This window comes from Siniperca chuatsi, linkage group LG9 (genome assembly GCF_020085105.1).
Source record: "Siniperca chuatsi isolate FFG_IHB_CAS linkage group LG9, ASM2008510v1, whole genome shotgun sequence".
NCBI classification, from domain to species: domain Eukaryota; kingdom Metazoa; phylum Chordata; class Actinopteri; order Centrarchiformes; family Sinipercidae; genus Siniperca; species Siniperca chuatsi.
The window spans coordinates 11,229,890-12,186,990 of NC_058050.1; the positions used below are offsets into that span (position 1 = coordinate 11,229,890).

General features: G+C 40.3%; 88 protein-coding genes, 4 long non-coding RNA genes, 4 other non-coding genes and 1 pseudogene across 243 annotated transcripts; 41 read left to right on the forward strand and 56 right to left on the reverse strand.

Moving 5' to 3' along the window:
• Window positions 1–429: 429 nt before the first annotated feature.
• ino80e (INO80 complex subunit E) lies at window positions 430–4,283 on the reverse strand. 3 transcript variants are annotated; one of them, XM_044209130.1, is made up of 8 exons: window positions 4,136–4,279; window positions 3,740–3,822; window positions 3,552–3,622; window positions 3,404–3,456; window positions 3,179–3,260; window positions 2,327–2,444; window positions 1,898–1,996; window positions 430–1,346 (listed from the first exon to the last, which is right to left on the reverse strand). In XM_044209130.1, exons 1-8 carry the CDS (start codon window positions 4,161–4,163, stop codon window positions 1,140–1,142), a joined length of 741 nt encoding a protein of 246 aa, XP_044065065.1. In that variant the 5' UTR covers window positions 4,164–4,279; the 3' UTR covers window positions 430–1,139. The 3 variants fall into 3 exon arrangements, with proteins under 3 accessions (XP_044065065.1, XP_044065066.1, XP_044065067.1); XM_044209131.1 differs by lacking the exon at window positions 4,136–4,279 and adding an exon at window positions 3,930–3,990; XM_044209132.1 differs by lacking the exon at window positions 1,898–1,996 and having other exon boundaries at window positions 4,136–4,283.
• Window positions 4,284–6,588: 2,305 nt separating this feature from the next.
• Window positions 6,589–10,083, forward strand: si:ch73-54f23.4 (zinc-binding protein A33). Its single transcript, XM_044209056.1, has 7 exons — window positions 6,589–6,727; window positions 6,923–6,995; window positions 7,213–7,308; window positions 7,518–7,751; window positions 8,505–8,527; window positions 8,733–8,848; window positions 8,946–10,083. Exons 2-7 carry the CDS (start codon window positions 6,930–6,932, stop codon window positions 9,497–9,499), a joined length of 1,089 nt encoding a protein of 362 aa, XP_044064991.1. The 5' UTR covers window positions 6,589–6,727; window positions 6,923–6,929; the 3' UTR covers window positions 9,500–10,083.
• Window positions 10,084–10,453: 370 nt separating this feature from the next.
• Window positions 10,454–26,078, reverse strand: si:dkeyp-77h1.4. The gene is made up of 11 exons (XM_044208944.1): window positions 25,788–26,078; window positions 20,849–20,914; window positions 20,139–20,159; window positions 19,751–20,020; window positions 17,697–17,817; window positions 17,383–17,558; window positions 16,992–17,134; window positions 16,444–16,591; window positions 16,013–16,194; window positions 15,807–15,899; window positions 10,454–15,212 (listed from the first exon to the last, which is right to left on the reverse strand). Exons 2-11 carry the CDS (start codon window positions 20,892–20,894, stop codon window positions 14,517–14,519), a joined length of 1,896 nt encoding a protein of 631 aa, XP_044064879.1. The 5' UTR covers window positions 20,895–20,914; window positions 25,788–26,078; the 3' UTR covers window positions 10,454–14,516.
• Window positions 26,079–26,901: 823 nt separating this feature from the next.
• On the reverse strand, window positions 26,902–38,943 carry mdc1 (mediator of DNA damage checkpoint 1). 2 transcript variants are annotated; one of them, XM_044208842.1, is made up of 12 exons: window positions 38,837–38,943; window positions 37,973–38,137; window positions 37,314–37,856; window positions 37,147–37,225; window positions 35,730–37,003; window positions 34,698–34,754; window positions 31,322–34,605; window positions 30,660–30,797; window positions 29,991–30,173; window positions 29,715–29,840; window positions 28,480–28,590; window positions 26,902–28,358 (listed from the first exon to the last, which is right to left on the reverse strand). In XM_044208842.1, exons 1-12 carry the CDS (start codon window positions 38,895–38,897, stop codon window positions 28,155–28,157), a joined length of 6,225 nt encoding a protein of 2,074 aa, XP_044064777.1. In that variant the 5' UTR covers window positions 38,898–38,943; the 3' UTR covers window positions 26,902–28,154. The 2 variants fall into 2 exon arrangements, with proteins under 2 accessions (XP_044064777.1, XP_044064778.1); XM_044208843.1 differs by lacking the exon at window positions 38,837–38,943 and having other exon boundaries at window positions 37,973–38,437.
• A 1,629-nt stretch (window positions 38,944–40,572) lies between these two features.
• Window positions 40,573–45,321, reverse strand: tubb5 (tubulin, beta 5). 2 transcript variants are annotated; one of them, XM_044209030.1, is made up of 5 exons: window positions 45,163–45,321; window positions 42,386–42,494; window positions 42,032–42,139; window positions 41,685–41,929; window positions 40,573–41,554 (listed from the first exon to the last, which is right to left on the reverse strand). In XM_044209030.1, the coding sequence occupies exons 1-5, from the start codon at window positions 45,217–45,219 to the stop codon at window positions 40,742–40,744; spliced, it is 1,332 nt and encodes a 443-aa protein (XP_044064965.1). In that variant the 5' UTR covers window positions 45,220–45,321; the 3' UTR covers window positions 40,573–40,741. The 2 variants fall into 2 exon arrangements, with proteins under 2 accessions (XP_044064965.1, XP_044064964.1); XM_044209029.1 differs by having other exon boundaries at window positions 42,032–42,142.
• Window positions 45,322–47,801: 2,480 nt separating this feature from the next.
• Window positions 47,802–49,917, reverse strand: LOC122882114. The gene is made up of 2 exons (XR_006379283.1): window positions 49,779–49,917; window positions 47,802–48,230 (listed from the first exon to the last, which is right to left on the reverse strand). It is a non-coding gene; the product is annotated as an uncharacterized LOC122882114 (long non-coding RNA).
• Window positions 49,882–56,953, forward strand: flot1b (flotillin 1b). Of its 3 annotated transcripts, none has more exons than XM_044209022.1 (13): window positions 49,882–50,013; window positions 50,853–50,933; window positions 51,400–51,475; window positions 51,789–51,879; window positions 52,620–52,763; window positions 52,907–53,026; window positions 53,330–53,425; window positions 53,571–53,723; window positions 53,976–54,157; window positions 54,263–54,308; window positions 54,474–54,611; window positions 55,135–55,299; window positions 55,401–56,953. In XM_044209022.1, the coding sequence occupies exons 2-13, from the start codon at window positions 50,891–50,893 to the stop codon at window positions 55,428–55,430; spliced, it is 1,284 nt and encodes a 427-aa protein (XP_044064957.1). In that variant the 5' UTR covers window positions 49,882–50,013; window positions 50,853–50,890; the 3' UTR covers window positions 55,431–56,953. The 3 variants fall into 3 exon arrangements, with proteins under 3 accessions (XP_044064957.1, XP_044064958.1, XP_044064956.1); XM_044209023.1 differs by having other exon boundaries at window positions 49,893–50,013; window positions 50,883–50,933; XM_044209021.1 differs by lacking the exon at window positions 49,882–50,013 and adding an exon at window positions 50,155–50,210.
• A 323-nt stretch (window positions 56,954–57,276) lies between these two features.
• On the reverse strand, window positions 57,277–96,016 carry ddr1 (discoidin domain receptor tyrosine kinase 1). Of its 6 annotated transcripts, none has more exons than XM_044208874.1 (20): window positions 95,609–96,016; window positions 82,818–82,941; window positions 80,176–80,278; window positions 77,165–77,240; window positions 76,200–76,352; window positions 75,285–75,432; window positions 74,051–74,153; window positions 73,319–73,505; window positions 70,204–70,453; window positions 68,157–68,309; window positions 67,471–67,527; window positions 66,257–66,423; window positions 65,177–65,384; window positions 64,041–64,160; window positions 62,289–62,590; window positions 62,085–62,212; window positions 60,937–61,134; window positions 60,557–60,824; window positions 60,095–60,244; window positions 57,277–59,427 (listed from the first exon to the last, which is right to left on the reverse strand). In XM_044208874.1, the coding sequence occupies exons 2-20, from the start codon at window positions 82,915–82,917 to the stop codon at window positions 59,287–59,289; spliced, it is 3,012 nt and encodes a 1,003-aa protein (XP_044064809.1). In that variant the 5' UTR covers window positions 82,918–82,941; window positions 95,609–96,016; the 3' UTR covers window positions 57,277–59,286. The 6 variants fall into 6 exon arrangements, with proteins under 6 accessions (XP_044064809.1, XP_044064808.1, XP_044064806.1 ...); XM_044208873.1 differs by having other exon boundaries at window positions 82,818–82,975; window positions 95,609–96,015; XM_044208871.1 differs by lacking the exon at window positions 95,609–96,016 and adding an exon at window positions 93,815–93,831 and having other exon boundaries at window positions 64,041–64,118; window positions 82,818–82,975.
• A 9,235-nt stretch (window positions 96,017–105,251) lies between these two features.
• gnl1 (guanine nucleotide binding protein-like 1) lies at window positions 105,252–115,414 on the reverse strand. Its single transcript, XM_044208951.1, has 12 exons — window positions 115,187–115,414; window positions 113,856–114,003; window positions 113,324–113,460; window positions 113,051–113,202; window positions 111,842–111,913; window positions 110,748–110,940; window positions 110,433–110,531; window positions 110,111–110,293; window positions 109,280–109,458; window positions 108,771–108,957; window positions 107,965–108,105; window positions 105,252–107,868 (listed from the first exon to the last, which is right to left on the reverse strand). Exons 1-12 carry the CDS (start codon window positions 115,257–115,259, stop codon window positions 107,603–107,605), a joined length of 1,830 nt encoding a protein of 609 aa, XP_044064886.1. The 5' UTR covers window positions 115,260–115,414; the 3' UTR covers window positions 105,252–107,602.
• Window positions 115,415–116,184: 770 nt separating this feature from the next.
• Window positions 116,185–126,651, reverse strand: znf384b (zinc finger protein 384 b). 7 transcript variants are annotated; one of them, XM_044208956.1, is made up of 11 exons: window positions 125,258–125,740; window positions 123,434–123,501; window positions 123,060–123,282; window positions 122,102–122,215; window positions 120,677–120,831; window positions 120,492–120,568; window positions 119,507–119,731; window positions 118,140–118,307; window positions 117,953–118,031; window positions 117,643–117,801; window positions 116,185–117,498 (listed from the first exon to the last, which is right to left on the reverse strand). In XM_044208956.1, the coding sequence occupies exons 2-11, from the start codon at window positions 123,497–123,499 to the stop codon at window positions 117,115–117,117; spliced, it is 1,650 nt and encodes a 549-aa protein (XP_044064891.1). In that variant the 5' UTR covers window positions 123,500–123,501; window positions 125,258–125,740; the 3' UTR covers window positions 116,185–117,114. The 7 variants fall into 7 exon arrangements, with proteins under 7 accessions (XP_044064891.1, XP_044064890.1, XP_044064888.1 ...); XM_044208955.1 differs by having other exon boundaries at window positions 120,492–120,583; window positions 125,258–125,731; XM_044208953.1 differs by having other exon boundaries at window positions 116,185–117,801; window positions 120,492–120,583; window positions 125,230–126,651.
• A 575-nt stretch (window positions 126,652–127,226) lies between these two features.
• si:ch211-154o6.3 (uncharacterized protein LOC563854 homolog) lies at window positions 127,227–136,155 on the forward strand. Of its 3 annotated transcripts, none has more exons than XR_006379275.1 (16): window positions 127,227–127,516; window positions 129,400–129,518; window positions 129,985–130,226; window positions 130,564–130,687; window positions 130,963–131,084; window positions 131,635–131,721; window positions 131,882–131,971; window positions 132,365–132,453; window positions 133,157–133,379; window positions 133,511–133,633; window positions 133,774–133,939; window positions 134,163–134,251; window positions 134,407–134,503; window positions 134,793–134,862; window positions 135,829–135,885; window positions 136,086–136,102. XR_006379275.1 is itself a non-coding variant. In XM_044208967.1 (16 exons), the coding sequence occupies exons 1-15, from the start codon at window positions 127,427–127,429 to the stop codon at window positions 135,836–135,838; spliced, it is 1,731 nt and encodes a 576-aa protein (XP_044064902.1). In that variant the 5' UTR covers window positions 127,227–127,426; the 3' UTR covers window positions 135,839–135,885; window positions 136,086–136,155. The 3 variants fall into 3 exon arrangements, 2 of the variants coding, with proteins under 2 accessions (XP_044064902.1, XP_044064903.1); XM_044208967.1 differs by having other exon boundaries at window positions 134,793–134,852; window positions 136,086–136,155; XM_044208968.1 differs by lacking the exons at window positions 134,793–134,862; window positions 135,829–135,885; window positions 136,086–136,102 and adding an exon at window positions 134,978–135,313.
• Window positions 136,156–136,511: 356 nt separating this feature from the next.
• LOC122882109 (PILR alpha associated neural protein) lies at window positions 136,512–142,511 on the forward strand. Its single transcript, XM_044209161.1, has 4 exons — window positions 136,512–136,799; window positions 136,899–136,977; window positions 140,169–140,315; window positions 140,983–142,511. Coding segments are annotated over exons 1-4 (249 nt in total). The 5' UTR covers window positions 136,512–136,798; the 3' UTR covers window positions 141,005–142,511.
• A 1,355-nt stretch (window positions 142,512–143,866) lies between these two features.
• Window positions 143,867–155,584, reverse strand: cops7a (COP9 constitutive photomorphogenic homolog subunit 7A). The gene is made up of 8 exons (XM_044209117.1): window positions 155,130–155,584; window positions 150,809–150,931; window positions 148,885–148,960; window positions 148,042–148,130; window positions 147,053–147,255; window positions 146,831–146,936; window positions 145,852–146,021; window positions 143,867–144,471 (listed from the first exon to the last, which is right to left on the reverse strand). The coding sequence occupies exons 2-8, from the start codon at window positions 150,929–150,931 to the stop codon at window positions 144,432–144,434; spliced, it is 807 nt and encodes a 268-aa protein (XP_044065052.1). The 5' UTR covers window positions 155,130–155,584; the 3' UTR covers window positions 143,867–144,431.
• Window positions 155,585–155,716: 132 nt separating this feature from the next.
• On the reverse strand, window positions 155,717–161,393 carry si:ch73-86n18.1 (uncharacterized protein LOC564061 homolog). Of its 8 annotated transcripts, XM_044209082.1 has the most exons (8): window positions 160,989–161,391; window positions 160,155–160,265; window positions 158,209–158,220; window positions 157,979–158,110; window positions 157,725–157,876; window positions 156,569–156,690; window positions 156,289–156,329; window positions 155,717–156,206 (listed from the first exon to the last, which is right to left on the reverse strand). In XM_044209082.1, exons 1-8 carry the CDS (start codon window positions 161,077–161,079, stop codon window positions 156,130–156,132), a joined length of 738 nt encoding a protein of 245 aa, XP_044065017.1. In that variant the 5' UTR covers window positions 161,080–161,391; the 3' UTR covers window positions 155,717–156,129. The 8 variants fall into 8 exon arrangements, with proteins under 8 accessions (XP_044065017.1, XP_044065018.1, XP_044065013.1 ...); XM_044209083.1 differs by lacking the exon at window positions 158,209–158,220; XM_044209078.1 differs by lacking the exon at window positions 156,289–156,329.
• Window positions 161,394–162,356: 963 nt separating this feature from the next.
• On the forward strand, window positions 162,357–164,135 carry LOC122882082 (C-type lectin domain family 4 member D-like). 2 transcript variants are annotated; one of them, XM_044209119.1, is made up of 5 exons: window positions 162,357–162,472; window positions 162,568–162,762; window positions 162,884–163,035; window positions 163,131–163,256; window positions 163,468–164,135. In XM_044209119.1, exons 1-5 carry the CDS (start codon window positions 162,457–162,459, stop codon window positions 163,774–163,776), a joined length of 798 nt encoding a protein of 265 aa, XP_044065054.1. In that variant the 5' UTR covers window positions 162,357–162,456; the 3' UTR covers window positions 163,777–164,135. The 2 variants fall into 2 exon arrangements, with proteins under 2 accessions (XP_044065054.1, XP_044065055.1); XM_044209120.1 differs by having other exon boundaries at window positions 163,131–163,252; window positions 163,468–163,757.
• cd4-1 (CD4-1 molecule) lies at window positions 163,605–181,202 on the reverse strand. The gene is made up of 10 exons (XM_044209018.1): window positions 181,081–181,202; window positions 172,100–172,214; window positions 168,246–168,316; window positions 167,849–168,151; window positions 167,162–167,404; window positions 166,690–167,067; window positions 164,921–165,172; window positions 164,672–164,772; window positions 164,512–164,555; window positions 163,605–164,305 (listed from the first exon to the last, which is right to left on the reverse strand). The coding sequence occupies exons 3-10, from the start codon at window positions 168,301–168,303 to the stop codon at window positions 164,275–164,277; spliced, it is 1,410 nt and encodes a 469-aa protein (XP_044064953.1). The 5' UTR covers window positions 168,304–168,316; window positions 172,100–172,214; window positions 181,081–181,202; the 3' UTR covers window positions 163,605–164,274.
• Window positions 181,203–181,939: 737 nt separating this feature from the next.
• Window positions 181,940–186,779, reverse strand: cd4-2.2 (CD4-2 molecule, tandem duplicate 2). Its single transcript, XM_044209084.1, has 9 exons — window positions 186,511–186,779; window positions 185,417–185,458; window positions 184,900–185,058; window positions 184,666–184,806; window positions 183,424–183,672; window positions 183,245–183,319; window positions 182,989–183,113; window positions 182,790–182,857; window positions 181,940–182,576 (listed from the first exon to the last, which is right to left on the reverse strand). The coding sequence occupies exons 2-9, from the start codon at window positions 185,451–185,453 to the stop codon at window positions 182,504–182,506; spliced, it is 927 nt and encodes a 308-aa protein (XP_044065019.1). The 5' UTR covers window positions 185,454–185,458; window positions 186,511–186,779; the 3' UTR covers window positions 181,940–182,503.
• A 208-nt stretch (window positions 186,780–186,987) lies between these two features.
• usp5 (ubiquitin specific peptidase 5 (isopeptidase T)) lies at window positions 186,988–200,184 on the reverse strand. 2 transcript variants are annotated; one of them, XM_044208892.1, is made up of 20 exons: window positions 199,870–200,184; window positions 199,129–199,257; window positions 198,912–198,978; window positions 198,683–198,810; window positions 198,198–198,343; window positions 196,990–197,174; window positions 196,226–196,320; window positions 195,277–195,470; window positions 194,941–195,012; window positions 193,971–194,058; window positions 193,686–193,811; window positions 193,448–193,601; window positions 192,712–192,874; window positions 192,528–192,616; window positions 190,939–191,124; window positions 190,377–190,520; window positions 190,137–190,279; window positions 188,744–188,894; window positions 188,449–188,533; window positions 186,988–187,811 (listed from the first exon to the last, which is right to left on the reverse strand). In XM_044208892.1, exons 1-20 carry the CDS (start codon window positions 199,975–199,977, stop codon window positions 187,718–187,720), a joined length of 2,547 nt encoding a protein of 848 aa, XP_044064827.1. In that variant the 5' UTR covers window positions 199,978–200,184; the 3' UTR covers window positions 186,988–187,717. The 2 variants fall into 2 exon arrangements, with proteins under 2 accessions (XP_044064827.1, XP_044064828.1); XM_044208893.1 differs by having other exon boundaries at window positions 190,996–191,124; window positions 199,870–200,183.
• A 109-nt stretch (window positions 200,185–200,293) lies between these two features.
• On the forward strand, window positions 200,294–207,847 carry p3h3 (prolyl 3-hydroxylase 3). The gene is made up of 16 exons (XM_044208919.1): window positions 200,294–201,030; window positions 202,143–202,327; window positions 202,563–202,721; window positions 203,474–203,666; window positions 203,762–203,893; window positions 204,057–204,199; window positions 204,410–204,499; window positions 204,577–204,629; window positions 204,723–204,802; window positions 204,897–205,024; window positions 205,109–205,204; window positions 205,365–205,515; window positions 205,688–205,805; window positions 206,044–206,119; window positions 206,245–206,385; window positions 207,318–207,847. The coding sequence occupies exons 1-16, from the start codon at window positions 200,736–200,738 to the stop codon at window positions 207,480–207,482; spliced, it is 2,205 nt and encodes a 734-aa protein (XP_044064854.1). The 5' UTR covers window positions 200,294–200,735; the 3' UTR covers window positions 207,483–207,847.
• Window positions 207,848–211,181: 3,334 nt separating this feature from the next.
• On the forward strand, window positions 211,182–218,170 carry gnb3a (guanine nucleotide binding protein (G protein), beta polypeptide 3a). 3 transcript variants are annotated; one of them, XM_044209068.1, is made up of 10 exons: window positions 211,182–211,385; window positions 213,274–213,372; window positions 214,253–214,371; window positions 214,602–214,747; window positions 215,053–215,116; window positions 215,794–215,956; window positions 216,101–216,167; window positions 216,270–216,471; window positions 216,570–216,786; window positions 216,960–218,170. In XM_044209068.1, the coding sequence occupies exons 3-10, from the start codon at window positions 214,315–214,317 to the stop codon at window positions 217,064–217,066; spliced, it is 1,023 nt and encodes a 340-aa protein (XP_044065003.1). In that variant the 5' UTR covers window positions 211,182–211,385; window positions 213,274–213,372; window positions 214,253–214,314; the 3' UTR covers window positions 217,067–218,170. The 3 variants fall into 3 exon arrangements, with proteins under 3 accessions (XP_044065003.1, XP_044065002.1, XP_044065004.1); XM_044209067.1 differs by lacking the exon at window positions 213,274–213,372 and having other exon boundaries at window positions 211,183–211,385; XM_044209069.1 differs by lacking the exons at window positions 211,182–211,385; window positions 213,274–213,372 and adding an exon at window positions 213,962–214,105.
• Window positions 218,171–218,584: 414 nt separating this feature from the next.
• On the reverse strand, window positions 218,585–221,644 carry cdca3 (cell division cycle associated 3). 2 transcript variants are annotated; one of them, XM_044209026.1, is made up of 6 exons: window positions 221,502–221,644; window positions 220,571–220,721; window positions 220,347–220,467; window positions 219,321–220,256; window positions 219,181–219,248; window positions 218,585–219,037 (listed from the first exon to the last, which is right to left on the reverse strand). In XM_044209026.1, the coding sequence occupies exons 2-6, from the start codon at window positions 220,700–220,702 to the stop codon at window positions 218,945–218,947; spliced, it is 1,350 nt and encodes a 449-aa protein (XP_044064961.1). In that variant the 5' UTR covers window positions 220,703–220,721; window positions 221,502–221,644; the 3' UTR covers window positions 218,585–218,944. The 2 variants fall into 2 exon arrangements, with proteins under 2 accessions (XP_044064961.1, XP_044064962.1); XM_044209027.1 differs by having other exon boundaries at window positions 220,571–220,725; window positions 221,502–221,623.
• A 1,148-nt stretch (window positions 221,645–222,792) lies between these two features.
• On the reverse strand, window positions 222,793–234,695 carry pex5 (peroxisomal biogenesis factor 5). 3 transcript variants are annotated; one of them, XM_044208929.1, is made up of 17 exons: window positions 234,365–234,679; window positions 231,870–232,026; window positions 231,664–231,702; window positions 230,838–230,955; window positions 230,549–230,695; window positions 230,228–230,312; window positions 229,597–229,687; window positions 229,164–229,286; window positions 228,068–228,181; window positions 226,986–227,069; window positions 226,563–226,682; window positions 226,200–226,343; window positions 225,967–226,037; window positions 225,099–225,320; window positions 224,808–224,973; window positions 224,551–224,708; window positions 222,793–224,048 (listed from the first exon to the last, which is right to left on the reverse strand). In XM_044208929.1, exons 2-17 carry the CDS (start codon window positions 231,981–231,983, stop codon window positions 223,802–223,804), a joined length of 2,043 nt encoding a protein of 680 aa, XP_044064864.1. In that variant the 5' UTR covers window positions 231,984–232,026; window positions 234,365–234,679; the 3' UTR covers window positions 222,793–223,801. The 3 variants fall into 3 exon arrangements, with proteins under 3 accessions (XP_044064864.1, XP_044064865.1, XP_044064867.1); XM_044208930.1 differs by lacking the exon at window positions 228,068–228,181 and having other exon boundaries at window positions 234,365–234,678; XM_044208932.1 differs by lacking the exons at window positions 228,068–228,181; window positions 229,164–229,286 and having other exon boundaries at window positions 234,365–234,695.
• Window positions 234,696–237,043: 2,348 nt separating this feature from the next.
• Window positions 237,044–258,784, reverse strand: clstn3 (calsyntenin 3). 2 transcript variants are annotated; one of them, XM_044208891.1, is made up of 19 exons: window positions 258,464–258,784; window positions 257,492–257,558; window positions 254,704–254,826; window positions 252,855–253,065; window positions 252,448–252,656; window positions 251,199–251,348; window positions 250,266–250,451; window positions 249,888–250,175; window positions 249,203–249,315; window positions 247,295–247,454; window positions 246,493–246,540; window positions 246,194–246,342; window positions 244,925–245,073; window positions 242,467–242,693; window positions 242,102–242,263; window positions 241,389–241,534; window positions 241,126–241,261; window positions 239,115–239,299; window positions 237,044–239,009 (listed from the first exon to the last, which is right to left on the reverse strand). In XM_044208891.1, exons 2-19 carry the CDS (start codon window positions 257,556–257,558, stop codon window positions 238,860–238,862), a joined length of 2,859 nt encoding a protein of 952 aa, XP_044064826.1. In that variant the 5' UTR covers window positions 258,464–258,784; the 3' UTR covers window positions 237,044–238,859. The 2 variants fall into 2 exon arrangements, with proteins under 2 accessions (XP_044064826.1, XP_044064825.1); XM_044208890.1 differs by having other exon boundaries at window positions 246,481–246,540.
• Window positions 258,785–260,677: 1,893 nt separating this feature from the next.
• Window positions 260,678–274,552, reverse strand: lpcat3 (lysophosphatidylcholine acyltransferase 3). The gene is made up of 13 exons (XM_044209020.1): window positions 274,360–274,552; window positions 271,928–272,035; window positions 268,274–268,380; window positions 267,720–267,813; window positions 267,429–267,466; window positions 265,464–265,642; window positions 265,192–265,300; window positions 265,013–265,099; window positions 264,542–264,705; window positions 262,705–262,852; window positions 262,170–262,325; window positions 260,857–261,000; window positions 260,678–260,757 (listed from the first exon to the last, which is right to left on the reverse strand). The coding sequence occupies exons 1-12, from the start codon at window positions 274,442–274,444 to the stop codon at window positions 260,881–260,883; spliced, it is 1,395 nt and encodes a 464-aa protein (XP_044064955.1). The 5' UTR covers window positions 274,445–274,552; the 3' UTR covers window positions 260,678–260,757; window positions 260,857–260,880.
• Window positions 274,553–275,554: 1,002 nt separating this feature from the next.
• On the reverse strand, window positions 275,555–275,609 carry LOC122882330. Its single transcript, XR_006379343.1, has one exon. It is a non-coding gene; the product is annotated as a U7 small nuclear RNA (small nuclear RNA).
• Window positions 275,610–278,564: 2,955 nt separating this feature from the next.
• On the forward strand, window positions 278,565–283,155 carry tpi1b (triosephosphate isomerase 1b). The gene is made up of 7 exons (XM_044209129.1): window positions 278,565–278,802; window positions 281,303–281,426; window positions 281,533–281,617; window positions 281,777–281,909; window positions 282,076–282,161; window positions 282,242–282,329; window positions 282,429–283,155. Exons 1-7 carry the CDS (start codon window positions 278,694–278,696, stop codon window positions 282,545–282,547), a joined length of 744 nt encoding a protein of 247 aa, XP_044065064.1. The 5' UTR covers window positions 278,565–278,693; the 3' UTR covers window positions 282,548–283,155.
• A 1,830-nt stretch (window positions 283,156–284,985) lies between these two features.
• Window positions 284,986–286,333, forward strand: LOC122882080 (zinc finger protein 12-like). 2 transcript variants are annotated; one of them, XM_044209115.1, is made up of 2 exons: window positions 284,986–285,297; window positions 285,375–286,333. In XM_044209115.1, exons 1-2 carry the CDS (start codon window positions 285,135–285,137, stop codon window positions 286,037–286,039), a joined length of 828 nt encoding a protein of 275 aa, XP_044065050.1. In that variant the 5' UTR covers window positions 284,986–285,134; the 3' UTR covers window positions 286,040–286,333. The 2 variants fall into 2 exon arrangements, with proteins under 2 accessions (XP_044065050.1, XP_044065051.1); XM_044209116.1 differs by having other exon boundaries at window positions 285,006–285,297; window positions 285,393–286,333.
• Window positions 286,334–292,821: 6,488 nt separating this feature from the next.
• Window positions 292,822–304,425, reverse strand: atn1 (atrophin 1). Its single transcript, XM_044208855.1, is given in 11 exon segments — window positions 292,822–293,582; window positions 294,113–294,293; window positions 294,484–294,627; window positions 296,002–297,378; window positions 297,381–297,510; window positions 297,653–297,869; window positions 298,044–300,886; window positions 301,056–301,175; window positions 301,543–301,644; window positions 302,131–302,267; window positions 304,145–304,425. Coding segments are annotated over 10 exon segments (5,175 nt in total). The 5' UTR covers window positions 302,158–302,267; window positions 304,145–304,425; the 3' UTR covers window positions 292,822–293,548.
• Window positions 304,426–306,668: 2,243 nt separating this feature from the next.
• LOC122882070 lies at window positions 306,669–312,014 on the reverse strand (annotated as a pseudogene).
• A 1,118-nt stretch (window positions 312,015–313,132) lies between these two features.
• On the reverse strand, window positions 313,133–319,238 carry mlf2 (myeloid leukemia factor 2). The gene is made up of 8 exons (XM_044209126.1): window positions 318,923–319,238; window positions 317,192–317,303; window positions 317,031–317,066; window positions 316,347–316,400; window positions 316,100–316,228; window positions 315,622–315,781; window positions 315,150–315,370; window positions 313,133–313,612 (listed from the first exon to the last, which is right to left on the reverse strand). The coding sequence occupies exons 1-7, from the start codon at window positions 318,964–318,966 to the stop codon at window positions 315,153–315,155; spliced, it is 753 nt and encodes a 250-aa protein (XP_044065061.1). The 5' UTR covers window positions 318,967–319,238; the 3' UTR covers window positions 313,133–313,612; window positions 315,150–315,152.
• Window positions 319,239–323,178: 3,940 nt separating this feature from the next.
• Window positions 323,179–328,010, forward strand: cdc42l (cell division cycle 42, like). Its single transcript, XM_044209144.1, has 6 exons — window positions 323,179–323,327; window positions 325,266–325,370; window positions 325,529–325,601; window positions 325,706–325,815; window positions 326,434–326,631; window positions 326,743–328,010. Exons 2-6 carry the CDS (start codon window positions 325,266–325,268, stop codon window positions 326,830–326,832), a joined length of 576 nt encoding a protein of 191 aa, XP_044065079.1. The 5' UTR covers window positions 323,179–323,327; the 3' UTR covers window positions 326,833–328,010.
• Window positions 327,025–332,425, reverse strand: wnt4b (wingless-type MMTV integration site family, member 4b). Of its 2 annotated transcripts, none has more exons than XM_044209057.1 (9): window positions 332,008–332,425; window positions 331,522–331,775; window positions 330,985–331,138; window positions 330,732–330,816; window positions 330,478–330,609; window positions 329,979–330,121; window positions 329,733–329,873; window positions 329,431–329,593; window positions 327,025–329,337 (listed from the first exon to the last, which is right to left on the reverse strand). In XM_044209057.1, exons 2-9 carry the CDS (start codon window positions 331,608–331,610, stop codon window positions 329,168–329,170), a joined length of 1,077 nt encoding a protein of 358 aa, XP_044064992.1. In that variant the 5' UTR covers window positions 331,611–331,775; window positions 332,008–332,425; the 3' UTR covers window positions 327,025–329,167. The 2 variants fall into 2 exon arrangements, with proteins under 2 accessions (XP_044064992.1, XP_044064993.1); XM_044209058.1 differs by having other exon boundaries at window positions 330,985–331,190; window positions 332,008–332,424.
• A 6,754-nt stretch (window positions 332,426–339,179) lies between these two features.
• Window positions 339,180–363,812, forward strand: chd4b (chromodomain helicase DNA binding protein 4b). 5 transcript variants are annotated; one of them, XM_044208844.1, is made up of 40 exons: window positions 339,180–339,443; window positions 339,754–339,963; window positions 340,371–340,495; window positions 341,662–341,916; window positions 342,030–342,145; window positions 342,270–342,369; window positions 342,495–342,705; window positions 342,870–342,991; window positions 343,147–343,270; window positions 343,414–343,586; window positions 344,082–344,327; window positions 344,604–344,807; window positions 344,952–345,163; window positions 345,620–345,751; window positions 345,843–345,942; window positions 346,167–346,358; window positions 348,984–349,184; window positions 349,522–349,659; window positions 349,773–349,894; window positions 349,992–350,165; window positions 350,383–350,524; window positions 350,670–350,919; window positions 351,208–351,332; window positions 351,432–351,524; window positions 351,632–351,773; window positions 351,979–352,148; window positions 352,438–352,627; window positions 354,579–354,665; window positions 355,699–355,790; window positions 355,930–356,063; window positions 356,667–356,811; window positions 356,923–357,079; window positions 357,685–357,770; window positions 357,899–358,154; window positions 358,235–358,291; window positions 358,535–358,705; window positions 358,791–358,899; window positions 360,233–360,365; window positions 360,576–360,771; window positions 362,517–363,812. In XM_044208844.1, the coding sequence occupies exons 2-40, from the start codon at window positions 339,900–339,902 to the stop codon at window positions 362,717–362,719; spliced, it is 5,949 nt and encodes a 1,982-aa protein (XP_044064779.1). In that variant the 5' UTR covers window positions 339,180–339,443; window positions 339,754–339,899; the 3' UTR covers window positions 362,720–363,812. The 5 variants fall into 5 exon arrangements, with proteins under 5 accessions (XP_044064779.1, XP_044064781.1, XP_044064782.1 ...); XM_044208846.1 differs by having other exon boundaries at window positions 357,688–357,770; XM_044208847.1 differs by having other exon boundaries at window positions 352,438–352,615.
• A 1,287-nt stretch (window positions 363,813–365,099) lies between these two features.
• On the forward strand, window positions 365,100–385,874 carry ptpn6 (protein tyrosine phosphatase non-receptor type 6). 6 transcript variants are annotated; one of them, XM_044208965.1, is made up of 16 exons: window positions 367,038–367,783; window positions 367,999–368,024; window positions 370,096–370,218; window positions 371,978–372,172; window positions 376,356–376,539; window positions 377,678–377,794; window positions 378,104–378,232; window positions 379,059–379,155; window positions 379,306–379,385; window positions 379,541–379,687; window positions 380,805–380,936; window positions 381,073–381,227; window positions 383,350–383,417; window positions 383,538–383,689; window positions 384,055–384,119; window positions 385,575–385,874. In XM_044208965.1, exons 2-16 carry the CDS (start codon window positions 368,017–368,019, stop codon window positions 385,669–385,671), a joined length of 1,749 nt encoding a protein of 582 aa, XP_044064900.1. In that variant the 5' UTR covers window positions 367,038–367,783; window positions 367,999–368,016; the 3' UTR covers window positions 385,672–385,874. The 6 variants fall into 6 exon arrangements, with proteins under 6 accessions (XP_044064896.1, XP_044064901.1, XP_044064900.1 ...); XM_044208964.1 differs by having other exon boundaries at window positions 367,038–367,597; window positions 367,954–368,024; XM_044208962.1 differs by having other exon boundaries at window positions 367,038–367,597.
• A 2,430-nt stretch (window positions 385,875–388,304) lies between these two features.
• On the forward strand, window positions 388,305–391,090 carry rbp5 (retinol binding protein 1a, cellular). Its single transcript, XM_044209146.1, has 4 exons — window positions 388,305–388,735; window positions 389,134–389,318; window positions 389,774–389,875; window positions 390,737–391,090. The coding sequence occupies exons 1-4, from the start codon at window positions 388,660–388,662 to the stop codon at window positions 390,788–390,790; spliced, it is 417 nt and encodes a 138-aa protein (XP_044065081.1). The 5' UTR covers window positions 388,305–388,659; the 3' UTR covers window positions 390,791–391,090.
• A 1-nt stretch (window position 391,091) lies between these two features.
• On the reverse strand, window positions 391,092–400,032 carry LOC122882071 (tumor necrosis factor receptor superfamily member 5). Of its 3 annotated transcripts, none has more exons than XM_044209072.1 (8): window positions 399,384–400,032; window positions 399,097–399,222; window positions 398,242–398,388; window positions 398,027–398,120; window positions 397,584–397,660; window positions 395,628–395,735; window positions 393,002–393,151; window positions 391,092–392,435 (listed from the first exon to the last, which is right to left on the reverse strand). In XM_044209072.1, the coding sequence occupies exons 1-8, from the start codon at window positions 399,451–399,453 to the stop codon at window positions 392,257–392,259; spliced, it is 951 nt and encodes a 316-aa protein (XP_044065007.1). In that variant the 5' UTR covers window positions 399,454–400,032; the 3' UTR covers window positions 391,092–392,256. The 3 variants fall into 3 exon arrangements, with proteins under 3 accessions (XP_044065007.1, XP_044065009.1, XP_044065010.1); XM_044209074.1 differs by having other exon boundaries at window positions 393,002–393,067; window positions 399,384–399,870; XM_044209075.1 differs by lacking the exon at window positions 393,002–393,151 and having other exon boundaries at window positions 399,384–399,870.
• Window positions 400,033–400,188: 156 nt separating this feature from the next.
• Window positions 400,189–415,520, forward strand: LOC122881292. Its single transcript, XM_044207307.1, has 24 exons — window positions 400,189–400,324; window positions 400,620–400,818; window positions 400,922–401,102; window positions 402,715–402,840; window positions 403,112–403,305; window positions 404,503–404,653; window positions 404,767–404,882; window positions 404,976–405,057; window positions 405,142–405,270; window positions 405,389–405,463; window positions 405,557–406,341; window positions 408,329–408,369; window positions 408,738–408,951; window positions 410,073–410,256; window positions 410,349–410,489; window positions 411,940–412,145; window positions 412,265–412,412; window positions 412,569–412,687; window positions 412,772–412,850; window positions 412,988–413,122; window positions 413,841–413,915; window positions 414,063–414,268; window positions 414,371–414,585; window positions 414,812–415,520. Exons 1-24 carry the CDS (start codon window positions 400,311–400,313, stop codon window positions 415,179–415,181), a joined length of 4,185 nt encoding a protein of 1,394 aa, XP_044063242.1. The 5' UTR covers window positions 400,189–400,310; the 3' UTR covers window positions 415,182–415,520.
• Window positions 415,521–417,727: 2,207 nt separating this feature from the next.
• c1s.2 (complement component 1, s subcomponent .2) lies at window positions 417,728–419,066 on the forward strand. The gene is given in 4 exon segments (XM_044209085.1): window positions 417,728–417,845; window positions 417,939–418,144; window positions 418,247–418,461; window positions 418,688–419,066. Coding segments are annotated over 4 exon segments (888 nt in total). The 5' UTR covers window positions 417,728–417,742; the 3' UTR covers window positions 419,052–419,066.
• Window positions 419,067–420,752: 1,686 nt separating this feature from the next.
• Window positions 420,753–427,827, forward strand: tapbpl (TAP binding protein like). 2 transcript variants are annotated; one of them, XM_044209033.1, is made up of 9 exons: window positions 420,757–420,797; window positions 421,023–421,110; window positions 421,944–422,156; window positions 422,243–422,512; window positions 422,644–422,844; window positions 423,449–423,616; window positions 423,698–423,801; window positions 424,926–425,151; window positions 426,109–427,827. In XM_044209033.1, the coding sequence occupies exons 2-9, from the start codon at window positions 421,059–421,061 to the stop codon at window positions 426,174–426,176; spliced, it is 1,302 nt and encodes a 433-aa protein (XP_044064968.1). In that variant the 5' UTR covers window positions 420,757–420,797; window positions 421,023–421,058; the 3' UTR covers window positions 426,177–427,827. The 2 variants fall into 2 exon arrangements, with proteins under 2 accessions (XP_044064967.1, XP_044064968.1); XM_044209032.1 differs by having other exon boundaries at window positions 420,753–421,110.
• Window position 427,828: 1 nt separating this feature from the next.
• Window positions 427,829–434,067, reverse strand: vamp1b (vesicle associated membrane protein 1b). The gene is made up of 5 exons (XM_044209152.1): window positions 432,708–434,067; window positions 431,526–431,661; window positions 430,973–431,131; window positions 430,394–430,445; window positions 427,829–429,808 (listed from the first exon to the last, which is right to left on the reverse strand). Coding segments are annotated over exons 1-5 (366 nt in total). The 5' UTR covers window positions 432,710–434,067; the 3' UTR covers window positions 427,829–429,791.
• A 117-nt stretch (window positions 434,068–434,184) lies between these two features.
• On the reverse strand, window positions 434,185–436,255 carry mrpl51 (mitochondrial ribosomal protein L51). Of its 2 annotated transcripts, XM_044209148.1 has the most exons (4): window positions 436,073–436,254; window positions 435,754–435,856; window positions 435,214–435,321; window positions 434,185–434,659 (listed from the first exon to the last, which is right to left on the reverse strand). In XM_044209148.1, exons 2-4 carry the CDS (start codon window positions 435,842–435,844, stop codon window positions 434,463–434,465), a joined length of 396 nt encoding a protein of 131 aa, XP_044065083.1. In that variant the 5' UTR covers window positions 435,845–435,856; window positions 436,073–436,254; the 3' UTR covers window positions 434,185–434,462. The 2 variants fall into 2 exon arrangements, with proteins under 2 accessions (XP_044065083.1, XP_044065084.1); XM_044209149.1 differs by having other exon boundaries at window positions 435,754–436,255.
• Window positions 436,256–442,098: 5,843 nt separating this feature from the next.
• Window positions 442,099–445,485, forward strand: LOC122882043 (lymphocyte activation gene 3 protein-like). Its single transcript, XM_044209013.1, has 8 exons — window positions 442,099–442,295; window positions 442,401–442,521; window positions 442,701–442,921; window positions 443,125–443,385; window positions 443,502–443,819; window positions 443,926–444,183; window positions 444,334–444,455; window positions 444,886–445,485. The coding sequence occupies exons 1-8, from the start codon at window positions 442,247–442,249 to the stop codon at window positions 444,979–444,981; spliced, it is 1,446 nt and encodes a 481-aa protein (XP_044064948.1). The 5' UTR covers window positions 442,099–442,246; the 3' UTR covers window positions 444,982–445,485.
• Window positions 445,238–460,467, reverse strand: plekhg6 (pleckstrin homology domain containing, family G (with RhoGef domain) member 6). 2 transcript variants are annotated; one of them, XM_044208862.1, is made up of 15 exons: window positions 460,244–460,467; window positions 457,780–457,999; window positions 456,641–456,775; window positions 456,184–456,321; window positions 455,412–455,507; window positions 455,247–455,297; window positions 454,821–454,970; window positions 454,414–454,524; window positions 452,686–452,835; window positions 451,776–451,910; window positions 450,601–450,720; window positions 450,355–450,487; window positions 450,146–450,261; window positions 447,876–449,425; window positions 445,238–445,908 (listed from the first exon to the last, which is right to left on the reverse strand). In XM_044208862.1, the coding sequence occupies exons 1-15, from the start codon at window positions 460,261–460,263 to the stop codon at window positions 445,728–445,730; spliced, it is 3,306 nt and encodes a 1,101-aa protein (XP_044064797.1). In that variant the 5' UTR covers window positions 460,264–460,467; the 3' UTR covers window positions 445,238–445,727. The 2 variants fall into 2 exon arrangements, with proteins under 2 accessions (XP_044064797.1, XP_044064799.1); XM_044208864.1 differs by lacking the exon at window positions 454,414–454,524 and having other exon boundaries at window positions 460,244–460,462.
• A 562-nt stretch (window positions 460,468–461,029) lies between these two features.
• Window positions 461,030–470,880, reverse strand: tnfrsf1a (tumor necrosis factor receptor superfamily, member 1a). 7 transcript variants are annotated; one of them, XM_044209045.1, is made up of 11 exons: window positions 470,692–470,868; window positions 469,471–469,505; window positions 467,720–467,824; window positions 467,506–467,599; window positions 467,237–467,362; window positions 466,976–467,128; window positions 466,763–466,841; window positions 465,988–466,040; window positions 463,417–463,589; window positions 463,206–463,326; window positions 461,030–463,070 (listed from the first exon to the last, which is right to left on the reverse strand). In XM_044209045.1, exons 3-11 carry the CDS (start codon window positions 467,786–467,788, stop codon window positions 462,772–462,774), a joined length of 1,167 nt encoding a protein of 388 aa, XP_044064980.1. In that variant the 5' UTR covers window positions 467,789–467,824; window positions 469,471–469,505; window positions 470,692–470,868; the 3' UTR covers window positions 461,030–462,771. The 7 variants fall into 7 exon arrangements, with proteins under 7 accessions (XP_044064980.1, XP_044064979.1, XP_044064975.1 ...); XM_044209044.1 differs by having other exon boundaries at window positions 469,471–469,508; XM_044209040.1 differs by having other exon boundaries at window positions 466,976–467,131; window positions 470,692–470,852.
• Window positions 469,931–479,769, forward strand: cd27 (CD27 molecule). Of its 18 annotated transcripts, none has more exons than XM_044209088.1 (9): window positions 469,931–470,066; window positions 470,629–470,734; window positions 470,827–470,980; window positions 473,523–473,664; window positions 473,747–473,872; window positions 476,713–476,838; window positions 478,688–478,741; window positions 478,832–478,948; window positions 479,145–479,769. In XM_044209088.1, exons 2-9 carry the CDS (start codon window positions 470,703–470,705, stop codon window positions 479,255–479,257), a joined length of 864 nt encoding a protein of 287 aa, XP_044065023.1. In that variant the 5' UTR covers window positions 469,931–470,066; window positions 470,629–470,702; the 3' UTR covers window positions 479,258–479,769. The 18 variants fall into 18 exon arrangements, with proteins under 18 accessions (XP_044065023.1, XP_044065026.1, XP_044065032.1 ...); XM_044209091.1 differs by having other exon boundaries at window positions 470,629–470,672; window positions 470,824–470,980; XM_044209097.1 differs by having other exon boundaries at window positions 470,629–470,672; window positions 470,824–470,926.
• si:dkey-260g12.1 (tumor necrosis factor receptor superfamily member 5) lies at window positions 476,653–484,881 on the reverse strand. 4 transcript variants are annotated; one of them, XM_044209064.1, is made up of 11 exons: window positions 484,759–484,881; window positions 484,510–484,579; window positions 484,249–484,306; window positions 483,820–483,930; window positions 483,482–483,625; window positions 482,373–482,463; window positions 482,107–482,153; window positions 481,077–481,193; window positions 480,810–480,832; window positions 480,608–480,713; window positions 476,653–480,391 (listed from the first exon to the last, which is right to left on the reverse strand). In XM_044209064.1, the coding sequence occupies exons 2-11, from the start codon at window positions 484,576–484,578 to the stop codon at window positions 480,114–480,116; spliced, it is 1,044 nt and encodes a 347-aa protein (XP_044064999.1). In that variant the 5' UTR covers window position 484,579; window positions 484,759–484,881; the 3' UTR covers window positions 476,653–480,113. The 4 variants fall into 4 exon arrangements, with proteins under 4 accessions (XP_044064999.1, XP_044064997.1, XP_044064998.1 ...); XM_044209062.1 differs by having other exon boundaries at window positions 484,510–484,856; XM_044209063.1 differs by having other exon boundaries at window positions 482,373–482,460; window positions 484,510–484,855.
• Window positions 484,882–486,938: 2,057 nt separating this feature from the next.
• Window positions 486,939–503,427, reverse strand: iffo1b (intermediate filament family orphan 1b). 2 transcript variants are annotated; one of them, XM_044208943.1, is made up of 10 exons: window positions 502,667–503,423; window positions 501,589–502,493; window positions 495,815–495,875; window positions 494,843–494,938; window positions 493,969–494,109; window positions 493,617–493,801; window positions 493,369–493,495; window positions 492,324–492,413; window positions 491,573–491,703; window positions 486,939–490,609 (listed from the first exon to the last, which is right to left on the reverse strand). In XM_044208943.1, exons 2-10 carry the CDS (start codon window positions 502,257–502,259, stop codon window positions 490,510–490,512), a joined length of 1,602 nt encoding a protein of 533 aa, XP_044064878.1. In that variant the 5' UTR covers window positions 502,260–502,493; window positions 502,667–503,423; the 3' UTR covers window positions 486,939–490,509. The 2 variants fall into 2 exon arrangements, with proteins under 2 accessions (XP_044064878.1, XP_044064877.1); XM_044208942.1 differs by having other exon boundaries at window positions 501,589–503,427.
• A 69-nt stretch (window positions 503,428–503,496) lies between these two features.
• On the reverse strand, window positions 503,497–509,603 carry opn9 (opsin 9). Its single transcript, XM_044207308.1, has 7 exons — window positions 509,581–509,603; window positions 507,148–507,243; window positions 506,843–506,982; window positions 506,318–506,456; window positions 506,039–506,153; window positions 504,437–504,959; window positions 503,497–504,301 (listed from the first exon to the last, which is right to left on the reverse strand). The coding sequence occupies exons 1-7, from the start codon at window positions 509,601–509,603 to the stop codon at window positions 504,240–504,242; spliced, it is 1,098 nt and encodes a 365-aa protein (XP_044063243.1). The 3' UTR covers window positions 503,497–504,239.
• Window positions 509,604–517,938: 8,335 nt separating this feature from the next.
• Window positions 517,939–523,224, reverse strand: gapdh (glyceraldehyde-3-phosphate dehydrogenase). Its single transcript, XM_044209071.1, has 12 exons — window positions 523,114–523,224; window positions 522,566–522,611; window positions 520,775–520,874; window positions 520,369–520,475; window positions 520,153–520,243; window positions 519,946–520,061; window positions 519,648–519,729; window positions 519,329–519,480; window positions 519,138–519,216; window positions 518,596–518,679; window positions 518,409–518,506; window positions 517,939–518,324 (listed from the first exon to the last, which is right to left on the reverse strand). The coding sequence occupies exons 2-12, from the start codon at window positions 522,586–522,588 to the stop codon at window positions 518,255–518,257; spliced, it is 1,002 nt and encodes a 333-aa protein (XP_044065006.1). The 5' UTR covers window positions 522,589–522,611; window positions 523,114–523,224; the 3' UTR covers window positions 517,939–518,254.
• A 3,039-nt stretch (window positions 523,225–526,263) lies between these two features.
• Window positions 526,264–528,380, reverse strand: wu:fj39g12 (C-type natriuretic peptide-like). Its single transcript, XM_044209150.1, has 3 exons — window positions 528,159–528,380; window positions 527,252–527,406; window positions 526,264–527,076 (listed from the first exon to the last, which is right to left on the reverse strand). Exons 2-3 carry the CDS (start codon window positions 527,348–527,350, stop codon window positions 526,780–526,782), a joined length of 396 nt encoding a protein of 131 aa, XP_044065085.1. The 5' UTR covers window positions 527,351–527,406; window positions 528,159–528,380; the 3' UTR covers window positions 526,264–526,779.
• A 1,500-nt stretch (window positions 528,381–529,880) lies between these two features.
• Window positions 529,881–549,583, reverse strand: ncapd2 (non-SMC condensin I complex, subunit D2). Its single transcript, XM_044208860.1, has 32 exons — window positions 549,427–549,583; window positions 548,790–548,909; window positions 548,613–548,688; window positions 548,471–548,529; window positions 548,197–548,372; window positions 547,538–547,683; window positions 546,805–546,932; window positions 546,518–546,641; window positions 546,226–546,373; window positions 544,967–545,164; window positions 544,747–544,881; window positions 544,570–544,657; window positions 543,499–543,682; window positions 543,250–543,368; window positions 542,082–542,282; window positions 541,798–541,972; window positions 541,329–541,413; window positions 540,952–541,088; window positions 538,025–538,157; window positions 537,562–537,637; window positions 537,235–537,450; window positions 536,961–537,121; window positions 535,522–535,633; window positions 535,230–535,353; window positions 534,726–534,881; window positions 532,471–532,648; window positions 532,288–532,382; window positions 531,998–532,078; window positions 531,247–531,430; window positions 530,990–531,158; window positions 530,762–530,881; window positions 529,881–530,165 (listed from the first exon to the last, which is right to left on the reverse strand). The coding sequence occupies exons 2-32, from the start codon at window positions 548,905–548,907 to the stop codon at window positions 530,083–530,085; spliced, it is 4,185 nt and encodes a 1,394-aa protein (XP_044064795.1). The 5' UTR covers window positions 548,908–548,909; window positions 549,427–549,583; the 3' UTR covers window positions 529,881–530,082.
• LOC122882328 lies at window positions 544,201–544,502 on the reverse strand. Its single transcript, XR_006379341.1, has one exon. It is a non-coding gene; the product is annotated as a small nucleolar RNA U85 (small nucleolar RNA).
• On the reverse strand, window positions 545,407–545,703 carry LOC122882327. The gene has a single exon (XR_006379340.1). It is a non-coding gene; the product is annotated as a small nucleolar RNA U85 (small nucleolar RNA).
• LOC122882329 lies at window positions 547,787–548,124 on the reverse strand. The gene has a single exon (XR_006379342.1). It is a non-coding gene; the product is annotated as a small nucleolar RNA U85 (small nucleolar RNA).
• A 533-nt stretch (window positions 549,584–550,116) lies between the features above and the next one.
• On the reverse strand, window positions 550,117–554,197 carry ing4 (inhibitor of growth family, member 4). The gene is made up of 8 exons (XM_044209128.1): window positions 554,072–554,197; window positions 553,529–553,600; window positions 552,625–552,791; window positions 552,373–552,487; window positions 552,154–552,265; window positions 551,887–552,031; window positions 550,613–550,674; window positions 550,117–550,481 (listed from the first exon to the last, which is right to left on the reverse strand). The coding sequence occupies exons 1-8, from the start codon at window positions 554,106–554,108 to the stop codon at window positions 550,442–550,444; spliced, it is 750 nt and encodes a 249-aa protein (XP_044065063.1). The 5' UTR covers window positions 554,109–554,197; the 3' UTR covers window positions 550,117–550,441.
• A 650-nt stretch (window positions 554,198–554,847) lies between these two features.
• nop2 (NOP2 nucleolar protein homolog (yeast)) lies at window positions 554,848–561,548 on the reverse strand. Its single transcript, XM_044208898.1, has 16 exons — window positions 561,398–561,548; window positions 560,076–560,202; window positions 559,886–559,928; window positions 559,742–559,806; window positions 559,025–559,356; window positions 558,517–558,727; window positions 558,214–558,413; window positions 557,980–558,069; window positions 557,437–557,524; window positions 557,171–557,311; window positions 556,578–556,717; window positions 556,390–556,479; window positions 556,161–556,283; window positions 555,946–556,043; window positions 555,729–555,865; window positions 554,848–555,635 (listed from the first exon to the last, which is right to left on the reverse strand). Exons 2-16 carry the CDS (start codon window positions 560,179–560,181, stop codon window positions 555,199–555,201), a joined length of 2,301 nt encoding a protein of 766 aa, XP_044064833.1. The 5' UTR covers window positions 560,182–560,202; window positions 561,398–561,548; the 3' UTR covers window positions 554,848–555,198.
• Window positions 561,549–561,756: 208 nt separating this feature from the next.
• On the forward strand, window positions 561,757–564,354 carry emg1 (EMG1 N1-specific pseudouridine methyltransferase). Its single transcript, XM_044209133.1, has 5 exons — window positions 561,757–561,945; window positions 562,099–562,200; window positions 563,361–563,502; window positions 563,623–563,828; window positions 563,911–564,354. Exons 1-5 carry the CDS (start codon window positions 561,796–561,798, stop codon window positions 564,022–564,024), a joined length of 714 nt encoding a protein of 237 aa, XP_044065068.1. The 5' UTR covers window positions 561,757–561,795; the 3' UTR covers window positions 564,025–564,354.
• Window positions 564,355–566,665: 2,311 nt separating this feature from the next.
• Window positions 566,666–575,189, reverse strand: kel (Kell metallo-endopeptidase (Kell blood group)). Of its 2 annotated transcripts, none has more exons than XM_044208895.1 (18): window positions 574,986–575,189; window positions 571,827–572,127; window positions 571,432–571,731; window positions 571,178–571,299; window positions 570,080–570,238; window positions 569,904–569,975; window positions 569,599–569,787; window positions 569,347–569,507; window positions 569,145–569,262; window positions 568,951–569,046; window positions 568,764–568,823; window positions 568,592–568,669; window positions 568,071–568,177; window positions 567,902–567,991; window positions 567,736–567,803; window positions 567,396–567,556; window positions 567,220–567,309; window positions 566,666–567,132 (listed from the first exon to the last, which is right to left on the reverse strand). In XM_044208895.1, exons 1-18 carry the CDS (start codon window positions 575,010–575,012, stop codon window positions 566,986–566,988), a joined length of 2,346 nt encoding a protein of 781 aa, XP_044064830.1. In that variant the 5' UTR covers window positions 575,013–575,189; the 3' UTR covers window positions 566,666–566,985. The 2 variants fall into 2 exon arrangements, with proteins under 2 accessions (XP_044064830.1, XP_044064829.1); XM_044208894.1 differs by having other exon boundaries at window positions 568,764–568,862.
• On the forward strand, window positions 567,368–622,259 carry fam131bb (family with sequence similarity 131 member Bb). Of its 13 annotated transcripts, none has more exons than XM_044208988.1 (9): window positions 594,273–594,347; window positions 608,656–608,693; window positions 611,220–611,255; window positions 611,639–611,741; window positions 613,416–613,640; window positions 613,832–613,972; window positions 615,680–615,993; window positions 617,079–617,348; window positions 618,569–622,259. In XM_044208988.1, the coding sequence occupies exons 4-9, from the start codon at window positions 611,645–611,647 to the stop codon at window positions 618,776–618,778; spliced, it is 1,257 nt and encodes a 418-aa protein (XP_044064923.1). In that variant the 5' UTR covers window positions 594,273–594,347; window positions 608,656–608,693; window positions 611,220–611,255; window positions 611,639–611,644; the 3' UTR covers window positions 618,779–622,259. The 13 variants fall into 13 exon arrangements, with proteins under 13 accessions (XP_044064920.1, XP_044064921.1, XP_044064911.1 ...); XM_044208981.1 differs by lacking the exon at window positions 594,273–594,347 and adding an exon at window positions 599,587–599,792; XM_044208985.1 differs by lacking the exons at window positions 611,220–611,255; window positions 611,639–611,741 and adding an exon at window positions 567,368–567,500 and having other exon boundaries at window positions 594,256–594,347.
• On the reverse strand, window positions 575,771–592,260 carry zyx (zyxin). Of its 5 annotated transcripts, none has more exons than XM_044208946.1 (10): window positions 592,028–592,260; window positions 584,753–584,985; window positions 583,433–583,692; window positions 582,442–582,537; window positions 580,160–580,720; window positions 579,789–579,933; window positions 579,277–579,446; window positions 578,746–578,924; window positions 578,108–578,228; window positions 575,771–578,017 (listed from the first exon to the last, which is right to left on the reverse strand). In XM_044208946.1, exons 2-10 carry the CDS (start codon window positions 584,970–584,972, stop codon window positions 577,904–577,906), a joined length of 1,866 nt encoding a protein of 621 aa, XP_044064881.1. In that variant the 5' UTR covers window positions 584,973–584,985; window positions 592,028–592,260; the 3' UTR covers window positions 575,771–577,903. The 5 variants fall into 5 exon arrangements, with proteins under 5 accessions (XP_044064881.1, XP_044064884.1, XP_044064882.1 ...); XM_044208949.1 differs by having other exon boundaries at window positions 579,789–579,930; window positions 592,028–592,258; XM_044208947.1 differs by lacking the exon at window positions 592,028–592,260 and adding an exon at window positions 591,312–591,510.
• A 1,353-nt stretch (window positions 622,260–623,612) lies between the features above and the next one.
• On the reverse strand, window positions 623,613–647,747 carry clcn1b (chloride channel, voltage-sensitive 1b). 2 transcript variants are annotated; one of them, XM_044208887.1, is made up of 23 exons: window positions 647,679–647,747; window positions 641,879–642,110; window positions 639,880–640,011; window positions 639,598–639,726; window positions 639,278–639,411; window positions 638,801–638,878; window positions 635,620–635,698; window positions 633,298–633,423; window positions 632,111–632,195; window positions 631,821–631,922; window positions 630,488–630,572; window positions 629,200–629,355; window positions 629,022–629,091; window positions 628,821–628,931; window positions 628,084–628,297; window positions 627,843–627,976; window positions 627,505–627,686; window positions 627,327–627,408; window positions 627,149–627,231; window positions 626,800–626,844; window positions 626,584–626,688; window positions 624,985–625,071; window positions 623,613–624,699 (listed from the first exon to the last, which is right to left on the reverse strand). In XM_044208887.1, the coding sequence occupies exons 1-23, from the start codon at window positions 647,730–647,732 to the stop codon at window positions 624,220–624,222; spliced, it is 2,985 nt and encodes a 994-aa protein (XP_044064822.1). In that variant the 5' UTR covers window positions 647,733–647,747; the 3' UTR covers window positions 623,613–624,219. The 2 variants fall into 2 exon arrangements, with proteins under 2 accessions (XP_044064822.1, XP_044064824.1); XM_044208889.1 differs by lacking the exon at window positions 635,620–635,698 and adding an exon at window positions 637,494–637,572.
• A 6,688-nt stretch (window positions 647,748–654,435) lies between these two features.
• On the reverse strand, window positions 654,436–663,868 carry casp2 (caspase 2, apoptosis-related cysteine peptidase). 9 transcript variants are annotated; one of them, XM_044208997.1, is made up of 13 exons: window positions 663,678–663,868; window positions 662,935–663,098; window positions 662,248–662,418; window positions 662,061–662,135; window positions 661,674–661,856; window positions 661,367–661,436; window positions 660,804–660,898; window positions 660,334–660,516; window positions 659,107–659,235; window positions 658,905–658,944; window positions 657,479–657,679; window positions 656,440–656,549; window positions 654,436–656,327 (listed from the first exon to the last, which is right to left on the reverse strand). In XM_044208997.1, the coding sequence occupies exons 2-13, from the start codon at window positions 663,082–663,084 to the stop codon at window positions 656,193–656,195; spliced, it is 1,542 nt and encodes a 513-aa protein (XP_044064932.1). In that variant the 5' UTR covers window positions 663,085–663,098; window positions 663,678–663,868; the 3' UTR covers window positions 654,436–656,192. The 9 variants fall into 9 exon arrangements, with proteins under 9 accessions (XP_044064932.1, XP_044064933.1, XP_044064930.1 ...); XM_044208998.1 differs by having other exon boundaries at window positions 657,491–657,679; window positions 663,678–663,866; XM_044208995.1 differs by having other exon boundaries at window positions 658,905–658,995; window positions 663,667–663,866.
• Window positions 663,869–665,137: 1,269 nt separating this feature from the next.
• On the forward strand, window positions 665,138–671,895 carry rap1gapl (RAP1 GTPase activating protein-like). Of its 3 annotated transcripts, XM_044208969.1 has the most exons (19): window positions 665,138–666,072; window positions 666,241–666,273; window positions 666,396–666,486; window positions 666,696–666,731; window positions 666,829–666,876; window positions 667,026–667,223; window positions 667,311–667,408; window positions 667,733–667,811; window positions 668,262–668,315; window positions 668,404–668,487; window positions 668,581–668,681; window positions 668,778–668,907; window positions 669,046–669,201; window positions 669,695–669,766; window positions 670,815–670,901; window positions 670,991–671,146; window positions 671,235–671,318; window positions 671,400–671,419; window positions 671,503–671,895. In XM_044208969.1, exons 1-19 carry the CDS (start codon window positions 666,002–666,004, stop codon window positions 671,591–671,593), a joined length of 1,689 nt encoding a protein of 562 aa, XP_044064904.1. In that variant the 5' UTR covers window positions 665,138–666,001; the 3' UTR covers window positions 671,594–671,895. The 3 variants fall into 3 exon arrangements, with proteins under 3 accessions (XP_044064904.1, XP_044064906.1, XP_044064907.1); XM_044208971.1 differs by having other exon boundaries at window positions 666,049–666,072; window positions 666,396–666,731; window positions 666,834–666,876; XM_044208972.1 differs by lacking the exon at window positions 665,138–666,072 and having other exon boundaries at window positions 666,834–666,876.
• A 1,828-nt stretch (window positions 671,896–673,723) lies between these two features.
• On the forward strand, window positions 673,724–674,696 carry LOC122882110. Its single transcript, XR_006379279.1, has 3 exons — window positions 673,724–673,850; window positions 674,352–674,497; window positions 674,626–674,696. It is a non-coding gene; the product is annotated as an uncharacterized LOC122882110 (long non-coding RNA).
• A 2,122-nt stretch (window positions 674,697–676,818) lies between these two features.
• gstk1 (glutathione S-transferase kappa 1) lies at window positions 676,819–679,845 on the forward strand. Of its 2 annotated transcripts, XM_044209134.1 has the most exons (7): window positions 676,820–677,227; window positions 677,315–677,396; window positions 678,038–678,166; window positions 678,668–678,813; window positions 678,927–679,043; window positions 679,140–679,233; window positions 679,564–679,845. In XM_044209134.1, the coding sequence occupies exons 1-7, from the start codon at window positions 677,159–677,161 to the stop codon at window positions 679,611–679,613; spliced, it is 687 nt and encodes a 228-aa protein (XP_044065069.1). In that variant the 5' UTR covers window positions 676,820–677,158; the 3' UTR covers window positions 679,614–679,845. The 2 variants fall into 2 exon arrangements, with proteins under 2 accessions (XP_044065071.1, XP_044065069.1); XM_044209136.1 differs by lacking the exon at window positions 678,038–678,166 and having other exon boundaries at window positions 676,819–677,227.
• A 1,061-nt stretch (window positions 679,846–680,906) lies between these two features.
• On the forward strand, window positions 680,907–689,564 carry styk1b (serine/threonine/tyrosine kinase 1b). Of its 2 annotated transcripts, XM_044209024.1 has the most exons (10): window positions 680,907–683,092; window positions 684,249–684,304; window positions 684,467–684,637; window positions 685,653–685,988; window positions 686,130–686,311; window positions 687,022–687,096; window positions 687,744–687,952; window positions 688,161–688,201; window positions 688,546–688,642; window positions 688,756–689,564. In XM_044209024.1, exons 2-10 carry the CDS (start codon window positions 684,250–684,252, stop codon window positions 688,946–688,948), a joined length of 1,359 nt encoding a protein of 452 aa, XP_044064959.1. In that variant the 5' UTR covers window positions 680,907–683,092; window position 684,249; the 3' UTR covers window positions 688,949–689,564. The 2 variants fall into 2 exon arrangements, with proteins under 2 accessions (XP_044064959.1, XP_044064960.1); XM_044209025.1 differs by lacking the exon at window positions 680,907–683,092 and having other exon boundaries at window positions 684,164–684,304.
• Window positions 683,094–686,537, reverse strand: LOC122882111. Its single transcript, XR_006379280.1, has 4 exons — window positions 686,429–686,537; window positions 686,104–686,293; window positions 685,745–685,981; window positions 683,094–684,645 (listed from the first exon to the last, which is right to left on the reverse strand). It is a non-coding gene; the product is annotated as an uncharacterized LOC122882111 (long non-coding RNA).
• A 52-nt stretch (window positions 689,565–689,616) lies between the features above and the next one.
• On the reverse strand, window positions 689,617–696,182 carry phc1 (polyhomeotic homolog 1). The gene is made up of 14 exons (XM_044208896.1): window positions 696,031–696,182; window positions 694,984–695,105; window positions 694,705–694,815; window positions 694,549–694,614; window positions 694,303–694,446; window positions 693,915–694,094; window positions 692,990–693,733; window positions 692,748–692,883; window positions 692,439–692,617; window positions 692,255–692,318; window positions 692,052–692,139; window positions 691,606–691,771; window positions 690,704–690,941; window positions 689,617–690,616 (listed from the first exon to the last, which is right to left on the reverse strand). Exons 2-14 carry the CDS (start codon window positions 695,098–695,100, stop codon window positions 690,465–690,467), a joined length of 2,385 nt encoding a protein of 794 aa, XP_044064831.1. The 5' UTR covers window positions 695,101–695,105; window positions 696,031–696,182; the 3' UTR covers window positions 689,617–690,464.
• Window positions 696,183–698,943: 2,761 nt separating this feature from the next.
• m6pr (mannose-6-phosphate receptor (cation dependent)) lies at window positions 698,944–703,770 on the reverse strand. 2 transcript variants are annotated; one of them, XR_006379278.1, is made up of 8 exons: window positions 703,636–703,770; window positions 702,682–702,848; window positions 702,283–702,452; window positions 701,880–701,989; window positions 701,181–701,311; window positions 700,974–701,100; window positions 700,680–700,864; window positions 698,944–700,346 (listed from the first exon to the last, which is right to left on the reverse strand). XR_006379278.1 is itself a non-coding variant. In XM_044209114.1 (7 exons), the coding sequence occupies exons 1-7, from the start codon at window positions 703,639–703,641 to the stop codon at window positions 700,742–700,744; spliced, it is 834 nt and encodes a 277-aa protein (XP_044065049.1). In that variant the 5' UTR covers window positions 703,642–703,770; the 3' UTR covers window positions 698,944–700,741. The 2 variants fall into 2 exon arrangements, 1 of the variants encoding a protein (XP_044065049.1); XM_044209114.1 differs by having other exon boundaries at window positions 698,944–700,864.
• Window positions 703,771–703,902: 132 nt separating this feature from the next.
• arhgef5 (Rho guanine nucleotide exchange factor (GEF) 5) lies at window positions 703,903–719,881 on the forward strand. Of its 3 annotated transcripts, none has more exons than XM_044208853.1 (15): window positions 703,903–704,036; window positions 708,934–712,752; window positions 713,480–713,525; window positions 713,816–713,865; window positions 714,662–715,032; window positions 716,083–716,243; window positions 716,445–716,597; window positions 716,695–716,824; window positions 716,943–717,017; window positions 717,139–717,228; window positions 717,893–718,035; window positions 718,219–718,359; window positions 718,455–718,525; window positions 718,878–718,982; window positions 719,131–719,881. In XM_044208853.1, the coding sequence occupies exons 2-15, from the start codon at window positions 708,954–708,956 to the stop codon at window positions 719,271–719,273; spliced, it is 5,478 nt and encodes a 1,825-aa protein (XP_044064788.1). In that variant the 5' UTR covers window positions 703,903–704,036; window positions 708,934–708,953; the 3' UTR covers window positions 719,274–719,881. The 3 variants fall into 3 exon arrangements, with proteins under 3 accessions (XP_044064788.1, XP_044064787.1, XP_044064789.1); XM_044208852.1 differs by lacking the exon at window positions 703,903–704,036 and adding an exon at window positions 707,835–708,372; XM_044208854.1 differs by lacking the exon at window positions 703,903–704,036 and adding an exon at window positions 707,836–708,372 and having other exon boundaries at window positions 708,934–712,062.
• A 473-nt stretch (window positions 719,882–720,354) lies between these two features.
• Window positions 720,355–724,801, forward strand: zgc:92606 (uncharacterized protein LOC100000242 homolog). The gene is made up of 5 exons (XM_044209153.1): window positions 720,355–720,545; window positions 722,013–722,102; window positions 722,370–722,448; window positions 723,474–723,592; window positions 724,262–724,801. Exons 2-5 carry the CDS (start codon window positions 722,013–722,015, stop codon window positions 724,325–724,327), a joined length of 354 nt encoding a protein of 117 aa, XP_044065088.1. The 5' UTR covers window positions 720,355–720,545; the 3' UTR covers window positions 724,328–724,801.
• Window positions 724,802–725,058: 257 nt separating this feature from the next.
• On the forward strand, window positions 725,059–732,839 carry si:dkey-26c10.5 (uncharacterized protein LOC563797 homolog). Of its 3 annotated transcripts, none has more exons than XM_044209107.1 (7): window positions 725,059–725,387; window positions 725,687–725,791; window positions 729,449–729,553; window positions 729,848–729,976; window positions 730,530–730,681; window positions 730,786–730,883; window positions 731,925–732,839. In XM_044209107.1, exons 1-7 carry the CDS (start codon window positions 725,276–725,278, stop codon window positions 732,064–732,066), a joined length of 843 nt encoding a protein of 280 aa, XP_044065042.1. In that variant the 5' UTR covers window positions 725,059–725,275; the 3' UTR covers window positions 732,067–732,839. The 3 variants fall into 3 exon arrangements, with proteins under 3 accessions (XP_044065042.1, XP_044065043.1, XP_044065045.1); XM_044209108.1 differs by having other exon boundaries at window positions 725,061–725,387; window positions 725,690–725,791; XM_044209110.1 differs by lacking the exons at window positions 725,059–725,387; window positions 725,687–725,791 and adding an exon at window positions 727,552–729,353.
• Window positions 732,567–740,317, reverse strand: trpv6 (transient receptor potential cation channel, subfamily V, member 6). The gene is made up of 17 exons (XM_044208922.1): window positions 740,046–740,317; window positions 739,680–739,827; window positions 739,443–739,540; window positions 739,224–739,346; window positions 737,915–738,055; window positions 737,617–737,715; window positions 737,268–737,443; window positions 737,010–737,156; window positions 736,816–736,895; window positions 736,591–736,726; window positions 735,991–736,077; window positions 735,825–735,901; window positions 735,576–735,741; window positions 735,308–735,374; window positions 734,905–735,173; window positions 734,673–734,779; window positions 732,567–733,407 (listed from the first exon to the last, which is right to left on the reverse strand). The coding sequence occupies exons 2-17, from the start codon at window positions 739,808–739,810 to the stop codon at window positions 733,149–733,151; spliced, it is 2,163 nt and encodes a 720-aa protein (XP_044064857.1). The 5' UTR covers window positions 739,811–739,827; window positions 740,046–740,317; the 3' UTR covers window positions 732,567–733,148.
• Window positions 740,318–744,586: 4,269 nt separating this feature from the next.
• On the reverse strand, window positions 744,587–780,304 carry ephb6 (eph receptor B6). Its single transcript, XM_044208884.1, has 19 exons — window positions 780,198–780,304; window positions 771,968–772,032; window positions 767,504–767,776; window positions 765,125–765,294; window positions 764,727–765,022; window positions 754,408–754,563; window positions 753,740–754,011; window positions 753,181–753,262; window positions 750,553–750,677; window positions 750,290–750,452; window positions 749,555–749,669; window positions 749,405–749,460; window positions 748,821–748,937; window positions 748,477–748,724; window positions 748,135–748,353; window positions 747,883–748,032; window positions 747,089–747,273; window positions 746,811–746,969; window positions 744,587–746,069 (listed from the first exon to the last, which is right to left on the reverse strand). The coding sequence occupies exons 1-19, from the start codon at window positions 780,301–780,303 to the stop codon at window positions 745,964–745,966; spliced, it is 3,063 nt and encodes a 1,020-aa protein (XP_044064819.1). The 5' UTR covers window position 780,304; the 3' UTR covers window positions 744,587–745,963.
• Window positions 780,305–782,069: 1,765 nt separating this feature from the next.
• Window positions 782,070–793,073, reverse strand: slc2a3b (solute carrier family 2 member 3b). 3 transcript variants are annotated; one of them, XM_044209010.1, is made up of 11 exons: window positions 792,765–793,073; window positions 791,943–792,099; window positions 788,735–788,839; window positions 788,013–788,173; window positions 787,183–787,423; window positions 786,302–786,464; window positions 785,859–786,046; window positions 784,759–784,863; window positions 784,564–784,665; window positions 784,244–784,447; window positions 782,070–784,151 (listed from the first exon to the last, which is right to left on the reverse strand). In XM_044209010.1, the coding sequence occupies exons 2-11, from the start codon at window positions 791,964–791,966 to the stop codon at window positions 783,891–783,893; spliced, it is 1,554 nt and encodes a 517-aa protein (XP_044064945.1). In that variant the 5' UTR covers window positions 791,967–792,099; window positions 792,765–793,073; the 3' UTR covers window positions 782,070–783,890. The 3 variants fall into 3 exon arrangements, with proteins under 3 accessions (XP_044064945.1, XP_044064946.1, XP_044064947.1); XM_044209011.1 differs by lacking the exon at window positions 792,765–793,073 and adding an exon at window positions 792,247–792,396; XM_044209012.1 differs by lacking the exon at window positions 792,765–793,073 and adding an exon at window positions 792,271–792,352.
• A 5,767-nt stretch (window positions 793,074–798,840) lies between these two features.
• LOC122882108 (cytochrome c oxidase subunit 6B1) lies at window positions 798,841–801,389 on the reverse strand. Of its 3 annotated transcripts, none has more exons than XM_044209157.1 (4): window positions 801,240–801,389; window positions 800,608–800,746; window positions 799,659–799,759; window positions 798,841–799,159 (listed from the first exon to the last, which is right to left on the reverse strand). In XM_044209157.1, exons 2-4 carry the CDS (start codon window positions 800,711–800,713, stop codon window positions 799,106–799,108), a joined length of 261 nt encoding a protein of 86 aa, XP_044065092.1. In that variant the 5' UTR covers window positions 800,714–800,746; window positions 801,240–801,389; the 3' UTR covers window positions 798,841–799,105. The 3 variants fall into 3 exon arrangements, with proteins under 3 accessions (XP_044065092.1, XP_044065093.1, XP_044065095.1); XM_044209158.1 differs by having other exon boundaries at window positions 801,217–801,336; XM_044209160.1 differs by having other exon boundaries at window positions 801,233–801,308.
• A 531-nt stretch (window positions 801,390–801,920) lies between these two features.
• Window positions 801,921–811,690, forward strand: rasip1 (Ras interacting protein 1). 3 transcript variants are annotated; one of them, XM_044208877.1, is made up of 16 exons: window positions 801,921–803,024; window positions 803,703–803,824; window positions 804,154–804,605; window positions 804,782–805,042; window positions 805,152–805,393; window positions 805,478–805,642; window positions 806,168–806,372; window positions 806,466–806,764; window positions 806,879–807,040; window positions 808,209–808,249; window positions 808,550–808,704; window positions 808,891–809,003; window positions 809,927–810,221; window positions 810,646–810,809; window positions 810,904–811,045; window positions 811,159–811,690. In XM_044208877.1, exons 2-16 carry the CDS (start codon window positions 803,703–803,705, stop codon window positions 811,335–811,337), a joined length of 2,997 nt encoding a protein of 998 aa, XP_044064812.1. In that variant the 5' UTR covers window positions 801,921–803,024; the 3' UTR covers window positions 811,338–811,690. The 3 variants fall into 3 exon arrangements, with proteins under 3 accessions (XP_044064812.1, XP_044064813.1, XP_044064811.1); XM_044208876.1 differs by lacking the exon at window positions 801,921–803,024 and adding an exon at window positions 803,416–803,581; XM_044208878.1 differs by lacking the exons at window positions 801,921–803,024; window positions 810,646–810,809; window positions 810,904–811,045; window positions 811,159–811,690 and adding an exon at window positions 803,281–803,581 and having other exon boundaries at window positions 809,949–810,116.
• Window positions 810,073–847,144, reverse strand: LOC122882112. Its single transcript, XR_006379281.1, has 5 exons — window positions 847,006–847,144; window positions 845,544–845,722; window positions 845,314–845,445; window positions 823,612–823,706; window positions 810,073–810,211 (listed from the first exon to the last, which is right to left on the reverse strand). It is a non-coding gene; the product is annotated as an uncharacterized LOC122882112 (long non-coding RNA).
• On the forward strand, window positions 824,441–830,866 carry il11a (interleukin 11a). Its single transcript, XM_044209139.1, has 5 exons — window positions 824,441–824,860; window positions 825,653–825,810; window positions 828,717–828,812; window positions 828,958–829,119; window positions 829,283–830,866. The coding sequence occupies exons 1-5, from the start codon at window positions 824,854–824,856 to the stop codon at window positions 829,460–829,462; spliced, it is 603 nt and encodes a 200-aa protein (XP_044065074.1). The 5' UTR covers window positions 824,441–824,853; the 3' UTR covers window positions 829,463–830,866.
• On the forward strand, window positions 831,182–838,932 carry znf628 (zinc finger protein 628). 3 transcript variants are annotated; one of them, XM_044208856.1, is made up of 9 exons: window positions 831,182–831,339; window positions 831,768–832,335; window positions 832,633–832,705; window positions 832,814–833,752; window positions 834,565–834,747; window positions 834,866–835,199; window positions 835,594–835,748; window positions 836,156–836,398; window positions 836,535–838,932. In XM_044208856.1, exons 2-9 carry the CDS (start codon window positions 831,950–831,952, stop codon window positions 838,566–838,568), a joined length of 4,347 nt encoding a protein of 1,448 aa, XP_044064791.1. In that variant the 5' UTR covers window positions 831,182–831,339; window positions 831,768–831,949; the 3' UTR covers window positions 838,569–838,932. The 3 variants fall into 3 exon arrangements, with proteins under 3 accessions (XP_044064791.1, XP_044064793.1, XP_044064792.1); XM_044208858.1 differs by having other exon boundaries at window positions 834,577–834,747; XM_044208857.1 differs by having other exon boundaries at window positions 831,201–831,339; window positions 831,772–832,335.
• nat14 (N-acetyltransferase 14 (GCN5-related, putative)) lies at window positions 839,071–841,339 on the forward strand. Of its 3 annotated transcripts, none has more exons than XM_044209111.1 (4): window positions 839,071–839,217; window positions 839,789–839,966; window positions 840,087–840,392; window positions 840,497–841,339. In XM_044209111.1, the coding sequence occupies exons 2-4, from the start codon at window positions 839,886–839,888 to the stop codon at window positions 840,944–840,946; spliced, it is 837 nt and encodes a 278-aa protein (XP_044065046.1). In that variant the 5' UTR covers window positions 839,071–839,217; window positions 839,789–839,885; the 3' UTR covers window positions 840,947–841,339. The 3 variants fall into 3 exon arrangements, with proteins under 3 accessions (XP_044065046.1, XP_044065047.1, XP_044065048.1); XM_044209113.1 differs by having other exon boundaries at window positions 839,100–839,274; XM_044209112.1 differs by having other exon boundaries at window positions 839,085–839,966.
• aicda (activation-induced cytidine deaminase) lies at window positions 843,851–846,389 on the forward strand. Its single transcript, XM_044209137.1, has 5 exons — window positions 843,851–844,492; window positions 845,238–845,403; window positions 845,526–845,808; window positions 845,933–846,048; window positions 846,143–846,389. Exons 1-5 carry the CDS (start codon window positions 844,473–844,475, stop codon window positions 846,191–846,193), a joined length of 636 nt encoding a protein of 211 aa, XP_044065072.1. The 5' UTR covers window positions 843,851–844,472; the 3' UTR covers window positions 846,194–846,389.
• On the forward strand, window positions 846,962–853,470 carry LOC122882084 (adaptin ear-binding coat-associated protein 1-like). 3 transcript variants are annotated; one of them, XM_044209124.1, is made up of 7 exons: window positions 846,962–847,150; window positions 848,155–848,255; window positions 848,699–848,803; window positions 849,040–849,121; window positions 849,236–849,344; window positions 851,127–851,274; window positions 851,778–853,470. In XM_044209124.1, exons 1-7 carry the CDS (start codon window positions 847,050–847,052, stop codon window positions 851,876–851,878), a joined length of 747 nt encoding a protein of 248 aa, XP_044065059.1. In that variant the 5' UTR covers window positions 846,962–847,049; the 3' UTR covers window positions 851,879–853,470. The 3 variants fall into 3 exon arrangements, with proteins under 3 accessions (XP_044065059.1, XP_044065058.1, XP_044065060.1); XM_044209123.1 differs by having other exon boundaries at window positions 846,964–847,150; window positions 851,766–853,470; XM_044209125.1 differs by having other exon boundaries at window positions 847,149–847,272; window positions 851,766–853,470.
• A 76-nt stretch (window positions 853,471–853,546) lies between these two features.
• mfap5 (microfibril associated protein 5) lies at window positions 853,547–857,200 on the reverse strand. Its single transcript, XM_044209151.1, has 7 exons — window positions 857,095–857,200; window positions 855,997–856,071; window positions 855,853–855,885; window positions 855,676–855,711; window positions 855,447–855,534; window positions 854,166–854,239; window positions 853,547–854,077 (listed from the first exon to the last, which is right to left on the reverse strand). Exons 2-7 carry the CDS (start codon window positions 856,037–856,039, stop codon window positions 853,965–853,967), a joined length of 387 nt encoding a protein of 128 aa, XP_044065086.1. The 5' UTR covers window positions 856,040–856,071; window positions 857,095–857,200; the 3' UTR covers window positions 853,547–853,964.
• A 5,588-nt stretch (window positions 857,201–862,788) lies between these two features.
• On the reverse strand, window positions 862,789–868,186 carry sbk3 (SH3 domain binding kinase family, member 3). Its single transcript, XM_044209055.1, has 4 exons — window positions 867,775–868,186; window positions 865,553–865,700; window positions 864,796–864,998; window positions 862,789–863,740 (listed from the first exon to the last, which is right to left on the reverse strand). Exons 1-4 carry the CDS (start codon window positions 867,778–867,780, stop codon window positions 862,955–862,957), a joined length of 1,143 nt encoding a protein of 380 aa, XP_044064990.1. The 5' UTR covers window positions 867,781–868,186; the 3' UTR covers window positions 862,789–862,954.
• A 3,357-nt stretch (window positions 868,187–871,543) lies between these two features.
• epn1a (epsin 1a) lies at window positions 871,544–885,489 on the forward strand. Of its 5 annotated transcripts, XM_044208927.1 has the most exons (13): window positions 871,602–871,755; window positions 875,244–875,404; window positions 875,675–875,776; window positions 876,079–876,237; window positions 876,925–877,053; window positions 877,782–877,911; window positions 878,075–878,232; window positions 878,429–878,500; window positions 879,734–879,817; window positions 880,866–881,151; window positions 881,782–881,946; window positions 882,199–882,441; window positions 883,557–885,489. In XM_044208927.1, the coding sequence occupies exons 3-13, from the start codon at window positions 875,708–875,710 to the stop codon at window positions 884,021–884,023; spliced, it is 1,962 nt and encodes a 653-aa protein (XP_044064862.1). In that variant the 5' UTR covers window positions 871,602–871,755; window positions 875,244–875,404; window positions 875,675–875,707; the 3' UTR covers window positions 884,024–885,489. The 5 variants fall into 5 exon arrangements, with proteins under 5 accessions (XP_044064858.1, XP_044064859.1, XP_044064860.1 ...); XM_044208923.1 differs by lacking the exon at window positions 875,244–875,404 and having other exon boundaries at window positions 871,544–871,755; XM_044208924.1 differs by lacking the exon at window positions 875,244–875,404 and having other exon boundaries at window positions 871,544–871,755; window positions 877,782–877,902.
• Window positions 885,490–885,600: 111 nt separating this feature from the next.
• foxj2 (forkhead box J2) lies at window positions 885,601–890,799 on the reverse strand. 9 transcript variants are annotated; one of them, XM_044208936.1, is made up of 11 exons: window positions 890,637–890,799; window positions 889,683–890,047; window positions 889,444–889,518; window positions 889,220–889,312; window positions 888,327–888,485; window positions 888,053–888,236; window positions 887,753–887,914; window positions 887,503–887,646; window positions 887,286–887,387; window positions 886,676–887,038; window positions 885,601–886,024 (listed from the first exon to the last, which is right to left on the reverse strand). In XM_044208936.1, the coding sequence occupies exons 1-11, from the start codon at window positions 890,653–890,655 to the stop codon at window positions 885,912–885,914; spliced, it is 1,779 nt and encodes a 592-aa protein (XP_044064871.1). In that variant the 5' UTR covers window positions 890,656–890,799; the 3' UTR covers window positions 885,601–885,911. The 9 variants fall into 9 exon arrangements, with proteins under 9 accessions (XP_044064871.1, XP_044064873.1, XP_044064872.1 ...); XM_044208938.1 differs by having other exon boundaries at window positions 886,676–886,774; window positions 886,913–887,017; window positions 887,753–888,236; XM_044208937.1 differs by having other exon boundaries at window positions 886,676–886,774; window positions 886,913–887,038; window positions 887,753–888,236.
• A 29-nt stretch (window positions 890,800–890,828) lies between these two features.
• On the reverse strand, window positions 890,829–894,378 carry isoc2 (isochorismatase domain containing 2). Of its 2 annotated transcripts, none has more exons than XM_044209141.1 (7): window positions 893,660–894,378; window positions 893,135–893,243; window positions 892,666–892,790; window positions 892,326–892,538; window positions 891,661–891,731; window positions 891,413–891,530; window positions 890,829–890,997 (listed from the first exon to the last, which is right to left on the reverse strand). In XM_044209141.1, coding segments are annotated over exons 2-7 (594 nt in total). In that variant the 5' UTR covers window positions 893,136–893,243; window positions 893,660–894,378; the 3' UTR covers window positions 890,829–890,931. The 2 variants fall into 2 exon arrangements, with proteins under 2 accessions (XP_044065076.1, XP_044065075.1); XM_044209140.1 differs by lacking the exon at window positions 893,660–894,378 and adding an exon at window positions 893,412–893,548.
• Window positions 893,534–897,762, forward strand: atg12 (ATG12 autophagy related 12 homolog (S. cerevisiae)). 2 transcript variants are annotated; one of them, XM_044209155.1, is made up of 4 exons: window positions 893,534–893,708; window positions 895,482–895,618; window positions 895,764–895,826; window positions 897,551–897,762. In XM_044209155.1, the coding sequence occupies exons 1-4, from the start codon at window positions 893,615–893,617 to the stop codon at window positions 897,608–897,610; spliced, it is 354 nt and encodes a 117-aa protein (XP_044065090.1). In that variant the 5' UTR covers window positions 893,534–893,614; the 3' UTR covers window positions 897,611–897,762. The 2 variants fall into 2 exon arrangements, with proteins under 2 accessions (XP_044065090.1, XP_044065089.1); XM_044209154.1 differs by having other exon boundaries at window positions 893,542–893,698.
• Window positions 897,763–898,064: 302 nt separating this feature from the next.
• si:ch211-149k23.9 (germ cell-specific gene 1-like protein) lies at window positions 898,065–906,099 on the forward strand. Of its 3 annotated transcripts, none has more exons than XM_044209060.1 (8): window positions 898,065–898,511; window positions 899,628–899,686; window positions 899,845–900,933; window positions 903,615–903,797; window positions 903,985–904,032; window positions 904,156–904,308; window positions 904,455–904,566; window positions 904,702–906,099. In XM_044209060.1, the coding sequence occupies exons 3-8, from the start codon at window positions 900,738–900,740 to the stop codon at window positions 905,072–905,074; spliced, it is 1,065 nt and encodes a 354-aa protein (XP_044064995.1). In that variant the 5' UTR covers window positions 898,065–898,511; window positions 899,628–899,686; window positions 899,845–900,737; the 3' UTR covers window positions 905,075–906,099. The 3 variants fall into 3 exon arrangements, with proteins under 3 accessions (XP_044064995.1, XP_044064994.1, XP_044064996.1); XM_044209059.1 differs by having other exon boundaries at window positions 898,065–898,507; XM_044209061.1 differs by having other exon boundaries at window positions 898,065–898,246; window positions 899,628–900,933.
• Window positions 906,100–906,212: 113 nt separating this feature from the next.
• On the reverse strand, window positions 906,213–910,496 carry rcvrn2 (recoverin 2). 2 transcript variants are annotated; one of them, XM_044209142.1, is made up of 4 exons: window positions 910,388–910,496; window positions 909,702–910,221; window positions 907,326–907,437; window positions 906,213–906,878 (listed from the first exon to the last, which is right to left on the reverse strand). In XM_044209142.1, exons 2-4 carry the CDS (start codon window positions 910,080–910,082, stop codon window positions 906,790–906,792), a joined length of 582 nt encoding a protein of 193 aa, XP_044065077.1. In that variant the 5' UTR covers window positions 910,083–910,221; window positions 910,388–910,496; the 3' UTR covers window positions 906,213–906,789. The 2 variants fall into 2 exon arrangements, with proteins under 2 accessions (XP_044065077.1, XP_044065078.1); XM_044209143.1 differs by lacking the exon at window positions 910,388–910,496 and having other exon boundaries at window positions 909,702–910,362.
• A 135-nt stretch (window positions 910,497–910,631) lies between these two features.
• On the forward strand, window positions 910,632–916,168 carry LOC122882098 (transmembrane protein 100-like). The gene is made up of 2 exons (XM_044209145.1): window positions 910,632–912,902; window positions 914,438–916,168. The coding sequence occupies exon 2, from the start codon at window positions 914,508–914,510 to the stop codon at window positions 914,940–914,942; it is 435 nt and encodes a 144-aa protein (XP_044065080.1). The 5' UTR covers window positions 910,632–912,902; window positions 914,438–914,507; the 3' UTR covers window positions 914,943–916,168.
• Window positions 916,169–916,529: 361 nt separating this feature from the next.
• si:dkey-17m8.1 (C-Jun-amino-terminal kinase-interacting protein 4) lies at window positions 916,530–927,809 on the forward strand. 2 transcript variants are annotated; one of them, XM_044208885.1, is made up of 28 exons: window positions 916,530–916,686; window positions 918,366–918,779; window positions 918,929–919,123; window positions 919,207–919,327; window positions 919,478–919,548; window positions 919,685–919,749; window positions 920,182–920,254; window positions 920,374–920,543; window positions 920,709–920,983; window positions 921,417–921,474; window positions 921,683–921,835; window positions 921,985–922,027; window positions 922,201–922,328; window positions 922,496–922,549; window positions 923,260–923,400; window positions 923,528–923,660; window positions 923,940–924,026; window positions 924,124–924,171; window positions 924,322–924,463; window positions 924,643–924,685; window positions 924,803–924,883; window positions 925,016–925,083; window positions 925,209–925,357; window positions 925,446–925,617; window positions 925,972–926,085; window positions 926,179–926,277; window positions 926,375–926,464; window positions 926,594–927,809. In XM_044208885.1, exons 2-28 carry the CDS (start codon window positions 918,681–918,683, stop codon window positions 926,710–926,712), a joined length of 2,991 nt encoding a protein of 996 aa, XP_044064820.1. In that variant the 5' UTR covers window positions 916,530–916,686; window positions 918,366–918,680; the 3' UTR covers window positions 926,713–927,809. The 2 variants fall into 2 exon arrangements, with proteins under 2 accessions (XP_044064820.1, XP_044064821.1); XM_044208886.1 differs by having other exon boundaries at window positions 923,564–923,660.
• Window positions 927,810–927,894: 85 nt separating this feature from the next.
• Window positions 927,895–929,089, reverse strand: LOC122882107 (transmembrane protein 238-like). Its single transcript, XM_044209156.1, has 2 exons — window positions 928,916–929,089; window positions 927,895–928,572 (listed from the first exon to the last, which is right to left on the reverse strand). The coding sequence occupies exon 2, from the start codon at window positions 928,563–928,565 to the stop codon at window positions 928,236–928,238; it is 330 nt and encodes a 109-aa protein (XP_044065091.1). The 5' UTR covers window positions 928,566–928,572; window positions 928,916–929,089; the 3' UTR covers window positions 927,895–928,235.
• A 255-nt stretch (window positions 929,090–929,344) lies between these two features.
• Window positions 929,345–933,211, forward strand: ccdc106a (coiled-coil domain containing 106a). Of its 2 annotated transcripts, none has more exons than XM_044209038.1 (8): window positions 929,345–929,494; window positions 930,011–930,080; window positions 930,170–930,268; window positions 930,367–930,588; window positions 930,706–930,762; window positions 930,868–931,149; window positions 931,270–931,447; window positions 931,565–933,211. In XM_044209038.1, the coding sequence occupies exons 2-8, from the start codon at window positions 930,011–930,013 to the stop codon at window positions 931,698–931,700; spliced, it is 1,044 nt and encodes a 347-aa protein (XP_044064973.1). In that variant the 5' UTR covers window positions 929,345–929,494; the 3' UTR covers window positions 931,701–933,211. The 2 variants fall into 2 exon arrangements, with proteins under 2 accessions (XP_044064973.1, XP_044064972.1); XM_044209037.1 differs by having other exon boundaries at window positions 931,270–931,437.
• A 1,029-nt stretch (window positions 933,212–934,240) lies between these two features.
• u2af2a (U2 small nuclear RNA auxiliary factor 2a) lies at window positions 934,241–943,224 on the forward strand. Of its 4 annotated transcripts, none has more exons than XM_044209014.1 (12): window positions 934,242–934,830; window positions 935,806–935,947; window positions 937,765–937,800; window positions 938,130–938,233; window positions 938,459–938,610; window positions 938,741–938,857; window positions 938,967–939,123; window positions 939,244–939,323; window positions 939,619–939,741; window positions 939,923–940,009; window positions 940,705–940,953; window positions 941,082–943,224. In XM_044209014.1, exons 1-12 carry the CDS (start codon window positions 934,782–934,784, stop codon window positions 941,214–941,216), a joined length of 1,431 nt encoding a protein of 476 aa, XP_044064949.1. In that variant the 5' UTR covers window positions 934,242–934,781; the 3' UTR covers window positions 941,217–943,224. The 4 variants fall into 4 exon arrangements, with proteins under 4 accessions (XP_044064951.1, XP_044064949.1, XP_044064952.1 ...); XM_044209015.1 differs by having other exon boundaries at window positions 934,243–934,830; window positions 938,967–939,105; XM_044209016.1 differs by lacking the exon at window positions 937,765–937,800 and having other exon boundaries at window positions 934,241–934,830.
• Window positions 943,225–944,885: 1,661 nt separating this feature from the next.
• cacng6b (calcium channel, voltage-dependent, gamma subunit 6b) lies at window positions 944,886–956,636 on the forward strand. Of its 2 annotated transcripts, none has more exons than XM_044209122.1 (5): window positions 944,886–944,997; window positions 949,034–949,791; window positions 952,397–952,471; window positions 954,310–954,447; window positions 954,609–956,636. In XM_044209122.1, the coding sequence occupies exons 2-5, from the start codon at window positions 949,428–949,430 to the stop codon at window positions 954,827–954,829; spliced, it is 798 nt and encodes a 265-aa protein (XP_044065057.1). In that variant the 5' UTR covers window positions 944,886–944,997; window positions 949,034–949,427; the 3' UTR covers window positions 954,830–956,636. The 2 variants fall into 2 exon arrangements, with proteins under 2 accessions (XP_044065057.1, XP_044065056.1); XM_044209121.1 differs by lacking the exon at window positions 944,886–944,997 and adding an exon at window positions 946,657–946,760.
• The last annotated feature ends 465 nt before the right edge of the window (window positions 956,637–957,101 follow it).

Genomic DNA, 957,101 nt, shown 5'->3' on the forward strand with positions numbered 1-957,101 from the left:
GTTTTGGCCAACATGAGCAAAATGTATCCCTGGGCTTCTGTCAAGAGTGGTATCAGGATTCCTTTGCAGTGAGGTCAACCAAGCAAAGAAAAAAAATGTCCAATAACCAACATGAATTAAGTTTACATGAGCATAGCTTTAGTGTACTGAATGTTGTCAGTACACATCCTGCATACAATAAGCATTCACAAAGATAGCATACCTCAGTGACTGTCTGTTGCTCTGGAATGATGTTTTAGGGTGTGATGTTTTGGGTGGGACATCAAGTCATACTATAAGGTGTGTTTAACACTTTCACTGCTTTTTAAACATCTAAAATGGTGCAATGAGAACTAGACAAACACACAACAGCCCTAACCAATCGTTTTAGATAAAATGGCACCTGGAGCATGTTGTCAGCAGAATCTGTGAATGAAGCCTAACACACAATTTAACTTTACACAAAAACCTTTAGTCATCTGAAATTACAACATTTTACATTTTATATTCTGACCCACAATTTGACAGGTGCAAAAATAATATATCTCCATTAACATAAAGTAGCATTGATTTTTGACAGTTTGTTTAAAAAAACATTAACAGTACAAATGACAGGTGTAAAAAAAAAAACTGCCTGTAACAAGCAAATAAGACTTAACATTGAAACATCTATATCATACTAAAACAGCTTTAACTACAGTATTTACAATACCAAGTCTGAGATTGTAGTTAAGACAATGCAAAACAAATAACAAAAACACTCTGTGCAGGACACACTAGTTGTAGTCACAGTTTGTAGATTGTTTGTCTGTTTAGACAAAAAATAATCAGCAGGCAGCTTGAAACTATAGAAAGTAAAGTATACAAACATCCCAGTTGCTGTGGATTTTTCTTAAAAACATACAAACTGTAGTTTTCTCACAGATATAATTCTTAACATAATATTGGAAAACCACATTTATCTGGGAGATATTATTGACAGTGATACTGCAATTAAGCAAAAGTCCACAGAGGGGAGCTTGGCTCCCTTTTGAAAATGTGGAATGGGCAACTGAATACACAAAATACATTCAGTCACATTCTGTTGTTTGCTCTTGAACACAAAGGTGTACTACCCCTCCATCCCTTGTTTATGAATACATCTAAACACACACTCAGGCTCACTCATTAGGGATGTCAATGACTAGTTCAGCCTCGTCTCCCTCCCCTCTGTCTTCATCTCCTCTGTCGCTGTCTCCATCGCTCTCTCCCTCCTCCTCAGCTGCATCTCCACTAAGCATCTGTCTGGGAACCCAGCTGAAGGGGCCGCTGGCTGCCGGAGGGGCTGTGGGGGCTGATGGGTAATTAGCTGCCATTGGGGCAACAACCTGAGAGAAATTCGGAATAAAGCAAAAAAATGTTAGGAATGACAGAGGGATGGAGATATGATGGAGGCATGAGGGGTATGGATGGATGGCTGCATCACAGATGTACAGAGTAAATCAGGACAAAGCATGCAGCATGTATATGAACTTACAGACATACTGACCAGAAGGTCATTTCAGCATAATGCCAAACTTAAAAGGCCTTAGGGGACTGAATTTTCTACAACATTGGTGTCCTGAAATGTCATTATTGCAGGTTATATTGAGTAAAGGACGGAAAACGAAATTGTTCATATATCAGAATCTGTCAACAAATTACCCAATACAGTTTTTGGACCCTCTAAGGGGGAAATACAAGTAGACACATATTAATTCCTTGTAGTTATGCATATATACTTTGACCAAAATATAACCTACTGAAAAAATGGCCTGTGCCATTTAATATAAATGGCACATTCATATACAGAATCTGAGAAGTTAGCAGTATATCTGCATTATTATTATTAATATTATTATTATCTCTGAGCATCTTATTTTCCTTTTTCCTCTCTCACCTTCCCCGTAGTCTCTTTCTTGTTTTTAGGCGTCTTTGTTTTTCTCTCTTTCTTCATTCGTTCAGCTGGGGGAGCCAAATACTCTGGTGGGAAGGGCATCTGCCCAACACGCACGAAGGCCCCAAATTGCCAAATGACCACACAAACACACATGCACACAGGCATAGGCAATTTACAAGACAGACATACACAACAACACAAAAACCATACACAGATGAATGAACAATGCAAGGACATTATAAGCATCAAACAAAAAACAAAGGAAGAGATAAAACAGACTTATGAATAAAGTGACAAAGAATGAAATTATATAATAATGCCAAATAAAAACAGGGATGTTTTTATGTTTGCTGATGAGGAGATGACAGTGGCAGCAATGTTACTGTTGCTGGCCGCACTAAGATATAAGAAAGGGAAATGGAAACTCACAGTGTTGAGGTAGGGTCCAGAGCCTGATGACTGTAGGGGATTTACACCAGGACGGGACAGCAGGGAGAGATGAGGAGAGGATGGTGAAGGAATACAAGCCCCAGGACTACTTCTTCGCCTGAAATGAGTACATGAGAAATTAAGAGAAACTCAGTATGTAATTTGTAACAGCAAGAGCATTCAGAGCGCTAAATGTTTAGTCCACATTGGTCCATTTTGTTCAATAGGCCACACCAAGCCAGCTTAAACATTTTAATTAAAAATGCAGAATTTTCTCTCTGTTTTGGCCTTCCGTAGACATTAATCCAGCATTTTTCTAAAACCAAAAACAAAAATGTTTTCCAGAGTGGATACATTTGAAAACACCAGCCTCACGTTAAAGTGTGGTCAAGGAAAACAGAGCTTTTGGAAAACGATGATGCCTAGACAGTCCTGGTCAGCAAAAAAGAAGAAAAGAGACCCTAGGAGAATTCAACGGGCATCAAACAGGGAGAATAATTGGTTTAGAATTTTTTGTAAGTGACTTGCATTGATTTAAGTCAGTGGAGTAAGTCCAGCACAGATAACTCATTATGCGTTGGGTGATAATACCAGACTATTGTACACCAATTCAAGACTTCAATACAAATAATGGCTTACTGTTAGAGGACTTATGACCATTTACACCCAGACGCCTGTAATAGGATTATGTTTACTACAGGCTGTTTTTTTTTTTACCACAATGACCAAAAAGATGAGAGTCTAATTTATCAATACATATATAAAGTGCTGACCTACTCAAGGTATTGACTCATATAATTACTCAAGAGTTACCCTGAGCCAGTGGATCTAATGTTAAAATGCCCAGCTTACTTCTTTGCTCCATCTCTTTCTCTTTCCCTCTCTCTGGGGCCTTCTCCTTCACTATTTTCAGAAGAAACGGTTGCATCTGAATCTGGAACATTAGACAAGAAAACCTGAACCAACAGTATAGTATATATTGATTGGTTACACCTCTGATGATACAAATGAAAGTACAGCATGGTAATAAGCACTTTATTCTTCAGGAGAGCCTTTAGGATGAGGTGTAATAACTACCTGAGGAGTCTTCATCTACCCTCTCATACTGTAGCAGTCTGTCCAGAAGGAAGCTAGAAAACAAGTGAATTACATTGTTATTTACTGGACACACACATAATATTGTTTAACATCCACACATTTTTATGTACACACAATGTAATGTCACCTTTTATCCCTGGAAACTTTGAGAAGTTTTCTCTGTGCTCTCCTCAGCTCCTCCTGAAAGCATTCCTGTTCCTGGAAAAGGGAAACCAAACACGAAATCAGTGCAGATAAGGAGACATATATATTTGTAAAATACCCCAACAGGACTGCTCAAGACTGACCGTTCACAGTCAAAATTAATGTACTCACGTAAACAAGAAATTTTAATTTTCGTTTGAGATTTTTGTATTTCCGCTTGTAGTCAACTTCGACGTCCGCTTGACCGTTCATTTCTGAAACACAGCATGCAAATGAAATCTACCGTCTGGTAACAGCTGTAGTTAACGTATATAGATATATATATATATAGAGAGAGAGAAGTAATTTTCGTAACACGCACTGCCTGTTAAGATCACGTTACTACGGTATGATGAACTGGATAAGGTACTGTATGCTAAGCTAGTTGGAAACGTTAGCTTACATGACTAGCTCGCTAAAGATACAGAGCTGCTGGTCTCACAGGCCTCTGAAAATATACACCAAGATGTGAAAGCATGATTTTGATTAATTGCAAGGCTATTTTTATACTTGAAAAACCATTGATACCTCTTGTTTGAGTCTGTCTGTGCGACATGCTCTTGTTTACTTTCGTGACGTCGTTTTCATGCGTCGCGATGGGCGGGAACTTCTTCTTCTTCTCTCTCTCTTTTTTTTTCTTCTTCTTCTTGGATTTTAACAGCAGTTAGCAAACAGCATATTAGGTGCATTAACGCCACCTTCTGCTTCTGACTGTGGAGCAGAGATTACATCCCACCCATTAATCCTGCTTGATCCACTTGACATGTTCATTAATGTTGAATTCCAGCCTTCCTGAGATCTTCTTGCATATGTTGCCTTTTCTTGTTCATACTTATTACAATCCAAGATTACATGCACAACAGACTCCTCAACCTGACAATGCTCACATAAACCAGTTGGATGCTTTCCGATTATTAAGTGTGCCATTTAAATTGGAATAAAAAGTCTTGTTCTATTAAAAGTGGTCTTTTCTATTCTTGACCTTCCTATGTTTCTAAATGTTGAATGCCTTTATTATTTAAATTGTAGGCTACTCCCCCTTCTTTCAGCGTTCCACTGCTCTTCCTACTCGTCTACTGCTTTATACACCATTCTTTTTATACACCGGGTCTGAAGTTCAGACCTACATGTGCAGGAGGAACCCACATGAACAGAATTGACGTACCTTGTTGAATAAGTCTGGAATTAATAGAATATGTTGATGCCTGAAATTGAAGGACTTCCGGCTTTTGAGAACTGAAACAGAATCACAGCAGATTCAAGTGTTTACTCTACCCAATGCAGAGCCAAGAGTACTGCCAGCATCTCCACTGAGCAGTTGCCCAGATACTTTAGTGTAGGCTTTATTCCAACAACTTTTCTTTCTGGTGAAAAAGCAGCTCCAGTTGTCTGATGTTCTGGATCTTTTGAAGCACCAGTACATACAGGGAGTAGTGCTCTCTTACATGAATTGAAAAAGCTGTTAACAGATAGATTTTCCCTCTTTATGACTTGTTGTGCTCCAGCAAGAACATGTCTGTCAGTGTTGTTGAGTGTGTCCATGACTCAGCCTCTGGAATAACTAGCCTACTGTTGGGCTCAGCTTGATATTAATAACCCCCAAGTCCTCTGCATATCGTTTGCCATCCAAAGCTTGTTCTTTGTCCTCTGCCTTGTTCCCAGCACTCCTGCAATACCACTTTAGCAGGGTGTTCTTCATGTCCTTTGAGGTTAGCCCAGTAGCTGGTTATTAACTTCTTCTTTATAATATCTAGTGGCATCTCTCCCACAAGGGCTTGCAGGGCTGGGATGGGGGTTGACTATACTGCTCCAGAACACCGCCTTAGAGCTTGTGCTTGTATCTTATTGAGCTTTTGAGGCTGAACCATAGACTACACTATCAAGCGGGGCCTTTTTAAAAATAAATATATGAATACAGATGGAGGAATTTAATTAAAACAAAAGCAAAACATTTCAACGCCTTTTCATGATCTAGTGTTTTTTTCTTCTTGGTATAATTTAATACTAACATAGAGTCTTTATGACTGATCATCATATTTGGGGGTTTTTTCTATATATTTTCCATATATTTTGTTATGTGTTTGTGTCTATATCTAGCAGTAATACACAGTTATATTTCTATATGTAAATATAAAAAGTTGAATTCACATGCTGTGTACATGGGATTATTAGATGTTGATATAATAGGATTGTAAAAAAAAAAAGGCTTTTGAATCCTATAATTTGAATTAAAGACATCAAAATTAAACAACAACTAAAAGACAATTCATTAAGTTAAAATTCAATAGCCAACATGGATTTAGAGCTGCTTTGATTTTCAGTCAGGAATTGCTGTGCATGCTTCTATGACTTCATGCCGCAGGCCTTTGTATCTTAATGAATCATCCTGTCAGTGTCCCCTCTACCTGCAGCATACTGTAGTGCACTGAGTTTGCAGCTCAGCACAGTCACTTGCCAGGACCCAGCACCATGAATTATAGATGAGTAATGCTGCTTCAGTGCACCCATACCCATAGCCATACCCCCCTGTGTGTGGGGGTGATGGGGGAAGACAGGGAGACAGGCAGAGACAAAGAAAGAGGTAGATATATAAAAAATGTAGATAAGAGGACAGACCCAAGGCAGATTATTTTACATAAAAGAGAAGAGGTTTTTGGCTGGGCAGAGAGATGCAGATTTGTACTCCAAGAAGGAAAGAGAGCAGAAATGCTGACAGAGAAACAGTGACACCCCCACACACACAGACAATATGAAACCCAGCAGGGTACAGATAGCTGAACAGCATCCTTTAATGCAACTACCAAAGCAAACACTGGATCCTCTCACACCCCCAGATGTTAGAGAGCCACCTAGCAAAAATAAACACGCATCATCTCCCTTCCAGGCAAAACAACTGTCGATATGAAACACAATATCTGACTGACTGGCTGCCTCTCTCCAACTCTAGATTCTGCTTTGTTTCCAAAGACAGTGGCAGACAGAAATAGACTCTTATGTGTTTGCTGCCATAAATCGCTGCTGCCAGCCAACCAGCCAGCCAGCCAGCCCTCCTGGCAGCCACAGTCATCTGCCTCCCTTCCACTCCACTTCTTTCTCAAGTCCGGCTGTGGATTCTGATCTGTGCTTGTCAATACGTTTTCTCTTGTTTATTTTCTGCTTGGATGTATGTCGTGGTTGTTTTCATTGTGCTGGCATGTGTGTTTTTCCCTTTCTCCCTCTCTGTATGGTTGTGTTTTCATGTCCTCCAATTTGTCCCTCCCTCTTACTCCCTCCATCACTTTTATTGCATTTTATTCTGTTTTGTCCAATTTGCAGAACTGGAATGTACCAAAACCACACCAAAGACACCAACAACAACTGCAATAAAAGCCTTCTCTGTGATCACAAGGTAAGCTTCATGTTGGTTTTCACCTGCTGCTATATTTAGAACAGCTGACATGAGATGACATTTTCTCTCGTAATGTGACTGTATTTATTTGACAGTTCATATTTCATAGGCAAAGAAATTCAGTTTGTAGGATATTAAATCAGTAACATTTCTGTTCCGTGTTTTTTCTCCGATGTTCTGTCTCCTGTGTGTGTGTGCGTGTGTGTGTGTGTTACAGGAAAAGCTTGTCCAGGCTATTAAAAGAATCAAGCACGAGGTAGATGAGTGCAGAGAAGCAGAGAGAGAGACGTACATAGAGTCACTGAAAGTAGAGGTATTGTTGTTGCATTATTAATCCTTGTCTTTTTCAAAAATACACTCTTTTCATACACAGTAATTCCAGTTTAACACAAACTAAAATACATTCTACTGAAGCCACTTTTTAAAATGATTATCCATATTGTCATAGCCACACACTGATTTTTTTTTTTGTCACACTTAGGCCGAATTGATGAGTCCATCTTTTCCTGTCCCGTCTTGCAGAACAGTTTTGATGCCCTGGAACGAGAAATCAGAGCTGAATTTCAGAACCTCCATCGTTTCCTGGATGAAGAGGAGTGGAAGGACCTGGAGCGACTGAGGAGGGAGAGACAGAAGCAACTGAAGCAGCTGAAGGAAAGAGAGAAGAAAATAGCAGAGCAAGGGAAAGACCTCGAGAGAGCAATCACAGTGCTCAACAGTAAACTGGCTGAGGAGGACAGTCACAAACTGCTCAAAGTGAGGAAGCGTTTTCACTAAAAAAGAAGAAATGAACAGAGTCATTACATCTGACTATCACTGAAGTTTGGCTTATTATTGGCTTGAATATACTGTAGCTATACAAAGGTGGGGTGTGGTGATGGGGATGATGTAAATTTGGAGGGTGAGCTAATGTGTGAGTGGGGACAGAGGAGGAGCTGGAGAATAGCTTGGACTCCGTCCAGAAAACATTCTGGAAACGTCTTTGCACAACCGCAGAGCCACACGTGGGCTTTTCCAGGGTTATTGAGAGCATTCCCCTTGGCCCGGGACAAAACGTTACTTACCTTACTCGTGACTTGTCAAAATAACTGTCTATAATTGTTCCTCCTGTTTGGACTCCTTTGAGCTTAAAGCTGCTGGTAAACAATGTGACTCTAAGTTTACATCAAAGGGACCCAATCCCCGAGCTGCAGTGCAACCCTGTTAGCTGTCCTGCACCTCTTCATTGGCACTTATGTGATCAATTATAGACAATGAGTGGCTTAAACTGTTGACTTGCCTGGTTTTGCAGGTCAAAATCTATTTCTCATTTAAAAGTGAAAGGACAAAAGGCAGTGAATGCATTAGTGAGCAAACAGGAATGGGCAGCATAAGGCAGTCTGTGTGATGTGGCTTGAATTTGGAGTCCAAACAAAGACAACTGTTTGTGGTAATGAAATGTTTCTGTCATTTTAATGTGCTGTATTATTATTTTAACCAATTACAACCAAACTGTTTCTCTCATTGCAGGAAATTCAAGATCTCATAAAAAGGCAGGTTTTCTAATTTCAGTTTATTTTTTGACTGTCTCCATTGTTTCCCCCACATCTAATTAATCTTGTGTGCATGCAAGCTTGGCATTTCCTCTCAATTCTGCACATCCATCCATTTCCATAATCCTCACTGTGGTGTGTCTACCAGGTTGACACTCAATCATTCATCATTCAGTCCTCCCCTCTTCCCATTTTGTCCAAGCAGGTCTCAGGTCAGCTTTGTTCTTCCAGCGGAGGTGGACACTGAGGTGCGCTCTGGCCAGTTTGTGGGGCCCATACAGTACAGGATATGGAAGCACATGAAAAGCTGCCTTTACCCAAGTATGTTCATATATGTCATTTGATACACACACATGCAAAACAACAACAAAACTCACCTTACTCAAACTTACCTTACTTAATCTCTATTTGCCTACAGACATTACATCAATGACCTTTGACCCTGAAACAGCCCACCCCAATCTGTCCATGTCCCAGTCTTGCACCTCAGTATGGTTTGAGGAGGATAAGGACACGGCGGATTGCCAGGCCAACCCACGACGGTTCCACTATTATTACTGTGTGTTGGGCCATCAGGGCTTCACCACAGGCCGACACTACTGGGAGGTGGAGGTGGGACGTAAGACAGCATGGAGGTTGGGCGTGGCACGAGAAGATGTCCCAAGAGGGGAGATGGCTGCTACTGGTACCTTCAGTGGCCTCTGGACCCTGGCCCTGAAGGGCGGATCTGTCCTAGCCTGCACCGACCCAAAGCCCACCAAGGTCAACGTATCTGTCTGTCTTGTCCGCATCGGTGTGTTCTTAGACTGTGAAAAGGAGGAGGTGTCTTTCTATAATGCTGTTACCATGGCGCCAATCTACACCTTCACTATGGGAACGGTCGTGGGTCCCCTGTTCCCCTTCTATAATCCATGTGACTTGGATGATGGGAAGAACACGGCTGCAATTAAGATCTTTAACCCTTCACTGTAATAAGGGACTGTTCTCACCAGCTTGAACACTGATGGTCAATAGACCAGAGATTTACAACACAAATTGTTAATTTTAGTAGAATTGTTATTACACTTAGAGTCAGTTAATCAGCTAGCCAATTGAAAGAAATTAATTGCCAACTATTATAATTATTAGAAAAAATGCCAACCACTGGCTGATTACAGCTTCTCCAATTTGAGGATTTGCTGCTTTCCTTTTGTCTTGAAAATAAACGGAATATTTTTAGAACTGTTATGTTGCACAAAACAAGCCATTTGAAGACCTCACCTTGGATTTTGGAAAATTCTGATGGACATTTCTCACTATTTTCTGACATTTAATAGACAAAACAATTAATTGAAAAATAATTGACAGATTTATCAATAATGAAAATAATTGTTAGTTGCAGCCTTAATTATATAAAATACTTGCAACTTGCAGAAGTTGTAAATAGAGAAACTCCACATTAAATATGGCTGCTACTGTAACCACAAATAATTTTTCTGTTAATGTACATGTTCTTCTTTTACTGTGATTACTTGTAGGCTTTAGAGTTTGAGGAAAATAAATGTGGTGAAAAATGATTTCTGATGCAGTTGTATCTGTAAGAGAGTTTAGGGGAAAAAGCATGTGGAAGATTGTAATTTGCAGCCAGCCTGAAGCTTCAGGGTCCATAGCAGGTGTTAACAGCATTATGATGTTACCTTTGGCCTGTTTAAAAATATCTCTCTTGTGCCTGCTCTGCTATGATGTGTCCTGGCGAGGTTATGGAAGCTCAAAACGAGGCAGTGGGCCTCAGGGGTAAGAAAGTGGCGCGTGACACTCAGAACAAATGATGGCTTACACTGGGTGAGATGACTCACTGAGATGGAATGGACAGCTCTGAGACAGACCTGTCCATCTGCAAGTCTTTTTGCTCAGAAAATAGGAAAACAAACACAACAGGACAGCAAATGTCATAATCGTTTGTTTATTCTTATTATTCCTTTAGACATGAAATAAAGAAAATTCTATTTTCTCTACAAAACATTTGTGCGAAGTGTTGTGCAAAAACGGAGTATGGAGAGAACATGTGGGACGTCACACCACACCCAGGCCAGAACAGCAGAAGTAAACAGAGAGGATCAGGGCAGAGACAACTCACATAGTGCAAGAAGTGCCAGTGGTATTAAAAGTAGTGGTTTCCATTAGTGGGTTATCAGAGGTGGGTATGAAACCAGTTAGATGTAATAATTCCAATCCCACTAGGCTGAGCCTTCTTCAAGATGCTGGTAATGTGTAAACCAAAGGCTTGACCTGCCCATCACACACTATCTGCCTCTCTCACATCCCTACTCACTCTGAGTGGCTTGGTATTACAATCACTGACAATATACAGTAGTGGTGGTGCACAAAAATGCTGTTTTAGCAGTCTCTCATCAATTGCTTGCTGAAACATGACCCCCGAGTGTTACCCACAAAAAGCTTTGTCATTCGTATGCTGCCATCATGAATTCACTCACATGCTCCAAACTGTGCCACAGACTTGATTAATGCAATGGAAAACATCTTCACTTACAAACAGAGCATGCTCAGCATTCTTTATGCCACGGAGAAGTCAAACTTCCATAATCACTTTCATCATTTTTATACAATATGTCACATATCTTCTACACATTAGGGTCATAAGCCAGTCAGTGGTATCACTTTGTTCAGTCAGGTGTGCAAACAGCTTTCGATGTGTGAATACCATACCTATTAAGAAAAAGGTGCCATTAGGAGTGTCGGCTAATGACAGAATACAAGCCAACTATCCAATGTATGTTTTAGGCACTAAACAAAGACAAGAGTCACTCAAATATCTCAAAGTTACAATATATTTTACAATAGTTTGTGGCTTTAAACACATTCACACTCATGACTTCAACACAGCAATGGTTTTCTTCACATTGCAAGATGATTTAAGCAGGCACATGAATACTTACTCACAACAGATGGAGAAGCACACATAAAGTACAGTTGTTTCAATCTGTACAAACTGCTTATGCAGAGACTCAGCACACACAAACACTCATAAAACATTCACTCAAATTGAAAAAAAAGAAGGGTAACAATAATTTTAGTTTGGGAAAAAAAAAATCATTCACACTCACACATATGTGCATCATAGACATACACACTTAAACACAGAAATCCAAAACACACAATGATGGCAACATTAAAACATCGCTCCTCTGGTCACGCACACAGACACAACTACAGGACAATAAAAGCCTGTTTTTTTTCAGGACATGTCGTGGGCATGCTGCAGTCAATGCTTTAAGTGACACAGGTTAAACATTTTAATACAACATGTAAATACTGTGAGAGAGGCTGTTTGCTGTGAGTATAATCAGATTGGAATGGCAATGACAGCAGATAATTGATCTAAAAAGATCTAATATAGTCATGATGGATTTTTACAATATTTGGCTTAAATTAGTTCAAGAGGTTAGTGAATATTAGTGTTTATAGTATATAGTACTGTATGTGTATATATTTTATATTCTGGATTTAAGGTTGGTGAGAATTTAAATTAGTTTTCTTTTATTATTAAGTATAATACAACAACCATTCTATACACTAAGAACATTCAGGCTTAAGAGGGTTAAAGTGGCGTACACATGCAATATTTACAGGGCTGGAATGTGCGTGTCTGGTTTGTGTGTCTGTGTGTATATGTATATGTGTATAAAGAACATTTTCAGTGTTAACAAAATGGGTTTGTGGTTCCTTCACATATCCAGGCTAGAAGGATGACGCATATCCAGTTTTTCATCGAGGCCCCCTTGATTTTAACATTTTTTGTTTGTTTGTTTTAGTTAACATATTATATTTATTGATCTTAGTATCAAATCTGACATCTAAACCTATCTTGTCATATGGCTTTTTAAAAGGCAAGACATATCGCCTGATATTAATTTACTTTAAAAATCTTTAAGTCAGGTAAGCTACCAAGAAAGGCCAGTTGGTTGGCTGATATTTTGTGCTTCTCTCAAAAATCCAAAATGCTTTTTGTTGATTTCAGTGCACCACACCAGGAGTGTCGTTGTTCTGTGGTGAATTAAAACATGAGGTAGAGACATGCATTTTGTAACATTAAAATGTATCTGCACACCTCCTCTGTACCATATTAGGAATTTTTTTCATTAAATAAAATTCATTGATTTAACCATGCAATAGCCTCAGTAAGCCTAAATAACAACAACATAAGGCTACTGTTTCAAAATCAAAGAATACATTTATTAATCACTACTTAGCACTAGCAGAGTGCTAAGTAGTTTTTTGAATTTATGAATGATTCAATGTCAAAATCAGCAGGGGGAGGTGCGCAGAAATAGCTGTTTATTACAATTGGGGGAAAATGGAATTAGGGCCTAAAGTTGTATTTACAACCACGAAAAGCAAGCTAAGTGACGTGTTCTGTCTGTTTGTCTATCAATCTCCTCCACTCTGTTTCAGTAACATGGACAGTGCGGCCCTAGCATACACCTAAAGCTTAAACAGATGGGGCAAAAAATACAACTGAGGGGGCTAAGCAGACGATGTCGTGGCATTGATAAAGCCCTCATAGGAGAATTTTGGAGACATTAAACATACAAGGAATAAATGATTAAGCTTTTGCCAGATTTTAGAGGGCCAAAGACACAGGAACTACTCTCTGTCAATGTAAACACAACCAAATACTTTAGAGAAAATATCAAAAAATTAAATAATTAGTCAAGATTCTCATTTCAAAAGTCATGTTTTTAGGTAGTTAAAAATGATGTCCAGCAAAGGAAAGCAGAGAAAGGAGGAAAGAAAGAAGGGGGAGGGATCAAGGAAGGAATGACAGACAAAAGGAAAGCCTGAAATTAGACAAGGAAGGAGGATAATGAAAGAAAAAAAACAAAGAAACAAGCAAGCATGTTCTAACTATTTGAACTTACCAGATACTTTCATTCAGTATTTCACCTTTGGAAAACCCAACCTACAGCGGGCACATGGTGGTCCCATTAAGCGCCTGGAGTTGCTGCTGGCATGAGCTTCATATTAAACTGTAGCAATAATGGGCTTTTTATAGAGCCATCGGGAAATCCAGATCAAATACTGTAAAGTGGTTGATCCAGACTTGAGGTGATCAGTCTGCGAAACACATTTTAATTATCTGAGATATTCACTGGGAGTCTGAATCTCAATCTCAGAGACTATAAATAGTGGGGTTAGTATTATTAGTATGTTTTCTTGTGTGGTTAAAGTTGTGCAAAACTTTTTTTCTATATGTGAAAATGTATAGTAGATGTTTCTGAAGGCAGAGGACTGTCACAAGCCTTTAACATCCACATTTCAGCTATGTACAAAATGCCAACAACAGAGTATTGTTTGTGTGATCAAAGGGCTTTCATTTCCGTTTCGATGATGTCCAATCAGAAGAACGTCATCACACATTTTAATTTAGGTTTGAGATGACATTGGCTGAAAATTTCATGCAGTTTGTCTGTTTTATCCACATGCTGATAGAGGAACAAGCATCTAAATGGGAAACAATAGTTAGTTAAGGTCAAATAAGGAATTCTAGTACGTTCTTGTTTTAATGAAATGTTGTAAACCTTTCTGGCTACCTCATTATGTTATAAAAGACCTCATATGGAGTTAACATTTTAATTGTAAACTCTGCAAAGGATTCTGTTTGCAGTCTGACAGTTTTACTGTGAAGTTACCAAAAAATTAGGTTGCAAGGTATATACAACTAAAATGTTCAAAAAATAAAATCAACAAGCCGCATTAGTTGTGTAAAGTTTTTCTGAATCAGAAAGTCTCAAAGGTTATGTGTTAGTTATACAAGTGAGATACCGTTATCAAGATAATACTGTGTTCAGGCATTAAACATGTTAAACCGATGTCCTCGCCCCAGTTTCAGTGGTTTTTCATTATTTGGTAGGGGGTGTTCGATTGTCTACAGTGGTGGTAGATGGAGAAAATCTGTGGGGCTTCCCTTGGATTTTTGCAGGGGCAGTTCTCAGGTGGTGGTGGTTGTATCCTCAGCCACAGTGCCATCTTTGCTGGCTTCCAGTGTGGCACTACTGGATTTCAGCTCCACTTCAGGGGTTTTAGGGGGAGCTGCTTTTGGAGCTGAGCCTCCGATAATATCAGCGTGATCTGGGCTTGATTTGGAATCCGGGCCTGGCTCAGGTGTACCGTTGGTAATAGGTTCTGGTGTGGTTGGTTTTTGGGGCTCAGGTGTAGAAGTCAGGGCACTCTTACTTTCAGGTGTTGGAGTGGTGGCTTTAGGAGCAGCTGGTTTAGGCTCCGGGCTTGGGCTAGGTGCAGGCCTTGGATCAGCTGGACTCCTGGCCTTGGGCTCAGGGCTTGGGGCTGGGCTAAGCTTAACATCTGCTGGTTTGGGCACGTCCAACTTTGCTTCCACTGGCAGATCAGGGGTTTTCTTGGTCTCAGGTGCTGGGCACGCTTTAGTTTCAGCTACTGGACTGGGCTTAATGTCCATAGCTGGTGGAGCGCTTGGCTTGGACTCGGCAGCAGATGGTGGACTTGGTTTGATTTCAGGGGCAACAGAGATGGATACAGCCACAGAGTCGGAGATTTGATCAGGGGCATCGGTGTCAGTATCCAGGGGGAGGGCGGTGTTAAAGCCGACGCCAGAGTCACTGGTCTCTAGGTTATCAACGCCAACCTCTTTAGAGGAAACCTCCAGACCCTAAATTCAAACAAGGTAAGGCAAGTTTATCTGTATAGCGCCTTTAAACAAGACAATTTAAAGTGCTTTACAGAAGACATAAAAAAGGTTAAGACAAGATATAACAGACACACAAAAGGCAATATAAAAGGAACATATAAATAGGATTTAAAGAGCGTAAAATAAAATAGAATATATAATAAGCTAAAATTTAATAAAACAGGGGAATAAAAGTCACAGCTTAGCTACAGTGCAGTGCAAAATACGAATTAATAGTCCCAAATTTAATTTAATAAAAGGCAGTGGCAAACGGAAAAGTTTTAAGCTCTGATTTAAAAGAACTGAGAGATCAGAGATGTATTTTGACCCTAAACCATTCAGTGCTTTATAAACCAATAGTAAAAAATAAATAAATATAAAATCGATTCTTTGTGACAGAAGAAGCCACTGCAAAGATCTGAGACCTGGACTGATGTGATCCACTTTCTTGAGGACTCTAGCAGCAGCGTTCTGAATAAGCTGCAGCTGTCTGAACGCAGAAAACAGCATAAAAATGGAGACATTATTAAAACTACTCAGACTCAGTTTTAAGAGTGAAATATCACATATCCTTACTTTAATATCCACCTCAGTGCTCTGAGATTTCTCTGTATTGTCTGCCTGGGAATGCTTAGATTCCTCACTGAGTTTGGTGATGTTCTTGACCACCTGTGAAGATGCACACGAAACAATAGTCATTCATTATATCAGGATATACATCATTATCATCATCATCATCATCATCATCACCACATTGTCAGTTGTATATTTGTCCCTCCAACCTCTCTGAAGGCCTCTCCCTCATCCTCCTTGCCAGCTTTCTGGGCAATCTTCTCCAGGGCAGCCGCCCTCTTGGCCCTCTTCTTCACTTTGATCAGACAGGACAGCAGACAAACCAGCAGCAGGAAAACCAGCAGGCCCAACAGGGCAATGATGGCCACATACAGTGACTCCAGCTTGTAGGCTGCATGGAGGCATGGTGGGAAAGGGGAGAGAAAGACAGGAGTGGGAGAGTAAATAATTCAACTGACCTTTCATTGACGTGTTGAAATTCCAGTGCATGAATACAGTAGAGAAAAGAAAGGGATTATTCATTCTTTTTTAGCCACAAAACAATAATTTTGGCCCTACTATGTTTTGATCCTTTAGCAGCTATCACAGTCATTTAACCCATTTTTCACCCATTCCTTCTCAGCCCCATCGCCATCCTTACGTTGTACTTGCAGGTGGATGCTGGACACAGTGAACCCCAGTATGTCAGTAATTTTGAATTGGCCTGCATCTGCAACCTTAACCTGATCCAGAAACACCAAAGAACCCTCCATAGAGAGACGGTCCTCGAGACCCAGCTCAGTTCGGGCCTAGAATAAAAAGAAATATGATGATTGTGCAGCGTAAAATAATGCCTCTGATGTATTCCAAAATGGTTAATGTCTTTTCATAAAAGTGTATTAATTTTTTATGTCAGTCTAGATGGTCCTTGTTTCAGACAAGGTGGCCCACCGCTACAATATGATTATGAAACCTATTATTAACTGGCCATATTATATGTTCATATACAAAATCATATAATTGTACATTTTATTATATATACAGTACATAATTCTTATATATATATTTTTTGGAATCATAAGTTGTAACTAAGCAGCAACAGAAATGACAAGCATACAGTGTAAAGAGGACGTCTGTTATAAATGACATGCAACCTACAATAATACACAACAGTAGTGGGATTAAAAAGAAATAAGAGGCTCTGGTTACACTTGTAAATTCTCCCTTGTCCAGCAGCAGATGGGGTGTGGGGTCAGAGTCAGGGGTGTAGTAGAGGTGGACCAAGGAGCTGTTGAGTATCAGGTTGATCTTCAGTCTTTTACCGTATGGCAGGGTCTCAAAGTTTTGGTGCTCTGAGACACAGACAGGCAGAGGAGAAGGAAGGAAGTACAATAAATTCATCACAGCTCTGTTTACAGGCCCATGGATCATCTAAAATGCATTAGCCTCCTAGAGCCCATTAACGTTTGGGTCTTTAAAAAGCCATTATGGCAGACAAGAGGAGCGTTATAACTAGAAAGGAAACAACAACAACATCCTGATGGAAGGTCAAGTATGGGAGAGGAAAAAATATATGATCTGTCTTCGTTTGTACTCTCACCTCTGACGTTGAGACATACTTTCCTTTGGATATCACCTTTGGCATCCCTGACAGTGTAGCTGCCTTCGTCTGCCCCCATGACAGCACTGAGGGTGACGTAGCGGTTGTTGACGCTGATTCGACCCTGGTAGCCCTCCCTGGACATCCCTGTGCTGGTCAGCAGCACCAGAGCAGGCCTGCAGGAGGCAAAGTCAAAGAGGATGAACTTTCCTCAACCTTTTCCTGGTAAGTTTGAGACACGTTGTCGCAGTGCATGTACATCATGTTAGGAAAATGTCATTACAGATGATAAAATGTAATTTTGCTGACTCTACCTAGATGTCTGGTTGGCCTCCACAGCAATGGGCCTGTACTCCAGGGTGATTGGAGGAGTTACCCCTAACAGCGAAATATGGTAGTTGTCTCCATATTTAATAATCTGCTCGTTGGAGCAATCTAGAAGGTAAAAGCAGGGTGATAAACTGTTTGTTCTTGAGTAAAAGGAAGCAACAAGGTTAATTACAGGAAGAGAGAGAGAGTTAATTGCTTCGGGTAAAGGAAAAAATTATAGGAACAGAGTTTAAGTAAGAGAAAGGACAGATGGGGTGAAGGAGTGAGGGAGAGAGAGGACGAGGGAATGGCTTGACAGATGTGGCAAAAAGGGGGACAGATTGCAGAGAAAGGAACACTGATCCAAAAATATCAGGGTAGCTGATGAAAGGGTAGAGATACAAACCAAATAGAGGGAAAGACAGTAAAGACAAGATAAAGACAGGAAAACAGCAGGAAGGGAAGGAGAGAAGGAGTGGGTTGGTGGTTAAAGAGCTGCATAATTACTGCCTGGCAGCTCCGGCATGCTCTCACACTCTGAGAACACACACACAAACACACACATCACTCCCTCCATATGGCACATATTCCACATATTGCTACACTACAGTCGCCTTTATCCATGCTGGGTTTGAGCCCGCTGTTTTAATCACTCCCTCCTTCTCTCACAGTTGTGTGTGTGTGTGTGTGTGTGTGTGTGTGTGTGTGTGTGTGTTTGTGTGTCTAATCTCATCACAAGAGTCCAGGGTCAACACTGCTGAAACTTGTAACGCTCCTAGGACAAACAGTATGTGTAACTGAGAGGTTTATTCAGTTGCTGACTGCATGATTAAAGCCGGAGAAATGATAGCTCCTACACTACCCCGACTCTGACTCCAGATCAGATATAAGAGGCTTATTCTTCATCCTGGAGTTGTGGCTCTGACGTCATTCAGTGTTGGAGGAAGTATTCAAATCCTTTACGTGAGTAAAAGTAACAATACCACAATGTAAAAAAACTCCATTAGAGGTAAAAGTCCAGTATTTAAAGTATTATTAGTGAAAGTACAGAAGTATTATCAGCAAAATGTACTTTAAATATCAAAAATAAAAGTATTTAATGCGGGAAACTGGCCCGTCTGAGTGTTATACTATTAAAAGGAAACTTTTCAACCTGGACCCTATTTTCCCATGTTTTTGTATACTGGACCAATTAAAAAAAAAAAACTGTTGTCCACAGTAGTCACTTCGACAACTATGGGAAAATAGGGTCTAAGTTGAAAAGCACAGATGTTTCCCTTTAAATATCATATTAATGGATTAATAAACGTATGCATTAATATATAGCCTAAGTAGCATTTTACTTTTATAGGGGGGGCTAGTTTTAACTATTTTATATACTAGATAGTTCAATCCATAACAAAGTATCATATCTTATAAGATAGCAATATGTTTTCTAAGTAAAATCTGCAAAATAACAAGTAACTTAAGCTGTCAAATAAATGCACTGGAGTCAAAAGTACAATATTTTCCTCTAAATGTAGTGGAGTAGAAGTATAAATTGCCATAAAATGGAGTAAAGTAAACTAAAGTACAAGTATCTCAAATTTGGGTAAGTACAGTACTTGAGTTAATGTACTTTGAGTAATTGTACTTAGTTACATTCCACCATGTCACCCATTTATTAGACATGTTGCCTTTTGAAACTAGAGCTCAAACGACAGACGATCAATCTATTAGTCCATTGATAGAAAATTAATTGGCAATTATTTTGGTTATTGAATAGTCTTTCAAAAAAAATTTCAAGCAAAAATGCCCAAAATTCAGAGGTTCCATAAAACACTATTAAATTTATAGTTTATAATGTGGACTTGTCCATTTAATATCACATATGAGCCAAATAACCCAAAAGGAACTGGTTCTTATATGAATTAGAATTTTATGACTGTGAGTCTTCTAGCAGATTTAAATTAAACTTTTGAAGTGAAATCCCAATTCTAGCTGTAAGAGTGTAACATGTCAGTTGAGGCTGTGCTTCATTACCATTCCTAATGTATCATACACTCATGTCATCCAGTACCTCGGACTACAAGCGTAATGCGCCTGACGTCCTCTGGCTTGTCTGGATTCTTCACGGTGTACACTCCCTCATCTCCCTCACCCACAGCATCTATAATGAGGTGGCTGAGTTGGTGTTTGGCCCGATTGTTGACCACGTTGCGGCCCCTCATCAGGACCACATCGGCCGACCGCGGAGAAGACCTATTCCGAAATGTGACCTCTGATGCGCCTGCAGGCAGCATGATGTGGAAATCCTCCCCGTGGAACAAGGTCATGGAGTCCTCATTGACTGGATTATACAATGGACAAAGGAAGGAAGCATTGACAAACACATACGAGGGCAAGAAAAGTTCACAATTTATAATTGATGATAATTATATATGATGCACTGGTACACAAAGTATTACCTTTCACAGGAGCAGAAAGAGCTGTAAACAAAGAAGAAACTACAAATTAAAAGTGATACCAGTTATATTATGACTCTTTGCATCAGTTAAACTGCAATGCAGTGTCTGAGTCCCCTTTTCGGTAACACTATATTTGGATAGTCCGCCTACAGATAGTTTAAAGAGTATTTGTAACATTTCAGCAGTTAATAGTTGAGATTCAACAATTCAACTGTTTCACAATTAAAAACGATTTTCTGATATTACACCACTGCAGTTTAGGTTTGGTTAGGGTATGTTCATGAATTGTCACATATACTCTATTAATAATCTGTTAAACATCTGCAGACAAAGCGAAACAGTTAAATTGTAACAAATACTCTATATAAACTACTGTACTATAAACTATCTGTAGGCGGACTATCCAAATAAAGTGTTACCTTCTTTTCTTCTCTATTAAAACAAATCAGTGTTTTTGTTTCTTTAAGTCTTTTTCTCACATATTCTTCGGGATTGCTTAACATATTGTCTATTAGACAAACTGAGTGTTCCAGCACCATCAAAATTACCTTAGACTATTAAATAAAACAGTATTTCCTGAGTAAATAATACAGAGTAGCATGATTAGCTGATTGCCAAAAGACTGCACACTGACATTGGTGGAAAAAGACACAATTTCCATATTTCCATATCACTACTAGAAGGAACAGCATCACAATTTCTTAACATACCTGTGGTGAGCAGAAAGCTGAATGCAATCACACTGACTGTCACCATCTTGGCTGATTCTTTTGTGCCTAGAAAGAAGAAAGGAAGTTGTATGTGTTCATAGAAAGTAAACATAATAGGCAACATTATGTTATTGCCTTCATATTTGTACATATATATCTCTCTTTTTTACTTTATCCTGTTTCCCTCTTATATTTCTGTATGTTCTGAAACAGTAGAGAGGGGTTATCAGTCAGCCCTGTTGCTTATTCACAGTGAAACTGGTAAATGACATCGACCCTGGCTGATATCACGATGTGATGACTGAAGCATCCACTGAAGCACACACAGTGAACTTCACACTCTTTCAGAAACTGAAAGTGTGGTTTAGTGTTTCTCAGCTTGATTATGTCACTTTTAACTTGAAGAGACAGTTTGTCTTTATATTAGAAATGAGAAGATTTGGAGCACTGTAGCTATTGTAATTAGTTTCAGTATTGCCTGAAAATCCAATAACAACCTTCTGGCTCAAATCCTAGATTCAGATCACCCCCAAAATGTAATCAGTTGTTCCTTGGATCAAGGTTGATATGTGCACCAAATATAAAGGGAATCTATTCATCGGTTATGGAGATTTCCTGCTGACATATACGTACAAACACTTACACCTTCCCAACAAAGGTCAAATTAAGTTTACTTTCAAGAATCTCTGAGAAAATGTAAAATTACCAATGGAAAACTGCTCCTTAAAAAAGTCTTTGCTTAGGTGGGTTTCAAACAGGAAACATCCAGAACAGGAAGGGGAACGGGGCAAAACATATTTTCCACAAGAATCCTGATTAATTGCTGTTCTGAGAGGAAATATTGATGAATGGCTTTCGTCTGTGCTGAGACATCAGAGGCAACACATCAAGGGGTTGAGGCAAAAGAAACTTTCCTGTGGTTTTCATTTTAAAAGCCCAGGAGGGGACCAGGAGGAAACACCTGCAGTGCTCACAGTCAGACAGTGCAGCAGTTAAGTAGCATGCAGTCAAGGTTATCTATATGCCACAAAAGTGTCCTTATAAAGTGAAAGTGTGTACAACCTCATAATAATTGTATGAATATGTTTCATTTTCATACAAGACACTGTCTTTTAAACTTGGATACATTTGATGCCAGCAATGTTTTTCTTTCTTTCTGTTGTCTTATCCTCTATATGTTCTTTAAGGTGCATTAAGAATTCAATTTGGCTATTTAATCACACTAAAAATCTAAAAACAAAAAAAAAACCTCCCTGAGAAGACTATCTGCAGAGAGTCTTGCAGTCCCTGTAAATTCAATTTATCTGCCATTGCCTGGAGGTTTTTATTGGACTTCAGACATTAAAAAACAGCCTGTGGTGCAGCTTCTCTTGAGAAAGCCAATGAGTGTCATTATAACTTAATAGCATACCTGAGCTCAATTTAAAATCAGGGTCATGCGCAGATTTATGAGTTAAAGTTTGTGTTGTTTAAAGGCCATACCAACAGGCATTTATGTCTCAAAGAGGCCCTTCCCTTTTAAGTGTATGTGCATGTTTACCAGGGCCACCTGGCTTTGGATCACTGTCAAGGATTGTCTATTGATTATGTGCCTGAACTTAAACACAGACTAATTCATGAATCTTAAGATAATTCAAATCGTGGGGATCTTAATGATGACCTGGCTGAGTTTCCAAAATAAAATGTCCAGAACGAGAAAAGCTGCATGGCAATCTTATTTTCCCACAAGACCCTATGATGGTTTCTGAGAAGAATCGTGATTAATTGCAACACTGACGGGATTATGATGATGTGATATGCATTCTTCTACACTGAGGCAACACATCAAGAGGGTTTGTGCAAAAGAGATTTTGCTGCAGTTTTCATTTACAAAGCCCAGGAGGGGACTGGGAGGAAACACCTGCAGTGTTCACAGTCACACTTTGCAGCAGCTAATAAACATGCCATAAAGATTAAAGTGTCTCATTGTAACATAGAAGACATCATCAGACATCCCATTCCTGCTGGAAATGATGAAGCACTAAGCTATCTTCACACTGTGTATAAGCCTATGTGTTCACTTTCTGTATGTCTGCCACCTGTCTGTCTTTGTATGAACATATCTTTAAAGAGCAACAGCAGAGAGGCCATTTTCTCTCATTGTTTAATGGAAATAATAAACATTTCACAGTGTCATAATCTGACCATCAAAGTTGCTGTTTCACAGAGGGCCTCATACAACCCTCTGCACTGTGTCTGCCACATCTGCGCACCACACTCCGGGCAGAAAGCCTAAAAGCCCACTTATTTTATTGTATCTGAAACAAAATATGGAACAAATCTGCGTCACACAGAACAGTGTCTCTTGGCAAACAAACCTTTAGTGTCCTTTGCTACAGTCATCTATATAACTCAAATTACACTGTAATTTTATTACTGCAGTCCCCGTCCTTGTTTCGGGAATTTTTGCCTTCTTCTCAGGCTTTGAACCCTCATTTGAGGCCACTGCATTGTACACTGATCGTAACGTCCAACAAAAAAACTGACTGCTGACCCATGTAGCCGTCAGCATTTAATTAATACAGCAATCTGAGATGTGGGCTTGGTTGGCTCTGAAGAAAGAGAAAAGTGAACCGTGTCCATCTGTTTGTCACAGCAGTAGGCCTCAAGGAGTCACCACAGCCAATCTGGTGTTTCTACGCAGGATCTGTGAAGCAAGAAATCTCAAATCTTCTGCTTCATTTCTGTGGAATTTTGAGCATTTGAGGCCACTTCAAGGGCCGCCTCACTGAGCACAAACATGCAAGCAGATGAAAACACACGCAAGCTACATTATAAGCTTATTCACACACTGTCCTTTGGGCTGTAAACCATGGACACAGACAGATATGCCATCTGCTATCCTTCCCTGACTCTCTCTCCCTTCACTTAGCTTCACTTTATTTTACCCCGTTGGATTCTCCACTCTTTTTTTCCCTCTTTTCTTCCATATTCTCACTTCTGTCACCATTCTCACATCTTCAAGTGTTACTTTCTACCACCATCATGACCCTGCACAAGTCTGCCTGTCCTCTTCTGCTGCCTTCCTTAACTTTCTATGCGTCTGTTTGACAGCTCCGTATCATCTCTTACTTTCTTTCCACCACATTTTGTCTTCTCAGTATGACTCCTCTCAACCCGAATCCTCCGCTCCCTATCTCGGGGCATCTATCTCATTTCTTTGCATTTTTCCCTGGATCTCTTTCTCTTTTTATTATGTCTCTTTCATCCTCTCCTCCTCCTTATCTTATATAATCCAAGCCAGTGCATCCCACTCTGAAATCAAAGCCTGTGCCTGTGTTCCTTCTAACTCCAAACTCCCTACTTACTAGAAGGACAGACAGGTCTTTGTCCACAGGCTTTAAAGAGGCGGAAATGCCTTCAATGACTGCAGATGTGGGGACCCTACAAAGCAAACTCTGTGTCTTTACCCATCATCATTTCTCTTTTATTTTAACTTTACTCTTTCCCTTTGCACAAGTGATGAGAAGAAATGGCTCTACGTGGGGGAAGGTTCCTCTGACGATGAGGAGGCATGCTGGAAGTGAGCTCAAACGCACATTTACAGGCACACACACACAGATGGACATGCTGTACCCTCTTCCCACAGCACTAGACATTTATAAATCATGAGGCTTCAAAAAGAAGGGGAAAAAAGGATTACTGCACTAAGAGACACACATGTGAAAAGGGTTGAATTTTTACTTTATGTGCACCACTGCCACAACAAATATTGGGTTCCCCTTTGCTCAAAATTGCATTAAAATTTTTAAAACTTCAAATGTCCCACTCTAATGTCCAAACTGGTAACCTCTGCATCACTACCGCCTATATCATGTTTTATATCAGCACAGCAGAAAGACATGATGCAGGGAAAACCAGAAAATCGTGTCTAGACAAAATATATAATTTCTAAAGTTTATCTGGAAGCCTGTAGTTGACCTATTTTCCTGGCCGCAGTGAACTAAAGGATAAGACAGGTTTCCACCATATTGCTTGCACCTGTCAGATTCATTAAAATCAGTGGACATGAAGGAGAAGCAGGGAGATGGATGGTGGAGCTATGTGCAGTATTGACAAACACAGTAAGATAAGAGCACAGAAGATGTGGAATTTGCTCATGCTAAAGATGAGTTTATAATATAGTCATTTCTCTCATGTGCTTAGGCCTTCATGCAGCTCTGGCCACACTCTGTGAGCAGCACACTGCAGGCAGAGGCAACACAGCCAGAGAGCCTTCAGGCTAGAGCCTCCTCTCAGATAATGGATGCTATTAAGCTTTTTAAGTGTTACCTGTACAGAACATGTAGCCTACTGGTCAATATAACTTCCTTATATGAAGAGAAGGTAGGCTTCGGAGAATTAGATACCTGTAAAATATATTATTTTCCTATGATGATTATAACAATGGTAGTAGTGATAATAATAGTTACATTTTTCCATGTTTTCAATTAAGGTGGGCTAATGGCCAGCTTAGACTGAACATAACTGCTTTAATTCAAACTGCTGACATACATATAAGGCAATAAGAAACATCTGACATCATCTTGCAACCTACAAAATACATCTGCATTATATTTTTGACCTCTGAATCCCACCAGGAGGCTGAGGAATTAATGAAATGAACCTAAAATATCCAATGAGGGCAAAGAAGGCTGCATCTCGGGACCGTTCAGTCAGTATGACGACTAGTGATGAAACATATTTTCACACCTTTCCTCTTGGACAGTATAATGTGTAGTTGGTGATAAACCTCACAGCTCAAAGTCTAATCAGTCACCTCCGGGCCGGGATAGCCGATAAACGCATCAAGCAAAAAAACTGCAGAATTTAACCCGTCACGCACCAGTCAAATGTAGGACAACACATCCAGCACATGCATGTTAGGAAAGGAAAATCACCGCTCAGAAAGCTCACCTACCTTCAATTGGCCGGTTGGAGCTGCGTTGCAGTCAGAAGAGACGTCGGAATGCTTTCAGAGGTCAAAATCTGTGTGGATGTTGCCTGTTTTCTCCCTCGTCGTCTCCCTCCCTCTCAACCTCGCCCCCCCTCAAGAGCAGCACTTCACGACTCGGGCTCAACATTTGGAAGATGTTCAGACTATGCCGTTCTCTGCTCACTCTCGGAACCACTCGACTCGTGTCGGGAAACACCGGTCACCCTTCGCCCCCAAAACGACATCGAGGATATGGGCATCTGACAGTGAGGAGGTTTATTTAATGAGATATTAGGCAATCCGCAGAGGATGCTGATTCAGCACAAAGCCGTGCGTAGGCTACATAAACAAATTAAGCCCAGACATTATGTGCAAAGTGGATGATAATGTGATCAGAATAGGTGTGTGTTTAGACTATATGCATTGCTTCCCATCACATCATTTTCACCTAATTATCCACAAAACAAAAGCATTTTATTGGTCGATTGACTTGAAAGAAAATCTGCCAATGTCATGGTATTCAGCCAATAAGATACCAGAAATAAACGAATAATCAAATCTGCACAACTTCCATCACCGAGGAAACAAACCCAAAATCTAACTTTTCACACCGTTCAATCTTAAAATACAAACAGTCCACATGTGTTGAAAGATGCTCATCTGTTCAGTACTACCTAAAAGACCTCTTGAAAAAAAAAAAGGTTTCAAGAAACAAACCTGAGCCTCGCTGATCCTCAAGCTAAAGGACTTCAGAAGAGTCAACTGTCTTATTTTACAAGTTAAAGAGATAGGCTAAGGAGAGATCAGGTAAGGGTCTTCATTGATGAGTCACAGGTCTGAAGTCTTGTACTTCTTTTCCGTTTTAAGCCTTAAGGTTCATTATTGACTTTGATAATGGCAGTTTGGCAAAAAAAATAAATAAATAAAATACATGGTCCACTTAATGTTTCCGATGCCTTCCACCACATCTTGTGTTTTTCCTCAACCGAGCAACACATCAAAGCCTAAACAATACAGACACTAGCAGTATATAATTAAAAAAAACAAAATATGCAGATTAAATATACTGTTGGAAAAGTAAATAGGCCTACGCATATTGTTAAACATAATAGAAAATATTTAATGTTTTCATTGGTAATACAGACAGACTTCATGATGTGACAGTGCCAAACTGAGATATAAGCTATTTAACAGTTCTAAAATCAAACTTTGTTACAAGTGAAAGAGTCCATCCTAAATACATCAACACTGCAGCAAGTTGAAAGATTTACAGTGGGTCAGGAAAGAAAGCAAATGTGAGTTCTGTATACTGGTCTTTTTGCATACAAAAAATTAACACACTGTAGGTAAATGTATGGTAAGGACAAACACTATAAGATATTGATGAAGAAGCAGCATCAGCATTCAGGTGCGTATATCTGTGTCTCATCCCTGGAGGTAATAGGAATGGATGAAGCCTTAATGGAGTAGATGGTGATGGTTAATGGACAAAGGAACAACAGACACACTGGTGGGTTCATGATTACCTTGGTATAAAAAGGCACTACGCACTTCTTATCTGGACAGGAAACAAGCTTTTTTCATCCACTGATCACCATAGCTGACAGATTTCAAAACAGACCCCATCGGTTCCACTATTTCACCACCCAAACATGATTATACAACTCCCACTTCATGGCTGGTTACCTGGCAAACTGGCTGAGTGAGTTGAAGCACTTAGCACACATAGAGAGTAGCAGCAATTTAGCAGTGTTAATTCCTGCTCTGCTTGTTATCGTTGTACAAGGAGAGGGGTGGAGCACAGGGGAGGATGAGAGGGGGAACGTGACAAGGACGGTTAATGGGTAATTATTTCCCACCCTGTGTAGCAGCAACATCGCTTTTAGCTTTTGCAACTTTAAAAACTACGTTTTCTTCACATGTACAAGGCAAAAGGTAAGATTGTAAGAAAAGACTGTTCTGAAAGTAGATTTCTGAAATATAAAAATTGGAGACACTTTATCCCTTTGGTACGTTTCCTAAATTTTGCTTCTTCCATCGCTTTTCCAATGTGATGCTATACGTGTAAAATTAGTTTTTAACATTTGACAGCTAACAGTAAAATTACACACATGCACACTGTGGATGTATACAGTGTGTTTACAACCATGCAAGTGAACAACAAGTGATCAACTTTTGCTGCATATGTCAAATACATTCTTCTAGTCTTTCATACAGCAAACAGCTGACTCACTAGTGTTTCTACTGGTCTCTGATTTGAAAGGGAATCTATGAGCGATGGAAAAACCACACTGTGGCAGATTTCTTACACGCAGACGGTGCCACATTCTTTTACAATATACCCTGGTGGTACTAAGTCTTCTTCCTGCCCCTCCCTCTGCCTCCTGCAGTTGGCAGATTGCTTGTAGGAGCAGAGAGCGAGTGGGTCTGAAAGTTAAGTTTCTGCTGAAGGGTCCCTGTGAGAATGAACTCAGCAGTGACAACTGGGATAGATGCAGAGAGAGCCGGGCCACATAGCGGCCAGTCCTCCTCACAAGAAATCACTACAGTCTGAGGCTGAGAAGGAGGAAGGGAGGAGAGACAGAAAATAAATAAGGAAATAATTGCAGATATATTGAATGATAAGATGTGAAGACACACCTCCACAAAATAATGTTAATTTAAGTTTGACTGGTACCTTGTGAGAAGTGGGCATCTTAGGAAGAAAGGTAGCTCCACTGCAGGTGATTATGTCTTTCATTTGAACTGGCTCCGGCTTCACTGACTTTGTAACATGGATCTCATATCCCTAAAAGAAAAAGAAGATGATAAGAGATGCAGTACAGAACATGTAAAGAAATATGATTTCTCTCTATTTTTATTTAATCTCTGCAACAACACCACAAGAAATCAATACAACGCCCTTATGAATGGAATTTGGTATTATACATGTATACCGGTCTCTTTTTTAGTATCAGCATAATATGTGGTATCAAACTATCCCATAGCAGCTTTGATGAGACAGCGTAGGGTAGAAAGAGTATGTAACAGAAATGGAAACATTACTGCCTGCTTCCCTATGTGAAGTGACAATAAAACATAACCAGTATATTAACAATAAATGTCAAATTACTTCAATCAAGCCACAGTCTAATGGTAAACAATCAATACTGTGCTCTTGTAAAGATGTGAGTACATTGTAGGTTAACAGTCAAGGGTTTCAGATCCCTTACAGGCTCAGGATGATTCTAACACAAACATTTATGGATTCCCACCCTGACTCACTATTCATGACTATCAATATTATCCACCACCCCTGTGCCATATAACTTCCTTATATGAAGAGAAGGTAGCCTTCGGAGAATTAGATACCTGTAAAATATATTATTTTCCTATGATGATTATAACAATGGTAGTAGTGATAATAATAGTTACATTTTTCCATGTTTTCAATTAAGGTGGGCTAATGGCCAGCTTAGACTGAACATAACTGCTTTAATTCAAACTGCTGACATACATATAAGGCAATAAGAAACATCTGACATCATCTTGCAACCTACAAAATACATCTGCATTATATTTTTGACTTCTGAATCCCACCAGGAGGCTGAGGAATTAATGAAATTAACCTAAAATATCCAATGAGGGCAAAGAAGGCTGCATCTCGGGACCGTTCAGTCAGTATGACGACTAATGATGAAACATATTTTCACACCTTTCCTCTTGGACAGTATAATGTGTAGTTGGTGATAAACCTCACAGCTCAAAGTCTAATCAGTCACCTCCGGGCCGGGATAGCCGATAAACGCATCAAGCAAAAAAACTGCAGAATTTAACCCGCCATCTGCCAAGGGAAATACCACAATGACACTGTCAACCTCTCACTCAAAAATATGAGCACAGAAATAAATGCTATGACTAAGTTAAGAGTACCTGTAAGAGAGGTTGACTGCCGGCAATCCTCAGAGACTCCTGCAGGCAGAAAATGAACTTCTTCTCCTGCTCCGGATCCTTCACAATGAAATCATTAGGAGACAGGAAGCTCCCAGCCTTACCACTCTGAAACCCAGAGAAACACAACAAGAGCAGTGAGTGTATATTTGAGTATGTTTGTATGTGAGTGTCGTATTAGTGTATATACTTCCATTCATTTTTCAGAGAGGGAAAACTGGTCTGGGGGCAGTTTAAATTACTATTATGGAAAATAACCTTTTCCAGCCAGTGCGTGGTGACAATAGGGACTCCTTTAGCCACTGCACACAGGAACTTGACAGTCCTGCGCACCTTATCAGTGACCAGACAGTTCATGTCAGCCATGCCTTTAGCTATGCAGCCTCCTAAACGAGCCAACACTCTCTCCCCTGTTTCATCCACCATGCCTGTGAACAGCACCTGAGACAATGACACAGAGATTATTCAGAAATCTCAAACTTCAGTTTTTGTTTGGTCTAAAGCCGTGTTAACTCAAGAAAAGGTTTCTGGTAATCTGGCAATCTGTCATCGTATGAGGTTAAAATTTAGGAAATGGGGGCATTGATAAAAATCTGATTCTGGTTTCTGTAAGTTTGGCAAAGCATAGCCTTGTCATGCATTTCATCATACATTTTTGTTGGTTCAAATTAAATTCTCACTCCTAGTGGATAACAGAGCAGTCTGCTTAGAGGAGAACCAAGCGGAAATTTGATGCAACTTAAGCTCAAAAGTAACCTGCACAAACAAACCAAAATAACTTAAATTCTCTATAATTTGACTGAATCACTCTGATCATCATCGGTGTGAATGCACCCTTAGAATGTGTTTATCATTACGAGGAAATTACCCTCTTGTGCATAGTTTTCCAGACAAATTTGACCACATGTTTACAAAGACATATAAAACCTTGTAGGTCTGGCTGGCAACTCGTAATCGACCACTAGCTGCCGTGGCAGCGAAGGAGGAGCGAGGGGTCTTTGCCACAGGCGAGGAGTCCACAAGAGCCTGTCGCTTCCTGGATACACTGCTGGTTGGAGTCTGGGGCTGTTAAATGGGAGAGAAAGGGAAGTGGGGAGGGTGGGGAATGAAGAGAGAAGAACCAAAACAGTGCAAGAATTACATAAGACAAGGACAAAGCATGAAACACACAAAGAGAATGGTGAGGATCGAAGGAGCAAAGAAAGCAAAGGTCATAAAACGGAAGTGTAGGAAGTGACTGTGTGGCCACTAAACTACTTAATGCATTAGTATATTAATGGTAATGCAGAGCAGTTTACACTACTCTTGTTGATGAGAGAGTGGGAGACCGAGACAGTCCCTGATGTTGGTTGCAGTCCATTACGATGGTTGGAAAGGCTGACTCATAGACAGAAATGCACAGTCCTTTGGCCAAGATAAAAGCCTTCCTTTTCAAGAACATAAGTTCCTGGACTAATTATATACTACTCAGCTTTCCGTTTGGTCTGATTTATGTTTCAGGCCTAACATATTTTTGTCTCAATCAAAATAACAACTTGTGAGACCTCAAAATTCCTAATGCATGTTTAAAAGTTGAGTAATTAAGTCACCTCTGATGCTTCCATGTGTGCATCCTGATCAACACATGTTCCACTTTCTTCCGGCTCCTCTTTCTTCTTTTTCTTGACCGCTGATGGCCGACCTCTGCCTCTTCTCTCAACAGCCTCCTCCTCCATTTTCTCACTCTCTTCTTCCACCTCCACTTCAGTGGGGTAATCTTTTGCATTCTTCTTTGCTTGAGTGCTGGACACTCTACCTCTCTTAGCTTGGAGAGGAATCTCATCTTTCGTTTCACCTTTTGCTCCTTCGTCTGCTGGCTCTGTTGTTTGGACTTTCTCCTTCCCTTTGGAAATTTTGGAGCTACTGCTGGAATCATCTTCTGTATTTGCCTCCAACTCTCTTTTTCTTCCTTTTCTTTTCTCTTTAGCCTCATCTCCATCACTGACTGCAGGAGCTACTGGTGCTTCCACAGTCTCGCTCTTTACTGCTTTCTGGCCTCTGCCCCTGACATTCCTTTTAGGCAGAAATGATTCTTCACTGGCACATCCTTCCTCCTGATTTGAAGGGTCTTCTGCAGGTTCAGAGCCATTTGCGTTGGCTCTCCGCCGCCCCCTTGTGGTACTAGCCTGCTGAGAGTCTGTCTTCTCTTTATCATCTTCATGGGTAACCTCATTAGAGGATTCCTCTGCTTTCCTGCACTTCCTGCCTCTGGTTGAAGGTTTGGGAGCTGAATTCTGATCACTCTGACTATTGATAGGAAGGATGGTGGCTGCCTCTGTTTTCCTCCCTCGTCCTCGCTGCCTGCCTCCTCTTCCTCTGCTCTGAGAGCTTAGGCTGTAGCTGGAAATCTCAGAGTTGAGGGACTTGGTTGAGTTAGACCTTGAAAGGACTCCCTGAGGAGAAATATCATTACTGTCCTGTTCTGTTGGCTCTGCAGCCACCATCCTCCTTCTATTACTGCTTCTGGCGATGGCTGCCTGGGGTGGCTCACTGGTCCTCCTTGCTCCTCTGCCTCGGCCTCTCTGGCTCTGCTGGGTGTTAACACTTGAAGCAGACCTCTCTGAGCTGACAGAGTTGGAAGAGTTGGAGCGAGATCTGGTTCTCCTTGCTGGGACATCATCATTGGTTGATATGGTTGAGTCTTGTTCTGGCTCTGTTGCACATGGGGTATCAATTGTTCTTCTGGCTGATCTTCGACTTCTTGCGGGTGCTTTGGGCTTGTTTTCTTCTTCTTTGTTTTCTTGTTGCTCTTTTATTTGTTTTTCTTTGGCCAGTCTTTCCCTCTCATGTTTCTCTTCTAGTTCCCTCTTTTCTGTCTCCAATCTTTCTTTTTCTTCCTGTTCCTTTCTTTCCTTTTCTATTCTCTCTTTCTCTTCTCTCTCCAATATCTCCCTCTCTTCTCTTTCAGCCTTTTCACGCTCTAATGTCTCTTTTTCTTCCTTCTCTTTTCTTTCCCTCTCCAGTAGTTCTTTTTCCTTTTGTGTCCTATCAGCTCTTTCCTTTTCTTCTTCTTCCTTTCTTTCCCTCTCTATTCTCTCTTGTTCTGCTCTCTCCTGCTCAAGTCTTAACCTTTCGGCATTTTCAGCCTGCGATCTTTCTTGTTCTTCCTTCTCTTTTCTTTCTAATTTTTCTTGTTCTTCCCTCCTATGCTGCCTTTCCTCCTGTTTCCTTTCTCTTTCATTGATCTCTGCCCTTTCCTTCTCCATTCTTTCTCTCTCTTGTTGTCTGAGCTCTGTAACATCTTTCTCCTCTCCCAATCTCCCTTCTACTTGTTCCTTTATTAGGCTGTTATTTTCATCATACTTGTTTCTTTCTGTTTCAAGCCTTTCTCCCTCTTCCTTATCATCTTTCCATTGCCTCATGGATTTTTTCCCTCTAGCTTGCTTAGCCTGCTCTACCTCCTCCTCTTCCTCACTCTCATCAGGCCTTGATTTTCCTCTCCTTCCTCTGGTAGTTGGCAATGCTTTATTCTTCCCTCTTGTCTGTCTCTTGGGAGGTTCAGAACACTCTGCCTGCTCCTCCTCTTCTCTTAATTTTGCCCGGGTCCCTCTTTTATCTCTAACAATGATGCCACTGGTTGCAGCTTCAAATTGTCTCCCCTTTCCCCTCTGAGGCCACAGGGTAGCTTTTGTTTCCAATGGCTGTGTTTCAACAGTGGAGGCCTCAGAATTTGTGAGCGGTTGTGTCTCCTGTTCTTGAATTTGCAGTGGCTTTGCTCTTCTTTTTCGTGGACCGGGAATCGAGTCCTCATCATCACTTTCCTCATTTCCACTTGTAGCCATGGGCTGAGTTTCAGAACTAATGAGGGGCTGTGTCTGCTCCTCTTCAAGTTGCAGTAGCTTTGCTTTTCTTTTTCGTGGACCGAGAATCGAATCCTCATCACTTTCCTCATTTCCACTTGTAGCCATGGGCTGAGTTTCAGAACTAATGAGGGGCTGTGTCTGCTCCTCTTCAAGCTGGAGTGGCTTTGCTTTTCTTTTTCGTGGGCCGAGAATCAAATCCTCATCATCACTTTCCTCATTTCCACTTGTAGCCATGGGCTGAGTTTCAGCTACAGACAGAGCTTCAGTGAGGTGCCTCTCCTGAGGTTGAGCTGCCTCCCCATGTTCTTCCCTCTCTTCTGTTTCATTCTGTGGTTTGGGCTTAACTTGAAATACAGAGGAAAGAGGATTTTCTTTATCCAAACTCTCCTCTTCCTCAAAGGCAGACATTGGTTGGGTTTCAGCCATGGCAAGAGTAGATGATGTGGGAAAGTCTAATGGCTGAGTCTCAGCAGTAGCAGTGTTTTTTCTCTCATCTTCATCTGTTTCATCCTCTGAATCACTGTAGGGCTCTGAAATATATGCCTGTGTTGCTTCTAGGGCCAAATCTACCTGACCTTCTTTTTCAGACATTACTGAACATCTGGCAGGTTCATCATCCTCTCCATATGCCTTAGCCTCCAGATTTGAATCATTCTCTAAGGAGGTTCTGTTTGCATTCGAGATAGCTGCATATGTTTGGGTGTCTTCCAGATTCACACCCCCTTCCACAGAGAGAAAAGCTTGGGTGCTTTCCATGGCTAGAGCTTGGGCCTGACCCTGCAGGCGGCTGCTATCAGACAATCCCAGCTGGAAAGACCCTCCTCTGCTGGACTGTTCAACTTTTTCATCACCAGAAGACTCAAGGCCAAAAGCTTTGGTGGGATCCATGGTGTGATCCCCCGGAGGGTTTCGCTGCCCATCTCTGGTCTGAAGAACGAAGGACTGCGTCTCAGCCACGACAAAGTCCTCATCCTCCTGGCTGTCTGAGCAGGAAGACAATGCTTTAGGTCTTACAGCAGGGGCTACTGTACCTGGGAGACCAAAACAAAGAAGTTTGTACAAGGTTAAAATGAATATTTTCTCTATGATACACCCACTGTCAGACACAAAGTAATTTACTCACGTCTAAAGGGACCTGAAGAGGGACTCAGGAAAGCCTGAGTCTCCATATCTTCCACTTCTGGAAACATACCAAAGTAAAAATAACAAAATTAAAAAACAATTTAAACATGCTTATATTTCATGTTAAAACATGTGAAACAATTTATACAGTAGATCAAGCAGGTCATGGTGTGTCTTCCATCTGGTTTCCCTTCATTGATTATTTGGAAAATCTATCCATTCCAGCATCTCTTGATTGCTAAATTCATTCATAGGCAGACCTCACGCCTACAAAATATTGTCGTTATTGCTTTATTTTTCCTCTTTGATACAGTTTTAAGTTATATTTATTTTTGCCTTGATCCTTGAATCTGTGCAGTACTCTCCCACACCTGAGAAGTTGTTACATAAAGAGCCCACTGCAATATGGCAGGATTGTTCTGTCATTAAAATGTATGAATAGGCTTTATGTCACACCTATACTCATGGGGAGGCTGTAATTAATGTAATATTGTATTTTTCTTTTCTTTGTCATTGTTGTTTGTACTGTTGATACTGTTTTGTTGAATTGGGGTGAATTAGTAAATAAAGTGGGGGTGTTTTAATAAGCTAAACAAATGCTAAAAGTGTTGTCTAAATAACTCCATTTTAAAAACAGCAAGAACCTGAAATAATAATACAATTAAATGAAAATGTGTTTTATTCTAGAGCTGCAACGATTGGTCAATTAATCAATCAACTGAACGTAAATTGCCAACAATTTTTATAATTGATTAATTGTTCCATTCATTTTTCAAGTAAAAGTGGCAAACATTCTCTGGTTCCAGTTTCTTCATTGTGAGGACTGTTGGTCGAACAAAACAAGCATTCAGAATACATCACCTTGGGCTGTGGGAAATCATAAGGGCGATTTTTCACTATTTTCTAACATTTTATAAACAAAACAATGAATTGAGAAAATGATCAGCAGATTAATCAATAATGAAAATAATCTTTAGTTGCATCCTACATTCTTTCCATTAAGTTCTTATTGGAAGATTAATTGACTGATTACCTGTCAATTGTACAGGAGTAGAGCAGTTCTGCAGAAGGGGAGCCAGCAACCCAGGTGTATTTTCTCCGCGCAGGCTAGGAATCTGGCCCTCACCTGCCTCTCCAAAATCCACCTCCTTATCTTCCACATCTGTGTCACTGTCCACTTTAGGGTCGGCTGGATTAACCCCATCCCCGGAAGGGGGCACGCTGGAATCATCCACATCTGTGTCTGCATCAGAATCTGACTGAAAAGCTTCTGACGTGGTACCAGGAGCAACTGACAAGGTTGTGACAACAACAGGTACAACCAGAGGAGAATTGTCTTCCATATCTGTGTCACTGTCAGACAGAATATCCAAATCAGCTCCTGTGTCTGCAGTAGTGCATGATTCTGTGACACCAGACACCACCAAGGGTTCACCGATGGCAGGGGCAGGAATAGCTTCATCATCTGTGTCAGTGTCTAGATGCAGGCTGTGAGGAGTGGCAGGGGCAGATTCAGGCCCAATTGGCTTGATATCTAATCTAGTGGGGGTTTCATCTATTTTAGGGCACGTCTTATTTGTTCCAGATTCCTTTTCTTCTTCCTCATCAACATCTGTGTCACTGTCTAGGTGGAAATCTTTCAGCTGCATTGAGGGAGCAGCTGTGTGTGTGCTCTGAAATGACATGGGTTTTGCTTTTGTAGCAGCGTCTGACACAACAGCGTCATCATCCACATCAGTGTCACTGTCCATAGTGATGGCCTCTGGCTGAATAACTGAAATAACATGAGGAGGTCTGGTGTTGTCAGCAGAAAAAGGCATTGATTTGGGAACTTTGTCTAAGGCATCATCATCATCATCGACATCTGTATCACTGTCAATTAGAAACTGAGCTGTGTTTGGTGGTTGATCAGCTTGTTGGTTTGTATTCAAGGTCACAGGACCCACAGATACCACCTCTTCCTCCTCTCCCTCCACATCAGTGTCACTGTCCACGTTAAATGCAGGGATCGCATCTGTGAAGACTGCCGGTGTAGATACAGGCAATTCATCTACTCCTGTAAGACTGACATTGCTTTCCTGTTTTACTGGCACATGTTGTCCACTTTCCTCAGACTTTCTCCCTCCTAGGGCTGCTCTTTCTTCCTCCCTTCCTTCCTCCTCTTCACTGTCGTCCACAATTGCAAGTGCTTTTTTTTCCTTCAGCTCCTGTCGCCCCACATCTACGTCTGTCCCCTCCTTGCTGAAGCTGACATGTCTGAAAGGCCTATTTTTAGTGGAGTACGGTGTGATGGGACTTTCGTCCTCACTGTAAAACAGCGGAAAACAACATGTCAAGCATTATAATTCAGAAGTGAAAGAAGAATTAAACTATATAGAAGCACATACTTACAGGGATGGTTATGAATTTACATGTTTAAAAAATCCTAAAATAAGATGTTGCTAATATACCTTTCAGGGACTATTTTGTTTGTGGGACTCAAGAATGTTGAACAAGTGGGACTGGATTTATGGGAGTCAGAATCGGACACTGTAAAAGATAATAAAGATGTAAAACATCAAAAAACAGGGCTTCATTTCTATACGTGTACATATATATATACACATAATATATATACCTAGAGCCTTGCGCCTTCTATCGCCTTCTCCCCCTCTTTCCCCGTCTGAGTCCGTGTCAGATTCTGGGACCAGGGTCCCCTGCGGCTGGGTTGGAGTTTGCTCAAAGGACAGGCAACCACCATTGACATGTTTTTTGCTGCCTGTGCTTGTGTCAACTCTCTTTTCTTCTGAGGTATCTGGCAGCCTCGTCTTTAGCCCTGAATTTCTGCTCACAGGAGTCCTCATGTCTCCTTCAGAAGAGACTCCATCTACAGCACAGCTGACATACTGACATGGGATGTCCGCCACCACCAAACTGTCACTTTCACTGAGGGCATAGCGTACATTAGGAGTCAGCTTTAAGCGACCCTTGCGGGTCCCATTCATGCTCCCTAGGTCCCAAACCAAAGCCTCTATGTCCACTTCACTATGACAACCTCTTCTACGGTAGACAGAGAGGCAGATGGTAGCGTGCTGCTTGGATATTGAGGGTGCTGGCAAAGGTAGGGTGCAGGTGTTGGGGTCACGGCCCAGCACATTATCTCCCAAAAAGAGGGGCAACTCTGTGTGACAGAGGACATCCATTATAAGAAATACATACATAAGACCTATTCAAACAAGTTAGGCAACATAAAATATCAAACTATTGGTGCAATAACAGCAGCAGTATACCACCCACCTGTCTCAGGGATGTATTCATTTTTTAAGATGCACAGTTTAGCCAATGGTCGTCCCCTCTTATTTCCATTTTCCTCTTCGTTTTCTTCCTCATCTGACTCCAAGATTGAGTCACTGATCATCTGAGTTGCATCCATTCCGCACACAGGGTAAAGCAGGACGACTGCTATACTTAAACGCAGATAAATGGCTGTTTAGGCTGTGTTGTTAACGTCTAACGTTAATTCCACCAACGTTAGCTTTAACTAGCCTTGAGAACAGAATATACGTTAACTAGCGTTAGTAGATATTACTAGGCAACTCCATGCGGCTAAGGTTAGCCTAAAAGGCTAATTGATGATCTCTTTAGCTATACTTTACTGCTGTATTCTTGCTAACATCCCATTTGTACCAATGATCTGGCTAAATAGCGTTAAGCAACGCTAATACAACTTTTATTGAACGTGCATGAACAGTTACACAAACACATCACTTCCGGTCAAAACAAAACAAAACGGAAAAGACGTTAACCGACGTTAATTCAGGTAATATAATTCAAACGGCAACATCACAATTTCATGTTATAACAAACCTAACCACTCATTGTGTAATTTCATCTTCATTGTCAATGACTACCAAATAATGTACTCAATTTTAAAAGTAATTTGCTACTACTTTCCAAAAAAATGACAATACCAATTAACTATCGGGACAATTACCATGAAAACTATGAAGGAAGTTTACGTGGTTTTACGAGTGGCTTGACCGTAATTCACCCAAATGCGTGAGCTCATAGGTAAATTTGCAATGTGGTTGCATTACGATTGTGTCTACACATATGTTTCTTTCTACTACGGAAAAGGAAAGTTCGTACTTTGATACCCACCTTCACACGCTTTGCCTTGCTCAGTGAAAATAAAAAAATAAATAAAAAAGTAAATACACATCCTGGAAAATATTTGACCACACCCACAATAGGCGTGTTAACTACAGGCTATTGGCCAATATACCTGTCACTCACGCTGAAATCTGTTACCATTGGACATTTAAACTTCAGTCTCAGAGCCAGTCGTACTTAAAAAGTCTCTGATTTGACCCGAAGCGTCATTAAGCATACATTTATTTTCGCGCTGTACACCTTTCTTAAAGGGACCATACACAGACATAGCGGATTGAGTGATATTAATACCGTTGTCTAAACCGGTCCAACTGTCTTCGTAATTTACAGAACTTTGTATATCCTATGGGAATGCAGTAATAGATAGTTAAATAAATAAAAGAGTAACAATAAAGGCATTATAAACAATGTCACATAAGTAGCTTACTAGTAAGTAGTTTTTGTAACCAAGGCCCTTTTAGTTTGCTGTCAGGTAGGCTTACATTTCATGAAGTGGTCCAGAGAAATTATTCATTCTTCAATACTGTTCAGATACTGCTTCATTTTCTATTTTCTGTTTTCATAAGCTTGGCGCAAAGCAGCTAGGACAACTGCCCTGGCTCTCCAGAACCCCAGGGGCCCAAACAAATGTTTTTTTCTAATTTATGTGAAAATTTGTATGTGAATATATGCAGCGCTAAACCACAACATAACCTGACATGAGGGCCTTGAGGTGGATGCTGCTCTAAGCCTTGAGGGGCTGTCTTGAAGAGGGTCCCTGTGTCAAAAGGTAGTTCAAGACCATAATTATTTCAGTTTTTATATTTTGCATACATTACCACACAGCAAACAGGGCCTGTGTGGGAGGTATGGGCCCTCATTTTTGCCCTGGGGCCTAGTTCCAGGTTAAGCCAGCCATGTCTTGGGCACCAGCAATAGTTTGAAGTCTTATGTTTTTATGGCCTTATAATAAAGTTACACAACTACTTGCTATATTGTTTGGTGCACCTGCATCTCCACCTCCTAAATTTCTTTGTGAGCTAGCGCTCTCCACAAAAATTTTAATGCAAAAACTTACAAGCTACCTTAATCTCATACAATTGTTTTTACTTGTTGAGTCCCAAAAATATTTAAGCATTCCAAATAAAGTAGATGCAATATTGTTGGTTGGTCTAAATATGTGGAATTGTATTTTACTCAATCAACACTTACCTTCTTTCTTGAGTTGTATTTAAGATCATCTAAACACTACCAGGGTGCAATGAACATAGTTGTGGGAATGTGGCTTGGCGCAAAAAACACTTGGTCTGACTCTATCATGTTGCAAATTGGTTGTGCGCCCTTAACCATCATATTGCTTGCGGAACACACACGCCTCTAGATATTACACCTCATTCAATACTCCAATAATATCTGGTAAACATATCTGACCTACTGCATGTCTGCACTGAGAGACCTGCAGTTTACTTAACTGTTTTATAGCTTAATGCTCATGGAACTTACATTAAACCCACTTACCCATGCAGAACAAAATTGAATGACACATTTTTGACACATATGAATGCATCAGTAGCCCCTTCTACAGAAACTGCTGACCTCAACAGAGTTAACATTCATCCATCTCTGGAAATCCCCCTTGATATCCAGTCCTTTACATTTACATTTTCAAAATGTGATTGAAATTGAATGGCTGAGTTGTAGTTTTATCAGACAAATAGAGGAAGCATTAATGAAAGGCAAACACATTTTCATTTGACAACTTTATTTGCAGAATCACAAGAGATATCTAATGTACTGTATGCTAAAGTTTGATTCTAGCAATAACACTATGTTTGTTCCTTGGTTACTTTTGTGGTTGTTCCTTTTAGTAGTTTTCATTTTGGCATTGATGTCTTGACCTTCACATCTTTATCTTCAAGCGTCATCTTCAGCCTCCTCCTCAAATTCACCCTCTTCTTCAGCAGTGGCATCCTGGTACTGCTGGTACTCAGACACCAGATCATTCATGTTGCTCTCTGCTTCGGTGAACTCCATCTCATCCATACCTTCACCTGTGTACCAATGCAAGAAGGCCTTACGACGGAACATGGCTGTGAACTGCTCAGAGATGCGCTTGAACAGCTCCTGGATGGCTGTGCTGTTGCCGATGAAAGTGACAGCCATCTTGAGGCCACGGGGTGGAATGTCACAGACAGCGGTCTTCACATTGTTGGGGATCCATTCTACAAAGTAACTGCTATTTTTGTTCTGGACGTTGAGCATCTGCTCGTCAACTTCCTTCATGGACATGCGCCCACGGAACACGGCGGCGACGGTCAGATAGCGGCCGTGACGTGGGTCACATGCAGCCATCATATTCTTGGCATCGAACACCTGCTGGGTGAGCTCGGGAACTGTGAGGGCTCGGTACTGCTGGCTGCCTCTGCTGGTCAGGGGAGCGAAGCCAGGCATGAAGAAGTGCAAACGGGGGAAAGGCACCATGTTGACAGCCAGTTTGCGGAGATCAGCATTGAGCTGACCAGGGAAGCGCAGGCAGGTGGTGACCCCACTCATGGTGGCAGACACAAGGTGGTTAAGGTCTCCGTAGGTGGGTGTGGTCAGTTTCAGAGTACGGAAGCAGATGTCGTACAGGGCTTCGTTGTCAATGCAGTAGGTTTCATCTGTGTTCTCTACAAGCTGGTGGACTGACAAGGTGGCATTGTAAGGCTCAACCACTGTGTCTGACACCTGAGGACAGAAAACACATAAAATCTTTCTTCAGTCTCATGATCTTAGGGGAGAAAACCTAAGGCAAGAGCAACTAAAATTAAAACTCTTGAAATTAAAATTCTCATGCTCTATCACAAGGGTATGTTACCTTGGGGGAGGGCACCACACTGAAGGTGTTCATGATACGGTCGGGGTACTCCTCGCGGATCTTGCTGATGAGAAGGGTTCCCATACCGGATCCAGTTCCACCACCAAGAGAGTGGGTGAGCTGGAAGCCCTGCAGGCAGTCACAGCTCTCTGACTCTTTGCGGACCACATCCAGGACTGAGTCCACCAACTCAGCTCCCTCTGTGTAGTGACCCTTGGCCCAGTTGTTTCCAGCACCACTCTGACCTGGAGGGAAAGAAATGACATACAGGTAAACCTCTCTTTCCCCCTGTTCATAAAATGCTTCAGTCATTCAGTAACATGAGAATATGGCTTTATTCCACCCACCAAACACAAAATTGTCAGGTCTGAAGATCTGCCCAAAGGGTCCAGACCTCACAGAGTCCATGGTGCCAGGCTCCAAGTCCACCAGAATGGCTCGAGGAACATATTTACCTCCTCCACGAGAAAGAGAAGGAGAGAAGGCAGAGAGAGAAGAGGAGAGAAAACATACCAACTCAATAATGCAGGAAACCTTGGATGTTGGATGTTACACAGGATATATAATGTGAGAAAATCCATGCATGACGGGTGACATGACAAAGTAATAACATGTCTTAAGTTATACTTCAGAATGAAATATATGTTCACATAATATTCCCTTTATTTATGTAAAAATCAGTTGGCAGGAAGACAGCTAACCTGTGGCCTCATTATAGTAGACACTGATCCTGTCCAGCTGCAGGTCACTGTCTCCGTGGTAAGTCCCTGTGGGATCGATGCCGTGCTCATCGCTGATCACTTCCCAGAACTGCAGACACAAAATGGAAGGTATCACATGACAGTTACTTGCAAAGAAAGCACACATCTGTCCATCAGCAATGCGGTTTATGGGACTGGGGACTTTAAACGAGGAAAACAGCAGTGGGTTTGAATTTTTGTATTCTGATGAAAATGACATGATTTTTCCCCTTTCTCCAAGCCATATCTTAATCCATTTAATACAATGCAGCTGTTAATATTTCCATAGTCATCGACTGATGCAGATTTAGCAGAATGCAGTTGTTTTAGATGTATAATGCAAAGGAGGGAGCACAAAGGGGCTACAGATCACCCCACGGGCAAAACTGAGAATAAACTCCATTTGCAGGCTGTCACACTACACTGAAGACGCTGATTGTCTTCAGATCTGTATTCATGTCTTGTTCACTCTTTAAAGACCACACTCAAAAGCGTGTAAGCATTAAATCTCAAGCGGGCATGACTGTTGCATACGCAGGCAGTCATTTGCAGGCACACATTTTTGTGATATCTTCCAACTCAGGCTTGTTTTTTGTCATACAGCCTGTGATTTTCTGCTAACAGTAGCAATAGGAGGAATTAGAGTAATCTGGATAAGCAGGCTGTATTGCAGCTCAGTACTTAAAGGATTGGGAGTTAGCTGTAGTCTAAGTATCATGACATGTAAAGACCATGTAAAACAAAAATGACCAAGTGACCTTAATATGAGATCACAGTAGCATAAAGAGAAGAACAAAGTGTCAAAAAACAACGATCGAAAGACTTAGAAATTCACAGATATTTGATGGTGACACGATAGATGGCTATCAGTAAAGACTGAAAATAATCATAGTGAAAGAATGAGGACAATAAGTAGGAAGGCAATGCCACACCCTGACCCCAATTCACCACAATGTAGCCCTTCAGCATATCTGTCAATCATATCCACTGGACATCTGAGTCAATGAGTCCTGGGGGAATGGAAACAAATGGAGATCCTCACTGCCAGGCCACCAGTCGTTATTTTAACACCATATTGGGCAACACAAGGACACAAATGAAACTCCATGCTTTAAAAAGGGAGATGGATATAAATTTACTGCATCAACTCCAATTGCACAAGCCTATACGTATACATGATTTATAGCAGTTGGCATTCTGTGGTGCAACTGCTGTAAAAATTGAATATAAAATTGAATATTCTTATATAGATCAGTGTCTACTATAATGAGGCCACATATATATATATATTATATATATATATATAACCAGTATATATACTATATACTGGTTATATGTTGTGTATATTTCCTATAGCTATTTTTCCAGGCCATTAGCAGCAATTGCATATGAAGTCAATTGAGAGCCCAGTGACTTCACCCACTGTGCATCAGCTGTTTCCTCCATTCCTCCCCCACCCTACCCCTAATTTGGTTAGGAGAGGAAAGACATTGATTACAAAGACAGGCCCTGCTTCACTGGACATTAAAACCTGTGTCTGCAGAGCATCACTACGATAATGATGTCTCCTATAATATATGGGCCATTGTTAATGTGGTCTCCAAACTGTATTCGAATACCAGGGCAAGATTCCTGTGTGTGTGTTTGAGAGGTTCCACTTAAACATTATGCTGGCTGTAGCTAATGATCAGTTGTAAAAGGAGGTAATAAGACAGGGGTAATAAAGGACCAAGAAGACTGTAGCAGACTGCAATTATTACTGTAAGACTGGGTGGGTGTATTGATGCATGGGAGGCAGACTGCAGGGCCCCATTAAGTAGACTATAGTGCCAAATGTATTAAAGTTCTATATAAATTGACAAAAGCAAATATATGAGTGTATTTCATTGTTAAAAGCACTGATGATGTCTCTCAGAAAAATGCACATGCTCTTTTTAAAAGGAACACCAGTTATCCATGCCACACCCTTTCCACAGCTCCTCTGCTCTCTCAACAGCTGAAACAGCAGTCTGCATCTACAGGCAGAAATAAAATCTAATCAATATGGGCTATTGATACATCTGTCATTTGGGAGTGGGGGGGGATGACTAGGCCTCCCATCCCCAGCTCCCACTCATTGTCTGAAATGCCAGCCATTTCTGCCTGTGCAAGACAAAGAAACCAGAGGAGTGCGGAATACATTGACTGAAGGGCTCTGACAAGTGAAGAATAGACTGATTTTTTTCCCCCATTCTTTCTTTTCCCCAGACAATATCTTGAGGTCCGCTGAATCCTCACTGTTGAGACGCAGACACGCCCGGTCTTGTGTGAAGAAAAAAAAAACCCGTCGAGACACAAGAACCCCGTTATACCGTTATTTCAATGAGAGCAAGCACGGTCCGCTGCTCCACACCCACCAGTTACCGCAGTGCACAAGATTCAGACAGAAAAGCACCAAAATAAACGTCAACAGTTGGCTTTTACTATTTATGAGTGATATTTTCTGATTTATTATGTGTTTAAATACACAAAGGTATGATATGTATGAAAGGAATATTTTTTTCTTTATGCACAATGAGACAAAAGGAGTCCTTTGTCTTCATAGGCTACATAATCAAACAATCAGCTAAATAAAGAGTTAAGAAATGAAGCCTAAGAGTATGTCATGCATAATGAGCCTGAGTTTTTTCAACAGGAAAACGTATATTTAAACGTAATTTTGTAAAGGATTCAATTTCTCAATAATTGTATTTTCTTACCTTAGCGCCGATCTGGTTACCGCACTGGCCGGCTTGGATGTGCACGATTTCCCTCATTGTGGATGCTAAAGTTTTAAAACGACGAGAAGAAGCGTTACTCTACAGGACCGACGAGCCGACCGCAGACTTGTGTGAGAGAGTCGGACAATGCATTTATAACGTTGGAGGGTTTCCAGAACGAGGCTGGGGCCGAGGAGCGGGCGTGGCTAGACCCCGACACAGCTGCTGCGCACGGGGATTGGCTGAAAAGACCGACCCAGAGCCGGGATGAGGAGGGGCGCTGCTGCAGATCAGGGAGTGGAAACTAGATAAAAGAGATTGACCAGAATTCTACCAGCTGGTGTCCAGTACCAACACCCAGTAAGATGTATTACGGGATTTTTTTTTGGTTTCAGATATCAGAAGCGAAGAACCAATCAGCAGTTTTTAAATCACTCTCCTTACTGTGACACTCCCTGCAGAGTAGACAGATGGCAGAAATTTCAGTTTCAAGCCTGGAACAAGATGGGGTCAGTCAGCTCAAGCCCCTCTCCTCAGGGTCCTTTGGCAATATTTGGAAACATTTGGGATTATATATGTTTAAAAACTTTTAGTAGCTGTTCTGGAGCTTTTTTGTAATCATATTACATGATCTTGTCGATTACTTAAAAAACTATTTTGTTCTTCAGTCTGTCTCAGTAGGCCAGGAGTCATGTTACAATGGGCTCTGGTGCATTGCATCCAACTGATGTCCTTTTGTTTCTTTTAAGACCTGTGTAGGCTAAGCACTGAAAGTGAAAGAAGGTGATTAAACAGTTTGCACTGCAGCTTAATCATAACGTCTGATGTGATCGGTGGCAGACTCAGGCAGTCTGAGGGGCAGGGGTGAAAAAAATAAAAAGGGCACCAGCACCACCGACCAATGTCGAGATGTATTTATGGTTTATTGTGTTTTGTTATGTGAAACTGTGTACGCCTTGTGATGCAATACACATTTCAGAGAAATCGTAGAAAAGGTTTCCGTCGTAGTCATCTGGACACTGTTTTCAGAATCAAGACGTTTCGGTTCCCATCCGAAGTGATTCTCAATTGTGGAAATGGTCTGAGAACTCAGAAATTTAAGCTAATCTGTGTTGCTTAAGCCCTGCCCTCAGGGAAGAGTCTTCCTGAGTGTCTGCTGTTTACCCTGCCTAGTTTCACCTGAAACTGACCTTCTTTTGTTTCCACGATGGCCCAGTAATCAGTAATTAGGCCTATTGTTTTCTGGCTGCACCTCCCTCATCACTGTTCACCTGATTAGCATATGATTGGCTTGACCATGGTGATAATACACTGTGGTAGATCGTTGGCAAGTTGAATCTCAGACCACCATTTCTGTTTAACGAGGGGTTTTCTTTTTTCACAAAAATGGCTTCTTTGACTCCTCTTTCAAACCAACTCTTCTCTCTACTTAGAATCTCTACCTCACTGTCTTCAAATGTGTGGTTTGTAGCTTTTAGATGCAAATGCACGGCGCTCTGCAATCCCGAGTTAGCGTGTCGTCTGTGCTGATAAAGTCTTTTGTGAAGTCGCTGTTTAGTCTCACCTATGTACCGTTCTTTGCAGTTTTCCTCACTGCTTTGAACTGAATAAACGACATTGCTCTGTTTTTGTGTGGGCATCTTGTCCTTAGGATGAACGAGTTTCTGTCTTAAAGTGTTGCCTGGTTTAAAGAATAAGGAACATCGTGCTGTCTAAAGATCCTTTGTAGTTTTTCAGAAAGTCCAGATACATAAGGAATGGAGATACCGTTCCTTCTTGGTTCTGTTTCCCTTTTGTCCTGTTTTTTGGCTCTTTTAACTTTGTTGAGAGCCCAAGTAGGATAACCACAGGCTGAGAGTGCATTCTGGACATGCCTTTCCTCTTTCTTCTTACCCTCTGAGCCGGTGGGCACTTCTTGGGCTCTATGTTGTAATGTCTGGATTACACCCAGTTTGTGCTTTAGAAGATGGTGTGAGTCAAAGAGCAAGTATTGATCCGTTTGTGTTGGTTTCCTGTACACTTCTATCTGGAGCTTTCCGTCCTTTCCTCTGAGTGTAGAACAATCAAGAAAGGCCAGGCGGTTCTCTTTGGCATCCTCTCGTGTGAACTTGATGTTGGAGTCCACAGTATTGATATGCTCTGAGAACGCTTCCAAGTCTTGTTTCTTGATCTTTACAAAGGTGTCAGAGTTCTCAGACTATTTTCACAGTTGAGAATGACTTCCGGATGGGAGCCGAAACGTCTTGATTCTGAAAACAGTGTCCAGATGACTACGACGGAAACCTTTTCTACGATGGAACACTCCTGGACGAATGAGGGACTACACCGTCTTATTTCAGAGAAATCTGACAATAAAGTGAAATCAAATCAGATCTTCATCTGCAGATGGAGTTTGACCAGTTGTCATGGAAATATAGATGTTCATATTTCATTTTATTTTGTTCTGAGCGCTTCAAGGACTTCCCGTTCATGTTGGTTTAAAAGCTGAAGTAAATTTTTAGCCTTGGTAACAGCAATTGAGACCACAAGGTCCATTTAGTAGCTGTTCTGTAGCTTTCCATTTTGGGGTTTTGTGATTTGCCTGTTTTTGTGTGAAATCCCAGAAAAAGTTAGCTGACACAGCCTTATAATAAAGTTTGTTGCATATATGTATTTATTAAGATGCATACAAGTTAGCCTTTATTGCTCCATGCCTTCCAGAAACAATGCCACACTGTAAGATTTGGATTATTACTGATACCAATTAGCTACATCTCTCTGATCAGCAAACTTAAGCTCACTGTGTGTTGAAAGTAAACCAAAGATGTAACAAAATGATACCAGTCAGATAACTGCTAACAAGGCCTCCTACAGTGATGGAAAAGGCCTTGGGAAATAATTTCACTCATCCTTGACCTGGACAAAAAGGAGTAGGAAAAGTCTTTGCTCCAGGAACCCCCACACCTGTGGCAAAGAGTCTGGGCTTGATGGCTGACATCTGGTCAGAGTGGATGGGTGAGCCAGGCCCCTGTTCCCAGCTTCCATCAGACAGTGAGGAAAAACAGGAGCAAATCCAAAGCCATCCATGTCTATAAAATAATCAGATTAGAGTTTTAACAGTGGATTACAGAGTATGAACTAAACTCTGCTGCTGCATTTTCATTTATATGAAATAGTCTAGTCATGTTTAAAAAAAATCCTGATATTTTGTTCAAATTACTTCAACTAAATATATTTACTCAACTGAATTTATTTTACTAGTGGATTAGGAAAAGCCCGACATGAAAATAAAGCACGTTTAAATCTTTGTTGCTTTTTACTACCTTTGCATTTTTCACAGTGAGGACATTTTTAAATGACGTAGTGCACCTCTATCAGTATGGTCGTACCACTGAGTCTGATTGTAATGCAAGACTCCATCACAATTGTGCACATTATTATTGTAAAAACATAACACACATTGGTGTGCACCTACTTTAGACATTATTCTCGTACAGTCATCAATTGTGTAGAGGAGTATTGTTGAGATACATTAGTGATTAGTTGACTATTAAAATGTTATATGCTATCATGTTTGTGCATCAGTCACATACAACAGAGGCTATATGTACAAAATGTTTATATTTTTTCTAGTTTACCATTGATGGTGAAGGTCTCAGACAGATAATGTAATGTATGAGCAACTACTTTCAAAACCATAACATAAACCTAATAATCAATATTCCTGACCTGCAATCATGTGTTTTTTGTGGTGTGTTGTTCTCTGTCTGCTGTATCCTCAGTTTAAATCATACATTCAATGCTCAAATAAGTAGTAGAAATTATTATGTAAGACTGTAGATTCAGGCAGGGCTGCAGACTTTTCTGAGATAGATAGCAACTGATACCTTTGGCAATGCAAAGAGACCAAGGGCAATGGAAATGAATATTTTCAAACTATCTCAATCATGCCTGTTTGCATAATCACCTATTAAATTAACTAGTCTATCTATCTATCTATCTATCTATCTATCTATCTATCTATCTATCTATCTATCTATCTATCTATCTATCTATCTATCTATCTGTGTTGGTATTAATTTAAACAATAAATACACTTAGATGCAACTTTATTATGTACATCTGTACAATCTAATGCAATCCAATACAACAACACTGTCATAAATTCTACCTTTGCGAAGTTTATAATGTTCTGTTTTTGTTGATATTGTTGGAAATGTGAAAATTCAATGATATGGTTATTACTGAGGTCATAGTTAAAGGTGGTGTTTTACAGGACTACATGAGAGGTGTTTTTTGTCCTTCCATACATGGGGGGACAGAATATTAGCAAAACTTCTGGATATAATGCAGTTTAGTACAACACCATCACTAACTATAACCTCAATGCTGAAACATATAATTGAATTAACACCCTCTAAAAAACAGAACATAAAAGTAGACTTTATGGCAGAACAGTTTTGGATTGCATTAGACTGTACAGGTGTACCTAATAAAAGGCAGATAGATAGATAGATAGATAGATAGATAGATAGATAGATAGATAGATAGATAGATAGATAGATAGATAGATAGATAGATAGATAGATGGATAGATAGATAATACCATAAGTGATAATGTAAACAGACGTGATTACATTGCGCAAACAGCGGCGATGCAGGCGTCACTATCGACCACTAGATGGCGACAGGCAGACGTCATTGTTGTAGTGATGATGGGCGTGGTCAGTGCACACTTCCCTGTCCAAACAGACGTTTTTTCTTATTCCAGTTGACGGGAAAAAACGCGTTACTGTCTAACTGTGGCAGCAGAAAACTAACATCGGTTTATTCTAAAAAAAAAAGATCGCTTTTTGTATTGACCGGATATCGGTAAGTTAAACGGAACGACCAGTTCGATGTGTTACATCGTGTAGTTGTAGTTAATAGCTGTAGTATAAACACTGGACTGTTTTCCACAGACGTAGTGACGTTGTCCACACAGTCCCGATTCAGCTGCTTTCATTAGCTAGCTAACGTTAGCATGCGAGCTAGCTTTCTTTGCAGACCGTTTTTACATTTAATATACTGTAAGTCTGACGTTATTCTTGGAGGGCTGGGATGTTTTTGCTGCTCTAACTAATATTTGAAAACACATTGCTCGTTAGGTTTTTTTGTGCAAGGGGAGCAAGTTGTAGTTGTACCGACCGGACTGCCCTGTATTGGGGGTTGTTAGGAAGGGGTGGAGCGTCCAGGTTCACTGAAAATATGGAAGCTTAATTAAAGGTTTGGCTTGAATGATTGACATAGACATGTGTCAGTTGTAGTCTGTGAGTTACTATCATACTCTTGACTGTTTTTACACCCAAACAATCCATCGATCCAGTAAACAAGTCTTGAGATCATGATGCTTAAATATGAACAAATGTATGAATGTTGTGTCTTTTTTATGGTTTACCGAACCACAGAAAATAGTGTTTGATAGTGTCATAAAATATATATTATTTGGTTGATGTTGTACGGGGTTAAACAATGGGCAGACAATGTGTATTGGTCTCTTTGATAATGTTTATGGATACATTGGACAGTGGTGCATGTTCACTACAAAACAGAAATAAACATATTTCACATATATCCAATATATTTGTATTCCAATTTTACCAATTTCTTTACAATTTTTTAAAACAAATATTTTTCTTAGCTAACTGTAGTAATGTTCATACTTTGACAAGGTCCTGGATTCATTGTTTGCCTCAAATCAGGAAACAAGATGTTTTACACATGTGGACCCAATGAAGCCATGGTGGTGTCTGGTAAGATATTTTCTTGATTTCTCTTGCCCTACATCTCATGAATGCAAGATTACTTCTCACAAAAACACAGGATGTGTAGAAAACCAGAATATTTCCTGTTGGGTAATGAAACACTCCAGCCTCCATGATGCTGTAATATTGTTACAAACTTTCAAGATGTCACTAATAAAAGGAGGCAAGTCTTGTGTACAGCGGACCAGTAAACTAGTGATTTCATCATCACGTGTCTTGTGATAAGATGGTATTGAACAACACTTATTGACAGTTTGGAGTAAACTAGGAATTTTCCAGCTTGCTGTAGTATGTAGGCTCAAGCTGCATGAATAAATTACATTACACTCATATTGTTGTAATACGGGGTTGCAATTTGAACTATGTCCTTGAGCCAGTTACTCTATGAGTAACTAGCTGTATGTTACTGAGTGTAATGGTTATGTTATGTGTTCTCCCCTCTCTTTCCTTCCAGGCTTTGGGCGTTCTCCTCCTCTAATGATTGCTGGAGGAAGAGTGTTTGTCCTCCCATGTATTCAGCAGATCCAGAGGTGATCCCTTTTTCAGTCTCTATTTCTTTTTTCTATTATAAGTACAACATAGCTGCCTGATTGTATATATTGGTCAACAAACAAGGGGAATAAATGTTGATAGAAGAGACATGTTACATTACTGATACCTTTTCTGAATGCTGTATCCATTACCAGGCTGCTTGTCATTAGCAGCATGGATGGGTGGTGTTTGTGGCTAATAATTGATTTCATTTCCTCTGTCTCTCTTTTGCTATGCCTTTTCATTCTTGCTCTTTGTTATTATATCTCATCCATTCCACTCTTCCTTTTATTGTATGCCCTTTCTTCTCAGAATCACACTCAACACCCTGACTCTAAATGTGAAGAGTGACAAAGTCTACACCCGCCATGGTGTCCCTATCTCTGTCACTGGCATTGCACAGGTTTGCTTAGAGAATTGAAATTAAATACCATAAGGTTTTTATTAAATGGAGTCAAAAAGCTGTTTTCATGTTTCCACAAAAAATGAAGTTATTATAATAGATTGAAAATATTTTGCATAGACACCAAAAGGCACAGAAGGGGTCAGCTGCTATTTAAAAGCAACACCTGCCTGCAGAACTATATCCAGGTTGCACATACAGGCCTCTCTCTATGACGGACTTATTAATGAAGGATTTACAGTATGAGGGGATGGGAACAAGTAAATAGTGTGTGATTATTTTAAAAATACAAAACACAGAACACAAGAAAATTAAACTAGCGCAAATGCTTGTGCCAGAGCAAAAGTCTCATCAATACTATATACAAACCTACAGCATTCATATTCAGTTCAGTTTGAAGGTCATTTACTGTAAGCAAATAAGGGAAATGAAGATGACACTTGAAAAAGGTCCCAGGCTGGATGGAGAGGGTCAATGGGACGCCCCCATAAGGGAAAGAATTTATCGAGTTATTTGTTAAGGAAGTTGTATGTTTTAGACAAATGCAAAATAGAAAAGAAAAAAACAACATCTGACTGTGGCATCTTTTATTTTTGTGATCCTGTCTTAGCTTATTAAATTGTAAACTTAAAGTCAGATAATGGCAGATTTGTTTAATGGCAGAACTGTTTATTTTATGTTCTACCAGAGTCCAACCTGCTACTTGCTTTTTCACACTTTCTTTTTCTGTCTTTTTCCAGGTGAAGATCCAGGGCCAGAACAAGGAGATGTTGGCTACCGCCTGCCAAATGTTTATGGGCAAGTCTGAGGCTGAGATTTCCAATATTGCACTAGAAACACTGGAAGGACACCAGAGAGCCATCATTGCCCATTTGACTGTGGAGGTTGGTGTACTGACATTGTCAAATGTATTTGCTTGGCAATTTCTGCCCATAAAAAGATTGTTCAGAGGCTTCATGTTTATGACTCATCACTATCACATATACAGTATGTAATAACTATGATGAATATATCTGTTTGCTTACAGGAGATCTACCAGGACCGTAAGAAGTTCTCCGAGCAGGTTTTTAAGGTGGCCTCCTCTGACCTGGTCAACATGGGGATTGGCGTCGTCAGCTACACGCTCAAAGATGTTCATGATGATCAGGTACTTCATTTTCTGCCAGTACTAGTGACACAAATATGATGATCTAAACACCACACCAAACATTAATTACTGGAGCAGCAGGAATCTGCAGTGTCACTGTGAGCCTGTATCTTTTTCATATGAAAGCTTTTAGTCTCATTCGATTTCCTCTGTTACAGCAATGCACTTAGGTGATTGATATTGACTCACCGTCTCTGACTCAACAGACCCCCAACTGCTCTGTACATTAGTGATGAATTAGGTCTAAGTGCTTCAGTGGTAACCATAGCATATCTTGTTTTTGTCCCTCCCTCTCTCTCGCAGGACTACCTTCACTCCCTGGGTAAAGCCAGAACAGCCCAGGTGCAGAAGGATGCCAGGATCGGAGAGGCTCAGTACAAACGAGATGCTGTCATGAGGGTAAAATAAGCTCTTTTGGGTTTTTTACATCCCTGTCATTCTGCCTATTTGCTCATATGGAAAATCTGAAAACGAGAATAATCAATTATTTGAAAAGAAATACCAAAATGTCTCGTTTTTCTGTCCTGCTACATTCTACATACAGGAGGCCAACGCAATGCAGGAGAAGGTTTCAGCTCAGTACAAGAATGAAATTGAGATGGCAAAATCACAGAGAGACTATGAGCTGAAAAAGGCAGCCTATGATGTTGAGGTCAACACCAAGAAGGCTGAGTCAGAAATGGCCTATCAGCTTCAGGTACAGTAAAGTGCTTTTAGGGCTTTAAGTTTGCTGTGTTTTTGTTACATGAAATTTATGTTTGTTGAAATTTTTTCTGACCTGGTTAGTCTGCTCAGCTTGTACACACCTTGCCTACAGATTTTGTTAGGCTGGCTGGTCGAGTTTGTACCAACAGGACCAATCCAGATTGTAGATAATATCTGATATCTTTTCAGTGATTGAAGGCTGAGTAGTGTTGGAATTTCCTTTTTCCTCTGTTTCCCTCGTCAGGTGGCCAAGACCAAGCAGCGCATTGAGGAGGAGAAGATGCAGGTTCAGGTGGTGGAGCGGACACAGCAGATCCTGCTGCAGGAGCAGGAGATTACCCGCAAGGAGAATGAGCTGGAGGCCAAAGTTAAGAAGCCTGCAGAGGCAGAGAAATACAGACTGGAGAGGCTGGCTGAGGCACAGCGGTGAGCAATACATCTGAATACTGAACAGCATTAAGAAGGACAACATTAAATATAAAATCACTTGAGACAGTTAAACAATTTGCAATCTCTCTTCACTCCTGGCAGCCTGCAGCTTATCATGGAGGCTGAGGCTGAGGCCCAGTCCATCAGAGTGAGTGGTTTCCTTTTTTTCTGAGATACTACCGCCAGATTTCCACTTTTCCCTCCCTGCCTGTTAACCATATTACATTTACCAAACAATATTTCTGTCAGGATGTGGAATCCTATACACTTCTATAGTAATCTTATCTTAATTCATGTATCTGTGTCCATCTAGATGAAGGGCGAGGCGGAGGCTTTTGCCCTGGAGGCTAAGGGTCGTGCCGAGGCAGAGCAGATGGCTAAGAAAGCAGAGGCCTTCAAGCAGTACAAAGAGGGAGCCATGGTGGACATGCTGCTGGAGAAACTGCCACTGGTCAGTCTGCCTCTAATGGATGAATAAATAGATGAAGATAAATGTTAGAGTTGTGTGATGAAATACTATGTGATTACTGAACCTTGCAAACCATGGCTGACCATTTAGCTTTGTACTGCTTTGCTTTAACAAACATTTGCTGCCTCTGGTTTTTCTTTACTCAGTAGGCTTGCTGATGGCATCACAGCGAGGCCTCATGATAGAGGACCCTTGGTATTAGTTTTATCTTATTCTAAATTAGTTTTAGATGATTAATCCACGTTAAGATCAGTCAAAGTCATTTTATGAATGTTAGCCTTTCCACTGTTGTCATCAGCATGGCCGCATGATGGTCATGGAGGATCCTTAATACTCATTTTATTTTGCTGTAACAAAAAGTAAAAATGATAATAAGTTTGCTTTCTTTTACCCTGCTAAATCCAATCACATCCCTTGCTTTGAGTTGATTCCAATTTCCTTAAATGTTGTTTTGCTAAATTTCCCCTTCACTGTATTAATTCCTCTGTTCTTTCTTGTCCTGCAGATGGCAGAGGAGATCAGCAAGCCACTGTCGGCAGTCCAGAAGGTCACTATGGTGTCTAGTGGTGGTTCAGAGGTGGGAGCAGCCAAACTTGCTGGAGAGGTGCTCGATATCATGACCAGGCTGCCTATGGCTGTGGAGAAACTCACTGGAATCGACATCTCCCAGGTACACTGGAGTATGTGTGTGAAAGACAGATAGATGATGTATGAGACTGAATGACTGGTGCAGGTGATAATTATCTTATGTTTCTCTCATTGACTTCGTAGGCTACAGGAAAGACCACCCGTGTGCATTAAGAGAAGGAGAGTAGAAGTAATCAGGAGAGGTGTCACCAATATTCAGACGAGGAGCTCCACATCTTCTTGTGCCTATAACCACTGTAATGACTGCCATACCGTAGTCGTGTCTGATTGTGTGCATGCTTGTGTGTCTCTTTTGTTGGTTCCTCCTCCATCCAAACAGGATTTTTCATCTCCTTTTATGTGGTTTCTTTTCATGACCCTGATCTGAGCTGTTGTACCTTCTGTGGTAGGTGACAGCAAAAGCAGCTGCGAGGGATACAATTATTGATGAAGTTACTTTTTTGCCAGGAGACAAAACGCTTTAGCCTACTTTAGCCAGTGATAGTGAAAGGAATTCCTGTCTTTTTGTTATTTTTTTTATCTCACTGCAATCTGCCTCATTTCCCTGTATAAAAACTGGGTCAATAAACTGTCATTCAATTTTTAACTTTTTAATGTAGAAAATGTTTGTGGCTGTAGTTCATCTGAAAGCGTTTTTGTTCCTTTCAATTTATTAAATGGTGCTGCGCTCTTTTTTACAGCATCACTGCATAGCTGCATAGCTTTCTGTGTGGGCGTATCATTGCTATCATTGTAGTTCTATAGTACTGACTTAACACAACCTAGCTTCATGTTTATTTGCTCTTTGTGCACTCGTCCTTTATAAAGAGACAAAGTTGGGGCAATTTTACGCCGCATCTCTTTGTAGTAAGTGACTATGTTACTGGGCCCAAAATCATGTCAGTTGTACTGAAAGTAGGAGTTTTATGTCTCAAAATGAGGGGGAAGGAAGTGGTTTATGGGAAGAAGCTGAAGGGGTTTCCCGTTAAAAGCAATGAAAGTATTGTGGTGGAAAAAACAATGCTGACTTTTTGCTGCAGTGTGTTCTCGAGTCTTGGCCTTCATATGGCAAGAGTCAAGAAGGGCCCTCACTAACTAACTGACCTGCTGCTTCGATGTGCTTGCTCCCTGAAGTTTAAACTGACATACGGGACATGATTTTTGTTGTCTTTTTGTTTAGTTTACTGATTTTCCATGATAATGTGATACTGAGTATTATAGATTTTGGCAGATTTTTAGCTCTCGCAGTTATGGGAGGTTTTGAATGACAGTTCAGTACCTCTCATTGGGAGCTGATATCTTTTTTCAGACTCTTCACTAACAGTCAAAAGTTTTCCAACTGACAAGCTTTATGTATCTTGTTACCGCCAAGTGCCTGGTCAAAACTCCTCAACAGTCAAGTAAAGTTGACTTCTTTAATTAAGCCTATTACACTTCTCTGTCAGGTAATATTTCCTCATATGCAACTGATCATAAGCCATTGGCTGTCACTATCGAAGGCTGTAGATGAAAGCCAAATCAATCTGCTTCTTTTGCATGTTTTTCGGACTAATATTTTATTTTCCTTAAAATGTGTGCTGTTGCATGTGACATAAGTAATTATTACTTAGTGTAGAAGTTGTATACTAGTGTCAGATATAAGATTTATCTGTAGTGAAATGTTCTATAGACAATAAAATATGGTTTAATCACTGAAACCTGTTGCTGTTTGTTTTTTGCCATCAAATTAGTTAATTGAAATGGCTGACATTTCATTTAAGACCACATGGAACAGAACAGAGATTAATCGACTGACAGAAAATTAATCAGCAACTAACTTTTAATAACCTATTAATCATGAAAGACAATTTTCAAGAAAAAATACTAAACATTTGCTGCGTTTTTTTTTAATATCATTGTAAATTGAGTATCTTTGGGTATTGGACTGTTGGTCTGAAAAGAAGTCACCTTGGGCTCTGGGATGGGGAATTTTTTACTGCTAAAAAACAAGTGGTAGATTAATCGATAATGGAAATAATCGTTATTTGAAAAGGTTAACTTTATTAAAACATCTACAAAAATAGACAACAATGAATTACAATGGCATCAAGGTAGCAAGCATTCTACAGAGATATAGAAGACCCCGAATGTAACAAAGAGCTTTCCATATATTAGTAAAGAAAATTACAATTCTGTCCTTAAAATATGTACATACCATTATGCGCAACTTCAAAGAAACAAAAGGACGAAATCAGACAGTACATACAGTATATATAAAAATATGGGTTTAGTTGAACTACAGTGTATCAAAAATGACTCAAATGGCACAACCATTCACAATCGGTAATCATGTATTACTTGATAATCTTGATAATCTCAGGACTGATTTACAGTGCTATACAATCAGTAAGGTAGATGCATTGATTCTACCATGGTCAGCTTAATGTACTAACATTGGATAATGCAGAGGTTGATGTTGACATTCACGCTAAAATCAGAACTCCTCGCATTCTCACTTACCATACCAAACTCTGTGTTTTGAAAATACAGTAATGCATTTGGATGAGCGAAGACTGATGGTTCGATGAGTAAACACGTCTCAACACATTGATAGTTTCAGGACAAAAAAATCGTCATACATTTAAAATGAGATGAATTGATGGTGCCATTCCATTTTTTTAATAATATTTTACATCTTTAATGGTTTGGCAATGCCTTGTAGGAGAGGATCTGACAAAGGCAGAAAGACTGTCCCCAATTTTGATCTCCCTTGGCAAATATCTGAAATCACTGCAAGTAAAATGCAATTAGAATCCACAAAGACAGGAATCATATCAGGCCCTTCACAGAGAAGAGTTTCATCATGGCCAGGGATATGCATGTAGGATTTAAAGTGCAGCTGGTTGTGGAATTTTACATCTATCCTTTGTATCTGGGTCACCACCAGATACAAAAAATTGCCAAAACACCTGAGCACCTCTGCAGATGTCCCATCGATTGCCCCAGTTTGTTCCAGTTTGTGGGTCACATCTCATCATCAGCAGCAGAGTCTCCTCTTCTGTGCCTGTTTCCTCAGGTTTGAGAAGTCCATGGGTACAGTTCTCTTTGTGGCTGAGAGATGGGGTTCAAAAACAGCTTGGACTTTTTCACGGGGGGGGGAGTTGTCTGTGGTTGAGAGCAAACTTGACGTTTTCGCACTGCAAAAACGGGGCTGATGTTTATCTGGTCCTCATGATTTCACAATAGTCCATAATTTCAGGTCACTATGTAAGGTTTTGGGCTTGAGATAGAGGATTGATGAAGGGTAAACAAACATAGTGAGTTCTCCTTATCACCAAGTTTGCCATCAGCCATGTCTGAAAGTTAAAATCTTTTCATAGACCTTTTGTGGATTATCATTTTTTGTGTCTCAGATGGGCAAATGGGGCTGAAGCTTGGAGCAATCTTCCTGAATTAGACTGATTAAAATGTGTCCAGTAGGCTATACATAATATAAATACTAAGACAATCCCTGTGTGTGCATTTTCATATCTGAACGATAGGTGTTCTGTCGAGAGAAGTTTATGTAGCGCATGTGCACCTTTAACTGTTACCCTGTATGTAGCATTAGCTTGCTATGGTCCTAGTTTGGAGTATTTTCTGTTAATTAGCCTTTGCAGCTTCTTGTGTCATGAACTATACAGCACTTCATCACCAGTCACACAAACCTTTATGTTGAGTATCTGAGAAGAGAGAAAGTTCCTTTGCAGACTGCACCCACCACCAACCCACTGTGAAATGTAGCTCAGACTGTTACCTATCTAAAGCTGGGGTTAGTTTTGCCTTGGGGGTTGGGCATTGATGTGGAAATAAACCGAACCAGCGGTGTCTCAGCCCCATCCACCCAAAAAGTAAAAATATAAAAGCAGCATCCCACTCTCCCTCCTCATCAGTCTCCGCTGTGCAGCACCTCCACCACACCTTCCTGTTGTAGCACAGATGCATAAACGTACGAGACATTTCCCTTCTTTAGCGTTGCCATTCTCCTTGTTGTGTTTCTCTGATTCTCTCTCTACACCATGTTCATGGCGTCCTCAGTAAGAAAGGAGTGGATGTAGGCGAAGGATGGGCGGAGCTTGCAGTCTCTGTTCCAGCAACTCAACATAAGCTCGTAGAGACCCTGAGGACACACAGCCGGTTTGCTCAAATACACCTGCAAGAGACAGAGTGAGAAAGGTGCATGGAGGTGGCACCATTTGATTAGTGAGACCTTTTTCACACGTGATAAAATCCAACATGTTTAAACTCTGACATGTAAACATGCGAAAAACCTAAATGAATCATTATTTTATCATATTTATTATCACTAATTTCACTTCTTGTTGGTCTAACGCAGTTTGTCTCAATATGAGTAAAAGCTATACTTAAGGTTGCTGGATTACTGATTATCGAGTTTGGTGATTTGCAGATTATCATGTCTCTTTAATTGGTTTTAAGAATTGTGATTTCAGCAATGTGTTAGTCTACTAAATGCTCAGATGAATTTGAGATGTGACCCAAAGACCAGCCACTAGAGGGCCTCTCATATCATGAGCACAGTCAATGATTAGTTTGTGCTCTGGTTGCTGTTTTGCTTTCAGTAGCATATACGTTCCAACAAAAGTATGGGTTATTATCTGAATGAGCAACTGAGAACTGATACTGAAAGACTCATTGTGAACAAGACCAGTTCAGATATTCAACAGATGCAGAACATTTACTTCAAGTGAGTGTTTGCTGTCTAAATTTTGACATACACAGATTACTTTAGAGCTTACAAAGTACATAAACCGTTCAAATGATACACTTTGTACCCCTACAACAGTGTGTGTGTGTTCTACCTGTCTGCCCTGGTCTCTGAAGAACTCCCCAGCGTTGTCGATGACTTGTTCATCTGTGAGGTTGGAGTACGGCTGCTCCTGACAAACGCTCAGCATCTCCCACAGAGTGACCCCGAATGCCCACACATCGCTGGCCGTGGTGAACTTACCCTGGGAACACACAACCACACATATAAACACTGTCATCTTCAATGTCGTAATCTCCATCAGTATCAAATTTATTATCAGCATCAATATATCGTTATATATCTTATTAACTTGTCAGCTTCCTATGGAAGGGGTTAAACACATTTCCCCACTGGATTTCCTGTCTCTGTGAACCCAAAAGTTGTATTTCCTGCCACATGAATACACCGATTACCTTTTACAGTGAACAAGTTATATAGAGTTGATTCTGATCAACATACAGTATTGCAACCATCACACACCATCAGATGCACACATACATTCCTATCTTCTCACCATGAGTATACACTCCCAGGCCATCCAGCGTATTGGCAGCACAGCTCTGCCCTGGATCCTGTAGTAGTCCCCAGCATACAAGTTCCTGCTCATGCCAAAGTCAGCTATCTTGATGTGACGCTCGCCACCCCGATCCTCTCCGCTCTCACCCTTCTCACCCCCGACCAGACAGTTACGTGTTGCCAGATCCCGGTGCACGAAGTTGAGGGAGGAGAGGAACTTCATTCCTGACGCAATCTGACTGGCCATGGAGATGAGGGCCGGGTAACTGGGGAGAAATGGTGACAGATAGAGGGAATAATTAATAAATCAAAACTACGACTGTGTGTGCATTTATATCTGTGTAAATGTGCGAGTGGGTATGCACGTTTCTGGTTTACCTGATGGTGGGGGTATTGTGTGAAGGCCCTGTCTTGTCCAGAAGCACTCGGTGGGACAGATACTGGTTCAAGTCTCCACATTCCATGTACTCAGTGACCATACAGAGGGGATCACTGCTCACACACACTCCCAGCAGACGGATGATGTTCGGGTCCTTCAGGCGAGACAGGATCTTCACCTCTTTCAGGAAGTCATTCCTACAAGGGCGAGAAGGAAGAATGCATTAGAGCAAAGAAGAGAAAACTGGTAGATTCAGAAGAGATGAAGCAAAGGATGGGTAAAGAGTGAAAGATTTTGATTTGAAGTTCTTTCTTCTGCCAAATGTAAAAATAAATATTAAAGCTTCATCAAACAACATTTTTGATGTTACCACTGAGTCAAGTGAGAATCAACACCCCAGTCTACAGCTCTATGTGGCTTTCCATCTCATTGATTTGTTTTGCTGGTCAATATGTTTGTGTTGCTCCGTCTCTCACTAACCTCCCATATAAACCTGTGGACAGCCACTCCCAGTACATGCGTTCACACGAGCTGATTTCACCTGCCCAGTGCAAAAAGGGCAGCGAGCCAAAGTAAACAAGCAGCTGGTGAAAAGACTCAAACATCTAGAAAACCAGAGGCCCAAATATGTTTTCTTAGGAACTGGGGGACCGAATCACACCTCAAATGTGAGAAAATACTGCACTTTTTGTCCTGCTTCTGCTGAACATGTATGTAATGCCAGGTAGTTGATTACTAACACCTTAGCTATAAGGAATTGATAAATTGATATAGTATGTGAAGGCTGGGTGCCCTGAATTAGTTTTGAAGTCCACATTCACACAGCCCTTTAGGGGTCAAATATCAAAGTAACATTTCAGCAGGAAGATTTTAAAGGCCAATCGAAAACAAAAATGTGTTGAATGGCTAAAAAAAATAATCAATGTTCAAGAATTCTCTGATACTACCAGACTTCTCAAGTAAGTCTACCAAATTTCCTGACTCCTCTGTCTGACATGCGCCTCTAAATATATCCTGATATTCCAGAAATTCATTTACCAGTAGGAACACATTTGAAAGGGGAGAAAAGGAGATAAACCTGTAAAAGCAGAAAGAAAAACTGTGAACCACACAGAAGTCAGGCTCAGCTGTGTATGATGTTACAGACCTGGCATTTTTGGAGGCGTCTGGGCGCAGTATCTTCACTGCTACCAGGAGAGGGCGACCTTTTCTCACATTGAAGGGGAACTCCAAGTTGGGAAGGTCCTGAGGGCTCTCGATTTCACACAGGTGCACCTTTCAAGAAATGCAGACATTGTTAAAGCACAATCACCCTTCCACCCACAAACAATTTTTTCAGGTCATTCCTCACCTCTCCAAACTGTCCCTCTCCCAGTTTCTCCTTGAAGATGAGACACTGGCGAGGTAGCTCCGGTAGCGGGGCGGCGTCGGCCCCGGGGCTCGAGGAGGCCAAGGCGGGCACAGCGTAGGTGTTGTTACCGCTGACACCCTGCAGGCTCACGATGTCTGCCTCAGCGTAATGAGGAACACTGGGAGGCAGTGGGGGAGACACAGGGGGAGACAGGGAAGGGTAAGGAGGGGAGCCAGGGTAGGGAGGAGGCTCTTCGTGAGTTGGGGGGAAACCCTTCTCCATGTCCATATCCAAACCACAGGCTGAAGGAGGAGGAGGAGGAAGAGACAGACAGGGTGGATGAAATGGAGAGATTACTTTGAGAGAAGAAGTGTGTGTGATTAAAAACAGCTTTGTTTTGCTTTAAGACGGTCTGTGAGTGAAAGGATCAGATGATATCACAAATTCAGACAAATATTCAGACAACTTGTTATAAAGGGATCGTTTGGATTTGGGGGAATTTCATTTGACAACAACAACAAAAAACACTTGGTTGTGTACAACACTTTTCAAATACAACTTCATAAGGTTTTGTACAGAAAACAGACATTATATTGGTCTACCGCTGTACTTGCTGATACAATTTAAGCACTGCTTAAAGTTTTAATTCAACGATAACAACTTAACAGTCACACGATCAGCTTCCATGAGACAGCGCACACAAGTCAAAAACTTGTGGGGAGTGTGGCTTTTGAATACTTTGTTAAAATTGTAATGCAGATGATAGGAAACTTTCCATTCCACTTCAATGCGCACACTGCCACAGCCCATGAATAGGATTACTGCATTTTAATGTAACTGTATGTATGCTGTATTTTTAAAAAGATTGAACAAAAATGTCTGACACCAGGCCTATAAGTATCCTATAAAGTACTGAACCCTTAACATTTGCCTATTGTTGAAAGTGGCTTTGTGATTCCACAGATATTAGCATGTTAACATTTGCTAATTAGCACTAAACACAAAGTACATCTGAGGCTGATGGGAATGTTAATTTTACAGGTATTTGGTCATAAACCAAAGTATTTGACAAATTAAAGTCAGGAGATCAAAGTGATTACAATTCATCCTGAGGGGGATGTGAATGTATATATTAAATTTCATGGCAATCCATCCAACAGTTGTAAAGACATTTCACTCAAAGGTCAACCTCATGGTGGCACTAGAGGGTAAGTCAGGGGATTGCTAAAGTTAGGATACATCCTCTGGAAACCATGAATGTCTGTATAAAATTTTGAGCGAGTAATTTTTGATACATCTCACTGCCTAAGTGAAAACTTTGACCTGATGGTGGCGCTAGATGAGGTCGGGGGATCACCAAAGTCAGTAGGATTCATCCGAGATATTTCAGTCTAGACCAAAGTGATGGACCAACAGATAGACATTGCCATCAACAGAGCCACGCCTCGAGCAAGGCTAAACAAAAGGTGTTTATGAGTTTGTCAGTCTCTGGATAAGTTTGAAAATGTGTACAATTCCCCAAAGACCAAACTATCCCTTCAAACAAAGCACGAGTTATTTCGAGTGGTGAGTGAATGAGAGTGACTAATTATGTGAGTAACAGGAGGGATGATGGTCAGACACATGCAAAATAGACTAATCATATCTCTGCTGTGAGAGCACTTGTAACGCCCCAACCCTGGATAGACAGGTAGGTAAGTAGTGAGGTAGGGGCCCTTCCTGCCTGTGTTGGCCCAGTCTGAGGTCTCTTACCCTGGGGCACATTGAGGCTCTTTTCCTGAGCCTGAGTGGTGCTGGGGACGACTAGGGGTCTCGAGCCTTTTCTGTGATCTGACAGGAGCAGGTGATAGGCTGGGTTGTTTAACAGCAAGGCTGGGAGGGCACACACAAACATACACACACACACACACACAAACACACACAGGACGAGGCGTGGTACACGCAGGAACCATGATACGGATCATACAGATTGTACAAAGTGGCACGTGACACAAAATACACACACACACACAGACACACACAATGAACACAATAACCAATTAGCATGACACGGTTAGCATTTTCATTATAATATAAGGGAAGGAGGAGGGGTTGCACTGACACATGGAGCACAGAACAGAAGAGCATAGCAAGAACAGGCAAAGTTAACAACTTACAACTCAACCAAACATTACAAAAACCAATGGATGAAATAATGTTTCTGTTACTCATGTTATTTCAAACTCACACAGGCACATAGTTAAAACGGCATGCAAATCTCCTGTGGAGCAATGCAAGTGAAGGAATGCTTTTTCTCTCTTTACTCCTCTCTCTCTCCTCTCTTTTCTTTTTCTTCTCTATTCTCAGAACAATAGCTCTTTTGTGCCCCCTCTGCGTGTGCATCTTTTTGGAGGCACTCTTCCTCGCAGGGTGTTTAGTTTGATTTACTTTTGTTTGGTGTGGTGAAATACATTGTAATAGCAGTGTTTTCTTGATATGCATGCCACATTTTTTTCTCCTGCTGTTTCCCCTTTGCAAATGAGTTTGCTTATTGATCAACAAACAGAGGTTGCAAAAGCATGAACAAAGGCACGCAACAGGAGCAATGTGTACAAACCACATACATGTTTATAGAAATCTAAATTCTGTACATACGTAAAGTTGTATTGTTTCACATGATTCCATGCCACTTGTGTGTGGCTGACTATAGATCAATCTCTGGCATGTGGTATGTTTTACTGCATGTCAGCATGTTGCATGTCACACTACTCATGTTCTATGTCATGCTAATAAGCTAAATGTGATATTTTTGGACTGAATCACTAAGCTACAACAGAAACAACAAACCCTATCATATCTATAAATCCATTCCATCACCGTGTGCTCATATGTGTGTGTTTATAAATTACCTGTACTGTCTCTGTGATCCCTTGGCCGTAGCAGAGCACTGGGCTCTTGGTACTCTCCTTCTCCCTCTCTGTCATGGTCACGGTCGTCGGGGAAAGTGTGGATGCGCTGGTAGCGGCTCGAGTAGCTGTGTGTGTTGTTGATGACCACGTTGTCCGAGGGGACTGACAGGTGAACCCGCAGCTCATCACTGGACAGACTACCCTGGGCCTGGGAGGGCAGAGGATTCACATGAATGCAGGTAATGGGGGCTGTGGTAGAGCGGGTTGTCTAGTAATCGGAGGGTCGCTGGTTCAATTCCTGGCTCCCCCAGTTAAGTTGAAGTGTCCTTGGGTAAAATTTTGAACCCCAAATTCACCAAATCGGTGTTTGTGTATGGGTGAGCTTAGTATCATCGTGAGCATATCAATGGACCTAATTATTACGACCTACACCTCTCAGTACAACACAAAACAATTCAACAGCACCACAAACTACCTCTCAACACTTCACTAAATCTGTTTCGTTTGAATCCCTAAAGCAGATGGTGATCAAACTTTTGAAACAGCCTCTAATCTTTGAACAATTAGAAGTAAATGTACACGGATTCCCACAACACATCCAGATGGAGATACAGTGGTACTCTGCCAAAAGACTGGCAGTTGTTATCTCAGCCTGCTATCAATCATTTAAACTTGGTTAAAGGGACAGTTCTGCCAAATCACACACAATCAAGACCACATTTTCTCACTTAGGCTTATTTATTCTATAGAAAGTAGTTTTAATGAAAACTGCTAACAGCAACATCTATGGATTATCTGTAACTGGGGCATTGTTTCTGGAAAAGCAAGTTGATGTAGAGTTTTTTTTAAAGCTTTCAGCAACACAAACAAAATTTAATTTACCTCCATTGTAGGAGGATGGTAACAGATATCTCAGAGATAGATGTTCCAAAAATTTGGCTAATAAAACCAAGACTGCATGGTTAGATCCCACTAGGGGTGAATTAGAAAATATGTGGATGAACTGACCCTTTAAGGCTGCTAAACAAAGTCCAGTTACAGCCAAATTACCAACTGCATGTGACCTCAATCTTGACTCACCTTGCCCAGTATCTTTTTCCAGTACTGCCTCCACAGAATGACGGCTATTACAGCCAGCAGCAGAAGGATGATGCCCACCAGGCAGCCAATCAGAATAGCTGTATTACTGCTGTCATCCTTGGCTACAGGAAGCCCCGCCCTTGGAGTGTTTGCACTAGATTCTGGATCTAGAGGAGGAAAACACAGGAGGAAATGTTAGGTGTTTGTATGCGTATATGCTTGATTGTCTGAAACCTTGCTGTTATTTGTGGGTCTGATGTGATGTGTACAGATTACTATGCAGCACTGTCTACTTGTCTGTGTATTTGTGTGTGTATGACTGCACGCTGGCTTGAGTTAATGCACTGTTCAGTCAGAGAGCATTAGCTTTTTCAGCACAGTCACGCACTCACACACACCAACATAGTTTCATCAGGGTTACTAAATATCTGATGGGGATTGTCTGTGTGAGTATGCATCCAGTGTGCCGACTCATACCACAGAGCTTCTCAGAGCACGCTGCTTTGAGAACAGAATGTGAACACTGTTTTGCTTTTCAACAGCTTTGTAGTCAACTATTAATTTGAATCACCCAGTTATTTTTTCCTCCCTTGAAGGTCAGATGTGGCATGTTATTTGAATTAGGGATGAAACTACTAAAAATAGATAAACTTGAGTATAGTTTAGTGTACATTTTGCTCATAAACATTCTTTTAAAGTGGTTTTAAGAGTCAGTTTGGTTAAAAAGTTAAAAATACCAAAAACAGTCTCTCTCTCTCTCTCTCTCTCTCTCTCTCTCTCTCTCTCTCTCTCTCTCTCTCAAATAAACCCAAACAAAACCGTTCAACCACAGCCAGTAACAAGGACAAAGCAGCATACATGCCACAGAAAACCATTTCCAGCTTTTTAAAAGGCCTGGTATTGTTTAACTGTGTAGAACAGAGCCAGTTGCTCGAAAAAAAACATGCAGCTTGTGAGACCGCAGGAAGCCAAGTTGTTATTGTACATAAATATAATGTACTACAGCTCTGTTAGTGTTTTTCCTACAGCTGTATATCTTCAAACCCAGGGGACAGAGCCCAGTGCCAAAGCCTGTCCCTGTAATCCCTCATCCATTATACTTCATACCCTCTACTGAGCAGTGGGACAGTTTTAAGATGCCAGAGTGGATGGAGCTAGCTCCCGTGCCTTGGTTCATCCTCTCTGTCTATTTTTTTTTTTTTTGGCTCTCTCACCTGTCAGCGTCCAGTTACCAGTGGTGTCCATCATGAAGGAGGTGGTGGTGGGGGGTTCTATAGGAGCGAGGGATGGACAAAGGAGGAATGTGTGAGAAGAGATGTGGAAGAGGGTGATGAGGAGGAGGAAATAATGTGTAATAATGTGAGTTCTGGCTCATTTGGCTTTTAATCCATCAAAATAAAAATCCCTAAAAGTTCACACCAACTTTTTAAAAGCCAGACGCCAGACTGAGATGATAAAAAAAAGTTAAGAATTATAAGTTAAAACATTTGACCTTTAATTTTAAGCCAGATTTCTCCTGCCCTTTAAGTACAATGAAATCTGTAAGATAAGCATCTGGTGTAGGTTTAGCAAATGTTGGCTCAAGGCCAAAGGATTTCAGCGCTCGTGATAACGAGGGAGACTAGTCAGACATGGGCCTCCTTTGGCACTGCCTGCCTTTGGCTCTGCTTTAGACACACTGCCGACATGCTCACACTCATCACAACTGGAGAGAACGAGACGGGTGCAGAGACAAGAGGTGATGAGGGAGAGATCAGGGAGAATTAGAGAGGCAGAAGAGAGCAGTAAGGAGGGGTAGATGAAGCAGCATGGTGGGTGGAAAGAAAGATAGTAAATACTAAAAGATGTGGGGGGTGAAGAGCAGGTAGATAAAGACGAAAAGGGCAACAACAGGACTCACCAGATGGGCCAGCAGTGGTATTGGAGGAGCTGTGGCTCGATGTGGGAGAGGAGGAGGTGTGGTTAACGGGAGGAGGAGAGGAACTGGTGGTAGGAATCTTGGGATGATTAGGAGGAAATGAATCAGTCTCTGTAACATCCTCCTCAAATGGCTCTGGATAAGGAGGAAAAGAGAAAGAGAAACAATTTAATGAAAATGAATCATGTTTTATATGTTTAGGGGGTTTTCATATGGCACAACACACTGTCTGGTTGTCCTCTGCTGTTGGGAAACAGTGGTTGTGGTCACAGCTGGTTGTGTTTCCAGACAAACAGTATTCATCTCAGGATATTATGTTAATTATGATGTTTTTGACAGGGAATTGATCCATTCCTTATTGACTAATCTGAATGATTGTGTATTGACAAATTGTTACCATGGCAACCCTAGTTAACTGGCCAGCTAACCATCACTGTTTTGTTTTAAACTCGCACACTAGCCAACATCCGTGTGTTTTAGTATGTATAATAGTAACAGTGGTTTTATAAAATTAGCCTGCTAGTTCACTAACTAACAGTTGAGTTGTAGCAATTGTTGCCACATTATGGTACCAGAGGACCAAATGTAAGTCGGTCTGTCCCATATAAGGCCATTAGGCTGCAAGATTTGGCAGTTTTGGTGTTGCAGTCCTAATGCTATATTTCTGCCAGTGTCAGGAAGCAGACCAGTGTACTGGTGCGACAGTCTGGCACGAGTCCGGCAACCAGACATACCCAAACCGCTGCTGGGCCAAGTCATTTTAGCTACCTGAGTACGGAGTGATTACAGAGAACTTTGCTGATTCTTATCACGCTGTAACTGACAGGGTTTTTTAGTAGAGAGGACAGTTTAATTAGTCACAGGAATCTCAGTTGGAGAGCAGCAGAGGAGTCCTCTATCAGACTTCCAATCAGATAGGCACGAATCCTATCTTCACAGAAGATCGAAACCCCCTTTTTTATTGCTGCATGGGTCTGTTTCAGCCCGTAAATAGGAAGATAGTGAAGACAAGACACCTGATGGAGAGAGAACAGGCATTTTTCCAGTAAACATTTTCTGATTCTGATGAATTTTAAAATTAATTAGGAAGGTATAAAAAATAACTGATACAACATCTGTGTTCATGGTAGGTCTATTTATTTCTAAATTGCCATGTTTAACCGTTCGACTGATTTGCGTAAAATTACTTCTTCTAATGTTTTCTCCACAAACTGTGTTTTGTAGAGCACAACAACATTATTTTTCTGTCGAATCCCTGCCAGAGACTGGACATGGCCGTTGACTGTACAAAATGCTGATGCCTTAAATCAATTCAAAGCACACAGCAAAGACAAAAACTTAATTCTGAATTCTGTCACAGAAACAAATCTAGCTAATCAGATTTCTGACTTTTACTTTGAGCATTTAAAGTTATAATCTCAAAGATTTTCATTTAAAAAATGTATTTTATGTCACTATCTATCACCGAATGAGGTAACACAATGGTGATTGAGCCTATGGCCCTGTGATGAAAGAACTGCAATATTTATATATTTGCAGAATTACGAACTGGGTGTCTGTGGCGACATTCCCGGAAAAAATGCTGTACTAAGTTACTGCTGATGCAAACCGAACATATTATTGCCTGACTTCTTTATTACACCAACAATAGTTTGTTGTGCTGCCCCCAGAATTCTGTGACCTGTAGTATTAAACCACATTTGTTGCTACCACCAGTAACTAGGTGTTGCCAAAGGACCAGGAATGAAATCTTAAGGATTACCACTTTAAAGAATGCTCATTGGACTACCACTTGCAGTACAATAACCTTTTTCAGGTATCTCTTTTCCTGCTGCTGCTGTCTATATTTAGCTATTGTTTGGGCAAAGCCAAATCCTTAGTAGACCTCCAGGACAGTGCCAGACATAGTTGCTAGGATATGTGTGACGCAAGTGCAAAGCCTCTATAGAAGAAAAGCTGCCTGTCAGAGCCACAGAAACACATATCTCACGTATGAAAAAAAACTAATCACTTCAATTCTGTTTCCTACCAGAGAGGAAAGATATCTCGCTGATGAGCAGCCAGCGGTCAGCGAAGTAGAATGTGCAGCGGAGGATCTGAGCCAGCCGGGCGCCGAGTGGGAGGGAGATGGGTCTTGAGGAGGGGTCCTTTAAATCCTCAAGGGGCACAGGCAGAGTGAGGGCAGGAGAGGACCAGGGCTGGAGGATGCCAGGCTTAAAAAGACACTCTACCTTGTTGAAGACTCGGACACCCTGGGTGTGGCGGTTGTTACTGTGCACCTAGAGGAAGGAGATAAGTGTGTGAGTGCAGAGAAGCAAAAAGAACGAGAGCAGGTGAAAAGATGCAAGATGTTAGACAATCCTTTAACGATGCACACATCTGAATTAGCTCAACCCTTGTGCAAAACTCGGAAAATCGGAGCCTTAAATCATCCATTATTCGTGGAGAGGCGGGAAGAGATTCAATTAACACAAAAAATTAATGACACATTCTTATCCTGTTCAACCGTAATTGCTTTTTTGACTACAAATGAACAAAATTAGAACACAGGAAGGAAAAGAAAGGATGGAAGAAAAGAACGTGTATGACAGAAGACCGATGGAGGAGAGTAGAGGATATATCGTTCCTGTTTTTACATGCATGGAAAGGCCAAAGAGAGAAGAATCCATAAAAGTTGATCTAATATATGAGGCGTCGTTGTGGCTGGAAGGAAGAAGAGGAGCTTGAGGAGAAGACCGAGGGATGTGGAAGAAGATGGAGGGTGTTTAAATGAGAGAGGTCAAAACTATCTGAGAGAGAGAAAATTTTAGGAGGAGATGGTGAGATATTGTTTTCCTCCAAGAGAGATGGAGTGGTTCAAAGGCTGATCGGACAGGTTAGCTATTAACCTCACACCTACTGCAAGGCCAGCCATTCTAACCTAATCCACATGTTAATGCTTGCACACTAACACGAGACGCAGGAAGAACAGCTGCACCAGATGCTGAGTTGACGTGTAACTGATTCTATCTGGGACAAAATGGGGGGGGGGTGTATGTACTGTATGTTGGTGGTAGAGGTGGGGGTCTAATAAGTCAACAGAACCAAGGTAATTCACTACTCCTTTAGGGAATACAGCTCCAATGACCTGCACAAAGCTTAATTTGAGAGCATAACACTGCATTCATTATGTTTTGCTTGTTTCATCATAAATCTAACCTACATTATGAATTCCCTCTGATCTTTTTGTTTGTGAGCTCACGTGGAAGACGGGCAACTAAAGAAAAGTTTTGCATAAACTCCCAAAGGACAGAACTCGATCTTTACAAAGGCAAATCAGAGGGTGTCCCCAGGTCCTGAAGGAAGTGCAGGTTATGACTGACAAAAGGTGAAAGAGCAGATTTCCCTTTGGGAGAGTGATTAGGTGCAGGTTAAGGAACTACAGGGACAAGTCAAGCCAGCATTAGGTTCAGGTTCCCACTCTTTATTTATTTGACCTGTGCGTCTAACAGGTCCGCTCTGCCAGGCTAGCGTAACAGTGTATGTCAGCTGAGGTTAGTGAGGGAAAAATCACTGGGGAAAAGGCAGGAAATACAGGGTAAGCCTTGGAAAACACTAGGAATAGCGCAGGGAAAGATTAAAAAAAAAAAAAGGTTACTGAGAAACACTAGAATAATGATGAATATGTGAAAAAAAAAGCTGAGGGGGAACATCCAGAAATTTTGGATCTCAGTCAAAACCAGACCTCTAAAAGATTACTTGTCACTTTATAACACTGACTGGGGATTCATGCTGTTCAATATGCACATATATAGGGTGAATCCCACCCAAACCAACATTCCAACCCGCGTCCAATGAGACAACACAGTTATAACTCAAACTGGGTTGCTTCATATTATCATCCCCCCGTTGCTCCACAAACCCCAAAAGCCACACAGACGCACAAACAGACTGTGATGCAACTCGGTGGCACCCAGAGAGCCAAGCACAGACGCACTGTCCCATGATAAACAATGGCACATTAAAACTAATTAAATGGCTGCAGAGCTATTCCAGTCCAAATGTTGCTTCCTGGTAAGATGGCAGATTAACAGTTATTGCTGTTTAAAAAAATAAATAAATAAAAAAGAGGAATACAAACATAACTCTGCTGTTGGAGTTCCTTTCAGAGGTCGCGCTGGTTCAAGCTACAGGAATTTCTAAATTTCATCAGATGTAAAAAGAAACAGAATCAGCCTAATGTCCTGCCCTAATCACAATGCCATGCTTGTCTTGAGCTAATGGGATAATTAATTAACCAATCAATGAATTAATTAATAAATTGTTCTTTGTCTGCATACTTGTCTTCACATAACACACAGGAATAATTTACAGGATCTCCTCATTTAAACATTAAGGGGTTACATAAGTTAAATAAAATCAGTTTTACTTCTTTAATATGCAGATTTATGCATCAAGGTGCTCCAAAATCTAATCAGATCATCTCCTCTAAAAGGCGGAACAAGTGGTGTATCAAGAAAGTTTGCATTGTGTGCAGTTCTTCTTTCTTTTTTTTAAGATTATTTTTTGGCACTGTTGCCTTTACTGGATAGTTTACTTTTTAGATACAGACAGGAAAAATGGGGAGAAAGGGGTATGACATGCAACTAAGGTCCTCGGCCAGAATCAAATCAGGGACGTTGCACTTATAAGTACAGTATGTATCTTAACCACTCGGCCATAAAAATGCCTTGTGTACTGATCTTGAGTCATTGTACTCAAAAAAACAAGATTCCAAAGGGTTAACAATGTCCTGCCTAACACTCATTCGTTTACACACAACAATACAAGATAGACACCGTACTGCCATCAGATCTGATACGGGATGAGATAAGAGACTGACTTTGTGTAAAACTTGACATTCTGTAGATTCTGTATAATCTCTTGTGGGCGAACTGAGCTGCAGTGTCTCATAATCCACATCAGAGCATATTTTAGAAAGATGGCCTCCCTGAATACACAGACTGGGAACTGGAGCTTTTAGCCTCGATGACATCTCTTATTTACAGGCAGCTCCATGCTATCTGGGATTCCAGTGGGATAACAATGTCCTGCATAACCCTCTCACATTCATCTACATACAACAACACATGCACCATGACACAAACACAACTTTCACTGTCTACCTGCATGTTGTGGAAGACACGTGGTTTCTCAAAGTGGAACTCAATATCCACGTTGCCTTGCCCAAGGGCTTCCCGGCTCCAGCCCAGGTAGTCATACCCAGGCCACACCCTCAGCTCTTTAGTTTGTATGAAGTCGTCTCCTCCGAGGACGCCATCACAAAGCTGACCCAGGCCTCCAAACTGCATCCTGCACACACACACAGCATGGGTTAACACGTGCAGAAATAATGCTGGATGCTGTGGACAGCCTGTCATTTTCTATATGTATATCTAGATCGATAGATAGATAGATACACATACACACACACACACACACAGCCCCCTCACTCCCAGCCCTCTGAGTCTCTCCCTCAAAACACACACACATCTGCTACAAATATATCTAAAAGTAATTCCCTATTGATTAGGCGGACACCAGAATAAACGTTCAAGAAAGGATTTGGCTGAGACCCCACTTCAGTGCTAACAGATGTGATGAGTGCTGCAGAGAAGCTTTTGGTATTCCATTGATGGAGCCACATTTCGCTCAACATTGTCGACCGTTTAAAACTTGTGAATCTTTATTGTGAATCAGCCATTACAACCAAGGCCATGTCTGTACATTTCCATGCAAACGAAATCCAAGCGAGCAGTTTATGGGAATGTATGGAGATGAGATGCTTACTCATACATAAAAATGAAAATGTTAAAAAAAAAAAGAAAAAAAAAGCCTAGAGCAGCTGAATATCTTACCCTTGCTCAGTGCTCCCATCGTAGGTGGAGTCGTTTAGATAGACAGGCATGCCAGACAGGTGCATGACGTGACCCACTGGAGCTGTGTAAGCTTTCAACCCATCTGAGTGACACAAGTAAGAAAAAATATTCAGTATTAGTCACATGATTGTAGACACAAAACAAGCTTTTTTTTAAAGTTTTCTATTTAAGACAGACATGCACAAGCTGCACGTGAAACTTTTTTTAATTTGTAAAACTTTTTCATTTTCATCATGAGCAGCTAGACGTTTACTGAGCCAACATTCAACAGTAATCATTGCCGCGGGGAAACGGCTACAGATGGTTTTTAAGTAGTAAAACAAACGAAGAGGTCCGCTGCTCAGGCCCAGCCACCATTAACTGGTGAAACTCAAACCTCTCCGCTCCAACACACAGCTAATCAGCAACATGGACTACAGCCCGCCGCTCTGCTACCCATAATAAACAATGCTTCACATAGGATTTACAGTATGTCTGCAGTATGCTCAGTCTGTGGATGTGATTATGCACTTAGATGTGAGTTTCATGTACCTGTGTGAGAGTGCATGAGGGTCAAGCGGGTCCAAACTGAATGTAAAACAATAAACACAGGAAAGACACTTTGCTGCCCTAATATCTGATATGGGATGAGATGAGAGGCCGAATGTGCGTAAAACTTGAAGTTCTGAGGATTCTGTACAATCTCTGGCTTGAGGACAAACTGCGCCTCAGAATCCACATTAGAGCATATTTTAGAAAGATAGTCTCCCTGAAGACCGGGAACTGGGGCTTTTAGCCTCGGTGACAGCTCTGATTTATAGGCAGCCTGATGCTGTCTAAGGGAGGTGCATGAGGCAGGGGAGGAGGTGAGCCAGTCATAAATACATAGTTAGTGTTGTGCTTTGGGAAACGTGGAGATCAACACCATTTATCACTGTGTGGCTTCTTTTATCTGGGAAAACCCCACTGAGGCTGTAAATTTGATGTAATGCCTTGAATCAATGCAGGGGATGTATGGCGAAAACGCACTCATAATCATTACTATCGGACAAATCCCCCCTTTCCCATCTGATACAGGAGTTAATCTAGGATGATAGTTAAGTCAGTCACCTTCACCATATGAAATGTGATCTGATTTATCAAAGTTTGGAATGTATGCCTGATCAAATAAATATCTAAGTAAATGGACATTTTGTTTCTCTTCAGTCTCTCTCACCTCCACACAAACACCTACCGTTCCATACACAGCCATAGAGCTCCACCCGAAGGCAAACACTCATAACCCGGTCAGCCAGGGGGTAGAAGCGCACCATGCGAGCCACAATGGGAGGACCCAGGTCTTTCAGCACAACATCATAGGTGTTCTCATTCCCTGACACCACCTAGGGGAGAGAAGTACAAATATTCAAATCAAACAGTACATCGCTCATCTCCCCTGTTATCTGTAGGGTTGAATGAATCTCGCCTGAAGGCTCTGACTTATTATTCAGTCTTCTATTAATCTAACAAGAGCTGAAATTAACTGACTGAACTTTTTCTTTAAAAACAAAAAGGTGTAAAGAAGGACTGATTTTAAAGTGTGAGCCTCAGGCAGTTTTTGTAGGGGAAGCCTTCACCCAAAGATTTACATTGGCTTGCAATTTCTGATTATTTGTTGCGTGGTGATTTTCTAAAATAATAACTGAAGGGGAAAAGAAACAGTATGATTCCCTAAAACATTGGCTGTTGCAGGTCTAAATTCCCATGCTATCATGTAGTAGGGATACAAAACACAGTGCAGAACTTCTCACCAAAGAAAATATTGGACATTTACCAAACATACAAGGTGCCTTTATCTGCACAAGGTAAGCCATTCATTGCATAGTGTTGAAAACTCAGGCAAAGTCTAGCTGGCGCAATGCGAAACAGCTCCACTTCCCAAAAAATAATAAATAAATCAGATGCAGATCAATAATGCAGCCCTCTGTGTTTAACATGGTATTCATATTACACAGCCACAGGAATTAGAGCTGTTTCCTATCAATAATGGAGCGTCAACCTCAACTGTATGCTCCTTCTGTCGATTCCCCCAAGCTCATTTGTGTACACATGAAGGAGACAGTGGGCTCCAGCTCTGTTGTAATTAACAAAACGAAAAGACCCTGCTTACTTCCTGGCTCCAGCGGTCCTTCCAGGTGATCCATTTCACTCCATCTCGGGAATAGCGGAGCCGATAACTGCGGGCAAACTCCTGGCCATGCCCATCGGCATGACGACCCTGGGTACCAACCAGAGCCAGGAAGTGGAGTTTGTGCAGGTCTACCTGCAGGAGAGAAGAAATGCATTATTAAAACACACGTCACTCACTAAAATATAGGCAAATAGATATACAGATAAAGTAAAGTAAGACTGGGAAAATATATAAAGAGCTGAATGTGTTACATTTCTAAATGTAGATTTATACGTGTAGGTTGACATCTTTTACTGTCTTTCCGTGAGTTGGATGAGAAGATCCATACCACTCTCATACCCCTTCTCAGAATCAGAAATACTTTATTTATCCAACTATTTGTCTCATACCCTAAAACCACAAAATGTCTTTTTTATACTTTTTGTACGACGTAAAACAAACAAGAGATAATAATTAGTGAGCATTAGAGGTGCTGGTAGGCAGATTTTGTTACCTTTGGACAGAGCCAGGCTAGCTGTTTCCCCTTGTTTCAAGTCTTTATGCTAAGCTAAGCTAAATGCCTTTTGGCTCTAGCTTCATATATAGTGAATATATCGGACAGTGGTATCAATCTTCTCATTCAATTCTCAGCAAGAAAGCAAATAAGTGTATTTCCCAAAATACACTAGTGCCCAACAGTACATCATCGTGTTCTAAAATCACTCTAAAACAATGCCTTGAGTAGATTAAAGCTGTTATTAAAGCCTCAATGAATAAATGTATTACTAGTATAACAGTCTTAACATTTTATATCAGCTTCATAATAATTAAATAACAATTGTCAACAATTAAATGTTGACAATTGTATTCTTTCAAAAAAAAACAAAAAAAACAACACGATTGTACTGAGCACTAATTCCCAATGTAAGTGTGCAAATCAGAGTGGAGTAAACTGAGTATCTGACCTGAAGGTATTCTGATCCACTGGGGAAAACGGCTCCTGCAGGACACCATGCTCCATCCCCCTCTCCAGTACTCAACCTGAGAGAAACAGAGACTTATTAATGTTAGATAACAAAATAATGAAAAAAAACTACCTAAAAATGTTTGTTTGTTTGTTTTTTTTACTGAAAAGTTCACTAAATCCCAGTACCACACCCAAACATTCCCAAGCAGAGATACAAACACACCCACAACAAGACTGACTACATCAAAACCCACAGTGCCGGCAGTATGCAGAGGTACAACTGAGAATTCAATACAAACAGTCCGGCCCTCCTCTACCACCATACATATTGGATTCCACAGCAGCCAAACATTCACATATAAATAGAGCAATGTTGTCTGAAAGAGAAAAATCAGAGACAGCAATTTGGCTATGGCCAAAGGCACACCGAAGGCAACAGAGAGAGAGACTGCAGACAGATGGAAAATACAGAGAACACACAAAGAGAGGAAAAGTGATGAAAGGAGCAGAGTGAAAATTACTAGCTGTTCTACATTCTTCAAACCTCACAACAAGATCTGGTATAGAACGTCAGGACCAATCTTTAATCACAGCTCCTTAGGCCTGCCATGACCACACACATGCACCACTGAAAGATTTTCACTCAGTGTGACCTTCCTTAATCCAGCCTGAGAAAAAAAGTCCATCCTACCACCACATATTGGCCAAATAAAGACCACAAACTTGGCTGTTTGTCTTGTGTTGTTGGATCAACTCGTAAGAGGAGCTTTGGAACAAACGCCAGGCCACAACTGCACTCTGACCACTGTAGGGCTTCTCTCAAAATGAAAGCTGCTGCTCAGACCACCAAAACAAATCACTATATCAACTCGGTCACACTGACAGTGGCGCTAGTATTTTAATCAATCCCGCTCTCCCCTCTGTGGGTGAGATCATGCAGTCGGAAACTGCGAAATGATATCAACACATTAGTGCTCCACAAAGTGTCCTGTGACGGAAGGAGAAGAGGATGAGGAGGGAGAAAAGAGGAATGTGGCTAAGCATAGTTCAGTCCACCATGCACGAGCCAGCAGGATTAACATTACAGCACACTGTTCTGCCAAGTACCTCATTTTTCTCCTGTTTCTCTCTTTTGCTTCCTAACTAAATGCCAACAATTCATTCCTCTTCCCTTGTTCTCAATTACTTTCTTCCCTCCATCTTTTCCCCATTCACTCAGGCCAATAAGCTGATATTTCACTGTCCCTGAGTAATAATAGCCATGAAAAAAAAAACCCTACCAACTCTGCATCCCTCAGTCCCTCCCTTCCTCCAACACCTTCCCTCAAACCCTGTTTTCAAATTAATTTCTCTCCAGCTTTCAGCACACCATCGCACTTGTTTTCTTTTATGTCGCTGTACTCTGTTTTCTCTCTTTCTCTCTCAGTGTCTCCCCGATGTCTCTTAAAAAGAACTAGGGGGCTAATAATCATTTCCACATGGTTAGACACTCAGCCAAGAGACCCAGCCCAACAGAAACGAATGAATGCACATACACACACGCAATCCTGCGAATGCTCTTACACATGGCTGTAGCATGTTACAGGCCTAGCTTGGCTCTCATAAATCTGACCTCGCTGCCAGACAGACAAGGTGGTAATATAATTACCAAGTGGGTTTTACAAAGACACACACTATCTTCTATCATAATCTAATAGACCACCGACAAATTACTTTAGTCCACAGTGACATGTGTATTCCTGTACTAGAAGTACTGTTACTTGACTTAAATTTTACAGAAGTAGATCACTTGCAATGAAGTACAGTAAGTTAAAGTACAATACTGGATCTGTTGAAGGCAACTCTGACTAAAAGTTACTCAGTTATTACTAGTCACGTGAAATGGCCAATGTGACACCCTGACCCTTACTGTTTTAATGTCAACACTGATAATGTAGCCTGATAATCAGAGCAAATTATCATTTCATTACACTTAATATATTCTACTGTATATGAATCGCTGAACAAATCAGATTGTTGTGGGCGGCTTTTCAGAGGTCTGGGACAAGGCTATTAAATATGCCCCATCAAGTAGCAACCAACTCCTGTCTAATTCAGTGCAGCTATTCAAAGTAGCAATTATGTTTTCTCTATAAGAAGCTTTCACAAAAATTGACTCAAAAAGAAAAAGAAGTTCAAGCCAAATTTAAAGGGCTATATCTGCTAGCCTTGTGTGTTTTAGTCCACTTACTACCAATAATATACACTTTACATCACAGCTAATCATTTTGCAAAACATGTAAGTTTTAGATATTTTAATGTACTTTTACTGCCAGCTTCCACTGGTTTCCTTTCATTCTTTATGGTATGAACACCAATTAGCAATTAGCGCTTACTTCAGATGTGTAATCCATCACAGTGAACAGAATTAGTTTACATCAATGTTACATTGTCATTGCATGGTAATGCGGTTTAATTGCAAACTGATTGGAAACATCTCCACTGCATTATCTCACAACAAATGACTGACAGGAATGGTAGGAAAAAAAATTCTGGAATCTATAACTATACGGCACACATACAAAAATGGTCAGCAAAAATATAAACCACGCTGCTATCGTCCTTTAAATTAAATATCATCTTAATTATAACAAAACAATACAAAAAATGTAGCAAGTTGTCACCAGCTGAAAAGTTTTTGCTAACCTTCAGTGGCTGACCTTTTCTCTTTGCTGCAGTGATGTAGACGTGTACTCCAGGATTTGTCAGTGCACCATGACATCACTGTTGGGTGTGGTTACAGGTGCAACAGAGCAGACTTCTGACCATCCCCATCAGTGATGCTGGGTGCGATCAGAGGCAGTGAAAACTGCTTTTCAGCCTGGTGTTAAGTTCCTCTTTAAGCAGAATTACAGTTTTTAGACTGTAACCATACAAAGTACGAGTACAGGAAAAGCCATTTGATTACTGTGGTGGAAGTAATGTAATTAGTAACTTTATACCCTGCACACACACTCACACATTTCCTACCTTCCATGTTTGGCCTCAGTGGAGTCTGACCAGGCGCTGGAGGCAGTAATGTCAGAGTCTGGGATGGTGCCATCCTCCATACCCAAGGCGTAACGACACTGAGCTGTAGGGGAAAGATTGAGGGAAAGAGAGGGGAGAAAAAGAGAGACATGAGCAATATTCTCATCCGCATTGAGCACATGTCCACGGGAAACTTAATATTTCCATTAGAGTGTCAGCAGCCATCATTGGTCAGGGAGCATAAGGTTGTTATGTCATCTCTGGGAAGACTTCTGGACTTTATGCTTCATAACCCCCACAGACACTGAGGGGAGGGAGAAAAAATACTTATTTGTTACAAAATCTCTCTGGGTGGCGTCTGTACTAATGGGTTCATGTAAAATGTAATGGAAGTGTTTTGCATCACTTAGTCCCTTTTGTTCTGTCAAATGTGACTACATCAAAGACAGTCATTAAAATTCATGTGCATCTCTAAATGGAGACATAGTGTAACCAGCGGCCCCCTGTGAGACGCTGTGACCTGCCTTCTCTGAGACTACACCTTTCCTATGCCCCCCCCCCTTTGGTCTTTCTGGGTAGCTCTCCATCCCACACAAAGCCACCTCCTCAGGGCTCCAGCGATCCAGCACAGCCCCTGTTCCGGTTACCACTGTTCGGGGATTTGCAGGAAGAGAACAAAAGAGAGACAGAGACAAAGGGCGAATGAAAGAACACAGACAGGTCTCACTCTGCTTCAGTGGCAGCATTATCAAATGATCCAGATAGCGTAGTCCCAGGCAGGGATTACCCAACGACCTAGCTATTCACTCTGAAGTCAGTCATGAGGAGGAGATGGGGGGGGGGGTGAGAGGCTGAGGGAGGGTTTGAGTAGTGATAAAGTGGAAAGGGGTACTGACAGTGATATGGAGGGGGGGCTGAGGGTGACAAAAAGAGGAGGGGGCAGGGTAGGCATCTAACTCAGTTTCTGTCATTGAATCAGCGGACAGGAATGTTGGGCTGGATGACAAACCCAAAAAACCCCAGCGGGTGCAGCAGACACACAGACACACAGACGCACACACAGTTCATCCACGCCCTGCAGACAGGTGCCCATTTCATTACATCACCATCATCACACATCGCCAGTCAACAACCCGCCATCTGAAATCTTTGCACCTCTCTCTGTCTCAGTCCCTCTCTCTGTGTCCTCTGACTCTACTACCTCTACTTTCTGATTTCTCTTTTTGTCATTTTTCATATAACTTTAGCCCACGCACTAAACCTTTCTGCTCACACTGTCAAGCTTGATTCAGTTCTTTCAACAAGACAAACTATATGGGTGTGTGTGTGTGTGTGTGTATGTGTATGTGTGTGTGTGTGTTGTGCTGCAGTCTGTTCATCTATCTCCAAATGCCCCCCCCCATCAATCTAGATAAAAATCCTAGATTAATTTAATGCAGACACGATTAGTGGATAAATCAATTAGTCATTCAACAGATAATCAACAACAATTTGAATTAGGGATACCACAAATTATGTCCATTATCAATTAAGCTGACAAATATTTTCTCCATTAATCACATAATCATTGTCTATATAATGTCAACTTTTTATTTATTTATTTTTTTTAAATCACAATTTCTCACAATCACAGTTTCCTTAAGAAGAGAGATGACATCCTCAAATATCTTGTTTTGTCTGACAAAAAAGTCCAAACCCAAAGATATTCAGTTTAATATCACACAAGATAAATGAAAGCGCCAAATACTTCAAAGTGAGAAGCTGGAACCAGGAAAATTTTAGGCACAGCAGTGATTTGAGCTAAATGCTAACATCAGTATGCTAACATGCTCTCAATGACACAGCTATCATGCAGATGTTCAGCAGGTAAAATGTTTACCATGTTCACTACCCCACTGTGTTGGCATGCTAACATTTAGTAATTAGCACTAAATAGAAAGTACAGCTGAGGATGGGGATATCATTAGTTTTGTTTGAATTGTTGATCTGATGATGGCGAAGTTAAGAGGTCAATAAAGTTGTTCCAATTCATCCTGAAGGGGACATGAATGTCAGTACAAAATTTCAATACAATCCATACCATAGTTATCATATAATTAAAATAATAATCAATACTTGCAGCCTTAGTCTCATTCACAGTCTAGCTGCTGCAGTCAGATGGTCGATCCTGCTGCAAACAGTCTCCTCTGGTTACACCTGATTGGTTCTTATTGACTAACCCCTCATGTGCTCCCTTCCCCGACATTTTGACTGACACTTTCATGAGCTGCCTGTGCATTAGCGGTCTTGACGAGCGGGGGGGGGGGGGCTCCGGGCACCCAGCTAACTCATTCTCCCATTACACACGACTGGCTGGCAGACAAGGAGAGGACACAGGATAGCCTGTTGATAGCGGACGGAGAATGAGCCTTACTGATCTGAGAATGTGAGGAGAATGTCAGAGCAGCAGGACGGACGATTGCTGTGCCCGTAGAGGAGAGGACGAGAGGCTAGGAAGAGGGCAAGAGGCTTGAAAATGCAATCATGTCTGAGTTTGTGGAAAAAACAAGTTAAGGAAAGAAAAAAAAAACAATTGGGGGAACAATTTATCTATCACCAATTTAGATGTTCTCTTTGTTGCATGTGTGTATATGACATCCTACCTGGGTTAAAGTGCCACTCATGGTCCTCTGAAGACGACACCAGTGCCACCAAGACTGTGAGCACAGTGACAGGAAACAGCCGCAGGGTTGACAAGGCCATGACAGCAGCAACACACCTGGTTACCTGTCCGGAGACACACTGATGACCACAGGCATACCTGTAGCAGAAAAAGATATATTTATATCTAGGTCCACTTTAGGATTCTTGTCTGTGCTTGTTGAAATTGCACCAACCAACATCAAACAGCAAATTATTTTATTTTCACGCCCACATATACATTACAAATGCACACATACAGCTCTAGCCCGAGGCTGCTGAGCTCACAGGCTAACCATCTCCATCGATAACTCAACTCTCTAAATCAAGTCCTCTTAGTCCAAAGCACGTAGCATGTCTCAGTCATTTGTTTCTCAGCGTTTTGCATGCCGAGCTCAGCAATGGGCCAAACCCCAGAGGAGCAAGCACAAAGCCATACAACAAAGGCCACTTTCACACGCTAATTTGTTTTTCCTCTCTGGCAGCAGAATGTCATGATACAATAATACTTTGCTGCCTTTAGAAAGGGTACAAACAGCTTGGTAATTGAGAATGGTATAATTAGCCGGCACCATTTACGCCCAGAGAATTTTATTCCTTCTGTATTTGAAATGCAAATATGCTAATTACTGATTTTAACCCTACCTTCCCTTAATGGAACAGAGCATATTTGGAGCACCCGGTTGGAGATGCTTGTTTGGAATAAATAACAAACAGATGAACCTGGAAGATTGAAAAATTGAAAGCCAATGAGTGAGAGAGAACAGAAGGACAGACGTCAATGTACTTCGAGTTAATGGGGACACAGACATGATCTGTCCTAGGTTAGTACAAAGTAAATGACTTGCTCATAACACTGCATCACAGACATTTTGTATGTGTTGTTGAGTGACTTTAAAGATCCTTGAAAGCTTAAAACTTAACAAAACACCTACACTCAGCTGCCAGTTTATTGGGTACACCTAGCTAAAACTAATGCAGTCTAATACAGCAGCCTTGCAGTAAATCCAACCTATAATGTTCAGTTGATTCAACTAAATGAGGATGGAGGACATAGTCTGTGGTGCTGTTGAATTGTGTTGTGATATACAGAGAGGTGTTTAATATTTAGTTTACCCTCATTAATATGACAAATGGACAAAATATTAGGAACACCTCTCAGTATAAAGCAATACATTTCAAGGAAACGATAAACTGCAGCCTACAAAATGACCATAAAGTTGAATCAACACCTCTCTAAAATAGGTTCAACAAAGCTGAACATTATAACTTTCATGGAAGTAGGATTTACTGCAAGGCTGCTGTATGTAGATCTACAATATTTCCAAAATGACTCAATGCTTTCTGCCTAAAAAAAAAAAAAAACTTTTGTGATTTTGTCTGACAACACCAACATAATTTTTTCCGAACGAATAAGTGAATCATACAGAAAAAATAAGCACATTTCATTGCTCTATCCCTTGTGCATATTTTACTTTTGAACGTGTCCGAGGAAGACTTCCAGTGGTGAAGCAAGAGGGAGGAAAGAAACCTCATGATAAGTGGAAGTCTGAAGTAGAAGTGACAGCTGGGAGAAACAGAGAGGCCAGGCTGTCTTCCCTGTAGATCTCTGACTAGACTGGGACAGGCCGACAGCTGACACACAGCTGTAGTGACAGAATATTGGGGGGGGGTTGTTGTCGAGGGAGTCAAGGATGGGGAATGTATGGAAACGGAGTGAATCGTAGAGTAGCGTTAGTTCAGGCACAACAGGGTGGAGACGATGGAACAAGAGCAGCGATGACATGGGTACGTGTGTGTATTTGGGAGGGGGGAGGTGGTGTAGAGAGGGTGACTTATGGCCTTCCAATGTGTGTATGCATGGGTGCATGGGGCGCGTATGTGGGCATAGAGGAGATCTCAGGGATAGCCAGCCAGTGCAGCTGTTCTGAATGAGAGATATAAGGCAACCGATACATGGTGCATGTGTTCCAAGTGGGGGGAAAACGGAGAGAGAAAGAGAGGCTGACATCTTTTTTTTTGTCTGCAGAAAAAAACCCAAGTTGTCCAAATGAGTAAGTATGTGTGCGAGTATGCCAGATGACAAAACGCTGAGATATGGGGCTTACTGGACTAAGCTGCGTGTGCAAAATCAGAGCTGAGAATCTGATGACTGGGGCCACAAATCCGAGGCAATCACCATAACAACCAATGTCAACAAACATTATCCTCGACGGCGTCTCATCACTGTTTTGTCAATGAGGGGGAAACAGGGGAACAGACTTTTATTCAACACAGCACAGAGAGACAAAGACATTATAAACACGAGAAGAAAACCAGACGGACAAATGTTTTGGCGAACAGGAACAAAAGTGGCCACAGCCATCCGAGAACATTGTTGTTGGAAAAGTCAAGTGGTGTTGAACAGCTGTGGTTAGTGCTCAGAGAGAGGGAGAAGGGCCCGCTGTGTTCTGGAGGAAGCAGCTCAGTGTGGAGCCCAATCTACACTCACATTTTGTCTCGGCTAATCCATAAGCAGGACTAATGAATACTTATGAACAGCTGCTGTTGCTGTTCAGCACAACAAAAACACAACTCACAAGAGAGAGAGAGAGAGAGAGAGAGAGAGAGAGAGAGAGAGAGAGAGAGAGAGAGAGAGAGAGAGAGAGAGAGAGAGAGAGAGAGAGAGAGAGAGAGAGAGAGAGAGAGAGAGACAAGACCAGAGAGCCCCGCAGAACTTTTTTAGTTAGCAGCCATTGCATCATTAAAGATAGTTTGCCAGAGTCTCTATAATTAGATTGCTTCAGTGAAAAACTGGCAGGACTGCCTTGGCACGGGTTGGCGTCTTTTCTAGAGAGTCCCTCATGTTGGAACCAAATGTTTGCATTCGTTATTCTTTCCAGTTGTATAATAAGGCCAGTCCAAACGTCAGTGGTGACCTAGCGGATTATTCAGGTGGTTTCGCATGTTTTAGCCCATTAACTGCAAATTGTGTATGCTTTACATCACTGCTGAGGATTTTCCAAAGTATATCATAACTTACTGGCTTTTTTGTGATTTCATACACCCCAGACAGCCATTAGTTTTAGTCTGTCAGTACAGTATAAAACTCAACTTCCAGAAACTCGAAACCTAACAGAGGTAATCAATCAGTCAATATTTTGTCCACATTTTTTTTGTTAGTTACATAATCAACTTCCGAGACTCAGAGCTGCTGAACAGCAATATTTCAAAAGCAAGAAACTAGCAAATTTACAATATGCTTTTCACAATGATTGGTTATTATTCCATTTTGATTTTGGAACAAATAATTTGAATGCCATCATTCTTAGCAGCCAAACTTACTAATGTTGGAGATGGCAGTGGGATGGCAGCGTCGATCTGTCAGTCCACCCTGACCAGATTACAAAATATCTTGGCAATCTAATAGTAGTTCAGATATTTTACAGACATTCATTGTCCTCAGAGGATGAAATATACTAACTTTGGTGATTGCCTGACTAAGGTAAGGTACAGGTTTTCACTTATCTAGTGAAATATCTCAACATCTACTAGGATTGGCACAAATTTTTGTACAAACATTCATGTTTCCCAGACAATATATTCTAATGATTTTGGTGATCCCCTGACCTTTCCTCTAGCGCCATAATCGGGTCCATTTTTTTATTTGCCCAATACTTTGGGTTATGACCAAATACCTATAAAACTAATAACATTGCCATCAGCCTCAGCTGTACATTGCTTGCATGCTAATGATAGCATTGACCTCTAAGCAAAGCTGTGTCTAAGTACTGTACAGCCTGACAGAGCCTCTAGTATGGCTGTAGACTCTTAGTCTTGTCAAAACATACCTTGCTCTCATCTACAATATTGGTACCCCATGTTTACTATTACCTGTTATAAGCAAGCTCTACAGTAAATATCCACAAGTTGAAATCAACTGTTGCATAAAAGGTAGTAAATATATCTAAAATGTATTGTATCATTTGGAAAATGGTCAGCCGTGATATATATCATGTGTAGTTAATATGCTAAAACTTTTAAGCCTTGCTTCTTTCCTGTAATGTCTTATTTGTCCATACCCAGACCTCAACGTGTGAAGTCTCCAATCACAGCCAGATAGAGTAACACACTGCCTCAGTTAGACATGACTAATGGCCACTGGGAGACAGAAAGTAGTGAGCTCTTTGTTTTGGATTTCCGTCAGTGTGTGAGGAAGCTGGTGAGGTCATAGATGCACCACTACCCTCCAGAAGAGAAGGAAGCACAAATTAATCTTCAATCTTCACAACACTTTGAAAGGTGAGACTGTGTCTGCCACAGAAACAAGGTCATTTGATGCTTTCCTGAAAACAGGCTTGTTTCTGTGAGACTCTGGGATGGTGTAAGTGAAGTGCTGTTCCCTACGGGGCCACTGTTTCCTTGTTTTTACTGAAGACCCACTCCAAGGGCAGGCAGAAGTTGTTGCACAAATCTGTCCATAGGGTTCCTTTTTGATCATGAAAGAATTTCCTTCAGCTTACTTTGGTTAAATATTTAAATATCCCTGAGTGTTATATTCCTTCACTCTGTGTGAGGAAACAACACAAATACTAACCCCCAGGTAAGTGAGGATAGAAACGAACTACTTCCTCTTCAAACTGATTATACAGTCAGTACACACTAATTACCTACACTAACATCTACAGATATTCCATGATGTGTCAGGAAGCTATGGGTAAGGTCTGGTGTTATGCCCTACTATTGGTCATACTTGGTCATCAAATTGTACAGCTGTGTGTCACAATATTCATCTATACAAGGAAGTGCCAGTCATGACTGTGGAATCAGATTTTACCAGAGGTTGAGGAAGCAGGAGGGAAGAATGGATGAGTCACTTAAACAGGGTAATGAGAGTTGAAGGAGAAGACAGCGCCAGTGGCCGAGTCAGAAAAACAAATTAAACAGCAGCAACAAGGCAAGGAGAAAGTGTAGCATGTGACTGAAGGAGGTGGTGAATCATGATGAAACACTGAAGAAAACATGGTAAGGGGATTGTAAAAGACAAAACTGTTTCCAGGAATAGTTTAGTTGTGCTGAACATCGCATGACTCATTAAGACAGCTCAGCTTTCACCCAAAAAATACCCAATTCAAAACACACCTTCCGGGCGGCACAGACACAGCAGGGCAGTATCATAAGGCAGCGCTGTCCAACAACACAACTCATGACAAATCTAATTCACAAGCTAACGCTGGCATCAGTTTAGCACAGAGAGCCACGTGCCATGGTTCGAGGGTAGGACAAAAACGGATAAAAAAAAATGTATGTAATAAAGCTGGGTTCATTAGCATGCGGCTATACAAAGCTGAAATCAGTCATAACTGAAGAGTGAAACTTCCATCTTTTCCCTTTTAGCTGTCTACTTTATACTTGGAAGCAGGTCCACTTGGCTCCTCAGCCCATACCAGTTGCAGCATTGCTTAGCATATCTGCATGGTGGACAGAGACAAATGGTGACTGATTACCACAGATTGGTCTGGCAAATGAAGAATGCCCTCAACAGCAGCCACCTATTTGTAAGCATAGGGACAAAGCACTACACCAAGGTGGTAGCCAGAAACACATTTTCTGTTCATTTAGGTGGTCAAGAAACATTATGGTAGGATTTTGATTTGTAGAGGTGGCACACATTACAGCCAAAATACACACATCCAGACAAATTTAAAAAACAAAAGCAGAGGGTAGCACCACACCAAAAACAATTAAAAAAGCTAGTTATTTAAGAGTCTGATGGTTGGTGGGCAGTCATCTGTGCCTACGGCCAGAGGGGATGAGGGTGTATTGGTCATATTGTTTGTTGCAGATACTGTTCAGTGGTTCCTGAAAGAGCTAGACTGATAAATGAGCCTGCACAATATATCAGCCGATATTACCTTATTGCAGACATATAAGTAATAATAAGGAACAGGAATTTGCAGTGCAGATATGCCATAGATATGTTTCTGGTAGCTTCTGGAAACAGTCTTGCCATTATGTAGTAGCACTGACAAAGTTCATCTTTCAACTGTAAAATGTTTTGGTCAAATCGTGGTCACAAATCTTTAATAAGCATATTTAAGGGATCCTTATCAAAAATGTTTGTTTATGTGATGTAAAAATGAATATCAGTCAATATATCTTCATCAAAATTTTCAAATATGGATATTGGCCTCAAAAGTATAGTTTCCGTCAGGCTAGTTCCTGGTCTTTCCTGATTATTAGCTTTCAATAGGCTTAATTTTGTTGCAAATGATACAAAATAAAACAAAATAATAAATGAATAATGCATCTGGGTCTTGCCTTTACAAACTAAGTCTATGTGTCTAATTGGTTTTCTGCAGTTTATCCAGAACCTCTTCTTCAGTTTGCACCACAATGTCTCAGTGCTGTGAAGAGTAATGCTGCTGTTATGTTGCTTGTATTTTGTCTGGCAATGCGGATGCTGATTTGTCCAAACTTTGTGCCAATTAAAAGCTTGTGAGATGTTTGGAAAAAAGGTTAAGTTTGCAAGTTTGTCTTCTGTCAATAATTACAGAAATGAGTGAGCTACAAATCAAATAGCAACAACCAGGTTGATCCAGAATTTGTCTATGTAGCTACAGGCCTCGAGTACAAACACAATATTTAGTCTGGACCATTTTTTAATTATAGCTGTATCACTGTGCTCCAATGTTATGGCATCTGCAGAGGCAATCAAAAGGAAATAAGCCTGATCAGATACATAAACAGTAACAACACACAGCACAGAAGGAGGTGGATTGCCTGTACCATATGCACAACAACTAAGAATGAACTAAAATAAAACAAAAGAAGTTGTTCTGTGAGAGCTGAAATATAACAAAGAACAGTGAGCACAACACCAAAAAGATCCCACCAAGCGAAGGCACCTCTGGCAATCAACGGGATCTACACTGAGTCGGCTGTTAGCTGCATCGTGTGAATCAAAGAGTGAAGTCCTCTCTCTGCATGCAAAGGAAAAAAACTAGAAGAGAGTGTATTATAAGTTCTTCTGGGAAACTGGTTTTGACTGACAGCACCTGGAACACTGTTTTGGTTCTTAGGGCTTAAAGCTCCACACATGTCAGTGCATGTAGTTAGACTGTTCTCAGCTCGTTTTTCTCTGTATAATGCATCTGGAATGAAAGGAGTGCCATTTCACTTTCTAGTGAAAGTAAGTTAATGAGAGACCTTCTCTTGTCTACTAAAAGTGAACCGGAGTTATCTGGTGGCATGAAAACAAACCTTCACTGCAACAGTGAGGGAGGATTAGTTCTGAGTTTGACCTTAGTTGAAGCGTGGGTGTAAAACTCATAATGAGAATCTTGCAGATATGTGGTACCATTAGCATGTTAATATGACAGTGTGGCAGCAGAGTGTATGTGGATCTCTGGCTCTAGTGTGACACAGAGGCTGTTGATGGCAAGCCGCAGCCCAATTCCCTGAATTCAATTTGCACAGTCTCACTGCCACCTGTCAGAGAACAAGTGAGAAGCAGAGGGGAGGATGGGGTGAAAGGAGAAAGGAGAGGCATGTGACAGCACAGTGCTACTCTCACAATCGGCAGAGAGAAAACGGCCGGAGACAGAGATACAGAAAGACAGGCAGAAGAATACTGTAGTGGAGGAAGATTCCCTCCAGTAATCAAACGACTCAGAATGACAGAGCGAGCGTGGGACAAAGGCAACTCTTTGACCGCAGGAGGGTGACAATTATTCATCCGGTGAGCAGCTACTGAAACAGAGAGTGGAAACGGGAGAAGGGAGAAAGGGATGGAAGGAGGGAGGGAAAGAAGGACGGATGGCCTGGAGAGAAACTGAACAGAGCAGAAAGAAAAACCAGAGAGATCAGGTCAAACAGGAATGAGTTCAGCGAGACTCAGCATTTTGTGTCAAAGTGAGAAAAACAGTCAGGCCCAACACAGCCCTCTAACAGATGTCTTCTTCTCATTTCTAATGAACGACAGCTGAGCAGAAGATTTTCTGACATCTTTGAGCTGTTTAATGTTTAGCTACTGCTGTGGGCAAACAAAAAAATACACTCGCACAAAAGCAAATTAAGATCCAAAAATTGGTTCTGGGCTTTGCTGAAACTTTAGCCACATACACACACACACAAACACACAAACAATTCATCTCTGTTAAAAGCCTCAGGTGCAGGCTGAAACCTCTATCACGCTGGCAGTCATCCTCCTCCTCCTCCTCCTCCTTCTCCTACTCCTCCTCCCTCTCTGCAAAAAAAAAAAAGCCTCTTAAAAAGAGCTAAATTACATATCACACAACAGTTCCCTGATGCTAATGCCCCCCTCCAAACCCCTTTGAGGGAAAGACAGACAGGTCCGCCCCACTCAATGTGGATGTCGTTAAAGCTCAAATTCATCATACAAAAGAGAAAACATATTAAAAAAGAAAGTCCCCTTAGATGTTGAGCACAATTTTCTTCCATGTTCCAACAAGGTTTCAAAAGCACCTACTTTGCCAGAAGCCATTAGTAATTATTAGTGATATACTGAGCCACGGTGTGTGCTAGGAACTCAGGCGAAAAATACCACCACAGTGTGAGGATTTGAACAGAGATGAGAAAAAAATGAAAAGAAAGAAAGAGTGAGAGGGAGAGAACAGAGCGCACACTGGCTTTTAAGTTTGGAAAATGAGAGTTTCCATCTTTCATAAGGTTCATCTACTTTTGCCAGAAGCGATAACTTCAACTGCCAGTTGTTGGCGAGACGCGTGAAGAAGCTTGACGTGATTCACAGTTAGTTGCAGCTCACTGGATTCAGTATGAGCAACCTTTGCTAATTAGATCATTAACTTAACTCAACATCATATGATTTAAGGGGGAACTCCACCAAATTTACACATCAAAGTGTGTTTACAGGTGTTGGGGAGGACCACTGCACATTTGAAAAAAGTTGTATAAAGCCTTTTGCGGCTCCAGAGGGAGCTAAACGAAGTCTGATAAACTGCCTCAAGTGAAGTTGCTTGAGGCGATGTTGGTTGAAGACAAATTTGAAAATGAAAAAACTTTGGGGGTGTGGAGTTAGAAAGAAGTGAGGTTACCAGACCTCTGCAGCCTGCTCCTCATCGTTGCTTGAGGCTAACGGCTTGAGGTTGCATTAGCAGCTACTAGCATAACACACCCAAATCTCCAAACTGTCCAACAAAGTCTGACAATGTTACAGGAGTGCAATGCTGAATCAGTGGAGTACTCTTTTAGTGAGAGTGTTTTATTATTTCTGAGTCATAAAACATGTATTACAGTTGAGAAATTATACATTAGGGTGGTATTACTTGCCAACTTCTACATTTTTGTACTTTCGTCTTATAAAAACCTACTTTGCCACACACTGAAAGTCAATTAATTATATCATATAAGTACAGTAGCATCTCCACAATAGGCCACCTTTAATTTTGGGATGTATGCAGAGACATTTCTGCAGGTTACTGAGCTAAAGTGAGACTTCAAGCCAAGGCCTGAGATACCTTTATAAGATACTGTGACAAATTCTTTGAAGAAACCTCAGTAACCAAAATATGACCCCAGTTTGGTTACATCCAAGCAGCAACATTGTTATCTAACCAGGGCACCCTCGATGGGAAGAGCAAACAAATAAATGTGGAGACTCTCAGGAACGATAGCAGAAGGGAGGCTGAGGATGAGATGGATGAGCAGAGGAAGGAGGGGAGAGGAGGATAAATGAAACATCTAGTGCTGCTTCAAAGGGAATGGAGTGATAGAAGATGAAGAAGGAGAGTGTGTGTTCCATGTTAGATGTAGAAAGAGAGACAGATTGCCAGAATGATCAATTAGGGGATCAAAGGTATGCTGGATGTCAGGGTGGGATGAAGGGACAGGGGGATGAAGGCGTGCTGGAGGGATGGGGAGGGCTAATCTGAGAGAAGGTAGGACTTTGGAGATGGAGATTCACAGAGAGGAAATCAAATTGAGATTTGAGAACTCACTGACAACTAAAGCCCAAGCACACCCGGGATCGCGCTTTGAAGTGTCACCACCCATTCCTCAATGAATTTGTTTCTCTGACAGTGTCGTCGAGCTCGCTCTGCATGTGACCACACATAGGGCAAATGCAATTGAAAAGCCCAGCTGTCTAGACTTGAGGGGAAATTGATTTAGGAAAACAGGGTGGACAGTGGAGTCCTGCCTTCAATTGGTTTCATTTCCCATTAGAGGGTGACTGTAGAAAGAGGAAGCAAGTAACCGTGTCGTGTCTTTGGACTTAAATGAATTCTTCCACTGGCCCCGAGGTTCCCACTCAGTCTGTTGGGAGCCAATTACGAGCAAACAGTGTTGCTGCCTAACACATGATCGCTGTGAAAGAAGTTCAGTTCTTAAGGACAGAAGACACCATTATCATCATTGTGCTCTCTCATGTGGTTAACTAGCCACATTAGCCACATCACAATAAAGATCAGGCAACTGTGCAAAACATGCAATTTAGTTATTATGGGTTTTGAATGCGTATCCACCTGCTAAAAGTCTTTTCAGAATGGTCAACAACCAGAAAGACAAAGTTAGAAAGCCTGGCTGCCACCAAAACAATGACTCAGATAGAGGACAAAAGACTGAGGGCAATGATCAACTAGACAAGAGAAAGCAGACAAGACAAACCATCTGTGTGTGAGCTTGCATGTGTGTGCACATCTGCGTATTTTCAATCGCAAAAACAACAGCAATAAAGTAAAACTCCAAACACTCAGTTCATAAAAAATGGCTTTTCAAGACTTTTGTTGCTGAGTCTTAAAATCTCTAAAGACCGAAACAAAACAAATAAACAGCCATTCCAGTCAGACAAATTGCTTTGCTCTGTGCATACTTCTCCACAAATCATATTATGTAATTAATGTCATTTTCTCCTTAGTCTGCCAAGACAAAGACTAATCAATAAAAGAAAAATGGTTCCCCAAGTTTGTGCATGCACAATTATACTCACAATTATACTCACATAACTGGTCTATCCAACTATTTAATATATTCTGCTTCTCCTTTGTTGGAATGCACTGCTGATAAAAAAAAGCAGCTATGCAGGGCCAATGGCTCTCGTGGGATGCTGTGGGAGAATAAGCAGCCAGATGCCCATTAGACAGGGATCCAGCAGACCTATGCTTGCCGTGAGGGACTGTGTACCCACACTCAGGGCTCCTCCTCATATTATGTCCCTGCCTTTGCTACAGAGGCAGAGAGGGAGGGATGGGGAGAGAGAAAATTGCCTTTTATTGCCTCTCTATCTATTGGCAAATAGCATAGCACCCCACCCACCCCCACCCCCCACCCCCCCACCCTCCTCCTCCTCCTCCTCCCAGCAGGCTAACAATGCTACACCTCCACTGGACTGCCTGCTCAGTCCCCTGGCCAACAAACTACCCACATGTACCGTGTGGTGGGAAAGGTGACTGCCCACTGCACTGGACACCGACTGAAGCCCATTGTTAACTCATCCATCAGGCCACCTCCGCCTCGCTGCCAGCTCAGAGGCATGCACAAACGCACGGGAACAAGCTGGCAACTGAAACAGATGCAATCACACCCACATTTTCACCTCTCTCCTTCTGCCTCATTCTGCCATACACAAATAAACAAAAGGCAGAAAGCTGAAATATGCAGTTTCTGAGCATAACTTGCATCATCCTGTTCGCAGAGAAGATGAGAATCATTTATAAGGCCACATGATTGATTCACCCTCACCATCCCCTTTCATCTGGCTCATGAAAACACAAGATGTATATTCAGTTCAAAGTCCAAACCTTCTGGCAGAGTCTGGAAATGTTTTCTGTATCAACACAGCTTCTCATCTCCAGCGCCAGGCCGCCCTGTGATGATCTCAGGTTTTGGACTGATTAGCTCTCAAAGGAGAACCACTTCATTCAAGGCCAGAGGTGAATGAAACCAGAGCTGATGGTCTTATTGGAGGTCACCTGTGGTGCTGCGGGTCCAGTGTGATGACCACCACCTGGATGTGTGGAGGTCATCCTAAACATTAGACATTTTAGTGACTCATTCATCAGAGCTGCTGCAGTTTTAAAGCTTGACATGCCAAGAAGAATTACTTTTGTTGAACTTGTGACGTTTGTGTGTGTTTTTGTGAATGAGGTGCGATGTAAAAAGACTGAGTTTAACAGACTGTGAAGAAACGAATGACTGGTGACAACTTAACCAACCCCATATTACAGTTTGGGAGTTAGTGGCCATCAGACTGGTTAAATAGTTAAAAATGGTTAAAGATTGGAAAAAGATGACGGGCAAGATGGAAGAAATAAAAGCCAATTATGAAGATTTATTAAGTGAACATAAACGTGCGAAAGCAATATTCTTGGCACAAATCCGGAGTCTGAATAATGTTTTCTCTGCTTCCAAGGACCCACATTTAGCAAGATGTTGAACAGCACAGTTTGCGCTGAGTCTAGACCATGATGCAGGCTACACTGTCAGGATATTTCAGCTACGCAGTCGCTAAATGCCACAATGTATCTGCCACACAAACGTGCAGAGACCCGGAGCGCAACGTTACACCTCAAATGCGCTTCCCAGCAGTCCGTGGCCAGAGTCCAGAGCTGCCGTGCCCGCCTCACACCGAGACTTACAGACGCCAAGCCACAGAATGAGAGACAGACACACAGACATACACACAGACAGACAGCTGGAAATGTCCGCTGCAATATTATTATAGCCGCTTATTCTAGAGTAAAGTGCGCGGAGGGGAAACGCGCGAAGGATTTAAAAGGAGTTTGTCAGTACTTACCTAAAAAGACACGAAGAAGTGTGCTTGACAGCCGTCCAAACTTTTAGACGAAGTCTGTATTAGACGAAGTAAAGCTGTGTTTTTGCCCTGAATAACAAACGTCCACTGACTGGTCCAAACGACGCTTTGCAGCAGTTGTTGCGCTCAGTGGACGACCTCTGTCAAAACTCAGAAAACAACAAATTATCCGAAACTGCTGAGCGCACCGGCTGATTTTAGACCCGCAGCCTGACTTTCACTTGACACTCTTGGGATGAACAGTTTTAAAACTTGTCGACAATGATGAAATATATGTTTTAAAAAGTGCGAGAGACCGTCCAGGGTGCCTGCGCTTCGCCTCCTACGCTGCTCCAACCTCAGTCCGGGCTCCGCAGCCGGGCCAGCAGGCGCCACCAGGTGCTCATTTACATAACTGCACCGGCTGTGTCCAATCACAGCTCCGAGCAAGGTGTCTGATTGAATATTCCAGCAGGCACGCCATCCAATCAGAGCTCCCCGTCGGCGGGCGCTATGACCTTAACAACACTGTGGAAAGAAATTCAATGTGAAGCCTTTCGGGGCAATTTGAGTTTCTTTGTTACAGCAACGCTGAGATTTGGGGAATATGACATATGATACAGCAGCACTTAGAGTGCCGTCACCTTGTTAACCCTTTGCATGTAAGAAAATGTTGCTCTGCTGTTTTTAAACGGATTCTTTGATAATATAAACTTTTAAACTCCTTGAATCATCTGTTCTGCCTCAGCATTTTGCCTAGGCCATTTAATGTAGACCCACGACACTCTGCCTTGGTATTTACCTCTAAAGGAAACTTTATTACAGAGTATTGGTGGTGTAACTGTATACCATTACTGCCCCGGGGCTATAATGACTCAGATTGAAGGGTTTGCAGTAAAACACAGCAATGGAGCTGGAACCAGGAGAGCTGTTGATATGGGGCCCTGAGGCAGGTCAGGAGTGAGAGGGGAATTCATGTTTTAAAAGAGCCACATGTGTGTATGTTTATGCTGAATTACATCAAAAGTTGTCAGACAAAGACAGACTTAAAAAAGGTTACAGTATGTGTTGGTACTTGCCTGTCTGACTGAGAGGACGGAAACTTTAGCTGGCGCTCAATCAGCAGTGAGGGACAATAAAGGTCATTTAACATACTGAGCTCCACCTTGGATAAACAGGGAAGAGGAACACTTGCACTCTCTGCCTCCAAATGTTCACTTTTGTGTGTGTATGAATATGTGTGTGTGCATGTGTTTCAACTTGCATATGCACATATTATCTCATGAATGTTTTGGAATTAGGCAGTTTTGTCAGTAAGTCAAATGTGTTTGACTAAAATAAAGTCAGCAAAGTGATAGATTCATGCTACGCAGTGGTGGAAAGTAACTAAGTACATTAACTCAAGTACTGCACATGTATTACAAGTCTGTCTTTTCTCCAGAACTAACAGATGTACAACACAAGTGTGTAAGTTGGTGTAGTCCCTCATTCGTCCAGGAGTGTTCTATCGTAGAAAAGGTTTCAGTCATAGTCATCTGGACACTGTTTTCAGAATCAAGACGTTTCGGCTCCCATCCGGAAGTCATTCTCAATTGTGAAAAAACGGAACGGGAACTCAGAAAATTTAAGCTACTCTGTGTTACTTAAGCCCTGCCCTCAGGAAGGAATCTACCTGAGTATCTGTTAATAGCTAGTTTCACCTGAAACTGACCTAATTGTTTCCATGATGGCCCAGTAATCAGTAATCAGGCCTATTGTTTTCTGGCTGCACCTCCCTCATCACTGTTAAGTACCTGATTAGCATATGATTGGCGTGACCACGGTGCTAATACACTGTGGTAAACTGTATGTAACACAGAGTAGCTTAAATTTCTGAGTTCCCGTTCCATTTTTTCACAGAAACGTCTTGATTCTGAAAACAGTGTCCAGATGACTACGACTGAAACCTTTTCTACGATAGAACACGAGTGTATGTTAATGCTTGTTTCTAATGTGTGTGTGTGTTTTATTTAACCATATATTCATTATTATGATCAAAAATGGCAAAAGAAATCTAATAAAACATCATCAGAAATATAAATATATAATACAAAAGCTACATGAGCTGCATGTGTATGCCCACAAATACAAAATATTTTCTATTTGTCAATCAATTCTCAATAGATTTTATGAATTTCTACTCTTAATCTTGAGTTTTTCCTGTTTCTGCTCCATTCAGGCCACCTGTACCTCAACCCGCCCCTCCACTCCCCCATCCTCACCCCTTCACCCTCCCTCCCTCTCTCTCTCCAAGTTTCTTTGTGTTTATAAAGACTAGCTGGACTTTCATCTGGCCTGGCCTCGTTCTCGCTGCATGTCATTAACATTCTCTCACCACTTTTCAATTCAGAGCCAAGACAAACCAAAACACTCCTCTCTCTCTCTCTTTGCGTTTAATGGTTAAGCTTCCCTCCTTCAATGCTGTGTATAAAAAATGATCTTGTGAACATACTTTTTTCTCTGTTTAGCCGCAATGTGATCATGATTTATTCATGTTTTCTGGTTCTCTTGAGTTTGTCTCATACAGGCGTTGGATTTCTCCCTAAACTTTGTTTTCCTATCATGCTTAACAAATACAAAAGGGTGATGAAGTTAAGCTGAAATTAAAGGGATGATGAAGAAATCATTGTTAGTTATTATCCACGACATTCACCAACTGATTCCCAGAAATGATCCTGCTGACGAGCACAGTAATTCTCAGCTCTTGTTCTCTCACTCCCCAGAGCTTTTCCCTTCTCTTTTCAGCCTTTTCTGTTGTGCACATCGTCCAACTGGCTCTGCTTTGTTCGTTGTCCAGGCAACTGCAAATCCTCTGGCAGAAATAATGACCTTTTTCAGTATTATTTCCTTTCTATCCCGTGCCTCCTCTCTCCCATTTTTGTGTCTCACTTTTGCTCTCAGTTCCTTTTTCATATTTCTTTCATTTTTCCTTTTTTGACAAAATAGGCTATGCTCAGTTCCTCTGTAGAGTTGTGGTTTGTTGTCACTAAAACCCCTTTTCTCCCTCCGCCCTCTCTACTCAATCTTGCTTTGAGTGAAAACCAGTGGAGCATAAAAAGCAGGTCTGATCCTGTGAGGAATTCACTTGGAGAGAGGGACAAACAGAGATAGAGAGAGGGAGAAAGAGAGAAGTTCAAGTTGTGTTACATTTTTGAGTCAGACAAGAAAGCACTTGGTGCGATAGCTAAGGAAAGATAAAGAGAGGGGAAAAGAACGAGTTGCATGAAACATCAATGGTCTGTCAAGAAGAAAAAAGGGGGTTTTCAGCAGAGAGAAAAAGTGTGTTAAAAGTTAAAAGAAAGTCTTTTTGAAACTACTTTTAAAAAAAAAAGGTTATTGCATTCAGCAGAAAATTACCATTTTCATCCAAAATTTCTATTCAGGAGGGGTGACAGATGATCTATTGCCTTGTCATTTTGAATACGCAGCTTGAATTTATCACCTCTCTGACATCACTTTAGTCAAAAAACACAAACATCTGAATTAGAAATGGAAGTGTTCAACTCAAAGGCATGGGACAACACACACACACACACACACACACACAGGCAGCCTGTCCACCCCCTGCCATGATCTGACAGCTGTGCAGGGCTGCAGGATTCAGACAACACAGATCAGTTGCAGAATGCGAAGCTTGCAGTATGTTGGGAACCAGCGTAAAACCACATACCAAGCATACTACCCTCTGAAATATCTCCGCCAGGGTCTTTTTCACTGGGAATATCCAAAACCAATAAATATCTTAGGTTTGCAATGGTCAAGGAAACCCACAGAGAGCCCCATCACTCCTTTTATTACAAAATATTTTCTTTTTTATCATGTGTGTGTGACTTCAGGTCCAGGTTTGGTTTAAACACACATTTATGCATGTGTGAGAGTGTGTCTGTGTAAATGTACAACTCTACATGCGCCCTTGTGTTCCCCCCTAATGTCGGTTTACTATGACTTGTCTGTGCGCTGTCAGTATCAGTCTCACAGGCCCAGGGCAGGTTGTCTTTGATTGGCCACTGGAGAGGATCTGGGAGCGGTGGAGGTGTCAGGGGTCACGGAATCAGCATCTTCCCCAGGGGGGACGTTCCTGGTTGGGGGGTCAGGGTGTGCATCATAGCTCTTTTTCAGGTGTCCGGTGAGGAAAACGGTTGTGTCAGCTCCTCTCACTATCCACAGAGCTCTCTGACTTTTCTGTTTATTCTATGTTTGGATTCAAAATTGTTGATATATTTTCTTAATAAGAATAAGAGTCTTCAACCATGCTAGCAGCTCTGTGAGGCACAGCGTTGCTTTGAGCTAAATGTTAACACAGCTTGGTTGCAAATTACCACTAAACACGATCACCAAATTATTATAATTCATCCTGAGGGGAACCTGAATGTGTGTAACAAATTTCATGGTAATCCATCCAACAGTTGTTGAGAGATTTCACTCAAAACCACAAATGTTTGTACAAAATTTTGTGGCAATCTGTCCAATAATTATATGAGATATTTCAGACTGGACCAAAGTAGTGGGCCGACCAACATTTCCATCCTAGTACGTCAAGGTCTTCATTTAAAGTAATTCAGACTTTGTGTGACAGTGTTTTCACTCTTAAAAAAGGACTCATTGCCTATAAAACTTCCTCTTCTTCTTTTGTGTTTTATATTATATTGTAAGAGGAAATTACACTTTTCACTTATATCTTGTTTTTTGAAACCAAACATCGCTTATGAAAACTGGAACGTGCTTTTACGTTAAACAGATTCATTTTGCTTTCTGACACCATGCAGACGCTCTCAAAGATATCAAAGCATCTGCTGGACAAATTCTGTCCTACCTGGAGTGTCTTTGTGATCATGCAGCTTGATGTGTGTAAAGTGTGATGAGCTCAGTGTTGTCAGGGGAATGTGGAGAGAGAGAGAGGGTGAGGTAGGAGGGAGGCTGAGGGGAGTTGGGATTGTCCGGTGTTCCAGATGACCCCTCACACAGTCAGGACTCTCTGGAGACCCTCTCTCAGCTGTAGCAGCACAGTTGTGCCTCCTCTTCCTCGTAGCTAGAGGTGTGTGTGTGTGTGTGTGGGGGGGGGGGGGGGTTGCAGACTCTTTTTGGGTGTCAGGTTGCCCCCTCAGAAATCCCCTGCTATTCATTTGTACACACACACACACACACACAAACACACACATCTGACAGTGTGGAGGACTACAGCCTCTGCTATGACATTTGGGAGGCTCCTCTACAACTGTTGCCTTCTGTTCAAACTGTCACTCCAGCCCCTCTAGGATTTTACTTCCCTTTTCCTCACCCCTTCCCTCCCTCCTCTCCTCACCTGTCTGAGCCAGCCGTTGAATGAATGGCCTCCCTTTCTTCTCCAATCTCTCTGCACTGCTAACAATAGAGCTTTGGGAATTGTTCACTATAACCTTCCGGCGGATGTGCTCTGATCTTCTTTGTCTGGCCCTCCAGCCTACTGTCTTTACCAATTACATGTTTAGCCTTTCCACACCCCTGCTCTTTAGCACAAACAGTAGTTTAACTTGGCTGATCGCTGCCTCAAACAGCCATGTCATGTTCCCAGGGTCTGTGGTGTGTGTGTGTGCAAAGACATAATTATAGCTATCCTTTAATTATTTTAATTAATATTCAAATTGGCCAAAGCTCAAGGGAGAAACAAAACTCAGCTAATATACTAGAGTAATTTTGAACGCCTTGCCTGAGGACTTTATCTCCATGGTAACCCAAGTCTGATGTGCTTCCCGTCTCCACACAATCTCAAACTCCCTCCCTTTTTTTTTTAACTTTCAGGCAGACTGTTGCTGGCTCCTTCCAGTGAGAGTGAATGTTGTGGCATATTGAAAGGCGCTTAGGACGGGGTGGATGGGTGAGGAGGATGGTGGGTGAGGGAGGGGGGGCTCAAGGGAGTGCGAATGAATGCCATTGCAATGCACTGAGAGGTGGTGCTAAAAATACCTATTGACACATGGGCTCCAACTCACAAACAGGGTCACAGACAAACACACAAGCCAGTGACCAAAGAGGTCTCATTCATGCACCAGCAGGCAGAGAGAAACACACACAAGAGCACAGAAACATACGCATACATATAAAAACACGCACACACATACAACACATCATTGTCACAATTAAAACACATAAAGCCACCATTATTTACAGTATAGCTGAACTATGGAATACTGAGTCCCTCTGAGTTTGCATTGGCAGTGCTTTGTGTTTCGGAGAGCTCCATGTCAAACAGAGACCAGGCCCTTTCCACACTCAAGTCCTCTGAACAAACAAACCCAGCTGCCATATTGTGACCCTCTGCAGGAGGAATATGGGAAACCTGCTCTGTACACATTGTGTTGAATGCTTGCTGTGGCAAAAATTGTTTCTGAGTTTACCTTACGACATACTGCTGGAACAGTTTGCCAAGCGTTGATCACCTGAAGAAAAGAGATGCTAACAGTCTGGGTTTTTTAAAATTGTGCTCAGTTTTTGGAGCCATTATTACAAAATATGAGTGTGGTGTTCACCTGGGTGAGTTCTTCTGTGACAATGTTGTGTTTATACCACCCAGTATAGACAAATCTATTTCTACTGTCTACACATTTGGCCGGACAAAGAGATATCTGACCTGAAGGGTTTGTGCCTAGATGTCTCCAGCACTCTGCCACTTTAAACTTTATTCAATGACAGATTATCAGTGGTGGAAGAAGTACTCAGATCTTGTTTACTTAAGTAAAAGTACCAATAAAACAATCTGAAAATACTCCATTACAAGTGAAAACACTTAAGTATAAATACAGAAGTATTATCAGCAAAATGTACTTAAAGTATCTATGTAAAAGTACAGATTCGGCAGAAAAATGTCCCCTGTGAGTAATATATCATTATATGACATTATTAAATTATTACTGATGCATCACTGTGTAAAGGGCATTTTACAGCTGGTCGCGGTGGAGCTAGCAACTACTTTATATAATGTTTAGTAGTTTAATTCAGTGGTCGGGCCCCTCCAAAGGATCACAAGATAAATGTGGGGGGTCACCCACTTCCAAGGTGCACGGATTAGACAAAATACAAAAAAATGAATACAGATTTAAGTAGCAGAACTTTTTTCTTCTTTCCTCTTCCATTAATTATCTCACATCCACTGGACCAGTGGACTAAACTGCTTAACTGCAAATAAAGAAGTGAAAAGTACCTCGACCAGCTGCAACAGTAAAATTCTGCTTATCCATTGTTACATTAACATTAACAATCTTAATGTCATATATAATAATATATCAGTCACAGGGGACATTCTGCTGCCAAACGAGTGCTTTCATTTTTGATACTTAAAGCAGATTTAGCTGATAACACTTCTGTACTTACTACCTAAGTAGAAGGATTTACAATGCAGACTTTTGCTTGTAGTGATGTATTTTTTTAGATTGTTGTATTAATACAATTGCCTACATTTACTTGAGTAGATCTGAATCTGAAGATCTGAATACTTCTTCCACCACTGACCCTTGTAATAGTTTGTGACCCACCTTGGTGATAAAACTGAACATGGTTGTAATATCATGTAACACATACTGCACAAACACACTATTAACACCCCAAATGAGAATGCCTGTGCACAATCAGCTCGGTGCACCTGACTATTAGCCTAACTGCAGCACAGACTCATACTAATGCTGGCTTTGATAGCCCTCTAGTGACCACAGAGGTGTTCCTGTCAGCTGAGATATAGAAGTATAATTTACTATAATGAGACTTACTGCAGTTTGGTTGTTTCTATAAAGCCAACTGGCTCATTTGATTTTTTTTTTTGTCTTTAAATGAAACACTAACACACTCGTGGCTGTTGTTGTTCTCCCTCATCCTGAAAGCCTTTTACAACGTCCCACTCGCTCTCTATCTCACCTGTATGTGTGTGCGTGCACGTGTGTGTGTGTGTGCAGCGCCCAGGGGGAGCGTATAAAACTAGACTAATGATTTTTTCTGCTCTGTTTGTGCTCCGGTTCTCATGTGAAACCAATTCATTACTCCCTGGTCTCACCCACATGTTAGAATTAGGGTCACATAGGGAGCAAGAATGGGGCAAACATAAGAGAGAGGAGGGGAGAAGAGGGCAAGACTCCCCACAACAACCTGATTACGTCATGAGAAAGCTTTCCAAGAAGCAAAAAAAAAGAAAAGATCTAATTCAAACCACATGGGCATCATAGGCGTGACCAATGCTGTCAGAAAAGACATTTAACACAGCAGAATTTAATTAACAGTTTTGAAATTTATGGTGTCATGCTCCAGTAAATCTGGGGTCTTTGTCTGGCTATAATTACTGGCATATAGGTTTGAGGGCCACAACATAGTTAGAGCTCCAGCTGGGGAAATTAACCAGCTCATCGCTCCGGCTTCAAATCGGAAACAATTCCAGATGATTCCTTTCTTCCCACCTCTGAGTTTATCTAGTCAGCAAATAGCATCCCGGAGTACAATACAAGTTGGCACTGAATCTAAATTATGCATGATGAGGGGATTTCCACCCACTTCCATCCTGTAAATAATGATTATGGCAGTCCTCAGTGGTGATTATCATCATACCATCATGGATAGGTGTCAAGAGTGTGAATAGTTTGACAAACACTGTCAATATAGTCATCCCATAATGACGGTGACATAGGGTACTCAAATGAGACACAAATCTCAAGGATATGTTTCAAATTTTTAACACATCACTATGGAAATAATTTTATTAGAAGCTGTGAGAGGTGATAATTTATTCCATATGCTTCACAGTTAATAAAAGCAGTGGTACAGCGGACAATGCTTAGGGTTATGTTTTATTGTTTAAGCCACTCTCTTCCTCCCTTTGCATATCCTGTTTTAATAAATGTTGCCATGTAAGACACACAGTGGAATTAAACTGAAAATTGGAAGTGCTCTGAAAAACAAACACTGTTATAATAAAAGCAGTCCCCATTGATAAATAATTGTACCATGAGAGCTCAAGCTTGCTAATAACTAATTCTTCCTTAATGATTTTGTGGTTGGGTACATTTTACTTAATTTTATGCTATCTACTTCAAATATCGCCCATCTGGAAATTTACCAATTAAGTAGTTTGAGAGGACTTTAATTAGATCTGAGTACGGAGCAGCTGATCAAAATCTTATCGCAGTAATTATCTGTCTGTGGTACTGACAAAAGGAAGTCCTCTGTCTAATACAAACTTTAACCATAAAACACTAACATCTCCATGAGATTAAACTGTTTGGCATTCAGACAGCACACAAAGTGTAATTAGTCTGACAAAGCTCATCCAAACATGTCCAAGCTGTCCACTTTGATCACAAATCTCCTATAAAATTTTGTCAAAACATTTAAAGGAAAAGTTCACACATCATCTGTTCTGTTTAATTGTGTGCATTTGAAATGAACGGCCGTTGGCATGGTGTGTGTGTGTGTGCATTTCTTAATAAAACAACAACTCATAGAGGGTTTGTCGCTGAAAGATCTTTCCCTGACAATATATTATTATTAATAATAATAATAATAACCTACATGCATTATCTCACACAGGTTACAAGCGAATTTCTTAAACACATCTTTACATAAAATACAAAAACAGTCCCAGACAACAATATGGTTTAGAGGATTATTTTCTTTTATTGCAGAAAGCAGTCCAGTCATCATTAGACATACTAGGAATGAGATGAAGAATGCAGCCAATAGCTTGAACACACCTCAAGCCTTCACACTACACTCTCCAGCCGCTGTCAGTTTTAATATTTTGAAAAAAAGAAAAACCCACATCAACACAACTAATACTCTGTTGTGTTTCTAACAGCATGGTAGTGTTGAGTAACTGCTTTACATTGTACCAATGGTAGAAATGACTGCATGTGGCTGCAGTGTGATGTATTACACAGTAACACAGCACTGTGCTGTAGAGTTCCCTCAGTGAACACATGAATGAGGTACGACAACAGCACGCAATAATACAGCACTCAGGATTGTAGCAGGGCCATCACACATCACAGAGAAAGAGACTGGTCAAACAGCAAAAAGGTCAGTTTTTCTCATTTCAACAGAAAATTTGATGAAAACATGACAATGACGAACACTGAGAATTGTCTGCAGTGGGTGTCTTAACAGAATTACAAGATCTGACCTTGTAATTGAGTACTATGTTGAAGTTATAATTCAAACAGCAAAGATGGAGTGTGTAATGTTATTTTAATGATGGACAGATGGAAGCTAAGATGGCCAGTCTCTCTGTGTGGTTAAAAGAGTAGTTTGACATTTTGGTTAATACGCTTATTCACTTTCATGCAGACTTAGGTAATAAGATCACTACCACTCTCATGTTTGTACAGTAAATATGAAGCTATAGCCAGCAGCCAGTTAGCTTAGCTTAGCACAAAGACTGAAAACAGGGGGGAAAACAGCTAGCCTGGCTCTGTTCAAATGTAACAGTAAAATCAGCCTATCAGCACCTTTAAAGCTCACTAATTAAACACATTATATCTCGTTTGTTTAATTCATACAAAAAACAAAGTGTAAAATTACATATTTTGGTGATGCGCGGGACTATTTCTTGGCAGGGTGCAGTAATGTCCTGGAGTTTTGACTTCACTATGAAATTGCCAGGCAACCAGCAGAGTCTAGGAAGTTACTGCACCCGGCAAAGAAATATGAAAATAGAAAACATAGATAGGTAGAAAATATATAAAATATTTCATTTACACATTTTTACACTTTGGTTTTTGTACAGCTTAAACAAACAAGATACAACGTGGTAATTAGTGATCTTTAGAGGCCCTGGTAGGCGGTTTTTGTTGCCTTTGGATAGAGATAGGGTAGCTGTTTCCAGTCTTTGTGCTAAGCTAAGCTAACATTCTCCTGGTCTCAAACTTCATATTTACCAGACAGGTATACGAGTGGCATCAATCTTCTCATCTAACTCTCTGGAAGAAAACAAATTTGTGTATTTCCCAAAATAGTGAACTGTAACTGATTTTTAAGTAGTCTCTGTTGGATCAAACCCACTGTACTGCCATTAGCAATATAAACTTGCTGAATGAGTGTAGCCAAAATCCTGCACTAATCTCCATTAGCATCTAAGGATCATTTTTCTAGTAGTTAAAACACTACAGGTTAAATTCCTGAATCAGCCTCATCCAGCAATACAGGATTCAACTACCCATCCCTCCCCCATCCCAATTTTTTTGTGTGACTGTGTATAACCACACCAAATAAAATATAACTCTCAGATACAGTATAATCTAAATCAAAACCAAGTTCAGATAAATGAACCTCTAACTGAGTCGTAATACTGGTAACTGCAAAACTGTGTCTAAAACATTGGTTTTATCCATTCCACATTTTTGGCAATATCTCCAATATCCCATCCCACACCCTTTAACCAAAGCTGTGACAAACTACGGTTTCTAAAGAAGATTAAGAGTCATATTCTTAAATCTCCAGCTGTTCTGAGAGCCAGATGTATGCTCCAATGAATGACATATTGTCAGTGCACCTGATTTGTTTCATCATCCTTTCCTGAACTTTGGCATCTCAGCTGTGAGGTCACATATCAATAAAGAGATTGAAAACCAATTGGTTGATTATTCCAGGCTGTGGAAGTTACTTTGTTAATTTGTTTCTGAGATCTATATGCAAAAATCAAACCAAACCAAACCCATTCCTAGAAGCGACACTAAAGAATAAGCTGCATGGATGAACAAGCAGAGCAGAGGCACAGCATGGAATACATGAATATGCTCTGTATATTATAGGGAGAAGGAAACAGGGTGAATGGATTAGAATAGATCATGTCAATGTACAGAGAAGGTAATGACATGAGGAGTGGAAATGCAAGAAAAAATTAGAAGGAATGCAGGAAAAAAGGAATGAAAAGTGCACTGGGGTAAACAGGGAAAAGTCGGGGAAGAGGAACAACTCATGTCTTCATGCTCGTCTTTCTCTCTGTTATCACTCGCACTCGTTCTCCCGAAGAACATTGTACATGTTGACATTGAAGCCAGATGGCTTATCCTCCTTCCGTCTTGGCTGTCCAAACCCCTCATCTTCATCATCTCCATCCTCATCATCGTCTGCGTCCCAGTCTCTCTCTTCCTCTGGCTCGGTGCTGGACTCTCCTTCCTCGTCATCGTCCCTCTCTCCTGTCCCTTTCTCATCTGTCGCCCTTCCTTGAAGAGCCATAATCTCTGGCAAGTCTGGGTGATTTTCCCAATGCTCTGTAGACCATAAATAAATTAATTCTACCCATCTGCCATTTTAACTTTTTAAATACACTTGAAGCTGAAATGGAGTCATGGAAGAGCCTATTTTACCTCTCATGCAGCTGTAGCCAGGTGGTCTTAGGCAGAGGCACAATCTGCCATCAATTGCCAACCGCAGGAGACTGTTAGCTGCACGGTAAACATCGTTGCGAGCTGCCTTTGCTGTCTTATAGCCTCTCCTCTCTGCCCATGCTAAAGAACACAAAAAGAAATGAAAAGAGAGGGAGAATTTTAATGATAGGTGTTAGTGACAGTATAACACATCATGGTATTGGCTGTAATTAAAGCAAAAATCTAGTATCTAGTATATATATATTTTTCTGACAGCCAACAAATCACATGAAAAGACCAAACCCAAAAACAAACTGATTCTACCAACAAGTACTGTCTATATAGCTAAAGCCTAATATAGCTTCCTCTGTGCCATGGGCCAAAAACACATCAATATATGTTCTTCATTGAGCATGGGTACATGGGCTTGAGTCCTGAGTGCCACAGACAAGGCAAGGAAGATGGAAAGTACTGAGGGAAGTATTAACGTATTGTTGGTTTTGGTTTTTCAATGGGATTTTTTGACAGTAAGAAAAAAAGATAAAATAACGACAGCCTTACACATGACTGCCTCAAAGTGGGAATTGGCTTTTTACTGGTAAAGATGTTGATATTTTACAATCGATAATGGGTCATGACTTAGATGCTTATTCAGGGAAGTTGGCCATTTGCCTCTCAATATTTTGGTGTACTGAGGTAATGGTGAAGTAGGTGAACATATGATTCTGTAACTGTGCACATATGATTCCCAAACTCTTAAATGCTACAACAAATTAGATGGTCAGTGCCACTGACAATCAGCTTACCCTCACACACATCCCAAGCAGTCCAGCTGAACTCTTCAGACCTCTGGTTTCTTAGGTGGGGTTTGTTCTCCAGCAAAGTGGGATGGTTGAGCTTCAGCACAGAGAGGAAAGGGGTCCTTTCGCACAGATAACCAACTGAGCTGTAGGGCTCCTGCAGCTGAGACACTGGGTAAATGGCTGCTAGAATCTAGAGAAAATAAAACAAAGGCAAAAATAAAAGACAAGAGGAAGACAGAAAAAGATCAATAAGAAATCAAGGAATCAAGGAGATCAAAATAATGTTTGAAAATGGCAAGATAGTATCCAAAAAACAGCCATCACAGAAAACAACCCTGGAATTCATCAAGAGCCTTTGAAACATAAGAAGTGGGAAAGTATAAAATCAATAATCCATTTCTGCAGAGATGTGTGTGTGTGTGCTTCAACACAAATAAGTTTCTATTGAGCCTAAACAGGCAAGTAAACTCAAAGTCACATCTGCTCTCAAGTACACAAAAGTGAGCATGTACCTGTAACTGTTTATTCACACGGGAGGGGAAAACCAGTCCAGGGCAGTCACAGAGTTTGACCGTCGGGGTGAGGTAGTAGGTCTGGAAGTATTTGGTGTGGCCTGGGGTTCGAGACACACTCACCACCTTCCTCCCCACCAGGCTGTTTATAACAGATGACTTACCAACATTCGGAAAGCCTGGGGGGAAAAAAATAGGATGGTTTAAAAATCAGTCTTCAATATCTACAAATTATGTTCCTAATTCGGTTGGCTGATGCTAGGCTTAAGTTATACAGTGGTCAGGTTCAGCAGTATTCTTTATGTATTGTGATAGTGAAGCCTTTAACTACAGAGTATTTTTTATTTATCCCGAGGGAAATTGTTGTGCAGCAGTTGCAGTACAAAGTAGGAAAGAGTGCAAATATAGAGACTACAAATAAAAACAAAACTTAAACAATAAAAGACTATCAATAAGGTGCAAAAACCAAATGTACACAATGCCAGAAATGTAAACAGGTTAACAGAAAGTGCCATAAATATAAACAGAGAAGGACATTCAACCAGATAAAGTAGACCTTGTTTTCACATTAAAGTAAAATAATATTGAGTGCCCAGATAAGCTTTGACTTATAACTCTTGGTAAATCTTTTGTCCAGTGGATTGGAGAGAAAAGTGCTTATTGTTTTGATGCAATTATATTCGATCTTATAATATTGAGAAATCCCAGGTGATACGTTTCTTTGAAACTTCCTGCTTTTCTTTCCAAGATTTTGTTTTGGAATAATTTTAAGAAACTTTCACTGAAACTGGCTACAGGGTTCAATTTCACAGTGAAATCTCAGATGTATACCTATGCAGCCTAGTGTGAGAATCCCATCTTTGTAGAGCTCCTTGGATAAGCTACTCATCTCCATAGCGCTGTCACTTTGATGCTCCATCAGCACTGACTCTGCTCCTTCATCTGGCCACTCCCCATCCAGTCGCTCAGCAACAGCATCTCTCTGAATCTTCTGCTCCCAACTGGATAGGTCAACTTCGAAAATAAGATGTAAGACTTAGAAGATCAACACAAATGTGCAAGATTCAAGTTCACAGAGTAGACTGCTGACAGATGCCCGAGTGATTATGGTTTCATTAAGAGTATGCAAGATTAAGAGCGGCCAGACGCCCACCTCTCCCTGCTGTGATCTCCTGACAGGCCTTCAGGATATCTAAAGGACCTCCAGCGTGATTCCAGTCAGCCTTCCTCGTCATCCTCTTCTTCTGGAGCACTACAAGCCAGCAGACAGACAGACAGATGGTTATTCTTATCACAGTGAGAGCCAGTCAGGTTATTCTGGTGATACTGCACTCAAATAAATTCACTGAGTGGCAGGTTTATTTCAATTTCTGTCTGATGTCATCTTTCATGTGTGTCACTCAGTTCTCTTCCTATCCCACCAGTTTCTCCCTACCTCCTACCCTGCCCCTATTCTCCCTCTTCTCACCTGTGCTGTAGGGCTGTCCAGGGTGGGAGGTGAAGCAGACTATTTGCAGGTGGGGGAATTGGGAGGTCATGTAGTGTTTCCAGGAGATCACCAGTGGGGGAGGACACAGGTCAGCTTTGTTCAACACCAGGACCACCTGCTTCTGGAGATCTCCTGTGATGAAGTGGTACAGGGCTGGAGGGAACTGCAGCACCTGGGTGGTTTACATGAGGATACCCCTTGTTAAAATAGTAATTATAGCCTATTCAAGAAATAAACAGGAGGAAGGAACAAGACAAGTTATACTTAACATTAATACTGGAAACTCTAAATAGAGGAAGTTAATTCACTTCACATAAAGTATATCTGGCTTGTTAGAAGTTAGAATAAGTATGTCAGGAGCTGATGTCTTAAAATTAAACCCAGTTCTTTGATTCTAATTATAACTTGGAATCAAATCATGAGTAGCAAATCACACTGACACATCTTGAACACAGTAGCAAGTTAAATGCAACTATTTCCCCTGAGTTTAACAACAAAACTACAAGAATATATGTAAGATTTAATGGGACACTTGTGAAGGAAAACAAATGGTCAATGTGAGATACTGAAAGACACTACTAAACTGAACTGCTGATCTGAGGTCAAATCTATCCAAATACAAAATATGACCATTTAATTAGTTGTCAAACTATAAGAGCCAGATTTTCCTGTAATTAAAGCAAACTGCTCATAAAACTCAGTTCCACTTCTAAAAGCGTCGACTTAGTAAAATTTCAGTATGTGTTTGAAGTAGAAGTATCAGGTGGAATACTTTTCTCCTTGTCTTTATTTTCTTTGCCTCCAAATCTTTTTTATGTTCAGTAACAGCTTTCCAAGATACAGCATTGTACATGTGTCCTATCAGTATAATAATATGTTCCCTCATAATGTGGACAATTAATTTCAGTGACCAAACTGACAAACAAAAACATGACAAATTTGAAAATGTGTCATGTAAATAATCTGATAAATAATTAACACCATGTCAGATGTTCAGATGGATGTTGACTATGTCTCCATCTAGTGGTCTGATCCATCCTGCAGATAGACCTTTTGCTTACAAAATCACCTACCGGGTGCCTGATGTCCACGATGAGTAGGATGACATCTGACATCTCCAACACTCTCCATAGCTGCCTCCATGTCTAATAGAAAGAAAAAAGGAGTGGGAAGTAAGGTGAGGTTTAATATTGTAAACAATACAAAATAATGTCTATGAATTCAGAATTTCTGTTCTTATTCAGCATGACAGCTTATTTGGAAACAATGGTAAAAGGGATTTTTTAAAACTACTTTAAGCTAATATTTATTATTCTGTTTAAAGTAATGCTCCATTTTAATACTATAAAAATAACATCCAGTCCAACAAGCAAAACAACAAGCAGCTTATTCATATATGTGTTATCATTTTGATCCTCAGCTCAACTTAAAAAGCCATCATCTCTAGATTAGTGAGAGTCACTTAGCACACCACCAGCTGCTCAAGCCCTGCTTCTGCTGTGATGTGCCTCCTGAGATAAACCCACGCTTTGAAATTAAATGATCTGCAGGGTTTTTGATTTTGAAAAATAGTGTTGCAAAAGTGAGCAATATCACAGCATGAAAGATATGGTACTTTGTCCCCAGTGGAAAATACCAGACAATACACAGGTATGTCATAAAATTCTTACTTCCCTAAATGATCCAACTTTACCACAATTAAATATTCAGTTCATGGTACATCCTGGAGTTATATACTGGATAACAGCCCTAACAGTTATATCTTTAAGATGAAAGTGGCAAAGCACGTCTGTTGGGTAATCATCAGTTAACAGGCAAGTAATTAACAAGCAGGATTACATCATGCTGTTATCTGTTGTCAAAGGGTTCAACAGGATTCATAAATACTCATTTTGCACAGAAAATGTGCTGGTAGTCTGAACTTTTAAATCCTGGTTCTTAGAAAACAAAAATTATTCAATGGCTGCATGCTAAACCTACTGCTCTCAGCTGAAAAAAACAATTATTACTGAGGGGAGAGAGGGTCAAAAGCAAGTGTGTACACCAGAGAAGGTTAATAAATGGACTAATCCTGGTCCACAGGAAATTGGTGAGGTCTGACCTATATTGCATCACTTGCTGTGTGATTTAATACAAAGAATGGAGGGAATCTTTGCCTTGCTGGATTTATTGCTAGGACAAAGACTTGCAAATTATATAAAATAAATATAAAAAGAGTTTGTGGTCCAGCACTGGTAATTCAGTCAAAAAGCCCTTAAGAGTGCACCAGTTAAGTAACTTACCTCCAGATTGTGCTCAAAGTGGCTAAGAGAGCCAGGTGGGTTTTTGGAGTGCAGGTCATCCAGGTAGTCTCTGTACGCCTTCTCCTCTTTCCTCAGCAGGTTTTCTCGTGTCATCTCATAATTCCAGGACGGCCGTCGAGGGAGACCAAGACCTGGCAGTGAATAATCAAGTTTCAGAGTGTCAAGCAGTGACCCACTCCATTAACCTACTCTGCTCATCTGTTTGGCATATTTTGAGACTGTCATGTGGAAAGCATTAAAACACAGCCAGACCTTTATCTGAGGGGTAGATGTCATTGATGTCGATCTCAAGTTCTTTGTCTGAGACTGGCTGCAGCACCTTCTCCCTGGCCAACTTCTTCCTCTTTTCAACGTCCTCTTTACTCTCTTTCTCAAAGTGTTGTCGGAACCTGAAGAGAGAAGTGCGAGGGGGACATCAATGAGACTACTAAAAGTATTTGCCTAGCATAGGGTAGCTATCTCTAAAAATTGATGATTTAAATAATTTTTAGAACATGCGAATTTCAAACATGATCTACCTTTTCTAGATTTAACTTTATATCACACACTAAAGAAACAGATGCTCTGACATATTGATCCAATTAATTATCATTGAGTAGCACCTTTTTTGCCAATTCAAGCAACCTGCTGCTATTTCAGGCAATGCATTTTAGGTAACCCTGAATGTCAAATAACACACCAAGTGCACAATGTGTATTTATCTCACCAGAATCTTCTATATTTCACAATACCATTCTTTTAAAGAAAGTGAATCAACGTATGAGTAATGATCCTGGGAACTCACCTGTTGGGGTCATATCTACCATCTTTGCTGAAGGGCTGCTCATTTATTCTCCTAACATCAGTGGTCTCACTGTCTGAGGTATCTGACTGTCGCTCTCCTCCTCGCTCTACACTGGCATTGCGAATGCTCGGCCCAGAGCCTGTGTCACCTGGAAGTCACGAATCACAGTCGAGCACAGGCATACATCATGCACCAATCAGCTTTCTTGAATCCAATACCAAGATCTACCTTTTCCACTTATATTGTCTGTTACATATATGGATATGCTTCTAATCAGGTGTCCTCTGGCAAGTCCCAATCCAAGAGGAAGTGTGGCATTGTAAATGCTGACTTCCATTGAAACAACAAATTGTTTTCAACGCAGAAAATAACAACAAAAAAATGACAAGCTTGTTTCAAATTGTTCTGACATTTCACTAACTTGATAACAAGTCTACTCTGACTACAATGCCCTCCTCCAATGATGAAACTATTAACCACCATATGATTTGACCTTGGTTAAAAACAGGTTGTTTATACTTACATAAATGAAATTCCAAAAGTCCAAACTGACTTAAATGTACCTCTAACGACGTTTGTGTTGAGAAATGCGTGAGAAGACATTGCTTGATTGAGTGTTAACACGGAACAGACGATGGGGCCTGGCCTTGATTTGAAAATGAATTAATCATTTTCTTACAAATCAGGGTATAATTAAACTCAGAAAGACCTAAATAAGTTCTTAAAGTGCGTTAGTGAGTCCTAAGTGAGGTGTGAAGTCTACATTTTTGAATTATGAAGGGATATTAAAGAATATTTCAATAACTTGATGGCAATTAAACAACTTTAACAGTCGCACAAACTCATATTATGTCTGATGGCAGTGTCCTGTGCTCTTACCTAATGTGTAATATATATCAAGCACATGGAAATATTTGAGCCAACATGTCATCACTGTTAAATGCTGCTTTGAAATGGATCTGTAGGTGACAGTACACAATCCCACGGCCTCTGCTAATTTGGCACTCTTGTATTATTAAGGGCTAAAAATCTAATGGCTATGCAATTTTTAACGCTTCTTTAACAAATGCGCACACCTGTGCTATTCTGTTGTACTATTTATACTCGTCAAGTTCGAAGGCAAAGTTATATCACACTGCTTGTTATTACAGATAGCTAACAGAAAACATTGAGGTATATTTTACAGGCTAAATAAATGGTCTGGTCTCCACTTGAAAATTTTAACGTAACAGACACACAACTGTTCGTGCTCCTCACATTTAGCTGTGAAGCACGAACCGTTAGCTAACTGCTAATACTAGCATGGTAACGCTAACGGCGAATGTAGTTACCTCTCTTTCTCTCCCGTTTGACTTGTAGCTGTTTTTTCTTCTGTTTGTTGCTAAATGGCTTTTTCCGATGCATACTTAAAAATAAGCTGGTAAATAAATAAAGCTATGTACTATGTATTGCTATCTACAGCCTGTCACACAGCTTTCTTATTGACGTTATTTACACGGGTGAAGTTTCTCGACTCCTACACTTTTCAGTGACGCCATATCCACTGCAGAGAATGGTGGACGAGACCACATTTCAGTGTTCGCACACTGCCCGAATTTAAATATTTTTTTCTTTATTGAGATGATCTTATTTGGAATGAGCTTTACGTCGAGTAAACGACCTTACTCTGAGTATCATTATATACATGTACCAAGAAAATGTTGGCTAAACTGACAGTAAACCCCCTCCTCTTTAATGGTACAGTCCATTTTTGTAAACACCTCACAAATTTGCACGTTCCAGCATACAGTCTATGGTTCCAGCAGAGCAGACATGCTTAAAACAATAAATATACCTGGATGCACAGTAGCATTATTAAGTATCATTAAGACCATTATGGATAACACCAGCAGCATAGTGTTTGCTTCTCTTTTTCATGTATTATACATCTCAAATATCCTGGTAATAGTTTTTCTTGACCAAAATAAAAGGTATTTACATGTAATGAATGTAGAGCTGAAACAATTAGTCTATTAATCAATTACTCAATCGACAGAAAATTATTCAACAACTATTTAGAAAATGTATAAATTTTTTTCAGTAATTCATCGAAGCCAAAATGGCTAAATGCAATCTAAAAGGTCAACTTAAGCTTTGGGGCATTTTCACTATTTTCTGACATTTTATAGATCAAATGATTAATTAATTAATCGAGAAAATTATCAGCAATTAAGTTTTTTTTAGTAACAGCCCTAAATGAATGTCCCTTCATAAAGCCACTATGGTACATGAGAAAATAATTAATTTGGCATTAGACTGAAACAGGAAAAAAAAATAAACAGCAATGAGAAACATTTCAGAGGGTTTATTGTATTATGAGCCGAAAAAAAAAAAAATCAGATGTGTCGGTATGTTTGTAAAGAAGTATTATAAACATTGTTATTGTGGAAGTATAATAGCAAGAACATTTTTGGATAGCATTACTTTTAGGACATACACACAAAGCAGTACAATAGGATTACATGAAACGTGAACCGGCTCATCACTTCCCAGAAGGTCATGTGAAGTAGGTTATATGGATTACCACATCCTTTAAACACACAATCATATCTTATAAATTGGTAGTATATATCTATATATACTTAACTGATATTTTTTCTTTCCTGAAAAGGAAATAACCTCTATGCCCCTTTTATGGTTAAAATAATTCATTGCGGGCATGTATTTTACAACATAGTAGAGGTATTAACACTGATGTAAAAACTGAAAGTCTCTGTACGAAAGTATAAAAATTTACCTTCACAGTCAACTACCAATTTCATCAACAGAGAGGCCATAAATTGCAATGGCCAAAGCTGTATTTGTGGGGAACGGCAGGAGGTGATAAAACAATAATAAAAGAGAAGCACTGTCTCTTTGACTCTCTCCCTATAATAAAACCATCACTGTGATGGACTGAAACATACTTTATTGCAGCCTTTACATGCACTTTCTACTCAGACAGGACAGCTAAGCAACAAGAAACAGATCAAACAAGGCAGAAAGAAAAAAAAAGAGACAATCTAAAAAAATAAAAACAAAATTATAGTCTTCAGTATACTGTGTGACCATATAATTTGTCCTGTCTGCCTCAAACCATCGTTCAGGCACAGTCATGTGTTCCGAAGTTCTTGTATCATCTTAGTATTGCTTTAATCCTTCGACTCTCCATCCTCCATTTATTGTTTTCTTGAATTAATTTTATCTTCCCTACCCCCCAAACTCCCTCCTTTAATCACCTCTAAGAGTTTAGGTGCTCCACTTGAATGGTGGAGGCTGACACAGTGAGACAGAGGTCCTTGTGGGAAGTAATGTCAGCTACACTGACTGGTTTGTACTGGATGTCACTGGCAGAAACTGTCTTATACTGGTGTAGGTCAAATGGACAGGAGATGGTTTCTGTCTGGGGGTAGTTGCTCTGGCTCTGTCCCTGCTGGCTGCCGCCGCCCGCTCCTCCGCTCCCAGCTCGGCTCGATCCTCCATCTGTGCTCTCTACCTGGCTCTGAGCTCCAGCTTGGCCCTGGCTTTGGTTCTGGTGCTGTTGTGCTGCTTGTGCTCCCACGACTGCTGGTGCAGTCAACTGGTCTGGGTTGTGTTTCTCCATGTGTTTCACCAGATACGTCTCCTGAGATGAGGGGAGGATAGGCAGAGGGGAAACAGTGGACACATGACTACAAGGTGTAAAGTAGCTGCCACTTGTCTGATGCCAGAGAGGCGATTCACAGTGTTTCATGTAGAAATGCTCTTCAGAAATGGACATTTGTCTTACTGAGGTATAAGTGCGGTTGCAGAGACCACACGAGTAGATCCTCGCGTGTTTGACAGTGTGTGTGGACATGTGCACCTCCAGGCTCGCTGCATCTATGTATCCTTTATTGCAGTTGGTGCACTTGTAGGGCTTGTCCTTGTTGTGTTGACGCCGGTGGGACTGGGAAAAATGGTTATATAAAAAAAAGTTTTAAAATATAGCAAAGTGTTCTGTGAGACAGGTAATATTATATAGTAAATAATATATATATTATATATATAGTGCATTCATTGCACTTACTGAATGAGAAGACAACAAAATTCTTTCACACCTGTAAATTTGAGAGTTGCGTGAAGGATTTCTCACAGCCTGGATGGGTACACTTATATGGCCGATCTCCGGTGTGAATCCTGAATAAAAAACACAAACATGGACTCCTGTCACTTTCATGGTAATCTAACCTGACCGCAGAAAGACACTGAGGCAGATGAGAAACCCAAGACCAGTGATTCACTTACCTGTTGTGCTGCTGAAGGTGACTGAGCTGTCTGAAGCTCTTTTGGCAGAAGGAGCAGGAGTAGGGTTTCACTCCGGTGTGGATGCGGACATGTTGGGCCAGGTAGCTAGAGTTGGCAAATGACTTGGTACAATGGGGACACTTGTGAGGCTTTGACTCTGTGTGGTTCCTGATGAGGGCAGACAGGAGGGTAAAAGAGAAAGGGAAACAGGAATGTAAAGGTAGACTGAGAAAAAACACGATACTGTGCTTGACACATACTTCAAAGTGATTGCCTCACTTTATCAAAACCTGTCAAGAAAGCCATTCCAGACAAGTAAAGAGAAGATTGGAGCACTAAAATATTTGGAAACCGTTAGCAAGAGCCAACAAAAATTCTGTATTATTTTACACTTTTACTGCTCTATGCAGTGTCAGTTTTAATTTATGTTCTTTTAAATTTCATGTGTTTCTATAAATGCCCAAAAGTGACATGCAATCACAGTAAAACAAAGCTAAAGAGTAAATTATTTTGACACTCTATCCTTTTGCCCTATATGATTTGGGTGTATAAACAGAAGAACAAAATATTAAATGTAATAATTGCAATTTAAAGGTTTTATAAATTCATCCATTTAGATTAACATGCCTCCAGAAATGAGTGTAAATTGATCTGATGACAGCCAAAAAGAACAGCAACAGGATGACTACAAAATGAGTGCAGAGAGCAGGAAAGCAGAGCATGGCAGCAAAGGATTTCTATTGCACATCACCATTCAATAGAGAAAGTAAGAAAAAGCATTGATAAGGAATTATACCAAGCAATAACACAATGGGTTACATGGGGAAGCACAATGGAACTAAATCAGCCTTCATTTCAACATGTATTTCTAAATGTGTATGTGTGCATTTCTGTTGAAGAAGCACGGGCAGAAGAAATGACAGAACATAAAGAAATAAACAAAGTGGGAAAACGCGATGAAAATATGATACAAACTGTACGGAGACAAGCAAGTATTGTGCACAAACACAAATGAAAAAAGAAAGAAAGGGTACAATATTCTCATGTATCATTTAATATAACAGAGCTCCATGCATTTCAAATGGCCATTCTGATTATTATATAAATTATGGAACATCTTCTTATGGACAAAGCCCAACTTAAAAATGCGTAATTTTCTGAAAAGGTCACTTCTGGGTGGAAGTGGTAGCATGCGAGCCAACATCTACATGGCAGTGAAATATGCATCTGCACAACCCCCCAATGTCTTCCCCAGGAGAAAGAAGAAGACAGGAGTCTGGGCTTCTAAAAAGGCACTTGGCAGGCAAGGACAGGGGAATATGGTACAAGGTTGGTAACCGGGGGTGGGGTGGGGGGGTCTGCAGTACCGTGTGTGCTGCTGTAAATGACTGAGTTGCCTGAAAGATTTCTGGCAGTAGGAGCAGGTGTAAGGCTTGGCCCCGCTGTGGATGCGGATGTGCTGGGCCAGGTAGCTGGAGTTGGCGAATGACTTGGCGCAGTGAGGACACTTGTGAGGTTTGGCCTCTGTGTGCGACTTGGAGTGGATCTGCATGTCAGACTTACTGAGGAAGGTCGCCGCACACATCCGGCACCTACAGGCGGAGAAACACAGAAATGGGAGGGCGGGATGGAAGAAGGAAGAAGAGGGACACATATACAGAAAAGGGGACACAAGAGAAGACGACGGAAAAAGAAATAAAAAAAAAAGGAGATGAAGGTTGTTGGAAGGAGACGGAGGAATGAAGCATTGATCCACAGAAAGAAATAAGATATGAAAGAAAATGATACTTGCAATAAAAAGGAAAATGAATAATATAAGATACATCAATGAAGATGAGGGAAGGAGGGAGAGAGGGGATAAAATCAAATGTTGACACATAAACACAGGGAAAGATGTCAAGGGAGAAATCAGTGAAAACTGACAGGGAAAGGTACGTAGATACTATAAAAAGTAAAAGAGCAGGACACAGGAGTGCTTGAGAGTTTAAAACTCAAAGAACATGCTATATAAAACACAAAGAGGACAGTAGAGGCCAGGTAGCATTCATGTTCAGTGTGTGCAGAGGCGGGGGGAGCGTCTATGAAGCACTGATGTATTTGTATCTCAAATACATTAAGAGAAAGAATCAACCGTCCACTACAAAGCAGGCATGTTCTGCCACAACATGCAGTGAAGTGTGTTTAGAAGAGGTGTCTGCGTGTGTCAAATGCTCATATCCAGCAGCACCTAGTTCATATCTAAACATCTCTACGCTGATTTCGACAGGACACGGAGGAACAGGTGTGCTTGCATTCCACAGCTAGAGCGAGGAGAATTGGGGATGAACAGCAGGTGCTGTTTTGACACTGTACCTGTATGTTTTTGTGCTATCTTTTGGGCCATGGTCTTCCTCTTCATTTGACAAGTCATATGGGTCTCCAGTATGATGCTGCAGAGATGCCAGCTGTCAAAAACATTATTCAACAAATATTCAAAGTTATCTGATCTTTATTTTTAATCATCTCAGATTTCCCTTTCTACGTCTGTATTTTCTTACCTGGCCGCCGGCCGTCAGATGAGCCAGTATTAGTGTTTCATTTCCTGGTCCACCCACAGGACTGACCCTGGACAGTGTCGTCTTCTTCTTTCTGCCTCGTTTGGAGGGCGCTGGCATCACGACCAAATGCGACGTCCCATCCCCTTCTTTTTTGTCTACAACAAGATCAACAGTAGCAGGTTAAGAGGAGAGAATACTCTTGAACCGAGCAGCAGCAGGGGTTTGCAAGCTCTCTGTGGAACAGTTTCTAATGAGCCCTTCTGCAGATTAACTGCCCTCTAGTTGGTCTGTAGGTATACTGACATCAAACTGAAAATCAAAGTATGCTGCAGGAAGTCTCATGATTTTAACTGTTCTTATTCTTTCAGCTGTAATTGACATTTGAATGAGACAGGACATATAATCTCTGTGAATAACTTGGCTATTTCTTACTCAAAATCTGTTTAAAAAACAATCAAATGTTGCTTCCTTCAAAATGTTTTAAATAAATAAAAAAATCACAAACCAATATTGTAAAAGCAAGCTGTGACAGCATCTTTTGCATGTGGAAGATACTTTTTAGAAAAACTGATTAACTTAAAGGCATAGAACCATAAGTTACTGGTACAGCCTGGATAAGCAATTAAATCATTAATTAGCTTCTCATTTATTGTTTTCTTGTTCTTGTTGCTGCTTAACTCCTGAGAACAATTTGTGCTTTGAAGAGAGGTGCTAAATTGGGTTCATAACTCAGAAATATCATTACAAGCAAAATGAACCAAATCTAATTTTATTTTCTCTCTCATAGCCTGGGCACAGTGAAAAGTCTGATCATGTTCCAAATCACTAAAACAACATTAAATGTTGCATAATTGGATTTTGTTTGGTCTCCTGAGTCTTGTTTCTGCTGATTTGCGTAGCCTCAATAGGTTAGCACTGACATTTGTGAAAACGCTGGTTTCAATCAGGATACGGTCATTAATGTTGCATTAATACAGCGCTGTCACTGATTTCTCAGGGGGGAGTTGCTCTGTCATTATATTCCATTATCTACACTTATGTTTAGTAGTTATTTATATAATAATAATAATAATAATAATAATAATAATAATAATAATCATCATCATCATCATCATCATCATTAGTACATTTAAGAGACAAAAGACTATTTTCACTCACTCCCTTTTCTTTGACTGTTATTTGATTTATCTTGCTCAATAATACAGTAGCAGTGGCGGCAGATGCACCCATTAAACGTTTGATGAAGTTTAAATGTATATACTTCATATTGAAATTATAAATTGTAATGTTGTGCTTGAATGAGATTTTATTAAATAAAGGCCAGTCTTAGTGAAAGACAATTTCTATTAAGGCATTAAATTTTAGAACCATATATGAGATATATCGGTATACAGTATGGTATGTGTGTCATTATGTGTGCTTTACCTGGAGAATGGAGTGCTGAAACAATCATGGTCGTTGCTGGATGACCAGAGACAAATGATTGAGAGGAGGTGGGAGAGACTAGTGTTCCCTGAGGAGTTGTGATGACCAGACCCGCTTCACCGAAAGTGACGGACAGAAAACAAGAGAGACGACAAAAAGGAAATAATCACAGATTACAAAGGCAAAGAAGAAATCAAAGTTGATAACTGCGTGTTTTTACCATGATTACAGTTTGAGATGAACAGTGTCCTTGTAGTTTTCCTCCAGAATTCAGTTTCAAAAATGTATTACCAACACATATTTGTATATAAAATGCTAAACCTGGAAGTGTTAAGTGCTATAAAAGCACAGCACTGCTGTTCCATTATTTGAAGAAAACCCTAAGGTTGTAGCATAAATTGAGAAAGGCATGTGTTCATTTTACTGGCACTGTGTGCTCTTATCCCATAGTGCAGCCTAGAGGTCCCATGTAACTGAAATTTGTTCTCATCAACTAACTTATTTAATCGATTGCTGTTATTTTATAGTTCAAAACTAAACTCATGGGATCTTAATCCAGCCTCAACCTTTGCTGTTCTTTTGATTTAAAATTGTACTTTGATCATTAGATATTAGGGCTGTCCCTAATGCTGCCCTCCGTTTCCATTACCCTTCTCTGTATCCATCACAGTTGGTTTCGGGGTGAGGTCATTTTGAGACACGACTTGGTTTGTAAAGTTTACAGCTTGCCGTGCTGTTGCTTCTTCGTTGCTCTGGGTACAATGACGCAGCCAAAAAAGTGCAGTGATTCAAATGATAAAATGCAAGTCGACTCGGGGTCTTCTCAACTGATGACTCGAATCATCGACTTTTAGGGGGCAGGCCTATTAGATATTATGTCACATGTATCGTGGAATAAACAAGTACAGTCTCAAACTGAGTAAGACCCAGAGGCTTCTCCATGCAGAAACAGACTCACCTGCTGTCATGATGCCTGTGGAGGGGACAGGCAGCATGTTCTGGGTGCTGTGAGGAGGGTGGAGGTGTGCCACGCTACCAGCCTGCCCTCCTCCATCTGTCTTTGTCCCAGAAGTGGGGATGGTGAGAAGAGCTGTTTGGTAGTGGGATGCAGAGGAAGGAGAGAAGGAAGCACTCTTTTCCTGTTGCTCTTTCACCTTGTTCAGGAACATGGCATTCTCAATCTGTCAGCAAAGAGGAGATTTTTAATTTGATTAACCAGACTGGACTCCCTCAATCCTCTTCTTGCAGTCACAAAACACTCCTCAAAAGGAGCCTCTTCTTCACATCAATACTGAAGAAGCTGCATATTCTTGATTTCTCGTCCAGACTTACCTGTCCTGGTACAGTGGGGATGGGAGACCAGAAATACGATGAATTAAAATGAGAATCTTCCATCATTTCTGCAATGACACAAAAGCAGCATCAGTCAATTGCTGTAATGACCCAGTCAGTACTACCACTTGGTTACTTTGCAGTAATAAATATAACATACAAATACTACAAAGACATAACCAACAGTGCACAGACCATAGCAGTTAGCACTTCTATGACATTATCAGACTCACAACGGACAGTTTCAAATGCAGCAGAACCTTAAATACCATCTTTTTTATTCCACGCATTCTTCTTCCCTTTCAAAACATGGTGCCTACATTAACCACAATGCAACTCTTCCTCCGACAGTTCAATCTGAGATTTGGATTTGCTATGCTAGTAGTGGCTGATGTAGCCCATGGGATGTAGCCTCGAGCAGCTAGCCTCAAACAGAGATGAGGAGCGGACTACAGACGTCTCACTTCTTTTTAACTCCACAACCCCAAATTTTTTTCATTTTCAAAACAAGTGACATCACTTGAGGCAGATTTCACGCAGCTCCCTCTTGAGCCACAAAAGGCTTTATACAACTTCTTCACATATGCAGTAGTAGGCTACCAAAGACCTGTAAACAAACTTTGATGTGTAAAATCAGTGGAGTTCCCCTTTAAAACCCAATTTTTACACAGGGCCCCACTTTAAAAAAAAAAAAAAAACTGTCTCTAGATCAGGTAATAAACCTGAACCCACCTTAAGGCCCATGGCATGTCAACTGATCCTGCACTTTAGTGGCGCATATTCCCAGACAAAACTACAATAAAATGAATGATGGCTGAATTCTATTTAGCTGCTTCAGTTTCAGGGTCCTGGTATTGTGCATGTGGCTCACTGTCACGCTTGTCATGGCTTACTGGGGAACAGAACAGAGCCATCTTTCACACTATTAGTCACACCTGTGCTTTTCCTATTATGACAAGTCAACATATCTGCTGTGAGAAAGTCCTATTAATCAGATTACCACAAACTAATTGCCACACATGGGGGTTTTTGAGGGGGCCTGGAGGTGTAAAGCAGACTTGGGGCCAGTAGGCTCCTACTGGCAAAGGTCCAATTAAAAAAAAAAGAACAGAGGTAGACTGACTGATAAGATGATTATAAAGGTTTAATAACTAACTGAGTAGAAGAGCCAAAGACCATGAATATGGTTTGAAAAACAAAAATAACATGTTGTCTTTGGCTCAATACAGTGAAAATTGTACATTAGAGATTATGCTCCTGCAATGTTGATGACATCGATTATGTAATATGATGTTCAACTTTCTTAACTGGACTTCAACTGTAAGGTTTAATGGTTTCGAGCACCAACACACAGTAACTGACCTCAATTTTGTGGTATTCACAGCAGATTCAGTTTCTTAGCTAGAAGTTGGCTCAACAGACCCACATCGCGCCTGATGAACTACAGAACACCAAATATCGCTAACTTTTATGAAATGCCACACCATTACAGATATATGCAATGTTTACAATAAACCGTAGCTTAACAGAAGGACTCCATGTCGGCTGCTTGCATCTTGTAGTTAATCAGGCCCGACGTGCTGATTAACATACAGTTAGCTCGCGGACAGCACAGTGTGTCTGTGGAGCCCTCCTGCTTGGGAAAAAAAATAACAAGCAAAGCAAAAAAAAACCTAAGGATAAAAAAACTGAAGCGAAGAGAAAAAAACCAATAGACCATCCTCACAGACTTCCGGCTGTGGAGACGGGTGGAGAGAGGCGGCGCAGAGTCATGCAAATCTACCAACAAATACTACCGATTGCATGGAGAATAGTGGCGTTTACCGGTAACGACGACTCCGTCTCCCTCCCCGGAACTCCCGTGTGTCGGGACAATTTAGACACAGTTTCCAAATCTGTCCAAATTCCTGCAAACCAGTGAAGTTTTTTTTTTCCTCTTGGCCTTTTTTTTTTTTTCCAAGATTTTTTTTTCTCTCCGGTGAAGCGGCTGCCTTGTCTAAAGCTTCACTTCCTCCGGATAAGGTCGTCAGACAAAAGAAGTGTGTGTGTGGTGATGTCACTTCCTGTAACTGAGGGACAGTTAATTTAAAAATGTCAAAAATGTAACGTGTTCCTCGGTCAGCTGGTTGGTATCCTTACATCAACAGTTAAAGGGTGAATGTACACGGATTTGAACCACTTCCGTACATGATTGTTTGCGTTTACTTTGTTAGATTTCAGCTTCAAGTTGTGAGGGGAGGCAACCAGTATGCTGTGTTCACGTGCTGTCGGAAGTAACAGAGTCCGGTAGTTGTCAGGGTTGTCAGGGTCATGAGAAACTTTTGATAAATCGTTCTCTAAAGTGACAAATTATTCCTTCATATTACTAAATTGTGTGCTTAATACACTTTCCCCTTAGTTAAGTAATTTATACCCTCAAATTACTTATTTAATTCCTTGGAGTTAATGATGAATGCCCTGAAATTGTGCCTTAAAACTACTTAATTCATTCACTCAAATTAATAATTATCAACCTTAATTCTATAAGTCCTTGTCCTCCTCACACCATGGACGGAGCCAACACAGGCCCAGGGGTCCGAGTAGGGCTGAATTTACCTGCTAGGGGACCCCAGCTCTCCCAGACCATTTTGGGGTCTTGGGTCCCTGGGGGTCTGGAGCTCCGGGGCAGTTGTCCCATTGGTAATCCAGCCTTGGATCTGAGGGATTAGGGGGGCCCTAGACAGAGCCAGTAAGACTATAGTTTCCAACCTTTCTGGCTTGCGATACTTTATAGCCAAGCAATGCATACTTGTGACTAGAGCTGCAATGATTAGTCGATTAATTGTTTAGTTGCTTGACAGAAAATTAATTGACAACTATGTTGATAATCGATTATTTGTTTAAGCCATTTTTTTCAAGCAAAAATGCAAAAACATTTAATGGTTCCAGCTTCTCAAAAGTGATAATTTAATCATTTCCTTGTCCTTCATTGGAGTTAATTGAATATGTTGGGGGTTTGGACAATAAAAAAGACTTTGAGGTTGCAACACATTTAGTTCAGTTTTGGTTTAGTGCAGACACCATGCAATATGGTCCCTCCAAATCTGCACAGTAAAGTAGTACCATAGTGTAATACGGTCCACTACAATATAATACACAAAAAAATATCACTGGTGTGTGATTAAGAAAATCCAAAACTTTCGACTGCACTATTTATTGACATTTTCATGTTTAGAGGTTGCCTTCTCGACAGTTGATTGTAAAAGTATGCAATTTATTATATATACTATATGTCCTTTTGCCTTGTCAGTAAAACTAATTAGAATTGTATGTGTATGCCTACTAACACTTTAGTTGTCATGCATATGTACATCAGTTTTTATCTAATAAAATATTCAAGTATGAATGGATTTCCTATGAAACTTTTTTTTCCTATTCACCTTGCTGCTGAGGTTCAAATGGACGTTGTAGCACTTAATTTCCAAAATAAAACAGCCATTATTGTTTTTTGTTTGCTTTTTTAAATTTGTAATCGTATTTACGATTTTGAGGCTCGAAAATACGAGCTGATGGAAAAGCAGTTGAAGGCAGCGCCGTGTGACTGTCCTCCAGGTGTCAGAGTGACTTTCAGTTAGTTAGACTTTTGTTATGTGAATTAACTGCATGTAACATGTAAAGTCGTACACAATCACGTCTGCTTAAATGAATACCCGCGGAAACGGTAAATGTATTGTACAATTATATTTATTGTTAACCGTTTTTCAAATCAATGCTTTAATGGTCCACGTGATGTCGCTGTAAGGAAGGTTATACACGTCTATTGTAACGTCAACATCCGGCGACACGTCTCCCCAACACACCGCCGAGCCGTTTGATACATCGTTATTTATTTAAACCTCTCCAGACTTTTCATTAAAAGGCAATGTTGTGTCTTTGACACTTTCTGACAACCTGAGAGTCAGTCAGGCAGTTTAAAGTGTAGTTAACTCGCGGCGCTTTAGACGAGAGCTTCAAATGGGGGAGGTGAGGAAGCTGCAGAAGAAGTTAAGACAGATAGAAAATCTGGAAATAAAAATCAGTCTTACCCCAGAAGAGAGATTCAAGGTACAGAAACACTTAATCTGCCTTTTTTCCCCAAAGTGATCTGTGTGTAATCTGTTTGATTTCGGCAAATCCTGAATCGATTTCCCTCTGGTGTAACAACATGTTATGACTGCAACTCAGATTTTACTACAGCACAGACACAAATTTAGTCAAAATTAAAAACATCAGAACAAATATCCAAGCTTCAGCAGAGAAGTGTTGCACGTTCATGCACTAAACAGTCCATTACAGTATATCAGATTTGGCACATAGCACGCCAAGCTCACGTGGTTAAATAAAGATGATGTTTTAATGGTGTTGGTGTGACTATGAAGTAAGGCTTCTTAAACTAGGAATTGCAGTGGTGGTTTCATAAAGAAGAAAAATATGTGATTAACATGAATTAATAATAATAGTGGAATGAATAATTTGACAGCTTTTGCCCTAGGAATTTGGTAGATCAGAAGCTTACACTTTGAGCAGAGCTCATCAGAAAAAATAATGATCAGGAACTTCAGGAGCACCTCACTGTGTTAAAGGGCAGAATCTGAATTCTGTAAGGTATGGCCATGCTCTACAACAGTGTCGTTTTCTTACCTGAGCTGCCCTTAAATCCCCTAATTGGAAACAGGAAAACAGACACATACATACAATGAGATCCCACACATCTACAGCTGAAGATCATGAATAAGTTACATTTCCTTTGTCTGAACATAAAGTGTATTATGAAATAGCCTACAACTAACCAGAAAATGATTGTAAAACAAGAATAACACAAAAATAAATGAGTAATATTACACTTTATTTACAATGGATTATCTCCTTATTAAAGTATCTGGGTAGTTTGGGGACTCAAAATCAGTGGTGGAATGTAACTAAGTACATTATTGACAAGTACTGTCCTTAAGTACAGTTTTGCCGTATCTTGGGTATTTCCATTTTATGCTACTTTATACCACAACATTTTAGAGGGACATGTTTTTCTTTTTACTTCACTACATTTATCTGACAGATATGGTTTTACATAGAAAAGACAACTTTATAAAATATGACGCATTGTTACAGATTAAACTACCCAACAGTGCAGAATATAGTTACTATAATTAGCTCAAACCAGACCACTTACAAAATTAAAATGCTGCTTACACAGTTATGTGTCAATAATGTTAATTCAATAATACATGAACAGGGGTTATTCTGCTTCCCAAAGAGATACTTTTACTTCTATACAATACTTCTGTACTTTTAACTTCAGTAGTTTTTTTTTTATTATCAAAGGAGTATTTTTACATTGAGGTATTGCTACTTTTACTTAAGTAAAATATCTAAATACTTCTGTTAGGGTTATTTGGAATGAGCTTTACGTCGAGTAAACGGCCTTACTCTGAGTATCATTATATACATGTACCAAGAAAATGTTGGCTAAACTGACAGTAAACCCCCCCCTCTTTAATGGTACTGTCCATTTTTGTAAACACCTCACACATTTGCACGTTCCAGCATACAGTCTGTGGTTCCAGCAGAGCAGACATGCAATAAACCCTGATGAGATCACTATTACATCAGCAGGGTTTATTTTCTCAGACTTAACAAAGCTCCACCAGAGCCACAAAATACATCATAGTACATCAAGTGTTTTCTCAATTAAAGTAGTAGACCTTTATGTGTAAAACTGGGTGGAGCACTCCTTTAACACAGGAAACAGCCACTTAATATCAAGTAGACAAGTCGAATTCACTAATTTATGCATGTTTCATAACTCACAATCCGACAGGAGTACGGCATATGTTGTCAATTGCAGTCTAATAAATCAAGACAGGTTGAATATGTTGGTTGTGCATATAAACAACTTGTGGATTTAGTAGCTTGGTTTACAACCAATCTCGTGCCTTCTTCCCTCTCAGATCTCCAGGAAGGCGGAGCTGCGTTCCAGATTGGCTGAGCTTCAGCTGCAGCTTTCTGGCCCGCAGCAAACTCTGGGGATTGTGGGAGACGGAAAAAAGGAGAAGATGAAAAGACAAGTGTAAGGAAGTGAGGGAGAGGTACCAGCAGGTGGGGGTGGGGGGCACAGATGGAGAGAAGCATAATTCTTCAAAAGCAACAACATTCACTTTGAAGCCTTTGATCTTTTTTATATGTCTATCCAAACACACTGGAGGTCAAATACTGTCACGCTTTAAGAAAATGGGAACTTTCTGCTGTTCATAATGTGTCATGTAAACATCATTCAGGGATGTCATCCTCCCTATTAAAGCTCAGGGCTTTGTGCAGATCACTGAAATCACCATGTGTGGATATTAACATCAAACTGAATGAAACACACGTATTCTTTCTAATAAACAGACTAGGAGCTCATTAGGAAGGAAGTGCTGTTTTTGTTTGTGTGGGACTTGGAGATCCTCTACAGGTATGATCCCTGTCACAAAGGATGCTGTGGGCAGTTTGCATCTTGATTATTCATTCAGCTATTGCTTTCTGCACTGGCACAGGGAGGATGCCCCTGAGGCCCTTCCATCACAAACGCCTCCAGCCTCCAAGATCCTTAAGGGAGAAGAGGAGTCCAAAACTCAAGCAACGCCAGCGCCAGCTGCCAGGAGGAGGGAGACAGGAGGGGGAGCAGAGATAGGCAGACACCAGGAAAGGACGGAGCCGGCCAAGGTGTCAGATCACTGCCGAGACGTGTCAGCAGGCTCTGCTGACTTTGACAACAAGCAGCGACTGCGACAGGAAGGTGGGATAATTAAGAAAAGTGGCTGACGAGATTATTATTAGTTTATCGCAGGCAGAGAAAAGTACAATGCAGTGCCCTAATTTGCGATAAACATCTAAAATCAGATTATACATGTATGCCCCGAGGAGTCCTAACAAGCTCATGTGGCTGCCAGTATTAAAACCAACAGGCTGCATTTGCTTCCCTGAAGACAGGACCCACGTTTTGCGTCCTTGGAGCTAAATAAGCCCCGCTCTTCGCATTGGCAGACTACTCCATATTGAATAACTGTGTATATTAGCAAGCTGGGGTGCTGATGAGGCAACATTGCTAATTGCACAAATCATTTCCTTTACAGAAGCTGAATTTACATCCCTCAAATCGTCGTGGGAGAAGGCAAAGTTTCGCTTGAGGCTGTTGGAGGGTCACAATGACATAGTCACCTGTGTGGTTGCCGTTGACAACCTGGTGGTTTCTGGAAGGTAAAGCAGGAAGGAAGCCCTGATTTGCATAATGGATGTGCAGAGTGAACATTTCACCTAGTTTATCACTTAATATGCTCCCGCTCTCTCCCTCGCTGTCTGACATGTATTTGTTTTTCTTCGCCCGCCCTGATCGCTCGGCGTGAATCTCTTGCGATTTATGTCAAACGCCTTTTAACTTTGCTTGTTTTCGCCGCCTTCTCTCACTCACTGTAACTCCCCTTTTATCTTCCTGTATCCTCTCTTTCGCACTCTGTCCATCCTCCTCCTCTAAGCCGAGATACGACAGTGAAGGTGTGGCACGTTCCCACGGCAACAGAGCACAAGAACCTGGGGGGTCACACTAGTGGGGTCACCTGTCTGTCTGCACCTCCCCCTGAGTACTGCAAGAGGCTGGGTGAGGATACACACAAACATACACATTTATACACACACGCGCCGACTACAGCTGAGTAATGCCTGTGTCCTGCGGTCTGGTAATTATAGGAGCAGTTCATCAGATCAACCCCAGCGAGAGATAACCTCAGTAGACACTTTAGAGAGTTCACTGTCTGTCTGAAGTAGGCAGCCTTCCATCACTTGAACTCCAACGCCCTCTCCGGCTCTCCTCCTACACTCCCTCCCCACCTGCTTACCCAACTTAAAATATCAAGTCGAGAAGTGCAGCGCTTAAATGATGCAGCTCAGTCGAACTAAAGTCACACTGTGTTCATCAACTAATTATTTGTTTCTTTTTTTTTAAATCTATTCTCTCTTTGCCTCCTTTTTACAGTCTGTCTCTTTTTTATTTTGCACATTATCACTTATTTACAGCTTCCTCTCAGCTTAATCTTTTTGTCCTCTTCTCTCTCTCTTTTTCTGATCTCTGTTCCTTCCTCCTCCTCCTCCCCCTCCTCCTCCTCCTCTGTCCCCTCCCGCTCTTTTGTCTGTGTTTGCCCTCTCGCCAGCCTGGTCCCTGTCTTTGTCCGACAAGGAGAGGTTTATTTTGAGTGGCTCGGCAGACTGCTATGTGAAGATCTGGGCCCTGAGCATTGGTACGCTTAACCACACAAACATACACACACATATATATTAAGGTAGACGGAGCCTCGGGGCTTTTTCTGGGAAATGTTTGTGCATCATAATCAATGTATGCCTGTGTGACTGGTGGTCTGTGTCCTGTCAATTAAATTAGTATTTTCCTGTTACCTCCAGGGCAGTGTGTTAAGTCTATCTACACGTTCAACGCTGTGACTGCGCTCTGCTTTGTGCCAGAGGAAGACGGCTACATCATCACTGGGTCAGGTGTGTTTATGTGTGGAGAGCAGGTGCATGTGGAAAAACTAAGAGCTAGTGACACAGTGAATGGAATAATTGGAGTTAGATGTTGTCATATCACATTGGATTTGTATCTTATTTACATCTGTACATGTATGTGTTTTGGAGCAGACATGTACGTGCATACTTGTATGAACGCCGGTGTGTGTGTATGTCTTTACTAATATGTAGTCAGATTCTCACACAGTGGCATCATCTGCCAGTGAGTTAGTGTGTGTATCGCTGGGCTATCGGGCTAAATCAGAGAGATGGAGGCACACGGTTTAGGCAGTCAGGCTCAGGTGGGTCGACCGTGACCAACAATAATGACTGCCAGCCGCCTGTCAGCACATGTTAACCTCACACTCTGTCACCTCTCAGATGCGGGGAAAGTTCAAGCCTGGAGCTGGCACACTTTCGAAAACTGCCAGTCAATCAACGCTCACCAGGAAGCAGTCACCTCCATCCAGGTGGGTGGGTCACTCACCTACTGACCATGATATGCTCTCCACGCTGAGGATGCTCAAACTGTTTTTTCATGTTCAGCCTATTTTTAAGAATGCAATGGCTGACACAAAAACTTGCCAATGTTTCTCACTCTGTAGAAGCTGTCTAGAGTAGTTAGAGAACTCTTAATTATTAATTTGTGAAAAAGCCTGTCCTCAGGAAATCAAACAGCTATATTTCTACACTCTTATCCTCACACAAGCTTTCCTTGTTTATTGCTTTCAAATGGAAATCAAAGATATTTGTTGAGATGTAAGCTGTGGAGCTTGGACAATTTTAGAGAGCATACTCTACATATTTTGAGCAAAAAGGCTTTTTATGGATATTGAAATCCAAAGCTGCATATGCACATTTTTTCAATTTGCAATCATCAAAATATGCCTAAAGCATTAAAGCGTAGCGCATCATTGTCATCCTCTTTGTTGTTTATCATGCAAAGCGCACAATCCATTTATAACCAACAGCGGCACAGAAACGTACATTTTCAAACTGTTCACACACTTCTTTTACATTTACACAAATACATACACTCTCTCTCCCTTTTTCTGTGTATCTATTTATCTCTCTCTCTCTCACACACACACACACACACACACACACACACACACACACACTGGGTAAAGACTCAGATCACCATGACAACCGTGTCTCTTGTGCCCTCCACAGTCTCAGGGTCCGCTGGTGTTTAGTGGCTCGGCTGAGGGAGGGGTCTCTGTGTGGGAGAACCAGTGTTCGGATCGAGACCCCCTCAGGCTGCTGCACCACTGGAGCGGCCAGGTGACGGGGTGTGGAGGGGGGCCGGGCGGGCGTCTCACCCTCAGCCCGCGGGGAGACCGAGTGTTCCTGGCTTACGGTCGAGCCTGGCTCAAGATCCTGTACTGGAGGACTGGTGAGCTCTGGAATGGGATGGGCAGAGTAGAGTGTGTGTGGCAGATAGAGAGAGTGAGAGATTGAAAAAGGAAGGTGGATATAGGAACATTTGCATAATCCGTCCACCTAACATCTGTCCAATTATCACAGGAACGATGTCCAGGCTGACCAATCACAGCAGCATCACCGGGGTAACAGATTGTGTTCACCAGACAGGAGGCCTCCTAATTGGTTCCTGCTATGATCTAGCAAATGGAGAGAGCTCTCTAAATTGTGAGTCGCAGAGTAAACCATGTGCAACCAGAAGTTACTCGCTCTACTCTGAGAGGGTGAAAACACTTTAAGGACTTAAGACAAAATTGAAACCACTTTGTTTTCCTCAGTTGACTCCCATTCCCTTCATCTCCCTCTAGTATTCTCTCTGCCTCAGTGTCGGTACCTGGCCTCTCTGAACTGGCCTGATGCTCCAAGAATCCTCTGCTTTGCGGCGTGGACCACAGGGAGCGGAGACCACCGGTGGGTCACTGGAGGTCGTGACCTCCTCGTATGGGAGCAGCTCCCCAGTTCTGGGAAGCAAAGGTGGGCGCAATACATGTCACACTACACAACACTACTCAGTTAAAAAGATTTTAGTCTAAACTGCTAAATTATATTTCTTATTTGCATATTCATTATTCTTTCCAAGGTCAACTGCATTGCTAATTCTAAAGCTATACTGGGATTTTAACAGATTTAACTGATTTTGAGACACACTTCTATTGATATTAGGTGTTTTAATTAATTGTGGGTATAAATGTTACAGGGGTGACATCACAGCGAAGAGAGACACTCGATTGGAGTCCTGCTTCTTGGAGTCAGAGGGGGACACCGAAGATGACGAGGACACTGATGGTACAGACACACACACTGCAATTTCATACCTTTTCATGTCTTCATTTACTGACGTACACGCTTGATGAGTAACCATGGAATTGGATTTCACTACCATTTTAATTTTAGATGATGCATGTCGTGACGAATCCTTGTGACCTCCTTGTCAAATTTAGATTACGAGGACAATGATGACAACGATGAAGGAAAAGACAGCCGTTCTGACGGTGTGGAGGACGGAGGGTCTGGCTCGTGGTTCCGCTGTGTTCTCCAGTGAGTGCCGGTTTCTCACGCTGAGGACACCACGGCCTGCAGCCATGATGAGGAAATGAGAGGGAGGGAGCATAGTGACAGCAAAGTAGGGTGCAGGGGAGTGAAGTGTGACAGACTGAGTGTCAATGTCGGGGGTGGAGCATATGGATGGAGATAGTGAGTGTGTGTGTATGTGTTAGTGGTAGGCAGATTGTTTTCTATGTAAATATTATTTCCACATACAATAAAGCTGTCACACTGTGACTCTCACCTCCAAATTTGCATCTCTTGTTGTCTTTTTTTATTTCAGTCTGACCCTGCATCATCTTCAAACACCAGTTCATCGCCCCGCTCTGCCGGTGCAGCCTATGTAAATGAATGTAAATGTAATATTATTCTTTATTCCCTTTGTTCCCTCCTCCTCCTCTTTGCTGTCTGTATTTCTGTCTCTTTCTCTCTGGGGTGTCCTTGCTGTTTTTGTAATCATAATTGAAGTGTGGTTTTTTTTGTTTTTTTTTTAAACCTCCCGCCTCTTAAATGAGCTTATTAATGTCGTCCTCAGTATCATTTCTGTTTGCCTCGTCAAATTCAATTCTTTTGCTCCACGTCCATTTAATTGAACCCGTTTAAAAAAAACACATAATTAGCATTTAAATCTCTTTCCTACAGTCTCTTTCCCTCCCTACATCGCTCTCTCTCCCCTCTCTTACACTAGCACACTCTACATGTCTCAGTCGCTACGGCAACCGATGCTTTTTTTTCTCACTTGCTCTCTGTATCTCCCCCTTTCTCTCCGTCTCCCTCTCTCATTCCCTCTCTCCACTGCCAGAGGTAGGCATGATAACTGATATGTGTCGGAGTGCGTGTGTGTCTGTGTCCGTCTCCCAGTGTGTGTGTGTGTCTCTAAGTGACATTTTTGTGGTATTTAGGCAGCAGTTTTTGGATAGGAAGTTACCTCTCTCCACTCAAAGTGCCATATAGAGTATTGGCTTCATGCATGACGCCTCTAATGATGATTAATGTGCTGTGCTCAGGTGTGTGCACTGTAGATGTGTGAGAGAGCAGTACAGACAATGAGTGTGTACTTCTGGGTGTTTTTGAATGCAGATGTGGATTCTGTATAAACATGTGGTGCATAATTGAGCGTTAAATCTAAAAGCCTGGGGGAGACTGTGTATGTTTTCCATGAAAAAAAGTGACAGAGTTGGCTTCCTGCCAATACTCTTGCTGGTTTCTATGTTAACATGTTTTTTATCTGGCAACATAAAAGAAGAAGAAAAAGCTGGACCCTCCCCCTTTCTCTCCCTCTCTCTGTCCCTCTCTTGCCCCTCTGTCCTATCTTACAGAGAGAGATGAGCGGAGGAGCGGAGTCTCAGTGAACAGAACGAAGCGATGGAGAGATGGTAAGATGGATAGTATCTGAGGTGAAGGAGGGATACATTGGGTGCAGATGCATAAAATGTCATTCTGAGTGATGGCTGGCGTGGGAATCAATGTCTGAGCTGATGAGGTCGTGCAGGGTGCCGGTAGACAGTACATTTTCTCAGATAACTTCTCTGTCACTCCACCACCTCTCATTCTTTCTCCTCCACTTCTCTTCCAGCTCCATCTCTCCTGTCGCACGACTGACTGCCCTTCGCTGCCTCATTTCCCTCCTCCTGGTTGCTCTGGTGACACAGCCCTCCACCTGTAACCGTGACGACAGTGAGGGCGAAGAGCAGGTGGACGCTCTGTCGGTCCAGCTGTCCGTCACCGCCCAGGTCACACCCACCCCTCTGTGGGCGGTGGTCTGGGGTCCCACGCAGCCTCTGGAGGATGAGACCTACCATTTCCTCTCCACCCAGGAAACTGACCCCCTGCACCAGCATGGGAACCAGCAGGAGACCAACACCGCCACGTCCAAAGACTGGCCTTATCCTGATGCAAGCATGCAGCCCCGAGAAGAGGCACCGCTGGGTTCTAAGGACCAGGAGGGAGTGGAGGACGGAGGGACAGAGGCGGAGGAGACGGAGCCTGAGGAAGGTGGGCATCAGAAGATGCACATGAAGGATTTCTAAATAAAGGTGGCCTCGAGCCGCAGTCTATGTGTACACACACACATGCCACAAGTCCTCCAGGGAATTAGCTGTCACCAGGGTGAAGGCTGACACCGGGCTGTGTGCATTCGGCTGTGTCTGTGGCGGGGAATGCCTAATAGAGTTCTCATCACTCACAGGGAGGAATTGGCCGCTGTCAAACTGCAAGATACAGAGAAGACGTCATCGGATTAGTGTTGTAGTTGGAGGCCAGCGTCTTGCACATCCAATTTCATGTTTAAGTTGGCTTCATCGATTTCTTCTTTTGTTCTGGATACAATTATACTTGGTCATGGTCTGAGATTAGTAACTGCATGAGTATTTGTATGTGTGTGTTACAGTGGACCCTCAGTTCTACGTCACCGTGACCATCTCCTCACTCCTCATCCTGACGGCAGTCGTCATTACAGCCAAACTCTGGTAGGAACCTAAACTGTCCTCCAAAATCTTGTTTGTGTCTGTGTGTTGGGCATTGCTGAATAAGAGTTAATGATCAGCAAACTTTCTTACAACCTGTATGAGCTGGACACCTGTCCCACAGCAGGAGGGCAATACTGGTTCTCCTGATTAAAAGACCTCAGGGTTTTTTATGGTAAAAGTTGTGGATTAGACAATTGCTCATTTTAAGGACACACAGCGATGTGCAGACCAGTTTGAGCTTCAATATATGGTGTCATTTTGGATTTCTAAATTGGGTACTTTAAGACTTAATCTTGATCTGAAACCATTTTGTAGACCTCCTTGATTACATTTGTTCTGAAAAAATAGATTTTTTTGAGAATAACATGTACCTCAGTTAAAGCAGGGATGTGATGAGGTCAATGGTAGATTTATTTAGAATGGAGGTTCCCAACCTGGGGGTCAGGACCCCTAAGGGATCACAAGATAAATCTGAGGGGTCACGAGATGATTAACAAGATAGGAAATTACTGGATAATTGTACTTCTTTAGTATTAAAACAATCTTAGAGGGACTAATCATCTTTCTGTTGACCTGCTTCTAATATGTAGACATAACCAAACAGTGAAGAGGAGTCGCAGGAAGATATAGCTTTCGTTTTAAGTGGTAAAATATGTTGGGAACCACTGACGTAGAAATTAGTTAGGGCTGTTATGAGATTGGAGTATACTGTGTTTTGAAAAATGGGGCTGAAAGCGTCTAGAATTAGCTATTTTGTACTTAAAATTTGAGACTTGCCTGTTTACCCTCTGATGGGTCAAGATGAAAATGTATGGATTGGGTCAGATGTGTCGGGATTAGTGAAGAGGCCAGATGTGTGGGTTTCAGTGAAGATGGGACCTTGATAGTTGCAAATGTGTGCATGTTGTCTTGTCTGTTTGCCCATTGTTCATCATTACGTAATGTGACTACGTATTCCCTCCCTAAAGTGAGAGCTGACTAATTGCTAACTAATGACTTTATTAACAACACTTGTGTTCCTGAAAGTCACAGTTGGCACAGATGTGTCATTTAGTGCCATTAGAGTTGCAATGATTAAACATTCGCTATAACAATTAGGATCAGATGGGAAGCAAAAACAGATCTGTTGCCTTACCGGCTTGAGCAATGTCATGGCTTCGCTGGTGTCAATGTGCTTTAACAGCCCACCAGCCATTAAACCTCTCAGAGCATGTAAACACAGGGTGGGGGTTCTGTATATGTTACGTTTTTAGGCCTTGTAGCAAGTGCTCGCTGCACACATGGCCATTAGCTGGAAATGGGGAGTCATCTATGTGATGTAGTGGAGCACTTCCACGCTTTGCTGATCAAACCAATAACACCTAGTTTATTTGACCGCTGGGACTCCTCTCTTCCCTGCATCTTGCACTCTGCTTTTTCTTCTCTTTTTTTGTCAATCTCCACTTTTTTATACTTTTACTCTCCTCCTCCTTACTGTAATTCTCTTATCTACTCATCTTACCCACATTTCTATTGTATCCTAATTTTTCATTTCATTGCCTGAACCTGTATAATTTGTTCTACTTCATATCCCTTTTTCATACTCTCTCTTAATCTCAGTTTTGCTCCCACACTCCTACATTATCTTGCTTCCCTCGCTCTCTCTCTAAGCCACCCTACCTCCTCCCACTTGGGCCTCCTTCCCCTTCGCCTCCCAGGGATTTTTTTTCATTCCCTTAATACTTGTTCCCCATATTCCTTAAGGTTCTTTCACTTACTTCCAGTTATCGTCATTGCCTTGCTCTAACGCTGCCTGTCTTTGCACAGCTGGTACTCCTCTTATCTCCCTCACCAGTCTCCTATCTCTCCCAGCGCCACCAGTCTGGCTGCAGATCCACAGATAATCCTCCAGCTTGCTGTGAGCTGATACATGATAAACCCTCTTTTCTCTCTGTTCCTGAGACTGGCCTTTGCTGTTATTTCGATAACTTACTACACTGGCCCCTGTCGCGAAGGAAAACCTACGCTGCTGGTGGATCCAAAGTGGCCTCACAAAAGTGAGAATTGCAGGGATTCAGACTGGAGACATGGCACCTGCCCCTCTCTATAGACTGGCTTGTGCTTCAGTGTCATAAATGTGTAAATAACGCCATGTGTTAGATGGAGAAAGTGCCGCAGAATGAATGGGAGGGGGGTACAGATGGACTGAAATGATAGCCTATAGTGGAAATTGGCCACTGTCCAGTTCATTATGATTATAGAAGAGCGGCATATGTGCTCAGTGATTTTCCCAGCCCTAAAATCGTCAGTGTAGCTAATGTTCAAGCGTGACAGTGTTTGTGTGTAAGTGTGTGTGTGTGTGTGCGTACAGAGAGAGGGGAGTCAGCCAGAAGAGGACAGGTGTTACTGAGGGAAGATGAGGGTGCAGGATGGCTTTTATGGTTGCGAGAACAGCTTTGTTGTGCGTCTAAATATTCTTAAGAGCCTGAACCTGTGACTCGCAACTGTGCCTTCACCCTAACTCACTCTCCTTACAGAAGTAATGGCACGCCACCTCAGTGATGTGTCACCCCTATGTCCATTTCTTCGCCTTGTTGCATCCTTCTCACCTCACCCCTTCTGACTCCCACAGTGCCTGTCTCCTTCCCTATTTCTCGCTCTGGCTCCCTTTCCCCTCTGACACTGTTTTAATGAGTTCGATGAGTGCACTAATTCTCTCTCACAGTGGCAGTGTAATGTGTTTGCTGATGCTAAATGGCTCGGCTTTTCTCGATGCTCTCTGACTTTGTTTCTCTGTCTCTCCCCCCTCTGTCTTTTCTCTTTATTCTGCTCTTTTTCCATATCTGTTTCTCTGTCTATCTCCCTTAATTTCAACCTCACCCTCTATCACTTCCTGCTCTCTGTCTTTCCCTTCTTTTACTGTTATCTGTCTCTCTCAAACTCCAACTTTCTTTGTGTCCTTTGATCTCTGTTTCTATTCCCGTCCCTCTTCTTTTTTCTTTAATTCCCATCTTTTTCTTTCTCTGTCTGCATCTTTCTTTGTCCTCTTGTCTGTCTCACCAACCCCCATTTTCCCCTCTTCTTTACTCTCTAACCCTTTCCATATCTTCTTCATCTTTATCTTTTCTTTCTTCCTCTCTTTCCTAATTTCTTACCTCCTTCCACCCCTCTCTCTCTTTCCATCTATCTGTGCCACTATCCCTTTCTCTCAGTTACGATCGCAGCTGTTCCCAGCATCCGCCCCCGCTTTCCCGTGGCGTGGCTCCCCCCCTCTCCCTTGCGCTCCCTCGTTCCCTTGCTTCGGAGGACAGCCGGCAGACGTTGCACAGCACCTCCTCCTCCTTCACCGACAGGGAGAGGTAATGAGTCGCCTCACCAGCTTTGCACAGTCTGAGTGTGTCTTAAGTCTGATGTGCATGTGTGAGTCTCGTGCACCTCTGGATTCAAGTTTGCGTGTGTGTGTGTGTTTGTGTGTGTGTGTGTGAGAAGCAGCCTTATTACCTCTTTTGCGTGCATTGTAAGGATGTACATGGAGTATATAATTGGACAGTAGTGCTATTCTCTGTGGAGTATTCAGGGCTGGAGTGTTGGTGTTGCTGTAAGATGTATCAGTGTTTTAAACTCGCTCTCCAGATGAGTCATCGTGGGCCTGTGAAAAGGCGCCCAGCCGCCGTCCATGATGCTTTTATTTGAGGGTATTTAAAGTTAATCTCAATCATGATAATTATAGTGCTGTACTCCAGTGTTCCCTCTCACTTCCTCCCATCAGCTTTTCCTCCACCTTCCTCCTCTTCCTCCTTCTCTTCCGTCTCTTCCCCCCGCCGCCCTCTCAATCCCCTGTGATGCAGCTTTCCGTTTGCGTGTACACCTCTTTTCCAGCTTCAGGCCCCTCTGCTCCCCTTCTCCTCTCTTCTTCTGTCTTTCCTCCCATCATCAGGGCTCCCAAGCTTCCCACAACCCTCCCCTCCTCCCTTTTTCTCTTTCTTTCTCTCTCACTCTTCTTCTCTGTGTCTCTTGCTGTGTCAGGATACCAGTTGTGAACCTCTGAAGTGACTGTTTTTCCATATGGTAAACATTTCTACGGGACCTGAGGAGGAACATCAACATGACCAGAGGGTGTGCCTGCAGCGCCATTTTATTTTCTTTGAAACTGTGAAACGAATTCAGGGATCCCAGGTATCCAGCCATCACAAAACTCCTCGGCTCCCCTGAGGTCTAAAAAACCAAAACTCATCTCCCCACTGCTCTCCCCTTTCCTTCCGTCCTTCCTCTGTGCAAATTTATTTTATGTGGCTCCACGTCACTGTAACCTGCTCCCTGTTTTTCATCCCCTGTATGGCCCCGAGCTCTGCCAAAATACCCAACCACTCTACGCTTCGACCTGCCATGACTAATTCACAAACAAGCAGTTTAACTGCCATGCAACATCCCATTACCCCTGAAATGCCCTACCTGTGCTTCCACAACTGTTTCCAATGATCCAGCTGCACATGAGAAGATGTTCAGTATTAATTCTAATCCAGCAGACTGTTCTTTTATGACATGACACTCAAATTCAGTTCAGTCTAACAGGCTTGTATCTGGTTTGTAAATGGTTAAAAAGCCATTCTCAGCATCTCCAAACACTGAACGGGGTATTTCACAAAGCTGTTTGGCATGGCTGTAGCCAACAGGCAATGTGTTTAACATGTCACGCTCCAAAAACTGCTGTTTATCCCCCGCTTTGGGTGCCTGAAATGCAAATAGTGTGGTTTTTTTCCTCTGCAGTGTGTAGTCTGTTTTGTTTCAGTTTTTCCTTATGATTTGTTCTCTTAATTATCTGGCTGACGTTCACCTCTGTCAAGCCTTTGTAGGCACCCTTTGTTCCTGCTGGACTGTGTAGAGGTGTGTTAAGCATAGAGTTGTGGAGATAAAATATTCAGAATGGGGATGGATAGAAGAGGCATTCCTGTTGAAAATCAATGATTCCCAAAGGTTTTGGATGGTGCACAACAAAGACAGATTTATGTCATCATGGAAATGAGCATCTGTGAACAGTACGTGTGATCAAAGGACTGATGTTACCAGAACAAGGAATTTTTTCCACCTGACAGCCAAGTATCTCATTTTGGAAAACAAAACCACCATCATTTCCCTTCATATCATTATCAAGTCACTGTATATTAGCTATCTTGGGTGCACCAAAGGAAAGTAGTACATCAAGGAACATCATTTCTCTCTCCAATGAATCTGCATGTATACAGTAAGAAAACCTATGAGAGTTGCTTCAAATCTATTATTTATAAATGTATATTTTATCTATCAGTCAGTGATATCTTACAGAACCTTTTAAAGCCAAATGTCAGTTTGTGTTTGGCAACTTTTCTAAGCAGCTTTGAGACATGATCCCCCCACTTACACACATTTCCACTACAGACATAATGCTGGTGGTATCATGCGTGGCTCGTGCAATCCTCCAGATATCCAGTCTTGTGATTTTTAGTAGCATTCCTGTAGAAATGTGGTCTTTCTGTACCATGGAAGTTAAATAATAAAGACTCAACACTGGCGTTTTAGCTTTGTGTCTATCTGTTTATTTCTGGGCATGCTGAATGAATTCCCCTGGGAACTGTGCGATCTGCAATGCTTTATGGGAAGGACAAAGCTTACACTGTGCATTTTAATAGCTACCCCTGTATCCTAATCTTTTTCTCCCTGAAGTGAACATTTAGTCCACTGCCTTGCATTGATTTTGAACCATAGGCTTGGCATTAAAAAGTCCTGCATGTGCCAATCATGTTTTTACCAGAGAGGAGCAGCTGAAAAGGAAGAATAAGGCGGCTGCTTGTGTCTGAAGCTTTTCCTTATCTCCTCACCTCATATGGATTCCTCTTGCTTCAGAAAGATTAACAGGATGCTAAGCAACAATTTCCTCTTTGTACAGTTTTTCAAACAAATGTCAATAAAATCAAGGCGGACACGAGGAGAAATGCCACCCAACTGTATTGAGATTCTCCACCAGCCTGCTGTACAGCTAGTGTTTCCATCTCCTCTGGGCATTTTACTGATCTATCAAAGTAATTGATTGGCTTTGTTCCATTTGGAAGTTTTAATGACCGTCTAGTTATAAGATATACCAGCATACGCTGCAGCAATTTGTTACCACGGTGGCCAAACAACAAACACTAATGCAGAAGTTAGGTGTGAACTTGCGTATGCAGAGTCGTTGCTCACACCTATAATAAAACACATGCGACTCACCTGCCACCAAATTACCCATACACCAGCTAACCCTCTTTCACTGAGAAACACTTTGAGAGGTGTACAGCTGTTAGAATTCACAGCTCCAATCTAGTAAAAAATTTTAACCAATTAAGCTCAATCACACTGACTGAAATTAACACCACTATTTATAGAGGTGGGAGGGATGTTGGGGGGGTGGGATGCAGGGTTGTGTCTACTTCCCTCTCACTATTGCTGCTGGTCAGCTAATTGCCACCATTAATGTCAGGCAGGATGAAGAGCAGAAAATTTAGAGAGAAAACAGAATCAAAAGAGTGAGAGATGGACAGGGCGGGCATCACAAAGGCAATTTTGAATGCGTGATGGAGGTACAAGAGAGGGTGGCAGGCAATTTAAACAGGCAATTTTGACATTGAAATAGAAGCTCTGGGCAAAACATATGCATATAAAATATGAATGCACTTGGCGTGTGTGCGTGAATGTGTGTGTAGCCATGCTGGTTGTGCACAGGGGAAGCCTCAGCTCTATAATACATTAGTCTCTTTGGGGACATGCCCTAATTAATGGCTTGACCTCCTAACGGGTAGCCCCCTTCTGTGAGTTAACATTTAGCTGTGCACCCTCCAGAGATGCACTTGGAAGTGCATTTAATAAAAGAAGTGACAGTGACATTAATGAGACAGTCAGGGTAAGTACAGGGCTTCATTTTATTTCCCGACAATTTATATTCTGATTTTATACGTCCCAACTCAGCAGAGAGAAAAAATACAAAGCAACATAGACTTAATCTAAACCAAAAGAACATTTTTAAACCAATAGAGATACACACATACGCGTCAAATACACTGATCATGTTTCTGGTCAAAGGCAACTCTCCTGCTGCTGACTGTTCTGTCTTGAAGTGCTCTATTTGTGTGTGTGTGTGTGTGTGTGTGTGTGTGTGTGTGTGTGTGTGTGTGCGCGTGTATACACGGACAGTCCGCCTGCTATTAACAACTGCAAGAGTGGATGTTACACCTGTCATTTCCATCTGCCAGTGTGTGTTTCTGAATCCGTTGAGGTGAGATTTTGTGACAAGAAAAGTTCCCATTGAGCTTCCTGGTTTTACTGTGGCAAGCGTATGTGACAAGGGTGTCCGTGAACATTGGTCACATTGTTTAATGTATCCGCTTGTCCGTCAACATGTCCATGTGTACATTAATCTGTGAGAGTGTCCATCAGTGCCGCTGTCTCCACATCTCAGTCTCTTGTCTTCAGTTGGACTTGGACCAGATCTTCCCACTGCCACGCAGCCTGAGCGGGAAACAACCAGTAAGAAACACTGCATTGGTACTTTGTTTGGGATTTATCAAAATAATGTTATGATTTACATGTTTACTTTCCACTTGTACTACTAAACCAGCATATTACTGATGCAACCTGGGTGCAAAAGCATCTTTGTGTTAAATATCTAATATCTGTATTTAGTATTTTTGCATTGAAATTGATCTCAGTGGATTTTCTATTTCTGCAAATTAAAAAGAATTATTGCAAAGAACCTATTTCTAATAATAACTGCTGCACAATCAGTCCCATCCTTTAAATAGCTTTATAAAGAAATGGTGTCAAAACTCATTTTAATTTGAGGATTGAGGTTAAGCTATCATTAATTTGGATTTCAAAACATTAAATGGATCTTCACTTGAATGAAGTGCAGTGCTGAGTGATGAAAATTATAGAGCTTTATGCTTCATCAAAATGTGACAGGCAGCCAGAAAATAATCACTGCTTTCTGTGCAGCAGCAACAACATAAACAGCAGACGAGCAAAGCATCTCGTCTGATCACTGGAGGGGGAAACGGTTCTTTCAGGAGGAGAACACGTGGGGCATTTGTATATCCAGTGACATTTTACAATCCAGGACAGATGTGAAATTAGCCATCGGTAATTGGGCCGGATGGAAGCAGAACAGGAAAAAAAAGTCCCCGATAGCAGGGTTAGAACACCAATGTGCATCTGATAATAAAGCTACTTCATGCAGACACATGCACACACTCACACACAGGCAAACCACTTACACCGGCAGCTGGCTTTTTAATGTTTATTGAAAAAATGGAAACACTGCGGTTTTCTGTTGAAATAACTTTGCTCTCTACAAGAACATTGTACTAATGGCTTTAATTTAGTGTTTGAAGTAGTCTTTTATAGTGCTGTGGTTATAACTAAGGTAAATTTGTATTTATAAAGCACCTTTCAAAAACCACAGTTACAAAGTGCTTTACAGAACAAAAGGAGAAGCAGCAATAAAAGAAACTTAATGGAAAAAACTCCATATGCAGCTTTTTATTTCAATTTTGTGACTTGTAGGAATAAGTAGCTCTTCCTGCTTGAAAAAACCTTAACACAAACTTGATTTAAAAGCGCACCAACAATTCTGAATAAAAACATAATTTCAGTAAATTATTCTACATGGCCAAACATATTTTATGTATTTAATTTCTGAAATGTTTGCCATTGCTTTTGAAAAATGAATGCAATTTTTATGCAAACTCTTGGTGGTTAGTTTGTATAAAAATCTGTAACATCCAAGACGCTAACATAATTTATGCGGACAATATTTGGCTGCTTCCGTGTGTGTAGCCACATACCACTGCATAATCACAATAAATACAAAGGTGATGTCACAGTACTCACCCTTTCACCTTTGAACTTTTTTTGCCTGGTTGTCGTGGTTCCTGAGAGGAGGCGGGGTCTCGTGGCTCCGCAGGCTGGTCTGCGTCCTGATTGGAGGCGGCTCCAGCAGGGGCGGGGCCTGACGACGGAGAGGCAGCGCTGGCCTTTAACGTTTTCTGCAGGTTTGAGACCTGAGGGAAAAGTGGAGAAAGATTAAAATTAAAGATTAAAGAGGAGGGATGAGTTAAATGATAGGTTAATAATTTTTCAAGTCAGTCTCAATACAATAATCAGGTCCCCATATGAACATGTAATTGTTCCTACTGTTCATACTATCATCATCCCTTTGTAATGCGATTTCAATGTAAGTGATGGGGGACAAAATCCAGTCCCTGTTCTGTGTAAAAATGTATTGAAAAGTTTATATGAAGCTAATAGGAGGCTTTAGCAGTTAATCAAAGATTAAAGAGTTAATCAAAGAAAGTGGATATCTCCTAAGGTTACAGTCCATTTAGTACAAAATTCCCTCTTTGTGGTTCCACAGACAGTGTTTCCTTGCTGAGCTGCTGTTGAGGGACAGTAACACAAAGACTGAATTTCTTACTAAGAAGACTGTAACCTTGGATGTATTTTGCACAGAACAAGGACTGTGAATTTTGTTTTACATTAGAAGCACATTAGGAAGGAATGTCTTCACAGCCAGTATGAACAGGAGGACTGGTTGCAGCAAGCAAAGCCTGTTTCAAATGTTCTTATGGGCACCTGACTATTGTTTAAAGACACATGAAGAACTGTGAACCTATCCTTTAAAGTTAGAGGTATGAACACGCTGCTGTATTGGTTTACCCCCAAACAAGACGCAAAAACAGGGGGAAACTAAAATACCACAAGTAGCTGGAAGCATAAAAACACAGATGCAGAAGAAGGAAGAGTCACATTTATTGGATTTTCTGGGGGGAAACAGTGAGAGAACTGTAGGCTGAACAGATGAGGGACTGACCTCTGTTTCCACTTGGACTTTGACCTTTAACTGGCTCTCTCTGTACTGGTTCGCCCTCGAGACCTGCTCCTCAATACCACACAGCACTGCCTCACACCCTGTACACCTGAGAGAGAAAAGACCAACATGGAGGGAGGGAGAAAGCTGATTGTGAGTTAGGAAAGCAGATAATTGAGACATAAATCTAAAGTGTGTGCACAGACACACAGAGGTGATACTGACCACTCCTGCAGTGTGTTGATTATGTTTGGGAGCTCGTTGGGGCCGAGGTCACGACCCACGCTGCAGTCCACCTCCACCTGCTGGTTCCTCTGGTCCAGTTTGCCCTGGATGATGTCACAGTAAACGGCATCGATCAGCAGGTCCTCTAGCTCCCGCACATTCTTCAGCTCGAGCTGCTGCAGGAGCAGCGAGTATGGCAGGCACTGAGGGGGAAAAAAGACACAACAAGACTTCATATCCTCTTCTTTTTTAACCAAGGTATACAGGCAGATAATTTGATTGAAAAAAAATGTTACAGTGAAATTGCCCATTTGTCTAAATGTCACTGCCAGAGGAAGATGAAAGGAAAGTTTGGACAATTTAACAATCCTCCACTGGGCAATTAAAGAGTTCAAGCCTACATGCGCAGTGAAAGCAGTGACATATTGAGGAGACAAACGGGCAGGAGTGAAAGGAGCAATGGTAGTGGAAAGTGAGATTAAGTTAAAAAGGACAGAGCTGGTGAGAATAATGAATTAATTATTTTTCAGGAGCAGATAAAGAAAAGGGTATAAGGAAAGGTGCAGTATGGTTGAAATGAGAGATGCTGTAAAAAAAAAAACTTAATACTTTATCATGCACATGGAAAGAGGGGTAAAAAGTCTAAAATGACATGAGCAGTAGTAGTTTTGCTGGTAACTTTTTCGTGAGAAACTTGAGACTGAAATGCTTGTCTGTTGCTGTAATTCTAATTTAGATGATATAAAAAACGGCCACAAGCTTAAAGTCACAGCCAACCTCACATGAACTTGGATGCTAAAAATTGGATAATGTGTCTGAACAAAATAGCAAAGCCATATTTAAAAGCAGAATTGTTAATACATCATTAATATCTTGTTTTATGAAGCCTACAGCAATATGATGGCAGCAGAAGTTACATTTATTTTCTATTTTTGAGACAAATACAACATTACAGTTCAGCTGCATAAGAGAAACTAATGAACCAGTACCTTGAGGTTGGATGCCAGGCTGATGATGGACAGATGGCGGAGTTTGTTTCTCTGTGCGGGGGTCAACTCTGGAAGAGAGGCTGCTCTCTCTATAGCAGCAGACAAGAACATCAAATAAAAAGTCACAATGGGAAAAATATACCAGAGCAGTGTGTAAGTGTCACTTTGCTGAGGGTCAAACAGTTGCACATAATCGAGGCACTACTTATTACTTTGAAGTGTAATGCTACACAGAGACTCGTAGGTGAGTGTGGAGCTGTTTAAGCAGTCAGAGAACAGAGTCGGGAGGAAGTCGGTCTACAGCGACTGTCTCCTGCTGCCATGCTCCCCTGGTGACGGGACTCACACCCTCTGAGACGGCAGCTCTGACAGCTCCTCTAAGGGCTCCACTACACAGCTCTATGAAAGTAAATGTGCTCCCTGTTGGCGTGACTCGAAAGGGAAGGGAAAAATAAAGTAGGCTACATTCTTTTTCCAGGCTATTGGTTGATATTCAGCATAAAATTAGACATAATTAACATTCCACTTCTTGTTGAAGCTAGCCACTGCATTACACAGACAGCAAATTTAGTCACAAAAGATTTAGTTTATTATCCATTTGTGCCAGCACTGCTGCGACACAGACAATCAGCAGCCAATCAGAACGCTTGATGAAAAGTTGCCCAAACACATAAAAGCACTCCAGTAATTTTATCTGTGAATAACCTGCCTGCAGTGTCTCAGGTGAGGGTGGTTAAGCCTCTGTGTCAAGGTGTCTGCCTTACAGCAAAGAAATACGGCTCATAATAAAAGGGTTGCAGGGCTGCCCTATTACTTATTTACACTGTGCTGCCACTGCAATACCTTTGTAGTCACAGTAGGTTCCATAGGCAAAGAGGTTCAGGAGCTGGTACACTGGTGCATGAGGGCCGTTCTCCAGCTGTGGTTTAGAGGCAAGATGAGGGGAAAGAGAAAATTATGTGACAGAACATAGGAGTAATGAGACTCTCTACATAAACTGCAACTGCATTTTATCTATGCACATTGAGCAACACTGAGGAGAGGTCTTGTTGAGACTCAGTGAGAGTAAGAGAGAGAGAAAGATAGAGTGACCACATGAAGACCTGACTGCTTATATTCACACCTGGCATCAAAATCTGTCTCCAGTGATCCTTCCTGATCAGACTTCAGATTCCTGTTCAATATTCAAATAACAGAGTGAATTCCTTCCACAGTGTTTCCTTATGGCTGACCCAAAGCTATCAACTGATGTCTGTCTTTTATATTTTATATTTTAATGTGACTGTTTTACCATATGGATTCTTCTTCTGTTTCAAACTGCTTCACCTGTTACAATAAACACCTGGGGGGATACATACTATGTTTAGCAAAATTACCAGCAGGCACGCAAAACTTTGCGTCACCACAATCTTTCCATTTAGATGTAAATGAGCCCAACAGATTATTGACTAGATTATTGCTGTTCATCTGATTTTTATAAATGCCGCGCTGATTTGATGAGTGTTGTGCATGTCTGGAAAGCAGTGAAGAGCAAAAGAAAATGTTCTCTGCTGTTGAACCACAAATATTGTTTGAAAAGAAGACACTTGGAAATGCAAGCGTTTATTTATCACTAAGAAGGTTGTATGTGAGGGAATATTATAAATAGCCCAATGTTGTGGGAGATTTTTGATAAACCTTTAAAACTCTTCTGACAAGATCATTGCTGTAAACAGATACAAATAATATAACATGCCAACTTAGTTAAGTATTACTGGCTGGACCTGCTACAAGCCATTTAAAGTCAAGAAAAACATATTAAAGCAGAAAACCACTGAGGGAAACAGAGAGGTAAAGCTTTGAGTTATAATAACATGCTGTTGCATTGTCTCTCTTTTGTCTAAAAGATTATAATGCATCTTTATAATTTGCTGTAATATTCTTCATTGCAGTCAAGGTATTTTCATTGTCAGAACCATTTCTCTCTCACTCACTATTTCGACCTGGCTAGTCTGTGTGTTTCTCTCCCTCTGTGATAAACACAGAGGGAGAGAAACACACAGTGCTGCTGATTTTTCACCTGCTTTCTCAGACGTAAAATTTCAGACACAAAGTCCCCTCTACGCATTCTTCAGCAGTGCCTCTTCTCTTCCATTTTACCTACGCAAAACCTTTGTGTGGTCTTTTAATAAATTGAAAAAAGTAATGTGCAATCTGAATGTTCAGTGAATAAAAAGGGACAGAAATCCTGATTAAATATCCCCCCCGGTCTGGCTTTTTCCTTCATCGTTTCCAGGGCTTTCCTTAAAGAATGTAACAATGGTGCTGAACAATCCTACTCTACAACAGCAGCATTTCACCTTCAAAATAGGGTGTTAACTACGTATTCTCATGCAAGTTTAACATAAAATATACGTAATATGTCGGTAATGATAGCAGCATCACGCCCAGGAACTCTATATATAGATGTGTTGATTGTGAGTTGTGACTTTGCTTACATCATTGCAGAAATGTACATGCATTTCCACTTGCATAGATGATAAGCGTGGTCCACTGTGTTAGGAAATACACTTGTGTTGATGCTACACTAACAATGTGGTCACATGCATCACTGACCCCTCTGAATGTGGTTTTGGTTGGTCAGACTCTCCATGTGTCGTGGATACATGAACACTTGTGAGATTAACTGTCTAGTTGTGATTAAGATGGATTTTTTTCATGCCAGGTCTGAAAATGTCCGACAGGACACAAAGGTTGAGGAAGATAAAGTGTGAGAGAGAGTGTTTACCTCTCTGACATTAGGCAGCTCCAGGATGTCAGAGAAGACGTAGAGGCCTGGGGTCTCCAGCAGAGAGCTGACAGCCTGGGCCAGTGCTGAGCCTGACAGAGACAGGAGCTGCTCCACCTCCATCTGATGCCAAGGGACACAGGTCACAGAGACACAGTTAGCGGGTTAGACAAAAGTACTACAGAGAGAGACATGAGAGCAGCAGAGTTATGTAGAAAGTACACAAATCAAGGAAATAACATCCATTACCGCCTTGGCTCTGCCACTTTACGATGATGGGAAATGCTGTCTACGGACACGGTGTCACAATCTTTCATACTCTATTAACAATCCCAAAGTTCTATTAATGAACACTAGGGCTCCACAGCATGTAGGTATCTTTGTCATGCCCTTCAAAACATATTCCAGCCACTTGTGCCCTGCTGAAAGGACACAGAATTGAACAAACAATACTCCCTTTTCATTTAACATCTGACCAAAGCACTTAACCCTCAAATTACCTGGAGAGCTCCTCAGATAGTGGAAGAGGAGCAGCACTAGGTAGCACCAATGCGGGCAACAAGTGTAATGAATGCGAAGCAGGGCATGTATATTCATCAAAGTCCATTCCCTGCATAGAGACACGATGCAAATGCACTTTGGGCTGAGGGCAACACCAGAATAATTACTTAAGTAGTGGCAAGAATCTGCTTGTACCTCGAGCAGATATTTAGTCTCCAGAAAGTGAATCCTGAAAATAAAAACAAAATAACAGACCATTCCCTCATGCAAAACCTCATGTCGGTGTTTTCTGTACTTTGGCCTGACTCTGGTTTTGTAATCCACAAGCTTTATAGTAAAAATTACCCACATATAAAAAAATAGCACAGACAGGATGTCAGTCTGATTCTACTTGTGTGTTCCTTCCAGTTCGAAAGTGTCTTAACTGACAAATATCCCAGTATGAGGAGATGTTCTTGTGACTTTGATGGGATATTTTAAGATCTTAATCCCAGAAGACACATCTTGGGACACAGGGAAGTTTAGTCTTAAAGTTACATCAAAAAATGATTGCAGTTGCATCAGACCGGTTTTATTACCAGAGGCCATTTCCTAAAATTAATGCAACAGAGAGTCTGGATACCCACTGCTGAGCTAAGACTAGTCTGACTGGTTCTTATTCATCTCAGTCAGTGCCGATGTATTGTATCATCCTAAATCTGATACATTTATATGCACACATGCACATCTTCCATATGTTGTCCCACTGGACCACCATCAAGGAGGTCTAAAGAGCATATTCTCAGGCAAGCTGAACAGATGAGCAGGCATGTGTTTCAGCCAAACAAATTAACCTACACTGTTTCAGAAACAGTATCTATTTTAATTTCAGGATTTTTTGTCAAATCAAGCTCTGAATGTCAGTGCTGGATTGGATCCATCTCTCTATTTCTATTGAATTTAAAAGAAGGACATAACTGGCTGCATATCAGTGAGTGATGGCTGGAAGAATATGTGGACCTGCTCAATATGCAGGATGCAGCTGTTCAGATTCAGAAAACCTTGGGAACCTTGGAGATATAAAAATAAATGCAAATAAACATATAAACATTACATTACTAAAATAATACTGAAAATAAATAATAATTCTAAGGATCCCAAAGGGACACATAGTTACTCATTGTGATAAATAGTTTTTGTCGTGCAGTAACAACCTTAGATAATCACTACATTGTTGTTGCTCTTCTCAATTAATTTAGTTTATAATTGTCATCTATGTTTAATTGTGTATCATGCAGACATAATGTCAACAAAAATTATTTGTATAAAAAACGCTACTCTCTGTGTACCTTCTGTCCTCTTTTGTATGGCACAACAGGCACCACAAACCCTATCTAAAACATTTTACATTTGTCCAGCTATTATTATTGCTTTATTGTTATTTGTACTGTTACAGTGAGCTTTAGATTCAATTTAGAGTTAGAGAATCAAACAGAATAAAAGATAAATTCATAAAATAATAAAAAGGAACGAGGAAAACAATTTAAAATTGGATTTGGCAGCTGCAAGCTTCTACTGTTGTTTATAATACCCCAAACTCACTGAAGGAGCATTCACTTCAATAGACTCTCAACTCTAATAAGAAGGGGTTCATCTATCTTTCCCATAATCTTCTTTAACCAAAATGGATCACAGATCACTGCAAACCACTTCCAAGACTCGTGATTTTTTTTTTAATGAAGTGCAACTTCAATGCTGAATTTAACAGTGTCCCAGTGTCATATGCAGAAAGATATGTGCTGTTTTGCTGATGAGCAAGTCAACTTCAGATGGTCAGATCCTTAATGGAATTCTAACTCAAATTTTCTCCATATAACAGAGAGAGAAAACCCTGATTTAACCCCTTAACAACCAGCAGTCTGCAGTGGATCAGTCATTACAAACTCATGCTGTACAGCCAAACATTGCTCATACCCAAAAAACAATACTAAAATTCTAGTGAAGACCTCAAACTTGAAAAAAACAACAACAACAAATATGTCAGGCTGAACTTTGGAGAAATGAGTAGAAAATTATGGACAACAGGTCTCCAATATTTCCAGTGGATTGAATGATGCAGCCATAAAAACATCTGATTTTGAATATTTCACCCAGTGTAAACAATATATAGCTTTAATGAAGAGTTTAAACAAGCTGATAAAGAATATATAGTAGATGATATACTGTCAAACAACATCTGGGATAAGAGGACTTTAATCACCGTGAAACTACTTAAGGGAAAACATTGTAAAAAAACACAGTAAAACTTTGTTAAGGGGTTAGATTAAGATTATTGCAATGTCCCAGTCAAGTGAAAGCAGATAGAAAAGCTTAAATGTATGGGAGCAAAGGTAAAGTTCCTGGAAATTGTGCTAAGAGTGTAAGTCACTGTTACTTTTTTTTTCCTAAAAAGGAGAACATGACTGCATGATATACATTGTGTGTGTGTGTGTGTGTGTGTTACAACATAAAAGGATGTGATTTAAAATTATATTATAGTATTAAGAATGGATGGATATCAGGGCTAAATCTTACAATTATATTAATTATTGATTAATCTGTTAATTATTTTCAATTATTTGATTAATCATTAAGTACATAAATAGACAGAGAAATTGTCAGAAAATTGTGAAAAATTCCATCACAATTTCCAACAGGTCAAAAAGACTTCTTCAAATTGCTTGTCTGAGCCAATCAACAGTCTAAACCCAAATAAATTAAATTCAAAATCCTATAAAGCGGAGAAAAGCAGCAATCCCTCAGATAATCAGAAAATGTTTGTCATTTTATCATTATAAATGATTTAAACAATAAATTGATCAACTTGTTGATTAACTTCTCTGTCAATTGACTGTTCAATTAATCATTTCAACACTAAAGTAAACAAAGTAAGGGTATACACTTCTTGCCTTACTGAAAGTTTACTGTTGAAGGTTCTGATATTGTCAGGTTTCTGCTGCACACAGCAGGGAGTAAACAACATTTCTACTTTGTAATGGCTGTGACTGCAAATGTAGTGAAGTACACTACTTCAGACAAATACTGCCTGAGCAAAGTAAACTTGCTGAAAGTGAAAAATACACAAAGGACAAATACACACAGATTTTCAGTAACATACAGTAACAGGTATTCACACGTACTCCACTTCCACCCATGCAGTGATACGACTTTGAAGACTCAAGCAGTAACATTAATACAAATACTTGTGTTAGTAGCGTTAACGTTAAATGCCACTGTCAGATAGACACTCTTTACTGTTTCAAGCGCTGACCTAACTTACATATTGAAATTATCAAATGTCAATAAACCGAAAGTGTCGTTTTAAGATACGTCACTGGTCATGTGAGGTGGTGATCAACGAATAAGGTAGATAAATAGTTAAAAGTCAGGCTTCCTCAGCCAAATTCCCTGTATTAACGTTAGCTGCACCGCTTAATCACCTGGCTAAAATTTAAGCTAATGACCTTATCTGTCAACAGACATTAATGCAAATGACAGATGCAGAGCTTAACGTACAATACATCTATATCGTTTCAGGTCAGAGGTAGTTTTTAGATTAGCAGTTCTCTTTAAAAAGTATGTTAGCTATTATTCAAGCTCAATGTGTCATGCTAGCTCGGTTGCTAACGGCAAACCAACCGCAAGGCTTCGCTTAACCGTTACCGTTAGGCCTCAGTTAATTTTAAGCCTTTCTAGTGATTCAAATCATACCACTGTACTGCGTAAATAACCGGGAGATAAGATATGCACGTAAATGTTTCCATAAAATTGTTAAAATAAGCCTGTGTGTATTCAAATTTACCTTGTTGTGTTGGTTTCTAGCAGACAGCCTCTCTCTCTCGATTGTTCAGTTCCGCTGTCAGAGCACGTACAACAACAGAGCAACGTAATCTTTGATTGGACAGTAAAGTGAAGTGGGCGGGACAAGTGAAGCTGTCGATCAGCATCTGCATCAGGGGGAATCAGAGAGAACAGCGTCATCTAGCGGTAATGTGATTTATACCACCTGGAACAGTCCAGATCAATATGGTCTTCAGAACTAACTGGAGGTCAGGTCCCAAGATAAATCTGAAGCAGTCACTAAACAGTTGAGTGGAGGGTTTTTGTCTTCTGCCTTTTTTTTTTCCTAGTGAAATAGGTCTACTGTTTTTTCGTTAAACTCTCACAACTCATGTCCACACTAAGGCTATAACATCTTGCAAGGGGTCACAAGTAAACCTTTTATTTTAAAATCATCACAAGCAAAAAATGTTGGGAACCACCGATCAGTATATTACTCTTACATTATTACATTACATGACCAGACTTCAACTGGTTAACGTGTCAGTAGGCTGTGTGGAAGTTTGCATGTCGTCGAGTGTAAAAAACAAGAAGGTAGACACAGAAAGGTAGACTATATAAAAGACAATTTTATTGACATACATCGAGTCTGAAGTAGTGTAGGGAAGCAACAAGATTAACATTAAAAAGGGAAAAACAACCCTAAAATAAAATCTACAGTGTAGTTTCTAAAATAAACTGCAGCTCAGTTTTAAATTGTGAATTTGCAGAAAATGATCAACAGAGAGACAATAACTTTTAGGACACAGTGACAGCGTTCATGGTATTCAACATAGTATTTTTCTACATTCAGACCTGGATGATCCAACATTCAACCCAGAAAGTGTGTCGTTTCCAGACTTCCCAGTTCTGCAGTATTTTCAGTTGTATAACGATTCAGTTAGGCTGAATGGCTTCCATCTGGCAGATTCGTTTATAAATGTGATCACAAGGAACATCAAACCATGTCTTTGAGTGGCTGTTTAAGGTGGCACAGTCCTCTCCATGTTCCCCTCCTGACTGGTGGTTATCTGGCTCTGAGCTCCACTGATCCCAATATCTGTGACAGAGAGAGAGAGACGAGGAAAGGGGGTTAGACAGGGTAAGCAATAAATAACTGAACATTTCTGACAAATACTCACCTCGCCCAAGCCCTTGATTCATTGATGAAACTTTCTGAAATCTGAGGTTTTGTTACAAGAATGGACATTGTTGTCTTCTGAAAATCCATTTTACATTTCTTTTGATGTAGCAAATGTTACAAAAATTATAAATAAAAGTATCTATATTTTCGTATTTAACAGGCTGCTTATTTTCCTTTGGACGGTTCAGGACAGTTTATTCAGTATCATCAATATTTAAAATTAATGCAGGATAGCAACTTTAATATAAAGTAATTTAAATATTAAAATTAGATGTTACTTGTGTTGCAGTGTTGTGTTGTCCACCCATCTCCAGTCTCCTTCCTTCTCTATATCAGACAGGCCGATCCAGAAGTGGTAATCAAATCCACCAATTCTCCTGGCTTCTTTTTCCAGAGCGTCCTGAAGTTAAACACACGTTTGTAGATCACTGACATAATGCATTGCCTAGCCCCAAACCCTATATCCTTAACTCAAACCTATTTTTAATCTTAACTTACCAAGTCTCAACCCTTTTACAGTCCTTTACAGAAAGAGCTCAAGGTGTAAAACTCAAACTGAAAACACTCAAAACACACACACTTTCTTCTTCTTATTATTATTATACTGGGAAGGATCTTCAGTTGTTACAGTAAACCAAACCCACAACTTTAACCCAATGTGGTCTGTACACAGCCAGAGACGAGTCAAGTGAAATCACCTGTGTGGGTGGACCATGGGAGTCCTTTAAAATACAGGCCTGTATTACTCTGTTACTGTTTACAGACATAATTGTCCAAAAAAAAAAAAAAATCTCAACAACATCAGATTACAGAGTTCATACAGATTACTGAGACTTTTGTGTTTTTATTATGTACTTGATTGTGTGCTTGGATGCTATTTTTGTTTTGGATCATGGATAGCACTTTTTCACTCTAGACATTTTGATGCTTCACAGCAGAAAAAGCACAGGTGTTAATAATACAATTCATGATGGCTGAATTCCATTTAGCTGCTTCAGCTTCAGGGTCCTGGTATTGTTCATGCTGGCTCACTGTCACTGCTTACTGGGACATTTGAATAGAATTTAGCCATCATTAATGCTATTAGTAATACCTGTGCTTTTCCTACTATGACAAGTCAAAATATCTGCTGTGAAAGAGACCTACTGTGGCCTTAACTTAAATCTAATGTCTAATCTTAAACTCTGCAAAAGTAAAGACTAGGCAAAGTGACCTTGCCTTACAAAGATGGCTTTATGTTTCCCATCTTTACACACACACGCGCGCACGTATTAAATGTTCTTCTCTTGCAGATAGCACACGGTAACCGACCCAATTAAGGGGAATGAGGAACACCTGTGCCGGTCAGCAGGGCTCAGCAGACAAAGTGCTAATTTCTGTCTATGAAGTTTGTTGATAAGACCCACACACACACAGAGACAGAAACACCCTCACATGCTGTTCCATGGTGTGCAGTATGGTAAGATGGCTGCCCATCTCTGCACAGCTGTCTCTGCTCTTCAGCCAGTCCAGCTTGTCACTGCTGAAGTGATAACACTGATCCCCGACATGAAGCCATCCTTCAGGACACTCCTTGCACTGCTTAACTGTTAATGAGAGAGAGGGCGAGATAAAGGGATGAGGGGAACGCTAAATCAAAGAGAGCAGGAAATGAAGATCGTGTATATGTTTGATCTACATCCTGCCACCTGTCTTTGAACAGCTCTGCCCCAGGGCCGTGTAGTCCTCACACAGCTGAATGTAACGTCTCTGCACCGAGGTTAGTTTCAAACCCAGAGATGAAGAGTCCAGGTGTGCACCTGGCACCAGCCTGCCAATCACTGGGAAGAAAGTTAGATAGTTAGCTAAATGCTAACGTCATCATGCTAACAAGCTCATGATGACAATACTATTGATGTTTAGCAAGTATAATGTTTACCTTGTTCACCATCTTGGCTCCGCATGTTAGCATGCAAACATTTAGCACAAAAAAATGCAGAGCAGAGGCTGATGAGTCTTTTTACAGGTATTTGGTCATAAACTAAAGTATTAGACATATAACATTTTTGACCTGATGATGATGATTAAAAAGTTAAGGGATCACCAAAGTTACTCCAGTTCATCCTGTGGGGGACATGAATGTCTGTACCAAATTTCATGGCCATCCATCCAATAACTGACAAGACATTTTACTCAAAGCTACAAATGACAACATCATGGTGGCGCTAGAGAAAAAGTCAGAGGATCACCAAAGTCTGTAGAATTCATCTTCTGGGGACCATGAATATCTGTCGAAACATTCATGGCAATCCATCCAGTAGATGTTGAGATATTTCAGTATGGACCAACATTGCTACCCCCAGAAGCGTAAACGAATGTAATTTTCATACTGTTGTCTTTTCTCACCCAACACTAACTTCTCCCTCTTCAAAATATGATGCTCCTCTGTACAGTCTGTGATTCTCTGTAAGATTTTATTGCTGCTGTTGCTGGAATAATTGAGTTTACATGAGCTCCCTTGGGGCTGTGAAAGAATTATCATTTACAATATGAACTTTCTCTGGTTTCATTGCCAGAAATTTTTCCACATTTGTGTTTCCTCTGTTTATGCTGCCATTTCCCCTTTGCCTATTAAAACATATTTCTAAATGCTTTAAGAAATGATGCTTTTTAAGAAGAGTAATTGATGTAATGTAAGTCATAAATAAAGATAATAGATGTGTATGTATGTGGCTTTCATTACCGTCATAGACACAAACAATATCTCAGGATGAGTTTGAAACTTGATAAAGTATTGTCACTGGTCAGGTTCAGAGGAATTAAAAGTCAAACCACTTACTACCTGTCAGTTCATGCAACATAATATTTACAGTGTATTATCTTGATGAACTGTAAGCTGAATGTTTTGCTGTGGTTAGTGAATCACATCAGAGCATGTATTATAAAAACTAGTTCTTCTTGATAAAACTAATGACATTTTACTATTTCCTGGCAAGCTTACTGATGTAAAAACACAGGTGTGGGTACTGTAGTGAGGGTAAATGGGGCTAACACAGATTTCACAGAAATCAGCGTGATAAACCACTGCTATAGGGGTAGTTTAAAATTGTGGTTATAGATATTTGTGAAGTTTAATGTTAAAATGTGCTACATTTTTCATATGGCAGATGTGGTTTACTGTCTACCATTATAAGAGCAAATAAAGAGCAGTCCACTTAAGTAAAGTGAAAACATTTATATTACCAGCTTACCTAACCCACAATAGCAATACTTAACTGCTAGGAATATTGGCCAATTTATTGTGATACAGTACATAATGTGTGCTTCAATGCCATATTCATAAAGTAGAATTAAATCTATTTTTTCTCTATTGAAAGTCTTACAATATATTACAGATTATTATAGAGACTGTTAGGTGTTTCTCTTTATTTCCTTCTCTTGTTGCAAGACATGGAAGTCATTATTTTCAGATACTAAAATTGTACTCAATAGCTTCTTTCTGTGTGTGTGTGTGTGGTGGTGGCAATAGATCAAGCACGTACAGCCCCAGTGGTGTTTGTTTTAAATGAGAGAGTGTCCTCACAAGCACATTATCAGGCTGAGCTGCCAGAGACTGTTGGCCCTGCAGGAGAAATATTTCACAATTATGGACTTTTCTGCTTTTTCTATCACATGACCCTCACTGGACTGGAGAGAGTGCTTTATCTTTTTTATTGCCAATTATAGGTGTCCAAAAGCACACTGAGCTGAAATAAAGAGAGAGTAATCAGTGAGCGTGAGGAATAGAGTGAGACTCTTACAGGCAGAGAGACAGACAGGCAGATGTACATACTCAGACTGGAGGGCAGGAAACACAGGAGATTGTAAGACAGTGTTTATACTTACAGAGTACAGCCAGGACGATGTTGGCGCAGATGGAGGCCAAAAAGCCAATAACCATCAGGAGAGCAGTCGGACTCCTCAAACACTCAACGCCCCGCTTCAGTACCTGGGAGTCTGATTATACAGAAAACAGTCCACAGCATGGTAGCTGTCAATTCACCATTTTAATCCTCTGGTGGAGCGTGGAGTACAGACTTTAAGTAAAAGGAGATAGTAAAGCAGAATCATTTGACCAGAATTTAGCTTCATAGCATTTACTATTCCCAAAAGTTAATACTGCTCAAAGTTAAGTCAAGTGGATACTGTCTATTTGTGTCTCTTACTGTCACATATTCAAACAAACACAAACATACTTACATATGCATGTAGACAGATGCAGTAGTAGCAAAGTATTTGGATTCTTTGCTTAGGCTAAAGTAGCAATGCCAAACTGTAAAAATACTCCATCACAAGCAAAAGTCCTGCATTCAAACTTAAGTAAAACTACAGAAATATTATCACAAAATGTACTTTAACTATCAAAAGTAAAAGTACACATTAGGCAGCATTATTACCCTTGCCAGGACTTTTGCTTTTAATGTGGTATTTTTACATAGTGAATCTGAATACTTCTTCTACCAACAAGACCATAGGATAGTGTATGTCATCTGTCCAGTAGAGGAATGTATCTGGGTATATTTACTCAAGTACTGTCCTTAAGTGTTTCTTTCATCACTGATATAGTGGAGTACAGTACTCAAGTAATAATAATTATACTTATATGAGAATATGTTCCACCACTGGCTCTTACACACATGAAATCTCTCAATATCTTTGTCACATTTACACACAAAATACCGTTGCTGTGTTCAAGAATGGGCCTGTTCCCTCCAGGTGTCAGCTGCTCTGTGAAGTCCTGCAGGCTGGTGTAGTTTTCTCTCTCCTCCATGGCTGTGATGCCCTTGTTAACACTCTGTCTCACTTTGTCTCTCTTTGCACTGTACCTCCTCTGGTCCCTAAAGGCATTCGTATCTCCTCTCTCAAGCAACAATATTTCTCCTTGAAAATTGAATTTGTCCCTGCTGGTTGATTTATCGCAGCACGTCCCTACTTACAACACTGCTGCAGTGCTATAACAAATGTGCTCAGAGAAGTACTTTGTAGTTAAATTATCCTGTACCTACAATTAAAGAATTTTAGCTTTTTGTTAAGTGTTTTCTGAAAAAGAGGAGACTCTGTTAATCCAAACTGGGAGGAGCCTTCCTCAATTTTTTGGCTCTGCGTGGTGTATTTCTGCTTGTTGCTGTGGTGTTTCACCGTCAGAGTGCCCTGTATTGCACAATTCTGGTATTTCCTTCAATCTCAAGTTCTGTTTGGAGAGAAGCACTGATTCTGGATATAACAGATGTGTGATAGATGACAGCACGTTATGTGGGAGTGAGTCAGAACGGGAGAAAATAGTTTTTAGTAATTTAGGGGAAAAAAACTGAGTACCTTCAACTTAATGACATTAATTAAAAAAATTGAAATTGGAACTGCGACAAGGTTGTGACTGGAAAGCAGCTGGGAGCTCTGTGTGTGTGTTGTTGAGAAAGAAGGGCCAAGCTCTGAATCAAGTACACATGTTCAGATGACAAGAATTTGTGGTGATGTGCAACCACATATTTTAGCTCAGTAGTCACTTAAATGGACACAGAGATAAACACTAAATACTCCTCCTCTGCTTTAATTAGTTGGGTTTGAATAACAAACCCTCGTGAAATAGAAGAGCTGACAATGGCTGTGGGAATAAAGTGCCAAGACAAAAATAATAAATGGGACATTTACCAAAAAAAATGTTGACAGTCTGTTGGAGCAACAGAGTGGGCATCTGGTGTGTGTGTGTGAGAGTAGTGTAGAGGTGATATTGTTGCAGCTGCTCTACTAACGAAGAGAATACAAATAACTCTCAACACACACACACACACACACACACACACACTGTGCTGATCAGTGCTGAGTCATACTTTTTAGGTCTCCATCTTTGCCAATTTAAAAAAAAGGAGGGACCTTTGCTCATGTAACGGTAAATAATGCCAGAGCTCCACCATCAAATGTCTGTTTGTTTAATCCAATATTGCAAGTAATCAATGGTTTGGCTTCAAGATATTACACCATCTGAGTTTACGTGCTTAAATGACCATGAAAACTCCAATTTGTTGTTGACGATTTGTGCAATCTGTACTTTCCATCCCGTACTCTTAGTACACAAACTGCTCTATAAAACACCCCAGAGAGCAGAGAGGGGAAGCCAAAGCTTGTGATATTCTACTAGCTGACAGACACGATGAACCTCATCAAAAGTAAGACCACCCGTGTGCATGAGTCATGTCTGTGTATGTGGGTCTGTTTGCATGTACCCTAATGTTGTATCTGCACATCTAAACTCTGCCATCAGGCACCCTGGGAATTAGAGGCCACACCATCCTCTATGTTCTTATCGGCTTGTTGGTTTCTGAAGCCTCCCCTCAGGCTGCGGACCGTCTAGAGGCAGAGCTGTCCTCTGTCAAGCTGAGACTACACCTTTTGGAGAATCGCTACAGACACCTGTGTAACTTCTACTCCAACCTGGCAACCAACAGCTCACTTCCAGGTACTGTTTACACGTTATTCTGCAATCCCACATGTTCTGCATTTTTCTGTAAACCATCTGTAAACTTTTCCTTAGTTAACCAGGCTTTGTTTTTTTAAGTAATACATGACCTCTCCCGTAGTGATCAACTGCACCGAGTGTCCTGACAAGTGGCTTCAAGTAGGGGACCAATGCTTCTTCCTCATCACTGACAAGCAGGACTGGTCATTCAGTGCACAAAATTGTAGAGAGATGGGCGGCCATCTTGCCATCTTGACCACCAGAGAACAGCATGTAAGTGTTTTTGATTATGATTGAAGTTTTCCATGTATGTGAATATATTAGTTAATTAACAAAGGGCAATACATTTGGATGCAATACATTTTTAGGAAGCCGTGGAAAAAGAAGGCAGAAGGATCGCAGGATTTTACACAAACTACTGGATTGGACTGACTGACATTGAGAATGAAGGAGACTGGAAATGGGTGGACAACTCAACACTTACAAACCCGTATGTATGAAATGACTAAAAAACACTCTTCTCATAATAAGACAATATACTGTAAGTAGCCAATTATAAATACTGTCCATACATGAACACAAAAAAAGCACACATAAGCGAGTACATGCATGTCCATGAGTTAAAATTCAAGCACCCTAATAAACTAGGATATTAACACTCACACACACACAAGCACACACTGATTTGTTCTGCCCACTGTGTAGATTTTGGAACGTGGCGAAATCAGAGCCAGACAACAACCAGTCCAATGGGTTGGATGGAGAGGACTGTGCGGTGGTGGACAGCTACACTCAGACCTGGTACGATGTTCCCTGTTCCTTCTTGTATCCCCGAATCTGTCAGATGGACGCCATCCCGCTCCAGTGAGCCCCACCACACCACTGCAGGACCACCACTCAATTATGAAAGATATTGATACTTTATTCAAAAACTTCACTGGCAACTGTTTTTACAGTTTGTTTGTTTCAACAAATAAACAATTTTCTGACAAAAATTTGATCTATTTGGTTTAAGTATCCTAATTTGTATATTTAGTATCAACATTTGCTCACTTTCTAAATTATATATTGGTAAATATTTATAAAAGTAACAAGCAGTATCATAGAGCGTCGTAAAAATTACATAACATGACAAAAAGACAAATCTGAAAACAATGTGAATGAAAGAGTATAACATAAACAATTATTAACAGTAATAATCACAAACAATAATGTTAAAATGATAATTAGGTGGAACATAGCATAGTTTCAATGAGAAATTCTGTGAAATATAAAAGTCCCGAAGAAATCAATTACATGTTACATTACAAATATAAAAACTATCCAAACTGGCTGATATGTACAACTGTAAAATACATTTTCTGACATTTCAACAATGACTGAACTTTCAGGCCCGCATCACACACCTAACAGAGGTTCACAGTTTAGTAAATATGACAGAAAAATCCATCTTATCTGGACAGAAATTCAATTGGTTGCGATGTCCTCTTGAAAATGTCTTTGTGGGAGATATTATGTTCTGTAGAATCCTTTGGGCTTTGGGCTGAAACAGAAAGTCACAGGTTTCCATTCGAGTTATGGAAGGAGACACAGAGCTACAAAAAGCAAAATTCAGATTTATCTTATTTTAAGTTTTTGTATCTTCATAAAACACCTTATGGCTAAAAGTATTGTTCAGATTTCAGTGCTGATGACTGTGAATGTGTGTTTGGAGCCATTTCATCAGTCCAGGAAATGGTCGTTACCTACTTTTTGCATTGGCAGAGTCGATGCCTGAGGTGTCTCATCTTCCGCTAATGTCAACCAGAGAGAGAGAGAGAGAGAGAGAGAGAGAGAGAGATAACTCTTAATGCCATACCAATAATCCAGTGTGATCTAACACAGTGGAATAGGAATGATTTAACTGTACTTGTTTGCGTCGGTAGAGGGTGAAAATGAGTACGAGGAGGAGGATTGCGATGACTATGACACTACATATGATCACCAGCATCCACACACTCAGCTTGGATTCTGTATACAACAGAAACAGACAGTCTTTAAACAGTATACAGTACAGAGAACACATCATGTAAAACTAAGTTTCTGTCGTAAAAAAGATTGTGGCCACAAGGTCTGCCCATGTCATATTTCCTGCTCCTCTCTCACTTCCTGCACTCACCAATCTTCAGCACTATCGTAGCTGACGTCAGCAGTGTGCTGTTCTGCCACAGCTCACACCTCCATGTTCCGCTATCTCCTGTCCCCACTTCCGGGATGGTGAGATGGTGATGGTCAGGTCTCAGAGACGGAAGGGACAATGCTTTAGGTGGGATCCATTTCACTTGCAGGTCAGAGGGCAGCGGATGGCCAATGCTGCAAGTCAGGTTGACCTGCTGGCCAGAAATGAAGTCTGTTCCTGGGGAGGAGATGACTGGAGAGAGAATGGAAGAAGAGCACAAAGAAAGAACTAAGACATAAAGAAATAAACTATATTTGTCACGATGAATATGAAATGCATGAGAAAATGCTGCCATTTTTGACAGGCTGGGAAAATCTTGCGCTGTAAACTAAGAAAAGCTCTCCTTTCCTCTACATTTATTATCTGAATCTGACTGAGCCTTTGGCTTCTGTTGCTGCAGTGTGCCAGCAAAAGTTGCCAAATCAAAAAAACAAACAAACAAAAATTTCAAACAAAAATGGAAATAAAGCAATACATGACAGCATCAGTATCAAACCCGAACTGCACATAGCATTGACAACAAAATAAGATTTTAAAAAACCCCAGCATTAGTCAGATATACCGTGCATCACTGTGAAGAAAATTAGAGCTGAAACAATAAGTCAACCATTCGGCCAGTCGACCAAACTATTTTGATAGTTGATTAATTGCCCGAGTCATTTTAAAGAACAAAATTGCCAAACTTTCTCTGGCTTCAACCCTTCAAATGTGAATACTTGCTAGTCTCCTTGGACTTCTATTATAATAAATTGAATATCTTTAGACTGCTGGTCGGGTCTCCGGGAAACTACAATACAACGGGCATTCCTCACTATCTTCCAATATCTTATGGGCAAAACGATGTATCGATCAATCGAGAAAATTACTGGCAGATTAATCGATAATGAAAACAATCGAAAAATGCAGTCCTAAAGAAAGTTATATGGACACAATCCAGATAAATACATTTCATTTGATTTAGTTTTGTGACGTGTGATCCGACTGGATGATCGGTTAACGCCTTAGTATTATGTACAACATTTTGTTCGATAGATGAACGAGGACTGGTTGTCAGGTATCATAAAATAGAGTAAATAAATAACATTTTAATAACCAAACATTTTGTACAACCTCAATCCCTGACACACAGGAGTCAAAGTTGGAGAGAACCACAAAAATTGCAGCAGGACTCCAGCAGGATTTAGTAAAACTAGGGGGTTAAAAAGCAAATCAGGGGACTCAGATTTGAATTAATCCATCAGATCAGTGGACTTGTTTTTTTTGCAGTGTTCCTGGTTAAATAATAGCTCATATAAAAATGAGAAATCTTAGTTTTACACCATAAATCCTCAGAACACAGAGTCCAATTAAAATTCATTGTGTTATCACACTCTTCTGACAGAGGGAAAGCTCGTTATACTCTATTAAAACAAGTGGAGCTAGAAAAGTGTATTAGCCACTGAATTAGACACGTCACACCAGGGACACTTCCAAATAAACTCTGCAGCAGAGAGATGAAAACACTTGCACGGTACAACAGAACAGAAGCAGAGAGGTGACAAAGAAACGGCTGTCTCCAACTTGTTATGAATGACAAATGGGACGGAGCAAAGAAACTGGACATCTAAAAGATAAATGAGGACACTCAGAACAAGCAAACTAAATTTCATATGACAGATGTGAGTGCAACACAGAGCCGGGCCTGTACAAAGCAATTTGTTTTTACTTACTTTGCAGCACATTTACATGTACAGTCCTCTTCAGAATTACACCATTTGTGAAATTCAGGGCGCACACATAGTCCCCTGCGTCTTCTTCACTCCGTAGTTTTCCGATCAAAGTCAAATTTCCTTTTTTAAGGTCTTTCACGGGTTTCAGTCCTGTGTTTTTTTCTGTCTTCCAGGTCAGTTCATCCCCCAGACACAGGGAGAAGAGCTTCTGTGGAACAGCAGAACTGAGACCTGATATAGGGAAGAAGTCCCAGTGAACTCCCTGGATGCCCTTGGCTATGATTTTGTCCCAGGAGATGTGAGGGGCAATGGAACAGGGGACAGTGAGAGGCGAGGATTTAGACGTATACTGAGGACGTAAAGGAGCTGGGGAGAGGTCTAAACAAGGAGGAAAAGAGAAATAATGGTATCTTCAGGATGAGGGTACTCCGCTGTAAAACAAATGCATACATGCATGTACACAGTAACTCACCCACAACTATAACAGATTTTGTGGCCTTGTATTCTTTTTCACCATTTGTCACAACACAGGTCCACTCGCCACTGTGTTGGCTTGTGGCTCTCATGGTGAGTCTTCCTTCGTTAATTTTTATTTTCTCTCCCTGGGGAGTCAGCCAGTATATCTCTGGCTTCATGAGACTCTGAGGAGACTCTGCGTTGCAGACCAGAGACAGAGATTCCAAAGGCAGCAGAGGAAATGGTGGGTTCATAATCACTAAAACAGAGATTGAGCAGGGTAAAGGAAACAGAATGGAAATGATGAAAATTATTAAAGGTTGGATTTTTTTTCTTCATGTTGTAGATAATTCAGTATTTTGACTTCTATTTGGCTGTGCATTTAGTAAGTGAGAAAACAGCCTACTGTTTTAGCTTGACTACTATGTTTTAGTTTGTCTATTGGGTTTTGAAAAGCCAAAAGGTTGTAGAACTCGACAAGTTAAACCCACATCCCTTAGGTCAAAAAACATTAAAATTACACTTACTTTGAACAACACATTGCATAAAAGCATTCACTAGATTTTACCAAAATATATCTGCCCATAGATTATGTTGACAACTACATAAAGTACTCTTGTAAAAAGTATAATAGAAATATTAAATAAAAATGTATCAGGATGACATGGCTGAACTGATCAGGTCACCTTATTTTTACTCTTACCGTTGAGTTTGAGTAGTTTATATGTGATTACGAATGAATTACGATTCATAGTCAGTTTACAGATAAAAGTCCCAAAGTGTTCTTGTTTGATGTGGTGGATGACCAGTGAGTCGTCAGACATGGACAAAGAATGGTTCCATGGGCTTTTGTCGAACCCCTGTCCGCCATGGGGATTCCGCCAGGCAAGTTGAAGGTCCTCATGACCAAATGACCAGTACAAATAATGGTCCTTTAAATTATCCCTCCTTGGAGGCTTTAGCGTAACCGTATCTCCCACCTGAGCATATACCACCTCTTCTGTCCCTAAGAGAGTGAGAAGTATATTATGTGTTTGTGCACAAAACCAAACTGTCCTAAAGTCAAAATAATTTTATCATCTGCAATCAGTGCATCTTACCTGTTGTTGACATGAGCACAGGGATGAGAATGAGGATGGATTTAATTAAGTTCTTCATCTCAGTCACACGTCTGAAAAACAGTTATTTTAGAAAAATACAGGTAACATATTTATGTAAATTCTGTATGATAATAATAATAAACTTAATTTGTATAGCAACATGCATACATATAATGCAGCTCAAAGTGCTTTACATAAAAATTACATTACAAAAATGTAATAAAATTAGTGCTAAAATGTTCAAATTGATACTAAAAAACAGGGAGCTAGTGTAAAGATGCTAAAATGGGTGTGATCTGCTTTCTTTTACTTTTTTAAATTTAGACTCTAAATCGGTTACACAGTCAGATAACTTTCTAAAGTTTAAGTTATGACACCCAAGTGAATTTTAAGGCCACTTAAAATTCTGTCTTTTTTGACTCAGGACAATAACTCTAATTTCTTTTGTCTCATTTAATATCAAATAACTGTTAGTCATTCAAGATGTAATACTCTTTAAGCAGTCCGGTGTTCAATAATTTAGACTGCTGGGGTCATCTGGCACTGGAGATAAATACAATTGTGTGTCTTCTGCATAGCTATGAACACCACGTTGTTGTATAATTTGGCCAAATCGGAGCATGTAGGTGGGAAAAGGAGTGGACCAAGTATGGGGCCCTGTGGAACACCATCAGCACGTTTTCTGATGTATTTAAAGCCTTTGAATAAGGCATTTTCTGTGCTGTGATCACTCTGGAAGTCCGATTAATATTTGTCATGGATGTTATTATCTCTAAGGAACCTATTTAACTGTATATACTGTATACTGCCTTCTCTATTTTGCTGATGAAGGATAGAAAGACTAAGCCTAAAATTATTCATAGTATATGAATCAATATTGTTATTTTTAGGTGAGGAACCTCACTAACGTGGTCCTAAATGTATGTACTACATCATACAAATAGTATTTTAACGAATTAATGTTGTAGAGATGTCTTCACTTCATATAATTTTGTATGTATATCAAATTTTGCTGCAAAGAGAAGTCATTCAGCAGGAAGCAAAGGGGGGTTTGTGGTGGTCTCAGATTTGGAGAGATTTGAGAAGATAAAAGACAAAGAGTTGAGAGTTGAGAGTAGGCGGCCTGTGGTGGGTTTTGGATGAGAAGAAACAGACAAATGTCAGAGGGAAGAGACACAGGGCGTACACTGCATTGTGGTGGGCCTTGATTTAGTTAAGGTGCAGATTCTTATCCCAATCCTCCCCCTCTGCCTTTCACACCCCCTCTCTTCCTCCCCTGTTCCACGAAAGACGGATCTCTCCACGCTTAAAAAGAGAAAAAAAAAGAGACCACAGCACCAACAGCACACCTAGACTGTGGTATAAGCTAGATGTTTCTCTCTTCTCTCTCCCTGTCTCACTCCATTATCTCTCTCTCTTTCTCCCCCTCCACTTTTTTTCTCTATAGTATATACAGTATGTCATGATTGTGCACAAAAAATCTTTTCAAAGACTTTTGTTGTTGTTTTTATGTTGATTTGGCCCTTTACAAGAAAAGATATAGATTGAAAAGATAATTTTTGAATTACACCACAAAGATCAAAATCAATCCAAAAAATAAATACAATTTGGAATTTGATTGAAGGATTGTGAATGTAGCCACACAGACCAGACAATTTCCCATGATAAAGATAAAGCTTTTGGGTCTTCTATCTTTGAGTCGTGTTTAAGGCTAAAAGCGAGCGTAAGAGACTAAGATCGGATAATTATTTGGCAAGATTTTATTTGACAAAGAGATCAAAATAAAATGTAGAACACTGCTTATTAATGCTTATTAGGTGTTTTGCCTCAAGATTAAATCCATTATACTGTATAAATAGGTGAGTAGACACGATAAGCGTTGGCTTCTGGTTCTTTTGGAGTATTTGTATTTGCCTTAACTAAAATTACAAGAACTAAAACAATATATAAGCTAATAGAAATAGGAAAGTAATAGTTTTGAGTCCAACATGAGTCACATTTGCAAGATATTTAGATAATTTGTTGTACTAATTAACTTTTCATTTAATTTCATTTCACTTAACCTATTACAGCAACACTTTGCAACAATGCATATCCGTAAAGGCTTGTACTAGGTTTTGACAAATATTTTTGTAGTATAAAAAAATCTAAGTTTAAGCACCCTGGTGATCTAGAGGTTAAGGCGCCAGCCATGAATGCAATGTCCCCGGTTTGCGTCTGGCCAGGGACCTTTGTTGATGCATAAAAAGTCTCTCTAAAAATGTCTTTGTCTCACCATTAGAGGCTAAATCTGTTCACAAACAATAAACAATGTCCTATGAAAATAAGTTATAGTCCTCGACGTAAAAGTATCAGGATAAATATTTAAAATGTATTAAGGTCACAAAGTCCTTTTTATTGTACTTATACCAACACTAATCCCAACACATTGATACAATTCTTCTTATGGCTTTAATGTTAGAAACCATCAAAAGACAAAACGTTTTTGGTTTGCTACATAACTGACAGACCAGACAGTTACCTCAAGATAAGCAATATTAAACATTCTGAGGTGATGTGTCTCAAGGAGAAATGTCTCAAAGCAAATGGTTTATATATGTTTCCAATGTATCTGTAAACTTGTGAATATGAAACCTGTCAGTTGAGATTTGATAGAAAATAAATAATTTTGCATTATTTATTAAAACTGAGATCAAAGTTTGTAAGACAGTGAGTATAAGGGGAGACCGGAGACAGAGTGAAATTGATGATAAACAGACGTTCAAAGCCATCGCACCTGTGGAGCTATAACCCAGAAACCAAGATGATTGTATCTGTAGTCAGGATGCTGCTTCAACAACAAGCAGAGATGGAGGGTGGAGGGGAGGGGAGGGTGAGGGTCAAACACAGTGAAGAGGTGAAAGAGGGGAGGAGAGCATGCAGAAAAAGGAAAACACAGCACAGGCAGGATTACAGTATAATTTATTGACTGAAGTGTGTCTGGTTTTCACTATTTAAATTCTTGTTTTGGGCTGCACCTGGAGTGAATTTAACATCTTCTTACTTTTTAAATTTTACTCCTTGATGAAGTACACACAGATATAGTTTGCACAGTTTATGCAGGAAACAAAGTTGCTGGACCGGTTTTACTCTTCACAGAAAATCAGAATTAGAGTTATTATTAGTTATTACTATTAGAGTTATTTTTGCAACATGTTGATTGTTCCTGATATATCTACCACTGAACAATCAGCGGTACACAAATTGATGTTAATGATATCTCAACAATTTTTGCTCAGATTCTCACATTGTATTTAAAGGTCCACATAAAATAAATGCACTAATATAAGCACTTTTAAAATGTCAGTATAAATTAATTTTACCTTTAGAATTTGTAAATTGTGTGTATAGCGGTAGTCCATTTTGTACTTGTCACCTGCCCAGTGCTTAACTACTTATGAATTTCAACAAAGCATGAAGCAAGAAAGAGGAAATACAACAAATACAACCAAAACCTTCTAAATGATTTAAGGTATACTGACAATTTATAAAATTTTTATGATGTTTGTTGTTGATGATTTTCATGTGTAATATTTTAGTTTTATTTCTTTCAGTTTTATTTAAATGATCAGTACATGCTTTTGATTAATACATATTTTCTTGTAGTTGTAATTAGATGAATATATAAAACTCACTTTGACATTTCGGCCCCACCGGGCCCGCTGAGGTCTTACAGGTTTATGATTCAAAATTAGTATCAGGTATGAGAAAACATTTGACACTGATATTTAGCGTATACAGCAGTAAATGTTTTTATATCTTGAAGTATATGTTTATTTGGCTAAAATTTAAAAAAGAAATTACAGTATACTTACAACTGTTGTTGAGTCCCTCTGTGTTCAGTGATCTGGAGTCGGTGGAAATGTTGAATATTTGTCGGACAAACCCTCTTTTTACAATGCCGTTGCACCTCCCTCGCCAATGATTGGTCTGGAAACAAAGCACATAGTCGTTCATAAAACCCAAAATCAGAATAATGACCTTTGATTGGTTGTTACAGAGGAAGAGGGCAAAATCTCATCCCTATGTTTTTTTTTTACTATCTTAATAACTAATCGCTTAATGTATTGTTTAGGACAAAAATGGAAGCGCAAAATAACATTAGATAAAAACCAAACCTGTCATTTGGGCTGTGTAATGGTGCTATATTTTAATCAGCAAATTATTATGTACTCATTATTTTCTTTGTTCCTTTTTACTTTTGAATCTGTCCAATAGATAAACAAATAAACAACTAATCGTAATTGGCTAAAATTGTTATATGAGTTTCTGCCTGATAACAGAAGTCCCAAAATTTATGAAGGGCCTCACTGGGCTTATTATCTATCTTCGGCACGTTCCAAATAGCACACGGGCAGCTTACCGCCTAATTTATTATAACTGCTCAGTTGATTTTCCCCTGGTCATTTAATAGTACTGATTTAGATACATAAGTAGTGTATCAGAATTCAAGCCTTGAATTGCTGGACCAATCTTTACAATAGCAGCTGATAAATGGAAATTAAAAATGTAACGTTTCCTAAAAAGAAACGCTCAGATAAAGTATGTAAGGGAAAAATAAATTGTTTTGGGGAAATTGTCTCGCTGGGACGGCTGTACAGAGAGATGTGATCATGCGAGTTTAATATACATATGGTGATATGAATATAACAGTAGACTTCAAATCTTAAAAACACAACAATCAATGCATTTAATTTTCTCCTCTATAAGATCACCTTGTTACAACACCAAGACCAGTCCCTGTGTTCATTTTTACACACTGAGCTACCATCACTCTAGACTTTCTTTTTCATGACGATAAAGTGTTTAGAGATCTTCTAGGAAGCAGACAAATGCTGTTGTGTGGACACTGGGAGTGACGCATGTGTATAAAGTCTGTAGGGCAATTTGTCTCTTGTCAGACAAACAAAGAGACTTGGTTGGCCAAGAAACATGATCTTAAAATAGTTAAAATAGTTGAGTCTAACTGTTGTCTAAATGTAAAGATACTGAATATCAACCTAAGAAACACGCATACCAACAAAAATGTCCACAGTATTTTTCTTCTGTATAATCCATATCTGCTCATATCAGCGGCCCATTGATGATATGTCACACTGCTATTCAGTCGAACATTAAAATCCAAGACACTGTTTTTTGGCCGCACCAAACTTCATGAGCATCATTTTAGACACATTTCCTTGTAATTCAGCATGCCATGTTTGAATCTTTGGTTGTAAAAATAATTTGACTGGAATTTAAATAAAGGCTCTTGGAGGGGGGAGGTTTGAACAAATTCTCATCCGCATGAGTTTGTGAACCCGCCAAACGGTCTGTGCATGTGGAAGAGATGTTTTTATTGAAAGTTTTGATCTAATCTAATTCTTGTTTTCTGATTAATTAGTGTTCGATGATAATATACAAGCTTATCGGAATTAACCAAGCAAATGAGAGCAGCGTGGACGTTTAACAAACCCATTAATGGAAAGTGCAGGTTTCATCTCTGTGAACATTGGTCTCTAAATAAATACAAACTAAATTTCTTTGTATATGTTTTTGTAACAAAGACTAGCTTTTTGTAGTGCTAAACAGTTAATTTTACGTTAAGTATACAGGCCTATAGTCTTGTTCGATGTAAAATCATTGACTGTTTTGTTGATATGAAGAAAATCAATTGTCAGTCATCCAGTGTAAAATTCAGATCACACTCTGCATGACATAGTAATTCTTGTAATACTTATTGGGTAAATGTACACCTGTGCGGGAGCCAAACACCTGCTTATGCTTATCTCCACTCCTAACCTGCTGTAGAGTCTCGTCTGCACTCAATACAACAGTAATATAACATCTGTGGTGCTCAAATCCTTACTGAAGTAATACACACAACTGCAAAGATTGTTACTGTTACAATATTGCTTTACAACTGATGTGGTATTATTACGGGAGTTAAATACTGAGAAGAAAAATCCTCTAATAAACATTTACATATTTCAAACCAATCGCAAGGTTTGACAGTTTCTGAAAAGTTGAAGGAATGTAAATGAAACTGGAATGGCAGCCGCAGTCGGCATGAGTTTATTTTTCAGCGAAACTTGATAACCACTTAAAATCTGTTCATTAATACTCAAAAATACAACAGAAAGTTTGCAAAATAAGGCACTTTTGTCGAATTGCAGGCTTCAGTGGGTCAAGAGTAGAGAGAACAAAGTATTTAAAATACAGATATCTTGAAGGTTATTTGAGTATAATCTTTTCTTGTACCACACTGAAACATTAGCTGTAAGGCATCACAACAAAATAGAAATTCTTCTTCATACAATAATGAGGTGATGTGTCTAAAGCCAGCTCGTCCCAAACTAACTAATGACAGCTACAGGGATCAGTTAAGGGACTAGAACTGCAGAAACACACTGCCGAGGTGGTTTAGAGACATGAACCACAACAAGGACAAAACAAACATATCGCACACGTCTCATGTGTCTCTCTGAGGTTTTTCTGCCTGCCTCTGTACTGCCTTCATGAAGGGTTCACACCTGCTTCTGTTCCCTCTGAGCTTGAAATGAAACAAACCTTTTGTTTGCTCCTTAGAACAAACCCTTTAAGTTATGGCTACCACACAGACGCATTTACTTCTAGGCCTAGTGTAAATGAATATTCTCTTAAAGAACATCTGGAGATGAATCTGTCCCAAAAGAATAGGTCCAAATTTGGCTTTCTCAGTGGACGCATATCTGTTTTGGAGCTGTAAATTTGATGGAAAACACCTGAAAGTGAGGAGTCCCTCATTAGTCACACACCTAACGAGGGCGTGTGTACCACATTGTGTCATTACTGAAAGAGAAAAAGACATAAAGTGTGGGCCACAAGCAAGAATGAAGAGTGATTCACTTTTTTCACATATGTCTCTTGTTTCCTCATCCTCCATTCTCTCCTCCAGAGGGTTTCCCTCACCCTGCGACCTCTATTTTCTGTCTCTGATTTGGGGTTTTTTGTGTGTTTTATACCATCTCGAGTTAGACAAATGGTGAGTGATTTAACCGAGGCAGGTAGCCAAAACACTGGAGGATGTCTGAAGCCCTGCGAAGATGGGAAGGTACCGAGTTTATACTGTATGTGTTAGTGTCTGTGACTGTTCTGATGTTTCAGAAATAAACAAAATGTCAGTGGAAAAGAGGTTGAGAATCAGAAACAAGTGACATTCTGCTCAACGAATGAAAACAGTTGTTTGAACAGTTGTTGACTGAAACAGTCTGTAATGAGGGGAACTTCATTCAAGCTTCTTTTGAAACCTCAAGAGTGTGAAACAGTAGATGAAGAAAAGTTCTTTTCTGTTTCTCCCACTCACCACTTCACCTCCATCATTTGTACACATCAATGATTAAGTTATTTGTGTGTGTTACTGTATTGGTTGTAGGCTGCTGCATAATCACTTCATCAGAATGGAAAAATTGATTCTTTGTATTTTTTTCCGGTTAGCTTAGATTTACACGAGCAGGACTGTCACGTCGGAATAGGTTGTAAATGTCAAGTCATGTTTGTGTAATATTCCTAAGAAATGCTAACAAAGCAAAAGTATTATTTTTATCGTAGGAAAACTGCATCATGGTTCAGCAAGAGACAGGGCACAATTCATGTTAAAGCATACTGTTATTGTAGAGTTGTCATTAACATAAAGCTGATATGCAGAGTTTAATGATGACGTTGGTTATACAATGGAAACACTGCTGCACAGGCTCACAGCGCCTACATACATACATTATTGTCGTTGACGTGACCACATTCCTGTAAATAATCAATTTGACGATATCATTAATCCTAATTACTGTCACAACCTCTCTACTAAGGAGTGAACTGCCCGTAGAAGGTGGGGGTTGTTGAATGGGATCATAGATACAAAATACTGATTAAAAAGCAACCCCAGCTATACACTATATCTCAATAAAATAGCTTCTCTGCAAACTCCCTCCAGTAAAAATCCATTTTCAATGTTGTCGCATCTATAAAAGTTTTCTTACTGGTGCACAACAGTATATTCAGGTTTAGTATATGTACATTTAGTAATACATTATGCTGTATGACCAGTGTAATGTTAAAGAACTCTAAAATGAACCTAAATGCACAAGTTTTGACATTATAATGCATTTGCTCGGTAGGTTGATGGTTAAGGCGGATCACATAAACGCAACGTCCTCGGTTTAGTTCAAGATGGGGACCTTTGTTGCATGTCATACCACTTTTTCTTTATCTCGACACTGTCAACTATCAAATAAAGGCAAAAACGCCCTCAAAAATGATTTTGCTCTGAGTAATATTTACGTTACTCCTTCACAAAAGTAGAACATTTACATTACAGTGGTTGTCAAAACTTATTTGTTTGAAATAGATTTTCCACAATTGTACATAATCAATCCAGTAGCTTCAACATTCATAGATTAGGAACTAGGTTAGATTTCCCTGACATGTGTCTGACATTACAAGCATACTCCGTGGCTTATAAATGGGAAAAGCATGCATTATTATTTACATATATACAGCAACAATGTTACAAACACAGACAGCTGCAGTGTATTTCATTCAGTTGCTTAACGTTCAGTGTCCAACATACACTGGTGCACACATCCACCTGTCACCTAATTGTGACAGCTTTAAAACAGTTTTAACCATTATGTTTCATTTCCTGGTTCAGTGCACGTTGCCCTTGGCCTACTGGGAACTATCTTGTTTAGCAATTTAACATTAAAGTGGCATACACATACTATACACATTGGCAACACTGGCGGAGCATCGCTCAATTGTCATCTTGTTACAAATGAAACGACAAACTAGAAAATGCATAATTTCAATCTGAGGCTGGTCAGTGATCCATCACAATGTACCAGTTGTTTAAACACTGACTTCACTCATCAGAATCTGTACTGACAACTGAAAACTGCGTGGAACTGAAACTATGCATGAGGGGAGTTCACAGAATGGGAAATCACCCATCAGATGATAATTTTAAATAGAAGGATTTGTGGATTGTTAAAAATCATGCAGCTTACACCTGCACTTGGAGCACAGATGACTGTTTGGAGATCTGTTAGCTGTCTCCTGTTACTCTGAAAACTCACATATCAACATGCTGATCGCCGCACCTCTTTTGCAACCAACAAGCAGCAAATGATTGGCATTCAACGTAATATGACACAAAGTTGTACCAGTGTTTGCTACATTACAAATTTGTCCCAGGTGTTTACATGGCTTTGTTTAACTACTGGTAAGTGTTCACAGTAAGTATACTGTATAAATTAATTTTCTCAGGTACTGAAAATGACACTCTCTGACCTGACTTTGGCTCCTGATGTTTTGCACTGATGGAATGATAACCCAAATGGAAATACAAGGAGAAGGGACACGCACTGGTTAAGAAATTTCAGTTTCACTTTGAATGATTGTGTGTGTGTATGTTCATTTGTGTAAGAGAGACAATGAAAAAGAGAACTGAGTAATAGCCATGAAAAGGGAATCCTATTGTCTCATATGAAAACACCCCCAGTGCAACACAGACATTATATTTTCATATCAGAGTAAGGGAAACACAGCTTGGTAATCGCCTACAGAAAAGACTCATTGAGCATCTAAATATAAATGTTGACATGCTCCTCACCACTCTGAGAGGGAGAAAGGAATACATGATGTTTTTGCTTTTACTATATATGATGTAGTCCATAAGTAACACTTTTTACATAATTTTAGCTCTGTACTCTAGCACACTGGATTTGAAATAAAACAGTGACTGAGATTAAAGTGCTGACTTCCAGCTTCATCAGTGTTTGAAGATGTTATTGGGGCGAACTGTATAGAACTCATAGCCCTTTGTTTTACATAGTCCCCTGAATTTCCCCTGAAAATGCAGCAGAACGGTGGTCTTAAAACAAGTAGTTTTCTGTGGCCAAACATGGTCATTTCTGTTGGTCACAGACTTCAATCACGAATTACAAACCTGCAACCAAATATTTAACATATGAAAACTCTGTTTATGTTGTTTTTAAAATGTTATTTGACAAATACATTTTGGGTACACTAAAAATGTGGGGCCACGTGTTAGACATATTTCTTTTCGACATACAGTTGATGTGAACACTCCCGAATTAGAGCAGAGCGTCAACGTTTGAAACTCATTGTTAATTTTCAATCAAATGTGCTGGAACAACGAGCCAACACAACAAAAATGCATCCTTGTCCCTGTCCTTGGACAGTAATGGACAGTAATGGACTGTAATGTCGGTTCAGAAGGTTCTTTAAAACAAACTGGCACAAATTTAAATGTGCAAATTTAAATGTGCAAACAAAACAAAATAGTCACAAACAAGATGTCTTCGGTATTGACAGCACAATATTACATAATGTAGGCCTTCTTCGGTGACTTCTTCTAAACTGAGCATGCCATCATGGACTAACACGGATGAGGTTAGCTGATCTCTCTTGTGGCCCTTAATGCTGTAAAACAATTAGCATTAATGCACCTGCGTAAGTAAAGTGTATTTGCTTTAACTATACTCAGTTCATTTCAATTCAAAATACTTTATACATCCCTCAGTGGGCAATTCCAGGCAAGCGGGTTTACAAACACAAATACACACAAACAGTTCACCGACACACATAAAAAAATCAAAAAATGCAAAATATGTTAATGTAAAGAAAAAGGCTTAAATACACAGGGTTATTGGCAGTGGCCAATCCGTACCTGTCCAACACTGCAAAGGAACATTATGGCAAAATGAGCAAAATGTGCAAGTGCATTTATCAATCTATACTCAAGGTAAACTGACCATCTCTTGTACCGCGCCTGTTCACAAGTCTTATGGCTTCTGGCTATATTACACAGGCAGGGGTATCCATGTGTCAGCAACTTATACAGTAGAAGTATAATATGCACTTCCACAACCATGTTAGATAAGCCATTTTGTTATGACCTGAATAATGTTGACGATGATATTATTTTTAACATTTCCTGTGTTTATGGTCCTGAAGTAATTAAACAAATCATGTGAATCATATGTTGATAATATACAGACTGATTTGTTCAGGGACACTTTTTAGGCTTTTCAGGCTCCAAAATACTATAGGGACTGAATTACAGTATCAGTCAGGAGTGTGTAAAGTTAAAAAAAATAAAAGAATAAAAAATTCTTAATGTCAAATCATTCATTTTTAAAATTTCAGATTACTTGACAAACCAGACATGAAAGTAAATTTGTTTTAAAGTTTTTCTTCCCATTTCTGTAGTGTTACTTTGGATAAAAGCAGAACTATGTTTTATGTTACTATTAATGAAAACACCTGCATTAAGCTCCCACTGTTTACAATTTGGTGCTTGTGCGTTCTGTTGAATGTTTGAGTTATGTTACATTTGAGTTATGTTACGTTTATATAAGCCGTATGCCACATAAAGCATGTGGACTGCAATGAGCACATATGCGTATACGTTATGGTACAGTATGTAACACATTTCTTAAGGCATTATTGAAAGCACATTGAAAGCTAATGGTCTACTGCTGATATACTCAACAGATAATGAGCAACACCATGAACCTGTAAGGGGTCAGGTCTGGCACAGTGTAGATCTCATTTGACACACAAAACACTTAGCGCCCCAATCTACATAAACAAAACAAGTGTCATAATTGTTTCTCTTTAAGGCTGTTTCAAGTTGGAAACAAACTTGAAAATGTTTAAAATGTCAATGATTACTGTGCTCTTCAGAATAATACATTTGCAACAAATAACTTAATAAAAATAACGTAAATACAGTGTAATTCTTCCAAATAGAAAGACTTAGTATGTCAGTAACAGCTATTATCAAGTGTTTCTGAACAATAGTGAATTATTGTAAACATATTTAAATCACTGGTGTTTAAAAGCTGCAACAACAATTTTTTCATGTTTGCAGGCCACAAAGTGTCCTTTAGCAACAGCTGACACCAACAGTTAACAGGAACAAGATATAGATTAAACATTCACAATCTCCTGGGTTTCATACTTTTTATAATTTGAGATTTGTTCCATAAGAACACAATTAGTTTGTATGCTGCTTGTGCATAGCACCCCATCAATGCTAACGATTGCAAAATCAACTAAAAGTTGCCGCCGTTATTGCATAAGTTTTGTCTTTACACTTCAAGAAAATGTGCAACAGAGGATTCTATTTTAGGTATTTCTGATGAGAGATTTTGAAATCCTTCTCAGGAACAGCAAAACACAAAGACTAGTAAAATCTGAAACAAGCACCATAGAGCGTCAAATCCATAGTTCGAGACTAATACAGTATTATTATTATTATTTAAGGCTAGTGATAAAACAAAGAGGAAGTCATTCAGCATTGTTTTACTTCTTGTTTTTATTTAGCCAAATGTCACAAGGCATTTAACCAGAACATTGGAGATCTTCTGGATCATCATTTTCTTGTAATTATTTGAGATCATTTGTGTCTGTTTTTGAGACAAAATATGAACAAGACAGACAAAACCAGAACATGGCCAAGACAACTCAATAAGTATGTGGAACAAGGCAAAGAGTTTAAAATTGTGGCCTCGAACGAGACCAGATTTCAGTAGTACAGGCTTGCCCTTTGGTGCCCCTTTGCTTCTGTCTACGAGAGCGGATCTCAGGTAGTGTCTGGGAGATTTGTCAGTATTTGTAGAAACAATTTGTGACCTCATAGAAAGACATATTGCTACCCTGACTTATGTATCTTCCCTCTGTAAGAATATCCCTTAAATCAACTATTAACAAGTAGAATACTGAGTATATATACAGTTTATTTAGAAGTACTTACATGTGATGTTCTCAGTGCAGCGATGAGTTCAGCTCTGACATTTGGTAGGCTACACTGTAGGTGTCTCTTTCATACTCACACACACACACACACACACACACACACACACACACACGCCACACACACCCAGGAAGTGAGACACCACTATGATCCCATGCTTTCTATTATGTACTAAATGGATTACATATATTAGGGTTACATAGTCTCACACACACACTCACACACACACAAGAAGTTTTGTAGGTAGTAAGTAGGTTCATGTTACAAAATATAAGAATTTCTTAACTCATATGAGAAAAAACAAAAAAATGTAACTCTTAAATACAAATGAATATGTATGTACAGTATGTATGTATGTATGTATGCCGTTGGTGGTCTTGTGTTACTGTGTGAAACAGGTGTTTACTGTGTGTTTCATTACATGTATTGTTGCACTCGTGTCAACACCTGTGTTGTACTGCACCAATTGTGGGGAATACAGAGCTTCTGAACCATGCAGGCATGGTTTAAAGCATATTATGGCATAAAAGAGTAAAGATAATGTTCGATATTATGTTGAACAAGGTAAAATTTATAATTCTTAACATTTTTATTGTTTCTAACCTGTCTTTTGATAATACTTTTGGTTGGCATTTTTTCTTGAAATAGCCATTTAATGTATATCCTGTCAGTAATTACCTCTCTATGAAGTAGTTTTTATTGTTATTGACGGAGTCCACCTTTCCTGCAGTTTTAAAATTACCTAAACTCACAGGGGATTCACAGGAAACGATGCACATTCAGCTTTACTGTTTGTGATTTTATCTCACTGATAGAAGCCCCCCATTCTGTCATATGAGGATAGAAAGAATTTAGCAAATTTTGCAGCTGGATATCCTAATAGTTTATTGAGGAAAGAAAGACATCAAATTTCAATATAGTATTCTAATCTTTTCATTTACAACCTACAGAAAGAAAGTATACAAAAACATCAAATCAAATACACAGAAACACAAGAAAGAAAATACATCTAAATCAGCAGAATTACATTTAAGATGGAAGGCAGTGCATTAGAAGTTTACAATGTTGTATGTAAGTATAGGTTTAACATGTTAATATGCTGCATAAATGTAAAACATAAGTACAGACTGTTGCTGTTCTCTCTTACAGTGGGAGAGCCTATTCGCATTCAGTTCACTGGTTATATTTGGTGAAAAAGCTCGAAGTGCTCACATCATTACATTTTATTTTTATTTTCATCAGGAGCATTCAAAAGCGCATTTACATTCATGCCATATTCACACTGGGGTTCTCTTTCACTTGCTCTCTCTTTTCTCTTTATCTCTATCTATTCCTCTCTTTCCCCTCCTCTTACTCTCTCCCTTTCGCTTTCTTTCTGTCTATCTCTCCTTTCTTGGATCTGTCTTTCATGTCACTCCATTAGCTAGGGTTGCAGAGGGAGGGCTGATGGCTTCTCTCTCCGGCGTCCTTGCTGCGGTTTTGCTGCAGCTGTTCGGCTGTGATAAAGAGAGGAAAGAGGAGAAGTTTTCACACTAATTACAACACAATAATGAAGTACTTGGTAAAAGGCACAGTGAAAATGAAGGTCAAACAGTCATTAATATGAAGTGAATAGAGTCTATAAGAAAGCATCTGTAAAGTGAACAGAGATTACTGGAGAGGGGATAAAGTCATTTTTTACTAGATAGAAGCAAGTTAAGAACATTTACCAGTTACACTGGCAGAACTGCTTGGACATCAGTAGCTGGCGGTCATACTTCATCTTCTGCAATTTTCTCTATAGCAGAAAAAAATGTCACATTATATTTTTTTCCTTTGCTTCAGTAATCCATCCTCCTTCATTCCACCTACCAATTTAAATTTACAAAGCAGCATATAAAGATTGTCTGGATGATTTTCTTTACTTACCTTCCTTCTTCTGATCCTCTTGCATAAGACAAGGACAAAGACCATCAGGAGAACCACAACCAGGCAGCAAACTCCAATGGCAACCCACACCCACCAGCTGAACCCCAGCAGCACAGCACTACCACCTGGTTGAGCCATGAAAACAGATCCCAGCAGAAAGCGAAGATAATGAATCAATGACACATCCAGTGAAGAATCACTTCCGGCAATATGTGCTCATATAAGGTTTACACAAACAAACACAAGCAGTACGCACAGTTGGGGCAGGTTTCCTCATTGACGTTCTTTGAGACTTGCAAAGTGACTGGTGCAGGTGTTGTAGGAGCAGGCACTGAAAGCAAAAACATACATCTTGCTTAAATCAGTGGCCACATAGGGAACTTTTGTTGTGGTAAAAACCATATGCAAAGACTTTGGTAGAGGCCAGTGTCCTACCTTTAACTTTGATTTCTAAGCTCTCACTATACACCTCCGTGCCATGGGAGAATGTACACTTCCAGATCCCTGCATCTGAGAGGGCCACAGATTTGAGTTTAACTGTGTGTGACTCTGTGTGTGACTTTGCTGGTGGAAGTTCATCTGGCCTCTTCCACGACGCTGTGGAGCCTTGGTCCAGACCTTTCACCTGACACTGGAGCGTAAGCTTACTGCCCAGCTGGAGATCACTAGAGGGACTGGCTGAGACTGACAGAGAGAGGGACAACAGACAGGGGCGAGGACACAGAGTGAATCACAAAGAGAAAGGGGAGGCCATGCTGAACAAAGGACTTCATCCAAACCATTAGGAACATGACACATCCTTATGACATGATAGGAAGAGCAAAATGAAAATATATCATGATACTTATTGATGGACAAATGGAGACACATGGAGGTCAGTTTAATCATCATGAGAAGTACTGCGCAGCTTGTGAAAATAGTTGTATAACAGGGAGGTTTCTGAAGTTTGAAGAAATAACCCTGATTATGTCATTAGAGTTATTTCAGTCTGGGCTATGAAAATATGATCAGGAGGCCTCTATTTTACACTCTGGGGGAGGGGAGTTTTGAAGATGTGGAAGTCGAAGAGGAAGGGAGGGTCTAGCGAAAGACATTATCGAGTTGTATTGTGGGAATTGTAGGACCCTGTGTTTTTGGAGCTTTAGCCATTTTAGGGACAAGAAGCAGGATATTTTGACCATTCTTTTTTACATGTCTCTTGTGAATCCCTTAAGTTTATAAAGATGCAATAGTAAAAAAAAAAAACATTGTGTGTGTGTGTAACAGTAGATTTATGTTTAATGTATATCAATCTTTTGCATTAAAGGCATAACATTTATATTATTTAATTAAATAAATTCTTCAAAAGTTACTTTAATCGTTTAGTAAATCTGACGAAATTATTCTTATCAGTAAAACTGACCTGTGATAGTAAACAGTTTAAATGAAATTCACTTCAATAGACTATTTTCAAATACTGGTGTATTTTAAAATCTTTTATTAATCGAAGTGCTGTAGATGTAAATGGAGAGGATTTTCATTTAACACAATACAATGAGTATCGCCAGAAAGACAAGTATTTAATATGCACTTCCTTTTTCTTTGATTCAAAATCCTAATTGTAATAATGAGATAAACCCCACTCACTCTGTGTTCCATGCAATTTGCAAATACATTTTTATTAGGTCTTCTGCTTACCTGAGACAACAAGAAGTATATGTTCTTGAGACTGCCTATCTGCCTTGCAAGTGAACTTTCCAGCATCTTCTTCCTTCACTCCCATGATCTCCAGATCCATATCTTGCTTCAACCTTAACCTTGACACAATGTCAAATTTGCCTAATGGAGAAAATGCATGTAGTGTAATTAGCAACAGTGAAAATTAAAAAACAATATATTGTGCTCTAGGTAATGTCTAAAGTCTGTTTATACCTTTGCGAGGGATGCTGTCCCTTTTATTAATGTTAATAATCTGGTTACTTCCATGATACCACTCCAGGTTAGTGAAGCTGCTGACCCCACACTCGATTGGGACATTCTGCCCTGGTTTTGTGAGGATCACTTTGCCTGCAGCAGATAGTGCACTCAGCACTGAAGAGAGGATCACATTCATGAAGCTCATTTAATATGATATATTATTCACAGGAGAATACCACAAACTATGTGTATTAAGACAAGGACAAACGATGTTATTGCAATATATTCGCATTACTTTGAATTGGAGACTCATATATTGAGTTTGAAGTTAAAGGGCAATTTATCAGGTTGAATTTAAGGAGTTGGCAGGCATCTGAGATGAGTAAAACACAACTGCAGCTATTTTCCAAGGTAGAGTAAAAAAAGTCTTGTAAATATAAAGGGGCATATTTGGATCTAGGTTACTGGCAACTCATTAACCTTTCTTTTAAAGGATTATTTACAATTATTTTTCAGAAGTAAATTCACTCACCAAACCCAAACCACATGATGGTATTCATTTTGATCATTGGATCTAAGGGGGGAAAATAACAGACACAAATGTACATTTCTGTCAAGACAAAATGATTAAAGAAAAAAATTGAATGCCGTAGTTCACGGTGTGAAAGCGAGCCGTACAGAGCTTCTGTTTGAGACGATACAAAGTTCACCAAGAAACATGTGATCCCTAACCACTAAGATAGCTCTCTACTTCCTTTCTCTATCTCTCGTATCAAAAAATGTTTAAACTTGCTTCATAAAAAACTGAAACAAATGTCACTAGGAAAAATCCAGCATATGTTTTGGCTCTTTTGTATTTAATTAATGTGCTCAGTAATGAGCAGCATGTTAAGATGCCTTGCTGTAGACCTGTTCCAAATTTTTATTGTACATCAGAAACAAGTGCTGTTTAAAGAAAGCAATACTTTTGTTGTGCACTTTTGTTACTAATAAGGCAACTGAATCAAAGAAAGTCTGACAAGCTATTTCAGTGTTCTTTGAAACATTTCATGATTTTGAAAGGTTTAATAATTAACTTCAGTAAGCTAAAATACTCAAATTTAGTTGAACAATTTCAAATTTTAAAGCCGCAAATGAGATCTTCATATTTTAGTTATTTTGGATAGCCAGAATAATTAATTAATAAATACTTAGATAACTGTATCAAAATTGATATAAAAAGTCTCATTTGACATTTCAATATATTTCACCTCTGTGACTGAACAATACTTATAAATTGAGATCATAAAGGAATCTTCAACCTTTAAAAATCAAATTGACCTTGATATACACACTGAAGGCTTGGAGACATGGTTAAGCACACTTTTCTTCTTCAGATTTGTTTAAGAGCATTTACTATAGGCTCCTACACTTTTGATTATGATTACAGAGATTAGAGGACAGACAATAGCAACCTACAAAAATGTTTAATATCTATTTGTTATTAAATTGGTTCATCCGTCATTTTGTTACGTTTGAACCACATTACGGAGCAAAAGAAAAATGGCTTCAGAATGGTCACATTAAATGCAATAATTTCATTTTACAATATAAAACCCGATTTCATAATCTAGTTTGAGATCTTACCTTAATTTTGAGCCAGTGCTGTCTTTTCGTGCTGTTACTGAAGGCCAAAATCTTAACTAATCCTCTGTGCTTCACTTCATCGAACACAAGAGCGCAAGGATGCAAAAACTGTAGAAGGCGGAAGACATCTAAAAAGAAACCTGCACTTTGGAAAGTTGTAGGCCAATGCAAACCCCAGCTCTTTGTGGTTTTGCTCTTCATGCCTGCGCTTTCTTGCAAACCAAGCCTGGGATTTTGTACACAGTTTTGACATGAAGCTGAGCAAAGTTCTGTACAGTGGCTTAAAAACACTTATTTAAAAGGACACAAGCATTAACCATGATATGTTAAACCGACAATTTGTAGGATTGTGTCAACTCATCACTAATTTTGAGTCATGATGTCAAAATCATAAGAGAAAAACGTAGAATAGTGAAGTGATACTAAGCTAAAAAACCAACTCCATGATTAATCATTCAAAAAAGAAAAAAGGCAGAATGACAGAAAGACAATTCTTTATTTGTCACAGCAGAAGTAACAAAGGATGTTTGCAAAATAAAAACAAAATAAACCAAAAATCACCCAGATATCACCCTCACCAAACTGTTGACTTTTTTTTTTATTTGCTTTTTGTAACACACATTTGAGCTGTTTGATTTCCTGACATTTTCTTCTCATCGCGGACGTTGAACTGTTTTTACTTCCTCATTGAATTGGGTAGAGGAGGAGTTGGTGCCGGGCCAATGACTACTGACGGCAGTGGAAATCAATAGTCAGGACACAGATTAACGGTGATAGTTAAGCATACTTATTAATGAGGGGTGAATGGACTTAGCAAACAAAGTCCCTCTAATGTCTGGGGCCTGTTACATGAAGCAGGTTTTCTGAATTATCTGGATATATTTGCTGAGTAAAACCTGGAACAGTTATTATAGCAGATTTAATATGGTTCTCAGTTTCACTCAGCATTATTGTCCAGGTAACTAACTGAATCTGCCTCTCTGAACAGGCCCATGGTTTGCAATCAGTGGATCAAACGAAAAATCTCCTCCCAACACCTTATCTGTACATCTGCACCAATTTATTTAACTGTGTATATATGCAATCTGAGAGATTTATTTACACTTTTGTCAGTTGTGAAGCGTGCCAGGGCATTTGTAAGAGCTTGGTGGGGTGCGACTATGTATGTTGTCTTGTGTGTTCTCCCCACGTGTAATGCTCCTTTGTCTCATTCAGCCACTCTCCGGTAAAAGTAGAGGTATCCCAGGTCTTTGGGAGGTTTCTCTGAAGCACACACCTTCTGATCGTTGAAGATGACCCACCTGTGAAACAGAAAGAGATCACTCAGTGCACAAGAAGTGACTTGATAACATACAAGTTATGGATTTGACTATGTATAACTAATAGAGTGGCTTTTTAAATTACCAGGTCTTATTTGAAAATAAAATATCCACCACTTGGGTAAAGTTACACCTGCTTTTCCCAGATGCCCAATAACATAATATTAGTACACATAATGGTTCAAGTCCTGTGTTCAAAGAAGCATCCACTTGTACAGATGGGATACTTTCTATACATCTAAAATACAAAATAAATCTAGCATTTTCTTCCTAAGTGGATATAAACCATTTAATCCTCAGTTCTGTGACAGGTTAATACTTTGCACTGTGTTCACATCAGCAGCTGTTATTGTTCAGACCAGACCTGGAGTATGGTGCCCCCTGCTGAGGCACCGTAAAACCAGCTACTTCAGTACATGAACTACTGATTAGAGAACAGAAAGCATACAAGTTACAAGACTGGAATGTGTTTCTGTTTTTTTTTTTCCTTTCAAAACATGGGATCTGCATGAAAAAAAATTCTTTCAGGATCTTAGACTTGCAATGATATTTTTGAACAGCAATCAAAGCTAGAAACACAAGTAGTAAAGTGGTAAAGTACAAGCAAATAAACACTTACTGCTGATCCTTCTTGATGTGACAGACGTAGTGGCCGCACATTGTGCTCGTCCCCATGTGACTGATGAACGCAAACAGCTCATACTCTGGATAAAGGAGAGAAACCATGAGTTCAATTGTAATTAGAAAATATATATGATATATATTAGAAAATATGAAATTATATTATGGGGGTTGAAAGAACATTAGACATTAAATAGAAGATGGTAATGTTGCTGCCATCTATATTTCATGTTTCTGAATAAGGTACAGTAATGATCATTCTGAATGCCTCCTCTCTCATCCTTCTCACTCACTGCCTGGTCCGTCTCTGACACGAGGCCCAGGCGGAGGATCCCTGCCACCCTCACTCTCTGCGGCCGAGCGACCGCCTTCAGACACATCCATGGACTCCAGGTCATCCAGGTGGGAGAAGATCCAGTCCACTGCCCGGTCCAGGACATTACTCTGTGAAACAAACACCAGTTAAGAGATACATTATTAGAGAATATTAACAAATGGAGCTTTAAGTAAAATATGAGCTTTTCAAGGAGTCTGTTTTGATTTTACAGTACAAGTACAATATTATTTTAAGTTAGACGGCCAAAGACAGCCGATGTCATTTCTTCTGAGGTTGGCCATCAGATTACAGAAACATTGCAAAATACATGAGACGGATGGTACTAATTTTTGACATAGCATTATGTGGTAGCTGCGTTTATTTTTAAGTAGTTGGGTTGTGATATTTTGATAAAAGTATTTAAAATACTATGAAAGTTAGACGGTGTAGTCGCTCATCCGTCCAGGAATGTTCCATTGTAGAAAAGGTTTCAATCGTAGTCACTATGAAAGTTCCCTTCTATAAAAAGGAGCCAACATTTATACATACATACATACATACATACATACAACATTAATAATATAACTGTCAACAGCAGTAGTCAACAGGGTAGCCTCTGCTCTTCTGCCACGCTGCAAAAGTGTTTTCTATGGCTCAACATGAGACTGGTACTATTGCTAATGACGGGACAACAGCACAGAAAGAATGCTTTGCTTACCTTGATCATGTGGCCTGGAGGATTGAGCGTCACTCAAACTGGTACCTGCAGCTCTTTGCCTAACTAGTTCACTTGTGTAAAAGTGACCCGCCGACAAATAAGAGGCAAGACATTGTCTAAATGTAGATCGTGACCTGCGCATACTCTGGAAAAACGCTTCCACATATTACTGCACCTAAAATTTTTCTGTAGCTGCCTCAGTAAAAGCCAAAAGCCATCCAGAAATGTTACGTTAGTTAGCAGATGTTTTCTGTCTATCTACTCTCATTAATCAGCGGGGCTTGGTCCTGTGACCCATTGCACTCAGTTCTTTTTTTAAACTAACTTCTGGCTGTTTCATTTGGACACGTAGGCAAAACCTTACATGGTAGCTGATATAAATTATTTTGTCACAACCAACACAAAAATTCTGGAGATACAGTAACTAAAATCTAAGACATATCTCTTACCAGTGCTTCTGAGACAGCTTAGTTTAATGCAACTTTAAGTAAAATCCTGATGCTCATTTTTGTTGAGGTATTAAGGCCAACAACTGGTTAGTCTCCAAGAATGACGAAAACTTGGCTACACTAAAAAGGGAGCAGTACTTTTAGACAAGTGATGTGAAATTAGTCAAATCCCCATCTCTAACTGGACGGAGTTTGATTCTAACCGTGGCTCGAAGTGCTTTGGTTGCCTGGTCTCGGCTGAAGCCCATGGAAACAATGGTTGCCAGGTGCTCCTCAGAGAGGCTCTCTGTGGGTGTGGTCCCAGGGCCGGAGCTGCAGCCTGGCAACACCAGGGGGGCTCCGAAGTCTGCAGCCAATCAGAAAGAGGAGAAAATGAAGAATTAGGGGAGCAGTCAGACTGATTGATGATTTGCTTTCTTGTAAATTCCCACTGCTCTGCACACCTGGGTCATCCATATGGCTCATGATCCAATTCATGGCAGCATCGATTCCAGTGTTCCCAGTGTAGTACACCGCTTTCCTGCAGGCCTCCAGTGGGAATCCCATCTCACATAACTGGGACACAGTGGAGTCATCAAGGACTGGAGCTGAGTGTGTGATGAGAGGAAAAAGTCGAATTACTTGGATGTACATTGTTTGTTTGCTTGTTTTTATTTTTTGTGGAAACACTGATTATTTACAAAAGGAAAAACATTGTTGTTCTGTTTTTGTGCCCTGAGCACTTCCTTAATATTAACAAAAGCTTTTAAAAAAAAAATGACAAAAGGCAAAATAATGAAAATACTATATAGAAATGTGAACTGATATACTCCAAAAACAGAACCATTAAGATATTGCTTCTTTAATTTGAAATGTAACTCAAATCACTTCACATTATGAAAAAGTAAACAAATAATAAGGCAACGGAAGGTCACAAGAAAACAGAAAAGGCAGAAAAGAAGAAAAGAAGAAAAGGAGGAAACAAGGGTGCACAAGGAAAAGAGCAGAAATGACAGACAGACTAACACAGCAGTGGGGAGTAGAGTGAGTCGTCCTCCTCGTTGCCATGGGAACCCAGGATACCTTTAACCTCCACGTCTGGGGTCATGAGTGGGGGCGGGGCCACCTCTGGCAGAAGCTCCTCCCCTGGCTGCTGGCCGGTTGCACGCAGCGCGCTCAGATCCAGAGTATCAGGAACATCAATGCTCACGTCTGCACAGAAGAAAATCATACAGCGCTCAAAACTACTTTTCATTTCAAATTACCCATCATCCATTGTAGTCCAAATGTTTGTTTTAAATAATAATAATAATAAAAATACATTTTATTTGTGGGCGCCTTTCAAGACAAGCTGAGGATGAGCGCACGGAGAGGGAGGGGTTGTACACCTGAAGGAGGTCAGAAAGATAAGTGGGGACTAGGTTGTGGAGGTCTTTGAAGGTGAGCAGAAGGTTTTAATAGTCAATCCGGTATTGGGCAGGGAGCCAGTGTAGTTGGATGAGAGTGGGGGTGATGCACTCGAATGATTTGGTGCGGTTGATGTTCCGGGCATGTTGCTGTCAGGTTAATGTAATGTAAGGTAGTGATACTACTATCAAACTTCAGTTATACAGTGAATTATCCTTATTGTTATTTTGTATTTTAACTACTACCTTTAAATTTATTTTAACTTTTCTTTTTGGGTAGTTTATTTAGTACTGTGGTTTTATTTCAACGGGGCTAGTTGGTTTGTTATTTTGGCCAGGACCAGTTAAAGTAAAGCTTCCCTATCTGTCAATAAAAGATTGAAAAAACGGAACAAATTGACTCTTCATAGTCTTCATCTAGTCTTACGATACTCCCTTCTCCTCAAGACCAACTTGGGAGTCGTAACACATGCAGAAGCAACAACCTGGAGACAATCGCATTCGTTTTGATTCACCCATGAAACAGAAACACAGAGTTGTTCTCTACTCCACCAAATGACAAAAGAACTTTAAACAAAACGGTAAAAAGCTGATCGTTGCCATCAATGGCTTCCCAAATCTCTGTAATTTAACTTTAACGAGCTCCTGGGACTTGAATAAGAAAAACTGTGTGTTAACACCTTACGTAGGAAATTAACTTATTCGTCGTCCGCCAGTGTAGTGACAATAGGAGGAAATCGGAGCAGAGTATGTAAATTACCGTCTAAACACTAAACACACCCACAAGCTTTAGGTTTATAAGAGGCAAGAGAGAGCCTGCCACTTTGAATCTGTATGTGTTAACTGGGGGTAATACCATTCCCACTTACCAAACTTAAATTTCTTTTGGCTAATTTTGCTCATTTTAGTTTGATCATTACAAGTTTAACAGTAGCTTTAAGCATCAGTACTGTTGCTATGATTACTTGCAGCAAAAGACACTGACCAGTCAATCAGGAACAAGTTTTTTGCCTGTGGCCACAGTATAAAAGATGACTGTATGAATGACAGTGAGCCACTACAACATGAATTGTTGTATTTATATCAGGAGTTTTAATACAAAATCCTTTAGACTATACTATGGCATAGTGTGTTCCAATGAGCAGATTTCCAACTGCAAGAAACATATCCAACTTTTCAAGACAAACATTTAATAATATCTTTGCTCACCCAGTTTCTTGGGAACCCAGTCAAGGCCAAAGGTGAACTTCTTAATCTGGATGACCAGGTGGTCAGGGAAAGAGGCAAAGCGGGTCGTTCTGATAAATGAGACAAAAGCTGATATTAATAAAATACATCTTAAGTTTCAATTCAATTACTAATTTTCAGTATGTGTGGCTGTCTCTCTTCATACTTTGTAGCAGTAGTCTTGGTCTGCACAGCTGAGCTCCAGAAGTCTGTAAGGATCTCTGGTTCGCTGAGGGCTGCCATGCAAGCTGTGAAGGGGATTTGTGCACGCACTGTGGGGGCTGATGAGTCCCCCTCCTCACGCCGGCGTTCTGCCTCCTGAAGCTCTTCTGTTAGAGAAATATGTACATGGTTGTGAAACAACAACTTGTACACCACTATATGACAAGAAAGTATTAATACAACTCAGGATATAAACCATATGCATATACTGTATTTCTATAGGTGTGGGGAAACATCTTTTTATGATTTAAAAAAAAATTAATAAGGATCTCATCTGACACATACAGAGCCCTCATCTAACCACCTTAACTCCACCAATTTTACACATGAAGATTAGTTAGATTAGTTTTTTTAACTTGTCATGAGGAGTACTATACAGCAAAAAAGACAAAGTATCATGCACCCAAACCTGACTGTTGGTTTCTTACCCATCTTCTCCTCAAATAGATAACTGTCAGTGCCTTTTTTTTATATTAAACTGGAATATGTAATTCCCAAAATGTCTTTTCTGGGCTCACTGTTTTTGTTTTTAAAATTTCGCAGCACTTCCTTGCTACCTGCCGCACGTTGGTTGGATGCTACACTATGGCCTCTGCACTCCACGTTGAGCAAAGCTCATACCACTGACCATGTGTAGAGTTGCAGATTGAAATGGACATTGTATCCCGTCAGCCCTTCACCTGTGTTGGTAGCCTGGTCCATCGGCACAGGTAGCTGGACGATGTAATCCACCCGCTGGGTGTACTTGGCTTTCTGTGATTGCTGACACACAATCCTCTCCTCCACCAGGAACCTGAAGGCTTCAGATGGGTTGGACCCAGAGCGACAGTTCCTCTGTGGGGGAAAAGAAATAATAATATAAGAGGGGGACCAAAGCTGGGGACCAAATAGAGAAGCAGAATGAGAGAGTTACTTTACCTCCACCATGTTTATGAAGTGCAATAAAAACTCCTGAGCATCCTGTTGTCGATTGGTGGAGAACTCTGGGTGGCCCCGCCCAACAAGTGCTTTGAACATTCGTGGTGCTATGCCAATTTGGTCTCCCTGCAAACAAAGCATGAACAGTCTGATTTGTCAACAGTGAGGGCTAATATTAGGTAGACCACATTCGCACTTATTTCTGAGAGAAAATCCCACATGTGCCACAGATATCTGCTAAACCTAAGACTTGTAAATCCACTGTGACTGATTGTTTCTTCTTACCCTGGGTTCAGATGCACCATTTTCATCTCCAGGGTCTGGTGCTGGTTTGGAATACTCTCCCGACAACAGACCGTAGCCGAGCTTGGCTCTGTGATAAACAAACAAAGCTGACATCACTGCACATCCAACAATATACCAGAGTCTCACACAAGAGGAGGATTTGAATAGGCCTAGTTGTATTTTTGGCATTCAAATAACATGATAGAATGTCTAATCAGGGAGAAGACTTTCTCATCTCTGGTGGGAATAAAAAAGTTTTTGTACAGCAACAAAAGTAGAGATTGTTTAGAATTAGACCAGATACACATCAGATCTGGCAGATTTCAATTTTAAGTGGAAACATAAGATAATAGTGTAAAATAAGTTACTGCACTGAAAGAGTGTCAAGTTACTGTATAGGACATACACATGAGCAATGTTGATCATACCAGACTAAGGTTTCACTTTTGTTTTCACAATGAGACACTCTGTCAGTTTAGATGAGACACAGTAGAAGCAAAGCTCTTTTTTCCTGCAATGGCATAGAGCTAAAATGACACAAGGCCAAGAGTCATTACAGGTATGTCTAAACCCTGCTGATATCAATAGAGCATTTCAATTCAGGAGGATAACCCACATAAAAAACAAAAATCACATTTAAACACGGAGCTGCCTGAAAAGGAGTCAGTAATCCGCTTTGTGACTGACAGCTGGCACACGATGAGTGTGCTTGTGCATATTTATGAGGATGGTTTATTTCCATCTACTGTGCGTGATGGCAACGTTTTCAAGACAAATAGGGAAATAGGGCAGGATGTGTGTTTGAACTGAATTGAACTGTGCTATAGGAGAAGAGGTAGGCAAAATAAAGCACTTTGGAATTTGTAATATTTTATTTGTCCTTCAATTCTAAGGGGTGATTTTCAGGTATCTAATGGTAATACAAGAGCTTGTCATAGAAAATAATCACACATTAGGACAGGACACTCACACTTGGGTTTTGAAGTCCTGGGTGGGGTCGCTTGGGGCTTCATCAATGATCTTGTCGATGTTAGACACGTACCTGGAAGGCATGAAGAAAAGGATATGAAACAAATTCTTTACATTTAGTATCTTACTGTTAATGCTGTACAGTGTGAAAGTGTGACTTTTTAGAGGAAGATTTAAGAAATCAGAAATTTCTACTGCTATAATAATTGATTACAATATTTTCATTGCAGTCTGCCATAAGAATTAATATTGTCTTTTATCACAAGAAGCGACATGGTCAACATAACAACTGGGAGGAACAGGAGTATGGGGGCTGTGAGTAAATGAGGGTACTAACTTGCTCTGGAAGTCTGGAACGGTGAAGAGCACTTGCATGACAGAGTTGAGGTAGCAGCTGTTGCCCAGGTTCTTCATGCCAGTCAAGCCGGGGCCAAACAGGGGCCGTAGGGTGGTCCCAGATTCCTGGATTACCTCCCACTCCCCCACACGCTGGTTCACAGCAATCTCCAGCTCTGTCATCGTCCGCTCAGTCTGAGAGCAAAAAAGTCAAAGGGATAAGAGAATGAAGGACGCAGGGTACAAGCAAATTAAATTCTATGCAGCAACCTCCTTGCGTAAAGGCAAGTTTTGAGAATTATGAGCAAATTTCACCAATACAAAGTGGTAATGACAGGAGACAGACAAGGGATAAACTACAAAACACATTATCACAGGACTAAGTGCTGCACTTTGTCTTCTGCTCCATTGTAGCCCAATTCCTCCACCCCCTGTCTGTGCAACATCATTATGTGTGTGCAGCAATACATTAGCAAGACAAGGAACAACATTAGAGTACACAGTGAGAGGTACAGAGATGTTAGACTTTGATAACTGTATAGTCTGCACTCTGCATGAGAGGAGAGCAGGTGGCAAAGAAATTAATGGCAGCAGGGAATCAGAAAAAACAGGTGTTTAGGAAAATATCTGAAACTGGGGAAAGCTGATATGATAATGGGTATGCCGTGAAAGTAAGAGCACATCGGTAATAATACTATAATAATCCTTTAATAATATGTTACAGACTAGAAACAAGAAAAAAATCCAATATCTCTGACTAAATTTGTAACACTTTAATCGTAAAGCAGAGGGTTGAGCAATACTTCTGTGTACAAAAATTTGATCTGATGTTGAACATAGTAAACCAGTGGGAAAATGGGCAGATCTGATATTCGCAATTATCAATGACAGAAAAAAAAAACATAAACAAAGTTTGCTTCCACTAAAAACAGCAGAAACACAGAACTTGCCTTCTCCATGGTCATCATGTCAATGCCAAAGTGAGCTAGGTGCTCTGGTAATTTGGAATCCAGCACCATGTCATCCTCATCATAGGAATACACATCTGGACATACAAAACAGTAGAGGCAATTAAGGGCAATGAAGCACTAAGCTTCAGACAAATGTACATACTGTATATAGTCCAACTATTTTTAATAACAGATCAACCATAGCCCACATATTATTCCCTCGATATTTAAAGTCCAATCCAAATCACATTTAGTTGTCTATTTTAGCAGACAAAAATAATGTCAACAAGTTTTTGTTTTTATTATAAAAAAAATGGACCAAAATGTTATTTGCATGTACGCTTACATGCTGTTTAGTGTGCTGCAGCTGAACAGCTAATTAGATATTTAGCCTGCAAATTGATGTTAGCAGTGCATTTTTCATCGGTGAATGTTTTATTGGTGACTCGTTCAACAAGCTAAGGTGTAGAACAACACGTGTGTTCAGGTTTGTAAGTTAGATGAGAAGGAGACTTTAGCATGAAAGCTAGTGTGGGTTCTTGTTCAAAGTCTGTTGCTCTCGTGTTGTGTAGCAGGCTGTTGTCTGGCTTTTAGTCAGTGTTACCGTCTACCCATGATAGAACGAGTGACAATACTGTTTTATCCAAACATGGTTTGAAATTACACAATTTGATTGGCTGTATGGAAACAAGTTCTCCAGCTACATAGTAAAAAAAATAGACTAACATTTTTACCACAGAAAAATCATCGTGACATCTGCTTACCTGCTCCATCGGGAGTGATGGTACCGAGTTTGACAGCAAGTGGGTATCCTGTCTCCTGGAAGTGGAGAAGGGCATGGTTGTTGCCCCCGGAGCCATCAAAATACCTGCGACCACACAGCACTTTGCCGTCCGTCAGGTTCATCCAAATATTCTCCTGGAGGTCACACACATCACACCGCCAGCCGCTAGGATGTAGAAAAGACAAATAACACAAACTCCCCAATACACGTGTTGTGAAATAAATGTTTGACTCGTGTACTGCCCTTGAAGATCTTGTAGGCTTTGACTAATAAAATTCAGCAGCTATCTCTATTTGCATAATTATTAGAATCATTTCCATTCTCCTGGATGAAACTAACAGAAATGTCACATTTCCTTCACTATTTCCTTGTCATTTTCCACTGTTTGAGATTTGACTGGCGCTCTTTTGATGACATCATCTCATTACACCCCCTTCTTCTGCTATGGCATGTACTATATTTTAATGGCACCTGAATGGAGAATTAGTGCCACTAACTGTTTATCTCAAGATGCTTAACTTCTAATATTCATTTAATGGTAGTGGATGGAAACGCATATTACTTTGCATTTTCTTTTGGTGCCAATAACTGGTCTCTTTCATCATCGATCATTTACAGACTGTCCTTTGCTGCTTAATTTCAGTGTGTCTAAACCCAGTTTAGAATTGTTGTGCAATGTTATCGGACCAAACAGCTGATCTGTCATGTACTCGCTACATCATTATTTATTCACAAACGCATTTGTCAGATAAAATCTTTATGGACAAAAATGAAAAAAACACAAACATGTAAAACCTTTTTAGCTATATATTGTGGTTGTTTTGACTCATTTTGTAGCTTCCATCCAACTTTTCTAATTAAATAATTTGCATTAAAATGCTTGGATGCTTGCATATTAACCTTTAAAAAGAAAATCAAGAGTCCTAGATTAATTAACTGTCTCGAACCAGTTCTTCTTCTTCATGAGGTGTATGTATATTATTAAACAATTATTAGGCTTATACTATAATAGTGGCATAAAAACAGAAAAATTAAATCATTAATCGCAGTTTGTATGACAGTCGTTGCAGTTTTGTACATTCTTTCATTTTAGAGCAGAAGAAGAAGCTTTGTTTATTAAGTCACTCATTTTTCAGGAATTGCATGGTAGGTTTATTTAAAAGGGACAGCTGTGACCTAATGTCTCACCGGGGAGGGATCTTGACTCCGTTGTCAAGCTGCTTAAGGTCAGCGGCATGCCTTGACTCCTGTCTCACCTCTCCATCCCACTGTTGAACTTGTAAGGTATGAGACACTGAGTCGGCTGCCATGATACCCGCCATCGATAGGGACACCTTCAGGGATGGCAAATTAATCAACAAGAACAAATTAGACCTGACTAACAGCTCATGCTGAAACTTCTCAACTATGCCCGAATGTTCTATTAGTATTAAGGACTATATCTACATGTATTTATTATTATATGAAGAATAACTTGTCAAAGATCTGTAAAGACTGCCTATATTTGCAGCAAGCATCTGTGCTATGTCACTCACTACATTATTTATATTATGACAATGTGATTTTTGGTATTGTGAAACTGTACCTGTGTACATTGCCATTGTGACAACCCTGAAAGAACCGTAACAGAATGATAACATTTCTCTTGCCAGAAAACACACAAGGTATCTCACCCGCTCTCTCACAACGTCAGGCATGGTAGCAAGGTCCTCTGATGTCACTTCTTGTCTGTCAGGTAAAATTACTACCTTTACATCCTCCTCATACTGCTCCTGCTCCACATCAAAACCACCTTCAATCCCTGGATAGACCAAAAACAAGAAGAAATGAAGACACAGGTCAGTCTCAAAAGAGGATACCTGTATAATCTGTGTTTGTGTAAACACTCTTTTATACACTCACCTATAGCCAATCTGGTGGGCTTTTTCTTAGGCGGGTGTCCAGATCCAGAGTTATTGTCATCTTCTTTCTGTGAGAAGGACACAGGATATCAGTGGGTGTTGAGATTAGTTAAGACATGTTAGGATATGGTGCTGATCGTGTCAAACATAATTTAGATATGTGTCCATGTGGAATTGACCAGTGTCTTAAGGAAAATAAATCATAATTAAGTGTCCACCTTAGCCTTGCGAGTCCGGGTGATGTGGAAGTAAGCCCTCTGGCCAGTCCGAGCATGGTGCCTGTCCACATACTGACTCCCAAAACCCAAGAAACTGTTCATGCACACATACAGGCCTCCTTCACTCTCCTGTAAAAAAAGACAATTAAATTAATATTAATTCATTTATTAAATGAATTAATATTAAATGTTACAACCTGTCCTTATCTCTCTCCACCGTGACACAACACTGGAAAGTTAAAGTTGAATGCAATGTGGGTGTCTTAACCATGTCACATCATCAGTTACTATATTTTAGCCAACTAACGTTAGCTCTACAGTCACATCACTTGCTAACGCTTGTAAATCTGCTCAACACTGGTTCAATGTTATCTAAGTCCACGAAAAACGTCAACGTCAAAATTGAGATATTATAGGCTAAGTTACGTTAAATAGCATGAACAGTCCTGCCACAGCTGTAACCAGAAAACGACCAAGTTAGCTTGCTAGCTAGTTTGACAGCATACCCAAATACACTAACATAGCTAGCTAACAAGCTACAGCAGCTAAGTTTCCATTACAGTGCATTATTAGCTTAGCTTGACGCTAGCTTGCTAGTTATTTGAAACAGAATAATCTACGAAGCCAGTACGTCAAAGTATGACAGCAATGACAAAATGTTGCATTAAACAAAAACAAGAGAGTGGAAGGGGGTAAGAAATTAACCAACACTGTTTGATTTGTAATGGGAAGATGGCTCACCGGCGAGGAAAATGACAAGGCGCATTCGTCTTTGTGGACACGGTCCCCGGGCTTCGGAACCCGAATTGTGGACAAAACCGACATCAAAACCTCACCAACATCCGCCATGACAAGCTAGCTAGTTCCGCCTTTCAGTGGGACACTTGCTCCTCTGAGTTTGGACCCCCAGCCTCTTGATTACCCGGCTTGGAAGAGTGTCCGTTGTCTAGCCCGTCTTCTGCTGTCTGTGTTCGGCTGAATGAATCATGAGATGCTGCCTGGTGTTGAGGGAAGGCCGAACGAACTCAGTTGCCCGCACGCCGACGGACTGCAGCTCGTTACCGTAATCTTAAGAATATCGGCACCCATCGTGATTTTGTAATGCAGTAAATTTACATTCGCATCGCATTTGCCTAAGGTAAGTCACTGCTTAAAATTATACCTGCATGCGGGCAAACGATTAATTGATAGATTAGTGATTTACGTGTTAACCTGCCAATGGATAATGGTTAATTTCAGCTGAACCTGTTTTATTTGTATATTTACGGTAACGTCCGTTGAACTCAACCAACTGCTTCCTCTCGCGGCTACATGAATGTATTGCAACTTGACTTGCTGGATAATAATCCGTTAAACACTCAAGTCTAGCATTAATTAGCTCAAACCAAGTCAATAAGTTACATTTAGCTTGATTAAAACAAACGAAATTACCAGTCGGAGTCTTTAACGAGGAGCAGTAGTGAATACATCACATGAAATGATAGCCTCTACTTTCCTTAAACGGGAGGAAAGTTTCTGGATTCGACTCTCCTTCGTTGCCTAAATATTTCCATAGTCCCTCCTCTTCTCCCAACTCCGTCTCCTCCACAGGGTTTGTTTCTCGGACCATGGCGCTGCAGTCTTTTCATTTCACTGTATACGTGGCGTTTCATTTTGTAACTATAGCATTACTTAATTTTACCTTAGCTACCCCGGTTAGCGGCAGCACCAATGTTTTGTCACTTCTGCAGCCGTATGATTTTTTGTATTACAGCGGAGTACGTGCCTATTTTGGTGAGGAGTGGGGGAAGGCTGCGGAGCTGCTGGAGAAATCCATCCTGACCAAAGAATCACTGTTCAGAGTCCGCAGGCAATGTCATGATGACTGTGTGGCAGCAGGGAGAGAGGCATTCAATAAACTGGGTAAGTTATAATTTATCAAATAGTGCGTGTGTGTGTGTGTGTGTATGTGTGTGTATAGAGAGAGACAGAGTGTAGTGATTGGGTGTTCTTCCATGGAGTCAGTGGTGTGCCAGATTTATTGTTATGATCTTGTACAATAGTTATTTATTAGTAATTCCTTAATCTGTATGAACAACAAATGATTAAAATTCACATTTGAATGATACAACAGCTCACACACAGTCAGTAACATGTTAATTTAATGTAATCCTTTAATACTTTCATTACCCTGCTATATGGCTATGCCTGCGGTTCCCAGCCTTTTTGCTTACCCCCTGTAAATTAAGTCATGTTTACTTGTGACTCCTTATTTTATGGCCTTAGTGTGTACATCAGTTGTCAGCACAACAGTTTTGAGTGATTTTCACATTTTCTTAGATGGTTTCCTTTGAAGAATTTTTAGAGGCCTAAAAACAGAGATGAAATTAATCAGTGTTTCCCAAGAAAAGGGCAAAAATTAAAGAAAAGTCAATACATTTTGTGCAACAGAATCATCTTGTGACCCATCAGATTTATCTTGGGACCTCTTGGACCACTGACATATGCAATGGATACATTTATTAAAGTATTCACGGATTCATAAAAAAAAAATTACAACATTTTTGCTTTAAATGATCTCATTTAGCTGTTTCCCTTCACTTTTTTCTATAATTAGACCTATGAGTTAGTCAAACTAACTGCATTTGATTCAAGATAATTACTGATGGGAAACTAAATTGCTATGAAGTCACTGGCAGCTTCCCTGATTCTCAGTCTCTGAGTGTGTGGCTCAAATATGAGTATGACCTCAAGAGCAGAAGACACTTACGTTGCAAAATCAAAAAGGAGTAGAAAAAGATAAATATGAATTAGGTTGATTCCTTTAGAAATCATAATTTTATGCATGAATTAAACTCTTATTATCAATGTATAGTATGTAGATTTTAAACACAAGATGCTCCATATATTCTCCAAATGGTGACAATGCATAAACAATGTTTATTATTTATAATAAAATCTTGTGTATAAATAATGGAAAATGTTTAATGGTATATTTCACTCCCAAAAATGATTCATGTTTTCTGTATTGTTAGACTCTGAAGAGGGGAGTCTGTGGGACCTCTGGGTCTTGGACTGGGTGCAGCAGAGGGCTGAGTGTTTGAGGTTCTGTATTGGACGCTCTGTCACACCTGCAGGACAGCTCCCTGTTTCTACAGACATAGAGTATGAATTCGGCAGTCGCAACCCTTACAACTTTCTGCAGGTCACATACTACAAGGTAAGCTATTCTTCAGGCAGCCATAACGTGACATACTAATAATTGTTAACTTCTCATTACTGATACTTACATATTATCTTATATCAAAGTGGTATTTAGAGACAAACAGCTGTGTGTGTGCTATGCTGTGATTCTCTAACCCTAATTATGATTCAGTTCACAACTGTATTTTATAGCAACACTCCTGTCTGTCTGTGACAAACTTCATTCACACTCTCCTCTTCCTGCACATCAGTTGGAAAAGTTGCAGAAGGCGGCATCAGCAGCTCATACCTACTTTGTTGCCAACCCCAGTCACCTGGAGATGAGGAACAACATTGAGAAGTACAGACGGATGGAAGGAGTGACTGAGGAGGCCTTCCAGGACAGAGAGATTGAGAATGAGAAACACTGGGTGAGGAGAGAGGGGTGATGTCTTTGTAAAGGAGAGAGGAATAGAGTTTGAGTAGGTATTTTGTACATTGACTGTTGCAAGAGGTAACTGCAACGCTTACATTTCAATACCCAGAAATCGTGTAGTGTAATGTCCATAAACCGCACTGGTACGCCTGTTCATATACCAAATAATGCTAAAGGGAAGGCAGAGTATATAATGGTAGAGAGTCCAGCTTTCTATAGACATACTATTTTTTCTTTTAGGAAAAAGTTTAATATTTAAATTTTACATTTCAATTAATCACTTTCTATGGGCTCAGAATTTTAGCCATTTATTTGGGTAAACAGGACTGATCTATCAGGTCAAGATCTATAGGAGAGATGGGACAGTCTTCTCAGTTGCTGGCCCAATATATAATACAGTTTTATGTAAGCTCAGAATATTTTGGAGATGTGAGTGTGGAAAGCCAAAGGCCTGTGGGCCTCTCTCTCACCTTCACTTTCTCTTATCCAACCATTTAATCTAATCCTGGCTGTACTCTTGGAAGACCTCTGCCTGACCAACTTGCTTTGTCTATTCAGACACACGTGTTTAGGCTTGTTTGAAATAGGCTTAGGCATGCACTCATGTCTCAGAATTTGTCCACCCCTTTTTTTTAAATGAACAGAACATGTGTGTACTTTTATTATCTTATAAGAAGATCCAGTCTAGCAGCATCTTCTTCTTTAATCTAACTATATTATTCTCTCTCTACGTGTCATCAAACCCAGGTCCTGTATGATTCTGCAGTTCAGTACGAGGCCTCCTCTGACTGGTTGCCAGCAGCAGAGAAGTGGAAAGCGTGCGTGAATGAAACACTGCGGCAGACAGAAGAGTGCAGGGTGCAGTGTGAGGTGGCCTCCCAGCGGCTGCCCGAGGACAGGGGAGTGGACAGTGTTGATGGTGCGTTTGAGAAGGCTGCAGGTAAGAAAAAAACAAAGGCCCTGAAGCTGAAGCTTGACTTTTCTGCAGAAGAGAAAAGAAAGTACCAGTTGTCACTGTTTTTCTTTCCCGTCTAGCTCTTTCCCTCTCCCTGCTCTCATGCCGCCAGTCCTGTGTGACTCAGATAGCCACAAGACCGGGAAGGATTTCTGCTCAGGAGGACTTCCTGCCCTCACAGCTGGAGCATCTGCATATTGCACAGTTTAAAGGTCAGGGTTCAGAGGTCAAACTGAAGATTATTCAAGATCAGTCAATGTTATGATACAGTGAATGTGTATCTTCTACTGAATTTACTTTACTTCAGTATCACCACATTCATTTTGAACCTTAAAGTGCCACTTCTTCCTTTTTTGCATCCCTGCTTCCCCACAGCCGGTGATATTAGTGGAGCAGTTCAGACACTTCGCTCCCTTCTCCTGTTTTACCCCTCTGACAAGGACTCCTTAGACAACCTGCAGCTCTACTATGAGACACTAGGAGGAGACACAGAGTCACAGGGCACACAGCCTGCTCAGGTACCACTTAATGGCTGTTACATTAAAATCACCACTATGGTGATAATAATCTAAGTTCCTTTTATCCTTTTACTTAATCCATAAATAAGAGGTGAGGAATCACTGTCTAGTCATTTCAGACATTTCAGATTTTTGTCTCAGACAAATTTCTTTTTCATTTTCTTACTTTTGTTCATGCTGTCTACATGTTTGTGTGTATCTGTCATACAGGAGATTGTCAGATACATTAGTCGCTCTTTGCAGGAGAAGAAGCTACTGTATTTTGGTATGGGGAACCTTGACTTCAGTTTCACTGACCCAGTAAGTACTGAGGAAAATATACACTGTTTTGATCCACAAAACTACATCCACAAATGTAATGATTGCTTTCCATTTAGGATCTTTGGACTCCAGAAGATGTTGTACCTGAATCACTGAGGGATACCTGGAGGTGAGAAAGACAGAAGGAAATCCATTCGGTGCCAAGAGCTTTAGTAAAAGTTAATGTGAAGTCAAGTCAGTATTGTTTGTGTTTCATTTTAAGAGCTGAAAAAGAGAAAATGAATGAGAAAATGAAAGAGGGAGAGCAGCAGGAGGAAGTGGATGACAGTGGATTCTTTGCAGGTAAGACAGTCAGTTCACCCTCTTGTTTCAGTTTGTAGCAGTTAAGAATTTACCATTTTCCTCTTTCATCCTTTCTTATTTGTCCTCTTTCCAGGTGGTTCAGTCCCACAGGTGGGTGTGACCATCACCATGGACGACGAGTTTCTGAACGGGACCAATCGTGTAGTACTCGACGGAGTCATGACTGAGAAGGAGTGTGACAGAGTACTGCAGTTAGCAACAGTAAGTTCAGACTGTCAAAGAGTCAGGCCTTCTCAGACAGAAACAGCAACACCCTCACCTACCATTTCATCTCGTCTCTGATAGGCTGCAGCATCTACTGGAGACGGTTACCGGGGACGACGGTCTCCTCACACGCCTCATGAGACATTTGAGGGCCTAACTGTCCTCAGGGCTGTAAAGGTGGGGAACAGGAGATAATGGAAGCACAAATATGACGTGTTTCTGAGTGAACCTGAATAACCTATACTCAATATGTATTAACTAAATGTGAATTAATTAAAAAACCATCATATTACCTTGGTGATCTTGTGCTTGAACATCATTTTAACTTCTTTCGCAGTTGGCTCAGGATGGCCTGGTGAACCAGTCAGATGCCAGGCTGTTACATGAGCTGGGCGAGAGAGTGAGACTCCTGCTGCACTCCTACTTCCGGAGCCCCTCAGGACTGTTCGTCTCTTTCACACACCTGGTCTGCCGCAGTGCTATCGCAGGTAATACCAACATTATCCATATCTCGCTTGAGGGAGATGATTATTACTTGCTGTAAGAAATGGAAAAGGACTGGCCATGTGGAACTACAACTACAGGGTTTTATACTTTTATACTGTGAACTTAAATGTGTTCTTTTGTTAAGTAAAATTGTTTGATTTTCTATGCCCTTAGGTGACCAGGAGGGCAGGCTGGACCTATCTCACCCTGTCCATGTTGACAACTGTCTCCTTGAGCCAGAGACCAAGCAGTGCTGGAGGGAACCGCCAGCATTCATACACAGAGACCTCAGGTACACAAAAATAATCTTAATCTGTAAGGGAAAGAGCAGGGAAAACACAGCAGCCAAAAAGAGTAGTTGTATTAGTAATGCACTATATCAACAAAACGGAAATTAAATATTTTAAGATCAAGTCTGCTTTTTGTTTGTTTCAGCAGAAGAAGTATTGAGAATTTAATTTAATTCACATCTTAACTGGCATAGACCATAATGGTCGTTTTTATGGCTGAATTACCTATTTCTCTCACAGTGCCATTCTCTACCTGAATGACAACTTTGATGGTGGAGAGTTGTTCTTCACTAAAAGGGATGCCAAGACAGTAACAGTAAGACACTTTTCAACCGTAGTCCCAGGTTCAATCTGAGGTTACTTCATTTAGTTTATTTTTAAACATGCTCAAGAATATTTGTTGGACCTGGTGACCTTTTCTGTCCTTCTCCATGTCTCTAGGCTCGAGTAAAACCCAGCTGCGGTCGACTGGTGGGTTTCTCCTCGGGTCCAGTAAATCCACATGGTGTTACTGCAGTGACCAGTGGCCGGCGGTGCGCACTGGCCCTCTGGTTCACAAAGGAGAAGCTCTACAGGGACATGGTGAGCATTATGACGATACACAGCGCTGACTTCCTCCTCAGGTCAGACCTGCCTCCTGCAGTCATGTGGTTGTTGATGTCATGACACCAACGTTAGATAACAAGACCAGCTGGAGTACAATGCAAATCTGGTGGTTGCTTTCATGTTTTGACATTCACAATGACCTGTGATAATACCATGTCAGCTTCCTTTAGGTTTACATCTGCTTGGAAAAAGATGAATCATGCAGTAGCCATATCAATTTGTCAACCAAGAATTACAATTTGGTATATTTCAATCAGTTCAATCATTTTGTAGGCATCATAATTTGGAGCAAAACTGGTGTGTCCCCATTTGTAAAAATAACAGAAATTCCAGGAGCTCCATTAAAGAGTGACAAAATGATTCTTGAAATAGTTACAGTAGATTACCCAGTTCAATGCTGGCTAATGTTTAGCATCATGCAGACTGTATAACTTATCTTCGCAGTGAGACTGTGTAACTGTGAAGAAAGAACACATTCTTCTTAAAAATGAAAAGTTGAATTCACAAGCTATAAAACCCACCCTTGCAGTAGAGGTTTTGCTGCTACAGCCTTATGTGGTCTGGTATGATCAGTAGCTTATGGTGGCTAATGTGGGTAATGTTACCTAAGTTTAGGTAAATATTGCTGTGTAACTGACATTACTGAGTCAGTTTGTCTTCTCTACTTGTGCTACCACCTTGTGCTGGCAGAGCCTCCTCGCTAATATCACATACCACAGAAGGAAAAAGAAAAATAAAAAAAACTGGTTTCAGAATATTCGTCCAGAAAGTACAAGGATATAAATTAACGTTACTCTTAACAGGAATAAATGTAATCAGCCATTTTCAAACTAGCTTTTCATGTCATAGTGGCCTCTGGAAATCAATATTTTATTTGTCATCTCTATACTTTTGTTTCTCTCCCTCAGGAGCGAGAGCAGGCAGAGGTCATGTGCGCTGAAGATGGACAGAGTGTGGTGAAAAAGGACAAGGAGGAGATGGAGGGCAGCGCTACCCGCAACGCTCGGAGCCAAGCACCGAAGGAGAGGAGCAAAGGGAGAGGCAGGGTGACGGGGGGCAGAGATGAGCTGTGAGAGCCAGAACAAACCTGACAGACTGAACCACCCAAACTGGAATACATTTTCATCTGTGTCCACTCTAGTGGACCAGTCCACCATCCCGTAACAGGACCATTACACCAACCATGAACACTTGTCTGTTTTTACAACATGATTTTTCAGTTTTTACCCACACTTTCACTCTCTGCATCTAGCTGCCTTTTTATGTAAATCTGCTTGCATGTTTGTATATACTGTAATTATACTGTATATGATGAAGGTAAGTGAGGGAAACACTGTCATTTCCTCTCTATAATTTCAAACTGTACTTTTAGCAGTTTTAATGACCAATATCACTTTATAAAAATAAAGAGATTAAAATAAAGAAATAAATGACTTTACCAATGTCGCATGAGTACTATATACCATATCCACACAAGTGAAGGACTATAAGAGCATTAGAGACAAAGAGGACAAAAGGGGGCAGAAAAGTTAAAGCAAGGCTGTGTAATCTATTAAGTGATTATCTCACACTCTCTGTGGCTGCATGTTGATTAAAAATAAAATCTAGAGAGTTAATACTTTTCTCAGTCTGTTCCTGTCTGTTAAGAGTAGAAGCATGTGATTAGACAGCAGCACAGCAGTAGGAAACTGTGAAAGTAGTTACATTAGCGCAGTACATCAGAAACTACAGTTCAAGGCGTTAAGAGGGAGAAGAGGGAACAGAGAGAGAGGTGCACAGGGGGAAAAAAGGATAGAAATAGAGAGATTACTGTTAATCCCTCATAAATGAGTGCATTTGTTTATGAAGCTTTAAAAAATCTCCCATTTAGAATATGGAATTGTAATCCAGCGAGAGATCATTTAATCATTCACGGCCAGCAGAGTGACACTCGACCACCCACTTCCATCTTATCCTTCCCATTACAACCAGTGTCTCCACTCAGCCCGCTCCTCCGCTTTCGTCTAGTGCATTAGGTACTGAGTCAAGTAGTTTATGGCCCATATTAACACTCTCACTCCCCCCTGTGTTATAATCCCCCCGCCGCTGAAGAATTGGGTCGGCAGGCCTGTTTAATGGAGCCTTGGTTTTAACCTTTTCCCTCCCTCATGCGCTGAAACCATTCAGTTCCCTAAAAGTCTGCATTAATCTTCTTTTAAGTAGGTGTTATGTCTATATAATGCATCTTAGATATCCTCACACTAAGCACCCTTGCTGTCTACTGTTCTAACTACACACTTGGCAGAAAAGCATGAAATTTACAGCTGTGTGATGTCATCTTTCCATATTTTATATGATTAGCAGAAATTATGTAAGGCCTAACAGCGTAGTTATAAAACTGAAATCACAGCATCCTGTTGTCATTATAACTGAGTGCTGTGTGTAGTGAGTAGTTGACATGATCGCTCACCCCTTATGTTGCACTTCCACGCATTAACAATCCTACTATTTGTGGCCCAAACAACTCATTGGGTGTCTGCTGATGATTTCTGGCCTTCCTGTATGATGCTTTACATCACTTTTAGGTGTAAACACAACATGACATTCTGTGAGAGGGTCAAAATTCATGAATTTATCCTACATTCATGTCAATAGTTGTTTGTGACAGACTAATGTGTCATTTAATCCAGTCACCCCTCCCCACTCCACCCACTTACCCCATTTATTCAAAACAAGGATAAAGGTTCAGTGACCCTTGCTGGGCTTTATAGACAAACCAAATCTACTCTCCTAACATTGAATTAATGTTGGTACAAACTTCATATGACTTTAAAAATGCCAGAACTAAAGCAATGCTAGTTATAATCTAAGCTACAAATAGTAAAATAAAAGCTGCTATAGTAGGGATAATGCAAGATCAAGACATCATTGGTCTTTAAATAGTAACCCCAAATAGCACTTTCTCTCTCTCTGTCTGCGTGTGTGTGTGTGTTTTTATCCTGGCCTGTGTCTGTGCGGCTGCAAACAAATCCTTTTTTTCCTCGTTTTGGTTTTACGCTCCATCTCACAGCCTGCAGTGCCCCAACTCCATTTTTACCAAATCCAGGGTCATATCAGCCAGCTCAGTCAGTCTGCTTCTGTCATCGCCGTGCTTGAGTGAGCAAAGGTCAGCACTTTTAAACTACAGAACTGAAACATAGAATAAACCCAGGTGGGCAATACACACACAACACAAGCCTTTTGTAGTGTGTGTATGCAAGCGTGCAAAAACACAAACAGAAGTCCACTCTGTGTAAGAGTCACAACGATGCTGTTTAATGATCTGAATCTTATTCCTTAAGGGTTTGCTCAAAAGGTAATAATGTGATACTTGATCCTTGTAGGAAACTTTCCCCTACTTTTGCCCCCCTTCTACAGGGAGGTCAAAGGTTATGATCAGCTACAGCAGCATCTGGGCACAAGTGAGAATTCAGACCCTGTATCATCTCATTTAAATGTTTCACACGGTTTTCAACAATGCATTTAGCATCTGTGTCACATGCGTCCACTTGAAAAGCAGAATTAACTCCAGCATACCAAAGAACTACAGATATCAACAGTATGCAAAATAATGCATGTGTTACTTATATTTTGTAAATTGTATACTTTTACGTACCACTAGTAAATTTATGAACATTATTAATTCATAGCTTGTTTCACCATGTTTGTTCACAGCAAACTTCACAGCAAACTACTACTATGTATTCTAGACACAATGCACATTATACAATAAGTAATAGTTGCTGACTCACTCTCCAGACTGTCAAAGGACCAATATGAAAACGTTAGGGAGAAGCAGATGGGCACATCTTTTATTAAAGCAGCCAGGATTCCATGAAAGGCAAGTCCAACTTACCAATCAAAAAGGGTTTTCAGTATCTTACTTGGGGCCACTGCAGCAGCTGATTCAAGGAGTTTTATCCCAGGCCTTTTGGGTGAAATGTGGTCACTGTACTCAGAGAGCCACCCTTTGGCCTGGAAGTGCTATCTCATGATAGGGAGTGCAAGCTGTGCTGTTTCATAACTAATACAGGTGATTTACTGTTAGATAATATGCAACAGCAGTGAGGTGCACACTCTAACGGGCAAGGGGGAAAATTAAAAGAGGAACCTCTAAGTTTAGGGGTTTGTTTTGTATTAAGGTCCTCTACTATGGGTATTTAGGCCAAGCAGGGAGACACTTAGGTGTGACATCAGGTCAAAAATGACAAAGAAAAAGAGAAAATGGTAGGACAGAGACTGTAGTGCATTAGACAGTTATAGTAGCACATATCCTGTACACTTTAAGTATATGTCCGAGGACTGTTTGCATAGTAAGAATGAACCAGAAAGACCTCTCTCCTGGATCTGGCAGTTAGTATCTATATCACCACTGTACCCGGTCTGATCTCTGCTCAACTCTCTGCCCATAAACTGTCTAATATTAGCTTCACCTTGGGTTTACAAAACACAAACCCCCCTGCCAGTCATAGATCTTTTAAAGACTACCTCAGCACCATAAAAAGCCATGTTCCCAGGTCCTCTATTTATCTTTTTTCCCCTCCCCTCCATGATTTCCATGTCTTGTTTTTGATTCGGATTCACCCCAGCTCATGTCTTGTGACCCCATAACCACGCTCTGCACCTTGTTTGGTTTCCCCCACTGTCTCCTCTCCCTTTCTGTCTCTTTTACCCCCGCCACACACCACTCCCCCCCTCCACCCCTCTTTCTGTCCATCCCAGGGTTTATCCCCTCATCACTGATCTCCCTTCATCCCTCCAATCCTCATCTGTTCCTCAGAGCAGTGGAGAGAGTGAGTGACGGAGGAATATCCCACTGTGTGTGATACCAAAAGTGAATGAGCGGGAGAAAGTGTGGTAATAGGCGGGCTGAACTTATGACAAGGACCAGAGGGGGACCGCTGGAGGAAGACTGATTCAGGATCTACCAAAACACCTTAAGAGGAGTCTTCTGATTGGTGAGTGGATGGTCATATGTTGCTTTTTACATATTTTGTTCTTGATTTGTTCAGATGATGGATCAGATTTACAGGGTCAGATAAAAAAAAAGACATTTATCACCAACATCTTTAATAATTTGGCAAAATCCTGAAGCTTGAAGGAATTTTTTGAGTGTCATGATGATGATCATGATGATCGTTAAATACCAAAAAATGTTAATTCCTGAGTTAAAAAGTTGCAAATTTTTTGTAAGTGCATTTAATGCATGTGTTTTATCTTGTGTTTATGGCACACACAACAGAGGGATTTACATGGGATCAACATACAATGCTGGTTTTGTCACACTGATTGATAATATGATAAAAACAAAACTAATTCCTTTTGTTGTCTGATTCTTAATGCTGTCAGATATAATCTGCATGATAGAAGTTATGTTAAGTTGTTTATGTGAATGTATCATGTGTGGTGTCAAATTTAGATTCAAAGACATTTTATTTTGACACTTTTAAGAAGAGAGAAAAGGGCTTGTTTAGTTTAGACTATGCTTGGGCCATATGGACAAAATCCTCTATTACGGTATTTGTAATTTTATATTGATATTTGATTTATGCGATAATAAAGGAATCTCTATTGAGAAACAGATGATGGGTAAAATAACAAGACAGGTATGTCTATTTTTGGCTAATCTAGTGACTTAAATACCTGACAAAAAAGGAACATTATCACACTGAATGCAAAAATCACATAAAAATCCAAAATTACACACATTGCCCACAACCGCCTTACACACCCAGAGATACTAAACGGTTAGCTATCGCAGTATAAACAGGGTGGCAAAATCTCTGTTGGTAGACAAATTTATTTCGTCTCACGATATGTTGCCAAACTCTAGTACAGACGCAGTACGGTAGTTTAGTGTTATCTGGCTATGAAGAATACAGGAAACAGAAGAAGCTACAGCACAAAAGGCATTACTCTACATTCATTTTAATCAAAAAACATATTCTAAGATCACGTTTTGCAAGTTGGAACACAAATGCAAGACTGTCAGTTGTAACTGGTCAGGAGCTCTCAGCTGAGGTAAAGATGTAAACTGCAGAGCACCACAGTAGTTGGTCAGACTCAAGTTCATAGGCCCAGTCCCACCAAAAAAACTCCACCTTTCACAGGCTCCCATTCTCACAACTCTCTCTGTGTCCCGTTCCACTTCCTCCATGTGCCCCCTCCCTCATTCTCATCCCACTATCTGCCCCCCCATCCCTTTCTCCATCTCTTATCCAGATGCAAAGAGCAGTCAGTAATCGGATGAGAGCAGATTTGATTCAAAAGGCTTCCCTTAAAATCTCAGCCAGTAGGATTTAAAACTCACTCTCCTGCCTCGCCTCTTACCCCCCGCCCCCTCTGACTGTGTTAATGCACTTCACCACCCAGAAACCCCTAGCAGTCATTTAATCACATGGAACAATGGCAGGGTCCCAAGAACAGAATGGCAAAAGGGTAATAGCGGGACTAAAACATTCAAGCATTCATTACAACACTCATTATCAAAGCAATTTCCCATCTGGAACAAAGGCCTAAAATCCCCTGTTACCAACTTCAGGAACAATGTAGCCATCAGCAGTTTAAGGCAAGACACCCAGGACACCCATACTGTAGCTGCTGAGGTGTTTGGAGCACTGCACTGCTATGAAGGCCATAAATCAGCACTCTAATTTCATTTTAACACGTTTCAGGCCATCTTCCATTCACTTTAAGCATTACAGATGGATAAAGGATAGAGCCCAGTGGCAAACAATTAAAGCAAATCTCTTTCTTTTACAGTCATCCCCTCCTTCACTCCCTTCCTCTTCTTTTCACTTCAAACAAATTAGAAGCAAATCCACAGTTGGTCATGTGTTTTGACAGGGACACTCATTCAAATAGCGAAAGAGAGAGGGAGAGAGATTGCTGCAGGGACGCATACGATAAGATCAACAAGAGTATTCCCTCCTATCAGTTTTCAAGGTAAGATAAAGGAAATAGTATCATGACAATTGGTTCTTCGCAGGAAAGAAAAGTTACTTGTAATATCTGTAATATATGTACAGTAGAAGGAGGATGGTGTTGTTGTTGAGGTTGGTTATATTGTGCTGCTTTACTATGAAGTTATGGTCATGTGGTGTGTCTCTTTGAACTACTCTGTTTCTGTGAAATCAGCTCGAGATCGTGACTCTGCCTTTTCAATTGTGCCTTGATTACATTTGTCACACTGTATGAGTTTGTCCATTAGATGATTGGTTTACTGCTAAACATTGCTCATTTAATCACGACATTACCAAATTCAATAGCCATCAACATTAGGTGAGAGCTCACTGGAGTGTTAAATGGCACAAGACTGTTGTGAATTTGTTGAGGAGTGAGAGGTGACTGGCTGCGAGCTGATACACTGATGACATTATTACAGGACATACTGGTTTGTGTGTACATTCAGGGTGAGGATGTGTGCTCTCAACAAGTGTCACATCTTTTGAAGAACAAATACTTTTGCTGTTAATGTCAGGTTTGAATATTCATACAGTCTGTGTGTGTTTGTGTGTGTGTGCACACGTGTACATGAATGCATGCGTAGGTGTGTTCTATGGGTTTCTATGTGTGTGCTCCTGTGAGTTTATGAAAGTTTGCAAAGTAGATGAGGGCCAGTTTGAATTGCAAAATAGCATTTACTTGGAGACTGGAGCTGGGGAGGATTATCGCTGAGGTAGGTGCAGGTAAAATTCCAGGATGAAGTTTTTGTACAGGGAATGCTGCTACTGGAAAATAAACATACGAATCACAGCTATTTTCTTGAATTATTTCTTGGTAACTAAATTCTGTTTTTGTTGTCTCCCCTCCTCCCTTCTTTCAGGATTATCAGCTTTCCTGCCATCTCTCCATCTCCATTGGTGACAGTGCCTGACAACCATCGCCATGGGTGAAATGGAGCAATTGCGAAAGGAGGCGGACAGTCTCAAAGATCAGATCACTGTCAGTAAGCCCATCCATATCATCTTTAATAAACTAAGAAAACAATTTGGCTGTCCACAATATTTATCACTGACATTATGTGGCTTTACTATTCACTATGACCTGAAGACATATCTTAAATGTTTTCCCCCTTTCCAAATATCTATTTCTATTCAAAAAGAAAATTCCACATCTTAAGAACATCAACATTGGCAGTAACCTGTCTACCTGTGTTTGTGTCTGTTCCCCAGGCAGCTCGTAAAGCGGTGCAGGACACCACACTGCAAGAAGCAGCAGCAGGGATCACTGTGGTGGGTCGTGTCCAGTTGAAGACCAGGAAAACACTAAGGGGTCACCTTGCCAAGATCTACGCTATGCACTGGGGCGCTGACTCCACGTAAATACACAGCATATTATACACAAATTGAAGGAACACCTGCTGTTTTATTTCACAGCCAAGATCTGATAGATTTCTATTAAATTTAGCACAAAATTAGAGTGAGGAGAGCCAATAAATGCAAGAGGGAATTCTGATTGGTAAATTGGATTTGTGAAGTACACTTTACTTTTAACTGGATGAATTAATAGGAACATGGCTTGCGCCTCATGTTCATTTTTCAGCTGACCCTTGCAGTTTGCATGTCTCCTTCTTTCTCTGTCTTATTCTTTGTTTTTTAATCACTATCATTGTTACAACACCAGGCTGTGTGTCAGTGCCTCACAAGATGGAAAACTCATAGTGTGGGACAGCATTACAACCAACAAGGTAGGAAAGAGCAAAGGAGAGGTGTATCATAATTACAGCAATGGTAGATAAGGGCAAATGTACACCGTGTGAAGCCATGAATTTGCTTTCACATGCTGAAACTGAAAAATACACACAAATACACATGTACACAAGTCACCTCACTTTTTAAAGCCCCTGAAAACCTGGCTTCAAATCTTAAGAATTTCTCTAAAACATTAAATATTAATCACTAAATAAGCAACAATCAAAGTTTGAAACAACATCTTTAAGTAGTATTTTTATTAAGAGTTAACACTCATAAACCATGTTAATCTGCTTCTTCAGGACTGTGTGGGTGTGGTTTGATCAGATTTGATTGACAGTTACCAAACAACTTTCATCACATTCTGATTCAAATGTTGCTGAATCCGTATTGGTGCACGGAAGTACGTGACATCACCTTTTTCTGTCCCGTCCACACAGAGAAAAACAGAAATCTCTAGTGTTATCTATGTCATAACCTAAATTTTTCTAACTTTGGCAGAAAATACTGTGTTCATGTAGGACCCCATCGCTTATACTACGACTACTTTTAATCATTAAGAAAATACGTTTTCAGGGCCTTTAAGTGTTTGTGGCTTCAGATTCAGTGATTTAGGTCCATTTGGTTCCAGTGGTGAAGACGAGAGTTTCACCTGTCTTCTGTGTGTCCCCAGGTGAATGCCATCCCTCTCAAGTCATCGTGGGTGATGACTTGTGCCTATGCACCTTCGGGGAACCTAGTGGCTTGTGGCGGTCTGGACAACATGTGCTCCATCTACAACCTCAAGGGCAAGGACGGAAATGTCAAGGTCATGCGGGAGCTGGCAGCACACACAGGTAGGACGACAGAGCTTGGAAATTAAATCTCTTGAAGCCACTGATGTTCTTACGTTAGACTTGACTGAGTCCTCCTTGAATTTCCTTTTTTTCACTTACACTGTGTCTTGAGGTTCCTCATATGGTATTTCTTGGGTTGCCCAGGTTACCTGTCCTGCTGCCGTTTCCTCAGTGACACTGAGATCATCACCAGCTCTGGAGACTGCACTTGGTAAGAATATCATATGATACACTGAACCAAAAAATATGTTTTTACTTCCCTCTCTGTAGTTAAAATGGAAATAAATATTGTCTTTGGTCCGTCTCCTTCTAGCGTACTATGGGACATTGAGACAGGGACCCAAAAGACCGTATTTGCTGGACACCAGGGAGACTGCATGTCCCTGGCTGTGTCCCCAGACTTCAAGTTTTTCATCTCAGGAGCGTGTGACTTCACAGCCAAGCTGTGGGACATCAGGGAGGCCACCTGCAGACAGACCTTTGGAGGCCATGAGAGTGACATCAACGCAATTGGGGTGAGAATGAGGAGGATTTCCACTTCACTTCTGTATCAGAGCTCTAACTTCTTTTGCTCAAAGGAGGCCTTGTTTCTAATCACTTCTCTTTCTCCCAGTTCTTCCCCAATGGTAACGCAGTGATAACAGGGTCGGATGATGCCACCTGTAAGCTGTACGACCTGCGAGCCGACCAGGAGCTCATCACCTACCAGGACTCCAGCATCATGTGTGGAGTGACCTCCCTGGCCCCGTCCCTGTCTGGACGCCTGTTATTGGCTGGCTACGACGACTTCAACGTCAACATCTGGGACGCACTTAAATCTGAGAGAGTGGGTGAGTACAGGTGGAAAATAGAGTTGATAAAGTGAATTTAGTAATTGATTTTAAAGCCTCTGTAACCTCCAGTGTTTAACTCCTGATGTGGGATGGAGTATTCTGCATCTGAGAAATTTCAGTGGTACTTTGCTCAGCTTACATCATGTTTTTTCTTCTGTGCCATGGTCCAGGAGTGCTGGCTGGTCACGACAACAGAGTGAGCTGTATCGGAGTGTCCTCAGATGGGATGGCGTGTTGCACAGGATCCTGGGACAGCTTCCTCAAGATATGGAACTGAGGTTGTTCCTCACCAGCGAGCAGAAAGAGAGCAGTTAACATCTGCCTGGGAGAAAGTGAAGAAGATAAAAAAAGGAAATTGGAGTTTGAGGGAGGGATGAGGGACGAGGAGCCGCATAGGGTGAGATGAGGGTATTTTAATTGTGCCAAGTCCTATCTAATGTCAGAGAGGGGTTCCAATGTGAAGATTTTCTCCTCTCTCTGTCACTTCGCGCTCTCACTTTTCTTCTCACGTTATGGGGGAATTTGGGGTGGGACAAAGGGTGGGGGTCTCAGAAAAGATCATTCCTCTTATAATAGTTTATTATATTGCGGTTTAAATCGATAACATATGCACATTTATCGCAGCAATTCAGATCACCCAATGAGAACAGTTGCCAAATGGAAACAGTAGCACACTGGATGGGATAGAATTTAAAGTGTCAAGTTAAAGCCTGTGTAGGTTCACACTAGCTATACTAATATGCTGTGTTTTATATTGAAGCATAACTTATGTCATATGAATAATATGAGCATTTGCGTTTTTTGTTTCAGACTGTCATTTGTTCTTAGTTTTGGTAGATTCCCTAGATGCTTACTTTTACTTTATTTTTATTTTCTAATTTTAATTAAAACTGAGTTATAGTTTGCAAATATCTACATTAGTGTTTGAGTTGTTTTGTATGTGATTGGTGGACAATATTTACCAGGATTTGGGGTCTCATCCTTTGCACCCACCCCCACCTCCCCAGTAGCTAGACCTGAAAAGTGCTTTGGGTAAACTGTTTAACTGACAGATGGGATGATAAAATGTTTTTTATGGTTCACTTAGCACTTACAAAAAAAGATGACCCATTTGTCTCAGGACAGGAGGACCTTTTGTATGTTATATGGATGATAATGTCTATTGTGTGCATATGAGCAATACATCTGAATATGACTGCTTACTTTTTCCTCAGCATGGTACAAGATAAACTTAAAGGACAGTTTATGTACATAGAGAAAAAAAATCTCTAAGTTCTGACTAGAATTTGGACTGCCTCTGTTCCAACACTGGATACACACTGTGCAAAGTAAAGCAATATTACCTTTCTTAAAGATTGTCTAATAAATGTGGAATTCTGCATTTACAAGTCTTTAGTGCTCATTTCTGACATGCTGACTTCAATTATAATTTTGTCCATATTTAAATCCCACTGGATATGGAGTGAGGCAAAAAAATATGGCATTAACATTGCTGAAGAACTACTTTTATTTTAAAGATGTGAATATGAATTAAATTTTTTTATTAGGTACTTTCAGTCCATGAATGAATTTTTGTTTGGATAAAAGCATACAAACATGTGGCATCTTTTTATGGATAAACTTTGCTCATTTGCAGGCTCCCTCTAGTGTTTTTTACTGGAACTTAATTATAAACTGAACTGCCACCTAAAAATGAGGGAGACAAACAATAGTGTCAAAACTGCCATTTGAGTGGTGTGATTCAAATGGCAGTTGCAGCAGAATTATTTTTTTTTTTTAACAAAATGAACAAATATTTCATGTTGAGTTTATTCATTTTTGTGCAGATATAAAGACCAGAAATTTTACAATTTAGGTGTTGGAGAAAATTATGTAATAAAAAAAATAAAAAAATCTCAGAAAACAAAATCACACAAGGAAAGCACAAGAGAAACAAAAGCAAAAACTAGTTTACAGCCAATATAAAGATTTAAATCTGAAGCATGAATGCAAATAATTTTATTTATATTTACAAGAGGGCAAAACAGTATGGAAAACTGCATGAAGTGGCAGTTATAGTAATATACACAGGACATAATCAGTTAAGAAAGCTGTACACATAAAAGCTTGTTTTAAGAGATAAGTGGAAGGATTCTGTACACATTGCTGCAGTGAATTATCTATTCTCCTTATCCAAAGACACTGCCAGCACTCTGCGGTCTATCTGTCCAAGCCTCTGCTTATCTGGGGTGGACACCTTCAGCTTCATCTGGAAAGCAGGGAGAACACATTAGTTCAGCAATTGATTTACTTTGTGTTGGAATTCACAACATCACCTTTAAAAAGATTTAAAAAATTAAAAATAAATAAAACTGGTATCACTAGCAGTGAGTGCATGCTTGTATAAAGTACCTGAGGACGCTGGTCCCTGGGCGAGTTGGTCACCTTAAGGATCTGAAGCGGGGAGCGGCCTTCGGTACCTTGAAAAGAAAGGAAACGTCAAGCAACATCTTGTTATCATAGATAACTTAAAGCCACACATTTCTACACACCTTTCTGCTTCAGTTTTCCAGACTTTCCTTTGTTTTCATTGGTTACGTTCTTCACAGCCACATGGACAGCAAGAGGAGAGGAGCCTCCTTTTCCACCGTGCCCCTGCACTCCTCTAGCTCTTAACCCAGTGGCACCAAAACCTTTTCCCAACCACTGCGGCTTGAACACCACCTGACTGGGGCTCTTTGAGTCAAAGGTGGGGCAGCGGATGCCGGCGCAGAGCTGTGGCTGCTCTGGGCTGGGGACCAGTGGTGACTCTGATGGAGCAGATGCAGAAGGCAAAGAAGATTCTTTAACAAGATCCTTTGTTTCCTCAGAAGATGGCATTTGCTCTGCTTCCTCTGACTGTGCAGGGGACACCTGAGCTGGGGAATCATCTGAAACAGTGGGTAGGGAGGGCTCAACAGGGGACTCTGGTTCAACAGTGACAGAAGGAAAGGCGTAAGAGTGATCCACACCATCCCTGAGATCCACTTCCACATTAGGCACTGAGGATGAAGTACTGTCACAGTGCACCTCAGCAAAGATCTGGGACGAGGTTGCTCCCTCGTGGCAAGTTATCAGGCTCATGCTCAGTCTCTTGTGAAGAGGAGACTCTCTTGCTTCTTCAGCCTCCTCCACACTAACATCTGCCTCAATTTCTATCTCCACCTCCACTTGGGGAGTCTCAAGAAGCACAAAGGGGCTAGAGTCACCCACACTTTGGAGATGGGGCAGCACAGGGGTGTCCAAGAGGTTAGCATGCTCAGCCAGGGAGCCGAAGGTGTGGGAGGTCCGAGTGCTCAGGAGGGGCTCAGTGGAAGCCAGCTCTTCACTGTTAAAGGCCTCCTCCTCCACGGCATCATTGAAGAGTTTCTGAGGGGCTTCAGGGACTTTGCCTTCAGTCTCATTGAGGAAAAGCATACCCAGGCGGCGAGCAAAGGACCCAACTGTCACTGTAGGAGTAAATGGAAGAACATCATGTTACAGGGCATTTTGCAGGTGAGAAAAGCCAAGCTGAAAGTTATTCTTTACCAATTAATTACCTCTCATGACTTCTCTGGCAGGGGTGCGGGTAATGCCGACAGTAGGTGAGCGGGGATCAGGGAATGCCAGAGGGCACTCACTTTTCACCTCAGCAACAGCTTTAGAAACAAGCCCCCCGACCTAGAATATAAGTAAATACCTGGTACGATTAACCTGTTATGTTGTCCCCCCACCCACCCACAACTTACAGTATGTCTGGTAATAAGTCAGCCAAGTAACCTACCTGAATGGGTGTACGATCGATTCCTGTTGAAGGAGAGCGTGGATCTATCACATGACTGACTCGACTGTTTTTGATGGCTGCTTCTGGTTTTATTGGTGCGGACACACCCATCTTGCTCTCACTGGCTCCCATGATGCTTATTTAAGGTTAACTGGCTCACAGGTAAATAGCACAGAATAGAATACAGTTTTCTACCAGAGCAAAACGTAAAATATGGCAACAAAACACCATCTAAGTATAAAACCCAGTACACTACTGAAAAATGCAGATAAGATAGAGATAGAGATATATATATATATATATATATATATATATATATATATATATATATATATATATATATATATATATAAAAAATAAAAATATATAAAATAAAATGTCACCAGCGCATTTGCATACAATAAAACTCGCTAACCTGGCTGCTCTCCAGTTAACGTGTAGCGTTACTATCACAGTGTGACATACAGTAAAGTACAAACAAGTTCAAACAAAACATAAAATATTAAAAACAAAACACTGTGGAGAAAGATTTGTTGCTTGTTTTTTTAATTATCTAGTTAAATGAGTGCCTATATATTATGATACAGAACTAGCTTTAAAATTAATTTAACCTCGTACAACATTGATGCGTAACATGATTTCAAGTGAAAGTAGCTTGTTTATATACACTTGCATTACTACGTCTATGTAAAGATTAAAAAGCAAATTTTATATTAACCCACAGTTAGCTGAAAATGAAAGAACTAGTTAACAAGTTAACAACAAGCTAGCTTAACTCAAGTAAAGCCAGTTAGCGTGAGGTTTCCCCATTTCATTCTTAAAATCAGGTGAAGTTGTAACGTGGTGACAGTAAATGAGCTTGACAAGAGTGCAGACTACTTCAACTAACATCCACCGAGGTGTACAGTTTCAAATATATTCTCTGTCTTACCTTGTACGAGACGAAGACTCAAGCGTGCGGCTAAACCTCTTTTCACTTAACCTAGCTGTTTTTCCACACTTGAGATAAACGGGAAACACACGACTTTTAAAACATTTAAATGGCGGGGTTGCGTGCTTGTTATTTTTAAATGAACCAATCAGCGTGCGCGTTCTCTCCGTCTCTTCGGCGCTGATTGGCTTAGAGCACGGCGTTCTAGAACTGGGCGTGGTGTCCTGCTGAACAGATTTGAAAGTTGAAATAAATGCATGCTTTGTTTTTCACAACTGTGGAGAAAAATTAACTGTTATGTTTGAGCAATCCTCCTGAAACACGCCTCTTCCTAATCAAACTGCCTAAAGGACATATCAGATTTAAAAAAAAGAAAAGTGATACTTTTTAGGGATATCACAAACAAGAATATATCGTGAATTTCTGCATTATCTGTGGAAATGCACCTCGAAAAAGATGCAGTTTTACTTTTTAACAGACTTAAATATGGAGGCCGGAGTGTGCCACCTGAATAATTATAGACTTTTACTGCAGTGTTTAGTTATAACCATAATACATTTTCAAAAGCTAATATAAATTTATTAACTGCATAAAACCAATGCATTAATGAAGTAAAAAAATAAATAATCAAAAGCTCTTTAATATGGCCAATTTATAATTCTGTTTTAAAGGATAAAATAATTAATTCATTTTAAAATGGAATCACAAAATAATTTTTAAAAATGCATTTAATTTTTACTTTTTGTAATTCTATTTACTTATCTATATTTCATCTCATAATGAATTTGTTTCCAATTTCCTGGATTTACAGTTAACTTTTTTTTGATCACTTATATTTAAAGATGGCTCTCTGGTGAGCAGTGTGCCAACACACCCAGCAGCAAAAGGAGCCAGAATAATAGATAAAATGTAAAAGCCTTTTAAAAATGTATTTATTGTGATTAAACTCTACAAATAAAGTATGCTCCATATATAAATTGCCATACTAACTAAAAATAATGAATTTAAACAGGTTTATTCTCCTTATTTTTAAATAAAAATGTAACAGCTGTAATTAAAACTTCAATATGAATAGTTAAACAGGTCTATTTTCTTATATTATTGTCATTATTCATAGCACAAAATAACTCAAATTTACATTCTTAGTGCAAGCGTTTCCAACTTTGAAATTCATTCTGCCATCTGTTATTTGTTATCAGATTTGTTAAATAAGTCTCTTTTCAGCTCTCCATATTCATACCGGCGCCACGCCATTTTGTTCATTGATTCAGAACAAAAAATTACCAACAGATGTTTGGAATCAAAGCTTTATTGCTGAATATTATATTAAACATTGCAGTCAGGATTTAATTAGCCTGAAAACAATTATAGTGCAACAATTATGTAACAATACACAATATGGCATATAGCATTATTTTACAACAAAGCAAATAGTTTACAAAAGCGATATGAAAAAGAGCAAGAGAGGGAGGAGCCCAGAGAAATCATTCTCAATGATATTACAATTATCTGATGCACGATTAATGTCCCCCACCCAACCCAAAACACACACACACACACACACACACACACACACACACCTTATCGTAACAGTAACAGTCCTGCTGGTTGTCAGTTCATTATCCTGGCTGATAATTTATTTTTTTAGTAATCAATTAGTAAAAAAAAAAAAAAAAGAAAAACAAGCCACTGTAGCTCTTCTGATTAGTGTTTGTACTCTGGACCGGCCTAATCCTTCTCTTTTTGATAAAAAAGCAGTACTCTTTTCAATGTCACAGCAATACTGTACCTTTAATCAACATAACCATAGTGAGTATACAGTTCAATCTACAACCTGCTGTTAAGAAAGACTGCGTGAGCATTGAGTGTCATGATAAATACAACCGTCCACATTGCTGCTTACTGAATACAGAATGGATTCACTCATTCTTCATCATTTACTTTCCTCGTTGAGAACAAATTTAAAATAAACAAAAGTGACATTTAATTAAACCCAGTTATCCAGATCAACAGAGTAGGAGGAAATGTGAGAACTGTCAAGCATGTAAAATAAAGCGATGTGACTGTATTACTTCTGGATGCATCTCTCAAGTGGAGACTAATACTGTAACATTTGATAGAAGTCATTTAAGCGCACATGACCACAAGATGATGTCTCTAGGATGATGGATAATTCACAGTGTCTTCCTCCTCCATTTCTCTGAAACCGTTCTGATTCTTCTCCGCTTCATTCAGTCACCCAAACATTTACCTCCCAGCAAAACACACTCACACTCAATAAGCCCCCCCCTGGCTGGTCTTCATTCAGTCCCACCGTCCACCTCTCTCTGGCAGAAATGAGTCAGCAACGTGTCCAAGTCCCGACGGTCAGCAGCAGCATACAGAGAGCTCTCTCCCATCATGCTGAGAGCCATGCGCAGGGTGGACCAGATGTTGTCAGACATCATGGTGGCTGCGGCACCTCCAGGCCCCCTCGCAGCTCTCGCTCCGTCCCCGGCGGCCTGGCGCTGTAGAGATAGAGCTTCGAGGAAGTGCTCCACTGCCTCTCTGAGGATAAAGGAGAAAGAAAGCAAGACAACAACTAATTTTAGCTAAATTAACCAGGACAATATTTATATGAGTTTCTGATATTAATCAAAATAAATTAATAAAGCTTTTCCCAATAAGATAATAGTTGCAGTAATATAATATATAATTATCAAATTAAGATATTTTTCTGATAGTAAGGAGGTAACTGAGTGTATTTTACAAATCTGCTGTTGTCATCTAGTGGAAAAGCTATTGCATTGCATCAGGGGTTGTTAGGTTCTAATATTACATCTGATACAACAAGAAAGCACACTCAAGTCAAATGCTTTTGTTTTTTCTGTTTGAAAGGGGTGTAAATCATTCATGTAATCAGTCTAATGTGACAGTAAGCAGTTCACGTAAATGTGGTAACTGCAACCAAAAAACATAATTTTAAAGCTAAAAACGAGCATATTTTTGGTTAAAATGACTCCTTTTCAAACAAAATACACATCTACAAACCAAAGAATTCCTCCCTCACCTGTGTGCTCCTAGGTTGACACAGCTGATTCCCAAGTTGTAGCGACTGCGGACAAACCCGGGCTGCAGTTCCAGAGCTCTCCTGTAGGCGGCCACTGCCTCCTCTGAGCGGCTTCCATTGGCGAGTGTGGCACCCAACTTATTCCACAACAGGTAGTCCTGATGGAGACAAAAGAAAAAAAGTGAGAGCTCAGAAACAGACAGAGCATGCAGTGTGAAGATAGATGTTAGGATCTCGGCACTGGCTTCTACACTAACCTGTGGTGTGACAGAGAGAGCAGCGCTGAAACAGTCCACCGCCTTGTCGTACTCCCCGCTAAGGTTGAAGAGAACTCCCAGACCACATTGCAGCTGGGGGTCCACCTGGGCGGGGTCAGAGTTAGCTGCATGCAGGAACAGGGACTGGACATCAGTAAACAGGGATCTGTGCCGGAAAAACCAAAAGAAAGGGTCAAAGACTCAGAAGAAGAAGAATTTTAGAATTACTGGATGCTGGATCTGTATGATCTGTTTTAAACCTGAAATCATCATCAAGTGTGTGATACTCACTCTGGCAGCAGTGACCCAAACCTCTCCCTCTCCTTCTCCCTTTCTCTGGCACCATCCTTTTGCCGTTCACGCTCATTCTGCTCCCACACAGAACGGTATTTTGGATTGTGCTTTAGCCAATCACGAAGAGTCTCACAGGCCTGCCTGTGCAGCGATTCATTAGTGAAACTGACAGCCAACGCCATCAGAGCAGTCAGGTTGTCATTCTTCAGCTCTATACATCTAATGCAAGAAGAGAGGCAATGGGAAGGGGAAAAGGTTAGAGGGAATAACATTATCTTGTTGTTAAACAATGACATGGATTTAGTTGAGATAGCAAATGTTAGAAATTGTCAAATACTTGATTACCAAATTTAACATTAAAATTTTGGTATAAGATCTTTAGCTGAACCCATGGAAAGAGGAGAAACTGGAAAAAGTGGTGACTATAGACACAAATACCTGAGCTGGAAGATCGCTATACACTCATATTAATAAGGTAACAGGACAGAATCCATTTCCATAATTGACTAATTTTTTATGCTATTTTATGCCCAGTTCTGCTATTTTTACTATTTGAACTTTGTCATGGACATTTACTCAAAAGGCAGTAGAAAAGCAGCTTGAGCATACAGCCATTGAGCTCACTATTAAGCTACAAACAAGTGAATCAGGACTAATTCCAATATAGAAAAGTACAAGTACCATAACATTTACAATTTCCAAACAACATCTACAAAGAAAACAGGTGACTATATAAAAAAATGCTCCAGAGGAACTGTAATTGCCCAGCAAACAGATGCACTATTTATATGTTGTCTCCAATTGTTACTAAATACAGTGCATCTGTTTTGGTTTATGCTAGCATTTTGCAATTCTGATTTCCAACCTGTGGAGGGCGCTGATGGCAGCAAATTCTTGCTCATTCTCTGCCTGACAGGTTCCCAGATATTGCCAAGCCTGCAATTTAATGAAAAGAAATGTACACGCAGCACAACATGAGTAAAATTACAAGTAAGGAGACTTTTTGGACTGTTTTAAAATGTATTAATAAGAGGGTGATCAAAGAATTGGAGACTAAAAAAAAATATTAAATGAAACCACATGCTGGAGGAGTCTCACCAGCTGGTTGTCTGGTTCTCTCTGTACAGCACTTTCAAAGAACCGTACGGCACCCGGGATGTCCCCTGCCTCCATCCTCTTCACTCCCTCAGACAAAGGGTCTGGGTGCGATAAGTAGGGGTTGTCCTCTTCAAACTGATACCCCTGGGACAAACACAGGGAGAACATGGAGGCTGCTGAGAGTACTTTCTATGTGTAACAGAGACCGTGCAGAATCAGTTACATGAAAAGCAGTAACATACTGTATGTCATGTACTTTTTGACATCAAGTAGAGCAGTATGTGCAAAAATGCTGAAATCCTCAAGCATGTAAACAGATGGTAATTCTCAGCAGATGCCTGTTCTGAGCAGGTTGACAGCTACCTTGTCATAAGAACTGCTGAGTAGCTGATCGAAGTCAGACAGCCAGGGATGGCTCTCTGCATCCCTCTTAGCCATCTCCTCCCACTCCTGCTGCAGCTTCTCCCAGAAATCCACATCACTCTGACAAAATGACAGATACACATCATTACTTCACAGTCTCCTCACATCATGTATCATCCTGTGTTATAGACATATCTGACCTTTACTTTTTTTATGGACAGATGAGTGTATTGATGGTGTTTTGTATACAGTGGTTTGTTTTTTTTCTTCAAACAGAATTACTTTATCAAGGGAAAGTTGATGCTGCCTATTCAATTTCCATTTTCAAACCTCAATCTTCCAGGACACAGTGTGCTTTCACTTCTATGTTACAACTGCTCCCAATTAATATACAGTTCTTCAGCTCATTGATTCTCGTCCCACCTCCACGGCAGCTTTAGCTTCTTGGAAATCTGGTCCTGATGCGGTGAACTGATCTACCCAGGCTTCAGCCGACTCCTCTGACACCTGAAGAGCAATGACAGTGGTTGACTTGAGTCAGCACGTGCTGGCTATGAAAATAGTTATTAAAGCTGAGGATGGGCACATTAAAACAGGAAAAATATATAGGGGAGTGAATGGAAAGGAGGAAAAGAAGAATGGCAAGGAGGAAAGAAAAAAACAACACAGAAAAAGCAAATTTTCTCCTCCTCCTTTCTTACATTTCTTCCCAATGAACCCCTGATCCCCTGAACAGCAGAAAAATAATTCAATGCTGAGTGTATCTTACTGTTTATGTGAAGGACAAAACTCTAAGCATAACACTAGTAGCAAAACGTAAATACAGCAATAACTGCAGCTAAAAATAACAGTAATGTTGCTAGGTATGCGTATCTCTGACACGTTCAAATCCGAAAGGACGCAGTAAACTCACTGTTTACCACCATATTTTTTCCCTGATAATGCTACATTGTGAACAACAAATTTGCGTTTAAATCATAGAAATAAACAAAAGAAACCTCGCTGTCAAAGCTCGCTGTAGTTATTGGTTCGATTAATGGTTTACAGCCTAATAATGTGTGCTTGTATTGATTACTGACGGTGGCTGACCAGGCTAATTATCAGCTAATTGTACTCAGTTTCTAACTGCAGTCAATAGTTGCCCTTTGTGTGCATGTTTTTAAACTACTTCAGTAATTAAACATAATGTGCTTGATGGTGTTATGACTCCTGATGAAACTTGAAAGGTAATATTTCTCTGTATAATATGACCTCCTCTTTCTGTCAGCTGCTGTGTGTCTGCAGTGTATGTTTAATTTTCAGATACATTTTCATTATACATGAATAACCATAAAATATCAAACACTACAATTTGTCAAAAAACACACATTTTACTGGGGACCCACTCCATTTCCCTGGGACCCACTCAAATGACCACCTCTGGGTCCCGGGGACTCCTACATTGAAAATCTATCAACATCAATGAAATAAAATACCTATCGCTGCCAAGACCACAGAGGTCCTACCTGCCTGATGACCTTGGCCCACTGCTCTGCTTGTTTAGCTTTAACTTTCTGAATCTTCTCATTCCTCTCTGGGGGTTCCAAGGGAAGACTCCCTCCCCGCGTCTCTGTCAGGAACTACGGTGGGAGGCGAGGAGGGGTGGCGGTGGGGAATGGGGCAATGTTTTGAGGAGGGAGCGGTTGGTGAGGAGGATTTTTTTGCAGAGTAGGAATAATTTTAAGTGGTAGGAGGAGTAGATGAATGGTGGTTATTAATTGAGGGAATGGCAAGCCAAGAGTTCAAAGGCAGGTCAAAAAATGGGAACAGTACAAATCAAAGTTAGAGGGCAATTAAGTACAATGGAGCCATGGTGAACAGATATCCATCAAAAACAGGCCTCAAAGCTACACATGCACAGTATAATATGGAAACCCATTTCCAACAGGATAATAAAAAGAAAATAGATGGAAAGTTAGGCATGAAAATAAAAGTACTTGTAAGTCAAAATTATGAGATAATAAGTAAAATTTTGACTTACTAAGTCAAAATTATGAAATAAAATTATGAAATAAGTCAAAATTTTGAGTTTTGATGTTATCTCTCATAATGTTGACTTAGTGAGTTAAAATTGATTTATCTCATAATTTAGATTTTGAAATGGGCTTCCATAGTATCATGATTTCAGGGGAAAATCCAAAATCTGCTATCAGCCTTTTTCTGCCAGAAATGAATAAGCAAAGTAATCACTTACAACTCCAGTAAAAATCAAGAACTGAAGGAAAACTGATTCAAGATGGGAATAACCAGAGCTTGATGGTACACATACATATAACTACATGAGAATAATGTATGACTAAATGCATAAGAAGAGAAGCAGATAATAATAGCCCTCTCTTTGCTGAACAAATTCCATCTGCGATGCTTTGCAGCCTTGAGCTTCATATTACAGGGAGTGTAGTGGCTGCTTCTGGTTACATTTGTGGAAAATGTTACTCTGCATCAGATACTGGGGTGATGAGTCACAAGGCATAGCCTATACTGTGCAAATGTGAACCAATGTGCTTCACCAATGTATTACCAGTTGCAACCATCCCCTCCTCAGTGGGCAGTGACTCGTACCTGGTTGAGGTTGGAGGCCCAGTTCTGAGCCTCCTCGGCCTGAGCTTTATCTGTGAGCTGTTTGTCTGTTCTGCTCTCCACTGTCACACTGCCCTCGCCAATCTGCCTAATGAATTGCAGGAACTACACAACAACGGGGAAAAAAATGAAAACAAAAAGCATTTACCAATACCTTTACTAATTGGTCAGGTTTATACTAATGTACTGCTAGTTTCTTTCTAAACCAACAACTTTCTTTCTAAACTAAGACAATAACCTTGAAAAACCACAATAAAACGTAAGTAAGTCAACATCACCAATGCTCCCAAGGAACTACTTTACAAAAATGTTAAAGAAAAAGCGAAAGAATATGGTGATAGGTATGTAAAAAGGAATGACACATGGTATAAAAAGGATCCAACTGCTGTCAGGTACAGATTCAGTCGTTGCTCACCTCTGTGTTTTGTAACTTGGGGTCATCAACCTTTGAGACGAGCTCAATGGCTGTCTGCCTCAGCTCCTCTCCTGGTTGATACTCCTTTGTCCTGTCAGATTAACAACAAAAACTGTTACTATTATACTGTAAGGACATTTTCTTTTATTCCGCATATCTAGGCTTGAACAAATCTATTCAGGCTAAAGGCTGTACTTTGCATTGTTGTACAAGTGAGTTATTTTGAGGTCAGTGCACTATGTTGATGATTAGACATCTGTAAGGCTATAGGTATATTCTATACATCAGCTTCACATCCTGCTCAGATGCTTCATTGCCGTTTGACAGGCCTTTACTTTGGATGAGCTCTACATCATCAGAAAAGGCTAGACAAGGATAAATGTTTGAAAAATTTAAATTGAACAGACATCGATTTAACAAGAAGACAAGAACATTATCGAGGTTCAGACATGCATTCAAATCTACTATCCTTTGTCTACCTGTGCTCCTATTCTCTTTTACTCCCCCCACAATTGTCTTGCCTATGCTCCACATTTAATGCAATGTGACTGAAGTAACCATTTATATAAGCCATTTTGCATCTGCATACTTTCAACACTCTCTATCCATGTCCCCCATCCCTTATTCTAACCATTCGTTCTCCTTGTCTCCCAGGTCTCCCAGCCACAACTTCTCCTCCGACTGCTCCAGATACTCCTCTGCCCAGCGTCCAGGATCTTGAGCAGAGAAAAAAAAAAAAAAAGGAAAAACACAGGGGGTAGGCACATTGTAAAAATGACATACAATGCAAAAATAAAAGGATTTATTCAAGGCAAGTTTGCTCTGATGTCAGTAAAAATTGATGACATGTCACTGATGATGGCTCCAGAAAGATGAAGTGCACATTAAGCAAAGCGCATGTTTCGAGACACACACTTTGCAAGAAAGAGCAACTATAACAAACTCAAGCTACCTGCAGCCTCAGCAATAAATTCTCTCGTCCAATCAGCATCTGCAGCATCACCAAGAGCAGTGAGTCCCGGTGCAGAGGCAGAGTCGGGACCTGAGAGGAACTCGGCCGCCCAGTCACCAGAGAGAGCCAATGCTGCCACATCTGGAGCTGGGACATGGAAATATGTGGTGCTTAAAATGCTGAAAACAGTTTGTGCGCAGACTTAAGCCAAAAAGAAAATACCTGAAGAAAATACTTGAAACCGGTATGTAAAATACATGACAAAAGATTATCAAATAATCAAGTGTACCTCTTTGTGGAGCTTGTCTGTAGCTCTGCTGGTCAATCTGCTGCATTTCCTCCAACAGCTGACCCATGTCAAATGTGTGTGGGGGTCGTGGGGGTGCCTGAAGAAACTCATTCACCAGCTGAAGCAAAAATAAAAACATGTTACTACAGCTAATAAAGATTATCCTACTATATTAAGAAATGTCACCCAGTATGGTAGAAAAGGTTTCAGTCGTAGTCATCTGGACACTGTTTTCAGAATTAAGACGTTTCGGCTCCCATCCGGAAATCATTCTCAATTGTGAAAAATGGACTGGGAACTCAGAAATTTAAGCTACTCTGTGTTACTTAAGCCCTGCCCTCAGGAAGGAGTCTACCTGAGTGTCTGTTGATTAGCTAGTTTCACCTGGAACTGACCTAATTGTTTCCATGATGGCCAAGTAATAAGTAATCAGGCCTATTGTTTTCTGGCTGCAGCTCCCTCATCACTGTTAAACAGCACAACAGGAGATCAGGGACTGAACAAAGGGAGACGTGCGTTAACAGAAACAATTGGATCAAAAACTTATCAGACCGCATCCTGACACAGGCAGAAAAAGATGTGCTCTCCAAAGGGCTCAACTTTTCAGTTATGTCCAGCCACATCCCTACAGTGGACTACATCACAGCCACAGAAACAGCCATTAGGACTGAAACCTTTTCTACGATAGTTCACTCCTGGACGAATGAGGGTCTACACCGTGTCACCCAGTATGCACAGAGCTACACACCCGGAGCTATTATTTAACATTTTACAGTATCATAGTCGACACAATATGCTGAATATGTAAAGGCACATAAGCACTGACCTCTTCTTCAGTTGCAATTTCAATGGCAGTGGGGGGAATCTGAGAAAAAAAAGAAGGAAAAAATAAGGTAACAGAATAACTGGTGCCATGTCTGTTGTCAAGCAGCAATTTCATAGTAAGACTGAAAGACGCACACTCTGTAGGAAATTATTTAGCAAATAAATTCACCTATTTGAACTACTAATGGATATCTACAAATTACTCACAGTAGGTGTTGAGCGGTGCCGCCATGCCCCCCCTTCCTTGGTCATGTGACTGGTCAACTTCATGAGGGGATTGGCTCCCCCACATTCTGTCTCTACCAACTCCCGCATCGCCATGGCAACACAAGAACGAGGCAAACCCAATCAGACCACCTGAGAACTGAGAAGAGAATGAACAGATGCATTACTCGTTTTTTTTTTTTGGACAGTTGCACAAAATTCAGTCTGTACTCAAGAAAGTTAATGGCATCATATTTTTTAGGCATCAGACTATTCACAGTCACACTGAAGCACAGCACTGGATCACTCAATAGTGTAATAAATTCACAAAAACCCTAAAAAGGTAAACTGCACAGTATTAGATTTAATTCCCAAATGAAGATGACAGCAGTTCAGACACCCAACTACAAATTATACACTAACTAAAACTTCTGCACAGATAACGTCACCTCTGTAGAATTGCCATGTCAACGTGAAAAGTTGTTTATCTTCAGAAAAAGTCAAAAACAAAATTCAAGATACAAAAAAAAAACAGCCTGTGACATTTGCCTACTTATAGGCAACATGTTTTCAACCTTGAAAGCATGTTTAAATTCAGCAGGCAATCCTTAATATTGTTGTATACTATCTCAAACACCCCTAAAAACATTTCTTAGTGTTTCTGACCCCATTAAGGACTGACAGGCCAAGCAAGGTGAAATCTTGAGGGTATCCACAATGCACAGATAGTCTCATGTCACATAACCAAATTCAAGCTCCATCTGCTGTTTTCCGTGTCATTTCCCAGCTTAGAGTGAACCATTAATAATGTGGATATGATGGCCCGGTAGGCACAGGCAATCACTGCGTATTTCACTCAGCTAGTCTGGTAAGTTCAGAGGATTTTAGCTTTCAACTGCCTTGCAGTCTTTACAACGAGAAAACTACAACATTTAAAGCTATACCACCATATTGTTATAACCAAAATCACAGACTAGAATTAGTATCATACAGGGCTGGGTACTGAACTTAAATACTTCTTTGGTATGACACACAAAATATGTCCATAGCATCAAATATCAAAAAGCTGCTATCGAAAGTCTGGTCATCTTGTTAAATTTGATGAGATATTTCCTAATTTAAATAAAAATGTTGCCAATTTCAGACTATTTTATTTAGGCAAGATTCTTGTACACTTTTGTTGAGACAACATTTACCATTAGAGAAATGTGGCTTATTTTGTTAAATTAAATGAAGGGTTTTGTAGAAAAACCTGTTTATATTTCCAAGTAAAGTACTGAACAAATGACTTGACATTTTGGTAGCAGTACAAAACTGTGGGTATCGTATCAGGACTAGTATAAGAATAATTTGAAAGTATACCCAGACCTGGTATCATGTCACAGCATCAATACTATATTGATATTAGGTCCTTTTTGGTCCTCATTTATCTGATGATCACTCACCTGATCCACCAAAAGCAAAACAATAACAAAAGAAAAATCCTCACGACAATGATTTAGTCCCTAAATGCAAATACTGAAAATAATTTGATGTGGTCCATGAGGAAGCTCTGCTGCTCAACTCACTGACCTATATCCAGGCCCAGGGATGAACAGCTGACAAACTGTTGTACATGCTGGCCTACTCAACTTCTCTAACCCCCCTGGAGGGATACATAATGGTTACAATTTCCATAATGAACTGTCAGGAATAGAAATTTAATTCCCTGTCTACTCCACTCGACTCTACTATAGCAGCGTTCACCTAAAAACACTTCAGAAAATATTACACCAGAAAGCCCATTCTACAGGTGGACTGCCCATCACTCTCATGGTCTAGACAATAGATTTAAGGATATTTTATTCAACTCATTCAAACAGCTGCTGTATGATGATTAGAGTCAAAGTAAGAGGATTAGACAAAGATATTAATACACACACTATCACAGATAGGCCACCGTGACACCTGTTTACTTGCTCACTTAACTGTTACACAACACAAATCTAATGGGTACATTAACTGTGGAAGAAGGTTGTGTTTTTGTCCTGCACATTCACACATATTCCACTTTTACTGTGACAATTATTTCAGTCATAGAAAAATATTCAACTGTGCACACCTGAAAGCAACCCATTGCCAGCTCACCCACAGGTTTTTAAACTGTCAAACCGCTGTCATGTGTCAAATTAGTTAACTAACTGGGAGCAGTGAGTGTACACTGATAGCACTGTTATGCCCGAAGCTAACTGTGGGTTCAGTCAGAAACAGCAACATTAGCTTAGTAAACGTTACTCAACGTATCTCTTCTTATGTAGCCAACATGCTGCTCATTAAATAGCAAGTCAAACGAAGAAGATTTCAAGAGTTAACGACCCGTTTGGCTTTCAACAACAGCGAGTGTAGCTAGCGTTAGCTAATGGTACTAGCTAGCTAATGTAGGGCCACTGCAGAGATCATTCCTGTTGTATGTAACCAGAGAGGCATCAATAGACGGGTAGCATGATTGTTCATCTCACCGCCGAGAGCTGCTGCTGAAGCCGAAGCGACAGTCCCTCCTCTCCGCTCTGTCCTCTCCGTATCAGAACAAACGCTGCCGCAGTGTCAAACCTCCCGGTAACCGTCTGAAACCAGCCGCTGTGTGTTATTAGCGCTCCTCTTCTATTTACCTTCCTCCTCCATGACCCACAAAACCCTTCACCGATCGCTTGGAGTGTCTCCTAACGTCACGGTGATTTCGTATTCTCAAACGGTCTTACGTAAAAAGACGTCAGGTCTTGAAAAAGAATAGAACGTAAGTTAGTGAAACGGACGGAGACTGAATTCACCTACAGTTACCTTTTTAAACCGTCTCTGGTTTTACGCCCAGCCAATCAGGAGCGTAGTTGCCAGGTGCAAAAACACCATTATCGAAGAAAAACACTTAATAAATAAATACATTTCGCAGTAAAATGTTGAATTTCTATACTTTCCGTGTACACTTACAATGCGTGTGTATCTTTGTCTTACATGAGCATGGTCACCATGCCACCATGATGAAGTGGTGGAGTATTCAGATTCTTTTAGTAAAAAAGGGCCATTCATTTCTGTAAAAAAAAAAATCAATTACAAGTAAAGGTCCTGCTTGCAAATCTTTTCCTAATTAAAAGTAACGTCAGCAAAATGTACTTATCAAGCGCAGGAAATACTCATGCAAAATGTCATCTTTCAGAGTGCCTATTTATTATTTGTGGTGGAAAATAACTAAGTACTCAAGTACTGTACCTAAGTACAATTTTGAGGGATTTGTTCTTTACTTGAGTATTTTCATTTTATTCTATAAGGCTAATCCCGCTACATTTATTTACAGATGTGTGTAGTAATGAGTTACATTTATTCCGTTACATCTACAAGTAACCTTTTTTTTTTTAATAAATTGCACTTGTCAGAGTAGTTTTAATGCAGCATATTTTTTTACTCTTACTTGAGTAGAGTTTTAGAGAAAAATCATTAGTTTTACTTCGTTACATTCTGGATACATTAATCGCGCTACTTTATATATATATTTTATGCTTTCATAATCAGTTAAGCTGGTCCCAGGTCTGCTCGCGCTCTGTTATCCTACTGCAGCCACGTGACTGTTCAGAGCAGCATAATGGCTCAAACTACAGCAGTATGGCAGCTAATATTTATACAGAGAGCAGTAAGTGTCTGTGGTGTTAATGCTAATAAGTTTAATAATATTTACACACAGTATGTCATGCTTCATGGTAATGACTGGTATAACCACATTTGGTCGTCCTCAGGTAAAATTATGAATGGAAAAGGCAATTAATGATGAAACGTTTTCATCCTAATTTTCAGCCTAAATGATTCATCTGATATGGGACATTTTCAGACAGATTTGGCCACTTCTTTAATCTTATTGTCTTCATGTGACTGGAGAGACCTGGGTGTCACAAATATATACAGGTGTATGTTCACTTCTTTACCTTTACCTGAGGAAGAGCATCTGTGGTTGAAATAGTAATAATAATGTCCACATCCAATAAAAGACTTTGGGAAAAGACAGTGCTGGTGTGTTTGTTTTTATTTCTTAAGTAATATAATAGTAATACTCAAGTATTTTTGTCAGTAAATACTTTTGTACTCAAACCCAAGTAGTTATTTATTAGTAGTTATTTTACTTATTTTTGCAAAGTAACTGTACTTTTACATGAGAACAGTTTTTGGCTACTCTACCCATTTGAGAGCTATAACAAGTTACTTTACAGATTAGACATCTTACGTAAAAACACATCATCATCATCATCATCATGATGCAATGTTATAAATGAAAATGCCCAAAAGAATAAAAAGTTGCTAAAATCAGCTTCAGCTCAACCAGCAGCAACACTATAATGCTACTTACAGGTATATGCATCAATAATCAAATGTAGTAATATAAATCTCCTATAGACTGATCTGTATAATGAGTGCTTTTAGTTTTGATACTTTCAGTATATACTGCTGCTAATACTGTACTTTTCATTAAGTACATTTTCTGAATGCAGTATTTTTACTAGTACAGTAGTATCTTTTATAATGTAGCAGCTACTGTTACCTCTACTTAAGGATCTGAATACTATTCCACCACTGATTATATGTTGTAATATTGGATTATTATCAAGGGTGCATTGTGTGGTGTGTATGCAGCATTTTATTGTTGAAGCTGGTGGTGGTGGAGTTTGTTTGAACTACTTTATACACTGTGGGTTAGTTTAATCTAAAACAGGCTTTTATATGTTATAAGAATGTTATGTTTATTTCCTTAAACTGAAAAGTAACTAGTGACTCCAGCTGTCAGATAAATGCAGTGGAGTAAAAAGTACAATATTTCCTAGTGAAATATAAGTAGATGTATAAAGTAACATAAAAACGAAATACTCAAGTTTTACTTAGGTGCAGAAATTGAGTAAATGTAATTACTTGCGTTCCACCACTATGCATATGGTAGTTTGGTACTCCATATACTGTAGAAGTACTGTATTTTGTAATGGACTAGCATAGACAGTATGGTTGAAATGTTGTAATCATTAGAAAATATCAGCATATTGTACATTTAAAAAAATATGTGATTCTTCTAGGTAACATTTCATATATGACCTCACTTTTAAAATACTGTTTTACAGATTAATTTCAGTGAGAACCCCACTTTAACAAGAAAGCTCTCTCGTGGAGACGTCATATAGTGTTTTTATTATGAATTTTGCAATGTTTTCTGACAGTTCTCAATAACAATTAGTCAGCATAATCCATGTCATCATTGTATCAATAATTACAGGTAATGTTCCAATAGTAACATAGTAATAATATAAGTTATTAATCAATGCAATGTTTATTCCTTCTTAACATCACACTCAGAAACGACAGGCTTTATTTACTGACAGGTTTAGCACTGCACATTGATAGGCTACACAGACAGACAGCAAGAGACACAGAGGGAGAGGTGAAGGAAAAAGGCAGGGGAGTGGGGGAGGTGAGAGAGAAGCACACGGTTGTACATTCATTGAACCAAAGATATTGCATGGAGTGAAAAAAAAAAGAAAAAAAGGGTTTTGAAATGTGAAAAAAAATTACCTGGAAGCGTGAAAGATGAAATGAGTGAGACGTATCTAAGTATAACAACAATGTGCCCTCCTTTTTCCGTGATTCAGATATTGACAAGTTCTTAAATTACAACAATATTACACACAAATTAAGAGACACTCATCAAGCCAGAGATTATCATCCTTATCACTACTACTATTATTATTATTATTATTATTATTATACTGTTTTCTGATGCTGTAATGGTGATTACTCAAATGGAAGAAGAAAAAAAGTAATTTAATAACTGCTCCCTCTCAAAGTGTGCAGAAAAAGAGTGGCTGCAATAATAATAGTAATAACAATAATATCATAATATTCATCATTGTATGTACAGAAAATTCATTACAATCAATACAATCAAAACTGCCCAAGCTGAGCGGACATTCTGGAAACAGCAGGGGTAGCACTATGAGTGTGTATGTGTGTTTTTGTGTGTGATTGCATGTGACGTCTTGCAGTTATTGTAAGAGCAGTGTGCAGTGAGTGAGTGAGTTAGAGACATTCCAGCGGTCACTGTGGGGGGTCAGAGGTCAGGTTGCACCAGGTTTATTGTAGATGGTGACGTTTTGTCATTTAGTGACACAAGCTGATACTATCAACTTGTGTAAAGGATGAGGTTTATGGTTGATAGTCCTCAAATCTTCTCATCTTATCATCAGCACCACATAAAATAAAGTCAGGAGCTGTAGCACTAAAGTAGTCACAATACCAAAAGAGAAATACCTGCAAGCGTAATGTTTTTTTGTTTTTTTTATGAATAAGTTGGAGAGTGACCGTAATGTCTGACCTCACTGTCTTCACTGTGCTGTTAACGGTGGTTGAGGAATGTGTCAAGAGAGGATGCAAAGAGGGAGAAAAGAGCTTGTGCACAGACTTCTTGAGTCAGTCTAATAAGGGAGTGCAGACATGTCAGGATCAAGGCTTTGTGTCTTTGCCTAGAGATCTATTCAAGGCCGGCATGTTGCGGATTGTTATAGTTTTCATTTTGTAAAGATTTCATTCTGTGTTCAATAACAAAAGATAAAATACAATCTGTTTTTTTTAAAAACAAAAGCAGTCTCATTCAACCAGTATTACACGATACAGACACATTACCATCTTGTGATATAGAACTGGTGCACCACATACAATTTTGGTGGGGTTTGCTCAGGCGGTTAAATTACATTAACTGTATACATTGTGCCATTGAACATTTAAGTGGAGAACAACTGCCCGTTGTTGGTTATAGGTCACATATGGCGTTGAGTGTCAAGAGTATTACAGTGACTGTGTTGTGCGTAGTGTTTGTAAGCATACATTCCTTATACTAGTGGTGTCAGCAGTCGTTGATAGTAAAAGTGTTGGAGTGTGTGACTGGTGAGCCGGTTTGTGGTTTCCATGAGAACTGGTGCAGAGACACGTGGCTCAGTAGCGACGGGCGTTGCCGTCCCTCCCCTCCTTCTTGATGATGATTCGCTGGTCGTCACTGGCTTCGTCGGGTGACTCTGCTACCTCCTCATCCTCCTCCCCCTCCCCCTCCGTGTCAGCAGAGATGCCCATACGAGATTCATAGGACTGAGGGAAAGAGCCATGTGTGGATGAAAATAGGAGCTTAACAGGTGTGATCATTTATTACGATCGCATTGTTCAACATTCATCAGTAACTTGTGTGGTTTTTACCTCCATAGGGTTGACGATGATGGTGAGGGCAGAGTCGTCCCATTGGCTGCTACCCTCCTTAGCCCCGCCTCTGGCACCTTCACCACGGCGATGGATGGAGCGAATTCGGAACACACCGAGGATCACCATGACAACCAGGAAACCCACACACACCATTATGATGACGGTGGCTGCTCCTGGCACCACTGTAAAAGAAAACAACAACAACAACAGTAATGATTTTGTGTAATAAAATAAAACAGATTCAAAGGATAAGTCTAGTGATGGTGGTGAAGCATTGTCTGTGTAGCCAAAGCCTGATGTAGCTTATTCCTCTGTGCCATAGAGCTCCATTGTTGTCCAACAACTATCAAAAACACATGAGTGAGCCACACTGTTGCAGTGGGTGATACATTCTTTCATTACAATGAACACAGGCACTGTAGTTTATTTCAGCCAATCCTAATATACACCATCAAATTGTCATAATCCTCACTAGAGGACCAAATGTGTACCACGGCTGAAAAATAGTTCCCAAAAAATACATTATTTAGTCCTGTTGGAGTAATCACGCAGCCTTTTTAATTTTAATTAATAATAATAATGTTTGTGAAGAGTTTTTAAGGATTTTACATCTTCAGCATGAACAAATGGGCTTTGGGCTGAGTGCCATAGAGAGGGTAGGGAAGTCCTTTAAACAAAATTTTAGTTTTTGTGAAATTCTCTCTAATTTTTCCAGAGTGTACAAACCCTTTTTCTTCTCTACGTAAAGTTTAAACGTATGTTGACCCAATTTCTGAATGCATACGAGTTAATTAGAGGCTCTGCTCAAAAATTTGCCCGACTGTGGGTATGAAAGTATGAAAAATCGCACAATTAAAACTAACTATCTCTTTCACGGCAGATTTAAAATATAACATTTGCTGGAGTGTTGGGGCAACATGATTCAACCTGATAATCCAATCTGATGTGTATGCACAAATGAAACAGCAGCAGGTATTGGTTACACTGCCCCACTGTTCATTACACTGCCTCCATATCAACTTCAGAATTAAATTTAAGAGTCTTGGCATGGTCAGTCACATGCCTGCATTAGAGTTCTGCTGCAGCCCTTTATCACCAGAAGGTCGCTGGGTCTTTTGATTAGGGTTTATTGGATGTTCCTGTTCGCAAAGGCAGAAACAACTTTGAAATTCTCTCCTTTTGGACTTAAAGGGGCCCCGTGGAGTTTTCTTGTAAACAAACAAAATTTATGCTTACATTCAGTGTTACTTAGCAAAACTCATTGTGTGTATCCTCGAGGTCTAACAAACGTGTCGAGTGCGTTTCCTTGCTCATAAAACATTTAAGATAAGATAGTACTTTATTTATCCCAAGGGTAATTGTTGTGCAGCAGTTGCAGTACAAAGTAGGGAAAGAGTGCAAATATATAGAGTGCAAATATAAACAAATAATAAAAAAAGAATAAAGATTATCAGAAGGTGCAAAAATCAAAAGTACACAATGCCAGAAATGTAATAGGTTAAGCCGATTTTTTAAGTATTTTAAATCCAGCATTATTTACATCCATATTTATCAATATTAGCTTACTTCCCTGCCTTTGCTGGCACATTGCTGCGTATCTTGACATATTACCACCACCTGTTGATCGGTGAAATAGTGTGACACTATTGGAAGGACTGTGTGTGCGCGCACCCGTTCATCCTCATGCACGCGCACGAGATAAACAAAATGGGGACACACTCATGGTCTAAAACTCCACAGGGAACCTTCAAGATCTGTGGACACTATAAACACCTTTAAAAAGCAGCTCAAGACATAGGACTTGCCTTTGTTTAGTCTTATTTATTTTTATTTCTATTTTATTTATTACTTTTATTCATCACTATTTTTTAAGATGATTTTTTGGTCTTTTTTGCCTTTATGTCATAGTCACAGTGTAGAGAGAGACACTTTGTGCCATCTGTTCTAGAAAGGTGCTCTAATAATAAATGTTACAGGACAGGAAAAGCTGATGAGAGGGAAATGTCACCTGAGTTGCGGTGTGGATTGGGGAGGGTGTGTCCACTCAGCTCTCCAGCATGGTGGGATGGATGGAGAAACTGCTGCTGGGAAGCCAGCAGGTGGGATGGGTGGTACAGACTGTCCAGAGAGTGGAGGAAGTTCACCTGAAGGAAGGAGAGAAACAGAGAAGAAGAAACAACAACTACTTAGAAATATGTAACTAAATAATCTAAGGTTGTTATATGTTTATGTCAGTACCAGAGGTGTTTTGTGAATGATGTTTCTTCTCACCTCCAGAGTCAACTCATTGCTGGTGTATCTGCCATTCATCTCAGAGCAGGACAAGCGGAACCGCCTCTCAAAGCGGGCTGAGCCTTTGGCCAGTCGGTAGCGGACTGAGCGAAGGACGTCCTCGTACACAGAGATGGATTCGGCACCTGGAAGGAGCGCAGAAATAAAAGACGAGTGAAAAAAAAGAAGACAGGTAGTCAATACTGAGACGATAACTCAGAGAGAGAGGAGAGATAAGTAGTCTGCAGCTACCTATTGACAGCTGGGGGCGGCTGTATGGGATGGATGACTTTTAATTTTTAGGTCATTGGGAATCTATTATATTGAATGTCAAAGAACTGAGCGTAGAAGTTTTAAAGGCCCTGAAAACCTATTTTCTGAATCAGCGTCTTACTCTGAGATATGGAGTCTTATATGAACATAACATTTTCTTCCACAGTTCATATAACCTAGGATAGCATCATTGACATTAAAAATATCTTGTCCTGGCCGAGATAGGCAGCAACATGAAATAGGTACCACAAAATATGTCAGAAAATCTGAATTAAATAGTCTCTTTGTGTCTCTCTTTTTTAAAGCCCCTGAAGTATTTCTCTCTCTCTCTCTCTCTATATATATATATATATATATATATATATATAAACAGACAGAAAAGAAAAAAATGGTTTTATATGACAAGTTTCAAATGTGTAGAATGTGTTTATGCACAGTACCTGTGATGGCAATATAAGCAGTAGTATTGATGATTTCCAGTCCCCTCTCTCGCACAACATCCATGTCCACCAGAAGCTCCTCCCTCTCTGGGTTTAGCTCCTCCCCCAGTGGTTGGACCTCACAGCCGTCTAAAGTGTGAGCTACGGCGTCAGACATCAGAGCTAAGAGGCGGTGGAAAGGGGTCAAATGATAACATCATTACCCCAAATTTAAGAAACAAAGACCACAGATAGTCTCATCAATTCATTTCCATATACAGATAGATAGACAACTCGTAAGCAGGGACTATGTGCTAAACAAACAAGAGACATCTTTAAAAACTCCTCCTTTAAATCGCATTTGTGTTATTTAATGTATGATTCACCTCCACCCTCCATCCCCTGTGCAGCCGTGTTGACAGCATGAGACAAGGAACAGACAATCCGGAGCTCAGGGAAAAGGGGGACACCACGGGGACCTTCAAACTCAGGGGCAGGACGAGCCAGATGAGGGCCGACACCAGACAGAGAGATCTGAGGGGCGTCGGGCTGGAGAACCACCAGGTATCCTTCCAGCTGCTTGAGGGACAGGCAGCTCTCCTCGTTGAAACATCTGGGAGGGAGGAAGGAAGTGTGTGTTATCAGAGAGAGAGAGAGTCTGAGATTCAGCATGTTATGTATCAGCTAATGTAGCCTCAAGCCGAGATGGGGAGCGGGCTACAGAGGTCTGGTGAGCTCACTTCTTTCTAACTTCACACCCCCAGATTCATTCTCATATTTGTAGTCTTCGGCCCCAACTGACACTGACTCAAGTTCACTTGAGGCAATTTATCAGACTTAACACAGCTCCCTCTGGAGCAACAACAACAAAACAATCTTTATACAACTTTTTTCACTTATGCAGTGGTAATCCCCAAGACCTGTAAACAGACTTTGATGTGTAAAATCGCCGCAGTTCCTCTAACTTTTCATTTAGCACCATCATCAGGTCAAAATTTTAATTTGTCCAATTCTTTGGTTTATGACCAAATAGTTTTGACCAAACCTGCAAATCTAATGACATTCTCATCAGCCTCAGCTGTACTTTGGGTTTAGTGCTAATTAGCAAATGTTAGCATGCTCACATGTTGAACCAAGATGGTTAACAAGGTAAACATTATACCTGCTAAACATCACCATTGTTGTCACTGTGAGCATGTTAGCATGCTGATGTTAGCCTTTAACTCAAAGCACCACTAGCATGGCTGTAGACTTTTAGCCTTGCTCTCAAATTAGCGACATTGTGACTGAGTTATGTTAAGAAAGTTGGCAAGATGATCATGGACAAAAAGGTCTAAATCCAGTGCAATGTTTTTTCAATCTAGTTCCCTAATTTCACCATGACTGTGGTTAACATGGGCCCGTTATGACACTGAAAATAGCAAATGTCAAACCACAGTAGCTCTGCTGTTACAAATTTAATTTTCCTGCCAGACAGGGAGAACAAATCAGATTGATGACAGGCTGCTTACATATATTTATTCATCTGCACTATAATTCAGCATTTGAAAGGGGATTAAGCAGTGTGTGTGTGTGTGTGTTACATTTTCACTATCAGAGTGAGCAGCTGCTTCTATCGGCCTCTCCAGAAGGGCCTGCTGTTCAGCCATCTGGGTAACTCCTGGCCTCAAATCAGTCTAATCTTCACACACGCAATAAAACACGCTGGAGAAAAGAAACCTCTGGTACACTTGAGCAGAAACCAAGGAGGAAAAAAATCTGTCCATGACCTTGAATCAGGATCTTAAAAACACCCTCCAGCACCAACATGTGGCCTGGTAATCATTTTAATCTTATAAGCATGTGACAAAAACAACAGTCCCAAAACAAAGTTATAATAAGTATATCTGCACAGCCTGAGAGTTTGATGAGAAATTATTTGTCGGCAGGCAGCTAGTTTCAGTATAAATACACACTATATAGAACATTGTATATGCGCTTGACTGTACTTCCCAAGGTGAATTAATATTTCATCAGCTAAAAGTGACTGCTAAAGCCAGAGAGCCAGTTCGCAGTTGTTAAGCATGGTTGAGGCACTGACCCGGAAACGAGTTTGTGTGCTTTTCATTTTCACAGCCAGCTGATTCAGTGTGATGCACACTGAAGCAGGGATTCAGTCTTGTGCTGTCAGTCTGTCTGGCAACATTAACAATACAGAAAAACATCCTGGCAGTATGAATAGTTCTTCTCAGGTGAAAATAAGTGAGTAATATGACAGATAGGAATGGCTCTTTATTTTTAATTGGTCGACAGAAAAAAGGGAACAACCAGCGAAAAAGTGAATCCTTCAACAACCTCAGTTACTATAAAAACAGGCAGAAAGAATTTGCTCCTGCAGTTTACTGTCAAAACAAACGTTACTTGGTGGCTGAGTGAACAAAGAGATAAGATATTCCTTGTTATCTCTTGCTTTGACATATTTTCTGTATAATCATCTCTTTCATGCCACACAAAGTCCTTATCACATCTGAGGCAAGGTCCATGTTTGATGAGTTAATGTCAAAGGAGTAAGCAGCAGCGGCAGACTCCAGACAGTGACACTGTTACAGACAGACTCTCCGATACTCACTAAACTGTTAGCAAGAGTCTGATCTATCATTTTTGTGATAGTCAGAGATTTCCAGTGTGATAATTTACATTTGTGGTGTCACTTTCCTTCATCCTGCCTCGTCTTCTACTGCTTCAGTTAGTTTCTTGTGTGACTCAGGATTTCCCCCTTTTCTATGACTGATTTTTGACATCCATCCACAATTGTGAAAACGCCTTTATCCATTTGTGTATGTGTGTGTGTGTGTGTTTTTGTACCTGAGTGAGGTGGTTAGTTTGAGGGGTCGGACACCAGGGGTGGCGAAGCGTAGAGAGTTTCTGTAGGTGACCTGCTGCACTGCACGGTTAAAGCTCTCAATGTCGTCTCCCTCCAGCACTAACACTGACTGGCTGGGGTTCACATGAACCTGCAAGGTCAAAAGAGACGCTTGAAAATCTAAGTTCCCATTAATTTACGTAATAAAAGATCATGTTATCAAGGCTGAAAACAAAATCGGACACTTTACAGTTTTTGCAAATGTACAAATAAAAAAGAAAAGGTAAACTTAGGAAAGGGTTAATCTTCTTGAATCTAATTCAATAGCAAAGAAATAATAGCATCAGCAGACATATTACTTTTTGACCCCTGTTACACACAGCATTAATATACATCCTGAGTAATTCAACAAAAATGTATACAAAAGTGTAAATGCCTCAAACACACCAAACTACCACTAGAGGAGGGTAGAAACACATTTGGCAACATAACAAGTTGTGCAATTAAAGGATAGGTTCATGATTTTTCAAGTCTGTCTTAAAACAATAGTCAGGTGCCCATATGAAGACTGAAACAGGTTTTGCTTGCTGCAACAAACTCCACCTGATGTGACAAATTGTGAAAAAACTTAACACCTCATATGCATAACATAATGCAATGGGTAGGCAGTATGAACTCACAATTTATGTGACTACTACTTCCAGATATGGAACAATGACTTTGAAATTGGTTAGGGTCTGTAAGTATTATGAAATGAGAGTGATTTGAATACACAGTGATGAGCTTGAAAAATGACATTAAAAGAGTACAGAGTTTGCTTTGGATTCAAAAATGGATATTCAACTTATTTATCCATTACTTCCAGGTTAATGAATTATTCTATTTTGTAGCATTTTTGAAAAGTTGGTTATAACTTTGTATGTTTTGTCTTTACGGTTATTTATATTCATAATATCTTATGTCAATTTATTTATCCCCTAAGAGCAAACACTATATCTTGTAAATTTTATTCCAGAAAGATGATGGTAATGTTGCTATCAAGATGGCTGAAAACATTTGGTGAGTAGAGCATGGTGCACTGGAGAAGAGTAGTGTAACATGTTTAATTTTGAATGTTAAAAGAAAGACTTTAAATTTTACAAATGGTGGATTTAATTATTAAACGTGTGTTTCTGAGACACACGTTCACTCCAGATCTAAAAGGGACTCTCTGAGCATCCTCTCTCCCTATTATATGGCAGTCTACAGTTCTCTGAGGCACCTGGCATTACCTTCATGCCAGAGCCCAGAGTCTCCAGGTCTCCGAAGTCCAGGCCCTCCCTGCAGGCGTACAGACACTCCACCACACTGTGAGGCTCCACGCTGCCGGGACGCACCGTCACCCCCGACAACAGGCCGTGGTAACCGCCCACATACTTCACTAAAGACCAGAGACAGTCCAGTATGAACACCACATTTATATTCTAATATGCACATATATAATACACCAACAATGACCCAGCATAATAACAGCCTGCACACCCTCATGCTGACAACAGTGTGAAAACAGCGAGGTCACCTGAGTCTTTACCCTCTGGGATGGTGTTGTTTAGTATCTCCTTCTGCTTCTCTTCGGGCTCTGCAGGGAAAACCAGGGAGGGGCAAAGGGGAATAGAAAAAGGGGAGACAATAAGGCACACTGAGAAAAATGCTTGAATGTAGTAAGGTATGACAAGAAAGTGAGAGGAAGGTGCCAGAGACTGACAGGAAAAAAAAACAAAGAACACAAGCAGGCACGAGTGAGAAAATGCAAGCAAGAAAACTGTAGATGATATTCAAAAATGCACCATCTCCTCATTATCTAGCAGCAGCTGTTGCCAAGCAGGCAGCAGGGAAGCTTCCACTGTGGATGAGAGTGTAAGACTATGAATGTGTGTGTGTGTATTTCACTGCTAATTGGCAGCCAGAGTTTCCCAGTTTAACCAGCGGTTCAAGTGTAAGTGGCTGATAGCTGTCTGGCCCTCGTGTTGTTCTGCTGCCCTGAATAATTAGTCAGTTATATTATTAGCCCTTGAAGACAAAATGCATCAAACAAATTATAATGGCATGAGGCAAAATGTCTCACCAGATTGTCTTAAGATGCCTTGCAACGGTTTGTGAGTAGCTGGTGCTTATTCCAGAAATGGCAGCCTGTTATCTTTGGTGATGTGTGATTTAAATGACATTTCAGTAATGGAGGAAGCAAACTGAACAATTGCTGCACATAGCACAAAAAAAACAAAACAGGATTCATTGCACTCTGCTTGCATTCATTTCTGTCAAAATCCATCATTAAGCTGGAATGAAATAGATGTCAGTTGTGGATTCACTGAGCACAAATTTCAGTGTCTTACCCCAGCAGGCGCCAATAAACATCCTCTGGCGGGGGGCAGGGTTGGGGATGGCTCCGTTGTCATGGATGAGGGCGGGGTCGAAGGTCACACCATCGACATACAGGGTCACTGAGGGGAACTGGACGCTGAGTGAAAGATGATGCCACTCGCTGTCACACACCTGTTGGACAGAGATAAGATGGCAAGCACCTGAAATATCTTACGGGGGGTCTATTTGTGTAAAAGTACCAATTCAACAATGTAAAAATACTCATTCATATGCATTCCTAATCCTACTTAAGTAAAAGTACAGAGGTATTAACAGTAAAAATGGACTTAAAGTATCAAAAGTAAAAGTACTTGTTGTGCAGAATGGCTCCTGGGACTGATGTATTATTATATATTGCATTATTATTAATGTTGTTATTGTTGTAGCTAGTCGAGGAGCTAGTTTTAACTACTTGTGTACAGTCAGGTAGTTTAGTCCAGTGGTTCCCAACTAAATCTGAGAGGTTGTGAGATAATTAATGGGGCAGAAATTAAGAAAAACAAAACTCTGTTACACAAATTTGCTTTTCTTTTTTGGACGTTTCTTAGTCTTTGCTTTCGTTGTGAATTATTGAATAATTTTATCTCTTTTGGCCCTGAACAGGGAAATGTCTCTTTGGTGGAAACTGCAACAACTCATAGACATCTAAAATGCAACTAGGGTCAAGACACTGCTTTTTTGTAAGAGGTCCCATCCAAAAAGGTTCAGAGCCACTGGTTTAATCTTATACAATGTATTGTATTTTATAAACTGATCTTGTTTCTTATGTAAAATCTTAATCTGAAAAGCAACTATAGCTGTCAGTTAAATGTAATGGAGTAAAAAGTAGAATATTTTCCTCAGAAATGTAGTGGAATGGAAGTATAAAGTATCATAAAATGTTAATACTCAAGTAAAATACAAGTACCTCAAAATTATACTTAGTAAATGTACTTAGTTACATTCCACCACTGGTGGATACTTCATCTAAAGTCCTGTACACATTTGTTTTAGCTTTCTCTATAGATATTGTAACATCAGAAGGAATACAAAGAAGAAAGACGAGGGAATTATACAGACAGAGGGTCAGAAAAGAAAGACCGGGGTAATAAGATATTGTGGTTCAGACAGAGGGATTTGACAAATCTTTTCTGTATCAGCTCAGCATCCTTTAATCCATGCTGCTTCAATCTGTCTGGGACCAGTGGCTTCAGTCAAAACAAACCCCCCTTACCCCCCAGCCCCCACACCAAACCACACAAACTCACAAGCATGCAGGTATGTACCTTTGCCACATGATCAATATTCAGAAGACCTCACATGGAATCATTTTACACACACATTTCTCTTTTTCATGTATTCTGATGCATGCACCACTGTTAACCTTACATGAACGTTTCGGATGATAAAATATGAATATGATACTGAGAATTGTGTTGTATATAATTCTTCTAAGAAGCGAAGATCTTTCAGTGCCCAGCTGAGATCTGATATTTTACCACTTTATGTCAAAACAGGAAGAAGAAATGCTCAGTGTGCTTTCTGAATGATAAAGAAAATTAGTTCCATTTTGTTTTCTATTGTGCTTCTTACTGGGAACTGCACAATACTTAAGTTAGCAAGACAAAAACAGAAATTGATTTTGTGAGTATGGATGATGCACAAAGACTGAGTTGGCTGTTCACACTGATACATTTAAAGTAGCTCTTGTGCAGCTCTTGTGTACAGCTCATGCTTTTTTTTTGTTCTTTTGTTTTTGTGTGTGCATTACCGGAAGATTGATGTTTTTTTGTGAAATAGCTATTGCATTTCCTCCATTTCAGTTTAATTCCAAGGTACAAATACAGAAGAAACAGTACAAACGAGAACATCAAAGCTACGAGTCGTAGTTCCCCCAGTACCTGCTCCAGTTTCCACAAGAACTTGACGGGCCGTGCAGCTGATACGTCGGGCCAGTAGAAGAGAGAGAGGCGGCAGCCATGGACGGAGAGGGAATAGTGGGAGAAGGAGTCATCTGTAGAGCAGACAGAGCAGAGGAATAGAAAATAATTGGTGGGTCAGTGTAATAATTAATGTTGCCAGGCATTTTTTCAGAGAATAAAAAATGAAAATGTGCAATGAGTTTATTATAGATTTTAATCTGTTTTATCTTTCTCACTTGTGAATTCTATTGCTGTTTTTACAGAAGGAAAGTTTGCTGAACATGCTGCTTTTTAGCACTGCAACCTACAAAGTCATTCAATTGAAAATATTCACATGATACACACAATATTCTGCCTGGCACAATTACAGTGTTTTACTGTTCCTCTGCTGTCCACTTGGCTGCTCAAGTGGAGCAGCTGGGTTTAAGTGTCTCTCTCAAGAGCACCTTGATAGTAGTTGTTGCAGCTATAAACAGCTTTACTTTTTTTCCTACAGTCCTGGGGATTTGAGTGGGTAACCTTTTGGAGATTTGATGTGTGAATGAAAAAGTAAAGGCGTTTTTTTAGCTTTCCTTACCGAAATTGCCCGCTGTATTCTTCACACATCTGAAAACACTCTTAAAATTCCTTCAAATGCTGTTAAAACCACGACAATATAACACACCGTTCTTGACGGTGCTGCACACAATAGTCTCCTCCTCCTTGCGATTTCCTCTGGTCTGTGTGGTCGTAGCCTGGATGTTGGCGCCACCCCTTCGCATCCACAGCTGCAGGGTGAAGTGGTCACCTGATAATGCAGAGACAACTGAATCCGGCACCACGGCGACGTGGTTGGATCCGTTGAATGAGAAGACCAGAGATGAATCAGAAGAGGGGAGAGTGGGCAGAGCTGATGTCCAATTGGCAGCAGGAGATGGAGGTGGGAGGAGGTCTACTTCACCCCTGACAGCACCTGATGAAGCAAAGAGAGAGAGGATATGAATAAAAAAGGATCCTGCCCTCCTGAATATTCACGTGTTTTGAGGTGTAAACCGGAACTCACCACACAGTCGTCGCACAGATCTGTCAGAGTAGCTGTCTCTGTCGCAGCCCTTCCCGATGTGGCCGGTCTGGAGCTCTACGGTGGCCTGGATGTTCCACACAGTCTCTTCGCAGGTCTCCAGATGCAAGCTAGGGAACAGGGGGATGCTACCTGACCCAGGTGTGTACTCTACACGCTTGGTCCATCCTGAAAAAAAGGAAATATGACATCCTAATTACAACCTGACCCTCTGTCATACAACATCTGGATTCAAAAAGTATGGGAACGTTTAGAGATGGAGCAAATAACGTGCACTAAGGCTGCAAAAGCCTAAATTTATAAAGAGGCGGAGTCCTGTAACTGTTAATGAAATAAGGTTATTCAATCAATTCATACTAACTGATACCCCCTCAACATGCATACAATTCTCAATTGAGGTCTCTGTGTTAGTCAGTGTATCTGGTTACTTTAAAAAAAAATTAGCTGAATAAATGTCAAGGCAGCTGGAAACCGACATGTTAAAATGTGAATTGTATTGGAATTGTACTGCAAGGTATAGATAGATAAGATATAGGTAAATAAAAATGAAACACGCCAGATCCACAAACCAGAGAGGCTGTCAATAAACTGTGCCTGCTCATCCTGTAGAGGATGTTTAATGTCAGGGAAAGTGTAGTAGTGTGTATGATTCTATAAATATATTGCCACATTTTAGTTAATTGCCTTCCCTTGATATTACTTATCTTCAGCACTACTTCTTTAAAACCCAGCTCTTGATATAAACATGCAAAGGTGATTCATCCAAGCAGCAGCCCACACACATTCCAGCTAAAAGTGATAGTTTCAACTAAAAAGCAACAGATTGAAGGACTAAAACACATCTCTGAAGCCTCGCGAGAGATATCCACGGATGATATCCAGGACAGAAAGAGAGCGATCTGTGACATTGATTACCGATCCAGCCGGGTTTGCAGGACGGCTTGACCGTGACAACAACCTGGGCGTCAGCCTGAGCGCGGTTCTTTCCACAGTCGAAGGCGGTCACCCAGAAGGTGTGAACGCGCTGACGCTTCGAATCCAATGGCTCTGTGTTCTTAATGTTACCTAGGAGATGGAGAGAGAGAGAGAGACAAAGAAAGAAAGGACAAAATAATGAAACAGAATAAAAGGGAAACAGAAATAGAAGTGTTAGCCATCAAAAAGATTGCATAATTGAAAGCCCAGCACGAATGAACACTCATTGATAAAGCTTCTATCACTCCACGTACACATTAAGAGTGCACTATAATCAGGAATAGAAAGAGAAAAAGCAAAAAACAGAGGAAGATAAATTGCACAGAACAGAAGGAAAAGTGAAGGGTTTTTCCTGTTTTAAGAGATAAAGGCAACAGCGAGTAACTGTGATAGGCTGACAGCGCTCAGCATGCCAGCTGTCAAACAATAGGTAAGACAGAAGATGCTGTGACATGGCGAGAGGGATGAAAGAGATAGTGGAAGCAGCAGAAAAGACAAAGCAAGGAAAAAAGAAAATAGACAATGACAAGCCTACACCATCGGAACAAGGTTGGAACAAAAGGTCTCTGTGCTGCTGTACCAGTCTGACCCAAAAAAGAAAGGAGCTGCTCATCTGCAAAACCCTCCAAGTCCAGGACAATTCTGCAGAGTCATACTGAAACAGGGTCCTCCTCAGTTGCTGTGTCACATTACAATTGATCTCCCACCCAAGCAGTCAATGGATACAATAATGACAAAGGAGAATTTAGGGACTCTACGAGCAGCCGGGAACAAAAGGATGCTATATTAAACCGAACAGCTGCTGCAATGTTTATGCAGAGACAGAACAATAGTCCGCCCACACAAAGTCTATTTTAGCATCTTTTTACCTGTGAGAGGAATTAAGTACCTGCGATTCTTTTCACTCTGTCGCTATGCAGACATAAAAATCTCAGCAGTGTCTGGTGTGTGTTTTTCATGTATTGAGGACATCCAGAGTTTAGGAGTTGAATACTGAACTGAATATTGAATTTAGCGATTCTACTCACAACAAAGGCCACACAGAGCAGATAGCGCAGACAGCATAAAAGGAAAATAATAGGGTGACTGGTGGGGATAATGTATTTCTGTAGCAGAGAAAGACAAATATTAATAGGTCTGTGAGTCCAACACGCGTTGATTTAGTGCTACAAGATAAAACATATCTCACCATCGTTGTCAATAGCGAAGGGCACATTGGGAGTGATGATGTCATAGAAGCAAATCTGGCTGTACTGCGGGGAGCAGTCGGCATCCAGAGCCTCCACACGCACGATTCGGTCAAACAGACGCCCTTCTGGGACTGAAGCCTCGTAGCGACGCTCAACGAACACGGGGGAGAACTCATTGACGTCGTTTACACGAACATGCACGGTGGCCCTGAGGGAAGGAGTGGGAAGCAAAACACAAGCAGAGAGAGATGGATTATTGTAACAACAGGAAGCAGAAAGATGGCTGGATGGTGTTTACAGTGCACAGCCAGAGGAACCTCAGACAGTGACTGTAATTATTGTTAAAAACTTTAAACATCTATTGAAATTGAGAGGAGGAGGAGGAGGAGGAGGAGAGCGGACTAACTTGTGGGATTTCTTGCTGTTGACTCCGTCAGGTCCCTCTCCGCAGTCGTAGGCCTGGATGGTGAAGCTGTGCTCCCGCTGGCTCTCACAGTCCAGCGGCTCCTTGGACCGGACCAGACCCTCGCCAGTGGAGCGGTCCAGAACCACCGCTTCGAACTGGACCGAACCTGAACCCGAGGGGCCATTATGAACCCGGAAGCCACAGATTTCACCTGGGAGAAGGGAGGGAGGAAATTAACTCAAACGTATCAAATTATAGGCACTATGACTCCAAGTTTACTTATATTGTAATGTTCGGTATAATAATATAACTTTTTATTGACTTCCTGTTGTTTAAAAAAAATGTATTTTTTTATAATTCTCTAAAGTTATTGCTGCTTTTATTTTCCTTTGAAATAATTATTGTAACTTTTACCTGCCTGTGTGGCAAAGCCTGCTGCCAGCTTATCCAGAATCCCGCAGCCTTAACTCTTAACAAGAACAAATAAGATATATTATATTACCCCAAATTTATCCTCTTTGCACTGGCTTCCAGTTGATTTTAGAATTGATTTTTTTAGGTTTTACTCATTACTTTTAAAGGTCTGGCTCCAGCATACATTTGTGCACTCAACCCTAGATCCTGCTACAAAACTCTGCAGTCCAAACTCAAAAATAAAGATTTAGTATTCCCTGTCAGCGCCCCCAAACTTTGGAACAGCCTTCCTCTTAAAATTAGTCTTGCTACCTCAGCGATTCATTAAAATCTCAACTAAAAACTCTTGTTTCTGTGTTAAGTAGTGTTTCTGTGCCCTGTCACTTCTTTTTATTGTCCCAATCATTTGTGTTATTATAATTCTTTCTGTGAAATGTTATACAAATAAATGTTATCATTATTATTATAACAGCTACATCAACCAGTAACATATAACCAGAAATTCAATCAATCAATCAGCCCACAGACCAGTCCAAATGTCCACAATCTAAGTGGTCATATTGTATCAATAAGAACAAACAAATCAGAAGTGAGGAGAAGGTATATATCAGGCACTGATGTATTACAAAAAATACTCATTGCATCTGTCATTACTGAAGTAATTGTGACAATTTATTCTAATATTCAGTATATTTTAAGTCATGTCATCCTTTTCAGGATATCAGAGTGCAGACAGTTATCTGGAGGATTCCTTTAAGTGGCACTTTATCTTTATCTTATATATGCAATCATAATAAGGAGAGAATAAAATAGATTGCAGCTGAGACTCAAAATAAAACCCTTCTTATAGCAGGTGATCTTCCCTGGCAGACATAAGTTGAAGGAAGAGAAGGTTCTTGATCAAACAGCTAATTTTCTCTTCCTTCTTGATATGAGTCCAATAAATTTCAGGGAGCGCTCGAGTAACTCTAGTTGATCTATTATAATTTGACTGAACACGGTTATTTCCAGGACTCCGAGTGCAAACATGATAACCTTATTTCATCAGGCTGCAGAGGCAGAGCGCTGCCGACAGCTCCTGAGATGAAGGGTTGAATTACACTATGATGGTCTAAAAATAGTGGACTCTGACTGAATACATTGCCTTTAATATTTAGACCGTCTATTGGGAAATATAGCTGGAAATGGCAGAAGTCTGATAGCTCCAAACTTCTCTCTGTAAAATGTTTACTATTAAAGCTCAAGCAAGGCCTGGTGGGATAATTTTCAATTTGGCTGGGCGAACGCTTGATTTGACCTATTTTTCACAGTTGCCAGTTCTGTGGATGTTCGAGCAAATTCGTGGAATAGTTCAAATATTTTTGAGCTTTTTTTTTTTTTTGCCAGCTCTCTCATCCTATATTCTTCCATGCTGTTTGTTGCTTGTTGGTGTTACCGGCGTAGTGTAGTGGAGCATCTTTGTCCAGGGCAAAGAGAGGGGGATTGAGCAGCACGGTGTTGTCGTTCTCCATGACAATCCCCTGGTACTCTGTCTCGATCCATGGCTTGTGCTTATTGGCTAAACGGCACAGAGAAGAGACCAAAGAGGCTTGGGGTTAAATGGAGCAATTAGAAGGAACCAAGTGTCTATTTTTAACACTCCATTATGGGCAAGGACATGGCGAGAGTGTGCATGTGTGGAAAAATACACAATGTATGCGTGTGTGTGACCACAAAGACACAGTTTAATCACTTTCGCACCCTCACAGATTTCCCCCCTTTTCTTCTTTTCTCCATATAGACCTCCTCCTGTTGTTCACGTCAAGCGCCACTGTGCACACCTCCCTGGTTGTCAGTATAATTAAAGCTAGTCAGATTTCACCTTATCACACACAGGGAGGTATATTGCTCATATCAATCAGCCAAACTGGCCTGCCACAGGCGCTGCAAAATAATGCACTAAAAAATAGCAGTCAAAATCAAATGCCTGAGGTTTACTGTGAATTTAACCTTAAATTGCAAATTAATTATTCAACCCTGTGCTGAATGTTGTGTGCTGAATGATCAAAGGCCAAGTTAATGAGCTAGAAGGATGACGATTTTACACTCCAGCAAAGAGCAAAAACAAAAGCCGGAGTGCCTCCCCTCTGTTGTCCTCAATCTCTGAACGCTGAAGCTACAGAGTTTGAAATCAGACAGAGGCACAAGACTTGTGTTTAGCAGTTGCTTTGTTGTCTACATAGTGAATTTTCCAGAAAATCTGACTGGAACTAATTTTGCCATCTCGTCTGTGAGAGGAGAGTCAACAGAAAAATGCTGCCGGTTCTGAATCTGACCGAACGTCTCTCTCTTCAAAGACTGAAGAGGGCTGAGTATCTTTTGAAATGTTTTAGATTATAGAGCCAATACGATACAATACTTTTTTTTTGATACCTTACTGGAGAATGTAAATACGTTTTTCTTAATGGTGGAAAGTATTAAGTAGAATTTGAAGGGACTTTAACTGGGATTCCAATTTATGCGCTTTATACTTCTACTCCACTACATTTCAGAGGGAAATATTGTACTTTTACTCCACAACATTTATTTGACAGATATAGCTACTAGTTACTATTAAAATTAGCTGAACCTCAACCAGCTACAACATTAAAATGCTACCACTCTGAAAGAGGCCATTCTGCTGCCTAATGAGAACTAGTTCAAGCTAAAACAGGGTGTTAAGCTGCTCTTTAAGCATTGTGATGATAATGCTTCTAAGTAAAATTTTGAATTTTGAATGCAGGACTATTACTTGTAATGGGCGTATTTTTACATTGAGGTATTGCTACTTTTAAAGTTGAAACGATAAGACACTTAATCGAGTCGAAAAAATAATTTGTGACTTTTTTATACACCAAATGATTAATAAAGAAAGTAATTGGCAGATTAATCAATAATGACAATTATTGTTAGTTGCAGCCCTAGCTACTTTTACTCTTCCACTGCAGTTTTTTTTTATACAAAACACATTTTTAAATCAACAAAATAAGGGAAATTTCTGAAATGCCCATACACAAGCAGCTGTACAAGAACTCAGCCTGAATAAAATAGTCTGAAATCATTTAAATAAGGAAATATCTGATCACAGAATAAGTAAAGAGCACAAATCTGACCAAGCTTTCCACGCCAGATGGTTTTTGATGCTCTGTGTTTCAGACATATGTTGGTCGGTGTCAAAAAAAAGTTCAATGCCCTAATTAAAGGTATTCATCCTCTCCTCTCAAGGTCCAGCAGGACACCGTCTCTCCTTCGTCCTCCTCTGTTTCCACAGTTCCCTGCCATGTCTCTTTTTTGGTCATTTATCTCCCACCCCTCAGCTGATCTCCTCCCTCCCTCCCTCCTCTGCTCTGCTATATAGCATTAATCTGAGCATCAGGCCTGTGGATTACATCAAGGATTACAGATTGAGAGGCATCCCATTCCAGCTCTGCCTGTCTCTCCTGGCACTCTTCCTCTCTCTGTCACTCTATCGCCCCACAACACTCACCCACCCCTTCTCGTCTGTCACACACACACACATATACACACAAACGCTCCGGTATCTCGCGCTTTTCCTTTTCCCTCGTGTTACCTGATCTCACGTACCACCTCCTCCTCCACCACCACCACCACCTCCTCCCCCTCCCTTCTTATCGGCCTGCGTCTTTTCAGCCACGTCCTCTCCTGTCACAGCTCCTTCTCCTCTGTCTCTCCTAACATCTCCCCCGTCTCGCTCTCTCTCCCCTCTCTCTGTGTTTCTCTGACACTCCATCTCTCCTTCAATCTCCTTGTCTTCCCTGCATCACTCTCCTCTACCTCCTTCTCTGACATTCTCCCTCCACGCTGTCTGTTTCATTTGCCTTTTTCCCTCAGCATGGTAATCATTAGAACAATGATGTTGAATCAGAGTCATGGTTATCCAGGATGATAAATCTGCTACAGAGGAGGAAACAGATTTATCATCTTCTCAGAGGCACGGCACATGCACACTGGGTCACGAACACGAAACACAAAATGTATAAACATATATATGTAGTCTCAAATGCTGAAGCTATATATCTAATAATTAAATGTATGAGGGATAGTCATAAAGTCATCAGGATCAATTCAGGGCAAAACAGCCATGGCCTTGCCCGAGCACCTTGACAGGTCTGCGTGCTCCCATGGCAATCATAACCATTGTCTCAACACTTCACAATTAACAGTCAAAAGGATGAGGAACTGACCTTTGTTGCCACTGGCAACCGAAGTCAAGCAAAGGAGGAAGAAGGAGAGAAAATTCATTCTGTCCATCTGAGGGAGGAAAGGAAAGGAGAGGTAGAGGGGGCAACAGGGTGGGGTGGGGGTGGGGGGGTACAGTACATGCATCAACAACTGATCAGCACTGGCAGAGACAGGTACAGTGTCAAGACAGAGAGAGAGAGAGAGAGAGAGAGAGAGAGAGAGAGAGAGAGAGAGAGAGATGAGGCCTATCAGATGGTGCACAGAGGTTTTTATCTTTAACATGCTGCACTCATGTGTCATGTATGTAACCTTTGGAGGCCTACATAGGCGAGAGACCCTACATAATGAAGTCAATTTGGTGCTGCAGATTGAATCAGTGTGAATAAACCAATAATCCATAATTGTTTCACCATAATGCTGCTTTCTGGCTTTCCTCAAAATCAGACTTGCAGTTGTAGAGCCTTGAATAGCCTATAGAGCAGCACATACCTGGTCGTGAGTGTGTGTATGGTGTGTCACTAGAATAGGTTTTGCATGTGTGGGTGTTTTTCCATGTTTTAATTGTGGTTTGTTAGGTAAAAAAGAAAATGCAGCTGCTGTCTTGTGGCAGTGGACACAACTGAAAAATTAGTCCTTGGGGTTTTTTTTTCAGCTCTCATTGACATAACAAGCCTCTACGTGTTTCCATTACTGCAGTCCTAGATAGGCTACAGGACAAATACTGTAGATTACATCAAAAAGAGGAAAGATAACAGGAGACTCTATATGTGCACAGGTTGTTCAGACACATACATCCAAGAGCAGAGAAACATGCTATGCGACAGTAATCAGCCGTTTTACATTACATGCTGGTATTGACACACATTACCAGCTTGGGCTCCATGACTGCCTGTAGCCATGTTGAGAGCTTATACTTGAGAAATGTCGCAGAAATGAAGGTTAGCTGAAGCAGAAACCTGCCGATTTGACATTACCGTGGCGAGTGCGGTGATGCTCCTGGTTGGTACCCAGCCTCTACGCTCGCAGCATCCGCCTCTCACGCCCCTGCCGCTCGGCTCGGCAATCCCCCGCAGGCTGGAAACAAACCACCAGGTAGAGAGGACACACTAGATACTCTTAACACAGCAGCGCGAGAGATGATATATTTCAGCCAGACGTTAAGACTCGGTGATGAGATGTGAGGAAGATTAAGAGACTGATGGATGCCCTTGTTTTTTCGGCTCTACGGAGGGAGAAAAAACGGTGGGAATATTACGCTGGCGTCCCCTCCCTCTCGGCGTTTCTTAACCCGCCCACACTGCGTCCTTCTCCCTCTCCCTCTCGCTCTCTCCGGCCCCCACCAGCTCTGAGCCAGACTGCTGCTCTGGCTGTTTTTTGCTGTTGAACGCACATTGAGAGTGACTCAGACCACAACACAGCAATTCATCTCATCACGTTACTTTTCAGCTCTGGTCCTGCTGGAATTTCCCCACTGTCTCCCACTGCTCAAGCTTTCCCATAACCAGACTGCAAAATGACGTCATATCACCCCTTTTTTGCCCTGTGCTCCTGACACACAGAAGAAGGCAGTGGGACATCCACACACACACACACACACACACACACACACACAAATATAACTAGAGTCCGTGATTGAAATGCAGCATTTTAATGAACATTATAAAATTGTATTTGAAAATCACCCCCCCCCCGCCCCCTCCACCCCAAGTTTTATTTTCCTTTGTACATTTGGTAGGAATAAGGCAAAAAAGTAGTCTCTTGAAATAGCATTTCACATCAATTAATAATCAGCATGTCATGTATAAATATTACTAAAATCTGGGCTGTTGCTACAGTGAGGTTTGCCCTCTCCGTGTGTGTTAGCGTCAGGAGAGGACGACAGCAGCAGTGCTGGGCCTTCCTCCAGCATGCCATGGATAAGACAAACCAGCCCCCCCCCCCAAAAAAACTTTTTTTATTAAAACAAAACAGAGGCATCCCCCACAGTAGGATGGGATGCTTCTACTTCACACTCTTTTTAATCACCACCTGAAGAACAAGCCACAAAAGTGGATTTCCCCATTTTTTTGTTTTGCCTCCAGTTCAAAATAAGACACTTCCTCAGTTCCTCAGTTCATAAAGACAGCCTATGCCCCCTATTTATGGAGATCGGAGTGGATATAGGATGAACCAAAAATGATTAGTGAGTGTATAGTTGGGCAGTGTGCAAGTCTCCTTCTGAAATTATTCACTTTCACATCTGTGTATTTCAGAGCTGAGGGCCGGGCTTGAATCAAGGCAGACAGAGGAGTGGCGTAGACTGAAGAGAGGGAGACGAGGATACACAAAAAACAAACATCCAACGAGAGGCAGGAGTACAATGCAAATTATTTTCATGAAATCTTATCCAAAGCTACAAAATGTTTTTTCATAAAAGCTGTCAAAATTATATAAAATCAAGTCTTTTTTTTTTCTCATCACAGATCAAATTTAAACCAAAACAAATGTACTGTAAAAAACATTCATTGATACAAGGCCATTTTGAGTTGGGGGTTAGTGTTCAGTGTGTGATTTACAGTGCTTGTATAACCACTGGCAGCCATTTTCAAGAAACAACCCCCTGGTTATTATTATTATTATTATTATTATTATTATTATTATTATTATCATCATCATCATCATCACGTCTTTTGCAGAAAGCTGTATGCTTTTTGTATTATTACATTAGAAAGTGCCATGTACGCTGGCGCTGTGCTTAAACCTCCTGTGAAGACTTGCTGCTGCTGCTAAATGTGGGTGCTATACGTGACATAGAGAAATGAAACACAAAAAAACTAAAACACATTTGAGCCAATGGCAGACTCTGAACCTGTGACTGGTGAGTGCAATTCTGTGTCGACAGCATGTAAAATCTCTCAAGTCCCACATTTCTTTAAAAAACAAAAACAAACAAACAGGAAATCGCCCATGATTGGCTCACAATTACCCCATGTGGCACTATGGTCATTTCCTGTAAACATTTCTCCAAATGTTTATAAAAACACCCTCCCATTTAAAACACAAAAATATATAGAAATTTATTTTTACATGGACATTATATATATATATATATATATATATATATATATATATATATATATATATATATATATATATATATATATATATATATATATATATATATATATATATATATATATATATATATATATAAAGGCCTTAAAATATTTTCCATTCTGCTCCTTGAAAGTCACAATTCCCTTCAGTGGATATTAAGCCTTAGATGGACCTGGAAGGAAACAGAAATATTTTAACACAAAAATATTTATTGAAAGCAACATTACTGACTGAAACAAAATGGCAAAAAATAAGGCCTGCACTTGCTTACCATCCCAAGTCTTAGTACCAAGTTTTAATCCTGCTTTATCTGACTCCGTTCTTTCTTAGGCACCAGTGCCTTACGGAGGTATGGCATGATTAAAAAGGCTACGAGGAAGAATATGTGACCGCAGAAATAGACGGACGAATACACCTGAAAAACAAAAGGTGACAGAACAGTCAAATTAAAATCCTCATTTACACATCCCAATGTTATGATGACACCTGCTCTGTCTCCACCCCACCTGTCCACCAGCTGCCATCAGAGAGTTTCCCGCCGTTGTCAATCACCTGAACCTGCTACTCCCTGCATACCTGTTCCTTCGATCCCTTGTCAGGTCACACATGTTCCTCACCAAGCCCCAGTGTATAAATACCAGCCACTTTCCCCACTCCCAGTGTCCAGGTCATCTAAGCACCTGACATATCGTTCCACCCATTCCTCTTCCAGTTCCTGAAAACCTGCTCGTTATCTTTTCCCCATGTTTAAGACTCCCTTCTTGTTGCTGACCATTTCCAGTAAACTGCCTTTAAGGCCGTGTTCACAGCTTTGCATGGAAAAAAAACACAGTCCCCCTCATTCTTTTCACTGACACAACAAAGCCAACTTCTTTGCCTAGCAATGTGACATCATCTACCAAAGCACTGTGTTGTCCAATCAAATGCTTGCAAGTGCAAATTCTTGCTAGATTACTTTGTAACATGAACCTGTACCTGGAAAAATACGGTGTATTAATTTAGGAGTTATAGTAGTAACTTTACTGTTGCTATTTGTTTTGTACAAACGAGGGTGTCGTATGTCGTATGCTGTACAGACTGTAAAGCCCTGAGGCAAATTTGTGATTTTGGATAAATAAAATATACTCTTTTATATTATTATAAACAGCTGTGTGTGTATTCTGGTATCTGATTAGCCTTCAAACTCATGGATCTATTACTCAAACCGGCCTTCCTGGGGCCTGTTTCACTGACATGACTGCGAGCACTACTTACACGCAGGGGTGTAAAGGGTCACAAATGGTGGCAACACCCTTTTTCACAAATGATTGTCACTTACAAACTGCAGATACATTTGTGATTCCTAAAGGGCTCTTGCATGCTCTTGCGTGGGTAACAAGTATGTTTGTTTGGATTAGTTAAACTTTTCAAAATGAGAGAGAAGATAATGATCTCATGTTGCAAATCTAAGCCCCCTGGATTGTATTTCAACACGCCCCCACCCCTTGGTATTACTTTAACTATGATACCCAAAACTTAACTTTACAAGTGAGAGCAAACATATTCATCCTATGACCGGGGTGGTCTCTGAAAGTTGCGCGTTACCTTGAGCCATTTGTCATAGGTGAAGAGGCAGAATGGCACTAGGGGGTAGCCCATGAAGAGCCAGTGGATAAACTGCTGGACTACATAGATGAGAGGGTAGAGTGCGCTGTTGGCCAGCTTCGTCAGCAAGGGACTGTCCCTCACTAGTGCCAGGGCCTGTCTCACACACACACACACACACACACACACACACACAAAATAATGGTTTTAGTAATACAATAAAAGAATGGCTATATAATAAACGGATGCCTTATTGTGATTGTTGTCAATATTTAATTACAATTACATTCAACAGCATTTGACCAATAGTGCTATTTAATAACAAGAGACTGTCTCTTGTTAAAAAGTAAACAGTGGGTTTATATGATGCAGACAAAGCCCAAAGATAGCTTTTATTGAGAAAATAAGCATAATACAAGAGGTAAACAACAAATTTACCACCTACTGAAATAATTACCCAGATGGTTTGAGCTTACTGCAGTTTATTATCTTTAGGTTACCCATCTCCACATTCTGCCCTGTATCTGTAGTATACCTGTCTCTCTACAGTGATGATGAAGAACTCCATGGAGAAGCACAGGATGTATCCAGAGTGAAGACCATGCCAAATTGTCAGAAAGATGAGTGTCGTCACATGAGAGAGGGACTTATTGCCCAGGAACTTCAACCGCTTGAAGACATGTCTTAAAAAAAATAAAATAAAAAGAGAAAATAAAACAAGAGTTATGGACCATCTCCTTTTGACAACCAATCTGGATAAGGGCAGTCAGGAATGCTTTATGCACCAGCTATTACTGCCTACATGGCAAGCACTGCCTTACCTGGAAGTTGTTGTTGCATAGCAACTGAGGTTATATTAAAACATTTCAACAACTTTCCATCCTCTACAAGGGTACTCGTCAATTCAAGGCTGGCGCGGACTCCGTGTTATAATATCTTAGACAAGTGCGCACACATTATGTTTTCAATCTCCAAACCAGTGTTTTTGTTTTTCTTACAGCATACTGGTGACAAGCTGCAGTATTAGCTGTAGAGAGCAGGGTCAGACAAATAAGCACATGATGTACTACTGTTTAAAAGCCTTGTTCATGGTCTTTAAGGCATCAGTATGCTTCAAACAAAGTGCTTGTCAGATCATTAATAGTGTCTACCCCTCCACACACCTTTCTGATGTCAGAATTGGGGGGATAATTTTGGTAACTTTCTGAGACCGAAAATCTGACAAGCACGCTCTCTTAACGATGCGACTGGCGAGGTGCAGAGGTGAGAAAGCAGGATTTGAACTTATCTCTCAAGCTCCCTTTTTTCATGCTTCACACAACTACTTCTGCCAGTTTTGGTGTGTAAAACTGAGTGCAACACTATGAATGTCTTTGATTAGCGATTTGCGTCTCGCCCCTCTCTATGACGGCTGACTTTTCTCCCCGCATTTGAATGTGGTCATTTGGAACAGCTATAAACGGCATTTCAGACAGCATTTAATACAAAGTAGTTTGTTTGAAGCACACTGACCCCTTAAGGAGCTTCTCCATATACCAAACATTGTCCTCCTCATATTAATTAGTCAAGCCTCTCTGATTCACACTGGTACTGTATGTCATATGAATTTAAATGCCTCTCAAAAAGCTTGCATGTTTATAATTCTATCCAGCCAGTCTTCCAATGGAAGAAAAAAATATTAAACTTAAGCTGTTTAGTATTAAATGGGTTAAGTGTGTGCTGAGAGTATCATAACTCAGAAGTGGCGCGTATGTGACTATAAATAGACTTTTCTTTGTAGGTCAAACGAGAGCATTTTGTGTCAATTGTGTATTTTATCTCGCAAGGGCATGAAAGCTCTCCATCGACCAGCTATAAACTCAGTGAAGTGAAGTTCTAATAGCCTATTAGTTACTTGAGAGAATTTGTATTTCCATTTTGGAAAGGTGTCACTCCCCCTCCTCCACTCTCTGTCTCATGCAGTTTTGGATAATAGAAAGTAAAAGCAAGCTTAGGTAGCTAATGCATTCCGCTGAAATGGACCATGTAATAAACTGTATGTTCAATAAATTGCTTTGCTCACTGTGGTCTACATCAAATGATGCTACATGCTCCTGCTGGAAAACTGCTTTTAATTGTCTGAAAACTGCAAACTTTTAAACCCCTCCCAGGGTGTCCGCTCCCTCCCTCCCTGTGATGATTCTTCTTCTGTGAAGAGAGGCCTTGTCATGTGATACTAGGCTGATCCTTTTTTGCAAAGCATTGCCACATCTGCATACTGGATTGAACTGTTATCTCACTTCGCTGTTATCATCTTAGTAAATATTTAACTTTTACATCACCACTTTGATGACAAGCTAGAGAACGTCACAGATTGCAGGCTTGACACTGACCTGGCAGCCCAGGCGTTTGTGTTGATGTTAAAGGAAGAAATGGTTCCTCCAAAAAGCGGCGTAGTTTCAAAGAGCCACACCTTCATATTGGCACAGGCATCCCACTGGTGCTTACCATCCACTACACCATTGTAGCCTAGTCCAGATAATATACATACACCCTCCTGTAACACACAAAATACATCATTTTTATCATTTGCACATGTAAAATCACACCATGAAGCACAAGAACCTGATAAACTGGGACTGTACCTATTACTCTGGGCTGATCAGGGTGTGCCATTAGTGTATGCAAAGGTATGTAAAGGGTTGTGTTTTACTGTTAATGCTCTCGCAGCAGGTACTGTATGTAAATACAGCATCATTTAAATTAGGTTTATTTTGGGAACCAAATCAGTAGGCTGATAGCTGTTTGCCATCAAGGCACAAATACATTTCATGCACATATTTGCAGATCAAGAAGCTACTTACCGCTATAACCCAACAGCTGACATATTTATACAAAATAACTTTAGCCCAAAGCAGTATAAACACACAGCGATACCAGAAGGGCTGAGCCTGTGGAAAGGACATAGTTTTACATTTTAGACAATGGACATTGAAAAATGTTAAGAATACACTGTGATTTTTGAACATATTGTCATTCTCACCTCATACTCATCTGTTAAGTAGTAGCTGTCTGGGTAATAAGGACTAAATATTGCATATATCACCAGGCAGAGAAAACCCAAAGCAAACCTCTTCAGAGCCGGTATAACACTGGAAAAGAAAGAAAGAAGATGAGGATGGGGAAAAAGGAAAGTACTAATGTTAACTGCAGAGCTGTGAAACTGCACAGTTGGTTTATTTTACAGAGATATAATAAAGATAGTCTGTCAACTAATTGTTCTTTTCATCACTCATCATTTTCTCACTCTTTTACCTGTTCGGAGGCTTTCCGGGGCAGTCGGTAAGCTCCCCTGCCACCAGCCTCTGGTAGCTGCGCAGTGTAAATTGGGGACCCACCAGGAAGCCTCCATAGAAGTAGGAAAAGCCGCACACCTCAAGCAGAGAGGGCACAGACGGCAGGGCTGCATTCCTCTGTTCTGAACTCAGCTGGGACTGGAGTTTAAGGAAGAAAAAGATGATGAAAAATAAGAGAAGAAGAGCGATATGAAAGAGGGATGAAGGGAGTGGAGGAAGAGAACAGAAAAGGGCAGAGAAGTTATTTTAAAAGCATGTTGATGAGCACAGGATGTATCTAGTTACAAAGGATTCGTTTAGAATTTGACCACAATCTAGACTGACCACAAACTCAATATGACTGCACTAAATACTGGCATTTAACTGCAGGCTGTAAACTGTGTACTGAAGAGTGACCCTTGGCATTCATTTGAAACACTGATGGAGACAGTGATAATATTAACCGGATGAGAGCCGATTCATACATTTTTAAACAGATAAAAAGATAAAACAGAATGAAAAGCTCATTAAAATAAAAATGAAATAAAGCAGCAGAAGGGAATGTCATAGATACAGATATACTAGCTGTACTAGAAAGGAACCAAGCATACTGTAGATGAGCTGAGTGAAAGAACGGGAAACGGAAATGCTGCTCAACAGACAGAGTTATTGTAACAACATGAGCTTTAAACTGGTAAAGGGAAGCCGGGGACAACAATGATTGACATACACCTTAATGGGGCTGGGGCATATTTGTTAATATATTTGACAGCACATTTGTCTGATCATATATGCTGCACATCAATGAGTCAGACTGCTTTATCGAAATGTTGGATTTCTAAGATTTTTGCATTAAAGCTAGGGTAGGTAAAGTTGGATTAAACCAGCAAGAGACAGCTAGATTTTGAATGTTTGCAACCGTAAAAAATCCCTCCAACCACACATTTTCATGTGTAATGGGTGCACGGGCACAGTGCGCACAAGTAGAAAGGCAGGTAGGCTTATTACAGGCCTGCAACAGCCACAGATACCGGATTATTTGATTTATTGATTGCTGTCGGGATGTAAAGAGAATTTCAACAAATATAACAAAATTGCTTATGAAATACATTACCTACCCTAGCTTTAATGTGATAAAGTAACATAATTTTTTAGGAATCCAGTATTGGATTAGCCAAAAATAAGTCAAAGTAACAAAAATCTGCTTCCACACACTGTCCATTTATGGTAATAGCTATGTTTCCACGCCAACATAGCTATTCACTTATTCTCCTACACATCTGTTTGAATATATGTGTGTTGAGCTAAAATTAGTAGTCGATTAGTTAATGGACAGAAAATGAATCGCCAACAATTTTGATAGTCTTTTTTTAAAAGCAAAAACGCCAAAATTCTCTGGTTCCAGCTTCTCAAATGTGAAGACTTGTGCCCTGCATTTTTCACTATTTTCTTATATTTTATAGACCAAACACTTAATTGATTAATTAAGAAAATAAATGGCTGATTAAATCGATAATGAAAATAATCTGCAGGTGTGCAAAGATCACTTGTCTCGAATGGTCTTTGTTTGAGCCAATGTTGTGTTGAGGACCCAACATTACCCTACAACTTTACTACTTTAAATAACTTGTTTACTCAGGTGACTTTACTCTTTACTTAGCTAACTTGTTTGTATTTAGTATCTGACTGTTCCAGCTTCTTGCTGCACATTTGTTGACAGTGATATACTTGTTGGTGGTAAAACTACCGAATATCCTTTCTAATATCGAAATCATCTACCTTTCTTTCACACATGACAGAATGAAAAACAAAAGAAGCCAGAAATGACAACTACAGGAACTAACAGAGATAAACAATGAGCAAAACTCAAACAAAGAACATTTCAGACGACATCGACATATTGACCAATGATCAAGCTGGCAAAAGCAAGAGAGATCCAACTCACTGGTTCCTTCCCGCCGTCATAGTAATCAAATGTCAAACCTGTAATCAGAAAATGCAACTAGTGTCAGAAACTATGTTAGAGTGAGAAATGCTGTCATGATCATTTGAATGAAAAGTATGTAAAGGTCATGTCAGCAGTTTATCGTGTGTGTTAATCGTTTACTAGAGTGCAGAGGGAGACTGCAACAACAGGACAGATATCAAATCAAACACAATGAATAAACATCTTCTTTTATGAAACAATTGAGTTTGTCAAGCAGAGGAGTGCAATGAGAGCCTGTAGTCAACTCACCAACAAGTTTGAGTGTGAGGACACAATGAGGCATAGTCCACTTGATGTCATACTCGTCTGTCGCTGTGTAGTAATACCCTGCCAGCAGGTAAACCTACAGGAAGACAGAATGAGAGGATTGAAAGACAAAGTCATTCAGTAAGCAAACCTCTGCCTTATCAAATATCTCTGAAGTGGGCATGTTTCTGTTGAACAACTTGGTTTCATTACTGTATTTCTTAAAGTGTGAGCAATAAATGAAAGAGTATACAAAAATAAAGGCTCACATTCCCACAGGAAGCATGAGACTACATCATAAGATTATTGGCTTATTGGTTAGAGGTGGCCCTTTTAATACATGGGACAAAAAGTTTGTATGCTTTAACGAGGCAATTAATAGGGAATCGCAGAATGCAGATGCAGAAATCAGATATCAGACTGTGCAGACAAACTGAGGGCAGTACCTCAGCCACTGCAGTACACTGCAGTCTGACAGTGGACAAAATGGAGCTATAATGCTATAAAGTAAGCCTAGACGCATAGAAAAGGGGAGAGGAAACACCGGGACACCTCACCATTTGAAAGGTAAAGCTGCTCAGGACAGCTGTTACCGTCCTTCCCATAAGCCTCAGCATCAGGAATTGGACAAGGATGCATACTGCGGAGTGATAGATCTGAGAGCCTGGGAAAGAGATGGACAGAGGGGGGATGGGGATGATGATGAGTGCAGTCAAGCGTGACCTGTAGGACTGGACATGACAACAGCATTTTTCCTCCACAGTTCAGTATTGGCAGAGATGGAGAAAGGACAACAAGGCAAACCCATGATACACAGCCGACTTGAAATGAGCTGTCAAAGACGGTTGGAAGAAAAACTATTCCACAAGGAGAAAGATAAAGCAACAGACCTGCTGTAAAATCCAAGTGCAGCCACAACAGAATAAAGGAAAGAGAAAGAGATCAATGTTAGCAGTTTGTGTTTACTCCAGCATGCCACTCTCATCCATGACCAAGCTTCACCCATTCATCATATCTAGAGGAGCACTTCTTACCGTTGTTGTCACGTTGGCAATTTAGAAATATAGGTTTACTGTACAGCTGAAACTATTAGTCATTTAATTGATTGACAGGAAATTAATCCAGCAATCAATGAATGTAATTTTTAAGCAAAACCATCAAATATTTTTTGGTTCCGGCTTTTCAAATGTGAATTTTGCTTTCTTTTCTTTGTCTTCTAAGATAGTAAACTGAATCAGGGCTGCAACTAATGATTATTTTCTTTATCGATTAAGCAAGACAACAATTGACAGATTACTCGGTTTTTGTCTATGAAATATAAGAAAAAGGTGAAATATGCTTGTTATAATTATACCACAGCCCAAGGAAATCTATTCAGATGACTTGTTTTATTCAGCCAACAGCCCATAACTCAAATATTCACCTTTGAGAAGCTCGACCGAGCAAATGTTTGGCATTTTTGCTTGGGAAGTGATTGATTAATCTTTGCAGCTCTACATTTAATATCTTTAATGAAGTTGTGGGAAAGAGTAGTGGAAGCTAGGCTAAGGGCAGAGGTGAGCATTTGTGAGCAGCAATATGGTTTCATGCTTAGAAAGAGTACAACAGATGCAGTATTTGCTCTGAGGATGCTGATGGAGAAGTACAGAGAAGATCACAGGGAGTTGCATTGTGTCTTCGTAGATTTAGAGATAGCGTATGACAGGGTGCCGAGAGAGGAGCTGTGGTATGTATGAGGAAGTCTGGAGTGGCAGAGAAGTATGTTAGAGTGGTGCAGGACATGTATGAGAGCTTAAGACCGTGGTGAGGTGTGCTGTAGGTGTGACAGAGGAGTTCAAGGTGGAGGTGGGTCTGCATCAAGGATCGGCTCTGAGCCCCTTCTTGTTTGCTCTGGTGATGGACAGGCTGACAGATGAGGTTAGACAGGAATCTCCATGGATTATGATGTTTGTGGATGACATTGTGATTTGTAGTGAGAGCAGAGAGCAGGTGGAGGAAAATCTAGAGAGATGGAGGTCTGCTCTGGAAAACAGAGGAATGAAGCTTAGCCGCAGTAAGACAGAATACATGTGTGTCAATGAGAGGGACCCAGGTGGAACGGTGAGGTTACAGGGAGCAGAGGTGAAGAAGGTGCAGGACTTTAAGTACTTAGGGTCAACGGTTCAGAGCAATGGAGACTGTGGAAAAGAGGTGAAGAGGCGAGTGCAAGCAGGTTGGAACGGGTGGAGAAAAGTGTAAGGTGTGTTGTGTGATAAAAGAGTATCAGCAAGAATGAAAGGAAAGGTGTTCAAGACGGTGGTGAGACCAGCGATGTTGTACAGCTTAGAGACAGTGGCACTGAAGAAAAGACAAGAGGCAGAGCTGGAGGTAGCAGAGCTTAAGATGTTGAGGTTCTCTTTGGGAGTGATGAGGATGGACAGGATCAGGAATGAGTACATCAGAGGGACAGCTCATGTTAGATGTTTCGGAGATAAAGTCAGAGAGGCCAGATTGAGGTGGTTTGGACATGTTCAGAGGAGAGACTGTGAATATATCGGTAAAAGGATGCTGAGGTTGGAGCTGCCAGGCAGGAGGTCTAGAGGAAGACCAAAGAGGAGATTTATGGATGTAGTGAGAGAGGACATGAAGTTAATTGGTGTGAGTGAAGAGGATGCAGAGGACAGGGTTAGATGGAGGCACATGATTCGCTGTGGCGACCCCTGAAAGGGAACAGCCGAAAGGAAAAGAAGAAGAAGAGGTTGGACAAAACAATCTGAAAATGTCACCTCGGGAACTTGAAGACTATTTTTCATTCTTTCATTCTTCTAACATTTTATGGATCAAACAACTAATTGATTAAGCGAGAAAAGAATCAGCAAATTAATCCATGATGAAAAGAATCATAAGTTGCAGCCCTCAATGTACTGTATATTAAGCCCTGCAGGGAAAGAGTCTGAGCTACATGGATAAAAACAGCATTTAAAAGTAAATCTCCAGTTGTCAAACCTGCTGGCTTAGTCTGTTAAATGGGACCACATTTACTTCCTCATCAACCCAGAAATGACTCAACAATAGATGAACACAGGAAAAAGGTTTCAACTAGACATCCCTCACCCATTATGTTCCAAATTAAATGGGTCAAAAGTGCTTTTTGTTTAAGTCCATTGTTTCTTCTAGATGTTAGTTGTTCATTAAATATGTATTGTATATGTTCAAAGATTAATTATATTCCGCTGCTTCTGGGATCCATTTAGTTTGCAAATGTACCACATATCCTTCACTTCTCAATCCACAGCAATCCATGAACAATCAATTCAAAACAAAAATGTATTTGTAGAAATAAGTTTGGAGAACTGATGGTGGTTTAAGTAGCATTTAGACTTTAGACTTGACTTTGAATGACTTGATATCCTCCCAAAGCCCAAAGACTGAAATGTTATTCCAAAAGTGTGCAGAGAATTGTTCATTTTCCTGAACACAGATATACTTTGAGTCAATTTGACAGCAGCCAATCGTGCTTTGCGAGCAGCAAGGAAAGGTGTATTTGGCGGTGCAGACCAGCAGACAAAAAGATGATACCCCAGACAGCATCATACAAAACATTCAGCTCAGAAATGACAAAGCTTATTTGAAAGTAATAAATATATTTTTTTAAGTATTCAGTATTTCTTTAAATGCATGCATAATGACTTGTTTAAGACTCAAAACACAAAGTTTAGGACTTGGACTTGACTCTGAACTTCATAGCCCAGATTTGAGACTTTATCCCACCTCTGGCAGGTAAAAGCTTGACTTCAAGCGATTCAGATTTTTTAAGCTGGTGCTAACACACAATGTAAACAGTGTAAATTAAGGTGACCCTGTGGAGTTTTTGACAACTACTAGTGCTACAGAGCAGTTTTTTTTTTTTTTTAAATGAACGGGTCCCTGTTTTGTTTGTCTCATGCACACACACGAGAAACACAGCAATGCACCACAACGCAGAATTCAAAATGTTCAAAAAACTCAGCTTTACAAATGCTTTGTGAGGAAGAAAATGCATGCAACATGTTTGATAGACCTCAAGGATACACACAATGCATTCTGGTAAGTAACAGCGAATTTACAACTAACTTTTGTGTGTTCAACAGGGCAGCTCTAAAGAAGGCCTGGCACATATCTTAACAAACTCAAAGAATAATAATTTACATCTGAATAATAACAAAGGCCCTTAATCTCCCTCTTCATCTCACCAAAGTTGAATGCTGCTAGAGCCAGTCCAGAGAACATGTGGAACAAGTGTATAACTGTGGCAGGCTGGTAGAACAAGAACCGCCGGTACACCAGAGCACAGGGATAACCTGCAGGAGAGATGGAGAAAGAAATACAGAGAAAACAAAACCTGTTAATGGAGCTACAGCATGTGACTTCATATCAGCCAAGTGAGCCATTGCTGACACCACCTGATATGAAAAAAAACATATTGGCACACACACACACACAGTAGCACATTAGTACCATTGGTATGTATGTGTTGCTACTAATCTGGCATCTCAAGGAGAAAGATAACTGCCCTAAGTAGGACTACAGAAAGGACAAACACTCACCAGAGATCATGGTAAAAGTTCTTTTCACATAGGGGCAACCAGGTCAGTTTGACTTGTTCTTGTTCAAATTCTGACTCATCATAAAGTAATTATTGACTGATACTTGTATTACATGTAAATATCTGAAATGTAAACACCTTCTTCAAATTGCTACATTATAAACATATTCTATTTAATTATGATGTGATTCTGGAGTTATGACTAATTTGAAAAAATAGATTAAGAGTGTGAACGTGAATTACAGTATAATATAACTGAGGGGCACCATTTGAATGAACTCTTTTTGATTGGATGAGATGACCAAGTCCCTGCACCTTAGTCCTTCCTGGGACTAGCAAAGATCTACAATTAGTGGATATCAAGGCGGGGATAGCATATTCACATTTGATCTTTACTGTAAAGTAACATTCAAGTTTCCATCTCCTTCTACTGGATTAGTTTAGGATACGGATAACGTTTTGCTATATTTTTTTTATTGTCAACAAATCTCATGAAAAGATCAAAACCAACAATGAACTGATCCAACTAACAAATGCTGTTGGTGTAGCCAAGCCTGATATAGCTTATTCCTCTTTGCCATTGTTGTCCAAACACTAAAAACACACCAATAGGCAACACCGTTGCACTGGGTGACATGTTCCTTCATAACGATGAAAAGGGGCACTGCAGTTTATTTTGAGCCGACCCCACATGGTGGATGCACCATCCTGCAGCCATAAATATACACTAATGCATATTAATACTAGTGTATTATTATCCTTATCCTTCACAAACTTTTGCAATCCAATAAGTCAAGTATAGAGCCGCTGTGGGGTTAATCATACAAGTCACTTGGATGCAGAGTCTTATAAGCTTCTTTTGAAACTGATTTGTAGCTGTAGTGGTGCATTTTCAACAGATTCTAGACATATATTTATATTCAAGTATCAAACAGTTGGCTGACCAAAACCTAAATCACATTAGTATATATATAGCAGAGGAAAAGCTGTCAAAACTTCCTGTTATTTTAGGGTAAGGGCAATTACTATATGGCTACAATATTATGCAAGACATATTAAGCAACACCGGAACAAGAAGTATGTAACAGGCTGACTGAAGGGTATTAGCCAACCAAAGTCTGGTCTGAATGGCCACGTTTAGTCTATTGTATTGTTCATGTGAGGCGACATAGAGAGAAAAACAGACGTGTCTATGTGTCAGAACAAAGTTCAGAGAGGACAGCATGGAGGACAGTATGGAGGAAGCCCTCCCCCATCCCATTCACACACACACCTCTAACATTCCCACCCTATAGTCCTAACTAACAATAAAACAGCAGACCCTATGTTAAAACAAACTTGTGCATTTTAATGAAAAGTCACAGTAAATTGCGGCCTTGTTCCAACATTTCAACCCCGTCAGAGTCTGTCTCCCCTCCACTCAACTGAGTGGAAAATGTAGGGTTAGGTGGGGGGGGGGACACATATTTTGGCAGCCTGTGCTCATTCTCCTTGTCAAAGCACATCTCTCCCCCAACTACACTGAGGCTGTTATTTTCACCAACCTCAACACCAGTCTCATACAATTATGCTAATGCTACAGCCCAAACTGCCCAGTTTACTTGACCTAATTGTCTAGTTTGTCATATAGTCCAACAATTAGGAAAGGAGGGGAGATTCCGACAGTTGACAATACTAGCCACGATACCAAGCTAGCCGCATCCCTTCACCATGCAAGACCACCTTCATGTCAGTTAACAGCCACAAGTTAGCCGTTGGTGATGTTTTGCAGGAAGGGTGTGTGCCATTTATTCACAAGCTTTCTGGAAACCTGTCAGTTGGTTCGGGGAAGCCCGTGATTGATTCATCAGGATAATTATTTAGCTAGTTACACAGTGGTAACGTTATACCAAAAGAACTGGTTTGTAGCCTGTACCTATGTGTCACAGATAGTACCTGACTGAGCGTTATGTTAGCAGTGAGTGTAACAGTCACACAGAGCAATGAGAGCAGCTCAGCACTCAAACCTGACACCGGGATGGATGCCATTTCTGCTAGCTACCAGAATAACCCGTAACTGATTCGTGAGGCGAAACTCACCGATTAAAATAGATAAAATGAGTCGAACCGCTGGCTCCGGGGAACCTAAGGACTCCGACAGATTCTCCAGCAAGGGAGCCGCCATCTTTCTTGTGGGCGGAAACGTCTCTTCGCGACGGTTCAGTCAACTCCACCGAGTCACGGCAGACATCCAAACATATACACTCGGATTTTTAAAGGCCCTTCGCGGTTCAACCTCCTTCAAAGTTAAATTGTGTGATTCTCCTCCCACTTCCCCGCCCCTCCTGCCGAGCTCGTCCCTCTTTACCGCACTTTGATTGGGGTTGTTTTCACAGTATGTCTCTAAAAGACTGCACAGGTGTGTACCTGTCAGCCCACACCTATATGATAGGTAGCAGCACACCCAGAAAGTGTTGCAAACCATTTAACTAGTGCATCGTAGGGTGTGAAGATAAACCCTCTGTTTGAAAGAAAAGTGATATTGTGGTGTCAGTGTGCCTCCACGTGGCGACACGCAGGAACAACATTAATTAAAGATCCACTCCAGACTAAGATTAAAATACTCTGCTTTCAGTAGACTAATAATTCATGTGTGATATGGTTCACCACTGAAAAGTTCAGCTACCTAGATAAACATTATTAAAATCACAACTCTCTCATTGAAAAATCCTGAATATGCAAATATCTTTCAGGTTCAGTTTCAATTAAACTTGCATTCTGTTATCTCAACTTTATTATGTGTTACATAAACATGTGTATCTTAACTTTAAAAAAAAAAAATATATATATATCTTTGTTGATGTCAAACACAGGTGTACACAGACATATAAATAATAGTATGTAAACTTAATAAATAAAAGTTAAATAAGTTTTTGATTATGGCATTTATCAGCACTGAAATATATATATTTTCAATAATTCTCGAAAAAAAAAGATTTGCTTGCTGATGCCATTTTATTTCTACTCCACTGCATTTATATACTTTAGATTTATATAGATAGTTGTTATGCAGATAAAGATTTTACATACGAAGAATCCTGTTAGTTCATAAAACATGACACATTGCTATAAACTAGAGTATTAGGTAGTTGAAACGAGACTCCCAGTAGCAGGCTGCAACAGTGAAATGTTATTGAGTCCAAACTAGATTAACATCCATGTACCACAGAGTGGACCTGTTGTGCCCAATATTGAATTAAACAAGTAGTTCAGATTTTTATATTCAACATCGTGAGTGGGCTTCTCTTTAAGAGAAACCTGCTGGAGAAATATCTAAAGAGCAAATAATTCCTAACATGCTTACGGCAACCTTGCAGCACTAGTACGCTAAATACATACCTTATTGCTATGGTGTCACGTTGTATTTTCTCAGCAAAACGAACAAAATATCAACAATAACACCAAAGAGCAAGTGTTTGTTTATGATAAACATTACCTCAAACTCCTCAAAATCCAACTTTATCTGTGTCCAAAAAAACAAACAAAACAAACGACATTTTTAGTTCAGTTTCAGTTTTGCATACCCGCAGTGCATGTTGGGTATGCAAAACTGGGCGGAATATCCTCCAATCAAAAAGCTCCATACGAATCCAGGAAGCACAAAGGGGGTGGTTGTTGTCATTATAGCCAATCAAACGGTTGCTCGTCATGGCTTCTGCCTCTCAGCCACAAATCACAGTCGTACTGCATATCTAATCGATTTTAGTGATTTTCTGACAAACGTGTTAATATTGCATTTTTTTGTAATCGGCATGAAAGTGAGTTGACACACCAAAAGACTGCAGCTATTACAGCTGAAATTATTCTTGTGTATTTTAAAAGATTACTGTGGCTGTAACAACAGTTGTAATAGTACAATAATGCAGTAATAAACAGTCTTGTATTAATCAATTCCTTTCGAGATTAATTGAAAATAAATGATTTCTTATTGCAAATTAATTAAACAATAGACATTGCTCATATCTGTATATTTGATAAACAACTCGTTGTTATGGTGTTGTAATTTTCTTTTGTACCAAATGATGACAAAAGAGGAGTAAAAGACAGCAGGAATGTTAATTTAATATGAGTGTTGTTTATGCCATTTTGATGAAAAGACCAAAGCGTGCTGACTTGTCATTTCAGCCAATCAGTGACAGCGGACCCAGTTGGCAAGAGGCCTCTTCAGGTGTCACGTCATGTACTTACATCACACACCCTGAACCATTTGTTGGCTGTTCCTGTTGAAAATAATGTAAAATTGAGATTCCAGTCATAGTATTTATCAGAATATAAAATGAAGGCACTCTCAGTGTAAATACTATGGATCTTTTTTAACTGTTAAGAAACCACTGATTACTAATTATTGTAATGTAACTGGGAAAAACTCAAAGCAAGTTGAACTGGACTGGTTGACAGATCGTTTGTCCTTTTGTCCTTTCACTACACACACTGTAGATTCCCTCACTTCACCAACATGCACAAACACACTGCTATAAATATATTTTGAATGTTTGAAAGCATACAAATATACTTGCTATGCTGCTGCCTTCCCTGCTGTTAAAAATAAATTATGCAAAATCTACATATAGGCACAAGACAGTGGTACATAAAATGAAGTATTTTGACTGGAGAAGAGGGACTTCAGGCTGTTAGCAAGACGTTGCCATGATGTGACCTTTAATAGGCAGCAGGCGGATGTCAACAACTGAACAGAAAATCAAAACATTTCAACATGTGTCATAATGTTGTCCGGTGTTTTTATTAACATGTATTTATAAAAACTTTATTTACATTAGATTAAATATCAATTAGTTCATCCTCATTCACATTTTCTCTATGATATTTTGATGCCAGCTTTGTGCCTTTTCGCTATTAGATGTTTCAATGTTTTTTAATCCCTCCTGTGACACATTCATAAAAATTCATTTGCATGTTTTCCATGATTAATAATATTAACAATAAACTTTTGCACTTGGGATGTGGACAGTCGCTTTCTTTGTCTGATCTTTCTACTGATTTAAGATGTCTATGATGTAACCTGTAAAACACCACCCACCTTCACTGTGGGTAAAAAAATGGAGGCGGAGAACAGAATTTGTTGTGATTCCTATGCTGGTGCTGCAATTTGTTTTGAATAATGAAAAGGAAATTAATGTGCCATTTGACTTATAGCAGCAAGTAACACTCAGCCTTATTATTCTTTATTCTTTCCAACTTAAAGCAACTGAATGTACAACATATTAGTGTATGAGTTAGAACTTTTTTCATTTTTTTTAAATTAACATTTATTAATATTTCATCCTTCCATCCTACACACAGTAACTATTAGTGGGGCAGGGGCCCAGAAATCCAGTTTTATGTGTATCTTGCAACATGTTTCTAATTTTGATCAGAATGGGTTTTCATGCAGATAAAACCTGCAGAAAGTGCCTAAAACGTCTTATTGATTTATATTGTTTTATGCGATTTGTGTCATTGTTTACCACACTTAATGGATGCTCAATGCACAATGTACCAGGATGGGATCAGTATTGGAAAGTAACTAGTACATTTACTCAAATACTGTACTTAAGTAGAATTTTTAGGTACTTGTACTTTATACTTCCGCTCCACTACATTTCAGAGGCAAATATTGTACTTTTAACTCCACTACATGTTTTTGATATTTTTAGTTACTGGTTACTTTGCAGATTCAGATTAATGGTACAAAATATATATAAACTAAGAAATTAATGTATTATTACAGGTTAAGATAAGACTTTACTGAAATTCACAAGCTACCCACCAGTATCTAAAGTAATTAAAATTAGTTCCACATTTACCTGCTGCAACATTAACATGATGTGCACGTTAAGGCATCAATAATTATAATCCAATAATATAATGTAAATTATTCTGAAATGGGCCATTCTGCACGATGAGTACTTTCACTTTTAAAGTTTGATACTAATACTTTTGTACTTTCACTTAACATTTTAATTCATCACTTTTACTTGTAACTGAGTATTTCTATTATTTCTGTGATACTGCTACTTTTACTTCTTAAGTAGAATCTGAGTATTTCTGCCACCTCTGACCCATAGTAGTTTTTTTTGCCTCTCTAACAGGTTAATCCATGTGTGGGAAAGTTTTACACACAGCACTTGAACGCAGCATGACATTTTGCTCTTCCCCTTCCTCAAATGGGGAGATGCGTTTAAAGGCGTACCGCCATAAACCAATGGAGCTGAGAGAGAGGAGGGGTTACATTTTCCATGTTCATAAATACTCTGAGCTGCTTTCTCACGTCCGCTCTTTGCCTCAGACGAAGTGTACCTTTGGTGGTCTGTCGGTGCCGGTTTAATTCTTAGCTAACACCCCGCAAAAAAAAAAACAACCAAAAACCCGCAATCATGAGCAGGAAATTCTTCGTTGGTGGAAACTGGAAGATGAACGGCGACAAGAAAAGCCTCGGGGAGCTCATCCAGACCCTGAACGGAGCCAAGGTGGACCCCAATGTCGGTATGTGGATTTTGACAACCTCTACACCAAACCTCCTTTGGAACATTTATAATTTTAGCTACCTGTTTTCTGATTATCTCGGTCACGTTGTTAGTTACTATAGCGACTTGTCCGCGTTTTGTTTCCGCTTTTTTTTTTCACATCACAACCGAATTTCCCATCCCGAGCCAAACGGCTCGGTCATTCAATAAATCAGTGACACCATTAGCAGACAGGCCTACATCTCCTTAATTTTATGCACTAATAAAGTTACATTCAGTGTGATCTCTGTCTTTTTTTCCTGATTCTTTTTTTTTAACCGCGCTAACACCAAGCCCCAGACAGAGAGAAATGAATGAAGGCAGATGACGGGTTTCCAGTAATGTCGGTGCTGGGTGCGCGTTTGCAGCGGCACGTAGTCCAGCAGCCAGCTCTGCCTCTGCTGTGAAAGTGCAGGGTGCATTCAAGTGAGGCTGCTCGTTAATGGCTCCTCTTTCATCCGCAAGCTGATGATACAGTAGCGTATTGTGAGAAGTTATTTTTAGTTTAACTTGTCGGACAGCTAGGCAACGAAACTTCATGGTCACGGAAGTATTAGGCCACAGAAAACATTGATAAATGTGTTTTGACACTTGTTCATTGGCAGTCGTCTCGTTTTCGATTTTTCCATCATGACCCGGACGCAGCAGCAGACATTTGCCCTGTTGCTGTCTGCTTCCTGCAGACTGGAGCCAAACTACACAGCTGCTGTTTCATTAGAGCATTTCTCAGGCTTTTCACTCAGTGCATGATACTCTGCTCAAAATGAGCACAAGCGTTGAAGGGAGACGTTGAATGTGTCTAGGCTGTTTCCGCTGTCATCGGACCAGGTCTGTTCCTCCTGCAAGTTGGTGTTATGCAACTGTAAAGCAATGACTGCTATACACAGTCACAGGCCTCATATGCTCAGCAGCAAACTATCACTCTGTTCAGCCTGTTGGACCTTGCTCCATTAATGAATCCTCCCCCCTTACAGGGACCGAGTGAAACTCAAGCAGACTTTTCCCACTGGCCTTTCTGCAGAGCTTTAAAGTCAAAGTTCAGCCGTTTCAACCCCAGACTGATTTCCTTCACATGTTGGATATTTAAACTCCAATTCTTTTTATTTGACCCTTTGAACTCAGTCTCATGACTTTTCTCTGACCTATGCAGAATGCTGCCATGTAGGCGACCTTTAGGAGGCTGAACTCAGACCTTTTAATGCAGAGGGACTTGACTGTGGCCAGAGACAAATGACCTTTACCAAACCAATAATAACAGGAGGTGTTTTAATATAGACTCTGTAACCCCAAGATATAGTTACATTTTGAATGTCAGTGTCTTGACTGTACTGTACTCTGCTTGACCCATGCAGACTGTACTGCTGTTGAAAATCATGTTTGCAAATGAAGGCAGTTTGTAAACCGTACAATATGTTTCAGTTTCAAAGAATTACACCGTGAATAGCAAGTTTCTTAATACAATTTGTCAGTTGGGAAGTAGTCAAGGAGTATATCGATGTATTTGTTAGGCGGTAGAAATCTGGTGCTTGTGTCTGCTGCTGCTACAATTGTTTGACCTTAACCCTTTAACAGCATCTGAAAATACTAAAAGCTTAGATTTAATTGTTGTCCATTTAAGGCCTGTCTGTCAGTTTAAGGGTGGTGGCAGTTTCTAGTCCTGTGTTTTTTAAGTTTTGGTGCTGGTTGACCCTTTCGTTTATATTTGGTTTATGGATTGAGTCTTTTAAACATCACATTTGAAAAGACTTGACTGAATTTGTCTCTTTAATCCCCATGGTGTTGTAATGCTGTGGGGAAACGTGCATGTGTAGTCTTGTACTTGGCAGCAGTTTAGGGTGGTTGTCCATTGGTTATCCAGGCTGTCCTTTTAACTGACAGGCCGGTGTTCAAGCCCACATTTTGGCACAGTGTTGAAGTGTCTTTCAGCAAGGCCTGGATCCTCCCCTCGGGATATTGATCTGCAGCTGAACATACCCAGGCACATTCATTTAAGGAAATGCATGAAATGTAGAGTATTATTAAGGATATTGTGTCATAGTCTAGATTCTGTTTGTGATTTTTGGTTTGTCTTTTTCTTGTCATAAAGGCTACAATACTGTTAAAGTGGTACAATTATTTTAAATGAAGTTTGAAGTTTAGTGCGCATGCGCCAACGTGCATGCTGCCTGTTGCCGTAGCTCCGTCTCATCATCTTAAAGAGTTTCCCCTCGGGGATCAATAAAGTATTTCTGATTCTGATGAATAACTCTTACTGTTTAGCCAACACACCCACGTTACTAATGACTACTGTTCCTTATTTTTATGTACAGTTAGTATCTTCTAACGTACCAAAAGTAAATCCCAAACTACTGTCACTTCATTGATATCAAGGAAGTTGGTCAAAAATGTCTTTATTTGGTTTTATGAATATCTCTCAGTGCTAATACATGGACTACACAAAAACCTAAGCTATGCATTGTTTTCTTCTTCTATGTTAATAGAGGTGGTGTGCGGTGCTCCATCAATCTACCTGGACTTTGCCAGGTCCAAGTTGGACGCCAAGTTCGGCGTGGCTGCTCAGAACTGCTACAAAGTTGCCAAGGGTGCCTTCACTGGGGAGATCAGGTACGTCATGTGTCCATCAGAGGAAAATAACAAGGGTTTGATAATGAGCAGGTATGAGAAGATTTGATTATTTTCTGTTTATTGTATGAATATTATCTGTCTTCAGCCCTGCGATGATCAAAGACTGTGGTGTGAACTGGGTGATCCTGGGACACTCTGAGAGGCGCCACGTCTTTGGCGAGAGTGATGAGGTAATTCTTGATGATTTTATCATCTTATCATTGTCTGCAATGACGCTGAGTGCTAAATGGTAAGAGTTGCATCCTTTTTACATGAGTAGGTAACAAAAAAAAAAACACATCCTTCCTCCTGTGTACACTTTGTGATTAAATGCTTGTGTGTGTTATTAGCTCATTGGTCAGAAGACAGCCCATGCTCTGGAGAATGGTCTTGGTGTCATCGCCTGCATTGGCGAGAAGCTGGACGAGAGAGAGGGTGGCATCACCGAGAAGGTTGTCTTTGCTCAGACCAAAGTCATCGCAGGTACGCAACTCATGCCAATCCCACCGTAGAGTTTAATATGCACAGGAGAGAGAGTCTAAATGTTGTAACACGCATTTCAGGAAAGCTTGCACAAGCTACAGTGTGGTGGAAATCAGAATACTTTGCGAAATACAAATTCAAGTCTTATCACATGTCTCTTTCACAGACAATGTAAAGGACTGGAGCAAGGTCGTGCTTGCTTATGAGCCTGTGTGGGCCATTGGCACTGGCAAGACTGCTTCCCCACAGCAGGTAAATATAAGTAACCACTGAAAATGATTACTACATCTATTCCCACAACCCATCATAATGTTTCTTGTATGATATCTCAGGCTCAGGAAGTTCATGAGAAACTGAGGGAGTGGCTGAAGACCAACGTGTCTGAAGCTGTAGCCAGCTCTGTGAGGATAATCTATGGAGGTCAGTCAGAGTAAAGTTTGTGTTGGTTGTTGCTAGAAAAATCCTCCATTCTCTTTGATTTCGCACATCAGTCATGCATAAATCTGTTCCTCTTCTCAGGTTCTGTGACCGGTGGTACCTGCAAAGAACTCGGCTCCCAGAAGGACGTTGACGGTTTCCTTGTGGGTGGAGCCTCCCTCAAGCCAGAGTTCGTCGAAATCATCAACGCCAGGGCATAAAAACTGGGGCAGCTGCAGTGAGACCGTGTCCAGATCGGAGGCCGGCTCCATTCAGACGATTCAGTTCCATCATCCCTCACTCTCAGCACTTAGTCCACTTCCCCTTTTTATTCAAAGTATTTGTGTAATGACGTCATTCCCTCCTTTTCCTTTATTCTTTTTTTGGGGGTATATTTTGTCTTGAAGAAAAGGGACAGGTTGACACATGCACTGTACTGCACTGAAAAGAGTTAAGTCCACTGAGAATAGCCTGTGTGCATACTAACTTCCACACCAAGTGCTCAAGCTGTAAAGACTGACAATTACACCTTGAGGTGGACGGCCTGTCCAGGCCTTTTACTTCAAAAGTTTACGAACCTTTTTTTGTAAACAGTGTCACAACTCTTGTCAATCAGATTTATTTGTCTTTCTAATATCGGTGTCTCTTTTGTGAAATTATGATGTTCTGTGGCTTTTACCTCCCCTGTAGATGTGCATGTCGCTCTCTCATTGGCTGTTTTGCCAAGAAGGAAGTGTCCATTACATGTTAATCATATTGTGTCATTGCCGATGGGTATGAGGGGTGGGAAGGCTGTAAGGAAACATTATAATAAACAGTTCAGAGACTGTTTTAGTGTGTAGTGTCTTGTTTTGCGTTTGTCTTGATGAGGTTTCATATTCCTTATATTTTGTGTGTGAAAACTTCAGACTGCTGTGTGTTCATATGCAGATGATGGTGATCCCAGTGGTATTCTCAAGTCTGCAGGGAAAGAGTATCTCATTACAGAAGTGGACTCCTGTTAAGACAATGCCATGCAGAGAAGCATTTGACTGCTATTTTTATCCTGGCAGCTAAACTAAAACAGACACACAGCAGTGAAAGATTCTTGTATCAGGGGAAAACTGTAGCTTTGCCAATTACAAACTTACATACAGAAACTAGTGTTCATGAGACTGTAAAATAATACCCATTTTAGTTAATACATATTGTGTTTTTTGCAAGAAGGCTTTATTCCCACTTCAGGTCTCTTATTAAAAAATATAGCATACTGTATAAATACAGTGGGAAGAAGATTTTAGCCTGGTTGGTTTCCAACTAACCAACTTCCAACACTGTATACTTATCACTCTCTGATGCACACAACACTTTCATCGTACTTTTAACAGGTTAATAAACAGTTTAAATGTAGAAAGTACATAAACAAGTATTTTGAATTGGCTATGAGACAGATAAATTGCAAATGGCTGTGAGGTGTCACTATACTATACTGTGTTTGGATGCTGTAGGTTTGTCTCTGTGGTCTCGAGCTGGATTGTTTAACCTTTAATTATACAAGGTAAGTTGGTTTAGTGCTCTTTTATAGCACTGACAGCTGGGTTCTTGAAGCATCAACCAGTCCCTGGAACAGCTTAGTTCAGCTGAGGTTGAGGTCAAAATTTCATTCGTTGAGATTTCCTTCACAATCGGCATGTCTAACTTCAGCAAACACTTGGTTTTAACCAAATACGTGCCTGTCCCAGTGTCTTTGTCTTTTTTCTATTCTTACTGTGTTGAAACAGCCACAGGACTGAACCACTTCCAGTGACCACAGTGCTGTAGGTATGTGCAGGAGGAGGACAAAAAAACAAGAATGATGCAATTCAATACTCAAAAGCACTTTTTAAAATAGTAATTTCATATTATTTTCCACATATAACGGGAACATAACAAAACATGATAGCATCATTATCAAAACTGCACGGCACATAGCATTAACATAAAAACAACGCACTCAAAATAAACAAGAAAAAAGCCCATATACAGTAGAGCATTAATCAGTAATGATATGGTTCATAGTATACATATACACATACATACATACATAGTCCTACAAAGACTTGTATTTTTGCAGTGTTTGTGATGATTTGATTAAACATGAATCTCATTAAGAATACACACAATGTGAGCACAATTTCAGCTGAAATATTAAAAGTACTAAAACTAGATTTTGACACTGGGTCCCTCTACAGTGTAAGACAAGGCCTCAACATTGGATAGAAATGCAGGAGCCACCCATGGGCCCTTGCCATTTCAGTTTTTAATTGTGCTTTTCATGTGATTAATAAAATTACCACAAAGAAATTACCACCTAGGCAACCTGGGGACTTCAGGGCCCCTGAGAGTCCCCTTTGCCGGGGTGGTAATCCTGCGTGATTTAGTTATGTGAGCCAGGATCTCACTGGGAGATTGTTTTACCCAATTGTATCAGACCCAATATTTCGAAGACTGGTTACCGCGTATCATTAAATAAATTGTAATTTCCCTTTAAGGTAGCAGAAAAAAAGCAACCTAATAATAATGTTATATTTTTTTGCTGAGTCAGCAAATATTGTGTGAATGTATTGCACTGCATTATGCTATAAGGTGTTCCTTTCATTTTGTCCCCTTCCCTCTGCAGCCTGGATACCACCCCCGGTCCGGCAGGGGGCGGTAGTGCCTCACATTGAGCACTCAGCGTGGCTCAGTCTCATGTCCGTGTTTACAAGCGAAGCGTGACGTTCACGGACTCACAAGAATACGTCTCCTAGCGCAACTAAAGGCTACTAATTGCCTTGAGAGACGTCCAACATGCAGTCACTGAAAGCTTTTCTCAGCGAGAGGCTGACTGCGGCGGCGGAGGAGATATTTGGAGCTGTTGAAAAGACAATAGCCGAGTACAAAGAGGAAATTTCTCGTTCAAAAGATTTAGAAATCAGTCGCCTCGGGATGCAGCTGAAGCTTCTCAAGTCAGGTTGGTTTGATTGAAAATGCCTGCAACCAAACCTCATGCAGCTTTGCGTGATTTTTAAAAAAAATTGTGATTGCCAGCCTTTGTCTTTTACCCAGATCCCCGGTTGGATAGATGCCTTGGAGCCCAGCTGCAGCAGTACACCCATCACCACCATCCCCCTACTCCTCCTCTTCCTCAGCAGCAGCACCATCAGTCAGTCCCTGCAGTGGAGGCTCCTGAGTCCCAGCACTGTGAAGAGGATGGGGGCAGCAGCATGGAGCAAGAGCATCCAGAGCCCTCACAGGTCAAGAAGGAGCCGCAGAAGAGCCACAGGGATTTCTGGATTGCTCACGAGGCAGAGCAGCTCGAAAGCCTCGAATCAGACATCAAAGACTTCATCACATCTCCTTCCAGTCTGAGAAGCAGCCTGCAGGACCCCACCTTACCCTTCCACCACAACCATCACCACAACAACGGCGAGGAGAGCAAAGAGAAGCCCTACTGCTGCTCTATTTGTGAAAAGCGTTTCATTAACTGCTCCCACCTCACAGCTCACATCAGGACACACACAGGAGAGAGGCCATACAGATGTGAGATATGCAGAAAGACTTTTATCACAACAAGCGCTCTGAACAGACACCAGACAATCCACACTGAAGGGAAACACTTTGTCTGTAATTGTTGTGGTAAATCCTTCAAGTGGATGGAGTCTCTTGGCAGGCACATGAGAAGTGTGCATAAGAGAGAGAATGTGCCTGTATGACTCTTATTGACATCACTCCAGTAGTCCAGTAGATTAATGTTGTTACTGTACGTTAATCATCTGTCATTTAAGTATAAAACACCAAATAGGTGTGAACAAAGAATGTAATATCTGTTTTCTATGTTTGGTTTTGTGTTGGTAACTGTGCATGGACCTCATTAAGCCTTGTGTACATAAGCAGCAGCTGCAGGAAATGATGTGCAAATGAACTGTTAAAAGACAGCTGGGCGACATTGTTTTATATATAAATTATGGTAAATGTATTCTTACAGAATAAAATGTTAATACTCTAAATACTTAGTTTGGCATTGTTTAGTGAATGTATTCTGCTTTCTGCTGCAGGAGCATAAGAAAAGGGAAGTAGCATAGTACTCCAGTAGGTGGCAGTAACAGCATTTCATTCACACTTTCCCATCAATCTACAGCATTTGGCAACATTCAGACTGTTGTCTAATGTACGGAGTAAGTACTGCTTTTCTGGGAACTGACAGTACTCTTTCAGTCAAAATATGAGGGTGGTAACCCCTTATTCCCAGTGGTAGAAAGTAGTAAGTATATTTACTCAAGCACTGTACTTTACAATTTTGAGGTACTTGTGCTTTACTTGAGTATTTCCATTTTCTGCTACTTTATAGTTCTACTCCACTACATCTCAGAAGGAGATATTGTACTTTTCACTCTGCTACATTTATCTGACAGCACTAGTTACTAGTTACTTTGCAGATTCAGATTATTAATACAAAATATAATCAACAAATAAATGAGCTCCACCTTTACCAGCTGCAAGATTAGAGTGATGCTTACTTATTAATGCATCAATAATTATAATCCAATAATATAATATATATTATTCTGAAATGGGCCGTTCTGTATTATGAGTACTTTTACTTTTGGTACTTTAAGTATATTTTCATGATAATACTTTTGTACTTCAACTTTAGTAAAATTTTGAATGCAGGACTCCTCCTATGTAGTATTTTGTTTGGGAAAATAATCTTATTCCACATTGTCTGACAGTATCATATATAGTATCAGCTTGTTCAAACTCTTCATTGAAGCTATATGATGTCTACACTGAGTGAAATATTCAAACCAAAGAATCCATGATCTTCATCCAGTGTAAATATTCTAGATGACTTGTGCATCATTTTATAGAAATTTTCCCAAAACACATCATGACATAAATGGTATCTTTTGAAACTTTGGGATCTCCACTAGAATTTAAAATGCAGTTCTGTGGCTTTGAATTATATTTAGCAGCACAGCATGAGTTTGTAATGACAGACACTTGCGAGTCAGTTGCATTTAAGAGTTCTTTTTTTTTTAATTATACATTATTTCTATTCAAGTGTCCCAGTAAGCCATGAAAATGTGACAGTGAGCCAGAATGAACAATAGGAGAATAGCTTTTCTGGTTTGTGTAAACCTGTAAAAAGTCATTTGTATTTTGTGTATCATTTTAGCCAGTGGATCTTTAAGCTTACACCTTCCAAATGTCTTGGTGGACAACTTCATGGACTGAAGCAGCAGTGTCCCTTCTGGTGAAAGACTTACATCAGCCACTATTAGCAGTGGGAGTTATGAGCTTATGAGTTCAGGCAGAGAGTGAAACAGGTGGTTGAAGGAGCAAGGGTCCAAAAGCACAGTAGTATTCATTTGTATGAATTAATTTTAACTTGGCATTTAAATGGGAGGTGGGCTGATAGCACACTGTTTGTCCTGGCTGATGGTGCATGTAGTAACGTCCAAACTCACTGGCAGTTTTTGGCAGATGCACTTATGACTGTAAATAGATTTTTTTTCTCTCCTAAAAGTTATGGTTCTTGACTGTAGTTTACAGTACATAGCCAAAAGTATGTGGACACCTCTGTGGCTAAGACTCTTAGTTCTTACAGGCATTTTTAACAGAAGACATTTTGACATGTCACAGTGGGACAAGCATAAATAATAAAAGGAATGATGGCTGAATTCCTTTTAGCTGCTTTGGTTTCAGGGTCCTGGTGTTGTGCATGCTGGCTCACTGTCATGGCCTACTGGAACACTTAAATACAATGTAACACCTGTGATTTTCCTACTTTGACAAGTCAAAATGTCTGCCAGAAAAAATGTTGGCCAGAGTGCAGCACCAACAGTGGTAGAGTTGAATGTTTTGTGTTATAAATAGTAAATACAAGTCTTTCATCTCTGAAATACAGAGTTCATTGTGGATACAGCCAGGTTCAAGGAGCCAATACACACATTTCAATACAGTCTTTTTCAGTTCATCCTTTTTCATGTGTTAGCTAGGTTAATTAAATAAAAATACTTGAGATGCTGATGATTGTGGTGAGTGGCCAGCGCCTACACTTCATTCATGTCTCACAGTGTTGTAGAATATCTTGTTGAACTGGATTATTATTTCAGGGTATACACTATTTTTTTCTGAGAGCTCTCATGTACAAGCAGGTGCTCTGTGCAGTAAACCACTTACGACAAGTGTGCAGAGTACACAATTAAAATGATGACATAATATCTCTTTGAAATTGAAAATCTGGATTAAAATGAAGCGTGCTAGCCAGGGCTCTGCTCCCAATCATGTGGGTAAACACAAGGACTAGAGTGTTGCTCCGAACACAGATTTCACCCCTGCCTATGTGGAGAAGTTATGTAGGGAGAGAGGTTATAGGACAACACTTACAGAGGTGACGCTACAGTGGAGATGACCTTATTGTATTTTACAACCCAGTCTGCACCTTCTCTGCTGTTTGGTCTCATAAAATACCAGAGATAGGTTTTACACTGAATCTCCAAAAAGAGCAATGTGCTTCTCATTAACTCTGTGGCCAAAGGGCTCACTCACTCTTTGTTCCTATTAAATGGATACTCAATGTTTCGTATCTGAGGAAACAAATATATTTGTTGAAAATATCCTACCATCATTTAAAAAAAGCAAAGATGGTTTGAATTGGTTAATTTACCAGTTTATTCTGTTTTTTGTTCGGTAAATCTATTTTTTTCTACATGTAATCATCATTATCTTAACACAGTCATGACTGGTAACAACAAACCAGTGTGACTGATTGATTATACTGTATTTTATATTAAAAATAAAACATACTGTTATGTAATGCAACACTTATTTCAAACCTTGACCTTGAGATCATTTGAATCCTCCAGCTGCTACTGTGCACTTGAAAGTATATGAATGAAACAGAGCTCATTTGGACCCATTACGAAGGAACTTATCAGCATCAAAAGCCTTGATATGTGCTACTGTCATCCTCAGCACAAATCCAGCGGCAAACCATGCTATCAAAATATGTGTTCAATTTCATAAATATTTCATGTCTGACCACGTTCAAACCCAACATTGTGTTTGGTCCAAAAGAAGCTTTACTGCAATTAATGATCCTCTCAGTAATAAGTAAGTTTTTTCATACTTTTCTGTTCCTTTAACTAGCCAACACTCCACTGTTTTCATTTCTACTAGAGTAGGCACTTTACAAACCCAGCTCTCTTGTTTCTCCAGTCAATCTTGTGATTCTTAATTTATCCTCAACCTGGATCAAAAATATCTGTACGGCTTCACAGACACTATAAACCTACTGACCTTAAAAGATTAATGGGAGCAAGATTTAGGTATGGACATAACCAGTGAATAACAGATTCACACCGAAGATTTCCTCCACTCTTTGTGGAAGATGTTGTAGTACAAGAATGTATCCCACTGCACACACCCATTCATCCATTTCTACACCTCCTTACACCTACTCAGTGTCATGGGGGGCTGGAGCCTCTTTTAGCATGTATTGGGCGGTGGCAGGGGCGTAGGACTGGGGTACAAAAGGGAGTATGCAGGGACCCCATGTGAGGAGAGCCCACAAAGATACTACAATGAAAATCAGTGGATGCGGGGAGGAGCGCACAGAGAATGCCTACGTACAGGGTCCAGAATTTTGTACTACGCCCCTGGGCAAGGAAACATCTTGGACAGGTCACAAGTGATAGAAATATGAAGTTTGGGCTCCCAGGGAAGACAAGAAAAACTTGCAAGGGAAAATAATAGAGCAAAGTGAATTCAAAGTGGGATCTTCCACATACGATAGATGAAACAGATGTCATGACTGCTTCTCCAACTGCATCACCTCGTTGTGTCAAACAGCTGTTGTTATAGCTAAACAATGGGATACTCACAGACCTATTCTTTTAAACCCTGTCCCTAGACCCAGTGAACCTCCCTGGTGTGTAGTGGAAAGAGGCAGAGAGCTCTGGCATGTTGTCCACAACCACTTAAAAAGTCTCAGCATCCTGTTGGATCATCTTCTCCAGGATGTGATGGAGTGAGCAAGAGATCAGAAGAGATTGATTGTACAGAGGTGAGGAGGTGAAAAGACTACAGACTCTGTTTTTTGTGCCACAGTTTGTCTGTTGATGCTGCTGGCTGAGATGGCACTCCTGCAGATGAATGAGGAGTTGGAGTTTCCATGGCACGGGAAGAAAACATTCTGTATATCATTCAATGAAACAAACAGAGGAGCGTCAGTGTAAAAATGTAACAGTAAAATTGGAGATGACAGTCTAAAGTCACAGGAGTGTGGTGGCTATTGTGTCAGCAGGGCGAAAATGGACCACAAGAGAAGCAGAGTAGCAGCCACAGTCAGCACTCAGACAGAAGGACAGGTGCAATAAAGGGTTAGTGGTGGTCATAGGGCAAACTTTATGAAATATGACAGCTCCAGCAGGAGGAGAAAGATGGTTGTGGAGCAAATACATTAGCTAGAAGACGCAGAAAAGCGTGTTAAAGCTGTCTCTCTCAGACAAAATAGAGCTTGAATGGAAAGGGAAAGTGTAGAAAGGAAGATATATTTTGCTGGAGGGAACTGTGGGACAGGGACTCAACCAAATTAGTCACTATTTGTGTTAGGTATGGTAACATTTGGAAGTTAGTGTGTCATATTCTTAACCTTTTGCCTGAGTGTCTGTATGAATGCTTTCTTTGGATAATGGCACAGGGGGATAGCCAGATCCCATGGTGTGTAGAGCCAGCTTCATATTTATGTATTTATGCATCTTCCAACAATGTACTACAAATGTAAGGGCATGTTGTGTTTTATTATTATTTTTATTTTACTTTTGATTAATTTGGAACATCTTGTCTTTTCTGAGCTTCATATTCATACAGTTACAATTATTAGTAGCTATGAAGGGCACATGAATGATAACTGGACATACAGTACATAATGCATCAACATGCTACGTATTTGGACATGTTTGTTTGGGTGTTCAAGTGAAAGAGTACATATTATTTGGGGACCATTTTTTGAGTTTTGCACTTTGGCATCACCTAGTAATTGAAATGTTTACAATGTAGATAAAGACTGGCCCTGATTAGATGAGTGTGTGACTTTAATCATCATAAAGAAGGGTGTTGATCTGTGGCCTTGTTTGTTTAATCCACACAAATTGGTTTCACATGTAGGACCAAATGTGTTGGCAAATAGTTTGTAGTATTTTCAGTCTTGCTGCTGCCAGATTGGGGTCTGTCTCCAGTGACAATACAATTAATTACAGATAATTTCATAAACTACAGGGATGTACTTAGAATTCCTGTGATTTAAAATGTACCTGACACCGTGCATTATCCTGATGCACTAAAACATTCATATTTTGTACTAAAAGTAGGTCAGTAAGAATTATTAGTAAATGTTTGTCCTAGATTTGAAAAAAAAAACAGCCGCTAATAATAACCTTTATTTTACATCCAAAACTGCTATAAAAGAGGCTGCAGTAATGATACTAGGCCTATAGGAAATGCAGTGTTCAAACAACGTGTTTCATCTTTCGTCCACACCTTTCACAACATCCTCAGGAAGGACTGATGAAATGCTAAGAATAACCCCCAGATGTGATGTCACCAGAGGGGGAAATCAGATTTGTCCTGTTAGAAGATACTTTACATTATGTTGACACACTTATTCAAGGTGACTTTTAATGACACATAACCTACATACCAACTCACAAGCATGGCCCATACAGTATAAATTTCACATACTGTAGTATGCCTCGCATCTAATATCACTATCCTGACTGAGATGGTTCTTACAGATAAGGCTATCAATCAATGCCACATCAACATGAGGAGTTTTCACTGCATAAAAAAAGAAAAGGGATGCAGACATTAGGAAACTGGAGAACCCTGTAAGACAATCTAAATAGACAGAGTGCATCATTATAACAAAAAATTAAAGCTGCAATATTGTAAAGTTTGTTTGAGGAGATCTACATGTCCTCAAATGTACGAGCCAGCAGTGATTCTGTCTTGCAACGTGAAGGTGGTTTTCACTGATCCGTGTCCGTTTGAAGAAGATTCCTCCAGCCAGACACGGTGAGAACACACACAGCCCTGAGCCTTCAGCAGCGTCCGTAAATCACACTTTCACAGCTCCTCCTTTTCATTTCTTTCTTTATATATTTTTTTTCTTTTCTTTCCATTTTTACAGTGCAGTAAGGAATGCTCACTCTACAGGGTGGCTGGTGTTCACTGGAGCGACTCAACTCCCATGTCTCACACTCATCCCATGTGTCTCCTATTAGCTACACTCACCAAGAGAGGGAGGGAAGGGCTGTCGGAGTGAAAGGGGGGGGAGTCAGAAAGAGAGAGGGGGGAGGGGGAGGCTAGCGAGGAATTTGATATGCTTTGTGCATGAGTGACTTGTATAAAACAAAGACAGGAGCAAATAGTCTGAATGTATGTGAGAGGGGGAAAAAGTAGTGCACACATGAATACGCAAGAAACTAGCAAAAAAAGATTATAATTTATTTCCAGATTTTTTTGCCTTCATTTGCATCTTGTTTCACAAGGTAAATTGAAAATTAAAAATAAAAATAAAAACCGACTGCCATACCATGAAAATGTAAAAAAATAATACAAATAATATGTACTGTATATATAATTATATCATTATCAACAGACGACATTAATCATAATAACAATACTATTGATCATAAACATAACATAACACTAAATTGCTGGTCTCATGCATATAGAACACCCCTCAGATACAAAAGAGGGGGTAATTACTAAAAATAGAACCAAAAGTTCCACCAGTTCAGAATAAGCGCCTAGCTACATGCAATGACATAAAAGAGACTCATGTACACATTCCTTCTGGCATCAAGTATTTTACACATACTGTACTTCACTATTGCCGCCCCCATCTAATATACTGTACAGAGCACGATACAAAACAGGACTGGAGTTTGAGAACATTATGCAGGGAAGCGCTGGAGTCTGGACCTTCAACGTGGTGCAGTTAGCAGGGACTGTGTGCAACATTTTCACGCCCTCCTTCCTCTTTTGTTAATCCTTCAAAATCTTCTTGTTTTCTTCAGTGAATTCCCTGTCCATTAGTCCAGCTTTTGTTTTGAGTCTTTGTTCCTTCATTGTTTTCAGTGCTTTTGTTTTGCATTTAATTTTGCACACATTCTCCCTCAGGTTTTCTCCATGCTGCTCTTCGTCGTGCCCCTCCCTCACAGGGTCTTGTCACTTTCTTTCTTCAGGTGACTGAAAGGTCAAAGGAGAAACCATGTTAGAGTGCAATTTCAAGTTTGGTGTTCAATTTCATCTCAGACAATTACAACAACGGCTGTTTTGGGATACATTTTAAAAGCTTTATTTGAATCCATAGGTTGCATTTTACGGGATTCAAATATGTACAGAGGTTATGTATGTATGTATTTTTCGATAATTTTTACAAGGTTTTAGAGAAAACCCTGTACCACACAGCCAAGCTACCTTTTACAGCTGAGATGCATCAGAATTTTGCTAGCTTTCTAACTACTTTTGTCTTTGGTAGGCCGGCCAATTGTAACCCGCTAATGGACAGTTTGTGAACATGCCCAAGGGTGCCAAATGTCTGTGGTGATGGGCATTTTTCACTATTTTCTAACATTTTATAAACAGACATTATCAATTAATCAGATGAATCGACAATGAAAACAATAATTAGTTACAACCTTACAGAACATATTGAATCTCTGCTGCATTAACAGTGGCAGTTAGACTGGACACACACACACACACAGCCTCTGTACCTGTAATACTCGTCCTGGGTGAGGGAGTGGTGGTGATGGTGATGGATCCACTGTTGTTCCAGGGCCAGTCTCTGGATCTGCAGCTCTGCGCTCTGGGCCTGCTGCATGGCCTGGAGCTGATGGGCTGCTGACATGGGACCTGTGAGGGAGGACGGCTGGGGCAGGTCACGGAAAGGAGCACCTGTAAACAAAACAGAGAGGAAAGAGGAGGAGCAGGTGGGGATACAAATGGAGAAAGAAAAGGAGGGGAAAGGGCACCAAGGTCAATCCTCATCATCATACTCAAAAAGTCTTTTCATAAACTTTCAGCACTGTGGAGTTTTTAGAGAAAAAAACTGAACAAGTACATGGACGAGGAGCCTTCTCCTCACCGAACAGCTGTTGGCGGAGCACCTCGCTGTCAGTGAGGGGGTGAGCCAGGATGGGGGTGCCTAGTGTGGCTCCTGGGTAAGGGAGGCGTGCCAAAGGAGACCCCGACGCCAACGGGTCCATCAGGGGGTGAACCCCGCCCGTCGCTGGATGCCAGTGATGTAATAGGAAATACAGGATATATTCAATAAGAGTCAAATCATTGAATTCAAAACAGAGATGATGCACACAGCATGAAAAGGCATTATTTGTACATTTAATCGATGGTGGATTCTTGGTAACACATAAACAGCCAAGCCAGTTGAATAAAGTCAGAGAAATCTGGATTCTGGATGTAGCTCAAATTCAGTGAGCATAATAGCTTTTGCTAAAGTGTCCAATAAACGCAGTGTGTCAACAACAATACTTTTTTTATTCAATGAAGCAAAAACTAAAACGAACCATATGCAAACATTGGTAAGTGGGAAAAAAGTTTTCTGTGACACACTACTTTGGAAAAATGTTAATATACCATGTGCATAAACACCTCATCATTGTGTCTACTGAAAATGTGAAATGCAGATATTAATATGCACATTTTAACTTTAATTATGTATGAATTCTTTCAAATTCTATATATTCTATTTCTATAACTTTATTTTTAGTATTATCATTCAGTGGGTTTTATTTTCCATCTTTTGTTATGCATTCTATGTATTCTATTTTCATCTTTATTTTTATCTTATATCTATTATTATTATCAAGTGGGTTTTTTTCCATTAATTATGGCATTAACAATCTGAGATCTGAGTAAACAAACATCTCTTTAAGAACAAGTGAATTTGAACAAATGGGTAAGATGTCTCAGAGAAAACAATGACCCAATATCACATGAAACCATAAAAACCTGTATTCAATGCTGAACTACACTAATACAAAAATTATTTATATTGGAGTTAAAGGATAAGGCTGGTGTTGTTCTTTGATTTTCTTACTGTCCACAATTCCCATGAAAAAAACAAAACAATCAGCCCTGTCTGTGGCAAACAACCCCAAACCCAAAAATGGGTCACAAATGATTTTTAAAAAAGACTCAGTAATTTCCTAAAACAGTTGGGCATTGTAGTTTTTAGCAAATGCTAATGTTAATTAACTAGTGTTAAATGGTGCATTTGTTTGGGGAGTATTTTTAGTCCACGGATTAAGACATTAAGACATTTGGTGTGTCAATCCCACATACACTGCAGCACAGTGTATGTGGGATTGACACAAATAAACTAAACTACAGTGCCCATGTTCATTGTAAAGAAGGAACATGTCATCCAATGCAATGGTGTGGCTCTTAGATTTTTAAGACAACAATGGAGGTCTATGGTCTACAGAATATTACAAGCCTTATCCTTTAATTTTTTAATGCATAAGTCTTGCATGCATCAAGCCAGTTATTTTTTTTACCACAAAATGTTTTCAGAGTAACACATCTGTGTAATCTCAAGGCAGTTGATACTGACAATGACAGCATTGTTAGTAGCAGTGGGTACCTGTGTCTTGCTGGTGCAAGTGAAGATGTGAGTGGATGTGTGAATGCTGGTGATGATGAGGTGTCACATTTAACATCTGAAGACGGCCCAGATTCTCTCCTCCACCTCCTCCACCTGTTCCTCCTCCACTTCCCCCTCCTCCTCCGCCTCCACCACTTCCTCCCCTTTCTCTCTCCCTTTCTCTTTCTCGCTCTCTGTCCCCAAAGGCCGGCAAAGTTGCTCTGTCTCTCTCCCTCTCCCGCTCTCTTTCCCCACTCCGGTCTCGTTCATAAGAGGCAGGAGAGCGAGTGGGAGTGGGGTAGGTCTCAGGGGGAGCGGCTGGGGCAGGGGCTGGTGGCAGATGAGAGGACAGGGAGCTGGGAAAAGAAGAATGGGGGACTGGGTGATGAAGTGAAGCTGCGTTGGAGGTCGGCGGAGCAGGTGGAGGAGGAGCTGGCGGAGGAGCAGCAGGGCCTGCTGGGGCTGGGGGGGCAGCCGGTGGTGCAGATGATGGGTGAGAGGGGAGAGAGGGTGGAAGGAGAGATGAAGGGGGTGGATTGGACAGGGACTGAGGGGCAGGAGGGTTGGGAGGTCTAGTTACTGGTGCCAGAGTCGGGTTCTGGAGGTGCGGGGGGCCAGTGGGAGCTGGGGGAGGAGGAGTGCCATAGAGTGACACCTCATTAGCTCCCGCTGCACCTCCTGCAAGGAGCAAGGAGTGTGCATGCGCATGGGCATTGGCATGGGCATGTGCATGATGAGAATGAGAGTGAGCAAGGGCCAGAGCTGCAGGATCAGGTATGGACCCTGGTGGGTAAACCCGCTCATCACTCTTAAATTCAAATCCTGGCTTTATTCGATCTCGATGTGCAGCCACTGCATGAGGAAAGCCGACTCCTCCTAACCCTGTACCCCCAATCCCTCCAGGTATTGGGCCTCCTGCCATCCCAGCGTGGCCTCCAACACCTGGACCCCCTTCAAGGCTGCCACCATACAAAAAGCCCAAGATGGCTGCAGCGGTAGCTGCATCAGTAGGCAGGTGATGTGGGTGGCCTAAAGCATGATTCTGGAACTGAGGAAGGAAGAATGAGGGGTGGACATGGGGGTGGCCATGGTGAACTTGTGGGTGGTGTGCCTGGGCACGACTTACAGCCCCAAGGGGAGACATAGCATGAGGGCGAGCATACTCGCTCAGGGTTCTCAGCGCTGGGGTGTCAGGGCCCAGATATGGACCTCCTAAACTTATTCCCAGGGCTCCCTGAGGGCCAACCACTGCTGATGCCCCACCCATGGATGGCAGGAGGAGGGAGTGGGGGATAGAGTGAGCAAGGGTGGGGTGGAGATGGTGTGATGGAGGAAGGTGAGCATGCGGGTGTGAGGGATGATGCTGGGGGTGAGGGGAGGGTGGGAGACAGAGTTGCACGAGGAAGAGGAGGAAGAAGATGAAGGGTCGAGGATGATAGAAGATGAGGAGGGAAAGAAGAGAGAGGAGCCCTGGCGACCCCCTCCAGCAGCGCTGACATCCTTCTGCTGCTGCAGAGAAAACAGTAAAAGACAGTAAATCTCATCTGCCCTGATATGCTTTACTCCCCTCCCATTAAAGTGATCAATTTAATCTACATCAAATCCATTAAATGTGACATGCTATATAATTATCACGCACAAATGTGCACACCTGTAGATGTCGATCCAGTTCCCTCTCACGCTCACGCTCCCTCTCTCGTTCCCTCTCTTTTTCTCTTAGGTCTCTGGCCCGCTGCTCGACCTCCCTGCGTGCCCTTTCAATCACCTCATTCCTCTTCTTCCACAGTTTGGAGCCATCCAACGGGACAAAGAGGACATCACTGCGGGCACAGGAATTCCCGCTGCCACGATCAAGGACCTTGTGAAACCTAGACACGTGTGACACAGCAGTGTAGTACATCATTACTACAACCATCAGGAGTCAGAAATACCATCATAATAGTTACCATTACTGTTAACTACATCTGATCACATAAAGAGGGACTTAGTAGAATGACACATTGACAATCTCAAATAGGATAATGATGTAATTTTGACTTTACCGTGCTGATTGGCTCGCGTGGATGGGAATGTCTACAGGTTTGGGTTCAGGAGAGGGGCTTCTCAACACTGGTGGTGGGCTTTCACTCTCTTCCCTGTCTTCTATTGGTTCCTCTTTGATAACAGGTGTGGGAGGTGGGCCTGAATCAGAATGTCCGTCTCCACCAGGGAGTGAAGAACTAGAGGCAGGGGTTGAAATGCTGTTGTTGTTGGCTGAGTTACTAAGAGGTGGAGGTCCTTTTGAGACATTTTGAGGCGAGAGTGACTGCGAGTTGGTATTGCTGCTATTGGGTGCGCTACTGTTGCTATTGCTGTTGGCCATGTTACTGCCACTGTTCCCATTAGAGTGGTACGATCCACTGAATGGAGGGTGGCTGTTCAAAGTGCCATGGAAAGGGGAGGGGCGACAGCCAGGTGAACAGCTGGATGACACACCTGGCCCAGGAAGTGGTATGTTGGGCCCAGAGGAGCCTGGGGGAAAAGATGAGAAACCTCCAATCTGATTTGTGGATGGGCTGGGTAATGGAGATAGCGGTGTTGGAGGAGTCTGGGTGGAGGACTGGTAGTGTGGGGGACGCACATTGGGTGCCATACCTGATGGGGGTGGCTGGGTGTGGGATGTCTGAGGTGGGGGTAGAGGAGGCTGAGGTGGTGGAGGTGGATAAGGAGCATTCGGAGGGTGTCCATGATGGCTGGAAGAAGAGGAAGGAGAGAGTGCAGGAGGTTGATTTGGGCCTCCACGGTTTTGGTACAGAGCAGGCTCTCGCAAGTTTGAGTCTCTCTCTCTGTCTCTGGGCCCGGACTGGTAGTGGGGGTGAGGTGGGTGGGGGTGATGGGTTCCTCCAGGACCTGAATACTCTCTTCCCAGGTTTGGAGTCACCCCAGGGGGGCTAAGGTACTCTCGATTTGTTCCAGTCGAAGGAGGCGCTCCAGCAGCAAAGTCTTTTCCTGCAGTGGGAGGATACTCTCTGTGAAAGTGGTCTGCTCCAGAGGAGGGGGTTTGCGCCTGGTCCATGGGAGGAGGGAAGTCCCGGTTGGATGAGTTTGGGGGATGTGGGTGGGAGTGTGGGGGCAAGGAGGAATGGGAAGGGTGACTGGGGTTGTTTTGGGGTGATGCAGGTGGGTCTCGGTTCAGCATGGGGGTGACAGGTAGCCCGCTGGTTGAACTTGGGGGGTTTCCCTGGGGGATGGAGTTGTTATTTGGGTTACTGTTGCTTACAACCTCTCTTGTCTGGCCCCCAAACTCACCCCATCTGCCTCCATCTTTGTCTCTTGGATGCCCCCCTCCAGTTCCATTGGGGCCAAAGTCTCTACTCTGGTTTTGGTTTGGCAGAGGAAACTCCCTCACTACATCCCGTTCCCGTTCCCTTTCCCTTTCTCGCTCTCTGTCTCTGAAAGCTGGACCAAAGTCTCTTCTTTCAGCACCCAAGTTAGGTCCATCTCTCCCAGAACCTTGGAACTCCCGGTTCTGACCCACTGACAGACCCCCAAACTCCCTGCCTTGGATGCTGTTGGACCCACCCATCCCACCACAAGTACTATTACTATTACCCCCACTACTATTGTTGCTGCTGTTGCCAATGGGAGCAGAGAACTCCCTGTTGATCTCCCTCCCCCCACACTCCCCCCTCACACCCCTCTCCCTCTCTCCTGCAGCCCCCCTCTCTCTGTCCCCTCCCCCTCCAGCGTACCTGGGAAGGTACTCCCTGTGGGGGTGGGGGTGAGGATGGGGGAGGTAAGAGAGGTGGGAGGAGGAGTGGCGAGAGGATGGAGGGTTATAAACTGAGGGAAGTTGCTGCTGCTGCACTGGGGGCTGGTGCTGTGTGTGGTGGTTGCCAGGGTAACGGGTGTAGCCCCAGCTCCCCTGGCAACCAGTTGCTGTGCCACCCTGCCAGCTGGTGGAGCTGTAGTGGTGAGGGTGGGTGGAGGGTTGGGTCTGAGGCTGGGACTGGGGCTGTGGCTGGGGGACGGTCTGTGGCAACAGAGAAGGAGGAGTGGACTGAGACTTGTCCAGGAGTTTGTCTGCCTTTTCTATTTTGTCTCGTTCTGTCTTAACCTCAGCAGGCAGGTTTTGTCCCCCAAGCTCCAAGGGCTTCAGGGCAGGTGGAGGCGGAAGAGGAGGGGGCAAAGAGTGGGGAATGTTGGGGCTGTTATGGGAAAAATCTCCTCCCGAGATAGTTGTCTTGGTCACACACTGCGTGCTGGATTTGGAATTCATTCTGTTTGCGCTAAGTGCACCGTCAACGCCTGTCGGTCCACCATACTCAACTTTGCACATCAATTTGGAGTCCAGGGAGAAATAGGACTTCCTCCCACTATTGCTGTCGTTTGATGAATCCCCTGGTCCACGGAGAGAGGGAGGCAGACCAGAGGAAGAGCATGGAGTGGAGGGGGGCTTAAGAGACGGACAGTCTTCAATTCGTGCATCCGCATCCCGCTTTTCTCTATCTCCACAAGACTCCTCCCCTCTCCCCTCTCGTAGCGCTCTCCTGTCCTCTCCTGCCACCTTCCCTACTCCTCCCTCTTTGCCTTTCTCCCGTTCCCTCTCTCCTTGCTTTGGTGAGTCGGGGCCATCGGAATCAGAGTCCAAGCTACCCAAAGGGGAAGCGGAGAGACTTGGGGATGAGGAACGATTGTCCTGGTCTATATCCCGCCCACTGCTTAGACTACTGCTGCTATTGGCCAGGCTCCCTACAACTGAACTCCTACTGCCCTGGGATTGGCCATCTTCGTTGTCACTCTCACGGGATTGACTGGCAACTGAGGTTGGAGGTGGGACAGTGGAAGGAACCGAGCTGTCAGTCGAGTGTGTTGATGTTGGAGGGTTTGGAGTAGAGGCCGAATCCTGACAAGAAAAGATCATTTGTGAATGTGGTAATATTGGCTGTCTATATATTTGTAAAAGCAAAGAATATAACTCTTAATAGCTTAGGCAATGCCTTTTGGATGATTTAGCTGAATCAAAGCTTTATAATTAGTCTTTATATAACAGGTTGATGAAATGTAATACAAACCTGAACTTTCTGCCTCTTTGGAGGAGATACAAGTTCCTCCCCCTCACTCTCTGATGAATCATGGCCTTGTGATCTGCGACTGAAGCGATTTCCAGCCAATTCCTCACCAGCACCTCTTTGCTAAAACAACACAAGACTTTTAATTCTGTAGTGATGCCTTTGAATCCTTAACAGGCCTATGAATGTTTTTAGAACAAAGCCACACTTGCATGCACACACACACACAAAACATCAGTGTCAAACATGAAACATCAAAGATCAAGCAGCACACACTATCGAACAATACTGACACTGCAAGGGTATGTCTGTGGCAATCATACTGATGACTCATACACAGACAGCACACACACACATATACACACACAAAATCCAATACACAGAGACAGTTCTTTATTCCTCATGACTCTTGTACTTGCATGCACACACATAAACTTATGGCTAAAACAATGACAGGAAAGAAAAAGAGACAAAAGAGGTAGGCTCTAACCGTCTGTCTATCGTTGCGTTCAGGGCGAGTGGGGCTGGCGTGCGGGCGTCTACCCCTTCTCTCCTCACTCGCCCCCCGCCGTCGCCCACTGCGCATGGGCATCTGCAAAACAGAAAATCCAGAAAAAGAGCAAAATATGAAAGGGAGGGGACAGCATTAGTTACAGGAATAAGGAGATACACAGAGAGAATTAAGGAGATGTGTTGAAGTGTGGTGAAAATAGAGTTAATACAAGCCAAAAGAAAGTCAAGTTCATTCAGTTCAAGGTGGAATGTAGCAAGGGCAACAACAAGTGGAGAATAAAAAGGGGAGGGAGGTGAAAAGAAGAATAGGGCATAATAGAGAGAAGGCAGAAGGACACAGAAAAGAGGGAGAAATTGTAAGCAGAGGAAAGAATAAAATACAAACATGGAATCTCACAACCAAATAAATAATTTAAATCTTAGTCATCATATTTTGAAATACTATCACATATTGAACTAATTATGATGTGGCCATATTCCCAATGTAGTGCATAGAGTACAAGAATGAGGCAGGTACACAATCCCTAACATCACTGTGAAAAATAGACGTAGGCCTTGTTCATACCGATTCTTTGTGTGTCCGTGTTTTCATTATTTCTTCTTTAAAACATCCATTTTACAACACAAGCCATTGCAGGGACTGAACTGGTTCCTGTTGCTTACTGACTGTGCTGTGTGCTACACCATGAGAGCTACCAAAACCTGTAAGGAAGCATAAACAAAGAAGGCATTATTCAGTCTTTATCTGCATGGAAATCCTACAGATAATTCAATGTTTTGCAAAAGAACATCAGTTCATGTAAGGATGCAGTAATAAGCAACATCGTTTGCTATCTGCACCAAGTGTGGCGTTCGTGACATTATGAAAACATCTGAGTTTCAAACTGCCAAAGCACTGTTACAATATTTAAATTCCCAGCATGCTTCACACTGTATTGGCACAACTGCTTTTCACTGCGCTCAAAACAGTTTCCTCTCTGCCTGTCTTCACCACAGCAGCAAAAACCCACAGTCAGAAAAGGTTAACCCACTCACACTAACAGAATGCATTGGTTTGGGTATAGTATAATTGGGTGATATAACATTGAAACAACAGATAATAGGAGTGAAGCAAAAAAGGTGTTGATTGGTAGACTGCATTTTGGATGGCAGTCTGCAGAAGACTCCAGCAAGCATCTTTGGAATATGGGGCCACACCCCCCTCCTTCCACCACAACATCCCGAACCCACTTGTGGTTAACCCACATGACCTGGTTATGGCCGGCAGAATCACATGCTTATTTATCCAGGCAGACATTAGGGAAATGTACAATGTCAAGGTCCGTTATACATTTGGGTGTGCCTGACAACATAGGTGGACTACTTTGCAAGGCTTGTCTAATCCATTCATTCATGTACCACTATGATGAAAAAATGGCTTATGTATATTGAATGAGGATATAAATAGTGCACACCACTGGATGAAAAAAAAAAGATATATTTGGCTGACGGTTAGCAGAGCTAATGCTAATGTACTCTGCTATGCAGCCAAAAATACAGTAGCTACACACTTGTTTATGTGTGTGTGTGTGTGTGTTTCATTCAAAGCAGACAAGCTCCTGTAAATCCTGTAGCTGCTCCACTACACATGGCTATGCATTAATTATTAGTGCATGCTGCAGTGACTGATTCAATCAGTCTTAAGAGTAAAATGTTAACTGTTACAATCACTGTTCACACTTCATTTGCATAAAAGATGGCACATGTATTCGTAGGCAATGCAGTGTATGTACAGCCAGCCTAATTAACATACACATGACTAAGTTTATCACACAGGAGTAGAAAACATTCAGTGCTCAGTGGGTTACTGTATACATAATGCATCTCAGTTACAGGTGGCAGCTTCTGGCCTGTCTGTGGTCCACTGGCAGGTCCTCGGCCGCGGTCAGTAAACAACTAAGACACAAACACAGCACTAACATACGCCAGCATTAACATAGTACCTTTGCACGCTCACGCACAAACACACACACGCGAGCACACGCACACAGCACATGCATTATCAACAAATTGACCGCTGCATGTGATGCAAAGCAGCAGCATGCAGTTGCTCTGCTTACATCACCAGCGAGCGGGCACTGCAACGACTCTTTCTTCCTTCTTCCTGCGAATGTTATTGATACACATGCAGAGGAGACCGGCCGAAGCTGCTGTACAAGCCTGCCTCAGACTACCGCGGCGGAACACAGTCCACCTACGACGGGGCGAGTCGTGTTCAGCAGCACATACATGTTCACAATCAGAATGGATGCCTGTGCAGCGCTGTTTCTGCACGCTGCACATCTTAAAAGAAAGATGACATGGAATGGCGAATCATGGCATTTCGCACCGGCTCTCCCGTCCCTTCCCTCGCTGGAATGTGGGTGCGCGTCGTGCACTCTATTAGCATTAATTCACCGGGACATAATTTAGCCATAACGCAGGGGTATGATGATAATTAAAGCACAAAGGGAAAAAAATGGGAGGGAGAAGCACAAACGTGGCCAGCAGGAATAGCTCCAAATACAGAGTATAAGCATCCATTTTTTCCTTCTCCTTACCTATAATATCCAGCGATGCGTGCTCTCACTCTCACTCTCCCTTTCCTTTCTCTCCCTCAGTTTTGTCGTTTTATGTTGCACGTTGACACGCACACCTCAGAGCCCAGGCGTCTGTCAACAGAGGCTTGTGCTGGCTCATATTGCAACGGGCTCCGGTAATAATAATGCAGAAGAAATCTCTTTCTATTCGTTGCAGGAAAAAAACAGGGGTGCCAACTGAAGACTAAATTGATGCGTACCCTCGCCTCTTCCCCACCCCCTTTCGCCCCCTTTTTCTTTTTTTGACCCCCCTCTCCCACCCTACCTAGCCTACTCCCCCTTTTCCTCTAAGACGACTTGCACTTTTTTTTATACCCCTCTCCGGTCTTACAGTCACAATTTTAGCGGAGGGGTGAGCCAGAGAGAGGGATGCAGCTCGGGTGAGAGAAAGGGAGAGAGGAGAGGGCGTGATTTGCATGAGGAGAGAGAGGGGGAGGCTAGAGGAGGAGGAGGAGTAGAAGAAGGAGGGAGTAGTGAGGCAGGGAGAAGGAGGAAGAGAGGCGCAGAGAGAGGGCCAAAACTCTGAAGAGGGAGGGGATCAAGAGGGAGGGTCTCTCTCTGTTGCCTAGTCCCTCCAGAGTCACCTTTACTGTATGGAGAGGCACTGCTTCAGACTGAATAACTAGCTGTGGCTTTATCTCGCGATGAACCCTGAAGAGGAAGAAATGTCCAATAGGCCTTTGTTCTTAAAGGCTTACTTAATTCAACGCCAAACAAGCTGGAAGGTGGACAAACGAGGAAATACGTGTACCTAATTGTGTGAGCATTTTAATGACAATGTCAGCGACTTAACAAAGAAAGCTCCAACTCGTTTGGAATAATTAAACAATTAACAAACGGACAATTAAACCGTGCCCTCTGTTGTGGTACGTGTCTGTCCAGCAGCTCCCTGTCTGTCTGTCTGTGAAAAGCTTGCAGCGGTGTGTCCAGTCAAGCGGCTCTGCAGACCTCCTCCTCCCCTCTCCTCCCCTCCGCTGCTGTCGTTCTCTCCCTCTCTCCCCTTCACGCAGCCCCCTGTCCCGTCTCCTATTGTGTGGTAACCATGGAAACCAGGCCGGAGACTGTACCCGGTGCGCCTGCGCGGCTCCAGCCTTCCTTCATCATCATCACTAGCAGCCCGGCACGACAGGAACCGAGATCGTCGTCGCGCTCGCGCTCCCTCTGCTGCTCAGTTTATGCAACGACCAGCGCGTGCAGCTGATAATTGATCTGCAGCCGCGCGACGTTACAATGTAGAGACAAGTGATGTGTTATCGGGGCCAGGTGTGAGCTCGAGACTGCACCATTGTATGAAGTCACAACATTTTAAATATATTCCAACCTAATATAACCGATTAAAAGAAAAATCTATGTATATTTATGTAGGCCTACTGTAGGCTATATACGCCACATAGAAGGCTATAAGGTATTTACATACAAATGTATCACTCTACTACTGTTTTCACTTGTAGAACAATCTATGATTTCACCATTATATCTATATCCTATTTTAATGTATTTAATTAATGATGTATTCTTGTCTTCTTTTGTTTTACACCAGAAATCTTATAAGAATGCCAAAATTGTGCAGTGTGAGCAACTTAAAATTTGACTTGCAGTCTTAGAATAAAGTATTTAAAAATGTAATTTTTCTATTGCTCATGTTTCTCATTTTATGTTTACATTATTTAACGTTATTTTCTGCTGGGGTTTGACTTAGCATTACTGAAGGCTCGGTTTTAGTTTGTTAGTAACCATGCAAGTGAAGCACAATAAAAGGGCCCTGGACTTGGACCACCTAAATGGAATGCAGCCATTGTTAATGTGCTTTTCCTGCTATGACAGGTCAAAATGTCTGCTGTGAAAAAGGTCTATAATTGATTTCACAGCAGGTGTTTTTTCCTTTGACAGGAGATAATATCCTGTATTTTATGTTGTGGCTTTAATGGACAAATGCTGCATGTACAACAGATTGCTCCTGGTACATATTATTACTCTTGTTATCCTACATGTGCAGAAGAGGTGGCAATGAATTATTGCTTTAGTTCCTTTAGGGGGCATCATGCGAACTATGAAAGCAAATTCCTGCAGAAGATTCAGAGGATTCCTCTTGAGTTCCTGCAGGATTTGTGCTGAATTCCTGTTGGATTCCTTCTAAATTCCTAAAGGATTCCTTCATGATCCTTAAAAGATCCTGCTGACAAATCATCACCAAAACCCTGTATACCTGGGATAGTATTCTTGCAGAATTTTACCAGCAGGAATGACCTTTACTTTTTTCTGCAGGATTCCTGTACAACTTTTCTTTAGCTATGTCAAACACCTGCTGTGACATCAATATTTAATGTGTTCAGAAGTGCAACATGCTTGAATGTTTCTACTTTCTAAGGAGCACTGCAGATGTGGTTTTCATATTTGATTCAGTGATTATTTACCTTTTAAACAAGAGAAGAGATAAATGACACAGCAGAGCCACCCCTATAAACAAATACACAGAGCGCTTTGGTACGAGTTAACATGTATCCATTTCTTTATTAAGCTTAACCCCAGACAGACAAAGTAACAGATACAATTGTGTGGCAAGCTGCTGAGCGTTCACATCAAAAACGACATGAGGAACAGGAGGAAGAGGAAACAACAGGGCACAAAAGATCAAAACACTTCTGCAGTGAGTCAAAAGGAGACAGTCAGAGGGATCGGGAAAGAGCAAGAAACTAACAAGTGCATCAGGGGAAGTGCTCGTCTTGCTGAGAGGTGAAACACAGATTTCCCCCCCCCAGGCTTTGTTCAGAATTTGCTGCAACTAGCTGCAGTCAATTAAGTCACTTGTTGAAGTGTCAGGTCAATATACTGTAACTACAGTGCATTATCTGTGCATTTTAATTGTTTGAAAACGAATTAGTCTTAATGTTTTTAAGTGTGTCTTAGTGTGTATAGAGCTTTGCTGAAACAGGTGTCATTATGTCATTACTATGTATCTGTCAGGGAAATATAACATGATTTGAATGTATGCGTGCTTTCTTGTGTGCCACTGCTAATGACACTGGCACTCAAAGGGCACTTGGGTTGCGAAAGTTGTGCCCAGCAAAGCGGGCCTGGTCACCCAACTCTTCCTCAATCCTGAGAGGAAGAGGAGGTGAGGAAGAAAATAGAGAGAAATGTAGAGCGGGCAGATGAATGCAAGCGAGGACAACAGCAGATGAAACAAAGAAGGAAAAAGAAAGAGAAATATAAAAGTGGCGTAAGTGCTATAAGTGATGTTAAAACATTTCTATATGTATATCTATACATACATACATACGCATATACAAATCAACCTATGATCACCCACCTCATGAGCTGATTGTATTTGGCCAGACGTTCTGATCGACAAGGAGCTCCAGTCTTGATCTGAAGGGGGACAAAAATACCAAGGATCACAGAGTTACAGGTACTGCTGCAATGTTACTAACACTTGGTATTTGGACAGCAACTAACAGTTATTTTCACTATCAAGTGATCTTTCGATTGCTTTTTTGATAAATCACTTTCAAAAAAGGCTGTAAAATCACATTTTACAGTCTGTAAAATGTCAGAAATAATGGCAACTACTTCTAAAGTTGTATGTTAAGATTTCTTAGACTGATCGATACTCACCAAACCAAAAGTATTCATATTTCATAGAGAAGAGTGCTTCTGTAATATTAGTATTTTGAAGGTGTAATCAGCAAATATTTGGTTTGTTTTTCTGGATATCTGATTTACTAAATTATAAGTGATTGTTGGTGTTTAATTGACTTATTGTTTCAGAACTTCAATCGTTTCAGAAATACAGTACATAGTTATTTAGTAATAAAGCTTATATTGCTAAAATTGCAACGCTTAGCTTGCACTTCTGTTTATTACATTACCTTATACTTGAGATACAATTGCACACAAGTATTCTTGTCTTATTTCCAAACTGTACTGTTGCGGCAGTGTTTTGTATTGTCTTATTAATGTACTGTGACAAAGGGACAACTTACGTAAGTTGCAATGACACAAGTGCGCGCGTGTGTGTGTGTGTGTTTGTGGGAGCGTGTGTTACCTGTCCAGTGCAGAGACCAACCACCAGATCAGCTATAAAAGTGTCCTCTGTTTCTCCTGAGCGGTGGCTCACCATCACACCCCAGCCGTTCTCCTGGGCCAGCTTACACCTGAGAGGCAAAGTATGAATATGATGCATGCTCTCATATGACAGGCATGTACATGGACATGTGTGCCTATGTCTATGCATCAGATACACTCGAAATCAACTCACGCCTTGATGGCCTCTGTGACAGAACCAATCTGGTTGACTTTAAGCAGCAGGCAGTTGCAGGCCTTTTCCTCCACGGCTCGTTGTATCCTGCGTGGGTTAGTGACTGTCAGATCGTCTCCAACCACCTGCACAATTTATACAACAAAGTTACAGACAGATTGAAGTGCGTTTTCTTACTCACAGTAATAGTAGCAGGTCTACTCAGCCCAGGAAGTATTAACGTGTGTTGCCGCCCTACGTACGTAAATCCATAAACCAATAATATTAAAGGGAAACTCGACTGATTTTACACATGAAGATCAGCCTGCAATATAAACTGAGGGCATGGAGTTTGGTGACGGGGACGTTTACCAGGCGAGGAGAGTCAATGAAATGAAGTTTCATTATGGACATTGCAGAATCCAGCATTTTGCAGCCATAATAGCAACTAATAATATAAGAATATCTCAACCTCTGCAGCATCAATTTTGACCTTTTTCATGGATGGAAGTATAATACTCAGTTGCTGAAGTACCCCTTTAAGGACCAACTGGACTAATTCACTTCCGGATAACAAGGACAAAGTGTGATAACTTACCTGGATGCCCACTGAGGCTGTGAACTGTGACCAAGCAGGCCAGTCGTCCTGGTCAAAAGGATCTTCAATAGACACCACTGAAGGAAAGAGAGCTTGGTAAGATCCTTTTTCTGCATAAGTCTAATATTACGACCTGGTTCTTTTTTTCCATTACTCACCTACAAGAGCACCAGTGAAATTGCCAATAAAGGTTCTAATGAGAGTAATGTCTTAAAACTCACTCACATTACACACAGATGCACACACACACACACGTTGCCCACACAAGCAGGACCCACCATTGACAGGGTAAAGAGCCACATCAGAGTAGGTCCCTGCTTGCCAAATGTGCGCTGTAGCGCATAATTAAAACCTCTTTAACAGGCCCGAGTGTCAGGAGAAGAGACCGGGCTGTGGAGACCTAAAGCTCTCCTGTTCTCTTAGTTTCTCTGTCTAAGAGGTGGTGAAAGAAATATGGCAATTGTAGATATATGAAAAACAGGCTGGTGTGTCCATTTACGGAGAGAAGTTAAATCAGCTATTAACACTGACGCTGTCTCTCAATGAGCCTCTGCCTGGAGGCTCACTGAACTGTGGAAATCAATACATTTCCCTTAATTTAAAGGTCCATGACGAATAGGAGTTGTCCACATTATGTTCTCTCAGTAACTATAACACCTGTAAGAGAAAAACTATTTATATATAAAGTATTTCTAACATGTTTGACCCATTTCAGGGATGAAATCTGACACACAAATACATACTCAGACATCAGAATACACACCTGGGTAGTTGTTAATGAAACCCTGGTAGATGCTGGCCAGCTCCTCGGCACTGATGTTGCGGGCAGCGTTGGGCGGAGACTTAAAGTCCAAGTCGTACTTGCCCTCGATGAAAAACTCTGAAGCAGCAACATCCATCCCGATCACCACTTTGTCTGTGAATCCCGCCTTCTCTATGGCTGTCTTTATCAGTTCCAGGGCTGACAGAGAGAAACAGAAAGATGTAAAGTAACATCACAGGAATTCAAGGGAAGGAGAAGGGAATATTTTACAAGTGGTTGTTCTTACCTTCACTGTTCTCTTGTATATTAGGGGCAAACCCTCCCTCATCTCCCACATTTGTAGCATCCTGACCATATTTCTCCTTGATGACACCTCTCAGCGTCTGGTAGAGCTCTGCCCCCACACGCAGAGCGTCACGGAAAGACTCCGCCCCTACAGGAAGTACCATGAACTCCTGCATAGCCAGCCTGTTACCAGCATGGGAGCCCCCGTTGATCACATTAAAAGCCTGAGTGAGGGACAGATATGGGAGATGAGATTGTATTTGGGCTTTTGTGTTTGTAAGAATTACAGTTTTGCACAATAAAAATATACAGGACTCACAGGAACTGGGAGGACCAACTCTCCGTTTCCTGCCAGATCAGCAATGTGACGATACAGGGGGACACCTTTCTCTGCTGCGCCAGCTTTGCATATGGCCAGTGATACTCCAAGAATAGAATTGGCCCCAAACTTAGCTGGGAGAAACATAGAGGCAGTCACACAAGACATGGATGCAGTCAGTGAGCACTGATGCGGAAACATGTCATTACACATATATGTCATCACCGTACATGAGATGTGAATGAGGCTTACATTTGTTGTCAGTGCCGTCCATTTCAATCATCATGTTGTCCAGTTTCTCCTGCTCCAACACACTGATTCCCTGAAAGAAGAACAAAATGTCACTCACATTCTTCACTATATTGCCATTTCTGCTTAAAAATTATCAAATTCCGCACTGCTACTCACAGATTCGATGAGGGCAGGTCCAAGGGTGTCATTAATGTGACCAACAGCTTTGGTTACACCTTAGATAGGATGACAGAGGAAGATATTTGGATCCATGGAAAACTAATACTGTCAGTCCACAGGTATGTCACAGAACCACATATGAAAAAGCTCAGAGCAAAAGCAGAAACAGGCAAGAAAGAGGACATGAAAGAGACAGAAGCACAGACGATACATCTTGTTAAGTGTTCACCTTTGCCCTTGTAGCGAGTCTTGTCTCCATCTCGGAGCTCCAGAGCCTCGTAGATGCCGGTGGATGCGCCGCTGGGCACAGCAGCCCTGAACAGACCTGGAATGGAGAAAAGGGGATTGGCGGGTGGAGAGAGAGGTACATGCATAGGGGTGAAAGGTTGAGGAGGCAGCGAGAGGGGTGGTCAAAGTGAAGGTAAGCTTGTGTGAATACAACCTTATGATTTAGAGGTTTGGATTAGAAAAGGTACACTGTCAAGTCCATTATCAGACAAAAACACAAATAGAGTATGTGAGTGATGCTTTTTAATGGATTCTTTTTTACCTTTGCCAGTATTCAGATCTACTTCCACAGTGGGGTTTCCCCTGGAGTCCAGGATCTCCCTGGCAACAATATTTACTATGGACATTCTGTAAAAAACATGAAAACATTACCTTTATTAAACCATTTGTACTGCACATTACAACAAAGGATGAGCATGAACAAGGGAATCTGTGTACAGACAGATAGATGCGTATGAAAATATCAAACATCAAAAACACATTTCATTGCGGTGTTGAGGTGCCTCAATTTTAGATTAGTCACAAGGACTTCACACTCTCTTCCTATTGATAGTGACGCAGTCTGAGGGATGGAAAGCTGCGGAAAAGATGCTCCCTAGGAACATTGCTGGCACACACACAATCACATATATACAGAGGAGACATAAATCAAAAGCTAATAATGCATACCTATTTATGAATCTACTGTCAACCTGTTCCTGACCACAAGCCAGTTAAATTTTCTATCCTGTTTCAGTCAGTGATTGAGAATACGGACCAATGGAGAGATGAGATGGTGAGAAAAGACAGGAGGAGAGGAGATGAAGAGAAGGTGGAGGAGGTGGTGGCTTAGAAGGATGAAGTGAATGAAGAAATAGATCAATCTTTTTAAACATTACCTGCAGCGTGTTTGAAGCCTGATGAGAAAGTGAGCATATGTGGGCGAATGAGAGGGAGAGATAGAAGGGACGGGGAGGGGGAGGTGGGAGTCGAAGGGGTGAAAACATATGACACACAGGGGGGAGGGGAAGTGTGTGAGTCATTGGAAGACGCAGAGAGGAGGGGGAGGAAACGAAACTGGGAGAGGAGAAAAAAAAAAGAGGGTGGAAAGAGGCACAGAGTTGAACAGCAGAGGTTGCATGCATTTCTTTTGTTTTAGTGATGATGCAGGAAAATAACGTGAGGAAAAACTGAGCATGATGTGTTGCGATTTGCACTGTAACCTTTCTCAGTGGACTCTATTTTCAACCTTTGCATTTAACATTGTCTTCCTGACTTCCTACAAGTCCTGTCATTTGTTTGGCACTGCTTGCTGAGCGTACATCTGCTCATCTGCTAACTAACTACAGCAGCACTCGTGACGTGTGCAAATATTGTCCCAGCAAACTGCTAACATGATAATTGTTGTCATGGTTGCTGCCAAATCCCGGCAGTGCTGTTATCCTGAACAGAATGTCAGGGTTGGAAAAATGGAAACAATCATCTGTATACTTTAGATGTAGATAACAGGCAGAAAATATCAAAACAAAGAAACGATGAGAAGGACACATCTAAGCAAAGAAAGATGCACAAAACGAGCTGCCTTGGCAGAGAACTTTAGAGATCTAATGACGGGGATTTAAAAAGACATGACGACAGGTAGACAGGTGACAAGAGCAGTGCATGCTGGAGGGAGGATGTGCATTTAAAAATAGTCATGGATGTAATTAAAAGATACAGCAAGCACAGACAGAGGCAGGTAGGGAGAGATTTGTCAAGAGGATGGTTTTCATTGGCTGCTCCACTTGTGCGCTCCACCTGGATGTCACATGACCTGCAGACATCTTGGCACAGGGAAGAGGGAGCCTACAAATACATGCACATGCAATTGGGAAAAAAAATGTATAGCTGATTTGTCCATTTAAAAGTGAACTACAGCAGCAGAATTACAGATTTGCACACTCTACAGCTGCAGAGAACCAATAACTAAATATAATTTAGGAGGAGCAAAAAATAACCCTAGATTGACAGATTTAGTTGCTTTGAAGCTGTAGACATGCAATCTCAAACACAACCACAACAGAGACATATTTTGTAATTATCTAACAATGTTTAATGAACTTTTATTTAGTTAGATTCATTAGTTAACAGTATACAATTCAATTCACTGACACACTAGTGTCTTCACAAACATAAAATGGACTGTACAGCAGATGTACTGTATAATGTAGCACTTAAGTGCAGTGGGCAAAAACACATGTCAAGTTTTGAGAATGAGTATATATAAAGTGAGTGTAGTTATACCCATGTTTGCGCAGGGGTGCTATTGTGTGTGTGTGTGTGTTGAGTGTAACAGTGGAGAAGTATAACTGTAAATGTAACTATCAAGTGTGTGGGGTTTTTGTTGTGTGTGTGTATGTGTGTATGTTGTTCATGTAAAGACAGTCCAGTCATATCAAACATTTACAACGGACAGTTGTGACGTTCAACAACTTCCGTCTTCAGCGTGGTTCACAGCATCGGGGAAGTCTTCCCTCAACTCCTTCCATCTGTTCGCCCAAGTGTGACATCTGCAGGGACAGTCAAACAAGGCCACAGTGTTTATTACGGCCAATTACAGACAGAAAGGCAGATCAATCAACAGAGCTTAACACAACATGAACCATGGATGTCAATCTAAAATGGTGGTCCTAGATCACACTATGAGACACGCCCAACAACAGTCAATTTAGCGGTTTGGTGATCAACGACAGCTTGAAAGTGACATGTATGAAAAATTTAGAAACCAATTCCCGCAATGGGACTGCTGTTACGACCCATAGCAACAAATTTTCAAAAACATTGGTACAGATAGGTGACAAGTTGATGACGTGCATATTTTCTCCTCTTGCATTTACATCGTAGCACTACTATTCAACAGACATTCATCACAAAATCTGACATGCCTCAAAATTAGACCCATCTCATACAGTCTAACATGCAGTGAACCTGCAAGATCACTGTTACTGTACAGTATATAGGAGACTCACCCAAGTGCAAATCTTTACCATAGTGTACCAGTATTGTATCATTTTAAAAGTGTTGGCTACCCTGTCTTGGAGGTTTGAGGATCACTCAACCAGAATAAATACCTGGAGCTATATTTAAGTAGTTCAATTATGTAAAACCAATCCACCAATAAAAAGCAAAAAATGACCAAATGTAAAATAACACCCACCTAACACCTTTTGCTTCAATTAAAACCTAAAAATCGAACATAAGCTAAGTGACACTCAACTCAGCACTTACTGCACCTGCTTCAAAGTAAAAACCATCTCTTCTCTGGAAGGTTTTTATTGCATAGTATCTGGACAAAGCGTTGTCTGCTTCTATCGTCCCTCCGCAGCATTTTGTCCTCATGATGAACTGTGTTCAGGGTTTTTTTTTTCTTGTTTTAGGAAGGCGAAAAAAACACAACTTTATGTTTCAGATGTGCAGAGAAGACCCTGACATTGTTTCATGTACATTCAGGAAAAAAAGCGGAAATTTAAAATTAAGGCCGACCCGTTCAGAACTACAGCCCGACCATTGCTAGATCTTTAAAGCCTATATTGATATTTAAGAGTTTTAAAAATGTGATAATATATTGGCCAAACTACAGTATATATTATCATAAATAAACATTTTTGCTTAGAATCCCTTAAAAAAAAGTTGTGACCAAGATAAGTACTGAGCAGAAGATTTTACATTAAAAAAAGCTGTCAGTGCTCAATATGTAATGCTGATGAAGCTGCAAAAATACCACAAAAATATTTTTGGTCTTTCTGTACTACAATTTTTTGTTATTTATTGGCCGTCATATACACCAAAACAAATATACATGTATATACAGTCTATTTCTATCTTCCTGTAAAATGATCTGTGTTTAACATTGAAAGCAACAAAAAAACTGAGTCAAATTCCTTGTTTGTGTACACATATATACAATAAAGCTGATTCTGATTATTAGTCAAAATTGGCAGATAGTAGCCATGCCAATGTATCGGTATATTTAAAATGAATCCCCCACTACACCCATCAGGTCGGGCTGGACTTCTGTAAATACTCAATGCTCTTGTTCTCTCTTACCTCTCACCAGTCGTAACGTGGACGGGTGTGGGGCTGGCGGTGTCTGGGAGACTCGTGCCGATGGCCTGGTGGGGTCGTTGAGCTGGGAGGGGCAGTAAGGGCCAGCTGCTGGCCTCCTGCCCGTCGATCTGCCCGGGCGCTGTAGTCCAGTGCCCGGGCAGTCGGGGGAACGTATCTTCCTGCCTCCCTCCTCCACTCCTCATCAAACGCTGCAGCGTCAGCTAGCGGTAATGGAGGGCAGTTTGTTCAGTGACACAAATAACATATCTAATGTCAATGTAGCATTGTCAACTTCTAGGTAATTAAATAACATTACTTCTGTTTCTTGTTAAGCCAGACAAATTGTTGTACTTCCTTTGAGTTAGCCTCCAAATATATAAAATTTAATTCTCTTTGATATTCAAAGTTTAGCAGAGAATACTGGTCACCCCCCATCATAAACAATCATTTTCTTTCTGGCCCAATGACTCACTCTCATCAAGGTTAATGAAGTCTTGTCGTTCCTCGCGGTCTCCAGTGCGGCGATTTCGTGAACGCTCCATTATGTGTGCACGATCCCCAATGTGATGGCCGATGGCAAGACGCTCGAGGCCGCTCTCACTGTCTCTCATTGACTGCCGTGTCTCACGGATCTGAGGCGAAAAGTGACTCAGTTTACTAAAACAAGCAGGATGCTCTGCACTCTGAATGAACTCAGACTGAAATGTTTGTATGACAACTGTGATATTTATACTGTACCTGACCTATTTATTGTCACTACAATTACTGGTGATTTCATGTGTTAATGAGGCCAGAAGGCCACAGTCATGCTTGGACTAACAAAGCATGAAGGCCACATGTCCACTCAGGCTTTTGGAGGTGGAGGAAAATAATCAGGTCTACTTATTTGGCACCAACCGGCACTCCCTACATGTGCTGTAATCATTTCAACAACTGTAAGTTACTCTCACCCCTCCAGGGCCTGTTCTCGTTGCACTGGTCTGCTGATAAACTTCAGGAGCCCCTAAATCTGAAGAGGAGTAGGAGATCACTGTTGAAGAGGAAAACGTCTGACAGTTTGGTGAACCAGACATTCTTTCCTATAAAAAATAATAAAAAGTAAATAGAAGTTGAGATGGAGTACTGCGCAGACACAGGTTTCATTCATGAGGATTATTACTTTCTGTATATTTGAAATTAGTTGACAGAACCACTTACCACGTTTCCCATCATTTCTCCCATCATGCCAAACATATCCATGAACCCTCCACCCTGCAGAAATAAATTAAAGGACATATTTTAAATTCTCATTTGATGAAACATCAAGTATAAACAGAGTGATACACCTCTAACGTGTCTACTGTTCATTGTCAGTTTAGTGCCACTAGGGTCATCCTTAATTTCAGAGCAAAAAGATGCATAAAAACACACTTTTTTTGTGGCAAAGAAACAATTCATGTAGTCATATTCTTAAATGACAAAGCAAAAATGGTTGGTCTCTTGTCCAGTGATCACTGGTAATTCTGTTGAATAAGGTGAAAAAAGACAAGCCCAGATTCAAGTACATATTGTGTACTTGTCTTTTCTCACCTCACTGCCCATATACTTTTTGGCCACATTGGTATTTATGTAAACTCTGGTAAACCCAACCTAATTTGAAACCTAATCTAGGCCATACTGGAACCTTTTTTAAATCCTAACCCTGGTTCACTTAATCACAAACCAGAATACCTGTAGACCGCTTTTCACACAATACTGTGCTTTCCACCTGAAGCTCTTTTTGATGACACTGTCAAGTCACTTGATAGTACATGTGTAATCTGTAATATTAAAAGACACTTTTAGACATATAAGTTCTATTTTTAGCAGGTATTGAAGGAGGTCGTAGAAGCAGCTACTCACCATTCCCATCATGCCAAAGGGGGTCAGCTGACCAGCCTAGAAGAAAATGTACACCTTAAACTCAAAAACCAAAAACAAAAAACAATAGATAAACTAATATAGATAGCATATGAAACACACAAAACACATGAATAGAGTCCATCAACATAGCAGACCGTTACCTGTCTGCGTGGTGCACGGTGAGGCTGCATCTGGGGGGCAAGAGCAAAGGGGTCCATGCCAAATGGTCCAAACAGAACCCTCATCTGCTGCCTGTGAGCTGCAAATGGATCCCTAGAAGAAATTACAGATTACACTGAAACTTTTTGACTTCTCATGAGTTTTTGTGAATTAACTGGGTGTAACTGGGTGACTAGACTCATACAGTACAGTAAGCTGAAAATAATATTGGCAGGGAAGCTTGTCAAATTTCAGAACAGGATGTGACAGATTACTAAGGAGTGGTTATCAAAACTCAATACTCAATAGTGTCCATAGTACTACATTTGGAAGAATGCCTATTCAGAATTGTAATGTTGTTTATTTATTCTTTTATCAAATATTTATAGATTTCAATCATAATTTTACCATTTATAGATTGCATTTTATTTTCTAAAGATCTTGTATGGTTGATTTTTTTTTTTTTTAGATTTTTTTGTTAAAGGAAAAATGGGTTTTGTGAAACAAACATGTTTATCTTCCTCAAAGTAAGGTATCGAATCAAGTATCACTTTGGAATCTGTGCCAAATTTGTATCAACACCAGTATCAAACATTTTAAACGATACACTCTACATATCACTTTTTTTGAACAGTTTTTCTGAACCTCTTCTTGCTGAGAACCCAGTTTGAGTTCCCAAAGATCTAATGAGCCCAGCACTTCAATTCTGATTAATCTATATACTGTCTTTTAAATTAAATCATAGTAGTCTATAAATTGTCAGAACATAATCAAAAATGTTTCCACCTTCTCAAAAGTGAGGAATTTATGCTTTTCTTTGTCAAATATGATAGATAATAGTCATATGATAGTAACCTGAATATCTTTGGGTTTTATACTGTTGATAGGACAGGAAAAAAGACACCTTGGCATTTTTCACTATTTTCTGACATTTTACAGACAAATTGGTTAGTTGAGGAAATTAATAGGTAGATTCATCGATAATGAAAATAATCGTTAGTTGCAGCCCTAGACTTTATAATAATGGCAATGTGTTTCTGACCTTAACTGGCTTATTATCTTCTTTTGACATCATAAACAGTGCTAATGGGGTGACAGGTGGTGTATATGCTAGGGGTCCACAGGACCCCAAACGAGAGCCACCAAAGTTTCAATAGTGTTGCATTATTTAAAACCAATAATAAAGCTTGTGTGTGTTGGTGCAGCAAGTCTATAAAAGGGGTCCAGACTTCCAGATTTACTAAGCCCCTTCAAATCAGTTTCTTGTGAATGCCAATTAATGTGTATTTATTTAGTAAAGGGTAGGGTGGTCAGCAATTTTCAGTTTCATGCATTTGTCGTATGTAGGGAATACTATTCAGGTAATGTTATGTAAAGATGTTCCGGTGCCTAGACTAGAAAATCAATTACCACCTGCCATCAATTAGCTAAATCTCAATCGCAAAGTTATTTGGGAAACAAACAACAAGTTATACCAGTAGTGATATTTGGCCAGTTGAGCTACTGGTTGGTTAACCAAGTCCTGCTGAGCTCTGACAGCTTTTTTTGTTATTGTCTATCCAATATGGTGGACCACAGTAGGCCCCCACAGCTGGCTGGAGTAACGTTAGGTATCTGCTTAAGGCACAGTGAAAAAATATGACTTAGCGTGCCAATATGTGCATTTTTCACCTCTTGCAAAACACAGAAAGCTAACACTTTCTGAACAAAATCTAATTAATGTCAATACTTACATCATGTAGGGGTCGTCATCAACGTCATTCAAGAACCGAAACATGCTAGCTAGGTGATTTAACTCAGCTGGCTGATGCTAGCCAGCTAGCTAGGTAAACAGTCGTGTTTTTCAAGGATGAAATAGAATGACGGACTCAAACTCTAATCAGGCTGAAATGGAGGACCTTTTACTAGCTCCGTCACGAAAATACCAAATCACTGCTACTGTTTATCAAAGAGACAGATAGCTCAGTCTCACTAGATAGTAAATTCCAGAAACCTGGACCAAACATGAAAACGGAAGTCGGTCCTCTGACAAAGAGAAGCAACACTACTGTCAAGTTAGCATCACAGCTAATAACCGCTACTTCCGGCTTTTTTATTTTTCAAAATAAAGTATTTCCCTAGAGGCCTTCATAGCAATCTTTTTTACATAATGTCATGATTTAGAATGTGAAATATTGTGAACCAAAATATAAAAAAGGATTACATTTAATTAATAAAGCACACAATAATAAACTTACATTTTGAAATTGAGTTTTTTTTCTCTATAGAAGTTGAGTTTAATACAACAGATGCCAATATAGCAGTATGCTACAATAAGCCTTTGTTCATTGAATACATTTTGACTTGTCATACTAGGAAAAGCACGGGTGTTACTAATAACATTAACAATGGCTCCGTTCCATTCAAGTGTACCAGTAAGTCATGACAGTGTGACAGTGAGCAGGTGTGCACGATACCAGGACCCTGAAACTGAAGCAATTAAATGCAATTATTCCGCCATCATTCATTTTATTATTTGCACCTGTGCTTTTCCTACAAAACTTCTTCTTATTGAAAAAGGCTGGATTACCTACTAGGAAAACAGGCAACTGGCCCGGAGCCCCAGATCCTAAGGGGGTCCAAGGCTCCAGGCTCGCTGTGTGACAATTAGTTTGATTTCAAATGTGTTTGGCAATACTATGCCATTAAAGCACAACATAATTAGAATCAGAATCAACTTCAACGGTCAAGTATGTTGACACATACAATGCATTTTACTCTGGTTCTCAAAGATGCAAAGAATGATAGAATAAATATTGTGTGAATAAAAATTAACTCTATACACAGAAGTGGTTTTGAGTGCATATATCAGAATCAGAATCAGAATCTGAATTACTTGATTGATCCCCGTGGGGAAACTCTTTTGCTACAGCATCTCACTATCACGTCAATGCACACAGGAATAGAAGTACTATGCAAAAAACAAAAAACAAAAAAAAATAAAACTAAAAAAAAAATATATATATATATATATATAATACACTATAATACAGGTCAGAAAATAAATTAAGTGCCAAGTGGGTATAAGTATAAAATAAAATAAGTGTGAAGTACAAAGTGGGTTAACCGGTTGATGATAATAATACGGTATATGGTAATAGTGCATGAACTGCCAAGTTAAGTGTAGATTATTAAGATTATAATGAGACGCAGTATATTGCACAGAGGTATGAATAAATATCAATATCAATAAATAGGGAATTTTAAACTGAAAAGAGTATATTGCACAGGAGTATTACACAGAATATTGCACAATTATGTCAAGTATTGCAGAGATGTAATGATCAATGTCCAGTTTAGTGACTTAAGGTCATACAGACTGACACTTAGAGGGAGGAGTTAAAGAGTTTGATGGCCACAGGCAGGAATGACTTCCTGTGGCGCTCTGTGGTGTGTTTTGGGGGGATGAGTCTTCAGCTGAAGGTGCTTCTTTGCTTGACCAGCACATCATGGAGTGGGTGGGAGACACTGTCCAAGATGGCATGTAGTTTGGCCAGCATCCTCCTCTCTGACACCACCGCCAGAGAGTCCAGCTCCGACACCACAATGTCACTGGCCTTACGGATCAGTTTGTTGAGTCTGTTAGCGTCAGCTACCCTCAGCCTGCTGCCCCAGCATGCAACAGCATACGGGATAGCACTGGCCACCACAGACTCATAAAACATCCTCAGCATTGTCCGGCAGATGTTGAAGGACCTCAGCCTCCTCAGAAAATAGAGGCGGCTCTGGCCCTTCCTGTAGACAGCTTGAGTGTTCTTAGCCCTGTCCAGTTTATTGTCCATGTGTACTCCCAGGTACTTGTACTCCTCTACAATGTCCACACTGACCCCCTGGATGGAAACCAGGGTCACTGGTGCCTTGGCCCTTCGTAGCTCTACAACGAGCTCCTTAGACTTTGTCACATTGAGCTGCAGATGGTTCTGCTCACACCATGAGACAAAGTTCCCCACCACAGCCCTGTACTTAGTCTCATCACCACCGCTGATACATCCCACCACAGCAGAGTCATCAGAAAACTTCTGAAGGTGGCAGTACTCTGTGTGGTAGCTGAAGTCTGTAGTGTAGATGGTGAAGAGGAAGGGAGAGAGGACAGTCCTGAGGGGCCCCAGTGTTGCTGACCACGCTGTCTGACACACGCACATGCTGTATATTGTGAATATGTTTACAGTATATACACTATGAGAATGAAAGGATATTATGTACACGCTATTGCACAATGTTTATTACACTATAACACATATACATGTGTATATACAGTATATGCTTTATTACTGCAGTGTTTTTTCACAGGACTTGTTTTTATACCTCTCATGGCTGATGTTCATGTCATTTAGTATGACATGTCTGGCTGTTTGGGGGGAGAAAGCACAAAACTACGGGAGAGAGAAGATGTCGAGTTAGTAACATGCATTAATAAGATAAAAATGCATGCAGATGGAGAGGGAGAGGAGGAGAGAGGAGCTCAGTGCATCATGGGAAGTCTCCTGGCAGTCTAGGCCTATAGCAGCATTACTAAGGGATGGTTCAGGACTCACCCAAGCCAGCCCTAACTATAAGCTTTATCAAAGAAGAAAGCCTTAAGCCTACTCTTAAATGTGGAGATGGTGTCTGCCTCCTGAACCCAAACTGGGACCTGATTCCACAGGAGAGGAGCTTGATAACTGAAGGCTCTGGCTCCCATTCTACTTTTGGAGACTCTAGAAACCACAAGTAACCCTGCATCCTGGGAGCGCAGTGTTCTAGTTGGGTAATAAGGTATTATGAGCTCTTTAAGATATGATGGTGCCTGAGCATTAAGAGATTTATAGTTGAGTAGAAGGATTTTAAATTCTATTCTGGATTTTACAGGGAGCCAGTGCAGAGAAGCTAATATTGGCTAAATATGATCTCTTTTCCTAGTTCTTGTCAGTACATGTGCAACATTCTGGATCGACTTGAGAGTATTAAGGGACTCATTCAGGCAGCCTGATAATGAGGAATTGCAATAGTCCAACCTAGAAGTAACAAATGCATGGACCAGTTTTTCAGCATCATTTTGAAACAGGATGTGCCAGATTTTTGCAATGTTACGTAGGTGAAAGAAGGCAGTCCTTGAAGTTTGTTTCATGTGGGAGTTAAAGGATAAATCCTGATCAAAGATAACTCTGAGGTTCCTTACGGTGGTGCTGGAGGCCAGGGCAATACCATCTAGAGTAACTATATCTTTAGATAATGTGTCTCGGAGGTGTTTGGGGCCACGTACAATAACTTCAGTTTTGTCAGAGATTAAAATCAGAAAAATGCAGGTCATCCAGGTTTTTAAGTCCTTAAGGTATGCTTGAAGTTTAGCTAACTGATTAGTTTCATTCATTTCAGTTTCATTGAATGCATCTTGTGTAAAAGGAATGAAAAGTGATCCACAGTTTAGTCCATACTGACTTCTGCTGTGGTGACTGTGTGAAGAGTTTTGAAAAAGTGAACTCATATAGAGAAATGTGAAACAAACTGTAATGTGCGTTCTATCTAACAGGTCCTACACTACTGAGGAATGGAAGATAAAAAGCAGAAAAATATAATTAACATTAGCATTAACATACTCAACTAGCCTACTGTTTGCTGATGATAACGTCATAGATGTCATAGATTAGAAATTACCCAACCATACACAAAGTAATTATTATTAAATTAGATCCACCTCAACCAGCTACAACATAGAAATACTACTTAAACATTAATGCATTAGTAACAATAATACAGTAATAGAATGTAAAGGATATATATATATGGAGTATGAAATGGGGAATTTTTACATTGCGGTATTGTCACTTTTACTTACGTAAAGGATGTGAATACTTCTTCCACCACATTAGATAGATAGATAGATAGATAGATAGATAGATAGATAGATAGATAGATAGATAGATAGATAGATAGATAGATAGATAGATAGATAGATAGATAGATAGATAGATAGATAGATAGATAGATAGATGTCCAGCAGTCGGCGGTGTTTCTATTCTAAGTCTGTGACTGTGGCTCGTCTGGTCTGCGGCTGCGCACCAAGTAATTCGACCCTCAAACCCGGATGTAACCAACGCCTAACCTGTCTGAAGAAAAACGGTGAGTAGAGTTAGAAAAACAGTCTGAAATAACTATTTGTGGTTAATTACACTATGGGACACATGTAGGAAAGTCCACTTGACAATATTAAGTTTCTACCGAGAAGAAACGCTTGTTCATTGGTTTTATAAATTAGCGGAGTGTTAAAGTTTCCTAGCCATCAAGCTCAGTTTAGTGTTGGCTAAAATCAATCTGGTTAAAGAAGTTGTCACAATTGTCAGTTATCACCGCTGGCTGTGCGATTATTTCCCCGTGTTTGTCGTTATAGATTGAGCTGTTGCTAGTTTAGTAAGTAAGCTAACTGAGGCAACAATGTTCATTTTCTCACTTTATCAATTTGAGCGAATATAATCACTTAACGTGAATAACTAAGTTACAATCAGGCTCAGGTTTAGCTAACTGCTCGTTTTATGTTGGTTATAGCTTATAAATATCAAGTTTCAGCAGTTTTCAGCCCTCGGTTTATCCGATGAACTGCTTATTTAGCGGAAGTGTTGGGGAGTATCCGCTTCTAAATTACATTGTGCTAATAGGCCGTCGTTTTTTTTCTTTTCTTCCTTTAACATCTCTGGTATGTAACCTATACGCAAGTGATTAACTGTCATCAATAATCTTTAGCACGCACATGTAATGACAAGCATAGTACGACGGACGTGAAGATTTTAATCCTTAATCCTTCCACCGTTGTTATTTCTCAGTCAGTGAGATCTTTACTTACCATCCAAAATACCATAAAATGGAAATACATAAAATCAAGCGAGAGTACCTCAAAACTGTATAAGGCGGCTGACAGGTGTTTCTATTATTTTGTTCACCCCGTTCATATCAATGAGGGTAGGCTTAATAATAGAAACACCTCTCTGTATAATACAGTTCAACAGCACCACAAGCTGCATCCTCAAAAATGATCAGAAAGTTGAATCAACACCTGTCTAAAACAGTTTCAACAAAAACTGAACATTGTAACCTTCATGAAGGTAGCGTTTATTGTAGGACTGTTGTATTAGACTGCATTAGTTTTAGCAAGGTGTACCTAATAAACTGGCAACTGAATGTAAGATCATAATGTGTTATGTATGTAAATTCTTAAACTGAAATACACTTAGTAACTAACTGTCAAACAAATGCAGTGGATTAAAAAATGAGCTAATTTTAAGTACTTCAAATATTATATATATACCACATTGTTAAGGTGTTTCATTAGTGCGCATGCCCCAACGTGCATGCTGCCTGTTGCCTTAGCTCTAAAGAGTTTCCCCTCGGGGATCAATAAAGTATTTCTGATTCTGATTTCTGATCTGATACAAAAATTCTACACTGAGTAAAACAGTACGTAAGTGTTATTAGCAAAAACATGCTTAAAGTGTCAAAAGTAAAAGCACTCAGTGCAAAAAATGGCCCTGGTGAGTGTAATAGTACTATGTATTATATGTTTTGATTATCAATACTGATTTTAACTATTTCAAATTTGTATAAATGCATCATACTTTATAAAGTTATCATGTTTTAAATGTAAAATCTCAGTCTGCTATGTCTTCCGGGATAAATTTAGTGGAGTAAAAGTACTCTTTAGGCAGTAGAACCGGCCCTTTCAGAGTGGTATATTACATGATTGGATTATCATTACTGATGCATCAGGTGTAAGCAGCATTTTAATGTTGTAGCTGGTCAAGTTAGAGCTGATTTTAACTAGTAACCAACTAGTACCTATATCTGTCAAATAAACGTGGAGGAGTAAAAAGTACAATATTTCCCCCCCTGTAAAGCAACAAAACATGAATACTCAACAACAGGACAAGTATGTCAAAACTGTAAAACCTGCTTCTTGATCCTTGTGGAGATAATATTTAGACTTCTTGTATATTACTTCCTCTCTCAGTGTCTGACTAACTGTCTGACACTCTTGTGATGTTTCCTATTTTCTCTTTACCCCTGTAGATGCAGACTATAAAATGTGTAGTGGTAGGGGACGGTGCAGTAGGAAAGACCTGCTTACTGATCTCCTACACAACCAACAAGTTCCCCTCAGAATATGTACCTACGGTAAGAAGATTTAATAAAAGCTGAGTCGTGTTAAAGAGTACTGTATGTCGTAAACACATTGACTTAGAAACACCCTTTTAATACTTCTTCATGGCTGAAATACAATGCAATCAAACATGCTGCCTTTTAATCATTTGTCTTTTTTTGTGTGCTCAAAGGTTTTTGACAATTATGCAGTGACAGTGATGATTGGAGGAGAGCCCTATACACTTGGCCTATTTGACACAGCAGGTAACATAACATGTCTTCCAAAGTCTCCCTTTTTCTCTCTTATTTCTGTCACTCTATAACAAATAGAAAAACTTCCCTGTTTCTCTTGTGATCGTTGTTCTCAGGTCAGGAGGATTATGACAGGCTGCGTCCTCTCAGCTATCCACAGACAGATGTTTTCCTCGTATGTTTCTCTGTCGTCTCCCCCTCATCATTTGAAAATGTCAAAGAGAAGGTCAGTTTTTAAATCGTTTTTTTTTCACTGATTGGGGAAAAACATGACCTTGACTCTTGTTGTTAAATGTATCTCAGGTGCTGGTTTGCAGAATTTGTTTGACAGACATGTAGGATTAAGATTATTGTCATTAATGGTTAATCAGCAGATTATTTTCTCGATTAATCGTTAGGTATATAAAATGTTCAGCTCTACAGACACGACAAGGTCTGCATGACGGAGGATTGTGTACATTTTTTTGATACTATAGCAGAAACGTTATGGTACTGATCCTAAAAAGATCATTTTTATGATTCCTGACATTGAAAAGTATAAATTATTTTCAACAAAAACTTTTTTTCATTTACAGAAGCCAAAGTTCTCAAATATGAACTGTTGTCTAAATAAAATTGTCTGAAATTGGCAAAATGTTGATTTAAATCAGGAATTCTCTGATCAAAGAATAAGTAAACAAGAATGTGAATCTGACCAGACATTCAATGCCAGCTTTCAGACAGTTTTCAATACTCAGAGCAACAAACACATTTTGTTCGGTACCAAAAAAAGTATTGCGGTCTTAGACATGACCGGCAAGGAAGAAAATGTGGATTTAATCTTTACATCTTTTTTTCCCCCCAGTGGGTTCCTGAGATTTCTCACCACTGCCCACGCACACCCTTCCTGTTAGTGGGTACACAGATGGACCTGCGGGAAGACAGCAACACGGTTGAGAAGCTGGCAAAGAACAAACAGCGCCCCCTATATCCTGAGAGCGGAGAGAAGCTGGCTCGTGAGCTCAAGGCTGTCAAATACGTGGAGTGCTCTGCTCTGACACAGGTATGGGGCACCAAAACTGAAAGAAACATGATATTTGTTAAATTAGGCAATAATAGCTGACAGTATTCTAATTTTCGCTCTCTGTCTTTGTTTTCTGTTCTTTTCAACCAGCGAGGGCTTAAGAACGTGTTTGACGAGGCCATCCTTGCAGCCTTGGAGCCTCCTGAGACCAAAACCAAGAGAAAGTGCATTCTGCTATAGATGAACAACAACAGTGAGAGATGTGACGGTGTAAGAAATAGGTGGGGTGAATCAAAACATCAGAAAGATCAATGGCCATTATGAAAAAAAGGACAAAACAAAAGGCGAAGGGAGGTACAGTGCCATTGAGACTTATTCTAATACACGTGTACACTGATTGTGCCTTCAAAATAAACTTTGAAAGAGGCTGAGGGAGCAAACCTTCAGCATGCAGTAAGTGTCACCTATCTCCTTTTCTGAAAGCTTTTAAAATTGCAGTGTTCTCTCTACAAATATTCAGGTGGGGCAGGCCCCCCCTGCCTGTCACTGTTGCTCCATTTAAAAAAACAAAAAAAACAAAAACAAAGATTCTTTTATCTAGTTGCCTTTGGCCTCCTCTGTGTTTTACTTATTGTGACCTCTATGGGCTTTTAAACCCAGTGTAAGGAATATAAATGGGGAAACACTTTTAACATTAAGTTTTTTAGTGAACTTTAATTAGTACATTTAAAGGGGCAACTTAATGTTAAGTGGTACTCTATTTACTTTCTTTTCTGACCCTTTTGGATTGAATAATGAAAGCACAATTCATTCATATTGTCACTCCAAACAAAGGTAAATGTCCGTAATAGTTACTTTCTTCCAATCCATTCCTTCTAGGGAGGCCAAGTGCATTTTCACCAATTTCCCTTCTACAGTTGACTTATGAATTTCTATTTTATTCTTCTTTTGTGTATATTGTATTAATTCTGTGCCTCTGTTTTGGGATTTTGTTTTTAGCAGTTATTCATTTTGAAACTTGAGTTTTTATTTTATCAAGATCTTTTTTTATTGCTAGACTACCAACTTTGATCAATTGATAATATAACAAATTAAGATGTAATATTTTGAATACATCTTAATCTTGATAGAGATTGAGATGTTAAACTTTTGCTAGTCAATTTTTGGGTGTTTGTAATCACAGGATATTTTTAATAAAATGGTTTCATGACATGTAAAGTAGCCATTGTTTTGTATGTTTGAAGGAGAATGTTGCATGCACAAAAATATGAAAAGACATGGTTTTGTGTGGAGTTTTTCTTATGAACAAACAGCTATGTTTACTTTCAGTGTTTCTCACTAAAATATTGTGTGTATCCTTGAGACCTGACATGTGTTACATGCATTTCGTTCTTCATAAAACAAAGCCAATCTTTGAATATTTTGAAACTTTATTTTGCATTATTTACATCAGCTAGCAGTCTTCTTCCCCTCCTTTTGCTGGTGCATGGCAAGGTTTTTGGCATGTCACTGCACCAACAGTCAATCTGTGTTTTACGGCTTGCATGCACAACACACTTGCTTTACCACCCTATACAGTTGGCAGGAATGTGTATCACCCAAGTGGAAAAGAAAAAACACATAAATGTAATCCAAAAACCTGCATAAATGTAAAAGAAACAGCCCATAAATGTCTCCAAACTATGTTTGCTCATGAGCAACCTGGAAAAGCAGCCTTAAAACAGGCACCCGATCATCAAAACATTGCTCCACAGTGCCTCTAGTGGTCAAAAACTCCACAGGGTACCTTTAACTTCGCAGCTAACCTATGTGCCTTAGTCAGGGATTTCAAGTGTGACAATATCTTATACATGTCTGGTCAATAAGAAACTCAAGAAACACATATTTTGGATAAAACTACTGTATTTATTAGATTTCTTTGAACAGACCTAAAAGCACTGCTTGTGCAGAAACATACAGAAGAGTTTCACACGAAGGTGAGGGACAAAACACAAGACAGACACTGAAGTAAGTAAAAGTTATTGCTATTTAAGATGTCACTACTGGAGGCTGAAGTGAAGCCAAGACACAGATATATAAATAAATAAACCAGAATAGAGAAGAAGACATAAATACAGTAAATGTTCAAAGACCTGTTAGTCTATGACACAACACGAATAGTTTGCATAAAATAAAAATAGTGCTGCAATGGTTCCCTGTTAGTTCTGGTTAAGTTCAGCTTTAAAAGCTTTGTCAGTTCAATGTGAGATTAACTGTTGAGTGTGTCCGCCTCGAAGGTGATTTTTGTTTGTACCTTACGTACTGTTGATGCTTTGTCTTTGTTTTTACATGTACTCTAACTTTGCAGCGTTTACAACAGAATCCTCAAACTTAACTCTGGCCTCACCGCTTCAGTCAAGAATTAGTTAAATTAAGACTGCGTTTGGCCTGAATTTAAGATAATTTGGTGCTAAAGGTGTGAATTAAAAACTGTTATTGTCTAAGTAGTCCTTATCCCATCTTGTGTTCACAAGTGTCTGTCTAGTGGTTTGTTCAGGTCTTTCTGCGCAGGGGGTTTGGTCTTGTTTGGCCCCTCTTAGACTCTGCAGGTGTGAATGGTGACTGTGTTCTTGCACTGCTGGCAGCGGACTGAGCAGCACCAGGAAAACTTGCAAGAGCAGCGCTGCACCACCTCAGCCCGGCCTGCTCTGTAGCCCGGCCCGCAGCACACCAGCTCGCAGCCATCTGGTGCCAGCCGAGAGGTTCCTGGGTTTTTTTAGAAGAGAGCAACGTCATTTTTCTGTAATTGTTTTGAATGATAAATTGGATTATCTGGATTGTTATCCTGTGAGATCTTACCGTTACATCTCCTACCAGCAGTCCCAGGGATACCGTTGTCAGGGTCGAGATGGCAGAAATCTGGGGAGGGTGCAAGGTACACAAGGTCTCTGGCAGCAGGGGGTTTGACCTGCAGGTCACGGGGGAGCAGGGCTGTCCTGGATCCTATACGAGTCAGGCGAACCTAAGAGGAGGATGACGTTGAGAGAGCTAGACAGACTGGGAACTCAGATGAGTTTGTGTTAAGTATCTGCTTCAATTTATGTGACTTCTTCACGTGTTCACCAACTGAGCTGAAAGAAGCACAAGGCATATTCCAATACCTCTGTGGCTCCATCAAAGCGTTCCTTAAGCACAACGCCGACGCGCCTGAATGGAGGCATAACCTTCCAGCAGGTCCTCAACTCACAGGAGCCAGAGACGCCATGACACTTGCACTCCACCTGCATGTTGTGAAGGATGGCCTGAGGATGAGAAGGTAGTGAATGTAAGGAGAGCAGATTGTCAGTGAATCTCACAGACAAAGTTAGAAATTATGTGAGATGTTGTTAAAGAGTGCGACCACCAACCTTTCGACCAGCCTCGTTGTTATGGAGGTTCATGAGTGGTCGCCCTGCTGACAGCCCCTTGGCTTTTTCTGGTTCATCCACAAATGTTTGGGAGAAAGCCACACCGTAGGACAGGTTGTCACTGCACCCTGACCACTGGAAACCTGTGGTGTGACAGAGAGACAGTACTGTGGATTATTACACAGTACCCTTGAAACAATTGCACATTTTAATTTAAAGCTGAGAAAGATGGCTGTTAGATGATAAACCCACAAGGGAGAAGCAGCTGCTACACTGCTGTCTGTGGTTTCAGTGCTTCATACATACTGCACTCATGGCCACAATCTAATCAGCAATGTCACATCACAGCTGATGGGAAAATACCTGCTGTGACATCACTGCCTGGGACATTAGTGCTTCATACTTGAATGTTTTAACCCACAGAAAACAGTGCAGCAGCAGTTTTTATGCATGTGTGGATTCACCCGTTCCATTTTCATGCAATGAAATCCAAGCTCACCCTCGGGGCTGACCCCCCTGACCTTCCTGTCACAGCCACACCTCTCCAACTCCCCGCGGGTGCAGGCTCGGGTCACAGCCACTGCCACGGCCGCTGAGGACAAAGCATGCACAAAGGCCGCCTCACGAGTCCCTGAATCCAAAATAGAGCACACGATAGAGGAATTCTGACTTTGAATGGCAAATGCGAGTTGCCCAGTGTATGGATTTATCAGGAGGTAATTCTCCATTACCCCTTTTTTAATATGAGTATACCTTGGTTCATGACTCTGCCAAATACATTGATCCCACGTGGGGTGGTGGAACAGTTCCAGCGACGATTCCTGAACTGGTGCTGGCACTGAGTTAGACAGTGATATGCATAGCAGTTAGAAAGGGGGCTCTTGTTTAAAAAACATAACACACACACACACACACTGATGATGCTGATAACGATAGCATTATGAAATTAGTGGGTGTTCTGAGGCAAATAGTCATTAACCAGGGACTTCATGCCCTCTGACCATACCTCCTCTATGACCATCTCGGCTGCCTTGCGTACGGACTCCATGACCTCCCCTCGCGCCCTGCACACCCCCACCTGCCCTGGGGTCAGCCCCCTCAGCCGCGCACATGGGGCAGCACCGGACACGGGCCTGGAGCGAGGCAGCCTCGCCAGGGAGCTGGGACACAAAAGGTGGGGAGTGGTAGAATGGCTCAGGTTTGGAAAGGGAACTTAATGGGCAAGGGGGCAAAAAGAGAAAAGGAGAGGGAGTGAGAGAGGAAGAGCACATGAAGAAGAGAAAAGAGGGTACAAAAAGGATGAAGATGTAACGACCGGGGAGAATTTTAGAGAGGATGGAAACAAGGGGAAGACCAGGCAAAGAAGACAGAGAAGGCACAGTGAAGGCAGAGAGAAAGAAAAGAGAAAAGGTCACCAGGATTGAGACAAAGAAAGAGAGGGGAGCGACTGAAAGAGATTTAGAGACATGTCACCATCTTTTAAAAGTTATAGCATGACAAACAAACTCCCTCTTTCTCTTCCTCTCTCGCACGCTAGACTTACAGCCAGTTTGTTGCCATGGTGGGGTGGGTTGCCCATAGCAACAGGAGGAGGAGTGGTGCCGTGAGATTGACAGTGGAGACAGTTGGCATCAGACTGTCTGTCTGTCTGTCCGTCTCCGTGTCCGTCCGTCTCTGTCCGTCAGGCTGGGTCTTTGGACAGCACGCTGCCCGTCTCTACGGTCGAAGTGATCTGTCTGTCTGTTGTGGTGTTGGTTTATGTTTCTGGTCCGGAGTCTGGGGATGATCCCCGCATATCTGTTGAAATGTCAACAGGTCAGAGACAAAAACACAGCTGGAGCAGTTAATCATCTTTTTTTTTTTTTTACGGAAACTTCAAATAAACAACAAGTTCATTCACTTATATTTCAGTTTTAACCTTTATGTGATCATGCCGCTGCAGCTTTGGAAGCTGCAAATAATGAGACAACAAAACATTTACTAAGACTGTACACACAATTTGTTTTGCAGAAGTAACCCTGATTCTTACCAGTTCATAGTCCTGTGATATCCAGTTATCCTTCTTTTTGATATTGGGTTGATCAAATTGAAATTGAATCCCAATTTCAATCAATAAAGATGTTCATCAGTTTCTTCACTTGTGCTGTGAGTGACAGCAAAAGCATGCTAACAGGAATGTTTTACAAACTGCAAGCAAAACTCATCCTTTAGACACAAAAATAAGTCCACGTCCCAATTTAAATGAACATTAGTAGAATCTACCCCCCAGAAAACAAAACTTAAAATCCAGAAGTGCTAGTTAAATTCAATTTTTTTTTACGAAAAAGTGGAATAACATTGTGTCAGCAAGTGCGCAGTTTCGTTCCCAAGAAAACAAATGTGTCCATTCCAGGTTGAAACAGCAAGAATGAGTGAGAGCAGTGAGATGGGAGTGATGGGTTATAAAGGAGGTAGAGAATGAGGGTGGGGGAGAGAGGACAGGCGTGATCCAGGGTGTGGAGTGATGCCGAGAGAGGGGAGGAGGAAGCTTTGGGAAGGATGATAGTTGTACCACATAAGTATTAAGAGTGTAAGTATGCTTTCTATTGTGTTTGTTTGGCATGAGACCTAAGATCTGAGCCAGCACTGGAGATAATATCCTTTGAATGATTATCACAAAAAAAGTGTGTGTAAGTGTTTTTTTATCCATGCATGTGTGCTGGGAACACAAACTGAAGCCTTTTGTTTCCTCTATAGAAATACTCAGCAGGAATATTGATCCATCAGATGTCCCACAAAATCCTCCCACAAAAAACTATGACACAGCATTTCTGTTTCCACATATATGTATATGCATGTGAAAAAGTGTCTTACCTAATGTTTAATTTTCCCAAACTTTGTTGCTCATTTTACGAGTCCCTTCCACCCCTTCCTCTATCTCCCCCACATTTGCCCTCTTGTTCTCCCTCTCTCCCACTCCCTATATTGTCTTAGAAGAAGGGGTGACATTTAGACAAGGGGAAGAAAACACACTGCCGACAAATATTGAAACTGAGGCAAATAAATCACGAGGTAGGAGGGAAAGGAGGGCATAAGGAGAGAGCGGATGGGTGTTACAGTGGGGTTAGGAAAAGCAGTATAAAATAACAAAGCGGGTTTGTGACATGAGAAAAAAAGTGAATGACATGTGGATTTGATAGCTGAGAGGGGAACCTAAAATACTCTAAACAATGTTTTATTAATTTATGCTAGCACTGAGGAAAACGCTGCATATCATATATTAAATAAACTATATTGCATACATTTTTATTTACTGCAAGCCATTTTTTAGTTGTTCAAGTGAAGTGCACTTTTTTAGAGTTTATTTTGTAGTTTTCCCTCCTTTTGTCTCTTTCTGTTTAGCCAGTGATGTAACGTTACAGAGAATCTCTCACACGTCTCATAGTATAATAGTACTATAATAGTATATGACAATGCTGGAAGTTCACAATACATTATATAATTTTATCTGTAGATAAAAAAAAAGCGTTGTAGCCCTACTTTCAATTTTTGTAAATTTGTGTGTCTTTTAGCTGTAGGAGCTGTAAAAGAGCATTATGTCTCTTTTATTCCATACAGGATATGACACAACCAGAATTTTGTGAGGACGATGTAAACTCTTTATTTTCATCCTAATTTATGCAACCTAATTTAAGTGGTTCTTCATTGTGGAATATAATACCTTTGAGGGCTACCATGTCAAACTGTGTAACAGTTATATAAATTGTAAAACCTTAATTTCATGCCTTTTTAGGCTGATTATCCCGGCCTCTGCTAAACTAGGCTAGTTAGCTTTTAGCGAGCTAGTTTATCTGGTCTTACTTTTTTCTCCATTATGATATGTATAACAAACTAAGTTACTAAGCTGTTGAAACATCCATCCATCCATTTTCTACCGCTTGGTCCCGTTAGGGGTCGCGGGTGACTGGAGCCTATCCCAGTGACTTTGGGCCTTATGCAGGGTACACCCTGGACAGTGGCCAACTCGTCGCAGGGCTAACACAGACACAGACAAGGACAGACAACCATTCACTCTCACATTCATTCAATACGGGCAATTTAGAGTTATCAATTAACCTACACATGCATGTCTTTGGACGGTGGGAGGAAGCCGGAGAACCACGGTAACACGGGGGAGGACATGCAGACTCCACCCAGAGAGATTGTGTGACGTTGGTCTGGTCCGGGAATCGAACCCACGATCTCCTTATTGGGAGGCAGGAGCTTTAGCCACTCTGCTGTTGAAACATCAAAAATAATTTTTCAATTACATGAGACAGGTAGGACAAAGTGGGTAGCTTTAGCTTTAAGGCTAGCTGTGGCAATGGCCATCTTACCAGCAAGCTTTAACTAGCCAGAGGGCATTCACCGCAGTTTGGTTTTCACCAGACTTTTTTTTTTCTTTCACATTTTACATGTTTTGTTTTGTTTTTTAATTATGCATTTTATGGCATAATACTTTTTGACCTATGTTAGATTCTGGTCCTAACTCAATTTTGACCAAATTGTAGTCACTGCGTTTTGTTTTTTGTAGTTTTATGTTGTTTTATCTCTGGTTTTATTTTGTAGGTATTTATTTTTTATCTTCTGTCATCAGCGTTGGCAGATTAGGATGGGAGCACTGTGATGTCCTTAATTTTATGGATGAATAAATTGAACCTTGAAGACATTTCTTTTTAATCCCAGAGGCAGTAATAAAGGTTGTGCTACAGCCTCGTCACACCTGATGAAACTTATTTACTGCTCTTAAGGGCTCATTTGTTGAATCAGATGAGTCAGTGCAGCACTGGAACCAAACATTTGCAGACTCTGTTGCAGTCCCTGTCCAGGATTTGGTGGGCCATTTACCTGAACCCTCTGACACCCATGTCCTGAGTAAATGGTCACCCCATCCACACACCCTCTCTCTCTTACACACACACACACACACACACACACACTTTCCTCTGTCTATATCTGCAAAGACAGGTTTCTTGTAGGCCCCCTTCCCTCCTTTTTTGTCCTGCTCATGTCGTATTCCTCTTTTGTGTCCCCTGTTTCTCCAAGTGACGTCTTCCGCTGTCTCCCACAGCAACACCATGGTGATGAGCTGGCCACTGTCATGTCCGGCGCCTCTGTTATGCTCATCCCTTCACCCCTCTCTCGTAAATAACTTGCCCTGTTTTTTTTTTATCTTTATCTTTCCCCCATTTTGTGGACATTTTATCATGCTGAAATGGTCCAGTACTGATTGACTGTAGCCAGGTTGCAGAGCCTAAAGAGATGCTTGTTAAAACTTCAGCATGACATATACGTTGAGATGACTTGCATTCCCTTCCGATTATAGTGGGAGGCAGCAGCAGACTTTGAGAGACTCTGCAATGAGATGGAGCAACTCTTAACTGATCTTACTTTGTCCACTGATGCTTACAATGGGATGGATGATGGGCTTCATTCAGAGATGGTCGCCTCAGGGTGACTCTGGACTTCATGAACATGAAGAACATCCGCCCAAGGTCATTATGAGATAGAAATGTGACCCATCACCTTTTGGTCTCTCCTCCATTCGCTTTGTTACTTCTCTGCACTTGAGGGCTACCTGCCTCAGCAGTCTGAGTGCAGATAATCATAGCAGGCAGGAACATGACTGCTGTGCATGAGCACGCTCACATTGCTCAGGCATCTCTGCCAACAAAGAGCTGAATGCACTGCTGTGTATGAATGTGTGTGGAGCGTGTGCATGAATATTATGGGATGGCGGGCGGTGGTGTTGTCAGGCAGGGAAGTGGGGGTGGCAGAGTGGGCGGTGAGCTGTGTGCACATAAGGGGGGAGGGGGCAGAGGGAATGGACGACCCATGAATATTATGGAATGATGGTGGTGTTTGGGGTGGGGGGGTGCAGTGCGTGTGAGGTGGCAAGATAGTTGTGCATATAGGACAGAGGGAGTAGGAGGAGGTGTTGGTGACGGCGTTGCACGTGAGTGCATGTGCACGCGCACACATGCATGTGTAAGGGGCATTCAAGCGATAGTAACAGACAACGGCCAGACATAGGCCTTTGTTGCTATGCGATCTGCATGTACTGTACGGTGGGGAATATTGCAGAGTGGCCATAGTAGTAGAGGAAGCAGTGGAAGACCTCTGGGCTCACATTTTGACTGTTCCTGCCCTATTCTCTCACCATATATACTGAACCCAACGTGCAGAATCAGAATCAGGTTTATTGCCATGTAGGTTTTCACATACAAGGAATTTGCGTTGGTATATTTGTGCATAACAATAAACATAGTAAGTAGAAAATACTTATATATTGTGCAATAATATAATAACATAATATTGACAATACTATCTCTGATAAGACAGAAATCTTTGTTACTATGAACCAGAGAAGACCAGAATTAATGCAGATTATGTAGGAAATATTGTTTTCAGTTTTCACAGTCTATAAATGCATTTCTGGCTTTCAGGGAAGTCAAAAGTTACTGATCACTTCCCTGTTTAATAGTGAATAAATTAATAAGATTGTTGCTACTGTAAACTATTTTATCATCTAAAAATGAAAGCACATCTTTAAAAACTAAGATACCCATTTAAAATGTAGGAAACCTGTTTATAAAATGATGCACAAGACATCTAACTGAAAAAATGGTGCCACCATGAAACACATGGAGTCTTGGGTTTTAATTTTTCACGCAGTGTAAACATCATAAAGCTTCAATAAAGAGCTGGAACAGATGATATGGAATATACTGACAGACAGTGTGGGATGAGATCATTTAACTACCTAAAAAGCTATTCAAGGGAAACCAAATGAAAAAAAAATGTATGTTAAAGGGTTAATTCCTCATAACACTTTTTTTTGGAAAAAGAAAATTCTGATAGCATCCAAAATATGTGTGTGTAGGCAAATTCCTGTGTGTGTGGGTGTGAGAAAAGAATGTGGTGTTCATACTGCCACATTATTGTACATGCCCAAATCAGATTCAGTGTGATTAAGAAGTGCAATTCAAAGAGGTATAAATTACTGAATGCAATATATCAGTAAGTCTGTATGCAGCATGATTAGACTAACGTGTGGCCTTCAAGTGCTCCTTATGGCTCTTATTTGAGTTCAAACCTTTCAAATAAGACTTGTTGAACATTCAAGGGCTTTCACTTTTTTGGCCATTTTTAGTTAAAAAAAAAGGTTTTAGAAATCAAGCAGCATTTAGCTACAATGTGCTGCAGCACCAGAAACAAGTGTAGAAATATATATATAAATAAATAAATAAATAAATATATATATATATATATATATATATATATATATATATATATATATATATATATATATATATAATATATGACACTTTTTTCTTACATTATTTGCCATCTGTTGACATGGCTTCTATGTCACATCTTGGCAATTCGGTACCATAGAAAAACTATTTTATCCCAGTCACGTTTACTGGGCCTCTAATGTGCAGCAGCTCGAGTCTTATTTACGGCACTCCAGAACTTAAAGGCAGCATTTTGTGTGTTTATGAATACATTTTAGCCCTTTAGTTAACTTTAGAAAACTGTCCTCAGAGAGCCAATTTGTGTTACAGCACAAAGTACAGGTAGACGCAGGGACACGTCACAAAAACTACATAGAACAAATATAAAACAACAACAGCAATAACAACAACAACACACTCCATCAGCCATCCCAGCATCCTCGGTCAAGGCAATTCAAATCATGAATAAATAATTATACATGAAGGACCATGGATGCTCAGATCACGGATGTGAGACAGATGTGGTGCAGTCAAGCTGTAATAACAACACTGTGACAGAAGGCCTCAGCCTCCTTCAGGGGTGCTGAGCAGGGTTGTAAGCATCATTGTTATATTTATATCCAAATCTGATTCAGTGTGATAAAGAAGTGCAATTCAGAGAGGGGAAAATAAGTGTGCCTCTCTCACAGTGTATCAATGATTAGACTCATGTGGCCATCAAGTGCTTATTTCGACTTGTTGCACATTAATTTACTTTGAAATGGTGATATGAACGAAACAGACCCTGCTGAGCCAAAATGGCCATTTAGTGGCCACTTTTATTCACTTTTCAAAAGATTTTAGAAATTAAGCAGCACAAAGCTACAATGTGCTTCAGCACCAGGACTAAGCGGAGAAATGTGCAGCTGCAGCAGGCCTGTAATGGATGTTTTAGTTAATGTTTTTGGCACGTTTTCTTTTGTACATTATAATTGCCATCTGTAGTTGATGTGGTGTCTATGTGCTCAGATCCTTGAATGTCACATCTTGATAATTCTAGTATCACCTTTCACTTTTATAGTCATATTTACTGTTTTGACGGGTCTCTGATCTGCTGCTGCACTACAAAAACAGAACTTGAAGGCAAGATGTTGTGTGTTTTATGAATCAATTTACTCACCTTTGACCTGCATTCCACAACATCAGACCAAGACACTGGTATGATGTACACCTGCCGTTACATTTGTGGACTTGAACGCCTGTTGGCCTTTGTTGCACTTGACCATACCTTGATGGTCAGATCAAAATCTTCTTGGCCAATGAGACCGATGTGATGCAGTCTAGCAGTAATAACAATACTGTGACAGGAGGCCTCAGCCTCCTTCAGGGGTGCTGAGCAGGGTTGTGGGCATCATCAAAGTATCTGACACACATCCAGTTCTGTTACACCACCAAGCTCAACAGGACTGTTTGACCTGCACACAGCACGTGTTGGCATATCGTCTACCTGTGTGTGGATCACGCTGGAACAAAAGTGAACGCTCTTTGACTTCTTGACAGTCATGCTCACACCCAGGTGGATGCTCAGTGAGTATTATGGTCTGTCACCAGTGGACTTGAGCTCCCTTGGAGACCATGTGACTGGTATTTTTTTCTTTCTTGTCTTTTTAGGAGTTGTATATTATGGGATGTATGCTGCTACTGCTGGAGTATTATGGTCTGTAGCTGCAGGGAGGGGGTGTCACCATGACAACGTGGTTGCTAAGGGGGCTGGGACTACTAGTGGAAGTGGGAAGGAGGAGTGTGCATGCAATGAGGCTGGTGCATGCATGTCTAGTGGTGGCAGTGTACGTGCGTACGTGCGCGCGCGTGGTGGAGGGGGGTGGCGGCAGGCTGAGTATTATGGTCTGTCCGTTGCGAGGTAACTATGCAGAGTCCTGTGTGAGTGTGGGAGGGGGATTATTATGGGATGTCTGCCCCCTTTGTGTGTTTGTGAGGATGTTAGCTAAGCTCTGCCTGTAAGGTTGGGGGAGAGAGAAGAGGGGGACGGAGCAACGTGTTTTGGGTCATTGACGGCTCATTTTTTTTATTTCGCTGATCAGTGGTTCAGCTGGGCTTAATGAATGAGCACTAAATGACAACAACTGCCGCACAAACAGCCTGACTTGTATTAATTCTTGTACCGAGAGAGAGAGAGCACACCTCGACCCGGGACTACACACACACTACAGTAAGTTTCTAATGCGTGAAGGTAGGGTTTCAATGCTTAAACTTTTCTTTGATGTATTGTTATAACTCGACAGTGCGAATTTGCCGCTCATACTTAATAATCATAATAATGATGGATGTCACACTTAACTTAACCCACTCCTGTGTAGAAAAATACCTGCGGATCAACAACAGAAAACGTGAAAGCGTAGATAATCTAGTTATCCAACTTGTTTGAGTGCGCAGGTGGTCAATAAGATGCGATGCAAATAATAAGAAATGAGCAAGGATTAGCTACCAACCAGTGCCATTTATTATTATTTATTTTTCAGCACCCACCACCCCCTCCCTTCCTGGACACCCCCGGTCCATTCTCAAACAGTCCCACGTCATTTTCCCTCCTCCCTCGCCGACCGAGGAGCAAGGTTTAGGAGGGATTAATTCGACCAGCAAGGAATATAATTAAAACGCTGGGAAAATGTCGGGCAGCGAGGATGAGAGGGAAGACTTTGGAGTCGCGGACGAGCACTCACTTCTTCACGGTAAGCTCGCTTTTTCCCCCTCTGAAGGTCCATCTCTCTCTGTCACTTGAGCTCGCCCTAGCTAACGTTAGCTTAAGCTAGCCAGGAGTAGTCGGCACCGTCACTCGCCATAATAAATTAGTTAGCTAACTTGTCAAGCAAGTGTTTATAGTTTTATTTGTTATTCCTTAGCCCCTCTTATTCCTTAAACCTCACGTGTGTCTTCTTGAGTGCGGGCGTGAAAGTTTCAAAGACAGAGGCAAGTTTCAAATGTGGCATTCACGGTGCGTGCGTGTGTGCGTGCGTGCACGAATATTTGCCAGCTCGTGCCAGTGCGCGGTCTGCTCTGTTCTCCCTCGGGCCTGCAGCAATGCTCCTGTCCGTGTGCACACTGTCTTATCTTACTAATTAACGCGTGTCACCCGCAGGTGAGGACGAGCTGGAGGATGCTGTGTCTGACGTAGACGAGGTACCCAAGTCGAAGAAAAAGAAGAAAGCCAAGAAGAGCAGCCGAGAGAGCAGAAGCAGCAAGAGGCAGAGACCCATCAGAGAGGTTAGTTTACTGTTTTTGCCAAACTTTTCATATTCAGGTCGTAAAATTAAATTAAGGCTGTGACTCAGGGAACTGGGGGAATTTGACTTAGTGTAAGCAATTGTAACTGTAACTGTCAACTCACCACATGGGGTCCCATCTGGGGTAATGACGTGTTGCAGATATGGATTTATTACCTGCCTAATAGTGCACATTAAAACAATCACAAAGGACCCATGTGAGTCTTTGGGCTCCAGTTTAGGATCCACAGATCTACTGGACATCCTCAAAATATCCCAAAGGGATGGAAGTTTTGCAGCCAAATAGTGAGCTAATACACTAGTTCTGTCATGTGCTTCTGAGATTTATTCACAGCAGGACAGTGAAGCAAAACAGCTGTGGAAAAGATGCCTGAGTCATAATTTCTGTGGATATATCTGACGCAATTAATATAAAGGGTTAGCGTTGAAATAAAAGAGATTTCCTGAAATTAGGGCTGCAACTAGCAATTATTTTCGTTATTGATTAATCTGCAGATTTTCTTCTCGATTTATCGATTAATTATTGATTATTAAAAAGTTGTGAGTAATGCCTAGTATAATTTTCCACAGCCAAAGATGATGCATTCAAACTGCATGTTTTTTCTGACAGTCCAACACACCAAAACCCGATGATTAAAATGATATGATATAGAACTGCAACAATTACTCGATTAATTGGTCTACAGAAAATTTATCGTTAACTATTTCGATAATTAAATAATCTAATGAGACATTTTTTAAGACAAAATGCCAAACTTCTCTGGTTCCACCTTCTCAAATGTAAATTGTTCTAGTTTCTTCAATGACGGTAAGTAAATTGTTTGATATTTTTGCTTTAAAAATGATTCAAAAGATTAACTGATTATTAAATAGTTGTCAACAAATTTTCTGTCGACCAATATATTTAGTGAATGATCGTTTCAACTCTACCTGAAATTAGTGATGAATCATGCATTGATCAGTGTAGCTCCATGGATGAGCACCGCTGTGTGACTTTCCATGCAGACTTCCCCATACCAATAGTGCGGTATAATTATCGCTAGAAATCAAATAAAAAGGATGACATTATAGTTTATATGATATATAAAAAGTATATAAAGCACTGGTGTCTTTGTGTAATTAGCAAAGTGGTTCTTTGTCTTGCAGGAGTTGCCAGTCAGCTCCCCAGAGCACCTGATTGGAGTAGAAGCAGCAGAGAGAGATGCAGACGAAGGAGGTGTGCGGTCAGAGAGTGAAGGAAGTGATTATGCCCCTGGGAGGAAAAAGAAGAAACGCTCCAGCTCTGCCAAAGAGAAGAAGAAAGGAGGTGCGGCGGCAGAGAAAGGAGGCTCGTCCAGCTCGAAGAGCAAACGCAAAGATCCAGAACCTGAAGATGATGAAGATGATGATGATGATTGCCAGGTAAAGATTTATTCAGACTAAACTGCAGATTGGATAGTAAATTCCCTCAGGGCTAGCGTGACAAACTGACCTCCCTCTGGTTGTTCTTTTCAACCCCTCTCCTCCCGCCTCAGCCTAAAAGCTCCACCCAGCTGCTGGAGGCCTGGGGCATGAAAGACATTGACCACGTCTTTACTCAGGAAGACTACAGCTCCCTCACCAACTACAAGGCCTTCAGCCAGTTTGTCAGGTGAGGAAACCCCTTTTATATTAACTGTAGATATTAATGTTTGCCTCTACCTTGTTATTAAAGAGGTATGCGTGTATGAAAAAATTAATAATTACTATATTTCTTGTCAATTTTATGTCCTTAGGCCTTTAATTGCAGCTAAAAACCCCAAAATTGCTGTATCCAAGATGATGACTTTAATGATGGCTAAGTGGAGAGAATTCAGCACCAACAACCCTCTGAAGGTATTGCAATTCTGAACAAGGTTGAAAGTCTTACTTTTAATGAGTGAGACTCACATATTTCTGTCCTCTTGTGTGTTTAACAGTAGAGAGCAGAGTTTCTCACTCTGTGCTGTGTCCCCCTGTAGGGTTGTGCCACGGCCAACGCAGCCCTGGCAGCTGCCAATGTGGCTGCAGCGGTGGAGAACATGGTGGTGGCAGGGACTGACGGAGGGGCAGAGACCGCTGCTGCCGCTTCACATGTACCTGCTCCTGCTCCTGCCACTGCTCCGACACCTGCCGCACCCCCGGCAACCCCGGCACCTCCGCTCCGCAAGGCCAAGACCAAAGAAGGCAAAGGTAAAGTAGATTAATGTGGAACATGATTATTAGGCTTTACATGATAATGATGCATGAAGATAAAGGTGGTTTGTTATTTATGAACTCTGTAAAATCGGATATTTCAATATTTATCTAACTTAAATTGTTTTTTTGATTAAACTTTGATCTCTGTGTCCTCTCAGGTCCCAACGCTCGCAAGAAGTCGAAGCCCACGCCGAAGCCTCCGCCGAAGCCCAAACCTAAGAAGGTGGCTCCACTCAAGATCAAACTAGGGGGCCTCAACAGCAAGAGGAAGCGCTCCTCTGTAGGATACTTTTTTTGCCACCCTATTTTTCTAATTTCCAATTTTTGGCTTGTCTTTACGTTTGAAAATTTAACGATCATTAAATTAGAATATTGATATTGGTGATGGTATTTCTCTCATTCTCATCTTCCTCTCTCTCACTGTCTCTCTGTCAGAGTGATGAAGATGAACCTGATGTTGACAGTGACTTTGATGATGGGAGTTTCTCTGTGTCAGATGGCTCCAACCGCAGCAGCCGTCCTAAGAAGAAACCCAAGAGTGCGAAGAAAAAGAAGAAAGGTTGGCATGGAAATATTACTATAATAAAAAGTCTGTTCTTTGTTGAATAAATTCAAACTCAAGGCCAATATGAGCCTTACTCCTTCTGTGTCACAGGCTCTGTTTCTAATTTTCTCTCATTTTCTGTGGACATGTTCTCTCAGTGGAGACAGAGGACGGCGATGGTTATGAGACAGACCACCAGGACTACTGTGAGGTGTGCCAGCAGGGAGGAGAGATAATTTTGTGTGACACCTGTCCCAGAGCTTATCACATGGTCTGTCTGGACCCTGACATGGAGAAAGCACCTGAGGGCAAGTGGAGCTGCCCACACTGTGTGAGTACCGTAAGCTCACCTCTCAGTGCTGTGCAGAGAAGACCATCAGGTCCTAGGTTAGAGAAGATTGGGCCTGATTCCTGGAGTATGAAACAGCGCTGACAGGTTGATTTATGGGAAATGGACTTTGTTAATGGTTATTAAATTTTTTTTGTGTTCTCCATTTCTCTTTGTCCTCTGCTGCCCCCCCCAACCATTTTGCTCATGTGCCTGTATATCCTCTCCTATTCCCCACCACACGTCTCACCGGCCCCCCCATTTCCTCTTCTTGTCCCTCCTCTCCCACTCCCTCCCTCCACTATGGCTCCACACGCAAACATGCACGCACATGTGCATGCAACACGCACACACCCCTTCTTGAAAATCACACACCCCTCCCTTTTTTCCTTTCACTCTGTTCCGCATACCTTCCCTGGCTGTCTGCCCCCCTCTTCCCCCCCTCACACACACACACACACACACCACCTCCCTCTCTGTCTGTAATTCTGCTACCAGGAAAAGGAGGGGATCCAGTGGGAGGCCAGGGATGATCTCTCTGATGCTGAAGCAGAGGATGAGGAAGACAGGAGGGATGAAGGGGTGGAGGAAGAAGACGACCACCACATCGAGTTCTGCCGGGTGTGCAAGGATGGAGGGGAGCTGCTTTGCTGTGACACCTGCCCCTCCTCCTACCACATCCACTGCCTCAACCCTCCTCTCCCCGAAATCCCCAACGGAGAATGGATCTGCCCCCGCTGCAAGGTGAGCGCTGTGCACTGGTACACATGAGTCTGCGCGTCCATGTGCTAATGTGGGCGTGCATGCGGATGCAGATTTCATCTTGTGCATGGCTACAGTATTTTAGATAAAAACCATGGCAGTCTTGCCGTTTTTATTTTTCTGATTTCTCATGTCCTAAAAATTTACCATTCATATAAATAAAAAAAACCCAGAATTTTTTATTAGTGGTAAATGCCTCCATTTATTGACGAGCACCCTATCCAAAATTATTTCCTCTCCTTTCCTACTTCCTATCAGTGTCCACCGATGAAGGGCAAAGTCCAGAAGGTTTTAACATGGCGATGGGGGGAGCCGCCAGCCTCCATGCCTGTCCCTCGGCCTGCTGACCTCCCTGCTGATTCTCCTGATCCCCCGCCGCTGGTGGGCCGCAGGGAGAGGGAGTTCTTTGTCAAATGGTGCAATATGTCCTACTGGCACTGCTCCTGGGTGCTGGAGCTACAGGTACCACACACATACTGAAACTGTATTCACCTGTAGTTGAGAATGTGGATTTTTCTGTGCACTTCCCTCACAACACACACACAAATCCAATGGTCCTGTATATTCAGACCACCCTTTCTCTACCTCCCTGTCGCTCTTCCCCAGTTGGAGCTGAACTGCCAGGTGATGTTCCGTAACTACCAGAGGAAAACTGACATGGACGAACCGCCACCTGTGGATTTTGGAGGTGAGGGTGATGATGACAAAAGCACCAAGAGGAAGAACAAAGATCCTCTTTTTGTCCACATGGAGCAGGAGTTTTACCGCTATGGAGTCAAGATGGAGTGGCTGATGATCCACCGCATCCTCAACCACAGGTAGGACACATATAATCTCATATGAAATACACAGTTCACCTATAAAAAGAAGCATACAGTAAATTTTATTGCTCTGAAGGTGTGAAACCATCAGGCAGACTTAGTATTTTAGTCTTGAAATTGCTGTTAATTGGTGATTATTCTGTGTGGTTTAATGCGCATTGCTGTAGTTACTGGCTTCAAGAATTTATGTCTTATTCCTAATAACTCATAAAAATTAGAAACTAAAATAGTTTAGATGTGTGACACTACAAAAACCATAGGATTGCAATATAATTTAACTCCCTAAGAAAGATCAGGAAGACAAAATTGTATGTATGTATGAAGACAAAAATTTTACGTTAAAAACTTATTCTACTATTATCTATACTACACAGCTGTACACACCTGGAGAGCAAACACAGTAATAGTGCTTTATTATAACTCCATCTTTAATGTATGTTTTTTTCATGTCAGTGTTGATAAAAAGAACAACGTACATTACTTGATCAAATGGAGAGATCTGCCCTATGACCAGTCAACCTGGGAGAGTGAAGAGATGGATGTCCCAGAGTTTGACACCTACAAACAGACATACTGGAATCACAGGTATGCAGAGATTTACAAAATGTCAGATGATTCTTCCCTCATGGTATACAGAAATGCAGTTGAAAGGATGTTTTATCTCATTTTCTTTAAGAGAGTTGATGGTGGGTGAGGAGGGCAGACCTGGTAAGAAGCTGAAGAAGGCAGTCAAAGTCAAGAAGGCAGAGCGACCACCTGCTAATCCAGTTGTAGATGTAAGTATTTAGAAACTTTGAACCAAAAAACAGAAACTTTCATATTTCCAAACACAGCCTTGGTTATGAAACTAATCCTGCCATATATAGTTTTTGCAATGGACTACTGGATTATTAATGATAAAATGAAGCATTGCTGTGAAGCGTATTCCCTTGGCAGAATAAAAGTAGCCTGAATTAGGACAGATGTGGAATTGATATTCTTCTTGGTTTCTTCCTTCCAGCCCACCATCAAGTTTGATCGGCAGCCTGACTACTTGGACAGCACAGGAGGCACTCTGCATCCCTACCAGCTGGAGGGGTTGAACTGGCTGAGGTTTTCTTGGGCTCAGGCCACAGACACGATCCTGGCTGATGAGATGGGTTTAGGCAAGACTGTGCAGACTGCTGTCTTCCTCTATTCACTGTACAAGGAGGTGAGTACAGTGTATATGATTTTCATGCAAGAATTTTATATTTTACATTTTTGTTATTGGATTCTTTTGTTCTGCTAAAATAAGACCTACTTATGCTAAAATATTTTAAATTATAAAACTAAATAAAATCTGTAAGTCCTTTGTCCTGATGCTGTTTTGTCCAGTCTGCCCTCCCCTGTCAATCAATGTTAGTGGGTGGGGTTTCAGACATGTGACACACAGTAACTCTGTCCATTAAAGGGGATGAGTTCTAAGTAAGGAACTCTGTCCTAAAGGCAGGGCAAGACAAATACATTTGTTTACATATCTTGTAGTCTATATGATAATTTTCTTGGCTGTGGTTCAGTAGGTAGAGCAGGTCGTCCACTGATCACAGGGTTGGCGGTTCAATCTCCAGCTTCTCCTGTCTACAGGTCCATGGTCAGGCCAGCACCTTGCGTGGTAGCTCGCTGCCATCGGTGAATGTGAATGAGAGGCAATTGTAAAGTGCTTTGGATAAAAGAACCATGAATGCAATGCATCGTGGTGCCTAGTACCAGCAGTGCTTGGAACCCTATTGAAATTGCTCAGATTTTTTTTTCCTCTGTTGGTAAATGTGGTACTGCAACCTACACTGTAAGAGTAGAGTCAAGTGAAATTCACAGGGGTGGAATAGAATCGCGCACATACCTCAGACACCAAAAATTTCACGTCAACCAGCCAGTGGCACTATAATTAACGTAAACGCGTTTTGGCCAGCAACTCCCACATAGTATGTTGCACAATCGAAAAACCTTACATGCACACGTTCCCTGAGCTGCATCTCGTGATATAGGCCACGCCCATTTCCAACTCTCCTCAGCAACTTCCCATAGGTTGCAGTAAAACGGAAGTGATGTCATAACTCCACATAGTATTGTCCATATAACACGAAACTTGGGCTAGTACTTTCCCATGCCCCACCGAGGCTCAGTGCAAAATTTGGCACCAATTGACCACTAGGTGTTGCTTTTGTTGCGAAAACCTACTTTTTTCCAGTCTGTATAAATAATAGCAAAAATAAAATAAATAGAATAAGCAGTAGGATCAGGTGAATGATGAGATGAATGCAGGGGATTTGGCATGATGGATCTGTGAAGGACACTAGAGCCGGAAATATTTTCTCAAGTGTGTAACTTGTTAAGCCCCCCCTCACCATAGTACAGACTTTCCACCTTCAGTGATGAATGTTGCAGGCCCTAGTTAGCAAGTAAGAAACCCATAGAAATACAATCATGGTAGCTGTAGTATGCGGAAATTATTTGCACATTTACTATTTTAGGGTCAATGTCTTTTATGTAAATGTGATAAATTACTGTCCCATTTTCTGTTGTTGGTGTGGTTACAATTTGACTGTAACTTTGCTGTTGCGTGAGGTATTCTATGGATTTCGAAACAAGTACATTGTCATTAAAATCACCCATTATTATTTTGCCTCCTGAAAGTTGTTTAAAATGGCTAACTACAGTAGTCAGGTTTTTTTTTTTTTAATAGGCTAATTTTGTATGATGGCGGTCTATACAGCACTATGTAATAGTGGTCCAGAGGCTGAACATTAAACATGGCTTCCAAGTCACCACAAGGCACATGTAGAATGTTACAAATGATGTGGTTTTTGTGATAGAAGCCAACACCACCATGTTATTCTATCTATAAACCAGAGAAAATTGCAATGTTGCTGTATAATTGAGACATTACTTTATGGTGAAATGTCCATCCTGGCGTTGCAGTATTATTATGTGGTGGATTGTGTTGCAACCATGTTTCTGTAATACAAAGTTTGTCAGCATCCAATATCCTGTGATCATGTTTTAGGTCTGTTACGTGTACATGTAGAGCTTGAATGTTATGTAAACAGACCTTCAGAGAAAATTCTGTTCTTGTTAATTGTACTTTCTGTAGATACTGTAAACGTCAGTATCATTTTTTGAATATATGGCAGTGGCTTTAAAATCTTGAATGACAAGATTTTCCAAAGATGTCACTCGACTTAAGGCTACATATGCTTGGCCAGCTGAGAATTTTTTTGATGCCACTGCTTTGTTTAAAGTTAAGCCTTGCACTTTATGTATTGTGCAAGCCCAGGCTAAATGTAATTGACTAACTAACTCCACCACTGCTTGTCACTTTGTCCTCGTCAGCACCTATTGGGGTTGTCTTTTTATCATCAAAATTGACATAAATTGTTTTTGGGAATTTATCGTTTCCATCAAATTTCAATTACAAACAGTTATTACAAATTACAAACAGTACCAAACACTCTATTAACAAGACCATCAGTAACATCTATATTTTTGATAAGCATAACACGAGCCTTCTGACCAACAGCTAGCAATCTATCCTAATAGATTTTTTTTTTTCACTAGGTGGCGCTTTTGTTGCAAAATAATTAAATAAGTTAACATTATTTTTCCAAACTACCGTTTCTGAACTGAATATTTTCCAATCTCTGTGTTGATCTCCACCTGCGACTTCCACCGCACACATGGGACTGCAGGTCCGACTTGCATTACCTCCATGGGCCATGTTGCGACTTGCACTGGAGGCTTGGACCCCGTTAACACCTGCTTGCTGGTCTAGTGTTAACTTTGTTTTCCACTATTACAGGGTCACTCCAAAGGTCCCTTCCTGGTTAGCGCGCCCCTGTCCACCATCATTAACTGGGAGAGAGAGTTTGAGATGTGGGCCCCTGACATGTACGTGGTGACCTACGTAGGGGACAAAGACAGCAGGGCTGTCATCAGAGAGAACGAGTTCTCCTTTGAGGGAAATGCCATCCGTGGCGGGAAAAAAGCATCAAAGATGAAGGTAAGGAAAAAGTAGAGAAAAGAGCAAGAGTGAGGATACCAAATGAGAGTATTAAAGATCTTTGATAGGAAATAGTGATGAAGCAGTGTAGTCAGTTTGAATTGGTACACTACGTACTAGCACTTTCTGTCTTATATAGTCTTAATAGCAACACCGGTCAGAATTTACATTACAAAAATATTAAAGCTGCCAAATTATATAAAGGTTCAACTACCACTTTTAGTTTGTGGCACTAATATTACCAGTGGAGGCAATAATTGTGCCCTAATAATTGTGTTTCTACTTCTTTCCCTGTTGGGCAGCTTAACTAATGTCCCTCTCTCTCTGTGCTTTACAGAAAGACTCAACAGTCAAGTTCCACGTCCTGCTAACATCCTATGAGTTGATCACTATTGACCAGGCTGTGCTGGGCTCCATTGAATGGGCCTGTCTAGTTGTGGATGAAGCACACAGACTCAAAAACAACCAGTCCAAGGTAATAACATAGTACTTTAGTAGAAGTGTTTGTTTATTCTATGTTTCAAATTCAATACTGAAAATAATATGTTAAATAGTTAAATATGTTTTTTTCTCTGCCTTTTTTATTAGTTTTTCCGAGTGTTGAACAACTATCCGCTGCAACACAAGCTGCTGCTAACTGGTACTCCTCTTCAGAACAACCTGGAGGAGCTCTTCCACTTGCTCAACTTCCTGACCCCAGAGCGATTCAAGTCAGTAGCCCCATATGTGGCCACAGCATATGTGGCTGTATTGCAGATACAATGAGGACACCCACACTGATCTTATATTTATGTATTTTTTCTTCAGCAACCTGGAAGGGTTTCTGGAGGAGTTTGCAGACATTGCCAAAGAGGACCAGATCAAGAAGCTCCATGACATGCTGGGACCACACATGCTCAGGAGGCTGAAGGCTGATGTTTTCAAACACATGCCGTCAAAGACTGAGCTCATTGTTAGAGTGGAGCTGAGCCCAATGCAGAAGTAAGTTAAGAGAAGATGTGTAGCAGTATATTTAAAGTATACACCCGTGAAATTTAAACCGGTCTACATATTGAAACTATGGGTGGGCATTTTTCTGGATAGTGAAGGATATAAAGTCTGAATTCTGAATACGTGTGTAGAGTATTTTCCTTTGGCTGATCTCTGTAGTCTCTTTTCTCATTATTATTTTTTACATTGTTTCTTTGTTGTAACCCAGGAAATACTACAAGTTCATCCTAACACGTAACTTTGAGGCCCTGAACACTCGAGGAGGAGGAAACCAAGTCTCTCTGCTCAACGTGGTGATGGACCTGAAAAAGTGCTGCAATCACCCCTACCTTTTTCCTGCAGCCGCCACAGTACGACCCACGTCTTTCCACACAGTTATATGGGAACAAACTATTTCTTACGGGGTTGCATGCTGTGTTGTAGCACTGAACTATGGCTATGTATTGGAATATATTTAATGCAGTCAGTTAATTCAGATTTCTTCTCTGGTTGTAGGAGGCGCCAAAACTTCCAAATGGCATGTATGAGGGCAATGCTCTGACCAAGTCTTCAGGAAAACTGATGCTGCTCCAGAAGATGATGAGGAAGCTGAAGGAGGGAGGCCACAGGGTCCTGGTCTTCTCCCAGATGACCAAAATGCTAGACCTGCTGGAGGACTTCCTGGAGAACGAGGGATACAAATATGAGAGAATCGATGGAGGAGTCACTGGCAACTTGAGACAGGAGGCCATTGACCGCTTTAATGGTGAGCCATATAGTACATAAACTGTTTGTCGTAGAAAAGGTTTCAGTCGTAGTCATCTGGACACTGTTTTCAGAATCAAGACGTTTCGGCTCCCATCCGGAAGTCATTCTCAACTGTGAAAAAATTGGACGGGAACTGGAAATTTAAGCTACTCTGAGTTACATAAGCCCTGCCCTCAGGAGGGAATCTGCCTGAGTATAAACTGTTTGTATTACCTAAAAACAGCTGCTTTGGTATGCTATCAATGTTCTGATTTTCTTTCTCTTTTTTTGTTGTTCATCCCAACAGCTCCCGGTGCTCCCCAGTTTGCTTTCCTCCTCTCCACCAGAGCTGGTGGTTTGGGCATTAATCTCGCCTCTGCTGACACTGTCATCATCTACGACTCTGACTGGAACCCCCACAATGACATCCAGGTATGCAAACCCCGGGCTCAACCTCACATCCATGTCAGTATGTTTGTTTATTTGGATGATAGGTGATTATGCTGTTTGTTTCATGTGTGTGTTTTGTAGGCGTTCAGCAGAGCTCACCGTATAGGCCAGAACAGGAAAGTGATGATTTATCGCTTCGTTACCAAAGCCTCTGTGGAGGAGAGGATCACACAGGTCTGTGAAAAGGAGCACTACAAGAAATTACCTCTTAAAATTGTATAAACTATGTCAGGATCACCTGCTCACCGCTTGTTTGTCTTCCACGTACTTCCCTTTACCAGGTGGCAAAGAAAAAGATGATGCTCACCCATCTGGTGGTGCGACCTGGTCTCGGCTCCAAGACAGGCTCCATGTCCAAGCAGGAGCTCGATGACATCCTCAAGTTTGGAACTGAAGAGTTGTTCAAGGATGAAGTCGGAGAGGGTGAGTTGAGTTTAACCCACTGCCAGATGCATCTATTTTTAAGATCCAGTATGAATTCTGTCAATCATTTACTTTTAAGTTTATCTGCATTTTACAATAAACATTTCTCAAGCATTAAAAGGGTAGCTACATAATTTCAGAGTATATTTTTATTGTTGTTTGTTTTTGTTTAGCTTCCTTTTTATTTGACTCATCCTGCTTTCAGGGGACAACAAGGAGGATGACAGCAGTGTGATCCACTACGATGATCACGCAATTGACCGTTTGTTAGACAGGAACCAGGACGCCACAGACGACACTGAGCTCCAGAGCATGAACGAATACCTCAGCTCCTTTAAAGTGGCCCAGTATGTGGTCAAAGATGAAGATGATGAGGTATGAATGTGTCTACAAAATGTGTGTGTATGATTATATAACAAAGTAGGTAGGGGATGTCTATAGTTAGAATTGTCTAAAATGTCCTGAAATTGTTTTTAGTCTTTGATGCAGCTTTAGACATGGATCGACTTTGACCTAGATCTAGCATTATTGTTCAACTCTGTAGAGGCATTTTTATTTTATTTTGAATGGCATAAAAGGTTTTAAATTTTCAAAAAGGTAGATCCACAGGCATTGTGTGCATTCTTAATATATAAAATATTAATTACTCTTCCCTTTGTTTGAGGAGGAGGAGGTGGAAAGGGAGGTGATCAAGCAGGAAGAAAGTGTTGATCCTGACTACTGGGAGAAGCTGCTTCGTCACCACTATGAGCAGCAGCAGGAGGACCTCGCCCGAAATTTGGGCAAAGGCAAAAGAACTCGAAAGCCAGTTAACTATAATGACGGCTCCCAGGAGGACCGAGGTATTAGACAGGGTACAGAACAACATATAATGCAACCTCTTCTTGTGTGTGTGCTGTGCAGTGCTGTTTGGTGGACTTGTGTTTGTGTGGTGTTGGTGTAACATGGTAGGAGATCCAGTGAGTGCATGGCATAAAGTTTTCATTTTGTTTTGTGGAATCTTGTATCTGGAACATTGAGTGATGCATACAGAGCTGTGCTCCTCAGTGCAGTTATCCAGCTAACTTTGTCATCCTGCTTTATGAGATGGATGCACACTAAATAACCAGAATAAGACTGACTGAAACTCTGGGTTGAGGTCCCATTTGAAACCTAATTCAAACCAACTACAGAAATTGACCCCAAAGAGGTATTGATAATATAGTACAGCTTTTGGCTTAGCCTGTTTGATTTTTACCATCAAGAACAACAAGGAGCAGTAGCAGAATTTGCAAGATAGAAAGGAAGACAGCATCAGACTACTAGAAGGATACAGAGTTTTGCTGATGTACTTGTAGTATTTAGCTTAAATGTGTGTTAAGGAGACAGGCTTGAAAACAAAAAACTACATACAACCTGACAGAAAGGGGCACTATAAGTTTCCTTAGCCTAAAACCACCGGCCATTGCATTTGTAACTAGAAGGGCACTCGGAGAGCACAGACCTCCACCAATAGTCCAGATTTGCTATGCAAATCTGCAAGCGCAACCACTAAATAGCTATGTCTGGATATACTTCCGAAACTATTAGAATTAGAGTATGTCAAAATATGGTTGTTCCTAGTTGAAGCGCCATCATGTCATATACCAGCTGCATTTGTTCCTACAGCGATGTTTGAGGTGGCTGTTATATTTTGTTGTATGTTTAGTCACGGGACACCATTCACTTTATTTAAGACGGTTTGCGCGTATGCGACAAGTTCAGTTCATTTTGCTATAGACACCAGTGTTGCAATTGACCTATTGGGACCTATTGGATCTGCTCCAAAATTGAATGGGTTCTTCCTTGGCCCATGCTGCACCCTTCCACCAAGTTTCATGAAAATCGGGTCAATTGTTTTTCCGTAATCTTGCTGACAGACAAACAAACGAACGCCAGGTAATAATGAATGTAGCCTTTGGGCTTTTCACAAGGCATTGTTAAAATCTGTAAGGAGAATAGAACTTCATTTATTTTAAATTTGTAAAGATTCAGTAATATTGCACAAAAGAGGCAATACTACTGCATGTTAATATTTGCACTAAGTCTAGCATTAAAATAAGCCAAAGCATGTTAAATTTTACTGAAATTAAGTAAAACCATATTAAACGTTCTCCACTCTCCTCCTCCCCAGACTTATTTGAGCAAAGTGAATACAGGATTAAAAAGACGGCAGCAGCAGACTTGTGAATGCTTTTGTGATCTACTAAATACAACAAACCTAAATATATATATATAATATAAAAAATATTTATAGAAACTGAAAATAAATTAAAATAGGTCCTTGTTTAAAAGTCAAAAAGATTAAATCATTGACTATTAAAAAACTACTGGTATGTTATGTACATTATGTTGAATGTTGTGACTTGAATTTGTTTTCATGCGCTGGTTTATTTGTAATTGGACAGTGAACCCATACAAGGCAAAAATCACTGTTGCTTAAAGCAAAGGAGACAAACAACAGGTGTACTTGTACTCATACAAGTTGAGAATTAGTTATGCCTTTCTGTAAATTTTGTTGTATAGTCAGCATGTCAGTTATGTTAAAGTTAAATGACAAAACTATTCCTGTTGTTGATTTGGGAATATTTAGTAAAAATGTGGTTCTGAAGCAGTAGCTCCCCCTCCTGGCTAAAAGCCTGGTTGACAGTAACTTAATGGGGCTGGAGCTCCACAAGGAGTTTGGATGTACTTTATCTTGTCTATCAATAAGATTGATGTCCAGGCTGTGAAGAGTTTTTTGTCCGTTCTCCCTCATCAACATTTCTCTGTCTATGCTCCCGTTAGACTGGCAGGAGGATCAGTCCGATAACCAGTCTGATTACTCGGTGGCCTCGGAGGAGGGCGACGAGGACTTTGATGAACGGAGTGAAGGTAATGTATATGTGTGTGTGTGTGTGTGCTTTGGTGGTAAGATGGACTGTGAATGCCACCACTCTTAACTATTTATGTGAAGATATAGAATGTTCCATTTAAGTTGTTAAGTTAGTCATTAAGATGAATTTGAGTTTAAGATTTGGTCCCAGCAATGCTTGAGACATGGAAGTAGACCTTCCTGTTAATCTCTACTGTTTGAGCCCCAGTTCTTTCATCCACTAACAGCCTTCAAACCACCTCTACAGATGTTTATTCAGATTCAGATGACAGCTATGATATCGTCATTGACAACCTCAACAACAACTCAGGAAGCAGCACTTGTCGCTGCATCATCTGCATTGAGCGTAGAGAGGCAAGAAAAGACAGAAAGAAAAAGAAAAAGGAAGAAAAGAGAAGGAAAAAAGCAAAGAAACAGGGAAAGAAAATTAAAATCAGTGGTTTCACTTCCAGCTGAACTGTCTACTTGCACTCTAAAGATAATGTTTGTGTTCATATTAACTGTTAATTAAGTTGTTTTGAAATGCACTTTACACGGTTTGTTTCAAAAAACACTTTCAGTATTGTTTCGGAACAAATTGTTATCTCCTATTTATACAATTTATATAAGTTGATATAAATGTTATTTATTTGGCAATTCATTTATAAGTGCAAAAATATGTACATGCTTTGTATTGATTTTATTATTTTTTTTATTCAATTATGGCTCTGTTACTTATATTTCATTAAATGAAGTATACCACAACACTGATTTTGGTTGTAAACGTTCTGAAAGCTTTATGCTTTAAGAAGAAGCATTTTAATGTAGAAGTGCAGAGAGATTGTGAAGTGGGACAGCTTCAGCAGGATCAGAGTGTGCCGTGATGAGCCGTAAGTGGAACAGCTTCACAGAGCAACTTTAGGACGTTAAGAACACACATGATGATACATCAAGATTCAGTTTCACTTTAAATTTTAATGACTTAAGTGAAACGTTATTGCCTGGAATGTGCACTGAATCTCAGATAGACTAACTATGTTCATTTCGCTTTAGCTAATGCCCGCAGACCAAACCGTAAAGGGCTGAGGAACGATCGGGACAAACCTCTACCTCCGCTGTTGGCCAGAGTGGGCGGGAACATCGAGGTGAGTTCCTACAGATGAAGAATGAGTTAGCACAAAAAGATAAACAATGATAAATGCCTCAAAAATGTCCTTTTTTGTCATGTTACCCTTTTGTTATTTCTATTAAGCATTTTATTTGCAAACATCTTTATCCTGTCAGGTTTTGGGCTTCAATGCACGACAGAGGAAGGCTTTCCTGAATGCAGTGATGCGTTATGGGATGCCTCCCCAGGATGCTTTCACCAACCAGTGGTTGGTCAGGGACCTCCGAGGGAAGTCTGAGAAAGAATTCAAGTAAGTCTCAATGTGACATGTTTCTGTTTGTTCCAATATTGGTAGCGCTAGATATTGAACCTCAATGCTATTATTATTGATAGCATTATTATCCAAAACGTGTCTGTAGCTGTATTGAAAACTGTCAAATACTCACAGTTAGCAGGTCAGATTCATAATCTTTTCTACTTCGATCAGAGAGTTCCTGATTTAAATCAAAAACATTTTTTTATTTAGGCAAAGTTCTTGTATGGCTTCTTATGTTTAGACAACATTTAATATGATAACTGTGGTTTTATATATAGAAAAATGTATATATAGTATAGAAAAAAGGTATGGTTTTGGTATAAAGACCAAAACTCAGGTATTGTATTGGCAATATAATCGAAATATTTTTAAAAATACCCAACCCTAAGCAGTGTTACAGTTTACTTGGCTGGGCTATTTGCTTTAGAAGCCTCTTAACCCTTTATAGCAGTCATGAATCTGGTATATTTATCATTTAGTTTGATTTGCAGTGTATTTTCCTTGTGCATTTCTGTGTCTGGCTCACAGAGATTTTGACATGTTCCAAACGTATTAACGGTGACATCCCTCCTCATTCTTCTTCAAACGTGTTCGCAGGGCCTATGTGTCTCTGTTCATGCGTCACCTTTGTGAGCCAGGGGCTGATGGAGCTGAGACCTTTGCGGATGGTGTTCCACGTGAGGGTCTGTCAAGGCAGCACGTGCTTACCCGTATTGGTGTGATGTCACTTATTAGGAAAAAGGTATGGTTTACCAGTTAGAAAAGAAACGGTACAAAACATGTTTAGGTAATTCAGGTATTTAATCCCTGGTGAGTGATGGGCTGACTGATAGGATGACATGTCGATTAACAGGTGCAGGAGTTTGAGCATGTGAACGGTCAGTGGTCAATGCCCTGGATGGCCGAGCTGGAGGAGAACAAAAGGGCTGCAGCTTTGGCTGCAGGTGAAGACCCAAAGACTCCTTCTACTGGGACCCCTGCAGACACACAGCCCAACACTCCTGTCCCAGGTACACACACACACACTTCATTACTTAGTACTGGATTATTAAAACAACATTTAAAATTCCATATGATTTCTTACAATGTACAAATGATCCCTGCAGTCAGGTAATGTCATTTCAGCTCTTGCAATGAGAACCATCACAGACACATATACTGCATGTTGTAAGACTGTCCTGACTGGGGATCCTTTGACAAATGACATGCATTTCCTTTTCCTCTGAGCCCTAACCTCAGCGCCACATGCTTTACCTGAACTTATACCCTAACCGAAGCTTAATATAAATTCTAACTTAAATTGTTTAAATTGTAATCGTAACCCTGACATAACCCTGGTTGACATGAGAACAATTTTGTCTCTGTGTTGCACTGAAATATATTGTTATCCTTGTCTCTGTTCAGACCCAACTACAAGTATCTCTTGACTATCAGCTTATTCCCTGACCAGAAAAACATGAAATAAGTAATAACTGGCCTCAAGACACACTTTTTTGGCTTATTCAACCATTAAGCTTCAAAGATGTAATTAGTTTTAATGACAAATATAACAGACACAGGATATAAATGCACTCTTTGCATACCTGTCGTTGACACGTGCGTCCTGTTTTGTCAGAAGATTTGTCTAAATCAGACGACAAGGAAGACATGAAGAAGGAGGGCGAGGATGGCAAGGGAGCTAAGAAGGCGGATGATCCAGAGGTAAATTCTGCTTTTACATCCATATCACCCATTTTTGTTTTCAGTCTAATATGTTTTGAGCAGCAACATTATACTTGAATTTGCTGATTTTTCTAATTTGAAACTTGCTACCCCCTCTCTCCCCCTAGATTATTGAAATCCCAGATGAGTCTGAAAAATCCCCCGTCTTTGAAAAGAAAGGAGAGGTAGAATCTGCTGTAGGGAAGGAGGAGAAAGAAAAGGATACAGGAAATGGAGATGAAGGCAAGGAGAAGGAGGCTGAAGACATGAGCACGGACAAAGAAGAGAAGGACAAGATTTTGGAGATGGAGAAGGACACTCCTGCTGATGTCAAGGGTGAAGGTTCGGAGGACAAGACGGATTCAGAGGAGGACAAGTCTAAAGGTGAGGCAGGTGTTTAAACTCTTTTTCAATGTTTCTCATTTCCTTTTTCTGTCATTCTAAAAGTGCTCCTCTTGTTTCAGCTGAGGAGGGAAAAGATGAGAAGATGGACATCAGTTCGCCAACAGAGGAGAAGAAAGGTGCATACGTGTCAACACACACACAAACATACACACACTTTGCATTGAAAGTACTTTGCAAAATGTTTATAAAAACTCAGATGGAGACATCCTCAATACATTTATAAGGTAAAACTAAATGTCTAAATGTAAATATACTCAACAATTTCAACAGTGCCATTGGAATCATAACTGCATTTCCATAAGGAGAGGGTGTCTTGAGTTTTAAACTTTGTTGCTGACATGTTTCTGTTGTTTTCTCAGAGCAAAAAGAAGAGAAGGACGGTGTGAAAACAGACGAGTCTGGCAAACTGCAGAACGGAGAGAATACCAAGGAAGGAGGAACAGCTGTGGCGGTGGTTAACGTCAGTGAAGAGAAGAAAAAAGCCACCAAGCAGAGGTTCATGTTCAACATTGCTGACGGAGGATTCACAGGTGAAAACACACACACTTTTTTCTCCTTTCTCTTCTCTTTTTCTCTTCAGTTTCTGTCTTTTGACCTTTCTGCCCTCCTTTCCAGAGCTTCACTCTCTGTGGCAGAATGAAGAGAGGGCAGCCACCGTCACCAAGAAGACCTTTGAGATTTGGCACCGTCGCCATGACTACTGGCTGCTGGCTGGAATCATACAGTATCCTTTCCTTGTTAAACTCTCGTGTGTTTGCTGTCTCCTATCACCGCAGAGCTGATATGATTCAGTGTTTCTCACAGGATGACAGTGTAACTGTGACGGGTGGTGGTAATATTTGTCTACTGACAATAGGCCTACCGTATTTGAAAGAATACATTACCCTATTTCTAGTAGATTTCATCATTTTAATTCTACTTAATTCTCCACCTTATTTTAGTGTTTATTCACAAGCTACTTTAATCTGCTCACCTTTCTTTTCCCTTTAATTCTCCCCATCGGCACCAAAAGGTGCACTTACAAGCTTTTACAAAACAATGGCATAAGTAGTCCTACATTAAAGAGGAGACTCTCTCTCTCTTTGTGTTTCTCTGCAGGGCATCTGTGATTGTTAGTAGTCCCTTCTCGCTATAGCAGAACGAACAGGTATGGGAGGGGTGGAGTGAGGGGAGATTGTCCACTAGTTAATCGATCGCAGACGGTTTGGCTGATTGACTGGGAGTGAAAGATGCTTTGCTGATGCAACTGCGCAAAACACAATGTTCGTGGCGGGACAAATTAGACTAATAGGTAATTAATGGGAAACACTGAATGATTAGTTGACTAATCGATCGGTCGGTTGTGAGAAATTAATCTGTTTTAAACTGTTTTGAAAATCAAATATGAAGATGTGCTGGTTTTCTTAGTCCACCATAATAGAAAGTTGAATATCTTTGTTGTTGTTGTTGGGTTTTTTTTTTTGTTTTTTTTTTTTACTAGACAAAACAAGCAATTTGAAGTGGTCAGCTAGGGTTTTAGGAAGTTGTGATTTTTCACTTTTTTCTGATATTTTATCGACCAAACAAACTGTTATTTTAGAAAACGATTGGCAGATTAATTGTTAATTAAAATAATCGTAAGCTCCCGCCTCATATCACATTTCTGCATTCTAGATGGTAGAAACTTGAAGCTGCCAGTATGAAGCACACTAAACTGCATTCTCAGCCCTTAGTTTCTTGTTTTACAGTTTTCTGTAATGGGAGTGAGGTGTTTGCGCGGATTAAGAATTATTTAGGAGTCTATTGATCTATTGAAAGGATGATGGACCAAGAATTTAAGACAGGTCATGCAGTCAGGGACCTTCTCAAAAGAAGAGAAGAAAGTTATCTTAAATGTTTAGGTTTAGGAATATCTGTAGTGCACAGCTTTATTTGCCTAAGCCCCTAAGTGTTAAGTTGTCCATGCACGATAATCAGCATTTATTGTCCTTAAAACTTGCTTGAGATAAAATTGGCATATGATAATATGACCCTCATAGGACAATAATGTTGTTACACTTGACCTCAGCATCTCTCAGACACGGCTATGCTCGGTGGCAGGATGTGCAGAACGATGTGAGGTTTGCCATCCTCAATGAGCCCTTCAAAGGGGAGATGAGCAGAGGAAACTTCCTGGAGATAAAGAACAAGTTTCTGGCCCGCAGGTTCAAGGTGAATTGAGTGCACTCACTGTTGTCACAAGTTTCCCCTGTAGGTGTGTGTGTGTTTCTGTCTGTTTGTGTTTCTATCATATCTCACTGGGCATGTTGTCTTTCAAAGAGGGTCTAAGGACAGAGGGTGTTGTATGCCGATTGGCGATTTGTGATATTGGGCTATATAAATAAAATTTACTTGACTTGACTTTCTTTGTTTCCTGTATAGTTATTGGAGCAGGCGCTGGTGATCGAGGAGCAGTTGCGCAGGGCGGCTTACCTGAACATGACAGAGGACCCGGCCCACCCCTCCATGGCCCTCAACACTCGCTTCAGTGAGGTGGAGTGTCTCGCAGAGTCCCACCAGCACCTTAGCAAGGAGTCCATGTCTGGAAACAAGCCTGCCAATGCAGTTCTGCATAAAGGTAAATCGTATGGAAGATTAAAGAGATAGGTATAGTGAAGGTTCTCATTGACCTGGAAAATTAAAAGATTGTAGATTTGAGCAAAATTAAATAAGGCCTTCAAATTGTTTGAAAATTTGAAAGTACTTGGCTTTGAAAATACCTGGGGACAAGTGTACTGCACAGGCTTTTGCTCATGTTTAGCAACTGCAAAGTCAGGTACTATCTGTCACTTTACTAATGACATTACATGTAGCTAAATATTTCAGCTAACTTGAGAGGAATCGACTAACCATACATTTCATTTGTGACACTCATAATCCTCTTAACTGTTTAATGGCTGTCTTGCAACTCGCCAACCAATTCTCAAATTCATAGTCACGTTTAGCAGGCTGCACATTGTCTGCAAGGAGGAGCTGTACATCATTAGCGAGGACATTGTTATGAAAAGATAGCACATTTGCTGTCAATAATTAAGTGTTTTTCAAAAAACACTTTGCTAACGACAGGATCTTCCATTCTCTACTATAGAAATGGATTGGCTAACTGAAACACCAGCCATATCAGTCATAAAGCCAGTCAGTCCTGACTGCTGTGGTATTGTAGTGAGTGAAATTGCAGTGACTGGAAATTGGTCATCCTATGTTCAGATCTTGGCAGGAGAACTGTTTTAAAGATTCTGTACTGTCATCGAATATTCCTTTATCTCGAATCAAAACTATCTATTGTGTCTAAGGCAACAGTTTCCATTCTTGTAAGAGGCTTCTGAATAAGAAGAGCTTGTGTGTGTGAGTGAGAGAGAGAGAGAGAGAGAGAGAGAGAGAGAGAGAGAGAGAGAGAGAGAGAGAGAGAAGCGTTGGCCGTCCTTGTGATGGTATCAGGAGAAGGGAAAAGGGAGCTATTATGTAAACACAAGCATTTAAATTTCTGGGCTCTAATTATAATATAACCAGGAACAACCAGGTGCAATACTGCAGTTAAAAACAGAGCAGCTTCCATGTTTGAACAAGGAAATAAACACTACAACCACCCTTTGAGGTTGTAGAGATTAGTACTGGCTCAATACGAGGGTTTGGTGTCGGGCTGCAACTAAAGATTTTCATTATTGATTAATCTGCTGATTATTTTCTCAATTAATCAATGAATCATTATATATATATATATATATATATATACCTATAAAATGTCAGAAAATAGTGAAAAATGGCCATCATATTATCTCAGTCTAAGGTGACATCTTCATATGTTTAGTTTTGTCCAACCAAAACACAAAAATGGTCAATTTACAATAATATAATACAGAGAAACACATCTGAGAAGCTGGAACCACCAAATATTGTTTGGCATTTTTGCTTGAAAAATGACTTATACGATTAATTGTTTGTCAAAATAGTTGCTGATTAATAACTCCTTGGTGAAATAATACAAGCAGTAGAGAACAGATGCTGCTTGGCTGTAGTGAGTGTAAGGACAATGACAGTAAAATGTCTGATAAAATGCTAGTTGTTAGTAGTAATTGTATTATTAACAACTTTACAGACTGTTTTTGTTAGCCTGCTAGCCAAGCTAGATCCCGCAGTTCATGTTTACAACCCTACCCACGTTACTTCCTGTCCCCTCCTGCTTTTTACCACACCACGTGAGTACATTTCACCAGGAGAAATCTGGTCTGACTGCACCTTAACGCTTGAATATGGTAACTTTGAATCCTCAACTCAAAACTGACAAAAAAAAACTAAAACAGTGTTTATGTGTTGTATTTCCAGTTCTCAAACAGCTCGAGGAACTGCTGAGCGACATGAAGGCTGACGTCACTCGCCTCCCGGCAACCATAGCCAGGATACCCCCTGTCGCCGTGCGCCTGCAAATGTCTGAGAGGAACATCCTCAGCCGATTGGCCAGCCGGGGCCCTGAGGTCACTACTCAGAACCAATCACAGACCTCACAGCAGATGCAGGTGCCGCGCTGACCAGTCATCTCGCACATGTCACTCTCACTGACTGAGGCCAGTCGCCTTCACCTCACCGCCATGTAGCAGACGTCCTCCCCCTCAACCACCACGTACAGCACAGTCAGGTTAGTTCTCGTTCTGCACCAACAACCCATCTCCGGACTCAGAAGAGCATTAGCTGTGCTACTGGACTTTGATTTCAAAAGACTGGAACTGTAGATGTAGGATGGGAGTGAATGGAAGAATCACTTCTTTCTGTGGCAGACTAGAAACAAGTCTTTCTCCTCCACTGGGATCCAGATTTAACTTGTGTAACCTGAGCACTGTTGAACTGTGGGAAGCTCCACTGACCTGTCCTGTTCTGTCTTTACAGCAGGGTCAAATATGTACGTAACTATATGTAACATGAAGCAGAAGAAACTAGACAGGAGAAAAAGCAGCATGTTTGGAGTTTACTGGTGCTTTGTAGTAATTTTTTTGGATTATTAAAGAATTCAAGGGATTTTATTGTGCTCATTTTCACCTTTAGAAAATTGTGAAATTTTCAGCTTTTTTTTTTTTTTTAAAGTCATTCAACTCTAATGTCCTCACTTATATGTGTGTGTGTGTGTGTGTGTACAGAGAGTGTGTGTGTGTGTGTGTGTTTCCTGTATGTATGTATAAAATAGGGCATACTAATGTGCACCTCTACTGCAGAATGCCCCTGACACAGAGAGACTGTTACTGTCACTTTTCTATCAGTCAGATCTGTTACCTCTTACCACGTCCTTACCCTCCATCCCAAACCTCCACCTCTCTTGTCAGGTGACCCGATCCAGGATCAGCTCTCTGTGCTCACACCCCAACTAGCACCCTGACATTCCTAACTGCACCACAAATTTGCTCCTTGGAAACTCTCCCGTGTTTGCCCGAAATACGGACATGCAATAGCTCCACAGCTTTTAGGTACATGGGATGGTTTTGAGAACGATGGCAATCTTAAGTTAATTTAATTTCTTACTGTCTATTGTTATGTTGTTTGACATTATTGAGTATTATTATTACGGTTACCACCTTGTCGTTTTTATCATTGCTGTTTGTTTTTATGGACTACAATAAAAAGTCAACAGTTTTTCAAGGTTTTTGTCAATTTTTTAAAGTACTCCTCAAGTCAAAAATGTGTTTTTCTTATGTTTCTTATGAGATTCAAACCTACTCCGGGCAAGCTAGATTTGGGACGTCACAAATTCGAAAGCCAATCACAATGCCACCGGCAAAGAAACCTGAAACCTCCAGTGCAAAGCGGACTTATCAGTACAGAGCAAGTTTGCACTAAGTTAGCGTAGTGAAAGTTTTGACAGCAAATCTGATAGGGGGTGCTGTTTTTGTATGTAAACCGGCCCTGGAGCTTCCTTCAACTATCCGCTAATGTTACATAATAACAATGTGAACACACTGTAACATCTTAGCTGATATTATTGTATGTTTCACAACTACTAACGCTGTGTCAGCCACTGCCAGCTAACAAACAACATAAACAAATAAAAGATGCTAACTATACTTAACATTCTGATACGTCTGCTAGTCGCCGATTTTGGTGAACAACTGACTCCTCATCTAAGTCTGACAGGCTCACACATGTTGTTTTAGTGATGGTAGTGGAGAACATTGTCTAAGACATTGGTCCTAATCTCTCCCATAGGTGTTTAACTGGATTGAGAGATGGTGGCTGTGAGGGCCATAGCAAATGATTCACATAATTTTTATACTCATCAAACCGTTCAGTGATCCCTGTATTTGTTATATTTCCACTCATTTATTCAGGTTTTTTGTTTAGTTTGTCACCCTTGTTTATGTAAGAAATAATTATGTGGATGCAGATATCAGTTTAGAAAGTATAACTGTTCAAACAAAACAAATGACGAGCGTACAGAGCATGACGAACTTTGCATGTCTCGAAAGACAAGGTGGAATTTACATGGAGGCAAATGTTGATTTGCTGAGGAGATGGAAAACCAGAGAGCCTTTGCACATGGAAGAGGTCATGAGAGAAAGAGCAGGGGAAAAGGGGACAGGAACAGGCACATTTTCTTCCACAGATAGTCGGGTAATTAAGAAACTTAGAGTAAATTACAGGGCGGGGGGGGGGGATTGGCTGGGCTGGTAATTAAGCTTGTTATCTTATCATGAGAGAGAGTTGGAGGCTCAACAGGAGCCAGGGCTGGGGACAAGTAAACACAGAAAGTAAGAAAGAAAGCTGACCTGGACTCAATGTAACCTGACTCTTTCTGTGAGTTTTAATGTGTTTGGAAGGAGAGAAATACTGAACATCATCACAGACAACAACGTAGAGGAGAGACTGGATTGAACCCATCACTTCCTGGTGCAGAAGAGCCCAAACTGCCAGTGAGTCTCTACTGCAAAAGTTCCTACAATGTCTTGTGGGTGAGTGTCTTGTATTTTTTAGTGTATTTGCTAATGTAAAAATAGAAAAAGGTTCCTGTGACATGTAATTAAATCTTGTCTCCAGTCTGTAAATGTTTTTGTCCTTGTTCAACATGTGCTTTGGCGTTACTTACTTTGCAGTAACTTAAGTGAAGAACATTTAGCTCATGTATCCCATGATTGTCTATTGGTATGTGTGTTTTGATGCTGATACCAAGATGTAGATTTAATATTTCCAAACATTAGAATAATACCAAGTCTGGGAGTGGGTGATATGGATAAAATCCTCTATCTCAGTGTATGTAATTTTATATCGCGATATACTCAATTTTCTGTGGGGGGGGCAAACAAATGAATGTTTGTTTTTGTATTATCCAGTGAATTAAATACCTGAAAACCCTTCACTGCAGTGATGCAAAAATAATACTAAAATCTAATAATGTCATAAACAGTCCTCTGCATTGACTTGCAACATTGCCCACAATGGCTTAATACACCTTGACATATTAAAGGGATAGCTACCAGGGTATAAGCAGCGTGGAAAGATTTCTGATGGTAGACATATTCAAATTGTCTCACAGTCATGTTTCAAACCCCTAAACAAGCCAAACAGCATTTGGGAGAAGTGCAACCCAAATGCCAGAAAATAGTGAAAAATGTCTTTTACAATTTCCCAGAACCCAAGGGACATCGCCCATATTGCTGATATTCAATTTCAGATATTCAATTTATTAATAGGAAGCAGTGACTGTGAGGATTAAATGACTAATTGCTTCAGCAATATTAATACAAATTATAATATTTTAGAGGTTTAGACGGGAGGGAAGGAACAGAACAATATGTACAGTAAATTCCTCTGCACAGACACAATTTGATGCATTGCAACAGACTGATGTGTTGCGACACTCAAAAGAATGACTAAATCTAGGAAACATCTTTGCTGTCACTGAGGCTGAGAGAGAGAAAAAACCAAACAGTATGTCTGTATGTGTGTGTGTGTGTGTGTGTGTGTCGTTTGGCACATTGCTGTGTTTCGTCCTGCAGCCTGAGAAGTGAAGCTCTGTCGTGTCAGAAGGGAAGAGAAGCCAAACCAGACTCAACTGTTAAACATGCGAATCTGTGAGGAGAATAAGGCAAACTGCAATAGTTGGCGTTAACCACGATGAGCGACACCTGCAGTGCTGTGTGTGTGTGTGTGTGTGTGCGTGTGTGTGTGTGTGTGTGTTTGTGTAGAGTGTGAGAAGGTACTACAGTATACTATATATATTGTAGGTTCTTCCACTTGTTCTTAGCTTTTTGCCCAAAGTTCAAACACTGTCATTGTCAGCTTTACACATTTTTGCAGAACACTAAAAATAACAGTTTACAGTTCACAGTCTAATGAGGTGTGTTTGGCTTGGGAAAATAATTGACACACTGTAATTTTCATGAATTCAAATATATGACCTCTCAAACCTCTTGTAGGTAAATATGATTTGCAAGTTAATGTAGATTGTCCCTGTTTGTTTCACAGGTTGTAAAATGTTAATTCCTGTGGCTATGTTAAACATGTGCTTGCAGTTTAGCCAAGTCTTGTGTGCAGTGGATTTGTGTTGCATTGTGGAGAAACTAGTGTCTCTTGCAAGCCTCTACATGCTTCTTGTGATATTTGGGGAAAAAATGAAAACACATGGTTTAAGATTAACAGCTTCATGCTAGTCTTCAGTTGTAGTTTTGGAGTTTTCGCCTCAGTAGTCAGAGCAGAGTTGCAAATGGCTTTCCAGCTGAAAGTAGTTCACACACACACACACACACACACACACACACGTATAGAAGGGGGGAGGGGGGCTGAACTTCAAATAAGGAAGTGTTCTGTGACTCTGACCTTTGTGTGTTACATACACACACACATACACACCTGGAAGTAAAGAACAAACAGACAATAGTAGTAGCAGATAGGTGGGCAGGCAGAGGGGAAAAGCATAGCTGACTGAGAGACAGTGTGGGCTTGTTCGTGAAGGCACGAGAGGCTCAAACTTTAAGTTTTGTGTTTTTTTTATTCCTGTAACCAAGGTGGAATTACTGGACAGACACTCTCGTTCATGATTCACAGATGAATGGAAGAGTTTGAACCATCTCTGACGCGCTATTCGTCGAGACCTGCACAGAAAACTAAGCGATAGAGCATCAGAGAGCAAGTTTCCAGAGTTTAAACCTACTCTGATTTTAAATATGATGAGTTTTTGTTTTGGTCGTTTTTAAAAAAAACAAACAAACAAAAAAAAACCTGTCTCTATCTGTTGGAGGAATTCCAGCCTGTCAGCTATTTTGGTTCCTGTCTTGCTTTCACTATTTTGTGAAAGGAGACGTAAAAAGGAAGAGGAGTGCAAGAGAGAGAGGAGGGGAGAGAGACGTGTGTCAGGAGGGGAGAGAGACGTGTGTCAGGAGGGGAGAGAGACGTATGTCAGTTGTTTTCAGAGGCAGCTGAGAAGAGTAAGTGTTTACCTGCTTTCCTATTGGGATGGAGAGGGGTTGGATAGGAAGAGGATTGGGTGGAGGGGAGCGTAGAAGGAGAAGAGAAGGAGAGTGCGGGTAGTTTGAGGGTTGTTTTGTGAATGTGATGCGATACAAAGAGGTGCAGTTGATAGTTTTGATATTAAATGGATATACGTGTCAGAAGTAAGTGTGTGAAAGAGCAAAAGCATGAGAATGAAAGTAATTTATCGTCTATCTTAGCGTGTATGCTGCTGTAAAGTGAGGAAGTAGTGAGGAACTGGCTGTTTCTTTACGAAATCAGAGATATAAAATACAAATACTGTGCTTATGCCTTTGAGTCTGCACATGTGCAGGTAGAAGTGACTCTCACCAATCACTCTCCTTCTCTTTGGTCCCAGAAGAAGTGAAGAGACAACATGGTTCGGTGAGTCAAGCCCCCGCTGGACAATATAATGCTCCGTTAGTCAACTCTTGTTGTGTACTCTGTTTTGTGCAAGCTGTGATGACAACTTCTCTGTTTCCATTCCTCGTTCTCTTTCTTTCCCCAGCTGTCGACTCGTTCCTGCTCTGTTCCTCTATCATGTGATTTTTGATGCGTTGTGTGCTGTTCAGTGTCTGTTTGCGTAAAAAAAATGTGTCATAATGATGAATGTTTTAGTTCAGCGGTTGAGTAAGAAACGCTTTTTTGTATCCTCAATGTTCAATGTTCAAGCTCTGTAAAGGTTCTTTACAAGGTTCCCTTTACCTTGAGTTGATGGGTCTTTCCTTCTGTGACTGTGTGGCAACCCAAAGCTGAAGGAGAAAACACATTTTCAAGCTCAAACACTCAATCTAATTGTCAAAACAAGTGCATATACAGGGCTCCCCAAACTTAAAAGCTGTATTCCATAATATTTCAAGCTTCAAATTGTACATTTTAACCCTATATCTGATTTTTAGATTTTTTTAAATTTGAGAGGAGGAGGCTGGGTTGCTGGAAAGCTATTGTAATGAGAAATAGCTCTAATTGAACATTTGAGCATATTTTTTGTATCGGTGGCTATTTCGAATGGCAGACCAGATGTTAAAAAACAGGTCTTTTAAGGGACAGTTCACCCCAAAATCAAAAATTTTCCTCTTACCTGTAGAGCTATCCTCAGATTTTTTGTGAGCAATTTCATGTAGGGACTATTTTCTTTCTACCAATAGTTCCTACAAATCTGTGGATTATCTTGAGTAACCAGGTCATGATTTCTGGAAAGAGACATTGCTGTTGAGATTTTCAAATGTATTTTTTGGCGCCTTGAGCACAAGTCGAGTGCCATCTAGTTCCATTATATTCAAAAAAGGCAGACATCTCTGTGGCTGATATCTCCAAAACTCTGCAACTCACACCAAAACAATCTAGATGCATAAATGGCACTACAAGTAAGAGGAAAGATTATGAATTTTTGATTTTGGGGTGAACTGTCCCTTTAAGGTTTTTTGGGTGTGAGCCGATCTTGACCACAATACGTCCATCTTCACAGAGCTCCGGGAAATGATAAAATAGTAGATATTCGGTCTGAATTGATGCAATTATGTTACACCGACTAACTGAAGTCCATGGTGTTGCTGAAAGAACTTTCAAGCCAGAGCTTTCCTGTATTTCTTGGGTTATAGTTGTGTAGATGTACAGTATAATGTCTGTTACTGTGGTATTCTATTCTGAAAAGTGGGCCTAAATTTGGCCATTGGAAATGGTGTTGATGGAGATGTTAAGATAGATAGATAGATAGATAGATGGATAGATTAATAATGTGGTTAAAAGTGATTTAAATAGTGTTTCTTCCGGTCTATAGTCAGAGCTAAAGAGCACAATAAAGAACAGTCTTTATAGTTTTTATAATGAATAATAAAGACTGTAAAAAGCGAATTGTGAATGCTAGTGGGAATTAAACCATTTGTTTCAAAATCAATTATGTGATTGACACATGCTCATCACAAGTTACCAGACACCACAGTGATGTGTTAAAATTGGTATTCATAGATTTTCAGTGAAAGAGAAAAATGGAAAAAGGAAAGGAAATCTTAACATTTACAAGCATTTAACCACCAAATAATTGGTAAGATTGTAAGAAATGTAAATTTTCTGTCAGTCGACTAGAAGATTAATTGGTTTATCATTTCAGAATTAGGCAAGACTGTGGTGAGACCAGCCTCTCTTGCAGTGGAGATTTATTCTGCGGTGTGGAAAAACTTAAATAAACAAACTACTGTTAGATTTCTATCAAAAAGATTGAATTTGTTTGTACATTTATTTTGTATTTTGTCTATAAAATAACTTTTATAGACTTTTAAGTGTTCCACACTCAGCTGAATGTTGTGAGGAAATGGGTGTCTTTGTGTGTATAAAGGCGTACATGTTGAGATTTATCTGATGCAAGTGTTATCTATTTGTAAACCGAGTGTGTACTGGGTGCAGTTATATTCATATTGAGTATATTTTTACTTGGTATACTTGTGTGTTGATGCAGGTGGTTCCACAGAGACGTCACAGGCCTGCAGGCCGAAGAAGTGCTGAAGAGTCGAGGCACTCATGGCAGCTTTTTGGCTCGACCCAGCAAGAAAAATGTTGGAGATTTCTCCCTGTCTGTCAGGTAATGTCAGCAAAAACACCCAAAATCTCTCTTCTACTTTTCTGATCCCAAAATTGATAAGAAATCTTACTTTCCATTTCTGTACAACTGTGCTGTAAGCCCACCCACGTGGCTCTTCCACTCACCAAACCTTAAAGCAGAACATAAATGACAAGAAACTGTGTTAATATAGAACCTGATAGATTGTCGCAGCACATGGGTGGTTCAGCTCAGCAAACCCTGATGCAAACACTGGACTCTAACCTTTACTGCTTTTTTATTTACTTCCTAAATTCATCTGCTGCCTTTAAACTTTATTACAAAACTGTTTTACAACTTTGAGACGATGACGTGCTGAACATGTAAATATTCTTACTTTGGACGGAAATCAAACTTTCCACTGCATGGTGTTGGTATGATAACAACACACATTGCATTTATAAATGTGTTTTTACTACATACAATTGTACAGATAAATGTTGATCTGGCTTTAAAATGTGGTTGATTTGGTTGTTATTAACAATATTAAAGACTAAATTGAAATTCAAATACTTTTACAAATGAATAAAATAATTCAGTGGGCATTACTTAAAATTATAAAACTAGAATTCTAACAGAATAAAAATAATTACTAAAAATGAAATAAAATCAATCGAAACAAATACAGGTAAATGTGATAAATGAAATGCCATATTATATTTTTATTAAATAACATGTTTTCATGAGGTTTAATTGATGTAAAGCTTGCGCTCCGCCCCTGAATGTTTAACATCAAGTTCAATACTGATCACAGTGCTGCAGTCTTCAGTTCAAAGGGGTCAAAGTTTAAATTTTACAGAGGGATTTGGGTTGTATTCATGTAGGTGTTCAGTATATTGTGAGAATTGCAGTTCCAGTGTTCATTTTTCTGTTTAGGCCTTTAAGGCAGGCAGAGTGTATGCGATCAGTAAGTTATTGATCACAGTACAGCAGTCCATAGTTGTAAGAGCTAAAAGTTGAAATTAAATTGTAGATTTTCTGAATAATTGACCCCCACAGTGAAAAAATAATTAGCAGCATTTCATACTCGCCCTACCCTTTTACCATTTTTAAAAAATTAAAAAAACTCTTTCTTGGCTTTTCTCTTTTTGAGAAGCTTGTACATATTCTCATGTTCACAATTTTACGTCCCAAAGACAAACAGATCAGGTGGACTGGAGCTTTTAAACTGCATGAATGTGATGTGTTAGCTTTGTGACAGACCTCTAAGTGAGCTGCTGACTTTGGCTCTAAAATGCCCCAAACCTAGAAAAGACTTAAGAATTATGACTCTTTCAGTTTTTCAGATATTTTTCTTAGGATTACCTAACAACGTACAGTAAAACGTCCTGGTCCTAAATTATTAGAGGAAACACCAACATTGAGAAAAGCTCTTTTATTATTCTGGTTAAAACCACTGTATTAACTGCAGTCTTTGCATGATAGAGAACACAGATACTGATGCTGAAAGTTCACATGAATGTGTCATAGACAAATAGCTATTGTATACAGAACATACAGTATATAGTACATATATAGGGTTCAGCTGCAGAATCTGTGAAAATCAAATGAAACTCACCCACAAACTGATTTGTGGCTGAACACATTTCGGCTTTTGAAGCAAATAAAGGTTGAAGAAACATTAATTTGCAGTTTAAACTTTCATACCTAAAAGATCCTGAGATAGAGATGTTTTACTGTTATTTTTTTGTCGAGGAAAAACTTTGACGGTTGGTGTAACCTGACTGTTTCATCTCCTCAGGGTGGGCGATCTGGTGACCCACATCCGAATCCAAAACACAGGAGACTACTATGACCTCTATGGCGGGGAGAAGTTTGCGACCCTGTCAGAACTGGTGGAGTACTACACAGCGGAGAACGGCATCCTGCAGGACAAGGACGGCACAATCATTGAGCTCAAATATCCCCTCAACTGCTCCGACCCCACCACAGAGAGGTCTGTGCACTCTTACTTCAACCTCCATGCTCACTGTTTAACCCTCTGTAGGTTAATGTGGCCCACACTCACTGGTGTCTCTGAGCTGCCTCCCCCTACACTCTCGGGTTAAGTGTAATAGTGTTTGGTTAGGTGGTTAAGCCAACTATAGTCAGCTATGGCGAGCATTATTCCTCTAACAGTTGTTTAGTTACTGGAGATCATAAGTGTCTTGATATTCCATGGGGTTTAAACATTTTCCTCTGGAGGAAAGGCGTTTTATTTGAAGCCACTTTTGAATAACTGTGGTGTAAAAACATCTTTGTCAGAATGTGAGTCAGTGAAAATATACATCCTCACTCCAGACAAAAGGAGCCCACAGCTGTCCAAGCTTCATTCCTATATCTACCTCGCTGCTGCAGCTCATGCATTACATGTGATCAGGGTCATTATCAGAGGTGGGAAGTAGCAAAAGTACTAATGTACAATTGTACTTTTCTTGAAAATTTCCATTTTGTGAGACTTTATACTTTTACTCTGCTGCATTCCAGACAGAAATATTTTTGTAATTCAAATTTCTTTTTAAATCAAAGATCTCCTCCAGAAAGAGAGAAAGTTTAAAGAGAGAAAAAAAAAATACTCTGCTTGGAGTAATAATTAATGTCTGATATGATTTTCCACAAAAAAGTTTATTACCTTATTACCTAAAATAATCTGTGTTCTCCTTCTCCCTCATGGAAAAATCCCAGTTCTAAGAATATGCAAATATTGTTCATTTCAAAGGTTTAAGTACTAAACATAGGATGTCTCCAACTTCACTGGAAAGTTCAATCTTAGGGGCGAATTCACAAAGAATGAATTGCGGCCGCTAATAGCACCATAAATTGTGCATCATTTGGAACAGCTATCTGCGCTGTCTTAAGGTCAGATTCACAAAAGATAACACGCCCATAAAGTTTTGCAGCTGAGTGCAATTCGCCATTGGTTTGCGTCTGTTAAATGTTCATCTGCAATTTTCTGTAGTGGTCCCAGTAATATTTTTTTGTTAAGGTGTACTGAAGTAGCATATCACATGACATGGTTAAACAACCATGCAAAATGTCACAAATGCAGTTGCAAGAACACTTTCCATTCATGTGGAAAGAGATGTTTGATTTGAAAGATAACTTATTCTAATTATAATCATAACCATTCTAATTATCTAAAAACTTCCCCTGCTCGTTCATTCGTTTCTATCTGCGGGATGTCTCTCATTTTTCTATGACTCACTCAGTACAGAGTGATTGTTATTTGGGGTGCTTTAACTGTGCACTCTCCCTCATGCCTCTGGGCGCACAGAGAGCTGTTTTCTCTCCTACTCTGCTCCATGCTGGACTGTGACAGTGGGTAACAATCGTCTCCGTTTCTCACAGCAGCAGGTTTTATATTGTTTTACAGTTTCATTCCCTCATGGTGAACATCAGGTATTGTACTGTCTCTTTGCCACCTGTGCGCATATGATGTACTGTGATGCGCTGTTGCTTCGCCTGGCTACAATCACTGCTGCCATGATCACTGGAAAGTCCAGGTGTGACGCCCCTTTATAAATCCGCTTCACATAGCAGCAATTCTCTGAAGACGCTAATAATTTCACTCTAACTGCGTGTGGCTATTAGCGCTGGTGTTTGTAAATAGTGTCTAGTGTCAAACCGATGCATCATTCTGCAAAGTGAAGGTCAAACATCCAAGTGAAGTAACTATCAGCAAAACACTTTTGAGTGGAGGAAGGGGGCTTTAACGTTTCCAACACATTAAGACTTCTTTATATAAATTGAAAAAGGAGACCAAACTTGATTGAAATTCCCTTAAAAATTATTAGTCCTTGCGATCAGTGATTCAAAAGAGGCAATGTCCGGTATTAATTTGAACCATTCAGCAAAATCACTCCAATAATGACTCTTGTAATGGTGGAGAAATCTTTGAAGTGACAACAAACCTGCCAATGCAGGTCCAGTGGTCCGAGAGACCTGTTTCCTAATAAACACAGATGAGGAGATTCTGGAAATGATTTATGCAACCATTTGCACGTTTGCAAAAACAAAACAAAAGAGAATTTCCACATTAACTTAAGTACCTGCTTCATTTTTACACTTCTCTCAGAGGAAAATATTGTGCTTTTTACTTCAATGCATTTTCAGTATCTATTGGCTGTAGTTACTGGTTGCTTTGCAGATTAAGATTTTACATTCAACATTAGATGAACTAAAAAATGTCATTATGTTGGGAAGAGTCTTGTACCTCTATAATGTAAACTTGACAGGAACAACCTTTCTGTCTTTTGACAGGAGTTTTAGAAACATTGTCAAGTTACTTCAGCTTTTTCAATTCAATTCATTTTACTTGTCAAATATTCTGGAAACAATACAATTCCCCAAACTGAATAAACATGTCTCAACATATTCATAAAATAACTTGAATTTGGGATATTTTAAATGGTGATATCACTCTGACAGAAACTAATATTCTAAATGAGTACTTTTAATTCAGAGTTGTAAAATTTTCTTTTGAATACAGGACTTATAGTTTAAACTATTTTACTGATAGTAGCTGTCAGTATCTTGCAAGCATCTCTGTTTACTAAATATAGTTACTAGATAATTTTACAGATATTTTCCAACATCTGTGTTTGCGCGCATGGCGCTGTTTGTCAAATGCAGGTTAACAAGAAAAAGATGTCACATTAGTGTTTTCATTCTAATTTGCTCACATTGTATATTTTACTTCCATGACACTGAGTTTTCCAGATGGAAACTTTTTGCAACTGTAGGCTGCTTAAAGTAGGTTAATGTCCAATTAGTTGTGCTAAATAAACTAAACAGTTGCACTCCTTTTATGAGTCAGGGAGGACACTACTTTCTATCTCGTGTGTGTGAATGCATACTTCACCCTAGCTGCCACCCCCCCAGAGTTGTCTAACTTCCCTTTTGTTGCTGCGGTTGGAAACTTTAAGTTTTGACACTTTTGAAAGTAATGGCCAGACCCCACTTGTCTTCCTCTATTGCACACTCCATCATGTTCTTGCTCACTCGCTGTCTTCCTCATATCACTCAATCTCTCTCATCTCAAACCATGATTATACACACACACACACCTCAGCAGGTGTAATTGTCTTTATGTTTGTTCTCATGTATCTAGCAGCTTATTTCACCTCAGAAAATAGGATAAAGATAGTCAGTCCATTAACCTGTTGGCATTATCACGTGTGACTAATCATGTTTAACCAGACTAACATGCAATCATGTCAGTCTAGGATGTGCACGGTTAAATTGTTGTCTTAAACTTGTCCACTTACTGTACAGTACTCTATACTCGACTGTTCTTTAGCTTCTGCAAAACTGCACGGATGCTACCATGTTTTTTTTGCTGCAGGTGCTTCATGCAACCTGCTGTAATTAAAAACCATCAGGTGGAGTCTCATTTCAGTTTCTGTAAAAGCATACACCGTGATTTGACAAGTGAGTAAATCAAAGAACTGAATCATTAAAAGCATGTTCAAAAGGCATAAAGAGAGCAGACGCAGTGTGGAGCGGGGGGTGGGGGTGCAGGCTATAAATACTTTGGCCTCTTCAGCCACGAAATGTGTCATCAGAAATTTTCCGACCGCAAAGCAGGAAGTTTAGAAGAAGAAATCGAGAACTGTGCCTAAAATTAAGTCACAATCCAGCCTGCCCGGGTCTGCATTCACTAATTCATACACACTACGCAAACAAACACACACACAAACACACAAACAGAGAGTACAGTGGTGGACAGAAATATGACCTTCTTGTAACAACAACATCTCTACATGCTGTTTTTAACTATTCAGTGTAAAGTGCCTAATTCTGTTGTGGCTTTCTATTTCTACTCACCGTGTAGTTTGCACAACAGTCCACTGTACCACATCAGTGAGTGTCTGACAACCGCTTAGCCTTGAATAGACTGATACATTCACACTGCAGTCACAGCCCTAACAGTGCTCTGCTCACATTAAGTAGGAAGCAGTGAAAAAAGGAGGAGATGGAGAATGTTGTGTTTTGGAAGAGACACTGTCTTTTTTGCAGGTCACAGCAGTGAACCGTTGCCACAAACAAACCCAAATTTAGCTCAGGACATGAGTATCTTTAAAAATGTGTACATGTCAGAGAGGCTTGCATCATGAACCATCAGTGCCTTTGTGTCTCAGGTGGTACCATGGTCACCTGTCTGGACCGAATGCAGAGAAGCTGCTCGTGGCACGAGACGAGCCAGAGACGTTCCTGGTCAGAGAGTCGCTGTCCAAACCTGGAGACTTTGTTCTGTCGGTTCTGACAAACGAGAAGAGCAAAACTGGAGGAAAGAGGGTCTCCCACATCAAGATAATGTGTCAGGTGGGCATTTGTCCTCCTTTGTGTGTTTCGGTGTGTGACTATGTGTGTGTAGGGCGTGCATGCGTACATGAAACTAGAGGTTGTTTTTGGTCAGTCTTGTGCTTTGAATATACAGAATTAGGCCCCCGAAACAGATTCACATCATGTAGAAATACTGAGGGATATTCCCAAAGTTGTGTCGTGCACTTTGTAATAGGTTTTAAGTTGAAGTTCCCCCTGTCTTTTGCAATATAAGAGTGTTGCTCATATTTCAACTCTGCTATGGGTCATAAATGTCAGGGACAGTTTTATTTCAGAAGTTCACCAACAGTTGTTCTTAGGTACCAAAAATTGTTTTATTCATTTAGTAAAACAGATATGTGAAACCAAAAACTGTGTCCTGACATTATTAGGTGTTTATACACTCACTGTGAACAGCTGCTAATGATATTCAACGAATAGCAACAGATCACACCGCTGTCTCTCAAACTTGTTTTCATAGATTGTGTTCCTCCGTCATCAGTCACCATCAGTGCCTTTGCATTTTATTTTTAGCAGTAGTTCACCTCATAGAAAACACCGTTCAGGCCTCATTTAAATGGAAACCATTGTTTTTGTGCACCGCTGGGGTTCAGAAGGTTAATGTGAGATTACTGGAAGGGTTACAAAGGCCTTTTCATGAGCATGTGGCAAAGATCAGGTGAGTTTCCTGACTGTACTCAGCTCTAAACTTCAGAGTCAGTTAACTGCTGTTTGGTACCAGATGAATGTGAACCCATCAGTATACATTCATGGCAAGGAAATTAATTTTATGTCCAGTAAACTGTGTCAGCCACAAAAATTACTTTTTAGCACACTTTGATTATTTGCTGCAAGTCTTTGTCACAGAAACACTACTCTTTGGGAGCAATTTTATTCTTTTCTATTGCAAAATATAAAATAATTTCCATTCTGATTGAAGGATATGTACGTATTATTGTGCTAATACAAATACTTGTTTATCCTCTTTTGTTTTCATTTGGCGCATGATCGCTTCTCAGTTGGTCAGCACTTCTTTTAAAACTTTATTCTTTATTTTCACACCATAGAATTTGGCACAACCTCTCTGTATGTGTGTTTATCCAGAATGATATGTCGTATGTTTGTTGTGTGTGTTCAGAATGACAGGTATACAGTGGGAGGTTCAGAGATGTTTGACACGCTGACAGACTTGGTGGAGTACTACAAACGCAAAGGCATCGAGGAGATCTCTGGGAACTGGGTGTATTTCAAACAGGTGAACTGGCCTTTAAATGCAGATAAAACATGCCAGAATTTTTTAACACATCTGAATGATTCAGCTTTATAGCACAAATTCAACAAAGTGAATGTCAGTGAGTTTTGAATAACAGAAACAGGTCTTTGTGGATTATTTGAAGAGACGAGAAGCACAACCCACAGATCAGAAATATTACTCACATCTTTGAGTTTTTCTTAATGTGGCCTGACTGACGATTTTGTGTATTGTGCTCATTGGCTCGTCTTTTTCTTTAATCTCTATAAGATTTTTCCTTTGTCTCTCTCTTTCTGTCTGTCCTCCTGACAGCCATATTACTCCACCAGAGTGAATGCAGCAGATATCGACAGCAGAGTGAAACAGCTGGACCAGACCACACAGCAGCAGCAGGAGGGCGAGGGAGAGAAGAGCAAGGCGGGCTTCTGGGAGGAGTTTGACGTAAGATTTGACCTGGCATCGGTTATGTTTACTGTGACTGTTTCTTACCATGATGCGTTATCTGTTGTTTACCACAGGGTTGTCCTAAAATGGGAAAAAGTTAATTATACATCAGACATCTTATTACAAATTGACTGTCCATAAGCCTTTAACATCTCAAGACTTACTTCCTTTCTGTGCGCAAAACTAGAGATAGTATACTACCATCTTGTGGTGGTGGAATACACTGACTATGTTTCAATGCCATATTACATAATAACAGTGTTCACACTGGATCAATAAAATGTCAGAAAATTGTGAAAAATGCCCATTTTGGACAATTTCCCAGAGCCCAAGCTGACATCTTTAGATTGCTCATTTTGTCCTACCGTCGTCCAAAACTCAAAGATATTCAATTAATGATATAAAACATAAAAAGAAAAACAACAAATCCTCACAATCAGGAAGGTGGAACTTGGGAATGTTTGGCATTTTTACTTAAAAAAATGACTTAAAATGATTAATCGATTATTGAAGTAGTTGCCGTTTAATTTTCTGTTGATCAACTAATCGATGAATCGACTAATTGTCTCACCTCTAGTGGGATCTTGTAAGTTTCTCTTTGTGAAATTTTATCGGGAGTTGCACTATAAAGTCACAGTTTGATTGACTTATTTTATTATTTCCTGTCTGTGAAATACTGTAAAATATGTTAATTTCTTGTACATTAAGAGTAAAAACAGTACGATGTCACAGTTTATAGTATATAACTCATATTGTATAATATTAGTATGTAGTATGAAATTGACACAGCAACTATCACACAGTTGTCTCTCTCTCCCACCAGGCTCTTCAAAAGTTGGAGGCAAAGGTCAAAAAGAGCAGAGAGGAGGGCCAGAGGCCTGAAAATAAGAGCAAAAACAGATACAAGAATATTCTTCCCTGTGAGTTTTTAATCTTCTCAGTATCATTATTCTCTAAATTAACTAAATCTTATGAATAAATTAACATTTTGATAGTACTGACACTAACCAAATGTTCTTGTTCTCCCTCTCTCCCACCGTCTCTTCACTCTATCCACTTGTTTTCACAAGTCAATGACACCAGGGTCATCCTGCAGGACACTGATCCTAATGTTGTGGGTTCAGATTACATCAACGCCAACTACGTGAAAGTAAGTCTCCAAAGTCACTGGCCTCATAGTAACACAAAATGACAAAAACACAACAGAAAACTGTCAAATATTCTCTTTTTCATCTTTCATGGTGTTGTTAGTCTTTAAGCTTATTGTTGTTTGTTTACTGAAGAGCGTTCACTGTGTGTTTGTAGAACACCCTGTGGGAGTCCGGAGATCAGAAAGTTTACATTGCCACCCAGGGGTGCCTAGCTACAACTGTCAACGATTTCTGGCAGATGGTATGGCAGGAGAACTCGAGGGTGATTGTCATGACAACAAGAGAGGTTGAGAAAGGGCGGGTCAGTATCAAAACAGCAATCATGAATGCAGATGTGGCCTTTAAGAGTGTTTTTTTTTCCCTTTTGAAAATACTGAAACCACAAAACTCTCAAACTGCCAAAACAAAGGTCAAAATATCTGTTATTATTATGCACCTTTAATGGCATTTCAACTGGAGAGCACTTCCTTCTTTCTGTCATTTAAAAACTATTGTTTGCCTTCAAGAACACTGTGATCATCATGATGCTGGTTTATTGGAGGTTCCCAGCAACAGCCGAAAGAAAATCGGGGACGCATCCTTTGTCCAAAACTATGGAACACACTACCTATAGATATCAGGGAAGCCAGCTTGCTAAATATTTTTAAAAGAAAGCTAAAATGTATCTCTTCACTTTAGCCTTTAACTAGCTATCACTTTCCTGATACAGGCTGGAAACTTTTTTTGACTTTGCTTTGTATTTATACACTGCTGCACTTCTTTTAAAATGTTGTATTTTACTTGATTTTATGCATTCTATGTACTTAACTTTTATTGACATTATGAGAAGTACTATAAATATCACACCCTATGTCACTGCACACTGGCTTCCATCAAGCATTAGAGTTGACATTAAGATTCTTCTTCTTCCCTGCAAAGCTCCAAATGGCTCAGACCCACTATACTATATATTATAGATGAGAGTCAATACTTAAATCAGAACCTTTAACACTGGCTTATTACCTCTTTACTGCTCCAAGGATGAAGATGGCAAAAAGTTGGCAAAGTTGCTGTTAGCTTTCATCCTTGTTGGTGTAACCTGGCAAAGGACCTGAGATGCACCCACACTTTTAAAAAGCAGGATTAATCTGGTACTAGGGGTCCCTCATAGAGTAAACCTTTCCTGTGTCCCCTCTGTTTTTTCCATAATTAGTATTTTATCATTTTTCTGTGTACTCAATGAGGGAGCAAGGTCACTGTTCCTTGGGGCTTACTGTGGTTTCTAGTTTTAAGCCCTTTGAGAATGCAACTGTAAATAATAATTATATAAATAAATCAGAGTTGACCTGACTTCTGATTTATATAGTTCACACAGCTTTTGACTTTTGTAAAGATGAGTTAACTTTTCTTCTATTTCTTTTATTTTTATTTTTGTGCAGAATAAATGTGTGCCATACTGGCCAGACCCTCAGAGCTCCAAGGAGGTTGGTCCATACGTGGTGTCCAATAAGTCAGAGCGAGAAGCTGCTGATTACAAAATCCGAGTTTTGGAGATCGCTCCTGTGGACAAGGTAACCTCCGAACACCAACCTCTGACCTCACTGCACTCACTCATCTCTGTGTCGGTGCTGTCCTGATGTAAAGCTTACACCATTTTTCAAACACATTTTATTATTGTATTCCCGTAATTTTTTTTCTCTTTCACAGCCAAAACATTCACGTACCATCTGGCACTACCAGTACATGAGCTGGCCTGATCATGGCGTCCCTCAGGAGCCAGGTGGTGTCCTCAGTTTCCTCACTCAAGTGAACTCTAAACAGGCTGACTATCCTGATGCTGGACCCATGATCATCCACTGCAGGTACTAGACTGCTGAAGCCCAAATGCCTCATGGAACTGAGGGTGGAGACCCAATATAATGATTGTGGTGCCCCAGAGCTGAACACGTCAGGGATTTACATATTTATTGTATCAGAGCTGTTAGTGAGATATTGTTGTGGGGCCCCAAAGTAATAGCGGCAGCCCTGCATGAAATCTGCATAATAGTTAGAAGCAGGCTCAAACTGTGGAGGTGTGTGATTCCTTAGAGCACTGATTGCAACATTAGGGCTGCAACTAATGATTATTTTCATTGATTAATTTGTTAACCTTTTTTCGAAACACTGATTAATCATTTAGTCAATGAAATATCAGAAAAAGTTCCAATTAGAATTTCCGAAAGAGGATATCTTCAAATTGCATGTTTTGACTAACAGCTAAACCCCAACAATATTCAATTTAAAATAATATAATATCAAGAAAATCAGAAAATCATCGCATTTCAGAGGCTGGAAGCAGCAAGTGTTTAGCTTTTTTGCTTGATAAAAGATCTGAACAGTTAATTGATTATCAAAATCGTCGTCATTTAATTTTTCTGTCGAGTAATTGTTTCGGCACTTTGCAATACCACCTAATCCAAACAGTTAAAATTCTCAGTTCCTGAGAAGCTGATAATGCATTTGGAGATACGAGGGTGTTGCAGGACATGACAATATGTTTCCCAGGTGGAGGTTTTGCCAAATGGTGGGTAGCACCACGAGTCAGAGAGATCGTAAACCCTTTAAACGTGTGATGTGCTGGAACTTGTGGAAGACATCTGTACCAGTGTAATGTTGTTTAGCAAGCTCAGAATTCATAATCGTAAATTAGGTGATAAAATTTAGAAGTTTAAGATTAAAATGAACATATTTTCAGGATTAAGATTAGAAGCATCTGAACAAAAGGTTTTGAGTCAACTGACGTTTATCCTTTTGGAATTTTCCCTGTATGATGTGAGGGATACTGAGGCCGCTTGGGCTTTTTAAAAATGTGTTGCTTAAATGATTATATGACGCTTGTGTAAGTATTTTGGTATGTAAGCATGTTCACAAAGCTGCATAGCGGTACTAAGATGTCCCATACTTTCCCTTAACACGACAGTTTGCCTATGTCTGAGTTGCGAGCAGAGTGATGTTCCCTTCTCATATTTTTCTAATTTGGAAAGTGCTGTAACTAGCTAGTATTTTTTACAATAAAAAAAGGAAAGATGGGCGCACCAGTAGCTCACCTGGTAGAGTGAGCGCACCATGTACAAGGTTGAGTCCTTACCGCAGGGGGCATGGGCTCGAATCCAGCCTGTGGCCCTTTGCTGCATGTCATCCCCTCTCTCTCTGTCTCTCTCTCTCTCCCACATTTCCTGTCTCTCTTCAGCTGTTCCTATCAAATAAAGGCAAAAAAAGTCCCCAAAATAATCTTAAATAAAAAAAGCGAGATTAGAGGAATGTCAGAAAAAATAAACAGGAATTGTATTAAAGATATTTTTTTTCTAGTTTCCTACCTTTTAATCATCTCATGATCAAGTTTTTTCCCTAGCGACATGGCTCCAGGGATGTCAGTTTGTCGGTCGGTCCACCAAATATCTCAGCAATATTGGATGGACTGAAATGTTGTACAGACATTCACAGCCCCCAGAGGATGAACCCTAATAACGTTGGTGGTCCTTTGACTTTTACTCTGGCAACACCATGAAATTCACATTTGTGGTTTTGAATGAAATGTGTCAACAACTGCTGGATGAATTGCCATTGTAATAACTTGAACTCCTGACTTTCCCTCTAGCACCATCATCAGGTCAAAATCATAATTTGTCCAATACTTTGGTTTATGACCAAATACCTTCAAAACTAATGACATTCCCATCAGCCTCAGCTATACTTTGTGTTTTGTGCTAATTAGCAAATATTAGCATGTTAAAATCTTAAACTAAGATGGTGAACATGGTGAACATTACAATACACCAGCTAAACATCAGCATATTGTCACTGTGAGCATGTTAGCATGCTAGCGTTAGCATTAGTGGATTTAGTTTTGTTAGTACAGTTAATGATATTCAGGTTTTGTTTAACAAGTCTTGTTTAATTGATGAAAAGCTATATTAAGGTTGTTTCTTCTGTGAATTTGTGCAGTGCTGGAATTGGTCGAACAGGCACAATGGTGGTGATTGACATGATCATCGAGACCATTGACACTATTGGTAATTTTTTTTTAAGAAATCAGTTCTTGAGTAAAAAAACCCATTCAAAATACACAGTTTATTTTCCTTTTTCTCACACTGCCTCCATCCATTGCTTTCCTATCTCACTTCCCTCTGTAGGTCTGGACTGTGATATTGATATCCCGAAATACATCCAGATGGTGCGAGAGCAGCGCTCTGGCATGGTGCAGACAGAGGCCCAGTACAAGTTCATCTACCTGTCTGTGTCTGAGTACATACAGACCACCAAGGCCAAAGACTGCGCCTACATGGTGAGCACCAGGGACAGAAAATCCAGGAAGAAGACAAAGACAGAATATAAAACACACTAGGAATTAGTCTTTTCTTGTGGCTCAAATATAGATTGATACAGGGAAAAAAAGTTTCAAGAAAAGAAAATAGAGATATGTACAGTATGTCAATAGGCCTTTGCACTTTTGACTGCTGATTTGAACACCCAAGCCCCTAGTTAAATGGCAACAAAATATGTTATCAGAGAGTGGCTTGTGAAAGATGAACGTTGACCTAGAGACAGAAAACAATCAACCACATAGGCTAAACTAGGCTCATAACCTCTCTCTGTGGTTCAGTAATCCTCCAGTCATATCTGAAATGTCTCTGTTTCTCTCTTCCTCAGGAAACCGATACAGAGTATGGAAATCTGCAACTCAAACACCAACCAGCGAGCAGGAAGGTCTCAAAGTGAGTAGGCGTGTGTCTCAGTGTATGAAAAAGAGAGACAAAAATAAAAAACAGTGTGTGTGTGAATTGGATGTCCCTAATAAATTCACATCATTTCTCTAAACCTCACACTGCCGCCCTACTTTCTTTTCAAAAACATGACTCAGCATCTTCAGCCTTATGTCAGCAGACAGTCTCATGTTGTAGAGAGAAGGAGTTGTGGGTGGAGGGAGGATGCATTGTACTGTAGTTGCAGCCTGACTCCACCTCAGTTTTATCTTTTTTTTATCCTGGGGGACTACACTGCAAAAAAATAATTCATCTTAACTCATGATTTATTATTCATTTGAGTCTTAAAATATTGTTTTCTTTAAGACAATTAACGTAGGAACTATAAAGCCTTTGCTACAGTGTATGAAAGTACCAATATGTACCAGTAGCATGTTCTTAACAAGGAGTCCAGCATGAGGCCGTCAGCAAATGATTTATATTTTTAGCCACCCAAGGGCACTACGCATGGCAGTGTCGGCTGATAAGTTGGTCCACCACTTTGGTCTAGACTGAAATATTTCAACAACTGGATGGATTGCCACGACCACCTAACTTTTCATCTAGCACCACCAGGAGGTCAAAGTTTTCACTTTCACTTTCACCCAGTAAAATATGTCAACAAATACTAGATTGATAGGCACAAACTTTTGTACAGAGGCAATCTGAGAGTTTGTCTTTCTTTGTTTTATTTGCGATTCTCAGCTCCAGTAAGAGCTAAGGTGACACTTCTATCCTAGAGGAGAAAATGAATATTTCCCAGTGAATTATTATTGCAGTTCCATAAAGATGGGCGACTCACAAGAGACAAGAGACTTTTAGTCTCTAATATGGGTCAAGCTCCAAAAAATACTGGATCCTACAATTCCCAGAATGCAACTCAATAGAGTCTTTCCTTAGACCCCCCCCCCCCGATGACATTGTCAGGGTTATTTTTTTTCAAATTTGAGAAAGTTCCCTCACTTCATGTGTAAAATCGATGCTGTGCCCCTTTAATGGATCACAGAGGTAAACAAGACGATAGATATTTTTGGAGTGTACAAACAAATTCAAGACACCCGGCTTGTCTCTGTTCTGTTGTCTGAATAATGTTTTTGTGACCTCTGAGCCCGGGTGCACTCATGTACCAACTGAGCATGTTCTAATTAACCAGTTGGGAAGATAAAACAGCACACAACACTGAACAGTTCAGCTCCAAACACTGTAAACTTTGTCCCACTTGGAGCGCTGAATAGTTGGCTGCCAGCTTTGAGTGACTGATTCATGGTTGGTTGGTCCGTTTAAATCGTTCTCATGCAGCAGCCATATTCATTAACCTCTCCAGAGTCTATGATTCACTTCTAGCAAAACTGTGTCTAATCAGTGTTGGCTGATGTATAAAATTATATGAAGAAATCACTAATCAGCTTTTTCTTTGTCCATTTCCAGAAACAAGGAGGACGTTTACGAGAATCTGTCAAAAGGAAAGAAAGATGCGAAGAAGCAAAAGTCAGACAAGAAAAGCGGCTCAGTGAGGAAAAGATAGAAGAGAAAGTTTTATCAAAGTACGTCATATTGTTATATTTATGCAGGCACTCTTTTAAAGAATTTGTATTTTAGTGGAGACCGTATATAAAATAAAAATGAAGGTGTAAAATCAGAGACAAGATAACCAGCTGACATCTGATGTGTCACGTGAATGCTTGTTTGATGTGTTTATTGAAAATAAAGCCAGAACATGTGTGAACACTTGTTGTGTAATTGTCTTTTTTTAAATTTCAGTTATTTGAAGAAAGACACCATCATCTTTGTGGGATGCTTCAATATTTAGGATGGAAGCTACTTTTTCATCAGCTACTTTGTTTCATCAGCTCTTTAGTGTTGGGTTTTTAGCAGCAGATGTAAAGATTTCATCATCTTTAGGTTGAGTTACAAAGTACAAGGTAGACTTATTTATAATTTTACAACACAGGGTTGTATAATGAGATTAGAGTTGCTTTTCAGCTCAACTGTACTTTAGGCAACTTGATGATAACAGACAGATGTTAGATTTTATTCACTTTTATGTTCATCTTCTGTTCTTTATGTACTTCTGTTTATGTATGTGCCACTAAACCACCAATAAAAAATAACTTCCATTATTTATTTTAATTTTTAGATTGAATTATACTTTGGGCCACTTTGGAAGTCATTTTCCATTGTTTAAGATGCGTAATAAAAATGTTAACGGTGATGCTTCTCTTTTCTCTCCCTTAACATATAACCCCCTGAGGCAAATGTGTAGATCTGAGATGTGATGGAGCACCAACGTCTTAGAAAAGCACAGTTTCTTATTGGATTCAGTAACAATAAAACATAACACTTTCTCTTTTACGTCCACATGTTTGCTAATTTCCTTTTCCTTTCACCAGTCCCTCTCTTCTCTCATGCCTGAACTACTATGATGCCTTTTCCTATGTAAATTTGTACCTTTCTCAAATGTCAACACCTCCCAAAGACCACGGATAAGACTGTTATCAGCTCTCATTCCCAGTGTGGTGGTTTTATTACACCAATATTTCAGACAGTAATTTAGTCCTATCAGTGTTTTGTCAGCTATTGTTTCCAAGGTCAAGAATTAACTTTGAACCTCAGCTTTAAAGTCTTTAAAGTGCTCAAAAAAACATTTCATTTTAGACATCTATAGTTGCAAACTGTCCATCTCCATATTGTTACTATAACATCAGTAATGTTTGGGGCAATATTTTAAATCATGGACAAACACAAAAATGCTGATAGGTCATCTAGAAATCAAACTCATCCATTAAATGTTTTAATTTTTGTTGTTTATAGAGCCAAAAGATCCAGTTTGGGCCTTTAACCTGTATATGCCGTGCTGGACAATTGAGTGGAACAGTATTTATGCACAATATGAGTTTTGCTGCCCAAGGTTTGAACAGGAGTGTGTCTCCCTAAACCTGAAATACACCCTTGCCTCTTGTCTTGAAATAAGTACAGTTTTAAGTTCCTTGTACTTTACTTGAGTATTTCCATTTTATGCTACTTTATACTTCTACTCAACTACAATTCAGAGGGACATGCAAGTTTTACTACATTTATTTGATAACTTTAGATACTTTGATGTATTATTATAGGTTAAGATGGGACTTTATTGATCTCTTGGTGAAATTTACTACTACTACCCATGATGTACATAATGCATCAATAATTATAATCCAATAATATATATTATTCTGAAATGGGCCATTCTGCATAAGGAGTACTTTTGTACTTTAAGTTTATTTTGATGATAATACTTTTGTACTTTTACTTAAGTAACATTTTGAATGTAGGACTTTTACTTGTAACAAAGTATTTCTACATTGTGTTATTGCTACTTTCACTTAGTAAAACATTTGAGTAGGCTATTTCTTTAACCACTGAGATAACCCACTGGAACTATTAACAAACTGCTCAGCTCCCAGTATGTGAACACACACAAGTATCTAATATGTATGCTCAGTGCATCTTCACCCCACCCACCACATGTTTTAAGTCGTGTCAAGCCTTAGGGATCCGAAGTAGTGATGGGTAAAGCAGTTATTTTCAGTGTACGGACACGTGCAGGCTCGGCCACCAGCTTTTTCATACTGCAGGTTTCACCATGCAAATTCAGGGATTGTCAAACGTAACCTAGCTCAGTTTTTAATATATTTGAAATCTACAGATGCAGCAATTTTGTTTATCTTTGCCTACTATCCCATCTCTCATATCGTGTCACAACTTGGTCTCAGGCAAGCAACACAACAGCCACTCCATAAGCTCTATAAACAAACACAGGTACTGGATAAAAACTAATTCTATAAATTCTTATAGCTGTCCTCTTTTCAAAACAGTAACTTTATGTGTGTGTGTGTGTGTGTGTGTGCAGGCAGTATGTTAGCCTATCAATTTAGATTATGTCCTATATCTGGATTGCAGTCCATGACCAATACAATGTTGTTGAATCACTGCAGCTAAATGTTAGCAACCTGGATCAGCTGTCTTGAACGCACCCCATTCCCCCCTGTGCTCAACTGAATTGACTGAGAGAACGGATCTTTTTCAAGAAGTGATTCAGTTCAGTTCGTTCACCCAGAAATGTCTTATTTTTACAACTCTACTCCGAAGCACCGCCTCTGCCTGCGACGGATCCCTCCAAATGAAGCAGGAATGATGCACGAACCTCCTCCTGCATGTGGTTCTGCACTAAAACTCCGCTCTCAGCATGAGTGAATCACAGCTGACTGGAAACGATTTCACAAATCCAGTGTGAGTCTCCACTAGAGAGGAGTTCACTGTGGAGCAGCCTGCAACAGAGAGGAGCTCCACACACCGTGCAAACACACGGCACTAGTCCCGTCCAATCCAGGCATTGTCCAAAAACGTTGCGTCAGTGAAACTGCTATCCAACCAGGCAGCGGCTCATCTGTGGGATCCAGTCTTGACTCGAGAGGAAAGCAAGAAGGAGGGAAAGTAGAGATTTCAGCTCGTCTGGAGTTTTGGAAAGAACAAAATGTCTAAACCTAATTACTCCGGCACGTTTCATATGGTGGAGCAGCAGAATATGGACGACTACCTCGCAGCTTTAGGTAAGACTCTTAAAGTCTTTGTACCTTTTACAGGGCTGTAACACTTTAAACAAATGAATCGTCTTGCCTAACAGAAGCGCAGTTAAACACCTCTTCCATAGCATGCACATTCAGACTTTTGTTACACTTTATTTTAAACAAGCGTGTATAGCGTGCTTTGTTGCTTTGAGGTCATCAGTCATTGATTTCATTAAGTGGACCATCTTCATTTGCAGCAGCACATATCAGAGTAATGAAATCACCACCTTGTCCTTTACATGACCCCCCCACACACACACACAGTCTCTCTCTCAGAGGGTGTATTCACTCTGTGTGACAGACAAAGCCCCCCTTTAACAAAGTAACAATAAGGTATAGCTCATGTTATAATAATTTCATTATTACTTATCTTCTCTTAGATATTAATTTTGCTCTGAGGAAGATTGTGTGTCTGTTGAAGCCCACCAAAGAGATCACCCATGACCCGGCCACGGGAGACATGAAGATCCGCACTCTCACCACCTTCAAGAACTTCAACATGGATTTCGTCATCGGAAAAGAATTTACTGAAGACCTGGGGCCAGTGGACGGCCGTACCTGTCAGGTGTGTGTTGTTGTTGTTTTTCTGAATATGCACATTGACTTGTTTCGACACGAGTACCGGCTTGCTGATGCAGTGAAGTTTGCTTTGTGTGATTAATTTTGGATGTCTGAGGAGAGGAGAGCCGATCCACCTACTGCTGTGATTTTGTGTTGCAATTACCAGCTGCTGCTGAAATCTGGGTTCCAGTCTGCATTGAGTGATGTGTGTGAAAGAGAAAGCAATGAATGAAAAAAACACTCTAATAGTCTTCAGTTTTGAAAAATTCAGGAAACTGTTGCAAGAATCAGAATTAGCAGCATTATCTTACAGTGTCCAAAACAAAAAAAATGAGCAAAAGAGAAGACTTTTGAACCCTTTTGCAATACACAAAGACTCTTGTCCCTGTGTGATTGGGCGTGTGAGCTACTTTACATACTAATTGCACACAGTAACACAGCATCTCTGTGCTTATGCAGACTACAGTGAACTGGGAAGGAGACAACCTGGTTTGTGTACAGCGGGGTGAGAAAGAAGGACGAGGCTGGACACACTGGCTGGAGGGCGACAAGCTGCATTTGGTAAGGATGTATGGAGAGAGTGAAAAGAAGGGAGGCCAAAGCAGAGGGAGAGAGGGGGATACGGAACAAGGAAAAGGAAAAATTAAAAGGAAAAAGATGCTAAAATTGATATGCTAAATGAGGGAGAACATGCAAATAAGAGAGTTATTCATTGCCTTATTCCGTTGCACTAGGTTGTCTTTGTGGGAAGAAGTTATTTTATTAAAAGCTTTGTGGCTGCCTGAGAGGAAAAAAACAAAGGAAGGCGAACACAAAAGAGGCAGAAGACTCTTGAATGTCCTAATAAAGTGCCACACTAACTCTGGTTAGAGGTAGAGCGTTGGTTCTTCTCAGTTTGGTTGTAAAAGTTTTATGATTATAGATTATCTGTCAGTGCTGATTAAGATTTAAAACAATCAGTGTTGTTCCACAAAAAAGCTCTCACAGGATTTTGTAATACCTCTGTTGCATTCAGGACAAAGCAACGCGTTGTTGATGTTGTGTCCAAATACAGGAGAGAATTGGGAAAGAAATGCCAGCGAGGATTAGGCTCTTTAAAATGGATTTTAAAGCAGGAGGAGAAGGGAGCAGTGAGAGACTAATGAATGGTGAGAGAGGGGGAGGAGGAAGCGGGCTGGGCTTAAAGGAGCAGATAAGTAGATGGTGAAAGCTGGGAGACAGATTACGAGGTCAATGGATGAGGAGGTGGTGAGAGGGGGGAAATTGGGTTATATTTTGGATACAATCCCAAGGTTTGTGTATCACTAATTTAACTCAAACTGTCTTATTGATTCTAACTATTCATTTACACCCCCCAACACCCTTCTTTGCCTCCTTCTTTTTCCTCTCCCCCCTCCTCAATGGTCTTCTTCCTCTCTGCAGGAGATGAGAGTTCAAGGTGTGGTTGCCAAGCAAGTCTTCAAGAAGGCTGATTGAAGTAGCTGAAAATGTGTTTTAGTGAATAGCCTCATTTTATTCTTAAGAGAATATAGTTAAGGACTCGGTACAATATTTCAATAATGTGTGTAGTTTAAATTAGTTATATTAATTATTTTGAAATATCACAATAATACTGAATATCTGTGAAAGTCCTGATATGTACATGTTATTGTTTGTATTTGATGGTACTAACTGGGAAAAGAGCAGTGGAGCAGAATGACTTGTGTAAACATTCCCAACATACTTCCTCATATTGCACTATCTATCTCCACAATGTTATAAACAAATCATACATCTGTTGGGTGTCACAGCTGTCTCTTTAATATATCACATCATTCTCCAAGTTTTAAATGTTAGTAGCCTGTGAGTGCATGTGTGACATTGCTGCTGCGTATCATAGAGCTTATATAGTTGTATAAATACAGAAAACTCTGTGGCCAAAATTGACATTACAATGTATTTTAAAAGAAGATACCAGTTTTTCTTGTACAATTCGCAACCTGGTTGGAACAATATAAGTTACATTTAGCCTTTCAAATATAATTACAAAGACATAGTTTACATAAAAGAAAATTAGATAGAAATTATTTGATATGTTTCTTATTGTCAACAAATCCTATGAAAAGACCAATGGTGAGTTAGTCCTTCTCTCAATTTTCAGACTTCTCTACCCTGTCTGTGGCACTTGACCCCAAGCCCATTTGTTCGTAGGATGATGTACATTTTAAAAAACAGGCCACAAATTTAAAAAAAGGCTCTAATTTTATAAAACTGCTGGGCACTGTAGTTAGCAAATGTTACTCAAACAGGAGTAAATTATTGGGGACAATTTTCTGCTGCGCATTAAAAAACATTTGCATTACAAATTTACAGCAGCAAAACATGGGATTGATTCAAAATAAACTACAGTGCCCATGTTCATGGTAATGAAGGAACATGTTACCCAGTGTAACAGCGTGACTCACTGATGTGTTTTTAATAGTTTCTGGACAATGGAGCTTTATGGCACACAGGAATAAGCTACTTCAGGTTTTGACTACACATACATACTTGTTGGTTTTGGCCTTTTCATGGGATTTGTCTAAAGTAAGAAAACTGAATATCAACAGACTTATTCTTAGAGACACCACTGACAGTGCTGCCTTTACTTGTGAAGCTCCTTTCTAAGACAAATTCACATCTCATGTACTAAGCTGCACCAGTGGTTTTTTAAACATTTTTTAAATATCTGTTAGCTTCATTGTAAATTCAACATAGAAATGTTGCATCACTTGAGCTGAAATTCTCATTAAAGTCCTGCAGGGGGCAACCAACCATCAGCCACCTTCACCTCTCCTGAAAAAGAGAAACCCTACTCCTATAAATAGATCCAGTTTAAAGTTTGAAAAATAGTTGCATCTTCTCCAAGTCGCAGAAGGACTCTGAGTCCTCCGATAAGTATACCATTAACAACATTTGCTTGATTATGTCCCACACCACTCGTCCTCCTGTGGCTCTGAGTAGGTCCTGAGGAAGTTGCCGGTGCAGTATCCAGCACTTCCATTGATGTGGCTGGATTCAGCGAATGAAACTGAAGCCTTCAGTGGAGTTATAGGAAGGCAGCTGTCCATGCTGTCTTGTGTGAAACTGGCCGCATTGTCATCTGAGGAGGATAACAAAATCAATGTTAAGTGTGACCATCCTTCAGAGTAATGTTACATCAAACATGCGTTGCACTTTATGATTTTAGTGATCCTTTCAGTGACCCCCTGTATGGAAGCCACTGCATTCGTTATGTTTCTCTACTCTTATTCTGGTTTTCCTATAATTTGTCACCCATCTGTACATATTCCATCTTCATCCTTAGCAAAAACCCATGCAAAATTGTAATGATGGCAGCAGAAGACTACAAAGACAACTGGGAGAAAAAAAGTAACATCTGTGACTTTCTGAGACCACACATAGCTGATGTGCAGGACATACGTTTTTTCCTCTTAAGTGTACACGCTGTACATCTATTCATGCAACTCAAGAATATTTTGGGGTGCACCCAGGACTTCGGGGTAAAGGCACCAACCATGAACCACAATATCCCTAGTTTGAATCCGGTTGGAGACATTCCTGTCATCTCTCTACTGTCAAAATCTCTAATAAAGGCATACAAATACTTAAAAACAATAACAATAAGAAAAACGTTTTATTGAGTAGTGTAAAGATGAGATTTATCACCTGGTTTAAAAAGGGGTAAATTGCAGCCGTCCACAGTGCAGCTCTCTTGGCAGTAACCGTTTAACTCTGTGGAAGGTAAGGGCATCTTCAGCGGACTGACAGGTGCTGCAGGAACCATTTCAATCAAGGTAACAGGAACACTGGAGGCGGCTATCACACACAGAAGATATCCAAATAGGGTCAAAAACAAGATAATTTAATATTCTTACAAGGATGCCTCTTATGGTCATGATGAATAGTTTGAATTAATGCAAACGCTTCAAGTATACTCCATACTGATAATTATCTCGTTTGGCATGTGGGCTTGTTGACTCATTATCTGCAATGATATTGATTGGCCTATAGGTGGCACTTCAATCTCTCAAAAACTACAGATTCAGCTCCACAGCACCATTATCAGATGTGACGTGATCCTGATAAGTATCTGGACATGCTGAACAACGTACTTAGAAGTACAACATACTTCTTCATTTATACATCTGTAAAATTCAGATGTTCTACAGCTCAGTGTGACTCAATATCAAAGTGATACTTCCTTAAATTTATCTTTTGAGTATCAAATACACACCATAGACTTGAACTCAAAAGTTCATAGTTTCCCTTTTCACAAAGAAAGAGACTGTGGTCAGATTTAACTCACAGAAGTTACAATAAATTCCAATGGTATCAAGTTTTTAGGGTGGAAATGAAAAAATATGAAAACCTTTAATATAAACCTGTCAATCCACGCCTGCAGCATAATTCACTTCTCTGCTGTTCATATGCTCAGTATTTTCCAAACAGTCATAAGTTCACCATTATATGGATAAATACATGGCTTTTTATATACTTTTTGTGTTAATATTGGAATCCATTGAGACCATCATGAATCGTAGCTGGCCACAACCTTTTTCTCTGTGACACTGTAAACGTTTTACAACAACCTTTCTAACCTACAGAGAGTAATGATGGATTACCAACCAGCCGAAGCTGGCAACCGCCCCGCGACCCTCAGGGGCCCCAAATACCCCGTATTCATTGTGTGTCAGTCTGTTTGTGGTAATTTGATTAATTGCAAATTTGTTTGGTAATATGCACCACTAAAGCACAATATCACCTGAAATGATAAAGTGGCTTAAATTGTGCCCTGTATCATTATCTCATTATCTGTCTTGTCTAGCAGCCATGTAGAAACCTTGTTGGGTCTAACCAAATTACAACAAACAGAGACCCACAGCTAATTTTTGCCCTTGTGCCTCCTAATAGGTTAATCCGGCCATCATAACTCACTTAAAGATCCCCTGCATGCATGTTTTAAGACATAAAAATACTGAATAGTATTTCATGTCTGATATGTTTTTCCACAGTAAGGTTCAGTTACCTAGTTAAAATCTCTTGGAATTACATTTGCTGCTCCTGCCTTATTGAAAAAAATCCAGAATCTATGAATATGTAAATTATGTTTAACTACTACTGGACCATGATTTCTCCATGAAGAAAAGCCCATTCTTGGTGCATGTGAACTGGAGGTTTCAAGTTTCCACGTCACAGTGTGCAAGTTAAATATTGGTCTTCCAAACTAGTTGTGATGCCACAAAATCATGCTCGTATATACACGTGCACATCATTCTGTACATTGGCGGTAAAAAGTTTAGAGAATGATATCTCAAAACCTCAGCAGACAAAACCGAAACTATCTTTATGACACGATACTACTATGAGAAGGAAAATATGTCTTATAGTAATTTGGGTGGAATCAACCCTTTGAAGATATCTACATGCTGATATTATCATTAACATACTGTGATAAGAACAAAGACTCTTTACTGGGAATCACTGATCTTAACATATTCTCTGTCATGATGAACATCTGAAGATTATCATTTGCTGCAAACATAACCAAAGTGACTAAAAACAGGCTCGATCACTTATGCAATCTTTTAAAATTGACAACTTGCACTTTTGATTTGAAACACACATCTTACTATCAGAGCAACACACTTGTTCTTGAAGCCCAACCTTCTCTAGTCAGTTGTATTTCATCTGTAAATTCCAGGATTGACACATTGCTTCACTGGAAGCACTATAAATGTCAATGAAATATAGCACGTCAGCCAAAACAGTCAGTTATGGGACTGTGCCATGTACGTAGGACTTGTTTCTCAGTATGAGTTAGCTGCCTGTGAAGTATGCGTCACAATGTACCAAATAACTGTGTCAGGCTGAATATGTACAGGATGTGGTTTCCCTATTCAGTTTGTCATGCTCATCGAGCTCATTTAGCACCATGTTACACAGGTCCTTATTTAATCTGCCTGCGTTATACTAACTCGTAAATATTCTGCTTTTGTGCAAAAAAAAACCCCAAAAGAAATTAGACTTCTTTTTACATAAATGAACTCCAGACCACACTTAACTGTAATTAATATAAGGAAATCAGGTATGTTAAAAAAAAAAAATTAATATAAAATCACTGTAAAGGAAACAGTGGGAGGGTATGTTAGCTGTGGTTAACAACATGTGTAGTAGGCATGCCCTTGTACACGGCTTCGTCACCTCTTCAGAATTTTAAAAAAAAGTATTAGAACAAACGTGTGTGGAAAAGCAATGATATAACACACCTACTCATGTGACACATTGTACACACCTGCTTTGTCTGACTTGCGTTTTGCCCTCCAGCAGATCAGACCAAACAGCACGAGTGCGGTCAACACGAGTCCTGACCACAGGCCTGCGGGTAATATCCAGTGACAATCTGATAAACAAAGAAAGAGGGGTTTTTAAAGGAACCCAAAAGATTATTTTGTTACATACATTGTGTTTATGAATGTATTTGTCAACAATTATAACTCCTCTTATGAAGCATCCATAATGTATAAACAGTTAATAAATGCTTGATAACATTGCTTGAAGCATCCATAATGTATAAACAGTTAATAAATGCTTGATAACACTGTATACTGTAGCTTTATTTTTACACACGAGCAAATCCTTACAGTGTGTTATAAAGCATTTATTAACTATTTATAAACACACAAATCATTCACAGGTGGATTTAAAACTGTATAAATGTGATCAACATATAATTATGTACACATATACATATGATATTACTATGTTATTATGTTTCAAGCATTTTTTATCTGTTTATACACCAGATATAGATGCTTCATAAAAGGACATTAATAAACACTTTAAAATATCTGCTTACAACTACATTATAGTGTGTTGTAAACTATTAATGCATTACATACTACTTAATAATACTAAATAGGTGGATTAAAATAAAGTGTTGTCTTCTCAGCCCCTGTGGTTGGAAAAGCTTTTTCCTTTTGTGTTATGAAAACGTTTTGTTTTCCAGATAAGAATGTGTCACAGGTAAATTTCCCACCTGTTAGATCTGTAGTAGTGGAAATTGGATCTGTATATTATGCGTACTTGATGTGTTTGACTACTTATTTGACTGGATTAAACTGAACTGTTTCAAACACTGATCTCACAAAATGAAAACTCTGATAACTTGAGCGTAGGAGTAGTAGTAGTAGTAGTAGGAAAAGTTACAATGTAGAAAGTAGTTTTTTCGAAATGCATTTTTAAAAAAATAGAAGTTTGAGGATTAACTTCAGTCAACGTGATGTCTAAAATCACACAAGATTTGTTTCTGCAAATTCCCCCTTTCTTCACACCTCAGTGGACACTGGTCAACAACACTCAGCTTCTGTCATCCGATTGGGTACTTTGACCTTTGTGACTTGTACTATCCTGATTTATTGGCTGGGTTTTGTTGGTGCCTGTGTGCAAATCATGAATGCATTTTAAATATGTATGTCTATCTTATAGGACCTGTGTTCTATTTCTGTAGTGTCCTTTCTTAGCTGCCAGGCAAGTAGCTGCCAAGTAGAAATGAGTATATTTGAGCTTCATGCCTCACCAGCACCAGGTTCGGAGTGGTAGACTTGTTTTGAGTGCCATAACAAAGAAATCTCTCTGTAAATTCCATTGAAGAAAGCCTAGGTAAGGCCATGGTGCAGTCCCCTGTTCACCAGCGAGTCGTTAACTGTTGGTGGGTTTTTAGAGCGTTTTTCTGTGACAAAAGCTGCCTGTTGGGACTGAAAACGATGATGTGAGAGTGAACCAAAACAGTCAAGTTGTGGCCGGACAGCTAAACAATGAGCTGAAACTCACTATAAGGCTCCTTAAAGCCGAGGACAGCTGCAGATTTGGGTGAAAATATCAATTATTGCAGCTTTAGTCTATACCTTTATTTTCTAAAGGTGAAATTACCCTTTACAGCCAGTCACAACGACAGAATCACCCCCATCTACTGTCAGAGACATACTAACAGCAACAAGTGCCTTACATTACTCTCTTCCTTTGAAATGATTTTTCATCTGTACTATTTCTACTTCCTCTCTCAATAACTTGGTCATATGACATATAGGAACTGAAGGTCAACAGGAACTCACTGAGTCAGGATAAGAGCATTCGCTACATTGCACAAATGAATTTTTTTTTAAACTAAATTTTTTTAAACTAAATTTTAAAATCTGAAGAGATGATACACATTTGAAACAACAGCCTGAACGTAAAAATGGAGACCTACGAGATTTGAAGTCCCCACAGATGGCATCAGTTGTTTGGGTTCCTGGAGTTTTAAGCACTCTTCCGAAGACCTCACATCTGAAAAAAAACATGATGAACAAAAAAATACCCACAAACTGTATAGTGTATCTTTTTTATTTGGGCATGTTTGTCCCAGTAGAATACGGAAAGGGATGTATAAAAAGTTTCAGACAATCTCAAGAAACAGTTATGACATTCCTACAGTATGGATGAAATATAGTTAAAGTAGGTGTGATGTGGGATGTTTCGGGTTTGTAGACTGAGGATGTCAACCGAAAAAAAAAAGTAATTTCTGCTGTGTGTCAATGGATGACTAATGAAAGATTCCCTCACATCTGATCACGTTACGTATGTCAACATCCTCCTTCAGCTTTAGTGATAATAATAATACTAATAACAGTAATAGTGGAGGTGCAGTCTGACCTGGTATGTGTTTGACATGCTGAGTTGGAATCTGTTACGTTGCTGTAGGTCCCGTTTTCACACGGAGCACACACTGTATTGTTCGTGCGAGTGGCTGCAAGAAAGAATGAGATGCAAGGTCTTTTCAGTTGTCAGTTTGTACTCTATTTTGGCAAGACGTGAATGCTTGCTGGAGTACATGATCATTTATTTTGCATTTTACAATGGAAACCTACCTTTCACCGTGACCCCTTCACCCAGATGGCATTGGGCCACTTGCAGGCAGTGGTCACAGCCATCATTATTACAGTAGAAACCAGTCACACACTCACATACTGTGTCCTCCTGAGTTGTACAGTCCTTTAGTTTCCTCTGCTTGTTACCTGAAAGAGTCAAAGAGAGATATAGTTTGTCTCTGTCATGGAAGAGGGATCCATCTTCTGTTGCTTTGTTTTGCAAAGACAATACATGAGGCTGCACCCAGTAACTTTGTTTAATTAGAAGTGTGTGTGGGTAATTACTTTCAAGGTTGTTAAAATCAACTTATTCCACATCAACAGTACTATATTTTTATGTATAGGCTTTTACCAGCTCTTCATTGAAACTACATGATGTTTACACTGAGTGAAATATTTAAATCAATAATTTATATATAAATATTTTTATGGTTGCACAACATATTCCAGATATATTGTGCATCATTCTCTACACATTTACCCAAAACTCAGCCTGACATACTTGGTACATTTTGAAAATTTTGGGATCTCCACTACAATTTAAAATAAAGTTTGAAAAATTGTGAACAAAGTTTGGCTACATAGCATGATTTATGTAATGACTGACCCCACCGGCAGCTTAGTGAGGTTTAATGGCTTAAAAATGAAAAAGAGGAAGATGTTAAAGATTTGTGATGGTGTTAACATGAAGAAACATTTGCAAAACATATATCTATAGTCTATAAAAGGCAGTTGGGGGGAGAAGAGGAGGAAATTGTGTGTGTGTTTGTAGTATAGATAAAGTATGTGTGTGTGTGTGTGGTTGTATGTGCATGACTGCGTATGCAGTACTGTATGTGCATGTGTGTGACTTACTGGAACTGCAGTCCTTGCAGACACGACAGCGAAGCAAGTTATTTTTTGTGGCTGTGTAGTGCCCACGTTCACATTCAGCACACTTGGTCTTCTTCGTGCCGTCACACTCAGCTTGCATATACGATCCTGATAAGAGTTGAGAAAACAGAGATATACAGAAGAATCGGATGTCAGTCTGTAATGCAAAGACAGTATGTGAGGAATGCTGAAAAGCTAAATATTTCCTATAAAGGAGTTTTTAATCCAAATGGAAAAGAAATGTTAGTAATTCAAACATGTTTACTGACCTGCATGGCAGCGATCACAGCATCTCCCATCTTTACTGTACTCGTCTTTTGTGCAATTCATCTTAACCATTTGTTGCCCATTCGATTACAGTCCTCCCCGTGTGTAAAATATCTAAGTTTAAGACTACAACAACTGTCTTCCTGTACACTCTTCTTCTAAACCTGCTCCTAACCTTTGAAATGCCAGCTGTTTAATTTATCTTAGCCCAAAGAGTATAACGTAAGGTGCAATCTCCTTTTCCTCTCTCTTTTCTGACATTCACTCATTCACTACTCTCCTCTCTCTTTCTGTCACGATCTGTCTGTGACTACAGATATGTTCCCCCTCCTCACTATGCCTTACCTACTTCTCATGTCTTTTCTAATCCTACACAGTGGAAAACCCCATTGACCCTAATTTGCTGTTTTCCCCTTCTCTGTCTCTCTCAGTCTCTTTCTGTCTCTGTCTCTCCTCATTTCCTTCCGGTGCTAGCCCTCTCACTGCGAGGTAAGCTGTGTGTGTGTTTCCGTATAGCTATAGGACCAAAAGCTGATTTTGGCAAACTAACTGTACACAGCAAAGCAGCACAATGAGACATTTCCTCTCTCCTCTACACCCTTTCCTTTCACTCCATTGTTTCCACTGAACTTTTGTCCCAGTGGCGCAGGGAGTTAGAACTGCAAAGATTTTGTAGTAACAGTCGATCTGAAAGGTTTTTAGCTCAGTCTGTCTTCCTGCCACCCCACTTACCCACAGTCACTCCTTTACTTACTGCAAACATGCAAAAAACAATCCACAAATAGATTTATAAAATGCCTACGTTTGCAAAATTTGAGTGTGAGAGAGAGGAAGCAAGGAAGCGCAAGGGTTGGAAAGTAAATTATTAAATAAAGGGGAAGGAGAGATGTTGAGATAGTTTATTTGTGAAGAGATTTGATCGGAACGCGATGTTACGATTAAGGTGGGTTTGAATTTTTTTTAGTACTATAAAACAGATAATTACATTACTGCACCATAATGAATAGACGGATAGAGTGCTTGTAAGATGGAAGGACGTAAATGGATTTCGTCTGTGGCTGACATTGTCTCTTTTTTAGTACAACTGGACTTTCTCTGGATCTAACATTAAATAATACCTTTTCTTTCTTAACTTTGTGGTCCTTGCATTTTCTCCACATCCTCCTCCTTTCCTTTACAATGTATAACTCCCTCCCTTGAATTGAATTTACTTTCTTATCTTCCATACTTTCCCTCAGTCTTCTGCTTCTCCTGCTCTCCCACTCGGCCTACTCGATGCTGCTGGGATGGGTTGAGTCTCCAGGGTATCCCATTGGATACTTGCCCCATGCCAGTCTAAACTGGAGCAGGTGTGCCCCTAAAGGTCACACCCTCTCCATCAGGCTCATCCACCTGGACCTGGAGGATAGCCATGACTGTGAAAACGATGCAGTGAAGGTCAGGGATCAAGATAAACTTTAAAAAGTCATGGTTACTAACTTGTGGCAGTAATGTTACTGTACCCTCTACAACATAATTATCCGATTTTGTCTTTGTCCAGGTCTATTCAAATGGAAAGCTAATTTCCGTTCTGTGTGGCAAAAAGGAATTCGAGGAGCTTCAGTCTACTGTAAATCCCTCCCTTGTCTCCTCCCTGGGCGGCTGCCTCTCTCTTTCATTCCACTCCGACTACTCAAACACCAAGAGGCACACCGGCTTCAGAGGCTTTTATACCAGTCAAGGTGAGACGTAGAGGAGAAAAACAAGTGAAATACTCCCCAAAGTCCATTGTATTTGTGCCCATTTTATTTTTCCACATTTCCCAGGAGAGCTCAGTTTGTACTTTATGTATTTCATCATTGTCTTTATGTATTTCATCATTGTCTCACTTTTGGAATCACATTGTTACGAAGGTGATATTTTAAGACAGGTGACATTTTAAGACAACAATTGACAATATTTGCAGTTTATAGCTGTTAAAGCTGACTTGGAAACAGAGTTTGACATGTTTTTCATGTCATAAATGAAAAAACAAAAAATCAGTGTCCAGGGTTATTTTGTCCATGGTGAGTTGTGTCTTATTTTCAATTTGAGGCACTAAGACAATAAGTAGATCGCTAAAAGCATGACATCATTTTAAAAATAGGCCAAATAAATAACTAAAGTACATGCTTTTAAAGAGTGTTTAGCATGGAGACTGGTTTCAGTTCAAAAGTGCTGACAGGGTTGCAATGACTCTCATCTAAATCCTGTCTAACAGCCTCAGTTAACACAATCTTGGCTGTACGGTGTAAAATTAGTTTCACAAAAATAGTGGGGAAATCCTGTATGGTATGCAATAACTTAGATACAGTATGTGACAGTGGTGTAGATCCATTAATTACGGTCTTGACTTTAACCCTTGTCTCTATACTATAAGCGTGAAAAGATTCAGCTCAAGGTGACTGAACAAACAACAAACCTAAATATGTCACTCCCCACTGAATACCTTCTACATATGTTAGCTAGTGCACAAACGAGGCGAACAGATACCATACTGTGGATAGCTCAGATACATTATTTGAGCAGAAAGCAGCAAAACACAAAGAAAAGGTTCTGCTTTTTAAATTCTGTTAAGATAACCAAGTGACATGTTTAGATCCACTGGTCATTGCTGACCTATAACAAAAGGTCACAATAGGTCACATGATGGCTGAAAGTCAGTTTATTGGCAGTAAGTTTGTAGCACCATTGAAAGATGTAGCTACTAAATGAAATCATTTAAGAAATAGTTAGAAATACAATCTTGCTGGTTAGAAGAGAAGAATGATAATATAAGTTACAACCAGGAGACGGTTAGCTTAGCTTAGCACAAAGACTGGAAACAGGGGTAAACAGCTACCTGGCTCTGTCCAAGGGTAACAAATCAGAGATATAACGTGCTGTAAATTTGTGACCTTTAGAGGTCCTGGTAGGCAGATTTTCTTACCTTTATACAGAGCCAGGCTAGCTGTTTCCCCTCTGTTTCCAGTCTTTATGCTAAGATAAGCTAACTGGCTGCTGGCTCCAGCTATGTGTCTACCGTAAAGACATGAGAGTGGTGTTGATCTTCTCATCTAACTCTGCAAGAAAGCGAATACATGTATTTTTAACTATTCCTTTAAGAGCTTTAAATGAAAACAGTAATAACTTATAGACCTAAGAGTGACACAAAATATCTGATAGCATATCTCCTACTAACCTATCCCATGGCCTGTAAGTATAGTGGTGATCAGGAAACCCAGAACCCACCAATTGAGCGAATAGCATATTTCCCAACGAGTCCTGTGTGCCATGCTTTTCTACATCTGACCTTTAATTAATTTGCTCCCTCAGACTTTGACGAATGTGAGGACGACCCAGATAATGGATGTACCCAGTTCTGTCATAACTTCATCGGAGGGTACCACTGCTCCTGTCGCTATGGTTACCACCTGGGCGTGGACAAACACACTTGCACTGGTACAAATGATCTCATCATTAGGATCACTAAACAGTGTACAGAATGAGGAGTTAACAGTCCAAATTAGACAGAGGGAGACAAATCAAGGAAGAAGGAACAAAACTGAAACATGAAGTGAAAATGGGAAAATAGAGGAAGCAGAAGCAGGCAAACTGGGGGAGGGAGACAGGAGGGGAAATTAGATGACAAGGGGGCTGACTGTGTATTACTTATGATTCTGTTTATTAAAATGATAATGGTGATAACAATGAACTCTTATCTTCAACACAGTGAGTTGTACTGAGGATCTGTCCGGGCTGAACAGAGGTGACATATCCAGTCCCTCCTGGCCTGCTTCATACGCAGAGAATGCCGACTGTAAGTACACCCTGTCCGTGGAGGCCCACCTGCAGCTGGAGCTGCACTTCTCTGAAGATTTTGATGTGGAGCAAAGCCCTGATGGACAATGCATAGACGCACTGAGGGTAGGTGTTGAGTCAGAATGTAAATACCACATGGTGATGCGTCTTTCTAACGTTACAGAGCAGAAAACAAAGAGGAAGTTGAAGACAAAAGTGTTGAAACCATGGATTTGACAGTTATTACACATTCTGTTCTGTGGTACAGATTTTGGATTTTTTTCCCTTTGCATACAGTGCCTATAAAATAACCCCCCCCCCCCCCGAAAAATGTCATGTTTTACTGTCTTATAACATTGAATCAAAGTATATTTAATGTAGTCTTTTTGATGCTGATCTACAGAAAAAGATGCTTTAATGTCTAAAATGAAAACAGATCTTTAGTAATCTAAATTAATTACAAATATAGATTACAAATACTTAAGTAAGTATTCACCTCCTCCAGGTCAGTATTTAGTAGATGCACCTTTGGCAGAAATTACAGCTTTGAGTCTGTATGGCTAAGTCTCTATCAGATTTTTCTTGTGGATCTGGACTCTGACTGATGTTGTAAAGCCAGAAAACAAATCTTCTCCCGAGTTGCAGATGTCTTGAAGACTGCATCAGGTTTTCCTCCAGGATTTCCCTGTATTTTGCTTCATTCATTTTACCCTCTACCCTCACAAGCCTTCCAGAGCCTGCTGCAGAGTCTCCCATGTACTTTCTGGGAAAGTGTAGCCCAGATGTCATGTGAGTTTTTTTCATAATACTGGCTTTCTCTTTGCACCCGGCCAACTGTTGTAGTCTGCACAGTCGCTCCAGTCTCAGCCTCTGAAGCTTGGAACTCCTTCAGAGTTGTGAGAGGTCTCTTGGTGGCCTCCCTCACTCATCTCCATCTTGCAGTCAGTCAGTTTTTGAGGACTTCCTGCCCCAGGGGCAGTTTTACAGCTGTGCCTTCTCCTTTCGTAACAATTGATTTAACTGTACTTCAGTAGACTTGTGAGTTTCCTTGTATCCATCCCCTGACTTGTGCTTTTCAATCACCTTTTGTCCGAGTTGCTTGGAGTGTTCCTTTGTCTTCCTGGTGTAGGTTTTGCCACAGTTCCGACTGATTTAAGTGTGTCCTATTAAAGGGGTGAAAACTTCTGCAAACATCTATTTTGTATTTTAGATTTGAGGTGAATCATGTTTATAGGCAGTGTACATGCTGGAGGACACCACCAGAGGGACCAGAGCAGAGAGGAAGTCAGGAAATGTACATTACCTATGTTGTTTTGTTTGCAGATTGAGACTCCCTCTGGGACTCTGGGGCCGTTCTGTGGCCACACGCCTCCCCAATCTCCCTTCCTCACTCACTCACATCATGTCCAAATCCGCTTCACCTCTGATGGCTTTGGAACTAACAAAGGCTTCACTTTCCACTTCAAAACCAGAGGTACTGCAGCCTCCTCACCTTTAACACAATGGGAAAAGAATATTTGTATGAAGCTGTTTGTTCTGATCTGATCACAATTCATCATAATTGTTCTTTTCACATGTTAATTGCAGACAAAGTCTGTCCAGCAGTGGTAACGCCACACTCCACTGCGACTCCTCAGCAACCAGAATATACTCAGGGTGAAACAGTGACAGTAACTTGTGATTTTGGCTATATTGTGAATACTGTGAGTGTACAGAGAATCAGAACCTTTAATAGCTTTACATTTGATGTATTTAAGCCACTATTAAGCTAATTAAGCTCTCCTTTTGCAAAGTAGCAAGGCACCCAGCCCCTGTCATCAGAGTATGTGGCGACATGCCAGAGCACAGGCATATGGACTCCCAGTTACATCTGTGAACGTGAGTCTGACTGTAACCAATTTCAGTTATTTTCTGAAAATGTCTTGAGTTGTCTTGAATTTGTCTTGAATTTCTCACATGTAGCTGTGGATTGCGGTTTTCCTGGTATCCCAAAAGATGGCATCCTTCAATTGGTGGGCTCAGCAGGCACTCAGTATAAAGACCAGATCCAGTTTAACTGCAGTTCAAAGTACTACACACTGGAAGGAGATGGTGATTATAGGAAGCTTGTACACATCCCTTTTCTGTTTCCTTTCCTAAACTAACTTTTAAGAATGTAGCGTTTTCTGGTATTCATTGTTTCACCACTATGCTTTCTTCAATATTTCAGACACATACACTTGCAATGCCAATGGTGAATGGGAATCAGGTGGTGGCAAGATGGAGATGCCAAAATGCATTGAAGGTACAACTTTAAATTTTTTTAATTAATATTTATTCTCATTTTAGCCATCATTTGAATCATACAAATCTATTGATGACTCTTTGTGTATTTCAGTGTGTGGGAAGCCTGAAAAACACCCTGCAAGTGCAGGCAGAATTTTGGGAGGTAAGAATGCAATCCTGGGAGAGATACCTTGGCATCTCTTGATAAAAGAGCCGAATAGAGGAGGAGCATCACTGATCAATGACCGATGGGCTGTCACAGCAGCTCATGTTGTGGAAGGTATAGATCAAACCTCTTTGCGCATGTATGGTGGACTGGTAGATGGAAGAACAACAGATAGGTCGTCTAATGTAGTTGTCATGGACAGTGAGAGGATCATAATTCATCCCAACTACGTCAAGGACACTGAAGACCGCACCAATTTTGACAATGATATTGCTCTTATCAGATTAGCTTCCAGGGTGAATTTAGGCACAAACCTCCTTCCCATTTGTCTGCCAGAGGTAAACACGGGCTTGGTGGAAAATGAGCAAGGCACTGTGTCAGGCTGGGGGATGACAGAAGGACAGTCGAAGTCTGCCATGTTAAAATATGCTCATATTGGGGTCTACGCCCTTACAGAGTGTGAGAATACACCTTCCACATCAACTAACAAACGTATGCTTTTTACTAACAACATGTTCTGTGCTGGAGCAACAGGAAAGGACAGCTGCCAGAAAGACAGTGGAGGTCCGTTTGTTTTGCCTATGTTGGCTGAAGGCAGAGAGCCTTATTATCTGACCGGCATTGTGTCCTGGGGACCCCCCTGTCGTCAGAAGCAGTACAAGGGTTATTATACCAAGGTGGAGAATTATGTAGACTGGATTAAAGAGACAATAGACAAAATAGAAAGATCTTAGACAGAGGAAAGATGAGGGAAAAACTACTTTGCTACATAATAATGTAATCCATTTCAGGACTGATTCAGATCTCTACAATAAAATAAATTGTCTATGAAAATAAAGACTATTATCTTGTAATCAAATGTACCAACATTATTCATATTAAGCTCTGATCACATTATGACTTCATACTTCACTTTTGTATTAAAGGAATTTGCAAATCAACTGCAGAGAATGTGTGTTTTGACAAACTTAATAATATACTGTATTATTGTCTTTTAATCATTAACAGCCTCAATACACAAAAAACACATTTTCTTTCAGGGCTTCCATACACTGGAATATTGAATTCTTTAATAATTCATACATTTGCCTCTATTATGCTACATTCAAATCTATAATGGTGTGAAACCCACAGCACCTTATATGGAAACAGTTTTGTGAATAGCATGGCCACAGTGAAGGGCCCCTGGAAATAAGAGATTTTAAGTGTTTTGACACATAGTGTGACTATGGAGATATGGTTGAATTTAGTATCACAATATTGCTAAAAAACTTTTTTCCACTATTGATATATATCAAGATATAGCAAATGTATGGAAAACACAAATAAAATAATCAAAATGATTTTCAGTGCAGTGTGTTTCACTGATAATGTATTACATCAGCAAAAGTGTTCTCACATGTAAAACAATAACTTCAATAACTTGTGTTGTTGGTTGCAGTTTTAAATTACAGTCTGCTCATTAATGTTTGAAATAAATTATTCATTTGTCCAAATCAAAACAGCTGGAACAGTTATCTTAATTTATATTTGATATGTGGACTAAAAACATATAGTTTTGTTTACACCAACAGCCCAGAAAAGCTATACATGAGTAATGCACATGTTCATAGACAAACATACATTGCCAATCACTACCACAGTCTTGTAATATTGGTCAGTGAGCAGAGTTTTAGGGGCTTCAGGATTCAGTGTTGATGGTATGGTAGAACATTACACACATTTTCCAAGCCTCTTCAGTGCTTTGTTTCATGCAATCTTTTTAACCACTTCCCACATGCCCAGTAAATAGAATTTTTCATTATTTCCTCATCTACAAACAAATCTTAGTCACTCTCTTAAAATAACATGGCTCTGATGTCACTTCCTCATGTGAGACTGTAGCAGTTGGAGAGCAAGTAATGCTCTACTACCACTTAGTGGTGTCAGTAATGGATTGAAACATTAGGATCAGTTAAAGCTTGTTCTTTGTCCCTTGTACTTCTGTATTTGCCTGCAATTTTCTCTATTTTTGATTTTGGTTATTCTGCACTGTAATTATTTATTTCAGGATTTACTTTTTTGCTTTTTGCATTTCTGTATGTTTTTCTTTGACCATATGATAACGAGAAGGCAGGGCTACAATTTTTAGGCCATAATCAACCACAGTGACATGGTCAGACATGGTCTCAATTTGATGATACTTTATAGGCATAGGGTACAATGTGCTCAAATTACAACAATCAACAGCCTCAATCAGCTGCTTCACTGCTGTTTTGAAATGTTTCACCATGTCTGCCTGATCACAAGTGAAAGGCAATTGCTTCTGTGTTTGAGGATGCTGAAAAAAGTCTATAGCCTCCTCTGGTGGTAGAATGGTGTATGGGTGAATGAGCCAGAGTTTGAAATTTGGGGATAAAGCTTGAGAGCTGTTTAAAAACAAAATCCGGCTAGTTCTTTATATTTTAAGCGATTCTCAATAGGATTTCATTGGAGGTGTCTAGTTCGCAAAATCTTCCTTATTCTCTATTTTAGATGAATTATTTCCAGCATCGACCCTGTTTCTCTACAATTCAAAGTCAAGCGTTCATTTGATTTTGCCAAGACAAACAAGGTATTTTCCTGGCATTAACGCAGTGGGTTGCTAAACACTGAAAACAACAGACTTTGTGACATTAATGTTTCACTTTGTGTGAGACATTTGCTCCTGCAACAGCGGATCAGTGCACTCACGGATAGAATTTCAATGCAGAGATGGGGTGGACTTTCTGCATCATCTGGTAAGTTTATATGGAATTTTAATCCCCTTTTGTATGTTGTACTTAAATAGTTTTTGAAGTTTTGTTTCTGGCTTGGTTCCAAAATTCACTGCGTGTACCTTCTATCATTATGGAGCTGCTTCTTATATCATTGTGTGTTATTTTTTGTACAACCAATATTACAGATGAGGAGTGTTGTATAGGTTGACTGAGTGATCCATCTCTCAGTATGCCATATATAAAGCCTCGACAATGTTATATGGTTGCAACAGTTGTGTTGATTGTGTCACCGTGTTTGTTTTTTCTCTGTTTGCATCAACTTTGGACCTGCAGCTCAGACCACAAACTGATAAACAGATCGAACGCTCTCTGCTCATGCACCTTTCTAGGTTTCTGTATGTGTCAATGAGTGAGTGCTGGCGGCTGCCTGACTCAGAGCCTCCAATGCATGGGGAGGTCCAGTCCCCCCAGTATCCCCAGCCTTACCCTCCCAACCTGCAGGAGCAGTGGGACCTCAGTGTGCCCGAGGGCTACCAGATCCGAATCACCTTCACACACCTGGACATTGAAGCTTCTGCAGGATGCCATTACGACGCCCTTACAGTCAGAGCCACATTTCAACACATATGATATCCCAAATAACAGACCAGTGTTGTAGTGTTTGAGTTCTAAACTTACGTATGATTCGAGTGCCAGTTTTGACAACCTGACTCAGGCTTGAATATCAACGGCTTGAACTTTATCTAGAACACTTCCTTTAGTTACTGAGTACATACGTCTCCATGTTTCTCTGTTATTGTCAAGATGTGCTCCAGTATAACTAACTGCATGGTGGGTATTGCAAAAAAAACCCCAGTTTTTCTCTTTGTAGTGGTCTCTCCTTGGTAATAATCTCACAAAGAGGCAACCCTGTGTTATTTTGGGGGGCTTTTTTGGAGGTTTTGTCTTGCTGGGCCACCAGTGGCTCACATGGGGGTTCCCCTCCAGGTCTTAGCAACACAATCCAGTCTTCTTGGCCAAAATAGCTCATTTCCCATTTACCAGTGTCATATAGTTAATTGAACCTCTTTTTGTTTGGCCCTCAAAGACCTTATCAAGAACTGAAACACATCTCCCAGGGCCCCAAACTAATCCCCCCTTGTCCCAAAAGATTCAGATGTAAATTTGTATGTGTTTTTTGTTGAAATATACTAGAACCAGATTAGTTAAACTCAAATGCCTGATTGGAGGAGGACTTAAACCTCCAATAATTTGGATTTTTATTTGGCCACTTGGAGGCAGTGCAACAAGTTGTAAACACAACATTGACATAATATTGCCTTATACATTTATGCCAAATGTGCTAGCAAACAGTTGCTTATTTACACACCAAACAGGCATGGACCAACATTATCATTTATTTGGAGTTGTGCCTCTGGCCCCCAGAAAAATGTAACGTTTTTGTAATGAGAGGACTTGAGACCCAAACTTGGACTCAAATTTAAACATAGAAGACTTTGGGGATGCGACTTTGGCTCAAGGTTTGGTAACTCAACTGCAACACTGCAATAGATTCTGCTGCTGATAAATGCTGCATAGTGTATTACATCCTTGTCAGCATGTGCATAATAAATAACTTTCTAATTACTGTGTTCTGCATAACTGAACTCAGACACACTTTGGATTTTCACAGAAAAAAAATTCCTCATCATGATTAAGATTTTATCCCTTATATGATCCTTCAGGTTCTCTATGATGGAAAGGTCCTGGGGAAGTTTTGTGGCAATGAGAATTCTGCTGATGGGCATCACCCAGGCAACCACCCCATTTTGTCTCCAGGCAACAGACTTACCCTAATTTTCCAGACAGATGATAACAACCCAGAGCGCCACCAGAACGTGGGCTTCTCTGCTCAGTACCAGGCAATAGGTAGCACTTATCCATCTTCTGTCAGCTTTTCTGTCACTTCACTCTTCCACTACTGAACCACCTTACCAACTTAATGTCGCTCTCATTATCAGACATAGATGAGTGTTCTGCGCCAGAACCTGGAGATGGCTCAGGTCCACTCTGCTCTCAGATCTGCCTCAACACCCTTGGCTCATACCTCTGCTCCTGTCACCACGGCTTCGAGCTTCGCTCAGACCAGCGCACCTGTGTGTGTGAGTATCGTGCAGATACACATATCCCATGTATGTACGCATTAGAGCAGTCAGAATGTGTAGCAGGGGGGAACAACGCTCAGTCAAACTGTTGTGACTCAATTTTCAACCACTTTGACTCACCCCAACATCTATTTCAGTCAGAAACACTTGTGTCAAGGAACTGACCATTTATGACATTTATGACAAATGGTTATACAATAATTAGATTGGGCATAAAAGACTTTGCTCTTTGAAGGAGTGCTCAAAGAATCTGAGCAGCAACAAGGAGTCTGCTAGAACTAATCCCATGAACAACAATACCAAAAGCCTAACATGGCAGCAAACGACATTGACATGATGGTATCACCAGTCACTTAAACGTGTCAGGTTGATAAGGACATCCTGTACACCTGTATGACTATGATTGGATGATACTAGTTAGCTGGTAGCCAAGCAACTGATGAATGAGCCACTGATGGTGAAGCATGAATGAAACACCTGATATCAGTCAGCTTTGCCAGAAATACACTTATTCGCATTGTTTTTTAAGTTAGTAGAGAAGATTGATATACACTGAGTCTCCAGTTTATTAGGTACAATACACCTAGCTAAAATGCAGTCTGATGTTCACAAACTGCAACCTCCAAAATGACTATACAGTTGAATCAACACTTCTCCAAAACAATTTAAACAAAAACTGAACATTTTAACCTTCACGAACGTAGGATTTATTGCAGGACTGTTGTATTAGACTGCATTATTTCTAACTAGGTATAATTAATCTGAGTGTATGTCTGTGCTTACCCACATTAACTGAGCTTTTGGCCAGTGGAGCTGAGGGTCCACTGTTAATATAAAAATATTGAATATAGCAACTTTAAGTATGCAGCTGGAACCAGGACGTGGTTAGGTTATGCTAGCATAAATACTGGAAGCAGAGGCTCGTTCAGAAATATGCCTATCAACAACACTAAAATTAACTGATTAACACTTTATATCTTGTTTATTTAATCTGTACATAAACAGAAATGTAAGAATGTCAATTTGTGGTTTTAGGCCAAAACAATTTCTTGGCGAACAGTCAGGCACAGTGACTGTGTGCATCTTCCCGGATTCATGTCATTAAACTGAGGTTGCCAGGCTGTTTACAACTGCGCTTGTGCAGAGACCTATACTGTATAAAAAATTGTGCTCATGACAGCAACATGTTGCTGGACATGGGCGGATTAATAAACTGTTATAGAACTAGTTATAGAATATAACATGAGATTGATATTGCTCATCTGAAAGAAAGCAAAAAAGCTTATTATTTCTTTAATACTCGACTCGAATAGTATCATGTTGCTAGTCCATGGAACCATTACCAAACATGCAAGCAAAAGTTTGAGCTGATGGAGTTGAGTGGATGAATACTGAATCTTCATTTAGGATTGAACCTGAATGATTTCTTCCTTTTCCGATTGCCCAGTATCCTGCAGTGGTGGTATATTTGATGAGCCAGAGGGACATCTGTTCAGTCCAGGATACCCTAACTCCCCACCTCATGCTGTGTCCTGTCAGTACATTATTTTTGTAGAATCTGGCTTCACTGTCTCTCTTAACTTTTCTGACAACTTCCACATCGAGAGCTTGGACACTCAGCAAGGTCCAGTCTGTCTCCATCACTGGTTGCAGGTAATGACAAGCAGCTTCCAAACACTATATATTTTTATGTGAAAACATGGAAATAAACAGAGCATTAAACAGATATGTTTTGCAATAAATGGGCTGCATACTAATCCTCTCTTAAAAAGGTAACCATTCCAGACAAAGAGCCCATAAAGCTGTGTGGTGGAAAGAGTCCAGGTCTGATAGTAACAAACTCCAACACTGTCACGCTGGACTACCACACTGATGATGACGGCCAGAGCAATGGCTGGAGCCTGGACTACAGCACATACAGTGAGGGAGAGAGGAATGAGAGTAGAAATAAGCCATTGGGCATATAAACTGCAATTGTCATGCCATTTCCATCATATTGTCTGATTGCAATTAACAGTTGGGTAACTATAGATATGCAGTTAATGTTACATGTCTGCTTGTGTATGGTGTTTCCAGGAGTGGAGTGTCCATTTCCCGGCAGTATAGCTAAGGGCAGGGTCACTCCTGTCTTGACTGAATATCTCTACAGAGACTACATCTTTGTGCGCTGTGATCAAGGATACAAGCTGATGATGGTTAGTTGAAACTTGCAATGTCTAATACTAAATCTTGTTTATTTGTCATTGTGTGCGATATAAAACCCCTCTTTTCTCTGTCAGGATGGTCATGAGTTGGAGAGTTTCTCTACCATGTGCCAAAAAAATGGACAGTGGCACCTCCCTATGCCAGAATGCCACAGTATGTTACCTTTAAGCTCAGAAAATTGTAAAATTAATGGAAACTTTGTTGTGATTCAAACATAAATTAAGTTTCTTGATCATTTCCTGAGTCTCACTGGAAAAATATTAATATGTCCTTGTTTTGTTCTTCTGCAGTAATTGATTGTGGAGAACCCAAACCTTTGCTGAATGGAGGGGTGACCTTCCTGTCTGGCTTTCAGAATCAGTACCGTTCTGTTGTTCAGTATCACTGTAACGAACCATTTTACTCTCTCCTTGGGGGTGTAAATGGTAAGATATTTACATGTAAATACAGTTTACAGTGTAATGTACAGTTTAAGATTTTTCCTACCATTCCTACCAGCCATTGGTTTCCATTAGCAGACTCTTGAAACTCTTTTGAGTTGTATAATCCATCAATGTGAACTGCATTCATTTTCATTAGTGTTACTAATGTTCATTATTATTGCATGGTAATGCAGTGTAAGTACAGACTAATTTCTCCACTGCAATGCCTATTATCAATACTGTATATTTTGCAATAAGTCTTGCAGGCTTGGTGTTTAATGAGATGAATACACAACTAAAGCAAGAAGTGTGCTAATTGATTTTCAATAGTACAGAAATGAATGGAAACCCATGGAAGCCTGGAAATACATTTAATGCAAAATATGTTTAAAATGCATTTACATATATACATTTTAAAAGCACAGTATTAGCAAAATTGTTAGCTGTGGTGTAATGTATATTTTATTTGTAGTAAAAAATATATATGCAAAGCTACTGATCCCAAAAGAGTTACTTAACACCGAGCTGAAACACAGTGTTTCACTGCCCTCTAAGAATCATAATGGGTGTGCTCAGAAGTGTGCTCTGTTGTACCTGTAACCACACCCAACAGTGATGTCACGGTGCCCTGACACACCCTGGAGTACACTTCTACATCACTTAAGTTAAAGATTAACACAAAGTATATTTGTTCTTTTGTCTTCTTCTCTCTGCTCTTCAGTTAGCTTCACCTGTGAAGCAGACAGAAAGTGGAGATCCAACAACAATATTGTTGTCAGTCCAACATGTATACCAGGTATTGTTTTTCATTACAAAAATAAAACCCTGCAAAACCTAATCTAGATCTTAGTCTAGAATATTTTCTTTAATTGGAACATGAAGTCTGTACTTGTGTGAAACTTTATTGAATATTTATGAATATTTATGTCTGTATCCCATCCAGTCTGTGGCCAGCCCACAAAACACATCTCTGCCTATCAGAGGATCATTGGAGGCAGTGAAGCTCCAGACAATACCATCCCCTGGCAAGTGTTATTGAGTATAGATGGACAAAGAGCAGGAGGCATGGTGATTGCAGACCGCTGGATTATGACCGCAGCTCATGTCCTAACACATAATGGAAATACAGCATCACACGAGACTGTACGGGTAAGTGTGCCACTTTAGGTGTTATCTGCATGGCCATTGCCTGTTTGCATGTTGCATGTTTTTGAATTGACATTTATTTCCTCCTATGCTGTTGGTTTGCAGGTTTACATGGGACTTACTGATGTTAAAAGCCTGACGGACTCTCCTGCGTTTGCTGCCTCAGTCCACATTCACCCCGAATACAACAACCCCAACGGCTTAGACTACAACAATGACATTGCCTTGATCAAACTGCAAGACCCAATCACATTCAAATCATCCATTATGCCAATATGTTTGCCAGCAGAGGGTGCCACATACGTCACTGGCATGATGGGGTAAAGAAACAACTGCTGGGTTTCATTTCATAATGCAGTATAATCAATTTTATATGATTATTTATTTTCCCTGCTTTAGTTTTGTGAACTCAATGATTTTACCTTGCATTTAAATCTTCTTTTTGCATTTGCTTTTTCTCTTGTTGTGCCAACATGTCAATCTTCCAGATTCCTGATTTGCTTTTTCTCTTGAGTTCACCATTACTCTTCTACATTTTTTTTTCAGACTGGTGTCAGGCTTTGGCATTACAGAAACAGCCGACAGCCGACGGATTTTAACAAATAAGCTGAAGTTTGTGCAGCTCCCTGTGGTGGAGCAGGAGACATGCAGTAATTCAATCACTGAGGCGAAGAGGACAAAGGACAACGTACCAAGCCTGACAAATAACATGTTTTGTGCTGGAGTCCCTGAAGGTGGGAAGGACTCCTGCCAAGGTGACAGTGGAGGCCCCTTCACCCTAAGTGAAGGTGGACGGTTCTGGGCTGCTGGGATTGTCAGCTGGGGGGTTGACTGCGGACAGCAGGGAACATATGGCGTCTATACCAGAGTCACCAACTTCATAGATTGGATCAACAAGACTTTGCAAGAGAACTGAAATATACAATAATTCATTACAATGTGATGTGAAGATGTTGATGAAACTAAAGTAAAAACAAACACATCTACAATTAAATAAAAAAGAGAACTAATTTTGCTCTAAATATACCCTGTCTGCAGTGTTAATGCACATTGTGTCGAAAAAAGTTATGAATTGAGTTAATCTTCCAGTTGACGATAAAAAGATCAAGTGGTAATTTCTACTTTTCATGAGTCATGATCTCAAAACATCATAAAATCATTGAATGAATGTCATACTGATCGTAAAGTCACTGCATTGTATTTAAATCTCCCAAAAGCATTTTTTTTTTGAATAAAGTGACATAATACAGACTTACATGTGCCTTTTTATGCAAGTATCTCAGATTAGTCACAGATCTTCTCTCTGATAATGATAATAACCAGATTATATTTACTTCAACTCCCTCTCACCAACTTGGTGTTTGTCAGTCAATGTAATACCTTGCACTATGGCAGATGCCACTATTGTATATTGTTGTTAATTACTGTGTATGTCTACTATATACTGTGAGTGCTAGTTACTTCATCTCTCTTCATGAACTTACAAACACAGTAGGCTCTCGTTCCATTGACTGTTTTGGGTCTTCACTGCACTGTGCTCACAGTCTGGAACTTTTTACAGAACACAAACTGTTTTACTCCTCATTCTTCTAGTTCAGTTACTCAGCTATTGAGCCATTATTGACCCTGTTCTTCTACAATTAATACCTGCATTTATTTTAGCCAAGACAAACAAACCCTGGCAGTTAAATTCCATTGCAAAATATTATAAACCACAGCCTGTGTGACATCAATGGTCCATTTGTGCATGAGACATTTCGCCTAAAACTGCAGTCACACAGAGATAAACTTATTGCAGACATAGGATGGACCTATTGTGTCATATGGTAAGCTTGGTCAAAAATCTTCAGCTTCACATTTCATATTTTAGTGGATTTCTCTTTTCCATAAATTTCTATCTTGAAAGACAATTGCAGAATATACATACTATTAGTGTGGAACTACATTACAGCACTGTGTATGAGCAGTTTTTTAAGGTTGACTATAAGTAATCCATTGCTCAAAGTACCATATAGAAAAGTAAAGCAATACTATGTGGTTGCAAAAGTTAAAAATTATTGTGTCACTGTGTTCGTTCTTTTTCTGTTTGCATCAACTTTGGACCAGCACCTTAGTTCCAACTTGCTGTTAGTCTGCTACTGAAGAAATGGGACCTCTGGGTTCTGGAGGGCTACCAGATCCAGCTGTCCCTAACACATCTGGATATTAAAGCTTCTTCAGGCAGCTATCAAGACTCTCTGACGGTCAGAGCCGTTTTTAAATCTAATATTATACAACATTCCAAACAATAGATCAGTGTTTTTGTACAGAACCCGAATTTTAGTCTTATATTTGTTACTTAACTTTGACTTAAGTATTGATGACCTGCACAAACTGGGGTCTTAAATTGGAACCAGGGACTCCATCACTTTTTGGTCCATTTTCTGCCTCTTATCCTCAACTGGCTCCTTTTGACGTGAAGTAACAGCGGCTCTCATGGACTATTAATACTTGCTTTGCCCTGTGTCCAGTATCCTGTGGTGGTTGTATATTTGACAAGAATGTGGGACATCTTTCCAGTCCAAGGTACCCTTACCCCTCAACTCCTTTTCTGTCCTGCAAGTACATCATCTCTGTGGAGCCCAGATTCACTATCACTCTCAACTTCACTGACAACTTCCACATAGCATGGACACTCAGCAAGGTCCCAGGTGTCTACATCACTGGCTGCAGGTATTGGCAAAGGGCTTCCTTACAACAAATGACAATAAAAAGAGGGTGACTCTGATATGACTCAATGTATATAAATAAACTTTTTACTCCTCCTCTCATAGGTGACCATTCCAGACAGAGAGCCCATGAAGCTGTGTGGTGGAAAGAGTCCAGGTAGATAGCTACAAATTCCAGTACTGTCAGACTGGACTACCACACTGATAATGAAGGCCTGAGCCACGGCTGGAGCCTGGACTACAGCACAGACGGTGAGGGACAAAGGGAGAGCGACATGGTATTTTGTTTGGTCGACGGTAACAATCGGTAACAATCGCATCTACAGTTGTCGATATGTGATTAATGTTTGGTTATCATGTCCTTTCCAAAAGTCAAATGTCCATTTCCGGGGAACATGGCTAAAGGCAGTGACTCCTGTCTTAACTGAATATTTCTACAGAGACTCCATCTACAGTATGTGACCTGTGACCGAGGATAACAGCTGATGATGGTTTGATATTTTCTTTCTTTCGCTGGCAAAATATTAACATGTCCTTGTTTTTTGTTCTTCTGCAGTAATTGATTGTAGAGAACCCAAACCTTTGCTGAATGGAGAGGTGACCTTCCTGTCTGGATTTCAGAATCAGTATCGTTCTGTTGTTCAGTATCACTGTAATGAACCATTTTACTCTCTCCCTGAGGGCGGAAATGGTGAGATATTTATAGATAGCATTCCAAAAATCCCATTAATAAAAATGTCAAATTTTGATATATCTTAACTAAAAATAAATGCCATTATCTTGTTCCCTCTGGTCTTCAGTTAGTTTCACCTGTGAAGCTGACAGAAAATGGAGATCCAACCACAACGATGTCACTCCAACATGTATACCTGGTATTGAAAACCTGCAATACCTAATCTAGGATGCTTTAATTAAAACATTAAGTCTGTGTCTGTGTGAACCTAATTGTTATCTATCCCATCCAGTCTGTGGCTAGCCCACAAAACACATCTCTGCCTATCAGAGGATCTTTGGAGGCAGTGAAGCTCCAGACAATACCATCCCCTGGCAAGTGTTATTGAGTATAGATGGACAAAGAGCAGGAGGCATGGTGATTGCAGACCGCTGGATTATGACCGCAGCTCATGTCCTAACACATAATGGAAATACAGCATCACACGAGACTGTACGGGTAAGTGTGCCACTTTAGGTGTTATCTGCATGGCCATTGCCTGTTTGCATGTTGCATGTTTTTGAATTGACATTTATTTCCTCCTATGCTGTTGGTTTGCAGGTTTACATGGGACTTACTGATGTTAAAACCCTGACGGACTCTCCTGCGTTTGCTGCCTCAGTCCACATTCACCCCAAATACAACAACCCCAACGGCTTAGACTACAACAATGACATTGCCTTGATCAAACTGCAAGACCCAATCACATTCAAATCATCCATTATGCCAATATGTTTGCCAGCAGAGGGTGCCACATACGTCACTGGCATGATGGGGTAAAGAAACAACTGCTGGGTTTCATTTCATAATGCAGTATAATCAATTTTATATGATTATTTATTTTCCCTGCTTTAGTTTTGTGAACTCAATGATTTTACCTTGCATTTAAATCTTCTTTTTGCATTTGCTTTTTCTCTTGTTGTGCCAACATGTCAATCTTCCAGATTCCTGATTTGCTTTTTCTCTTGAGTTCACCATTACTCTTCTACATTTTTTTTTCAGACTGGTGTCAGGCTTTGGCATTACAGAAACAGCCGACAGCCGACGGATTTTAACAAATAAGCTGAAGTTCGTGCAGCTCCCTGTGGTGGAGCAGGAGACATGCAGTAATTCAATCACTGTGGCGAAGAGGACAAAGGACAACGTACCAACAAATAACATGTTTTGTGCTGGAGTCCCTGAAGGTGGGAAGGACTCCTGCCAAGGTGACAGTGGAGGCCCCTTCACCCTAAGTGAAGACGGATGGTTCTGGGCTGCTGGGATTGTCAGCTGGGGGGTTGACTGCGGACAGCAGGGAAAATATGGCGTCTATACCAGAGTCACTAACTACATGGACTGGATCAACAAGACTATGCAGGAGAACTGAATTTACTATATTTCATCACTAAGTTAATAAAACTTGCTGTGTTGAACACAACCAGAGACAAATATAGCCAAATAAAAAGAAATGAGGAAGAATGACCTTACTCATATAGTCCTTTCTTATTCAACTTACAATAAAATTATGAAGGTGATGTAGTGCTCTTGAGCAGCCAGATGAACAGGTTGATAAAACTAAAAAGTCTGAAGCAAAAAGAATGAAATTATGCTAAAATGTATAGCAGGTACACCATCAAGTAAATTCATCTTTTGAGCACAATAAATTAAAAACACAGTGTGCCTTTCAATAACGCAACAGCCAGCTGTCACAAACAGTTGGCTACCACTTGTATCAGAGGTCACCTAGTCACACAATTCATTCATTGAGCAGAACAAGCTGTAAACACAACATTGACATATTATCACCTCCTAAAATTGTAGCGAACATTAGCAAAAAGTTTATTTACATTTCCAGCAGACATGGAGCAACATTATCATTCGTTTTGAGTCGTATTTGTGTCCACCTGATGAATGTAAATCCAATATTTATTCTCCTTCTAGCTCTGGTTTGATCTGCACCAAATCCTGAGGTAAATATATTGGTCTTTATCTGCTAAATGCTCCATTATGTTCACCAGCTATAGTCTCTAACTTGGTCTGACTTTCGTTTGGTGCTGGGCAGGTAGCATAAAGTGAGTTCAGAAAGATTTCTCACTAAAAACAGCTGCCTGCTGCGGCTGGAAATGAGGTTGATGAGAGCAGTGAGATTGAACCAAACAGTAAAACCAAAAACAATCAGCTGAAAGACAGTGACACGTTCCATAGAACGAATTGGGAACTGCAGTTTGGTGATACTTTGGAGACATCACTACCACCAACCACTCTCACATTACACGCTATCATTTAATCTATTGTTAATATAAAAATATTGATCATTGCAGCTTTATTGTTTCTATTTCCCTAATAGCACCATATGATAGTACAGTGAAGTTTAATCTTCAGCTACGTTTCTCATGATTTTGCACTCTAAAGGAGAAGTTCGACATTTTGGAAAATAAGTTTGCTTTCTCGCTGAGAATTAGATGATGAGAACATCGATACCACTCTCGTGTCTGTACTGTAAATGTGAAGCTACAGCTAGCAGCTGGTTAGTTTAGCTTAGCATAAAAAAGACTGGAGATGGGGGAAACAGGAAGCTTGCTCTGTCCAAAGGTAACAAAATCATCCTACCAGCACCTATGAAGCAAACAAATTAACATCATATTTTGTTTGTTTAATCTGTATAAAAAGATATTTTCTGTACGGAATAAACAAAATAGGGTAGGATGATTTTGTTACCATTGAACAGAGCCTGGCTAGCCGTTTCCCCCAGTTTCCAGAAATTATGCTAAATTAACTAACTGGCTCCTAGCTTCATATTTACCGTAGACATGAGAGTGATATCAACATCAATCTTCAAACTCAAAAAAGCAAATACTTCCCAAAATGATGAACTATTCATTTAGCTAAATATCTCTAAATAGTTACATATAAACTACATTAAAAATAAATACAAATCATCCCCCTTTTTGTAGATGTATTACATTAAAAATTTAAAACAATCTTACCGGGAGATTTCAGCGAAAGACACGTTGTTTCCTTGGTGACCCCTGACCCGTTCCCTGCTGCTCTGTCATTGGACGATCCTGTCTGCTTACTTTTACTTTCACTCCTCCACTGCGGCGTTACGCGCATGCTCCCGACAGCGAGACAGGTCCTGATCAACCTCAAGAGTTTAGGCTACTATTAGATTATATTTACTGCTGTACAGCTATTGTACATTATCGATGGGATGAAGGAAAGGCTGTAAAATATTCAGACTGTAGCGATGTAATGAGCTGTTGTCAGTTGTTGAAATCAAAAGTGAAAGTGTTTTTGTGTTCTCAGAAGTTAGCTATTTCTCTTATCTTGTTTTACTAACGTTAAACTTTGCATGCAGCACTCTTAATTTATAAAAACACCGAAACGAGACTCCATGATGATGATTGAAGTAATTGTTTTTGGATACTTCCTGACGTGCGTTTGTGGTAAGAGCATAAATCTTGGCATATTGATGCAGCACTGAATGGTGGAAATAAACGTAGTGCAAAAAAAAAATATTTGACTTTGAGTAGATTGTCAAGCTCAGTAATAAACTTTTTAAACAAGTATTCATTTCACAGTGTCTAATAGAGCTTATTTTGATTCAACACATTATTATGCTGCTCTGTAAATTCCTAGGAAGCTTCCTGGAAAGAACCATGTAAGTGGCACTAAGTATAGGTAAAATAGAGACAGTGTTTATTTTGTACACTTCCATTTTATTGAATCAAATTAACTGCTGATCTAGTCTATCTTAGAATATTTTAGTCAGTGCTTAGCAGTTCAGCTGAACATGCAAAAATGTAAAAATTTTTCTCCCAAATTTGAAGAAAAAAGGTTTTCAGTAATAAAATGATGAATGGATATTTACTTGGGTTTAAAAGGAGCCGTTTGTCGAAGTAAATTCCTCTGGAAATCAACAATTGCTTTTAAACTCAACTCAAATAAAACTAAAATAAGTCTATAAGCCTATATATATATATATATTTTTTTTTTTACCAAATTACATGGTTTTTCCAGGAAACTTTCAATACATTATTAGGAAATAATGCACCCAAAATAAAATAAAGCCTGACTTTTATTTCAGTTTAATAGTAGTCTTCTGGTATTTGTTTACCTGATTATGTTAAAAATGTCAAATTTTCAGTAGGTTAAAGGTGGTTAACCTCCACTATTTTACTGTGTATAGTCAAAACTTATCATTCATTAATTCCAAATGATACCTTAACATTTTTAAGACTTTTTTTTAATATTTTTGAATCTGCCCCTTGTTTCTCAGCTGATGGGGTTGCAGATGTCGTACTTTCCTGCACCCTGGTGGAGGAGGGCGGAGGACTGGGTGGAATGGGAACTGGCAATCTTTTCACAAGGACTCCAGCCACTCTCGTCTTAAGAAATGTTGCCGTGGCTTCTGATGAATCACTCGAAACACTCACTGCGTTTGTCCCGCCTTCTGTCCCTGATCCAGATGCCATCCTGTTAGAAGCCACAGGTCTCCCCTGCCTTCTCTTCGTATAATGTTTGGTGTCATATAAGCACAGCCTGTGTTGAACTTCTCCTCTCATCCCTTTGTGGCAGTGTCATCACCTGAGATCCCCAATGCAGATGTGTTGCTCCATGCGGACTGCAATGAGCAGGAGGTGATGTGTGAAATAAGCCGTTACTCTCCTCGTGGATCCCAGGAAAGTTCAGATCCAGCTTATTTCATGGTGTCCCTTAATGTGGAGGGAGTTGAGTTCGGCACTGTGTTGATTCTGCAGACTTTGGTGTTGAATAAGGACCAGTCCACCCTCATACAAAACAAACTGGGTCTGCCTCTTAGCCAGTCGGGAACTCTGCTGACTGAGGGTGAGATCCAGAGTTTAATATCCCATTTCATCTTTTCGTTGAATTGTTTCCATTATTGGTTTTGTTAGACAGGCAATAACATTATTCTCACTACTTTTTCTCTGCTGTTGTCTTTGCTTTCTGTCCCTCAGTGATATTCCTGGTGTTTTCCCACATAAAGTCTGTATCTGCACCTCTGAGAGGTGATGTTCTCCTCAACTGTGGCTTCAAGCAGCAGAAGATACCCTTAGCGCAGGAGGTGGGCATTGAATGGCGACTGCAGCACAGGGGGAAAGGGAATAAAGTGCTTGAAATGAAGACGAGGCTGGATGATGCAGAAGGGAGCACAGTAGGTAAGTGCTGTGTGAACAGGTGTGCCTGGCCTCTTCTGGTTTATCCAGGGTCTTTAGGAGGATTTAAACTCTGGCGGCTTCTTGTGGCTCTGAGAGTGCTGATGATGGTACATTAGTGCAAGGTGGCTTCAGTGGTATGGAAGTTCATGAATAAATCAATGCAAATGGACTCTAAATGCTCATTTTTAGTTAGGTTTTGAGGACAATCTTGACAAATTTTGATATTAAACAAAAATAAACTTTAACTCTACATATTTGGGGTATACAAATATGTTAACCATTTGTATAACTAATTAAGTTAGTGCACGTAGTTTTACATGTTTGTCATAAATTAGCACAATATTTTATCATGGAATTAGCTGTCAAACCACAAGATCCACTGCATGGTTGAGGTAACTGAGACAAATAGACTAAAATTAAAATTAGAAATTAATTGTGAAAGTTACAGACATATAACATGAATACTATTGTGATTTTATGATGTTCATGATTATAATTTCTAGTCTCTGACATCTTCAAAACATCAGTTTCTGTGGTCAATTACGTTTAAGAAAGTGAACCTTGAGTTGAGATTGCTAATTTCTGTTTAATTTTCTGTCCTCAGTGCATGCAGAAAGGAGGGGCTCAAGCATGGATGCCGCCCAGCTTGTTGGTGAGGGTAACGCCTCTGTGACTCTGACCAAGTTGAAGGTTTTGGATGAGGGAACCTACATCTGTACTGTCAGTATAGGCCTTTTCCATGCCCAGCAGGTCATTCAACTCCACGTTATTCGTAAGTTTCACCCTAATTTCTCAATTCAGAAAAATCCACTGAATGTCTTTCAGTTTTTCCCTTTGCTGCTCTTTGTTTCAGAACCACCCGATGTTTCACTCTCAGAGGAGAAGTTGGTTTTGGAAACAAAGTCCCCCCAGACACTGAGCTGCCACTGCACTAAATACTATCCGCTGGATGCTCAGGTCTGTAACTAGTATGTCCTTAAATGCAGCTGTTAACTAGTACAATTTTCTATGTTATCCCTTTCCTGCCATTAAACAACTTGGCAAGACATAATTCATTATTCATTTATTAATAACATTGAAATCCAAAGGCCACTGATGCACCATGGGGATGTAATGTACACAGGTAAAAGAAGTCCATTGTCCAAACAAAGTCTTTGTGTTTATTAAGCCATTTCAAGCAAGCAAACAAAAGAACAACGAAATCCTGCTGCCTTTCTTGCTCTGGAAAAAAACTACAGACCCTCCCAGGTCCAGGCATGCTGGTCCTATGCCTGCCTACCTGTATAAAACCTGAGGTGCCTATAGTGCTGCCCAATTTTTACAAAACAAACCAAAAAATAACGAAATAAACTTAACAAACAACTAGCAAAACTAAGTAAACAAATCAAACAACTAACAAATGAAAATACTAAATGAAACAAATATCTATGTTATCAAGCACTCAAAACAAATACCTTAAACCAGTCCTTACGTTGGTTGCCTGTCAGTCTTTGAACTGATTTTAAAATTATTTTGCTTGTTTTTAAAGCACTTCGTGATCTTGCACCAGCCTTGTCTTGTCTGACATGCTTGCAAAGTATGAACCAGGGCGGCCCCTCAGGTCTTTTAGTTGTTCCAAAGGGCAGAACAAAAACTTTTGGTGAGGCAGCTTGTAGTTTTTATGCTTCGAGCCGTTGGAGCAATCTACCCGAAGATCTGTTGATATCTTTAAACTTAAAACCTACCTCTTCAGCCTGGCTTTTGATTAGATTGTTTTATGTAAATTATTTAATATATTCTATCATTTATTTTATTGTATTCACGTTTTTTTATGTTTTACTCCCTCTTATCTATTTTATTTGTTATTGTCTTTTATCTATCTTACTGAATTTAATTTTTTTATTATTACATAATTTTATTTCTTTTATGCATTAATTGTTTTACTGTTTACATTTGTCCTATCTTAATATCAGCTTGTCAGTCAACTCTAAATTTAATTAATTGATTAATTGAATTGAACTAACCTGTATGAAAGGTGTTTTACAAATAAAGTTTGTTTGATTGATTGATTTAATAATTCTCTGCTTTCTTCTGCTTTTCAGATGGAGTGGTTATTCCTCTCTCCTGTAGACACAGAGCCTACAATGTTTCCAGATCAGGGCTCTCTGTCCAGCCATCGACAGCATGGTGATGGGACTTATTCCCTGTCATCTCACCTCACTGTCCCCTCCAGTGTCTCCCCTGGAACTAAAATCACCTGCAAGGTGTCCCACCCGGCCCTGAGTGAACCTCTCTCTCTCAGTCTGATGGTAGAAAGTCCAGAACCAGGTATTAATGCGTTGCTGAAATAGTTTAGCATTTGGGTGGTTTCTTGCCGAGAGTTAGCTCAGAAGATCAATACATGTCTGTACGGTAGATATGAAACTACAGCCGGCAGCCAGATAGCTTAGCTTAGTATAAAGACTGGAAACTGGGAAACAGCCTGGTTCTGTCTAAATGTAACAATATCTGCTTACCAGCACATCTAAAGCTCATGTGTATCGCTTTAATCCTTCCAGTGTCATTGTCATGAACTGAGGTGACAAAGTTTGGATCACCAAAGTTATTAGGAGTCATCCTCTGGGGACCATGAATGGTTGTACCACGTCAATGCATCCTATAGTTATCGAGAAACAGCTCTCCGGACCAAAGTGTTGCATTGACAGATTGAGCAACATACTGAATTACATTGCCATCTCTGGCAAAAAATAGCAGATCAAAATGTTGTTGCCATGGGACTCCAGCTGATTTAGATGACCTTGACTATGTTAACTCTTGTAAGATGGGCTACAGGGCTTCATAGTAAGAGGGGGGAGCTCACTAATTAACATATTAAATCTCGGTTGTGTAATTGGTACAAGCAACGATGTGTAAAAACAACATGTTGTGGTGGTTATGTTTCTGTTTCCTATTAGAGTTGAGTATAATCCATAAATAGTTTGAAAATATAGTTCAGGTCATATCACAACCTCTTTTGATCATGTCACATGAGAGGGGAGTTTAATGGAACATTTTTCACCTCTGGAAAATGCAAAAATGCAGTTTTTATTTTATAACTCAACCACCACAAACTTTTTAGAAACAGATCAATAAAAATCATGTTTATTTTGCACATTAAACAGAAACTTTTTATGTCTTGAGATTATTGATTTGCATTACACACTGTGTACTGTATGTTGTATCTTGTGCTTAATGTCAACCCGGTATAAAGATCCTTAACTGTTCTCTGTGTCTTTCACTCTACAGATTCCTATTGGTGGGTTCTGGGTTTCCTGATCATCACTGTGATTTTCTTCTATCAGGTCATGAGATAGATTAGTAGGAGATCTTTTATCAGATAATCCTGACTTGAAACTGAGCCCATAAGGACTTCCTTTGTGTCATTTGTGTGTCTGTAAGTTATTACTGATTTTATTAGAAGCCATCACTGGTTCTTTTAACTCTTCTAGGCTTCTACTGAACTGAAAAATACTAAATTTACAAAAAAATCCAATTGGACCCAAAAAAAATTTGGGAAAAAACAAGTGTATTTGAATATTTAGCTGTATCATTTATTTGCATTATAAATTTGTTGTTGAGTAGCATTGGTAGTGGTTTACTTATGTAAAGTTCTTGTAAGTTTCGAGGCTGCGTTTCTGTAACCTGCAACATATTAAATCAAATTAAACTATACTTTCCAGCAAAAAACGTTTTGTCACACATAAATTACCCGCTGCAGTTAAATTATTTATCTAACACTGACTGAACTGTGTTTTGCCTCTCTAGTGCTGTGGAAAACATAACTTGCTTTCTTACTCAGAACTAGTTAGTGTGTTTGATGCCACGTCATCAGAGGACCTAAGTTTCTTTTTTTACTCGCTGCAGGTAATAAAGACTAGGCAGTAGGCACTGTCAGCTTCTCCAGACTTTGCATTACTGGCCCACACAAAGTTTATTTCAATACTTTACTAAAAAGAAGCTTAAAGGAAACACAACTGAAGCGAGCAGTTATACAGTAGGCATTAACAGAACATGCAATAAGACACAGGACTATTGGTCTGATTCAAACTGGATTAAGTTATCTAGGCCTTGAATTGTTTGTACATGTACACACTGTAGGATTTTTGGCTTATTTGTTCTAAACTAGAAAATAGGGCCGTGGACTTTTCATTTTCTTTTTATGTGTTTCTGCTGAGAACTTGTAATTGCTGATATACTGTAAATTGGTATCTTTGTTTAAAACCTCTTGACCTGACCTGCCAGTCATTGTGCATCCAAACATTGTTGAAACCGACAGAACTTTGTTTTCAATTCAAGTGGAGATCCCAAAGTCTCCAAAGACACCAAATATGTCAGGTTGAATTTTGGGAAAATGTGTATAAAATGATGCACAAGACATCTAGAATATTTCCATTTGATGGAGTGGTGCAGATGTAAAAAAACAAGAGTCTTGGGTTTGAATATCTGATTCAGTATAAACATCATTGCAACAAACCAATACAGAATATGGAATTAGATGATTTTAGATGAACTTTAAAGCTACTTAAGGGGGAAAGGAGGGAATTATATATTTTTAAAGGTTTTTGTTGTTATACTGTTTTCATATGGTATTATTTTTAAATGTAGACTATGTTTATTATGGCTTTTTCTCACTTGTTTTTGTGTGTGATATTGATTTTGTTACTCTTTCTGTTATTTAATTTTCACAATGACAATTTTGTGACTCAACAACATTGTTTAAGGTATTTGACATTTTCAATATTAGTACACTTCGTCTATTATCTGGAAACCGATTGAAGCTCTGTCATAGACAAATCACAGGGTTTCACTTTCATAAAACGATTTCAGTCAGAATCAGAATCCATATATTGTAATAACAATACAAGCTGGCATTACTTGAAGTGGAGTAGATTGTGGAAAAAGCATTTCCTAACAAGGTCTAAATTGGCTCAATATGTAAAAAAATATAATAAAGATCAGCACTCAGTTCTGTTGATTTCTTTATTGTCATCAGCAAAAGTGGTAAGCATGCATTTGTTTTCGCAAATCCAGTTGCATCTCTCACTGCATTTTCAGGTTGTAAATCGCAAAACATTTCTCGTATCTCATGTGGTAATTACCTAATAAAATTGTTGCACAATATCATCAGATAATTATGGCTAACTGCTACAATTATGCGTAAATGCATTTTGCGCATAAGGTTGTTCATATTTTCTTCATTTTTTTTCAACTCTCAAATCAGTCCGAAGAGAGAGAGAGAGAAAATTTGCTTTTCTTTTATATCCAACACCCCCCCCCCAAAAAACCTGAAAGAATTTATAAACACATTTTCAGGAGCATAATCTGACAGATGTGTACTATTGTTCTATCCATACAATACTATATGTTTTTAACAGTTCACTATAGTAGCAGCTGTTTGCAGTCTCTGAATATTGTTTTTCTCTCAAAAGCAAGTGAAATGGCAAACTCTTGAGCATCATTGCATTGCATAAGCAGTAATTATCAGATCAGAAAGACATTATACACAGGTCGTTTAAACCACTGACAAAAGAAAATATACAATCGGCAGTTAGAGTTAGAAATGGCAGATACACAGGTCACACAAATAGGCAAAACTATGGACACCGTTTGCCATGCAAGTTAGAAACAAACACCTCATTTTGGCCGTTACCATACTGCAGGTGACAGGTGAGTCTGTTTTTATGTGGGAGGGGGGTAGGTGGCTCTGGGTTTCTAAATCATGTTCTTTCTCCCATTTTCCTTGCTTTCTGAAGATCAGGTCATTTAAACAACACTCAAACAAACGATTTGTCTGAACAACTTTCAAAACAAGTTGGCATTTGTACCTGCTTGAAATGTGACGCTACGCATTCATCGGTCTATGACTGTGAGTCTGTCCAAGTCAGAGTTAAGAGACCCTCCTCTGGGTCAAAGCAGTCAGTTCATGTATAAAGTAGACTGTTAGTGTCTGTTTGTCTTGCTGTGCATATTACTATGCCACCACCTGTGGTACAAAAACCAAGATGAAATGAAGCATAGTTATACAACTACTTTATCAAAAATTGCTTATCAGTCCAGAATTGAGTTTGTTTCTTACCACCTTTCCCTGAATCACTTCTTCCTTTCCTTATACTCTCACACAGTCTCCTTCCCTGTTTCAATTTTCTTTCTCCCATTGTTACTACTGAACATTGCAGAAATAGGAGACTAAGTAAGAGAACGTTAGGCAGGAAAGGAAATGAAAAAGTTACTAATAAAAGCCTATCAGCTAAACTTGGAAAAAGCTATTGGCTACAATGCTTTGGATCACAAATACACACACACACACACATACAAACAAAAATGTACACAATCTTAATCTAACGTGACCTTGTGTTAGTAAGTAGCAATGATGGTAGCGGTTGTGATAGAAGGAGTGTGTTAGGAGTGTGTTAGGCATGTCAGTACCAATTTACAAATGGAGGACTCTCAAAAAAGGTAATATGAACAAGCTTTGGGGTAGAAAGGACTGCAAACTCGTGTTCAATCTCCCTGCACACATTCACCATCTGTACATTGTACATTTCCCCCCATAGCTCCGCTCAGAGGGTTTAGCTCACGTGTGTTCCCGTGTCCCAAGAATTTTCTCTCTCCCTCCTTCCCTTTCTTTCTTCCTCTTTCACTCTGCCTGCTGCGTCCTTCAATAATACATGAGGTGCAGAAACAGGAGAGAGTGAGTGAGACTTCATGGTAAAACAGTTTTAGAAAGCAACAAGAAGGGAGGGAGAGGGGGACAAAGAGAGCAGAGACACCTATAAACACTACTGTCATATATAAGTGCAAGATGGTTTGATGGAAGACTGTGAAGAGAGGAAGGAGAGGATGGATAAAAGGGGGCGCTTGGGTTTTTTTCTTCTCTTCCCTCTCATATCATTCTCATGTCCATATCCATCTGTGTTGATGGGCTGAGCTCAGTAGAAGAAGTACACTGCGAATGAAGGAAGAGAGGGAGAGAAAGTCATTAGTCTAATGGACCCGGCAATACATCACTTAAACCAAAACAAGTAGAGAGCAGTCAGGTGAGCTCTGCTTCTTATATAGTGTTTACAGGTTTGTTTTTTAAGAAAGAACTGGTAAAATTGTTATTATGTCAATGATTTATTGTAATAAGAAGTCATGAATAATTGACAATCAAAGCAGGCCAGATATGGGCTTGTTAGGGAAGAAATACAAATGTATATGCTGGTGCTGTCTTATACCTGCCATCCTTTAACAAAGTCAGAAGGACCATCTCTGTATCTTAATTTCCTGTAAAAATTAACAGCACTAACACATCAACACTATTGTATACTGACAGACTAACACCACATGAAAATGTGCCATTTACAGAGGATCCTTCTCTTCATATGTCTGTCCCTCTGCTGCCGAGAGAAAAACCATAGAAAACACATCTGCTCTCTCATCAGATTTTTTAGTAACCCTATCTGTTTATATATATCAACCTATCTGTCTGTCAATCAATAGACTGATCAATCTTTGTATTAGTATCAAGAAGAAACTATCTTCTACTTACAGAATATTATTCCAACCACAATGACTCCAATGATACCCATCATGATCATCATCTGAAGGGAGAAAACAATAACATTTACTATAATGGTACTTACTTTTATAAAGGAATTTAAGACACACTGTAAATATGTGTGGAGTTCAAAAAGAAACACATCTGAACAACAAAGCATTTAAGACACTTGAGATTTTCTGCATTTAGTTATGCAATCTCTTGAGTATTTCTGAGTCTGTAGTGAAATATCTACAATAACAGACTTCTTTTTCCCATTTTTCCCAAAGCGTCTGTTCAGTCTTCCACAGCAGCTCATTAACAGATTAGTGTGTGGAGAGCAGGATGACGGCATTCCCAGAACAGACAATGTGTGTTCGCCTCAGCATGAACAGTTGTTCGATGCTTTAAAATACAAGAGGTTTGGATCTGATTCACACTTTTATTCCTCTACTAGCTCTATATACATACTATATCTCTATGCGCCACACCACACAGTAATAAGCATATTGTTATTTCAGACTCAGATTATATTGTGAGTTTCTTTCTGTAACAACAATCTGTTTAATGGACCCACACTAATGTGCCCACCTTGCAGTTCTTCCACCAATACTTGTTCTTTAGCTTGGCTGCGCAGCTTTCAAACTGGGAGGCTCCGGCTTGGAGAGCGTCCGCTCTGTCATCCAGCTCTGAAAGCTTCTGGTCCCTTTCCAAAACCTTGTCCACATTCACCCGCATGATATCCACCACCTAGCCCACAGTGGCGAGGATGAGAAAGCATTTGGCAGTGATGGGGAGGAGAGACAAAGAGGATGACAAGCATGGTTAAAGGAAAGCAACACAGGGGACAAAGGGGTTTCTGAAGCTATGTATCATAAATGATAGTAAATAAGTTGTTCTACTCCATTTGGAAAATCGCAGCAGAGCCCATTACATATTAAGAAGACCAGGCCTTTCCAGAAAACATAGAGCAACAACAAAACTTTTTTACATGCTTGTTTGTCTCTGGCCCAGTATAAGCACTGTGTATATACAGCAAGTCCAGGTATTTCATGATTAAGCCACTGATGAGGTTCCTCAACTGCTTTAATATTGACGCATTGCATGTAAAATCAAACTCTTAGTCTGGCCTGGTCCGGCTCACCTCCTCCACTTGGGCCTGTGTCTGCTGTAGCCTGCGGTTGCTGGAGGTATTGGGTGGGCCGGCAGGTGGGCCAGCTGGGCCTCCATCTGCACCGGGGGCTCCTGGAGCTCCGGGGGCAGCAGCATCTGGGGCAGACCTGAGAAGAAGCACGAGGAGGAGGAAGAGGAATTGAGATTGGAGTAATGGAGGCAATTTGATATTCTGATGACTTACGCATGTTTATGGCATGTAGAGAGCATTTAACTTTTATCTAATTAATTTGCCAGTTATACAGGAGGGATAACGCCACCACATAGCTAACAAAAGGATAAAAAAAATGCATTGTATGCAGGGGAGAGTGGAGATGTAGGGTGAGAAATGCATAAAATAGGATGTAAAGGGGAAAATAGAGAGGAGAGAATGAGCAGGTGATAGTGAAGGGTAGGATGAGAAAGAAGATGCAATGGGAAGAAAGAAAAAATAGGCCACAGATGGGAAGCAAGAAACCTGTCCAGGAAGAAGCTGGCTGAATAATGGGAGAGGAAATTTTGGTGACAAAAAAGGAGAGTGGAGAAGTTCTCTTGTGATGGATTACAGAGAGTTGGGCGGGACTGAGAAGAAAAGCTGAGGCTGGAAAGTGATGTGCGGAAAAGGGGAAAGGGTTAATCCAGCAGGGGGAAGACTAATGGGTACAGGAGGTTTAAAACTGAGCAAACAAGCTTCTCAGGGGAGCAGCCACTGACTCAGCCTGATGGACAGTTCAGTACAAATCAGTCACTGCAGGAGGACAAAAAATGAATGTCTTAACCTGATGAACCATCAGTCACTTGTCGTTCCTCAACATTAAGCAGCTGATGATGGTGACCTCAAACCCTCTGAACCACAATATGCTGTGTAAAAAATATATATTTAAATATCTGTGGTGTAACATTATATAAAAAACTCAATTTAACTCTGCCTAAGGCTTTAGCGTGGCAGCAGTCAGCCTATGAATACATAATTTAGTGATGCTGTGAAGGAAAATTTTACTTGCGTCAGCAAAATCCATCAAGCTGAAAGAAATCAGTTCAGTTTCACCCCCCATGAAAAAACATACAAGGAATTAAAATGATTTGAATATATGTTTATCCAGAGCAGCTTGAGAGATATTTTAAATGATTTTTTGTGAAAAGAGCGCAGCAGAAAAGCCGCATTAATACTCACATCTTCTATGCAGCAGTTTGAACTGACTCACGGGCAGCGGAGGAGGGGTGACGGGCAGTGAGGCAGGGGAGGGAGGGAGGGTCAGAAGTACAATACGAGAAGAAAAACAGCAAGATCGAAGGAAAAAAAGAGACGAGAATTTCTAGGCACCGGTCCAAACGAAAGTCCTAATTTTCAATTAGCAAAGTGATTAAAGTGCCATGCTAACAGTAAAAAGAGGCGGGGGGCTTGTTGGCGCAGTGGAGCCGATCTTCTAGCGATGCATTTATAACGCAAGTCGTCAGCAAAGTGCCGCAATACAGAGACACGTAAACGGGTCGGGTGAAAATTCCCTGTGTGACTAGACTGGAGAAGCAGGAAGTGAAGCTCAAGAGAAAAGTACTTCTAAATTATAATCCATTGAAGAGGAATCCACGGATGCTTAGATTCCTGCAGGGCTGCGTGCAGCTCCTCCAAGTGATGCTGAGTCCTTATAGAGCTGCTCCTGGATGCGGACACGCAGCACTGATTGGGTGGTTGTTGAGTTGCCTCTTCTGAAAGCTCCTGGCAAATGCGTGCAATTTCAAAAATTAAAGGGGAAAAAAAAAGTCCAGTCATGAGAAATCAGTTGTCTCGCTTTGATTTCTGCCTCCACCTCGTAGCGGATGGATGTGCGTCTTATGGGATGTGCGGTAGTTTCGCCCGTGTAAAGTGCTGTGGCACTGTAGGCTACTGCAATAATGCGTCTCTCCTCCTGCCTTCTCCACTTGGACTCATAACGACAGTGCGGTACCCCCCTCCTCTCTCTCTCTCCCTTCACACTTTGCAGTAGTCTACTGCAGTTCTCTGTGTCGGATAGGGCGGCAGGACGACACTGCGGTACAGTGGATGCCTACAGAGTGTTGACTCGACTGTTTTCCTCCCTAGTCTGGGATTCTCCCATTGCCCTTCTCCTCCTCCAGTATAACATTTCCCTTTGCAATTGCTCTCGTTTAATTCCTAGCATAGTCCTTCCTTTGAGGATACAACCTCTACTCCTTTTTCTATTTTGATTCTCAACTCTCTGTGCATGTTTAAGAGAAGTGAAGTCAGTCATATAAAAAAAGTCTCAATATAAAGGGTCCATAGGAGGAATGAAAACGTGAAACAACTAAATATGATCCTCTTCAGGCAAAGAAAAACATCGGATATACTAGGCCTATATGGCCAAAAGTATATGGACACCCCTGTCTACATGACAATGATATTTGAGACCAGTGCCTACCAACTTTTTTTGACTTTAAATGAAAGCATTTTTCCTCATAAACCCTTGTCACAGGCTGCATATGTCTGAGAGTTGACTAGTTTTTAGAGGCTTTTTTGGGAAGCCCCTTCAACATGATAACGCCCCTGTGCACCAAGCAATGCCCCAAAAGCAACGCAAACGTTTTACATCAAAGACCTTGACGTGCATGTACAGACCTCAACCCTGTGTTGGTTAGAATGAATAAAACAAGGCTTCTTTTCAAGACTGGTTTTTATAATGTATTTTCAGCCTTTTATATAATGTATTTTATGTTTGTCAGGAAAATAGGATGTTAATGGGACCAAAAACAATCAATAAACAGAAGTACAGGAAGTATGCTACTCTGAAACACACACTTCTCTTCATTCAAATATGATAACTTAGAAAAAAATGGCAACATACAGCACTTTGACAGCATGAAATCACACAGCTAGACTCCAACAGTCCTTATTGGCTGGTTAGATATATTTGCCAGAATGGTTAGTTCAATGTTAGCGGTGTTTGCCGGTGCGGTTGAAGCGTCTGTAGAGGAAGCGGAGCCTCTTCTCCAAGTTGTGCCTGTCCAGAGTCATCATTCTGTCTCCCACCATCTTCTTCTTTCTAATTAGACGCTGCAGTTCATTGCCTTTGAAAGCCTTCAGCCAGCAGGGAGCGACAATGAGGTCTTTGGGATGAGCTTTAAAGTCCCCTGCAGACACAAAGTCAGGAAATCACAGTTTCTACACAGTGAATATGTGAGGAAGAGGAGAGAAAGCTAGCAAAAGTGTGGGAAAAGCACAGTTGGTGAAGAGTTGGGAACTAGGATAAAGATCAAAACTCAAACAAGGCACAATCTGAGCTAGGATGTTAAATTGGTCTTGCATTTATTCGCCCATACTCATGTATACACAATTTATCTTCTCAAACTGTCTCATAAGGACTGATTCTGCAGTTGTTGAGAAGATAGAAGACTGTATGAACACTCACTGATTCTCAACTCAGCTTTTTCTGGAAAAATTAAGTCTAGTAACTCAAATCATGACCTAACACAGGGCGTTGGTTATTTGGTTCTCCTACACTAACAAGCAAACTTAATCAGTTAACTAATCATATAAGAAACACATTGAATCCATAGTTGCATTCTACATCCTGACGGTTTTATCACATGCTGTCAACTAAAAACAAAAACAAAACCAACATAATCAAACAGGGGGGGCAAATTCCACAGTCTCAAATACGCTTTAACTGGTTCAGGACATTTACCTAAGATGCCTATGTTATCATAAACTCCATACATGCTCCTCTTCTCAGTCCACCTGTCCACCTTCTTCAGCTGAGGGATGGCATGCATCCGGATGTGGCAGCATGTACCTGAAGAAAGCACATTATTTCATGTCAGCGTTGAGTACCTGAGTATCTTCTGCACATATACTATGTTTAGTGCTGCTACAATTAGTAGATGAAATGATTAGCTGATCAACATAAAAATAATCACAAACAATTTAAAAAAAAATATCAATCGTTTAGGTCATTTAGCTTTCAAATTTTTATTTACTGTACAATTTTACCTTCTTGTTTAATCTCCTCTACTTGTTTATACCTGCAAATAGGTTTCTAATTTTGATTTACAGTGTAGTTGTACTAATTGTGGATCCTTATGGTCTGTTTCTTGTGCTATTGTGAAACCTAACAAAACCTAACCTGACAAGAAGCACGCACTGTAAAAGTAACAGTGTTGCTGCGGTACAGACACAACAAACAGACTGGTTTAGGCTACTCACTGAAATCAGTAACAGTACTCACCAGTAGAAATGGTCCTGGCTGTGTGGAGCAGAGTCCCAGCAGACTGACAGAAGGACGCTCCAGCTTTCAGTAACCCTCCCAGTACAGACATGTCCGAAGTTTTCTACAGCAACACAATGACTATCAACTTCACACGAATTCGGTTTAGTCAGGTAAAAGTGTTTTTTCGACGCTTATTAACTATGTTTTTAACGTGTTGGCTGGTCGGGTATTCTTTCTGTCAAACACGTTAGCTTCGTTCAAATATCTTTTCATTGACCCTTAGCTTTAGCTTTAGCTAGCGCATTAGCTACATCAAATGCAGTATTATGAACATTACCAGTTTCCACGTCCAGCAGCGATCTTGTGCCAATTTAATGTTTTGTTATTATTACAACGAAGCATAAATTATAGGCATATGCAGAGATATGACACCTAGAAACATATGTTATTGAGGATTCAACATGCTCCTGGTGGCCGCTTCCATCTTACTCTGTGTCCCACAATGCATTGCGCCGATACCGTAATGTCGTTAGAGCAGCGCAAAAACAATCGTTTGACGGCCTTTGCACCCTTTCACTACATTTTTCACCCAGTAGAGGGAGGTAGTGGTACCGGAAGACCAAATCCATCAAATAAAAGGAATGTACATGAAAAAGCGCGGTTATTTCTTAAAGTTAAAATAGCAAAAAACATAAATTCAGAAAATGAAGTCTCCCAAAATATGTCTTATTGACTGACACAGGATAGTACTCTATTGCCTGTATTTAGCCTATGTTCTGCAGCTTCAACAGAAATGTAAGTTTAATCAAGGTAAACCACCAGCTAGCTGTGATGGAAGAAGTATTCAGATCCTTTACTAAGTAGCCTACTAATACCACAGTGTCAACATGCTTCACTACAAGTAAAAGTCCTGCATTCAAAACATTACTTAAGTAAAAGTATGTAAGTATTATCAGCAAATTTTTTAAAGTATCAAAAGTAAAAGTAGTCATTATGCAGAAAAATGGTATCTGTCAGTGTTTTACTATTATATTATATTATGTTTTTGGATTTGGATTAAAATGTAGTTGTTTAAGGTTGTGCTAATTTGCAGTACTTTATAACTGGGGTTGTATAGACATTTGGGCCCTAAACATTCATTAATTAGCCAATGGTAGGCCTATCGTGAAGTCACTTGTATAGGTCTAAAAAGTGGAATTTCATAAGAAAGTGATGAATGCAAAAAGCATATACTGGATACAATACTACACATAAATAAACATTTATTTAATTGAAAATCTATGCTGGGTTTGATTTAATTCTGCCTTTTCAGCATGTGTCTAATTTTTGTGTTCTTTAAAAGTAACAGGCAGACCACACAGGAGGAGAAGCCAACTCTTCTCCTCCAAGTTTTAACATGAACTTAATAAGCCCATCATATTAGACCAACCCCGACCTCGCCAAATTGCCAGCAAAATTCAAAGCAAAATTCACCAGAAGTCAGGAAGGGCCACCTTCCTTACTTATCTCCCTACCCTGTTCTCCTCCTGTTGTCTGCCTGTTCTCCTCCTGTGTTGTCTGCCTGTTCTCCTCCTGTTGGCTGCCTGTTCTCCTCCTGTTGGCTGCCTGTTCTCCTCCTGTGTTGTCTGCCTGTTCTCCTCCTGTTGGCTGCCTGTTCTCCTCCTGTGGTGGCTGCCTCCCTGCCTTGCTGTCCTCTCCCATGCTGTTTCTTGCATTATTGAGTAAATGTGAGTTTTTTATAATCAGACTAACCCAATTAAACCCATTAAGTACAACATATTCTAATTATTAATATGGACTTTGAAGGGCCGAGCTCCTGAACTTGATCCAGATTGTCATTCTGTACAAAGGAATGCAGCTCGCCTCTTTGCAGATTGCACCTGGACACAAAATATTCTTTTTAGCTGCGGCTCAGTTAACCAACTTTAACCTTACACAAAAATAACTTTAATGCTAGGCCTTAGACATCAATATGGCATCGATTTTAAACCAAAGTATATTAGTATCAATTTGTTACAGGTTCCGTCATTAATGTCAAACAGCCAACGCACGCAGCTGTTGCTGACCAAACCTCAAACAACAAACATACTGCTGTAGTTGTTTACCGCTGAGCTAATTTGAACTACTTTATATACTGTTGGGTAGTTTAATCTACAGCAATGCATAGTGTCGCTGTCCTGTGGGAACCACATATCTCTAAAAAGTCAACTTTTCATGAGCTCAGAAAAAACAGCTTTTCAGGTTTGTGACGATGCATTTTCCAGCTGATCCAATTTGGAGATACATGGCTTTCACTGGACAGGAAGGGTATGAAAATTTTTAATTGGAAAAGTAACTAAAGCTGTCAGACAAATGTAGTGGAGTAAAAAGTACAGTATTTGCCTCTGAGATGTAGTGGAGTAGAAGTATAAAGTTGCATAGAATGAAAATACTCAAGTAAAGTACCTTGAATTTGTACTTAAGTACTGTACTTGAGTAAATGTGTAGTTACATGCCACCACTGCAAGCTAGTGGAACAAAAAAATGGCAAATTGTGGAATGGAGTTCAGTCATGGCTTTCTTCAAATGATCAAATTTCATATTTTAACTTGTTACATTGTTGTGATTTTTATCTATAAAAGGGAGGAGGGGGAGAAAACAAGGTGAGTGATCCCTTACACAATGTGTACAGTATACATCATGCCTTAAGGACTACTGTGTACTTAAAGGATGATGTTATCCCTGTCTCTTAGATCCAATACCAGCTTGTAAAACATATATTGTTCTGAGAAAGGTGGATACACTATTGTTACATTTATGTGTGATTTGTTCTACATCTAGTCTGGTTATAATGTATTTTAGGGTGGGAGGACTGAAAGCTTGCAGTGTTTCATTCCAACAAACATCTAATTTTACTGATCAGTTTTAATTAGTGAGATCAGCTGTTAAACGTTTAGCTGAAATGAAAACATGCAGACATCTATCTCTCTCTCTCTCTCTCTTCATACACACACACACACACAGACAACCATAGAGACTGATACTTTCAGTTTTACTGTTGTAAAGGGCTGGATGGAATATTTCATCATTTTCAAAGAAACAAGTGCAGCAAAACCAATCTTTGTCTTAATTTCATTATTGCTAATGCGTCAGTGAGAGTGTGGAAATTTAAACCAGACAAAACATTATTAAACATTAGATTCCATTCAGCTTTAACATAACCACACTGCAATAGCTTCTGCAGAGAAGAGTTACTGTCTTACCGTAAGTGTGCTGTGTGTGATACTGCACTTTTAATTTAATCTGAATTAAGATCATGCTGCAAGAAAATGAGGACTTTTGACTTTCTTTTGCAAAAACACTGTGCTAGGATACTTTGAATCCACAGGAGAAAAAAAGACACACAATACAAATGAGAACGTACAAATCAGTTTACATGTGCAGAAGATGAAGGGAGCATCTTTTGAAGAGTTAATAAAATATTAGGATGCAATATTTTTCACCAAATACCATCATTTCCAAAAGAAACGTGGTCATGACGAGTTTTTGCATCACAGATACACAGTCATGTTTCCATGTAGCTCTCAACTTCACAGCGCTGAACAAAATGCTGACTTAACAAAATTTAAACAATTCTTAGCAGCGCAGCATTTTGTTTTTCTGTGCTCTGCTTCCTCTGCCAGTAAAACTGGGTGGAACATTATATTTCATCACCTACACATATAGACAAGAATACCGTGATATAATCATGTCAGTTATTGAAAATAAGCCACAGCTGTGTTTATAGTCAGTCAGAAAGTCTTATCCCTGAATGTTTAGTGTGTTTTATTGCTTATTAAGTGTTAATGTCAAATTAGAAAATAAAAACTGTGTCTGTGACAAGAGCATACATAATGCAGTGAGAGCGTGACACAGGAAGAAACTACTCACTTGCTGAACTTCTACAGAAGCAATCTGATTTGATTATTTTCCAAGCTCATCTTTATTAACATAATCATCTGCATTCAGTTGTTTCCATGTGAGGGGCATTTTCCTTCACGTGTACTTTTACCTCATATTCAGATACAGTGGAGGTGACTAAACATCAGCTCTAGGAAAGACCACCTCACAATGAGTGACACACACATGCCCCTAACACTGAGCTTCACAGATACATTTTGAATTTGTTTTTTGGGGGGTGTGTGAGAAAACACCAAATTGAAGCCACAACCTGAAACAAATATGACAGTGATTTAAATTTGAAGGCAGTATAACTCACCCAGCAGTCACATGGCAGTTACCAGGGAAAATGTCTCCACAAGATGAAGAAAAACAGCTCTGTGGTTTCACCCACACATTCTCAGGTGTGTCTATCCATCTCTGTGAGAGTCTATCCATCTATGTATCTATCTAGCTGTACTTACTGTAGGTTTTCCAAACCTATTTAATTACAGTTTTTCTACAAATGTCTTTGTGTATTGAAAAATGCAAAAACACCTGAAACATGAGCTGCAATATATCAATGTATTTATTCTCTGTAAGGCAATCTTTCATTCGTCACAGTAAGATCAGTTTTTCTTTTCTCTGTCATGAGTGTCTTATGTTGTCCAATCAAATACCCAAATCTTTGTCACATTCTAAGAAAATAAAGCACTAAATAAGGGATTAGTGCTTTATTATTGGAAGATGCCAGCTAGGTAGATGGATGGATGAATAGACAGTCACACATGAATCACAAAAGAGGAACAAAGATAAGAAATTAAAAAATAAAAATATAAATAACTAAAATCTTAACTAGAAACTGAACTAAAACGTAAAACTAGGACTATACTCTGGCTCTAAATATAAACCTGATAATATTCTGGTTAGTGCAAGTCTGTTAGATACTGTATATTGTCTTGTATTGATACAGCAAGATGCTTTAATGGAATTGCATGGATCAGTACTGAGAATAACCAAACAGTAAATTTATATACACACAGGTATGTAAAATTCAGGAATGTATGTACAGATGTGTAATATACAGGTAAGTAAACTACAGAGATAAAAAGAAAAATCTGATAAAAAGGTAACACTTTAACCCCCAGATTTAGCAATTATAAACATTTAATGTGAAATTTTTTTCCTACCATTCCTGTCAGTCATTTGTTGTGAGATAATGCAGTGGAGATGTTTCCAATCAGTTTGCAATTAAATCATTACAACATACTACAATGTAGCTTTACACAGATATAAGGACATTTTAATGTACAGTATTTATCAACAATTATAACTTCTCCTTTGAAGACATATTTTATATTATTACAAATTATTATTATTATTTTTTTACTATATTGTCATTATCTGTTTATAGCATCATTTACTAATGGGTGCCCACAGGAGGAGTTATAGTTGTTGACAAATACATTAATAAACACCTATATCTGCTAACAACTATATTCATGTGTTATAAACCATGTATTAAATGTTTATATACTGCTTAGAAATGCTGGGGGGGGGTTTAAAGTTAAGTGCTACCAATCAGCATAAAGAAACCTATCAATTATGCCAATATAGACACAAACAGAGCACCAGACAAGACATTTCTCTGTTAACTTCAACCTATATTTTCCAATCTTAAAGTATTTACCATTAACTACAAATCCCTTCAGTTGACACTTCATGAAATATGCTAAAATATAGGCTGTTAAACAAACTTTTGCCTGGCAGTGTAGGCCTGTTTCTACTGCAGCTCCAGTGGTATTAGAATTGACGAAAGGAAAAACAAAGAAGTGAGAATGGAGGGGATGATTCACTTTCATGTATATCCATCAGAACAAGATACCATAGCCTTTTACCGAATGGCCTTGTTCTCATGATACTGGTGATGATGATGATGATGTTAACTAGTGGTTGTAAACATAAGTGACTGGCAGTGACGGAAGAGTGACAGGGTTTTGTGGCGTCGCAGTTTTGCTGTCTCGGTTTCAAAGCAACAACTAGACCTTCCATGAAGTGATTTGTAAACAAGTAACATTCACTGCAGTGTGAGAATGATTGTAGCTTACTGAGCTTACTGCTCATATTGCATAGAAGCATTTCTAAAAAGGAACTTTATTTTGAGGTACAAATACAGCATGTCTTACTGTAGATGGTAGTGTGCATGGTACTATACTGTGCTTGTGTATGCTTCGGCTTGCAAATTGAACAATGTTACATATTTTTACATAATGTATTTGATGTGAAGCAAGAAACAGAATTAGAGAGAATCCGTGGGAGGAAGTGGGTCTCCCTATGAATATCTCTGTCTTACAGTTTCCAAGCTGACACAAACAGACCGCATCAAAGCCCAGCTTGTAGCTGAAGTCACATGATCATTAGAGGAACTACCAAGCACTCCACCCCCATGAACACCCACGGGCTCATATATATACCTCATCAACCCAACTCACAAACACACATCAGAGAACACATCAGGCAAACAGAAAGACAGACTTTAGGAAGTGAAAAACAGAGCAGATAGAATTGTGAGCAGGGACATTTTTTTTAAATCAAAAACAAAAGCAACAAAAATATGCTGTTGGAGTGTTTCATCTTTGGGGTTATTACCTTTCTTATGACAGGTAAATTTATGATTTTTTTTACCACAATGTTTTTCATCTTTTGGTGATTAAACATACATCAGATGTATATATTTTTCTTTCACATTCATCATGTTTCTTCCTCAGGGGTTCAATGTGAGGTAACTGAGGTGCTTGCTGAAGCAGGCTCTCAGGCTGTACTACCCTGCAAATGTAGCCCTTCGCCCTCCATGCCCCCCGCCATCATCTGGAGTAAAGCCGACAAAGGGTAAGACAACTTTTTGTTTGATGCCTCTTGTCTATGTCCTTTCCCCTCTTTACTTTATTTGTCCAGCTCCAAACACTTACAAATCCCTCAATTTCCCTCCAATCCCACCCTTCACCAAATTCAAGACTTGTATCTACATGCTGATGACGCTGGATTGTTTGTGACACCTCTTTCCACAGCACTGTTTGGAGAAAGGAAAAGAGCGGTCTGCAGTACCGGGGTTCTAGCTGGTCACAGAAAGGGATCCAACGGGCACAATGCCCCCACTCCCAGTTTGAAACAGGCGATTACAGCCTGCAAATCAACAACGTGAACGAGGAGGATGGAGGAATGTACTCTTGCAGGGTGGAACATGGAGACCAGTTCACTAAAAACGAGGTCATGCTCAGAATCATTAAAGGTAGGAAACTTATACACAGCCTTGAAATCCCTGATGTTTTGATTGTCTATACTTAAATGGCGGTTTCATAAAATACAGACTTTATGCAAACATACCCATGAACTAAGGGGTCTAATTTCGTTAACATCTCTATGTGTACATCTATATCAGAAATTATCTGTAATATATGTCAGTAATCTAATCCTTACCTGTATCCTTTACAGTGTCTGTCTCTCCATCGGGTCACATATGGGGCAACGACGTTTCAATCAGCTGTGACGTGACTCCTTGGCCTTACGGAGCCACTGTGCAGTGGATGTTGAACAACAGTCCATTTGTGCATCAGACTGGAATCACCTCAAACAGAGATACCGCTAAAAGTGTTGTGAGGGGAAAGGCAACTGCGAGACTGACAGGAAACTGGACCTGTGTCGTGGGCTACAAGGGCATAGAGGGGCGAGCTTCAGCAATGCTGACTGTGAAGGGTACGATTCTGAGCAAAAGAGATGTAGAATTATCTTAAGAAATTAAGCTGTTTGGTTCATCTTTTTTAATGGCAGATGCTCTTAAACTCTCCTCTTTCACTCCCTTTTTCTCACAGGAATCATCCAACCATCCGAAGACAACACTAAAGTGTATGCTGCTGTGGGATCTGCAGTCACACTCCCTTGTGTGTTCTCCCCTGGTTTAATCCCCTCTAACCAAGTCTGGGATAAACTGAAACCTGAGTTTCTTTTTGAACCTGCTCCTGGTCAACTTCCCTCCTCTTTCTCTTCATCCCCGCTGTCCTCTCAGCTCCCCTGGGAAAAGTCTGCCAGTTTGAAAGAGGTTGCGTTTGAGGATGATGGCAAGTACAGATGCTCTGGGACCATAGAAGGACAACGGTTGTCTCGAAGTATGCAGCTTGTCGTTGCCAAAAGTAAGCTTACATAGATTTAGTTTAAGCTTGAGTAAAATCCACTTTTTTATTGCCTTTATTTATTGACACTAAATAAAACATTTTTATTGTCTTGTTTTTCTCTCAGTTGACAGCAGCATCCCGTCAAAGAAAACGGGCTCCGTGACGCTGACCTGCCAACTGACGGACCCGAGCGAGGTCATAGACTATGAGTGGGTTCATGTGGTCTATGACCTCAATGGCACCCAGTCAGTTGGGTCCATCCAGAAGGGGAAGACTCTGAGTATAACCAAGGTGTCCGAGGACAACTGGGGCGAATGGGCATGCCGTTTCTACGGGAAAGAGGGCATTTTGGGAAATGTAACATACCACATTCAACTGATGAGTAAGTTCTCTTCTCTTGATTTGTCTCTGTTTGTGCTGTATGATAATATGCTATAAATAAATATACTCAAAATATTCCAACATACTGGATTGATGAAAAATGTCATATTGTGCCTTTACCTGACTGTTTTTATACTGTTTTTCCCCAAAGGTGGTCAGAGTGGACAAAAATCGTCAGGTCTCTCACAAAACACTGCTGCCACAGTTGGTCTCAGCTTTCTCCTCCTTATTCTGCTGCTGATTTTGGCTCAGATGTACAAGAACCACCAAAGGGTAAAGACCTGTACTTCACAGCACTGTGAAAATTACTGTCATTCAAAAACTCATTTAACCCTTTTTTCAATTTTATTGGAAAATCGTGATTTTTTTTGGGGGGGGGGCAGTTCAAAATTTCTTACTAATATATTTTTTTCCATGAAAGATACAAAATCTTGAAATGAGGGATTACTGTCTTTGTTTCGAGATAAGTCACTTGATTCCAAAAAATGCTTAGCATGAGTTTCACTGGAAAGAAATGGCCGTATCTCATTAACTGATTCGTCATGCTATATGCAAAAAAATATGTAATAAAAAGTAAATAGAGAGCATGAATTACTTGTTGAAATTGAGATACATGTATGTGTGCATTCCTACATCAGATCTTGAAGTGAACTCATTGTTGCGCATTTAAACAATTTCATTTTTCCATCTCATTTTTCCACAGAGGAAAAGGCTCTTTCGGTACCCTGCGCTGGAGACGATTGTTCACACCACCTCCAATGAGCGGGAGGAGAGAGAAAGGAACCAAGTGAAAAAGTAAAGACACATTAAAGGCATCGCAGGAAAGTTCTTACATCGCTAAACTGAAGTGAGATCGATCTTCATTCCTGCAATACATTGGGAGACTTTTGTTTGCACAACAAATATAATTATTTTCAGAGCAGACGTTGTAGCAGTACTGTTGCTGAATTTGAAATGTTGTATATTATCTTTGTAACTGTTTTCAATTATTCTTCTGTATGTGAGAATTTGTTTCCATATTTACATGTTGAGAATAAAATGTTTCACAAATAAAGTACATTTAACAGAAATAAATCGGGTTTTATTTAATATGTTATATACAATCTAAAACTCTCAGGTCAATGAGAAGGGAAAATGATTACTGATATAAATAATATATACAGTAATTTATAAAACTAATGTTTCAATATATTTACACAAAACACTGACCACATGTATGTATTATTCTAAAAATAAACTACATTATTTTACATTAATTACAGAATCATTATTAGCCATAAATTCAGATTGAAGACGTTTGTGTCAACAGCAAACTGGAAGTTTAGTGAACTACTAGAAAGACATTTGTTTATTCTGTTCGCAAAGGTCCTTTTCCTCTTTTGTGTGCTTCAGCTTTTCATAAAATAGCTTTCTGTCCTTGTTAATTTGTCCCTCTGTAGTTCACAGTCATGGACTGAATTTTGAGTTTGTATAATAGGTTGTCGATTGGCATTCTAGTTTTGGGTCCACTCAGTGACTACAGGACTCTGTAGTGCCGCTTCACAGCTACACCTGACTACACTCCCCATCTTCTTGCTCTGAAAGTCTGTGGAGATCCAAAAAGGCCAAAGATCGACTGATGCCCTCCAGAAGCCCCTCAACTCCAGGGTGTAAATGATCCATGACTTCATCATCATCAAAGCACCAACCTGACCAGTCCACATTTACACCGTCCGTAAAGACAACACTAAAGAAAGTGAGAGATGGAAACAGATGGTCAAAACTGATTATTTTATAACATTTGCTGTGCAAGTAATTTCCCTACTAGTGAATACTGTATGTATTCAGGTTCACTCTTCCTACAAGAGCTGCCACTCTGCTTCAAGTTGGATAATGCAGTGTAATTTTATTATTATAACTGCATGGACTAAATGCTGTTTAAGAAGCCAAAAAGTATAAAATACATAAAGGAGTACTGGCATGCAGAATAGAGTAATTACTACATTATGCATGGTGTTCAGAAATGTAAAATTATGGTAAATCATGAGATCATTAAAATAGACAAAGAGCTTAAATAATGCTCTCATAAATATATTGTATAGGGAGACTAATTAAATTATTAGAAATTGGCTATTTAATATAGTTTTATCAAATGAGATAGAAAATGCATTCAATTCAATCATGTTAATTAGGACTTACGGTTGCACACAGTGTGTTGTAGTTAGAAACATGAACACATGGTAATTTTAAGTTTCCATTCTCACAGAACAGTCTGTCCATTGCCAGCCTACGCAACACTGAAAAGTCATTTCAATAGTAAAGACTTCACAGTTTAAAAATACATTTTCCAAGTAAGGGGAATACAAATAAATTTAACCTGCATAGAGCAAAGTATTAAGAGGACATTCATACTAACTGTCTATTATTTAAAGCTAGAGAAGCAAAACATCTGTCGTGTGATGCCAATGAAAAGATCTGCACCAAAGGCAGTAAATGGAGACTCTGACAGACAACGTGGACTATCTGCTGTGACACAAACTTTATTTTAATGTTGAAGAACATCCACATTGTGTGATAGTAATAGAGCAGCAGGGTGGAGTTCCTCTTTTAAACAGAGGACGTGGGCTCTTGTCGGAATGAGTCCAACTTGCTGACGTGTCCTTGAGCAAGAAACTGAATCAGCATAAGCTCCAGGGACATTGCTCTGTAGCTGATTATGACCTCTGACTTTCATGTGAAGGGGCAAATAAAAATAGATGTAACAAAGTTCGACATTTTATATTGTGTTTGTTTTCCTCTTGTGGTTTTTGTTGTATTTTGTATTTTTATTTGTATATTGTAAATCACTTTTTAACTTCTCTTTAGAGAAGTACAAAGTAAAAAAGATTATTATTATTATTAGAACTGTAATCAACAAACATACTTTGTCTGTCTTGTTAACACTGTACATTGTACATTCAGAAAGCGCAGCGTGCGCTCTTTAACAGCAGGATCAAAAATATTACAAATTTCCAAGAGCTTTACTCTTGGCAATCCAGTTATGTGCCTGTTCTGAGGCACAAAGACTGAGACTGATAAACTCCTAAATAATAATAATAATACAAATATTTCTGCATGTTTCTAGGGCTGTTAGAAAATTAAATGTTCTACAAAACTGTAGCTTTCAGGGCTCTGCCTGCTCTGAGATGCAAAGATTGAGACTGCTAAAGTCATTCTCTAATTGGGAAGATAAAACAATGTGCCACTCTTGAGTCACATTTCAATTTTATGAATGATGTGTGATATCTGCATGTTTTCTCTGATAATGGATGTATTTTTGACATACTTTTAAAGCTTTAGTTTCATAATTATTGCCTATATCATTGTTCGTACAGTATGTGCATCACTTGTTTGAATTGATCAATTGGATTGATTGGTTCACTCTTTAATTTGTGGCTTGGTGGGCTCCTGAACTACACTAATGCTGTCTTGGAAATGTGTTGGTTTGTTATTCTGTGTTAGTATTGTAGTGGGAGTATGTCGTTCATATGTCATCTGTTGTGACTGGTTGTGGCTCTTCTGTTTTTTACTGTGCATGGGCAACAAAATCCTTTTTCCCTCTGGGGATTAATTAAGTTATCTATCAAAATCAAATCTATGCATTAACTAGACAACATGTTAATTAGTTGAACAATGAATAACATCTGAAAGTAAAGGGCACTTTGTCATACTAACCTGTTCCTCTTCTCATCTTCATCTCCATCCACCAGCTGCTCCTTCCATCCTTTACTCACTGTGAGGGCTCTGTGCCTCATTAGCTCCACCTCCTCCTCCCACTCTGTGTCTCTGTCTCCATCACTGGGGGACGGTGATGGTGTGGTGGAAAATGAGGGGGAAGGAGGGTGATACCTTGACCTCAAATTGGCCATTTTCACATTTCTCTCTCTTTTTACTCCATCTCTGTTCCTCACTCTGTCTTTGGCTCTTTCCAAAAGACCCTCCAGAGGTGAAGGGTATCCGTTTGGATTATGTCCTGAGGGGGGAAATTGTGTATCTTCTGCCTGGGGTAATGTGCACAGACCACTGGAGTGCAGATGAAGTCCATGGCCTCCTTCAATGGTGATGTTAGGAATGGAGGCACTCCTTTGGGTTTTCATTTTGGGCCTTTTGTCATAGAAGTTAAGATCAGGCAGCTCAGGTTCAGACAATGTTTGGGGGTCTGGAGAGACTCTATCATGCATGTTCCAAAACATTCCTTGTTTCTGCTTCAGGGAGCCCAGTTTTAGCACCCGGTGTGAATCTGAGATTTGGTCAGAAGGAACAGAGTTTCTCTTGATATTTAGGGTGTAGTCTGAATTGGAGAAAGCGTAGTTGTTTGAAGACCAATCCTGTCCTGAGCCCTGGAAGAACTGCCTAGATGACTGAGTAGAGGGGCCCTGATGGTTGCTGATTGGCCTCCTCCTCCGTAACACGGGTGACTTCAAATTTTTGGAGAAACCCCAAGCCTCTGGAGATGTCTCTACGTCTCCAGACTGGCTGTAGCTGGAATTTCTCCTAGAGCCCTGGTTCACAGATTGGGAATCTGAGTCTCTCTTTGTTGATATTCCTCCTTCTCCTGGTACTCTTAAAAACTCAGGCCCCTCCCTGGATATTGTTGGTTGGTAAGGAGGTTGTGAAGTACTATCTTCGTTCATTGGGTAGTCAACATCTGGATATCCACCTAGTAAGAGAGCATGTGGTCCAGTTGTGTTGCATCTTAATGGATCAGCTGCAATACTGTGAGTGAAATGATACAGATTAGGGGCAGATTGCACCCTGTGGTTCCAGGTCACCCATCGCTTCTTTGTCATGAGAGATTCAACCATTTTCTCTTCTTCCTCTGTGTGGATCCCAACGTGTTCTCCTCTCACTCCCATTTCTATCCATTCATATCCTTTGACTGCTTGTTGCTTACCAGCAATGCCCTTCCGCACTAATTTACGGTTATTGTTGTTGGGCTGGGAGTGTGAAAAAGATACAAATGTATTGTTTGTGGCCACATCATCTGGAGGTTGATACTGTTCCTCTGCTTCTTTAGACACCAACATCCCATTTATTGACTGGGGGATAATACATTTCTCAGTAAGTTCATCCACAAAAGTCTCTCTTAATTTCGCAAGAGGTTGTTCTTCTGTCTCCATATCGTCCATCTTGGCTTCTGTAACAGGTTTGGCCTCCAGCTGCTGGATTTTCCAGTTTTCTAGTTGTCTGTTGCTCTCTGTCTCTCTCAGGATCCTCAGTGTTTCCTGAAAACGTAACATAGAATAATAAATAAATAAAGCATTAAACAGTGAATTAGTATGTTATTTGTAATTCTGTTTCATATAACAAGATGCTACAGTCTACATGGTATAATGTTTACCATGCTCACCATCTTAGTTTAGCGTGTTAGCATGCTAACATTTGCTAATGCTAATTAGCACTAAACACAAAGTACAGCTGAGGCTGATGGGAATATTATTAGTTTTGCAGGTGAAAAGTATTGGACAAAATGAAATTTTGACCTGATGATGGTGCTAAAGGAGAAGCCAGGGGATCACCAAAGTAAATCCAATCCATCAAGAGGGGGACATGAATGTATGTACCAAATGTCATAGCAATAAATGACCCAAAAATGTCAACCTCATGGTGGCGTTAGAGGAAAAATCTAGGGATCACCAAAGTCTTTAGGAATCATCCTCTAGGAATCATGACTGCACAAATGTTAGGGCCAATTTATGCAGTAGAGGTCAAGATATTTAAATGAATAAGTGAAAACTTTGAACTGCTAGTGGCGCTAGAGGAAAAGTCAGTCTGAGGACCACAAATGTCTGTACAAAATTTCATGGCAATCCATCCAACAGTTATTGACATATTTCAGTTCGGACCAAAGTGTTGGGCAAACAATCGACCGACATTGGCCACCCTGGAGCCACGCTGGTACCATGGCAACAAGTTAAATTTCAAAAGATTTGGTCAGTTTTTACCTTCGCCTGGTAGATGGTGGAGATCCATGTGGAGCAGTTCTCTGAGGTGCTAGCTGCAAATATGTAGACATTCATAGCACTCCGAAGCTCACCTACCTCCACAAGAACAAATGAACCTGAGAGAAGAGGAGAAATGATTATGGTGTCTATAATATACTTACACAGAATCCAACTGTTTTGTATCTTGTCCATGAGAAAGTGTTACTCACAGCCATCTTTCAGTGCTATGCAATACGTTCTGTCGAGAGCCAGAGGAGGTCGAACTACCTTCAGCCGCTCTCCTTTCTTTTGGACTTTGGTCATTAGAAGCACATCTGAGAAAAGTAGAGCCACCACCTCCAGCTGCATCATACCATGTGCAAGGAAACACGAGAAAGTCAAAAAAAGTAATGACAACAATGTTCTAAAGAGATAGATTTAAACATACAGTAACTGAGTGCACTGGCTCTGCTCACCTTGCTGTCTTTTCTCCCCCGAATCTTCAAGTTGTCCTCCAGCAGCAGCTTACGTACGACTTCAGGACCTACTCCTCTGATGGGGCATGTTAGGTCAAACTGGCAGATCACTCGGACATGCTGTCAAGGAAATCCGTCATGAGTAATAATCATTTCCAAAACATATTGAAGTGAATATTGGTTTATTTTGGCCGAAATTTATAATGTTCAGTATTGTAGCCTGACATCTGAACTCTAAATATCTTGAATGAACTCTCACATCCTGTCTCCTTTATAAGATTTCAAGAAAGAAGGAAGAAACAATATTGTATCATATTTGGCTGTAATAAAGGAATTTTTGTAGACTGTATTCCACTGAATTATTACAGCTAAATTAACCAACCAATTAACCTAATTTGTAATTGTTAATTTTGTACATATTAAATACAGTACGATATATAGTACTCCTAGAGCTTGTATTTCTTTTTTTATCTTTTTTGATAAACACTGCCCCTTCTTTTATGCTGTTTATATTGGATATTTTCTTGTGTAGTTTTCTAATAGTTTTTTCTATCAGCAAAAAAACTACAGTATCAATGCAGTATGATAAATGCTATTATCCATCCATCCATTAGATATAACTGCTTATCGTTTAGAGGGTCGCAGGGGACTGGAGCCAATCCCAGCTGATATTGGGCTAGAGGCGGGGCACACCCTGGACAGGTTGCCAGTCAATGCTATCATTGAAATACGTAATTATTTTTATGTGTACCTCTCCACACGGATGGATTACTGAATAGGCCTACCGGGCAAAGGGCCAGAGGCCCAAATGGTCTGGGGGCCCCTCGGCCAGAGCCTCTGAAGTGATAATATTTGTGTATTAGTGTTAATATTTCTTGTCTGAAAATCAATCAAACAACTACAAAGAGACATAAAGCAACTACAAAAAAATGCAAAATGATCACAAAGAGGCACAAAACGACTGCAAAGAGAGTGTCTCTTTTAGTCCGGGTGTCTTGCTCCTAGTGTAGAAGAGGTGGGGGGGCCTTTTACATGTCTGTGCCCAGGGGCCCAAAAGGTTGATTGATGAGTGAATAGGATATTTTTTGGACTCCAGTACATTTGCAAGAAAAATCTCAGCTGAGTTTGTGATAGACAAAATATACAGGCTTTAAAGGAAAACAATCACATTTTACCTTGTCAATTTCTTCATTTATTCCCTCCACCTCGTATCCCTCCACCCTCTGAGCAGAGATCACGAGAGCGAGTTCCTCATCTTTTAACTTCAGGTAGTCATTGATACTCTCCAAAAAACTGTTTATACTGGATAACTGGAGAGGAGCAAGAAGAAGATGGTTAGTGTGAGTTTTGTTGCTCTGCAGAAAACAAATAATTAAACAGCTTTGATGACTTAAAAGTTCTTATTTCACTCCTTAATTTAGACAGGAAAATATTTACAAAACTTTTAGCAAGAAGACTTGAACATTTAACTAAGTTCATTCATAAAGACCAGGCTGGGTTTGTAAAATCTGTGCAGATTTCAGATAAAATGCGGAAATTGTTTCATATTATACACTACGCTAATTTGGCAGACAATCCAGTAATTGCAGTGTGATGAAATACAAAAAGGCATTTGACCCCATTGAATGGTCATCTTTTTGAGATATTGAACAGATTTGGGTTTGGCGTCAATTTTATAAGCTATATTTATCTGTTTTACACAGCACCTAAAATAAAAATAGTGACAAATAGTGTAGCTTCTGAGCCATGTCAGTTACAACGACACCTCAAGGGTGTCCCTCCCTATTGACAAACATTTTTTTCAAGACATCAATAAGATATTTAGTGAATTTATCTGAAAAGACAAGCCGCATAGGGTTAGTAGCAAAAATCTGTATATTGACAGAGAAAGAGGAGGCCTTAATATCTATAATTACTATATTGTTTTTAATTTCAGATATCCCTTAAAATGGGTTTACAGTTATACCTCTAGGGATATGGTATGGGAAAATTTTGAACAAGAAGCAGTTAATATGTTGAAATATAAGATTTCTGCCTGCCTGCAAGGGCTATGGTATTGCCCTTCGCGATTTAAACGTTTCTCACCATGCCTCTGAGTGTGTGCTGTACACGAGGATCCTGGGTGGTTTTCAGCACGGCCTTGAGCAAGAGAGGGTACTTCGTGATCCTCTGATGGGGTTTGGCTTGCATGTCCCCGAGCCGCATCCGCTCACACTGAGGGTGAGTCTCCACCCACTGGACAGGACAAAAATAGTGGCTTGAAACTATGAATGAAATGATTTAAATGGTCTGTTCACCCACATTAGTGCCCAATAGCATCCTACAGTAACCTAAATAGTATCTATTCATACAGATAGTTTTGTTATTATTTTTTGATGTTTTGAAATATATTTTGTTTGTGCTTCTCAAAGCATTGGAATATTACATTTAAAAAACTTACTATCAATTTATCTCTCCATAAACAATATCCCAATTACTCTTGTTAATCCACAATCCTTACTGTGGAGAGTTTTCAGTTTCATTTTTTATATAAAATAGTTCCCAGTAAAAACTGTTTTTACACAGGGAGGTCTATGGATTATGTCATGGTTTTGGGTCTTGGGTTTTGTTGTTTCCTGTTTTATTTTGTAAGTGTGCTGCCTCATGTTGCTTGTGTAGTTTTACTGACTGTCTTTGTTTGCTTTTCCCTCCAGTTTTGATGGTTTGCTCCACCCTAATTTGTGTCACTTGTGTCTAGTTATCCTGCCCTCATAGTCTGTGTGCTTCCCTTGTTCTGTGTCAGTTCGTCCTGGTTTGTGTGCTTTGAGGCCCAGCCCATTTTCCAGTGTTTCTCATGTTTAAACTTCCTACCTCGGTTATTTGGACTTTGGCTTTTTCTGCATGCTCCTCATTGGATTTGTTACTTGTATTTGGACTGCCGTTTCCTGATTTTGATCTGTGCCTGCCTGACCACCCCTGTACTCCTTGTTCACTGACTTTATTAAACCATTGCACTCTACCAGTTCTGCCTCCTGTGTCTGCAATTGGCTCCACTCCCTCGTTTTCTCTGTTGCCCTGTCTCGGCACTGAACTTGATAGATTACCCTGATTAACCAAGACATTATTCTTCCAGTCACCTCCACAGTATTGGAGTGGTGGCTGATCTCAAAGCCTTGACAAATAAATCCATATCTACCAAAACAAAAACTACCACAAGGGTTAAGTGAGTTGTTTTTGTTTTGTTTGATTTGGATGAGCAGACCCTTTTACGCCCACCATGTACCATTTTCCGGTAAAATGTTGTTAAACAAAAAAATATCACCTCCCACTCAGGTTGACAAATGTGATGGTATGACATAAGTGAAAAAGCAAGTGTTGAATAAACACAGTACACCACACAGTAGTGTACTGTACACAACATACTGTAGCATTGTTAATTGTAGGGTGCTTGGTGTAAATGTCTGAGAAGTGCTGCAGGACACATTCGTCTTGCAGTTACTATTCCCATAAATGTGCTGTACTCAGAACAAGAAATCCTTTAAACCGCAGTTAAGTCTGACTTATTTGGAGAAGACGCTGGTGTGTCAATTGGTTGCCCGTCAGGAAGCGGCTATGACAGGTTGTCCACAAGGTTATGAAAACATCACAAACCACAAGGTGCCAACATTAATAACAGAACAGTTGGTCATTATACTGAATTCATTGTAATAATGGGGTTTGTGTGGGTGAGTATTTCAGTATGTGTGTGTGAGCTTTCATCCTCAGATGCCTGAGTGTTTAGGGTTTGGGTTAGGGTCCACAACTGTGCATATGGATTTCTGCTGCTTACTGTACCTGGACATAAGCAAAGAAATATGGGTTGCTCTCCATCTGTCTGCGTGTAAACTCAAGATTGTTTTCTTCCTCCCAACAATAATGCTGATAGGAAGAGAAGCGCTCATGGAACTGGGCACAAAAAGAAGAGGATGTTTAATGGAAATGTGAAAAACCACAATTACGTTTACATCTGAAGAGTTCATTTGCAAATACAGATAAACGCCATTCTTAAAATGAATAAACCAAAACCAGTTTGATTGATATTCTCTAGAGTGCACAAAAAAAATGATTTAGGAAAATAAATAAAAACGGAGATTACTATTTTTGCAAATGAACTCAGTCCTGCATTTCAATTTCCAGTTAAAGGGGAAGTCCACCGAATTCTACTGCATATGTGAAAAAAGTTGCAGACACTGAGTTCATACCTGCAGGCAACCGGCCTCTAACCTCATGGGGTCAAAGGGCTGGCCTGTCCTCCGGACTTCCTGTAACATGGGATAAATCACCTCCTGCCAGAACAGCTGGTGTGCGATGAGGATGGAGGGAAGGTTGGAGAAAAGCAGCTCAGGGGTCACCTGTCAACGGACAAAGTTAAAACAAAATAAAAATCATAGTGTTAAAGTTGAACTCCCCTGCTTTTCTCTCGTCTTCTTCTCAATGGAAACATGTTGCTACATTTTCCACTTGTGTGTTGTATTCTGTAGCAGCCAGAGCGGATGTTGTTGTTGTGTCAGTCAGTGTATGTCAGTGGTATGCAGAACAGTGGAAAATAGGCCTGCAGATTAAGTGTGTTGTGCAGCAGGTTTGTGTGTTTCCAGTGTAGATGAGGCTGCATGTACTACAGAACTGACCTCCAGAAGAAATCCATGCTGGTGCAGGTTGACAAGAGCTGCAATAACCAACTATGAGAAGCAGACACAGCTTTGATAAACATCCTGTGGAAAATCCCTTTTCAGCTCTGACATATATGAAATGAAATACTGTATTTAAATGAGACTACTACAATGACATATTACGTCTTTGACGATAATTAGCTTGTTGATGTAGGTGAGCTCAGTATGGACAAACTCCCACAGCGCCTCCTGTTGGTGTCTCTGCATCTTAGACATCGTCTGACCATTAAAACAAGACAGAAAAAGATAGAGGAAGGGGGAGGGAAAGGAGACTATAATTAGAGATGTTTCAAGAATGTGTAAAATGTATATACAAAGCAGGTATTTTACAGTAAGTGCAGGAGAAGCATTTAACAGATATGGTGAGAGTCTATATTTTTTCAAGTCCATGAAACGAAGAAAGCGCTATAATCTCTCAATTCTCCCACTTCCCCAGCATGTCTGGAGCTCTAAGACACAAGCCCATTCATTCCTATATTAGTCATAAATCTTTAGAAACAGGTCATGAAAAAGTACATTTATGTTTATGAAATGCTAAATAATGTCCCTAAAAAAGCTAGGCACTGAAAGTTTTAACAAACGTTACTCAAACAGGAGTTAATAGTGCATTTGTTGGGCACTATTTTCAGCTGCAGATTTGGTGCTCTAGTGAGTATTTGCAACAGCAGGATGGTGCATGTTGGATTGACTCAAAATAAACTGCAGTGCCCATGTTCATGTAGCATTGGACAACAATGGAGCTCTATGGCACAGAGGAATAAACATCAGGCTTTTGATACACAGACAATACTTGTTAGTCGGATCAATTCATTGTTGGTTTTGGTCTTTTCATAGGATTTGTTGACAGTAAGAAAAACACAGAATATTGCCAGAGTTATCCTGTAAGGGCCCTTACTGAATGAGAGTGCACTATATCTGTCCAGTTCTTCTCCAATGTGGTTCCCTGACTTTCCTCCTTCCAACTCCACTTTAGACTGACTGGCACAGCGTATGCCCTCAGATCCTGCTTCAACACATCCAGCTGACCTCGCTCCTGAGGGGGTTGTTAAAGACAGGGAGGACAAAAATAAGAAGGTAGAAGGATAGGAAGAAAAAACACAGACCATTAGTCGTTACAAAGGTACATGCTTGCAAGATGGAAAGTTTTATGTCATAATGAATCACAGATTCCTTTGAAGTGATCATCTACAGTTGTTGGTCATACATTACATTTAAAAATATGCCAATGGAGAAGAACAAGTAGTGGTGTAGTTTTTTTCCATTGTTTGAGTGCGTGGACACGGTTAAAGCAAGTCTGTATCTGTTTCTAAGCATGTCAGCTGTAATGTGATGAGCAGGAGACAACATAATACCTCAGACGCAGGGTTCTTCTCAGACACTCCCTGGCTGAACAGGACCTGTCTCAGTGCAGCTCTGGGTTTGGCTACTGCAGATGCTCCCTTAGTCACTGTTGCAAAGTCAGTCACGACCTTCTGCTTGGTCCGCCTCTGGAGAGGGAAAATACCGTCAGGCATTATATTTACAGGTTGTGCCTTTCATGTGCAAGTACCAGAGGATCAATGAATCTAGACTATGCTTATGTTCCCATGATTTGTGTTTTACAGGTGTCAAAAGCAGTATTCAGTGCCAGACAGTGTAACACACATCTGGCATTTCCTCTGTATTTCCTACTAGTTTTTAACACTTGGACACTTGATATGCAATGTATAAATTCTACATTACAAGTAAAAGTCTTACTTAGGTAAAATGACAAATGGCCCCTTTCAATGTCATATATTGTAGGATTTTAATCACTGATGCATTCATGTGTAAGTAGCATTTTAGTTGTAGTTGGTCAAGGTGGATCTGATTTTAACAACTCCTGCAAAACCTTAAATCTTATAAAGGCATTAATGTCTGTAATTGAGGTCTAAAACCTTATTTTGCAGTGCAGTGAGAATATTTCGACCTGTTTTTAATTTAAAAACAACTTGTTTAAAATATATTTTATTAATGAGTGTCTGTATCTTGAAACAAGAGAGCTTAAGGGACTGTTGCTGCACTAGAATAATGAAAAAGTTGATTGGTGTTAAACCAAGGTCAAAATATTCCTAAAACATTGGCAGATTTTCTTCTTGAGAAATTTCTTCACTTTTCAAAGGAAAAAATACAATTTTAAGGACTCAGTTCTAGACTGCAATGATGGATATTTTTTTCACTGAACAATGAATCAGTTTTTGAACTTCAGTCATATTTTTAGTATGAAAAATAATCTGCAACATAACTACTAAATACAGATGTCATATAAAAGTGGAGTAAAATATTTCCCTCTCTGAAATGTAGTGGAGTAGAATTATAAAGTAGCATAAAATGGAAATACTCAAGTAAAGTACAAGTAGCTCATAACTGCACTTAAGCAGGTTACAGTACTTGAGTAAATGTACTTCCACCACTGGTAATGTCAACACAGTAGGCTGACACCACCCTCACATTCCTGTCCCATTTCACTTGCCTGATAGCCAAACGTATTGAACTTGTGTTTGTCTGCTGACCCCCTGTGGTGATTGTTTATCTCTGCAGCTGCTGTCGTCTCATCAACAGCTTCTGGCTCTCTGGTTTCCATGTCCCTCTGCCTCTCCCCGTCTACACCGTCTCGCCACGGCACAAATGCTTCTTCCATCAGTGATTCATTTCCCCCACTGTTGTTTACATGTGGTGCTTTTGAGGAAAGGCTGAGGATAAACACAAAGGGTTACTCATTGCCAAAATAAGGTTTGTTTCAAGAAAAAGCTTTACAAGAGAGGCACAGAGATTGGAAGACAGAATGGAGGGACACTGTCTGCTTTGTTATAATTTTAAAGTGTTTACTTAGACTTAAAGCTTTATATGTGCTAGGTAAACAAACAAACACAGATGGCAATAAAAGAGAAAAAAGCTGAGTTATTATAAACAATGGGTTTCGTTAATCGTTTAAGACAGTGGTTCCCAACCTTTTTGGCCTCTGATCCCTCAAAATAAAGCATGTCTGCTTGTCACCAGTTACATGTGGCTACCGGTTGTGAACAGTTCAACCAAAGCTGTTTTATTTATAATTTAATGTTTATTATAGGGACAAGCAATGCATGAACCAGTGCCACATACCACAGCATTTATGGCCTAAGCTAGTTTGCAATGCCACCAGATTGGCTTTAAAATACATAAAACTCAAGAAGAAAATATATACAAAACAGCACAAGACACAAAGAATGATACAATAAAATGACCATGAAACTCAAAAACAAGCACCAGATCCCTCATGATTACATGAGTAGTAGTAGTAGTCTTTAAAAACAGTTTCAACTTGAGTTTAAAATGATCCCAGTTATGGTCCAGTTTGAGCTCTGTGGGTCCAAATGAAGATTTACAAAAGGGCACCTTACAGTTACAGTTACTGCATTGTATTACTGAGCCAGAAACCATGAGAGTTACCATCAGGTCACTGGGCACCTGAGGAGCATGGTTATTTAGGCATTTATGGATGAGTTTAATAACAGCAAATTTAATGAAACGTTCACAACCTAACATATTCAATTTCTTCAGATTGTGGAATTGGTAAGATCATTTGGATGGCTTCATGTCCAGATTTTTAATTGCACAAGTATATTTCATCATAAGAGGCCTGGCCTCCAAATCATCCAGTAACTCACAAGAAAAAACATAAATATGATTTTATATAGCAGAATGTTTTTCTGCTTTCTAATTCTGTTTTGCGGCCCCTCAGATTTATCTTGAAACCTCTTGTGCGTGTCCTGACCCCAAAGCTGGGAATCACTAGATTAAGATATAATTTAATATGTATTTATATAGCACTTTAAAAAAAGTTAGTGCTTCACAACAGAAGCATTAAATATTAAACAAGGTAGTAACAAACAGAAGAACAAAATAGAAAAACTTAAATAACATCAACCAAAAAAGCAAAATATCTGTTAATCAAAGTGAGGGAATATAAGTGAGTCTTCAGATGATAAAAAATCAGTTGAACTGGATGCTTTCATAGTAAAAGGTAAACTACTCCACATACTCATGGTTCTCTCTAAAGACTGTCAGACATACACAGTAAATACCAGGAGTGGGTCAGGTGACTAGGCTGTCAAAGAAGCAGAAATCATTACTGTTGCATCTTACAGACTGTGACGCTGATTTAACTGGACACCAATAGTTTCACATAGCTGCAGCTCTAGTTACACAGCCGAGCGGGTCGTTGTGTAACTCCAGGAATCAATTGACATTAGTTTCCACAAATCCAACATCATCACAACTTGCAGAACGTCCTGCTGCAGATTTAAGTTACAGTGAAGAATGTATCTTCATTCTGTGGAAGCTACTGTATCTCAATTAAATATTTCACCCTTTACTGATATAGCCATTAGAGAAGTGCCAGTTTTTATACACTGCTGGGTCACTGCTGTTAGATAATGCTACATACCGTAAGTGCAGTGTGGGATTACAGCTGTAAGTAGTATTCATAATGATATTTATGCAGTTTTTAGAAGTTATTCCAAAAGCAAACACACTGCAGACAGGTAGACTGCACTAATCAGCTCATGCTATACTGTCAAACATCAACATCAACAAGGACTGACACAAGTGCTTTCATCACGGTGTCATACATGTTTACAATCAGTCTGTATCCCACTGTAACACACTAAAGATGTCTGAAATTAGATTATATTGCAATCTGTACATTTTAACCCATTCAAAGATTGATAATGGGTCAATAAAAACAGTCATTTTGGTAGTTCTGGTAGTTTTCTAATCTTGGTAAATCAACAAAACAAATGCTCCAGGGCAGTGCGTGGATCCACACAGCAGCTCCAACATTAAAGTGATTTACTGTAGCGAAGATATGGAGTAAAATGCTCGTTTTAAGTATTGTACACGCTCACTTTCTCATACTACCAGCTATGCTTTTTAATAGATAAGATTATGGACTTTACCTGGGCTTGGTTGGATCCATTTTGTTTCACCAGTCATTATTGTTGTGTGTTAGCTTTCTCCTCCTCTTTCTCTTTGCTTGGATCAGTCCCTCCCTCTCTTCCTTTCACCTGCACCCCTGCCCTCTTCAACTGGCCCAACGAGAACAACTGGATTCTGCAGCCAACAAATCAGTGCTCAGGGCTGGTGACTGTGTCACAGTTAAGTGTTTAGTGGAGCAGAGGTGCAGAGGTGGTGAATGATTTCTTTGAGGATGAACTATTGTTGTTTCATGTCAGTCAGGGTTATCGATCACCTTGAGCAAACAGGAGGAAATCATTTTAAAAGGGGAAGAGAGGTCTTGTGTGTTTTTATAGCTATAGCAAAAGCAGCAGTTGTTTTTGCACATTACGTAACAAAGAGAGAGGCATTGATGTGAAATCAACAATGAAAATCTGGTGTTTGATAGCACGTAAGGAGAAGTGAGTTATAGGGAAGTGGACAAGCCAAAAGAATGTAGCTACAGGAAAGGAAAACAAAAAGATGAAAAGACAAAAGTCAAAAAAAGACTTGACAGTTAAATATGTAGGAGGAAAGATGCCATTACAAATGTGATTAAATGTTTAAAGCTTCATGCTGGAATGCAGACTGGCAGCATGCCATGCATGTTAAATACACAATTACATTCTCATTAACACTTAAATATTTATTCATATTTACACTTTATCCACCCCCCCGGACTCTCAGCCTGTTAATGACAGCTGCATGGAGCATCCAGACAAATATATGTAACAATTCAGATACACACATTAAGATACGTGACACATTTATTTAAAGTTCAGATATCAACACAAGATCTTTTACATATCGCTCAACATTGTTCAGCATTGATTGTTCACTCAATAAATGGTTCTGTTTAATAAAGTATAATACATTTTCAAACAGGGTAAAAGTGCTTTGGAATGACATGTCCTCAGTCTGTCTGAGTGTGACTGATTCATATCTGAATTTGCAGGCCGAGACTGGTATTATAAAAGTTGCTTGGCTGAAGCATACTGAGACAGGGCGTGTCCTGTTTTCTCTAACAGTCATGAATAATGCTTCTATGATGGGGCTGTAAAAAGCCTATGAAAGTGGCAGGCATCTGGTCTACATTAAGTAGGAACTAGAAACTTCTCCAGCTATCTTATTGTTCCCATAAAATTTTAATAGAGAAGACTAGTACTTTTATAACAGTATAAACAGGAACTACTATAGTATTACAAATTAACTTTCTGGCTGAATAATCCGCATTTGATTTTGCACTTCCCTCTGCTAAAAAAAGAAAAAAAAAAGAAAATGGTTTGCAATAGTTTGGGGAGTTTTTCCTTATCCAAATCGAGGGTCTAAGGACAGAGGGTGTTGTATGCTGTACAGATTGTAAAGCCCCTTGAGGCAAATTGTGATTTGTAATATTAGGCTATATAAATAAAACTGACCTGACTTGATTTGAATAGTGAATATTGACAATACTAGAAATAGAATAGCTTAATTGGCCTAACTACGATTGATAGAGTAGGTATAATGGATAAAACAGATTGCTGTTCAATAAAAAGCAACATGAATACGATACGATACAGTCATCAACACTCAAATCACAAATGTATGCTGTATAAAAAAAAGTGAAGTATGAAATCATAAAGACTATGACTCCCCCATATTTCCAAAGATATAATGTACAGTATAGTGATACCAAAGAAACAGCACATCTTAGAGAAGGCTTCATCACCCTTATACTTATTTGCTTTCTAGTCAAGAGTTAGATGAGAAGATCGGTACCATTCTCAGATTTGTATGGTAAATACCAAGCTGGTGCCTGTTATCTTAGCTTAGCATGAAGACTGGAAACAGGGGGAAACAGCTAGCCTGGATCTGTCCTAGGGTCCACCTACCTGCACCTCTATAGCTCACTGCTCCCAGACAAGAAATAGTTCAAGCACGTAACTCCCCGTAAAACCACAAATTGAGGCTTTTGCACTTTGTTTTTGTTCAGATTAAACAAACAAGATATAACATAATTAAGTCAATTAGTTAGCTTTGAAGGGGGTATTTGTTACATTTGGGCAGAGCCAGGCTAGCTGTTTTTCCCAGTCTTTATGCTAAGCTAAAATAACCGGCTGCTGGTTGTAGCTTCACATTTACTATACAGACATAAGAGTGGTAACAATCTTCTCATCTAACTCTGCAACAAAGCGAATAATCCTAGTCCCAAAATGTGTTATTAATCCTTTAAGATAAAAAAGCAAAACATATACATTGCCAAGCAAAGTCCATTTTTCCTCCCAGAACCATTTGATCCATCACTCTCAGTAGTTTGACCCTGTCATCTCAGCGAGTGATTGGCAAGACGAGAGGTAGAGTGCTCAGTGACGCTGGGTGCTGTGAAATAAAACTGCTTTGGTGATAGCACCGTGTCCATTTGTATGCTTTGACGCTGTCCGTGAGGGCATCTCGAAAGAGAGCAATACTTGGTTTCATAAGCTTTTTGTTCCACTTGGCACACATCGCAGAATTACTGAATGTTGTACTTTGTCTCCAGCTCCTCGGCTGCCCGTCCCAGGTGCATCTTTCTCAGTTTGTCCATCAACTCCTGCAACAAGGGCCAGTGCAGCATTCGACCTCGTCCTTCTCCACCTGTATGTGACCCTCTCTCGGCCCACACCCTCAGCATCTGGTAATGAGCCTCCCGGCAGGATCGGTGATCCAGCTCTGCTTGTTCGATATCTGTATCCTTCACACCAAGAAAACGCACAAGCTGCTTCACCTGCAGCACAGGAACCAGATCCAGCACCGTGTAGATCAGGTCAGGGACTGAGGAGAGGGGAGGTGGGTGTTGAGGGGAAGAGGTAAGAGTTAGTACATTCGTTTTCTGTATGTTTGAGCCGAAACACACTGGTCCATTGCTCAGGAGCAAGCGCTGCTATGCGCAGTATAAAATACACTTACTCTTGATTTCCAAGGGGACACAGTCAGGCAGATTGGACAGCTGGTCCTGTTCACTCACAGGACTTTGGGGAGCAGCCTTGACACTGATGTTGTTTGAAGGTTCTTCACTGTTGATCAGGACCTGCAATGAGACAAAGGCAGATCAAATTTAATTGACTGCAGATGTACATCCAGCAGAAAAAAGTAACCACAGACAGTTAGATCAATGTACCTCACATGTGTCCGGGGAGGAGTCAGATGGTTGGGAGGACGATTTCAGCAACTCCTTCTTGATAGACCGTTTTGTGGCCATGTAGGTGATGACAACCAACAGCACCACCAATACCAGAGCCACGGCTGCAATTCCAGCAATTATGATAATAAGATTTTCCTTTTCACCAGGGTCTTCATAAGGATCCAAAGGGGCACATAGAGAACAAGACATGAAGATGGATACACGTTAAAAAAGCAATAACGTTTTGAGACTGTCTAAACTGCATTCTATTGTTTTAAAAACCTAACAAAGAAGCCACATCTAAACAACATTGCAGTGACTGAATATCTGACCAACTCTTTCTTTCACAGATTGTTCTAATCACCTCTTTGTCATGGTTTTGGGTTTGTGTTTAGTCAATTCCTGTTTTATTTTGAAATAGTCTCCTTCCCTCATGTGTCTTTTAGTTTTGCTTCCTGTCCCGGTTGGGCCGCTGCAGCCAAGTCCTGTCCCACTAGGGCTGCCGCAACACACTCCCACACTCCTGTCCTTGCGGAGATACAGCTCAATCCAGCACCTGAGCGGCTGCAATCTCCTGTTCCTCCTCAGCAGCAGCTACCACCAGTTCCTGAGCTGCAGCACACTCCTGCCCCTGCTGGACGTGGATGGTTGCGGCCCAGCAGGGGCAGGACGTGGCTGCTGCGATCCAACGGGCAGGACATGGATGTTTGCGGCCCTGATCACCCTGAACTCCCCGAGCTGCAGCAGCCACCAGTCCTTGAACTGCAGCACACTCCTGACTCCCCTAAGCAGCAGCAGCTTCCTGGCCCTCCTGTTCCTGAGCTGCAGCAATCTCCTGAACTTTCTGTGCTGCAACAGTCTCTTGAACTTGCTGAGCCGCAGCGGCCTCCTGAACTCCCTGTGGAGCTATTGCAATCACCAGTTCACCCTCAGCTGCAGTCCACTCCTGAACTCACTGTGCTGCAGCACACTCCTGTCCCTGCAGAGATGCAGCTGAATCCAGCCTCTGAGCTGCTGCAATCTCCTGTTCCTATGGAGCTGCAGCAATCACCCCTTCCTGAGCTGCAGCAGTCTCATGAATCTCTGGAGCTGCAGCGCACTCTGACCCTCCTGAACTGCTGCAATCACCTGTTCCCATCAAGTTGCAGCAGTCACCAGATCCTGCTAAGCCTCTGCAGTCTCCTCTTCCTAAACTGCTGCAGTCCCCTACTTCTGAGGAGTTGCAGCTGAACTCTGTTCCTAAGCTGCTGCTATCACCAGTAACTGAGTCGCACTGGCCTCCTGAACCTGTTGAGCTGCACCACTCTCCTGAACGCCCTGTTTCCCTGGATCCTCTCTGCACTCCTGTCGCCGGCTTCATGTCCTGCTGCCCTGTCGCCGGCCCCCTGCTCAGATCTCCAGTCGTTAGACCCTGGTCTTGATCTCCAGCCACACCGCCAGCCTCCAGAGAGTCGCCACTGGCCTTCAGAGGGGTTTCGTCATTGCCGCCGGCCTCCAGATGGCTTCTGTCTTTGCCGCCGGCATCCTGTTCAACCTCCAGAGGGACTTTGCCTTCATTGCCTGCCTCCAGAGAGCTTCTGTACTTGCTGCTGGCCTCCAGTCCGACCTCCAGAGGGGTTTTGCCTTCATTGCCGACCTCCTGAGTTGCTCTGCATGTCCGGTCATCCCCTGGACCTGCTCAGCCCTTCAGCCCTGCCTCCTGAACATTTTTGTCCAGTGGCTAATATGCACAGTTGTGTGTTTTAAACTATCATACACTTCAAACTGCTGTTCATTCATCACCTCTCAGACTCTACTACTGTCAGTGCTGTAGCTAGCAGACAGTGCGTAGTACAGTGGATTGCCAGATCATCAGCTCATGTATCCCCCATATCTTGCCTTTTCACACTTCATTCTAATAGCCCAATCTTGAAAACACACAAACCTGGCTATTCTGCAAAGATCTTACCGGAAACACAGTGTGGAGTTAAAATTAGAAGATCTTTTGAGAATGGTAAAAAATGTTAGTGGGGACAATTTAGCAGTGCCTTGACATTTGCAGGGACATGTCCCAAACCCAAATGTACGCCTATGGCCTATAGCAGGTAAGAGAAAATAAAAAGCAAATTAAATTTAAGACTTTTTTTTAGACCTTCTAAGGCCTTTTTGAGGAAAGTGAATTCATTGATTTTTTAAGACTTTTCAAAACCTGCAGATACCCTGATACATGATTTTAGTTTAAGGCAACTGAAAAGAATATCTGGTGTGTCCATAGGACAGTGAACCTGTGTTTATTTGACTCTTCATGTCAGACAGCTGTTCAATACCTGGTTGCCACTGTCACTACTTATTATTTTGAAACCACAGAATATCAGATGTTGTAAAATTTATAATGCCAGTTAATTCAACACTTGACACACTGACATTATGTTTCAGTGTTTTTGCAGTCAGGAAGAGCAGAATCTATGGTCAAGTAGGCTCGAGTTTATTGTATTCCTATAGCAAACCTATTGTTATTCTGGAAACCAGTGTATTAACTCTTTCATGTGAAAGCTGGCCTGATAATCATACCCTTTTGTAAGTGCTTACCTCTTGTAGTCATAAGAGGTGGTGCACAGTGATGTTTGCACTCTGTGGTACAACTGTGGAGAACAGAGAGGACGTTTCACAACATTGAGGAGGAAGTAGCACATTTTAAGAGGAAGTGATTAACAAAAACTCTGAAGCACTTTTTTAACACCAGCAAATTACTTCAACATGTTCACACTTTACGTTTAAGATGCACCTGGGACGGGCAGCCGAGGAAAAGTGTGTACATTTGTTTATATTTTCACTAATAATTCCCTTTTCAAATGCCTATGTAAGCAGTTTTGTTTTTGTCTAACCAGGAAAACCCTGGCCAAATATAACTCCTTTGCTTTGTATGACACAATGTTGGTTTTTCATTTTGTACATTTCAACCACACCCTGTTTGAAATCCACAACAGTCTGACACAAATGTCTAAAAGTTTTATTAATATATATTGTAGGACCATGAAAGGGATTTTTAAGGTTCCTCCCTCAGTGAACCAGGCATACATTGGCTGAAACATAAACCCATGAAGCAATATATTTAACAAATGAGCACTTCATTAGTAAATGTTAAACTGTCAGTCACCCAGTTTTGTGTCTCGTAACTTCTCTTTTTTGTTGCCAACAAATGGAAAAATTTAACAAAGTCGGACATGTGCTGCAAGTTTCAATTCAACAAACCAACTTCCCCATCAACAACTTTAAATAAAACCATCCCAAACAGCAGGATAGGAACAATATAGAAATATACATTACATATACATGATGTATACATATACATTAGTATACTCACTTCTTGCAGGGTTCACATTTGCTTTTGACTCTGTAGTAGTTCTCCTGACATTCACACACAGTGTTTTTCTCTGGTGTACCTGTGCACAACAAGAATAATTCTATTTAGACTGAACTGAGGAAATACTGGATAAGCCACAAAATTAATAAATAAAAGGCTTTTATATAGACATAACTATTAGTATAATTTATTACATTGACAGATCGTACTTACATGTCTCTTTTTTCTTTTCATCAGGTCTACATTGAGAACATTTGCGACACTCGTATGTTTCTGAGTCGATGTCAAATTTGTAATAACCTTCCACACAGCGACAAATAGTGTTTTGGTTTTTTTCACAATTTGATTTCACTACTTCATGCTTTTCTGCTGAAAAGTTGACAAGAGAGAAAAAAGTGAACAAACCATCACCTGGTAGAACACTTGCATATCAAAGAGGTGAAACTGATTCAGAAAAAGGTAATGTCACTCTACTTCTGCAGCGTCTGCATCTTCTGCAGTTTATTTGGTAGTTCATCTCATCTGTGTATTCGCCATCAGGACAAAGTGTGCAGTTACTTCTCTGTTGCGCAGCATGACACTCTTCTGCAAGCTTAAAACCTGGAAACATGAACATCACATGTAAACACAGTTAAGACTTTGTAGAATGGATTTAATAGAAGAAAAAGTCTGCCTGTGTGATATTTCCAATAATGGGCATGCTACTGTGAATCAAGTGTAGTGTGCAGGAGGCCATACAGTACCTGGAGAGCATTTATTGCAACAAATTCCCTTTTCACTGAGATAGTCCCCATGTGGACAAGATTGTAACAATGCCAAAGTGGGGATGAGCATGCACTGCAACATAGAATATACAATGAATGTATGAAGAAATGCTTTATTGTCCATCACAAGGCAGTTTTTAATGTATTCCTGCAATTTCAAAGTATTTAGTGAAGCATTTTAAGTTTTTCTCACCATAAGGAACAGTGTTGTGCCAACAGGGGCTTTTTTATTCCATCTTCCTCTGTTGACCCCTCCCTCCATTATCTTCCAGGTTTAACTCAATCCATCTGAGGCCACCTGCAAGGAAAATAATCTGTATGTGAGTTATATTAGAGTCCATCTTTTGCTGAACGATGGGCCCACATACTACAAATTAAAACTTTAACTGAATGCCTTAAATGTCCTTAAATTTACAACTAAATCAAGATTAATTCATCATTATTAATGTCATAGGTTAAAAAATCAAAGGGTTAGCATTATGATTTTTTAAAAGCATTTACTCAACACGGCTCTATAGGGATGGCAACGTCAGTCAGTCTGTCATTCAGCCGTTCTGTGAAATAGCTTTACAAATACTGAATCAATTGCCACCAAATTATGTACAAATAATCATGGACCCATGATGCACTTTTCATCTAGCACCACCAACAGGTCACAGTTTACACAAGAGTTTGTGACAGGATACTTAAAAAAAAAAAGGATAACAATAGATAATCCCTATTAGGGGGGACCCGGGGCATAAATGAACAGTTGTCCTCCCATTACTGCCCGACCCCAGGTTTGCGTTTTGTGTGGTATTTTGATTAAACCCAAGGTACTTTGGGAATATGCAACATATACTGTACACACAATGATGAAGGACAAATGGTGCCCATTTTGCCCAGTTAATAATCCAGCCTCGAGTCCACATTAAAGCTTTATATCTGATAAAACTTGAACCAAGTCTGACTATGTAGAGCTGAGTCTGAGATGACCCTTCTGATTTTGGTAACAACATGGCCTTTACTCAGGCACTACCTTCAGGCCATATTATTTTATTTACCCCACTACTGGTAAGGATCCAAGACCAGCAAGTTTTCTCTCTAAGTTTCATCCATCAATAATGTTTTCAGGTCTGTAAATGAGCTTACAGCTTCGCAGATAGGCCTGTCACAATAATTACGTTATCGCTATATATCAACTTATCGTACTATATAGCTATAGGATATGTAATTATCGCCTGTCATGATATCGACTTATCTTATATGGACATGACCTCGATAATTTTTGCTGACCTCGATATTGCCCATTGTGTTTTTATTTTACATAAGAATGTCAACAACATTTTAGCCAACATGATGTCAGAATAAACAGCAGGGTTTTCCCTACCATTACTATATTGCCTGTTAAGGAATGAATGACTCTGTAACCTACCCCCGTGCCAAATGTTTAATATTTTTTCATTTAAGTGCAATTTTTGTTAACAGAGCCCGAGATTCCATCTTATTTATTGTTTTGGTTGTTTGATTTTATTTATGTTTTTATTTCAGATGTTTTAATATTGTTTTTCGCATTCCAATTCTAATGTCTGAATATTCTTAATGTTATATTCTTTTGTTAATTAAAAGGGTATTCTTGCATTATTATCATTATATCAGAGGTTGTAATAGTAGTTAAAGTAGTTACGCTTACTCACAGAGCAACTTGAGTGGCTCTAGATGTTTTAGGAAGGAACTATACTAACGTTTTTTTAAGGGATTTATTCACTGAAACACTAGTATGTAAGGATTTTATAAAAGCCTTTTGAGCATAATTTAAGTGGTTAAAATATTACATTTATCCAAACTCCGTTAAATAACTCCTGACCTTATTACCTTAAAGGGTCAATGCACCCACATTACAAAAGACATAGTTGTCCACATACGCTGCATGGTATCTAACCATGCAGTTACTTTTCAATTTACCTGTTGAGATTTTGAGACATCCATGGCTGAGATTTCTGCTGCCAATCAAATAAAAAGGAGGTCAGGGGAATTTCACTTGAGGTGCTCAAAGCATTGAAAAATTACATTTGGAAAATTCAACAGCCTCCCTGAAACAATGTCCCAGTTATTAATCAAATTAGTAGTATTTAAAGGTGGGGTATGCGATTCTGGAGAAATCTAACCATGACAAATACCAGCAAGTAAAATAACTAATGTTAGCTAGGATGTGAGTTAGCAAACTGTCCCTAGTTGCTGGTGTGAAGCTAACAGCCAGAGAGGACGAGACGGTTTCCCAGAGCCAGCACACCAGCTCCAGACAGCGATACTCACAACTCTCCTGCTACTAAAGCTAACATCACAACTACAGCATATCTTGGAAAACTAGAGAGTAAACTGAATGTCCGTGGGCAAGTCATTTAACGTTACCTGACAAACAAATCATGGCTGGAATGGCTGGACTAGTGTTGTGTGGCTCGATCTGAGCCAGTTTGTTTATTTGGGGGCTGACGTTTCACAGGTGGTTTTTATCAACACCCAAGCAGATAAGACGAAACTATCTGCTAGGTCGGCTACAGGTAAGCAAGAAACTCTTTAAATTAATTTGTTATTTGGATAAAAAATAAAATAAAAAGCCACTGTCTTTTATTTTGTTCTACTGACAAATATCATATCTTAATTTACCCTTAAACTGAGATGTAAGGTTAATGGCAACTTGCTGATGATGTCATTATATTGGGTCAGTGAACTGGTCATTTAAGGTTGTCTCGAAAAATGTCCTCTGCCATAAAAAACCTTTTGTAAGTGATTTAAGGGTTATTTAGTGGAATGTGTAGTTCGTATAGATATAATAAACAAACTGGTCTACTGTCAATTTAAAAAAACGACTTCTACATATTTCTGCGCCACTGGTTTGGCAGCTTCACCCACACTTCCCTGTCGCACTGTAACCCTGAGATTGGACTGAACTTTTGACAACTGGAGTAACTGTATAACCTTCAAAACTCAACCTGACCACTTACGTTTTTACAGATAACGTTAACGTATTTAAGAACTAAATCTATAGTTAAGATTTTACTGTTTTTGTTTCCTATCTCATTGGTTTCGTTTTGACTACACACAACATAACGCCCACTGCAGCCTCAAGCCTGATATGAATCTCCCCTTCCCACAGACATGCAGAGGTATTTTACCCTCACTTACCTGGACAACTAATGTTACAGCGAGGAATATCTCTTTACTTCAGGTCCATACGTCGACATGAATGTCTATTTAATTTAATATATATATATATATATATATATATATATGTTTTTCGGTTTTTTTTCCTGAAAGCAGAGCGCCGCCGCCGTTGCCCCTCTCTGCTGAGCACCACGACCGGAGGCGGACTCTAACTGGAAACGCGTCACGAGCCCAGACCATTTCAAGGAATTGTAAGGTAGAGTTTGGCAAGAAGGCAACTGTGGGCAAAAGAAAAACCTCACGAAACCTAGTTAGTAGTGAGCAACAGTCCACACATCCATTACACTACATATTCCCACTCCATTACATTTACATTAATTTCTCCTTCATGAATGCTAAACAGCCTAAAAATTAGCTAAAAGAATATTAACTGAGAGATACTTTAATTTGACATTATTTTGTATGATAACCTTAAATAATGAATAACGAATTCTTAATCATTATTTAATGAAGAAATTAAACATATTAAGAGGATAGTGGAAGTGTTTTGGGCAAGTAAGTGCAGACAGTGAAGTTAGTAGAACTTAATGCACTGTAACTGGGGGCACCGTAAATTTATTAAAGGGAAAAAAGGAGGCTGGAGTAAGATGATACTTCAGCAGGCCAGCAGAGTGTAGCCTCACGTGACTGTGCTGTACAGTGCATGAAAGAGCTCAGTCAGCAGAGCAAGACAAGTGCTTCCTCAGAAAAACCACATCCTTCCTTTTCAGTGAGCAAACAAAAAAAAATTGGGCCTTCATCTCTCTCTTCCTCCCTTTTCTCTCTCTCTCTCTCTCTCTCTCTCTCTCTCTCTCTGTCTTGTGTCTCACAGCACAGAACTTGTTGCACTGCCACATGAGGCAGACACTTTAGGCAGGTTTTCTCCTACATGAACGTGCAGTCACTCACACTGGTGAGTTTCACACAGCCTGTGAGGCCAGCTGTGAGGACTGCACAGCCCAGCTTTGCATGTAGAGTTTGTGTTTCAAGCCAAGTAAAACATAACTTTTGTTTAGTATCTGTTTACTTTACCAGAACAACATTGACATGTTCCTGGCAAAGATTTGTGTGAAGTTCTAATAAAACATATTAATCCTTACAGTCAAGCACCCTAATACTGAAACCTCAAGATAAGCATGACCAGTCAGTTATCTAAGTCAGTTCAGAGTGATTTCGATGCTCAGTCATCTCTCTTCCAGTCATCTGTACTCTGTTTGAGTGACTCTGCTGAGCCACACAGGGCCTCAGAGGCACCCCCTTTATGATGCTGTTTCGTCAACTTTAGGCCACATTTCACAGTTGACAGGAGGTCACGTGTTGTGGCCTGCTTTGTGTGAAAAAATGACAGGGGTCTTGAGAAGAGCACATGATAGCTGTATGGTGGATGTGCCGCTCAGTGTCTAATTCAGTTTAAGATGAGGGTGTTGCCGAAGAGGAGACTGTCAAAAAATAAAAAGACAAAAAAGACACTGGCAGTCAAGACTGGAAAGATCTTCATACTAATGCAAATTAGCTGGTTATCACTAATAACTAATACTAATAACACAAAAAGGAATTTCCCAGACTCTCATAACTCTGTTTATTGCCAGCAGCATTTTACTCTACACAGATAATCATTTTAGCTACCACACAGATTATGCACAGGTAATGCAGTTTGGAGTAATTAAAATTAAAATTACCCTCAACCGTTTAAAAAAAAAACATAACAAATCCAATCATGCATTGAGTTTGCACCTCCCAATATGTTGCATGTCACTACATCTGACGACAGACATATCAGATCATTCACACAGTACATTTTATCTGTTTTCACATTCATGATAAGATGAGTAATGTCACTTTTTAAATCAGTCTTAACTTTGGATTTGGTGTTGTTTATAGTGTCACGAAGTTGCAGAAAAGCTCATCAGCATGATGTCATTTCTTGGAATAATGTTGATCTCCTCAACAGCTTTCTGTAAAAGCGACAGAATGGCTTGGAGTTAAATGAGTGGTGTATGATATTTTACTGAAATGACCTCGTCATCCAAGTCTAGGAAGGAAAGAAAGAGGCAGAGACAGATGCAAGAAAGAGAGAGAAAGCATGAGATTGTTTGCAGCCAAAGGATTGATTTTGGATGAAACGAGAGAGATGGTGCCTGTGGAAAAAAGTGGAGGCTAGAGGAGGGCATGTTTTTGTGCACAGAGCCAGGGGGTCGCAGCAAAGAGACAGAGACAGGATGACAGAGCAGGGCACAGAGATTTCAAAGGTACCGGTAAAATGCTTTCATTATGAGTCATCACTGACATTTGATGAATATGAATAATCCCCTGACACACTTCTGGTCCCCTGTTCAGTCTCACACTCAGAGGGTCTCTGGTTACATCTTGTCTCACTTTCTCGTCCACAGTAAGTAAAACCTGTAGCAAGACATTTTCAGCCATAGCTGTGGGTCAAACCTTTGATAAAAGTGTCCTGTCGTGTTGTAAGTTAGTAGATTTACATGTTAATGTTCCTGTAATCTCAGGATTTAAACTCTGTAGAGTGTTTGTATTAGTACAAGGCTGATTTTCTCTATAAGGACTATTGTGTTGTGTTATGTATTTCAAATCTGAAATGTGCGTGTACGGTGTTGTGTAGCTCCACTGCCAAATTCTGTGTCTATTACAACTTGTGTGAATACTATACAGCACTATAGACCTTTGTCATTTTTTTCAAAGATGCATGTTGTTTCACTCAGTGTCTGATGGCATTAGTATGTGAATATATCTGACTAAATAAATCTTTGTTTTCTTCTTCTTTTTGCTCATCCTCCTCCTCTTCTTCTTCCCAGATGCAGCCACTCTGTTATTTTGCTTTTACTGCCCTGTGCACTCTCTCTTTCCTCTCTACTGTGCTTTCCATACAGTGCAATAAGACACAATATGCCTGGCCAGTGGAAACATCCCACTTGTGCTGTAACATGTGCCCACCAGGTACAATGGCTTCTTTTCGTCTTGATAGAGTTCATAGTTTTGATGCAAACATGTTATAACTGTAAATTACTGTGTATTCCAGGTGAACGTATGGTTCGGCGTTCACCACACACTTGTGGTATTATGTGTGAAGCTTGCGAGGGTAACCGGTACATTGATACCTACAATGTGGAGATGAGCTGCACTGTTTGTGAAAATTGCAATAAACGTGAGTAATTTTACAGCTTTTGTCTTTGGGTTGGGGTGCAAACAGCCTTGGTAACAGCAATGATATTATTATGGTTTATATGATATATATTATACTACAGCCACTGCTCACAGAGCTTTAAGAATGCTTTAAAGGGGAAAATTCCTGCTCATACAGGAGATTTGAGCCCTCCTTTACTTTGCCAATTTGCTCTCTGAAAATGCATGTATCATAACCCAGAACACAGAAAATAAACATTTAATGTCTTTACATCACTAATATGCAAATATGATTATTAGACTGTATCACTATCAGATATGCAGGTTTGAGAAGAAAGCTAGAAATCTTAAAAAAATAGAGCTGAAACAGAAACAGAGCAGAAGATGTCATGTGGTCATATCTATGATTAAACATTACTCCAAAAATACTATCTGTCATTTCAGTTGCCCCGTGAAACATTGTGGTTCCCTGTTTATTTTTTGTGTGTGTCATGTCATGTGTGTGATGTTTGCGCATCTCTGTCTTTTTGAGCACGATATGTGAGTGATTCATCATTTCTCTGTAGTCCTGACCACCAACTTTGTCCAGTTACGGCACAAAACCTCAGAGAAGACTGAAAAAAAGGCTGTTAGTTGTTACTCAACTCTGTCTATAGATCATGATTTCAAAGAAGTTTGCCTATACAAACTTGCAAGGGGATTTCCCATTCTGTCATGGTGGGATACAGTCAGAGAGAGATTAAAAGGAGGAGGGGTTGGGGGGGTCTGAGAAACCTTCTGTGAACCTGCTGAGGGAGTTATCAGGGTGGGATTCTTTCTGCAGAATGGTAATAACAGCAGCACAGCCCACCAACAGTGGTAAAGACAGGAGTAGGTTCAAAAAGTAGACCATAGTCATGTCAGTGGAAAAAAAAAAGAAAAATACAGAAAAGTGGTAAACATCGGAAAGAGCAGCAGATATAAATGTCATATTCTATGTTATTACTCAGGTCTCTGCACTGCTACAGGTGAGCAAAAACAGCCTGTTATGCTTATTTTTAAATGTCACTGTGGAAAACATAGAAGAGAGAAAGCACAGAAGGGAGAGAAAGTATGTGATTCTCAGTCTGAATTTTAGGTACATGAATATCTTAGCAGAGTTTGACTTTTACATGTGCACCAAGATGCTTTCTTTACATATTGTAACCAAAAGGTTAGCATATTTCAATCCAATGTTACAGTGCACCTGCAAACAAACCTTTTAATCATTTAATCTGACATTACATGCAGAACTCTTTGATGTCTCATTTTATAAAAACCTTGTTAAAGCTCCCATTTGTAGAATTTGGGAGGTGGCGTTCAAAATGTAAAAAAAAAAAAAAAAACTCTAATCCTACACATGCAGGGGCTTTATGCCAATTAACATCTATGGAAACTAATTTAGGTGGAAATGATTCAACCCACACAAAAATTTCACACACTTCTCTTGCAGTACAACAGTATTAATATTTATTTGGTTATGCTTTGGTCTTCATCAGGGTGTTAACTATTTACAAGGATTTGGATGTGCAAACAGAGTTTCAAAGGAGACTTTAATACTAATATTTTCCTAACATTTTCAGTTCTCAAATCCCCTTAAATGACATCAGTTACATCATCAGTTGTATCTACCACTCTGAATCCGCAGACACCCGTAACTTTTACGCTTGTTTCTGTCTTTTACTTTCTTGCCATTTAAGTGCATACCCTATGATAAACCAGTGTAGGAATGTTAGAATAATAGCAATTTGAAGACTTCCAAAGTTCATCTTTTTTTCATTGTAGCCTACTATAAAGGATCGTGGGACAGCAGAGTGAAGTGGTGAGTGGGGTAATAACCACGCAAACCCGCCCTCTCAACCCTGCTAAAGGGCCCTTGAGCAAGAATCCATGCCAGCTTCAAAATCTCCAGATTCACTGCTCTGTGGTGAAAATGTGACCTCCTAGTGAGGAGGACAAGCAAAAAGAATATCACCATATATTGTCAAATGTAAGATTATCAGAATCAGAATCAGAAATACTTTATTGATCCCCGAAGGAAAACTCTTTGTTACAGCAGCTCACCTTTACGTCAGTGCACACAGGAAAGTACTAGTTTATATCACTCACATGCAGAGTTTTTGACAATCTGTTCTAAATATTACATTTAAATGGTGCTTGTGGAGAAATTTTGTTGTCAGCATCGGGAAACAGTGGGGTGTAGCCAAGGCACGAGTGTACAGATGATGATAATGTAGTAATAATGTAATTACACCCAACAAACATATTGAAAATGTGTCTGTGTTTGAGGTTATAATTAAGTTTTAGCTAAAGACACTCTACATGTGCGGTTACATCAGTTCATGCATAAAATGGAACCACTAAGATCTGAAGTTCTCTCTGAACTATAACCTTAAATGACACAAAATGATAACTATTTATGATTGTCATTGTTGTAGTTTTCTAAACAATGTTGGACTGGTTATTAAAACAAATGTTTTGGGATGACTATGGCTCAATGGGGCTCATATAAGTAGTTGCCTTGAAGCATGCCTGTTAAAGCATTCAGTAAGAAAGAAAATGTTTCATCAAAGTGAAACACTGCTTTCACTGAGAAATAACAGCTGTCTGTCTCTAAAGAAGAGGTATCAAAAGTGATAATATAACCATCTTATGACTTAAAACCAGAATCGTTACCTGTCATGCTAAGTTTGTGAGTCATTTCTCATTTTCTGATTTATCTCATGTTTTAAAGACAATCTTTGTGCGTACGTGTGTGTTCATCACAGACTAACATACTCAGAATTATGATTATACTTTATCTTTTAATGACAACTGTTGCTATTTGTTGTTGTTGTTTTACAGCAAACATGGAGTATGAGTCAAAATGTGACACCACTCATCAGGCTGTGTGCAGATGTAAAGCTGGCTTCAAATGCAAAGACCAACCCTGCACACAGTGCGTGCCAATAGTAATCACTACCACCACAGGTAGGATACTCGTACTCCGCACATTCAACCAAATTTGACACATAGCTCTTGAAATAGCAGCAAATATCTGTAACCCCTTGTGCATTACAAATTGAGGTTTTTTGAGTCACCAGAGAGTTAGCTGCAGCATTACATCAATCTGCACATTCACCTCAATGTCCATACAGATGTTTGAAAACACAAACTATAAAAACATGAAAAATTAAATTTTGGTTCTACATATAATATGGAAAACACTGGGAAACAAACTTAACACCAGGATGAAAGGTTACCATAGAAGTAACCATATTACTGTAAATTGTTTCTCTAACCTTTCTGGTTCAGCATCTGTTGCACCACAACCAACATCACTGTTGGGTGTGGTCAGAAGTGCAGTCATAACCCATAACCACATGTTAAAGTGTACAGGTTGAACCAACCACCACTGGAGGGCAGACAAAACAAGATTTTAAGATAAGATACTCATTAAATAACTTGGTTTGTGTAGTTTTTAATGCTGTGCATTAAATGAGAGATAATATACAACCAGCAATTGATCACCAGAACTTTTCATGGGACACAAATCCTGCTTATTTTTGCTGCTATTGCCTGAGGGGTGGTTACAACTGTAGCCGTAGTGGAACAACATAAATTCTAGCTGATTATTTAAATTAAAAAACATAAAGAAGAAGTTCAAAAGACTCGTATGTTAAGTTTTGTGAGAAAAAGATGATGACAGGTTGGAACAAGATATAATGTTGTAGTAACAAGATCCATATATTGTGGAAACAACTTCTTAATGCAGGCCTGGACACAGGATTGCTCTCAGCACTTGATTATCAACAGGATATTTTAAAGCTGCACTAACCAATATTTTTATATTGACAATGGGTCAAATGACTACTTGTATGTGAGTTGCTTGTTGTGACAAACCTACAGATAATTATCACCCCGGTTTAGTGTCTTTCAGTTCATTGTTTTGGTTTGTAACTTTATTGTTTTGGTTCACCCTCTTCATTCAACCTTGTTTCCAGCAAAAGAAAAGCTCTGATAAACCCACTGTACGCTACCTGCAGAAACACCTGCAGACAGTGATTAGTTAGAGACTGGCTTGTGAACATAGTAGAGCATTTAGCAACTAAAGAGCCAGATATGTCCCTCAGGAGTTGGCGGAGAACAAAACAGAGCTAAAAGGAGAGTGAGAAACATGAAACATGACTCCTAATGAATGATAATGCTGGCAGGCAAAATCTATTAAAACTGCTCTAAAGGACAGTAGATTCAGCTGTCAGAGGAACATATTTAGACTGTGGAACTGATTTCTTCCATGATCATTTTTGCTCCATCTGTTTCATCATTTGACACTCGAGCTGCTCCATAAAAAAGGGGGTCGTTGTTCTTTTAAGGGGCTCAGGATTCGTAGCTGCTCCCCTGTTCATCACTGCTTCAAAACTAGAACACTAGAACTGCAACCATGGCAACATGTTGCAGCACTACAGAGAGTACTGTAACCATAGCAACATACTGTACAGCATTCTTGAATGGTTGCCAAGATCAACTGAAACAGTTCTGTGCTAAATAAAACAAATAAATAAGTTGATAATAATGTTGATAAAGTCTTAACATGTTCTGACCTGAGTTAGGGACTGTTAGTTTGCAGTTTTCATGGAGTAAGGTCATGCACACAAGGTGGCAAGTTAATTATAAATCGTGTTATGTGATTATAAATAGACTTCCTGATCAGAGTGTTAAAATAAGGGACATCAGAGTGAGCTCACTGACTAACCTGAACCGTGAACAGTTTCATATTTCCTTTGAACTATTAAATGTGTCTGCACTGAGCTGATTTTTTTAATCTCTTCCCCCCCAGCCCTGAAACCTGTCACCCTCACCACACTCTGGGTACCCCGTAAACCACTCAGAGGTAAAGTAAGCTACTGGATCTGGATTACAACAAGGAAATAACTGAATACTTTCTGCAATGGGTGTTCATCAAAACATTTTTTTTAAAAAGTCTCTCTTACAGATACGGTGTGGTTCCTGGTGATAATTGCCCTCCTGTGTGCAGGATTTGCACTTATTGTTGTAACAAAAATCAAACCCTTTCTGCGCTGGATCAGAGCCAAGCACGGTCAGTAGATTATTACCATGGAGCAGAAAACCCAGCAGCAATATACAACTACAAGAAGTACACTGAGCATAGTACTTTTTATCATTTTATAATGGGCACAAAATGTGTGGTTTTATTATCTAATGTGATTATTACCTTGCATTTTAAATCTAATATATTCCTAAAAAAAACCTTTCCCTATTCTCTTGTTGCTCAGGCTACTTTTTGGCTAAAAAACCTGCACCAGTACCACCATGCTGCCAGGACGATGAAGTATCCACGCCTGTCCAGGAAGTGTGTGGAAAATGTGACCAACCTATTGATGTATGAGTTAAGGACTAGAGCCTGAATTTGGATTAGCAAGAATTTCACAGGCGGACATTTAGTGACACTCCAGATGCAAAACATCTCTTGTTGCTTTGGACATTTATGAGAAATGGAGGAATTGTCACACACTTGGAAATGTCACTTGGTCCATGGTGACGAGTGGAGCCACCGAAAACAGTTCAAGACTGATGCTGTTTCCTGAAAGGAAACATGACTGTTTGACATCTGTGACGTTAAGATGATAAAAGTGTATAAATCACAGAGATTAAGTATCTGAAAGACACTGAAAATACAGAGTGTGACACTGTGATGGTTATGCATGTTGCTAAACCGTGGTATGTACTATGGTACACAAAAGTTAAAGATATTTCACAATCTTTACATTTATATGTGTATATATGAATATAATTTTTGCTGAAGTTTTGCATTCAGATTATACATATCACATGTGAATGTTTTTAAATTACATACATTTCTACGTAGTTTTTTAAATTCAAAATAAAATTTTATTGTAATCGAAATGCCTAATATTTATTCAAAACATTAAACATTCAAGTCTAATACTATAGAAAGAGCTGAGAGAGCTTATTAAAGAGTATTTACATGAAATTATAACTTACAAATGAGATCATCCCCAGCTGTTCTTCCCAGAGTTAATGTTTCTTGTGTGCACTGACCACAAGTTTCTCCAGAACCTGCTGACGAAAACATCTCTGTAGAACACTGTAATTTAGGAAGATACATCTGCTCCACACTCATCTGTGGTTTCAGTTTTACACTTCCTTCCTTTAAAAGAATGTTTTTAGGATCAGTCTGGACAGCAGCGGTCATAACCACCAACACAAATCTCCTGAGATTTTTACGATTTTAGCACCTCCTCTTTGGACACATGGCAGTCCTTCCCCTGCTCCTGGGAGGGGAAAAAAATGCTGTCAATCTCTCCGCTTCTCTCCTCCTCAGAGAGATGAACACTGGGAGAGGATGTGGGATGAAACACAGGACAGTCTCTCTCGTCTTCGTCTTCGCTGCTCTCTCTTTTGGCCGTCTTCCCACCTTCAAGTGTTGGACCAACTTGGCCTGTAAACTGACTGAGCAAGCTGAAGATGACTGTCCCCGGATTGTGAACATGGACTGGACCTACAGAGACAAAAACAAGTAAAGAGTGCACTTAACGGAATGTTTTAATTGACCCGTAGAAGTGCATTAACATACAGTTTACAGAGTAGGACAACTAAGTACAACTCAGACTCATAACAGTAACACAGCTGCATCTTTTACATTATTTATTTTCTTAATGACCCCACAAGTGAGTCAAATATTTCATATGAAAGTCTTCATTTCACTCATCAGTACCCAGATTGGCTGCTGAAAGGGATGATGGCTGCTGCTTTGCACTGAATGAGTCTCTGGGGAACTGATGAGTTGACTCCTTCGGCTTGTGTGAAGCATCTCTACCTCCCTAAAGAAGAGCATGTCCATCAGTGTGGGGCAAACAAAAGAGAAATGATGCCACGTAGGTAAATGATGGAATGAAGCTTTGAAATTAGCTACTTACCTCGTTGCATAGCTTTGCAATAGCTGGAAAACAGAAGATAAATGTATGAGTAATAGAAAGTCAGTTTCTTCACACATGTCCACCAATGATGAATCAACATGTATATGATTTACATAACACACCTGCAAAGCTAATGACACATTTCTAATCACAGTAATTTCCAAAGGCTATCAGTAAACTTTTTGTTTCCCAAAAGTGATACGATCATAAAGTTAAAGGGTTCGACTGATTAAACTCAGACTGTTCTGGATGTAAACACCATCTTACCTTGCTTGAAACATGATTCATCTCCATGGCGACGAACAAAGAACAGGATCACAAGGGCCACGCATCCCATGGCAACCACTGGACACAAGACGGCTGCCAGCTGACTGCTCATCTTGTCTGAGAGAAAGAAACAAGACTAAGAGTCCACAGCCATTCCAGGAGCTCTGTGAGGCTGTACTTAGACATAGTAGTGCTTTTAGCTAAATGCTAACATACACACAATGACAATGCTAACGTGCTGATGTGAAGCAGGTAATATTTACCAGCTTCGCCAACGTAGTTGAGCCTGTTAGCATGTTACATTTGCTAATTATCACTAATCACAAAGTACAGTACAGTCATTCGTTATGCAGGTATTTGGTCAGAAACCAATTGGACAAATTGAAGTTTTGACCGGATGATGGTGCTAAAGGAAAGTCAGGGGATCACCAAAGTTATTACAATTCATCCCGAGTGGAACATTTCTCACAGTAATCCATCCAATAGTTGTGGAGACATTTCACACAAAACCTCAAATGTGAACCTCCTGGTGGTGTCGGAGGAAAAGTCAGTAGGATTCATCATATGGGGACTGTTAATGTTTGTACAAAATATTGTGCCAATCCATCCAATAGATGTTGAGATATTTTACAGTATAAGTAAAAACTTTGAGCTGCTGCTGGCACAACTGAAAAAGTTAGAGAACCACCAATGTCAGTAGGATTTATCCTCTGGGCACCATGAATATCTACCAAATAGTTTCACTAAAAGCCATAAATGTCAACCTGCTGGTGGCAATAGAGGAAAAGTCAGGGGATCACCTAAATCCGTAGAATTCATCCTCTGGGGATCACAAATCTCTGTACAAAATTTCAAGGCAATCCATGTAATACTTCTATACTGAGATATTTCTGTCTGGAATTACCAGCATTGCCATCCCTAGAGCCATGCCACTTGTGGCTAAAAATGTATCTTCTTGTCTCAAATAAAAAAAAAAATCACTTGAAAATATTGTATACTATCCACATACTCTTCTCACATACACACTCACCTGTTTTGTGTGTGCCATTCTCTGCCGGTGGGACTGACTGAGGGCACCTGTGTGAGTAAAGTGTTGAATATCTCAAGTATCTCAAATATGTGACCCCATGAACAAGGACAGTCTTCAATATCTGTAATGTCTGTACCAAACGCTAAAATCTTAATGTAATACACTGTAACTTTGAGAGCATTTTGACTGCCATGTGAATCTAGAGTTTTAAAGCTCCACTCTGTGAGGTATTTATTATGTACTGTCTGGGAAAATCCATGACTCACTTTGGAAATAGGCAGGGTTTGGCAGAAGTGCTGCTCTGTCCCGGGGAAGCTGAGGAAGGCGTGTGTTTATCTTTTCCTGAGATAACAGCTGCTTCCAGGAAACAAAAACATCACAGGTTTGGTTTCAAGCCAAAAGCCAAGACAACATTCAAACAACTAGGAGGGATCTGAGAGTTTAAAGGGAAATGTGCTTCACTAAAATTCATAGCAGAGCAAGTTCAAGCACCATGTACATTATGAGGCAGAAAATTAATTCCTTATCATCAGCAGCAGTACACCGTTTTGAGGCACTGGCACTTGAGGATTTCCATCTTGGGAGACTTTATACTTTGTACTTGTACTTCTACATCACTACATTTCAGAGGGAAGTTTTGTTTTCTCTTTAGCTGAATACGTTTAGCTGACAGTTACTACCATAGTTACTTTGCAGATTAGAATTTTATATTCTTCTTCTTCTTGAAATTAGCATGTCATTCCCATCTCTCTCCCCTCATTTCCTGTCATCTCTCTACTGTCAGCTATCAATAAGGGCATTAAATGTCCCACCAAAATAATACTTTTAAAAGTCTTTTAAGTACCAGCTTTTCTGATACTGTGAAAAACAGTCTTGTTCCAGCCTGACTGCAATGCATTTTTGACATTAGCCGAGACCTTTCTCAACCTGCATGTGACCCTACAATTGATCTGAAAGCATAATATTAATAATATCTATTTGTGCAATGTTTCATTATTTCTTATCACCAATGTTTATTGATGTTGATGTTTGAGTATATTTTCCTGCTAATACTTGCATATCTTTATTTTAGCAGGACTTAATGCAGGACTATTAGTAAAAATGGTGTATTTTCACATTGTAGTGTTACTATTTTAAGTAAAGGATTTGAATATTTCTTACAGTGCTGTTCACCACACTGAGGGGGGAGCCCCCTAACTTTTTATGACTGTCACATGTGTAAATAACTAATGTAATGCCTTTTGTATCGTTTTTGGTCATTCTCTTCACAGTCAGTGAAAACTTCTAAAGTATAATTTGTTTATCATGAGGCCCCCTGCTGGTCAAGGCCTGTCTAATCTGACAGAATTGAACATCTGCACTGCTCAGTATTTACCAGTTGTGGTTGTTTCCTGGGTCTTGGCACAGTATCTGCAGTTTGTTGAGTATGGGACCCAGTCAGTGCATCTGAAACCATCCTTACAGATACACTTCACATCGGACTTGCTGGTGCAGTTCTGAACCACCTTCACGTGAAAATCTGAGACAGTGGAAAATGGAGGTGATTTTAGGGATTTTAATCACAGAAAAATGTCATTTCCAGAAATGCAAAGAGAATGAGATTAATAGATTTTCAGTTTATTATAGAAACCCAAAGGTCACTGGTATCATCACAGTCCTGACAAGGATGGATGAAACCGTCAACTAGGTTGAAATGACTCATAGTTTCTTTACCTGGTCTGCAGTCTCCGTAGCAGCGATGGCAGCTGTCTTCTCGGTTCCACTCAGTTGTGTAGGTTCCAGCAGGACAGGGCTCACACTCTGTACAAGACTTCTGATACTCACCTGACAGAACAGAAAGAAACAACTGAGAACACAACCGGATGACAAGGAGAGCAGAGAGAGACTGCTTGCCCAGAGTGCATATTAATGAAGGATGTGGTCGTACAGCACAAACTGTGTGTGCAGCGTGCGTCATTTTTCATCAAGACAGACGGAGAGACATGCAAAAGAACAGACACAGAGAGAAAGATAGATACTGTATGCCTCAGTGCTTTATAGTAATTTCCAAATATCACTGCTGATTCATTCATTAAAAACAGTGAGTCACAGCTAAATGAGGAACAGACAGAAAAACAGATACAGATATTATGCTTTTCTTACCTGCAGGGCACATTTTACACATTCTGCCATGCATTGTGTAATACTCGGTCCCCACTGTCTGTTAACACATGAATACAATTAAACACAAACCACTATACTCCAGCAAAGTCCTGATTAACTTCTTCATACATATACATACAAAGTTCATACATTTGACCATTTGAGCTATTTCACATACTTGAAAAGCAAACATCACTGGGTTTGTCTGTAAGATTATACAGTTATTTAGGTAGATAAACTGAAGAGGAAGGACATTGTTACCAGTGGAGAGAGAAACACCAACTGTGCAGATAACATCAAGACAATCACAAAACATTGCACAAGTCCCATCCTATGGAGAAACATTTAGAAAATATTCAAATGAGTGGTAAATATCAAGTGGTCAGCTGAAAACACCAAATTGAAAGGCAGGGCACGTTAAAGTTTAGTGTTTCAGCAAAATTTCTCGTATTATAAATAAGGTGTGACATTAAAATATAATGGAAGTTTAACAAAAACAAGCATTTTTACCTTCAATATGATGTGCCGTTTGTTCTCCTTCTATTGTTTTGTTAACTTCCTCAAGGTGTGACTCTCTCTCTTTGTTTCTCTCTGTCCTCTCACTCATTCAGCCCATACCGTGTCACTGTTTCCTTACCTGGTTACATCTTCCTGACTTCCTGTCTCCCCCGCCCACTGATCTCTACCAGTCTGCTGCTGTCCTGTTACACATTCAGCTCTCACACACAGACCCATCCACACTCTGACTAACGTTTCTGAATCAAAGCCTCATCATTTTCCGTGCAAACTGTAAGATGTGATGAAAAATGAATCAAAGAACCATTCTCTGTTGAGTTAACTTGTGTCAACAACACGATGGAGGAGCAGATCGTTTTGATAGTGACAGTTACGATTCCAATTTGAAGTAACGTTATATTTTTAATCATGTTTGAGTGCATTTAATTAGATTTTCTACAGACTGTAAGTTTTCTTTAGCTGAAGAGGAAGGACATTATTATTAGTGTGTAATGGGATCTGATGGTCAATTAAACAGTTAAGTCAGTTCACCCAAAATAAAAAGATATATAAAACACTTACTTATTCCTTATGGTATCTGGCCATGCAGATAGTCAGTGGAAGTATTGAAAAGTCAAAGTACTAATACATTCATGTAAAAAGTTTACATGTCCTGCATTCAAAATCCTACTTGAGTAAAAGTACAGAAATGTTATTATCTAAATATACTTAGTAAAGTTAAAGTAAAGTACCAGTAAGTAAAAATGCTCGTTCTGCAGCAGAATGACCCCTTTGACGAATATATTATTATATTGTAGCTGGCCGAGTGGAGCTAGTTTTCACTACTTTATATACAGTTTGGTAATTTAGTACGGTGATTTCAAACCTAGGGGTCGGCCCCCTAAAATCTGAAGGGTTTTGAGAGTTCAAGGGCCTCGAACAGTTATCTAAATGAAGCATCTGAGAAGACGGGAAATGTCTCTGTGGTGGAAACGACTAACAACTCATAGACATCAGAAACCTGTGACAAAGAGGTCCCCGCACGGGCACACACACTGCTTTTAAAAATGTTGGGAGCTACTGGTTAAATCTTAAACAATGCATGATATTTTATAAACTCATATGATTTGCCATGATGAAAATCTTAATCTGAAAAGTAACTAGTAAGTGATAGATGATGTAGTGTAGAGTAAAAAGTAAAAAGTTCCATATTTTCCTCTGAAAAGTAGTGGAATAGAAGTATAAAGTAGCATAAAATTGAAGTACCTCAAAATTGTTAAGTACAGTATTTGAGTAAATATACTTAGTTACTCTTCACCTCTGCAGATAGTTTTATTTGCCCAAGTTTTGAGATATCCCATTGTGAGATTTCCATCACAAACCCAACACAATAAAGAGTTTTATTTGTGGTGCTCACAAAAAAAAAAAAAAAAATCAATAACGACATCTCTTTCCAAAATCTCTTGTCCTCCACCTCATCCTCCAACCACCGTAAATAAATGACTCTCTCATAAACCTTTTTTCTTTTCATGGAACTTTCTGTTATGCCTGTTTAGCACATTAGCATACCACTACTGTTTGCACTACCCTCATTCCCGCTATAACCAAAGTTTTCTATTTGCACTATAACTTATACTACTCACATTACATTGATATTGCACATACTGTACATATTTTCTTTGTGTATACGTATAGGTATATTTGTATATAGATAACTGTATATCTTCCTTGTAAATATAATTTAGTTTTCCTTTTATTCCTTCCTTTAGTGCTACTTTTATATACTTTGTTCAATTGTATTGCCCTTTTTATTGTTTTATAATTGAAATATTTGAATATTTGTTTATACATTTTCTGTGTGTGTAGCGTGGAGGGGGCTACAACTGCATTTTATTGCGCTATCCTGTGTTGTATAATGATGCTAAAGCTGAACCTTGAACCTTGATACTCTGGACAATCCACAGACCTCACCGTCAACAGTTCTTCATAGGGACTTTCTTCTGTCGAGTGCTGTGTCTTTGGAAACTGTTGATTAATTAAGTATCAGAGTATCTAGGACATTGTTTCTGGAAAGAGCTGCGAAACAATATTCCACTCACCGCCATTTGATTTTTGTAATTTGGGTGAACTGACCCTTTAACAGAAAAGGCTGATTGGAAACACATGCTGTGTTTTACAAATAATCACACATAATCTTGTTGCTCAGTTGCATGTTTTATTCTTTCAGTCTCTCTTGACACATTACATACTGTAGTTCTGCAGTGAAGCTTTTTAGGCTAAATTACTGTCTTGATGTTTAAAGCTGCATAGTCACACATCTGGAGTACTCAATCAGTACTCAGGATTATCATCAAATTGTTATGTGACACAAATTGAATTAAAATATTTTCAGGCTTTCTCCTCTGTAAAGACATTGAAGAAGTGACAAAATAGAATTTCTTGTCATAACAGCCATAATTTCCACTGAAAAGCTAAATAGAGTCCTTTTATCTTGCATCTTCTTTTCAGGTGTGTGACTGGACATTCTTCTTTTGCAGTCTTCGAACACAAATATATATTCAAAGCTATATTTCCTTTACACATATATTATCAAAGCCATCTTACAGTCATTTCACTAAAGCATTAGCATTTCAGTATTTCTCTTTTTTTTTACTTGAGTTATTTTTAAATTGACTTTATTTGGCAACAACATACACTCATAAAGAAAGAGTACCAATGGAAAAAGGAACTCCATTGTCATTTGATTTAAATATTTACAATTTTTGAGGTGATTATTGACAAAAGACAGCTCAGTCTCAAATTTCTCTTGTAAAGTTAAACTGCTAAACATAGAGACAATATCAAATTGGACTCATTATGTTTCCTTCTTCTTCGTGTTGTACATTTGCCCCAGTAAAAGTCTTTTTAAAAACACTCTATACAGACATAATACCCAAAAACATACATACTGGCACATGCATACATAGAGACTCACTCAGTGCGTGAAAGTAAACCTATACAAAGGGAAATGGCGTGTTTTATGTCTCACACAATTTATCTCTGACATCCTCCATTGGTAGTCAAACAGTAGTGAAACACTGCGATTAGCATTCAGCTGATTCCAACAGCCACACATGCATGAGTTTATATAAGCTTCAAATCTGTCCACCTACTGTCTTTATAATTAAAACAAAGTCTTGATGTGTGAGTCGCAGTTGAAGCAGAATACATTTCACCTGGTTCAACCACACAGAAGAAACAACAGCCAGGACTATATTTAGACAACAGTGTCTGATAATACAGCAGTGATGGTAGGGGGCGTTCCCCTGACAGTGACGATTTCCAGTAGTATGCTAATATATGTTTTACTGTAGCTGTGCCTCGGAGTTAAAGTTCATGGTCAAATGTGCCCAGAAAAACTTAAGAGTAAATAAAAATAAAGTAAAAATGAGGTATGTGTGCGTTAATTTATTATTCTAGTACCCCACCTGCAACATGTCAAAGATGAGGAAATATGAATAGCTTTCTATTTCCAGCGTGTCAACATTTTTTGTTACATGTTTTACAAGTAATAGTGCTGATTGTTTCATATACATTTTTCCTTTGCTCTTCATTTCTATGTGCAAATGTTTACAGGCTCAAAAATAGTTTTAGTTATATACATCAAGCACCTTGGTGAAATAGCTTCGGCAGCTACATTTAGTCATTCTTTTTTAAGCCCCAGAAATTTCCTGTTGATTCACAATCTGACCACATTCATTTATTTTGGCACAAACGGCTAACTAACATTATTTCCTGACCATCTTTTTGTTTGTCTAATACAATCCTTAAAGTGATCCTGCTCAACCATGCAGCTCTGCTCGAACAACACAGGACCTGACTCTAATCTGAGCATTACTGCTGAAAATATAACTAATTATTAACAGCTACATGCACTTTATTGTGCAGTACTTTTCTTACTTTTCTTGTCTGAGTGTCAGTGACACAGAGAGCAGAATGAAGAGCCAACACTGACTCCAAAACAAACATGTTTCCCTCTGACACTGCCAAAATCCTTCACTGCTGTCTCCTGGAACAACTTCAGGTTTCTTATGAAGCACCATTCATAGAAATTACACACCTCAAACAGTTGAGGTCTGCGATCTGCAATGTTCAGTCCATTTCAGATGTGTTTTTTGTTATGAAATGTTGTAAATTACCTTGATGGTGTTCTAACTTTCCTTAAAAATGCTTCACCTGCTTCTATTTAGTTATTGTCCGAATTCATTTTCAACCATTCCCACTGAGACAGTGATGTTGGTGCCTATTCTAGGATGGATTTCTCTGTGTATCAGGGTTGCAGTGTTGGTGTGCTTTGCTCTTCCTAAGCCTGACACCAAAATTATGCTGATGCTTGTTGCCAATGTTGTAAGTACTGTTAAAATTGACTGTAACTGCAGTGGAAAAATTGTAACATGATGAGCTATTTTGGCCATTTATTCGTAGATGTAATGCAACATTTAATGAGCCAGGAAATCCAAAGTACATCAACAATGGATAACATGGTTGAACTGTTTGACAGTGGATTTCTCTCATGAAATCCTGTTTGGATCCAGGTAATTCACAGCAGATTAATAATTGAATTAGACGTCAGAATATGATATTCATGACAGACCACAACTTTTCTTTTTTCTTTTTACTGTTTTCGAACCTAATTTATATTGGCAAGAGGGAGGAGACATTCAGAGACGCAACTCTGCTGCACAAATATACACACAGCTAATGTTTAGGTTATCCATCCATCCATCCATTTTCTACCGCTTGGTCCCGTTAGGGGTCGCGGGTGACTGGAGCCTATCCCAGTGACTTTGGGCCTTAGGCAGGGTACACCCTGGACAGTGATGTTTAGGTTATTTTCTTTATAATTTTTCCACTTTATGTTTTGCTAAAGCACAGATGTTATGATTTATTTATGACTTAAGGTTTGCTTTGCCTGTGGTTTAATCTGTTGCTATGCAGATACAAAGCAAGCTCTGAATCTGCAGCTGTAAGGCAGTAAAATGCTGAATCATGACATGTTATTAGACTTTAAAAACTCAAGCTCATCATCAATACCAAGCTTACCAATCAAACTCAGAAATACACTCAGTTAACTCCAGGACAACCTTTGTTACAGTACTTAAACGCTCAAACTATCCTGTTCCCCGATTTTTTGTTTTTTTACTGGTAGAATGTAAATTATAGGCCTGTAAATTTGTGTGGAGGTTCTTGTGACCTTGTGACAGGTATTTGCTTGATTAGCTTCAGATGTGCATGTTATCAAGTGTTTTTTATTGTGTGTGGAGTGAATAAATCATGCTATGCTTTCCTGTATCCTACAGCACTGCACTGCCTCACCACACTACAAGGAGCCTGGTTACTTACAATAAATTCAGGATCTTCAACCTTATGAATCTTCCCAGGACAATCCATTCACATCATCCAAACAATCCAAACACACAATGACATGGTCCAACTACAAGAAGACCTCTTCCCTCTGCAGGGCAGTGACATCTGCACGGAGTAGTAATAACAAAAATCCAGCTCTGCTACTCAGTCACAGTTTCAGTGCTCAGAGTCTCAAAGACCAAAGCTGATTTGCGTGGACAGCAGAAAGAATAAACAATGTGACTCAGTAAATGGAGAGGTTTATATGTAAACAAGGTGTTGCCATAGTTACAGGTGTGTATTGCATTGGTGTGGTACTGTAGCTGGAAGCAGTGGAGGTCACATGACCACAGCCCCATTTACTGTCAGAGTGAGGAAGTGTCAAGATCTCCCAGCGCTCGAGGAAGAAGGTGGAGATGCTGAAGACTTGTCGCTTTCTCTCTGGTCACTGTCCTCGGTGGACGCAGGTGCTGCAGAGTCACTGTGAGAGACAGAGACAGAAACACATCTGGAAGATGAAGAAATACAATAATGTAACAGATTCTTCATGCGTTACTCTCTTTCTTTTTTAATGTGGTACTGGAAAAATAAAAGTACCAGTTTATTTTACGGGTCCCATAATTTCCTATAATTTTCTAGAAGGGAAGTGACATCCAGTATATTGTAAATTCTTAATAAAGTTCCTGGAAAAAATAAATTTAAATTGGTATAAATTACAGGGAAATAGAGACAGTGTTCAGATGGTATATTTTTAATTAATTGCTGACAAACTAGTCTTTTATTCAGTACACAGCAGGTCAGCTGAACATGCAAAAACGAAGAATTTGTTCACATACAAGCATACAATTCAACATATATGAAGAATAAAGTTTTCAATCATAAATTAATACTTTGTTTAGGTTTAAATAGAGCAGTTCTTTCAAGAAAATTCATCTAGAAAATCAACTAGATCAACTGCTAATAAACTCAACACAACTAACCAGTCTGAAATGACGGCTTCAGAACTTGTTTACCTATAAGTACCAAATCACATAGTTCTTTCTAGGAAAGGCAACACTTTACTTTAAGTCCCCCAATTTAGCATTTATATGCAGTATATAAACATTCAATAAATGGTTTATAACACACTATAATGTAGTTGTAAGCAGACTGAAGTGTAAATTGATGTATTTGTCAACACCTATATCTCCATAAGTGGAGGCTGGTGTATAATCAAAATACAGTGAAACACAGTTGTAATAATATAAAATATGTCTTCATAGGAGAAGTTAAAATTATTGACAAATTCTGTACATTAATAAACACTTAACAATGTCCTTATAGCTATGTACAACTACATTACATTGTGTTATAAACCATTTACTAAATGTTTGTATCCTGCTTATAAATGCTATAGGGGGACTTATGTAAGTAAAGTGAAAGCCAGTGTGAGAGTGTGTGTCACCTGTCTCCACTCTGTGTGATGAGTCTTCTGCAGGTCTCCATCTGAACATCTAGGCCTCGCTTCATCGAGCACATCTCCATGTACTCGTGCAAGTGTCGGTTCATGTCACTCTTTGCTGTGGCCAGTTCCAGCTGCAGTCAGAAAACATTCAGTCAGACATATTCCAAATGTTAAATTACAAACGCGGTCTGTGTGTTTACCATAAAAAAGGTTTGTTTAATTCTGCAAAACTGGTGCTGGCTACGTGCAGGGCAAATTACTGTTGCTAGACTTCACACGGCTGTTATGTCATGTCTAAGAAAAGAATCATTTCTAGAGAGGTTTGATTACACATGTGAAAGATTAAAAGAAAATATACAGGACAATGCAATTTAACAAGAAAACAGGAAGGACAAATGGATACAGGGGCTCCTGAGCATTGAGTGAGGAATTAATCAAAGCAATATGATGGACCATTAAAAGATGGACGAATCAAAAACAAAAAACAGAACAACTGTGTGTCACTTACTGCTGAGTCATTATGTAAACCATCTTTTGTGAATTTGCAGGCAACAAAGCGCTGCACAAACCTTAGGTACATGCATAAATGATAAGAAAAGCTGCGGTACTGGGATCTCAGTGTACAATGCAAAGGACATGAGAATAACCAAATAACACAGAGCATAAGAAGTAAGAAAAAACAGGCAACATATAGGAGCAGGGAAATTATCTAACAAATATGAAATTTAAAAATACAGAGCAAGTGTCTGACCTCAATCTGGTCAATTGTCTCTTGGTATTCCTTCTCTCTGGACTTGAAAAGACATTCGGTGTCATTAATCACCTTTTCCAGACAGTCCTCCTGTTAGAGAGAAAGAGATAAGAGAGAGATTTTGAGTATGCTTGTGGTCAGAATGTCTGGATATGGAAATACACTGGTCAGCAAGCAGAACATGTGGGTGTGTGCTAAATGTCACACAATCAGACACTAAGTGAAGTTACACGACTATTAAAGCGCAGCTGGCTTTATGCTCCCATCAGCTCAAATTTCACTGACTAATGCAGCTCCTCCCTTCAAAAGGGACAACAGACTGTTCAAATACCACAGAGCCAGTGAATGAAAATAAACACCTACATGCATTTCTTGGAAACAAACACACTGTACACCAATACAGGCCAGACACTGCATCTCTATGTGTGTGTGTGTGTGTGTGTGTGTGTGTGTGTGTGTGTGTGTGTGTGTGTGTGTAGGGTTTTGTTCTGAAACGGCCCTGCTACAGTAGAGCAGTGAAGGTCAGTGGATTCGGCTGCATATCAATTCCACTCATGACGTCAGAACTTTAAAAGCTTCCTTAAAATCTGAACCAACAATATCAATACACATGCAGCTGTCTGAAGGATGACGAGTGACAAAAAGGTACAAATCCTGAACACACACACAAATTCTACTTTCTCAGTTTTTCCTCACTCAGAGAATTACATTAAAAAACAAACATTGACTGAATGAGACATTCACTGCGTCTGAAGGCAGTACTAGAAGAACAAACACGGCGTGCACGTCTATGGTTGCACTTCTTGTTTTAATGTTTAACGTTTTTAATTAACTTATCATGCCAGAAAGTATAAAAATGGATTTACTTCGGCAAACTTGAGCATTATAAGCTTCACAAAGATAGTATATGTTGTATTGGATTGCATTACGTTGTCCGTGTGTTGCCTTTGTTTTGTCCTTCTTTTGTATTTAGGTCTAGATCCATTCCTTAAAACCAGAGCTCAGAGATCTCTCATTGAAATAAGCAGTGTGACCTTCAGCCTACCTCTCCAGGTGGGTGGGTGGGGTCAGGAGGCAGAGTGCATCCTGGGAAGTCCTCCCAAAGAAGCAGCGTCTCTTCAGTCTCCTCCCAGGCCAGACTGTCGCAATCATCTTCAAACTCACATTCCCGCCTTAAAATGAAAACAGAAATGCACACATATACACACACACACATAAAAAATAATTAGTGGAAGTGCAGGACTGAAGGACACTAACATTATACTCATCATACTTCAAAGTCAGACCACTCACAGTTGGTTCAGCATCCTCTGCATCTCCTCATTGATCTGATTGGCTGATGAGCCGCCGTGCTCTTCGTCTTTGACTGCGCCTCCATCACTTTCAGAGGTGCTGACAGGTTCGTCACACTCACTACTGTTGAAGGACAAAGGAGTTTGTTTCCGGCGACAGTTTAGGGATGATTGGTTGTTAGGAACCTGCAGGGATATAATCAGGATTCAGACCACCACTATCAATAAACACAAACGTTCACAGGAAGTGACTCGTGGATATGATAACACTTGGAAAGATAAGCAAATAAAAGAACATTAAAGAAATAAAAGAAGAGATGAGAACATTAACTGGTCAGTTGTAGCCCTAGTACCTGGTACATCTGGATCACATCTTCACAGTTCCTCTGCTGAGCTACGTCACAGAGACGAGCAGTGATATCGATCCTGCGGCAGATGTCCATGTCCACCTTCATGGCTTTCTCCTGGATCTTACTGTCTAACTCTGACAAGTTCTACAGAGAGGATGGAGGGACCCAGATAAGACAGAGGGAAGGGAAAATGTACTAGAAAAATACTTCTATCTATTGCTTAATAAATCACTGCTGTGAATAAATTAATTACTAATGCTTTATAGATTAGTAATAAGTAATTAATAAGCCCAACTTTTGGGTTGTCAGTGCTTCTATTTGATAATAGTGCCGGTATAAATATTGGTAATCCATGTAAGGTTTTTTTTTTTTTTTTTCTAATACTCAATCAAGTGTGCAGGTGTAAATGTTAATAAGTTGTTAATAAATTGACTACAGCCCTTTTCCAGGCGTTAAGTGGTCTAATGGTCCATTGGCGGGGTCTTCGTCATGAGTTAAAGGGCTAGATGAAGAGACAAGCTGGAGGAGGATTAACCCCTGCCAGAGAACTTTTTCCTCTGACAACATACATGACAACCCAAAGTTGTTCTTATTAATGGCTTATTACTTATGTATAAAGCAAGAGTAAATGGTCCATTGACATTGAAAATGTGACTGATTTTGTTTCAGATGTCAAGCCATTAGTTACAACTTCTGAATCCTTTATAAGGGTTTTCTTATTAAAGTAAATGATAATGTAATTTTACTTAAGTTATTTAAAGCGTTGAATGCCACAGTCTATCCACTGAGAAGCAGAGAAGCATGTGATTACTGCTAGTGTGCATAGCTATGAGTATGTATGACTGGTATGTGAGTGTATAGGTTGTACTGCGCTCACATTACTCATGAGGCCTTTGAAGAGAACCAGCTCTGCCTTCAGCTGCTGAACTCTGAGAGCCAGCTCGTCCTGACAGCCCTCGCTCTCTTGCAGGTCCTGCACACATAAAGGAAGCCACAAAGAACACACATGTACATGTAAGCACCAAGTGCAAACATACCCACACACATCTCTGTCTTTACTGGAAAGCGCACAAAAATGTTGTAAATAGTAAATGCATAATCTCCTCTGGAGAGCTTTAGATTTGTCTGATGATATCGTAATTCTCCAAGTTGACTTATTCATATGTGATACAATATTGGCCAGGCCATTTTCAGTCTCAAGTGGTGTTTCGCTGCTTGTGGTCTCCTGTTAATGTGGTGGCATCTGCTAAATGGGGTCAGGTACAGATTCCTGGCAATGGCATATGGGTGTTCAAACACACAAGTATGTGTTGTTACACACGTGCACACACCTACCCACACACGCAGGAAATCTACAAACCATTGGGTTTATAAAGAAACAGCTGCAGGAAGCACAAATACGAGTGAGATTTAAAAAAAAAAGCTCTATTTTATTCAAAATAGATGATTTCGATAACTTTTAAATGAGAGTGGTCTGTGCACTTTAATTGATGGTCAGTGGTCGCTGCCTGAGCTGCAGTGTACTCTGTATTTAAAAAGTAATTTTTCCTGATGTTATCAGTTTAATGAAAACTTCATCTAAGATAGTTATCTACTAATACTGATTATTGTTGACAAGCCAGGAAACCACACATGGAATGTTCATGGTATTTTTAGGTTAGCTAAGCCATAGCGGAAGTACACCTAACAATTTATTTTGGTTGTTTAATTGACTCAGGCTGATGTCAACACTGTCAAATGTCAAGTAAAGACTCAAAGACGCCTTCAGTCCAGACACACGGCATTGTTGGTCTCCAGCTACACACACACACACACACACACACACACACACAAGCCTACATAGGGTTACCTCTTGTAGGTCCGCAATTTTCTGTTGCAGATCCATCCTCATAGTGTATTCTTCTTCCCATCTAAGAGACAGATATAAGAAGTAAACAATCTTTTAGTCCATGACTTAATGTAAAAAGTAATGTAAAAAGAGAACAAACAGACAGACAAATAACATACAGGCCATGGTTTTCATCCATTATTATGTAGATATAGATATGTGGCTGTGTGTTTTCCATTTATGCATTTCCCGACCCGCTTAGAAAGGCAGGCATAAGTGGACCCATGAATGAATTACTTCAGGGGGTTGAAAAGTCAAAAAGGCTGAAAGGCATTCTAGCCAGATGTTATACAATTTTAACTGCACCTGTCTAGCCAAACCACCATTCTATGACAATCAAATTCCTCCTGACACATCCCATGACATTGCCGTCCAGGATTCACCAAAAAGCAGACACAGACCTTAGAATTACAAGCATGGGGACCATGCATGGTTTAACATTAGCAGTGTTTACAAAAGCAACAACCACTGTACCTGCTGAATCAGTGTACAGTACATACTGGATTTGTGAGGCCGATACTGATCTATATTTGGGACACATCAGCCGATAGTAATTTTCTTAACATAAACGCATAATATAAAAAAAAACTATCTTGATACGGACCCCTTAGATTTGTTTTTACTGTGACCAAGATACATACTGAGTGGGGCTCTCTGGTGGACAAACTATGTAATGGTGACACCTCAAACCTAGTTTGGCCAATATATCTGCAATAAGCTGATATCGGCTCTAATGAAAATGGCATCTTCAATCAAAAATAAACATTTTTCCTCTTACCTGTAGTGCTATTTAAAACAACTAGATTGTTTTGATGTGAGCTGTCGAGTTTTGAAGATATTGGCTGTAGAGATGTCTGCCTTTTTTGAATATAAGGCAGATTTGTTGTGAGCAGTTTCATGTAGTAACTACTTTCTTTCTACTGATAGTTCATACATGAAACTGTTCACAACAAGCTGAGTGCCATCTAGTCCCCTTATTCAAAAAATGCAGACATCTCTACGGCCGATATCTTCAAAACTCGGCAACTCATATCAAAACAATCTAGATGGATAAATAGCACTACATGTAGGAGGGAAAATATGTATTTTTGATTTTGGGGTGAACTGTCCCTTTAACTCACTTAAAAGGTTCCCTGTGGAGTTCCCTCTGGTAGTGCTATGCAGCTGTTTATCTTTGAGTGCGTCCCCATTATGTTTATCTTGTGTGTGCACACGGGTCACAGAATTCAAATTCCTGCCAATGATTTCATACTATTTCACTAAACAGGTGGCGGTAACACGCCAAGATATGCTGCAATACGCCAGCAAACACATGGAAGAAGATCACTAGCAAGTAAATATATGTGTAAACAATTCTGGATTTAAAATATTTTAAATACTGTTTGCAAAAGTTTTTAGTTTGTTAGACCTCAAGGATACACACAATGCGTTTTGGTGAGTAACACTGAATGTAAACATAACTTTTGTTTGTTCACAAAACTCACAAGGCAACCTTTAAAATCACCCAAAAAAACAAATTTCGGGGATCAGTCACCATCGTTTACAAACGGAGGAATGACACAAGCAGTTGGCCATCAATTGCAGGATTTGCATTTAACATGCACAAAAATGCCAACTGGATTGCAATCTGGCTTAGTGTCTGTGGCTCTGACAATAAACTGTAAATTAAGTTTAGTTCAATTACAAACCCGATTCCAAAAAAGTTGGGACACTGTACAAATTGTGAATAAAAAAGGAATGCAATAATTTACAAATCTCATAAACTTATATTTTATTCACAATAGAATATAGATAACATATCAAATGTTGAAAGTGAGACATTTTGAAATGTCATGCCAAATATTGGCTCATTTTGGATTTCATGAGAGCTACACATTCCAAAAAAGTTGGGACAGGTAGCAATAAGAGGCCGGAAAAGTTAAATGTACATATAAGGAACAGCTGGAGGACCAATTTGCAACTTATTAGGTCAATTGGCAACATGATTGGGTATAAAAAGAGCCTCTCAGAGTGGCAGTGTCTCTCAGAAGTCAAGATGGGCAGAGGATCACCAATTCCCCTAATGCTGCGGCGAAACATAGTGGAGCAATATCAGAAAGGAGTTTCTCAGAGAAAAATTGCAGAGTTTGAAGTTATCATCATCTACAGTGCATAATATCATCCAAAGATTCAGAGAATCTGGAACAATCTCTGTGCGTAAGGGTCAAGGCCGGAAAACCATACTGGATGCCCGTGATCTTCGGGTCCTTAGACGGCACTGCATCACATACAGGAATGCTACTGTAATGGAAATCACAACATGGGCTCAGGAATACTTCCAGAAAACATTGTCGGTGAACACAATCCACCGTGCCATTCGGCGTTGACGGCTAAAACTCTATAGGTAAAAAAAGAAGCCATATCTAAACATGTTCCAGAAGCGCAGGCGTTTTCTCTGGGCCAAGGCTCATTTAAAATGAACTGTGGCAAAGTGGAAAACTGTTCTGTGGTCAAACGAATCAAAATTTGAAGTTCTTTTTGGAAAACTGGGACGCCATGTCATCCGGACTAAAGAGGACAAGGACAACCCAAGTTGTTAGCAGCACTCAGTTCAGAAGTCTGCATCTCTGATGGTATGGGGTTGCATGAGTGCGTGTGGCATGGGCAGCTTACACATCTGGAAAGGCACCATCAATGCTGAAAGGTATATCCAAGTTCTAGAACAACATATGCTCCCATCTAGACGTCGTCTCTTTGAGGGAAGACCTTGCATTTTCCAACATGACAATGCCAGGCCACATACTGCATCAATTACAACATCATGGCTGCGTAGAAGAAGGATCCGGGTACTTAAATGGCCAGCCTGCAGTCCAGATCTTTCACCCTTAGAAAACATTTGGCACATCATAAAGAGGAAGATGCGACAAAGAAGACCTAAGACAGTTGAGCAACTAGAAGCCTGTATTAGACAAGAATGGGACAACATTCCTATTCCTAAACTTGAGCAACTTGTCTCCTCAGTCCCCAGACGTTTGCAGACTGTTATAAAAAGAAGAGGGGATGCCACACAGTGGTAAACATGGCCTTGTCCCAACTTTTTTGAGATATGTTGATGCCATGAAATTTAAAATCAACTTATTTTTCCCTTAAAATGATACATTTTCTCAGTTTAAACATTTGATGTGTCATCTATGTTGTATTCTGAATAAAATATTGAAATTTGAAACTTCCACATCATTGCATTCTGTTTTTATTCACAATTTGTACAGTGTCCCAACTTTTTTGGAATCGGGTTTGTATATTGATACAAATCTGGTTACAAGGTGAATGAAACAACCAGGTGTAAATGGGAAAAGTGTGAGTGAGTTAGTGATTTGCTTATTCACTCACTGATGAATCACTTGTTTGTTGAATGAATTGCGTGCTACTATAGTGCAGCTCAGACGATTGGCCCATGAATCTGAGCTTTAATACATTTAAAAGCCTGAGCACAGATCCTGTATGTGATCTCAGATTCTGTGACTTCACACAACACACGTGCCAAGGGGAAATCCACTCACTGCAGAGTCTATAGCCTCTTATATAAACGCTGTTTTAAACTGAAAATGCTGCGGCACATCGAGACCTTTAGGGAATACTAAATCTGAAAGAAACTGAGTCATGAAACAGGAGTTGTTGTTGTCGTAGAGGATGCTTGTTTGATCAGTAAGGTGAGCGCGTGCAGAAAGCAGAGAAGTGCTTCCTTCTGCAAGCCAAGCCCCAATCCAGCAGTTACAGCTTGCAGTGCATGCTGCATTGCAGATACAGTGTGGAGTGTGGAGGGGTATGCGCAGTGGGAGTGAAGAGAGGCAGAGAGCATGAGAGAGGGAGAGGAAGAGTTCAGTTTGTGGGGGTTACATGAGAAAGAGAGCTTGAAAGTGTGATGGGCAGTGTGGGGGGGAATTCATCCTTGAATAAAAGAACAAAAGTGGAATGGATAAAAGCTAGAGGAAGGTAACATTTTTCATTCATCAAAATGCACTAAAAGCTTAAGATAAATGAATTTATAGGTTCTCAAACAGATATGAAAATTACTCACAGGGGCAACAACATTATTAAATTGGGATCCATTATAAATATCTGACTGTACAGGTAATGGCCATGAATCTGAAGTTTCACTTGGAGAAACAGGCTTTATTTGTCCCAAGGTAAACTGATACCTACAGTGAGCTCACCGACGTTGAGAAACAGCCCAGACCCCTGACAGAGGGCTGAACAGAAACTGATTTGATTTGAACATTTGAGTGGGGCACGGTATGTCACACACCTTGATTCACAGACAGTGAAACAAAAACGTCAACTTCCTGGACAAGAGGTCAGTAAATTATCCACTCTCAAGTCTCTACATACAATTAAATCATGCGTCTGATGTCACACACTCTCTCCCTACCCTTCATTCACAAAGAGCCCACTATACTGTGGTCAGGATCTCCTCTGTGAAGAATGCATGGCTGCTCATTTGAACATAATATGAGGGTATTCAACGATGAATGTGCTGGAACATGGGGGCTACTGTAGTTCACTTAGGACAGATAATACGTTATTCACAACTGTCATATATCCTTCAAATTCACAATAGAATTTACAACATGTGGGTTGTTTTCTCAGAGAATTTAAAGGGAAAATCCACCCTAAAAGAGAGCTCACATTGTGCTATTCCAGTGCAAACAGAGACAGCTGTCTCCCGAAAGTGGAAATCATCCAGATTTGAAATGGTGATGTCATCGGGTGACGCATTGTTGTGTGATTGTGGGAAGTTTTGTTTGAGATGTTACATGATCCTAGGGCAGCAAATAACTTCATTATCAATTAATCTGCCAATTATTTTCTTGATAAAATGATTTGTTGTTTTGTCTATGAAATGTCAGAAAATAGTGTAAAATGCGCATCACAATTTCCCAGAGCCCAAGGTGACGTCTTCAAGTCGCTTGTTTTGTTGCAAAACCCAAAAATATTCAATTAATTGTGATATGAAACAGAACAGCAGCAAAAACCTTACTTTTTGAGAAGCTAGAACCAGTGATTGTTTGGCATTTTTGCTTAAAAATAATGATTGGAACAATTAATCGATTACAAAAATAATTGCAATAATCATTTTAAGCTCTAGATCCAATGTAAAATTGGAAGGCTTACAGTTGTCCATATGTCCCAGAAATATCACTGTGGGTGCTGTTAAAGCATCATAGGGTTTGTTCACTATTCACAGTGGCCTATCTGGACCACCTCCAGCATTATCTTTAGATGATCGATCCGTCTTTCATCTTGAGAGACATTTCACAAAATAAAAATCTGCTGTACAATCAACATGAGCATTATTTCACAATGGATTTTCCCTAATATTCCTGTAAACTAAGCCACCCATGGGTGAGTCAATGTCCCGGGAGCTTTGAAGTGAACATTTGTGCCACAGTCTGATCTTCACACGTCTCTATTAAGCTTTGACCTTCATTCTTCTTTATATTTAGCTTGTGATGTGTTAATTTTGTGGGTGTATTTCTAGCAGCAGCACCTGCCTCTGTGGTCAGACATGAAGTGGATGCAGGGTCAGGATGGAGGTGATGGATGGAGAGGCTTTGTGCTGACTCTGCTTGTGTTGGAGACAGCTGGTCTGCAGCTGCTTTACAGCTCTGCTCACTCCTCCAAAGTAAAGCATTACACACACTTAAGAGAACTGTAGGCCTGTTAAAAGTGTAATAAAAGGGTTTCACTCCATTTACCTGCGTTTGTACTCGTCTCTCTCCCGCTTCACTTTGGCCAGGACATTATACAGGGCTCTTATCTCAGGGGTGATGGTGTCAATTTGGACCCCAACTCCGTCAGGGTGCACCCAGGACACTCCTGGGCTGGTCAGACGCTCTGCACCGGGGCCGAACTTGCGGGTGTGGTTGTAGGACCAGATGGTGCCCGGGAGGAACCGTGGAGGTGGGTTGGTGGAGCTGGTGTTGGGGACAGTTTTAGAGCCAGAGCCAGGGGAGTCCACACAGGGAGAGGACTGGCTGATGGTGATGGCTGGGTTACAACTGACATTTGTTTGGGTGGAACAGGAGTGTTCGGCAGCTGCAGGTGGGAGGGCTGTTGTGAGCGGTGGTGTGAATAGTGTTGTAGGCCTCCTGGCTGAGTTGTTGGTGTTGTGGAAGGGGAGGGAGCCGGGCCTGAGCGCTATGGTCCCGACAAATCCGGTCTGCACGCCTGCCTCCTGGGTATGCGCCCTGCTCTCACAGCATCCACCTTGACAGCCCTTGTTGGCATCCAGCGCCTGTTGCAGCTGCTTCTCTAAAATCTTATTTCTGCGCTCTAATTCGTGCACTTTTGCCAAAAAGCATCTGAACCTCAGATTGAGAGTTTTGAGGACGCTGATGTTGGATCCCAAGTCGTTTCTGAGAGCCATGGCTGCGGGAGGATGCGACACAGCGCGGTGCTGGTAGTGGTGGTTGCTGTGATTGTGGTGGAGGTAAGGTGAGGTCTGTGAGGGTGCGGTGAAGTCAGGCCCCGGCTGATCAGGCCCCGGGCCGGGCTGCTCACCCAGTAGAAAAGACGTCGGGTCCGCTCCACTGAAAACGTAGTCGGGCAGGAGGCCTGAGGGAGAGTCTGGATGTCCGGATGCTTGGCTCTGCTGCGGATGCTGTTGGAGATGCGTGTTGGCCCCCAACAAAGGATACATGCTATGATATGGAAAACTAAAGCGCTGCAGATCTGGCATGAACACGGACAGTAATTATCTTGCTACAACAGAATACAATGACTGGATGAATAATAAGTAGCTGTTAAACGTACCCGAAAACCGTCAGTATTTACCTGATTATGTAACCGTTTCTAAATAAGAATCTTATCCTTAAAGCTGAGAGGTCTTAACGGCGGCTGATGGATCAGTGCTCCCTAACCGTCCGCAACGAAACATCCAAAAGCGACTCCAAATGGCCTGCAGCAAGGATACAAAATGCGGCAACACTGGACCTGCGCCTCGGTAAAAATGTTTTTGCAAAATATACGTACTAAAACGAAGAAAAAGGCGCAGAGCGTGAATGAATAAAAAAAGAAATCCAGTGTCACCGCGTCACTGAAGTTCTGGCAATAAGCTGTGCCCGCAGGCAGGAGCAAGTGTTGCGGGATTGGAAGAGCACGGCTACCGTAAATACCCGACTAAAGCAGCGAGGATCCATTAACTCGTTGTTTGTATCCAACACTCAACAAGGCATTGTTACCTTGTTGTTTTTGCACAATGATCAGATTTGGAGAACTTGGGGGCCAAACGTGAATGATAAACACAATCTAAAATAAAATCATCAAATGCTCAACGGAGCTTTTAAAACTGGACTGAAACCGAGGCTTGATCACTAACCGGGCAATTCAGGCACATGCCACAGAGAGCCCCACTCTCACCGTGTGTCAACTGGTGTGTGGTAATTTAATTATTATTTTTAAAAATTGATCGGGAATTTGCACGACTAAAGCACAATATCAAATGACATGATAATGCGTCCTTCTCTATCTTCTAAACTTGAGGCAGGATAGCTAAATGAGAAGATCGCCACCACTATCATAGTTTATACGGTAAACAGCTACCCTGACTCTGTGCTTTGGTAATTAAATCCACCTACCAGCACCTCTAAAGCTCTCTAATTAACATCTCGTTTGTTTAGTCCGTACACAAACCTAAATGTGCAAGTGACAACTTGCTGTTTTATGCTGATGTTATGCTACGTAACACTGGATTATTTCTCCACTGGGAGCAGTGACTCCCTGGAGTCCCCACTGGTTGCCTGGCAACTGCTCATCTAACTCTCCGCCAGAAAGATAAAAAGCTCCCAAAATGTCGAACTATTCCTTTAAGACATCCATCACTGTGCATGTACTGTATGCTGCATATTCTTAAAGTACTTTGTGTTTAGTCAAATTACCACGCAGCTAACTTGGGGCTAGTCCGTATTCAAACATAGTAGGATAGTAATAGGAAGTTCAGAGTGGAGGACTCCGGGGTTAATTGGGCACCATTAACCCCAGCAGGATAACCTGGCAACGACAACCACCAGGCAATTAGCATTTAAACATTTTTATATAAATGACAAGACAACGACTAAAGAAAGCCAGTTGTTTTGTTTGAGTAGAAGTCACAAATAATTAGTTTTATTGCAGTTCAGAATGCTGGACCTGCACTAGAAGTAGCCTACTTAAAGGCCCTGTAGCCTACACCCATTGAAAACCCACACAGGTTGATTTCACTTATTTTGGCTGATTAGACTAAGGATAAAATGTCTTTCACAGCACACATTTTGACTATCTATCTGACAGTGAGAGCGCTGGATCTGGACCCTTTCAGATCTGTGTGTCCAAGGAGGCAAAGTCCAAAGCATCAGCCCCCACTGAGATATTATCTGCCAAGGACAAGGTTGCTCCTTTTCCTCCTCCAGCTCTGGGACAGGCTGGTGCTCCCTTAAAGAGAAGAAAAAGAGACTCAAAACATGGCCCTGTTGTGTTTTCTAAACCTAAACTTGTGCTATTTTTCCTGTTAAAGACAAACCATCTAAGAAACAGTGGAAGTAGGTTAAGTTTACTCATGTTCCGTACTTTCACATAAGCTCTCCTTCCTCCCCTGCACTCGCTTCCTCTCTGCCATCTTTTGGCCAAGCATCATCACGCAAACATCATCCCTGAACTCCCTGTTCAAGATCTGGTAGATTAACGGGTTGATCAAGCAGTGGGACTTGGCAAACATAACAGGGATCAAGGTGACTACAGGTGGAAGAGAGTAGAACGGCTGGGGGCTTCTGGTCATTGGCGCAGCTTCTTTGTCCAGGGCGGACCTGAACACGGCGTCACTCAGGTCGGTGATGCAGGCTGAACTCACGTTGTCACCCCACTCAGGATTGTAGTAGATTTGTCTGTAATATTCTGTAACGGTCCAGTTCAGCAACGAGGGGATGTCCAGGATCTTTGGAGAGCTTGGTGCCATGTCAGTGGACTCCTCCACCATAGTCTGTAAAGGGCCTTCTGCCTCTTGGTCATCTCTGGGAATGAGTACAGAGATCAGAGACACTGTGGCATAGGGCATCCAGGCCAGGAGGAAGGCGGTGCACGTCACAGCAGCCATCTGAAATATTATGTTATGTGTATAAAGGAATCTGAAAATTACCTTCAGTAGGTTTTACCTTTGCAAGTCTCAGGTCTTTTCTAGTGTGACTGACAGAGGAGGACAGTATAGATGCCAGAGTGCGATTAGATCTGTAGACCTAAAAACTGAAGCAACAGTTAATGCTGCTATTTGCAATTATACCACAATTCACAAGCACTTTACTTTATTTCAACAAGGACAACTTATAAAGCTCCCACATATAGTTTTAACTGCAGTTATAGCATCTTTTAAATTATTCTGATGGCATAAGTTTTTGTTGCTTTTGTTAAGTTTGTTTGCTGCCCATCCTTGTCATCTCGACACTGGTGAGTGGAAGAGAGCACCCAGTCCTGGCTCACCAGTCCAGGAATTCCCAGTTCCCCTGCCAGTATGCAACTTAATTTGCCATGTGAGCAGTTATTCTGGGTGGCTGTGATTTGACACGACCAGCTGGCCACTGTGTCTCTAATGTTTGTCTATTGATGGAACAAAAATCTGTGAATCCAAGGCACTCAGACTTGGACTGGGCCAGACTGAGCAGCTTGTGCTTACTTTATATGCAAGCTCTATTGCACTAAACTCATATGTTGACTTGTCTAGTTACACTAGGGAGATGGGGTGTTCCCCAATATTTTTATTATATGTACCCAATTTAAATTTGTCAAACAACTTGCTCCTGAAAAAAATAACTTCATTAACAAACTCCAAGAGGCTTTATGTTGTTTGCTATAGGGTTGCATATTCTTAAAGAAATTTGCAATTCATACAGTTACCACAAACTAACTGACACACAATGAATATAGGGCCTCTGGGGCCCCTGAGCATCTGGGCATTTTCTCACCCATTTGTTAATCGCCTTGGTCCCTGAGGAGGTAGTGGTATGCATTGCTGTCTGCCAGTGACTTTTTCAGTACTATCACTAGGGGGTGCCACAGTTGCAATGTTCATATTCTACACATAGTGGCTTTAAACAAGTGACTAATACATTAAAACAAAATAAGTACAGAATACAGACACAGATCCTCCATTTTGTGTCATGAAGCAGCAGTTGCCCTCACCGTCAGCAGGATGGCCAAATATGAAGTGACGATGGTGAGTGTAGGAAATCCAAAGCATAATATCAGGATGAGGAAAATATAGATTCTGTCATTTAGAGACGACCTCATTCTCCACCTTGAAACAGTGATACAGGCAGACTGGTTATCGCATACATGTTTGTCTGCAAATGTGTGAAGAATACAAATCAGAGAATGCACAGACAAAAAAGATGTCTGCAGATTTTTGTGTATGTAAACAATAGGGCATCAAGCAGAACTGTAAATTAAATCAGAGATTACCAGTTGATGGTGCAGCTGGTCCCATAAGGTTCTGGTCCATAACTTCCAAAGCCAAAAGCAGGCAGTAAGGCCCAGAACAATGTGTAAACCCACATCAGTGCTATGGACAGAGACACATGGCGCCTCTCAATCCATTGGCCTAGAGAGGCAAGAAGCATGCAAACAACTTAATGAACTTAATGTTACCATTCAAGCAGCGTGTTCATGTGTAAGCGTAATGTGCACTCAACCTTGTGGGAAGTCTTGACATTCCACTTTACGATTTTATTGAAACATCAGTTTAATTGGCCTTTAGTGTTACCTAATCAATCACTGAATGGCTTTTAAATCAATAACTCTTTAAGTCAGTACATTTGTACAAGAAAAGGAGGGTCTTGTACTGACTAGAATAAGTATGTTGTGTAAGTAAGGTTTGTGTTTGTGTGAGAAATGCACCAATTTGTACGAGAAGAGTCAGATGGATTTGGAAGTGCCCGTGTGGATTGCACATTTTAGATGTGTGTTAGAAGAAGATGTCAGACTTGCCATATCTTTGGCAGCAGATCTTCAGGCAACAGTCCAGAGAGACGAGAGAGGTGGTAAGCAGAGAGCCGATGCCAAACACAAAGCCCTGAACGCCGTACCAAAGGCACCCTGTCTCTCCAAACACCCAGGCATGAGACAGGCTGACAGAGGGAGAAAGAAGGGCTTTAGTCCCCCTGCTTAATGGATCATCATCTTCTGTCTCTGACAAAGGGCTGCTGGTCTAGATGCTGTTAGTATTATACTTAGTGTCATCACCCTGAATTCACGCCTTGCTTCTTATTGGTTGATAACAAAGTATTCTGTACCTGGAAATGATGAAAAATGGCGCTCCCAAGAGGCTGAAGCCAAAATCACAGACAGCCAGGTTGATGGTAATGAGCTCTGGAGGTCTGAGCTTCTTTCTTACAGCAGGGGTTGAAGAATGTCATTTTCACCACAGTTTAAGATTAAAAGGCCTCCCCGCTGTTCAGCTCAATGGAAATGTTTTGTATTCAGACAGTCTGAACTGCTTTTAATGAGACATCTGATTTAATCTTTTGCGTTGACTGAACAAAAAGAAAAGTTTTCTTATACCTATCATGAGTAGATAATAAGTCAGTCAGACAGCACTCTTGCACTCACACAACTTTGAGTTCTTGGTTTGTTCTCACAACACATTGTTGTATTTTGATACAATTTTGAAATATTTGTCTTTTACAGTATGCAACTTTTAAGATCATAAGTAAATATAAATAATTAATTTTCCACTCTATATGAGGTATACTATTTTATATATTCTGTGTGTGCTTGTTGCACCACTTCATTGGAGCTACAGTATATTACATTTATTGTAATTCAAAGAGACAAATTATTTTATAATAATTAATAATAACAAAAAGACTCACTCACTGTCAAAACTTTGTCTGTCACTTTATCTGGCATGATCTGTGGCATGATATATTTGGAAACTTGGGATCCTGACCAGAATTTAAAATGCATTTCAGTGTGTTTGAATGTCGCTGCCTTCAAAACACGAGTTTGCAACCATGGACTTAAAGGTGTCTCCTGAAAGTGTCTTAAACCGTGCTGTGAAGCTTCAAAGAGCCACACAAAAAGAGAAAAGAATAAAAAATACCAGGACAGTATGTCACTATAAATGGAATTAGCAGCATTTTCTCATGAGGAGGGAAATGTCAGGCAGCACAGGCATTTTACTGTATCTCTGCATGGTTTCAGCTGAAAATTTTGCCCAATTTTAATCTCTTCTCTTCATGTGCAGAAATAACAGTAGAGCAGAAGCTTCTTTTAAACATCCAGCTTAAGAGATGTTCAAGAGACTCTGTGGTGAGAGGGGACTTAATCATGTGATGTGCATCACCGTATCCCGCCCCCTTCATGCGTTCGTACAAGAGCTTTAAGTGTCAAAGCATTCATATCACAAATGATATTTTTCTAACACTGCTCACTGGCCCTGTTGTGCATGTAAACTTTAAAAAAACAAACACGTATCACTCCTTTCTCTCTCCTCTGAGTTCAATATCAATTAGCTTCTTTGAGAAGTGTTTCTTCTGATAAAGCATTATCAATTATAGAAATGATATCAGTAGTTGACAATTACATTGGAGATGAACGTAAATTAATGCAGATCAAACAGATCATGTAACTTCATAGTTCTTCCACTACTGGCTGACAGAACTTCACTGTTGTATAATGTGCAGCTTTATTGGGAAAAGCTGACATGTCTTTGAACATACAGTGTTTCAGGACTATCCCAGGCAAAATGTTGTCACACCAGTATGAATGAGAAGGGTGTCTATATAAAAAGCAAGTTATTTTAAGTATCATGTATCTTAAAATAAATAAATGGTGAGCTGAGTCTCATCAGTGACAAGGGGGTTAACAAGGTACTCAAAGATAAAAAGATGAATGACATCAAGACAACAGGGAAGATAATAGAACAGAACAGAGGTTTCCTGAGAAAATCGAAGTCCCTCGAAACTGGAATGACTTTTCTCCAAAAGCCTTTTTCCTGCAGGAAAACACAACACACTAAAACATGCATCACTACTCACCTTCCTCTTGTCTGTTTGTCAGTCCCTGCCTCTGGTCTCTAGAGCAAAGATCTTCTATTGTATTTTCATATAATCCTAATCTGAACCATCCCTCTGTGAACTAGTGTGTGTGTAATGCTGTGAACTAACTGTTGACAATCTGTTTTAGAAATGATCAGTGAGAGGCATGCAAACCAAGAAACATTGTGTGTGTGGAAGACAGAAACGAAGAGAGTGAAGGGTATTTGAGGGTCTTTAACCTCTGTCCCGCCTTTCTTTTTTATCCACTGAACAAAGAGAAAATCCACACATCTGTTGCTATTATACACCACTTCAATTATGATACTCATTGTTGTCAATGTGCACAAAGGTACAAAGACAGAATAAGTTTGAATACATACATATGAGCCTTCACACATGTAGTACACATTGTCAACTAATAAGGTGTTATGGAACTGTGACTTCTTTTAAAGATTAAAGCAAGGGTAGAGGTGTCAAAAAATACTGAGATTTATAAATAAAGATGCATGCTTCAAAGTGAAAGCTTTTGGAGCAGGAAGTAGTCCTCAATTACCTATGAGGATTTCTATCTGGGCTTCATTAAAAAGGAGGAACAGGTTCATCCTTTCCCCTGTCAGTTTACTACTGTAAACTGACACTATATCAGTTCATATGTCTGTGGCCAGGACTGACTGAAAATGGCTTTACTCTGAAAACTGCATGACCGGCATTCTATCATTTATATCAGGAGCCTCTTGGAGGGGTTTTATTGGAGGTATGGTAAAAGTATAAAATTTTTTGTGTCTTAATCTGACAGAATAAGTATTTGCTTTATATCCATATATTCTAACGTATCAATTCACGAAATTTGCCACAATCATTTAACCAAACACCCCCAATCGCCCGTCCAGCCCTCATCACACTCGAAGCAACAAAGAATTCCGGCCCAGATCAAACTCCGGCACCTCCTTAAAAGTGATTGCACCGATGATGGAGGTGGCAGCAGGAGATGGGACCTCACAACTGATTTTCCGACCATGGACATATGCTGACCTGAAAGAAGCCGCACAATTTCTCCCCTCTGTTCGGGATGGGGGGGAGGCATTCGCCACACAGTTACTGGCCTTCTGCCAACAGTTCAGACCCACCACCATCGAGCTACAGAGACTGTTAGGAACTCAGATGGGCACAACCTGGCCGAGAGTGGCGGGGGGCTTTCCTACAGCGGATATAAGGTTGAAACAGACAGAGTGGGACCATGCTGATAACATACCGTATAAGCAGGCTGTCACTGACCTCTGTGACAAGATAAAGACTCTTTTTCCCCTGAGAATGGATTTGGGAAAAATAACAGCCTGCAAACAAAAGGATGGTGAGACGGTAGTAGAGTATTTGGCCAGGCTCACAGAGATCCATAATACACACAGTGGACTGAAAAAGCCTGACGCTGTGGGGGGTAATAATATAATCACCCCCTGGGAAGTACACCTACGTGACCGTTTCATCAATGGCATCCACCCTGAGATTGCGGCCATGGTGAAACGCGACTGCGTGACCTGGGAGTATGGTAACCTGGAGACCATAGAGAGACACGCTATCCATGCAGAAAAATTCCTCAAAGATGAGCAAAGGAAGAAAAGTACGCAGCTGACGGACAGATTACAGATGGCGCAGCTGAGGGCGTATGAGAATAAGAACAGAGGCCGAGAGCAAGGCCGACGGGGACGTGGAGGAAGAGGAAGAGGACGAGGAAGGAATGACGCTTGTTTCAAATGTGGCAAAATGGGACATTGGGCAAAAGATTGCCCCAAGAATCACGAGCAGGCTGACTGACTAGATGGGGTGTCGACGCCAGGTCGGGAAGGAGCTGGCTTGAACACTGAACTGAAGACGACAGAGCATTCTTCACATCAGTTAAGTAAGAGCACCCACACTGACACGAAAGAGCATGTGAACACACAAGACACAGACAACTTCCTGCATGAGACACCGACACACACACAGACATTGATAAGTGAGGCTATCTCTTACCTTGAGCACACACAAGCCACTGAGGACAAAGCCCCAGCAGAGATATACACTGAATATACACATGATGCATACAAACGCATGCCTGAACACACAATCAATGTTGCTGGAAAAGATATTGTTTTTCTTGTGGATTCTGGTGCGACTGATTCTGTCATCAGGGAGTCAGAATTTGCAGTCCTTCCAAAGATGAGGGGCAGATTTGTGAGGACAGTGGGAGTTTCAGGAACGCCCCTGGTGGAAAGGTATACCACACCATTGCCATGCAGTGAAGAAATTGAGAAACACTTTAAACATTCATTCTTGTTATCTAAACGATGCCCGATCAACATTATCGGAAGAGATATGATGATAAGATTAGGAATTATTCTGATTTCCACTCCCGAAGGCATCATTGTAGCCAGAATTTCTGACACTGCATCGCAATATGTGAAACACAGTAGCAGGGAGCTGATGTACTCTTATCAGTGGAAACTGCCTCACACAGCTGCTGGCTCTGTAAATAACACTCTGATCACTGAGGTCAGAGCTCTCTTTCCAGACAACTACACACGAATAGACATCAAGTCGCCACAAGAGTTACACTGCACATCACATGTACATCTTGGGGTTGATAAACATTTTGAGGACACATGGTTCAGGCAAGACAAAGAGAGAAACACACTAAAGCTGACCTGGTTGTACTGGAATGATAAAATATGCACTGTCTCAGTAGCTTTCAATGATCCAATGTGTGAAGCTTTGTTTCAGGTCCCTAACACATATCCTCATGTCCCCCTGGTCAAAGCAAAGCAGGATACATGGGAATGCTTGGGCCCTTGGACCAGGCGTTGTGAGGAAGCTGCTGGCTGGGTAAAGACATCAGACTCAGGGGTGGATTTTCACAACCAACTTCAGGTATTCCGGAAAAGATTTTCAGCTATAGCAACAGGGGTAAGAAGCATTGAGCTCATTCCAGATTCAGAGTTTTTAATGGCCAGTTTGGTAACATCAGATGATGAAATAAGTCATGACAAAAACATTTTTGTGAAAGACGTCTCAGAAATTCCTGAGTTAAATCAGGTACCATCATGCTTGTGGGCACAACACAAGTATGATGTAGGATTAATCAAAGATGCTGAGCCTGTAGTAATCACACCAAAATCTTCATACAGGCTGTGTCAGAACCAATATCCTTTGAAGAAGGAAGCTGTTGACGGTATTAAACCGGTGTTTGATTCTCTTTTAAAAGCAGGAGTGATTATTCCATGCACAAATTCTCTAGTCCGAACACCTATTTTCCCCGTACGAAAACTCCGGGACGCCGGAGAGCCACAACATTGGAGATTCGTGCAGGACTTGCAGGCGGTAAATGCAGCAGTACATGCAAGAGCACCCAATGTTCCCAACCCATACACAATACTCTCACAGGGGCCATCTGGGAGTAAGTGGTTTTCAGTTGTTGACCTGGCTAATGCTTTTTTTAGCATCCCAGTGGATCCTGACAGCCAGTATTGGTTTGCATTCTCTTTTGAAGGTTAGAGTTTTACATTCACCAGACTCGTCCAAGGGTATTTGGAGAGTCCTGGAATCTTTAACGATGCGTTAAAAAACAATTTGGAAATGTTGAAATTGACAGAAGGAAGTGCGCTGCTACAGTATGTAGATGACCTTATGATCTGCTCAAAAACAAGAGAAGCTTGTGTAAAAGACACACTAGCTTTGCTCAATCACCTCGCAGAAAATGGCCACAAGGCTAGCTTGTCCAAGCTGCAATTTGTGTCTGAAAAGGTTATATTCTTGGGTCATGTGATCTCAGGTGAGGGGAAGTCCCTATCACCCAAAAGAACCCAGGCAATTCAGCTCATCCCAAAGCCAGAAACAAAGAAACAAGTTATGGCCGTCTTAGGGATGATGTCGTACTGTAGACAATGGGTTGCAAATTATGCACAGATTGAAGGCCCCCTTGCAGATATTGTACATGGGAGAGGTCTGACAGCGAAAGACAAAGTCCACTGGACACCAGAAGCGGAGAAGGCTTTTGTGGACTTAAAGCTGGCCCTCCAGACACCTCCAACGCTTGGTCTCCCTGACAGTAACAGACCTTTCACACAGACTGTTGACGAGAGGGGTGGGTTCATGACTTCGGTGCTATTACAAGAACATGGGGGGAGACTAAGACCAGTAGGCTATTTTTCCAGCAAGCTTGACCCGGTAGCAGCTGGGCTGCCAAATTGTCTGAAGGCTGTGGCGGCTGCAGAGAAAGCTGTTATAGCCTCACGTGACATTGTGGGTTACGCTGATCTGACATTGTTGGTTCCACATGCTGTCTCAATGATATTGCTTGAACAGAAAACATCACATCTCTCAACAGCCAGGTGGTTAAGATACAACACAATATTGCTTGAAATGCCTAATATCACTGTTAAGAGATGTACAGTGCTTAACCCAGCAACTCTCCTCCCTACAGCGGCAGACGGCGAACCTCACGATTGTGTGGCAGTGATAACAGAGACTTGCTCCCCCAGACCAGATCTGCAGGAAACACCATTGATCAATCCAGAGCTGGAGCTGTTTGTTGACGGTTCAGCATCACGAGATCCAGCAACTGGTAAAAATCTCGCAGGGTTTGCAGTAACAACATTGCATGAAACAATTCTGGCTAAACCACTCCCATCAAATTACTCAGCACAGGCAGCAGAGTTAGTTGCATTAACGGAAGCATGTAAATGTGCTAATGACCAAACTGTGAATATTTTCACAGATAGCAGATATGCATGGGGAGTGGCGCATGATTTTGGAAAACTCTGGGCAAACAGAAACTTCCTTACATCCACAGGCAAACCCATTGCACATCACACACTGGTTGCTGAACTCTTGGATGCTGTGCTGTTGCCTAAGCAGATTGCCATTTGTAAATGTGAAGCACACACTAACAACCTTGATCCTATCTCACAGGGGAATGCCAGAGCGGATAAGGCAGCAAAAGCTGCTGCCAAACAAACACCGACCACTCGATGTGTTGCATTAACTAATGAACCTCTGACACCTACAGCTGATCTGCAGGGACTGCAGACAAGAGCAACGGCAGAGGAAAAAGCAGTGTGGCAAAAGGCAGGCTGCACTGTCACAGACAAAGTGTGGTATGGACCAAGTGACAGACCATGCTTACCGAAGTATCTGTTCCATTATTTTGTTGTGTTGACCCATGGGTGAGACCATGGTTCAAAGAGGAGCATGGTGCTGGAGCGGAACAGATGCTGGTTCGCAAAGGGATTTAATAACTTCTCTCAAAAATTTTATTTTGCCAAAAATGGAGATGGATTTCATTGAGCTGACACCCAGTGAGGGAAAGAAATATTGTTTGGTCATTGTTGACATGTTCTCTAAATGGGTAGAGGCTAAACAGGATTCAGCAGCAGTAGCAAGGAGTCTTATGCGAGATATCGTCCCATGCTGGGATATTCCAGATAAGATTTCCAGCGATAACGGTACACCTTTCATGAGCGCAGCATTGAAGAGTGTAGGGGAGTATCTTGGTATTGATTTAAAACATCATTGTGCTTATCACCCTGCCAGCGGAGGAGCCATGGAGAGGGAGAACAGTTCTCTGAAAAACAAGCTTGCTAAGTGTTGTGATGAGACAGGGCTGCCCTGGACAAAAGCACTTCCCATTGTTTCGATGTACATGAGGTCCAGGATAAGAAGGGGGGTCTCAGCCCTTTTGAAATCCTATTTGGCAGGCCATTGAACACTGGTATTGGGCCAGTGAAAAGACAACTTCCTGACACCAGCCAATGTGAGGATGAGATGCTACGCTATTGCACAAACTTGATAACTGATATTCACAAACAGGTGAAGGAAGCCATTCAAAAGGCTGCAGAGAGGAAACTGCATGACTTGGAGCCTGGTGATTGGATCGTGGTGAAGGATTTCAGACGGAAGAACTGGCGGGCTCGCAGGTGGAATGGTCCCTACCAGATCTTGCTCACCACTGAAACAGCTGTAAAGGTGGCAGAGAGAGCTACGTGGATCCACGCCACCCACTGCAAACGAGTACCCGAGCCGGGGCCAGCAGCCAAACACCAGACAAGTGAGATCGAGATCAGTGAGTGAACCGAACCCTCCTCCCCTTGTGCATTCAGGGGGTATTGGAGGGGAGTGGCGGTCCCGTGGGGGAGTTTCTCTGAGCACAGAGATTCCACTGGGACCACCTAGAACCACTACCCTCCCGAACCAACATCACGGGCACACTGATTAGGGGGTAGGCAGAGGTGACACAACTGATAAGATGACACTTGAGACCAGAGAAAGATGGCGATGGAGGGGTGACGGACTGAGAGGCCACGGAGACGGGGTGCTGCTCGCTGTCATCATTGTCCTGTCATCAGTCTCACTAATGGAAACATTCAAATCACAACTAACCACAGAAGAAGGAGGGGTCAAAAGGGAGGTGCCACCCATCTTCCCCGACATCCCAGCTCAGCTGGAAGACAACGCATGGTATGCAACTATACTGACTAATGCCAGAAAAGTGACTACCCAGAGTTGCTACGCCTGTGTGCAGCTCCCCCATGGGGTGGGGGACTCCATCCCAGTGAAACCCACGCCATTAAATGTCTCTGAGACCCTGGGAGTCATGGTGGCATTCACCCGGGGGGTTACTCTGCAGAACAGAACAGTGAGAGACATGGGAGCTGCACTCAAGCTATGTAACATCAGCATCACCAACTACGACGGCTCCACAGCCAGGTTTTGGAACATGAGCCAAATAACCCAGCAAGGAATTCATCGGCCCATCATGACTACCAATCCAACGTCCCAGGCCGGTACGGTTGGATTCACCAGACAGTGCTACACGTCTAGAGACCACTTCCTGGGGACTTCAGCATGCAAACAGATGGTCACTACAACATGCGGCACCGGGTGGAACAAGGGAGGTCGAAGCGAATGCAGAGGACCTCAGCCATACATCGCTCAGCTGAATCTGACTGACGCCACCAGCTTACACCGCCCAGGGAGCGACAATCCCATCGTACTGATGCCTACGGAGGATGGATTTGGATCTCTAAGAGAGCACGTGTGGGTATGTGGACAGCATGTTTATCAATCCCTCAGACCGGGGTGGTGTGGCACCTGCTACCTTGCTAAGCTGATAACATCTGTGAACATTCTACCCACCATCACTCATTTTCACACCCACTATGCTCACTATTACCACACAGAGCACGGCGATGCACTACGAGAGTGTCACCAGGGGAGAAAGGAATCAGTGGCATCCTCCCCTGGTGGGAGACTGTGAATAATGCACACAAGATAGATCACCTGCCATAGATCTTGAGAACTTGACGGCACTGGTAGAGGTAGGGTTTTCCACTCTCACTCCTACCATGCAGGGGGTCAAAAATGTGGCCCTGCAGAACAGAATGGCTTTGGACTTGATGCTGGCTAGTCAAGGAGGAGTTTGTCATATTATTGGGACTGATTGCTGCACCTATGTTCCAGACATCACAGACAATATGACTCATGTTGTTTCCCATCTGAACGACCTACTGCATGAGGAGAAAAGCCTAGACTCCCAGAGTGTGGGAGGATGGGATATGTGGTCATAGCTGACTATGGGAGGATGGAAGAATGTGTTGATGAAAATGTTGGCACCCGTGCTCCTAGTTATTGTGCTCTTCCTCCTTTTGACCTGCTGTGTAATTCCCTGCTTCAGATCAATGATTGCTACAGCAATTAAATCATCTATGGGTCAGTATCTGAATATGCCAATAGAAACATCCAGCTCTGTTGAATGGATTCCACCGTTTGACAGTGAGATGATTTGAGGAGAATAAAATTGCATGTAACCACACTGGATTTTGAAGTATGATGTGAGTTTAGAATAAAATGCTCATGTATGCTCATATATTACTGCTAGAGCTATTTACCTAATGGTTAAAGTTATAATATTAATAATAGTTCTGTTGTTTTGCTGATTCACGCATGCTTATTGGATTATAACTTAGTTTTGTGGTCTAGTCCCATTACATTTTTTAGTTCATTCTTATTTGTGTCCAGTTTTAATGATAATGATTGCTAATGACAGGCTATTGAATTGAAGTGTGCTGGATAAGCTAATGATAAGTATATGTGGGGTTTTTCTTCCTCTGACGCTTGAGGTTTTCCCCACTTGTCTGGTTGTTTGATTTTTCCTCTCCTACTTAACGTTTGTTCTTAATTATTTTGATTAGCATTTGTTTTTAAGATGATTTTATGCTAAAAAGGGAGGAATTGCAATGGCAAGAACAAACAGACTCTCTGATATAATAACATACAGATATTATAATTGTTTGGCGTCAATACTTGATTTGTGTATGATTGTTTGGACTACGAGATGAGAACAGTACACTGATAATGATGACATGGAACTACAAATTATCCTATTGACTGTTATGTCCAGACTTCAGGGACACTCTTCTCCCTGGGTTGAGGAGTCTGACCCTGAAGACTGGATAAATAACTGATGCTCTTTTTCCTCTGGACTCATTCAGAGCAGATTATACTGATGTATGTTTTTGCTGTTGTGAGTCCGTCTGCAGACGCTTGAAGTAAACCTACAGAAAGACAAGTGATTGCCTTGAGTGTTTCTTTATTCCGAAGGAATTGCCACTACATAAGTCACCAGTTGGCATGAAAGCCTCATATTGAACCATTATAGTGGGCTTTCATCAAGTTGTTAGCTATGCTACAGTATTCTCCCAGATGATCAGCCTAAAAGGGGCTAAAGAACAGGTCATGTGACTGTTATAAAAGCAATGTGGTGGTGCAAGAATCAATTTGAGCGGCCAAACCCACAGAAATTATTCTCCACAATCCTACCTAATTGAGAATCAAGGCAATTAAGAGCTGTCCATGTAGTCCCTCAGGAGGAAGCCAAATATGGATAGACACCACTTGTGAGGGTTTGCTAGAGTTACTGACACATAAGAATTCATCTGCCAATAAACATTAATCCCACTGGAGAAGTTTTTATATAGGTTTGTTCTGTGCAGTGACAAAAGAGAAAAGAATGAATTAATCTCACAAACAGGACTTTATTCCACCAGTGACGACTGCAGTACTTCAGTACTACAGACTGACTCTCACACCTTCACTCCATCTCACAAGAACAGAACTGGGAATTTAACAAATACAAAAAAGTAATTGGTCACTAATTTAAATTAGTTTGCTCTCTGTGGAACTTTTCCTCAGGCATCTAACAGGGGTCGACTATCTGATGGGACCAGGCAGAGTCAGAGAATACAATGTCTTATTGTTAAATGTATAACTCTGGTATCAGGAGAATGTGGGTGATGTGGCATAGTGCAATGATTATCGGCTGGCTGGTCGTTTACTCCTTGGCAGCCATGTGGGCCATCAGGTCGCAGACACGGTTGCTGTATGCGAACTCGTTGTCGTACCTAGTTAAGAATCAAGAAAACAGAATCAATATGCATCATTAGAAACAGATGAGGAACTGAAAGTGATCCATGCTGAAGGCGTACCATGAGACCAGCTTGACAAAGTGGTCGTTGAGGGCGATGCCAGCACCAGCATCAAAGATGGAGGAGTGACAGTCACCGTTAAAGTCTGTGGAGACGACCTGCAGGAAAGCAAAGAGAAAGGATGTCACATTAACAAGAACACTGATCAACAAAACTGTTAAGATCAGTTAGAAGAGACAACACATACCTGGTGCTCAGTGTATCCCAGAATGCCCTTCATGGGTCCATCAGCTGCGGCCTTCACAACCTTCTTGATGTCGTCGTATTTGGCCTGTCGAGAAGGAGATTGTATTCTAGTTATTTTTCCATTATGTCAAAAATGTTGAGAAAAAAAAAATCTGGTGTTAGTCAAAATGTTTATAGTCCACAAATTTCATGAAAAGACCAAAAGCTACACTCAAATTTGTCAAAACTTACAAAAACTAAAGAATTAAAAAGAAGCAGACAGATGTTATGCAGAGGTGTTTAAATGGGGTTTATCAAATTGTTTTGAAAGCCCTGTTTGAATTTCAAACAAGAGGGCAAAGAAATGCTAAATACTTTAAGGTTTCACATAAGTATATCAATTGTTTTGTTTTAAATATACCATCCTAAAATACTCATTTTGAGTGAGTTGGATGGGACAGGAGTGAAAACCCACTCGCCGGTCACCCTCCAATGGAAACATGCTCGCTTCTCTAACCTTTAGGTCACCACTGTTATGAAAGCCACTGGTTTGATGTTACTCACGGGTTTCTCCAGACGCACTGTCAGGTCAACCACTGACACATTGGGGGTGGGGACACGGAAGGCCATGCCGGTCAGCTTGCTGTAGAATATGGACAGAATAGGTTTTGTCACAAAAACAAAAATTCACCAGATTAAGTGCAAGTCCGGTTCATACTATACTGCAGTACAAGTCATGTGTTTTTGGCACTGACCCGTTGAGCTCAGGGATGACCTTGCCGACAGCTTTGGCAGCACCAGTGGAAGCGGGGATGATGTTCTGGCTGGCACCACGGCCGTCCCTCCACAGCTTGCCTGAGGGACCGTCCACAGTCTTCTGGGTGGCGGTGATGGCATGAACTGTGCTCTGATGGACACGGAGAGAGGAGAAAGGAGGATGATTAAAATATGGCTTAACCCCCCCTAACTTTGTAATGTCATGTTGGCATTTTGAGCTATTTGTAAATCTGGTTTTAGGGGCTGCTTAGCATCTTTTTGCCAGATTGATCCCAGGCGGAGTGTTTTCATCCTCACCATCAGGCCCTCAATGATTCCAAAGTTGTCATGGATGACCTTGGCCAGGGGGGCCAGGCAGTTTGTTGTGCAGGAAGCATTGCTATGGAGAGGCAGTGACAGCATCAGTTAACTGAGGACTGTCAAAATAAATAAATTAAAAAAGGCAAAGTCTGTCTTTATTTAAGGCAAGTTCAACCAAGATGTACAATGAAGCAGATGTACAATGAGTGAAATGTGCAATAATGCAATGGGAACTTCAATTTTAACCCACTTAAAAAAAAAAAAAGACCCAGCAGAGATACTTTCTGATTCTTACCTGACAACTGGGAGGGATTTGTCGTATTTCTCATGGTTGACACCCATGACAAACATGGGGGCGTCAGCGCTGGGTGCAGAGATGATGACTCTCTTGGCACCACCCTTCAAGTGAGCCTGCAACAGGTTTTTAAAATTTTTTGTTTAATTCACGTCCTTTTTTTGGCATAATTTTCTCAACAGCTTAGGTTCAGGACTGAGTACTTACAGAGGCCTTCTCAATGGTGGTGAACACACCAGTGGACTCAACCACATACTGGGCACCAGCCTCACCCCATTTGATGTTGGCAGGGTCCCTCCTGAAAGAAAAGACAAAAGAAAAGTCACAAATGCTTCCTCAGTTCTTCCTTTTTCTAGTGTGCACGTTTGTGAAATTGTAATTCAACTGAATGTTTTCTACATTAAAAGCCTGGTTAGTGCTCACTCGTGGAAAACGGTGATTTTATGTCCATCGATGACCAGCTTGTCACCCTCAACCTTGACCTCACCCTTAAAGCGGCCGTGGGTGGAGTCATACTTGAACATGTAGACCTAGAGAGGTAATGTGAAGTGATGAGAAATTTTAAATTATGACAGCTGACAAAAGCAGAAGAGATTATATGTAAATTAATTTCAAATCTTGAATGAATGTCACATTCATTAGGCCGACATTTAATTTGGAGATAAATTTGCCAAATGAATGCACTCGTGACGTGAATATATTTTACTCATTTTAAATTATATTCTTGAGTGATTCTCATCTTCCACAGACATCAAAATAACTTTCCAAGCATGTGGCTGGTCTTGATTTCAAACCCTATTATATATTTCAAGCAGTCTTCTTGACTTACCATGTACTCCAGGTCGATGAAAGGGTCATTGATGGCCACAATCTCCACCTTCTTGGAGGTGAAAGCAGCGCGGGTCACCAGACGACCGATGCGGCCGAATCTGAAAAGTTTACAGTGTTTCTTAGCCTGGCCTCTAGATGGTGGTATCACACCATACCACAAAGTCACTGGATGACATGATCAGACATTCCTCAGAATCAGTGAAATGAAGCACCAGATGCTTCTGAAGTGGAAATAATCAGCGTGAAAGTCAGTCATGAAAATGTAAAATTGGTTTTTGACATCCACTTCAACCTAAGCGCAACCTGCTTTACATTACTGTTGTGGCTTTTTTCTTTGTGTGGGATACATAACTCTCCAGGAGACCTGAAACCACAGCCAAAGGGCAGGGTTCAGGAGGAGGAGCTGAAGGAGGTGTGTGTTGCACAGCATATGACTACATAGCTCTCACACTCCCCTCTCTGGGGGCTAAAGTCGAAATGAACCTCTAATGTGGTAATCCTGGCAACTGCGGTGCACTGTTTGATCAGCAGGCAGAGTTACTTTTTAACCGTGGGTCCAAAATCCTGGCACAGATACACTCTGTCCTCTGACACTGGGGGAGGAGGAAGAGGGCCGGAGAGATAAAGAATAGATCCATGTAACAGATAGGAGGACTTTAACGTCACATTATGTGTGTTCAATAACATTTAAGTTACGCGGGTCCTCTTCTACTTGCTTCAGAGAGCAGAAAAACAATCCCCTGTTGAATGACCCCTATGTCGAAGCCACTGCCCACATGGGCTAGTTATCTTCTGAGGGGCAAAGTTCACTGAGTGGCCACAGGTTAGTGTATGTGCATGTCCTCCATTACAAAACAGTTTACCTTCCTCAGCTGTTGTATGGTGTTGCTATTAATTAATCACAGACTGCAGTTATAGAGCACAAGGCAGACAGTCAACACTTTGGGCTCATTTAATCATTCGTGATATAGAAGACAACCTGAGTCAGTTTTTATAGAGAGTTTTAAGAGTTATTCCTCCATACTGAGGGCTGTAAGCTGCTTCTTTTTAAGTGTCTCACAGCTTCGAAACACTCAACCTAATGTACTATTAGCTTCTCTTAACTTTAATTTAGTTCACATCAAACTACAAACTTGTTAATTTACAAGATATTATTTCAGCACTCACTGGTACTAAGACTTTTTAGAATTGTTTCCTAAATAATTCAGTCATAGCCTACAAGACATTCTGAACATCTTCGTCTTCCGTTAGGTTCCAGTAATGTGGTTACATTTTCATTGAGGTACAGAGACATATTGGCCATCATTATCTTTGTACTTAAAAAAAAAAAAACAACTTTCCCCCCTTTATTTTCTAGTAGACTTTCTATCCCTTATTTTTATTTAATGTAATGCTTTATCTTGCCTTGATTTTTTAGGAGCAGTCATCGTATAAGCTTTTAGCTTCCTACATCTCCTGAAGAAGCTTTTGTTTACATGTATGTATGTCCAAGTATATGTAGGTAAAAAATGTGCTTGTATATGTCTTTGTGTACATTATTTTTTTAAATGTGCAAACAAACAAATAAACTTTAAGAAGCACAGATGGTGCGTTTGAAAATTGAAAGAAAGCAGCCATTACAGTAAGTCACTGTTAAATGCTCCCTGTATGCGCAGATGAGAGGGGTGTGGAATTAGCGTACACAGACTAGCCAAATGAGTCAGTGTTGAAGTTGAGTGTGTGATGCTTATCTAATTGTGCTAATTAAGGGGATTTGGTTAATTTAAGTGAGTGGATAATTAGCTCTTACCCATTGATACCAACTTTGACCATTTTGCCTGGGATGTTCTAGTCCTCTGGAGGGAGAAATGAGAGCAGAAAGCAGGAAGAAAAGGAATAATGCTTGTTAAATATTGATAAACCAGTATTTATGATGCCATATATTAGCTTCCACTTGACAGACAGTTTCTAAAAATTGTGTGATAAGCAAAGAGTTCAAATGAACATGCAGAAGTATTCCACTGATAAGTTATCTGCGACCACATTCCAAGTAAACTTCAATGTAAATCTGCAGACCAGAACTTCCTCTGCCAGTGTAGAGCCTGCTTATGTGCACTGAAAAACAATTCTACAGCCTCATCAGTAGCAAGAATTACATTTTAACCAGGACTATAAAGTAAAATTAATTTCTTTGAATTTTATAACCACATTTGTGTTAAAATTGGGTTCAACCAAGCCCATGCAGATTGTCCCCCAGGTGATCTAAATTAAGTTATTCAGTCATGCAGCCTGTTGCTGAGGCCCTGCAGGCTCCTGCCCCTCTCTGACTAAAAGCATTCAATTGTTGAAGGTATTTACCGTTTGTGAGACACCTCAGTCTGTCTTGCGACTCCGTGTGTGAGTGGGGAAGAGTAAAGGTTAGCGGTGTTTTTATAGTGTTTAAAGCCACGCCCCCTCATTGGTCACTGCTCCTCGCCCCGCCCCCATCTGAATGTCAAGGTCGTCAGCCTGCAGAGACATGCAAGCTGGCTTCAGCAACTTAACTTCATGTGAGTTAAATAGCCTAGAAGCTTCTCTCTTATCATCCACCTTCTGCTGCTAATTGGATGGAAGCTCTGAAATATTATGTTTAGATTTACATTATTTCAGCAGAAGTTCACAAGTGTCATCAAGCCTTTCTTGTGTTTCTACCTGTTGCCTTTAAGAGGCCTGGATATAGATACTCAGATATTAAAGCCAGGTAGTGCACTGAAAAAAGAGAGGGGTCCCTCACTGACCTTCTCAGTAAACACAGAGACACAGAGGGAGCAAACGAGGGATCAAATCTCTGTCTTCCTGACTGTGACATTTAATGTCCAAAGACCATGACCCTTCACTTTCACACTCTCTGTAGCTATGGAAAGCTACCCTTCTTCCTCTGCCTCTCCATCTACTCCATCTACTTGGCAGGAGTCAAAAGTTAACTCAACATGAACACATGAACATTACGCATGTGCAGAGGATGCATCTTCAGTTGGTGTGAGTCCATTTATTCAATCAAATTGTTGCTTTGTCAGGTTATTTAGAAATGACTAACTCCCAAAACAGAATCTGAATGCAAAAAAAAAAACAACAACCATTTATTTGAAAGACATTTTCCTTTGTCTAAATAAAAGTGCTACACTTGAGGTCTTGGCAATGTGTTATGCTGCTGCAAAATGAACTGTCTTCACTTTTATTCATTGTACACAGAATATGACAAGACCTTTTTCTGAGTTTATTTTGACTCATTTGTCTGGCAACAGTGTTGGCATTTGAAAAGAAAGCACTCCAGAGGATAATATAAATTCTTAAATCAGAATAATGAGAATGTCAGTTTAAACCAGAAGACCATTCAAGTTGAATCCTGTTGGAAATCTCCCCCTTGCTGCATACTCAGCCTCACCAGCGGGCAGCCCTGTGAATTGAAACCTTACCCATGGCATGGCATCTTGTCACCACAGCAGACCATGAACATGCAACACATTACATATCTAACTGGACCAAAAATGACTTTCAGTAGCTTGTATTTTCCACCTCAGCAGATGATGTGGTCAAACACGCTTTGCAGCAGGCTAGCAGACATGTAGCTCTGCACCAAAACTGGACAGTGCCGGTGTGTTTTATGGCTGCAGTCCAACGGTCCAGGCATAGCTGAACTACCACAACCCTGAGTGCATGCCAGTCTTGGCCTCTGCTCTGCAGCTTAAGGTCAAAGAGGGGAAGTAAAGGTCAGGCTAAGATTAGACGCTGGCTGGCTAGTCAACACTTGGTCCATGTTATACTCTCAGTACTGTAAATGCTGCCTCAAAAAGATCACATGTTCTCTCTATATTACAGTGGCCAGACTCTGCTCACTGTAGAGAGAGGAAAGTGAGCGGCCATGAAATATAATATGTAGGGGAATTATTATTTCAGTTCAGTGGAAGTGTCACTGTAAGATTCAAGTAAGAAATCTGTATTTAATGAAAAAATACAAAGCAACCTTTATGTTATTTATCTGTTTTATTCTAGTCACTTTATCAGAAAATATAGTAACAATAAAATGCATGGATTGCTATTTGGTGATCTATGCACAATTATGTCTGCATATAAAAGGGGCCTTCAATTAGTTTTTTACAACTTGTATCCTGTATTAGAACCCAGTACAAAGTCCAGAGGGCAGCTCTGTGTGGTAACAAACAGATAAACAGAAATAGACTCAGACTGCCTTCTAGTGTCATGGTAGAAAACTGCATCCAACTTCTTTTTTTTAATGTCAATCTTCAAAATTCAACCCAAATACCAGAATTAATACAAAATAATACATGGATAATGTATACATTACGAAACATTGATGTTGATGACAGTTATTTTCATTATCGATTAATCAGTTTTTTGCAATTGGTTGATTAATTGTTTACTCAATAAAAATGTCACAAATGTGAAAAATGCCACTGAGAGTCCTCGGTGACCCATAATACAAAACCCAAAGATCAATGAGTTACAATGATATAAAACTCAAGGAAATCAATAAAAGCAGGAAATCTTTAAATTTGAGAGGGTGGAACCGAAGAAAGTCAAAAAAATTTTGCTTGATAAATGACTTGATGTGCTAATCAATGAATCTATTGATTGTTTCAGCACTAGTGGTGCGATTCCAGAAAATTAATGGGTTCTTTGTTTCCTGGTCATATTATTGAGACTATCTTTGTTTTGGCCTTCCTCCCAGTGAATTGTGTCTTGGTTCTGAGCTGATCCTACATTTACCAGTCAGAGGCCCAGTTACAATGTCTCCCATGAATCCAAGACATCAGAGGGAAAACCTCACCACTGTGTCGTTGTTGTCTCACATTCTTCTCAAGCCGAGAATTTTGAAAATGTTTAACAGCAACTAAACTTCCTCCTGAGCTGTTTATAAATTTGTATTTTACAGCTGTTAACAGCTCCACATAAACATACCTGGAATTAAGATTAGATTAAGAATTTGATTTGTTCTTTGTTCCACATGGACCTTTGAGAAAACCGTTCGTGCACACTGCTGGTACTGTCAGAATGACCATTAAATATACAATTGCATCATATTTATGAAAACATATTTTTATAAATATCAGTTGGAATATTATGAGATTATGTGACAAAGATGCCAAAATATTTCTTTCCATTTCCTTGCACAATGCAATATTTTTGCCCTGGGAACTTGGCAGTGATGCCAGAATGAAATCAGTTTTGGATACAGCAGAGGGTTCATGCATACTTTAGAATGATGGGGGAAGAAATGTAACTTCAGCAATTTAGAAGATTTAATAAATCATCAAGAGTTAAAAAAAAAAACATCTGTCAGGAGAAATTGAAGCGCCACTTTGAAGGACAAACTGAGATGACGTGTGTCAACAGAGAGTCAACAAACTGGGATTTACGTGTGGGATAGAAGTGGATGTTGAATCTCACACTTGCACATTTCTGTGAGCAAAAAAACAAACAAAAACAAAACAAAAAACAGAACAGAACAAATGTCAAATCCATTTATTCATGCAAATCATAGGTAAACAAAAACGAAACAGCAGGAATTACAGGTGCCATCATTTTTGGATATCCACGTCCATTACACCTGATTTTACACACGATCCCCTGGCGACAAAATGTCTAAACACTTACATTTACTGTACGCACACAAAGCTAGAAATACGTAAAGTGCCAGTTTACTTAAAAAAACAAGCCCAACATTCAAATACGATAATTTGATGTAAACATAGCTCACATGTTCTAATATTCAGTTTAATACTTACACATGAAATAAACTACAGCTGCTCTGTTAAAACAGCCACAATAGTGTGAAGCGTCTGATCTATGGTACCTATGCTGGATGAAACCACATTAGCAATGCCGCAAGTTTACACCATACTACATGTAGCCTACACACATGTAAACATCCTTCACTGCATGCCAACGCCTTCGCATGAGTGTTTTTTGCTTATTATACTCTAAGAAGGATGTCATCAGTCTTTATTTTCTCTCTTCTCTCCACTAACAGCCCAGTCCGCTCATGGACCCGATCCGATCCAGTTTCAGCCCAAAGCATCCTCGGTTCCAGCCCCTCCTTGACCGGTCCGGTTCTGCACGCTTCTGATTGGCCAGAGCCCCCTTCAGCAGGCGCATCCAGGGGGTCTCAGCCTGCGTTTGCGCGTCAGCCCATTTGGGGTACTCGGCCGCTTTGACCCCCGAGGAGAAGGTGGACTGCTCCTCTGGTTGGCTGTTCAACAGGTTCTCCAGGTCGTCCAGGGTCAAAAGGTCATTGTAGCGTTCCAGAAACTGCTCCATAAACTACAGGAGGGGAAAAAAGATTAAATTTAATTGTCAGGGAGTGTACAAGGGAGAATAATTCAATAAGTGATACATTTCATTACTCTCCTCTTATTCTTTCCTGCGCTCCCTCCCATGCTTCTGGACCCACTCTTTTCTATCCTGCCCCCTCCCCTTCTCTTCCCTCTCTCCCTACCTGCACAGCATCAGGAGAAGGGTGCAGGGCTCGAGCCTCTGTGATCTCCAGGGGCGTCAGGAGGAGCAGAGTGGCACAAAGCAGCACCGGGCACAGCATGGCAGCAGAGATGACAGACAGGAAAAACTGGAGCAGGAGGACTGAAAATACACTGGCTGCAAAAACCCAAATACAGAGAGAATGATGTGGAGAAATTCAAATCACTTTTGCAAAAACACAAAAATATATACAAACTGTGTATATAAAATAATAGTTTAAAAAAAAATCTTAGTTTTATTAGTCAAATATCTTTGCAGACACTCTTTAACCAATCCTCAATTGGTATTATTATCAAATTTATTTCTACATTTAACAGGGATTATTACAGATAAACATTGTTACATAAAAATAAGCAATGCAACAGATGTAATGTATATAGGGCGTGTAGCCGAAGCTAATTTGCAGCCCCCGTAGGCTTTTAAATCTACAGAATCAGGAGACATTTATTATATATTATAATTATTGTATAAGGAGAAAACGCTCTGCTGCATTAAATAGATCTCAATTTAAGAGTCAGTTAGTGTTTCAGAAAAGTACTAATTAGGTGGTATCAATTACATTTAAAAAACATTTTTTTATGGTAACCTGTTGAGAATAATGAAAGAAATAGCTTTTTCAAATCAGACTTCAACAAGAAATTGATTTTCTTACTGTATAATTATACCTAAGGTTGATATAGAGATATATATATATATATATATATATACATACATACATACATACACACAGCAGGTAGCTGTAACCAATCTTTTATTAATTGGGATTCTCTTTGGGAAGTAATTACTGCAATGGATAACTATAAAATAAAGAGTAGAAACCATTTAACACAAATATCTAACCATTTAAAAGAAAATGGAAGCATGCTCACCTGTTTGTTGTCTCTCAGAGCTCTGGGTGTCTTCTGCTCTCACAGACTCTTCTCCATCTCCTTCGTTCTCAGTCTCTACCTCTCACTTGTTGGCACCTGCTGGGAGCATCACTATCTCGCTCAGCTGACTCCTCCTACTCCTCGCTCTGATGGAATTGAAAAGGATGATTTTCTTCCTCTTGCGTCTGTCCTCTTGGCAGAAGCTGAATGTTGGGGCATCAGCTGGGCTGCTGCAGAGGTTTTGTAGAGCCAGAGACGCCCTCCCCCCAGCCCTTGCCAACCCACCTCATCTTCATCTCCTTTTCTTTGGAGTGATGTCATAGCCTTGGAGAGAGTGATTGTCATTGCCAAGGTGACTGTGTCTACAGTGCACTCTGTGAGCCATACTGATGCCACTGTACTGCACAACGCAAGGTCAGAGGGCAACAGTCAGCTAATGCCTTGAAGAAGTGAACTAGCTGGAAAGATTCACGTGTTTTATGTCACGACTTGATCTGAATTATACATTTCCCATGTGGTAACAATGCTCCTCGTGCACATTAGCCTCCCTCTCTCCCCTTTGTCTCCGTGGTCTTTCCCAGCATGCACGGACCTCCTCTCTCTGTTGGGTAAGTTACAGTCTGTCAGTGCCATCTGCTCCCTGTACCCCCTGCCGCCAAATTACAACACTAGCAGGAGCTGCACGATCCAACACACCGACCTCAAAGTTCAGCAGCGTCTGATTATTTCAAGTAAATAAACCCCAGCAATCACAAATGTACGTCAGACACTGGGCATGCAATCAATGAATATTGTCTTAATTAAAAGGAAGCTTCTGTGAGCAAAATGTGTGATGTTTTCATACCTAGCACAGACAAGCAGAATTCATCTTTGCACAGCACTAAATAAAGTTATAAACGGGGCAGATTTACTCATGTTTGCGCACTTAGCACCCACTGAATACATTTAACTCAAATTTGTCCTCAGATAAAACCTAACTGCTGTTGCAATCATAGTTAGCCTGTTGTTGGCAAGTGTCTTTACATAACATATCAATCACATATACAGAAATGCACCCCTCTCATCTTTTCAGAGAGGACAACGTGTGGGAGAGGGAGTAGGCGAAAAAGGAGAGAGATTAGCGAAGAGGGGAGGGAGGGGGGTTAAACTACCGTGCATGAGATGTCAGTTAAAAGAGGAGCACTGCAAGAGGAAAAAGTAGGCAACGGAGAGTAGGAGGATGGGAGGGAGGCAGAGAGCGGAGGGAGACCTACAAAAGAGATTGATTACAGGAGAACAGAGGCAGCCAACTGGGCAACAGTAAATGTGTCAGACAGAACAAGAGGGAGAAAAAAAACAAAACAACAAAAAAAAAACCACGACTGTAAATAAACAACACTCACTGGTGAGGAAGAGAGTGAAAGTGTTTCTTGTCTGATAAAGACTGAAATCTGATATGACAGAACATGCTGAAAAAAAGGAAATGAAAATTGAGGAAAATGAAGTGGATAAGCATGTGGGGTACTAATACTGTCCGGGCAAGCTGTGACAACCCATTAAACACCACTGTCCAAACATATTACAAGCAGACATTCAAAGCTGCTTGTAATGACGGTATAAATTTACTTTACATAACCCAGCGGACACCCAACCCTTCACACATTTGTTAGCGTCAGCCTCTGGAGTTTTCAGTGCACAGAGGCTGGTGAGTGACGCAGCTCAAACAGACAGACAGCCGTAGAGTTCTCATCAAAACCAGAACCAGGTTTATTAAAGACGTCTTGATTCTATGTCATTACATACATTGTCAGACTACTTTAGTTTGGTGCTAAGCACCAATATCTTAAAAAATAAAACATACAAAAAAATATGTAAAATAGCAATGCATCATTTCAGATAAAAGATTAAAAAGGAGACACAGAAACAAGACAAAACAGATGACAGATCAGTTTCTGAGGCGAGCTCGTCGGGATGTGCGGGCAATGGGTGTTGTCACTTTTGGGGTCTCACACTCTGCCATTACAGCATCTGATGAAAAAAATTAAAAAAAAAATAAATAAAAAGAATGAAGATTAGAAGTTGATAAAGCAAGAAAAGTCATGGACACTAAGGCCCGTCAAAAAGGCCACAGAAAAATTGTGCCCAGGAATGGTTTCTAGTGTTCAGTCTGACCATCAACAAAGTATTTTAGCGAATCCTAATAATCCAATTGAGAGAATATTCAAAGAAAATCTATAGAAATAATAATAATAATAATAATAATAATAATAGAAATTAATTTCTATTTAAGTTGTTTTTTATCAAATCCATCCCCAGATCTTGGATTAGTGCTGCTGCAATGCACAGCTCACTTATAAGAGCACAGTCCTAAATCTTCTTAGATGCCTCGTGTGGTTTCAGCCCAGTGCTCTAAACACTGATAGTAAACTGAATATCTGACATTTTAGACTGTAATTTTTATATTACAAAATATGTTGCTTAAGAGAGACTGGAATTTAACAAGATTTTCCTCAAACGAATGAATCAACTTTAAAAACGGGAATGTAATTTGAAAGGCAGAAGAATCCATAAAAGCAATTTTCACTTTAAGTGGAATGTTGAATTAATAAAGTTGCTGCACTCACCCTCTTCATCCTCATCTTCGTCGCTGCTGAAGGTGATCACAGGTTTCTTGGACTTGCGAGATTTCTGAGGCGTCACAAAACTGTCATCGCCGCAGCCAGAAACTGAGGGCTTTGCTTGACCTGCAACAAAAACATTTTTTTGGTTACAAATTAAAAAACAGCAATTTTTGTGCATACACGTTTGCACACAACAGGATCTTTTGAAAGTGAAATCTTACGAGTACTGACCTCTCTTTGCCCTTTGACGGCCTCTGGTGGGCAGAGGGGTACGCGTGACCGTCTTCTCAGAGGATCCTCCTTCTTTCTGGTTCTCCTCATCCATCTCAGGACTTTCTACGTTCTCCAGCCCTCGTGTGTGAACCGCAGTCAACCGCTTTTCAAACTCATCTACCTGGGCCTGGGGAAACAAAAAGTAACCATCAGTAAACACAAAGATTACATAAATAATAAAAATAAAAACTTGGAAATGGAGATGTATGTAGCACCCTGAACTGGGGTTTGGCCCCACGGCGGAGCTTGGCGGTGATGGAGAGCAGAGGCTGGTAGACTCCAGGCTCAGTTAACTTGTCACTGTAACACTCCCAGCATTCCTGCAGCCTCTTAAAACCACGCTCACACATGGACAGCAGAGACAGAGACATGGCCAAGTCACACCACTGACGCTCCGTCCTGAGGAAAGAAGTAGAATGAGAGTCATGGGGATTAGGGACCAAACCTGATTAGAAACTATGTGAAATGCATAGAAATTCTACATCCTCAACAAAAAAGCTCATTACTCATGAATATGGCTTTGCCCTGGCATTTGGACCAAATCTCATTTTCCAGGAACCTCATATCTAAATTCATTTTGCCATTGTGTAATATAAAATGTCCTTCCGTTGAGTATGGATGAAGCATGAGTCAGAGGCACACTGAAGCCTGGCCAGGCCAATTGTTCGGTCTATGTTCCTCAACTATGTGGGAAGACAGTTTCCATGACAAAATGAGTGAATAAGATGTCAGAATAGGTGATAGGTGAACTGAACTGTGAACTCACTTTAATTGTCCATCTCTCTTCAAACACTGAAAACACCCACTAATTACCCATGCATCCACCCCTGCTTCTTGCACAAATAAAATACCGCACGACAGACTCAGAAATGAGCAGGGAAACTAACTGTTTTATTTTTTTCTTAAAGTAAAATGCCGGTCAAAGGTGTGAAGACAAGAAAGAAAAGGAGGCGGCGATTTACTCACTTGGCAGTTCTGAAGCGCTGACACAGTTTCTCTACCAGAGACTCGGTCTGCCTTTCTTTCGTGATGTAGGAGAAGAGCTGTCTGAGAAAACACACACACACACACACACACACAATCCAGCATCTAAACAAAGCTCTCATATAACAAAGCTGTCAAATTCTCCCTCAAATTCTTCTTAACCAAGTCATGATTTGGCCAAGCCTGCTGAGTCCTGCTCAGTATAGACAAATCCTCTGTGGACAAAGGCAGCAAACGGGACTAGACACATACTGAAAAGCCATGCAACTCACTTCATGATGGTATTGAAGTCCTCTGAGGTCATGCCTCTCTCTGGGTCGGACAAGCGACTGATGATGTCTGGGAGCAGGTTGTAGATTGCATTGTCCTGATAGGTAACAAAGTTCAGAGTTAAAAACCTTCCCAATTATTCAGGCTGCATTAAGAGGTTTGTGTCTGTATGTGTGTGTGCGCACCTTGGTGGCCAGCTCATTGAAGAAGTTCAGGGCCAGGCTGGTAATGTGAGGCTCAGGATCAATTAGCAGCACAGCCACCTCACTGACTTGACCTTTGACCTTGAGCACATCCTTAAGCACCAACTGAGTAAGAACTGTCACAGCTGTCTGCCTCACTGATGGAACCTCGTCACTGAGCCTAGAGGAGAAGAGGATGTGAAATTACTGACCCAGTCAACAGCCATGCTAGCGGTTCTGTGAGGCTGTACTTTGGCACAGTGGTGCTTTAGGCTAAATGCTAACATCTTCATGCTAACATACTCAAGATGGCAATGTTAAAATGCAGATGCTAAGCAGGTATAAGCTTTACCATGCTCACCATCTTATTTTAGTTTGTCAGCATACTAATATTTGCTAATTAGCACTAAACACAAAGTACAGCTGAGGCTGATGGGAATGTCATCAGTGACAGGGCTCAGCCAATGTTACAGAGAAAGCAAAGATACAAAGATTTGAAACTAAGGTGTCAGGAGCTTTAAGGGATCAGAGTCATTATATTTCATCCTGAGGGGAACATGGATTTCAGTGTCAAATTTCATGACAATCCATCCAATAGTAACATTTCACTCCAAACCACAAATGTGTGTAACTGGTATGGTTACATGAAAAGTCTGGGGATCAGCAAAATCATTAGGATACATCCTCTGGGAAACATGAATGTCTGTACAAAAGTTTGTGCCAATACATCCAGTAGATGTAAAATTATTTCACTGGTTTAGTAAAAATTTTGACCTGCTGGTGGCGCTACAGAAAAACTCAGGGGATCACCAAATTCATGTTTCAGCCTCTGGGGACCATGAATGGCAATCCATTCAATTGACAGACACATTGCCAGTCCTAGAGCCACACCGATAGCGCAACTAAAAATGTGGGGGGAGGTAAAAAAAATTCTTGCCACCTGTGCATTTGATATTTCCCTATTCGTAGTCAATTAAGCTTTCTGTAAAGACTGGTTTCGGTAACGTTCTGTCTAATAACCCAAACAACTGTCACAGCCTCAGCTGAATACAATGGGATTGGACAGGCTGCGGCAGGGCAATCTGATTGCATTCTGAGACCCATTTAGACTTACCGTCACCCAAAACCACAGAACAAAAGAAACTCATTAACCATTTTTCATTTATGCCAGAGAGCAGGACTTCTGGCAGTGGAACAGACACTTGTACATGGCACTTCCACATGCCAATGCAGGCGCTTACAACCGCAATGAACAGCGTAATTAATTCTTAATGCGCTTATCAGGAGGCTCCAGGGCAGCAGCCTTGAGAACAGTGGAGGTGTTGGTGTGTGGGAGACAATTAGGGAACACTATGAAATCCTTATCAGGTAGAAAACACTAGAAGAGCAATGACGCATGAAAAAAAAGAACAGAATGTTTTACACGTCTGAAACACCTCAATGAGAGCATTATCAACAATTATTAAAACCACACTTTATCAAATGGAGCAACTTCAGCTTCTAAGTTGACTACAGGGAAACGTGTAACTTTGTGCAGGAGAAACAGACAGAAACCATTAAATGTTTTTAAAATGAAAGCGTACCTACAAGCGTAAAACCCTTGTAAAACCTCTGACCACCTGAAATTATTCCATTCTGCTCATCCAACCGCTATATATAATTACAACACACTAGCCATTGGTTCTAATCACTATCTGTAACACACTAGTAATTAAGCTGTTCATTGTCTAAAAGCACCCTTGTCTGAGGCAGTCTAAGCCTCCACCCCAGTTCACCAGTGGGGGTGGGTTTTCTACTTGCCATGAAGCGCTGGCAGGTTCCCATGGCAACAGCGGAGGTCAGAATGCAAGGCAGATATCAGAGTTTGCCAACATAGATGATCTCAAAGTTTGTTCCCCCCCATTAAAAAGTCGTGATGGAAAGAGTAAACTTTTCCCATCATGTGGCTCAGTGGAGCATTGTGACAGCCGCACACTTCAGTGGCTGAGAGGAACAACAACACTGAGACGTGGTGGTGGTGGGATCTGGTTGAAGATGGCTCAAGTGTACAAGCAGAAGGGGAATGTTGGCTGACATAAAACATCATTTACAGTACACCCACTCAGCTGAGCCATCAGGCGTAGGTTGTTCTTTATAATCTGGGGTGGAAAAAACAAATCTACGGATATGATAACGTGCATCTAATTGGAAAAGAGTCAATTAGTGTGGGGGCAGATTGTATTACTGGGCTGATTTAACTGAATATGCTATTACATTACCTAGCATAGAGATTCTGTGTCCATGGCTCCAAAATGTTTGGAAAACGTACTGTGAGGTCTCCCAGGGCTATTATGGCATTTGCCCTGACCACAGGAAAAGAAGAGCGCTCCAGCACCGTAAACATGAGACGGATGTTTTCTTCACACGCTGATGGGCTGACATAAAGGATAAAGAAATCACAGCATTAAACATTATCCCAATAATTCACATCAGTCTGTTTAGAGTTACATTTTCTGGAGAAAAGTCTTATATGTAGGGCTGCAACGAACTAATATTTCCATTAATCTTATTTCCATTAACATCCTCAAAAAAAGGCTATAAAGTTGAATCAGCACCTCTCTAAAACAGTCTCAACAAAAACTGAACATTATAACCTTCATGAAGGTAGGATTTATTGCAGGACTGTTGGATTAGACCGCATTAGTTTTAGCTAGGTGTACCTAAAAAAGTGGTAACTGAGTGTATGTGTGGTGAAAGAACATGGGACTAGGTAATGTGTTTACCTTATCATCATATATTGAGAGAGTGCCAGACAGGCAGCAGTGGTGAGCTGTGGGTGGGAATAGCGTCCTGGGGAGCTGCAGACTCTCACCAGCAGGGGAAGGAATGCACACAGCAGATTCTCCTCTAAACAGATAGAGAGAGGAGAGTGGGGAGAAGATGTTTAACAAGTATATGAACTATTAATTAATACTATTGTATTATCAAAATCTATGTGAAAAACTGAATTTAGTGGATGGTGAAGAGTGGGTTTTAAATGCAGCGTAATGTGGGGAAGACAGAGGTTTTCATTACCAGCCAGTAATTCAGTCTCGCAGATCTTTCTGATGAGTTCAGCCTCCGTATCTTCAGCAGAGGCACCAATCAACCCCAACTCCTCCTCCATAGCACTCTCATTAGCTACTTGCTGTTGGAAAAACACAAAAGCTTTAAAACAGCCAATTCTCTGTCTCCAACATATTCCTAGAAAACATCATGGGAGCTTTCTGACTTGTAGCACACTGCTAATTGCACAGTCAGGATTTTGCTTCCCATTAATTTTGATGTGGAACGGGGCATGACACATTTGCTTCAGTTTGCGAATTGACCCACATCTTTTCCTTCACACAGAGTTCAATCTAATAGAGCTTTAACGCGCAAACTAACAAGGCTCCCCAGTGTCCAGCCAGTTTTATAGAGAGGGGGTGGGCCCAACCACTCATTCTCAATCAATATTGTTCGTTGATCTTATTGTTTTGTAACTGCTGGTGAAATATTACAAGCAGCAGAGAAGAAGGGATGCTGTTTGGCTGCAGGGAGTGCAAGGACAGTCCAATGTTTCATAAAATGCTTTATAATTTACAACTTTGTGGACTGTTATTGTTCACCTGCTAGCTACACTAGCCCCCCAGGTCATGTTTACAACCCTACCCATGCCAATTTCTGTTGTGCTTTTCACTACACTACCAGTAAATTTCACCTGGTAAATTACAGCCCGACTGCAGCTTAAAGAGACACTTAATACTTAAGTGATCTTTTTTCATATGAAACACTGCCAAAAGATGTAAGAGGTGGCTACAATGGATTCCAACAGTTACAAGTTTTCACAGGAGAAAATAAATAAATAAAAATAATCAAAACATCCATGGAAACTTTTCTTTTTAAAAATCACTCCTACAAATGTTGTTCTTGTATGCCACTCTCTGCCTCTCTACATATATATCAGAAAATCTGGTAAAATAAATAACAAAAATGAAACACTTCTAATGCTAATTAAGAAGACATTTATCTTCCTGTTCCCTGATGGGTTGAACAATTATGAGTCATCACTCATCTGACTGTGTCACTAAAATAAATCTCGTCAAGCCATCCCGCTGAGACTCACTCTGATTGTGGCCACACAGGGGGTTGTTTTGACTTTATTGTAACATTAAAGTATATGCAGAAGTACTTTTAAAAAAAAACAGGCAACTGACATTCAGGCCTGACAAGTAGAGACCCCTAATAAGACTCCAGTAACTACAGCATGAACTGAAATTGGGCTGCAACCAATGATTATTTTCATCATTGATTAACTGATTAATTGTTGTAAAATATTGCCTAACAAAATTATCCAGAGCCCAAGGTGACATTCAGATTGGTTATAGACTGTTAGTAGAATAAAAACAAAGATTCAGTTAACAAAAATAGTAAAGCACTTTATTTGTATAGCACCTTTCAAAACAAATTATTATATACTGTACAAGTCTCATTACCTTAGCTTTGCTGGATGGGCCCTTTTCCTTCTCCTCCCTCTCCTCAGTTTCGCCTCTCCTCCGCCGGAGCTCAGCGCTCACACTGCGCTCAAGGTGAGACACCTGCCAGAAAGCCACGCAGCCACACAGAGCCAACAGCTGGGCCAGGCACACACAGTTCACTGCAGGAGAAAAAGACACAATGACACATGTGATTAAGAGTATGTTGAAAAAGCAAGGAGCACAGGGACAGGTTACACTTTGTCAGTAGAGACAGACACACAGCGGGACTCACCATGTTCACCTTGCTCATTGGACTCTTGAGATACATCTTGCATTTGGCCAGCATCCTTGTTGACTTCGCCACCTTCTGCAATCTGATCTAGTAAGAGGCGAGCGCTGCGCTGGAGCAGCCGGGAGCACAGCTGGTCAGGGGATTCAGCCAGGAAGTAGATGAGACGGACAGCCTGTTCCATGAAGCTCTGCCAGTAAGGGTCTTCCATCACCGCACCTGGAGCAAGTACCAACAGACACAGTCAGAGGAAGAAACCAAGCGTGGCGAAGGCCAAGACGAACAAACTGAGAATATTCCTCAACAAAGGACACATTTGTCTACATTTACCTTCAGCGATGGCCTGTGTGAGGCAGGTGAAGAGCTGATGGTCCTGGGGCAGTCTGAATGGAGCACCTTTTGATTGCTGGTGGAAATAATGCAGTGCATGATGTTAACATTGTGTTGAAGCCCTCTACGTGTTTATAGGTTTATATCTACCACAAGACAAGAGGGTTCTTCCTGCCCCAAAGAATATAAATACAAACTTTTCATGCATTTAATCTATACTTAAAATGTGCAATATTAACACTTCATACAGCAGCAAAATGCAAACCTAATGTGAGATAACTAAGTGGAAATGACAAGGGTTTGATAGCCTTCTGTTTTGTATGGGGTAATAGATGTTCAAAATGAAAATTACGCATACATCTCTACTTTTTGACCCACTGATTCAATCAACAGGCTTAACTCAATGTGGCCCTTTCATCATCAAGAAATGCTTAGAAGCAAACTATGGTTTATGTCTTCTTACCCTGACATGATCAGTGATGCTGCAGATGGTGATAACTGAGTCTCTGGCCAGAAGAAAGTCTTCAGTCACTTTTTCTCCCAGAGCCACGGAACAAAGAGTGTCCAGATTACTGAGGACCACCTCCCTCTCTGCCCTGTTAGATTCACATACATACAAAATCGACATTTTTACAATATATATATTTTATATTCCCAAATGATCATGTGATTATGCAAAGTGAACTAATCTCTGCCCTACATCACACCAACCCGTATGCTGGCCTTGCCAGTGGTAGGCTGTGGCCCAGATAATGCGTGTAGGAGGATGGGTTAGGAAAAGCACATAAGATTTAATAGGTTATGAATGCTGCCGGCTGGATGAAGAGAAGCAGCAGTGTGGGTGGACTGCAGATAGTCTCTCTTTACTCTCTCGCTCGATCACTTTTCCTTCTAGCAGTAGCTGTCTTTGAGGTAGATTGAGGGGGAACACTAAAAAAATATACATATTCAGTGAAATGCACTGGCAAGGAGCCTAGTTATATGGTCGTGACTTTGATTACAATGAAGAGGAGCAGAGGCTGAGCTTGTATTCTGACTAATGAAAGGATTTGCTTAATAAGTAGCTGAGGCAGGACCAAAATGTAAAAAAGGAAGTGCCTCGCAGATTTTACATAATGGTTTTGAAAAAACGTTTAGTCAACTCAGCTTTAACACAAAGCTGTAACAATGAAGTTTTCCCCCCCCTGTCAATAGATGAAACAGAGTCCTGTTCATTTTAATATACAACAGGGAATGAAATTTGTTCTGAGTGCAAACAGATTCAACATGATCTTACAATCCAGTTTACACCTGTATTAAAATGGAGTTTGTATCTGGATCTGAAAAAGCTCATGTTTGAGCAAAGGGTGTTAAGTATGGTAGCAAATGCCATTGAAGTTATCGAATCATGTCAGTTGTTACGTCTTTTACTAAGGATCAGTAATGTGCAACCAAAATGATTGCTATGATTCCTATTTCAATTCTCAGCAAAAATAAACCAAAAATATAGCCACAAGCGATGATTCCGCTTTCAATGTGGTCTAGCCGTGAAATGTCCCCTTTTTGCATTCACAAATATAATAAAAAGGTTTAACAAATGTGAAACTGTGTTTTAAAGAATCTTTAGCCTCTCTGGGATAATCTAGTATTATTACTGGAAGTGAAATAGTAATTCATTATACTATTCACTACTGAAAAAAGTAAAATTACCAGTCAACACTGGTCTCCATATTGTTCATTGTGACAAAATTAACCTGTACAACCTGCAATTCATCAGCAATCATAAGTATGAAAGGCAAATGACAAAAACAATTTTCAAAAAGATTAGGTTGTGACACTAACAGCAAATTTTACACTGCAACACAAATTATGACTTATTGTATATTCATTCATGATAATTCAAAGTAATAATTCATGTTACTGACAACTGCACGCAGAGTGACAAAAGATAGATTCCACAAACAAATATATGCTCCTAACTTTGTTTAAGTAAGCAAGGCCACTAGGACAGAGGTTTCCATTCTCAAAAAACAAATCCCAGTTTCAAAATAAAAGCCCCAGAAAAATACTATACTGCAAGCCCATATGGAAAAGATTAGTGGCGTCACCTATTGGCCAATTTTAAGATAATTTTACAAACTTAGTTCAACATAAACATCTATCAAGTTTTGTGATGATTGGACAAGGCTTTTTTGTAGAGCACAATGAGCTGGACTTTTGTGTAAAAGTTCAAGTCACTTTCAAGTCAATCGGAATCACAGCCCAAAATTTCATGTTTGGGCCTTAATTACAGCGCCACCATATGGCCAATTGGGCTCATTTCTGGGGAAGCACGTCATTTCCAGTTACGGTGCCAAGTTTCGTGTTTCTAGCCCATTCCAGCTCGCAGCAATTTAAGCCATTGCAGCAGACAAATAATAAAGAGGCTAAAAAACAATAGGCACATTATTTGGGATTATAGCATCTTCCACCTGACTTAACATATGAACAAGAGCAAACTAGATAAAATTGAGTTTATTCCTACTCAGTTCTGCTGTGTTTCATGAGTTGGACCATGAAATAGATAGATATATGTATAAGTAATACTGCCGCTTTAAGAAGCAATGCATCTTCACACCCGTAGTGTTCAGTACAAATTATATTGAGAATATAAGACTTTCAGCCACATATAAATGCAATTTACCATGTTGAGAATGGACTGCTCAGTGTTGCAGAAACATCATGACTCAGTCTGAAATTTGCCATACACCTCAGCAGAGCTCCAGTTAAATCTGCTCTCACTAGTCAACACACCTCTTCCTCATCCATAGTAAACAAGTCATAAGTATGCACAGCACCTGCAAGCTCTACCGTAACAAAAACAGAGCTGTTTATGTTGCCTTTTACAAAATTGGAAAATAAATAAATACAGGCTGAAGAGCATCATGTCTAATTATCCTACAACTTGCCATATTTTTTTTGGTTGACATCCCCACCTACTCTACTGCGTAGTGTGCAAAATGAGATCAGATCACAACGTGGACAGAATTATAATGTGAATAAACACGAGCTGTGATGGGACTGATCAGTATCTAAATACCCAGTGTAAATCAGGACTTTGTGCTTCAGATGATTTAGGAGTACAGCATGACTGACAGAATTTTACATTTCCCTGGTTTAAACACAAAACAAAAATGCATGCATGCATTGTGACCACTTATCCAAATACTCCTTAAGTTACTTTACATAGTAAGAGTAGGTGGAGCTGAGTCAATTTGGCCCACTCCTTTAGAGCAGAGTAACAAATTTTACAAAAATTACCAGCTAGTCAAAGGCAAGAAAAGTTAAAACCTCTCATTTAGTAAACTTGCATGACCCATGGCATAAGAAGTTTGTTTCTTAGGAGCATACTGAAAGTGGTCTTTGTCTTACCGTGCAGCCATGCCCAGCAATAACACTGCAGCTCGCCTGTGTAAGCCAGAAGTTTCTCGTTTGCCAGTAAACCTCTCCCACAAGACCTGCACTACAGTGGACTGGAGATTGCTGCTACTGCCAAAGAACTCCTGCACCTGATGAAACCACCAGAAACATGTTTGGATGGTTACAACTCCCAATATGCTTTTAACACGGTATTTAAATTCAAAATACAGTAGACAAGTTAAAAAACAAACAAAAAACAAAACAAAAAACAACAAAAACTATACATTTTATGGCTGGTACAAACCTCAATATTCTGCATGGCTGTGTTTCTGTAATTGACCATCATACACAGAAATGATCCATATGAGAGAAATTACAGAGTTACTCACTATTTCCTCAAGACATTGGATTGTTCCCAGAGATGCATCCACCATCAGCTCAGAGAGACTGTCCACAAGAGTCTGGGCTTTCATCCTAATGAAAGACGAGAAAGCTACTTTAAGAACACACAACAACAAACCTTTTCAAGTGTTTTTAGGTTTGCTTGTGTCACAATAAGGCATTTACCTGTAAGTTTGACTTATGTATAAATAATGCAACATACATGATAATCAAGTAGTTTCATGGCATGTTCTGTTTTAGCTATCTTTTAGTTATTAATGTGAACCAGCAAGCCAGGCAGTCTAACATTACTGTAATCATCAAGAGACTTCAGCAACTGACTAAATCAGAATACCAACAGTCAAAATGATATTAAAATATATGTATAACTAGGTGAAATCACATTAAATTGTCAATATACGCAGGGGACTGGACAGGATGTGTTCTTGTTTTATAAGTAGGGGCACTTTTACAGACCTGATGGTGTCTCCCTGAGGGTTCAGATACAGGCGCCTGTAGGCCTGAACGACAGCATCTTTAATTGCAGCGTCAGTTGACCAGACCAGAGGCAACATCTTCCTCACCCCACTGACAGAGTTGGCAACACTGAACTCGCACACTGTCACACAAAACTGTACGGCCTCCTGGACCACTAAAACCAAAGACTTCAGTTGTCAAATGTGAAAATATTTATATTTCTTTACTGAGTAAATTCAGGAATCATATTGAAATGCACACGTTTGAATAGGTTTGCCTTCTACCTGAAGTGGTTTTCCAGTAGAGCATGGAGTTAATGACAGAGATTGCTCTCTCCACTTGTAAGGCAAAGGTTTCCGTGTCTCTCAGGTACTGCACCAACATCTCCTGCTTCTTCAGCTCCCCATCCTCCCCCTCCTTCTCCCCCTCTTTCTGTGGGGTTGCTGGCAAGTTCTGGCTGGGCTCAGAGGCATCCTCGTCAGAGCCTGAGGAAAACATCAGGGACAGTATAATGTAAAGTATGTTGAGATTAACAAGCAATTTAACCAACTATTTTTCCATTACTGCTCGAACACTTCCTGCAGCTGCTGTACAGTAATTAAGGTAAATCTTTTCTCTTCACTGTAAGGCTTTTAGTGTGTGTAAGGCATCAAGTGTTACATTAACAGCATACTAAGGAATAAGCCATCAAAGTCTTTTTTGCTGTCTGCCAGTATTACAGGGCGAGTGTATATACAATTTATAGAAAAGTATACTCGTTAGAAATTTACACTTGTTTGCCACATTAGTGGACACAGCAGCACTTTGTCCCCATAACGCAATTGGCTCAGGGTTATATTTTATATTTATTATATTTTCAACTCCATAACACTTTAGGTAGCCACCTTAGATTTAGACTGTTAGAGAAAACCCTGCAAGTGAATGAAAATGAAGACAGAGACTTATATTAAAGCTAAATTGCTGTTGTAATTGTGATTTACAGTTGTCCCCACCTGAACTGCTGGATGCCAAAACAATCAAAACACAAAGGCTAAAATCTGAAAAAAACAATTCACATGTCCCATTTCATCTTTATAAACTGATGTGAAAAAAAGTGCTAATTTCTTTTATGTAATGATAGTAACTTTTTGTGCATCTGGCGTAAATGTAAAACTGCAGCATAATGATGGTGGAAGTTGAATGAGATGGCTGATTTGAGAAGTGTAGTGTTCTATGCTCGAAAATATATCTTCTACTTACACTCTTGTAAAGGCAAATATTATAGACTAGTCAGTTTTAATGAATTGACACTAGAGGAAATTCATTTCACATTATTTTTCAATCAAGAGGAAATACAAAGAACTGAATCTTAAAAGTGTTTAATCTTGCTTCCATTAAGACTCACATCAGAGAGCACTTTTGATGAGTATGCCTGGACATAAATGCATCATGTGAACTGAGCGCAGGCTTTACCTTTGAAAATCAGAGCCAGTGTGTACATTAAAGTCTCAGTGGTGAGAATGGACAGAGAAGCAAACATCTCAGATTCAGGGAAGCAGCTGTGGGCTCTTATACAAAGACGCACAGCATTCCTGTAGAGAATGACAAAGTAAAGTTTGCATATCAAATTGTTGGCTAATTGACAGTTTGGTACAAAAAAAGCTTCAGGTAGTGACACTTGAGTTAACTTTTACACAGGCCAACACTGGTGATTAGCATCACCTGTATTTGTTGACACGAAGGTACTGAGCAATCTTCACTGCAGTTGCTCTGTCGTCTTCTCCCTCCTTGTCTTCCTCCACATCCCTGTCGTCCTCCTCTGCTTCACTTGTGGGCTCCAGCTCTGTCCTGACAGTGAGAAGCAGCTCAGGCTCCATGGCGGCCCACAGCTCAGATGCTTTAATCACTGCCAGGAGAGATTGTGTGTGTGGGGGGGGGGGGGGAAGAGAGATCCAATCCAATATGGATGACTCAGGTTAGAGCTACATAAGTTTCAGAGGAACAACTGACAGAAAAAGATTTTAAAAAAATAAATCAATCAGCAGTAGTACGGAACAGTAAGACAACTGTTCATGTGGTTAAAAATCTAGATTGTAATGTTATGCTCTAAAGTGCCACCATTTCATATGGTGACATTTTCCCAGTGTGCCAGGAGTCTCTTATGTTAGATAAATGAGGTTGTGTTCTTTCTAAAGCTAATAATAAGAACAAAAATTAATGGATTTCTGACAGTGGATGGAAAGCCAGACTGGTTGAAGCTTCATTAACTAGTTATCACTCTTCCTACCCAACTTAAGCTCTAAAAAAATGAACTTCTGGCACCTAACTGTGTGATATGGCTGAAAGTTACATGTGCGAAATTTGAGACAACTTTTTTTTAGTGGACAGACCTGGTCTGTTGAGTTCAAATGAGTTTCTGAACTTGGCCCTCAGATTACCAAAGAAGTAACTCATGGCTGACTGAACAGCGAGAAGAGAGCTGGGTGAACTCTTTGCCTCTTACACATGTACACAAATACACACACACACTGTCAGCTATATCCCCATGATTACTCCACTGTAACTTTAAAGGAATAATTTGGGGTTGAGCCAAATCACTGTAGGCAGGCCCTTACAGCAGAGCAGGAATCCTCCTCTGCACTGCCAAGATTACCTGCCAGTCAAGGCAAAGAGGAACCCAACTCTCATTCAGTTAGCTCGTATTCGCCTTGGTCTCATCACTGGGCAAAATGTGATTGAGTATGTAGAAAAATAAACCTCATTTTTTGAAAGATGACATGGTTCATCCCTCACCTGGTGCTTTTCCCTCCAGTTTCTCTTTCATCTCTCTGAGTTTAGCGGTCTCTTTCTCCAGTGGTTTCTCCAGATCTGCACTGCTCAGCTGAAAGAAATAAGAACTTCTTCAGTGAGATTGTGAAATCTGAAAAAAGGTCTGCTATTCTGGGTCTAAATGATGTTGCTTTCAGTTACCTTGCAGCTATAGGGGTTGTGTGCGATGAAGGCTGCCAACAGTTGGATGGCACTCTTCACCACATTTATAGATTTGTCCATCAGTCTTCCCACAGCAAGCTCCATCACCTCACTGTACCTACACAGGGGCAGTGCCTAAACACACAGACAGTTTGTATTACCAAGGGAGACTTTAATTACATGCATTTACAGATACATAATAAAATCAATGAAAACATACTTTGCTGTTGACGATGCGTGTGTAGACCTGCAACACACGTGCCCTGACATGGGAATGTGTGTCATGCAGATGTTCCTGCAGTGTGTCAAAGAAGCGGTCACGGTCAGCTTTACCAGATTCATCTAGTCCGTCACCACACAGGACCCGCACGAGAATCTCTCCCAGCACCTCACACACAGCAACACGCATTGCGTGGCTCTGGAAAAAAGAGTGGGAAATAGGGAATAAGTCTGCATCTAATCTTGATCTTGGGTCAGTACATTCATATTTTAGTTTCTACAACAATGATGGGCTATTTAATGAGGATTTATGTATTGTGGCATTTCATGGCAAATCTAGCAAGAATAACAGCAAGTGTGCATTAGAACTACTTAAGCAAATAAAATAGAAAACCTGGAGTATAAACACATTACTTTGTGTCAAGATGAGTTGCTGAACTCTGCCCTCAGATTACCAAAGAAGCAACTCATTGCTAACTGAATAGCAAAGAGCTGGGTGAACTCCTTGCCTCTTACACATGTACACACAGACACACAACACACTGTCAGCTCCATCCCAGCAATTACTCCACTATGATTGTAGAGGAATAATTTGGATCGAGCCAAGTCACTGTAGGCAGGCCCTTACAGCAGAGCAGGAATCCTCCTCTGCACTGCCAAGATTACCTGCCAGTCAAGGCAAGAAGAACCCAACTCTCATTCAGTTAGCTTGTATTCGCCTTGGTCTCATCACTGGGCAAAATGTGAACAGAACAGGAAGGAAAATAAACCGAAACTGTATATGCGGAAGGGACATTTCTCTGAAGAATCAAAAGGTTTGTGCTTTTTCTTCCAGTATCTTGTGTCAGCGCAACAGAGTGTACAATAAAGAAAAGGAACCAGCTTCTTCTGCTTCTCTTTTGTGTTATCTTTTTTAATATGTGTTGACATTACTGCACAAGCCAATCATAACACAAGATAATGACATGGACTCAGTGGCAGTAAATGAAATTTATGAACCCGACAGTTCAGTCCTCCCAAGACTGACAAAACTACATAAACCTCTACACAGAAAGTCTTGAAGGGCACAAAGAGCAGTGATTTGTGGGGAATGGAAATCTTCCAACTCAAACAAGCGGTGTGTGTGTTCTCAGAGGGACTTATTTCTCTGCATGAGCAGCCCTGTTGGTAACACACAAATGCCATCATAGTGACAAATCTCACAAACTGTAAATTAATAATCCCATGTTAGCAGGATGAACATGTTCAAGTGTGCAGTACCTCTCCTTCCAGGTGTGTGATGAGCACACTAATGTTGGGGATCATTAATTCAGGCACCAGGGCGCCAAGTTCCGAAAGGAAGGAAGCAAAAGCTTTGACCCCTGATCCCTCTCTAGCAAGCTCCTCACTTGACTTCTGACCAATCTCCCTGGAGGAATGGAAAAAATAACAAGGCATTAACTTATATCCAAACATGGTAATTTGCAGACAAATAATCAGATTTCCTTAAACAGATTTACAAAGAGGACTGCTTGCTGGAAACCTAATATGCAAACAAATTATGCTTACTGACCTTATTACTTCTCCTATGATAGCCCTGATTCCATATTCTGTGCTCCACACAGACACTGCCTGGGCAAAGACAGATGACAACTGCTCAAAGTGTTGTAGCAACTGGATCACCTTTACACCTGCACCTGTAAGAGTTTAGAGAGTATACACTCAAATCAAAGTGTTATTACAACTCCAAATCAGCTAATTTTGCTCTTTATACATTACGTTCTTAAAACTGACATTATTGATATGCTCCTTCAGTTATAAATCTTGCTCACAGGTTCAGCATGTGACTAAGAGACTAACCCAGGAGGTGATTGTACTTCTTGATTTGCACCCCAAGTAGGTGGATTATACAATCTCTGGTGGGTTTGCTCTTGACATGGCTGATGGTTGGGTTCTCAAGTAGTTTATAGCAGCAGCAGGTCACACAGCTAACAAAAGAAAGGGATCGATCAAAGAATTAAAAGTTTGCTCTTGTTGTGGTGTGGTACAACTTGCATGAAAAGCAACTTGAAGACCAGATCAAATTCTGTCGTCTATACACAAAGTTCTGTAACCATTAAAAAAATTCAGCAGAACTATAGACAGTGTTTGTGATGGTTCTTCAACTACTAAAAAAAACAACAGTTTTATCTGTGATATTTTGCTAAAAGCTTAAGTATTAAGAGCAGGTATTGACATGACAATTAAAAAAAAAACAAAACAAAACAAAAAAAAACTCTTCTGCTGTTCATTCACCGCATATCCTTTCAGCTGAAAATAAAAAGCTAGGACTGTGAGGAAATTTTCACAATGGAAACATTAAATGGAACAATTTAATGCAGTTTCAAGATCACCTAACCTTATTAGGTTTAGTGTGACATTATTAATGGAAAAGCAAAGATCATTTTCATGTAAGCTCCAATTAAGGCTACAATGTTATCAATGCTGGGCAGAGATCCGGAGAAGAAAGTGGGAAATTACACCAACTAACTAAATTAAGACAGCAAAGCCTGATACCGTACTTTTACCCAGAGCTCCCCAGTCAGCAGAGTACCTGATAAACTCTTCCTCCACCAGGGAGAGGCTCCAGAGGGAACGGATATCCAACTGGAGGAGCTGGACAAGGGCCTGCAGCACCTTTTCTCTCTCAGTGTCCCACTGCAGCAGTCCTTCCCCGCCAGCTTTGCCTTTTTTACCACCCTGTGTAAGACAGACAAAAGCTGATAAATTCAATCAGTTAAGCTTCATAGATACTGGGGTCAAAGAACTCAACGTAATTAAAATTTAACAAAAAAACAAAACATGCCCTCAGATTACCAAAGAGTAGTTCATACGTCCCAAACCATCCACATTGAGACTATAGCCTCTTGCCAGCTGATACATATACATTCATACAACAACAACAAACACACACACAAAGACAAACTTCTGCACATTGTCTGACATCTCCTACCCATGCCGCCCCATTGCTCTTGGGGGGCAGAGGTTGTAGAAGGTGACGAGTTAACTGTGGATGGGCCCTTACAGCAGTGCAATAAAACTCCATCACACTACCAAGACTACCCACCTAACAGCAGGCTAGAAACCACAATCGCTTGGTCTGGCTGGATCATAAAACTTGCCATGATCTCATCAGCGGGCTTTTAAAATGGTTAAACATGCCATCATAGCCATTACCAAAGTACTTCTTAGCTATGTCTCTTGTAAACATACCTTCCCAGGTGCCGTGACAATACTCTGTCTATGGGAGTCACTCTCAAGGGTCTCTGTGAGTTTGCAGAGTAGGTAGACACTCATTTTAACTGCGTTAAGTTTCTCTTTGCGTTCTGCAGCTGAGACGGAGGTGGAGATGAGAAGCGCCGGCAGGGAAGCAGCCAGGCCACTAACCACTGAAAGGGAAAAAATCCAGACAATGTGTGATCACCCCAGCATATCAACGAAGTATTTTTGTCGATTTAAACATTAAAAAAAAAAAAAAAGGTCTAACCTTGTACTAGTAATTCCAGAGTATCCTCTTTCACACCTAGCTCCACTGAGTTGCAGTGCCTAAAAAAGAAAACACAGTAGCTTTGTACTCATACAGTTTTAATAGCAATAACTACAGCAAGCTATATATGATCAATACTTACTGCAGCACGCTGTAGCCTGTATCAAAGTGTTCCAATATACACAAAGGCCCCTGGCTTCTCAACGCTGCCTTGAATTCTGTGTGAAGGAGACAAAACCCTTAAGTCACAAACACAAAAGCCCAAACGAAAATGTCTGACAAAGAACAGCTCCACAACTTATATAAGTCCACTACTTACTACTGAGACAGGATGGCAGATGTTTTGGGGGCACCACATCCTGAACGACGTACTGGTTGATCCCCCCAGTCTTCACCAGGTCACCCACGCACACAGGCACAAAAAAGTCCCACGACATCCCTGCGTCAAGAAAAAAAACAATCATTAATTTGTTCACTTGCAACGTTATCAACTAGACTAGCTACAAAATAAACTAGCATTGCAAAGACTGTAGCGCTACAGCTACAATGTATCGTTGAACTGCAAGTTAGCGTTGGCTACATAGCCAAGTAACGTTAGGCTCTTTGATCGTCATATTAACAGGTAAATATTTTAGTCCGTTCTTGACATTAGCGGAGAAGCTAAAGTGCATAAGACTTAACACTAACTTGCTAGCTAACGGTAGTTGGTATGACTGACTGGGGAACATTTAACACACTTCTATTAACCAAACAGTAAAGTAACAGCTTTGTTGTTATGAATTAAGCTAGTCAGACAAACAACAACTAGCTACTGCTGGTAATGTTAGCAGGCTAAATAGCTAGGCTAGCGCAACTGCGTAGCTTAACTTGGTGGCTGTAACGTTATTAATCAGAAACGACAGCTGCTAAACTTAGCCAGCAACTCTGCTTTACTAACTTAGAAACATAATACTCACCTGTGACGCCTGCAGTGCCGCTATCCACAATTTCAACCTCTGAAGACAAAGGTGCAATCTGCTCTATTCACCGTCTTCAAGCGGTTTGGATCCACTCACTTTCAAATTTGTTTGGACATCGCGCCAAATAAGTGAACTCTGACGTCACACGCATGCGCCTTCGTTACCAGTGCGTTTCACACACTACCACCTACTCGAAAACGATGAACACTACAACATGAAGTTACAGCTCCCAAAGCAGACTATCTTATTAAAATTGCACATTATAATGGAAAACACAGAAACAAAAGAGCACAAAGGCAAGTTTTTTTGAGGTAGTAGCTGTATTCAAATGATTGACAACACAAGCACCCTCGCTCCCCTTTACCAGCTACAGAAATGACAATACTTTTCACGAAATGTCTTACTTTCTATACAGCACTCAATCAAATGTTAAAATGAAATGGTTTAACTCACTACCACAGATGACTAATACTGTCAGGATGCAGCATTTGTCTTCATACTCTTTTGCCCTCTTGTTATACTTAAAACATAAAACTAGTGTTCCAAGGCTAAGCACAAGAAACTGGCTATACAACAAAGCAAAAAATGATCCATGGCCAAACTGTTTTCAGAGAAAATACTTAAATTCTGTAATCGTACATGTGAATACGGTATAAAGTATTGCGACAACTTGGAACCGTTAAACCATTAGGGGCAGTTGTAGTGTTTATTATTCACTCATAAAACAAAATGTAAAAAAAGAAGTCACAATAAGAGCACCAAATGTAACTAAAAAAAACAAAACAAAATTATTGTTAACCATTTAAAAAAATCATTATTTAAATACATTTGTAACCACTTGGCTCATTCACACACACTGCATCAGACCCAGGCAAATTACGTAAACCAAAAGAAAAAGCACCAAATGTTAAGGAAGATGAGAAACAAAAATTCTAGTCACTAATGAAGAAATATTCTTCTCATTTTCCATCTGATCAGTGTCCACGTTTTGTTCCAGGAAAACCAGGTGTTTTTATTTTCTCTTTCTGTCTTGAGAGCATCGTGGACAGTACCTGCATGGTATGGATAAAAAAAAACACAGCAAAAACATTTAGTTGACTAACTTAACTGAGTAACAATTCACACTTTTATTGAAAATAGGATAGTACACTACAGCCTCCATTTCAGTTACTGAGCGTCTTACCATTTGCCTCTTGGTTTGGTTGTCAGGCCCACGCATGCAAAATGGAACCACTCAATGGAGCACTGGAGTAAAGACAAAAAATGATAATGTACGGTTAAGTATTCCTGCAAATGGAGCACTTAGTCCAGACAAAACCATTCAAAACATATGATCAAAAACAAAATCAATCTTTTAAAGGAGAGTTATCACAAACAATATGTGTAGTGTGGCATGTAATTAATCACTCGCTCTGTCATCTGTGACCTTATCCACAGAGGAAGAGGCACGAGACTGCAGACTCCTAAACCTCTTAATTTGTGGTTAGCATCTAGGAAATACATGTAAGGGAGATAATGTACATGTACTCTATGTACAATAAATGATTACTGATATATAACATTATTAAAACCTCTATTTTTCATCATTATTCTTATTCAAGCCTCTCAATTTCAGGCCTGTACCATAAAGGTACCTTGTTGTTGACCTTTGTGATACTTGAATGGTATTTAATGTAATTTAAATAAATACACACATTTAAGGTCCCATGAAATTAATAAATACATTTTCTGTGTTCTTTTGTGTTCTTAGATGTATTGTTTTTTTCCATTTCTTTTTATAAGTGAAATGTCGCAGAAGGGCATTTTAGCACATATTGTTGGGAATGAAAAATCCCATCCAATAAAATATGATTATAGGACTTTAAGGCAATGCAACAGAAGGAAAAACAAATACAGAATCCACCAGGTACAAAACTACATATAAAACAATAAACACACTCTAGTGTGCACGAGTACAAATGCCAATGTGTTTTGATAATAACTACAATAATCACAATTGTCTCTAATTATTGTCTTTACTACATAACTGTGATTTGTATTTTATGACACACCTTTGTATGCATTTTTGTCTAGGGGCTTCTGTACTTGTATTTACAATGAGCACTATGCTGTGAGCTCTCGTAACTTTTCTCCTCTTTTATTCCGTTTATCCCTATTTTTTTTTTTTATCCCTATGAGTTCACAACATCAATAACAGCTTTTCCACTTTGTCCTCCTCCACCTCTTCTGTGTCATTATTTAGCCACAAAAATAAAGAGCAATGTCAGTGTCCTTTTTGTATAGTTGATCCCATCTACTTTTAAATTCTCAAATCAAATCCTTCACAATATTAAATCCCACCCCAACATCTTGTTTAATGCAGAAACATGTAAACAGATTTAAGTAAATTACAATCCAAAAAAGCACTTCATGTGACCCCTGACTGAGACTGAAAGGGGGCCACAGAACAAAACTCACATCGGTGTTGTCACAGCCAATCATCTCGCCGTAAGAGACCTGATGGCACAGACAGTAGGTGGGTTCGTTGGGGTCCACTGGCATGTCCAGCACATCAGATGGGTGCACATTCCCAAAGTTGGTGGTAGGGCTGTTGAATTCTCCCCTGATAATGGGGAAAGGTATTGCAAGTGAGAATGGGAGTATGATCATAAAACTAATTAAAAATGATTAACTTTGCTTTAAACACTTGGCCATCAAAAGCTGAAAAGTAGATACACAACATACGGCTGAAGGAGTTTGACTTTCTTCTGTGCACTCTTGGGACTGCCATCTTCATCTGAGCTCTTCACTTTAGACCTTGTTTTAGCCGTCTTCTTTTCCTTCTGCCGGGACTCAGCTGGAATTACACAACCACTTTAATATTCCACTTTAATTTTTGGCTGCCCTGACAGTCCTGGGTGCAAAAAATAAAAAATATACTAAGCAAATATAATGGACACACACCTTTCTTCCCCTTACTGGAGGTGGAATCATAATCCGTGCTCTCGATCTGCTTTTCCTTCAGGTCAGCCTCAAACCGAGCCAGGTCTGTGTCAAGACGTCTGATGTGTTTGTCGACCTGCAGAAAATAGACTGATTGTGGTGCATATTTCATGTACATTAAGCACAGTAGGTCTATCCATTGTCCAACTTTTCCCACTCCTATTACCTACAGATGTATGTAGGTAATGTTATTTTTATTTCTAAGATACGAACCATCTCATAGGTCTGCATGGCCAGTTGCACCTTATCATCTCCAAACTCCTTGCATTTACTGTAAGACTGCTGAATCTGCCTCAGTATGGACAGCTTTTGCTCAGAGGAAAGAGTCCTGGCGTTGGCTGTGTACTCTTTAGCCAGAGAGTCTATCTGTCCTTTTAGATCTAAAAGAGAGACAAGGAGTAAAACTTCTAAAATAACACTGTAAACATTAAGTCAATGATACCTTGTGATAAAACTCCATTGTGTACAATTAATACTTCTCAAATATACAGGAAGTAATTCCAATGACAATATACTACAGGAAATAGCTAGAATATTCTGTGAGTTTAAACATCACTCACAACTTATTCTAAATTGACAATAAAGTCAATAATTACAACAAGACTGTTATTTTGAAATATTTACAAACTGTTAGGGAGTATAATGTACTAGTACTCTACTGTAGATCAGTGGTTCCCAAACTTTTTGGCTTGTGACCCCTTAAAATGAAGTAATGTCTACTTGCGACTCCTCATCATAGGTTACGGCATTACTGTGGACATTATTTGCGAGTAGTTCAATCAAAGAATGACTCTACAGTATTGAATTGTTTCATTTGAAGGATTTTCAGTGGCCTGAAGATGTCAAAGTATCCAGTATTTCACAAGAAAAAGGCAAATAGGGAGACAAATACATATATGATTATGTATAACAATTGTTTTTTTCCTCCCTTTCTTATTCCTTTAATCATCTTGTGACCCCTCAGACTTCCCTTGGGATCCACTGCATAGAGAGAGACATAAAAGTGGCGTAATATGTTTTAACAGGTCTCTTTTACTGAATGGAGTGCAGACGACATGCGTTTTCACATCAATTCAGAGTTAAAATCCACATCAATTACACAGTTCATTGTTCTCACCCTCTGTGCGTTGATCTAGATCCCTCATTAAATTGAAGTTTCTCTGCAACTCGAAGGGCAAGTTTTCTATGCCTGGAGTGGTGGAGGGGGAGACAACAAACAGTTTAATCCCACTTTCAGTGAGATCATCATCAAACACTAACGTAGATGCAAGCAAGATAGCTAGCTTAATCATATGCGCTGGATGATGCTCCGGCTGCCATTAAAGATAGCGCCTGAACTAGCATTCACAAGTATTGCAGTAAACAGCAAGGGGCACAAAGACAATTGACATTGCTTGTTAAATTAATTTAAACTAGGTCAGCGCTGCTAGTACAGCATGTGTGCTGTACAATCTCAAGCAGCATCCTTTCTTCGCTACGATGCGATATCCCAGCAAATAGACTGAGCCTAAATCCGCTGACCGTTAGGAAACGGTTGAAGCAGTTTGTTCCACACGCGGGTTAGCCAGGAGCTATATTACACAACGAAAGAGAAGGTATAAAACCAGCAAAAATGGCTGAAATATTTTCCAACATGTTTAACGCATAATATAGAGCTTACTGTCCAAATAATGCTCCAAATACATCCCCGCCGCCATCTTAGAAAATGTAAACAACACAGCTTCCGGTTCGAAATGGACAAATCTGATTGGTTGTTTCCACACTCTTGACAACACTCCTGGAAGACTTTCCAGCACAAATTCCCTTCCAAACTGTATTTTTCAAGTAAAAACTCATATAATGGCATATGACAAGCCACTTTAACACATTAAAGATTGACAGGATTCAAATTAAAGAAATCTGCAGTGTATTTCTGACCAGTCAAAACATTAATTCAAGATATATCTAATTATATTCTGACTGGTCAAAATTCAAATTTAAGACATTTTTATGGCATTCTGACTGACATTGAATCATTTAATTGTATGGAGAATCGGATTTAAGATGACTACAATTCACATTTGAATATCTGAAATTGTGAATCTTTCCATTTACATTATGACTAGTTGGAACTCAAATTCTATATACTTTCAGCATAGTTGACTATTCATCATTTTTAGCAATTTGGGAGTTTAAAAGTGAGTTACCATTAGTCAAATATCAACTATAGATATCTGAAACTGGAATTATGACTAATCAAAACTAAATTGACAGGTAAAAAAAATATTGACAAGTATAAAATTTCTAGATGTCTAAAATGTGATTAGAGATCGTCAAGTGAAAGCTATTAGATGCTAAAAGTGCATAGCTGGCTTGAACATTTAGCTCTAAGTTACTCATCAAATAATCAGATGATCTAGGTGTACCTAAAAGATGAACGATGAATCAAACAAGTGATGAGAAAAACATCTTAAAAGATTTATTATGTTTCACAGATTTATGAAAGCTGTCCCAACCAGACATTAATCAACAGACAAACATAATGAATATTCTGTAATACAAATAAAAGTCCTGACTTAAGTTGGCGACCCAACTTAAGTCAGAGCATCTTTGACCACTACAGTTCATTTGTACACAGGGAGTACAATAATATCTGACTGACACTTACAGTCTCGCTGCTCTGAAATGAAAAAACATAGAGCATACAATCTGAATAGTCGTTAGATGAAGGGAGGTGATCTGGGTCCATGAGGAAGCTCTACAAAGCACTTACATAATCTAGTACACTTTATCACGCTGTACACACCGTCACTCTCCGTCTTGTTTTTCCAACATGTGCTTCAACTTTCTAAATTTATTCTTTCCAATTCTGTTCTTTGCCGTCTTGGGTGTTTTTCTCTTTTTGCCCTGCTTTTTCTCAAATCTGCTCCCTTCCTTTTTGTCAGCCTTTGATGCTTTAGTTTCATCAGCTGTCTTCACTGCGGGCTTCTTGGCCTTTGCCCCTTTCACAGTCTCTCCATCCATCTTGGCGACCTTTGCCTTTTTTGGTCCAGTGAGTAAGTCCTGTTTGCCTTTTGGCTTGATGTTTGCCGTTTTCTTGGCTGCTGTTCCATTGGCTTGGTTTTTTTTGTTTAAGCTGCCTGCCTTGCTGGGGACAATCTGCTTTGTCTTGTCACTTTTGGATGGTTTCTCTTCAGGAGAGTTTGTAACGGCTGTCGCCTCAGAAGCATCTGCGTTTTCTTCTTCTAAATAAATACCATACACAGAAGATGAGTTCAAGTTAAACAGGGAAACTATCATGATGAAAGTTGGCATGTGCTCATAAGAGAAAGTGTTACCTTTTCCTGCTGGTGCAGTTGGAATTACATTGGAGAATTTCTTCAGCTTGGCCACAAAAAAACCATCCATGTTGTGGGAATGTGGGTAAAATCGCCGAGACAGACGCAGAGAAGGATGGAATCTACGCTCTTTGAACCTAAAAGAATGGAAAAATGATGTTAGAGTTGAAGATCAAAGTACTTGCCTTAGTGAAAACACAATGGTTATCTTATTTACCTGGTGAAGCCTTCCTTGCCAAAGTCATGTCCTGTGGGAACTAATTTGACGTTCCTTTTCTTTAAAGCGTAGTCCACCACCCATTCATTCTCCTCCACCTGGTGGAATATATTTTGATCAATACCAAAGCCTCACTGCTAAATACTTCAGACTCTACTCACAAATCACATGAAACAAAACTCATTTTGAATTAGTTGCATATACAGTACACATACCATTATTGAACATGTGCAGTAGACCAGATATCCTCCCGTAGGGGACTCAGCATTGACAGAGTCGATGGCAGATAGAATCAGTTCTTTCTGCAAGTGAGCAGAGCGATGGATGTCTGCCTCGTCCTATCAGGAAATAGGAGGGTGGGAGGAAAACAAAGTTTAAACACTATTTAAAACCTAAAGTGTGTATCTATATGGGTGTATACGTAAACAGTGAATGGTGTTTTACCTTACTGGTCTTCACAGCTGGATCTTTAGCGATAACTCCTGTGCCTGAGCACGGAGCATCAAGCAGCACTCTATCAAACCCACCCATTACCTGTAGGCAAAATTTTCAGCAGTCAGTACACTATATAAAACTCTAGAGTAAAAGGGAGATAAAGAGATAATGTTTTTCTACAGATGTATGAACTTTACCTTCGGGAACTGCCTTCCATCATAGTTGCAGACAACAGTGTTTGTGACCCCCAGACGGTGGATGTTGCCCACCACACTCTTTAATCTTTCAGCGTTGGCGTCATTAGCCACGATCACCCCTGTGTTTCTCATCAGCTGAGCTAAGGGTGGAAAGTTCACATATATTGTTAATTAGAATTCATTTGCATCTGAGAAAAGTTTGCATTTGGCTTTATTTACATTACAGCTAAAGGATTAATCAATAAATCACACAAAATTAATCTGCAGCTATTTTGTTATTTAGTTAACTGTTATTTTTCAAAAGAAAAAAGCCAAACATTGACTGGTTCCAGCTTCTCAAATGTAATAATTTCATGCTTTTCTTTGTCTAATATGATAGAAAAATTAATCTCTTTGGGGTTTGGATTGTTGGTTGGATAAAACAAGGAATTGGAAAAGGAAAAGTCATGTTGGGCTCTGGTAAATTATAATGGGCATTTTTCACAATTTTCACAAAGTTAGTTGCAGCCCTAGTCTACATTACACAGTTTGAAACACCTCATAAAATTACTGTAATTGTTAATTGCACAAAGTATAACTGCAGCACATCTTACCAATATAGGTGGTCTTGCCTCCTGGAGCTGAGCTCATGTCCAACACCAACTCTCCCTCCTGTGGAGAGAGCGCCATGACTGGCAGAAAACTGGAGGCTCCTTGCAGCATGTACTGACCAGACAGATACTCTGGGGTTGCACCTGTTTTAAAATACGGAAAGAATTACAGTTAAAGCTTGTGTGGCTACAGTCGACCTCAGATATTCTACAATAAAGACCCTCAATAGCTCAAGTCAGATTGTTGACATGAATGTACTGAAACTTACCTACAGGTACTGAGGAGTCATAGATGACCAAACCTACTTTAGACCATTTCCCCAATGGATCAAGGTTCACTCCTCTGTTGATCAAGGCCTAAACAAGGAAAAACACAGACCACTGAGTTCAACATATGAGCACTTGAAGGCATTTGACACTAGACAATACTTGTCAAGTCATTTGATGAGGAGGTTCTCTTTGTGTTCAGTGGTGGTTTCTGGGTTAATGACATAATCAAAACTAAAGCCAAACTATAAATTTGTATCTTTCAATCGGAATAATCTTCGATTGATTCCATTTACTTTCCAAGTTTAAAATCACCCCTCTCATGACATAAATGCTATTCTGAGTGTAGTTTTTGTTCTGCTATTGAACTCATATTTTAATGTTATTTCTTTGACATATAATGTTGTTAAATCCTGTAAACAAACAATTATATTCATTTTCACAATTTTAGAGAGCTGAAATACTATGAAGCATATTATGAATTTTGACATTTGAAAATATTTTAATTGGCCATTTCATCCATCTCTTCCACCTCGAGCAGTTACCTGCGCAAGGTCCCGCCTCCTGGTTTTCAGTGTATTTGTCCGAATAGTGACAGGTCTCTGAATTTCATTGGCCTCAAGGAAATCAACCAGCTATAGGCAAGAAAGAAAAAAACAGATTCATATTTTTTCTCTCAAAACAATTTAACTCTCAATCAGGTTTTGACAACAGCCACATGTTCAAACTATTAGAATTGTGATCAATCAGTACTACAGGTACAAAAACAAATCAACTACCTCTGAAAGAGGGAAGAGGTCCATTAATTTCTCAATGAGGAAGATGTTGTAGCTGTAATAGGTACAGAGATCCTTCTTTAGAAGAGAGATGTACTCTGCTCTCTCTTTCCCCTCCTCTCTTTTTGTTGAGAAATTACAAAGGACATCAATGTTGTCCTTTATTCTTTGATGGATTGTCTTCAGGTCTAGAGGCAGAACACCTAAACATGTAGATAAGAAAAGGATTTAGACTTCTTGCAATACAATATAATTTGCTGCTTTAAAAGAGAGGAATCTTATTGGATAAAACTCTACATCACTCACCTTCCTTCGCACTTTCCTCTGCCCCAGGTAGCCTAAACTGATCCATTTCATCTATGTTGGTTTGTACTGTGTCTTCATCATCCATGTCAGCATCTGATTTCTTTTCCTCTTCATCATCATCGTCGTCTTCCTCATCATCGTCATCACTCCCTAGAGCCATGGTTTCCTTCAGCTTTTTTGCTTTCTTTGCTGCTCGTTCGATGGGAAGAAGCTAAATGTGGAACATAAACCAAGGAAAGTAGTCACTAAATCATACTAATTATATATTTACCACATTAACAACCCTTAAACTTTGAAAGATACACTCCCTGACTTTGTTGCAACCCTCAATAGCACTGTTTTAACACATCAACAGTGACAAGGGAAGGAATTTGGAGTCTCTATAACAAAATCAGGGATTGTATGTGCAAATTTCGACATTTGAATTGCCGTCTTAAATACAGAAAACACAAACGTGATGTGAAATGTGGTGACTTGCAAAAAGTTACAGCAGAACCATTTTACATACTTCCTCTCCATCACTTTCTTCTTCAGCTGCTTCCTCACCACTGCCGTCATCGAGTGTACCATAGTCGTCAACCAATTCTTCATCATCATCGTCATCATCATCGTCGGCCTCCTCCTCGTTGTCATCAGCGGCCTCCTCCTCCACTTCTTTCACTCCTAATTTAGTACTCTTCTTTCCTTGGTCTTTTCCTCCCTTCTTCGGCTGCTGCTCCTGCTGCTCCTCCTCCTCATCTTCCTCCCAGTGCTCATCACTGTCATCCTCACTTTCAGGTTCATCAATTTTACGCTTCCTCTTTGCTGGTGTCAACCATTTACTGTTCTCATCAGTGAATCCTTTTGAGATAAAGAAACAGACAATAAATACAATGTATATTTTCTGCGATTAAAAATAACTACTTTAGCGACAACAGTTCAAAGACATTTCAAGTCACACACGCATTTAACATAATAATGATAATAATAATAATAATATTAATAGTTTCCTTATTTTTTTATTTATTTCTATTATTTGTTGTTCCCTTAAAAAGGCCACAAACCTCACTCTGGAAATGGTTTTACAAACACACAGAACATCACAACCATGTTTTTTCATGCGTTATATCTTTATCATCTGTGACAACAGCATCTGTATGTTCTTTGCAGGTGCTAGGTAGTAATTATCTGCACTTGTGTATACAGAAAACATCACAACTACATTCACCAACACTGATGTGGTTACCTTTCTTGGGCTGTTCTTCAGCAGCATCTTTAGGCTTTTTCAAATTCTGGACTCTTTTTGCAGCTCTGTAAAATGACAATATGAATGAGCAACTTGTAAATGGAGTAATGTTATTACATGTTATGTAATCAGTCAACCTCTTACCTTTTCCTGGATCTACTTGACAGACGTTTTAGTCCTGTTTCCTCTGCAAACAGAAAAGAAACACTTTGACCAACAAGCCATAATGATGCAGTCAGCAAGATAAAGTGGTTGTTGTTAAACTTTATGGTATAGATTTCCAGAGTGAATGTGTGTCTTTATAAATAGCTGATATAAAGGGCACAATAATCACCATCATTTATGAACTTGGCCAACTCGGTCTCTGCTCCTTTCTGCTTCCTGGCTTTTTTCCCTGGCCCTCTCTTCACCTTGTTGGTGGGATCCAACTTCCGACCCATGACTCCGAGCTACACAGACACCTTGAAAAGCAGCAGAAAATAATGTTTCATCTTTTCAAAACCTGTGCGAAATGACAATATCAAGTGTTTATGAATAGAGGTCACTGTTGGTAGACCATGTTGTGTTGTAATCGGACTCATTTGCCTAAAGAAGCAGACAACTGCAGAACTTCATTTTAGGGAGGTTCAGGTGAACCACAAAATGTTACATATACTTACACATACTTGCATACAGTAAGTTACAGCACGTCGTACTGAACACAAGTAAAATCCACAACATCCCTTAAACATTATCATTATTTAACTAAATGTAGGCTTATCTGACCACAAAAATCTGATCAGTTGTTAAGCTATCTAAATACACTGCAGGTTAAAGGTTAAAAAAATACAAGTGAGGTATATGTTTAGATAAACTGAGAAATGTTTGGGACTTTTTACTTTATTGGACATGACTTAGATCTTAATTGCTGTAATTAGACACATGTTGTGTTGTGGTTAACCTTTACTAAACGTGTATTGAGAGTCCCATTAGGATGCAAGAGCTTCCCTATAATAATTCCAAAAACACAAAGATATTGGTCTTTGGTAGAAGACTATAACACTCTCGGCTGTCATTAGGGGAAGCAGAAGTCAGTTTATGAAAATATTTATTTAAAAAAAAGATATTTCTCTGAGTAAGACTGTCAAACGGAGAAACTGACAAAAACTTCAGCATTGTAGCTGACGTCAGTAAAAAGAATCTAAAAACTGATGCTTGAGCTCTGGTGGAAAGAGGCCTGCAGACCAAGTGCATGTCAGAGACAAGTAGTCAGTTGTAATCATTTAAGACATAAACATTTCCATATGCATCTTATTTAAGAGTGATAAAGAGGGAGGCCATATACAATAATAAAAAAAACAGTCTCACACATTACTCAGTTCACCACAGCTACATATTTTTACTTGTACTTTCTACTAGTTTTATGATATTTCATATGGATTCAAAATTACATTGCTTGAGACATAGCTACTATGTTAAATTATCAGGCGTTCAAAGGCTTCTGCACTTACAGATTAATGACAGAACAAGCTGCAATGACCAGTTACACGCAGAACATTAGTTAGTTGAACCAACTCCGCATGTCGTATTTTCAAGGCAAGGCTAGGACCCCGTTTATTAACACTGCCTCATTGAGTCTTTCCTAATTAGCTCAGCAACAATTCTTCACATACTCACCGATTAATCTGTTCCTTTTAACCCAACTTCTGCTTGCACAGTGTAAGATAAAATGTCCACACGTGAATGTTCCTTCAGCACGTTGTAGAAGAACATCCGGCGCACATATGTGACGGAGTGATTGTGGCGACCGCGGCGCGCGCACATGCACGCACGCACACATACACACACACACACACACACACACACACACACACACACAAAGACCGTTGAGAAGACACCCTTTTTAAATCTAAAATAACTAATAGTCAAACGTTAGTACATTATTACAGTGACTAAAATGTAGTTAGCTACATTAAAAGTCACAAAGTAAGCACTTACCAGTTATTGGCACTGACTCGTGAACGCGCATTTTTGCCGTGACGCACACAGTCTGCGACAGTTCATCCGAAGGCATCATGGCGGCTCCTAATGGGAAGAAGCGTGGTCTTGAACATTTGGACGAATATGAACCAAAACCAGCCAAACATCTCCGCAGCCTGCACGACCGTATGGCAGAGAGGAGACTAGTTGTTATTCTGGAGGGGGCATCGTTAGAAACAGTGAAGGTAAAGCGTCAGACTTGTGTTTGTGTGTTGTTGTGATGCAGCGCCTACCTACTACAAGTGGAAGTGACATCAGAAACCATACCTTTAAATTAATACAATAAGTGAATTTATAGCCAATCAGTTTTTGTTGTTTGCATGCTTCGTATTTCCCAGGTCGGAAAAACCTTTGAGCTGTTAAACTGTGACCAACACAAAAATATGATCGTCAAAAGTGGAAGGAATCCGGGACATATAAGACCGGATATCACACATCAGGTAAGGACTCATTTCAGAATAGTGTAACGTTATACAACTGCATACTTCACTTGTGGCTGTCATGATCTATAGTCAGAGTGAAATGCCATTTCGTTTCAATTAATTATTTGAATCCCTTAGATCCTTCTGAATTTGGAGCAGAGATTGGGATTCAGAGGTCTGGAATGAGGCTAGTCAGCGTCCTCCTGTAACCTTAAGAATAAAACCTAAAATGTAGAGCCTCATTGATATATTGGCATCATGGGCGATTTTAGCTTAATACAGATATTTTGGTATTGGTGTATATATCGGACAAAAATGAACAAGACATAGCAGTCGTGCACTTTTGAGGTATTATAGAAACTAACACCATTACATAGTTTGTCCACCAGAGAGCACTGTTTATTTAATTATCCTCACTTAATCCTTGATTAACACCATTTAAGGGGATCCATATTAAAAGAATCAGAAATACTTTATTGATCCCCGAGGGGAAACTCTTTTGTTACAGCAGCTCGCCTTTACGTCAGTGCACACAGGAATAGAAGTACTAGCAAAAAATATAATACACTAAAAATGTTAGTGTATTATTTGTTTATGTTAAAAATACATATTGGCTGATATGTCATCAGCAGTTTTTTTTAAACTCTCAAATATAGATAGCCTCAGAAATCCAGTATTGTTTTGCCTCTACTAAAAATACTGAATTTGAAGTAATTCTTGAGACCTGCAGTGAATTTAAGTTTTCATGGTGCTGGTGGGTTAGCCTGTTAAGAGATGTACCAATGTAGTGTAATGTAAAATTGTCTGTTTTCAGTCGATATCAGCTCTTTTCTTTTAAAATTTTACTGCCAGTATTTATCCAATTGTATAACTTGCATCTTTGGTATTTATTTATTTGTCTTTAGTCTTATTTTTCATAGAATAAAAAGTTAAACTAGCAAAATAATAGCAGTAGCAGTGATATTCTTTTAAAATACTTAACTAATTACATAGGCATGTCTGAAAATTAGCGTCAGAAACCATATAGGTACATTTGCTTATTATACTGTATCTTTTATGTCTGTGTATTGTGTCTACAAGTAAGCAGTTTATTCTTATGTAACGTTCTTCAAGACATGCCTGTGATAAAGGGCTGTATAAATAACTTTTAACTTAAGTATCTTATTTCCTTTTACCAGTGTCTGCTCATGTTGATGGACAGTCCACTGAACAGGGCAGGCCTGTTGCAGGTTTACATCCACACAGAGAAAAACGCCTTAATAGAGATCAACCCACAGACCCGCATCCCAAGAACCTTCACTCGCTTCTGTGGCCTTATGGGTAAAGTACCAATGTTGAATGCTTTTTGTGCATAAAAATATATACTGAGTTGATCTTTGTGTAAGAAAAGTACAAAGCAGTGGTCTCCTAATTGTTCTTTCTTCTCTTGTTCTATCTTAGTTCAGCTGCTGCACAAGCTGAGTGTCAGGGCCGCTGATGGTCCTCAGAGGCTTCTGAAGATGATTAAAAATCCAGTCTCTGACCACCTGCCTCCTGGCTGTCCACGCCTGGCCACTTCCTTCTCTTCTGGAGAGGCTGTCTGCCCCCGGACTTTGGTGCCAGAGGGACCGGCTGCAGTGGTGATTGGAGCATTTGCACATGGAGCGGTGAGAAATGGCTCTACATTGTAGCTCATTCACAGCTTTAAGCATCAAATATCTATGTTATGGATCTCTTTGTCTTTATTAGGTGAATGTGGACTACACAGAGAAGACTGTGTCCATCAGTAACTACCCCCTCTCTGCGGCACTGACCTGTGCCAAGATGTGCTCTGCTTTCGAGGAAGTGTGGGGTGTCCTGTGACAAACAGTCAATGAACTACTGATGTTGACCTGGCAGAGACAGTAGAGTACATGGACATTTTGTAATGGACTAGGAATGGATATGACAAATGTTGGGCCGAATGTCCATTTCACCAGTGATGCCACGTGGACTACAGACATGTATCCTGTTATACACTGCATGTGTATACTTGTATGATGGCGTTTAGCCACCATGTGGAATATACATAGGTTTCTGTACCCAGTGTTCCCTTTTTATGTAGAAGCATTTATACCATTATCAGTTGTACAAATTACAGTTGTATTGGATTATCAATCAATAGTTACATTAAAATATATGACTAAATAATGAGTGATTTTGTTTCATATAGACTGAGAAGAGTTCATGGAAGGAAGTAAGATGGACAGTGGAGACAAAATATTACAAGATGATTAAGTACATGGATTTCCCTGAGAACATGGAACCTAAGTGTAAAAGGAAAATAAGACATTAGAAAATACATTTTCAACACAGCTGATAAACCAAAAGAAAATATAATTTCAGGTTGCTAGAGAGGTTTGAGTTTATTACTGCTCACTATAAATTACTCTAAATGCTAATTCTATCAGTAGTAAGCTCTTCTCCTGGTAACCCGCCGCTGCCGTCTTGTTTTAGGAAGCCTCCGTCTTAGTGGCTGTCTATTCCGGGAAGATTTATACGGATGTCGGTTTTGCTTTGGTTGACGTCTCCGAGCCATTTGAGCCTTCCTTGGTGTCTTTCGAACCCGCACTACTCGGCTCGCTGTAGACCTGCGTTTCTTCCCTGCTGGCTTTCTTCTTGCTTTGGGGGTCTTCCTTCTTGGTTTGTTTGATTTGGCTATTGGTTTTCGAGTCTTGGCTCTTGGTTTGCTTGATTTGGCTGCTGCTCTGCAAGTCTTGCCTTTTGGTTTGTGTGATTTGCCTTTTGTTTTGGGAGTCTTTCTGGCTTGTCTCTGTGACTTTTCTGCTCCTTTGGGGGATTTGCTGGCTGTTTTGCTCTGCTTCAGATCTCTTTTTGCTTTTGGGGATTTCACACTGCTTGTCTTTATTTGCTTTGGGTCTGTCTGTTTATGATTTTTGTAGAAAATAAAGGATTGAAAATTACAGGTAATTTTGGATTATTGTTGACAAGGCAAACCTATTGTCTCTAACTTGTACACTGAAATGTAAAGGACAAGTCAACACTAAAATCACATCAACAGAAAACTGCTGCTGCTCTCAATGGATTTAAACTTTCAAGTATGATCCACGTTTGGCCACATCCAAATAAACTACATGTACAGAGCATCGCAGCAGCAATTTTTTCCCCTGTTGTTTGTCATTCAGTGTTGTACGTTATGAAATTATACAGGCAAAGGTTATTTTACCTTATTGTTGAGTCTGAATGATACATTTCTTGTAGTTCGTACAAGTGTCTCATTGTTAACCAGCCTGTTGGTCACCACGTTCACCCGCCTGCTGTTCTTGGTGACATCGTAGCCTTCAGCAGCCAGCATCTGCTTGAGGTCTGCCATAGAGATGCCACCTCGGTGTTTGCACTGGGAAACGACACTGAGGATGAGCTGGGAGACATGAGGTGAGGCTGGCTTTGCAGTGTTTGTCTTATGTGCATTTGCAGCCTCAGTTTGAATCTGATGCTTGAAAAGGCGAACAGGAGTGTCTGAAAGATCAATAAAGACAAGAGAAGGTAAGAGAATTAAAATCTCACTTAATAAGATAAAATTGATATATACTGTAACAATATTTGATATATTTCAAACGCACTGTATTTTTTCTAAATGTCTATTTTTCTTGAGTAAAAAAAATGTCAGATCAAAATCAGTCTAAAAATCTCCCAACCACACCCCATCTGCCTATGAAGTGATCCTACATGAGGCCCCAACCTTGCTCGAGAAAACCCCGGTTTTGTTTTGTTTTTTTCACCCCTCAAGCAAGGTTAAATGTCGGCTGGGGCAATGTAAAATATTAATAAAAAGACTAGACTTAAAACCACAAAATAAAAGGTGAATTTCTTTTACTCTTAACGCTAACTTGAAATGTCCTTAAATTTAAATATTGCTTTGACTAGCTAGTTAAAGTTAGCTAACTGCTAACGTTAGCTAAAAGTACAGTAGCCGTTACTCACTTGGCAGAGAGACGTTCCCTTTCACGGTGGACTCGTTCTGGTCCTGGTCCTGGTCCTGGATGGCTCGTTTCAGTAGTCGGCCCAAACGTTTGGCTCCTGCTTTTCCAAGACCTTTCCCCGTCGGAGTTTTAGTAGGTCTCCATATTTGTTTTATTACCTTCAAATGTGTATTTTCTCTTGCTTTAATATTGATATTAGCATTTTCCTGTGCGCCCGTGGGTGAGACTCTTTTGGCTCTGGCTTTCCTCCGCATTTTAGCTGTTAGCCTATTTCATATTTCAGAAAGAAATGTGAAAACTACCCAGCTGACTGTTGGAAAGTTTGACAGGCACATATGGCCTGATTTTCAAATGGAAATTTTGTGGTTTTCTAAAAACTTTTTTTCGAAAAATAACAATTCTTTAGTTGTTGTGTAACTGCTGGTCCAGAACATGGAGACAAAACTAAACTGTAGCTTAATTAGGAGCTCATTTAAAACTAATTGGGTTTACCATGGCAGTAAATAAAGTGAAAGTCAAAATTGTTTTTCAAATGTTTATTTTATTTATACTTAATAAATTATAATACTTAACAGCTTGTGCAATCTATGGAAATGCAAACATATCTTAACAATAACTACTAATACAAAACAGATGTCAGCGTTTCCTTGGCTTTTTACATACTGTAGGTACTCTTACCATAAATATGTTATATAAACTATCTTTATTCTAACAAAAGTTTGCCAACATCCACAGCGTGCTTAATGTCTACAGCACGATTCACAAGTCGGTAGTTTGCCAGACAATCCGTAATAATCAGTAACTACAAAAACAAAACCTGCTGGTCTTCACAAGAGTGTGTTCAGCATGTTTGTAATGGATGCGGCTGGGTTTTATTGAGACACTGTAGGCTTGTAGGACACAGGTCAGATTTGGCACAAATGACTGTAATCAGGAAGGAGGGCTCCAAGGGCATGAGCTCACTGTATGGGTCTGAGTCACAGTTAACCTGGAAAAGAATAGATTAAAAGACACAGGATAAGTAGGTGAGAAGAAAGGAGATAAAAATTGAAATCTAATAATAGAAGCACAGTACCTGAGAAAAGGATGTGAGAAACAGACGAGTGTGTGATAGTCCTGAGATGGAAGTGTCACTCGGATGGTTCTTTAGACTCTGATGATAAGCCTGAGGAAAGATGTGGACAAAATGTGGATGTATGAGCTTAATGTTGTTGTACACACAGAGACTGAAGCCTGAAGATGGCTGCTCACCTGCAATGCTATCTGCAGTGCAGAATACTGCACCCACACCTCCTGCTGCTGCGCTGCTGAGAGAGAAAACACTCCACCTCGGCCTGCTTTTTCTGTCACAGTGAGGTAGTGAGCCCACACACATTCCCCCACAGCATGCACCGTCTCACTCTGAGAGTAAACTGTAACACAACAGAGAGATTGATATGATATTGCAGTAAACAATCTGTAAGTGTAGTGTAGAGAAGGCAGTTTTGATGTCTAAAAATTAGTATTATTTAGGTAATTTACTGTGAATGTAACCAAAACATGATGTCAAACACAATTTTTCAAGTGGAGGACAAATGTGAGATTCTCTTACTGTCAGGTAGAATCAGGTGGAGGATATCTTTGGCGATAAGGAAACCCATTGCACCATAATTCATTGCCCTGTTAAAACAAAAATAGTGTGTACTATAATGTTTTAAATTAATAAGTCTAATATGAAAAGCCATTAATAGTGCTTTTAAAATCAGTGTACACTTTACCGAGGATAGGTAGGATGGAAGAGATGAGGGACAAACATTCCCATGGGAACAAGGAGCTCATAACCCAGGAGAAATGGTGTGACAGACAAACTAAAAGAAAAAGAGAAAAGATTAAATACACGCTCAGAACATTCATATTTCTCAACTTTAAGAACATAGGCACACTTACATATCAGCCGCCTCAGTCAGCTCAGTCAAGAGTTGACTGCGTCTCTTTTGCCACAAGGACAGTAGCTGGACGTAGTTGGAGAAGAAGCTATGTGTGCTGACTGTCACCTGGAATCATACAGGTTGTAGAGTCAGCGGTGTTCCTTGTTTTCAGCTGTACTGCCCTTAGCTGTTGCAATTAAAGACCAGATCCATAAAATGGGTGGACTCCTGGGTTTACATTGAGTGCGTCTGAAAGCACATCGACCATTTCCATACTCTCATTAATAATAAATGAAAAAACAAGTCTAAACTTAAGTTGGTGATCAAAAATTCAACAACAGTATTAAACTGATTATTTGAGTTTTTTCCATTTACATTAAATGCATAACAAATATGTACAATACAAATTTATTAGAGTTAAGTTTAAGTGGGTTTAATTACGGTTCAACTCACTGGGAAAAGAGGTTTAACTAGGCAGGCCATCAAATATACATCTTTATACACCTAATCTGTTAGAGCCAATGGAGGTCTGTAATGTACCTTGGAAAAAAGCAGGTCAAGCTCTGCCTCACTAGAGACCTCTTTTGTAGTCCAAAGTCTCGGAATTAATGACTGAACCTGGAGGAAGACAGGCCTTTATTGATATCAAAGTACAAACAAAATGCAGTTTCAAAAAGACAAGTAAAGCAACAATTCTTGCTTCAGTTGTTACCTTTTTCATGACAACCTGGAGAGACTTCTGATCTGTCCACTTGAGTTCACGTAATTTGGACTTGAAAGAGGAAAAGATATTTTGAATAATCTCCTCTGCCTGTTGAACAACAATGAAACATCATTATCAGCCTTATAAATTCAATCGATGCTTAATTATGTCCAAAATCCCTATGATGTCTACTTACCTCTCTGTGTGCTGTCCTTTCACTGAGAAGGTCTCTAAGAACTAAGTCAAATCCTCTCTCAGTCTCTAACACACAGTGTTTCCAGCGAGGGGCTACCTGGTGAAGAGGTCCATAATGAAGATGTGACTCAACAAACCAACTTATAGGTGTCATCTTTTTAAGAAGTACAGAAGGCTACATCTGTGCTCACTCACCCCTTCAGTGTTACCCAGAGCCACAGACAAATTGTTCGCTGTTTCAGAAAATCTGGAGTCTAGAGCAGGCATCATGGTGTGCAGCAGATTGAGGACCATGAAAGTATGAAGGGGGGCGCTGAGTGGAATCAAATGTGGCAGGTCAAAAAATAAAAAGTCTATGCGTATTAGATTGTGAGTTGTTTTGTGTCACTTACAGTACCTGGTGCTCAGCTCATGCTTGTTCAGCCATTTGCCAATAATGCGGGACATTTGCACAATGTAGGGTAAGTTATGCAGAAGGACATGATCATCTTCGATGAGGGGTAGTGGATGGAAAGTGGCCTGCAGACAGCCCAACCAGTCAATTGCAGGGGCCTGGCTCTGTTTGCATATTTACATAAAGAAAATCTATTATTACTGTGGATTCAGACATAGTATGTGTGTATAGCAACACATTGTCCTCCTCCGGTACCTGTAGCTCTTTGATGGTCATGCGCTGATAAAGCTGCCCTTTCGACAGGCGATAGTGCAGAGGTGCAGAAGCCACAGCGAGTTCAGAAGACAGAGAGATGAACGTGCCCACGTGGATCATGCTTCTGCTGGGCGGGGCCCCCAACAGGGCCAGGTACCTCTGACATGATGTCAAGAAGGGACGTAACGTCTGGATAGAAAGAGACAGGAGAATGATAAAGGAATGCATTAGTAGGGTGGATGAATATTGTTGTATTCATTAAAAGCTATTTCTTCAATCAATAGGGGCCTGGCTAAGTCATCAACCTGAGTTTTAGCCTGAGACTTCTGTGTCTTGCTGTTCCATTCAATCGGGATTAACAGATCTGGCTGATCAATCTGTTGACAAAGAGGAGACTTGAGTTAAAGTAATAACATACTTTGCTATGGCAGTGCTCCCACCAGCATGTTAGGACTTACAAATTATCCTAATGGATACTGGCCTGTATGTATCTTTTCGTTGTCCCGCGGGCAATTTCATTTGGGTCTTTGCCCACATAGAGGTTGAAGAATGGAAAGGTGGCGTAGTCTCGCATCAGCAGGCTCAGGGTGGAGTTGAGATCGGTCTGATTCCACTGGCCTGATACTGCCCAGCCTCCCAGCTGCATGCAGAGAGAGATAGAGACAGAGATTAAACATAAAAGGGATAAGCAGAAGTAAGAGAGTAGGCCACAGTTATTAAAATGAACAAAACAACTTGAACATGTCCTTTACAAATAATGCATCTCCGATCTGAGACAATCAGCAACAAATATGTGAAGTTCTGGCAAAGTTCCTTTGTCAAAAAACTCAACTAAGTTGTTATGAAAATTATAACTTGTAATTGTAGCACCTGCTTTGGTGCCAACCAATATAGTTTAAACAAGACTAAGAGTCTACATCCATGCTAGCGGCACTGTGAGGCTGTGCTTTGAGCTAAATGCTAACTTCAGCATGCTAACAAGCTAACTATACCTGCTAAACATCAGCATGTTAGTTTTGCATGTATTCCGAACCCTTTTACATGGTTCTCGTTTTGAAATGAATCAACTGTAACCATTACAAAGTCAGCTGGAGATGGAAATTTCAACTCACTGAGTTTTAGCATTAGCATTAGCTTTCATTAGCTAGCTGCAGCTGATATAATGTGCTAGATGGTCAGCAGGTATAATGTTTATACAATGTACACCATCTTAGTTTAGCATGTTAGCTTGCAAACATTTGCTGATTAGCAATAAAAACAAAGTACAGCTGTGGCTGATGGGAATGTAGTTTTGCAGGTATTTGGTCATAAACCAAATTTTGACCTGATAGTGGCAATAGATGAAAAGTCAGGAGATCAACAACAAGTCATTAGGCTTCATCATCATCAGCTAAAAATTCTGCTATGTTAGCAGTAGGATGCATCATTTTCTTGAGTCTTTCTGATGAGTGTTACCTGAATGCCGTGTATAATGGACAAATTAATTCCCCCTAACCTATAAAGAGAGATGATAAGGGAGCATTGCATTTAACAGTCTTTCTGGTGGGATTTATCAGCCAAAGGCATATAATTATCTCACTTGCTGGATGAGTGTGAGGAAGGGCTCTGCTCCAGCAGTCTCTATGGATTTAGTGTCCAAACAGGAATGGTAGAATCCTTTGGCCTTCTGCACTGCTGTACTACCCGGTCTGTCGTTTGATTCTGACAGACACATCAAGAAAACACAATTCAGACAATACACTGATATACTCTCTTATACAGAAATATGATTGGATAAAGCAGTACAATGCAGAGTGGTAGACATTAGAGAACATTTTGGTTGCAGACTCCTACCCAAAATCTCTCTGAGATACTGCAGCAGCACAGTTTTTCTGTCCAGTATTTTCTCCTTTCTCTGTCCTCTGTCTTGCCTCTCTTTACTTCGTCCTCTCCTCTCTGGCCATACTGCGTTTTCCTTCTGGTTCTGTGGATGTCCAGGGATGCCCTGACCTCTTTGTCTCCCCCCACTGTCTGGTGAAAGTCCGTCAGATCCACATGTGAACAAGAAGTAATCACAGGGCTGCATGAAGGGATCAGCAGACATGAACAGATGGGTGGAGGCCCACTGACAGGCTGGGGAGAGACATGGTGTTTCTACAGGAAAGAGAGAGAGAAGAGTTAGACAAAATGGCACATTCGGAATTTATTGTGTCATGTTGTTGTGCCGTTGTATTTCTCTGGAGTCCTACCAGTGTCTGCCTGGTTATTGCTCCTATTTTGAAGGTTCTGATGCATATAGTAAATTATTCCTAGAATGGCAGCACATAAGGAGAACCCAAAAAGAAAAAAAAGAAGCTGCCTTCGATGGTTTATCCACACTGGCTTTGCTTGGTGCTCAGGGTTAGACTCTGACTGTAGCTCAGGTTGGAGCTGGGTTTGTTGATGGATCTCGGAGGGATCTTGGGTGGGGAGTGGCAGCTGAAACAGAGGTGGAGGCTGAAGCCGCCTCTCAGGTTCTGGCTCTGATGATGGCTGGACTGATAGCTGAGGCTGGAAATGAGCAAGTGAAACAAGAATGTAACTGGGTCAATCAAAATACTATAACATTTTTGGAAATATATTTTTTATGCAGTTGCTCTAATAATGTTTTCTAACAGTAGAAATATAGAAATAGACGTGATTTAATGTTGACAATCCAGGATACAAGCACAGTGCAGATGTTACAGAGAATGACGTAGTTGAGCAATGTCCACCAATGACTCTTCATCACTTCATCAGTTTGCTATGTCTTTGGGCTGTGAGCACTTTAACCACACATGTTCCCTTCTCAGGACGTTTCATTTTAATAAACATTCCCAGTATTCCAAGAAATTAGCAAAGATTTGAGAAAGGCCAGAAGAATTAAGCAAAATTGTATGTGGCTGAGTGTTTTTAATTAATCAACCGGTGATGCCTTGGATTTGTCTTGCTACCCCTAGGGGGGTCCAGATCTCCAGGTTGGGAGCCACTGATATAGCTCATTTACTCACAGTCTATTTACTCAGTATTGACTGCAATATATAGTACTGTGCAAAAGTTTTAGGCAGGTGTGAAAAAATGCTGTAAACTAAGAATGCTTTCAAAAATGGAAGTGTTAATAGTTTATTTTCATCAATTAACAAAATGCAGTGAATGAACAGAAGAGAAATCTGAATCAAATCAATATTTGGTGTGACCACCCTTTGCCTTCAAAACAGCATCAATTCTTCTAGGTACACTTGCACAGAGTTTTTGAAAGAACTCGGCAGGTAGGTTGTTCTAGACATCTTGGAAAAATAACAACAGATCTTCTGTGGATGTAGGCTTCCTCAAATCCTTCTGTCTCTTCATGTGATCCCAGATAGACTGCGATCAGGGCTCTGTGGGAGCCATACCATCACTTCCAGGACTCCTTGTTCTTCTCTAAGCTGAATATATTTCTTAATGACATTGGCTGTATGTTTGGGGTTGTTGTCCTGCTGCAGAATAAATAAATAAATAATTTGGGGCCAATCATACACCTCCCTGATGGTATTGCATGATGGATAAGTATCTGCCTGTATTTCATTTCAGCATTGAGGACACCATTAATCCTGACCACATCTCCAACTCCATTTGCACAAATGCAGCCCCAAACTTGCTAGGAATCTCCACCATGCCTTACTGTTGCCTGCAGACACTCATTATTGTACCGCTCTCCAGCTCTTCGGCAAACAAACTGCCTTCTGCTACAGCCAAATATTTCAAATTTTGACTCATCAGTCCAGAGCACCTGTTGCCATTTTTCTGCATCCCAGTTCCTATGTTTTCATGCATAGTTGAGTCGCTTGGCCTTGTTTCCATGTCGGAGGTATGGCTTTTTGGCTGCAACTCTTCCATGAAGACCACTTCTGGTCAGACTTCTCCGGACAGTAGATGGGTGTAGTTGGGTCCCACTGGTTTCTGCCAGTTCTGAGCTGATGGCACTGCTGGGCATCTTCCGTTTTCGAAGGGAAATATGCTTGATGCGTTTTTCATCTGCTGTACTAAGTTTCCTTGGCCGACCAATGCGTCTATAATCCTCAATGTTGCCCGTTTCTTTGTGCTTCTTTATAAGACCTTGAACAGCACATCTTGACACCCCAGTCTGTTTTGAAATCTTTGTCTGGGAGAGACCTTGCGGATGCAGTATAACTACCTTGCGTCTTGTTGCTGTGCTCAGTCTTGCCATGGTGTATGACCTGTGACATGAAACTTCCACAACCTCACCTTGGTAGCAGAGTTTGGCTGTTCCTCACACAGATTTAAGCCTCCTACACAGCAGTTTCTGTTTCAGTTATTGACTGTGTTTCAACTTACATGTGAAATTGATGATCATTAGCACCTGTTTGGTATAACTGGTTGATCATACACCTGACTTATAATCCTACAAAACCCCTGACTTTGTGCAAGTGTACCGATAAGAATTGATGCTGTGTTGAAGGCAAAGGGTAGTAATACCAAATATTGATTTGATTTAGATTTTCCTTTTGTTCGCTCACTTCACATTTTGTAAATTGCTAAAAAAAAAAAAACTATTATTAGTTATATTTTTGAAAGCATTCTAAGTTTACAGCATTTTTTCACACCTGCCTAAAACTTTTGCACAGTACTGTACATACATATTAAACATCAGGCTATGTCATCATAAATCTAGAGGACCACCATGCAAACATCACGATTGACAAGCCACATAAAAAGTGTTGAGTATATCACTGTGGTCATCAACTGGAAATTTCCCATCACAGATCTTTAGTAGAACTGGGCCCACAACAGAGATTTCTGGTATCCCGGAACCTCGTGATCATCCACCTCTCCCCAAAACACACCTGTTCTTAACATCTGATTGAGTGATTGAGTAATTTCCACTGCTCTGCACAAAGCTTGGAGGCCTCTCAATATTTCCTCAAAGAACCACTGAGGAATTTCTGTTGTCTCTACTTTCAGCAACAAACACTTTTGGCGTGTAAGAGCCCACTCAGTTCAGAAACAAAATTTTACAATGATATGAAACTCATTACTAAGTGGATATTCAAGTATTTCAAGTTTTAATCAGAGAAACCATGACACTACCTTAAACGGCATAACTATATACGTAGATATGTCCACTGATATATAGTTTACTATTCTAATATTACTTAACAGTTCAGTAAAATCATACTGCATGTTAATGTCACACTTTAAAATGTTCTAAAGTTATTAGAAATGTTGATAAAACAATCTTTTTTTCCCAAAGCATTGCAGGAACACACATGGCTCTGCTCCAGTTTTCAGCAACTAAAACACTCACATTAGCCTCATTTCCATGTGAGCATAGTAAACACAGCTTCATAACAACATGGTCAGCTTTTTGTTTTTGGAAAAGATCCTACCTCAAGCTCTATTCGAGTTGCACTCATTCTTAGTATATGGGTGTCTTGCTCTGTGTTTCTCCAGCGTGTTGCGTCCTCTGTCTTTTACATTTGATGTTTCACATGTGCTCCCTCCTCCTGCTGTCCCTCCGTCAAACAGCTGTCATCTCAGCTCTCTATCTCTTTTCATCACTCACTTCTCTCCTCATCTGACACTGATAAAAACGCACTCTGCAGGCTACGTCTTACTCTCCTCTCCAGAACCCAGATAGTCAAGCAAAGACTATGGTCTTACTCTGGGACCTGCATGTGGATGTTTTGTGTTTTGTGAACCCAGGAGAAACTCAACATTAAGACTCTAACTTGTGTTTTCACCAGCCCTCCTGTCTGCAGTGTCAAAGGCCTGAGAACAGAAGGCTGGGACTGGTTAAGGCCAACAAATTGCTTTTGCTTATACATTGTTACATTGCATTGAATGAGGGCAAGCACTTCCTGGAAAGTAAACACTCTTAGATGCACACGCACACATGTCCGCTGTCGTCATTATCGGTGCAACACATGGCTGTTAACAACTGATAGAGCAGTTTGCCGTCCTGGAGGTCTTGTAACAGTGTAGCACATCATTGAAGCTGGGAGGACACGTTTCATGGAAGTCACATGGAGGCCGACCAGAGAGAATATGTTGGCAAAAACAAAAATGACAAACTCTAATTGTGTGCAACTTACTGCATATACTATTTCATGTATTGGAGGTGTTTACAACTATAAAATTATACTCCTGACAGTTGATAAATCAGACAAAAACATTTAGCATTTGATTTATTTATTTGTTTATCTTTTGATACAGCCAAAGGGGGAGGGCTAAATATTTTTTTAAACATACACACATTCACACATATCAAACAGGAATTTATAAAAAAGTTATATGAAAAGACAAGGCATTTGCATGTAATACAACATGACATAACACAACAAAACTCCAGATAAATGCAACTGTGAAGGCATCATCATACGTATAATCACATAGTGATGACAAAGGCAGGGCCACAAAGGTGGAGTAGTTGGTGCAAACAAAAGACATAATACTAGAAGAAATGCCACCACCACAGCTAGCATGCAATGCTGAATAACTATTTCCATGTTAGTTATTCTGGTGTTATACAGCACCAGGCTCAATGGAAGCACAAGTAACAACTGTTTTCTTATTGTGGAATGAATTCCTGTGGCTGCAAACCAGGCTCAATTCAAAAGGAACAATGGAATACAACAGTGGAGAAGACACATCTCCAGGTTAAAAATGAAGCCAAATAATTGTAAGCATTTATCAATGAAATACAGTAAGATAAGAGTAAAATAATATATAGCCCACATGTCTAAAGTACATGAAGACTAAAGATGTACAAAAAGTACAAAAGATGAATATTGGAAAGAATAGTGGTGTTTACTGTAAAAATAGAATTGATCAAGACCAAAAAAAACTGGGCTCAAACTCAAAAAAAGGTGATAAAAAAACATACATGAATGTCAAAACATTGAATCCCATGTAACCATTTCATTAACCTCAATCTTGCCAACAGCATTTGAAATATTTGGTCACTATGTTTTAACATCTGTTACCTAAAGCTCAAAGCTAATGCCTCTACTGATCTATCATCCTGCTGAAAGGACAGGTTATTTTAGTACTGGTACACATATAACCTTAATACTTGATTTAAAAAAAAAAAAGGTCCATACATTATATTATTTAAAGCAAGAGATTCCAAGAAAATGCACATCAAAAACTACTATTATGTCTCCAGATGGTACTTAAACTAAACTGATCATGTGCAGGGGCTTTAGAGTCAAAGTGACACTAAAAATATATTTTACTTCACTATGGAACTGTGCAACGATCACATAATAGGTCCTGTTTTCAGCCATGCAGCTGACATTTAACTACACAGTTTTTTAAATTATGAGATCCCAGGAATGGAATCTGTGCTTGGCAAATCTGTGCTTGTCTGTTTGTTCATAATTTGTGCATCCAAAAAGCATGCATCTAAAAATACACTGTTAAATCAGCTCTAAACTATTTTTGAGAAGAAAATGGCTGATTTCTGTTCTAATCGTGCCCTTATGCAGTATGTGTGATTAAATAAGAGAGAGCAACAAGACATAATTCAACGCATGCCTGTAAATGATCAAATTCACATCACAAAAAAATTGAGTAACATTCACTGTTTTTATCTTTTTTGCAGTCAACGTTTAGCCCTAGATGACTTTAAAATGCTATCAGAGTAGATTGGCTGATATGAAGCACTTTCTAGGCAGGAAAGCATCATTAACCATGCTTGCAGGCACAACAACTGCCGAAGTGTTAAAGATATGCTCTACCAACAGCCAACCAGAGTGGTCAAATGGGAGGTCCCAGATAGTCCTCACCCTATGGTAACAATCTGTCTCAGTATAGTTACAATGCTTATAGGGAAAGAGACCAGTCAGTAAAAGTCTTAAGATGGAAATATCTCAGTACATGGTGCTACTAACAATATTGAGGAGAGAGACAAAGAAAGGCAACTTTATTTTTATCAGACTGCTTTAGACCAAACCTTTGTTGTGCAAGTTATGCTGGAAATTTTAGCGTAAACATAGAATTGGCACAGAAAATACGCTCTAGTACCCAAAGAAGGCTAGATGAGAGTTTGGAGATTTGGAGATTGGGAATAAAAGTTTATTTCAATGCAGTACATTACTTCTGCACTGAAGTGAAGTGAACAAAGATGGGGGAATACTACACTGTATCTGCATGCAAACATACCTTCTCACACAGCACATTCACACTCATACCTGCGTACATATACTGAATAAAGCCCTGTTGCAAAGGCAAAAACGGCAGCTGAATGAATCCTGTGCTTTTGGATTTGGTTCATAGTTAATCTGAGTGATGCTGCTGCAGCCAATCACTGTGCAGCTTGCTTGGCTCGCTGGGTGTGGCATTTCATACACAGGATCCTACCATCCAGTGGATAGCAGCCATTTTCATCTGCTTCTATGGAGAGAGGGCGAGCACAATCCTACAGAACAAATAAATGCATTTATTTACTAGAATTGATACTTTTTAGAAATTAAAATTGTGTTTTTATAGTGTTTTGTGTTTGTCTTACCTCACAACGGTAACACTTAAGGTGGAAGTTCTTGTCGAGAGCCACCACTCTGACTGTCTCCTCGCTGCCTGCGGCTGGAATAATGGGTTCATTACAGCTCACGCACATAGGGGAGAAACGCCTGGAATAAAGAGTTAATTGATGGCAAATTAGTTAAATTCTCACACATTCAACCCAAATCAAATGTTTTGCTTCTGGGCCTGTCTACTAGTGGTAGTGAGGGTCAATCAACTTTGTCAAACCCAATTATTTTGTACACAGTTTAGCATGTTGTGTAAACTTTTTATCAGCAGGAGATGGAGAAACAAATTTCAGTTAGTTTAAATCAAGTGAGTACAAAATGCTGCCTCCCTCCAGCACCACCACTATCAGATAATCCCAATAGGTAGGATGAATGGGGTCATACAAACACTGCTAAAATTTATTTGTCCTCAAAACACATGCATGGGTAGCTAATGCTTCCTAGTGCAGAGAAATTATGTAGATAAAAGTCAGGAGAATTAATGAAGACATTTTGTTTCAGCCCTCTTCCCACATTATATGTTTAGCATCATACACTGCATCGCAAACTAATCACTTCTCATAAGAAATCAACAGAGATGTAATATTTCGTTAATCATTGAGGAATCAACAGCCACCTGTGGTAATCCTGGACACAGTAGGGGTTGTTGTTGTCATCAGTGATGAAAGGTGCCCCCTCAAGTGTACAGGAGCAGGTGCTGCAGCGGAAACACTGGGCATGGAAACATTGGCCCACCGCCTTTAACACACGGTCTGTGATCTTCTCCCCACATCGGGAACACACCGCCAGGGAACTCTGAGGAGGAGCAGAAGGAACATAACATGTAACTGAGATGGAGATATGAAACTCGTTAATAACCTGGAAGCACACTGGGAGATGGTATATTCGCTGCGTCAACACATTGTACACACTGATGCAGTGAATAGTATTGGTGTTTACTCATCAGTATGTAGAATTAAGTGTACACTGTGTATATTACAACATAAGGACTTTCAAATCTAAGTGGAAGTGACTGCTTTTTACTGAAAAACACATGAAATGAAACATAGCTACTGAGTTGATGTTTCGGTGAACAACTTTTTGTGTGATCATACAGTGACCATTAACTCCAAACCATTTCACCGACAATCTATGTGTGACTCCTCACCATATAGCAGTCCTCACACTGAGGTGCGCCGTCCCGGTCATAGAACTGCATGCCCTGCAGGGGGCGATGACAGCTCATGCAACAGAAGCAATTGGAGTGGAAGAGTTTATCCATGGCCCTCACTGCTGGCTGGGTACGGGACAGAGCCTCGCCACACTTTCCACAGACCTCTGAAATGGGGGGGGGCAGAGGTAAAGAAGGCTGAAAAGAGTAAGCTATACAAACATGATTATTCACACATATATCCATCTTCCTACTCAGCGCTGCTTGTGATAATTACAGTGTTTTGTTGAATATGAGAATGGACTGTGAATACATCCATCCATAAATGTTTTACATTTTGCAAGCAGCCAGAAAATCTCTGAACAATTTCTCTCTCTTATTTCCAGTGTGGGGTATTAAAATGTTTCTCACATTACAAATCATTTTAATAAGAAATGACTAGTGTGATAAATTTCAATGTTAATTTCACCATGAATATTATAGCCACCACTGTATGTGTGTGTATGTACCTGTAGGAGGGGAGGTGATGACAGGTGCGTGTGTGTCCATATCTTTAATGAAGTCCTTTGTCATTCTCTCCAGCTCCTCCACTTCCCTCATATTCAGAGGAACACCTCCACCTGGGATAGCAACTGGGCCAGGGGGTGAGGGCTGCTTGTACATGTACACACACACACAAAGCCATTAGTACATACGTATACATTACTTACATGCAACATGCTTTATAGAGCATTTGAAAACACTGTTAGTGCATGTCCAAAAATGCGTAATTCTGATCTGTTAACTATAAACTAAATTATTTGTACTTCCTGTGCCTTTCTACTATATACATACAATGCAAAGAGTGTCTCTAAATAACTAAAATAAAACTGGAACATACTGATGATGCAGGTGGAGTTTTCATCGGTTGGTTAAAAGAAGGGCGGGGAGACGCCATCGTCTTGGGTTGAGGAGGAGGCACAGCAGCAGGAGGGTTTTGGTTTGTATTCACCTGACTGGCAAAGGGAGAACTCTTTATGTGATTAGAGGCCGGGGCAGCCACCATATTGTTTGGTGGAGTAGGAGGTGCAGGGGGAGCTGCTGGAGGTGGAGGGAAAGAGCTGGTGGCAGAGGGTGGGGAAGGTTTTGGAGCTACACTGATTGGGGTTGTGTTCTGGTTCAGTTTTTGTGCCAGAGAGGCTGATGATGTTCCCGTTCTCCCTCCGAAACCAGACTTGGGAGCCACAGCCGGGGCCTTAGCAAACGACTGAGGGGCAGAGTTTGGTGCAGAGTTGTGATTGGCTTGTCGGTTTGTTCTGGCTTTGAGTTCTTCTGCCCAGGGTGCTGGAGGCGGACGGTCTGCCATCTCAGGGGGTGGGAGGAAGGAGAGAGCTGGTTTAGGAGCAGTGGGGGGAGGAGCTGAAGGCTTGGGTGCTGGTGCTGAAGAATACTGGCTTGGTAGCTGTGGTTAAAATGACGACATCAACAATTAGAATTACCGCCATGTCTGTCATAATATATGTAGAATACTGAATTGAATTTAAAAAAAAAAAAAAGTATAAAATGTATTTTTTGGCTAAATGGAAGTTATCACTATATTGATGATACATATATATGATTCCAGTGAACATACATTGTTGAACTGATTAATGAAGGATCATCATAGATTTATTGGCTAAACAGGTACATGTACTTGATTACTATTTGAAGATGGATTCTTATAGAGTATAGCTACTCAAAATGTGTTTTGTTTTCTTCTGGCCTTTTTAGATGCGAAGCCTCTCTATGAGCTGTAGGTGAAACTCACTCACAGGATCACGATTAGCTAGGCACGCTCCAATGTGTTATTTGTAATCATGTGATTTCCGATGACGCTTGAAATTCAGAATGAGGCAGGAAGTGAAAGGCAGAATGGATGAGATGGAGGAAAGCCTGTACTGTGCTAGTTATTGTTTACACATTGTGCCACCCCAGTCAACGTGTGTGAAATCTGGAATCGCCAATTCATTTTTAAATGACCTAAAAACCTATTTTGAGGTCACAGTGACCTTTGACCTTGTCAAAACTGTCACCTATTCAGTGTCCGACCAACTGTGAAATATGGTCACAATCTCCCCTTCTGTTCCTGAGTTATGGGGTTCAATAATAAGCGAAAAAAGTGTTTTCCAGGACGTTGTGATCACAGTGAAGTTGACCTTTGACCTTTTGGGTAAAAAATGTCATCCCTTCATCATTACATCCCATTAAACATCTGTGTGAAATTTTGTCATAATTATCGCATCAATTCTTGAGTTATGGCCAAAACCAAGCGGAAACCTCCGGGGCTGAAAAATGAAGTGAACGCAAAGTGCCAAAAACTGCAGTTCCTTGAATGGCCACTTGAGGCTGGCTCCAAAAGCGGATCAATCCCCATTCATGTTAAAATGCCCAACTTTTCAAAGCACACAGAAACAGGCGAATTCACTGTGAGGCTATTCTATACAAGCATTCAGTTTGTTCAGCAACATAAATCTTCCATTTATCATAAACTATAATTCAGCAGAGGGAAGTTCTCATCATAAATCTCTAGTGTATAACAGCACATGCTAAAATGCTGCAAGCAGAAACTTATATTGAATGAGGTACTTTGATTAAAGTAAACATTGGAAGCGCTCCACAGTTTGAGGTTATCAGAATTTATTTTGCGGTTTTGAGCCAACATTATTCTGCCCTGATCCAGTACCTCCAAGTTGGACAAAAACAGACTCCATTTATGGACCTCTCACTGGGTCTCTGGCAGCACACTTTGGCTTCATCACACTCTCATGCTCTCCACTCAATTATGTGCACATCACTCTCTCTTTCTCTCTGCAAGTGCCTCCTCTCTGTGTGAATCACCAGCTACCTCACCTTTTGTTTTCCCTTTCAGTCTGGTGTTCTGTATTTGCAGTTCACTTATCACTGAGCTTTCAACCTGAACAGATGAAGAGAGAAACCAACCTGGCATCTCTCCAAACTATTTCCACTGACCTACCTACTTTGCCCCCCCCCCTTTTCTTCCCGCTGTGTGACTCATCCTCTTTTTCTACAGTGAGTCAAAGCCTGCTGTCATTTTCACTCATCTGTTCTTTACCTTGTTTTTCTATCCGTATCCTAATGTCTCATGTTTGTTACAGTGTATCCCCATCCCTCCATGCTTTGTACCTTGGGGTTGAAAGGCCCCCTGGTCTCCATCTCAGACAGCAAGTCAGTTAGAGAGTCAAGCTGTTGATCGAAGCTAGTCTGCTTCTCCATCAGTCTCTGGCAGAGGAAGAGGAAATAGTTATAAAAAGTACATTTACACAAATAAAAGTGTTCACAATGAAGCAAAGGAGGAGGAGGGCAGGATGAGCCAAGAATACAAAAGGTGGAAGAGAAATGTTACTATAAATTGTGTCTACATATCTGTTTGATAAAGACTTGAGTCTATCTATTCCAAAATGCAGAATGAAATAGAACCACTTTTGTTTTTTTCCTTTTAAATTTTGGCAGTTACTGGGGTGGAAAACCCAGAATGAAAGAATGAATGAATGATAAACAAACGCAGTCAATGAAGTGATTAATGATGACGATGAATAAATTATATTTGAATTTTATTTCCCTGGTTGGATGAAAGAGAACACTGACTGTTCAATTATTACATTTTCGATTTGTTGGATTGTTTGCTGAGAAGCATTTAGCATAAGCTCTTTGCGCATTAAAAAATGAGGTATACTGCTATTTTCATCATTTCCAAGCCATTTTTTAATTTTGTACTTTTTAACAGTGACTAACAATGTCTAATTCCATACATTGATGTTTTTGTAGCCTGACAAACCAGTCGCAATTAATGCAGTCCTCCAGTAAACATCTCTACAATAAACCTTTCGTTGCATGTCTAGTTTCAGTTACATAAATTGGCAATAATCCTGTTAGAAGCATGAAGCTGGGTGATTTACCCTGGGTTAATGCTAATATAATTTGTGGGAAAATCTCAAAAGACAGTATTTCCTGCCAACACTCCATGGACTCATTATGGTCCCACAACAATGTCCTCCAGTGTCGTAACTGATTATCAAATTATACCAAAATGCAGTTACATGCAGTGAAAGGAAGAAACATGCAGACAGGCAAAGCAACTTTAGCCTAATTTAGTTCAGATACCATCATGACTCACCTGTGGGTTCCCAGCAGCACTGAGAATACTGGTACCAGAGGCAGGGAGAGGTGGAGGGGGTGGAGGAGGAGGGGGAGAGGGGCAGGTGGGCGGACAGGCGCGCTCCTCAGGGGGAGCTGGGAGGGGCAGGTCATCTGCCACTGGAGGTGGGGCGGGGAAGGTGGGAGGGGGGACGTCAGAGGCATTGGGTATGGTTTGGCATTCGGGGGGAGGAGCTGGCAAATCATCATCCAGTGGAGGTGGAGGAGGGGGTGGGAAGTCTGACAGAAATAAGGAAGGGTTGACTGGTTAAAAGCTGTGACAAAATGGTTTGTACTAATAATCCAGTCCAATCTTTACTGTCAAGCATTTATCAGATATACTGAGCGGTTTAACATCATAGGTTTACAGGAAAATAAAAATAAAAACAGAAAAGGTGTGGAGGATTTAGCCTGTTTGAGAGGTATATGATGACCTTTAGCTGTTCCTCTCACAGGCTCTTAACTTTGCATATCTACTGAGAACATGAGTCAAAGAGTACAGCCAAGTCCTGCCTGGTAGATATGAGTATCCCGATCTGTTTTCCTGCATTTAAAAAAAAGGTACCTTGCGGACAAAGAAAATGTTTGTTTAGATTCAGTGTTTACCAAAACACCTTGTGTGTATCCTTGAGGTCTAAAAAACATGTTGAATGCATTTCCTCCCTTATAAAACAAACATTTGAAATTAGATTTTTTAAATATTTAAAATCTTGCTTTGTTTACATCCATGTTTGCTTGCTAGCAGTCTTCTTCACAGTGTTTGCAGGTGCATTGCTAGACCTCTTTGCACATAACCGCTATCAACTGTTGATCCGAATAGTGTGAAACCACAGGCTAATGCGTAATAAAAGCAAAACAGGGACCCGCTCATAAGAAACATTGCTCCATAGTACTTCTAGTGGTCAAAAACTCAACAGGGTACCTTTATTTGGCGAGGCTGTCTGTGTCCACGATTACGATCAGTTCAGACATCTTCAAATTCATACTAGTGGTATAATTATGCACAACTCTAAAAAGTAAAATTCCCCCAAAAGCAAAATGTACGAGACTGTAACTATCTCAACATTTGACTAAAATGTCCAAAAGGCAGGAATTACAGTACAGTAACTTAATGTCCCAGAGACAACTCATTAAAACGACAGTACCACACAACTGATGTGTTCTATTATATACACAACTGTGAAGCTCTGCATGCTGTCGTGTAAAAAGCAGCAGGGGGTGGGATAGGGGAGGGCTGCTGACTGAGTGGATATAACTTAAAGATAAAAAATTGACAAAATAGCATAAATAATGCAAATACCATCACAAAACGAAGGGGGCGCCGGAGGCAGATCTCCCACTCGACCAATCACAGCTGTGCCTAGTGTTGGTGATGGACCTGAGGGAGGTGTCAGACTTTTGGGCCGTGGTGGTGCCACAGAGGCAAACTTCTTCGGCTGGTTGTAGAAGGACGGGGTGGTGACTTTGAAGTTCAGAGAGGATGTCACCATGAATGGCTTGCTGCTGCTGGAGTCCTCCATTTTGTGTATTTATCTAAGGATGACCAAAAGAAACATTATGGACAACAGTTAGACACTGTACAGGACAATATTAATTTTTATAGGTATAAAAACAGGTTGCAGTGAAGTTCAAACAACTCCAGACTCAGGAGTTTCACTCTCACCCCCCCACATAAAGAAACCAACGTTAATCAGCTGACTAAAGTCAAAAGGGCTTGCATATCTTGGTAGCGTAAGCATGCCAGGTCTTTTGCTGGAAAATTAGTGGTGGTGACACATCAACAAAACATTTGGCCTGCCACAGTTCCAAACTACATACTAAATTGTAGCCAGATTTTGAGCATGTAGTGCCTTTACACTGAAGTAGTGACTAAATTAACTCATAGATGTCAGAATGCAGACTGAATTTGATTGATGTTAGTGTTGATGGATAGTTGTCCTTCAATGCACTGCAAAATGGAAACGGAGAAGCTAATTAAAAAATAAAATGGTGAGACAGCTACAGGAACAACAACATTTAATTTTTTTCCGTTTTAGGCTTTTTAAGCTTTAGAATTGGCAGTAGCTTCCAAAAGTTTGGTTGATAGTTGGTCTGTGCATATTGTTTAGCACTTCCTGTTAGTACAAAACACTAACTTATTTTATATCAACTGCCAAAACAGCACACTATGCAGATTGGTACCTATTGTATATTTTATAACTGGGACACAGCTGTCTTAACCCCTAAAGTCTAAGTAAAACTAATTAAAATGGAGGTTTATTGTGGCTTGCAGTGTCTCTTAAAATGTAGTTTAGACTTGGACTATTTCTTGATTTAGTGAAATAGCTGTAAAAAAGAAAATAACCACTAGGCATTCTGCAAATCCAGTGTTACTCTTCAAACACAAAAGCTTTGGCAAATGGTCTATAATGGAATGAGAGAAAAGTGTGTGAAAATTTCCTCAGGCCATGTATACAGAGCAGACATAGTGGCACTCCCAGATGCCAGAGACAATTTGCAATATTTAACACATAGCTGTTTACAGGCACATAAAAACACGATGATAGCAAGTTTTGTAAGAGGGAGACCAGTTTGAAGCAGGGACGATAGCAACAATCATAACATTTTCATGTGAGTTGCGCTCACATATTTACCTCACACATGCTGGTGGTTAAACAAATGTTGATGTTACTTCAGTGTCGAGATTCCTTGCAAAGTCTGAACACATTTCCCTGAAGACCACCGGCCCCTGAACATGACCTTTAGTCAAAAGCACAGTTGTTCTTACAGACCCCCTCCACCAACACACACAAACAAACATATACTCACACACACATCAGCACGGACACTGGATGTCTGAACTCACTGTTGGTGTTTAACAAACTATTCTACCCCAAAGCTCTGAAATAGTGGCATCCTCCTCCTAATAATAATAATAATAACAATAACAATAATAATGATAATAACTACAACTGTTGCAATGATTAACACAACAATGTTTGGACTATGCACCATTAACCTTTAACAGGTTGTAAAAGATAAATGTCATGCAGCCACAACACATAACCTGTTAACAGAATGAGTTGCAGGTGGTAAAAATTAGCCAAACTGGAGAGAACCATTTCCACTGGCCAAACAAAATGTAATTATTATCTCTGTTGTGTGGCATTTATCCTCTACATCCTAATGAAAGTTACCTAGTCTTCATACCTCCTTAAATGTCACAGTTACTATAAAATGGAACGTGGGACTATTTTCTCAGTCATCTATAATTCAAAAGTACTTCAATAAATGTCCATTCATTGTTTGTTTGCTCTACAAAAGTTACACCAATCCTTCCTAAAAGAAATCTGCAACCACTCAGACTGGAAAACAGATTAAACAGCGATTAAGGTTGTACTAATGTCTTGATACAGCTTTGACTTAGCTTTAATATTTCTTTCAGAACATAGGGGTGTGTGAGCATGTGCATGGTTTTTCCTTAAAAATGGAAATTAACGTCCTAGTATGTTAATAATGTTGCTACGGTTTCCTGATAACATAATTAAGAATTAAGTAAAATATCAAATATTGAAATAACTCAGGGGTACCACCTTTTCTTCCTTTTTTCACATTAGAGATTTGACTCATTCTAGTTAAACTTACTGTATCTTTGCCTTTTAAAAGTTGTTATATTCACAAATCCCCTGTGCAGATTACTGTAATGCTGAGTATTTGTCAACTAGACATCTCCAAAAACCACAGAAAACTTGCAGACTATCAGTGGTTTTCACCATTTAGATATAATTGAGTTTGCATTTGAGAAAACGAACCTTCCACGAAAAGATCAAGTCTGACATAGTCTTGAAAATGATTATGCAGACTGGGCCTAGCTGACAGTAAAAGCTAAACTAACCAGGAAAAATTGAAGTATTTAATCCTCATTCCATTTCATTGGGACACACAGGCAACACTTCAAGTTCTGACAAGACAAAAAACCCTTAGAGCTCATGAAAGCATCTCTGGTGCTCATGACAGAACCAGCTTCTCTACTGTGAAAGCAGGGTAACTTTCCTTCTTCAGCTTTTTAGGTAAGCTTCCTTTAAAAATCAAGATTTAATAATGTTGAACCCTTTGAACCATATGTATCCAAGGCTATGATGTCCTTCAAGCATGTGGAGGTGTCAACTGTTTCATTAGATAGTCTAAGACATCTCATTATGAATTACCGATGTATTAAACCTCTTGGCTACAGACCACTTTAAATATACAGGGACATAATTCATCATTTGTTCGAATATACTAATTTGTTGTGTATATGCATTTTTATCATGTGTATGTACAGTATGTGTGTTAGAATGTAATTAGGTTAGTTTTAGACAAATGTCAGTTAAAATTGTTTATGTTGTTACAGCTTTCCAATCTTACTATACAAAAAAGTTTGACTAGAGAAATAATTCCTGATCTAACTATTTTGATGCCATTATTGATTGAATAATCAGTGGAAAAAACAATCTAATGACATGAGATTAATTCTCAAATGTCACTGTGCTTTAAGTAGAGTTACAAAAACATTAACCTACAGAATCTTAGCTCCACTTCCCTATCCCACTTAAATAATTCAGAAAATTGCTGCATGAATTAGTAAAGGGAGATGGTGAGGCTCTAACGAAGATGCAAACTGTTCTGGTTGCCAACTTTCTGCAGGCACACAGGCAAATTCTGCAAAGCAGTTTGCACCACTGGTAAGATAAAATAAACCAAAGGAAAGAGAGAAAGGACAGGTGTTTTATAGCTGGCTACTGATTAACCTAGTATCAAGGCCTACTTCAATTTGAATGAGTGCACACTTAATGCAAAAAGAGATAGACCAGTTATGGTCAAGATAAAGCTCTTGGCTTTTAATAAGGTTTGCAAGTCTGAATATCAACAGAGTACTCTAAACACAACACTTGGATCTATAATGGCTTTCTAAAAAGGAGTGTTTGACAAGGGTGGGTATAGACTGTGATTTAGTCTTTTCATTACAGTACTTAAGCTACCTTGTTTTTAAGAGATAATATGCAATAGTCCTCTCAATTATTCAACAGTGATGAAAACTTGCGGTCAGGTTTCCATCTGTTCCTTGATATGGTCCTGAGGGATTTAATCCGATGAAATCAGCTCCACACTCAGCTTCAGACGTCCTACTGCAAATCTATCTTGAAACCTGATCCTTGAGATGAGAGAGACCCTTGGCTGAGGAACATATTTGGCACTACAACTCAATGACATCACCTTTTTTGTTTCTCTCCATTCAGCCTCTCTTTCTATATATCTTTGCTGCTTTCCTCTTAGTTGCTTTTTACTCCCTAAATGAAATTTGAGTGCTTGTATGAAGTTCTGCTCCATCACACAGTCTGATGTATAGACTTGTGTTCTGTGGCAGGCCATAACCATTTTCATCTCTTTTATTGTGCTTTCCTCAATCCTCATCATTCATCTCTCACCCACCACTTGAACTGAATGACATCACTTAGGGCTGCATTTAATCATTTCTACTTTACAGCTGTGATGGAGGGTGGCATTGTGTAGCCTTTAGGTAGGGCCCCAGCATAATTCACATACTGTACTCTGTAGCTTTTGAACTTTGTATAAACACCACATGGCTGGACAGCTTTTACAGGCTAGAAAATTGGTTCTCAACCCTGTGTTGGTTACCACAGCCCAGTTGGTTTTCATTCCATCTTCAGGGACAGGGATTTACACATGGGACAGAGGGTGAATGTAATCAGCCTAACTACCTTGAAGAATATAAATACCAGCATGGCTGTGGACTTGAGACTCAGCATTTTAAGTCCCAAATGGACTATTAAACTGTGCAAACAAACAAAAGCAAAACTAAGCTCTTGTTTTGCTTTTGTTTGTTTGCACAGTTGTGGCACAGTTTCTATTATCTTTGTGTTTTGTCTCAAGTTTCACATGAACACCCTCTTTCCTCTGAAGGCACAGACTATGTGATGAAGTAGCTGCTGAGGAGGAGTTTACCACACTTCAAGGGAAAATTGTTAAACTCAGCAGTGGTTCATTAGTTTGTGGTTATAGAGGAACTAAATGTGGTTATATGCTGTGCTACTGCTTTTTAAAAGGTCAGATATGGAAGTGTTGTAACATGGTGCCTCGCTGAACTAGTCTTTGTCCTAATCTTCTCAAAATACACCAACATTATGTAGGTACAGTATTTCTTCACATAGTGATATTTTCTTTAAGTACCACTATGCCCACATAAATACAGTAATAAACATGGTTGCAGTTTTTCTACCAAAAGAGATATTTCTTCTTTTTAAAAACAACAGGTAGAGGTAAAGGTCCCAAATCAGTAATAAGCTCATTACTGTTTTGCCTGCTAAATATCCAGATAATAATAAAAACAATACAAAAATAAAATCCAAAAAAAAAAGGCAGGTACCTTAACAGTTAAACTAAACAGATGCTGAATTCCTGACTGTACCTAACTTTTTCTATGTCTGGTCAGCCATTGTATCAGTGACTAGTCTGTCGATGAAACTCTCTATTGTTCTGATGTTAATAGCACACCCAGTTTCTGGGAAAGCGTGTCTAGGCCGGGGGTCACTAATGCGGGGACAAACAACCCTTTTGAGTCCAATCTTACAGGTCACTGGACATGCATTGAGCACCCGTGTTACGCTCTCGCTCAGACTACAGTTAGATGACTGACTGAACAGGCAACATTTCAAAAACTGGTAATAACATCAGCCAATGGGCTCTGTGTCAAGCTCTCATCCAAACAACCTCATCTGCTTGCACTGACATACAGTAGAATGATGTACCAAACAAGAGTCACAAGACAGTGAGAGACAAAATCTAAGAGCTAGACATGCAGTTATTTGGGGCAAATGGATGCCCTAAAATAGCTTGTGTGTCTTGACTCTTGGAGGCTACAATTAAGGAGGATTCCTTGTCACCCCAGTCATAAAGGGTAGCTAGCATACAGCCATTCATAGATCATCTTCATTCACAGATTTTCATTTGCCTCACCAATTTACTGAGGTGTCAGTGACCATAATCCCAGTCTTTTCAAACAGCAGCACCACACTAACCTCAGGCTAACCCAAACCAGAGACTTCTTGCTCTAAGTTATTCTTAAACATGGCCTTGGGTTGAGGCTCCCCTCCTATCTGGCTGATGAAAAGGCAAAACAGAGAGGCAAGGCACACACACTGATAATCACAGGATTTTCACATTCTTGAAGTTGTAACGTTAGAAATTCAATGCTAAAATGGCCATACTTCTCCTGTATTCTCCCAACATCCCTTATTAATGCACAGAGCGGTGCCTCTTCGCATCATCTCATCCATGACATGAGACCCAACTAGGTAACTTAACTAGATATATAGATCATTCAATTGTGAAGACGTTTGAAAGAGCCATACTTGTAGGCCTCCTTAACATGGGCACAACAGAACAATAAAATGTGCTAGTTGATAACAGATTTCTATTTACTTGACACTATCAATAAGTTAAACATACTGTACCTTGGTGCTCCACCCACCTTGGCACCCCATTGATTAGCTAGGGTTAGCCAATGCTTTTAACAGCTGACAGCAATGGGTAAGCGGTCACAAACACAGCAAATGAAGACGAGACAGCTAGGTTAATTAGATATAACCTTTCAACACTAACTAGCAATATACATAATGACAAAAATTAACGTTACTAGCTAAAGCTAGACGTTATAAAGTAGCTAGGTGGCTAAGAGCAAATCACTTTTAACCGTTAGTATTCAAAGTGCATGACGTTACGTTACGACCTTAGCTTGTATTAATCAAATTTCCAAGCTTTCAACACACATTAGCTCAGAAATAAAACCCACTGACGGTTGAACGACAACACCCACTTACCTTTAAGTCTGGCCAGCCACAGTGTGTGATAAACGTTAACGTAACCTCTCTGACTTATCATATATCACACCAACGTTAGCGTCACTCGCACACACCTACCACTCCTAACGTTAACTACAAGCTTTGGTCAAATTGTTTCGGTGGCGAAACGGGCTAACACCGCCCCATTTTTTTCTTACGACATATGGCAAAGAAGAAGGCCTCTCTTAATTATACTGTCTTCAAGTTGAATAATTTTTCTACTCTCTAGTACGTAACGTTAAACGCTTACAGCTGCATCGCTAGCTAACTAGCTAGCTTGGTTAACTTTTAAGCTGGACTTCCTGTTGGAGCTTCCGCATAGCCCGTTCCTTATCGTCGGTATCCATCAGCTGGTGTAGCAACCTACAGTACGTTCAGGGAGATTTGTTCATAGTCACTAAACGGCCACTCAGCTAGAGAGACAACGGAACACCACCTACCGAGAGGTATCTTTCAACTAGAGTCTGCAGTAGTTTTTATATGCCATATGACAGATTGCAGATGCTATTCCCTGAGGCTTTAACAACAGTCCTCATTGAGTAATCAGTACATCCGTGCTATCATGATACTTGCATTGACAAAAGACTTTACCTTATTAGGTAACCTGTATCAGTCTGCCCCCCAAAAAGTGAGGTATGCCCATTATTATTATTACTATTATCCTGATTCCCAACAAATACAGTTAGGCTGCTTACCCTGTTAATACAGCTGCAGTGTGGTTCTCCCTTTTCCTTCCCCCTCTTGCTTTTGTTCTTCTTTTTGTCTTGGTTCAGGCTGAGTAAGAGTTGACTGCAATGGTAACTTCTCTTTCTCTCTTCCCCTCTCCAACTATTAGACCCTCCCCCTGTGCTTTTCAGTCTGGAAAAGGAATGACACCATCCTTCCAAACAAGTTCTTTCTCGTTTGGCTTTGGCTCAGGACTTGTGTATAACTATGTAAACAGCACCTCTCTCTCTCTCTCTCTCTCTCTCTCTCTCTCTCTCTCTCTCTCTTGTGTGTGTGTGTGTGTGTGTGTGTGTGTGTTCATAAACTGTCCAGTCAAACCCCTCCTCCTGCTCTCTTTTCTCTCTGGATTCTTGTAGCATTCTTCAGTCAATGACATCAACCCTGTTGCCTCTCCTTGTAAGGTCAGACTGAGGGAATGAGGGAGCAAGAGGGAGGGAGAGATAATGGGGCTAGAGGCTTGATTAGATACAGACACTAAAAGCAGTCAGGGTTTTAAACACAGGGAGGTATAACGGCTGAAGAAAGTATATTCAAACGGGTCTGGGCTGTGGAAAAGGTTGGCTTTTTTAGCTTTATTTACTGTCAGGAAAAAAACAAGACTGGTTTTATGCCTTTCTTTCACTTGCCTCAACAAGCAAAACTGAGGATCAGATTGTAAAGGCATTATTCTGTCTGTTGCCAAGTGTGCTGCCACATCGTTATTTGCTTTGTACTAAAGCAGTAAACCTGTGAAGGCTTAGACTGCTTCTCTGTACACGATTAGTACGCTTGATTATAGAGAGTAAATACATTTGATGGCTCTTTCTCAAGTCTTATGACACCTCCCATCCTGCACATCAGCCACTTCAATGACTTAATATCCTTTTATGTGTCACCCACAAACACCACACTCACACACACCTTACACCCTTGGCAACTCATGTAGCCAACACTTCCGAGTCTTATCACACTTTCAGATTGACTTTGTTATCAATCCTTGTACAAAGCAAGAATTCTCAATAACATGTCTGTTCTTTTGTTCTCTTTTGATATAAAGTTTAACATTATTCTGACATTTATTTATTTATTTCTCACATTTTTAATTAGAACATTTTGAAAATGTTATCGTAATTTTACATTTTAATAACACAGGTACAGTAAAAATGTCAATAGAGTTTCACCTACTCCTAATGCAAATAAACTCAAGAATTCAAGATTTTACTAGAATTAAGTCTCACTTTTGCATTACTGATACATTATTCTGTGTTTAGAGCTGAAATGATTAGTTGATTAGTCAATTGACAGACTAATATCAACTATTTTAATAACTGATCAATGATTTAAGTCAGTTTTCAAGCAAAAATACCAAAGATTTGATTGTTTCAGCTTCTCAGTTGTGAGAATTTGCTGCTTTTCTTTATCTTATGTGATAGTACATGAATATCTTTAGGTTTTGTAGCGTAGGTTTACTTTTTTATTTATTAATCGAGAAAATAATCAGAAGGTCAGTCGATAATGGAAATATTCAGCCCTATCTGTGTTGGTTTAAAATATTTCTAGATAATCCAGAACAAGGGAAACAGCATTGGAAACGAGTGCAGTTATCTCACCTTACTGGCTAAAGTTTTTCTATGTCTTGTCTTTGCTATGCTGAATTTGACACTAAATAACATAATTCAAAATGGATTTATTTCCAGTGAACATCAAGAGTGACTCATGGCACCGCAGTTAGATTGCCACAACTCACAGATCACTACATGGTCTTCAGGCTGAGACGCAGCGCATTTTCACTGAATTCAGGATGTGAAATCATAGGCAGGGTTCTCCTACATGCAAACCTCTGCAGTAGCTGTTGTGTAACCTGTTTCTGCCTGATTCATGTCTGTGAGCTACAGGGAGTGGTCATTGGGGTCTTTGATAGCCTATTGTCCCAGGAATGTTTCCAGTCTCTCTCCACTTCCACTGGGACAAAAAAATTTGTCAAATTTCCACTCAGAGATTTCCACAGCAACTCTGGTGCTATACTGAGGACAAAAAAGTGCACCCCATCCTGGCTGCCTGCTCTCAGGCAGGTGACATGCGAGAAGAGGTCAACTTTTGTGTGCCGTTCCAAATTCCTGCCATTTCATGAGCTTGCTTTGTGTCTGATCAGTGAGGGGAGTAAGGAAGAGCTGAAATGTGACACATGTGTAATGCTCTTCTGCCCTTTTTCAACCAGCTGCAAACATCGGGTGGTGCCATGGTGACTGAAGTTTGGAAAGTTTGGATCAGGCAGGGAGAAGGCGGCTCTGGGGTCCAGTCAGCCTGGAGGTAAGACAAAAAAAACAAAACAGGAGGCCGTCAGAATCGGAGCCAGACAGCCTGGAATGCAGCCAAACCTTGAAATGAACAGTTCCTCTCCCCCTCCCTTTCTATAGTGCCATATTTCTCTCGCTCTTTTTTCTTTCATGCAGCATTTTTTCACCACTTTTCTCCCTCAATCTCTCCATTTCTCTGTCTGCCCTCCATATGCTGCACTTTTATTTCCCTTCCTATCTTTCTTTCCACTCCTCCCTCTCCACCTCCCACTGCTCATGTGAGTCAGTACCTGCTCATAATACCTCTGAGTTAATATGCTGATCTGGACACACTCATTTTCTCAACAATGGAAAAGTGGGAAGCCATTTTGCAAGGTAAATGTTTTTAATTGCTCACACCCAAGTAATGCATTTTAAAGGCATACTACACGAGCATGTCAGAGTAAACTCTATATACATTAGGAAATTATTTGTGCTCTATCTGAGCAGTTAGAAATTATATCTTTGTATTGCTTTCCACTTTTCCTCTGTTGATATAATATGCTGCACAGAGAAATGTTTTATTGTGGGAATATTGTATTTTCAAGCTTTCACATTTTAACTAAATACACCTTAACAAACAAATAAACACACACTGTTCCAGGTCCTTCTCACCCCAGCCCCCATACACAATGGTAACAAGAAAAGACACTACAAAGAACTACAGAGTTTTTTTTAGTTAAGTTTTTATAACAATTCCACTGCTGATATACAGGAGGTAACATGTCTATGTTATCCAAATAAGGCTGCAAAGAAGGTCTTACATCCCTTTCTAAGACTATATGTGATCTCTTCAATGGGAACACAGCTGTTCCTGTCAGAAAACCATTTAGCTGTAGAGAGAGGGGGACGTCCTTGATATTCTTTTAGAGATAACCAATATTTGCAAAATTCCCTAATAGACAAAGCTCTGTGTTCATTCCTATGAGTTTTGTCAGATATGCCAGAAAGTGTGAACTTGAATACATATCCAGGTACAGTGCAAGAAAGAGCCTTCCACAAGTCCACATCTAAAACATCTCTGTTCATTTAGGTTTGCACAAATATTCTCACATATAGTATAAACATTAAGTGTACCCTGCAATGTAGGTGCCAGGTATATAGTGGTGCCCACAAAGCAAAAAACATTTAGCCATCAAGCAGAGATTCCAGGTGGACTTTAGACAGGATGAGAAGCTGCATACTTGTGACAGAACATGGTCTCCTCACTCAGCACCCACAGGAAAAATCTCTCTGCTGCCAAACTGGTTTCCATTCACAGCCAGTGTTAGACTACAGTACTCCAGTTCCCCCAGCAGGTGTCAGACTGATACACATTACTGTGGCATGCACAGCCAGAATAAAATGCCTTGAGGGAAAAAGATTCACCCAGAATCTCTGACAGCAAGCAAATCCACATCAGCTAGAGACATGATAAAGGATAGGAGGGTGTGTAAAGTGGAAACCAATAGATACTGACATGACTCTAAATGAGACTGATAGGCTTGTTGAGGATAATGGACACACAAGAAGTAAGCTGGACACAGAAGCATCACTGGGGATAAAAAGTGCAGCAGTGGTGGTCTAGACGAGGAGGGCTGGAGTGAGAGAGAATGTGGGGTAATTGCAGGAGAGAAAGGAAAGAGAATTGTAAATAATAGAGGAGAGTTGGGAACTCCTCATACACAAGGTTTTGTGTGAGCACAAACATACAGGCAGACGTCATGAGTGCAGAGACTCCATACCACCCACACACAAATATAAAACACCCGAAAAATGTGTGTGCTTAAGAATTCAAGCTAGAAATGGTGAACTGCCAGCCTAAAGCATCCACTAATAATACACATAAGCTCTATCTCCCACTGGCTAAAACAAGGTGAATCACATAAGCACGGCCTTTAGAGAACACCTTAAGAGAGGCTGCCTTTTTTCATAACAACATTTATATCTCTCCCTCGTCCCCACCAACCTCCTACGCCCCCTTTCCTCCTCTAAAACAAACCACAGAGAATTTCCTCCCTCCCTTCATCTTTTTCTCTCCTTTTCTCCTCCCTATGTGAAACCCAATGCAGGCGGGCTGTCAGATACACACCCTCCCTTCCTCCTCAAGACACACACACACATTCTCTGTCTAACTAACTTAGTGGCTCCTAAGGTGGTTACATGCGTAACATGTGGTTCCAATTAACACATATAGTAACACACACTAGCTGCAGTTAGGCTCAGCAGAGCACGGAATAAAGATATATGGAAAGCAGTGGGCAGTGATGAAGTAATGACAATGGGAAATGGAAAAATGGCATCTTTTAGAGGAGGTTTAACCAGTCTGAGCTTCTTTTTTTTTTACCGTTACTTTTAGAATGACTTTACAAACAGGTTTTTCCATTCATCCTTAGAGTGCCTGAACGAAACATTATTAAAGATGTTATTCATTATTCTTGAGGTGCAACCTACAGCCAGGAGCTGACAGACAGATAGTGACAGATACATGAAAGTCACTGATTACAGGAATGTGGTCTGTGTGGGTCCCCGAAATAATAATAAACAGGGACTGCTGCATTTATATTCAGTGCAGCATCATCACCCCAGATAAGAAAACAAGAGTCGTGCTGACAGGAACATGATGGAAGTCGTCTGTGTCATGTCATGTTGCAAGGCGGTTTCATGCCATTGCACATGCTTTGTTAGCATTGGTGTAGGTGTGTGTGTGTGTAAGACTTAGAAAGGAGCGGACAAAGATGGTGAGAGGCAGTTATCTCTGTAAATGGCCCATGTATCATGAGTGAGATTAGTGTCAAGAATTTCTTCCCTCTGTGGTTGACCTTGTCTCACATTGACAGTCCATACTGTAGATCACCAGGTTGTCACAGGTGTACTGTATATATATGAAGCATGTGCGTGTGATTAATCTTATTAGATTATGTCCTCAATTAATTGGTTAATCACTCTGTCTATAAATCATCAGAAAACAGTGAAAATGACGGTCTAGAGCTCAAGGTCATGTCATAAAATGTCTTGTATTGTTCGACCAACTCTGTCCAAAACCAAATGATATTCAATTTATTGTGATGTAAGAGAAGGAAAAGCAGCAAAATCTCCCATTTCAGAAGCTGGAACCATCAAATGTTTGGCCTTTTTCTTGCATAATAACTTAAAAAGCTAATCGATTATAAAAATAGTTGAAGATTAATTTTCTGTCGATTGGCTAATTGATTAATCGACTAATCATTGCAGCTCTAGTGCGTGAGTATGTTTGCTTCTCAGTAATCAGACCTGAGACGGGGTTAAATACATCCTACCTGAAACAGAAGAATGTGTAAAGAAAACGACAATCAAATATGAATTGTATTGACAAGGATCGACAGGTAGAGCAGAATAGATACATCAAGATTAACCGAGGATTGCAGCAATGACGGGGAGAGACGCGAGAGACTGACTGAAGCATTATGGCGACATCCAGACAGTGACTTACACAGTACGATGGGCAGATGGAGGGGGAATTGAGAGGATACACTCTAATATACTCTGCAATTACACTTATCAGAGAGGGAGTTGTACATTTTCTTTTCCCATCCGGCTTCAGGGTATGCGAACCAACAGCCCAGAGTGAAGCTGACCCCTGCAGCAGCCTATAGCCTCATCTCCTTTGTACCAGTGGGAACCTAACAGAGAGAGCTAACACTCATCTATATATAAACCCACAGTGCAGGGATTGGCTGGATTATGTATGATTTGTTATGTCTGGCAAGTCACACTTTAAACCCTTTATTAGTTATATTACATACATGCCTCTGCATCTAATTTTAGCATATATTTAATTGTTAAACTAAATGATTAGATTGCTGTCTTCTTCCTCCGTTCATTCTGGCGTGCTAATTTTTATTTCACACAGCATCATCTCCACACCTCTCCCGCACATGACTCACTGTTCTTTGCTTTCCCTCCCATCACTCCCCCCATCTGCCCATGTCTTTGTCTCTCTGTCCTTCCATCTGTCATGCTCTCTTCCTGTCTTTCTTCTCCACCCAATGCATGTAAAGTCAACAAAACACGAGTGTCCACACATGCACCTCCACACACATACCCTCTTCACTGTCCAGGCTGCTCCTGCGTCATTTGCTGGGCAAACACTTATAGAAACAGCAAACATACATTTGTTATCAGCAAGGAGATGGGCAGGGGGCTGCCCAGACAGAAGAGGAGTAAGAAAGACAGGCACGCAGGATAAAAAAAGCAAAGAAGAGAGCAAGTGGTGATATTAAACTGAAGTGAGACAGGGGGATTGAGAGGGAAGGTGGAAGGTTGAAGGTGTAGGTGTGGTGGTGTTAGGGACATAGATAGTCAAATGAGAGAGATAGATGTAGATAAAAGAGCCGCTCTCTTTTTTTCTCCAGGGAAGAGGGGATGGCGGGAAGGAAAGGAGGCAAACACAAAAAGAGGGAACAGAGGAAGACCTGGGGATGTGATTCAGAGTGAACAGAAAGCAAGCTATAGGCGCAGAGATGACTGAGGGGCGGATCAATACGGAGAGACGACGGAGAAAGAGGTGGAGACTCAGTAGCGGCTTGACTGTCAAGGAAAACCCTCTGCTGTTTTTTTAAGGATTGTTTTGTATTGGTGTATTTTTTTGAGTGATCAGTGTGAGGTAGGCAGGAGGAGGGTGATTGAGGGGGGAGATGGAGAGGGAAAAGGCACGAGGAAACCGCTGCAGTGCATTGTCAGGCTGAGCGCACACAGGAGAGGTAGACGGAGAGAGAAATCCCCCATTTTAGCTCAACAATATTACAGCAGTGCAAAGATATCTACAACAATGGCAGCCTGGCACTCTCCATACTGTGCTATTGATCTTATAGTGGCAACCCAATACACACACAGTCAATCTAATTGTTGTTAACCTCTCATTAGATTAATGCCTGCGGTTGTTTTGATCTTTCTGGTTTACAAATTATCTAGTCATATTATTGTCAGTCCCAATAACTTCAATTGTTTAGGTAAATGTAATAGTGACTGCAAATTGAATTGGATATTATAAACCTAATGTAAGAGGTAACATATTGGTGACATTGATACCTATTATTTTAAAAAAATAATGCTAATAATGCCTCACATCTTTATTTAGTCCCAATCTATTTCCCTCAGGCATACTGACTTACTAACCGGATCTCTTCTAAGGCACTGCACCGGAGAGAGAGAGCGGGAGGGAGAGAGAGAGAGAGAGAGAGAGAGAGAGGGAGGGAGAGAGAGAGTGAGTGATCGAGCAAGCGCAGGAGGGAGAGAGAAAAAGAGACAGCACAGGAGAGCAAGAAAAAGAAGCTAGAGCAGAGAGAAAGCGAGTCACAGGAGGAAGAGGGAGAATGCACGGTGTCTGGGTAACACTTCCTCGCTTGTATCCAGGGCCTTTGTGAATACACCATGGGATGCATCGGCTCCAGGACACTGAGTAAGCCCTGCTTCTCTTCCCTCTCTCGTTGCGGGCTAGAGGGGGGTTTGGGGGAGGGCGGGGTGAGGAGGAGGATGGGGGTCTTGCAGGAGCAAGGGTTTGTGTGGAGGCTACGGACAGGCTTTGTATATGTGTGGGTGAGCTGTTTGCTTCCCTTTCAGTGCAGTGTATAAGCAAGCTGTGGGTGTATGGTCACAGAGGCTGTATACACAGTATACAGGCAAGATGTCAAAGACAATATGTGTTAAAATGTGCTACTGTGTGTGTGGTTGCATCCCCCACCTCCCTGCTCCCCTCCCTCCTCCCATCCCTTGAGTTATGATGCTGTTTGGCAGTATGTATATGTGTGTGAGTAGGAGGCAGAGAGGGATGGAGAGGAGAGAGAGGTGGGAGAGGGAAACGCTGTGATAGTGCTTATATACAGGGAAAAAGAGACAAGGGATAATGCTGTTGTCAGGGGCGTTTGCACAGTTTATTTTTGCATGAATAATAGGGATAGAGAAGGATAAAGAAACGAGCAGCAGAGGAAGAATTTCAGTGCAGGCAGGCAGGCAGGGAGGAGGGGAGACGGATGGATGGCAATGGAGAGAGGAGGAGAGGGAGGGGCAAATACGTGCAGGCGAGGGTGTGTGGGATTGATGGGAGTTTTCAGGTGAGGACCCTCCCAGATAAACCCATAGATAAGGACCCTCCCAGATAAACCCATAGATGACATGTTAAGTCATGTTACTGCTGCAAAGTGTGAAAAGACTGGGAGGGGTAGTATAAATAATCCTTTTTCGTAAGTCAGTTTGCTTGAATAGAGTTCAGATATGTTGCAGTGCATTTTCAGGTCCTGCACGTTCTGCATGCTCAAAGGTAAAAATAAACGCAGACTTCCTTTGGTGTTAAATATTAATGGACCCCTTAGCACATCAGGCTCTTAAACATATTTATGGAAAAGCATCAGTCTGAACACTTATTTTACATCACACTGAAAAGTGCATAAGCTTTACAGGGGTCATGCATGTGAAAACCAGGTTACAGATAGGCTCTCCAGTGTGCTTGTGCAATTCCCCCCCCCCAATACTAAATGTAAATTCTTGACGAAGAGGATTTTAAAAATATCTAGAATACGCAAGTGCAGAAGAAAGAGTACTACGTGACACAGTTAGGAAGGCAGGTGTGAACTGAATACAGCAGAAACAGTGTTACAGCAGCTTGGGCTGTCGAGATTACAGTATTTGACAGATTACAGAGCAGGAGAGGAGGTTAGGATCCTCTGTCAACACTCAGGTCAAGACAGGAGACCTTACAAGCCCAGCAACTCCAGCTGCTGGAAATAATGTGACTGAAGAAGACAGAAAGCTTTGGAAAGGTGCCACATTAATCTGATTGTGAGTTACCTGAATACTGATGCTCATTTTTATACAAGTGATCACAGAAGCTTAAGAATTCATTAAGGCTGCTCCAGTAATAGCAGTTACGTTTTCTAATCAGGGATAAGTGATGAAGGCTGTGCTAATAGAGAATATGCTTAAGTAAACATTCAAAGTACACTGCAGCCTGTCAGTCACATGTAGTAGAGATTGTACATCTACTTAATGGAATATTTCTCTTCACTTTGCAAATGTTATCCTAAACTGTGCGCATTATAATCGAACATGTATGTGTAAATAAACAGCACTTAGGAGAAGGAAGTTTTCAAGCAGCTTGTGTGCCTGAATCTGTGATTCTCTTTTAAGCAACAGAATCAGCAGCAGTGCTGCTGGTCTAGAGGCGTGGTTGTGTTTATCCTGCGTGAGAACGGCTTTAGTGTGTGCTATTGATCGGCCTTCTCAACTGCAGTCCACGCTGCCAAGCAGAGATCAACAGGAGGAGCAGCAGGACTGGATCTGTGTCTTTACAGGAGTATCCCTGATGTATCTGATCTGATGTAGCTGGTAACACTATCTCTCCCAGCTCCATCATATATGGGAGTGTGCTCCGTGGTCAGGCTGTGATATCGGTTTGTACCCACACACTGCCATATTATGCCGTAGTATAGTTATCTATTCCTGGCAAAAATCATGCCTCTGTGTAATCTGTCTGTGCTCAGCAGGTTGCCAAAGGAAACTGTACATTTTACTATGTTTTGGATGTCATAGGTAATGTGACACCAAAGAAACTATAGTTGCATCTTTTTAGTAATATCAGTATTAATAAAAGCCTTTATTATCGCCTGTAAGGACCATGCTTTGCCCTACATCATTCTTAACATTGATATCACTTGTTATTAGAGGTCTGGAGGTTTAAATTTATTCAAACACAAAGCCCCAGACATAAAAAAAAACTTGAGGCCAAAAAAGCAGCACAATGGCAAATGTATCAGACAGTGATAAATGCAGGCAAAAATAAAATGAAAAACGTCAGTATAGTTGTGAGGATAGTTGTTCATACTGCAGGTGTGAGTTTGTGGCTGTTAATTCAGACCCACTTGAAAAATGAGGGTGAGTTTTGCCAATAAAAGGTTCAGTCTACAAATTCATTATCATTGCAGTAGGTACAGTATACTGTATGTTAATGGTTATTTTGGGTCATGTTTTAAACTGAGTGTCAAGGAAAGGTACTGACCCGAACCCTTTTTACATCTGCTGTAGCCCAGCTGCCCCTCACCATCACTATTACTGGGTCACGTGAAGACAGGCCGTGATGTACAGTAGATGAGATGTCTGCATCCATCACCCCCCAGAGAGCAAAGGCCTTGAGAAGCAGTCAATGGGAGGTGCACATTCTTCTTCGCCTCATCAGTGAGGAAAGGCAGTGAGATCTACTGCAAAAAAACTACCAACTGTATTTTTGTCAGTGACTCAGCTTGTGTGTGCAGTACACAGCTTATGTATGCCTCAATGAGAGCAAATTTCTACAGCTGCCAAACACAGTTAGTAATTCTGTTACAGCACCATGATGTTGATCACATTTCTAGATGTAGTGTTGATAATGCTGTTACTCATAATTGTGCTGAAAGCTACACATCAGAAGACTTTTTCTGTACTCAGTTACCAGGCCACGCTATACCTGTGAATGCTGGAAACATTAATCACTATATAATTTAGGGCACAGTGTGAAGGTAACTGCTGAGGGTCAGGCTGCAGTGGTGAAATTATAGATATGAATGTGGAACATTATGACAACTCTCACCTGTTTGTGCTGCCTTTAAGCAAACGCTCTCTCTCTTCACTTTCTCTAAGTTAGCTTTGGTAAACTGCCACTGCTGACACACAACTGATTCAATAAGCACTAATAGCCGATTGTGTGTGTTTGTGTTTATGTATGTTTATGTGTGTCTGCACACACATTTTTCTGGTACTGACTGAAATGTGTTTGTAGCGCAGAGTATTGCAAGTGCCACGTGCTGAAAGCTGGCCTCAAATATTTGGGCATATTCATATTCTTGTTTGCTTGTTCTTTGATCAGATAGTTCCTGACTTAAATCAAAATGTTGCCAATTTTAGACTGTTAGATATAGGTAAAGTTTTTGTACAGCAGCAGCCAACATTTGAGAATTTTGACTTCTTTTGTTAAATTAAGAAAGATATTGAAAAAATTTATAATTTTGGTATTGATACTTAAACTCAGGTATCATATAGCTAATTTAGAAAAACAGTAGCCAGCTTGAGTGTCTATGTTTCTGTATGTGTCTGCATGTTCACATATGTGTTCATGCATGGACCCGTGAGTAAGTTTACATCCGCCTCTCATATGATCTTTGATCTTTATAGTTAAGTGCACGTAGGCCCATGTATGGGTGTGAATATAATATAGGCGCCACTGTTGCCTCAACACTTTGTCCCATCACTCTCTTTTTGCTCCTGCATTACAGAGAGAGATTCCCTGCCATTAAATTAAAAAAACAAACACCCCTGCTTGCACCATGCCCTTACACACATTCAGCCAACAATTGATACCATATCCTGCATTCGCCAATTCGCAGTCTACCTGTAAACTGACAAATCTGACAGACTGAGGTGGAGGCTGATTGATTAGCTTCTGTCCAGGTTGGAAATGCCTTGTACACATGAACACATTCAAGGTGAATGACTAAGTGATGTAGTACCACAGAGACATGGTGGGGCCTGATGACCCTTACCTGTGTGAGTGTGTGTCAGTGTATGTGTGTGCATGCTTTTACATCCAAGGACTCCAATGTAGCATATATAGCATAAGGTCTTTACCTACAGATTTATGTGAGTGTGAGTGCCTCTGTGTCATATTCTCTACTGTGTGCTATTATGGTTTCCCTTGTCACTGGATGCCAGGTTACAGGCCTTGATCATTGTGGGAGGGTAATTGATTAAAATGTATATGGGTGTGTATGTGTGCCCTTGTACGTATCATTTTCAGCCTGTACGTGTATGTGGCGATCAGAAGTAAGAGGCCTGTGTGTGGGCTCATGATGGCAGTGTGTTATGAAACTGAAACATAATGCTGTGATCTTTGTGTGTCTTGGTATGTGTGAGTGTGAATATGTGTGTGAATTTATGTGCATTCATGGATGTACTCAGCATCAGTGCGCAACCAGCACTGATTGTTATCTGCAGCTACTAACCACTTCAGCGCTGATAAAGAAAAAGGGCATGTTCTTGAAGATAGGAAGTCTCCATTGAATATCAACAGCAAGACATTAAAGATTTCCTGCATACAGTGTCTGTACACTTAGCTGGTTGATTTCCTCCGCCTCTGCAGGTTTTCTTCCCTTCATCTAGAGAATCGAATAACAGCATTTTTTTCAGTTTCAGGTCTAAATATTCATTATAAATTTAGCAGGCCATTAGGATGTTAATGGTAGTAATCAGGTTTATGACGTTGGGCTGCAGCTGCCAGTGCTAAGATACTAAATGCTGTAGATTGTTAGTTACCACAGTCGTTGCACCAATGACTGCTGTAACCTATTTAATCTGCATCAGTGATGGAGACCTGCACAGGATGGCAGCCACATTCATGCCTTAACAGATTAATGAGGCGTGTCAGGCCTGCCGATGATAGGGGCATGTAGATTGGGAATGCCATTTCAAGTTAATGGCAGTAACTCATGCTCTGCTTGAGTGTCTGTATAAGTGTATGTCAGAGCTCCTGCATGTGTGTGGATTATGTCCTGAGACACACTTAGCTGCATATTTCCCTCGACCAAACTCTCCCAGCCATCTGGGCTCTGGTCCTCAGCTGTGGTCTTGCTAAACTCTGGAGCTCAGTAACCCAGCATCTGCAAATATCGCTGCAAGAGGGCTGCTATCCAAGCCGGTATCCCATTGTGGCAACCAGCCTTACTGCTGTCATGGTGAACAAGCACCAAGCCCCCCTGGTTCTTCTGCATTATTGCTGCATGGCACTGGAAGTATAAAAGACAGATGGCGCTCAAATGCTTCCCACTTCAGCGAGGGCCATCAAGCCACTACAGTCAGAGCTGGAGTTGACAGTGCAGCCGCTGCAGATCTTTGGTTGTTCGTTACGCACGGCTGCGCTGCTCCCTCTTTTTTCTCCTCCACCCGCCCTCCCTCCTTCACTCACTCTTCCTCGCTCCTTCTCCTCGGCTGAGCTAAGCCCGGCTCCCCTATGACCGCAGGGGGGGTATCCAGCGCTGCATCACTGTGTGTGCGGGGGAAGAGGGAGAGCGCCAGGGGAAGAAAAGCTGGCTCAGAGCTCTGGTCATGTGCTCTGTTGTTGTTGCTGTTCCTCAAGGAGGGATCCTGCCTTCCTTCTCAGGAGCAGAATTACGCATTCACTCACTGTGCTGCTGAGAGCCCAAGCGCATCACCTACACGAGTGCAGAAATACAGAGTGTGCCATGGCTTAAGAAACCACTGAGATGCTGGGTAATGACTACTGAACCATCATCTATAGAGATATTCTGAGAACAATAAACAACTCTGACTAATCACAGGATGATATAGACATCCAAACCCTTGTGGTTCACTTCACATATAGCACATGCTTTGATGTAATCTCATATGAGGCTGAAGCTTACAGACACTAGATAATATACATACAACTACAAAGGTACACACACTGTACTAGATGTTGTTGGTGCATTGCTGTGTAAAGGCTGGAGGGCTTCCCAGTGGTAGTTTGTACTGCTGCAGTCCAAAGAACTCTTCAGCCATATTGTGATTCATGTGGGGAGAGAGTGACTGCTAATCTACTAATTGGCCAAATGAGGGTGAGGGATGCAGAGGGGAGAGACTGAGAAAACTAAAGAGAGGGAGAGAAACAGAGGAAGAGAGGGAGCAGCGTTGTGTGCGTCCCTGTGCATTATGCTGTATGTTGCTGTAGGCCCAATGTATATGGGTGTGCATATATGTTCATGTACAGTTTGTGTTTGCAGGGCAGATTTCTAACCCAGATGGGGAAGAAATCTGGGACACTCTCTCCCGCACAGGCAGCAAATGAGACATCTCTCTGTCTAACTGATATCAGCCAATAAGTAACCATCTCACACCGCCCTCCTCAGTGCCAAAAATCAAACGCGCCTGACTAATCCTTCTGAGGTCACACAGAGTTAATTTCTAATAGTGAAAGTAGCACTTGAATATAAATGTGTCCACTCTCTCTGAAAATGGAAAGTCCTGATGCAAGGTTCCGGTAATTTCTTTATTTCTGCAGTTTATAGGTGACCATCAGCTGATTCAGAGTACTTTTGCTGCTTTCTTTTTTGGGAATGCCTCATTCACACTCGCACAGTTTCTCACAGTTTAATAGCAAAAAGGTGGATTTGCAGCAGAGCAGGGAGTACTGTCAACAGCTGCTGTTGGTGCCCTTAAACACAGTGAAAACACTTTGACTGCAGAAACAGTAATTGGCAGAGTACCCAACATTTGTTGGGACATTTTTGCCCTTCAATGGTGTATTTAAATTTTTCACAAGTTGCTCAAAGTAAAGTACATTATATTTCCAAAACAGCCTAAATTTGTTTCACAGAAGAAATGTTTCTTCTGCTTCAATCTGAAACAGTGATGTTACAAGACATAAAAAGAAAAGAGAGACATAAAAAAAAAAGATATCCTGACTTTTAGTCCCTACTGTAGGACAAGCTCCAAAAAATCTCTAGCATCTTTTGCCAGACCCTTCCTGACTCTTCCTGTATAAAAGTTTTGTGTTAAAAATGTGTTCTGTAGTCTCCAAGCCCAAGCAGAGATACGCAGGTGATGTCATTTCTCTAGTGTCACAGAAGACATTATACATCTGTTTTTTTCAGGCTGTGTCGTACTCCCTGTGACTAGGAAATTGACTTTGACACATAAAATCAGTGGAGTGTCTCTTTAAGGTAAATTTACCCTGCTAATGTACAACCAAACAGCTATTCATATATACAGTAACTTCATGTAACTTCATGTACCTTCTGTGGTGATGTCCAAAGGTATTTAGGGAAACTATAGAAAAAAATACACAAAGTAGATTGAGGAAAACTGGGTCGAACAAAACGGGGGGAAAAAACACTCCTGGAAGTAACTCCTCAAATGTATTAAAGATCACAGACTGATGATACATGATACTTGTACAGTCTTTACAACAGAAGACCACTGAAATAAAAAGGTTTGAATACTGTATTGACTGCACAAATGAAGCAAGTCGGTCCTGATTTGTAGTTGGCACACCCTTCTCTGTACGAGTAAAGAGGGTCAGTTTCTGGAATGAAGTCTGTCCCTCGTCTCCTGCCCTTGCAGTGATCTGATGCGACTGGCTGGAGTTCAGAGCGAAGGGTAGTATCTAAGAGCCCAACAGAGACAGAGTGGAGCTGATATTTCTGAATCACTGGGTCAGTGGGTCACAGACATCATTGGACATCCAAGGAGCCAGCAACTCTCTCTCTGTTTCTCAGAGCTCCCAAGGAGTCATTCATGATTGCCAAATACAGCTGTAAAAAATGTGAATGGCTCAGCAACACACATGCAAACACACACACACACACACATACACACAGAGTGATGATATAGGAGTGAGCCCCTATGAGAGTTGCACACACAGAGCACAGACCCTCTGATACAGAGAGCAGGCACCTAGAGACTGAAGTTGTGTTTAAAATCCATTACGAGTGCAGTCTCTCTAATTAAACCAATGTTTTAATTAGAATTTGGGCAGCCAGGAAAGAGGAGGGATAACAACGTTCATTTATCCAACAGAGAGTGTATATTTCAAATGACTCCCATCTACAAGTTTGCTGAGTGGATGGCTTTGTGTGTGATCTGTCACTGACTCTTCATAGTGGATAATTAACTGAAATGCAGGTGTCATTTACATGTAGAGGATCATTAAGGAGAGAAAAACTGGAGCGATTAGACTTCATTGCTGGTAGAAAGCATAGGCCCATATACAGGATCCCCCAGAGTCTAGACGCTGCTGGTGGTGGTGGAGTAAAGCATGCAGGTAGCTGATGGAAACTCAGTTGAATCTCCTGGACATCCTGGAGGTCATGGTGATGGCAGAGGTGGTGGGTTGTACAATAGTTTGTCTGAATGACAGAATGACTGAATTTCAATGATATTTTAAGAACGGCATCCACGACCTGATTGGCTCGAGGAATGCAAACAGAAAGATCAGAGGCCAGATGCGGTTATGCCAGAATTGTGAATGTAAATAAATCAGAGTTAAAGGGGCTAAAAGGGGCTGATCTGTCATATTCACACCAATCTGATTAGTCTTATTGGCAGTGAACTCACACAGAAAATGGGAGGAAGATTTTATAAATTGAAAGAATATGTTACCAGTCAAAAGTTGCTGTTCAAGTAACGTTTGAAGCAAGGATCCTTTTATGATTTGATTGAGGACTGAGGTAAATACAAACAATAAAACTGTATTTTCCCTCTCTCGTCTCTCTCCCTGTTTGTCTCCTCCTTTACCCTGTTCTCAGCGGCAGATGGCGTGCCAGTCCAGAAGGATGGGGAGCAGGTAAGTCTTCAGCAATCCCTCTGGCTCAACCCTCTTGTTGACTTCCTCTGATAGTGGACTGTTGCCACTCCACCTGAGGAACCAACATGGCTGCTGATTTAAAACCAGCAGCTACATGATGAGCTACAGCAGCTCACCCCACTAGCTGTCTGTAACTCAAGGTACCAATGCTTATGCTAGTAGATTAGTAAAGTAGCACACATCATGTCAGAGTCAGTTGCTTAACTTCCACTACACTTCCCTGTGCAAGATGGGGTGGTGTAGCTGGAAGACTGAACAATCGTTGGTTTGGTTTGCTCATTGCTGTTGCTATGATGTCTGTTGCTTGATATTCATCTGCCAGAGTCACTGCTCAGTGCTGATTCAAAGCAAAACAGCAGAGGCATCACTCTCTCTTTCTCCAACTTCTTACACACCGTTACTATATCCTCCTCTCCTCACCTCTCCTCTTGTGCCGCTATACTGATCCCATGCTCTAAAACTGATCCCTCTGAGACATGACACAGGAGAGGGAACTATTTTGGACTAAAATGGAGAGAAATTCTACTTTTTCACCAAATGCACTGTGGACTGATTCCATCATTTATTTATGCATCGTCCCAGAATGCCCTTCGATTCTACAGAAAGGAAAAGAAACAAAAACACACACACACATCAGTGTTGTCAGGGCTATTGGAAAGAACATAGGAAAAGCTGCTTCAAGGGGTCCAGCTCTACCACTTAAGTGTGTTAAATCTCTCATCACACCCACTCCTGTGGAGGGAGAGAAGAGCAGAGAGTCAAAGAGTGAGGAAGTGGGAGCAAAGAATAGAATTACAAGAAAAAGAGGGAGTGAAGAAAAGAACGGGAAGAGGCTGATATCGATTAACACGAGCTATCTGGATACATGCTGCATGTATCTGATGGAGATAGCGAACACTACCCTGGTAGTCACTCCCTTGTCATTCAGCATTAAATTACCTTTTGTTTACATTTAACAGTCTGTTGACCAGAAGTGATCAGTAACAAAGTAGATTTATTCAAGTATTGTACTTTATTTAAGTATTTTTATTTTATGCTACTTTATACTTCTACTCCACAACAATTCAGAGGGAAATATTGTGCTTTTTACTATACTACATTCATTTGACAGCTTTAGTTAGCCTACTTGATTATGATTTTACATAAAGAATATATAAGTGTACGATTCATTATAGACAGTATATAAAGTAGTTCAAATTAGCACCACCTCAACCAGCTACAACATTAAGGCTAACGCTATATCGCTATAACGCTATATCTTGTTTGTTTAATCTGTACAAAAACCAAAGGGTAAAAATGTCACGTTGTGGTTTTACAGGGGTTATATGCCAGACTATTTCTTGGCCGGGCGCAGAAACTTCCTGAAATCTCTGCTTGTTTTTTGTACAGATTAAACAAACAAGATACAACGTGTTAATTAATGAGCTTTAGAGGTGCTGGAAGGTGGATTTTGTTAGCTTTGGACAGACTCAGGCTAGCTGACTCCCCCTGTTTGTAGTCTTTATGCTAAGCTAAGCTAACCAGCTGCTGGTTCCAGCTTCATATTTACTGTACAAACATTAGAGTGCTATCAATCTTCTCATCTAACTCTAAGCAAGAAAGTAAATAAGCATCCCAAAATGTCAAACTATTCTTTTAAGTAAAGGAGGAGTATTTCTTCCCCCATTGCTGTTTATATTGCAGGGTTTCAAATATGTAAAATTTGAGACTCAGCTAGGAAAACTAATGAGCTAAATTCTAAGATACAATTGGAGAGGATATATGTGTGATAAATGTTGGGGACTAGTGGGATTTTTCCAGTTTTGTTTATTTATTTTTGCTCAGCCTCGACTGTCTGAGCAGATCGACAGAAAGGTGAAAACATTTCAGCACACCCAGTAAACCACCAGTGTCCCTGGTCTAGTTAGTGTCAGTCCAGCTGATAGAGAGAAATGGTGTGGCAGAGGCTGCGGCTTATCTGCTTTGTCCCCAGCATCTGCCTCTACACACACACACACACACACACACACACACACACACACACACACACTCCCTTCCTCCTGTTAGCCTCAGTCCCCTGTCTTTCTGCAGCATCAGATACCGTTCGACACAGCACTGACATCTCTCTCAATCTCCGCTGGCTTTCAGTGTTTTTGGCAGCACATGTAACCAGAGACGAGACTCATTCATCCGTAGCATATTCACTCTGCTATACATAACTAAGCAAATATACTGAACCTTATTTAATCCCCTCCCTTCTGCCTGTCATTCTGGCCCTTCACTCTTGCCTTCCTTGTTTCCTGGAAAATCCTGTGTATCTGTCTCTCTTTTTTTCCTCTTCCTTCTCTTAATTTCATTCTCGTCCTCTGCATGTCCAATGTGCAATCCCCCCTCTGTCCCTCCTCTTTTTGTCTTCTCCCATTTCCCCCTCCCATGCATGTCAATGTTCTCTTCGTCCTGTCACTCTCTTACTCTTTCCCGCTCCTTCTTTCCCCATCCCTCTCTCCTCCTATTTCTCTTCCTCAGCATGGACGTTCAGAATTTTCATGGGAAGGAATCAATGTAAGTGTTGTGACACCATTCTTTTATGTTGTTTGTTTCTTTCACCTATTTTGATTTAACTCACCCTTTAGCGATCAGCTCTTTTCCCCCTCACGACCCCCCTCCACCTCGGCTTTAAAGTTGATCTCTTTCAGTTTATCGTAGTGGTACACAGTAGTTAGCACTGTCAGAATCACTTATTGATACACAGTAACTTGGAATCAGGATTTGGGTAATGCAAATGTTATCTATTGTATTAACCCAACATTTCCATCACTTCTCCTCTCACCCCTCTCTAACATACACTGTCTCGATGTCTTCATGTGCGCTGTCACACTTCCCATGCTATCCCTTTCTCCACGCTTGTTTCCCCTCCTCCATTCCTCTCTTTTCTCTCCCTCTAGCTGTCTATGGAAGACACCACGTCAATCCTGCCTCGGCTCAAGAGGAACTCAAACGCCTACGGCATTGGGGCTCTGGCTAAGTCTTCTCTGTCAGGTGTGTCAGGTGTGTGTCTGTGCTGTAACTGGTAAACCGACCCCATGTTGGCTCTGCCCTCAGCAGGCGCTGGAGTCAGCATGGTACCCGAAACGGGTTCCCCTGTATCACTTCCTCTCCACACTGTGATAACACTCGTCAATGGCTCCTCGTGAGTCATTGACGGAATTAATTCAGCCTGAAAAACACCATACACACACACACACATAGTGCATCGTCATACAGCTTGTTCCTCTAAGAAAAGGTGAGTGGTGAGTGGGAAGTGTAGTTTTTTTTATGTTAAGTGGTTGTGAAATTGTGGTGTCCTGAACATGTATTAGTATGGATGTTTTGAACCGTGTGAAGTGCTGTGTTAAACAGAGTTAGGTGCAGTGTAGTGAAGTGCTTTCTTTTAGTGCAGTGGTTTTGGTTTAATCAAGCTGTTTTGTGCAGTGGAGTTTATTTGAGTGCAGTGAAATGTATTACAGTACAGTGAAGTGTAGTGCAGCTGCTGCACTGTGTGGTGTGGTACTGATTTTTCCTATAATTTATTCTCATAATTTATTCATCTCCATGCACCACCATCAGAGAGAATCAAACAACCAGGGATTTATAGTATGTGTCATCATGTGCTGGTCACATGAAATATGGAGCACAGCCATTATGCAGACATCAGCTGGTGTTAGCTTGGCAGCAGGAAATGAATTTCTTCTTTAAAAAATGTATGTTTGCATGAGTCAAGTTTTCAGACAGACAGCGAGGAGAAAGAGAGCAGTTTTCTGATTACCCAGCACAGCTTAGCAGAGGTGTGAAAGCTTTCATGCCAACAAGCCAACCTCTCATTACTCATGCCACACAGCCACCTCACCCCAATTAACCTATTCAATCCCATAATGCACCTTTGTCAGACAAGACACATCCATTCCCTCTTCTCCTCCCTGTAGCTTGAACAGGCGATGGCATAGTCTCATTAAACACATTAACGTCACCTCCACAACACTTGTTATTTAGCTATTCTCCTAATCCATGTTCATGAATACCATCATTAAACTACAGGCTTTTGAATAGTATGATTCAACTGTCAATGTTTTTCTATACTGGTTTATTTCTGTTGAAGCTGCCAATAGATGATATTTTAAGCTAATTTTTTATTTTTTTTTTTAAATTGACTCAAATGTGCCTCAAACGTTATCATCAAACTAAATGTATAAAATGTGATGAGGTGTTATTATTAATAACACTTCACACATAATTGCACACATTTATATATACTTGAACCACTACAGGTCAGCCTCAGTGGTAATTATTAATCATACAGTAAAGATGTAATTAAATACTGCATCGTATCCATCATATTTTAAGGAGAACAACACTCACTGGCCAATTATATCGTCCCAATTGCTAAACCAGTTTATCAGTCTGTCCATAGTTTCATAAGCCATCACAGCATCCATGACCAAACACCAATACACACTTGATGATAACATGTCTATCTGTCTGTCTCTCCCCTTTCTTTCTGTTTGTTCATCCTCTGTTCCCACCACTTTATCTCCAAACAACAAACCTGCTGCTTCACTTCCTCTCCTTTCCTCAAATGCTGTATCCCTTAACCCCTCTGATCACAACTGTATCAACCTCTCATCCATACATTCCTCCCATCCTTTCACTTCACCTTCCTCTGTCCCATGTCTTTTCCACCACCAGGAGTGAGCCGCACTATGAAAGAGAGAGTGACCAAGCCCACGGCCATGGCCCAGGGTCGCGTCGCTCACATGATTGAATGGCAAAACTGGGGCATGCAGACGGTGGGCGCAGGGGGCATCCCCCAGGCCCGCGTCACTACTCAGGAGCGGGAAAAGGAGCGGCGGCTGGAGAACGACGCCTACAGTGACCTCAGTGATGGAGAGAAGGAAGCCCGTTTCGCTGCAGGTTCGGAAACACACACACACACACACACACACACACACAGACGAGGGCAGGCACTCCACAGAGTGTTAACTGTCATCAGCAGAATTATGTGCTCATCACCTCACTTTCTGGGATTTATACCAGTTATTCAGCCAGTTAAGTATAATGCAGGCCCCTCACAATGATCCTTGTCCTCTGAATTCTGACCTCAGGTATCCTGCAGCAGTTCGCGATCTCGGAGGCAACACTCCTGGCCTGGTCATCGATGGATGGAGAGAGCCCGCGGTCTGGCTCAAACCAGGGCAGCGTGGCTCATCTGAGTGAGGTCAACCAGGAGAGTATCACCAGTCGAGGTAAAGGACTACAAAAGACTACAGATATGACTGCAGTTGAAACTCAAAGGAGCTTGTGTTGCAGAATCTAACAATCTTTACATGAAGGCAAAGATTATGTAGCCCTAAACCACAAAGGTATAAGCTAAATGGTATTGTAAAATAAATTAACAATGCAGGATTTTATGTTGCAGCTGGTCGAAGTAACAATAATGTTTTCTACTTTATGTACTGTTGGGTAGTTTAATATAGAACAGTGCATCATATTTTATAACCTGATCATATGTTTTGTACCTTGATCTTCAAAGTTAATAGTAACTATAACTGTCAAACAAATGTAGTGGAGGAAACATTACAATATTTCCCTCTGAAATGTAGTATGTAGAAGTATAAAGTAGCATAAAATGGAAATACTCAAGTAAAGTACAAGTACCTCAAAACTGTACTTAAGCATAGTGCTTGAGTAAATGTACTAAGTTACTTTCCATCACTGGCATACAGTATAATTTGTCGATATTTAATGAAATAATGTGTAATAGTAGATATTTAATATGCGTTGTAAGGAGTAATAATGATAGAATATATGGCCAGCATTAATACAGTTGTGTCAAATGTTAGTGTTTGTGTAGGTGCAGACAAGCAGCTTGCAGTTAGCATGTGTCATGCTGCTTAGTAATGAGAACATACTGTTCCATCTCCTCTCTACCAGGCTGGAGGGTTAGCTCATTAATAATTTCACATTTTTTCAACATGGACTGTTAGAAGGTAAACCCATTGCAGTGCATCTGTACATATAGCGATTTTGGACATATTTATTCCACAGCACTGTTTTCTCCATACAAACGTTTTCTGCTCATGAAGTTAGAGATGCAGACAATTATAATGCTTTGTTGTTGTAAGATAAACCTCCTTAAGGATGTGATGTTTCATTAATGCATTTGCATCAAATGATCTTATAATTTTTTTGTCAAATTAACTTTTAGCACAGGGAGAAAATGTGTGGCTGTGTTTACTCTCGGGCCCAATTTATACCCATCCTCTTGAGAGAAATATGAACTGCACAAATTCAAGCCTGTGTCTGCATTATACAGTTTGACACAAGTGATGAATCAACAGTGAAAGGTGTGTTCAAACTGTACTCAGCACATCTAGGAGAGTTTCTGTCATAACACTTATTCAGCCAATGTGGAGAGTTTTTTTTATTTAGCTCCCAGTCAAAGGGACCTATTCTGTTACGCAGGCCAAATCAAAGCTAAAATTAAAACTGATTTAGTTTGCTGTGCTTCGAACTCTTCTTAATTAATCTAATCTAATCTAATTTTAAAACCAGGTTACCCAAACACAATTAAACCTTAAAATTGTATCAGCATTGTCACAGGCTAAATTGTTGGTCATTAGAGGCTGAATATTTAGGAACTTGAACTGAGATAAAAATGAGTCTAAAATGAGTCTAAAATGAGTTTTACCAGACCAACAATGATGTGTTTGGGATTTAGTTTTTGCAAAGTTCTGAATTAAAACCAAAAAAATCAGCAGCATGACATCAGGATTTCCATTGTTTTATATTTCTTGATATTATGAAGATCATATTATCAAGATTATTTAATCTGTTGGGCTTTTTGCTACTAAAACTTGACCAAAACTCTATCATACAATCTTCCTGTTATCAACAGTTCTACCAGTCTGAAGAGTACTAATAGCAGCTGCTGCCTTTTTAATTTTTTCCAGATCAGATATTGCACCACTCCTCAGCAGAGGTGTGGCCTCACACGTACGTCTCCCAGGGCCACTACTGCCTCTCCTCCTCGGACGCCTGGGAGCCGATCAACAACGATCCCTCTGGTGTGGCGTCTCCCCCTGCTGGCTCCTACATTATGGGGACTGATGGTTTTGACGGGCAGGCGGCAGCTCACTTCCTGACGCAGCAACAGCAGCAGCAGCAGTTCACTCTCCAGCAGCAGAGTCAACTACAACAGCTGCAGCAGATCCAACAGATCCAGCACTACCAGCAACAGCAGCTCCTGCAGTATCAGCAACAACAGGTGACTGGTGGAGAGCAGGTGGAGTTCTCACTTCTGTGGGTGTGACAGGGTCCAGCCCCAGTGAGATACCGGATGGAGTTGACATTTAGTACGTGAGCGTACTGTTGATCTAAGTCACTCCAATAATGAATAAACCTTTCGCGCCTGAGCAGTCCCTAAGAATCAGGACAAGTACCCTTGTAACTCAAATTTAGGTTATTTTCATGTTACAACACATGATCCTCTATGTCCTCAGAAAACTGTAACTCCCAGGTTTATAAAACTTTTTCAAACCAACTAGATAGACGTAAAAATCAGTCAGCTAAAAAGAAACGTTGGTTTTCATGTTGAGTTGGAAAATTCATTCTTGACCTTGGAAATAGCAGTTTGAAAAAATAATCAAGTCAAGGTTTTTCTTATTATCTTTATTTATTTATATTTTTTCATTGTTTCTCTTGATTTTCACCCAAATACTCTGATGTTTTGGCTATTATAGGGAACGTTTTTCACCAACTTAACACTAATTGATAGTGTAACCTCAAGAGTCAGTGCACAGCAGGTCAGCTGAAAATGCTAAAATGTAATGTTTGTCTACAGGCAAGCATACAATTCAACATATACAATATGGAGGATAAAGTTAATTAATATTTACTTTGGTTTAAACAGAGCATTGCTTTCCAGAAATTGATTTCTAGAGGAAATTCTTCTGGAAATCCTAAACTCAGCACAACTATCTAACCCCACTAATCAAGAACCTGTTTAATATACATGAACAAAAAAACTAGTTATTCCTTTTAACAGCAAGTTGTAGCCAGAATGAAATGATAAGCCTCAATCTCATATATTCATCAAAAAATCTCCTCCTGTACACAAAGAAAAGCAGTATTGGTCACTGGCATAGACAGATAGTGGTATACTGTAGACTGTTTACTGTATTGCCTTCCTAAGCCTTTTTCTTGGCTGCATACACAAGGCTTTGTGTATTTTTTTAACAAACTGCTTGGTGCTGTGTCACCTCAGTCATGGAAAATAGATCTGAGTTGGAAAACAAGCAACAGATTTCAGCTCTGTCTCTACCTCTTCCTTCGTCCTCACCCTGTTTCTAGTCGCTGGAGCACAGGCTGCACAGTGCCAACCACTCTTTGCAAGCAACGCCCAACAGTACCATCCACAGTCTGGTCCATTCCGTTCACCCACCATTGGTCGACCTGTGGAACACGGGGCAGATGGAGGCCTATCAGACGGAGGCTGGAGGCTACATGGGTGTGGCGGCGGTGGTGGAGCCGAGCCTCTGTGTTCCCGCTGGAGACGAGATGGTGGGAACAGAACACTCCCCACTACTGGAGCAGCAGGAGGAGGAGGAGGAGGAGGTCAAGGTGAGGTGAACATAGGGCTGGATTACATAAAATTACATCTTCAGTGTTTAATATTTGATCTGTGAAGTGCTGAGCAAGCACTGTAAAAGACCGTACTGGTGGATTTATTCCATTAATTTACTTATTCCATCCAACTACAAATCATGTATCATTACATTAATTATTTTTCTAATTACCCCATAAGTTTAAGTAAGATTTATTTCCAATCATCAATCAACCAGGGCTGAAATGATTAGTCTGATCATTACAGTCATTAATCAAGCAAAGGTGCCAAACATTCTCTGTTTCCAGCTTCTCAAATGTTAGGATTTGCTGATTTTCTGATTTATATCATTGTAAATTGAATAACTTTTGGGTTTGGGGCTGCTGGCTAGACAAAACAAGCAAGAGTTACCTTGCGCTCTGAGAAATTGTGGGTAGTAATCAAAGAAAATACTAGATTAACCCATAATGTAAAAAAAGTGTTAGTTGCAGCAGTAGTAAGAACATCAACTTGCAGTGTTTACCTTTTGAGAAAAGTGATGTAATTAAAGAACAGGAACAGGTTTGAAAACGCTTTTTATTTGGTGTGGTCGTGCAAGGAACTCCGACATTTGAAACTTGGGAGTTGGCTTCTGACCAGCAACCTTTTTAAAGAGGCACCTCACTGATTTTACTTAGTCTGTTAAAACAGTTGAATAATGTCTTTTGTGGCGCTGGAGGGAGCTTTTCCAAAGTTTGGAAAAAATAAGCCTGGTGATGTTAACAGAAAGCTACAAACAGGAGGTGTTGGGTGTGAAAGAAATGGGCATTTGTGATGCAGGAAAGGAGTTTTCAAACGCTTTTCAGCAGCTGACTCAGATATCTTGGATATTGAAGCTTCCTGCACGCACCAACAAGAATCAGTTTGTGACTATGATTTAACAAACCAACAATAATGGCCACTAAATGTTCATCATAGACAACAAAATGTCAACTGTGATGGATTACCCATTTAAAGCAAGCTTGGGAAGTCTTCCCCAGTTGGTCTTCACAGTCTGCTGTCAAACTATAAACCTATTGAAGTAATATAAATAATATAAGACTTGTAGATAATGGGATAAAACCTGCAAAATCACCAGTATGGACCCGTACTTATACTGAGATGGTTAACATTAATGTGAACCTTTTGCTAAACAGCTTCTGTGTGTGGCGTTAAGTGAAATCTTCTCTGTGTGTTTCGCTTCATCTGTTCTAATCAGGATGAAGAGGTCATACTGTGCATGGAGCCAGAGTCGGCCACGCTAACTCCACCCACGCAACAAGGGGATGCCTCTGGTGGTAGTAGTCCGGGGCAACCGCCGGCAGAGTCAATCACAGAGCGGAAGGCCTCCGATGTCACCGCCGGCCTCGTTCAGACACTAGAGAAGAAGGACGGGGAGGGGCCGGCCACTTCCATGGCAACCAACTGAGTTCCTGGCTGTCAAGAGACTCCGTACTACAAACTGACTGGAGAGTCAGCGAGGAATGAGCGTAATAATACAATATATATCTATTAATCTGTTCCTTTTCAGGTATCAAAAACACAACTTTTTGATTGCGAGATGAATTCTTCAAAATGGTAAGAAACAGATTTGGAAGTGGACTCACAATGAGACAAGAGCTGATGCAACAAAGGACACCTATTTCTTTGTAAGCCTTACATCCCAAAGGTAATTAAAGAGAGGAGAGAGGATGGAGAAACTGAAGAGGAGGAGGAGGAGCACGAACTGGCCGAGACATTTCCATCAGGGTTAATGAAATCACGCTGAGATGAAGAGGAAGAGAACGGAAACATGCATGCTTTTTATGAAGACAAGCAACTCGACCCTGTCATCGTCTTATAATAATAATGAAAATCTATCATAACAGAACATTATAATAAGAATAATTTTGTAATAAAGCAAAAAAAAAAAAAAGAACAAGACAAAAATCTATGTATAAGTGTATGATAAGATAGAACAGTTTTCCTATGGGAGAACTACTCTGTTTACAGCTGTTACTCAACATATTAGGTAGTGTTTAATCAAATTAATTTCCCTGTCACATCGAACACACGGTATACTTTAATAATGGCAACCCAAACAATTTCACATCTAATCAAAGTAGGCTCAGAAAATGTCAGCATTTCAGTGAAATGCAGATTAACCCTCTAAAATAAATTCTTCTATGATGTTGTGGCACCAGGATGCCTGAGGCACAACCCAGGGACAGGCCTGTCCTGCTGACTGCACACACTAAACTCTGCACAGATAAGGATTGTACCATAAGATAGTGTGCTTCCTACTCTGTCTCTCTGTATGCATGTTCCTTCAGAGTACTATGGAGTACCTGTACTATACAGCACTGTATAGACTTTGCACTGAACCATAGTATCCCAGGTGGGGCCATGGCGGGCCTGCGGTGGGCATGAGCGGCGAGTTTCATGACGGTGAAATAAAGACAGAGCTGCATAAGCGAATCTCTTTTGCACTGATGCAATCCAACAGATCAGAGGTTGCCTTTGGACGGTTGATGTTACCCAGTTCCCACTCTGAAAGCTTTCAGCACCACCGACAACCAAAACCGAGCCACTTAACAACACAAACCCTCAGCTGCTTTTTTCCATAGACGTAGTCGTGATAAATCGAGGATGATAACCACTATCTGAATGTACACAAGGCAGTACATGAGCGTTTGTTTTTGATGTCTCCTCGCGGTCCACATGGGAGCGAATCAAACACTTTCTTAAGAAACAAAAATAAACAAGCGAGTCTTTCAAACGTGCAGGAGGGAGCTGTTGAAAATGGATTCACTGCTTGCTCACCTAGACCACCGCTACACACACACACGAATATCTAAATTGTAACCAGCAATAGGCAGGCAAAACACTGGCTTCCCAACACACCAGTGCCAGCTCTGTCGTATAGATGTAAATAGTCTGAGTATATAAAAAAATCGCCTCTCACTCACAGTCACAACTGTTCTAGTACAGTATGATTTATGTATTTTTTTTACACCCCTCAGTCCCACTTTACCGCTACACAAAGACAAATGAAACGGGACGAATGTTTGTTGTAAACAGAGCGATCGCTCCAACTGGAGAGTGTTTCATCTGGTGAATCCATCAGTGGGGAAACAAAAAACAGTAGTAGGTCTGAGTTCACGGGGGAAAGTAAAGCCCACGTGTCGCTCAGTCAGCCAATCAGGGAATAGAACAGAAGACTAGGACTGAACACTAGAGCTGAATAGATCGGTGTCTTCCTGCTCATCGTGATTACTGTGAAGCAGCTGCCTGGAGTGTGATAGTGATTAATCATGATGTTTGAGGAAGCATGTTTTCATTTTTTTTTCTTGTCTTTCTTTCACCTGAGGAAGAATGGTTTTCCAGCGAGGCAGGGAGTTAAACAGAGACAGTGCAGAACGTGAAATTTCTGTGACTCACTGACGAACTTTACAACAAAACACAACCACTGTTTTCATCTTTTCTCTGTTGGAGGAGCACCTTCTCCTCTCACTTTGATGATTGTGTGAGAAACTTTCAAGAAAAAAAACGGTTTATTGACTTGAATGAATTTATTTATTGATTGCTTCTTTATGCAATGTTGGGGACAATGTTTATTTTTCTACTGACTTGTTGAAATCCCTTCCAGTATAAGTTATAAGAATAGGTGTCATGGTTGTAAAGCAGTCTTGTTTCGGTCTGGTTTTGAGCACTTTACACCAAGAAAAACACATTGTTGTTAATAGATTAGAGATGGATAGTTTGGCAGCTCTCAATTATAACAAATCTATCATCCTGTTTAGTGACTCGTACAAATGAGAGGGCTCAAAACTGCCTAACAATGTCTTTACATAGTGGCACATATTCATTTATTTATTGAACAATTACTTGGTGGGGAGGAATAATGTGACAGCTTGTACAGAGTCTCTAATTTCATGTAGGTACCCTTCTGGGAGCAGTATCTTTTTCTTTATGATTCACTCGGTTTTAAAGACATAATGTGGTGAAAAGACCATTGCTTTATATTTGTTGATGGAACAACTGCAAGGCTAATTTGGGCTTGGCTAAAAACAGATATTAGTTCATAAGGAAACATGCATGGACTTGGTGAAAAGACACTGCTTCAATTTGGGTTTTTTTTTTGTTTTTTGTTTATCAAAATCTCAATGAATGAATAAACTAATAACAAGAAGCCAAATATATTTCTGTGGATGTTAAGGTTTACTGATCACATCTTTGTTAACCAACTGGTTTGCAATTGAGTTCCTCTTTTTGTATAATTCTACTGCCATCTTCCAAGAGTTATAGTAACTTGTCTGCAGGCATGGCGCTCAAAAATCTGCTTCTGGTCCTCTGCCTTTCTCCTTCTCTCTCTTTCTATCTCTTTTATCTGTTCGGTATATTTGTGTCTGTCTGTACGTCTGTCTGTCGGTGTACAGTAAGTTGTCTGCTGTCTTGTTGGAAGAATCACTGCCTTAAAAAAAAAAACAAGTTTCCACATCAACAAAAGGAGATTTGAGGCAATCAGACATGTAACAGAGATATAATTTGGAAATGTGTGGCAAAAAAAGTGACTGCTGTAAAAAAAAAAAAAAAAAAACGCTGTGAAAAATTGGATGGCTTCTGTAAAAGTCTGCATAAAATTTGATTTATTTGTTTGAAATGAAGCAGTGTGACTGGTGATACCAGTGTACACTCATGACACTCACACCTATGCATGCTTGTTGGACGGTTGTCACAGGACGGTTCTTCCACGTGGTTCCCCCTCTCTCTCCTCTTCTGTCAACAATTCTCAGTTTCTTCCTGTTTTTCTTCTTTCCCCTCTTTTTCCTGCACGACAGAACCTCCTACGCCCCCTCCAGCTTCTTTACCGGCCTTCTCTTCTTTTCCTCTGGTGGAGAAAGAGCAAATAAACAAACCAACAAATTGCATTTCTTGTGCATATGTGTGGATATCTTTTCCAGGGTGTAAAGAATTGATTCTCCCACATTCACCCCTTTCACTCTAGAGCCTTAACACGTGTGATATGTCTTTTTTTTAACTATGTTTGGCGGCAGCCGGTGTCTGTGGCCAGCTCATTGGTGCTTGTCAGGCAAAACAGCAATCACCATGGAACTGTCAGCAGTGTAATCCAGCCTGTCATGCTTTTCCAAAAACATTCCTCTCCAGTCCTTATCAGGGATTTCATGCCAGGAGAATATTAATGACAAATTCTCAGAGACAGGCCTCGTCTATGGGGACTAGCTGCTTATTTGTTCAAACTCACACAGGAATCAGAGACTGAAACACACTGTTGACCTTCACAGCACAAAAATGTTTGTATGCTCACAGATATTCACTTTTCAAGCCTGAACGCTGGAACACTATCACGCTGATAGTGATTTTTTTTACCCACACTAGTGACGGTCTGTCCACCACTTTGTTCCAGACTGAAATACATAAAACAATATAAAACAACTATTGGATGGATTGCCATTAAATTTTGTAGACATTTATGCCTGCTTCAGGATGAATTCTAATAACTTTGGTGATCTCCAGACGTTTCATTTAGCGCCACCATCAGGTCAAAAATGTAATTAGTTTAAAAAATGTTCAGACTAAAAACAGCCCTGCATTAATACAATGCTGTGTTGGTGGGGGTTTTTTCTTCACATACAGGTGAGATATGAACCACTATCCAGGAAGGCTTCTTTGAGTAACAGATATGTGAATTTGACAGCTTATCAGATGCCAAAACACTGCACTGTTTATAATACTCAGAGACAGGATTTTACAACTGTAGAAAGTTTTCACGGTGACAACTATTTTATCTTTTGTTGCAACAATCTTGAGCTAAACAGTAGAAACATAGAGTTCATGTTACAAAGTAATCTACCAGGAATGTGCGCTTGCATGTTTTTGATAGGGCAATGCCTAGCCGGATAACGTCGCGTTGCGTTTAAGCAGTTGAGCCAGGTTCAACTTTTTTGCCTGGAGCCCCCACTGTGTTGCCGGACTGGCTAAAGTCGGTCTGAACTCTACTTGCAAAACTAATGACATTCCCATCAGCCTCAGCTGTACTTTGTGTTTGGTGCTAATTAGCAAAAGATAGCATGCTAACCCACAAAACTATAATTGTGAACATGGTAAACATTATACCTGCTAAACATCATTATGTTAGCATCCTAACTTTAGCATTTAGCCCAAATCACCAGCGCTGTGCCTAAATACAGCCTCACAGCCGCTAGAATGACTGTAGTTTTTCTTCTAATTGTATTTTTAATTGTTGTAAATAAATAAGCTAGTAGACAATTTTAAAATTTATTATCTTTAAAAATTACAGACTGGTAATAATGATTTGAATAGTTACCATACAGCAATAACATGATAAATGTAAGTTATAATTTAAAATTAACCTCAATCAGTAAACTTTAAATGCATGATCTCTTTGAGCTCTAGGTCAAATTAATTAAGTCTTCATCAATATGTTATTTCATTATCATACAATTCATTGCTGTCAGTTAATTTTTGATCAAAGGTAGTTAATGAAATTAATAGACATTGATATATGATGTACAGCTACATTCAACATTTCCAAGATATGGATGGACATTGAACATTAGTGATTTGTAGGACTGAACATGTTTGTCCATCTGCAGTTCAAAAGACACAAGAAGGCACCTGAGATTTTGAGAGTGAAAAAGTGAGATTGTTATAAGAGTAGAAAAAAAACTATCCTGTTCTACAAGCTTCAGGAGCTTTGTGTGTGCACCAGCTCGTCCTGCTCGCTGAGAGCTGAATGTCTGTGGGGGCTACAGGTGAGCCCGACTCCTCCACCCAGACAGCAGCTCTGTCTCTGGGGAAAAGGACTGAAATCAAAAGGAGGTAAAAGTCTTTTCTCTTAAACCCAGTCTATATGGGCTCATCTGACTCCTCGCTCTCCCTCTCCTCCTGCAGGGAGGATAGTGTTAGGACAGGGCTGGTGGGTGACACAGGGGAGACAGGAGGTGAAGGTGTGGTAGGGGAGGACGTAGAGGGGGACGCCGGCTCCTGTGAAGCACTGTCAGCTCCTCTTGTGGTGGCAGGGCTGCCACTGGTGCACCCCACACTGCTGGGGGAGGAGGAAGCAGTGTCACACCCGGGAGCTCCTCTGGAAGATGATGCCTTCCCTCGGGAATCCTCCTTGGACTCCTTCCTCACCGACTCCCCCTCCCTCCTGCTACCCTCCCTCCTGCTCCCCTCCCCCCACAGGTCTCTGTCCCGAGTGGGGGAGGAAGAGGTGGATGAGGGAGGCTGATGCTTCTTGGTTTTCCTGCTGGCGTCTCTGAAGCTGGCCAGAGGGGGACGAAGCCTCACCCCGCTGCGAGTTGAGCCCTCTATAGCTTTCTGTAACTGTTAGAAGAGAGAAAGAGGTTGAAACACATAAAGCAAAGAATTGTGTTGAAGTGACAATGTTGGATTACTGAAGAGAACATCCAGGGAGATGAGCTGAGGGCGGTTAATTGAATAACCACATGAATCAGCATAAAGCATGATGCACCCTGTGACAGAACAACTGCCCACAACATGAGTTCATAGCATCTCGCTGTCATGCCACGTTACAGGATCCAAACCAAGAGAGGTGACAAAAACATGCAGATAAAGAAAAAAATGAGGAGAAAAAAAACATGACTTTACCTCTTTCAGTGCCACAACACCCACCAGCTTTCCAATACTGGTGACATAGGCGTGACTGAGACCCAGCAGAGAGAACAGAGTGTGAGTCTGAGTAATGAGAGAGAGGAGGATGTGATCCAGTCAGTGTTAAATGTATTGTAGTGTGACAGTACTCTGCTCGCATGGCTGCACTGTTCTTTGTAAACAAGTAAAAGTGGAAATGTATGGCTTTGCTACATATCATGAGTCATGGCATGAAATTCAAGATTCAGGATATAAAGATTTATGGTTGTATGGACAGAGCAGCTAGCTGTATGAGAAAATAGTTTTCTGTCCTCCTCACTGACTCCCATACATAATACATTAAAAAAGCCTTAAAGGAGTACTCCAGGGATTTAGTATTGCACTTCCAAAGTTGGGGGACTCACAAGAGACAGAATTTGAAAAAAGTCAATTTCGAGCAGCAGAGGCTGAGACGTGCTGACTTTTACTGCCTAGTATGGGTCAAGTTCCAATTTCCCACAATGCAAATCTTTCATTAGACCCTCACTGCCCATGTTTTTCAAACCCCATCGTAACTTTATCTTTCTGTTAAAAATGTGTATTTTCTCCAAACTCAGAGATTATTATAGATTATTATTATTATTATTATTATTATTGTTATTATTTTCTCCGACTTTGGAAAGCTCCTTCTAGAGCCACAGAGGACATTATTCAACTTTTTTCACAGGCCCCTCAGGTTAGAAGAGAAGAATACAAACAGAACAAAGAAGTAATTAGACAAGTTTATGAATAAAAATAAATACTTATTTATGTGAAAATTAACTTTGTCCTGTGTTTTAAAGGAATAGTTTGACAGTTTGGGAAATACTTTTATTCGCTTTCATGCTGAGTTAGATGAGAAGAGATACCACTCTCATGTCTGTAAAGTAAATATAAAGCTACAGCCAGGAGACAGTTAGCGGGAATTCAGACCATAAAACAGCCCTGCGTTAAACAGCACAGGGAGTGTGTTGGTGAGGTGTTGTTTAAGGTACCGGTGAGACAATGAAATACAATCCAGGAAATCCAGTTGAAGTAACAGATTCATGTGTTTAAAGGCTTATCAGACGCCAAAACACTGCACAACGGTTTGTAATACTCACAGACAGGACTGTACAACTCTAGAAAGTTATCGCAGCTGCAGCTATATTATCTGTCATCACAACAATCATAAGGTAAACAGCAGTACAGTGTTCACGTTACAAAGTAATCCACCAGGAATTTGAAAGTTGAGCCTGGTTCATCCTTTTTGCTGGGCGACCCTGCGTTGTATTTCTGGAGTCCTCTGTGTGGGCCCCACTGCGTCGATGGACTGGCTCCATTCAAATTAATGTGAGGGCAGCGTTTTTTTATGCAGGGCTCAGGACGGTCTGGAAGCAGCCTAAACCTCACTAATTAACATGTTATATCTTGTTTGTTTAATCCATACAAAGACATAAAAAGAAATATAAAAACGTAGCGTATTTCCCAAAATGTTGAACTATTCCTTTAAAATCTTGCATGACTTAATTGCATAATCAGTGTCTGTACATGATCTTTGCATGTGATGACATGTCACCCAGGTGTTTCTGTGGTCACCTTGTGTAGAGACGTTCTTTCCACCAGCTGAAATGGGGAGGGGTCTATACGTATCTGCTCCATATCGACTGGTTTATCCAGCTCTTCCTCTTCCCAGGTTTTGATCTGCATCAACCAATCACAAGGCAGAGAGATGAAGTATACAGAGTTTCTAATTATCGATTTTGATTGTCTCATTGTTGGCTGTGTGAATGCTGAATCAATAAGGTACAGTACCTCCTCTGGGGACATGGTGTCAGTCAACGGAGGGGCCGTGGTCTCCTGAGGAAAGAGGGGGATAGAAACAGTGAGGGACAGATGGATGGGCAGTCAGTCAGCTATACCGAAGAAGATAAGATGACCCCTGGTGGTTTTATGTTATCACCCACTGCACAACATGTCAACTCCTTTATGTTTGCATCATGTCATGCTCCTCCCATCACGTTAGCGAGGTTGGCTTGAGCTGCCATGTTGGACTGATGCCCCTGTCTGAGCTGTCACTGCCAACTTGACAGCAGATCAATGATGCGCTTTGAACTTTTAGGGTCAAAGTGATAAGTATGTAAAGTTGATCTTAGCAGCGTACCTGCGTTTCAGTCTGGCCTGACGAAGACGTGGAGGAGAAGAGTCTCTGAAGGGTTCTCCTGACAGATGGCAGCTTACGCTTGTCTGAGAACAAGGTATGGCAACACATGTAAGAGGAGAGAGGAAGTGACATTTGATGGGTGCACTTGTCTTTATGTGCTGTGTTAATGTCATGTTACCTGAGCCCATATGGTTGGTGGAGGGCTCCTGAGGTTTGGGGGATGGCACGGGTCCGTTACATTCATCCTGTACTGGTGCATTCTATGGGCACAACTTGGTTGGTAACTACATGATATTTTTTTAAGCTAACAAGCTAAACTACTTCCTGTAAGTGAATTTATGTTTTGTTTTTTCTACCTTGTCTGCGTTCTCCTCTCCGCCCTCTTCGTCTACGAAGGTGAAGGACTCCCAGCTGACTTTGGAGCCCTGGCCTGGTGAGCCCTGACCTCTTTCAAAGACTCGCCTCTCTGGTGAGAGCCACCAGTCAAAGACAGCTTGAAGCTCTGTCCTTTCAATGGAGCCCAGAAGAATCATGGATTCTGCAGAGGAAAGTGTTAAAGGAATAGTTCAACGACTCTCTGCAAGAAAGCAAATAAGGATATTTACAAAAATGTCGAACTATTCCTTTAACACTAAGGATCTATAGGGCAAGATAGAAGTATTAAGAACCAATATGATGATGTAAGTCACCCTACCTTTAGAGTCGACCAGGGGGATGGTTTTCAGAGTTGTGGTCTCTAGCAGATGGTTCAATTCCCGAAAGGAGGATTGAGAAGACAGGAATTTCACTTTGCGCACCATGATGTCCTCCACAAAGATGTTATACTTGCTAGGGATACAGAGATACTTGCACAATAAATACCTTTTGTCTTACAATGACAGCTGTATGGAAAACATAAACATACAAAATAAGGGTTCTAGCTGTTTTAACTTTACCTGATGTGCCCGAGGGCCAGCTCAGGCAGGTAGGGCAGCTTCTTCACCTGGATGATGGAGTCGTAGAGAGAAGGTTGCAGACCCTGGGCCACCATGTTTGCTAGGATGACCGCCACCATCATGGGCAGGATGTGGGAGATTTGACCGGTCAGCTCGAAGCAGATTACTGCAGTGGAAACCGTATGTGTGACGGCTCCCGTCATCGCCGCCGCACCTGGTAGAAAGCAGAGGGGATGATATGTGGTAAGGGTGAAGTGTTATCCCTCCATCTGATTCCTCTGTGACTGACAAAGATCCAATTTGGGCTTGAAACCTTTTATAATGTAGAAACATTTTAAAAGGGAGAGTTAACAATGTTGCGAGTCCTTGGGAAATCAAAATGTAAAGAATCAAAAGATCCATTAATCACATCCATTTATTTTCTAACCTGCTTATTCTGTGGAGTGTCATGGATACTGGAGCCTGTCCCAGCAAATATTGGGCAAAAAGATTCAGAAATGTACTCATAATAATCCAGTTAAGGTAACGTGCATTCACTTTTGTGGTGAAACACACAGAGCAGGGTTACAACACTGAGTTGGACATCAAACTCAAGAGTTTTTAATGACTTCAAAGGTTTCATTTTTGCAGTGCAAATTATGCATTATTTCATAAATTTCTTTCTCAAATGTACAAGTCTTCAATAAGTCTCAAGGCCTATGGGAACCTGAGTACAGCACTAAGGTTAGTAGGCTGACCAATGACAGCGTAACCTCCCGGCAGGATGCGGTAGACTATCCCATCAAACAGGATTCCATTTGGGAATAGAGTGGCCATGATCTCCCCTACGAGGCGACCGAAAGCAGCTCCTTGAGGAGAGAGATAAGACATGCTGGTAAAGACAAATTGAACTGAAGCTCAGCAGAAGATACTGCACTCGCAATACAAAATCCTCTTACCTAATATGAACACTGGCATAAAAGCGCCCGAGGGGATGGGCATCGTGGTGGAAACTGCTGACATCCAGAACTGCAGCACAAAAACAGGATCAAGGAATGATCGAGACCAATCCAAGAGGTTTTTCATGCTATCACATATATTTCAACATGTACTGTACACAACAAGAGGGAGAGATACCTTCATGACGCAGAAGAGGAGGAGGATGACGAAGACGCTGACATGTGGATGGAGCCATGCGGACGAGCGACCAAGGCCAGGCGGAGCAGGAGATCCTTGTATTTTGGTCCAGGTGAAATTATCAAACAGGGAGTTGATACACTCCCTGGGCATCAGCTGCCAGAAGGGACAGACACACATAAACAAGTTTTCTTTCCATGATTCTTTTTCAAAAATGCAGTTGTGTGCACATCATGTCCCACAGTAATGTGCAGCATAACAGATTCAGTGAAGGAAAAAGCTCCTATAACCTTATTGAAAAAAAGGCAACGTTTTGCCTTCATCAGGTCTTCATCAACATGACAAATGACAATATATAAACACAAAACTGATTACATCCTGTTGACGTCATAGTCAAGTGGTCTGACAATAGATATACAACACATACAGTACAGATACATTTTAAAAAATCTGAATAGTTGCACAAATAAAAAGAAAAACAAGCAAATTACAAAAATATATACAGAATTTTTTTATTATACTGTATGTATGTATAATTAAAAAGAGGGTTACGGCTATGGAAGCAAAAACAGTTGTAAGGATTTGAATCTTACGAGCAACTGAACACCTATTTGTGAAATTGAATAACTACTACTAGGTAGTAGTGGTCATTTCAAGTTGTACAATTAAGAAAACTTGATATTAATTATTTGTTTAGGGTACAGATATTAAGACAGAAAATGCAAGTGGCCAATATTCAGGTTGCTTGTCGTTTTTGGTCAATTCAACATTAAAAATTCAAACTTGAACATGTAGGCTACCAAGAATCAAGGATGGCCACTACATTACCCACAATGCAACTTGACCACTGACAGTTCGGTCAGAGATTCGGGTGTGTTATGCTAGTAGCGACTACTGTAGCCTTGAGCTGTTAGCCTCAAATAGAGATGAGGTGCGGGCTACAGTGGTCTGGTAAGCCCCCTTCTTTAACTCCACACTCCCAGATTTTTTTCATTTTCAATCTTATAGTCAATGTTGCCTTAAGTGACATCACTTGAGGCAATTTATCAGACTTCTTGCAGCTCCCTGTGGACCCACAAGGTTTTATACAACTTTGTTCACATATGCAGTTGTACTCCCAAAGACCTGTAAACAGACTTTGATGGGTAAATTATTACGGCCTTTCTTTGCTTCTATATACAGCATAACATGACAAAACCACACTGCCCTCCTTGTTCAAAAATACCATAAACATTAATTTATACACATCAAAAAGAAGTCAGAGAGTGTAAGATTGATTCAGTCTAACCTCTCCAGCCATAAACTGTCCAAACCCAGGAGGAAACGTGAAGGTGGAGATGATCAGTGTCACTGCGCCTGGATAGATCAATCGACTGGGCATGTACACACACACACACACACACACACACACACACACACACACACACATACACACACACACACATTACTTTTTTACATTACACATTATTTTTTACTTCACTACATTTATCTGACAGCTTAAGTTGCCAGTTACTATATATATTAAAGATGTTTGCACACAAAACATATGAAGAATTAATAAAATATTATGCTTTGTTATAAACTAAACTACCCAACAGTATATACAAGTACAGCTTGTATTAGTTGATTAATCAATTAGCTGATTGACAGAAAATTAATTGGCAACTATTTTGATAATTATTAAGTCACAAACTAACATTTCATGGTTCCAACTTCTCAAATGTGAAGATTTGCTGCTTTTCCTTTCATTTTAATAATTTTAATTTATTGTTAATGATTTTGAGGTTTGGATTGTTGTTTGGACAAAACGAGCATTGTGAAGGTGTCACTTTGGGCTCTGAGTAATTGTGACGACATTTCTCACTATTTTCAGAATTTTTACAAACCAAACAATCAATCAATTAATGGAGAAAATAATCAGCAGATTAATGGAAATAATCATCAGTTGCAGTCCAATACAAAATAGTTCAAAATGGGCTCCATCTCAACCAAATACAGCAGTAAAATGCTGCTTTTACATTAATACATGAGTAATAATAATCTAATGATATAATATATAATATTATCACAGTCACAGGGGACATTTTTTCTGCATTGAGTACTTTTACTTTGAATACATTAAGTACATTTTCCTGATTATACTTCAATGCAGGACTTTTTTACAGTGTGGTATTAGTACTTTTACTTAAGTAAAGGATCTGAATACTTCCTCCACCACTGAAAATAACTGATGCTTGTAACCAAAATAACTCTCTCAGTACGAGTGTGTACCCCCACTGATTGTACGGCTCTCCTGGTGCTGCTGCTCGCCTCTTTCTAATGGTGGTGTCTAATGTTCCCTGACTGCTGAGTCTCAGAGGATAAGTGAATTTCCACATTGAGTGAATTACTGGCTGAAAGGTTGTTAAGGCTTTGCTGCTGTCCTGGCCAGTGTTGTGAGACTGATGAGTTCGGAGAGTGGAGATGAGAGACATTAAGAGGAATTGGGTGTGAATGTGCAAATGGTTTGAGTTCCTTGGAACAGTGTCTGCTACTAGAATCACTGTGGTTTAGGAGCTGAGTGCCACATTAATCCACAGCAGCAGGGAGCGCATGGTCGTGTTTGTGTGTTGGGATCTCACTGTTTGGTTAGGAAGCGTGTGAGCGCTGTCGGTCTTCTCATGAAGAGAACCACCTGTCTGTTCAGGTAGACGAAGAACGCCCCCAGGAAACCACACGAGATCCTAAAACATGAGAAAAAATGTGTTCTTACTACTTGCTCTGCACAAGGTTTGCAAAAACTATTAAGTACTGTATGGACATAATATGCATTTGGGAGAATTCATCACTGATATGACTATTTCTATAGCAGACCAAAAGTAGATACAAAAAAAGACACACATGGGCACACATTATTCACAAATATCCTCACCCTATTATTGCGAATGCGGGTAGCTCCTGCAGGTCAAAGGGGAAATCCATCCGGAAGTTAGTTTTGAAGAGAGCTGTGATTGTGACTGAGAGAAACAGAAAAAGAAATGTAACAAAGAAAATTATAAACAGCAAACAAACATGTGATTTCAATATCTCATTTCTGTGCTCAATATCTTGAGTTTAATTTATTTGCACAAGTTCAAATCAAAGAAAGGACATAAAAATATCACTGTTTATGGTGTGCAGGAAGAGGAACAAAAGCCCAAGAAGTTTATTCATTACTTTACATAAATAATATTAAACAATATTCCCAATGTCAAAACATAAAAATAACAAAATTGTAAAAGAGGTTAAAATATTTTTTTGTTTTGTAGGACTTTAAACCTGCAATCATACATGATTTTTTGGGCACTCTGGGGCCAGCGGATACAAGCTGTGAACACAACATCGCACATCCAACAGACACAGAGCAACAATAGCATCCCATTGGAGTCGTGCTCGTGTCCACCTGATGAATTTAAGTCCAATATTCACTCTCTTTTAGCTCTGTTTCTGGTCTTCACCAAATCCTGAGGAAATATTTGGCTCTTAATGCTCAGCTATGTTCACCAGCTAGTCTTTAACTTGCCTGTTATTTTTTAAATTTATGAGAGCTGTGAGCTTATCTTGAAAATAAATTGCAATGATCTGAAAGATTTCCCTCAGTGACATGTATCTTGTTTATAAAACTACATATTAGGAAAATATTAATATAAACTGTAAACTGGCCTCTGATGTTTGGGAAGATGAATATTAGATGACTGTCTGGTGGAGTAAGAATTGTGAATTTGTTGAATATAAAACATGAAACTATCTCAAAGACTTCCCTCTGTGAGTTGTATAAAACTTCATATTCTGACAATATTATTATATTATTATTAACTGTAAAACGTTGACATAATAAAGGAAATAAAGTCAGTGATAGGGTACAGGGATTTAAATGCAAGTTGTGAGTTTTTAATTCTGCGGTGCTGGTGGATTGTGAATATATTGCAGGTGATGGCTTGAAACATTTCTGGTTTATCTAAAGAAGCAAATATTACTTAGCTGTCATATCCAGCTACTTTGAATAAAATGCCAGCTCAGCAGTCTTTTACAACAGTGTGTGTGTGTGTGTGTGTGTGTTAAGTGTGTTCTGCTTCTCACCAGCATCCTTGTTCCAAACAGAGAGCACCCTGAATATGAAGGCACTGAATGTGGCGGCAAAATATCCCCGCCAGTAATTCCTCACCGCAAAGTAGGTAGACGTGACCTCAATACTGAACAACACCCCTGGTGGTGAAGAGAGAGAGAGAGAGAGCGAGAGAGAGAGAGAGAGAGAGAGAGAGAGAGAGAGAGAGAGAGAGAGAGAGAGAGAGAGAGAGAGAGAGAGAGAGAGAGAGAGAGAGAGAGAGCAAGAGAGAGAGAGAGAGAGAGCGAGAGAGAGAGCAAGAGAGAGAGAGAGAGAGAGACCGCAGACAGAAATGAGTTAAATAAGCAGAATGAGTCCAAAAACACTTGAAGCTGAGGGTGTAATTATACACAACAGGAGAACCACAGGGAGTGAATACACACTCTATAACACAACCACACACACAGGGGCATAATCAGCATGTGTAGCAATAAAATAAACATCACAGCCATCAGAAACATTATTCTGAACAAGATGAAAACAGCTGAACAGAAGACAAAGATGGAATAAATAATATTTAAGGACTACCAATATGTAATTAGTGTTTTTTTTCCTATGGTGATTGAAAACTAGGTTATTAATGTATTTATGTATATTGAGCGATGTTTTGCAGATTTTTGCACATTGATAGATATTGAGTAGAGCTGCAACTAACAGTTATTTTCATCATCGATTAATCTGCCAATTATTATCGCGTGGTCTATAAAATATCAGAAAATAGTGAAGAAAGTCTGTTACAAAAAGTTGACCTATTCAAATTTCTTGTTTTGTCCCATAGGTTATTCCCATGGAAAACAAACACAAAAGCAACAAATACTCACATTAAAGACGACAGAACCAAAGGATTTTTGGCATTATTAATTATAAAATGGATTATCAAAATTGCTGCCAGTTGAATTTCTGTTGATTGACGGAAAATGCCTCCGGCCCTCTGCTGTTGAGATGGACATGAAAACATGTAGCAGTAGGGCTGTTATGTTTATTTAAATATTCTCTTCCCAGAAACCACTTAGGGGTTAGATTAACAGTTGTCTTTTTCACTCAACCGGTTCTAATTTTCCTACAGTAAAGATAAACTTAGGGGTCATGAGGAGCTGAGGTTAAGAAGAGGTGCACAAATCCAGTAGATCTGAGACGACAGATAAGCTCCTCTGTAATTAATTTTTAGATTTTTTTTGTGCTGGTTCACTCACTTTCATAGCTCTCAATGCACTGAGACGAGAAGCGAACAGCGAGAGAGGGCTGGGTATCATTTGAATTTTTGGATACCGTTGCTGATACAAAAGCTGACTTTCAGTACCAAATCCAATCTATACTGTTTTCAACACCATATTTTGACGAATATAAAGATGTTTTTCTACAAACCCCTTTTTCCATTTAACTTAATATGCCAAAGCTCTCAAGGCATCAGTGTAGAAAGAGCAGCTTAACTCCTGAAAAGCAGTGAGTTTCCGGCCTCATCACTGACTGGTTTGTCTGCTTTGTTGTACCTGTAACCACACCCAACAGTGATGTCACAGAGTCCTGGAGTACACCTGTACGTCACTACAGCAAGAAGTTGAACCTCTGGAGGTCAGCAGAAACAAGCTTTTAATGGGGCATTAAGTTACTCTTTAATAGAGCTAGATGGATAAATTGGCCAGGCCGATATATTGACAGCTTATTTTGGACATAATGGTATCAGTGTAAATGTCAGCCAATAAGTGACAAAAAATTGCATTATAGAAATACCAAATATATGTTTGAGGTGATTTGGAAACCACAAGTATCGCCATTACCAGAGTGCACTGACCAATTTATTTTTCAACTGTAAAATGTCTTGGCTCAATGTATAACTTGGTCACAATACTTTGAACAACAAATTAACAAGGGATCCTTATCATATAAGTTTTTCTATGTTATGTATTTATGTAAATAAATGATTATCAGCTGATATATCATTATTGGATGTTTTAAACACAAATATTAATATTGGTATTGGTCTTGAAAAATCTGGTATGGGTCAGGCTATACTCTTACATGTTGTCTTAAGACAAGCAGCTGTACAATATCTTTGCCTAAATAAAATACAGACTAAAATAAGCAGAATTCTAAATTAAATCAGGAAATAATTTAACAAAGAATATAAGTAAACAACTTTCGATATGGGATAGTTATCAATACCCTGTGCTACTGACACATTTCAGTTGGAACTCAAAAAGTACAGGCAGAGCCTCAGTACAGTATTGATCCAGTACAGGGGGATGTTTGGTGCAGTAGTTTTGGTTGTATGAGGCAGTGTGTAAGTTGTACAGTACCTCCTAGTGGAGTGCCGAAACAGCATCCCACCCCCACGGCACAGCCAACAGTCAGAATATCTGTGTAACCATAAGGGTTCTACTGACACAGAAAACAGAGGGAGAGGAAAAAACAAGAGGGAAATAAAGGGGTGAGAGAGACAATGAGGGATGAAAGGCGTGAGATGATGAAGGGGGAAAATGAAGGTGATGAGGAACGAGAGCGTAGACAGAAAGACAGGAGAATGAGTTGGAGAAAGAGAGAATAAAAGATCAAGGTGGAGAGGACAGGATGGGGAACCACAGGGGGAGAATTGACAAGAGGGGAAGCAAAATGAAATAAAGTGAATAAATATTGCTCACTGAAGTGTGGTAAAAAAAAAAGTGACAAAGAAGGGGGGGAAATCACATCAAGACAATATAAAGCAAAGGATGCACATGCCATTGAGAGCAACCAGACTTTGAGAAAGCAATTAAGCAATCAGGAAACAAGCATGAGTGGTCACATCGTCCTCAGATCCCTGCAGCTGATTGCAGACCGAAAATTAAGGATAGCAGACATAAAATATTTCTATTGATTATTTATGACCTTGAATTATGAGGTTCTTTAACCTAACCTTTAACTTTTTTTAAAATCACAGTTGAGTTAGAGAGTGTCTTTTATGATCTGTGATAAATTATTTTTTTGGAAGAATATGTATTTATTTAATCTGTGACTTACTAAAAAGGGGTTGGGATGCTGAAAACTTTGAAGCTCAGTCTTTGAGAAAAAACCTGATAGCAGAAAGAACCTTATAATTCAAGGCTCACGTACAGTACAGTGTTTCTGGCAAGCTAATCTGCGTGAAATATTGATTTGCTTTGAATTCATCACTGTTGATGCCGGCCACCAGTCTGAAGTCAGCTTCACAGGAATAGTTCGACATTTTGAGAAATCCATTTATTTGTTTTCCTGTTGAGAGTTAGATGAGAAGATTTATACCACTCTCATGTCTGTGCGCAAAATATTAAGCTATAGCTGGGAGTCAGTTAGCTTAGCTTAGCATAAAGACTGGAAGTGGAGGGAAACAGCTAGCCTGGCTTTGTCCAAAGGTAGAAAAACAAATCTGCTTACCAGGACCTCTATCTCCTTTATAAATTAGCTCACTAATTCACCTCACTGAAACCAAGCGGTAACCACCAAGAAGTGCCTTCAACCTGCATTTTTTCTAATGGCCAGCAGGGGGCGACTCCACTGATTGCAAAAAGAAGTCCGATTGTATGTCTATTAGAAAATGGCCACACTTCTCAGTTGATTTATTACCTCAGTAAACACTTTCCTAATGAGTTGATGCCCTCAATCACTAGTTTCAAGTCTTCTTCAATACAGCATGATGTTCATTTAGTAAATTATGGTCCCATTTAGAGTAAAATAGACAATAAAGAAGGGTATGCTTTAGGGCGGGGCTACCTTGCGATTGACAAGTCGCTACCACGGCGACCTGTCCTGACATGGCGTGAACGTGGCATTAATTAGAGAGCTTTAGAGGTGCTGTTAGGTGGATTTTTACCTTAGGACAGATCCAGGCTGCTTTCCTTCAGCTTTTAGTCTTTATGCTAAGCTAAGCTAATTGCTTTAGCTTAATATTTAGCGTACAGACATGAAAGTGGTCTCGATCTTCTCATCTCAATCTCAGCAGGAAAGGGAATAAGTGTATTTCCCAAAATGTTGAACTATTCCTTTAAAATAGAAAAGAACCTTAAATCTGCATGTTTAAATATTCATCACTGCAGGGCACTGGTCTGAGGTCAGATTTAACCTCCACATTTGTGTCGCTGATATTATTTCAGGAGGACAAAGCTGACCGGAGCCCTGTGCCTGAGCGAGTCAGGGGGAAGAGCAGGGCGGGACTTGCCTCCCACAGGAGCAGCAAAACAGGTGGCCACTCCCACGGCACACGCACACACCAACAGGTCCTGGTTATGGGTGCCATTCTGGGAGTTAAAAGTCAAGGGTGGAGACAGATGGGGGCAAACGAGCAGGGATGAATGAGAAAGCCAGGGGGAGGTGGAGATAGAGGGAGTGGGGAAAGAGGGAGACAGGGATATGGGAGGTCACTGTTAATACACATGCCAGACATTACCATCACACTATTAATACAGTGAGACACAAACACAGACAAGGTGCAAGGGGGCGAGCCAAAACAAAGACACAAGAGAAACAGGGAGGGGAGGGCGTGAGCTGGGTGGCAGCGAGACAGATGGGAGAGGACAACAGTCACAGAGTTCCCACTTTCTCTTCAACATCAAATTCAAGAACCTTTCAATGAAGAACTCAAAATTGGCATGTTTGGCATACTTGAACACTATAGTGGCCTCATTTGTAATTTAAGACCTTGTCAAGTAAAAAAAGATGGTAAAATCATTTAAAAAGTGTTAATAGAACAGAAGGACTATGTATAATATTTTCAAGGACATCCAGTCATTTTCAAAACAAGACTAAGAGTCTACAGCCATGCTAGCGGCTCTGTGAGACTGTACTTAGGCACAGTGGTGCTTTGAGCTAAATGCTAAAGTCAGTATACTAACGTGCACAATGACATTGCTAACATGCTGATGTTTAGCAGGTATAATGTTACAATTTTCAACATCTTAGTTTAGTTTAAAGAGGCTGAAATGCTGACTGTCTCTAGCAGATTTTATTAGCTTTAGCTAGCTAGTGAAAGCTAATGCTAATGCTAAAACTGAGTTGAAATCTCCGTGTCCAGCTGACTTTGTAATGTTTCCAGATGATTTGTTTTAAAATGAGAACCCAAAAGGGTCTTAAATAGACAATGCTGTCATTCTGATGTTTCGCAGATATGATGTTTACCATGTTGACCACATGAGTTTAGCTCGTTAGCATGCAACAATTTAATGGAAATGCATCCAACAGTTGTTCAGATATCTCAGTCTGGAGCAAATTGGTGGACCGACTGACCGACTAACAGACATTGCCTTGTGATTAGCATGGCTAAAAATCAAAACAATTTATTTTGTCAAATCTTAAAATAAAGATATTTAAGGGTCTGTGGGAACCCTGTAATTACAACTAAAGACAACAACAAAGCAAGTTATGATGGAAAAACTGCATTCCAGATCTTCAATATTGCATTGACTGTGGTCAATGAGGAGATGAGGCTTATGGGTAATGTAGTCTGTTTTGGTCAGGGCCTCGGCTTACCTCATAGACTCCAGAGAAGATGGACATGAATCGACTCAGCACTGCGGCACAGATACTGGCGATGTGGACAAATGGACCCTGGAGGTGACGGGAGGAAATCACTGACACAGATGAGCGACACGTAAGCGACACTGACTATTGTCTGTAAAACAGGGAGTCTAAACTGGGACATGTTTTATCAAAACAGATAAATCACTGTATAATTTCTAGATACGACAGTTGACCTGCTACTGTAATGAGGAAAATGAATGTACTCCTTTGCTGACTAATTTGTTTCAATCCCGTGAGAGGAGGGAGAGAGGAAAAACATGACAGAACATGATTTATTATCCTCCAAGCTTGGAGAAAGAACAAATAGAGTGATGGAGAAAGAAAAAAGAGGGGAAGGAGGATCATAGCAGTGATGCTGGATCAATGGACGGTGATAGAGACAGAGAAAAACAGGTAGTAAAGAAATGAAAAAGGAGGTTTGTTTACTTCTTTGCCCACTGGCATCCCACTGCCCAGGCCAGCAGTCAGCCCGACGACTTTAGCTATGAAGGCTTTGAGGGTCAGATACTCCTTCAGCACTACACCTCTCAGGATGGTTTTCAGCTCAGGAATACCAGAACCTATAAAAAAAAAACAGAGGAAAGATGGAGGAGACTAGACACCTGGGTGAAAGGATGGTGAGTGCTGTAAATAAGAAAGAGTGGTTAAAATACTACTATTCTACAACAGGAAAACATACAAAAGGAGGTAAAAGAAATTGATGGCGAGAGAGGATAAAAGAGGCTGACAGGTGATGGAGACCTTACCAATGGCCTGTGGGGAAACCAGGTGACAGAAGAGCGAGGCGAACATGACAAGGATCATGGGATAGGTAACCCAGGCGAGGTACTGGAGCGGTACATTGCCCTTAAGCTCCCCATGTATCCACTTATAGGCTGAAATACAGCAAAACAACAGAAAGCGAAAAGTGGACAGAAAACCTGCATTACACACAGGAGTATAAATGAAATAATTACAGACAGTAGAAACCAAAATCTTGTGTTATTAAACCTGACAGTAATAATCTCTACGACCGTGGCCTGTGTTACCTTGCAGGCTCTTGGCGCTGGCGTAGTCCATACTCCAGCTGACCAGAGCCATAGTCAGTCCTAGAAGAACCAGGAATATCCAGTCTTCTCCCATCTTGGTCACTATGTACCGCCGCACACGAGCCAAGCAATCTGGGACAGAGAGATAAAATTAATGATTCATCTTGAATCCATTTATCACTTCATTTAATTACTGACAGTTATTGTAACAACGCCTGAGAGGGAATCATTCAGTGTGATTATGGGTACAGTAATGATGCTATAGCTCATCATAGAAGCACGTATACTGTCAGTACAGAATGATCTGAATGGTTTGTGTTTTTTTCAACATTTACAAAAGGATGTGTGGCTTGTTCGCTGGTAGTGGAGAGACAAAAGTAAGTAAAAATACTCTTGACTTGTGCTTAAAGAGGTTTTAGTGATGTAAATCCATAAAGTTGCTGACTGTAAAAAAAAAAAACAGCATGGTAAATAAATCAGCACAGGCTGATATATTGACTTTGAATTCCTTGCATGGGTCAAGCTAAAAAATACTGGATTCCTGCACTTCCCATAACACAACTCAAAATTGCGTCTTTTGTTAGACTTCCCTGCGCATGACTTTCAAACTTCCCCCACCCAGTTATAATACAATACAGGCTATTTGTTAACATTTTGTAGTCTAGAAGAGCAAGAGTTTGATATTGAATAGGTCTGCAGATAGCAAAATAACTTGATACCAGTTGAGTAATTTTTTCACAATTCTCTATAAAAAAAAACCCCAAAACAACACCACCACAATGTCCTCAACAATTACTAGAGAGTTGAATCAACTATCTGACACAGTGTTAGATTGTACAGGTGTTCACAATATTAGGTCCAACCTTTGTAATTAACAACAGCAAGTACTCATTCTAAAGACCAGCCACTTTTCTAACTTATTGATGCATTAATGTAAATGATGAATTAAGCAATGTTTTACGGTTGGTGGTCCAGGCAGGGTCATAATTACCATTGAGGACAGTGGTGGAGGAAGTATTCAGATCTTCTACTTAAGTAAAAGTAGCAAAACAACACTATGACAGTACTCATAAGTTCTGCAGTGAAAATATTATGTACTTATTATTAGGAAAAATCATCATCAAAAGTAAAAGAAAATGGCCCAATATGAGTGTTATATTATTATATATTATATCACTGGATAATTATTGCTGATGCATTATAGTTGGTCAAGCTAAGTACCTTAAATTTGTACTTAAGTACAGTACTAGAGTAAATGTATTTGTAATCCACCACTGACTGTGGTCATGTCCTCTGTTTTTGTTTCTGGGAATTTAGCAACCTGGGAAAAGTTGACTTTCTACAATTAAAACACATGTTGGGCAATTTATATGCAGACTCCAGTATGTTTTAGACTTGATATGTTCAAATCTGAACTTTTTGGTCGACAAACATAAAGATAAATATTGAGCATTCAGTATTTTTATTCCTGCAAAATTGAGAAGACTTTGAAACAGCTGAAAGATGAAAAAAATTTGAAAAATCCTTGTTTTATTAGGTATGGGTGGGGTACATTAAGGGACTCATTACTTCAGTATGTGAGTCCAGGTGGTGCTAAGTCCAACTACCTCATGTTCGGTGTGGCAGCCTAATTAAACTATATGCATCATGTTTTATGAGCTCATCATGTTGCATGTAATATCATGATGTGTAAAGTAACCAGTAACTTAAGCCATCAGATAAATGTTGCTCTCTCTAGAATGCAGTGTGATAAAAGTATGAGGTTTCACAAAAAAGAAAAAAGTGAAGTGCCAGTGCCTGAAAATTGTATTTAGTCAAGGTAAAGGCATTTTGTTAATTTCCACCTCTGTTTCCTGATTAACCACATGAGGTGTCATGGCAACCACTAAAGCATGACCATGGAAACTGTCACCGCAGTTCGCATCCTCTTCGAATACCTTTTGTAACAAATTTGAATGTGTGTGTTTGAATAGAATAACTCCACATTCCTGCTGGTCACCTTGGCATTTGGAGTAGGGACGAGGCTTCTTGGTAGAAGAGGCGTGACTGTGATGCGATTCCAAGGTCACGGGGTGATGATGATAATGATGATGATGCCGCCGGCCGTGACCTCTGCGGGCGGTGGCAGTGGTGTTCTCCCCTGCCTGTCTCCTCCATTGTCTCTCTGTCAGCAAACGGGCAGCCTCTCGTCGGGCAAAGCTTCCCAGCTGCTCCCTGTACTCACCGTACAGCTGTAACCGAGGGGAAACACTGTCAGTCACTATGAAACAAAAAGCACCAAGTCATAGGAATCATGTGTTTCTTGGACCTCTCAGGATTGTAGAGAACGAAAACAAGATGCCAGAAATGAGAGAAGTGAAAAGAAGAGAGGGAAGAGGAGGAGAAATACCCCTGACAACTGAGACTTGGGACAAGGATAAAACTAGATCCAGTGCGAAGAGTCTGGAGATAACGAGAAAGAGATGGGGAATGTGCGGCGTGTGTGTAAGGGATACACACCAACCTGAATACCCTGGCAGACAGAAATAGACAAAACGGGCATAGAGATCGGAAAAACCCCTCCCTGAGAGGAGGCAGGGGCTGGAGAGGAGCCAAAGGAAGAGATCCTGGAAGAGAGGACATTCCACATCTTCCCCTTCCGACTATGTGTGCACTTTACACCTACAACCACAACCCTGCTGTGTGTATACATGCTGCACACACACACACACACACACACACACACACACACAGTTGGTCGGAAAACAGGACACCCTGTAATCTAGTGTGATTAGTTTGCACTGCTCTCGTTAAAAACGCAGAAGCTGTAAAAAACTGGTGCAGCTACGATGTGCAACTGAAACCTACAGATCATACATGTATCCCACCGCACAGCAAAGCAAGAAGCTAAATTATAAGGAGGGGTGGCTGCCACACATTTCTGTATCATGTTCACACAGGAAAGGAGAGCTGACACATCCCAGTCCCAAGACCAGAGGACCAGAACGAAAGCTTAGCTAACTGGCTATGATTACAACAACAATCTACAATCTCACGTGAAAACGTTTAAATACTTAGTGTGACACAGATAAGTTAATGTAAACTCTTTACATTACATTGTAAAGTCTTTGGTAAGATTTTCTTCGGTGTAAGAAGTGCACAAAAACTGCTTTACACAACCAGTCCGCTATTATACATGAGTCACCACAACCACATGACCAAGTGACTGATATAGAAGTTTATAATTAATACATGAATACACCACATAGCAGGTGGCCAGCAGTTACACCGTTAAAGGCTCCTGAAAACATTTGATGCCCTTAAATCGTTAAGCTAGTTATTTTAAACCTCACTAAACACTACAAACCACAAACTGTTATTGAGAACAATGCTGCACCACTAACAGCTTTTATGAGCCCTAATGCAACAAGTGTAATGCAACAGCAAACCAGTGATGAGTTATACAAAGAAATGCAAAACACTATTCTCAATTTTTATGTTATATTATATTAAATAAATATTATATATTTATGTTAATATTTTGGCATTATGCAAAGACCTGGTTGAATATTTGTTTGTTTTAGCTTGGTTTGCCGCCAGAATAATGGGGTTTACTACTAAGGGCAAGACAATGATGTGGAAGAGTTTAAATCACAGGTTGCAGGTAAGCATTTAGGGATCATTTTATGGGATAGAAAACTTACCTGTCATTACCCGAGTTGTCCAAATGTTTTAAATGTCGTCCTTTGGTTATTCCTTGCAAGTTAAATTAATTATTTGCAAAAAGTGTAAGACAAAAATCTGATGCATTCTTTGTTTATAGTGTGTAAATGCACATAGGATAATATGTAAACTATACTAATATAATGTGTTTAAATTAGCAATGGCAATTATACCATTGCTTTTTATAATACTGGATCCATTTAAGTTTAATCTCACATTAACCTCTCATCTGCTGCAAAACAGTAGAAACCTACGCATAGTTAAAATTTGAGCTGTGACTCTGAGGTTAAATGATTTGTGTTTTTCAATAATACAAAAAGCACATGACCACAAAAATTGAAAATAGCAAGTTGTTGAAGGTCTTATTGTGTTTTAAGCAAAGGAAATGACATGTGAGACTAATCATAATAGGACAGATTGCACTTTTCAACTGCTTTGGAGTTAGAATTAAATACAAATTATTTATCCAGGAACAAAGTAAATTTTTGTTGGTCCATCAGATATTTGATTGAAGAATTTGGCTAGAATCCTATTTGAGTAAATCTTATAGAAATATAACACTATGTTTAATACACTATAGCCATTTGTTCAGTATATTCTTTTAATATTCCTATAATATACATCTATCCCCATCTAATGTGAGAGGCACAAACCACAAACAGTCTCACTGTAACAACACATTAAAGCTATAATTGGAAAAGAGAAGTCAATTAAAATATGTAAAAAGATTCACTAAAATAACTTGCGGAGATTAAAGCCACAGAAGAACACTGGACTGTGTCATTACCTCCTAACGGCAAAGAATAAAAAAATCACCCTCCACCATCTGACCAGACGGAGCCTTTGGTCCTCAGGTCTTTACCTGTTCCTCATCAGTTGTCTTTAGCATGATGTGGTAGCAGCTCTGCTCCTGTTCTGTCTCCTGTCCCACACTGCAGACAACCTCACCACCACCAGCACTGCTGTATTACACATTAACACCAAAGCACTAATCCATCAACATCATCAAACAGGCGCTGGCACCAGGCATCTTCAAAACCAGGGACAGTAACAAGAGGAACCTGTAGGCTACTGCACACAGAGAGGGACAGATTTGTTACTTCAGCATTTTACCTCCCATGCCATGTCCTGCCACAACTAAAACCAGAAGTCAAATAATAGCGAAACAGTTATTTCTACAAACTATATTTTCTATTAAACTGCGTAACAACAGCATCTTCTGTTGTGTTTTTTGTTTTGTGGATGACTTGTTCGTGTATTTCTGCACTATCGCAGCCATTCACGTGTCCTAGAGTAGCTTTTGCATTAATTTAACTGATCTTAGACACACATTTTGCTCTCTACTTGCTTGACAGCTTATAATAAATATGTATTTGTTTAGCTAGTTAGCTAGCTCAACAAACATTGACTAGCTAACTTTAGTTGTTAAATAGAGGTCATGATTACTATTTTAAATGGCAAAATAGGAATTATTTATGAATCCGTTAAAAGAGTACTCCACCAATTTTAGCATTGCACTAACTAACTGCTAACAGTTCACTCAGGGATTCGGGTGTGTTATACTGGTAGCAGCTAATGTAGCCTCGAGCTGCTAGCCTCAAGTAGAGATGAGAAGCGGGCTACAGAGGTCTGGTAAGCTTTTTAAATCGGTCCCCCTTAAGGACCTCCTCTTGCTAAAGACCCTCTTTTGTTTCAGAATCTCTCTCTATATTTATTAGATTAGATTAGATTAGATTAGATTCAACTTTATTGTCATTACACATGTACAAGTACAAGGCAACAAAATGCAGTTTAGGTCTAACCAGAAGTGCAATAAGCAAGTGCAGGGTACAAAGTGTGTGCATAAATGCAGGATAGAGCAGTATTATGAAAATATTTTACAAGCGGTACTATGAACTGGAGAGACACTGAGCCTTGCGATGTACAAGCGTCGCTATCTTGGTCATGTATTATATTTATGGTACTTCACGCAGTTTTTCTTTCTCCTCTTTTAAAAAGGTTTTTTGTGTGTTGTTAATGTTTTTTTTTTGTTTTGCCATATTTTATATATGTACATATTCATTTATTGTATCATTTTAATGTTGGACATACAGCTGTTAGTAAAATAACCAAAATGATGAATCACAAAAAAATACTCACAAAATGCTACTAAGCATTACTATCATTATTCACTGTCATTTTTAGTTTTGTAGTGTATTTCATTCATTAATATTGATATTTTAAAAACATTATTGTGCTTTAACAGCTCACATGAAATGTATTGTAATGCTGTAATTTCTGCTGATAGGGAGAAAACAATTAATCATTAAAATAAATTAATCATTTAAGTAATTTATGATGCCAGTGATTCACTAACTCCAGTTTCTCAAATGTGAGGATTTACTGCTTTTCTGTGTTTTATATCATTGTAACCGAATATTGAACTATTGGTTGCACAAAACAGGCAATTTGAAGACGCCACCTTGAACTCTGGGAAACTGTGATGGGCTTTTTAAATGTTTTGTGACAACTGAAATGAGTTAGAACCCTGATACACAGCCAATGAAAGTCCACTGAACTGTCAAAGTGGAAATAAATCTGAAAGAGAGAGACCGAGACAAGCAGAGACAAACGACTGACAGCGTGAGAGAGACATTGAAAGCTACAATTCATACATGTCAGGTGACTTTGCTGCCTCCATCTCTCAACCTTGTGTTTACCTTTGTGTCACTGTGCAACCTTGTACGTCCATCTGTGCCACACAGGGCCAAAAACTGACATCAGTAACCACCATTTCCCCAACTTTCACACGCTTTTGAACATCGTTGCTGCCGTTGTTTGCCACTCCAACTGTGGAATGACCTTCCCTCTCCAAGTCAAGAACACCAGATGATACACCACCCTCCCTTCTCCACTTCCTCCTCTACTCGCACTAATTTACTCTCAGCAAGACTCCCCCTACCTCCCCTTGTGGCTCTTATTATTTTCCTGCACTTTTTCTCTCTCTACGGACACATGAAAGTAGTCAGGCGTTACTGTACGGCTCTGACACTCACACAGCTCATTATTAGTGTCTCTAAGCTTCTAATGTTGTGCTTATTCCAAGTCTTGCGGGATGAAGACAATGGAAAAATGTAAACCATTCCTCCCTTGGAATACAAAGCCTGTGTTAAATTATGCCGGTGAGCTTTAAATTAATTCATGGATCTGCCCTTTATGAGCCGACTGATACTACTGTAAAACACAAGAGATTCAAGAACTAAGAAAGAAGACTGTATAAAACAGGAACAAGCTTGCAGAGAGAAAGACAGAGAGAGCTTCCGTCACAGCGAGAGCTGCTGCTAGGTGCTGAGGTTGAAGGGCAGTGTGACATTGAGAGTTAATTAAAAAATAATAGCACATTCCTGCATCTCCCTCACGAGAGAGTCAGCACTGCATATTCATAAATACCTGTGTGTGTTTGTGTGGGTTCTTAAGCATGCTAAATGTGTGTGTGTGTGTGTGTGTGTGTGTGTGTTTATAAGCGTGCTAAATTAACGTTTAAGTGTGTGTGTGTGTGTGTGTTTGTGTGTGGCCTTACAACAATATAGCCCTGTCCCATAGCACAAGGTTAATGATAAAATCTGACCCGCTCACTGACAGATAGATCAGGAGATTAACCCCCCCAACTCTCCCTCCCAACGAACACACACACGTGCTCACACACACACACACTCCACAAGCGCATGTCTCCATATGAATACACCAATTAACCAGCACAATAACATTTCCATGCCTCGTCCAAACACTGTTCAAGCTGTCATGTTCTAATTAAGGCATGTCGGCACGGCCAAAAGAGACAAATAAACCAAACTGTAAACTTCCATGTGTTATGTATGAGCCCGCAGTTCAACTTTACACCAAATAATCCAGGAAAAAAACAACCGTGGAGGACCTTTCATCCCTTCTAAAGCTGGTTTACATGTAATAAGTTTAAAATTTAAAGTCAATAAACAAGTAAGAGACAGTACTAAAGTGGACTTCTAACTCTCATTTAAATCAGAAACGCATCAATTCTTGCAAAAACTGTCCCAACTTTAGGAAGAAGACACTTCAATGTACAAGATAATAAACCTTACCAGAAACTGATCTATATTCAGAACTGTTTCAAAAGTGTTGATCCGCTCCCTCATCTTTTCAGCCGTTCCTCCTGCAGGTTGCTGCTCACTTTCTTGTGCGTCTTTAATATACTGTAATTCCCTCTCTGGATATCTTTGTCTTAGATCTGTCCTTTCCTGTCTTGGCCAGGGTGGCGGACACAGACTGTACCTGCTACCTGCCTCCATACAGTATAGACCCCAGTGACTGACAGGTATGGACAGTGCAGTGAAACACACACACACACACACACACACACACACACACACACACACACACACACACACACACACACACACACACACACACACACACACACACACACACACACACACACACACACACACACAGGGAAAGCAGTAGAGGTTAATGCAGACACTCAGAGGCTTGACAGTAAATTGTCAGCAGCTCTTAATTCAGAGGGGTAGGTTCTCAGTCAGGCAATTGATCCAGCAGATTCCTGCAGCAGGACCATAAATGATACCAGGCGGGCAGGACACAAGCTTAAGGTATGAAAATAATACCTGCTGACTGATTGGAGACAATAACCATATTAACATTATGTGGGATAACACGGTACTGTACTTTAAGTGCCTTTAAGTTCAGCATAGATAACATGCTTTACTAAAACCTGACTGGGCTCTAGTACAGTATTCAGTATCAAACATTTATTTTATAGTCAAAGGTAGTGGTTATAGGCAGTGATTGCTCAAATTTGGTTATTAAAGATTAAGTTATGACAAAAATATGTACTGAGGCAAGAGAACCAAGTAGTTCTCACAGGGACCCGAGTGCTGCTGGTTTTTTGTCCCTAGTTGTTTGCATTTAGTCAGTCAGTTTGGTGGACTGTAGTGTTTTATTTAACTGTGCTTGTGTCAGGATTGGATACAATCTACCACTGGCCCTTAATGTGGAGTGTTGCTGTCAGCTTGAAAATAACATTTTTTTTGCCTTTATTTTTTTACCAGGTGAGCTACCAAAATCAACACAATTTTATTTCAATGGCAACACTATGTAGGCAAATTGAGTGTGAATATTTCTGATTTGCTTTATCCTGCAATAGACTGGTGTCCTCTACAGGGTGTTGCCCTGTCTTTTACCTGATGCATGTTGGGATACACCCAGCCTGCCTGAAAACCTGAAATGTTCCAAACCTGATTTAATTTAATCCAGTTCCAACTTTTCTCCTTCTTATAGTCTACCTCAGTATCCAGTATGACCAATATTATCTTTTCTTTTAAGTATACATTTTATGCCTCTATTAGAGTCGATAGTAGAGAGGTGACAGGAAATGAGGGAACAGCGAGGGGCATGCAGCAAAGGTCCCCAGTCAGACTCAAACCAGGGATGATGTAATAGGCCTTTTTCACAGCAGACATTTTGACTTGTCATGGCAGGAAAAGCGCCGGTGTAACTGATACCATTAATCACCACTCTGTTACATTGAAGTGTCCCAGTAAGCAAAGCCAGTGAGCCAACATGCATGTTTACCAGGTCCCTAAAATCTGCACACCAAAATGGAATGCAGCCATCATTAATGTTATTAATTACACCTGCGCTTTTCATGCTATGAAATGACAAAATGTTGTGAAAAAGGTCTATTACATGGTTAGCACCTTAAACCCCTAGACCACCAGGGCACCAGGGATGTTTTTGGGAAATGAAACCTTGGTTTATATTCAGTATAGTATTTTGTTTGTTTTTGCACAGCTCTGTAAGGTACAAATACACATTAGAAGATTTTCTGTTTTCCAAGCCGTTTCACCTACGACTGAACTCTTGAGTGCAGCCTTTCACCTTTCTCCTTCACTCTTCCCCCTGAAAATTTCCCTCTCACCACCCCTTGTCCCCCATCCATCCAATCCCCACCCCTGAGGTGAAACCTTACTCGTGGATAAATTTAGCAGCAGTGTGACCTAATGTTCACTGACACACTTCTCCGCACCTCTCCCTCTCTCACGCTGTTTGTCTCTCTTTCGGCCCATCTCTCCCAGGAGGCCTGTTGTACAGACAGATGGAGGGCTTTAACCTTTACACAAAAACAATGACAAGTTACTGACGCTATTTCACAACGTTAACATGACGTTTGATCTTGTAACTATTGATGTAGCTACAAATAGTTTCATTATTACATTATAGCCACCTCTGTAATTAAAAAGACACATCAAGTGACTACGATATCATATGAAATTTAATGGCTTAATCGTCTACATCCCTGTCATTCCAGTCTGCGAGACATTTGGCAGGTGAACATTATCCCTTTTAGTAGCCTGTAACATTTGAGACTTATGAGATCTGTTTCACTGCTGTTGACAGTCTCATAGACTGAGACTCGTCTCCTCACACAACCTAATTTTTAACCACATCCATCAAATAAATTGTAACTCACAACCATCTGTATCAAAGCAAGCACAAACATACAGTATGTGTATCTGTTCTCACCACCCTGCTGGAGTGTGTCTGTCAGTGTGACACAAGTCCACAGACACAGTCTTTGTTAAGGTCAAGGGTCAACAACAGCTTTGTGACTTGGAAGTAATTAAAACAACTTTACTAACCCACCAAGCATTTATTTGGTGATTTGCAGGTCAAAAAGCATCTAGACGTCTAGGTTAAAACTGGGCTAAATTTGGTTAAAAAGAACCCTTACAGAAGTCTTGTTAAGTGTTTTTCAGTATCAATATATTTTACGGGTCCGTAATTTCTGGATAATTTCTTAATAATTTCCTAGACGTTTCCTGAAAAGAACTATGCAATTAGGTACTAATTACGGGAAAAGAACATGTTGAATTCTCACACACTGTCAACACCAAATTAGAAGCTAGGCATAAGTCAGTGAGCAAAATGTTGCATCTCTGTACCAGGTGTGCATTAGATAACACTTAGTTTGTACTAATTAAAGGGAAAATAGAGACAGTTAAATTGGTACACATCCAATTAACTGATTACAATTCATTACTAGAGTAACTGTCTTTGAGTCAGTACACAGCAGGTCAGCTGAACATTCAAAAATGTTAAATCTGTCTACAGGCAAAAAACAATTCAACACATAGAGAGCATAAAGTTTTCGCAGGGGTCGCAGGGTAAATGAATAATTAATGAGTAATAACTTGGGTTTAAATGGAGCTTTTCTTTCAAGGAAATTTCATATTTTTCTATAATTAGGACCAAATGACAGTTCTTTCAAGGAAACTATCTACAGACCTGTAAAACAAAGCATTACCTTTTTCTTATCCTATCTTGCCCTATTTCTTTTTTATTGTTACTTATATTTATTCAATTCTTATTTAATTTCTTTAATTATTTATACAACCGCATTTAATTGTGCAATGTAATGTATATATTTCAGTGTGAAGCAGGTCCTTACCATGAGTTGAAATATAGTTATTTAACTGCAGTTCAAACAACAGTTATATGTAACCTAAACATCAAAAACACTTTTTAACTAAATTGAACCCAGTTTTAACCTCGACACTTACTGGGAATACTAAAAACACTGACATCTGTTGTGCCCTTGCAGCATCAGTGTGCATCTGTGAAGATTTAGCCAGCTAAACCATCAACCTGAAAATATACACTGCCTTATCCTGCTGCTGATCAATAAACAAATGGTATTAGGATGATCTATTAACAGCTCTACACATAAACTCCTCAAATCCAGCACATAAACTCCTCAAATCCAGGCTCTAATTTCCACACACACACACACACACACACACACACACACACACACTTTTCACACCTGAGAGATGTGAGACTTTGCAGAGAGACATTAAGCCTGTAAATAGTGTGGTTAATTAAGATTTCTTATTTATATCTGACCTGGCAGAGAATTAGAGATTTGCTTTGGGCAATCGCCCATCGTCTCAGAGGAGAGGAGGAAGAGAAGGAAAAGACACTGTCACTGCTCCTCCTCACTTTGTCAGTTGCTCAGGCTGCTCTAACACACATATACACACCCCTACTGCTCTAACCTCAGTCGCTCATGTATCTCACATTCTTTGTTCTTATAATTCACATTCAACTCTGCAGAAAATTACCTTTAAAAACCCCGGATGTAAACACAATGCTGAAATCGCTGGGAAAAAACCAACAATCTCATGCTTATTTGTGTCCATAGAGCAGGTGCGATTTGATGAAAACAGTAAAAATAAAAAAAGTAGTCAATGGTAGACATGATGCTCCTGAGAGGAATGACCATCATTCTGGATGAGCATTTAAACAGATGAACTAGAGGATATAGTGATATGACTTCATCTCAACACGTACATCTAACCTGTCTGCTCAGGTTTCCTGTATATAGGTATTTATATCTACCAACACATGAAAACAGCAATGACTTTACAAGGCTGCAGCTTGAGGAGGCGAACAGATAGAAGATAGACAGGGTCACAAAGCAGAAATGACACTGTCGCCAAGTGCTTGCTCATGGTGGGATTTGTTGGGTCTCTGTAAATAATATTATAAAGAGTATGGTCTAAACCTGCTCTATAGGAAGTGCAATGAGATAAATTCTGTTATGAATTGCCGCATGTAAATAAAATTTAATTGAAAATGTAAATGAGGATATACTCTGGATTTAAAAAAAGCCCAAAATAATAACAGTCAAATGCAGGGAAGTAAGAGATTGGTCTGTGAAATCAAATTAAATAATAAAGTCCTTGATTGTTGCAGGGATGACTTTCCATTTATCACTGTTTCATCACTGTTTCGTAGCAGGGCGGTGTGAAACTAGTGCAGACTGAATGTGTTTGAGGGCTGTTCAAATAAACTTGACATTAAGTTGCAGAAATCTTGTTCAAGAAGTAAAGGGAACGGAGGAGAAGACAAAGAGAGCACTGTTGGTGGACAAGAATGGATGCGGCAGATGAAAACAGATGACCAGGAGGTAGTTGTGGAAGAAAAGTACTGAAACGTAGGGGTTGGAAGAATTAGGGAAAGTGAAGGATGGTTGGAAAAGGCTAAGGGACAGATGGGTAGATGGAGAAATGGGGGAGAAGCAGGAGGAGGGGCATGAAATGAGGGGAAAGGAAAATACATTTTAAGAAACAGATAGGACAGCAGACAGGAGACGGAAGATTTGGAAAAGACCTACCAGGGTCTGTTGGTATCTCAGAGCCTTCCTTTGCGACGCATCTGCAGCCATTGACACGCTGTCACTGGTCCAAAAATAACCTTGCTGTACACCCCAACATTTCCAATGGCTTGGGCAACACCATTCACACACACACACACAAACACAGGTCCACACACACTCTCTCTCTTTGATATATATATATATATATATATATATATATATATATATATATATATATATACACACACACTTTAGACCAGGTCAATTAAACATGCAAACCTCTTCTAAAGTTTCTCACTCTCCTATAAACTCATTGTCAAACACACTTGTTACATAGACAAAATCAAACAACGCTGATGATGTTCTTCCAGAACGCACTCTTCTCCAGATGATCTAGAGGCTGCGAGCCATCCAGCTCCACTGCAGACCTGACAGACGCACAGGCAGAAATCAGGCAGGGGGACAAAGCAGAGCAAAGCCATCTGATGAGGCAGTGAAGGACGTCGCGCTTTCCTTTATTAGAACTGCAGACACCTAATAACACACACACACACACACAACTTGTCGCCCTTAGCAGCACCCTCCCTGTCAGCCAGCCATTAGGTGTGTGTGTGTTTGGATGGACTGTTCCTGTTTGCACAGAGGGGGTGGTAGGGGTTGGAAGGGCACCCCCCATAGGGCTGCCCCTGCAACGTGAGCAGGAAGGTGCACATGACACCCCTATGACAACTCACACCTAATCAGCCAATGATGCAAGGCAATCCCCATAACACTCACATGCTACGGCAGTCCTCCCTTAGGAAAAAAATAAATCACCCCGAATGCGCCCTCCCACGGTAAAAGACCCCCCTTAAAATGCTTGTACGACCCACTGTAGAGCACGTTAAAGTGACCTCCATATTGCTTAACCTCTCTCAGATATCCAGAAGCGCTAATAAAGGAAGGGAGCTGAGCGTATATATGTGCTGCACATCATTCGATAAAAGCTGAAAAGCTCACAGGCCTTCAGGGTAGACCACCCCTGCTCTGCACCCCCAGAGAGACAACATCCCACTCAGACAAGTTAATTTAAATGTCTCAAACTCGTCCACTGGTTCCTCGTCTCAGGCTGCTGAGACAGGGCGGCCATTATGACAACCACAAAGACACACACAGATCCCCCGTAACCCCGCCCTGCTTTGAGGTCCACACGCCAGTGCATAACAGCCTAATCTCACAGCTACACTGGAGGCCAGCGAGAAATGTGTTACTCTGACCGCCGGCATGTGTATGTGTGTGTGTCAAGGGAGAATGACTGTGGACAGCTGGCTGGGCCTCTATTTGATCCACTAAGAACATTATCACTGGGCGTTGGGCAGTGTGAGAGATACATACGTCCCAGTCACAGCATGGAGAGACCTGAGCGCAGCGGAATAGTAGGGAGCCAGTTATACTATACCTGAGAACGGAGAGGACAGGCTGTACGCCGGGAACAACACACACAAACACAGCAACAAGGAGGATCAAATAAAGTGGAGCATGTACAGGAGCAGCCTCGGTGTACATTCGTGCAGAAGCCTCACACTCACAGTGCAAGATTCAGCTTAAACCAAACATATGCAGTGGAAAATGCAGATACACTCATGCATGTGCAGCTGCAAGAAAAAGCAAACAAACGTTTGTCTTGTTGGCAAACCATGGCCTGTTTATTGTATAGAACATTTGGCAGTCATTGGCGTTGACAGAAATAAAATCTCTCCCGGGCCCCCCACACTGCACCTCAGCAGAGCTTGGCAGCAAATATCACCCTTCAAACGTTCTCACCCTGCAGGAGAGCTACCCTTTTATACCACTCCAATGTTTTTCTTTTTTAAATTATATTTCCTAATTACAAAAACTAAAGGATAAGAGCAGTGAGCACCTTCCAGACATGGGTAAACTCTACCACAAGCACCTCAAACAACTTAAAAGTATCTTTGTTTATAGATAGTTAACAATCAATACTGTTTTGACCATATATTCTGTTTTCATTGCTACAACACTGTTGTAACTAAACACATTTCGCCTCATCAGGGCTTTTCTGGGAAACATCAATGCTCACAAAGCCTTGAGAAATTGATTTTTCTGTGGGTGCCAAAGCGATACAATATAGTGTGAAAGCTCCATGGTCATAAATTCATCTTACAGATCATCCTCACATGGCACAGGCTGCTGTAGAAAACTGCATATTGTTTATGGAAGACATAAGAAATACATGGTTTATCCTTACTGTAATAGATACAGTAAAATATCACAAAAAGCTCTAGGGGGACTAACTAAATGTGCAGCTCCCACATTAGGAGAAACATTATTAGGAGTCAGAGTTAGCGTAAAGGTCAGAGTTCATACTGTAGGTGTATGACCCCATAAGTAGCACCACATTCCCCTGGCAGCCCACCACCACAACTGGGACAGATATACAGTAACACAGCTGATATGAAGTGAAATTTACAGTGAGTGCCTTCACAAAATTTAAGGTTAAAAAAACAAATCTTCTTGATTGAACATCTGCAAACAAAAGCGAAAAAGTAAATGATTGAAACACTTCTTGTTTTGAAGCTGCCCTGTAGCTGTTTTTCCTCTTCATGAGGCAAATTATGTGAGAAAAAAAAAAAAGGTAACGTCTCTAATGAGAGCGGGTCAAAACCTGCTGCAAAGAGTTTACCATTTAATCATCACTATAGCTGACAATAACTAAAATAAAAGCTGTCTGGAATCATGACAGTAAATATCATTTTGAACTGCAGGAGATATGAATGATGATGAAAGACAGATGATGAAATGCATTTGTCTCTGCTGTGCTGCCCCCTGCCTGTCACTATACTAAAAACAAGAAATGGTCACAACTTATAACAAACATTATATACAAATAAAGAGAATGGGCTTAAAAATCCATATAAAAACTATTTCATACAAAAAAAGCCACAAAAATAGATCTGTGTACAAAATACATTTTAAAAAGAGAGTGAAACCTCAAAGTAGCTGTGCAGTAAGAAAAAAAATACGATTCTGTCTTTGACTAAAAAGGATTAACATCTAAACCCTCTAACTGGCATTGACACAGACACACAGATACATGAGTAAGTTGTATGCTAATACATTGCCCATTTCAGAGTACACGTAGATTAACATAAGCTTGTTCTTTTTCCTTTCCAGGATTTGTGTGTGTGTATGTACGTGCGCATGTGTGTGTGTGCATGTCTGTGGGTTTGAGGAGGCAGTATTTACACAGAAAATATGAATGAATAAATCCTCTGTTTGGATATGAAGTTGTAACAGGGGAATGTGTGAGTGTGCAGCAGAAATTGGCGTGGAATTAACAGTTGTGTGCCCTTACTGAGAGGCTTCATTGCAAGGAATGGTCTGTGTGTGTTAATCTGTGTATGTGCATATTTGCATATCAATACTGGGGCTGGTACTTGGGGAAAAGGTAGAGGTCTTTGCACAATGAGCTGGTGAATTCAGACATCTCTTTGCAGCGATGATGGGCGGTGCCAGGAGCGTAACCCTCCCGCTCCTTAATACGCCTGTTGACCTAGAGACAGAAAAATAAAAACATGAAGAATACAGAAATGTCTTACAGAAGTTCACTCAACAAAAAGCATTTACACTGTGAATGCAGAAAGTATAGGATACTTTATGTTCACCTGCACCATGATGTCTGCAAGGTGTGTGTCTCTGGCATGGAGGCGGAGTGCTGTGTTAAGTTCCTGGATAAACCAGGATCCTCTCTTGGTGTTCCGCATGGCTGCTGTACCTGGAGGAGGAGAGCAAACAATAAAGGCTTAATACATCGAGATGAGATGCAGGGAATGAGATGCAAGTTGGTGTCAGAAACTATGAGTCATAAAACAATGTTAACATCCGAAATTGTGATAACTGTCGTGGAAAAGTAGTCTTAGCTTACTCAAACCGAAATGGGTGAAGGCGGAGCTCAAAGGAAACCTTATCAACCAATACGATTTTAACCCCCGGCACTTTTGTTCTACTCCACTGACTTAGCACTGCACTTCTATAACATTGCTGGACAGCGACAACGATGGACAGTTTAGAAAAAGTATCAAAATCGATGCAGCTGAACCAGAGAAACTCTTTTTTATTCCACGCATTCTTCTTCCTTGTCAAAACCTGGCGCTTACATTACCCACAATGCAATTTGATCAGCACCATTTTGTTTGGAGATTTGGGTGCGTTACACTAGTACTGGCCAATGTATCCTCGAGTGGCTAGCCTCAAGGTTGATCGGACATCACACAGCTCCCTCTGGAGCCACAAAAGGCTTTATACAACTTTTTTCACATATGCAGTAGAAGACCTGTGAACAGACTTTAATGTGTAAAATCAGTGGAGTGCCCCTTTAAAGCTACCAATATGATTCATATTGGTTTTGTTGCAACTAGTTCTTTTTCAGGTTGCATGCATTACTGATAGAAAACAAGGGCACATTAAGCCACAGTTGGGTACAGGGGCAGGACAAAATCAGCAGAGGAAAAAGACAGGTGGTCCACACACTAATTAGTTTTTACTGGTTGAAATGTTGCTACCTCTATAAAACCTCTCTTTTTTCATTGCATCTCTTCTGTCTCATTAATTTCAAATTGATGTTTTTGGAATCTTTTACACTTCAAGTTAATAACACATTTCATTAATAAGTCCACCCCAGAATAGCAAAAGGGACAAACTTACAAATTCTCTGACCTTTGAGAGAGGCGAAGCCACAGATCATGTCAGACCGCTGGGGCAGTTTAATCCTGGGCCTACCCATGTCCCCTCTCTGTCTGGAGTTTGCATCCCCCTGTCCTTCCCTCCCAGCATCCCACTGTTCACAGCTTGGTGAGCAGGTCCTCGCTGGCCCATCTATCTGCTCCACTCCACAGTCCATCTCCTCTGGAAGACAAGACAAGACAGTTTCAAATTAACCTCAAACATCCAACAGTCTTCTTAATATCTGGTGCAAAAACTAGGGCTGAAGTACTGAGCCTGGTTTCAGTCTTGAGATGCTTTTTCTCTGACTATAAACAACAGTAAGACTACAGTATGGTAAAATACTGAATGGGCACTGTTTTGTTTTTTTCTGCCTCAGTCTTGACTTGATCTCGAAACTACTTGGATTAAGACTTGTCTTAGACTCAATTGAAGGGGTCTTGGCCGCAACTCAGTGGCATATTTTGATAAATCTAAAATCAAATTATACATTCTGTAATCAGCTCATGTAAAGGTCCATTTTAAAACTGTTTTTGACTGAAGCTATTTGCAGAGGCTGTAGCCAACCACATCTAATGGCCTTTCAGCAGCACACCTATGGTGGAGTGAGGGAGTGTGTTACAGTAATTAGGATTGCTCCTGAGGGGTCTGAGGGTTTGTCAGGGGCGTCATCAGCCATGTAGCCAGACCATAACCTCAATCACAGAGACAGACTAATTAGCTGGGAGCCTGGTTAAGTCACAGATTAATTACACATTTATGGACTATTATTGTACTAATATTATGTTACGTTTTATTCAAGTCTAAAACAGAATATTGAAATTTGACAGATTATGACACCATCCACAGCATCTGGAGTGGGGTGTGGCTGATGGGTAGCTGTGAAACTGTCACTTGGGTTACCTGTCCCAGTGGCCAGGAAGGTGATAGCAGACAACATCTGGACATTTGGAGGGACAAGCTGGCATCTGTGTTTCTTACACTTACAGTAAAAAGTCTTATTATGTTGCAGGGATCCAACCGATTTCACATTGGTAGCCTTAACACATGCTGAAAGCCATTTTGACAATAATATAGACCCTTATGGGTCTGCTCCAGTGTCTCCTCCCAATCGCACGGAGATCCTCCTGGACATCTAAACTCCTCACTCTATGGGTGAGCTCAAGTGAGTCCGACCACCCAGTAAAGGAAACTTATTTTGGCCACTTTTATTCATGATGTCACAACTGAAAGCTTGTGACTATAAGTGATGTATGGAACTTAACTGTTAAATTTATCAATATATATATAGATTTGCATACATGGCAATTATGAGTAGTCTATATAAGTTAGATGTACAGGTAGGTTATGTATATAGGTAAAATGAATGATGACAGAGGGGCCTACAGAAGAGGACAGAGAGCCTTACCTCCTCTGCAGGCCTGGATGAAAAACATCTTGGGCTTGTTCTGTAGCAGGGGACAGTGCGCATTGTCAAAAGCCTCAAACACCCAGTCCAGCTGAAATGGACCAAGTGACACACGTTACATGTTAAATGTCTGAAAAAGGGGTTGCATCTTTACCCTTGAATGGCATTACATACATCATAGAAAACTATCAAACAAACACACCTGCAGGAGCTGTCCGTCCGTGCCATATATAGCTCCTTCCACTCCGTGGGAGAGCAGACACACCACACAGCTGTCCATTGTCCGGTGTTCTGGCCGTCGGCAAAAGTTCTCAATGCACGTCCTCATGCTCTACACAAAGAATAAAGAATTAGGAAAACTGTGGTTAACACAGATGCATGTATCCAAGGCTTTCCAAGTTTTTGTTTGCAAGTGAACATGTTGCTAAGGCGATCACATGACCATTTTGTCGCATTTTGCAACCATTTTTGAAGACAGTGCAACTACATTTTATAACTAGGAGCACCAGTGCAACTTGCAAATATGCCCCGTTTTATTTATTTATTTTTTTTAAATCATCATCGTATATAATGTGAAACACCAGGAGGGAGCAAGAATTGGTGTGTGTGTGTGTGTGTGTGTGTATGTATGGCCCTATACGCTCACTACACAAGTTGTGTAGGGCCCCGCCTCCCCCTCGTGTCAAAGCGGGTGTCAGTGTTTATAGGAACAGCAATTAGATAAACTTGTGTTCTCTCCTCTCCAAGTTTTATGTCAGCAAATAACAGTAATGTTAAGTTGAGCTTGCAGTGCATCTCTTTCTAGTCTCTGTCTTACTAACCTAGCTGAGCAGTGCATCTCTTGGTCTGTCTGTGTCTTGCTTGCCAGCCACTTCCAGTTCTGTATTCTGTGACTTTGTGCCTGACAAAAGTGAGAGTGAAATACAACTATTTATTACGTTTGATAAATGCCAGTGGTGTTTATAAACTGCAGCTCGGAAAAGATAACCACGTTGCGCGTGAACATGCCTTCATATGCGTGTGCAGAGTCCAGACAATATATGGGAGTAATGGCACTCCTCATGGGCACACATAATTTTAAAACTTGTCTTTGATCATGACACCGGCAGCCAACATGCTTACTCATGACAATGTTCTTAGAATAAGCTAAATGACTAAAAGTGTGAAGTCTAAAGTGTGTTTACTTTGTGATAACATTGCCACACTGAACAACACTGAAAATGGGAACTGGGTTAAACAAATCTTACAGCACTTTATTTTTTATTTTTTTTTTTACAAGCACTGGCGTGGTGACTTTCTCAAAATGATTCAAGGTTGTCCCTCACCCATTTACAACTTCCCTTTTCTAGCTTTGTCAACTAAATAAGATGGATGGTTTGTGTTTCAAATAACATCCTGTAAAAACATTAAGCCTGCATCTGTGTGTCACCTGAGCAGTGAGGTCTCTGTGGACTGTAACCAGGTAGTCCAGCTCTGTGAAGACCTTCCTGAGGACTTCGTCATCCACCTCACCTCCCTTCCTAGGGTCAAGGTCGGGCGCAGCACAAGGATCAAAGATCACGTTACTGATCACCAAAGCAAAACCACGAGGGGATGAATTCATTCTGTAAGACTGGAGTGTAGGAGATGAGGAAGAAAAACCAAAAGGCATGGTAAGGAAATGGAAAGGTATGTTTCTATAAGGGCTTTAACACCTTGCTTGTATACATTACATTATACTAGTATTACTTTTACATATACAACTTAAAATCACAAAATGTTATGCATCTCTGCATTTAGTGCAGATAGGTGGTGATGTGACACTGAGGACAAGTATTCCTCAAAAGGCCACAGGAAGTTACTGCAAACCTGTTGAGCTGACCTGGTGAAGAGTATTAAAAAGTAGAAAAAGTATTTTACCTGCTGGCAGTGAGAGAGGTAAAAGTCAGAAGTGCACGGGAGCACAGGAGTGTTGATGGGACTATCTGCATCCAGACTAAACTCCATAGACTCTGCTGCACACACAACCACAGACACACACAACACAATGTTAAAATGTGCTTGTTACTGTTGTAAGTTAAATTGCTGATGCAAAGTTTTCACATCATTGTGTGCTCCCGCCAGCAGTTGCGTGACAACAAATGTAGTACTACAATGCTGTGAATGAGTCACTCGTAGGGCGTGGCACCTGTAGGTGCAGACTGTAACCAAATGCTAGAGCAACACACTCCTACACTTCTCTCAGAGATGGGATTAATAAACAGTTCACACAGACTGAACTCGCGCAAGCTGCTTCTGGCTACAAAATGTTTTTGTGTGGAAGTATTTTCAATTACCTGTCTATTTAAACTGGACAACAGATAAACTCTTTTCTCCAGACACCACCCCTTGTCTCCACGGAAACAGAAAAATATTGACAACAACATCGGACACAGAGACACCTATTTTATCCTGAATGCAGGCCACACTGTAATACCACTCACCGTGTGTCCTTGCTCTCTTGGCAGCAATTCCTTCCTGCATGGGAAGTGGAAGAGAAGAGTCCACAAACCTCTGAAATTTTAAATCATGCAAAAATTATTAATGACAAAACATCTGCTGCTTAACACAAAGTTTCTCCTTTGTTCGAAGGATTTTGATCTTTGGTGTGGCAGCAGCTGTTGCTTGTTGTGGGAATGTGACAACTACAATCATAACTTAACTCTTAGGGAATCTCCTGCCTGCTGTCTGACTACCTCAGCAGGCCATCTGGTTGTCTAACATAAGATGGATGTGGTTTGTGATTCTCACATCTGCCAGCTCATCTCTTCCTTTTTTCTTCGTTCTCTGTCTCTCTGTCTTCCTGTCTTCCTCCCTGACTGGGACCAACCCTTTGAATGATGACTCTGAGCGCAGGCAGCTATCTGAGGCTTGGACTGGGCATGAGAAGGTGCTGCTCACCTCACTCTTTTCTTCTCTGTCTAGTGAGGATATCTGCAGAAGACCATGTAACTGGAGGATACTTTTATCAAAGATGTGTAACTTTTTCTTTGAACTGTAAGCATATGTAATTGAGCTCACAATTATGAAAACTCATTAAAAAGACATTAGCTTTTGTTCTGTTTAAGTCTTGTGAAAATGTCAACAGTGACAATGCTGCAGTAATCCTGGTTTAGCGATTAAAAGCACTCTGCTCACCTCTCTTTTATTTTCTGTTGTCTGCATGAGTAGTCGACCTGCCTCTACCTCTGGCTCTCCTTCAGGCTGAATACTCTGTGAGCAGAAAACGGTCCAAGAACTACACTAAGTCTGGTAAGAATCTGCTGTATATACTGTAGCTTTGTGTTGCGTGTGTGTGATGATGTTTGATGAAATGCACACTCACCTCTACATGTATCTCTCTGCTGTCTTTTTCTGGTGATTGTGTGAGCAGGTCAAACAGGTGCTGCTGCTCAGTTTCTCGCAGAGCTGAGCAGAAGCTGCTAAAGGCTCTGGGCCCTCGCTTTGGTAAGAGTAGTAGTAAGCGCCAGCTTCGTTTTTGAGATGTCTGCTCAGCCTAGATTAGAGGAGATCAGATCAGAAAACTAAAGATCACTGACACAGATAAAATCTAATAGTACATTTGACTTGCTATTTTCACACCACTAATATCATGACATTTTGTTTTCCAACCATTGCCCAATGTTGTCTACAGTTGAGTGTCACAAAGATCTGCCTAAATAATAAAATAGCATGCATTCAACCAGACACTGGTTGTTTAAAGGGGGTGTCTCAGGTGGTAATCAGCATTGTCATCACCTATCATCTTTTGACCCCACAGATTTATCATGGGGCCCCAACCTGACTCGCAGGTTGGGAAACACAGGTTTAACCCATGGGCCTAAACTTGACCTTAACTTTCTAGCAGCCAGGCAACAACCTATTAACAACAATTTAAGCAGATGTATCTAACATTTAAGATGTAGGTGGCTGATACAAGTTACAGATTAACATCTGTTAACAGTCACCTGGGATACTTTTTTGTTTTACCTCAGGGTCCTAAATGAAATGATGTCCATATATGTTCACATACCATGATGCTCTCTGCCATGCTTTCGGTTAGGATGTCGTCTGCCTGTAAGGACTGAATGAGCAGCTCATCCACCACCAGCTGTTTGCAGAGAATAGCAGAGCGTCTCCGCAGAGTCCGACTGTCCTGCTCCAGCATGCCACACTCCAACATTTTGCTTCAACAAACTGGGTATAGAACAAGTAACAAGACACATGGACCTCTATAACTATAAAACGGTAGTTAAACCACGGTATAACGAAGTGACAGGCAATGTCAACAACTCCAGCGTGTTGCCACAAGAAATACTGTGTTTTTTTAATATCCTGCTTCAATTAGCAACGAGACAGTATCGTTGTACCCTTCACTGTTGCTGGGCTCTCGCAATCGGACATGTCGCTAAATAGTTATACATCAGTTAGCGTGTAATCACAAAATACTTATGAATCAAAGATATCATATAATAACATACTTTTAAAGCCATCAAAAATAAAACCACTAACAATGCTAGCTGAACAATGCAGGTGTAAACAAAAGAACAGCTAACTGATGATTTTGTGAAGACAGTAACTAAATGTTTTGCTTTATATGATTATATTGACAAAACGCCACGATGCAAGAGACTGTAACGTTAGTTAAATTATATTTACAGTTAAACGTTGATGGCTAATTACCAATGCTAACTAGCTAACTAGCTCATTTCGGAGTGCCCTTTTTTCTTGCATTAGAGTGAGCGAAATGTAATTGCTTCCAAACCTTTTTCTTACCGTTCCTCTGTTTCTGCAACAAAATACCAACCCGAACAGAAAAACTACAGACAAATGTCGACACCTTTCACACTATAACACGTAAATTAACAACATCCCGTCCTCGCTCAGCAAACCAACTTCCGCGGGTATCCTGCAGCAATGAGAGGGGCGGGGCTACAAACGTCGTTGTTTTAGAATTTGACCAATGAGAGCAAAATAAATTTTGAGTGGCGTTTCAAGTCTCTAATTACCTGATTTCTTATAGACGGGTGCCACCTTCCGTGAAACTACTGTAAGATAGAGGATTCAAGGGCATTTTGAATTTGAATCTGTTTCTGTAAATAAGTAGCCAACTGATAAGGAGCACTTTGAAGATAGGCATAAACAGTTCACTAATAGAAAACAATTTAACTCGAAGAGGGTGGACTATTATTGGCTGAAAAGAAATAAAAAGGAGTAGGATTCAAAATAACAAACATCATAATAGGCACGATCATAGCTCAAAATCGTACAAACATTTAATTAAGATATGTACTTAACAGTGGTGGAATGTAACACGACATTTTTACTCTTTACTTAATAAAAAATTTGGGGTACTTGTACTTTACTCCAGTATTTCTCATTTATACTTTTAAGTCAGAGAAATATTGTTCTTTTAATTCCACTATTTTACAGATATGTTGTTTGTTACATTGTTACAGATTACACTACCCAACAGAATAGAAAGTACTAAAGATTAGCTCCACTTCAACCATTAAAATGCTGCTTCCACATTAAGGCATCAGTAATAATAATACAATAATATAGTAATCTAACCCTGGCAGGGACCAATCTGCTATTGATTCTTTAAAATATATATCTATATATATAGATATATATTTTTTATGTAAAAACTCAAGTGATTTTTTAAAACATTTATTTTATGTTTATTTTATATGTGAGAAATCTTAAATATCTCCTATAGAAGTTAACATGTGAAATTACCAAAAACAAGTAGCCTTGAATCATATAAATTCAGATGAAATTGTAGGAACCAAATTGGAACAGGGAGGGTCTGCTGCTGGTAGAGAACAAAAACCCATAGATGGAAAGAAATGACAAACAAATTAAATGCCTTGAGAACAATTTTGAGGTACTTAATGCTTACTTTATACTTCTATTCCACTACATTTACCTGGCAGCTGTAGTTACTATTCAGATTAAGATTTGACATTAAAAACATTGGCTAAGATTGTAAAATATGATGCATTGTTATATACTAAACCAAACTTCTCAGATGGTTTCACTTAAATATGTGCTTGAAGCTCAAACTCTTTAGATTGGCCCTATAGGTTGGGAACCACTGAACTAAACTATCTAACTGTATATAAAGTAATTAAAACTAACTCCACCTCGACAAACTACAACAGCAAAATACTACTTACACATGAATGCATCTGTAATAATAATCCAATAATGTAATTTATAATAAAATAACTTTCCTGGGGGACATTTTCTGCAGAAAATGTACTTTTAATTTGACAGTGCTGATGATACTTAGTAAGGTACCAAGTACCAAGTAATGGAGTATTTTTACACTGTGGTATGAGTACTTTTACTTAAGTAAAGTATCTGAGTACTTCTTCCACCTCTGGTCAAAAGACATGATCAACAGCTTTACAAGTTTGCAAGTAGGGCTAAAAGTGAAACATTTTTTCTTTTATCTTTTATTTAAGTCCAAAATTTCACTTTTATCAGTTTGATAAATACAGACCCTGCATATCTCTTTCACCGCCCATACAAACATTATGTGATTAAGATACACAGATAATAGAAATATAATGTGTATCATGTGATACCACCTCTCTCTGTTTGTCTCTTTCTTTCAATCTCTCCCTATCCTCGGGCCTACTTCACCCTCCCCTGCTGGCTATTTCCTCACCCTCGCTGCGTGTGCTGTCAATAATTGATGATCTTTACTGACTCAAAGGGTAACAGGTCCCGGAGAAAATGTCTCACCCGTTTCTTTATTAATTTAAAAGCCTATCTTTAAGTTAAGTCGGTCTAAGAAACCATCACAAGCGTTTATTCAAGCGCGAGGATCGATGGCACGAAGCAGCCTGACTGTGTCCGTTTTACAGTTAGTGGCAGCTGCGACACCTGCGCCAATGAGCGGGTTAATGCTGCCTGTCTGGCTGACAGCAGGACAGAGGGAGGAAAGGGAAGCTTAAATGAGTGAGAGGCAGGGGGCTGAGAGGAGGAGGAGTGGCAGAATGATAGAGTGAATTAATTCAACCTTAGCCAGCCCTGATTGACTCGGTAGCAAATCGGCATGTACAAATATTCACAGTGACACCAAAGCCATGGAGAAAGAAAAGAGGAATGACATGTCCTTCTCCAGAAAGAGAAGTTTCACTTTTGGGGCATATGGAGGGTGAGTAAAGACACTGTTTGTCAGAAATTGGGACTGGTATTTTCCACTACAAGGAAACTGAGTAGCTGCATATACTGAATAAATGACATTATTTTTTTTAGATATTAGTAATCCTGTCTATGTAAGATGATCAGTTTTCTTGAGTAGTTCTCACTTCCTTGTTTACAGTGTGGACAGATTCACATGTGGGGATGAGACGAGGTGAGGTCTTATTTTCCATTTTACTGCAGCTGTTTCAAGCTAACATTATTGTATCAAGTAAGAACTGACTGAGAAGTGATGAATTGTGCTGTCTTCTTGTGTAAATGAACTTGTTGCTGCAGACCTGAATCTGCAGAGGACAACATACTGGACATCCTGGACTCTTCTGCCAGTGAGAGCAAGCCTTCTCTCTCTGCCAGCAGCAACCAGAGGGTGATATCATTATCATGTTCAGCATGCACCTTCCCCTCCTATTTTAATTAAATATACTTAATGTATTTCCATGCCCTGCCTTTCTGAGAAGTCAAGTTTCCATTCGCAACTGAAGTGTTTGTCATGTTCCTCTTCCTCCCCATGTTTCTCCTTCCCTTTCTCTCCGTCTGTGTGTCTGTCTGGCGTCTGCTGCCCGTTGTTCATATCAGGACACAGAGCTGTTTGAAATCATTGAAAAGCTGCAGGTGAGTTACAGTGCAATTGATCTTGTGTAGTATGTGTGCTCAGTGGTGTCTGAGCAGCAGAAGTTTCTTATCATCAATACTCCCCCTTGTCCGTCAGGGCAGCAGGATCGATGAGCAGCGGTGTGAATTCCCTCTTCCTCTGAAGGTTAGTCTTCAATCTGAATCTATATATGGGTCCGATCCCACGTGAGTGTTGACACTGACCTTTCTATGAACGCAATGACGTGTGTTTCCCCAAACAACAGAAACGACAGGCCCTCATCATCATCAGGTGCTCCTTTGTGTCTATTTTAGTCTCAGCTTTTAACGATAGGAGGAGACCTGCCGCTCATCCTCCCTTCAAAGTTGGGGGGCTACTGGATAAACCCCCCTCTGGAGAGGCTTGTAGATGTGAGTCCCACCTTGTCTCACTATGGCCTCGATCCAGAGAGCTACGACATCATGGAGAGAGACAGAGAGGCCAAAATCTACCACGAGTTCTTCCGCTTACGAGTAAGTGGACTTTGTCTAAAGTCTCAAGGAATATATTATCTTTCCTGGACTGGTGTTTATGTCTTATCATCTTTTTTCCCCCTTTAGTACCATCACTCATTCACAGCAGTGGATCCATCTTTGGGGCCCCTGGTTCTCTCTGTGTGTTTGGAGGAAGAGGAGAACAAGCTGCGGGTGATACTAAGGTTGAGAATAAGACAATCTTTGTATATTCCATTTCCAAGAGAGCATCGTGCTTTTCCTTAAAGTCCCCCTCCACTCATAAATGTGTTTTGCTTCTTGGTACTTCACATGGATGTTTGAGCTTCACTGTGCAGAATTATGTATGTGCAGAGTTTCGCATTCATCTGCTGAAGGGGGAAAGTATTTCTTTTTTTAATTTGTCTTTAAACATGTCTGGAGGAGATCTTTACATTTTCATTTGAATGTTCCTGTGTGTAGAAACTGTTAATTCCAAGCAAAACTGAATCACAGACAATTATACAGAGATTGTGTTTCTTGTCTCACAGAATGAAGGAGTGCTCTCTGCATGGAGTTTTCTCTGTCTCTCTTTTCCCCAACATCCCATCTGCTGTTGAATTAGCAAAGGTATCAAACTACTTATTCCGGTGTAATACTTAAGTAAAAGTAGCAGGACCACACTGTAAAACTACTCTGTTACAATTAAGTATTTTCAGCAAAAAAATACGTTGAGGTTCAAGAGTAAATGCTGATTGAGGTGGAACTAATTTGAACTACTTAATATACTGTTGTGTAATTTAATTTATAACAATTCACCATATTTTATAAACTGATCATATGTTTTGTATGTAAAATTTGTATGAAAAAATATTATCAAATATAACTAGTAACTATAGCTGTCAAATAAATGTAGTGGAGTAAAAATGCATAATATGTCTCTCTGAAGCATAGTGAAACAGAAGTATAAAATAGCATAGAACTCAAAATTGTACTTCATTACAGTACTTGATAAATGTAATTTTTTCTGGGAGATGGCTAAGAAAGAGATGTCTTTAAAATCACTCATTTTCTCTTTAGATGCTCTGTGACAGAGTGACTGTCTCAAAGTTTGAAGTGGTCAGCTACCTCAAGGTAATGCTCTAAAACTACCAATAACTAAAAATAATTACCACTTATTTTAGACAAATCCTCTCAAATCTCCCTCTCACTCATCCCTCAGGCTCCAGAACTCATAACTGCATTTGATGAACACAGAGTGTCTCCTAATTTCAAGTTTGGCGTTTTGTACCAAAAGGATGGGCAGGTAAGACATTGTGCAGAAAATGTCCTACATTCTTAAAAATGACTGAAATATATGATAACCACTCCTTCTCAGACAACATCTGTCTCTCTCTAGTTCACCGAGGAGGACATACTTAGTAACAATGAGGAAAGTGAAGGGTTTATAGAGTTCCTTTCTATTTTGGGAGAGACGATTCAACTGCAAGGCTTTACCGGGTAAAGTGCACTATATGTTGATGTTGTTTAGCTGGACAAATGACATATGCAATGTGTAAAATCACATGATTGCTTCTCCTCACTCCCTTTTCTCAGGTTCAGGGGAGGACTGGATGTGTGTCATGGTCAGACAGGAAGTGAAGCAGTCTTCACTTCCTTTCATGGGAGAGAAATCATATTCCATGTCGCAACTAAACTGCCTTTCACAGAGGGTGACCCACAGCAGGTTAGTTACTGTATCACCCTCAGTCTCCCCTGCTCTGATGATTCACAGGACAGTGGTTCTGTGGATATTGTCAGGACTAGTTGGAAAACAAGTTTCTTGAACACACTTTTTTCTCCTTTTCGTCATCTCCCTACACAGTTACAAAGAAAAAGACACATTGGTAATGACATTGTAGCTTTGGTCTACCAGGAGGGCCAAACCCCTTTTCTATGTGACGTTATCAAGTCTCACTTCCTGCACTGTTTCCTGGTGGTCCGGAGGATTCAGGGGGAGGAGGAGACAGGTGCTTACCAGGTGAGTGAATCTATCATCCCTATAATTAAAAGTGGGTCTTGTTTTTCAAAGTTAACTGATTTACCTTTATATTTAAAAAGCATACAGTATTTTCTAGAGCCCGAACAATACTGGATTTTTGAGGCTGATATCGATATTGCTATTTGAGAGTTTAAAAAAATTTAACAATATGTCGACCGATGTTTGAAACAACTACCCTAACAAACGTTTTTTGATAAGGATGCCTTCAATTTAGAATTTTGATCAAGATATGTTCTTAGTGGAACATTTTACAGTTGAAAAATAAACTTGTCACTGCTCTCTGGTGGACACACTATGCAATGGCGACTCTGTTTCTAAACGACCTTAGCATTTCCGTACTGCCAGTTTTTGTTACTTATCCGTAGAAATATACACGAATACTGATGTATTTGTAATCAGCTAATATTGGCCAATAATTACAGCCAGGACGGTTTACCAGTCAGGCTCTAATACTTTTCCCCCCTCGTCACAGGTGTCTGTCACAGCCAGAGAGGATGTTCCTCCCTTTGGTCCGGTCCTCCCGGATCCTCCCATCTTCACTGATGTAAGAAACAATACCAAATACAACAAGCTATTAAATACTTCAGGAAATAATATGTCACAGCAACAACCAAATCATTTTCAGCATCTTTTTCTTTCTTTCAGTTAGAACCTGCCAGTCCCTCCGTGTCCAGCAGTTGTCCCCAGTTGTCACGTCAGACATTTTGACTTGTCAAAGCAGGAAAAGCACAGACGTAAATGATAACATTAACGATGGCTCCTTTCCATTAAGTGTCCCAGTAAGCCATGTCAGTGAGTGCGCATGCACAATACCAGGACCCTGGAATTGGCTCACCTAAATGGAATGCAGCCATTATTAATGTTATTAATTGCACCTGTGCTTTTCCTACTTTGACACATCAAAATGTCTGCTGTAAAAAGGCAGAGCTGACGTGTCCCAAATCCACATTACATACTAACTCTATACAATATGTGCTACATACTAATCATCATAGTTTACTGTTTTATACTACCAGAAAAAATATACAATACGTGTGACGTCGATGTCAATCAAACTGCAAATTTGGAAAGCCACCACACAAATAGACCTCAGTATGTTTTTCCAGAGATTTAATACTTATCGTTTGTTTGTTTGATTTTTTTTGGGAGCTGTTTCACCACCACCTGCAATTTATTTTAATTTTCTGCAGCTGTGAACAGATCCTCCATTTCCTGCATTGCATTGTGGGAGAATAGTGTATTAACAGAATATTTAGTATGTATGCTCTTTGCTTTATATGCTTTGCTATTTATACTTTATTTTGTCACTTTTCTATTGTGAACACACAACATACTCAAAACCTGCTTAGAATCAGTATGAAGTATGTAATTACGGTGCTATTGCAAAATGCCTTTTTTGACTTTTGCATGCCTGTCTATGCCCCTTGTCTTGGTAACAAACCTTGCTTTGATCATCGACCCACTAAACTCATTACTCAGCCTGTCCTGCCTGTGAGCATTTGAGTCCACACCTTGTTTATCTGAATCACTAAAGTACAAATCAATTATTGAGATGCTTCACAAGTCTTGCTTTCTTCTGTCTTGTCTTTCAGTGTTCCCTGCTGAGAGAATTCCTTCTGACCAAACTCATCAATGCCGAGATTTCCTGCTATAAGGCTCAACGATTCAGCAGACTAGAGGTACGTTTTTATTTATGCTCTTTATTAGTGAACATCCAAGCTTGTTCTCTGATTTCTCTCTGCCATGTATGCTCTCCTCTCTTACGAAGCTCCGCACTCGTTCGTCGCTCCTAGAGAGCTTGCAGGCTGAACTTTCCACCCGTTCCCAGTGCATGATGGGGGATCCATTACTGTCTGCTCTCCCATCTTCTGAGGGTGTACGGGGGGTGTCTGAGGGGAGTGGTGGATTCATTGAAAACTTTAAGGTAAATGTTGGCCTCCCTCGACCTCTCAAGTTTCAGAAACTCTCTCATACTTGACTTTACCATTTGTCTTCTGAATCTTCGTCATTAGAGAGCCATAAGAGTGCGAAGCCACTCTTTTGAGACTCTTGGGGTACCCAGGAAGATAGGTGGCAGTGCATCACAAAAGCCTAAGGTAAAAATTCACAATGTGTTTGACTGAATAAATACTTATTGAAAGGTTTGAGCTAACATTCTTTTCTTACTTCCTTTACAGACAGAGAAAGATGGAGAGAGGTAAGACTTAAGAAAACAGGTGAAAATGTTCTTTTGCATGATTTGAGTTAGCAATACAGATAATTGTTTTCTCTGCTTTTCAGTGAGAAATCTCCAGGACCTCTGCCTGCTCTCTCTGACAGTTTGGGGCCAGCTGAACTCAAAGATCAAGCAAGTCCTCAAGAAGAGACATAAAAGGACATTTTAACTTGAAGACTTTAGACATTAATATACTTATAGACATTGCTAGCCTATATGGTTACTTCTTTATTATCCTGGTGGATGGCTTATATGTAAATAGAGTGTAAAAGTAAATAGTATTTCTGAGAATATAATTATTTTACTGTCATAGCAGTGATATTCTACATTAATGAAAAGCTTTACATTGTATTTCAATGAAATGTTTAACATATAAAACTGCCAGGAAAGGCTAAAATTGACACTTGAGTTTACACTTGTGTGTTTATATTGTCAATAAAACCGTTTTACTTCAACAAGGGATGTAAAGAGAGGAAATGGGGAGGAGACAGGTGGGGAACAGCAGCGGAAATTTTATTAAAATAGTATAATATGCAGCAAATGAAGAATGGTGATTGTTTTAAAGATGGGTTTACTGATATCAGTAAAACATGTATATTAGAAAAAGGATAGGTCAATTTACAATACAGCTCCACAGTTCCATTATTGGCAATACCTTTCTTTCTTTTATATATAATGTGCCATGCATTTATGTAAATCTTTTGCAGACATTAAAGGAGAAATCTGAACTGATTTCGACAATAGGGAATAATATTCACAGAAAATTATCATGTAGACATTTTATTTTATTTTATTGCACATGCACAGTATGTGTGGAAGGCAACAGGCCTTTTTCACAGCAGACATTTTGACTTGTCATTGTAGAAAAAGCACAGGTGTTACTAATAACATTAATGATGGCATGTGACAGTGAGTAATACCAGGACCCGGAAACTATTAGCAAAATGTACTATATGTCATTATTGGAATTATTAGTACTGATGCTGTAATGTGTAAGCTGCATTTCAGGTTTTCTGTAAAAAATCTTAATCTGCAAAGTAACTAGTAACTATAGCTAACATAAATGTAGTGAAATATTCTAAATAAATAAATAATTATAATAATAAAATGAACTATATTCCTCTGAATGTGGATTAGAAGCATAAAGCAGAAGTACCTCAAAATTGTACTTAATTCTTGGGTATGCGTCTCGGGAAATATATTGTCATTTAATTGTCTAATTATCTATTTTAAATTGACAAATTAGACTGACATAGGTAACAAAATATACAGACAATAACACAAAACAGTAAGACATCACAAACAGAGGTTATGATTTGAATTTGGTTGAAGTGTTGTTTCTGTTAGTGGTAGAACTAGCTATAGATATTTCATGTGTTCCTGTGCATGTATGAATAAGTGTGGTGTATTCAGACATGCATAAGTGTGACCATAAGAAGGGGGATTTTAATAATAATATTACATAGCAATAATAAAGACATAAATAAATAAATATATATACTGTTAAAAGAAACAAGTCTCACCATGCTCCAATCCAGTATGTGGCGGTAATACAACGCATCGCTGTCTTGCCAACCGCCAATAAATTCATAGAATAATAATAATAATAATAATAATAATAATAATAATAGAAGAAGAAGAAGAAGATGATGATGATGATGATGATGAAGAAGAAGAAAAAGAAAAAGAGAAAGCAGCAGCTCATTCTGCGCTGATAACGTTATGTCTGTTAAAACCAGATGCTGTGGTATGACCTTAAAAAGGCAGTTCATGCAACAATCCTGCAAAGATGTGTGGGCCAAAACTCCTCCACAGCGCTGTAAAAGACTCATTGCAAGTTATCGCAAACGCTTGATTGCACTTGTTGCTGCTAAGGGTATCCCAACCAGTTATTAAGTTTAGGGGGCAATCACTATTTCACACAGAGCCATGTAGGTTTGGATTTTGTTTTCCCTTAATATTAACAAACTGCATTTTGTGTTTACTTGTGTTATCTTTGACTAATATTTAAATTTGTTTCATGATCTGAAACATTTAAGTGTGACAAACATGCAAAAAAAAAAAAGAAATCAGGAAGGGGCAAACACTTTTTCACACCTCTGTATATCCACTTGGTACTTAATTTATCTTGCCTGTATTATAGTGTATTATATTCTGATTTGCTGACTTCCATTCCCGTGTGCACTGACGTGCTAGTGAGCAGCTATAACAAAAGAGTTTCCCCTCGGGGATCAATAAAGTATTTCTGATTCTGATTTCATATGATATTTATCTTTCATGACAGGTAACAAGCCTCCTGATCTGGTTCCAAACAAATTCCTTTACATGACGAAGGATCTGACCCGCTTGTCAGAGTATTTTGGTGTTCCCATGCAGGCTCCATCTGACCCCTTTGAGGTCATGTTCCAAAAAGGTACACACAAGCAGGATCTGACCCAAAACAAGGCGCTGAACATGAAAATATTGATTAGTGCAGCTGTAAGGCTCTTATCATAAAACAAGGGATAAGGGATCGATCGAGGGATAATGCTGCTTTTGTTGTTACTATTATGATTATTGTAAACGGTCTGAGAATGTAAAATAAGTGACACTGAGTGACTAGTGTGTGTATGCTGTCAGATTCTTACTCCTTTGTATTGTGGTATTGTTTTGTTGAAGAGTATTGCATTTTTTCACTACGAAACTGTGCCATGGATTTCTTATTTGATTGTGCTGACAACACTCAGTGGAATAAAAACCAAATTATTGCCATATAGTGGTCTCCCTGGGGCTCTCGGTCTCCCTCGGGGGGTAGTAGGCCACTTTGCCCAGTTGGTAATTCAGCCTTGCACTAGGCTTTGGGGGTACTATTTCTTTATTGAGCAAAGCTAAGAATGCAGTGACTTTCAGGTCTTCTTCTGTTTTCTTCTCCTAGGCTCCTTGTCTGCAATGTGATTTGTGGCAGCAGTACAAGAAAGGGAGAAGGGTGGAGACAAGCAGGTGGAGCGGGTGTCCCGGGAGCTGTGGAAAAGGATCTGGAGTGAGGACAAAGACATCACTGAACCTGCATCACTGGCTGAGGTTCCAACTTATCCAGCCTGGTTGTGTTTGAGCAGATTAAGAACCACTATTCAGTGTTTGTCACATATATATATATATATATATATATATATATATATATATATATTTTTTTTTTTTTTTTTTTGCAGGCAGCGATGAAAGCAGGATTGTCTGACAGAGAGATTAAAGAAGTGCTGGAGCTGTCCACCTCAAAGGAGGTCAAAAACAAGCTGAAAAGCACAACACAGGATGCACTTGATCACGGGGTCTGTTGTGTCCTCCAGCTCTCCTTGTAGATTCAGGAAGGATAGACAAGACATTAGAATGTAATAAACACTGAACCTGCATCACTGGCTGAGGTTCCAACTTATCCAGCCTGGTTGTGTTTGAGCAGATTAAGAACCACTATTTAGTGTTTGTCACATTTATATTTTATTTTTTTTGCAGGCAGTGATGAAAGCAGGATTGTCTGACAGAGAGATTAAAGAAGTGCTGGAGCTGTCCACCTCAAAGGAGGTCAAAAACAAGCTGAAAAGCACAACACAGGATGCACTTGCACTCATTGGGTCTGTTGGATTTTGTTTTCCCTTAATAATAACAACCTTCATTTAAACACTGCATTTTGTGTTTACATGTGTGATCTTTGACTAATATTTAAATTTGTTTGATGATCTGAAACATTTAAGTGTGACAAACATGCAAAAAAATAAGAAATCAGGAAGGGGGCAAACACTTATTCACACCTCTGTACATCCTGTTTAGTGTGCAAGGAGGTGGAGCGTATCCCAGCTCTCATTGGGAAAAGAGGGTTACACCCTGGACAGTTCGTCAGTCTGCCACAAAGCAAACACAAACAGACAACCACACACAAACTAACATTAATACATATGGGTCTATTTAGTTTCCAATCCACCTAGCCTGCATGTATCTGGACTGTGGGAGGAAACCTGTACAAAAAGGACTTGAAACTTTGGAAACAAACCCATATTTATGATGAAAGTAATAGTGATTACATCTGACATAAAAGTAACACTGCATTTCAGAAAAAGAACATCATACCAACAGTAAAATATGAAAAAATAAAAAATCAGGAAGGGGGCAAACACTTTTTCACACCACTGTAGGTATAGGTAACAGAGGTTTGGATAAAACAAATTGTGATGGAAATATTGTTGTGAGCTGGTCAACTCAGATGAAGAAGACTTCAGCAGAGTCTGGATGTCTTACACAGCAATGTTTAATGTGGCTTGCCTGACTGTATGAAGGAGGGAAACATGAGCCTGAAATAACAGGATTGAACATTTTCTTTGGGATATAAGACACAACTGAAGGAGCTGAGGTAAGGATTTTATACACTGCATGTCTTTATTACACTTTTTTAAAAGTCATGTAATGTATTGTTAATGTAGCTCTGAGGTAGAGAGAGCTAATGCATGATATTAATCTAATGAAAGCTTTATAACTGTGTATTTCACACTGGGTAATGTCTTGCTGTGATGATCATGACATTTTCTTTGTGCGAATGAGCTGGTGCTATTTTGCCATTTCTGTTTGCCCTTTGGGTGTGCAGTACAGCACTAGCATTTATGTGTCAAAAATGCAGATGAACAGGTTTAGAGATCTTGAATCTGACATAAACACATGATCATGTGGTTGAAGAGTTTCTCTGTGTGGCTGCAGTGTCTTTAAAGCAGCTCTGAATTCAGATATAAAATATAATAAAGACTCCTCAGTTTAGAGATGATACTTTTTTTTAAAAAGTATGCAGCTTTGGTGAACGTTGTGTGTTGTGGTTAAACTAGCACATATATACGGTGGCCCTGAGAGTCACAACACAACAACATTTCACAAAACACAACAACATTTCACAAAACACGACAACATTTCACAAAACACCAGCAGTTGTCCCCAGTTGTCACGTCAGACATTTTGACTTGTCAAAGCAGGAAAAGCACAGCTGTAAATGATAACATTAACGATGGCTCCTTTCCATTAAATGTCCCAGTAAGCCATGTCAGTGAGTGCGCATGCACAATACCAGGACCCTGGAATTGGCTCACCTAAATGGAACGCAGTCATTATTAATGTTAAATATTGCACCTGTGCTTTTCCTACTTTGACACATCAGAAACCTGTGCATGTATAATTGTGTTCAGACATGCATAAGTGTGACCAGAAGAAGGGGGATTTTAATAATAATATTACATAGCAATAATAAAGACTTAAATAAAAAAAATATATATATACACTCTTAAAAGAAACAAGTTTCTCCATGCTGCAATCCAGTAGGTGGCAACGCATCGCTGTCTTGCCAACCGCCAATAAATTCATAGAAGAAGAAGCAGCAGAAGAAGAAGAAGAAGAAGAAGAAGAAGAAGAAGAAGAAGAAGGACAAGGAGAAGAGAAACAACAACAAAAACAAACAGAAGAAGGAGCAGCAACTCATTTTGCGCTGATAACGTTACGTCTGTTAAAACTAACAAGAGAGCCAACCGCCAAAAAACTTTACGAAGAAGAACCAACAAAAGAGATTTCTTTTTACATCTTTTACTGTTTTATGATGCACTGATTTGACTCAACATTACATCGATCAGCCCAGCGTCAGCTTTGTTGAACTTTGGCACACTGAGCAGTGCACCAGTGGTTGCAAGTAAAGGAGACGCTGACCCTGCAGACCCGAAGATGACATCCAAGAAAGTTGTCGAGTTGTTCTACGATGTGGTCTCTCCGTACTCTTGGCTTGGCTTTGAGGTTTGTTTCTATTTGATGTCAGCTTCAATGACAAAGCCACAGACTTGGTTAAACATGCAGCTTTACACGGGTCGTTTGTGTTTACAGGTAATGTGTCGCTACAGACACGTGTGGAATATAGAGCTCAAACTGCGCCCTGCATTTCTGGCTGGCATCATGCAAGGATCAGGTAAATGAACAGTGGGGGAAAGTAACAAAGTACATTTACTCCATTACTGTTCTTAAGCACGATTTTGGGGTACTTGTACTTTACTTGAGTATTTCCATTTTCTGCTACTTTATACTGCTACTCCACTACATCTCAGAGGGACATATTGTACTTTTTACATCACTTATTTGATAACTTTAGTTACTTTGCAGATTCAGATTAATAATACAAAACAAATAAAATATGATGTATTATTAAAGGTTAAGATAGGGGAGATTCACAAGCCAGCAGTAAATAAAGCAATTACAATTAGCCCCATAGTTACCAGCTGCAACATTAAAGTAATGCATCAATAATTATAGTGCAATATAATATTCTGAAGTGGGCCATCCTGCATAATGGGGTAGTTTTGCTTTTGGTACTTTAAGTATATTTTGATGCCAATACTTATGTACTTTTACTTAAAAAAATGCATGACTTTTACTTATGACAGAGTATTTCTACACTCTACTTTTACTTAAGTAAAATATCTGAGTACTTCTTCCACCACTGTAAATAAATATTTAGAACCTGCATGTTGCAGGGCATGTTGCATGTTTATATCAGTTGGACACTGTTAGTACTTTTTATACATTTCATATGAATTTTATCTTTCATGACAGGCAACAAGCCTCCTGGTCTGGTTCCAAACAAATTCCTTTACATGACGAAGGATCTGACCCGCTTGTCAGAGTATTTTGGTGTTCCCATGCAGGCTCCATCTGACCCCTTTGAGGTCATGTTCCAAAAAGGTACACACAAGCAGGATCTGACCCAAAACAAGGAGCTGAACATGAAAATATTGATTAGTGCAGCTGTAAGGTTCTTATCATAAAACAAGGGATAAGGGATCGATCGAGGGATAATGCTGCTTTTGTTGTTACTATTATGATTATTGTAAACGGTCTGAGAATGTAAAATAAGTGACACTGAGTGACTAGTGTGTGTATGCTGTCAGATTCTTACTCCTTTGTATTGTGGTATTGTTTTGTTGAAGAGTATTGCATTTTTTCACTACAAAACTGTGCCATGGATTTCTTATTTGATTGTGCTGACAACACTCAGTGGAATAAAAACCAAATTATTGCCATATAGTGGTCTCCCTGGGGCTCTCGGTCTCCCTCGGGGGGTAGTAGGCCACTTTGCCCAGTTGGTAATTCAGCTTTGCACTAGGCTTTGGGGGTACTATTTCTTTATTGAGCAAAGCTAAGAATGCAGTGACTTTCAGGTCTTCTTCTGTTTTCTTCTCCTAGGCTCCTTGTCTGCAATGCGATTTGTGGCAGCAGTACAAGAAAGGGAGAAGGGTGGAGACAAGCAGGTGGAGCGGGTGTCCCGGGAGCTGTGGAAAAGGATCTGGAGTGAGGACAAAGACATCACTGAACCTGCATCACTGGCTGAGGTTCCAACTTATCCAGCCTGGTTGTGTTTGAGCAGATTAAGAACCACTATTCAGTGTTTGTCACACACATATATATATATATATATATAATATTTTTTTTTTTTTTTTTGCAGGCAGCGATGAAAGCAGGATTGTCTGACAGAGAGATTAAAGAAGTGCTGGAGCTGTCCACCTCAAAGGAGGTCAAAAACAAGCTGAAAAGCACAACACAGGATGCACTTGATCACGGGGTCTGTTGTGTCCTCCAGCTCTCCTTGTAGATTCAGGAAGGATAGACAAGACATTAGAATGTAATAAACAAAATGTCTTCTACTGCCTCTCCACAGGCATTTGGCTTCCCCATGCTGGTGTGTCATGTAAATGGAAAGCCAGAGATGTTTTTTGGATCTGACAGATTTGAGCTCATGGCCCACTGCATTGGTGAGAAAACTGCTGTACTGTGCCTCATTCATGAACACAAACACACATAATGTAAAAGTGACAATAAAAAGATTAAAATGACACTTGACATAGCCTTAATCTGTAAGTCACCCTTTATAGGAGCATTACATAAATGTCTAAAATGTAAATATACTGGAGACATAGACAGTTTTATTTTAAGCTGACACACATTTGACAACATTACAAACTGTGTTGCGGCTTCTTTCTCTTTTGTTTTTGTGGTTTCTGCAAAGTTCAGCATCTCATTAGCAATTCTAGCTGAAGCTGTCTGAGATTCTTTGCCCAGTCTCATTTTGTTCTCTGTTTCAGGGGAGAAGTGGCTGGGACCTCAGCCTGACAAATCAACTGCCAAACTGTGAGAGAGAAAAAGCTGCCTGGTGCGCTCACAGATTTGTGAATTTGCATCTTATTGTGATGTCTTTGATTGTTCCTAATTCTTCAAATTTCATATTTTCTATGCTGTGCCTTCTGAAACCAAGCAGCATATATCTAACAGACCTAAATAACAAATAGTTATACTGTTAATTATGTGCCTATTAAAAGTAACACTGACAACTTACAGATAATAAAGCTTTTCTATTGAAATACAAAGGCATTAAAAGGATGTAATTGATTAACTGTTGCATTAAGTAACACTATGTGGTTGACAAACACATAATGTTATATTTTGTATGTTATGTACTAGTGGCAAATATCTACGACATTCAACAACATTCATGGTCCCAACAGGATGAATCCTAATGACTTTGGTGATCCCCTGACTGTTCCTCTAGCGCCACCATGAGGTTCACATTTATGGTTTTGAGTGAAATGTCTCCATAACTACTAGATGGATAGCCAAGAGATTTAATGCAGACATTCAAGTCCCCCTCAGAATTAATTGTAATAACCTTTAATAATCTGATAATCCTTTAACTTTTCATTTAGCACCATCATCAGGTCAAAATTTCAATTTTTCCAATACATTTGTTTATGACTAAAACATACTAGTGTCATTCCCATCATCAGCAAATGCTTACAAGCTAAACCAAGATGGTGAACATGGTAAACATTATACCTGCTTAACATAAGCATGTTAGCATTGCCATTGTGAGCATGTTAGCATGCTGACATTAGCATTTAACTCAAAGCACCACTGCTCAAGTATAGCCAACAGCTGCTAGCGTGGCTGTCTTAATTTCCTTAACTTCTGTTTTCAGTTTAACATCAAAATAATACTTAAGATGTCGTGGTGTGTGACAGTTCATATGTTCTCTACAAAATGTAAGGTAACTGCATTCATTTTGTCATTGTTGTTCTGAAATCAAGCGATTCTTTGTAAACTATCATACTGAACCATCAATATTACTTTCATCATAAATATGGGTTTGTTTCCGGAGTTTCAACCCATTTGAGGTAGAGTCCTTTTTGTACAGGTTTCCTCCCACAGTCCAAACACATGCAGGCTAGGTGGTTTGGAAACTAAATAGACCCATATGTATTAATGTTAGTTTGTGTGTGGTTGTCTGTTTGTGTTTGCTTTGTGGCAGACTGACGAACTGTCCAGGGTGTAACCCTCTTTTCCCAATGAGAGCTGGGATACGCTCCACCTCCTTGCACACTAAACAGGATGTACAGAGGTGTGAATAAGTGTTTGCCCCCTTCCTGATTTCTTATTTTTTTGCATGTTTGTCACACTTAAATGTTTCAGATCATCAAACAAATTTGCTATGGATATGCTCCACCTCCTTGCAACACTAAACAGGATGTGGGTATAGGTAACAGAGGTTTGGATAAAATCTTTGTAATGATGTAAATTTCAAATTGAAACAATAAAGGGAGCTACGGCTGAGAACATACAGAGGTCAGCTCCCTTTCTAGGATAGTAAGTGACTATAGCTATGTTTCCTCATCTGTTAACCACATCACGTGGATTATTTTAATTTCTTCTCTTTGTTTCTTTTAATATAGAACTTTTCTTAGTATGTAAAACATTGTATTGAATTTATAAAAATTGCACACCAGTACAATCAATCAATGATGTTCAGTCCAGTCTAATCCCCTGTTACTTTTCAACATCTTTCATCTGTGGCCTCTTTGCTCCCTGATGCTTTTTACTGAATGAGAACACTGACATAAAAATGGAAGCAAATATGAAAAGGACCGAAGTCTGTCTTATATGTGGATAGTTTCATGTGATGAAATGTGGTTAAGTAATATGCAATATGGGTCATACAGTATTAAATACAAGAAAAGATTAGAGAAAGTGCTGTTTAAAAGGCATGTCTTTTTCACACTGCATTAAAGTAAATTAACAAAAATGTTTTTGTTAGGGAAATTTGCTTTGATCCGATTCCCAACTGTCTTCATGCACTTCCGAAACTCCCTTTTTAAGTCCACATATTTATATGAGAGGAGGTACTTCTAATTTTACTTGACTGTATTAATTTGTGTCCAAGAACAGTCTGTAATATGTCATAATAATGCAGTACGGTACAAACTTTGAGGTAATTGCACTTGAGTCTTTCCATTTCATGGTACTTTATATTTTCAGAGGGACATTTATTTGACAGCTACAGTTGCTAGTTTATTTTCAGATTAAGATTTTGCATAAAAACATATGATAAGCTTATAAAATGCAATACATTATTATACATTAAACCAGTGACTCAGAACCTTTTTGGCTTCTGGCCCCTTACAAAAAATCAGTGTGTTTCTGGGGCCCCTTGTCACTTTTCAGATGTCTATGAATTGTTAGAATTTCCACGAAATAGACATTTCACCTTTAAACTGCTCAGATAGTTTCATTTAAATACGTTTTTGAGGCTCAAAGAGGTCACATTATTCAATATTTCACAAAAAAATCACAGATCTGAGAAAAGTCCAAAAAATGAAAAGAAACTTGTGTAACAGAACTTTGTTTTTTCTTCTTTCCTCTCCCATTAATCATCTCACAACCCCTCAGATTTACCTTGTGACAACCCCAAATCAGTATTAACAACCTAATAATGCAATATATAATAATTTGTCACTTACTTGAGTACTTTTGATACTTTAATTACATTTTGTGGAGAAAACTTCTGTACTTTTACTTCAGTATAATTTTAAATGCAGGACTTTTACTTGTAGTTGAGTTTACATTGTTGTATTGGTACTTTTGCTTAAGTAAAAGATTTAAATACTCCTTCCACCACTGTAATAATGCATTATCTATCTGACTGTATACTATTTATATATTTTTCAAGATGTGGGATTATTTATCTATGTTTAATGCCTATACCTGGAAAGAAATGCCATTTAATATTGCTGACTAAATACTCCAGAGACTGCAAAGTTTGTCATACGAGTTCCAGTACAATGAAGGCAAAATGTGCTTAACAAAAGGCTGAGGACTACAAATGACAAGGAGTGGCAGGACCAGTTTCCCCTAAAGAGGAGAAAGGCAGGGCCAGAAGTATCTGACATATATCAGCCTCAGAGAAAAAAAAGCTAATTACATGAATGTGGTAGAGCAAACTCTAGGAGAGGCAGGGCAAGGCTGCGGATTACCATAAACCTGATATCAGTGTGAAGCATCACCTTCTGAGAACGAGAGAGACAGAAAGGAGGAAGAAGGAAGAGGTAAATACGAGAGAATAGGACTACGGCTCAGGTGAGGAGGGTGGAGTTAAGAAAACACTGAAGGTGGACAAACAGACAAATCGTCTGAGAAAAACAAGACAATGAAGACCTGAAAAGCAAAATTGAACCTGGACTCCACATTCAGCTGGAAGGATGTATGAAAAGTGGGAAACATGAGCCTGAAATAACAGTATTGAACATTTTCTTTGGGATATAAGACACAACTGAAGGAGCTGAGGTAAGGATTTTATACACTGCATGTCTTTATTACACTTTTTTAAAAGTCATGTAATGTATTGTTAATGTAGCTCTGAGGTAGAGAGAGCTAATGCATGATATTAATCTAATGAAAGCGTGTATTTCACACTGGGTACCGTCTTGCTGTGATGATCATGACATTTTCTTTGTGCGAATGAGCCGGTGCTATTTTGCCATTTCTGTTTGCCCTTTGGGTGTGCAGTACAGCACTAGCATTTATGTGTCAAAAATGCAGATGAACAGGTTTAGAGATCTTGAATCTGACATAAACACATGATCATGTGGTTGAAGAGTTTCTCTGTGTGGCTGCAGTGTCTTTAAAGCAGCTCTGAATTCAGATATAAAATATAATAAAGACTCCTCAGTTTAGAGATGATACTTTTTTTAAAAAAGTATGCAGCTTTGGTGAACGTTGTGTGTTGTGGTTAAACTAGCTCATATATACGGTGGCCCTGAGAGTCACAACACAACAACATTTCACAAAACATGACAACATTTCATAAAACACAACAACATTTCACAAAACAACATTTTAAAAAAATGTGACATTTCACAAAACGTGTTATTTCACAAAACAACATTGCACAAAAGAACATTTCACAAAACACAAATGAAATGAAATGTTTTGACCTCAGGGCCACCGTACATATAGTATTACTTTATCTTAAGATAGACCAATGTAAGAGGTCTGTGCTGTAAGACCAAAGGGATCGATATGTTATAAGTCGGTGAGTTTTTATTCTGAGACAGAGACCTCAGAGACAGTGTTACAACATCCTGGTCTCAGTTACATGTTCGCACAGACACCTTCTCATACTGGAGACCGGCAAGAGTCATGTTACTATTCACAGATTCAGCCCTAGAGACAAAATGGGTTTCAGGACTACCACTGTCACTTTATCTGTTGTTTTTTATTCATCTACATCTATTTCTATATCCTCAGCAAAGACTTAAATTGTTTTTGTAAATAGAAAATATCCTGAAGCTTATACATGACAACTGTAAGCATGTGGAAATACTAGAAACGTACTGAATCCGAAGTTTGACTGTGTGATCGTTGTATGAGGAATGGACAAATGTGATTAAGATATTCTGAGCAGCATTTATTCATTCTCATCTCTTTTTACATTCGATAGGATGTCTTCATTTTCAGAAGCAGACTTCCACTGCAACCATGGAGATACTATCTGTGGTAAGTTTTATCAGCAGACAGAACTTGAAGATTTTGGCCACTAACCTGGTCTGGCCATTAGAGGCTTGTCACTTAAGTTGACAGATGAACAGACGACATCTGCCACCTTGTATCTCAGACTTGCTGAGTGATTACAAAGATTGTGTCTGATCTTGTTTGCAGAGATCCGAGTGTATGAGCAGGAGGTGATCATTGTGCCCATCTTTCTGCTGGCCAGCTTCCTGGTCACTCTGGTCTTCATTTTCTTGCTGCGCTTTTGTCCGGAGAAAGTCGATCGCATCCGTCCACAGGCCTCAAAGTTGGCTACCAGGAGAGCGCTGCAAGGCATTGATGGTAAGACACTGGAATAGACATAGGTTTGTTGGTGTTAATTTAAATAAATGAAATCATATCACAGAAATTTAATTGGATCTACAGTGTCAGAAAACTGATTCCACGTGTGTATTTTTTGTATTTTTCTTTTTCCAGGAGCTGTAGTTAACCCTTAATTTTTGCTGACTTTCTATGCATTCATTTTTGGTTTTTAGCACCTTTTAAACTGTGTGCACCACATGCATCATATCCTTTTTTTTTAAGCACAAATTCAGCTATAAGTCTGACTTATCATTTTGACAATTTAACAAAATCTAAAGCTGCCACAAAAATGACACAGATGCCTATAAAAATTTACAAATCTTCAGTGATAATCACTCAGTATATTATTATAGAACAATTCAAGGTTGTAAACAAAAATTTTGTTTCACATTTTATACACACAAATACAGCTGAAAAATGTAAGAAATAAAACTATATTACAGTCTATTTACATGTAATCTAACTTGTTTTTATGCCTTTTTCATTTAAAGTATGCATGCATGCCACGTCAGCACTTTAAACCGGTTTTCTCAGTTATGTTACTATAAATAAAACATATTCTGTGTAATAGACAGACTCCAGAGTGAAACCAGTGCCCCTTCCCACAACTTTTTACACTATTTCCTGTACTACAGAATCTTTTGAAAGTAAAATTTTTATGTTTTATATATATTTTTTATTTATAATATTATTTATTTTTCTCTAATATTTATACAGTGTTTGCTATTAAGTTATATTCTACAGAATTGTATGCAAATAAATGACACTAGGTTTTCCATAAAGCAAGGAGATGACAGATGACAAGTTTTAGAGTTTTAGCATCCACTGTATAACATAATTTCCCCCCTGGTATCAATAGGTGCATTTATCTGTCTAAGTTTCAGCTACACAAAGATAAATAATTCTATTTTCCTGTTCTACTGTAAATCCTTGCACTTATCCCTATTGATAATTATTCTCCCTCTCTATCTCTCCCCTAACTCTCTTTCCATAGCTCCACCAGGGATCAATGTCTTGGAGCATGAAAGCATTGCTCTGGACATACCTACTTCCTACTCCACCTTTCACCCCCCACACAACACTTACCCCTCCAAAAACCTCTCCATGTCTGTGGTCACGCCTTCTCTTCCGCCCAGCCCCCCAGCGCAGCCCTTCAAACCCACTTTCACCCCCATTGTCCAGCCCAGAGAATTGCCCCGTCAGAGGCTGCCCGAGTCCTTCAACCTGGTCACCCCTCTGCCTGTTGCCTTCTCCCTGCGCTCCGACTCCTCTGTGTCCCTCTACAGGGCCCGTATGGAAAACAGGAACGTGGTGCTACGAGTCCTAAATGGTGAGATGATTAAACTTGTTTGTGTTGAGAAGAGATCTTAATTGTCTCATTTGCATGTCTTTCTCATCTGATTTTCAGGACTTAGTTTCTGTAACTGTTCCTTTTTCACCCTCACCTCCCTCTCATTCTTGCCCTTTACAGACTCTGCTGATGCCACAGAAAGACACAGCTTCCTGGGCTTTGCATCCTTCCTGTCCCAGCTGGGACCACATCCCTTCCTGCCAGAGCTTCTTGGTGTGGTCTCACTTCGGGCTCCTCTGGTTACAGTTGTGGAAGAGCTGGAGAACAGAGACCTGCTCAGCTTCCTGTGGCGATGCAGACAGGTATTTTTTTACAGAGGGTATACTGCTACAATGTTTGTTAACTCACTTTAAGCATCAAACCATATATTTAAAGGGACAGTTCACCCCAAAATCAAAAATACACATTTTTCCTCTTACCTGCAGTGTTATTTATTCATCTAGAGTGTTTTAGTGTGAGTTGCCGAGTTTTGGAGATATTGGCGATAGAGATGTCTGCCTTGTCTTGAATATAATGGAACTAGATGACACTCGGCTTATGGTGCTCAAAGTGCCAAAAAGATACATTTTCAAAACTCAACAGCAATGTCTCTTTCCAGAAATCATGACCCGGTTACTCAAGATAATCCACAGACCTTGTTGTGAACAGTTTCATAGGAACTATTTTCTTTCTACTGAACAACACCCGCCAACCGTATCACAATGCAGAAGGACGCGTGCAGTGATGCAGCGATACTGCTAGCTCACCTAGCACCACTGAGCTAGCTAACGTTACAGCTCAGCCGAGGAGGACGCCATTAATGTTTACATCCTGCGCAGTCATGAGCATGAGCCTCTCGTCCATGAGTAGATGCACGCTTCCGTCTGCACGGTGATAAGGTTGGCGGGTGTAGTTTGGTAGAATGAAAATAGTTCCTACATGAAACTGCTCACAAAAAAAACATTCATGAGGAGCAAAAGAATGATTGTGTCATCTTCCAAATGGCAAAGTAACTTTTCTTTGTTTTTTTCAGGAACATGTGGACAATCAATGTGTGATGACTGAGAGACGAATATTTACTATAGCCAAACACGTGGCCTCAGCACTGGTCAGTATGCTAATAAATATGTCCTCACTTTTTTAGACGCATGTTTAATTTCCAAATCACTGACATACCCTGTCCTGACCCCATCTCAGTACACTGACTTGTTGACAGGGTTTCCCTCCAATACTCCATCATACCATGCACCTACCTGACAATCACAAAAAGACAATTTTGTGTTTTTGTCATTGTGTCATTACTTTTACTTTGTAGAAAACAGAAAAACATATAGTCTACATCCATGTTAGCAGCTCTGAAGGCTAAAATGTCATGATAATCCATTCAATAGTTGTTGAGATATTTCAGTTTGGACCAAAGTGGTGGACCAACCCACCGACAGACCAACAGACATTGCCATCTCTAACAAAAATGACCGATATTTTAAAAACATTTTTCAAACAATTCTGCAAATTAAACTGCTTTAATCAATTTACTTTTGAATTATCTCTCCATGTTTTAAATCACTGGATCTGTCCCAGCAATAACATTATACAGTCTAAAACAGATGTTCTATAAATGCAGTTTCTGTGAGTTTTTAGGAAGACCTTTACATATTTACTTCATGTCAGCATACAGTAGATGACTGAACTGAAATTAACTGCACAGGCTTGTGTGTTTAATCCTGAGATGCCCCTTGTCTTTTACCCAATCAGGAGTTCCTCCACAGCAAAGATCTTCTCCACGGAAACATTCGTGCCCGAAGCGTACTGGTCACCAAGGACTTCACAGCCAAGCTTTGGGGCCTGCATGGGGTCTACATAAGGAAGAACCAGGAAGCCACTCAGAGAGATGATCCCAGCATGAAGAAATGGCAGGCACCAGAGCTGTTAGCCAAGAGACCTGCTGGTCAGAGCAGCGACATGTGAGTTTTTTGTTTTCATCTCTGGTATTGTCTGTAGTTTCCATCCTCCAGTGAAGATGTTGCTGCAGCACAAAAAACTAAATTATTTATTAAATCTTGCTACTTACAGTAGAGAGGCACGGAATGCGTGTTCTGTGAGTTTATTATTAAGAGCATTTACTGAATGGAAGACTCTAACCATTATTTGCTTGTGTGTGTCCCTCTCTAGCTGGTCATTTGGCATCTTACTGTATGAAATGGCAACATTGGGTAAGTTGAATTTTAACTTTTGGGAACATAGGTCATAAATAATGGATAAACGTAAAAAAAAAAGTTTTTATGAGATAGAAAACCCATGAGCAGGAATACTTTATAGCAATATTGGATTTTAATATGATTTTTGCATCAATGTGATGAAGTATCTTAATGTGTAAGGTATTTCATTTGCTGGACTAGCCAAAAAACAGACATGCCCATGCTATTTTATCCATAAACAGCTTCTTTAAGTTTCCAGAAAATGTTTTATATAACACAATATATATACATATACCTTGATAGAGGATTTTATCCATATCGCCCACTCCAACCTACTACATTCACTCTTTTCTCTCCAGGAGAAGCTCCATTTGCAGAAATCTCAGTTAATGAGCTTCTGCAGTTTCATCAACGAGGGAAAAGTCTGAAAAAACCTTCCAACTGTTCCAACACGCTGTAAGTATCCATTATATGCTCCAGACAACACACAATCCAACCTGAAGCAGAGTGCTGTTTCCCCTCTTTAACAAATGTGCTGTGTAGCTCAGACTATTTTGTCTCACCCTCAGATACTCCATCATTAAGGCTTGTTGCCAGTGGAAGGATCAAGATCGACCCTCTCTAGCAGAGGTGAGCCACAAGCTCCTCTCAGGAGAGAAAAGTGCCTCTGACAAAGTCCTCAAGGTGTCGGGGACAGTTAACATCGAGCAGTACCTGCAGGAAGCAGGATATGGGGAAACAAACAGCTACACTGTTTTCTGATCACTTTGCCAGCAAAATAAATTGCACTATTCTCCCCAATGGTGCACTTCTACAGAACAATATCTTTTAGGTGCAATAAATGTGTTCCAAAGTCTGTTTATGAGTGCTTTGGGCACTAAAATTGTTCTTTTATTTTGTTATGTATTCTCCTACTTTAGGCCCATACAACTAAACAAGAAAACTGTGTGCTAAGTTAAGTTGTTCACCTTTGGGAACCATTAATTTTCATCTAAGACCTCATTCATGTGTGTCTTTGTCTGTCTAGGTAATACCTAAATCTCTGAGTTTCAGTTGGGGAAATACAACTGGTAATTTTGTAGTAGTAGTACACTTTAAGAAACTGTAAACTTGACCAGTGCATCCTGAACGTGTAGTCAGTACTGTCAATATGATAGTTTATGAATCTTGTTTATAACTTAAAGCCAATGTATATTAACAGATGTAATATATGTTATTACCACATTTCTGTATTATTTTATATTTGGCAGGGTTAAGGAAGTGAAGGACACATAAATGTAATTATGCTATTATTACACTGTCTTCTCTGTAAGCTCAGTTCATGTGGACAATTTGTTACACAAATTTAAATGTGAATAAAAATATCACCTAAGTCCTACAATGACCTTTTTCCTTTTCAAGTGGATGTGACAGTCAGACACACACACAGGTCCAGTAACAGGTATTGTTTATTGGTAGTACTGCATACATGTACACAGAGCACTTCCACTCAGCCCTTGAGAGAGCAAACCATGAGGAATACCTATTTTCAGGTAGTTAAGTTGATTAAAGCTACTAAAACTATATCATATCCATGAAAAAATAATTTTGATTGTAGTACAAAGTGGAAAAGATACAAAACTAAACTTTTAATAACTGGTAAAATTAACTAATAAAAGTACCAGGCTTTTTGAGTGTCCTTTGCTCGATGTGATTGGAGCCTGGATTGAACATCTATGGTAAAATAACAAGTAACTACTAAAAGACTTATATATAATATTTAAATCAAGTGGACTGTTGCTGACATCACTCCAAATCATATCACTAAAGTTAAAGCACCATTTGAAATACAGCAAGAAGGCAATGTTTTTTTTTTTTTTTTTTTCACCCAACAGGTGAACTGTCCTAGCTAGAAGACCTAGCACCGATTACTGCAGGCTGGCAGATTTGCAGTTTCACAAGAGTATACATACAAAAGGCCTCTACTCACAGCGACAGAAAAAAAAACTGACAAACACTACTGACATCGATACTTCAGACTGTCCATGCTCACCACTCACACACAACAGTATACATACAACATGTTTTGCACATTCAGTGTCCAGAAAGTAAAATGTCCATCCCCATGTCTCCACATGATTGATGGTGCACCACTGTTTTGTAAAAAACATCCTCACTGTCCCCACAGATCTTAGTCTTTTTAACTTTTTACTAAAAGAGGAGCAGGTCCAGGTATTGATTCCAGTGGAAGTCATCAATGAGAAAATGATCCTGGTGTCCCTCTGAAGCACTGACTGCATCACTCACGCAGGGTATTGATGGAGGCACAGATCTTGAGAGCGGGACCCAGCTTGATATTCATGGTGGAGATGAGATGGTCCTCTCGCAGAAGCAGCAGAGCCTGCCCGTCTATTTCCTGTGACAGAAACTGGGCAGCCAACTCTTCACAGCCTGGACACAACCCGACAGGAAGATAGAATTAGTACAAAAAGAGAACAGGAGACATGGCTAAGGCTTACAAAATCACTGAACACCAACCTTGAAGTGAAGAAATAAACCTGAAGACTTCTTCCACACTCCACTGAGCGGGAGTTGCTGAGAGAAAGTTAGCCCCCTCTAGTGGGAGGCTACCAGGCGCTGAGCTGTCAGACAGAGGAGCGCTGCGCCCAGCTCTTGAGCAGGAGGGTGAAGAGCTTGGGGACAGCGAAGGAGAATCGTCCTCCTCTTCTTCGCCGTCACTGGATATGTCCTCTGAGCGACTGGACTCAGAGTGGCACTACACCCAAAAGAGTGGAGATTCAGATACAAAAGCAAACCATAAAACTTCAGTGTAAGCTGCATTTGTCGATAATGCAACCACATGATATAAAGCATAAGGCTAGCATGTTTCTTGTTCATTACATATTTTTCTTACCATCAACAAATTCCACGAAAAGCCCAAAACCAACCAATGTGTTAATCCGACTCAATACTTTCTGACTTCTGTCTGTGGCACTTAGATTAATTCAAGCCAATTCATTCTATCCAAAGATGTAAATCTTTATAAAACAGATCACAAGTATGAAGTTTAATTTTTAAAAAAGGTTGAATAATTTGCTAAAACAGTTGGGCACTGTAGTTTTTAGCAAATATTACTCAAACAGGAATAAATAGTGCATTTGTTGGGGACTATTTTCATCTGTGGAATAATACACATTTAGTACACTGAATTAGCATTACAGTGTATGTGGGATTGACTCAAAATAATCTACAGTGTTCACTGTAATGAAGAAACATGTCATCCAGCGCAACGTTGTGGATCATTGATGGGTTTTATGACGGCTCATAAACCACATCATGCTTTACATATGTAATATGCAATACTTGTGATTTTTGGATTTGTTGATGATTAGAAAAATATAGAATATCACCAGCCTCATCCTTTAAACTACAGCTCTTACCTTGACAGGTAGATGCCTGCCTGATATTTTATTACTATTAGAGCTGCTCCTGCGAGAGGGGCCTCTGCGCCTAGCAGCGCTCTCAGTGGGTGCTGGGGGTGGTGCCAGGGCTGCACCACTTCTCCCTCTGCTTGTCTTGAAGTGTTGACTGCAGCTCACATTATACCTGTGGATCCAGGAGCACAGTCAATACTTAGGAAGACATTTCCTAGGTTTTTCACTCTCCTATGTGCTTGTATCTTGCAGTTTTTAACTCCAGCTCAATGTGCTAATCAGGTCTAATCAGTGGCATCCCCTGGTATAGTCTTTGGCTGGTTCCCTTATTACATACGGTTACCTACCCTTGATGTAATACACAATAGAGTTTTTGGAGGTATGTACAACATCACCAAACAACAAACCAAAATAAAAACAATAACGAAACAGGAAGCTAAAGTAAATCGTACCTCTTAGCACAAGTATTTGAACAGAACCTCTTTGATCCTCTGAACTGGCTGGCTGGGGCGAGGCTTCCGCAGTACTCACACTTTAACACTGAAGAGGAAAAGGAAAGGATAAAACTGTTACACATTTAGGAAATATTGACCATGCACGCAGATTTATGGTATCATACTTGATCTTTAAAAAATAACAGTTATTCACCACTTACATGGAGGTCCATTCTCTGAGCGGCCAACCAGGGCAAAATCTCTGTCTTTGAGGAGTCCAGCAACCTGTCACATCAAATACAAGCCTGACAGTAAGGACATTTCTCACACGGAAAAGCCAGTGTATTTCAATTTAAAGATTTGATTTAATGTGAAATCTATGTTATCACGGCAGGGCACACTTACAGGGAAGGGCTCAGCTCCCTCCTGGATGACAAAGCCCTCTATGAGGTGGGTGAGAACTTGAGGTTTGACCACTGCCTGGGGAACAGGCGCTCTGTCTTTGTCCCCATGGCCGACTCTTGACAAGGGCAGAGGCAAGGACAGGGTGGGAGGAGATGAGAAAGCAGCTGCTACAGGAGGAGCTGTGAGGATCGAAAGAAACAAGGAAAATAATAATGAGCTTTCGACCAGATTTCTAGATTTACATTTACATTTTTTTTAGTATTGCTACTAATAATCTATGCTTGATTTGGAGATGTCAAATTGCCATACCAGAGTTCTTTGTAGGGGCAGGGGATAAGGGAGGAGCAGAATCTTTCATGTGTGCAGAGTCTGAAGATTCTGTCGCCATCTCATTTGGTGCATCACAGTCAGATTTTCTCTTCAGAGAGCCAATAGCAGGCTTTATCTAATGGTACATGGAAAAAAAGCAGGAGAAACTGTTACAATTCCTTGTACACTGATAGTTATACTTACACCTAACCAAAGCACATCCTTTCAATGGCTGGTCTTACCATAGCACTGTTGTTGGAGACTGTGTTAACATTCCCAGCAGCTGCACTTTCCTGGGCTGCGCTGCTTCGTGCCTGTGCCAGGGCCACAGCCTGTACATTTCCTGCTAAGCCCTGCCTGGCTCCCACAAGCTGCACAGGGATGTGGGGAAGGTTGTGACCCCCAGTGGTGGCCTGGCTGTTGCTAGGTGGTGCTGGGAGAATGGGAGGTGGGTGTCGAGGGGTCAGCTGCACAGGCAAGCGGTGTCCCTGAGCTGTCTTGGGCTGGATTGGCACAGGACCTTTGTCTGCAGTAGTGTTGGCCTGCTGTAGGGGCTGCACCACCAGAGTCTGCGTGTTAATGTTGGCTTTTGGGGTCACTGAGCCAATGGTGTAGCCCTGGGTGGTGGTAGGAACATTTGAGGTTGGCACTAGGATAACAGGGGCAGCAGAGGAGGACAGGAGGAGTTGGGAGAGAGGGAGTGCTGAAGAGGAGGTGGAGGAAGGAGCTACAGAAGCAGCAGGAGTAACAGTCATGGCAGCCTGGTTTCCAGTCTTTACAGTCATAGTGTTGGCGGTGGACTGCTGAGTAAAGTTGGGTTTTGCCATTTGTTGTTGCTGTTGTGGTTGCACTTGCTGCTGCTGAACTGTCTGGGCAAACGTCTGCTGCTGCTGACTGAGAGGAAAGCTGGCAACATCTTTCCTCTCTGGAAGCTCAGACTTGACAGCCACTGCTCTGGGAGCGCAGTGTAGGGCCAGATTCTGCACCTGTAAGATAAAGAAAGGAGTTGGTTGTGGTGAAATGCATTTGAGAAAAGTAGCAGGATTTAGCACACAGTTTTCTTGTTTAGCAGCACCCATTACAATGGGTGGTCTCTGAAAACGATCACATATTTAAGACTTTAAATACCTCAGACTTCACATTACAGGTAGATATTGGTATTCAAACCTGATCATTGTCAGACTGGGTCTTGGCAGTGGTAGGAGCAACTTCATGCTGCTGTTGTTGCTGCTGCTGCTGCTGCTGCTGGGGCTGTGTCTGGGCAACTGTTGCTACAGTAGCTGTTGCTGTACCACCAGGCATGAAGATGAGCTGAGAGGCAAGGGGAGCCCTGAGAGAGCGGTTGACCTATGTGAGGAGCAAGACAGATGGTCAACCTTGTAAATAGCAACCCAAAAGTACATCTTTAGAAGACCAAATCAATACGCTTTCACAAACAGACTAAAGGTTGAATTATTATATCATAAGAATTAGTGACACAGAGAAGCGCAATATGCATTCATTTAATATATTATTGCGCAAAAATGGACATAGCACATGATAATTCATAACTCACCCTAAGATACATCTGTCCCTGTCCTGCAGAGTTTCCACCAAGCAACACTGACTGATTGAGAGCTGTTGTTGTTGCAGAGGTGGCCGGGCCATGGGGACGGGCATTGGTCATGGTACCTCCTGCCGATGTGGTGCTTAGGTTGACCTGGGAGGAACAGAAAATTGTACATTTTTATCAAACCTACCATACTATTTCAAAGACGAGCTGTGTAATTCATAATTTAAACAATAATTAATAAATACTTACAGTGGTGGTCGCCTGGGACATGCTGTTACTTGGAGTACTGGACTGACGACTAGCTGCAAGCGTGGCCTGGTTTAAAGAAAGAAATGACAGGGATGGGGTATAATACTTCTGCTTACCATATTTTTGACTGCATTTTCCTATCATAATTCTGGTTACCTGTTGCACAGCGGCCAAGTTGTGGAGTTGGGCATTATTGATCTGCTGCTGCAGCATGAGCTGCTGGAAGTACTGAGCTGCATTTGGCTGTCTTTGCAGTGCTTGAAGAGCCTAAAAAAACAAACACACACACACACACATAATACTGTTTTAAGACTAATCCAAAAGTCTTTACATTTATATATTATTATCAAATCAAGATAACAAACATAGTCATAAGACACATAGTCTTTTCATCACATCTATGCAGTCGTTTAAGCACACAAACACTAAGCACACCTGTACAGCCTGTCTCTCATACAGAGACATGTGGGCTATCTGGGGTGCACGAGAGTTCCCGCTTGTCTGAGGATTTCCATTGGTGGTGCCTGTGTTTTGGTCTTCACCTGTATCCATGTTTGCTGCTCAAAACACATCAAAAGTAGTTGTAACCAAACGCTATTGATGTATACACAATAAATATTTATAATAATTGCAAAACTGTAGATATCTTAGCATGAAGACGTGTTGAACATGCAATTTGGCACTCATTGCTAGGGCCATACATAAAAAAATAAAAAAATAAATAAAAAAAAAGTTGAAATAAATGTTCATGTGAAAACTCAAGTTACTAGCTGAAGTACATTACAGCCAAACTCTGTGTCAACTCATTATTTTTCAAATGTCTAACAGACACTGCTGGCATAAACAGAAGACAACTTCTAGGGTAACGCTACACCCTCAACATTTCCAGTACTCGGATTGTTTTAACAGAGGTGCAGAGGGTTATTCTTTCAGAGGACCCATAAATCACAGCTTGCTACACCTCTGCACATACAGTAGCCTTAACTACATATGAGCTTGGCAGACGTTATCACTAAGCCACTAGTAATCGTGACAAGCAGGAGCATTGTGGTATTTTCATTAGCAGACTAGTTGTCAACATGATAAATGAATGTGAGAGAAAAAAACAACATGGAGGAAAGCTCAAAACACCAAGTAAGAAAGAAGCTAGCCAGCTGTAGCTAACTACAATGGACTTTGCTAGTTAGCTAACCTCTCTATAAACAAAAGTCTGACATACCATTACTAAAATACATTAACGTTTGTAACCGGGCTAGAAAAATAGGCCGAGTGCAAAAATACTAAATGAAAGTGTAAAAGCCGTTAGTTTGGTGCTAACACTAACGTTTACTAGTAGAAAAGGTGCAGCGTTAGTTTAACATAGATAGGCTAACTAACTAGCAATGCTAGCTGATTACTGCAGGCAGAAAGCTAGCAACTAGCTGGCTATCACCCATGCAAGAAGTCAACGTTTAGTGTTTTTCGACGTGCTTATGTGTTTACCTCTCCTTGGTATTTCTGTCCTTTTCACAGTTAAATGTAATCAAGTTTATAGTGCGATCTTGATTGTGATGCAAACAACGATAGCCCTTTCCAGGGTTTTTGCCTCCAACAAAACCCCCTCCAACAAAACCCCGCCCCTTTCAAGTCCTTTTATTTTTTTTTTCCTTCTTCTTCTTCTTCTTCTTCTTCTTCTTCTTCTTCTTCTTCTTCTTCTTGTTTGTTGGCGGTTGGCAAACCAACATCAAAGGAACATACAGCCACCTGCTGTATCGGCGTGTATAGACTTTACACAAACTCCCCTAGATATTCAAATACAAGTGCTTTGGTTTATTGGAACCGGTTTTCAGTCACAGTATGCTAACTAATATGAAAATCCAGTCAAGAGTTTACCATGTGAATATTTTCTGACTAATAAAGCCTATTGGTATGGCACTGTTACTGACTGTCTTCTGGTTCACAGAGGCTTCAAACATTAGTGCCGTAGGCTACCTTTTGAATCATCATACAAAAAATGTATTCAGAATTTTAGAGGAATAGTTTTGGGACATTTTGGGAAGTATGATAATTTGCAAGACTGCTAAAGACTGGAAACAGGGGAAAACAGCACCTGGCTCTTTCCAAAGGTAAATCTGATTACCAGCTCCTCTAGAGCTCACTAATTAACACATCTCATTTGTTTAATCTGTACAAAAACTAAAGTGTACAAATGAGCGAGGCCAGCATCTTCTGTTTCAAGTCTATATGCTAAGCTAAGCTAACCAACTGCTGGCTCCAGTTTCATATTTTGCAAACAGACGTGAGAGTGGCATTGATCTCATGGGGAAACAGCTAGCAAGTTAAAAAGGTTCAAGCTCACTATTTAACAGTGTAATTTGTTTGTTTAATCCACACACACACACACACACACACATATATGGAAAGACTACAGTTTGATTTGTGGTTTTAGAGGGAGTTATGTAGATATAATCCATCAAATGGACTATCCATAAATTACTGCCGTCAGATTGCCATCCTCCACCCAAAATGCATTATTTTGCTTCATACATTTGACTTTACAATCCACCATACTAATGAAGTTTTTTTTTGTCATTGCATAACACAAGTAGCCCATTTTTAACAATTTGAAGCAATTAAAAAAAAAGTTAAGTGACTCCATTATTTACATTTTATTAATATAAATACTACACATAACTACTGTGGTTTTAAATAGGTGACCCGGGTTCTTCTGGGGCGATGAAGTCCTAGACCAGCAGGCAGTGATCGGAGGAGATTCCCAGTAGTTGTGGAGAGCCAAGTACCTACACCACTTAGGATGTGCATTTTGCAAAGAGTCTTTTCCAAGTGATGGAATAATTTCCTGTTCTCACAGGATGTTGAGAGTATCAACAGTCATATCTTTGCAGTATGACTGTAATGAAATGAATGGTTCCTCCTGCTGAAATAAAGGTCATCTGGTTCTTTTGATGGAATGGAACATTTGTCTACATCAGAGTTCTAGAGTTCTGGTTGTCAGAGTTCTAGAGTTCTGAACATGGCTGTGTGACATATAATCACATAATTAACTGGTCTGGTTTAGTGGTACAAATATGGAGATAATCCTTCATGTTTTAGACCGTTTTCAATCATGCTCACGTCTATGTCGTGCGTTTGTGTGTCTAGAATTTATAGGCTTCATTGATTGATTCAAATTTTGTGGTTTGAAATCACAAAACAGCTTACATGTCACAGTCCCACAAATACAGTCGACATCATTGGTGGACTCAGGCTGTCTGAGGGGCAGGGGCGGAAAAAATAAAAAGGGCACCAGCTGCATGCGGTGGGGCACCAACGCGTAAAAAGTTGTGATGCATATATGGTGAAACAGTTATAAACCCTGGTTAAGATTAAAATTGTTGTGTTATGTGACTCAGATTTACTACAGGTCTGTAATAAAAACATACAGGGAACTATTAACTATTTTGCCTTTTAGAGGCACGTAGAGGCCAACAAGCAGTTTTTAGCATGTAGGGCAGCCTATATGGCACTGCCTCGTGTTTTCGCCACTGGAAGGGCACCCTAGAGGGCACTGCATCTCGTTTCCTTGCACATTGGACCACCGTAGAGGGCACTTTATCATGTTTTATCTACCATAGGGGCATCCAAGAGAGTGCTTTTGCAGAGTTTTTTTTTTAATATGGGGGTGACTCCATGTTGTGATCGATCCACGTGAAGCTTACAAGGCTGAAGAGGTTAGCAATTATGGGTATACAGGTTTTTAACTGACAAAGGGTGAGGACGGTAATGACAGCAACTTATGTTATTGTTTAGTTTTCAGGAGGTATGTTAACAAGTTGAACAGTACACGCTGTGGCTCAGTAGGTGTCGGTAGAGGATAGAGAGGAGGCATTAGGGAGGGGTTTAGTAATGTCAAAAGAAAATGTTACTTATTCTTAAATGTAATGGAAGTTGTTGATAGGGCACTGCTCTGGCAAAGGTGCCAGAAGAAATGAAAGTTGTTTACACCGTATGACAACATAATTGACAGCATAATTTCAGCTCCACCTCACAGCTGCAGGATCTGTCTTAACCGCTAAACCCTTAAATCCATGCAAATATTATATTTAGTACACTAAATGACACATAAATGTGGACATAGTTTTGTATTGTAGAAGTGGAGTGTAATTTATGATTTCTATTAGTCATGTCCATGTTTCTTTTCTGTTTCTGTTAATCTGAATGAAGTTTCTTGGTAAATGTGGGTTTTTAGCCTTTAGGCTGGGAAGAACCACTGATCAAAAAACCTGGTAAACCTGCTTCTTTTCCCTGAAACATTTGCAGAGCAAGAGCAGGTGTATGGTCAAAAACACCACTCAACATTAATAAAGAAGATCTTAACCATTAAGTTCATTTAAATATAAATTATTAATAAAAATGTGTTGTGCATGAAATGTTTATTAAAACATTTTACATCCATTAAATCTCCAATGGTGAGTGCACTTGGATGTGTACAGAGTTCACCACTACACTGGGCATACATAAATGTATTTCGTATTTTATTTTTGATGGAATCAGAAAAGGTTTGTGGCTTGAAATGATCCTTAAACTAAACAAGCTATTATATTAATGTAGAGGTTGTTCAGTTCACTACAACCACAGGTGTAACCATTTGTACCAGATGATGTGAGTTGATTCACCGAACTAAGCAAAGAAATGTCAACTGTAATAAACACAAAAAGCGGTAAAAACAAACCAAACCAAACATAAGTGCTCGCACTGACAATAATACAGTAACGTGATTCACATGATTCACAACTTAAACTGCCTAACATAATTTTGCCATCAAGGTCAAAAATCCTGCTTTAATCCTTAGCATTAATAATTTGAAATTTCTAAAAATATTACAAACCTCATTATTGATATCCGATATATATTGATATTTTTTTACAACTATATTTTGATACAGGAGGTGTATAGAAAATTAAGTGCTTTCATTGCTGCTCTATCTTCCTAAAGAATCAATGCATCAGGCATGAAGCGGCCTGAATATTTGTACAATCTACTCTTCATCCTATAATATTGGTGTGTGTGCCTAGCAGTGCATCTGGTGTTTGGGTCAGTATTATCATGTAGGCAGACAGATCAGAGTTTACCCACTATAATATTCATTATTAAATAGTTTTGCGATTATGAACATTGGTTGTTTTTTATAAATGTTCATTTATTCTATGAAAATATAAGTACATATATTACAAATATACCATACTTTTTGAATCAATGAATTATGAATTCATATATGAATCTCTTCTAATTGCCTATCACTGCATAGTAGCATTTATGAGCAAAAATTTGTGATTTGAGATATAATTAAAATTTGAGTATAAGCTGGATGCTTTGCTTCAGACAGTAAATTTGTAAGTAAGTTTAGCACATCGATTTAATAGCATTGTTTACTTTTCTGATAAAAAAAGAGGATGGTTAGTTACAACTGTGAAGCTTTTTGATTGATTTCAGTCAGAAGATGATAATACTGACCATTTCAGGGAGATATTAGCATTGATGTAGAAGCGTTTCCCTATAATGTGGGACAAAGGAAAATGCCCAACTAAAAAAATTAAATTCAGTCAAGCTATGGTTTTTGACAGTGATTTCTACTTGGCTGACTAAGCACAGTCAGTACTTAAAATTAAACATTTACATTCTCATATTACTTCTCTAACTTTCAAAACAAAACATAAACCGATTAAAGCCAAATTACACGAGCAAAAGCACTTGTGTGTTTTGTAACCTGCAACTGTCAGTGCACAGCCTGGACCTCAGGAAGAACAGCTTGCTGCGACCTGCATCAATTTCAAACAACAATCAATCATTAGCTAAGCAGAAAAAGATGAGCAATATTATCATTAAGTTTAAATCACGTAGAAATCCAACTTCTTAACTTTTCCTTTTTCACTCATTTGCTTGACATCAAACAGCTGAATGAAATGCATGGGGTAGGAAGAGGAGACAGGTCTGTCAGCCCTATGAGTAACATGCCCTCTTAAGTAGATCAAGCAGATCACACAGTAGTTGCCCTAGGTACAAGTCTGGAATACACACAAAGTGTCAACAGGTCCTAACCTAAACCAGCACAAGAAAAACAAGACTTGTGTCTAACAGCAACTTCATCTAACCTCTGAAAGAGTAAACTGTGTCACACAGTGAAAATTTCTGTCCCATTTCTGACATATTGAGGTCACATAGGTAGTAAGTGGTCATCTCTCTCCTCTGGCTCTTCTTCTAAAGGTTCTGTGGCCCCTCCTCTGTAAGCGGGGGCTTCCTCTCGATTTTGTGACCGGCACATAAAGTCACACCCATCCTGTAAGAGGGGGTAGAGTTTGTTATGAATAAAAAAAAAAAAAATAAAATAAAAAGTCACATGAGCCTGATCTTTTAATGACATTATTTATCAACTGCACTAAGCTTACCGCTGTCAGATTGCCAACCTCCACCCAAAAAGCATAATTTGGGAATTGCTCCATCCCTTTGGCTCCAACGATCAGTCGCTGGTAGAGGAAACCTCCAGTGAGGTAAACAGCTAGAAGACACAACCCACTGAAAGAAGAGAGGGCTTATGAATTTTATATGCTTTAACGTTATGGGTTTTTGTGTCATTACAGACTGTCTTTACGCACATGATGAGTATTATGGAGCCAGTGCTGAGTTTGGACTCAAGAACTGGGCACACTGCACTGGAGTCCAGCTCAAACAGGTAGAAACAGTCGAGCTTCCTCTCCCTCTCCTCCAGCACCAACTTCAGCTCGCCCTGGGTGTGAAATGGAGAGAGACAAAGTAAATACATACAATAAGAATAAAAGAGACAGGGTGCAAGACTACACGTCACACAAGAGAAGCATTAGGCCATGTTCAGACCTACATTAGCACTGTGTGAAAAAAGACAACCACTTCATTCATTTCAATGAGACTGAAGGGATGCTGCGAGGGCTGCAACAAGAGTTGACCCTGATTCAAATTTTACTTGAACACAATCTGATGTAATTTGGCAACATGCTGCATTGGCCAATCAAAGACATGCAGGAGCACATTCCTGGTAGATTACTTTGTAACATGAGTGGGATATTTTACCTCTTACTCTTCTAAAATAGAAGAGAAAAATTATCACTGTGATAACTTATAAAACCCTGTGTCATAGTAGTATAAACCACTGTGCAGTGTTTGTGGATATGTTACTCTAAGATGCCTTCCTGGAGTATGTGTCATCTTCACACCGGTACCTTTTTTAAACACAGTGCCATTTTGGGTCTGAACACCTAGTAAGTTAGCATTTCTTTTCCCAAATCTGGTGATCTAAAAGCCATCTGTGTTTCTTTTACCACGTCAATTTTCCTGTTGCAAGAGATCATGATAATGGCTTTCCTGTTTTCCTTGGAACAGTGGCCATCATATTTGTCACCGTCTCTGTAGATCAACATCACCCAGTCACCTGCAAAGGCAGTAAAGTGTATTTTGTAAGAGACACTGCAGACACAAGACTGATGTAAAGCACCCTATGAAATTGTGAGTCCCATGATCAGAGTTAATTCAAGAATGAACAGTTAACAATTCTTAAACTTTCTGGCTTATTATGCTTGTACGTTGTCTCAAAACATAATGCAATTCTCCAACCTAAGATACCAATTTACAGATGGTTAACATTCCCACACATGCTGAGAACATTCGTTCAAAACAAAGTCAGGGTAAATTAGGGTAAAATTCTTATATTTTGCTGAGACTTACTTCCTCCAATGGCCTGTGTTGAATTATACGTGCCAATCACTGTTGGTTTATTTTCTATTTTCTTGCGGTCCACCTGAACAACCCCAGCTCCTGGAATACCCCTTGCATCCCCACACAACTGGAACACATATATGTAGCTCTCGTTCTCATTCTTGGTCTCTACTGTAAAGCTGTCAACATGAGAACAAATCCCAGTAAACAATTAATAATATGTGAGACAGAAGTGGTGACAAAGCACAACACTGAATGGGAAAGGCCTATCAGGTGAAATGCTTCTGTCATGCTTGGTTTACATATTCAGTTAGTGCTGATTTTTGATTGATAACAGCCAATCCAAAACAGTCTACCGTCATATTGATGGCACTGAATATGCAGGTACACAATTGAGTCATTTCTTACTTCTTATGGGCGAGTGGCTCTAGTCGATTGAGGGCTTTCCGTTCTGACTCAGAGAACAGTTTACAGCTCTTGGTGCCATCAGCGCTGTACACCCCACTCCCACACAGGACCAGCTGAACAGCCAGGGTCCACACCAGGAAGGACCCTCCACTATGACTGTTGACCACCTAGCACAGATATTAGATAAAAAACACTGACATTGACACTCTTTCTTTAAAATGTTTTATTTATTTATCACCATACATGAAATATAATTACTTACTATTCATTTGAAATTAGGGGTGGACAATATGACAATATATAATGTGAGACAATATAAACTGTCTACCATCAGAGATTTTTCCATACTGTTTATACAATGGTAGCTATCCCTTTCAGAACTGAAAAAAGTAGTTGATAAACAATTAGTCAATTAACATAAATTTAACAATTTTTACATCAGTGTGTACCTCGATTTGTCAGGTATTATTCAATGAATAACCAAAAACATACAAACCTGTCTGATTATGTCATCCAGAAACTGTAAAATACACTATATCAGCATATTGTGTATACCAAGAGAGAGGATGTTATTCATACGGCCCACTCCTATTAGAAATAATTAAATCTTAATCGTGGGATTATCTCCTGTTTACTATAAACAACTTCAGCATGCTCATTTAATCTAAACTATGAGGAAACAATCTGTCCATTTCTTGGAAAACCTACTTTAAGTGTATGCTACAATATCTAAGGACAGAAAAGCAGAATACGAAGCGTATAAGCTTATCGTGTAATTGGGAAATGAAGTTGTGAAACCAGATATTTTTAAGCCTTCACTAAATATACAGTGTGTGCATGCAAAATGTCTGTTCATCTCCGCATGAGGCAATAAGTTTTCCTGAGGAAACAGCTAAAAAAAATACCCCTCTGAAAAGCTTAAGAGTTAAACCTTTGGTTGCATTGTGCACCTACCTTCATGACTTCTTCTACTGTAAATGAGTGAGAAAAGCTCCTTTGTTAGTTACAGTTTAACAGACAAACTGACAGTTGCCAGTTTATGATGTAGTGCGCTTCCTCACGCTAACGTCGCTTCCTGGTTTACTTGATCAGCAATACAGCTGTTATTTTGTTCTGCAGATAAGTTAAAGTAAATCTACATGTAGTCAGGAGTTGTAAATTAATGTTGTTAGCTGCACGCTTTTCTGTCCTGGGTAATAAACGCGCTTTTCCGCAAAATGTGTTAAAGTGGCATCCAAGAGGCTAACGTGCTACAGACAGTGGAGGAGTGCGGAAGTGAAACTAAACACACGCGCGCGCATGTGACCGTCCTACACCCGCATCAGCTGACCAGCGACTCTCACAGTTGCAAAGAGGTAAAGCTCAAATATGGCATGTCTTTTCTCTCTGTGCCTCTTGAAAATGTGTACTGCATAAACCATTTCAAACAATGATCAATCATTTAATAAGACGCATCTGGATCCAGCCAGATTGTTTCCATTATATGAAAAAAGCAACATTCTATAAAAAATGATTTACATTGGAATCACAACTGTCTGGAGATGGATACAAACCAAAAAACTTAACTTCTTTGGCACATGATTTCACTTTCCACCGAATTCCACGGAATTTTTATTTATTTTTCATAAAAAGCTATTACCTCGTTGGTAAGGTTGGTAGGTAATAAAAAGACTGCAGCCATGCTAGCGACTCTGTTTAGCGATGTTTTGAGCTAAATGCTAACACCAACATGTTACTATATTCACCACTGTAGTTTAACGTGTTAGCATGCTAACATTTGCTAATTAGCACTGAACACAAAGTACAGCTAAGGTTAATGGGAATATTCTTTTGCAGACATTTGATCATAAACCAAAGTACTGGACAAAATAAAATTTTGATGCTAAAGGAAAAGTTAAAGGTCCATTATGTAAAATTTAGTGGCCTCTAGCCTTGAAATTGCAGTTTTACGCAGTACCACTCGAATCATCCTCGGCGGGTAGGAGAAACTACGGTGGCCGCGAAACTCGCAAAAAACTCGAAAATCACGAAAGGCCTCATCTAGAGCCAGTGTTTGATTTGTCCGTTCTGGGCTACTGTAGAAACATGGTGGTGCAACATGGCGACCTCCATGGAAGGGGACCTGCTCCCTCTGTAGATAAAAACGGTTTATTCTAAGGTAACGAAAACACAACAATTCTTATTTTACAGGTGATTATACACTAATAAAAACATACTTATAAATATTATTTGTGAATTAATGCATTCATTGTGGAGAGATGATGGAGCTGCCACATATTCAGGCACTCTAAGCAGTTAGGGGTTTGCTCAAGGGCACCTCGGCAGTGCCAAGTGGATGGTAGCTCCCTAGCTGTCCAACTACTCTATACTGTGATCCGTGCTGGACTTGGTTCCCAAGCCAAGTCCCTACGGACTGAGCTACTTTAGAGAGGTGCTGATTCAACTTTTTGGTAATTTTGGAGGCTGTAGTTTGTGGTGTTGTTCAATTGTATTGCATTATACTGAGAAGTGTTTCTAAAATTTAATCTACCCTTATTGATATAACTGGGCAAAATTTTATAATCATCACTCAGTAAAATGCAATACAATTTAACAGTGTCACGAACTACAAATGAGGTAACAACCAGATTTTTAATAATGTGTTCATTGCTGTTTGACTTTGGGTGATTTTATTGATAATAATGTAGGTATTTATTTTATAGCGTTGTTGGTAATGATGTCACCTAATCACCTGAACTCCTTTATTTTTACTCTCTTTAAGGACCATAATAAGTCTTAGACTTAATTATGTAATCATTGACTTTATAAAGCTGTGATTAAATTTCCTTCTAACCAGACTAAACTAAACTATAGCCTCCAAAATGACCATAATGTTGATTCAACTCTCTAAAACACTTCTTAACAAAAACAAAAATTCATAAATCATCTTCATGATGGTAGGATTTATTGCAGGACTGTCTGCATCAGTTTTATTTTTATGTATCGAATTACTTGGCAATAGTGGCAACTGAGTGTATTTTGTCACTGAAATTGCGTGATAATATGCAATCACCAACTGTATTAAAAAAGTCAAATGATGGTTCTACCGTAGAGATATAGTATAGTGCCATGTTTATTCTTAAAGGAAAGACCTGTTGTTAAAATAATGTTCTTATAAAATGTACATGTGTATTTAACTATGTGGAAAACTATGTGTGTAGAATGTTTTGCTCTGGTGTGAATTAAATGTTTGGAGGACAGATTCATATTAGGCCATACAAAGTAGAGTACCAGTATATCCAGTATACTGTTTCAATTGCATCAGCATTTTTCAAGTGTGTCAGCAACACTACATAGCTACCAAAGCTTGTTTTCTAGTCTGTACCTCATCCTTTCAACTTATCATCAAGAATTTGAATACAAGACAGCCTTGATCACATTGATTTGCTTGAAACATTGCCCCATTCTTCTAATCAAAACCCAATTTGCATACTGATAAAAGAACTGTTTAAAATGATACAATTAAAGATGATAAACATTCCTCATAGCCTATGTGTTTGCTCAATGTATTTAGGCACTCTTTTTTATTTACCTTAAGAAGCACTGGCCTAGTTGTTCCTATTTAACACAACAGTCTAGTTCATGAGGAAACAGTCGAAAAAAAAATCTGTGGGAAGAGTTTAGTTTATGTTTCTTTTTTTCTTTTTTTCTACCCCAACCTAGCTTGCCATCATTGTTAGCTTCTTAACCTCAGCAGAAAAGAAATGCCTTACTTTAGAGGAAGATGACAGTTAACTGCTATAGAAAATTCATTAGTAGCATTTACATAACATGTTTGCAACTCCCTAGTTGGTGTTCATAAAGGAAGTAAGCAACATATTTAAAGAATTTATTCATTGTATGGATAAATGGATGGGTCACAAGATTAGTCTTCACGCTAAAAATATCTAATATTTAAGGAAGAGTTAAGGAACAGTTTGACGTTTAAGGAGATACTACTCTCATGTCTGTACAGTAAATATGAAGCTACAGCCAGCAGCCAGTTAGCTTACGGTAGCTTAGCATAAAGACTAGAAATAGGGGGAAACAGCTAGTCTGGCTCTGTCTGAAGGAAACAAGATAAGCTTTAGAGATGTTGGTAGGCAGATTTTGTTACCTTTGGATAGAACCAAGTGTTTCCTCCTGTTTCCAGTCTGCTGGCTATAGCTTCATATTTACCATGCAGATATGTCTGTGGTATCAATCCTCTCATCTAACTCTCAGCAACAAGGAGAATAGGATATTTTCCAAAATGTTGAACATTTTCTTAAAACAAGGAGTAGCCTTATACACTCAGTTGCCAGTCTATTAGGTTGACCCAGCTCAAACTAATCCCCTCATTTATATAAATGGGGTGGGCAAAATTTTAGAATCACCTCTGAGTATAATGCAATACAATTCAACAGCACCACAAACTACAGCCTAAAAAATAACCATACCATTTAATCAATACCTGAACAAAAGTGAACACTATAACCCTCACATAGGATTTATTGCAGGGAAGTGTTATTAGACACCATTAGTTATAGCTAGGTGTACCTAATAAATGAATAATCTAAATTATAAATGTCCTCATCAAAATTATATTCAAATCTGAATGAGAAAGTGTGTAAATGTAAGTAATTATGTGAGTGAAGGCAAAGTGAAGTAAAACCTCAATAATGCTAATGCAGTGCAACAAAACAAGGGAATGAGTAAATGTGAAAGTGATCATAGTTAGATCTTATTGCCTTTATTTAGTAATGTTAATGACATAGAGTCGTGGTACTCCAAACCTATAATCTCAGGTCACTTCAGCACTCAATCAACATAGTAAAGCAGGCATTGTTAAACAAATCATACACAGATCACCCCTGTAATGCCCCTCTCTTGGTCTCCTCCTCTGTGATTGCTTTGTCTTGTTTTTTTTAATCATAAGAAACTGTTTGTGTTTCCCTTTCTTTCCGCTCTTTACAACCTCTCAGGGGAATGTAGAGAAGTTTTTATAGGCCTCAGTGAGCTCTCCACCAATGTGTGCTCTCAATCTTCACTCTCTGTCTCCCCTCCCCCACTTTCCCTTATGTTATCACAGCCCTTACCTTACCTGGCTGTGTATTGTACAGACACACCCAGCTACTTCATATCAACCAATCAAAGCTCTAAGACAGAGACACCAAGGAGGTGTACTTCCTGTGTTTCGTGAGAGAAGAATGGGGCAGGAGAGCGACGAGGAGAGTTGTGTACTTTTTATTGCCAGGAGGGGTCCACACAGACGATCACATCGGCAGTAGAGAGGAGGGAAAAGGCCTTAAGTAGCGGACAGACTCAACATACTTTAGTTTGATTTATCAGAGTTCCGTTCTCTGTTCAGCAACAGCGACTGAGAGGACAAGAAGAGAGAAGGAGGAGGGGAAAGATAAGTGTCAATCTGTTGAGACCTGTTTGGGAATTTGAGGAAGGAGGAGAGGTGGGGACAGACAGAGAGAGGGAGCAAGAGGAAAAAGCAAGGAAGTCTCAGGTGTAAACATTAAGTTTTCACAAGAGTTAAACTATTGAGAGAAAAAGAAAAAGGCAGTTTTGATTCATTGTTATGTGAATACATGGAATGAATGCTTGTGTGTTGTGCAATCCCATGCTTTTGAGCTGAGTTGGCTCGGGGGGAGATCACAAATCTCCCCAGGATACTACATTCAGGTGAGTTGCTTTACTATTTTTTCATGGATTTCAAATGAACACATCTGTAAATTGCTCATGGTTTGAACACAGATTTAGATCTAGATAGTTGTGGCTTATATGTTACATGCCGTGCCTATGTGTCACAGGCCCTTGCTTTCTGAAAGACTTATGGTATGCTGTGCTTTGCAAGTCTGTCTCTGCTTAGAGAACTCTGAGGGGGTGTCACCTTTTCTTTGCATCTTCCTTTTCTACTGTAAAGTTATTGTACAACCAGACTGGCTTAAAATATCACACAACGTTTAGCTCTAAAGTACAAGTGCAGCAATTTAGTGTATTTTACAAAATAAACCAACAACAACTACATTGTCGAAGCTATCATGATTTTTCAAAGGTAGCAGTAACACTAGTGAAAGAGTATTCATGTCAACTCTGTGACATTATCTAAATATGTAAAAGTTTGCGAGTGTCTTCATTCTGCTTAATTTGATATATATATTTCATGTGATTTGTCCCTGAAAATGGCTTGACTCTAAACGTCTGATTTCTAAATTGATGATGTGGAGTGTTACTGTCTTTTAGGTTCTCCAAATTATGATACTATGGGGACCAAAAGGCCCAGCTGCACCATCTTTGACACTGTATCTAACATAAACACATCTGACCGCAAACTTCAGTCAGGCGGAAAAATCTCCCGGGATCCAAGTCCCAGGCCAGCGATGACTGCCCAGTCGGAGCGAGAGAGAGACAGCAAACAAGAGGAAGACCGGAGGAGAGAAAGAGAAACAGAGAAAATGAGACACAAGGCAAGATACAAAGATATAGACCCTCGGGAGAGATACTACGAAAGTTACCGAGCTCCAGCGCCCTGGCCGAGAGAGGGGGAAAGAGAGTGGAGGGAGAGAGAAAGGAGGCAAGAAAATGACAGAAGCAGAAACAAGAAGCTGCTGTTGAATGTAGAGAAGGAGACTGAGAGAGATGTAGAGAGGGGGACGAAGAAAGGCGACACATTTCCCAGAATGAGAAAAAGCAGCGCAGATCGTGGCAGAAGAATGCTGGCCACCACTGAGATGCATGAAGAGAGAGGGGAAAGGAGGCAGAGAGATAGGCCAAAAAGAGTAGAGCCAGATGACTGGGAGAGAGAAAGAGAGAGGGCACGGCAGAGAGAGAGGTACAGAGAGAGGGAAAGAGATGAGATGCGAAGCAGGGCAAAAGAAGATGGAACAAACACCGGACGAAGACCTGTAGAAGATAGGAAATCACGACAGAGGGAAAGATATCAGGAGTCTGATGTTGGTTTTCAAGACAGGAGAAGAGAAGTGGGTGATTCACGGGACAGAAGAGAAAGGGATGCAGCTAGAAAAAGAGAAAAGCCAAGGCCTAACACAGGAAAGAGGGAGGTCAGGGTGCCTTCTCCACACAGAAGAAGAGACAGAGAAATCTACTCAGATAGTAAGGAGAGAGAAAAGGCACACAGGAAAGAGGGAAGGAGGGACACCAGAAGTGAAGGAGACAGTGACGACAGAGAGCTGAAGAGGGAAAGAGCGAGGGCCAGAGAGAGGGCGGAGTTGACATATCAACACAGCAGAAGTGAGGGGGACAACACGGGCAATACAGAGAGTGAGAGAGATCAAGATAGGCAGGGATACATGGAAGAGGACAGACAGAGATACAGAGACAGGGACAGAGAAAGAGAAGTGGATCGATCCAGGAGGAGGGTAGTGGAGAAGGATAGGGAGAAGTACAGAGAGGTTGACAGAAGAGCAGAAATGGGAGGAGAAAGATGGAAGGAAAGTGTGAGAGACTTGAATGATGACAGGAAAGAGGATGACAGATACAAAGAGTATGAGCAGAGGAGACGCAGGGAAAGAGAGGCCGATCCTAGGTGGGATGATACGACAGGCAGAAGCAGCCGATCTTTGAACGAGACAGCTCCTAGGGTGCCGCCACGAGCCCAGAGCAGCGGAGAGTGGAGCAGCGACATGGACAGTGAGATTAAATATAGAAGAGGCAGAGACAGTTATGAAGAGAGGGAATCAGGGAGAGAGAGCACTACTGGAAGTGACAGAGATGTAGATAAACAGAGAAATCCAGAGAGATCTGCTGAAAGGAGTCAAAGGGAGCAAAAAAGAAGTGAGAGACAAGAGCGAGATAGGGGAGAGACGACAGGCGGCGTGCCAGAACAGAGAAGGATGTGGTTGGAGCCACAGAGGGGTAAGAATAGTAAAGAAGAATTTGTAGACAGAGAGAGACACACAAGGGGGGAAGAGAGGAGGAGAGTAAAAGAGGAACCAGATGACACATACCAAAGCAGTTACAGGGGAAGACGTGGAGGGAGAAATCAGTACAGGGGAGACATAGAGAGGGAGACAGAGGGTGTTAGTGTAGATGGAGAGGAGGTGGGTGACACCTGGAGAAAAATAGATAAGAGAGGGAAGGAACATCTGTCTGACAGCGAAGGAGGGATAGAGGGAAGCCGGCAGAGGGATGCAGAGGGTGAGAACGTGACATATAACACAGAGGGGAGTGACAGAGAGGAAGAGGGTGGGAGCGATTATTGTGCCCGCTCCGAGAGCGAAGGAGGAAGTGAGACAGGGTGGAAGCAAGAGGGAGACAGAATGCTGTCAGGAGAAGACGGCTTTGTGACCGTGTCTAGCGGCGGAGACGATGAGGACGAAAGAGAGGAAGATGAAGAGGAGGATTTTGAAGACTGTCAGGAATTCTGGGAAGGTGGAGTTATATATGAGGGCCCCTCACCTGTTGCTGTTAAGGGGTGTGAGGGAGACAAGGAGAAAGAAGAGGAATGGACAATAGGAAAGGAGGAGGCGGTGGATGACGAGGAACAGGGGAGGGAAAAGCAGCCAAAGTACGTCTTCTGTGTGATTGGGCAAACGTTGCCCCGATCAGAAATCAACAAGAGGTCACCATCACAAGTTGATCAGATGGGAGGAGTGGAAAATGACAAGCCAAATTTAGAAAGCTGTCATCATAGAAATGATGAATACCCAATCATCAACAACCTGGCCACAGAGAACAAGAGTGAGTATAACGTGCCAAGGGAGGAAAGGGCAGCCATGGGAGAAATAGCTGAAGTGGATATCAGATATGGAGTCTCGTCAGAGCTTCAAAACACAGAGACTGAAGAGGGAATGAGGAGCAAAAAGGAGCACCCGTATGCTGAAATAGGGACAGTTAAAAGAGACTCACGGACTGAAAAACTCCTTATAGAGTGGAGAGAGAAAAATAAAGAAGGGCTGGAAAGAGAGCAATTTTCACCAGTCCCGACTAATCCCTATGCTGATGTTTGTTCTCAGGTGATGTTTGAGCAAATTCAACCCATCTTGGATGGGATTAACACTGGAGTAATGAGCCCAGAGGAGGTGGAGGCCATTCGGATCCGAATGAGCGGGGCATGGAGCATGTCCGAGGAGCCCAAGCGGCATTCCCAAGCCCCCCACCTTAAATGGGCCAAAAATGTAGTGCGGGAGATTCTGGGACGCTCAGAGGAACAGACTGTGGATGAACCTAATGCAGAGGTACAAGCAGAGCAAGGGGTTGACCAATCTGAGGCATCCATCAAGAATGCCAAGCAACAGGAGGAGGCTGCACAAGGGACTGGAGAGATGCCTGTTGTTAAGTTGGAAACGGACAAACAGCATTCAGAGCCAGCTCTAGAGGAGGAAGAGCCGTTGGAGGTGGAGGGATTGAGAGGTATGGGGCAGAGCCAAGCTGACATGCATGCTGACCAGTTCTCAGCTATGCATGGTGACGCACCTACATACACTCATGCTGACACACTGTTAGACACAGAAGGGAAGGAGGATCACAGTATGGACAAAGAGACTGAGCCTTCTGGTCAGCTTCAGTCAGAAATGGCAGAAATAGAGGTGAAAATTAGTGAAGAGGTAGGTGATGAGGTTAGGTTATCAGAAATGGAAAAAGAAGCAAGCAGAGAGAAAGAAGTTGAGATGTATTTATCTGTGAGCAACACGCTGTATAAGCATAACAGCTGCCCCATTCTTAATTATGAAAGTGACTCTGACCTCCTCATTCCCTCCAGAGGAGGCGAGGGCCAGGAGGTTGAAGACAGAATGGGTGAAAGTGAAGAAGAAAAGCAGGGAGAGGAGCCTGAAGAGAGGGGTAATGCAGAGGAGGTGGAAAAGATGAGGGATGGAGAGGGAACTGAGGTGGCTAGCAGAGAGGGAGAGGTGGTGGCAGAAAGCAAAATAGAAAGGGGGACTCTGACGAGCAGCTGCAGTTTCCAAGATTTGGGTCCTGAGGCTCGATTACGAAGAAGAGGGATCCGTAAAACCACTGAAAGAAGAAATGGAGAGCTTGTAGAAGTGGAAGAAGAGGAAAGTGTTGGAAGGGATCGCAGAACCAGAATATTCTCTACAACAGGTAAAGAGAGAGAAGATGGAGGATGGAAATGCTGGTTGTATGCTTCAATCAGTCTTCAGAAACCCACATAATTTCCTCGCCTTTGGCTTTCATGTTTAATTTCTGTCTACTTTCTCATCAATCAGTATTGCAGATTTATTTAATCATCTAATACACTTGACATATTTCGGCCTAGATTGCCCACAGGGGAAAAAACATTTAAATTACAGACCATTTTAATCACAGACAATCTTCTAGTCTTATCCTCGGTTTTGCAGTCTGATAGTTTCTTGCATCATTTTGTTGTTCTATCAATAACAGAACCCACAATCTAAAGCAGACATCTGATAATAGACATTATCAGTGCACTGATCTGAACACACCACATTATCCTAAATTGGAAACTGCGTCACAGTGTTGTGGTTACAGGTAGTGGGCGGAGATAAGTGGAGGTGGAGAAAGCTAGGCAAAACCAGAGGCATGATCTAAAAGGCTTGGGTTGATCCTGCTTTGAGACATAACACGAGAAGCACGTTTGGGAAACACACTAATCTTTTCTGTAATGCTTGTTGTAGCAGGGTTACTAAATTAACTAACAGTTATTTATTTTATTTGTTTTTTGTATTTATTTTAAAATTAATTTCTTCAAACTGTCCTGCATAGTAAATTAATCCAAATACAGCGCACTATAGGTATATAGGTATGCTGTTGTATAATGTTTCGACAAATGGATACTCTTACATTCCAGATGATGAGGATGATAGGAGCAAAAGCTGGGGAGAAGTAGAGCTGAGGTGAGTGAAACAATCACACCCAACATGATACATTTGATTGTGATACAGTGCCACATGTTGAAATGCAGTAGTGGCCAGGATGTCTCCAGTTCTAGTATTTCATTGTGTGTCCCTGATATTTAAAACTGTCAGCACTTGGAGGGACAATGTTATATTCTATAGTGTCTGAAAGGTCACCAAAATTTTCTGTATATTCATTGCAAATGTTCCACACTAAAAACAAATTTTTTTACTGTCATGGTTCATGGTTATAAATAAATTGTTGTTATGACTCTTTCTTGGCACTGTAGGAATGTTTTGGACACAATCGACAGACGGAAAAGGAGCTCAAAGTTTTTCAGTGAGTATATCTGTTCCATCTTCATTTTTGCTTTGATTTCATGCATTAAAAGTATCATGTGAACTCTTTAGGCATAAATCAAACACATCAACTTCATTAATGCCTTGTTGCAAATTGGTCGGTGCATATGACTTCTTTTACAATCTGACTTTTTTTTATCACTGACAGTTTTGTTTCGGAATAAACCTTAAGATTGATTGATTACTAGAAATGGCTGTGTAGGCGATACAGTGGCGTATCTTCAGATCATATCTACTCTAGCTGTGGTTGGGAAAAGCATGACGCGGTTGAGCATTTCCCTTCAGTATGCGTGATTCATGTCTGTGTTAATACATGCTCACTAACTGTTTATCTTTTACTCAGTACATGTTGGCTCACAATTTAAAGGAAATACACAAATGAAAGGAAATCTGTGTACAAGTTTACTGTTGGCTCACACCATTTTAAAATTTTAAAAGTTTTAATCAACCTAAAATTGGCAGTGGGTCCCTTGACTTATGATTCACATGGTTATTGTGCTGTGTATATGTGTGTCTGTGCAAGCCACAGACAGGTTTCTGCAAGCATTCATATCTCCTAACTTGAGGGGAAAACAGCTGCTGCTGCGACTTAGCATTCCGACAAGTATGTGTAAAAGGAATGTCAAATGCAAACAACTACTCTTGGCTAAGACTGCTCCTGTCTCTATCTATCTTCTTTCCTCTGCTTCCTGTATTTTTCAACCTTCCTTTTTCTGTTTCTCCCTCTTCTCTTTCTGCTGTGTGTCTTTGTCTGTCACACTTCCTTATTCTCCCAGATGCTGCCCAGCTCTACCAGCAGTACAGCGAGGCCGCTCAGAACTTTGAGATCCTGCGTCAGGCTCGCTCTGATGTCATCTCTGTATGCGGGGACGCTACCCAGTCTCCCGCTCCCTCACCTCCTCCTGCCCGCAGACCTCTTCCTCTCCTACCTTCTGTCCTGCACTCCCACTTCTTGTCCCACACATGCTCCATCACCAGTGTCAAAAGCTTGCCTCTCCCTGAGCCCCCCAAGAGTGAAGGCAGGCCTTCCTCCCCACGTCTATCCATTTCTCTCTCACAGTCAACCACACTGTGGCGGGAGCTGCCGGCGGTCAGGAACAGTGCTGAGCTGGAGGGGCTCACAGAGGACCAGAGGCGACTACAGGAGGTAACACGTTGTCTTGCTGCACATATGAAAGTCTAGTCGCCATTTGATGCCAGAAAATTATTCATACAGCTTGCACGAAGGATTTTGCTTTCTGATTCCCTTGAATTTTATTGAGGCAGGAATTAAGCGCAAACCGCCATACTGTGACGCATTCGTACTTCTTTGGAAAGTTACTGGCACAACATTCTCACCTCCAGTGAAGTTCAGGAGAGTCCTCCAGGCAAACTGTTACCTTTCACAGCTTTACTTCCTTCATCCAGTTTGATTGAAGGATTTTAATCTTGCTTAGATTGGAAATTTTGATTAGAGCAGCTGAAATTGTTCACATTTTTGTACAGTAAATATCAAGCAGTGAACGAATCAGTATGAAGGTTTGTGCTTCATTCTCTGCAAAGTTACCTGCACAACATTCTTGCCTCAAATTCAGGAGAATCCTGCGGGCAATTAAATGCATGACGGTTATCTTTTCACTTTTCTTTCAGCTTAATGTATCTGATGACTAAATGAATTTCTTTCCATGTCAAAATTAATCTGTTATAGTTTTAGTGATTCACCACCTCATGCTTATTTACCACTTACAAGTGACCAGACTGTTTTGGGCGTCATTTTACATCAGCAGCTTGTACTGTTTCATTTAATGGTGACTTTTGGGAAATGGCAAGACTTACATGAACAACCTTTTCACTGTTATTACCTCAAATGACTAAAATCACACGTGATATTCAGACTTGCCACATCTCAGAATAACCCTTCCATTAATCAATTTTTTTATTGGCAGAAGGGTGTCTCCTGCCAGAAGACGTGATTGCGTAAACATGTTGTGTTTCTCTTGTACTGTAGGCTTTTCCTGTAAACTTTAAAACAGACATGTGTCTTAGCAGGAATACTTGTGAAATCCTCGTCCTTAGTCACATCCGTGTTAAAATGCTCCAGCCTCTAAAGAACTGACAACCCTGTGCTTATTAGCTATAATTGACTGTCTAGCTCTCTCTTGCTCAAAGTTTTTTATCTTTTCTCATGTATTTCTCTCCCTTGTTTTTTGCTTTGCAGGTAAGATTTGAAGTGGTGACCTCAGAGGCCTCCTACTGCCGGAGTTTGGACATTGTTGTTGAACACTTTGTTAAGTCCAAACAGCTGGGGGCGCTGTTGACCACTCAGGATAGGAATTGGCTCTTTTCCCGGCTGGCTGATGTTCGTGCCATCAGCCACAGGTCAGAAATGTTACACATTATTTAGAGCAAGTTCTTTATCCATCTGAGCTCTGTGTACATTTACATTTATTTATCTGGCTAAATCCTATCATTTAGATCCGACATGAAACATACATGAAGTCATTATCGTACAATCCTATCTGTGTTACAAGTCTGTGGTAGAAATAAGCTTAAAAGAATTCTTTATGATTTTTGTTTTAGTTTTTTATCAAAGCTGGAGGAGCGGGTGGAATCAGACATCATGTCTTTCACCGTGTGTGATATCATTGCTCGGCACTGTCAGCGCTTCAAAATGGTTTATGTGCCCTACCTCACCAACCAGTCCTATCAGGACGCCACCTATCAGAGACTCATGTAAGCCCATTCAATCAAACTTTTGTGTTCAGCTATTGTCTGTATTATTATTATTTTTTCTATCTGTCTGTACATTCAATTTCTCTTTTTCTTTCAGGAATGAGAATCCAGGGTTCAAGCGGATTGTGGACAAATTAGAGAGGAGTCCAGTTTGTCAGAGGCTTCCTCTTCGTTCCTTCCTTGTCCTTCCTTTCCAAAGGATCACAAGACTTAAGCTGCTGGTCCAGGTGTGTGTGTGTGTGTGTGTGTGTGTGGCCCTTCTGAAACGGCAAAGGTTGATGGTTCACAACATGTTCAATCCTGTACCCTTTATCTCACTTTAACATGCACACTGTTTCTGTCCAGAACATTGTGAAGAGAACAACTCCTGGTACTGCAGAGGCGACTCAGGCCATCAAATCTTTGAAACTTCTGGAAAAGGTACATCAACATCCCCTTTTCACTGTACATTAACTTAACATTTAATATTCTTGAAAAATATCCTGGATATCTTGAACTCCTTGGTGACAAACCTCTCTTTTCTTTCATTCATCTCCTTTAGCTGATTCAAGAGAGTAATGACAGCATCACTCAGATGAAAAGCATTGAGTCCCTGGTCTCTCTCAGTGCTAAGGTGGACTTTGAGTGCAGGGTAAGTTATGACTACTAGAGAAAATTATTGGGATCACATTGTGGTGAAATGAACATAAAATATTATTGTTTTGTAAAATTCTATTCTCCAAATAATTGATTTCAAGCAGACTGTATTTAAAAAACTCTTACAAAATAAGATATTAATATTTAGTTTAATTTGTGTGGAGTTTTATCAGATAGACAGATGAACATAGTTATTTGCTTTGAACATCAATTTAATTATTTTACATATTATTTCATGATATCATGTATATATCCATATTGGAAAACATTATAGCATGACATTGATTTGAACTATTTCCAGCACTGAAGAGTAAATTTCCTCGTGTTTGTGGTCATGTTTATGGAATCTACAACAAAATAAATAAGGTGACAAAATTATCTTAACTCAAGATCCATTTACTAGCTTTCAACTGCATTAGTGTCTTCATCAGTGGATGGGGTTAATTCAGTTGTCATGGAGATAACTCAGTTGGCATCCCATGATCTGTAGTCAGGTGATAACAGGTGGTCATATATATGACAAATTTACAACTGACCAGGTTGAAACCTCCAGAAAAAGCTAGTAAGTGGACCTTGAGTTAAGATAATTTTGTCAAACTACTATTTTCACTGTTTTCTGTGTGTGTGTGTGTGTGTGTGTGTGTGTGTGTGTTCTACAGACTCTTCCTCTGATTAGTCAGTCTCGGAGGTTGGTGCGGGAAGGGCCAGTCACTGAACTGATGGATTTCTCTCTAAAGGAAACAGAGAGGAATGTTTACCTGCACCTATTCAATGACTACTTGCTACTTTCACAACAAAAAGAGTGAGTCAACAAATGTTTTTTGTAATGTTAGAATAATCCATCAATCTAACTGGCATGTCTCTCATTACCATTTGCTACATCCTGTTTTCCTTCATGTCTGCAGTCTTTTATCATCCCTTCAATCTTATCACAGTCTTTCCTTCCACCATCTCATTCCTTTTTTGTGCTGTCTGCTTCTTCCAGAGGGAGATTCACAGTAATAGACCACTCCCCTGTATCAGACCTGCGTGCAGAGAACTGTCGTGTCAAACTTCACTCCCTCCAGAAGAACCTGTTCCGGCTGCACATGACGCACAAAGCCCTGCTGCTACGGACTGACACACAGTAAGACAGTGGCAGGGAATGTCTGTATTGGTTGTTACATCACAAAGTGGAAAAAGTTGCAGAAGACACACCCGTCTTTGCTTTTTTTCCTTCAGGAGTGATAAGCTACGCTGGATATCCGCTCTTTCCCAGCCACATCCAGAAACAGATTTTTCTGCTGCACAAGGTGAAGTATGCTTCTTGGTTTAGACGTTGCAAAGTGCTAAGATGCTGGTCATAAGCTGTGTCTGAAATCCCAGCCTAGTTCACTCATTCCCTACATAAGAAACACTCAATGGGTTACTGTATTGTGAGTTGTAATTTCATTTTCCGAACACTAAATATCATTGCATAAATTGCATCCTCAACAACACGTGCATTGTAATGTGAAAGTAAACAAAGTGAAAGATAGTATTGTGGGATTTATAGCAAAAACTGTGACATGGTATGGTGACATTTCTTTGTTTTACAATTTGTAATATTGACCTATTAATCTTTATGACTATAGGTCTGACTTCTCTCCTCTTTTGTCCATACAGATTTTGGACAGATGCAGTGTATCCGAGCTTTTGTTGCCCAGCAACCTGATGAGTTGTCGTTGGAAAAAGCTGATGTCATTCTAGTACACCAACAAAGCAGTGACCGTAAGACCATCACACTACCTTTTCCATCATTCCCTTGCAGAAAGTGCCATTCACCTATGCAGTGTTTGATTGTAGAACTGCCCTGAACCTGGTATTATTAAAGATTAAGCATTCAATTACTTTATGTCGGATTCTTTCTTCTTCTCAGATTGGGTAGAGGGGACCAGACTGTCTGATCGGCATCGTGGATGGGTGCCCGGTTCCCATTTGGAAACCATAAGCAGCTCTAGAGCCCGAGAACGCAACCTGTCAGATGCTCTAAAACTGACAACGGCCACAGCTGCTGTTTGACCAGGACGCTCAGAGTGGGACTAAACTGACTGACGTCCTGGATGCACCGTAAAGGAGAAGACTCTCAGTCTGCTTCAAACTGCTGGAAATTAGACTAAGGACATTCAGTGCTCCAAATGAGATTTCATTTATTGAACTGTTCAAGAGTGCAGCAACTGAAATGCTGTAAGAATGCATCTCAATGTAGCATTGGGTCTCACATGTTTCACTCAGTGGAACAATATATTGCCATATGTGAACTGCTGAGGCCTGCCTGAAAGACATTAAGGACATTGTGACTCTATTAACTGTTATATACAGTACATTACAAACATTGTGTGTACTATAATACATCAAGAAACTGGTGTTTTAAGAAAAACAGTTTTAAAGGGATATTACCTTTTCCAAGAAATTTTATTTTTGGAAAATGTATTATTATTTGTGTATACTGAACAGAATCTAACAGTTGAGTGATTGATGCATGTCTATTGAAGAGATGGCCCCTGCATGCAGGAGAGCTGACAGAAATAATGTGCAATGTACAAGGCAATTCAAAGATGTACATAGCTTACACAGTGAGGACATTTCAAAAAATTCATATTGGTGGAATAAAATCACTTTTGAACATATGCATGCCTTGTTAAGAGTGAGCTGTGGCTTATTTTCTTCATCATAGAAGCTGTTTTGATCATTTATAGATAGAAGTGTGACAAACTGTACATCAGCAGCAATATTGCACGTTCACAGCGAGCCTTCACTGTGAGTTGCATGTACTTAAGGGCATGTGTCTGCAGGAGCTGTTTACAGAAGAAAGAGAACAGTAGATAATGAAAAAAGGGACTCACGTTGAGCACGTACCCTGGCTGAGGCGTGACCATAGGCGTTACTCCACGTCGGCCTGGCCTAGTTTCCAAGACCTGCTATTGGTTATAAATGCCATCACTCAGAGAAAACGGGGCGATAACAAGTGTAAATGGACAGCAGTACTCATCCAATGAACGCAGTGTAACGCTACCTTCGGTTCGCTCTGAATGGACACATTCCGCTCTCAATCTACACGCACGTCTCTGATTGGTCACAAATGTGGTGGGCGGGCGTTTCAGTATTTGTTGTTGTTTTCGTTCAGCAGAGTCAACCAGTCGACATCTTTTAAATAGATCGCATTCGCGTACGTTATGACTGAATTTTGAGCTAACAATTTTCTTTTGAGAAACTTGACGACACAAGGGACCAGTTGGGTTTATCTGTATTTGTCCCGTTTTGAGTAAAACCTGTTTTTGTCCTTCTTAAAAGGTATGTGAACAGTAACATGTTGTTGATCCGTTAGCTTCAGTTGTTAGCACTACCGTTTTTAGCTAGCACCACAAACAGCTTATTTCGCATACAGTTAGCAAAACCATCTTTGCATGTTATGTTATAGATGTAGAGACGTTAGCAGTCAGTTAATTCCAACGATCTGTGTAGTTGGTTTGGTTGTTTTCTGTATATTAGTCTTAGAAGGAAGGTAAGTTAGCTGATCTCAATGCTGTTGTGAAAAGTGACGTGGCCTCACTTCGCGATGACCGAAACCACCGTGAACCCAGAAACTGGTGTGTGCACACACTCAAAAAAAAAAAAACAAACAAAAAAACGAGAAGTGTGGTGAGTTTGTAGTTAGCCAGTAGTGGCTGACCATGAAGGGATGTTGTGGGGATGAAAGTTTTCATCGTTAGCTTCACTCTCAACCCACAGATAAAGCTGTTTAAATTACTCCACCCACAGCTAGTTGTAAACAGTGTTTCACATTTTGGAGTTCCTGATATAAGAATAATTGGAACTGACTTTATTCGGTTTTAAAAGGCTCTCATTTCTGACAGCATGGTTTGGAGGTAAAATCTTTAATCACCCTATATACATTTTATGTAACGATATCTAATCTCATCACATCAATTAATATTTATACAGGAAATTCAATTAAGAATCCAGTTTTTGATAAGAGATTTTGAAGAAATTAAATTAGGGCTGCAAGAATGAGCATTTTCATTGTCATTAATCTGCAGATTATTTTTTCCGATTAATTTTAGTCTAAGAAACGTAAAAAAGTAGTTGAAACATGCCCATCACAACTTTGCAGAGCTGAAGGTGAAGTCTTCAAATGTCTTGTTTTATTAAAAAGAAAACCCAAAACCCAAAGACATTGAATTCACAATGATCTATGACAAAGTAAACCAGCTTTTTTTTCCCATCATCACGGAAGCAATTAATCAATCATCAAAATAATTACAGATAATTTTTTTCGGAAAATCGATTAATCGACTAATCATTTAAGCTCCAAATTAAAAAAAATCAATTTTAAGCAATAATAATTCAAAATGTTTCATCTTCATCACACTGATGCAAAAATCCTGTAACTCCAACAAGGATAAAGCTGTCCTCATAGATTTGCAACCCTGCCCACAGTGGCTGAATGCCACCAGATTTATAGGGATAGCTACCTTGGTATAAACAAAAATGCAAAATCTCTTACAGTTGACAAATGTATATTGTCATACCGCCCACCCCTAACATGGCCCCTACAAAACACTTGATTAAAAGATGCCTGTATCTCATCTTGCAATAAACAATGATGTCCTCTTTAGGCGGTCAGTATCACTTGTTGACTGAATGCACTGGTTGGTGAAGTCAGCCAGTGCTCTTTCTCCTTTGTCTACTTGGTAAATAATGCTATTGTGAGGGACTTCATGTTGTCTGGTGTGGTTTGTTTCCTTGTGTTGTTTTCAGATGGGCAGTCAGTACCAGCGCTCAGTACCACTGGAGGTGAGGAGAGCAGAGGGAGAGAGAGTTCGGGCCAAGCATCCTGACAAGATACCGGTCAGTATGACATCTGGTTAAAGTTTTAATAACATGTTGCATTTACTGTTTGTGACCTTCAGTCAGTTAAACTGGGTTAGGAAGTTATGTTAATATAATAAGTTATTAAAGCCAGTTCTCTTAATAAAAGACTAGTTCTATGTTTTCTTGAACTAATTTCAACTGTAAAGTAGTGTGAATCTATTTCTTGTTGTTTAGATTTTGGCAGATGAACACATTCTCTCTCTGTTAGTGACTGATTGATTACTGTTTGGTCTTCTTAACCAGATCATTGTGGAGAGAGCCCCAAGGTCACGAGCTCCTGAACTGGACAAGAAGAAATACCTAGTGCCCTCAGATTTAACAGGTGATACACACAAACGCATGCAAAAACTTTGAAAGCCCAGTTTCATCCTCTTCAATAATACTCACATCTAGCAATCTCACAAGCTGGGCAAATCTCACAGATTTCCACATTGCAAGAAACCTCCCAGAATATGCAGAATGTAAAGAAAAGATGGCCCTGTCTAAGAACAGCTCAATCACCCACAGTTTTATTGATGGTTATTATGGACCAATTTATTTTTGAGGCAGATACTGATATCAATTTTTGGAAATTTAAAAAGTAAACAAGTACTATCAGCCAAGTAACTAAAAAACGATACATTGGCCTTTATTTTTATTTATTTATTTATTTTACATTTTTAACATAAACACATTATATTATAAACAATCTTCTTATGGATCCCTTAAAATTTGTTTTTATATAAATGTGACTAAGATACATAATGAGTGGGACATTTTACAGTTTCAAAAAAAACTTGTCAGCTTCAATATATATTATACAAAATATATTTACAACAAGCTATATTGGTCGATATATTGGCCTGGCTGATTTATCAATTACACGAGCCACTTGTGACTATGTCCAGCTAACTTGCTGCTGATGCACTATCCAAACCTGGATGGATCAATCAATTGCTGTCAGTGATGCAGGCCTGCCTTTTTTTTCCTCCTGCTCTCATTTTTACATGTAGCATGTAGCATAGTAGGAAAAGCACAGGTGTATTTAATAATTAATCATTAATGATGGCTGCGTTCCACTAAGGGGAGGTCCTGGTATTTTGCGTGCCGGCTCACGGCTTAGTGGGACACTTAATGGAACTGAGCCATCGTTAATGTTCTTAATTCCACCTGTGCTTTTCCTGCTATGACGAGCCAAAATGTCTGCTGAGAAAATGGTTTATTGGATAGCCAGACAGTATGCTGCAATGTGAATCTGTCTCAAGACTGACGAGTGACTGGTCATGTCCCACAGTTGCTTGTTTTCTTCCTCTTCATATGGCCATTTGCTAACCATCTCGCTCTCTTTCTCTCCTTCCCTTTTTTAAGTGGGGCAGTTGTGCTTCTTGATCCGTCAGCGTGTGTCTTTGAGACCGGAGGAGGCACTCTTCTTCTTCGTCAACAACTCCCTTCCCCCATCCAGCTCCCCTCTCTCTGCTGTATATGAGGTAACTGCACCCTTTCACATGTTCACATGAAGATCCTCCCCAATACACTCATGCACGCACGTGTGCACACACGCACGCATGCACACATGTACGCATGCACACCAGCAGGAGTACAAATATATTTATCATGCTAGACAGATCTGCTTAGACAGCAATCACTTTTATTGATTTCACAATAGCCTACCAGTAAAACCTGCCCATAACCCATAAACATTTAATAAAGATACTGACCAGATTTATGACACTTAGTAAATCTGTAATTGATATAAAAACCAGTAGTTTGTAGTGTACTGAAAACAAGTTTGTGTGTATTTTGATGTTGTTAAAGGGTAAGAAGATATAAAGCTAGCACATATTTAGTCATTTTTGGATATGAATTTTCTAAAAAGCTTTGTATTCCCCAAGTAAATGAGGCTGACAGATATATTTCCGAATGCATTTATCATGTCCAAATAGTCCTTTTGTGGTTAGTGTGGGTGTGTCATTTTATGCGCACACTCTTCAAGGTTCAAGCTACTTATTCATTCATTCATTCATTCATTTATTTATTTATTTATTTATTTGTCATTCTACAACACAGGGCTGCAAAATGAAATGAAAGTTGTAGTTTAAAGTAGCACACTTGTCATGCTGAATTATGCATTATTTTCTGCTCTGTTGTGTTTTCAGGAGCATCACGAAGAGGACCTGTTTCTCTACATGACCTACAGTAATGAGAGTGTGTACGGTGCCTGAAGGTGGACAAAAAGACTGGAGAAAGAGAGAGACAGAAGAGAGAATGAGAGGAGTCAAAGTAAAACTGTCTGAGGAATAAAGAGTTAAGGCTGTTTGTAATGCTTCACACCACTATTATTCTTTTTTATTAGTTTTGATACAGTAACTACAGTACATGGTGGAAGAAAGGCTTTGCACAAGGCAGAGGGTTGGTGGTAGGATTTACCTTTGTCAGTATTTCGGGGTGAGCGTGATGCATTTTATTACACTTGAAGTTATGTTGATTCCTGGAATCAACATAACTTCAATTGTTTCTGTAAATTGAAAAGAAAGAGGAAGGGTGAAAAGAAAGAAAGAATACATCACAAAAGGAAGTTATCGAAATCATGTTGAGGGAGCTCTCGTCATCTTTCTCAGTCATCTGTATTTAATGCAAATAGTTTTTTTTGTAAATTAATATCATAAACTTTTGTGGAAAATAAAGATTAAAATGCATACATTTATGATTCATTCTTTTAATATTGTTTCTGTATATTTGTGTGTTTCCATCTGCAACACCTGTGGATTTAGATGTAAATAAAAAAGAAATGAATAGAAATGATAAAAAAAATTAAAAAATGTTAAGACAATATGTAAATACCACAAGCGCCTTCCCCTAATGCCTCTTGTAAACTGTGTACATGTGGTTTAGGGGAAGGACAAAGACACGAGAAATCTTCATGCAGAAGTGTTTCGTCTTTACCGATTAGATGAGTCATATTTTCACTGGGCATTTTTAGGTCTGGGAATATTAGTGGTTTTTGTTTTTTCAAACAAAGAATTGCCATCTTGACACATTTTTTTGTATCTGGCGTTTCATCTGCGTTTGCGTCTGCATGACAAAAGGTTACGTAACACGATCAGTTGAATAGCCAGGTCTGAAAGACTTCCCGGTCAAAACGAAAGTTAGAGAAGCAGAAGAGAAGAGCCATGGAGATGCAGGAGATCACCATCGAGGGGGAAAGAAATGAAGATAATGAAGGACCAAGTAAACCAGTGCTGGAGGGAAACACTGAGAGCACAAGAAATTTAATTAAATCAGGTACCACTTGAGAATAAAAGTACAACATTTATAAATGCTTATATTGTTGAACTGAAAATGAAAATTATACTGTTGTTTTATGACAAATATTTCTAAAAAGTTGAATAAAACACTAAAAATATACTAATATTAGGTTTTTATGTTATATTGTACTTTATATTACTCGCAGTTAGTTACTTGCTAATGCATTTTACTTGTCGTTAGTTACTTCCTAATGCATTTAATATTTGGAAACAAATTTCAGATTAATTTCAAGTTAATGTCTCTGTTTAAATATGTTTGTATTTTTGTTTGACTAGAAGAAGAGGAAGCAGAACCAGACCCCTACGCTAAACTACAAAGTCCATTTGAGGACATCTATTCAGAAGCTGTTTATGGTGGCGCTCCAGTTAAGACAAACGCAGGTACATTTTTATATAGAGTTCAAGGTCAATTTATTATTGTTTTACAACACAGGGCTGTATGAGGAAATGAAAGTTGTAGCTCCTTTTACGCTACACACACATATATACAAATATTAAAATTAGAATAGAATAAAAACAATATATACAGTTACTTATATACATATATTAATACAAAGGTAGTGGTATGGTAATGTGCAAAACCAGCATGACAGAAAGTTCCATGTCATTTATGTATGGTGGAGTGTGGAGGATGAGGTGGAGTTGAGGAGTTTGACAGCCTGAGGAAAGACGCTGCTCTGAAGTCTGGTGGTATGACAGCAGATGCTTCTGTATCTCTTTCCAGACAGCAGCAGGGTGAACAGGCTGTGGCTGGGGTGGGTACTGTCCTATGCTTTGGGCTCTGCGCAGGCACCTCACCTCTCCGATATCACTGATGCTCGGTATATGGGTACCAATGATGTTCTGGGGTTAAAAACATAAGGGCTTTGCATCAACTTCCCTACATTGCTGAGTAATCACTGTGTTGTCAAATGGTCAGTTGATCTATTCTTTATCTTGAATCAATATTGTCTCCATGGTGCTGTAGATATATAACTGCAGTATATGATAATTCATGACTTGTTTCCCAGAAAGCAGATCCAAACAAAAAGAAAAGAAAAAAGCAGAAGCTATGTTGTGACAGTTTAAACCTACATCAGCAATTCTGTGTAGAAGTGGTATGCCAAAACTATAACCACCATGTTCATTACAGTGATAGTGTCTGTGTTTGTTTGACTTGGCTCTAGAGACTTAATTAAGGACTGACTGTAGGGTTGGGTCATTGTTAAATTCCAACATCTTTTAATTTCCTTTAAAGAATCAAACCACCTTGAAATAAGCTTTGATAATATGTTTAGGTCTTTGTTCTGTGTCATATAAACATAAAAATAGGGATATCAAGGACACATATTTTAAACTAATTTTCAAAACATCAATGCCATTTCCACAATGACTCATTTTAAATAACTTTAGAAAAACTATAAACTACTCAAATTATTTGAGGTGATTTTTTAAAATTTGTAAATATTTTATTTTCACCTACTTTTAAAAACTTTCTTCTTTCACAATTTCAATGTCATTTAAAAAAATGTGTTAGAAGTTTTTGCATTTCTCTGATGTAACTGATAATAATTTTATAGCCTGTATATTTGCAACATGGCATCAAAACAAAGTTAACATGTAGTAAGAAGGGCTGCAACTAACGATTATATAAAATTATCTGATGATTATTTTTTCAATTAATCAATTAATTGTTTGGTCTGTATAAAGTCCAAAAATAGTGAAAAATGCACATCACAATTTCCCAGAACCCAAGTTAACATATTTAAATAGCTTATTTTGTTCAAACAACAGTTCAAAAGCCAAAGATATTTAGTTTACTATCACTTACAAATATTCACATTTGAGAAGCTGAAACCAATGAATTTTTGCCATTTTAGTTTAAAAAATAACTCAAACGATTAATTAATTATGAAATGTGTTGATCATTCTTATGTCAATCGCTGAATAGAAATGATTAACTGATTAATCATTTCAGCTCTAGTAGTAAGTAATCATTAATTAAATATTACAGTAATCATTCTTTTCTTATTGAGGGCGGCTGTGGCTTGGTGATAGAGCGGGTCGTCCACCAATCGGAAGGTCGGTAGTTCGATGCCCACATGTCAAAGTGTCCTTGGGCAAGACACTGAACCCCAAATTGGTGTGTGAGTGTGTGTGTGAATGAATTAGTTTCTTTGAACTGATGAGCAGTTGGTACCTGCCATCAGTGTGTGAATGTGATATGTAGTGTGAAACACTTTGAGTTGTCTGAAAGGCGCTATACAAGTACAGTCCATTTATTTTCTTACATTTCAAATTTACAAAGTATAATGGTAATTTGCCTGAAAATTCTTGTATGTATTCAACATACGAAATTTAACATCCTTTGTGTTTATCATCATGAAAGCATCATCCTCACTATGGTTGACGTTAGCTCCAAAGATTTAAATGTTAACCGGGTGCAAATGTTATTCAAATTAACATCTATTATCTATTACAGATAGATATTTATTATAATGGCATAAGCAACATTTCTTTTAATACACAGACTAATATAAGAGAGGAACTAGATATAATTTATTTATGTTTTCTGATGCTTTAAAAGTTTTGTTTACATCATTCAATTTGTAAGCATGGGAGTAAAACTATATTTCTAAATTATGCTTAGATGACAAACACAAGTTATTCTTCATCTAGAAAGCAAACTTTATGTGTATATATCTGTAATGTATAAGATCAAAACAGAGCTAAGGCTGGAAATAACAAAAGGCCTTGGTGAAATTGCAGCGTCCTTCACCTTCACTATAACTACATTGTTCAATGTCATAAACTGTTTTGCTGTTCTGTTTAATGTTTGTACGTTCTAGCACAGCTGCCATTCTTTAAAAAAAAGGTAAAAAAGAAAGAAAGCAGTGACATGGTGAAATAGCACAGCAGTGAGGGTTACTGTTTGGAACGACAAGCCTATTTATACACAGTGATTAATTAGAATTAGCTTTATTGGCCAAGTATGTGTACACATACAAGGAGTTTGACTCTGGTTTTACGTTGCTCTCAATGTACTCACACAGTTCCAAGAACAATTTATAGGAATGAAAGAAATAGACATACAGCTAAAAACAAAGACAACAAAGCTGAACAATGATAGGTAAACATAAACATAGAACTATTATGTAAATAGGTGTATATATAAAAAGCAACAATGACCAATAATATACTATGTCTATATACAAGTCGAGTGTTTTTGTAAATTGTAAACAAATACAAATAGTGCAAAGGAATAAATAATACTGTGCAAAATAAAGTAAATAAAGCGCGCTACAGCTACAGCATCACAGTTTATTATCTTTTCTTTAACTGGGTAGAATGAAACTCGCCCATCTACTATTAAGACTGCATTCTTTGAGTGTGAGGACTGTTGGTGGTTGCTGGTTTGATTCCCCCTTGCTACACAAAATCTGCACTTTGATCACATATTTAATGTTTTAAATACGTATCAGTGATGACTGTATGTTCTGTCTCACAGAACTGTGTTCGACATAAACACTCATCTGAAATGACCTCGAGAAAGAAATCCTATCTGTTGTTTTGGAGTACAGCGTCTCCAGGTCTACAGTATCTGTCTGTGTCTCTCACACACACTCATTCTTTAAGAGAGACACAAAGAGAGATACAGTGAAAGTTTTGGGAATTGAAGGACAAGTCAAGCACTGTGCTCCATGAATAATTTAGGAATCAGTCATGTTGCTATGGCAACTAGACCAGGGGGGTGTCTTAAGACTGCACTCTTGGAGGCAGACGTGAGTCAGCAGGACAGGCAGACGGAGCAGGACAGAATAAACAAGCTTCATCACAAATCCCAGGACAATTTTCTCCATGTACATCAAATTTTGTCGCAGCTATGGCGAAGATAAAAAAGACGAAGCCAGTGCAAACTTGTCACCCAAGTCCAAGTTATCTGTTGAACTGGAGGGGGGAAAAGGTAGGCCAGAGCAGTGTTTTTCAGCGTTTGATGGTGGTTTGTGTTGTGCTCATTAAAATATCCCACTAACATAAGGCTGATGTTTTCCTCCTCAGGCAAACAGACTGAGGGAAACATCCGTCTGTACCGTGCTGTGTGTTTATTCCTCACAATAATCAGCCTGGTCCTGCTGCTGGTCGTCATAATCCTCAGTGTGAAACGTGAGTATCTGCAGCCATGGAGCTGAAGTTATGTCAAAAAACAAACCACTGCTGGCTGTATTATGTTTGTAACACCAAAGCAGATTATAAATGGATTGTAGTTTTTCACTGGCAGTACAGAAATAAAAGAAAAATGGAAAATATATGTCAGGATCACATTGCTTTTGTTCTATTTTTGTTCATAACAACAGACAACTAAGATACTAGAATACAAAGCGTGTCCGATTGCACTACTGCAGCCTGCAGGCATTGTTCTTTTCCCTCACAACTCCTCCCATTTGCTCTGATTTCTAGTCCAAACTGGATCCACGGTCTGCCCGGAGAGAGCGGAAATAGCAGCAGACAGCAGGCAAAATCCTTCATTTGCTCCAACGTGCAACTACGAGAAGTGCCAGGCTCACTTCAACAACATTCAACCCCAATGTGAGTGTGATGCCAGGAGGAAAAATGCAATGTAGAAAACCCAAAGAAACACCTAGATCAAAGAAAAACAAATGATACTTTCTCAATCATTGTGTTTTTAGTAACAATTCTGCTTTCACAGTCGCCCAAAATAGTTTTTTTAACAGGCCCCAGAGGAAATTAGTTCATGTGCTTGTTTTTTAGAGAACTGAGAACTTCTCTTTCTTTCATTTGAACCAAGATTAAACTGAGTTTAGTCAGCTTTATTGTTTCCTCTTCTATTGCAATTGGTATTTGATCACACACAGACATATACATATAAAAATAACATGCATGCATCCACAAAATATGGGCAAAAATGTAAAACCAAAACCATAAAAAAACAGAGCTAATTGAAGATACAGAAAAGAAGGAAAGCTTTAGGTCTGCTTTGGACTTATTTAAATGTTGGAGGACATCTATTGACACATCTGAACTGCATTTATTTATTCGTGCGGTTTAGTCCACATTTGCAGAGTGACCTTTTCTTTTCCTTGCGCGAGAATGTTCTGTACTGATTCCTCTCTCCTTCCAGATCTCGGCTGTCAGCAGTGCGCTGATGGGTGGCTGACCTTTGGCCGATCATGTTTTTTCCTGTCCACCTTCAGGCTGAGCTGGGATGAGAGCCAGAGGAACTGCAGCGCTAGAGGAGGATCTCTGGCTGTTATTACCAGCCAGAGGGTTCAGGTGGATCTGATATCACTTCCCAACCATTAACCACACAGTTAATAAAATAGTAATAACTTGCACAGTATAGTTTTTGTAAATGTCAATGGTACTCTCTCTTCTAGCGTTTTCTGACTAAGGAGGGGAAAATGAAATACTGGATCGGGCTGAAAAACAAAGGCGAAACATGGACCTGGGTCAACAACACTGTGCTGCAAGAGAGGTGATTCTTGGGGAATGTGTGACTAATTGAGGAATCGAATAATCATCTCAGCTGTAGCTACAGCTTTTTATCTATGCAGTCTTTGGTTGTTTGTTTTTTTCTTCATTTTTTTGTGGTCGGTTCATATTTTTATTCATATTTGGGACGTTGATGTTTAGATCTGTATAGATCACATTCCATGAGGGTGGGTTAGATATACATATGTGCCAGTTTCATGTATGTTAAGTGTTCTGGGTGGGAAAGAGAAAAATTAGATAGAAAAGGGGATACATTTAGCTTTGTGGAATTGCTCTTTACGCATTTAACACTCAATAAAAATATACACTTAGTGGCCACTTTATTAGATACACCAATACAATCTAATGCAATCCAATACAACAGCTCTGCCATAAATTTTACCTTTACTAAGTTCATAATGTTCAGTTTTTGTCATTGTCGGAAATGTGTAAATTCAATTATTATTTTAAGTTTATTATTGAGGTAAGTTTTAAAATCTTTTATCAGAGGGGGGCAGAATATTAGAAACATCTCTGACTACCGCTAACTATGACCTGCTTAAAATATATAATTGAATCACCCATGTTCGAAAAAATGCTGCAAAAGAGCCCTCTTCGATGCCTCTATGGTAGATAAAACATGATGAGTTGCCCTCCACAGTGGCCCAATGTGCAAGTAAACGTGATGCAGTGCCCTCTAGAGTGCCCTTCCATTGGAGAAAATACAATGCAGTGCCATATAGGCTTCCCTACATGCTAGAAAAAGGTTTGGAACTGTTTCACCATAAATGCATCACGACTTGCGCACTGGTGCCCCACCACATGCAGCTGGTGAACTTTTTATTTTTTTCGCCCCTGCCCCTCAGATAGCCCGAGCCGGGCGCTGTACAGGTGTACCTACTAAAGCGGCCTCTGAGTGTAGGTATATTGCAAAAAAGAAGAAAGCACCCAGATTTATTCTCTCTCTGCTTTACTAGAAACGAAAAAAACACAACATCCTGTGAATTCCAATTTACTAGTCAATATTCTTTTCTTCTGTTTGCAGCTATTGGGCAGACGTTATGTTAGAAGGGGATTGTGGGATCCTCAGCAGTGGAAACCCACCTGAGAAGAACTGGATCACAGCTTCTTGCCAAGCCTACACCTACTTCATCTGTCAGCTGCAGATGCAACACAGTCCTTTTTAACAGAATAATGAGAAAACCAAAATTCTGTCAACAAGCATTCACTCCTCAATAACATTTCAAATTATTTCTACTTCCACTTCACACTTCAATCAGTACCATGTATCCAGCAAAGAAAGATGAAGCTTCTTAGATATAAGTTTTATGACTGTTTAGTCAGATTATTTTCTTGTAGCATTGTGTTGCCTAATTTGTAGTCCGTTATGCCTATGAGCACTTTTAAGCACTAATCAGGGTACCTTACTGTTAGATACTGTATGATTCCTTATATTGCTGTCTGACTTTTTCCACAAATGAAGACCAACAAATTTGTTCCAATAAGGTTTTATTCTCTTATAAAAATGTTCATGCAACTCAGCAGTGGAAACCCACTTGAGAAGAAATGGATCACAGCTTCTTGCCAAGCCTACACCTACTTTGTCTATCAGCTGCAGATGCAACACCGTCTTTTTTAACAGAATAATGAAAAAAAACAAAATTCTGTCAACAAGCATTCACTCCTCAATAACATTTCAAATTATTTCTATTTCCACTTCATACTTCAATCAGTACCATGTCTCCAGCAAAGAAAGATGAAGCTTCTTAGATATAAGTTTTATGGCTGTTTAGTCAGATTATTTTCTTGTAGCATTGTGTTGCCTAATTTGTAGTCCGTTATGCCTATGAGCACTTTTAAGCACTAATCAGGGTACCTCACTGTTAGATACTGTATGATTCCTTATATTGCTGTCTGACTTTTTCCACAAATGAAGACCAATAAATTTGTTTCAACAAGATTTTATTCTCTTATAAAAATGTTCATGCAACTACATAAGTTGAATGTCTACATTTCACTTTATCTTAGCATATATTACTGCTACATATGTTTTATATTGCTATAAAAATAACACACTCTTATCTATAGCATAATACTGCAGGAGTAATTGCACCGCTAACTATATAGACAGATTGAGCCAGTTGAGTCCTCGTCTTGCAAGTTTGCTCATTGATATTCATCAACACTTTACGTCTACTTCATATGTCCAGGACTGTAAGATGATGGAAGGCCTCAGAGAATGCACTTCAGGCTCATGCAGAATCTCTTCCTAGACATATTTAATGTCCTGGTCCTCCTCCGGCTCTTCCTGCCCCATCTCCAAACCCAAAGCGCTATGGCGAATCAACTGCCACCCTGTCAGAGACGACCTGGTGTTTAACTTTCCTGTGTGTTTAGGTCTGCGCATAGGGGTTCCTGAGATCGACTCCTTTATTGTGTCAGTGTTTTCTTCATTTTCATCGTCTTTGGAGAAAGCTTTGATGTAACGCTGCATCTTTTGCAACATTGGATCATTTCTGTCCTCAACCCTGCAAAGATGATAAATAAGTAGTCACAGTTGCTTCAAAGAAAATACTTTCACTATGTGATCCAGCAATTTCGTATTGCACTTCCCTAAAGGTGGAGGACTGAGAGGAGACCAGTCAAAGAAAGAACGGTCAAAATGGTAGCAGCACGTTTCCCATAATGCAGCTCGATAGCGTCTTTTGTTGGACCTTCCCTGCCTCATAAATACTCACGTTTAAAACTCCAAACCCTTAGTTTGTAATGCAAACTTTCCGTTTTTCAATGACATCAGAAAGCCTAAGCTGAGATAACCTCTGATGACATTATCAGGTTTATTTTCTCAGACTTGACAAAGCTCCTCCAGAGCCACAGAAGACATTATACAACTGTTTTCACGGTCTCACTATTTCCCCCCATGAGTAGTAAACTAATCTTCACATATAAAATCAGTGGAATGCACCTTTAATATGCCTTTTGATAACCCACATGATATAGCATGTGTAAAGCTGTTGTAGTCCATATCTAGGCGGAGGAGGTGTGATAATAATAGTGCAAGATCTGCAAGAGTGAGAGCTGTGCTTCTTATTCAAAGCACAACATGACTTGTGGCTGAAGTGCATTAAAGACAACTTAGGTCATGGTCAGTGGACAAGCCTCTCCCTGTGTGATTATTTTTAGCAAAAATAGTAAGCCTGAAAAAAGTTTCTATTGCTGGTGTCACTGCATGTATAATGTCCGAATTCAATGTCTTTACATTTTTGCTATGTAAGGGTGTTTGTTCTTTAAAGGCCCTGAAAACCTTTTTTAAATTCAACTTCTTATGATGGCCGATGAGGTCCTACATGAACACACTATTTTCTACCAAAGTTCAAACAGTTTTGCTTATTTCACATGAGAGATTTCTGTAAGTGTTTTTTCGTCTGTGCTTTTCTCGATGGTTTAAAGTGGGCGGCACTCAGTTGGAAAAAGGTGAGGTCATGTGTTTCTGTGCACGAATCAGGATTTAGCAACATTTGAATCAAAATTTTATGATGTTAAGTTGGTGTGTTGTTTGCTTATATTGCCAGGTCACTATCAATCAAATCTGATTTGACCACACCCACACAGTCCTGATGAAGCAGATTAGCATAATTTCTGAGTATTAAACTCTTAATAAATAATAATACATTACGTTTGATTGTTGTACATTTAATAATGAATATTCACTAAATACTTTTTAATTTGAAACCACATTTTTAGGGGCTCTAAAGCCTCTGTTTCTGTTCCTGTTACAGCAGTAATGTCTTACCTGAGATACCAGCGCTCCCTCAGACCGTAGCTGAGCCCACACACCCCGAGCCGAGGCCAGAGGCAGCGGGGCAGCCTCCTCTCTAGCATCAAAGTTGTGGCTACCACCTGTACAACATCATTATAGCTGTAATTATGACATAGTAATGCACAGGGACATGATGGTAAGGTGTTTCTGTGCTTTTATGTTCGTGTCTTTAGATGCATTCTTTTAAAGTCCATGTGTGTGTTACCTGAGTCCTCCAAAGCTCGTCTCTCTCTTGGGCCACCCTCCAGTGTGTGTCACTCATCATGGCTATCAGTAGATTTAGCAGAAGGAGGTAGGAGACCACAGAGAAGGTGCAGTGCAGCACATGGACGATTGGGGGGGTAATGATTGTGTGGTCCACAGGCAGATCTATGAGGCCCACGCTGAGCTCAAACAGGGAGAATAGGGTGATGGGGAAGGAGCGATATGCAGGAATGGACCCAGCCTCCTGGGTCATATACACCATCCACAGGGCTGAGAAGAAACATTTTTAAAAAGTATGTGAGGGAGTAGAAAAGTCTAAATCCTCTTATTTCAAGAATTTCTTATCTTACAAGCTTTGTGAGGGTTAAAGATTGGTTTGTACATGTCGCCCAAAATATACTCACAGGTGGAAAAACCAATGAGCACAATGAAACTCAGCCACATAAACTTTGTCAGGTCTCCAAATATAATCTAGGGGGAAATGAGACACAGAGTAGGTCAGTCTGCAAACACAAATAGGTGATCCTCAAAAACCAAAACAACAACTGAATACATCTGCTTCAAAAACATTTCTGTACAGGTGTGTGTGGAACAAACTACTATTTCTACATGACTCGTGAGCTCCTATAGCATGCACCACTGTGTCTGAGTCCAGGCTGAGCTGAGTCCTACCTTCTGTATCATGATGACATATGGGCCGAGCATTTCAAAACCTCGGGCGAAGAACATGACGTTGCTCCAACCAAGAACTAAACACACTGCCATCACCTCTGCCTCTCCCTTCACCTCGCAGGCTCTGAACACACACAGCAGCACCACCAAGCATGCGTAGCTGATACTGGTCAAGACAACAGCAGAAAGGTTAAAAGGTATTTCAGATCAGTATGCTTTATTTTACTGCTTAGAAGTGTTTCTACTTACAGAATAACATGGAAGGGGCCTCCCAGTGCTGTCTGGCCAAAATAGCGCTTTGCCCCCACTCTCAGTATATCAGGGATCTGTTGGGAAAGATGATACAGGAGGATGTGGCATTGCAATACACTGTATTATACCATACAGTATGTAAGAAGATGTCTCAGAAATTCACCTCCAGCAACAGGATGGCAAAAGCTCCCAGGATGCTAATGATCTCACCCACCAGCCTCAGGTTGTCCTTGTGTGTCACATAACTCTCCTGAAGCATGGGGAGAGGAAACATAGATGTGTTAATATTAAAAGCATATTATTATTAGACTGTGTGTCATATGCAGTTGCACAGTTTGACATTTACACATTTATACATATGAACAGTTTAGGTTAACTATGAGCTAAAGCTCCTGCTTTTTTGTAGTTTTATAGTATTTGTGTGATTAGATTTTGGTCTTACTTCATCTTTATAATTAAAGATATAATCTTTATAAATTATTTATTTAAAGCAGTACCCTGCATAAACAGGGCTTCTCTGTCCCCAAAATAATTTCAGGTAAAATGCCTCTTGAGGTCCAGTGATTGTCCAAGTACTGAGATCTTTAACTTTAGTAAAAAGCGATATTATGGGTGTGTGTATACATATACTTGCACTTAAGTAAATATACTTAGTTATATTCCATCCCTGTTTATGGTCCTGCATATATATTACAATATATCAAAGTTTTATGTGGTCACACTGAAATATCACATAGTATGTGTATTTATAACTCAAACACACATTCAGTGTTTTCTGGACTTGGGTGGTTTTGTCCATGTCTGACTTTGTGTAGTTCTCCGGAGCGTCCTTTAGAGGGCGAAATACACAGCACAGTGTGAAGGTCCCAATGTACAGAAGATACAGTAACAGCAGCAGCCTGACACAAGAGAAAAAAAAACATTGTTCAACAAGACTGGACATGTGTACAGTTCAGATATTTTACATCAGACACTGATGTCATTTTACCTGAAGTAATGTTTTCCATACAGGTTCCACTTCAGACTAACCAGCTGCCTCACAGGGGTCACCTCCAGTATTCCTCTTGCCTGGAGAACAAAACAAAAAATTTTTACGTTTTAAGCATCCTATCAACATTATTTCATTATTTATGACCAAATAGTCTGTGATTGCACCAGAACACTGTATATCTTGTATTGTACCTCTCTCTTGTGACTGCCCACAATGAGCTCCAGGACTGACATCTTGTCGGCCCATGAGTCGATCTCTGTCAGGTCATACAGGTTAGAGGTCAAAGGGCCCAGACTCCACTGGACTACACGTCTTTTATTAACCAGGTGCTGAAATATCTGAGAGAGACAGAAAGAATCACAGCAGTGAGGATAGGATTAGTGAAATAATCTGCTCCACCTTTCATGTTGGGTTTTCACCCTGTGAGCCCCCGCCCAGGCTTTACTCACCACATTGTTTCCCTCTTTGGCAGCCAGTTTAAAAGGTGTAAGGCCTCGGTAGTTGGGCACCATGTCAAGTGGCACTGAGTGGTCCAGCTCTGCATCGCATGCCATAATCAGGTCAATGGCTTGGCACGCAATCGTCTTGTTGGGCTGCAGAACCAAAATGTGAAGCACTGTGTTACCTAGACAGAAAACAAGTAAATACAAGGAGGGGAAAAAAGTTGTAGACAAGAGACAGTAGGGGCAAGAGGAGAAAACAGAAGACCATTAATAATCAAAATATCAGACTGATACATGGATGTAAAATAATACTGTACTCCTCTGTAACTCTCCTACAAGAGGAAGCATTTCATACCACGGTAATCCTGGCTCCTGGTGCTGGCCCCTGCATCAATTAACATGGAGATAATGCTCTCATTCCCAGCACATGCCGCAAAAGACAGGATGTGCTCACCTGGTGACCAAATGTACATTTTGAAAAACACCATCCAATTTTGTGTCACTTAGCATAAAAACATACATTATATTTATTTGGCAAATACTTTGGTCCAAAACAACTTAATTTTTTTTGTAGACACATTTATTAGAAGCAATTTGGGGTTCTTTGTGGCTACAGCCACCCCATACATTTTACTGTAGGCTTGCTGACTTACCATAGTATATAAGTCCTCCTATCCTCTTTCTGAAGTACAAACCGGTGACTCGAGGTGTAGCCACATCACCCCCACGACTAATCAGATGTTGAACCAGATTGATGTTATGATTCACCACAGCAATGTGGAGAGGAGTAATACCTGAGAGAGAGTAGGGAGAGCAGTGTAAATCAGTCCACTGTAAATTTACTGTTTTTAATTTCACCATTTCCACCTGTTGTGTAAGTGGGAATAGTTGGGTCTCTGTAAATAATATAAAGAGTATGGTCTAGACATGCTCTACAGAAAAAGTGCAGTGAAAAAAAGTAGCAACACAACACCACAGTAACAATAGCTGTCAGATAGATGTAGGGCAGTACAAGTAAAATATTTTCCTTTGAAATGTAGTGGAGTAAAACTATAAAGTAGCACACAATGAAAATATGTAAGTTAAGTAAAAGTACTTCAAAGTTGTACTTATGTACAGTACTTCAGGAAATGTACTTAGTTACTTTCCGCCACAGGCTGTAATCCGTCCTTGCGTGTTGTCATAGCTGTCCAAACAACACGCATGCATCAAATTCGATTGTGTCCTGCTTTGTTAAAGTGGGGGAAGAAGCAGTAAAGTTCACTATTGTAAATTGTTGCCAGTGTTGGTTAGGTGCTTTTGTGAATAATTCACATTTCAGGTATTAAAACTTATGTGAAGACTCGTACGAAGTAAGGTTAGTGACATGGTTTGACTGGAGTAAAAGTTGAGTAATAGCTACTTTGAGAGAAGATTTGTTGTTGTAGTTTTTACTATGTTATTTGTTGGTTATGATTGTTCCCATATTTGCTGTCACCAAAAATCTCACACATTTTGCTAATTAGTTGAATTACTGTCCTGTAATAAGTTATCATATTTGACACCTTCAGAAGTGAAATAAATGCATTTTGTAAATGGATATTTCTAGGCAAACCTAAACTTTACATGTATATAATCTTAACTCTTAAATGTAACATCAAATGTTTCTTCATTTTAAAATAGCCCTTGTTATTCTGAGAAAAGAAAATGCACAATACATCCATATTTGAAGTGAATCTTGAGAGGCAGATTAATGATGAAAGCAAGGAACTGAATGGGTTAAATTAATCAATTTTTCTCCACTCTTCTTCTTTTCCTTCATCTCTAATATCTTATCTCAGTCTGCCTCTTAAATTCTTCTTAATTTTCTTAGTTGCTTAACAAGAAGCTGATAACTTTACCTGTGATCACATACACTTACAATAAAATTTTAACAACATGATGTGTGTTTGTGCTTGTTTCTGTGAGTTCATGTGTGTCTACCTTGGAAGAGCTCGGAAGTCATTGGCTCATTGATGAGTTCAGGGGCTCCGTCCATCAGAGCCACAGCAGCCTCCAGGTTATCATTCATCACAGCAACATGAAGCGCTGTCTCACCAAGAGCACCTGAGTGAGAGGATTACAATTTCACAGATTACAACTGACACTGCACTACCCTGAAATAACAACACACTGAAATTGAAATTTGCAGTGCAGCCTTACCTCTCTCAAAGATATTAGTGGATGCACAACTTAGAAGTTTCTTGATGCAATCAACACTGTTCATTTTAGCCACGTAGAAGAGAGGAATATCATTTACGCTAAGGGAAGAAGGACAGAAGAAAAGCAACACATGTAATATATTTAAACAGGTTAGGCCTTACACTTGCATAATTAATTTAGACAATCTAATTTATTGTAGAAAGCAGTGGAAAATGGTATCTTATATGAGTTTCTTACTGTTTGGTGTAGAGCAGAAATGTCTCATCCAACATCTCGTTCCATCCTTTCTTGTTTTGAAGGCGAAACCTCAGCTGGCTCCACCAATGGTTGAGCTCGCTCGGAGCAGATCTGGCCAGAGATGGTGACATTGACACCTGATGTTCGACTGGAAGAAACAAACGAAAGGTGAGGTCCACGTTGAAGAACACACACAGAGAGAAGCAATGAATTAAAAAAACATGACAATGAAATAAAGTGTAGAGTCAATTACTTCATCATTTAGGCCTCCAACATGGATTATTTTGGTATCTATTTTATTCAGTTGTATTGTTTATGAAATAATAAAACAAATAAACGAAAAAGAAGAAAGTGTCTCAATCTTACCCTTAAACAATAAAAGTGCAGCTCCTCAACTTCTGGTGATACTCAGTCATAACACTCAGTCAAAATTGGAAACAACACATTTGAAATGTCCCTGAGGAGAAGTGAAATCCCTGTGGCATAACCATTATATATGACCCATCCCTGAGGGAGGAGACATGTGGAGGCATTAAGAATGAATGGGTGGAGAGGGAGGATGAGTAAACAGCGGACAGGTAAGACAGAGAAAGTGAGGTGGTAATGAGCAGTTAGACTTTCACCGCATGTCAGGAATCCCACAGGGAAAGTTGCGTTTAAAGGTTCAATGCACAGTTGGAACAGGAACTCCCTTATCACGCTGATCTGAAATTATTTGCTGTATTCTGTCACCTTAAAAGTGAAGTGACAATGGTCCAATCCCTAATTCCAGTATATCTCTGTTATCACCAGGCCTATCTGCATTCCACTAACTACCACCAAAACCTGCATGGCCACTATGAAAATTCAGCAACATCATGACAGTCAACACATTGTGGTCATTGTTCCTAGTGAACTGTTAAGGAAACCTGTTTGGAAATTGCAAGCATGTAAGTGTGAACCCGGATTTGTAATTTAAACCTGATATTAAGGCACGATTGTCCAAGTTGCATTATTTCTGTTCTATTACTGGGCAAATTTCTCCAGGTGAAACTGGGATTATTTGGTGGAGTAAATGTGGACATGATGTATGATTTTCCAACATGTTGCATCTTGTACATACATGCACACCAAACTAGCTTTCATTCACAATGATTTAACATGTTGAGCACCATTGATGTGTCAACAGGAATGATCACAAACACGGTAATTGCCACATTACGAAGGCCATAATGATCGTTTGGTGGTTGGCAACATCATGTCACTTTCCTCTGAAGGCGGAAAACAAAGCTAATGGTTCATTTTGTTTTATGAAATTATCATTCATTATTTTCAGGAGAGTTAATTTGGCAAAAAGCAGCCGACTGAACATGAATCAGAGATCTCATTTCCACACGTGAATTATTTGTAAACTGCTGAATCAGTCAACTTCTACAACATCTCTGGTTGTCTCGGATGTAGTGTACAGGTGTTTTGCTGCACCATTTATAGGTCGTGACTAACAGGCTGGTCAGCCACAGGATAAACAGGATTTAGGAAGACTCTATAGGAGGCCCTGATAATGGTCTCAGATGCGGCAATCATTTAGTATTGTGGAGATAATAGCTGTTTACCAGACGGAGAGTGCCATCTTTAAGTAATGTCATAAAGACCAGTGGTTTCCAGTCTGTTAATGTCTTAATAAAGAAACAATAACACCATAAAAACATGATTTTGTGGTTTGTGTGTCTACTGTTTCTAGACATACGTACCAGCAGTTCTTTCACAACACTTTGTCAGTTTGAGTCAGGACACCACAGCAAACAATTATTACAGACATCTCTGGTACATTTCTGACAGTTGACAGATGCTCAAATTCAGAGTGACTTAATACAGTAGAGCTCAGTGATCATTATTAAAACAAAAGCATTACATTAACCAAGTAGACTACCATAGTGTCAAGAGGTTCAACATGGAGTCATCATTTATATAACTTTAGCTCTTTCTCTGATACAAACTTTGACTTAACCTCTAAACTTACTCTAAATGTTTTTTTGTTTGTTTTTCTCCTTTTGATCCTTTAAAAAGGATCAAATGGAAAATTCCACATTTTTTGAGTAATTCTCATATTTCTCTTTAATTCAGCATTACATATTCTCAGTGGAGTATTCAGATCTTTTACTTAAGTACAATTACCAGGAAAGAAACTGAGTACGTTTACTCAAGTACTGCACTTAGGTATAATTTTGAGGTTGTACAGTTCTTTACATGAGTGTTTCCATTTTCTACTCCTTTATACTTCCACTACACTAGATTTCCCAGATAAATAGTGTACTTTTCACTCCACTACATTTATCTGACAGCTACTAGTTATTTTGTATATTTTGCAGGTTATTTTTCATTCAACACATTTGATGAGCTTCTGAAACAGATGCATTGTTTTATAAAAACATCTCCCTCTCATCAAGTCATTTTATTCTGTAATTGAGTCCTTAAAGTTTTATTTTCTTATAAAAAGCAAAAAATAAAAAATAAAATTAAAAAATCTGCCAGCGTAATAGGACTATTTCAGCCTGTTCTCTATGCAAATCGACTTGTTTCTAACTTCAGCTTTTTCATAATTTTAGTGCCAACCTTCTTTTTTGTTTCAAGATATAAACACTAATTTCTAGAAAACTGCAAATTATATTAGTTTTATGTTTTCATAATATTAGTTAAAATCAGCTTCACCTCGACCAACTGCTTACACATTAATGCATCAGTGATAATAATCATATAATATATTAATCCTAAAAAGGAGCCATTCACATGATAAGTACTTTTGTTACTTTAAGTATATTTTTCTAATTATACTTCTGTACTTTTACATTAGTCAGATTTTAAACACAAGGCTTTCATTAACATGTAAGAAGCATTTTAAAGTAGCTGGTCCAGGTAAAAGCATCATTTTAGCAACTTTATATACTGTTTTACAATACATTCTGTTTTATAAAATCATCATATATTTTGATATGGATTTAAAAAAACAAAACCATGTATAGACTCATACAAAAATAATCCCCCTCAATCATCATGCTGCCCTTTGCCTGTATTTTCTTATTTTCTTCATATTTTGCTATGTTCAGGACAGTTCTGGATGTCATCCTTTGGGCAGAGGTGTGTAGCCTCCAGCCAATAACGCACAGGCTGTGAGGTCAGGACTGTAAAAATGTAGGGACCGGGTTACATCGCTTTCTCTGTTCCTCTCCTCTGCTCTCTGCTCAAAATCCTTCCTGCAGGGTTGGGCGGAGGTGTGGTGTTTATTTGTGCATCTAAAGCACAAATAAGCATGCCCACACCTCCGCCCAACCCTGCAGGAAGATTTACATGAGAGATTTAGAACATAACTGCTGTGAAACAATCAGAAAATGTTTTATTTATCTGTTTCACTGTTTTGTTCTCACTAACGCCGCTCCCTCTCCTCATTCACTCTCTTGCTCCCTTGACCACCGCCACTCTCTCTCTATAGCTTGTTGAGCCGGGAGGAGGGGCCATCTTTGAATCATGTGTTTACAATCAGCAATCACAAATCCTACTCATTCTACCTTTAAGTAGTTCAATACTTGAATAGATATATTTAATTACTTTCAACCACTGGATATGTTTGGAAACTTGATGATCTGGACTATAATTTAAAGTTGTCTGATAAGGTAAAATACAACACAGTGCCAGCGTGTCAGACTGGCAGAATAATGTGGGTGTGTGTGTGTGTAAGCGGCCTTGCTATCAGTCCAAATCTGCTGAGATATCGGCAACAGCAGGACATGTGGGAAACCAGTGTCTGTTCTTGGACTGCTGCTGATCCCAGCAGATCCCAAACTCAGATTTTACTCAAACCTGCTGATCTGTGGAACCTGAAAAATGTGGAGTTCACTCTTTAACATTGTGAAGGTGATATTAGTACATCAAGGTGAATACATTGTTATTTATTTTGTAGCTGCATTCAACCTAAACTAGTGTAAAAGTTCATAGATTTCTGTATAGTGCTTCTCCATATAGAGATATGGTTGCATCGATGGATATGGTAGCTGAATCAGATGACCTTGAATCAATTTATGTTTTGAACTCCATTAACCTGTTTATTAAACATTGCGGTACATTTTCTCTGTTGGATGCCATTATGAACCATTGTCTGTTCATTTGTTGTGTATGTTAAAGCACCAACCCATCAGGCCACCAGAGATATATCAATCATAAATCAATGCCAATTTGCAAATCCTTCAACTTTAAATTGTCTTTCATTAGGTGTTGATAATATGAATGCAAGTTGTGCTGACTATGGTCCAATAAAATGTTTACTTTTCTCCTGTATTTTCCAAACTTCGTCACCTTTTGGATATGCGTAAAATGTATCCTTTTTTGCATCTGAGAGCCGCATGTCTTTTCAGATCAACCACTTTGGTCCAGACTAAAATATCTCAACAATTATTTGATGGATTGCCATTAATTTTTGTACAGACATTCATATTCTCCAGAGGATGAATCCTAAAGACTTGGCGGATCACTTACTTTATACCTTTTCATCTAGCAACATCATTAGGTCTCTTCTAATTTGGCCAGTACTTTGGTTTATGACTAAATACCTGCAATGACATTCCCATTAGCCTCAGCTGTACTTTGTGTTTTGTGCTAATTAGTAAATGCTAACATGCTAACACACTAAACTAACATTGTGAACATGGTAAACATTACACTTACTAAACATCAGCATGTTAGCTTGCTAACATTAGCATTTAGCAGCCTCACAGAGCTGCTAGCATGACTGTGTACTCTTAGTCTTGTTTTTGATATGTAATAAATGAGTCCTTTTGTTGCATTTGTTTTTTTGGCATTTTTTTGTGAGGGCCTTTGTCCTTACGTTGTTTGATCAGAGTAGATAGCACTTTCTAAAATAAGAAGCAAATGCAATATTTTAAATAAAATCATATCGTTTATTTTACAAATTTGCACAATAATGGAGTAGTGGTGAACACTCATACAAGTAAACGCAGCTTATAATGTGTGTAGCCTGACACACTTGTCTCAAACACACATGCGCGCGCACACACACACACACACACACACAGCGTCATGTACAGCAGCTACCTGATGCACACATTAACACAGCCTCATTTACAGCACACACATGTTACTGACACACGGGTACATACTTACAAAGCATTTCGCCTCCTTCCTTCAAGTGTAAATCAGATCAGATTTTGTCCATCTTTCCCATTTCACACATTCACAATGCTTCAATGACTCAGTGTCTTGCAATCAAACAAAAAGAGGTGAAGTGTGAAATGTACATAAAGGTGGGTGCTGTTCGGTTCTGTCTTCATTAGAGATGGACATTTGTGTTTGCAGCTGAGGTGAAGATTGTAGTATTACAGTACATGAGCTCTGTTGTCGCTGAGAGAGTGAGAGTGAGCTGTACAAACATGGCTGCTCAAACCCTGGATATGTCTTTTAAAGAGGGAAAAACATGGCTTACAGTTTTTAAAAGCATCTTTATGTTTATTTTTTGTTTTCCCAATTTCATGGCAGTGATTCATATCTACCTTAGGGTTTGCAGTACTGATTTTGGACTTGTGGTTTATAGCATTTTGTTGGAACACAGGACAAACTATACATTTTACTATAGTAGTACCTTAAAAGGTGAACTATAGGCTGCTAGCTAGGTAGTACACTGTTTTTCGCTTTTGCTAACAGTTTTTAGCATTTTGGCATTTTAAGTAGAGAGGAAGTGATATAACTTTACAAACAACTCAAAAAATATTAGAAAAGGGCTTTGATTGTCTTCACGCAATTCTTTGTGTGGAGAGATCTCCATGAGTATGTTAACAAAAAACATTTTTATAGTTTTTTTTGTACTCTGTGAGGGTGGGGGAAGAAAAATTCGTAGTGTAATGGAAGAGAAAGTGAGAGGTAGGATTGCAGATGGGTGAGGAGAGAAGAAGGCAGCCAACAATAAAGTGAAATCTAGTGAAAAACATTGAGGAATCTTTAAAGTCCTCCTTCTCCTCAGCAACTCCTTAACCTCACTTTGACCTGGACTGCAGCTCCCATAGTGCATCTCTCCTCTGTTATTTGTCTTGAATGACTGGCAGGAAGTCCGATCCTCTTTTTCACCCCTTCTGGTTGTAGTGTCAGGTTTATCAGAATACTGAGGCAGTAGGCACTCTTTTCCTCAAACAAATTCTCTGATTCTCTTATTGTTTTGGCTTAATAATGTGCTCCATCGAAATGAATGGTACAGAAACCAGACACAACAAGCAGAGGAATGTGAAAATCACAATAGTTGGATTTCACACCTCCACCTGCCCTTGCGTCAGATGGGCCCTGAGCTGCTGGGCTGCACTGACGATTTTTCTCTGGTGTCCTAGCAGGTTCACTCCGAGATTCTGGACATCACTGAAGGAGAGAGCAGATGAACCGGAGAGTTTAGTTCAACACTTCAGCTTGTTGTGTGCCCTAACTGATAATCTGAAGGACAGTACTGGTGGGTTTGCATGTGTTAGTCCACAAAAACCTGTGGTAGCTCGGGCATTTCATTGATGTATATATAAAGTATACAAATAGTTGAGTCCTTCTTGACCTTGGAAATAGATTAGAAGTTGCTCAGCTGTCATGACACCTGCTCCAGAAAAAGCCAGAAAGTAAACCTTGAGCTAAGGTTTTTATTATAATTTTTTGGTCAATAGACAAATTGTGTATACTTCACATTAGTGCTACTACTGAGTCCATTTTGCAAAGTAATATGCAGTTTGAAACAGTTTGAGACAGTTCATACCAGTATGTTCTGGAAACACGTTTTCAGATAAACCTGAAACTTGCTTACAATAGGTAATCCATCACAGACAACATGTAGTCTGCTTTGAATTGTTGTCATTGTTGTCTTGGCATGGTAATACAGTTGCAAACAGTGATAAGAAACTCTTTCTTGGTTGTACGTTCCAGGAAACTCTGACATCCAAGATTTAAACACTGCCAAAAAGTGTTTCATTCAGTTATGTAAATGCTATGTAAAACACACCTGGATGGTAAATCAATCTAAAACTTTTGATATGCTTTGGAAAATGGTGGGCAGTAACATAAAAGTGACCAGTCTTCTTCTTTAACCCAAACGTTACAGTAATAACCATCTTTACTCACTCCATGGTGAGGAGGCTGACTCGGTCTAATGTGTCCAGGTGTGCCTGATCAAACTCATCCTGATATCTCTCCATCCGCAACACCTTCAGCCAATCGCTGACTGTTGCCACTGACGATAAGTCTGTGGGGGTGGGGCTGAGCAGTGGCTGAGAGCAGCTTCTGTAAAGGGGGAAAAGTCAAGAAAGAGAGCATGAGAATCCATAAATATAGCAGATTGTTCATCACCTGCTCCCTGTGATATGTTTTGTACGAGCGTTGGCCTGAAGCTGCTGTCTCACCGAGATGGCTCCGCCTTGAGGGAGGCAGGGTGCCTGATGAGCCGGTCCAAGGAGGACAGGAGTGAGTCGAAGGCTAGCCGGTCCCCTCGATCAGCCTGCCAGCACTGAAGCATCAGTGAGTGGAGGGCAGGGGGGCAGTTGTGGGGGGCAGGGAGACGATACTGGTCTGCTACTGCCTTCATCACCTGCAGCGAGAGTGAGGAAGACATTAGACATAAGTAGGGCAGATGGTGTGAGGAGTCTTGTATAATTGCCATACATAAAAGGTCACATACTACTGAGGGCTTGTAAGAGTGACTAAGAGAAAATTATGCAAATTCCAGCTGCTTGACATTTTGTCACCATTTAAATGTGTCTGTTAAATAAAGAGGAGGGGGCCAGGGATAAAGTGCATTTATTTAAGTAGCTGTCTACAATTTTTAAGCAGTGGTACTTTCCTTAATTGGCCAGTGTTTTAAGAAATTACACTTTTAGACTTTGTTAATATAAGGACTGTAGCTGCTTTGTAGAATAAGGTTTTACTTGTAATACTTGTACTTGGGCATCTTTATGTCTTTATTCAACAGCTGAAAGAAAATGAGGGGAGAGAAAGATAAAGTACAACATGCAGGCCGGATGCAAACAGTAGATGTTGCGGTTCATGGTCGGTAGGGCACACCAGGACTTTTACTTTTAATGGCATATTATTACACTGTAGTAGTTAAATTTGTACTTAAGCAAAGGGTTTGAGTGCATTTCCATCACTAATTCATTATGACTTCCTGTGCTCAGGCAGTATTCTCCTACATACTCACTTCTTGATTGCTCATATCCCAGTATGGACGCTCTCCATATGACATAACTTCCCACATTAGTATGCCAAAGCTCCACACATCACTAGCTGAGCTGAACTTGCGATGCTGAAAGGCCTCTGGTGCTGTCCACCTCACAGGAATCTTACTGCCCTGATGGAGGAAGGCAGGCAGTGAATCAGTGAATTATGTTACACTGGAACCACAAATCAGGAGCATTTAAAAAACATAGAAGCTCAAGTTTCCAATATGTACCAGTGAGGCAGTGTACGTAGGTATGTTGTGGTCCAGGCCCCTCATGAGTCGGGACAAGCCAAAGTCAGACACTTTACAGACCAGATTAGAGTTGACCAACACGTTCCTAGCCGCCAGGTCACGGTGGACAAAGTTTCTCTCAGAGAGGTAACGCATTCCTGCACCAATTCCCCTGAGCATCCCAACAAGCTGGAGGATGCTGAACTGGCCCTCGTTCTCCTGAAAGAGTTAGGAGGGCAGGATGGGAGCAGGTGAATGGGAGAAGAAAGGAGAAGACGTTTTGGTTTATAGTGAAGTGTGCAGCCACAAACAACATGCCAAAGATTGTTGACAATGTTTCACCCTGAGGAAGGCGTCCAGGGGCCCGTTCTCCATGAACTCAGTGACAATCCTCTCTGGGGGGCTACGAGTGATCACACCCTCCAACTTCAGTACGTTGGGGTGGTCAAACTGTCCCAGGACCCCTGCTTCACTGAGGAACATCCCCCTCTCTCTGTCGGACGCTCCCCAGCGCAGAGTCTTCACCGCTACCAGCACCTCCCTGCGACCCAGCGGACGGTAGCGGCCCCGAGAAACCTCCCCAAACTGGGCTGGAGTAGGGAGGAGGTGGAACAGATTACACACTGTGTTGATAGTTATCACATAACAATAATAAGATTTAAAAGAAAAGAGAGTATGAGGCCTACCTGCACCAATCACCTCCTCAATCTTGAGGTGAGTGGGATCTATCTCACGGGCAAACTCTTTGACAGCCTCACTGGGGTCCTCATAAGTGGATGGGTCCACATAATACTTAACTCCACCTGGAATGAAAAGGCAATTTTTAGAGCTAAGTCTGGCTTTTTATCACTTTATTTTCGACATTTAAACACATTTATTATCATGACACTAGGTTGGGATGATATTTTACTACACAGCAGAGAGAAATTACTCTACGCCATGAAAGATACACAGACTTGTCTCCTTTTTTGGGTGCAATAACGAAGGATTTCTAGGCAGAAAAAACTTTACTTGAAATTATTTATTTTACATCTATAACACCCATAGGTTAAAATATTTATTAAACAAATTAAATGAAAAGAAACATGTGAAAACCAAACACACAGCGCTAATAATGAATTATGCACTATGTCTCAAAATCATATTAAATATTATAATAGGTTGCCCTTTTGCACAAAGAAAATATCCCACTTTAAAAGAAATAATTTATTTCTCTAAATTTAATTTAAACTAAATCAAATTACATGAAATTAAATATACTTATGCTTACCTCGGTTACTGATGTACCTCTGGAGTCTGTCGCTGTACGGACTCTCCCTCCTCTTACTGCCATGTAAAAGCAAACAAAACATGTAAATGTGCGCATGATTACAAAAAAAAACATCATGTGTCTGATCATGTGAAAAGATCGACAACTTACCTGCGAAATACCACCACAACCACAATTGCTGCCACCACCAGGAGAAATGCTGCTCCACCCATCACTGACCCTACCAGCAGAGGAAGTCGATTCTGGATCTGCTGTGAATGTTCCTCTGTGGGAGAGAAAGTGAGAAAACCATCAGCTTACAAACATCAATTACAAACACTGTTGTTACTGTAACTGAAGAGATTTCTCATGTGTTTGTACACTCTAAAACCAGCCATTTTATTTTCACTTACAGTAGAATCTGGATTGAATATTGCACTCAACTACAGAATAGCAGAACAGCCTACAGTTAGTTGGTGGTAAACATCACTTTGGTTCTTCTGCAGTGACCACTTGAAACCAAACACAGTAGTCTTTAAAAGAGCTACTTTTGAGCTGCATTCAACACAATGATCTCACTCCTATCTGGGTGAAACTTAAGTCAGCTTCTACTTCAGTAGTATACAGTATATTTAGTACTCTTTCCTACTGTATCTCTCTGCCATGTTCATTAGATCATCATTACTTTACAGCAGAGAATTAATTCAAGACTTATTACTAGTACTACTATCACACTATCCTAATGTTTATCTGTTGTCTTACTCTCATAAATTATCTTTTTCTGTACGTTATTAAGGCCTCCTACCCTAAAATGGTAACTTCCCCCAGTTCAGTGGTGTGTTAATTGCAGTAATGCACTTTGACTGAAATGGATTTCAATGGTATTACAGTAAATGAGTTTTGTACCCAGAGGCAGCGTGGTGAAGTAGATGGTGTTGCTGTAGGGGCCGTAGCCTCGCTCATTTCGAGCTCTGATCTGGAAGGCGTAGATGGAGCCGGGAATCAGAGAGTTGACGGTCACCGTGTTGGTCTCACTGTACACACTCACTGCACTGTCCACATCTGAACCCTGAGGGACGTAGAAGAAGGACATTTTGTGGTGACTTTTGTTATGTGTCAGTTTGGGATGTGTGTGCATGTGTGCATGAGAGACTATTCACTGAGTGTACCTTGTCATAGTATCTAAGCTGGTACTCCAGGATGTCTCCATTGGGCCTATCCGGCTGAGGCCATGAGAGAGTGATGGAGTCTGGGGCTCGGCTCAGCTGGTGCATCATGGGAACTGTACTGGGAACTGTGGGAAACAACCAGTGGTGAAAGAAGTATTCAGATCCTAATACCACCCTGTGAAAATATTCCACTACAGGTAAAAGTCCTGCATTCAAAACTTTACCTAAATAAAAGTATGTAAGTATTGTCAGCAAAATTTGCTTAAATATAAATGGTAACACACTCATTATGCAGAGAAATGCTTATGTGCTCCATGTTAGTGTTTTACTATTATATATGATGTTCTGGCTTAATATTACTGCTGCATTAATGTGTATGTTGCATATTACTGCTGCAGCTGTTTAAGGTTGCGTTAATTTTAAGTACTGTTGAGAGGTCCAGCTAAAGGAAATATGGCAGAGCCTCACCCCTTTGAATTCCCCATGGAACTGTGATACATATTAAGGACGATAATTGAATAATGGAAAATGGAATGAGAATTAGGTAAATAACTCTGTTTCCACCTCTGACAGCTTGCACCTTCACTGGCAGCAACACCTGCCACAGCAAACTGTGGAATACCAGTACTTTTTTTTTTTAACTTATTGCTCTTTTTGCTGTTTGAGACACTTTTTTGATTTTCTTTGTTCTTGGATGACTATTGTGAAAGGTAGAGAGGGAAATTTTAGTTCAGCTTTAAATAAAAACAGATTATACACTCTACAATCAAAGTATAGTTCTTGGTGTAGGACTCTTAACCGAGCGGCGACTGTGACAGCCTCACATCTAAAGGTAGGATGCTCCTTTGGGATAGGCTGAACATTTTAGTAACTATTTGATGCTAAATTGTCAAATTGATGTTGAACAGCTAAATTCTAAAATTGAATACTCTCCACTACCTGATGCATGATTGAACAGTTGTAATTCAATTATATGATTTGTTGTTAAGGGTCTTGAATTGATTTTTGATTTGTTGCTAATATTAGAACTGAGGATTTGCTTGTTGAATTGAATTGGAGTTGCTGTTAAACTTAGAAGAGTCTTGATGCTGCCTCATTAAACTGGGCGAGGCTCTTGAACCCAGTCTCGAGTCTCCCTCATGCAGCCTATCTCAGGCTATCTGAGGTATCACCAGATTCTCCTGCAAACTGCAGCACATACACTCAGTTGCTATTCAGCCTGTCTCTGAACTTAATTTTGTACTTAATTTATCTTACCTGTATTATAGTGTATTATATTTTGATTTACTTAGTACTTCTATTCCTGTGTGCATTGACGTGATAGCGAGCAGCTGTAACAAAAGAGTTTCCCCTCAGGGATCAATAAAGTATTTCTAATTCTGGTATTTCTGATTCTGAACATTTACTAGGACATTTTGAGCCTGAAAGAAGTGATACAACAAAGCTGGTTATCACCAGTCAACTCACGTTTCTTAAGCAGGCTCTAACATAATGTTTAACTGCGTACGTAGAATATAGAAACCCGTCTGATATCTATGGCATAGGGCATCAGTTAGCTGTCTCTAGGTAAATTATCCTTGCCTGGAGGGGGTATCGGCAAGGAACCACAACACCATTTTATATACTGTCTGGTAGTTTAATCTACAGCAATGCATCATATTCAAGATCATCATATGTTTGTAGCGTCGCTGTCCTGAGAGAACCATGTATCTCTAAAAAGTCAGCTTTTCATGAGCACTGAAAAACAGCTGTTTTCATTTTTGTGACGATGTACATATGTAGTGGAGTAGAAGATTAAGGTTGCATAAAATGTAAATACTCAAATAAAGTACAGGTACCTTGAATTTGTACTCAAGTACAGTACTTGAGTAAATGTACTACTAATGTTACGTTCCATCACTGGAGACAACAGATGTATGAGCTGGACTGAAGGTTCCTGAGAGAGGGGATGATTGATCGGTTAACCTCCCTCTAAACGCCCCATCTTCCCACAACAATAAAACAGTAAAGCTATGTTGAAGTGATGGTGATCACTAGGGGGCAGTGTTACAGAACTTGTAGTCGTTATTTAGTAGAGCATGAAAGTGGAATAGGAGTTTCTATTGAGCACCAAGCAGGATCTAGTTACAGTCACTGTGCTGGCTGGCCAGACCAGTTAAAGGGAACTTTCTGGCATTCCTTTCATTTAATCAATAAGCTTTTGGAGCAGATGCAAGAAGGTTTTAGATAATTTAGGTTCATGGAGAGTTCTAATCAATCTTGATCAGTTTCTTGGAAAATTGTATAATGGTGTACTTTGTCTGCACAATGCCCCATTCTCCTCTCCTCTCCCCACTCGTCTACTTTCATCTCTTTTTCTGCCTGTCTTTTTGTCTTCCCATCTCTCATTTGTCCCTTTCTTCCTCCACAGTGACTATAATGGGATCTGACAGGATATTGTAACCTTGAGCAACCTCCTGTCCAGAGAGCAGGAGCAGAAAAGATGGAGTAGAGAGAGAGAGAGGGGGGGTGGGGGAGCAGTGGCGGGGACCCCAGGCAGACACACATACAGTATCTACACAAACATCATCATCAGAGCATCTCTTCTCTTTCATCTCATCGTTTTCATCTTCTCCGTCCAGTGCTCACCTGACTGGCTCGTAGTGAAATTGATGCTTGTGTATCGAGCTGGAAAAGGACTCAAAGCTGACACCTCATTCATGGCTTGCACCTGTCAATAAGAAGAACACACATGTGACATTTTAAGCTTTTTTTCTGTTTGACTTTTACGACATGCTTCCGTGTATGAGAAACGAAGCCTGACACATGCAGCTGTGTCGGCCAGTCAACAAACACCAGTAAATGGGAAGTATCTGCCCATTATGAATAAGAAATAAGCAATGATTTAGTTGAGCTACCTCAAGCTAAATAATAAATGTTACTGTGTATTTGCTGATGTGGAGCTTACGGAATAATACAGCCTCCTCTGTGGCTCCAGGAAATGTTTCATCATTCACAGAAATTTCTTAAAAACAACTTCCAACTGGCCCCATTGATTCAGTCTAAACATCACCAGTAACCCAGAATATCAAGAAGTGCAGTTTAAAAGTTATTACTGTAAAACCAACTCTCATAGACAATTTTAGATTATTTACAAGGTGATAACAGAGAGTGTTCCGTGCCTTTGACAGACAGTTTTCCACAGTACCTGTATGAGATAAGTGACTCTGGTCAGCAGGTTGTTGAGGGTGACCTTGGTTTGTTTCAGGTTGGTCTGGGAGGGGCTGAAGATGACGCCCTCACCACACCAGGAGCACGACGCTGGGTTGGTAAAGGTGGCTGAGGGGCAGATGCGACACACCACCCCGTACCACACTTCGCTGCGGCCTCCCATGTCCACTGGAGGGCGCCACCTTAAGGACACCCCGCCATCGCCGCTCTCATACTCCCAGGACAGAGAGACCGGAGCAGATGGAGGAGCTGTGGAGAGATAGTGAGAATGGGAGGGGTTTGACATACATAATGTAAGTGGTAGACACTTTGATGGAAGCATCTGCTAAAAAGTTTAAAGACATGAAAGAAGCTGCATGCTGGCAAAGACATTTAACCAAGTAAAGTAATGGAAAGAACTTCATAAAGCAAAGTTTGGCAGTGACACAATTTAAGCTAAGTAAGCAGAGAAACTAAATACTTAGCAGTTTTTTCTGCTGTTGGAATTAAATTTCCATTAAATTGTGATAAAAAAAGAGGATGTCTTTCTGGTCACTGACTGTACATCTCGGTTCTCACAGTCTGAGTAAATGACAAATGACCAATGAGGCCCCATGAACGCCTCCCGGAGAGCCAGGCATAAACAAACAAACCAACAAAGCTCACTTGTGCAGGCAGAAGAGTTGGCATCATTGGCTGCCCGGTAAAAGCCGCTGCGACATTCACACACACTCGAGCCCTCCTGGCTGGTTCTGCTGTTGGAGGGACACACCGAGCAGGGAACGGAGCCCGAGACGGACTTGAAGTAGCCCACCGGACAAGCTGCAGAGAGGCACGAAGAGACACAAGGAGGGTTGAGCTTCATTCTCAATTTACAATCAAATAAATAAAGTGACCAGTGTCCAGTACTGTCCCACATAGGAGTCTTCAGCGTTTCAAGGCTATTTAGCACTGTTTGTCTCTGCTGGTTTTACTGAAAACATCTTCATCCAGACGAAAGGAAGATTTGGCATCATATTTACCGAAAGCTATGGTATTTCTCAAACCCAGAAACAATAGGGTCAGAAAATAAATTAGAACAAATGAAAAGTTTCAGTGTCATAAAAGTCAAATTCAAACTAAACTAAAACCGCCAGTACTTCTATTTACAGCTGAAACACATAAAAAAAAGTATTAGTCTCAGTATCAGAGCTCATTTTTTTACCTTGGATACAGCAGTTGACAAAACAATCTTAACTCAAGGTCCACTTACTCGCTTGCTCTGAAACCATATCATATGGTCTTCATTAGCTGATGGAATTTGCTCAGTTGTCATGGAACTGTGTATGTAGATAATGGAAAATTTGAGGATCTACAGTTCCATGATGATCTTGGTCGAAAGTTCGAGAACAAGCAAGCGGACCTTGAGACAAGATTGTTTTGCCAACTATTATGTTTGGTTTATGATCACAGATTCATTGATAAGGGGATGTGTACATAAATGGTGTATAATGAAGAAAATATTCAGTATAAATGAAGGGAAAATACATTGAAGATATAATTATAAAAGCAAATATTTTCCATATCCTTGATTTAATTTAAGCACAATTCTACATAAAAAAACCCAACTATTTGAAGCTCTAAAGAACCAAATAAACCTTTCAAATCTCAGCTGACTGAACAGCAGAGGACCGTCTATGAACTTGCAGTTCTGGTGAAATACAGTATTTTGGCAGTATTTTGTGAAATATTTTGTGTACTTCTAATTTGTCCTGTTTTATTGTTTTGGTCCGTTCTGTCCAGGACATAGTCAAACACCAGAAACTATTTTTGGGTAAAGCATCAATTTCAGCTTGGCTTGTGGTTCCCTTAGAGTCGAAAGTTCATCTAAAACATAGCGGCCTGTTGTTTGTTGTTGGCTTCGTCCTGCACAGTCATTTAGTTGTGTTCATAGAGGAAGTGGCCCGTGTTAGCAGAGAGCAGCAAAACTACCAGTCACACACACACAAGTTCAAAATGGCACAGAATGGCCACACTGACCCTATATCAGTGTTTCAAAGCAATAGTTTGACATTTCCACAGAAAGTACGATGAGGGGATCCATATAACTCTTGTTTGTACAGTAAATATGAAGCTATAGCCAGCAGCTGATTAGTTTAGTGTAGCACAAAAAGTAGAAACAGCTAGCTTAACCACTGTGTGTCATTTTCAACTTCATTTTTTGTAAGGATTAAAGAAAAGAGTCATAACATGTTAATTAGTGAGCTTTAGAGGTGCTGGTAGGTGGATTTTGTTAGCTTCGGACAGAGCCAGGATAGCGGTTTCCCGGTATCCAGTCTTTATGCCAAGCTAAGCTAACCAGCTGCTGGCTGTAGCTTCATATTTACAGTCCGACTTCATAATGTCCAACTATTCCTTTACAAATAGCATGAAAGTTCATTCTTGACAGTATGAATGAAAAAATAATGTCAACTCCAAGGTCCAATTAGCAGCTTTTGAGCTTTCAACTGCATCTTACAATTTTCATCAGCAAATGGAGCAAATGGATTGTGACAATGGATGTTTTTTAGATAATCAATAGACTTTAAATAATTACTTAGCTTAAAGCAACAGTTAGAAATTTTGGGAAATATGCTTATTCACTTTCTGGTGGAGCGCCAGGCAAGCTGTTTCCTCCTGTTTCTGATCTTTGTGGTAAGCTAAGCTAACCAACTTCTGGCTTTATCCTTACATTTAATGGACATGAGAGTGGTATCAATCTTCTCATCTAACTCTCCACCACAAAGCCAATAAGCCTATTTTCCAAAATGTACTATACTGTAACTATTCGTGTAATAGTAGGAGAATTTTCTCAACCCATAAAGGAATATTTAGTCCTTCAGTTTATCTTTTCACCAAATGTGATTCTTACTGGACAGCAACAATATGTGCAATTACTGGCTAATAAAACAGGGAAATGGAGCAGAAACTCAATAAAGATCATATTAACAATACATTGATAATACATTTATGATTATCCTGAAATAAACCATGCATATATTTCTCTCTCTCTCGCACACACACACACACATTGAAAATACCATTTGAACCTGCAGGCTGTTATCCAGAACTGAAGTGTTTTATGGTGGAAAATCTGTGAAATGTGCCAATTGTTAATGTCAACAGCAGGACAGCTGAGCACTGAGGTCAAGGTAACACACACTTCACTTCATGCTGCTGCTTGCCAGAGCCTCGAGTGCTTGTCCTGAGCAGGACTATGAGAACATTGAGAGTACTGCCTCCTTCTTGGTCTGCTTCCATTTTCACACTGTGTGTGTGTGTGTGTGTGTGTGTGAACGCCTAAAGTAGTGTCAACTAAAGGTTGCATCGTTCAAAAAGAGGTCTCGTTGTCTGTAAGCTAAGTGTGTGTTTGTATATTCTCATACAGTGAGGATTTCTTGTATCTCTGAGTGTGTAAATGGCATACCTGATAACACCTGACCCAGCAACTTTAAAGAAGGATCCTCTCATATGTGTAAACAGTGTAACAAGCTCTTAGAGTTGGACGATGAGAGAGAATGTGTGTGTTCTTTATGGTCAGTGGGAACCCCTCACCTTGTTTATATAAACTTGTCAAGAACTGTGATGTCTTAAATTTGGCATGCTGTGTATGCATGTGTGTGGACGCATGTGTGAATACTAGACTGTGTTGGGGCAGTGTGGGAGAAGAAGATAAGAAGGTAAGAAGTGAAAGAGGGAAAGAATAAACAGATAAAAGGCTTTCTGTGTTCTCACTTGTCTCAGAGCGTTGGCTTTGCTTTCAAACAGGTGTGAAGAGGGAAAAAAAAGGAGCGAGAGGGAAGTAAAAGGATGTTGAGAGATCACACAGGGAGAATACACTAGAAAAGGGGAAGAAGTGAACATGGAGATGGATGGCCCAAGAAAGTTGTAGGATGAACAGTAGGATTATGTATATAAGCGCCAGATGATGGAGAGCGACAACAAAGGAGGAGAGTGAAATATCCTCCTTCCTCCATCTTTTATGTCCCGGCTGCACATTACCAGACGTGTTCTCTTACAGCTCTGACACAAAACATGACTTTGCTACAAAGCCTCTCATCGCCGAAACGAGCTCTGGCAACAACTCAACCCTTCCTCCTCCTCCACCTCCTCACATCTTCATCCACCTGATTACAGCAGCCAATGAGAGTGCAAGCTCTTTGTGCCCTCTCCGTTGATCTGCAACCCCCACCCCACCCTCCCATCTACATCCATCCACCCATCTTTCACTCTATCTCCGAGCTATAAAGTAGACAGTTCATGGTCATTATAAACAGAGACACACATGCCTTTACATCAGTACACTGATGATCAACGAAGAGGAGTTACAGTGAGGGTTGGTGATAAAAATCCAATGACAAACAAACTAACAAACAGACATGGATATTGTGGTGTATTACAGTAACAATGACGGATGTAAATAATGCATGTTTACTGAATCAACTCACAAATAAGAACTGAAGTGTTTATGCGATTAAATGATTATTCTACTGTCAGAAAAATAATCTGCAACTTCAAATTTGAGGCTTTTCTGCTTTTATTCTCGTAAACTAAATCCCTTTGGTTTTTGGACTGTTGGTCAGACAAAAAATAAGCAATTTCAAGATGTCCTGCTGAGCTCTGGGAAAATGAGATGAGAATTTTTCCCTTTTTAAAAAATTGTACAGACTAAATGATAAATTGGTTAATAATAATAATAATATGAAAATAATCACAAGTTGCAGCTGTACTTGCCACATGCTGTAACACATGCATGTGGCAAAATACTTTATCAACACACCTGATTTTAAGCAGAAAATGACCAGGCAATTTAAGAGTGAGAAAAGAAGAAAAAAAAAACACAACACAAAACGAGGATAGATAGATAGATAGATAGATAGATAGATAGATAGATAGATAGATAGATAGATAGATAGATAGATAGATAGATAGATAGATAGATAGATAGATAGATAGATAGATAGATAGATAGATAGATGCTGACATGGGGAAAAGGATTAGCTTGGCAAAGGCTACATGCAAAGAAAATTAAATTATGTAGAGAGAAAAAAAAAGTACAATTGAAAACTAAAATTAGTTTCCAAAGAGATAAACAGAAATAGATAAAAGACAGCAAGGAGGTGAGTAATTTGACATTAACATAATACTTTGGTATTTAGATCACTGACCCAATTTCTCTCTCTTTCTCTTCCTCTCCATGTTTCATGCACTCATTCCCTCTTTTGGCTCCCAGCATAATCTCTCTCTCTCTCAGGCACACACAAATACACAAAAACACACAAAAGCTCAGTCACAGATGCGACCACACAACAGGAGAGATGGGTACATATGGTTCCAACTGTAAATGCCTTCCTCTGCTCTCTCCATCCTTCATTTTCTCTACATTCTGTCATTCAGTGCAGACTGGAGACAGACAGACACTATTTCACATACGCGCTGTAATATCGTCCATTTCCATATATGCTCCAACAGCACACGGCCATATGTAAAAGTATGTAATCCTTTGATGGATTTTCTCATATAAACAAGCAGCTTTTCATGAACTATACTATAGCAAAAATGGAAGGTGGGCTTTATTTAAACAGAAAATAATACGCTCTCCTGCACATATTTTGAGAAATTAGTGCACAATATTAAATTCCACAGCATGTTTTAAATAAATCCTATGAATCCTAAATGTTTACAAAAAACAGAGTTACTGTAGCCCACGCAATGAATATTGCAAGTTCCCAAAAGTTCAATAAGGCAGCTTCTTGACCATCAAAGTCCTCATAAGGCAAACCTCCATGAAAAACTGTGTGGACAACTAATGACATTTCCACTTACAACTAGGAGATTACATAATGCAAATTAACTAAACAATGAGCTGAAACTCACTATAAAGCTGGTGGGAATATTTCTCCACTTTCCTGGCAGCGTAGAGCATTATATGAAACAGAATTTAGACCATCATAGAGGGAAATATAATTTACAGATAATGTTAAATATAATCTGAATACATGAACATTTATTTTTATTTTTTTGTTTTGTTGGCTATTCAAGCCCAAAGCACAATCAAACACAATTTGGACTCATGACTCCAGTATTTCTAAAATCCTGGCTACTGCCCTGGATTCAAAAACATCTTGGCTAAAACAAGCTTGATGTAAAATAGTCAATCGTCTTATCATTACACTACTTGCTCTGATGATCCAACATGCTCAATACATTTGACGACATAGACGACTGATGTGATGTAGTTGTGTGTGTTCAGGTCATCATTGCCTGGCTACTCATCCACAGCGATGTCAAGCCAACAGTCAATACTACATTTCACTCAGCTGTGTTTTGCTCAAAGCTAGACCTTTATTAATAGACTGAAAAAGCAACTGAATGTCAACATCGCCAATAAGTGTCCACACACATCATGGTAGGAAGAAACGATGGAGAAAAAACAACAACTGGAATTGTTTAATCTGAAAGGAAAAATTAAACAAATCCCATCCTACTGTCTGCTTTTAGGAAGATGTCCATGCTGTTTGGTGAAATGTTCCTGTTTCCCACCATAATGTGCCTCAGGATAGTTAGTGGATGTGTCTATGCTAAGAGTGAGAGTTCGGGTGACAAATCAGGACAATCTGACATGTTGAATAATAGTGAGTCGGACGCCACAGAAATTACAACATGGGTCCAAATTAACTCAAGGCCCATTTGAGCATTTGGCTCTAATCCTTGTCCCAAATCCTCGACAGTGGCTTAGTATTTGGAAGGAATCAAACAGAGGAAGGAGCTTGTCTGTGGATGATGTACCGCCAACTTGGACCAGCTTGGGGAGCCCAAAAATAAAGGACTGTTTCATGTTTGGCTGAACAGGTGTAATTGTGTCTCATGCTCAGTCGTGTTTCCGCATGTGCCCTCCGCCTCTCCATCTCCCTTGTGGGATGCAAATGTCAAAGGAGAAAAAACATCCTTATGTTATTTGGCAGAAGAATAAAATAATAGCGGACAGCTGCTGCTTATCATCTGCTTCTGTCCTTGAAGACGACTTCTTATCCTGAACTGAGCTTTGAATGTCAGGGTGATCATGTAGAAGGCAGATGTTCTTTTAGACTTACTTGTGATAAACAGCTTTATAAATAATTGAGGAATGATCTTTTATCTGAATGTCTGTCTGCCAAAATGCCAGCTGTGTTTTTGTAAGTGTTTGATGTTTCAGTTGGCTACTTAATTTATCATTAGTCCAAATGGTGGAGTGTTGTGTTGGTGAGTTTGAATTATCAGAATAATCAGGCATCACACATGTAGTAGATTAACAGGTAGATTAACACTAGTTTCTAGTGTTGTTGTCATTTCTAGTGATTCATTTTTTAATTCATTTCAGACAGATAGGGATCTTCTGTACAATGGGTGAAAAATTGTAAAAATATAAAATAAAGTTGTTATTACATGTTTTAAAGGCCCTGAACGGACGCTCTCAATCAGTTTGCTAAGACAAAACCTTATTTTTTCTGTTTTAAAGTATTAAGTCCTTGCCATAATAATCTACTTTCACAAATAAAGTAATATATTTAAGAGGCCCCCTTAAATTTAAAATAGAAAACTATTAGAGCTGTGTGTAGTTAAAGGCAATCATTTAACACTGATATTCATATTCACATGAGACTGAGAGGAGGAGGGAGTCCCTTATTTGTCTCTAAAAATTATGTCTTGCTTGAGGGCGCAAAGCTGCGCTCGGTGTAGGATTCACATATATATCAAACAGCATTAATTTACACTGTACTGATTAACTTAAATAGCAAGAAGCCCAATACCATTGAATGAAATAGTAAAAAATGGAGAAAATACATTGCAATTCATCCACAAAGGGTAGTGGATAATGTGTTTAATGAAATGCATGTGGGTTAAGATGACACACTTGCAGTAAGTGGAAATAAACGTCATTAATAAATGTTAACTTCTTTTTTTTTTGCAGTGTTCAAAGTGCTGGCATCAGAAAAACAATGAACATTTTGCAGAATGGTGTGTCTTTAATTATGGCTTCCAACCAATGCATAAGTTCAGTGCCGTACAGCATCATTTGCTAACTTTGTGCTATTATTAAATGTCCTTGGTGCTTAATTCAAACAAGAACAAAATGTACAAGTTCTAATAGTTAATAAAGTTCAGTGCTCCACTTTCTGGTGAGAACAAGGATCGGCAACTGTTAATAATCCTTGACAACTGCATCACTAGTTAACCATCTGCCTCTTTTCTCAACATTCCCAGGGAGCCAGAGAGGACAACAATGTAATGATGCCAATCCACATCATTAGTCAGTGAAGTGATCAACAAAACATTATCAAATGAGAGTTGGAACAAAATGCCAGAGCAGTGTGGGCAGCAGTGTGTTAGATCATTCATAGACAGTCAGTGGAAGCTTTTGCTCCGGCAGCTGAGGAGTTTCGAGGGGTGATTTGTCAGTAAATATCAATCAAATTCAGACAAACACAAGAGGCGGGCCGAGTGCAGATGTAAAGCAAAAAAGCATGAACACATTTCACAGCTGACTTGGCAGGATTGGTGGATTAATTGTGCTGGTGTTAGTTAGACTTTGAAGTCCCCCCATGTGAGGAAGCTGAGCAATTATGGCCACTGAAATTCCTGGTAGACTACAACTTTTTACTGTAATCATGGCATTTACAGTCCTCAGACATATGTGGACCGAGTGGAAAGCACATATCAGCTCAACACTTGTTAATACTCCCACATTCACACAAATGAGACACACACAACCATACACTCTTTTCCCTTCACTCCCTCAGATTTTTTTGCCTGCTCAGTCCTTTACGTCATTAATGTGCATTCTCCTAGCTTTCACTCTCCCTCCACCTCTCCCTGTTTTCCCTCCACTCCCCCCGTCTCCCTCTGCGGTTTCTGTCACTTGTTCACAGACGAGTGGCCATTACATCGCCATGACCTAAATGTGTCACATCCCTCTCACTATGGCTCTCTCCCTCTCTTCCTCTCGCACTCCTCCCGCTTTCTCCCTATATCCCTTCCTGTCCGCCTGGACATCTCTCAAATGTTTTCTCCACCCCCCCTACACCCACTTTGAGAAGTGAAAATGCATTTGACCAGTTTTGCAATTGCTGACCCTGCCTGGCTCTCAGCTGTGTGCTCTTCTATATATATGAATCTCCTCTGCTCTTCAGTTAACAGTAAATGATCAATATAGCAGCTCTGTATTCTTGTAGGTATGTCTGTAAATCTCTATTGATGACAGACAATATGTTCAAATGTTACATCACTACAAATGCCCTGCATGGATACAATACTGCCTCTCCCCTTCTCATCTCATCTCGTATCGTCTCTTCATCAAACACAGTTGTGTATCAGAGTGACAGCAGCTCCTTTCAGTATTGATCCAGACGCTTCGTATCTCAGGAAAAACCAAGAAGAGAACTGACAGGAAGTCAAGATTGGCCCAAAACATTGACTGATTACCAGTAGTTTTGGACATTTTAGTTCAAATGTGTTCTCCTGAAGAGAGCCCCAACTTTGTGCATTTAAAGGGAAAATTCACTGATCAAAGTCAGTTAACAGGTAATGGTGAGTATCACTTTTTAATTAGAAATTTGAACTACTGTTTGAACATGTGAAAAAATTTCATATTTTATCTGTAATGAACTAGTTGAAATCGAACTTCACAGTGTATACAGGCAACAGGCCAGGTCTTGTACCCCAGCGCGGGTCAGTCATAAAATGCACTGTCCATCTGACCCATTGCATGTCATGTTGTCCTATCAGTAAACTAGCTATTGTTGTTCTTTTTGCTAATGCAAAATAGGTTAAACTAACGATGAGTGCTGAACAGATAATCATGACACCAAAAAACATCTGAGAAGTGATGTGAGGAAGCTTTTGGACTCAAAAAAAAAAAAAAAGTGGCTAAGGCTGTTAACTGACTTTGTAAAATGCCACTAGTAATGTTAGCTTGTTGAGTGGACCAGCGGAGACAGAGCGCATGAACAGAATGACAATTCTAGGATGTAGTTTAGGATTAGGCCGCATGTTGTTCACAAATTAAATTTAACAAATTCCGTGTTTGTTCAGCATTTGTATGATGTCTTATAACTTTGGTTGGAGTTTTGATTGATACATTTTTAATAGAAAGTCTGCATTACAAAACTGGAGTGTTACAGACATGGGCCTCTAGCAGGCAGGGAGGGTCTAATGAAAATACATTATCTAGTTGCATTATGGGAAGTGTAAGTGTCATGGTTTGATGGTTTATGTATAGTATTTCCTATTTTAGTTTGTAATATCCTCCTTCCCTCATGTGTCTTGTAGTTTAACTTCCTGTCTCTGTTTGTTTTTCCTGCCAGTTTGAATTATTTGCCCAGCCCTGATTAATTTCACCTGTCTCTCGTTGTCTGCCCTCACCTGAGTTTATTTAGTCTGTTCTGTGCTTCCCTTGTCTCTTTGTCAGATTATCATTGTATCCGTGTCACTACGTCAAGCGTACCTGCATTTGTTTCCCGTGTGTTCTGTGGATTAATGCTTTGTTTCTGTTGGACCTTGCCTGGATTTTGCCTGCTACCTGTCGAAGCTGTTTGCCTGTGTTGGACAACTTCCCTTATTTCAACCATTACCTGCCTGTAACCTGTGTAAGCCTTTTTCTGATCATTACACCATTGAACTGCACCTGCTCTGCCCCTGGGTCTGCGTTTGGGTCCAATCCCTTGTTTCCCTTGTTATCCTGCTTGACAAACCACAACAGTAAGAGCCAATGCTTTTGGAGTGTGATAGATATTCGAGAAAAAAGCCAGGATATCTCGGCCTCTGCTGCAACAATTTTGACCAATCCTTATTTAATGTCTCACAAGTCACCCAACTTTATCAAATGGCTGATATACTGTAGCTACTATATGTGGAAAATAAATTAAATGGACATGATGCAGAGATCCACATCCGTAGAAATCAAGCTGATCAGTTTTCCTCAGACTTACCCAAGCAGGCAGATCCATTGAGGTTCGGCTCATAGCCTTCATCACAGACACATCCTCCTACAGGAACCATCCACTCCCCTTCAGCATTGCAGTGCATTCGAGGGGGCGTGCCTCCCTGTGCTTTACTGTGGGGAACACATGTCCCACTCACAGGAACTAAGGCAGTCGGCTCTGCCCCTGAGGGAGTCGCAAGATAGGATGCCAAGTAGAGGCTGGTGGCTGGACAGCGGCGGTAGAAGATAGACACACCCATGAGGGAAACACAAGCACCACTGTCGACAATTGCCAGGACAAATCTGAAACAAGGGTCAGATGTTAACACTGAGACCACTTGAGACCCTTGGGAGTAATGAAGTTAGTAAAACATGAGCAGCAAAGTGTAGTACAGCGATGATTACCCATTGCGTGTGAGCGGGGCAAAGCTGCGTGTCTTGATGTTGATTCGGCTGTATCTGTTGGGTTGATACTGGTGAGGTGAACTGGGCTCCACCTTGGAGAAACTCTTATCAGCTGCGATGGTGTCAATCTTTACCCAGCCCTCCCTGGTGTCCTTCTCTCCGGTGGATGGCTGCAGTGAGGAAAGAGCAGAGAGGACAGCAGACAGTGGAGGGAAAGATAATCAGTGGTCAAGAGAACACAAAATAGCATGGAGAGAATGTGTGGTTGACAGGAAAGAAAGAAGTAAACAAGAGGAAAATTACGGATGTTAAAATAAGCTGGTTGATAGATGAATAAGGATTGGAAACATACAGCACATTAAAACAAAAAAGAAAACTGAAATAAGAGGGAAAATGACAAGATGAAAGACAAGCTCAGAGTTTTGCTGTATATTTCCCAGGCGCATGTATAATATGAAGTAATTTAGTGAGAAGAGTAAACGTTGACTTAGATGTATGCAGGTCCCAGTGGGGGTTCGTGCTTAAGTCCATGCAGAGACTTTCAGCGATGCAGTGCTTCCTGCTCTTCTGTGACTCTCCTCTGATTCCTCATCAGGCTTTGATTTGCATATTTAAAAAGCATCTCACTTCCCTCAGGAGAAACGCATTCCTCTTTACAAATACTGCATCCCTCCCACCGTGACTGCGACTGCACATGTAGCTCAGTCAATTCAGACTCAGTAGTTCAAAATGTACCAGAAAATAAAGAAAACTAAATGCAAAAATAAATAATACATCTTTGGACAGTCAGTGTCAGTCACTAAAAAACACGTTAACTGTTTAATTGACAGCACATGAGGGTCAGAGAATTTCCTGCAATGAATGTAAAATGATCAATGTCGTGTATTTTATGCCTTAAAGATGTAATTAGTGGGACTGAAGTGACATTTCTAGAGACCACAGTGGCACATTTATGCATTTTGTAAACCATAGTCCTCAACAAGTATGTTCTTCACATCAGTGTGGCCTAAGGAGGCTGCCAATCTCAACAGCTTTTTTGGCAAAACAATACTCAGGATGATTATACAATTATTCCTTGTCATGAGATGTTGAGAGGTTTTACTGTTCTGGTGTGACATGAGCGTAACATCAATGGAAATTGCATTTTACTGTGCTTAATGGTTCTGTCTGAAGGTTGTTTGCCTCAAGCAACAGCGAACAAAACAGAATAATGACAAAAATAAGAGGAATTAATCCTTATTAAATTCGGTTGAGATCAGATGCACCTTAATCAGAGCATCTTAGTTGCTGAACATTTAAAATGTCCAATTCTGAGTCGTACCATTAAAACTTAAAGGCTTTAGCTAATAAAGATTTCAGTAATGTTTAAATCCAACTGTAGCATCTCAAACTTGAACATGACTGTTAAAAATGATATATTAAATTTATTATGAAAATAAACACATTTACAAAATAAGTTTAAGGTATTATTTGTTTATCTATATATGTATAGCTACATGGAGAAATATGCCTTTCAGAGTTAGTAGTATCCAGGTTAGAGAGAGTCAGAAAAATCTGATTATTTTAACCTAACGACGCTTTTTAGTTATTTAGTCTGATGTTATTGGTTGTAATTTAAGGTAGATTATATTCTGTTATTTTGGTGAAACAATTTAAAATCATTACAGTGTCGGTCAGATATGTCAGCCGTATTTCATATTACTTCTCTTGCTGTTTATTCTAAAGATGTCTTTTAGATAACACTGGTTTTGTTCGTCAGCTAGTTCAGTTAGCTACATCTGTCAGTCACTGGGTGTAAAAAAAGTTTGTGTGGTGCTATAAGTATTAGTTACTGTGTAACTAGGCTAGGTTTGGTCTTAGAAAGAGCTGGTGCAACAGCTGCTGGACTCAAGTCTAGATGCCCCATGTTCACCAATAGATAAAACTGTAATTTTAGTGTTAATATCCCCCTTCAGCTGTGTTGCACATTAACCAGTTTTTAGTCTCCCTGTCTGATGGGGAAAACATTTGACTGGTAAAGTAAATAGCTGGGATTGATGCTCTATTTGTACTGTAATACTGTGGATTCAAATTGGGTTTTGCAAAAAGCTGGAAAGGGCTTATCTGTGATTGTCAGAGGAGACATGTCAAGCTAAGGACGTCTTATGCACAACCTTTCTTTTATACCATATGATCTTGACACGATTTCAATTTGACACCTGGGCATCTGTTCTTGTAAGGTTCATTCATCTAAGTAAAATGATTAAAAGTGTAACTTATAACATAATAATAATAATAATAATAATAATAATAAAAGGCTATTTGCTATGTAAATACAAAACTATGGCAATTGCGAGGTAATTACTGTGTAGCACATCCAGTGTTGATCTCCTGCCTCACCTCAGCAACCCAGGTCCTCTCCAGCTCTCTCTGGGAGTCGGCTTGTTTGTAGTACAGGGTGAGTGTCTCTCGGCAGGTGGGTGATGGTGATCGCAGGCTGGCACAGTCACGCACAGAGAAACGCAACGTGACAAACACCCGTGGAGCAGAGTGGCGGTACAGGAAGGGCGTAGCCAACCAGTTGTCTTGCTGACGGGGATTTTGGTTGACATTGCAGACCTCGAAGGTTCGTATGAGCTTCCCCCGGTCGTCCATGACACTGACCTCATCCCACTGAGAGACACAAAACAATGTTATAAGCTTGTGTAAACTCAACTTTGTAAAAGAGAAACATGATCTTAAGCAGGGGACTCAAGAATCAGCCTGTGTAAACTGTAAAAACCCTGGTGTGTTTATGGTTTGTCCAGTTATAAATCTTCCTTACATCTTAAAAGATTGTTTACATGTTACAAAGTAAATATTGAGCATATTGCCAGTGTTGCTGACATGTGGGTCAAAGTGATTAGGATTCATCCCCTGCGATCATGAATGTCTGTACCAAATTTCATGGCAATCCAATTCCATTCACCTCCATTGAACTGGGATGGAGGCGGACTCTTAGCAAATAAAACCAAAACAGGGTTGGCTTTGTAATTATAACAATAAATTAGTTTTATAAAGTGACATGGTTAGTTTTTCTCTTGCACTGGTTTGGCTTTTGCATGTGTATCATTGTTCACATATAACGGGTGGCTGACATTTGTGTCTGACTTGTGGAAGCTGTTGTGTAATAAAACGAGCAGATTTTGTCATATTTTAGGGAATCAGAATACTTGTAGATGCACAAATGGATTTGGACATGAGCTGTACATTCATGGAGAAAAACAAGCAGCACAGGGACACTGCTCTGAATGAGACTGTCAGATGAGTCAAAATGCAAATGTAGGCGCAGGGTTTAGTTTCACCAATTATACAGTACGGTGCCTCCAAGGATGAAAAGGCTCTGCATTAAGCCTGTGTAGCCCTGAGTGACAAGCAGGGCCTTTTCTGTTGTAACACAGAGGAATTATGTATTAGGCCTCATCATCATTATTCTCCCTGCAACAATAGCAAGAGGACAAAAGGTCCTGACACCCTATCAGGGTGCATTTGGCGTGTGTGTGTTTTTCTGTGTTTGTGCCTGTTAGTGTATCTCTGCATGCTCATGTCTCTTTCTCTGTGTGGTTTTGACAGCCAGTATGAACAAAAATCTTTGTAGCATCACACATGAGAGAGTGCATTCATATTTGGTCAAATTGGAATAATGATAAGATCAGAGAGCAGATAGAAAGAGTCAGAGGCGCTGTCAGTCTAATGGAGTGAAAGGACAGTTTTCTCTCTCCCAGGCTGTGATTCACTCTCTCAGTGGAATCGGATGGAAGGGACAACAGAGAGCACATGGTGGGATGGAGAGATGCAGGAGGGGGGAGTGGAGAAGTGAGGTAAAAGCCTGACCATGTGGACTTTCAGGTAGAGAGAGTAGCCGCTGGTATCCATGTGTGGCATTGCGTGCAGTTTGATTCTGTACCTTTTGTGGAAAAAAAACACAGCTTTCATTTATTTTCTGACCCCAAACCCAAAACCCCCACCTCTGCTCTCCCCTCCGACTCCCTTCCTTGTCTCGTTTTTTCCCTCCCTTACGAAAAAAGAAAGAAAGAAGAAAAAAAACGGGGCAGATCGGGGAGGAGGGGTGGATGAAGCGTTGGAAAGAAAGGAAAAAAAAATAGGGACGACTCATCTTCGTGATTTAATTTGAACCGAAATGCCGAGAGCCAGAGCGCCAGAGCGCAATCTCTCCAGTGACAGAGGGCAGGGAGGGGCAGGGCCTAGGACACAACTGTGGACACGAAGAAGCAGAGAAAGGCACGCACAGATACCCCAAGACATATGCATGAGCACACACACACAAAGCAAACACACAATGGAAGAATAGTGAGTGAAAACAAGGGGAGGGGGGAAAAAAGCAAAGACTACAGTAAGAAGTTGAGAGTCTGCTGGTTTGACACTGACGGGAAATGAGGGGCAGAGTGGAGATTGAGTTGGGGGATAAAAGGAAAAATATGAAGCAGAGACCCAGTGGCTCTGGGACTGTGAAGGGCAAAGGGAGGAAAGATTAAAAGAGGGAGAGAGGCAAAGAAGCAGAGGGGCTGCTTGTCAGTACATTAAAAGAATAGAAAGGCAGTAAGAGAGCAAGAAGGACCAGGAGGAAAGCGAGAATAGCCACACACCCTCAAGCAAAAGAAACAATGAGATGTGAAGAGAAAGGTGAGGGAAGGGTTAAAAAAAGAACACACACACACACACACACACACACTCTCCCTCTTTCTCTCCCCCTCTCTTGGTCTGTCTTTCTGCTTCTCTCAGCTTGATGCCCCGGGTCAAATAACCATATCTCCATCTCAGAAGCACTTCTCATCCAGGGACCATAAAGCAAAAAAAACAAAAAACAAAAAAAAACTCATGCAAATGCTTGACTTGCTCACACACACACACACACACACACACACACACACACACACACACACACACACACACACACACACACACACACACACACACACACACACACACACACACACACACACACACAAATGGATGCCCTCCTATTAGCAGCAGCCATCAAGGTTCACAAATTCCTACCACACATGAGGCCCTAATTAATCAAAAATCTTGTATAATTATGGCCCAACACTGGAGGCCAGACTGGGGTGATAATGATAAAGTTTACTGTAAGGTGAGATAAATGGCTTGACGTGAGTGTGTATGCTGACCAGATGTTGGTTAGAGACTACTGTATTTTCATTTGGTGCTTTTTGAGCTGCCAACACGTGGTGGTAGCTGGTCGTAATTGTCACCTCACTTGTTTGCCAAAACTAGCATGTATAACTGTAGCGTTAAGCTAATTTTATTTCTTGCACTGTGTGATACTCTAAATTTATATATCAGATGTTTTGCACATACTGTCCATGTGTGGATAGAGTCAAAAGAATAATATCTTTCTGCACTGGTAAAATAATTGGAATAGGAATTTCCTCCACAGACAGTAACAAGTACTATGTTTCTCACGTGTAGTTTGACTGATTATCAAAGATGTTGACAATGAAGACAATGTGTGTAATTATGAGCCATATTAGAACTGAGCCACAATCACTCACAGATGAATGAATTTAACTGTTGTTTAACTGACCCTGTAGTTGATCCTAGCACAGTCACACAAGTACACACATGCACTCACACATATAACCCCCCCTCCCCCTCGACACACACACATATTTACACAGCTCAAGACAATGCGACAACCTTAAATAAAAAGCAGCTCAAGAATGGGAGAGCTATGGTTCAATCACTGTAATCTCATCACAGATGAAGACACACAGACCAATATAAAAAAGCATTTTAGCCCTCAAGGTGAGACCTTGCTCATTCTCAGGCTGTGTGCCACCTGCCAAAAGCTCCACAAATCAATGTCAGATGCCAGACAGTCTGCAAGATAATAAACCATAACTACATAAACATTTATAACCTTATTCATAATCTTCAAGCTGAGATCTGTAACTTTCTGCATACTGTAATTATCTGCAGCAATGAGGTGTCCACGGCAAAAATAGCAGAGAAGGTTTTGTGGAAGCCTGCTGTTTATTTGAATCATTGCAATCAATGCAGCCTTGGAAAATGCACCAGCCAGCAAAACAGATATGACAGGGCTGCTCATGCTTGATTTTGATGTGTGAAAGTGCAAACGATTGTTCTTATTCCGTATGCCTTTTTTCTGAATAAACAGTACATGTAATTAATAATGTCATAATAATTACATACAGGACCTTTAATCATGACTAACTTAATACACAAACATAATCCTTTTTAATCTTACTAAATCTCTACCGAAACTTCATCAAAACCCTTTTAATGTCGCTTTAGTAATTGGCAATTATTTTGATTATCAATAAATCATTTAATTTTTCAAGCAAACATGTCAAACATTTGATGGTTCCTTGTCTTACATTATAGTAAACTGAACATCTTTGGGTTTGCGGCTGTTGGTCAGACAGAAAAAGCAATCTGAATACAGCTCCAGGAAATGGTGATCAGCATTTCTCACTATTTTCTGACGTCTTATAGACCAAACGATTGATCAAGAAAATAAGAGAGATTAATCAATAATGAAAAAAACTTTTGTTGCAGCCCTATACCTAAGACAACCATTAGTAACTTAATGCGTACCTTGCCATCAGTTACCTAACAGGATTGTTTCTATAAAAATATGTGTCTTGTGTTAAATCTCTCATTAGAGTTACACCATAAAGCCCAACAAACAATGTGATTATAACCTTACACTTAAAACATAACCATGTGTAACGTGTGCAATGCATTTGATTGGCCTCCCAACATGACCGCTTTAATGCTCCAACAGCTGGAAAGCACCTTGACAGTGAGTACCCTTCTTACCCCTGTGTCTGGATAGGTGGTCCAGCCCAGCTCTGAGGTAGACTCTGTTGTGTCCAGCAGCATCACTGACAGGTAAGGAAGCAGAGACAAAGACAAGGTATGAGCAAACAGACAAACAACATGTGCTGCTTTCAGTTTAATGCTATTGATTGCTGCACAAGTGTTTGAACTTGAATAGTGAGTGCTAAAAAAAAACGGGACTGTAAAACAGAATTTGTAATCATGAGATATTCTCTCAAGGCCTGAATCACAGAATGTGTGATTCTGTGATGCCATCAAGAGCTAAAATAATGGATCTGCTCCAGTGATGCTGAAGTTGAGATGAACTTTGCGAAGGAGGAGCTTTTACAATCAGTCTTTCATCCTTTTGTTAAATACCACGAGTAGCTAGAAGCCACTCTACTGTCGGTGGAGCAGGTCCAGGTTTTGTCCACATTTCTCTTGGATTTTCTCCCCCATGTGCAATAAAATCAGGGCTCCAGCTGTGTGCATCTGTCAAACCTAATAACTGATTCTGAGTGATGATGCATTTTGGCACAAAGTTCTGGTGTTTAAAAAATTAAACTGATTGACCTGATGGAGCACCATGATTAAAGGTCAAATTTTCCAACTTTAAAAGGCCACAACAGTTACTGTCACATTTTGTTGAAACTTAGCAAGCTGATGCTTCTTTGTTTGTCCCAAAGGGAACCTTCATCAATGTTCGGTGTTGGTTTCCCTTTTGGTTTCAGGTTTTAACAGACATTTGCTCATTTCTAATGATCTAGAGTGAAAATGTGAGAATAGCGTATGTTTTTTTTTATGTTGGAGTGTATTTTCCCATAATTTGCTTTTAGGTTTAAGTGCTTTAAAAAGCAAGCTGGCAAAGAAATCACACACACAGAAAACACACACACAAAGTGACTTCAATGCTGAGTGCTGCGTGCTGACACATGGCAGCTTCCCACACAGAACTGAAGCCCTTGAATTTTCCATTAGTATTCTAAAACCATGGTGGCTGCCGTTCCTTCAGTCTGGCACAGTCTGCGCTCGTTTCTGTTGAGGAGCCGCCGATTGAACACAGGCCAAAGTTTGTCGTGCACACAGAGGTGGATAAAACATCAGACTTTAGGTTTGGATGCTTGCACAGATGGAGTTAAAGGAGAAAAACACACAGTGCCTGATTTCATCAAGCACAACACTAATCACCTAAAGGGCTGTAAACACACATAGACACAGCATTGTGGGAGGCAGCAGCCATCCGCCTCTGTTTACAAATAAATAATTCTTCTCATTGTTGTCATACAATTTTTATGCTTTCGTTTCCATTTCATGTCACACAATCGTTCACCAGAGAAAAGGAGGCTCTCTTTTTTCTCTCTCTGACAACCAGACAAAGAAATATATTATCTACATAATCATCACACACACAGGATGGGATTTGAAAAGGTACCCTGTCTCGCCAAAACATCAGTAACCCACTGAGATAGCTCAGTTTTTATTTCTCAGGTGTACAGGCTTGTCCACACACACTGCATACCTCTGCCTGTCCTCTTCTTAATAAATCAAATAATAAGAATATGATATCATTTGTGGCTTATGACAAGTTCGCCCCCCACGCCTCTGTTCTCTGAGTGTGCTGCAAACAGATTTTTTTGGGATTATACTCACAGATGGAGACCCTGCAAATCTGTCCTCAAATCCTTCATTTCTCTCCTCTTTTTTTCTTCTTTTACAACCCCCCCCCAGTCTGTCTATCTGTCTTCACCCACTAGCTTGTCTTTATGTCAATCTTACTAAATTCACACATTTTCCATGGAAGTCCTCCAGGATTTGGAGTGATGTGAATTGTATCAAGAAAAGAATACAAATGGACTGCGACAGTTAAGGATTATATGCAACCACAGGCATCAGAATAAATAGTTTTTAGCGCAGCGTATGTCTGGACAGCTTGGCGACTGGAATCACAGAACCGATCAAGATAAAAAAATTAGCCACAGAGAGAAGACTAAGTTCACCAAGCCAGGATGTCTAAAGCCTTTCAGAATAATGATGATTTCCATTAGTGACACACCTTTCCTGCTTTGTTTGATGATACATCTGTAGCAGGATATCCACTCAGTCACACCAGTTTATTAGGAACACCTAGCTAAAACTAAAGCAGTCTAATACAACAGTCCTGCGATAAATCCTACCGTCATGAGGGTTATAATGTTCAGTTTTTGTTGATTCAACTTTATGATCATTTTGGAGGATGTAGTTTGTATTGCATCATACACAGAGGTGTTTCTGTTATTTTGCTCTCCCTCATTGATATAAATGGGGTGGGCAAACTAAGAGAAACACCTGTCAGTGTGTGTGGAAACAGCCTATTGATTTGTTTTCCGAGCACCGTGTCTCTTGTCAAGAATCATCCTGCATTTTTTAACGTAATAACTGATCATTATATGTATAAACATGTCATGCATGAAACGCCCGCACTCATATGTATTCTGACCTCATTAAGCACCATCCTATTTATATCAGATAAGAACGCACACACACACACAAATGCTGCAAATGTGTCATTCCAAATTCAATTAACCCTCAGCTTCAGGGCATAGTCATGCATAAATAATGTATAGTCAACTATTTTGACATTAATATTTATGCCTCTACTATTTAGCTTCTTGTCGTAGGGCCTTGGGGACCACAGGTCCTCACGTCGCATCTGCTCTTTCCATGACAAACCTGTACATGAGGATTACATGGAGGAGTGTTCAAAGAGCTTCACGCATGTCTCATTGTGTGACATTAGCATGTTGAATAATTCACCACGACATCCTAAGATAAGCGTTGAGTGCCCTGTTACACACACCTTTCAAGGATTAGCTTGAGCTGAGGCATCATGACTGGATCTTGTGTGTGTGTGAGACAAAGTTGAACAAAAGAGAGGGGCACTTGCTGGCAGGTCCACTTGGCAGTAAAAGCCCCTTTATTTAACTCTCAGACAACCACAGCATCTCTGTTATTGGTCCATCTCAGAGCAGAGACACTCAAAGTTTGTCCCTGACAGTTTGGAGAAGTGCTGAGTCTGCAATCTGGACGTGAGTGCTGTGTTAATGCACGCTGTCTCTCACGTCTTCTTCCTTCACTTTGGTCTTTCACTCACTCTACTCGATACCTTTCCCTCTTTTCTACCTCCATCCTGTCCCTTGTCCCTTTCATCTCCCCCATCTCTGCATTTGTGTATTATTCATCTAAAAAGTGACAGCAGGATAGGCATCTCTGTGCGTTAAATAAGGAGATACGCTCTGCTCCATTATTGATGCCAGATCTGCTGTTTGTTTGGGAAGCGCTTTGACACTCAAAGAGAAAAAAATAGAGACAATACAAAAGAAAAAAGCAGGATTATGAAACAGGAATGAGAAGAGGAGGATAGGATTGTGTTTGTGCATATGAATGTGCTTCTTTCACTCTTTCCCCCTCTTTCTGTCTGTGTCGTAGGCGTAAATGCTCTTTTCTGTTGTACAGAGGTGACCTGCATTAGTTCATGACGGTCCCCTCTTCCACTGGAGTGCTCTCTTCAGCTTAGTGACCCTCTCTTCACTCTCTCCATCCATTCCTCTTTGCCCAACACTGTGCCTGTGTACAACTTGCCTCTGTGTGGCCATGCATGCACCGACACTCTCCAGCATTAAGTGTAGCGCTGCTGTTCATGTCACGCCTCTTTGACGATTGATGTATGCTACTTTACCGCACATTTTCCAGGCAATGGAGCCCCCCTGACACTGTGCAAAGAATTTCGGTGTTAATATTAACGCGGGCTAGAGGGGTGTGAGCGTGTGAGTGTGTAATATGCCTTAACACCAAAGTAAATGCACCTGCAAAGAGTACACAGAGTCACTGAGCTCACTGGTAACAGCAAGTTTCAGGAACACAAACATGTACACACACATTTTCAAAAATTCCCACAGTGCCTGCAAGCGTTCTCAACCGTGGTCAGGTTGTGTTTTGTCTTTTGTCCACTCATCCACCCATCTCCACCCATTCTTTATATGCTCCAGATGCTCCCACCCACAGACAGTCAGTCAAGGACAAGGCCTACACCAAACCATCATTACAAACAACCACAGCGAGTGAGTGATACGCCAAGACAGAGAGGCAGCAGGAGGAGGAGGGCGGCAGAGTGAGGAAGGACTGGGGATTAACGTGATTCCAGAAATAAGCATGCACATGTTAAAGGGAGTTATCAAAAATTCTCTGGCGGTTAAGCTGAATGAAAGTGCAGCTGCAACAAACAGCACTTAAACCAGGTTAGATGACAGAGCAACGCCTGTGATGAGTCGCCGAACAGGCAGCAACAGGCACAGGTAGGAGGGCCTTTCACGTAAACTAACTTGATTACAAGACGTTTGCAAAAATAAGGCTGGCCAAGTTACCATCTGGTATCTGGGATGGTTCTGGGTAACTACATCTTAAAGGAATAGTTCAACATTTTGGGAAATGCATTTATTCACTTTCTTGCCAAGAGTTAGTGCCGGGTTATGCTAAAAAAGGACTGATTCGTATAATGTGTTTTCCGACCTCGTCGTTCCGAGGCTCTGTCCAATCGTAACAAAATCTGCCTACCAGCACCTCTAAAACTCACAAATTAACGCGCTATATATTGTTTGTTTAATCCGTACAAAAACAGAAATTTAAAAACAACCATTTGTGGTTTTATGGGGGGTTATGTGCACAAATATGAGTATTTCTTGATTAAACCTTTTACATAATCATCTGTTCAGGTATTCTTATATTTCACTCTCCTTTTCTTTGATCAGAGGACATATGATTTCAAACACATATTGGTTGTGTATTTTAGGCCTAGAAAGGCTTGGGTTTGTCATGAAAGAAGCAGTCATGACAGAATTTAACGAGACCCAGTAAAAGCTGTTAGAAAAAATCTTGTGGAAAAATACTCCTCAATGGTGCAACAGCAGAGAAGTTTGTCCCTCCCCCTACTCCATTGTTCACTGGAGGAAAGTAATGTATGCTTGGTGAAAATTTAGGATCAAAACCTAAGAGTGAAATACAAAAGTTGCTTCTAGCACTGAGTTCTCCATTAAAAGAAATCTAGACTTACCATCGAAGACAGAACCTGCTACAAACATATTTTCATCACCATCTCCACCCTCAACAGCCACTCAGTAAAAGGAATGTAAATCTAAGAAGAGATCAGTTTACTGTAATCTCATTGTGTAATTTCTAAACAGTGAAGCCTTCAACAATCAAACTTTGCTCTCACCCAGTTCAGTCGACTCCAACACGCAAACTGCCAAGTGCAGCTTTAATGTGAAATTGAAAACTGCAAACTACATTCCACTGTGTCACAGCAGTCCATACCACACATTCATCTTTCAGTTACATTTTGGCTCCAACTCACTGTCTGTCTGCACAGGCGTATTATCTGTGACTCTATCTGCAACGACACAGACTGACTCAAAGCAGAGAGTCTTGGCTCGCAGCCGCCTGAGGGCTTCACCCTCTCATATCACAAATGGCAGATATGTGATTCATTTGAGGAAAAACGGCATAATGTCATTAGAGAGCTCTCAACAGCCACAGAAAATTATGTTGCTTTTTAGAATTACATGCAAAAACACTGCTAAAAATAACGCTGGTCACAGTTAAGTGTTGTAGTGTCAATGATGGGGATGCTGCGTCCTCTACTTCCCGCCAGCATGTGATTTCTCCCTTTCTGCAGCTCGGTGCACATGCAGGCAGGAGGGACGAGAACAGGAAGCTTTTCAGGGCTGTTCGTGGCATCCGTCCTGCTGCACTCCCACTGTGACAAGCATGCCATTTATTTTCTTATCGCACTTTCTCTAATTTATAATGTCCTGAAAAGGCAGCTTATTACACCCAGGATAAGGATAGTAATCGGCCTAATTAATACCCAGATGGCCCAGATGACCTTAAAGTGAGAATGTCAACATGGATCAAAGTTTATACAGCCTGGTGTTTTTTTCTTTGGGGGGGAAGAAGTATTCAGATTCTTTCATTAATTTTAAGTTCCAGTACTACAATGTTAGAATACTGAGTGATAAGTGTAAACAATAAGTCCTGCATTCAAACTCCAAAAGTAGTAGTGGAAAGTAACTCTTTAGTTACTTTCCACCACTGCGGATAACACTTGCAAAATCGCTTGCAACAATTTCACTTGGTTGGATTTTTTTATTCACATTTTAATCAGTTTTGTTACTGGTAAACATTTTAGTCTACAGTTTGTGCGGCCTGTTGCCTTTTAGTCAGAATCAGATTAGATACCCTTTTCAGGGTATAACATAAGTTTCACTAATGATACAAGGTTAATTTCTGGATATGCATAGCTCAGTGAGCATCACTGCAGCTCCACTCATCCATGAAAGGAAGAGCTGGAGGGGCATCAGGTGTGCCTCCTGCACAGGCCTCCCCTTCAGTGTGGTGTGTTAATCCAATGTGAACACGCAATCCTCGACACATATCCAACAATTTAGAGGCCAGCCATGTGGCTTCACATCAGTACCTCACATCAACAATGTATGTGGGCGAACGCATCAACACTTGAGAGTGATACATCGAATGCCCTGTCACTCACACGCTCTGTAGTTTGTCTGCATGCAAAGGCGGTAAACTAGCTTTTACACCCTTAAATGCAAGAAATGAAGGCTAAAAATCACACTCCTTTATGGTTTGTGGTGTGAAAACAGACAAGAATAGGGGTTGTTAGTGGTGGATACACAGATATACTTCAAAAGCAGTAGACAGACAATAAACAATAGAAGGCCAGAGAGTAAACATACGAGTTAGCCAGTCAGTCCAGACAGACACGTCATCTACTGTGATAAAAGCTGAGTCCGACGCCAAATCCTCCCTTCGTGACATAACTAGATGTTTCAATTTATGTGGATTTATGTGGACGTCTGTGCTATTGGGTTAATACTGTATTACGAAGAGCTCTATATCAATTACACAAACAGAGTCAGTAGGCCAGTAACACTGTGCAGCCTCTCTCCCTCTCTGTCATTCTGTCTCATCTTAGTCCAGGCCATCTGTTACAAACGCAGCTCAAATAATGTGGCATGAGGCTGACATATAAGTTACCTCTGTTATAGACTATTACTGACACACACCTCGCAGTAAACTAAAGCCAATGGGAGATGAGCGTGAACAGGTGCAGCTCTTTCCAACGAACAGCCAGATACTTTGAAAGTAATTGCGTGCTGACTGCTGAAACCCTCTCAAGTGTTGGGGACAGGATGTAGGAGCAGGAGCTATCTATAGGCAGATGCTAAAGCATGCATGCACCTATAAGAATACACACACATATGTATAGATGCGCACGCACACACACACACACACACACACACACACACACACACACACAGACACAGTTTGAGTCATCAAATTATTGTCAGGTTTCTCAAGTCAGCCCACTCTGATCTGACAGAACACTTCATAGATTGAGTCTCATTTAAGCATCAGCCTTTCCAGACAGTCTCTCTCTCTATTACCGACTCGCTCACTCACTTTTTAAGACATCTAATATATCCATTTATATAGAGAAAGTGTTAGAGTTAAGAGCAGAGCAGGGGAGACACATTCATTGAGGAGACTGTGGAGACAAGGGGCAATGATAACAGTAAGTGAGATCATGAGTGACACGGGGGTTGGTCACCAAATACATAGGCAAAGAGAAATGGGTTATGCAACTTATTATTCATTTGTCTCTTGCCTTATTTCCATATTCTTTTGTTTGTGAGCGCTTGATAGGCCACGGCATGCACCTGGCACTTCCATGCCAACAAAGTCCTATGTGATGTGCTGCCACAGTGGAACAAACAAGTATCTGCATGCATACACACATGCACTCAGACACAATACAGAGCACACAAAACTACGCACACAGGGCTGTGTGAGCAGGAGAAAAGATGGTAATTATTCAGGGGGTCCCAAGCTGGAGGTGGAGCCCCAGAAATTGAGAATGATATAGACTTTCTCGAGGTGCTGCGGCCTTATGTGACACAGTTTCACACATTGTCAAAGTGTCCAGCATTCCCAGAGATCCACATTCTTAGAGAGCTAATACTGAAGCATACCAAGTGTCCGTCCTTCACTTCTGGACTCATTCTGAGCACATGATAAGAGCGCAATGTGCAAACTCTCCATCCTGCTATACCCATACCAACACACGCATGCAATCATAGATTTAATGTGAATAAATTTAAGTAAAAGTTTTTGTTCCTACCTTCCTCAGCTGAATTAGGCTGGAAAAACAGACAGAGAGACAGAAAGACACTCCACATCTCCACTACAGAATGACACTGACAGAGAGAGAGGGAGGGAGAGAGCATGAAAGAGGGAGATAAAGTAGGTGTGTGTAAAAGAGCAAGAGAGAGGGAGAGGGGGGTGAGAGAGGGGGTGGAGTCTGTTTGCTCCCTTTATCTGAGAGAGGGAGAGAGAGAGAGGGGATGGGGGGGTGGATGGATGAATGGATGAGGGAAGGAGAAAAATATTTACAGAGCGGCACATACAATAAGTACACTGCCAACCGAGGAAGTAAACAAAACACTGTTGTCACAGAGACGGGGGAGAGAAAGAGATCAGAAAGAGTGAGAGGAGGAGAGTGGAAGAGAGCTTTTTTTATTTGAGAGAAAAAAAGACAAGGGAGAGTCAACAAGAGAGAATGACAGAGGGAGAAGGAGGTGGAAAAAATTAATAAACAAGTTTGCCTGGTCTCTAAAACAACTGTCTAGACATGTTTAATGCCGTCACTTACAGCTCTCCTCTGATGCCTCGCACAAATTTCTGCAAGGCCGCCTGGCAGACTGTGCCTCAAACTGTGGCATCCCTCACATGTCTGGACACTGTGCTAACTTGCATTTTTCAAGCTGTGGCATGTGAGAGTGCCCAACTTCTTCTTCCTTTTTTTTCTTCCCTTGATCGTTCTCAGTTCTACCTTTTATGGAAAATGGGTATAATTTAGACACATTTTTGGATGCTCTCCATCCTTCTTGTGGCTTCGTGCTCCCTCTTCCTAACACCACCTCTCCTCCCTCCCTCTTCCTCTTCTCTAACCACTCTCTCTCTCAGAGACAGTCCTCGCCTCACAGGATTGCTCATCCAGACAGTATCTAGACACGCACTCACACACGCAAACACATGGAGCTGAACACCCCTCTGGCCCATGCACACCACTGGCTGGTCAGACCACAGTACTGCAGCTTGTTGATAGGCTTTCATGCCCCAGTTCACTGCAATGAGTAAGACTTCAGTAGACTCTTGCAGGGAGATGTTGCCTATTGGCTTGACACAGTTAGATGGCCCCATTCCCAGCCTGCCGGGGGCCCTGTACCCAAAGCTCTTTGCTCCAAGGGGCTGAGGTGCAGGAGGTAAACTGTAGGGGGAAATGGATCACAGTCCTCCAGTCATTAAGGATGAGTTAAATTTTCTTAATCCATTTTCAGTTTGTTCAGCAAGAACTTGTTCCCTGTGCCAGCTTCAATAAAATGTCTGTTTGTATGTTTTACGTACATCAACTGTCTGAAATCAATCATTAACTTTTGCTAATAGATTAATTAAAAACATTTTTAAGCAAAAATGGCAACAACAAAAAAAAACACTGGTTCCAGCTTCTCAAATGTGAATATTTTGTGCTTCTCTTAGTCTTTTATGACAGTAAACTGAATATCTTTGGGTTTTGGACTGTTGGTTGGACAAAACAAAATATATCAAGAGGTCACCATGTGCTCTGGGAACTTGTGATGGGCATTTTTTTGTGTGTGTTATTACTTGTGTGTCTTTTTAAACCCAGTTGTTCAGTAGCAGCAGCGACTACAGAAAAAAATTAGCTCTTGTTTTCAACTCATGGCTTTATTTCAGTGTTTGAACAGTGTTTGCACAGCTAACTGAGGTTTTGCCGTGGTGCAGAAAAGTAAATGGAGTTGTCACAGTGCAGAAGTGGATACCAGACAAAATACCAGACCAAACCTCTCACACTTTCACTTTAGCAGACTGCAGTTACATTAAACATTCACGACAAGAAACTTGCTTTGACTCGTAGCATTACAGGCAGAAAAAAACAGACTGTTTATGCTCATGATTCAAGTCACACATTCCCTTAAAAGATGGACAACTTTATTTCCTTTTTAGTTTCTCAAAGCAAGTGTCACTCATTTTATTACAGCAGGAGAACAGAGGACATTAGAAAAACATTAAAGGTCATCTCTTATCTGACTCTCACGCACACTCAACCTCTGTCACTTCTCACTTCTGTCTACTGTTAAGCAACATAGTGACATTCAACATGGTAACAGTATTTTCAGAGTGCAAGAAAAATCAGTTCATCGTGTAACATAGATGAAACAGGAGTATGAGGAACAAATAACAACCAAAACCATACACACCCTAACACATACAGTATATTTACAGGTAATGGAGAGCCACACACAATATAAGCAATCATCAGAAAGTAGCCGGACTGCCCAAGTGCAAATGAAAATTCTGCTAAGCTCAAACATTGAAAAGTGCTTCCTTATGAGTGTGCACACATCCAGAGGAAGATGCAGCTGTAAAAACATTGACACAACATTTATAAGCATGTATACTGTGCTGTAATAGTTGATCTTGATGCAGTAACTGGAGATTCTACAATATATACATATGATTTCTGACAATTCGAAACAAATACATATAAGACAGTTTTTGTGCGTTAACCATTGAAATAAATACAATTAATTTAGTGTTTATATTCAACATCACCATCCCACATGGCTAATATCTTGTTTCGACTGAAATATATATTGTTATTGAATTATCAGTAGACTTCAGTGTGTTTCAGTACATTCCTAAAACAACTGTTTAACAGTCACAAGCACTTGTGATTTGATGTAACACTATTTTAGAGATTGTAAGACATTTTATTTCATAGCCTATGTACTGATGTCAAAAGAGTTTCAAGTACAGTGATGATGGATAAATGCATTTTCTACGCTATAACATTTAGAAGCCGAGTATACAGTAAAATACGTAGCCACCTGAGTATTTGTATCCAACTGCCGTAATGCAAACTATAAACGACTGCACTACAACAATCTGTCTTTCATCCTGACTATACCTGCAATGAAATCATAAAACACAGACTTTTTTAAGGCTTGGCAGTGTTAAAGTACACCTCATTCTCATACAAAAAATATACTTGATGGAGACAGTACCATTTACAGAACTGTCTTTGTTGTTACTTATTTATTGGCACAAACACTCGTGACTTCAAACAACACACAAACAACCTCTACTGTCAGAGGACATTGTGCTACAGGATGAGAAGAAATATTTCTTATCTTCTACATGCTTAAATATATTTATTTTACATCTGCAGCACCTCCTCCATGTTTATTCTGTCTACTTAAGGCAACATGGCTTTCTCTCCCTAGCAGCAAGGAACATCAGGCAGGCAGACAGGATAGCAAGTCAGTCTTTTTTGGGTCAAACGACTAGGCTCCAAAACCAGCTTTTCAAGCTTGACCTCAATACATAAAACCCCTGAAATCCTGCAACCTTTTAATACTGGGGGTAGCTGAAGACCTGGGACTTAACACTGAACATATGTTGATCCTCTTATATGGCAATATGCATGGAGCTGGCAATGGGTATGTCAACAAATATTAAGTACTGGTAATTCAGTTAAGTTTGGCCCATGTTTAAATCAGGATTACAGGGAATTCTGTCAATTATTTTAGCATTTGTATGTGGGGGATCTTTAAACCACTCCACTGTATTTAAAAAAGGCACACTAAACACATATATTAAAAAACTTCTAAACACACCCTGCTGCTCTGTCATCATTTGTGAGTTATGAAATGTAACTCCTTACATTATCTATGTGCTTGAAACATGTTGTCTGTGTTGTGCCCTAAGTCTTCCTTCTTCTCTCTAAGGACACTTATGGCTTCTCTGGAGGAAAATCCACCATGGGAACCTTTTCTGTGGGGGACATGGGTGCAGCTTCTTTGCTCTCTGGCATGTTGACGCCCACCCCCTCAAATGCCGGGGATGGGGAGGGTTTCCCTGCACTTGCAGAGAATCCTTGAGTGATGTCGTCAAATGTCCTTCCTTTGGTCTCAGGGACTCGCAGGAAGGTGAAGATGAAGAACAGGATGAGAAGGACCATGAAGATGATGAAGACGTAAGGACCACAAAGTTCCTGAGAGAAGAAGAGAAAGATGTTTGTAGCTGCATGACAAACTCATACTGCTTGTACATCTGAAGATTTTAGTGAAGTAAATGTGTCCATACCTCCAGTTTAGGGAAAGACAGCCCCACCAGGAAGTTGGCGGTCCAGTTGGAGAAACCAGAGACGGCCATGGCTGCAGGTCGGGGCCCCTGGGAGAAAAGCTCAGCCACGATGAACCAGGGGATGGGACCTGGACCCATCTCAAAACTGGCAACAAAGCCGAACACAGCCACTATGGCCAGGTAGCTTAGAGACTGGTTGGTCTTCTGCTCAGAGAGAAAAACAAAGAGAATGAGGAGAAGATGTAATGAGGGAGCAATAGGGACACTTTTTGTAAGTAAAAAGTTCACAGGACATGAGGAATCATGCAACCATCACTCACCACCAAAGACAGGGAGATCGTCATAACGAGGGCACAGATAGCCATTCCAGCCAGTCCAATCAGGTGCAACGTCCTTCGCCCCGCCCGTTCAACCAGGAAGAGCTGGCGTAAAAACAAGAAAAAGATTGATTAATAATTAAAAAAATACAAAACATGCCTTGTATGGAGACACCAAATGTGTAGTCAGACACTTACAGAGACAACAGTAAACACAGTGTTGACAACTCCAGCTCCTATGGTGGCGTAGACAGGTTGAGTAACACCAGCTGTGTCAAATATGCCTGTAGAGTAGTAAAAGACCTGAAAGAAGAGAAAAAAGGAAGAGTTACTGTTTATTCAAGTGAATAAAATTAGTGTAGAAAAAATAATTAAATAAAAATAAAAATATTAAACTTAGGGGCAGAGCAACAAGCTTTAAACACAACACTGACATATTATCACCTTTTAAAGTTGATAAGGCTAATGTGTTAGCAAACAGACAGTTGCTAATATATACATACAGTAGAGCAACATTAGCATTTATTTGGAGCTGTGTTTATGTCCACCTAGCGAATCTAAGTCCAATATTCACTCTCTTTTTAGCTCTGTTTTGGTCACCATCAACTCCTGACAGAAATGTCTGGCTCTTTAGCAGCTAAATGCCACTAAATGCTCAACTGTGTTCACTAGCTAGTCACTAACTTTGTCTTTTTTATTTTAATTTTAGAGCTTTTTAGCTAAAAAACAATAGAAATTATGCTGATGAAAGAGAGAGTGAACCAAAACAGTGAGCTGAAAGACCCCAAAAATGTTATGTAATATAAAAATATTCATTAGTGCAGCTTTGGCTTTTTGGAATAATTACACAGCAGAAACTTGCACAAGTTGCATTATGTGTAACTCTACTAGCTGCCGTGCTGGTGAGTGATATAGGTCATGTGTGTGTGTGTGTGTGTGTGTGTGTGTGTGTGTGTGTGTGTGTGTGTCTGTCAGCATTCAATCAATGTTGCAGCCTATAGCTGTAGGCTGCAGCAGCTTTACTGTGATTGTCAGGTCAGACACAGCAACCGTTAACACATTTAGTCAGTTCGGTTACATGACCTTTTTAACAAAATACCTGAATAGCACTGTTTGTCTCTTTCCACTGACCCTCAGAGGCTTCCACTCAATCTAACATTGCCTGGAGCCAAGAAGCATTTCTTGTCATGTGCTTGTCAGAAACGTTTGTATAATTTCAGTGAATGCTCCTTTAAAGATTCATGACACTTTATAATGATATCCCTAACATTGTGCTCCATGATACGATGTTTACTCACAGCGTTAATGCCAGACAGCTGCTGAGAGAGCTGGAGGACGATAGCGATAATGATTGGTTGACGGTAGTTTGGAGAGCGGAAGAGTTCGGGGATGGTCACTTTTTTTTCCATGGCCATCTTCATCCCTTCTTCCTTCATCTCCTGAATATCATCGCTGACATCTTCAGAGCCGTGCAGACGCACCAGCGCTAGAGAGCGAGAGAAGAAGGGATGGAGGAATAGAGAGAAAGTAAGTACATTATTTATGCTAATATAATGTAAAGAAAGGGTGGAAGGATCTTGGAACATGTTACATGGTTAAATTTTAATAAATCAAAGGGCCACCTCATTTACAGAAGAGGCTTCAAACCACAGATCATTCAAAATTCATGGTTAGTTCAATTACATTTAGTCTTATTAAAACCTAATCTTGTTAGCATAATGTAGGGTGTCTCAAAACTGACCTTTTCTTGCCTCCTCCTCCTGGTTAAGGACAATAAGCAGGTAGCGGGGGCTTTCAGGGCAGAAGGGCAGCAAGATGCTCTGCAGTATGGCAGGCAGGATGGTCAGAGCCAGCAGCAGAGGCCACAGAGCATCTGAGCCAAGTAGAAACTCCAGACCGAAGATCTAAAATACAGATGCAACAGGGGATGAAGTACTAATAATGGAGTCATTTGAGTCTATTTATTTCTCTTACATAAATTTCTTCAATCAAGTCGCACAGCTCTTCTCCAGAACAGCATGCTTCATTCACCAAACATTTTCAGCTATCAGTGTCTGTTTCCGGTTTCCTTATATACAGCCTATTGATCAGTCATGTGACCTTCATCCATAAATATGAAGTGATGGAAGAAATTTGAGTATACTGTGCTTTGAAAAATTAGGTTGAAAGTGTGTTATTTTGTATTGAAAAGTGGATTTTAAACTCTACCAAGTGATTGGTTAAAATTAAATATTGTATTTGCTAAATAATATTCTGAAAAGATGCTTGTAACATTCTATATTTTGTATTCATGGTCATGTATATTTTTCTTGCAAATTTCTGTAGCCACTGACAGTAAATACGGTATTTTGTAAAAAGAATTTTACAAAAAAAAAAGATAATGTTGTTTTGTATACTTTGTATTTATGGTGATCTATACATCACGTGACCTGATCAATGGACTTTATATTAGGAATCCGCAAACGGCCTCAGACACTCTAATGAAGGCAAGATGAAAACGTTTGGTGAGGTGAATAAAGCAGAAGAGTTGTGCAACGTTTTAATTGTGAAGCTTTTGCACACTCATATAAAAAGCATTGATAATAATCACAGTAATGTAATAACCATATCACAGCATCATACCTGTGCCACCAGGATGCCAATAACCACACCCAGCTGGTGTAGCGTGCCAAAGGCCCCTCGGACAGCAGTGGGAGAGATCTCACCTATGTACATGGGTGTCAGTCCCGTGCACAGACCGCAGAACACACCAATGATCAACCGGCCAAGAATGACTACCTCAAAAGACTGACACAGAACCGACAGTCCCATGAGACCCCCACCAAGTACAGCTAGGACATTAGCTAGCAGCATGGACTTACGCCTGGTGATGAGAGACAAGGAAGAAAGAAGAACATAGTTAGTGAGAGTAAAGAGAAAAACAACAAAATAAGCAAGGCATGCCTAAATAGTGTGCAAAAGGAAATGAGGGCTGCAACAAATTGTTATTTTATTATCAGTTAATCTGATTATTTTCTCACTTAACTGGTTAATTGTTTAGCTTATGAAATGTCATAAAAATAGTGAGAAAATGTCTATCACACTTTCCCTGACTCCAAGGTGACGTCTTCATGTCCAACCAACTGTCCAAAACCAATGATATTTAATTTGCAATCAGATTTGATAAAGAAAAGCAGAAGATCCTCACATTTGAGAGGCTGAAACTAGCAAATGTTTCCATTTTCGCTTGATAAATGACTGAAACAATTAATCTATTTTCAAAGTTGCCGAATAATTTTCTGTCACCTGACTAATTATTTCAGTTGTAAAGGAAATAAATAAAGCAAAATAGCTATTTTTCATTTTGCTGATATTAGTCACATTCAGTAAAAGTATACTAATAATCCTGAAAAGGTCTTGGTTGGTTTACTCTCTGTCATCTTGCATTAAGTGTTTATTCCTGATATTCTCACCTGCCAAATTTGGTGACCATGGCTCCAACAGAGAAAGACCCGACCATGCCTCCCACACTGAAGATGGCCACAGCAAAACTCCACACAATGGTGATGGTTCCTGGGCTGAAAGGCTGCCCGTACCGCTCCATTGACACATTCTTGAAAAACATGCGCAGTTTCTGTCAAACCACAAAAGAGGGTATCAGGATTAGAAGTGGCTACTTTAAAAAAAGTTTTTGTCTTATATGGTTTAAGGAAAAGTATTTAAGGTCTGACAGATGTGACAGAGCTTGTGCATGATGTGTATTTGGGAGTTTTTGACACATCCACATGGGGGCAGTATAGCTTTGAGCATTACCACCTTGCAATGCTGTGCTCACAATGAGCCCAGAAACACTAAAAACTTCATGTCTAGCACATAACTCAAATTTAGGCCTCCTTGCAAAACCACAGGTCCAGAACAACATGAAATTATTCAAACAGTCGCGATTAAAAAGTTTCATTACAACATTAATATCAGAAAATGAGAGAAGATGTGGTATTGCATCTATTATTAATCCAGGAATTATGCCCACTCCCTTAAGGGTTGTGCCCGCTGTCATAAAACATTAAAACACTAAACGAATTTATCCAGCTGTGTGGCTAGGATGTTGCATACACACACACACACACACACACACACACACACACACACACACACACACACACACACACACACACACACACACACACACACACACCTGCTCTGGTGCATTGATGACCCCGGTGTTGTAGCCAAACTGTAGCGAGCCGATGACTGCTGTTGAAACACAGAAGAGAAGGTAAAGGGTCACCTTCTTCTTTGGCTGTTGAGAGAGAAAAAAGACAGAGAGATATGAAAGATTAAAACAATAAGTGGATGGAGTTTATGTACAATCAACCCCTCAGTTTGTGTGGTGGACATGGCCTGTTCCTGGCTCAACAAAGCTCTTGTTGTTTATAGTGACACTTGTAACTACACACAATAAGCCTTTCTACATCTGCCCTCCCTCCTTGTTTTCAGCTTTCTGCATTAGCAACTTGCAGGCTCGCAGCACTGCTGTGAAAGCTAGGTGCACGGGCTCCATGATTTGCAGCTCTGAGGTATTTCTTAGCTAATTAGCTAAAGACAGCCTGAGAGAATAAGGCTGAATCCTACTGTAAGTGTTGTTTTCCCTGCTGGTTTCAGAATTAAAGTAGTTTTAGCTCATAATAACAAGCTGATACACTTGACATTAAACCCTTACATGGCAGGGCCTGCTGGGAAGTGAAATTTGCAATATGTAAAAGTATCCACCCAAGCAGAACTGAATGGAGTAATTGGTTTAGTTGAAGTTATAGTACTGACTCTGCTCTGTTGAGGCATCATGCCAAAAATGGAAATCCCCAATCAAAGTTTAACTTTGATTTAACAACTAACCCAGTGACTACATCTATTTTACATTTACTGTAATACATGAACTCTCTAAGAACTTTTGCAAAGGTTATTTTTTTGCATCCAGAGTCTAATGGTCAAGGGCAAATGTCCAAATAGGCTCATTAATGAAAGGAAATCCAGTTTAATCAGTCTATTTTCAAATTCTGCACCTGATTTAACTCGACGCAAATAAATTTGTTGTTTTGTACAATTTGTAATCGCATCAAAGTCAAAAACAGACACTTCTAGCGACAAACATGTACAAAGACAGGCGCAATGAGCTTTATTTTACCATACATGATTTCACTATCTGCACAGATAAAAATAACTAATTCCTCAAACTTCATGAAATGGCATGTTCATTAGGAACAAACTGCCTCAATGTGAACAGCATTTTGAAATCTGAGTCTCCCTCTCCTGAACAAACTGTCATTCATGTTATCAGCCACCTCCATTTTCTAAATTATTGAGATTTAGCAGAGAACTAAACCAAGAAAAATTTGCTTCAAGTACATAATATTTCTGGCTGTTCCCATGGGCATCTGGTACCACACGGGTCAGAATGAAACAACACGCAGGAGGAAGTGATGATTTTCTTGAACGAAATATGCTGGACTAATAAAATATTTCACCACAGTAACATAGAGATAATCAGTTGTAGTCAAGCCACAGTGTGGTTCTCAGGGGGACATTACGGCAGTCACATAACTGAGTGTAACAAGCTGAACACACTGGCGTGACATTCATGTGATCTGTATGTGACGTATCTTGACAGTTTTTGGTCTGAGTGGCACATAGGAAGTGTTGCATACATGATAAGGTGACAGTGAAGGGGAAATACAAAGTTCTAGTAATAAAACAAATGCATGATAAAGATGAAGAGAAAGAAAATAAGTGAAAATATAGAAAGAAGGTAATTTAATCACATTAACATGCATTTGTGTGTGTTTTATACGTGTGTGCTACTTGTCAAATCAGCAGCCAAGCAACATAATGTTCAATATCTGCAGCTGAATTCTACAATATACAGTTCTTTGTAGTAGAATACACATACTGGTTAAAATTTGTGTTAGCAACTGAACATACTGTATGTCACTCTGCTAAAACAAGTTATGATCAATATGTAACAACAACAAATTACTGATTACCTGCCTAAAAATGTGAGCAGTAATAGAAATACTGACAACTTAAATTTACTAAGCTGAGCTTAAAGTGCCCAAATGTACATGCATGTACATTTGAACATGCACAATCTCTCTCTGTCTGCCCATGAAGATCATGTGAAATGATTGAAAGCTCCACAACAGCTTCTAAATGGATCGTGTGGGGAGATTATTTTCTCAACTGCTGTTTCGAAGGTCAAGAATAACTTTAAACCTCAGTTTCTAAGCTTTAGTCTCTTCACTTAACGTAATTTTCTGTACTTCTGCTTAGTTCATTTTTCCTCAAACATTGAATAATTATATAGAAAAATTAACAAATGACTCCAAACCAAGTGCTGTATTTCAGCAATGCATCATCTCTCTCAGTTTTCATGAAGAAATTCTGGACTTCCACATTCATGTTATCTTGCAATCTTTGTCCCATACTGTCCCTTTCTTGTGTCTCTGTGTCATAAACTTGACTTTTGCAGCAGTCCTTTTACACATTTTCCTCTTCAGTAAAATACATCCAAAAGGAAAAATATTGCCTAAAGAAAGATTTATTTGGTTATGCTCTTTTGCATTCTAATATTGGTTGTGGCTTGGTTGGTGGTTACATCAACACAGATGATGTGAAAATCTTAAGTAACAGCCACAGAAATGAAGTAACTGCATGCAATATGTTTCAAAAGACACACCACAGGGAAGGTTTGCAAAATCACATGATAGCAGTCACTTTCTTTTATACTGTCAAAGTAAGTGTATTCAGATTCAAAGTGCACGATTTGATTAACAACACTAACTCCTGTTCGACGTGTTATCACTAGAGGCATACCCTGTTCCTCTGTCCTATATTTACAAGTTATCAATCCTTTTCCAGATCTCTCTTCATCACATTACTATTCTCTCATCCCACCTCTCTACGCAGCACACAAACAAAAGCAAGAAATCAAAACACAGTCAAGTTTAAACTTGCCACCCAACAGCCCCATCCACCACTCTTTCTCTCTTAGTCATGTCCTGAAGTGCTCGACTTTCATCCCCAGTTCCTGCTCTTGCCAGAAAGGAAAAATACAGAATTTCCATCCTGTGACTCGTGAAAAATCACTCTTATTCATTAGGAGGTGTTGCCTCAAAGCAGGCTCAGGATAAAACAAACAATGGCTAACACTCTTCCTCAGGAACCACTGGGAATTATAACAGACAGCTTGAATTAATGTGTTTGTATCTGAGAATATTACAGTAATGTGAAGAAACTGTACAGCAGTATCATATGTGCAGAGTTTAAAGGCTGAAATTAGTTTCAAGTTTGAAAAAATAATACATACTGCAACCCATGCAGCAATAGAAGTAAGAAAAAGTTATATTTACCTTATCATCTGCTATCTGCTCCATCTTTGTTGCTTGATAGAAGATATTCAGAAGGAAACTACAGAGAGACTTTAGATCAGAAACTGAAGCCTCTTGGACTGAGCTGCCCCTTATTCCTTACAGCACACACCTCTGTGCAAATAGTCAGCAGGAAAACCTGAAAATAAACAAACACAAGAGCAGTATGTGATAACCTTGTAGCAAACATTCATTACAATTTCTCTAAAATAAAAGTTTAAAGAAAGAACATCTTCAGCATCAGAATATTAAAATGCACCCTGTGGGTTATAATAGAAACTAGTACCCTTTCCTTTCCTATAGCTCCTACCAGTAAGGACTACTAAACTACAGACCCAGTGGACTCAGATAGTGTGGAGCACTCAGACAGAGACAGCTGAAGCACTATTCTGCACTCAGTGAATTCAACAGGAGTCAGTGCCCAAAATGACAGTAAACCCCTCCCCTCTGCTCCCGTATTCACCCTCCTCTTCTGCTCTCTAGAATTATTAAAACAAGAGAAAATGTGATGTAACTCCCGTCTTTTCAAATTGAATTACTGTCGCGTTGCTTGTTTTTATCAATACAAAGCATAAAATAGCATCTCAATGGGCTCCAGAGACTATAATAATCCACACAGTTGCGATGAAGCTGCAGGTGATGCTATACTGATCAAGTGCATTTTACTGATAACTGTTTTCTAATAATGTGACAATAACAATGCAGACATGGAATTCGACACCTCAAATTAACATGAGAGCAACATTTTTGACAAACCGCATGAATGAATCGGCATGGTGAATAAAAAAAATGTTTGTCCTTTACCGTTATGTGGGATTTGTGTCAGCCTTTGTGTATCAGCTAAACCAATCTTGTCCGGATCTGTCCGCTATAACAAATGTTGAGTCCTCCCGCCTATCTGTGTGATTTTATAAAAAGTGGTACAAGATCACCGGCACGTTTCAGTGCTTTGACGTCTCTCTTACTCATACTTCTTGGAAGCGCCCCTGCGCGTAAAAGGCGCATGCAAAAAAAAAACTTCCTCTCTAGTCACTTCGGGTTTACCCGTCTTCCTTCGTAATGTCGGTGGCACCGGGGCCTACACAGATGCATTTCCGCTCAGCTGAAGAAGGGGGACGTGCTCGGGCAAGCGTACAGTACGGACCAGAGATGGAGAACAAACGGTGCCGGTGAAAAGGGTCTCTGTGCTACTGCTGGCCCGTCGGCTGCCCACCGGGGGCGCGAGAACAAAAGGCAATGTGCACGGAGTTCAGATACAAAGCCTGGTCATGCAGAAATCATGAGACCGGCTCAGTGGGTGCCAAACAAACGGGGAGCCCTCCTAATTCTTCATAAACTGTGTCTAAGCTTCACAGCCCACAGTATGGAATTTGACAAGTTCTCCAGAAAAATGCGAGGCCCAGGGGCATTTTAAAATCCACTTGTTGAGCAGGTTGGGTTCCTATTGTTTTTACTACATTTTTACATTTTTATCAGATTCTCATCGACAGTTTTAATTGGAGCCCAGGACTTGAGTGTGATCTTGGATTTGGGTGACAATTTAGCATTTAACGGTATTGTAATATGGTAATTGTCTTGAAATGTATTCATAAAACAGAGATCCTCTAACTCAACATATAGCCCAAACAAAACAACTTAAGGATGTGAAAGCATGCCAGTATCATCACTGCAGGAAGGATTTCACTTATTTATTTTTGTCCCTTTTTTGATGATCAACAAAATAAGCATTTCACAGGTCAGATGCTGAGAGAATACACAGGTGACATCTGTTTGAACCTTTATTAACTCATCTCTGTGGCGTATTATGAAATGTCCATTAAACATTGCATCAGAATTTAGACAATTCACTCCTACAAGACCCACTATGAGCAAAAAGGGAAAGTTTCTAGGAAATGTTCAAACCACATATTCAGAGCCCTAACCAAACCATGACTGACCTTGAATATGACACTATGACAACATAGATTATATATATATATATATATATATATATACTGAACATATTATTACATATTAATATACTTAATACCTCAAAACCAACAAGCCTACTTTTGGGCAGATCAGCTCACATTACAAAACTGCACTTGATAGCCACAGTCCAGGGAAAAAATGTGGAAATCTGTTGTAACAGTGGCTTTACAAGAGAAATGGCAGGTTCTGTTAATGTGGGTGGCTCCTTCCGTTTCTGTGCGTAATAGTTTACTGTGGAATCAATTATTTCATTCGGTCTTGAAATATCCAACTAAACCCTTAAAAAAAAGAAGGAACTAACAGAGAGAGAGAGTTATGTGCAACTGTTCAGGCTCAGTTCCTTCTGTGCCCCTAAGTGCTTTAAATACTCAAACAATACTCTTCAGTCTTCAGAAACTACACCTCTCTGTCCCAGCATCCCATCTCAATCCTGTGAGCTGTTGCCAAGGAAACCGATCCCGCAGTATCTCCTCCAGTGACCTGGCCTGAGTGAGCAAATCAAATTATAAGACATCTGCAAAGAGCAAACACAGATACACAGGAAGACAGAGACAGCGAGAAAGAGGGGAAAAGGACGAGAGGAAAGTTGCACTCACTCTGTCTGTCTGTCTCCCTCTCTTACACACACACAGACACACACACACACACACACACACACACACACACACACACACACACACACACAGAAAGCGAGAGAGAGCCCAACCCCCCGTAAACCACATCCTGTAGCCTGAGCTCAAAACGTCAGTGTGTGTAGTGGACTGTTGCGAATTATTTGATCAAAATTAAACTGTCACCCTAAATGTAAATTCACCTTACTTTTGCTCCTGGCTGGAAGCTTCCTATAGGATTTCCAGAGACTTAAGTCAACAAGTAGAGCTTGTTCCTTATTTTGTAGTGCACCACACCAAAGATTTAAAATGTTTATTCTTTTAAGCTTTTACTTAAAAAAAGTTATCAGTCAATTTCTAACATGCTTTGCTTTAACAAAGTTGAATAGGGAACAACAAAAAGCATTGACAAATACAAGTAAATGAACGAATGAAACCCATTTCCCCATAAAACTTCCTGCTAGGTAGCTTAAAAGTTAAGGAAAGAAAACACATATTTTGCCACACTTCACTACATATATTTTGAATATTTCAACACTTAATTGAACCTATTCCTATGGTATATTACACTGAGATGATGATGAATGATAAAAGTGGCTGCATCAAATAGGAATATTCTAAATGTTTGCACAACTTTATATACATTTCCCTTTTGTTCAGCATGGTATTTTAGATATATTTGATAAGTTTGGGGTCTGATGTGGGTTTGAACATTATAAACATGTATTTATAATGATAATCTGGTGGTTCAGGGTCAACAGGGTTCTGGTTGATGACAGAGAGCTGTTACAGAGGGATGGGAGCATTGTGAGTACAGTTTACTGTAGGTTTTACTAATTTAAATTTGGAGCAACAGTGTCACCTTGTGTTTATCGGTTGCCATTGACTCATGTTAACACATTAACCCTGACCAGATAAACACCAACCCACATTGACATTCACAGTTCTCTGGAAGTCACAATCTTATGAAAACAAGTTTATGTTGCAATATTTACTTGACATTCTGTTTTCTGTATATTTTCAACATTTCAGCACCACAACTTTGACAGTCTATCAGTACCAAGCAAAGCCTGAACAGCACTTTATTTGGTCTACAAATCAACACAGGAGAGGGGAACACACCTTTTCTGGCATGTCAGGACATATTATAGCATAGCTGAGGTGAACGGTTGCCAGGGGAGGATGTGGGTAGCTGATGATAATCAAAGGAAGATTACAACTGTGCTCTGAGGGTGGAAGCGTCAATATTTTAACTGTAATACAAACTGTAACACAATACACTTCATTAAATCAAGACTTTGCCTGTTACTAATGACCATCAAGGTTAAAATCACCTACAATGGCAATGTGAAGTAAACAGTGACATGAAACAAGTACTAAAATCCTGATAAAGATTAAGGAGTTAACATTTATTTGTTTGACTGATATGTAATGACTACAAATTTAGAGAGGAAATGTATTAGACAGCAATGGAAGAAATAAGACAGTGTGGTTGACTTCCTCCACCTTGAACATAGCATGCTGGATATTACTTTCGAATTAATGTAATGAATGATAACAATCAATGAAGAGAATATGTGTGTATGCTTTTGGTTATTCAGCAAGGCCTATATTATTATTAGTGTTTTAAGAAGTCATTGATATCCTGCATTTTTAGGATACATTATAGAATGTGCTGCGTCGTATAAAAACTGAACAGGAAGTATAGGTTTTCTGATATTAATCTCTGAAACCTGTTCATATAGTAAATCTACTGTACATCTTCAGGCTATTTGTGCCATGAAATCCTTGACATTCTTCTACTTCCGTTAGAGAAAGCACAGGATGTCAAGTTAATTATGTGCACTTGCACATAGCCACCGCTGATGAAATACACTAATGGTGTGGTTTCCAGACTTGATTCAAATACAAGTAGTACAAAGTACAAATGAGTGAGTACAAATTTTTTGGGAGGTGTAGCACTAACTCCATGTCACCACAGCGTGGTAAAAATTGAGTATTACACCATAACGAGCATCTGGCTTTATCACCACTGCCACCCTCTGGAACAACTTTGTTATAGTTGAGTTTTCACAGTAGACAGACCTGAGGGCTGTTTCAGAGAGGACTAAATCAACACTTCTGCAGATTACTGTGTATACTGTCATCAATGGTGTAAATATAATTATCAGGATAGCTGAAGGCTATGTTGGATATTCCAGTGAGACTACAGGTCTCTGCAAGTTAGACTGAACATCTTAATGGCATCAAAAATCAAATTTCACTCCAAAATAACCCTGACCACTAAAGGAGTAACCATGCACATAAGTACAAACAATTATGATGCAAAATCAGCACAGCTGCCATGAACAGAAAGAGGTGATCAGTCTATGGGACACTAAGTGCTGGTACGTTCCTTGTTCTTTGGTAATTCTAAAAATGTAAAAAAAAATAAATTAATTTAAAAAATGACAGTATAGCTTGACTGTACTGATGTATTACATACAGCAGGTCAAATAAGTATTGAACATGTCACCATTTTTCTCAGTAAACATATTTCTAAAGGTGCTACTGACATAACATTTTCACCAGATGTCGGTAACAACTCATGAAATCCACACAGGCAAAGAAATCAAACCATAGATGTCCATAAATTAAGTTATGTGTTATAATGTTAAATGACACAGAGAAAAAGTAACACATGAAAAAAGGGAGGCGCAAAAAGGCATGGAAAGCCAAGACAATCAGTAATTAGAAAGCAATCCTGCCCCTTGTCAGTGCAAATCAGTATCAGCTGGTTCAGTCCCAACTGATGGCCTATAAAAAGGTGTCTCATGACCAAGGTGTCACAGAAGAAACATCTCATGATGGGGAAAAGCAAAGAGCTCTCTCAAGACCTTTGCAACCTTATTGTTGCAAAACAAACTGATGGCATTGGTTACTGAAGGATTTCAAAACTTCTGAATGTTCCAGTGAGCAATGTTGGGGCTATAATCCGTAAGTGGAAAGAACATCATTTCACCATAAACCCGCCACAACCAGGTGCTCCTCGCAAGATTTCTGACAGAGGAGTCAGAAGAGTTGTTCAAGAGCCAAGGATTAATTGTGGACAGCTTCAGAAGGACCTGGAATTAGCAGGTACAATCGTTTAAAAGAAAACGATAAGTAATGCACTCATCCACCACGGCCTGTATGCACGCTCACATCGCAAGACTCCATTAATGAAGAAAAAGCATGTTGAAGCTCATTTAAAGTTTGCTGCATAACATTTGGACAAGCCTGTGACATACTGGGAGAATAGAGTCTGGTCAGATGAGACCAAAATTTAACTCTTTGGATGCCGTAATACACGCCATGTTTAGAGGAGAAATGGCACTGCACATCACCCCCAAAACACCATACCAACAGTGAAGTTTGGAGGTGGAAACATCATGGTGTAGGGCTGTTTTTCAGCATACGGTACTGGCAAACTTGAAGGAAGGATGAATGGAAAAATGTACAAAGACATTCTTGATCTACCAGGATGATGAAGATAAAACGAGGGTGGATATTTCAGCAAGACAAGGATCCCAAACACACAGCCAAGGACTGAAAATCTCAATTGGTTTCAGAGAAAGAAAATAAAGCTGCTAGAATGACCCGGCCAGTCACCTGACTTGAATCCAATTGGAAAATCTATGGAAAGAACTAAAGATCAGAGTTCAGAGAAGAGGCCCACAGAACCTTCAAGATTTGAAGACTGTGTGGAAGAATGGGCCAAAATCACACTTCAGCAATGCATGCAACTCATTTCTCCATACAGGAGGTGTCTTGCAGTCATTATCAACGAAGGCTTTTGTACAGTATTAAATGAATTTCAGTAAGCATGTTCAATGCTTTTCCCCTATGTCATTTAACATTTATTATACATAATTTATGGACATCAATGGTTAGATTTCTTTACATGTATGGATTGCATGTGTTACCAACATCTAGTGACAATTTCATGTCAAAAGTTTTTATTTATTTTTTACTGAAGAAAAATGGTGACGTGTTCAATACTTATTTTACCTGCTCTATATTATGCAGCATTTATTGGACAAGACTGGGGTTGGCAGACAGTGGCTAATGTCAGATAGCATTATAGATTAGCAGTCACTGAGAAGACATTTCCATTACATCTACTCCTGAACAGGTTCAGTTACTTAACAGTATTAACTTCAGTAGCAGCTAAACAGACTTGCTTTGTGAAATGAAGATTTCTTAAGATTTAAGAAAAGTTGTCTGACTTGGAGAAATTCCGCCATCAGTAAAACCAATATAACAAAATACTGAAAATGTATAATGAACATCCTTTTAATTAAATCCACAATGTATTTATTGATAAACAATGCTGAAGAGTAGTTTACAATAGAGACAGGAAACAACTTCAGACCTTAACATGCAGAGTGAAAAGTTGTGCGTGTAGTTAGTTTAAGTTAACAGTAACATCGACGATGATGTGATAGCTGTTTGAAGATGTCCTTAGGCACACTACAGAGGTAAAGGTGCAAGAAACAGAATGTCCTGCAGTGAACTGTCCTGATCAATAACAGCCTGGCGATTTCAGACCTTCCCTGGGAAACTTCCATTCTCTATCTGATCGTCCCATTTGGCAACCTGTGGAAGATATTAAAGAAAACATTAGCCCTATCTGACAACAAACCAATGCTCGTATCAGCAGAACTGTTGCTTTACATCCACTATAGTTTCACATCAATCCTAGAAGATAGTACAATAAATGATTGAACAAGAACGCAAAAAGCAGGGGGGGAAAAAAAAACAAATGAGGTAAACTGTATTTCTTATAGTCATTTATCACATGCAGCTTAATGTATGTCTAAAATAACCTCAACCTCCAACAGACTAACAAGAAAACAGAACCAAATGAACCACAGAGAAGCAAAACCAAGCACATGAAACAGAATATCCAGAAGCAGGACAACAGTGAGCCTATCTGGGCTACATCAGCTAGCCTTGGCTATCCAGCACTAACAACATTCAGTGTGCGTGTGGGAACATTTCCAATGAAACTATCAGGAAAAAAGGAGTGGTCCATTTCCCAATAAGACACCTGAACATACTGAGGAACTATCAGAACTGTAATCCTATAACTTACCCAGCTCATGGGACAGAGGCTCTTGTAAACCCTCTGGTACCAATCACAGGGAGCCACATCCTGGTCTCTGGCTGACAAGGCCTTGTTGCACCTGTGGAAGTCTGGAACAAAAAATAACAAAAGGGTTCAAGGTTACTCATCTGACGCAATGTTCATACCAAAAACACCATAAAAAGAAGCCACAGAGATCTGAGGACAGTCAGTACCAGCATGACAATGTCCAGTATTGGTTCTCTATTTTGTACATTTTATTAACAATATGGTTCAAGCTTCAGTGTGAGGGTAATAATCATACCACTACATTATCACTTTTGTATGTTTTTTGAATTGCCATAAACAAAATTGGCCAATATTTCCATTGCAACATAAAAAATGCTAATTTAAATAATGTTTGAAATAGTTATTTAATTTTGTTTTATGACCAAAGGATTTATCAGAAAACTGACTCCAGTTGAGTATATAGTTGATAATTTACAGAAGAATTTTGTTAATACTACCAATGTCATGTGGAGGTCATATTTTAAGCACTTTTCCACTTGAAAATGTTTTTAATAATTGAATAACTGATTTGAATGCTTCTGTTAACATCCTCTTATGGTGCACCCTGTAAATATGATGGTTCTCCATTTTTCCTATTTATTATTCATACCTCCATTATTGCTGCTGCAATACTACCTATTACTTATATTATTACATTGCATTTATACTGTATTATCATCAACAACCGGTAAACCCACTTGGTACTTCACACTTATTTTATTTTATACTTATACCCACTTGGTACTTAATTTATTTTCTGACCTGTTTTTTTTAATAGTTTTTATAGTGTATTGTATTATATATTTTTTGCTAGTACTTTCTCCTGTGTGCACTGACGTAAAGACGAGCTGCTGTAACAAAGAGTTTCCCTTCGGGGATCAATAAAGTATTTCTGATTCTGATTCCTCACCCAGGTAGTTCTGGAAACAGTTGCGGGTCTGGTTGGTGTTGGGGAATCGGGCGTCAAAGGGGGCAGTCCTGTAGCCCTTGATCTTCTCCTCAATATTCTCAGACATCTTTATGAGCTTCAATCAGACGTCTAAACGGTACTGAAACAAGGTACAGGGTGGATTAACTTACAGTTGCAACAAGTTTATAAAACACGTTAGATGAACACAGCTATCAAAGTGCAATCTTCACACATGGTCAATGTTAGCTGGCTAAACTAAAAATAGCGCTGTGATCAAAGTTAAATGTAGGTTAGCTTTGTTTACGCTTTTATCGCTACTCAATGCTAGTTTGTTATCATAGCTAGCTAACTCTTGACAAAACCAAATATTAGAACCGTGACACGACCTCATAGCTTTGACAGCAAGTTAGCATAGTTTGCATTGCTTGGCAAAGTGTTCAGTCAGTCAGTTACTGTTTGCTGTTAGCTTGTTGCTAACATGTTAACATATCTGAATGTGATGTTAGCTAACACATTTGAGATCGCCAGATTGTTCCAAGAAGTTTTGTAGGTTAAAATATCAGAAAGCATGAGAGAGATAAACTTAAAGGTTGTAAAAAGAACACCAACTTTCGGAGTTACTGACAGCTAACCTTGGGACGTTTCTTGATGTGTCCTCGGTCCTCGGTCCTCTCCGGAAATATGTCCTCCCACGTCGACGCGCAAAGGATGCTGGGATACCTGGTGGTGGGACTTCTTCTTTTCTTTTTTTCTTTTCTTTTTTTTCTTCTTCTCCCTCTTTGAAGTTTTACGGCAATTGGCATCAACGATGTTGCATCACTGCCACCTTTAGGTTTTATTCTCCCTTAGTGTTCATAAATTTTACATTATTTTTGCCAAATACGGCTGAATACACTGCTTCTGTTTGGTATGAAAAGAGAGGCCTAATTTTTAAGTAGCCTACATAATAACAACTTAAGTTTACATCTTTGGGCTTGACTTGGGTATTTCAAGTAAAAATATATAAAATCCTAGAGAAGTCACAAATCACTGTTAAAGTGTCTAAGTCAAAGTCTTTTTTCTATTTTCTCGTCTAAAGTATTCAGATTTGTCTCAAGTCAAAGTCATTGACGGGAGTCATCCCAGGCCACAAGAAAATACAACTTTCATGATGTAACCAGTTGAATGTTTCCAGTATTCCTTTTAAATTCCTTTGATCAAACATTTCTTTTTAATGTTTGATAACATCACTCAGTAGGCTTATATTCTTTATTTGGCTGTTCCACATGTAATTGAAGCTATCACACATCAGTTTACTGATACTGGGTGATTTATTGCTCAAAAATAAAATTTGCAAGGAAGCCATTTACAGTTAGACCTGATTTCTTACATCAATATGATGCCGACAGTGACAACTAATGATAATATCAGGCTAATGTTACAGTTGCTGTACATGTTGACCACATTTACATTGAAGCAATCTGTTCTCTTCTCCCTCAGTGAATACTGACACTTTGAAACAGTGGAGGAGCCTTTGAAATGGAACAAGGGTTATTGACTCATTATGACGTATTCGGTCTATGCAGATTTCGGGAGATCTAGCCCCTGAACTGGGACACAGTGACAGTCTCCTTTCTCTTTGCATCACCATCTTCCTGTCGAAGACAAGGTCAAAGATCACAGGTGTCTCTGTTGCTCCCTGTAGCTTCCTGTCTCACTGTGTGTGCTTCCTCCATCCTCTTTCCAGCAAAACTTCAAACACTGTGTGTTTTGTGATGTATTGCGATATTTGTTCTAATCATAAAATCACAGCACAGTACCGGATTGAAATGGCCACATTCTTGACAATCTGTTGTTACTTTGAGACCCTGTTTGATGTAATTAAACTTTATTAGGATGAAACAGTGACACCACATTTCTGCTTAATCCAAACAGACCAAAAGATAGATATCTAGATTGCTTTGTGGTGTACAATACAGTATATAATATTTCCAACAAGGTCTCAAAGACTCATATGTGTGTGTAAATTCACCCTTCTCTCGCTCTCTACCAATCTCTTCTACTCTCTCTCTCACTCAGTCAGGATATAGGTGTTGTCCACTGCAAAGGAAGGAAATTCTGTCACTTAGAACAATGGGCCTGTTTCTCTATGTATAGACCCAGAGAGGCCAAGAGCCAGAGGGAGAGAGGGAGTAGATCTTAGTAGAAAAAGTAGAAAAAGAAAAGGGTATTTTAGTTAAGAGAAGATTGAACTAATGGATATCAAGAATTAGAGATGTGTAGGTAGATGTGTGACAAGTTTAGCCTTTTGAAAATGGAATTTCGTCGTGGGGAAAAGGAAACATACAAGGTTATTAGATTACTTTGAGCTGCGTATCTGCATTTCGGTGGGGAAGAATCATTATAACACACTATAGAAGGATCAGAAGTAACTGTGGGTAAGTGTCTTCAAAATCTGATACCTAAAAGCATTTGAATGTTTTTCTTGTACTGTTTCGATGCCATCTTTTCTGTCTAGAATGACAACAGCAGATTTTAGGTGCGAACACACATTACAAGATTTGTAGTCTTGTCAGAAATCATACTTTAAACAATGGTAGTTTTCCAGAGGAATGCAATGATTTTGTTTAGGCCTCCAAATTCCACCTGTAAAGAGAAAAAAAGCAGTTGTGATCCTTAATTTTGGTGGTAATTACATAGAAGTAACACTGAGAAATCGACAGGCAGTGACCTTTGGAGTGGGTATTTCCCTGTCAGTGCGACAGCTGGACCTGAGTCCTATAAAAGATGCTTCCTGTTTGAAAATGGGAAATTCACGCAATGATTTTCAGGGGCTGATTGGGGTGTTTTGTGTTAACTGCTTTCTGCTTGTTTTCACCATGTTGACAACCTGCTGTAGGTATCCTGTTGATATTTTTTGATGGTGACATCATGCCATTGTTACATTGTTTCAATCCTGGCATTGCTGACACACATTCCTCACTACAGTGTAGAGGTAGATTAAGCAGATTATGAGAAACATGACATTTACAGTATCCTAACATACTGCAGATTATTGAATTGAAAAACCACATTTGTTATTAATATCTGCATGTCTTTCTCTCTCCCTCTCTCAGATGGAGGGGTCTGGCAGTCCTCGCTTCAGAAAGCTCCATTTCCCAGTGGGTCTGTGGATCAACTCGCCCAGGAAACACTTTGCCAAGTTAGGGGGTCGCTGGCCCAGCGCCGTCTCTGTCAAGTCAGTCTGAAGTTCTCTTAAACTCACTTTTTCATCTCCTGTTTTACTTCTATGTCATGTATATTTGTTGTCAGGTTATGCGACCTTTGTGCCACTTATTGTTTAGTTGGAATTCAGTGCCTGATAAGTATTTTGTATTTTTTATACTGATGTTATCTTATCTTACTTCCACTGTCATTAGTATCCTTTCAACCCTGCAACCTTTCCCTGTTTTATTTTAGTCCTTGTTGTTTGTCCGTGTTTAGTCAGTCATAATTCACAGCTGACTGGTCCCTTCCTTTCTCCTTCCTCTCTCCTCCATCTGTCTTCCCCTTCTGTGTTGTTCCCAGGTCGACCACCAGCTCTGACGCAGCCTCCCTCTACGAGGCCCCCTCTGCTCCTTCCTCTTCCCTTTCTAACTCCACCCCCTCGCTGGCTTCCCCTACCCCATCCCCATCTCCTTCCCCGGCCTTCCTCAGGCCGCGGCCTGCTGGGACCCAGTCCCGCACAAAGCGCCTTTCCCATCTCTTCCTCCGAGGGCGCTCGAACAGCGACCGGGACCGGGCGGTGGGGGAGAGGGAGAGAGAGGTTTGGGCTCATTCAGCTGCCCCCTCCTCCCACCACTACTTGCCCCCTGCCTCTTCCTCTGCCCCGGGCCTGATCAAGATCTATGGGGATGCCCTCTCCAGTGGGGCCAACTATCGCTCCCTGCTGGCCAACATTCACTCAACAGCCAGGCAGCTCATTGCCCAGGTCATCACTCGGTACACTGAGAGAGAGAGGGAGGAGACAGATGACGCAGGTACAAGAGAGGGAAATTTTCTCTCATTTGGACCGGTGCTGTGACCCATTACTGAGAATTGTTTGCTCAATTATTTTTAACCAATTGGGAATGACTTAATATAAACATAAACCTCAGTGTTATGGAAAAATAATTACCCCCTCCTCCTCTTCCTCCCTTTCTCCATTACCTTCTAGTTCTCCAAAAACACAGCCCAGAGGACTTCCTGTTGTGTGATGTCATTGGAAAGCCCATCCAGCAGCCAGATGGAGCTATCAAATGGGAGACAGAGTGCCGAAGAAGCGTTGCCCCATGGGAATGTCCCCTGTTGTTAGTGGACATGTGGCGGCCTAAGGACGGATTTGAGCGGCGCTTTGAAATCCAAAGAAAGGAAGACTATGAGAGAGAAGAAAGGGAAAAGGAGAAGGAGCGTGAGAGGGAGGGAGAGAACTATCAAGGTATGTTTAAGACTCGACAGGCAGGTATGTACGCACGCAAAGAAAAATCAGACTCTTTTTACACGACACAGGGTCAAATTGACCGATCCTCTGATTGTCTGGGCAACAGGTGTGCGCTGGCGGCGTAGCAGGATGTCATCAGGGGGCGGACCAGAGGAGAGCGAGCATGGTCACCGTGGAAGGAACTCAGAGCTCAGGAGGAGCATCAGTGACATGAACCTGAGTCTGCGGCGTCGCCAAGGCAACCACGTCAGCAAAGACCCACGTAGTCCTGGCAACCGGCCTAACAACAATGGAGGAGTGCAGGACAGGAAGAACATTGTGAGCATGATCAACCCGCAGCCAGGAGAGGTAAAGAAGATAATGTGGTAAAGGAAAACAGAATTAATCATGCATTTGGTGTTCTAACCATCATGTCTTAATGCTATTTTTCAGATTAGAGCTTCAAAAGCTGAAGCAAAGGTTGGATGGACGAACCATCCATCGGAGGATGAGAAGGATTACTCCAGCTGTGACCTGGAAGTGATGTCACAAAGTTTGATCCTTCCACCCACAGACCGGCCCTACTTCCTGTTGCTGCAGGGTTATGATCAGAGCAAGGCGAGACATGCTGATGATATCGCACACAAATGCTCACAAACAACACCCACACACACGTACACTATGTAAACACAGGCACACACAAACAACACACGCACACACACACACAGACATTTACATGGTATACTCTATAACAAAGTGCATATTTTGCATGATTTGTGCAGACGTACATGCGTGCACACACCCTGTGCATGACATCATACCTGCATGTCTGTAATCGCCACATACCATCAGGGTTTCCATCCCTTGACAAGACTCTCCCATTCAGCATCCTGCACAAAACAGCCTCAGAGCAGCACAATGCCTCAACAATTTATCCAAAACCCCTCTGTGTACATCACTTCATCTCACACAATGACCTCACACAGGTCTCCATTTTAGCAAACTGTGACACACTTCATACCTTATCAACTGCCTTCTGTTCAACTTAACATCTCTAAGATGGAAGATTGATACAAATCATAGCACTTAAAAGATAACAGACCTCCCTGACTTTCTTCTGCTCTCCACTGTGTGTTTTGTTAGGATTTTGTTTTGTACATCATGATGGGACATACGCATGTGTTTGGAAGAAAGCCCACAATGAGAGAGAAAGAGATGGATAGAGAGAGGGAGAGGAAGGGGAAGAGGCCCCTGAAGGTGGAGACGTTCCTCTCTGCTCCTGACCTCTTGGCCAGACACTTACTGGTCAGGAGAGACTCAGCTGTTTCCGAGACGCCCACCGGACAAGGTACTCGAACAGTCACTAACTCATATCAATCACACTTCCATGGTGCACTTGCTGTGTTAAAGTCTGCTTTAATCTAATTTAATTTTATTGTAGCTCTGATGCGGCCCTTCAGAGGAGGTGCAGTCACACACAACGGAGTGGCCCTTTACAGGGAGACAGTCCTAAAGCCTGGGGATGTGATTGGTCTGGGGAACCACTTTCTTTTCCTGTACCGTGACCCCCGTGTGATTCCAGCTCCACAGCTGGCATTGACCCTGCCATGGCAGGCTGATGCCTCCACCACCTGCTGCCCCTCAGGGTTGGTGGACAGACAGGAAGTACTGAGGCAATACCTGGAATCTCCAGAGGCAGTTCTGAAGTTCCATCCCCGTCACGCAGATTCTCTGTTACAGGTGAGACAGGAACACAAAGGAGCTATAAGATTTTACTAACTATCCATTTATTTGGTGTCACAGAAAAATGGCCCTGATGACATACGTTATGTTTATCCCTCACTTTTCTCTTAGGAAATAATCTCCAAAAATTCCTCTCCAGATTCTGGGGGCGGGCCTTTAGCTCCTGCTTATCTCCTGTCAATCATGATAGATCATGCCTCCAAACACTTGGACCCTGCTCTCACACCACAGATATTACTCAAGTCAGCCAATCTAATTAAAGAAATTGTTTGGGTAAGTAAAAAAAATTATGTGTGGGGTGCCCTGGTGGTCTAGGAGTTATGGCAACAACCGTGGACCTTTGTTGCATGTCATTTCCCATCTCTTTCTCTCCCCCCACTTCCATCATTATCTTTCTACTGTTAGGTCTGTGATAAAGGCATAAAATGGCCAATAAATACTTAGAAAACCATACTTAGGCACAGCAGTGCTTTCAGCTAAATGCTAACATTGGCATGCCCACAATAATAATGCTAACATGCTAATGTCAAGCAGATATAATGTTTGTCATGTTCGCCATCTTGGTTTAACGTGTTAGCATGCTAACATTTGGTAATTAACACTAAACACAAAGTACAACTGAGGCTGATGACAATGTCTGTTAGTTTTGCAGGTATTTGGTCATAAACCAAAGTGTTGGACAAACTTTTCTTTTAAACTTATTTTTACCTCATTATGGCGCTTGATGAAAGGTCAGAGGTTCACCAAAGTTATTACAATTCAGCCTAAGGGGGAAATAAATGCCTGAACTAAATTTCATGGCAATCCATCCAATAGTTGTTTCATTTCACTAAAAGCCAAAAATGTCAACCTGCTGGTGGTGCTAGAGGAAAAGTCAGAGGATCACCAAAGTTAGTAGGCTTCATTCTCTGGGAACCATGAATGTCACTCCATCCAATAGTTGAGTTATTTGAGTCTGGACCAAAGTAGTGGACCAACCGACATTGCCATCCATAGCCAGCCTTGTTAAAAAATAACAGTTCAATATATAAAATGTGCCACATGTTATGGTATGTTAAGTAAAATTATAGAATATCTCAGAGGTTTAGGAGACATTCATCTGTGGAGCACGAACAACTGAACCATGAACCTTTTTTGGGATAGTTTTGCATGGCAGTATGGCCATGTCCACACTTAAACAAGCTTGGCAAAAAAACCTCAGGTAGGCAGACTGAGATTGCCGCATCTCAGTCAAACAGAAAAACCAGCAGACATACATATGCCCTTCGTTGTGGCCTGCTACATTGTGGACAAGAGCAAGGATGCGCTGATGTCACTGCCCTTCTGCTGGAAAATGTGCTGTAATTGTCCTGGCTGCAGGGCTAGACTCTGCTCCCCCTCTTCCACCCCCACACTGAGCCAAGATGTCTCTCCTCTCTTCTGTCTCCAACTCTCTTTACAGGATAACATTAAGGAATTTGGGGATAAGCATCCCACGCAAAAGTAAGAACATTTTTGTTCAACGTCATGTTTCCTCTGTTTAGAGATCTCCTGCTGAGTGATTCATGATACACTTGTGCTTGTGCTGTTATGTCTCTGGTAAATTTTTCTAGTATGATGGAAGCATTGTAACACAGTGATGTTGAAAAATGGCTGAAATATAGTTGAGTAATAATAACTCAGACTATTTTTACTCACAGTATGGGATATGTCACTTTTAAAGCACAAACAAAACACTGACAGGAGAATGTTCACAATCATTTTACAGCTAACATAACTTTGGCATTACATAAATGTTTCCAGTTCCACAGAGCAAGAAGGTGAGATAAGCACGCCGAATGTCCAGAAACTGTCATCTGACCTTCGACCTCTGATGTTCTGGATGTCAAATGCCACAGAGCTCCTTAACTTCTTCCAGGTCAAAGTTGAAACCATGGAGAAAGAGTGGGAGTTTGAAGGTGAGAGTGATTTGAATACAATGGATACAATTGAATACAAATGTCTGATTCGAGTAAAAATATACCTTTATAAGCTATGATCATTCAATGAAATACCACAGAACATTGGCAATATTGGACAGAGAAGTTAAAGCAGACACAAAATAATTTTAACTTTAATTCATATTAATGATCATTTCTTTAAAGCCCTGGGGGACCCACTTTTGACGGCTGACATGGACACCTGCTCAGAAGCTCTGGCGCAGCTGGATGATGTCATTATGCACACCTTCCAACAGTGTGTGTATCACCTCACCAAGGTACAGTATAAAAAACAAAACAAAAGCTTTGTCCCAAATCCATATTACATACTAATTCTATACAATATAATACTTTTCTAATTATCGCTGTATATTGTTTTAGTAGTTAGTATACAAAAATATAACATACTTTACCATTTGATATGTGTGACGCCAGATGTCATTCAAACTGCAACTTTGGAAAGCTGCTGCCAATTAAACTTCACAAAGAGACAGCAAAATGTCTCTCTCAAGACCTAATACATATTTTTCTGTTTTCCAAGATGTTTCGGGAGTTGTCTCACCACCAGCCACAATTTCTTTTAATTTTTTCCAGCTGCGAGCAGCTACTCCATTTCCTTTGTGCTTTGCATTCTGGGAGATTAGTGCGCATCAACAGCATTTTGAAAATCGACTGTATTTAGTACGCATACTGTCTAATTTCAGCACACCTTCTTTTGTCACTTTTCCAGTGTAAACACACTACATACTAAAAACCTACTTAGAATTAGTATGTATTATGGATGTGGGATTTGCCTACTTGTCTACAGCTACACTAGAGGCTAACATGCTGATGTTCAGCAGGTACAATGTTTACCATGCTCACCATCTTAGTTTAGCGTGTTAACGTGCTAACATCTGCTAATTAGCACTAAACACAAAGTACAGATGAGGCTGATGGGAAGCCATTCTTTTTGCAGGTATTTGGTCATAAATGACAAATAAAAAATTTGACCTGATGATAGTGTTCCAAAGTTATTGGAATTCATCCAACTCTCCACCTACCTCTTCACCTTTCTCTCCATCCTCCTCATCTTAATCCATCCCAACTTAAACTGTCCCCCCCACCCACCCCTCATCCATCATTACTTTATATACTTTTTTTTTTTTTCATTTTTTTAAAGAAATTAACTCAATTAACTCTGTCCTTTCTGTCCACAAAGACCCTGTACTCTCTCCTTCCAGCTCTCCTGGACACCAACCCATTCTCCAGCGAGGAGAAGGAGAAAAAGAAGGATGGAGCTCAGGGTGCTGAGGGAGAAGAGAAAACAGGAGGGGAAGGAGAGGTGGATGATGTGTCCGCCTTACCGCCTAAAGTTGCCGGGCTGGTGGAAGTGTATCGCTGTTCTCTGATGCTGTCGCGGGAGGCGTGTCTATCCCCGCCGCTCACCTCCCAAACCTTTGGCTACCTCTTCTTCTTCACCAACACCTCCTTGCTCAATACCTTGCTGGAGAGAGGTGAGAGGGCACAGGTTAAAGTGAGCCTATGTAACTTTTGCTGTTACATCGGCCACTGTAAGCACAAGTAGAGAAGAGTCATAAAGTTAGTGACATTAATCAGTAATGCCAGTTATACAGCAATATCTAGTTTCTAACAAGGGCTGTAAGGCTGTAGCGGCAAAACCCCTGAAGTGTGCAAGGGTGTTTTATTGTTTATCAATTAAACTTTTCATTTGTAAAAGGAAGATTGTGTTATTTCTTCTTTCAAAAGTTAGATAGTCTTGCTTTAAAGGTCAGAGTTCCTCTGAGTCATATCTCATGGGCTAAGGATATAAGTGCTCTCTTTGATAACAGAATAATCTCCTGTTATATTCTTTTAAAAAACATAATTCTTTCTATTCACATTTTTTCTCCCATGTCCACTGTCTTTTTTTTTTTTTAGATGGGCTGTTTTCGTGGTCCAGAGCAGTCCAGATCCGTACAAACTTGGACCTGGTTCTAGACTGGCTACAGGGGGCAGGATTAGGAGACATAGCCTCTGAGTTTATGAAGAAACTGTCGATCACAGTCAACTTCCTATGTATTCCCAAGACTCGACTTATCCAGGTAATACAGCCACATGTGCAGTGTGACTCCTCATCCAAAGCCAAATAAAATCATTAAATAATTTTTCTCTCTCTATTAACCTCTTGTCTTCCAGTCATCCTGGACCAGTCTACAGGAGGACCATGTCTTGTTAAGCCCTGCCCAGTTGCACCACCTGCTCACCCATTACAAGCTGGGTCCAACCAGAGCCCCACCAGCATCCTGGGCCCCTCCGCCAGGCACAGAGCTGTGTGGAGGTAGTATATAAATAAATAAAACTAACAAGGGTAAGAATTCAAACATGCAATTGTGAAATAGTGAAGTTATCTGTTAAGTATTTTTTTTTCCTTTTCCTTTTCTGATCTTTTAGACATCTTTGAGAGCTTCCTGGACCATCCTCCTCTAATCCTGCCAAATGAGACTCCACGCCTTGACCTCTCCCAGCCAATCCCAAGCCCTGAGCTCCAAAAGGAAGTGACACGTCTCCGCACCTTCTTGTGGGGACTCGACCAGGATGAGCTCCCTGCCAATCAGAGGACTCGGCTTTGAGGAAGTCCATATTTGTCTCTCTATCAATGCCTTGTAGAAGTAAAAAGGATATCACCAGAAACAGCAAACCAAACTGCGCACCACAAAAAAAAGCAAACTGGACACGTTTTCTACATTTTGTTGCCTGGTTGTTGTTTTTTCATGACATTTCCATATCTCTTCATTTATTCATTTAGATATTTTCAAGTAAGAGAAATGTATTGGCTTTGGCATGTCTTTATTTGTTTTAAAGCAGGGAGTAAAACATCATGTCTGTTGGGCCATGCAGTGTCATGCTTTATGTGACTGTTTTACTTGGTTTTCATGTATGTTTTTAATCTACTTGTTTTTAATAAACAAGTAAAAGACCTACAGTTTCTGCATGATCTTTGACTCTTTGTTTCCCACAGCAGGGCCCCTTGGGTTTGGCACTCGCCTCAACTTCAACACCAAAGGAATATTCCACAAGGTGGCGATGCAGGACTCATTCCCCTCTGATCCCTCTAATGTTAAATGATGAGTCTGCAGGTAGAATTGCTTGACTAAGGAGGCCTTAACACAACTGCATTATCGTCTGTTCCAAAGGCACATTCTCATTTCCTGTAATAATGGTAGCATTTTACGAAGGCTCATGACTCAAGCAAGCAAATGAGACTGTGACGACCACACACAAAGGTTACCTTTATCAAGGTAAGCTGTCGTAAAGGCAAAATCTGGTGACTTAAGAGCAGGGGAGATTTTAATTTCCCTTTGGTTGATGTGACACACTCAAGTGGTCCGATCGTTAGGGTTTCCCATTTGATTAATGTGGTACTATCCCCTGGCCCTATAAAAAAAAGTCCAGCTCATTAAGCATATATTAGCAAGTGGCTGTCATGAGCAGACAGTAGACAGGTGATATCATCAACAGGAGTGAGTAACAGCTTAACTCGAACTTGAACTGTCACAATTTTGTAATATCCAGTCAATTTCACTGTCTAGTCAGCCGGACGTCTTTAGAAAACAGTTCACCCCTTTCTTTGTTTTGAGAGTGAAGCTCTATGACGTCTCCACAAACTCTGACAAAGTTATCATGCTCCTCCTTTGGCATCCGACCAAATGGCTTCCTTTCTTCCAGTCAGCTTCTCAGATGAATTCCTTTACGGTAAAAAGCTCAAAAAAACATCAGTCCCGTGAGAGACCCCTGCTTACATCATCACTGTTGCCTCTGGTTCTGTCTCCCCAATTTCTTACTGTGCTGACATAAAAAAACATGCCATTGAGAAAGACCGGTTATAGATTATGAATCATGAGAAGAGGCTCCCTGTGGTTACATTTATCAATTAAGTGATTGTAATCACTCTCATTTGAAATTCAATGTGGTATATGAGTGAGAGTGAGACTTTGTTTGTGTGCTAATTTCAATTTTCCAGTAATGTCAAACAGATGTAGTCTGTAGCTTTATAATTAAACACAGATGGGGGTTCAGACTTGTACAGGTCCATGCTGATTGTATGATATTACAGCAGTCTGTGATGCAATACGGTGACCAATGTCTGAGGACAATTAAGTAACATGTAAGGTTTAGTAAGCATGTGACACACACACGTTTTCTGTGATCTCAATCAATGACACAGACAAAATGTCATACACACTTTTACCCAGAATTGCATAGTCATACACACAATCCTTTTTCTCTGTCTCTCACACACACATGCACGCACTAAGTAGACTTCTTTACCCAGGTGCAGAGTCCCACACCTGTTGTAGCAGTTCTCTGTAATTAGCTCAACACAATTATCATTGGTGGATGGAGGGGGGGGGTGAAGACAATGGGGCAGTTATTCTCTCCCTATCATCTCCTTCTCTTTCCCTGCTGTCGAGTAATGAAAGATTCTTCCCTTCTTCAAAGAGACGGAGTTTCCTACAAAACAGCTGAGTCAGAGGAGAAAAGAGAGAAGGATGAAAAGAAAAGAGAACAGTAGGGAGGCAAGTGCTGTAATGCAATGCTGCTGGTGTGAGGCCCAGTGGACCACAGTGATTGTGTTCATTGTTGTTACACACAGGAGTCATTTTCAGGAACCAGAAAAGGCCCATGGCTCTTACACTTACAACTAACAGCTACAACCTGGCACAGCCTCAGTATCTATTTGTGATCTGGTAACACTTTACCTGAGCCCTGCGTCATCCTAAAGCCCACAGTATAAGGAGGTTTTTCAAGTCATACGTCAGGGGAAAGGGCAGAATACGATGACTGTAGGGCTACTGATGGAGGTTGTGAGACATGTTTTATCAGGAAATCAGAGGGGAAAGTGTGAGGGTTTAAGTCCATAGTAGTCATCATTACCAAATAAATGGTTTCTTATACCACTGGGGACCTACATTGTTTTTTATCCTGGTCTTACATGGCAAAGGGAGCATTATTACTTTTATGTGTAGCTCCCAAAAAATAAGGCAAAATTACTCATTTTGGGTCTCAGACAAAAAATATCTGAGGATCTAGCTGTACGAGAGACAGCTCTAGTCTAAAACAAAGTGAGAGTGGAATATTGTGCATGGCTAGGGGCTAAGTCTTGTGTTAAGGCCAGGAAGGAAACAAGAGAGCAGGGGAATCTCTGTTAGGTCACAGACAGACAAAAAGACAGACTGGGGGTGTAGGAATCTGCATGAGGTTTGAGATGAGTGGTGAGGTGCAGGTCAGAGGTGCCGGGAGGGAAATCAGTCAGATGCAGACAGACGACAAACTGTGGCTGAGGACTTTAGGTGGATGAAATGGACAGTGTGGCCTCAGTGAGATGACAAAAGGCCATGAGAAAAGCCTTGGTCTTCCTCACGGGACAGATCTGTTTTCTCCTGGTTACGTCACCCAAACGTGAAATGCACACATAAACTTTTTTTTTGGTGCACACATGCATGCCCCTACACATAAATGCACTCAGGCACATGCATGGATATAAAAGAACCCCTGTGAGGTCAGATCCACTGGGCTGAGGCTGTTCACTGTTAGTAGGACTAGCCAGCTAAGCCTCACAGTCTCACTGGCAGCTACAACCACCACCACCAACCACTGTACCCTGCCTTGCCCTGCCCTGCCCTGCCCCGGCCTTCTCTCCACTGGCGGCTGTCTGTCCTGGCCTGCTGCTGCTGGTTCTCCGGGGCAGCAGTGCGTTTATGTGTGTGCTTTTCAATTTGGGACAGGGCCAGTGCCACCAATTTGGAACTGGTGGTCTTTTCCTCTTTTCCAAAATGTCCTCATCTACCTTTTCCCTCCTTTCCTCCTGTTTTCCTGCCTCTCTCTCTCTCGTTCTCGCTCAGTATGTGTCTCTCGGGCCGGGGGGCCTGTGGGCCTGTGGGTAGGGGCCTTATTCCATCAGCCTGGGGCTTCTGTCAGATTCTTGTTCCATTTTGCGTCATGGTGTTGACTGAGCGGACCCCACACTTAACTCCCATAGAGCTATGGGGTTGGGCGGCAGGGCGGACGGCGCGGGCTAACGCAGCCCCGTGTTCAGCGTGGTAATCTGATGGCCATGTTTATTTTATGCAGCTCTCCTTTGATGGAGCAGAAAAAGTCTTTGGGCTTTTTGTTTCAGCGCTTTCACTGCCAGGTCAGAGGTGCTCGCCGTGGTTACGCTCAGGAAGAATAATATTTGCCCTTATATTCGCTCCAAACAGGCTTTTTTCCATATTAGTGTCAGGGATACTCTCTGGGTTTCTGCCTTCCACTGATTCGGCACATTGGAGGTGAAGGGTGGTGGGGGACCGCACCTCAAAAGCATCGCTCCCTGGAGGATAACAGGGGTGTTTCACAGGTCGTCCCCGGGGCCCGTTCTTATAGCCCTGAGTGAACCCCCGTCACACTCAGCTGTGGACCTGAGAGACAGCCCTGCAGCCATATATAAAAGTCCCAGTAGTGAAGGAAAACACACACATAAACACATGAAAACACTCTCCCTCCTGCTTGGCTGCCCCGGACTCCACCTCAGCTGTCAGTCGTCCAAACCTCCCAGGGGTTCGTTTTAATGGAGTTACCAAAAAAACAGAGTTACCTCTCCTTGTCTGCCTGTGCCTTTCACTGCCTCGCCTCAAAACTCACACACCCACCTATCTGCCTTGTGTCAGCTGTTTCAGATGGGTCGAAAAGCCAGGGAACCGCACAAAGTCATTATATGAGGTTTTGACCTAAACGTACGAGAGAGACAGAACTGTCCACGTTCACTGGATCGAATTCTGACCCCAATTTGTTCTGTACAACCACACCATAAAGTACAAATAAAGTCTCATGTATTGCCCCTCAATACAATGTTCTGCACTTACTGTGTCTCTGTTGAGCTTTACAATGTTGATCTGACCTGGGAAAGTGTTCTCTGAGTGGCGACTTACAGGACTCGCTTTGTCATGCAAGAATGGTTTTTACTTTGAAGATTAATTAGTACGTAGCTTTTGAGAGAGGAAGCCCAGATTGTGGCCAGATTATTGTTTATCTATGTCGATTTTGCTATTGTAACTGGCCAACGTCTATGCTGTGATCATGATATTACAGGAATGAATCATTGTCATACAAGATAAGACACCATGGGGAGTTTTATGTGGATAATATTTCATTTCCTTCTAGGCTGTTCATTATTTATGATCTGAATACAGAAAAGCCTGGGTTTAGGCCAGATAGGAACCATAAACACACATGCACACACATACACACACCAGCATGCATAAACAGAAACTAGATCACCATCAAACCTCCTCTACATCTCTTATCTTTCCACTGGAGGTGAATAGAAAACCATGTACAGGAAGGTTTACACTTCCTGCCCTCCTCCATATAGCCCATTATCCACCTTTCTGTTCTAACACATTAGGCATGTTTCTGGCCTCCTGTGTGACTGTGAGGTATGTGCTTACTCACAAATGAAGGAGCCTAAACTCTGATGTAATCCAGGGGAAACAGGGAAGCGAGAAGGGGGGGGGGGACTACCCTGGTGGTAGGTAATCCAATCCCTCCTGGTGCAATTTAGCAGAGCAGCTCTCAATTACCGACTGGCTGCCCCCAAATCAGCACCAGCAGCCAGACAAAAGGGATGTAGACTTGGCTCGTTAGTAGACATCGATGTAAAGTCGGATTTAGTAGGTCACTACAGAAGGGAAGCTAATCTGGATCAAGGTTTGACAATGTTGTGTTCGCTGTTCAAACTGAGCTTGAAAGCCTCTGCAGATGGCACAGTGTAGGAGACAGTAGAAAAGACGGGTCAGTGAGTCATAAAGCGGTGCTGTCAGTCAAACCCAAGGATTCACCAGCCAGAAATCTGCCTGTGCGCTGTGTGTGTGTCCTCCTCTTCCCACTCACTGTCACCCAATCAGGTGCTGATTAAAGGGGTTCGCCTTTCCTGTGACATGCCTCTATCTCTATTCCCTCTTCCTATCCCACAGTTGTCCTTTGCTCTCGCCCAATACCCTTTAGATGGGTGATAGTCTGTTTTACGTCTTTGCCATTGCTATCTTTGTTTGTCATGCTCTTCCATGGCATCACTTTGTTTTTTCTAATCCCACCTTTATCGTTGGTCATTGGCTCTTTTCTCCATGACCGTCTCACCTATCTCTCTCCCACCCCAACCCAACCCATCCCAGTCCTTTCTTTTCTTTTTTAATGTGTCACCATCCTATCCTCGTCATCACTCTCAGCTTCCAAGGATAGCCGCTGTCACTGTGTTTATTGTCTCAGTTTCAAACCTAGACCTATGTCTGTCCAGGCATCCTGTTTCATCCCCTCCCATCCCACCACTCTCATCCTTTTCATTTCTCCCCAGTGATTGTCCATGTGCCTGTTGTTTCTGGGCTTTTAGTCCAGTCTGATGCGGGGAATTTCCTTCTTATCGCTCACTGGACCATTCCTTGCATTCCTGGCATGCTTCCTGGCACTACCGGGGGTCCAGCCAGATGCGAGGGCGTCTGTAATGCAAGGCAGACACTGAGGCCAACTGACACCATTCATATATCCAACAGTGACCTTCTGATGAGAATGGACAGTGTGATTAATGAACAGAAAGAGGATGAGGAGTCAGGGAGAAAAGGGAGGGGGAGACATAAAAAGACAATGGTGGTGGGGGAGTAATGGTAATGTGTGTGAACTTGGTGCCAAAAATAGAAAATTCTGGATAGCTTTCATTTCTATGCCCTTGACTCACAAACTGTTATTGATAAAATAAGACATGTAAGGCATTTAAATATCTCCCAACAGAGCAGTTTGTGGCTAATTGGGAACAGCAGGGGGTCAAAGCGCACATAAACATTGGGAACAAGAATAGAGAGATTAGAATAACTTTCATGTCATTCCTCTTAGTCATAGTCCTCCAAGGATAGAGGTGGTTCTCTAACTGCACACTAAACAAAGCTTTTGTGAGTTCCCACAATGAGCAAAGGTCAAGAAAATAAAACCGGAGAGACGTTGGGGTTGTGACAGGTCGTGCAGATGTACAAGGAAAAGATGGCCGTCAGACTGAGACTTGTCAGCTGGAGATAATGATAATGGTGGTTACGAAGAATGCACGCAAACACATTACTTCCATATCTTTCTCTCACTATTCCAGAGATAAGATAGTGTGTCCAAGAAGTATGAGGGATAGGTAGTTCACAGTTTATATAAACATTTTCAGTAAATGTTTTCTTTCCACAAGAGAATGCAAAAAAATCAAACTGTGATACGACAACAACTGCAGAAATCTCAATCTAAAAGACGAAGACAGTGTATCTTCTGTGCCGTGTTTTCACCACTTTAAGTCAAAGTCACTTCAAACCAAAGTTGACATTTCAGTGAACTTGAGGTCCGCCTCCCCTCCCTGTGCGGTCAAAGCACAGCCTACTGAATGTGGAGAGAAGACTTTTTGATTTCCAAACATTTTCAAATGCACTCTGCCTCCAAACTGTTGTACTCAGCTCGCAGATCCCCGTCTGTACGTTATTTGAAAACATGAACAGTGACAACATGCGGATATGAAATTTCCTTTCCTGTGTTTGCTCTTAGTTATGATGAAATTTACACACTCAGCATGGCTGACGCACAGGAAGTGGTCGGTGGAACGATGGTAGAATCAATACAGCTGCCCATGTGCTCTGTTATAAGTTGTGTTATCTGCTATCATTGTTGTGGGTGGTTGATTTATGATTGTCAGGGTGTAATGAGAGTTAATTTAATGAATGGCCAGGGGCCTGATGTGCGTCAGCATGCACAGAAACTGCCAGGCCATGTCAGGTTAAAGGGGGTAGTGGGTTATAAATTGTTTTAAATGCTGGAGTAAACTGTCTAACAGACGTAAGCATATGTGTGTTTCTGCGAGTTTGTTTGTGTGTCTGTGTGTATGTGTGTGTCCATCTGTCTGCAAAAGGACATCCTCCCACTCCGCCATGTGACTGAGGTCACATCACGTTGACAAAGTCACTCAGTCGGGCAAACTACGACGTCACACAAGTCCTCTTCCTTTTGTCTTCCCGCTCCTCTCACTCTTTCCTGGTTGTCTCTCCAGCCCCCACTGCCCCCTTACACACACACACACACACACACACACACACACACACACACAGCCCTCCCCATTTCCCCTGAGAGTTTGTCAGCAGCTCTCAGCTTCCGTAGAATAACACGACAACAGGCTCAGTGTGTGGCTGATGCAGACGCACGGCGCACAAGTAGTGGTCAGCTCTGATACAGTATACATCACTCTCAGACACACACACAGACAACACACACAGACAGATGTAGTAACTCACCACAGAAACGGTGCAAGGCTGACAAAGGGACAGGGAATGCACAAGTAATGTCTCCTGGATAACTATTCTGCACGCTCAGGAATGCACCAAAAATAGCACCTTCACCTTCACTTTTACTCCCTTTTCTTTTACTTTTATGAAAACTTCTCTACAGGTTCACTGGATAGATATTGCAGCCAGGTGATAATAATAATTCACTGTTTACATGCACATGCTTGATTACATATGCTTTGATAGTTTAAAGCTTGTACTATTCTTGTACTATATTTAATTGATCCTCCTGTACACCAGAGAAAACAAGAGAGAGCAAGAGGAGAGAGGGATGTGATGTGGAAGCGAGTGCATGTGTGAAAGAGAAAGTAAGAGGGAGCTGAGGGGAAGCACTTTGAAAGGAGGAAGAGATGGGAGAGAGAGAGAGATGCAGACAGGACACGCAATGACAGGGGAGGAAAGAATGTTTAGGGCGACTGAGAATGGCGGTGAGAGGAGCTGGGGAAACGGGAGCTCTGAGACAGGCCTGGGCTCTCCAGTGTATTAACACCAGTCTGAGATGGAGGGAGCAAGCAGGGTAGATGGAAAGAGTGTTTGCACAGTAAAAAGTTCCTTTTGCGTGGGTTGCTTGCTTCCCGCTGAAGCCCCCCCCCTTCTTCTCCTTCTCACACTCTGTCTCTGACCTATTGCTTCAACTAGTTCATTCAGAGATTTCCTCACTGGCAGACGCAAAACCGGCTTGGACACAGTGAGAGCACGAGGGGAACGTGAACAGGTGAGTAACGCAGAGTCAGAGAGGAAGAGGATTTCGGCTGACTCTCGCTGTTACACATGCACACGCACACACACACATGCATACACACACGTACACTATGTTTTGTCACATACCATAGAGTTTGGTTTCCAAACAAAATGAGCCTCGTAAATGTGTGTTTAATAGAGAGCTGATTTTGAACATTTTGCTCCCCCGGTTTCTGCCAGGAGAGACGTTTGCCTTATGCTCTCCCTTTCATCCCTGCATCCTGTCCTTTGCGCGGCTCTGTGAGCTGAGCCAGTGGAGGAAACCTGCAATAATGATGCTGGTTAATGTCCCCATTTAATGGTCTAATAAAAAGGCAAAGCAACAGATGCACAACAGCCATATCTGCCTCCAGTGGGCAGCTCGCATGAAAAAGGAAGAGAGCAATTGACATGCATAATTAGTAAATCACATCCATGGGGAGTTTTCTCAACTAAAGACTTGCCAGTGGAGGGGAGATGGAGGGGGGCTTAAGAGGAGGGTCTCTTGTCATATATCCTTTTTAAAGAGGACAACAGCGCTTTAACACTGATCACTGACAGTGAGAAAGAGAGAGTCAAAGACGTCACTTTATTGCTCAATGACTGCAGCCCCCTCCTGTGTGTCACTATTTCTCCCTCCTATCCCCCCTGAACTATTAACACACTCACTTGCTCTCTGACGTAGGTTGAAGTAAGGGGGCAAGCGGAGGGGAGAAGGGGGATGGGGAGATGATGATGGTGGGTAGCGAGTTAGGGTAAGGTTACCATGACAATTCCCCAGATAGGATCCCGACGGAATCAAGCACTTGGCAGCGAGCTGGAGAGAATGAATGGGGGACAGAATGACGGAGCAGAGAGGAAGAGGAGAAGAGGTGGAGGAGGTCATGGGGAAACTTGAAAGTGTCCTGTTATAGGAGAGTAAATATTAACAGTAATAGCTCGGACCTTTGGTTTTCCCTTTGAACGTAATCTTTGTGTTTGTTTACACAAGCCCTGCTGGAATGCCCTAGAGGAAATGAGGGTGCAACATAAAAATGATGAATTTATTACTACTCCTTCTCCCTTTTACCATTGGAGCAGCGTTGCGTCACAGCCAACATTTGCACTGTTTACATATGATACTTTGAGGTAAGCAGAACATGAGACTTAACCCTAAAATCCACAAGACTACTTTATCATGCACCTGGACATGGAAATGAACCCACGGCAACAAACTTTTATAGGAAAACCCACATTATCAGAATGGGCTGATTTGGTATTTGTTCACATAATCAGACTACAAACCTAATCACACTAAAGTAAACAGTGAACAAAAATCCCCAACATAATAAAAAAAAACTATTCTTGCTTAAGCTCTTCCTTGTGAGATGAACTATGAAAATGATTACACTAATACTCATTCTGAATTTGTTTAAATCAATGTTTTTAAAGTGGCAAATGGCGAATGAATCGCGCAACTGTGTGGATTAATAGCCCGGCTAAAGGTGAGCGAAAAGTGTGAGGCATTCAAATGATTTGAAGCCTGCGTAATAATGTGTGAATACATGCCATGGCGCACAGGAAACCTAGTGTAAAGCATGACCGAATTGAGTGAAGCTTGTGTGAGTAAAGTTTGTCTGGCAGCGAGGCCTGGCAGGCCCTGTCACAGGTTCCCCTTCCTCTCTGATGTCTTTGAGGTCGTAGTCTGAGTGTCTCACTCTGTTTCTCCTCCTATGGTGGTTTACACAGATTGGTGATGTAATGGGTAGCATATGAAGGCCACACACAAACACTCAGACGCACATACAAACACTGATGCTCATGCACGATATACAGACACCGCACTTATACCACCACATACCCATAATTACACACATATACTGTATGCACACCCATTTACACAAACCCTGGATTCCCCCTTTTCCAACAGGCATGTGCCAGTGTGTGCTCGCTCTCTCACACACAAAAACAAAAGTCTAAACAAACATACATAACTCTTTTTATTTTGCGCACTGACATCTATGCACGTACGCACACACTCCCACAGACACACACACACACACACACACACACACACACACTTAAAGGGCACCCACCCTGTAGTGTGTGAGTGATCAGCGCTGGCGGATGGCCTAACAGAAGACTGTGTGCTTCAGAACCACCCAGGAGACCCCCATCATGAGAGGCAGCCCAGAGAGGGAATGAAGGAGAGTGACTAACTTCACTTTTTCTTTTCTTCTCTCCCCAGCTGTGTCTTCAAACGACCCTTTGATGTGGGAAATTAAAAAGAGCGAGTGTGTCAATATCTCCCTACGTCCAACCGCACTCATCTATTTCCTCTCCTTCTTCTCCTGCTCTCCTCCTTTCCCTGCTTTTCTTCTCTACTGTTGACCCGAGAAAACAGAGTATGACCCTTTTTCACCACAACAACTCCGCCACCCACTTGCTGCCACCAGACCCTCATCATTTGGAGGGTGTTTGTTTGTCTGTGTAGGCCCACCACCGGACTGGCAACTCTGTGTGTATATGTGTATGAGTGTGCGAGTGTGCGCATACAAGGCCCACCACTAATTATTTTCTAACCACACCATGAGTGTATGTCTGTGAATGAGGGTCTCCTAATCTCACACCCAGACTCCAAAACACTTTCTTCCTTTTCCCTGTTCTCTGCCCCTCATGCTCTCTCACTCCCTTTGTGAGCGTGTGTCTATAGTCAGGTTTCCATCCAAATGTAGCAAAAATTTTAACTGAATTTTCACAAAATCTGCAAAAGAATATGCAGAGTCATGCGCGTTGCCGTCCACTACTGTTATGCGAATATTAGGAGTTGGTTCATCAAGATAAGCAGTACCTGGCCCTGATTCTCCAGTCTGGTTCCATTAAACCATAGCAGAAGAATAGGGTGCAACATGATGACGTAATTAAGTGTGCGCCAGTCAAACTTCAAATGGTGGGGGAAAAAATTAAAAAAACATGATGGAAATGTGGCATTTATGTTGTTTCATGTATTAATTTGAGGAAGGTTACAGTCATTGCTCCCCACAGATCTGATGTTTTCATCTGCCACCATTTTTTATCTCTTCCGTAGACCAGAAGCTTTAAGTCACATGCTTCATGTACATCATAATTAATTGGCTATGTCTGTTTCCGTTGCATTTTGTTGCATCTTTCTTTCATTGATACACCAACTTTTCCATCCCTGTCAAGCCTAAAAACTCTTTGGTGATATTTTGAGGGTTTTCGGCATTTCCACTCAGTGTTTTTATGCGCAAATTGAAAATGTGCATAAATACAGGCGGATGTAAACGCACCTATTGACTCCCTTGTGATATACAGTGTGTGTACAGTGTGATGCATCAATTGTCCCTCTGTGATGACTGGAAACTAATTCTTGCCCTTTGCAATAGTAGGCCACGCTTTACTGCACCTGACTGAGTATTTCCAGGCTGCCCCGCTCTGTGTGTTTGTGTGTGTGTGTCTGTGTGTGTGAAAGAAAGAGAAATATACAGAGTGTGAGAAATCATGTTGATGTGTGTTATGTTTCTGCACGTATCAGAATGTGAGTTTTCTGAGCTAGAAAGCGTCTTTTTGGTGTGTTTGTTTTGGTTTATTAGAGCAGCATGTTTTCCAATGACACAGCACGTGTCGTGTGTATGCATCCATGTGCATGTTTTGTGTGTGTGTGTGTGTGTCTGTTGTGTTGACCCCATCAACCACCCCCCACCCCTGAAGTGTGTGCCTGTGTTAATGTCCTATGGTGTGTGTGTGTGTGTGTGTGTGTGTGTGTGTGTGTGTGTGTGTCCCCGCTCACTGTTTCTATGCAACACTTTCAGAGGCCCCTTCTGGTCTGGACAACACCTCTCTCCTGCTCCTATCCGTCTCTCACTCCTCACTCTTTCCTTCACCCTGGAGAGGGAGAGAAGGAGTGAAAAAAAAGAGAGGAGGTGGGTGGGGGGGCAGTGGAAATAACAGGCTGCTGTCTCAGGAGGGGCTCTGAAAAAAAGAGCAAGGGGTGAGAAAAGCAGGGAGAGAAATATGGGAGAGAAAAGGTGTTTGCTGTGCTTATTAGCTATAATACAGGGAATGTGGCATGTTTAGTCTAAAATGGCCCTGCCATAAATTCAATAATACACTTTCTGTGACATTTCACCCTTGAATGCAGCACATAACACCAGCCAGCACAAGAAAAGGAAAGGGCAGGTAAAACTAGAGGCTCTGAAAGATACATGGTTACATGAGATATGCTGATACACATGAAAACAATGGGCTTTTTAAAACGTCTGCAGTGATAGAGAGAGAGAGAGAGGGGGGAAGAGATTTGGAGATGGAAAGATAAAAAGTAGGTAGATGGGACTGATTGGCGCAGGTAGCGGGATGCGACGGAGGAAGTGCTGGAGATAGCGACAGGACAGGACGGGAGAAAGTGATAGAGGAAAGAAAAAAAAACAACGGAACATTTTTTTTAAGTTTCGCAAAGGGAGACAGGCAGCAGGGAGGGGAGGAGGAAGAGAGAGAGAGAGGGGAGAGAGAGAGAGCGTGTGTCTCTGTGTGTGTGTGTGTGTGTGTGTGTGTGTTTTTATGAATGAAGTGAGTCACTGCCGATGTGTCATAGGCCCGACGTCTTTATAAAGGAAGTTTTAAACAAGCCTAAACACTTCACTGCGCGCAAAAATTGGACTTACCACACTCGCATCCCTCTCTCTGCATTTCTGTTGCCTCTCTCTCTCTCCAAACTGTCTAAGTGTCTCTCTGCCTTCAGCACTCCATAAAAGACTACAAGGGGCTCATCTCAAACTTTACCACAGGCAGAAAGTTTGGCGATATTGACTTTTACCTTCCTTTTCTTACTTTCTCTCTGTGTGCTTCAGTCATCACTCTGCTCTCTCATTCATTCTCTCTCGTCCTGACAACTTTCCTCATTACTCTGACTGAGTGCGAAGAAGAAACCGGAGCACGTGACAGTTTCCGGAGTTCAATTTATTTATTAATTTTCCATATATTTATTTATCCAAGTTTGTTTGCTGGTTTACCTATCCCTTGGATCCGAACCAATATGAAATGTAAGTGTTTGTATGAATGCATTTTAATTCATAATTTCCTTTAGTTGTAAATTATCATTGATTTTACAGCTTTGTTGTATTTTATTTCTAAACACTATATTTAAATTGTGGGTTTATACCGTTTATATGACTGTTAACAGTAATTTTACTGTTCCTATACAGACTAAATTTAATTACTGATTGATAGATTAAATTCTAAACAATTGACTTGACATTCAGTATGGACAACTTTGTTCTCTCTCTGATCCCTAAACTGTAAAAGTTACACTAGGACAGGGAGCTCAGATGCTCCTGCAGTGTTATTTTGGCTGTGATTCTTGTGGTTCACCTGTAATTATCAAGCATTCATCATTTCAACACCACTGTGGTTCCCTTTTAATACTTAGTCTACCTTGTATTTGAACTTGAAAGGAAAAGAATGAATGAGCTTACTGTTAGAGAGTTGACTTGGCTGGGTCTATATAATTTGTTACCACCAACTCACGTACCTATCCAGTTGCAGGTGTGACAATCAACAGCATTCATTGTGTTGCTTATGGTAAAGGAGTGATATGGTGATATTCAGTGTCAAAGCCCGGCAGTTAATGATTTAATGATTTGCATTCAGCCTGTGAAAACATGACTCTGGCACTGAAGCTCTTCAGGATTCCTCTGCCAAGTCTGGAGCTATTGTTTATATTATGGTGCAATATCTTCCCCTGGCGCTGACAGCCTTGGCCTGAGGTCATTATCATTATGGCGAGATGACAGCGCCTCTCCACTAATTGCTTCCGTTTTGTTCTATCCCTACAGTGCTGCTGGACTCCTCCTCATCGCTGCTCTTCTCGCTGCTATTGGCTCAGCTGCCTGTGTTCACGTCTGCATCTCCAGTACCACAGCGGCGGCCCACTGACATGGATAAACTGTCCAATCAGACCAAAAATCTAATGAAGCTCACCCAAGAACTGCTGGTAAGTGACAATGTCGTCATGATGATTACCAATCTCAAACTATTGATTGGAGGAGAGGCTAATGAGGCCCTGATTATCTTATGCTAATTGAATTGTTAGTGTGAGGATGGAAGAGGATGCAATTAGAAGGATTTTCCAACTAATTGGATTTTGGTGTTAATCTTACCTTTCAGTTTAGGTAACATCACACCCTAAGCAGCACTAACTCTGCACCATGCTCTGTTGTGGAAACTGTTTGGCTGAACTATACTAGGTTTGCTCAGGAGTTCAGATTGACTTAAGCTGCTTTCATTGATGACAGACTGGCAGGAGTCCATGTGCATGCTTAGATCAGGGCAGCAAAAGCCTCGGGGGAGATTTGACTGAGTGAGCTCACTTTTAATCCACACTAGACTTGGAAGGGAAGGGAGGTCTGACTCAGCAACCTCCTGGTCTGCCACCTGACTGGTGGTGGCAGCAGGAAGATTGGTGGCCAGGCCAGTGCCTTTATCCAGTCCAGTAAATGTGCAATAAAATTAATATCAAGTTTTATGGAATTAAGGAGAATAAACACACATTTATTTTTCTAGACCAACACAGTGTTGGTCTAGCAAAATATATGATGTGGTGAAGGGGATGGAGAAACAAAACATAAAGTTCTAGGAATCAGTTTAATATCTCCCATCAAGACAAATTTAGAACTACATATCAACACTGTACCTGGATCCAGCTAAGTCAGAACTGCAAAGCATACCATCTCTGAAATGACAAAGAATATCACATGTCTGTTTACAAAGAAACATGTTTATGTTCTGCGGCTAGACTGTGGAAGTGAGTATGGAGTTGGAGGAGTTTTTTCTCCAATGAAATGTGAATCACTTGCACCGTACTGACAACTCTGGCCCGAAATCTTCTTTTGTTGACAGTCAAGTGGGTAGGAAAATCAGATTTGAGAACTTAGCCAAGATTTGGCTGCAGCTGGTGATTGTGTATCAACACTGTGTTTTAACAGGTGAAAAGAAAGCGGGATCATATCTCTGCATCTTTGGTTTCACATGACTGATCTAGATTCTATTTTTGCATTATGCAAATCTTTAAACTCTTTTGTTCAGGGGATAAAATCAAAAATAGCCACATACTCTCTCTAGTCTTGGCCAGTAGTTAGTGTTCAGAACGTGTGTGTGTGTGTGTGTGTGTGTCCTGTATGTGTGTGTGAGGGTTTGTTGCTTTAAAACAATGTTACAGGCCATTGTGTAGCAGCAGTCTAACCTGGCACCCAGATGTGAACAAACCAGCATCATCAAAGGGTGTTGGGGATAGTATTAGACAGTGTTCAGTAACACGGAAGATTTATTTTTAATTTTCTTTCCTTATTGTGTGGAATTCCACTAAAGCGAGGAACAAGTTAGGAAAGATAAATAGAATGGGAATCCATGGAAAGTCCCTGCAAAAAAGCAATGAAACTGATGCTTTAAAGAGAGAGAAATGTGGGTGTGCACTATATAAGTTTTCCGATGCAACTGCGTATGTGTGTAAGTGAGTCTATGTGAATTTGCATGCATACAGTATGGGTGCAAATGTGTATATGTACATGCATTTGTGTGTATGCATTTTTGTGGCTGTGTGTGTATGCATTTAGGGTTCTGTAAATAGTCATGGTTGTGTAGGTGCGGTGTTTGGTGTTTTGCTTTCGGTCGCCACAGCAAAGTGACTTGATAAAAATCAAAAAGATTTATCACATTCCAGTATTTGCATTCAGGAAGAAAAAGGCTGGATGCTAAGTTCTGTCGGGTGAGGTCATGATCTACGATGGAGAGAGCAAGAAAAGGAGGATAAGAGGGAGAATTAAAGGCTGAGAAAGATGGAGCAAAAACCACAAGAGATGAAGAGATCAGAGAGCCAACTAGATGACAAGCCAGTGGTGTATGTGTGTGCATGCATGCACATGTGCACGTGATGTTGCATGTGCTTGTGCACCTGGTATGAGACAGAGAGAGGGAAAGGAGAGGGAGAGAGGGAGAGAGGGAGAGAGGGAGAGAGCGAGAGAGCGAGAGAGAGAGAGAGAGAGAAGAGGGAAGCAAGGGATGGAAGGGGACAAAAGCAAACAAAGACAAAACATTGGACCACAAACATAAGTGAGTTCTTGTGAAAGGCTGATCGAGAGACATGCAAGACAATGCGGCACATTCATCACTAAAAACATCAACACAAACAACTGGAGGCAAACAGTTGAGCAAGGAAAACACTGCATAACAGGTTAAGGAAGCATTAAGCACACACAACCTGTTTACACAAAACATTTCTCAGCACTCATTATCCTAATGTTGTTATGTTCCTCTACTGATTGGAAATGACGCATGCCACATCAGTCATCTCCATTTATCCCCATTCATTACTGAATCAGGCGTACATCTTTAATACTACAGCTGCCTTTGTAAGGTAGAACTCCATAAACCTGCAGTCAGGTTGTTTATCCCCCTCTGGTGGCCATGATGAGCACTACATCAGCCGTCTGGACATAGTTTACAACACAACTCTAGCTGGGCAGCAGCACTGCGTCATTCCATCTTTTTATAGCTGTGACCCTGGAGTTTCCCTACAGCCCTGTGTTGTCTGTCCCACTTGGAGCTTTCTTAGTCACTGCATATGTTGTTATCCTCGCTCCCTGTAGAAAACATCCTGTGGGTTCAGGTCATTTGCTCTTATTGTTGACATTTGGGGTGGCTGAATTTGGGTGAACTCACACTGACCCGATCAACCACACTCCCCTCAGTGAGAGCTACTGTCTCTAAGCACAGAAAACAGTCATCCAATCGAGGTGCTAGACTAATACTTTCCTCATGTTGCCGTGATTTGTCTCAGGATGAGTAAAATTGCGCTGATGCAAATTACTAACGGGCTGCTCTGTGTCTTGTTTTCTCTTTCAGAGGGAGCATGCATTTGACTCAGACGCGGAGCCCCACAGGTTCAGGTCTCTGCCAGAAATGAGCAACAGATCAGCCAATGACCTCAACAATCTTGAGGTAATGCTCTGATAATGTCTTTGTGCGTGACTGTGTGTGTTTGTGCATGCTTGTTAAGGGAAAGGGGCTGGTCTGTTTTTATTCGCACAGCTACGATTTGCCACACCCATGCTAAGTCTCTAAAGTATGTCTGTGTTGTTTCCAGCTGAAGCCCACACTCTCTCAGCTGCATGCTGACCTGAAGCTGTATGAGCACCACTTTGAGTGGCTGAACAAGGTTTCAAAGAAACACCAACACCCTGCAGTGCCAAAGCTGGTAGAGATAATCAGAGAAATGAAATCCCTCATCAACCTGCTGCACCGTCAGGTAAAGAGCTGAGGCCCCTTTTCATTCTCAGTTGTCTTCAGTGTTTAATTTAATATTGATCCATGTAAGTTTCAGCAGGAAATCGTGTAATTTTCTACAACAGTTTGCTATCCCTTTATTACCCTGTGATAAATAAATTAATTGTTTTTCTTCTCACCTACAGATGCTTAGAGTTGAAGCACCAAGGCTGACTCCGGCGACCCCCTCCCTCCCCCCTCATCTCCCCTATCAGTTTGATGTCCTGCAGTCCAGCCATGAGCTTCTTCAACACTTCAAGCTCTTCTGTGATTGGGCATACAGAGCATTCGTCAGCCTCAAGCCCAAAGTCTCTGCAGTACAATGATGATCCAAGCACATTCATTATTTTCCTTTCAACTACTTGGCTGCAGAACCAGTGAGGATACATGGAGTCCCGCCTCAGCCAAAGGGGAATTAGGACCATGTCAGTGTGCACTGTAGTCAATAGCATCTCTTAAGAGGCCCAAACATCAACCAATGACATGTGTGTTGAAGAATGTGTCTTTCCATCAGAGCCAATAAGGATGCACTATATTGCAGCCATTTACAACCATCAAGATTCCCGTTAAAAGCAAACTGCCAGTTTAACTACGATGATCATGTCATGATTCCCCAAACTCTCTCCTAAAGGCCTTGTTCATGACCATGTTATTTATGTATTTATTTATTTATTGACTGTTAGTAATTTATTTAATTTTATTTATTTGAAGTTATAATGTGTCACTCTCATCTTTATTTCTGTATAAACGTGAATTTATTTGCCCACATCTCTGTAATCTTGTGTCTCACTGATCCTCAAGAAAAACACAGTAGCACTTCCTGAACCTATAGCTCTGATAATGACTTTTGTTTAAACTAACTTAATTTACTTTGCATTTGTGTATGTGTTCAGCGAATATTTCTTCCAGTAGATGTAGCATACATTTGGGACAGCCAAGGTTTTCACTATCTCTCACTTACAGTGCCCTTAAAGCAAACATTTTACGTGCCAGGTCTTAACATATCAATTGATGGCCTATGAAATGAATTGCATTTATCTGAAAATGTCAAGATGGTATCCGAAGAGAAGTGAATACTTTCTTTTGTACCACAGGCAGAGTTTCTATTTTCTATGCCTGTTTCTCGCATTCTGTATGAGGAGGCATATTTAACGTTGTGGTAAAGTTGTTTGAATGTGCCCTGTTGCTGAGCACTGATGGACCTGATTAGATTCTTTGCACAAACTTGTTAGGATTAGCCTCTTGGATGAGTGAGATGGCTGATTTTGAACCTGTGCTTTGGGGTAGAAAAGTTGTTTTTTTTTAGTTAAACACCCAAAGCCTTAAAATACTATGTATTGTGACACTATGTTCTGTACAGGTGTACATAAGTGTACAAGAATGTAAATTGTTGTATACAGTTCCTTTTATATTATGTTGTTTTCTACAATATAATGTAGATTACTTTACCAATTTTATCACTATATTTTTTGCTCATTCCTATTCTAGTATTTGTTACAGTATTGACTATTTATTTAAGTTACTTGGTGGAACTATTTATTTTGTGCTGGAGTGGAGCAAGTCTCCTATCTTTTTGTACTTTTATACCGTTTTTATTCTTATTTACTATTATTATACCATCATGTTTAAATTATTGTTAGAACATCAAGATGCCTCTTCCACACACTGATTGGCCTCAATGTGAAATATGTGCCTTGGTGAAATAAATACTAAAGAATGTGTACAATGGATTTGAGCATATTTAACCGTGGTCCACCTAACCTGCAATGTAAACTGTGAAAGATACGGTCTATGGGTCAGACACACGCAGATACTACGTTACCCGGAAGTCTGTGCGCCAGAGTCAGACTAGAACGGATACATATCCATTCTGAATAAAGCTTTATAAATTATTTTTTAACATCTTGGATAGTATATACATCACTGATAAGTGCTTTCCGTCAAATTTGGAAGTTATAAATATTTTTAAAGTGAGATATAAAAACGTCAATCTGAATGTTGAAGCTCCTGACCAATGGTAGTAGCTCATATATTGACGCAAAAAGCCAATCACAATCGCTGTTCTTAGAAGGCGGCATCGGGTGGAGAACTGCTGTTAGTTTGTGCTGTGTTTATTGTTAAGGTTGTGTGGATTAGCACTGCGGTACCCAGTTCCTTTTCATAATATCAACAATATAGCTTTAAGATGAGTTAAAGATGCTCGGTGAGTACTGCATCAGCCTGTATTAATGCACATCCTTGTCGAGCAGTTTAACGGCGCTATTCCGCATTGACGAGGGCTAGAGTAACGTTAGCTTTAAATGAAGGCCAGTAAGTTAGCTGTTTTTGTTGATACTGTAAAAACGGGTTTTCTGTGTGTGTTGTCTGTCGGCTTCCACAGCTGGCCGGTTACAATAGGATAACGTTATAAAGTAGCTAAATGTGTAACTTAGCTATAGCCTCTGTGTGTGTATTGCTAGTAAGCACCGCAGTGCGGGGACGGACAGAAACGGACTGACGGCCAGAGGAAAACACAGCAGGGAGGGGGGACTAGCTTCATGGACAGGAGGGAGGAGGGGGGGCAGGGGTTAGAATTTAAAGGGGACATTCTTACCAGGAGTTACCACGTTATAATACTGTATTTATTTCCAGTCAGACCTGTCCTGAGCTGTCTATTTGGGATGACAGCTGGTGTTTCCAGTGGCTGACAGAATTTATGAAAGACACCGAACATGAAAGAAGGAAAGGTGAAAGACAAGCCATGATACTGCACCAAAACTGATCCACGCCTACTACCAAGGAATATCCTCATCTTCTACCAGTGTGCTCTGGTAATGGCTAACTCAGTGGCCTTAGTGGTCCAAGCAGAACTCTTACCACCTCAGTCCACCGCCTCCCTGTCTCCTTTCCCATCTCTTCTTGGTTCGGGAGAGGATGGTGAGGACGATAGGGACAGAGGGGAGCTGGTGGATGGAGACAAGGGAGTAGTAGAGGGTGGCGAAGAGGTAGTTCTGGACATGGTGACGTCGTCCGTGTCAGGCCAAGCCCAGCAGCCTGAGCAGTCGGACCATCCCTTCCAGTGTATGGACTGTGGGAAGAGCTTCAGGTGGTCATCCAGGCTGACCCACCACCAACGGAGCCACAACAATGAGAGACCATACCGCTGCAACCTCTGCCCCAAGGCCTTCAAAGGTTCTTCTGCTCTGCTCTACCACCAACGGTACCCATGATTAAATTCTCTTCTCTACCATCCTTATTAGTATAACACTGTTACAATAGTGTCCTGAAGCTGTTAATATTACTTTATGTATTGAAGTGAAGAAAGAGGAGAAGAGTGACTATTCGCAGGGCAGAAGTATATTGTGATTGTACCTTCAATAAAAACAGCTATACTTATCACAAGAGAAAGTATTGCAATGTATTTCTACATTGATAATGTGTCACACCTGTAATGACAAGTATATAATTCATTGTGCTATCTTCCTGAATAGTTACTTTTTTGTTTTTTCTTTTGCAGGTCTCACTCAGGGGAGAAGCCTTACAAATGTCAGGACTGTGGCAAAGCCTTCAAACGCTCCTCTCTGCTCCAGGTGAGATGTCAAACAAAGTCATTTTTATAAACAAGGATTTTGTCTGGGAAAAGGAAATGCTTACAAATGAGAGAGAGATTTCACATCTCTATCTGTGTCTATCTCCAGGTCCATCAGAGTGTCCACACTGGCGTGCGTACCTTCTTGTGCCCCTATTGCCCCCTGACCTTTAAATGGAGTTCTCATTACCAGTATCACCTGCGCCAGCACACTGGAGAGAGTCCATACCCCTGTGACACCTGCCCCAAGGCCTTCAAGAACTCAAGTAGTCTGCGGCGACACAAGAATGTCCACCTTGGTCTCAAGCCTTACACCTGCTCAGTTTGTAACAAATCCTTCACTCAGTCTACCAACCTGAGGCAGCACATGAGGATTCATACAGGTGAGAGGCCCTACATCTGCAGTGAGTGTGGACGAAGCTTCACACATTCATCAAACCTGGCCCTGCACAAGAACTCACACTCCAACCTCAATGCAGGAGGGAAGGAGGGAAAGAGGGGAGAGGGCGCAAGGAAGGGAAATGAGGTAGTGGAGGTGGTGTTAGGGGCAGAGGAAGTGACATCGTCCATGTTGACGGATATGGTGGGATTTGTGAGCCAGGAAGGAACTGATGGAGTGGGGGTGGGGATGGAAGAAGTGTTCCTGTCAACCACCTCGTCTGGCCAGAATCCAAGCCTTCTCCCCCAGCTCACCTTCACCTCCTCTGGGGAGGGCGTGTGTGCATCTAGGGCCATCGGGACTGAGGTTCACTTGAGCACAGACACCGGGGCCAGTGTGCTGCTGTACAGCTGTGGCAGCTGCAGCCACACCTTTGGCACACGAACAGATCTAGAGGAGCACCAGGCCATCCACATGGCTCCACAAGAACATGGGGCCAGTGTGGAGGCAGGGCCTGGGGCAGGGATGGAGGTTGGGGATGGGCTGGTGGGAGCTGGGCACCTGCTAGCTGATTTTGAGGAGGTGGTTGAGACTACCACAGTGGCTGAAAATGGACACACGACAGAGGTGCTCCTTGGACTGACAGAGGGAACAGATGGCAGCAATGCAGTAAGAATAAAACCCTTCCACATTAAAGAATAAAACCCTTCCACATTAAATTAAAAGAAAAAAAGTGAAGTGAATTACAGTATTTAGATAGGGAATCGGGGCATGAGGGGTTGTATGTAGCCAGATTCCAGACCTTTGAATTGCCATCCACATCTCAGATTTGTTCAGCAATTCAAATAGGTCTGATGTTGTGGTCATTGCCGGCTGTCTCCCTTTGTTAGAGAAACACCAATTGACCAATCAGAGGTTAGTAGGTGGGATTAGAAATGGGAACTTAATCTTCCTACATAGCTATCTAGCTACCTAGCTACATTCATGAAAAATACAGACAGAAAAATGGCAACAAGTGTGGATGAGATGCACGTTGATTTACAGATCAACATATTTCTTTAATCAATGTGACAAATGTTGCTCCTAGCAACTGCTACTGCAGTATCTGTGTCAACTGAAAATGACGCTAGCGTGACGGATACATCACACGTAACTGATTTGGTTTAAGGAAAACAAATTAAGCTAACATAAACACAATGTCATGCTAAATGGATGAAGTCAAACAAAATGGCAATTCAGTCTGATTATTAGACTAAGTTGTATGATGTACAGTAGGCCTGTATCTACTGTTTGTAATGTGGTATGGAATAGAATGACAGTACTCTTGAAGGTCCAGACAAACACTCATCTGTCTATATAATCTAATTTTAATTGATCCAAAAAAAAAGACCTACCTATCCTATAAAGTGCTTGAGTTCAATCTGAAGATATGTTTTATTTATATATATATATATATATATATGTGTGTGTTACTTCCTTTGGTTTGTCCTCAGAATGTGGGAACCACCCAGACCCAGTTTGACCTGCTGCAGAGCTTCACCGAGGTGACTCAGAGCTCTGAGACCATTCAGCCAGAGGCCAGAACCACATGGGCAGGGCTGTCATGTGGCTACTGCAATAAGACCTTCAAGACCAGTGGAGGCCTCAGTAGACATGTGTCACTGGTGAGAATGACTGTGTTATAATTGCTCTTCTACTAACACTGTTATACAAATTAAAGCACTGAGATTTATCTATCTTAAAATAATCTTTGCCTCCTGTGTTCCTCTTTTGTTTGTCCAGATGCACTCCCTCTCATCACAGTCCCGCTCCCAGTTCAGCTGCTCTGCCTGCGACCGCTCCTTCCCCCTTCTCTCCTCACTCCTTACCCACCAACACTCCCACACCCCTGAGCAACGTCTCCTGGCTGAGGCAGAGGCTGAGATAGTGTGCCCTCCTTCCCTTTCCCTGTCTCTCCCTCTTCCCTCCCCTCCCAGCCAGGCTGACAAGCAGCAGGAAGGCCAGAGGGAGATCCATGTCGACATCATTGTCGTCGGTGAGGAGCAAGAGGAACAACCGGCCAAACCGACCAAAGCCCCCAAAAAGACAGGAGCCAGCAAGAGCACTCCTGCTGGAGGTAAAGAATTTTCAGCAGAGCAGACACAAAACTGCATTTCGACATGGAGACACTGGATATTTCACTATATAATAGGAAGTATGAGCCAAGCAATCTGCTCATGTGTTTTGGTATGATATGCTTTCCCCCTGTACTGGTAATTTTCTTAATGCAAAGCTAGCCATGCTGTATCCAATATAAATTGGTTGTTTAATACATTTATAGCAACCAGAGAACTTGATCTTTATTTTTCCATAGAATAAGTTAATGCTTGATAGATTGTTCTTTAATGTGATTATTACTAAAATGGTTGCTAGACAACCAACATTTATTCTGTTTTTACTGTATTATATGTCATTTTTTAAATTTAAATTTTTCACAAATGTGACACTCTGTTTCGCACACTCGCATACAGAGAGGCCATACCGCTGTTCGGAGTGCGGAAAAGCCTTCAAAGGTTCATCAGGTCTAAAGTACCACATGAGGGATCACACTGGGGAAAGGCCCTACCGCTGCACTGAGTGTGGAAAGAGCTTCAAGAGGTCGTCACTGCTTTCAATCCATCAGAGGGTATGGCTCACTCTTCTGTTACAAGAAATTTACACACAAGTTTCAAAATTAAAGTTCCACCATTCGGGAGCTAAATTTTAGAATTTATGTCACAGCAGAACTTAAGATTTCTCCAGTTTTACAGGGACTGCAGCTGTCTAGTATGGTTCACACCCACGCAGATGAATGCAATTTACAACAGACAAATCCAAAAAGCAAACTCCCTTCAATGCAATAACACACTCTGTAGTTACAACTTTCTTGTGACTAAGTGGTTGCACAACACTTCAGTGCTAACAGTGCTAACAGTTGTAACTTTTGATTGCATTGTTCACACATTTTGATTTAAAAAAAAAAAAAAAAAAAAAAAAAAAAAAAACTTGAAACATAGTAAAAATTAAAATGGTTTCCATTTCCACCTTACCCAGGTACACACAGGCGTTCGAGCATTCCAGTGCCCTCACTGCCCTCTCACTTTCAAATGGAGCTCTCACTACCAGTACCACTTGCGGCAGCACACAGGCGAGAGGCCATATGTGTGTAAGGAGTGTGGCAAGTCCTTCAAGAACACCAGCTGCCTGCGTAGACACAGTCAGATGCACTCTGGACTGCGGCCTCACATCTGCTCCATCTGCTCAAAGTCTTTCTCCCAGACTTCAAACCTCAAACAGGTCAGTATAGCCTGTACAGATTCAGCTATGAACTCATGTGGATTCTTAGCTGTTTGTATTGAATAGAGCTGTCTTATCTCATAAACTGGTTTCTTCATTTGTCTTCCCTCTTCTCTTGTTATTTCTCTGTGAGCAGCATGAACGCACCCATTCTGGTGAGAGACCCTTTCAGTGCACACACTGCAATAAAAGCTTTACACACTCCTCCAACCTCCAGCTCCACCTTCGCACACACTCCTCCAGCAAGGACTTCAAATGCCCATACTGCTCTAAGGAGTTTGTCATGCACTCCTACCTGCAGAGGCATATCCGTACCCATGGTAGTGGTGTTCCCCTGCCCTGCCCTGGTGGTGGAAGTAAGGATGGAGTAGCTGTGAAAGCCAGTGTTGGGGGAGTAACAACCACCACAACCCTGCTAAACCCCATCACCCTGGAAGCCTCAGGAAACCATGGCAGCCTGATTGTGTCCCAGCCAGCACTTAATATTCCCCCCAACACCTCCCAGAACTACTTTATGATTCAGACAGCCAGCGGCCTGCAGCTCATTCCTCTATCATCCCCTCCACCAGCCCCACCACCACCTCCTCCTCCACCACCACCTCCATCCCAGCCCCAAAACTTCTTCCTTCTACAGTGCCCCTCCAACAATGGCAGCCAGTCTAGCTTGATTCTCGTCCCCACGGCAAACAACCCTTCACCAGCTCTGGAGCCTCAGACCCTCCCTGTGCTTCAGACTATCCAAGCACTCCAGCCCGTCCTAAACCAAACACAGACTCAGATGCCCCAGTTTCCGACCATATCACAGCAACAACAGCAGACCAGGATCATAATCACCAACAATAATAACAATGCAAACAGTCCTGTTGCCACGCCAACACACACTCTCTCCGCTAACTCCCTGCTGACCAAGCCCATATTAGGGAAAAGCACACGGACAGCACGGGGCAGACGGGGACGCAAACCAAAATCTACTCTTCAGAAATCTGCAACAGCTCCTGTCAGTCAGACTGCAGGTGGAGCTCTGTCAGTAACAGACTGTAATGTGACCAGTGTCACACAGACTATTACCACAGAGTCATCACCACCATCTGTATCCACAGTGTCCTACTGTCCCCTGTCAACAGCTTGCACTGTCTCAATTATTTCATCTTCCACCACTGTAGCCCCCACAGTGGACACCTCAGGTCCCGCATCTACTGTTACCATGGTTACACCAGCCACCACAGTAGCCACAGCATCAGTTTCTACTCCTGTCCCAGCCACTCCAGAAAGGAACCCTCATACTGCTGTGGGGCAAATAAGGACAGGAGAGACCATGACAGGGAAACAGTTTGTGTTATGTTTTGATAATGAAGGACGGGCAAAGGAGGGGATGAATATTGAGGAGGGTGGGGAGTCATATGTGTTGCAGTTTGAAGGGGATGCATCAGGAGAGGCAGTGGATGGAGGAATGGGTGGGGAGGGAAAATCACTTGTGTTGCAGTTCAAGACAAATGGGCAAGGTGAAGGTGAAAAGGGGGGAGATAAGGGAGGGATGATGTCACTTCTGCGTGAATGGGGTGGAGAAAAGCAGGGAGAGAGGCAGACAGGAGAGGAAGGCAGCCAGGGAGAGTCTTATGTCCTTCATTTCCACACTGAGGCACAGGACAGCGGCCCATCCAGTGATACCTTCAGCCAAGGGCAAGAAACCAGTCTGCAGCTTTCCTGCACACCTACCCAAAGTTTGGTGCCTCTTGATGGGCAGGAAGTGGTGTTTGAACTTGGGGGTGAGACCAAGATGGAGCAGGGAACTGAGGAGGGTATGCAGATGATAGCCCTGATAGAAGGTGAAGGGGGAATGATGGGAGAAGGAGGGGCAGCAAGTGCAAGTGGTAGGGTGGAGGAGGGTGGAGGAGCCATGGAAGATATATTTCAGCTGGGAAGTGGAGAGGAAATTGTCATAATTGAGGTCAGCACAAGTAGCTTAAGTGAAGGAAGAGTGGAGAGAGGAGTGGATGGGGAGATCTCACAAAGTAGTGAAGTGAAATATGAGAGTGTAACAGCAGAGGCAAAGGAAAAGTCTGTAAAGGAACACAACTCTACAGACAATACAGAGGTACAGACATCTACTGAAGACACAATAAGAAATGGACCTATACCTAACTCTAAAGAGATACAGTTCTCTAACTAAAACCAGTGTGCTTGTTAGAGAAGAAGAAAGTGTGTTGTTGAGTGAATGCCTCACTATTTGTGGGCTCAGTGTGTTAGCACTTTAGTCAGTGTGAATTCTCCTGGAACTGAGGGAGAACATGCAGTTAGATGAGTACCGTCTTGTAATCCCATGGTGCCACATACTAGAAATGTTATACATTCAAATAGGCTGTACATGGACCTCGGAATATTCCTAAATATATTAGTTTAAATGATACTGTCATTGGCAGTTTGTTTATTAAGTAAATAAGTTTTTGTGAATAAATGTTGTACATGGCCCACTTTCTTCATAATGTTAATAATAAATAGTAGGTAATTATTAATAAATATGTAAATACCTTTGATCATTTGCTTTTTTTTTTGTTTCTTTTACTTGTTTTTAGTTTTTCCTTAATCAAAAACTACACAAAGGTCATTGCATTTGGAGCGCTGTTACGTTGCGTTTGGCATTCACGTAGCCTTTGCTCAGTGCGGATTGTGCATTCGCAAATGGCGTAGACTGAATCACTGACAACGTGTAACGGGACATAAAACACAGTACGTTTGTTTTCAGAATTCCTCCTTTCCGCAAGTAACGACTCTGGACATTCGTTGTTAAGTACTGCACGGACTTAACAACAAACTGAGAGGTACATACAGCGTGTATTTAACATTTTCAGTTTAATTTGAGCTGCGTGGTGCAGAAGGTAAGCGGAAATGGGGGTTTAGAGCAGGGGCTGGGGGTCTAATGTGTTAGCAAGGACGGCAGCACTTCGTAATAACCATATAAGGATCTGAACAAGGTCTTTTTGCTTTCGACTGTGCCTTCGATGATCACTGTTAAACGTGCAGATGAAAGCTAGAATGACGTGCATTATACAACTAAAGAATGATGGTGACACATGCATGCTACAAATCCTTTATAATCCCCATCTGTCTTTGTTTGGAGCCAGCGTGGGTGTGATGTTACATTGCAACTACTGGCTCACTAGGCGAAGGCTACTGCATTGCATAATATAAACGTTGGAAATATATTGACCAAGTTAAAGTACAACAGGTCTGTCATAGTACAGATAACGCAATAAGGCACTAACCTGTGTGTCAGTCTCAGTTATCTGCATGATTTAGTATCAAACATCACAAACGTGCACTTCACTGTCCCGTTTTACCAAAAATTACAACCTTATGTCCATGTACGCTTCTTTAAATGTGTTTTTGTAGGGTCCCTGTGCACACAGTGTGGATGTTGGAGTTTGGGATAGCCTGTGAGTAGAAACAGTGGTGCAGCAATCCTGCTGTTAGAGCATAAAGTCTAAACATGGTGAGGCTGGAGCTGGATCAGGTGGTGATGAGGAGGATGAAGGAGGACGACATAGAGGCAGTCAAAGCCCTCATCAAGGTTTGAACAATTAGATAAAGTTTTAGATAGGCTGCTTTCATCATGATGGGAATTGAGGCTGTCCTTGTTAGGCTTGTGCTGATATTTTTTATTTTTTAACTTGCATCAATGTCTCTCCAGGAAGGCTCTGAGGGCACAGAGAACCGTCTCATCCTCCACATCCTCACTCGTCCGCTCTGCCTCTTTGTCCTGGCTGTTTTCTCCTCAGTCTTGCGCTGCCTTGTCCATTCCTTTATCCTGGCCCTTGCTATTCCTGTCTTCCTGCTAATTGTGTTTCTCAAGATCACCATGCCACGGTCCACAGGGGTTCTGGGCAGTAGCCGCCCCTACTGGGACTATGTGGGTAGCAGCTACAGAGGGACACAGGATGAGACACTGCAGAATCCCTACTGTAGGATCAGTGGCAAGACACCAGTGACTAAAAGGGTTAGTTTACTGGTTTACTGGAATTTCTTAGTTTTTTGGTTAGTTTTCACTTAATTCTAGCAACGAAATGTTGCAGCCCAAATAATATTATTTCTTTTACTCAGCCAAGGCGCAGAATTGCACCCAAAGACAAGGAAAAAGAGATGTCAACAGAGAAGGTCACCCCAGAGAGGGAAAAGGCTGCGGGGCAGGTCTGGGTAGCAGACTGTGAAGGTGACATCCTGGGCTGCATCTTCAGGGAAAGCGATAATCGAGCGGACATCAGGAGGATCTGCAGGTTGGTGACAGGCTGCTGGTACCGCAGGGAGGGCCTAGGCCGCCTGCTTGTCCAGAGTTTGGAGCAGAGAGAGAGGGAGACTGGCGCTCACAGGGTGTACGCACATGTCCCCTACCCCTCCAAGCTGGGGGAGGCCTTCTTCAGGAAGCTGGGCTATCGGCAGTTTGGGGAGGGGACTGATGAAGAAGAAGAAGAAGATGAGAAGAGGAAGCTGGAGACTCCAGAGAGAGGCTTTCTAGGATACCCCCTCACTAAGGTGTTTTACAAAGACCTGTGATTGAGGGATGATAGACTCATGGAGAGAATTCAGTGGCACTGAGCACAGGAATGCCTAAAGGTAAAGAAGACATAACATAAGTGCAAACTGTGGATCTCTGCCAAAGGTGATAGTGTTATTGCTGGAACATGTTTGGATATTTGTTTAAGTTAATAATTTATTGGATATTTGTGTTATTTATGCCAGTATTTATTTACTGTTTGTGTTGCAGTTCTCTTTATTTTAAGTATATTTTTACCTTTTCATCATATAAAGTATCTCTCCATTTTTATTAAAACAAATGGTTCTTTGTTATTTAATTACTCAAAAATGACATCATGAAGCGTCAGTCATGCTGTTCTCTCATCATTTGTAATGAAATAAAATGTTTATGTAAAATGTGTGTTTCCTAAATATGTTTGTGTGGTTCTTTTCTCAAACATTTCTATACAGTAAATGATGAGTGTGTGTGTGTGTGTGTGTGTGTGTGTGTGTGTGTGACTGCACGCATTTGTTTATGTGTGAAACTAGAGATGTGTAGGAGGATGTACAGTGACTGTATAGGAAGTATGTGTGGTTTATGTGAATCTGCAGAATTTCTCTGCTTTTATCTTTCTGCACTCCTTGGTTGCCGTTGCTCTAATTCATGTATAGTATGTGGGTCCATGAGTCTGCAAAAACAGTGCTCTCTCCCTTTTCTTTGGCTTCTTTCATTTTGGTTTGCTTTGTTATATTTTACTGTGAGAATTCCAAATTCTGCATTCTTTAATGTTGGTAATGGTAGTATGTGTTGGTTGTTTAAATATTTTAGTGCTTAAACTGTTAGTTAAATAATTGATCAACAGGAAATAATGACAGTTTCAAACTTTATTCCTTATTATTATTTTTATTCCTTTGTTAATTGTCCAAAAAATACATTTTCTGGCTACAACCTTTCAAATGTAAGGATGTGTATGCTTTTTAAAATCTCATTATGCCTTTGAGTTTTTAACTACTTGTCAAAAAATAAGCAATTTTACGGTATCACTTTGGCTGTTGTAACATCACTACATTTTAAATTAACAGATTAATTACAAATATACAGTAGATTAATTTATATTGAAAGTAACTGTTAGTTGAAGCCCTAAAATACTGAATTGATTAGAGTTCATCAAAATCACACAAATTTAAATCTTCTTTGATATTAGTGTTTCAAAACTAATCTGCACAGCACAGTAAATATAGACATAGGTATTCTGACTCGAGAATGCGTGTGGTTTGCAGGTGATGACAGTTTATGTGACTAAGTGGGGAAATGCACACAGCCCCAGCCTGAGGCTAACCCTAATATGGTTAGCAGCCCTCACGCTCACATTGCACATCTACCTACTGCTAACCTCACACAATGTCAGTACAGCATCAATGTGCCACAGATAAACACCACAGGATGTTTGTACAATGTAAATGTGTGTGGGAAAGAGGCATATCTCACCTAATGTGAGGACAAATATTGGCCTATACTTTACTGCAAACTCTTAATCATGCAAGCTGCAGTGGAAAATCACTGTCCTTTAATTAACTTTGATGAAAAAGCAGAGACACCCAGTAACATAACAGTGTTGTTACATGCATGAGTTTCACCTTGTGAAAGCTGTATTTTTACTGGTGACACTTCTTGGTCATCAGGTTGTTTCTTCCTGACTGCCAAAGAGCAGACACCTGTTAGTTGGGCCTCTACCCGCCCGATCTGTAGCTATTATTGTTGTCAGGAAACAGATGTGAGTTCACACACTGGAAAGAAAGTCTGTTTGTGACTGTGGTCATGTGTGTCTGCACGGTATGGCTGTGTGTGAGTGTCTGTGTGCGCGTGTGCAGGGTGTGGGCGGGCGGGTGGGTTTCGGAAAGTATGACTTGGCATTTCCTACACCCGGTTTCTGCCCCTGACTACGGGTTAAATGCACAGCCATGTCTGGCCATACTATACTACTCCACCACACACACACAGACAGTGCACAAGAGGGGTGGTAGTGCACGTGAGCGTTCATGTGTGACTGTGAGATGACCTTGGTCAACTGTGGTCAAATCCAGAGAGCTGGGTGGGAAGTGGTTACATATAGTTTGGCATTTGATCAGCCTCTTGAAGTCAAGAAAAGACACATGCACACAAGATCAAATGTGCAGAGACATTAGGCTTTGTGCACCGTCAGAGTAATGCAATATGATGTGAGGTTGCTCAGAGCATGCAGACACACATATACATGAATCGCTCTAAACTCTGGGGCACCACACAATCATAGGATATATTAGATAAATTTGTTCCAGATGATGTATAACATATAGACTGTGTTAATGACATGCTCATACAGATGGTTAACACACACATGTGCATATACACACACAGATGAGCTCCAAAAACAGCCACCCTGGGAAACGGTGAATTCCCCAAACCACAGAGTGCATGAGAGGGTGAGGGGAGTCATGGGAAAGCAGGATGCCTGCATGCAGTGCCACTGAGTGAGCAGACTGGGCCAGAGCTAAAACAGACAGAGCAAAGAAAAGACGAGAGCAAAATAATACACATCCTGATTTGGCAAGGACAGATGACAGCATGTGATGGTTCAAAGGCTTAAGAGTGAGATTTATCCACACACTGTGGTCGGTCAGCTGGCCAGCCGTTCTAGCAGACACGTAGGGTGAGGGAGGTCGATTACAGTTCTGCTCCCAGCCTGACACAGTTTGGGAAAACCCAGATCAGAGGACGAAGTAGGTGTCAGGGCCTCCGAGGTCTGGGAACGCCTATGTCTCCACCAAATCTTGGGGCCACCGAGGCGGTGGGGGGACTAGCAAGGTGGAAAGGCTGAATAGTAGGAGGGGCCGGTGGCGATCCCACTGTGGATCAAGGTGAGAAGGTATCTGGAAGTTTTTACTTAATGATCTGGGAAAAAGTAAAGTGGAGGGGCTGTGACTGGATGAGTCTTAAGTGTTTGGAAAGTTCCAGCTAGTTGGCTCAGTTTATTGACGTCTGTGAAAAACTCCAAAGGTTACAAATCACGTCAAACACTCCTCCTCTCATGTGTGGTCACTCATTTTTTTTGTAAAAGTCTGTGATGTGTAATCTGCCTCTCCAATAAGATTCCTTTATTGCCTTGTACCAAAATAATGGTTTCACTTTGATCATTATGTGAACTAATGTTAAAGTTTTCAAAACACATGAAACACATGCCCTTAAAAAGAATTTGGCAAATGAGTCATTCATTTATAGCTGTAATTGTTTTGCAGCAAGACAATACAATCCATCCATCTCTTTTGTTTCACGCCCCCTGGACTTACTTTGAAAAATCTTTCTGTCCAACCAGAAGCTGCCTCTGTAGTATGCAGGATGTTTATGTTTAGAGCTATATGTTCTCAGTTCCCTCCCTTTAACACTCCAACACACACACACACACACACACACACACACACACACACACACACACACACACACACACACACACACACACACTCGCTCTTTCTCATTTACCTTCATTTATTGCCCACGTCTGCTGAGTGACAAAGCGCGTCTTTCAAAATGATTACAAAGCTAGACAGGTGAGCAAAATGGATACATTCTATTTATATGTTGTATATATATTTCTATTTGACACATATTTATACAGATTACACATGCATACTATTAAATGAAAAAAAATCAGGACGTTTTTATAAATGATTATACTTTGAAACTAATATAAGTTATTCTTCAGTAGAATTCTGTTTCAATTACTACAGCACTATAACACCTTTGAGCACTACCATTTGAGGTTTTAGTATTAATGAGTGATGAACAACTGTCCGGGTTTCGCTAAAAGTTGTGAAACTGAGAGTGAGAAATAAAAGCAGTGAATGTTAGTTGTCTTCTGACTGTCCATCACTCACATTTGGTTAACCACAGGTTTTACATGAGTTTATTGTGCTAACTTAATGGATTAAAACTTGAATTCATGTATGAGTCAACTGTATAATTAGAAGTTAAAATGGTAATTTAATGAGTTCCTTAACAGAATTTGTCTCACTTTCTCGGCATAAAATGACTGAATGAATACTACTGAGATTACCAAAGATGTTGGTTTACCAAACGGCAACACTTTTGAGAAAAGTATTATTTCTGATGAAATGTTGACTGATAAATTCTAAGCACCAAGTTTTTGTACATGGATCTAGTCTTTAGAAAAAATATATAAATACTCTTTAGGTAAGCTGTACTGTGCCCACTGCAGTGGGGTTCTCTGTTCTACCTGCACCACATGTCATTAGCCAATAAATAAAAAGGGCACCTCTTGTCCCTTTGTCTCAGTGTGCTTTTGCCCCGAAAAAAGTTCATCTTCCATTACAAGAACGTGCGCTGGGCAAGGGGCCGGCATGAGACATACCTCTGCTTTGTAGTAAAAAGGCGAGTGGGGCCAGACTCCTTATCCTTTGACTTTGGACACCTCCGCAATCGCAATGGCTGCCATGTAGAGGTAAGTAATGTGGGTCAAGATGGGGGAGCATATGAGAAGGGCCTGTTCAGGGGAGAGGCAGAAAATAACAATTGAAAGTATAGGATGATTTTATCCATATTATTTTCTCTGTTTCTCCATAGCTGCTGTTCCTGCGGTACCTGGGAGCCTTGTGTCCTGGTTTATGGGGGTACGGAGGTACTGGAGAGAGGAGGCTCAGTTATTCCATCACCTGGTTCTGCTCCTGGTCTCCCTGTGCTAACTGCTCCATCAGATTGTGTCAGTTCCTCAGCCAGATGCCCAATCTTCGCCTCAGGATCTTTGTCTCTCGCCTTTATTTCTGTGACATGGAGGACAGCCGTGAAAGAGAGGGCCTAAGAATGCTGAAAAAAGCCGGCGTGCAGATCACAATCATGAGTTACAAAGGTGGAGGCATAAACTGGTAGAGCTATAAAGAGAGAGCAGACATGTATATGATTCTAGAGCCAGAAACGTATGGCCAGCCAAATTCCAGCATTCCAAATGTGATTATTTTTTCCTCTCTCTTCAGACTTCTTCTATTGCTGGCAGACCTTTGTGGCTCGTAAGCAGAGCAAATTCAAGGCCTGGGATGAGCTGCACACAAACTCTGTTCGCCTTGCTAGAAAACTCAACCGCATCCTTCAGGTAGAAGTTTTACCACACTGCATGTTTTTGTTCAAACCAATAATGATTTGTTTAAAATTCTAAGAATGATATGTTTTCTTTCTTTCTTTCTCAGCCCTGTGACACAGAAGATTTAAGAGATGCCTTCAAGCTTCTTGGACTGTGAAACATACTTCCTCTGGTGTTACCATTAAGTCTATCATTAAGCCTATAGAGAAAAAGACATGTTGGTGTTGTTCCATCACTACAACTGCTAAACTGAGAATGGGAAAAACTGAGAAAAATAGCTTTCAAGTTGTGGCAAGGCTTGTAACGTTACGTAGCTGCTGCTTGCTGTATCTGTAGCAATATGGTCATGTAAAATAAAATAATATACAATGAGATATTGTCTTGTGTTACTGACGTTAACTTATGTTATGAATTTGCAGTGATGTTAGCTTGCAAGTAGTCAGCCTAGCTAACATTACCTTAAAAATGATTTTAGAACTATTCAGGCAACTGCTGTTAGTAATAATTGTAGAGCATTGCAATGGCTGACTGCAAATTAAGGAGGCAGCCTACTCCAGTGATAAATTATTGCACTTTCATAAAGTTGGGGGACATATACCTAAAAAAAACAATGGTTCAAATGAATATCCTAAATTTCACCTGTCTGGTAAATGCTCACTTTTTTTCAAACTCCACACCCCAGTTTGTAATGTGGGTTTTCTGTAACAAACTACTCATTGATATATACACGTGTTTATATATATATATATATATATATATATATGTATCTCTTTGACTTGAAACAGGCTCAGAGGTACTCCCCATGATGAGTAAACTGACCTTTATGTGTAAAATCAGTGGAATGCCTTTTTAAGGGCTATAAAAACTATACTGAAACATTAACAGTGAAGCTGGGTTGCCAGTTTGTGCGCAAATATACCGTCTATTACGGTCACGTAGACATTACTGCCGCACGGACACACCACTCACCGTCACCACCACCACTGGCGTGCACCGACTGAGTAAAAGTCAAGATGGCGACAGAGGGTCAGTTCGAGTACGAGTCGGTCATCTGTGTCAAACCTGAAGTCAACGTTTATCGAATCCCACCGAGAACATCCAACCGAGCTATCAGGTGAGGGGGAGCAGCGGCCTGGCGGCGAGTTTTCTGGCCCAGCATCCGCGAGCTGCAGCCGTTAGGAGCCGTTGCCTGGGCGACCTACCCACCGAGCTCATCCCCTAATCACGCAGCTTCAAGTAACGGCGGCCGTAGTTTTTGTGCTAGCTGTGTTTGCTGTGTATTTACAAGGTCATTGTGCGAAATACGTAACTAACGGTTGGTGTTTGTACCTGCACTGCGTTAGCCCACTAAACAGGGACTGGGTGGGCTTGGCTACATTCCTGTCAGTGACCGTGTGTTGTTTATAAGCCTTCATCCAATGGCAGAAATAATGCTTACACTGCTTAAAAGTCCAACTGATTTTATAGAACTAGTTCCATAATGATGCTTTATTTTGCTCCTGAAATTCTCATTTAGCTTGTCTGACCTTTTCAAGTAGTAGGTAGTAATAGCAGAACATCATCCCTGGATCTTTAAAGAAGTCAGTGTCTTGCTCAAGGACACTTCAGCAGGGTGGATGCTGTTTGATGACAAGGGGCTCTAACGTGGGTAATCCAACTGAAAGACAGTGTTGTCCTGTTATATTCTTTTAAGTGACCATGCAGGAGAGCTGTTGTGTTGTTAAAAAGGTTAACACTGAATTGTTTAACCCATTTTTCATTGGCTGGTGCATCACAGCCGCATCTAAGTGGGCATTACACCAACCCAACAGCAGCATAGGCCTGAGTCCCATGAGACACATGATTGGTTAACCAGTGACTATATGTACAGTGAGTAAGGGTTATGATGTAATATTTCAGCCTTAGGTCTCAGTGAAATGCCCGTCTGATGCTTTAGTCATGTTATGTTGGACGAATCATAACAATAACACATGCACACAAAACACATATCTCCTTTCCTGTCTCCTGTTTTTCTTACCTATTCTCCCCCTCCGTTGCAACATCAGTCTCAATAAACCGCTGTTACCACTTCACCTACATCACACTGTCTCCCTGACTGCCTGTGTGTTTGTGTCCCAGGGCTGCCGATTGGAAGCTGGATGCCCCTGACTGGACGGGACGTATGCGTGTGACGGCCCGGGGCAAAGTGGCCTACGTGAAATTGGAAGACAAAATCTCTGGTGAGAGAGAAGCAGACAGAGCAGTGCCACTTTTTTTTTTTTTTTTTTACTGCCGCTGTTGTAAATCATTTCACTGTGTAGACTCCTGTTTGCCATCCCCCTCTCTGTTACTCATCTATTCCAAGGTGACCCAGCCCACGTCTAAGCAAGCAGTTTATTTTGAAGCGAGCAGGCTGATAATCTCTTTCTTTCTCTATCAGTGCATTTCACGTATTGGCATGCTTGTTGTCCTCAGATTATACCTTATATTGGCCCCTTTTTGATTTGATATGAGTACTAGAAGTCTGATCCATCTTGCATATTGTTTTTTTTTTTTTACAGAGAAAAACATTTCATTTCTGGCCCTGTTTATAATCTGAAGATTTAGATGTGATGATCCAAATTGCCACTGGACTTTTTTGCCAAATAGATAATGAACATATTTCTTTTGTTCTAACCTACAGGGGAGCTGTTTGCCCAAGCACCAGTGGACGAGTTCCCTGGCATCACAGTGGAAACAGTTAGTGACTCAAGCCGTTACTTTGTTCTACGCATCCAGGATGACAACGGTGGGTAAACTGTTTGTTGCTAAGCCATAAATATTTTGTAAATGTGCTCATAATTTAGAGGATAACACATTTGAACAGGATGATCCAGAACAGAGACACCATTTTGTTATGCTAAATCTTGGAAACTGTTATTATTATGTCAGAAACTGTCAGGTTTAGTATGTTTTTGTGTGTACGACTTCGCAAATCCCTTACTAAACTCTAACCCTTGCTTGTTGTGTTCATATGTCTCATAGGCCGCAGTGCGTTCATAGGCATTGGGTTTGGAGACCGAGGCGATGCCTTTGACTTCAATGTTGCACTTCAGGACCACTTCAAGTATGCAGCTGCTCCATAGTGTGTCAGGAATCTTAACTAATTCAGTAGGGAATTTATTTATTCATAATCTTTAATCCTTTTGGCATCTCTGTCTCGCTCCCTCGTTTTCCTCAGGTGGGTGAAACAGGAAGATGAATTTACCAAACAGGCGCAGGCTCCAGACTCCACTCCTAAACTGGACCTGGGTTTCAAAGAAGGACAGACCATTACTCTCAATATTGGGGTAACCTTATTCTCATTCAAACTAATGGTTATAAGACTGGAGCATTAGTGGAACTGCTTTCAGTTTGGTGCTGAGTCTTTTGAAAGCAATATAATGCTGTAGAAGCAGGGCCGGCTTTAGCCGTTTTGGTGCCCTAGGCGAGATTAGGATTTGGTGATACCCCCCACACACTTACTAATGGTAAAACAGCAGATTTTCTGCCACACAGCATCATTTTTTCATTAATTGCATGCCAACACAGTAATCCAGTAGAAACCAAATTTATTGATATGATATTTCAATATCGATCTAGTGGCTCATGCCAGCCAGAAAGGTAACGCACACGGTAACCATGAACTTTATCTTTGATTGGCCACTTGCCTTAGTTATGACGTCCAAACTAGTTGCCCAAGTAATCATGGTGCAACCAATTTTAGATGCTGATTTAGTTACAAACTAACTAGTGGTTACTAAGCCTCTAGTGTCGAACCTAACTTAGGAGAGAACTTACACATAGCTGGTGCAACCCAGTTCAGAAATCTGTTTTTATGGATATAGCATTAGCCATTATCACTGATATTGGTCAGCAAAATTTCAGCAATGCCTTATACATTTTAGGAAGGAGCAGTTATCCAGATAGCTAGCTACTGGCTTGCCATTCAGATTCATATCCTTCAATCTTTATCTATCATAGCTGTATCTATGTAGCTATCATAGCCAGAGATGGAAAGAGTACTAGAATATTATTGTTATTATCATTGATTATCAATTATAAATATATGCCAGCCTTCCTCTGTATAGCCTCAGTACAATTAACCAGAAAAGAGGACAAAACTCAGACAATTAAACTCAAATGACCAACAATAAATAAAAGAGCTATGGACACCGTGGCGGGTGCAAAAAGCAGTATAAGGCAGCAGAAATGAAATAACTGTCACTTTAACTGCAGAATAAAACATCACCAAAGCAGACTACACAAAGATGTATCAACAATATAAACTCCACAGCGGCTGTAGCCACAAACACACATATTAAAGCAAAGAGAAATGCACAGTTACACACCTGAACCAGTCCATTCAGCCTGTCTGTCCCACGGTGCTCCTCAAAGTTTTCAAACATTTTGGGCTGAATGAGGCTCTGCAGTCACAACTGTGACAGAAATTGTCAAAAACTGAAGGAAGAAGTTCATAAGCAATGTAGCGAATGTATAAGTCACTCCTGGAGGATCCACGTGAGCATTGTAACATTTTGAATTTTGCCAGACCCCGCATGCACCTGTTGGTCACGCAACATCTTGGGTGTGTTTTGATTTGGGTCACTTAGCGTGCTCACCGGGTTGTGCGCTTATCGGTGATTGATAAGGGTAGGTGCGACCTTTTTGAACTGTGCGTGTCAGCTGAGTCTTCAGACGTGGAGCTCTCTGGAGCTCTGCCCTCCTGCAGCCACAGACAAAACAGCAGCTTCTTCTCTGCTGCAGCCGCTGATTTAACACCTCACATCACACCAGAAGGTGCCACTCTAGGCAACATGGCTTTGCCTGTTGCCGGCCCTGTGTAGAAGTGTGTTGAATATAGCTCCGATTGTATTGCAAATTTGTTTTTGCTTTTTACTGTTTTAACAAATGAAACCATGTTAAGTGACAGTTGAGAATTAAGTCAGTCATTAGGGTTTAACTTTGAGTCGAAAACCCAGGCTAACTATCTGCTTTGATATGTTTTCTCTGCAGTCTTGACAAGCAATCTGTGAACTTGTATAAACACACACTCACCCAGCTTTTGCTTCTCCTAATTGTACCTTTTCCAGCAATCAAAAAAGAAGGACAGGTCTCGCCCACAGAGTTCAGGTGGCTTTGGGCTTCTTCCACCTCCTCCTGGAGGCAAGTTAGCCCCACCCCCTTCGTCCAGATCTACCAATCATAACACACAACCATCTGCAGGAGGAAGTGACACTGGTAGGTAATTGTAACACTACAGTATGGAAGGCTGGAGAGGTCATGCACCTACTGTAATTACAGTCTACTGTCTTGTGTTTTGTTTTCTCATAATTTGGAAATAAATGCATCATGATCTCGGCAGAAAATTTTCTGTTATCCTGTAATCACAAAATAATTATTCCATGATCACTTAAGCAATTTGATAGTTTGTTATATCAAGTTCCCACAATAATAAATGTGTATGTATGTGTTCATTTGTCATTTGGGTGAACCGACCATTTAGCAAAATACAATTTTCAGACTTCATAGCAGGTGAAATTAATTGGGCTGCAGCTGTTGAACACATATTTTCTTGCTGTCTATTAGTGGAATTTAATTTACAATAAATAAAATTTCTGATTTCTTAGACTGATTAGAGACCAACAGTCATAAAAAATCTGTAGGTTTTTTTACTTTTCAGAGGTGCATTATGTTTCTGTTCTGTTTTGTTTTGTTTTTTTAACCACCAGGTTGTTTGCTAGATCTGGACGCCAGTAACTCCAACTCAGCGGCTCCATCCATCCCCGCCACCACAGCCAGCTCTGACCTGTGGGGAGACTTTGACTCTGTATCCCCAAAGTGAGGAGAGATTCATTTTGTTTTTCTCCCTCTTATCTCTCTGTAAATTTATGAAGCACTTTTTGCAACTTTGTTTTCCCCGTTATGGGGTCCCGTATCTCTCCCTGCCAAGCAGGGTAGCCCCCTGTACTAGTTTGTTTTATTTTAGCTCAGTTCCTCATGACTTTTGTTCATAGCCAGAGATACAGCCAGACCTCATAGTCCAATCTTAATTGGAAAGATGTAGAACTATAGGCCATCTCCACCAACTCATCACACTCTCCATCCCCATCCTTCTTGGGGATCCTCTTCCCTCTCTCCTTCTATATATCCACTCTATCTCTCTAGTTTCCATTCTCCTGTTTGAATTCTGCCTTTGCCCTTTTTCTCCTCCTTTCCTCTGTTTTATTTGCTAATTTCTATCGTAGAGTATACATAATACATAATATAATCAAGGGTTGACATAATCAGAAACATCTGATGATGAAATCTAATAAAATATAATAATGAATGAATTTTATGTACAGAGAATATTTATTTTAAATGTATATATTGTCAGTAGTTTGTAATTATTGTCATTGTTGTTGTCACATGTATGTACTGTAGCTTATTTTTCTCCAAGTCCCTAGCAGTGGGACTGACTATATGCACTGACTGGCAGTCTAGTCTGTCTATTAGGTTAGTAATGCATAAAGTCGGCATTTAACACAGGGATTAAGAATTAGGTTACAGTGAAGTTTACCACAAAAGGATCTCACTTGAAAGAAACCTGTTAAGCTGTAGTTGATTTGCAGAATAGTTGTGCTCTTCAGCACTCTCTAGTGGGCTCTTGTGGTTCTGCAGCATCATTTTGAGAGAGATGTCAAATTGGGCTGCAGCTGTTGAACACATATTTCAGTGGGGACGGGTCCTGGGCACTGTTTGCATTATTTTAACAGTAAATCAGTACAAAGAGAAAGGGAATTAGGAATGTTGGATGCAATAGGGTGTCAGCAAAAGAAAGAGAGGCAAAAAGTGCTTTTATTTTTGCCTCAAGGGGAAACAGAGATGATTTAGTCCATGTTATGTCATCTCTACTCAGCACAGCTGTTGACTGGTGAGTCATTTAGGTCATGACCTCTCTCCTCCTTAATGAATAAGTCTGTGTTTCTGCACTGTCCCATCAGTTTGAGGAGAGCTTCATCTCCTTAATTCTTTATGGGAAGGTGATCAGGTCGTAGACCTAAACCACAGCATGTTTAAACTGTGAACTTCAATTCCATGTTAAGATATAATGTTAATAATGGTATTCCGATGCGGACAAATGCAACGTGGGACCAAGCTAGCCTGTGTTTGTTGTGATATTGTTATGTACCGAGAGATGGATTATGTTGCACTGATATCACATGTGTTGTGACAGATGACAGTGACAAGTGGTGTGATGATGGATGTTGATTGGAACACACAGATATTGTGTGAGTGTAAAGCCCTGACAGTGTTTATCAGTGTTTTCTGTTTACTAAATTATATGCATCTCTCCCAAATGTTACTTGTTATTCAAACTGTATATGTGTATGGAAATGTATATGGAAATTAATATGCAAAGAAAGACATAAAGATATCTCTCAATGACCATAACTTTCATTTGTTGTTTTTTTTCTGAATGAACAGTGAAAAAGAACAAATCAATTAACAAATAACTCATGAACAAATGTAGTTATATATATATATATATATTTTTATACAATAGTGCACATAATACTGGATTGTCAACGAGTACCTTACAATCCACAACAGAGTGGGTCTTTCTTTGTACAATGAAATGACTCAGTGCTGCTATAGGCCCATTACTACAGTACCTTAAATGGGTCGTAAACCATGGAAGACATGATCCGTGTCCAACAACACACATGAAATGACCACACCTTCAATATTCACACACAAAAGACTAATACATAAACATAGATATGACTCAGCACACTTGTGTGTATGTGTGAAAGAGAAAGAAAGAGACCCCGAGGTGCTGAGCGGTGGATTTATGGTGTTATGGGCTGTTTTTATGACGATGCCCCTGGTTTGCGTCTCTATGGGGCTCCATCCTCACCGGTGGTTACATCGCCATCCTGGGCCCCTTACACCTTGTTTGCCCAGGTTTTGGGGTTGCTACGGCGACGGAGACAGCGTTTGCTAATAGATGTCCTCTCAACACGCCTGGGCCACCCGGACAACTCTCTGCACAGTTCCGCTGTAATGTGCAAAAGACACATATATCTCTGCAAATGCATGATCATGAACCCAACATGATGCTTTGTTTTACTTGTAGAGTGTCTCACCTTTCAGATACTCATCCTGTTGGCACACTGTCCTCATACAGATCTCTTTGTTGATCACATAGATACGAGGAAGGCTGCATCAGAAACAGGATAAAATTAGCATGAGTATTGTAAAAGAGCTGTAGTGATACAGTTTGACCTGGGGTGACAGGGTGCAACTACAGTAACTAAAACATTATAAGGCTGATCTTTCCAGCAGTGGAACGTAACATTGAAGTACTTGTACTCAAAGTATTTCCATTTTTCGGCAACTTACTACATACTTTTACTCCACTACATTTATCTGATGTCTATAGTTATTGTTACTTTGCAGATTAAGATTTTACACACAAAACGTTATCAGCTTATGATGACTTTTTAATAATTAAATTGACCAACAGTAAATAAAGTAGTGAAAATTAACTCTACCTCAACAACATTAAAACGCTGCTTACAAATTGATGCATCAGTGATATTTATCCAATAATAATATCAGTAATATCAAAATACTGACAGGGGCTATTCTGCTGCATAATGAGTGACTTTTACATATGAAACTTTTAAGTATATTTTGCCGATAATGCGAATATGCTTTGACTTAAAGGCCCCTGAAATGATTTATTCAGTTGACTTCTTATTGTGAGCAATAGTGAGTCTGACATGAACACACTGTTTTCTGCTAGTCAGAACACTTTTGGTTGTTTCACATGAGAGATTTCTGTATTTCTGCTTTTGTCTCTGCTCTTTTCACTGTTTCTAAGTGGGTGACAGCTCATTTGGAACAAGGTGATGTTTCATACTATTGCGCACCAATCGGAGTTTAGCAACATTTGAATCAAAATCTGATGACAGTTGAGGGTTGCATGCTTAACTTGACAGGCCACTGTCTATCAAGTTTGATCAAACCACACCCACACAGTCCTGATGAAGTTAAAGTTAAATTCTTATTAAATAAAAACTAAGACTGTGTTTTATTCTGAACTTTAACTTTGATTGTTGCTTATTTAGTCATGTCATGAATATTTAATGTCATAGAGAAGTTTTCATGGGCTTTAAATTAAATTATGAAGGCAGGACTTTTACTGGTCAAGGAGTATTTTTACATTGTGGTGTCACTACTTTTACTTTAGTAAAGGGTCTGGTGCTTATTCCACTTCTGATCTCTGCAATACTCCATGTGTGTTCACGAAACAGTCATGGATGATGCTATGCACTAAGACCTTCGCTACTAATTTATAAAAGTCATTCTGCAGGTAAACTGCTAAATTAGAAGTGGTGTTCTGTAGGAAAGTTGCCGATCACCTGTAGAGACAAAGACCATGAATACATTTCCTGGTGGGCCGATGAACAGAGTACAGCCTGGTGCAAGGATACTGCTCCTCCCTACAGTCTGCAGAGAGAGAAGAAACACGACATATTGAAATTGTATCAATCACAATGATGAGATGAAGCACACAAAACGTTGTGCCAGCAGTTCCTGTGGCCTTCTGAGAGGCAGTTCAGAGGTCATCTTCAATCTGCTGTCACTCACTGGGTGGCAAGGTGCCTTCAGGTGCCTCAGTGAACTCTAGAAACGAGGAAAGAAAACACGATCAGATTAAGAAAACGTCTTACTAGTGACCCATTGCAATGACTCACAGACTGACAGATGTCATGCAACATAACTCGTCCTGATCTGAAGTGTGACTTAAGAGGAGAAGAGCATTACCAGCCTGCTGGAGTTGGGCTACAGCTGTGAGCGCTGTGGAACAAAAACCACATGAGGGGAGTGTTTCACAGCATAAAAACAAACACACAGCGACTCAACCATAATTAAACAAGATGATTTGTGTGTTCTGTTTGGCAGCGTTACCGTGGAAACTGCAGAGGAGCAGGACCACTGGAAGGCTGCCCATTCCTTCAACTTGTAAGAGGTGAACTTTACGAGCTAAAGGAAACCGAAGAGGAAAAGAGTCAGGGTGATTTCACAGAGTGGAACTGTTCAATATCCTCACTCAAGATTATTGTGCTGTTTGTGTTTCCTTTAATCTCCTTGTGTATAAATACTCCAGGTAACTGTAATGTTTTCCCTAAAGTTTTGCTCCAGCTAAAAACACAGAGAGCGGTGCTATGTTTTGGATACCAGACAAGTTGTCATCGTTGTTGAAGAGTGCCTGATGTCATTTTGCTGTGGAACAATCTGCTCTACAGTATATTCTTATATACTTTGGACTGCTTGTAAACAACCAGATAAGGCAGCATTGGAGCAACTATATAAAAAAGGTTTTAAATGACACTTTCTACCTTTAAAATGTTTTTCTTCTCTCCCTCACTCCCTTTCTTACTCTTTCTCCTTCCCTCTCTTCTCTCCCACCCTGCATCATTCCTCTCGTGATGTGTCAGTGTAACTTTGGAGTCCAAGACGTGAGTTCTCTCAAAAGAATGTGTTTTTTTTTGTGCCCAATCTGAGCACCCCTCTGCCCCTCCTCTGTTACAGTCGCACATTCTTTTCCAGCTTTCTTTTCATAGAACATATCACTGCTTTCCAACTGTATGATCATCACTAGCCCCTCTGAGTGTGACGCTTTTGTCACAAGTTGTGTCTTTTCTGCTCCGATAATCAGAGTCATGCATTTGCAATTACTGAATTGAAAACTGGATTGTCCTGGTTTAGCTCGGTGCATGCCTCTGTTGATCTGTTTTTGAGAGTGACATGTTTTTCACTGCTTGTACTCACTGAACTCTGTATGCAACCACACATCACATTACTATAAAATATCAATTCAGAAGTGAATCAGTTTATCAGCCAAGCATTCATTCTTTACATTGCATGTTTACATCTAATCAATAGGAAATATCCATTAATATATTTGGATGTGAGATATCCTGCGTGTGCACATCCTCCTCTGTGTATTTCCTACAGTATGTGTTAAAATCAAGTGAAAAAGAAGCAGAATTAACTCATACTCACAACTTTTGCTGTCGTCCACAACTGCTTTAGTTTTATGAATCTTTTGTCTTCTCTTCTTTCCCCTCCTTCCCTCGCCTTCTCCCTCCTCCTCCTCCTCCTCCTCTTCCTGTCCTCCTAACCATCAGTGTTTTCTTGCTTTTCACTTTTTTTCCTGCCGCAATCTGGTAAGAAATTTAGCATGCAGCTACAATCTGATGTCCTTCATGTGAAGGGTTTTCCCATTTGTTTCATTTCACACACACACCTTTTTATTGGTCATCTTGAACAGACATTATATTAGACAGATGTACAGTTGCAGTGCCTTAGTTTCTCATCACCACACAAAGCAAAACATCCAACATCATCCACAAAAATTAGGGCAGTTACTCTTGTTCATTAAATAGGCTCCATTAAATCTGTAAAGGCAGACAAGTGACAGAGGGCTTTTTAAATATACTTTCCTTTAAATAATACTCAAAGTCTTTGTAAACACATATGTAAAGATATAACTGTCTTTATTTAAGATAATACGATCACAGATGCAGTCTCTATGTATATATTTGCAGATGTAGATTTTTCTGAGCCTCAGCAAGTTATGTTTCTCCTGGAATCTGTTTGGATTTGTTGTCATATTAATGGAAAAATTAAATAATGAAGCAAATGAAAGACACAAATGAACAGAGGCATTGAACCACAGAGGGCCTCAAATTTGACTTTTGCGCTACTTAATACAACCAGCAGGTGGAGCAGTGTGCATAGAGTCTTTGGCCTCTTCATACAATCAGGGGTCAGTCAGTAAAAGTTACTGAATTGATAGAACAGTTAATACTATCAAGAGAGTTAAGGCCTGTCTTTGGTTTTCTGTTAGACTACTCTAATGTGAGTTAAACAGAAGTGACTCATTTCAGATCTTGAAAATTGGCCACCTTAAGTCAAGTCATCTCTGCAGTAATAATCAGTGACAGTCTCATGTTTTAAACATATGTTTCTCCTCCCCAAGTCATGTGCTGCACATCCTGAACATGTACAGTATGATTTTAATTCTCCACAGCAACCACAGTTTTTATTTAATGCAGAAACGATGTTTTGAATAATTGATTAGTCAAGTAGTTCAATAGAAGAAATCCTAAAAATATTAATGATCTGTTTTATAACACTATAAACTGAATATGTTTAGGTTTTGAACTGTTGGTCGGACAAAAAGAGACATTTGAAGAGGTCATCTTGGGCCTGAGGAAATTGTGATGCATATGTTTTTTTTTTTTTTTTTTTTTTTTACATTTTATAGAGTAAACTATTAATCAGTTCATTGAAAAAATACAGATACCATCAAAAACATATTAAGTGATAAAGAAAATAATTAGAAAATGTGGATCCCAAGAAAGTTTGTGATCCATGATAAGAAGCCCAAGGTACTTATATTCTGTCACCAGCTTAGTCTGCTGGCCTTTGTTGTCTTTTGACAACTTTGCAACATATTAAATCTCGCACAATTTAATTCAGTGATGAGCTTCAACCATTGGAATATAAAGGTTTTGTTTGCATGTTTATATAATGTAATATTTTTCATCTGTAACCAACAATTCCTTAATTATCAGTTTACATAAGCTATCCTTAAAATATTCCAGATGGTTATCTCTGCAAAGATGGCCATAGTTCCTGACCCTTTGTCTCAGAGGCTCTTTGTGTTGAAAAGATGCTTTTCATTGGGACTGTTACAGCTGCTTTGGGAGGGAAACTTGACTCTGCATTGGCTTCCCTGGACATGAGTAATATAAATATTGCTACACATACCCCTGAAGCCACAGACAACAAAACTCTCAGTGGCTCTCACCCTATGGTAGGCCTAGTCAGTTCACGAGGGAGACACTCATCATCCCCTTGACATATCGGGGCTGCACAAACTCCAGGGTGAGTCCATGTGGGGTGCCCCTAACAAGGTCGACTGGGCGAGGCCGATGACAGCTTGACAGATTGAGGCAGTGTAAGCAAAAGAGAGGAGGAGAGGAGCCAAGAGGGACGATCAATCCTTTAGACACATCAACCTGCCACTCTGCCCACGCTGCTCCAGCGTACAGGGAACTTAGAGGAGGCAGAGGCAGAGATGAAGAAAAAGAGTCAGGTGGTGGTGGAGCCAGAAAGTAACGCAGAATGGTTAAGGCAAACATGCCAGATAGTAAACACATGATAATCTCTCAACTTGTTTATTAGTTGAACGGCATTGCATGAGGCATGCCAGCTCTGGAACACATACTCTCTCACTGACCTCCTTTTCACCCCAACACACTCCTCCCTCACTCTACTACTGTCTCTGCATTTCAACTAGCTGATACATTTTTCACATACTGCTGTGTTTCCTATGTATGAAAACACACACACACAAACACACACACCCATGCACCATTTTTGTCTTTCTATACTTGTGAGGAACCTCATCAAAGTAATGCATTCCCTGGTCCCTAACCCTAACCATCACAACACTGCCAAACCCCAACCCTTACCCTAACCCTAAGTAGTCCGACGCTCTCTTAACCTAACCCAAACCCAATTCTAACCTGAACCTTAAAACCAAGTCTTAACCTTCAAACAGTCCTTTGAAGTAGTAAGGACCTGCCAAAGGGTGCTCACAATGCAGAAATGTCCTCACTACGATGGAAATTGGTCCTCACAAAGATAACAATAAAAGCAATAAAAGCACACACACACACACACACAAACCCTCACACTCAGGGCAGCAAATGAACTCTACCATTAGCACAGTAAATGCTCACTCATGACATACTACAAACTAGATCCAGCGTTGCTCATCAGTGCTACTCGCTCTGCAAAAGTGATAATTTGAGGCTCTTCTAGTGAATCAGTATCATCACTCTCAATCCTGTTTAAGCAATTATACTAGCTGAATCTTAACAAGCAGCCAGGTGACAGAGAAAGTTGCGGGTGTAGGGGAAAATTAGGCCATGATGACCCAAGTGTTTTGCTTCACTGTGGGGATACATTTCAGACATTTGGCCATATGAACTCTTTATCTGCTCCACTCTGGAGCTCAGATATCTGTTTAAATATCTGTTACACCTGACATCATTTTCCAGCTAGTTGTTTCCGTATCCTTCATCCATGCGGCTTGTGGTAATCTGTGTTAAAAGATAAATATTTGTATTAAAGGACACTAAACTCTCCACTAAAGACAGAAACTAGGTAGCATACAGCGTAGCGTATCTAAGATATAACATTTAATTCTGAAGATGCTTTATGGACAGTGAATGTGACACCATGCAGACCGTCACAAAGTTTACACTTTTGTGCCAAAGTGAGATCATTCAATACTGGTAGCATGAAATCTGAATCTTGCTGACATTACAAATCTAAATCCGATGTTCTTGGGTTTCTAGATTTGGGAGTGTGTCTTTCATATTCACAAACGTTTAAAGGTCTGTCGTGACTTGGAAGTACAAACATGATATAAGAAGTAAAATAAGCTGCACCTCCCTGACATTGCATTTGGATTTTAGTAAGGATGATCAGTCCACGTGGATAACTGTCCTTGTTTCTCCTGTTTTCATCATCCCTGCTATCTGTCCTGATGGACCTCAAACAGATTTGCACCTCGATCAGCACCTTTATGTTGGCACTCTATTGTCTTTGTGGTCCGCACCATGTGTTTCCATTTGTCAGGCTGTGGTCCTTCATTAACTCCCCACCAGAGTGTCACATGAGCCTTGTTCCTCTTTTTCCCAGAAAACAGCCGTTACTAAAGGAGATATCAAATGTTTCAATGTAAACAAACTGTACTACGGGACACAGTAAAAGAAGGTCTTGGTTCATGTTACCAGTGACCTGAGAAGAGAAAGGTCCAGGGAGGGAATGAATGAAAGGGAGACAGCCGCCAAAGGTTGCACAAAGTAGATGTGACCACAGATGCAAAGATGAAAGGGAAAGACAAGGCCCAAGTAGCGCAAGGGAAAAGTAATCAGCAAGAGGGCCCGAGATAAAACGTGGGAGTTAACAGGCAAAATGGGTCAAAGTGTTCCATCAGATTGTGCTGTTACAGGCCTGCGGGCGCCAAGGCAGCCTGACTTTTGCATTTGGAGGGCTGTGGTGTGCAGATAGTCAGAGGGAGGTGATGATGTGCATAGTGTGTAAATAGATGGGTCTGGGGTCTATTTATAAATCCATCTGGAGTGGCCCTTAGCAGGGGTTAGCACAGGCCCTACTGACATACACACGACTGCACTGCACATTAGCAGTTTGCTACCAGCAGGGATCCACTCCAAGTTGAAATTGAGATATTGTGCAAACTGCAATGTGAAAGTTAAAACAGGATTTGATTTTTTTTTAGACAGTTGTAATTATCATAGCATGATTCAGCAGTGGCAAAAGTGTACAAAGTGGCTGTAAGCAATACCAAAGCATTATTTTGGGTGATTTTTTATTTTTTATTGTTTTCTGTGACAGATGTAGGACAATACCTGAGGTTTGCATCACACAAACTTGGAAGAAGCTCACACTGGTATCAATATCAGGTTGTATTGTTCAGTCCAATTTTAGATGTACTTCTTGTGTTCAACAGCACCTGTTGCTTCACCACATCAAAGATGTCACTTCTTTCCATACTTGTCTAGAGTCTCTTATAAAGGTTTCCTAAGTTGTCACTGATTATTTATAATTGATTAATTCTTTATTTCATTGTTTACACATTACTAAGAAGTAATTATGTTTAAAAAATGTCCTGGTTTATAGCTCACATTGAAGTTATACATGCTGATACATAATCAGTAAAGGGTCATTGGCTTTTCATGTCACAGTTTTTAACAGTGACAAATGTTTGTAAGTGATAAAGGTTTCTAGGTTGTATCCTCTGGAATCTTCTTCTTCTTCCTTATCAGTTAAAGTGTTGAATAAAAAAAGCAGGTAATGTTGGAGGAAGACATGCTGTACACCAAGCAAATGTGTCTGATTTATATGTGGCCTTTCAAGCCAATACCTATGGCTTATTGTATAATTAAATTGTGAAATTATTATCATTAAAGCATTACTAAATTATCCATTAGGTTTACTAAGTTTATTGTACATTATTCATTATTCATTCATTCATTCATTATTCATTATTCAGTTTATTATTACATTTATTTTTAAGTTACCTCATTACCAACAACTTATAAACCCTTTCATTTTTTCCTTTAGCTTTGAAAGATTAAAATGTCTCCTGATCCCCCCCTGGCCTGCATCAAAAACACTGGTATTTGAGTAAATAAAGATCAGGGACCCTGAGGTCAGGTAGGGTGGGGGCAACAGCAGTGGATGGCAGTGTGGGTTGTTCCTTACAGTGCAGTGATTTGGTGTTTTCAGAGGTTCACCTCCAGATTTACAATTGTATATGAACCAAGCTGTCTTCTCTTGAAAAATGCTATTTATCTTAATTGTGTAATAAGAGACAAATTTGTAATTTGCACCATTTAAATAAAATCGACTTGACTTAATATGACACTGTCCGTGTACCTCATGAACTGTATCTCATGAGAAGTTAAGGTAAATACAAGGTTTTATTTTATTTAAACAACAATTCCAATACAGATTTTTAAAGGCACTATGATACAGCTTGTAGTTTCAAACCTTTAACCTTTCTTGTATTATTTATAGACTCTTTTAATTAAGACACACAGACATATACATAAATACATACTCACACTGGAATATATACAACAACAGAAGTGGTAACTTTAGTAAGGATATTTATTTAAAAAAATATGAAAAATACAGCACCTCAAAGATATGTATTAAATTTAAATCTATAACCATACACAAAAATACATTTCATCATAATGTCAAACATGTTATATTCATAAAAAACTGTCTTGAAACAATTTTATAAAGACAAAGCTTATCTCTCCCCTCTTCCTTCCCTCACCAGCTCTTCTGCTACCCCTCCTCCCTCTCTTATTTTTCTGGCCTCCTTCTCTGCCTCCTCCGCCTTCCTCTTCTCCTCTCTCTCTGTCTCCAGCAGCCACGGCCCTCCCAGATAGCTCAAGATCTCCTCTGGGCTTCCTCTGTGTTTGGGCTCAGGGTGGAGCAGCTCCTTGAAAAGAGTCATCACTAGTGGGCTGAGGCCCTCAAACTGTGAAGGCAGAGGGTTGTCCCTTTGGTTTTCCTTCATGATTGTGTAACTCTCTATTTCCTCCTCACCCCTCCACTCACCATCCCCGATCTTCTCCTCTTTTTCAGCCTCACGGTCAAACCACTCCTTGTATCTGCGGTAGCCACGGTCATCATTGGTGCTCTCCTCCCAGGGGAAGCAGCCAGTTAAGAGACAGTAGACAAGTATACCAAGGGCCCAGCTGTCAATACAGGGCTCCACTGTTATCCAAATGTCCTCCATCTCCTCATCAGTCCCATTGCACTCCCTCCTCTCCATCTCCTTCTCAGCCTCTTTGACAGGTTCCACCTCAGGAGTGCAGAAGGGCGACTCGTACCAGACAGCACGGACAGTGGAGCCGATGGCCCGGGAGAGGCCAAAGTCACCCAGTTTGACCCAGCGACAGGAACTGTCACACAGGAAGATATTCTCAGGTTTGATGTCACGGTGGACGAAGCCCAGGGAGTGGAGATGTGTAACGGCACCGCTGAGCTGGGACATCACCCTCTGGACACACTCTTCATCCACCCCGACCTGAAACAGAAAGACAGACTGCATCAGTGCTGCCTCAACAACATCAGAAAACATACTCTCTATAACTTAGTACAACATTTCATGCTAGATGAAAATTAGATGAAGTCTGGTTAGAACACCACATCGTTGGCGCAAAGACAAACTAAATCTGCGTCACCCAAATTCATTGGTGACGCTCTTGGAAACTCCTGCTTTACTTCCACTTCATTCAGTGAGAGCAGGGTGCCCTTATTCTTATCAGTACTCTATTATGTTACTGGCAGTGACACTGACACAGAAGAGCTGGATGCCTTTATCAAGCATGTCTCAAAAGGACATGGTCAGCAGTTACATTTTCCATGAAATCCCTATGAGAAAGGCACACAGCAGAAATAAAGTATAATCCTACTGAACTGTTGCAGCGTTGCATTTGATTCATAGTCATCTGTCATGCAGATATAAATCTACAACCTTGTCTTCTTGTTTTGCTGCCTGGATTATGTTCACAGGCAACATTTTTCCAGTGAAGGAAGTGCTATGTTCTTTTTGCAACAAAAGCACTTTGGCTAAGGTTAGGGAAAGATTGTGGTTTCAATTAAATGCTGAAAAACTAAACAGGCTCCTTCTCCTGTTGACTTTTTCAGTTTTAAAACCACAATCTTTCCCTAACTTTAACCAAGTGCTGTGAGTGCCTAAACATAACTATAAAAAAGTTTCATCATGCTTGTGTTGCTAGAATAGGATATTATATTGCGGATATTGTACGGAAAACAAATGAAATACATTGTCAGTAAACATTTTGCAGATACGTTTGGTATCAACATTTTGCAACTTGCAAGATACGTTAATTGAAAACATTTCCTCATTATGTTGATAAAAAACACAATCCGGGTGGCATTGTGTTTCTTTTAAATGTAATTTCTATGAGACAATCTAACATTCATGCAAGCTTTTGTTCTGCTGAAGTTAGAGGAAACACCCTCCATGCTTCATTTTACAAGTAAAAGTATTTTAGGCTAGACATGCCATGCAGGGTATTAACAGCACATTTCATGCCACAAATCAGCCAAACTGACCTCTGACACTATCACACTGTAGAGGTCACCGTATAGACCAGCTTGCTGGGCAAAGACATAGTAGGATGGCGTGGAAAAGAAGATGCCAAGGGCCCGTGTCAGAGAAGGATGGGTGCAGTAAGAAAGGGAGAGATTGTATTCACGCAGGAAAGAGGTGAGCGAGGTAGACTGACGAGGGAAGAACTTCAGAGCCATAGGGGTTCCTGAAGGGAATGAAGCAAGACAACATGAATACTACAATATCTAATCAGTTTTAGTCAGATGTTGTCAAAAAGCCGTCATCATTGATGGAATGTGAGTGCTGTCCATCATTGCCACTGTGAACAAATATAACTTCCCCTTTGGGGCGACTCAGTTACACACAGCTACACCCCAGTTGGGGAAACTCTATCTCAGAGAATGTACCAAAGCACTTCATTACAGCAACAGAAGCTCAAACAGTTAAGGGAACACTATCAAAAGACAGACTATCAAAAGACTCATCTGTCCTTACTGCAGCGCTGACCCCACCCGACATGTGTAGTTTCTTCATTAGAAAGAAACCTGAGCCTGAGACAAATGCGCTACGGTGGAGATGTACCATTTCACCCGTTTCAGATTACGCAGTAGGAGTTTAAAAGCATGATCAAAACTCTTAATAAAATATACCATCATTAGGAAATTTGAATGTGAATTTCATACACTCTTGCAGACTGATTAAACTGAGATGTAATAGTCTCAGGCTGTCGTGACCTTTAACCTGGAGTCTTGCACTAACCTCTCTTTCTGTGTACAGCTAACATGACCTTTCCGTAGGATCCCTCTCCCAGGAGCTTTACCATCTGGAAGTGTTCGGATACCTTCAGACTGGGCATGGACTGCGCCGACAGGAAACATCGCTCATCAAGTTCCTGAGCTGCTGCAGCCTGAGCACACACACACACACACACACACACACACACACACACACACACACATACATAAATCCATACTCAGTGTCATTGCATGATGCCTACAGATGATGATTGGTTCAGTGGCATCAAGAGAAAGGAGATTCACAGCTTGACCGGCATGTGTCGATGTTAGCGATAGATAACTTCACAGAATGTCTGAATCTAGCGCTGAACATGCTGACGTGATACCTGAACCTGCTACTTTAAAAAGGATCTTGCAACTTTAAATCTCACATATCTCATAAGTGCAGTTATACGTTAACAAATACTATTCTCATGAATTCTTATTAATTCATTAGTTTGCATACTCCTAATCAGAGTTTAAGAACCACCTGTCAGAAATTTGTGGAAAATTGTGTTATGTTATCACTTTCTGATCAGATCTGACAAGCTCTCCATCATCCTACAGACGAAATAAACTTCAGACTAAAACATGATGTCTTATCAGGGCGATCATAACATTTGGCAATGTCATTCAGTGTTTTCGTGAAGTCACATCCATGATGGCTGTCTTTGAAGTAGATCCCCCACCACATACACTAGCAAATTAAGAAGACTGTGAACAGTTACCACACAGCTTAACACAAAAAATAAAGCTATGGTAGTAGGAGAACATATTTTTTCTTTTGACCTTCCACGTGTTGCGTAACTGAGTTTAGTGGGCAACAGATTTTAATTTTGATTAAATTACACCTGTTACATCCCTGTAAACAAAACAAGCAACATTTCTGGTAGTTGTTGCACTAAAATCAATACATTTTCTGGCTCGGATTAAAATAATAAACCTGATTATGATAATTTTCCAATAAATCTCTGATGGTGAGATCAAACAGTGCCATATGCTATTTATTTTTGAGTTATGCCATGCCAACAGTTGATGGATGGATCTCAGTTATGAGTTGCTGCTTGGCAAGCAAATGCAGCTGATGTACAGCCAAAAATAAGACTGCAGGTATCAACCAGTCTGAGAGTGCTGCTTGGCAAAGATGTAGCCAAAGACAGCTCTATTTTAAATTATGGGCTGCTTCAAGATCAATCGTGTATAGATTGATGCTGCTCTATTGGTACACCAATAGGCTCCAGAATGTATCTCCACAACGTCAACTTTTCAGACATTGAGAGAACTCACGGGCTGATAAAAAGCTGCATTTGAGACAATTTCCAAACGCATGGAAAGTAAAATAGACACATCATATTTCTACAGGAAATCCTATGGTAAAGAGTAATGTACTATCAACTTATCAGCATGTTGTTATAACTGGTAACATGGGAAAATAGAAAGATATATTGTCTATGTATATTTGTCTATGAATTTTCACAGTTTTGAAGTCAAAGCACAGTGTTAAATTCCTGAATTCAAATCTCAGTTGGGTTTTGTTCACAGAGTTGTTAACACATGTTTGGGTTATCACATCATAACATTCTTTGGCTGCTCCTCATTCTACTTACGGCAACATGAAAGGAACATAATTTATTACGTACTAAGAATTGCTTGCAACTGAGTTTTATCCAGGTCACAGTTTGACTTAGTGATTTATTGGCTCTGATACATTAATAATTGCAGATGCATCTCAAACATTTGTTGCATCAGGAGCATCCTGATATTTGTCCTCGTAAATTGAGGTGATTATTAATCAACCTCCTATTCATAAATGGCAATTGACATAAGGCGACAAGTGACCTGAGATTTTAATAAGGGCTCTGCATGAGCTAATTTCATTAACAAATTTGAAGTTCTGTACACGTGCTCAACATTACAAGCTGAAAATCCTCTCAATGGCATTGTCTATCAAACCTTTGCAGCCTCAGAGAAATTTTGCAATAAAAAGCAAGCAGTGCATTTGCACCATGCCTGCATGTCATCATATAGTTGCAAAAACACATTTATAAATCCCCCAACCATTTGCACATACAGGAACTGTTTGTTTTTTGCAGCACAATATGATGATTTTATGAATATCACTTAACTCATAAAGCTGTCATTTAATTGTGTATGTAACGTGTTGCTGCTGGATTTATCTTCAGAGGAATAACGTGCAATACTTACTGTCATTTTCTGTTCAGTTGGTTGATCTCTGTTCACTTTGTCTCTGCTCTTTTCAGCATCTGAAGACTTAAACTCCTGGCAAGCTGCTGCCACTGCAACTAACTACTGTTCTATGCTGGAGCTCAACTGTATGTCCTCGGCTGGACTGATGATTTAACTGGAATTGATGTGGGTATTTTTGCCTTTGCTCCGTGGTTCCATGCAGCAGCACAGCAGCTTTATAGAGGAGGCTCATAGATGTTTACTGGAGATCTGGATATTGACAGTGTGCTTTTCCCCAGGAGACACACACACTGAACTCTCTCCCTCTCTTTCCTACTCTTGTGCCAGCTCTCTCTCGCTGCCTCCCTTCTGTTATGCTGGCAAATACGCGTGAACCAGCTACAAGGCATGTCAAACCTCTCCCTCTCCCTCCTATGTCGTGTCCCCCCCCCCACACACAGCAGCGTTAATATTCCACCGTTTCCAATCTGTCAGTCAGCCTGACCACATTAACCCGTCTCTCTCCTGCCTCCCGTCTCCTCAGCTGTCACTCACTTTCTGCCCAAATATCCTCCCACCTCCTTCCCCTTCTCTTTCCATGTCTCTGTCTCTTTCTCACCCTTTCAGTCACTGTGAGTCAGTGAATTCCCCCCACAGTGTAGGATTCCTCATTTAATCAACAGGTATGCTGGAATGATTAGATTAGGCCAACAAGCTGTACATGATCCCTGAATCTTACTAGGATTATAGGGTACAGTTAAGCATGCATGCCACTTGGGCCCTTATGTTGTCCAATATCTTTTTTTCTTGTGTTGCCCTTCATTCCTGTCCAACTCTGCAGGAGGCATAATAATATGGTTTGAAATATATCAAATCCATTTAATTTCCCCATGACGTCCTCTAGCCTCTTGAGTCTACAGTGAAGAACATCTTCGTGGTTTTCATGTGTTATTTTTATCATCATCATCTGTTATTTTTCTCATAAAACCCATCTCCCTTTATCTCTTCCCAAGTGCATATTATGGCATACCATCACAGACTGACATAGCTAACAGTTGAAACCTTGCCTTGCAGAACACATTCACTCTGTACTTTGCTGTCTACATGCCAGCTCTGTTTCCTACTTAGCGCTAACTGCAGGTCAGGCTTCTTCTCCAGCTCCCATGGCCTCAACACCCTCCTCCTCTATCTGTCCACTCAGATAGATTTCCCTTGGTACTACACACTACAGGACTATTATTGCCACTGGCTTAATGGCTGTTTGTTATGTAACACAAACACTGGCTGCTATCACAACGGCCTGCTCCCTGATCAGGTTACTACCACCGCTGTGCTGTGGCCAGCCATAGACCAATGACTAATATGTACTTCCATGTTTGTGTTTGCACGGTGCACCATATGGGTCCTTTTTGCCCCTGCTGTGACAACCACCGCCACTCCACCACCAAAATACATCACTTTCACTATGTTGATTCCAAGAGAGAGTCACTTTCATTCAAAAATACAGGATGTAAAAAACACACACATGCAAAGCGTAGATACTATGCACGCAATCATATACCACATGAACGCGTATTCATGGATGTTGATGCACAGAGGGTCTCACACACATGCACAGGAGCACACACTCAAGACAGCTTTGCTGACGGTTACTGGCAAGTTACATAATGTATGTCTTCGCTATTTGGTTACACTTCCATATTTGTGAGTGCTTTTGACTGCTAAAAAAGAAAATTGTTTATCCTTACACGAGAGATGAGATGGTCTTCTCCTTCAACGCTTGCATTTTAGATATATATATATATATATATATATATATATAGGCCTATTGGTGTACAGCAAACATGATATATTGACTGAGAGAAGACAGCAAGTTATTTTTCATCTCTTTTTTTCTCGTTTAAAAAAGACAAATGACATAAATTAGCATAATATTAATATATAATTCCAGAAAGTCATGCTTGTTTGTCATTAACTAAATATATTAGTACTATAGTTGTACAGGTCACATGATTATCCAATTTCCTGGTATGTGTTGTGAGAATGATGCAATGAAAGAAATAACAGATTTCAAAAAAGGATGAAGCATTTCACAAAACAGTTCGGAAATGATGGAAAAAATCTCAGAGTTAAAACTATGGGGATTGCAATCAATAACTATATTATAGAGTTTTTCTTCTTATGCATTTCATAACATAGACCAACATGAAAGTCTCTTACAAATTACATCTTCAGTGTAAAGCAAGAACATGACTATATCAAACCCACAATCTCTCATTCTCAGTGAAGATAACATGTCATTTATCATAAAAAGCACACATCTGATTAAAAGAAAATTGAGACACAAGGAGCTTCATGTGGTGGGTGTTGGTTTAGTTTTAAGATGACAAAATAAAACTGTACATACAGAAGCACAGAGATCTATGAGCATTATATTGACCAGAATTGAATGCTAAATTTGATTTGTCTTAAGAGGGTGTACTCATCCATTAGTTAATTTTAGGCATCATATTTTTATCTTGGGGCAAACTAATGAATGTGTCTTACATCCACTAACTGGTGATCTAAATTCTGAAAATAACAGACATTCACTGATTTTGATTTAGAAGTTTGATTTGATATAACACTGCAAACCTTGATTTTGTATTATTGTGACATCAAATGTCAGTCATCCAATTCATCAAGCTTGTTTGATGCTTTGGAAGGGTTTGAATTCCTTTTACAGGTGGCAATTTCCAAGTTCATTTCAGTACTTTCCTTGTTTTCATGTTCATGAATCATGTTGTCTCAAACCATTCTCTCAGTGAGTGTAAAGGAAATGCTGTATGAAGTTTCTCTGTGACATAACAGTGGAACAACACATGTCAAAATTGTTATAATGGCCTGCATTTCTTTGGTTATCGTCATGAGATTAGTGTTTCCAAAGCAGTGCAACAGTTATATAGTTTGCTTGAGTCATGCTGCAATGTTTCCTTCAGTCCCCTCCTCCCTGGAGAGATAAAAGGATAAAGAGATACAGGATAAAAGGGGAGCTTGTAATACACATGCATGCCAGCTGTTACTGCGTTGTTCTGATCTATGAAGCTTACCATGTATTATTTATGGATCCACTGACAGGCAACTCTAAGGGAAGCTGTTCTGGTTTCACTTGATGCTGGAGTTAGGTCAATGATGCCTCTTTGTGGACGGTGTGTGCTATTGCATAACTGAGGAGAAACCACAGAAAGTGTCACGTGTTACTTTACATGACTTATGAAGTCATGAAGAGTGATTTTGGGATTCTACATTGGTCTTACTTTAATTAAGGCTCTGTACACTTAAACTTAAAAGTGAAATACATGTTGCTCAGTTTTGATCTCAATATGATGTGACCTGTTTATACCGATAATCAATCAGCAGCCTGCTCATGTGTCTCCCCACAGAGCCTCTGACAAGATGACTTATGTTGGCTCTCATATTGAGAGACTCTGTGGAAGAAAATATGATGTGTTTATAACTATTCATGCAAAAAGAAAATCGATCCATCTCCATTGCCTATGTCTTCTCATCTGCTCCAAGCAGCACTATTCTGCTTACCACATATTGGGCATTGTATAGCCCTAATCAAGATCATCATTTTACCTCTGGTAGGCCTGCAGAACAAGCATATAAAACGTTTTTTTTTTAAAAATACACAAGAGCATGAAAGAGGATGTGATTTCTGCCCCCTTACGTAGTCAGCGGGTGGTATTTGAAAAAATAGGGAATTAGGCCAAACAACCAATCAAACGTGACGCCCCTCTCTCTCTCCTTGTCAGGCTTTAAACATTAACAAAACGTCGTTTTGTATATCTTTTCATTTTGGGATTTTAATTTTGGATGTCAAAAAGTCAATTAATTATTCATGAGTCTTCTACTACCATCCCAGGAAAACAAAGCTACAGGGGGTGCGGTCTTTCCTGTAGTCAAGAACGGAAGCGGAAATTCGGCCATCTCCTCGTACATTCAAGCTCCAACAGGGTCAGTACACACTTGATTTTGATATTTATTGTGGTGTGTTGTCAATATTTCTTGACATTTTGGTTTGTAATTTAAGCGTGTATATTCAACATTGTCCTGAAGCAGGACGTGTCCTAGCTAAAGCTTGTACAGTCAAGCAGTCATGTTGCTAGTTTCGAACTAACTAGCAGCAGCAGCTAGCTAGCTAGCTAACTGCTACTGCTAGCTGGCTAATCTCTCCTAGCAGCAGCAACAGCAGCAAGTGATTTATGTTATCAAACTGACAGGTAACCTTAACGTCCGTTTCTAGTCTGGTATGATTCAATGTTGTGACGAGGACATCACATTTGGTTTGACGTTAGTTTGTCTGTCAGTTCGTACCCAGCTACACCCTTCTGTACCCCTGTTTATACTTTACCCAGACTTTACCAAAACCCTAGTGGCAAAGTGCTACACAACTGTTTCGATTAGCTTAGGTGAGAAAGGGAGAGTTGCTTGCTAATTGGCTAATCTAGGCTAACGGTACCAGATGACAGCTAAGGTTAATTGGCTTTAGTAATTGCTCGTAAACTTGTCTTTCGCATATATACGTGACACAGATATGCTCGTTTACGATGATTTTGTTAACACTGTTGTATAATGTCAGGGTACCCATTAACTCTGTCTAGACATACTCTACGCTGTGTCCAACACACATCGTAAGTTAACAGTTGCTGGTTAGCTAGCATAACGGCAATTGACTGTTTGGTTGCTAAGATTACGTTAGCCAGCTAACTTGGTAGGTGTGACAGGGAAAGCAGCAGTTGTCTGGATGGGTAACGATTGTTAACGTTATCTGTGCACGTGCTAACAGGGTGGGGGAAACTTCTTCGTGGGGCTCTGCAACGTCAACTGCATGCAAGTTATAAGAGGAATAAGTTAGCTTAAGTTTTAATGCCAACTCTTCACCTTGTTGGTAATCTATGTAAAGCTACCTTATCGAGTTTACATGTCATAACGTAGGTTAGGTGTAACTGTGATTTGCTGATACTCAATCACTTGCCTACAACAGGTCATTGATATTCAGTCGTTATCTTGACCTAGCTAGCTGTGTGCTGATGTATAAGGCAACTGACTGTCATAGTAGACGATAAAGTGATACTGTACTGTACTTTCTTTCTCTCATGTGTTTCAGAGCAGCAGAATTTAGACCTAGTTAATGAAACCTGAAGTGTCAGAGATTGTGGAGATATTTGAGACAGCGAAAGCCTGAGATACAAAGGGCATGTTATGTCCCTTATCAAAGATTAGTTGGCGTGTCTGAACTTTGGCACAGAGCTTAGGAGTCTCTGAACTGGCTTTTGCAATAGTTGCCTTATGTTCAATTATGCAACATGGTCTCATATTTGTCTGACCTATAAATCTAAACACATATACCCCACTTTGTGTCTATGTAGCATATAACACTTCAAAAGTATACAGAACAGTTTTGTCTTTAGTATAGTATATTTGTCATATTACTGGTTTGCCAAAGTAGGATATAAAGCCTGAACAAATAGTTATGTCCAAAAAGAATTTTAAATAATCTCACTTTTCATGCATGTCAGAGTACATTGTGTAGAGGTCAATCTGTGTACTTCTTTGTCACTGTTGAGTATGAGTGCAGTATGCAGGAAGGACTGCTGGAGGCTGGGGGGATGGAGAGAGCCGCACTGTTTCTACTTGTTGATTACTAGTGGTCATTTGCCTGTTTGGAGGGAATGATCATGCAGTGGGTGGGATGAATTTATCATCTTCTTTAGCAAAGAGATTGCGCCTTCGCTCCCTTCGTTTCTTGAGAGATGGCAGTTAAGGGAGTGGCCAAGCTCTGCGTTTAAAGATTCTCTTAAATGTCCTTTACTGAACTTGCTCAAACTTCTCTTTCCCTTTAGTGCATCCAAAGAGAAGAACATGTCCAAATTCAAGCAATGATCTGATGAATTAAGATTCAGTCTTATTAAGAGGCTGAAGAATAACTGGATTTTGACTGGGTGTTTTTTACAGGAAGGGTTAGTGTTAAGGTTAGCTCCTAAAAACATTAATTTTAAATATACCAACAGTAAAATTAGGTCTTTTGGTGAATTGGTTACTTCTAATGTCAGTTTCAGAAAGTTTTTGGTTTATTACCTTCCTCAGTTGCTTTGTGACATGGGCTGAGAGAGCATCTATTTGGTGAGAAAATACAGATTGTGGCAGTGAAATGATGCATCTGGTCAGCAACAATGTTTCAGCCCGCTGTGTAAGCAATCAAATACAAACAATGCTCAGTAGGTACTGAGGGATCCAATATTGTCCCACGAAATCATTCTCTGCATGCCATTACACCAGCGGCAGCAGCCATGATGTTTATGTCAAACTCAGACCCTGCTACCAGTGTGGCATAACAGAAACAATCATTTATTGCACCAGACAATGTTTCTCTTTCCACCTGTCAGTTGTCCAGTTTTTGCAGATAGCATGCTTACTCTACACTCGATCTCTGGAGTAAAACTTTTCACAGTTTTTCACTTCTGTATGCCAGTTACTTCAAGGCTTGACAACTGTATGTTCTGAGATGCACATAGTGTCTTATTAAGTTAATATCTACATACCTGGACCATCTGCTAGCTTAAAAAGACTGTTTCGACCTCTCTGTCTCTCATTATTACCCACACTGTTGGTAATAGAGTGGTGTTGTTTTTTTAGTAATCCATTCTAGGTAAAGATCAAGATGATAGTTTATAGTGTAGTCAATCTAATGATATGGAATATTATTACCTGTAATTAAGTAAATGGATACATATTGTGTAGAAGGCACCAGAATTCAAAATTCAGTTTCTGTTCAGAAATACAATATTTATTTCGTACTACTGTTGCATAACTTCACCCTGTTAGAAAGATAGGTTGCCTAAATGATTTTAAAATGTGAAAGTAATTGTTGACTGGTGCTTGAATGAATCACAAGTTTGAAATGCTAAAATGTGTACTTGAACATGTGAACCACGTGTCTTATTCTTAAAACGTTCCTCCTTCCAACTCAGCCAATGTGAATCTCATCGTTACAATTTGACAGTTTGTCAAATGAGGTTATTTTCTGAAGTATGAGGAACAACACAAAAGTTTTATTTATTTTTTATTTTCCTCTTGTGGATCTTATTGGTTCAGGAATAGTCTATTCATACTACCTGCTTTTTCTTAAGAGAATAAAAAAAGGGCTTTATTTTCTGTTCTTCAGGAATTAAAAGCCTTTATTTTCTGAGTCAAAGAGCCTTGACTTTGATAAGTAAGATAAAGCATATAACTAATATTTTGTGTCTCTGACTATCAGCCATGTGTGGCTCAGCAACAAATCATGTGATTTTGTTGCTGAATATCTGCTTTGTCCTTATTTTGGAATTGGAATTAGACCTAACTAAGTTTTAGCTTCTACTTGTTTGTTTGTTGTGATTTGGCATTAATCTCTCAGTGAGTATGGGTTCTTTTTTAATGCTAATCTCAATCTTGCTCCGTAGTTTTCATCTCCCTACGCCTGTGGTTTTGGGACCCAATGTTGCCACGGGAAGAAACAGACAAACTGAGATATAGCACTCCGTGAATGAGTGGCTCAAAAGCCAGAAAAACAAAGCGATACCAAGAGGAGAGACCCTTATTCTGCATCATTCTTGTATAAAAGGTGTGCATGAGTAGTTACATAATTTAAGATTGATTTATGGCATAGACACCATCTTTCACACTCTGATTGTTATTCTCAAGGTCTCCTAGTCTTTCATCCAGACTTTTGTATTTGCATACATCTTCTCCAGTCTTTTTAACTCTTTATCTTCTTTTCTTAGTAGTATTTAGTGTTTTTCATGTGACTTTGTTTGAAATAACAATGTTCTTCGCTGCTGTTTGTTTTGTATTAACTATATTTTACAACCTTTCTTCTCCATCTGCTGTTCAGATTGCAACAGAACTCGGCGGCCAGACCGTTGCCATGTCGACCTCATCGCTACGGCGACAAGTAAAGAACATCGTCCACAACTATTCAGAGGCTGAAATCAAGGTTGTGTGTCCCTCTGCTTATCTGGCTTTTCTTCTTCTCCCCTCTGACATAACGTAGCTGTTGATAATCTAATATTTCTTTGAAGCAATGTCCTCACTCTTTCCCCTCGTTATACACAATATGAGCTAATCTAATCATATTATCCATTCATTATTTTGCCTCTCTCCAGTGTCGTGATTGAGTTTGCATTGCTTCTCAGACCACTGTGGAACATTAAATTGTATTGGCCCGAAATTATTCTTTTCACGGACAGTTTAGATGGAGGATAATTTAAGTTTGTCCCTTGCTGTGTTGTTGTCCAGGTTAGAGAGGCGACATCTAATGACCCATGGGGCCCCAGCAGCTCTCTGATGTCAGAGATTGCTGATCTGACCTACAATGTTGTGGCCTTCTCGGAAATTATGAGCATGGTGTGGAAGCGCCTCAATGACCACGGCAAGAACTGGAGACATGTGTACAAGGTTTGTGTGTGTATTGAAATTGGGAACAAGTGCTGTGGCAATATATCAGAATACATATTCTTGCGATACATCATATAATGTATTTTTATCACAATATGTTCTCTCACTATACATTTTTGATGCACTGGAACTAATATTACAGTACTGTGTTTGCAGTGTTATGCAATGTAATGATATTTTCCGACAACAGGATGTGTCCGAAATCACTCCCTATTTACAGTATAGTGCCTTCAAATATTCCCAGAATGGAACAAAAGTAGTGTCCATGGCATGTACTTTGCAATGCATCCCATTTTATAGAGGCAAAATTTACAGTTGTTGCAACAATACACTTGTCAGTGATGATGCATGAATGACGACGATTCAGAAGTGTCTTAAATCTCAATTTACTGCTCACTACAGAACAAACTACTGAGTGTTTATTATATAGTAGTACTCAATGAGTAAGCGAGTAATTAGCTTTTTTGAGTTTTCAGATTGTGAGTTATTTATTGATTCCCACTCCTAAACTACATTGCTGTCTGTGTGTGTGTGTGTGTGTGTGTGTATTGGGGTGTGAATAGATGTAGAAACTAATAGGGGGACTAACTGTAGCTTGTTAAATGCTTTAATATTTGTATTTCTTCTACCTCGCTATCCAGACTTTTTCCACAGTTGGTCATTGGTTGTGATTTGTATTTTCAACAGGCTATGACTCTTATGGAGTACCTCATCAAGACGGGTTCAGAACGTGTTGCCCAACAGTGCCGAGAGAACATATATGCAGTCCAGACCCTCAAAGATTTTCAGTACATAGACAGGGATGGAAAAGACCAGGTATACAAACACACCCATGTTCACAAAGCTGAATAGAAAGTTAACGTGATTACCATTGTGGAATGCAGGCACACGTTGTCAAACATGCTGTTTGTGGTTCATTCAAGGACATTTTGCAATAAGTTTCTGACCTCTTGTGCAAACCTACAAAGCCAGCCATGAATGTTTTTGTGGTTTGTTGATAACTGAAACTATAGTAAGTTAACAAACTGTTACACAAACAATAAGGTGTACAGTGTAACTAACTGCATTAGTAATTAACGCTAGTATAGGTAATGTATTTCATAGGCATTTTTGTTCTATTTGTTGAAATTCTCTTTGCATCCCGACAACAATCAATTAATCAAATGCTATGGGGGGAAAAGGAAAAAAATCTGGTATCTGTGGCTGTCGCAGGCCTGTAATAAGCCCATCCAATACTTTTTTTTCAGCCTGAATGAAATAATTGGCTGGCCCACCTGCCTGTCTACCTACCTATCTGCACGCACTCTGCCTGTGCACTCATTGCGAATGAAAATGTGTTTTGGGGGAGTGGCTTTGAAGGGAGGCCTGATGGGAGGGGATGGGATTTTTTCGGTTGGATACTTTCAAAATCTAGCTATCTCTTGCTAGATTCTCCAACATTACCTATCCTAGCTTTAAATGTATGTCTGTTTATCTAATATTTAAAATAAAAAAATGTATACTAATTTGCAGCATGTAACTGTGTGTTTATACTATTTTTCCAGGGGGTGAATGTACGTGAGAAAGCCAAACAGCTGGTGACACTGCTGAAAGATGAAGAGAGACTAAGAGAGGAGAGGATCCACGCCCTCAAAACCAAAGAGAAGATGGCACAGACCTCCAGCGGTGAGATGGGTACTTACAACAGTGTTTTTAAAAAGATTCAACCAGCTTAATGTTACAGTGTTACACTTTGAAAGTGCGGGCTCACAACAGAATGAAGGGCCTTTAGCTCTGAGTAGTTGATAACCTAAGACAAGGTCTCATCCATGCATATGCTTATTTGTTTCTGCTCTAGCCTCCTCAGCTCCCTCAGCACCCAGCCTGGGGGGCAGCCTGTCAGTGGGCTCCCACTCTGGAGGGGCCGACCCTGAGCAGGCCTGGCCACAGAGCTCTGGAGAGGAAGACCTGCAGCTCCAGCTGGCTTTGGCCATGAGTAAAGAAGAGGCAGAGCAGGTAACACAAAGCAGCCTATTCAAGGCAGGCACAGCTAAGTTACTGCTCTCTCTAAGATAAGGATTAAAGCATAACTATAACTAACTATAGCTAAGTTTGCAGTTTGAATCTGTTGCAGCACCTGTGTTCACAGAGGGATATTATCACTACATACACCTAGCTTTGCTCTCACCATGTAACGCCTGACCTCCCCCAGACTAGCGCGGACCCTCTGGAGGACGCAGAGCTCCGCTATGCAATAACACTCAGCAAAGAGATGCAACAAAAGGTCAGGGGCAGAGAGTGTGCCCAGATGACTGGCCAGCCAGTCATCAACTATCTGTCTTTCTGTCAATTGGAATTTCTCAAACACACAAATCAAGAAAATGAATTTATGTTCATATTTGTCATGTGTCATTTTCCTCAAGATACAAGTTTGCATTCGACTGCAGTAATACTGTTGAAATAATTTTGTTTGCTGTACAGTGTCACATTCTTTTGCAGCACTTGCTCTCATAAGTAGGTGCTGTTCAAATCCCTTTCAAGATGTGCTAAAACTGCATAAAAGTGAGCACCCAAAGAATTGATTAACTCTAATTTAATTGTTGAATTTGCATGGCATTGACAAATATTTATCATAATTGACTAAATTAAACACTGAGTGGTTTATAAGCATTGATTATTCTTTCCTCCCTGTTACCCTCTCTGATAGCATGCATTCAGCTGTAGTCTTGATTTGAAATACTGTCTTTTCCTTATATGTTACACATCTCCTGCTGTTGTAACTTCTTTTTACTGTGTTGACTGAGTGCAAAATGTGTTTGCCTGTTGTATGCAACAGGTTAGAGTCCCGCACCTACTGTACCACTTTACTGGTTTAGTCTAAAAACTAATGCAGAGTCTTTAAAGGGTAATGATATTGTTATTCTTACTAGTGGCATCAAGCATAAGACTTCTTTAGCAGAGACAGCCTGTTTCCTCATGGATTAGTCAGTGTTCTGCTGTATGATAGTCAATCCTCTTTATAAAGAGGTAGGATATAAATTGGCATTAGGTAGGGATGTCCGAGGATGATCTGCAAGATCTGTATCAGTGGTGATTAAGACATTTTTAAAAATTGATTGGTGTTGGTTATGTAAAGCCCGGTCCATTTCCACTCCTTTTTGTGCTCCAGGTAGGCCGGATGATAAAGAAGCACCCCTGCGCTCAGCTAAAAGATTGGTGCTTATTCCTAATGCCTAGTATTGTGAGCAATTAAACCACAAGCAGCCCAAACAACAAACAGCCCGTACTTTCTGTGGAATATCAAAATAACACCATGTATCCGTAAGCAAACTAACCACAGCTTCAGCATTTTCTGTTGACTGTAGAAAATGATTAAAGATCAGATTCTCAGTTTTCACTCCCACCGATTCAGACTTTAATTGTGGAGTTGTAAACTGATCCTAAATCTGTACCTGTGGTGTGCTTTCCGAGGTTGTGTGTCTCAGGTTGCTGACATCACAGTGTGTGTGATTGGCAGGAAGAGCGACTGCGCAGAGGTGACGACCTGAGACTTCAGATGGCCATCGAGGAGAGCAAGAGGGAGAAGCTGAAGCCTGAGGATGTGCGTGTAAAATGCATCTGTATATCTCTCATTCTCCTGGCATTACCTTCTCTGGTTGTGTCTATCACTGTCTCTGTCTCTCTTGAGCATTGTGTTAGTGGCTATATAAGTCATACATTTCAAACTAAATCATCAATCAATAATTGTAGTGGTAATAAATTCATAACAATACTATATGTGGTTGAATAAACCAGATGCTGAATCTTTACTAGTATAGGAGTGCACAGTCCCATACAAATTACTGACATGGCCAATGTGAAAGAGATTAAATCACTTAGATTTCCTAATAATTATTGCATTACCACTCCTCCACATGTCTAACCTGTCCCAATTTAAAAATCCTATTAAAATGGGGCTTTACTTGGAATAATTTGTTTCCAAAGCCATAATGCTTGATTTATATTTATATTTCAGGCCAGTCAAGTCAAATATCCATTTGATGTAGCTCATCAAATGTCAGTTTAAGTTTTTCAGAATTTAGATGTGTTAATCATACTCAGAAATAGAATATGCCTGTGGGCTCACATTCTGTTCATTGCTGCTGTAGATGGCATTTTATGCTGTCAGATTCTTGAACATAGTAACTGACATGATAAACTTGCATCTTAATTCAGCCTTGATCTGGGGCCTGAAATATCAGTAGAAACAGTCTGTCTCTGTGATGATCGCAGACGGCCCTCAAACCACAAAATGATTGTAGGTGACTGTAAACAGCTGTGTACATACTGCAGAGTATGTCACAACATTTCTGGTTAAAAAAAGTTAGTATTTAAACTAGAAATATTGTGGCATTTTTATCAAGTTACATTGACACTGCACAGACAAGGAACTAAGAATTTATTATCAAAAGTTCAGTCTGATTTCTTTTACCATCTATTTGATGTTATTGTCTGCAGTTCTCTGTCTCCTTGTACTTCTCAGCTTTGTGAATTTCCTCTCATCATAACTCCATTATCTAACCTCAGCATGGTGAGATGATTTGTGTCCTTATGTTTCTTCCTGAATACAGCTGTAGGAACATGAATCCATAATAAATTCTCTTGTACAGGCCGCTCTGATGGAGCTGAGTGCCGTGGACCCCTGGGGTGCCCCTGCTGCTGCCGCCGCCACTGTGGGCTCTGCTGGCCCCTCGCCTCCACCCACAGTTCCTGCCCCTGCTGCCTCCGGCCCGTGGGGCACAGCCTCCACAGACCCCTGGGGGGTAGTGTCACCCACATCTCCTACAAGCTCTGACCCCTGGGGTGGGGGAGCCCCACCCACTATAGCCCCTCCTCCAGACCCCTGGGGAGAGACATCCAACAGAGTTAACAACGTCGACCCATGGGGAAGCTCAGGTAAGCAGCTACAACAGTGGTCACGTCGTAATTCTGTAGCCAATCAGGTTGATGGGAATGTACTCATCGCAAAAGAGAACCGTGTCCTGCTCTGTGGATGAAAGAGGATGTGAAGACCTCTTGACCTTAATTCCTCTTAACTCCACTGTTCCATTTCCTGTCTTCACAACAGCCCTGTTACATTTTCTGTCATCTCACCATACTGTCATACTCTCATCCACTCACATGCTTTCAGTTTGTAATGAGGAAAGCAAGCATGTTAAATCCATTCTCCCTCTGTATCTAAACCAGGGATTTGTATCCTCTTGTTTCTACTCAGGACTGACTGTGGCTGTGTCTCAACCAGAGCTGTCTCGTCTCTTACCCTTTTGTACCTTTTTTAATGTATGAGGTAGCTTCTTGTTATCTCTCCTTTACCTCCACTGAGCTTCAGATTAAATAGGTGACAGTAACATGGTGGACAGCTACAGAAAATCTGTCCTCACCTGTCAAGTTAGTGGGACTGCAGAGGTCAAGGAGAGAAAGTGTTGGAACCCAGCCCAGCTTCCTGCTCCCTCCTTATTGTGGATTGTACCTGTAAGGTGTTGTGTTAACCCTCCCCTCCCCTGCGTCTCCTCCCCTCCCCTGTAGCTGTGACCCCCCCCAGTGCCGACCCCTGGGGCCCCTCAGTGCCACCCAGCACTTCCTCCTCGGGGGGGCCAGTAGACCCCTGGGCAAGGGATGGGCCTGTCCCTGCCTCTGACCCTATCACCTCCGACATCTGGAGTGGCACCGCCAAACACACTAACGGCACAGGTACATTCACACTTAAAGCTGCATGGACTCACAAATACTGAGGTAGTGGAACACACTTTTTTAAAGGGATTTTCATAAAGTACACACAGATTTTCAATTGCATCCACACAACAGTTGTCTTGTCTTACATTTCATCCTCCTCTAGTATGTGTGTAGTATATGTTTTTATTTTTTTATTTATTATATTGAAAAGTGTTTTTGTAAATGTGTGTCTGATTTACTGTTTCTATTCCTCCTTCATTTCCCCCTTAGGAGACCCAGAGCGACGGGGGTCCCCAGCAACAGGCTGTGACAGTACAGGCTCTCCGGTACCCTTTGACCTGTCATCTCTTGGTTCCTCCCTTCCTGTTCGTAAGACTCCTGAATCCTTCCTCGGTCCCAACGCAGCTCTTGTGGATCTCGATTCCCTGGTGTCATCTAAACCCAAACCCAAACAGCCACCACCTCCTTCCATCTCTTCCTCTTCAGCGCACAACCCCTTCCTCCAGAACACAGGTTAGTTACAGCTATCGTGTTAACTGTGTGTAACCTGAGAAAAGAGAAGTAACTGCTCTTTCTAAGCTCAACATTACCTTTTGAAGACAGTCTTACTCTATTCCTGGGAAGTATTTTGCATTTTTAGGTAGAGCCATGTAGGTCCACAAATTACAGTTTAAGATGCCATCATTAGCTGCGTTCATATTCACAATAAAGTGCAGCTGGCAGAAAAAGACCATTTGATTAAAATACATTTTAAAAAGATCAAATCAAATGTCTTGAACCACAATGTACTACCATTAACTCACAAGTATGGAGACAGTTTGGCTGTAACAAGCTTGGTTCTTCTGAACACACCAGATCAAAAGCAGACATTTAACCACCCAACAACCATGGTGGAGGCTCTGTGGTGACCTGCAGGCAAACTATACTCGTGTTTTCTGGAGATGCACTAAACTAAAGCCTTTCTGGGACAATTTAAATGCAACTATAAAAGACATTCTGGGAACATTAAGGAGGCTATACAAGGATCCTTTTAAAAGCTTTAACAAGAAATTAGGTAAAGCCGATCCTCTAGGGAAAGAGCAATGCCTTGATATTGTTCAGGAAATGTATTCAGTGAAAAAGTTGACCTATCTTTTGAGAGTTAAAGGAAACATTACTGACAGAAATTTGGAGAAAGTGAATCACTTACATGAAATGATCGAGATGAATCCTTATGCATTTTTCACAATTTTCTTTTACATTTTATAGACCGATCACAGTTTCCTAAAGTCAGAGTCTACGCCTTGAAATGTCTTGTTTTGTCCGACTAACATATTCAGCTTACCGTCACATAAGACAGAGAAAAGTAGCAAATTTTCACACTTTAGAAGCTGAAACAAATGAACATTTGGCATTTTTGCAAGAAAAAATGACCGAAAAAATTACTTTTAAATGATTAATTGTATCAGCTCTAATTTTGTTTCACTGTCACATGTTGTTGTTTCCAGATGTGAAAACCTGATATTAATGAGTAAATAAAATAGATTAAAGTATGTGGAAATTCTGTTCAACTTGTATGGGCAGTTATTAAGTGATTCTTATTGTGTTTTATGTTTTTTTCTGTATTGTCTGTCACCTCTGACCTCCAGGCTCATCTCCTGCTCCTGGCATGGCAGTGACTCCAGGCAGCACTATTTCCAGTCGGGGGGTTTCTCCAACACCTGCCTCCTCCAACCCTTTTGGCGTGGCTCCACCCATGACCTCCATCTCACCTCAGCCCTCATCACTTGGCCTGAGTGGCCTCCGCTCCAGTCCTGTGCCTCCCAATCCCATGCTAGGCATGGTGCATCCAGGAATGGGCATGGGGCCAATGAGTGTGGGTATGGGGGCTCCAGCAATGGGCCTGGGCATGATGCAGGCCAGCACCATGGGCATGCCCTACAGCGGGCTCTCGCCTATGGGTCCCCCAGGCTCGGCTCTGTTGGGGCCCGGAGGTGCAGCGCCCCCTCAGCTGATTTTGGGTGGGCCCACTGGAACAGGAGGAGTGATGGGGGCAGGAGGATCAGTGGGAGGCGGAGGAACGACGGGAGCGAGCACCAACCCTTTTCTCCTTTGAGGAATTGTCACCACTACTTTGCTCAACCTGTTTCAACCTCCTCTGTCGTACCTGCTGCCCCCTTCATTCTACCCCCTCAACACAATTTGTGTCCAAAAAGAAAAACATGTACATCTCTATATTTAAAGAAAAAAACAAAAAATCAAAAATTCTGTTTATCTTTTCCTTCGAAAGCATTATTTCATTTCAGAATAATTTTCCACATTTAGTTCTTTTCATTATGGGTTGTTTGTGGGCGGGAAATAGAGATCTATTTATTTTGTTTTAATCCTGTTCTGTATCGTTCTTCATGTTTTGTTTTGTTTTTTCAGTCCTGTCTTGAGATGAAGGTAAGTCTGTGAGAGCAGGAGGCTTTTTCAGTAGTGTCTCTACTCTATTCTAATATTACTGCACTGAGAGAGAGATGGAGGGAGAGGGGACATAGCCACTAACAAACTGAACAGAGAAACTGTTGTACCTGCCTCTTCCTCTTTTCTCCCTCTAGAATGAAGACAAACACTGAATCACTGAAATGAAACCAGTACATGAAGGATTATTTGTAATGAACTCCAGACTGCGATATGGACTGCATTAACATTTCAGGCACAATGTGGTCAAATAGTTTCAATTATTTCACTTTTAATTTAATTTAATGTTAAATGTAATTTATTTTTTTCCAATTTTTGGGAACAAATAAACAAGGAAAATCACCCAATGATGCCACTTAAATCAAATGCTTTTTTTTTTTTTGCTTTCTGATTATTCTAGAAAACTAAAGAGAGCTCTATCTGTGGTCTGATGGGGAAAAAAAATGATGGGATGTTTGTTGAATGTGTGAATGAGAATATGAATGCTCATTTGTGAGTGTGCAAGTATGCAATAGTGCAAATGCCTGTTTCTGTGTATATGTGTCAATATCTGTCTCCATTTTTCATGTTTCCGATCTTATTTCAGTGACTCACAAAGTAAGAAATGACATCCATTATTTTTGTTTTTAAAAATTGTCACATGTATAAATACTATGTAATGTTGGGATTTCAAATGAGGTATTATAAGGGTCACATTTCTCTGCCAATCTTATTTCACAGTTTTTTTGTTTGTTTTTTTTATTAATCAGAAGCATTAGTTTTTTTCCAATCACACATTTCATATGGGATCCCTGGTGTACAGGTGTCTCAGAGCACCACTGTCATTGAGTTTCATCCCTTTTTCCTTCGGGGAGGGAGAGATACTGATGCTTCTTTTAAAAAAAAAAAAAAGACAATTATTTCAATTAATGAAAGGAGAAAAAAACAGGGACTTGACGACATGCTCCATGCTGTTCTTTTAATTTAGTTTGATGAATTTGTTATTTTATATCAACAAGAAAAATATCTTTTATCGGGTAAGGTTGAATTTTGTGTGGTGATGACTGTGAACATTCACATTTGAAAAGTAAAATGGAAAAAAAAATCAAAAGGAATTTATGAAATAAAACAAAAACACAGGATGTGTGTTTGGCTTGTTTCATGCTTGCTCTGTAGTTAATGCTTATGTCTATATCCCATACATGGCTCCCCTCCCACCCCCCCCTTTTTTTTTTACAGAGTACAATAATGTGACCAAAATAAATGTACACTTTATTTTCTTTGGTGAACATGTTTATAAATCTACAATCCTGCCAATTACCTGCAGAAGATAAGCTAAACAAAAGTTATTACAGCATATGAATTTGAATAAAGGTAAGAAAACACAACTATTTCAACCTTGAAATACAGCATTCAGTCACATGACAAACTTGATCCCAAACTTGCGCTCAGAGAAGCTTCAAGATGCATAACAGCGAGACAGCCTCTGCTAGAGTTTAGTGAAGACTCACATTTTTCTGAAAAGTTCTGTTTTAATCGTTTCTCCACACAGACAGCGAGGGTCAAACGAGCAGAGAATCCCAGTCAAAGTCATCCTGAATCTCCTCACTGTTGCTGTGCAGACTCTTTAATGGAGGACGCTGCCGTGGTGTCATAGACTGAGGCTGCATCCCAGCTGAGACAGAAAGAGAAAGTAGACTAAGTTAGTATACAACTGAGAGGAAGTGAGACAATATTGAAAGGATTTTTTCCATTGAAATTTAAACTTAGAAATTTAAAGGATAGGTTCACTTTTTTTCAAGTCTATCTTACTAAACCGGTCACATGTCCATATGCACATTGAAAGAGTTTTTAGTAGCTGTAATAACTCCTAGACAAAATCCACAGTTATGTGTAAAAATCCATTTAGTTCAGCTAAAGTTAATATAAGGCTTCTGTCTTTGTCCTTCTCCGGACAGAGGTTCCTGCTTAGCTGCGGTGGAGGGATAGCAAGAAAAAGGGAATTTGGTACTAAAAAGGCTAACTTTGGTAGATACCCACCTGATTTGTTTAATTCGGACTACTGAAGCCTCACATTTGCTTCAGCAAAACCTTTGTATACATTTTTGCACCAAAAAAGGACTGTGGCTTTAGTTTCCCATCAAGGGACCAGCAATTCTTTCAGTGTATATCCAGGTATGTGAGTAACATTAGTGCTTTAAAACAGACTTGAATAATTGTGAACCTATGCTTTAAGAGTCTTTCACAAGCCATGCTGGATTCCACTAAGTTGCCATAAAAGTTAAAAAGAAAAATAAACTTTTTGAATATGATGTCCAGGTCTTACCGACTGTGTTTGCAGGTTGTGTCAGATGTGGTCTTTGAAGTCCCTGTCCCTGCATGTGCAGAGCCCTCCGGGGCGGCTGAGCTCCACTGGCAGGAGGAACTATGGGAGAGTAAGGGAGGGGTGAGGGGTGAGTGAGGCTGGCAAGGGTAGGAGGTGGATTGGAGGTGAATGGTGGGACCTGTAAGGAGTGAGGTGCACCAAGGGCTAGTGGGGAGTTATTTCCAGAGGTGATCATGCCTTTCTGAGTGAAGAAGCGGTTCAGAGAGTCACAGAGGGAAGTGAAGAGCGCCGGGTCCAGGGCCCAGTCACAGAGCTCCGCCTGGCGCATGCTCTCCAGCAGGTCTGGTGACAGAAAGTGAGGGCCTTTTAGAACAAAAAGAGTTATCAAGAGAGGCAAAGTAAAGTAAATATGGTATACGGCAATGGTCTCAATAGCCTAATCATCATATTAAAGGGTCAGTTCACCCAATTGGCAAAAAAAAAAACATTTTCTAATTTATTTCTAGTTGTATCTAGCCATGGAGATAGTCCGAGGTAATTAACAAAATACGTTAGTCTGTAATTTGGGTAAAGTGACCCTTTAAACAGGACTCTGGTAAACAGCACAGACCTGGGTGCCCAGAGAGGTCTATGTTTGCCCAGTCTAGATTGCTGGCAATGCGGAAGCTCTCCTTCAGAGAATCTGGGTTACTGAACCAGTCAGGTGGCACCGCTAAAGTGGAAGGGAGTAAGGCAACTTTAGAAAGCACTGATCTTTCCTGTGTTATGTTGTTAGTTTTAATACAACTGAAGCATTTCTGGGGTTGATGAGGTAATGTGAAACTCACTGTATTGTGAAACACGCTCTGTCTCAGGAGGGTGTGTAGCTGGTGGAGGTGGTGCAGGTGCAGGGTGAGGAGACATTGGTAGCAGAGTTGGAGTGTGAAGTGGGGTAGTGTCATTGCTCAGCACACCCAGTGGAGCAACATCCGCTGGAAAGAACAAAAAAGAAGTCATTCATCAAGCCGTTTATGTGTCTAATATACACTTTATAGAGTTATTGGACACAAAACACACCTATACACACATAGTACTTACACTGTGAGCCTCCCCTCTCCCGCATGGTCTTGAAGAGAGACTTGAAAGATGCATACAAGTCTGGTAAATTCATCTCATCGAAGGTGAAACGGAGCGGAGGATCAGTGGAGGAGTTCAATGAGACAACAGGAGGGACAACAGATACAGAAGAGTGAGCGGGTCCTGACACAGTGCAAACAGACACAGGTGCTGAGTTAGGAGTGCAGGAGAAAGTGGAAACCGATACGGGCCCTGAGTTAGCAGGAAAGGACAGAGTAGCATCAGAGAAAGAGGGAGCAGCGGGAGAAGCTGTAGACTTACTGGCAGCAGACAGAGGTGTAGCAGAGGCAGTGGGGATGGGAAACGTGGGGCCAGGTGGATGGGGAGGCGGAAAAGAATTGATGGAGGACATGGGGGCAGCAGGTGGAAGCCCAGCTGAAGGAGAGACAGAGGGATGGGGGACAGGGAGACTGGACACGGGGCTTGGCATGTAGGGTGACGGTTGCTGTGAAGATAAAAGACATTAGAGTAGGTTTAATTAAGAAAAACGCCCAGCAAACCTGGCTTCGATAAAGAGGGAAGGGAGTGGCTCTACCTTGCGTGGGGGAGGAGAGAGGGAGGCAGACTGGGTTGACTGTGGCTGGACGGCTCCCAGGGGCTCTATGTTAAGAAGCTGGTGGTCCGTGTGGGAGGTTGGTTGTGGCTGATGAGGAGAGGGTCCTCTCTCTGCTTGTGTCCCTGGTACTTGAGAAACCTGTAACAGCATAGCGTTACTATTCACAATGGTGGAAAAGGTATTAAAATTCTGTAAGAAACGAAAAGTAGCATTACTCAAGTTTACTCGAGTTTCACATAGCCATGCTATTATATACCTGGTTTTTGATTTCTGCCTCCAATACAATACAAGTGAATGTTGACTAATCCCCAGAAAACGATGTAAACTGTTGTCATTGGAACAATTTCTTCCATAGAAAGTATCAGCTATTCAAATAGTTGACAGCAAGGTCTGCGGATTATCGAGAGCAACGAGGGCATTGTTTCTGGACAGACATGTTGGTGTTGAATTTTAAATGTAAATCTTTTTAATGCTGTGAGCACCACCAATAAAAAAGTTTTTATTTATCTTTTTTTTTTTTGACACAGAAGCCCCAGAGCCACATATATTCTCAAAACCTGGACAAATAAAACCAAAACCAGTCTCTGCATGGCTTTCTTGGGTGAAGTGACCCTTTAAAGTAAACAGATATTGAGGATAAAATGTGTCTCTGAAAACTGGTCCCTTAATCAGTTTAATTTGCCAAGGAACCAATAATCACAGCTGTCAGATTAATGTAGTGCAGTAAAAAGATAAATAGAGGGATAAAATGCCAGAATCACAAACTTGTACTTTATGTGGTTTCTTTATATTTTTGGGTATTTGACATTCTGACAATATAGATTGGATGGTTAACAATTGAATGAGTGAGTGAATAATATTAAACAACATACATCCTGCCTCTCCTCTTCCTCCTCTGGATAGGGACGTTTAGGCGCCCTCACTTGATTCGCCTCTGAAGGTCCATCCATCGTCCAATAGGAACCCTAGAAATACAATACACGTTTCTAGCTTTAGGCTATTTTAAGCAATCATTTCTCCATCTCACATGATGCAAATTCGAACAAAAGCACATACTGTATATGCTCACAACATCATAATATAAAAGGTAATTCACCTTGCCGGGGTCATTTTGTGGCCGAGGTACTTTCCTGAAGCATTTATTAAGGGACAGATTATGCCGAATGGAGTTCTGTTAAGGACACAAAGTTACATAATGAAATAACATGATGCAAATAATATTAAAATGGTTACAAATCACCATACCAACTACTTTAAACATGCTTATACTTTAGTAACAAAGTTATTAGTATTCTAGTACACTGATAGTATGTTGTTGTTCTACATTAAGCTTACTTTCCATCCACGGCCAGCTCGGCTGTAGTAGGGGAAAGTGTCACTGATCCAGGTGTAGATGTCATTCAAACTCAACTTCCTCTCAGGTGCAGCTGCTATTGCCATGGCGATGAGAGTGGCATAGCTGTGAGGGGGTTTCCCTTTGGAGTTAGAAAGGGAGGGGTCCGGCACAGAGGGTAGGAAGTCTCCCCTCTCCCTTCCTCTGTCTTTCTTCTTATCCCTCTCCCCTCCTCCTTCTCCTCCTCCTCCTCCTCTCTCTCTCCCGGAGCGCAGGCTGCTGATTCCCAACTGAGGCAGCCAGTCAATACTGGTGAGGCTGGAGTCCAAGTCAGAGGACATTGTCTCTCTTTTTCTCTGGCCAGGGTCTGAGAGATCAGAAGAGGAAGTACTGGATCAATACATCCTTTTACATTTGTACTTTGGACACTGTAGAGACAAACACTGAGAAATGCTATGGTAGAATCCCCTCTGCCTGTAATGAAACACTGTCAGCCGTTCTGTTCCTGTACTTCCAACCAGCGTCAGTTACAAGCAGTAAATTCACACACAAGACAGGTTGTGCTTCTCTGGAAACTATCCATTCACAAGCAACAACACATTGCATGGACATGACTGAAGTGTGCCAGTTCCACCTACACTTTCTATTTTCTGAGGAAGAGGATTGACTTGCTTACCTCTCTATAGTCACTCGAGGCCCAAGGCCTTAAAAAGTGTTAATATTTGATGTCATCAGCTGTGCACAACTGCTGACAAACTGGAGTCCATCCTTCCCTTCAGATCTTTCTCTTCAGCATGTTGATCTACACGCAGCCTCCAATCACACTTTTACTTTGTGAAAGTTACTTTGTACAAATATACACAAAAACGTATCGGAGAGCTTCCTTTTCCTCTCTCTCTCCCTCTCTCTCTCTCCTTCCCCTCCCTTTCTGGATATACCAGAATTACGTCACTCACCCCTCCCCCTTTGTGACATCACTCTTTGCACCCTGCCTCTGTGAGCTGGTCCCACCTCTTCAGCTTCTCACAGCTTGAAGTAGAAGTTTCTGCAGCTGTGGGCTCATCAGGATATCAATAAAGACGAACAACCTGTAAGTTTCACCTAAAGTCATTTCAGAAACATGAACACAAAAGTACAAGCAGTACAAATTTTAAGTAGAGGCATCACTTTATTAAAGCACTTTATCAGTATGTTGGAAACAGTGAAATTCTGTACAGTATCTATCGAACAGAATGACACATGATGGTCTCCCTACAGACCGCTGAAGAGGGCGAGGAGGCCAGTGTCAGGGGACGGGTGGGCCAAAAGCCTCTGGATCTGTCAATAAAGTTGAAAGAATATAGGTTTGTCACTTTTATTACTTAGGCTGGCTGCATACTTAGAATGAAATCAATTTTGGCATGTTTGCAAGGGCAAGATGGCAGCTTTACGGCAAAAAAAAAGTGACATATGGGTTTGATCACTGCAGTATGAAATCTCACCACACCCTAGTATAAGGTCACCTGTAACTTGTCTTGCGTAAAGATTGTAGGCACTGGCAGTGTATTTTTGGCAGCCCTGAAGCTGCAGTCTGTACACTGGCAATTTATTTGCTGCACTGTTTTTGACTGCAGTCTGCCAAAACGCCAAATTTGTTTCTCCTTTGGAGTATACTGCCAGTCTTATATTTATGACACATCTAAACAAACAAAAGTAATTCAGGAGTGCAACAGAGAGCAGCTATAGTAAGCACCTCCTTGAAGTTGGGGTGTTTAGCGTCTTGAACCAGCTGCAGCAGAACAGCCTCTGTGGTGGTAAGGTAAGCGCCGCTCTGCTTCAGTCGGGACAGAGCAAACAAACGGTCTGTCTGGCTGTGGAGGGAGACAAAAAAGTAGTAACATTTATATAATATACAGTTTCCAGACACACATAGGTACAAAGCTACATTTAATGCAGGTGATAACGAGCTATATAGCAGAAAAACATAGAATACACAGATACCTTCTAGCTGAGACGGCATCAGCCACAATATGAACCTCCATTCCCTTTTCAAGCAGGTCAAATGTTGTACACTGTGAAAAAGACAAGAAGCAGAGGTCCTCATTCATTAACGGAAACCGTGGACGTTCTGTGGTACACATAGTTACATAACATAATTACATTACCTAATAATAGCTTAATAATCATCTGTCACATCATCACCTCCCTCATACTTATTTTATTGGTAATTTTTAACTGCAATAACTAGTATATGCAGCATAAACATAATACAAACACGCATTCGGATGCACTTTAAATTATCTTTGAAATTTTGTTGGAGGCTGTCAGTAATTCTTTAATTTCTGAGGGCCAATGATAAAAGGCATCACTGATTAAAAAAAATTTAAATTATTAATTTTTTTTTTTTTATTAAGAAATCATGCACAAATGCATAAGACACATGCTGATGTGTATGAACATGGTCAGCCTTCTTTTAGAACAGTAGGAAAGCCAACTGGAGAATCAAACCTGCAAATAAATGTGTTTCCTGATTATAACTACACTTTAAATACATTTCATATAAAGTGGGAGCTTCCAATTATCTTTCTGTTGTCTTCTTTGATGCTGAGAAGCATATTATGTCATTTTAAAAGCTAAACAATAATGAAACAATGATGTGATCTTACTGCAATACAGGCGTGTGCCTCTATTCCACACAGTATAGCCTGTTTGGGGTTCCCCAGGGCCTGCAGCTCCTTCTCCACCTCCTCTATCATCATGGTGAATGAAGTTTTAGCATGAGCTGTCAGACCTGCTGCTCCCAGCTCTGGTACTGTGGGACCCAAACCTTTAGGGTACTGCTCTGTCAAAATGGAGGGGATGCCCAGAACACGACTGGCCTGTGAGAAAGGAGAGAGCAGGCAGATTTTATCCGATCTGTTCAAATAATTAACACTTACAAATTAATGTCAGAGGCTGATAAACCGGTATGACTGAGATAGTTGTGTGATGGTGAGTATTTCCAACCTGGAGCAATCTGGCCGCATTGCTGACAATGTTGGTGAACTGGAAGATGTTGGGTCTGAACTTCTCTTGCATGTCACACAGGAAGAGCACTGCATCCTTGGTGGAGAGCCTGCCAACGCTTGCCACTGCAAGAGCAAGGTCACATAAAATATCAAATTTGTGTTCACCATCATTAGAGAGATGCAACGTACAGAGTTGAAGATTATAGGCCACTGACCATAAAAAAATAGCACTGAAGCTTAAAAATAACACTTGGTGGACTCTAGCTTTTAAAACAAAACGTCACAGTATGTTTTTCACATTGGTGCAATTTGTGTTTTCTTAAGGAGGAAATAGGTTCTCTTCCTTGTACGAAATAGTCCATTCATGGTGTTGCATTATCTTGATACCGATGAGGTCAAATAGTATTATAGCTTAACACAAATTAATTGGAGCGATATTTGAACGAACTTAAATATAAGAAACTTACTGTTGTTGCCTGAATGATCCGATTGTGAGGAGGAGGAGTGGGTGACAGGTTCAACAGGACTGTAGATTTCAACTGTCAGGTTAAAGTATTATTTCCCATGTGACGCCTCCTGTGTAATTGGAAACCAATAGAAAATTTACCTATTTTAGTAACAAGTTCAATATTAAACAAAGACGGCATATCACAAGATTAACCAAATAGACATCTAACATCTGAATTCGTTATGAAACAATTACGTTATTAACGAATATATTCCAGTGTCAAAATAATAACTAACCTAGCATGTAGCTAAGAAGACACACAAGTTCAACAGCTTTTTTTGATAAACAGAAGCGCTTTGACCAATAGAATTACGTGTCTTAGAGATTGATGTTTCTTTGAGCCAATAACAGCCAGTGTTTGGGGCGAATCAACTTGCTAGCTCGGGTGGGTGGGAACCATTACTAATCCAAAGTGGTGGTCACTTAAAGATGTCTGACAATGCAGAGTCCCCAACAGAAACGCAAAAAGAGGAGTCACACCCACCGTCAGACGACTCGGCGACAAACGAAGAGAAGAAGAAAAGTAAGAAAACGTAATATATCGAAAATTATGCTCATTTAGCGAATAACAGCCATCTGTTTACGAGGACTGTTGCTTTTGCTATAGGAAACAATTCCGGGTGTATGACGTGTTAGACATTTGACAGATATTGTAGCCAATAGGAAGGCTGTTCTTTTTTGTTTAGCCAATAAACATTTAGCTTTTGACATGTTGTACTGCCGGTTTGGTGGAATGGCTAAAGCTAATGCTAATATTTATAAAGGCAACGTATTTTTTTGCTCTATAGGATACACATTTTTTTCAGAGAGGCTGTTTGTTTCCATAATTTATCAAATATATGTTACGCTAATGCTAGTAGCAACTACACATCGTGTACAATAATTTATTAAGGCTAAGCTAACAAGCTCCGGTTAGCTTAAAACTGTCAAACTGTCAACCCAGTTTATTGTAAATATCTTGTTTCACGTTTTGGGGTTTTAAATAAGTTTGTTCAGGAATTGCAAGAAATACCCTCCTATTACATTTTTATTACCTATGTGAGTTTTGATTTAAGGATGGCTTTCTGTTTCAGAGTTATTTCAGAAAACAATATTGGCGACTTATTGCCAAATAACTTTATTTCATACATGCTAAAGTTGTGCGTGTTATTAACAGTTATTAACTGTTATTAACTCTTAATATTCCTTGGTCTTAAGATTTAAAGTAAAAGTAGTAATATTACAGTAAATAAATGACGCCTGCACATTGACTGTAGCTCATGTCTAGAACATGTCTTGTGGATCACTTGTCTGTAATTCTTCATTTTTGAATTGTTACTGTTTTACTGTAAATGTATTTTATTTTCTCAATGTATGAAATGTGCTGTACAAATAAAGTTGCCTTGCCTTACAGGAGAAGAAGATAAACTCTAGTTTAAATGGCCTTGTATGTTCAGAACAGTCATTTTGTACATGGGGGCACAATTACAGTATGTGGTTTGTGTACAGTGTTCAAAACCTGAGCCACAACTTGAACATGAGAACTGAGCAGTATAGGTTAGGAAATGTAGGTTTTTAATAATCAATTTAATTCCTGAGAATGCAAAGGGTATGCCTTTCACAGCCTATTTTTATTCATTCACATTTTATAAAATCATAAAAATAAAGAGAAAAAGTGGATCTAATAACCTTAGTGTGTAAAATGTTTGGGTTTCAGAAACCTTCATTTTAAAACTGTAACATAAAACATGGTAAAAATAATTACTGCACACAGTAATACAACCAAGTTTTCAGTCACTAAACACTCATCAGGGCAAATGTTTGACAACAGTGAATCTCAAAGCTTATAATTACAACAAATAAAAGGCTTTTCATGTAAGTACACATGGGGAATGCAGTTCACAATTATACCAACATCTAATTGTATAGGATGTTCCACAGATACAACAAAGAGAATAAATCAATACAGAAAGCAATCATGATTTTAAGATAATTGAAATACATATCAGAAGTGATTCAAGGGAAGGAAAATATGCACAAAAAGAATTGTAGGCTATAACAACAAATTTTGCAAAAGCCGGGATGCTGAAAATGTTCACAGTCTGTATTGCACTGACTCATTATAAAGGCATGTAATTCTGCAGTATTCCCTCTAATTTAGTGGAAGCATGACATCATAGTTTTTATTTTTGCGCTGTGGTAAAGTGGTTATGCGTCAGTGGATTCACTTCTCCAGTAAAAGTATATTTCATGTTTATATTTGCTTGGCACAGTCTGTGTAGCAACAACAGCAGCACTTCAACTTTTTATTTTCTCTATTTTTATAGTTGATGTGTTGCTGAAGGCAGTGGGAGACACTCCTATAATGAAAACAAAGAAGTGGGCAGTAGACAGGGGGAGGACGGTACAGTCCCTGTCTCAGTTCATCTCTCGCTTCCTCAAGCTTGAGGGCAGTGAACAACTGGTAAGGATGAAGTTTGTCCAGTGGCTTGTTCTTTTCCCAAAATGATGTCTTGGACAGACACTTAGAAAACATGATTCAGGTCTTTCAATTCTTTACATATAACTGCATCTGTATCTGTTTTTTTGTTTTGTTTTGTTTTTTTCAGTTCATTTATGTTAACCAGTCTTTTGCCCCCTCACCGGATCAAGACGTCGGGATCCTCTTTGATGTGAGTACATATAAACATCTGTTTTAATGCCCTGTGACTATAGTGTGTTGTGTACTTATAGTTCATCTTCCTTAAAGGGACAGTTCACCCCAAAATAACCAGGTCATGATTTCTGGAAAGAGACGTTGCTGTTGAGTTTTTCAAATGTATTTTTTTGGCACTTTGAGCACCACATGCCGAGTGCCATCTAGTTCCATTATATTAAAAAAATGCAGACATCTCTACGGCCGATATCTCCAAAATTCAGCAACTCACACCAAAACAATCGAGATGGATAAATAGCTCTACAGGTAAGAGGAAACATATGTATTTTTTTATTTTGGGGTGAACTGTCCCTTTAACCTAAAGCAGATAAAACAAAATTTAGCAATGATGATTTCAAAGAAAAACAAACAGCAGCAGATAAACACTAGTCACATTTGTCTTCTTTCATTTTTGACCTTGGGAACAGTATGTGTAACAAATTAATCTCAACTCCAAAATCCACTTACTAGCTTTTTCTGAGCTGTCAACTGGGGCTGAACGATATGCAAAAAAAAATCATATTGCGATTATTTTGACAGAGATTGCGATTGTGATATGAGTCTTGATTTTAGTGGGAATGGTCATTTTTGCATTTCATTTTCACTGAAAAAATATAAAAATGATGATGTGATTTTTGGTGGGGGCTCAAACAAATATGTTCCCTGTCTGGAGAATATGATTTGTAGGTTGGGGCATCTCTGTAGCACCACAATGCTTCATTTATAATGATATGTTGTGACACATTTTACCTTTTGTATCAAAAAAATGCAGCTCCTGCGATTTGGATATTGCACTTGGCCATATTGCAATTTTCGATAATATTTCAATTAATTGTTCAGCCCTACTATCAACCACATCGTCAACAATCAGATGTTTGACTTCCAGTTCCTGTCTCTGATAAAGACCATGAGTTGCGGTTGAAAGCTCAGAAAAAGCTAGTAACTGGACCTTACACACAAACTTAAACATTGTCTCCAAATAAATTTGCAACCCACGTACACACAAAAGATGAGTTTATTAATGTTTGTTAGACTACTTGCCAATAACATAACTTTAAGCCATGTTTTGTTTTATTTATTCAGTAAGTGAAGCAAATGTGCTAAGCCTTATCAGTGATTACAGATGAGAACATTTCAAGAATATTAAGTCTGTTCACCTTTTAAGTCAAATTGTCTGCGATATATATATATATATATATATATAAACAATTGGTAAGAAGGTAATAAATATTATCTCTTCCCTTTTATAGGAGACATAAAGTATATACCGTACATGCTCTAACAGATAAACTTCAGCCCAGTCAGGCTTCAGCTGAAGTGATATTTATAACCCTTAACCAGAGAATAACTAAATATCTTTACCATATTGGCTCTTGGCCTTTAATGAAATATTAGAATAGTAGCCTATGCAATTGGCAAGCCTGTGGGGCCCAGTCCATTGAAGTGAAAGGGTCATGTGAAGCTTTGACCAGCAGAGGGGGCAATAAGAGGGATGCCCCATGTTAAACATGCCAAAGTCCTTGGTTACTGATTAATGTCTTGATAAGTGATAGCAAAGTCCAGAATTCACAGTGGACATTTGATCATCCCACCACTCTCACTGCTCAGCAGGTCAACATCAAATGAAATTGTCATTCTTACTATTTTATTTAACATTTACCTTTTATGTCTTTTTTTTCTCTCTCTTTGTCTCTTTTTCAGTCGTTTGGCAGCGATGGCAAGCTGGTTCTATATTACTGTAAATCTCAAGCCTGGGGTTAAACTGCTTTCTTCAACTCCATTACGGATCTCCCCCTTTTCTTAAATACATCCTCCAAACATGCACACAATGATGTTTTTGCTTTTTTGCCATTTGTTTTCTTTCAGTTTTTCTGTACATACATATTGTAAATAAATTATTATGACTATGTAAAGCTCTTTCCACTTTTTTAAGGTATCACATCAGCACCCAAAAATAAACCCTTAACTTAGTGGGCACAGGATTTGGCTTTGCACAGCATTGGTGCTGATTCGGGGGAGGAAAATCCCATTTGTATAGATAAATTGGCTCAGTTTTTTCCATCCACTTATATGTAATAATAATATAATAATATGTCATAACTGAATATCTAGTAAAAGTCAAATTGGTGAGGAGCTTAGACTGGTGGTAAAGGTTTTGGGAGATTGAGAAGGAACCACCTCTAAAAAGGGACAGACATAGGAAGAGAGGGGGCACTACAGTAACAGATGGACTTAGAGGGATTACATGATTCAGGATGGGTTTGTGAAATAAATTCCCAAGAAAGACAGAAAAGAGAGTAGAGTGGTGTGGAGACAGACACTCAGTCGCTCCATCAATCTTGCATCTCCGTCCGACTATTGGCCGGGAAGATTAACGGGGGGAGTGCAGCTGGAGAGGTAAGGGTCACTGATGCTCATCCTGGAGGAGGAATACTGGTGACAGACGCAGAGGGAAAAGACGAAGAGGGTGGTGACACAGAGCATCCGTTCAAGATGGAGCAACTAAAATCAACCTCTTAAGGAGCTTTTTGATTAAGGATAACCAAGGATTGTAGATTTAGAGGATTGCAAGAGGTGACAACTAAAAGTGTTGTTTTACTGTGGTAGTTACCTCATGTTTGATCTGAAGCACTACAAGCGACAAGAAGAAGGTCTTTGGTAGGTACTTGTCACTGATTATTTTAAACAGTAGAGCTGAATGATTAGTCGATTGATTGAAATTAATCAGCAACTATTTTGATAATACAGTAATTGTTTCAGTCATTTTTTTTGTACAAGAAAAAGAATGAGAATTTGATGCTTTGTCATTTATGATAGTAAACTGAATAGCTTTGGTTTTTGGACTGATCAGATAAAACAAGTTATGACAACAACCTTAGGCTCTGGAAAATTATAATGGGCATTTTCACTGTTTTACGACATAAACTAAACAATTAATCTAGAAGACAGTCGACTTACAGCCTTAAAAAAACTGAGATATATATTGCTTTTCTTATTTCTGGTTTATTAATAATACAGCTTTTAGATATTTTGCTAATCAGACAAAGTTAAGACAGACAAAGCCGCCAGTGCACCTGAAAAACAACCGTGTTTATCACAGAATTTTGTTTCTGGCGAACAAAGAATTTCCAGTTTTCTTAAATTAACAAAATGTTATATTGGTCTTCATGCTAGATGTTGGTAATTCTAGCATACTCTATTGATTAGCCTGCATCCAACAGGTTCAGGCTGTAAACTTTTGCAAACTTATACTGGTCACATTGTACTGTATGTTCAATATGTTATCACTGATAACAAAGTCGAGGCTGAAAAGTAATGTTATTAATAGAGAAGAAATTGTCTTGATATTGGAGGCTATAATGGTGATAATATCAGGGGATATACAGAGTTCAGGTCTTTTGAAAACCATGGACACATATAGTTGTCTTTAACATTTCAGAAATCACACAAACCAGGCATTTGGGCTGGGCTTATTCTTTGGACATTGTATATCTTGCACAGATTGTACTAATAATTTTACAGATACAGTATAAAAACTATGTACAGAAATAATAGATTAAAAAGAAAATACATTTCAAAATGTTTGACCCTGGGAGCCACAATGATCTCATTCAGGGCATCCATTAGGTTGTATGCATTTCAGTTTTTCCAAAGTTTTTACCTAATGTATATTTTTTAGCATTATTCAAATACCAGAAACCAACATGGGTCAGTTCCCATGTAGATTAGGGACTGTGCTAAATTCAATTGTTTTAACTAATGTTCTGTTGTATTTCAGAGGCTGTGGGCTGATATTGTGGGAGGCATTGCATGAGAAAGACAGAGTCAGCAGACATGGTCAGAATGCACTTCACACTAAAACACACCTAACACAAACAGATTAAAGCAGATTATGAAGGATTACTAGCAAAAATTTCATTTAGATCTGTGGTTTATCCATAATTTCATCAAAAAAGTAATCTCTTGTTTTTGCTCCCCTCTTGTCTTCTGCATAGAGTCCAGCAGTGGAATGAGTGTCAGGGTCAGGCCTGAGTGTGTTAATCAGGAAGCAGGGAGATATTAGCCTGACTCACAGGATTACTTATTCCTCCATAACCCCTCTTTACAAACACAGGTGGAGGACTTATGTGACCTCAGGTAGTTTTATGACTCAAGGGCCATTCAACAAAGTTAGATGTCACCATATGGACACCCTGGTTTTAGCCTTTATGTGTCCCATTCAACCATTTAATTTCTCTGTCTTACCAGGCGATGAATTGCGTTTAAGGATGTGCTCTATCTCTTTAGATATACAACTCTTAATGATAAATTCTAGTATTTTTAAATGACCTTATGCTTTCTCGGTTTAGTCACACTGATCTAAGTGCACACAAGGGGGTCTACAGGTGCTGAGGTCAGGGGATGTATGGCCACATCAGTCACCACAGGGATCAATAGGAGGATATCACATTAAAGCTGTCTGGCCAGCATACTGTTGTGTCCTTGCATCCCACTGTTCTCTCCCAGTGTGAACCATCGTCTACCTAAATCCCCTCTTGTTCATTTTTTTGGTTACATCCTTTTTTGTCCTTTCCCACATGTATCAACTTCAGAGCATCTTATCCCACTCCCTCCCCTCTCGCTCTCTCCATTTTCCTCTCTTTTAATCACGCTGGCTTTACAGTATTCGCTCTTCTATCTGTACTATTACATCACGTTTATCTTTGCTTTCCATTTAAACCTGGCAGCTCATCACCTCTTAAAACCACCCCAAAGCATCTGTCCTACCCTCCCGGCTCCATCTGTGACTGCAGTCATACCCTCTGTCCCATTTGTCCTTTTCCCACGTGCAGTATCCCTCCCTCCCCCTCTCTTTGGCCTCCACCCTGCCTCCCTCTTCTGTGTGGCCATGCTGGAGCGTATGTCCCGTCGCTCTCGCTCCCTGCTCTCCCTGACCTTGACCACTCTGGCTCTGGCCCTCTCCATCCTGGCTCTTTGCACCTCTTACTGGTGCGAGGGCACTCACAAGGTGGTCAAGCCCCTCTGCCTGTCGCCTGTCAAAATGAAGAACTGTGGTCAGAACAACAGCGAGCCTTACACCACAGGTACTGAGATGTTCCATTGTCTTTCACCTCAAAAGGTGTTTTGTGCAGCTGTATTGTTTCTCTTTATTGTTTATTTTAAGTATACTGTTACTTAGATTGCTCTTTTACTGTTATTGGCCGTTGGTTCAAATTTGTGTAAATATTGTGTATTTAATATCCACTTTTTGAAGTGCACCTTCCCATTTATGCAAACAGCTCCCTCCTGATTTGTGTCTCAACAGAGCCTTTTAATGAAGATGCTTAGACAAAAACACTTTAAAGATACACAAAGTTTAGCATCTCCTAAACAGCCAGGTTGCATTGATTTTTGAGGAGGAACTCTACTAACAAAGGTTAAAAAAGTTTACTTATTTTTCTACTTCTAGCTAACAAGCAAGGAACAAGTAAATGTTGCAATTGTATGCAAATAACAACAGATATGTTAATAGCAGTGATGCAAGTATTCAGATCCTTTATTTAAGTAAAAGTAGTGATACGACAGTGTAAAAATACTCAATTTCAAGTAAAAGTCCTGCATTCAAATTAGTATTAGTATTTACTGATACATTAACATGTACGCAGCATTTTAATGTTGTAGCTGGTTGAGATGGAGCTAATTTTAACTATTTAACTTATGCTTAGGCATCATATTTTATAAGCTGATCATATGATTTTGTATGCAAAATATTAATCTGAAGTAACCAGTAAGTATAGCTGTCAAATAAATTAAGTGGAATAAAAAGTATAACATTTTTCTCTGAAATGTAGTGAAGTAGAAGTATAAAGTTGCATAAAATGATACTCAAGTAGTACAAGTACATCAACTTTTTCTTAAGTACAATACTTCCACACTGGTGAATAGGAGTATTTCAGAATATCAAGCTTTGAGCTGGCATAAAGCAAAAGAAGACAATGCTAAGTTTCCCTCCTGTCAGCTAAGAGCAAGTGGATAAAGCCACAGTGAGCACATATACAGACAGTAACTATAAAAAGTTTCCTGGTGACTAATCCTGATATCTGTTGCGCCACGTTCCTGAGCATGTCACAGTTTGTTGTAAATAGCTAGAACTCGTGGATTCATCCCATCTGACGTCAACCGTCATGATGTTTTCTTGGAATTAGACTTTTGCAATAGTAGGGCATAATTTGAATGTTGAACCATTGTTACTGACCAGGTTCCACCCATCATAGCCAGGTACCTTTTTTTCAGACAGATACTCTCAGCAGGATAATGCATCATTGTTTTAAGATGCTTTAAGAAACATGACTTTGTATCATTTATATACTTCTAAAAAATCTGCACGATCACCATAATTTGACAAAATAATCCTAACTCAAGGTCTACATACGAGTTTTTTCTTTCAACTGCCTCTCACAGACTCCACCAGCAGACTCACAAAGCAGATCAAGTGCAGAGTTTGCTCACTGACTCTGGGAGACTTAGAGATCTTTATAATGGTAAAGGCTAGTAAGCACTGACTAGGTGTAAATAAAGTGGATAATAAGTGTCTATACATAGTATGCTGTGCCACATATTTATTTGAGTGTCTGTGCATATGGTCTATTGGCCTTGACTGTTGAACCTGATTACATGATCTTTGCACTGTGTCACTGCATAACAACCAATACCTTGAACTAATCTGACTGGATTAACTGACAGGCTTCTCCCCATGATAGAAACTGATTTTCCTTGGGTTTGATGTTTTTTAATCTCTTCCTGCCCATACCTTAGTCCCACAGAGAATTTAATTATGGTTTAGTATTAATCTGTGAGGTGTGAAGGTAGCTCCCAAAGGTTTATTCATCCGTGGAGGAGAGGTTTGCACTGCCTGCTGCCTGGTCTTTAATTTCTCAACATATATAAACTTAATCCACACTGAGATTAACAGCTTTTACTGCATAAAGGAATCAACTTCCATTACATGTACTTTGTGTACTTGTACAGAAAGATCTACCTTTACAGTGGGGGATTTAACTCTCCCTTATGTTTCTAGACCAGATTTGCAAACACACACGTGGGATGACAAGGTGCTGGCTGACAAGCCTGTATGTGACTGCAAAACACAGAGGCATGTTACTTATAAGGCAGTGGTGTGATTAACAGACTTGCAGGTGACTTGCCATCTCTCATTCTAAATACTCTTTTTTTTTAATTTCCAATTGGACCTTCTATAATTCTTCATCAACACACACCTGAATGTAAAGTGTGTGTTTGTCATTTAATTGTCCTCACTGACTTTTTGGTGCATATATTTTATGACAATGGAAAATATTCAGTCAAATAACCTATTAGATATTTGAGAGGCATGAGTGCATTTGCAGTATGCACTTCTGTGTTTGTTTGTTTTGTTTGTTCTGCTCACATTTGTGTTTTTTGATTTTCGTTGCTGGTACCTCACAGGAAGAAAGACCAGTGTGTGTTCAATGTTTGTGTGATATTGCTCTTGTGTATGTGCGTTTCCTCCTACGTTCTAAAGAAATGCAAGTCTGGATTGGTTTGGAGAACATAGATTAACCACAGATGTGTGTGAGTATGAATGCGTTGGTGTCTCTATGTCTAATGAGCTGTGAGAAATGGTCCACTCAGTGCATTTTTGGTTCTGCTCCTGCCACCAATTCCATTATTCATATCAGGAATAATCAGGTACAAAAATGTACCTAAAATGCTCTTCTCAGTGTCTTTCTCTTGTGCTGTCACACAGAGAGTCCCACTCAGAACCCCTTCAACCGCACACTGTCTCCAGCCAGGAGGGACGAGCTGGCCAAGATCAGACAGAGGCAGCTGGCCAATGCGGTTCACTACATCTGGGAGACAGGAGAAGACAAGTTTGCTTTTAGATACTTCCACACCGGTTTCTGGGAAAGCTGTGAGAAACACAGCGATGGTGAGACCACAAAGTGTCCAATTACACATAAACTAACACACTTGCACCCAGTCACAGTATTAGTTGTACTGTTGTATTTACAAGCATCTTAAGGGTTTTTTCAGTCTCAACTCTCCACAAAATCTTTTCATTTGAACTCAAAGAACAATGTCTTCTATCTTTATTTTGTTCATATCTTTATTGGCAGGGGAGAAATGTCGAAGTTTTATAGAGTTAACACCTGGAGAAACACAAGGTGAGTTGTGTCAGTTGTGTCATCAGTCCTGTGCCGAAATGTAAAAACCGTGAAATTAGACCCTAAATATTTTTTCTATATGGATGCATGTGTCAATTGTGTATGTATTTTCAAATGTTGCAGGTGTGCTCTGGCTGTCAGTTATTTCAGAGTTTACATACATTGGCCTGCTGGGGATGGGCTTCTTACTGATGTGGCTGGAAGTCTTGTGCTCCCATAAAGAGATGCACTCGCTAAAAATCAATGCCTATGCAGCAATCTGTACTGTGTTATCAGGTGAGGCTATCCTTCAATTTTACATGATTTTATAACCACCTCCTCCATATATCATTTTCTATTTGCATGGTCATCGTTGTTTTCTAGACTTAATTATCAGAATTGTTCTGTCTGTCTGGTTTTTGTTTGTTTCATCCCACATGTAGGTCTTCTTGGGATGGTGGCCCATATGATGTACACCACAGTATTTCAGATGACAGTCATTGTGGGCCCCAAAGACTGGAGGCCTCAGTCCTGGGACTACGGCTGGTCATTTGCGTAGGTGGCTGCTCTTTAGAGACAGCATACATACCTGTATTATTCAAGCATGTACATAAAATACTTGTTATTTACAGGCTACGTTGATATGTTTCTCCTCTCTCTTTAACTATTCTAAACCTCGTCTACTCCCAGTCTTGCCTGGGTGTCCTTCAGTTGCTGTATGGGGGCCGCTGTGGTCACACTCAACTCCTACACAAAGACCATCATCGAGCTCCGTCGCAAACAGAGGCTCCGTTTGGAGGAAGCAAGAGCCGCCACTCATGCTCCTTCCTATGACGAGGTCGTTCCAGGTGGCGGGCTCTACTCTGTCAGCGGCCTATTGCAGTGTCCAGACGGCATGATTGACATAGCGTGGGCCCCAAATGGCAGTGTGGTTGGGGTAGGAAATGGGGATGTACCGACATTGGTTTTAGTAGGAGGCTGTGGGCCAGAGGGGTGTGAAGACTGTGAGAGAGAGATGGATGAGATGGAGGATGCCATGGACCGAGTTGATTCACCTTGTTAGGGGATCATTTACATCCATCAACTAAAAGGGCTGAAAAACTGACAGAGGAAGGACACCTTCACCGTGCTGGAGAAGGATCAATGTGAGCAAACTTTGACTTTCAATGAAGTTGGGACATACTCATTGCGCTTGAAGGCCAGTGAAATCAATACATATCAAAATGTAAAGACTGCAGTCTATGCATAGGTCACACTGACATGCAAGACAGCATGTTTTCTGGGTATTTCTCAGTGCCTCATGGTAGGAAAGTCTCTATATGTAAAAGCATATAAATGTTTATATTATTTTATTGTTTATATATTAACATGCAATGCATCAGGACAACATGATCATGTCATTGCATAGATGGGATGGATGCTTCTTCTCCTGTTGATACCTAAACAGAACAACCTGTCCTTTAGAGTAAATATACAATATATTCTCATTTATCTGTGGGACATTCAATATGTTTCATGTTTTTTCAAGCTCTTCTCTCTCTTGTGACAAACCTTTGACAGATACAGCATTTTGATGCAATGCATGTATACCAGAAGCTACAAACAAACACAGTCTCTCTGCAGATGCACAGACAAACCCATACGAAAGACACATAGAGATAGAAAGATTACAGAGATTTTGAAAAGTCTGCTCTCTGATGTTGAACAGAAGATTATGTGTAAACCAGTAATCCTGAGTTGGATGGAAAGTGAGGAGAGATGGAAGGCATGTGAAAGGATGGAGAGGGGTGGAGGGGGGAGCGGGTTGGGGGGTGGGGGGGGGTGCAGAATGAAAGTTGGAAAGAAACGCAGGCATGCACACCCACAGACTGCACACACACACACTTCTGCACCATGAAAACATCACACATTCAGGGAAATAATTGTTTCAAAATGGATATTACATTCTGGCATTTACTGTGTTTAACGTACAACAACTTCTAAAGCTAAATAAATGTACCTACATTTACCTTAAATGTCTGTAGGTTATATATATTATATATATAATCCTGGATTTATTGTCTGGAATAAATACAGTTGAAAACTTAAGAGCTAAAGCACCATTTTTGTCAATCACCAGCATTATATTATACAGTATGTTTCTAGGTCATAGAAGACTTTATTGTTTTTTGGGAAAGAGAAATTGATTTTCAAAGCACGGATGTACGAGAAAACCTTTATTTTATTGTACACTGAACAAAGTACAACACTTGAGAGCTTCGACCTCTATCAAGACATTTCCAGTTCTGTAAAAAACCTTTAATGAGCTAACAATTGGGTATGATACGTATATATAATTTCCATTACCATTCATTTCTCTAGAGCCAAAATTTCATTTGAGCCATTTAAACGATTAACTATATTTATCACACAAATTATTTATATATACTGTATATGTATATATATATTATACATTGCATCAATATAGTCACCATAAATCTTCTTGTGAGCTGTACACATGTTTTGAAACACTATGCCACAATTCGCCTCTTTTAGTCTCTATCTGATATAAATTAATTGACAAATATTAGTAAAACAATAACATCACATAAACGAAACTTACTGAGAAGTTACAACCAAGACACTGCACAAAAGAGTATTTACACAGATGGGTTGAGTGGAGTAAAGAGGAGGGAGGAGAAAGCATTAGAGGCTGGGAGGGGAAGATGAAAAAAAATAAAGTTTAAGAGAAAGGAAAGAGTTTAATGAGAGAAAGGAGAGGGGACAAAATAGGAATGACTATTCTTTGAGTGGTTCATAGTGGATGAGACGCATTGCATTCTCATTTTCAATCACTCCCTTGATGAACTCTCCTTCAGCCAGTCGCTCTATGAGGGGGAAAAAAGAAAAGAGTAAGAGATGTTACAGTGGGAATAAAACTGTAAACAAGATATACAGCAAAGGGTAAAGATGAGGTTGAATTATCTAAGAAATCCGGTCTTATCTCCTGTGTGGGTGTGCTAGTGTGTGACAGTAGCATGCAACGCAGTGGAGTCACGGTACATACATAATAAAGCTTGCATGCTACAAGTGATGCTGTAACTGGGGAGGTGCCCCCAGGTGGATTTATTGCTTGTATTACTATTAAGCCAAACAGCTGATCGTAAAATGTAATCTTCGGATGTAAGAACAGCTGCTGAGGAAAGTTAGTAAGAGCTTACGCTGATTTTCTCTCTCTCTGACATAAGAACATAGTGATAAGAACACAATGACCTGTCATGCACTCCGAGGCCACAACGTATATACACGTGTTGCATGTGTGTTATTTCTCTCACCGTTGTCTTTCTTTTCGAAGTAAGACCACAGCTTGTTGGCTCTCTTCTCGGGTGTGTTCTCATCCTCTGGTAGCTTGCTCTGCTCCTCCTTGGGGATCAGCTTAAATATGGCCTGAGAGGGGGTTGGGTATAAGATCTGGTGATAATGCTACATCATTTCTCTAACACAAATAACGTATGGAACATCAACACAGCACATAAAACAAATGTGTACAAGCCAAGAAGCATGTAGCCTGTAGGACAAGTAACTAAGCTCACAGCCCTCTTCAGTTAATTAGTGTCTTGTATGTATGTGTGGTTTATCAAGCTTCTGATGCAAAACAACTTGACATTTAGAGAAAAGCTACAAGCCAATACTTTCTCCTCATGATTGGCTTATGTCTAGTCTCTGATTACTGTTATTAGCCATTGTATACTCTGTGCAATTTGGTTGAATACAACCAAATACAACCAAATCAAGTAGCTTACAATTAAATCTTACACAAAACATAGCCTGCAATCCCCACATGACAACTGATCTGCCTACCAAATGCAGCTACAAGAGCAATCCTGGAGGGCTTGGTCATCACAATGTACATGTGGACTATGTATTCAAGTTAAAAATCCATTGGTTGTGTCAATATTAATAATGAAGCAGCCCACTGCAGCACATTCAGGCCTGTGTGTCATCTTTCAGAGACAGTTATTCTGCAATGGGCCACTTGGAATCCAGCAGATTGTAAATGACTGTGCACTTAAGTTTCAGGCCTTTAAGTGTGTGTGTCCCACTTAGATTGGAAGCACTCATCTCCCACATTTAAGACACCTAGATTAACATGGATTAGTGCCAAGACTCAGGCCACAGGCCAAACACCAAGATCTCAATCTCTTTTCTCCCTGGACTGTCCCTCCATCTTGCCCCTCTGATCTTGTGGTCTGTATAGGTCACACGGTGGGCTTGTAGATGACAAATAGCTACTGGTCAGTTATAAAAAAAATAAAAATAAAACCAGATCTGTGTCAAGCAGTCGCATACAAATGTGGATACCCTCAAAGACGCACTGTATTTACCCCCTCTCTTAACTAGTCTAGCATATCAGTGTAGAATATGATACTAAACTAAACTAATATTGGCTAGTCCTGCCTTCCTCATTCACTTGTTTCCTATTTCAAACCCACATATGAAAACAGATATTACTGGATTATCTTTCTGTAATAATGATGTTAGTTTCTGTGTATATAGCCGATCTGTTTTTGCCTACCTGTCCCAAATCTCCAGTCTAATTTTGTCATAGGTTATTGAACTTTTGGCAGGGTGGCTTTAAAATGTAGCTATTTTGTGCAGTGGTTATACACATGATGTATATGGACTCGGGCCAGTTGGCCAGGAAATCAATCCCATTACAATGCCAGCTGGATCCTCGGCTGATCTGTCTAAACCTCTTACAATACCATAAAAAAAATATAAAAGCAATAATAAACTTTACAACCTCCATCAGTTTTGATTATTTGAAAACAATGGCTAACAACTATTATACATAAATTAGCATAAATAAATGTAACACTCCAAAGTGGCAGCCTCATGAATAAAAAACATGGATTAGACTCAGGGATGATGAGCAGTCCCGCTATTGACAGAGCAATACAAGAGTAGCCTTGCTTAAGAGTAGGACTGCCTGCATTGGCTGAGAGCTAAACCTGTTATCACAGAGATTATCATGAGTTTGAGGCTCAAAAAGGCTGGCTAATTTGGGTGGAAATTAGTACTGAGACCTACATACCATGAGAGGGATGGTCACTTTCAATAAATAGCAACTAATTTTACATGGATCTTTAAAGGGAGTGGGAAAAATACCAAGAAAACCTGATGCAGTCCAACAGTAATTTTCCAAAACTATTGCCTCAAAAATGACCATAGAGTTCAATCAACACCTCACTGGCATAGACAATTCAAGAAAATTGAACATTATACATTTAAAAAGTAGTATTTACTACAGAACTATTATATTAGATTGCATAATGGCAAGTAATCCTCTTATTTTGTCTTTCTGTTGAAGCTTTGAAAACTTAGAATAAAACCTTTCCCTGCAGACTATGAGCAACAGAGCTCAAATAGAGCCTACATACTATATGTTTATAGCAGCAATAAAGATGAACATTGTGGTAAAATAAAACAGCATCTCTGTCTAGTCAACATGGTTTGATACTACTCTCCATAAGATGAATGTTTAGAAATTAATCTCTATCTGTAGAAATGTTTAGAACAAGATAGATCACCATACTGTAGAAATGGTGATCATTAACTGCTTTTTGTCATGAGACACTTTAATCATAGTTCTATGATTAAAGTACCATTATCTCTACTGTCTTACACATCACTGCATGTATCTTCCTCACCTGGCAGATCTCCGTCACCTCTGTCTTGTTGATGTATCCGTTCTTGTCTACATCAAACAGCGAGAAGGCCCACTCCAGTTTTCGTGTCGTCTTCCCAGTGGAGGTCATATGCAGTGCAATGATGTACTCCTTGAAGTCCAAAGTGCCATCATCGTTGGTGTCAAAGGAGCGAAACACATGTCGTGCGTAGCTCTTGGCATCGCTCTCAGGAAAGAAGCGGGTGTAAATCTGCTCAAACTCTTCAGGTGTTATGCGTCCCGACGGGCACTGCTTCTGAAAGTTCTCATACCACTGGCTGATCTCATTTTCAGTGAATATGGTGCTCAGCTTCAGGTCCTCCAGGATCTCCTTTGATAATGCGCTACTGGTGCTATTTCCCATGGTAGTTGCTTTAAGTTTCTTAATAATGTGTCAATTCTGACAAACTGAAACTAAATATTTGCCACCTGAGTTTTTCTTCTCCTGTGCCACCTGAACTTCTCCTTTCAAAATATATTTTTGTTCACCGGCTTGACCTTTCCTGTTGATATTAGAGGCCAAAGACAACCTTAAACCAAAAGTTAATTTACACATATGGTACAGTCCATTTATGAAATCCTAAATTTGTTGATATATAATAATATATAAACTTTATATACTCAGTAAATCACATTGTCAGGATGATCAAACATGTAAGGAAAGCTTACCTGTGTGCTGTGTGGGTAGACGATGGCTGGAGAATAAGGAGGGCAGGGGGAAACACACTCTTACCGTGGACAGCTGGGTTAATTCTGTTAATGCGGGATTTAAGGTGGCTGAGCTTGACTAAAATGAAACCCCAGATCCTAATTTTCTCTATTGGGTCTGGAAGTCTAGAAAAATCTACAGTATGCGATAGTGTTGAGCTCATTCCTCTCTTAAATTATTTATACACAGTAGGAATTCTTGCTAGTTATGCTTTGTGTAAGTGTATCCAAGAAGTTAATAGTCTTACTTAATGACTCAATATTAATCAATCAGCAGATGTTCATTTCATTTCACTGTATCCTTGTAGTTACAACCCCTTCAAGAAACTGAGAAGTACTTGAGTACTACAGGATTATAAAACTTAAACAATACTTTTATATACTGTGCAACAGATTAGCAGACATTTTCTGGTAAACTCTGGTAACATGGCCCCAGGTGGGTTTCCAAAGCTAGCTTTAGGTTCTCCAACAGTCTGGTATTTCAGTAGTGGCCTTTCAATAGGTTTAGTTGACCACTGACATCTAATTACAGGCTGCCATCTGTCCAGGCAGTTTAACCCCCTCTCCCACTCACCTCTACCTCCAATCCCACCTACGCCCCTCACATTATCGTCACTGCTGCCCTCTGCGCATGACCTCCTTCCTGTCCTACATGAGCTATGATGTTACCCTCCTTTCACTGACTTTTCTGTCACTAGCCTGGGTTTGTTTTACTGGGCTAAATGTTTGAAAGTGTTGGGCTGCCAAAATCTCCTTCTTTTTAGCCATTTTTGGTCCCGGGCTTGACTTTTTCCCTTCACAAAGTATTGTCTCATGCATCCTGGCATCCTGTTTTACACACTGACTGACACAAGCATGCACACTCATGACTTTGCCTACTTTTCTACCCTTGTAACTCAGTCTTTGGGCCTTTCTATGTATATGGTCTCTATCTTTATTGCCAACAGCCATCACCCTACAGGAGGGGTCACAGTAATCAGCACATCAAACTCACTTCATGACACCTTGGCTGACTGATTTACGTCATCAGTGTGTTTTCTTTGATTAGACTGAAAGTATTATCTTGATTGTCTTAACTGTTGTTTCAGTGGGGGCATATAGAGTTATCTGTTACAGTTGCACAAGCGTGTGTATATTTAAACAGGACAGATGAAAGCATAGGTTGACAGCATTAGTAGCACTTCTTACATGTACTCTGTTTATTACACTGTATGAATATCATTCATGGCTTATTTTTGCAGCATGATTTTCTTTGCTCCACAAATATGTTCAGTGAGTCCATCTATTGGATTACTAATGACCTGTCCCGGCCCACCCAATCCAACACTTAGCCAATTACCATCATCATCATCATCCTGTGAGTGCCATGGCCAATAGAATTACTCCCCTCCTCTCCACAAAACAATCCCTGACATCTGACCAATACCCTAGGCTCGTCTAATTAGTGGAGTTAGAACAAGCAAGGATTTGTGGTCACTTATGAAATGTTTTTCTATTTGTGGAGATGGTGAGGATTTATGTAATGTGGATGTCTAAGCACAATCTATAGCATTTAAGCACAATAACAACACAACTGTTAAATGTTAATTTCTTTATAGCAGCTATTTCATTGCTTTGAAACACTAAATAGGATATATATTTCTTTTGCAGGCAGTAACATATATTACACATAAAAAACTAGAGCAGGTGAAAGTTTGTCAATAGTAGAAGTCAACACATCTAAAAATATCTGCTATTAGGCCAGTGACTCACTACTGGCAACATTCCAGTTGGCTGGTCAGCATTGTAACCAATTTACTGGCAGTATCAAGCTTTACCTGTGTTAAACCATCGACCTACAAGCCAGTTCAACGTCAGCACTGACATGTATACTGCAAATCTACCCCACTCAGTGTCAACATGGCAGGTCAGGCCCTGTTATTCATGTATTTCCTGCACTTGGTAACAGAACCAAGCAAACAAGAAATTTGTTTGCAATTAATAATATACAGCTCACCACCAGTGACATGAGAAATGGAAATGCTGAACAGGAAAATGCTTTAAAAAAGAAAAATCCACTCTCAGCCCAAACAATGCCTTTGTGTGACACAACTCAAATCTTAAGACTAAAAGAGAGAGAAAAAGAGGAAGGGAGTTGTTCCTAGATAAATATCTGGTAATGGGTTGTAATGACGCTTAATGACGGACAAGAGCTTCCTTATGAATACAAGGGAAGAGAGGGACAAACAAACGATGACAAAATTCTTGACAACTGTGTCCACCAATTTGTAAGGCCTGGGGTTGTGACATATAAAAGTAAGAGCACTTGGGCCTCCTGCTCCCATTTCTACACCCATTGTCCAGACAGAAAGTCAGCAGCAACTTTAGACTTTCACTAAAATCACTCATATACAAAAAAAAATCACATCTATGAATTTAGAGGACCTTCAATTAACACAATTTCCACTGACATCTAAGCTCCTGATTCAACACTGAGGTAAGCAATGCACTACGTTTTAGATAAAATACAACATTTTAGTTATTCTAAAGTTATCATACTGAGTCTTGATTTTGCAGTTACTTACCAATCGTACTAAATAGTGTTTCTTTCATACTCTATCCAACGCATTAAAAAGTAAAGATATGTATACATCTACAGTATGGGAAACTTGTGAGTGATCTTGATTTCAATTTAGAATTTAGAAATTTAGTGGGCTTAAGCAATTTGGTTTGCATAGCATGTTGGTTCCAATGACAGTGGCCAAAGAAAGAAAGATTTGTATCTAAAATTTTATTAAATTGCTTTGTATCTTAACTCAAAGTTCAGTAGAAATGCTTGGAGCTATTTTGGCTGTGATGTGATGATCAATGTTAAAATACTATTATCCTATAATTCCTTAACCCAGGGTCAGTCAAACATTGTTCACACCCACAGATCTTTATTTTAAATTGTAGTTCAGATTCAAAAGTTCCCAAAGATATCAAATATATAAGGCTGTATTTTTGGGAAACGTGTGTAAATGATGCACAAGACATCTTTGACGAAATGGTGTAATAACATGGATACTTAGGTTTGAATATTTCACTCAGTGTAAACATCATATAGCTTCAATGAAGAGTTGGAACTAGGGATAAGATGATTTTTCCAATCTTAAAGTTGCGGTATGCAGTTCTAATCCAATACATGTCTTTTTGTCAAATTCAGCAAATATCTTCTCACGGTCTGTTAGTTGTCCGTTCTGTGTGTGAGCTGAAAAGAAAATCCAGTGTTTGTACACAGCCCTGGCTCTGTAAATAGGAAACAAACAAAGTGGCTTGGACTGAGCCACACAACACTATTCCAGCCATGATTGGGGTGTCAGGTAACATTAAATGACTTGCCTACGGACATTCAGCTTACTCTCTAGTTTGCCCAGATATGCTGTTGTTGTGATGTTTGCTATAGTTAAATTAAATCAAGTTTATTTATAAAGCACATTTAAAAACAACCAAAGTTGACCAAAGTGCTGAACAATAACTTAACATAGAACAAAATCACATAACATGGTAGCCAGCATAAAAATACTATCCCATACACAAATAAATAGGTAAAGGATAATTTTAAACACAGAGGAGTAAAAGTGAGGCATAAAACCATTAAGGGCAATCAAAGTTTAGCCTTAAAAGTGTCTACCGGGGGGGAACACTTAATTGAAAATGGTAAACTGTTCCAAAGCTTTGGGGCGGCTACTGTAAATGCACGATCGCCCTTACCCCTTAGCCTCGAACGTGGGACAGCCAGGGAAACCGTCTCGTCCTCTCTGGCTGCTAGCTTTGCAGCAGCAACTGTAGGGACAGTTTGCTAACCCACAACCTAGCTAAGGTTAGTTACATTACTTGGTGTGTCGTTGTTCGCTCTATATCATGGTATTTGTCATGGTATTAGATTTCTCCAGAATCGCATACCCCACCTTTAAAGCTACATATGGGGAAATAAAAATGGAAAACTGGATGTTAAGGGGTTTTTAATCAGGACTATGTGTCATGTTTTAGGAGTAAGAAAGAAGAAGAGGCTGCATGCCAAATCACTTTTGGCCATCTGACAAAGGAATTAAAACCAACCATGACAACCAAGATGGAAACGCTTGATCCTTCAACTCTATCAGATGTCACTTCTACTGTCACCTACGACCCTAAATCTGATACAGTGACCTTACCAAGAGGGGTCGTCTCAGTGGCGGGCATCACGATGGTGACCGGGGGCGCTGAGCTTTCCTGTGGATCCTGTATGCTGGCCTTTGGTTTTTGGGGAACTCTCATTGGCTTCAGTTGTGTTGCTGTGGGGCTGTGGGACTTGCTGAACCAGTCTAAAGGAGGGACCTCTCACTTACTGGGACTGGGAATTGTGATTCTGGCCCTCAGTTTGGTGGTGGTGGGAAGTGTGGTGGCATTTTACCTCCTGACGAAGAAGAAGAGAGAGATGACACGAGAGGAGAGAGAGGATGGAAAAGAAGTTCTTGTAGAGAGTGATAAGGTAATTAAAATAGTCACAGTTTAAAAAAAGAATGAATGAGAGATATTGAAGAGAAACTGATGAGAAGTCTGCGCAGAATTCTGAATGGACTTTAATGTAAATAACACACAGTCATACTGCACAGGAAAAACCATGTGCCTCTTTTACAAAACAAGTTCACGCCATGTCATTTCCACTCTATACCTCCTGCTCTTCCCTTTATCTTTCAATCTAAATTATGTAGAAATGCAACTCTTGTTTTCCAGGGAAATACAACATATTCCCTCCATTTTATGCTACTTTTGACTTCTACTGCACTACATTTTAAGGGAACTTTTGTACTTTTACCTGCACCATATCTTATCAACAGCTATAGTTACTAGTTGCTTTGATGATCATGATTTTACATACAAAACATATGAGCAACTTATATATTTTGTTGTGTATGATTTGTTGCATTGTTATAAATTAAACTACCCAACAGTATATAAAGTAGTTTTCAATTAGCTTAGCCTCATCCAGTTTCAAAATGCTGTTTACAAATGAATGCATCAGCACTAATAATCCAGTATAATATAATACTCTGAAAGGGGGCATTCTGCTACCTGTTGAATACTTTATTTTTGATACTTTAAGTACATCCTGCTGATAATACTTCTGTACCTCTGTAAATTATGAATACAGGACATTTAAGTGTTTTTATATTGAGGTATTGCTACTTTTATTCAAGTAGCATTTAGTAGCACTTCTTCCACCACTGCCTACCACCAAGTTTTACTCATAATGCCCATATTTTCTTTCATTCTCATGACTGGCAATTTTGCATGTACCAGACAAACCATCTAGAGTATGTAATAAATGGACTACATGTAAAATGTGTATGTTTGTGTGTGTGAGAGAGAGGGACAGTGACAGAGAAGGAGAAAGGAAGAGAGAGAAGGACAGAAATATTAATACCTGTAAGAAGGGCTACTGAGTGAGGGTCAACGGAACAAGACACCAACAACATCAACAGAAATCAAAAGGGAGAAGAAAGGAGAGGACCAGGACGAGGGAATTTGTTAGTAGCCTACCTCCATCTGCTGGAATTTAAACGAAATGTACTTCATTCCAGTGACATTCTTCGCAGTGATTTATGCTACAGTAAATGTTGTATACCTGTGTGAAATATTAACTCCACCTTTTAAGCTGTTTTCATGTTGATTATTCACAGCATATTTCTTATGTAATAAAGACTGAGGGTTCAGCAATAATGCCTCTATAAAAAGACATTTGGCTCAGTCGTCTCTTTTGCCTTTTGACACCTTGGCACTACTGAATAACTTGACACCTGAATAACTTTACCTACAAGCACCATTTATAATGCAAACACTGTTAACTTTCTGATATTATTCTGATCACTTGCAGTGACATGGGAAAAAAAGACTACCTAGTTCTCAGGTAAGCGAGGTATTTCGACTTGGACGTGTATTACTCAGGTCACCTGACAGCCCGCTGCAACCTCCTTGGTCACGTGTCATCGTTCAAGTTTCAGGAAACAGTTTTTTCTCCTTCTGAAACGAAACTGCCCACGTCCCGCCTCTTCTTTCCGCCTATTGGTTACAGCCGACAATTACAGCGCTCTGATTGGCCAGACTGAGGCCATGTCTGTGTACGTCAGGATCAAACAACACCCCCTTCTTTAAACTCGTTTATATGTAATTGATATCGTCCCCGAAGAAAAAACGGCTGGAAATTCAGTATTTTTTGAGGCAGTGAAATTAAAGTTACGAGGGAGTAAGCCGTTAAGGTGAGTTTGTAAAACGGCAGCCGAACCGCGCGACGACTCGGCTTGTTTTTTGGTCAAGTTACAACTTTGTAAACTTGCTGCCAAAGATCTCTCAAGGTGTCCACTGTCAGTCAGGTTACTTATTTATACAGTATGTCAGTTCAAGTGTGTCATTTTCAAAGGTTTGAATTCTTCTTAGCCAACCAAGAAGGCTAATTAGCCTAGACGCATATAACCTGCTGCAGTTTTTAGTTGTTCGTGTGTTTACATTTGAATTTCTGTGTGCTATTCGTGGTGCTGTTTCACGCGCACACACACATACACACACGTTCAGGCGCTCGTTTGGTTTGTCTCCGTGCTACACATTACATGATCCTTATTAGAGGATGTTATATTTAACAGAAAGATCCACTGTCTCTTTCATATGTAGGTTAGGTTAAATGTCAGGAGGCCTTTAAAGTCTCGTAGTACCTACATGCAACTTTGGAGCTACACCCTTTTATTAGACACCTTGCCAAATATGTACTGGCGATTAAGGCTGCAACTAATTATTATTTTAATTATTAATTAACCTGCTGTTTTTTCTCAATTAATCGATTAATCATTTTGAACTACAAGATGTCAGACAGGACGTAGTAAAAAAATTCCCATCACAATTTCCTGAAGCTCACATCTTAAGGTTGCTTGTTTTGGTTACAATTTAATGGATTAATTGACTAGTCTATTGACAGAAAATAATCAATCTAAAATTTGATAATCGATGAATCATTTGAGTCACTTTTCAAGAAAAAAATTTCATTGGTTCCAGTTTCTTAAATGTGATGATTTGATGCCTTATTTGACTGTATACAGAATATCTTTGGGTTTTGGACTGTTGGTTGGAAAAAACAAGCAATTTGAATATGTCAACTCGGGCTGCAATCAGCGCTTTTCACTGTTTATTGACAAAACAGTTATTTGAGAAAATAATTAGTATTAAAAATAACCATCCCTTTTGTTCAACCAACAGTTCAAAACCCAAAGATATTCAGTTCACTACTATTACGTAAGACAAAATAAAGCAGGAAATCCTCCTAATTGAGATTCTTAAACTAGGGAATGTTGGGAATTTGTGCTTGAAAATTTACTTAAACGATGAATTGCTTATCAAAAGTAGTTGCCAAATGATTTTCTGTCAAGTGACTGATTGATCAACCAATTGTTTCAGCTCTTCTGGTAATGTTGCTTAAGTTGTGGTTAAGTTATGGGGGTAAATGTATTCAACCCACTGAACTACATACAACAAACGTTTTCTGCCTTTGAAAATGGCGACTTTAAAGAGAAATCCTTCCAGGCATGACTAAAATGTATGTATGTTTACATTTGTCTGTAAGCCTAAACGCTAAAAAGTTACTAATCTTTAATGAATGTCTTTTTAGTGTATACCCTGACTTCAAACCAACCATTAGAATTTAGATTTCATCCTTACTGAGCCGATGCACAAACAAACCACGTTAGTCACAGATTATAATAGCAGAAAACCACATGACCATATTCAACCAATTATAAGTTTATGGTAATTAATTGGAAAAAAAGAAAGATAAAGCATGTCTAAGCTTGAATGTTGCACAAAGCAGCTGACTGTCCTTTAGCAGTTAAACTTGCAGTGTAGAAGAGATTGATTACCATTGCACATCATATTTTCTTCTTTTCTTTCCCAGGATGGACTCTAAAACGCCCCCTGACATCAGATAAACTTCACAGTACAGGAACAGCTAGTTGAGTGCAGTCTTAAGAGGATGCTGTCCTTTTCGAAAACAAATGGAACATTAAGTTGTGGAGGATGGGTGGTGCTGGTGTTAGCAGAAATGTCAGAAAGCTAGATAAACTAGTTGTATTTGCTGGTGAGTAAGTGTAGTCAGGAGAGCAACTTTTTGCTACAGAATTGCTTATAGAGTTGTAAAATCCTTTGCCTTTGCTGTTGAGTTGGGGAAACCGTTTTGACAGTTAATACAGCAGATAAAAATAATTGGCTGATGGAGTGCAGTGAGAGAGTGCTGTGTGGGACAGGGGAGGTGGAGCTGGACCCCAACATTGTGAGTGAAGAGGCAGGAAAACTGTATTCAGAACTACAGGTAAAGCAGCTCATTATTTTTTTTCATTTCCGAGCTAATATTGTTTTCATGAAAATAATATGCCATGTTTTTCTGAATGGAATAAATATGTAGCTGTGGTCACACCTACCTTACCTGGTTTCTCACTCTGTTGCTTTGCCCTATCACAGACAATTATTGAGACCCATGGTGAAGGTGTGGTGGAGTCGCTGGTGCCCACATTTGTGTGGGTCCTGGAGGGGCTGGCCAGCTGCAAAGCCCAGCTGAGAGACAGGGAGGAGGAGGCGGAGAGGGAGAAAGCTGAGCGAGAAGAGCTGCTGGAGAGATACCAAGCAGAAAGAGCACTCAGGAAAGAAAGTCAGGAGGTGGGGATTGATGGAGTTTTGAAAGATGTGAAAGTAGGCGGTTGTCTGTGCTCAGAGCTGTTAATGCATTTTGTCTTCTTTAGAGGTATCTGGAGCTGGATGACCAAATTGAACAAGAGAGGAGAGCCATGAGGGCGAGGGAGAAAGAGAGAGAACGACGAGAGAGAGAGCTAGAGAAGAAAGCAAGAGAGCAAGCTGATCAGTGTGAGTATTTGAATATTAACTGTGACAATGGCATGTTAGCCATGTATTTCAAATTTGTAATTTTTCTCCTTCAGTTTCATTCATCTTTCTTGTGCATGTCAGGATTAGATACATTTTAAATCTAAAGCTACATGTTATCTTGTCTTGCAGTGGTGGCCTTGGAGGAGCAGAAGGTGAATCTGGGTAGAGAACTGAGCACACTGAGGCTTACTCACAACAAGGTTGGATAGTGCTGTTTAGTCTAAAAACTTGTGCGCTATTGTATCACCACACGTGACTTCTTAAACACCCTGTTATTCAATGTTTAGCTGTTTGTTTTTGTCACTTCTTACATGTCACTGATGTTCTCTCCTTTAGTTGGCTCACACGTATCGGGAACTTTTGGAAAAGAGAAAGGATTCTGAAAGAGATTCTCCTTTAAGGTTGTTCTTATTCAGCACTCTTTTTATCTAAAGCTAATTTCTTATACTATATGCTATAGGTATTCAGTAACAGCAGCTTTATTGCGAGCCATACAATAGCTACTGTGGGCAGCAAATGTAAATTAAATTTTGCTTTTCAGTCACACCTGGCAACACACTAGTAAATGTTCCATGTTGTATTGTTGTTAATTGAGACATTTATGGAAAGGGTTAGCTCATTAACCAGAAAGCTATAATTTCACCCTTTGAGGTTTTGTCTGAAAAAAAAAAAATGTAATGGTAATTTCCAAAATAGAATGGCAGTTGTTGGTAGGTGTTGATCACTATTCCGTAATGGTAAGAGTGCTGCAAGAAAATGGTGCAAAATGTAAGAAAGAAGCACAAATTGATACTGTTTATTCAGATAACTTTTCTATGCAACACTGCATTTAGGAATCATATACGTCCCAAGAATGCTGAATTTCCACCCATCCAAGTCTTGTCAGAATCCAGTGTTAATGAAAAGGTAAACATATTCTTTTTTTTTTTTTTTTTTTTTTTTTTTTTTTTTACACATCTATATTTCGAACACTTTTGATACAAAATTGTGGCAGAGAAGTAGCTGTTTCCTGCTCTTTTTTGTAGATGATTCAAAAACCACATTCAAGTTCTGGCCCCCCCTGTTTGGAAGATCTAGTAGCCAACGATGAAAAGACGATTGACACTGCAGTAAAGCCCATTGCAGATCAGTTTATCAATGACATCATAAGCTCCACTCCTGAGCTGAAGCAATTTCATGGCTGTGTGGATACAAGGTAATAATCTGAAACTAATTTTTGTCAGTTGGAGATTTCAGTGTAAAGTATGTGTAATCATGAACTAAAGCCAAGTTCACATTAGCTCATTGTCATGTTCACACAGAATACATCAGAGATTAACGTGTTTTCTCACATTTCTTACTCTTTCATTTGCATCATCAGCACCCCAGTTAGACCTAACAGCAAAGAGCCACCGAGAGATGAGTCGGAGGCCAGCTTGGAGGAGGAGATAGGGGAGGTGGAGGAAAAGGAGGGAGAGAAGGAGCGCAAAGTAGAAGAAGAGCAGGGGAGAGAGAAGCAGGAAAAAGATGAGGAGGAGGTGGAGGAAGATGATAGTATGGAGTGGGAGCTGCGCAACACTGACTCTGTGTTCTCTGAACTGTCAGAGCTGAGTCGGGATTATGTGGAGAGTGTAGACCGAGGGGCCAGTGTCAGAGGTAAATTCATCAAGAAAACACATACATAGACCTTTTTCACAAACATGGTTGATGTACTTTCTCTTCTAACCCATCTTAACCAGAGGCTTAATTAACAGTTACAAAATGCTAACTGCCCAGGAATTAGCCAGTTATCATTCTGCAACCCTCGATCAGATACATACACAAAGTGACAGAAGGTTGGTTTCTAAAAAATAATGTGGCAATGGTGAGAAACTATGTATACCCTGCCAACATGAAGTGCAAGTACATCAGTGAAAAGGGTCTCTTGCTGTAGGTTTCATAAAACTTTACTTCCTTCTTTACCGTTTTGCACCATTTAGTAATTTCTTCTTGGGTATGAGTGAAGAGTAAATCCTAATACCAGTTAGACCTACATTTCTCTCAGTGTTCTCTATGTGTTCAAATGTTTTAAATACTTTTTTCTGTGTAGGCAGTGCAGACCAGTTTGAGGAGATTCTTTCTCAGTATGAGGAACTGAAAGTCACCAAGTGAGTCCTATATTTAATTTCTCTGACTTTGTTAGGTTTTTTTTTTTTTTTAAGTGTACATGGGATTTTCCAAGCACTTGGGTTTCTTGCTTCAGTACAAACTCAATCAATAAGATCACTCATGTGTTGGAACTGTTCACTCTCTTTACCAAAATGATTTCTTCATAATCTTAAATTATTGATCTTTTGCTCTGTTTCTTTTTTTCAGTGAGTTAGTAGAAGCTGCCCGTAAGGCTGTGATATCTCGGGTAGTCGAGCTAACAGATGACCGTTCAGCTCTTAAACTTGAAGTGTCCTCTCTTCAGGAAACAGTCTCACGATTAGAGGGGAGGATGAAGGAGAAGGAGGAGGAAACTAAGAGGTGTAGAAGATTGTATACTGTATATTTTCCTGTTTTTTAAAATTGTTTGTTAATTCTTTGACTTTGCACTATTGCATTTATATTTATTATAATACTTTATATATTGCTGTTAGAATAACTTTGTGCTTTACATACACTGTTTTCCATAGACTTCGGAAAGAACTGGAAGCGTGCCAATCTGAAAATCCTGATGTAAGGAGCCATTGTTATTTTCAGACTTTTATCTACTATATCATGAAGATGTAGTGCAATAGTACGACTGCATTGGAGAACTTTTTTTAAGATTCAGTAACTGCTCAGTTATAATTATGATGTATAAAACTGATGTACGTACCACATTAAATAGCGTGAATCTTTCCACTCAGGCCTCTCTACCCACATCCATGCGCCACTTCTCTCGTTCTGAAATGGCTCGTGTGGTCATGGAGAAGAACCAATATAAACAGCGTCTGTTTGAGCTGCAGGAGGCAGTAAGACGTAGTCAGATACTCAGGTAACTTTGCTACTGAATCAACATAGATGTGTATATATGTTTGTTTGTTTTTATTAAGTCGATATCTGTTCCAATAGAGAGTTTACAATTTGGCTAAAACAAGAACAATTGTGTTTCAGGTCTTTGTCTCCAACCTCATTTAGTGTTTTTTCTTTCTTTTTTTATAGAGCAACAAAGGAGGAGAGGTTAACAGAGGACAAAAGGTCAAGTGTTTGGAGAAAGTAAGTGTTTGTCTTATCCGTCATCTCATCTTGTCTCATCTAAAAATAGAACATTTGACATTATGCTGCATACTCATCCTCTTGTCAATTAAAATTGCAGTGAAGTTAATGACATAACAAACAAAAATGTTGGCTGATGCAGCTTCATTCCCCAAAACAACAGGTAGCCTGGTCCCCATGCCTGCACTACTGTGTGCCAAAGGATAAAGCAGGCAGTAAAGCTAGATTACCTTAAAGCAACCCAATAATGTATGAAATAATATGCCGTATAAATAAACAACTGGGAAAATTGTTATACCAAGATGTGACGTTCACCAGGTTGCCTTGATCTCCAACCTGTAGTCGGTAAACACGTTAAAATATCAATTACAAAACCAGTGGGAATGTAGCTCTGTACCACTTGGTTTCTGAAATAGTCATCAAAATAAAACTTTTTCGATTTCAGGGTCCATTTGTTCAGAAGTACATGAAGGCAAAAAGACTGTGCCTTAAGACTGCTGTAAAACAGTGTTGTGAGTGTTTGAATAGGTAAACAATGTCAGCTGGGAGAGGGAAGAATCTCACTCTGTATCACATGGATACAACACAGAACTACTGGCATATACAAGTGTGCTAAGTAATTGCATGTTTGGTAATATGCTGTAGCCAGACATTTTATGGTCTGTATAAAATAATGATAATTGTTTTTTGTTTTTGTTTTTTTATTAAAGGTTCAACCGCTTGTTTGGCCTGTCCAAGGAACCCTTAATCCCACCATCTGCTTCTGCATTCGACCTGCCAACTTCTCCATTACTCACTCGCTCTCCTCTGGAGTCTCCACAACTACCGGCTGTCAGTCAAACTCGTGCTGAGTAAGCTAGTGTTTCTGGCCATGTCTGTCTTGCATATGCTCTTCTATTTAAATCATTATTTGCAACAAAATTGAATAATTATAAAAGGCTCGGTCAAGCTGATTAACACCAGAGGCATTCTCTCTAGATCTGCTTCTCCTGCTGCTCTTTCCCCTCGTGTCAGGAGGAGAGAACTCTACAGAGACATTCGCACACACATTTGGGGATCACTTGGAAAGCGGCAGATACACGGCTGGAGCACACCACTGGCAAACACACAGGTAGTAGAAATGCACACATAGGTACACAGAAATGCAGCAGTCTGAGAGGGAAAGTAGAGGAGAACATAATCAAAATGGGCCTAAAGCTCGCCTGAGTCTGAATTGTGCATTGTTGTTACCTGACAGCATTTATTTGAACTAAAGCAATGAAAAAGAAATCTTGCCTTCCATCCATCCCATTACATTGGATGGACGAGACTCACCACAGAGAATTTAACATACCCAGACGTGTACATTTCCACAATCCTATCAATATCCTGGTAACTGTCATTATTGTAGGAATCCCATAAACCTGTCCCAGAGCCTAAAGATGTACCTGTTCTAGTGCAGCTCAGACTGTTGGATCAAAGAGACTCCACAGCTAAGGTAGACCTTTTCACTGCAAAACTCTTGAACACAAGAACCTAGCAGCCTTTACATCAGGCACATTTAAATGTGGTTCCTAACTTATTTTTCTTTTCAGCTGAACTGTGCAGTCGCAGTCACACCTGAGATCTCAGGAGAGGCCACAGTAAGTCTGTCATTATCCTTGTTAAATAGCAACCATAGTCATTTTCTAATCACCATGTACAATGCCACCCAACCATAAGTAACACTTCCAGGGACACATTGTTTCATGCCACTCATCTTTCCAAATTCCATATCTGTCCTTCTCTGCCAGTGTTCTGTGTGGGTAGTTTCTGGCCCTGCCTCCTGCAGTGATATTACAGTGATTGACCCAGCACGGTCCAACACAGTACTGGATCAGTTCAGCCTCCCTCCCACAGCTCCTGCTCTCTGCATCTGTGCTGTGCCTCCCATAGGTCAGTGCCGGTACAATGGGCTGCAGCAGCTGCCTACTGACAACTTATCTAATGTATTCTGTACTTCTAATGTATTATCCCCTCATACCATACTGATAATTAAATGGAAACATTTGGAAATCAACTCTGCCTACTTAGCCTTTCCTTTTGACACAATCTTTCTTGTCTTGTTATGTCAGGTGACACTGCAGGAACTGTGTGGATTGGAACTCAGGAAGGAAGGTAATGTCTGCTGAATAAGCAGCTCACTTCAATAAATAACACTCTCTCTGAGTAAAATACTTGTTGGCAAAGCACTCTGAACCCCCCCCCCCTTCTCCTACTGTCTCTGTCTCACAGTTTACTGGTACACTCAGTCTCTGTTGGCAGGCGGCGCTGTCTGCAGTCTGTTTCCATCTCAGAGGGTGTTCATTCACTCACGTGAGTTCTATTGTATTTGTATTTAAGTGTTAGAATTTCATTATTGTCTTAATGTGACATTAAGTTATCTCCATGTCTTTATCCAGAAAATCTTTAGAAAATAAGCAACTTTTTGTTGACTCAATCTGACAGGTATTCCCAGGGTCAAGTCATAGCTGGTTTAGCTAATGGGACTTTAGCCTTTTTCTCACACAGTTCAGGTAATGGTTTCCTCTTTATAGACATATGCGACTGTGTCAGTTAATCTATCTCTCCATTTTGCATGCTTCACATAACCTAATGTTAGTGATGTCAATAATGAAGCAATGAGTGCTGTGATTGACAGGTGGCTGGAATCTACAGTCACACTCGGTGATGCCTCTTGGATCAAACCCTTTGCAGCCCATACGCTGCTGCCTTGCAAAAGGTAGCCGCATGTGGGTGGGATATTGGAACAGAGTCCATGTGGTTGACATTGACGGCAAGAAGGTTGAGGTAAGAAACAGAGGACGTACCTACATCATGTCTTATGTTCACACTGCCTTTTGAACTCACTATCATTATTCCTTACCTGACCTTACAGCAAACATTCTCAGTGTCTGAACGCAGCGAACAACAGGTTCGTTTCCTGTGTGCGGGTGGAAGTGGTGTTTGGACATCCTGCCGACTTGACCCAGTCCTCAGACTGTTTGACTGGTCCACAGGACGGCCGCTACAGGAAGTCGATTTTACTGCTTTGGTCACTAAAACATTAGGTGCTAAAACTGTATTTTTTCTTTAATTACAAATCCTTTTTTAATGTAAAAATAATGCATTCACAGTTGCACATGTACTGTGTGCCTAACTATTAGCTCTGGGATATACAGTATTACAGTATGTTTCAGCATAGTGTAGTAATTTCCCACAATGTCAGCTGGCACTGTTTAAGCTCATAACAGTGCTGCTCACACCAGATAGAAATCTTTTTGTTGATACTACCTATACTCATTGAGTATAGAAATGTAAACCTGCGGGTTTTGTGAATTTTTTTAGTTTGTTTTGGGTCAGGCAACTTTGAGTTTAAACTCTTTATTGCAGCTCAGCTAACATGTTTCTGTCTCCCTCTGTAGGTCAAGCCTTCCTGACACTCTCACCTCTCCAGATATCGTCTCTCGCAGTCGTCTCTGGACGCCTGTGGGTGGGCACAGGAGGTGGTGCCATTTTCTCCATCCCATTATCCATAAGTGAGTTTATTTAGACTGAGTATAAGTACTTGAATTTTATACTGTCAGAAATGTGCTCTATCTAGTATTAATTATATGAATGACCGTCTACAGCATCGGAGGACGTTTCCATCCCATATTGCTCCATTGCATCAGCCCAGCTGTGTTACCATGGACATAGACAAGCTGTCCGGTTCATCATCGCTGCACCTGGTAAGAATCTGATAGGTTAAAGGCTAACATGCTAAATATTTTCACTTGCTTGCTGAATTTGTCTTTTAGTGACCATGTAATCATCTTTGTCCCACAGGTTGTTTGATCACCTCTCCTGGCAGCAGCACTGTCACTACCTCTCAGCTTATCCTCAGTGGAGGGGAGGGCTACATCAACTTCCGAATTGGTGAGTGGAAGGAAAACACAGTTGTGGTGCCAAATTGTTTAAAATTGTGAGATGTGTTGGATCAGTGTTGCATTCATTTACCATTTAGTCAGTGCTTAGTTGCCTAACTGAGCCGTCTACGTTTTTCAGGAGACGATGCCAGCGATGGATCGGTAGAGTTGTGCCAAGCTACACCTCAGCGGTCCGAACGCAGTCACATGATCATCTGGCAGAATCCCACCCCCTCTGTGCCCAGCCCTGCCCTCTGACATCGCTCATCTCCTTGTTCTGTCCTTTTGCAATAAGATAAAGATGGAGCCGACGTATGCTGTACACCAGCAGACCTAGAGACAACATTGGAAATGGTGCTTTCAAGGAACTGAATGAATCGACGTCTCAATGTGGCAGTAATAAAGTATCCTCTTAAAAATATATATGATATATACTGTTTCATCCTTTTTTACCTCATTAATTTTGTACATCTGTGTTTTGACTGGACTATCCTAATGGATGATGATGCCTTACTGTGTGCCTTCATCTGATTGCATATCATTTCTGTTGAATTGGTCAGTAATTCAGCTGCCTGATTGTAAATAGCTCATATTTACCTTTGCACTAACAATGCATTCAGTTTCCCTGACGTTCAGCTCTGTGATACATTGTATTACCAGACCCCAGTTGGGTGTTTTTTTTTTTGTTTTCTTTTTTGTTGTCGAAGAACATGCAGAGTTGTCATTCACATCTTCATTCGACCAAGGGGGCACCAGGTCTTTCTGTCATACATCTTTTGATCATAAAGTTTAACTTAATAATGTGGCTGCTCTTGAAGCTGCTGTGTACATAATTTGTTGTTAACTGTGAACTGGAAACAGGTATTGGTCTCAGCGTAAAGACAATCAGATACTTCTTATCTCCTGATGCTGTATTGGGATTGGGGATATCTTTTGATTATGATGTGTTTCTTTTCAAATTCTGCCTGTCCACATCACGTGTGGCTTAATTACAAATAACTGCACATTTTAAATGTGTCTGCATAAAAATATGTGATGTCTCATCTTTTTAAATGAACAATGTCAGTGCTTGTCCTCAGAAATTTATATTTATTTTCTCAATTAGTTCTTTGCTTAATGTCTTTGGATGCCTTAATTTGTTTTATGTTTTAATTTGATTTCAGTATCTTTTGTAAAATAAGGGAGAGAAATTCTTTGAAGTGCTCTACGCAGTATTTATGTGCAATCACAAGTTTGTGCACACATGTTGACATAGCAGCTCCTTATCCTTCTTGGAAAGACAATTAAGACTTGAGTATTCGTTCTGACTCAATGTTGTGCAAACATGATTGTTATTAAAAATGTCTTCAATGGTTCATGTAGTAACTTTCATTCTGAGTGGTATGTCTGTAACAGTCAAGTCTACATATGAATGAATAACTCCGGAGACAATCAAGAAAATAATACTGCAGATTTCTTTTTAATCTTAATATAATGGAAGTATAGTATAGTAGTGTCATATTACATTAGAATCCTGAGTGTACTCCACATACAACTTCTTAAGCAGAGAGGATACAAATTCTCCCAGTTTTCCTCCATGAAAAAACAACAGATGACACATGACAGTTTTCTTCATGAGAACGAGGTGGTGTGAAATCCACAAGAGGAATGAATAGAATTACAACCAACAATGACACTCCTTTGCCTCAGGCAGTTTGGCTGCCGCCTGGTTAAGGACAGCCCTTCATGTAACAACAGCCTAAGTCAGTCAGTTAGTCGTTGGTATCTTTGGGTTCCACCTCCTATGTTGGGCTGCTGTGAGTCCTCGGGATCCGTATCCTGCGACTCAGGGAGTGGGCAATGCGGTCCACAGCTCCACCCACAGTTCCCCCCAACTCCATTTTGGAGGTCAGACCCTCAATATTGCCGCTGTACCACATGACCCAGCCTGCCAGGGACATTAGCATCAGCAGGGCTCCTGTGTACACCAGCAGATCCCCAAAGTCTCTGCCTTGGATCTCTAGTTGAGCAAAGACCCCCAGCAGCAAGGATATCACACCCAACAGGTCCATCAGCACAGCAAACACCAGGGCCACCTTACAGTGGGACAAGCTGTCATTTTTGGGTGCCATGGCTGCACTGAAAAAGAGATGGGAGGATGTCATATGGAAATGTGGCCTTGCCAGTTCTTCATATCAAATATGTTCTGATCCATAATAAAAAGACAAATATTAACTAATTCATAACATTTACCAACTAACAACATATATAACACTCAAACTAACAACATAGCAACTTGAAAAGTACATTTACAATTTACAATACTGGCTTATGTTTTCTTACACAGGTTCCAACAGGTGCCACACCTCTCAGGTGCGCTTCAAGATACATCTTTTAGGTCATATGCAGACCAATTACAAAGCAGAAAAGTCTGTATTATTACGAACACATTTTTAGGAAAAACAAAATCCCAAACACTTACCGGTACGTTACCAGTTTGCTGAGTATTTAAAATGCAAAAGTGCTTACAGCGGACATGGTGCGTTTTGACTCTCCGACCCACCAGTCAACACTGAAACCTGACACTTCGTCACCTGCTCTACCTGTCCTGCAGTTTCACTGCCGCGCTAACAATAAGTGTCAAAGATGAAAGCGAAAAATGTGCAAATTTTTAAAAACAGAAATTAGTTCTAAGTATTTAACAAGTAAATCAGCGAATTGCTCCTTAATATGTAACTTTATTGTATACTCATTTTTTAACATATATTATTTTTATATATATATTTTAAAAGACTCGCAGCTTTAAATACTTACATAAGCTAAAATGAACGTTACATACAAAGCATTTGCTAGTACTTATTTTTCTATCAGTACCATTTATTAAGGACGATCGTTAGTTTCATTACATCCGGAAATGACGCAAGAGGCTGTTGAAAAAATAAAAGAGCGATAATTGTTATTGTTAGCTTGTTAGCTAGCAGACGAACTCGTGAATGGAGATATGACAGAGTAATAACGTCTTATTACATGTGCACGATTAAGTTATTACAAACGTAAAGTGGTATGTACCAATTTCTGCACAATATATTGGTAGCATTTAGATTGTAGTAATGTCTGAATGACGGAAATAAACACTAAAGTGTACAGAAATGATGGAATTGTAATTTTATATTCGTAGCTAAATTCTTGCTAACGTTGTGCAAGGCTAACGGAGTGCGGAGCTAACATTAATGTCAACTCGCTTCCACATTGTGAACACATTACAAGGCCGCTACAAACTTATATTTGAGTAGCACATGTAGTTTTACTGTTTCAGTTTGTACGTGCATGGCCAGAGAGGTATATAATAAAATTGGCTTTGGTTTGCTGGCTGCCTGAGCTTGCATAAAATACGACAGACCACATTATGAAAGCTTCTGTAAATAATTTTGATTATAGGCACTATATTTATGTATTCGAATTCATTTCTGCAGTGCATTAGTGTTAAATGCCCCAGCCAGTTCTTTAGCATAGCCCGGCGACATTTCTTTAAAACCTTAAACTAATCAAACATTCTCCACGTTGTCTGGTGTATGAGATGGAGGACGGAAACAGGACTGATGCTGCTTCCACATCCAAGAGCCACGCAGGCTCACTCCACCTGCAGAGTGAGGTTTTAAAATCTGCAAATAAATATGATTTTCTGTATTTAGGTCTGGCATTATAATTAATCCTGTGCATATTTTCTCCTGTTTAGCTCCAAAAAATGAGGACGCTTATGAAATTGCCATCCCCTATGAAGAGAACAACTTTGAGCAGCAAGGATTTTTCAACCAGAGTGATCAGAATTTTGATGGTGAATGACTAGAATTAATACTATAAAAATCGCTTTAATCTGTACAAGTTTCCTGATATACAATATTATGATTTCCCAAACTATTCTGTCCTCCTCAGAGTCACCCACATCTGCTGGCCCCTCTCCAGTCAACAACTCATACATGGTGATCACCAACCTGCGGACCCAGCTACAGATCTCTCTGGAGAAAAACTCTTGGCTGCAGAAAAGAATTGAGGACTTAGAAGAGGAGAGGGACTTCCTCCGTTGCCAGCTGGACCGCTTCATCTTTTCCACAAAGAGCCAGGGACAGGAACAGAGTCAGAGCCAGTACAGTAACGGTGAGGACAGGGGACAGGTGTGATAACCTGACAGACAAGAATTTGAGTATAAGTTGATTAGAAACTGAACTTTTCTAATGATGGAAAACTAATTCTTACTGGTATTTGTGCCTATAGGTTATGAATCTAGACGATTCAACTGGAGGGCAAGAAGAGAGGACGATCGTCCTGCTGGTAAAAACAAAGATTTATGCACTTAATGGCTAAATTAAAAAAACATATATGTATTTCATCTTAGAATGTAGATTCTCAATTATTATGGCTTTCTTCTCTTCATAGAGCAACAGAAGACAGACTCACAGCATTTCTCCTCACGTCCGTTTATCCAACGAAGGCCTGGTCCTCCAACTATGGTCCCTTCCAAAAACCATGTCTCCAGTCCACTAACCAATCAGCTTGCCTCTATTAATGCTTTGTTCAACTCTACGCAATCCCAGGCCCTCTTGCAAGGCCATAGCCACAGTACTCCCAATACCACAGCTAGTGGCAGCAGCTGCAACAGCAACAGTGCTACAAGGTCATCCATAAATGAAATGAGTGGACATAGCAACGTAGGTCCAGGTAAAACAAATGTCACAAAGCTTTCCATCACTTTAATTGATCTAATACTTGGAGGGGGTGTTACCTGTGGTTTTTATCTAGTGGGTTTTGCTGAGGAATTTTTTTATATGTTCTCATCAGATTCACTTTCACTCTTGGGAGAAACTGATGAGTACTTGGAGCAGGACAGCTACCTAGACGAGGAGGAAATGATATCAGGGGAAGATGTTATGTCAGATACCATTAACGGCAACAGACACCAATTAAAGAGAAGACGGGTCTTCCGACCCCCTAGAGAGCGGCAGAGAGGTGAGGGAAGGTGAAACATCCTGCAAAGCTCAAAATTTCAGTTTTATTACTTACCCATAGACTCTCATAAGACTGCTGAAGCTAATTCTCTTGTACATTAACTCTCTTGTACATTCTTGTTCTTCAGTGAAAGATGCTGCTGGAGTGCTGTTTCGCTACAAGAAGATCCTGCTTACATACCAGCGTCTGAAAAATATGTCCAAAGCCTTCCAAATCCATGGTGTGGACCGCAACACGGTGGCTTCCACCACACCCATTGCTGAGCTGCTACTAGTGGCCCCAGAGAAGGTGGCAGAGGTGGGCGAGTTTGACCCATCCAAGGAGAAGCTGCTGGACTATGCTCGGCGCTGCTACACTGCCCTGGATGAGGAGACACTCAGCAGGGTGCAGGCCCTGAAGAAGAATAACCTACTCCTGCCTATTTCCTACAGGTTCAGACACTGAGGGGAGAAAGACAGAGGAAGTGGGAAGTGTCTCTGGAAAACAGTGGAGTTGGTGGTTAAGTGAGGAGAGGAGAGACAGTTGGGTTCTGCTGCAGCAGGCCAGCTCACCTCTGAGACACAGAGATGTCCAGAGGCATGAGGAATAATTTTGCTATCTCAGAATCCTGGATATGGCTGTGTAAACTGTGGCTGTACTTATATGAGTGCAGAGACACACAGACCTTTTCTTTCCTGAACATCTGGATCAGCTCGGGGCCAGTAATTCGTTAATTGATTGTCTAGATCATTTCAGTTCCTGACAGTCTAAATGATTTATAAACATACCAATTTGTATCACTTTATTTTGTGTGCAATTTTGACACAATCATAAAAATATGGTAGTTTTCAATCATAATGTCTGTGTATGTTATAATTATGCTGCACTCCATAGATTTTGTAGAATTATGCCATAATTTTAAGAAATAATAATTTCCTTTTGTTTATATTGCTTTGTGTGTCTTTTTTGTATTATTTTTCGTATTGTCATTATATCCTCAACCATTTTCACTTGCCTTAATGCAATTTTTGTGATTTCCTTGCGTGAGACTCCCTGATCACCCACTGTATTGGAATCTTGGGAGTCGTTTTGCGTTCTCCTTTCCTTTCCATTTCTCCTGGTTTAAAGGAGGGGATAACTCTTAAAGTGAAGGAAACGGATGTGATCATGAACTGACTACAGTAAAGACTAATCCAACATTATGTGGTGCAAATGCATTTTTGACAGTAACATACTTCTGGTAACAAGAGCCACTTGTTTTTAGTTAAAAATCAGAGAGACACACAAATTTGTTGGTGGTATTGTATGTGTTTGACTCATATTAATAATGCCTGTTGGTCTTGGGCCCTGTTTTAACAACAATACTGCTGCATTACTCTGTTGTTCCACTAAGGGTTGTACCAACCCTTTTTGTAAATGATCTGCACTAAAATACAGTAAATGTCACTTCTTATTCTATTGAGGCACTTATAATGCTTTGGTAACAATAATAACTTTTGTAAAATGTGGTACAGAGCATTTACTATACTAGCTATTTGTAATTTTACAGTGTGTTACAGTATCAACAGAAGCAGCTAGCTTGAGCACACTGAGGATATGTTATTGCTTCCCAATGCTCCACTACAAATGCATGTGAAAAGAGCTCTTTGATGGTCTGTAGTTTATAGAGGTCTTATCAAAATGTGTAATTTTCAAAGCAGCAGACATATTGATAATGTATGACAATGTGTGGTGTTTATACTGGTACAGTGAAATGATAAGATCTCATATTAAAACAGTTTAGGTTACAGTGGAATACAGTGACTCATGGCTTAAATTTTTATATTTCAATAACCCTTTTCCTAAAAGTTAACAGAGATAGGTACTCCAATCAGTGGACGTTATGCCATTTTCACTGTCTGATTGTTTGTATGGCTAAAAAGCAAGCAGTGTAAGGTGTAGTGCAACCTTGCAAAATCATACCAGGGTGCAGTGTTTTAAAAAAAAAAAACCCAATCTGTTCTCATTTTTTCTCATATGTATGTGAATTGAGTGAAACGTTTATCACTGAAACAATGCCTATCATTCACCAAATGTATAGTAAGACTCGAACATCATTAAGGCATTTGATTTCTTACAAAAATGTGGATTTATTAATCTGTAAAATCCAACATCACTCACTGTAAAAAAAAAATGCTTATGAATGGGGACTTGAAGTAAAGTGTTACTGATTTATGTAGTATGTTTTAGCCTGCCTATGGGGAAGTGTGCATACATAAAATTGCGTGCAAAAAGGATTTTTTTTTCTCTTTCAAACATCAGAAACTGGGCAAGTACATTGTGCAGTAAATTATCTTTAAGCTAAAAGAAAATACGGCTTTGCTTGGAGCACTTTATTTCGTAATTTCCAGTTTCTCCAGTTAAAACAATGTAGTCAGAATTCTCTTCTTGGAGGAAAACACTGAATATGATTTTGACATAAAGTTTGTGATTTTTTTGTTAATTTGATAAATCCATTTGGTGTTAACATTTTTAATGTCAATAAATCTGAGGAATGGCGATGAAAAACGCCCCCCCTTTTTTTTTTTTTTTTTTTTTTTTTACATAAAAACGATTTGTTAAGGGTTTGAAACTTGCCTGTCGTGACATGAAATTGGTTACCTGCAAAATAAAACGTTGATCCCACTTGACAACGCATCTTTAGTAGACGAGACTTGACTTAGTTGGGAGAAGAATAAGGAATGGGCAAAATTTGAAACTTCACTCTTCTTCTGTGTGACTTTGAAGCGTCTTTTTTTCCCCCCCCCCCACTTACCGGAAACCTGTCATTCGTCAACTTCCGGTGTTACGGGGTACCTGGGAGACGGAGCAAAAAAGCGGGCATACCGAAATCTTTATTGTTTTCACTTGGCTTAAAACATTTGAAATCGTGTACATTTGACGTATAAAGTCAAACAACTGCGCCTTATGGGCCAGTGACCCCGTGGGATTTGCATTTGGCTTTGAAAAGAGTCTCATTCATTTGGCTTTCGTTCTAGCTAGCTAACGAGCTTCCACACCAGTGGTTGGAGCAGCAGGCCCATTCTTCTGGACTTTGCTACAAGCTAGTTAGCTAACATTGGCAGGCTAACCCATGCGAACACGTTTTCTTTCTCAATGATTTTGTCTGTTACGTTGTAAATACATACCACACCGCTAATGTGTGTGCTGGGTAACAAATTTTGGTAGTTCTGTTGTTAAGTAGACTGCTAGTTGAAGCAAACTTAATTGAGCTACATCAGCGAGGCGTTTGTTTTTTTTAAGTGTTCACTTTTTTGCTAGCTTAAGCTAGCCACCGCCAACTGAACAACGCAGTCGCTGAAAGCGTAGTAGCCTTCAACTCAGAGATGTCGGACTTCGACGAATTCGAAAGACAGCTCTCTGAAAACAAACAAGGTAAATTAACCAGTTGCACATCAGCAATTGAAAATGTTAGTGGTGCTTTCGATTGGAATTGCCGCCATCATTTTAGCCAACCATGGATATGTCTATTTACTGGAACACCGTAAGCTAAATTGTTAACCCACAGTCTTGAACCATTTAAGATGCGGTGTCTTTGTAAGTTAATGGTGCTCGTCAGACAATTCTCTCGGACGGATTATGGCTAATGCCAAATAATGTTAGGCTTCTGTAGTGTCCTAATGTCGGTAATTTAGCTGGTTTAACTGTATAAAGCTAACTAGCATTGTTTCTGTAAGGCAGGGCCAGTCTATATCATGGTAGTCTTCCTGCCTGTACCACCTGACTGAATGACTGGGTCAGCTAGCATTTATTCTTTGCAGCTGTTGCGTTCAGTGAACATTTCCAGTGCTATTTACCTATTATTGTCTCCAGCTTTGTAACACCTAGCCGGTTACACCATAGCCACTACCTTTATCCCACATTAAGCTCCCTTTAACCTAGATTTACATTTACACTCAACACACTGGTCCTAGGAAGTAGACCGGGATAGTGGTCACATTGTATCACTTTACACCAAAAGTGCTACAATGTGTGCTACACACATCTTCTTGTCTAGTTTTCTATTTTAAACAGAATGGATACATTGGATTTATTGGTAATTACTTAACATACCGCTACCATAAAAGCTGTGGTCTGGTTATAAAGTTGCTACCATATACCAGATTTAGTATTACCATGTGAACTAAGGTGTATTGGACAGATTCATACTCAGTGGTGTTGCTCATTGCTTGTTTAATTTCCATCTAAGGTCAGTTATTTTACCAGAGTCTTGTCTTGAGATGTAAGCTGTGAGTATTTTTCCCTTGACAATTATCAGTATCTATGAATTGCCATGTTTTCATTGTTCCACTGACTAGCTGTGTATTTTATATACTGTTCTGTAAGTTAATAAATACTCTATTCCTGCAGCTGAAAGGGACAAAGAGAACCGCCACCACCGCCGGTCCTCCTCCCGCAGCCGTAGCAGAGAGAGGAAAAGGAGGAGCAGAGACAGGGATAGACGCAGCAGGGACCGCCGAGGGGACAGTAAGGAGCGCAGACACAGACGCAGGTTAGTACTTTTTTATACAACCACACCTGGACCAATACGCTGTGAAAACTAATGTGTTACATCATCATATATCACTCCATACTGGCCTTGCACTTCATGTAATTGCCACTGGGTAAAAATGAAGTTTTTCAGTCAAGCATATGCCACCGCTAAGAATGGTTTTGACTATATTACCTTAAAGAAGCATTTTTTTTTTCCAAGGCTGTTTCACAGTTAGTTCAGCATATGCCTCAGAGCAAATGTGGGTCACACAGATGTACACAAGCATGCACACACTTTTTCGAGTTCAGCATCATGAATGTGTCCACATACATGCCACACCAGCATGTCTTCTCTACGCCCTCGACTTGGTCTTGGCTTTTAATCAGTCGCCAACTGTGTTGTGGGTGGCTGTAAATTCCAAACTCAAGCAAATGCACGCAGAAAATAACATTGAAAATACATTAGCATTAACTTAAAAACAAAACGTAAGCCCCATCCTTCCAAGCCCGCTCCCATCCTCCATTTAAAATTTTGGGGGTTGACCTTGTCTCAGTAACATTGGCAGATGCCATTCTGGGCAACAGTGCAAATTCACAAAGCTTGACAGGTATCTGCAGGAAGTGTGACTGTAAAGCGTAGCCATAGATCACAGTGATTGTTAGGACTGACCTAAGATGAGCTAGTTGGGCTCTATGAATTAAGCTAATGAAAACTGACTGCACTTAAGCTCAAGAAATATTATTCCACTAACAAATTGACAGTCTATTTTGGATGATGTTATTTTTTTGTTCTCTGTCCCTAAGCCCCCTGTCACAGGTGCTAATGTCATTGTAGTAATTTAGCCTCAAGCGTATGGGACAAAGTTTGGAATAGACAAAGCATCAACTGCTGCAACCTCTTTTATATTCTTGATAATTTAACAGTGAGTTGTAAATGGTTTCATGAATAATTTCAGATCCATCCTAGAATCAAAAATCTCACAGACTGGTATTAATAGAACACGAGAATAATTGCATTGTCATTTTAGATTCCTTGCATATTCACTCTTGTGTGGCATAACGTCAGATGTCTTTGACCCATGCAGCATATGTGTGATTGTCTCATAATGAGCCTTTACGGCACTGTTTAATAGAATCTCTTCAGGCCTGTGTTTGTGGGAAATTGTTCATACAGGGGAAAGTTCTTCCCAGAACACTGCCAACACCAGTGATAGCCACCTACAAGGGTGACAAGTATGTCTGTTGGCAGGGAAACATGCTCGCTTTTGGGCCCATAACACCTGTATGTCTTTTTGGACATGATTAGAAGTGTTAAGGATGTTCTCTTTAGAAAAATATGCTTTTAAGTAAATCTGATATTGATAGTCAAATCTATGGATTACGTTTGTATTAAGGCTGATTTTTAACTTTTGTAAAGCTTGTCACCTCTCTACTTCTTGTTGGCTGTGAATGTTGCTCCTTGTCTTTCAGTGCTAATTTAAAATAAGTTACTGGTGGTCACTCAGTGTGAGCACTTGGTCAGAAGATGTAAAATCTGACCCCTCCCCTTTGCAGCTGCTGTGTTTTTGAGGACATCCTTTCTGCTTTCATTGCATCATTAGTTGTTCACACATGGTATTGCATGTCAGCTGTGATGGTCACTGAATCTTGGTTTGTCATCTGAACTTGTAAGGATTTTGCGCTTTTTAGAAATACACAGATTGCCTAGGCTCCTGATAGCTTTTTGTATTTGGTGAGGGTCATAGAGATTTAGGTTCTAATTTTGTGAAGTGGAAATGTTGGTTAATGTCATGGTTGATTTGAGAGAAATGTGAAACCCTTCCAATGTCATTTCAGCTCACCAACCAGCTTCCCCCAGGACAATGCTGGAAGGTAATACAGCAAACTAACACAAAGCCGGTTTGTTATTGCAACAACTGCAATTTAATGACCTGCCTCTGATTCTATGTACTATTGCCTCATTGTGTAAATGTCTGCCTGGATGGGGTTTTCTGTCCCCCCTCTCTGTTTCTATTTCCTTTACCATCATGTGTACAACTTTACAAAGTTTTGATTGATGCAATCCCCCCAAAAGTTTTATTGTATATTTTTGAAGAATGACCCATCATCGGATCTAGTAGTTTACTGCTGAGTTAATGAGAGATATCTGTTACATATTGATTGTTCTACTTTTATTTCACCTGTCTTCTATTCTCCAACAGCCGTTCTCCACACCGTGAGAAGAAGAAGAAGGTGAAGAAGTACTGGGATGTCCCTCCACCTGGTTTCGAACACATCACGCCCATGCAGTACAAAGCCATGCAAGGTAACCATCTCAGTTTTCTTTTTTGATTCATTTTTAATAGGCTTCCTAGTTTCAGAGTTGAAAATTAGTTTTGTTGTTACCTACATGTTGTACTACAGAAGTTAGTGCAACCGTACCTTACTGCAGCACATCAGTAATATTCACATCAAACTACGGTATGGTTAGAGTAAAAACAATGTATAATTACATTGTTGAATGGTTCCTGTCTTTGGCTTTGCTCTTCAGCTGCAGGCCAGATCCCAGCCACAGCCCTCCTGCCAACCATGACTCCAGATGGCCTGGCTGTTACTCCCACTCCTGTACCTGTAGTGGGAAGCCAGATGACCAGGCAGGCCCGCCGGCTCTACGTGGGCAACATCCCCTTTGGTATCACAGAGGTGAGGAACAGGACAGCATTTGGCTTTTGAGTCCAGCATTATAAAACCTGTTAGATGATTTAATGTGACATGTGTCATTTCACCTTAAAGTAATTTGGTTCCTCAATTACCCCCCCTCTCTTCTGTGTAGGAGTCCATGATGGACTTCTTCAATGCCCAGATGCGTTTGGGTGGTCTTACTCAGGCCCCTGGAAACCCTGTCCTTGCAGTACAGATTAACCAGGATAAGAATTTTGCCTTCCTTGAGGTGAGATAATACCCTCAAAAACATATAATTTATTCTTCCTGGGTGTGTCTAGTAAGCCATGTTTGAAGAGCAGTTTTGAATTTGATAAAGTGTAATTTTGTTTGTGTAGTTCCGTTCAGTGGATGAAACGACACAGGCCATGGCCTTTGATGGCATCATCTTTCAAGGCCAAAGTCTCAAGATTCGTCGTCCCCACGATTACCAGCCTCTGCCTGGCATGAGCGAGAACCCCAGTGTCTATGTGCCTGGTACACAGACAATTAATGGTTTTTAACTCTTAAGTACTTGTGGCATAATTCATAAGTCATCAATAATGCATCTACAGGAGCCTTGCTCCCTGTGCTTTTCTGTTTATGTTTGTTACTGTTATCTTGTGTCTGTTGTAGGTGTGGTGTCCACAGTGGTGCCTGACTCGGCTCACAAGCTCTTTATTGGTGGCTTGCCCAACTACCTGAATGATGACCAGGTCAGTATTTCTGCATGAAACAGCTTTGCCTCCAAACTTGGCTACAGCTAATGTACCAAACTTGTACTGCGCAACACACTTGTATTCCATTCAACAGCATTAACTACCCTAACCATAGCAATTAGTATTAGTAGATTATTTTAGATTATTGTATATATTATTTTTTATGCTTGCAATGATTTAGCTCAGTCATCAATGGCAATAACTTAGAGCTGTGTTCTTCACATGATGAGAATGTCTGGAGTCAGTGGGAATCACTGAACTTTCAGTGACTCTTTTGTCTTGTGTGTTTCAGGTGAAGGAGCTGTTGACGTCATTTGGGCCCCTGAAGGCCTTCAACCTGGTGAAGGACAGCGCCACAGGCTTATCTAAAGGATATGCCTTTTGTGAATATGTTGATGTCAACCTTAATGACCAGGTAACCAATGCAACAGAAAAAAAGATGTTTAGAGGACAATTATGACATTTATTATTCCCTTTTTGTAATGATCGGACCATTTAAATAGACACTGTCCAAATACTCTTTTTAAAAACTCATTTTAAATTTTCACAGTTTTACGGGTTTTTGAAAGTATAATTTAAAACCTCTATCGTTACAGGCTATTGCTGGGCTGAACGGCATGCAGCTGGGAGACAAGAAACTCCTCGTGCAGAGAGCGAGTGTGGGATCCAAGAACGCCACCCTGGTAAGTGTCCAAAGGCTGGACAGATGACAGCAGGGTGGTGGGAGGCTGGATGCTCTTTTAGAGTTGCTAAAATGGAATCCGCAACATCTGATTAAATCTACAGTAGCAATTTATCTGCTACACTCGCAGGCACAAGCAAGTGCACATGTAAAACTTTTCCTGTTCTGTAAACTTATGCTTGTAAAATAGTCCAAGAAAATATTCTGCATACGCATCAGCTATTGACTACTATGAAACTGTTCCAGTGTGTTGCCTCGTTCCATGGGATGAGCAGCATGCAGAGCACTGCAATGAAATTCACTGAATAAATAAATAAATTATAGCCAACAAATTACAGCTGGATATAAAATCAGTTATTAAAAGCCGTTTTGAAAAAGTGAGTTTTAAATGGTTCATCCACAAATGACCAAAAAAAAACCTAAATACATTTTCTCATTTTTAGTGGTAAATAAAACCATAACTAATCTAGAAGAAGAAAATGTTACTTTAAGGGGTTTCTAAGTGGCAGCAGTAGGGATGGCCCTGTCTACTTCATTATATAAAAATGATAAGTATGATCTTCTTTTTCACCACTGTTTTGCCCAATAAGGCCTACATTGAATGACATTGTAGATGTCTCGCAGCTAGTCATAATACTTGGAGCTGTGTAAAATATGCCATTAACCCTGATCTAACCTTTCTGTCTGTCCTTCCAGACAAGTATAAACCAGACCCCAGTGACGCTGCAGGTGCCAGGTCTGAACAGCTCAGTGACTCAGATGGGTGGCCTGCCCACTGAGGTGCTGTGTCTGATGAATATGGTGGCCCCTGAGGAGCTGCTGGATGATGATGAATATGAGGAGATTGTGGAGGACGTCAGGGACGAGTGCAGCAAGTACGGCCAAGTTAAGAGCATTGAGATACCTCGACCTGTGGACGGCCTGGAGGTGCCCGGGACTGGCAAGGTAGGAACTGTTATATCTGAATCAGTCACCCAAAATTTGATTTGTCTTGTGTTAGATGTCATGAAAGGTGGTGTTATGATATATGCCCTCAGTCATCATTGTAATGGTTATTTTTCACTCTTCTGTAGATCTTTGTGGAGTTCATGTCAGTTTTTGACTCCCAGAAGGCCATGCAGGGGCTGACAGGAAGGAAGTTTGCCAACAGGGTGGTGGTAACCAAATACTGCGATCCAGACGCTTATCACCGCCGGGACTTCTGGTAGAGGAGGCATGAAGAGAAGAGCGGGTGGGGGGGAGGTGGGGAGGGAGGGTGGGAACGTGTACTGCCCATTTCCAAATCAGCCCCCTGATTGATTTTGGTAGATCAGAGAGTATTAATCGTTTGACAAATGGCTTTGGTGATATCCAATTTACCATTTTGAGATCTACGTGAAATGTCCAGCAGTTAAAACAGGTATTTTGAATTGGAAAGGGAGAAAAAGCTGGAGGGTTTATATTCAGTGCATAAGAGAGGGGGCAAGGTTTGGTGGTGAGGGTGTAGCTGGGCGGGTAGGGGGGTCAAAGATTTTTGAGAAATGTGTGTAATAATAGGTCCAGGGGTGGGGTCAACAATTTTTATACTTTGTGAGACCGGGATGTCATTTTGGGTGGGAGGGGGGTACCACACTTTAAGGTTTGTATTTAAATGGAGGTAGCCTGTTTTAAGTACATTAGGAAGGTGTTGCAGTAGGGAACTAACTGGACTATTGTGACTGAGAAGAGTGATGGAGAAAACAGGAGTGTTTGTGAAAGGGAGATGTGGGGGAGATGGAGAGGAAGATGAGGGCATTTTTGTTTGACCATTTAATGTAGATATAAAGTAGCTGTAACATCCACTTCAGGTTTACCACCATCATTAGAAAGGCGAGAGGAGAGTCCTCATTTTTGTTTTTTGTTTTTTCTCTTTGGACTCGATCATTTCTTCATGTTCCTTCATTTTCATCTGACTACTGCCCCCCTCAGGACGATTGTTAGAGAATCTGTTGTCTAATTGGACTCTATCTGAATGTTAACTGTAATTGTTACAATACTGTGTGTAGCTTCACTGATTTGAGCTGTAATATCACTTTGTATTCAGGCCGCAGAATAACATGAACAGCAGAAAAGAACGTTTTCAATTATGCTAGTTTGAGGTTTTTTTCTTTTCTATTTTCTGTAACTTTTTTTCACGCCCATCCTTTGTGCAGAGCTTTTAACAGGTGAGATTGTTTTGTCTCAGCTGTTTCAGTCCTGATTTAATTCAAGAGGAAATAAATAAACAAAAGGAAGATGGGGAGAGGAAAACAGATTGGCATTTAATAGGGAATTTATCTCTTCCTTACCAAAAAGCCTTAATGTTATTACATGTCAATTCGCTAGGAGAATAAATTTGGCTTGCCACACTATCAATGATGTCTGTATGTTCATAGATGTCACTATCTTGTTCTTTAGCCTTGCATTACCAGTTTTCATTTTTCCTTGTTTCCCAGCAGATTTGGGGTGTAAGGTGTGTTACGTCTCACCTCTTTGACAAGACCAAATAAATACATGACTAATACTCCACGACTCATGTTGTACTGCAGAGTGAAACCAAAACCACAGTACTTCTCTCTGTTCCGTCAACTTCCAGCCTCATTTGTTTAAAAAAAAGAGAACTAGATAAATTGATAGTGATGTCTTGTCCACACTAAAGAATTAAAACTGCAATGGCTTGTTTCAGAGAGATGGGCTCTCCAGAGATTAATGAATAAATTAGCCTGCAGACAAAGAATTACTGTCATACACCATACACTAAATTTCAACAAATAAAATCATTTCACATTTTAAGCTTTTATGATATTATGTTACTGTTCAGCTGTTGGGGGGGGTTCACTAAAAAGAAACTGTCCGTATGTACTTAGACAAAATCTGCTTTTCTCTCATCTCCCTCATCTTCTGCCCTTTCTCTGAGGACCACATGTTCACACTGTACAGGCGTGAGACTGCTTTCATTTGATACCTTGGGTTGCTTAAAACAGCACTGAAGAGAGATTGTGTCAGTGATAACACTTATGAGATGTTACTCCTTACTTTTTGAAACCCTGCTTTCTCAGTGTCACTGTGTCATTTAATTTCTTTTTTTTTCTCTCTGGAAAAAATGTGATTTCTTAAATGATTTAAAACCTAAAAACCACGTCTAGTTTATAAAAGCAAAAACAGTTTCATTTGTCCCAATTTGTTTTCAAATGTTGATTAAAAACTGAATTTACATGATGTCGTTCTTCTTCATGCTTCCTTTCTTATGCACGCCCACATCCATTCATCCAACCACCCACCCCACTGCAGCACGGTTTTATTCAACCAGCAAGGTGTAACATTCACTACTTACATTCATTACTTATGAAGATGGAGTAAACTGGAGCCATGTCCGGTCAGTCTCATTCAGTTGATGGCATACTTTATCAAACCCTGTGGTTAATGGTAATGTCTGAATGATGGAGCTATTTCAGTCACAAAAAATACTCCCATCAGTGTTTTTATGTAATATGACATCTATATATAACTCAAACTGCAACATATCCTATATTATGGAACTCCTTTTCTCATTTGGTTTTCCTTAGTTGAACAAAACATTTAAGAGAGACAATCTCTGTTTTGTATTTTATTTCTCATGTCACTCATGCATATGTTTAGCTGTGTGTATTTGGGTTTTTGTTCTATTTCATTTGAGCTAATCAATAACTTCCTTTTCCTCTCCCTGCACATTATTTTTCATTTGTATGTCATTTGTTGGATTTTAACCTGTGCAAATAAATTAAATTCAAACTCATGTTTATCTCCCCCCCGAAAGCAAATTTATATAATTATGAATTTCTTAGGAATAGAATCTGGCTCTTTCTTGAGTTGGAGCAGCATATACTGTATGCTTGCTGTGTCAAAATCCACACAGAAATGAAGTCAATTTGTTTTATCTGGTATTTCCCTTCATAAGTCAGTTCACATGAGTTCACGGTTTTGGCCAGCAGCAATAAGTGCCATAAACTGTGTCCACCTGGGACTTCTTCAACAGGGAGTTCCTGTAAAACAGTCACAGGAAAGCAACAAATCTCTGACATGAAATAATGTCCTGTGTCAGCTCTATACTGCCCATCTCCATCTGCATCGCTGCACCCCACTGCACAAAACCCAGCAGCAGGGCCACTGATGCAACACTCTACCCTGTTCTTCCCAGAGGGCACAGATAAAACAGCAGCTCTCCCTCAGCTGCTGAAGCCGTATCCACGAGAGGAAACATGTCAGACTGACCCTGCCTCTCTTATACATCAGGACATTCAGGCTGCCTAACATGAGACCTATTAAATGTTATTAGCAGCCCTCCACCGGCCTGATGCTGCAGTGAAGATTGTAAATACATTATCTCCCTCTAGTGGTGAATGTAAAACTCTGGTGATGGTCATTGTCATTCTGGGCAGTGCCTCCCCATTGATCCTCATTCAGAAAGATAGAACACTACAGCAGCGAGAGAGTGCAACACTGGAGTTGGATGGATGCAGTACTCTGTGTATGTATGCCAGTTTGCATTCAGCACATGGGAGTTAAAAGAATGTAAACATCCCATGGAAAAGGACTTTGGACCAGGAACACTGGTACAGAGAGATATCAGGATGAATGCGAATAGGCCTTTTTCACGTTAGACATTTTGACATGTCACAATATGAAAAGCACAGGTGTAGATATTAAAATGAATAATGGCTGAATTCCATTTAGCTGCATCAGTTTCAGGGTCCTGGTATTGTGAATGCTGGCTCACTGTCACACTCACTGGGACACTTGAATAGAACAGAGCCATCGTTAATGTTATTAGTAACACCTGTGCTTTTCCTACTATGAAAAGTCAAAATTTCTGCTGTGAAAAAAAGACCTATTAGAAATGTATTAATACGTTTAAGGGAACAGTCTCAAAAGTCATGAAATCTGTCAAACACAGACAAACTGCCCTTGCAAAGACGAGCAGCAGTCAGATGATGAAATTTGCAGACACATACAGTAAGTAAATAATTTACTAAAACAGCTGGGCATTGTAGTTTTTAGCAAACATCACTTAAATAGGAGTAAATAGTGTATTTATCGGGGACTATTTTCAGCTGCGGATTTACGGCACAAGAATCGTGCATGTGGGATCAACTGAAAATAAACTACAGTGCCCATGTTGTTCAGTGTGGCTCATTGATGTATTTTGTTAATAGTTTTTGGACAGCAATGCAGAACTTTGACACACTTTAATGGGGCAAATGTTCTCAGCAAACATTACTTTGCAACGTCAAAGTAAGAAATGGATGCAGCTGTAATGTGCACAAGTGTGGTCAGTGTGCGCATGGCTGCATACATGTGTGCACTTCAGTGTGTTCAAGCATGAATTAGCCCTGCTGACAGGGCCATATGAGTGATGTGGAGACACGATTATTCACATCAGCATACTGTAGATTATTGATGGCCTCACACTGTCTGTGGACACTTTCTATCAATCTCATATGATGGAGGAGCCGAGATAGGCTGCATAATTAGAAGCAAAGTCATTTTAAAGAATAGACACACATATGTGCATTAACACAGATAGCTGTGCTCTCCAGACTAATCAGTTTATCATGGCTGTCATGTGCCCAACATCTTTCTTTCTCTCTGAGAAAGTCCTGCTGCAAGCTGCACAGTGGCGTCACAACGATCTCTCCTAAAAAGGAACAGGGTTTGACTGTTTTGGACATCGTAGGTGTTTATTTTCCTGTCACAGCCTACAGCCTGTTTCGTCCCTTTTCTCCAATACTCTCCTGTTCTGTCTCTCTGTCCCCGACTCACTCTCAGTTTGTCTCCCCCCTCTCCCCCCTCTCCCCCCTGCCCTCCCTGAGCGTGGCTGGCCGCTGGGGTTGGCCTCTCTCTCTCGCTGTGCCACGTATGTAACCTAAACTGTGGAGGAGCCAAGCAGGGCTGAGCCACGAGAAAAGCTTTCCATAAGACCAGGCTGAATCTCTGAAATCTCTCTGGACCGTGTTCAGTGAGGAATGAAATGGGGCTGCACGCTCTCATTTTCTTCTCTATACCGCTTCATTTTCAACCAGTGTAGTCCACATCTGCATCTACCTCAGACATTAGTGTTCTTTTACCTTTTTATCCCTCTTTCATCTCCCTTTCCCACCCTACTGTCCTTTCTTGCGCTTAATGTTTCCATCTCCATATGTGTCCCTCTCTGCTGCTCTTTCCGCCTCTCCGTTTCACTTTCACTCTCTGTGTCAGATTTTCACTTTCCCCACAGTATATTGTGTTGCTGTAAAACGCTATCCTGGCCCTTCTCATATAAACACAGGCTCCTCCTTCACCCTTACTTAATGTCATTAACAGGTGGCTGTCTAAAATAGACACACACACAAACAGCAAGGCCGTCACAGACGCAGACATGCTTTTAATCAGGGCTGTCGTCATGTGAGCGGACCACCCTGCAGCACATTTGCTCATTGATTTAAGATTTCAAACATGCGTGGAGTATGAACAGGGTGCTGTTGAGACTGAGCGCGAGTTACAGGTGCAGTCATGGGTGCAAACAGCAGCGCAAACACACACACATTTAATCATCAACAGTGTTAACCAACCAGGCTGCAGCCCCCTCCCTCGTTACACTCACTTTCCATAGCCCTTATGCACCTCCCTCCCACCCCTTCCCTCTCTCTCTCTTTCACTAACTCACCCATCACCACTCTGCCCCTCTATTAAGTTTCAAGCGTCTCTTACTCCTGAACTGAACAACACACACCAAACAGGTCAGACTTATTCTTCTTTTCACTCAAGTGAATTAGCTGGTTGTTGCTTTCTTATGCCCGTGTGTCACACAGGTGGCCGTGGCTGTCTTTGGTGAAATGGTAGAGAATTCCTCATTTCCACAACATAAAGTGCACCCGTGTGTACAAGCTTATGAGCTGCTCAGCTGCTATAGAACTTCATTGCACCATAGTTTTTGTTGCATTGTCCACAAAAACATGCATGTAAGCACTGCTTAGGATCATCTTTTAGCAAAAAAGTGAGCATTTGTCTGTGTTGTCCCTCCAGTAGAGTAGCCTGGCATGCTCTGACCCCTCCGATCATCCTGTGGTTAATATGGATGTAATGTGATCAAGGTTTGTAATTCTGTGACTACTAACATGGCTGTCAGCAGCAGCAGTCTTGATGTTCTTTATTACAGTTAATGTTGGAGGAGTATTCTAATGCCTGGGTATTCCAAACCTTCGGTTCATTAGAGACATGCATTGATTTGCCTTTATTAGCTCTTAATTTTAGAACGTTATATACCTTTACAGTGCTTGCTGTAAGTTAGCGATAAATTGATATTATCGTTTATCGATGTAATATGGCAGAATAATAGCACGATGATATAATGTTATTGTTCTCCAAATTTCTGTTGTCCAAATTAATGTCTCTAAGCAGGTTGTAATTGAAATGTGACTCAATTGACTCAATTAGTTGTCAAAACAATCTCACCACAAGGTCCGTTGTGTAGCTGTTCTGGAGCTTTCATGATCTTCCTCAGCAAATGGAGTTTACTCTTTCAGATTTTCTCAACTGACATCTATAAAATCTATAGCAGAAATGATCCTTACAAGTATCGTGATAATGACTTTAGGGCTGCAACTAACAATTATTTTCATTATTGATTAGTCTGCAGATTATTTTCTCATTTCAATCAATCAATCATTTAATCTATAAAATGTCACAAAAAAAGTGAAAGATGCTGCTCACAAGTTCCTAAAGTAAAAGGTGACGTCTTCAAATGTCTTGTTTTGTCAGACCAGCAGAGCAAAAATCCAAAGGTTTTCAGTTTACAATATAAAACAGAGAAAAGCAACAAAAATCATCACATTGGAGAAGCTGGAACCAGAGGATGGTTGGAGTTTTTGATTGATAAATTACTTAAATGAATAGTCGAGTATCAAAATAGTTGCAGATTAATTTTTTGTCCCATTAACCAACTAATCGTTTCAGCTCTAAATTATTTAAACCATACCCCTGCTGAGAGTGACCATAGCTTTGTTCTGACTGTTTATACGTAAATGTATTACTATTGGCCATTTTGATAACATTACTCGGAATTTATATACTGCAAAACTCTTAATTTAAATGTACATACTGCATACTGCTCTTTATATTTATATACTGCAAAATACTGTACACAAAAGACTTGCACATAGTGGGTTCATGTGGTGCTTTGCCTATATAAAACCTCTGATGCTGTCAGCGCAAAGCTCTGAATTAAGTGATCCACCAACTGCTGGTGCTGCCTTCCTAACTGGCCAGGCCTCTTGCCTCCACTATGTGACCTGTTGAACTGCATAGCATAGTTAATTACTGCAGCCCCCTCTCTGTCAGAGGCATGAATTATCACCTCTCATGCACCCTGCTCAGAGCGGCGTCACCGTTGTGCCCTGCCACTCACGTTGTTTAAACAGCTCCAAAGGCCCCTCGCTCACAGTTTGGAATAACAGAAACAACTCTACGAGTCTGGACCCACCTACAGTGCATATGCCACACACTGAAACACACACACACTCAAATGCACGCTCAGAAAGACAGTCATGGCTGCAGATTCCAAGTGTTTGCTGGTACACGTAATGCAGGATGGGAGGTATTTGTGGCAACCCGTTATCCCCTCAGATCAAAGGGGATCTGTGTCTAAGCCAGAGATAGTGTACCTGCTCGGGGAAGAACTCTGTTGTCAATTCCTCTGGAGAAAAAAGCTGGGTGGTCCGCTCTGGCGCTGTGGCGTTATCTCTCACCTTGACCCCACACCAACCGAACTCCACTAGCACATCCAGCCCAATTGTTTCTTCATCTGAAACAAAATCTGCCTTTCAGGGAAATGCCATATGGTTTATCTATTGTTGGCTGAGAGCATGTCATATGGCTTTTAGGGAGGGATAACTGTAGATGCTGATAAAGCTGTTGGAAATCAAATATTACGCTGGCGATGAAAGGATTTTGCTCTTGTGAAGCATATGCTGGCTGCTCTTTCATCTTTCTGTTTCATCTCTCTAATTCACAGGACTGGACGGAAAACAGACACTGGCTCTCCTGGTCCTTGCCTCCTCCCGTTTTATCATTTACTTACTTCATCCGTCCCCTTCTTCAGTGTGGCTCTATTCATATCTCCTTGTCTAATTTCATTGTTCAGCCCACTTATTTTTACTTGATCCTTTGTTCATTCTGGCTGCTTTTGCTCAATTTACCCATCCATCACAGGATAACTGATAGTTGTCTCCTCGTATTTTAACATACTATTTTTAAAACATACCTGCACCTTCTTCTCCCTTAACATCTCCCCATCGTCTTCCCACTAAACCTTCCTTCAATCTTTTCATCTATTATTTGCTCCTCTTTAACCTAAGTGCCCTGTTCTTTCCCCTGGTCATCCTCGGGCCTGGCCAGTTGAGATCAGTATGTGGTCCAACTTCTTTGTACAGCAGGATGAGGAGGGTCGCATCGGGGTGGCAGGGGCTGGACAAGGCGGGGGTTTGGGTGGAATTAAAGGTGGAAGGGGACAGAGGAGGACCCACAAGATGAGTGACAGCCAGGAGGGGAAGATCAAGCTGGCGTTCTTTGTGTCTATCATTGGCGTGACCCTGACGGTGTTGGGCATGGGGACAGAGTTTTGGGTGGAGCTGGCCCAACCAAAGAATTTAAGCGGTAACCAGACCTGCCAGATGGCCCATTATGGCCTGTGGAAGGGCTGCATCCGCACCCTATTGGTGGCTGACATAGACCCAGAGAGGACAAGCTGTGGCCCCGCAGAACTACCTGGAGGTGAGACCTCTGGCTGGCGTGTGTCTGTGTGAGTTTGTGTTCATCTGTCTGTCTGTTCTCTGTGCTGTCTAGGAGGTGAGCAGGTGAAGTTTCTGGAGGGCATGTGTCTGTTTTGTTTCTCTGACTGTCTGCTCACGTCTGCTTCTCTGCAAACTGAATTGCCCGGCCATGCAAGTCTACCTCGAGGCTGTCTCCACGCTACAGTATGTGCCTCGGTATGAAAGTGAATTAATAGAAAAGGGTCAAAGAATTTTTCCGAGAGGTTGCAAGTTGTTGACATCATTGAGGGGAAAAAATGTGCATACTTGATCGCTACAATTCTTCTTTTCCATCACCACTGATGTGAAAACAGAGGGAGCAGGAATAACTAACATGATGTATGCCCTCTGGGAATATGCCTAAATCTGTAGGTCTGTTATCAGAGCCCATAAGGGACTGAGGAACACTTCAGTTTAATAAAAATAAATTCCATCCCACAAGCAATCTTAAGTTTTGATAAACATCTAAAGTAATTTTTCCCTGTGTGTGTGTGTGTGTGTGTATATATATATCTCCACTGTAACCTTGCAAAGGTATAGAGAGAGGATAGTTGTGTATGTGAAGCTGCCTGCATACATATGTATTTAGGTCATCCTACAGATAATGTGCATATTTAATCATTAAAGAAATATGAAGCTTGGAAACAGAGCACGAGCAGGACAGTAAAGCTGTTTTCAATTCTTACACTATTGTAACAACACAAAGCAGCATGCAGGTGCATGTAGCATTATACAATATAATCTTTGTGATTCACAACAGTGTCAGTGTAATGAAGCATTCATTTCAAGTTTTTCCCTTGACTGGCTACCTAATCATCATTGTACGCACAGTACAGACAGGTGGTAAGGGGCTGATCACAGGTTTATTGTATTGAGGAACAGTCATGTTTAGAGTTGTGACAGCTCCTTTCTAAAAGCACTTTATTCAACTTGACCACGGTTAGGTTCTCCAGAGCGCGTTGATTATCTGCACAATGACCTATTTCTGTCTGAAAAGCGAGTCCAGAGATGGAGAGAGGCAGGTATTGGAGGAAGTGAGATAGAGCTAGGCAAGGCAGGCTTTAGGAGGAGCTGCTCCTGGAATCACTGCCTATCTCAAGGAAATTTGCCGAGAAACAGCAGAGCTCTGAAGAAACCGAAAAATCTCTTCATCCAGCAGAGCTACACGTGGATCCCATATGAACATACAATACTATTCACATACATCACCTTGAATGATGTGTCATGATATTGTTTTTCTATCCAGTCGTAAAGGACTAATTCATCTAACCCTTCAACATGTCCTGCATCTGTGGCTGCTTCTAGCTAGCAGATATGTATCTGTGCCTCCGAGATGGTCTGTTGGTGTGTGAGAGCAGCCAGTATGCTTCTGACAATCTTTCTCACACGTCCTAGCACTGTTGGCCCACGCCGCCTGTCGCAGATGGCCGTGGGCTTGTCATGTTTGGAGGAAAAACAACTGTTTTTGCCATCTCTGCTTCTCTGTTTCACATCCCTGTTTACATGCCTCTGGCTCCCGTCCCGAGCAAAGTGCGGCCCGCTGATGCCGCGCCTGTCATCTCAAGACCAGCTATCCATCTCCGCTGCCTGCTGGAGAGGGAACATGACAGCTCAATAATTATAGCCTCAGCAGGGGTAGCGAGAGCAAAAACCAGTTGACTGTGATAGCATAATGTGTTAAAAAAATCAGTAGGCTGATAAATGGTGTGTCTGCTTCAGTAAAAAAATGTTTGCAAATGTGCTCAGGCATAAACATATTTGTGTGTGAAAGAAATGTGTGATTGTGTGTGTGTGCAAGCATGTGGTCATCTTGGACCACATAATATTCAGTGGGTGAAAGTCATCACTATGCGCTTGTGAAGCCAAGTGGAATCTGACTACTTCACAGTTTTTGTCTAAATATAGAGAGGGGGAAATGAGGATGAGGGACAGTCAGGGACTGAGGGAGAGTATATGTCTAATGCAGTATTAACCAGCCCCTCTGTGTTTCCTCCCCCTCTTGACATCTCCTGCTCCCCTCACCTCCTTCTCCATCTGTGGCTCCCCTCTCTCGTCCCCTTCACTCACCACCCCTCCATCTGCCCCCAACTCACTCCTCCTTCTCCCTGCTATCTCATTCTTTGAGCCTCTACCCATTTTTCCTGCATCCCTCCTTCATCATTCGCTCACCCCACATATCCTCTTCCCCTTACTTCTTCTTCTTCTTCTTCTGCAGCCACGCCTATCCATTTCTATCCTCCGTCTGCCCCTTCTCCCTGTCTACCTCTCTTTCTCCCCGCTGCCATCCACCCTCAGTGTTTTGCTGTCTCTCACCCTCTCTGGCGGCACCATATGTGTGGTGCTGGGCAGTGTGTGTGTGTGTGGAGCGGTGTGTGTCTCTGGGTATTCCAACTAATGCTCGACATTTGGATATAAATAGGAATGATGCATGGAAGGACAGGGTGCATGGATGCATAGGAGGCACATAACAGAAGACCAGCAGCCATCCATAGGAGGGTGTGTGTGTGTGTGTGTGTGTGTGTGTGTATGTACGTGTGTCTGATCTGATCTTTTTCCTTTACCCACAGAATCCAACTGCACCTACTTCAAATTCTTCACCTCTGGGGAGAATGCAGTCGTATTCAAGAAGACAACTAACAAGAGTGAGGCATTATACTTCCCCCTGCAATTTCTGTTATGCATACAGATGCACACTAACAGTTACATTGCAGCTACTATCAATAAAGATGTTCACTGGGCGTGCTCAGAGGACCATGCTGGTGTTTTTTTTTTTTTGCATGTTTCAGCCCATTAACTTCTGCTGCCACCCATTTCCAAAGCAAATCATAAGCTATCAGACTGATTAATGTGTTTACCTTACTGTCCAGCCGCTGGTTTTAAGCGCAGTTTGAAGATCAGCTGGCTGAGACTTGATACTTACATCACAGTGAGCATAAAGTCAACTTCATCTTTTGGTCAAAAGTTTTGAGCAGGGACTGTTTTGAAAATGTCCTTGATGCATTCAAAGAAGCTTTTAGAAGCAAAGAAACATTTAAAGCTGTGAGAGCGAATTGCAATCAGAAGTGTGTTGTTTGCATATTAAAACGGGAAGACATATACTAAGCAAACTTGTAATCGTATGGATAATGGGATGCAGTTTTTAGCCACGCTTGCAATGTCAGTCTGTTGGTTGGTCAACCAGTTTGGTCCAAACTTGAATATCTCAACAACTATTGGATGGATTGCCTTGAAATTTTGTACAGATATGCATCCTTCCTACATGATGTATCCTAATGATTTTAGGATGATCCCCTGACTTTTTCTGTAGCGCCACCATGAGGTTGACATTTGTGGTTTTGAGTGAAATATCTCTTAACTTTTCAATTGTTTGTCATAAAATTCATGTTCCCCTTAGAATGAATAGCGCCATCATCAGGTCAAAATTTTGTGTGTTGTGTTCAATACTTTGGTTTATGACCAAATATGTGCAAAATTAATGACATTCCCATCTGTACTTTGTGTTTAGTGCTAATGCTAACATGCTAAACTAAGATGATTAACATGGTAAACATTATACCTGCTAAACATTATCATGTTAGCTTTGTCATTGTGAGCATGTTAATGTGTGTGTGTACAGCCTCACAGAGCATGACTTTAGACTCTTCAGTCTTGTTTCCCTAAAAGTGGTTGCTGTTTGGCAGCCAGCTCAAATTTCACCAGGCACCGACAAGAATGACTCTTCAAAATACTCTGTGGTGCCAACTGCATTTACAAAATAACAAAACTTTGACAAACCATAAAGTGTGCACTGTGATGATTGATTCATGTCAAGCAAGTTTTAAGTTTCTGCAGGTTAATTTTAAAGTCTTATGGGCACACACTTACACCAATGGCCGCCATGGATAGGAAAACTCAATCAAGATTAATTCTGTAAAGTGTAGCTGGGCAAAGACAAAACTGCTGATAGTCTTTTTATGTTGCTTTCATTGTTATTTATCTCACCTCCTTTTTGGCTTCTTCTCCCTCCAAATAACAAAACCCATTCCTAAAGCTCTGTTGTGTTTTAATAAATAAAATAATAATAATATGTGTGGTGGAGTGTCAAAAAACACAAAACTGGCACTGGCTGTTGTGAAATGTTGATCAGCTTTTTGGGTTGCACCTGTTCAGGTTTACAGTGCCAATAAAATCTGTTTTAAACAGAGCCAGTGTGGGAAGTGGCACAATTCACACCATGTTTGTATTCCACATTTCAGTGATCAAGTAAAATCAACTATAAGCCCAGTAGAATCAAACTTTGTGAGGTGGAGCAATGTCTGATTCTAGTAAACGACCAGTTTCCACACAACATTTCACACTTCCTCTGTCATCTTTCCTGTAGATTTCCCACTGCATAGAGTAATGGATTTCAACTTTAACTACACTTATTTTCACAAATTCTCTAATACACTTTTATACTCTATTCCCTTTTCTCTTTTAATTTATTCTTTCTCCTTCACAGATCTGAATCTAGCAGCAGCTATCTTGGCCCTTTTGAGCCTGACCATGATGGTAATGGGCTCCATCTGTATCGCCATGTCCCTCAGCAAAGGAGTGCCCTTCTTTCTCAAGCCGGCCTCCTTCTGTTTCATCCTATCAGGTGAGACCTCACTATGCTATGCTACCTATTTATATTCAAGTATGGCAATATTATTTGGTATTTATGAGCAGTTGTTAGTAGACATTTTTATTAAGTTGTCTTCTAATGTGATTTTATTTAAATGTCTCTCATCCCACCAATTCTTCTCTCCCTCTGTGCAGGTGTACTGGTCCTTATCTCTGTCCTGATATTCCACCAGTCTGTGCTAGCTTTGCTGTCCAGTGACCACTCTGTACCTTTACACCATGAGCTGTCCTGGTCTGTGGCTTGCGTGGGCTCAGCAGGAGCTATTCTCATTATTGGAGGTTTCCTCTTTATCATCCTCTCCCTTCCTTTCAGCCCCTGGCAGAAATGCTTGCCACACAAGAATAGCGCCACCTAGCACTTGAATGCTAAAATATGCATACAGTATTCTTGATGTCTTGTTTGAGAGCAAGTGGAAAAGTCCTTTTCCAGAGGGCTGTGACTTTGCTTGCTCTTGGCATTTAATGTGTCCAAGAAGTCATACTAGGTCTTAATCAAATGTATGAGGAGAAGTCAGCAACACAGTAAGGCCTCCAGAATTTGTTTTTGCAAATTTTTTTTAGTGTTCTTTAGTAGAAAATAGGAGCAACGGGGCTACTGCTGACTGTTTAATTTTTAGCTCTGTGTTGTGCTTACTTAAACAAGTGTCACAAATAGGCTTGTTAGCCTGCCTATAGCTGTACAGCCACACATAAATCTAGTCTTTCTGCTAGCATAAGGAGAGTGAATAAAAACTTTTCAAATGCTCAGACTCGTTTCTATTTTAAAACTTATTTTAAAAGGGTAGTCTGTTTAATATGGAAGCCAGTTTCTGCCAAGAAAATTTAAAAAATGAAAAGTTAGCAACAATTCCCCCAAATTAAAAACTAAATGTTGTTGCTTGTCCATGCCCTCTAGAACAACACTGTTTTCTGACCTGACGCCCCTATCGGCAGGACAACATAATTTGTCTGTGTCTTTCAAAACCGTTACAAATCACTGTTAAATCTGTTTTATGATGTTACAACGCTATGGTTAAAGTTTGGTTAGGCTTAGGCATTAAAACAACTTGGCTGGGGTTGGGGAAAGATCATGGTTTGGATTAAAATGGCTGCTTCATTAAGGTTAGGGGACCTATATTGTCAATAATAAACACGTGTTTAAGGTTAGGGAACGATCATGGTCATGCTTAAAAAACAACAACATTGACTGTCGGTTGGAAATGGAAAAAGAACAGCTGTCTCTCGTGTCCCATGTTTTGTTGACCTCCTCCCTACATGGACTATCGTCAACTGACTTCCTTCTTTGCTCCTGTCATAATTACTACCGCTGCTTGAGGGCTTTGTCACTTGAATGTCGGCATATGTCATTTTGGGGCACTTGCTGAAATGACTGATGCTCCTGTAATTCTTGGGAGGACAGTCTCAAAGTTAGACATAATACAAAATTATGAGATTGTAAGTCAAAATTTTGACTTACAAAGTCAAAATACCAAGTCAGAAAGTTTGACGTACCATCTCATAATTATGACTTACCATGAGTATTTTTTTTTTATCACGCTTAACTTTTCATCTATTTCTTTCAGGCGGAAATGGGCTTCCATAGTTTAAAATTCCTATCAGCATCAGAATGTATCACCATCAGAGGAGGAGGTCCTGATTACTTTCAAAGAAGTTACTTTTCATATCTACAACATGTTGCCTGATTGAGTCAATGAGTATCCTTAATATTCTAGCCTATGAAGCTTTTTAACACTTAATACTTGATAAACAACAGGCTTTAGTTGTCATTATTTATTACTTACGTTTTACAACTATTGGGTGAATGCTGCTTCAGGTATACCAGATGAATGTATGTTGAATGAAATCAACTGTGAGAAGCGATTAAAATACCATTTTGTATATCAGAGAATTGTATGGACTCACTTTATAAGCTCAACTTTGTACATAAACTGAATGAATGTGTTTATATTTTGTGAATGGTCACTGTTTGTAGTGTTGTCTCCAGTCACTTTATTTGCAATATCTATGCCGTAAATACACTTTATTTTTGTCATAGGATGCTCACCTTATCTCTCTACCAGGAAATGCTATTTTACAAAACATATGCTGTGCTCATTTCTACTCATATATATGTACAGTATGTGGCGGCAGTTTTACTTATCATTAAAGGGATTTGACATAAAATAATTGCCTCCCTTTTGTTCGCTGACATGACACCCTGTCTGCTCTCAAACTTGACATTTACCCATTTTCACCCCTTCACAGTGTGACTCCTAACCTCTCTGCCAAACATCCCCCTCCCCCCAAATCCACTCCTCTATAATTAGGCCAGAGCTCATCGTAATGCATTTCACTGCAGAGGTTGGGAAACCTTATCCTTGAATTTCAACTATGTACCCCCCAGCCTATCCTCATACCTCTGTGCCCTTTCCTCTCCTACTCCACCCCTGACCTCAGTGCGTCACTTTGCCGGCTGTCTCCAGGGGAGTCCGGCGGTCACTACGCCTTCACCCCACCTCCAACACCCTCTTTCCTGCACACTCAGACAACTGACCAAACAGATCAGAGATGTCCCAATATCTACTCTAACACCGGCCTGCTGGGGAGTGAGTGGCATCCAGACAGTCACCTGCACGCGCACACACACAC

Bases quoted from the DNA above. Each gene is read 5' to 3' on its own strand.
- ino80e (XM_044209130.1), bottom strand. From the start codon at position 4,163: ATGTCGCACAGACAGACTCAAACAAGAG. The intron at 3,261-3,403 runs GTAGTTATTACA...CTAATGTTCCAG, and splicing joins GGTAGATGAAGACTCCTCAG to ATTCAGATGCAACCGTTTCT. The intron at 1,997-2,326 runs GTGAGTTTCCAT...CGTGTTGGGCAG, and splicing joins CTGGACCCTACCTCAACACT to ATGCCCTTCCCACCAGAGTA.
- si:ch73-54f23.4 (XM_044209056.1), top strand. From the start codon at position 6,930: ATGTACCAAAACCACACCAAAGACACCAACAACAACTGCAATAAAAGC. The intron at 7,309-7,517 runs GTATTGTTGTTG...CCCGTCTTGCAG, and splicing joins TAGAGTCACTGAAAGTAGAG to AACAGTTTTGATGCCCTGGA. The intron at 8,528-8,732 runs GCAGGTTTTCTA...TTGTCCAAGCAG, and splicing joins ATTCAAGATCTCATAAAAAG to GTCTCAGGTCAGCTTTGTTC.
- si:dkeyp-77h1.4 (XM_044208944.1), bottom strand. From the start codon at position 20,894: ATGGTGACAGTCAGTGTGATTGCATTCAGCTTTCTGCTCACCACAG. The intron at 16,195-16,443 runs GTAAGGATGGCG...GCCTCCATGCAG, and splicing joins CATCCACCTGCAAGTACAAC to CCTACAAGCTGGAGTCACTG. The intron at 15,900-16,012 runs GTTGGAGGGACA...GCATCTTCACAG, and splicing joins AGGGAGAGGCCTTCAGAGAG to GTGGTCAAGAACATCACCAA.
- mdc1 (XM_044208842.1), bottom strand. From the start codon at position 38,897: ATGTGTATTTACTTTTTTATTTATTTTTTTATTTTCACTGAGCAAGGC. The intron at 37,857-37,972 runs GTGGGTGGTATA...TCTGTCACACAG, and splicing joins TGAATACATCCCTGAGACAG to AGTTGCCCCTCTTTTTGGGA. The intron at 30,174-30,659 runs GTTTTATATGTC...TCATTGTCTCAG, and splicing joins TTGCCAGCCAGACCTACAAG to GTGCTGTTCACAGGCATGGT.
- tubb5 (XM_044209029.1), bottom strand. From the start codon at position 45,219: ATGAGGGAAATCGTGCACATCCAAGCCGGCCAGTGCGGTAACCAGATC. The intron at 42,143-42,385 runs GTTAGCTGTCTT...TTTCTCGTGGAG, and splicing joins CTACTATAATGAGGCCACAG to GAGGTAAATATGTTCCTCGA. The intron at 41,555-41,684 runs GTAACATACCCT...TTCTGTCCTCAG, and splicing joins GTGTGGTGCCCTCCCCCAAG to GTGTCAGACACAGTGGTTGA.
- flot1b (XM_044209021.1), top strand. From the start codon at position 50,165: ATGCGAGCTAGCTTTCTTTGCAGACCGTTTTTACATTTAATATACT. The intron at 51,476-51,788 runs GTGATCCCTTTT...CTTTCTTCTCAG, and splicing joins TGTATTCAGCAGATCCAGAG to AATCACACTCAACACCCTGA. The intron at 54,309-54,473 runs GTGAGTGGTTTC...GTGTCCATCTAG, and splicing joins CTGAGGCCCAGTCCATCAGA to ATGAAGGGCGAGGCGGAGGC.
- ddr1 (XM_044208870.1), bottom strand. The intron at 61,135-62,084 runs GTCTGTAACATC...TCGCCCTTGTAG, and splicing joins GACGCCTCCAAAAATGCCAG to GAATGACTTCCTGAAAGAGG. The intron at 60,825-60,936 runs GTAAACCAGAAA...ATTTCTCCCCAG, and splicing joins CACAATACCCCCACCATCAG to TTACCCGGCCCTCATCTCCA.
- gnl1 (XM_044208951.1), bottom strand. From the start codon at position 115,259: ATGCATCGGAAAAAGCCATTTAGCAACAAACAGAAGAAAAAACAGCTA. The intron at 113,203-113,323 runs GTCTGGCTGTGT...ATTCACTGCCAG, and splicing joins CATCTACCCCTCAGATAAAG to GTCTTGGTCTCCCTCGACGG. The intron at 110,294-110,432 runs GTGGGCGTCTGG...TTATTTTCGAAG, and splicing joins GGAGATCACAGCAGGGAGAG to TTGACCTATCCAGTTGGGAG.
- znf384b (XM_044208953.1), bottom strand. From the start codon at position 123,499: ATGATGGAAGATTCTCATTTTAATTCATCGTATTTCTGGTCTCCCATC. The intron at 122,216-123,059 runs GTGAGTCTGTTT...CTTTCGGTGAAG, and splicing joins CACAGGCATCATGACAGCAG to CGGGTCTGGTCATCACAACT. The intron at 117,802-117,952 runs GTGTGAAAGAAT...CATTTTTCCCAG, and splicing joins CGCAACTCTCAAATTTACAG to TCCCACCGGCGTCAACACAA.
- si:ch211-154o6.3 (XM_044208967.1), top strand. From the start codon at position 127,427: ATGGGGGAGGTGAGGAAGCTGCAGAAGAAGTTAAGACAGATAGAAAAT. The intron at 129,519-129,984 runs GTAAGGAAGTGA...GCACTGGCACAG, and splicing joins GAGAAGATGAAAAGACAAGT to GGAGGATGCCCCTGAGGCCC. The intron at 134,252-134,406 runs GTACAGACACAC...TGTCAAATTTAG, and splicing joins AGATGACGAGGACACTGATG to ATTACGAGGACAATGATGAC.
- LOC122882109 (XM_044209161.1), top strand. The intron at 136,978-140,168 runs GTAGGAACCTAA...CCTTTCTCTCAG, and splicing joins GTCATTACAGCCAAACTCTG to TTACGATCGCAGCTGTTCCC. The intron at 140,316-140,982 runs GTAATGAGTCGC...TTGCTGTGTCAG, and splicing joins TCCTTCACCGACAGGGAGAG to GATACCAGTTGTGAACCTCT.
- cops7a (XM_044209117.1), bottom strand. From the start codon at position 150,931: ATGGAGGTGGAGCAGCTCCTGTCTCTGTCAGGCTCAGCACTGGCCCAG. The intron at 147,256-148,041 runs GTACTGGTTCAT...TTTCCCCCTCAG, and splicing joins GCCTGGCATCCAACCTCAAG to TGCCTGCCATACTCGCTGCT. The intron at 144,472-145,851 runs GTGAGTACTGTG...TTTCCCGCTCAG, and splicing joins AAAAGTTCAAAGGTGAAAGG to GCTGCGTGGCAGTGGGAAGA.
- si:ch73-86n18.1 (XM_044209076.1), bottom strand. From the start codon at position 161,079: ATGGAGGAGAGAGAAAACTACACCAGCCTGCAGGACTTCACAGAGCAG. The intron at 160,266-160,988 runs GTATTTTGTGTG...CTGTATAATCAG, and splicing joins CATTCTTGAACACAGCAACG to ACTCCCAGGTACTGAAGCGG. The intron at 156,330-156,568 runs GTAACATCTAAT...ACAAAACCTCAG, and splicing joins AACACAACACTGCAACACAA to ATTTCAGAAAGTTTCATCAA.
- LOC122882082 (XM_044209119.1), top strand. The intron at 163,036-163,130 runs GTAAGTGTTTTT...ATACATTTTTAG, and splicing joins TGACCACCAGAGAACAGCAT to GAAGCCGTGGAAAAAGAAGG. The intron at 163,257-163,467 runs GTATGAAATGAC...CCCACTGTGTAG, and splicing joins CAACACTTACAAACCCGTAT to ATTTTGGAACGTGGCGAAAT.
- cd4-1 (XM_044209018.1), bottom strand. From the start codon at position 168,303: ATGAAGAACTTAATTAAATCCATCCTCATTCTCATCCCTGTGCTCATG. The intron at 164,556-164,671 runs GTACAGTTAAAT...GGTTGACATTAG, and splicing joins CCCTCTACCGACGCAAACAA to CGGAAGATGAGACACCTCAG. The intron at 164,306-164,511 runs GTAGGTAACGAC...TTTCTGTTTCAG, and splicing joins CGACTCTGCCAATGCAAAAA to CCCAAAGCCCAAAGGATTCT.
- cd4-2.2 (XM_044209084.1), bottom strand. From the start codon at position 185,453: ATGATCAAAATGAATACCATCATGTGGTTTGGGTTTG. The intron at 184,807-184,899 runs GTATAAACAGAC...TTTCTCCATTAG, and splicing joins GGACAGCATCCCTCGCAAAG to GCAAATTTGACATTGTGTCA. The intron at 182,577-182,789 runs GTAAATGTTCTT...TCTTTATCACAG, and splicing joins CAGTTCTGCCAGTGTAACTG to CCGAACAGCTGCAGCAAAAC.
- usp5 (XM_044208892.1), bottom strand. From the start codon at position 199,977: ATGGCGGATGTTGGTGAGGTTTTGATGTCGGTTTTGTCCACAATTCGG. The intron at 195,471-196,225 runs GCAAGTTCTGTG...TTTTGCTCTCAG, and splicing joins ACATGATGACCATGGAGAAG to ACTGAGCGGACGATGACAGA. The intron at 188,534-188,743 runs GTGAGTGAGAAG...TCCTTTATCCAG, and splicing joins TGTCAGAGACGGACCAGGCA to AGTATGAGCTGTTTGCGTTC.
- p3h3 (XM_044208919.1), top strand. From the start codon at position 200,736: ATGGCGCTGCAGTCTTTTCATTTCACTGTATACGTGGCGTTTCATTTT. The intron at 202,722-203,473 runs GTGAGGAGAGAG...CATCAAACCCAG, and splicing joins TTGAGAATGAGAAACACTGG to GTCCTGTATGATTCTGCAGT. The intron at 204,500-204,576 runs GTAAGTACTGAG...CTTTCCATTTAG, and splicing joins ACTTCAGTTTCACTGACCCA to GATCTTTGGACTCCAGAAGA.
- gnb3a (XM_044209068.1), top strand. From the start codon at position 214,315: ATGGGTGAAATGGAGCAATTGCGAAAGGAGGCGGACAGTCTCAAAGAT. The intron at 214,372-214,601 runs GTCAGTAAGCCC...TCTGTTCCCCAG, and splicing joins GTCTCAAAGATCAGATCACT to GCAGCTCGTAAAGCGGTGCA. The intron at 214,748-215,052 runs GTAAATACACAG...TTACAACACCAG, and splicing joins CACTGGGGCGCTGACTCCAC to GCTGTGTGTCAGTGCCTCAC.
- cdca3 (XM_044209026.1), bottom strand. From the start codon at position 220,702: ATGGGAGCCAGTGAGAGCAAGATGGGTGTGTCCGCACCAATAAAACCA. The intron at 220,468-220,570 runs GTAGGTTACTTG...CTTATATTCTAG, and splicing joins TCGATCGTACACCCATTCAG to GTCGGGGGGCTTGTTTCTAA. The intron at 220,257-220,346 runs GTAATTAATTGG...TTACTCCTACAG, and splicing joins TGCCAGAGAAGTCATGAGAG to TGACAGTTGGGTCCTTTGCT.
- pex5 (XM_044208929.1), bottom strand. From the start codon at position 231,983: ATGGCGATGCGGGAGTTGGTAGAGACAGAATGTGGGGGAGCCAATCCC. The intron at 226,683-226,985 runs GTGGGACGAGAA...TCATTTTGTCAG, and splicing joins AAGCTAAAGCTGCCGTGGAG to AGTGATGTGGATTTCTGGGA. The intron at 224,709-224,807 runs GTTAGTGTAGAA...TGTCTCCATCAG, and splicing joins CTCTCTCTGTCACACCACAG to GACTACCTGTTGTGGAATAA.
- clstn3 (XM_044208890.1), bottom strand. From the start codon at position 257,558: ATGGACAGAATGAATTTTCTCTCCTTCTTCCTCCTTTGCTTGACTTCG. The intron at 242,264-242,466 runs GTGAATCATACA...ACCGCCTCTTAG, and splicing joins ACAGGGGATGGAGGGTGGAG to CTCTGATGTCTGACGCCGTA. The intron at 239,300-241,125 runs GTGACATTTCCC...TTTCTTTTACAG, and splicing joins CAATCCACACCGCAACTCAG to TGGTGCCAGGAGCAGCCACC.
- lpcat3 (XM_044209020.1), bottom strand. From the start codon at position 274,444: ATGGCGGCTCCCTTGCTGGAGAATCTGTCGGAGTCCTTAGGTTCCCCG. The intron at 264,706-265,012 runs GTAAGTAGCTTC...TGTGTGTTACAG, and splicing joins TCAGCTGTTGGGTTATAGCG to GAGGGTGTATGTATATTATC. The intron at 262,326-262,704 runs GTATACTACAGA...TGTGTGAGACAG, and splicing joins TCATCACTGTAGAGAGACAG to GCCCTGGCACTAGTGAGGGA.
- tpi1b (XM_044209129.1), top strand. From the start codon at position 278,694: ATGAGCAGGAAATTCTTCGTTGGTGGAAACTGGAAGATGAACGGCGAC. The intron at 278,803-281,302 runs GTATGTGGATTT...CTATGTTAATAG, and splicing joins CAAGGTGGACCCCAATGTCG to AGGTGGTGTGCGGTGCTCCA. The intron at 282,330-282,428 runs GTCAGTCAGAGT...TCCTCTTCTCAG, and splicing joins TGTGAGGATAATCTATGGAG to GTTCTGTGACCGGTGGTACC.
- LOC122882080 (XM_044209115.1), top strand. From the start codon at position 285,135: ATGCAGTCACTGAAAGCTTTTCTCAGCGAGAGGCTGACTGCGGCGGCG. The intron at 285,298-285,374 runs GTTGGTTTGATT...TGTGATTGCCAG, and splicing joins GCTGAAGCTTCTCAAGTCAG to CCTTTGTCTTTTACCCAGAT.
- mlf2 (XM_044209126.1), bottom strand. From the start codon at position 318,966: ATGTTTCGGTTCTTGAATGACGTTGATGACGACCCCTACATGAT. The intron at 316,229-316,346 runs GTAAGTGGTTCT...TATTTTTTATAG, and splicing joins GAGAAATGATGGGAAACGTG to GAAAGAATGTCTGGTTCACC. The intron at 315,371-315,621 runs GTGAGTCATTGG...CATTACCGCTAG, and splicing joins CTTCATTAACCTTGATGAGA to CTGACGCTGCAGCGTTTGAT.
- cdc42l (XM_044209144.1), top strand. From the start codon at position 325,266: ATGCAGACTATAAAATGTGTAGTGGTAGGGGACGGTGCAGTAGGAAAG. The intron at 325,816-326,433 runs GTCAGTTTTTAA...TTTTCCCCCCAG, and splicing joins TTGAAAATGTCAAAGAGAAG to TGGGTTCCTGAGATTTCTCA. The intron at 326,632-326,742 runs GTATGGGGCACC...CTTTTCAACCAG, and splicing joins AGTGCTCTGCTCTGACACAG to CGAGGGCTTAAGAACGTGTT.
- wnt4b (XM_044209057.1), bottom strand. From the start codon at position 331,610: ATGCCAACTGTCTCCACTGTCAATCTCACGGCACCACTCCTCCTCCTG. The intron at 329,594-329,732 runs GTATTGGAATAT...TCCTCCTCTTAG, and splicing joins GCTTTGATGGAGCCACAGAG to GTTCGCCTGACTCGTATAGG. The intron at 329,338-329,430 runs GTAAGATCTCAC...AAAAAAACCCAG, and splicing joins TGCTGGTAGGAGATGTAACG to GAACCTCTCGGCTGGCACCA.
- chd4b (XM_044208844.1), top strand. From the start codon at position 339,900: ATGTCGGGCAGCGAGGATGAGAGGGAAGACTTTGGAGTCGCGGACGAG. The intron at 345,164-345,619 runs GTAGGACACATA...TTTTCATGTCAG, and splicing joins CACCGCATCCTCAACCACAG to TGTTGATAAAAAGAACAACG. The intron at 345,752-345,842 runs GTATGCAGAGAT...ATTTTCTTTAAG, and splicing joins CAGACATACTGGAATCACAG to AGAGTTGATGGTGGGTGAGG.
- ptpn6 (XM_044208961.1), top strand. The intron at 372,173-376,355 runs GTCTGTGCACTC...TTTGTGTCTCAG, and splicing joins TCCGACCCCACCACAGAGAG to GTGGTACCATGGTCACCTGT. The intron at 379,156-379,305 runs GTGAGTTTTTAA...TGTTTTCACAAG, and splicing joins ATACAAGAATATTCTTCCCT to TCAATGACACCAGGGTCATC.
- rbp5 (XM_044209146.1), top strand. From the start codon at position 388,660: ATGTCTAAACCTAATTACTCCGGCACGTTTCATATGGTGGAGCAGCAG. The intron at 389,319-389,773 runs GTGTGTGTTGTT...GTGCTTATGCAG, and splicing joins TGGACGGCCGTACCTGTCAG to ACTACAGTGAACTGGGAAGG. The intron at 389,876-390,736 runs GTAAGGATGTAT...TCCTCTCTGCAG, and splicing joins AGGGCGACAAGCTGCATTTG to GAGATGAGAGTTCAAGGTGT.
- LOC122882071 (XM_044209072.1), bottom strand. From the start codon at position 399,453: ATGGTTAAGATGAATTGCACAAAAGACGAGTACAGTAAAGATGGGAGA. The intron at 399,223-399,383 runs GTCAGTAAACAT...AACTCTTATCAG, and splicing joins CTGTGATCGCTGCCATGCAG to GATCGTATATGCAAGCTGAG. The intron at 392,436-393,001 runs GTGATAAATCTC...TATCCTCCTCAG, and splicing joins TTTACCCCTTTTTAAACCAG to ATGACAATGCGGCCAGTTTC.
- LOC122881292 (XM_044207307.1), top strand. The intron at 404,654-404,766 runs GTACTGCAGCCT...TGTTAATTGCAG, and splicing joins TTTCCACTTCAAAACCAGAG to ACAAAGTCTGTCCAGCAGTG. The intron at 404,883-404,975 runs GTGAGTGTACAG...TTTGCAAAGTAG, and splicing joins TTGGCTATATTGTGAATACT to CAAGGCACCCAGCCCCTGTC.
- tapbpl (XM_044209032.1), top strand. From the start codon at position 421,059: ATGATGATGATTGAAGTAATTGTTTTTGGATACTTCCTGACGTGCGTT. The intron at 423,617-423,697 runs GTAAGTTTCACC...TCTTTGTTTCAG, and splicing joins CATTCAACTCCACGTTATTC to AACCACCCGATGTTTCACTC. The intron at 423,802-424,925 runs GTCTGTAACTAG...TCTGCTTTTCAG, and splicing joins ACTATCCGCTGGATGCTCAG to ATGGAGTGGTTATTCCTCTC.
- vamp1b (XM_044209152.1), bottom strand. The intron at 431,132-431,525 runs GTGAGCCGGACC...ACTGTGGGCTAG, and splicing joins CACAGGCCCAAGTGGAGGAG to GTGGTGGATATCATGCGGGT. The intron at 430,446-430,972 runs GTGGGCACATTA...TTCTCCCTTCAG, and splicing joins ATTGGTGGAAGAACTGCAAG to ATGATGATCATGATGGGTAT.
- mrpl51 (XM_044209149.1), bottom strand. From the start codon at position 435,844: ATGTCTGTACTGGGAGGGTTACTGAAAGCTGGAGCGTCCTTCTGTCAG. The intron at 435,322-435,753 runs GTGAGTACTGTT...TGCTTTCTTCAG, and splicing joins AGCCAGGACCATTTCTACTG to GTACATGCTGCCACATCCGG. The intron at 434,660-435,213 runs GTAAATGTCCTG...TTGTGTCTGCAG, and splicing joins TGATAACATAGGCATCTTAG to GGGACTTTAAAGCTCATCCC.
- LOC122882043 (XM_044209013.1), top strand. From the start codon at position 442,247: ATGCTGTTGGAGTGTTTCATCTTTGGGGTTATTACCTTTCTTATGACA. The intron at 442,522-442,700 runs GTAAGACAACTT...CTCTTTCCACAG, and splicing joins TGGAGTAAAGCCGACAAAGG to CACTGTTTGGAGAAAGGAAA. The intron at 442,922-443,124 runs GTAGGAAACTTA...TATCCTTTACAG, and splicing joins CATGCTCAGAATCATTAAAG to TGTCTGTCTCTCCATCGGGT.
- plekhg6 (XM_044208862.1), bottom strand. From the start codon at position 460,263: ATGGATCCAACCAAGCCCAG. The intron at 455,298-455,411 runs GTAATATGTCAT...TGCTTCTCATAG, and splicing joins AGCTAATTATCGTCAAAGAC to TTGGTTATTGCAGCTCTTGT. The intron at 445,909-447,875 runs GTTAGTATGACA...CACTTTCTTTAG, and splicing joins GAAGATGAGAAGAGGAACAG to TGTTGTCTTTACGGACGGTG.
- tnfrsf1a (XM_044209039.1), bottom strand. From the start codon at position 467,788: ATGGAGGGAGGGGTCAACAGAGGAAGATGGAATAAAAAAGCCCCTGTT. The intron at 467,132-467,236 runs GTAGAGTGACAT...TCAACTTTTCAG, and splicing joins AAGATGCAGACGCTGCAGAA to CAGAAAAGCATGAAGTAGTG. The intron at 463,590-465,987 runs GTAAGCACTTAC...ATCCTTATGAAG, and splicing joins ACCTCTTATGACTACAAGAG to ACCCTGGTGAAAAGGAAAAT.
- cd27 (XM_044209088.1), top strand. From the start codon at position 470,703: ATGTTACAGCGAGGAATATCTCTTTACTTCAG. The intron at 473,665-473,746 runs GTACAATGGCTT...TGTGTATTCCAG, and splicing joins CTGTAACATGTGCCCACCAG to GTGAACGTATGGTTCGGCGT. The intron at 478,742-478,831 runs GTAAAGTAAGCT...TTTTTTAAAAAG, and splicing joins ACCCCGTAAACCACTCAGAG to TCTCTCTTACAGATACGGTG.
- si:dkey-260g12.1 (XM_044209062.1), bottom strand. From the start codon at position 484,593: ATGTTTCTCCATAGGATGGGACTTGTGCAATGTTTTGTGATTGTCTTG. The intron at 484,307-484,509 runs GTAACAATGTCC...ATGTGTTAACAG, and splicing joins TGGTGTTTCTCTCTCCACTG to ACAGTGGGGACCGAGTATTA. The intron at 480,833-481,076 runs GTAAGATGGTGT...TCTGTTTTCCAG, and splicing joins TGAATCATGTTTCAAGCAAG to CTATTGCAAAGCTATGCAAC.
- iffo1b (XM_044208942.1), bottom strand. From the start codon at position 502,571: ATGCCAGATCTGCAGCGCTTTAGTTTTCCATATCATAGCATGTATCCT. The intron at 495,876-501,588 runs GTAAATGGAGTG...TCTGTCTCTTAG, and splicing joins AGAGACGAGTACAAACGCAG to ATGGGAAGAAGAATACACTA. The intron at 492,414-493,368 runs GTAGGCTGAAGG...TCTCTCTAACAG, and splicing joins CCACCCACCCACCTGGAGAG to GAGGACTGTCTGGAAAAGGT.
- opn9 (XM_044207308.1), bottom strand. From the start codon at position 509,603: ATGCCGGTCATGCAGTTTTCAGA. The intron at 506,983-507,147 runs GTACAGAATACT...TCCCTCTGTCAG, and splicing joins CCATTTTTCATCATTTCCAG to CCTGTCTCATGCCTGGGTGT. The intron at 504,960-506,038 runs GTGAGGGCAACT...ATAATATTTCAG, and splicing joins ATTTGGCCATCCTGCTGACG to ATGGCTGCTGTGACGTGCAC.
- gapdh (XM_044209071.1), bottom strand. From the start codon at position 522,588: ATGGTCAAAGTTGGTATCAATGG. The intron at 520,476-520,774 runs GTAAGTCAAGAA...TTACCTCTCTAG, and splicing joins TCATCGACCTGGAGTACATG to GTCTACATGTTCAAGTATGA. The intron at 520,062-520,152 runs GTAAGTACTCAG...AACCTGTTGCAG, and splicing joins CCACCATTGAGAAGGCCTCT to GCTCACTTGAAGGGTGGTGC.
- wu:fj39g12 (XM_044209150.1), bottom strand. From the start codon at position 527,350: ATGCTGTGCCCGGTGCTGCTTTGTGCCACTCTGCTCCTCCTGACGCCC. The intron at 527,077-527,251 runs GTAGGGAGAGAG...CCCCTCCTGTAG, and splicing joins CTTCTCCTGATGCTGTGCAG to TTTATGGAGCAGTTTCTGGA.
- ncapd2 (XM_044208860.1), bottom strand. From the start codon at position 548,907: ATGTCGTGGGACTTTTTTGTGCCTGTGTGCGTGGGTGACCTGGTGAAG. The intron at 537,638-538,024 runs GTAAGAAGACAT...TATTTCCACCAG, and splicing joins GCATCACTGATCATGTCAGG to CAATCAAAAGGTGCTCCATT. The intron at 530,166-530,761 runs GTGAGTGCAGCA...TTTTTTCATCAG, and splicing joins CGAAGATGAGGATGAAGAGG to ATGCTGTAATGGCAGAGTGT.
- ing4 (XM_044209128.1), bottom strand. From the start codon at position 554,108: ATGGCGGCGGGGATGTATTTGGAGCATTATTTGGACA. The intron at 552,792-553,528 runs GTGAGAACAATG...TCTCTCTTTTAG, and splicing joins TCTAGATCAACGCACAGAGG to ATCTAAAAGGACAGATAGAC. The intron at 552,266-552,372 runs GTGTGTGTCCAT...GTGTAATTCCAG, and splicing joins CTCCAGTAAGGGGAAGAAAG to CTGAGTCCCGGCAGAAGGAA.
- nop2 (XM_044208898.1), bottom strand. From the start codon at position 560,181: ATGGGTCGGAAGTTGGATCCCACCAACAAGGTGAAGAGAGGGCCAGGG. The intron at 556,718-557,170 runs GTAAGATGTGCT...TTCCACCCTTAG, and splicing joins AGGCAAGACCACCTATATTG to CTCAGCTGATGAGAAACACA. The intron at 556,480-556,577 runs GTAAAGTTCATA...TTTTGCCTACAG, and splicing joins ATGGAAGGCAGTTCCCGAAG to GTAATGGGTGGGTTTGATAG.
- emg1 (XM_044209133.1), top strand. From the start codon at position 561,796: ATGGCGGCTCCTAATGGGAAGAAGCGTGGTCTTGAACATTTGGACGAA. The intron at 561,946-562,098 runs GTAAAGCGTCAG...CGTATTTCCCAG, and splicing joins CATCGTTAGAAACAGTGAAG to GTCGGAAAAACCTTTGAGCT. The intron at 563,503-563,622 runs GTAAAGTACCAA...GTTCTATCTTAG, and splicing joins TCGCTTCTGTGGCCTTATGG to TTCAGCTGCTGCACAAGCTG.
- kel (XM_044208894.1), bottom strand. From the start codon at position 575,012: ATGAGTGCAACTCGAATAGAGCTTGAG. The intron at 572,128-574,985 runs GTAGGATCTTTT...GCTCATTTCCAG, and splicing joins CAACTCGAATAGAGCTTGAG to CCTCAGCTATCAGTCCAGCC. The intron at 571,732-571,826 runs GTAGGACTCCAG...TCTTTCCTGTAG, and splicing joins CAATAACCAGGCAGACACTG to AAACACCATGTCTCTCCCCA.
- zyx (XM_044208946.1), bottom strand. From the start codon at position 584,972: ATGGAGGACTCCAGCAGCAGCAAGCCATTCATGGTGACATCCTCTCTG. The intron at 582,538-583,432 runs GTGAGTCATGAT...TTCCTCTGCCAG, and splicing joins GTGCTGCTGGGAACCCACAG to AGACTGATGGAGAAGCAGAC. The intron at 580,721-582,441 runs GTACAAAGCATG...TTTTAACCACAG, and splicing joins GGGGGCCTTTCAACCCCAAG to CTACCAAGCCAGTATTCTTC.
- fam131bb (XM_044208976.1), top strand. From the start codon at position 593,795: ATGGTCTTCAGGCTGAGACGCAGCGCATTTTCACTGAATTCAGGATGT. The intron at 594,348-608,655 runs GTAAGACAAAAA...CCCTGTTCTCAG, and splicing joins GGGGTCCAGTCAGCCTGGAG to CGGCAGATGGCGTGCCAGTC. The intron at 617,349-618,568 runs GTGAGGTGAACA...TGTTCTAATCAG, and splicing joins AGGAGGAGGAGGAGGTCAAG to GATGAAGAGGTCATACTGTG.
- clcn1b (XM_044208887.1), bottom strand. From the start codon at position 647,732: ATGAGGGAGCGGATCAACACTTTTGAAACAGTTCTGAATATAGATCAG. The intron at 629,092-629,199 runs GTATCTCTCCCT...TTTGTGCTGCAG, and splicing joins TCCTCTTCTGCGTCATGAAG to TTCTGGATGTCAGCAGTTTC. The intron at 626,845-627,148 runs GTACGCTGCTAA...CTCTTTCCTCAG, and splicing joins CAGGCCAGACTGAAACGCAG to GAGACCACGGCCCCTCCGTT.
- casp2 (XM_044208995.1), bottom strand. From the start codon at position 663,084: ATGTTGGAGTGTGGCATGCTGGAGCAGGACAGTCGGACTCTGCGGAGA. The intron at 660,517-660,803 runs GTAAAATACTTT...CCTACACTCCAG, and splicing joins ACCTCTCTCACTGCCAGCAG to TCTTACAGAATGAATTCATC. The intron at 658,996-659,106 runs GTGTGTTTGTTT...GGTCCATTTCAG, and splicing joins CGGACGGACAGCTCCTGCAG to CTGGACTGGGTGTTTGAGGC.
- rap1gapl (XM_044208969.1), top strand. From the start codon at position 666,002: ATGGAGAAAGAAAAGAGGAATGACATGTCCTTCTCCAGAAAGAGAAGT. The intron at 666,877-667,025 runs GTTAGTCTTCAA...TGTCTATTTTAG, and splicing joins AATTCCCTCTTCCTCTGAAG to TCTCAGCTTTTAACGATAGG. The intron at 671,319-671,399 runs GTAAAAATTCAC...CTTCCTTTACAG, and splicing joins GTGCATCACAAAAGCCTAAG to ACAGAGAAAGATGGAGAGAG.
- gstk1 (XM_044209134.1), top strand. From the start codon at position 677,159: ATGACATCCAAGAAAGTTGTCGAGTTGTTCTACGATGTGGTCTCTCCG. The intron at 677,228-677,314 runs GTTTGTTTCTAT...TTGTGTTTACAG, and splicing joins ACTCTTGGCTTGGCTTTGAG to GTAATGTGTCGCTACAGACA. The intron at 678,167-678,667 runs GTACACACAAGC...TTCTTCTCCTAG, and splicing joins TGAGGTCATGTTCCAAAAAG to GCTCCTTGTCTGCAATGCGA.
- styk1b (XM_044209024.1), top strand. From the start codon at position 684,250: ATGTCTTCATTTTCAGAAGCAGACTTCCACTGCAACCATGGAGATACT. The intron at 684,638-685,652 runs GTAAGACACTGG...CTCTTTCCATAG, and splicing joins AGCGCTGCAAGGCATTGATG to CTCCACCAGGGATCAATGTC. The intron at 687,953-688,160 runs GTGAGTTTTTTG...GTCCCTCTCTAG, and splicing joins GCTGGTCAGAGCAGCGACAT to CTGGTCATTTGGCATCTTAC.
- phc1 (XM_044208896.1), bottom strand. From the start codon at position 695,100: ATGGATACAGGTGAAGACCAAAACACAGGCACCACCAATGGAAATCCT. The intron at 692,884-692,989 runs GTAAGACCAGCC...ATGTACCATTAG, and splicing joins TCTCCAACAACAGTGCTATG to ATAAAGCCTGCTATTGGCTC. The intron at 690,942-691,605 runs GTAAGAGCTGTA...TTTTGGGTGTAG, and splicing joins GCAGGCATCTACCTGTCAAG to TGCCACTCTGAGTCCAGTCG.
- m6pr (XM_044209114.1), bottom strand. The intron at 701,990-702,282 runs GTAAGTCTCAGC...CTGCCTTTGCAG, and splicing joins AACACAGGCCATTGGAGGAA to GTGACTGGGTGATGTTGATC. The intron at 701,312-701,879 runs GTAAAAGAAACA...TTTCACACCCAG, and splicing joins GCAACAGGAAAATTGACGTG to GGCGAGCTGAAGTTGGTGCT.
- arhgef5 (XM_044208853.1), top strand. From the start codon at position 708,954: ATGGGGACCAAAAGGCCCAGCTGCACCATCTTTGACACTGTATCTAAC. The intron at 712,753-713,479 runs GTAAAGAGAGAG...CTTACATTCCAG, and splicing joins CAGAATATTCTCTACAACAG to ATGATGAGGATGATAGGAGC. The intron at 718,360-718,454 runs GTAAGACAGTGG...TTTTTCCTTCAG, and splicing joins CTGCTACGGACTGACACACA to GAGTGATAAGCTACGCTGGA.
- zgc:92606 (XM_044209153.1), top strand. From the start codon at position 722,013: ATGGGCAGTCAGTACCAGCGCTCAGTACCACTGGAGGTGAGGAGAGCA. The intron at 722,103-722,369 runs GTCAGTATGACA...CTTCTTAACCAG, and splicing joins AGCATCCTGACAAGATACCG to ATCATTGTGGAGAGAGCCCC. The intron at 723,593-724,261 runs GTAACTGCACCC...TTGTGTTTTCAG, and splicing joins CTCTCTCTGCTGTATATGAG to GAGCATCACGAAGAGGACCT.
- si:dkey-26c10.5 (XM_044209107.1), top strand. From the start codon at position 725,276: ATGGAGATGCAGGAGATCACCATCGAGGGGGAAAGAAATGAAGATAAT. The intron at 730,682-730,785 runs GTGGATCTGATA...TCTCTCTTCTAG, and splicing joins TTACCAGCCAGAGGGTTCAG to CGTTTTCTGACTAAGGAGGG. The intron at 730,884-731,924 runs GTGATTCTTGGG...TTCTGTTTGCAG, and splicing joins AACACTGTGCTGCAAGAGAG to CTATTGGGCAGACGTTATGT.
- trpv6 (XM_044208922.1), bottom strand. From the start codon at position 739,810: ATGTCACCATCTCTGGCCAGATCTGCTCCGAGCGAGCTCAACCATTGG. The intron at 739,347-739,442 runs GTAAGGCTGCAC...CCTCTCACTCAG, and splicing joins CACTAATATCTTTGAGAGAG to GTGCTCTTGGTGAGACAGCG. The intron at 737,157-737,267 runs GTGAGTAAAGCC...TGTCTCTCTCAG, and splicing joins CCAAAGAGGGAAACAATGTG to ATATTTCAGCACCTGGTTAA.
- ephb6 (XM_044208884.1), bottom strand. From the start codon at position 780,303: ATGCTCTCTCCCTCCCTCTCTCTCTGTCAGTGTCATTCTGTAGTGGAG. The intron at 772,033-780,197 runs GTAGGAACAAAA...CTTACCTGTCAG, and splicing joins GCCTAATTCAGCTGAGGAAG to TGATGCTGCTGGACACAACA. The intron at 767,777-771,967 runs GTAAGAAGGGTA...TGTGTCTCTCAG, and splicing joins CCACCTATCCAGACACAGGG to TGGGATGAGGTCAGTGTCAT.
- slc2a3b (XM_044209010.1), bottom strand. From the start codon at position 791,966: ATGGAGCAGATAGCAGATGATAAG. The intron at 788,840-791,942 runs GTAAATATAACT...CTCTCTCAACAG, and splicing joins AGCAGATAGCAGATGATAAG to CCAAAGAAGAAGGTGACCCT. The intron at 784,448-784,563 runs GTGAGTGATGGT...CTCTCTGAGCAG, and splicing joins CGATCTCCCTGTCTTTGGTG to AAGACCAACCAGTCTCTAAG.
- LOC122882108 (XM_044209157.1), bottom strand. From the start codon at position 800,713: ATGTCTGAGAATATTGAGGAGAAGATCAAGGGCTACAGGACTGCCCCC. The intron at 799,760-800,607 runs GTGAGGAATCAG...TTTTTGTTCCAG, and splicing joins CTGTTTCCAGAACTACCTGG to ACTTCCACAGGTGCAACAAG. The intron at 799,160-799,658 runs GTAAGTTATAGG...TATCTTCCACAG, and splicing joins GCCTCTGTCCCATGAGCTGG to GTTGCCAAATGGGACGATCA.
- rasip1 (XM_044208876.1), top strand. From the start codon at position 803,507: ATGGTGACATCATGCCATTGTTACATTGTTTCAATCCTGGCATTGCTG. The intron at 803,582-803,702 runs GTAGATTAAGCA...TCCCTCTCTCAG, and splicing joins TTCCTCACTACAGTGTAGAG to ATGGAGGGGTCTGGCAGTCC. The intron at 808,250-808,549 runs GTAAGAACATTT...AAATGTTTCCAG, and splicing joins GATAAGCATCCCACGCAAAA to TTCCACAGAGCAAGAAGGTG.
- il11a (XM_044209139.1), top strand. The intron at 825,811-828,716 runs GTAAGTGACAAT...TTTCTCTTTCAG, and splicing joins AGCTCACCCAAGAACTGCTG to AGGGAGCATGCATTTGACTC. The intron at 829,120-829,282 runs GTAAAGAGCTGA...TCTCACCTACAG, and splicing joins TCAACCTGCTGCACCGTCAG to ATGCTTAGAGTTGAAGCACC.
- znf628 (XM_044208856.1), top strand. From the start codon at position 831,950: ATGGCTAACTCAGTGGCCTTAGTGGTCCAAGCAGAACTCTTACCACCT. The intron at 832,706-832,813 runs GTGAGATGTCAA...GTCTATCTCCAG, and splicing joins AACGCTCCTCTCTGCTCCAG to GTCCATCAGAGTGTCCACAC. The intron at 834,748-834,865 runs GTGAGAATGACT...TTGTTTGTCCAG, and splicing joins TCAGTAGACATGTGTCACTG to ATGCACTCCCTCTCATCACA.
- nat14 (XM_044209111.1), top strand. From the start codon at position 839,886: ATGGTGAGGCTGGAGCTGGATCAGGTGGTGATGAGGAGGATGAAGGAG. The intron at 839,967-840,086 runs GTTTGAACAATT...ATGTCTCTCCAG, and splicing joins CAGTCAAAGCCCTCATCAAG to GAAGGCTCTGAGGGCACAGA. The intron at 840,393-840,496 runs GTTAGTTTACTG...TCTTTTACTCAG, and splicing joins AGACACCAGTGACTAAAAGG to CCAAGGCGCAGAATTGCACC.
- aicda (XM_044209137.1), top strand. From the start codon at position 844,473: ATGATTACAAAGCTAGACAG. The intron at 845,404-845,525 runs GTAAGTAATGTG...GTTTCTCCATAG, and splicing joins GCAATGGCTGCCATGTAGAG to CTGCTGTTCCTGCGGTACCT. The intron at 846,049-846,142 runs GTAGAAGTTTTA...TTTCTTTCTCAG, and splicing joins AACTCAACCGCATCCTTCAG to CCCTGTGACACAGAAGATTT.
- LOC122882084 (XM_044209123.1), top strand. From the start codon at position 847,050: ATGGCGACAGAGGGTCAGTTCGAGTACGAGTCGGTCATCTGTGTCAAA. The intron at 848,256-848,698 runs GTGAGAGAGAAG...TCTAACCTACAG, and splicing joins ATTGGAAGACAAAATCTCTG to GGGAGCTGTTTGCCCAAGCA. The intron at 849,345-851,126 runs GTAACCTTATTC...TACCTTTTCCAG, and splicing joins CCATTACTCTCAATATTGGG to CAATCAAAAAAGAAGGACAG.
- mfap5 (XM_044209151.1), bottom strand. From the start codon at position 856,039: ATGGGCAGCCTTCCAGTGGTCCTGCTCCTCTGCAGTTTCCACG. The intron at 855,886-855,996 runs GTAACGCTGCCA...TTTGTTCCACAG, and splicing joins GCTCCTCTGCAGTTTCCACG to CGCTCACAGCTGTAGCCCAA. The intron at 855,535-855,675 runs GTGAGTGACAGC...CTCTCTCTGCAG, and splicing joins TGAAGGCACCTTGCCACCCA to ACTGTAGGGAGGAGCAGTAT.
- sbk3 (XM_044209055.1), bottom strand. The intron at 864,999-865,552 runs GTTAGTGCAAGA...CATTCCCTTCAG, and splicing joins AGCTGTACACAGAAAGAGAG to GAACCCCTATGGCTCTGAAG. The intron at 863,741-864,795 runs GTCAGTTTGGCT...TTTCTGTTTCAG, and splicing joins ACAGTGTGATAGTGTCAGAG to GTCGGGGTGGATGAAGAGTG.
- epn1a (XM_044208923.1), top strand. From the start codon at position 871,615: ATGTCAAAAAGTCAATTAATTATTCATGAGTCTTCTACTACCATCCCA. The intron at 877,912-878,074 runs GTACTTACAACA...TTTCTGCTCTAG, and splicing joins GACCTCCAGCGGTGAGATGG to CCTCCTCAGCTCCCTCAGCA. The intron at 881,152-881,781 runs GTAAGCAGCTAC...CCTCCCCTGTAG, and splicing joins CGACCCATGGGGAAGCTCAG to CTGTGACCCCCCCCAGTGCC.
- foxj2 (XM_044208933.1), bottom strand. The intron at 889,313-889,443 runs GTGAATTACCTT...TTGTATTTCTAG, and splicing joins CACAAAATGACCCCGGCAAG to GGTTCCTATTGGACGATGGA. The intron at 887,647-887,752 runs GTAAGTACTATG...TGTTCTTTCCAG, and splicing joins GGAGAGGGGAGGCTCACAGT to CGGATGTTGCTCCACTGGGT.
- isoc2 (XM_044209141.1), bottom strand. The intron at 892,539-892,665 runs GTTGGAAATACT...CCTTTCTCACAG, and splicing joins ATGCGGCCAGATTGCTCCAG to GCCAGTCGTGTTCTGGGCAT. The intron at 891,531-891,660 runs GTATCTGTGTAT...CTCCCTCCACAG, and splicing joins GATGCCGTCTCAGCTAGAAG to CCAGACAGACCGTTTGTTTG.
- atg12 (XM_044209155.1), top strand. From the start codon at position 893,615: ATGCAGAGTCCCCAACAGAAACGCAAAAAGAGGAGTCACACCCACCGT. The intron at 893,709-895,481 runs GTAATATATCGA...CTATTTTTATAG, and splicing joins AAGAAGAAAAGTAAGAAAAC to TTGATGTGTTGCTGAAGGCA. The intron at 895,827-897,550 runs GTGAGTACATAT...TCTCTTTTTCAG, and splicing joins ACGTCGGGATCCTCTTTGAT to TCGTTTGGCAGCGATGGCAA.
- si:ch211-149k23.9 (XM_044209060.1), top strand. From the start codon at position 900,738: ATGCTGGAGCGTATGTCCCGTCGCTCTCGCTCCCTGCTCTCCCTGACC. The intron at 904,033-904,155 runs GTGAGTTGTGTC...CAAATGTTGCAG, and splicing joins AACACCTGGAGAAACACAAG to GTGTGCTCTGGCTGTCAGTT. The intron at 904,309-904,454 runs GTGAGGCTATCC...TCCCACATGTAG, and splicing joins AATCTGTACTGTGTTATCAG to GTCTTCTTGGGATGGTGGCC.
- rcvrn2 (XM_044209142.1), bottom strand. From the start codon at position 910,082: ATGGGAAATAGCACCAGTAGCGCATTATCAAAGGAGATCCTGGAGGAC. The intron at 907,438-909,701 runs GTGAGGAAGATA...ACCCCCTCTCAG, and splicing joins AGGTGACGGAGATCTGCCAG to GCCATATTTAAGCTGATCCC. The intron at 906,879-907,325 runs GTGAGAGAAATA...TCCCCCTCATAG, and splicing joins CTTCGAAAAGAAAGACAACG to AGCGACTGGCTGAAGGAGAG.
- LOC122882098 (XM_044209145.1), top strand. From the start codon at position 914,508: ATGACAACCAAGATGGAAACGCTTGATCCTTCAACTCTATCAGATGTC.
- si:dkey-17m8.1 (XM_044208885.1), top strand. From the start codon at position 918,681: ATGGAGTGCAGTGAGAGAGTGCTGTGTGGGACAGGGGAGGTGGAGCTG. The intron at 919,750-920,181 runs GTTGTTCTTATT...CACTGCATTTAG, and splicing joins GAAAGAGATTCTCCTTTAAG to GAATCATATACGTCCCAAGA. The intron at 922,550-923,259 runs GTAAGTGTTTGT...TTTTTATTAAAG, and splicing joins AGGTCAAGTGTTTGGAGAAA to GTTCAACCGCTTGTTTGGCC.
- LOC122882107 (XM_044209156.1), bottom strand. From the start codon at position 928,565: ATGGCACCCAAAAATGACAGCTTGTCCCACTGTAAGGTGGCCCTGGTG.
- ccdc106a (XM_044209037.1), top strand. From the start codon at position 930,011: ATGGAGGACGGAAACAGGACTGATGCTGCTTCCACATCCAAGAGCCAC. The intron at 930,763-930,867 runs GTAAAAACAAAG...TTCTCTTCATAG, and splicing joins AGAGGACGATCGTCCTGCTG to AGCAACAGAAGACAGACTCA. The intron at 931,438-931,564 runs GTGAGGGAAGGT...CTTGTTCTTCAG, and splicing joins CCCTAGAGAGCGGCAGAGAG to TGAAAGATGCTGCTGGAGTG.
- u2af2a (XM_044209014.1), top strand. From the start codon at position 934,782: ATGTCGGACTTCGACGAATTCGAAAGACAGCTCTCTGAAAACAAACAA. The intron at 937,801-938,129 runs GTAATACAGCAA...ATTCTCCAACAG, and splicing joins CCCCAGGACAATGCTGGAAG to CCGTTCTCCACACCGTGAGA. The intron at 938,611-938,740 runs GTGAGGAACAGG...TCTTCTGTGTAG, and splicing joins TCCCCTTTGGTATCACAGAG to GAGTCCATGATGGACTTCTT.
- cacng6b (XM_044209122.1), top strand. From the start codon at position 949,428: ATGTGGTCCAACTTCTTTGTACAGCAGGATGAGGAGGGTCGCATCGGG. The intron at 949,792-952,396 runs GTGAGACCTCTG...CTTTACCCACAG, and splicing joins CCCCGCAGAACTACCTGGAG to AATCCAACTGCACCTACTTC. The intron at 952,472-954,309 runs GTGAGGCATTAT...TCTCCTTCACAG, and splicing joins CAAGAAGACAACTAACAAGA to ATCTGAATCTAGCAGCAGCT.